The sequence below is a fragment of the Ambystoma mexicanum genome, chromosome 6q (genome assembly GCF_040938575.1).
Source record: "Ambystoma mexicanum isolate Mex_15411 chromosome 6q, UKY_AmexF1_1, whole genome shotgun sequence".
NCBI lineage: Eukaryota > Metazoa > Chordata > Amphibia > Caudata > Ambystomatidae > Ambystoma > Ambystoma mexicanum.
In genome coordinates this window covers 762,361,214-763,514,646 of record NC_090937.1, presented here as the reverse complement: position 1 = coordinate 763,514,646, position 1,153,433 = coordinate 762,361,214, and the positions used below count along the sequence as shown (strand labels likewise).

The following is a 1,153,433-nucleotide window of genomic DNA, read 5'->3' as shown; positions in this document are numbered from 1 at the left end:
TGGCCCCTCTTTTCTCTAACAAGGGAAACTACGAAATCCCAAAATCGCAATCGGCTTCCATTGTCTGCCTATCCATAGTATGGACAATGGTTCCTGATCGCCGTCATCCTGGTAATGACCTTAGTCTGCTCACATAGGGTGGCGAGTCCCCCCTCTCACTAAGAGGACGCCTTTTTGGTCGCTCTGGCCGTGCCATTGGATCTGGTGTCCTTTCTTTAGGCAGGTCCAAATCCGACCACCTGACTTCTGTGTCTATCTGAAAACACCCCTCGGGACCACACACACCACCCTCCTCCCCACGGAAGGTTTACCTTTCTTCGTCTGACATATCTTGTCCCCAACTCGTATGACTATCCTCCTTCTCGTCTATGTTTAGTGTTAGCCTGTCCAAAGACAAGGCTCTATGCTCGAGGCTGAAGAATCCTCCCTCTTTGCCTCGTGACTGGACACTTTCGGATCAATCGTCTTTCCCTTTATTTCTGGATGCACCCTTTGCCCTCAACTCTTGATAGGCTTTTTTGATTCTGTCTCCAACATTCCCATCTCAACATTTTCTTCTAGATTTACTCTAGAGGGTCCTGGCATAGGTTCTTGTGACGGGAGGAACTCCTCTATGTCCTCCCAGGCCACTACTGTATTTGGTACCATTAACTCTCTTTTAATGCGATCAATGTCACGTGTCCTCTGCCTTCTCTTTCGTTCCATTTCCTCATCAAATGCTCTTTGTTTTTTTTTCTTCCTCCCTAACCCTTTCCTCGTCCTGTCTTTTCGCTTCCCTTCTTTCATTTGTCTTACGCACCTTATCATCTCTGCATCTTTGCATTCTTGTATCTCTCAATTTCGGTTCTTCCTCTTCTTCTCTCCTCTTTTCTAACCTGTCTCGTTCTTCGATTGCTCTCTGCCTGTTGTCATATTTTCTTTGCTCTTCCGCCCTCTCCTCCTTTCTTAACTGCTCTTCCAGATACTGTCATGGCCACGTGCCCAGGATCACAAGAGTGGACCCAAAGACCGAACCTGGGAACCCAGCAAATATGTTCATGCCCCTCGAGTGGTCAGGCAATTCCATCGTAATAACCCCACCAAGCCAGGGCCGGGAGGAGGATCACCCTTGAGAGGGGCCTTGAGGGGGAGTGCTGCCATGGCCACGTGCCCAGGATCACAAGAGTGGTACCATCAAGTGGAGGGAGCAGGGAGCATCATGGGTCACGTACGTCCCTTTGGGACATTTATGCATGGGGGCGTGGTTGGACACAGTCCTGGTGCCTTTGGCACCAGGCTCATCGAAGGATTTAAACAGTACATTTCCATTATGGGCAGAAGTGCTTAGAATAAACAGGAACTCTTTTATATGAGCAAGAATACTCTCAAGAACTCTCATTTGTGTAACTAGTCCAGTTGTGGTCTCCATCTTCCTCTGCATCTGCACATGCATCTTCTAACTTCTAGGAGTGGCAGGGTGTGGCATGCAGGCCTTAAGAGCTCAGCTATAAAAGCCAGCCCAACCCCAAGGCACACGCTTTGCGTTATTCTGCACCTCTGTGCAGCATAACTCTCACTGTCGCCTGGGATTTCATCTTACCTAGAGTTATCCTGCCATCTTCAACCGGGCTTGTCACTGGAGAATCCTGCTCTTACCTGCACGCTTCCTCCTTGTACCGCGGCTCACCAGCAAACATCTCGGAGCATAGACATCTTCTTCCTGGCACCTCAGCTCACCTTCAAACATCTCGGAGAGCAGGCATCTTCTTCCTGGCACCGCGGCTCTCCTGCAAACATCTCTGAGTACAGACATCTTCTTCCTGGCACCGCGGCTCACATGCAAACATCTCAGAGTGCAGACATCTTCTTCCTGGCACTGCAGCTCACCTGCAAACATCTCGGAGTGCAGACATCTTCTTCCTGACAACACAGCTCACCGGCAAACACCTCGGTACGCAGACAGCATCATCCAGGCAACGCGGCACGACGCACTCCATCCGAACTCGCAGCACCTGCAAAGAAAAGGCATAAAACAAGGCTAGACACTTAACAGACATTACGTTAAGGGCTCGCTGCCATTAAAACCTTGCGCCTTCCTTAAATCCATCACTCACCTGCTGCTGGACATCGTGGTTGCATCCATCTTCCGCTCAGCTGCATTCAGCGCCTCCACAGCCATTGTTAGACCACATTTCCACCTATTTGGGAGAAAACAGAGAGAAACATTATTCAGTGCAAAGCAACCACATTGAGAGCAATAACATCAAGACATTGAGAGGGAAAAGACAAAGACATTGAAAGAAAGCAGAAAGAAGGGAAAGACAAAGACATTGAGAGAAAAGCAGAAAGAGGAACTTATTCGCAGCCGGACTGGACTAATACTCAGGAATCAGTGAAGGAACTAGATTCCACTAACAAGCGCCCCTGCCAGAAATAGCAGGATGGAGAACTCATCATTCACATTAATCAGGTGAGCCTTATGGGCCGGTACGTGCCCACAGAAATCGTCCCTTGGGTCGAAGGGGTTGGGAGATACCACAGTCACCTACCAGCGCATTCACGTTTTCCCATATCCAGGCAGGAACAGAGCCAATTGTCGCCGCCCATAGCTGATCCGCAGGGGACGAAACCAGTAGGGGGAGATCTAACACCAGGGAGGGCTGCAACCGTGCCCCAACGCCTCCGCATAGACCAGGTGTGCATAACAGATACAGTTGCTCTCATCTTAGTCTACTCTTCTTTTTAGCCTCATCTTCTCTCAATCGTTTCTCTCGTCCCTTATCCTTTTTATCTTGCTCGTCTTGATCTTCTTCCTGCAGTACTTCCTCAATGCTATTCCCATCAAGTTTGAGCAATATCTGACCACCCATCCTTCGTTCTGTATGAGCGCTATCTCATCAGTTTTCTCCTTTTCTCCTTTCCATCTCTTTATCTCTCGTTCTATATCTAAAGTCATACTTGGTCGTTCACTTCTCTCTTTGTCCCGTAAGACTTTAGAGATCACATCCCTTTCTGAAGTTTTTTCTGGACACTCATCACTATTATACGCAGGCGGCTCATGCGTCAGATTACTGTATCCTGCTGCTGCTTTAAGCTCCCTTAATGGATACACTCCTTCATCTTTCGTGCCATCGCCATTTACTTCAGGTGTGGTAGGGGGAGCAGAAGACTCAACACCCCCTTCTTTACACTGGTTAAGCATCCAGTCTTTAGGAGGCGGGTCTTTCCTTTCCTCCTACTACATTTTCCAAAGCTCTAGGCTAGCTAACCTTTTTTCTAACTTCTTTCCCGTATATGCTGCGTGCAGGTATGTGGTCATGTGTTGTAAAACCGCTCTTGAGAGCGATCCCCCTTGTGGCCATGGCATGAACATTTTATCTGCTGTGCCCTTAAACCATTCTGCACTGTATTGCTTAAGCTTGGGTGCGTGTTTAGGCAGCTGTTTTCACAGGTGCATGAGCGGAGTAACATCTTCCATCATGACTAGTCACACTCGACTGTCAATACTTACCATTATTTTACGCAGAAAATACTTTTCAGAAAAATAATACAATATGAGCATGCACCAATCGTCACAGCTCCAAACCTCTATGTCTCAATTTACTTCAGTGTACCTGTTTAGTCAATACTTTTAACAACTAAATAAATAAATAATTTACTCTCAGCCTTTTACCACAATCTATTGGGTGTCGCTCTTCGACATTTGATCATTTCCTTAACACATACAACACAGACAGACTAGCTGGCCCCACATATATCTTTGTCAACGCTCCTCGTGGCTATTCTCGCCCCTAATAATGACTCTGATCGCAGTGTGAATTGTTTTCTTTAACAGATCTATCTGTTTGTATCCATTTGGATTTTAAAACTGCTCCTTCTAGACTTCCTTGACGTAGGTTTCTGGGCTTATGTTATGGATTGCTCCTTGTCAACAACCAAATACCTCTACTCAATACTCTTCGTCATTAACTCAAATACCCCACCAACCCTCCGTTACTTTTTCCCCATTATCACTTTTCCACATTTAATACACAATTATTTTTGCCACCTCTCTCAATCTACTCACCATTCGCTTTTCAGCTCCTGACCCTCGGGATCGTCTCCTCCCCAACCAGCCACCTTAGCCTTTGGTCCGCTCAGCTGCCTGTAGAAACCGGGAGGGGAATTCCATGAAAGAGGGATCCATCCCACCTGCTCGGTTTGTCTTGCAAGATCTTGTCGGCCACTATCCACAGGAAGCCTTGCGGTCCTCCAGCTAAATGGCGGATTTCCGAAACCCTTAAAAGCCTACTGGGTCGACAGATCTTGAACCATCCTCTGCTACCATGTGAACCCATTGACCTAGGGTCCTATAAAACGAGGTAGCAATACTTAGAGATAGATGGGGTTGCAGAATTTACTCAAACATCTATACTCAAACCGACTCAGGAAGTTGGCAAAACTTAGTCTGTTTTATTTGCAATAATCTAAAACAGGGAGTTACAATGGACATCAGCGGACGTTCGCTCGATTTCTCTCAGCGCATATTATAAAAAACGCATCTCTTATAGTCAAAACTCATCCTTAGTGACGTCACACTATGTGGCAAACTACAAAAACCTGCATGGTGATGTGATAGTTTTATAGGAAACATCTAGGTATACATTCCATACTGACGGGGGAAGTGACTGGGTCTCTGCTGTCAGGTGGGCAACTAAACCCGTCCCAAGTGCAAGTCATCTTCCGTGTCATACTAATACTCAACACTTTACTGGTTACACAAACTATAGGGCTCTTTGATACGTGGCCCTCTACCATTGGCTTGGCACCCTTCTAGAATATTCCACACAATAGCTGCACGCAGGCTACCACTCGAGGTGCAGGGAGGGTTGGCGTGATCATGCTTCCTCTCCCAATTAGCTCAACATCTATCATCACTCTGCAGACTGCCAGTCAATTAAGGCTTTGAACTTGGCCTTGCAGAAGCTCTCTGTGTCTGAGGATAAAAGGGAGTATCTTCTTGGTTTCGGTGTAGCTCGACCCAATGTCTATTTTGATCTGACCATGTGACTGGAGACCGCGTTTTCAAGCTTCTTGCTGCATTTAAGTCTAATAAATGATGAACTTTTGATGCCTTCAGTGTTTTTCCATTCCACCTCAAACTGAAGTTTGTTTCTTTCTCACGTTCAGGTTACTACTGGATGGACACCCAGGCCCACGGTGGCCTCGACATCTTGGTGCTGGGCCAGCCAAGCCTTTCTTGAATTTCTCCTCTGCCATCAGTAATTTTCCAACTGCGCCACACTGAAAACTCTTTCCAATCACAGGGTTTCAGGCCCTGCTAAAGTGCATTGTGTAATATCCATGTTCTATACATTCCTATGGCTATACATTGGTGCATCACCGCAAACTATTCACTACATAGCCAGCCTTAATATCACTTTGTCTACTTGCGTTACTGCGTCTGTACAAGTGTAAACTGATTTGCATTTTCTTCAGCATTTCTGTAGCATGAGCATCTTAATCTTGAGCCCGAAATGTTGCTCATCTTTGACACCTCCTCTTCAGATCTTATAGAACGTCCATGTTCCTTTACCTCGTGCATCTTTTCTATGTGCGTCAGCTTTACTCCTCATGACGTTACCAGTCTTCTCTTTCACTTATTTTCACACATTTCCTCCAGGATGTTGTCCAAAAGGCCATTACTTCTTCGTGAATGCATATAGGGTTTTCTCAATGGATACCTTTTTTCCAGGATTATCTGCGGTACAGGTATCCTCACTGGTACTGGACCTGTCTCAATTTCTGGCTCCCAACATATAGGCAACATGGGGGCGCAGCTTTTGGTGGAGGTACTTGACTCCATCTCCACACTGACAAGCACGCATCACTCCAAAACTACACCTCTGTGTTGAATGACAAAACCCCTCCTCATTATAAATAAATAATTTCTGTATAAATGAAGCTGGTTTCATTGCATTGTAATTGAAGTACTTTACAGAAGAAATGTTATGTGAAAGCACAGCTGTTGCTGCCCAAGAAAATGTTTTTTCTGTTACCTGCTTTTGTGGAAGGCCTTGCCGGAATGCAGCTTCAAACTGTCTGCACTGGCACACTGCGGTGTAACTAGCCTCCCGGGGTCTGAGGGCCCACTGACCACTGGCTGTGTGTTGCAGGCAATCTGTTTTGTATCACTTCATTTGTATTTCACAAGGGGCAATACTATACTAACCATGTGAATTATTTTCTGATAGAAGGTTATCATTCCAAGATGTACAGTCTGGTACACTCTTAATACTTTTTCAAAATACCGTTATGAGAGTGGGAAAGGGGACAAATAGCACCAATGAGGGTTCCTGTATGTTTTGCATTAAATCAAAGAACATTTCAGGAATATAATAGTGATCTAAGATCTCTTTATTTGATAAACAAGTCTGTGATAAAAGGATTCTATGTGTGAATCTCTAAATTCACAACAGGCACATGTCCTGGTGCTCACATCACGGTTCACAATACGAACCCTAACATTAAAATGTTTGTAACCATGAACTATACATACTCATTCAGACTTAACAAATCTAGGATGGTCGGTAGGGGTTTCATCACAAGCCACACAACTGTGAGCAATCTTCCGCTACATTTGAAAATAACAAAGTTTCTTCTTTTTGAAAAATACTATAAATAGCACACCTCTTTTCAGCTTAGAATGTATCCACTCAATTTTTGTCTCATGTCATTGATCTGAGTACTAGCGCTGAGAAGCCACCCAGCAGTTGTCGTGCAGTTGAAAATGTCATATAAGTTAACATTTCAGGATTTGGTTGACTAGACCACAAGCCAAATAGGCCAATGCTAAAGGTACGTTTAGGGTATTTTAAAGTGGCAGATATCTTCTTGCCTGGAAACTACACAATGTCAGCATCACCATTACCCCCAATGCCCAGTCTCTGTGCGTGTTTCCACTTTCCTCCATCTCCTTTTATTTAGGATGGGCTTTGTGCCAGGCCTGGGAAAAGAACGTTTTTTTTTTCTTCTTAAGGTTTCTCCCTGAAGAATGAGGAAGCGGTGGCACTACGGTGTGAAAGATGCATATGGAAGCAGAAGTGAATTAAATGCTAAACAGCTCAGCTTCCTATTGCCACCCAACTTTCGTCAGTGGTTAGTTTTAGGCATGACCGCACAAAAAGGACTAAGTTGTTGAGAGCAAACCTGGTGCCACAACTACTTGTCTTTTACCTGCTGTGCGGTAACAGAACTTATGTATGCTGCAAGACGTATTCATTAATTCATTTATTGTTATTATTATTTAATTATTTGGTATATTGGACTTCAGGGCAAATATTGGCTTGGTATACACCTTCAGTAAATCGCTGGTCACTGCAGCTGAGAAATACCTTAGAGGCTAAAATTAATAGGAGAGCAGAATCTCCCCCTGCCCCCCACCTCCTTCTCATGTATACTCATGCATTACAACATTTGTCGTCAGACATAGTAATGTTACTGCTGGTTCGTCTCACCTTTTCCCTTTCCCATCTTCGCCTTAAATGTTCCTTGCGCTTGCACTATCGGACATGATTATGATGGATATTTTTCACTTCTCTATTGTTTCAAGGACTTGTAAGAATGTAACTGTTATTTTCCCATGTTACCTCCCTCCTTGAAGTGCTTTGAAACACATTGTGTATAGACACTATATAAATGAACAATCAATTCAATTCAATCCGTTACGTAATTTAGATTACTAATGCCTTGCAAATTATATAGTTGTGCAGTAGTATTGTAGCCCGAATAACAAATCGTAACTTTCATTAAACAGCAAGACCGCACCGCTCAAAAACGTGGGGGAGTGGCTCTCATAGCCAAAGAGACCATTCCAATTTGAAAGGATAGAGGAAGAACTCGGCTATAATAGCGACTACCTACTTCTGCAATTCAATCCTTCACCCAACTGCACCACCACTCTCCATATTGTCTACAGACCCTCAGGACCGTCCAGAGAATTCAAAGAAGCCCTCATGCACATGCTATCAAATAATCTGAAAAAAACCCCAAGAGCCATCCTGCTAGGAGACCTCAATTTAGGCCTTTATGACCCCAACGACTCCCAAGAAACCACCCTTAACAAAGCTCTGTCTACCTTGGGCTTTAAACAAGCAGTCACACAGCCTATTTACATCAAGGGACGCACCCTTGACTGGGTGGCACACCATAACTGCCCAATTACCGTCAAAGCTATCAATCCTACTCCGTGGTCTGACCACCACATTATCCATTTTGACCTTACCATCCCAAAGAGCCCCACCAACCATTTGATTCCCCTCCCACCTGCACTCACTAGAAGCTCCCATCAGCTCACCAAGGAAAAGTTCACCCCCTTCCTACTGGTCCCTGCCCTCTGACCCCCCTTCTCCAGTGACCCTGAAACCCTTGCCACCGCCTTTAGCTCCATTATCACTAAAGAATATTTCACGAATGGTGCTGGTGCATCCGGCTTCCCCATTCCCATCGAGCCCTATTGGGCTCGATGGGAATAGGGAAGAATATTTTCCAGTGACCGCAAATGGCCAATTACCGGGTCTGGCAAGGCTGTAATGACCCAGTAATTGCCCATTCGACGGCCCCAGAGAAACAATTATACCGCCGGCTACCGCCAGTATCATAATGCGGCCCAAAGAATGGTGTAATAATGTCGAAAATGCCATGCTTCATAAGCTCAACACCCTCCAGGAGAAAATCCCAGCCCACCAAAAGGCCCTCAGCTACCAAATAGCCTATCTTCAGAGCAGCCCTTCCTTCAACTCCCCTCCTTTCTCCTTCAAAGAAATAAAGGAGCAAGTCATCGCCCTCATGAAATCTTTTAAACCATCTAATTGTAAGGGAGATGCATGCCCAACTCAGCTTATCAAAGACTGCGCCATGACACTTGCACCGTTCCTAACAGCATTTATCAATGCCTCCTTCAAAACAGGCTATGTCCCATCCTGCCTCAAGGAAGCATGGGTACGCCTTGTCTGAAGAAACCTTCACTGGACCCTAACTTACCAGAGAACTACAGGCCGATTAACACAGTACCATTTCTATTGAAGATCCTCGACAAAGCAGCCTACCTGCAGGTCCAAACATTTCTTGAGGCCAACAATTTACTGGGTCTTTGGCAATCAGGTTTCCGTCCTGGCCACGGCACGGAGACCACCCTTTTGGGAGTAAAAAATCAAATGAATGATTTCAGCGACTCCGGTAAACCAGCCATCCTTCAGCTCCTTCACCTATCTGCGGCTTTTGACTTGGTTGACCACACCACCCTTTGTCACCATCTCTCCTCTGCTGCAAATTTCTCCCCATTGGCCACAGCATGGATTACCTCCTTTCTCAAGGATAGAGTCATGAAAGTTTTTTCGAACCAAGCCAGTGCTCACCCGAGCATCATCAAATGTGGAGTCCCTCAAGGCTCCAGCATCTCACCCACCCTCTACAACCTATTCAGGAGTCCACTTTTCAACATCCTGGACGCGTTAGGCATTACCTATACCAATTATGCTGATGATACGCAGATCCGCGTCCCCCTCTCCGGCGACTATGAAACTGACTCTGAAACCCTCAACGCTGTCTACTCCACGATCCAAAGATGGATGGCTGAGAACTGGCTATTCCTTAATGGTGAAAAAACAGAGCTGCTACTTATTGGATCACCTGCAACCATAAATAAACTGGACAAACGGTACTGCTCCTTCTTGATCGACAACTCACCTCTTACCATTTCCCAAGTGGTCAAAACCCTGGGGGTCTACTTAGACTCTAACCTAATTGGGTCTCGACTCGATTATTGCAATGTCCTCTTATTAGGCACCTCCTCCAAGAACATTTGTAAATTAAGACTGTCCAGAACAACGCCCTCCGGGCTGCCACTGGAATTTCTAAGAGGGAACACATTTCTGCTATCAGAAAACAGGTGCACTGGCTACCCACCAAAGAGTGTATCATCTTTAAAACTCTCGCACACACACATAAGTGCATCCATGACACCGCCCCCCAGTACTTATCACAAAGAATCACAAAACCGGTCACAGACAGGACCACTTGGACCGCTTACACTAACCGTATCACCATTCCCAGGTCCCTAAGAACTCGCGCAGGGTGCTCCAGTTTCCCAGTCATGGCAGCCATGCACTGGGACTCCCTACCTGCCCATCTCAGAACTATAGATTCCTGCAGTGCCTCCAGAAAAGCCATAAAAACCATGCTATTCGTTTAACATTGCCCTTACTGTTTGCTTCCACTCACCATGCATTGTAAATTAAATGAACGCAGATATGTAACCAGTTATCTCGCTAAAAAGTTAACATGTGACCTGTATGTAACTATTCTTCCCTCACGTTTGTGTCAATCAACACACATTGTAACCTGGAGCAAAGAATCTTCCTGTAACTAAGACACTCTCTTGCAACAGCGCCTCAATGCCTCGGGGCTGCTGGCGGGCTTTGCAAATTAAATAAATAAAAACAAAATAAAAATACTTGGGCGCAGTCATGCTTTTAACCACTAAAAGCTTTGTCTATGTCTGCAGAAGAGAACATATGTAACTAGACGGGCTATCACGTTTAATTTTCAATATGTAGCAAAAAGACCACCACAAGGAAATGCCGGAGGCAAATGCAGAAATGAACGAGTTGGAAGAAAAGGGGCTGGCAACTGAAATGAAGAAATCCATTCTGTTTTTCAGCTTTATCTGTACACGAATGGCTTGATACTTTTTAATCAGTGTGGCCTCCCTTGAAAGAGTATCTCCCATCGCTAAGGCGTCGCCGCACAGCTCACCCCCCTATAACTTCTTGAGAGGACATCCCCCATTAGCAGGGCCTGGTGGCATCCCTTTGATGCTCCAGTGGATGGGGGATGCTGGGCGATGTCCCTTGTGGTGGCGAAAAGGTGCTAACAGCCCCTTTCTCCAGCCCACACTGCAGGCGCCTACCATGCGCCGAAGTTACCCTGCCTGTCTCCCATGTCCACCTTGTACCTCGACCTTCTTGGCAGCTCACTGGGTGGGCCACACTGACTTGTTCCTGCGCCTACCCCCTGAACTATTTGGCTCTGTGACCCGGGCCGTCGCCGCTCTGCTCAGGCCAAAAAAACAGGCTAGTCTTGAGTCCTCCCTGCCAGCAAAATCCATTCACTGCAACCAGAATCATTGCTGACTAATCGTCTTCACCTGACCACGACTGCAGCTGCAGCTTCTGGACCACGATTAACCCGCTCAGGCGACGAGAAGCAGGTCTGGGGCCCACTAATTCTGAAGAAATAGCAACTCCCTGTTAAGTGAATGCAGGCGGTGACCCTAGAGTACTAACAGCCAAACCTGACATGCAAAGAACCAGTTTGTCTTTGGGCATTGATTGTAAGTGACCTTAACTGGTAGTATCACAATGACTGAACATTAAAAAAACACTCACTTTCGCCACTGCATCTACACACACAACATTGTTATTGCCTACTGATAAAATCTACGGCAGACAGCATTATGAAAATACTATACAAATTTCAATAAAGTATAAGAGATTTAAAAAGGGGAATAGGTCTGTTTCAAAAGGCAAAACCAATAAACACTAAGCAGCCTTTTAAAGTCTGTTTGCACCAATAAGAGCCATTGGCTTGTTGTGCAGTGTGATGGTCTCTTTCCAGGAACTGTTTCTCACTTGCGCCCTTCAGCCTTCCATCTTTACCCATCTATCCGTTCAGTTAAAGGCTGGCTCCACGCACTTGCATTCTTAAGAGTCGTCTCTGTGGTATTAGCATACTTGACCAAAAAGCATGTGACCTTTTCAATCTGACTGAATTTTTTAAATCTTTTTTTTCTGTCAAATTTAATTAAATAAATATATGGGGCGGGGTAAGGGAATAGGTTAAGGTGGGGGTAAGTGGAGAGTGCGGGGGTCACCCCCCACATTTTCGACCAAAGAAATGACCAGAAAATGAGGTCAAATTGTAAAAGGTCAAATATGTTCGAATATGTAGACCTAAACCGTCTGGCGGTGGCAACTCCGCATTTGAGACACCAGTGTTCCACGTTTGAAAACACAAGTTTTAAGAAGGCATTTCTCACTCTAAATGGAACCTTTTTACTGTGACTTAATTGCATCATGTTGACTGTAAAGCATGTTCACATTGAAAAACTATACCGCCAGCTTCCTCGCTGCTTTGTTGAAACAAAGGTATGTCAAACCAACATATGTCTGAGGGTGCTGATGGTGGTCGGTAACCAACCTGCATGGCTGCTCACACAAGCACAGGCCGGCCTTCTTCGGGCGTGTTTCACCTTAGAATTGAAACCCAAGGCATGATTTGCAAAGTGTTCCTAAATAGGCCCCAAGAAGGAAGAAGGCCACTTTGGAAGTCACTTTCACTTAAAATGCAGAATTGGAAAGACATTGTTCTAAAGTGTTCATTTTGTGTGTGCAATAGAGAGATACAGATAGTGAGGACTCAGGACGTTGACAGTATCGGAATATAGTTAGTGTACAATGTAAAGACAAGATGGGGAATTCTACAGCTTAACTAAGCAAACTACCAGAAACAACTAACCGACATTAAATGCTACTAACTAGTCCTAAGGCGAAACTGGAATCAAATGAATTGTACTGTTTAGCTGTTCAGTAGTTGTGCAAATAAGTATATATCTACAACCAGATCCAGTACAAAATGTTGTAGCTGATCAAATGGAATTTCCACCAGGGAAATGACCACACACGTTTACTCTACTCACATTGCCCCAAAAACCAGGGAATGGAAGGGCTTCTTTTCAAGAAACAAGAGTGGAATCGAATTGCTCTGCCAGCTCAAACATTTCACCGCAGGCCAGCATACAAACATTCCTCCAGTGCATGGCAATTTGCCTGAGATATTTTTACAGATGCAATATGTTTTCTTTCTGCTGATCAGTCGGTGCAAAAGCCATTTTTGAGTTGCTTTGTCAGCGCAAATAACACTGCAAGACTATTATGTACCACTGAAAAAATGAACGTAGCGGGTTCAAAATTGCCGGCATCAGTCAGAGTAATTATGTTATGTAGCTATTACTGTGGTCGTTTTTCTCATGACATGAAAATAGTGGGGGTGTAATTGTACCCAGCCAGGCATAGAACAACTACTGGAAACTGGGGAGAGGCCACACAACACATTTCACCCATCTAAAGGGAACAATACCTGGGCAGAGGTCGATTAGAGTCCATAAAGAAAAGCAATTAAAGAACTAGGCTGCTTACACAGCACTATTCCCAGCTTCTCCACCCACCCAGAATCAAGGCACGTGGATTTAAACTAGTTGTATTAAAACTTGTTTATACTAGGCCCTCCACCCCCCTCCCCTTCACTTCCTCCTCTCCACCCTGCTTCCCCCATCCCCTGCTTGAATACAAATATTGTTTCTGGCTGCCCAGACAAGCTATAACTGCCTATCATTTCTGTTAAAAGCAATCCCCATAATCCCTTTTTAAAGATCCTCGTGCACCCCCATGGACATCCTTCAGGCCACTGCCATAGTTTGAAGACCTCTGATTTTAAAGAAAACGAAGCAAAGCCGTTCTCTCTTGCATGTTGCTTATGGAAAAATGCATGGACCCAAGAGAGCACTTATGAAAGAAAGGTGATCAATACCAGCCTGTTCGCTCAGTCCCCTTAGAAAACCTTTCCAAGTGCCCCAGAACCGAGCAGCGAGATATTGTGTAGCGTCCTGTCATCTTAAATCCACACTGCCACAGAAATCGGACCATTTTAGTAAAATGTCTCACTTGCAAAGCCTACTTTTGGTCCCCTCTCTATGCGCTTTTCTTTTTCCTATCCACCCGTTTGCCGCACACAGTTCAGGTCGCAATAGAGACGCCTTTTGTGTGGACCCGAATCTTGCAATTCTGCTGCTGATGTTTCAGGGATGTTTCTCAGGGGATGTGGGTGGTGATGATCCGGGGGATTTTCTTGACGCATAGGGACGCCTTTTGTTTTTTCCTGGAACTGAATGCCTAATGCATCATTGCAAGCTCCTGGTGCTAGCTAAAACATGAGGCGCTTTGTGAGCCTGCCTGACCTGGCCTGCGTAACAGGATAGGGCCCCCCAATGTACGGATTCTATGTCAAGATCGGAGGCGAAGGATTATGCTTTCTCTACAACTTTACTGATCAGCAGCAAAGAAACAATTACCAAAGAACATGACACAAAACTAATAAAAACGACAACAACCATGTTTTTCCTGAGTTTTGTAGTCCATTTCTATTGGTCCTTCAACTGACCATGTGAATGTCTTTAACCAATAAACCAAGTCCTCAATATATAAATCCTCCTGTCCTCTTTTCATTCCTCCTCTTTCTTTGCTGCTCGGCAGCGAGTTAAGTACCTTTATCTCATTATTATCAGTGTGTGAGTGAGTGAGAGTGTTTATACTGTTTATTTATCACAGCACGCATACGCGCGTGTGAGTATTTTCTAGGCGGAGCATATCCGCATCAATATCTGTTCGGTTGTTGGGAGAGGCGGCTGCAACGGGGCTGGTGCACCAGCGGCCGCAACTCCTCATAACCATCACAGAGGGCACTACGACAGGAAGAGAGAGCGCGACGGGACCGCGTAGTTCCGGCGCTCTCTCTCTCCTCATTGCGATCGCAGTTTGTAAGAACGGAGTGTGAAATGCGCACAGCAACGTTGATATCAGATTGAAATATATAACGATTTTGTTCCGCATCAGAACGCAACGTTCGCGCTGAGCGCAGCGTTCTGTCAGGAACTCAACAGCACCCCTGCAGGCCATTCAAGGTACCGCACCATAATACGGGCACAGTCCCATGTAAAACATGTCATTTGGCATTATATATCTATATAATTAAGAACCAGGTGATTAATACAAATTTACATATATATTAATATCCCTCTTTATAGAGGGAATACAAAAGGAGTAAAAATCCCTGGTATATATATATATATACATATACATACATTTGATTTCCCCAGTGTCGGTGTACAAAATGAGCTCCTCCAGTGATGAGGGGAAGGCTAGTATTAGCCAAAAGAGGAATCATACAGAGATGACTGAGGTCCTCCATAAAGCCCTGGGGGCTTCGCTGGGACACGGACCAAGGCAGATGGCTCTGATGGAGGACTGGCTCAGATTTTCACAGGGCCTGGAGGAAATCAAAGGCCTTAAGGCACTGAAAAAATCTATAGGGGGCAGAAAAGCAGCCCGCAGGGCAGAAGAAGCCCACCCCCCCCGGGCACGCCCCTGAAAAAGAAGGGTGGTAAAAGGAGGAGAAAAGGAAAAGCGGGGCCTAGCAGGGGGCAAGAAGGGTCCTCAGCTACCTCAGATGAGGGCGAGGACGACTGGGAGGAGGAATACTCTGAGGAGGAAGAAGTACTATCTAAATCCTCCTCAGAAGAAGAAGGCCACAAAGCGCCGAAGAGAGAAAGAAAAGAGAGGAGACAGAGGAGGAGGGTGCTGAGGACGATGACTTCGATCCAGAGGCACTTATTCATCCCAGATCATCTGAATGGGAGCCGCCCAAAAGAATAGCGGCATATCTAAAGAAGCGCTTGAGAGCGCAACTAGCCAAAGAGGCTAGGAGCAAGATGAGGACGGAATGCCCCAGACCTCACCTCCCAGAGGGTGCAGCGGACACACCCGACATAGATGAGAAGATGATAACCTTCATGAGCAAATATACAAAAGATGTGAGGAAGAGTCTGGATAGATCCTGGCGATCTTGCCAAGATAAGACGCTAGACATGACAGGACCCGTCACAAAATTTCTCCAGATAGGAGATGAGGCTAAAATCAAAGGAGAGCCGATAGACCCGTCAATTCTAATCGGGTGGGCCCAGAGGGCGATATGCATGTTGGGAAACGCCAATCATGCCATCACCACAGAAAGAAGGAGATCTTTGTTGGTGAAGATTGACCCTAAGCTGAGTGAGTTGGCCTCCTCAGAATCAGCATCATCAGCTAAAGGGAAGTTATTTGGGGACTCCTTTATTAAGGAGTTAACCAAATTCATGAATTCCTATGCAGCCTTAGACAAGGCACAAGCCTCCCTTAAGAGAGTGTTCGGGAGACACATTTTTGGACGGGCCAGCAGAGGCAGGTGTCGCTCAGCTGGCCGGTTCCACTACAATCGATCCTATCAGGACAGAGCTCAGTGTGGAGAGCAAGAGGACCTTAGACAAACGCCTTTCTTTCCGTCATGGCGTAGAGGAAGAGGCAGAAACTGGCGACAAGGGGAACGTCAGCAAAATAACCCAGGTGAGAACAGTATACCCACACCTAAATACCCCAGAAGTAGGGGGGAGGACGGCTCAGTTTTTACAAAGATGGTCAAAGATATCGGGGGATTCCTGGGTAATACAGACCGCTCAAGGTTTTTATATAGAATTTCTAGAGAAACCGCATCAGAGAAATCCTCCAAAAAGACTAGAAATGAACATTGAAGACAGTGTCTTACTGGAAAGAGAATTGATAGGGTTGGAAAGCAAGAGAGCGATAAGGCCCGTATCAATTCAATCCGAGGGTTACATAAGCAACATGTTCCTAGTAAAAGGGAAACACAAGACAAGACCAATTATAAACCTGAGAGGCATAAACGAATACGTGGTGTACAGACACTTCAAGATGGAAGGGATACACTTGTTAAGAGATACCTTAATCCAGGGAGACTGGCTAGCCAGGATAGATCTGAAAGATGCATATCTGACTATTCCTATAGCAGAAGAGCACTGCAAATTTCTGAGATTCATCTGGGAGGAAACAACATGGGAATTTCAATGCCTGCCCTTCGGTCTGGCATCAGCACCATGGTGTTTCACCAAGATGATGAAACCAGTTGTATCACACCTCAGAGGTCAAGGGATAAGACTTATAATTTATCTAGACGACATATGTCTGATGTGCCAAGAGAGGGAGACGATAATAGAGCAGGTTCAGACAACAATAGATTTGTTAGAGAGTCTGGGATTTCTAATAAATTGGGAGAAATCAAGTATAGTTCCAGTACAACCAATGGAATTCCTGGGATTCATGGTGGACTCTATCCAGGGAACTCTCAGTCTACCCATTCACAAGGTGAACGATGTCAAGAGACAGCTAAGACATACACTAGCGAAGGGAGAACTGTCGTTGAGGGACATTGCGAAATTAGCGGGCCATCTAGCGGCATCAATACAAGCAATATTCCCAGGACCACTACACTACAGGGCACTCCAGAGGCTGAAGATCTATCACCTCGGGAGGGGCGCTTCCTACGAGTCAAGGGTGACTATTTCACAAGAAGTGAGGGAAGAGCTGGAATGGTGGCTAATACATATGGATGCATGGAACGGGAGAGCGATATTTGCTTCATCCCCGGACCTAATCATCGAATCCGACGCCAGCAGATGGGGCTGGGGAGCCCGATGCGGGAACCTGTCGACAGGGGGCAGGTGGTCAGATCAAGAGACGAATCTTCAAATCAACTGTCTGGAGTTGCTAGCAGGGTCCTTTGCAGTGAAATGCTGGACCCAAGAAAGGGCCCAATGTTGTGTCCTGCTAAAGATGGCCAATGTCTCTGCAGTCAGGTACATCAACAGACTGGGCGAGACAAGATCCAGACTTCTAGCAGAAATGGCAAAAGACTTCTGGGAACTCTGTCTTCAGAGGAAAGTCTCAGTGACGGCGGAATATCTGCCGGGCCATCAGAATGAAATGGCCGATTGGAACTCCAGATACCTCAGAGATGCCAGCGATTGGAAACTGGACGAGGTAGTGTTCCAAGAACTGATGTCTCGATGGGGACCATGCCAGGTCGACTTATTTGCATCAAGACTAAACAAGCAGTTACCCCGGTTTTTCAGCTGGAGACCGGACCCAGAAGCGGAAGCAACAGATGCTTTCCTGCAATCATGGGGCCAACAGATGAACTATGCGTTTCCTCCTTTCTCCATGATAACGAGGACGCTAGCCCAGGTGAGACACCAGAGAGCATCCCTAGTACTAGTTACACTGGACTGGAGGGGGCAGGTGTGGTTTCCCAGCCTACTGAAATTAGCACACCACAACCCAGTGGCATTACCCAACAGCTAATTCATCATTCGAGACCCCAGAGATCTCAGTCACCCACTAGTGAGGTCGGGAGGACTCAGTCTAATAGCTTGGGCGATTTCAGGGGATCTTGGGTTAGGCCAGGACTATCGAATGAGGCTGAAAACATCATGAGCAAATCCTGGGCTCCTGGGACACACAGAGCTTATAAATCAGCATGGGCTAGATGGAGTAGCTGGTGTCTGGAGAGGAATATCCATCCCGATGGAATGGATGTAGTGCATGTAGCTAATTTTTTAGCTCAGATGGCAGCTCAGGGAAAGGCTTACAGAACTATCAACACGGCCAGGTCTGCGACATCTGCAGGACACCTGAGAGTAGAAGGGTTAGCGATTGGGGAACGCCCACTAATCTGTAGATTACTGAGGGGAGTGAAGATGATCAGACCCCCTAGTGAAAAGTATAATCAACTATGGGATGTAGACAGAGTTCTGAAATTATTTCTATCATGGCCAGATAATATAGATCTAACAAGGAAAGCGATTTCAGGCAAATTAGCAATGCTCTTATGTCTTTTAGCATGTAAGAGATCCTCAGATGTTAGAACACTGGAGGTCAACAGAAAAAGTGTATTTCCGTTCGGAGTGACTTTTCTCATAACAAGAAGGACCAAAACAGGTTTGAAATCTATTTCGTATGAGGCTTTTCCAGGTCAGCCAAAATTATGTCCAGTGAGATGCTTAGCAGCATATGAGGAAGTGACAAGGGAAGTAAGACCTCCAGGGGTTTCACAATTATTGATAGCAATTTGTAAACCATTTAAAGCGATTACACCGGCTACCATAGCTAGATGGCTTAGATGGGTTATGGTGCAAGCAGGCATTGATGTTGAGAAATATGGCGCCCACTCAACTAGAGGAGCGATGGCGACTAAAGCATTTAACATAGGTGCTACAGTAGAGGACATCATGAGGTCTGCAGATTGGTCTAATGAATCGACCTTTAAGACTTTCTATTTCAAACCTATGGAAAGTGCGACATCGTGAGTAGTGAGTAAGCTTTGAACAAGCATAATCCGAGCCTCCGGTCTTGACATAGAATTCAGATTTTCAACACATTCGTTACAGAAAGTCATAATTCTATTTAAGACACGGAGGCGAAGGATTATCTCACCCTACCAATCGTAAGAATGTATGTTTTATAAATACTGTAATGTTTATAATTTTATGATTAATGAAGCAATGCATGATGAGTACATCTGAAATAATTTTACAAACGTACAAGAGAGAAATTAATTGATGTATACTTGAATTTACGATTGTCCCACCCTTGTTTCGGTTTATAGTCACCTCTTTAATTTTATGATTCTACAGGGATGGCGACAGACCACAAGCAATCCGGGAATTGATCCAGGATGGGAACAGTACGGATGGAATTTCAAGAAGGCACTGGTTGCAACCTCACATGGGCAAAGAAAGAGGAGGAATGAAAAGAGGACAGGAGGATTTATATATTAAGGACTTGGTTTATTGGTTAAAGACATTCACATGGTCAGTTGAAGAAAAATAGAAATGGACTACAAAACTCAGGAAAAACATGGTTGTTGTAGTTTTTATTAGTTTTGTGTCATGCTCTTTGGTAATTGTTTCTTTGCTGATGATCAGTAAAGTTGTAGAGAAAGCATAATCCTTCGCCTCTGTGTCTTTAATAGAATTATGACTTTCTGTAACGAATTTGTTGAAAATCTGTATTCTCGTGCTCAATGAGAGACCGCACATCTAGGGGAGGCGGCTCCCAGTGCACACAATTAGCAACCCTGGCGTATAGACAGGGTTTCGACTTGGGAGGCACGGTGGAGGGCCAAAAGGGGAAAGACACCAGGGTGTGTGAAGGGCAAATGTGAGCCAGGCAGCGGAAGGAGGTCATTTTCAGGCATCACCACCCAGCGCCAGAAGAATGAGGTCCAGGGGTCTCGGATGGGGTATAAAGAGCGAGAATGGGGATTGCTCTCCCTCTCTTTTGCCCCCGCCGAGACCAGTCCAGTAGAGCTGCAGAGGCAGCTTAGTTTGCTAATTTTGTAATTTACTTTGCTGGAGTTTTATTTGTTTTGTCCGGCAACTTCATGAAGGCCAGGACAGCAAGCCGGTGTTGGGGGTTTGGTACACCCTTCCATTTGCCATGTACAGGTGCTTTCCAGGGGGAGCTGTGGCTGAGACGATTGTGGGTGCAAATTTGGATGGTTGCTAGGGCTTAGTGCGAATCGATGCGTGGGCGCAGCCGTTGCGTCGAGTTGTGTTTTCACAGGATAGGACGGAATTAACTTTCTTTTGCTGTGAAGAAGGCGCCCAGTTAGTGTTTCCCATTGGGGGATATCACGATTGTAGGGGCTGTTAGAGGTGGCTTAGTAGAGTAGGATACAAAATGGTGTGCTAGGTCGGTGCAGTACTTTATGAGGAGAGGCAAAGGGGGTGCATGCTTATGGGTATTCCATCAAAGCGCTTCGGATGAGGAAGCCTGTTGGAAGCCCCCTTTTTCAGACCACAGGGATATAGTCAGAATTGACTGGAGAGTTCCGATAAAACAACCAGATTGACCGACAAACTACGAAATGCAGAACCCCAGAAACTTAAATGGGATAAGGAGGACGAAATATGTTATCGGGTCCTCAACATTATTTCAAAGCCCTATTCTCAAGTTAGCAGACTTTTCTATGGACTTTATATTACAGACGCTTCTTTGACTGGTTTAGGTGCAGTGTTGTCCCAGATCCATGACGGGCTAGAACACCCCATTCTATACGCTAGCCGAAAACTGTTCCCCAGGGAAAAGAACTATTCAGTGATCGAACTAGAAACCTTAGCCATCAAGTGGGCCATCATACATCTTAAATATTACTTAATGGACAGAAAGTTTAGATGGAGCCCTGATCACTCCCCCTAGGATGGATCAGTCAAAGGAAAGAGTCCAACCCAAGAGTTATGCAGTGGTTCTAGGACTTACACCATTATTGCTTCTCAGTGGAAGATCAAAAGGACAAAGAACAAGGAAATGTAGATCTCCTTTCGAGGTTCACCTGTGAAGCAATTCAGTCCGAACCGCATAGGGGAAGGGTTTTCGAGAAACCTGACGGTATTCTCTCACCCACTCCATCGGGCCATGGAAGGGCCATTGCTCTTGGATCCCGACCCTGGGGGTGGACAAGCGAGGGAGGATCACCTGAGTGTAGGGTCTTGAGGGATTAGGAGGAGGATAGATAAGGGTGAGACATGGTATTCCCCCAGTTCTAAAAATACCTCAACCTACTCTCCCTCAGCCTTTATGGGGTATCTCCAATCTCACCCCAACTCCCCCTCCCCATTTCCAACTAATACTGAGACGAGGAGGAGGAGGAGGAGGCAACTAAGACTAGTAAAGATTACCCATAGGAAGAACATGGTGAAAATAAGGGCAACCTACCCTATAAAGAACTCGAGTTGTCCCACAAATAGAGTCAGGCCAGGTCAGGCATTTAATAGTGACCATTTACACCTGGCTCCATTTGACTGTTCTTTTCACTATTAAAGGTGTGGTCTTGCACAGATGGATGAGCGAGCTGGGAGGCATACTGGACCAGAGAAGCCAGGAAGCTGGGCGCTCCAGCAAGAAGGATCTGGAGGAGAGCAACGTGCTGCAACGCTGGACCATTGTTTGAGGATGGCTGCAGTGTGGCTGGGGAGCAGTGTCTCCTGAGAGCCGTGGTGAGGCAGCTGGGACCCTGCTGGCAAGTACATGAGATTGCTTGTTCCCTTGGGCCGTGTGCCGGACCCAAGGGTATCTGAGGGGCAGGTGGGGAGACCCTGGCCTCGATTCAAAGACACTGAAAGCCTCCTGGAGAGACCGCTCGCCAGCGCTACGCTACCCGGTGAGTTTCACATGAGAGAGAGAAACTCGGGAGCGTGCAGGTGGATGGAGTGGAGAAAGGGAAAAAACAGCAAGATTTGTAAAGTGGCATGAAGCAGAAAGCAAGGACAGGTTTAAGAAACAGAAAGTAAGAAAGAAGGAGAAAGCGTGCTAGTGGCACAGAAGGAAGGAAAAGGTACCTTAGCGGCGCAGAAGTAAAAGTAAAGTCCAGAGTAAAAGGAAAGGTTGCGAGCGACCCGGAAAGTAGGAAACAAGTGCACGTGTGCACGGAAAAGTGAAAGAAGTGTGAAAGAGGCACGATAGGAAAAAGACAATGCTAGTGTGGACGACAGAAGGAGGAGAGCGTGCAAGAGGCACACCAGAGAGAAAGGAAAATACAGTGCAAGTGTGCACAACTAATTGTAAGGAATAAAAGACAGTGCAAGTGAGCACGACAAAGGGAATGGAGTACATGAAAGTGGCGCAGGAAGAACCTACAGATAAAAAGTATAAAGGAAAGGAAGAGAAAGAAATAAAGGGAGGGGCAAAGGATCAGAGTGGTCGCGCTTAGGAAAAGCAAAGAGCCTGGTGTTTTTTTAAAGCCTCTGATTCTACTCCATGAGAGGATTGTATGTAAGAAAATTGTATATAAAGAAAAGGCACATCCTGACCAGCTGAACTTGTGTTTGCAACTAGAGGGGCCTGAGCTTGGGGAAGGGCACCCTGAGAAGCCTAAAAGGAACTGTGATGTATTGTGTGTGTTGTGTTTGAGGCCTATTGAAGAAATCAAAGTGCATACTGATAAAAAAGACTTTGGGGCCGATTCATGGAACAAATGTGCGCAGAAAATCTTGGCGCAAGCGTGAAAAAGCAAGCGCATGCGCACGGGTGCGATTCATGGAAGGGCCTGCGCGTGTTTACTGCAGGATGTGCGCCAAATCCGAGTGTGGCGCGCACGGGCACACACGTCACAGCAACATCGCGAACGCTGGGGAAGTACGGAAGGGAAATACACGGAACGCCCACACGCACGCGAACAACATGTATTCATGGAATCGAATATGGGAAAACTGCGCACGCTAAAAGACGCGCACAGGCGTCAACACGTCCGCCACACGAAGGCAGGCGGAAGCGTCCCCGCGCGCAGTATAAAAGTGCGCGCAAACAACATACACGTTTATACAGCTACAATGAATGCCCCATTTGTCGCAGCACTGATCGTGGGACACCACAGGAGGAGGGGATTAGCCAGGCCCTGCATTTTTTTACCCCGGGCCAGCCTTTTTGGGATGCCTGATGACCAGGTCTATGGCAGGTATAGGTTTCCACCTCGTATCATCCTAGACCTGGTCAGGGAGTGGGAAGATGACCTTACATCCCCTACCCTTTGCTCCCAAGCATTGAGCCCCTTGGAGAAGCTGCTCAATGTCCTGCATTTTTTGGCCACTGTGTCATTTCAGCAGACAACTACCATAGTGGGGGGGTCTCACAGGCCACGCAGTCACTCTTCCTACACCAGGTGTTGGCAATCATGACTACGCACCCCTCAGTCCGCAGGCACATGTACATGCCCAGAACACCTGCAGAAAGGCAGGCCGTGGTCCAGGACTTTTACAGGGGCACACTTCCCCAAAGTACTTGCTGCCATAGATTGCACCCATGTGGAACTACGTCCACCGAGGGCCACTGAGCACATCTATCAAAACTGCAAGCACTGGCATTCCATCAACGTGCAGGTTGTATGCGATGCCAAGGGAATCATCACCTCTGTCTATGCAAACTACCCTGGCTCTACCCATGACAGTTTCATATACAGAATGTCCACCCTGAGCCGGGCCGTGGAAGCTGGGAAGCATGGCGACACATGGCTCCTAGGTGAGTACAAATGCCTGTGCACATGCATGCTTGTCACACACAGACAAATACACAAACCTAGCAAATCACAACCATTATCACCTCCCCAGGGGACAGTGCCTATCCTCTGAGCAACCACATGATGACGCCAATCCGGAACCCCACCACACCACCCCAGGTAAGATACAACGCTGCCCGTATTGCAACCAGGTGCATAGTAGAGCGCACATTCGGAGTGCTCAAGTCACGCTTACGCTCCCTTGACCGCTCTGGCGGCCAGCTACTATATGCACCCCCAGTAGTATGCAGGGTCATTGTGGCAGCATGTGTCCTGCACATTGTTGCAACACGGTGGGATGTACCGGTGCACAAGGTGGTGCCACCACATCCCTAACCACATGCACAGGCGCTGCCCATGGGAGTGGAAAGGGCATGTGGCGAAGCAACCCGGACCCAGCTTGTGGCAGCATTTTTCACCTAAACTCCCACCCCTGCAGAGTGCACACAGGCCTGACACATACCAGGTGACAATCGATGATGACAAAGAGACAGTCAACTGTCACAACCTTACCACCCTGAGAATGTTGCCACGGAAGTGCTACATTGTGTGCATCCCTAGCTACTTAAACATAACCAATCCTGTGTGACCAAAAGGAACACATGCAAGGTGTGTATCACACCACCCCCTGCAAAACAGGCCATGACAATCACTGGTATGTCACTCAAAACCTCCCAACCCACATCACCCTTGACTGCCACACCATGACATGGCATGCAACAGCAAATGCCCAACACATGACCAATAAGATACAAAGTGACATGTGATGAATGGAAAGTGGCCCGAGACAATGACACCTGACATGGAATCAGATGAAATGACTGACCAACAACCTCCCACACATACCAAGTCATACACAAATGCGTTCCACCAGTGGTAGCATGAACAAAAGACTGAATGCTTGTTCACATGTACATTGGGCAAGCCAAAATCGCTACTCCCTAACGTGTGTGCTGTGTGTGTCTCCTGCAACACACTGCTCAGCACACAGCACAGTGAGCAGACATTGTGTTGGGGATACACCTTGAGCATCACATCAAAAGGACAAACAAAATAAATAACCTATTGACGCATGTACACGATCCCCAAATGGCCCAAGAAGGCAATCTGTGTGCACCTGTGGGCATGGAAGGGTGGTTGTACGTGTGGTGGAGCATTGTGTAACTGTGTGTGTCAGTAGGGACATGCACTCAATATATGCATGTGAAATCAAGTGACCCTCAGTGTCCTGTGCACATCACATGCGAACATTGCCCATGTGTACACCCCAGCATGTCAAACCACAACAATCCCCTGACACCTGAAAAGTAAACACAACACAGGAACAGCCATTGACCAGCAGAACACATCATGTACATAGTACCCCACAATGACAATGTCAGAGAGTGCCTAAACACTGTAGCCCAAGATTACTGTCCAACAACAAAAGGCCCTCCCTCATTTACACATCACCATGACCTTCTGAACAACTGTGTCTGGGGTCTGTAGCCTTCTTCCTTCTAGTCTACCTGGCTTCAGGATCCCCCTACCCATTGTTTTCCATGTTCTACCTTGCGTGTAAATCGGGTCCAGCCCCCTCAGAGGCCACCTTGACTGGTAAAAATACCAAATCGCAGAGAACTCCAAGGAGCCAAACCCCCAAACCAGGGAAAAAGCCTCTAGGCACAAAAATACCCAGGAAGAGTCTCCAGTAGATGACTTGAAGTTGCAAAAAATGTCCAAGCACATGTACAAGCAGAATGATAGAACAACCAGGGTAGCACAGTTCAACAATGGTTCAACAGGATGGGTACCTTTTTCAGTACACAATATACAATGAGGATGCAACAACTGATGGGTAGTGTCACAGCTCCGGTCTCCAGGCGCAGGAGTGGCACAAACCAACCACCCCCTCTGTGGTCTGGGCGCCTGCAAGGCAAAACTTACACAGGCCTCCGAGACCCCAGTGGGGAAAGAGGGTCAGGGATCCGTTGTTTAGACAGGCATTGGTATTCAGGATAACCAGAAAGAGGGGCAGGAGAGGAGAGTTGGGTTGGCAAGGGAAAGTAGGCAAAATACAAAATACAACTATTGACAATAACACATACTCAATCAGAGAAACCATGTTCTTCATCCACATTGTACTAAATATGTCAAATGCAAGCCAAAGAAGGACTTATCTCTTGGGTGAGTGCTGGCCTCCTGCCTGCGCATTCTCAGGTCCGGTAACAGGAGTAGTTCAATGCTGCAAAGAGAGCGTGAGTTACTAATCTGTGTGTGTTTAAAACACACACACAACACCATTCATGCCCCAAACTAAGTGACTTCACCAAAAACAAACTCTTGTCTGCTGCTTTGTATGTATACGTTAGCTTGCCCCCGTGATGGTTCATACACAGTCAATGCAGTAAAGCAGGTACACGTGGCCGCACAGTAAATGGAAGACCAATGTGTCAAGAATCACACATGATAGAATGGTCCCTGGGTAAGCTGCTAGATGCGTATAGCGAGGTGCGACTTCAGTACAAGTCGTGTTCTGGCAGCCGCGGATTTCAATAGGTAGTGCACGTGGCAATTTGCACATGCAAATGATATGCACTGCACTCGAGCCTGTGCCTCGCTGGGTGCCCTTGTGCGCTGTATTAGTTTCTGGCTAGGAACGCTACTGCGCTAATAACTCAGCTTCTATGGAAAAGGGGGGACCTGAGGATATGTGCGTCAGCCCCTGCATGTCCCCTGACTACTTGTAAAGCTACTTGGCATTTGTTCCTCAATGCATCTTAGCTGTACTGTGCGCTTCTACAACAATGCCTGGCCAATCTCCCCAGCACTGGCGCTACTTAGCATGCATGTGCAAGTGGCCTGGTGGAAGGTTAGCTGCAGTCTGGCCCCTTATGCTGCTCACCTTGCTTGGAGCTCCTGGAAACACGTCTGCTTCTGTCGGACGTCAGAGCACGACCCAACGTGGCCAGTTTTCAGTAGTACTTGGACCCTTGTCTGCTGGGAAAGGTAGTCTGGAGGCTCATTTTCCTGCAGAAAGGGCATAAAAGATATAAATAAGGCTGGAAAGTTCCCTGTGTGTGTGTCTTCATGCTGGTTGTCACTGGGCCATGTTTGAGACCTACATCCGAACTCCTCCCACCATCAGTGTGACTTTGACAGCCAAAGGGTGTAGGCTACTGTCTACAGCATGAAGTGCATGAAGCACATATACAGGCAAGAAAAGAACATACATCACAATCAACATCAATTAATGGAGATATCAATCATGTACTCACCCAAATTGATTGCAGACATGCCGTGGAGAAAACCCACTTAATCCCCACTAGGGGTCTTAACACAAGTAGTACAGCAGCAGACAGGCCACAGATATGACGAAAGTCCAATGCCCTTGTGTAAATGGCTGTTACACCGAACCATCCTTGCAAACCCATGGTTAAGGGAAGCAGGAGTGGCATATGTGAGTCAGGACCCCAAGCTGCAAACCCATACACGAGACAAGCTTGAAGGGCCCAGCTGGACCAGACAGTGGATGCTTTCAAAAGCCACAAAGCACCACACCGTCACATGAATGCACAATAGACAAGCAATTTTAAACTATATTAACTAATTAAACTAACTATAAAAAACCTATATTACCTGATTAAACTAACTATAAAAAACCATATTAACTAATTAAACTAACTATAAAAATCAAAAATGGCCACATACGACCCGGTGGGAGTCACCCAGAAGGGGGGAGGTACAGGGTGCACCTCAACACTCAACACCCACATGCGATGATGTTGAGACAAAAAAAAAACCTCCATGGGCTCAACGCCTGCACAGCCCGAACTGTGTGGGAGATAAGTCGTCGTCCTCATCACCCTCTGGCTGAAAAGGTTGACGTGGCACAGTCCCCTGACCACGCCTATGCGCAGCTTGCCCCTTGTCGGCAGCAAGTCTGCGGGACGGGTGAGCCTGGTTCTGTGCGGCTCATCGGCAGCAAGTCTGCGGGACGGGTGAGCCTGGTTCTGTGCGGCGATGACATGTAGGTCAGCATGTAGAACCTCACATGATACGCGTGCTTCCTCTTGCAAGGTAACACGTCTAACACTGAGTTCTTCCTGCATGGCCTGGCTGGACAACTGGTACACCTCCCAGCAAGCACATAGCTCAGCCGAGATGGTATTCTCTAGCTGCTCCAAGCTCTCCTCTGACCGCTTCCTAAGGACATCAAGAGCACACCCAGAGTAGATCTGAGGGATTCATAGTCAACCCTCAGGGCCTCCATGTGTGCCTCTGCGTGAGCAGCAATTGCTTGATGCAAAGACACCATTTCAGCCGGCGTGCCCTGTCTGAGGCCGCCATGCCCAGCATGAGCGAGCGGGCCGTGGACTGTGCCGCCCGCTGCTGGAGTTCCACCTGCCTAGCAGGGGAGAGCCCGGATTGGGCCACACCTTCCATGCTCGCAGCGATGTTATCAATTGCTGCCCCCTGGTGTTCTGAATTGGCAACCATGGCTTGCTCCCACTCAGTATACCCCAGTGGCGTGCGGCCACCGTGTTGCTGGGCTTGACACCTGTGGAGCCCAAGGAGCCGACGTCCTTGTTGGGTTGGCACCACCCACGGCTGCAGGAATACATTCCTCCGTTGACGTGATGCCCCAGGCACATCAGCAACTGGTGTGGAGGGTGAACCTGCGTCCCGATCCACCACAGGCGGAGGTCCCACCACCGTCTGGCCCCTCAGTGCAGGTGTCACGGACAGAGGAGCGTCCACATTAGAATCACTCACTGTTGACGAATGGACCCGACGCACATCCAGCTCGACATTGTCGTCAGAGTGATCATCCGGGCTAGACTCATTGCCAGCCCTAGACAAGATGGTCTGGAACACAAGTGGGTTCTCGTGGTCTACCACCCCACAACCCCCACTTGTGCTGGGTTGCTGGTGTGATAGCAATCCTGTGCCTGGCATGACAACACCATCCTCTGGCTCCATTGCGTCATCATCTGAAAAGTGGAGAATAATAAACATTAGTACACATGTCAGAAGCACATAATACACACAAACATAGACATCACATTGACAGCCAACACATGAAGCAGACATGTCACACACAAATGAAAACCTGGCATGCATCCAGTGGCCTTGATATGCAAACACATCCCAAAAGCAGAAATGGATGTGTCTAAATAGCAAAGCCTACACAAGTACAAAATGTAGTATATGAACACCATCAGACACCACCTCTGTCAGGCACATGTCACAGGCAGAACAGACAGATGGCAACTAAGAGATGCAACACACCATAAGCATGTCTGAACTGCAAATTGACCACTGCTGCAAGTGAATCCAAAACACACAATGACACAGGTAACATGCATGTAGACATGCATCACTAAAGCATCATCAGCAATATATCTCCATCCATCTGCAGCTCGGCCCGTACGGGGTGGCATGGCCCATCTAAATATAGTGAATGTCCCAAGCAAAGCAAGGGCCTGCAACCAGGCATGAGGGACCATAACGACCAGTACCGTCCGAGCTGCAGGACATGAGGCCTCCACAACACCCCTCAGGGCCTGACTGAGCACATTGGGCTATGACTGTGCCCTATTCCATCATTCCTTGTGTAATATCTCCATGCCCAGGACCCACCATATTAGCTAAGTGGACCTTGGCATACACATACTGCACAACAGTGAACCTTCAGGATCATGCTAGTTCAACATAACGTGCGCAATGCAGAAATCTCAGCAGCTTAAACGTCAATCAACTACATATTAGTCAGTCAACAAAAGCTGCGGAAGACACATGTGTAAATGAACATTTTCACAAACACATAAGTGAGTACTCGCAATGTTGCACTACACAACGTTGAAGCTGCTTGCATATGTACATGTGAAAGCGTTAAAAAACACCCATTTCCACATACACCTGTTTTGTGAACATGACCAGCATCCAATACACCAAAGCAAGCAGCTACAACTCTGCTTGCTTTGATGTATGTGGAAGTGCACACATACACACATGAAGGAAGCTCCACAGTCATTACAACCCGACTGGCAGGCTACATTCAATCAGCGCCCTATGCCAGTTGGTATAGACCGCACATTGACCAATCAATTTATCTAAACAACCACAAGGGAGTTCCAATACTGAGTACATGTGTCACAGGATGCACCTGTGCCCGTGGCATTCATGACAGAGAAGGGATGAAAAACTGACCATACATGCCAGGTCACTTTGACATGGCATCAGTGAGTAGGCATGTAGAACGGTGTAACACGGCTCAGAAGTGGGTTGATGCAGTGCAGAACATGTGTACATTACCCACTATCTACATGAACAAGTACATTATGATGTCTATCAATAAACGCGAAGGCAGTGTAAGGGCAAGTTCAGGCATCACGTGCAATGTGAATGCAATGGGTTGCATGGCTACAAGCAACCCCCCCCCAAGTGAAAATGCAGGGAGGCATTGCATGGCAGCGAAAGGGTGACCAGAGACCTGTGTATTGGCAGACAGTGTTGACTAGCGTCAATTGCATCATCTGAGTCAACTGACAACACAGCAGATGATAATAGGACAGTAAGCAGGACACATGATGAAGCCACTACACCAGTTGAACAGAGTCAGTGGGCCTGAAACAGGGGGAGGCCAGTGCCCCACACAGACTGTGACACCCTAAACATGTGTGTGATGCAGGACTGAGCCAGAGTGAGCATGGAATGGATGATCAATTGCCATGAAATGTAGGTCATCCTGGACACGTACTACAGTGATCATCCAGTCAAGGACACATAGGGACATGCATGGAATGCACATGGAGCATGAATGGGCACTCATGTCCCTGCGGAGCATTAGCCATCTGCACAGTCCAAGTGAGACACACTGCACCAAGGACAGAGGATGTACACCACTGTATGTGTCTGGCAGGTTGGCTGGTGGACGTTTGCATGTACACAGGAGCCTTGAACAGGCCATTGCAGTATGCCAACATGATGCACACCAGTGCCATGGTGAAATTGGGGTGCAGGGGGGTTGGAGGGGCAAGGGAGCATGCCTACATGGAGTACCCACATGCAGGCAGAAGACACATGCACGTCAGTCATGCAATGACATAGTCCCAGTGCTGAGAGGAAAGACATCCCAGGCTACATGCATAAGGGCCAGTGAGCTGGGAAATGGCCCGGAGGGGCAGCCGGGTGACTAGCATGTGAGTTGGGTGCAAATGTGGTGATGAGGACAGTCCCCGTCTGCTCTACATGTCCAGCATCCGGCACAGCAGGCACGCATCAGTGAAGCATTGCATGACTTGCACATGAGAACCATGTACACATGACATGTAGTGGCAGTCAAGCACAACACACCACACAAGCAAACCACACATGGCCTCGACAAACACGTGACAACACTCACTGGACGGGGCATCAAAGTCCAGCATCCCTCCCACTCCTTCGACCAATCCTGCCGGTATGAACCCCGCAACGACTGACTTGTGCGAAGTGAGGTATTCCTCCTCAGGTGCTGGCCCACTGCCAGTCACCAGAGTCATGTTGTCATTAGAGGCACGCTTCGCCTTAGCACTGCGTCGGAGGTCATCCGAATGCTTTTTGCACTCTTGAGCTGTGCGCACCTCATGGCTGCAACTTGCTTCCAGTGGGACATACAATGGGCAGCCGTAGTGTGACAATTTGGCCGCACTAGCATATCACGGTTGTGGCCCTGCACGTAGTCCACAATGAAGTCCAGTTCTTGCACGCAGAAAGGCTTCTTCCTCGACGTGCGGGAGGCAGGAGCTGTGTCTGGGGTCCCAGCCTCTACTGCAGGTGCAACCTTCCTCCTCTCAAATGCTGCCCTGATCAGTATGGGCAGTGACGCTGGTGGATTGAACCAAGGGAGTGGCAGGTGGAACAAGGACAGAAGCCCTGACTTGCGCCAGTGGCTGCTGGGTGCCCTGGAATGGACCCTGTGCAGCAACATCCGCTGTGCCACGGTCATTGACCGTCCTGGATGGTAGACTCACAACCGGGCTGGTGTCAGCTGCATCTGCCCATGCACTTGCCAACACCCAGCTGCTCGGGGCAGCAGATGACAATACTGCCCCAGGGACACGTGCCTCGGTCAGGGCAGCCCTGCGTGCACTTACGGAGTGCCTCCTGACCTCCTGGAAATCTTCCTGGGACTATTCAGGTGCCAACACAGCCTGCGCTGGCAGACCCTGAGCCTGGGTGGTGGTTTCCACAGCTGCACCTGCAGCTACCACTACCCTTGGGCCCGTGGCAGTCGATGAAACGGACTGCCGTGTCAAATGGGCGCCAGTGCCAGATGCAAGGACTGCATCTCCCAGAGCCGCAGGGGGTGGTGGCATGACTGCACCAACACGTGGCACAACATCGTGCTGAACTGTTGCACCCCTGCCTCTTCCCCCTCTGCAGCCACCCTGGACACCCTGGAGCCGCCCTACTCCCTGGTCACCCCGGCAACGTCCCTGACCATGCCCACCACGTGGAGTACGCCCAGCTGAGGAGCCCCACACCTTTTGTGGCCTCAGATGTAGTAGTGCCGGCACAGATGGAGTAGTGCCAATGGGAGGTGTACACGACAATTGTCCTGGTCAATTGGGGTGAAGGGGGTAGGATACAAGATATTAACAGCACCCCTGTGCACTTGCAAGGCTGTATATGACCCCGGTGATAAAGTGACGGGTCACGCAACACTCAGGCACCCCCAAAACTGCAGTATAACCGTGCACGCAACCCACGGTAGCCCATGTGTGTGGAATTAACCTCCTGCAGTACGCGGTGGCACCAAGGGACACAAAAAACACGTACGCGTGGGACACACAGGTTACTATGACCTTGAAAACGGGTACACGATACACAGGGGCACCCGCAGTGGGAAAAATAGCATGCGCGACTCACCGTCAGACTAGCGTGATAATGAAAAACACGCGTAGCCAAAAGAAGAGATACGTCCTTGATCCGCTCTGAAGTTGTGATGGCGCGCGACACAACACGAAGTAGCAACACACACGTTGATCTCCACGAAAGGCACGTACAGTGAACTGCTGGCCCTGCTCACCTTTAACCCATACTGAGGGAAACGCCTGCGCACGTCACTTCACTTACAAACTTAGGGCCTTTCCTCGAATTACACGCATTGACACGCGGATGCGTTGTTTTTTCACGTGCTGATTCGCTATGCACCCATCACGAGGAAAACGCCCACGCACGTTACCTCACAGACGCGCTTACGCGCTATGGGCCTTTCCTCGAATTACACGCTGATGTGCTATTTTTTCACGTGCCTATTCACTCTGTATCAAGCTGGCCACGCGACAACACACGGAAGACCATGCTCCTGCCCAGAAGGCCATTTACCTGCCCCCAGAGCCCTGAGCCCGCTCCCACCTGCCATCTGCTGCTGCCTGCCTGCTGGCCACGTGCCCTGCTATTTGGTGCCTGCACGTCAACCATCTGTAGGGGTCCCGTTGCTGTGACCACCCCTGCTGGAACAGAAGACTCCCGACTGGAGTTCCATCGCTCCACAGCCCAACCCCAGGACCCAGTTGCCCATCCACACCTGCCTCGGGGGTTGGCATGTCCGACACAACACCATCTGGCACCAGTGGCAACCCCCCAGCAGAGAGGCAGAGGGCTGCCAGCTTTGCTGCCTATGAAGTTGGCATCCTGGTGGAGCAAGTCCTGGGGCATTATGATGCCCTCTTTGGAAGTTCACGCGCCGACTATGATGGACAGAAGAGGATCTGGAAGGACATCGTGGCTGCCATCAACGTGGAGGGGGTGGCAGCCCGCGACATGCAACACGTCCGGAAGTGCTGGGAGGACTTCAGTTCCAGGACCATCAGCAAGGCCCGGCGCCTCTTGAAGGCAAAGCATGCAGAGGGTTGCTGGGTCCGCCTTACCAACATGCAGATGAGGGTCCTGGAATGCATACACCCAGCGCTCCACCTCCAGGTCCTTCAGAGGCAGACCCGTCCGGAGTCGAGCGGTAAGTGTCCATGCGTACTGATTGGAAGCAGTGCATGTTGAGGTGTGCCAGGAGTGTGCAGGTTGGACATATGTCTTGAAAGGCCCGTGTATGGATGTGTATGTACAGGGACATGAGCCTGCTGCATGCAAGACCAGTCATGTGTCACACAATTCAATGGTGTATGTGTTCAAATGCATGATGGCCAAATGCATGTGTAGGTGCACACATGTTATGTTATGTTATTTTGCATTTATATAACGCCTTATATACCATTGGTATGGTCTGAAGGCGCTGGTAGGTTGAACGCCCTTGGGAACCGAAGTTCAGGTCAGTAGAGAGAGTAGAGGGAGTGCAAAAGTGCGTGTGTGCACTGGGTATGTGTGCAGCTGGTGCGGAAATCGAGTGGTAGCTGCTTCTTAGCTGTAGGTGTGGTGGTTGAGAGGTCAGGAGTATGTGTTCGCTCTGGTCGGTTTTACCCAGAACGAGTGTGGCTGCGTTAGGCCTGAGGAGAACGCCTGGCTGGGGGGTGTGCAACCAGCAATGATTACTTAGAGTGATGTGGAGTGAGCGGGAGATGTAGATATGAGAACAGTTATACCGAATGGTGTCATAGTATCTCTGTGTTCTAGATGAGTGGTGGTGTAAGGGGGGGAGTAAGCGTGGGGTGTGGTATGATGTATGTTTGTCCGCTCTCTACTCTCATCCGCTCTCTACTCTCATCCGCTCTACACTCTCATCCGCTCTCCACTCTTACCGATCGTCACACTCCTCCGCACTCCACACTCATCCGCGCTCCACACTCATCTGTGCTCCACACTCATCCGCGCTCCACACTCATCCGTGCTCCACACTCATCCGCGCTCCACACTTATCCGCGCTCCACACACATCCACGCTTCGCACTCATCCGCGCTCCATACTCATCCGCGCTCCATACTCATCCGCGCTCCACAACTTATCCGCGCTCCACAACTCATCCTTGCTCCACAACTCATTCTGCGCTCCACAACTCATCCTTGCTCCACCACTCATCCGCTCTCTACAAATCATCCGCTCTCCACAACTTATCCGCTCTCCACACTCATCCGCTCTCCACACTCATCCGCTCTCCACATTCATCCGCTCTCCACACTCATCCGCTCTCCACACTCATCCGCTCTTCACACTCATCCGCTCTCCACACTCATCCGCTCTCCACACTCGTCCGCACTCCACACTCATCCGCACTCCACACTCATCCGCTCTCCACACTCATCCGCTCTCCAAACTCATCCGCTCTCCACCCTCATCTGCTCTCCACCCTCATTCGCTCGCCACCCTCATCTGCTCTCCACCCTCATCCGCTTTCCACAACTCATCTGCTTTCTACAACTCATCTGCTCTCCGGTCTTAACCGCACGCTTCCGTTTAGTGTATTTGTCTGTTCTGTACGCTTCATCCATTGTAACTATTTCATTTATGTCAATCACTGTATTCCTTTCTCATTCATTATGTCCCTTTCATCGGTTCAGATCTCCAAGTTTCTCAATGATTTATTCCTATTTTCTGTTTCACTGTTTTGATCTACTTTACTCGTTTAGGCCTGTTTTGTGTTTCTAGTTTACATTCGAGTTTATTTAGCTGTAATTTCTCGCTTCATGTAGTTTGATGGGGCGGTATTATTGTGATGATGCTAGATTGGTTTTATGGGAAGAGCCAGGTTTTCAGTAATTTGCGGAAGGACGTTATGTCCTCAGTTAGGCGGATGTGGGTTGGGAGTGAGTTCCACAGGGTTGGTACCAGGGCAGAGAAGGATGATCCGCTTAGCCTGACTGAGTTTGTCTTGGGAATTACTAGGAGGCCGGCTGAGCTCGATCTTAGTGCGAGAGTGGGATGATAAGGTATTAGTTTGTCTTGAAGATATTGCGGTCCAGTTTTATGCAGTGCTCGATGGGAGAGGCATAAGGTTTTGAAAGCTACCCTACGGGCTACTGGAAGCCAGTGCAGTGTTTTAAGGGCTGGGGATATGTGGTCTCTTGGATTGAGTGCAAGTAGCATTTTGGCCGCCGCGTTTTGTGCTCTTTGGAGTTTATTCAGTTGGTAGGCATGGATTCCGAGGTATAGGGGGTTTCCGTAGTCCAGTCTGGATATAACGATTGATTGGACAGCGGAGACTCTGTTGGGAAATGAGAGGTATGGAAAGACGCGCCTATGGTTTTTGAGGTGGTAGTGGCAGGACTTTGAGACATTGTTGACTTGGCGCGAGAGTGTTAGGTCGGAGTCTAGGGTGCATCCAAGATTTTTTACTGTTTTGGAGGGTGTAGGTGAGCAGCCCATGGCGGGTGGCCAGGGTAGTGGGTGCGGAAGAAGGTCGGAGTTGCCGCAAACCATTATTTCTGTTTTGGAGGGGTTTAATAAGAGGTGGCTTTGGGTCATCCAGCGCTCTATGTTTACAAGGCAGGATGCCAGGTCGGGTTGGGAGTTCGGTTTCGAGTTCAGGAATTTTAGAATTAGTTGAGTGTCGTCGGCGTAGTTGTAACATAGGATGTTGTGTGAACGAATTATTGGTGGGAGGGTGGTCAGGTAGAGGTTGAACAGGAGGGCGGATAGACATGCTCCTTGAGGGACTCCCGTGTCGACTGGTCGAGCTTGAGAGGTAAAGCTGGAGAGTGTTGTTATTTGGTGCCTGTCTTTGAGGAATGAAGCTATCCATTTAAGAGCGGTTCCACGAATTCCTAGTGGAGGCGGTCTAGGAGGATTGAGTGATTGATCGTGTCAAAGGCAGCGGATAGGTCGAGAAGGATTAGAGCGGCACATCCTGCGGAGTCGCTGTAATTTTAAGGTCGTCCGAGATCGAGGTTATGGTTGTTTCGGTTCCGTGCCGAGTTCTGAAACCTGATTGGGCGGGGTCAAGGAGATTGTTGGCTTCGACAAAGGCATTTAGTTGGGAGTAGGCGGTTCGGTCAATGAGTTTGGCAAGGAATCTGGTGTTTGAGATTGGGCGGTAGTTTTTGGGCTCGAGAGGGTCGAGTGAGGGTTTTTTGATTAGAGGTTTGACGTGTACCATTTTGAATGCTTCGGGAAAAATACCGGAGGAAAGGGAGGCATTTATGATAGATCTTGCGTGTTCTCCAGCGCTGGTAGAAGCAAAGATTTCTTTAAGGGTTGTGGCTGAGCAGGGGTCCAGAGGGGATCCAGATGGTTTGCGGGCTGATAGAAGTTTGATAAATTGTTCTGGTGATATTGGACTAAAGGATTCGAACGTTGGTTGAGTAGAGGTTGCATTTGACAGGCTGGCCGGTATGGGAGGGGGATTGTTAATTGGTTGAATGAGAGCCAGTTTGGTGTTTAGAGTTTTTGTCCTTTCAATGGCTGTGGTGTAAAAGTGGAGGGAGAGTGAGTCACACAGTGATTGTGACGGGGTCGGGACGGTTGTATTACAAGTTGGGTTGGTGAATTCGGAGATGATTTTGTGGAGTTCTTTGCTTGGGTTTTTGCAGTTTAGGATTCGGGTGTTGTAGTGGGCTTTTTTAGCTTTCCGGATTTCAGCCTTGTAACGGTACAGGTGTCGGGCCAAGGTGGTCCTGCTCTCGAGGGTTTTCTCTTTTTGCCAATTGCGTTCTAGGTGTTTGTAGTGTCGTTTACTGGTCTTCAGCTCAGGAGTGAACCATCTGGGGAACGGGCCACGGCGGGTTGATGGTTTGCATGGAGGGGTGAGTCAAATCAGAGATGTGTTGAGCCATGAGTCAAAGGCCTCAGGTGTTAGTTGATTGTTAGTTTGGCAGGTAGGTGGTGGAGACTGGAGGAGTGCCTCGGCTAGGTCCGGGGTAATTATTAGTTTTTTCCAGCATTTTCGTAGGTTAGGAGGTTCAGATGCGGGTACGGGTAGGGGGCCGGGTGCGGGGATGGCAAACGAGAGAATGAAGTGGTCGGACCAGATGATAGGAGTGGTGGGCTTTAACCGAATCTGGTTGTTGGAGCTAAAGATGGCGTTGAGAGTGTGTCCTTTAAAATGAGTCGGTCCGTTTATGTGGGGTTGGAGATTAATTGCATCTAGACCGTCAATCAGGGCGTGTGTCATAGGATTGGTGGGGATGTCGAGCCATATGTTGAAGTCTCCGAGAAGGGTGAGGTTGGGATGGTTTATTTGGAGGGTGGCAATAGAGTCGCAAAGGTTGTTTGCGAAATGTCTATCATAGCCAGGGGGCCTGTAGATTATTAGGAAGGTGTGTGAGAGCGACGGGGAGAGGGATAGTTTAACGAGGAGGGATTCGCAGGATGGAATGGAGGGTTAGTTGTCCATGATTGAGGCGCGGAAGAGAGATTTGAAGACAAATGCTACCCCCCCTCCTCTGGGCGGACGGTTCAGTGGGATGAGGCTGTAGTTGGGCGGAAAGGCTTCATTTGCGATTGGGCTGAAGTCATCAGAGAACCAGGTTTCGGTGATGAAAACTAGGTCTGGTTTGACGGAGGTGAGGAGGTCAAAGATGCAGTGTTTGTTTTTTGCTACAGAGCGGGCGTTAAATAGGATACAGTTCACATCGGCAGGGAAGTTTGGTTTTGGTGCTGGAGCGGGATTGGGCGGAGGGGGAGAGAGTGGAGGGAGAGGGGTAGGGTTAGTGATGCTAGGGAAAAGAGGGCGAGCCGGGAGATTTGCTGGTTTATGGCGGGGTTGGGTGGATGTGTGTTGTGGGATGATCGGGTTTGGGGAGGGGGATTTGAGGAGTGGGGGAGGGCGGTTGGGAGTTTCGGTTGCGGTTGAGGAGAAATCGAGGGAGAGGGGTTTCAGGAAGGGAGAGGCCACGGGGGAGGGGGGAGAGTGTGGGAGGGAGGAGGTGGGTCGAGACAAGGGAGACGAGGAGAGCAGAGAGGTTGAGGGGGACCAGGAACGCTTCCTCTTTAGTTTCTTTTCTGCGATTGGTGTGAGAGAGAGTGTAGGGGGTTCAGAGGGGGAGACGGATGCAGCTTAGGTTCTCGCTAGGTATAGGCGCGCAGTTTTTAGGGAGGGGAAAGGCTTCAGTCGGGGGGGAAGGTGGCAGGGGTATGATGGCAAGGTGGGGGGTGGGTGACTGCAGGGTGGGGTGTGGTAGTGGGGGGAGCGGGCGTGGGCAGTGCTGGCGGATCGGCAGTGGGGTTCAGGAGATGAGCCTTGGGGTGGGTGGCACACCATCGTGCCCCCCTGGCTTGGTGTTTGGTGAGGGTGCTGGCAGGGATTGCGGAGGATGGTGGGTTTTCTTTGGAGGGGGGGAGGAGGGCAGATCGGAGAGTGGAGGGGGTCGATGGGAGTCGTTTCTAACAGGCACTGGTGGAGTTGGTGCGCTCATGATTTGTGTGAGCTTTGGGTTGATTTAGGAGGGATTTCTGATTGTGGTTCTAGGGTTGGTGATTCACACTTATAGGAACACTTCTGGGCACAACTAGTCAAGGACTAGTTGGTGCTTCTAAGCAATTGGGTATACTTCTAAGTGCAACTTGGTATGGTTCTAAATGCAATTGGGTATACTTTCTAAATACTTTCTACTGGGTTGAGCAACTTTTCAGAGAGGCTAATGGGCGCAACTTCAAATGTAGTTGGATATACTTCTAAATGCAGGTGGGAACAGTACTAAATTCAACTTTCTCAGAGAGGCTATTGGGTGCAATTTTTAAATGCAATTGGGTACACTTCTAAATGTTGGTGGGAACAATTCTAAATTCAACTTTCTCAGAGAGGGTGCAGGGTACAGTTCTCGAATGCAGGTGGGAACAGTTCTTAATTCCACTTTCTCAGCGAGGCAATTGGGCGGAGCTTCTAACTAAACTGGAATATTTCTAATGCAGGTGGGAACAATTCTGAATTTATCTTTCACAGAGAGGCTATTGGGTGCAACTTTCAAGTGCCACTGGGTACACTTCTAAAATGCAGTTGGGTACATTTCTAATTGCAGGTGGGAACAGTTCTAAATTCAACTTTCAGAGAAACTAATGGGTGCAGCTTCTAAATGCAATTGGGTACATTTCTAAAATGCCGTTGGATACACTTCTAATTGCGAGAGGGGATAATTCTAATTTCAACTTTCACAGAGAGGGTGCAGGGTACAGTTCTAGATGCGAGTGGGAGCAGTTCTTAGTTCGACTTTCTCAGAGAGGCTATTGGGCGTAGCTTCTAATTAAGATTGGGTACACTTCTAATGCAGGTGGGAACAATTCTAAAATCAACTTTCACAGAGAGGCTATTGGGGGTGCAAAACATTCAGGTGCAGCTGGGTACACTTCTAAATGCAGGATGCAGGTGGGGACAGTTCTAAATTCAGCTTTCACAGAGAGGCTATTGGGTGCAGCTTCTAAATGTAGTTGGGTACACTTCTAAATGCTGTTGGGTACACTTCTACATGCAAGAGGGCACAATTCTAATTCAACTTTCTCTGAGAGGCTATCCGGCGCAACCTCCAGCTGCAGTTGGGTACACTTCTAAATGCAGGTGGGAACAGTTCAAATGCAGGTGGTAACAGATCTAGATTCAACTTTCAGAGAGAGGCTATCTGGCGCAGCCTCCAAATGCAACTGAGTAGACTTCTAAATGCAATTGGGTACACTTCTAAATGCGGGTGGGAACATTTCTAATGCAGGTGGGAACAGATCTAAATTCAGCTTTCGCAGAGGGGCTATTGGGCGCAGCTTCTAAATGCAATTGGGTACGCTTCTAAATGCCGTTGGGTACACTTCTACATGCAAGAGGGAACAATTCTAATTCAACTTTCTCAGAGAGGCTATCCGGCGCAACTTCCAACTGCAATTGGGTACACTTCTAAATGCTGGTAGGAACAGTTCTAATGCAGGTGGTAACAGATCTAAATTCAACTTTCACATAGAGGCTATCCGGCGCAGCCTCCAAATGCAACTGAGTACACTTCTAACTGCAATTGGGTACACTTCTAAATGCGGATGGGAACATTTCTAATGCAGGTGGGAACACTTCTAAATGCGGGTGGGAACATTTCCAATGCAGATGGGAACAGATCTAAATTCAACTTTCGCAGAGAGGCTATTGGGTGCAGCTTCTAAATGCAATTGGGTACACTTCTACAATGGCGTTGGGTACACTACTAGATGGAGGTGGGAACAATTCTAAATTCAACTTTCACAGAGAGGCTGTTGGGCGCAGCTTCTAAATGCAATTGGGTACACTTCTAAATGCAGGTGGGAACAATTATAATGCAGGTGGGGACAATTCTAAATTCAACTTTCTCAGGGAGGGTATCGGGCGCAACTTCCAACTGCAATTGGGTACACTTCTAAATGCAGGTGGGCATAGTTCTAATGTGGGTGGTAACAGATCTAAATTCAACTTTCACAGAGAGGCTATCGGGCGCAACCTCTAAAATGCAACTGAGTATACTTTTAATTGCAATTGGGTACACTTCTAAATGCAGGTGGGAACAATTTTAATGCAGGTGGGGACAATTCTAAATTCAACTTTCACAGGTAGGCTAGCCGGCGCAGCCTCCAAATGCAACTGAGTACACTTCTAACTGCAATTGGGTACACTTCTAAATGCAGGTGGGCATAGTTCTAGTGCGGGTGGTAACAGATCTAAATTCAACTTTCACAGAGAGGCTATCGGGCGCAGCCTCTAAGATGCAACTGAGTACACTTTTAAATGCAATTGGGTACACTTCTAAATGCAGGTGGGAACAATTCTAATGCAGGTGGGGACAATTCTAAATTCAACTTTCACAGGGAGGCTATCCGGCGCAGCCTCCAAATGCAACTGAGTACACTTCTAACTGCAATTGGGTACACTTCTAAATGCGGATGGGAACATTTCTAATGCAGGTGGGAACACTTCTAAATGCGGACGGGAACATTTCTAATGCAGGTGGGAACAGATCTAAATTCAACTTTCGCAGAGAGGCTATTGGGTGCAGCTTCTAAATGCAATTGGGCACACTTTTAAATGCAATTGGGTACACTTCTAAATGCAGGTGGGAACAATTCTAATGCAGGTGGGGACAATTCTAATGCAGGTGGGGACAATTCTAAATTCAACTTTCACAGAGAGGCTAATTGGGTGCAGCTTCTAAATGCAACTGAGTACACTTTTAAATGCAATTGGGTACAACTCTAAATGCAGGTGGGAACAATTCTAATGCAGGTGGGGACAATTCTAATGCAGGTGGCGACAATTCTAAATTCAGCTTTCACAGAGAGGCTAATTGGGTGCAGCTTCTAAATGCAACTGAGTACACTTTTAAATGCAATTGGGTACAACTCTAAATGCAGGTGGGAACAATTCTAATGCAGGTGGGGACAATTCTAAATTCGACTTTCACAGAGAGGCTATCGGGCGCAGCCTCTAAATGCAACTGAGTACACTTTTAAATGCAATTGGGTACACTTCTAAATGCGGGTGGGAACAATTCTAATGCAGGTGGGGACAATTCTAATGCAGGTGGGGACAATTCTAAAATCAACTTTCACAGAGAGGCTAATTGGGTGCAGCTTCTAAATGCAACTGAGTACACTTTTAAATGCAATTGGGTACAACTCTAAATGCAGGTGGGAACAATTCTAATGCAGGTGGGGACAATTCTAAATTCAACTTTCACAGAGAGGCTAATTGGGTGTAGCTTCTAAATGCAACTGAGTACACTTTTAAATGCAATTGGGTACAACTCTAAATGCAGGTGGGAACAATGCTAATGCAGGTGGGGACAATTCTAAATTCGACTTTCACAGAGAGGCTATCGGGCGCAGCCTCTAAATGCAACTGAGTACACTTTTAAATGCAATTGGGTACACTTCTAAATGCGGGTGGGAACAATTCTAATGCAGGTGGGGACAATTCTAATGCAGGTGGGGACAATTCTAAATTCAAGTTTCACAGAGAGGCTAATTGGGTGCAGCTTCTAAATGCAACTGAGTACACTTTTAAATGCAATTGGGTACAACTCTAAATGCAGGTGGGAACAATTCTAATGCAATTGGGTACACTTCTAATGCAGGTGGGGACAATTCTAAATTCACCTTTCACAGAGAGGCTGTTGGGTGCAGCTTCTAAATGCAACTGAGTACACTTCTAAAAGCAATTGGGTACACTTCTAATGCAGGAGGGGACAATTCTAGATTCGACTTTCTCAGGGAGGCTAATGGGGATGCTTCAAAATGTGAGTGGGAACAATTCTAATTCAACTTTCTCAGAGAGGCAATAGGGTGTGGCTTCTAAATGCAATTGGGTACACTTCTAAATGCAGGTGGGAACAGATCTAAGTTCAACTTTCGCCGAGAGGCTACTGGGCGCAGCTTCTAATGCAGTTGGGTACGAATCTAAAGCAGGTGGGGACAATTCTAAATCGACTTTCACAGAGAGGCTGTTGGGTACACTTCAGATGAGAGTGGGAACAATTCTAATGTAGCTTTCTCAGAGGGGCATTAGGAGTACTTCTAAATGCGAATGGGGACAGTTCTAGATTCAGTTTTCATAGCAAGGTTATTAGAGATTCCATCTAAGTGTGGCGTGTGCTAGCAATCATTAGTTGACGTTATACTGTGGGCCATTGAAATGTAGGTTAGAGTGGCAGGAGCTTTTGGAGTAGAGTAATTGCTCTACCCCCCACCCAGGCCAACACTTACGGTTTTGTCGGTGTCAGGTGGCTTCCTTGGCTTCCCCTGCGGACACCTGCTGACACTTCCTGGAGCCGCCTCTGTTGGAGCCGCCCTTGGCCTTGGGGCCCTTAGCCGCTGGAGGCTGCCGGGCAGAGGGCTGCCCTGGACGGAGCAGTGATGAAGGGAGGGATGGGCGGGTCGGGGGCGGGAGCTGGACTAGGGAGGGGTGGTGGGGCAGGCTGGGAGGCGGGCGGGCGAAGGATGCCGGAAGGGGGAGGCAGGGAACCACGGGGCAACGCGGGGCCTCGGGGGGAGAAAAATACAAAAAAGACACGCGGAATGGGGTCGCTGATGGGGGCGCACTCACCTGCTCCTCAGATGGAAAGAGGAGTAGGTGCAGTGGCGCGGGTCGCTAGACCCAGCAAGGCTAAACTTGGTGACCAATCAGGGGTGGGGGGCGGGCTGGGAGGCGGGCGGGCGAAGGATGCCGGAAGGGGGAGGCAGGGAACCACGGGGCAACGCGGGGCCGGGGGGGGAGAAAAATACAAAAAAGACAACACGGAATGGGGTCGCGGATGGGGGCGCACTCACCTGTTCCTCAGATGGAAAGAGGAGTAGGTGCAGTGGCGCGGGTCGCTAGACCCAGCAAGGCTAAACTTGGTGACCAATCAGGGGTGGGGGGCGGGCTGGCGAAGGATGCCGGAAGGGGGAGGCAGGGAACCACGGGACAGCGCGGGTCCGGGGGGGAGAAAAACACAAAAACGGCACGCGGAACGGGGTCGCGGATGGGGGCGCACTCACCTGCTCCTCAGATGGAAAGAGGAGTAGGTGCAGTGGCGTGGGTCGCTAGACCCAGCAAGGCTAAACGTGGTGACCAATCAGGGGTGGGGGGCGGGCTGGGAGGCGGGCGGCCGAAGGATGCCGGAAGGGGGAGGCAGGGAACCACGGGGCAACGCGGGGCCTGGGGGGGAGGAAAACACAAAAAAGACACACGGAATGGGGTCCCGGATGGGGGCGCACTCACCTGCTCCTCAGATGGAAAGAGGAGTAGGTGCAGTGGTGCGGGTCGCTAGACCCAGCAAAGCTAAACTTGGTGACCAATCAGGGGTGGGGGGCGGGCTGGGAGGCGGGCGGGCGAAGGATGCCGGAAGGGAGAGGCAGGGAACCACGGGGCAACGCGGGGCCGGGGGGGGAGAAAAATACCAAAAAGACACGCGGAATGGGGTCGCGGATGGGGGCGCACTCTCCTGCTCCTCAGCTGGAAAGAGGAGTAGGTGCAGTGGCGCCGGTCGCTAGACCCAGCAAGGCTAAATGTGGTGACCAAACAGGGGTGGGGGGCGGTCTGGGAGGCGGGCGGGCGAAGGATGCCGGAAGGGGGAGGCAGGGAACCACGGGGCAACGCAGGGCCTGGGGGGGAGGAAAACACAAAAAAGACACGCGGAATGGGGTCGAGGATGGGGGCGCACTCACCTGCTCCTCAGATGGAAAGAGGAGTAGGTGCAGTGGCGCGGATCGCTAGACCCAGCAAGGCTAAACTTGGTGACCAATCAGGGGTGGGGGGCGGGCTGGGAGGCGGGCGGGCGAAGGATGCCGGAAGGGAGAGGCAGGGAACCACGGGGCAACGCGGGGCCGGGGGGGGGGGAATACAAAAAAGACACGCGGAATGGGGTTGCGGATGGGGGCGCACTCACCTGCTCCTCAGATGGAAAGAGGAGTAGGTGCAGTGGCGCGGGTCGCTAGACCCAGCAAGGCTAAACTTGGTGACCAATCAGGGGTGGGGGGTGGGCTGGGAGGCGGGCGGGCGAAGGATGCCGGAAGGGGGAGGCAGGGAACCACGGGGCAACGCAGGGCCGGGGGGGGAGAAAAACACAAAAAGGCACGCGGAATGGGGTCGCGGATGGGGGCGCACTCACCTGCTCCTCAGATTTATACATTTCTGTGTATGTACTGTGGCATGTCTGTGGTGTGACACATGGATGCTGGTTCCACCTTCATGTATGTGCACAATGTACATGTGCGTGTGTGTGTATTTGACATGTGTGCCACTGTGATGCACCATGGATGCATGTGACACCGACATGTAGGAGGCTGATTGGCAGATGTGACATGGATGCCGATGATTTCACTGCGACAGATGGTGGAGATGTACAGATGCATGTATGTCTGGTGGCATGTGTGCATGTGTTTGGCACTCCCGTGTTGCATGTGACGTCAGACTAAGCTTCGGATGCTTATGCTGTTGAATGTGTATGGATGGTGCTGCCTGTTGCAACATAATTTGCGCATATGTGTGGGTTCAAATGAAATGTGTGTTGGGGAGTGTGATGCCATGTATGAAGTTTGACACTGCCACTCATGTGCAACTGTCATGTGTGCATCAGACCATTGTACAGTGCCCTGATGCCTGTGTTCTGTCTCTCCCTGTCTGCAGCGTCAACTGATGAAGAGGGCGGAGACGGTGCTGTGGAGCACAGGGGCAGGGATCCCACCGCCAGCCGGAGACGCAAGGCCCAGCTCCACTCCCATGTTGTCATCTCGTCGGGGAGTGAGGAGTCTGGTGCCACGTCCGCGGCCGCAGCTGCCGAGGGTAGGTCCAAGAAGCAGAGGTCGGAGGTGGAGACCTCAGCAGCAGAAGGGGCAGCTGAGACCCCACAGGGGCCTATGGAGGAAGATGGCACAGAGTCATCCAGGTTGGTGGGGGTTTTGGTTGAGGAGGAGGCCGTGGAAGGCCCGCGTACCGGGTCTGGAGGGGGGATTCCACTGGTGCTAGTGGTGCAGTCCAAGGGCAGGGACAGGAGGCAGAACAGGTGGCCGCAGAGGTGCCTGTGTGTAATCCTGTCCCCGATCCTGTGACTGCATCATCCGGCACCAGCAGGGATGCCTTCATCCAGACCCGTTTTCAGGGAGGGGATGCGCACACAAAAACTGGCCTTCCTCTCCCTGTGGACATGGCAATCCGGGACCGTGTTGATCCTGTTCTGGCTGGGATGGCGTCGCGTCAACGTGGCATTCGGACGGACGTGCAGGGTTCAGGTGAGGACACTGCACGTAATTCCGGATGCCTCGTTGACCGCATCGACGAACTAGGACGGGTCACCAGTGCTGGGTTCCTCCGTGTGCTGGACCTTCTACCGACCCCCTCCTCAACTGAACCCCCTATGCGCCAGTCGTCCTCCGTGCCATCTTCCTGCCCAAGTAACACCTCGGCACCCTGTGGAGCTGCCCCTGACCCAGCGGCCAGGCTGGTGGAGGAGACATCCCTGCCACAGTCGGGAGTTGGAGGTCCAGCAGGGGTAGCCACCACAACAACTGGACCCCAGCAGGAGGAGGACGTGCAGGCATCAACAGGCAGGGCACATGCACGGCAGCAGCAGGCTCAAGGTGGGAGCGATGATGGCTCAGGGCCATCAACATCAGAGGGGCAGGCATCGGCCGGAGGGCAGGAGGACCCTGGATTGGGAGTGTCTTCCGTGTGGCAGCGGTTGGGCTGGCAAATAGATGCGGACCGGCGGCGGGCGGAAGAGGCACGGCTCACTATGGTCAGGGCAGAGAACTCCATGCGCAGGCCGTTGAAGCGGGCTAAGTGCCTCGAGGCAACTCGCAGGGAGTTGGAGGAGGCCATGGCTGCATCCCTGCGAGACCCCGGCGCCAGGGAAAAGGCCTGCCTCCGGGACGTTGACCAGGAGTTCGATGATGCCCTGGCCCGGAACATCAACAAGTGAGCCGTTGGACTTGCCGGCCGCCTTTGTAAATAGTTCTGTAGGTGTAAGTTTCCTTTCTATTTTTTTTTCCTTTGGGGTGCATGGACTATGCCCCGCCTTTTTGTATATAGTTATTTATTAGGTAGGATTTAGGTTAGGTTTCCCTTGGATTGTTGGGCTCATGAACCCTTGGATGTTCATTTGTAAATAGTTTTGGACCTGGATTTCATTTTTTTGGACCCATGGTGGAATACTTTTCTTTTTGGGAACTGTGATTTTTGTTTGATGGACGGACTCATTGGAGCCATTTTACTTTGGATTTTTTTTTTCTTTTTTGGACTTCCGGATTTGGAATATTTATTATTTTGTTATTGTCTGCTTTTGTTTTATTCATTTTGTTTATTCTTCAATACACTTTTTTTCTATACTTTACTTGTATGGTCTTCTCTCATGTGTTTTGTGCATGTCACAATGTGGATTTTCACAGTCATATGTCGCCATTGTGTGGGTCAGAGGGATATGTATTCATGGGCAGGCTGGTTATTTATTTTCTATCATGACATTGGGAATTCAATGTGGAGTGGATGGAATGCTTGGTTGGGTGTTTGGACTGGGGTGGCGTGGGGTGGGATTTGGGTGGCCATAAGGGCCATGGGTCTGGAGTGTGATGACGTGTCAGGTGGGGGGACATGAGTCAGAGCCTGCTGGCAGGTGCCCGTCACTGGTGGGCGGGTGGGGGTACAGGTGGACATGAGTCAGGGCCTGCTGGCAGGTGCCCGTCACTGGTGGGTGGGTCATACATGTATTGGGGCTCACAAGTGCATGGCGCCATGTGCGCTGCCTGCGGGGCATGGTCAGGGGTGTAGGGTAGTCCCCTGCAGTATGGGCTGCCTGCAGGGCAAGGGGAGGGTAGAAAGGGCACACCCAGGGCCCACACTGCCAATGCGCATGTAAAACTCCCCGCACACCCCTCGGAATATGCCTACCCCACCTGCGCTAGCAAAAACGCATGTAAAACTCCCTGCGCACCCCTCAGAATACGCGTACCCCACCCGCGCTAGCAAAAACGCATGTAAAACTCCCTGCACACCCCTCGGAATACACGTGCCCCACCTGCGCTAGCAAAAATGCATGTAAAACTCCCTGCGCACCCCTCGGAATATGCGTACCCCACTCGCATTAGGTAAAATGCATGGAAAAAGTCCCCCCTGTGGTTTGGGCTGCCTGTGGGGCATGGGGAGGGTGGATGGGCTGTCTGTGGGGCATGGGGAGGGAGGATGGGTTGCCTGCACGTATTCCGAGGGGTGCACGTGAATTTCTACATGCATTTTACCTGATGCAAGCGGGGTACGTGTATTCTGAGGGGTGCACGTGGATTTTACACGCATTTTAGCTGATGCAAGCGGGGTACGTATATTCTGAGGTTTGCACATGGACTTTTACACGTGCATTGGCAGTGTGGGCCCTCGGGTGTGCCCTTTCCTCCATGCCCTGCAGGCAGCCCACACCACAGGGGACTACCCTACACCCCTGACCATGCCCCGCAGACAGCCCACATGGCACCAGGTAATTGTGAGCCCCAACACATGTACCCCACCCACCATTGACAGGCACCTGCCAGCAGGCCCGACTCATGTCCCCCTGCACCCCCACCCACCCAGCATTGACAGGCACTTGACAGAGGGCCCCAACTCGTGTCCCCCTGCACCAACACCCACCCACCCAGCAGTGACGGGCACCTGCCAGCAGGCCCCGACTCATGTCCCCCACCCACCCACCAGTGATGGGCACCTGCCAGCAGGCCCCGACTCATGTCCACCTGTACCCCCACCCACCCAGCAGTGACAGGCACCTGCCAGCAGGCTGCGACTCATGTCCCCCACCCACCCAGCAGTGACAGGCACCTGCCAGCAGGCCCCAACTCATGTCCCCCACCCATCCACCCACCCACCCTTGACGGACACCTGCTGGCAGGCCCCCACTCATGTCCCCCTGCACCCCCACCCACCCAGCAGTGACGGGCACCTGCCAGCAGTTCCCGACACTTGGCCCACCAAACAACATGTCCTGAAAAAACAGACCCATGTCCCTAATGCCAACCCTATTCCCCCTTGCCCCCCAGTACAAGCATGCAACCATCCACAGAACCCACTCCCAAATTACCCATGCCATCAGTCTTAAATGGAACACCATGCCCTTGCAAGAATGCGCAACGGAGCCACACAGTGGCAACACATGACTGAGGCAATGTTCATTGAGACATGCACAAAACCAATGATAAAACACAACACCAATCTTGAAGTTAGCTAAAATGTATTACAACATTATGAACTGACATTGAAGAAATTAAACTTGAAAAACAATGACCAATGAGAGAAATTAAAAAAAAGGGAAAATGTAGATCCAATGAAGAAAAAATGAAATATGTCATGTTGGATAAAAAAGTGGTCCATTGCCAATGTCGATTAGTAAAACATAATCCAAAGTAAAGAAAACCATTGATCCATGGGAACATTTAAAATAAAATATGTACAAGTCTATAACTATATACAATGGAAGTCCAAATGGTCCATGATCCAGAAACAAAAGGAAACCTACAAAAAAGTCATATGATTAATGAACTATATACACGAAGAAGAGCAATGTCCATGAACTCCAAAATAAAGGAAAAACAAAGGAAACCTAACACTAATCAACTATGTACAATGGCGGCTGGCAAGTCCAACGGCTCACTCGTTGATGTTAGGGGCCAGCGTATCATCGAACTCCACGTCGATGTCCCGGATGCAGGCCTCTTCCCTGGCCTCAAGGTCTTGCAGGGATGCAGTCATGGCCTGTTCCAACTCCCTGCGAGCTGCCTCAAGGCACTCAGCCCGCCTCAATGCCCTGCGCATGAAGTTCTCCGCCCTGACCATAGTGAGCCGTGCCTCCTCCGCCCGCCGCCGCTCCGCATCTATCCGCTGGCCCAACCGCTGCCACACGGAAGACACTCCCAATCCAGGGTCCTTCTGCCCTCTGACCGATGCCTGGCCTGCCCCTCTGATGTTGATGGCCCCAGGCCATGATGCCTCCCACGCTGAGCCTGCCGCTGCCTCCGACTCAACTGCCTCTGCCAGCACAACGGCATCCGGGATGATGGAATCCACCGGCGCCGTCGTGCACATGCCCTGCCTGATGATGCTGGCACATCCTCCATCTGCTGGGGTCCAGTTGGTGGGGTGTCCACCCCTGCTGGACCTCCGACTCCCGACTGTGGTAGGGATGAGATCTCCACCAGGCTGGCTGCATCGGTTGGGGCAGATCCACAGGGGGCCCTGGTGGCATCTGGGCCGGAGGACGGCACAGAGAACGACTGGCGTATGGTGTGCACAGATGAGGAGAGGGCTGCAAGTGTGGCCGACACATGGAGGAAACCCCCAAACATGGGCCCTCTCAACTGGGCCACGTTGGCACACAGCTCTTCGTGATGATGTGCTTGGTCCACCCGGGAACCACGCACGTCATCACGAATGTCACGTGTGCGCAACGCAACACCAATCAGGACGGACTCCATCCGGTCACGGGTCCCCTCGTCCACAGGTAGAGGAGTGCCAGATGACATGGACCTCCCCCTACCTGCGGATGGGCCTGGGACAGGGAATCCCTGCTGGTGCATGGTGATGCAGTCACAGTGTCAAAGACAGATACATGCACAGGCACCTCCGCGGCAACCTGTGCTGTCTCCTGCCCCTGGATTCCGCCCTGTGGAGAAGGTTTTATGAACAACCCTTTTCATTAAATTCATTTTTGTGACATTGACCAAACTGCATCTGGTGAGAAGACCACCTGAAACCAACTGCGTTTTCCCACTTTTTGTTGAACTACTATTTGTTTCCGTTTTTAATAGGCTTCCTATCACATTTTTGTAGAGTGAGGGTAAGCATAGGTTTAGACACAGACATACCTTTATTTTGGACTATTAGACAGCAACGTCCATTAGAAACATCAGTTAAGGGAACCATCAGGAACTTTAGTAAGTAAAGGTTTTAAAAACAAACACCTTTGAGTCTGTGTCTCTCTTGATACCATGTCGGTCTCACATAGTGCACACAGTTAGCAGCCCTGGCGCATAGCCAGGCTTCCGACTTGGGAGGTGTGGTGGCGGGCCAAACGGGGGAAGACACCAAGGTATGTGAAGAGCAACTGTATGCTGGGTGGGTCCCAGCACTCACCACTCACGCTCGCCACTGACTCACCTGCTCTGTGTGCTCACGAGTAACGACGACTTATTAGTCTCCGATGCAGGGTGCAGGCAGACCGGCAAGCACACTACTCTAGGTAAGGCCTGCAGGTCTGTCAGGGCGGTGTGGCAGCCCTGGTAGACCAGGCATCAGAAAATCTGTTGTTGCTGTGGCCTTGGTGCGTGGCTCTCAGGCTCTGACTGACTCTGCTCTGCTGGCTGAAATAGATTAGTGCATGCGCACCATAAATTACAGGTCCAGGCCGCTTTTCTTTGTGCAGGTACATTTTCTACATAATAGCAAAATGTGCCCTGCCTAGTGCCTGCTCGCGTCTGGGCCTCAGCTGGAGTAATCCAGCCTGTGCATGCATTTTATTTTTTCATTCATTGAAATTAAATTCAAGGTGGATGCTCTGAGGAGTGGCACTGCGCCAGCCCTGCGGGCAGCAATGGGGCAGGGGGTGCCCCGGTGCCAGGGTGGAGCCATAGGGTGCAAGTGCCCCCTTGCTACCCCACCCCCTGGCTCCGCCACTGATTCCAACTGCATTCTTTTCCACTGCTAAATGTTCACGGAAATCTGGGGAGTGAAAGCACTCTCAAAATGTTCACTGTGGAGCGAACGCACTGGTAATAGGTCAACTCTGGGTGCTCTGCATTTACCAATAGTGGTGAAATTCCTGAATTTTAGAGACAGGGATGCTTTCCTGCAGGATGAATGGCATAGAGTGGCCTATGAGGTTGGTGGGGCTCAGGTGAGGGTCTTTTCAGACTTTACGCAGGAAGTATTGAAGCACTGCAAATCATTTGATGCTGTGAGGAGACTACAAGGCTTGGGCTGTAAATATATGATGTTCTTCCCGACAAAGTTGAAAGTGCTGGTGGATGGTAAAGAGCATTTTCTTTTATTTTGAGTCAGCTAAAGATGTCTGGCACTGGTTGGATAGCTGCAGGCGAGGAAGGTTTAGGGAGTGACGCTCTTCCCATATCGCACCCTGGACTGGGAAGGAGGGTCTCTGGGGTGCCTGCGTGAGAGGGATCTGGTGGCCGGAACAGAGTGCTGGTCCGTGAGGATGGCCCCTTAGCCCTTTAGGAGTGGGCATTGGATGATAGTGGGAGAGCCAGTCCATTAGAATGTTGATTATAGTTGAAGATGGGTTGAGTTAACACTTAAGGTGGTGGGGTGGAAGAGTTGCCTGTACTTGTGTCTGGTTGATATTGTTGATGTGCGCTCCAAGGATTGCTGGCTGTAATAGAATGTTGGCTGTGAAGGGTGTTGGTACTTTTTGTTGCGATGTACCCAAGAAGGTGGCGCTGAGGAGTGTAAGGCATTTAGTAACTCATTGAGGGGAATCGGCTAAGGGTGTTTCACGTTTTCCCACAAGGTCTGCTCCATTGCTCGTGTCAGGCCCTACTGCAGAGTGTAGACAGGACGGGATAGTGGGTAGACATGTCTTTTGATCTTGTTTCAAGTGCGTTTGTGATGAGGGAGTTTAATGGGTGCTCAAAGTTGGGAGATGGGTGTAGGGCTAAGGTGGTGTTTTGTTTGAATGGAAGGTTTACGGGTTGGAGAAACACTAATTTGGTTGGGAATGGTTTGAGAAGTCGTGGTGGTCATGAGATTTTACTGTGGGCAAATGCTTGCAATGTCACATCATTTGAGAATAATAAGACTTAAGTTGGAATGTTAGAGGAATGAATGGGGTAGTCAAAAGAAGCAGGATACCCTTCTATGATTGGAATGCTCCAGGAGACACATTTAAGGAAAGAGGATAGCAGAGACTGACTCAAAGGTGGAAAGGGCAGCTCATAGGATCAGGGTTCTTGACATATGCCAGGGTTCCTGATTTGGGTGAGGGACACAACACAATTTGAGCTAAACCGTGTATTAGAAGCCGGTCCATATGGGGGAGAGGCAAATGTTTGGGCAGTGATGCGCTGATATTGGGGTCATATGCATCTAATGTGGATCAGGTGGTTTATTTTGAGAAGATGGGGGACATTTTAGAAAAATTCTGAGATAGTTGGATAATTTGGACAGGGGGATTTTAAATGTATACTGAATGTATACTGAATGGGCAATTAGCAACATCTAATGTTGGTGGGCACCGGTTCGAGCTGCAAAGATGCTCCTGAGAGCAACGCAAGATTTGAAACTAGTCGAAAGGTGGAGATTGAAGCATGGGGCCGCGCTGGGTTACTCTTTTTATTCAGGGGTGCATGGAACCCACACACGGATAGATTTTGTTTTCACGGGGGACAATCACGTGCATCGTCTGGATACTGTGGAATATTTGGATTGGATAATATCGGACCATGTGCCTCTTTGTGTGGTCCTCAATACACCTTTGCGGTACTCCCCGATACCAACTTGTAAGTTTGATAATGGGATGCTTAAAGATGTAGTTTTTGTTTGTGCCCTCCCTGTCTTACACGTGTAAGAAAATAAAACAGACACTCCCCGGACAGGGAATAAGGCAAAAGAGAGCAGGCTGCTAGAGTTCAAGGAAAAGTTTATCTAGATCTCTCAGAGCGCTCTGGCAAAATTAATGTTACAGTACATTTTATAGGTACAATGATGCATCTAACATATAATACTACATTGGATCCAGATTGGTCAGCAAGGGTGGTGTCTTAGGTGTTGACATCATCTCGTCCCCTTGGTTGGTTGCTCGGTTGGCGGGAGGATGGACGTCAGACATCTGTGCCTCGGACGGGTGAAGGTCAGGTCGCTGTGAAGCAGGGTGGTCACTATCTAAGCTAACATAATACATTCTCTATAATGCATGCACTAAATAATAGTGATTCAAAGACTCTCAGTAATTTGTCATGTCTCTATAAAAGTCACACAGGTATTTATATCATCTGTAGCCTTTGGATTATACAAGTCATAGGTTAAGCATCTTCACCACTATAATACAAGGACCAAAGTGTAGGTTTATGCTTACAAGAATCTCAGGTATGTGGCATTTGTTAGTACTGGGCACGATATACTGCAGCAGGGGTCTAATGTTAGTTGGGGGTCTGCTGGGTGGGCATCATGGCGTGATCAGTGGTCTGGTACATGAAAGGAATACCTTGCAGGGACACAGGGTTAGAATGGCAGTAAGTTTCCACTGGCGAGGGTGTGGGGGCAAGGACACATTTGTGGAGATGAACGAGCTATGGGCTTAGTTCATGCCGGTTCACATGCAGGACAGTGATCTCAGGAAGAGTGATGTGTTACATTCATTAGTTGTTGCAAATACCTCCGGCTTCAGCGTGAGAATGGAGCCAGTCAGAGTGGGAACGAGGGTGGGGGCCATGTGCCCTGCGCCTGGGCGCTGCGAGGAAAGGGAGAGAAGCATTTCCTACTATCGCAGTGAGGCCTGGTCACCAAGATGGAGTCGAAAGGGGGTACAAAAATGGATGCCCTGTGTCCTGCTCAGTGGTCCCATCTACGCGAATGTAACCCAAAGTTAACATTGCATAAGGGCAAGGGGCGAACCCACTACTGGAGGCACTTGGTCCGAGTCTTGTACTGAGAAGTGAAGGATGAGAGGGGCCTGCTGGCCCTTTGCTCCCACACATTCCCCCCTTTCGTTACATCTAAAGTAACAAATATTTATTTTTTATTCTTTTCGTTCTCCCTTCGGTAGTACTCAGCTTCCGCAACTGCTTTGTCCCACGCTGGGGAACCCTTTATTGGCATCCATGCCCTGCATACGCTTCTCAAATTCATGTGACATCCCAGACATTTCTATAACTGTTTTGCTTGATTGTATGTTACGAGAAATATGTTTTAGGAACCATTTAGGCTGAATTTATGTTCCTTCTTTCTTTGTACACGGAATTTTGGCATTGAGAATTTAAAGTGAAACATGGTTATATTTTGTTTTATTCTTGTTGCACACTGTATACATGTGTCACTGTAAATATATCGCTACTACACTACACACTTGTACCATATAAATTGTTTTTGCAATACACTTGGTTGTATGTGGTCATTTGTCCCCAGTTTGGTACATACAGGGCCGAATTAATAGAGGCATGGTACAAACTGCAGAAGTAGACATAGACCTTGACTAACGCAGAGAAACGTAACGAGTTCCTCAGTAGTCCCCTTGTCTAACACTCAGTGACGATTCAGACAAGGACAAGGCAGGAACAAGTTTATGCCCCCACCAATGTAAGGAGGGCCTTTAACAATCTGTACAATGGGAAAGGGGACAACTTTTTTCTTTGTTGGCAACTGCATACGCTTCTCAAGCTATTCCCTCTTCTTGCATATTTGTCTGGTGTACACATCAAGTAGATCCCACCATCTCCATCTAAGTCCACCCATACCTCTCTGTACCATTGCAACTCCCTTGGTTCCTTTATCGTTGTATGATGCAAATTATCAACCCTATCCCCATATTGCCTGTAAATGGCTGTCATCCTGTATTGCGGTGTGGTGTATTCCCCTGTTTGTATTTGTGCATCTATCATAGTAGCTACCGTTGTCGGTCGGCCCATTGTTACCATCATCATAGCCGAAGTAGGCATGCTCTTTTCACAGCACCGGAGTCCCAGTTGGCACACACAGAAGAATAGGAGCACAAAGACGATGATGGGGACGAGTATTTTCATTGCCACGTTTACCCATGATGGTATCCAGCCGAGTAGATTGTCGAACCATGTGCTTTCCTCTGCGCCTCCTTCTGTTCTCATCCTCTCTCCTAAATTGTGTACTGCTGATATCACATGTGAGAGTGTCCCGTTATCAGCATCTTCAGTTGGCACGAACGTGCAACACGCCCCCCAATTTTTCGGCGAACACCACCATCCATTGCCGTGAGTAGATCTAGGACATATCTGTTTTGCATTGTCATTAGGCGCAGTGCACAGAGCTCTATTTTTATAACGTTGAACCCTTCTTCAGTGTCGTTAGCCAGTTGGATGAGCTCCCAGCGCACTATCTGCAACCATTTGACGTTTGTTCGTGCTTGGAGTCCCCGGACAAGGAGTGAGGCGAAAAATGTCTCTGCTGATGAAAAGAGCTTGTACTTCTGCAGGATCTCAGCAAGGAGTTTCGATGATTTGGATGAGATAGAGTTGGAGGATCTTTTACTTCGTGATAGTTTTTTCTTCAGTTCATATTCTGACAAAAGTTCGTAACCTGGAGCATCTGTTATCATTATTTCGGGTGCTGTCAATGGTTCAGCCGATTGCCCTGCTGCCAATATGCCAGCCGATTCTCCCGTCGTTCCTTGGATATGCCTTTCTGGTATTACCATCAGGGCTGTATGGAGGGTGGCTAAGGCACAAGTACCTCTCCATGCTGTTGGGAGGTGTATATAGGCTTGTTTGCCGCAAATCCAGTACATGTCCATTAGTGCAACAGTGCCTTTCTTCATGTCAGGTATGATTACCGTCTTGTTGCATTTCTTTGTTTCCCCCATGTTCACTCTTCTTTCCCCATGGAAACACAGTTCATTTGGTACCTCTTTCTGTATTTTGATAGGTTTTTCCAGCGCTGTGACCCACGTTAGCTTTCTGATATGTTGCGACCATATGGGGGCACATACTTCTTTTATCCATTGGAAGGTGTCATTGGATAGCCCTCGGAGTGCTTCTGCTTTGCATTCGATAGTTTCCTTATTTTCTGCATACCTCGTCCCTTTGATGACAAGAAATGGCTCCTTAAGGCAAATTACTCCTTGGCGCTTGCTTGTGCATGTTCTCTCATTTTCCAATTTTTCCATTGTGACAGTGTGCGCTTGGAAGGTGCTTTTTATCCTGCACAAAACCAAATGAATCAAACATTGGGCCCCCGACAAGGGTACTTCCTGGGGTACTAACATTTTCGGTGTTACTGATGCATGCGGGATGAGTGAACAGACCTAACAGCTTTCATTTGTTGCTTGCTTCGCCGTGGCACACATGTCTGAATACCATTTATTTGATTGATCAGGGTGCCGGGGTCTTCTATTTCATCTAACCCAAGGCCATGATAAATGTCGTATCTTTTCCCTTCTGCCCCCCTTTTTCTTCTCCTTCTCCCTCCCTCCTTATTGTTTCTCACTTTTTTGTAATGTATTGGAAACATTCCAGCCCAGGCTGTGTCATTGTTGTCCAATACGGCATGTGTATACTCATCAGTGGCAGCAGCGTGATATGAGATAGGGTGTATGGTTGTCTGTGCATGCATACTTGTGTTAGTTACATCATTTGGCCAATAATTATCACCATCATATTCATTAAGTTCATAATCATTACTCATACTTATATTTGGAAGTAACAAGGAGACACTTGTTGGGCCTGCGGTGGCGTGTTCTGAGGTTGTATTACATTTGTACCATTAGCATCAATGGCATATGTTTCTTTCCACATTGTCTTTACTCCAGTCCATATCAAGTGCAAGCCTTCTCGTATTAAGTTAGCCCCACCCCCCTTTGTGCATGTCATTAACCAAAGATAGAAGTGTGTAGTACCAGGCCATAAAAACAACATTACTGAAAACAACACTGCAGCACATTTTAAAATGCATTCAACATTGCTAAATCTATTAGCCCTAATGGCATCCCTATTGCTATCTAGCATTAATTAATTCTCCGCAATTGTGGTTCGTTGGGCCATTTGTCACCTGGAGGGGCGATACAAATTTGTTAAGTCACCACAATATATACATGTATTTACATTTCAGTTTCATACTTGATCAACATTTGCTTTTGCTTGTTTTTATTACACATCTATTTTTATTAAGTCCTTCGTGAAAAGAGAGAGAGAGAGAGAGAGAGAGAGAGAAAAAAGAAAGAAAGAGAAGAAAGAAAGGGAGAAAGAAAGAGAAGGAAGAAAGAAAGAGAGAGAGATCGTGAGAAAACAAGGCGTGTATTATAACTTTTGTTTTTTGCATATTCCTTTTTGTCAAACAATTTTGCCATTACTTCTCAATCTCATTTGTAGTGCTACTAGCAAATTCCTGTTCGTCCTGGGGTATTGTACTATTGTGTGCCCTCCTCACATTTGATAAGTGCACCCAATATTTCAATCCCTTGACTTTCACTGCAGTGGGTGTACTATAAATAACCTTGTAAGGGCCATGAAACCTGGGTGAATTCCATCTTCTCACAAAACTCCGGACATACACTTGTGCTCCTGGCATTAGCGGCCCACTTGGGTTGTCTGTGGCTGGTGTGGTAGTGTTATGCTTGATTTAGGCTTGATCCAAAATGGCACGGGTGCGCAATGCATTCTGGGAGCGCTCAGAGCCATGTTGGATATTTACTTCATACCGCAGTGAAACGCTGCACACATTTTGCTGAGTGTTAGATTCACAGTGCTGAGACAAACATGCTTTCCAAACCTGGTATGCAGTCAAGGCCATTTCTGCTGGGAAAGCTAACGTTGTTATGGCTTGCTACTGTTCTCCGTGAAGCGTGTTTTTAGAGAAGGGAGGCACTGCGCTTCTTGGGGGGAAGCTCTCGATTGACCTAGCTGGCAACCGACGGCTGTTCCTCAACTGCGCAAGTGCAATTTCCAGAATGTTCGAGAATTAACTCCCCTTTGTGGAGTGTGTATATATGCGGAAACCCGGAGGTGGTCAGGTGAGACTTCAGCCGGAGAAGGACGCCTACCTCCGGCCTTCCTGTGAGCTGTGGTGCTCTCGGCCTGGCTGTTCCCGGGGTCTGCCAGCCTCTTCTGGACGAGATGAGGAATCCTGTTACGCTCACAGTGATGTATTATCTTTTGACTTCTCTCTTTCTTCTGTGATCTATGACCATATTATTTTTGTGAGTTATTTCTAGGTACTTGTAAGCTTTGAATAAATAGCTGTAAAGAGCTGATCATCTTCTAAGAGTGCGTGGCTGTGAGTTATTGTGTCTGTCTGTTTATGGTTCAAAGTATTTGCTCTATAATTGCATTGGTGATTTATGGTTGTTCCGTGCACTTTTCGGGGGAGAGCAGTACATTTTTGGTGTCACGAACAGGATGCTCGTGATGAGTTCTTCCGAGTATTCAAGAGTCTGTTGAAACGTAGATAGGATTTGGTTGTCGTGTAAGTGAAGTTTTTGAATAGTGAAGTTTTTTTTCTCTTTTGTAACTGTTTGAGTGCCTGTGGGAGTGATTGCAGTGTGGAGAAGAAATATATAGGTTCAACGAGGTTTTGCTTTGTTTGCGATAATGAGTAGTTTGTTCAAGAAAAAGAACGTTACCTCTGGCAGTGACTGTTCTGATGTTGTTATCCCAGGTTGGACTAAGAGTCCATATGATAAGTTGGCTCAGGCATGGGCATGTGGTGCCGGTTTAAGTGAAACTTGGGATCAAGGATTGGGAGATGCCGATCTGGCTGATGTAATTGCATGCTTGCAACAAGTTCCAGTAGAACGTGGCAAAGAATGTGCGGCATTAGGTAGGCAAGGTTGGGTTCTTTTGCATGCTTATAGGAAAATACATCAAATGAAGGTGGAAATGAAAAATGAGGTTTTGCGATTAGAGAGAGAGCTAGCTGCAGAACGGCAGACTGTGTTAATGCAGCAGATTCAAATGAAACTGTTTAAAGATAAGGCTGACACATATCAGGCGGTGGCCGAGAGGGCAGCAGTCCGAGTAGCCCGGTATAAGTATAGGAAAAGACTGGGAGGGGTCAACAAAAGAAAGGTGGCAACTGTAATCGCTACCGCTGGCGTAGACTGGGATCCGGACAAGTGGGATGGTGATATTTTTGATTCGACCAGTCTTGAAAGTAGTTCCGCAGATGAGGCCGACCCCAAACCAGAGGCGAAACAGAAAACAGTGGCGGCGAAGCCTGTTAGAAGACGGCGAGCCAGACCACACCCACAGAATCCTGGTGGTGGTATGGTGGATTTAACCACTTTTGAGGATTACACACAACAAGAGGTTGGGGAAATTATTACCCGTTTGAGACAAAAATCAGGAGAAGCTTTATTGACATGGATGGTAAGATTGCTAGATGGGGGTGCTGCAGGGTTGTTAGTAGATTCTACTGATTCACAGCGTTTTTTACCCCTGTCAATTGACACCAATGTACAGGAGGTCTTAAGAACAGGATCGCCCCCTGACGCAAATGGGCAAGATACGCAGGTGTCTTTGTTGCACCTGGTAGCCCAAGCATGTAACCGTAAATACCTTGTTACCACAGATTGGCCCATTGAAGAAACTAAGTGGTATACGTTGAGAGAAGCAATTCAAAAAGTCAGAGAGCATGCTATGAAAGAAGCGATTCACATAGATGCTCCTGATCACATCGGAGCCGTGCCGCTCTCAGTTTCAACTCGAAACATGGTGATTAGAACTCCACCACCCACATACAAAAGTGTCATTATGACTTTGCTCGTAGGTATGACGGGCAAGGCTACTGATGAGGTAGCAGATGGCATTCGGCAACTTGCAGATTTGGGAGAGTGGGATAAGAGCGATAACAAGCCACGAGAGAGAGAGGGGCGTAGTGAGAGAAGAACTGAAGGCAGGCGGCAAGATAGCAGAGACTCCCGAGTGTGCCGAAAAGACATGTTTTTGGCTTTGTTAAAAGATGGTGTGCCACACGAGGAAATTGCAAACCAAAGTAATGTATGAATTATACAAAAAACGAGGACTTGCAGCCAAAGAGTGCTATAAACAGGTTAAGAAACAAGTAGTCACCACGCCACAGGGGGACGCCTTACCTTCTGCTCCCCCTGCGGAAGAACAAGACGAAGGGTCTATGGGGACACCTTCCCCGTACCAGCCGACATACGCTGATTTGAGAAAGGTGGTGAGAGCGATGTTAGAGGCGGAGTTGAGTCACACTCATTCAAAGTTTGACTAGGGCTTCGGCCAAGCTCCGGCAGCATCTGCCCGCATAAAAGTGGATAGGCGGCCTCATGTTGATGTTAAGATTTTTTGGGGGCCAGGAAATACACAAGGGGTGCGAGCATTGATAGACACCGGGGCGGAGGCCTCTTTGATTCATGGTAATCCGACACGATTTAAAGGCAAACAGTTTACGATTAAAGGTTTAGGGGGAAGGGAGACCCCTGCAGTGCAAACGCGAGTGGAAATGAAAATAGGCAACTTAAAGAGGCAGAAATACCAAGTGTTGATTGTCCCGATACCTGAATATATAATTGGCTTTGACATTTTGGAAGGGCTAACTTTGGGACTTGGCGGTAAAACGTACCAGTTTGGGGTGAGTGCATTGATTTGTACACCCATTACCATAGGCAAATTGAAGATGCCCCCAGTGCAAGTGCCAGTGGCAACCAAGCAGGTAGCCATGAAACAATACCGCATTCCTGGGGGGCACAAGGAAATTTCAGACTCCATTAAAGAGTATGTGGAGGCGGGTGTATTACGCCCTATTACCACCTCATGGAACAATCCTCTCTGGCCGATTAAAAAGGGAGATGGGTCATGGAGGATGACCGTGGATTACAGGGAGTTGAATAAACACACTCCTCCCTTAGTGCCCGCAGTCCCAGATGCTATTACCTTGATTGAAAATGTCCAAAAGTTTGAGGGGACTTGGTATGCAGTGATCGATTTAGCTAATGCATTTTTCTCCGTGCCAATTGCTGATGAGTGTCAAGAACAGTTTGCATTTTCGTGGGGTGGACGTCAGTACACTTTCACAAGACTACCCATGGGGTACATGCACAGCCCGACTATCTGTCACCGGCTGGTGGCAGAGCACTTAGACAAGATACCGTGTAAACCTGACATACAAATCTCTCATTACATTGATGATATTTTGATACAGGGCAAGGATGAGCACAGTGTGCAAAGTCAGCTACATGTCCTTATGGAAGGATTGAAAAAGGAAGGGTGGGAGATTAATCCGAGTAAAATTCAAGGTCCAGCTGAAACAGTAATATTTCTAGGGATTCAGTGGCATCATGGGCATCTAGAAATGGTGCCAAAAGCTCGACAGAAAATACTTGAATTCACCACTCCAACGAACAAAAAGCAAGCTCAGCAGTTCATAGGACTGTTTGGCTTTTGGAGACAGCACATTCCGCATTTAGGGCAGATATTGGCCCCCCTCTACAAGGTGACACGAAATAAATATGAGTTTCAGTTGGGGGAAGAGCAGCAGAAAGCCTTTGAGATGGTGAAAGATACAGTGCAGCAGGTGCTTGATTTATGGCCCTTGAAGGAAGGCGAAGTGGAATTAAATGTGTCTTTGCAAGACAATTATGCTAACTAGAGTGTGTGGCAGAAACAAGACAGGAAACGTGTGCCATTAGGGTTTTGGAGTCGTAAGTTGCCCGACGCTGGTAACTCATATACTCCGTTTGAGAAGCAATTGCTGGCATGTTATTGGGCTCTTGTTGATACCGAGCAGATGACGGTGGGTCATGATGTATTTATGAGACCTGAAATACCAATCATGCAGTGGTTACTGAGCTCTCCTAAAACGCATCGTATAGGACCTGCTCAAGAAGCCAGCATAATTAAGTGGAAATGGTATATTCAAGACAGAGCCAAATCAGGAAAGGGTGGAGTAGCAAAACTACATGAGCAAGTAGCCAACATACCGCCCTCAGATTATATACCACCGTAGGTGCCTGAAAAACGTGAGTCCCCCGTGAAATGGAGAGTACCTTACAGCGATTTGACTGTGGAGCAAACAGAGAATGCTTGGTTCACGGATGGTTCAGCCCGATACGTGGGAACTGAGCGGTACTGGAAAGCAGTGTCGTACAATCCCAAAACCAAAAAGATGTTGACAACGATAGGGAAAGGGAAGAGCAGTCAGTTCGCAGAACTTTACGCAGTTTACCAAGCGTTGAAACAAGAGACCCCTGGTCAATGTTATCTGTACACAGATTCATGGTCAGTGGCGAATAGATTGGCAGTGTGGTTGCCAACTTGGCAAAAGCATGGATGGAAGATTCATTCAAAAGAGTTATGGGGAAAGGAACTGTGGCAAGATATTGCCGAAATGTTGTTACAAAGTGAAGTCACTGTATATCATGTGGACGCGCATTGTGCCACAGATTCATTAGAACGTTGGTTTAATTCTGTTGCAGATGAACTCACCAAGATTTCCTCAGTGGATGCAGAGGCTCGGGAAGACGATATGGAGGGTTTGGCCAAATGGGCCCATCAGAAATGTGGGCACCTTGGAGAAAAGGCTACTATCAGGTGGGCACAAGCTCGAGGCATCAGTCTTCCTATAGAAGTAGTGAAAACAATTATTTTGCAATGTCCCATGTGCCAACACCAATTATATAGACCTTTACCTAAAATTATTCGAGGTACATTGAGAAGAGGAAAATTACCAGGTCAAATTTGGCAGATTGATTATATCGGTCCTATGCCAATCAGCAGAAGTTGTCAGTATGCATGCACTATTGTGGATACCTACTCGGGATATTTGATGGTTTTGCCATGCAAACGTGCAACCCAATTGAACACCATCAGGTTGTTAGATCAGATCATATTACATTATGGAGTGCCTTTGCAGATTCAAAGTGACAATGGGTCACATTTCAAAGGCAAATTAATCCAAGAATTTTGTCAGGAAAAGAGCATTGAGTGGATCTATCACGTGCCCTACTATTCAGCTGCGGCAGGGCTAATTGAACAAATTAATGGGTTACTGAAAGAATAGTTGCGCAAATCTGGAGACGGCAGTTTGGCAGGCTGGCGTGATCGTGTGTTTGATGCGGTGCAAGTGTTAAACAATAGGCCTGTGTATGAACATGAAACCCCTTTGATGAGACTAATGACTCCTAATTTACAGGTTCAACCCAATTCAGTCAGAGAAACCCTATTATACTGAGAAATTACTCCAGGTTATTTAGCTCCCTATCGAGCAACTCCAGAGTGAGCAGGGGTAGATTTGCATTCTAATGAAGAAATAAGATTGGATCCAAGAGGAATAGTTGTAATTGAAACAGGGATTGGAGTACAGATTCCCCCAGAGCATATGGGATGGATTGCCCCTAGATCTGGCCTAGCATTGAAGGGAGTTCAAGTGTTGGGAGGGGTAATTGATGCTGATTACCAAGGCGAGATTAAAGTAATCCTAATGAATAGTGGGGATCAATTGTTATCAATACACAAGGGTGACCTAGTGGTCCAATTGATAGTCATTCCCATTAAATTTTCCATGATTAAGAAAGGGGAGCCTCCTACAGTGTTAACTACCCGTGGGGATCGCGGTTTTGGCTCTTCAGACAGTATGGTACCGGGTGCAAAGGTGTGGGTGGAAAAGCCAAGTGGCCCACCAGTGCCCGCAGATGTCATTGCATCAGGCAAAGATCAAGTAGTTTTAGTTATGGAGCCTGGTAGAAAGAAATGGCAATATGTACCCGTAGACAAATGTTACTTGGAAGAGTGATGTGCAACACTGATATCTCTTTTCTGGGTTTGTTTTGTAGATCCTGGGTCTGGTTGGTGTAACTGTGGCACTAAATGGACTCCATTTGGGCGAATTAAACAGTGTGCTGTTACCACAGAAAAATGTCACATCTGTGCCAGTGATCAAGGGGATACTGATAGTGATGAATAATGTTGTCCCCAAGCAGCCCTATGCCAGTGCCGAAAAGCCCGCCAGACAGAAGACATGGATTCGTGAAATGTGACAAACACATTAGGAGCAAGTGAAAACAACCTTGATGCCAGCAGTGCAAGAGTCGTTTGTAGGAAGACGGAAACACTCTCCTATGATTACCCAAGAGGAGAATATGTGGATATATTTGGCACAGCAAGTACTGAACATATCACACTTTTGTCTTACTGATGTGCCCAATGCTGAATCTTTATTGACTACGTGTTTAGTAGCGGTGCCAACACCTGTTCCGGTTTTAAAGCATATCTTCGGCGTCACCCATAATGATTATTTAGTTCAAGACTCAGACATTAGACAATCTTTTTCAGTTTACGAATACTGTCAGTTCTGCCAAGAGACTGACAGAAAATGGAGAAATTTGACACGTGTTATTACTTACAATATAACTCAAGGTGATGTGTGTTACATTATGACATGCAAAGCACAATAAATTGGCAAATGCCGACAAATAGAGTTGACCGATCAGTACAATCATACTATGTTCGAGAGGCGACTATGTTCGCGAATGTCACGCAAATGCACTAGTGTAAATAACACTATGGGCCTCATTACACGGTAGGCGGAGGACCAAGGTGCTACTAGCACCTTGGTCCATGCCGGTAAAATACCGGCACCGCCTTGGTGGAAAGGGGAATTACCGCCCTATTCCAAGGTTGGCGGGCAGTAATTCCCCCTTCCCCCATTGCCCTTCCCCATTCCCATTTTTGCCCCATAGGGCTCTATGGGAATGGGGAAGGCGCTAATTACGGTGCCGCAAATTGCGGAACCGTAATTAGCACCCTGGTCCCTTTGCGGGTTGATTTTTAACACATGCTAAACAGCAGGCGTTAAAGTACCTACCCGCAAAGGGACCTCGTAGTAAGGCGGTAAGGGTTTACCGGTACCGGTGCCCTTACCGGTACCGGTAAACCCTTACGCCGTCCGTGTAATGAGGCCCTATGTCTTGTAATCATACAGTGATAACTGCTAGTCATTTGAATCATGTGAAACTTCCAACAGGATGGCTCTTTTCATGTGGTAACATTACATATACTTATATTCCAGCTAACATTTCTGGAGGTCCATGTGCTTTAACTTGATTAGGACTAATGATGTTTCCTTTACACTCAGCGATAACTCGCGGTAAAAGGTCAACTTTTGAATCTGTAGGGCTATCTCCTGACTGTGATTCACATGTACATTTGTTATCAGAAGCTGAGGTTCTAGCGTTAACCCTTTCATTAGTGGGTGTTTGGGGTTTAGCTGCTGGAGGTTAAAAATCTTTGATGAAATTAGCGTGTTTAGTAGTTAAAAGTCTTAATCATACTTAGCAGGTTTTAGAAGAATTACTCCTTGATAGTCAAGTTATTAGAAAAGCAACTTTACAGAACAGAGCTGCTGTTGATTACCTATTGCTAAAACATAATTTAGGGTGTAATGCCTTTGAAGGTATGTGTTGTTTCAATTTAAGTGACCACTCACGATCTATTGAAAGTCATATTCGAGGTTTGAGGGATCTCATTTCTCAAGTGTCTCAAGATCGTAATAGAAATTGGTGGGATTGGTTATTTTCATGGATACCTGATATTGGGGGTAAACTACGTTACATTTTTGCTTGCATTTTTATTATACTGTCCATTATAATTGCTTATTGTTGTTGCATTCAATGTATTCCTAATTTAGTATTAACCTTTCGTAGGTTTCAGAGACCGGTTCCTGTGCCACCGGGATATGGAAGATAAATATCCAAAGGGTGGAATTGTTATGCTTGATTTAGGCTTGATCCAAAATGGCGCGGGTGCGCAATGCATTATGGGAGCGCTCGGAGCCATGTTGGATATTTACTTCGTACCGCAGTGAAACGCTGCACACATTTTGCTGAGTGTTAGATTCACAGTGCTGAGACAAACATGCTTTCCAAACCTGGTATGCGGTCAAGGCCATTTCTGCTGGGAAAGCTAACGTTGTTATGGCTTGCTACTGTTCTCCGTGGAGCGTGTTTTTAGAGAAGGGAGGCACTGAGCTTCTTGGGGGGAAGCTCTCGATTGACCCAGCTGGCAACCGACGGCTGCTCCTCAACTGCGCAAGTGCAATTTCCAGAATGTTCGAGAATTAACTCCCCTTTGTGGAGTGTGTATATATGCGGAAACCCGGAGGTGGTCAGATGAGACTTCAGCCGCAGAAGGACGCTTACGTCCGGCCTTCCTGTGAGCTGTGGTGCTCTCGGCCTGGCTGTTCCCGGGGTCTTCCAGCCGCTTCTGGACGAGATAAGGAATCCTGTTACGCTCACGGTGATGTATTATCTTTTAACTTCTCTCTTTCTTCTGTGATCTATGACCATATTATTTTTGTGAGTTATTTCTATGTACTTGTAAGCTTTGAATAAATACCCGTAAAGAGCTGATCATCTTCTAAGAGTGCGTGGCTGTGAGTTATTGTGTCTGTCTGTTTATGGTTCAAAGTATTTCCTCTATAATTGCACTGGTGATTTATGGTTGTTCCGTGCACTTTTCGGGGGAGAGCAGTACAGGTAGTATCAGTTGCCACATTCTCAGTAAAAGGTGGTGCTATCTGTCGCGCTATGCTGCATACTGGGCGCGTTAACTGGGTTAGGTATTCCTTAAATTCCTCCCCCAGCACTGTGGCAGCCCTATGTGCATCTGATGCTCTCCTAATCGGGGAGAGTGGTGTATGTATTCACCTGCCAGTGACAATTTCATGGGGACTCAGATGATGATCTTTACATGGTTGAGTTCTGAGTTGAAACAGTGCTAGGGGCAAGCAATACACCCAGTTTTTCTTCAGTGTATTACACAATTTTGATAGTTTACTCTTGAGCAATCCGTTGATCTTTTCCACCATCCCATTCGCCATCGGATGATAAATGGAACACAGTTTGTGTTTCACCCCCAAGAGTGACGTCACCTCTTTGAAAAGGTCATTCACAAAGTGTGTGCCATTGTCTGATCTTATCACATCACATATCCCCCATCGAGAAAAGACCTCTCGCACCAGGAACTTCGCCGCACACTTTGAGTCTGGGTGGGGACATGGACCCGCTTCCACCCACCTGGAAAAGGGGCATACCACTACAATTAAATACCTTGCTCCGTTACATCGCTCTCCCATGTCAGCGTAATCTATGTGTAGTTCTCTAAATGGTCCTACTGGTCGTGGCAGGATGCCATGCAGTGTTCTCAATGTCATTCCTGAATTGTATGTTTGGCATGTTGTGCATTCTACTATGAATTTTGACAAATGTTCCTGTAAATTGGAGACAAACCAATGTTCCTGGATGTCTGCGGCAATATGTTGTTTTGCTACGTGGGCTGGGAAGTGCAGCTGTTGGAATGCTACCTCTAGCAACTCTACTGGCATTACTACCTTTCCTGTTGTCTCCTGTCTCCAAATTAGGTCTGTGGCTGATTGTTTGCACCCCTGTTTGCTCCACAATTCTTGCTCCTCCTGTGGTACTCTCCTTTGTAGTTCTATTATCTGTGCTATTGGTGTGTTACTGTACGCCTCTTCCAATGGCTCTGTAATGGCTGATTTTACAACGCATTCGATTGTTGGTGTTGTATTGAAATACGGGGCCTCCTTCGCTGCTGTGTCGCTGCCACGTTTCCCAATGAGACAGCGGCCCTCATTACAACCTGCCAGTCCGGGACCGTGCAAAATCCGTGACGGCAGTAAAACGTTTCCGTGTCCGCAAGGTTGCGGAAAAACCGTCCGATTACACGCTGTCGGTCGCGCGCACCACACGGACCCGGAAACGTTGTTACCGCCGTCACGGAAAACCCCACAGAAATGGAAATAACGCAGCCACAAGTGGCGCAAAACCCGTGTCCGCCTCTGCCGCCACGGACACGGAACCGGAAATAACATGATCGCCAAAACAGGAAACAGAGAGGCGGCCATCATATAAAAGCACAATCCATTGCCATCCAGAGCCAGCACAAGCACAATCCTAATTCTGAGAAGCCAAAAGGGACCATCAGCATGTCTGCCAGGATTCCTGCTCAGAGGCAGCGCAAACAGCGCTTCAGCGAGGCGGAGCTAACCGTCTTGGTGGAGCACATTGTGGACAATGCGGAGATGCTGTTCAGCGCCGACCAACGGCGTGCCACACAGCAGCGGAGGAAGGAGGTGTGGGCCGAAGCTGCACGCAAGTGCACCGCTGTGGGCGTGACAGCGAGGAGCGTGAAGGACTGCCACAAGCGGTGGGACGACCTGAGGCTGAGGGTACGCAACCTCATTTCCACGCACCGCCAACGCAGCAGTGGGACAGGCGGAGGACCCCCTTCCCCACTGAGGCTGCAAGCATGGGAGGAGCGTTGCAGCAGCGTCCTCCACCTAGAGGGAATCCATGGGATTGGGGAGGCTGAGGCAGGAGTGAGCCCACCTGCAGATGCCGGTAGGTGCCCAAACATGAATGCCACATGAAAATATGCAGTTGGTGAGTACTGGGCCAAAGGACCCATCAACAACCCCCTCCCCCCCCAGGCAGTGCATGTGTGGGCCAAAGGACCCATTAACAACCCCCCCCCCCCAGGCAGTGCATGTGTGGGCCAAAGGACCCATCTTGATCCGTATGGCAACCAATATCACAGAATGCATACACCAGCAATCAGATGCATGTGACCAACACTATTCAATGTACAATCTTAATGACGCATGTGATGCACCCATCTGCCACCACAACAACACTAATTGCATGCCCTTTGTGTCCCCACAGCCGTTTCAAGTGACAGTGATACTGCACAACAGGCCAGCCAATCTGCACCGGCAAGTACACAAGCCACCGCCACCACACAGGAGGATGCTGCCGGCAGTTCTGCACCTCTGGCCACATTACCAGCCACTACAGATGTGCCGCCCACCACCACCACCGACATCCCCACCATCTCCACACTGCCTGAGTCTAGACAGGTGCCACGGAAACCTATCATGGCCACCCAACACAACACCGAAGGCAGCAGCACTGCAGAGGGGGCGGCCTGCAGTGAAAACAGTGCCCCGCAAGAGCACTCGGAAACGGGGCCACAGGGGGAGATGCCCACATTGGAAGACCTGGGCTCCTTACATGAGCTGGAGTTCAGCCCCACATCACTGGGGAGTCCCATGAGGTCGCCCACCCCATCCATGGCCGAACTGAATGCCCACATGCAGCGGATGGAGGACCAGCAGGCTACCCTCACCCAGCTGGTGGAGAGGCAGCTAGAGGAATCCAGGCTGCAGAGGGAGAGCTACAGCGCCTCAGTGCGTCGCCTGTCGAGGTCCATCGGACGCTTTGCTTTGGTTGGCCAACAGGCAAATCTGGCACGGATGCCCTCAATCCCAGATTCTGCGCAATCAAACACAACCACCCCATCCAGCTCCACTACTGCCAGTCCAAGGAGGCGCTCGAGTAGGCTAACGGGTCCCTCGGGCAAGGTTGCACAGGCACAGAAGCGCACACGGAAGTGATGGCATGTGTGTGGGGCAGTGCAGGACACATGTGGACTACAAGGGTGTGAGAGGGGTGGGTACGTTTGGGTGGTGGGGTAGGTAGTTTTGGGGGTTTGAACAATGGGGCCTGGGTGGGGGTGGGCACGTTTGGGTGGTGGGGTAGGTAGTTTTGGGGGTTTGAACAATGGGGCCTGGGTGGGGGTGGGCACGTTTGGGTGGTGGGGTAGGTAGTTTTGGGGGTTTGAACAATGGGGTCTGGGTGGGGGTGGGCACGTTTGGGTGGTGGGTGGCCCCGGATGTACAGCTTCTCTAACCAATGCACGTCCTTCCCTGTTGTTATTACATCAATACATCACCATTTCGAATCAAGACATACATGTGTGGACATTGATCATTTATTTTGCAGTGCAACTATTAATTCATTGTCGTCACCATGTTCGTGCATTTCTGTGAATGTGCCGTGACTCAAAAGTAAATGCGAATCAGGGCATCCCGTGCTCTCTGGCCATCATGTGGACCCCCAGGGGGAGGCGGTGCCATCCCATCCCCATCTCCATCCCCATCCCCATCTCCATTCCCATCCCCATCTCCATCCCCATCCCCATCTTCCTCATCTGCGTCTGGTGGCATTGGGATGTTCCTGCGCAGGCATATATTGTGCAGCATGGCACATACGAGCGTGATTTTACCCGTCTTCACTGGGCTGTACAGCAGTGATCCGCCAGATCTGCTCAGACAGCGGAAACAGGCCTTCAGCAGTCCAAATGTCCTCTCAATCATTCCACGTGTGCGGATATGTGCCCTATTGTATGCCTCTTCATGCCTGTTCCTTGGTCTCCGTACAGGTGTCATCATCCATGGCGTGAGTGCATATCCCGCATCACCTACATGGGATGTAGATGGGGGAACATGTCAGTGTTTGTGGCATCATGTCCTCATCTGCTGCTGTGCATCCTTGTATCATCATTCATTCATGCATATGTACCATGCAGTGCATGGAGGTATGTTTTGGGCATCACGATGTATGTCGCTAACTGGATATGGGCCTACACATTAACTTGCATGTTTACTGTGACCTGCGGGTGACATTTGATTGTGTGCATGTCACGGTGCAGTGCTGTCCACACATGGCAGAGTGACTCCACTGTACGGAAGTAGTAAATACACGTCGTCTCATTTACACGCCTCTCGTGCTTTTTGAGGCAGTGTTTCAATTGAGGGTGGGTGTCTGCAGTGGCACAAGGTTCATGGGACAGTGACGGGATTGGCTGTGCCAGCGTGTGCACGGGCACATTGTGGTGCCCTGTCATGTCTTCCTTCATGATGTTTGGCATCCGCTGTGTATTTGGTAGATGGAAGGGGGGTGATGCATGTGCGGTCACAGCGGCACACTCACAATGCTCATTGGCCTGGACACACACACACCACTTCGACAGGGTTGTAGCATCGTCAGCTGTACTCACCCAATAGCCATGTGCTTTGTCCGGCATAGCGTTCCATGTACCGTGGCAACGTGGAATTCCGCAGTACCATTGAGTCATGTGATGAGCCTGGGAAACATGCGCAGCAGTGTGTAATCAGTTGCATGGCATCACAAACCATCTGGACATTCAAAGAGTGATACTGTTTCCTATTGCGGAACACCGCCTCAATTGCACGTGGTACTGTCAGCTCAACGTGGGTGCAGTCAACTGCGCCTATGCAATTTGGCATGCCTGCTATGGCATGGAAGGCCAACTTGGTGGCAATGACCTCGGGGAGGGTGCGGGGTAGGACTATGTGTTCCGACACATGGCGCAACAGGGCATCCAGTACCTGTACCAGGATTTTGGAGAAACAGGGTTGTGATATGCCGTGCAGCTCACCAACCATGTGTTGATAGGTGCCAGTGCCAAGGAAATGCAGTACTGAGACAACCTTCAAGAGGGGGGGGATGGCGGTGGGGGTGTCAATTAGGCTGCTGATGTTGTCCTCAATCATGGCGGTGATGTGCAGGATTGTTGCACGGTCCAGCCGGTATAGTGTGTGGATCTGTCCTGGGGTGAGGTTCCAGGGTGAGGCCCTGATGCGTGGTATTGCTGGCTGGCGGCGGGGTCGGGCTGGCTGGGCAATGGGGTTTGCCATAGCTGCAGGGTTGGCTGGTTGCCGCCTGCGCCTCCTCCACCTATGCCTCCTCCTCTGCGCCATTACTGCCAACATGTGCAGTGCTGCCTGTTGGTTGAGTAGGCCCAGTCCCAGTGTTACTAGACCTGCTGCCTGCATGGTTCTGTGTTGTGTTGGGCTGGGTGTGGCCCTTTTGTAGGCTCCCAGTGGCCTGCTAGGTCCAGCTGGGCTGATTTGGTGCACCTGTGCCCTGATTCAGTTCAGCAGGCAGTGTATAACGCCATGTTCACGGTGGCGGCGGTTCCGCCACCATGATCACGGTATTTACGCAATTTTTTTGCCGGTATTTCCGTGTCCGCGTAGTTGTGATGCTCACGGTGTTTCGTGTTGACGGTAACGGAGGGGTTTCCGTGCAGACGGACTTAACGGGACCCCTATTTCCACCGTGGCGGTTGAGGGTGGTGCTATTAGCGGGGCCGCGGGTCATGATTGGGCGGACATGGAAACGGTGCCGGTATGGTTTTACCGGCAGTGTTAATTCCGGACCGGAGTACTTGTAATGAGGCCCAGCGTCTGTGTTGTTGGTATGGGCCTGGCATTTCACCACTGCCACTACTGTTGGTTCTGCTAATGCATCTATCAGCTCAGCCAATAGGGCAGCGTGTTGTACTGGTGAGCCATCCGCTCTTCTGAAACCCCCTCTTACGCCAGCGTGATAGCCCTGAATGGACTGTGGTTGTCGCGTATGCTGAGTCTGAGTATATTGTTACTGTGCATCCTCTGGCTGTATGCAGTGCCTCAATCAATGCAGTTAATTCTGCTGCTTGTGCGGAGTAATGGGACGGGAGGCGCTTCTGGACAATTGTTTCATAGACATCTTCCTCCATGCGTACTACGGCCATCCCTACATGCTTTTCCCCGTTTCAGGGTTTATCGATGCTGACCCATCTATGAAATATATTTCTCCTTCCTTCAGGGCGTTTTCGCTCACTTTGGGAATGTTGTCGCCCTACCCTTCATAGGTGGCGCAGTCGTGTTCCTGCGTGTCCTCTGTGGTGCATGGTTCTGTGATAAATGTTGCTGGGTTTACTGTTTTGCACCTGACAACGTGCACGTTGGGGCTCGAAATTATTATCTCATACGCTGTTGCTCTCTGTGTTGTTAATGTTGATTTTGACCTCTCAAGATTTGCAAATAATGAGTGTTCTGCATATAGTGTTACTGAACATCCCATCACTATTGTGGCGCTTTTTTCAATGGCGAAAGCTGCTGCAGCGAATGACTGTTTGCACGCGAAGTGTCCTTGCATCACTGCATCTAATGTTCCACTGTAATAGGCCAATGGTTTGTGTCCTAATGATGTTTTCTTTGTAAGCACTGCTGTCATCAGTGTTCCATTGCAGTGTGAAAATAAGAAAAATTCCCTCTCATAATCTGGGTTTGCAAGTACTGGAGCATCCGCAATGAGGTCTTTTAATCTAAAGTACTGTGCCATCATGTCATGTGTCCATTTTATAGGGGCCCTATTCTTCTGTGCTTCTTTCAATGCTTGTAGCAGTGGGCGTCTGTATGCTGCGTAATCAAGGGTCCATGCTCGGCAATAATTACATATACCGAGGAATTTTTGCATTTCTTTAACTGTTTTAGGTATGATCATGTTGCATATAGCAGCTGCCCTGTCTGGGAGTATTCGTTTCCCATCTTTTGATATTAGCTGTCCGAGGTATACAACGTTGGCCAGGCAGTATTGCAATTTTCCTTTGTCCACTTTATACCCCTTTGCAGCCAACACATTTAATAGTGTTATGGAGTCTTCTCTGCACTTTTCTTCTGTGGGGCTGCAGACGAGTAAATCGTCTACGTATTGTATAATGGTGCTCTCTACATCTATGTTTCCAATATCTTCACGCAATACTCTGTTGAAAATGCTGGGGCTTTCGCAATACCCCTGCGGGAGTCTGTGATGTTCATACCTGTTGTTTCCTAGTGTGAATGCTGTCAGGTACTGTGAGCCTGGGTCGAGTGGTATGGAGAAGAAAGCGTTCTTCAAATCCACCACAGTAAAGCATGTGGATTCTTTGGGTATGCTGCACAGTATCGATGCCGGGTTAGGCACTAATGGGAACTCTTTTTGGATGACGTCATTGAGTGGGCGGAGATCTTGGATCATCCTCCATGCCCCTCCTTTTGCTCTGTTGATCGGGAAGATAGCCGTGTTACAGGGGGAGTTTGACAGTACTATAATACCTTGTTTTAGGAGTGCATTTATTGTTTCCCTAATCCCTTCTTCTGCTTCTCTGGATATGGGATATTGTTTTACTCGTGGCGGTATGGCACCTGGTTTTAGTTTTATCTTTATTGGTGTCACCTCATGGAGTAATCCTACATCGTGGGGGCCTGTAGTTCAAATTTCAGGTGCCACCTTTGCCATGTCTTCCTCAAATATTGTCGGAGGAGCATTAATGCTATCCATAAGTGGTTTGTGTACCTCTCTGTACTGAATCATGATGTCACATGGTATGCTTATTTCCATTATTATCTCTCCGTCATCTTTGTTGTCAGTGAATAATTCCTCATCAGTTATGTCTCTTAGCATTATGTTGGGGTCTATGCATAACACAGTTCTCCACTCACACCCATGCACGTCCAGTCCTATGACCACAATGCGTTCACTTGATACTTGAACTGCCTCGATGTCTATGGACATGATTGTGCCTGGCACAATATCGGTGTGTGCAATTGGACGGAATATAAAATCTGATGGTGTTCTCCATTCCTTTTTCGTTATCTCTGGTACCACTCGGGCTAATACTTTGATGCCATAAATAAACATGTCTATGTCAATGGGTATCCCTTGCACCAAAACTTCATTCATCACTGTATTAATCATCAACATCGCTCTTACTGGGCATACTCCTGGGGTGGAGCACACTAGTCCCTGCTCAGTAAACAAAATGGTCATGTTCAATTTGCTTAGCATATCTCTGCCCAGTAAATTGATTGGCGCGTCTTCGTGGTACAGTATGGGTGCCTGCACAGTTTTCCCCCCGACTGTTATATCAAGATCTTCAGTGTAAGGAACCTTTAAAATAGCCCCAGAGAACCCCTGCGTTTCCAAATTCCTGCCTGAGAGCGGAAACCGCCCTTCCATAAGACATGATTTTTCTGCTGCCGAGTCTACCATGAAGATAAACTGCTTGTTTCCTATCTCGGCCCCCACTAGTGGTTCCTCTTCTGCACTTAGGGTGGTGGATAGGACTGGACACGCAATTGTTCCCTGTGGGCTGTCCTAGTCTGCATACCTTTCTTGCCCTGGTACTGAAAAGACAATCTACATCATTCTGAGGTTGGAGGTAAGGAATTACCGCCACCGGTAGGGTGCCGATGCCGGTAATCCCTTACCTCTGTATTCCGAGGTCAGTTTGCGGGTCCTTCCATACCTCCTGCTTTTAGCAGGACTAAAGGACGGGACCCGCAAAGGTACTTCGGAGGTAATTACGGTACCGTAATTTACAGTGCCGTAATTACCTCCTTCCCCATTTCCATTGAGCCCTATGGGGCAGAAATGGGAATGGGGAAGGGCAAAAGGGGAATGGGGAATTACCGGTCCCTCCAACCCTGGAATGGACCGGTAATTACTCCATTCACCATGCCGTATTTGGGACGGTTTCGGAGGCAACCATGGAGCTAATTACTCCATGGTTAGCTCCAAACCCGGAATGAGGCCCATTGTCTCCGACCACTGTCACGCCGCGAAATGGCGCAGGTGCGCTATTTGCAGCCATTGCGAAACAGTTACTATTTGCATTGCCTACAGCGTTTTGTCTCGCCATGGGTTGCTGTGCGCTGTGATGTGGTTGTGGGGGTGTCTCTCTTTGCTGCATTTGGGGTTCGTTATAGCACTGGTCTTGTTGTCTTCCCCCTCCCATTGGTAACCCATAGGGGCTACCTGGGTGTGGGCATCCCCATCCTTGTTCATTTTCCATGGGCTGCTGCCCTTGGAAATACCCTGAAGGCCGCATTCTGCAATCCCTCGAATAATGTCCCCATCTCCCACAGTTCCAACAAGACCCTTGCGGTCCTCCTCTCATCCCTTGCCCACCAAATCCTCTATTCTCCATGCCCCCAAATCCTCTTCTCTGGCCACGGTACCCACCTCTTCCTCTTGCCGGTCTTTCTTGCCGCTGTTGCCCGCTGTATGAATCCTCTCCGTTCCAAGGTCCTTGTTCTCCTGCCGTCCGCAACGCTGCTATTGTCACTGGCCTACTTCCCGCTCCTTCATCCCCCTCGTTTTCTCTATCTGCTGCTACGCTGGCGTTTACGGCGGCGACCTTCATCTAATTTGCTCTGCACTAGTTTCACTTCGTCTGCCAACCTTTTCTGTGCTATCTCCTTTTCCCTCTCTTTGATCCTCCTGCAGTGGTGTACAATTATACTCTGAATCTCAGGCCAGCCCTTGGCTTCTATCCCAGCTATTTTATCCAAGGCCTTCTGTATTTCCTTTGGATGCCCCTTTTTGATGATAAAATAGAACAAGGCGGTGGACTGATTCCACGCCGTGCCAGTCCCGCTTCTCCATAAATCTTGCACCCGTAGTATGAATTGCATAGGATCCTGCATCACTAAATGTAAATCTGGAATGTCTGGAAACGTACGCTGCAATGCGTCTCATACTTGCGCTTGAACGTTGTTGAACGGTGATCCGTCGTGGAGGTCACAACTCATTGTTACTCCTGGGAATCCCGCCTTCTCCCATACTGCATCTGCCTGATCGCCGACTGTCGATACTAACAAACTTTTTACATCGCCTATTGCCAGTGGCACCCCTGCCATGTGTTTTTCGAACGTGTGTATCCATTTCTCAGCCCCTCCCGATAGTTGAGGGAGAACTTTCAACAAGTTATTTTTGTCCATTTGGGCCCAGTGCGGCCTGCCTGCTCCCTTATGTATCAGTGGCATCTGTGACTTGTGTTTCTTTCCTGTTTTACTCACTGTCCCCTTCTTGACTTTGCTCACCAACATATTCCCTGTTCGCTGTCTTAATCTACCCTGCCATCATGGGGGTGACCGTGGATCCATGTCATCAAAATGATGCGGTAGTGGGGACCCTACAGCCGCCGCTCTTTCCTCGTATTCATCTAGATCGCTCCACACTTCCTCTATTTGCTCCTCTTGCTCATCATTCTCATTGTGTCCTTCCCCTCGCTCACTTTCTGGTGTGGTTGGGCATATAATCCTCACTGGTTTGTCATTCAAATAGAACAGGAACTCCCCCGATCTCCACTCTTTTTCTCGCCCTTCTGGTATGTGTGTCCCTTGAGACGATATGGATCGTGCTGGCTCTGATGTGGCTGGTGCTAGTTCCCCTGTCGTGCTTGGTGGGGGTGAGAGATCTGCTACGGATAATGGAGGCACCTCCCCTCACACAGGCAGCATTTGGCCCCTATCGCAGAGTGCTCTCAGCTGTGTTATCTCCATTTGTGCGTGTGCTAACTGGCGGTCTAATTCTCCTGTCAAGTGTGCTAAATTCACGGGAGGTGCGCTCGTTGGGCCATACAGACCTCCTTTGTCATAGGGTGGTGGTGCTGTAGCTACCGCTCCATTTGAGGGAGTGGGGGTGGGACATGCCGGTATATACAGGGGCTCTCTGTATTCTACTGCTGGCCTTGTCATTAGCGGATATATTTTGGTTGTATCACCCTCAGCTGCGGTTGTTGTGCACTCACCCTTTGGCGTTCCGCTTACCTCTTCCTGTGATTTTTGTCTTTCAGTTTGTCCTTCTTTACCTACCTCTGCTGTGGGGGTCACTTCCTCGAACATTCGCCATAGATCCAGCACTTCCCTTCTATTCTGTAACTGCTTCCCCTTATATCTTGCTAGCAAGTGCGTAGACACTAACAGGGTAATTCATAGAATTTCGCAGAAAAGTGTCGCAAGCGGCTGGCGCAGAGTGTCCGCGTGCGATTGTCTGCGCCAGGCACGTGCGCTAAAACCGATTTCCGCGCACAGCGTATTCATGGATTTTAGGCTCCCAAACCAGCCGTGGCGCAGAGTATCGCAGCGACCCTGCAGCAGCGCCAGTGACGCCCCCAAGAACGCCCTCGCGCAAGGAAAAGCCATCAAAATCGCTAAATCATCGCAAAGGGCTGCGCTAACCCTGGACCAGTTTACAGGGCTGCCAAACAAGGAACGCAAAGCGGGTAACGTTCATATCAGGGGTACGCGGGAAGTTTTACACGCGATTAGCCAGGGTACGTGTATTACAGGGGTACGCGGGAAGTTTAACACGCGATTGGCCAGGGTACGTGTATTAGAGGGGTACGCGTGAAGTTTTACACGCGATTAGCCAGGGCTAGTGTATTACAGGGGTACGCGGGAATTATCACACGCGATTTGGCTGGGTAGGTGTATTACAGGGGTACACGGGAAGTTTTACACGCGATTTGGCTGGGTACGTGCATTACAGGGGTGCGCTGGAATTATCACACGCGATTTGGCCAGGTACGTGTATTACAGGGGTGCGCGGGAATTATCACACGCGATTTGGCTGGGTACGTGTATTACAGGGGTGCGTGGGAAGTTACACACGCGATTAGGCTGGGTGGGTCCTCACAGGTGTTCCCTGTACACCCTCCACGGCCCCTGCAGGCAGCCCACAAAACAGGGGACTACCCTGCACACCTGCTCATGTCCCCCTGCACCTCCACCCCCCAGCCACCATGGGCAGCCTCCACCAGGCCCCCACCCATGTCTACCACCACCCCCACCCCCCAGCCACCAGGGGCAGCCTCCACCAGGCCCCCACTCATGTCTCCCTGCACCCCCATCCCCCAGCCACCAGGGGCAGCCTCCACCAGGCCCCCACTCATGTCTCCCTGCACCCCCATCCCCCAGCCACCAGGGGCAGCCTCCACCAGGCCCCCACTCATGTCTCCCACCACCCCCAAACCCCAGCAGTGCAGGGTCACCCTCCACCAGGCCCCCACTCATGTCTCCCACCACCCCCACCCCCCAGCCACCAGGGGCACCCTCCACCAGGCCCCCACTCATGTCTCCCACCACCCCCACACCCCAGCCACCAGGGGCAGCCTCCACCAGGCCCCCACCCATGTCTACCACCGCCCCCGCCCCCCAGCCACTAGGGGCAGCCCCCACCAGGCCCCCACCCATGTCTACCACCCCACCCCCACCCCCCAGCAGTGCAGGGGCACCCTCCACCAGGCCCCCACTCATGTCCCCCTGCACCCCCAACCCCCAGCCACCAGGGGCAGCCTCCACCAGGCCCCCACCCATGTCTACCACCCCCACCCCCCAGCCACCAGGGGCAGCCTCCACCAGGCCCCCACTCATGTCTCCCTGCACACCCATCCCCCAGCCACCAGGGGCAGCCTCCACCAGGCCCCCACTCATGTCTCCCACCACCCCACCCCCCAGCCACCAGGGGCAGCCTCCACCAGGCCCCCACTCATGTCTCCCACCACCCCACCCCCCAGCCACCAGGGGCAGCCTCCACCAGGCCCCCACTCATGTCTCCCACCACCCCCAAACCCCAGCAGTGCAGGGTCACCCTCCACCAGGCCCCCACTCATGTCTCCCACCACCCCCACCCCCCAGCCACCAGGGGCACCCTCCACCAGGCCCCCACTCATGTCTCCCACCACCCCCACACCCCAGCCACCAGGGGCAGCCTCCACCAGGCCCCCACCCATGTCTACCACCACCCCCGCCCCCCAGCCACCAGGGGCAGCCCCCACCAGGCCCCCACCCATGTCTACCACCCCACCCCCACCCCCCAGCAGTGCAGGGGCACCCTCCACCAGGCCCCCACTCATGTCCCCCTGCACCCCCAACCCCCAGCCACCAGGGGCAGCCTCCACCAGGCCCCCACCCATGTCTACCACCACCCCCACCCCCCAGCCACCAGGGGCAGCCTCCACCAGGCCCCCACTCATGTCTCCCTGCACCCCCATCCCCCAGCCACCAGGGGCAGCCTCCACCAGGCCCCCACTCATGTCTACCACCACCCCCACCCCCCAGCCACCAGGGGCAGCCTCCACCAGGCCCCCACCCATGTCTACCACCACCCCCGCCCCCCAGCCACCAGGGGCAGCCTCCACCAGGCCCCCACTCATGTCTCCCTGCACCCCCATCCCCCAGCCACCAGGGGCAGCCTCCACCAGGCCCCCACTCATGTCTCCCACCACCCCACCCCCCAGCCACCAGGGGCAGCCTCCACCAGGCCCCCACTCATGTCTCCCACCACCCCACCCCCCAGCCACCAGGGGCAGCCTCCACCAGGCCCCCACTCATGTCTCCCACCACCCCCAAACCCCAGCAGTGCAGGGTCACCCTCCACCAGGCCCCCACTCATGTCTCCCACCACCCCCACCCCCCAGCCACCAGGGGCACCCTCCACCAGGCCCCCACTCATGTCTCCCACCACCCCCACACCCCAGCCACCAGGGGCAGCCTCCACCAGGCCCCCACCCATGTCTACCACCACCCCCGCCCCCCAGCCACCAGGGGCAGCCCCCACCAGGCCCCCACCCATGTCTACCACCCCACCCCCACCCCCCAGCAGTGCAGGGGCACCCTCCACCAGGCCCCCACTCATGTCCCCCTGCACCCCCAACCCCCAGCCACCAGGGGCAGCCTCCACCAGGCCCCCACCCATGTCTACCACCACCCCCACCCCCCAGCCACCAGGGGCAGCCTCCACCAGGCCCCCACTCATGTCTCCCTGCACCCCCATCCCACAGCCACCAGGGGAAGTCTCCACCAGGCCCCCACCCATGTCTACCACCCTTCCCACCCCCCAGCAGTGCAGGGGCACCCTCCACCAGGCCCCCACTCATGTCCCCTATCACCCCCACCCCCCAGCAGTGCAGGGGCAGCAGGCAGTCAGGCAGCAGCAGGTGGGAGCGTGCTCGGGCTCTGGGGGGCAGTAGTTCGGCCTTCCGGGCAGGAGCGTGGTATTCCGTGTGCGTACGCGTGGCCAGCTTGGTACGGAGTGATTTTGCACGTGAAAATCCTGCACGTCAGCGTGAAAACTGAGGAAAGGCCCTCAGCGCGTAAGCACGTCTGTGACGTGACCCGCACAGGTGTTTCCCACACAGCACGTGATGACAGAGCACACGTGGAAAGACTGCACGTCAGAGTGTAATTGCGTGTGATTGGTGGAAATGGCCCTACACGCAGAAGTGACAAAGCGTGTGATTGGTGGAAATGGCCCTACACGCAGAAGTGACAAAGCGTGTGATTGGTGGAAATGGCCCTACACGCAGAAGTGACAAAGCGTGTAATTGGTGGAAATGGCCCTACACGCAGAAGTGACAAAGCATGTAATAGGTGGAAATGGCCCTAGCGCGTACACGCCGCGTAAGTGACGCTGGACGTGTGGGCCTGTATAAAAGGTACGTGTAGAACACGTTTTCCTTGTACGTGCTTTTCGTGGAGAGCGAGTGGGTGAATTCTGTACTTCTTGTCATTTCACACGCGATTTACTTCACAGTGTTTCTAGTTCGTATTCCCTGTTACCTCTGACAGCTTTTTCTCTTTTTTCTCTTTTACTGGTTTACCTGGGCCTGTTCCCTCAAACAGTGTTCCCTTCTACTGTTGTCCTGTCTCCTCAGACAGCGGACAAATCTTCTTTTGGCGGGGGTGTTGCCAACCAAACGTGCTCCTTTTACACGCTCGTTTACCAGGCAGACGGTGAGTCACGCACGTATCTAACATCTGTGCTTGCCCCGTGTGTAGCCTACCCCTTCAGAGGTCATTCTAGGCTGCGTGTGACACGCATACGTTCATTCTTGTGTTTCTGGGTGCCACAGCGTAGTGCAGGTTTTTCATTCTGCACACGTGGTCTAGGAGGGGTTGCGTGCACGTCATCTCCCTTTTTTGGGCCTCCTGTGCGTTGCGTGACCCGTCATCTTTCCCCAGGGGTTACATTCAGCCTTGCTAGAGCACTAGGGTACAATTACCATCTGGTACCCAACCCCTTTGACCCCCAATTGCCCAGGACAATAGTCTACATCCACTCCCATATGCACATTAACATCAGTGCCATGGCTGGGAGGCGAGGATTCCGTAAGGGTGGCAAAGGTGGAAGAGCCACAAGTGGTGGCCGTGGTGGATCCGGTAGGGGACGTGGTCGTAACTTGCAGGGTGAGCCTGTCCCCCCATGTGTGGAGGACCAGTCACGGGCACCCATAATCCCCCCCCCCCTCCCATTGAGGCTGATGTGGCTGACACCATCCATGCTCAGCCCTTGTTGGACCAGCCCATTGTGGCACCAGACCTGGCTGACTCCATGGCTGACTTCCAGGTCAGCAGGGCTACGACACGTGCGCTGGTGCACGTTGATGCCATCATGCCATGTGGATCTGGGGCAGCAAGGTCATCTGCTGCACCAAGGAGGCAGGGCGGAGAGGCTGCAGGGGCAGCTGCGGCTCCATCCACCCCAGCCCTCACACACCCAGCCAGGACAGTGTCGGTCCTAGTCCATGCTGCTGACATTCCCCCTGACACCATCACACTAGAGCTAATGCCTGCACCAACTCCCATGCTGAGTGTGCAATCCCACACTCCTGATACAGAGTCCACCAGGGCTCCTGCCCCTAGTGTCCAGAGCGGCGCAGGACACTCAGGATCACCACCACCTTCCAAGCGGAAGAGGAAGAGTGCTCGTCCGGCACAGGCTGATGCCCCAGACACGGCTACACAGTCCGGCCCGTCCAGGAAGCCCAGCTTCACGGATGACGAACTGAATGCACTTGTCGAGTATGTGTCCGGACATGACAACGAGATGGTCATTGTTGCAGGATGCAAGACCACACCTGCACAACGCCAGGCACACTGGCAGACCGTTGCGGACATCGTAAGTGCCCTTGGAATCGTGAGGCGCACAGCCAATGATTGCTATAAGCGCTGGAATGACCTAAAGCGCAGGGCAAAGAGTAAGCTGGCCTCAAGTCATGCCGCAACTCTAGTGACTGGAGGTGGGTCTCCAGTAGTAGAGATGGAACTCACTCCACATGAGTCAGTCGCTGGGACCTACGTCACGGAGGAACAGATCCAAGGCGTGGGAGATCTGGCTGATTACGAGGCATTGTCCGGTGAGTGCACATGCATGTGTGTGTCATCCATGTGCATGGTGTGTGTGTGAGGGCTTCTGTTCGGGTGCCAGGTGAGAGTGTGTGCGCCTGAGTCGTATGGGTCAGCCATGTGCTTCATGCAATCTTTCCTGCGCAGCTGCATTTGGCCATAGCAGTATCCCTTCTGCCAACAGTAGACATCTAGCCCAACTGCACGCCAGTTGCCCTTGAAGTGTCACCTTGCCACAACATATTTGCTTCTTTTTCACTGTTCATTCAGTCAGTTTGTTTGCATTCCACCACTTTCACTAGGCATGTCGCTGTCCACTAGTCACATGTCTGACATGGGTATGGTAAAGTGGAGTGACTTTGTTACCTGGATATCATTTGTACACACATGTCCCTGTGCAATTGGACCATTTCAGACTGGCAGCTCCAGGTGAAAAATCTGACCTGTTAGAATTAGAAAAGCAATTACATGCGGGAACTGGACTGAATGAATAGGTGCTGCCCTCCTCTCCATCTTCACTCAATAGCAATGGTACATGCCATCTGTGTGATGGCATGTGTGTTTCACCTGCCAATCACAGGCCAATGTGTGATGCCACTGCCAGGCAGCATGCAGAAAATGTGTTCATCTTTCATCTTGGTGTCATCAGTGTGTGCCATTTGCCTGCACTTCATACGCAGTGAGGGTGCATGCATGGGAGGGTTTTAGTCATGTTGGACATGTGTCAATCAAGTACTGGTTCTCTTGCTTCTCAGCCCTCAATGTGTGCCATGGTGCTAATGCCTGTTTCCATTTCTTTGTTTTCATGTCTTTGCAGGGGAAGACGCACCTGATACTGCTGGGGTTGTGGAGATGGTGCAGACCCAGGAGGGGTTCGAGGGCCGACCAACCACCAGTGAGGGACGTGGTGTGGTGGTGGGGGAGAACCCACAAGTGCTGCAGGTCGTGCTCTCAAGGGGTGTCTCTGGCTGCACCTCCCCCGAGCTGTACTCAGGTGTTGATTCGGATGAGACCTACATGCCGTCGCAGGTGAGTGTTCCAGGGAGGGATTCTGTTCTGTCTCACCCACCTGCACCAGGGTCAGAACCCTCCATGGGGATGTCAGTGTTGGCAGCTACGCCTTCGGTGGTTACGGATGCAGGGTCACACTCTGCGACATCTGATCCTGTTCCTGGGCCAGCAGATCAGAGGGGGAATGCAGTCCTGCAGCCTCAGGCAGTGCCGGCACAGCAAGGCGCAGTTCGCCTTGCCCCAGACAGGTGTGGTGCCCGCCGACGTGGTGGCCGTACGCCACCCGGCAATACCGCATGGGAGCAATCCATTTACGGTATGGCAACCCAACAGGCTGCATCATCCGAGATGATGGCTCAGGCCATGGATAGGGTGGCCACTTCCATTGTCCCCCCAGAAAGGCTGATGGAGCGACTAGAGCAGGCAACCGACTCCATCTGCCAGTCACACAGGGAGGACATGTTGGGGTCCAACAGGGACAGGCGGGCGGCACTGGCGACTCTGCAGGAGGCCATCTCCATTGAGTCCCAGGGCCACAGGGAAGCCCTGAGGCAGGAGCTCCTTCACCTAAGGACGACTCTTGTTGAGCTTGAGGCTTCAACACACCAAAGGACAGAACAGCAGCTGGAGCGTCTCACCCATACGCTCTCAGCTGAGATGCAGGCAACGAGGGCGGAGGTCCGGGCATCCCGTGAGTTGTTGCATGGGGACCTCCGCACACTCATCCTCCAGAACCAGACCTACCACACCCGCATGCTTGCAGCCATGGAGGAGCAGACTAGGGCCTTGCGTGGGCTGCCTCCCATAGTGCAACCACCTCCGGATGCAGCTGCACAGGGTGATAATAGCGACAGCAGTGATACTCCCACAATAGGGTAGCCGTGTGGGCCATGAGCCCATGGAGGTGTTTTATCTTCCCAGGATCCACGCAGGTGGGTTCTGGTGTGCATCCTGTCCTCGGACCTCCTGGGTGGCCTCCCCAACCCCCCCGGGCCCATCAATGGCCATTTTTGATTGTTTCTTATTTTTATTTTTATTTTGATTTCTTTTATTCCCAATTTTTTTGGGACGATCTGTTGGCTTCCGTGGTTCCTGTGGGCATACGCTGCATTGTGGCTGGGCACATGCAGGCTTGTAATGTATTTGGTTCAGATGCTTGGGTTTGAGTCACACACACCCCTCCTGCTTCCCGTTTCCATGGGCTTGTAAAGGGTGTGCCCAAGTGACAGTGAATTACACAGTGACGTTGGACTCCCATGAGCTGTGTGGGCAGTCTGTAGTCAATACTGTGTATACATTCCTAGTGCATATTGCTGTTGTGTTGTACACTGCATGTTGCATTGATGTGTAACTCTTCTTCTGTGTCTACCTCCCAATTTGCAGGTCCCTTCCTCATGTCCACACAAGGACCTCTAGTCTGGAGATGGGGTCCATGTTGGCAGCAGTGCACCTACAACTCTACATGGCGACAACACTGCACAGTTGGTAGTGGTGGGAGTGCAGGCATTTCCAGGTGGTGAGAATACTAATCAGTAACATTTGTGATGTCATGTTAATGGTACTACGTGCTCAAGTATGTTGTTGGTCCGGCATTGCTGTGAGCATTTCTGGTGTTGCAGGTTTCTAATAGTGCCACTGTACATAGTGAGACTGATGTCATGTTGTGGGGATTACTTTGTTTACCTGCAATTAGCATGACATGGCACGGTGTGTCTTGTGGCGGTGCTGGGGTTGGGTTGGCTGACATGGCACTGTCCTCTTGTTGCATTTTGCAAGTGGGTATTCATTTTAGCTGCTTCAATGTGTAACTTCACAAAACTGCATTGGTGGTGTCTGTGTGGGTAGGGATGCACACATTGTGACACTTCCAGGTGAACAATCTCAGGCTGACATGGTATTCCCGGTTCATTCTCCAGACATTCAGGATCAGTGTCAGGTTGAGTCATCATTGATTGTCAGATGGAATGTGCCAGGGCAGTATGCACTCCACAGGGGTGTGATTTCTATGTGAAGTAATTAGCCACTAGCTGTGTACGGGCTGCCTCCCCCCGTGCCCTTTCCCCTCCCATGCGCAGCGGCTGTGCATGTGGTTGGGGATGTGGGGCCACCACCATGTCCACGGCCAGGCCCCGGCGTGTTGCAACGTTGTGCAGGACACATGCTGCCACTATGATCCTGCACACTACTGGGGGAGCGTATAACAGCTGCCCGCCAGAACGGTCAAGGGAGCGAAAGCGTGACTTTAGCACTCCGAATGTGCGCTCCACTATGCCCCTGGTTGTAATGTGGGCTGTGTTATATCTTACCTGGGGTGGCGTGGTGGGGTTCCGAATTGGCGTCATCATGTGGGGGCTGAGAGGGTAGGCACTGTCCCCTGTGGAGGTGGTGATTGGTATCATTGGTGGGGTTGTGACCTTGCTCAGTATCCAACATGCATGCATGTGCAGTGGCATACATACTCACCAAGCAGCCATGTATCGCCATGCCGCCCAGCTTCTAGGTCCCGGCTTAGGGTGGACATTCGGTAAATGAAGCTGTCGTGGGTGGAGCCGGGATAGTTGGCATATACTGAGGTGATGATTCCCTTGGCATTACATGCTACCTGCACGTTGATGGAATGCCAGTGCTTGCGGTTCCTATAGATGTGCTCAGATGCCCTGGGGGGACGTAGAGCCACATGGGTGCAGTCGATGGCACCTAGCACTTTGGGGAATCGTGCCACAGCGTAAAAATCCAGGGCGGCAGCATGCCTTTCTGCAGGTGTTCTGGGCAGGTATATGTGCCTGCGGACTGATGGCCGTGCAGTGATGATGTTCAAGACCTGGTGTAGGCAGCGTGACTGGGTGGCCTGTGACACCCCACCCACTATGGCACTTGTCCGCTGAAATGATCCAGTGGCTAAGAAGTGCAGTACATTGAGGACCTTCTCCAGGGGGCTGAGTGCTTGGGAGCACAGGGTGGGTGATGTGAGGTCATCCTCCCACTCACTCACCAGGTCCAGTATAATGTGTGGTGGAAACCTGTACCTCCCATACACCTGGTCATCAGGCATCCCGAAAAGGCTGGTTCTGGGTGTGAATATTCTGGCCCTGACTATCCTCCTCCTCCTCCTTTGGTAGCCCACTGCCACTGCTGCTAGGAACGGTATGTTCATCCTGGCGTCTGAGCTTGTTATTGTTAAAGTCCGCAAATGTATGCTTTGCGCGTGTTCTAGGCGAGCGTGTGACCCGCGCACCCCTGGAATCCAGTTCCCAGTCCAATAGCATGTGGAAATTCACACGCACCACGGGATACAGCGTGTGACCCGCGCACCCCTGGAATCCAGTTCCCAGTCCAATAGCGTGTGGAAATTCACACGCACCACGGGATACAGCGTGTGACCCGCGCACCCCTGGAATCCAGTTCCCAGTCCAATAGCGTGTGGAAATTCACACGCACCACGGGATACAGGTTCGCTGACGTACTTGCGTGTGTAAGTGCCCGCGCACCCATTAAATACACGTACATAGGCCAATCGCGTGTACGCGCACTTTTGTCCAATTACACGCGATGACACTCTGACGTGCAGTATCTCCACGTGTGCCCCGTCATCACGTGCTGAGTGGGGAACACCCGTGCGGGTCACGTCACAGACGCGCTTACGCGCTGAGGGACTCTGGTCCAATAGAATCGCGTATGCGTGCTGACGCGCTTACGCGCTAAGGGCCTTTCCTCGGATTTCACGCTGACGTGCAGGATTTTCACGTGCCAAATCACTCCGTATCAAGCTGGCCACGCGAAAACACACGGAAGACCACGCTCCTGCCCAGAAGGCCGAGTTACTGCCCCCCAGTGCCCCGAGCAGCCTCCCACGTGCCATCTGCTGCTGCCTGCCTGCCTGCTGCCACCGTGCCCTGCCATTTGGTGCCTGCACATCAGCCATCTGCAGGGGTCCAGTTGCTGTGTCCACCCCTGCTGGAACTGAAGACTCCCGACTGGGATTACATCGCTCCACAGCCCAGCCCCAGGACCCAGTTGCCCACCCACACCTGCCTCTGGGGTTGCCATGTCGGGCACTTCCACATCTGGCACCAGTGGCAACCCCAGGCCAGAGGGGCAGAGGGGCACCAGCTTCACTGTCACCGAAGTTGGTGTCCTGGTGGAGCATGTCCTGGGGCAGTATGATGCCCTCTTTGGATCGTCCCGCGCCAGCAAGGAAGGACGGCAGAGGATCTGGGCCGACTGTGTGGTTGCCATCAACGCGGAGGGGGTGGCAACCCGCGACGTCCTGAAGATCAAGAAGCGCTGGGAGGACTTGAGGTCCAGGACCCTTGTGAAGGCCCGGCGCCTCGTGGAGGGGGGCCGGGGCCGCATGAGTTCCATCCAGATGAGGGTCCTGGAACGCGTACGCCCAGCGCTCCACGCCCAGATCCTTGGGAGGGAGTCCCGTCTGGAGTTGAGCGGTAAGTGTCCATGCATTACTGTGTGAGACAGGGCATGTTGCGGTGTGCTGGTTCTATGATACTTGCCTGTATGTGTGCCATAGGCCATGTATGCATGTATGTGTGCAGGGACATCATGGTAATGCATGTGCGACCAGTGATGTGTGATGCACATGGTTGTTGCATGTGTTGAAATGCCGCATGGGGAGCCCTATGCAGATTTAGAACATGAGAGCATGCCAGTCTCTGTACCTGGACATGGGTGGGGGTGAGGGATGGGTGCTGATGCCAGGTACATATATGGTAGCCATGTCTGTGTGCCTGACCTGCGTGTCTGTGACTTGTGCATGCCATGGATGCATGACACATGTGTGTGACAATGCACAGATTCAGTAAAGCAGCCAAATTACCCTTGTATCCGCTGTGTTTGGTGTGTTTGGGGCCAGATGGATGTGACTGAGGTGAAGTGTGTGCATGTGATAGGCATGAGCCATGATGCATGTGAGTTACATATCATTGAATGTTTCAAGAGTCCATTGGACATGCATGGAAATGTCCATGGCATGCACCATGCCTGTTACTGTGTGTGTTTTGCCTGGACTGACCCATGTGTTGTGGAGGGACATGATGGAAGTGTACTTTGACAGTGGTGCTCATCTGCTATTGCTTCCTGTCTAGGGGACCATTGTACAGTGCCCTGATGCTTGTGTTCTTTGTCTCCCTCTACGCAGCGGCTAGTGAAGAAGAGGGGGGAGACGGCGCTGTGGAGCAAGGCGGCGGGGATGCCCCCACAGCTGCAGCGGAAGGGGTGGGTGAGCTCCCACAGGGGCCTGCTACGGTGGGAGACGGTGAGGAGCCATCCAGGTTGGTGGTTTGCACAGAGGAGGAGGAGGCCGCCACTGGGGCACACATGGGGCCTGGTGGGGGCATCCCTGCTGGTGCAAGTGGTGCAGTCCAGGGCCAGGGGCAGGAGGCAGCACAGGTCACCGTGGAGGGGCCTGTGCATGTCGCTATCCCTGACCCTGTGAGTGCACCACCATGCACCAGCAGGGATGCCCAGTCCCAGGCCTGTCCGCAGGTAGAGGGGATGTCCATGTCACCTGACTCCCCTCCACCTGCGGACGTGGGAACCCCTGGCCGTGCGGAGAAGGTCCTGATTGGGGTCGCGATGCGCACGGCTGTGATTCGTGATGCCGTGCGTGCTTCCCGGGAGGAGCACGCACGTCATCACGAAGTGCACCGTGCCGACGTGGCCCAATTGGGATCGGCCATGTTCGGGGGTTTCCTGCATGTGTTGGCCAATGTGGCGGCCCTCTCCTCCTCTGTGCAGGCTATCCACCAGTCGTTCTCCTTGCCGTCTTCCAGCCCAGATGCCACCAGGGCCCCCTGTGGACCTGCCCCGACCAATGCAGCCAGCTCGGTGGGGATCCCATCCCTGCCACAGTCGGGAGTCAGAGATCCAGCAGGGGTGGACACCACAGCAACTGGACCCCAGCAGATGGAGGATGTGACGGCATCATCGGGCAGGGCACGTGCACGACGGCGTCGGTGGTTTCCATCAGCCTGGATGCCGTCGTGCTGGCACAGGCAGTTGCGTCGGAGGCAGCAGCAGGCTCAACGTGGGAGGCATCATGGCTCGGGGCCATCAACATCAGGGGTGCAGGCATCGGCCGGAGGGCAGGAGAACCCTGGAATGGGAGTGGCTTCCGTGTGGGAGCGGTTGTGCCAGCGGATAGATGCGGAGCGGCAGCGGGCAGAGGAGGAACGGCTCACGATGGTCAGGGCGGAGGAGTCCATGCGGAGGGCGCTGAGGCGGGCTGAGTGCCTCGAGGGTCTTCGCAGGGAGTTTGAGCTTGACACTGCGTTATCCCTGCGGGACCTCGGGGCCAGGGAACATGCCCGCCTCCAAGCCATTGACCAGGAGTTCGATGATGCCCTGGCCCATGACAACAACCAGTGAGCCGTCCGAATAGCCCGCTGCCTTTGTATATAGTTGTATAGTTAGGGTTAGGTTTCCTTTGTTTTTTTGATTTTTTTTTGGTAGCGATTGGACAATGCACCACTTTTTTGTATATAGTTCAGTTTTTAGTTAGTAGTCATAGTTAGGTTTAATTTGGTTGGGCTCATGGACCCAGGATGATCTTCTTCATGGTTCTTCATTGGCTTATTTTAATTTTTCAGATTATTTTCTTGGACATTCATCTTGTTTTGTTTGATTTGCTTTGTGTTTTTTCTTATTTCATTTCCATTCTACTTGCTGTTCAATACATTTTTTTTTTATTCTTCAATGTGTCGTATCATCTCATTGCTTTCAGGCATGTCATGTTGGGTGTTTTGTCATTCACTTGCAGCCATTGTGTGTGACAGACATGTGTTCAATTGCATTATTTAAATTGGGGGTGTAACATGTAATTGCCTTTGATATGTGGGTGGGTGTGATAGTTGGTTGGGCCTTTTGGCAGGGGAGGATGGGCATTACGGACATGATTGGGGAATGTTGGGACCCAGGTGCAGGGGGGCATGGATTGGACATGGGTGGGGGCCTGCTGGCAGGTGCCCCGCAGTGCTGGGGGGGTGGGGGTGGTGGGAGACATGGGTGGGGGCCTGGTGGAGGCTGCCCCTGGTGACTGGGGGGGTGGGGGTGCTGGGAGACATGAGTGGGGGCCTGTTGGAGGGTGCCCCTGGTGGCTGGGGGGTGGGGGTGGTGGGAGACATGAGTGGGGGCCTGGTGTAGGGTGCCCCTGGTGGCTGGGGGTGGGGGTGGTGGGAGACATGAGTGGGGGCCTGGTGGAGGGTGCCCCTGGTGGCTGGGGGGTGGGGGTGGTGGGAGACATGAGTGGGGGCCTGGTGGAGGGTGCCCCTGGTGGCTGGGGGGTGGGGGTGGTGGGTGACATGAGTGGGGGCCTGGTGGAGGGTGCCCCTGCACTGCTGGGGGGTGGGGGTGGTGGGTGACATGAGTGGGGGCCTGGTGGAGGCTGCCCCTGCACTGCTGGGGTGTGGGGTGGTGGGTGACATGAGTGGGGGCCTGGTGGAGGGTGCCCCTGGTGGCTGGGGGGTGGGGGTGGTGGGTGACATGAGTGGGGGCCTGGTGGAGGGTGCCCCTGCACTGCTGGGGGGTGGGGGTGGTGGGTGACATGAGTGGGGGCCTGGTGGAGGCTGCCCCTGCACTGCTGGGGTGTGGGGGTGGTGGGTGACATGAGTGGGGGCCTGGTGGAGGGTGCCCCTGGTGGCTGGGGGGTGGGGGTGGTGGGTGACATGAGTGGGGGCCTGGTGGAGGCTGCCCCTGCACTGCTGGGGTTTGGGGGTGGTGGGAGACATGAGTGGGGGCCTGGTGGAGGGTGCCCCTGGTGGCTGAGGGGTGGGGGTGGTGGGTGACATGAGTGGGGGCCTGGTGGAGGGTGCCCCTGCACTGCTGGGGGGTGGGGGTGGTGGGTGACATGAGTGGGGGCCTGGTGGAGGCTGCCCCTGCACTGCTGGGGTGTGGGGGTGGTGGGTGACATGAGTGGGGGCCTGGTGGAGGCTGCCCCTGCACTGCTGGGGGGTGGGGGTGGTGGGTGACATGAGTGGGGGCCTGGTGGAGGCTGCCCCTGGTGGCTGGGGGGTGGGGGTGGTGGGAGACATGAGTGGGGGCCTGGTGGAGGGTGCCCCTGGTGGCTGGGGGGTGGGGGTGGTGGGAGACATGAGTGGGGGCCTGGTGGAGGGTGCCCCTGCACTGCTGGGGTGTGGGGGTGGTGGGAGACATGAGTGGGGGCCTGGTGGAGGGTGCCCCTGGTGGCTGGGGGGGTGGGGGTGGTGGGAGACATGAGTGGGGGCCTGGTGGAGGGTGCCCCTGGTGGCTGGGGGGTGGGGGTGGTGGGAGACATGAGTGGGGGCCTGGTGGAGGGTGCCCCTGGTGGCTGGGGGGTGGGGGTGGGGGGTGACATGAGTGGGGGCCTGGTGGAGGGTGCCCCTGCACTGCTGGGGGGTGGGGGTGGTGGGTGACATGAGTGGGGGCCTGGTGGAGGCTGCCCCTGCACTGCTGGGGTGTGGGGGTGGTGGGTGACATGAGTGGGGGCCTGGTGGAGGGTGCCCCTGGTGGCTGGGGGGGTGGGGGTGGTGAGTGACATGAGTGGGGGCCTGGTGGAGGCTGCCCCTGCACTGCTGGGGTTTGGGGGTGGTGGGAGACATGAGTGGGGGCCTGGTGGAGGGTGCCCCTGGTGGCTGGGGGGTGGGGGTGGTGGGAGACATGAGTTGGACATGGGTGGGGGCCTGCTGGCAGGTGCCCCACAGTGCTGGGGGGTGGGGGTGGTGGGAGACATGAGTGGGGGCCTGGTGGAGGCTGCCCCTGCACTGCTGGGGGGTGGGGGTGCAAGGGGACATGAGTTGGTGTTCATTAGTTCAAGGAGACATGTGCCTTTGCTGGGGGGCATGCCCATGGTGGGTGGGCTGCCTGCGGGACATGACCAGGGATGCAGGGTAGTCCCCTGTGGTGTGGGCTGCCTGCAGGGGCCGTGGAGGGTGTACAGGGTACACCTGGGAGGACCCACACTGTCAAATCACATGTGGAACTTCCCGCGCACCCCTGAAATACACGCGCCCAGGCTATTCGCGTGTGGAACTTCCCGCGCACCCCTGAAATACACGCGCCCAGGCTATTCGCATGTGGAACTTCCCGCGCACCCCTGAAATACACGCGCCCCCAGGCTATTCGCGTGTGGAACTTCCCGCGCACCCCTGAAATACACGCGCCCAGGCTATTCGCGTGTGGAACTTCCCGCGCACCCCTGAAATACACGCGCCCAGGCTATTCGCGTGTGGAACTTCCCGCGCACCCCTGAAATACACACGCCCCCAGGCTATTCGCGTGTGGAACTTCCCGCGCACCCCTGAAATACACGCGCCCAGGCTATTCGCGTGTGGAACTTCCCGCGCACCCCTGAAATACACGCGCCCAGGCTATTCGCGTGTGGAACTTCACGCGCACCCCTAAAATACACGCGCCCCCAGGCTATTCGCGTGTGGAACTTCCCGCGCACCCCTGAAATACACGCGCCCAGGCTATTCGCGTGTGGAACTTCCCGCGCACCCCTGAAATACACGCGCCCAGGCTATTCGCGTGTGGAACTTCAAGCGCACCCCTGAAATACACGCACCCAGGCTATTCGCGTGTGGAACTTCACGCGCACCCCTGAAATACACGCGCCCAGGCTATTCGCGTGTGGAACTTCCCGCGCACCCCTGAAATACACGCGCCCAGGCTATTCGCGTGTGGAACTTCACGCGCACCCCTGGAATACACGTAGCCCGCTCCCCCAGGCCCGATCGCGTGAGGAACTTCACGCGAACCCCTGTAATACACGTAGCCCGCTCCCACAGACCCGATCGCGTGTGAAACTTCACGCGAACCCCTGAAATACACGTAGCCCGCTCCCCCAGGCCCGATCGCGTGAATAACTTCACGCGAACCCCTGTGATGCACGTACCCTGCTGAAATCGCGTGTTAGACTTCCCGCGCACCCCGGTATACACGCACACGTATTTTTTGTCAGCGGGTGTCCGTGTTTGTGGGTACCCCTTTGCACGTCATTTTTCCTGGAGGGCCACAGTATGGGACATTCATCATGGCAGTATATAGGTGCTATTTGTTGGCGCACCTTTTGGCGCACATTTCTTACAGCCGCAGAGACGCTACCGCCTGCTTTCTTGTGGCGGTTGTGTTTGTGCCTGTGCGCTGGTTTGAGCGTGCGCTTTTTTGCCCTATTCTATTCCATGAATACGTGTTGTAGGCGAGCGTGTGGGCGTTCCGTGCACTCGTGCCCTGTACTTCCCCCGTGACGCCCACGTTTTGGCAAGTTGTTCCCCATTCCGAGTGTTACGCCCGTGTTCCGCCTACTTTTGTTGCGTGCGCCGCGCTATGTGCGAATTTTGCTGTGGCCTGTGCGATTTTCGCTGTGACCCGGCGCACGCTGTTAGATGGCCTGTGCGCCAACGTGCGCCGCGCACTTTTTTATCGCACATCCGCTGGTTTTCTCGCGCACGGCCTTCCATGAATCGACGTGCGCTGCTTTTCGTGCGATTTTCGCAATTGCACTGCGATTTTCGCTATTCCACTGCGATTCGCACGTTTTTGCCCACTTGCGCCGCACTAATTATTCCATGAATCGGCCTGTATATCTAACACTCTCTTATCAAATGACCCTCCTTCTGGCCAAATTGGCGTTACACTGTCTCCTTTTATCTCTGTCAACCATTGATCATGGTACTTTTGTATCTTTTCACTGTATAATGGAAGGTGTTGACAAATATGAGCTAGTGGTGTTATTCCCCCCATGACGATGTTTTTCTCCCCCTAATCCCCGTTCCACCCGCTTGTCCTTTCCTTTAGACCAATAATATATCAAGTGTTTCTCAATGGCTAGTAATTTTTATGTATCAACATTCACTGTTACTTTTGTAATTATTGCAGTTCCAAATTGAACAGTTCCCTTTCACATGTGTACCACTTTACCAATAAATCAATTACAATACTTTGATACTCTTGACCAAAACAATAGACAGGACATGGAAAAACATATAACACGTAACATGCACATGCACTATCTGCATGCTTTTATTTCCTCTTTGTTCCCGTTACCAACCCTTCCCCCTTTCCACCTACTCTTCTCATTCACTCCCCACCTCTTACACCCTTTTGCTCTTCCCCAAGAACTCTTTCTTAAACCAAAAAAGAATATTCTAAATAACTACTCCGAGTCTACGCAATATACGAGACCCCTACTATTATCTCTTTATCTTCTCTTATATTATCTGCACTGGACGAGACAATGCTACGCGGCACCGCACCGCCTTCTACCCCGTTCGGGCTAGGATACCTCTTCTCTTCTTCTTTTCACTTCTCACAAAACCTAATGGCGATATAAAGGACAGATCAGAAAAGCCTCATCATCACTCACACAGGCCCTACTCTTCCTTATAACCCATTACCACCTGTTCCCATGCTCCCTCCTATTTCCCCCTCACCTTTCCTTGCTGTGCGCTGTGATGTGGTTGTGGGGGTGTCTCTCTTTGCTGCATTTGAGGTTCGTTATAGCACTGGTCTTGTTGTCTTCCCCCTCCCATTGGTAACCCATAGGGGCTACCTGGGTGTGGGCATCCCCATCCTTGTTCATTTTCCATGGGCTGCTGCCCTTGGAAATACCCTGAAGGCCGCATTCTGCAATCCCTCGAATAATGTCCCCATCTCCCACAGTTCCAACAAGACCCTTGCGGTCCTCCTCTCATCCCTTGCCCACCAAATCCTCTATTCCCCATGCCCCCAAATCCTCTTCTCTGGCCACGGTACCCACCTCTTCCTCTTGCCGGTCTTTCTTGCCGCTGTTGTCCGCTGTATGAATCCTCTCCGTTCCAAGGTCCTTGTTCTCCTGCCGTCCGCGACGCTGCTATTGTCACTGGCCTACTTCCCGCTCCTTCATCCCCCTCGTTTTCTCTATCTGCTGCTACGCTGGCGTTTACGGCGGCGACCTTCATCTAATTTGCTCTGCACTAGTTTCGCTTCGTCTGCCAACCTTTTCTGTGCTATCTCCTTTTCCCTCTCTTTGATCCTCCTGCAGTGGTGTACAATTATACTCTGAATCTCAGGCCAGCCCTTGGCTTCTATCCCAGCTATTTTATCCAAGGCCTTCTGTATTTCCTTTGGATGCCCCTTTTTGATGATAAAATAGAACAAGGCGGTGGACTGATTCCACGCCGTGCCAGTCCCGCTTCTCCATAAACCTTGCACCCGTAGTATGAATTGCATAGGATCCTGCATCACTAAATGTAAATCTGGAATGTCTGGAAACGTACGCCGCAATGCGTCCCATACTTGCGCTTGAAAGTTGTTGAACGGTGATCCGTCGTGGAGGTCACAACTCATTGTTACTCCTGGGAATCCAGTCTTCTCCCATACTGCATCTGCCTGATCGCCGACTGTCGATACTAACAAACTTTTTACATCGCCTATTGCCAGTGGCACCCCTGCCATGTGTTTTTCGAACGTGTGTATCCATTTCTCAGCCCCTCCCGATAGTTGAGGGAGAACTTTCAACAAGTTATTTTTGTCCATTTGGGCCCAGTGCGGCCTGCCTGCTCCCTTATGTATCAGTGGCATCTGTAACTTGTGTTTCTTTCCTGTTTTACTTACTGTCCCCTTCTTGACTTTGCTCACCAACATATTCCCTGTTCGCTGTCTTAATCTACCCTGCCATCGTGGGGGTGACCGTGGATCCATGTCATCAAAATGATGCGGTAGTGGGGACCCTACAGCCGCCGCTCTTTCCTCGTATTCATCTAGATCGCTCCACACTTCCTCTATTTTCTCCTCTTGCTCATCATTCTCATTGTGTCCTTCCCCTCGCTCACTTTCTGGTGTGGTTGGGCATATAATCCTCACTGGTTTGTCATTCAAATGGAACAGGAACTCCCCCGATCTCCACTCTTTTTCTCGCCCTTCTGGGATGTGTGTCCCTTGAGACGATATGGATCGTGCTGGCTCTGATGTGGCTGGTGCTAGTTCCCCTGTCGTGCTTGGTGGGGGTGAGAGATCTGCTACGGATAATGGAGGCTCCTCCCCTCCCCGAGGCAGCATTTGGCCCCTATCGCAGAGTGCTCTCAGCTGTGTTATCTCCATTTGTGCGTGTGCTAACTGGCGGTCTAATTCTCCTGTCAAGTGTGCTAAATTCACGGGAGGTGCGCTCGTTGGGCCATACAGACCTCCTTTGTCATAGGGTGGTGGTGCTGTAGCTACCGCTCCATTTGAGGGAGTGGGGGTGGGACATGCCGGTATGTACAGGGGCTCTCTGTATTCTACTGCTGGCCTTGTCATTAACGGATATATTTTGGTTGTATCACCCTCAGCTGCGGTTGTTGTGCACTCACCCTTTGGCGTTCCGCTTACCTCTTCCTGTGATTTTTGTCTTTCAGTTTGTCCTTCTTTACCTACCTCTGCTGTGGGGGTCACTTCCTCGAACATTCGCCATAGATCCAGCACTTCCCTTCTATTCTGTAACTGCTTCCCCTTATATCCTGCTAGCAAGTGCGTAGACACTAAATCTAACACTCTCTTATCAAATGACCCTCCTTCTGGCCAAATTGGCGTTACACTGTCTCCTTTTATCTCTGTCAACCATTGATCATGGTACTTTAGTATCTTTTCACTGTATAATGGAAGGTGTTGACAAATATGAGCTAGTGGTGTTATTCCCCCCATGACGATGTTTTTCTCCCCCTAATCCCCGTTCCACCCGCTTGTCCTTTCCTTTAGACCAACAATATATCAAGTGTTTCTCAATGGCTAGTAATTTTTATGTATCAACATTCACTGTTACTTTTGTAATTATTGCAGTTCCAAATTCAACAGTTCCCTTTCACATGTGTACCACTTTACCAATAAATCAATTACAATACTTTGATACTCTTGACCAAAACAATAGACAGGACATGGAAAAACATATAACACGTAACATGCACATGCACTATCTGCATGCTTTTATTTCCTCTTTGTTCCCGTTACCAACCCTTCCCCCTTTCCACCTACTCTTCTCATTCACTCCCCACCTCTTACACCCTTTTGCTCTTCCCCAAGAACTCTTTCTTACACCAAAAAAGAATATTCTAAATAACTACTCCGAGTCTACGCAATATATGAGACCCCTACTATTATCTCTTTATCTTCTCTTATATTATCTGCACTGGACGAGACAATGCTACGCGGCACCGCCTTCTACCCCGTTCGGGCTAGGATACCTCTTCTCTTCTTCTTTTCACTTCTCACAAAACCTAATGGCGATATAAAGGACAGATCAGAAAAGCCTCATCATCACTCACACAGGCCCTACTCTTCCTTATAACCCATTACCACCTGTTCCCCTGTTCCCTCCTATTTCCCCCTCACCTTTCCTTGGTAACCTTCGCAACCGGCACTCACGTGTTTAGTCAGGTGATCCGAGGGTCACCGTTCGTGGTCCGACCCCAGTTAGGTCCGCACCCCAACCAAACCGTGGTATTCGGGTATTCGTCAACCGGGAACCCTTGTCCCTTTCTTGTAGTGCGCACAGGCTGGTCAGCCGTGGAGGCAATGGTTTTTCTGGGGGGCGTCCCGGATCTCGCCGCACGGCACAGCCTCGAGGCACCTCCCCAAATCACGTCGCACGGAGTCACCAAATGTTTGTGCCCTCCCTGTCTTACACGTGCAAGAAAATAAAACAGACACTCCCCGGACAGGGAATAAGGCAAAAGAGAGCGGGCTGCGAGAGTTCAAGGAAAAGTTTATCTAGATCTCTCAGAGCGCTCTGGCAAAATTAATGTTACAGTACATTTTGTAGGTACAATGATGCGTCTAACATATGATACTCCGTTGGACCCGGATTGGTCAGCCAGGGTGGTGTCTTAGGTGTGGGCATCATCTCATCCTCTTGGTTGGTTGCTCGGTTGGCGGGAGGATGGACGTCAGACATCTGTGCCCCGGACGGGTGAAGGTCAGGTCGCTGTGAAGCAGGGTGGTCACTATCTAAGCTAACATAATACATTCTCTATAATGCATGCACTAAATAATAGTGATTCAAAGACGCTCAGTAATTTGTCATGTCTCTATAAAAGTCACACAGGTATTTATATCATCTGTAGCCTTTGGATTATACAAGTCATAGGTTAAGCATCTTCACTACTATAATACAATGACCAGAGTGTAGGTTTATGCTTACAATAATCTCAGGTATGTGGCGTTTGTTTCTACTGGGCACGATATACTGCAGCAGGGGTCTAATGTTAGTTGGAGGTCTGCTGGGTGGGCATCATGGCGTGGTCAGTGGTCTGGTACATGAAAGGAATACCTTGCAGGGACACAGGGTCAGAATGGCAGTAAGTTTCCACTGGCGAGGGTATGGGGGCAAGGACACATTTGTGGAGATGAACGAGCTATGGGCTTAGTTCATGCCGGTTCACATGCAGGACAGTGATCTCAGAGGAAGAGTGATGTGTTACATTTATTAGTTGTTGCAAATACCTCCAGCTTCAGCGTGAGAATGGAGCCGCGGAGCTTTCCAGTCAGAGTGGGAACGAGGGTGGGGGCCATGTGCCCTGCGCCTGGGCGCTGCGAGGAAAGGGAGAGAAGCGTTTCGTACTATCGCAGTGAGGCCTGGTCACCAAGATGGAGTCGAAAGGGGGTACAAAAATGGATGCCCTGTGTCCTGCTCAGTGGTCCCATCTACGCGAATGTAACCCAAAGTTAAATTTGCATAAGGGCAAGGGGCGAACCCACTAATGGAGGCACTTGGTCCGAGTCTTGTGCTGAGAAGTGAAGGATGAGAGGGGCCTGCTGGCCCCTCACTCCCACACACTTTCAGTGATATGTTGGGTTCAGAATTGTCACAATATTTTGAATCCAATTGTGCATCTACTGACCTCAAGGCTGCAGAAAAGAAGGCGATGAAGGTTTACATTAGGGGAGTATGTCTAGGAGGATTGGGGTGCGCAGAGCTCTAAATGATACAGTGCCAAAGCTGGTGAAGCATTTAGCCAAAATGAAAAGGGGTCCCAGGAGTAGGTGAATGTTTGTTGACACAAGTTAATGGAATTCGGAATGATATATTGGCTGGCTAGGAGAGGTAGGGGAGGTTTGATAACGCAGCTCATGTTGCGAAAAAACATGATGATGGGGATAGACCCGGTCGACTTTTTACATGGTTGCTGAACAGAGAGAAAAGTAGACAGGTGATTGCTAGTATTAAAGATAAAGCTGGTAATATTGTGACTGGTCAAGAGGAACTTAGTGAGGATTTTGTATGATTTTTATGCAGAATGGTATGACGCACAACCTAGAGTGGGCTCAAGTTGAATTCCATCAAGGATGGAGGGGGCGGGTTTGGAGTCCATTTCTGAGGGAGAAGGTGAGGTGCATAATGCACGTATAGATCTTTCGGATGTGGAGGGGGCTAAGGATAATCTGGGTAGTGGTAAAGCACCAGGTGTAGATGGATGGCCGGTTGATCTATACTGGAATCATAAACACCTGTTAGCTCCTAAATTGCTGGAAGTCTTCCAGGAGCCTACCACCAGAGGTACATTTCCAAGTTCCATGCTGGAGGCATTGGTGGTTCTGTTACCCAAAGCTGGCAAAGATAAGATGGAGTGTGGCTCATATAGACCATTGTCTATGATTAAAGTTGATCTAAACAATCGTCTGCACCCTCAGCCCACTCTCCCCCATGGCAGGAGGCCTGCAAGATCCAGAAGCAGCTGTGCCGAGCTGCATCAACCGCCGTCGAAGCCGTCTTGCTGCAGGGTCAGCTAGACTTCGCAGCATCCTGTGCCCGGTGTGCACACGACGCTCTACGCAGACCCGGAACGATCCGACCCACCTACAAAGCTTTGGGGCATTCCATTGAGCCTCAATACCCTCTCCACAAGCTTTGTGTGAGGCCCCATCCACCATTTGCCACGAGGAGCAGCTGATCTGCTCAACGCGATCGTAAGATGGCCTCTGCCCGTAACTTCCACATTTTGTTTATTATGGTTGCCTAGCAACCTTCCTCCGTGGAACTCATAGGCCAGGAGGTGAGCCGGAGGCGGAAGCCGGCCCACCACGCCTAAGGCCAACGCAGCACAAGGCCCTTCCTGTCTGCACCCTGTCCGCACCTAGCGGCACGGCGCGGGACAATGCTCCGCTCCTCATAGTGCGACTTTGGAGGCACCCTTGCTGCCTTCCAGACAATGTACAAGTGCCGCCCATCGCCAAGCAGGCTCTGACTGGCTGGAACTATCCCCGGTAACACTCCGGTAAGACTTGTGCCCTTTATTCTTGCACTTACATGAAGCCTCACTTGTGTCTTTGCATACTGTATATTACACCCGCATGGCACATCCACCGCTCACATGTTGTGCACTCAGCTCGCGTTGCGTGCTCAACTCCGCTGTTGTCTACGCATCATTTCTCAGCCAACACTTATTACTGCCGCCTTTGTACCATGATGGTCGGGTGTCTTATAACCCTGGACAGACCACATATCACTAATCCACGCATCTAAGGTCAATGTTGTGCCTTGTGGTCGTCTACAGACCTTCCTCTTTATTGTACCTTATGGTTGCTACAGACCACACTCAGCATTGTGTTGTACCTTTTGGTCGCTTTCAGACCACTCTGACTATTGCTCCTCATGATCACCTACTGACCTCAGTGTCCACTGTGCTGTGCCTTTTGATCGCCTACTAGACCACATTTACCATTGTGTTGTGCCTTTGGTCGCCTACAAGACCACATTTACCATTGTGTTGTGCCTTTGGTCGCCTACAAGACCACATTTACCAGTTGTTGTGCCATTTGGTCGCCTACCGGACCACATTTACCATTGTGTTGTCCCTTTTGGTCGCCTACAAGACCACATTTACCAGTTGTTGTGCCTTTTGGTCGCCTACCGGACCACATTTACCATTGTCTTGTCCCTTTTGGTCGCCTACCAGACCACATTTACCAGTTGTTGTGCCTTTTGGTCACCTACAAGACCACATTTACCAGTTGTTGTGCCTTTTGGTCGCCTGGTCGCCCACAGACCATATTGATTGTCATGATGCTCTGCATAGCTACCTCTTGACCACATTGAATCAATCTATGTTGTGCCTCTGTTCACTAATAGACCATGCCCGTCACCCTGTGTACCAGTAACACCTTACACATCATGTATTGGTGCCTATCAGCGCTCATCCACCTACTGTATACTTACAGTAGTTATTGGTCTAGTCAGCCCAACCCACACTCTAAACTTTACACCTCCACTAGCTTAGGTATGGCACCTACCACCTCCTCTCTGGGGCCCAGTACCATGACACCTGCAAATCCGTACTTGGATGATCCAGCACTCTGGATACGCCACTTTGCCACCAAACCAATACCTAACCAACCCTGTACTGTCACCATCAGAAATTCTAGACTGAACTCTAGAACTAGACCACCCACCTATCTAGGCTCGTTCCACCCTAGCACACTGAATAGAAATACTAGACTGAACTTCCGAACCAGTCCTCCTACCTCCCCGTACCCTCACCACCCTAGCATCCTAAGCAGAAACTCCAGACTAAGGGCCCGTACTACGAAACACTCGCATATTGTCCATAATCACGTTGCTCCCCCCATTGACGTCGACAATCTAGCCCATAATCCACCGTTACCATTTGAAAAAACCCCCAAAAAAGATAAACTCATCAAAGCAGCTTTGGTGAATGCTAGGTCTCTTCATGGCCATGCTCTCGACATTGCTGACTTTATAACCTATGAAAACCTTGATGTCCTCGCAGTCACTGAAACCTGGCTTAATGCCGCATCCGGCCCATCTCTGGCCCTCGGCATACCTAATGATTATGCCATTATAAGATCTGACAGAAACACCACTCAAACAAAGGGAGGCGGACTTGCCTTCATATATAGAAATACCTTCAACATCAAAATCATCCAAGACGCGCAAATCCCGTCTGCCGAATCCTTGTCAATTAAACTACCCTTCTCACCCAACCACACGGCCACCGTGCACCTTATTTATCGACCACCAGGACCCATCTCCTCTTTCATTGAGGACATTGCATCACTTATAACCATAAACACCAAACCGAACTCGCAAACCATCCAACTTGGGACTTTAACCTTGGTTTCAACGATCCTAAAGACACCAACGCCCTTGACTTAGCCAACACATTATCTGATTTGGGTCACACGCACATTATCTACGAACCCACCCATATCAAAGGTAGAACTCTAGATTGGCTCTCACACATCAATTGCTCTATTGACCTCCTATCCAATGACCCATGCATCTGGTCAGACCATCACAAATTAACCTTTACTATCAAAGCTAACACTCTTCATTTGGCGCCTATCATCGCCCCTGCCATCCGCACGAGAAACAAGAAAGATATTACTCCTGACAAACTCCTACCTATACTACTCCCTATATTGAATAATATTGATTCAGATGCTGACCCTACAGCTCTAGTGGACACTTACAACCAGGCTATACTCAAAGCTTTGGACTCCATTGCCCCTCTAGAACTGCGGAAACCGAAACCACAGCGTCACCTCAACACTTGGTTCACGCCACAGTTAAGAGAATTACGTAAAACCAAAAGAACCGCTGAGGCACTTTCGAAAAAACACCCCACAGCTTCTAACAAATCTGAACTAACCCTAGTATCCTCTAGCTACAAAAAGCCATATTTCTTGCCAAAAAAGACACTTATAATAAAAGGATTACACAAGCGGAATCCAACACTAAAGAACTTTTCAAAATACTCAAAGAATTAGAATCCCCCATTGCCCCTACTGACAAATGTATTACTGACGCACTATGGTGCAGTAATATCCAGAAAGCCTTATTAGATAAAATAGCTCGCCCACAATCCAAAATCAACGCAAAAAAATCCTTGCTATCTGCGGACCCTAACCACAAACAACTACCTAACATATCTCCAATTTTCCAGACAACTTGTAAACCTTTCAGCTTCTCACCCCTCTCAACTTGGGAAGTAGAAAACATCATCAGGAAACTAAAACCTTCAAACTGCCAAGGTGATGCCTGCCCTGCCCCGATTGTTAAAGCAGCTGCACACAATCTGGCGCCATTCATCACCAACCTCATCAATGCCTCCTTCAAATCTGGAATAGTTCCTGACAACCTTAAAGACGCTTGGGTCATTCCACTCCTCAAAAAACCCACGCTTGACCCAGCCAACCCGTCTAATTACAGACCAATAACGACTGTACCGTTCTTATTAAAAATACTGGATAGAGCAGCCTACCTACAAATACAGGCTTATCTAGAAGCTAATAATCTCCTAGGGCTTAGGCAATCAGGCTTCCGACCGAGACACGGTACGGAAACTGCACTAATTGACCTTACCACCCAGATCCAAACCCTGAAAGACCATGGCAAACTTGCACTCCTTTTGTTGCTTGACCTGTCAGCAGCGTTTGATCTGGTTAACCATCAAACACTCTGTCACCACCTGAAATCTGCAGCCCACTTTTCAGATGCAGCTACGGCTTGGTTCAGCTCCTTCCTGGCGAACAGAACTATGACGGTCTTCTCTCCCACAGATTCCGCCGAGCCTGCCCCAGTACCTTGTGGTGTCCCGCAAGGCTCATGTGTGTCCCCGACACTTTATAATATATTCACGAAACCCCTCTTCGATATCCTAGACTATCTGGGTGTCACGTATACCAACTATGCGGACGACACCCAGATACTCATTCCTATCACAGGTGACTACGAAACAGACAGCACTACCCTCAATGAAATCTACTCTGTTATACAAGCATGGATGGCACACCATGGCTTGTGTCTCAATGACGATAAAACCGAGCTGATCATCTTGGGCACTCATGCCAAACTTAAAAACCTTAATCCCTCATTCAAAGCCTTTACCATAGATGGCAATCTTATTTCAGTCTCAAATAACACTAAAACTCTTGGTATTTACATCGATGCTACCTTATCCTTCTCTAAACAAACTAACGCAGTAGCGTCATCAGCTGCATACACTTGTAAGCTAATCACTGCTTGCAGACCATTCATCTCCGCACCCAATTGTATCACTCTCACAAGAGCATTAGTCCTTTCCAAAATAGACTACTGCAATGCCCTCTACTTGGGCACTAGTCACAAAAATATTAATAAACTACAAGTAGTCCAAAACAATGCAATCAGAGCTGCCCTTAACATCCCCAAAAAAGCACACATATCTGAGACCAGACGTAATCTACGCTGGCTCCCTGTCAAGCATAGAATATCCCTGAAAACGCTGGCCCTCACACACAAAGCTAGGGCTAACCTTGCTCCAGCATACCTCACTAACCACCTCATACCACACTCCTCCTCGAGACCTCTTCGAGCAGCACAAACTAATACCATGACCATACCGAGATTTAAACTTCACAACTCGGGTGGAGCTAGCTTCCCGGTACAAGCGTCCAAACTATGGAACACCATCCCCGCGCATTTACGTGCAGAACCTTCATTTAACCGGTTCAAACATAGCACGAAGTGTTGGCTCCTTAACATGGACTCCATGACAGCCTAACCATAGCCTTATGGACAGTGGCCAATCACCTGTAATTAATATATCTGTGTTTGCACTTTCTTATTATGCCTGTTCCTACTTGTAACTATCACAGAACTCTTCGGCTGACTGTTTTGTTTTGATTGTACCTTCCTGTAACTGTAACGTAACTCTGATTAACTGCTCCTTTGTAACCAGCTCTACCTTACGCGCCCATATGCCCCTGGGCCTGGCAGCGCTTTATAAATAAATAAATACAAATACAAATAAGTAAGATATTGGCACATAGACTGGGTTAAGCAATGTCCACGCTGGACCACATTGATCAAGCTGGCTTCATACCTGGCAGGATCACCACTCAAAACTTTGGGGAAACTGTTTTGATATTGGATGAATGTAAGAAGAGCTAGGGATTGCTAGCTTGGGCTCGCATAAGGCGTTTGAATACATGTGGATAGTCTTGTTGAAAATGGGACTGGATGACCAGTTTCTAGGGTGGATTAAATTGCTGTACAATGGTCCACTTCTAGAGTGAGGGCTAACAGGGCAATAACACGTGTGTGGGCAGTGCGCAGGGGCAGCAGGCAGGGCTGTTTCCTGTTGTCATTGGTCCTCATGTTAGTGATTGAAAAGCTGGCTTGGGTGATCCATACTAGGTTCAACCACTGGGGAGTCAACAAAGGAGAGACTGTATGCACATGTTATGTTATTTTATACTACATACACAGATTTTGGGTTTAATGTAGAAAATGGTGGAAGAATATGGGTTACTATCGGGCCTGGTGGTGAATAGATCGAAATCTGTATTATACCTAATGTCGGACTCATTGGGGGCTGCTCTTGGTGGCTTACGTATGGACATTGCTCCTGAGGGATTACATATCTGGCCATACAAGTGAGCAAGGATCTGTAATGGGTGTACCAATTGAATGTTGTGTAGGTGCAGATAAAATGTTATAAAGCAGTGGATTTCTGGGTGAAATTCCCACTGTCCACAATGGGACGAGCAGGGTTGGCAAAGACGATCACTCTGCCAAGATTATTGTACATTTTACAAGTTATGCCTATGACCATACCCACTGAATCTTTTAAAAAGCTAAGCATGGTAATAGGGAAACTGCTTTGAAGAAATAAAGCCCCATGAATTGCATTGTCCCCATTGCAACTACCTGCTGCACAGGGGGCGTGGGTGTTCCTGATTTCTGGGCAGCAACGTTGTAGCATTTAGTGGCTTGGTTCCAACTCCTTGAGAAGATGCAGTGACACAGATTATGGAGGGTTTGTGCCATCACTTAAAGTTCTTTGAGTTGATAAAATTCTCCGGGGGGAAATTAAAAACGTTGCTGATACCTGTAGCTACCCTGATAAACGCTCAGAGACAAGTGACAGCCCTCACACAAATGGTTGTATTTACCTGCAATGAATGAAGTAGCAGCTGCATGTGGCATAACGCCGCCAGACAAATACGAGTAGATGTCCCTGATAGCAAGTGCAGGGGAAAAATCAAAGCTTTGTATCTTGAAGTCAGGGTAGCCACGTATCAGGAATTTAAACAAGCCTTCTTTCTTCATTGTCAGCGGTTTTGACGGGGCATACTGTTCTACATTTGGCTAGCTCTTCACGTACACACTGTAGCTCATGCTTTCCTCCTATGCAAAAACACACTGCAGCTCAAGTAGGCTTGTCGGCCACAAACCCATTAGTAATCCATCACTGCTGCTGTACCTTTCATCATATCAGGCATCACAAGAGTGTGGTTGCACTATGTGTTTGCGCCAACAGGAACTGTTCCTTCATTGCTAAAACAAAGTTCATAGTCCATGTCTCTATGTATTCGCACTGGCTTCTCCAATGTTGCAATCCATGTCAGCCTTGTGATGTATTGGGACCATATTTGCACACACATTGGGCCTCATTCCGAGGTTGGAGGTAGCCATGGTGATATTAGCACCATGGCTACCTCCTTACCGCATACCGGGTCCGGGTTCCCTGAATGGGGATTTACCGGGTCATTCTAACCTTGGAGGACCCAGTATTTCCCCATTCAGGGAACCCATCCCCATTCCCATTCGAGCCCCCGTAGGGATCAATAGGAATGGGGAGGGAGCTAACAACGGGCCTGTTAATAACGGGCCCGTTGTTAGCTCCCTGGTCCTTTAGCGGCTCCCGCTAAGGGACCTCGTAATGCAGAGGTAAGGGGTTAACGGCACCGGCATCCTTACCGGCGCCGTTAACCCCTTACCGCCGACCTCGTAATGACTCCCATAGTCTCTACTTGGGCAATTGTTTCTTGGCTGTACTCGATCAGTCCACCTGCCGGGCACGTCACTGCGGTGCCCTGCCATTTGTTGTTGACATGCGAGTGACCTCCCAAGGAAAACTATGGTGCGTGTAGACACTTACTGTATTTCGTACTGCCATTGCATAGCGCTTGGTCTAAATCAATGCTCTTCAACTGCACGCTGTGTGCCTGGAATGTGTCCTTTATCTTACATAGTGCAAGATGTACCAGGTATTGTGCCTCTATAATTGGGACTGGATGTGGAAGTAAAACATTAGGAGCCTTTGACACATGTGGCATAAGTGCACACACGTAACAGCTTTCATTCATCACATTTCTTCCTGCAGTACGCATATCGGAGTACCAGCTATTAGACGACTCTGAATGCTCAATGTCAGAAATGGCGACAACTCCCAACCTCTAATTTAAATCATACGTCATTCGTACTTCGCGTTTTATTCGTCTAAGAAAATCTGTGGGGGTGGCCAGCAAAAAGTGAGATATTGTTTGATTCTTATTTATCATAGACATATTCATACTAGCATTATTTTCCTTTATCTGTAACTGTCCTTCCCCCCTTAATATAGCCACCCCATATACCAGACATGCCTTCATACATTCCGACAACCACGACCAGTGTCACACAAAACAATATAATAGCAAAAAAGCATAATACAGAATTCCTAGAACAAATTACATTCATTTTAGCTTTATCCCTACATAACAGAGAGGTTTGAGTATGTTGGTCAGGCATCCTTGCTTATCCCTGGAGAGGAGAAAAAAGGTTACCAAGAAAGAGAGAAAGAGGAACAGAGAGAGAGAGAGAGAGAGAGAAAGAGAGAGAGAGAGAGAGAGAGAGAGAGGAGAAGGAGAGAGAGGGAGGGGGAGAGAGCGAGGGAGAGAGATGGAGAGAGAAGGGGAGAGAGAGAGAGCGAGAGAGAGGGAGAGAGAGAGAACAAGAGAGAGAGAGTGAGAGAAACAGAGGGAGAGAGGGAGGGAGAGAGAAAGAAAGAGACCCTTTTCCCACCAGGGCTGACCGGGTTCTAGACCTTCAAAAATTTTAAAATCAAAAAATAGAAAAAAATAGAAAAAATAAAAGAACAATACTAAATAAAAAAGGAAAAAAGAAAAGGAAACAAATAAAAATATGGGGTATATATGCCATTGCACACCGACCTGGCATGGATCCTTTACTAAATGTCTTCTTCATCAGTTATGTCCTTAATCTGTCAATTGAGCTTTGTAATGTACCTTGTCTCAGGTGCTATTCGGACATCCAAGAGATGCATCCAATATCGTAACTCTTCACGCAGACAGCGAGAGGCGTACAGAACACCACCTCATATGGACCTCGAAACCTGGGACTGTTCTATCAACGTACAACATTTTTCACGTAGATCAGCTCCCCAGGTAATAATGGTCCAGTTGTGTCGGATATGTTTACAGTTGCTGTCCCTTCCGGTGTGTCCCGTCCTTCGCTCCTGGGTGGCGCAATCTGTTGAGCGATATATTTGATAGCACGTATTAGTGCTGTTAAATATTCCCTAAATTCCTCTCCTAGTACTGTCGCTGCTTGATGTGCATCTGACGCTTTCCTCACAGGGGATATGGTGGTTTGCATGCGCCTGCCTGTGACTATTTCATGTGGTGTCAAATGGTGGTCCTGTGTGCGTAAACTGAAGAGGGCCCAGGCAAAACAGTGTACCCAGGTTCTCTTCAACGTGGAACACAATTTTGATAGTTTACTTTTCAATGTTGTATGCCCAATAGCACTGCAACAAGCTGAAATAGCGCATTAAAGAAATGCATGCCATTATCTTATCTCAATACTTCACACATGCCCCATCATGGAAACACCTCTCTGACCAGGAACCATGCTGCACCCTTCGCATCTGGGTTTGCACATGGTCCTGCCTCCACCCACCTTGAAAAGGGGCAAACTATCAAAATAAGGTACCATTGCACCTTTCCACCATATCTGCATAATCTATATGCAGTTCGTGTAACAGCCCCATAGGGCGAGGCAATGTACCTCTTAATGTCAGTAATGTCATCCCTGTGCTGAAACTTTGGCATGTCAGACAGTGTATTGCGTTTTTCGAAATGCTCTCCTGGAGGTTTAGTACAAACCAGTCCTCCTGAATATCGCCACAATGGGCCTCATTACGAGATTGGCGCTAAAAAGCATCCATTAACGGCATGCCGTTAATAACATGTCTGTCTTGGCTGGAACCCGCAAACAGCGGGTGATTAAGAGTGCGTGACCACGCCCACCCCTGCATGCCGTTAACGGCCGTGCCGGTATGCCGGTAACGACCCTCAAACCCCCAGATAGCGGCATCAACGAATGCGCACATAACAGCTCCGGCCTGGGGAACCCCCAAATAGTGGTACTGGTATTAACATAGTGCTAAGAACGGGCCTGTTATTACCGGACCCGGAAGTAACGTCATCACGCCGGAACGGGAAATGCTTAGGCGGCCATCTTCAAAAACACAATCCATTGTCATCCTCCACATAAAGGACCTTCACCATCAGAACTCCTAGCACACCACAGACAAAATTTCAAAGTCTACGCAGAAAGGCACTGCCCGCCTGTGTAAACCACGGTTCAAGGATGAGGAGCTGAACATGTTAGCTGACACCCTAGTGGCGGATGCTGATGTGGTGTTCTGCAGCGACCTCAGGCATCCAGCCCAGCTGAAGAAGAAGGCCACCTGAGAAGAAGTAGCCCGGAAAGTAAGTGCAGTCGGCACCACCGCACGCACAGTGCGCGATTGCAAAAAACGGTGTGATGACCTCAGGCTGAGAGTACGGAACATCTTGTTGGCATATCGGAGCCAGGAGCTGGCAACAGGTGGAGGACCTCACTCACCAGTGAAATTGGCCATATGGGAGGAGACTTGCAGCTCAGTCATAGATGTGGAGTCAATTGAAGGAGTCGGTGGAGCTGAGTTTGGCGTGCCAACATCGGCAGATGAAGGTGAGTGTCCCTACAAACACCCGACAACTAATCATCACCATTGACCTCCAAATGTGACAGCAACACCAGCCAATACATGGCCCATCATGCACACCTACACATATCCATATACACATGCTGGGCGCACCACTATCACATCCCAATGCATGCTGCATGCTGCGCCCATACACAAATACACACCCGACACACAGATGACCTGCACGTGTCACACAGCATGTCACTCCCAACACACATCAAGGCCCAACAGCAGCCACCATGGTGTACATGTGAACACCTGCATGATTCCAAACAGCACCTTCCAACCTTGCACGTACCCAGTCCGCTGCAAAGCCAGGCATGCAACTAATCACATGGCGCCAACTGCACAAAGGCAAACGCATGCATGATGCAAGCACCACCATCACTGATGCCCTGCCACTCTCTGTCCCCCACAGGTACGGATGCAGACAGCGAAGAAGCACAGGGAAGTGCACAATGCACAACACCAGCCAAAAGGGCAAGGAGGCAAGGTGATGGCACCGGACCATCTACTTCAAGTGGACCAAGGATGGGCCAAGCGGCATGTGGGACAACAACCAGTGCCCTACCAGCCACACTGCAACCCACACAGGACCAGTTGACACCTGCCCCTGCACCCCTGGACACACAATCAACACAGGCCAAGGACACATCTGGCATGGACGATGGCACACAGTCTGCTGCTGCAAGCACAATTGGGGAGATGGCTGCATCGGCACAGCATAGTGTCGACGAGGAAGCTGACCCTGACGATGACGGCAATGCAGGACTCGTCCACTCAGAGCCTGTAGGTCGAACACCAAGCCCGCAGGTCACCCCACAGGACACACCTTGCCGGGTTTCACTCGAACAGGGCAGCCATGGTGAGTGGTCTCCGACATTGCACAGCCCCATATTGCATGCAGTACCACCACATAACCCACCAACCACCACCGACACTGCCATACGGGACCTTGAGGAACATCTTTCCAGGATGGAGGGCCGGCAGGAGGAGATGCAAGGCTATGTCAAGCAGTACCTTGCTGAAGGGGAGACAACACGCCATGTCATCCATGACAGCACTGCAGCTGTAATCCAGGCCATCAACTCAAGTGCACAGCAAGTGCGCGATGGCTTCAATGCCTTGGGACAGATCCTCACCAGGATTGCTGACCGCATGGAACAGCAGCAGACTTCGGCTTTGAGGTCACAACCATCTGGTTCATCCACATCGACCACGCCAGCCAGTTCCAGGCAGACCAGCCCCGTGCGCAGGTCCCTGCGAAGTGCACAGTGCTCAGATATCCAACCCCCACCTCCGAAGGGGGCTCCACAGTAGCAGGTCCACCCTGCATATTCTCTTTAGGAATACATGCCGACACATGTTGTGCCATTGTTGACTTTGGCTGTTAGGGGAGGGTGGAGGATGGTGGTGGGTGTAGTCCTGGGGATGTTGTTGGGCATGGAGGTAGTGTGGGGGTGTGTGGGGTGCAGGGGGAGGGGTGTTGGAGGCGTGAATTGTTAAATCATGTTGTACAAAAAATCACTCTAATACACCTGTTGTATACAAAACATCACATGAGTGGACATTGCTTATTTGTTGTTTGTCAATTTATTGCTTCATAGTGAACTGTGCCCATATACCCACACACCCAGTGCCCACAGTTCCCAATACATGGCACCCTCTGCATCCAAGTACATCAGAATGATTGTTCTATGACCATTTGCCGCACTGCGCGACCCTCACGTGTATCGCGTCGTGGCCTATGTCCAACATCTACTCCTTCCTCTCCTTCTACTTCACCAGGTGGTGGCAGCTCCATGTCAGGTGGCAGGGTACGTTCCGCAGAATGCACATGTTATGCAGCATTGCACATACCATGATGATCTTGCCCACCTTCTCAGGCCCGTATATGAGTGCCCCTCCCGACCTGCTGATGCAGCAAAACCGTGCCTTCAAAAGGCCAAACGTCTTCTCAATGACCACACGCGTGAGTGTATGTGCACGATTGAAGACCTCCTTGTGCCTGTTCTGCGGATTCCTGACAGGGGTGAGTAGCCACGCCTTCAGAGGATATCCAGCATCACCTACATGGGAGCAGAAGGAGGTATGTGTAAGGATAAGGCTCAGTTGCGATGTGTGCTCAGCCTGTACATCTTTCAAGTTCATATGCACAATCCCGTCAATGGCGGCAACATCCACATGACTATCAGCCCTGTACAGTGCATGCCAATCCATGGTGCGAGCCTTGGGTGACATACATGACCTAAGGTCCTAGGCATTTAAACCACCAGGCGGCCCCCCGTTGCATTTTGGCTAGGTCCATTATGTACGCACATGTGAGGGCTGTGTGGAGGGGGATAACTCAAGATACTTTCATCCCTCTCCTACCATGGCCCAGAGGGCATTCCCCTTGCATATGCATGTAGCCCCCCATCCCTCTCCTCCCATGGCCCAGGGGGCATTCCCCTTGCATATGCATGTAGCCCCCCATCCCTCTCATCAAATGGCCCAGGGGGCATTCCCCTTGCATATGCATGTAGCCATCCCTATCCCTCTCCTCCCATGGCCCAGGGGGCATTCCCCTTGCATATGCATGTAGCCCCCATCCCTCTCCTCCCATGGCCCAGGGGGAATTCCCCTTGCATATGCATGTAGCCCCCCCACCCCTCTCCTCCCATAGCCCAGGGGGCATTCCCCTTGCATATGCATGTAGCCCCCCATCCCTCTCCTCCCATGGCCCAGGGGGCAGACTCAGCCAACAGCCAGCCACTTCGTACAACGTATCCTTCCATGTAGCAGGGTAGTGAGGAGTTCCGCAGCACCATGGCATCATGTGTGGATCCTGGGTATCTGGTACAGCAATGTGTTATTATCTGGCTGGCATCACACACCATCTGCACATTGATGGAGTGGTATTGCTTCTGATTGCGGTACACCACCTCCACGGCATGTGGGACTACCAACTCTACGTGGGTGCAGTCGAGGGCACTAATTACATTGGGCATGCCTGCCAGTGCATGGAAGGCTATTTTGGTAGCATTTGCCTCCTGTGGTGTCCGTGGTAGGGATATGTAGACACTTGCGTGCTTCAGTAGTGCATCCAGCACTTGGTTTAACACAACAGAGAAGCATGATTGCGACATGCCATGTATTTGGCCCACTGTGTGTTGGTAAGTGCCTGTGGTCAGGAAGTGGAACACAGATGCCACCTTCAGTAGAGGGGGGATGGCTGTGCAGATGTTGATCAGGCTGACCAAGTCTTCCTGTATTAATTCCACAATGTTGGTGATGGTGTCCCAGTCCAGCCGGTACAGGGTGTGGATCTGTGCTGGGGTTAAGTCAAATGGATTGGCCTTTATACGTGGGATTGATGGCTGTCTGCGGGGAACAACTACCTGCACTGGTGGGATTTGCTGAGCCAGTCTCACCCTCCTTCTCCTCCTGCAACTCCTCTTTGTTGCCTGTTGTACTGCCTGCTCAAGGAGTAGCAGTGCAGGCATGTCCTCCAGGCCCAGTATGGCAAGTGCAAGTGGTAGCATTTTGGTTTGGAAAGGGGTGTGGTGTGTGGGTGTGCTCCTTTTGTGCTGGCCCTGACTCCATTGCCTCCACCTGTGCTGATTGTGTGCACCTGTGGCACTTGGTTACACAGCAGTTTGCTGTTAATGGGTGATCCGCGATGCCGGTATTGCCGGTATCATGGTGGCCCTTCTTACCGGCATCTCGATGCCGGTATGTACATGTCCGTGCGACTCGGGGTGTCCTCTTCGTTGCGGGATGCCGGTATTATGGGCACGCCACCCGCGCCCGGATGCCGGTACGGTGGTGCACGGCCACAGCGGGTCCTTGTCAATGCCGGTGGGACTGGCGTCTAGGGTCGTAATACTACGGACCGGTATTGGAGGCCGGTATTGCCTTACCGGCTCCGTTATTGCCGGACCACCAACCTCGTAATGAGGCCCAATATGTTGTTTGAGGCTGTGGGAGGGGAAATGTAGTTGCTGAAATACCACAGAGAGTAATTCTTGGGGCACCTTCCCAGAACTCTCCTGCCTCCAAAATAAATCAGTGGGAGACTGTTTGCATCCCCTCTACAACCATAGCTCATTTTCCTCAGGCGCTTTCCCTTGCAACTCTATAATCTGTGATATGGGCAATGGTGTGTATGGAACTGTGGTCTCACTTTCTACAGGGGTGGTCACTATACACTCTTTTAACAATGTATCTGGGAAAAAGGCTGCCAACTTGGCCGCCTGGTCCGCAGCCACGTTTGATCCGTGGCATTGGTGAGGGCAGCACATTTGATAACTGCCACAGCGGAAGGCCATGATAAGGCTTCAATCAGTTCTTCCAACAGCCTTGCCTGCTGCACTGGAGAGCCATCTGTGTTCCGAAACCCTCTTCTTTTCCACAGAGACAGACCTGCATACACTGTTGTCATGACATATTCCGAGTCTGAGTAGATGGTGACACACTGTCTTGAGAGGCTCTCAATGGCTCAATGAGAGCGACAAGTTTCGCTGAATGGTGCATAGGTAATCTTTTCATGATCAGAACTTCATGCTCCACCCCTTTACCCCGCACCACTGCCACCCTTGTATGCCTCTGTCTCATCTCCTGGTCAATTATTGATGACCCATCAACATATAGTATATCTCCTTCCGTCAATGCACTGTCTCTAGCTTTAGATTTACCCTTCTCTTCACCCTCGTGTGTAGCACAGTCATGCGTTTTCAGGTCATCATCAGTGGATGCCTCTGTCAAAAATATGGCATGATTCACTGTCCTACACCTTACTATATGAATATGAGGTTTGGATATTATAATCTCATATGCAGAGGATCTCTGAGTTGTCAAGGTCGATTTAGACCTTTCTAAAATGGCGAAAAGTGAATGTTCAACAAACAAGGTAACAGAGCACCCCATGACAATCGTGGAACTTTTCTCTATCGCAGATGCAGGTGCTGCGATTGCTTGTTCGCACACTAACTGTCCCTGCATGACTGAGTCGAGTGTCCCACTATAATAAGCCAATGGCTTGCAGCCCATTGTGCTCTTTTGAGTAAATACTCCAGTAATGAGCCATCTACCAGAGTGGAAAAATAAATAAAACTCCTGTGTATAATCCGGAGTTGCTAAAACAGGGGCTGTGCAAATAGCTTCTTTCAAGTCCTCAAATTGTTTATTCATTTCTTTAGTCCATTCCAATTTACTGGTTTTCGTCTTCTGTCCTTCTCTAAGACTTTTTAACAGCGGCCTTGTGTAGGCTGCGTAGTCTAGGATCCATGCCCTACAATAATTACATAATCCCAAAAACTGCTACATTTCCTTGACAGTACTGGGCATAGGGGTGGCGTGTACTGCTGCCGCCCCATCTGGAAGCATTGTTTTTCCTGTTTGCAGAGATAAGTTGCCCCAAGTATAGTACCTCCTGTTGGCAGTATTGTAGCTTCTTTTTATCTGCCTTGTACCCTTTGTGAGCCAGCAATTGCAATAATGCAATAGAATCCCTCCTGCACTGATGTTCATTTTCACTACATACCAAAGATCATCCACATACTGGAAGATTGTGTTAGGCACTTGAATACTTCCCAAGTCGGCGTGCAGCACTCTATTGAAAATACTTGGACTTTCCCATTACCCTTACGGCAATCTCGTGTACTCGTAGCGCCGTTGATCATGCGTAAACATAGTGAGATACCATGAATCAGGGTGGAGTGGGATTGAGAAGAACGCATTTTTCAGATCCACCACTGTGAAGTATCGCATTGTCTTGGGAATGCTACATAGGATTGTCGCTGGATTTGGAAATACTGGAAACTCCTTCTGCACCACGTCATTAAGAGGACATAGATCCTGGATCATCCTCCAACTACCCCTTGTTGCTTTTTTGACTGGATATATGGCTGTATTACACGGGGATGTGGATGGCACAATGATCCCTTGCTCTAATAGAGCCTGAATAGTGCCTTTTATCCCTTCCTCCCTTCCCTTAACAACGGGGACTGCCGCACCCCAGGAGTACTGCTCCTGACTTCAACGTAATCTGTACTGGGGTCACATCTCTCAGTAACCCAACATCATGTGGAGTAACAGTCCATAATGGTTCTGGCACATATTGCATGGCCTCCTCAAAAATAAAGACGGGATCACCACTGCCATCAGGGGGCACTGTACCTTCCTATACTGAACAGGGGATGCAGATTTCCAAAATGATCTCCCCATTTTGCTCACTGTCCTCAAATACCTCCTCATCAGTCATTTCCTTCAATTGGACTGTCGTATCTACACATACTACCGTGCGCCACTCGCACCCGTCCTGGTCTGTTCCAATCAGGATTACTCTTTTGTCTGACACTACGAGTCCTTGCAAATCTAATGAAAATATTGTCCCCGCCACCCCCTCCGGTGGCACCATGGGTCGGAAAATAAAATCTGTCGGCACTCACCAACATTTTGTCAAAATTTGAGGCACTGCTTTTGCTAGTACCTTGATGTCATAGACCAATATGTTCGGGACCACAGGACCACCACTGACTACTGACTCCCTTGCCATTGCATTGATTATTACCATTGCTCAAGCTACACACATCCCTGGAGTGGAACACACTACCCCTTGATCTATGAATGATATAGTTACATTTACTTTTTTGAGCAGATCCCTACCCAACAAGTTAACAGGGGAACATTCTGAATATAACAAGCGGGCTTGTACTACCTTCCCTCCCACTTTTATATCCAGCTCCTCAGTGTATGGAACAGTGGAAATAGCCCCAGAGAATCCCTACGTGTCAAGAGTTTTACCTGATATTGGAAGGTTCCCCTCCGTAATGCATGATTTAGTTGCACCTGAATCTACCATAAATATAAATTGCTTGTTTCCTATTTCCACCTCCACCAAGGGCTCCTCTTCAGGGTGTGTGGTTGTCAAAAGGATAAGACACACAAGTACTCTCTGTGGGCTGTCCTAATCAGAATATGTATTTGTTTCGGGGAATGAAAAAGGGCTGCCCCCTGCCATCAGAACTCCTTGGAACGGGGTTCCCATTCCCCCTGACATCCTGTTAAACTGTGTTCCCTCACCCTGCTGCAATTGTTGCCCATGTTGCCCTTGCCTGTCAGTGCCATCGGGAAACTGATTTTGACCGCCTGCCCAAATTGCGGGTGTCCCATTCCTTGAGGTCCTTGGAATCCCTGCCCTGGAGGTGATGATCCATAATTAAATCCCATCCCAGGCCTGTTACTGCATTTGTTTGCGAAATGTTCCCATCTCCAGCAATAGCAGCACTGTGATATTCCCAATTCTCCTCCCTGGGGCCCTATGCCCCCAAATCCTCCTGCTCTTGCTCCTCAAAATCCTCCTCTTCCCCTTGGTGCTCCTTCATACTGCCACTGTGGGTTGGGGTACTGTGCCCCCACTACATTGTCCCTGTCCTTCTTCAGCCCATAGTGTCGCAATTGTGGCATTCACAATTTGTTCAGTGTCTCCTGTCCTTTCCCCCTGGGCGAGTGCCGGCACCAGTGCTTGGATGACAACCTTATTTAGTTTCTTTTCCACTAGTTTTGCCTTGTCTGTTTGCCGCTTCTGGGCAGTCGCCCTATCCCACTCCTTCATTCTCTTAAAATGGTGTACTATTATACTTTGTATCTCCACCCACCTTTTGGCTTCAACTCCCACAATTTTATCTAGTGCCTTCTGGACCTCTTTTGGTAATCCCCTCTTTTCAATAAAATAGAGAAATTGTACCAAATGGTCCCATTGCCCTTGTGTCTCAACTCCCCACATTTCCTGTAACTTAAGAATAAGCCTAACTGGGTCCTCATCATCCCCCATTGTGTACTGCTTTAAGATTGTAAGTCAGAGGTATCTGGGTACATCTTTCGCATCCCATACCCTTGCTCTTACTTCATTAAAGGCTGCTCGGTCATGTTCGTTATCTGCAAGAATTATCCCAGGGTACCCAGCCCTTGCACATATGTCCCCAGCCTGGTCTCCAACTATAGCGACCAGTAAACTCTTATCCTAGTGCTAAGGCTAACCCTGCTGTTTGTTTCTCAAATGCATAGATCCATTTACTGGCTCCGGCTGTAAGCTGGGGGAGAGCTTTAATCAAATTATTTTTGTCCATTTGAGGCCATGGCACATACTGTGTTATCCCTACTCCTTTATGTATAAGAGGCATCTGCATGTCTATTTTGTTTTCAACCCATTTTTTTGTATTTTTCTGATCTTGTACTACCACCATTGAATCTGGTCTATTTCTTGGTCTATACCGTCTCACTGCCTCTTACGGCGGGGATGAGTATCTCGCCGCCTCCTCTCCTTGATCTCTTTCTTGCCCTGCCTCTTTATTATTTCTGCCACCTTGATCTTCCCATTCATTTTCCCTTGCTGGTTCAACTTCTTGTCCCAGGACCGTCAATACCCTGTCCCCATCATCTTTTCGACACAAACATTTCTTATTGCCCGGGGTTGAATCTAACCAAAAAATCTCCTGACTTCCAATCCCTTATATTCTGCACGGGTAACCTTATTTCTGGTGGTACTTCTCATGGTTCTTGTAACCTGACCAACCTTTCCCGCAACACTCTTAACCCGTTGTTTTTATCTGCTTGTGAAGCCCCTGGGTACACTGATGCTACGGGTATGTCAGCGCTTGTGAATGGGTTATATGGAGGTGGAAGTGAAAAAGCTCTTGAGTTCCCTCCCCTAGTGGCTGATTCTGATAATCCTGTTGTTGACAATTTCTCTACCACTGGAGGCTTATAGACTGGATGGGTATACCCTACTGCAGGTTTAGGCGTTATGGGGTATATCCCCTTACATTGGATCTCTTTGTCATCTTCCTGATCTTCCATATCCTCCAATAATCGCCAGAGATCTAGAATCTCTTTTCTTTTTTGTAACTTTTTCCCCTTCTATTTTGCTGCTAAAAAGATGGACATTTTTTCTAGATTGCTTCTGTTATGGGAGCCCTGCTCTGGCCAGGAGCAGGACATCCCCCCTTCCTTTGTTTCCATTACCCACTGTTTATGATATTTGTCTATCCTGTCACAATACAGTGGCAGGGCCCTATGCATGTGTCTTATTGGGATTTCTTCCACCATAATGGTGCGCGCGTGCCTAATGCTTCACCTAGACCTTACTGCTATGCTGCGCGCGCGCTGCTTGTTACACAAACATACAGATCAACCCACTTTTTCCCCATGCCCCTTTTTTCCACTTTGTTTTCACACACACATTTTGTTTACCACAAAAGACAGCAAGAGAAAATATAAAAAAATAATTGACTAAAATCCAGGCAAATTCCTCATACCGAGCCACTACTTAGTTTTTACTTATATCCTTGTAGTACCACCTTCTCAGCTTTTTTTAGATGCTGAGGATCCCATTAATTTTGTCATAAAAGAATTCCGCGTGGCACTACCTTCTCAACCTATTATGGCTGAGGATCCCTTACCTCTCATTCTTTATACGCTGAGACTCCCTTTCTTCTCAGTCTTTATACGCTGAGGCTCCCTTCTTCCATTATAAAAAGTAGAAAAAAGAAATACATGACAATTTCAATACATAACCCACCTCCTATCCAATCTATACCTTAATAGATCACATGAAATACAATCCAATCTATACCTTTACACATCACCAAAGGTCCTATTCAATCCATACCTTAACACCTCACCAAAAGTCCTATTCAATCTATGTCATTGACCTCGTACTTCATTCACACCAACATTCTGTCATACACACACATGTCCCCTTGTTGTTATCTCTTACAAGAATCTACTCATATGTGCGTGTTCACCCGAGTTTCCCTCTGTTACGGGGTCCCAATACTGGCCTGTCCATCTCTCTGGAGCCACGCCCCACTTCAGTGAACAGAGAGGATTTCTTTTTAAATGGTTCCTTCTAAAACCGCTCAGGAAACACATGTTTATTTATTTGGGGGACTGGTCCGAGATGGGCCGAGATGGGCGTGGCTCTTTCCTGATGAAGAGGCCTGGGACCATTCCGCAAAGTACGGGGGGGTACTGGGATCACGTTGGGAGAGTGACCACTTGTAAAGGTGTCCCTAATTAGGCTGACACCAGACTAAATACACCCATCTAGGGGAATAAGGCCAAAAAGCGATCTTGTAAGGATAACAAGTTTAATCTTACAAAATGAGGATGGTAGCAAAGGACTCTGCGGTCTTCTCCTGTCCCTCTTCCGTTTCTTCCTGCCAAAGTGGTTTGAGGCAGGGGTTTATATAGTGCTGGCCTGCTGTGGTGGCTTCACTGGATATGGATCATGGCTTCATCCCCATTCGTCCTTTTTCCATAATAGGTATGTTCCAAAGCCTTCTTTCTTCATTGTCAGCGGTTTGTCAGGGCATGCTGTTCTACTTTTGGCTAGCTCGGCACGAACACACCATAGCTCATGCTTTCTGCCTATGTAAAACCACACTGCAGCTCTGCAGACTTTTACAAACCTTGAGGCCTAGCCGAAGAGAAAAACTAAGCATTTTTTAAAACAATTTTCATTCATTCTATCCATATTTCACTCCTCCTACTAATGTTATCTGGGCCCTGTAGTCTCCTTCACACTTTATTTTTATAATTTGTCCCATTCTGCATTTTGTTGCACATAACAGGTAATTCCTATTTTTTACCTGCATGGAACGTTGAAGGACAGTAGATAGCTGGTGAGTCAGTTTGTGTGCTGCCAGTGCTAGCCTTAGTGACGAACACCACGTAGAATCTCACAGGCCACATACCTTCTGGGAAGGAGCTCGACTCCTCTATAGTATTAAGATTTTACAATGCCTAGGATCTGACATTGCAAATCTATCCAGCTAATAGTTAATTGCGCCTTATATTTAAACAATAACTGCCTTTTTCAGTGCCTGCCCATGTCTGTTTATGTGATTATATTTGCATGTAAGAGCATTACCAGTGCCGGTACTCCTGCCTAGTCTATTATAGCACCTACAAGAGGTCTTGCCTAACTCTAAAGTACTTGGGGGTTTAGGAGGACCATGGTTCCTTCCCAGCATTATGAAGATCCATATATTCTTTTAAAGTCCCCTCAAATAGCACTCATTATTCTCCTGTTTAATATTAACCTGTCCCATTCTGCTAAAAAGTTAGACCATTAAAGACCTGCACTATCACAGTTCTTTTGCTTCAATGTGCTAACAGAAATCTCATATCATTCCCCTCATTTAATTTTTCTTTGATTACATTAGGGGTGGGAAACATACCAATCTTCTAAGTGTGGTGCAACCTTTTTCCTAAATATAGATTTTATGTTCCCCTTCTGGTGGATCATAGCCATGATTTAGGAGAACGTCTTCGGCCTGCCCAAGCACAGGTCCCTTAAGGGATGCACTAAAATATTCAAGCAAATTCTTTTCTTTTGAATTTTCTTTAAAAAAAAAGGTTATTTTTACCTGCAATTAAAAGACCACACAGCAGCTGCCCATTGTTCCTTTTAACTGCTGATGACAGTATCATGGTTGGTGAAACCATCCAAATATGGAACTTCCCTATACCAAACCTCTTGCAAAGCCAGGATATCATGAAGTAAGCTAACCTCTTTCCTGGAGACAAGAAGACATTATATCTTCTACTATTCTGGGAAAGCAATTACAAATTAGCAGTTTCTTTATGGGCTCTGCAAGGGCCATGATTGTAAGGTGTTGGAGAGCCAAGACCAGTCTTCATTCCCTGTCAACAATGTATCTTTAACATCTAAAGGTTATTTGACAACACATTCCACAAGATTTGCAGATGAGCGACAGATCTTTAAGCTTTCTTTTACTTAATACCCTTAATACCCCTATTAATCTCATGACCACGGCCTTAGGTGAGTTTTACCCAGACGATATTTCAATAAGGAGAATTGTGGGAAAATAAAAATCATAATCCATCATCATACATACAAGAGCAAAATTGTTATGATTTGAAAATGTGATAAGATCCCTTTCCGATGCTGATGTAATTCCAGAAAGATCACTTCTACCATTCAATCTCTACTAGAACTCAATTGTGTTCTAATCGCACCCTCATGTTAGTCCTTAGGCAGCATCCTTGGGTCACTGTAGGGAATACTAAAGATATCTGCCAAACAATATTCACCAGCTTCTCTGGGATACTGTAGCACCTGCTGTGCAAAATCTCCTCCAGATTAGTTCTACTCCTTAGCAGCCGTAGTTATAGTTATAGGTATTACCTTCAGACCATTTTCCATAATGATGTGTATTATAGACTTATCTAAGGGGACATTATCTTTCCTGGTCTTTACCTTTGTTATTTTTTCCCCAAACTACCCCTCTTTTTGTACTTTTTAAAGTGGAAGCCTCCATCAGCCCAATCTCTTTCGGAGGCGTTTGGACTTAAGCCCAAAAAGATCTTATATCTTTAAATGTAATCATAGTGTTCATGTTCCTCTGGTGATGTTTATATAAAGTTTTGGAAGTACATGGTCTTTTACCGCCCACTTTCTCTGGATCACAGTTGCCATCCTCATTGGATATTAATACAGGCTGTTTGGACCATTCACTGTAGTTTCCCCACACATTGCTTTGGATTACACTTTTGCTGTTTTCGCTACATCGTGATGCCTCAGCTTTTTTGTCTGTCCTCTTTCCATTTCTTAGGTTTAACCTTGTTCCCATGGGGAATACAGAACTTATCTAAACTCAACACCTCTGGTGATCTTTCTCATCCTGTCCATCAATCGCGGATGTTTACCCTCCAAGACTTACAAAACAGAATGCCAGGGTGCCTAGTGCACTCCCCATAAAACAATCCACAACTTCGACTCTGGGAGCATCTTATGCTCTTCTGAAGTCCTCCTCTCCCAGGTCATCTCAGTTAACAACATTAAGTCCATCCTGCGCTTTATGGTTGTCGTAATTCTATCTTTACTACGCAGTTTTTAGTAGCTTGCAGTCTTGCTAGTATTATCAAAGGCAGAGGCATTTCTGAGGGGTGGGGGAGCTAAGGGTGCTATAGCCCAAGGTCTTTTGGTTGTAGCCCCAGATAGAAACCAAAACGCTAGCTAGCCCCGAGTCTCGACCATCCCTACATTAGCATAGCCCCAGATCTTTTCCAGACCTGGCAACACCCCTGATCAAAAGCTAATGTGGCACACAGAAGCGCAACCCAAGTCCACAAGAACAACTGTATTTACCATTACAGCTGCCATTCTCTCCCAAAAGTGATCATCTTAAATATAAGCAGTAAGAAGATACATTAAATCAAATTTCGGTTTCTAAATTGCAAATTGCACCTGGATCTAAAATAATGTAACACTGCCAGTAGCTCGCTACATCATGCCACAACCAAATTAATAAACAAACAAACAAACAAATAGGACCTCTATTTAGCCAAATAGTGACTTTTAAAAGATTTTATCAACAGCAACAAGTAAGCCGTGTCACAAAAAAACAGTTATAGTTGTGAGGTAGGCATGGTATCACAAGTAGACACTGACACAAGAGTTGCACATTTCAAAACCTTTATTGATGGTTTAAAAGGGGTCGGAAAACTCCTATCTTGTCCTATAACTAAAATGGGAGTATTGTCGACCATCAAACAAAAAGAAAATACAGTCCTAGTCAGTCTTTAGTGAAAATAAAAGGGCCTATACTAATATAACGAATGCCTGCCCTCTTGCTAATACAATAAATGTGTAAAGGGAATGTGTAGCAAAATCAGTGTTCTAAAAAAATTTCAGTATGGCTGAGTAAACTCTTGGACCTTGTGACACACTCTGATTTCAGACATAAGGATGCAATTTGTTTCGTAGATCAGAGTCCACTTGGCCTTCCATGAAAAGTCACTGGTTGGACCTCTATGCTTTCACTCCAGCCCAGGTCATCTTTTAGCTTGTAATGCAGTTCAACAAATGTTTGTTTCCTTCTGGTTACCACAATTCAGTACACGTTTCCCTCTGCCAGGCCCAAACCTTTCAATCCCAATATGCAGGGTTTTCCTTCCCCAACCTTCATTCACGCCTTCATAGGTTTGCCTCCGTTGGGCTCAAACCTCCTTTCACTTTCCTTCTGCTGTCGAAGACATTTGAAACTGTGAGACTTTTGCTCTTACCACAGCATGACCACTTCGACTTTCTTTTCTCAAACGTCACGTTTTCTCTCCCATAGCAAGGTCTCTTGGTAAATGTAGTTTCAAGCACAGTACTTATTTCAAAGTTCAAAGACATCTCTCACATACAGGTTTCCCTCTGCTGGGATCAAACCTAACAGTTCAAATCTTGCATCTCAGTTTATTTCTCTTCCCGCCGCTTCTACCGCATCAGACATTTCACAGAGACTTTCGATTGGGCAATCGTCTTTCGCCGGACCACTCTGTTACTTTCTATCTTTAATTTACAGTTCTTTACAATGCCTTGCTTTCTCTTGCGTCTTATCGGCACACGCGCAACCTTCATTCGTTGAATAATGTTTCCGTCAAATTTCATTCAACACAGACCGGACTTTCATTGCTTTCATCAACTCACAGGCTCTGTTAATTCATTTTCGTCTTTCATGGCTTTGATCCTGAAGTCAAGGCTGATACCACAACTGCTGCTGCACCGCCCCAACTCTGCCGTTCACACAGCAGGGTGGCTGGTATCCTTGAGACACAAAAGAGCGTTGTCTCTTCTATCTAGCTGGGCTTCCTGGAGCAACCTTCAAAGCCCTTCGGAGGTAGCAATCTCTCGCCCGGGTATCCACGGTTTCTCCGTATTTCGGTTCCATCCCTCGGCCTGTCGCTCTGCTCCGTCTGGTTCGCCGTCGCCCTGGATGACCTGCTCCTTCTCGTGCATCGCCTTGCTTAGAGTGTGTCTCAGTGTTCTACCTTTTAACCATGTGGGGAGAGCTAATAGGTAACAGGTGAATGTAATAAGATCAAATGCCTGACCTTGCATGATCTTATTAATGGGACATGTCCAATGAATTGCATGGGTGGTGCTCCTTTCAGCCTCAGACCTCCTCTTCCTCAGCTCAGTGTTTGTGTAGGAAAGGGGGGATCTGGGAAGTTGGAATATCCTATAAAATAGGATGGGATAGGAGTATTTGTAAAGGGGGGATACCATGTCTCGTCATCAGGCATTCCTCCCCCAGTCCCTGAGGAACATTCACGCAGGTGATCCTCCCACATTTCTCCACCCCCATGGTCTGTTCAAAAGGTGATGGCCGGCCCGCGCCACCTGAGTAAGGAATCCCTGGGGTCTAGGCAGTGAAACATCCTCTGGTTTTTGAGCTAGTGCAGGCAGAAAAAAGCAGAGTGAAGCAGTTATTCGGAATAATGTGCAAGGGCCTGTCAAAGAGAGTTTCCCAGAAAATGTGTAACATATGAAGCATTAACGGAAAGAGGACAGGCAGCTTGAAGACAACCATTTCATCTTACAAATTGTAGCCCTTCAAAGAGAAAGCATGAGGATTTTGCCTGCAACCATCATACAAAAAGTGTGACTGTGATAAAGAGTTGAGGGCGTCCCCACACACAGACCAGATATGAGGCTCTTTATAGGAAAGTCTGGGTGGCTTTATTTTACATATGTACAGTCAATCAGGCTTCTAGTTACTCTTGTAGTATATACATCAGAAAAGACCACCCAACGGCCATATTCATTCACTCTATAGCTCAGACCCCCAAACAGCACATTCAGAACACTCACGCACAAAACACTGCAAAATTCTCCTGAGCTGTCAGCCATACTCACACACCAACATTCCACCAGTACACATGGATAGCCAGCAAGACAATGCCACATGTACCACATCACAACATCTCCCTTCGAAACAACAACACAATCATACAAACGCCAACCTTCACACACACACTGCGGTATACAGGTGGACACAGATCACCTTACACCTCCTGAACTAACAATGCATAAATATGCTCAGAGCATTTAGAGCTCCCTCAGCAGGGAACCATAGGTTGCACTGCTTCAGGGATAGAATGCAACCATCAGTGAGGTGCAGAGTCCGGGCATGCCAACCTAAGCTGCCCTTCAACGAACAAATCTACCATTCCCCAGTGGTGTTGCACCTTTTCCTCCAGTGCCGCACAAGGCATGTTTCATGAACACATTTCTTTCACTATCCTTCCGAGAAGAAACCAACAATGTGACCACCCCAGCCTGGAAGTGATCCCGCACACTGAGAGACACAAAACTACCCAACTCTACAACAACACATTGCCAACACATTGCCAAGGGAACAGTGTACCACTCCCTAACCAACACATGCCACTCACATATTCCAAATCCATTTCTCCAACACTCACCCCACACTTACCACATTGCTAGATGAAACGGTGTGTCTTGCCCGACACTTACTGCTATTTGACGCACACAATTGTGCACACTTGTGTGTCTTCTCAATCACTAACAGCTATTTGGCGCACCCAATTTTGCACACCCATTTGTCTTACCCGACACTTACAAATATTTGGCGCATGCACTTAGGCGTACCAATTTACTTCACTCACCACATACATGTACAATTTACATAGTCTGGCGACAAGGAATAAAGAGACCAAGTAGTTCTATAGTGGTTGCTATAGACTTTTATTAAATGATAAACCAAACCTCTCTATCCCTTACTCTAAGGGGATTTCCATACCTAAACTAAGGAAACTAGGGTGCTCCTCAGGAAGTCTGTGTGAGCCAAAACAAAAAGGCACAGTAGCGGTCACAAAGGCTCCTACTCTCTCCATATCACTAAAACAAAACACCATAAAGTCCAGCTACTGTTCCTAATCCAGGAGAATGACTCCTTTCTCCTGGATGTAAAGCATACAAACACCTCTCAGATTGTTCAAAGCAAAGGTTCCATGAAAGTTCTGTGTTCTACGTAACCCAACAGAAAATAGACAAAGTTCTTGTGGGAATTGGAGAATCACTCCCTTCTCCTAGCTGGTTCCATCATGTCTTTCACAGTTCTTAATAAGATTTATAGCTCACTTAGGGAGGTTTTCACAATATCTAGGTCTTGCTCAATTCTTGATCCGCACCCACTAGGGCGATTAAGTTGCTCCAGAAATCCCACTCGATTCTCCAATGCCACACTTTTGTGGAACTGGCCTGGGAACTGCATCGCAAAATGATTTACAGTTTACACTATTTCTTTAGGGTTCACAGTTGTGTAACTTCCCGTCCCTTTCCCAGACTTGTGCATGTCCCCTTTACCTTCTCCTGGGGAACTATTCAACAGTTTCGCCTGGTTTTGTGGGTCCACAGTTCAATTTCTTCTTTTAGTAGTCCTCTGCGTCTCGCCTCTCTCCACCATGAGTTGTTGTGGACCACCTCAGCAATAACAGAGGTGATCTTATGCTGATAAAATTTGGGCGTCAGCCTACGTGGTGGGATTGTACAGGGGTTGTGCCTCCTAATCATCCCTAGGAAAGGAGTCCCTGCCCATGAGATCCTCCCACATGTTACCACCTCTAGGTGGACTATTGGTTAGCGGCCTCACATCCCTAGACTCATGGAAAGGCGTTCTTTCCTGGGGCGAAGTGAAGGATCAACACAACAGTCATACATACCATCCATGCACATGTATGTGGTACCTTCTGGATAAGTACCAATAACCTTAAGAAAAATAAAATAAAAAAATAAAATTGAATCTTCTAGTGAATGAGTATCTAAATATAGATCATCTTATTTATTTTATTCTTTGAAGCGCGGGCCTAGATTGAGAGCAGCAGAGCGGTGTACAGGGTGTGGGTAGCCAGTGTTTGGGTTGGTATTTTCTAACATTAGTTCAGTACTGTGAGTTGTGATTTGTGTGTCAGGCTGCGTGACAAGAGAAGGATTGTTTGCAAGTCCTATCTTTGCAGACAAGTTGTGATTCGGAGCAGTTGGTCGGTTTTCTGTGCAAGGAGCATGTGCCATCAGATATCCAAGAACATTGATATAGCCTTCAGAAAATGTAAAAGATAAATGCAAAGGAGTCTGTAGGAAACAAGGAGTATTTACTTGAAGGCAGTTTTAAGAAACGTAAGTAAATAATTGTAGTGTATGGCTGTTGGATGGAATCGAGGTGTGCTCAAGCAAACTCCTTGTAGCATGTAGGCCTTTTGTTTTCAGGGAGTGCATTTCATTTCTCTCATGTGACACTTCATCAATAACTCTCACAGGATGGAAGTTTTACAGCATGTATTATTATTTCTTCATATGAGTGGAGAGCCAGGTCTAGGGGTGGTTCCCCAAGTCTATCCCTCATCCTTAGGGTCTCTCGCCTTCCTGACCCAGGCCAACCTATCACCAGCTGGGTGTTCACGGGTCGACCCACTTCAGAGTTGCTCTCCAGTCTAATCTTTCCCTATATATATGGAGGTCTAACATCTGTGGTCGTAGCCTCTTCTCTCCCTCTAGGAATTCCTATCTGACCTTTATTGGGGTGGTCAACGTAGCATTGGTTCACTTCTCAATCCTTTCTTACCTCTCTCCACTTCTATGATCCTCATACTCTCTTCCTCCTATTCCTTCTTCCACTCCAATATTCCCATGCTACTCCTTCCACTCTCTGTAATCATCCTACTTATCACCTCTTTCACTCCTCATCTCACTCTTCCTCACTGTTCTCATCTCTCCCTTTCACTTCTTCACACCCCTCCTTGTTACTCCTCTTCTCACTTCTCCTCATTTCTCTCCGATCGTCCTTATTCTTCCTCTCCACACACTCTCCCTCCTAGTCCTTCTCCAACTCCAATAGTCTCGATACACCTCCCTCTTTTCCTAACTATGCTCCCCTCATCATTTTGCTACACCTCCTCCTGCTCTCACTTCGCACACTTCTTTCTTCCCACCTTTTACCCCTCTTCTCATACTTTCTCTCACTCCTACTCTCAACCTCCCCCTCCTACTCTTCCTCCAAAGGTTCCAACCATCACTCACCCACTCACAACAAATAGGTACCACTCTCTCAATCCCAACACCTTACCTACATTCTTCCCAAACACACCAGTACTCTTTTCCAACACCTCCTTCTCCTGCTTCGCAGTCCACGCTGGTCTCTCTGATCTCTTAGTCCTCCTCCTCCTCCTCCAACTCCTTCACCTCAACCAGACAACTTTCACTGAACACTGCCTATATTGAGCTTCTATAGCACTATCCCTCCTGCCTGGAGATGTTGCATTCCCACTGGGCACTCAGGTCAGCTATCTCCCTGGGCCAAAACCTGCCCTCTCTAAACCAAACCCTTTCTATGTGTGCCTCATGTAGCTTGCCCTGGGAATTTTCTTAAAGCATTTAGCTCTGCCCCCTTTCAGCCTCCATTTTCTTTCATCGAGCTAGGCTGCTCCTGGAGATACATGTTTTGTGTTCTCCTTCTCCTCTTCCCGTTTCAGTCAGGTTTCTGCCCAGAGGGTTTTTTGGGAGTGTTTCCTGCTCTCCCTTTCTGCTGTGTAGCTACCTGCTGGTTCTAGCTCCACAGGCGCTGTTACATCGTTCCATAGTATCAGGTTTGATATTGATATTTTATTTCTATCGTGCTCGTACACAAGTGTTTGGGGACTCTTGGACAAGTGCTGGGTCGCCCATGGGGCTCCTTAATGGGTAGGGAAAGTCCAGGGCAACCATTTCTTCCTTTATGGTATGGGCTGGGTTTTGGCCATTCAACTCAGGTATCCTGTTGTACTTGTAGTACTTTCCCATTTAATGTCTCTTCTCTCTTGCTGCTTAGTGTGGCACAATAGGGGAACGGTCTGTTGGGACCCAATATCCTTAGGCCTTGCTATGAGTCTTTGGAATATGCTGGCCCTATAAGGAAAGTATACTTGGTTAGGAAGCATCAGGGATTACCTTGTTATACTTTGCCACACTTGCACTTTGCCCCACAGAGTATTTACCAATACAGGGTTGCTACTTTGAATCTCACCACTGTTATACACACTTGCATTTTGGTGCTCAGAGTATTTCCCAATACCGGTTTGATCTTTCAGTCTCGCCTCTGTAATATATATTTTGCCACACTTGCATTTTGCCTCCCACATTATTTACCAATTTAGGTTTGCTACTTTGAATCTCACCACTTTGATGCTTTGACATGCCTGCACTTTGCTTCCCAGAGTGTTCCCATTATTTTATTTATTTGTTTTAGTTATTTATTTATTTATTTATTTATAACCCACCGGGAACATGCAGGCATCTGGGCACACATGAACACATTGGACATACATAAAGAACAGGACTCGGACAAGGTTCAATTTTGGGTGATAATAATAATTTTGGATATCAGTAATCGCAGTTTATCACTTTTGTTGTTCTTCTCTAGTCGTAAACTCAGAGGTAGGGAATTCCATGTCTGAGCGGCCAGAGTGGGAAAGGCCCTTCCTAGACATTTCGTTCTTTTGAATTTATGGGAGTTGATGAGTTCCAAATCAGTGGAATGTAATGTGCGTCTGGGAATGTATAGTGACATGCGGGACTTCAGGTAGTCAGGTGCATTTCCATACATGCACTTATGCACAACGGATGCAGTTTTGTGCTGAGTTCGGCCCACAATGGGTAGCCAGTGCAGAGACTGTCTGGCAGAAGAAATATGCCCCTCCTGGGGATACGCTTTATAATGCGAACAGCATTGTTCTGCAGAGTTTGAAGATTTTGTAAGCACTTTCTGTTGGCCACCAATAGCAGTGCATTACAATAATCCAGACGTGATAAAATAATGGCTCGGGCAATAGAAGCACAATTGGCCTCTGAAATGTAAGGTTTGATATTCTTTAAAAGTTTTAAGTAATAATGGCAGTTCCTTGAAATGTAATTGCTTTGGGTTTCTCCACCAAGAGAAGCGTCAAGGAACACACCCAGTGTTTTTACTTTGCAACTCACAGGAATGGAACAATCCCTCACGTAAAAGCTGGTGTGTTGATTCCTTAATTTGGCCCTGGCAGCCGTGTTTCCAAACAAGAGTAACTCTGTTTTTGCTCCGTTAAGGGAGAGCCAGTTATTGGTCATCCACCGTTCAATGGTGTCATAGATGGTGTTAAGGTAGAGAACATCCTGATCATAATCCTCACTGATTTCTAGGATCAATTGGGTGTCATCTGCGTAGGTCTTATAGGTCTGCTACTTTAGACTCGCCACTTGATATTTTGCCACACTCACATATTGACTCCCAGAGTCATTCCCAATATAGGCTTGCTACTCTGAATCTCTGCAGTGTGATATTTTGTCACACTAACATTTTGCCTCCCAGAGTATCTATCATTATAGGTTTGCTACTTTATACTCGCCACTGTGATATTTTGCCACACTTGCATTTCACCCCTGGAGTCTTCCCAAGATAAGTTTGCTATATTGAATCCTGCATCTGTGATATTTTGCAACTCTGGAATTTTGTCTCTCGGAGTTTACACCATTGTGAGGCAGTCACACTTTGAATGTTGCTATGATATTCTCCCACACTGGCATTTGCTTCTTGAAGTTTTCATATGTAAACCCGCCGCATTGAATCTCGCCTCTGTGATATTGTGCCTCACTTGCACCCTGCTTGTTGGAGTGTTCCCGATGTAAGTCTGCCACGTCTAATCTCACAACTGTGTTATTTTGCCAGATGTGTATTTCGCCTCTTGAATTCACTGCTGGTTCTGGGATCCTACCCCATTCAGAATTCAGGTACTACACCATACCCTTGTGCACTGAGTCCCAAAAAAATGTGGTCTAGCTGATTGCATAGCCGCACACTCCTTGCCTTTGAGATGTGCGTTATTTGAGTTATACCTTCCTCTCTAGATCTATATCACCCTCGACCCCATGCGTTACGACCCAGAGAATACAGCTGAGTCCCTCGAAAAATTTGGTTCAGCTGTTCACATAGCTTTTGACACCACAGCACTTTGTCACAGCACACATCCTCTTGCCTTTGCATTATGGGCTGCTGTTAGAGACCTAGACACTCTCTACCTACTTTCGATTTGGCTATAAATGCACACACACATTTTACCACTTCTTTCATTACAGTTCAACCGAGACTGCGGTTTTCCAAAGGGCGTTCATCAACCACAGCACTTCGAGGCCATACCAATGGCAGTAGGTGCTATACAAATATCACCTAACATACTAGATGAAAATAGTAAGACTGTCACCAAGAACATTAGATAGTGAAACTATTTGTAGCTGTAAAGTAAAGAGAATACATATTTGACATTGTAAATTTCCCGGCCCATTTATAACGCTTTATGCCACAGTAAGACCACCATAGCACTGAGAGCGAGTAGCCAGGATGGAGTCCAAAAATGTAAACAGCAGTGCACCAATAGGTCTCGCACTGGGCGGGCCCTCACCCCGAACATCCACAGACAGTCCTATAGTAGGTATAAATGGGTGACCCTTAAAACACTTCCATGTACAGTTCCCTGATGAGAATGCAGCCTGAAGCAGTCATTGGACTCTGCAAGCAAACCTATGGGGATTCCCGGGGCAATGTGGATAGTGGGTCCCTCTAAGTTGGCTGCCGGGCTCCTCTGACATTCATTTGTCTCTATACCACCCTTTGCAATTGCTGCTCTGAGCAGCCATTACATAGTTCTGTCAACAGTTGTAAATAGGGAGCAGCCAAATAACTTTCGGGAAACAGCTCAATTTTATGGAAAACACTGCTCTTTGTACGGGACTGGACTGGCTCTCCCTGTATGGAGGGGTTTCCAAGTATGATGGAATGGGGCATGAAGCCGGACAGTATGATGGCCCGAGGTAGAGCAAATGGGATTGAAACACAAATTAATTTGCTCCAAATGGACTTACAAGCAAAGCAACTTTACCGTAGACAAGAGAAACGTTGGCCCGGGCAGCTGATAGACTTGGAAACCTTTCAGAAAGTCTTAAAAATACAGATGGGTTCAATTAAACATGTAAGAACACATAATAATTGGATAACATATTTACTCCCAGACATGTACTTTAGTTCAAGAAAATCATTTGCAAATACCCCTTTCCTTAGAGGAGTTTCTAACAAGAGTCATGGGAAGCATAAAGACTTCTGTCGATCTCGTGGAGAGAGAAAGCAAATCCACTTCGCCCTCCACACACACATTGTAAGTGATTTCAATCCAGCACTTCACCTAAGTCAACGCCTAGCGTGTAATGCACAACTGAAGTCCTTATTTATTTGTGTCTAAAAGTTATTTTATTCTGAACAATGTACCACTCATATCACGCCCCCCTCCTGGAACCCCCCCCCCTCCGGTCACACTGAACCAGGAATCAGGCTGGTTTGCAAAGTTACAATATTTATTTATGTAGTTACAAATTAATCACACTATGTTTATGGGTACACAATAATCACCAATGGGGTGATGTAACACTAATCAATCTCTTTAATACACAAGGAGTAATAATGAGCAAAACAATTCAGCACAGAAATAATGCTTTTGTGTGTGTTTTCAGATCAGATTAGCAGTGTGGCTACTATTTCCCGCTGCACACTCCTCAACCCCCCACTAGACACTATAAAGAGATAGGAGGAGATAACAGGTTTCAGGAATGGCAGAATTCAAACAAAATAACAATCCCAATTCCCCCCAGCAAACACAAGAGAAAAACGGAATTGATTGGCAAGCTGTCAAAATGGTGTTAAAGTTATCTTGAGAATGGTTTGGGTAAAACACTAAATATGGGCTAAATTGCTGAAATTGTTTAAATTGTTATGGGAGCCGCTTTGGATAGTTGCAGACAAACACTAGCAATGATTTGATACTAAGAAGCAATGTGAAATCTTAAAATGAAGGTCGGAAGCAATCAAAAGCTGTTTTACACGTGTCAGAATTTCCCTAAAACGAACATTCGCGGCAAACTTTTCAGCGTGCGGTAATCGCGATTACGGGAAAACTGTATGGATTTGGGATGCGGTTTTTGATGCGAATTAAAGCTGTGGATGCTTTAGTGGAGGTTGTTTTTTTTCCTAGATAGTCACAAGAATGGGAAAAAAGGAATGCACTTTTAAAAGACAAAAAGGATTTCTTATACTAGATTATGACTATAAAAAAAGAGAATGCCACATATGAATCTCCACAGTCCTGGCCAGGGACCCTTCACGTGGTGGATACTCACTTTCTTTCTGGGATTCAATTTATTTGTTCACAACACTAGTGATTTATGATTTTAGAAAACAATTGAGAGAAACTTAGCGCAAGAAAAGTTCTGACAATTCAAAATACTCCTAACACTACTGGTTCTGAATACAAGAGAGGATGGGTTTAAGATAGGGATTAACTATGGACAGTATATATGCTAGTGACACTGTCCTATCTATAGATACACACTAGATATGTTTCAAACGGAACCGTCAGGATTCTGGTCTGTCAAGATTTCTGGTCAGGGAAGGGAACCTGGGTCTGGGATAGACAGCTGGACACACCGGACTGGACTGGGTCTGTTCACAGCACGGCACAGGACTGGATTGGATCTCTTGGTTTGGATCATAATTATTTCAGCAGGCAGCAGTACAGCACACCCCGGCTGTTTGTTTTATGTTCCCCTTAGGTTGGGGGATTCTGGTTCTAGAATTTAAGGCCTAGCTGAAAATGGTTCAGCTAATGGAATGGGCCTTTCTGCTTTGCCAGGTTTCTGGAGTCTGGAGCAAGGAAGATCAATGGTTCACTAGCAGGGTGTTCCGCCAGCAATCGGTTAGTGGGGGAATCTGTGTGTGTTTTTTGAGTACGGAGCTGTCTCTATTTATGCTTATGATAAAGGGGTGTGTGTGCTGGTTCATCCTAAGTGTGCCCCCTTTTCCCGGGATTGGTCAGGGTCTCCTCTCTTCCTTGATAGGAGGAGAAGAACAGGGTGTCACCATGATGATGTGGGTTAATGAGGCCAAGAGTCCACCCCTAGCCTCTTGAACACAAAATCTACTTTTGACACCATACATATTTACACATATGCAACCTCTATCACAATCACCTATATAGATCACAAATTTTGAGTAGCAGCTACTCCACAAAACACCGTCGCCGTAGGATCTTGTGTCTGCTTTCCACCGAATTTCCCCTTTTTATCAGGAACACAATGTCCAGTTTATCAGAAAATGTGTACAAATGTGCGCGTTGAACATGGGCATACGTGTATGAAGTTTCATGCTTCTATCAAAAATACATTTTGTGTAATATCACATTTTCTGCTGTTTGTTCCTAGAACATGTCACAGAGTTCTGGCGCCTTTTAAAATGTGCAGCCAATATTTACATTAACAATGCTGTTGTTTTTGCGTTTTTAACAATTTTACACAGTAAGTTATCAGACTTGTTAAAATGTGTCTTTCGTTCTTGTTAAGCAACAAATGGTTGTTTGTCTCTGCCTCCTTCTGTCTTTCTGCAGTTCAGAAGCAGTCTAATCTCAGTTCCTCCTGGGCCCAGGCCATTTACGACCCTTCACACTTGGCACTCTTTGAGCTGGAGGAAGTCCATTGTCTCCTTCCCCCTGCATAATCATCACTTAGGTGTGATTTCCTGGTGGAGGGAAGCAGAAGGGAGAGGCCTAACCTCTCTGGGGGAAGCTGCTATACTGGTTTGGGTGACTTTGGTCAGGCTTAAATTAAATGTTATTTCTGTTGCATTTTTCTTGGTTTAAAAACAACTTGTGATTTCAAACTAGCAGCTAGAACACTTATTTCCGATTCTAAACCATGGGATTAACAATTATAACATAGGTTACTCTCAATAACAGGCCATTTACATTGCAAACATTTGCTTTCAGCTTATACATTTTTAAGGTTCATCAGGCAGGCTTCTAAGAGCTGTCATTCAGGCGACCGAGGGTACTGCGCCCAGATTTTGACAGATTCCACATGCAGACAACTTTTGCTGTGGATGTTTTTATGACAAATTCAGCTTTCCAGGACATTGTACTATCACAATGATTTCTTGAACTAAATGAATTGTAGCACCCAGCAAGAATATTGGATGTTTGAGGGTGTCTTGTACCAGCATTCTGCAGTTTCAGCAACCAAGAAAAAGGATTTAAAAGCAAGATTTTGGATTTCTTTCAGCAAAACACTGCTTTTCCCTCTGTGCTCCATTTTCACTTGTGAAGCCCAGTGACATGTTTCAGGAGAGAGATCTCTGTTCCAACACTGACAACATGCAATGCAGATTTGGCAGCCATCTTTTCGTGTTGCAAAGCACGATTTTCAAAGGTTTTGGTGCGCACAAGGGTTTTGCAGCCATTTTGATATTGCTGGCACCATCAGAAAACAGGGATGCTGATTGGCAGAGCAAAAGTGGGTCAAGTCATTCCACAGGGCCCCCCCCCCGCTGATTTAAGGTTGACCGCCCGTCAAGGGGAAGTCGGGAGATTGGGATGTTCTTTCTTTCTTTTTGGTCCAGATGGAGAAAGTCGTCTGCTTCTCCCATCAGTGCTGGATCGACAGGTTCTCCTCGCCAGTTCCGGATGGGAGTATGGCGCTATACTCCGGGCCCCTAGGGTCTTTCCTCCCAGTCCCCAAATGGTTCTCCTTGGTGCTTAGAATCCATGGTTTCAGTACTATAAGACTGAACAGAGCATGGTTATGGACATTTCCCCACCACTATTCATGTAGTGGGGCAGATACATACATTTGACATACAATTGACAACATTTCCCGCCTGTAATTCCTAATGATTTTAACAGGTGGAATTGTTTTAACAATTGGCATTTTCTAGGGATCTGAAATGTCCCCCTCTGGGTTTCCGGATGACTCCTCTATTTGCCGCAGAGTATGCCTAGGATGGCACCACTTCAGCTGGTTGATGTGGACCCACTTGTCTTCCCCTTCTGCCAAACTGCCCTTGGGGATACGGATTTTGTAGACGACTGGTGAGATTCTGTCTACAATTTCAAAAGGACCCTGCCAGCTAGAGAGGAAATTGCGCTGTTTGGCCTGGTTCCTTTGGAGATTGTACAAGTAGGCCCGGTCTCCTACTTGGTATTCTTTTTTAGTTGTCTTAAGGTCATAGTGGGTCTTCATATTGTCTGCAGATCTTTCTAGATTCCGCTGAGCATGGGCAAAAGCATGTTGAAGGTGTTTTCTCAAATTCTCAACATACTCATGAGTTGTGGAGGCATTTATCAAGGTCTGCTCTTGGGTTCTGTAGAGCAGATGCTGGGGTAGCACCAGCCTTCGTCCAGTCATCAGCTCAAACAGAGACATTTTTGTTGCAGAAGAAGGGGTAGATCTGATCGCCATTAGGACAAGAGGTAGTCGAATGTCCCAACTTGGCCCATAATCTGCCACAAACTTTTTTAATATACTCACAATTGTCTTGTTGTATCTCTCAACTCCACCACTAGAGGCTCTCCGGTAGGCAATGTGTAGTTTCCTTTTGACCCCAAGTATCTCCCACATCTTTGTCATCACTTCGCTAGTGAAGTGGCTACCTCGCTCTGACTCGATCCTTTGGGGTAGTCCAAAACGTGAGAAGATGTTATTGATCATCAGGGGAGCTGCTGTTTCTGCCTTGCAATTTGGGGCCGGGAGACATTCCACCCATTTAGTGAACAAGCATGTCACGGTCAACATGTACTTGTTCCCCCTAGAGGAGCGAATCACGGGCCTGATAAAATTGACTTGTAAATCTGACCAAGGCAGTGTCATCCCCCTCTTTTGGAGGGGAGCACGGTGTGTGAGTGATGTTGGCTGAAATTGTGCACACACAGGACACCCCTTCAATTATTGGTCGAGGTCCTGCCCCATGTGTGGCCAGTATGGAACATCTCGCAAGATTTCTAGTGTCGTATGAAATCCCCGATGACCGGCTGTGGCCGCATCATGGGCGTGACTTAGCATCAGGCTTCGGAATGAGGTGGGGACCACCCACTGGTCATGGCCAGCTATGGATCTCCTTACCAACAAACCGTCTTGGATTCGGAACATTTTTGGACATTTCATCAACACTCTGAGGTCCTCTTTCCCTATGTAATCGGTATCGATCAGGGGAAAATTCTCAGGGTCCTCAATGTGTTGATAAAACTTACCAATTATTGGATCCCCTTTTTGAGTCGGAATTAAATCAGCATCGGGGGTCTCCTTACTCGATTGTGCAGTTGAGAGTTCATTGTGAGCATTTGTCTGGGACCTAGTGATAGCAGTGACCTGGATTTCCCCCAACAGGGACTCGATCCCAAATAGATCCCCTTGGATGGCTCCGGTTTTGGCCAGCTGATCAGCTAGATCATTTCCAGTTTTGTCTGGTCCCTCTACTTTAGAATGACCCTTGATCTTTTTCCAGTAGATGGTCATCCCATTCGAGGTGACCAGATCATCAATATTTCATATTAGTTTCCCATGTTTAAATGGTTTATTATTAGCACATAGCATGCCTCTGGTTTTCCAGTTAACCAGTTGCTCCACAAACCCGTTCTGTACATAATCTGAGTCTGTGATTATGACTAGTTTGTGGAGTTGGTGTTGGATAGCAGTGAGGATGGCTTGATGCACAGCCATCAGCTCTGCCACTTGACTACTTTGGGGACCGATTTTGTACCCAGCGGAGGGTTCTGGGGCATCATTCACCCATGCATTCCCGACGCCAGCCACAAGTTCCTTTTCCCTCGTGTTGTCAATGTGGTAGGACCATCCATCCACATAGACAGTGGGCATTCCTCACACTGGTCTTCTTCATAGATTTTGTGTGGGGAATTAAGGTATGCCTCCATGTTGTCCTTGATTTTAAGACTTTCGTCCTCGAGACAGTTTTCTCTGGCCCAATCATGCAAGTCAGCCAGACCTTGCGCGAGGGGACTCTTCTTGTGTTGGCCATATCTGACCTCCACAGGAAAGCCTTGCATTGACAGAATCCAGGAAGTAATTCAGGAATTACTCACATTTCCGGCCCGGATTCTGTCACTCTGAAGATATTGCAAAGGTTGGTGTGGAGTCTCCACTATGATGTGTTCCCCCTGGATAAACGGGCAGTAATTCTTCAATGCCCACACCGTTGCCAGGAGTGCCTTCTCACAATCGTTGAATTTTTCCTCCACAGAGGATAAAGTTTTACTCGCATAGGAGATTACTTCATTTACCTTGTCATGCTTTTGATATAATATTGCAGTCAAGCATGTATTTGAGAACCCTGTCTCCAAGAAGAACTCCTTGTTTTTGACGGGGTAAGCTAGGCAAGGCGCTTGTGAGAGTCTTGTTTTTAGTTGTCTTACTGCCTCAGGTTGTTCTGGACCCCACTCCCACTTGACCCCCCCCTTCAAAAGATGGATCAGGGGTCTTGTGATCTCTGCGTAATCCTCAATGAACTTTCTACTGTAATTAGTTAGTCCAAGGAGGCTCCTTAGTTCCCGCAGTTATGAGGTCTTTTAATTTCTGGAGTGCTTCCACTTTCTTTTCCTGGTGACTGAGACCCTGAGGAGTTATCTCATGCCCCAAGAAATTGACACGGGTTCGGCACCACTGTGCCTTTTGAAAGGAGATTTTTGCTCCGGCAGCCCTCAACTGTGTCATTACATAACGGATCTCCGCTATGTGTTCCTCCACAGTTGAGCTTTTGACTAGAACAGCGTCTACATAGGCCAGGTTACCCCTTTCACCCAGGTCAGGCATGGCCTTATGTAGAAAAATGTTAAATTCATTGCCGGAGTGGATGTGTCCGAAGGGAGTCCGGGTCCAAGTGTACTGCTGTCCCCCCACCCCCGAAGGTAAAGGCCAGCTTGTATTGGTCCTCCCTACTGACAGGTACAGTCCAGTACCCATTGGTCAGGTCAATGGCAGTGAATACCTTTGACCCCTGGATCTGGGCCAGCCCTTGGTCAATGTAGGGAAGAGGCCATCGGGAAGTATGGACCTATTTGTTGAGCTCCCTTAGGTCAGCACAGAGTCTCCACTGGCCGTTTGGTTTCAAAATCCCCAGCACCGGATTATTGAAGGTGCTGTGAACTGGACTAATTATCCCACAGGACTCAAGGTTCTTAATTATTTCAATAAGGGACTCCATTGATGTGAGAGGCAAGCAATATTGCCTCACAAACAATGGAGTCATGCCATGGTCCGTGGGAATTCATGATGTGTGGATGTCAGTGCGACCACAGTCATATGATTCCACCACAAAGAGATCTTGAAAATCTAAGAAATGTTTGCTTCTGCTCCAGAGTCTCACAGGCATCAGCTAGGTTGACTCTCTCTTCAACCATCTGCCTGAAGCCTGGAAAGACTTCCGGTTTGGTTATCTCAGCGGCTTCCTGCAGCTGGGTGGAGAAGTCCCTGGTCAAAGTGCTGATATGGACTGATGGCTTCAGGTGGGGAAGGCAGTCCTCGTGGACTTGAAAGATCACCTCATCCCTCCTGAAGTCACAGGTCACATCTTCCTTGTTCCTTGCCGTAAGGGCAGGAAGAGTACACCAGGAAATTCTCCCCATGCCGGGTGAAGATCCTGTCTGGTGTTGTGTAATCGTCGCTATCACTGTCAAAACAGTCCTTGGGGATTGGTCCTAACAGTTCATTGGGGGTCATTCCGAGTTGGGCGATAAGGGGTTATTGGCATCAGTAAGGATGCCGGTGCCGGTAACCCCTTACCGCCCTATTCCGAGGTCCCTTAGTGGGTCCCACCCGAAACGGCTGGTCTGCCCAGCCGTTCTTAGCGGGACCCGTTAAGGGACCTTGGAGCTAATAACGGGCCCGCAATTTGCGGGCCCGTTATTAGCGCCTTCCCCATTCCCATTGAGCCCTATGGGAGCTTGAATGGGAATGGGGAATGGTATTTGGCATGGGGACTTACCGGGTCCGCATAGGTCGGAATGTCCCGGTAAGTCCCCATTCTGCCTACCCAGACCCGGACCCGAGTTTGGAGGCAGCCATGGTGCTAACAGCACCATGGCTGCCTCCAAACTTGGAATGACCCCCATTACCTAAATCTATGGAAAAATGTTGGTCATCAATCGCCATTCCAATAATGGTGCCTGTGCCCAGAGTGATACTCTTTAGGTCGCTGCTATCCACCTCTATTGGAATGGTGTTGTATTCTATGTTGACTAGTGGTGTTGGGTTTATCCAATCGGCCTGGAGGGGGTGTAGCCCTTATCTTCCCTGAGTGGATCCCTGCCTCTCTCATTCCCACTCAAGCTGACTCCTCGTTTGATTGCCTAGTCTGCAGGCTCTCTCTCTTTCCTAGCCACTCTCTTACTGTTGCTACTCTCTACCGACCCCCTGGTCAAATCACCTCTTTTCTCTCTGAGTGGGCTGACCTCTCCTCTTCCCTCTTGGCCTCCATCACTGAACCTCTCCTCCTTGGTGACCACAACATTCATCTTGATTCTACCTGTCCCTCATCTTCACTCTTTCGCTACCTCTGCTATTCACTCTCCCTCTCCATCCTTCCTTCTGGCCCGACTCACTTGGCTCACCACACACTTGATGTCTTGATCTCATTCGGCCTCCCCCTCTCTACCCCCCTTAGCACTCCTCTCTCCTGGAGTGATCACTGCCTCCTCTCCTCTGATCTCTCCATCCCCTCCCCCAAGCCAGGTCCACTCCTGAACTGCCACCCACCTTCTCAGATATCCGGCCCATGAAGCGTGTGTCAGTCGAGGCCTTTGCTGCAACCTTCTCCCCCCCTCCTCCACCCCAGGCTGACTCACACCCTGACACAGCCCTCTCTCTTCTCTACTCCTCTATTTCTGCTACTTGATACTCTTTCCCCCGTCATGAGGATCCGTTTGAAGTCCAAAGCCAAGTGCAATTCTTGGTATGACTCTGACCTAGCTACACTTAAACGGAAGTGTAGGGTGGCGGAAAGCAGATGGAGGGCTTCTTGCTCATCCTCTGACAAACTGGCCTGCCGCCTGCTCCAAAGGCAATACCGACTTGCTGTCCACACTAAGAAGAGAGTCCACATACAAGCCCGCGTCTTTGCGGCATCTAACAACTCGGCCGAACTTTTCAAAATCTGCAAGGAGCTGGCCAACCCTGCTGCAGTCTCCACCCCTCCTCTCTCCTCACAGGATCTTTGCAATGCCCTTGCCTCCCACTTTATCTCTAAAACCCAGGACATCCTGTCCACCCTCTCCTCCGCTCCCTCTCCTTCTCAGCCTGCTGACCCTCCCTCAGCTTCCCCTCATCCCCCTTTCTCCTCCTTTCCTCTTTTCTCCCCTGATGAGATATCTAGAAAAGTCCGATCTATGAAAACCTCATCAAAACAGGTCCATCCCTGTTCCTCTAAAACCATTAAGGACCACATTGACACCCTTGCGCCGGTTCTTGCTGATTTCTACAACCTCTCCTTTGCCTCTGGCTCTTTCCCCACCCCTCTTAAACACTCCCTTGTGCATCTTCTCCTCTAGAAATCCACTGCTGATCCGTCATGTCCGGCAAACTACCGCCCAATTTCCATTACTCCCTTATTGGGCAAGCTCCTGGAAAAGCTGGCCATCTCTAAGCTTAATCTCCATTCTGACTCTGTTGGCTCCCTCCATGACGACCAATCTGGCTTTAGAGCTGCCAGAAGTACGGAAACTGCTCTCCTGAACATCTGTGAAAACCTGCTCTTCAACCTCGATCCTAACATTCCCTCTGTCCTCATCCTACTTGACCTCTCATGTGCGTTTGACACGGTCAACCATACCACCCTGCTCAATCATCTTCGTGACAACCTCGGTATCACTGATCAGGCTCTAGCCTGGTTGACCTCTTTTCTCTCTGATCGACCCTCCCAGGTACAACTTGAGTACTTCCTATCTTCTATCTCCCTCTCCACATGTGGTGTTCCCCAGGGGTCTATCCTCTCACCCTGGCTTTTTAACCAATACCTGGCAACTCTCGCTTTCTGCATCTCAATGTTCTGCTCAACTTTCCAGTGCTATGCTGACGATACCCAACTCATTTTCAGGCTTCCTTCAGCCTCCTCCTCTCCTTCCCTCATCTCTGATTGTCTAATCGCCATTCAAAATTGGTGTGCCGCCAATGATCTATGTCTAAATGCCAACAAGACTGAGATCCTCCTTATTGGTACATCATCTCCATCCTTTCCTCTCACTCTCTGGCTGGCCTCCCTTGGCCCTCCTCCCACCCCCACTTGCGCGGCTAAGAACCTTGGGGTTATCTTTGACTCTACACTTTCCTTCTCCGCACATATCTCTAATGTCTCCAAAAAAATGTAACTTTTTACTCCACCTCCTTAGAGGTACTCTACCTTTCCTCTCCTTCCCTTACAAGCTCACTGTCTCCCAAGCTCTGGTTCTTTCAAGACTGGATTACTAAATCTACCTGCCTCCACTCTCCGCCCTCTACAACTAATCCAGAACAGGACTGCGAGACTTGTCCTTGGCCTCAAGCCCTGGGATTGTATCTCTCCAGCCTTGAAATCCCTTCATTGGCCCCCAGTGGATGCAAGGATTACATTTAAAACCCTCTTCATTGTCCACAAGGCTTTCTGGGGCCTGTGTCCAAAATACCTTCAACTATCCCTCCGTAAATACCTCCCCTCTTGAGCCCTTCGCTCCTCTACTTCAAACTCCCTCAGGGTTAGTCGTTTTGCAAAAAAACAAGCTGGGGGTAGATCCCTGTCTTTGGCTGCTGCCTCCCTTTGGAACAGCCTCCCGGCCACCTTGAAACTTGAGGAAAAACATCTTTGGTTCCAGAAACTTCTCAAGACCTTCCTCTTTGCCTCTGCCTTTGCCCCCCTTCTCCCCTGTTGATCTGTTTCTTCTCATGGCATTGTGTACCTGGCCACCCTCTGTTCCTTCGGGCCCAGGTATCTGCTCACCCTGCCACCCTCCTGCACTGCCTCCAGGCCACCATCTGCACTAGGGTTTCTGTATCTGTACGCATACAGCCCCCCTCCCACGTTTCTTCTGCACTTATCAGATATACCTTTCTGACTAACTTTCACCTGCCTCTTGCTTGCTGCACTACCATGGTTTAAAGCCCTTATTTATCATTTATTCTATTTAATATTTATTTGTTTTTCTCTCCTCTGCTTCGCAATTTCCTCTCCCCCCACCCTGCACTTTTCCCCCATTTTCCTTTCCCTTGCACTTGCGCTTTCTTAAATGTCACTGGGCCTAGTAAGATCGCTGTTTTCTGTTTTTTTTTAATCTCCCTTGTTCCCCTCCCTTTCTGCCTGGTCGCGCTCTGAAACACTTGTGTACGAGCACGATATAAATAAAATATCATTTAATTTTTCATTTCATTTCAATCCTTGCTGTTGGAAATGAGCATTGAGATGGACATAGGCATCAGTTTTTTTCAGTTTCTGTCCTCTTTTAATTTTTACTTCCAGTGAGAATTGTCAGGTCCGTTCTGGGATGGTGACTTCCTCTCCAATCTGAATTTCAAGTGCATATGGCAGCAGTTGAGCTGACTGAAATGCTTTCTCTGAGTCATCAAAGTCCATGGGATTACCCATTAATTGGGACCAAGCTTTGAAGTTTATTAGGTCCAAACTAATGGCAAAGCGATTGAGAATGTCACTGCCTAAATAAAATGCATCAGGGACATCTCGCACGACCCAACAATTATGGACTAGGCTCTTGGTGCCTATGGACATTTTGAGCATACACCTGCTAGGCAGGAGATGTTTGGAATTGGGTGTTTCCTGGTCCATTTCCCATTTGTCTAACACTTTAAAGGTGGGAATGGCTGAATCTTTTGGGAGTTTGCGGAACATGGCTTCGCTGATGAAGCTCTTACCGTTGTTCACACACACTTGGGCTTAACTGAATAGCAATGAAGAACTGCTCTCCAACTTTTTGAATATCAGCCAAGCTTTGAGCTGATTTCTCATCGTTTTTGACTATAGGAATGGAATTTTATGATTGTGAATTAGTGTAGAATTTCAGAGTGTTTCCTTCCAGTGTGGAATGCCACCTTAGACTGGAAGGAAGGTGGATTTTCAGAAAGAGAGAGGACTCCCCATCACCAGTTTGTTGTCCTACTGCAATTACTGTCACGTCTGGGATTTGATTATTCTGTAAGTGAAATTCAATTTCGTCAGGTTTTTGTTCAACCATGTGGCATGTGCCGTTTAAACTAACATTGTTGACACTATGTTTCAATTTTATTGGTCGGCTAGTCTGGGTCCAGAGGACCTTGTTTACACAATCTATGAGGGGAGACAACCTATGCATGATGTCATTTCCTAGTAAAAAAGGTGTGCCCTCTGGAGTCACACCTATGAACGGGTGCTTCACCTTGTGTCGACCAATTTTAATGTCCAAATCAGCAGTGCCCTCGATGGGAATTTCCTTCCCGTGGAAGTTCTGAAGTTGTCCAGGAAGAACGGTGAGAGGAATTTCGTATTTCTCCCCCCTTCCTGAATTCAGTTGGTCAAAGGCCCTTTTTGACAGAAGGGTAGCTTGGGATCCAGTGTCCACAAGTGCCAAAATTGTACATTGCCCCTGCATCTGCACTAGGGCATAAAATCGTCCCTCCTTTTCCTCAAGGGGGCAAAGATAATGCACATTTTTGGCCAACTGGTGGGTTACTTTCCTTGCTTTGGATACTGACAGAGAGGTGATTTGGGCAGGATTCTGTTTGGGATCTTGGGAACCTGTAAGAAAAAGGTGACAGCTAGATATGGGGGATGTTTTGGGTTCCCCTGGTTCTGATTGTGGGCTGTCCCCCCCCCCTTTTTGAAGGCAGTCACCAGGATGGGTTTGAACCAGGGGATTTTCGTGCTGGTCATTCTGGCTACTGATGATGGGCGGTTTCCACTCGGTCCCCACATCTACCCAGTCTGCATTTGGATCTTTTGGGACCTAGTTTTCTTTGGGAGGAGTTCCCCATCCCTGAAGGAGAAGATCCTTTTCCCAGGATCCTCTGAGGACCCCTCTCCTTCAAACTGGAAGATTTGTACCTCCTCCTCAAAATGGGTCTTTTTGGGCTCTTTATTTCTCCTACCCGCCCTCTGCTCCTTGGGTTGCAGACTTTCGGGGGCAGTAGAGGTAGGTTCTGGTTCCTGGGTTTCCAGGGGCTTTCCATAAGTGGGGAAGGAAGCTTCCTTCAATGCTTTACACCCTACTTCCCCTTTTGCCTCCTCCCTGGGAACCGGTGGGTTGTCAGGGTTCTTCCCCCGTCATTGTTCTGGAGCATCAGACCCTGGATTCGAGGAGTTCTGAGCCGCCAGGCTCATTTGAGGGTTCTGTTGAGTCCTCAGCATGCAACCCAGATCCTGTGCCATGTTCTGGACGTGGCGCTCTACTTGGGACACCCGCTTTGGCTGGTACGTGGTCCTCAGGTCTCCCCTGGGTTGATCCCAGGAAGGGTAACTATCCCTTCTCGCAAAATACCCCTGGTTAGGGAAGTTTGGTTACCCCTCCACCCTTGGCCTCCCCTCTCCCGGATTGGGCTGTCTGGGCTCAGGAAGTGGGGAAAGAAGGATGGGTTGTTTTGGGGGTTGAAATTTGGCAGGTACCTGGGAAAGAAATTTGGTCTGGCATTTGGGGGATTACTGCCCTCCTGGGGAAAGTGAGGAGGGAAGTTCCATGGGTTTCCTGCTGTCTGGTTGGACCCCTCCCCCCTGGGGCTGGAGGAGTCCACACATAACCCGGAATGGGTCTATTTCCCTTGCAGCGTGGGCTGATGTAGTCAGGGGAGTTAGGGTCCCATTTGTGGGGTTACCTTCCTGGCTCCATGTTTGTGATTGGCCCGAGGGCCTCCTGGGTTTGGGGTTGTTTGGATTCTGTGCAGGAAGGTTTTTAGGCCCCCCCATCTCCAGATCTAAAATGGGGGCAACCTTCACCTCGGCCACCTTAGCAGCAGCAGGGGTGTTGGTTGTTTTGGGGCTTTTGCTACTATTTTTATTTTCCAACGGCTTCTGCACCTCATAGATGCGTGTATCTTGTTCAATGACCTAGTCTAGTGATCTTTTCTCGGGAAAGCCCCTCACTAGCTGAGTCATAATATACTTAGAGAGAGCATGAAAGAAGGTGTTCACAAATTCTTTACTGTCAGTGCGCACCCTTCTAGTGGTCTGCGCAAAGGCGCGTTTCAACTCCTGAACAAAGTCTTGTGGGGCCTGGTCTTCCCCACATTGTAAGTTATAGGCTGCCTTGCGAGCCTCTTGAGGGTTCCTATGAATGGAAAAATGTTTCAGGATGGCCGCCCTATAGGTGGACCATCTGGAATGCTGCTGATCCTCCAGCCCCGCAAAGAAGCTGGAGTACTCAGGAGAAAATGTCCACTTTACATACTGTACACACCTTTGGCTGTCCTTCAGATGGAAAGTTTCCATCATTTATTCAAATAGTTCAAGGTGCTCCCAAACCGAATATTTTGCATTCTTGTGGTAGGGCGTAATGACGCTTCTAATAGCTTTTATTTGTTTCAGGGGATCCTTGAGCAAGGCCCTCTTGACTTTGTTGGCTTTTTTAATTCGGGTCACCCTGGTCCACTCATCCTCTGACTCAGAGGCACTGCTACCAGAGGTGGCTGTCTGGTCTTCTAGGCTCACCCGGATTCTGCAAGCTTGGGAATGGCTGGCAGAATGTGGGGGCCTAGTTTCGAGGAACCTGTGGTGCTCAGAAGAGTCTTATGACTCTTCCTTGCTCCCAGGATTGGCTGAGTACCCCCACCCCCCACTGTCCTAGGTGGGAAGAGGTTTTTAGTATGCTCTTAGTGGGCCTACTCTCATGGAATTCCCCACCAAATTTTACCGTCTGATCTCAGGGTGAGTTATATTTCTGAGGATCCATTTTTCTGATCCTCCCCTCACTAGAGTCTCCCTGATCAGAGTAGATGGCCCTAGCACTTGGGAACCTATACATAGATGCCCGCCCATCCATTTCTGGGAGGCGCTGACCTATTAGCCCCATATTCCTCATTGGGTTGAAGTCTACCATCCCCATGCCCCTTGGCTCATGTGAGCCAGTGGACATGGGGGTGGCAGAGTCCGTGGAATGGAATAGGTTAAAGTCTCTGGTGCCAGGGTTCCTGAGGTTATGCTCAGGGGTCTCCCTCTCCCATCTGACCTCATCTTTCTCAGCCCCTACACCCCGTTGGCATGCAAGAATCTGACCCTTTTGTTCTTCTATCAAGGCCTTACTGGTCTCTATTAGTTGTTCCTGCATGGCTATTTCTCTATGGAGGCTGTCATTTTTCTCACAGAAAGCCTCATTGTCTCTCTGTGCTTCCTGTCTGATTTGGGAGTATTGGGCCAATTTTTTCTGCATGAGGGTCCCCGCCTGAGTCCTGTCCTTACTGGCCTGATTCTTTGCTAGAGCATCTTCCACCCCCCTGGTGTGCTCTAACAGCTTTTCATATTCCATTTTGAGCTCACCCAGTCCCTGAAGGGCCAGGTGATTTTCTTCCACCTTGGTTTTTAAATGGTTGACTTCCTGGCCTAAGGCGTCCCTTTCCTGAATTAGAGTACCCCTCTGTGCAGCCAGGTCATCCCTTTCTTTTTTAAATGCTCCAGCTTTCTGGCGCTCTTCATCAAATTCTGTTTGGGATTCAAGGTCTTTAAGAATTAATTTATTATTTTATTATTTTAATTAGTCTAGGCGGTTTTGCAGGGTGACTACCTGCTCTGTTCAGGCTCTATTAAAATGTAATTGCTGCTCCAGCTTTTGTTGGCTCTGTTGCAGAGACTCCCACCTTTCCTGACACTCTTTTTGCAGTGTCAGTAATTTGGTGTCTTGCTCTACCCTCTCTTGCTACAGGAGATCCAGATCTTCTTTTACTTTTGTCAGGTACTGTCTGGTTTCACTCTCTGATTCTTGGCTCTTTTGTAGCCTTTGCTCTGCAGAGTCCAGATCCCTTTGGACTTTCTCTAGGAATTGTACTTGCCTGTTTGCCAGATCTATGTTTTTGGTGTATGTTTCCTGTGTTACTCCAATGTGGAGGTACAGATATGCCGCTACTTTGGCAATTTTACATTGCTCTTCTTTTACCCTTGGAGCCATGTACAATTCACTAAGTGTCATGTGCAATGGACCCTGGTCCTGCCATATATCTGAAAGTGCGGCAGTGGCTTGTTGTTTGATTTCCTGCAGCCAAACATTCTCATCCTGCTCAGCCCATTCACCCTGACAAACAGTTTGTGCAGTAGGTGTTCTTTTGCCATATTAATTTCCACTGGGGTCGCCATTCCGGAAATATTAATTTCCTTCTGACTTATCTCAGGGTTACTTTTACCTTTGCAAAACAGGCCCAACTCCTTTGAGTGTTTCTATTGAAGGGTGTTTTTACAGTGTAGCACAATGTGGTAGCCAACAAGGTGTATGTACCCCGTCAGTTAGCACGCTGTGTTAGACTGTCACAAGTGGTATGTCTAATTCAGGATCTCGTGACGAGCCCCCAATCTGTAAGTGATTTCAATCCAGCACTTCACCTAAGTCAACGCCTAGCGTGTAATGCACAACTGAAATCCTTATTTATTTGTGTCTAAAAGTTATTTTATTCTGAACGATGTACCAGTCATGTCACGCCCCCCTCCTGGAACCACCACGGTCACACTGAACCAGGAATCAGGCTGGTTTGCAAAGTTAAAATATTTATTTATGTAGTTACAAATTAATCACACTATGTTTATGGGTATACAATAATCACTAATGGGGTGATGTAACACTAAGCAATCTCTTTAATACACAAGGAGTAATAGTGAGCAAAACAATTCAGCACAAAAATAATGCTTTTGTGTGTGTGTTCAGATCAGATTAGCAGTGTGGCTACTATTTCCCCCGCACACCTCTCAACCCCCCACTAAACAATGTAAAGAGATAACAGGTTTCAGGGTAAACAAAATAACAATCCCAATTCCCCCCAGCAAACACAAGAGAAAAACAGAATTGATTGGCAAGCTGTCAAAATGGTTTTAAAGTTATCTTGAGAATGGATTGGGTAAAACACTAAATATGGGCTAAATTGCTGAAATTGTTTAAATTGTTATGGGAGCCCATTTTGGACAGTTGCAGACAAACACTAGCAATGATTTCATACTAAGAAGCAATGTGAAATCTTAAAATTAAGGTCAGATGCAATCATAAACTGTTTTACACGTGTCAGAATTTCCCTGAAAGGAACATTTGCGGCAGACTTTTCAATGCGCCGTAATCGCGATTATGGGAGAACCGTATGGATTTGGGATGCTGAATTAAAGCTGCAGATGTTAGCTACAAGCAGAAGTTGAAATTTTTTCGAGATAGGCGCAAGAATGGGAAAACAGGAATGCACTTTTAAAAGACAAAAAGGATTTCTTATACCAGATTATGACTATAGAAAAAGAGAATGCCACACATAAATCTCCACAGTCCTGGACAGGGACCCTTCACGTGGCGGCTACTCACTTTCTTTTTCTTGAATTCAATTTATTTGTTCACAACACTAGTGATTTATTATTTTAGAAAACAATTGAGAGAAACTTAGCACAAGAAAAGTTCTGACAATTCAAACTACTCCCAACACTACCGGTTCTGAATGCAAGAGAGGATGGGTTTAAGATAGGGATTAACTATGGACAGTACATATGCTAGTGACAATGGGCCTCATCACGAGTTTGGCGGTAACCCTTAAATGTGGCGGTAGCGCTATTACCGCCGCATTTAAGGGTCCGCCAAGTCACGGGTTTGGCAGATTTCCCCCAGCTCTGAGCTGGGGGGAAATCCACTGAAATGTCACGCTATTACTGCCGGCGGGAAATCCGCCAGCGGTAACAGTGCGAAAATTCCCCATTGAGCCCAATGGGGAATGGGGAATTCCCGAATGGGCTCAGTGGGGAATGGGCAATACCCGTTCCGCCAAAACCGTGATCCGGCGCTATTTGGCGGTAGGGCTATTAACGCTATTGGCTAACAGCACCGGCGTTACCGCCGAACTCGTGATGAGGCCCACAGTCCTATCTATAGATACTCACTAGATATGTTTTAAACAGAACGTCAGGATTCTGGTCCGTCGAGATTTCTGGTCAGGGAAGGGAACCTGGGTCTGGGATAGACAGCTGGGCACACCGGACTGGACTGGGTCTGTTTACAGCACGGCACAGGACTGGATCTCTTGGTTCTGATGATAATTATTTCAGCAGGCAGCAGTACAGCACAGCCCAGCTGTTTGTTTGATGTTCCCCTTAGGTTGGGGGATTCTGGTTCTAGAATTTGAGGTCTAGCAGAAAAGGGTTCAGCTAATGGAATGGGCCTTTCTGCTTTGCCAAGTTTCTGGAGTCTGGAGCAAGGAAGATGGATGGTTCTGTAGCAGGGTGCTCGGCCAGCAATTGGTTAGTGGGTGAATCTGTGTGTGTTTTTTGAGTACTGAGCTGTCTCTATTTATGCTTATGATAAAGGGGTGTGTGCGCTGGTTCATCCTAAGCATGCCTCCTTTCCAGGGATTGGTCAGGGTCTCCTCTCTTCCTTGATAGGAGACTAACAGGGTGTCACCATGATGATGTGGGTTTATGAGGCCTAGAGTCCACCCCTAGCCTCTTGAACACAAAATCTACTTTTGACACCATACATATTTACACATATGCAACCTCTATTACAATCACCTATATAGATCCAATTTTTTGAGTAGCAGCTACTCCACAAAACCACGTTGCTGTAGGATCTTGTGTCTGCTTTCCACCGAATTTCGCCCTTTTTATCAGGAACACAATGACCAGTTTATTAGAAAATATGTACAAATGTGCACGTTGAACATGGGCATAAGTGTATGAAGTTTCATGCTTCTATCAAAAATACATTTTGTGTAATATCACATTTTCTGCTGTTTCTTCCTAGAACATGTCACAGAGTTCTGGTGCCTTTTAAAATGTACAGCCAATATTTACATTAACAATGCTGTTGTTTTTGTGTTTTTAACAATTTTACACAGTAAGTTATCAGTCTTGTTAAAATGTGTCTTTTGTTCTTGTTAAGCAACACATGGTTGTTTGTCTCCGCCTCCTTCTGTCTCTCTGCAGTTCAGAAGCAGTCTCCTCCCAGTGCCTCCTGGGCCTAGGCCATTTACGACCCTTCACACTTGGCACTCCTTTGAGCTGGAGGAAGTCCATTGTCTCCTTCCCCCTGCATAATCATCACTTAGGTGTGATTTCCTGGTGGAGGGAAGCAGAAGGGAGAGGCCTAGCCTCTCTGGCGAAGCTGTTATACTGGTTTGGGTGGCTTTGTTCAGGCTTAAATTAAATGTTATTTCTGTTGCATTTGTCTTGGTTTAAAAACAACTTGTGATTTCAAACTAGCAGCTAGAACACTTATTTACGTTTCTAAACCATGGGATTAACAATTATAATAATTATAACCATTATAACATAGGTTACTCTCAATAACACGCCATTTACATTGCAAACATTTGCTTTCAGCTTATAAATTTTTAAGGTTAATCAGGCAGGCTTCTGACAGCTGTCATTCAGGCGGCTGAGGGTACTGGGCCCAGATGTTGACAGATTCCACGTGCAGGCAACTTTTGCTATGGATGTTTTTATGACAAATTCAGCTTTCCAGGACATTGTAATATCACAATGATTTCTTGAACTAAATGAATTGTAGCACCGAGCATGAATATTGGATGTTTGTGGGTGTCTTGTACCGGCATTCTGCAGTTTCAGCAACCAAGAAAAAGGATTTAAAAGCAAGATTTTGGATTTCTTTCAGCAAAGCACTGCTTTTCCTTCTGTGCTCCATTTTCACTTGTTGTGAAGCCCAGTGACATGTTTCAGGAGAGAGATCTCTGTTCCACCACTGACAACATGAATGGTAGATTTGGCACCATCTTTTCGTGTTGCAAAGCGCGATTTTCAAAGGTTTTGGCGCGCACAAGGGTTTTGCGGCCATTTTGATATTTCTGGCACCATCAGAACACAGGGATGCCGCATGGCAGAGCAAAAGTGCGTCAAGACATCCCAAAACATATAGACAAACACTCACACTACACATGCAATAATTCCCTCCAAACCAAGCAGCAGAGGCTAACCTCTGTTTCATTTCAAGGTGCTATGTCCTGTCTTTAAAGGAGAACCACATGGAGGTACATTTTCACTGCTAAAGTAATGGAGTACAACTATTGAATTGCACTGAGGAAGGCTAGTTGAAAAGGGGAAAGGGAAAGAAATGCAGGACATGCATAGGTAAGAATGCAGAGTAACCGGGGATGGAAGACAATACTGAAATGTTGTTTAATTGTGTAACACCTCAATGACTTTTAGGCTCTCTAAGAACACTGAAGGTGACTCTTCTATATCCATGTGTACGTGCATTGGGATCAGCCCAAGACAGGAAGAAAGGAAATGCTTTATACTTTGCATTTATTTTTGCAATATGCAGATTAAAAGGCAAATAATCACTACAAACTGCCCAGGATATTATTCTGACAAATAGGTAAATGCAAGCTATAATGAGCACAGTTATCACGTTCCTTAGGTATTGGGCTGTGAAAGGGACACCATTCAACTGGACATCCCACACCCTCAAACCAGCACCCAGCGAGACACAGCAAAGGAGGAACAGCCCCCTGAGGCCTATCGGTTTCAGGACACTCCACACATGCACAATGCTAGCTCACTGGATGAATCCCCCTTCACTCATGTGGGTGCATTGGTTTTATGGAGTGCATCTGTCAATCAAACGTTACGCAACCCTTCTAGAAGTTTTAGCAACTCGATTTCCAGGGGAAAGTACTGGTAGGCAACTGGCATCTAACTTGTGCTTCCCCCTCCCTTTGGCCAAGGATGGGAAGCGCCTCTGAAAGGTTGTTCTTATCAGCAACCCAGGTCATTCTTAGCCGTTATTGCAAATGCATACCTGTTTACATGAGCATCACTTGCAAAAAGCAGAAGCTGAGGCATGTTGGTGTCCTCTCCAAAAATCAATTAACCCTATCATAACTCAGGCAGGCTGTGGGCCTATAAACTGTTCTGTCATTACATGACAGTGACGACAGTCAAACCTAATCTCTTTCTGCTTTTTATATTATAAACCCATGATCCATATATATGCTTGGAAAGAAAGGATGGGAAGAAGATTGGGATTGTTGTTGCGCAATTTGGCTGTATTCATTTTTAGAATGTATACAGTGTCATTGTACCTGTCCACAATATGGACATCTTCCTTAGCATTCCAAACAAATTAAATTGAAATAAGAAAACAATAGTTACAGTACCCTTTATTATCATTTATTGTGCATGAATCATCATATTTCATTCTTTCATGTAGAGAAATGGACCTCAGCCTAAATGTGTTTCAAGCAATCAGCTCGTCATCAGTGCTTGAAATCTATGTGCCATTAGTAGCATGCAGTATGTGCTGTAGGGGAGGCATGGCATCACAAGTATGACACTAACACAACAGGTACAATTTGTAAAATTTTTATTGAAGTTTCTGGGGTTAAAAAAAACTCCTACTTTGCCCTATAACTAAGATTGGAGTAGCCTTGATCATCAAACAATAAACCAAACAGTCCTGGTGGAGTCTGTCAAATCAAAATGGCCTATGCTAACACACCCTAATGCCTGCACTATCTCTTGTACAAAAAGTGTATAAAGGGGAAATGTATGTAAAGGAAAAATCAGTGTTCAAAAGATTAAATGCAGCTGAATCAGCTTCCCTCCCCACGTTAGACAATACGGATGGCGGTCTCTGTAGGCAGGATGGAACACTCTGACTCTGGTTTTTAACACAATAAACTGTTCCAAAACATGGATCAAGGCCCGACTGGCCTTCCATGTCAGAGTCTCTCTTACCAGACCTCCAAAATAATGTTTCAACAAAAAGTTCATGCAGGTTCCACTCTGTCGGGCTCAGACTTCTTCAAAACACAGTTCACGTGGGTCCCCCTGTGTCGGGCTCAGACCTCTTCAAAACACAGTTCACATGGGTCCCCCTTTGTCGGGCTCAGACCTCTCACAACAAAGTTCACGTAGGTCTCCCTCGGTTGTGCTCAGACCTTTCACAATAAAGTTCACGTAGGTCCCCCTTTGTTGGGCTCAGACCTTTCTCAACAATAGTTCAACAAGGCTTGCAAGGGGGCTCCCTTCCCCAAGCTTATTACACTTCGGGTCTCCCTCAGTCAGACTCAGACCATTTTCAGATGTCAAAGACTTTCGAATGTGTGTGCTTTCTTTACAGACCTCTGCTGGACCACTTCGACTACATTCGCTTTATCATTGCAAACAATGCACCTTTCACTGAGACTTTCTAATGGGCTACTTCCTTTTGCTGGACCACTCTGTTACTCAGTATCACTGATTTCACAGCTTTCTTACTTCAAAGTTCATTCACAGGTCTGCCTTTGTTCGCATCTCACCCACACACAAGCAGCCTTCACTTGCAATATCATATTGTCCCTTCAAACTTTCTTTAACACACACTGGTCTCTCAGGTTGCTTGCCAACTCACCAGCGGTGTGAGTTTCTTTCTTGGTTTTCTGATTTCCAATTTACAAGTCAAGGTTAGTACCACAGGCTTGACCTCGCCTCCCCAACTTTGCTGTTCCCACGGGAGAATTGCTAGCATCCTTGAAACCAAATGCAGCCTTCTGATGTGGGATCTGCCCTTCTCCACATGTCTTTTGCGGCCTGTCAGAGGCAACGACCTCCAGTTCCAGTAGGGATCTCTTGGGGTTTTCGACCCGCTGCTCTCGTCCCTTGGTCCGTAGCTCTTCTCCTTCACCCTGGAAGTGCTGCTCATGCTTCTGCCCTTTATCCGCGTGAGGAGAGCTAATTGGTATCAGGTCTATGCACTTAAAGTAAAGTGCCTTTCTTCACCTGGCCCGATTAATGGGACATATCCAGTATGATGTATGAGAGTTAGTCTTGTTACTCTCAGTCACCCTCTTCCTCAGGCCAGTGTTTGTGTAAAAAGGGGGGGAGTTGGGACCTCAGAGAATCCTAAAAAATAGGATGGGGTAGATTAACCAAAAAGGGGGGAATATCACATCGAGATCTGGGAAGTTGGAATATCCTATAAAATAAAATGGGGTAGGAGTATTTGGAAAGTGGGGATACCATGTCTCACCATCGGCTGTCTCACCCCCATCCCCCAAAGACCCCTCACCCAGGTGATCCTCCCGCACTAGTCCACTCCCAGGTTCTGGATCCAAAGGCGATGGCCGTGCCCTGGCCACCTGAGAGATAGATGCCCCAGGGACTAGCGGGCGAGACACCCTTTGGCTTCTCACATTACATCAAATCAGCATATCAGTATTTATAAATTATGTTCACTGAACAGAAATATTATATCGCTGTGGGAGTTCCTATGATATCCTCTAATGCTCACAATATGTTGCAATTATATAAACTTATTTCTGTTTTTCAAAGATAATTCAATCATGAAATTCTTGTATCTTAGTTTTCTTATTGTAAATCATGTAGATTCTTTGTCTTTATTCTACTGGCTTCTGACACCAAATCAAACATTCATCATTTTTTCCCCCGTGTAAGGGACATCAGTGGCCTCGTGTTCACATATATCTTGGATTACAATCGACTGGTGATCCCCGGCTGTGACAGCTTTCACACTTAACTCGCTTAGATTTCACTGATCTTTAACTCCCCATATTGGTGTTTTAATGGTTTCACATTTGACTTACTTAGCACTATCACTGCTTCTACTCTTGATGCACTTGATGTTTTAATCCTCCAAAGCTTGTCTTATTTAGCATTTTCAGTTCTTTTATTCTTTTATTCGGAACATACAAGACTGGACTAGGGCTCTTCCATCTACTGTGCTGGTCTTCCATAACACTTGCATATTTTATTTGCTTGATTTGGATACTGCCACTCCCATAAAGAAATGTCTTCACTACTTTGTTTCCCTTTATGCGAGCCTCTACACCTTCATCAGTACTTCTGTAGTTCCCTTAGTTTGTCCCTTGGTCCATACCACCTGTGCTCCTTGTAGCATTGGAAGCACAACTACCAAAAAAGGAGTTTCCTCACTCGATAAGCTCTTGTGGATAGCACCTCTTGCACATTCATGAATAGGTCTTTGTTTCTCACAGTTTTTCAGCACCATGTGAGATCCTTGGAAAATTTGAATCACAATTCAGTTCTTTGGTTCCCTTGGCTTATCAGTGCCACTGTTCTCGTTGGGGTGTTATAACTGCAACTTCCTTAAGCCACTCATTCACCGGTTCCCTTTGTTTGTCAAGGTCACTGTCTTCCTTGGAGAATTGGCCACACAACTCCCTTTCATGGTTCCCTTGGTTTGCTAATGTCACTACTCTTCTTGGAGTTTTGGAACTGTAACTCCTTTAAGCAACTTCTTCATTGGCTCCTTTTGTGTGTGCTACACGGTCAGGGTCATGACCCTGTGAGGAGAGAACTGGCACCCCTCCAGTCCTGGGGTGAGAGGTCTACCAGGGTGTATGCCAGAGCCAATCCTACACCAGAGACGGGGTGAGGGATTGGGGGGCCCCAGGCCCTGCCCCTTCCCTGAGTGTGCATTGTATATGTGTGCTGATACTGCTGGTTCCTCCACAATGCCAGTCAACCTCTTTTCTAGTCAGAGTTCTCTTTTATCTTTTAAAGGACAGAACTCCCAGAATGCACCTAAGCGCAAACAAGAAAACCCAGACTGGTTCCAGGGCAATAGAATCAAGAACAGAAATGGAATAGACTGGGATTTGTTTTCCAAACAGAGATGAGACACTCACCACCCGACATACCAATCCCAGATAGTACCCAGGAGCATGGTGTGGAAAGAGAAAAGAATCTGAGTGTGAGAAGGAACTGCAGGGGAGCAGTAGAGAAGCAGAAATCCTCACCAAACCGAATTGGAAGCACAACTCACGACTACATGAAGAAAGCCACAAAGAACATGAGCAGCCTGAGCACGTGGCTGCTGGCCTGCAAATGGAGATTGAAAAGGGCTAAAAGCCTTTTGAAGCATTCAACGAATAGCTTAGCCAGAGATTGGCCGAGGGGATGTGTGTCCAGGGGAACCAATGGGAGCAGGGAGGAGTGTTGGAAGGAGGAAGGCTGGGCTATAAGAGCCCAGACATCACAGAGGAGACTGAAAGGTGCTTGGGTGAGATCTGGTGGAGCGATGCAGAGGGCAGACAGTGGAGTGGAGTGCTGAGGATACTGTGACAGTCTTCTGAGATAGTGCAGGCAAGGTATTTTGTATAAGAGAGAGTGGTACCAGTTGAGTGAAGTGTGATGAAGGAGGTGTAAAAGGTGAGTGAAAGAAAGGCACGTGCGAGACAGGGGGATATGCATAGGAGTTCAGAGAGGGTGAGAGTAAGTGACAAAGGGTGTGTGATAGGAGAGTGGGGAGAGAGTAAAAAGTGGTAGCAGGCATAGGAGTGGAGAGGGCAGAGGGAAGGACCACCACACATATTCCCCACCTAACATGAGACTTGGCGATCTGCTCCTCCCCAAGTTCCTTGTTGATCTCTTGCTGCCAAATTACCCACCCTACCCCTCCCCCATGATTAGCTACTCGCTCCCTTGTATCTGTGCTCCCAATTATGGCTTGTAAAGCACTCCGTTGTTCCCCGAAGATAGGTCCATGCTCAATAATTACACTCATTTATTTTTCTTTTTAAAGAAAGGTAGTGGGGAGAGACAGGCATAGAAAGTTTGTAAGATCGGGAGGCAGGGGGGTCATTGAGGGAGAAAGGTGAGAGGGGTGCAGGTTGTGCGAGAGGGCAGAAGAGAGCGAGAGGAAGGAAAGGGGTACAGGTAGAGAAAAAGACAAGGAAGGTCACAGAGGATGGAGAGGGAGGGTAGAGAGAGAGGGAGGGTTAGAGACAGAGAGAGACAGAGAGAAGGGGAGAGACTGGAAGAGAAAACACTTGTGACATTAGGTAGTCAAACAGACCGGAGTAATCCTTACAAAGTCCCAGAGGGAGATAAATAGAAAAGGCCACAGGTTTTCGGATTCCCGTACCTTGCTTTAGAGTGCATCTGGGAGACTCGGGATGCATAAGGACTCCTGCGCTAGGGTGGAGAGAGGCCACATGGAGGCCGAGAGAGCCATACAGACGCTTTAGTTTCAACCATACAAGATCACTTCTTTAAAACCTTAATAAACGGTTCCATGTCATTTCACCGACTTCGAGGTATTTTACTTTCAAGCAATTACTTCAAAATGTTACTTCAACTGTTTGTTTTTTGTAAATTGGGGTTCCACCCCATGCTCTCTTTCCTCTTCATTAGTGCCCTCGCCCCAAACCGCTCCCCACCCGTTTTATCCCTTAACCCACAAATACCTATATTTTTAGAATTAATTCGACATAATTACTGTTGTTGAAACCACGGGATATGAATAAAACAGCTTACATTTACGGTCTTTGTTGATTTCTGTGACCATCTGTGGCATTTGTCAGTGCTGCCTGATATCCTTGGAACCACATCTCCTTTAAGCAACTTCCTCACGGCTTCCCTTGGTTTGTCAGTGCCACTGGGTTGCTAGGAGTGTTGGAACCACAACTCCCATTAAACAGTGTCTCATCTCCAGGCCTTACCTCAATTGATTGGCTTAACTCTTCTTTGTGACTGTGGCCCCCCCTTGGGTTTCAGGTGGCACCCCACCAACCCACTCATTATCAGGCTCCAATATTCGTCAACTACGTGGAGGGGCCTATGTATAAGGAGTCACTCTGCTCTGGATTAATTTAAGAAGAATTCAATAATTCTTCCAGTGCCAACTTGTCAATATACCTGGGCGATTTCAGTAATGTTTCAAGATGCCGAAAACAGTTGTCCAAAGTGCTATGATAGTGCTGGGAATTGTGGTTTGGGTATGTGCAGGTTGCCTGTGGTCCTGTGAGGAAGGAATTGGACCACACGCTTCGAGTAGGACTTCCTTTTTGGGATGAGTTTCAGGTTGATTTGTGTGTTGATTTTCTCCTTGTGGAGCTGCACATTGGCTAAACAAGGCTGCCCTGGGGAATTACCAGTGGTTTCTACGCATCCCTTTTTGGTTGTTCCCAAGTCCCCCTATGTGGCATGCGCATTCACAGAAGTGGATGCTCCTGCTGGCTGTGCCTAGTGTGGCGTTGCCCCTTTAAGGGTACGCACGCGACGGAGTGACGTCAACTCCGTCGCGTGCCAGTTTAAATAAACGGGGCGGCTCCTGGTGACGTCACCTGTCACTGATAGGCAATTGCCAGCGGTTATGGTTTTATTCATACCCTGCCCTCCTTCACTTTATTTTGGTTGTTTCAGAATAAATATATACCACAGTTAAAACTAAGTTCGAGTACAAAAGCTGCTTTATCATTCCTTCAACTAAATATCTTGCTAAGCTAAAGGTGTGTCTTCTCAACTACTTTCATGACACCATTTCAGTGCTAACACCTTAAGTGTAAGTCTGATTACATCAGAAGAAAAATAGCCCTGCGAACGATTTAGTAAGTTGCAGATGAACAGGCGAAGCATAACTAAACATGTTGGGTGGGTGTGGAGTTGCTGTGAGTGTGTGTGTTGTGTGTGTGAAGGGCGGAATCCAGGCAGAGGAGTAGAGGGCGCACAGAGGCACCGTGGAGACGTTGAATTTGGACTGTATCCCTCACACATTATCTACAGATCACCTTCACAGTGGGAGGATCTGAACGAAGAGTCATTGGAAACCAGTCGTAAAACAAGAAACGGGTGCTACTGTTCCAAGGAGGCCTCCGGGAGCCTCTCGTTGAATGGCGCATACCATTGGCCCATCGAAGCTGAAAGCAAGGAAAGATTAGACTGCTGCCCACCCCGAGTGGCGCTGTTCAGACATCTAGTAAGATATATAGAACATGTTACCTTAAAAAAAAATAGGAACGGGCAGAGACGGAATGGGGCCATTTTATAATCGGCTCTTGATAAATTTGTGCAGCAGGTGGGGTACAAAAGAGGTCTAGTGGCCAAAACGAGTTTCAGTTCATCTGAAAACGGTTTGGGATAGGCAGGGTTGAGGTGTATGTGTGTGCATTGGAGTTGGGGCAAACTGGCAGGAAGTGCACTGGAGTTGGGGCGTCCGCCCACGCTTTCGATAATTTAAAGGAAGAAAGACTGACAGGAAGTGCATTGGAGGAGCAAACTGGCAGGAAGTACATTGGAGTTGGGGCAGACTGACAAGAAGTGCAGTTGAGTTGGGCCAGAATGGTAGGAAGGTTCCAAGAAGATGGGTTTTATTTCCCCAAACATGGTAGGTAGGACGGATAAACAGCCAGACCTGAGGCCCTTAGGCTCATGATAGAGCACAGATATGTAAGATGCGTACAGAAAGGAACCTCCTTAAGACAGCGTGCAGTTACCCCGCCCTCACTGAGACAATACTATACCTGCCTAACATGGAACCTTGATGGGGAGAACCTGAATAATTGCAAAGGACCGACTGCTCCACTCGACTCTACTTCTCCATCTCTGGGTTTCGGCTCTACCCTGCCTCCCCTACCCATTTTAGCACCTCTGCAGAGGCTTACAATGAGAAGCCCGAACAAGCGCTTGCCACAAAACAAGCATAGAGACTGGTACCCAGGCAATTTATCAAGCAAGTAACCTCAAAAAACTAAAACAACAGATTATCACATTTAAATAACAAATTAAAATAACAGGACGGGAGTTCCACCAGTCCAAACACTAAAAAATGAAATGAAAAAGAAAAAATACCTCATTTAAACTCATTACTACCCCGCTTCTGCGCGCCACCCTGTATAACTGTGCCCTTCCTCTGTGCTCCTCTGTATCCCCCTCCTGTGTATCTGTTCTGTTGTTACCTCTTAAAAGAGCTCCATACCGTTATGCATCTGTACTGTTGTATATCTCTGTAAAGCGCTCCCTTGCTTCTCGAAGTTAGTTCCGCGCTCAATAAATACAATAATAATAATAATATAATAATAATAATTACCATAAATTACATATCGTTCAATTAAAAGGTGTAAACTTTCAATTATTCATTACAAATACTGTGTAACATAACATTCAAAGAGGAGCTTAGAGTAAAACCAGAATGCACAGCATTCTTCCCAGCAAGAGCACTTCATGCCAAACTACATAGAGTAGGGGATGCTTGAGGCAGCCTGCCAGGGACCTTTCAAGGTACAGATCATGCAAGCCGAAGGGGTGGAAACATGGGGTGCAGATTGGCGTGTCGCCCTGTCGGAAGCAGCCAGACAGAAATCATGGCGAGAGAACGCAGAGGCGAGGATTGTACTGCTCGACACGGACGGATGTGAGCTAAAGTTATACAATTTATCCTGGGCCCTGAAAGCAGTGCAGCACATTAATTCATGTGTGCTGTTCACAATCTATTTTTTTTATTTAAAAAAAAAATACATTTATTTATTGAAATGTTCAATTTAATACAATCAACAACAATATAAGGCCAAGCAAGTATACAAAGGGATATCAAAAACAAAACATACTGGTTCCCTATCAGTCTCATCATCACTTGAGGGTTGAGAGACCCCAAAGTTCTTTCTCCCTGTTCCCATGATATTCATGTCTAGGTCACCACCCTAGTAATCATTCAGGGTTCTTCACATTTTGCCCCATTAAAGGTAGTTTCGGGAAAGAAAATGATTGGCTTCCCTTCATATCTTCCCCTAATCATTATCCTCAAAAGGGGTAGAGGTTTTTACTAAAAGTTTCTTCCTCTAATGTGACAAAATTATTATTTGTTAAAGAGGAAGAAAACAATTCAGAAGGAAAAGCTATGTGGGTCTCTACTTTTGAGGAGCAAAAATCTTTTTGAGTCAATGGCAGCTTCAACAAACTATTGTTTCCTGGGTAAGATACCTTAAATAAAGAATCCCAATGTATGGTTCAGAATTTCCAACTTCGGGAAAGATAGATTCTTTATTCTCAAAAGGAAGAGGGTTTCACTGGGATAGAAGAGTATCTGGGACTCTACTCTTTTCCTTTTTGTGTTTGAAGTCACGTTTTGTCTCCATCTTCTGTTTTAGATCACGTGGGGAAGGTTCCGGACTTCCCTTCTCTCCTCTCCAAGAACTTACTTGGTGCCCTTTTTCCCAGAGAGTCTCGGATACCAAGAGCCCCACCAACTCACCCCTTGCAATCCATAACGGATGGTAAGATAGATTTAGGCGGGCAATTTTATTTCTTCCACACTGGCCAATAGGGGTAACACGTTTAACATCCCTCCGAGTCTCATTTCATTTTGTGGCATTAAATAAAGAACCGAGTGGTTTGGTATCCCTGCTCTGATTTCCAAAGAGATAATTAATGTGTCCCTGCTAGGAATTTGGTAAGAGTGAAGAAAGAAGAGGTTATAATTGTTACTTTCTACCCATTTTCTGGTGGGGGGAGATGGGTTGAGTAGAAAGGGGAGGATTTCAGACTCCTACTCTTTGTCCCAGATGAAGAGAAGGTTCTTGGGATCTTTCTGTAAAATTCAACCTATTGATGGAGAAAGGGACTTGGTTATATTTCCTTGGGTTTGTCAAGTGGCTTATTTTTAAGGAGGAGTCTTCTCTAATATGACAGTGGCCCCAATTTATGTCAATTGAGTGGAATCCCACCCCTGACACCACATATAAGGAACTCATGGTGGCAATAGTAAAGACAGACATAAGTGATCACAGTTCAAGGGTATTTATTGAACTTTTGAATAGGGTTATTAAAACACCTATCTAGTCCTAAATTTAAGATGGGAGCAAGCTACAAACATCAAATAATAGTAACTGAGTCCTAGTAGAATCTTGTCAAAATAAAAGGGCCTATACTAATAAACCTATTGCCAATCCATACTTCTGAATACAAATGGTGTGGGAAGCAATGTAATACAAAAGAAAAAGTGTTCAGGAAATGATAGTTCAGGATAGTTGAGCTGTTAGCTTCCCTTCCTCATGTTTCCAGCATGGGACAAGGCGGCACACTCGAGCTTAGCACACACTTTGGCTTTTCTAGCACGAGGATGCAGTTCAAAACCTCAATATTAAGGCCTTCTGTGCCAAAGTCTCTTTGCCATTCTAAGTCTCTTATTTCAGTGGGCCTGATGCGACAAGCAAACATTCAAAGTTCCTTTGCTGTCAGGATTTTCATATGCACAATTTCTCAGGTGTTCACCTTGCGTCCCCCTCCACCGGGATCATACCCACTTGAACACAATGTTCTCAATTTCAGGTGTCTTTCAATCTGGTTGCGGTTCAAAAACAGTTAAATTCTTCTTCACGTATATCTCACTCTCATCAGTTCCCCTCAATCAGGCTTAAACCATCTTTGCTTCACATTTCCTTTTGTTCCCCTCAGTCGGGCTCATAATCTGTGCAAAAAGAAGTTCACTACGTTTCTCTCATTCAGGCTCAAACCTTGTGCATTCAAGTTTACCACGTTTCCCTCATTCGAGCTCAAACACAACAAAAGCGGGGCTCCCTTCCCCTTGCTTTCTCGGCACCCCTCATTCAGGCTCACACCAATTATATCCGTTGTTGTCAGAGACGTTCGATAGTACAAGGCTTTCACACACCTCTGTCTGACCACTTTGACTTTTCTTAACAGCGTCTCCCAAGGCCTCTTATTGCTTGTAGTTTATCAAACAAAATGTTGCTTTAACTTTCATGTATTTCACAATAGTCTTTTACAGTTCACAGAGACTTTCGAGAAGGGAACCGCATGCTGCAAGACCACTCCGCTACCATGTATTTCTTGCTTAGCAATTATTAAAATGTCTCTGCTTCCCTCGCGGTTTCACGGCACACGCACAGTCTTTGGTTACATATCTTTACACTGAATTGTTTTCACCTAAAGGATTTTTCATCGAATTTCTTTTACCTAAAACTTTTTGACCTAATGTAGATTCCGAAACTGATTCACTGAAAACCTGTATACCAAATTCTTTTTTTTTGATTGGGGGTTCCCTCCAAACCCCTGTTTTCCACCCTTAAAAACACCCCAAACATTCCCAAATATTTTCTTTTATTGGGGGATTCCCCCAAACCTATTTCTCGCCCTAAAAAAAAACCTAAACATTCCCAAATAAATGTAACTCTTTAACCCACCCAAACATACATACATGTATTTCGATGAAAAAATCATTCAATTAACATTTTTAGGTGAAAAAGCTCTCGATGAAAAAACTTTGGGTGGATAGTCTGTATACCACAGCCTTTCAAAGTGTTACTGTATCTTTCACCCTTTTACACAAACCAGCCTTTTGTGTCACTCTTCACTCATCGGTTGCGTAGGATACTTTTCGTCGGCATTCCTTTTGAAGTCAAGGCTGATGTATAAACTGTATCTGACTCTTTCCAACTCACTCGTTCACACGAAAGAGGGGTTGCTCATCCCTGAACATGGGCAAAGAGTGTCTCTCCCTTTTCTTTAACTCCGCTATACGATCTTCGGTATACTGCTGATATGGTCACAACCTCCCTTGCCATGTCTGGCCATCCAGTTTCTGCATTCAGGGTCTTCTCTGCCGTAAGGGAATGGGTCCTGCTCTCATGGTGCCTTTCTCAGGGTGTGCTCTTGTGCTCCTCTGTTAGGGAGAATTCTCAGAAATGTGCTAATTCCCTTCTACCTTAGAGACCCCAGCACTTTGAGCTGGACCTTAGGACTTTTAATTTCAACCCTGGAGCGAGTGAGACTTTTTTTCCACTCTCTCCTGTTATTTTACTGTAATCTGAACACTGTGTTTCTTTTGACTTTGGAGTCTGACAAACTCCGTAGGCATCATCTTTTTACATTGTGTCACACAGCATCTTCCATGCAGTGGCACAAGGATGTCTTCCAGGTTTCCCCAAGGTTTAAATACATTCCCTTGGTTAAACTACTGTGTCCAAAAGCAGTGAAGTGAAATTGACTTTAGTTACATATGTAGACCCAGCATACACTATCGTACAATAGGGTGCTGGAGGGGATACTTAGTATTCCCTTTGTCTAGTTTCTCATGTAACATTTTTTACGTTACTTCTACATTGTGTGTACCTACCGCAGGCTGCAATTGCAGCTGCAGTAAAGCACCCATGGGTGCCCGCTTTGTCAAAATGGCCCGGTCTTCTTTTTTCGCCATTTCTTGTTGGCAAGGTCCTTCTTGAGATTTACTCTGCGCGCCAAACCAGTTTTGGTCCCTTTGTTAATTTTGTCTTTCGCGGGATTCACTGGTGAAGCCTGCCTCTGGCTCCAGTATGTCTGGCAGGGCAGGAAGTGAGGGAGGTTTCCAAAACTCCCTGTGCTTAATCCCCTTGGTTACAGGAATGCACCCAAAGGTGATTGGCTGGCTGGCTGGCTGTGGCCCCTAAAACCTCACAGAACCAGTTTCAAAGTTCCCTTTGAAAAACAGCCCTCAACTACGTATTTTGATTCATTTGTGAAAAGCCCACTATATTGAGATTCATGAATTCCCCCATGTATTTGTATTATTGTGCATGTATGTTTTTACATTTGGTGGGTTTGACATTTTATCTTTCTACACGTGTGCAAGCTAATATGTATACATTTATAGACAAACAGTAACGCCAAAGTAACATATCCCATCCAAAATGAACGAAACTTTAATACATATGAAATTGTAACATCACACCCAGTTTGCCGCCACCCCCAGTTATTAATACAGCACGTGCAACATGCACCCTTCATAATCATGGGGACCCTTCCTGACCACCCCAATGTTACCCCCTTTACTTAATACTTTAACTTACTAACAAATCATAGTCATCTTCTTAGGGAACAACCCTACAACCATCCCTCAAGTCTCAATATGAGCAAAACCTCTTTAAGAGTGGATACATGGTCAGAGTCAAGGAGTTCACTGATTGTATTTTTGCCTTCTGCTGGTATAACGATTATCAGCATGGATTCTCAATTTGTATCAATTGAATCATATCCCACTGCTAACACTACATCTAAGGAAGGCATGGTATCAACAGTAAGACAGACACCACAGTGACCACAGTTCAAGGGTGTTTATTCAACTTCAATTGGGTTTCCTAAATCTAAAGATGGGAGCAAGCTGTGACCATCAAATAATAACGCAGTCCTAGTGCTAATAAACATATTGCCAATCCTTACCTCTAAATACAAATATTGTGGGAAACAATGTTATGGAAAAGAAAAGTGTTCAAGAAATTATATGTCAGGATATTCAGGCCATTGGCTTCCCTTCCCCACGTTTTCAGCACGGGACAAGGCGCACAATCGTGATTAGCACAGTCTATGGCTTCTCTAGCATGAGGCACAGTTCAAAACTTCAGGATCATGCCCTTCTGTGTCAAACTCTCTTTGCCATTCAAAGTCTCTTCTTCAGAGGGCCTGATGCAACAAACAATAAAGTTCCTTTCCTTTTTTGATTTCACATATACACAATTTTCTTACGTGATTTACTATTCACCTCAGATACCCCTCCGCCGGGCTCAGATCCACTTTAACACAATGTTCTCTGGATTTTTACATATCCAATTTCTCGGGTGATTCACTGTTCACCCTGGATCCCACTTTGCTCAGATCAGCTTTGACAAAATCTTTAATCAGCCTCCCTCTGCCAGGCTCGGATCAATTATCTATTGAACACAAAACTTACTTCAACCCAAAGCTTGCAATTGATCTCCCTCTGACCAACTTTATTATAAACTTTCTTTACTGTATCAACATCGAAGACATACGATTGTGCGCATGATTTTGCCTGACGCATAGCAGGACCACTTTGATTCACAATCCTTTGCCACTCTTTCACTTTTGTCAACTCTCAGCTGGATAGCTTACAGATACCTTCGATTGAGCACATATGCTGTGCCGGACCACTCTGATTTTGCCTGACGCATAGCAGGACCACTTTGATTCACAATCCTTTGCCACTCTTTCACTTTTGTCAACTCTCAGCTGGATAGCTTACAGATACCTTCGATTGAGCACATATGCTGTGCCGGACCACTCTGTCAAAGGTATTGTATCTTGGTTTCAAAGTTCAATCACTCATCTGCAGTTCAGCTTTACTCGCGTTAGTTATCACACGCGTTTCATACAAAGTTCGTTCCAGCTCTCACCATACAATGTTGCTGCTTGCAACCTTGGGTTCAACACAGACCGGTCTTGTATCTGTCTCCCCAACTCACCGGCTGTGTTAATTTCACTGACGCTTCTTTGTTGTTGGAGCCAAGGATAGCACCCGGGCAGCTGGCAATTCTCCCTGCCTTGATTATCAACGACGCTGGAGGGTCCTGGGTACCTCCAACACACAATGCAGGATTCGACAGCCTGGTTTCCTGGTCTTACACTTTCTACTCTCAAGGCTTTGCGAAAGTATTGTTTCCTTGTCGAAAAGATCAAGGGAACTTCCATCCTTGCGATCCCCTTCTGTTTTGCGGTCTTTTTCCTCTTGTAAAACTGCCATCTTAGAACTGCTGTTTCCTCGTGTGCTTTGCCCTCCTCATAGTGTGCTCTCATCCACCACCTTTTATCCATGTGGGGAAGTGAAATGGAAGTCATGTGTATGTGATGGTCAGTAATTTCCTGACCTTGCCTGAACATTTTATAGGGTCATGTCTTGTATACGGCTCAGGGGTTAGTATGGTTTCTCTCATAGCGGGCTGTCTGTGAGAAAGTGTTCATGCTGTAAAATGGGGATGGTCGAGTTCCTAAATGTCCTACATGGTAGGTTGGGGTAAAGGTGTTACAGGGAATGGGATACTGCTTCTCATCATCCTGTGTCCCACTCCCATTTCCCGAAGACCCCTCATCCAGGTGATCTTCCCGCACTGGTCCACCCCCAGGAACTGGATCCAAAAGTGATGGCTGTGTCCTGGCCTCCTGGATGACAGATCCCCTGAGACTAGTGGGTGAGACACCTTCTGGTTTCTCACAGCACCTGGGCAGAGCAACATCGTAAGAGCATTTAACAGGAACAAAAAAGAATAAGAAAAAAGACAAAAATAGGTAACAGTATCTTTGCAGTGAGGCTCAACCAAGAAGGTACCCAGGAGAACAGGGAGTTGATCCACGAATCGTTGGTGATACCAGCCTCAGTCTCCATGATCACTTTCAGTTTATGCAAGGTAGCAAAAGTTCACATGAGGGTACTATTCGCAGTATCATTGGGAGGCACAAACATGCCACAGGTACTCCCGATTTTCTGGCATACTCCACCCTCCATTGCTGTGCAGAGGTTGAGTATATACTGGTTTTGTAAACTCATAAGCCTGAGTGCCCTCAACTCTTCCCTGATGGCACTGAACGCTGACTCAGAAGTGTTCATGAAGAGTAATAGTTCATACCTGGTCACATGGAGCCATTTAGCATTGGCCGCTGCAGTTGGACGCCAGGTGGCAAGATGGAGAGAAAAAAGGTCTTGGTGTGGCTAAACAGCCGGTGTCGATTGGGAATGTCCTGAACTCGGAGACTCCAGCCCTTTAAGACAAGGTAGCAATACCCTTGATATTTTTGCCATTATTGATGTTTGCCACTACAAAAGGTGGGGCAGGACCCCCAATAGATGGGGCAGTAGGGTTTGGGCACCCTGGGGGCAGATTGCCACACTAATGTGGCCATCTGCACCAAGCGAAGTTGGGTAAACAAAAAAAATAATACAAAATCATAGGCTGCTTTTTAGGGGGGGCTGAGGGGCACCCTAAATTGGCAGCGAATGATGCACTGCAACGGGGGGTGGCCCTCAGCCCCCCCACCCCAAATGGAGGGCCCCACCTCATGCAACCCTTCCTGGCGGCAGATAGGGGGGGGCCCACCTCTTGGATCCCTCCCTGGGGTCAGATGCCCCTTCCTAGGAGCAGATATCAGCCCCCAGGGAGGGTTGCATGAGGTGGGGCCCAGATTGGCACACCAATGTGACCCTCTGCACCAAGGGGAGTTGGGTTACCAAAGGAAAAAAATGAAAATGGTGGGACGCTTTTGGGGGGGGGCGGTGTTGCACCCCAAAGGGTCAGGGAATTTTCTAATGGGATGGGGCGTTGACCCCCTCCCCCCAACCCGCAATGGAGTGGGTGCCAAGTCATGCAGCCCTCCCTGGGACCAGATATCTGCTCCTAGGAACGGACGCCTGAGCCCAGGGAGGAGTGCAGGACAGCCCCCCTCCCTATCTGCCCACGGGGAGGGCTACATTTTGCTGGTGTGACCGTAGGTAACACATGTTCTTTGTTTTGTTTACAGCTTTTTCTACCCGAGCAGCTGCAACGTTATGCGAGTACTGTTTTTTATTATTCTATGGTTAGGGCCCACTGTCAGTGGGGTGGGTGAGACTGGGGCTAGATTGTTGGTGGTGTGGGTGGGAATGGCCCGTCTGGGCAGATCACCTCCAACTGTCCTGGAGTTGCGGCTGGGCTGCATTACAGCTTTTCCCTTCGGGGAGGTATTGGTGGGGAGAAGCTGTAACGCAGGGCAGCCAGGGCTCCAGCAAAGTCGGCGGTAATATCCCTGGCCTTGGGCACCCTTCTCCCATGTGGGACTTTGCTGGTGGTTCTGGGTATTACATTCTTGGCCGATTTGCATAAGTCAGACCTCTGTGGATTCCCACGGGTGTCCTCTTTTGGGAAATGCATGGGGTTCCCCGTTTCCCTTGCTGGCTTCGACACTCTAGGCCCAAATCTGTAGGTTGCCCACATGAACAAAATGGGCAGTGGCGAATGGCTTGGGGTTCCCAGTCGGTTACCCTTTTCCTGTTGCGCCCCCGGTAGGTGCACCCACACATGTGAGGTACCGTTTTCATCGGGACACGTGTGGGGACGTGGGAAGGTAGGCCACGTGTTGTTGGCAGTGTGTTTCGGTGGGTGGCCAGAGCGAAATGTCTGAGAATTGTCTTCATTTCCGGCCAATTTCAGAGACATTTCCCTGTGGCCACTCACCGAAACACGTCGCCAACAGCAGATGTCATACCTTCTCGTGTTCCCACAGATGTCCCGACGAAAAAGGTACCTCGCATGTGTGGGTGCACCTACCGGGGGCGCAAAAGGAAAAGGGTAACCCGCTGGTAACCCCAAACCTTTCGCCACAGCACAATTTGTTCATGTGGGCAACCTACAGATTTGGGCCTAGGGTGTCGAAGCCAGCAAGGAAAACAGGGAACCCCATGCATTTCCCAAAAGAGGACTGTGATGCTGGAAATGCATCAGAGGGACAGGGCCTCTGAATCCTTGTCCTTTACTGCTTTTTATCGTGTGTTCTGTCATGTTTTCTGCCCAGGAGTCCATGTGGGACTCCTGGCAGTGCAGCTCTCCCTTTTGGTTTGGTGAACAGACCCATGGGATACCCTTATGGCACCCATGGGTAGGGGTACAACCCTGTGCCCCTAGTGTATGTTTTCGGGTACCTGTGGGTGGCCCACAGAGCAGGGTATGGGCTGGTGGCAGCTCCATGCTGAATTTGACAGGTGCTCTGGGTGTCCTCCATTTTGGGATACCCAGGCCCTGCCATTGGGATCAGTTGATTCCTGATAGGAAACAAGATGGCCCCTGTGGCCTCTTGCTTTCTATTGCCTGTTACCTTGTTTCCCAAAGTCCTGGGAAGCCCTGACTCTGTCCCTTACCCCTGACTGGCTGTTGGGTGGAAGTTCCATATATGGTGTTGTTGTGAAGGCCCAGCTAGACTGACTGGAGCCTTCCCAGTGACTGTATGTTGTGGGTACCTCCTGTGGGTGGGACCTGGGTGAATGGAGTGTGTGACCAATATACACTCCTTGTTGTGGTTGTCTGGTTTCTGGCATGAGAGACAAAGACTGAGACAGCCCTGCCCGAAACTGGCCTGAATTCAGTGTGTAGTGTTGAATGGCTGGGTACTTGTCCCAATCCACATTCCTTGTTGTGAGTGTCTGAAAGGGAGGAGTGTGGCCTGAATGCACTGTGTGCCTGATTGGCTGACTGACTGCATGAATGCCCTTCTGTATGATTGGCTGCTGAGTGTGTGCCAGCAGTGTGGATGAGAGACAGAATAGTATATCTGGAGACCTCTCACCACTGTTCAGAGGGTTCAGAAGCGTTCAGAAGTGTTCTGGAGCTGAGTCTCCACTCTAAGAGTAACTGGAACTGCTGATCCTCGACGTCCAGCTGGAAGAAGAAGACTTGCTGTTGCATTTGCTTCGACCGATCCGAAGGCTGCCGAAATCGTCGAAGACTTACCCGAGAGAGGACCTGGTAAGGCGCCCTCTTCCCGTGCTCCGAGGGACCATCGAGCACCGCTCCATCTTCGCCGAAGCACCCTGGAAGACAGACCCTCGAAAGGCTGCCGACCCGAGACGGGACCGCCGAGAAGATCGAAGTGAAGCACCCGGACATCGCCGCCGTCGAAGTCCATTGCCGTCGACCAGGGTTTGCAGGTTTGTGTAACCGCTGGAGGCCCGTCGAAGTTGTGTTGCCCAGCCGTGGGAACCAATTGACGCCGTGCCGCCGACGACCGGAGCCGTCCGCTCCTTTGCCTAAGAACATTCCAATCGAAGGACTCCCTCGTCCGCACCGTCGACCGATTTATCCTGGCAGAGAAAGTCGAGAACGACCAACACGCTGAGGAGAAACCTGCCGGTGGGTTTCCCGCCACCCGAAGACCACAAAGACTCGAACGACTCGACGCCCTTGCTGGGCCTCCGTCTCCACAATCTTTGCGGTCCAGAACTATTGTCACCAAGGTGCCCCGCACGCCTCTGCCTTGCAGGACGCCGACGAGCACTGCTCGGACGAAGCTGCCGCCTCATCGACGCCGTTCTACCCTGTTTGTCGACGGACGTTCGACGCCCCGTGTCTCCCGCTTGAAAGGGAAGGCATTCAAGAAGGGCCGTCGATTCCCCGTCGCCGAACACCGAGTTCCTCGATGCCTCTCGACGATCCGTGACTCCCGCTTGAAAGGGGGTCGCTCAAGAAGGATCTGTCGACGCCTCTTCGAAGAACTCAACTCCACCAGGTACATTGGGGGGGTAAAAACATTATAGGAGGGAATAAGACTTGCAGAACAATATATGGACTGGGCTTGTGCTATATCTTTATTTTACAGGTTGCCCAGGTGGGGGATCTCCACACAGAACTGTGTCTAGTGGTAGGGGCCAGTATTCTGCCTATTGCTCAACCATCTTATTTTCTCTCCTCTCTCTATTGTTAGTTTCACTCTATTGATCTGTGTGACATTGTTACAGTATTGTTGATGCACTTTAATGAGATCTAATACAAAGGGTGGTACCACTTTAGAATTGTATATATTTGCCATTGTTGATTTTCCTAAGTACAAAGTGAGTTATTAGGATAAGTGTACATAACCTTGAATATTGATTATATAAAGACTGTGTTCTAACCAATACAGTGTGTGGACATTCCTTTGTGGGGGCTTGGGGACTACACTGTACTTAAGAACCAGCCTGCATCACCTCCTGAGAAGCTAGGCCTTGATTGCTCGTCCATTGCTACCGTACTAGAGAATCTTGGCTGAGGTCCTCTGTGCCTCTCTTCTACCATATAGAGAGCAGAAGTACAGACACCCCCCACCGGTCTTCTTCACACTGGTGGCAGCGGTGGGCTGCTTATGGTTTTAAGAATCAGTGTATAACCGCGCCACTTACAAAAGATATCCGCACTTTATTAAATTAAGGTTTAGTTGTGTACAAGATAACTGCATTACAAACAATGGAGTCTATTGCAAATGGCAAATTGACTCGGATGAGCTTGGAGGCTCTCCAGAGTGCTTGTGAAGCCAGGGAGTTAGACTTTGTGGATAAGTCTAGGGCTGAGCTGATAGCTGCCCTGGTGGACTACCAGACTGATGGTGAAACTCTTGATGAGGGGGGGAATGCAACCAATGAGGACTCTGCCCCTGGGGTTTCTGCTGAATCTGTTTCTGGGAATGCCGCCATTCCTGCTGCCTCTGTTCCAAACCCCAGCAATTCCTTGTAGCTTGAGTTATTAAGGATGACATTGGCCTTTGAATACCGCAAGTTGGAAATAGATGCTGAACTTAAAAAAGAGGAGTTGGCTCAACAAGTGGAGCTCAGAAATAAGGACCTTGAACTCAAGAGCCAGGACACTGAATGTCAGAGAATCCAGCTAGAGAAAGCTAGATTGGAGGCTTCAGTTAAAACCAGTGAGAGTGTCAGGTCCCCAGCCACCAAGTTTATGAAAGATTTGGTTGGTGTATTTGTGGAGGGTTCAGATATCCTCCAATGGATTGAAGCGTTTGAAATGGCTTGTGCGATTCATGATGTTGATAAGAGATTGGGCTAAGTGTTCGTTAAGCAGAGTGCCTCAAACTGGATATGACTGTATTCTGAAGCTGAGTGTGGAAGAAAGGGGTCAGTATGAGTGTATGAAGTCTGCTTTGATTGCCAAGTTTGGCAAGACACCTTCCCAATACCTTAGAAGGTTCAGGGATTTTAAGAAAAGAGAGAATGTGTCTTGGGTTGACTGGGTGAGTGCTGCGCACATGAACATGATGGGGTGGATCGATGGATACAAGGTTAAGACTTTTGTTGAATTGTCCCACCTCTTGTTTTTTGAGCATTTTTCTGAAGCCTGTTCACCAGAGCTGCGTCAGTATGTGGCTGACCAGAACATTTTGGACCCCTTTAAGCTGGCTAGGTTGGCTGACAAGTGGGTCTCCCACCGGGTGTCCCCTAAGGACTCCAGTGGGAAGAACAAGGACAAAGAAAAGGGGGCCTCTCAGAAAGCTGAGGAGTCCCACAAGCAGTCACAGTCGGGTAAACCTAAACCTTCCTCTCCCAAGACCCAAATATCTAGTGGGGATAAGTCATCTGTGGGTGGGAATAAGAGTAGTGGTCCACCTGCTGCAAAGCAGGCTCCCAGTGGTTCCAGTACCGTACCCCGCACTCCTGGCACTTGTTGGGACTGTGGGGCTCTGGATCACAAAAGGGGTGACTCCAAGTGTAAAGGTAAGGCACTTGGAGTACAGGCTGTCAGCCTGACCTACCCTTACCCCGTGTCTGAGGTGGAGGCCACTGTCCTCCCCTCCTCTACCGGGATCACATTTGGTGCTCCGGTAGAGATTTCCTTAGTGTCCCTTGGGGCCTGGGACCAGTATGCAGAAGTACTGGCGACTATCCCACAGAACACTCATAGGTTTTTGAGAAGTGTCCTCTTGAATGGCCAGCCTTCTACTGGTTTGAGAGACACTGGGGCAAGCATGACAGTGGTGGACAGGACCCTGCTCAAGCCAGAGGACTATGTAGGTGCTCCTCTGCAAACCACCAGGTTAGCTGGTGGGCCTCCCAAATTATCACCTGTAGCCTTAGTCACACTCATGATTGGAGACAAGACAGCAAAGCTTCCTGTCCTGGTTCAGGACAATGTCCCTGCTAACATTCTGTTAGGAAATGATCTAGTAGAGTTGGGGTTGATCTCGGATGGTCTTCCCATGACTGCTGCTGCAGTCACTAGGTCACAGGTGACACCGGGTCTGGCTGTGGGTCAGGTACCCGAGCCAAAGGCGAGGCCGAAGTCAAGAAGAAGGAAGACCAAGAAGGCCACCTCTGTGGAGGGAACACCTTCTCTTCTTGCTGTTCCGACAGCACCCATTGGGATCCATGCTCCGGACAGGCTGGGTCCAGTGGAAAACCCAAACTCAACTCCTGTGGGAGAAGAGACAGAAGACTCTCCTGTGGAAGAGGTTCTCAACCCGGAGGATCATCCCGACCTTCAATGCTTGTTAGCTGAAGGGGGACCCTCCCGGGCAGACTTCTGTAAGGGACAGAGAGAGTGCCACTCTCTCGAGGGACTGAGGAAACAGGCCCTGTCCCAGGCACAAGGAGAAGTGCCTAGGACATTCCGGATTTATTGGGAGGGTGAGCTCCTTGTTAGTGAGCCCACTAAGCCTGAACCTGGTGCCCTCAAGAGGTTGGTGGTACCCCAGGTTTACAGGCCCTTCCTACTGCAGTTGGCGCATGAGGTGCCCTTGGCTGGTCATCTTGGGACCAAGAAGACTAAGCAGAGGCTCTCTGCCCATTTCTACTGGCCACGGATGGGAGCAGAGGTGGAGTCCCACTGCAGGACCTACCCAACTTGTCAGTTGTCTGGCAAGACTGGAGGTAGTGTCATTGCCCCACTGCAGCCATTGCCAGTGGTTGGCACACCATTTGAGAGGGTGGGCATCGACATCGTCAGTCCCCTTGACCCTCCCACTTCAGGTGGACATTGGTTCATCCTGGTCTTGGTAGATCATGCCACCAGGTACCCTGAGGCAATACCCCTTCGGACTGTTACTGCCAAGGTGGTTGCCAGGGCTCTCCTGGGCATTTTCACCCGTGTTGGATTCCCCAAGGAGGTTGTCTCTGACAGAGGATCCAACTTTATGTCTAGTTACATGAAAACCATGTGGAAAGAGTGCGGGGTAACCTACAAGTTCTCCACCTCTTACCACCCCCAGACCAATGGTCTGGTTGAGAGATTTAATAAAACTCTCAAGGGCATGCTAGGGGCTTTGGAAGAACCCCTAAGGTGGAAATGGGATCTCCCCCTGCCATGCCTGCTGTTTGCTTACAGAGAGGTACCTCAAGAGGGTGTTGGTTTCAGCCCCTTTGAGTTACTCTTTGGACATCCCGTAAGGGGGCCCCTCGCCTTGATCAGAGAAGGCTTGGAAGCCACCCCTCCAGGTCCCGCCAAGCAAGTGGGGGACTATGAGTTAGGCCTCAGACGGAGGATGACACAGATGATGGGTCAGGCAACAGCAAATCTCAAGGCCAGCCAGGAATTGAATAAGTACTGGCATGACCTTAAAGCCTCGCAAGTGGATTGGACTCCGGGACAGGAAATCCTTGTGATGGAGCCTACCAAGCCTAGAGCTCTGGCAGACAAGTGGACTGGACCCTTCAGGATCATCTCCAAGATGGGCGAAGTCAATTATCTGGTTGACATGGGAGCCTCTGGGGTAGCCCCTCAGATATTCCATGTCAACAGGCTCAAGCCTTTCCACCGGCGAGCAGAAGTCTCATGTCTCTTGCTAGCTTCAGGGCAAGAAGAGGATGAGAGTGAGCCCCTTCCTGATTTGCTGCATAGCAACCCTCAGGATGGCTCAGTAGAGGGAGTACATCTCTCTCCGGATTTGACAACAGAGCAACAGAGGGCCTGCAGGGCTTTACTCCAACAGTATGCCTCTCTGTTTTCACTGACGCCAGGCCTTACACCGTGGTGTAGGCATGAAATTGACACTGGTGACAGTGTGCCTGTCAAAAGCAGGTGCTACCGTATGTCAGATACCGTCAAGCACCACATCCAGGCTGAGGTCGCCAAGATGTTGGATCTGGGTGTTATTGAACCCTCAACCAGTCCCTGGTCCAATCCAGTGGTCCTTGTCCCCAAGGCAGGTTCCCAGGCGGGTACCAAGGATTGGAGGTTCTGTGTGGACTACCGAGGAGTCAATGCCGTCACCAAAACTGACGCGCACCCATTGCCCAGGGCTGATGAGCTCGTGGACACCATAGGTGCTGCCAAATTTGTGAGCACCTTTGACCTTACCTCAGGCTATTGGCAAATAGCTCTGACGGACCATGCCAAGGAAAAGACGGCCTTCTCAACACCTGAGGGACTCTACCAGTTTAGGGTCATGCCTTTTGGGTTGAAGAATGCCCCTGCCACCTTCCAGAGATTGGTCAACCATGCGCTCAGTGGGCTGGAAGCCTTTTGTGTGGCTTACTTAGACGACATTGCCGTCTACAGTTCCACCTGGGAAGAGCATTTGACACATCTGGATAAGGTGTTGCAGGCCTTGAAAAGGGCTAACCTCACTATCAAGGCCACCAAGTGCCAGATAGCTCAGGGGAAAGTTACCTATCTTGGTCATGAGGTAGGAGGGGGTCAAATCCAACCTCTCTCCAGTAAAATACAGGATGTACAGAACTGGGAGAATCCCACTACTCAAACCCAGGTGAGAGCCTTTTTGGGCCTCACTGGGTACTATCGCAATTTCATGGCAGACTATGGAACCATAGCTGCACCCCTGACAGCTCTAACTTCACCCAAACAGCCTAGGAAGGTTAATTGGACCGAAGACTGTCAGAGGGCCTTTGAAGGCTTGAAAGAAAGTCTGTGTAGGGTACCTGTGTTGTGTGCGCCTGACTACAGCCGACCCTTTATCGTCCAGACGGATGCCTGCGACACCGGAATTGGAGCTGTCTTGTCCCAGTTAGATGACAAAGGGAGAGAACATCCTATCATATTCATCAGTAGACAACTCAAGGATAGAGAACTTAGGTGGGCTACTGTTGAAAAGGAGTGTTTTAGCATAGTTTGGAGCCTTAGGCGTTTTTGGCCCTACCTTACGGGGTCTACCTTCAAGGTCCAAACAGATCATAAGCCCCTGAAGTGGCTTATGCAAATGAAGGGTGAGAATCCAAAATTGCTCAGGTGGTCCATTAGCCTGCAAGGGCTAGACTTCACCATAGAGCACAGACCAGGGAAGAGTCACGATAATGCAGATGGCCTTTCCAGAAGGTATGTTGACTGTCTGGATGAGGGTGTCTATCCCGTGGGAGATTAGACACCCTCCAACTCAGTCTGGGGGGGGCGACTGTGATGCTGGAAATGCATCAGAGGGACAGGGCCTCTGAATCCTTGTCCTTTACTGCTTTTATCGTGTGTTCTGTCATGTTTTCTGCCCAGGAGTCCATGTGGGACTCCTGGCAGTGCAGCTCTCTCTTTTGGTTTGGTGAACAGACCTATGGGATACCCTTATGGCACCCATGGGTAGGGGTACAACCCTGTGCCCCTAGTGTATGTTTTTGGGCACCTGTGGGTGGCCCACAGAGCAGGGTATGGGCTGGTGGCAGCTCCATGCTGAATTTGACAGGTGCTTTGGGTGTCCTCCATTTTGGGATACCCAGGCCCTGCCATTGGGATCAGTTGATTCCTGATAGGAAACAAGATGGCCTCTGTGGCCTCTTGCTTTCTATTGCCTGTTACCTTGTTTCCCAAAGTCCTGGGAAGCCCTGACTCTGTCCCTTCCCCCCGACTGGCTGTTGGGTGGAAGTTCCATATATGGTGTTGTTGTGAAGGCCCAGCTAGACTGACTGGAGCCTTCCCAGTGACTGTATGTTGTGGGTACCTCCTGTGGGTGGGACCTGGGTGAATGGAGTGTGTGACCAATATACACTCCTTGTTGTGGTTGTCTGGTTTCTGGCATGAGAGACAAAGGCAGACAGCCCTGCCCGAAACTGGCCTGAATGCAGTGTGTAGTGTTGAATGGCTGGGTACTTGTCCCAATCAACATTCCTTGTTGTGAGTGTCTGAAAGGGAGGAGTGTGGCCTGAATGCACTGTGGCCTGATTGGCTGACTGACTGCATGAATGCCCTTCTGTATGATTGGCTGCTGAGTGTGTGCCAGCAGTGTGGATGAGAGACAGAATAGTATATCTGGAGACCTCTCACTACTGTTCAGAGGGTTCAGGGAACGTTCAGAAGCGTTCAGAAGCGTTCTGGAGCTGAGTCTCCACTATAAGAGTAACTGGAACTGCTGATCCTCGACGTCCAGCTGGAAGAAGACGACTTGCTGTTGCATTTGCTTCGACCGATCCGAAGGCTGCCGAAATCGTTGAAGACTGACCCGAGAGAGGACCTGGTAAGGCGCCCTCTTCCCGTGCTCCGAGGGACCATCGAGCACTGCTCCATCTTCGCCGAAGCGCCCTGGAAGACAGACTCTCGAAAGGCTGCCGACTCGAGACGGGACCGCCGAGGAGATCGAAGTGAAGCACCCGGACATCGCCGCCGTCGAAGTCCATTGCCGTCGACCAGGGTTCGCAAGTTTGTGTAACCGCTGGAGGCCCGTCAAAGTTGTGTTGCCCAGCCATGGGAACCACTTGATGCCGTGCCGCCGACGACCGGAGCCATCCGCTCCTTTGCCTAAGAACATTCGAATCGAAGGACTCCCTCGTCCGCACCGTCGACCGCTTTATCCTGCCGGAGAAAGTCGAGAACGACCAACGTGCTGAGGAGAAACCTGCCGGTGGGTTTCCCGCCACCCGAAGACCACAAAGACTCGAACGACTCGACGCCCTTGCTGGGCCTCCGTCTCCACAATCTTTGCGGTCCAGAACTATTGTCACCGAGGTGCCCCGCACACCTCTGCCTTGCAGGACGCCGACGCTCCAACGCCGACGAGCACCGCTCGGACGAAGCTGCCGCCTCATCGACGCCGTTCTACCCTGTTTGTCGACGGACGTTCGACGCCCCGTGTCTCCCGCTTGAAAGGGAAGGCATTCAAGAAGGGCCGTCGATTCCCTGTCGCCGAACACCGAGTTCCTCGACGCTTCTCGACGCCTCTCGACAATCCGTGACTCCCGCTTGAAAGGGGGTCGCTCAAGAAGGATCTGTCGACGCCTCTTCGAAGAACTCGACTCCACCAGGTACATTGGGGGGGTAAAAACATTATAGGAGGGAATAAGACTTGCAGAACAATATATGGACTGGGCTTGTGCTATATCTTTATTTTACAGGTTGCCCAGGTGGGGGGATCTCCACACAGAACTGTGTCTAGTGGTAGGGGCCAGTATTCTGCCTATTGCTCAACCATCTTATTTTCTCTCCTCTCTCTATTGTTGGTTTCACTCTATTGATCTGTGTGACATTGTTACAGTATTGTTGATGCACTTTAATGAGATCTAATACAAAGGGTGGTACCACTTTAGAATTGTATATATTTGCCATTGTTGATTTTCCTAAGTACAAAGTGAGTTATTATGATAAGTGTACATAACCTTGAATATTGATTATATAAAGACTGTGTTCTAACCAATACAGTGTGTGGACATTCCTTTGTGGAGGCTTGGGGACTACACTGTACTTAAGAACCAGCCTGCATCACCTCCTGAGAAGCTAGGCCTTGATTGCTCGTCCATTGCTACCGTACTAGAGAATCTTGGCTGGGGTCCTCTGTGCCTCTCTTCTACCATATAGAGAGCAGAAGTACAGACACCCCCCACCGGTCTTCTTCACAAGGACACCCGTGGGAATGCACAGAGGTCTGACTTGCGCGAAGCGGCCCAGAATTTATTACCCAGAACCCCAGACAAAGTGAACATTGAGTTTTTTCCCCACCAAATATCACACTTTGTCGGGGATTGTGGCTAATAAAAACTGGGGCAATTTGCGCAAGGCAGACCTCTGTGGATTCCCACGGGTGTCCTCTTTTGGGAAATGCATGGGGTTCCTCGTTTCCCTTGCTGGCTTCGACACCCAAGGCCCAAATCTGTAGGTTGCCCACATGAACAAAATGGGCAGTGGCGAATGGCTTGCGGTTCCCAGTCGGTTACCCTTTTCCTTTTGCGCCCCCGGTAGGTGCACCCACACATGTGAGGTACCGTTTTCATCGGGACACGTGTGGGGACACGGGAAGGTAGGCCACGTGTTGTTGTCGGTGTGTTTCGGTGGGTGGCCAGAGCGAAATGTCTGAGAATTGTCTTCATTTCCGGCCAATTTCAGAGACATTTCCCTGTGGCCACTCACCGAAACACGTCGCCAACAGCAGATGTCATACCTTCTCGTGTTCCCACAGGTGTCCCGACGAAAAAGGTACCTCGCATGTGTGGGTGCACCTACCGGGGGCGCAAAAGGAAAAGGGTAACCCGCTGGTAACCCCAAGCCTTTTCGCCACTGCCCATTTTGTTCATGTGGGCAACCTACAGATTTGGGCCTAGGGTGTCGAAGCCAGCAAGGAAAACAGGGAACCCCATACATTTCCCAAAAGAGGACACCCGTGGGAATGCACAGAGGTCTGACTTGCGCAAAGCGGCCCAGAATTTATTACCCAGAACCCCAGACAAAGTGAACATTGTGTTTTTTCCCCACCAAATATCACACTTTGTCGGGGATTGTGGCTAATAAAAACTGGGGCAATTTGCGCAAGGCAGACCTCTGTGGATTCCCACGGGTGTCCTCTTTTGGGAAATGCATGGGGTTCCCCGTTTCCCTTGCTGGCTTCGACACCCTAGGCCCCAATCTGTAGGTTGCCCATATGAACAAAATGGGCAGTGGCGAATGGCTTGGGGTTCCCAGTGGGTTACCCTTTTCCTTTTGCGCCCCGGTAGGTGCACCCACACATGTGAGGTACCGTTTTCATCGGGACACGTGTGGGGATGCGGGAAGGTAGGCCACGTGTTGTTGGCGGTGTGTTTCGGTTGGTGGCCAGAGCGAAATGTCTGAGAATTGTCTTCATTTCCGGCCAATTTCAGAGACATTTCCCTGTGGACACTCACCGAAACACGTCGCCAACAGCAGATGTCATACCTTCTCGTGTTCCCACAGGTGTCCCGACAAAAAAGGTACCTCGCATGTGTGGGTGCACCTACCGGGGGCGCAAAAGGAAAAGGGTATCCCGCTGGTAACCCCAAGCCTTTCGCCACTACCCATTTTGTTCATGTGGGCAACCTACAGATTTGGGCCTAGGGTGTCGAAGCCAGCAAGGAAAACAGGGAACCCCAAGCATTTCCCAAAAGAGGACACCCGTGGGAATGCACAGAGGTCTGACTTGCGCGAAGCGGCCCAGAATTTATTACCCAGAACCCCAGACAAAGTGAACATTGTGTTTTTTCCCCACCAAATATCACACTTTGTCGGGGATTGTGGCTAGTAAAAACTGGGGCAATTTGCGCAAGGCAGACCTCTGTGGATTCCCACGGGTGTCCTCTTTTGGGAAATGCATGGGGTTCCCCGTTTCCCTTGCTGGCTTCGACACCCTAGGCCCAAATCTGTAGGTTGCCCACATGAACAAAATGGGCAATGGCGAATGGCTTGGGGTTCCCAGTGGGTTACCCTTTTCCTTTTGCGCCCCCGGTAGGTGCACCCACACATGTGAGGTACCGTTTTCATCGGGACACCTGTGGGAACGCGTGACGGTAGGCCATGTGTTGTTGGGGGCGTGTTTCGATGGGTGCGTCAAGCGAAATGTGCGGAAAATGTGTTTTTTCCCCAAATTTCGGTCTTTGCAGGGGTGTCTGGGTAATAAAATCTGGGCCGATGTGCGCAAATCATACCTCTGCGGATTCCCACGGGTGTCCTCTTTTCGGAAATGCATGGGGTTCCCCGTTTTCCTTGGTGGCTTGGACACCCAAGGCCCATATCTGTATGTTGTGCCGGTCGGCAGAATGTCTGAGATTTCCCTCTGAAAACAGACTTGGGGTTAGTTGTGTTTTAGGCTTTCCCCTTGGCGGCCAGGTAGGTGCACCCACACATATGAGGTACCGTTTTCATCGGGACACCTGTGGGAACGCGTGATGGTAGGCCATGTGTTGTTGGGGGCGTCTTTCGATGGGTGCGTCAAGCGAAATGTGCGGAAAATTCGTTTTTTCCCCAAATTTCGGACTTTACAGGGGTGTCTTGGTAAAAAATTCTGGGGCGATGTGCGCAAATCATACCTCTGCGGATTCCCACGGGTGTCCTCTTTTCGGAAATGCATGGGGTTCCCCGTTTTCCTTGGTGGCTTGGACACCCGAGGCCCATATCTGTACGTTGTGCCGGTCGGCAGAATGTCTGAGATTTCGCTCTGAAAACAGACTTGGGGTTACTTGTGTTTTAGGCTTTCCCCTTGGCGGCCAGTTAGGTGCACCCACACATGTGAGGTACCATTTTCATCGGGACACCTGTGGGAACGCGTGACGGTAGGCTATGTGTTGTTGGGAGCGTGTTTTGATGGGTGCGTCGAGCAAAATATGCAGAAAAAGTGTTTTTTTCCCGACATTTCGGACTTTGCGGGGCTGTCTGGGTAAAAAATTCTGGGCCGATGTGCGCAAATCATACCTCTGCGGATTCCCACGGGTGTCCTCTTTTCGGAAATGCATGGGGTTCCCTGTTTTCCTCGGTGGCTTGGACACCCGAGGCCCATATCTGTGCGTTGTGCCGGTCGGCCGAATGTCTGAGATTTCCCTCTGAAAACAGACTTGGGGTTACTTGTGTTTTAGGCTTTCCCCTTGGCGGCCAGGTAGGTGCACCCACACATGTGAGGTACCGTTTTCCTTGGGACACCTATGGGAACGCGTGACGGTAGGCCATGTGTTGTTGGGGGCGTGTTTCGATGGGTGCGTCGAGCGAAATGTGCGGAAAAGGCGTTTTTTTTCCCCACATTTCGGACTTTGTGGGGCTGTCTGGGTAATAAATTCTGGGGCGATGTGCGCAAATCATACCTCTGTGGATTCCCACGGGTGTCCTCTTTTCGGAAATGCATGGGGTTCCCTGTTTTCCTCAGTGGCTTGGACACCCGAGGCCCATATCTGTACGTTGTGCCGGTCGGCAGAATGTCTGAGATTTCCCTCTGAAAACAGACTTGGGGTTACTTGTGTTTTAGGCTTTCCCCTTGGCGGCCAGGTAGGTGCACCCACACATGTGAGGTACCGTTTTCATCGGGACACCTGTGGGAACGCGTGACGGTAGGCCATATGTTGTTGGGGGCGTGTTTCGATGGGTGCGTCAAGCGAAATGTGCGGAAAATGCATTTTTTTCCCCAAATTTCGGATTTTGCAGGGGTGTCTGGGTAATAAATTCTGGGGCGATGTGCGCAAATCATACCTCTGCGGATTCCCACGGGTGTCCTCTTTTCGGAAATGCATGGGGTTCCCTGTTTTCCTTGGTGGCTTGGACACCCGAGGCCCATATCTGTACGTTGTGCCGGTCGGCAGAATGTCTGAGATTTCCCTCTGAAAACAGACTTGGGGTTACTTGTGTTTTAGGCTTTCCCCTTGGAGGCCAGGTAGCTGCACCCACACATGTGAGGTACCGTTTTCATCGGGACACCTGTGGGAACGCGTGACGGTAGGCCATATGTTGTTGGGGGCGTGTTTCGATGGGTGCGTCAAGCGAAATGTGCGGAAAATGCATTTTTTTCCCCAAATTTCGGATTTTGCAGGGGTGTCTGGGTAATAAATTCTGGGGCGATGTGCGCAAATCATACCTCTGCGGATTCCCACGGGTGTCCTCTTTTCGGAAATGCATGGGGTTCCCTGTTTTCCTTGGTGGCTTGGACACCCGAGGCCCATATCTGTACGTTGTGCCGGTCGGCAGAATGTCTGAGATTTCCCTCTGAAAACAGACTTGGGGTTACTTGTGTTTTAGGCTTTCCCCTTGGAGGCCAGGTAGCTGCACCCACACATGTGAGGTACCGTTTCCATCGGGACACCTGTGGGATTGCGTGACGGTAGGCCATGTGTTGTTGGGGGCGTGTTTCGATGGGTGCGTCAAGCGAAATGTGCGGAAAATGCGTTTTTTTCCCCAAATTTCGGACTTTGCGGGTGTGTCTGGGTAAAAAATTCTGGGGCGATGTGCGCAAATCATACCTCTGCGGATTCCCACGGGTGTCCTCTTTTTGAAAATGCATGGGGTTCCCCGTTTTCCTTGGTGGCTTGGACACCCGAGGCCCATATCTGTACGTTGTGCCGGTCGGCAGAATGTCTGAGATTTCCCTCTGAAAACAGACTTGGGGTTACTTGTGTTTTAGGCTTTCCCCTTGGCGGCCAGGTAGGTGCACCCACACATGTGAGGTACCGTTTTCATCGGGACACATGTGGGAACGCGTGACGGTAGGCCATGTGTTGTTGGGGGCGTGTTTCGATGGGTGCGTCAAGCGAAATGTGCAGAAAAAGTGTTTTTTTCCCCGACATTTCGGACTTTGCGGGGCTGTCTGGGTAAAAATTTCTGGGGCGATGTGCGCAAATCATACCTCTGCGGATTCCCACGGGTGTCCTCTTTTCGGAAATGCATGGGGTTCCCTGTTTTCCTCGGTGGCTTGGACACCCGAGGCCCATATCTGTACGTTGTGCCGGTCGGCAGAATGTTTGAGATTTCGCTCTGAAAACAGACTTGGGGTTACTTGTGTTTTAGGCTTTCTCCTTGGCGGGCAGGTAGGTGCACCCACACATGTGGGGTACCGTTTTCATCGGGACACCTGTGGGAACGCGGGACGGTAGGCCATGTGTTGTGTTTGTGTGGTTTTCATAACGTTTTGACCCATTTGCTGGTGCCCTTTGTCTCACAACCCTTTCTTTTCCCAAATGTGACCTACATTTAGTCGCTGCTTTAGCCACCATACACTTTTGTAACCTGCACAAGTCACCTACCCTTGAAAAGGTCTGCCTGTGCTCTTTCAAAAAATGTATGGCTGCCGTTCCTCACCACACTGGTTTTCCCAATTTACACATGCTAAGTGCGTCTGGTCAGGCCGTGAGCGTAAAACTCCTGTGTACCATGGCTCAGTGTTTGGCTTGTGGTATTGCTTGTTTTGTAAAAACACTACAAAAATGGTATGCTCTCCTAACTGCAAGAGTCCAGGGAATTTAACGGAGCATTGCTTTTCTCAAAATTCATAGAAGCCATTGCCGTACCAAGCCAACCATGTCCAACACATACCTTTTTTTCAGTCATTTTCCCGCTTTTCCCCCATTCGATGGCAGTTTCCCCTACCTAGTTGTTGCCTGACCTATGCAAATCACCCCTTCCTAAACTTGGAATTTTGTCTACTTTTCAGAAATATATGCCTTTCTGTCCTCCAATTTGGCTTTCCTGCCCTTTTCTTCCATTCCGTCCATGCATGTCCAATTGGCAAAAATGGCAAAAATCGCCTACCCCTCACAAAACGGTTGATAACCATATCAAAATAATTTTTTTCCATTTCCACTCAACCTGTTCCTGAAAGCCACGACATTGGGGAACTCAGCACAGCAAACCATTTGTTCCTAGCTCTTACAAGGAAAAAACCACAGGCTTCTTTGTACATCATTTTATTTTTGAAAAAACCCAAAATGTTCGCACTTTTTCCTCTCACCCCCCTACAGCAACCTGGGATTCCTGGGTGGCGTTATGACCGCCTACATGTGGGAAAAAAAGGAGCCAAATTTGCCCGAGATATCTCATGTAACAAAAAAGTTACAAGCCATTGAATGGCCACATACCAAAATCACCAAAAAAGGCTCTGGCACTGGGGAGAAATACCCATGGCATTTAAAGGGTTAAAAAGGTCACTATGAACGTCACTAAATACACAACGTCCCATTGGTTACACAAACTATAGGACACTTAATCACGCGGCCCCCTACCATTGGTTTGCACTCTAACCTCCGTCCGTACTTTTCCACCTACGTTAGCAGCACGCAGGCTGGTTTTCCAGGTGCTGGTGAGATAGTCTTAGCCATAGCTTCCCACCAATAGGCAAATTCAACTATCATCACCTCAGTGGTCTGCTGTCAATTAAGGCTTTGAACTTGTCCTTGGAAGTGTTCTTTTACTCTGGAGAATTCAGGGGAGTGAAGGCACGCTCTGCCCTCATGAGGAGGTGTGGTCATCATGTTCGTCCATCCTTCCACGTGACTGAAGACCACAAAATCGAGTTCTGGTGCATTTAAAATACTATTTTCTAATAGACCTCTGACGTCTTCCTTGTTTTTGTCCATGTCTTCTGAACAGGAGTTTCATTCTTTCACACGATTTGTATCCAATGTCTGCTCACCCCAGCCTGATACGGCCTTGGCTTCTTGGGGCTCGTCCAGCCTTGCCTTTCTGAGTTTTACTCCTGTTAATTCGTGCACTTGTTTTAAACTGCGGTGCACTGGAAAAGAGGCCTTCCTTTTTTAGTCCAGCTCTGTTTATAATACGTAGTGGAAACATCCATTCTTTACTCACTTCAATATATGTACATGTTGGCGCATGCCACAATCTATTCACTACAAATCTAGCCTCAAGAATACTTTGTCTGCTTGCAATTCCTTGCCTCTGTACACATATAAAATAACATGATATCTTCATTGTTTCTTTAGCATAGGTTTCTTCATCTTGATCCCAAGATGTCAGTTATCTTTGATACTTTCTTGATGCCTTATAGAATATCTTAATTCTCTTGTCCCTGCATCTCTTCTATGTATGTCAGCTTGCTTCATGTGGTGGTGGCGTCGTCACCATTCTTCTCTTCCATTCATTGGTCCTGCTACTTCTGAGATTTCATTCAAATGGCCATCATACTGTCTTGTATGCAGGTATGGCTTTCTCAATGGGAATCTTGCTTCCAGGATTCTCCTCAGTATCAGTATTTTCACTGGTATCACACGTGTCTCACACTCTGGTTCCCAACATATAGGCAATATGGGTGAAGTGGTTGAGGTGGGGGTACTTGGCTCTTTCTCTAAACTCCCCCCTCTGGGCAATTCATCGACCACTCTCCCATCATCCTTCATATCTAGACATCCTTGTCTAAAGAAATGCTTCTTTGGTATCCAGATCTTTGACTCCTTGCAGGCATCCAGCTGATTTCACATGCTCATCCTTGTTCCAAGTCATAGGCATGTACTGTCCACTTGGGCTGCAATAGATCCACTTCCTCACATACTTCTTATGGTTCTTTGGATACAGGAACTTCGTTCCCTCAGGTGCATGGATGCTGGCCTTCACAAAGTCTCTGACTTCTTCATCTGTCAAGTCTCTGGCCTTCCATCTTGATTCAACATCAATCATAATTTTCATCCCTATGGCTTTCTTTGCTGTTTTCTTGCATTGTGTGATTATTATCTTGATCACACAAAATCCAAGCAATACCAACATGATCAGGGCTCCAAGGAACTTGAACATGTCTGCCATCCATTGTTGAACCCAAGAAAAGAGTGATCCAAACCAGCTGTCACCAGCAGTGTCTTCTACTTCATCTATCATCTGGATGTGTAGTTTCGTCAGCATTTCTATGGCCTCTGTCAAGGTGCCATTCTCGTCATCAAGAGAAGGTGTGAACGTGCAACATGATAGTCTGATTTTTGCACAAACACCTCCATCCATAGCTCTAATCATGTCCAGGACATATCTATTCTGAAGAGTCATCAGTCGTATGGCTCTCATCTCTTCTCTTATAGCATTGAATCCCTTTATGGTAGTGTTGGTTGTCTGCAGCAATTCCCATCTGGTAATCTGCAGCCATTTGGTATTTGCTCCAACCTGGATTCTCGGCATGAAGATCAATGTGAATACCGATAAAGTCTGGCTAAACAATCTGTGTTCATACGGGATGGAGCCAAAAGCTTCTTTTGATTTGGCACAGAAATAGTTCTCCCTCTTCATCCAATTAATCAGCTCCAAAGATCTCCTCTTCCTCAGGTGAGCATCTGCTTTCGGGAAACTGTCAAGGTTCAAATCACTTTTAGCAAGCACCAACGCTGGAACATCAATATTCACTAGTGAGCATACTCCGTCCCAATCCTCGGGTAACTTCATTTACGCTTTAGATCCGCAAGCCCAATAGTGATCCATGATCACTGCTGTCTCAATGTTCATTCCTTGTGGCTCAAAGATTTGACCACAGTTCTGATTCTCCCCAACTTTTTTGTGCCATTGTTGCTGATGCACAGCTTTGCACTCTCCAAAGGCACTATCTGAAAGGGTCCTCCTCTGTCTTCGATCCAGCTCAGTAGTTTAGCAAGTTTTGACCATAAAGGCTTACACAGCCTTTGTGCATTCTCAATAGTTGGCTGGTAGTGACCCATTATTGTCCAGTCCCTGCAGATCACTACACCATCTTCCCAACCATCCGGTGATAACACTGTTCCCCAAATCTGCATCTGGTCTCCGTTTTTCCATTTACAAAAGTCTTCTTTTTACTTCCCTTCTGATTTCGGCTCCTTTCACTTCAGACATTTTTATATCTGATCATGTGATTCTTAGTATGATCTCTTAGACTTGTCTTTGTATCTTGGACATAGTCGTCGTCGTCTGGATCTGTCCATTCAGTTGCCCATTTAAAGATAGGCTGTTTGACCCATGAACTGGCCTTTTGTACGGCAGAATGCCAGGTGTGATATTCAATGTGCAGACAGGACATCTATTTCAGTAGCTATAAAGATATTGGACTTCCCCATGCTATACGGCAGGAGTGCACACACAAGCATTCCTCCTTTGAGGCTCTTCTTCCCACTTCTTTCATATGCTATCTTTCATATGCTGATACCATATGATACCATAGGTTATTCCCCAAGTGTGCTGTACTATCCAGGTAATCATTTAGACCATGATCCTCCTCCCTAGTGTTTCTCTTAGATCTTGTTGTTATCTTATGAGCCTCTATAATTATCTCATGAAACATGTCAGCGTAACTCTTCCTTACTAGACCAATCATAGGAACATTTGTCAGTCGACTGCGTGTTTTTACATGTGCTACCTGTGTAGGTCTACTCCTAGACAATCTCTTCCTTTGTCTCTTTTCGAGCCTGTTTCTGGTGCTCAAGAACAATCTCCACAACACTAGTGACATTCATCATAGACCCAGGCAATTCTACACCGTCTACTGGAATAAGGATAATTACATAGGGTCTTGGTTGCTTAGTAGTTGCTATAAGTCTTTACTATTAGAGTCAAGGGGCTACTCCCTCTGTCTGTACCCTCACATCTGTAACACAATATAGACAGAAGATTTCTGATTAGTCAGTTATTCTTATGGCTAAATTCCTATAATTTACTTGTTCAGCCTGTGTGTTCGTACCTTGTTTGCCAATGGTTTGGTCAGTCCAGCCCTAGTATACGCTGGTGTGACGCCTATAACCAAGGTGTAAAGGTCCTCACCCTATCCTCTCTAACTACTTTTCTAACACTAAAAATCAAGTGCACACTTATTGATGGTCGGTCCTGAACTTTGTTCTTACCGCCTCCATTTTGTGTGTCTTATTATTAATAATTATTCGGCCCCTTGGGTCGGATAATGGATAAAAGTATAATTTTCACAGTCAAGTATACTTTCTACTGTGTATGTTAAAAGATGATGTATCTTTATCAATCCCTCATATTGAGTTATAGTGGGTATTGGGGTTTGGGTCATCTATACTTCTACAGGTAGTCAACCAGTTTTAGCGGACCTCTTAACTCGCCGCTTTCTTCAAGACAGATAATGACGTTACTGCATTATATACATTAAAAAACAATTTCTTCTAGGTTCTCCCCGCAGTGGGTTCTTGGAGGGTCTCTCCGGGTCTTGAACGGGAGTAGTGGTTTTTCCTTTACTGGGTCCTATGGGGTTAAAAATGGAAAAAGGAGGGGCATCATCAGTCTGATGATCATGCTCTGTCTATTCGTTGTCTTTAGGGGAAATGGGAGTTGCTTCATACATGGCAGTTATCTCTCACCTGTCTTGGCAAGTGGCTCCTCAGTGATTTAGCTATCCAAAGCTTCATTCTTATTTCATATTCCCATCTCCTGGGTACTATCAGGTTGGTCTCCCAATGTGTTCAGGTTCTAGAGTTGTGCCCGTGGGACAGTTAACCCCATGTTACTGTTACCATTCCACTAATTGTACCATCAACCTAATCAATGACACAGGGTTCTCCATTACCTCTCTTCTGTAGCTTCCCATTAATCTCTTTATGTTTGGATGTTCCTCCGTTGTTGCCCATCATTCCAGGATGTTCCAGGCTCCTTATGAATGGGATTTGTAGTTTCTCTGCAAAGAAACCAATCAATCAGATACCAGTGGTCTCATTGTTAGGAGTGCATTTGCGGGCAGAATCTCCAACTACTGATTAAAACCCTCCCAGTTCATTTTATTCTGTAACAGTGTCTCTATTTCGAATGTGTTCCCCAACAAGGTCTTTTAGTAACCGTGCCATTGCCCCATCTTATTCTATCAGTACTGTTCGTTATGGTCAAAGTGCACTATAGAGCTTACCTCGTAGTACACCGCGTCCCGATCCGCTTACAGTAGTACTGCCGCAAGGGTTGCAGTCGCAATCTTGGATTTGGCTATATTTACATAGCTTGTACTCACGTGACATTGTAAGCGGTTACTGTTCGAGTGGCGATAATTTTCTTCTTATGGCTTTGGCACTAACGCACATGATGTTATCATCTTTTTGGATGTGTTTCATGTACTTCCTCGGTTGTATTCACTTATCTAGAGCGGCAGCTCCATCGTCAGGACTACCAATTTTTCTAGTGAATCATGGGAGTCGTGGTCTCCTCGCCTGTATGTCCGAGCCGTACACACGTCCGTGGTTTCCTATAAATTCTTTCAATACATGGGAAGATATTCCCTTTATGATTACGGAGCATAGTGTTATCATCTACTAGGATGTATAAAACTCCCTCTTGGTTGTGTTAGCTAAGGGCTACCGCTCCATCGTCAGGCCTACGCGTATTGTCATGGATCATGGGAGTTGTAGTCTCCTAGCCTATGTGTCCATGACATGTGTGTTTTTTCTAATTGGGGAGAGATTCGAGTGAATAAACAGATAGCGTTGTTTTAATGTTGTCCATTGAACTGGTGGCATAAGATGCCAATATTCCATTGAGTCCCAGTCTGGAAGTAACCATGTTCTGGCACATTAATCTATTCCCAAAAACGAACCCCAGTCAATCGGTAGTGATTCTCTAAGTTCTATATCGCATTCATTGATCAAAAAGGGCTGGACCTTCTACCATATAGTTATATATGGTTCTAGCAGATTGGCCATGGTCTTGGTGTCTTCCGGGGGCCTCATATATGGTGAATTCGATTTCATAGCGTGTAACAGGTGAGTATCTCGAAAGGAACTAATTGTTGATTCTTCTCCTAGTTATACTCATGCGTCACTAATGTCGCACACTATTGTTGCATCCGATCTCATAGTGTGTTAAGCGAAGTTGCTACCTGCTATTCCTGCTCGTGGTGACTCTTGTGGCACTATGACTCTTCAACAGTTGTTGCTAGTCAAAAAAGGGAGGGAAAAGTAATCTACCCCTGGTGATGCCTGCCCTATCCTAACCCCATTGGTTGTATTACAATTAGTGAATGTCCTCTGTTCCCACGGGTTCTGCCAGCCAATGTCCAGGGATGTGGTCCGTTTGGTGAATTTGCATACTGCGCAATTGCCACAAGGTGCATGTCCTATCGCCTTTGGTCTATTCCAGAGTGTGGGAGCCCCTTCTCTCTCTCTTCTTTCCTTATAAGTATGTACTGGACTATCTTTCAGATTTTTTCTTCTTTTGATTGCAAAAAGAGGTGTTGGTAAAAGGTTTTCTTCTACGTTGCGGATATGCCATGCTTTTTTAATTTCCTTTTTTAGCCGATTTATCACTGGCGACTGGCTGAACACTGCTGTAATTGTGTCTTCACCTCTTTCTTGTTTCCCATGTTGGCTTGGCATAACCTCCCTTGGTATGTTCCTGGCACGCTTGTCTCATGATCTTGTTGGGATAATTCCTTTCTCTTAGATTTGTTGTTAATCTCTCCACCTGTTTGTCGTATTCGGTTCTACTTGTACAATTTCTCCTGAACTGAAAGAATTGTCCAAAAGGAGGTTCTCTTTTAGGGACCCCTGATGGAAGCTGCTGTACTCCAGTAGTGAATTCCTATCTGTGGCCTTCTGGTACACAGTTGTTTCAAGCCCTTGTCCCACTCTGGTGATCTTCAGGTCTAGGAAAGTGGCTTCCGTCTTGCTCGCTTCATGAGTGAATCTCAAGAATGGATTCAATTTGTTCACCCATGCATGAAGTTTCTCAGTGTGGTGTAGTCTCTCTCGAATAGCATTAAGATATCATCGATATATCGATGCCAGCCCAAAATGTTCTTCGAGTAAGGATTGGTCTCTTGGTAGATGTGTCTTTCCTCAAAATCTGCGACATATAAGTTTGCCAATGTTGGAGCGAAGGTAGCGCCCATTGCTGTCCCAGCTACTTGTTCATAATATCTGTCTTCTATCATGAAGTAGTTCTTTGTGAGTGCAATTTCAGCCAATTGCATAATGAGTGGGATCGGCATATCGAGGGGTCCTGTTTTGTCTTGTAGTACCTTCTCTACTACTTTCAATGTTTCTCGTTGAGGAATATTAGAATATAAGGACTCAATGTCCAATGTGACAATGAAAGTGTCTGAGTTGGTCAGAGTTAGAGTCTCAAAATACATTAGGACCGCCGTGGTGCATGACCGCATTTTGGGAACATTATTTTTCAAAAAGAAATCCATAAATTGCGAAAGTGGCTCCAGTATTGATCCAATCCCCGAAACTATGGGTCGTCCTTGGGGTGGTGGGACACCTTTATGAAATTTTGGTAGAGCATAGAATATTGGACACCTCGGGTGTTTTGGGCACAAAAATTCTGCTTCTTTTGAGCTAATGTGCCCCTCCGCTTCTGCTTCCTGAATAATGGGATTGATCATATTTCTTAATATTTCCGTGGGGTCGCTTCCCAGTTGTCAATATGTCATTGTGTCCTGTGTCAAGGTGTTCACCATTTTCTTGTAGTCTTGTGTATTCATAATGACAATTGCGCCTCCTTTGCCGGCGGGCTTGATAGTTATTTCGTCATTGTTCTGTAATTCTTTCAAGGCTGTCATTTCCATTCTACTCATATTGTTGAAACACTTTTTCTCTTCCCTCTCTATTTGCTCCAATTTCTTCAAAATAATTTTTCCAAATGTCAAGGACTCCACTGTCACTGCATGTGGCGGTGGATAGTATGTGGATTTGTTGTGTAGTTGGGTTACGTCCCGTGTTGTTTCGAACGTATTTTTGGAAAAGTATTGTTTAAGCCGAATCTTCCTCATCAGTTGTGTTATTTCAATTCCGGTTTGAAATGGATCGTGTAGGGATGTTGGCACAAATGATAGCCCTTTGTCCAATACTTTTAGATGTTCTTGTGTTCTTAGTAGTTGCCACATCTGTATCCTCCTTTTGCATAGGAGGATACACAGGAATCTTTACTCTATTTGGATCTAAATAGTAAGCAGTGCGTACTGTAAGTGAGAGCAGTATCACTATGAACAAAATACAAGTGTAAACCACACATAAGTAAGACCATTTACTAAAATTGCTTCTTGCACATCGTGGACGTCTCTCATGATCTGCCATAATGATATTACTATTGATGCTGCCCATTTTTACACTTTTTTAAGGAAGTAAAAATAAACTTTAATCGGGAAACATTATGTAATACACTGGAAGCTGCTGAGTCTGCTCCACAAGTTCCCTCAATCAACTTCAGCTGGCTGACTATACGACGATGAACAAAAGTTCCCAGTAAAGACAATGAATTGTCCTTTTACCAGACGACATGAAGATTCTCCTCCAGCATGAAACAAAGTACTTTAACCAGTAGATTTTTGGATCTTCTCCTTCAAAAGTCTCATTCAGTTCTCAGTGTTCTCTCAGAGTAAAGGTTCACCTGCGTGATTATGTCTCTTAGTATTTCATTAAGTGCTGCATTATTCCTTGGATCCCTCAGGAAAGTGCGGACATCAGTTTGTCTCCCAATAAGATGTGGGCACTCCTCAATCAGATAATAGAACACCAACCTGACCAGTTGATGCACATTATCCACCGATAGGGGCAATTGTGTTTTCCCCACTGTACTCAGGAAGCTGAAGGATTTGCTCAATAATAGCTGCGAGCAATCGCTTCACGGTTGGACCATTCTTAGGATCTTGCAGGAACAGATGAACGCTAGTAGTTCTCCCCACAAGTGCAGGCTATGCGTGTAGAATAAACAAGAAAACTGCAAAAACGATCTATGAAACGTTGTCATTGGGCACCACCATGGGCACCTCCGAAAAGAAATTCAGTGAGAAAGAAATCGGGGAACAGTTCGCTCTTCCAGTCATCAAAAAAGGAACTCCAAATCTGGCATGCTCTCCTTTATGATCAAGACTCAAACATGTCTCAGTCCAATGTCAACAAACTTCTGTGGCTCAAGAACAAATAGCTTCCCTTAACTCCTTTTTTTAATAACTGAAAATAGTGTGACGACAATAAGCCACAGTCCAATATATTCTTTCTCTGTTTATTCAACAGCTTCTGCGTCCTTCTTCCTCGTCATAGACCTAATCTGCACGTGCTGTGGTTCTTCCCCGATGCTTGCTTCTGACAGGTGTGGGTGTGAAAGGGGTTCTCAAGCATATATTTTCACATCTCTGGGAAATATCCAAGCATGTCTGCCTTGGACCTTGACTGCAGACGGTATCACGTCTTCCACTACAAAGGGGCAGTTGAAACTCGGCTCGTGCCACTTCCTTGTGAAATTGTGGATTAGGATTGAATCACCGGGGAAAAGTTTGGGAAGACATAGTTTTTCAACTCCGGTTGTTGTAGCATCTCCTTTTGTGTTCTAAGCTGCCCTAGACCCCTTCCGCTTGAGCTGATCTGAAATGACAGAGATACTTGAGGTCATGCATGTTAAGTAATCACGTAACTCCTTTCCTAAAAATTCTGCTCTTGTCTGGGCATCACTTCTAGTTCTAGACAGAGGTGTGACAGGTGTCCTCATTTGCCTCCCTATCACTATTTCATGGGGGGTAAAATGGTGGTCTGAACCTGGTTGATTTCTCAACGTATACAATGCCAGAGGTAGACAATGCAACCATCCTTTCTTCAAGGTAAGCTTCAATTTGGCTATTCCCTCTTTAAGCAAACCGTTGAGTCACTCACAGATTCCGGTCGCTTGCAGGTGATACGCTGATGAAAACGTGTGCTTAATGCTAAGCAACAAGCCGATTTGTTCAAAGACTTCATTAACAAAATGAAGGCCATTATCTGATCTCAATACTTCACATATTCCCCATCTAGGAAATACTTTTCGTACTAAAAATGTTGCTGCACACGTGGAGTCTGGGTGTGTACATGGACCAGCCTCAATCCACCTCGAAAAGGGACATACCACTACAATCATATATCTGTATCCATCACATACTTGCAGCATGTCGACATAGTCGATATGCAAATGCCGAAATTGACCATTAGGTCTTGGAATAACTCCTCTAATTGTGTGCAGTGTGTGCCCAGCAGTAAAATGTTGACATATGATACAATTTACAACATAAAATGCAACGTGTTCAACTATATTTGGAACAAACCAATCATCCACAATAGTTGCGGCGAGGCTCTCTCTAGTAATGTGCGCAGGGTAGTCTAGCTGTTCCAAAGCCACCCTTAATAAGGCTACAGGCATCACCAGTTTACCAGTGCTGTCTTGTCGCCACAATGCTTCAGAGAGGTTTAAAGAGCACCATCTCTGCGTCCACATGTTTTTCTCATCTTGAGGTGCTTCCCGTTGAATCTCTACCAACTCAATCCCAGACAAATTATTATAACACTCAGACATACTCATCATCACCACAGTGCTTTCATTCACATCAGGCATATCAAACAACATAATATCTGAACATGCAACTTGTTTTTCTTCCTCATCTGCCTTTTGATTTCCATGCGAGATAAAGTCTGCCCTTTTAGTGTGTGCTGTGAATTTAACTATTGGAATGGCTACTGGGAGTTGTAGTGCTTATAAGTCAGTCCAATAAGGCTGGAGTGCCGTCCGCTCCGAGGTAGCCCCTCCTTTTCCAACATGCGAATCCTGCATGCACTGTTGATGTTACATAGGCAGAGTTGCTGTACACTGTTACTTCCTGGTCTGCGTGTCTCTCGAGCGTGATAATCAGTGCCACTAATTCTGCAGCCTGTGTCGAAAAGTGAGACTATAGTTGTGCAACTCTTCATTGGCCAGGTGTGTTACCACAGCAGCACCTGCATATCTTTGTCCATCATTCTGATTGATTCTAGAAGAACCATAAAAAAAGAATCTCCCCAGCTGCCAATGCGATTTCCTTCACTCTCGGGAGTTCGTCGTAGAATTCCTCATAGTTCGAGCAATCATATGCATGCTTGTCCTCTGCCAGTGGTTCTGCTACAAAAATGGCAGGATTCACTATTTTGCATCAGACTATTTTAATCGCCCGATTCGATATGACTACCTCATAGGCAGAAGCTCTTTGAGAAGTCAACGTGCCTTTAGGTTTTTCCAAAATAGCAAACAATACATGTTCAACAAATAATGTCATGGAACACCCCATTACTATGCTAGCATCCTTCTCAAAGGTGAACACGGCGGCTGCCAAAGATTGTTAGCACGCAAAGTGACCCCTCATTACTGCGTCTAGAATTCCACTGTAATATGCAAGGGGCTTGTACCCCAACATGGTTCTCTGCGTGAGTACAGCTGTCATAACAGTGCCATTCGTGTGCGAGAACAAAAACAATTCCTCAGCATAATCAAGAATCCCTAAAACTGGAGCTGTGCAAATTGCCTTTTTCAACTCATCAAACCCTTCTTCCATCTCCTCAGTCCAGACAATCTTTTCCTGATTTGCCTGTGCTTTCTTCAGAGTTTGCAACAAGGGCCTTATGTATGAACTGTAATCAAAGACCCATGCTCTTACGTAGTTACACATTCCCAAAAATCTATGCATGTGCTTTATTGTGAGTGGCTTTACTGTTTTCAAAATAGCCTCAGCCTCAGGAGTAACTTTCTTTCCCTCATGCAAGATTAACTGGCCTATGTAGTACTCCTTTTTGACAGTACTGTAATTTCTCCTGGTCTACTTCATATCCTTTGTCTGCAAGGATGATCATTAGCTGAACTGACTCACGTCTGCAACCTTCGTCGGAAGTGCTACAGACCGATATGTCATCCATGTACTGCAACAAAACACTTTCCAAATCAATATTGCTTAAGTCCATCTGCAGGACTCTGTTGAAAATCGACAGAGACTTACACTACCCCTGAGGCTGGTGAGTACTTTTCAGACAAGATTCTCTGAACGTAACTGATGTCAGATCTTGCTAGTCTTTATTGAATGGGATTGAGAAAAACACATTTTTCAAGTCAATCATAGTGAAATATCGTGATTTAACAGGGATATTACATTGTTGCAGGATTAGGAACTAGAGGGAACTCGGCCTCTACAATCTGGTTAATCGGCGGACAAAGGTCTTGCACTAGATGCCACAGCCCCCTTTTCCCTTTCTTCACAGGATAAATCGCAGTATTAGATGCTGACTCTGATGTCACTAGGATGCCCTGTTCCATCATAGCGGATATCGTCTTAAAATACCTTAATTTGCCTCTCGAGACATAGGAAAATGTCGTGCTCTAGGTACAATTGCTCCAGGTTTCAATTTAATCTTTACTTCTCCAACCCCCTTCAATAAGCCTACGTCATAGGGGCCTGTTGTCCATAATGGAACTGCTACTCTTGCCATGTCTTCATCGAAATACTCGGGGCATTTCTGTGCTAGCATCATTTTCTGAGGAACCTCACGTTTAATTGCTCTTACCCAATAAGTAATGCTCATCTCAAATACTACTTTGTCATCTGACGATGATCTCTAAACATATCCTCATCAGTGACGTCAGTCAATCTGTAACCTTCCCCAGTGTCAATCACTGTGCACCGTCGGCTACCTTCATAATCATTTCCATCAAGCAAAGCCATTTCTCCTTGCACTATGGCTGCTTGGAATTCTAAAGGAAAGACTTGCCCTTCCTCTTTATCCATAGGTACTTTTGGCCTGAATATAAATTCATCAGGTATACTCATAGTTCTGCCCTCTAAACCTGGCAGCTATGTTAACAGAATATGTATCCCATAGTGAAAAACCTCTGGTTCTAACGGTACTCCTCGCATGGCCATTTGTCCTGCAAATGCCATAATAAATTCACTCATGTTCATATAATGTATTCCTGGTGTTGAACATACTATGCTTTTATCAGTGAATGAAATCATCATGTTCAATTTGGTCATTAGATCTCAACCTAATACATTGACAGGTGTCTGCCATGAATATAACAATGGCACAGACATGTCACACTCTCCTATAGAGACTGGCAATTCTTCAATAACAGGAACTCTACTTGTAGCTCCTGTGAAACCTTGAGCATTAATGGCATTTCCAGACATCGAAAATGTCCCCTCTTTTATACTTGAGCGAGTTGCACCGGTGTCCACTAAAAAATAAAAAGATTTGCCTCCCATATTGACGTCAACCCTTGGTTCCTCTTGAGGATTGGGCGTCACTGATAGTATCAAACACATGAAGTCTCCCAGTGAGCTGTCCTATTGTGGATGTATTCTCATTCCCGTACCTGTGAAAGTATTCCCCCCATCAACAGTAACAACCCCTATTCTAGGAGTCATTAACTGTCCCGTGCTTGTGCTTTGCTGTATTTGCATGGGTGACTGCTGTGACTGCCCTTGTGGCGGATTCATTGTTGCCTGCTGTGTTTGAAAGTCTTGTTGAATTATTGGCGCTTGTGTTTGCTGCACTGTCTGATTCTGAGCAAACCCATCTCCATTCTGCTGTGAATATGCAGGTGGTTTGCGGTCCCCCTCTTGAGAATTGGCCATTCTGCATGAATCCTTGACTTCTACATGTGCGAGCAAAGTGCCCTGACACAATACATGTCTAACATATAGGAAGAGGTCTCCTAACTTGTCCCTCCTGCATGCCTTGACTATTGTTCTGCGTGTTTTGAAACCCACTTTGATTGTTCTGGAAGTTTCCCTGATTATTCTGGAAGCCTCTACTTCGAAAGCTTCCCCTTCCCCGTGGTGCAAATCCATTATTACCTTGATTGAACTGCCTTTGGTTATTCACCTGTGGCATGCTTGCTGCTTGCTGTGATTCATGATCCGTCTCTACTAGTCAACATCGCCCCTTCAATGGCGTACTTTGATAGTTTTTTCGGCACTAACTTGCCTCGTCACCTTTCCTAACTTCGTCTTTCTTTCGATCCTTCTCTTGCAAAAGCCTGCAATAATGCGCAATGGTCAGCTGTATCTCTGCCCATGGCTTTGCTTCCATGCCCACTAATTTCCTGAGCTGCTTTTGTACTGCTTCTGGCAGCCCTTGGCACAATATATGATAAAATACAGGAATGGATTTCCCCCAAGCCTCACCTGTCTCCAAAGCCCACTGCTCTTGGAAATTCTGAATGTAAATCAGAGGATCATCCCCTTCGGGCATCTTCTTTGCCATTATAGCTCCCATGTGGGACATGTCCGGATACATTACCCTAAGCACTTTCTAGACCGCCGCCCTACAGTTATTGAACGGTGCTCCATCATGAGCAGTGTTTACCGTGGTAACACTAGAATACCCTGCTCTTGACCAAACATCATCAGCCCTGTCCCCAAGGATGGCGATCAGGAGACCTTTATTGCCCTCTTTAGCTAACGTGTTTCCTCTTATAATTTTCTCTAACTCATGTATCCATTTCCCAGCGCCAGAAGTTAAAATCGGGATTTTACACCTTAAATTATCCTTATCCATCTGTGGCCAAGGTATATACTGTGGCCTACCTCCTCCCTTTTCTAACAAAGGAAACTGCAAGACCCTAAACTCACATTCGTCTCCCATCGTCTGTCTATCCATCTCAGGGACAATGGTTCCACTCCGTCTTCTACCTGGCAGTGACCTTAACCTGCTCACATAAGTTGGCGAGTCCCCCCTCTCACCATGGGATCGCCCTATAGGTGGATCTAGCCGCATCAATGATTCTGACGCCCAAGATTTGGGTAGGTCTAGATCCGACCATCTTACTTCCTTATCATTGAACAACACCCTTCAGGGCCACATGCACTGCCTTCCTCCTCCCCATGGAAGTTTCCCTGTGCTCGTCTGACATATCCTGTTCCCGACTCGGTTGACTTCTCTCCCCTTCATCTCTATTGTAAAGACAGCTCCTTTGGCTCAAAACTGCACAAGGCTCCTTCTTTGTCGTACAACTGCGTACTCTCGAGTCAATCATTTTTACCCTTCCCCTGCAGCAGTTTCTTAGGTCTTATATCATGATAGACTTCATCGATAGCGTCCCCAATGCTTCTAGAGTCAAACTCATGCTTTATATTTTCTCTAGACGGACTTGCTATTGGCTCATGTGCTGGGAAGAACTCTTCTATGTCTTCCCATGCCACTACTGGATTAGGATCTATTAATTCCTCTTCCACACATTCAAAATCACGCGCACTCTGCCTCCTCTTTCGTTCTAGTTCATCATCAAACTCTCTTCGCTTCCTTGCTTCTTCTCTTACTCTTGCTTCCTCTTTTCTTTTCATATCTCTCCTCTCATTTGCCCTTCATATCTCTTCATCTTTTCATCTTTGTATTCTTTTATCTCTTAATTCCTGTTCCTCCTCTTCCTCTCTCTTTCTTGTCTTTCTCGTTCTTCGATTGCCCTGTCTATTGCCAGACTTTCTTTGCTCCTCTGCTCTTTCCTGCTTTTTCAGTTGCTCATCTTGATACTACTGTTCCCATCTTCGTCTATTCTTCCTTTTGGCTCCATCTTCTTTCAATCTTTGCTCTCTCTCTCTTTCATTTTTGTCCTGTTCGTCTTGATCTTCCCTTCGCCTTACGTTCTCGATGATCTTACCATTGACTTTGAGCAAAATCTGACCACTCATCCATTCGTTCTGTTTAAGTGCTAACTCATCAGTCTGATCTTTCTCTCCTTTCCATCTCTTTATTTCCCATCCTATATCTAAGGATGTACTTGGTCAATCACTTCTCTCCTTATCGCGTCTCTTCTTGTCCCTCAGGACCTTAGAGATTACATCTTTCTCAGGAATACATTTTATTTGGTCCCTCATCACTGCTTTGCGCAGGCGACTCATATGCCTGGTTGCTGTACCCTGTTGCTGCCTTAAGATCTCTCAATGGGTATAACCCATCATCTTTTTTACTATCGCGGTCTGCTTCAGGCATGGTGGGGGGAGCAGAAGGCTCCTCACCCCCCTCTTTGCATACATTCAATATCCAGTCTTCAGGAAGTGGCTCTTCTCTTTCCTCCTGGTACATTTTCCAGAGCTCTAAGCTCGCTAATCGTTTATCTAACTTTTTCCATGTATATGCTGCATGCAAATATGTTGTTATATGCTGCAGAATTGCCTTCGCTATTGATCCCCGTTGTGGCCATGGCATGAACATCTTATCTGCTGTGCCCTTAACCCATTCTGCACTGTACTGCTTAATTTTGGGTGTGTCTTTCGGTAGCTGTTTGCAGAGGTGTATAAGTGGAGTAATATCCTCCATTTTTTGACTGGTCACACTTGACTGTCAATACTCACCCTTACACTGTGCAGATTTTCAAAAATAAGTTTTGGAAAAATAAAACAATATGAACGTGCACCAAATCGTCACAGGCTTCAAACCCTCTATATCACGTTTTTTACTTTAATCTACTTTTTTCACTAAAAACCATCAATTCAATGTCCACTAAATAAATAATGAATTCTCACATCTCGTGTTTTCTTTTCACATCTATCAATTCCTCTATTGTTTTTTCACCATATTCAGTCACATAAAACAGACAGACAAACGGACATACTCGACCGGCCACATATATCTCAGTCTTCTCTTCAAGGCTTATCCTACCCCTAAAAATACTCCGATTGCACCTAGCTTGCAAGTCTGATAATTAAAAACGTTTAAGCTATCTACAGGGAGCTTCCCGTCCTTTCAGCGGAATGGCAGAGGTTGTCCGATATTTCCAGGACCCCAAAGCCTACTATCTGAATGGATTTTTAACCATCCTCTCCGCTACCACGTAAACTGGGAGACCCCAGCCTTTTAAGACAAGGTAGCAATACCCTTGAGATGTATGGGGATGGAGAAGTTACACAAACATCAATAATCGAAAAGACCATGGTAGTTGGCAAAAAGATAACTGTTTTAATATCAATTATCTATAACAGGGATCACAACAGACACCAACAGACGTCTCAGCATATGGTTTCTAAATGCATCTTAAAATAAAGCATTCTTTTATAGCAAAAAATCCTCATTGATGATGTCATATTTAGTGTCGTCACCCTACGTGGCAAACTACAAAAACCTAGTGGCTATTGTGATAGGTTCTAAGCGACTTCTAGGTATATGATCCATACTAGTCTGAGAGAGTGAAGAAAAGTGATGGGGTTCTTAACATCAGGTGTGGCACCTAAGCTCTCCCCTTAAACAGGTCACTATGAACGTCACTAAATACACAACGTCCCATTGGTTACACCAACTATGGGACCCTTAATCACGTGGCCCCCTACCATTGGTTGGCACTCTAACCTCCATCAGTACTTTTCCACCTAAATTAGCAGCATGCAGGCTGGTCTTCCAGGTGCTGGTGAGCTAGTCTTAACCATAGCTTCCCACCAATTAGCATATTCATCTATCATCACCTCGGTAGTCTGCTGTCAATTAAGGCTTTGAACTTGTCATTGGGAGTGTTCTTTTACTCTGGAGAATTCAGGGGAGTGAAGGCATGCTCTGCCCTCATGCGTAGGTGTGGTCGTCATGTTCATCCAACTTCATCCTTCCACGTGACTGAAGACCACAAAATCGAGCTGTGGTGCATTTAAAATACTATTTTCTAATAGACCCCTGACTTCTTCCTTGTTTTTGTCCATGTCGTCTGAAAAGGAGTTTCATTCTTTCACATGATTTGTATCCAATGTCTGCTCACCCCAGCCTGATATGGCCTTGGCTTCTAGGGGCTCGTCCAACCTTGCCTTTCTGAGTTTTACTCCGGTTAATTTGTTCACTTGTTCTAAACTGCGACACACTGGAAAAGAGGCCTTCCTTTTTTAGTCCAGCTCTGCTATAATACATAGTGGAAACATCCATTCTTTACTCACTTCATTAGATGTATATCTTGGCTCATGCCTCAATCTATTCACTATAAAGCTAGCCTCAAGAATACTTCGTCTGCTTGCATTTCTTTGCATCTGTACACGTATAAAATAACTTGATATCTTCATTGTTTCTGTAGCATAAGTTTCTTCATCTTGATCCCAAGATGTCACTCATCTTTGATACTTTCTTGATGCCTTATAGAATATCTTCATTCTCTTGTCTCTGCATCTCTTCTATGTATGTCAGCTCGGCTCTGCATGACAATGATGGAGACGTCACCATTCTTCTCTTCCATTCTTTGGTCCTGCTTCTTCTGGGATTTCATTCAAATGGCCATCATGCTGTCTCGTATGCAGGTATGGCTTTCTCAATGGGAACCTTGCTTCCAGGATTCTCCTTGGTATCAGTATTTTCACTGGTGCCGCACGTGTCTCACACTCTGGTTCCTAACATATAGGCAATATTGGCGAAGTGGTTGAGGTGGGGGTACTTGGCTCCTTCTCTACAGTCTGCTACAGCCTTTGATGATGCTGCTGAAAGGTAGTTAGATCTTCTCCTATGTTGTAAATGTTAGTGATTTTTGCCACCAAACATAGTCTTTGATTTGTCCATATTAGGTGATGAAAGGGACGCAAAGGGGGCACAGTTGCAACTTTGGGCCTTGGACAAGCCAAAACCAGGTATTCCTCTGGAATTTTGAGAACGGACACAAAGGGTAAGGAGATTGCACACACCTCGCCAGGCCGGTGGCAACTGCCTATATGCAATTTGTCCACAGGTCTAAAAATCATCAAGAAGAGCAGCCGTACCTCCAGACAGATCTGTGATGAAAATCATGTGGCTGCAGTTCCCATTTGTGCCAACAGGCACCGTGCCAATACCCTTAAAACATAGAGGAAAATGGGTGTCTGTATCTTAACAGGTTTTTCTGGCTCCTCAAGCCATGTCAGGTACTGCAAATGATTTCTCCTTACTGTGCCACACTCTTGATTTATTAGTGCCACCCCTTCTTCTGAGAATACCCTCATTCCTCCAGCTGTGCAATTCTTCACCCCTTGCACCCATCGATTTTTTTAAAAAAAAGGTCCTTCCAAGGTCAGTTGGGCTCTTTGGGCAGACCTAATATTTTTGTGCTCTGTACGTTCGGTAATTGAACAATCATCGCCAATTGGTATGATTGGTGCAATAACTGACTTCCTTTAAACTGCTGAAGGCAAGTCCCTGTTTACGGTCACGCCAGAATGAATACATCCCTCTAAGGAAAGAGGGCAAGAGATAGCTTGCAAGGATAACAAGGTTTAATTGTACAGCATACAAAGGTATCAGCAAAGAACTCTGCTGCTCGAGAATGTTCTGGTAAATGTTGGTAGACACAGAAGCTTAAAAAGCCGGATGGCTTCATCACATACAGTAAAAACTAGTGCCACGGATTGACGAGACCATATACATAGACTTGCTCCCTAGGGGATGCCAGGCTACAATTGGTTCACATTTCCGCCGTTTTTCAGTTCCCATGTGGGTCAGCTGGGCTCATCCCTACACAGAGTGAAGAACCGGTCTTTCATAAGCTACAATATAAAAACTGCTATGATAAACTAAGCCTACTCCTATACCATACCACTATGGCATGCACCTGGGAGGCTCAGGGACTGGTGTCAGGGGGAAGGGAGGAAGAAATACAGTAATGCTGACCACACATTCTGTGCTTTGTTGATATTGCACCACTCGCACCCAAGGCCTCCACTATTGTTTTGATCTCTAATGTATCCTTCCCTGTACCTCGTGTTACAAAGGGTGTATTTATGTGGAGAGGTGAAACAGTCACACCTGCTTAGATCTTTTATGGCCAGTTAGTGAGTGACCCCAGCCCCAATCATAAACCATTATAGAATGCAATGGTGTGGGGGTCGGGCGGTGGTGTGGGCCATGGCTCTGGGTAGGCTGGGTGGGGGTTAGTGGTCTGCTGGCAGCTTGGGTGTGATGAATGAGCACTGCGAGATGCCTGGTGTTGTTGTCTCACGGCCTTGCAGGGCGCATTCCTCCCAGTGATACTGAGTAATTGCAACAAAGGAAGGACAAGGGGAATCTTCCATGAGAACTGGCTGTGTGGGCTCATTCCGTCAGAAGGATCTGGGCCTACTCAAGTTCTTCCATGGAGCTAAAGTTATGCCCCACGACCATGCAAGACTGCATCTACCATAACTACAAAATGGCGTTCCTTTCTATGCGAACTCTGGGCCTATGAGTCTATTGGTCCCGCTATACTATATCCATACCAAGTTTCATAGAACAATCATTTCCCCCCTTGCACACTACATGGCTTCATACGGGATTAGCCTCACCTTGAAGCGCCTAGGGAGTAGGCTAGACTAATTTCCATCCCAACCTTCCCCCCTTTCGTTACTTCTACAGTAACAAATTCTTGCCCATATTTATGCTCATTTTCTCGTCTCACTGCATCCTCATAGGGGGGTGTTCCCTTTATCAGCATCCAGGCCCTACACACATGTTGTAGCCTCTCTCCTGCTACATGTCATATAAATACAGCCCTCATCCCCCGCCAGGTCAACACACTCTTCCTTGTAATTTTCGGGGGGAGGGACAATGGTTGTGTAATACAGTTTGTCAACTACATCTCTGCAGGGAATAGAGACCATATGAGGATTGGGATGATTAGTCTGTACTTCTACTTCTTTTGTATCACAAGGTACTTTTGGAGCGCCAATAGAGACCATCATCATTGCGCTATTAGGCACTGCTTTGGCACAACATCGGAGACCCAACTGGCACATGCAGAAGATCACCAGAACAAACACGATGATGGGTACCATCATTTTCACCAATGTTCCGAGCCAGGATGGGGCCCAACTGAACGCAAGCGAGAACCAATCTTCTTCTTAGATACCAGCTTCCTTTTTCATCTTTGCCCCTAGATTATGCACTGTGCACAAATTCTCCAAAGAGTCCAACATCTTCTGTGGCGTCCCTCAAGGAGCTAGCCTCTCACCACCCCAATTTAACTTGTACTTACGCATCCAGGCCTATGCTTATGACAATCAGCTGGTGATGGAATTGAGCGGTGATTATGTTGAGGACAGTATACTAGTGAAAGACCTCTACAACAACATAGCAACATGGATGGACCAAAACTGGATGTGTTTGAATGGTAACAAGACCGAGCTGATGGTCTTCAGCTCTAATCAGGCCAGGGCTAAACTAACATCAGAATATGAGTCTTTTGAGATCAAAGACACACACATCAAAGTAGTGGGCAAGGTCAAAACCTTGGGCATGACTTTGGAAGCTTCCATGAACTCAGATGCCCAAGCCATGTATGTAAGCAAACATTGATCTTATTACATTAGGTGGCTGAGAGCAATTAAACCTTTACTCAATGAAGTAAACTGCACTACCATCACCAGAGCAACCATTTTATCCCACCTCGATTATGGCAATGCACTTCTACTTGGTGCCAGTAAACAAAGCTTGACAAAATACCAACTTATTCAAAACAACACGGTCAGAATAATTAAGCAAAAAGCAAGATCAGACCATATTAGCAATGCCATGCGTGATCTACATTGGCTCAAGGTCGAAGATCGTATCTTGTTCAAATCGCTAACTCTGACATACAAGTGCTTGCATGGCAAAGCCCCGGTCTATTTGAAATCTAAAATTGTCAGCTACAATCCTACCCAAGCACTAAGGTCAGGAGCTTTTTGTAGCAAACCCACATAAGAAAGCAAACGGCTTGCGAAGAGCATTCCGCAACCGCACAGCCGCAAGCTGGAACAAACTACCCCTGAACTTGAGAATGGAATCCAACCACCTCATTTTCAGTAAGAAGTTGAAAACGACCCTTTTCAAATGGTGACAGCTCCCAGTGAGATGACAGCTCCCTAGTTAAGTGACATCCATCTTGGTCTTGCCAATTGTCTTGTCTCATTTTTGTCTGTCTTATATGTCCTTGTACCTGTCTTTTTGTGGTGCCCCGATAAATGCGGGCTTTCGGCGCCTAACAAATAAATAAATGCACTGCAGCAATAACGTGTAACAATGTCCCATTTTCAGTATCTTCGGAAGGTACGAATGTGCAACATGAACCCTGATTTTTTTGCAAACACTGCCTCCCATTGCTGTCAGCAGATTGAGCATGTAGCGGTTCTGCATTGTCATCAGCCTGAGGGCACGTAGCTCTTCTCTTATGACGTTCAACCCTTGCTCGGTGTCTTTAGCCAACTTGGCCAGCTCCCAGCGCACTGGTGCCATTTATCATTGGTTCGTGCTTGCATGCCGGGTAGCATTAAGGATGCAAAAATTGTCTCTGCTGAGGAAAACAGCTTGTATTCATAGGGTATTTGTGCGAGCAATTCAGTGAGTATTTTGATAGCTCGATGATCTCCTTTTCCTTCGTAGTTGGCCATACAGTTCTTTTTCGGGGAGGATGACAAAGTCTGGTGGCGGCAGCATGTGCTGTGCTTTGATGGTTGGGGGCACTGTGGGTGCTTCATTAGGCAGTGGCCCTTCTGCCAGGTGTTCTTCTGGGACCACTAACAGGGCGGAGTGTAGCATAGCTAGCGAACAATAGCCCCTTTGGGAGAGTTCGAGGTACAAGTATGCCTGTTGGCCACACACCCAGTAGTAGTCCATCCACGCTGCAGTTCCCTTCTTGAGGTTTGGAATCAGCACAGTACTGTACTGCGGTTTCTGGCTTGCCGATACATCAACTAGTCTGTCCTAGCATGGCCACCTTTTCCACTTCTATTAGGACCACCCCTCAAGTATCTAGGACCCATCATCCAGACTCCACCCCAGCCTTTGCCCCCCGCAGCTCCACCTAACCGAGCATCTCCGGACTTACCAGGGCATCCTCAAGGCCCCACCAGTGCACCCCCAGCTGCGACGGCCAAGACACCCGCCCTACCCTCATGGCACCCCTCCACAGAGTCCCCCTCAACATGGCATCTATTCTCCCACTATTCCAATCTATTTCACCTACCAACTTCCTTCCGTCACTCCAAGCAAAAAACTACACACCTGTAATCACCCTCTTGCCCGGGACACTCCCACACACCTACTCAGCCCCACTGAATGGATCCAACGCTTCGCCACATCCCCCACACCTCTGGTACCATGCCCTGTGAACACCAGGAATCTGAGGCTAGGATCCTGATTCATCAACCATACAACACCCACTAAGTGGCCCCCCCATACATCCATTTCTACCTCGAAATCCAAAATGTGCCTGCCTACTAGTCAGCCATCAGCATCCACAGAGATACTTAATCTCCCTACTCACGCCGCTCCCCCTTCTAGGCTATCATCACCTATTGCCTCGCAGGCCTGGCGAACCACCACACCCCGATGTTATGCCACCTTCCATTAAAGGCGCACTGATCAATGCACAATCTCTAGTTGCCCACGCACCCAATATTGCAGACCTCATTACTGAAAATGGCTTGGATTTTCTTGGTATCACTGAAACCTGGCTCCATCAGGCAGCAGGCCCTGCACTCTCCCTAGCCCTCCCAGAGGACTACATGATTATTAGAGCTGACAGAAACTCAGGCAGAGGAGGAGGTCTCGCCTTTATAGCAAAAACCCATCTGGGCATCAGAGAAACCACCCTCACCAATCTACCATCTGCCAAACTCCTATCAGTTAAATTCCCATTAACAGCGACCCAAACAATCCTCCTACACCTTGTCTAACGCCCACCAGGCCCCATCACCTCCTTCGAGGAAGACATCACAGGCCTCCTAACGTCCAATGTAAAATTAGGCTCTCAAATTATACTTCTTGGAGATCTTAACCTTGGGTTCCAGGACCCCAATGATACGAACGCTGTAGCTCTTGAAAATTCAATTTCCCAGCTCAGATTTAAACATCGAATCACAGAGCCCACAAACACCAATGCATGCACCCTAGACTGGCTATCTGACCTCAACTGCTCCCTTAAAGTACTCCAGAACGAACCTATCACCTGGACAGATCACCACTGCATATCCTTTGCCATTCAGGGGACCACTCCTCCCCCCCTAGATCCCCATCCCCCCCCCGGATCCTACCATTGCCCCCCCTACTCTCTCCAGGAACACCCAAAACATAACACTGCCTAATCTTTGCCCTCTAATCAAAAACATCTTGGACGATACTAACTACAAAAACCTAGACCCCACTAATCTGGTGGACCTCTTTAACAACACCTTAGAGTCAGCCTTGAACAGTATCGCTCCTCTCAAACAAAAACAAAAGCCAAACCTGTTGCCCACCTCAACAACTGGTTCACACCAGAACTAAACATCTTAAGGCATGAAAAAAAGAGAGGCAGAATCTACCTGGCGCAAAGCACCGACCATCCATAACAAGGCACTGTTATCCATTATCCACAAAACTGCCATTCTTACCACTGAAAAAGAAATCTATAACAACAGAATCCTTAATGCTAAATCTAGGACCAAGGTTCTTTTCAGCATCCTAAGGGAAACAGAATCCCCAGCTCCACCTTCAGAGGATTGCACAAAAGATGCAGGCTGGTGTACCAAAATGCAACAAGCCCTAGCGAACAAAATAGCATCACTCCAAATCAAAAAAGAAGCCAAAAAGAACAGCCTTTTGAGCAGCTCACCCGATAAACACTCTCCCAAAAGTCAAGTCCCTCAGTGCCCGCTGTTTACATTCTCCCCACTCACCCCCAAGGAAGTGTAATACATCACCAGAGGCCTTAAATCTTCAAGAGGTCAAGGAGACACATGTCCGGCCCCTATTATAAAGGAATGTGCTAAAAACCTGTCCCCATTCATTGCCACTATGATAAACGGTTCCTTCAAGACCCGTCTTGTCCCCAACAACCTCAAGGAAGCCTTGGTCATGCCTCTCTTAAAAAAAAAACAATTTATACCCCAAAATGCCTATGAATTATATAGGCCAATCACAACTGTCCCCTTCCTCTTAAAAATTCTGGACAGAGTTGCATACCTGCAAATCCCGAAACACCTGGAGGTCAACAATCTTCTAGGTCTCCGACAATCTGGTTTTCGGGCCAGACATGGCGCAGAGACCGCCCTCCTGGATCTGAAAATACAGATGGACGAGGCGAAAGGCAAAGTGGCCATGCTCCTCTTATTAGACCTCTCGGCTGCTTTTGATCTGGTCGATCACCAGTTTCTCACCGATCACCTACCCACTGCAGCGGCCTTCTCTACTAACACATCCGACTGGATTAAATCATTCTTATCCAACCGCACCACCAGTCTTCTCACCCTCAGCCTCAGCAGCCCCGATCCCCATCCACTATGGGGTGCCCCAAGGCTCTTGCGTCTCACCGACGCTCTACAGCATATTCACAAAGCTCTTCTTCAACCGTCTCGATAACATGGGTGTCATCTACACGAACTACGCAGATGACACCCAGGTTCTCATCATACTGTCAGGTTGCTAGGATAATTAATGATATGTATTCAGAAATAAAAGGCATGGATGGCTGCACACAGCCTCTGCCTCAATGACGAAAAAATGGAGCTACTGATTGTCGGCACCCAGGCTCGCCTTAAACTGAACCTGCGGTATATGTCCTTCAACATCGATGGACACCCGATCAAAGTTGTGAAGGAGATAAAAACCCTAGGTGTTTATCGTGATTCCACATTATCCTTAAAGAAACAAGTAAGCTCCATCGCCTCATCAACAGCCTACACCAACAAGCTAATCAACGCCTGTAAATCATACCTGTCCACCATTAGTTGCATGACATTAGCTAGAGCTCTAGCGCTCTCTACATTAGATTAATGCAACACCCTCTTCCTTGGGACCTCTGAACAGAATCTGAACAGACTCCAAGTCCCACAAAACAACTCCTTAAGAGCAGCATTAAACATTCCCAGATCCAGCCATATTACCAGCATTAGACAGAAATCTAACTGGCTCCCAGTGCGCAATAGAATCTCTCCGTGTGCTGGCTATCACCCACAAATGTATGGCCAACTCTGCACCTAAATATCTCTCAGACAAGTTCTCCCTATACCAGCCAGCCCGACCCACCAGATCCTCACAAACACGCCTACTATCAGTTCTTAGGTTTAACCTAAAAACTGCAGGTGAAGCCGGCTTCTCTGTTCAAGCCGCCAACCATTGGAACTCTCTACCTCCCACCATTAGAACAGAACCCTCTTTCAGTGCTTTCAAAACCAGGGCAACAATCTGGCTTACTGATAAGCCTAACATTTGAAGCCCTGGCTGCCAGTGGACTTGTATCATATCTGCATTATGCTGACTGTTTGCCCTTATCTGCATCACATCTGCAATATTCTGATTGTTATGCTCTTAACTGTATTTATCTGTATGCTAGCCCTCTCTGTAACCTTATTCGACCTAGCTGCTGACCTCCTATGTATGCAAATTCTTGTAATTATGTTTCTGCAACATTTTAAGCTCTCCAGCACCCACTTACCTCAGGGTTAGGTGCCCAATATAAATAATAAACAAATACAAATACATAGTTCTTTTGAGCCAACATAAATAGTTCCTTCACTGAAAAAGCACAGTTCATAAGCCTTTTCATGGTGTACTTTCACCGGTTTCTCTATGGCTGCAATCCATGTCAGTTTTGTGACATGCTCAGTCGAGCTTTGAGCATACGTTTGCTCCATAAGAGCCACCGTTTTTTCTGGAAACCCCAAAAGTCCTTCAGCTTTACACGTGAGGCTCATTTCTTGCCACCTGTTAACATATTTCACTCCTTCGATCACCAAGTAGGGCTGTTTTAGACAGTTGGTGTTGGTCAGTCTTGTTATGCATTTCTGGGCATCCGAATCAAAAAGTTCTAGGTGGACGTTGGGTGCCTGGAAAGTGCCTCTGATCCTACATAGCGCAATATGAAATAGGCATTGTGCCTCTATGATTGGTACTTTTTGTGGTACTAGAACCTTGGGTGCCCCAGATGTGTGCAGTATTAAGGAGCACACATAGCAGCTGCTATTAGTTATTCTCCTTCCCACCACACTCATGTCGAAGTACCAACTGTTGGAGTGCGCGGGGTGACGAATATCTTCAACCACATCCAGGCCTAAGCCGTGGTATTCATCATATTTGGGTTTACATACTTTTCTTTTTATTCTGTTATGGCGTAATATGTGTCTTTTTGTTAACCTGTTTCTACTGTTCGTTGTATTTACATCATTGTTTATATTACACAAAAGGTTTTTGACATTTGGGAGTAATACTTCAAACATTTTATTTGTGCACACAGTCATGTTGGCATTGCTGTTATTTGTGGGGGTCGTATTATACATAGCTCTGGTCATGTTTTCAGGTTCAGTTAAATTAAAGGGTGTGCTTTCATTCAAGTTCAGGCTTGGGGACAATTCAGTTACATTGAAGGGTGTACTTTCGTTTGAATTCCAGTTGCCTGTGTTACTACCCCCTTCTTTTAGATGGCCTGCCCAGATAAAAGATGTTCCCCAGTATATTCCTAATGAAATCATGGGAAAAGTACACAAAATGCCTGTGAAGTGGAGGCCACACTGATACCAATACATTCTAGTACTGCTAATTACATGTCTATTGTTAGGCAATGAACAATTTGATGTTGATATCTTCATCTTTTCAACACCTTTAGTGGGAATAAGAACAGGTAAAAAAGGGAATCGGAGGAGATGGGGATAATGGAGGTACAACTGGGGAGGGGAGTGAGAGAAAGAGAGAGTTGTAATTTAAGTAGCTTGTGCCTTTAGCAGTAATGCATGTTTGTATAGCTCTTGTACATGCACTTTCATAGTCAGCATTACGTTACATGAGATGAGGTAGACTTGTTGCATTAACTTTCAGTAGCTGGTGTGGAATCAGGTGGGGCCCTGCGAATGTCTGAGAGGTGTATCCAATATCAGAGCCCTTTCACTTTCACTGTGAGAGGGGTAGAAAACACAACCTCGTAGGGCCCATGGAACCTATGGTTGTTCCATTTTCTCACAAAACTCTGGACATACACCAACTCCCTCAGCAACAGTGGTTGGGCGGGTGCTGCGTCAGCCGATGGGGATGTCGCATTTTGTGCATCATCATCTGGGTGCAGTGGTGCCATCTGTCGTGACAAGCACTTGATCGCACGTGTTAGCTGCATCAAATATTGTTTGAATTCCTCCCCAGAATTGCTGCTGCTCTATGGGCATCCAATGCCTTCCTTACAGGGAAGATGGCCGTCTGCCAGTCACTATTTTGTGGGGAAGAGGTGGTGATCCTTGCTGGGCTGAGTGCATAAGTTAAACAGGGCCAGGGGTAGGCACTATACCCAGTTATTTTTTAAGAGAGTTGCATAATTTGGAGAGCCTGCTTTTGGGGAGGTTGTTTATTCATTCCACCACCCCATTTTCTTGTGGGTGGTAAATCAAACACATGTGGTGCTTGATACCCAAAAGTGCTGTGATCTCTTTAAAGAGCTCATTGAAAAAATGTGTGCCGTTGTCAGATCTCAACACACCACATACTCCCCATCGGGGGAAACCTCATATACGAGGAATTTTGTAGCACACTTGGCATCTCGGTGGGCACATGGACTGCCCTCCACCCACCTCCAGAACGAACACACTACCACAATCCGGTATTAGGCCCCATTGCATCTCTCTGCAATATGCAGCTCATGAAATGGCCCAATGGGGCGGGGCAGGGTGCTTTGCAATGTTCTGAGTGTCATTCCTGTACTAAATACTTGGCAGGTGGTGCATTGGACGACCATTGTTGAGAGGTGTTCTTGGAGATTGGGTATAAACCAGGCTTCCTGGATGTCTGCTGCAATGTGTTGCTTGGAGCTGTGAGAAGGGTAGTGCAATTGCTCAAATGCCATGTGTAGCAGTTCTATGGGCATCACTACCTTCCCAGTGCATTGCTGTCTCCATAACAGTTCAGTTGGAGACTGCACGCACCCATGCTCTTCCTGTGATGCCCTACACTGAAGCTCAATTATCTGGGCTATAGGCAGGGCTGTGTGTGGGTCTGTCTCTGGTCTAGTGGGAACTGCTGCAATAACATATTCAGCAGGCATGGATAGCGCTGTGCCGGCGGCTGCAACTCCCAACAAGATTTTGTCGGTATTGTTGGTGTGTGCTGCGCATTTGACGACCGCCACTACAGATGGTTCTACGAGGGCGGAAATGAGTGTGTTGAGCAGGATGGCATGTTGTACTAGCGAGCCATCTGATACCTAAAGCCCCTCCTTGTCCAGCACGACAGACCTGCATGCACCATTGTGGTGACAAATGCAGAATCTGAGTAGATGGTGGCATAACACCCCTTGGAAGCCCGAAGAGCCTCAATAAGGGCTGCGGGTTCCGCTGATTGGGCTGAGTAGTGCATGCACAGCCTTTTCATTATCAGTGTTTCATAGTCATCCTCTAATCACACCACACTAATCACACATACTCTCAGAGTATAAGAGGGGGGGCGTACAACCTTCCCTCGCACCTTTACATCTAAATCGTTTGTGTATGGAACAGTCAAAACAGCCCCAGAGAATCCCTGCATGTTGAGACATTTTCCTGACAGCGGTAAGTCACCTTAACTGATGCATGATTTTTCCGCTCCTGATTCCACCATAAAGATGAAGTGTTTGTTCCCTATCTCTGCCCTCACCAACGGGTCCTCATCTGGATTCAGGGTCATTGACAGGACTGGATACGCAAATGCCCTCTGTGGGCTGTCCCGGTCGGGATATCTGTCTGTCCCTGGAATGAGAAAGGGTTCCCCCTACTAATGTAGCACCTTGAAACAGAGCCACTGTGTTATTAGGTGTGCTGCCAAAGGCATTTCTGTTCTCTGCTTGCTGCATGTTAGTGCAGGGTTGGTAATGCTGAACTATTTGCTGCGGGTGTTGCGGCTGGCAGAGTCTGGGAACCTACGGGGGTAGCTGTGTGTATGCTTGGTGGATCTCATAGGGTATGGATGTCATTCTGGGAGGTGGCCCTTGGGGATTCCTGTGGGGTGGTGGGCCATAATTCTGCTGTGTAACTGATTTCAACCCGGCACTTCACCTAAGTCAATGCCCAGCGTGTGATGCACAGCTGAAACCCTTAATTATTTGTGTCTATAAGTTCTTTTATTTCTGAACGATGTATCACTTATACCAAGCCCCTCTCTTTGAATCCCCCCCGGTCACACTGAACCAGGAAGCAGGCTGGTTTGCAAAGATAAAATATTTATTATGTATTGCACAATATATATATCACACTATTTTAATGAGTATACAATGATCACCAATGGGGTGATGTCACACTAAACAATCTTTAATCACAAGGAGTAATGATGGGGAAAATAATGCAGCACAGAAATAATACTTTGGGTATGTTCAAATCAAATGGCAATGTGATTACTTTTTCCCCCTGCACACCCCTCAATCCCCCCCAATATGCAATATAAAGAGGTAGAAGGAGAGAGAGAACAGGCTTCAGGAATGCAGAATTCAGGCAGATATATCAATCCCAATTTCCCCCAGCAAACACAGAGGGAGAAACAGGAATGATTGCAAACTTGTCACAAATGGTTTTAAAGTTGGCTTGAATGGACTGGGGCAAAACACTAAAAATGGTTTAAATCACTGATATTGTTGAAATTCTCATGGGAGTCACTTTGTATGGTTTCAGACAAACACTAGCAATGAGTAGAGAGTAAGAAGCAAGTTGAGAACTTAATTTTGAGGTCGGGTTCAATGAAAAGCTATTTTACACGTTATGAATTTTGGCCAAACGAAAAATATGCGGCAAATATGCAGCAAATTGTACCGTGCGTGGTAAGGAGTTGAGATGCGGTTTTGGGTTCTTTAGAAAGCCTAGGATGTTAGCTTCAAGTAGACACTTTCGTTTCTAGCATGAAATATGAAGAAGTTATGAATGTTTTCGTGGAGGTTGTTTTTTTTCCAGAAAGAGGCAAAATTGTAAAACAAGAATGTGCTTTTTAAAATACAAACAAGGTTTCTTTACACTAGGGATGGAATATGAAGATGCAAACTACACGACAGCACAACCACCATGTGCGCATGATATCTGGGCATAATCATATGAAGTTCCATGCTTCTGACATAAATACAATTGCTACAAAACCAGAATTCTCACTGTGCCTTCTCAGAACATCAAGAGTTCTGGCTCCTTTTAAAATGTGCACAAATAAATCACATCCACAATGGGGCATTAGTTCTCTAATTTTTACAAATTTGCACAGTCATTTATCAGTCTTTTCCAAAAATATGCTTTCTGTCCATTGAGAATCAACAAAAATGTCTATCCCCGGCTTCCTCTGGCAGAGGCCATTGTTGGCACTTACAATCTGCATATTCTTTCAGCCAAGGAAGGTTCATTGTCTCCTCCAGGAGCAGCAGCCCAAAATCTCCTAACCTCTCCTCCCCTCTTAATCAACACCTGAATGTGAGTTCTTGGCCTTTGGTGGGAAGCAGGAGAGATGCCTTTTGTTGGGGAAAGCTGGGGGGAAACTGGTTTGGTGACTCCGAGTTCAGCTAAACCCACTGTCAAATTATAACATGTTCTTAATTTAACATAAAACTTGCAATTTTTAATCAAGCAGCTAGAACTCTGATTCCAGTCTCTAAATCATGGAGATTAAATAGTTACAACCTATGTTCCTCTTAATGACAGGTCACTTAGATTTAAGACATTAGATCTTAATGGTGCAAATTTGCAGTTTAAATGCAGGCTTTTGAAACAGTCACAGACAGCCGCTGTTACTGCGCCCATATTTTGACAGATTTTCACAGGCAAGCACCCTTTCTACTGTGGATATTTTGATGATAGATTCCACTTTTCCTGACATTGTGTGTTCATATTGATTCTTTAAATGAAGTGGCGGGTAACACCCAGCAAAGATATTGGATGTTTTGTGGTGTTTTGATCCGGTATTCTGTATTTTCAGCAACCAAGAAAAAATGATTAAAAGCAATTTCTGGATTTCTTGCAATAAAGCACTGCCTTTTATGCAGTTTCCAATTTTACTCGGTAGGCAGCCAAGTGGCATGTTTCAGCAGTGTGGTCTCCTAGCCAGTACTGACAACAGGCAAGGTAGATTGGCAGCTATCCTTTCCGGTTTCAAAGCGCGATTTTCATAGGTTTTGGTGCACCCAGAGATTTTGCGGCCATTTTGCTGATTCCTGCACCATCAGCACACAGGGATGTGGCAGGGCAGAGCCTAGTGGGTAAAAACATCCCACAGCTGGTTGTAGCTACACCCCATACTTTGCCTGAAAACCCTCATACCCTGAAAAATATACCCTGAAAATACCCCATACCCTGAAAAACACCCTCACCTTCCGCATGTCCAGCACTGCCCTGGTCCCTCTCCTCTTGGTCCCGGACCTCCGGACCTCCAAACCCCCTTCCCCTTGACCCTCGGAACTCACCTTGACCTCATTGTTGTCCTCCTTGCCACTGTGGCCCCGAGAATTGCAGGTTGCCTCCCCACTGTCCTTGTCCCCCTTCAGCCCACACTACAACTATTCTTGTATTTGCCATGATAGGGGAGTACCTCCATCTTCCGCCTGTTCCTCCTTCAGCCCACACTACAACTATTCTTGTATTTGCCATGATAGGGGAGTACTTCCATCTTCCGCCTGTTCTGGTGTTGGCCCTGTTGCTACCACAGCTACGTTTACTAGCTTATTTTGGAACAGTTTCGCTTCCTCAGCCTGACACCTTTGAATCATTTCTTTTTCATGCTCTTTTATCCTTCTACAATGGTAAGCTATAATACTTTGAATTTCTGGCCATACCTTTGTTTCTATCCCTGCTATTTTGTTGAGTGCTTTGTGCACTTTTTTGGGTAGACCCTTTTTCACTATAAATAGAAAAGTGCTGTTGAGTGATCCCAGGCGTTGCCCATTTCTGCCCTCCACATTTCTTGGAACCTGAGAATGAACTGGGCAGCATCTTCATCATCCCCCATTGTACACTGCATGATGGATGGTAGATCTGGAGTGTCTGGGAATGTCCGCCGTAATGCATCATTACTCAGTGTTACTATTTGATATCTCGCTTTCAAACACATTTTCAGCCTGGTCCCCATCTGCGGCCACTAACAGGCTCTTAATATCTCCTATTGCTAAAGGCACCCCTGCTGTGTTCTTTTCAAAGGCATATATCCACTTGCCCGCTCCCGCCGTGAGTGGCGGGAGCGACTAATGTTTTTCTTGTCGGTCTGTGCCAAGGGCACATAGTGAGGCCTCCCAGCTCCCTTGTATATCAGTGGAATTTGCAGTTTCATCTTGCCTTTTCCGCCTTTAGTCAAACTTCTCTTTTTTCTCGCTAATGCTATCCTGCCAAATTATTCCCTCATTCTTCCATCCCCCTTTCTAACCTCGGTGTATGCTGAGGCACTTGCTCTGCATCCCCTTCCCACTCTTCCTCAGTCTCATCAAAATCGCTCCAGTGTTCCTCATCCCCTCTTTGCGACCACACATTCTCATAGCCCAAGCTGTCTGTCCCTGTCCTGCTTTTTCGTTTCCACGTTCTCCCATTTTCTCCTGAGCCTGTTTTATTACTACTGTTGTGTGTTGCCACTCCCGTTTCGGATCCTCTGTGTCCTCAAACATTTTGCAGAGGTTCAATACTTTCCTTCTATTCTGCAACTGTCTCCCCTTCTATTTTGCTGTCAGGAAGGTGGGCATATGTTCTATCATGCTTCTGTCAAAAGAGTCCTGATCTGGCCAGGAGTGGGGCATCCGCCCTCTAGTCCCAGCCACCCACTGATTGTGATACTTCTTTATTTTTTCACAATACAATGGCAGGGCCTTGCATATGTGACCTAGGGGTGTTTCTACCCCCATAGTCGTGTCTCTTGTGTGTCTGGTGGTTGGCTACGCCTGTGCTGCTGCGCCACAAGTAAACAATAGTTTGTTCAAAAAATATGCAGTTCTTTCATCAGCAATATAATTCAATATCATCCATAAACCCCAAGAAATTTCAATTTTCTATTGCCCCATCCCCTTATTCCCTGCTAGAGCTTTTGACATACACACAACTCAGACCCTCCTCATATGCCTATGCACACAACCTCTACACGCCCCTCCTGGGCCTGCACCTCACATCATAAAAATACATTAACAAAACAAGCTAGAATAACAGGCTAAAACAACAGACACTAATATTCCCGAGCTCTCTAATTATACAAAGCTCCTATATTTTATACTTATATTTTCTTCCGCACTGGTCAATCCAGTGCACGTGATGCTACCTTCCCCCCTTACTAGGGGGGGAGGGTTCCCTCAATTCCACTTTTCCTTTTCTTCAATGTCCTGCCACACTCTCAATTTCAACCACTGCGCATTCACACTGTTCACACTGCTCCATACATCTTCCCCTACTTTGTCATCCCTTGCAGGCCATACTCACGTGTGTGTGTTCGCCTGAACTTCTCCGTTCATGGGGTTCCAACACCGGCCTGCATCTCTCCTTGGGGGAGCACCCCGCTCCAACAAGCAGGCGGGATATTGCAAAGACGGCTCCCAGAAGGTCACTCGGGTATACACATTTTTAGGACTATTCACTAAGTGGGCACGGCCCTTCTGGTGAGGCCGCCTGAATACCTCTACAGGTACGGCGGACAATGGGATAATGTCGGCAGGGTCATCAAATGACAGCAAGTCCCTGTTTATGCTAACACCAGAATGAATACAACCCTCTAGGGAAAGAGGCCAAGAGATAGCTTGCAAGGATAACAAAGTTTAATTGTACAGCATACAAAAGGTATCAGCTCAGCAAAGAACTCTGCTGCTCGAGAACGTGCTGGTTAATCTTGGTACAAGCAGAATCTTTAAAAGCGGATGACATCATCACATACAGTAAAAACTAGAGCCACAGATTGGCGAGACCATATACATGGGCTTGCTCCATAAGGGATGCCTGGCTACAATTGGTTCACATTTCCATCTGTCAGTTCCCATGTAGGTCAGCTGGGCTCATCTATCCACAGAGAGAAGGTCAGTGTCAGAATCACGTTGTATCTGAAGGAACCTGTCTTCAGATATACTTGAGCCCGTAGTGTAGAGGACGAGCTCTTCCCAACAATGTACCACTCTGTTGACTGTAATAGACAATCAGATTGGTCAATTCCTTGGAAGAGATGGGCAGAACACGATCACCCGGCTGCATCAAAAAGGAATAGCAGGTACGCAAGTAACCAGAACAAGAATAAATGACAGTGTTTACCGATCTATAAGAGGCTAACCTGTATCCCAAAGAACTGGAATATGCGACTCTCACTGATGTATCAAGACTTCTCTGTGGTACCTGAGAACAGTATTAACAGGTGTCAGAGAACTAGGAAAATAGCTAGGGTTTAGATCCATGTATACTGTTGTGAGTGAGCCCATACCCAATATTACCATGTATGAGGAGGGACTGAAGTGGATGAAGAGTTTGTCTGCAGCAGTACACTCCGTGGAGATCTGGCGTAGGAAGGAGCAATAAGTTCAGCAATAATCCATGGAGCCTACCTGACGGCACGAGGACAGATTCTAACCCAATGTGGCAAACAGTCTTTAGTCTGCAGCCACCTGGCCTGATGGTGCAAGGATGTCTAACGGATCCCCAGAGCAGTTCACAGTCTCCATTCCCATCGCAGACGGGCAGTCCCATCGCAGACGGGATTCTTTAAATGGATTATTACTTGCTTCACCAGAAAGTGAGGTTCCAATGAGAGTCAATAGGCAGGATTTTCAGGGGGAAGACTGGTCGATAACAAACTGCTGATAACTTAACAGAATCTTAATCCAAATCACACCAAATGAGTTCTGGGTTGACAACGGCAGGTATGTAGAAAAACAGAATTGCAGGCAAGAATGGTCCAAGGCGTTCCAAATCGGCAACGTGAGTTTGTGAATCACAGCATAGTACAGACAAGGGTTAAGCAGGAGCAAGGTCGATAAGTCGGTCCAAACGTTCGGAGATCAAAAAGAACTGGCCAAGATAACAGAAGCACACAAGAATCAGGAACGGAACCTCAGAATCAGAAGCACTGTACTAAGGCAGAGGAGGAGCCTAAATACTGTGAGACACGTGACCAGGTTCCTACGCGTAACAGGAGCGTAAGTGGTGTATAGGACGCCACAATGTCCATGGCAACATTCCGCATTTGTCGTAACACTCTCTCCCTCTGTCTGTACGTGAATGGCGCAGACCGGCAGACGAAGAAGGATGAAAACTACAAGGTTGTGCCGGTTTGCAACAGTATGAAGAGCATATAAGTGTAGGACTGTTGGCCTTACATGCCCCTTGTGTAGGATTTACCCGATTCCTGACAGTCAGGTCTCTCATAATTTACAATTTAAAAACTGCTATGATACACTAAGCCTACTACTTTATCACTGTGGCATGCACCTGGGAGGCTCAGGGACTGATGCTAGGAGGAAGGGAGGAAGAAATACAGTCACGCTGACCCACACATTCTGTGCTTTGTTGATATCACACCCCTCACACCCAAGGCCTCCAACCCTCGTTCTGATCTATAATTTATCCTTCCTTGTATCTCGTTGTTGTGGTATCAATGATGCCCCAGGCCGCCCCACATAGCACACACGTATACTACCAAAGAAAGCACATACGCATCTGCTCGGTATAGGGTCCCGGCGGCAACTGCCGTCTCGGTCCTCGTTTATTCAAACAGCACATGCGCGAGCCTTGTTCCGGCCCGCGCATGCGTATAACACATAATGCTACATAACATCCCTCTTTTTCTTTAAACAAGAAAACAATAACCTACTAACAGTGTACAAACTCAACGTGAGTTAACTTGTGCTGCTCTGGACCACTCTAGGATTTGGGGTCCATAACATAGTCTTGAAATCGGGCCGGCCGATGATGCCCTTCTCGGACCGGGTGCCTCCTCCTGCTCCCTGGGGTCGGCAGGAGTGTTTCACTTGCTGTCAGGTCCCTTCCACCGTCTGGTGCCTCCATTGGCGGGGGTTCCCCTGGCACTGACTGCTCGGGCATTTCTGGTGGTTCACTAGGCTGATTGACTGAGTTTCTTGAAATATGATATATTTCTGGTCACCGTCCCTCGTTCATTGGCTATCGTGACCATGGACCAGTTTACATGTGTTACCCCGAGAGGTTGGGGTTCATAGGCGAGGGACATCTTCCCTTAAGGATGTCTGTTCCTGATCAGCACTCTGTCTCCTACTATGATGTCCTTTTCCTGGAGGTTTCTTCGCTCGCTCTCTCTGTCATTCCTGGCATGTCTCTTTGCTGAATGAGTTAATTGTCAATGACCCCGGGTGCTCTTCCTTCCACCACCGGTATCAGTACTCTCGGGCATCGCTTGAATAAAGCCTTTGCTGGTGCAACACCTGTGGATTGGTGTGGGGTCGTTCTGTACTCCCTCAAAAATTCAAACTGGTTCTGCCGTAACTCTCCTCCCCCATTCAACGAGATCCCGATTTATTTTATTCAGGGTTCGCATGAACCTTTCCGCTTCTCCATTTGCTCTCAGCCAGAGTGGTGTTACCTTCCGGTGTTTGATAGCTCTGTCTTTGAGGTATTTAGCACATTGGTGCCCTTGAAACGGCGGGCCATTGTCCGAGCGAAGTTCCAGTGGGAACCCATGTGTAGCAACGACCTTTTCCAGTGCCAGGATGGTGTGGTCACAGGACGTTGATTCCACCAATTCTACCTCGGGGTACCTGGACCATTGATCCACAACAGCTAAAAAGTACATCCCTCTTCCTGTGGACCCAAAGTCTACATGAACGGTGCCCCATGGCTGCTCGCTCCTCTCCATTGATCTTATTGGGGGACCTCTCTCAGCTGGGCTAGCCACTTTACACGGGACACATACCTTTACAAACTCGCCTACTCGGCCCTCCAGATCTGCGAACCACACTTTGGGCATTAGGCGTGCTTTCATCTTCACCGTTCCTTGGTGACCTGTGTGAGCCAGTTCTAGCACCCTTGTCACAAGAGATCTTGGGATTACTATCTGCCAGCCATGTAGGATGAGTCCGTCCTCAGACACCAAGAGTTCATTTCTGGCTTTCCACAAGGCTTGCATGTCTCTGGGCCCCTGCTTCGTGTCTGGAATGGTTGACTAGGGCATCTTTCCATTCTCCACTGCTTATGGCTGATCGGATGGTCTGAAAAACCTCATCGTTGTCGGGTTCTACTACTATTTCCTGCTGTGCCAGGGCTACGGGTACCGCAGCTTCCACAATGCTTCGGACCAATTCAATGCTCTCCACTACCTCCACCTTGTCCTGATTGTGCCCCCCCGGGTGTCGAGATAAATAGTCTGCGGGGTTGTTGGTACCAGGCCGGTATTTCAGTTTCACCCCGTACTCAATCAGGGACAGCATCCAGCATTCAATTTGCGGGGGCGGTTTCGATGAGGCTCCTGCCATAATTGGTATTAGGGGTTTGTGGTCCATGATGACCACCACAGGCTTGCCCAGAATGTACAATCTGAAATGTTCACATCCCCACAATATTGCCAATGCTTCCCGTTCATTCTGGGAATACCTCCTCTCTGTGTCGGAGAGGGCCTTGCTGGCATAGGCTATGGGGCGCATGTGTCCATGGGCATCCCCCTGAAATAGTACTGCGCCCAGGCCAACAGGACTGGCATCCACCACAATTTCAGACTCCTTATCTGGGTTGAAGTATGCCATCATTTCCTGGTCCGACAGCGCTGCCTTGATATCTGTGAACGCCTTCTGCTCTCTTGCAGTCCATGACCATACCACTTCACTTTTGGTCAACGCTCTCAGCGGCTCCAACAGTGAAGCCAGGTCTCTAATGAATCTGCCGCAATAGTTCACCATGGCCAAAAAACTTCTTATTTCCTCAGGTGTCTCCGGGGCAGCAGCCTCCCGAATGTCGCGCAACTTTTTGGGATCCAGAGATATGCCTCCGGCATGAAAGACAAAGCCGAAGAACTCAATGCGGTCCTTGAAGAATTCACACTTTTATTGCGTAGGGTGAGACCAGGTCATTTAGTCTGTCAAGTGCACGTTCCAGTCTCTTCATGTGGTCCGCTTCCGAGTCTGCAAAGACGAGAATGTCGTAACTCATGTTTATTACCCCCTTCAGTCCGGTTAAGGCTCCCTTGATGACATTTTGGAAGACCTCCGTCGCCGATGTCACGCCGAAACTCAACCGCTTGAATTGGTATAGCCCTTCATGGGTGGTAAAGGTTGTAATGTAGCGCGACTCTGGATGCAACTCTAACTGATGGTAACCCGACCGTAGGTCCAATTTGGAGACCACTTTGGCCCCTTGTAACTCCTCTATGATGTCATCCAACATTGATGTGATGTGTCTTTCTCTTTTTATGGTGGCGTTGGGAAGCCGCATATCAACGCAGATGCGTACTGCACCCGGTTGTTTGGGTTTGGGTGCAACCACGATCGGGGACACCCATGGGGTAGGGCCCTCCACTCTTTCTATTATGTCCATGTCAACTAGTATCTGTAGTTCTTTTTCTACTTGGGCCCTCAGAAGAAATGGTATTCTTTGGTGTTTCAGGGCCATCGGCCTCACTGTCTCGTCGATGTGTTATCTTATTTGGTCCCCTTTGAGTTTGCCCACCCCTTTGAAGAGGTTCTCATACCGTTCTAGGAGGCATTCGACGTCGGATTGGTACACCGCCATGGTGAAGTGGACAATGTCAAGTGCTTCTGAAGCTGCACAGCTCAGTAGGGAGTGTGGGCTAACATCCATCACAAAGAACCTAGCTTTGATCGTCTTTTGTCCATTGGTGACAGGCGCGATGAATACTCCTTGGATGGGTAATGGTGTGCTTCCCCCCAAAGGTGTAGATCTTTGCCCTGGACGTCTCAAGCTCGGGCGGTCCAGGAAGGGCCTCGTAATGGTCTGTCACTCGAACACACACCGACACACCGGTGTCAATCACGACTGGTATCGGGGTGTCCCCAATGCTGACCACGCACGTGGGCTGCCTCCTTTGCTTCACACCTGTGGCGATGTTGGAGATAAAAAATACCTCCTCCTCGTCCTCTTCTTCTGCTAGGTCAAGTTCTCGAACGTCTTGTTCGATGGATGCAACACTCCTGGATCTCCTCTGATTTCCTCTGCACGCTCTTTCCGTCCTCTGGAAGTGGCGACGGGGGCTGCAACTCTGCACACCCTCGCATAATGTCCAGGTGTACTGCATCTGCCGCACACTCTCGTTTTCACCGGGCATTCACCAACATGAGGGAGATTGTATCCACAGTATTGGTAGGATTGTGGAATACTGTTGTTCGAAGGGCCGTCAGTTCTTTTCTGGCTCCACCGTGACTTGGGAGTGGTTGCCTTACCCACTGCAAAAGCTTCCTCACTCCTTCCCGGGCGGACCGCAGCATCCATCTTTGCACCCCTGCTCTCCGCAAGTTCGTAGGCCCGCTTAGTGACCAAGATCTGCGGTAGCATTCGGCCAGGCTTCCGAAGCAGAGGCATGGACTTCCTGTTCATGGGTCTGAGAAATCCCAGCTGCTTGAGGGTCACACTGACCTTTAAGGTGTCAAATCCGCGGGGATGGTTCCTGTGCCCTGGATTTCAGTTGACATCAGCATTAAAATGTCCTTCTGCAGAATTTTTTGATATAGGCTGTGTGTCAAGGTGTAACACCAAAACACCTCCAACGGGTCGAATTCACAGCCAGCAGGCAACCGCAGTCGCAAAGATTCCAAAAATTGTGTATAATACACACATGGACAGTGCATAAGCACCGTCGCTGGCCGCAACTGTTGCACGTGTAATTTAAAATGGCTGCCAACTTGCCGCGTAGGATGCAGAGCTGCGTTGTCTGTCAGATCGCCTCGTCCGAAGAACGAATCATGTAGAGGCTCAGATACATACATCCACAGCAGTACCTCGTCGCCAATGTTTTGGCATCAATGATGCCCCAGGCCGCCCCACATAGCACGCACACATACTACCAAAGAGAGCACATACGCATCTGCTCAGTATGGGGTCCCGGCGGCAACTGCCGTCTCGGTCCTCGTTTATTCAAACAGCGCATGCGCGAGCCTCGTTCCGGCCCGCGCATGCATAGAACACATAATGCTACGTAACACTCGTGTTACAAAGGATGTATTTATGTGGAGAGGTGAAACAGTCGCACATGCTAATATCTTTTATGGCCAGTTGGTTCATGATTGGGGCTGGGGTCACTCACTATCATAGAATGAACGGGTGTGAGGGTTGGGGCGGTGGTGTGGGCCAAGGCTCTGGGTAGGCTGGTTGGGGGTTAGAGGTCTGCTGGTAGCTCGGCTGTGATGAATGGGTACTGCAAGGAGCCTGGTGCTGTCTCACGGCCTTGCAGGGCGCATTCCTACCAGTGATACTGAATAATTGCAACAATGGAGGGACAAGGGGAAGCTCTATTCGCACACCCCTTTACACTGAAACAAATGGTGAATCCTTAGGGCATACTTAACTTGTATGCCTGCTCCTGTGTCGGTGGAGGGCTGGCAGTATCCCTTTGAGCATCACCAACGTGAATCCAATTTTTGTTGCCCTCCGCCTTCACGGCAGTCAGTGTCGCATAGAGTTCCAACGACTCACAAAGGTGCAGATGTTTTGATGCAGTAGTCTTGCTGTTTTCTCCAGTTGTCTGTTGGTGAGAAGACAAATCATGTGAAGATATAATCTTAACACTTTTTGTTAAGGACCGCTGCGGTCTTGTGTGTGTCTGATACCATGCAGGTAGGTGAGAGAGGTGTATGTAATCTATTCCCAGTCACGATTTCGAAAGGGCTCAAGTGGTGGCCCCTGCCTGGCTGGTTTCATAAATAACATAGTGCCACTGGAAGGTACACAAACCATGATTTATTTAATTCTGCACATAGTTTAGCTAACTGGGCCTTAAGGACCCCATTGAGCCTCTCTACGACACTGTTGGCCTGTGCACAACCTATGCATTACTGCTAACAGCGAAGTGATCTCTGCAAGCAAGACATTAAAGAAGTGGGTTCGATTATCGGATTTTAAAACTTCACAAATTTCCCACCCCGGAAACACCTCCCTCACCAGAAACCTTGCAGCTGATTTAGCATCAGGATGTACACAGTGACCAACCTCAAGCCACAGGGATAATGGGCAAGCAACAACAATTAGATATCTGAAGTTACTGCACCTCGTAATCATGTCCACAAAGTTGATGTGAAGTTCTCTGAACGGACCAGAGGGCAAGACCCCATTCATGACCTCTGCTGCGTTTGTCATCAAGAAGTGTGTGATGGGTAGTGCAGTTGCTCAAGAGCCAAAAGAAGTAGCGCTACGGGCATTACTACCTTCCCTGTCACCTCCTGTCTCCAAAGTAAATCTGTGGGTGAGAGAACACAGTCTTTTTCCAGAGCTCCTGTTCTTCTGTCGGGGCTTTCTCTTGCATTTCTATTATCTGGAGCACTGGGACTGCAGTGTAAAGCGCTAGTAACTGTACCTGTTGGGACACAGTTTATATTTTGTAGAGATCTGTAAAAGGTAAATACGCTACTTCCTTCACCGCCGTGTCTGCGGCATCATTCTTGAGAGCTATTGAGTAAATGTGGTTAGTATGGACTGCGCATTTAACTTAGCCTATCTCCGCTGGCAATGTTAGCGCTTCAATTAATCAGGATAGCAGGGCAGCATGCTGGACAGGGGACCTGTCAGACCTCCTACACCCCACTTCTTTGCCACCTTGATAACCCAGAATGCACGGTGGAGGTGGTTTACACGGAATCAGAATAAACAGTGACTGCTTCCCCTTACTCATTTCTAGCACCTCTATGAGTGCCACCAGTTCTGTCGCATGTGCAGAGTAATGAGAAGTCAACCGTCTCTTCATTCTGACGCAGTACTGGCCATCCACAAGACCCATGACAGCTGAACCTGTATGGTTGATAATCAAAGACCCATCAACAAAAATATCCTCACCCATTTCAAGGGCATCCACTTTCACAGTCACCCTCTCTTCCTCTTGCCTCTCATATGTGGCCCAATCATGAATATTTTCCTCAGGCTACACTGGCTCGAATACTAATGTTGCAAGATTGACAAGGTGACATCGCTCAGGATGAATCAATGCATTTGACAAAATGCTCTCCTACCCGGGAACTCTGAGTTGTTAACGTGGACTTTTCTGAGATTGCAAAAACTGCATGTTCCATGTACAAGTTCACCGGGCAACCCATAGTAATGGTCAAAGACTTTTAAATTGCAAAAGCCGCAGCCGCTAGAGCTTGATCACAAGGGAACTGTACCTGCATCACTGGTTCTAGGAGTCCACTGTAATACGATAAAAGTTTATTGCCTAGCGATATTTGCTGGGTCAGCACCGCTGTCATTACCTGCCCATTCGAATGTGAAAACAGATAAAAATGGCTTCTTGTAATTCAGGGTCGCCAAGACCAAAGCATTGGTGATCGCGGATTTGATTTCCCGAAAGCAAGTCCCCATTTCCTCAGACCACTCCATTAGACCGTTCACCTTCTGCTCTTCCTTGAGTACTTGCAGTAAAGGTCTTGCACAACTAGAGTAATCGAAGATTCACAATCTGCAATAGTTACAGATCCCCAAAAACTGCTGCATCTTTTTCTCCATGACTGCTTGAGGCGTATTTGTCACTGCAGTGGCTCTCTCTGGCATTACCTTCCTTCCTGCAGGCTATATTACTTGCCACAAATATACTACTTCTGACTGGCAGTACTGTGATTTTTCTTTTTCCACTTTGTACCCCTTCTATTCAAGCAAGGTGAGGAGCATTACTGAGTCTCCTTGACACTGCTCCTCTCAAACGCTACAAATAGATCATCCACATACTGAATTTACGGTACTGGACACATAAATTCCCCAAATCCATCAGAACCATCCTGTTAAAAACACTTGCAGATGCACAGTACCCCTGGGGCACCTTGTGTGCTCAAATCTCTGATCACGATACGTAAACGCTGTGAGGTAGTGAGAATTATTGTGTAAGGGAACAGAGTAAAATGCATTCTTTAATCAATTACCATGAAGTGGGTCAACCCAGTAGGGATGCAACAGAGAATGGTGACATGGTTCGATTAGCACCAGAAAATTCCACTTGAACAAAATTATTGAGGGGGCGCAAATCCTGGGCCATCCTCCAACTGGACCCCTTTGCTTTCTTCATAGGGTAGATAGCCATATTGCATGGGGAAACAGAAGGTTGTATTATGTTCTGCTCCAACAACGCCATAATGGTCTCGTAAAATCCCTTTGTCTGCCACCCTAGACATGGGGCACTCAGGGGTCAAAATTAAGATTTGGAAAGTAGGAGCTAAAAGCAGCTCCTGGGTATCCAGAATTAACTAGTGACCGGGAGGTATCACAGGGAAACGAGGAGCGTTTACATAGCATTATGCACATCTATCTTCCACCTAAGATGAAATGCTATAATTTTATCCATTATTTTCAACCCCTTATGCTATAAATGTTGTCAAGATGTGTACTAATGTTTGTTTATAGATTGTGCCAAATGCACAGAGTTAAATGCACATAGTTGTGTGTTTGGCACCAGTAGACTTGGGGAACCAAAAGTAGCTCCTGGTAGCAGTTGGCGTCAAGCTAAGCAGGCTCTTCTAGGCTGCAAGCAGGAGTTAAATTGCTCCCAGCTCCCCTCAATTTCGAACCCTGGGTACCGCTTAACACACGGTAATATCACACCGGGTTTCAATTTCATCCTCACCACTCCATCACTCTTTAGCAGCCCCACATCATGAGGATTGCTGGTACACAGATGTTCCGGCACTTTTCCCATAGCCTCCTTCCAAAATGGCAATGTATTTCTAATGATGAGCATGATCTGTGGTACTTCCCTTTGCTCTATCGCACCTCAATTTCAAAGACAACCTCTCCTGTGTCTTCGGACAATTGCTCATCTAACGCGTCGCTCAGTGACAAGGCCGGATCGATGCACAGAACTGTGCGCCATCCTCCGCCTTCCTCATCTCTGCCTGAGAGAACCACCCTGTTCTTGAGCACTACGGCCTCTAAGAGAATCGTAACAATGGCACCTGGCGTTACTTCCTGCGGCACATCAGGCCAAAATAAGAACTCAAATGGTACCCCTTCAGGCCTGAATTCTGATACCCGGGACCCAACTCAACAAAACACTTGCCCCATAAAGAAAGAATTAAAGAAACAATGCTGCATGCATGGAAGCCCCCTAATCATGATGTCGCTACAATAGGTCTGAAAGCGCACTGCTTCCGTTACCAGATACAATCCTGGGATCGAGCATAGAACACCATCCACCGTGAAGGCAATCGACATCTTCAACTAGCTCAGAATGTCCCTTCCCAAACAATTTGCTGGGCTGTCCGTACAACACAACAAAGGGGCGTTGACTTTTGATTACCCACCTTGATACGAAGATCTACAGTATAAAGAACCGACAGGATAGCCCCAGAGAATCCCTGCGTGTCCATTGTTTTGCTTGACAAGGGGAACTCTCCTTCCTTAATGCAAGATTGTGTAGTCCCTGTGTCAACCATGAATGAGAACGTTTGGTCACATACCTGCACAACTTTCAGGTGTTCCTCTTCCAGATCAGTGGTAGTGGACAGATCAGAGACTCCTGTGGGCTGCCCTACTTCTGGTACATATTAACACCAGGGAGAGAAAAAGGGTTTCCACCCGAAAACATCTGTTACAGTGTAGTGCGTAACTGTTTGGGTAAAGGATTCTTGCCCCATGTCTATACCGATGCTTGTGCTGGCATGGCTGGTGGGATCCGAAGGTCTGTGCAGCTCCAGTCACTGGGTTCTGTTCAACCTGTGCCTGCTGGGACATATGACCGGGTCAGGGACTGTATCTGTTGAGCTCCCATGTTAAAGTACTGTGGCAGTTCATGACAATCCTGTGACACGTGTCCCAACCTTCCACACAACCAACACTGAATCCCATAGAATCCTCCATAACTGTTTCCCACTGTCCCATTAAACCGAGGACCCATTTGCCCGAACCCACCAAATGACCCACTTCTCTGTGGAAATCCTCCCCCGACACACAAACCCTCTCATTGGCCTTGGACCAGGGATATACCCATCCATCCACCCTTGTATCATACCAGGTTTATTGTGTCCCTGTTGTCCCGATTGCCCCTGCTGTCCCTCCATAAAATTCATAATTACTGCCCCTTTTAGACATATATTTGCCAATTTCTTTTGAGTGAGTTTAGACTCTGCTTTTTGTGCTTGCTCTACACCTTCACTCTGTTTCTTGTATTCTTTAGCAAAAATGCACAATATGTGTGTCATGATGCCTACCCCCGGGCATCCGGATCGAGTCCATCAGCCCCGGGAGCAGGCATCCAGATATTTATCAAAACCCCAACAGCCCCGGCTGGGGGCTGTTTGGGTTCAGTCCTGGCACCTTAGGCGCCAGGCTCATAATAGGAATCGGTCCTGGCGCCATAGGCGCCAGGCTCATAGACATTACTTACCTCATGCAGACCATGCTACAACTGAATCCAAGCCAACGTGAGGCTTGGATGGGACTATTTTGTTACAGGGACTACAGGGACTATTTTTTACTCGGGTGTGGTTCTGGGGAACTTCTTACCTGGAACTACTTTGGAGGCTATTTAAACCACGCCCGATCAGCAACACATGCTTCGCGTTATTCTGCATTCTGCAGCGTAATGCTCACCGTGCCTGCAAGCCTGCATCCAGTCTTCTGCCACATCGCCTCGAACCCGGAGCTCCTAGGAAAAGGGGAAAAGAAGGAGAAAAGGTTAGATAACGAACATCATTTTATTCCTTACCCGATTCCGGACCCAGCACGTCTCCGAGCCTGGAAAGAACATTATTCCAACACGCGTCGCATCGCCAGCTGCAGCGCCGCGTTATACTCACCAGTCCACAGCATCTTTCAACTCAGCGCTCTCTCCATCTTTTTCGGCGTCGAACTCCAGCATCTGGGGAAAACCAAAGAAACAACAAGGTGAGCCCGGAAGCTGACAAATATCATTACTTACCATAGACTTACCTGATTTACCACTGGAGGCATTACCCTTTAACATGCCACATCATCATATGCCGCACCTATAAAGGGAGAGAAAACAACAAATTAAACTCAGACAACTTTACCGGACAGTGTTGGGAAATACAGACTCTTACCCACACGCCATCAGCTACCTCCAGGCAATATTCTTTTGGACCCAGTGAAATTCTAAAAAAGGGAATGGAACAAGAGTGAACATAGGACATATTGAACGCTTTTGAACTTTATAAGCCCCGCAGTCAATAGCCGGAACTCCTCCAGTACCTTCAAGCCAGTGAAGTAACTGGTATCTACACACCCCTGCATGCCACGCTGGACGGAGAGCTCATCATTTAAATACATAAGGTGAGCTTACTAAAAGGAAATATCTGGGGTGACTAGTGGGGAGATCGAGAGCAGCGGGGGGGTCCTTGCTAAAATCCACGGCTGGCTAAATCCCTTTCTCCACTTGCAGGAGAATAATTCTTCAGGTCAAGCAGACGAAACTAGGCGAGCCAGTCCAAACAGTCATCTCTGCACTACGCATCATGTTGGTGGAGACCGCAGCTGTCCTGGTCTGACTGACGCCCATATGGGAACCAGGTGAGAGTAACAATGTGCTTGAATCTCTGGCCAACCCCTGGCCTCCATCCCTACCACTGTACCTAAATCATGCTGGACTTCTTTGTAAAGTTCCTTTTTCAGCATGTGGTAAAAAATCACCACATTCTTGTCCCGGTAAAAAATCACCACATTCTTCTCCCATGTGTCTCCCATTTTTGCCTGCCACATCTCCTGAATTAACTGGATGTGTTCTGCAAGATCATCATTCAATTTCATCGTTTTAGCTCAAATTGAATTGATATCAGGCGTATCGGTATACATAATCCTCCCATACCTGTGCCCTAAGATTATTAAAAGCTGCTCCATCATATGTATTTGTATCCCGGATACCCCAATCTCTTCCAAAACTCATCTGAGCACTCCCACATTAGGGCCGTGAATCAGCTCTTCATGTCCCCTAGGGCCAACATGACACAGTAGTGTGTTTCTCTAATGCATAAATCCACTTCCCCGCCCCTGTAGTGAGTGAAGGGAGTGTCTTCATCAAGGTACTCCAATCCATGTGTGACCACGGGACATAATACCCCCTTCTTAGTCCCTTCTGGAGCAAAAGAAACTGAGTTATACCATTTTTAACTGAATCTTTCCCCATCTTTCCCTCACTACTTACTACGGCCATGCAAGTACCCTGTGCGGAAGCATACTGAACACTACCATAGGGTGCCATTTCCATCCTACCTGCTTGGCCCCAGTACATGTGGCAGTGTCCTCATCCTCCATGTCCACCTCAACCTTTCTGATGGTTGATTTATCGAGCCTCACAAGAACCTGCCCATGCCTCCACCTTCCCTCTTCTACATCCCTTGTCTGTCTTTCCTCCTTTACCCGCTGTTCATTTCTCTGTTGCCATAGCAACACTATCTCTTCCTCTGCTAGCCTCAGTGCTTCTTTCATTTTTCCCACTCCTGCGTCTCCATCACTTTTCACAGCCTAGCATATATCCTAACAGTAAAAGGCTTGACCTCCTCCTTCTCCCTCATTCTCAATCCTCTGTCCGTGCTACTAGCTGCCGGTCTCACTCTCTCTTGCTCTTCCATTTTTAATCTAGCTCCTAAACTAGCAGTCAAGGGAGTGGCTGCCTTCCTGCTCTCTGTTAGTAACCTCTCTGTGGCCCGAACCACTGAAGGAGTCACCTTTCCACTTCCTTCAGGATCCCAATTTCTAGGATTTACGGCCAATGGAGGTGCTACCTGTGTCCAACTCATAGCCCCTGGCGTAGCTGTGGGGAGAATGGAGGTACAAACTCATGGTCTGTATACCCCTCTGTGGGCAATAAAGGATAGCACTCATATGGGGATGGTGCAGAAGGAACTCCTGCACCCTCTTCTATCATGATTTTAACACTAATGCTCTTCCCGCCTTTTTCATACATGCACCAGAGCTTTAAAACATTTAGCCACTTCTCTAATTTCGCGCCATTATGCTTCATAGTCAAGAAGGTATGCAAATTCTCCAGTATTGCTGTGTCATAGGTTCCCTCAACAGGCCAAGACATGATCATCTGTCCCTTACTTTTCAGTAACCATTCTCTATGATACTTTAAAATGTTCACCTTATATCAGGGCATCACCGGGAAATGATTCAATGGCGTCTCCATACCCTAACCCACTTTTATCAAAATAAAAAAATTGCTTCACAAAAACTCGATGCTGAGCCATACCCGTGACACAAAAAATGTTCACCGAAAGAACTTCCTTTATACCCATACCCAATTCCTTAGTCGAGCTTCACACTCACTCACTGTACTCGTCTATACCGCAATTGCCTAACTTCACTATTTACTTAAATTCTATTTTTCATCCATAGACAAAAGACATCATCTTATCAGAAACACTTGCCGGCTAATATTTCCGAGATATCCCCACCACTCAAGCATAGGAGGGGCGCAATGCATTCCACTACAGCACGGCTGCTCTCGCATTCTTTATCACTAGTACAGCCTTCTTTACTACAAAACCGTCTTTTCAGGACTACAGGAAGTTTCCCCTTTACTACTTCGACTAACCAAGAAAATCAAGGCAAGTGGCTCCGCCCTCACGGCTAATACAAAAGAATGTCGAGGCTTACTTCAGAAAGGTATCTATGGTTGCACTTACCGTAAGATACCGCCCCACCTTCAGATGAGGGCTCCAGCCAACCAGACAAGCAAACTAAAGGGTACGAGGACAAAACCTCACAATGGGCGTGTGGGGTAAGATACCCACTCACACCTCTAAAATGACAAACTAAGTAAAAAATATATGCAATGGACTTACAACACAGAACAATTCAATTACTCCATAAAAAACATCCACTTTTCCAATCCCTGCAACCTCAACTAATTTCATACCCACACTCCAAATCTATCCTTATTAAACCCCTTAAATCAAAGGAACATCCCCTTCCCCCTATTTCCTCCTTGCTTTACACCCCAAATGTGCACTCACATGCACCTGAAGCGCCCCAATGTGGTGCTCCGTCAAGTCGTCCTGCACAGCTGGGCAACGGCACCACATCCTTGGGAAGCAGACGGACCTTTAACCAATATGGCATCCGCAGACCTCTTTTTCACCATGCATGGAAGACTGACCCCACAGTGAGGTGCTGCAGCTGAGTGGTGCGGACAGGAGACCGCCAATGTCTCAGAAAGCCTGGTACCCAAACCAAGGACCCCAAATGTGCAGACGGGTCTTTAATCACCTTAACCCAAACAGGCCCACCACTTAAGAAGTGAATACTGGGAAGGCATCATGATGCAAGACAGACAGATTCAAAGTTCAAAATAAAATATGTTATTAAATCAAATGTTAGTATGGTAGAAGGCCTAACTTGCCCTATGCTAAGGTGGGATTTCCCTACCTGAACAAAACTAAGGAACGTATGAGTCAAAGAGTTCAACTTAAAAGTCTGTCTGTGTCCAAAGCCTATGCTTGCCCTCACAACTAAAGCTAAACAATATGTAGGGATGTCAATAATCAAAGCAATGATGATCAAAACAAATGTTTGAGCTTCTTTCAGCTCTTAGCATCCTTTTCAGCTCCTCTTCCCTAAGTTCCAAGCAACACAGTTCAAAAGAAAAGGGTTGTGAGGCTTCATTCTCAAGACAATACTTGCAGTTCCTCAAGTCTCAGGGTGCCCTTCCATCAAGACTTTAGCTTAGCCACTTATACTTGTTTCAGTCTTTCAAAAAGTTTAACACAACTCAGGTTCAGCCTGTCGCACTTTCGGGATTGCCTCACCAGTTCACTTGCATAGCTTCTCATTGGTTTATTTCACAATGGGCCTCATTCCGAGTCTAGCGCTAACCCGGTCGGTACTACCGGTGGGTTGCAGCCGGACTCGGAATGAATTACTGGCCCCGGACTTCCCAGTAACACAGGTATTACAACCCCGGCGGCCAGGAAGTCAGGCACTGGCAATTTCGTTAATCCCCATTTTCTTAGAGTCCCATAGCACTCTATGGGAATGGGGACATGGGAGCACCGGCACCGTTAACAATGGTGCCCCTGCTCCTGTGACAAGTCTGCCTACCGTGGCTGCTGCACCCGGCAGGGTCAGACCTGCTGGGTACAGCGGGTCTGGCAGGCAGATTTGTAGTTTGCCAGTCTGGAAACAATGGTGCCAATAGGCTTACCAGCACCACTTTTTCCAGATCGACAAATTTATAATGAGGCCCAATGTCTTTGGTTCTCACAGTTCAGGGCTCATTGGACTAGGTGCAGTTGTTAGACCACACGGTCCACCCATCACTGGTCACGCAACCAGGATACCTAGGCTTCTTGGCCCACACAGGTCCTTCTAGAATTGTCCCTATGTACAGAGAAAATTGTTCTACTTACTGTTTTTTAAAGGCTTGTCTCATGTTTGCAAATATGCTTCTGGTTTATGTATGCTATGTATTCTTGTTATATTGTAAAGCGGTTTGGCGTAAAGCGCTATATAAACTTAATAAATACAAATCCATTCCCTTAGTTTCTTTTTCATGGCCTCTTGGCTTTATGTGCTGTATTTAAACTCCTCTGGCTTCTCCTGGTTAGCCTCTTGGCTCTGCCACAACATGTCACGCACCTCTTGCCAGTCTTTGGCCTTGCCGCACTGCATTTACTCATACATTTCAATTTGTGGTGGTCTTCCTCCTGTCCCACCTTTGTATAGCACTCTTTCACACGTGTGCTATTTCCTATATGCTGTCTTCATATGGGCACTTTCTCTTTGGCTGTCCCGTCAATTCCATATTCAATAAGCTTAATTGTAAGGCTTAATTCAGTTCGGTATTCATCAGATATTCAATATGCTTAATTTCAAGTTTCCATTCAGTTTGGTATTCCATATGCATTCTATATGCTGAATTTCAAGTTTCAAATCGGTTTGGTAAATCACTACTTATTCACAGACTGCTAGGAACGCTACAGCTCTGAAGTGCCTCTCCCTGACACTCACTGGTCCTCGGCGTTGTTCCTCAGCTGCTCTGGCTGCTTCTTTCCTGCTTCCTAGGGAGGCGAGCAAGCTCCTGCAAGCCCCACTCGCACACCGGGACCAATCTGTCCCATGCTGTTAGCTCTGATGCCCCTGGGTGGAAGCGGACAATGTCCTGCTTTCTCCTATGCTTTCGCAGCTCTGGCTACTGATTCCTTGAGTTGGAGGCTCCCACTCCTGTGAAAGCCCAATGGCCCAACACGCCTTGGGCTTTACAGGCTTTCTGAGTTGCTGGCCGGTGTCCTGTCTCCTCCACAGGTCCCTCCACGGCCGCCTCCTTCAAAAACAGGCCCACTGCTGGTCTCCTCTCCACAGGCCTCCCTGTGGTATTCTCTGTCTCTCACTTTATCCACCTGCAACCACTTAACAGGTTACAGATGTGGATCCTTAATTAAGTTTGCCTGACTATGATCAAGGGGACATGCCTGACTCACCATATTCTGTAGGCATATTCTTCATTCCAGTACCAGAGTGGTAAAATTAAGTTGAAGTGTTCATTACTCTCAATCTCCTCTTCCTCGTGCCAGTACTTTCAAAGGCTAAATGTGGCGAAATGAGGGTAGAGGTCTTGCAGTAGCCTATAAAGGTCGGGAAAGGGTTAGGTTGATCATCAATAGGGAAAGGGGGATACCATGTTTCGCCTATGTGTACCCCACTGCTACCCCTTCTCCTTTTCATGCTCTTTCTGATGATTATGGACTCTCTATCAATGGAACAAGGCTACCAATATCCTATGACTGCCTCTGGAATATAGGACTCTTCATAAAAGGGGAGTGCCCAATATTGCGTCTCCCCTGAGGACATCTTGGACCCAATCCTCAGGGACCCTCCACCCAGGTGATCCTCCCTCACTTCCCCACCCCCATGGTCATGAACCAAAAGGGATGGCCTTTCCCAGGCCACTTGAGACGAGGACCCAAGGAGAGTAGATGTGAGTGTGCCCTCAGGTTTCACACAGTATGGGGTTGTACATAAAGCAAGTTTATTGTACAATTATCCGGGGAGCAGTTATGTTATGTTATGTTTATGTTATCTTGATTTATAACACACAGCACTACCACCCAAGGGCAGTCTCCAGGCGCTCGTGTGGCTATGCAAGAGCGGAGGTGGGGAGGTTAGTGGGGATAGGGCGAGAGGATAGGTACAGAACCAGGAGGAACTTGCGTCTGAGTGTTCTTTTGTATGTGGGGGTTCTTGCCGGAGGCCTTGTGCATTGTAACTGTTTGGGTAGGATTCAGAACCTCGAGTGTGTGTTAGTATTTTGTGTTGGTGTCAGTGTGTTGGGTTGTGGTGGGTTTGGTAGTGCGCACAGGTTAGATAGTGTCCACAAGGGATCTAGAGTCACATGTAGCCATAGCTGTAAAATAATTCAGTATCTTGGTGTGTAATTGCGTTGTTGATGGTTTTATGGACTACGTGGGTAGCTCTAGATGCGTATTAGCATCTACAGATGCTGGCTGTGAACATAGTATTGATTCTTGGTTTGTTTATGTGTAGTGTAGCGAGTGAAAGGTCTGGTGTAGGAACGTCAGTTGTGTTGGAGGAGCAGGAAGTGGAAGATGGTTTGGTAAATCGGTCGGTTTGTTGAAGCTTCTGGCGCTGCTCTTTGGTTGCCACTTGAAGGTATCCAGCCAGGTTCTTGTTTGCGGTTCTTTGGCCCATCTCGTCTCCTCCCTAGTTGTTTGTCTGTGGTGTTGTTGTTGCCTGTGTTCTTTCGATGTTGTCATTGTCTGCTGAATAGCCAGGTTTTGAGCAGTTTCCTGAAGGTGATGTGGTCTTCTGCGGTTCTAATTTCTTTGTACATGCTGTTCCAGATGTTAGCAATTAGACGAGAGACCGGTGTTCTGCCGAATTTCCTTTTTTCGCAGTGTTTTGCCTACGTAGTTTCTGGATTTTAGTTCCCTTCCTGGGCGATACTGGCTAATCTTGTCTTGGAGGAATTCAGCTCCCTGTCTGTGCAAGGCTTTGTGGGCGATGCAGAGTGCTTTGAATTTGAGGTGCTTTTTTACTGGTAACTAGTGTAGGCTTTGCATACATACACATATACATACATTGCATAATTGCTTATCATTAACAATAATGTTAAATGTTAATGTTAAAGGACATTTGTACCGCGCAGTATCACCCCCAAGTGGTCCACTGGTGCTTTGGCGGCTCTGAAAGAGGGAGGGCGGGTGAGTTAGTGAGTGGAGGCTGGAAAAGTGGAAGAGAGCAGTGATGTACTGTTGGCAGCCTCAGCCCGGTGGGTCCATCGGCTGGGCCTGGGGTGTATGCGGCCGGTAGTCGTCGTGTACTGATGTGCGAGTCTATGTGCGTTTATTGTTTCGTTGTTGCAGTGTGGTGAAGTTTGTGCGGTTTGTTGTGCTGGAGGTTTGTGGTTGTGTTTGGAGTTTGAGAGGTGTATGCAGAGGAGGAAATTGTTAGTGGCATCGGTTAGTTGGGATCTCTATCCTTGGTTGACCCGTTGGGCTCGCATAATCTCGATTGGTGGGGTGCTTGGGCACCATGTGTCTCTCGAGGTTCGTGCTCGTTTTGTATTCAAGGCCCCTTGAGCATCTCGCTACCTCTTCCGCCTGTTCCGTCAACAACCTTGCACGTTCCTCACCCCCACCCACATGGCTTGTGCACCTGCCAGTGTCCATATCTCAGTTAGTTAGGTGATTGGTGGTATCTCGCCAGTTCCACAACCCAGTGGTACCTAGTTGTAGCTGTAGGGCGGTAGGGGGATGGTAAGGATAGGCTGGGGTAGTTGCCTCCGTGGGTCTCGCATGTGTACCTCTCTGTCTGGCGTCACCCCTCCCGGTGCCCTGAGTGCTTATCAGTCGGATATAAACTAAAATTTTCACATAAGAGTTTCTATTTAAAAAATAATATTCCATCTAACCGTTCTTTTAAAATCGATACTACTTCATAAAATGTCATCATATAAACAATCAAATTTCTATCATGACCCTCTAGCAATCTTTCCTAGATTTCACTAAAATTACAATTATTCTTTGTGCTATCATAGGCTAATAAGTGTTTAGACTGCATAATGCATAAACTCTCGCATTCCCATAAAATATGTTTTGCAGACTCAATTATGTTCATACCACATAGTCTACAGTATCTAGTGTCTTTATGCAAACCCGCTTTTGCACCCAAGATTTCTTAAGTATTGCACATATTAAATTTAAACAATAGATACCATCAAATTGCTTTACAATCGGGATACCCAGCTGATTTGAGGGTCTGCACACTCTATTGGACCAAAATTCTAAGTACATACCCCTATTCACTTTAGTTGCCAAGTTGACCATAGTTTGTTCTCTGCAGATATCATATATTAACTGTTTCAGCATCCATTTGATCTCAATAATAAAGTGACCAACTATGTGAATCACTATTTGCCCATTTGAGATAAGCTACACACCATCTATGTATAGTCGTTAGCACTTGTTTATTAGTCAGTTTTTCATATTGATCTATTATCTCAACTATGAACGTGTCATTATTTAATCTGGACAATTTCACATATAGAATGGCCATCATATATTGTACTCTCCTATTTACGCTATTTAAATTACATTCCAGCAGAATATATTCACAAGGAAGATTCTTGGCCATATGTAATAATATCCTCAGGATTTTAGTTTCAAATTTTTCTATTTCTCTCGAGAAATAACATCCCAAATTTCAGCTCTGTATAACAAACAGGACACTATCTTTGCAGAATATAATTGCAGGATGGTACTTATAGAGAAATTGACTTGACAACCTATAAAGTTACTCAGCGCCATAGTTGCTATCATGCATATTCTATTTGTTTCTTGCCAGTGCAATTTCCAGCTTAATTTATTAGCTATGATGACTCCCAGATATTTGTTTTGGTCTACTATTTCAATTGGTGGATTGTTTATAGACCACTGTGTTACTTATGTTTGCTTTGCCATTGAACTTAATTATTTTGGTTTTACCTATGTTAACAATTAGATGATTTAAAGTGGCAAATCTTTCGAGTGCATCAAGCTTAGCTTGTAGTCCTTTAGGTGTATAATCAAGCTGAAGCAGATCGTCGCAATACCCTAACCACCCTAGCCTGGATGTTCCATTCTTGATGTTATTTATACTAGGCTCTGATTCATCTCACAGGAAGTCAGCAAGCTAGAGAATGAATAGTCTTGCTGCTAATATGCAGCCTTGGTTGGCTGTGCGGAGGATAGGTATGGGTTCTGACAAATTTACTTCTGCGTCGAGACAGACTCTTACTGATGTCTCTTTATATAGGAGTTGAATCATATAGAGTAAACCAGGCGCCATTCCCCAGGCTTTTAGCTTTGTCCAAAGTATACTAAGAACTATTGTATCGAAAGGCAGCTGTAAAGTCTATGTACGCTACATATACTGGTGGCCCTCGACACTTCCAAGAGTACTCTACAGCTGCTACTAAGAGTGCTATGTTATGAGAGGTAGATGATCCAAGTCTAAAGCCTGACTGGAGAGGTGGTAGGATCAGATGAGATGAAATCCACTGATTTAATTCAATTAATGGGATCTTGCCGAAGATTTTCGCAGGGATGTCAAGCATAGCCAACAGCCTATAATTGTCCGGGGTCTTTCCACTCACCTTTCTTGTATATGGGAAGGATTATACTATTAACTTTTAATTAATGTATTGGTTCACGTAAATATTTCAAGCGATATGAGGAAGGCTAGGTAAATAATTTCTCTTTTAGTTAATACCATCTCATTTCCCAGGTCACCGTTCTATTGAAACTTTCCGATCTATAAAACGGACACTATCGCACAATTGAAACTCTTGGGTAGCCTTGGGTGTTTAACTGCGGACCAAAATAAATAACTAAACTCCTTCTGTCACGCTTTCAGGCATCAGGAGATTTCATCTGCTATCTACAATACTTATCAGACCATAACATCTCATGGCTATTTTCTACAGCTTACAGCTATGCTGACCGCAAATGTTTGTGAAGTCACTTACCCACCTATCCCCTGGCTCCTAAAACCTCACAGAACCAGTTTCAAAGTTCACTTTACAAAAAAGCCCTGAACAACAGTGTTTTGATTCATTTGTGAAAAGCCCTCTATATTGAGAATTGAGAAATCCACAAGATATGATATGGCATTTATAACGCGCCTATACACTAGTGTTCCAAGGTGCAACGAGGCAAGGGAGGGGAAACAGAGAGAAGACAGAGACAACAATCCTACTAAGCCAGGTGACATTAAGATCGCGCAAGTACAGGGGAGGGGGGATGAGGGAAGGGGAAAAGTGCTTGGGGAAAGGGGAGGGGGCAGTGCAGTACATAGGATAACAGTAAAATAAATAAAGACAAATAAAAGTGGGGCCAGCTGTCATGACCCTTAACCCTGGCTCTCACTGGCAAGTCAGCCTTCCAGTTAGGGCCAGGTCAAAGGCTATTTACTTGGGACTATTTAACTTTGGGGGGGGGGGGGTTCAGCCAACATGAAGGCACACACATAGCTCAGTTACAAGGAACTGAGCTATGCGGTCTAGTCTTTTGGGTGTGGAAGGCCTGGGACTATTTTACCTGGACTATTTTACCTGAGACTATTTAAACCACACCCAAACAGAACACGCTTCGTGTTATTCTGCTGTGGGCAGCGTAATGCTCACCGTGTCCAGTTCTTTGATGCCAGTTTACCTGAAACCAAAGTCCTGCAGAGAGAGAAAGAACACTACAGAATTTACCTGGAATGGTATCCTGTCTTCAATCCATCGCCGACTTCAGTTCTACTCACCTGAAGGTACGAACTCCATCATCTGGCACCGCATGCATCCTGGAATACCATAACCTGGAAAGAGGAGGAAGAAAGACAGCATTAATAAGCGTTTACTCACGTTTCCTTCCGAACGAAGAAAGCCACACAATTCTGACCTGGGTAGTCATCTGCTGGCCAGTATCATTGCTGAAACATCACGGCGCTCGGCGAGGAACAACGTGACCTGAAAAGAGAGAAAAGACACAGGTCAGCAATATAAAAGTCGAAACAGCGCCGAGCATCGCGCATTACTCACCGGACAGCATCGCGCACACCGCGCTTTCGCCTACTGGCCCATGCTCATCTTCAAACTGCATGACAACACCAAAATACCTTTCCATACCTAAAAGGAAAGAAGCAAGACATTATTATTCAAACTAAGAGGAACATAAGAACTGCATATAAAGACTGTAAAGCAGCAAACTTACGGAGTCGCAGCAGACCTGGATTCCTACAGGGGGCTTGCACCAGTGAAGTAACTTGGTCGCTGCTCGCCCCCCACATCTACGCGCCCCTGCCACGAGGAGCAGGAATGGAGAATCCACCTTTTACAATATTAAGGCCCATCTTTAACCAGAGGCCTTACCAAGGGACCGGGAGAGGGTTTGAGAGTGCAAATTATCCAACCAGGGCTGGGTGGCGTTCCCGTGGATACCAGGTGAGCGTAACACCAGCTGGTGGCAGTGCAATGGTAAGTACAGACATCAGGTGTCAAGTGCTAGTATGGACTGTGGGGATGCAGAAACAGTCCCCGAGTGCAAGGGTTGCCAGGGGGCAGTGCAGGTGTGCAACTGGCGGGCTGGGGACCTGGGTACAAGATTAGAGGGTAGCCAGGTAACCAGTGCAGTTTCGGATTCAGCCAGGAGATCAGCAGGGAATGGGGGGAGAGAAAGCAGAAGCAAAGAGAAAGGTCTTTAGGTGCTTCGGGAACCAGAGATGGTTCTCAAGTTTCAGAGAGGCATGGAGGCTGTCCCAAAGGGAGGCCCCAGCAGAAGAAAGATCTACCACCAACTCGCTGCTTGGAGAAGCGACAAACTCTGAGGGAGGTGGAGGTGGATGAGCAAAGAGCCCAGAAGGAAGATATTTAGGAAGAGAGGGTTGGAGGTATTGTAGTCCCAGGCCCCAGAAGGCCTTGTGGACAATGCAGAGGGTTTTGAACTTAATCCTCGCCGCCACTGGGAGCCAGTGCAGATATTTCAGTCCTGGAGAGATGCGATCCCAGGGTTTGAGGCCAAGGACAAGTCTCACAGTCCTGTTTTGGATGAATTGCAGAGGGCGGAGAGTAGAAGCAGGCACATTTAGAAAGAGGCTGTTGCAGTAGTCAAGCCTGGAGAGAACCAGAGCTCTGGAGACAGTGAGTTTCTGGGATAAGGAGAGGAAAGGAAGAATACCTCTGAGGAGGTGCATCTGATAGTGTGACTTCTTAGAGACGTCAGAGATGTGAGGAGAGAAGAAAAGTGTTAGTGTTGAGTTGCAGATGACCGCGAGGTTTTTAGCCTCACAGGTGGGAGGAGGGCCAAGAGAGGCCAGCCAGAGAGTGACGGGAAAGGAGGGAGTAGATGTGCCGATGAGGAGAATCTAGATCTTACTGGCATTAAGGCAGAGATCATTGGCGGCACACCACTCCTGGATGGCGGACAGACATTCAGAGATGAGAGAAGGAGAAGAGGTGGTAGAGGGGAGCCTGAAAATGAGTTGAGTGTCATTCGCATAGCACTGAAAGTTGGGGCAGAGAGCGGCAATGCGGTGGGCAAGAAGGGCCAGGTATTGGTTGAACATCCAGGAAGAGAGGTTAGACCCCTGGTGAATATCACCGGTAGGCAGAGATAGAGGAGAGGAGAGGAAGGACCCCAGTTGGACCTGGGAGGGTCGATCGGAGAGAAAGGAGGTCAGCCAAGCCATGGCCTGATTAGTGATACCCATGTTATCATGGAGACGGTTGAACAGGATGGCGTGGTTGACTATGTCAAAGGCAGAAGAGAGATCAAGTAAGATGAGGACACAGGGCGTATTGGAATTGAGGTTGGAGAGCAGGTCTTTATGGATGTTCATGAGAGCAGTTTCCGTGCTTCTGTCAGCACTCTGAAGCCAGACTGTTGGTCATGGAGACAACCAACAGATTCAGAGTGAAGATTAAGCTGGGAGATGGCCAGCTTTTCCAGGAGTTTGCCCAGGAAAGGAGTGATGGAGTTGGGACGATAGTTAGCAGGGCAGGAAGGATCGGCAGAGGGTTTCCTAAGAAGAGGGTGCACAAGGGAACCTCTTTTGACGTGACTTTCATAGATCGGACTGGTCTAGAAACCTCGTCTGAGGAGAACACGGGCAAGACAGAGAAGGAGGGAGGCGAGGTGGCCGGAGAAGGGCCCGAAGACGAGCAGGGAGTAGAGGGGGGGGGGAAGGAGAGGAAGAGAGAGAGGACATGATGTCCTGAGTTTTAGAGATGAAATGAGAAGCCAGGGCTGTGCAGAGGGCCTGAGAGGGGACCGGAGAGGTGGAGACTGCAGCAGGATTTGCCAGCCCCTTGCAGATTTTAAAGAGTTCGGCCACATTGTTATACGCAGCAGAGATGCAGGCTTGTATGTGGGCTCTCTTATTGGTGTGGCAGGCCAGTTTGTCAGAGGATGTACCAGAGGCATGCCATTTCCTCTCAGCCACCCTGCACTTGCGTTTAAGGGTGACAAAGTCTGAGTCATACCAAGATTTGCACTTGGCTTTGGGTTTCAAGCGGATCCTCACGACATGGGCAAGAACATCAAGAGTATCAGATAGCATGGAAAGGGCTATGTCAGGGTGTGAGTCAGCCAAGGGGTAGAGGGGGTGAGAAACTGGCTGCGAAAGCCTCAACTGACACGCTTCATGGGTCGGATGACCGAGAAGGTAGGTGGCAGTGCTGGAGTTGGCTTGGCCTGAGGGGTAGAGCGGGTGAGATGGGAGGAAAGGAAAAAGTGATCACTCCAGGAGAAAGGAGTGCTGAGAGGGATGGAAAGGGGAAGGTCTGAAGAGATCAGAACATCCAGAGTGTGCCCTGCAGAGTGAGTCAGGCCAGAGGGGAGAATAGAGAGAGAGAGAGTCACAGAGGTCACGAAAGAGACCAGTGGAAGGACAGGAAGCATCCAGGTGGATGTTGAAGTCTCCAAATAGGAGGAGTTGAGTGGTTGAGACCAGAAGGGAAGAGGAGAGGTCTGCCCACTCCTAGAAGAAGGAGGAGATTTGTATTAATGTGCATGTATCTTTTTTTTTACATTTGGTGGGTTTGACTTTTTATCTTTCTATGCGCATGCAAGCTAATATATATCAATTTCTAGACAAACAGTAATGCTAGAGTAACATATCCCATCCATAATTAATCCATAATTAACTACACTTAGATACATATGAAATTGCAAGTTCGCTCCCAGATTGCCGCCAACCCCAGTTATTACTACGGCGCGTGCAGCGTGAACCCCTCATAATCCTGGGGACCTTTCAAGACCCCCCCAACACAAGTGACACCTCATGATAACACAGGTTCTAAGAAGGACGGAGTGAGCCAGGGAGAGGAAAGAAAGTCAGAGAAATAGCAAAGGGAGAGGTGAGGAGAAGGCCTGAACACAAAATCGGGCAGTTGGAAAATCTCTGAAACAGTGAGGAGATGCCCAGAGCATGTCACAGTGATAACATTGAGGCTATGGATTGAGTGAATGAAGGCTACCAGCATGAACAGGGAGAACCAGTTGCTAAAGCCACTGAAAATCTGAGTGTAACAAGAAGAGTTGAATGCCATTGAGAAATGGAATAAAAGAAGAAGTGCTGAATGATGGAACTTGGAGTTCAGGTTCCTAGAACCATTGAGAAACGGAGTATAACAAGAGGTGCTCCATGCTGGCACTTAAAGTCCAGGTTTCCTGACCTATTGTCAAATGGAGTGTAAGAAGAAACCTTCTATGCTGGGAATAGAAGAGGCATTCAGAAACCGAGAATGCAGAGAAACATTGAATGCAAGGTTTCAGGGCCTGCAGGTTCACACTGGTGTTGACCGGCCAGAGTATTACACCAATCTAATGAAGGGGATAAAACTACATCAGAGTAGATTCCTGATGTGGAGAAATTATTTTAATTGTCTTGTAGACACATCTCATTAGAGTCAACGACCACTCCATGTAGCGATTAAAATTGTTCTGTATGGTTAGAAGAAATGTGTGACAAGTATGATATGATAAAGCTGTGATGGTTGTGGATACTTGTGAAAAATAGTGACTTAATCTTAAACTGGGACAGCTGGTTTCCTCTTTGCCAATGTTAATTGGAGGAGTTGGTTTCTTTTTATTGCGTTTTCTTGGAGAGTGCCACAGTTGAGAGAAACCTTGTTTGCGGGATTGAATTTGTATTAGCCATCTGGGGCTATAGCAGGAACCAGATTCCAGAGGAATTTTGTGGAGCTGCATCCATTTGTAGATGGAGTACAAGATGTTGAATGTGATTCTTTGTTCTACAGCAAGCCAATTAAGCTTTTTTAAAGCCGGCATGATATTAGCTTAATATTCTTAGGTTGAGGAAGAGCCTGGTTGCTTGGTTATGTGCTCTTTGATGTTTCTGGATTTTGGTTTTGTTGCACCAGCATAGATAATGTTGCAATAGATGCAATGTATTGAAAAAGACACCTACTTATGCAGGGTTTAGAAGTGGGAGGATTCTGGAATAAAGCATTACATGAAAATGTGATATAATTATATCATTCAATCATTTAACTTAGAGGAAAACGTACTTGCTACAGTAACCATTTTTAACAGAGTTTTTCTCATTTTTATTTTACCCCCGTCAATCTTTTCACAAAACTGAGGATTTGTTATGCAAGCACATCGTGATACATTGTGGTATGTCATGCCATACTATGCCATGTTTTGTTATGTAATATTTTCAATGTCATGCCGCTTTGTAAAAAGGCTGATAAGCGCTGTGAAGCTGGAGGAAGGTGACGTAGCACTCCACATGTGCCAAATAATTAAATAGCACACCTTGCCAGCACTCAGTTCAGGTAAAGGGTTACACCACCCAATCTACAACCGTTCTTGAATGTAAGGTTATCATGTTGCCCTCTATTAACAGGACAAGGAAACTGCAGCCCAAGGTGAGATGGGGAGCGTGGCTGGATTATGCAGACTAGCTCCTAGAAGAGCCCAGCCTCAACCCAAGAGTAATACAACATCCCACACCAACAGTACCATCCCCATGAAGCTCCCAACAGGCCTCAAGAACTTCCAGGCAGCCTGATCCAGGGCCTTGCTCCCAGTGGAGTCACAGACCAAAAGCCACCCTCATTTAACAGTGCCCACATTTCCACCTTGCTTTCTGTCTCTAGAACCTAGCCGTTTGGGGGCCCTGGAGACAACTGTAAGAGTGTGTGCTCTCCTGCTCCTTTGGGAATCACTTACGTTCACCTAGGCAGTGCAGGAAAGCCACAAAGTCTGTGATTAAGATGAAAGACAGCCTCTGCACAGGGGCCTTATAATGGATTTGGTCACCTAGAGTGCTGTCCTCAATGTGAATGTCTCTTGACGTAGTTGGCGTGCCAGGCCTTATTTTACAACATTATCTCTAATGTTAAATGTTAAAGGCATTTGTACTGCGCACCGTCACCAACGGAGTTGGTCCCCAGGCGCTCTGGCGGATCTGCAAACGAGAAGGTGGGATGGGTTAGTAAGTGAAGCGGGAGTAGGATAGTGAGAAGAGTGGTGTTCTGTTGGCAGCTTCAACTCCGTATACGCCGGGTGCTGAGCTTTGGTGCAAGTATCGGATCGATGTCCTCGTGTGCTGTTGGTGCGGCTTATGTGTTGTTGTGAAGTGCGTGTGGGTTGTTGTGCGAGAGATGGTTGTGTGAGATTTTTGAGTGAGATAAGTCTGCAGAAATGCAGAGTTTTTGTTAGTGGGTTATATGAGGTTTAACATGCTAACGTTCAGAACTGTCCGAATGTGGCGCTTGCCTGGCAGGGTTTTAGGTTTGTTTGAGGCACTCCCTGTGCTGTTCTAACGCGCTCTGTAAGTGTTCTAATTGCTCCTTGCTGTTTTATTCTAGCGAGCTCTGTAGGAGTTCTAATGCTGATGGATTGATTAGTGTGGGTTGGGCGTCTATTCTCCTCCATGGGTGCTGGAGCTAGTGTTGTGGTCTCCTCTCACAAACTTTCTATCTAAATGTGTCTGCTGGGGGGTTTTGGTTATGGTAAGGCCGGGAGGCAGTGGATGAGTCCTTTAAGGGCTTGATCAGTGTATGGTGACCTCCTTTTGTGGCTATTTCCCATAATATCTTATGGTCTGTCGTGGGGTCCGTTCTTTGGGTTCTGTGTATGTCCATTTTGGGAGTGACCAAGGTTGGTGTAATGTAAGATACAAACAAAAGGAGATGGCGAGGTGCACACTCCACTCCCCAGTCAAATATGACCTGATAAAAAATAACTTGGTTAGATCCCAAAAACAATTAAAGTCTTAACAGGGTTGAATCACCTGATTTGAAAAAAATTTCTCACTACAGCTACCATAATCCTTAGAGAGTGAAAGAGCAACTAAATTGATAACACCTGAAAAGAAACACAGCCTCCCTGATGATTGTTTGTGACAAGAAAGCGCTTGGAGGAGAAGAACTATAGAACAACTGAACTGCAGCACTTGGGATTTAACCCTGTTAATACTTGGACATTCTTGGGATTTAACCCAGTTACTTTTTGCATCAGGTATATTTTGACTGGGAACTGGAGTGTACGCCTCGCCCTCCTCATTTTTTCACATTATCTCTAGTGTAGTTCTCATTATTTACCAATTCACTACATAGAAGGGCAATACTCGTTTTTGCTTCTCCACCAGAGGCCAATCTGATATAGCTTGTTTGTTTATTTATTGAATTTCTAATGCACACCAGACCCAGAGGTAACAGGGCGCAGCAAAGGTCATGCAAGGCTTACAAGGTTACATAATGACATATTATAAATTGACATGTGAAATACAAAATAGGTGGGGCTCAGAATATACAAGTAGTAGATTTCAAAAAAGTTATTTACATCATAGTGTACAGTAATATGCAATGGTTTGCAGAATTGTGCTGATGTGCAGTAGTTTCAATAAGACTATACTTCATTCAGATTGAGGTGGGTGATGAGGTTCTTTCTGAAATGTGGATAAGGTTGATCAGCTCTCAGCTCGTGTGGCAAGGAGTTCCAGAGTTTAGCAGCCTTCAAGGGGAAGCTATTGCCGCCAATCTTGGAAGATTTGAATCTTGGTACCACCAGGCAGTTTGTGTTGACAACTCTAGTAGGCCTGCTGGAGGTTCTTCTTGGCAATTTGTCAATTAGGTAACTAGGGGCAGCATTGGTTAGTGCTTTGTGTGTCAGGGAGGCGATTTTTAGTTGTATTTTGGTTCACCCCCAAAAATGTATTTTGTGTAGACTAAAAAACTGAAGAACCCTACTGCCTTTGCAATGTCTGTTCTTGAATCGAACAGTTAACACAAATCGCTCAACAAAAATAGGCTGCGTCAATCGCAACATCAAAAATACATACCAATAAACAATTATAATATGTTATTATGCTTTCACAATTAGATTAAAACCATATAAAAACATGTAAACATCATACACATTACATACATTATGAAAGAAGTGACAAGGGCAGTGCAATATAAAAAGTGCAATTATTGTTAAGACCAAATGTCAAACACAATCTGAAAACTGCTAGCTGACTAGAGCTAGTATGTAGTGCTTCACTTGAACATCGTTGGATGATAGTAGAGTGCTAATCTAAATAACAGCTACTCTAACTTATCAAACATATGTAATTTTATGGATGGATCCTTCTCAAAAAGGTCCTGAACCAATATAATAAGCTGATGTAACACGCTGTTGAATATCACAGCGTCCTTGGTGACCCAACATGTTTCGTTCTAATATCCTTAACACAAAATCCACAAAAACATCATCAGGGGACCCAACGTTGTGTACAAAAGTATGCACAATCTTCAGATACACTGAACTGTTTCACCACACGAATGATTGAGACAGGCGCTCAAGTGTTCAGTTAAAAACGTGACAGTAATGATATATGATATGGCATTTATAACACGCCTATACACAAGTGTTTGAAGGCGCGACGAGGCAAGGGAGGGGGAACAGGGGAAGACAGATAACGATCCTACTAAGCCAGGTGTCATTCAGATCGCGCAAGTGCATGGGAAGGGGGGAAAGGGAAAAGTGTGAGGGTGCAGGGAGAGGGGAAAGTGCAGTATATGGGATAGTAGGATAAAGAATAAATAAAACGGCCAGCTAGTGGCAAGTGCAAGGTAAGTGCAGGCATAAGTGCAGGTAGGGGGACTGTAGGGATACAGAATCAGTCTCCAGGTGCAGGGGTTGCCAGGGAGGCAGTGCAGATGAGCAACTTGCGTGGCCTGGGCCTGTGAGCAGAAAGGGTGGCCATGTAACCAGTGCAGTTTCAGCGAGGAATCAGCAGGGGAGAGGAAGAGAGAAAGCAGAAGCAAAGAGGAAGGTTTTGAGGTGCTTCCAGAACCGGAGATGGTTCTCCTCAAGTTTCAGGGAGGCAGGAAGGCTGTTCCAGAGGGAGGCCCCTGCCGAAGAGAGAGATCTACCACCAACTCGTTGCTTAGAGAAGCGACTGACCCTGAGGGAGTTGGAGGCGGATGAGCGAAGAGCTCGGGAAGGAAGATATTTAGGAAGAGAGAGTTGAAGGTATTTCGGCCCCAGCCCCCAGAAGGTCTTGTGGACAATGCAGAGGGTTTTGAATTTAATCCTCGCAGTCACTCGGAGCCAGTGCAGAGATTTCAGTCCTGGAGAGATACGATCCCTAGGCTTGTGGCCAAGGACAAGTCTCGCAGTCCTGTTCTGGATAAGTTGCAGAGGGCGGAGAGTAGAGACAGGTAGATTTAGATAGAGGATGTTACAATAGTCCAACCTAGAGAGAACCAGGGCTCTGGAGATAGTGAGCTTCATTGCCGCCGCACACGGTTCGGTTAAAGTGTCTGACAAGTAGACTTCAATCTGAAAATGCTTTTAGTCTCGATATATTTGTGGTGTCACCCCTTGTGCATCTCTCACGCATGGTGTTCTTCATGCACAAAGTGCTGTCTCTCAATTTTCTACTCTGCATATGTAGTAAATCACACAGGGACTGAACTCCGTCTGTTTCTGCTTGTTATTCTTTATGGGCAACGTAGAAACATCGCACCGGCCGGAGGTTGGCTATCGCGCCATGCTCCAACACCGCAACAGCATTTATATAATCGTCACACATCCACAACTTGACTTAACGTAATACCATTACCACATTAGTAACGGCCCCCGTAAAAGTTCTGCCGGCCAATAAGAGAAGCTCTCCCTTTTAATTACTTTTTTTCCTGGTCAAAACATTGGAAACTATACATTCATCCCATCGATCAATAAACTAAGCCCATCTGTGCATTTCTCACTGTGAATGATAGTTCCTTTCCAGAACGACACATTGAATATTCATCGTCACAGTACTTAAAAGAAAGGTACCCCTAGTCTGAAGCACCACACTAAACTTGCTTTTAGTGCATTGCTTTGCATATATCATACAGTATACACATATGGCTAATGCTAGTTATCTGGCCTTTGAATGCCCTATACGTCTGGTAATTCTCAGATAGGGCCTCACAAGTGGAAATGCACTGAATGTATCTGACATATATGACAAATGTGCATGTGATTGCATGTTAGTTGTGCAGGTGTTCAACATGTAATGTAAAGTATAGCCGGGCCTCAACTGTAATCAGTTGCCATGGGCGGGTTGATAGATTCATTTATAATAACCCTCATTCCACCTTTAGCGCTGCGCCTTTTGGAAGAATGAGTCCCACAAAAAATTCCGTCCAGCTGTCACATAGTCATTGACAGCAATGCACGCTGTGTGTGAACACTCTTCATAATACGGCTAAAGTAATGTCACTACAATAGCCATCTCTGCAAATAATTGAACAGTCACTTGAAATTATAAATACTATTTGCCTGCTATGTAAATTTCATGTCTGTTCGGACTTCCGTCTGCCAAGAAGCCAGGCACTGCACAGCACTTTGAAGCTATAACAATGGCAGTAATATACTATACAATTCTCAAGTGACATACCATACAAGACTTTGTGGATGTATGCCACGAAGGGTGAATGCAGAACATGTATTACTTCATCAAAAAATCAATAGAAGCTAAGACATGTTTGCTTAAACAGTCAGCAAGTACATGCTGTGCAAAAACCCAGCAGAAGCAAACTTAACAGAGAAAATGGGGTGCTCTATTTTATATTTATCAGACTTTGTTTCCAATCCTTACTCCATTTCATGATCATTTATAATGAATTTCATGATGGAAACTGCATTTTTTCTCCATGTTCAGTACACAGATTCTGTTAGCTCGACATGTTCAAGTCAGAAGTTCAAATGCATCGAGATAACAGAATAAATAGATTACAAAAGTAACTGAGATGTTATACTGCCTCAAATTCAGTCTAATGTAATAGGCACTTATAATGCAGTCTTCAGTGTTATCCAGCCACCTCAGAACGTATTACCAACTGTCTCACTAAATTCCATCAATGGATTGCTCTTGTCAAAAATAGAAAATATCTTTCTCTTGGATTGCAATGCCATTCCTCCTCTCCCCTCTCCCCTAACCCCCTTCGCGTTTGACCTTCTTGCTCCCTTCACCAAAGCCTACGGGTCCTGTTTGATAGTGACCTTCAACTGCAGCAATTCATCACTACCAACCTTCTTAACAGGTGGAAACTGTTTCCATTTATTACCATTTTAAGAAAACTCTAATCTCCACCCTCATACTCAGCAAACTTGACTACTAGTCATGACTACTCATTGGCTTTCCTCTTTAGTTCGTCCTCAGGCTAGACAAAGTGCTCATCTTCGCTACCCTGACTCTGCAGTCTATGCAGATCTTCACCCACTTCTACCTACCGACCAGACCGGATGGCTTTCCAAGCACAACCAATCCCTTTTTCAGTTTCTTCTCCTAGGCTACAAAGCTATTAAATGTTTTGCTCCTTAGTACCTGGCTGACTTTATCTCCGTCTACTCACCATCTCGTTAACCCCACTTGTCCTCTGCACTCAGCCTCAGTGTCCTATACCCCATCTCCATGCTTCGTCTTACTTGTGCCCCTTCTTCCTACGTACCCCACTCCTTTGAAGTCCACTGCTTAGCACAATCAAAACCAGCCCAACTGTGGATCTCTTCAAAGCTCGGCCTCATCTAATCCTCAAAGAGGGATTACCCCTTTTGCCCTTCCTCATCTACCCTACACGATCCCAACACTCCTGTTGCGTAATAAGGTAATTGAATATTTTTGTACGGTACTTGTCCCCTAAGTTAATGTAACCTTTGTAAGTCACAAGTTCTATTCTTCATCATCATCATCACATAACTTTTTTTTTTTTTAAATAAATTTTTATTTTGAAAAATAAACAATACAAATCAAACTTGCAGCATTATTTACAATAAACTCGTGAACATCAATTAAGGCTCATTACTGCTCCCCAAATCCCCCCCCCTCAAGAGCTTATTTGCATTTCTAGTTCTGTATCCGCTGCGTGTGGCTGGGTATCGCTTCCTTCCGAAGCTGCAGGATCCACTACTGTGCCAAACAGTCCTGTTATTAACATTCTCCAAGCCATCAGGTTACCCACATCTTCCTCCCCGCAATTGCTACATGCCTCCTGCCACACCACCGTTTCAGCCTCCGCCCATTTTTGAAAGTCCCGCCACCATACCTCTACCCGTGGCTTGTGGCATTGCTTCCAGCCCATAGCTATCCTTCTTTTAGCAAGCACATATGCCAGGTCCCTCAGTTTCCCAAGGTGTTTAGTGTTCCGTGGTCTGGGAAACCCTCCCAACAGGCAGGCCCAGGCTGTATCTATGTTGAGCGAGACCCCTTTATCCACTAGTTTCCATGCCACTTCCCCCCAAAAAGCTTCAATCACTGGGCAAGACCAGAACATGTGTGTCATATCAGCGTCTTCCTCATCGCATTTTGGGCATGCTTGTCTTCCTGCGTTTGCAAACTTAGATATTCTCTTCGGGGTCATATAGGCTCTATGCGTTATGTATAACTTTATCTGCTGCAATCTAGCATTTCTGGACACTTTCTTGTGGTATCCTATAGCACGTTCCCACATTCCATCGGTCATCTGTGCCCCCACCTCCGCTTCCCAGTCCAGCCTCAGACGAGTCAAATCCTTCCCCACTTGGGTCATCACCATCTCATATAGTCTAGAGATCTCGTGCCCCCCTTCCGATATGTCATATATTGTTCCCATTAGAACGTCTGGCTCTTCCGCCAGTACAGTCTCTGGCCAGGTTTTGCGAATAGTCTGCACTAGCCTAAGATACGTGACATATTGGCCTCCATGCAAGCCTGTCTCTTCTCCCAGTTCTTCGAAATCTTGCCATATGTCTCCCAATGTGACCAGCCCAACCGATTCCCAATAGGTCCTGATTATCATCCTGAGCTGGTTGTCTCCCCTAGCTAAGGCAACTAGTGGCACCTGTGGGGAGCACGGGCATGGGTTCTCCATCAGTTGGCATACCCTGTGCCACATCTTCCACCCAAGCAACAGCATACCCGGGCGTTCTTTCATTTCAAGTCTAGGGATCCAGATAATCTCTTTTAGGTAAAACGGGGTGCAGTCCTGCCCAAACAGCCTAGATTCAGGAGTTTCTTCATCAGAGAGCCATTTGGTTACATATTGCAACTGGCTGGCTACATAATGGGCCTCAAAGTTCGGCAGCTTGATGCCCCCTCTATCATGGAAGTTCTGTAGCTTCCATAGCGCCACTCTATTGCGAGTGCCGTGCCATAGGAAGTCCCTACACGTGCTGTTCAGTTTGACAAAAAACGTTTTGGGTATCAAGTATGGTATATTACTGAAGAAATGTAACAGCCTAGGCAGGACCACCATTTTCAGCATCGCCCCCCGTCCCATCATCGCCAGCGGCAGCTTCTCCCAAAACTTCATATTTGTGCAGATTTTTTTCACAGCCACCTCGGTGTTATACAAGTGTTCCCCCTCCACAGTATGATATACATCTATTCCGAGGTAGCGGAAGGAATCAGCCGCCCAAGGTACAGACAACACTGGCAACCGTTCCAGAGGGGCTCCTATGTAGCTCCCCAATGGGAACATGCTCGATGTTTGGGGGTTCACCGCTATGCCGGACAGTTCTGCATACTTTTCCATGACCTCTAGAATATACTGAAGATTTTCTTCCGGATATTTCAAATACAGTAGCAAATCGTCAGCATATAAGGATATTAGGTGTTTCTCTCCCCCTGCTTCAATACCGAGCATGTCATATTGTTGTCTGAGGTACACTGCCAGGGGCTCTAGGGCCAGAATGTATAACATCGGGGACCAGGGGCACCCTTGTCTGGTGCCTCTACTGAGTTGCCACCTCTCAGATATCACCGATCCTGTGCGTACTCTGGCCAGTGGTTCACTGTACAACAATTTCGCCCACCTAACATAACCCAGCCCCATCCCGTATTCTTCCAGGGCCGCCAGCAACCATGGCCACCTCACTGAATCAAAAGCTTTGACTGCATCTAGGGACACCACCGCCATTTCCCAGTCGCTCCTGTTTCCCTCTTCAATCACCCGGTGGAGTAGTCTGTGGTTGTGGGTTATATTTCTGTTGGGGACATAACCTGTCTGATCCGGGTGTATCAGTTTACTGATGACCCTTCGCAGCCTATTAGCCAGGACCGCCGTCAAGATCTTGCTGTCCTGGTTCAACATTGACAACGGCCTATAGGAGCCGCAGCAATGCCCTGGCTTGTTGGGCTTGGGGAGCAGCACGATTAGTGCTTCTCTGAGCGTGTCCGGTAGCCGACCCTTCTCAAAAGACTCATTGAGCATCTCTAGCATAGGGGGGGGAGTACTTCTGCTTTATATATTTTGTAAAACTCGCCCGGGAATCAGTCCGTACCCGGGGTCTTGCAGGTCGGCAGCTGTTTCACCACCTCCTCTAATTCCTCCAGGGTAATCGGTGCGTCTAGTTCCTCCCTTTCTTCATCACTAATCTTAGGTAATTCCATGTCTTTTAGTGTTTCTCTAATCTCCTCCTGATTGTCCCCTCCTCTGTCCTCATATAATGTTCTATAATAGTCCAAGAATGCCTCGTTGACTCCTTCCTGGGTGTCAACCACCTCCCCGTCTTCTCTGGTTATTATCCTAATCGGTGGCCTGGGGGTTTCGCTCTTATATAACCACGCCAACAAGCGGCCAGTTTTATCCCCACCTGCATGTTGCCTCTCGACATACTTTTTGTAGTTAAGGTCGCAGAGCCTTTCCCAAAGCTCCGCGCACCTCTGCTGCAACTCGAGTACAAGTTCCGCGTCCCCTCCTGCCCTGTTGCTTTCACGCTCCAGTTTCTCTTCCGCTTCCTCTAGTTCTGGTAGGACCTCACTCTGGAGGCCTTTTGACTTAGCAATAGCAGCACCCTGCAACACCACCTTAAAGGCCTCCCAGAGTGTGCACGCCGAATCTACGCTGCCTGTGCTTACCTCAAAGTACTGTGAGATCGCATCCCTGATATCTTCCCTGAAGACTGGGTCTCTGAGCGCCTCCGCCCGGAGGCGCCACGTCGGTATCCACGCCCTGGGGCAGCAGTGCTGCAAGGTCAGCACCAGAGGCGAGTGGTCCGACAGGACCCTCGTTCTATATTCTATTTGGGTGGTCTCTATCATCACATCTGGCGTGGCAAAAAAATAATCCAGCCTCGTGTGCAGGTGCTGCGGAGCTGAATAGTGCGAGTACTGTGTTTCATTAGGGTGTTTCAGTCTCCAAACATCCGCCAGCCCAAAGTCATCTAGTAATGTCTGTAATACCCTGGCCGCTGGGGTGGGCCTATCAATCTTCCCATCAGATCTGTCTGCCTTTGGGTCGAGCACACAGTTAAAGTCCCCTCCCCAGATAACCGCTCCCCCCACACACGCGCCCAGATGAGTACATAGGGTTCTAAAATACGTAGCAGTGTTTTGGTTGGGGGCATATGTATTTATAATGCACACCTCTTTATTCTCTACCAAGGCCTTCAATATGACCAACCTACCCTCCGTGTCCACCACCTCTTGTGTAAGTTGGAGCGGAACGTGCGGTGCCACCCAGACCGGCACTCCCCTAGCGTAGGCAGAGTACGGAGAGCCCACTACAGTACCTCTCCACTTCTTCCTCACCAGTTCCAATTTTTGCTGGGTCAGATGTGTTTCCTGCAACAGCGCAATATCAATCCTCTGTCTTTTTAAGTACATCATGACTTTGTTTCTTTTTAAGTAGCTGTTAAGTCCCCTGACATTCCATGTTACGATCTTAAGGTCTCCTATGGCTCATGAGTGTCTTCTTGCCTCCCATGTAGCGACTCCCCTTTGCCCACGTGATACAGATACAGCCCTCCATTTTTGCTTGTAGCTTCTCGTACCAGCTCAAACTCCACATAACTATGTACACGATAAATCCCCAACTTCCCTCCCCTCCCCCCACCCGTCCCTTCCCCAACATCATACACCCCAACTGCTGCCCAGCTTCATTCTCGGAGTTCAGGCACCCCCACATCTAGCCCTGCAATCACCAAACGATGCAGAGCTCAGTAGGGTGAAGTCGCCCTAATGGCCACTTAACTTAAACTGTTGTGGGGTAGAGAGAATCGCTCCGTAAGGCTCCCGTTAATTCAACATTAACCACAGTGCTTATGACATATAGTGCAATAGTCTGACCTTCTCTACTGAAGGCTGCGCAAGCGACTATATTCAAGTCCCACGTGCCGCGCCATCTTGCGGCACCTTCTTCGTGCATCACTTATCTCTTCCGAGCTCTTTCTCCGTCCGAACGTCTGACTCCTGGGGACATCCTTGCGCATCGAGCCATCCCATGGCATCCTCCGGGGTCTCAAAAAACAAAGTTTTATGTTTATGAATGACTTTCAATTTTGTCGGATACAGTAACATATATTTGTGGCCCGCCTCTCTCAATCTCCGCTTTACCGTCCCAAAGTTCATGCGTCTACGCTGCACAGACAGGGTGTAGTCCGGGTAAGCCGTGATGTTTGCCGCTCCTCGTGTGATCGTTCCTCCCTTACGAAAGTGTTCCAATATCCTCTCCCGGTCACGGTAATTAAGAATTTTGGCTATCACAGGCCTAGGCGGGTTCCCCGGTGGCGGCCTCCTTGTTAGGGCTCTATGTGCCCTTTCCACTGCAAATCCTTGGGATAGGGCTCCTCTGGGTATCTCTTGCAGTAGAATGGATTCAATGAATTCCATGGGATCGTGGCCCTCCAATCCCTCCGGCAGGCCCACGATGCGGATGTTGTTTCGTCGGGCTCATCCTTCCGCCTCCTCCGCTCTGCTCTCCAAGTTGCCCACTCTTTGTATCAGGGCGTGCAATTCGGCTTTATGGGAGGCGCAATCCGCAGTATTCGGGCTAACTTCCTTCTCAAGGGACTCCGTGCGCTCCGCCAGGGCCCTGACATCCTGTCGGAGTAGGTTAACGTCCTCCTGCACCTCTCCGACCTTGAGGTCCAGTGCCGTTTTTAGTTCAGTGACAGCTAGTTCGAGTTTAGATTCCCAGGCCGCCCTTAGGTCCGCAATCGCAGCCAGGATTTCTTGGTTGGCGCCCGAAGTCGTCATGCCGCTTGCAGGCAGCTTGTCCCTGCTCTTGGTAATGTCTTGACCCAGGGACGTCTTAGCAAAGTCGTCTAAGGTGGGCTGTTTCGCCTTCGGCCTCACCGTTCTATTCGACATGACCCAGAGGACCTGTATTTTGCACAAGTGACAAATGTGCACTCAGTACGCCCCTTTCGCTAGGTCACCGTGCGGCCTGCTTCTTCTTTTGTTCCGGACATTGGTCGGCCATTTTGTGTCGTCTTTCGTCTCCGGTGCTCCTTATCTCTTCCGCACTGATCTCTGCCGCCGTTCCTCCTGCACCATCCAGAAGTTCACCACGCGTAGCCCAATCATTCACACACCGGCATGTGTATTTTCAGCGGTCGACGGCCCGTCATCACGCACTTTTTTGCCCGGATCGTTGAAGGATCTCGGGAGCTCCTCCAGATCGCGTCCTCCTACATGGCCCTCGTAGCCACGCCCCCATCATCATCACATAACTTTATTTTGGTGTAAGCCATAAAGGTTTACAAACAAAACATCAAACTAGGTACAAAATATGAACACTCCGGGTAAATGTCCCAGTTGCTAATTCAAATGAGAATAAAAGGCCAGATTTAAATTAGACAAACTCAGTAATAGCTCATAGGGGCCATGGTCATCCCACTACAGCTTGAGTTAGGGCACAATAGATCTCGATAGTTTTAATGAACAGTAAACCATGAGGTTCTCATGCTAAAGGCCTCAATCGAGGACCTGTTCCTGAATGGGACAGAGTTTGCTCCGGAGAGCATAGTCCATTGTAGTGTTTTTCCGCAGACCTAGGGGCTAAGTTGTATTAGAGAGTTCAGGAGGGGTTGGCATCTCTTATTGAAGTTCAATAGGCCCTCAGCCAAACCATTGTATCTGAAGTCAATTCTGATAAAGTCATATACATCTGTTCCCTGTACATGAATCCTAGTGCATACTACGATTTGCTCCCTTGTGATGAATAAACACCCCCTCACCACCCGAATCCAGTAAATGCACTTGTTTAGAAGGGCATCGCTGGGCTCACAGTGGTTCAAGACCATTTTAGGGACCTTGTGGAGGTAGATTGAACCCCTACCCGTGAAACTGTGGGCCTTCTGCTATTAGCTGGTAACGTGCAAGAGGCACGGCCCAGCCAGATTGTGGCCCCACCAGATGTAGTGGTGGCCCCAGGTACCCTTGCTGCCTTGCGGCTCAGGGAGTGCTTTAACAGTGAAGGGATGGGAGGAAAATAAGTATTTATACCATGGGCAGCAGTGGAGAAACTTTGCTGAAAATGTTGGGGGGGGGCATGACCTCTGAAGAAAAGGTGCCCCATTCATATGAATGGGGACAAAATAGTGTGCAATGAAAGTTGGGGGGGACAAACACCTCCGCCCCCCCCCCTAAAATTACGCCCATGATGGGCAGGGTTATTTGGGTCTGTCTCCGGCAATCCCTCATTGCCCACTGGTTTAGTTATTGGAAAAATGCTAGTTTCAAAGTCATTGTTCGGCCATTACCACCTCAAAAGGTGCTGATGCTATTTTGGTCTGTTTCAAATACAGATGAGCCAGTTACCTCTGGTTTGTCTGGGTCCTTTCCTGAATGTCCCTGGCCAGTCACCTGCCCCTCTTTACGCATATCCCTGCCCCTACCAACCAGTTCAATTAGGTCGATAACTAGTTTTTTGAGGTTCGAAATTTCAGCCAGCACCATACTGTACTGACAAGCGCTCGGTACTGCCCCCACCCTTCCTAAGGGTTTGAGATTAAATGTGCCACTTGTTCACAGGGAAGGGGGGGAACCCAGTGAACTTTTGTCGGAACACGGTCTGTGAGTGCCCCTGCTCATACAGCGTAGATCCCCATTTCTGCTGTTCCTCTAACCTTAGTAATAGGAGTTTCTTCACCTGTAGTTAAAACTTTGGGCACGGACTTGACCTGGGCGTGCTTATGACACAATTGGGCTACTCAGGGGCATACTTCTTCCTGTGCGGTGTGTACCTCCGGTTCAGAGTTTTTACATTACAAGAGGCATTCTGGATGCAAGTACTCTGCTGCTCAGGGCGACTAATGGTCCGGGTGGGTGGGGCTTGTGACATAGCACTGTTGCTCGTAATAAAAGACCCAGGGTCAGGATCAGTATTTCCCATGAGGGGAGCAGCTGTGGACTTTAACAGTGTTTCTGTTCCCCGATTTCCGAACCTTTATTGGCTAGACAATAACACGTACTGTTTTTAGGTTTGTTGGGGCCGGTGATGTCTTGGAAGGCAGTTGCCCCCTCCCCATGGATCAAAGCTGAGAGGAGCAACAGATGGGCCCAGAAATCTATTGATTTAGCTGATGAGGGAATTAACATTTTCCGAGGGACCTGTAGAGTTAGCTAGATTGGGCTCAATAGGTCATACAGTTAACAGTGAATCTGCCACTGAGATTTTCTTCTTTACGGATAGCATTTTCCTTTTTTTCTATGGGGGAAGGTACTGATACGAAGAACCATGTCATATCAGTATTGTCGTGCGCCTCAGGGAGTGACATGGGCTGTATGATTACTGGAGTTCAAGTAAATTGGAGTCAAATTAGAATTAAAATTAAACACTGTGCAAAGCCATTCCTGCTGAAGACTACTAGGACAGTAGGTGCAGCGTAGCATAGCTAAATGAGGGAGTTGGCATGTGTTGATTCTCACAACAACAACCACGGCACCCGATTAAAGACAAAGGGTGGCCTTAAGTATTAGGTAGGGTATCCGTTAGATCACACAAGAATACTTTGGGGAGCCTAAAAACAAACCGGCTTTTGTGATGCTACTTTTCTTTATATTTAACGTGTATGCTACCAATACCCGTAGGAGGAAGAACACCCTATCCCTGTAGGGGGGTCCTGTCCCTAGGTTGGAGGTGGTGCGCTGCCTATATAATAGGGAAGAAAAGAGGGTTATTGCCCTTGCTTCTACAATGTTTACAGTCACAGCATTCTTCAACAGCTAAAAGAAGTTGAACCAAATCGGCCTTGCTTCCATGGACATTTCATGGAGGAAGTATTTCCTTTTTGGACCAAGGCCGTATAGTTATTTTATTCACCTTCCAAGGAGTGTGTGCATGGTGTGCAGATCAGATGGGAGGCGCACCACCTCCAACTAAGGAACAGGACCCCCTACAGGGATAGGGTGTTCTTCCGCCTAGGGATATTGGTAGCATTCACATTAAATGTAAAGAAAAGTACCATCACAAAAAACGGTTTTGTTTTTATGCTCCCCCAAAGTATTGTATGTGTTGACTCTCACCTGACTCCTGCTTACCCTAGCTCTATTTGCCCATTTTATCAGTAAAGTTCCCAGAGCGGTGTGTCAGCGCAAAACCCCTTCTCGCATGCAACTCCCTGCAAGATCTCAACGGTGGCCCTCCTGGGCAGGCACACACCAACAGACGGGACGCAACTCCCACGACCTTTATCCCGCCATCTTTGGCATGGCGGGTGCTTCCAGCAAGTTTTAAAGGTGAGGGGCGTGGTTTCAAGAGGCACGGTGGCCCTCCAGGGCATGCACACACCAACAGTCAGGACGCAACACCCGCGCCCTTGATCCCCAGACCTATGTCCCACTGGTTCACGCCCTCAAACTGGTTCACCACTTTTTCCCCATCTTTGTGCCATTGTTCAGGTGCCCTTCCTCAGAATTACTCCATCATTTATAAATGTGCTATTGTAAGTCATTTATGATCGAAAATGACATTGCTGTTTTTCAAATAAAGACAAAAAATGGAACCCAATCAAAAAGAAAAAAATGCAACTCATTCGAAAACATGTCTGTTTTTTCTTTAAATGAGGATTTTATTTGAAGAGAGTTGCATTCAGAAGTCCATAAAAGAGCCTCGTTTTGTTACTGAGCATCCACCAGACATGTTTTCGTAGAGTGGACTATTTTAACGGTGCCTCTCCTTAACGTAGCTAATCAAAATATACAAATTACCAATTAACACAAAAAACGAATATTAGAAGCAAATCAACTACCACCAACTGAACCCCGTCATAAATACGAGGTAACGGCAGGACCCATTTTGCACATGACAAATGTTTGCCTGACAATTATTCTTCGAGCATGGGCAAGGTTAGGTAGAACGCTCGATGGTTTGTAAACCTTTTGAACGACCTTGCTGTGGGAGGATTAGAACTGTATGCAGAGCTGTGTTTTTTTCTCAAAGCTTCGAACTTCGTTATTGTCGTGTTGTAAACGTGAAGCCAAGTCTACAAAGCCCCTCTAAACTGTGAAAACCGGATTTCCACTGCGACATTGTCTTTTTTTAATTAAATACGACTAAATGACGTCATGAACCAGGGCATTAGCTTAAGCAAACACAGGAATCTGTTCAATCCACAAAGCAAGCACGGGCTGCGAGCTGGCCTGAGGGGGAGAAAACAAGTGTGATTTCCTGACATCAACTGCACTCAGGAATCCTTTCGCTATGGAAGAAATAAACGGTTAATATTCTTTATGACGGGCTTAATTCATGAAATTAATAATGCATGCTCGTTGCACAACTCGGAAAGTCTTGGGTCAACTGCCCAGACAGCTGGCAGGAGGACCGTTTTCTACTAAGTGACTGAAGGCAATGACTGACAAGTTAGTGGCAAGCTGACTTCACCAGTCTGTCCGACTGACTCAAACAGAGCTCCAGCAGCCTTTTCAAACCATTAAACTGCTATGAGGAATGCCCGCATTTCCTACACACCACCCCGCCCGCCTGAGCAGGATGGGGAATATTGTGTACTGTTGGGATTTGAAAGTATCTATCATATTAGCTGCATTGCATGACGGATTTGGGCGATACTTTTCAAACAAAATGTTTGTCACGCCACCCCTTCCCCCAGACTGGTAATTTTGGGAAAGATTTGTTAAAAAAAAAAAAAAAGAAGGAAACAGTTATTTAAAAAACAAAAAACGCAGTATTCGGCTTATTCCATTCATTTCCCCATAGAGAAAAGGTCAAAATATCTGTGCAGCGCATAGCAAAAACCGCTGGACGCAATTGGACCAGGTACGAAACAACTTGGGCACAAAGCGTTGACTCGATTTCCGGAGGGGTCTGGGGTTATTCTGTCCAGTAGTTATTAGAATATTTGACGGAGAAGGGGCTGCCCTCTTCTGTCGCACAATGCATCAGCTCGATGTACGAGATAACCGTTGTTATAACCGGAGTTAGCCGAAAACGAAAAGTGCAAAAAAGCCATTTAGAGGATGATATACCGCATTAGGCTAGATGTGGGGAGGGGGAAGGCGGACACCATGTGAAATTAAGAAGTGGGGGAGCAGGGGGCTGGGGACCAATTTAAGATGTAGAACGTTTTCTGCATAACATGATAAGGAATGAAAGGGTGTTTGGGGGGAATGGGAGAGGGCAGTGGCGAGTTTTGGATTTTGCATGCGTTTTTCTGATAACCTTGGTCGTTTGTGAGTATTTACAGAAAACTGCGGTTATCTGTAGTACACTATTACGAACCATGGTTAAGGGAAAAGAGTAAAAAAAAAGAGATTAAGACAAAAAAGGGGGAATTTTACAGCTACAATGAGGGGGGGGGCTAATGGGTGTGCTCGCAGGCTATTGCTAGTGGGCTACATTAAGAAACCCAATGGTGCAATATGGAAAGTGTATCATATCATAAAATAAAGAGTAAGATGATGGATTTTATCTACTCACACCCCTCCACCTCAAATAGGACCCTCTGATAGATTTTCTGGCACTACAAGTCTTGACAACATAGACTGTGTGCGACACTTTAACTTTCAAAAAACATTTTTTATTTATTCAAAATTCTTTAAGTAAAACATAAAACACTACCCTCACCTAACACAGTGCAATTGCCAACACTAAAACCATAGTATCTAAAACTTAGGCCTCAAATTATACACAAGACACGAACAATATCACATAACAAAATACAAAAAACCTCAATGTGTCATTAAAAACATATGATCCCAACATGTTTCTGTTCTTCAATGCCCCTTTCGGGCGAACATTCTTCAGGGGATAATTTAAAACATTCACTACTCTCCTCAACACCGTGTTGAATGGGTAGTGTAGGCCCTACAACAAGACCACTGACAAAAAATCCTTATTGCACTTTAATAGTCATCATGCTAAGCATCTGAAGACCAATTTACCTTTTGGACAGTTTTTAAGGTTGAAATGTAACAGTAGTAGGAAAGAGGATTTCAGCCAGAGTGCGGATGTACTGACTCAAAAATTGCTAGCCAAAGGCTACCCATCTAGAGTGATTAGAACTGCTTCCAAGAGCATATAACAATAATCGAGAGGCTCTGTTAGAGAAAAACACGAAAACCAAGAGAAGGATTGGCACTGTGTTTGTGAATACGTTTTCTAATTTATCCTATAAAATCAAAACCATTGTCATGAAAACATGGAAGAAAGTCTATCAAGGTAAAGAGATCTTGCCACCGTTGGTGGCTTTCAAAAAAGTCAGAACTTACGGAATCTATGGATTAGGAATGAAGTGACAGAAATCAATACACCTCCTGTCAGACAAACAAGACTGTGGGGTCTGCCGGAAGTAAAAGGACATTTTCCATGTGGTAAATGCAGTATGTATGCCCAAACTAAAGAAATAAGATCCATACAAATTTTGCCTAATGTAAGTGGGTGTTCAGTGAAATGACCAATTGCAATACATCTAATGTTGTGTATTTAATCACATGCCCGTGTGGCCTACATTATGTGGGCAAGACTAACAGGCAGTGTAAAGTCCGAATGGTGGAACACCGGAGCTGCATTAAAAATCAAGTAATTACAGCTCCCTTGGTGAAACATTTTACTGATATGAAACATGGTTGTAATGATTTCACTTGGCTCATATTGAAAAAGGTGCATGGCCACAGTAAAGCTGAGACAGATCAAAGACTTTTGAATTTGGAGCAGAAATGTATTTTCAGACTGCAAAGCAATGTTTTGGGGCTAAATGAAAGCATTGATTGGCATTTGGTCAGCCAAATATAAAGAGCATTATTCGATCAAACTATATGTACATACCTTGCCTTCTAATATTAAGTATGTGAATTTATACATGAAGTGTCATAGTTGTCATGAAATTTTGAAATATTGTATCTTCATGTATATACTTTTTACATGTTCGCAATTTTGTAACTCTTTTGGAATTACAACCCGTTACGTGTTGCAGTTTTAGCAAATAACTAGTCGTTTTTGGTTTTCTCATAATGGCAAGATATTGTATGTGTGTTTTTTGATAACCCCAACATATTGTACGCCATTTCAGAACTACAACACATTGTTTGACCCCATTAGTCAGCTTGGAGTCCATTCATCTCAACACCGACTTTAGATTCTATGTGAGGTCCGTGTTAAAATGGCCGCTCTATTCTCATGAGCGTGTGCTCTTTTGACCAGTTGAGTCCGTTTTCTGTGTTTACTCCCAAGGTGGGAGCCGGTGCCATTCAGACAGTGCTGCTGCGCTTGCAAATATCTACTGGTGAGACGGCTGATGTGTTGTCACGGCTTGTTGCTTTACGGCTTGTTAGCAACCCGGTTTGTGTAGGAAGCACGTACAATCTGAAGGTGAGCATGTTAGTGTCAGGAGGATACGTGTACTGTATTTTTACACCATTTCATGCTGCATGTTACTTTTTGTTCCATGACGGGGATGTAGCCACAGTGAAAGTGCACTGTTATAGACACAGGACACAGTTGATTAGCGGTTTCTACATTGTACGGCATGTGAGTGTTTTATAGCAGCATTGGATTTACACCTCATTTCATGCTGCATGTCACCATTTGGTCTGTGAATGGGATGGTGCCCCATAGGAACTGCACCGGTTTAGACACAGTACTCAGCTGACTAGTGGTTTTTTCACTGTACAATTACACACTATGATGCACCCCAGTTCTGCTAATGCATGGAGGGAAGAAGGTGGAGAACTTGACTTACAGAGGCGATATAGGTTGTTCGTTTTTGTTTTACAGATTGGTACTGTGAATTGCCATAGCATTTTGTGGATCTGGTCCTTGTTGCGCTGTCAGGGATATTCTTCATGTGTTCCCTGCATTGGGCATCTATACTTGTGTGGAGGTAATTATCATTACATCTGGCATGAATGTGCCACAGCTTAAGTTTTTTCAGTGATTCTTGTCTGATTTAGAGTGCATGGTCTGTGATAGTTGTTTTGTCCTTTTAGGTGTTGCGATATCTCGGCGGACTATGACGCCCTGTGAAGTTTTGGGTTTCTCATTTGCGAGAGATTAACATACTGGTCAGTTACAGATGTGCATTGGAGATTCACCAATTGAAGGTAAATCTTAGGGGTCCATTTGTTCTAGACCCGTGTGAGGTTGGCATCATGGTTTAAGCCGACTTCCCATTTACATTTTGTAGTACTCCCCCCCCCCCTTTGGAACTCATTAGTATCCTCTGTCTTTTCCTTTACAGGCTTTGTTTGCCTGAAACTACACATTCAACACGGTGTTGAGGAGAGTAGTGGATGTTTTAAATTATCCCCTGAAGAATATTCGCCCGAAAGGGGCATTGAAGAACAGAAACATGTTGGGATCATATGTTTTTTAATGACACATTGAGGTTTTTTGTATTTTGTTATATGATATCGTTTGTGTCTTGTGTATGTGTATAATTTGAGGCCTAAGTTTTAGATACTATGGTTTTAGTGTTAGCAATTGCACTGTGTTAGGTGAGGGTAGTGTTTTATGTTTTACTTAAAGAATTTTGAATAAATAAAAAATGTTTTTTGAAAGTTAAAGTGTCGCACACAGTCTATGTTGTCAAGACTTGTCATGCAGGAAAATCTATCAGAGGGTCCTATTTCAGGTGGAGGGGTGTGAGTAGATAAAATCCATCATCTTACTCTTTATTTTATGATATATATCGACATTCCTATTAGTGGAGTAGGATGTGTATATTGGAATAGGAAAACATTTTTTTGTACCCATTTGAATATATAAGCAATATGGAAAGTGGCCATGGCTAGTGTGCCATAAAGAAATCTAGTGGTGTGGCCAGGGCTGAAGGCCATGGCTTGTGGGCCAGTTTAGTAAATAAATTGGAGAAACATGTAGTGGGACCCGAGGAGAGCTATTGGGGTAACATGTTCAGTGCCCAAAAGAAACCTAGTGGTGTGGCCATGGCTAGTGGGACCTGAGGAAAGCTATTGGGGGAACATGTAGAGTGGACACGGCCAAAGGCCGTCTTAGGGCTCATATAGCTGGATACAAGGTTATCCCGGAGTGATCTAGAGCATCTAAAAGTGATGTTGTTGCCCAGAATGCTACCTAAATGTTCATCTTGTTTTGATATATGCCAATGTTTATGCATTATGTGACGTTTATTATTGGAAGCTTTGCTGTACGTTAGAATTAGTCTAGTATCTGCTGTTTCTGGGCTAGTCACAGCTGAAACTTTGGACATCAACAGGATAGAACAATCTTTTTCTCGTGCTTTACTGTATGCTCTTTCCAGCACTCTCTTGGGGTAGCCTCTTTGTAGGAACTTTAAAGCCATGCTTCTACATTCATTATCAAAAGTTTCAAGTTGGGAACAGTTTCGTCTTATGTGAATAAATTCGCCATAAGGTATGCTCCACTTAAGAGCCGTGGGGTGATTACTTTTTGCATGGAGGGGTATGTTGGCACTTGTAGGTTTTCGATAGAGTTCAGTCACTAATTCACCTTGTGCCACAGTAACAAGAATTTCTAAGTAAACGATAGCAGTCTTGCTGTGGCGCTCGGTGAATTGTAGATCGAATTCATTTACATTAAGTGACTTGACAAATTCCAACCATTCAGTAATAGACCCATCCCAAATGACAAAGAGGTCATCTATATAGCGTAACCAAAGTACAACTTTGTCTGTGTTGTGACTGTTGGAAAATGTCCAAACTTTGAACTTCTCCAACCAGCCCATAGTTAAGTTGGCGTATGATGAGTAAAGATCGTTCCCATAGCTGTTCCTTGCAATTGAGTAAAGAAATTCTTATTGAACAGAAAACTGTTATTTGTCAAACATAATTTATCATCTCCAGAATCATCTTGCCATGTTGTAAGTAGTTGAGTGATCTGGTTTGTAGAAAGTACTCGCATGATTTCAGGCCGTCCCTATGCTTAATAGATGTGTAAAGGGAGACTACATCCAGTGTTGCTAACACATAGGTCTTTTCCCCAGGTATTCCGTCAATTTTATTAAGGAAGTCCTTAGTATCTCTTAGATATGACGGTAGAGTGGTAACAAATTTGATGAGGGTTTCATCCACTAATTTCGATACATTTTCAAGAAGTGCACCACACAACGTGACTATGGGCCTCCCTGGTGGTCTAGTTTTGTTTTTATGTACCTTGGGCAAGAAATAGATAGTGGGCATCATCAGGAATTTGGGATGCAGGTATTTACACATATCCTCATCAAGCAAGCCTTTCTCTTTCCATTTGATTATTAACTCAAAGAGTTTGTCATTCATCTCTGCTGTGGGATCGGTAACCAATAGCTTATAACACTCTGTGTCCTTAAATTGTCTACTGGCTTTGTTGATATAATCTTGCTGATTCATGATGGCTATGTTGGTGCCCTTGTCCGAGGGTTTGATGACAGTCATCCAATGTGCATATATTTGACAGGGTCTTCTGCTCACGGCGGGTGAGATTATCTTTAGTGTCCATTTTCCTTTTCCTGAATTTCTTCAGGTCACTAAAACAGATCTTGGAAAGCCTCAACATGCCCTCCTGGGTTGAACATGGGATTGAAGGGGGATTGTAATTTAAGTTTGCTTTTGCTAGGCCAATCAGTTTGTATGTTCATGAGGTCCCATTGTGGGTTACTAACGTCTTCATTATCTTGCCATTCCGATTCAAGATGGATAAGATCACGTGATAAATGTGAGTCCTCTACTGTTACTGGGGTATAGCCACTCAGAGGTTCATCTTTCCTTGGCTTAGGTGGATTGATGGCAAAGAATTTCTTCAGCCGGATTTTACGCATATACTTATCAAAGTCTATTATAGTTTCAGCGTAGTTGTAAGAGGACGAGGGGCAGAAATTAAGGCCCAGCTTGAGTACAGATGGTTCTTCGCAGGTAAACTCTTGTGATGTAAGGTTGATGATAGACATGTCTGGTATTTTGCTTTGTGCTTGCATCAATTTTTTGTCCCAGAGCATGTTTGTCTGTCTTGTTTGTTGCTGCGGTATCTGTGGCAGTTACTCCTTGTTTTCTTAATCCTCGCGTCCTGGTTGATTTTCCTCGTCCTCTTCCTTTTGTTTTTTTGCTGTTGTTGTTGCTTCTGCCATCCATTCCTAAAAGTCTCATTTCTTCTAAAAAATTCAATTTTCTCTGGGGCTGTTCGTTTTCACTTTCTGTAGTGTCGATATCGGAGGATGATGGTTCGCTGGGCATCTCATTTTCAGCTTTCGGTGTGACTATCGGGAGTTTCTGTCTCAAGGTATCAAACCTTTTGGCGAATGCAAGTACTCTCCCCTTTTCATAGTCATCCTTGTCCTGCAGAAATCTTAGCTGTTTTCTCAGCTTAATTTCTTCCTCAAATGCTTTGTACCCCTTCTGCATACTCATACGGATGGCTTTCCCTTCTTCACTTTGACTGATGGCCTGTAGTGCTTCTTCTGTGTCTTGTATTTTAGACAAAGGTTTCTGTCAATCAATTTTGGCATATTTTATAAGGATCTTAAGGCATGGCACTGAGCATGTATTACTTGTTTGCCCCCATTCTTCTAACATTGCGGGATCCTGTTCTTCATAGGTGGGTGTTGTTAATATGCGCAGGCCTCTCGGAATGCGTCCCATGTCAACATCATTTTGCAGGGAATATTCTTCCCACCATTTACAGATTTCCCATCTCTGCAATTTTTCTAGTTCTCTCAGAAGCCTCACGTCATTGTTGGACTGTGCCTCTGGCAGTTTGTTACTTGGCTTATTTATGTTGGCACCAGTTTGTTTCTCACAAAATAAAAACACTGCTTGCTCCTTACGTGCACTTTCTCTGTCCATTTGTGTTGACATAATGTGATTAGTAGTGCTTGGATGTTGGTTTTGAACTCTCTTGGAAAATGTTTTCCGCTTTTCATGCAAAGGTTCCTTATGGCTAAATGCTTGGGAAACTATCCTTAACGGAAGCCCAGTAAATGTAAAGCTTAATTAAATGCAAAACACAAAAAACTCTGCTGTCAACCTGGGACTCACCAGAACGGATGAACGCGCCTCCACCCTCCAATGGCAATGGCTCCTCCAATCCGTGGTTTGGCAAGCCCTTCCGTCGGTGCAGAGACTGTGGCTTCACAATGCCTTGATGGCTCTGGCAGAACGGAGCGATATTCCGCAGCTCCTTTGTGGAAAAGAAAGCGAATGCTGCGTGTCGCTGCAAATCAGGAGCGGGTGCACCTTCCAACGCTGTTCTTCCCTCAGCGTGGATGAATGTAGGGTTGTTTTATACCTCGGTATAAAGTTGTTGGAGTGCACTCCAGAAACAGTCCCATGAGGCTGTTCCACACTGAACCCAGAGTTCAGAAAAAACAAGAAGCTCCAAGCATCAAAAAATATTCTTTAATAGGTAAATGCCATGGACAGAAGAAAAGTGTACAAAAACGACACGTTTCACAGCAGACTGGCCGCTTGGTCACTTTTCGGGTGCAAAGCCAAAAGAAGGACATAAACCAGTATGCTCTCTATGGTATTCATGGATAGAGGAACGTGCATTAACATAAAAGCTCATTTAACAAAATCCGCCATGTTTAAACGTATTGCGAACCCTCGTGGGTCGTGTTAAATACATTGAGATACATTTAATAAAAGCATCAAATGAACTAGCATTGTTACTCTTTTCTCAGCAATAATAAAACCTGCACAGTAGCCATTTTAAATTTGCAATTTACACATTCTGCAGTAATATTTGTTTCATTCTGAGGTTTACATATGTTAAAACCTGCTTTTCATGTAGAGCTTATCAGTGACCGTTTTTACAGTTAGGATATTTTAAACTGTATCCGTGTTTGTTTGTGAATCCGGCACAGATAAGAACTGCATATTTGTGTTTATGCGCGAATGACCAGTAAGCTTTATAGTTTGTTGTATAATTTATAAAGTCAGTGTCTATCGAGAACAATGTTTACTCGCAAGGTAGAGAATGATATTACTAAAATTCAAGTTACTTATGGCAATTTCACATTGAGGTGTGAGTGGTAAATTAGAGTACTTGTCTAAGTAATGTATACGGTACTAGGCATTGCCTCTTTAAAGTGCAAATGCCTCTATAAGCTAGCTGTGCAGTTAAGTAGAAACCAGTCTATTACTAATAAAGTGCATAGTGCATATTATAGCAGCTTTTTAGGTATACCCTATATAGGGATACATAAAGTGCAAGTGCCTATGTGTGCAAATTTGCAGTGCCCAAAAGAAACCTAGTGGTGTGGCCATGGCCAAAGGCCATGGCTAGTGTGCCCGTTTCGGGTACCTATTGGAGAAACACTTAGAGCGGCCATGGCTAGTGGGACCCGAGGAAAGCTATTGGGGGAACATGTAGAATGGACACGGCCATATATTCAGTAAAAAAAACTTTTTTAAAGGGACGATATGGTTCCAAGTAAAACTGAAAACCCCTGAAATTCACCAGTTATGGTAAACTACCGTGCATTGCTAAGACTAACACCCAGGACATCAAAGATGACATCACAAATGTCACTGATGACATCACATGTGCATTTACTTTTTATGAAAACTCTGTACAAGGGATTCTTATTTTAATGTTGACAGAAAAAGTGTCAAGGATCATTGGAATAGATATCTTGAGCTATGTAGTGCATTAGGCAATGCATTGATATAAATAGCATTCTATTATGAAGTTCCTTACAGTATAGTAAGCTACTCATGTATAAACATAAGCATTGTGTGCAGCATACATGATGGAGGTGCAATATTCATAATCTTCCCATGTTGAATAGTGAAATGATAAATGCTTTCTTATTAGAGTTGTGTACTATGCAACATGTAATAAATAGCTAATAAAACTACTTGCTACATAATTTCATTATTACATACAAAACACAAAGACACAACACATACAAATATGAGTATATATATATAGAGAAAGTGAAGAACGCAATAAAGCAGTAGTAGAAGCAGAAAGTGTTCACAACCTAACTGATTATCTTTATGCACAGAAAGGATTACTCTGCTTCAAACCTACTACTTCCCTATGTACAAATATCACATGATGTGACTGCACCCTAAAGAAAGCAATGCGAATACAAATATGAGCATATCCAGAGAAAGTACAGTAATAAAAAAACAGCAGAACAATAAGAACGTGTTGATAACCTTACTGATTCTCTTCATACACAGAAAGCATTGCTGTCTTTCAAGTGTGTATTTTCCTTATGTATATGTTTCATATGCTATGAGTGGACCCTAAGTGAATTATTGTAAGAACATATTTGAAGTATAAGTCTACAAATATAGTACTTTTTATTTCCTAACTATTACTGGCCAAGATATATCACTAAAGGAAAAACGAGTGAGTCAAACATGTTATGTCATCAGTGATGTCCTCAATGACATTTGTGATGACATCTTTGATGTCCTGGGTGTTAGTCTTAGCAATGCACGGTGGTGGCGCGAGTTATGGTTGCTTATCTTACCATAACTGGTGAATTTCAGGGGTTTTTCAGTTTTACTTGGAACCATAACGTCCCTTTAACAACGTTTTTTTACTGAATTTCAAAGGTTTTTGGTAGCACAACTGGACCATAGCCTTCCTTTATCAAATTTTATTTTATTGAATATACATATTCATATTGTGAATATGATAGATGTTTACTAGGATTCCCTGACTTTATATACATGTAACATAGAACATACTGAACCCCCAGGTATTAATTTTGATGTCCGCGGACGGACGTGGACAAAAACATTACCCAAAAACTCAAGGGGTATCTTAAATTGTTCTATCAAGTCATATAAACACTGCACAAGTTCAAAAAGCAGCATATAAACACATATGTAATAATAAATAAGAAGTGGAACCTATACATGTAACACATCAACCATCCATTTAAATACCATATGTACTGGGGCACTGTTGCGCACGAGAAAGAATGGCTGCTCTCCTGTGAGCTCCAGCGACGACCAGGGCCAAAATGGCATTATAACTATCTGTTTGGATCGGGTTCACACTGAAAACTATGTGAAATGTGCAGAAATATGCCCGGACTGTACACACAGAGTTCCGAGGCAGATGGCAGAGGGACAACAGAACCACAGCTGATTGCAGTTATTACGCGAGGCGGAGAGGACAGGCCGGGACCGTGCCGCGAGTTGGGAGGAGGAGCCCGGCTCTTACAAACGCAAGTGGCGGCAGAGGACAGCGAGACACGCCAGCACCTGGGGCGAGTCGCGGGCGCTCCGAGCTCCGCTGAGCGCCTGCAGACTCTCCCCTGCAGCACTCCAGTGACTGCGGAGAGAAGCGTAACACTGAGCCGGTGAGACCCAGTGAGGCAGAGGTAGGAGATGGGGTACGAGGGCTGCGGTTCCCCGGAGCGGCTTCTGGCCCTGCAGACACTCGGCAAGCTGCAATAGACACTCAGAAGTGCCCGGGAGGAGTGGCGTGAGCCCCATAGCCCCCCACAGAAGTTTGGGCCGTGCGCCCACTACAGCGGGGAACACTAGGGAACGGGGGGCACAGAAGGACTCCCTCCCCCCCCACTGGCTACCTAAGCACCCATTGACTCCGGGCCTACTTACAACCCCCCCCGTGACATAAGGGTGGGGCCACGTCTTACATCTCCACGCCTTACATCTGCACTATTCGGCGGACCACATTCTGAGAAATATTCTCCAGTATATTGACACTGCAACGAAGGGAAGAACGCGGGTGCCACTTCACTGCCCTTTACCACGCAACCTCATAGGAGTACGGTGTCAGTGAACCCCTGGTCCAGGCAATAATAAGGGATAAAGGACAAGCGAGTAGATGCTGAGTGACGCCCGTGGGAGGAAGGACCGCACAGAGGCAATTGAGGCTCCAACAAAGTGCTCCGTACGTACAGGCGGCAAATCGACCTCCACGGCTCACGGTAACGAAATCCACTGAGGCTCCGCAGACAAGAAACATGGGGTTCTTCTTGTAAGGAGGAAAGATACATGAGCAATATAAATCCGAGGCACAGAAGGCAAGTGCCGGCACTGAAGGACCAGGGTAGGCGCACAATTAGGCAACAACGGATCAGCCCCTAAGTGATTGAAGTAACTACAGAAGGCCCACACAAAGACACGAGGCAAACAGCAAGAGGGGGGCCGTTAATAAAGAAAATGAAAACGTAAGCTGCACAAACAATTGCGGGTACACAGAGCCAATTCACAAAACGACCTAAAAACCACCATAGGCTCAGCTTCAACTGACAATCTGCGCTCACCAGACACGCGAAGCACGTAAAGAAAACCGCAGAGACTGTAACCAGGCAACACTCCCTTGAAGGAGACGATGCCCAAAGGTTTTGGTCCTAAGAAAGGGAAAGGAACTATGGAAAAATACACAACTGCAATAAGGAAAGACACAGAACGAGAGATGTCTGAGGAAATATCTACACAGGAGCAACCGGCTGCCTCAGCACCAATGATGGACCCTCAGGTGGTCCTTCTGGCCATGCAATAAGGCTTCTCCGTGCTGAACGAAAAATTGGACGGGATAACGGCAAATGTGGCTTCTATCAAAACACAACTGGATAAAACTACATCGCGCATGACCGAAGCGGAGACGAGAATATCAGGCACAGAAGATGTCTTAGAGGCCCTGAAAAGCACAGTGTCCACAGTGGCAATAGAGCTAGGGATGGTGAAGACCAAATGTGAAGATTTGGAGGCTAGATCCTGACGTAATAATATTTGCATAGTCGGGGTCCCGGAAGAGGCATTGAAAGGGTCAATGGAAAAGGCAGTGAAGGACCTTCTACGAAATCTTCTGGGGGATCCTGGATGGTCGGCGATGTTTATCCTGGAGCGGGCACACAGATCACTCACCCCGAAGCCAAAGCCATAGCGTGTATGATAAGCTATAGATACAGAGACGTGATATTGAAGACCGCCAGAGAGAAACAGGAATTGAGATGGGAAGCTAACACCATACGTATTTTTCCAGATTTCACATTGGCAGTACCACACGAAAGGAGACTTTTCACTGGGGTCAAGAAATTGCTACGGGAGCGACAAGTGCAGTACGCCATGCTATACCCAGCAAGACTAAAAATACAACATCAGAATAAAACATACTTTTTCACGTTCCCAGGAGGAGGCAGCGAATTTCATTGAAACACATATCCCGGCTCCGTCCGGGCAGCCCAGAACAGACAGAGACTCTTGAAGCTCTAATAATTTTGCAACAAGCAACACGTAAACGAAGAATGGACTAGCGAAAGAGAAGGTCCCCCTGACGGGTGACCCACACAGGGGATGAATATGACAGTCTGTAAAATACACTGCTGAGCACAACCCCACATGAGACAATACGAGAGTGAGTAACAACGTGGAACTGGATACAAAGCAAAAGACCAAAGAATGTATGGGCACCGGAAGTCGCTACAGCCCCCCTAGTAGCAGGTGCACAAGGAGTTGATGGGTGGGAAGGGGGGGACTTAACGAACATAGTTGAAGTTGGGGGAACTAGGAGGGAGGGGGGAGGGCTCAGGCTGGGTTTGTTGGGGTTTAGTTATGGGGCGAAAGGTACTAAAACAAAAAGCACACAGATACTTAGCACTACCGTCAGTGAATATATTGTCAGAACAAACAGTCATACACACCATATCAATTACTACATAGATAATGGCTAAATCGGGTACAGATAACATACAAATTCTGAGCTGGAATGTGCGTGGTTTGGGATCACGGATCAAAAAAAGAAAAATACTGGCGTACATTAACAGGCAGGGCCCCAAAATAATTTTACTTCAAGAAACACACATGGGGCCACAGCAAGCAGGACATCTGATGCCGAATTGGGGGACACATCAATATTTCACCACATGTTCTAAACGGGCAAGAGGGGCAGCGATACTACTACATAAAACATTGCCGTTCTCTTGTATGAAATCTGAATGTGACCCCGAGGGTAGATACGTACTGCTCGATGGCACCCTTTATGACAGGGAGATAGTCCTACTTAATGTATATGGGCCAAACATCGACGACCCTGACTTCTACTCCACGCTATTTGAATAATTGTCGAGTTATCCCACGGCCTATTTGTTATGTGGTGGGGATTATAACACCATCCTTGATGCACACCTAGATCGCACATCAACACAACCGAGAACATTGACCAAATCAGCGCAGAAAATACTCCTCCATATGTCTGACCTAAACCTAAAGGATGCATGGAGAACAGTAAATCCCCTGAAAAGGGAATATACATACAACTCAACAGTTCACGACATGCACTCGAGAATATATCTATGGATGGTAGATAATGAAGTATTGTCGTGGGTTACCGATGCACACATCTACCCCAGAACATACTCGGACCATTCACCAATACAGATAACATTGCGAATCCCTGATACAACGGTGAGCAGGCCCCCATGGAAATTTAAACCTGCGGCCCTCCAGGATCTGGTCTATAAAAATATGACGAAGCAAATACAGGAATACTTTGAGATCAATGAGGGCTCTGTCTCTAGTTTTGCAATATTATGGCAGGCATTTAAGGTCTGCATATGAGGTAACTCGATATCCGCTGAGTGCGGAGTCCTCAAGGACATCCGGAGTAGGCGGCGCGCTTAGAAGCACAGATAGCTTCCCTACAAACCCAGCACACACACACAAACACACACCCGAGTTCAGAGATTAAAAATAGGCTAGATGAATATAAAGATGCGGCGGATCAAGAGATCCGTTACTTCGACAGACCAGCGGTGGCACGTTGTTATGATTCCTGCCCCTCATGTCCCCAGCCCTCCAAGATGTCAGGCTGGAGCCAGGCCACGATCACCTACATGGCCCTCAAGGGCCTCTCCATCCCTCCAAAGACCCACTTGGAGTCAGACTTGGCGCTTGTGGCACCAGACTCACTGACTCCCATAGGATAACATTGGGGATTGGACTTGTAGTGCATTTATGGGGACAATATGGATGCCCCCACATATTTCGGTTCCCAGAACTGCATGTGCGGTCTAGTCTTTTGGGTGTGGTTCAGCCCAGAGACACCTGGGATATCCAGAGACTATTTAAGCCACACCCAGGCTGAGAAACATGTTTTGCGTTTTCTGCACCTGCAGCATGACACTCACCGTGTTCGGATCGGTCTCCAGTAGGCCTGCATCTTTCTTCTGCGCTCAGCTCCTGCAAGAACAAGAACACCGTTAGGAACAGCCTTACCTTGCAGCGCGTCTGCCCATCATTCATCACTCCTTCTGTTCTGCGGGCATCTTCGGCGGTGTCATTCCCATCCCGGCACGCCGCTTCCTGAGGAAAAGGGAAAAGAACAGAAAAAAGGCATTAGTGAGCATTCTGTAAATCTTTGCTTATTTTTAAAGACTGTATGAGCTTCAAACACTTATCTGAATCCCAGCCGCTCTGGGGGAACTCTGTCTCCAGAACTTCTCATCCATCTGCAAGAGGGAAAAGACACTCCAGGTTAGCGTGGAAACATCTAGAGGTGCCGTATACCGCGCTTACCCACTGCATTTGTTCTTCATAACCGGCATGTCCTTTAAAATTAACATCCACGCTGAAAACGTTGCGGCACCTAAAAGACACAGAAAAAGAACTCAGTTCAATGCAAATACGAAAGGGATGCATTGCGCTCTCACTCACCTTCAGCGCTACTCATCTCAGCAGCACGCTGTCATCCCCGAATGCCGGCCATCATCTAAGGAAGGAAAGGAAGAACTGTTCAAAAGACTCATATTTACCTGTCAGACTCTTGCCAGTGAAATAACTAGGCAGCAACGAGCCCACATCAATCAACGCGCCCCTGCGCTGAAAGCCGGATGGAGAGCACACTATCCAAGAAAACAAGGCGAGCTGTGGATCAAAGGGAAGGGTTGGACCCAGGGGAAGAAGGGGTTCAAGCACACAGAGACAATAGGGAGTAAAACTCTACCAATCCAGTGTTTCAGGCCCAGTCTCCAGTCGAATAGCTTCCAGGGAAGGGTTCAAGGTCGTAAGAGGTCAGAACAGGCTAAGTGACATTCCCGTGGATACCAGGTGAGCGTTACACACGTCGATACAGAGAGAGTGAACGCCCAAGGAGACTACTGGCCAAAGCAGTAAGGGGAGAAAGGGTCCAGACAATCATACCATGCATAAAACTAAAGGATGGCACAGTGACCACGGACAACAGTAAGATACAGGAAACATTTTATGAATTCTATAGGAAATGACACCCCCCCAGTGTACTTTAACTGAGGAGGAAATAGACCATTACCTATCCCAAATACCCACGACGCTATTGGCTGACGTCACGAAGGAATCTCTAGAGAACCCGATAACTGAGGCAGAAATAGCGGAGGCAATTAAAACGCTACCTAGTGGGAAAGCACCTGGCACAGATGGCCTCGGGTGGAATTTTATAAAGCATTCAGTCACCTCTTGGTACCCAGGCTGCAGGCAGTGTGGATGGAAGTCTTGACTAAAGGGGAACTGCCCGAAATCACGTTACTGCTTAAATCAGGGAAACCACCAGAGGAAAGCGGATCGTACAGACCGCTGTCACTAATAAACACGGACGCGAAGATCTTCGCAAAAATATTGGCAACCCGATTAACACCACTGACGCCTTATATGGTACATGAAGATCAGGCGGGGTTTATTGTGGGCAGATCCACAGCAACAAACATTAGAAGATGCCATAAAATCCTGGCCACGGTGTCCCCCCCCCCCGAAATGCAAGGGATAGCAGTATCTCTCGACATGCAAAAAGCATTTGACACAGTCTCCTGGCCCTTTTTATTTGGGATATTAAGAAATTATGGATTTGGTCCCAATTTCATCAAATGGATACAAATATTGTATACACAACCCTACGCCAGGATAAGAGTTAATGACACTTTAACACACAGACTGGAACTACTGGGGGGCACTCGACAGGGCTGCCCATTGTCACCCTTATTATTCGCCCTAGTGATAGAATCCCTGGCTGACATCCTCAGGGCACGCTATAGTGGATTTGGTTAGAGGGCAAGCTACAGATTACAAGATACGCTGATGATATTTTACTATACCTACGGAATCCTGATTGCACATTGGGCAAGGTCCTGGTAGAAGTTAAAAAGTTTGGGGACTACTCTGGACTAAGGCTAAACCCCAACAAGTCAGAGATATTTCCACTAACAAAAAAACAGAACCACAGGACCTACATGGACTAATATGGAGCCCAATGCATATATTGTACCTTGGAGCGCGTGCAGCCAGAACGGCCCAACTGTCCCGAGCCTTAAACTACAGCACACTAGCTGACACACTGTGCGCAAAGATGAAAAGTTGGGGCGCCCTCCCCATCTCAATGATGGGAAGAATAGCGTTAATCAAAATGATAATCTTGCCAAACCTGTTCTATTTGTTCAATACAGTGCCGGTCTGGCCAGGTCGCCCTATGTTTGCCAAAATGAAAAGCGCCTGTGTGGAGTTTGTGTGGGGAGGACATTCCAGGCTGGGTTGGAGGACACTAACAGATACATATCCAAGGGGGAGGGGGTTGATGGCACCAGACTTAGAGCTCTACTACCTAGCGGCACAAGTGCATTATGCCTCCCAACGGGCCTCGACTTTCTCAACCCAGAAAACCCACCACCTGAATTGAGGGCGCGAAAAGCAGTAGCGCTGCACAAAATGACCAGATCAACCCCCAAACACCATAACTCTATAGATCCAACGAAGGTAATGACCACCGCCTGGGCCAAAATAGTGGAGATATTCCAAACAGATAGGCTATATCACCCAAGTATAACGATCTGGGGGGAGCCCCAAACGCAATTCACTCTAGATGGAGAGGTGGCCCTGCATTGGAGTTCTAGAGGCATCACTCAATGGGGACAATTATACCCGGATAAGCTCTTTGTAACATGGGAAGATATCAAAGATCTAGTGGGAGATACTAACACACACAAACCTCAGTATATCCGAGTGAAAGCTGCAGTGCAAAATGTATGTCCCACCTTTCCGAAAGATCCCGAGATAAAAATGGGGCTGGGGTATATGTTTACAGGGGGGACACAAAAAGTCACAGCCTCTGCACTACATAAAGTTATAATCCAAACACGTCCAGCGGAGACCCACGCGGCCAGGCACAAGTGGGAACAGGACCTGGGGCAACAAATAGAGGACCACGAATGGGTCCGGATATGTGAATTGACCAAACAAATATCTTGCAACTCCAGATACAAATGAATCCATTATAAAATAATTCATAGGACACATTATACCCCAGAGAAGCTTAAACGCATCTATCCTACCGCACCGGGAACCTGTCCGAGATGCCACGCTGAAGATGCAAATATATTTCATATGCTCTGGGCAAGTATAAAGCTGAGAGACTATTGGGCAGAGGTTTGTACAGCTCTTGATGATATGGCAGATCAGCCTGTGGAATGGACACCACGATTGTGCCTGTTGGGCGCGGCTGTCCGCGGAGCACGCACCAGCACCCCTATAAAAGGCCACACCCCAGAGCTGATCTTCATTGTGCTTCTGGCTATCTCATAGAACATTATCTACTTTGCCTTGCAATCTTGCAGATTTTGCTGCCTTTGCTGAAACCGAATGGCATCCATGGCTGCTGTTCTTCCACCTGGTGCTACATCTGGATCAGCACCACCCCCAAACCCTCCAACACCACCACCTCCCCAAGGGCCTGAAGAGGGGAACAGACATGAGGATGAAGAGGATGAGGTAGTGGAAGTCCCTACTAACAGCACTCACCATGAGTCTTGGGTGTGGCGGTTATTTACCATTCATGGTGACGTACCCAAAGCACGTGCGAACAAGGTCACCTGCAACCAGTGCAAAATGGTGCTGAGTCACGGGAGGCCTGGTTCATACAGCTTTGGTATGACATGTATGAAGCGACACCCAAGGTCACTCCACGGTGGGGCCATTTGCAAGGTTGTACCTTGCGATCAACGTGGTAGGTGGAGTTCCTCTACCACATCCTCAGTTTCCGCTCCTCTCACCACAAGAGAAATTCCTTTGGGAGAGTGCCTCACAGGCCATTCATGATGCTGATTACCCTTACCTTTCGAGGGTCACAGTTTTGTGTATGTACTGCGATGCAGTACTCTGCAGGGGGGAGAGACTTCGAAGTGCTTTTGAGACTGCGATCTCGGAGCACGAGAAGACCTGCTACCTACCTAAGTAAAGCCCACCCTACATCTTCCTCTCTCCACCTGCCCTTTCTTATCCCTGTGGTTGGTGACCCGCCCTTACCCTGATCTCCTAGTGTGTCATGTGTAAAAAACCAAAAAATAAATAAAACAAAATCCCCCCACAAAAAAAAGGCTCTTTTCAGAGCCGTCTTTCACGGTCTAAAAATAGAAGTGACAAATAAATGGAGCAGGGCCCTGTGCATTTTTAAGAAGTCTGCGGATATCTAAAGTTTTGGGGTGCTGCCCTATCAAAAACATTGCACTTTTCTCTGGGAGGAAGTGGTGGCTCTGAAAAGAGCTATTTGGTGGTGTTTTTTTGTGTTTCAAAAACTTGAAATAGTCAACACCTACTGCAAAATGGATGGCTGTAATTCCACAAAAGGTCGCAATGCATTTTGTACATTTCTCAGAAAAATCTGATTACCAGCATAAGTAAGATGAACTCCATCTCTGCGAAAAATGTGTGTGCTACGAAACATAATATTTTCATTGTGGAAAGAGGACATGCCAACATCTCTTAGAAAGGCACAAACAGCCTTATTAACATTCTGCCTCGCTTTCTCCATTTGTGGACCAAATGAAGAACGCAGCCACATTTGTCTCTGCTCAATACGAGAAAAAATTACTTGGGAATTTGGAAACATGTCCATGACCTTCCCAAGTCCTTCTTTCATCGCAAATTGCAAAGAAATTCCTGACATGTCCTAAACTGTTCCCTCCACAATGAATTATAATTATGTCTGGATGAAGCTCTGTCTCCAAACTAGCACAGAGAGGTACCAAGTCCAACCACTTCATTCTAAGCACTCCATGCCCGTGCACTTCCACATGAAGGGATCCAAGATCTGCAGCTACTCCACAGTGTTCTGCATGCACCTCCAACCAATGAATCCATGAGTCTCCCAAAATCCAGATAATCTGTTTTCTGAAACACACAGCCACAGCGAACTGTTCTTTCTCAGGAAAAAAACTTTCTGACAAACTCTCTCCTTACACAACACACCCAGTAAACCTTACTGACCAATCCCTTGCTCTGCTCATTCTCATTTGCATGCCTCTCCACCCCAAAATCCCTGGATGCAATACGCGGTGTGCGCGGACTACCGCCATGTCTGCGGATATATCGTAACTTGGACAGCCCTTCTACCATTTCCACTTCACTCTCTGTGCCATTCCCTCATTGGATACAGCTAACCAGTCACACAACCATCCACCAATCACATCCAAGACCTCTACATCTAACTCCATCATCAGAGTTCAGCACTTCAAATGTACTGTTGATCAATCGGAGTACAAGCCTCATATCATTGGAAAGCACCTACTACAAAACTACTCTACAAGTCTCCAAAATGTCTACTTGCAGCTGCATGCATATCCACATGCATGAATACAAATTACAAGTATGCATATTTTCTGCACAGTACATGTACAACTCTTATAAATGTATAAAAACAGTAACTGCCACTTAACCTTTATAGCCTATAAAATGATCTTACTGTCATTTTTTCCATCTGCTATAACAACCGTCACTTTCAAACCTGTCTATCTAAAACATCTTTTACACACACACCTATCTAAAAAATTATAATATTAGAAGATGGAAGAAATAACAATATAATTGTGAAAAAACACTTAGTGTATCATAAAATTACACACAGCCAGTAAAAGGTCATGCATCTTCATGCACTCACACACAGACACTATCATTGAAATGCTCCCAGCTGCAATAAAACCACTACCTGTAAATCACATCCTTCTGCTTTATTATGCACACCTTCACAAATGCATACATTCCATGCTTTCCTATACAGTTTCAGCCATTTACCTTATAAAAATTACAAAATAAATAGATTATGATTTCTTCTTTCTCCTAACATTCTATAACACAGCTTTAAAAAACCAAGTGAATTTCATACACTTAATATTCTACTCATTTGCAAAGCATGTTGAACTAACATAATATAAAGGCTGCACATAGTCAAATGAAACTGCATGCATACACTATGTTCAGACATCAAACAAGAATACTACTACAAAGACATAAAAATGAACCTCTCAATTAACATCAGTGCTATAAACACACAAAATTACTAACTTCTTTCTTTTACAATTGCAGTGAAGACCACTCTCCTGGAAAACAGCAACATTTGAACTACAAACACCAACTCCAAAGAAACCTACGCATTCCACAAAAAAGAGTAAGTACAATGCTACCTTAATTTCTCTGACTAGTCTTTAAATCTCTCCACGATCTTGCTCCCCCTCATCTCTCCTCTCTCCTCTCTTTCTACACTCCCTCCCGCTCCCTTCGCTTTGCTGACCACTTCCTTCTCACTGTTCCTCCTTCCCCTTGTGCCACATCCCATTTCCGCTCCTTCCATCTCCTAGCCCCCCTGCACTGGAACTCCTTACCTCTCTCACTCTGCTCTATTTCTACCTTTTCCTCATTCCACACTTTCCTCAAATCTCTCCTTCTCCATTCCCCACCATGAAACCCCTCCCCCATTATTGCCCCATCCCCCTTGCCTTATCTCCTTAATCATGCCCCTCCCATTCTCACCCTTCACCCCATCCATTTGCCTCATCCTCCTCTTCCCCACCCTTCGCCCTCTCTCTCACTTCTACTGCACTACTCTCTTTCTCCCCTTCAGTTTAATTGCTCTACTTACTGTTTTGTTCGTCTGATTCTCAATTGTAAATTGCTTCTACTGTTACTGTTATAATGTTAATTGTTATTTGTATCCTGCTGTTAAAATGTGCAGCACTTTGGTGTAAAGCGCTATATAAACTAAATAAATACAAATATTTATACTGTTACTCAAACACACTGTGCGGGTGAGTCATGTAATTTGTGCACCAAAAAAAGAAGATCTGTGCACCATTCGGCCCACAAATCACCATTTATTAAACAGGGATTAGCACGCAGAATGGCACACAAATCACCATTTTTCGGAGCACAAATAACATAACTAAGCCCCTAGAATGTTAGCATTACAAAACAAAGAAGTGTTTTAATTTTATACCATTAGATTTACTATTAGTGCTTATCCCCACCACTAGCTCACTTTCTACGGTCATCTGAACCACAGTATAGTAACACACAAATATAAGAATAGCGTTCCCAACTAATTGTAGCTACCCAATGCACAATCACACACCACCAGATACATCTTTACCATCATACTCAGACACTCATGCATACAGCACACATACATTGCACAACAGCCCAACCCATACCTTCCTTTTTTTTTGTTTCAACAGACCCCAAAGAATGCCTACCAGAAAGCAAGTCCGTAGAAAGCAACACAGAAATAGAGCAATCGAAAATAAAAATGTCCAAAATAAGCATCCATCTCTAGCAGAGTTTGTACAAAAAGTTTAAACAAAACAGCTAATACAGTCATTTAGCAAAACAAAACAATCTTCCAGTACAGAAACTTTGTCTCCTCTATCAAAATGTAAAAGAAAACAGAACATTATTAAAAAGAATGCAGCTACCACTACTGCTAAAACTGCTCCTATAAGTCTTGATATAGTAGCAAGTAACCATACCAAAAAAAGTAGATTAGCAAAAATGTTCCGACACAGAGTCCTTCAGAATCTTATAAAAACAGGAGACAAATCATGCACAACCCTTAAAAACTACCGTAATTAATCTTAGAAGCTTTGATAGACAGTGTAATCCTTCTCAAAAGAAAGTTATTTATTTTAGTGTTAAACAGAATGAAACCACTAACAAAACGAACTACTAAATTACAAAAAAGACTTCTCAATAAACGGAACGTCAACAGAAATAACTTCTTAAAAATCTGTGGCGGTGAATGGAGTCACACCACAAGCACAGAACCATATTTTAATGAAGAAGCATACAAACAAAATCAAACAAACACAATTGCCATAGATACCAGTGGACGAGTTTATGAAACACTTAATACCATAATGCAACAAGAAATACTGCTTACAAAAATATCCCCAGAAAACTCAGTATCAATTCTCCATTTGACTGAACCAAAACGTCCAGTATACAAATGCTCATGCACGTCAATGTGTAACATTGCCAAAAAATCTTTCAAATCTTTACGCCAGTTCCACAATCAATATGTGAAAGGCAAAGACAAAATCTAAATGAAACTGCTGCAAAATATGGATACCTGTCCAGTGCGCAAATACACAGGACTCCAAGGACATTCACTGGCTTGCATTTCATGACCTATTTGCAAAAGCACCTTCCATCATATCAAAATGATATCAACACATCATTCAATTATAAGAAATCTAGTCTATAAACTGTACTATGCTGAAAGTCCTGGTTTATCACTAGCCAATTTAAATAACAATATTCTACATGGTACAGCCAGACATACTGGAAGAAATAGAGCAAGAAAAATTATTTTGGAAGTGAAAGCCACTTACAAAATGAAATAGCTTTACAACAGACTAGCAACAATTGTACAGATGGCAACCGTCTACTACACACATACAAAAAAGAAATACTAAAATTTAAAAGTACATCCACTGAAGTACCAAACCATGTGTGTGTGTGTTGCTGCAGAACTTTTTATAAAAGTAACACAAAAACTGTAGACGTCACATACAAAATAGAAGACACTGAAGATTCCAAACGGTTTGAATTAGCTCTCTACCTTATAGCAGAAAACAAATACGAAATAACTGACCCCTTAATACTTTGCAGTTACTGCACTACAAAACTTGACAACAATCAAACTCCTTCACGTGCTATCACAAATAATTTGGAATTATTCACACTACCAAAACCCCTGCCACAACTCAATTTATATGAGAGCATCATAATACAAACAGGGCACCCATTTCAAGCAATAATACGCCTTAAACCAAAAACAGCAAAATTACCTCCCTCTGAGTTGCATTTGTGGCAAAGTAGTGTGTTTACCATTAGATCTAAGAGAAAATGTGCACACTCTGGGAGTGCAATGTCCAATAGAGCAATCTTTAATTGTCTTAGTAAATGGTGTAGGCAAGCCTTGCAATATCTAAAAGACAATGAATACTACAAAGAAATAAATATCGAAGAAATCTTAAGGGAAACAACTGAAATAATTCAAGAGTCACCAGAAACTGGTCAATTTAAACTTCTAGATCCTGCTACAGTATCCAATATTTTAGACCATTATACAATTCATCCATTAAACTCTAATGACACCATAGATGATGCACTAGAAACATACCAAATGTGACAAACCAAGGATCACCAATCAGCATATGGGAAAAAAGTATAGAAGCACATGCTTTTCCTCCACTCTTTCCTACTGGCAAACGAGGAGGGTACGATGATAGACCTATTCAGATAACATCAGGATACCGCTCGTTACAAATGTATTCTGAAGATCCACATTTTGTCTAAATCTGGGAATACATATTCTACCTACTCTTTAAAAGTGAACTAGCAACTCTATGTTACAGAGTTGCACACACATTAAAATCAGGAACCCACTTTCAAAATATGTCAGCTACGCAATTACTACAAAACGTCCAAGAAAAAGATGAGGTTTTACAATCAAGCATTACAAATCTGTTAGCAAACATGCATGGTACTAAAGAGTACTGGTTCCGACATCACAGAGATGTACGTTGTATAATAAACCTTGGGCCACCCACTTGGTTTGTTACATTAAGATGTGCAGAATATGCATGGGAAGATTTACATGATTTCCTACGCATATCAAACAAAAAAAAAACAAACAGATATACTAATACCTGGAGAACTTTGCTCTCTAGATCCTGTTAATGTTTCAAGATATTTCCATCATCGCTTCTTTGCTATGCTGCACTTTATTTGTAATAAAACTGTTTTTCCCCTCGGAGAAGTGCAACACTTCTTTTGGAGAAAAGAATACCAAGCCAGAGGAGCGCCACATATCCACATGCTTTTATGTATTAAAGATGCTCATGAATTTGGTCAAGGCAGTGATGCCACTGTGTTACTGTTTATCGAAAAATATGTCACTTGTGAAATTCCATCAGAAGTAACAAATAGTGATCTTCATGCACAAATTGTACAATTTCAAAGACACAAATGTGGCAAATATTGTTGTCGCAAATACAAAAACAAAGGGAAATACTACACCAAATGCCGCTTTGGTTTCCCTAGACCGGTTACAGAAACAGGTGAAGTGAACAACTTCATGTCTTCAGTTAGACATAGCGTTAAAGGTAAATCACCTAAAAATACATATTGCATAAAAAGAACAGAAGAAGCAAAATATATCAATGATTACAATGCAATCATTGCCCTATTATGGAATGCAAACATAGATGTGCAGTACATTGCAGACAATTCGACTGCAGTTGCACGATATGTTACAGCCTGCTTAACCAAAGCAGAAACAACAGAGTCAATACCTCTGGAATGACCCGTCATCAGACAAAACACTGTCTCAGAAATTGTACAGCTTGGGCATAAAAAATGCTCTCCCATAGAGAATGTGGCTGCTATGAAGCTGCAGATCATTTAACCGGTACTGCTTTGTATGGAAAATCTGAAAATATAGTATGGCTAAGTCTTACTCCTGCTACATCTAGAAAAAGAGTTCTCAAATCATACGACGACATAGAAACAATAGCCAAAAATGATCGAAAGAGCCAAGACATTTTGAAAAAAAAAATAACTAGACACATACTACCCAAACAGAAGTACCACTTTAGAAACCATGTGTCTATACCACATAGCCCAAAACTTCACATACAAAAATAATATAAAACCCGATGAAAAAAAGGTAGATACAGAGTGACAAATTGTGAAGGCAGCTTAGTAAAACTTACCAAACCAAGTTTAATTAATCATATCAAATTGTCATTAAAAACTCCCCAACATAAAGAACTATATTACGTGTCCCTGCTACAACTCTTTACACCATGGAAAAAAGAAGGAGAGATATATAACTATATAACTAAATAACTATAACTCCTATGAAGACGCTTTCAAAGCAAATGAAAGCACTATAACCGATGTAAACTTTACACAGTACAAAACAATGTTGCACAATGAACAGTAACACGAAGAAGAACTCCAGGCCCAACTATATAAGGACACTCCCGACAGCAGTCAACCTTCTGTAACAGGAAGCCAAGAACCACTGGTACAGCCACTAATAGCAAATGTGGCAGAATTAGCTATGACAGAAGTAGAAAACACCATATGTCACTATGAAGATACAGAAGACTTAACTGTACTACAATCAAAACTGAACAATGAGCAGCGTAGCATTTTTCAAGAAGTAACAAAAGAAATTGCACATGGTGTACGACATGAAAATAAAGAAAGTACCTGCCACAATTACAAACCTATACTACTATACGTCAATGGTGAAGCTGGTTCAGGCAAAACATTCTTAATCAAAATCATCAGTTCCTTCAACAACTGACAAACAACAAACTGTCAGCTGTTGTAACTGCCCCCACAGGTTTAGCTGCCTCCAACGTAGGCGGTGTCACTTTACACCGATTACTACACCTTCCAGTAGAACACCAAAACAAATTAGATTACAAACTTTCTACAGAAGATGCAATGGAACTACGCAGAATGTTAAAACAAATGAAAATGTAACTAATAGATGAAGTGAGCATGGTCCCCAACCTAATGTTGGCTTTGATTCACCTCAGATTACAAGAAGTACTTAAAACAAACTACGAAGAGCTCTTTGGAGGAAAACACATTATTGTTTTTGGAGATCTTCAATTGACACCAGTGAAAGGTGAACCTATTTTTAAAACCTTAGGACACAAACTCTGCCGTAAAACTGTTGGCAGCATAGGAAATTTCAACCTTTGGCAACATTTCCAATACAGAGAATTAACAGAAAACATGCGCCAGTCTGCAGACCTCACCTATGCCAACATTATAAAAAGTATTAGAGTTGGTATACTATCTCAAGAAGCACAAGCAATATTAAAAAACAGGCACATCCATGCACTTTATGGCCATACCTCATGTGCTACTGATGTCATGGAACAATTAGCACACAAAAATGTCAATTGTATGTCCTTGATGCCAACTCTTGCAAGCTGTTCCAAATTCAATGAAACAATGTTGAAAAAAGAAATGCAACCAATAATTGAAATTTCCTCCACCGACAAACTGGACGTACATGGTATGACACTAGCCATGTGTCAACAAGCCACAACAAGACTAAATACCTTAGAAAATTATATCTCCAACACAGCTGGTTTGGAAAAAATATTACAATTATCTATAAACTGTAGAGTAATGCTTAAACGTAACCTTGACGTGGAGCAAGGACTAGTTAATGGAGCACTGGGTACAGTTGTTGGCTTTCAAACATACCCACGTGACAACAACATTCAGTTTGTCAATATTCTCTTTGACAAACTTTCAGAAGTAAAAAGGATAAGGCACTCAACAGCTCGATTCCTTCTTTTCAAAGACATGTATGTACGCAGAGAACTATTTTCTCTAACTCTAGCATACGCAGTCACCATTCACAAATCACAAGGCCTTACCTTAGATAAAGCATTGATAGATATTGGGAACAGTCTTTAAAGAAGGCATGAGCTACGTAGCACTATCACGCTTACGTACACTTGACAGTCTATTTTTAATCAACTTTGATGAAAATAAAGTAAATGCTGATATTCCTTGCATTTTAGAGTACAATAGACTACGTTCACTATACAACCCCATCTAAAAATATATCCTGTTCCACAAGAAGCAAAACATAAAAGAAAACTAGTTCAAACAGAAATACAACAAGATGTCACTGCAAATCCTCCAAAGAGAGTAAAACAAACTAATACTTCATCAATTACTACAACCAAAGAAGAATCTATTGCTCAAAGTAACTCAGGTACTTCTTCAAAGAAGCAACGCACACTCCAAAAAAATGACTTGGACACAGAACTATCTGGTCCATTCAAATTTTCAAATATAACTGGTGTAAATTGCTACGCAAATGTAGCAATCAATATTCTATTTCAATTGCCACCAATTATTGACAACATTTACTTACACAGTACAGACCAATTGCGTTTGCAAATGTTAGTCCTTCATAGAAATGCTACCAACAATCCTGACAACACATAGTGTTCATGGAATAAGACAAGAATTGGACTACTGTGCTGGAATGGTGAAATTCACTATAAACTCACAAGAAGATCCACAAGAATTTCTAATGTACTTGCTACAAGTACTGGAAAACAAAAACATACCTATAAATGAAATCTTGCAGATTTAATACATGTGGAAACATACATGCACTCTGTGCAACAATATGCAATATGAAAAAATCCCTAATGAACATTTTGTGTATGTATCCATACCTAACTGAATCCATTCCATTTCAGCACCTTGTGCAAAATGCAAACCATGGAAGATTATGTACTAGCTGCAATTCAGATAATCGTTCTACCTTACTAATACAAGCACATAGCAAATACGTAATATTAATGCTTCTATGTTACAATGCAGATGGTACCAAAAACAACTGCAAGCTGATTCACACATGGTCAATTATCATTTGGTAAGAAAACCTTCACAACAATAGGTGTAATCTACCACACAGGAGCCACAACCAATACAGGTCACTACACTGTATATATAAAAAAGAATTGTGGATGGTTCCAATGTAATGATAGTACCATTACTCTAAAGCAGAGATTACCAGCAAATCTTATAAACGCTTATTTAAAATTCTTAAAAACAAAATTTCATAACTAATCTGTACTTAAACATTAACAAAACTTCAATTAGAAAACTATAAACAGTTAGAATACGCCAACAGGTATCTAACTGACCAAGAATTTGCAACAACCCAACAGATAGATGAACAATTTGAGAATATAAATAAAAATTATAATCAACAACAAGTATCTAATAATGTGCAACAAGCCAACATTATCCAGAAACAACAAGTAAACACTGAAAACACCAAAATAAATGTACTGACCCAATGATTTAACAACAAAACACAGAAACTGAGCAAATTGCACAGTACACTGGTTTGTAATCTACTAAATATGAGGGTCGAAATGATTAAAAAATGTCTATTATTCAATGTTATAAGTCCTTACAAACTACCGACACTAACATGATCTTTTCTTTTATCACAGAAATTGACAAAGAATATATGTGCTCCAGTTACCAAATCAAACAGTAAGTATATTATAATAAGTACAACTCAAATACTGCTTCATAAATTGAAGCAAACATGTAACCGTACACCACAATGCAAAATGTTTACTTCCATGGATATGTTATGCTGCAGTGCTTGTTCCCAAACTCTACAATCTTTAAATATTGCTCCATAACACAACCATTGAAGCAAACATGTAACTGTACATCACAATGCAAAATGTTTACTTCCATGGATATGTTATACTGCAGTGCTTTCTTACCAAACTCTACAATCTTAATGGCATGATGCATCCAAAACTTCACATACAAACTATACAAATCAAACAGTGCATAAACTGTAGATTTGCAAATATTTCATACATATTTGATTCTATGAGTGTGATCTATGGGTGTGATATGCTGAGGTGGTTGTGGCCAGGGCTTAGAGTCTTGGGTGCACGGCCTTCAGCCATGCACCCAAGACTCTAGGCCCTGGCCACAACCACCGCAGCATATCACACTCATAGATCACAACCATAGAATCAAACATTTTAACCATGCAGCATGGGTATTTTTATGTCCGCGGACACCTAAAGTGTTCTAATAACAGTTTTATTTTGCTTGCGTACAGTACGGGCAGATATAGTGTCCTCAGGACACCTCCATTTTAATTGCTTACAGACATCCCGGACACTGCGCATGTTCTTAGAACAGTTTCAACTTGCCTGCGGACAGTATGGACAGCAATAGTGTCCTTAGGACACCCCCGTTTGCCCAATTACGGACATCCCGGACACCGTACATGTTCTTAGAACAGTTTCAACTTGCATGCGGACACTACGGACAGGAATAGTGTCCTTAGGACACCCCCATTTTTGGTAAGTGCAGACATCCCGGACACCAGGCCAGTGCTTAGAACAGTTTCAACTTGCCTGCGGACAGTACGGACAGGAATACTGTCCTTAGGACACCCCCGTTTGCCCAATTACGGACATCCCGGACTTCACGGCTGTCCGCGGACATGACAAACACAACAGGGGTGCCTGCCACCTAAATTAATACAGCATTTGACCCATCTCTTAATCCCCTAACCTCCCCAAATGCTCTTACACACCAACACTTTTGCCAAAGTTGTATTACGCCCCCATTTGTCACTGCACTGTCTGCGGGCATCCAAGATGGCGGGCGTTTCCAAAAATCTGACGCACTTCACGCTCTTCACCATCCAATCAGCGAACACGTCACATGTCCGCATACATGACGCAAGCCGATTAGCCAATCAGGACACTGTCCGCGGAGCGGACATAGATATCACACATTTTTTGTGACCTACTTTTTGGTCATTTTTTAAAAAACTACTCGACGGATTTTCACCAAATTTACAAAAGCACGCTTTCGGGACCAAGCCGCTGCTCCTGCCACAAATTTGGTGAAAATCCGTCCAGCGGTTGGGGCTGTAGGCGTGAGCAAAGTTGTTTCCCCATTCAGGGGAAAAAAATAAGTTTTAGGACCCCCCCTATAAACTTTGCCCCCCTGGACCAAACCTCACCAAACTTTGCTAAAAATTCAGAATGGGACATATACTTTTTTTGCAAAGTTTGGTGTGGATTCGTCCAGGGGTAGCAAAGTTATAAACTGCCCAAAAAGTGCTCTTTATTCATATATATATATATATATATATATATATATATATATATATATATATATATATATATATATATATATATATATATATATATATATATATATATATATATTCACTAACTGAAAAAACTTTGTTAAAGAGAAGTTATGGTTACCAGTAAAACTGAAAAACCCTTGAAATTTGCCAGTTATGGTACGCTAAGCAACCATTACTCATGCCACCTCCGTGCACTGCTATGACTTACACCCAGGACATCAAAGATGACATCACAAATGCCATTGATGACATCACTGATGACATCACATACCAAATTGTGAAACAAGTCTATAAAAGGGGTTGTGTTTATAATGGTTTTCCTTTGCATCCTGTCACTTCCAATTCCACTTCTCCCATTATAAAACTCAAACCACAAGTCCCAGAATGCAAAGAAAAAAACACGACTGAACTTCAAGATTTGAAACTGTGACATGTATAGCAAATAATCAAAAAAATAGTCCACGAGCGCTCCTCAGTGAGAACGAACATGCCCCATTGACCTGTTCGTTGTGAAGGTACCCACTCAAGAGTCCACAGCCACACTTTGGCCTACTGTAACTTTCACAGATGAGAACTATCCATTTGCATCTCTGTTCCGCCCACATGGGCCGTGTTTGTGCCAGTAGAGGGCCTCCCAGAACCCCCTTGTTTTGCATATTAAGTAACTTTGGGTTTCACCCTAAGTTACCAGGGGAATCCAGACGTGGACCCCTTGCTCACTGTTCTTAGAGAGGCACAGCTCCAGTTCACTGATGAGGCCCGACTAGTCCGAAACACGCGTCTGGGGTTGCTGTTGGTACTCTTGTTCAGAGAAGAATTGCCTAGCATTTCGGTGCTGGACTGGTCTTGAGCAAGACAAAGACTGATATGCAGGGATATTGCTCCTCTGTGAAAGGCACAGTGAGCTAAAGACTTGGTTGAGACTCTCTCGGGGGCCATCCACCCAAGAACAGGTCAATGGGCCGTGTTCGTGCCGGTAGAGGGACTCCCAGAACCCTCCTTGCTTTGTATATCAAATAAACATAAAATGCTGTGCTTTTCAAAATACCTTTTGGGAAGCATTTTGAAGAAAGTAAAAAGATGCAAATCTGCATTTACAGCAGCACTGTGTCACTTCTTCATAAAAGAAAGTAAAAGGAGAAAAAATAGATGGGTGCACCATTTGCAATTGGCACTCAGTGGGTGCCAGTTTAATATATTGACAGTATATGTTTAGTTTAGTTTTATTATTTATAGAGTGCGTCAGACCCTGGGGCATCAGGGCGCAGAAAACAAGAATATGCACAGTTTAGTTTCAGGTACAAGTTAAATAGGATAGTGCAGGGGCATCAGACAAATTGCAGTAAAGGCAGATATATACAGGCAGTGATATCAGGTACACAAGGTTACAGTAAAGGCAAATATCTACAATGCAGTGAAATCAGATATACAAGGCAGCAATATCAGATACACAATAATAAAAGACAATAATATTATACATACATCGGGAACATTGCAGGAAAAGGCTAGTAGTAGGGTGCACGAAAGACTTCAGGTTAGTGCGGCAGCGGATACCATCATATCAAAGTGTTTAGGTGTCATTTGCTCTCAACCAGTTGGTCAGATTCTGTCTGAAATTCACAAAGGGCTGTGGTTCTCTAATGCCATGGGGAAGGGAGTTCCACAGTTGCGCAGCCTTGACTGGGAAGCTGTGTCCTCCTATAGTAGCAAGTTTGAACTGCGGGACTTGTAGGCAGTTTGCGTTAGTTGTTCTTATGGGTCTGGTCGAGGTTCTTATATGTAGCCTATCCTTGAGGTAGGGGGGTGCTTTGTTGTTGAGGCACTTATGAGTGAGGGAGGCAATTTTGAGTTGAATTTTGGCCGAGGTGGATCGCCATTTGTATTCTCTTCTTGCCGATGAAATATGCTCGTTCCTGTTAATCTTAAGAGCTGCTCTTAAGGCATTATTCTGGAGGACCTGAATTTTATGGATGGTCTGTTTATTAGCCCCAATGTATAGTCCATTGCAGTAATCCAGTTTGGAAAGTATGAGGGCTCTGGCAAGCGGGATGCAACTGTCTGTAGAGAGGAATGGTTTGCTGGCTCTGATAAGTTTGCATGTGTATGCAGAAGCTGAGGCTAGAGAGTTGACTTGTTTAGCAAAGTTCAAGGTGGCATCTAAGTAAAAACCTAGGGTCTTTACTTCCTTAGCTACTTTTATGTTATTCCCATCGATAATGAAATTGGCATAGTCCAGGCTGTGTTTAGATCTGTATGCTGGTGTGCCTAGGATAATGAGCTCTGTTTTGTCATTGTTCAGGCATAGACCATGTGTGGCCATCCATGCCTGAACGATGCTGTATATTCTGTTCACTAGGGCCAGATCCTTGGCGTAGTCTCTGAAAGCGGAAGGAGGATCTGGGTATCGTCTGCTTAATTCGTGTAGGCGATACCCAGATGATCCATTTCATCAAAGAGGGGCTTTGTGAATACGATGTAGAGGGTAGGTGACACACAAGAACCTTGTGGTACACCACAAGTTATAGGGATCAGGTCAGCCGAGGCTGATGGAGAGAAGACTCTCATGGTTCGGTTACTCAGGAATTACATGATCCAGATTATGGCCTCTTTAGAGAAGTGGGCTGCCGAGTCTAGATGGCTACATAGGACTGTGTGGTCAACTAAATCAAATGCAGCAGAGAGGTCTAACAGGAGGCGTAGCGCTGCTTGGCCATTGTCTCTGCACGGATCTATTTGGGCCTCCAGATCGATCGAGAAGGCTGTCTCGGTCCCATTTAGCTGGCGGAAACCGGATTGGCGGGTTCCGAGTAGATGGTTAGATTCAAGGAAGTTTTGTATTTGCATGTATGCCACTTTGTCTAGGATTTTTAGAAGAAAGGGCACTGTAGTAATGGCCGGGTCGAGGGTTTGCTTCTTTAAAAGTGGCAGTACCCAGGACTCTTAAATTGTTCGGTACAGTGCCTGTGGTAAAGGATGAATTGCTGAGTTTAGTTATGAATGGCGATAATTCTCTTGCCGCATCCTTAATCAGTTGGGCAGGGCATTGATTGCCTTTACAGTTGGAGGGTTTAAGTCCCAGAATAACTTTTTCTACCTCAATGGTCGATACATTAGAGAAGGAGAAGCGCGATTTTTGTTGGGATTAGGTGGTGGTGTTATAGTCAGCGGGATGTGAGGCGTTAGGGATGCTTTTTTTAGGGCAATTTTAGTTTGCAGGTAAGCTACTTTGTTTGTGAGGGCAGACTGTATGCTACAGCACCATTTTTTATCCTTGGTGCAGTTTTCTTGGGGAACAATCGGTATTTCCAGTTCTTTCAGAATGCTGAACAATTCTCTGACACTAGATTTAGATTGAGATATTCCACTATTATATGTTTCCTGTTTATATTCCATGTATAGATCCTAACATACCCCATTCCAATCTTCAGCTGCTTATGCAGTCCTACTTTTTTTCTACATTCTGTGACTTGAACTCCCACTTTTACAATGGGGAAAGTGGAACTATAAGTCTCAGAACACAAACAAAAAATCTAGGACTACATAAACACCTACAGATTACAATGCATCATGTTGGCAAGTATGCATATACTCCAAACATATTAAACTTCCACACACCAACTGCCATTTAAAAGTGTACTGTAAATCTTTTCCATCAATTTTTCTTCTCTTTTACAAAACGTTACATACACATTACTTAACTTTCATGAACATGATCTTAAAAGCAACAATTTCTAACCATCCACCATATTTTATTGACTGTTTTTCCCCACAACTTTTCCTTCTTTTATAAATATGAACCTTGCTTACTGAAAGTACTTTGCCATTACCACATGTCCCCAATAACTGTCTTTTACAATTAAAAGACAGAATCACATCACTGAAATCATCAACCGAAAACAAATACCCTTCGCATTCAGCAAAGCAAGTACAAGTACAACAGTACAGTTCCACTGTATATTACCCCAGACTACTCTTTTCAAACCAACATTTCTTTCACTCGAGCACATTATATTCCACCATTCAAACTCTTACTATTCCCATCTACACACCACCATTACAACACCCACTCTGTTGCTGAAAACAGCACAATCACCTTACAGATTTCATCACACCACCACTCCCTTACTCACTAACCAACCCAACCACACCTAATATACCACCTCACAATCAAACAGCACTCTATTCATCTCTACAATCACACCCACAAACCCATGCACCATGCATGCATAAACATAACTTTCCAATGCAAACTTTCTCTTTTCCCAACAGACAACAAAATGCCTACTTAAAAGCAACTCCATAGAAAAGAAAGAAGAAATAGAGCAGATAAGACTAAAACTACACTATATAGTCATCCACCTCTAAAACAATTTATAGAAAACATTAAAACAAAAGAGCCAGTAACCTCATTCAACAAAACTAAACCAACCACAAATAAAAAAGGTAACTCCTTTCTTGCAAACACTAAAAGTAAAAAATGATGTACAAATAAAGGCTAACCTACTAACAAACCTAACCCTCTACCTACCAGTGTTAACATAGTCACAGTAAAGCAATCCAAAAAAAAAATTATGTTACAGAAAATGTTCCACCGTAGAGTTTTTCACAATTTTATAAAAACTTCTGAAAAGCCACGATCTACCCTTAAAAACTACTGCAGGAGACTAATCCCGCAAGCTCTAGTTATTGCGCTTTTCTATTAAAAAGAACATTGTTTATATTGATTTTAAACAGAGTGAAACCATTAACTAAATTAATCAATACATTACAAAAAGTACTTGTAAGCATGCACAGTGCCAATATAGAGACCTTTTCAAACTTCTGTGATGGTGAACGGATGCACACAAGCAGCACAGAACCTTACTTCAATGAAGAAGCTTATAAACAAGAATAACAAAAATCAAATTGCCATAGACATTAATGGTCGAGTGTATGAAATGGTGGAACACAGCATTAAGGCAAAAGAAACCCTTATAGAAAAAAGTCTAACAAACTTTGAACCAAATGCGCCTTTCACCCAAACAAACAGTCCAGTGTACAAATGGACATGTAGCTCAATGTGTAATGTATGCCAGCAATCTTTTAAATCTTTATGACAATACCTCAATCACTATGTAAAACTAAAAGACAAAAGTAAAATTAAAGCTTTACAAACCATAGACTCCTGTCCAGTGCGCAGCCACAATGGTCTGGGAGGACATTAGCCTGCATTTTAGGAACTGCCTACAAAGGCACTTTCCCCAGATCAAAATGTTATCAACACACCATTGTACTATACAGAATCTTGTGCATCGGCTATACTATGCAAAAAGTCCTACTCTAGTACAGCAACATTTAAATAGCATTTTCCTATATGAAACAGCCAAAGAACTGCTTCAAGAAATAGCTCATATCCAACGTAAATACTTTGGACCTGAAGGTGACTTCAACAATTCTGTACCTTTAGAAAACATTACCGAAAACCTCATAAACACCAACGTCCTAATAAAGACATACAAAAAAAACAAGTTTCAAAACTCATCTGTTGAAATACCAGACCAAATAGGTGTCTGTTGTCGCAGAGCGTTCTATCATTAATAACTTAGAAATATTCCCACTTCTGAAAGCTCTCCAACAGCTTAACTTGTACGAGAGCATTCTAATACAAAGAGTGCACGCATTTCATGCTATAATACGCCTTCAACCGAAATCATCCAAATTACATCCATCCGAATTACTAAAGGGCATCTGCGGCAAAATCGTATATTTGCCATTAGATCTAAAAGAACATTTACAAACTCAAGGAGTACAATGGCCAATAGATCAATCTTTGATTATACTAGTTAATGGTGTGCCAACAAAAGACAAAATAATTGGCAACAACTAGTTGACTTAAACAAAGTTAGACAAGCCCTACAATATCTAAAAGAAAACACTGAATACTACAAAGATATAAATGTAGAGGAAAACTTAAGAGAAACCACCCCAATTATTCAAGACTCACCAGCAAATGGCCAACTTGAACGTGTAGATCCTGTTACTGCAGCCAACATTTTAGACCAGTATACAATTCACCCACTACACTCCAAAGACAATTGAAAATGCATTAGAAACTTGTCAAATGCATAAAGCCAAATGAACCCCAATGAGCATATGGGAAAAAAGTGTAGAAGCACGTTTTTTTCCTTTACTCTTTCCTACAGGAAAAGATGGAAGATATGATGAAAGGTCCACGCAAATTAGTGCATCAGAATATTGCTCTTTAAGAATGTATTCTGAAGACCCCAGATTCAAACAAAATGTTGAATACATTTTCTACCTTGAAAGTGAACTAGCACACACATTAAAAACATGATCTAACATTTTAAACATTTCTGCTACCCAACTGCTCCAAAAAATAAAAAAAACAGATGAAATTTTGCAGTCAAGTATCACAAATCTCTGGAGGGGCGTGGCCAGCAATATCCTGAATTATTATCCTGATTCTATGGTGGAACACGGAGGAAATACACCTGCTGAGAGGTGATTGTGCGGAGGGTGGCCGGGTGAAGTTTGCCTTGTGGAATCTGACTCCTGATGGAGCGGTACTGGCGGCCTAGGCCGGAAGGACGGGTGCGCCAGAGCTGAACTCCCTCGAGGTTGACCAAGGGCAATAAATATCGAGCTGAGCCCAAGCACAACTGAAATAAACAGTTCACATACACATACCGGCGTTATCCCCATGAAACCTTCCTCGACCTCTGAACACCACCTGGGCTCCCCGGGGCGCTGTCAAGGCTGGATCAGGCGGCAGGGGAGCACGGACCTGATCCACCAGAACGAAACGGAGGATTGCAGCTGGAGGATCGCGACGAAACATACTCCGGATTGGACTGCCGGTGAGTCGGTGACTGCACTCGACTCACAGCGACAGCTTACCATTTATACAAATTTACTTTATGAACACATGCTGCTAAAACATTGGAGCAAGATATAAGCTGTTTATACACCACATCTACCAAAGAGACACATGCTACTGATGTAATATTCCAATACCAAGGACTACAAGGTGTGACCCCCACCCAGTGCCCAACTATTCAGCTATAGTACCACCTCAGCAACTTCTACAGTTGCTCTGATGCCATTGAAACGGATACAATCTCATTAAAGCGAGTGGGGTGGGACTCATCCTCTCCTCCTCACTGCTCTGTATTTTTACCACCTGACACAAGCCTGGGCATGGCCAAAATCTACCTGATTGGTCTGTGCAAGATATCTCTACCTGTTTGCAGACATGGCCCAGATCTGACATTGCAAATATACTACTAAAAGAAACACCTCCTGTTACAAGGGAGTACAACGAACAGCAAAAGGAAGTACGACCACGCGACACCCTGATGCTAACCTAGCACTGGAATCCCAAGAATGCACCAGAATTTTCTGCGGGAAGATGGCTGTCACCGAGGCGTGGACACACAACTGTGGAACTGACAAGGGGTCACCACCTGGGATTAAGTGGTGGGATTCCTGATGGTCCACTGGAACCAGTAGTGGCCTTTTGCTGGCAGTGTGGTCTCTGATGGGACCATCCACATTGAGCACGCTGCATGCACATTGGAAACCAGAGTAGCTCTGTGCGAAGGCCCCTGACTGCCTGCGCTGCCGGCCCATGACTCTACGGTCTGCAAAAGATGAACTGGCGTCGGCTTGACTCGACACTGTGCGGGTGAGAACGGTGGGGCTCACGGAGTGCACGCACGGACACACAACTGTAGCAACAACTGGTGTACCCATTTGGACATGGTTTCTCCCTGCTCGAGGCCCCTGAGTGGCTTAGAGACGCACACCGAGATTCTTTACACAGTTGCAAGTCCGGTGCATGGGTAACTGGGGGCCAAATCTCTGTCACACGAGGAACGCCTCAGAATAACACATATTGCCAACAGCTAAGACTATACCACATCCACGAATATTCGCACCTCGACCTTGCCCAAAGTGAATCGAAGCACGGCCCAATTTTAAAGGCAACTCATCATGGTCAAGGATAAGTTCAAGAAAGCGTCCACCGAAAGCAAAATGGAGCAATATGCGACTACTGCAGTGATTGCCCCCGCTGAGCAAATACAACCAAATGGCACGACAGAAGGGGAAGTCACCATCTCTCTGAGGAACGTAATGAATGCCATCGCTAATTCCTGTGCTTCCATGGAAAAGAAAATGGATGGTATTAGCGCAGATGTGTCTCTTCTACGCCATGATCTCCAAAAACTAACGTCTTGTACAGGGGAAGCTGAAAACCGCATATCCGGGGCCGAGGAAGGGCGCTGTTCCATGGAACAGCAAATGTCAAGGGTGATGGCGAGTCTAAAAACTATGGAAGAACAGGTGGATGAAGGAGAGGGCAGATCATGGCGCAATAAGGTCTGCATCCTGGGGCTGCCTGAGAAGACAAAAGGGCCAAACATGGAGCTATTTCTGGAACAATGGCTAGCAGACATGTTTGCACCTAAGACATTCTCCAATTTTTTAACTAATGAAGGGGCTCACCGTATGCCAACCGGACAACCTACTGCGGGTGCGCCGCCACGCACAATTGCCAAATTACTGAACTATATGGACCGTGATGCTCTGCTCCAAATGGCTCGTGCCAAGGGATCAATCGCGTACAAATGGGTCCCGGATTGCCTTCTTCCTGAATTACACCAGAGAGGTGCAGCATGCTAGACAATCCTTTGACCAACTTAAGAAACGTTTACAATCCCTGAATGTTAAATATGGTCTACTATTCCTGGCGTAACTCAAGATATACCACAAAGGCACAACAGTGCACTTCACAGATTCCAAAGATGCGTGGAGATGGGCAGAACTGCATCTCGAGGGTGACTGGAGGCTGGACAAGAAAAAAGACCATAACAGACCCAGTGCTCAGCCCTAATGGCCACCACCGGACCAGCCACCACATGAGCAGGAACTTGAACTACCACCACCCATGCACAACGACTAATGGAACAGAGACATGAAAACCAGGATGATTGCATTACCGACCGAAGGTATGCCGACTGAGAGGCATGTTCCCAAATCCTTAAATGGTGGAGCAACAGAAGCAGCCACAATCTGTGTTGAGAAGGCTTTTGATTCAGTCTCATGGGACGGGGTCTGGGAGGTTATGAGACAAATGGGATTTGGGGAGATCTTTATTTGTTGGGTTCAGCTCCTATACGAGTCTCCAGTGGTGGACGTAAGGGTCAGTGGATGGCCCTCTAGGACCAATTAGGGTGGGGAACTCGCCAGGGGTGTCCTCTGTCCCCATTGCTTTTCACGATAATCATTGAACCTCTAGCCATACTATTGCGCCATAAAAATTGATTAAACGGGATCCGCTGGCCCGAAGGTACAGAGGACAAGGTCTCACTATATGCTAATGATTTCTTCATATACTTGGGCGACCCGGCCCACACTGGCACGGTGGTCACAAGAGTACTTTCACAATATGGGACGTTTAGTGGGCTACAAGTAAATTGGAATAAGTCTATTTTTCCCCGATTAAAGAGATGGTGCAGGCAATTCCCCTGCACTGTCCATACCGTATAGAACTTGAACACTTCTGTTATTTGGGGATGCGAGTGATGACTGACCTTTTGGAGTACATGCCCCACAACCTACATCCGATCACGGAAAGGTTAATTACAGACACCTGACATTAGACACTGCTCCCGCTGACCCTGCTCGGAAGGGCTGCACTTTTCAAAATGCTGGAGCTACCACACTTTTTATATATTCTCCAAAAGGCCCCTCTCATAGTACCAGATCTGGAATTCCACAAGATGGAGTGCGTCCTCAGGGGTCTGCTGTGGGGCGGGGGAAATCTGCAGATTGCACTACAGACACTGCAGTGATCAATCTGGGAGGGTGGAATTGGGTTGCCACGTCTCCAGTCGTACTAAAGGGTGAGTCAGATGACAGTGGTTAACAACATCCTACATGTGGATAGGGATTTACCTCATGTCCGAGCGCAAGTCAGTATGCTGCAGGACATGTCCCCACTCATGAGTCCCATAAGTACATTGGCTGAGACAAAAGTGTGACCCTGATACAAACCTTATGGAAGAATTGGCACCTGCCCAAAATAAATAAAATACTGGCAAGGCCGGGATGGGTATTGGCTGGCATTGCGACGATCGGTGATATTGTTACAGAAGGCAAGGCAACACTACCACTACCTTCAGCTGGCTCACGCACTACATGCACACCTCCCCACACTTTCAGATATGCCAGAATGAACATCACTGGAGAGAAATTTTTCAGCGCATACTCACTACGGTCACCTCCACAATGTACAATGTCATAACCTCCTTTGTAACACCAGGACTGTCCAATCTTAAACTGAAATGGGAAATAGATGTTGGGATGATACAATCAGAGGACTGGTTGGTGGCACTGATGTAACCTCGTGAGACCGCGATCTCTCCGAGACTCCGGTTGATACAACTTAAAATCCTAAATAGGAGCGTACTACTCCAGGAGGTGCACTGTACCACTGGAATCGAGCCACCAGCCGCAACTGCCTGCGATGTCAGCAGGAGGAAGGTAAATTCTTTCATATCCTATGGGACATCCCCTATGGACCCTAAAATGATGTTTCTGAGTATTGAGGAAGAGGGAACTAATAGACGTTTCGAGAAATTGTTTCTCTCCACAACTACAGGGTTGATTAAGCGAAATATAGCCATGCTATGGGGATCTGGTGATACTCCGCTTTTTGTACAATGGGTAGCAGATGTAAATATATGTATAGCAATGTAGCAACGTATATACATGGCTATAGGCTGCCCCGGAAAAGCGGAAAAGATCTGGCAGAAATGGGAGGAGGCAAGTTATAGTAAGCCATTCCGCAACTAAACTGAACAAGGTGGCAAAGAGTGGATTTAGCAAGTGGTGGTAAAACAACAAGTGGATTTGATTGGTAAAGTGAATGTTTACTATGTTTTTTTCCGAAATCAATAAAATCCTAAATTAAAAAAAGTATCACAAATCTCTTGGCAAACATGCATGGTACAAAAGAATACTGGTTCTGACGTCACGCGGATGTAAGTTGTATGCTAAGGAACCTAGGCCCACCAATATGGTTTGTTACTTTAAGTTGTGCAGAGTACGCATGGGATGGCTTGCACGACTTCTTACACACTGCAAACCAAAATAAAGACGGAATAGATATAAAAACACCAGGAGAACTCTGTTCTCTTGACCCTGTCAATGTATCAAGGTACTTTCACCATGGCTTCATTGCCATGCTGCATTTTATCTGCAATAAAACTACCTCTCCACTCAGAGAAGAGCAACATTTATTTTGGAGAAAAGAATATCAATCCAGAGGAGCACCGCACATTCACATGCTTTTGTGGATAAAAGATGCTCCTAAATTTGGCCATGATAGTGACACCACTGTTTTACAGTTTATTGAAAAATACATTACCTGCGACATCCCTTCAGAAACCACAGATAGTGACCTACATACACAAGTCATACAATTCCAAAAACATAAATGTGGCAAATACTGCCGAGGTAGATATAAAAACAAGGGCACATACTATACCAAATGTCGCTTTGGCTTCCCTTGACCAGTTTGCAAAACAGGACAAGTAAATGGCTTGATGTCTTCTGTTAAACACAGCGTAAAAGGTGAATCCCCTAAAAATACATACAACATTAAAAGGGATGAAGCATCAAAGTACATCAACGATTACAATGCAATCATTGCCCTCTTGTGGAATGCAAACATAGACCTACAATACATTGCAGACAATTCCACTGAAGCTGCAAGATATGTCACAGCCAATCTCACCAAAGCTGAGAAAACAGAGCTAAAACACCTCTGGGATGACATATCTGACAAAACACTATTGCAAAAATTGTACAGCTTCGGTATTAAAATGCTCTCCCATAGAGAATGCAGGTGCTACAAAGCTGCAGACCATTTAACAGGTACAGCCTTAGATGGCAAATCTGAACACATTGTCTGGCTGAAACTTGGACCAGCTTCATCCCGATAAAGAGCTCTGAAATCCTACCAAGAGATAGAAAACATAGCCACAAATTATCCCAACAGCCAGGACATTTTAAAAAACAATTTTAAAAAAGTGTCTTTACGACATTGCCCAAAACTACACCTACAAAAACAATTTCCCACCAAATGACACAAATGGCAAATATTCAGTCTCAACTTGTGAAGGAAGCCTAGTGAAACTCCCGAAATCCAGTCTAATTAATCATCTAAAGTCCTCCGTTAAATCGCCATAGCATAAAGAACTGTATTACATGGCCCTACTCCAACACTTTAAACCTTGGAGAAAAGAAAAATAATTATTAGGTGACTAAGACTCCTTTGATGCTGCATTCAAAGCAAATGAAAGCAGTATAACAAATGACAATTTCATACAATACAAATCTTGGACAATGAACGACAACAAGAGGAAGAAATTGAAGCTCAACTAGACAAAGACACTCCTGAGGGCAGTCAACCTTCCCTTACAGGAAGCCAAGAACCACTCATTCGAAATGGTTGTTGTTTTGTAATTATTTATTCATTTATAGTGCACGCCAGGCCCGTAATGAAGCAGAAATAGCCATGACTGAGGTAGAAAATGCCATGTATCAATGTAAACAATCTGAGGAAGACTTGTCAGTGCTGGGAACAGAGTTAAATGATGAATAACTCACAATGTATCTAGAAGTCACTCAATAAAATGAACATGGTTTTAAGCATGAAACTAAAACCTGTAGCTGTAAAAATTATAGACCTCTGCTTTTGTATGTAAGGGGTGAAGCTGGTTCTGGTAAAACATTATTAAATAAAATTTTCAGCAAATTTCCACAAAACTTAACAACCAACAACCTTTCGGCTGTAGTAACAGCCCTCACAGGTTTAGCTGCCTACAACATAAGAGGTCTAACTTTACACCAACTTCCCTGTTGAACACAAAAACAAATTAGACTACTACAAATTATCAGCAGAACATGCTACTGAAGTACACAGAATTCTAAAACAAATGATAGTGCTCATGATAGATGATGTAAACATGGTTTCCAACCTCATGTTGGCTTTAATTCATCTCAGAATGCAAGAAGTCCTAAAAACCAACTATGAATAACTGTTTGGAGGAAAACATGTTATTGTTTTCAGAGACCTCCTACAGTTAACACCAGTGAAAGGTCAACCTATTTTCAAAATATTAGGACACAAACAATGCCACATACCCTCGGCAGCATTGGAAATGTAAATCTCTGGCAACATTTTCATTACAGAGAACTAACTCAAAACAAGCGCCAGTCTGCAGACCTCTCCTATGCTAACATTTTAAAAAGTATTAGAACTGGTCTGCTTACTAAAGATGCAAAATCTATCTTAAATAGTAGCCTAATCCATGAGCTATATGGACGAAACACATCTGTTCCTGATGTCATGTAACAATTAACAGAACTAAATATATGTCCTTAATGCTGAAAGGAAGGCATGGCATCACAAGTATGACAGACAAAAATGATCAAGGGTGTTTATTGAACTATTAATGGGCTGGAAAAACAAATATCTAAACCTAAATTCTAACTATTGGAGCAAGCTACGATCATCAAAACAAAAGAAAGCACTGTCCTAGTCATGTCTTGTCAAATATTAAGGGCCTATACTAAAACGCAATTGCCAAACCTTGCTCTCAAGAACAAAAAGGTGTGGGGTATTGCAATGTAAAAAAGAAAACAGTGTAAGATAAACAAAACGTCCATGCTTAGGGTCACTATATTCGTTTTCAAGTCTCTTTCTTCCACAGTGCCTGTATCAACACAACAAAATAATACAACTCAGAGTTCACTTCTTTTTGTCTCCATCAGCCGTGCTCGGATTCCCTATCTTTTGATCAGGTTAGGTCCCTCCCGATCGGGCTTGGACCTGACACTTTAACAACTTTTCTTTCGATGTAACAGAAATGAAGACTTTCGACTGAGCAAGGGATTTGACTTCGTTCCTTTCCATCCGATCTCAAAAGTTCACTCATATCACAAAGTTCAATCCAATCTCAAAGGTTCCTTTCACAAGATGCTTTCCGGCAGAGATCTTTCGACTAGGTGCCGGGTCACTCTGCTACTTCGTATTGAATGTTTGCTTCTTACAGGTTAAAGAAATCATTTATCAGCTTTCTCCTTTTACTTGCGTCTTTCATCAAACGCCGTTGCTGCCCGCAACCTTCGCTCATATGCAATCCGATTCACAAAGTTGCCTTCAACTCACCAGCTGTATGCAAGGTTCGGCTCGCGGCTTTGATCGGGAAGTCGAGGGCGATACCACAGCAGCTGCATTTCTCCTCTGGCTCATCCAGTCAGGGAGGAGGGCTCCTGGTATGTCGGAGGCACCTTACAGGATCTGCAGGCCTTTCTTCTTCGCCACACACGCGTTGTGTTCGAGTCTTCAACAGGCCAGCAATCGTTTGTGAACAGGTCAAGAGTACTTCTCTCCTTGGTTTCTCCCTGTTCTTTTTATCTCGCCTCCTCGATTCAGCGGCAGGCTCTAATAGCTTTCTCCTTCTCTGGCTATGCTTCGATTCTCACCTTGATCGCTGCTCATAGTGTGCTCTCCTGCTCCACCTTTTATCTGTGCAGGGAAAGGTAACGGGAATCAGGTGTGAGTTGTTAGGGTTAATTGCCTGACTCTTCCTGACTCTGATGTTGGGACATGCTGCACTGAAGGGCTGGGTGTAAGTCTGTCTTCTCCCAGAACGCTCAGTCCCTGTAGTCGTTTTCATGTAGGAAAGGGGGTGGTGGTAAACTCAAATAGCACATGGAACGAGAAGGGGTGAAGGGATAATCGGGAAGGGGATACTGCATCTCTCCATTGGGTGTCACACTCCCATCCCCTATGGGCCCCTCATCCAGGTGATCCTCCCGCCCTGGTCCACCCCCAGGAACTGGATCCAAAAGCGATGGCAGTGTCATGGCCGCCTGGATGACAGATCCCAAGCGATTACTCCATGAGACACTCTTTGGTTTCTCACATACCTATGCTCTGTGACTGTTTCTGTTTCAAAGGGGAACCGAGAAAGGAAATCAATATTTCCTTGTTTCTTTCCTTTTCGGTGTTCCACACTGAAACAGTAAGGTTGAAGGTCTAGAAACCATCGCATAATTCTCAGATTTGATTTTTTCCTTTGGCTTATCCAGACTAGAGGAGAATGGTCAGTCACTAGTCTGGATGTTCTGCCTAATAAGTAGTAGCAGAGGTGTGTAATGGCCGATTTGATGGCAAGAGCCTCCAGCTTTCTCTCTGAAATAGTTACTACTAGCAAAAAGAATCGGGTGTTCAAGGTCATCACCTACTTGGGATAATGCTGCTCCTAGGCCTGCTAGGGAGACATCGGTTTGCAGGATAAACTCTCCTGAGACATCTGCTACCTTTAATACAGGGGCCTGACAGAGAGCCTGTTTTAAATTGGTGTAACAGATGTCATCTTCTTCTGTTCAATGGATCTTTTGCAGCTCTGCATTTTTAAGTTTGTCTGTTAACCTGGCAGTCTTGTCGGAGAATTTAGGGATACATTTTCAGTAATATTTGATAAGGCCTAAAGAATCTCTAATGTCTCTTTTGGTTATTGGTGTAGGAGCATCTAGGAACGCTTTTACCTTCTCACATTGTGTTGGACACAGCCATTATCCACAAAAAGTATTTTTCAGCCGATTGGGCGAATCAGCACTTTTTTGGATTGGCTGCGAGTCTTGCCTGTCGAGGGGCTCTCCTAATGGCATAGAGATGCAATAGGTGTTCCTCCCAAGTTTGACTATAAATGACGATATCATCAATATAAGGTCTGCAAAAATGGTAATATGGTCCAAGTATGGTATCCATAAGTCTTTGAAAGGTTGTTGGGGTTCTATGGAGTCTGAATGGAAGGACTTTAAATTGGAATAATCCAATGGGGGTTTAAGGTGGCATGGCTACAGAGTCATGAAATAGGACGTGATACTGAGGTGCTCCTGCTGATCTGGATTAAAAGTTATGCAAAGTGCAAAGTTATGCGCTGAACTGGCTACGACGTGAAAAGTTGATACTGCGGATGCATGAATATGCAGGGGACAACGTGAGCAGACTTTTGCAGTGAATCATAACACTGTCTGTATTGCGATTTGGAGAAGTGTTGCAGCATCCCGTCGGCGAACAAAACAAAATGGTGATCGAGTGAGAACAAAAGGAATCAGCCGATGGACCAGGTTAAAAAAGAGAGAGTGGTTGCAACACGGACAAGACGGAAGACGTCTTCAGTTGGTTGGAACTCTGCAAGGAGGCGGATAACAGACTTGCAGTTCTGCACAGACTTGTTGTGCACAAGAGCCCCTGAGGACACCGAAGAAAGGGCTGGCGAAGCAAAACGGAATAGAGGAGTACAAACAGACGGTCCTGAGTGACAGGGCACTTCAACCAGAGCTCCCGGCAACAAGGGATGTGAGAACAACATTACATGAGAACATTACAAGTAGCTTGGAAACCCTGCCGGGCTACTCGAACAGAGAGAACAAAGGAAGAAGTTTATACCAGGCAGCCGACGCACCGCCACAGTCTGTGAATGTTGACATTAGTGGGAAGGAACAAGTTACTTACCTGTAACTGTTGTTCTCCAGCATGGGTCTGGCATGGATTCACATGCTCATGAATATTCCCCGTCGTCAGGCTGGGAATCCTCGGTAAAGAAAAAACCAGTATCAGTTTCGTTTCTGATCTGTCTTTCGTAGTAATAACCAATCACTGGTCTCTGCGTCATACAGACCACAGCCAATGACTGCCCTCTACCTAAGCACCGCCTCTGGCAGCCATCTTCAGATTTGGAAGCAAGTGAAGTGGCAGTATGACCAAGTGAAGAGCCGCAGAGGGGTAGGCGGGAGGGTTCGCATGTGAATCCATGCCAGACCCATGCTGGAGAACAACAGTTACAGGTAAGTAACTTGTTCCTTCTCCAGCATGGGGTCTGGCATGGATTCACATGCTCATGAATAAAGAATACATAGCAGTACACACATGCACAACCACGGGAGGTGGCAAAGGCTCAACATTAAGCATTACATCCAACTCAACATCGAGCAATCTTACCTCCTCACCAGGCTCACCTCAGGCGAACAGGTTGCGCAGCACTGCTTGGCCGACCCTGGACTCCTCCCTGGAATCCCGATCGACGCAGTAGAATTTCGTGAGGGTGTGCGTCGACCTCCACGTAGCAGCCCTGCATATGTCCAGCAGGGGCACACCAGAAAGGAACGCTGTGGTAGCTGCGATCGCTCTGGTGGAATGGGCTCTCGGACGGCCAGGCAGCGGTCGGTTTGCCAACCGATGACAGTACATGATACAGCCGGAGAGCCATCTGGAAATGGAAGCCTTCGAGAGGGCCTTCCCCTGATTGACAGGTCCAAAGTTCACAAAGAGTTGTGACGTCTTCCGAAAACACTTCGTGCGGTCCACGTAGAACTTCAGCGCTCTAGCCACATCCAGCGAGTGCAAAGTCCTCTCAGCCGGCGACGAAGGCGACGGGAAGAACACAGGCAACACCAAGGGTTCGTTGAGATGGAAGTCCGACGGTACCTTGGGCATGAAGGAGGGGTGCGTCCTGAGCACTACCCTCGTGTCGTGAAAAGTCAAGTACGGGGCCTTGCAGGAAAGGGCCTGGATCTCTCCCACCCGTCATGCGGAGGTGATGGCCACAAGAAACGCTGTTTTCCACGACAGAAACTTCAACGGGGCCGAGTGCAGAGGCTCGAACGGAGGTCCCATGAGCTTGGTCAGCACCACGTTGAGCTCCCACGCCGGGGCCGGCACCTTCACCGGCGGGAACGATCTGAACAGTCCCTTCATGAACTCTTTCACCAGACGATGAGACCACAAGGACGTCCGGCCCGTGATTCTGGTGTATCGGGAGATTGCAGCAAGATGAATCTTGATGGACGCGTGTGCCAGTCCAGCTTTGGCCAGCGTCATCAGGTACGGCAGTACCTGGGGAGCCGTAATCCGTAGAGGGTTAATCTTCTGTGCGTGGCACCAGACAGAGAACCTCTTCCATTTGTGTCCGTAGCATTTAAGAGTCGAGGACGCCCTGGCCTTTGCAAGAACCTCTCTGCAGTCGGCCGGTATGTCGTATCCTCCAAACTCTAGCGCTGCAGGAGCCAGGCCTGCAAGTTCAGCGATTTCGGGTCGTGGTGGAGGATGGCACCTCCTTCCCGCGTCCACCGGCAGCTTGATTGGCGGGGACGCTGACAAGTCCAGAAGGTCCGGGAACCATATCTGCCTCGGCCACGCAGGTGCGACGAGGATCATCCTGCACCGTGACCTCTTGAGCTGGTTGACGAGCCGGATTAGCAGTGGCAAAGGAGGGAGCGCGTAGAGGAACAGGCCCTCCCAGGGGAACGAGAAAGCATCGCCCATGCTCCTCGCCTGGGGAAACTTGCTGGCGAACCTCCGGCACTTGGAGTTCTTCGCCGTCGTGGACAGGTCGATCTGGGGTGTGCCCCACCATCGGAAGAGGCGATCCACTAGATCCTGCCGCAGTTCCCACTCGTGGCAGGAGCGCAGCTCCCTGCTGAGTGAGTCGGCGATGGTGTTTTTTATCCCTGCCAGATGAAACGGCACCAGAAACATCCTTTGGGCGACGGCCCAATGCCACAGGTCCTGCGCCTCCTTGGACAGCGCTGGAGACCTGGTTCCGCCCTGTCTCCTGATGTAAAACATGGTGGTGGTGTTGTCGGTGAAGATCCTCACCACCTTGCCCTTGAGGGACGGAAGAAGGACCTGAGGGCCCAGAACACTGCACGGAGCTCCAGGACGTTGATATGGAGGAACTTCTCCGTCGGGAGCCAAAGGCCTCTCACGTGCAGATTTTCGGTGTGCGCTCCCCACCCTTCCAGGGAGGCATCCGTGGTCACTGTCTCCTGGTGGTCTGGGGTCTGGAAGTCCATGCCCGCCGTCAGATGCGCGCGGTTGCCCCACCACCGGACCGCTCGGTGGAAACTCTCGTCGAGTGTGATCCTCTCCTCGAAGCCGCCCGTCGTTTGGATCCAGCGCGCGTCCAGGAACTCCTGCAACGGGCGCATCCGGAGCCTTCACATGGGAATGAGGTAGATGCAAGAAGACATCATTCCGAGGAGGGACTTGATGGACCTCACCTTGGCCGCGTCGGAAACCAACATCCGCTGTACCTTGCCCAGGATGGACCTGGTCCTTTCCTCCGACGGGGAGGCCAGAAGGGACACTGTGTCGAGCTTCGCTCCCAGAAACAGTGCGTTTTGCGCGGGTACCAGGTGGGACTTGGCGTAGTTCACAGAGAATCCCAGGTCCGTGAAAAGTTGGACGGTCCTTGCCGTGTGCTCCACGGCGAGCTCCCTCGTCTTGGCTCGGATGAGCCAGTCGTCCAGGTAGGGGTAGACGTGGATCCCCTCGCGGCGCAGCTGCGCCGCCACCAGTGCAAGGCACTTGGTGAATACCCTGGGTGCCGACCGTAATCTGAAGGGGAGGGCTTTGAACTGGTAGTGACGCCCTTGGACCACAAACTTGAGGAATTTTCGGTGCCCCTTTAGGATGGGAATATGGAAGTAGGCATCCTCCAAATCCAACGACGACAGGAAGTCTCCTTCCTCCAGCTGCTCCAGGACGTGCTGGAGGGTGACCATCCGGAACTTCTGCGCCTTGATGAACATGTTCAGACGTCGCAGGTCTAGGATGGGGCGCCATCCTCCCGTCTTCTTCTTCACAAGGAAGTATCTCGAGTAAACTCCGGAGCCCCGAAGCCTCTTTGGGACGAGTTCGATGACGCCCTTCCTGAGCATCGCCTTTACCTCCAGGAGAAGCTGAGGGACGTGAAGCTCTTTCCTGGCCACGGGGGGGGACGCGCGGGCACCTTCTTTGAAACTCGAGCGCGTGGCCCCTGGCTAAGGCGTCCAGCACCCACGGTCGGTGGAGATGGACTCCCACACGCTGTCGAAGCTCGCCAGCCGGCCTCCCACCGGGGTGCTTCAGTGGGGGCCCGACCCCACGGCCGTTTCAATCCTATTTCGACGAGGCTTTGCCGCCTTGACGTCCTTGGCCACGACGGCGGGGTCCGCCAGACTTGCCTCGTCCTCTGTAGGCCTCCTGAGACGACGAGCGGGCCGCTTGACGGTAGGTGGAGAAACCGCCGCCGGAACCTTTGGAGGCGCCCTTGCCTCCGGTGCTCCGAAAGGGCGTCCGTCGTTGCTGCAGAACCCCAAGGGCCCGAGCCGTCTCAGTGTCTGCTTTAATGGCCTGAAGGGCATCGTCCACTGTTTTCCCAAACAGGTTGTTCCCATCGAACGGCATGTCCAGGACTCTGGTCTGTACGTCTTGACGGAAGTCCGTAGCCTTGAGCCATCCACGCCGCCTAAGGCACACGCTGTTGCCCAACTGGCGAAACCCAGTGTCGGCGATGTCCGTCGCAATAATGATGGCGTGGTCCGACGCCACCTCGCCTTCCTGTAGGATCTCCAGGGCATCCACCCTCTTGTCGTCCGGTAGGAAGTCCAGCAGGGGAGCCAGTTTGTACCATAGCTCCCTGTCGTAGCGGGCCACGATAGCCAAGGCGTTGGCAGCTTTAATCGTCGTCGCTGCAGACGAGATGACCCTGCGTCCCATAGCGTCCAATTTCTTTCCCTCGCCGTCCGGTGGGGAAGTCGATGTGGAGGCCGCACCCCCCCCGCTTTCTTCCTGGCCGCCGCGGAGACGACGGAGTCCGGGGTAGGCTGCACCCGGAGGCACAGGAGGGCCGCGTCCGGGACCCGGTACTTCTTCTCGTACCGGTCTCTTCTAGCTGGCGTCGTGGAACGGTTCTTGAGGAGGGCGAGGCCCTCATCCCAAATGTCATCCAGTAGAGGCACCGCGAGGACCGTCTTCCTCTTGGCCTCGCGCCGTTGATAAAGGAATCCTTCCTTTTTCTTCTCCTCAGGGCAGAGTTGGAAAAGCTCGGATGCCCCGGCGATCATGGAGTGGAACGATCCAATCTCGTCGGGCGGAGAAGCCCTGGTGGGAGGTGACGACGGTAGATCCTCGTCGTATACCTCGTCGTCCGTACCCGTCACTGCCGTGTCAGTCCCCGTATCATCCCCTCGGGTGGACGGGGAGGAGGGCTGGACGGAGCGCGACGGCTGAAAAGGAGGTGGAGGGTGAATCCTTCTTTTCTTGGGCGGGGGAGCACCAGAAGGTCCCGGTTCAGGATCCCCCGACGGGAGAGGTTCCTCCGTCGGCAACAGTAGTCTCGTCCTTATCTCTGAACATAAGGACTGTATAGCCAACAAAATGGCCGCCGAGTTGTCTTGCGGCACTGGCAGAGGGGAATCCGACGGGCGATCAGGGGCTCCGTCGGCACCCTCGACGATGTCGTCGTCACCTGCGTCGGGATCCATCCCGACGGGCCGGTCTTCTTCCACGCCAAGGCCGTGGCTTAAGACTTCAATCAACTCTTCCTCTGAGGTTGAGGCCGAATCTACGACGATGCCCTGCCCCCCCTTTTTCTTCCACGCCGGATGTTTCACGGGGGTCCTATCGATGGGCACAAAAGAGGACTCCCTCCGAGGTGGCAGGGAGACTCTGAGCCCCGAGGTCGCCACCACTGGTGTAGCCTCCACAGGCTGAGCCAGGGCCGCCGCGAAAGTATCGATAGAGGGCTTGGCCAGATGGATTAAGGCCTTCACCACCTTAGGTGTGCTCACCGCCTTATCCTTGAGGGGGGGACACTGCCTCGCTCCCCCTCCGATGGGGCCTTCGAGCTCGACCGGGGCCTCTCCAGGAGCTTCGCCGGGTGCTCGCCCTTCCTCTTACCCGACCCAGAGCGTTGGCTCGTGGCTGAAGGTGCCGGGGAGGGTGCGCCCTGCCTGGCGCCCGTAGAGCCCGACCGTTCGGCGCTCCCGGTGCCAGCGGACTCGCGGTGCTTGGCCTTGTGTTGGACCCCCGTCGCCGGGGCGTCCTCAAAGGTCTTAGAAGACCGCTCGGATTTCTTCCTCTTCTTCTCGCCTGACGGGCTCTTCCCTTCCAGCCAGTTGGCGAGACGTTGATGGCGGTCCTTCATGGTCTGCTCCGACATATTGCCGCAAAACGCACAGTCCTTCTCCACGTGCGACTTGTCCTCATGTAAGCAGTAGAGACAAAAGGAGTGTTCGTCCTCCTTAAAGACGTTCTGCAGCTGGCATACAGGGCAGATCCTGAACAGCTTTCCGGGCGTCGAGCTTCCCTTCTCCTGCGCCATGTCCGGGCCTGAGAAACTTCTGGAGTCCTCCAAAAGCGTAGCTTGACGAAATCTTCACCCTTGAGGGGCGCAGACGAATCCGACACGGGTCCCCGTTGATCGGATGGAGAGTCGGTGGAGCTTGAGGCTCTTTTGACCGAAAAAAACAAAGTTTTTGAGAAAAAACGTGAAAAAATAGCACTAACGCTCGAGAGCAATAGCACGAGGATCCCAACACATGAACGTGCGGTAAAAATCTGAAGATGGCTGCCAGAGGCGGTGCTTAGGTATAGGGCAGTCATTGGCTGTGGTCAGTATGACGCAGAGACCAGTGATTGGTTATTACTACGAAAGACAGATCAGAAACGAAACTGATACTGGTTTTTTCTTTACCGAGGATTCCCAGCCTGACGACGGGGAATATTCATGAGCATGTGAATCCATGCCAGACCCCATGCTGGAGAAAATGGAAATGATTAGAGGCATTCGATCGGAACTGGCCGGAAAATAGATACTGCGTTTGGTTACATAGAAGAACCCTACGAGAAAGGCCGAAATAGTTACATTGGATGTTTTGCAAGAAGCTACAGTACCAGGCAAAGAGAAGCCCCAGACCGAGTATATTGAACCTATGAAATTGACTAACAATTCGAACACGCCGGAGTGACGCATACATCGGAGGCACAAAAAGTGCACACTATTGGGAGAGATGGGTCCATGAAAAAGGGAGCCACGCAAGGCTGGGTAATACTATAGGCAAACTCAGATAAATAGCTACGTGGTTGTTGCACCCTCATGTATAGAGCGAGGGCACAACCCATATGGAGGAAAGCTGCAGCTGTAACTCAGAAAAAGAAGGGCGACCTGGCCTAGACGGAAGATAAGGCCACAACAATGCATGCAAAGAAGCAGAGTGTGGCCCTGAAGTCGGCCAACTCGGGCCTGTGAGAAGGACGTCAATACTGAAAGTGGGAAAAGAGTTGGCCCAAAGTGAATGAGTGCAAACGATTACATGGGGTTCAGGACGGCGGCAACGGTTTTAACCGCAACTGCAGTTTCACAGCCGCACATGATGATGGTACACAGTCCCTGAAAAGCGCAGCAACGCGGGCCACACCAACACCCGGAGCACCCCTAGCTCCCAACAGACCTGCAGCAGCAGCAAGGCAAGGCTGGGATAAACTGCACGCCAGTGAGGACTGACAGTGACTACAAAGCGGCACCCAGTATAGACAGTGAGGGAATGAAAATCACATGGATGGACACTGCAGCTGTGGTCCAGGGGGGATATGGCGGCTTGACCTTGTAAGAGGCTAGGACTGGGAAATTACCAACGGAGGACCAAAGTGAGGCTCGAGAACCGAGCAGCAAGGCCTGGCTAGAAGTAAGCCAAGCAAAAAACAGACAGTGCTAGCTGACGAAAATCAAAAGCAGGTGATTTCGGAGGATCTAAGGTGGTGAGAGGAGGAGATAATATGCTTCCATCAGCTATAGTGCTGTAACTGGACTTGCTACAACTACTGCTTCTAAAGGACACAACAACACTGGCCACATACACACCCAGGGCGCTCCCGTTATCTGGAAGAGGCCTACACCATTAAGCCATGCCAATGAGCAGTACCACAGGCGGGGTGGTGTTAAGTGAGGGGGCTTGTTAGTACAGTGACCCTTATGATGAGCAGAGGACCCCGAAGGAGAGCACAAGAATCAAACACAGTCTGAAAAATATTGGCTACCCTGAAGCAGACTAGCCTGGATCCGCAAGGAATACAGATCCATCAAAGCCAATACAGGGACACAAGACAATACCAAGCATTACACAGTTGTGGCCACCGGGGCAGCTGAGACCCAACGGCGAGTGCGAGAACAGAAAGAAAGGAGACGCAAGAAAAGGGTGGGTAACAGCGCATGGTGGAGGACAGAGCAGACAGGTATGTTACCACCAAACACCGAAGGTTCCCGCCGAAGCGCCTGCAGTTATGATGGTGATGTGTGAAGTGCCATAGTGAAAATCCCTGCCACGGTTTGTACTTCGAGGTGACATCAGAGGAAGAACGGGCCTAGTAACTAAGTACAAACCCCAGGAAGAAATATGCACACAGTGTGCTGAACAAATACGCCAGCAGAAACACTGCTCAACACAGTACCACGAAAGCAGAAAGGGGTCCACACTGGTCTTAGCGGAGGAGAGTGCCGTAGAGCAAGTGGCCGCAACAATGGCATCTAAGCCAAACACCACCAAAGTGAAGCAGTCCTCTATGGATGCAGTTGCCAAATCGGCACAAATGACGGAAAGACGATGGTGCAAGAGGCACGAGGAGAGGAGGGCCCCCAGGCGGAATGACCTACAGATCCTGGAGGCCACAGCAGAGTTGAAGTCGACATTGGATTTTAAAATTGATGTGATCAGTATTGATGTGAACCTCTTGAGACAGGATGTCAGGGCATTGACGGAACACACAGGAGTGCTAGAGAAAGAGGTGAGGGCTAACACAAGCAGTTGCAATGAAAACTCCAAGGAAGTCTCCTTACTGCAACAGCAGGTGCGGAATCTCGAGAATAGAGCAGAAGAGGCAGAAGATCGGGCAGGAAGGAATAATGCACAGATAGTTGGCCTCCCAGAGCTCGAACCTGACAAACTTAATTGAAAACATGCTGTTGCAGGAGATCAGAGCTGAGTCACTCACACAAGGGTTCAGAGTCGAAAGAGCACATAAGGCCCTGACAAGAAAACAGCCGCCGGGGGCCCCACCTCGGCCGATCATAGCAAAATACTAAATTATAAGGACAGAGAAAGGATCCTAGAAAACTTTTGGAAAGGAGGAACGATCAGCAGGGAATCAGCGACCATCACTGCGCACCCTGATTATACTTTCCTGTTGCAAAAGCAAAGGAAGAACTATGTGTCGGTCAAGAAGAGGTTACGCGCAGCTAATTTTAAATACATGTTGTACCAGGCAAAGATGAAGGTCTTACTTAAAGACCGGGCTGTTTTTTTTTGAGACACCGGACGATGTGAACAAATGGATGGACACGATGAGCATGCCGTCGGAGAAAGACGACCAGGCGAGAAGCAAAAATGATAAGTGAATCAGCATTGGTTTAGATTAGGTAGGATACTAGTAGTTCATTATCCTCCCGCTGCACTTGAATACCGGCATCAGAGCTGGAATAGGAGCGAGATGCAAGGATGCCTGAGCTTCGGATTCAAAGCTGGGCAAATGTTTGGAACAGTTGGAGGGTGGGGGGGTTGTGGGAGTTGGGAAAGTTAGAGGGGAGTTGGCCTACAGACATGCACAGTGGGAGGAGCGTGAATGTGACAAAGGGAAAGAGTGCGGAAATGCTTAAAGATGGGTGAACTCAAAATAGCAACTTGGAACGTTAGAGGCTTGAATAGTCACATTAAACGAAACAGGGTAACGGCATATTTGAGAAACCAAAAAATAGATATAGCCCTCATGCAAGAGAAACATGTGACTGAAGACAGACAGGACACCCTGGCACGGAAGTGAGGAGGGGTGACCATAGGTTCAACTTATTCGGCATATGCCAGGGGGGCCATTCAAGATCCTTCAGACTAACAGATACGGATGGCAGGATGATAATACTATAGGGGAGGGTGGAAACAGAGAAATAGGCATTATTAATATGTATGCCCCAAATCACAACAAAGCTGCCTTATATAGCAAGATAAGCCTGTATAGGGATGGTGCGCTGATATGGGGAGGAGATTTTAATTGTATGCTAGACCCTGTACAAGACAGGCCGGACGATACATTTGCTCATCCATCCCCCGCAGCGAAGGCCTTAAACACGTCGTTAAACTCATTGAAGTTGGCAGATGTATGGAGGACAATGCATCTGCAAGACAGGTTATATTCTCACAACATACTGCTCCCACGAACCTCTACATGAGGCTGGATTACGTGATTGCAGGAGGGGAACTGTTGGGAGAGTTTATAAAGTCTGAATACAAAGCAAGGGTTTTCTCAGATCATGCTCCTCTGGTCGTCATGTGGCAGGCCCTCCCCACCCCCGAGCTAGGATTCCAACATGGAGTCTTAGGGTTGAGGCACTCGGAGATACAGGGTTCCGTGAACATCTGAGGGAGGAGGTGAAGGAATAGTTTCAGCATAACAAGGGCAGTGTGAAATCAGCAAGTACACTGTGGGATGCTTTTAAAGTGGTGGTGAGAGTAGCGGCCATATCAGAGTCGAAAGGAATACAAGATGTTATTTTACGAGATTTGCAGGTAGCAGAGGGCAGCCTGGAAGCCGTAGCACAGGCAGGAGAGATCCCTAGAAGAAGCACAGGAGGTGACCCACCTACAACAGGAATGTCGGAAGCATTGGGATAGGTTAGGAAACCTAAGCTACAGGAAATATACTGAGAGGCAGCACGCATAAGGGGACAAGCCAAGGCGATTCTTGGCTTGGCTCTATAAAAGCAAGAGTAAACGGGAAACAGTTAGAGCAATTGTGGAAGCGGATGGAGCATTTTGCGAGACACAAGAAGGAGTAAACAAATATTTTTATGAATATTATAAGCGATTATATGAGGAAACCTTAGAGTGTGATGAATCAGAGGTACAGGAAGCATTATCTGAGATTAGGCTGCCCAAGCTAAATACAGAAGAACGAGACAGGTTGGAAGTCCCCATCATGATAGAAAAATTAGAGTATGTGAGCAAAGAACTACCGACAGGCAAAGTCCCAGGGGTGGACGGCCTCCCCAGTGAATTCTATGAAGAATATTAGACAGAAATTCTATCTCCACTGCTGGAAATGCTTAATGAATCACTAGACACGGGCAGATTGCCCGGATCCTCGTTGATTGTCCCCCTTCTAAAACCAAATAAACCAGATAGAGACTGTGGCTCATATAAGCCCCTTTCATTGCTGAATCAAGATGGGAAGATGCTCACTGCAGTAATGGCGCTGAGTTTCAAACCGGTCATAGCCAAGCTTATACACTCGGACCAGACAGGATATGTCCCGTATAGAAATATTACCATTACTCTACGGAGATTGCACCACGTAATAGATTGTACCCAAGGAGATACACGACAATGCGTGGTGGCATCACTAGATGCAGTCAAGGCGTTTGACTCAGTCAGATGGCCGTGGCTGTTGTCGGTGTTGGAAAGGTTTGGTATGGGACCAACATACATCAAATGGGTGAGACTGTTATACAATGAACTGGTAGCTAGGGTCAAAACGGACACAATCATCTCAGAACAATGGAAGGGTACAAGGCAAGGGTGTCTGTGGTCTCTGATGCTCTTTATTTTAGCGTTGGAGCCATTGCTGGTTTATTTATGAGAAGAATATGCAGAAGCAGGGATAGACAGGCCGGGAGGAAGGCATTTAATATCATTGTGTGCAGATGATATGCTTCTTTACAAGCAACACCCCGAGACAAATCTGCAATACATTCTAGATGTGATGGAGCGATATGCGGCTTTGTCAGGAACAGCAATTAACCCACAGAAGTCGAGTTTGTTCCCATTAGGGGATACGTCGGAAAGCCTGTGCGCACGCTACCAGTGCTGCCAAGCAAAGGGGAATAAGACATTACGGTATCTTAGCGTGGACCGCAGAGAGAGCACACACAGAACACGGTGAGAGCAGTGAACAGAATTGAAAACTCCATGTCTTTCTGGGCTAGATTGCCGTTATCCATGATGGGACGGGCAGCACTGCTAAAAATGGTGGTGCTACTGAGACTCCTTCATTTTTTTGCATATGTCCCATTTGCGATACCAAGACTGTTCAAAAAGCTGCATGGTATATGCAGGAGCTTCCTGTGGCACAATGCAAGGTGCCCGGTGGCATTTTGGAAGCACCAGAACTCGTATGAACAGGGGGTATTAAACTACCTAATTTCAAAGTATATTTCATTGCTAGCCAGTTGCAATTCGTAGCAAAATGGCTGTCTGATGAACAAACGCACGAGTCGAGGCTGTTGCAAGCAACAAAAACCCAGTTCTTTCTGAACTAAGTTATATGGATAACCGACCCGCTTGCCGATGTTGCGAATGCGGTGTGTAATGTGGCATAGAGCCTGTCAATTGATGGGAAGCACCACACCATATTCCCGCAGATCCCACTGGTTGTGCTAGAAGGGGTGGGTGAGCAACTGAGGTTAAATGTGAGAAAGTACTGGGAAACTAAAGGTGTGGCGATGGTAGGGGATGTGATAAAGGAGGGTTCGCCTAAGGAGTTGGAGGAACTATCGAGGGAAACTGGAGTGCACCCAGGGCAACATACTCCTGCCTACTGAGGAATATTAGCACAGATGGTTTGAGACCGAAGCGCCACTGCAGCTAGACGAAATGATTGAGACATTTTATGATGTGTCAGAAGGTGGACATGAATTCTCACAGATATATGAGCTACTAATGTCTAAAGTAGGGAAGGAGTTGGGGCAGACAAGACAGCAGTGGGAGACAGACTTACAAGAACAAATGCTAGACACAGTGTGGAACAGAGCTATGGTGTACCATACCACAAAAAGGTGTCTAGAAACACAAGGCTTTCAACAGATTCAATTATATATAAACCACAGAGCATATCTAACCCCAAATAAAATAGCAGTTTAGCCAAGCAGCAACACAATCATGCCCGAAGTGCGGAGAGGTTAATGCAGATTCGGTTCATATGTTGTGGGCCTGAATAGAGAGTGGTAGATTCTGGGAGGAGGTGGCCCAAGCATTGGCAAAGGTAGATATTACCTTGCAAATCGGATCCCCCCCTGGCTTGTCTGCTAGGGTACTTTCGAAAAAAAAAAGAGCTAAGCATGTGAGCAAGCTGAAGGATCTGGCATATATATTAGCGAAGTGCAGTATAGCAATGGGATGGAAAGCGCAGACAAGACCTCTGGTGCAGGTATGGTGGAGGGACCTGTTGAAATGGGAGAATGCGGAAACTGTAGTGTGGCAAGAAGCAATAGGCAGGAACTCAGACCAAGAAGAGGGTGGGTGGAAGCTTAGAGGCAGCTAATTGCGGATTTGGCCACTTCTGCACAGGAAATCAGAGATTTGGAACACATTCCTGCACAAGAGGGGGGTTGAGATTAGGGAAGTTGATGAAGAGTAAATAGGTGATTGGTGGAATTATGTGGTGCAAGGTAGGCTGGGGTAGGGGGGCGGGGAGTTGGGGTAATGGGGAAGCACACAGACAGGATTTGAAATATAATACAATGTACTCAATAATGCAATGTCTGCAAGTTCTTGTGGTATGTAAAAATAAAAAAATAAAAACAAATTCCAATGGGGGGTGGAGAAAGCAGTCTTTTCTTTATCAGGCCCAAGCAGTGGAACCAGCCAGTAACCTTTAGTTAGGTCCAGAGTAGGCAGAAAGACAGCACTACCCAGCTTGTCGATCAGATTGTCGATTTGCGGCATGGGATAGGCGCCAAAAGCTGAGATGGCATTCACCTGGCGAAAGTCAATGCAGAACTGGATTGGTGCGGTTTCGTCACCAGAACAATTGGGGAGGACCAGGGACTAGAAGAGGGTTCTATGACGTTAGCTTTTAACATGGTTTCTACCTCTTCAATTACTATCTTTCTCCTGGACTCAGGGAGTCAATAAGGTTTTAGATGGACTACCTTTCCTTTGGGGGTCTTGATGTAATCATACGTACCCTGAACAAACCCGGAAGTCTTTCAAGGATGGCAACCTTCTCCATATTGCCACTCTAAATTCTCGCTCTGCTGTCAAACACTCCTCTGACATCTGCCGCCTCCTGGAAGAACCTGACCTCGATGTCCTCAGTCTCACCGAGACATGGTTTGCGGCCAGCTCTGTCACAAGCTTTGACACTCTACTCCCTGATGGCTATAAAATCCTCTCTATGCCCAGATGCAACCGTTCTGGAGGGGTCTTAACCCTGATCTTCCCTGAGTGGATTCCTGCTTCGGTCATCCCAACGCAGGCCTACTCCTCTTTCGAATGCCTTGTCTGCAGGCTCGCTCTCCTGGCCATTCCCTTACTGTGGCTACCATCTATCGGCCACCTGGTCAGATCTCCTCCTTCCTCTGAGTGGGTGGGCCTCTCCTCTTCACTCCTGGTCTCGACCACTCAACTCTTCCTTCTTGGAGACTTTAAAATCCACCTTGATGCTTCCTGTCCTTCCTCTGGACTCTTTCGTGACCTCTACGACTCTCTCTCACTCTTTATTCTCCCCTCTGGCCTGACTCACTCTGCAGGGCACACTCTGGATGTCCTGATCTCCTCAGACCTTCCCCTTTTAATCCCTCTCATCACTCCTCTCTCCGGGAGTAAACAATTTCTCCTTTGCTCCCAGCTCAGCCCCTCTATCCCTCAGGCCAAGCCTACTCCAACACTGCCACCTACTTTCTCAGGTTATCCGACCCATAAAGTGTGTGTCAGTTGAGGCTTTTGCCGCCACCTTCTCACCCCCCTCCACCCTTGGCGGACTCACACCCTGACGCAGCCCTTTGCATGCTCCACTTTGCTATATCTGATATTCTCAATGTTCTTGCCCCTGTCATGAGGATCCACTTGAAGCCCAAAGTCAAGTGCAACTCTTGGTACGACTCAGACCTCGTCACCCTTAAACGCAAGTGCAGGGTGGCCGAGAGGAAATGGCGTGCTTCTGATTTACCCTCTGACAAACTGATGTGTCACCGGCTCCAAAGGCAATACCGGCTCTCTGTCCGCACCAAGAAGAGAGCCCACATCCAAGCCTGCATCTCTGCGGTCTCTAACAACTAGGCTGAATTGTTTAAAATCTGCAAGGAGCTGGCCAATCATGCTGCAATCTCTACCTCTCCTATCCCCTCCCAGGCCCTCTGCACAGCCCTGGCTTCTCATTTCATCTCTAAAACTCAGGACATCCTGTCCTCTCTCGCATCTTCTCCCCCTCCTCCCTCTACTCCCTGCTCTTCCTCTGGCTCTTCAACCACCTTTCCTCCCTCCTTCTCTGCCTTTCCCCTGTTCTCCCCTGACAAGGTTTCTAGACAAGTCCCATCTGTGAAAGTCTCACCAAAACAGGGTCACCCCTGTTCCTCCACCATCAAGGACCACATTGACACCCTGGCTCCTGCTCTGGCTGACTTCTGGGAAGGGAAGACTTTCGCCACTGGAGTCTTCCCTTCCCCCTGTAGCACTCATTTGTGCATCCTCTTCTTAAGAAACCATCTGCTGAACCTTCCTGCCTGGCTAACTATCGCCCAATCTCCATCACTCCTTTCTTGGGCAAACTCCTGGAAAGGCTGGCCATCTCCCAGCTTAATCTTCACAATGAATCTGTTGGTTGTATCCATGACCACCAATATGGCTTCAGTGCTGCCAGGAGCACAGAAATTGCTCTCCTGAACATCCGTGAAGACCTGCTCTCCAACCTTGATTCCAAAACCCCGTGTGTCAACCTACATGATGTCTCATCTGCCTTTGACATGGTCAACCATGCCATCCTGCTCAACCATCTCTGTGGTAAACTGGGTATCACTGATCAGGCCCTGGCCTGGCTGACTCCTTTCCTCTCTGATCAACCCTCCCAGGTCCAACCTGGTTCTTCCTCTCCTCTTTCTCTATCTCTACCTGTGGTGTTCCCCTCTCTCCCTGGATGTTCAACCAATACCTGGCACTTCTTGCCTACTGCATTGCTGCTCTCTGTCCCAACTTTCAGTGCTATGCGGATGACACTCAACTAATTTTCAGGCTCCCTTGCGCCACCTCTTCTTCTCTCATTTCAGACTGTCTACTATCCAGGAGCGGTGTGCTGCCAATGTTCTCCGTCTTAATGCTGGTAAGACCGAGATTCTCCCCATTGGCACACCTGCTCCCTCCTTTCCTGTCACTCCCTGGCCAGCCTCTTGGCCCCCTCCCTGCTCCCACCTGTGAGGCTAAAAACCTCAGGATCACCTTCGACACCACACTCTCCTTCTATCCTCACATCTCTGATGTCTCTAAGAAGTCACTCTACCAGGTGCACCTCCTCAGAGATATTCTTCATTTCCTCTCCTTCCCCCAGAAGATCACTGTGTCCAGAGCTCTGGTTCTCTCTAAGCTGGACTATTGCAACAGCCTCTTTCTAAATCTGCGTGCCACTACTCTCTGCCCTCTGCAACCCATCCAAAACAGGACTGTGAGACTTGCCCTTGACCTCCAGCCCAGGGATCGTATCTCTCCAGTGGCAGCGAGAATTAAGTTCAAAACCCTTTGCATTGTCCACAAGGTCTTCTGGGGACCGGGGCCTCAATACCTTCAACTCTCTCTTCCTAAATATCTTCCTTTTCGAGCTCTTCGCTCATCCACCTCCAACTCCCTCAGGGTCAGTCGCTTCTCCAAGCAACAGGTTGGTGGTAGATCTCTTGCTTCTGCTGGGGCCTCCCTCTGGAACAGCCTCCCTGCCTCTCTGAAACTTGAGGAGAACCATCTCTGGTTCTGAAAGCACCTCAAGACCTTCCTCTTTGCTTCTGTTTTCTCCCCTCCTCTCCCCTGCTGACCTCCTGGCTCAACCTGGAACTGCACTGCTTACCCGACTACCCTCTGATCTCAGGCCCAGGTCACTTCCATGCCAGTTGCACACCTGCACTGCCCCCTGGAAACCCTTGCACTCAGGGACTGTTTCTGTATCCCTGCAGCCCCCTACCAGCACTTGATACTTGATGTCTGCACTTACTCTTGCACTTGCCACCAGCTGGCTGCACTTTTTATTATTTAGTGTTTTATTTATTTTACTGTTTTCCCATGCACTGCACTTCCTCTCCCTCCTTTCCACACACACTTCTCCCCTCCCGCCTCCCCTGCACTTGCCAGATCTCAATTTCACCTGGCCTAGTAAGATTGTTGTCTCGGTCTTCCCTCTGTTCCCCCTCCCTTGCCTCATCGAGCATTATACATGTCATATCATATCCTAACTCTACCTGGTTTGTCACAGAATACATCCGGGAAAGATTCAACAAGATCAATAAAGTCTTCCTGTTTCTCTTTAGTTATGTCTTGGTGAATAAGGTCAGTATTATCAATCTCCTCAGGTACCAAGCAATCTAGAATAGAGGAGGTGGTAGCTGTTTGATTCTCTTTCCAGTCTTTGAGATTAATGTGGTATACATGAGTCTTTTGTCTCTTATCAGGTTGGGCCACTCTATAAGTGCAGGTGCATCTACGCTCTAAGATTTCAAAAGGGCCAGGCCACTTCGAGAAAGCTTATTTTCTGAAGTGGGTTAAAGAACCAATACCTTTTGCCCTACAGAAAAGGAGCGGCAATCTACCTTCTTCTCATAGGCCTGTTTTTTGTGAGCTTGGGCTTTTTCCAAATGGGTTTGGACTAATGTTCTAACTAAGACCATATGTTTTTGTTTAATCAAGTAGTTGTCTGGTATAGGGGTATGGTTGCTTCTTTCCTTTCCTCCCAAGTCTCTCTGAGCATATGCAAGACCTCTCGGGGTGCTCGACCATAAAGTAGTTCAAATGGGGAGAATCCTGTCGATGCCTGAGGGGTTTTCCTTACTGCAAATAGCGCCCATGGTACAATGGGTTCCAGTCATTTCTATTTTTGTCCATCAATTGTTTTAGTATCATCTTAAGAGTCTTATTAAATCTCTCCACCAACCCAGCAGTCTGGGGGTAGTAAACAGAGGTTCTCAGAGTGGTGATATTCAGGAATTCCTTTACTTCCCCAATTAACTAGTTCATGAAGTTCGTTCCTTGATCTGTTAGGATTTCTTCAGGAAAGCCTACTCGTGAGAAAAAAGGTAATAGATGTTTTAGAATGTGTTAAGTAGAACTGTTTCGGGGTACCGTGTAGCATAGTCCACTATTACTAGGATGTATTTGTTATCTAGTTTCGACAGCAGGAGCAGGAAGTGGAATATGGGAACTCGTCCTTTGGCAGATTTTGCATGTTTGGATATAGTTTTTTATATCTCCATGATTTCCGGCTAATAGAATCTCCCATTAACATGAGCTTGAGTTTTACCTTGCCTCAGATGTCCTCCTATCAAATGGGAGTGTGCGATTTCAAGCAATATTCTTCTATGGGTTTTAGGTATTACTAACTGGGTTCTAATAAAGCCTTCCGCAGTTGTGTCTCTCCGATACAGAAGACCTTACTTTACGAAAAAGAAGGGGCTACCTTTCTCTATCCCTTCATTCTCAGTTATGGCTTGTAGGAAAGCCTCAGAGAGCATGGGGTTGTTCCACTGGGTACATACAAAATCAGGGAGAAGGGTGCTCTCGCCATCCCTAAGAGATCGGGTGTCTATTTCTTCATCAGCCTTTCCAAAACCCTGGTCTCCTCTCTCGGTCTCCTCAACTTGTTTTGTTTCCTCAAAGCATGGAAATACCACCTTTTCTGGAATTCCTTGGGCTATCTTGTCCCCAGGTTTTACTTCAAAAGGGTCTTCCACACGGTGCTGGATCAATACCTTTATGTTGCCTCTAAAATCTGGATTCTATGACTCCAGCCATAATGTATATACCAAATTTCCAGGCTAGACCAGATTGTGGAGCCAGCCTGATGTAACAACCGGGGGATGAGTAGGGGGGTTATAAGGACTAAATTGGTGTGTATTAATCCTCTCTTTCCTGGAGGGATTGTCGTATCACTACTACTGCAAATGTCAAACCCAATGAATTGCCTGGTTGCAACAGAGGGATCGGATGCTCGACTACTAAGCTTCTGAAACCTTAGGGTTCCCCAATTTGTCTCAATTGAGTCACATCCCACTTCTGACACCATATTTAAGGAAGGCATGGTATCAAAAGTATGACAGACAAAAATTATGTAGTTCATGGGTGTTTATTGAACTATGTTTGGGTTGGAAAAAGGCCTATCTAAACCTAGATTCTAACGTGGGAATCACGCAACGACCATCAAAACAAAAGAAAACACTGTCCTAGTCACGTCGTGTCAAATAAAAAGGACCTATACTAAAAGAAACTATTGCCAAATATTGCTCTAAAGAACAAAAGGGTGTGGGGTGTTGTAATGTAAAACAGTGTAAGATAAACAAAAGGTCCATGTGATATGGGAGTTCAGGAGTGCTGAACTATAGCTTCCCCTTCCCACGTTTCAGCACAGGACAAGGTGGAACTATATGGAACTTGGAGGACACCGACTACGCTGGCAGGAGGAGGCAGTCTTTAGCAAAAATGAGAGTCTTTCAGCATGGAGTCTCTATATACTGTATCAAGTCTCTTTCTTCCACAGTGCCTGGATCAACACAATGAAATAATAAAACTCAGAATTCACTTCTTTCGGGCTCCCTCAGCCAGGCTCGAACAGTTTCTTACCTTTCTGTTTCACAATGGAATCTCCTTCAGCCGGGCTCGGATTCCCTTCCTTTGCAACATGTTAGGTCCCCATGATCAGGCTCAGACCTCACAGTTCAACAACATCCTTCCTTTCATATAACAGAACTGAAGACGTTCGACTGAGCAAGGGATGTGACTGTTACACTTGCCTGAACACTTCATTGCTTTCCATTCAATCCCAAAAGTTCAATCATACCACAAAGTTCAATCCAATCAAAAAGGTTCAGTTCGCAAATATACTTTCCGGCAGAGATCTTTCGACTGGGTACCCATGTGGTGCCGGACCACGCTGCTACTTAGTATCGAACTTTCGCTTCTTACAGGTTCAAAGAAAACATTTATCGACTTTCTCCTTTTACTCGTGTATTTCAACAAACGCCTTTTGTGACACTTTGATGCCACCCGCAACTTTCACTCCTAAGCAGCCCAGTTCACACCGTTGCCTTCAACTCGCCAGCTCTATGCAAGGTTCAGCTCGCGGCTTTGACCGTAAAGTGGAGGGCGATACCACATCAGCTGCACTTCTCCCCTGGCTCATCCAGTCAGGGAGGAGGGCTCCTGGTATCGCCGAGGTAACTTACAGGATCTGCAGGCCTTTCTTCTTTGCCGCACTCATGCTGTGTTTGAGTATTCAATAGCCCAGAGACTGTTTGTCAACCAGGTGAAGTGTACGTCTCTCCTTGGTTTCTCCCTGTGACTTTTCATCTGGCATCCTCGATTCAGAGGCAGCCTCGAATAGCTTTCTCCTTCTCTGGCTCTGCTTCTACCATCGCCTCGCTCCCTGCCATGCTGTTCATAGCGTGCTCTCCTTCTCAGCCTTTTATCGATGCAGTGAAGGGTAACGGGAATCAGGTGTGAGTTGTTAAGGTTAATTGCCTTACTCTGATGTTGGGACATTCTGCATCGAAGGTCTGGGTGTAAGTCTGTCTTCTCAATCCCTGCAATCGTGTCCATGTGGGGGAGGTAAAGTCAAATAACACATGGAATGAGAAGGGGTGAAGGGATAATCAGGAAGGGGATACCACGTCTCTCCATCAGGTGTCCCATGCCCACACAACAGGAGCCCCTCATCCAGGTGATCCTCCCATACAGGTCTTCCCCCAGGAACTGGATCCAAAAGTGATGGACGAGTCCTGGCCACCTAGAGGACAGCTATCAAGGGATTAGTCCATGACACACTCTTTAGTTTCTCACAATGACAACCTTTGCAAGCTGTAGTCAATTCAACAAGACAATGTTGAAAAAGGAAATGCAACACATACTGCATATCAGCTCCACAGACAAACTAGATGTGCATGGCATGACACCTCCTATGTGTCAACAAGCAGCAGCACGACTAAATAGCTTAGAAACATGCATCTCCAACACAGCTGGATTGTAGAAAATATTGACTGTGTCTCTAGACTGCAGAGTAGTTCTAAAATGTGACCTTGACATAGAACAAGGTCAATGCGCCAAAAGGTACAGTTGTTGGCTTCCAACATATCCACATGACAACATTCAGTTTGTCAATATCCACTTTGGCAAACCTGCAAAAGTTATAAAAAATTGGCCGGACAATAACACATTTTTTTCTTTTCAAAGACATGTATGTACGGAGAAAGCCATTTTCTCCATCTCTTGCATATGCTGTCACTATTTACAAATCACAAGGTCTAACCCTAGATCAAGCATTGATTGACATTGGCAACACAGTCTTTAAATAAGGTATGAGTTACGTAGGACTTTCCCGTCTGCGTACACTTAATGTTCGATTCCTAATTAACTTTGATGTAAACAAAGTCGATGCTGACATTCCTTGCATCCTGGAATACAACAGGCTACGGGCACTATACACCCAGCATCTAGATATGTACCCTCTACCTCAAAAAAGAAACCTTTAAAAAAGACAAGTAATACAAACAGAAGCTATAGCCGAACTCCCAACAATACCACTAAAAAAACAAGGACCAACTCCTTCTGCATCAAACGATACAACCACAAAACAGTCTAGTACAAAGTCAACTGCACATCCATCAGAAAAGAAAGAGACAAATGTCTCTTCACCAGAAAAATCTGCAGGGCCATCAAACAATCCACAAAATAACTCTCTGGTACATTTAAATTCAGCAACACAACTGGAGTAAATTGTTATGCTAATGTGACAATGGATCTTCTCTTTCAATTGCCACCAATTGTTCATAACATTTACTTAAACAGCTCGGACCAGTTGTGTTTTCAAATGATCATCCTTCACGGAAATGCCACAAATAATCCTAACAACACTTACAGTTTCTAAGGTAAAAGGCAACAATTGGACTACTGTGCAGGAATTTATCAAACACACAGGAAGATCCACAAGAATTCCTAATGTACTTACTACAAGTACTGGAAACCAAAAACATCCCTATGAATTAAATCTTCCTTATTTCATACACGTGGAAACATACATGCACTCTCTGCAACCATGTTTCACAAGAGCACATCCCTAATGAACGATGTATATATGTATCCATACCGAATTGTGAATCCATTCCATTTCACCAGCTCCTGCAGAATGCAAATCATGCCATCCATTGTCCCCTTTTTGCAATTCAGACAATCGCTCCACCATACAAATAAGCTCACATAGCCAATATGTCATACTAATGCTTCTAAGGTACAATGAAGATGGTTCCAAAAATAACTAAGCTTAGAGGCTTCACACATGGCCAAGCAACTCTTGGAAAGAAAACCGTCACAACAGTAGGTATCGTATACCACACTGGTGCCACAACCACTTCACGAAACTACACCGCATATGTCAAAAAAAAGTGGTTGGTTTGAATGTAACAATACCTCTGTTACTCCAAAATATAGGTTACCAGCAAATTTAACAAATGCGTACTTAATATTCCTTTAACCCAAATGCAGTTACTAAACTATAGCACAACAGTTAGAATATGCTAGAAGGTATCCAACTACAATCATAATACAACAATTTTACTTTTGAAAGTCAATCTAGTTAGAATATGCAGGTATCTAACAACTCGAAAAATACCCTTTATTCCAAAACACTTCAAATACGCCATCTCAATTCTTATAAGACAAAACATCTTTTAACCTCTAATGTAGTTAGAATACACCAACAGGTACCTAACTACTTCAAGCATTCCCTTAACAACAACATAATTCAAACAAACATACTATCACCCTCACACTCACGGAACTGTAATTGTTTTGCTAATCCATTACAGATTTATTTTCTCCCAATGACCCAATGATTATTTAATGTCGTAACAACAGCAGTGTGTCAAACACTAATGTTGTACCAAACATCATACTTAGAATGTACTATTTATGGGGGTCTAAAAAAAGTAGATGTCAAATTGTATACAACTACAGCTTTTAAACTATCCTGCTTAACAAATTAGACAGTTTTTTCAGCTTCATAAAGCTATAAAACTAAGTAACCATAGCAATTACTATACACATATTAATACTGTAGTGGCCATAGCCAGTGGCCACAACCACCACAATACAATTAACTATATAACAAGTACGTAGCATACACCATCAACTAATAAAACCCACCTTGACCACCCTGCAATCGAAATGATGTCCGCGGACAATGAAATTGACTGCGGACTCTGCAGCATTTCCAAACCCTTTTTTTCACCTATAAAGAGATCTCCACATTACTTTCATTCCACTTCCCTACCATTTCTATGCCCTCTTTCAGCCATCAAATAACCCCAAATGCCTTTTTCAAGATTTCCGTCCACGGCGCTGTCTGCGAACTACCACGGTTTCCGTGGGCAGCTATGTCACCTACCCAACCCTTTTCAACCTACAAAAATAGCCCCATATCATCTTTTTTCCACTCCAGCACTCTTCCGAGCCCCTCAATCCACCACCAAATAACCCCACATGTGTTTTCCAGACTTTCCCCAACCGCAGTGTCCACGAATATAACATTGCGGGCGTTTCCAAAAATATGAATCATCTCACGCTTTTCACCATCCAGTCAGCAGGCGCTTCCGATGTCTGCAGACCTCATGCCGCCCTTTGGACCAATCGGAGGTCTGTTCTACTTTTTGGTTGTTTTAAAAAAAAAACGACTGGACGGATTTACACCAAATTTATAAAAAGCACACTTTTGGGAGCAAGCCACCGCTCCTGCCGCAAATTCGGTGAAAATCCATCCAGCGGTTAGGCTGAAGGCATGAGCACATTTTTTTCCCATCGCGTCTATGTGAAAAACCACACATTTTGGGAGCCCCCCATAACTTTGCCCCCCCTTAATGAAACTTCACCAAACTTCGCTAAATCAGTCTGACAGGGCCATATAGTTGGTTTGCAATGTTTCCTGAGGTTTCGTCCAGGGGGGGAAAAGTTATAATATGAATATACTGTTTGAAAGCGCCCAGAGTTGAACAACTTAACCATAACTACAGTGCCACTACCACAGGCCCTGTAATTCACTGAACAAATGCTGTGAAAGGGATGTTATGGTTACAAGTAAAACCAAAAAAACATCAGAAATTTGCCAGTTATGGTAAGATAAGCAACCATAACTCGCGCCACCACAGTGCACTGCTAAAACTAACACACAGGACCAACACACATTTGTGATGTCATCTTTCATGTCCTGGTGGGGGGCAAATAAAAAGTGGAATGGAGGGTGGGGGGGGTAAATAGTAGTGAGGAGAGCTGGCCATCAGGTGGCTTGTAACGCAGGCTTGTACCAGCGGTTCAAGCCTGTGTTCCTAGCCACCTGATTGGCTGGCTCCCCCGCCTAGGGTACTAATGGACAATTGTATACTAGAGACGGGAGACCTTCGAGGAGTGCATAGTGCCCAATCAGGTGGGATAGGACCAGTGCTTGAACAGTGGATCTAAAGCTGCCCAGAGGGAGGCAGGGCTTGACCTTCCACAGGCGGGAAAGCCGATACCCAGCTGTCAGAGTTTTCTTAGCTGTGTATGTCTTGAAGGAGAGGCAGAACCAGAGGGACTTGGCGCAGGAAATGAGCTCGGGTGTGAAACCCTCAGATTTCATGGTTGATAGCCAGGTCTGTATGTCTAGGTGTTCAGTGTTGTTGGTGAGGAGTAGGAATTCTGTCTTGGAGGGGTTGAGCTTTATTTATTTGCATTTTTAAAGCACTCACACAGCCCGGGGGCATCGAGGCGCTGTTACAGGAATATGTCTTAGTTGCATATTTATAACGTGCTTAATAACCAGAGGTTTCTAAGCGCGGACACGGGGATCGAACCTGTGTTGCTTCATGTCGTCTTGTTTCCAAGGCAAGCACGTTGCTGCTCGAGCTATCCACCCATGAGTATGCACTGGGTATCTAAGACTGGATCAGCAAGAGGTAGGTGTTGAGACTATGGATGTCCTTGATGGAGTCCATCTTGAGGAACAGCTGTGTCATTAGCGTATTGGTGGATGTTGTGTGTGGCTCCCAGCAGCTCTATGCATAGATTGAAGATCACTGGGGAGAGAATGCAACCCTGCCAAACTCCACAGGTGACGTGTAGCATTGGCAATCTAGGAGTCCATCTGAACAAACTGCTGATGGTTGGCGAGAATAGACTTGAAACAGCGTAGGACAAGGTTGCTGATCCCCATGTGCCAATGTAGGGTGTCCGTAAGCACCTGGTTGTCTACTGTGTTGAAGGCAGCTTAGAGGTTGAGTAGAACCAGGGGTAGCTGTCGTCAAGGATATTGAGGGTGTCGTCGACCACCTGTATGGTTGCTATCTCCATGCTGCATCTGGGTCTGAAACCGGATTGTTAGGTTTGGAGGAAATTATTGGCGTCGATGTGTTGCTGCAGTTGTGCAGCTACTGCTTTCTCAATGATCTTACCTAGGAAGGGAAGGTGAGTGATGGGGCCATGGTTACCTAGGTTGCTGGGATCCAGAGTGGGTTTCTTTAGTAGAGGGAGGATCTGTCCTGTTTTAAGGGTCGAAGGAAGGTGCCTTGAGTTAGGGAGCTGTACATCTCTAGGTAGGGGAGGAAAGCTGCTGCGAGAAGGGTCTTGAGGATGGATGCTGATAGGATGCTGTCTATATATGATGCAGCCAAGGTTTCTACCAGTGCTTGGTTGAGAGGGTCTGAATGTTGTCTAGGGTGTGGAGATTTCACGAAGAGGGACACAAGGTGGGTCTGTGGATGCAGAGCTGGTGTCTATGTGCTGGTGTATCTTACTGATTTTGCTGACGGAGGTGTTGGGAGGTGGATTTTTCAATGGAGTGTGGAATGGCAGGGTCAGTAGCAGGTTGACGCAGTGCTTTACCGCTTTGAAGAGGGCTCTTTTTTTGTTGTCAGCTTCTGCTATGGTATTCCGATTAAAGGAGGTTTTGACTGTGTTGATTAGTTGTCGGGGGTGGGGGGGTTTCTCAGAGTTCCTTGAGGAACGACAGGTCCGATGCGGTCCTGGAGTGGTACTAGGTTTTCTCTTGTTTCCTGATGACTCTTTTGCTGAGGTTGAGTTCTTGCATGTACCAGGGTGCCGACGGTTCCAGCTTGCAGGTGCGTTGTTTCAGAGGCACGCGTTGGTCGATGGAGGCTGAGCGGGGTGGTGTTGAATGCTTCCAGTAGAGAGTCGCAGTTCGGTTGGGGGGTGTTCGGTCTATGTAAGGTGGAGGTTGGCCAGGTCTTCAGTGAGAGATTCCACTGGAAAGCTCTTGAAGGACATGAAGGTTTATCTGATGGGTTTCTGCTGGGAGTGCTTGACTGGGGTGTTGTGCAGGATGTTGAAAGGAATGGCTAGGTGATCAGACCAGTCAAGCGGGAGAGGAGAGCTGTAGTGGAGGGATAGAGAATTCAGTGATGGGAAAGACCTGAGAGGGAGGATGAAAGTCCTTGACAGAGCGAGAGAAAGGGTTAATCAGAATGGGGTGAGCAAGATGAGGTACAAGACAGATTGCCACATAGAGAAAGGAACTATTTCAAATGTTTGCATGCCCCTTTGAGTTTGATACAGGTGAGGGAAATATTTTCGCATCATGTGGCCATACTAATTATTTTATGTTAATTAAGCGACATAAGAAGAACTCTCATTTATATAGTCTTGGTCTGTGACCAAGAATAAAAGGATTTTTCGGAAATATAATGTAGCACAATGACCAATCTTCCTTTAGAAATGGTAATATAGCCCCATCTCTAATGGCAAACAGTCCATCACATTTATTTTAGTCTTTCGTCAGGGATATATGGGATCGCAGAGAACTCTATTTGTCAATGGGACCGAAATCTTTGAGGGTACCCATGGCAAGCAAAATAATATGGCTACAGCTGTTTTTTTTAAACCATTTATTTACTTGGCATATGACATTACAATCACCTCAAACTTTAGTCCTCTGCACAGTCAACACATTAAGACATAAATTAGGGGACAGAGTAAAATTGCCAAGGGTGTTGCCATATACTCTATCTACTCTGAGGTTGGCGCTTGAGTTGTAGATACTTCTTAAAGTCTGACCAAGTGACCTAGGTTATAGGAGTTATCACTTAATAGGGCCTCTTCCATGTTATTGGACCACACTACATCAGTCATCCATTGATTCTTATTCAGAGCTTTACAATGAGTTCACCAATGCAACACACATCTCCTGGCCAGGAGAAAATGGAGACTTAAGAATTCATATGTGCGTTTGGGAACCCTATTGAATTGGGTAAACAGACATACAATCGTTGTGGGCTGAAGTTCAACCCCTATGACAGTTTCCAACGTGGCACAACCCTCTTTTCAAATGTTCAAGAGGCGGGGCAGCTCCACAACATATTTAAGTAATTGGCGTCATCTGGGGCATACACCCATGCAATCTTGTTCAAAAAGGCACATTCTGGCTGGTGTGTATTGTGCCACCTTTTCAGGATTTTGAGTTGAATAAGCCTGAATCTATAATCCATGGCTACTTCATGGATCAGTCTACACATTTCCAGCCACATCTCATCTGTAATTTCAGTGTTTAGGTAACTAGCCCACTTAGCCCGATTTTTGGGTGAGTAAGGTGGGGTATGTTCTACTACCAGTTTGTATAAAATGGACATGATTTTCTTACATCTTCCTGAGCAGATTATATATGCCAGGCAGGGTTCTGTGACTGGCTCTTCTGAAAACGTTGCCCAATTAGATGTAAATGCCACCTGCAGCCTGTAATATTGTAATTGCAGCAGCTGTCTAAGGCGTCTTTCTGCCAAAATATCAGGTGTGTCTACAAATGTCCCATCTTTGTACATATCTCCAGGGTCATGAAGTAAAGTATAGTTGGGCCCAAGCTTTATCAATCCCAAGATCTAAGGGGGGGGGGGGAGGTAGGGGGCAGAACCTGGCACTTCCATAGGCAAATTCTGTATTGTACCAAAATGTGATCGTCATTTGTACGACCCCGCAGGCACTTCGACTTTGGAGGCGCACAAAATGAGGGCGACACTTATTACGCCCAAGCAGAGCAGGGGTTGCGGGGTTGTCCTTGCTCTACTTGGGCGTAGCAATGGGGGTCGTGGGTTGCGGGGGTATCCCCCACTTACCATTTCAGAAAGCGGTGGACACGCAAGAAAAAATAAATTTAAAAAAAAGAAAAATCACCCTGCGGCATCCACTCCAACCCACGTTAGTGGGAGGCACTGACGTGCAGGGATCGCGGAGTGCGGGCTGCACGCGCAGAAGTGTGCCGCCCTAAAGGTAAGTGGGGTGGGGGGGTTGGGAGGGATAATGCAGGCACAGTGATCGATTTAATCATTGCGCTGTGCCGTAACTGCCGTCGGCATTTTCGGCCGTCGCAGTTACGGGCGGCACAGTTATCACATAGATCCGCAAATTCCCTTGCAATATGGTTGTTCCACTTGTGTTAGCTGGAAGAGTGGTTTCCAAGCCCACATTGCTGCCTTGAGAGTGTCATACAGGCATTGATTTGTAAATTTCAGAGCCAGTAGTGATGGCCTGATATCTCCCTTGCCGGCAGCATATCACACTAACTTTAAGTGGGGATAGGGCGAGTCGGTCATGTACCAGTAGAATGCATAGTGGGCGAGTGCCGCTATGGAGCCGACAATCCACCATTGTCTTGTGGCTCAACATTCTCCCCAGGCATATAGGTACATTTTGAAAAAGGAAACAGTTTAGGGAGCACCACCATTTTTAGGAGAGAAATTGGCCCGCTAATGTAATGGGTAGCTGCTCCTATCTCTTTGGTTTGACAGTTAACTGTGTCAGGTAGCTATCATAGTTCTCTCTAGAGGGAGTTCCATGTCCTGGATACATTAACATGCAGGTGTAGAGGAGCAGCTGCATGCCTCTGCAGGAAAATCAGCCCCCCCTACCTCCCATATGTTGGAAGACCAAGATCGTGCCGTGTTGGACACCAGCAATTGTGCCAATACCACAACATATGTTAGAAAGAAGATACCCATTGAGACAACCCTATCGAATGTATCCCCGAAAGGATGACAATTTGAAGGAAGAACTCCCTGAAGGAATATAAAAAAAAGAGTAAAGAAAGAAGCCTACCACATCATAAGAGAGTTTGAACTACGTCTCAGGATACTGGCTGAAGAGGATCTATGGATCCTACAGAAACTAATGACGAAGTAAAGAATCAAGAGAACTTTTAAATACGTCAAAGATGATTACAAGTGCACAAAGTGTTGCAGAGAATCAACCGTTCAATAATTGAACAGATTATGAAGCACAAGTGGACTGAGTTATCATGGAAGCTGGCTATTTGTAGTGAATAGAATGCATGCAAAGCTGCCATTTTATAGGAGCTGGACATCGGTATCATCAATTTTAGTAAACCAGGAGAGGAAAGGGAAAATTGTGTCGCAGCAAGAATAAGCTGAATCGTGGAGCCGCCAGGCAAGGTTGGGTGTGGGAGTGAGGGGTCGTTTGGGCCCCCCTCATGCATTCAGTACGATATATATCATTTGCTCGACCAACAGTGGGGGACGCCTCCATTGCCCTTACGCTAGCCAACAGCCTTTATGCTGACGATGGCATAGGTGGGACTGTTGCAGAGACACTTGGAATCCATTTTGTGCACCCTAAACTCCATTATGGATTAGGCCTTCCTGCGATAATACGATAAGGCTTCTCTCCCCTCTGCAGCGCTGTGCACACCACGCTCATGGCCCCCACCTTTTCTCACTGTGCCTGAAGGTTTTGCAGCTCCATTCTCACACTTGGGTAATTGCAACAAAACAAATGTAACATCTCGCCCTTCCTCTGAGATCACTGTCCCATGTGTGAACCGGCCTGAACCATGCCTTGTAGCTCATCCATCTCCACAAACCTGCCTGTGGCCTCTTACCTCCACTGTTGGAAAATTACTGCCAGTGTAACCCTGTGTCCCTGTGTTCTCTTGATGTACCACACATGCAACCCTGCCATGAAGCCCACCCCAGTGTGCCCCCAACTAAAATCAGACATCTGTCACAGTATATTGCACCCTAGAACTAACAAATGTCAGCCCCCTAGTTTCTGTAATGCACTCAGACCCACCCCACGATCAATGTTATCACATGTGTCAAGACCCCTAAGCCTGGTACGCCATCTAAGTCTTAATAGAGTGATTATATGTATGCAATTTATAGGTTTCTGATGATTTTCTGAAAGTAGCTGTAGTGATTATTATTTAGTGCATGTCTAATGGTAGTATCTCATGTTAGCTTAGTTAGTGGCAACCATGCCTCACAGCGACCTGACCCTCACCCCGCCTGGACACAGACAAACGGACCTTGTGACGCTCACCCTCCCGCCAACTGAACAGCCAATCCAGAGGGAGCAGCACCTAAAGATACATATGTTACTTAATTTTTACCCAATCCTGTGTCCATGTAGTCCCGTATGTGATAATGTCAACAATGACGATTTTTGCCTTCATAAGTGCAAGTAATTGTAATGTTTGCCAAAGCACTCTTGGGCAGCAGAGTTCTCTGGATGCCAATTTTACATAAAAGCCAACCAACTCTTGCAGCCTGTTCTCTTAGTCTCATTCCCCGTTGCGGTGTGTCTTATTTCTTTGCATTGCACGTTTAAGACGGGGATAGGCTTTTACATTTGGTGAACCCCCGCAACGTGATTGGGACAGGTGACCCGAGACCCTGTGCCGTGCGGCGAGATCCGGGACGCCCCCCATCGAAATCACTGCCTGCGCGGTTGACCAGTTTGTGCGCATAAAAGAGAGGGTTCAAGGGTTCCCGTTTGCCAAATACCCAACTAAAAACTGCTCACCAAGGCGGGCCACAGCTTGGTTGGGGTGCAGACCAGATTGGGGATAGACCGTGAACGGTGGCTCTCGGGCCACCCAACTGAACACGTGAGTACCGGCTGCGAGAATTTCAAAGGAAAAGAGGGTGTGGGAAAAGGGAAAGGAAACCGGTAAGAAAAAGCGGAGGCAAAATAAAAGTTAGAGTAAGGATCGGGGTCTGTGTGAATGTCACTGAGGCATTTTCTTATCTATCCTTTATATGGCCATTAGGTTTTGTGGTAAAAAGAAGTAAAGAGAAATAAGGGAGCCTAGCCCAAACGGCGTAGAAGGCGGCGCCGTGTAGCATTGTCTCGTCCAGTGCAGGGAACAAGTGAAGATAAAGAGAAAAAAAGTAGGAGTCTCATATTTAGTAGACTGAGTAGTAATTTACAATATTCTTTTTCCGTGTGAACAGAGTTCTTGGAGAGTAGCCTGAGAGGGCTCGAAGGTGGGGAGTGCATGAGAAAGCAAGAGTGAGGGGCAATAAAATGGAATAAATAAAAAGTGGAGTAAAGTTAAGGTAGTTCATGTTACATGTTCTATGTGTTGAGGTGTTACATGTTTGTCAGTAAGTACTTCTGTATCTGTGATTCAACAAGCATAAGGGTTAATGAGAAATATTGATAATGAAAATTGTGATTCATGTTGAGAAATAGTTCGAATATTGGTAAATAATTAATATTTCCTGTTGAAATAATTTGTGGTTCAAGCAAAAGGGTGTAACTAAAAAGAGTTGAAATTTGTTGGTATTAAGAGTTAAACAAGATTGAGTAGACATGTTACAGAAAGAAGATTATCAACTAATTGATGGTGTGTATTTATACCCAGAAATGAAAGTGAAAACAAATAAAAATAACAAATACGCCATTATGGGGGGGGGGACAACACCATTAGCGCACATTTGTCAGCACCTCCCTTTATAAAGTGAAAAAATCCAGAAATATCATGATAAATGGGTGGTGGACATAAAAGGTGACAGTGTATTGCCCATATGGCCAGAGGGAGGGTCCTTTGATAAGAGGGCATTGGATCTAGCATCCACACACCTGCTCGCGAAATACAGGGGAAAGCAATTGCAGAATAGAAGGTCAGCGCTAGATTTGTGCCGCTGGGCTTTTACCCGAGGGCATGATGCCTGCTTCCGGGGGTGCTGGGCCTGCCCTGGTGCTCCGGGGGTAGGCATCATGGCAGTGGGGACATTATTCAAGAGAATGCAGAATGCGACCTATGGGTTACTATCAAGGACAGCCCACCATGGGAAACAAACAACAGTATGGTCACCCACACCCAGGTAGCCCCTATGGGTTACTTATGGGAGGAAATGGGCAGAACGAGCAATGTTATAATGAGCCCTAAATGCAACAGAGACAGCAGCCCCAACAACAACCACAGCAGAGAGGTATGCCACAACAAATGGCAAGACGGAACACTATGGCCAATGCGAATAATAATATATTTGCAACATTAGCTAATGGCTCACCGGCACTTTTTTGCGGTGTAGCAGTGGTGGGGGATAACGTATTCTCTGTTCCAGGAATGGAAACATGTGCAGATTAGGACAGCCCACAGAGAACACTTGCGTGTCCAGTCCTATTCACTATCCTACGTGCAGAGGAGGAACCACTAGTGGGGGCGGAGATAGGCAAAAAACAGTTCATCTTTATGGTGGACTCGGGAGCTGAAAAATCGTGCCTCATGGAAGGCCGGTTCCCGTTCTCGGGAAGAGATTTGGAAACGCAGGGGTTCTCTGGGGCTATGTTAAAACTTCCTTACACAAAAGATCTTGACATAACATTTGGGGGGGGGGAGAACAGTGTGAGCACCTCTACTGTATCACAAAGACTCGCCAATACATTTGTTGGGAAGAGATCTCCTAAGTAAATTGAACATGACAATCTCTTTCACTGATCAGAGAATAGTTTGTTCCACCCCAGGAGTGTGCCCGGTACGGGCGATGTTGATGATTAGTACAATGACAAACGAAGTTGCAGTAAGAGGGGTGCCTATTGACATGGATATGTTAATTTATGGTATCAGAGTGTTAGCACGGGTGGTGCCAGAGAGAACAAGAAAAGTATGGAAGGTACCTTCAGATTTTGTCTTCCGCCCAATTGTGAACACATATATTGTACCAAGAACAATTCTGTCAATTGATCTAGAAGGGGTACAGGTTTCAAACAAACGTATTGCGGTAATAGGACTGGACATGCATGGATGCGAGTGGAGAACAGTGCTGGGGATAGACCCAAACATAATGCTGCGCGACTTAACTGATGAGGAACTGTTCACTGACAATGTGACATGATTCAACACAGGGAAATACACAATCCCCTTATGGCTAGTGTTAATGTGCCACGTACAATATTTGAGGAGGACATGGAAAAGCTCCTGCCATATGGACCACAGGCCCCCATGATGTAGGGCTATTACGAGAAGTTACGCCAATCAAAATAAAATTGAAACCAGGTGCCATACACCCTAGAGTAAAACAATACCCACTATCAAGGGAGGCAGAGGAAGGGATACGAGAAACAGTAAACGCACTGCTAGAACAAGGGACAATAGTACCATCCAATTCACCATGTAACACTGCGATTTTCCCGATCAAAAAAGCAAAGGGCGGGGCTTGGAGGATGATCCAGCACCTACGCCCACTTAATGATGTCATACAGAAAGAGTTCCCATTAGTGCCTAATCCCGCATCAATATTGTGTAGCATACCTAAAGATGCTACGTGTTTCACAGTGGTAGATTTGAAGAATGCTTTCTTCTCAATACCACTTGACACAAGCTCCCGGGACCTGACAGCATTCACGCTAGGGGGGGTGGACAGATATGAGCATTATAGATTACCGCAGGGATACTGTGAGAGCCCAAGCATTTTCAATAGAATCTTGCACAAAGATCTTGGAAACATTGATGCAGAAAGCACGATAATACAATACGTGGATGATTTACTCGTCTGCAGTAACAGTGAAGAACAGTGCAGGGCCGACTCAATGATATTGTTAAATTTGTTGGCCACAAAAGGATACAAGGTGGACTAGGGCAAACTGCAATATTGCCTAGCAGAGGAACCATACTTGGGACAACTAATTTCAAAAGATGGCAAAAGAATATTACCAGACCGAGCAGCAGCCATACACCACCTGATCATACCAAAAACAGTAAAGGACACGCAAACATTTCTCGGCATCTGTAATTACTGCTGCGCATGGATACTTGACTATGCAACATACACACGCCCACTGCTGCAGGGTCTGAAGGAAGCGCAGAAGAATAATGTCCCATTAAAATGGACAGATGAAATGATGACACAGTATTTCAAACTAAAAGATCTCATTGCACACGCACCAGTTTTGGCAAACCCAGATTACGATCGGGAATTTTATCTATTTTCATACTTCAATGGCATTTTAATGACTTGAGTGTTGACACAGAAAACATCCCTAGGCCACAAGCCATTGGCCTATTACAGTGGTACATTAGACTCAGTGATGCAGGGCCACTTCGTATGCAAACAAGCTCTCACTGCAGCGGCCTTCGCAATAGAGAAAAACGCCACCATTGTAATGGGATGCTCAGTGACCCTATACGCAGAACACTCCCTCTTTGCGATTTTAGAAAGGTCCAAATCAACACTGACAACACAAAGGGCAACTGCCTATGAGATAATTATATCAAGCCCTAACGTTCAGGTGGTTAGGTGCAAGACAGTGAACCCAGCAACATTCATCACAGAACCATGCACAGTAGAAGATATCCAGACACATGATTGCTCTACATATGAGGGAGAAGATGATGATATTCCCAAAGCAAGTGAAAATGCATTACAGGAGGGAGAAATATACTTTGTGGACGGGTCAGCATCGATAGACAGTGAAACAGGAGAAAAGCACGTGGGGGCAGCAGTTGTAAGAATGGAAGAGCAAGAATATGAGATTGTACAGAAACGTCTCCCCTCTCATTACTCGGCTCAAGCAGTGGAATTGACAGCGCTAATTGAAGCGCTGCGCACTGCTAAAGGATGTGCGGTCACAATATACTCTGACTCGGCATATGCTACAACAGTACACTCAGGACTGTCATGATCGCGACGAAGAGGGTTTCGAAGGGCAGATGGTTCGCCGGTACAACATGCTGCATTACTGAATGAACTGATAGAAGCATTAGCAGAACCGTCAGTAGTAGCTTTGGTGAAATGCCAAGCACACACCAACAACACAGATGCAATCTCATTGGGGAACGCGGCAGCAGACGCAGCAGCGAAAGACACTGCATATTTTAATATCCCATAAGCAATAGATTGCATTGTAAAAACACCAAGCACAGACACATTAGAAGAAGGATACAGTCACACACCAAATGCCCAAATAATAGAGTTACAAAACAAAAACTTAATCCTACAGAAGAACAAGACTGTGGGGGAAAAGAGGATGTAAACAGTCACCAATAGATCTAATATGGAGACAAGAATTAACAGGAAAGGTAGTGATGCTAGTGGAATTATTAAAAGTAGCATTCCAACAATTGCACTTCCCAACACACGTGACCAAACAACACATTGCAGCAGAAATACAGGAGCATTGGTTTATTCCAAACATACACGAACACTTGTCCAAATTAACAATAGCGTGTACAACATGTCAAACATATAATTCAGGAATGACTAAGAATGTTGTGAGGAACATTACCGCGCCATGTAGGTCCATTCAGAGAGCTCCACATTGACTACGTGGATATGGGGGAAAGATGTAACGGAGCAAGGTACCTAATTGTGATAGTGTGTCCTTCAAGGTGGGTGGAAGCTGGACCCTGCCCGCACCCAGATGCGAAAAGTGCTGCAAAGTTCTTAGTGCAAGAGGTTTTTTCAAGGTGGGGTATATGTGACATAATAAGATCAGACAATGGCACACACATTGTGAATGACCTCTTCAAGGAAGTAACATTGTTGCTGTGGATTAAGCACAAACTGTGTTCTATTTATCACCCGATGGCTAACAGGATGGTAGAAAAGATCAACAGCCTGCTAAAAAGCAAGTTATCAAAATTATGCAAAACGCTCAAAAAGAACTGGATGTATTGCGTGCCTCTAGCACTGTTCCAACTCAGAACACAGCAAGTAAAGACCATCATTTGAGCCCGTACGAAATAGTGACGGGAAGGTACACTCATATGCATAGGAGCTTCAGACGCACACAGAGCTGCCACAGTGCTGGGGGACGAATTTAAGGAATACCTCACCCATTTAACACGTGCAGTGCGTAGAATAGCAAAACAAATTGCACCGCCATTTACAGAAAACACTGCAACAGACACTGCAATGCCAGCAGTTGACAGTCCAAAGGGTCAATTAATGCCTTGAGAAAATGTTTATGTGAGAAGTGTTGTGCGGAGATGGAACTGTCCGAGATTTCACGGACCATATGAAATGATATACTGCACACCCACTGCAATGAAAGTTCAGGGATTGAAATATTGGGTGCATCTGTCCGATGTGAGAAGAGCACACAATAGTGCAATCCCTCTGTGTGAACAAAATAACACCAACCAAGTTGCAACTGGGTAAAAGAAAGCGTATACAGGAACAAAAGTAGAAATGAGCAAAAGTGAAAGAAATGAGCAAAATTTACGTTGAAGTTGTGGCTTCTCTCTTACCCCATTTCTCCCTTTCACTTTATCTTCCTCCTTTTTCTCTCACGCTCTCTCTATTCTTCATTAATAAGAAAGTTGTTTCACTGCATGTATAGAAAAATGAGTATCAATGCTAAAGAAAATAATATGAGATGCAAGATAAGTTTATTTTGATAAAAGCCAAGGTACAAATAATAGAATAGTGTTAAGGTGTGCACACCAATAGAAGTATAAATACTGTAATAGAGTAGTTGAAATTGAATATGTTGACAGTAAAATGTTAAATTATGCATGCATGTCACTTAACAATTTTATATCGCCCCTTCAGGTGAAACAATGGCAGAAACGAGTGCACTCACCGATGACGGCACCATGTTAGTTAGCGATAGGGTAGCTAGTAGAGTTAAATACTATAATATAGAACGTGGCATAAAATACTGTGCAATACTCTTTTCTACAATATTTTTTATGGCAGGGTACTATACTGTGTCTTTCATTATTGATCACATGAAAGAAGGGGGAGTGGGTTAAACCGAATATGTTAAGGCTCAGCACTCATCTGAGCGGGTGTAAAGAACATGTGGAGACATAATCCCTCAACCACTGCAAATCTCACTACGTTGCATAAGAACCGCACAACAATAGCCCCCCTTTTTCCACTTGCTATCAGGCCAAGTAATATGAACAAGACCAATCATTATGATGGGGATTACTTTTGGGAGAGTGAACCTGATCTGACGGATACTGATGTACAAGCAACCACAGAACCTACCTCACAAGGTACTATACTGCACTTCAATATTGCTACTACCAACAAATCAGAGACGCCAGACCCACAGGCCTGGCAAGCTGCTAGCGAACGTAATGACACAGCATGGGCAGGTGTCTTTCCCATACACTATCGAAAACTGAAAACAATCAATGACAGGGAAGGGAGGAGGAAGAGACGGAAAAGGGGGGGTTCGAGGGAAAAGACATATCATCTACCATGGCCTGGGATTAGATGAAATAGAAGACCCCCGCCACCCAGACCAGTCTAACAAATGGTACTCAGACATGAGTGCAACAGCAAAACAAGCAACGAACGAGAGCTGCTATGTTTGCTCTCTCATACCGCACGCATCAGGCACGCCGAAAATACTTGTACCCCAAGAAGTGCCTTTGTCAGACGCGCAATGTTTAATTCATCTCATACTATGTAGGATTCGGAGCACCTTCCAGGCACACACGGTTACAATAGAAATGCTGCAAAACAAGAAAACCTGCACGAGCAAGCGCCAAGGAGTAATTTGTATCAAGGAGCCATTTTTGTCATAAGAGGAACGAGGTTTACAGAAAATAAGGGGCATGACGAGACCATAAAGTGCAAAGCTGAAGCGCTCAGAGGACTAACTGAAGAAAAATTTCAATGGGTCAAAGAAACATGTGCTCCGGTCTGGTCCCAGCACATTGCAAAACTCACATGGCTTAGCACTCTTGAAAAACCTATCAAAACCCAAAAAGAAATTGCACATGAACTTTGTTTTCACGGAGAAGGGAAGGTGCCGATGGGTGCCAACAAGCAATGAAACAAAACAATCATCATTCCAGACATGAAAAAAGGTACAGCTGCACTCATGGACATGTACTGGGTCTGTGGCAAACGAGCCTACCTGCATCTACCGGCATCGTGGAGAGGTACTTGCGCCTTGGCCACTCTGCACTCAGTACTAATGGTAATCCCAGAAAGCAACATCCAAGGGGGAGAGGTTCGGCTGGCATATCGGCAGCAGGGGAATTGGCTGGCATATCGGCAGCAGGGCAATCGGCTGACACATCGGCAGCGCCCCAACCAACAACCTCAGAGCTTTACTCATACAACATTCTGTCTGAAAATGATCTAAAAGACAGACTGTCCCGCAAAAGGAGGTCATCAAACTATATTTCCAGCAAATCATCCAATCTTCTTCCTGAGATCCCAGCAAAATATAAACTCTTTAACTCTGCAGAGACATTCTTTGCCTCCCACCTAACGCCAGGACTTCAGGCGCGGACAGACGCCAAATGGTTACAGATCGTCCGCTGGGAGATGACCCAACTGGCCAACGACACTGAATAGGGATTCAACGTGATCAAGGTGGAACTTCGCGCCTTGCGTCTAATGACAATGAAGAACCGGTACGTCCTAGACCTCCTCACAGCAATGGACGGTGGTGTTTGCCAAAAAATCGGGAGGGCATGCTGTACATTCGCACCTTCTGAAGACGCAGATAACAGGACTCTCTCCCATGTCATCTCAGCAGTACGCAGTCTAGGGGAAAGAATGCTAAAGGAAGGAGGAATAGAGCCAAGCAACTGGTTTGACAACATGTTCAATTGGATACCATCCACGTTCAGCATCATGATGAAAGTTTTCGCCCCAGTCATCATGTTCATTTTACTATTTTTCTGTGTGTGCCAAATAGGTATCCGATGCTGTGAAAAATCTATGCCTAATTCAACAATGATGATGATGGTAACGATGGGCCGACAGACAACGGTAGCCACTATGATAGATGCTCAGATGCAAACTGGAGAACCAGATCCACCAAAATACTGCATGACAGCTGTCTACCGTCAAAATGGGGATAGAGTGGATAATTTGTATCACACAACCATAAAGGAACCCAGGGAGCTGCAATGGTACAGGGAGGTGTGGGTGGACCTGGATGGGGATAGAGGAATATATATGACATGTACACCTGACGAGTATGCTAGGGATGCGCATAGCCTGGGAAGTGTATGTCGGGCTTGGATGCCAATAAAAGGTAAACCAGCTTGGGATGAAGCGATAGCGGAAGCAGAGTATTATCGAAATGAGATTAAGAAGTAGTACGTTACTTTAGATGTAACGAAAGGGGGGAATGTGTGGAAGTGAGGGGTCGTTTGGGCCCCCCTCATGCATTCAGTACGATATGCTTCATTTGCACAACCAACAGTGGGGGACGCCTCTATTGCCCTTACGCTAACGAACGCCCTTTATGCTGACGATGGCGTAGGTGGGACTGTTGCAGAGACACTTGGCATCCATTTTGTGCACCCTTGACTCCATTTTGGACTAGGCCTCACTGCTATAATACGAAAGGCTTCTCTCCCCTCTGCAGCGCCGCGCACACTGCGCTCATGGCCCACATCTTTTCTCACTGTGCCTGAAAGTTTGGCAGCTCCATTCTCACGCTTGAGCCGGAGGGAATTGCAACAAATCAAATGCAACATCTCGCCCTTCCTTCCTTCCTCTGAGATCACTGTCCCATGTGTGAACCGGCCTGAACCATGCCTTGTAGCTCATCCATCTCCACAAACCTGCCTGTGGCCTCTTACCCCCGCTGTTGGAAAATTACTGCCAGTGTAACCCTGTGTCCCTGCAAGGTATTCTCTTGATGAACCAGACACGCAACCCTGCCATGAAGCCAACTCCAGTGTACCCCCCAACTAAAAGCAGACACCTGTCACAGTATATTGTACCCTAGAACTAACAAATGTCAGCATGCCCTCTAGTTTCTGTGATGCGCTCAGACCCACCCCACGATCAATGTTATCACACGTGTCAAGACCTCCAAGTCCGGTACTCCATACAAGTCTTAAATGAGTAATAGAGTGATTATATGTATACAATTTATAGGTTTCTGATGATTTGCTCAAAGGAGCTGTAGTGACTATTATTTAGTGCATGTCTAATGGTAGTATCTCATGTTAGCTTAGTTAGTGGCCGCCATGCCTCACAGCAACCTGACCCTCACCCCGTCTGGACACAGACAAACGGACCTCGTGATGGTCACCCTCCCGCCAACTGAACAGCCAATCCGGAGGGAGCAGCACCTACAGATACGTGTTAATTAATTTTTACCCAATCCTGTGTCCATGTAGTCCCATATGTGATAATGTCAACAATAACGAGTTTTGCCTTCATAAGTGTGTGCAATTGTAATGTTTGCCAGAGCACTCTCGGGCAGCAGAGTTCTCTGGATGCCAATTTTACATAAAAGACAACTAACTCTCGCAGCCTGTTCTCTTAGTCTCATTCCCCGTTGGGGTGCGTCTTATTTCTTTGCATTGCACGTTTAAGATGGGGATGGGCCTTTACAGTTGTTTGGCCTTGAGTCAAGACTGAAGCAGCCAAGGTCGGCTATCTATTCTGTAAAGGAGTGAACGTGCAATGATGAATCATTTCATGTTAAGGTGCAAAGAAAGACCACCAAGAGTGCCAAGTTGAATTCATTTAAGACATTTAAAACCTGCAAAATGGACCAAATCGTGGTCTCCTGTCACGTGAGACAAGGATGAAAAATAGAAGTTCGAACTTGGAGTCCTAGAACACGATAGCGAGTGCACTCACTCCCGTGTTTTCTCAGAGACAAGGATACTCTGCAAGGCCAAGTTCAACGACAATCTTCAATGCAGAAGGCTTGGGTGATGAGAGATGCTTGTTTAATTGGGAGAGGAGGAAGAGTCATATCCCATATCCTTGTACCTAGTGGATTCCTGACAAATAAAAAAAAAAACATTGTCAGCATACAAGGATATTCTGTTAGGAGTCCCACTAATCCCAATTCCCTTCCGTAGCTTTCAGTCTCATTAAATCTGACAGTCATTATGACGGGAGGATAGCTCTGGGGCAACATGCTCACCTTGGAAGCAATCCCCGGGTCAGCGCTTAGAAACCTCTGGGTATTAAGCGCGTTATAAATAACCGATCATACAATTATATAAAAGAAGTGGGGACAGTGGCATCCCTGCCAGTTGCCCATACCTATTACACATAGACTTGATATTTCACAGTTGGTGCAGACCACAGCTGTCAGGGATGTGTATAACAATCATATATATGATACAGACCCGCATTGCTACAGAGCCTTGCACAGGAACCACCAGGATACTGTGTGGAATGACTTCTGGGCATCTAATGTGGCTGCTACCGCTTGTACCGCCGTGTCAACTTGTGCCATAATATTGAACATCCTTTGAATAATAAGGGCAGCAGCACGGCCAGGGATAAACCTGGATTGATCAGGGTGGATCAAATACTGAAGAACAGCTGTAATCTATTAGCCGGGATGGGGTTGTGGCTTGGCAGCCATGGAATAGGCTGCTTTCTTCGTGTGCTCCATGATCCGACGACTGATCCGGGCAAGTGCATGCTTTGAAACAGGCTACTGAAACAAGAAATGTAGCAAGCATAAATCGGAAAACGTGCTGAACCTGAGGCGCGCATCTACGTGCAGAAAAAGTGAACTTTGGAGAAGTTATGACGGTTAGTAACTTTTGAGGGCTGATGCGGAATTGAAGAAAAGATGGCGGTGACACTTGAACAAAGGAACCCCTGGCACTACGGACTGAGCTTGAGGTGCAGATCGCTGCATTAAAGGAACGAAAGCGTGTTCCTTAGAGCGGACCACGGTCGGGACACTTGGCAAGAAGTGAAGAGGGCGACCGTGTGTCGAGGCCCATGCTGCAACAGCTGGGTCACGGCCCAAGCAAGACGGAGACCCCGTACGTGGTGGCGAGCGGATAGCGAAGCTGAGCGCTGGGTGAGCGCGATCGTGTGGCGTAGCCTGGAGCTCATCGAGATATGGATGGCAGGCGCTCGGAAACTGAACAGAAAACAGCAATCATGTGCCGGGGAAGCGATGTGGCATGTAAACGTAATTGAAAGTGAATGCGGTAGAAACGCTGCTGTAGGACCGGATGAAACAGATAAACCTTGTTACTTTGTAACGACATAAATGATGGTCTGGAATCGATACGGAGGCAGTCTCGGCGCTCAATAGCCTCCGGGGGTGCGAACTGTGCACGGTGTAAGAAAAGCTGATACAGGAAAGACCAGGGCGCACAGGAGGAAGAATGACGGCGGGCACATAGAGAAGTGCGGCGGAGCAGGCGACCAAACATTGCCGCCTGCGCTGAGCACCCGAGACGTGGAGGAGGCAGCGCATGACCCGGAGGGAAGCGGCAGGGAAGGGATTGAACCCTGCGGGAGTGGACGCAGGACCCCACTGGGAAGCCTGAGGCCCCTGGGGCATGGACGTTAAGCACCCGGATAATGAGCTGGTATCAGCGGCCATATGGGCCGCAAGCAGTTAAAGCTCCCAGGGACGTGGGGACGAACGTATAGCCAGAGCAGGCAAATAGGAGCTGCACAGCAGACGCGGGAGGCAACGGAAGGTCGCAATTCAAAGTGCATGCAAGGCGGTAAGCACAGGCGGGCCCCCAACATCCCTGTAGGGGGGGGAGAAGAAAAAGGCGATAAGTGCAGCCATCCTGTATAAAGATGCATACAGTTGCCAAGTAATGTAAGGGCACCCCCACCCCTGCAGCCAACGGGCATCCCACAAGACACGGTAACAGACTCTGATTAAGGCATGAGAAACAGAAACAGTGTGCGGATGACCTGATGGGAGCGCATGAAGATTGTTCTTAGGGGAAGAACTGGAGCCAGAAGAAACCTTGGGGGCTGAGGACAGAGCAGGCAGCTCCCCCCCCCTCCAAGACAAGACACGAGGGGCCTGGCAGTTGCAGTGGACCCCCCCCCCATGACTAGTGGGGAGCATAAAGAGTAGCTCTCAAAACAGATGAGCACCCAGTGCCACGGGGAAGGGCGGACAGGGGCGGCCTAGGACTGACATTGCCCACACAGGAGGAAGAATGTCGGCGGGCACATAGAGAAGTGCGGCGGAGCAGGCGACCGAACATTGCCGCCTGCACTGAGCACGAGACGTGGTGGAGGCGGCGCGTGACCCCGAGGGAAGCGGCGGGGAAGGCATTGAACCCTGCAGGCTAAGCTGGGCATACCTCTGAGGCGGTTTGCTGGAGCGTGAGAGACCACGTAGAGTGGCCCCTGCCGAAATTGTAGTGCATAATAGGTGGACTGACCCACAACATACGGCTGCTGTGTCATGTCCAACAAGCCTCCAAGAGTAAAAGGGAAGCAACCTATGCTGGACGAATTCGCCAGGACGCCGCCGGGCCCGGAAAGTGCCAGAAGCAAAGAAAAGCCCCCCGCAGGTGGAATGGCCGCCACGGGAACTAACCAGGAGGTCCTGGCTTTGATTGCACTTGAAAGCAGACTTGAAAGCGGCCTGGGAGGCCAAGCTTGAAATAGCTGTGTCTGAACTGAAAACAGCGTTGGACCTTAAGGTCGGTGAAGTGCAGGAAGACGTAAGGTCCCTGGCAGAGCGCACAGAGAGCCTCGAGAAAGAAGTGAGCTCGAACACAGCGGACTGTGCCTCACACAAGTCGGAACTGCATGCCCTGGTGCAGAGAGTGGGCAATTTGGAGAATAGGGCGGAGGAAGCGGAAGGACACGCCCGAAGGAACAACATCCGCATTGTGGGCTTGCCAGAGGGAACAGAAGGCCACAACCTCACAGAGTTTGTCGAAAACATGATGCTGCAGGAGATACCTGGAGGAGTTTGGTCTCAGGGATTCACGGTGGAACGAGCGCATAGGGCTTTAACGAGGAAGCCGCCGCCAGGCAACCCACCTAGGCCAGTCATCGCCAAGATCCTTAACTACCAGGACCGAGAGAGGATATTGGAACACTTCCGCAAAGGTGGAACAATCAAACGAGGGGCGTCAAACATAACGGCCTACCCGGACTATACCCGGATGGTGCAGTGGAGCCGAATGAACTTCGGTGCTGTTAAGAGAAGACTGAGGGAAGCGGGCCATAAGTACATGCTACTTTACCTGGCGAAATTGAAAGTTTTTTTATAAAAACAGGACCTTGTTTTTTGACACTCCTGAGGATGCCATGGGATGGCTTGACACGCAGGGTTGCCCCCAGGAGCCCGACATCCAGACAAGAGAAGGAAACGGAGGAGATAAGTAATGAGTAATGGGAGCGCTGGAAGATGATGCGGTTTAAGACTATCCGACTTGACTATAGTCATTGATGTGGCCAGTTAGTAGATGAGACCAGATTAGAATAGATAATGTATTGTGAGCACTGTGACTGTTGCTTTATTAAGGAGCCTTGTAGAAGCTAGTCCTTACACCCCCATTTAATATTCATAGTTAAGTGGCCATTAGGGTGACTTTACCCTACTGAGCTCTGAGCAAATCGGACAGGGCTAGATGTGGGGGTGCCTGAGATCCAGGGATGGAGCTGGGCAACAGTTGGGGAGGGAGTTGTTGGGGAAGGGATGGATGGGGGGAGGGGAGGGAGGCGGGGAGTTTGATGTGTATATAGTTTTGGGGAGTTTGAGTTTAAACATGAGCCTACAGGGAATAGTCCAAGAACTGTATCTGTATTGCGTGGGCGGGTGGGAGTGGCTAGGAGAAAGGGAGATGGGTACTAACGAGCTATGGGAAATCTTTAGATAGTGACGTGGAATGTCAGGGGACTTAACAGTAATTTAAAAAGGAACAAGGTCATGCTGTATTTGGAAAGACAAAAGACATTGCATTGTTACAAGAGACGCATCTGACACGACAAAAGTTGGAGCTGGTGGGAAGAAAATGGAAAGGTACTGTAGTGGGGTCCTCGTACTCAGCCTATGCTAGGGGAGTACTGGTCTGGGTGGCGCCGCACGTCCCGTTCCAGCTGATACAGGAAATAGTGGAAACTGGAGGGCGTTTGGGTCATAGTGAGAGGGTTGGTAGAAAATAAAGAGGTGTGCATTGTAAAGATGTACGCCCCCAATCAAAACACGGCGGCATACTTCAGGGCTATGTGCACTAACCTAGGTTTATGCGTGGGTTGCGCGGTGATCTGGGGAGGGGAATTTAATTGTGTATTGAACCCCAAAGTAGACAGATCGGATAACAAGATTGATAGGCCAGCCCCAGCAGCTAGGGCACTGCAGATGTTGCTAGATGACTTCGAATTGGTAGACGTGTGGACAACAAAGCATCCCAACGAGAAGCAATATTCGCATTACTCAGCCCCGCAGCAGCTGCACACCAGACTTTATTTTTTTGTCACACAAGATGTTATGATAGAGATCGTTCACATAGAATATAAAGCGAGGGTCCTGTCGGATCACTCGCCCCTGGTCCTGGGGTGGCAATATTGCCGCCCCAGGGCGCGGAATCTGACATGGCACCTCCGTGCGGAGGCGCTCAAAGATCCAGTCTTCAGAGAAGATATAAGAGAGGAGATTATTAACTACTTTGAGGTGAACACAGGCAGTGTTGACTCGGCGGGTACACTATGGGAGGCCTTCAAGGTGGTGATGCGGGGTGTAGCCATCGCTAAATCGAAAGGCCTGCAGGGCGGGGTCCTTGCTGACTTACAAAGAGTGGAAGATGAATTAGAAAGAGAACTAAAAAGTGGAAGTGTAGACACGAAGCTAGTACTTAAACTACAGCAGCAGTGCACGGAACACAGGGAAAGGCTCTGCAACCTTAATTACAAAAAGTACATTGAGAGACAACATGCGGGTGGGGATAAAACAGGCCGCCTCTTAGCGTGGCTATACAAGAGTGAAACCCCTAGGCCCCCGATAAGGTCAATCACCAGAGAAGATGGTGAGGTAGCGGACACTCAAGAGGGAGTCAATAGGGGATTTGTGGATTATTATAAGAAACTATACGAGGACAGAGGAGGGGGCAGCCAGGATGAGATACTTGAAACTCTGGAGGATATAGGATTGCCCAAGATCAGTGCAGAAGAAAGAGAAGAACTTGACGCACCAATTACTTTGCAGGAGGTGGTCAGGCAGCTGCCTACCAGTAAGACCCCTGGAGCAGATGGGTTCCCTAGTGAATTTTATAAAGCATATAAGGAAGAAGTACTCCCCCCCCCCCAATGCTAGAAATGCTCAATGAGGCGTTTGAAGTGGGACGGTTGCCGGAGTCGCTCAGAGAAGCAATCATAATACCGCTCCCCAAACCTAATAAACCTGGGCATAGTTGTGGATCATACAGGCCGTTGTCGATGCTGAACCAGGACGGCAAGATATTGACGGCTGTCCTGGCGAATAGACTGTGGAAAGTAATTAGAAAATTAATACATCAAGACCAAACGGGCTATGTCCCGAACAGAAACATAACTCACAACCACAGGCGACTCCATCGGGTGGTCGAATGGGGTTGTGACAATGAAGGAGAAATGGCAATCGTGTCTTTAGACGCAGTAAAAGCTTTCGACTCAGTTAGATGGCCGTGGCTGCTGGCGGTCTTGGGAGGGTATGGGATGGGGCCGGGGTACATCAGGTGGGCGGAGATGCTGTATAGTGCGCCGCTGGCCAGGGTTCGAACAGGGGCAGTGATATCTGAGAGATGGCAACTTAGCAGGGGCACTAGACAGGGGTGCCCCTGGTCCCCGATGTTGTACGTTCTGGCTCTGGTGCCCCTGGCACTCTAAGGCAACAATATGACACGATAGGCATTGAGGTAGGAGGGGAAAGACACCTGATATCCCTATATGCGGATGATGTGTTATTATATTTGAGATACCCGGAAGACAATCTTCAGTACATTCTGGAGGTGATGGAAAGGTATGCGAGGCTGTCCGGCATAGCGGTAAATCCCCAAAAGTCTAGCATTTTCCCGTTGGGTAGTTACAAGGCAACCCCTGTAGAAAGGTTGCCGGTGCCATGGACTGTTAGTTCCTTTCGCTACCTTGGAATAGATGTGTATCATACGGCGGAAGAGGAACATAAGCATAATACCGAGTTGGCCATTGGAAAAATCCGCAAATGCATGAGGTTTTGGGAGAAATTGCCCTTAGAAATGATGGGACGAGGGGCGATGCTTAAGATGGTGGTCCTGCCTAGGCTTCTACATTATTTTAGTAATATTCCACATATGATTCCCAAGAAGTTTTTTGCTAAACTGAACAGTATGTGTAGAGACTTCCTGTGGCATGGTACCCGGAACAGAGTGGCGCTATGGAAGTTGCAGAATTTGCATGAGAAAGGGGGTATTCAACTACCTAATTTTGAGGTTCATTATGTAGCGGGTCAACTACAATATGTGGCCAAATGGCTCTCTGATGAAGCGACCCCTGAGTTTAGATTGTTTGGGCGGGATTGTATCCCGTTTTACCTGAAGGAAATTATCTGGTTGCCTGAGATGGAACTGAAGGAACGCCCGGGGATGATGATGCTGGGGTGGAGAATGTGGCGTCGAGCATGTATGATGATGGGGGACCCGCTCCTGTGTTCCCCGCAGGTACCACTGGTTGCATTGGCAGAAGGAGATAAGCAACTGAGGGTGATTATCAGAACCTGCTGGGAGTCGGTTGGGCTGGTAACGTTAGGGGATATTTGGCAAGAGGGGACCATTAGCGATTTTGAAGGACTTGGGGAAGAGGCGGGGATTGCATGGGGGCCAATATGTTACGTATCACAGGTTGGAGCGGAAAATTCGGAAAACGTGGCCTGAGACGATATTGGCAGAGGAACCAGACGCCACTATGGGGATGATATATGACATAGCTGAAGGTGGACATGAGATCTCTAGATTGTATGAGATGGTAATGACTAAGGTTGGGAAAGAATTGACACATTTGAGATTGGATTGGGAAGCAGAGGTGGGAGCCCAGATGGAGGACGGGATGTGGGAGCGTGCCCTGGGATACCACAAGAAGGTATCTAGGAATGCCAGACTGAAGCAAATACAGCTGTATGTAACGCATAGAGTGTATATGACCCCTCTGAGGATATCCAAGTTTAGAAACACTGGGAGACAGGCGTGACCCAAGTGCGATGAGGAGAACGCTGATATGACACACATGTTTTAGTCATGCCCAGTAATTGAGTGTTTCTGGAGAGAAGTGGCACAAAAACTAGCAGAGAAAGGGGTCACGCTCATCATAGAGACGGCCTGGGCCTGCCTGTTGGGAGGGTTCCCCAGGCCACGAAAACTGAAGCATGTTGGGAAACTGAAAGACTTGGCATACGTGCTTGCAAAGCGGAGGATTGCTATGGGATGGAAAAAGTGTCACAGGCCACGGGTGGAGGATTGGTGGAAAGACTTACAGAAATGGGCGGAGGCTGAAACAGTGGTATGGCAGGAGGCAAGTAGCATGAATTGGGAAGATGAAAGGGGTACCCTGATGGCATGGAAATCATTAATAGCTGGACTATTTGGAACAATATTGGATCCAGATGAATCCTATGAAAGTGACGCCCTGCCACGTGTAGCAGATACTGAGCGTGAAGGACAAACAGGCTCGTAAAGGGGGGGTGGGATCAGGGGGGCAGTGGGCAAAGATTAATTGTTGCTACTGTAATGGTTGTGAATTGCACTGCGTGTTTGGTTTGTATTTTTGGTTGTGTTAAAAATTAATAAAATTATTTAAAAAAAAAATCTATTAGCCAGGATGTTAGCGAAGATCTTCACATCCACATTGATCAATGAAAGAGGCATGTAGGTGTTGCATTCGTTGGCTGGTTTGCCCGGCTTCAGCAATAGTGTAATAATGACCTCACATAATGATAGTGGAAGCAGATGCTTCTCTAGTGCTTCTTCCCACACCTGCAAAAGGTACTTGTGAATTTCTGCTTTGCATTGTTTATAGAACGCAGCATTAAGCCCATCCGATCCTGGTGCTTTCCCTGTTGGTAAATCATCAACTGCTCAGAGCACTTCATTTAATGTGATTGGTAGGTCAAGTTGAGCATGGGTATCCTCAGATAATTAAGTCAGTGTCAACTCCTCAAGAAATCCCTGTATTCTGGCATCTGTACATGTATCACATTGAGTGTAGACTGGAATAAAAGTCTACCAACACCATATTTATTTATTTACTGGTGTAAACCGTACATCTCTCATCTGTCTGCATATGTGGAAAACAGTGACATTCCCGGTTTTGCGAAATTCGTAGATTAAATGTCCTCCATGATCTCTTCCCCTTCCTCCATAGCGATGGGCCGCCGTAGGTACTCCCAAGAATTTCAACTCCCTGTCAGCATTAGCGTGAAATTATTCAAGCAGGATATTGATATTTCTCAGGTGTGCATTTGAGGAGTGTGATGGGCTTTTCAAATCTAGTTTAGGGAATTCCTCTTCCCTCTTATAGATATCTCTTCTAATCGTGAGGAGGACCCCGCATTCTGTTAACATAGCAACTCCCCTAATTTATGCTTTGCTGGCATGCTAGAGCATTCCTGCCTCCCTTAAAGATCCAACATTAGTGTTAAGAGTTTTATGTGGCTGTGCATGCTGAATGAGAAGACTATGCCTTGGAATGCCAGTGGTTTGAACCTCCAAACTATTGCTGCACTGTGTAAGGTTCCGACCTATGAGTGTAGGCGAGTGATCAGAGCAGGGTGCAAGGAAGTATCTTAGTGCAGGAGATTTCCCTCATGAGGACAGGAGCTACCAGCCATACATCTATTTTGAAAGATGAATCATGAACAGTTGAATAATGTGTGTACACTGTATTGTCTGGGTGTTGTGCATGCCATGTGTCAAGTAGTGGTAACGTTTGCATACCATCAAGCAACATATGGACTGCTTGACTAGTCTCCTAGCTTTCACTCCTGTTCGGTCAGTGCTTGTGTCTAATGTCATGTTAAAGTCACTGCCTCAAAGTATTGGTACCACTGGGGAGTGTGAGGAATCGCAGTATTCAGTCTCTTATTGCCAGGGTGGAGTCTAGGGAGGTGAGACCATTATGGAATACCCTCCCTAAGGGGAGAAGCAAACAGACCTCACTGGGAGAGACTCCCCCCCTTGGGGACAAGGACTACCGTTCCGCCAAGCAACTCCTTGCGTTTCTCACTTGCAACCCACCCGTAACCACCAAGCTTCAAAAAGACCAATGAGAACAAGATACTGTTGGTTACTATGCCATAAAACCAATGCTTCAATATGAGGAAACAGATGTCATTAATACTAAGAAGAGTGTGCCAGTGATATAGAACACACAAGCAACAAGTGTGAAAGGACTATGAGGCTCTGCTGGGAAGGCCCAGCTGCACGTATAAAAACAGAAGGAGGAACTCAAGGAGAGGAGAGAGAGAGGCAGGCCCAGGAGTTTCAAACCAGCTGCTGGAAGAAGAATGCTGGTACAAACATTGTCTCCCAAGCAAAGGGGAAATTGCGGAGAAGAGTCCAAGGTGCCCTATTCAGAAGAAAGATCAATACCTGCAAACATGGTTCTAGTCCAAAGAGGGGCGAGAGAGAATCCCAGGCAAAGCTGAAACCACTCATCACGAGTCATGCTGGAGTGTGTGGAAAAAGGAAGAAGCAAGACCCTCAACTGCCCTGACAGCAGTGAAACCAACCCAGAAGGAAAGACGCTGACCCGGTGACGCAGCCCCATTATGGAGAAGATAAAGGGGAGCCTGGGAGACCCAGGGAGAGTGGCATTTATAATATCACACACAGAGACATTCATGTATATGAGAAGAACAAGTTACTTACCCCAGAGGGCGCTGTGCATTGCGATCCGAGTAGTTGCGATCAGGGACTCTACCAGAGGGCATAGTGGTCCGTAACTAGCCGCGCTTGTTCTTGGATAATAAAGAATTTATCATCCAATGGAGTTACATTGCAAATAAGTGTGGCCATGATTGGACAATTCTTATCATAGATACAGCTCGTGAAATGAAAATTAAGATCTCGGGGGATCTAGATAAGGAACAAGTTACTTACCTGTAACTGTTCTCCAGCATGGGTCTGGCATGGATTCACATGCTCATGAATATTCCCCGTCGTCAGGCTGGGAATCCTCGGTAAAGAAAAATCAGTATCAGTTTCGTTTCTGATCTGTTTTTCGTAGTAGTAACCAATCACTGATCTCTGCGTCATACTGACCACAGCCAATGACTGCCATCTCCCTAAGCCCCGCCTCTGGCAGCCATCTTCAGATTTGGTAGCATGTGAAGTGGCAGTATGACCAAGTGAAGAGCCGCAGAGGGGTAGGCGGGAGGGTTCGCATGTGAATCCATGCCAGACCCATGCTAGAGAAAAACAGTTACAGGTAAGTAACTTGTTCCTTCTCCAGCATGGGGTCTGGCATGGATTCACATGCTCATGAATAAAATAATACATAGCAGTACACACATGCACAACCACGGGAGGTGGCAACAGGCTCAACATTAAGCAATACCACAACTCAACATTAAGCATCTCTTAGCTTCTCACCAGGCTCACCTTAGGCGAACAGGTTGCGCAGCACTGCTTGGCCGACCCTGGACTCCTCCCTGGAATCCCGGTCGACGCAGTAGAATTTCGTGAAGGTGTGCGTCGACCTCCACGTAGCAGCCCTGCAGATGTCCAGCAGGGGCACACCAGATAGGAACACCGTGGTAGCTGCGATCGCTCTGGTGGAATGGGCTCTCGGACGGCCAGGCAGCGGTCGGTTTGCCAACCGATGACAGTACATGATACAGCCGGAGAGCCATCTGGAAATGGAAGCCTTTGAGAGAGCCTTCCCCTGATTCACAGGTCCAAAGTTCACAAAAAGTTGTGACGTCTTCCGAAAACTCTTTGTGCGGTCCACGTAGAACTTCAGCGCTCTAGCCACATCCAGCGAGTGCAAAGTCCTTTCAGCCGGCGACGAAAAGAAACCAGGCAACACCAAGGGTTCGTTGAGGTGGAAGTCCGATGGCACCTTGGGCATGAAGGAGGGGTGCGTCCTGAGCACTACACCCGTGTCGTGAAAAGTCAAGTACGGGGGCTTGCAGGAAAGGGCCTGGATCTCTCCCACACATCGTGCGGAGGTGATGGCCACAAGAAACGCTGTTTTCCACAACAAGAACTTCAACGGAGCTGAGTGCAGAGGCTCGAACGGAGGTCCCACGAGCTTGGCCAGCACTACGTTGAGCTCCCACGCCGGGGCCGGAGCTTTCACCGGCGGGAACGATCTGAACAGTCCCTTCATGAATTCTTTCACCAGACGATGAGACCACAAAGACGTCCGTCCCGTGGTTTTGGTGTATCGGGAGATTGCAGCAAGATGAACCTTGATGGAAGCATGCGCCAGTTCAGCCTTAGCCAGCGTCAGCAGGTACGGCAGTACTTGAGGAGCCGTAATCCGTAGAGGGTTTATCTTCTGTGCGTGGCACCAGACAGAGAACCTCTTCCATTTGTGTCCGTAGCATTTAAGAGTTGAGGACGCCCTGGCCTTTGCAAGAACCTCTCTGCAGTCGGCCGGTATGTCGTAACCTCCAAACTCTAACGCTGCAGGAGCCAGGCCTGCAAGTTCAGCGACTTCGGGTCGTGATGGAGGATGGCGCCTCCTTCCCTGGAGAGAAGATCCGCGTCCACTGGCAGCTTGATTGACGGGGACGCTGACAAGTCCAGAAGGTCCGGGAACCATATCTGCCTCGGCCACGCAGGTGCGATGAGGATCATCCTGCACCGTGACCTCTTGAGCTGGTTGATGAGCCGGATCAGCAACGGCAATGGAGGGAACGCGTATAGGAACAGGCCCTCCCAGGGGAACGAGAAAGCATCGCCCATGCTCCTCGGCTGGGGAAACCTGCTGGCGAACCTCTGGCACTTGGAGTTCGTCGTCGTCGCGAACCGATCGATCTGGGATATGCCCCACCGTCGGAAGAGGCGGTCCACTAGATCCTGTCATAGTTCCCACTCGTGGCACGAGCGCAGCTCTCTGCTGAGCGAGTCGGCAATGGTGTTTTTTATTCCTGCCAGATGAAACGGCACCAGAAATATCCCTTGGGTGACGGCCCAATGCCACAGATCCTGCGCCTCCTTGGACAGGGCTGGGGATCTGGTACCGCCCTGCTTCCTGATGTAGAACATGGTGGTGGTGTTGCCGGTGAAGATCCTCACCACCTTGCCCTTGAGGGACGGAAGAAAGGACCTGAGGGCCCAAAACACTGCATGGAGCTCCAGGACGTTGATATGGAGGGACTTCTCCGTCGGAAGCCAAAGGCCCGTAGCGTGCAGATTTTCGGTGTGTGCTCCCCACCCTTCCAGGGAGGCATCCGTGGTCACTGTCTTCTGGTGGCCCGGGGTCTGGAAGTCCATGCCCGCGGTCAGATGCGCGTGCGTGCCCCACCACCGGATCGCTCGTCGGAAGCTCTCATCGAGTGTGATCCTGTCCTCGAAGCTGCCCGTCGTCTGGATCCAGCGAGCGTCAAGGAACTCCTGTAACAGGCGCATCCGAAGCCTGCACAGGCGGATGAGATAAATGCAAGAAAACATCATTGCGAGGAGGGATTTGATGGACCTCACCCTGGCCGCGTCCGCAACCAGCATCCGCTGCACCTTGCCCAAGATGGCCCTCGTCCTTTCCTCCGACGGAGAGGCCAGAGGCGCCACTGTGTCGAGTTTCGCTCCCAGAAACAGTGCGCCTTGCGCGGGCACCAGGTGGGACTTGGCGTAGTTTATGGAGCATCCCAGGTCCGTGAGTAGTTGGACGGTCCTCGCCGTGTGCTCCGCGGCGAGCTCCTTTGTCTTTGCTCGGATGAGCCAGTCGTCCAGGTAGGGGTAGACGTGGATCCCCTCCAGGCGCAGCCGCGCCGCCACCGGTGCGAGGCACTTGGTGAACACCCTGGGTGCCGACCTCAATCCGAAGGGAAAGGCTATGAACTGGTAGCGACGCCCTTGGACCACGAATCTGAGAAACTTTCGGTGTCCCTTTAGGATGGGGATATGGAAGTAAGCATCCTCCAAATCCGACGACGACAGGAAATCACCCTCCTCCAGCTGACCCAGGACGTGCTGGAGGGTGAACATCCGGAACTTCTGTGCCTTGATGAATTTGTTCAGTCGTCGTAGGTCCAGGATGGGACGCCATCCTCCTGTCTTCTTCACGAGGAAGTATCTTGAGTAAACTCCGGAGCCCCGAAGCCTCTTTCTTGAGCATCGCCTTTACCTCCAAGAGAAGTTGAGGGATGTGATGTTCCTTCCTGGCCACGGGGGGGGGGACGCGCAGGCACTTCTTTAGAAACTTGAGCGCGTGACCCTGGGCCAGGGCGTCCAGCACCCAACGGTCGGTGGAGATGGACTCCCACACGCTGACGAAGTTCGCCTGGCGGCCTCCCACCGGGATGCTTCGGTGGGGGCCCGACCCCACGTCCGGTTCAGTGCTGCTTCGATGAGGCTTTGCCGCCTTGTCCTCCCTGGCGACGACGGCGGGGTCCGCCCGACTTGCCTCATCCCCTGTAGGCTTCCTGTGACGACGAACGGGCCGCTTGACGGTAGGTGGAATATCCGCCGCCGGAACCTTTGGAGGCACCCTGCTTGCCTCCGGCGCTCCGAAAGGGCGGCCGTCGTTGCTGGAGAACACCAAGAGCCCAGGCCGTCTCCGTGTCCGTCTTGATGGCTTGTAGGGAATCGTCCACTGTTTTCCCAAACAGGTTGCTCCCGTCGAATGGCATGTCCAAAACTCTGGTCTGCACGTCCTGCCGGAAGACTGTTGCCTTGAGCCATCCACGCCGTCTAAGGCACACGCCGTTGCCCAACTGGCGAAATCCAGTGTCAGCGATGTCCGTCGCTATCGTAATGGCATAGTCCGACGCCACTAGCAGGGGGGCGATCTTGTACCACAACCCCCTGTCGTAGCGGGCTACGATAGCTAAGGCGTTGGCAGCCTTAATCGTCGTCGCTGCCGATGAGATGACTCTGCGTCCCATCGTGTCCAATTTCTTTCCCTCGCTGTCTGGGGGGGGGCTGACGTAGAGGCCGAAGCCCCCCCGCTTTGTTCCTGGCCGCTGCGGAGATGACCGAGTCCGGGGTCGGCTGTGCCCGAAGGCACAAGGGGGCCGCGTCCGGAACCCGGTACTTCTTCTCGTACCGATCCCTTCTCGCAGGCGTTGTGGATGGGTTCTTGAGGAGGGTGAGACCCTCATCCCAGATATCGTCCAGTAGAGGTACAGCGAGGACCGTCTTCCTCTTGGTCTCGCGCCGTTGATAAAGGAAACCTTCCTTCTCTTCCGGGCAGAGCTGGAAAAGCTCGGATGCCCTGGCGATCATGGCATGAAACGATCCAATCTCGTCGGGCGGGGAAGCCCGGGGAGGAGGTGACGGAAGATCCTCATCGTAAACCTCGTCGTCTGTACCCGTCGCGGCTGTGTCCGTCCCCATATCATCCCCATGGGTCGTGGACGGGGAGGAGGACTGAGCAGGGCGCGATGGTTGAAAAGGAGGTGGAGGATGAATCCTTCTACTCTTAGGAGGAGGGCTCCCAGAAGGGCCTGGCTCCGGGTCCCCCGTCGGGAGCGGTTCCTCCGTTGGTGTTAACGGCAATCTCGTCCTTATCTCCGAGCATAAGGACTGTATAGCCAACAAAATGGCCGCCGAGTTGTCTTGCGGCAGTGGTTGAGGGGATTCCGACGGGCGGTCAGGAGCCTCGTCGGCACCCTCGACGTTCTCGTCATCTCCTACGTCGGGATCCCTCCCGACGGGCTGGTCTTCTTCCACGCCAATGCCGTGGCTTAAGACTTCGATCAGCTCCTCTTCAGAGGTTGAGGCCGAATCCACGACGACCTCCTGCCCCTTTTTCTTCTCCGTCGGAGGTTTCACGGGGGTCCTATCGATGGGCTTGAAAGAGGACTACCTCCGCGATGGCCGGGAGACTCTGATCCCCGAAGTCGCCTCCACTGGTGTAGCCTCCACAGGCTGAGCCAGGGCCGCCGCAACTCTCTTGATAGAGGCCTTGGCAGGGTGGATCAAGGCTTTCACCACCTTAGGTGCGCTCACCGCCTTCTCCTTGGGGGGAGGGTCACCACCTCACTCCCCCTCCGATGGGGCCTTCGAGCTCGACCGGGGTCTCTCCAGGAGCTTCGACGGGTGCTCGGCCTTCCTCTTACCCGAGCCAGAGCGTTGGCTCGTGGTTGATGGCGCCGGGGAGGATGCGCTCTGCCTGGCAACCGTAAAGCCCAACCGTTCGGTGCTCCCGGTGCCAGCGGACTCGCGGTGCTTGGCCTTCTGTTGGGCCCCCATCGCCGGGGCGCCCTCAAAGGTCTTAGAAGACCGCTCGGACTTCTTCTTCTCGCCTGATGGGCTCTTCCCTTCCAGCCAGTTGGCGAGACGCAGATGGCGGTCCTTCATGGTCCGCTCCGACATATTGCCGCAAAACACACAGTCCTTCTCCACGTGCGTCTTGTCCTCATGCAGGCAGTAGAGGCACAGGGAGTGTTCGTCCTCCTTAAAGACATTCTGAAGCTGGCATCCAGGGCAGACCCTGAACAGCTTGCCGGGCGTCGAGCTTCCCTTCTCCTGGGCCATGTCCGAGAAGGGCCTGAGAAACTTCTGGAGTCCTCCAAAAGCGTGGCTCGACGAAATCTTCACCCTTGAGGCGCGTAGAGGAATCAAACACGGGTCCCGTTGATCGGATAAAGAAACGGTGGAGCTTGAGGCTCTTTTGACCGAAAAAGAGAGAATTTTCCTATGAAAAAGCGCGAAAATGCACTACAGCTCGAGAGCAATAGCACGAGGATCCCAACACACGAACGTGCGGTAAAAATCTGAAGATAGCTGCCAGAGGCGGGGCTTAGGGAGATGGCAGTCATTGGCTGTGGTCAGTATGACGCAGAGATCAGTGATTGGTTACTACTACGAAAGACAGATCAGAAACGAAACTGATACTGATACTGATTTTTCTTTACCGAGGATTCCCAGCCTGACGACGGGGAATATTCATGAGCATGTGAATCTATGCCAGACCCCATGCTGGAGAAGATGGAGGATGAGATTAAAAAATTGGTTCCACTCGAAACCTATAAGAAATGGCTGGAGGAGATCACTAAAGAAATCACAGAGTTTAAGAGTTTCTGTACCCAAGACAGGATAGGCAGAATGAAGAAAGATTTACTTCAGTTCTCACACGAAAACGCTTTCCGGTATACAAAAGAAGGGTATGACCCGTTTGCAAATCGCCAACAACAAGGTGGCCAAAACCAAACTACACAAGTACATTTTGGGAACACTTGTTTTAGCTCTGGGAGTTCTAATGGTGGTTCTTCCTCCAACCAAAGAGGCATAGAGGCTCTCGACAGCGTGGTAGGAATCAAGGCCGGCAGGGAAGACCCACACGAAACAAAAGGAATTTTCATACTGGAAATCAGGGCAATCTGGGAGGCAGTCCGCAACAACAACAGCAACCTCAATCTTTTTTAGACCCACGCCAATTTCCCAACAATTGGGACGAACCACAACAGTTACGCAGCAGCAAACCCTATTAGTGAACCTCTCATCTTATCTACCTATCATAGAAGAGGAGGCTTTGATTAATAGAGGTTTTGGTTTTGTACCTACGGCCAGTTATGACAAATTCCGTACTCGTGTAGAAATCGAACAGTTATTGCGTAAAATCCATCTACGACAATTTTTCTTCCACCAGGCGTTAGATGTTGAGAAAAATGAAAGTGGGTTTAGAAATAAATCTTCCTTCAGCCCACCTGTTAGTAGCTAAACGCCAGAAGCAGTGGTTTTTACCAAGAGAATCTGGAAGGAAATACAATTGGAAACTCAAGGAATGAAACGGCCGTTTCAAAATATTTCTCGATCTGAGAAAGCAGCCCTTAAGAGTTTGGCTACCAATCCGGATATTATCTTGAGAAAAGCAGACAAGGGCGGTGCTATCATTTTGCTTAATCAGGAGGCTTATTTAACAGTGCCTTCGACAACTGGAAGACAATTTTACCAACCTATTAAGAAAGACCCTACTAATAGACTTGCAGTGTTGATTAACAACAAAGTTGAAAAAGCTTGCATTAGAGGTTGGATCTGCCCACCGGAGAGCGAATTTCTTAGGGTTAAGAATCCCACAATACCAAAATTCTACATACTTCCTAAAATTCATAAGACTCTGGTAAATCCTCCTGGTCGCCCTATAGTTTCGGGCACTGGTGCCTTATCGGAACCTTTGTCGAAATGTGCTGATAGGTATCTTGAATCCTTTGTGCATACTATGTATTCGTTTGTACAGGACACCACAGAAATTATTAACATAGTGGAAGAGATGCAATTTGATCCAACTACACAATTGCTTGTTAGTTTGGATATTGTGTCATTGTACACCTGTATACCGCAACAAGAAACTTTACAGGTGCTAGAGGAGATACTCCTTACTAAAAGAACAGAGGGGAGTACACCAACTAGCTTCATCCTTCGGTGTGCCGAAATGGCTCTCTCCGAGAATTATTTTAGTTTTAATGGACAGCTCTTTCATCAGTCCAACGGCACAGCAATGGCCTCTTCAGTGGCTCCTTCAGCAGCCAATTAGTTTGTCGAGAGTTTTGAATGTCAAGTCATCTACAGTTCTACTAACCCTTACTTTTCTAAGTTGGGGTTCTGGTGCCGTTACATAGATGACATCCTTATTGTGTGGGATGGCTCCGCTGGACAGTTCAATGAATTTATGTTATGGATCAATTGTCAAAATCCTTATCTTAAATTCACTTCCACATTTAGCAACCTAGAGAACAATTACTTGGACTTCACCATTTAGGTAGATGTCAGTCAGAATATTCTTCAGGTCAGACCATACCATAAACCAACCGACTCTTTTAGAGTTCAACAGTTGTCACCCACGCCACACTAGCTAGAATCTCCCATTTGGCCAGTTCCTGCGTCTAAAAAGTAATAGTTCTACAAAGGAAATATTTCTGTCGGAAGCAGATACCCTGAGCTCAAAACTAGTCACAAGAAAATACCTAAGATAGTGCGTCGTGCACTGAAAAAAATCTAAAAATAACAACCGAGAAGGGTTGCTTGAATATAACGACAGAACTAAAGATAAGGAAGGCTTAGTATTCATCAGCACCTTCACCCCGCAAACGAATCAGATCATTAAGAAAAATTTGCACGTTTTGAAAGGTGGCGATTGTCCCCTAGACGTACCGTTGTGTGCTTTTAAAAGGAGGTCCAAACCTTAAAGATCTTCTTACCAAAAATTACATCATGAGAGGAACTTCCAAGCAAAAAAGTGTTACAGAATTTTGAGGGTTACCAAAAACTGTAGGACATGCCCCTTGTGGCCAGTGTGTCAACTGTCCTTTGACAAGTCGTACTACACAAGTAGACTTAGGCCTGGCGAAACTTTGGTCCCAAACAACTTTCACCAATTGTAATACCAGGAATGTGATCTACGCCATATGGTGCCCGTGCGGGAAACTTTATATAGGGATGACCACACGCCAGATAAGTCCGTATTTCGGAGCATAGGCGTTGTATCAAGAACAAAGTCACCACAGCCCCGATGGTCAACCACTTTTTGATGAGGGACCACGGAGGTAATGACTAAAATGGTCAGTACCACTTCATATCCAAAGCCATAATGGTATAGAAACTAAGAGGTTACAAGCAAAAGAACAATGGCTTATTTTTTTTTATGCCAAACAGCTGTAACCGGTCTGAATGAAGCGGTCGACTGGAACAGCAACAGTTGAAAGAAATTCTAAGACCATGGTGTCCCTTCTGTTCCCTGTTATGTAACCCTTCAGTGCAAAAGGGTACCACGATGCCAGGGCGGTTAACAAATAAAAAACAAAACTACGTCCCTCCTTCATCACGCTACTATTGGGTTTTACCAGGTTTTTTAACGCATTTGGCTTGACCAGCAGTAGCAGTGAGCATATTGTGGTGTCTTCCCGCGTTCTTCACGGCAAAGCCATGAGAATTATCAGTTGGTTAGAGGTGCGCTAGTAATTAACATTCGAGTTCGCGAGCACACCCAGGCGTGTTTTCATTTACCTCAATTAGTATGGGCGTTGTAACATCTGACAAGAAACTCTTATTCACCCAATTAGAGTGAGTCACAGCAACCGCGTCAAACTATTTAAGGTTAGTATGGAGGCAGAGGTTCAAAATTAGGTGATCGACACATTACGCACAGAACGCCATCAATGGAGAAGACAGTTCCATGCCTCTTTGAAGTAAGTGTGCCGTGGTTCACGGTCCAAAGGGCTAGGGTGTCTGGTTTCCGCTTGAAATTTAGCAGAGATGGGGGACTATTAGAATGTCGTTGTTTATGCACGGAGGGCATTAGTCACTCGGAGAAAGCAGGTTGCCTTTTTGAGTTCCGCTGGATCGTGTCTCTTACCGGATTTCCATTGTGTTCCCCAGTATTCTAGAGGCAGCAGTCCGGGTTGTGAAGTAGGATGTCATATTGAGCACCAACGTCCAAGACTAAAAAGGCAGCGCAAAACCAACGAAGGTGCACATTCTACCAAGTCTTTCGAGAGCTGCTATTACAGATCCCACGAGTGAGTAATCACATTTTTAAAGTGTTGATGCCGTTATTACGGGCACCTTACTGGGCAAATTAGGTGGGCACACAGTCTCGTAGGTGTGGTTTATGCACGGGTCTCGAGTAAACCACTATTCACCTGAGTGCCATGCTATTACAAAACATAGATAGGCAATGTTGTTTTCGTTTTGTCTCATCCCCTCAGAGACAGTCTTTTTCGTTCCCTAAAAGTAGGGGAACAAGGATGAGTTCTATTCCTCAACATAGAATTGTGGTGAGATATTACATACCGTTTAGCTGTGAAGTTGGGCCATGAGCTAAGCAGGAAGTAATCTGTCAGGACTTTGTATGGACTAGATGAGTGTAGTTGTATTTAGGTGTTCCAAAGTAAATCTATTCGCTTTTTGCAGAGTTGTGACCGAGGTGCTATCGACTGCGTGTGGGGTTTACTACCAGAGAGGGCTGTCTTACTTGCAAGACGCGCCTACTACGCTGTGGACGGCATTATTCATTAAAGCTACCATGGTAAGCCTACCACAAGAGACTCGTAGCTCTACAGTTGGTTAGTGTGAGAATTGGTAAAAGCAATTTTTATGGCTGTTTTTTATGCTGTTGCTTATAGGGTCATGGATGAACATTATCACCACGACGAATAAATAAAGAATACCTGCATGTCGATTTCTTTTTCTCCCCTGAAGAAGTTCTAATATTTATGTAAATGTATGTTGTAGAACGAAACATGTTGGGCAAGGTTGTTGTCATTTATTAAGGCAACATTGATGAATAGATTATTAAGTTAATCAGAACCTTGAGTATCGCGTAATCAGGACATTAAGGGTCGAGAGAAAGCAGCTCGGAATTTTTAGAGCTTTCTGTAGTGTTATATTCGACAGTGTATGTATCTTAGTGGATGGTGAATTGAGTATGAGTCAGACATTAAATTATTGGTGTAAGGTTTGTAAGAAGGCACTTTTTGCACCTTGTGTGTTTTATTTAATTGGAATATGAATTGTAGGCAATTTGTAGTCTGCAAAGTTTTTTTATTGAGGATGATTTAATAAATTTTTAACAAAATATATTGTCTTAATAAAGTAATTTTTGTACTGCATAAGAAAATGGTTTTAGTAGTCAAGTGCTTTTTCCCCAATGTCTGAGGGTGTTTGAACCCAATGGTGTTTGTCGTCCTTTCCTTAAGGTTCAGCATAAAGGCAACAAGGTTCCTAAGTCAAGTAGTTGTTTAGGGGAGACGAATCTCGAGGCTGTTAAATAATTCCCCTCAATCTTCTGATTGTAAATGTGTGGATGCAATCGACTCCATGTCCTTCGAGGGCCGCCGTCTCGAGGGTGATGCCATTGAAGGCATATATAGCACACGCAGCACCCGCTGGCTTCAGTTGTATTTTTTCTTTCAGTAGAAACTACCTGCCTAACCATGCGTTTGACCGTATTCAGCCTTGAAGGAGCGAAAGCGGTATCCAGTCATTGCATCGACAACCAAAGCATCGACAGCCATACCATCTAAAAAAATGCATTGAAAGAAAAAGCATCCAATGCATTTTTTTTTTTTAGATGGGAAAGGGTTTAGTTTAATAAAAATGGGTTTTAAAGGTTAAAATAAGGGAGGTTGGGGGGGACCCCCCCCCACTAAAAAAAAAGAAAAATGAAAAAATACATTAGATGCTTTTTTTTTAGATGGTATGGCATTAGATGCTTTGGCTGTCTATGGAATGACTATAAACCAGCGAAAGCTGTAATAGCATGGGAAATTCTACTGTGGGGTAGGCTGGGAGGGCGATGAGGAATACATGGGAGGACCATCCAGACAAAATAACGTTACCTGGGGTAAGTAACTTGTTCTTCGAAAAGATTGTGTCCTCCTACGTATTCCTCATCTTTGACAGACTCCCAAAGCAGTGTTTGTTTTGGTGGAGAGAGTAAGAATTTAGCTGTTAATGGTTTCCATGAACCGAATGGAGGACAGCTTTTCCAAAGCTTTCATCTTGACCGAGGGAAGACTCAAGGCAGTAATGCTTTGTGAACTTGTATATAGTAGACCATCTAGCTGCCTCACAAATGTTTATCGGGACACCCCTTTGTAGAGCCGTAGAGGTAACCATGCGCCTGGTGGAATAGGCCTTAATCCTTCTGGAGGATCTTTGCCCGCCAGCTTGTAGCATTCTGAAATTGCTAGAATGATCAATCTGGATAAGGTCTGCTTTGTCGTAGCCTGACCCAGTTTGTGACCTGTATAACCTATAAAAAGCAGATTGTCTATACAAAGTGTGCATGATCTAGAAATGTAGAAGCTTAGAGCTCTCTGTGGATCCAATCTGTGTAATCCCTGTGATGCTGGAAATGCATCAGAGGGACAGGGCCTCTGTATCCTTGTCCTTTACTGCTTTTTATCGTGTGTTCTGTTGTGTTTTCCGCGCAGGAATTCCTGTGGAACTCCTGGCGGTGCAGCTATCTCTTTTGGTTTGGTGTACAGACCCATGGGATACCATTATGGCACCCATGGGTCGGGGTACAACCCTGTGCCCCTACTGTATGTTTCTGGGCACCAGTGTGTGGCCCACAGAGCAGGGTATGGGCTGGTGGCAGCTCCATGCTGAATTTGACAGGTGCTCTGAGTATCCTCCATTTTGGGATGCCCAGGCCCTGTCATTGGAATCAGTAGATTCCTGATGGAAACAAGATGGCCCCCGTGGCCTCTTGCCTTCCATCGCCGGTTACCTTTGTTTTCCCAAAGTCCCGGGAAGCCCAGACTCTGTCCCTTCCCCTGACTGGCTGTTGGGTGGAAGTTCGATATATGGTAGTGTGGGGTAGAGCCTTCCCAACGGCCGTATGTTGTGGGTATGCATGTGGGTGGGACCTGGGTGAATGGAGTGTGTGACGAATACGCATTCTGTATTGTAGATGTCTAGTATCTGGTGTTTGACACAATGACTGAGACACCCCTGCCCGAAACTGGTATGAATGCAGTGTGTAGTGTTGAATGGCTTGGTACTTGTCCGAATCCACGTTCTGTGTTGTGAGTGTCTGGATGGAGAAGAATGGCCTGAATGCACTGTGCATCTGATTGGCTGACTGACTGCCTGAATGCCCTTCTGAGTGAATATTTGCCTAAGTGTGGCCCAGCAGAGTGAATGGGAGATCAACAGTATATCTGGGGGCCTCTCACTGCTAGAAATCGTTCAAAAGGTGGAGTTGAAATGGACATTGAAACTAAAGCTTAACCTTGAAGTACTGCTGGAAGAGAAGTATTGCGGTTGCTCTACTTTGTCGATCTGAAAGCTGTTGTGCCTTCATGAACTGACCCAGAGAGGACCTTGTTAAGCGCCCTCTTCTCGAGCTATGAGGGACCATCGTGCACTGCTAACCTTCGCCAAAGCGCTCTGGAAGTCAGCCTACGAAAGACTATCAGCCGGAAACGGGGACCGCCGACGAGAAACAAAGAAAAGCACCGGACAGCCGTCCACCGTCATCGACCAGGGCTCGCAGGTTTGCTATAACCACTGGAGACCCGTCGAAGTTAGTTGCCCAGAATTGGGGACTGCTTGACGCTGTGCTGTCGACGACTGGAGCTGCAACGCTCCTTCGCTTAAGATATTTGATTCCCGGACACGCTCGTCCACACCGCCGACCACCTTATCCCGCCAGAGAAGGCCAGGCCATCGACGCACCGAGGAGCATCCACCGATGGGTTTCCTGCCACCCAAAGAACGTATAGACGCTGGACGACTAAACACCCTTGCTGGGCCACAGTTCTTCACAAACTCTTTGTGGTCCTGAACTCTCGAAATCTAGATGCCCCGCATGCCTCATCCTTGCAGGACGTCGTCGACGAGCACCGTCCGGAACGAAGCTGCTGCCTCAACACCAAGTTCACCTTCTTCAAGGCCCATCGACGATCCGTGGCTCCTGCTTTCAACACTATGGCAGCACCTTCAGGCCATCGAAATGTATCCATGGCTACCAAACTACCCCTTGCCCAAAATGTCTCACCAACCACCTTCCTACCACAGTTGAATGCAACAACCTAAACACTCTCCTGCCCACTCACCATCTAATTATCCCTAGCCAAAAGATAACTAGCATCAGGAGTGACTATTCGCAAGACTCATCAGAACCCCAATTGATCCTATGTGCTGCGAACAAGTCCACACCTAACCAGCCATGCACCACCAAATGGAGAAACCATAGTCTAGGCTCTAGACTCACCAAAGCGCCATCCACCTACATAAAAGTGCACACTCAGTCACCGACAAAGCGGACCTCTCACAACCCACTCAAATACAAACCCACTCCCAACTCAAAATGTTAGACCAGCACTCCTAGTGCCCATGGGACCACCGTCTCTTCTAGCAAAGGCCTTACCAAGAACTTATCTAAGGAAACTTATAAAACCAAAGGACCCTTAATCAACGCCAGATCCCTTGTTGACCATGCATCAGAAATTGCTGACATCATTACATGCAACCAAGTAGACTTCCTTGCTGTCACTGAGACATGGCACCACAAAGCAGCCGGTCCTGCCCTTGCTCTAGCTGTCCCAGACAACTTTGCTATCATTAGAAGAGACAGAGTATCATCTAAAGGGGTTGGGCCTAGCATTCATCTGCAAATCAGACTTAGCTATCAAAGAGACAGAACCTATGCCACTTCCATCAACAGAGTTACTGTCAGTCAAATTGGGGATATCTCCCTCATGTACCATCACCATACATGTGAGCTACAGGCCCCCTGGACCACTAGGACCATTCGAAGAAGATATAACATCCCTTCTGAACACCAACGTTAAACCTGATTCCCAAATTATCTTACTTGGAGACTTTAATTTGGGCCTCAATGACCCTAAAGACCCTAATGCCACTATTCTAGAAAACACTATCGCTGAAGCTAGCCTCACTATCAGGAACTCTGGACCCACTCACACTAAAGGATGTACCTTGGACTGGGTCGCAGATATCAATTGCACCTCATGCATCACTGCCATTGAACCTTGTGTATGGACAGACCACTACCTGATCTCATTCACTATCCAAGACAATCTCCAAACTAAAGTAGCTAAGCCTATGGCTCCGCCATCCCTAACCAGATGCAAAAAGAATATAACTGTCGCTAACCTTATACCCTTGATTCAACCTATAACTAACCCTCCCCTCATCCCCATTGATCCCTCTGAACTAGTTGATCTGTATAATAACACTATCAACTCAGCCATAGACCTTATCTCTCCACTAAAACTGAGCAAAGAAAAACCTCTAGCTCATTTCAACACATGGTTTACCCCTAACCTAAAAGCCCTTCGCAAAGAAAAAAAAGACAGGCAGAAACTAGCTGGAAAGAGAACCCGTCGACTCAGAATAAAAATATTCTCACCTCCCTCGCAGACGGATACAAAAAAGAAATTATACAAACAAAAAAAAAACATTCAATGCAAGAATCAAAAAAGCTACTTCAAGCACTAGGGAAATAGTCTGGCTATGACATGTTCTTAATGCGACTGTTATGTTAATGTGATTTAAACTGCGCACTGCTGCCATTTTTATTGACTCCAGGCGCTCTGGTGGATCTGAAAAGAAAGAGGGGCAGGGAGGATTTGTTAGTCGGACAGTGCAAGAGTGCTTTTGCTGTCCTGTTGGTAGTTTCAGTTTGGAAAAAGCAGTCACACTGTGTTTGGGTTGCTTCTAGGTGGCATGGGTTGGCTGGTGTTATGGTGTATGAGTCGGTATGGGTTGTTTTATGTGCCTGTGGTGAAGTCTTGGCATAGTAGCATGCTGTGAGGGATTAGGTGTGTGCATTTTGCTTATGATTTTACAGCTGGTGTTGAGATAGTTTTGTGTGGGTGTGGTCTTTGGTAATTGAGTAAATTATAAGTTACTCACCGTAGTGACTAACTTACTCCGAGCCATAGTCCCCTTTCCTTCATACTGTATGGGCGTCCCTCGCTAGCGACGGGAGACGGAACCTTTTTCACCTGAAAAATCAACTTCACTTTAAAATTTAGATGCGCGCAGGTACACAGCCGTGGTAGCATGCACTCCTCTGACTCCGCCCACCAGCACCACTCCTCAGTCCCCTTTGACACGTCAACAATATTACCGTTGCCTAATGACACTACCTTTATTAGGGGGTGGGGGATGGTGGGACTTCTGGAGGAAAGGGGACTATGGAATGGGGTACATTAGTCACTACAGTGAGTAATTTATAATTACTCCTACGTCCCTTCCCACTTTCCTCCATACTGTATGGGCGATTACAACTGAATGTAGCCCCAGGGTGGAGAGCTGCCCCTCCTAGGAAAACACGTTCCTTAACACTGCCTGACCAAATGCAGCGCCCAACCTGGAACTGGCATCCAAGCAGTAGTAATTGCAGAAGGCTGAGGGCGTGGGCCATGTAGCTGCCTTGCTGATGACTTGCCACGGAACGGGCCTTTGGAAAACAACCAACGTGGCCTTAGCTCTGATAGTGTGGGCATGCATACTTGCTGGGCGAGGTTTGTGCTGCCCCTCGTAAGCCTCCTTGATGGTCGTAACCATCCACCTTACTATGGAGGCCTTGTACACCTGATAGCTGGGCTTAGACCCTCCCCCCTCGAAAGTGACAAAGAACCTCTGGGCCACTGTGCTGGAATACAGATTTACATCTGTGTGCTCCTGCTGCCGGCATCTCCATGAGGTGCTTGTTTACAGTGGCTAGGCAACCCCATTCAACAACGCGAGGCCACGCCCACCTGCCTCATTCCCACTCTCTCACTGCGACTAGGAAAACCCGTCCTCAGACAAAGCCGCGGCGAACTGAGGCAATGTGGAACTTCGTTGTCTGCGGGCTATGGCCATGCAGGCATGCTGCACCCCACCTGCCTGCTCCTCCCAGTACCTTCCTGGACACCGCGTTCTGCAGCCTGGCCTACCATCAAGGTCCAGAATTATTATGACTGTTTCCATACTCAACTCTTCATCGGCCACTAACCCTCAACAGATTGCCGTACTACAACTCCCTGTCTGATCTCAAATCTCATCTATCCTCAAACTGTCGACACCTCGACTGTTATTGACCTTGGTCTATGGAACGCAAGGTCTCTCTGCAACAAGACCACTGCAGTCCTGGATCTATTTCTACGCTTACATCTCCACTTCCTCTCTGTTACTGAAACATTGATTCTTCCACACAATTCTACTGTCTCTGCATCACTCACTTCCTCTCTGTCCTCTGCCCATGTTCCCCGAGCCACTGGACGCGGTGGCGGCTTTGGCTTACTGTTTCATCCCAACTTCCTGTCTGTTCCTTCTCCTGTACCCGATTACTCATTGTTCAATTTTATGTACAAATCTTTCACCACTCCACAAGCGATCTCTTTTCTAATCATCTATCACCCCACTGGACCACTGCGGTCATTTTGCGAGGCTATTGACTATGTCCTGGGTCACATCTCACCCAGTCCCACTCCTTGTTTTGCTTGGAGAGTTTAATCTCCATCTTTCCTCTACTTATTTAACATCTCCCTTCCTTTCCATACTCGATTCACACTTACTACTCCCTCTACTCGTACTTCTGGCTCTACGCTGGATCTGATCTTTGTATCATCATTTACTGTGTCCTCTATATCAGCTCTTCCTATCTACCTTTCAGACCATTCCCTACTTTCTGTTTCTCTCTTCCCACCCACTTCCTTTACCACCCTCTCCACTTCTTTGAATACTTTCTTTAGGCATGACATACGCAACATTAACTCTTCACTGTTCTATACTTGTTTAAATGCTCTTCCCTCCCTTAATCATTTCTCAACTTTCAGCAGATGAAGCTACGTCCACCTTCTCCTCATCTCTTGCCTCTAGTCTTGACCAACTCTATCCCCTTTCGCCCCACTCGCAAACCTGCCCAACCTTGGCTCTCTCCCCATCTCTCATCTATGCACCATTTTCTCTGCCGCAAACTTCGTTCCCCGGTCAATCAGGCCACCAATTTCTCCTAACACGCCCTTTATGACAACTGCATTCAATCTGCCAAGCGCACTTATTTCTCCGATCTTCTCCATAGCCAATCCACACACCCTTGTCATATTTTTCAAACTCTGACTCGTCTTCTCTCTCCCCCTACACCTGATCCCGCCATTACATCATCCTTATCCGCATCTGATCTTGCCAACTTCTTTTCTTCTAAAGTACACTCCTTACGTAAGGATAGCTATTCATCCCCTTCATACAACTCTTCCTCCCTATCCTTTCCAGCACCCGCTACTACTGTTTATAACTTCACTCCTGTATATGACTCTGACATGGCCCTTCTTCTGGCCAAAACTCACCCTACCACTGCTCCCAGCGTTCCTCTTCCCTCTTTACTTATTCCTAAAGTCTATCCACTCTTGGTACCTTTTTTCACCTCCTTTTTCAATATCTGTCTCACCACCTTAACTTTTCCCTCAGCCTTTAAACATGCAACTATTATTCCTATTCTTAAGAAACCCACAGCAAATCCTTGTGTCAAATTCTCACCCCATAGCTCTCCTCCCTTTTCTATCCAAGCTTCCTGAGCATCTTATCCATTCACAAAATTAATCTTTTTTTAATCAGATCTATCCCTTTTTCCCCCCACTCAGTCTGGTTTCCGGCCCGTCACTCTACTGAAACAGCCCTGACCTCCGTACTCAACTCTCTTCTCACTGCTCATTACTCGAAACATTCTTCTGCCCTTTTTCTTTTTTGGCCTATCTGCTGCTTTCGACACGGTGGATCATTCTTTGCTTCTCGACTCCCTTTCCTCTTTTGGTTTCCATGGTTCTGTCCTATCCTGGTTTTCTTCCTATTTATCTAATCAAACTTTCGCTGTATCCTGGGGTGGCAATACCTCTCCTTCTCTCCGTCTCGATCACAGAGTACCACAAGGGTCTGTTCTTGGTCCTTGTCTTTTTTCTTTGTTCACCTCTTTTCTCGCTCCTATTATCTCATCTTTTGGAGTATCACATCACTGTTATGTTGATGACACTCAGCTCTTACTTTCCTTCTCATCTTTAACACCTGACATCCATTTCACCTTCTCATCTTGCCTCACTGCCATCAAATCACTCACTTACTCCCAACGAAAGACCGAAGTCCTTTTCTTTCCCGCTAATGTTATTCCATCCCGTCTCTTCCTCCCATTATCTCCTTTCCTCCCTCTAATCTCCCTTTCTCCCCCACTGCTCGCAATCTTGGTCTTCACTTTGACTCTAATCTTTCCTTTGCCTATTATATCTCGCTCACCTCACGCGCCTGTCGATTCCATCTCTACAAAATAGGCAAAATTCACCCTTTTCTTACTTTTCATTCGACTAAGCTTCTGGTTTCTTCATTAGTCTTTTCTCGACTTTTACTGCTCTGTTCTATTCTTTGGTCTTCCCTGTTCACGTCTTGTCCCTCTCAAATCAATCTATCACTCCTCTATTCGCTCACTTTGTCTGCTCTCTTACCAAGACTCCATTTCCTCTTCTCTTGGATGGCTTTCCTTTCACTTTCAGCTCAAATACAACTTTTTGTCTAGTGTTCAAATCTCTTAAGGGTCTTGCCCCCGATTATCTTGCTTCTCTTCTCTCCTATTCTCCTCGGCCTCTCGGTTCGGCTGGTCTTTTTTTTCAACGTAATGTTCCTCGTGCCCCCTGTGCGCAATTCTGCTTCCAATCCTTCCAACTTCTTGCCCCCTCCACTGGAACCTTCTTCCTATATCTCTCTGCTCTATTACCTCCTATTCTCCTTTTTGCTCTTCTTTAAAAAACAAATTTACTTCAGTCATCTGATTGTTACTAGTTGACTCTGAACCCCGCTTTCTATTGCCGATTTTAAATGTACCGGCGAATGTTCTCTGAGCAGCGCTTTGGTCAAAAGCGCTATATAAAGTATAATAAAATACAAATCTGATTTACGGAAGCTCCTGGTTCTGTCCAGGTAGCATTTTAGAGCACGCCTGACATCTAGACAGTGCAGAACCCTCTGAGCGTCATCCTTAGGGCCCGCGAAGAAAGTAGGTAACACTATCTCCTCACTCAGGTGAAACGAGGAGACCACATTAGGAAAGAATGCAGGGTGAGTTCCAAGCACCACCTTGTCCTTATGAAAAGTAGTATATGGTTCTGAAGCCATCAGTGCCTGGATTTCGCTTACCCTGCGTGCAGATGCAGGGCCCACCAAGAGGGCTGTCTTAATGGTGACTAGCCTGGTGTCCGTGGAAACCACAAGTTCGAATGGTTTATGCGCCATGGCGCCCAAGACCATGTTGAGGTCCCACACCGGGTGTGGCTTCTTGATATGCAAGTAAAACCTGGTGAGGCCCGCCAGGTGTCTTAACCACTGGTTGGAGGATGAGGATACCTCCTCCTAAGAGTTCCGGTATGCTCCGATTGCCGCCAGATAGGTGCGACATGTATCAACCTGCACCCCCGAGTGTGCGAGGTGCACGCAGAAGGATGGCACATCGTCCAACATGCATGTCAATGGATTGACCTCCGTTGATTCAGCCCAGTGACAAAACCTAGTTGATTTGCTTTTGTACTGGTTCCTGGTAGAATCGCTCTTAGCACCCTGTATAATGTCTAGGTTAGCATGTGACAAATGCAGATGCATAAGTGTGACCTGTTCAAAAACCACCTGCGAGAGTCAATTTCTGGGGGCGGGGTGGCTGACTGTGCCTCCCTGCTGTGAGAGTATGTGGGCTGGACCCAGCAGAATGTGCACCAGGACCTGATCCGACAGGTTGAGAAGTTCCAGGAACCATGGCCTTGCTGGCCATCACAGCATTATCCGGATGATACGGAGGTTCCGGGCCTCTCAGATCTTGCAAATCACTGTGTGGACCAGAGAGTGGGAGGGAAGGCATACGAGTTCAGGTTCTGCATCGCGTCGCCCAGAGAGCCCCAGTCCTGTCCCTGCCACGACACGAACGGGGGGGGGGGACTCCTGTTGGACTAACTGGCATAAAAGGTCCACCTAAAGATGACCCCATCTGTCGAAGATACCCTGAAGGACCTGTTCATTCAACTGTCATTCGTAGTTGTCTGCACCAAGCCTGCTGAGCCTATCCGCCTCCAGGTTGGCATTGGTAGAAAGCTTTGAGAGCAAGCCAGATGGCCATCAACTCGAGCCGGTTGATGTGGGCCTCCTGCTCCTGAAGGGACCAAACCGAATGGCTGTCCAAGGTAGCTCCTAAGCCCTCTAGGGAGGAGTCTGTGGTGATGGGAATCTCCAGTGCTGGCTGCCGGAAGGGCCTGACTATCCGCAAGTTGTAGTCCATGCTCCACCAGACTACGTCCAGGTGGATATGAAGTGGTATGCTGACCAGCTCTGCCTGGTAACCCTTCCCCTGACTCCAGGAGGCTGTGAAGTACAACTGCCATTGCCTCATCTTGAGCCTTGTATATGACACAGCCAAGAGACATGCCACCATGATGCCCAGGAGTTGTTGGTACCCCCCAAGCCGAGGATACTGCTCTGCTGAAAAAATGCCCTGTGGCCCTCTTGATGGCTGTGATCTTGTCCTCTGAGGGAAAAACTCTATTGAGCTCGTATCCCAGATGAGGCCAAGGAACGTTAGATTCTGCTTAGGCTCCAGCTGTCAAGGAGTTCCCCCCCCTTCTCACCTGAGTTCGATCTTTGCTGGATTTCTTGATCAATGCCTTCTTGGGTACTGCTCGAGTCTTGAATAAGGCTGCACGAGTCTCTTCCGACTACATCGTGCGTTCAAGTACCGGGATGCAGGGGTCCAGGAAATAACATGGTGCGCAACTAGCACACAAGTCCAAGAATCAAGAAAGGAAGGAAAGGGACTAGAATTGGGTTAGAGTGGAAGAAGCAAGGGAAACAATACCGGGAGCTACGGAGCACACGTCTGGTCGCTACTTCGCAATAGCATTGAGACGCGCGGGGCCGTGGCATATTTATGGAATGTACTACATCCGCCGTGAAGGCTGGTGCGAGGCGTGTCACAGGATACGGCCATGTTGGGAGAAACAATGAATGCAAGCCCCGCCGTGACAAGGACCAGGAAGTCCAGAAGGGGCACGTTCTGTGGGTCATGACACCAGCTGTAACTTCTTGAGATTGATGGAAAATATCAACTTGTGTAGAGTATTCATGAGGGTGAAGGCGGTGTGGTGGACTGCCTGCAAAGACCTTGCCTGACAAGCCAGTCGTCCAGGTATGGATAGACGTGTTGACCTTGGGCTGTGAGAAGGGCTGCCAACGCGTTAATCAGTCTTGTAAAGACCCTGGGGGCCGAATTGGGGCCAAAGGGTAGAATCTTGTACTGGAAATGGAAACCCATGATCCTGAACCTCAGGAAGGACCGATGGGGTTGCCAGATCGGGACGTGTAAGTATGCATCCTTCAGATTCAGGGAGCACATCCAGTGTCCCCAGCACAATGCATCCGCAATAAGCGCTGGGGTAACCATCTTGAGCCTTTGTAGAGGAAGGGAAATGTTCAGGGTGGAAAGCTCCAACACAACTCTCAGGCCTGCCTCGTTCTTCTTGTGTATGGTGAAAATCCATGAACAGAAGCCCAGACCCAGCTGGGAGGCTGGGACTTCCTCCACTGCCTGATGCTCTGAGTGAGCGAATTTAGAGTTGCTGTCCCAATCTGTGGGAGCGGAGGGGTGGAGAGAGGAGAAGGAGTTAGAGGACAGTGGAAGCCTGTGGATACTACGGATAGGATCCAGGGGTCCGCAAACCTTGCACGCCTGTGTTGGGAGTGAAGGGAAAGCCCCTCCCCCCCCGGAGGCAGATGAGCTTGTCAAGCCTTTTTTCTGTCTGAGGCTGGGGTTGAGGGGGACTAAAAAAAGCCTTTATGCGCTGCCTTGTACTGCTTGTGGCGATGTTGGCTCGGAGATCGGACCGTCTTTTCTGGAAGCCCCGGAACCCTCGAAGGATCGACCCTTGTCGGAACGCTGGTGCGCCTGGCTGTAGGCCTTAGGGGTGGACTTTGTGAGGCTGGATAAGGATTTGGCAGTCCGGGAACTGTTCTTATCAAGTTCCTCATCCGTAGTGGAATGGAACAGATTGCCACCCTCGAATGGAAGGTCCAGTATACGCTCCTGGACGTCCGGGTTAAACTTGGTTGCCCACAGCCAGGCTGTTCTTTTTGTGTCCATAGCAATGCAGATGGCATGACCTGGAGGTGCCAACGTGAGCCACCGTGGACTGCCATTATGTCCTGCGCTACAATCTTGGCTTCCGCCAGCCCTGCCTTGAAACATGCCGGATTCTGTACCGGAAGTTCTGGAAGGAAGTCAGCTATTTCCTGCCAGAGTCTTTGGTTGACAGCAGTGAACATAGCATCCACATTAGACTGACAAAGATGAAGCGAAGCGTTGGAATAGATCCTCTTTCCATATGCTTCCAGGATCTTCTCCTTACCCAGGAGTGCCGAGGCTGAGTAGATTGAGGCCGCAGCGATGATAGAGGAGTGTGGCTGAGGATGTGCCGACAGCAAGAGTGGATCTTCCTCCATCTGCCTGTACTTGGCATCAAGGTGCCTGTTGGTAGGCTGCGCCGAATGAGGTTTAAGCGATCCTTTTTTGGCCAGTGCCACCACGTCTGGTTCTAGCCGTGGGGCGTAGAGTGAGGACCTCCGCCAAGACCCCTGCCTCCAATTGTTCCACCTCGGGCTGTGGGGCCCACCCCCCTAAGTATTCTGCCAGGCCTTCAAGCCGCTCATGAAATGCCTTGGCCGACAAAGGTGTCTCGGGGGTGTCCTGCTGTTCAGTTGGAGCTGGAGGAGTGCTGTGAGCCGGGGGCTGCGGTGTACTGACAGGAGCCTGCTGCGGCGGCTGATAGGGAGCTGCCGGGCCTACTGGAGACATGGCCATTGTAGTGGGAGCTGGCGTGGGTAGCTGGGGCTGCATAGGAGCCGGAGGTGCTGGAACCAAGGGCGGAGTGGCAGTGGGTGCTAGCAGCAAGACCGGAGGGAGCATGTCCCTGATCACATCCTTGAGGAAGACCCCCATTTGAGACCTCATAAGCGTGAAGAATGTTTAAAAAAACCTGTCCTCACAGGCCAGTGGAGCACTTGGTGGCGCGGGCATGGGCGGAGGGCCCAGATGGTGCTGGGACCTGGGCACACTCTGCCCTGCGTCGCTGAAGCGTTTGCCGTAGTCACGTGCCCGGCGAAAACCAGTCCCACCTGGAAACTCGTTCCCTACCTGGTCCCCAAAGGGGGATGGTGTCAGGCGAGCCACCCTTTTAAATGGCTGCATGCCAGGTGCCTGCGTATGGCGCTTGCAGCGCTGGGCCCAGCCGCTTCCTGGACTCTTGGCGGTTGAGGCCTACCCTGCACCTCAGGACGGGGCCTGGTGGGCAGAGTGCCCTCGGCTGTGCCGCAGGTAATGCTGCGTACAGGCACCCAAGCAGACATCCGTCCGGTACTAGAGCGTAGCCCCTCGGGCAGAAACCCGGTAATAGAACCTTGCAGTCCCCTCAGCGACCTTACCGGTAGGATCTCGTACCCCTTCGGCCTGGCGGCCAGTAGCTGAAGCAGTCTCGGTACCTGCGCTGGTACTAGAACCTGATGGGTCCCTCCCGCTCAGGTACTTCCTGGGGAAGGAGGCACCTTTGTGGGGTGCGGATAAAAACAGTGCCTCTACCTTAGGCCTGGATTTGAGCCTGAAAATTCCTTCAAGTCCTCTGGAGGCGATCCTCCGAAGAACCCTCCCCACCGAACTAGCCTTTTCTTCAAAGCATGTGGTGCGAGAATGTCGCACACGGTACAACCCTCCCAGCCATGGTCGGGGCCAAGGCAGAAGAGGCAAAGAGGGTGGGGGTTGAAAGTAGGTTCAAGACATATGTCATTGCTGGATCTAAGGGTTCATTTCGGTCTGTAGATGGAGATTTTTTCTTCCAGGAATTCTGCTCCTGGGCCATGGATTGCTGTTTGGGTTATGCAGAGTGGTTTGAGTCTTGCTACTGCGTTCTGTATCCATTGCATGTTTTTTGTAAGGTAGTCCATCATTCCAAAGTCAACCCGGTTGGCATTGCCTATTCTTGACATGAGATGGAAAGTCTTCAGTGTGGGAAAGTGAGAAAGGGTATTATTGGTTTGATTGTGCGTAGGTGGAAGACACCTTCCTTCACTACTGTATTGACTTGGTCTCCAATGTTAGGTCGTTCTTTGTTTTATTATTTAATTTTTTTTTTTTATTGAGTTTTGTAAAAAAAAAAACTTCATTTTATATACATCCATGACTCATTAACTCATTCCCCAGGGCATTTACCCGTCCTCCAAGAGGCAGGAAAAGAAAAAAAGAAAGGGAAAGGAGAAGCGATAGAAAGAAGAAAGAGAAACGTCAGAGACCAAAAGATATGAATAGGCTAGACAAAGGACCAAATTCCAGGATCCAGTTCTCATGGATTAAACTTAATATGCGCCTGTTGCTCCTCGTCCTCATGCTCGACACACGATTTGTTTGGTATAATCATGTCCATGAAATTAATGACAGCAAGATTTTGGGGCACTATTAGATTTTGGATCGATTCTACTTTAGCCAAACAAAAACGACAAATGTTATTCATGGTTTCCTGGTCCTTTCGTTTCATCAGAACCTCCTGTGTGGGATACAGGTCTAGCAATAGTCTTAAGAACTGATTCCGATGATAAGACGACGGAAATTTTGACAGGTATTTTGGCAATTTACCCACTCTTTGTGTTGAAGTACCTAGATCGATTGCAGCTATGAATTTCCTGCGTTTCTCCATGTCAGCTATCCAGTTCCATTGCCAAAACTTTCTTTTTGCCACTTGCGGAATTTGGAGAACGAGAGATATGCTTATGCCTGCTGCATTTAGTATAGACATCAGTTTCTCCTCCCAGTTAATAGGTTTGCTGATGGATCTGGACTTCTTTCATTCAGTATCATGTAGGGTTTCGCCGCTGGTAGTATACATATTTTTCCAAGAGCTGATCTTGATTTCCACAGTACAAGTGGATATAGTGAGTCCAGCCCCAATTCGTGTCGGATGGCCACCATTGAGACACTCTGCAGCAAATTAAGAACTTTCCGCAAAAAAAGCCCCTCCAATTGTTGACAAAAATCAGCATCAATGTTCCACCCAGCCTCGCTCCCAAAACAAACTGCTGTGGACACTTTTTGCAGGTAAAAAGTTAGTACTGGCTGAAGAGTGAATTTGACGTATTTTGCATGTAATTTTGCGCCTTGCTGTGCAAAGATCCTTATTCGGGACAATACTTCATTAGTCCAACTCCACTCTCTTATTGAGATGTTAAATGAGATTCCCAAATAACAGATAGCATCAGCTTTAGTCAGGGGATCCTCATACACTTTCCACGTAAAGACGTCTTTTTGCTTTTGTTTGTGGGCCCAAAGCGATGACTTGTGACTTCCTCGTGTTTATTTCTAAATGATTTGAGGTCAGATAATCTTGTAGTGCAGACAACAATCATTGGAGCCCAATTTCGGTTGAATCTAATAAGACCAAGTCATCAGCATAAATTACAAGGCTTAAGTGCTTCCCATTTACTTTTGGCGGAAATGACCTTACTTTAGAGAGAGCAACAGGTAAGTCAGCAATGAAGAGTTTGAACATCAGGGCAGCCCTGTTTGACTCCTTTAGTAGTTTGTATGTTTTCAGATAGCGCTCCTTCGGCGTTTAAACGCACTCGAATGCTGGTATTTGCATGTAGTGCCATTAACAGGGACAATAGCTGATGTGGACAGCCCCAGTTCATAAGTTTTTTCCACAGGAGCTCGCGGTTGATGCAGCCTAACGCCTGTTTTAAATCGACAAACGCAAGAAAGTCTTTTCTTGCGTTTTAGAGCATCGAGTTTTGCCAGATTTAGAAGTAGCAGATTTAATTCGACGCCTACGCCATTTGTAAACCCAGTTTGCCTTTCGTCGAGTAAATTGACACCTTCTGCCTACTTAGAGATTTTTTGCTGGAGGAAGGTGGCAAATATCTTTCCCATTGTGTCTAACAGCGCTATAGGGCGGTAATTACCGGGTCTTCAGGGTTTCCTTTTTTAAACACCGAGACTACCACTGCGCATGTCCACGACTCTGGGATTGCCAGCGTAGCACCAATATGCTCAAATAGCACTTTGATAAATTGCGCCCAATTTTTTCTTTGTTAGCTTTTAACATCGAGTTGGAAATACCGTCAGGACCAGTGGCCCGCGAGGTCTTTAGCTTTTGAATGGCACTTTCGATGTCTTCCACAGATTCAACTACATTCCATTCACTGGACTCTATCGTGTGATTTGGGACGTCATCGGCTTCTTGATTGTTAAAGACTTCCGTGTAATGTTTCACCCAGCTTGCAGAGTTCACTCCATTTGATAGAGCGAATGTCTGCTTTAAAGGTCCATTATCAATGATTTTCCAGATGTTTCCTCTGTCTTTTTGGGTTATTAGGCGTAGCATTAACTCTGCTTGTTCTTGGTTCCGAATGGAATTAAATGATTTTAACCAGTTTCGGTAACTTTGTCGTCTCTTCGCAGTCAAGTGACTTTGATTTTTCCCCACCTGTTTTCTTTATCAAATTCAGATCTTTATTTAGCATTTTTTTTGCTTCGCTTAATACGGGGCTGAATAGTTGCTTGTTTCTTACTGTCTTCAGATTATACTTGTGAGCACACGTAGTGAATTCTGTCAACAGGGGTAAGTAGTTTACCTGAGCTCCCCCCATGATTGTCCGAGTAAAGTCAGCTGTCAAGTTGCCAATCTGTTTGCCGTTTATCCGCAAACGATTTTGCGCACTATTATACTAAGTGCCGTTTTATAACTAGGCTGGCTTGTTTTGTGGTGCCTATCCCAGAACACCACTAGGGCATCATGATCACTTTTTGTTGATATCTTTGTTGTTAACTTTTTGATGTAAGGATGCAAGTTTTCTGAAACCCAAACGTAATCTAGGGTTTTTTTGCGAGTCGCCTATGTGCCAGGTGTCAGCAGCTGGGATATCTCCCTTTGTACAGCCATTTAGCATTACACAATGGTGTAGAGTTAATTTGTATTCCCACTTTGTGCCTCGATCTGCTGTTTCTGTTGGAACTTTAAGCATGTTGCAAGAGCTTCGCACTTTTGTTTTGTCGAACCAAGTATAATTCAGGTCACCACAAACCAGAATAAAAGGGTTGTTGAAAGAAGCAAGACAAGCATCTATTTCGGATGTAATTGATGTTAGATATTCATCCTCTTTGATAATTGCCGGATTCCAATAGGTGTTTATTATCAGAAATTGTTGTTTGTTTTTGTCCAAGGCGCCTTCCAGACTTGATTCTAGAATTAGCGCTTGTACAAACAAGTTGGGGTTAGAGTTGTTTATCACTTCCCATCCTGATGAGTTATTTATCATCGTTAAAAGTCCAGAGAATGGGCAGCCAAATAGGTTTTTCCCAGTCGCATTTAAGAGTACTAAATAGCCATCACTTATAGGCGTTTCACGGAGCCACGTTTCTTGTAAACAAATTATTGGGCTCATCGTCTGAACATCCTTCTTGAAGTAGATGGGCCAAACCACGCATATTCCAAGGGGTTAGCAGTCGGGTCAAGCTACTTAACCCTTCGTGTTCCTAGACATCTTTGTATGGATTGTTTCTAAGGCTTCGTGGGTTGGCCTGGTGTTTGAGTTGTTTCCACAGCTCATCACCGTTCTTTTTGTTCGATGAGGAGTTCTGATTATTGGCGCATAGAGAAGATTTTGGCGGCGGCTGATCTTCGCATTCGGCAAGATGAAATCCGTAGAACAATAGATATTCTTTGGCGTCAAGCAACGGTCTCGCTAGGTTTTTGGACTTCATATTAAGAATGACCCAGTCAGATCTTGCTTCGGATTTGTATTCCACAATAGCAATATCATCAGATCTTATATTTCGTAGTGCCGGAATGTAATGTAATAACCTCATTATGTTTGCTCTGTTTAAATTTACCTCATGTTCTTCTTCTAAGATATTTTCCAGTTCTAGTTTCAGCCAGCCTGATTTGGCAGGCTCAGTCGACACGTTTCTCATATTCAACCTCTGCTGTGTTATTTTTTGGGATTGCGCTGCAGTTTGTTTCTCGTTGAGCCTCGATAAGATGGACACATCCAGACCAGTCGACTTTTTTCCTGAACTTTGTTGCCCTTCTGGGGAGGCCAAATACTCATTTGGACTCTGTATTGGCCAATTCCTAGGCTGTCTCCGAGCAATAGTTCGCTGTTGCACTTTCTTGCTGGCGTCAACTATTGCAGGAGAGACTGTGCTATTCAAGGTGTGGCCTTCCGCCGCGCTCTCTCCAATTGTCACTACATCCTCGTCGTTGATTGAATATGTTGACAGATCACATAAGTCTGTTGAGATATTAGCGGCAGTGTCTACGGACAAGGAAGACGCTGCACGCCCTCGCTTTGATGCAATTACTGATTTTTTCACTGTTTCTTTGGCGATGTTATGGTTATCGTTCTGCTTTCCAGCGGTGGTCACTGTCACTCTTTCTCGGGCGACTTCTATACGCAGCGGTGTAGTCAGATTTCTAATTAACTTCTTTGCATCATTTGAGCGAAAATGTTTTTGTGCAGGTCCTTTAGAAGTATCTTGGGCTGCCTTAGGTTGTTTTTTCTTCAGCAGCGCAGGTTTGGTACCTGCTGATTTGTTCGATTTTGCAGGGCCGGTAAAGATCCCAAATGAGACTTTTGGTTCGACTAAAGCCTCCTGGCTATTGTGAGAACTCTGAGGGATAGGCACAGGCTCTTTGGTTGCACATCCAGTTTGTGAGGTTGGTCCTTCAGTCATTACTATTATCGTTGTCTGTTCTTTTTCTTATTGTGTTCCAATTCAATGTTGCTGATGAGTTTCTTACCATCAGTCTGATGAACTTCTATAGGTGGTAAATCAGGGATCCGTGGTTGGGTCACTGGGACACCACGTGGAAAGACACATTGGAAGTCATTATTGTGGTTGTTGCAAACACAAGTATTGCTCGTCTCAGCACCAAGTGGTTGCACCGCAACATTGTGTCTGATCCACTTTTTGCATTCAATGATAGCCTCACTAAGGACCGCTTTTTCGAAAGCATCGCGTTTTATTTCGTTGAGTCGAGAGTGCCATTGACATGAGGTTGCGTCTTCCAAGTCGAGTCGTTGCACCAGATGTTCGTTGAATTTTTCTAGCGCTATCAGTTTGCTATTTGCTGTAATCAATAGAGAATTGTGGTCACGCACAGCGTCATTTAAGGCCTCATAACTTCATGAAAGGCATCAGGGCAATGGAAGTAGCCGCAAGGACATTGTTATGGATCTGAAGGCTGGCAGCAATGGAAATATTTCCTTTTGTGTTGGTAAAATCGTCTGCTTGACTGCTTGCAGCTGGATGAGATGCACAAGCACTTGCTGGCTCTCCTTCGGCAGTCAAGTTCGCTGCCTCATCAGGACACAAGCTGTCCATAGTAATACCGCCATGGCCGTTGGCTTGACAGCCATCAGATTGATCAAGATTGATGGGCAGCACCACCGCTGCTGAATCATTCAGCGTAGAGGACTTTTTTGATGGATCAAGTGTCCCTTTCATTTGGGTACTTACTTGCCTGAACTTGGCAGACTTAGTTTCTTGTTTGTTCATAAAACTTTCATTGAGGCGCTCTCGCATCAAGAAAAAGTCGGCTTTCAGCCGTTCTGTCAAGCAAGCTTCACGAGCCACAACGTCATGATTTAGAGCAGTGCTTAGGGTGTGAACCTTGTGAGTGTCTTTTACCGACAAAGCAGTATCATTTGATCTTTTTTCAGCATGCTCCTCAACTTTATCACTGGTGATTTCACGTACTAAGTTTGGAACCGACTTATTGGTTCCGCTCGATTCTATGACGATTTGACTGTTCTGGCCGGACTTCATTTGAAGCACTGCCTGATTACGCTTTTTTGACACATTGTCTTTGGATCTCTCGAAATCAGGTATGTGTATTTCCCGCTGCCCATCGGGTATACTTTGCTGCTGCAGCGGTGGCGCTCTGGCAGGGTTGCCACAGTGTCCGGCGGCGATCGCACCGCCAATAAATCAGCATATGTTATATCGAATGAAAATGTATCAAAGGCATCGAGATACACTGAAGGGGGCGGTGTACTTTTGTCATTTAAGCACTCCGCTGTTGTGCAGATTAGGACCATGCCTTGATGCAGCTCGGCTTGCGGCTCAGCATGAACATGACGCGGTAAGTTTGTTGAAATTCCGGCTTTGAGGGACGTCTCAAAGTCGGCACCGGCCGACACAGCATTGGTATGCTCCGCTTCCACTGCAGGAGCGTCTGCGCCAGATATTAAGGCTGGCGCTGAAACAAACGCTGTTTTCGCAGGGCCCATTGTCGCCAGTGGAACCGAGAGCGGCGTTGAACCAACGCCCACTATCAGTGGGGCTGTGAGCTTGGTGCAAGATGATGCTGATCCTTCGCTTGCAGTTAAAGACTGCAAGCTTAACTTCCGTTTTGCCACCTTGGCATGCTGCCGCCGTAGATGCAATAGTCGATTGCGAGTATGCGGGCCAACATCAGTGAGAGCCGCATCAGGGTCGCTGGGCGGCGACACTCGCGGCTCCATCCTTCGTCCTCTGGTCGTTCTGGGCGGACTGGGCTGACTAAACTCAGCTCCGAACTCCGAGAGTTCTTTTTTAAAGGTAGTCCGGAAAATTAAAGTAGCAGTCTTCAATTTCACATGAATCACAAGATTCATTGACGCAGCAACTCCTCACAGAAAGACAAACCACACAGTACCACAGCCTAAACTCAACTGAACCCAGGCCCCCACCCCACATAAAGGTAAATTGTAAGTTTTAGTGTGGAGGGGGCTTGCTTGGGTTTGCTTGGGAGCTTTAAAGCTGTATATATATATATAGCTATTAGCTGTTAATTATTAGCCGGTACTCGAATACTAGATCCCCTATAAGGGAGCCCCAAGAGCGAGAGCAGACACAAGAGCCTTACGCCTTGAGTGCCACACCAGACACTGGTGCCAGGTAACGGGTGCCGCATGCCTCACCCCCGTTGCTCCACGGGCTGCTGGACTGGAGAGGAGCAAGTAGGGCGAGCAGATAAGCGAGCGGGGCGAGCAGGGTTTCAGCTTCAGGCTGCGAACTTCAGGCAGGCAGGAACTTGCAGGCACCGGCGAAGCAACCCGCTCTCGATGAGGCTCGTGAAGAAGCTAGAGGAAAGACCCTCTCAACGTAGGAAGACGTGGGAAAGTACGAGACACAGAAATTAAGCAAGCCACACCTCAGCGTTACAGGATTACAGAAAGGCTGCTTCCGATTCACCGTAACCCTCTCTAGAATCATTGTTTTATTAACATTTATATAGCGCACATCAGTCCGGGGACATCGTGGCACTTGTTACAGTACAGTCTTAGTTACATAGTCATGAGCAAGATATATACAAGATACAATAGTTAAATTAGTTACATTTCTGGTTATATTACAATATAGATGTCATGGTGGGAGAGGCAGTCATGGTACTACTTGAGGAGTGTGGACTTGAGGTTGTTGCGGAAGGCCGAGATGGATGTTTCAGCTCTAAGGGTGGACGGGAGAGTGTTCCATTGTTGTGGTGCAATGTAGGAAAAGCCTAGGCCTCCAGCAGTGGCTCTCTTGATGCAAGGAATATGCAGCTGGTTGGTGTACTGAGATCTAGAAGGTCGGGTGGAAGTGGTTCTAGATATTGCTTCAGATAGGTAAGTGGGAGCAGTGTTGTTGATGCATCTGTGTGATGGAGAGGATTTTCAGCGTGATTCGATCTTTGACCTGAAGCCACTGTGCTGTGCGTCTGGTATGAGATATATGGTCCCTTCTGGGGATGCTCAAAGCGGCTCTAAGGGCGTTATTTTGTGTGATTTGTAGTCTGTGGATGTTTTTGGCGGAGGTGCCAGCTAGGAGAGCATTACAGTAATCGAGTTTAGCTCCTATGGTTGCTCTTGCTATGGCCATTCTGTTGGGGGCGGATAGGTATGGTTTGATGGCATTGAGGAGTTTGGTGCGGAAAGCTGATGCAGAGGCTATGGCGCTGACTTGTTTGTTCATTGATAGGGTAGCATCAATGTGAACGCCCAAGGTCTTGACGGATGGTGATACCAATATGGTTGAGTTGTCCATGTTGAAGTTGGCGTATTGGGGGCTTAACTTCGTTATAGTGTTTCTTAGTTCAAGAATGAGAATTTCCTTCTCGTCTCCGTTGAGACATAGGCCGTTAATTGCCATCCATTCTTCGATTGTAGCATAGTTGTTTGTTGAGGATGGTGGCGTCTTTCTGGTAGAGTCCAGTTAGGGGTATGAGTACTTGAGTGTCGTCTGCGTAGTGTATGCCACACCGATGGAGTCAAGTAAGTCGAAAATGGGTTTAGTGAAGAGGTTATAAAGGGTAGGGGCTGTGCAAGATCCTTGGGGGACACTGCAGTTTATAGTAGTAGGGTTTGCATTTGCTGTGTCGGAGTAGACCTTCATGGCCCTTCCTTCGAGGAAGGAGGTGATCCATGATGCTGCTTGTTTGGAGAAATGAGCTGCATGAGTGAGGTGTTTGGTAAGTCTTTGGTGATCAACCAAGTCAAAAGCTGCCGATAGATCGAGGAGGAGGAGCAGGGCGGGTTTGCCTTTGTCCATGATTTGTGCGATTTGGTTTTTTAGGTCTAATAAGGCAGATTCTGTTCCATGGCCTGCCCGGAAGCCAGATTGCCTTTTGCCTAGTATGGAATTAGCTTCTATGTATGATTGGATCTGGTTGTGAGCTGCTTTGTCTATAATTTTCAGGAGGAATGGGACTGTCGATATCGTTGTAGTTGTTGGGTTGTGCTGGGTTAAGAGGTGGCCGCACCCAGGCTTCCTTGACATTATTTGGGTCAGTTCCTGTTTGGAATGATGCGTTAATGAAGGCGGTAATCAGGCGAGCTAGGTCATTAGCGCATTGCTTGATGATTTGAGGAGGGCAGATGTCTGCTTTGCATAGAGATGGTTTGAGCTTTTTCATAAGTTTAAGGACCTCATGTTCAGTGACATTTCTGAATGCGAATTGCTCGTGGATAAAGTTGTTACACTTGTCTTGTGTAGGGTGGTTGGTTTTTAGGTTATGGAGGGCCTTGCAGTGGTTTTGTATTTTATTCTGGAGGAGTTTTATTTTGTTGAGCATAGCGGTCCGAATGCTGGCGCACCAGGCATTGTCTTTAGTTATCTCGTTAGCGGTGGCCGGGGGAGTGACTAGTTCATTGAGGATTGCGAATAATTCTTTTTCTTGGGAATTGGCCTTAGTGATCCTATCATTGAAGGACTTAGATTTTGCTGTAAGGATGGCTTTTTTGTATTGGAGGGATAGCTGTTTGAATAAGCTCTTATTAAGATCACTGGGGTCTGTTTGCCAGTTTTTCAGTGCCTGGCGCTTTTGTGCTCGGAGGGTTTGGAGTTTATCCGAGAACCAGGAGTTGCAGTGAAATGATTTTTTTGCTTTCTTGCTTTCAAGTGGGGCTATGGAATCTATGGCATTTGTGAAGGTGTCAATAAAGATGGCTGAGAGTATATTAGGGTCCGTGGAGAAGGGAGGTGCTAGGCAGGGGTTTTTGGAGGTAGGGTCGCAGGTTGTCTGCATTGAGTTTTTTGGAACTTCTTGTTATGGCGGGCGGTGTGTTGGTTAGTGTTTTAGGTATGGGGTCGGTGGGGATGTGGAATTCAATGCAGGTGTGGTCCTTCCAAGGCAAGGCGGAGTTGGAGATAATGTTAGTGGCGCAGTTGTGATCCATGACCAGTCCAGGGTTCGGCCTTTGGAGTGAGTGGGGGCAAGGACTTTTTGGGAAAATCCTAAGTCTGTGAGTTCCATTAATATTTCTAGACGCATAACTACTTTGTAGGCTTTCAATCTGTATCCCATGATAAGTGTTGTTGAGTTGAGGGGTTGTTGGGTATGATCATTATTTCTGTTTTGTCCGGGATGAGTTTGAGGCTGTTGCTGCTCATTGATCCCTTTATTTGTGTGAGTCAATTGGTAAGGGTTGATCTAACTCTCCAGTGGCATTGATTTTGTAGATGATTTACAGTTAATCTGCATAGTTGTTGCAGATGAGTCCATGTCTTTTTATGTTTCATGAGTGGGGTCATGTAAATTTTGAAGAGTAGTGTCGAGAGGGACAAGTCTTGCGGAACCCAAACAGGTTGGGGTGTGCAGTGCTCAGCTGAAGGGAGGTAACCAGCTAGTTTCCTTTCCGTTTGTCAGGAAGGGCGTTAGCCATAGTAGTGCTGCGTTACTAATTCTAATTTCTTGGATACTTTTGAGTGTTACATGGTTTGTCTGTGTAAAAGGATGCTGAACGTTCTCGTAGTTATTGGTGCTGAAGCAGTTTTTGATTCAGTTTATTTTATGTCACCTCAGAAGGAAAGCAGTGCAGATTCTGTTCCTCTCATGGGTCTGAAGGAGACTTGTGTCTGGGCTAGTAAATGGTTGGTTTTTACATGTTCCAAGATTTGCGCATATGCATAGGATTCTAGTAATTTTGCTAGGTAAGGGATGTATGAAATAGGCTGGTAGTTGGTTGAGTAGTCGGCTTCCCAATGTAGCTTTGAGAAGTGGTTTAACGTCGGCTGCTTTGAAACTCCTCAGAATGGTTCCTGTTGCCAGCAAGCGATTCATCAGGTTGCAGAAATATTCTGCAGGTGTCGCTTTGCTGAGGATGCTTTGATAGAGGTCCGGTGGGCAAGGGACTTGTGGAGATACAGCGTTGTTACTTTCCTTCACTAGTTTAGTGACGGCTTCTGTTAAAACTGGTGTGAAGTATTTTAGTTGTATGGTTGCTTTTGAAGTGGGGTCATTGACAAATTAGTTGCTTGGGGTCCTTGGGCATAGTGCTGATGATTTGTTGGCCATTTATAATTTTGTGTTTGACATGATTTGCAATGTTATCCCGTAGCTTTTGTGAGGGAGTGGGTGTGTCATTGCAAGTTGTCAGGTTTCTTATCTCATTGATGATGTTGAACATTTATTCCTGTGTGTTGCTTGCTTATGAGATGCATTCTGCATAGTGTCTTTTCTTGCTTTCAAATTTATAGAGCCGTATCTCTATGGTATGTAATTGTGTCCTGTTGGCTGTAATCCTTCTCCATGCTTGTTACAGTTCACTGTGCGTTTTGATTTGGGCTCTGAGGTGGGGTGTTAACCAATGTGAGGGAGTGAAAGGTTTCTTCTGTGCGATACAGCTTCTGTGATCCATTTTTGGAGCATCAGTTCTTTCTTCTTTTGGGAGTGTGTCCAGGAGGGCTTTTGGTGGTTTTATGAATTCCAGTCTGGTTTTGAGTTCCAGTGTGTGGAGGGATTTCCAGTTTATTTACAGAACTGGAGTTATGTTTGGGGGGAAGGGGCTGGAGGTCTGTATTTGTGTTAGGAGTGTGGACTGTGAAATGTATCATATGGTGGTGGCTTTAGAGAATCTGTATTGTGGGTACAGAGTGCCCAGTGAGTGGATTGCTCCCTTCACCAATTGTTGTAGATGGATTGTAGATAGTTGTGAGGTCAGTAAATAGACAGAGTCCGTGTTTTCTTAAATCCAGATATTAAAATCGTAAATAACCATGTGGTTTGTTTTATCGTGGTATTGGTAATGACGCCTACAAATGTTTCTGTGAAGGACACATTTTATGTAGGTGTGTGGTCTGTTGACTAGTAGGAAAGAAAGATTGGTTCTGTGGTCCAGAGATAGGTGGATTAAGAGTGATTCACAATTTGGGATGTTTAATGACTGTGTCGTGATTTTTAGGTAGTCTTTATAAGCAAAGGAAAGGTCCCCTCCTCTTATTCTCTGTTGGCTTGCCCGATATTTTTTCAGAGAGAATTGTGTGCAACATCTTTGAATTCCTCCATTTGCCAGGTTTCGCTGATGAATAGGAGATTTGTTCCACCTTTGCTGAGAAGATGCAATATCTCTCTTGGACATTGATGTGGCATTGACCGGGTTGCAGTGAATCTTTTTTTTTTGTCTTTGTTTGTCCTTTCGGGGTTATGTCAGTAAATTGATATAGGATCAGTTCTTTGCTTTTGATTTTGTGGTTCACTTTAGTGTATGGGTTGTGGAGTGAACCTTTGTTGCTTCCATTGCTTCAGTAAGTCGATGGAGTGTTGCACGTTGGGTCGATGTTGTCTTCAGCAGTGTCTGTGGGTTTGTACTGTTGAACCTTGTTCTCGCGCCAGCTTTTGGTAAGGAGTTTTATAGTTTGTTGGTTCTGTTCTACTTCAGGACTTCAGGGTCCAACAGTGCGGTTTGCTCATCTCTTCCTGAGTGGTTAAAGGTTTTTGGATTGCTGGTTGTGGTAGACTGTCTATAGATAAGTAGTGCGAGACAGAGCAATTTTGGTTGTGCTCTTCTGCATGAAGAGGTTTTGTGCAGGGTTTCTCTGTATTTTTTTGTTCCGTCATGTTGTTGCTGCTTTCCTTCATTTGAGCATTTTACTTAATGGGAATTTCTTTATCAGCCTTTCCGAGATCTGAGTATTTTGCTGGGTTTGTGTTGTTGGTTGTGTGTTGGCCTGCTGGTTGTCTCGGTATTCTTGGGGTGTATGGTATTTTATATTAGTTTTAGTAGTCCAAGTATTTTGCTGGCTGGTTATCTGGCTTGGAAGTAACCTAATAGAATGCATTTCAGTGGGTGAGTTTATGAGCAATAAAGTCTTTCCTTTGTTGGTTATCTTGATCGGCAAGTGTCCCCATGGTCAGTACTGTTTGAGTGGTTGTTTGTTGGGGCAGTCAGCTCTTGCTGTTGGTATTTTGTTAAATTGGGCAGATGCAATCTTGGTAGTCAACTATCCCATTGGCTCAGTGTGATGAATCAACTGTTGGGCTACCAGTGTTCCAGGGAAGAATATCGGTTTCAAAACCATCAATCAGCCCCACACCTCTAGTACACCAGAAGGGACCCGAACAGATTGGAAACACAAGCACATTATAAAGCTCCTTTTCCAATTTTGGTAACGTGGACCAAACGGCAGGCTTATCTCTGCAAGGTTGTGGATTGCTGGTTAGTTGCAAAATAGCGAAAATACAATTATTACCCAGTGATAAAAGGGACTGTCCAGTCAAGGTTGCATACAAATATCTACTTTATTATCATCACAACAGACAGTTCTAGCACTCTATAAAATACAATCCACCCTATAAAGGAATGCAGAGGGACAGACAGTTTGAAAGAAGGAAAAGGGAAGCACTCTGGATACTGACAGGAGGGTAGTCAGTAAAGTAATTAATCCCAATAGTTCAAGGATGCTTGGTTTCAGCACAAATGGAGCAATGGGTCGTAAAATGTCACTAGAGGCCGTTGGAGAAGGACCAGGGGGACAGAACCACAATCTACCTTTCGCGTGTAGAGGTTCTAGGTGCTCAACACGGTTGAGTCAGTTTCAGGGCGCTTTGCAGCTCCTGCGAAAGAGTTCAAGACGGGAGACAGTTGCGGGTATCAGGTGGCAGTCAATTTGGCGAGCAAGGCTGGACGGATGGCTGCAGGCTGACCTACATAGAGGCTCGGGGTCAGGAGTCGTCTTAGTGCTGGTTGGCGGGTCTGAAGCAGTGGTCGAGGTCTCGAACGACGTTAACGACTGGGGAGTGAAAACAGTCAGCGGTGCAGTAGGTTACAGCTCGAGGGAATCGACTTGCTAAAAAATTTCCTGTAGAGCAGACGCTGATTGATGCTTGTCGATGCACTCCTCAACATCTTCCCTGGGCTCGTGTCATCCTTTAAGGAAGATAGCCCAAAGCTGAGGAAAGTGTTGCAGGCACCGGCCTGGTCCTTGGTTTGGTTCAGAGACTCTCTGGCACGTCCCACCTAGGAAGCTTGCGTGTAGAGCCTAGTGGGGCATGCTGTGTTTGGCTGGGTTCCAGTTCTGGAGCTGCTGTGGAGGATTCTCTGAATTCAGTATCTCCCTCTGTGCCCTGGGAGATGTTTAGGGGGAAGGATCTTGCTTCCCTCTGGAAATCCTGGCCTTCCTTCCCTGACGGAACAGTAAGGCAGACTGTACCTTCAGCCAGGGTCCAAATGAGTTCTTCTTGTTACTCTTTCTGAAGTCTTCAGATGATCTGCCCAAAAGAGGCGCTCAACCCTCTTTTAAAGCCAAATGGGCCCCAGTGATTGGTGTAGGCTAAGCCTACCTTAGTGAACGAATCCTGGGTCCCCACTAACAATATCCTGTATGCGTTAGGTCATAACCAGAGTGATTTGCAACAGAAAAGGTAAAGGGGTGAAAACATGTAATCCCAAGTCCCCACCAATCTTCCTGTCTGTTGTGGATCAAAGGGTCTCTCCGGTTAATTGAGCTCTCTGTGGTTCCCGATTAAAGCAGCAGTCGCTCTTCAAGCTGCGGCGAGAACAGACTTTTTGTCTCCATCAATCCACACACTTGTAACTTCTGAATGGGGTCCCTATGCGGGGGTGACTTCTGTAAATATACAGTCCCAGACATGACAGGTCGCTGCCCTTGATACTGAGAGGCGGGAGCTGGCTTCAGGTTGACAGTGCATATGAAAGTGGTGTTGAGGTTTCCGGTCTCCTTTGTTTTAGCCTCTGCAGCCAGCCTCCACGTGGGTCTGTTTGAAGTATACTCCATTAGTATTTTAATTATGTTAATCGCTGCCACCATCTGCAGAGGTTAAACAAAAGGACAGGGTGGATCCATGTAAACTTTGATAGTTATTTAGGCTGGTCATGGCAGGAGGAAGGTTTTGGTCCTCCCCTTCTGAGATAGATGCATCAAGTACTCCACCTGTCAGATCCCAACTAAATATGACAGGGAGGACTGCGCCTGTAGGCTGTGTTCACCTAGAATACACAGGTCTATGTGTATGGTTGATCTACCATCATTCCATTTCATAGAAAATTTCAAAAAGCCCACCAACCATCTGCACCCCCGTGCAGATGGTGAATTCCTCGCACCCATTAACGTGGTCGGCGCAATATCAGCGAACACAATATCACAGGGGTACAATATTGCAGGGGCACAACAAGAAAGCAGTAAATTAACAAAAGTAAAATATCACAAAGATGAACTATTAGTGTGGCAGACTATCAGTGTGACGAGCAACACTGTCACAATAGTGTAGGGGAGAAATAGCACAGAGGTACAGTACAGCAACAGAGGTACAATAGCACACATGAACTATCAGTGTGGCAACTATCAATATGGCAAAAAGACTGCAGTGAAACAGAGCAGAGGTAAAATATTACTGATACAAAATGTCTCAGGAGGTAACCTATCAGTGAGGCAAACCCACAACAGTAAAATAACACAAAGATGAACTATCAGTGTGCCAGACTAGCAGAATGGCAAACTAGCAGAGAAACAAAATAACTGTGGAAAAATAATATAGCAGTAAAACATCACAAAGTTGGACTATCAGTGTGAAAAATAACAGTGGCAAAATACAGTGGCAAATAGCTGCAAAAATAGTACAGAGGTAAAATATTACAGAGGCACAATGTTAGAGGTAAATTATCAATGGGGCAAAATAACAGTGGCACAGTAGTAATGTGGCCAGATAACACCGAAATAAAATATCACAGAGGGGCAACTGAGCATGGCAACTACCAGCATTGCAAAAGACGCAGTGGCAAAAATAGTGCAGAGGTAAAATATTACTGAGGTGCAAAGTCACAGAGGCAAACTAACACACTGGCATGATAGCACAATGGTCAAATAAAGTGGTAGAGTCTCAAAGGGGCAAAGAAACAGAATGGCAAAGTGTTACCAGGGTATGATATTAGGGTGGTGTCCCTTACCTTTAGTGGTCGATCCAATGGGTTTGGATGAGGGGTGTTGCATAGCTAGGAAGAAGAGGCAATGAGGAGATCACCCTTACAGGCTGCCCAGGTAGGTTATGCTTATTTAGAGAACAGTTCTGTACTACAGACAGAATCCCCTAAAACAGACTTAGATGCTCAAACAAAAAGTGCCAAATTTGAAACTTTTACATTAAATAAGACAAATCTTGCAGCACATACATTTAATAGGACTACAAAGGTCACACTGGAGGTACACATATGGGATTACAATCTAGTATTACAAGTATTACAAGCAAGGCCCTAGCAAAGGAATAAAAGTGAGTCTAATATCTGAGCAAATATAACAAATAATTCTTGAAATATGCCTTTGAATTGCATTTACATGACATTGTTTAATGCTGAGAATTGCAAACAAACATTTCAATAAAAAACAGCCAAAAGCACTTTAGAGTTTAGCTCAGGAATCTTAGAATTTATATAGTTGTAAATACTGTAAAAAAAAAAAAAAGTTATGTTATACTTCATTTTAACTAAAAGAATGTATTATAAAGAAATGGAACGTGTGCAAATATTACATCTCCCAAGTAGATTAATTAAAAGTATTCAACTATAAGATGAAAACCTGTAACTTTTCAACCAGTGACATACCCCCATTGCTGGACACAAAACCTATTGCAAGATATCAGTCATGTTGATTTGGTGCTGTAAAAGTACATTCTGCAATAACAGAACAGACCCCTTTCATTCTCTCAAAGAGCAAATACATTAATTTAGAAGGTGACATTTATATGTCATCTAAAAAGCATATACGAATGCCAACTTTTGTACAATGCATCTTCGTGAACCCCTCTCTGGGGTCAAGAAAACAGTGAGCTAACGGTTCAAGTTCCCACTGACTATGTATATACACACACTCCGCAAAGGAACATTTCATAAAAAGGCACATAACTGTGATTTAAGGCTACCACTTTTTCATCCATAAGCGGAGAACGGTGTGGCTACTGCTGGTCGACTTCTTCCCAATAGGATAGCTGGAGTGATATAAATTATTTGAATGCAAACCCATGTTTAATCTGAAAAGTGCAAGTCTCGACCCTTTCTGCAAACATACTTTATAAATGTATAATGAAACTGATACTTGCATAAACCGCTTAAAATCTTATCTGCTGCAAACTCGTCATCCAACCCTTAGTCTCAAACAGCAGCCACTGTTACGTTAATGAGTGCTGCTTAAAAGTTTTAGAGTATTATTTATGTAAAATATCATTTAACAAACTTACATGAAAGTGAAACATTTAAAGATATTTAATTTTTTATAATATAAAAGATCCGATGTTTGTACAAATCATTTAACCCACCCCTTTGGAAATAGAAATAATAGCCACCACAGTGACCACAGAACACATCTCTTCAGTGCAAAACTATGTTAAATTATTTCAAACTACAGAAAATGGAATCGTCCACCCACGTACAAAAAGGAGTTTTCTAAAGTTTAATTGCAGAAATTAGGGAGGGATACATACATGTATTCCTCTCCACCTCCCCTCCAATATCAGGAGCTTGATTGTTAAATGTATTACAGAAGGGAAAATTAAAGCTGTTTGAATAAGAATCGCCACGGACAGTCCACCCTCCCCTCTCCACTTATGTATTTTTGGATGGGTGGCTTCTGATATGACAAAGAGTCGTCTTCTTTTCTGATGGATTACTGCTCTTCAAGCCAGGATGGTGCATCTCCTCCAGGAGCTTTCAATTTGATGTGGAACTGCTTTAGTGTCTGTTCAAGCTGCTTCTGGTTTCCCGCAAAGTACGCTGAAATGGCATTGTGGAACAGGACGAGCTGATTGTGTAAAACCTTAACCTGTGAATTGTAAAAATAAAGCCCATTAGACATGAAGCATTTGACTTAAAGTTAATTTAAAACTGGTTAGTGGCTTGACTGACCAAATACTTGTTGAAAAATATTCTAATACATATGGCTAAAATCGACCTCATGGGCAATAAATGGAGATTCCACGTTATCATTCCATATTCTCCTGTTTTAGTTTCCCAAGCTGCTACACCCATTAACACCTAAATACTTACCCCAAATTACATGAGGCATGTGACAAGATACAGAGCACCAACAAATGCATTGTATTATGCTATAAACAGTGTAAAATAATCAGCATTTCAAATGTGTCCAATAAATTAGGACATTTTGTTGCACATTTATCTTCTGAAAACATGCCATTCTCATACAACTGTTATTTCATGATCTCCCACATACCATAAGCGCTATGTGATAAAGCAAGTGGTCACGGAAAGCAACCAGCCCATAGCAAGAAATTAAACCACAAGTGTTTGACTATGAAATATAAAATGTAACATATATACACAAAACTGTGTGAAGATTACTAGCAGACGTAGGACACAACACTACTTACCAGAAGTTAACAGAAACATAAAAAAGTTCACATTAGGTCAGGTGTGGATTTTAAGTGGATAGAGAATATAAAAACGGTTTAAACCTTAACACAAATTACACCAAATAGATTTTTTTAAAGAAAGATAAAAAAAAAAAAAAAAGAAGAATACCACATCGAATGTTAAAACAATCACAGACAAGAGAAAGGCATACTTAGGCAATAAGAACCTGGTTGACGAACAAACTCTGCAAGTAATGTTTAAGAGGCTACTTGCAGCGAGGGTGCTTAAAGCAGATATACCTCCACACCCACGTTCCTCATCCCAATACTTAATTTTGACGCCCAGGACTAAGACTGCAGCACAGCGTCCAACTTTTGTAGCCCATCCCTTTGTTAAAACATTCACTACAGGAGCAAGAAGGGTCCGAATCCTCCAATGTCTCTTCTGTGGTGCTTTGGGGTGACCCTTCCCTTGCGCAAAATCAACTCCTCCCTAGAAGGTAATGAGGAAATGTTCTCTCTCAAGCTAGCCACATCTCCCACCTGCACCATCACTCACCACATCATCTACCGCCCCTTAGTCCCCATATCCAGCTTCCAGGAAAACCTCCTCCATCTCCTCAATGAAAATCATAAGAACTCCTCCAAAATCAACCTATTAGGCAACCTGAACCTAGGACCCTGAAGACTCGCAAGCCAAAACCCTTGTCGAAACTCTAGACCCCTAGGATTCACACATTGCATCACCAGCCCCATGTATGACAAAGGCTGCACTCTGGACTGGATAGCGGATAGACCTCAACTGTCAGTCATCCATCATATCCAACTCCCCATGCCCATGGTCAGACCACCATACCATCCACTTCTCCATCCCTCATCCTAAGAAACACATACAAGCCACCACCTCACTACCACGCAGTTCAAAAAAGCTGACAAAAGACAATTTCATCACCTTCCTTGACATTCCAGAATTCAAAGCGCCATTCTCCAAGGATCCTAAAACACTTGCAGTCCTATAAAACACCATGCTGAAAAAGGTTGTCAGCTCCATTGCCAGGAAAAGCAAGGAAAGCGAACGCATCATGCACACTAACCCCTGGTACACCCGTGAGCTACTCGAACTACGAAACAAAAAGCGGACAGCTCAGTCCGCTTGGATTAAAAAACACACCAACCCTGCTAAAAAGGCAATTAGCCAAAGCATCCAGAATCTACAAACAGGCAATCATGTCAGCCAAATCCATTTACTTCAATGCTAGGATCAAAAATGCCAATGTCAGTGAAATTGTCTCTATATTCAGAAAACTTAAGACCCCAGTCTTCGCCCATCAATCTATCAAAGACGAAACATAGTGCACCAACATGCAAACCGCCATGAGGAGCAAAACAGACTTGTTCAATAATAAAAACACGCACTAACCAAAATACACTGGGTTCACCCCACAACAGCAGCCCCTTCATCTAACACTTCCTCCTCTAATATACCTTTTTTCCCTGCCACAATCATTAAGGAATGTGCTGACATCCTAGCCCCCTTCTCACATCCTTCATCAACGACTCCTTCGCCTCAGGACAGGTCCCATCATGTCTCAAAAGAGCCTGGGTACTCCGTCCTAAAGAAAGTCTCTCTAGACTCCTCAGCTCCCAACAACTACAGGCCCACCAGAACAGTCCCTTTTCTCCTAATAATCCTGGACAGAGCAGCCTACCTTTAGATTCAACAATTCCTAGAAGAAAACCACATACTAGGCTTACGCCAATCGGGATTCCGAACCGGCCATGGCACAGAATCATGACTACGAGATCTAAAAAAATCAGATGGATGAAATTCTGGACAATGGCAAACCTGCCTTGCTCCCTTCCTTCTTGACTTATCTGCCACCTTCAACCTAGAGGACCATAAAATATTCCGTCACCACCTTACCACATCGGCCCACTTCTCGCGTGAGGCAGCAACCTGGATCCCCTCATTCCTAGAGAGTAGAAACATGAGTGCGTTTGCTGTAAACATGAGCGCTCCCCCCCCACCTCCATTCTACGCGGAGTCCCACAGGGCTCCTGCATCTCTCCTATGTTATACAACACCTTCACCAGACCACTCTAATATCCTAGACTCCAGCGGTATTCTAACGCTTACCTCTGGCGCCCTGCAGAAGTGCTTGGTCTTGGTCACCAGAAACAACGTTTGAACCAAAGAAAGGCTTGTTCGGCCTCAGTGGTCCATGTGAAGGTCTTATTTTTAGGAAGCAGTGAAGTGATTGGATGGACTATGTTTGAAAAATCAGAAATAAACCGCCGATAAAAATTGGCGAATCCTAGGAAGCTTTTGACTGCTTTTACCGAGGTGGGTGCAGGCCACTGGAGAATTGCTACTACTTTGCGGTTGTCCATTTGGATCCCTTCCAGAGTTAAGAAAAAACCTAGGAACTCTACTGCGGTCACAGGAAAGGCTCATGTTTTTAGTTTGGCATACAACTGATGCTGTTGCAGCATTTACATGACTGCCTTCACGTGTTGCACATGTTCTTCCAGTGTTCAAGAGTAGATTAAAATGTTGTCTATGTATACCATGGCACAAATATCCAGACGCTCCCTCAGGACATCGTGGATGAAAAATTGGAAGGCTGCCGGCGTGTTACACAGGCCAAAGGGCCCAACAGTACTCGAACAGCTCAAACTTCGTACAAAAGGCAGTCTTCCACTCATCGCCAGCTTTCACACGCACTAAGTGGTACGCTCCTCGAAGGTCTAGTTTGGTATAGATGTTGGCATTTTTTACATGGTCTAGTAGTACCGGGATTAACAGTAGTGGGTACTGGTTCTTGATTGTGATATTGTTGAGCCCTCTGTAGTCTATACAGGTTCTGAGGTCACCCTCCTTGGCGACGAAGAAGAGAGGCGAGGAGGTAGGTGACTTAGAAGGTTGTATAAATCCGCTCGCCAGGTATTGGTCAAGGTAACTTCGCAGGTGTTGGTCCTCCTTCTCTGTGGACATGTAAATACAACTAAATGGTCACCGGGACCCTGGAACCAAATCTATTTGACAGTCGTAGGGCCTGTGCGGTTGCAAGGTGTTGGCCTGTTCCTTCTGGAAAACATCTTGGTATGCTTCATATTCGGGGGTAACTGTCTGGTGGTGCCAAGTGGTCCTTATTTTGTGTTACTGTAATCGATAAGTGAGCAACAATGGGTGTGTGTGTGTGTGGATAACAGGTCTGCAAGCATTCGGCGGAGAAGGCTATTGTATGTGTCCGCCAGTTTATGATCAGATTGCAATACTCGAACCAGGGAATGTCTAATATGACCTGGAACTGGGGTGCGCTAAGATCAAATACTATGCGTTCCCAATGGCCATCGTGACAACAGTATGGCCTCCCCCGTACACTGGGTCACTGGTCCAGATGACAGTTGCATTCCATCGACTGAGACTATGTTATCAACCTTTTCCCTCTGCTGCAGGGGAACGCCTATCAGCGGGGCCACAGTGAAGTCTAAGTCATTTCCTACTGCTCCACAGTCAATATCAGCCTCCAGGGCATGCATCCTCTGTGGCTGCTCAGGGCAGAGGATTACCGGTGTTGTGAGACTGTTGATGCTTTCTCCTTCCTCGACAAGCCGAGCTCTACTCTTGCCGAGCATGAAGTTTTCCAAGGGGTTACTGGCTTTCATCGTTCCAGTGTCGATTAATCCCAATGGCTTCCGAGGCAATTTACTTGGCCAATCTCTTAGGAAATGTCCCGCTTTGCCACAGTTTAGGCAGAGTTGTTGCCTGAGCCTCTCCTTTTCTTCCTTGGTCAAAGGTCCCCTAACAGTTTCCAATTGCATGGTTTCCGGCAGGTTCTCCATGGGACGGGATGGAGTCTTCTCTGGACGTACATACAAGGGGCATCCCTCAGACCAGGACCGATCAGTTCTTTCTTGCAACCGACAATATAACGGTACTGCTAAATCTATGTATTCAGTGCAGCGTTCGGGCGGATTAACTACTTGTACCAAGACATCCTTTCGTTCGCTGTGGAGACCCCGGTAAAACAAGGTTGTTTGTTTTTCTTCTGGCTTATTTGTTCCGGTTGCCAGCTGATTAAAGGTGGTGATGTACACTAGAAGGTCTTGAAAACCCTGTCAAACCGTCAATAGCTCCCCATATTGTGGTCTTCCTCCCCCAGCCCTCCTCCAGAATAAGTACTTTTAGCTGACCCACTGCTGTCCCCTTACCACATGCTGATATTTGAATATTTTGTATTAATAAGTGGATACAGGGAGGGTGGCAGTGGAAAATAAAAGAAGGAACTAGAGTTGAGGTGAGAAGGAGGTAAAGAAGGAAACAGAAGAGTAAGGGAGGAGAGCAGGAAAAGGAAAGGAAAAATAAATGTAAAAGGAAAATGTGTGAAGAGGGACAAGAGATAGAAAAAGTGAGAAGGAAAAAGGAAAGAAGATATAACGGGAAGGGGGAAGGAAGAAGAATGTGATGAAAAGAAAGGTTACAAAGGAAGAAGATCAACAAGAGAATAAGAAGTTAAGGAAAGAAGGAAAGATATTATAATCACATACCTCCTGACTTCATTATGGCCTCAAAAAAGGACAGAAAATAAATCCCTGTGTCTTCGACTCTACCACTCTCAAAAGACAAAAAAGTGAATCTCCAACACCCAAAGAAGATGTGATGGACCCAGTAATGCAAACTATTTGATTAGAGATAGGAGCCCTCAAACCCTTCATGGAGGATACCCATGCTAAATTGCAACAACTTGACCATCCTCAATGCTAGAATGAATGAAGTAGAGAGAAGGGTTGGAAATGCAGAAGATATATCTATACCTAACAAAGTCTCCAAAGTAGAGTCGCTAGTCTACAAGAACAAGCCGAAAACCTAAAAAATAGGAATAGAAGAAATAACTTTTGCATTATTGTACTTCCAGAAGGTATTGAAAAAGATGACCTATTGCCTTTGTATATGAATACTTGCCTCGAATTGTAAATTTACCAACGTCTATACAGCTAAACATACAAAGAGCGCATCGAATAGGGCCCTTAAAATCATCACAAAGTTTGCAGGACCCTCCGAGGACCCTTATACTTGCTCTCCTAGACTTTACCCATGTAACCTTAATTATGACAAAGGTTAAGGAAATCAAACACTTGACCTGGGAAGGAAAAAAAAAATGTTCATCACCCAAGATGTCTCCAGGGCTACCGTAGCAAGAGGAAAAGAGCTTCCAACTTTCAGACCAGCCTTTAAACAACTGAATATAAGCTATGGTATTATCCATCCAGCTACCTTAAAACGTACCTTGAATGGCCATACATCAACCTTCCAAAACACAGGAGACCTAAGACATCATATTCAATCCCATAAAAGAAATGATATGGATACATCAAGTCCTATCACATGAAAGATTATCAATATCTAATTCAAGCTAATTGCTTTTTTGTTTAAAATCCTCCACTGGAGTGGGGTTTTGGTGAGCCTATCTCCATCCATGTCTTTTCCCTGTGTTGTTTAATATGCACTGTCACCACTTCTATGCCAACGACACTCAATTATTTCTCTCTTTCTCCACCTTCTCAACAGACCTTCACCAAAAACTGTTCCTGCCTTACTGCCATTAAGAACTGGATGTCTTCCCGCTTTCTCTCTCTTAACACTGACAAGACCGAAGTCGTATTCTTTCCCTCTAACTCTCTTCCCCCTCCGGCTTCTCCCCCATTCATTCACTTTCCTCCCTCTAATCTCCCGATCTCTCTCCAAGCTTGTAATTTAGGTGTTCTCTTTGACTCCTCTCTCTCCTTCTCCCAACATATTTCCCTCACTTCTTGCACCTGTCGCTACCACCTCTTCAATATTCGCAAAATCCGTCCCTCTCTCACTTTCCACGCTACCAAACTCTTAATATCCTCCCTCATCTTCTCCCGCCTCTTCTACTGCTCTTCCCTACTCGTTGGACTTGCTACTTCTCATCTTGCCCCACTTAAATCCATCTACCACTCTGCTGTTCATACCCTCCGTCTCCTTACCTCCCGTGACTCCATCTCTACCTCTCTCCCTTACCTTGGCTGGCTTCCATTTCACTCCCAACTTAAATTTCAATTTCTCTGCCTCGTCTTCAAAACTCTCCATTGTCTCGCTCCCCCTTATCGCTCCTCCCTTCTCTCCTTTTACTCCCCCTCCCGTTCCCTTCGGTCCGCTGGCCATTTCCTTCTCACTGTACCTCCGTCCGCTTGTGCCTTCTCCAGTTTCTGCTCCTTCCAACTCCTAGCACCTTCACACTGGAACTCCCTTGCTCTTGCTATCCGTTCTACCCCCACCTCCACCTCATTCCGCACTTCCCTTAAATCTCTCCTCCTCCATTCTCCTCCTTGAAACCACTTCCCCTTCTGCTTCCCCCCCTTTATTCTTTCCCCCGACTATCTGCCCTCCTCTCCTACCTCGCCTCTCTCACCCTTCCCCTTCCCTCCTCCTATTCTTTTGCACTACTCCCCCCCACTATCCAGTCCCACTCCCCTTTTCTCCCTATTCCCTTCAGTTAATTGCTCTTCTCACTGTTTTGTTGATTGATTCATATTGTAATTGCTTCAACAGTTATATTGTTTATGTTTTATGTGTTATGTTGTTCCATTGTACAGCGCTTTGGTGTAAGGCGCTTTATAAATCAATAAGAATACAAATATTAAAAAATTGCATTGTGAAAAACCAGGCCTTTTCTTCCCCATTTAGGATTCTCAAACTTGGGTGTGCCCTCCTACCTGCCTCAAACCGGTGCATTTTGAAAGCTCTATCCTGAGTGTTGTCTTTGGTCCTATCGCGCAACTTTATTGCCTCTCGCTGTCTTGTCTGCCTACTCCAATGACCTTGGCTAGTGTCTTCCCCTCTCCCTTCCACCCCCCCTTCTCTCCCACCTATGGTGCTCTCTGTCTCTCCTATCTTTTCTAACTGCTTCTCTATAGACTATTCTGCTCTCTTCACTAAATCTGGTAGGAAGAAGTTTAAAAAGGACATCCTGGTCTCCAACCCAGGCCTCACTATCGCTGACACCTACACCAGTGCCTCCTCCAAGGAAACTCTTACCGACATCCTCTTTGTCGTGCCTTCGCCAGACCTATGGACCCTTCATATGGTCTCTGTGCTCTCGCCTTTCTCCTCTTCTCCCATTAATGGTGGCACCAGCTGGGACGCCCTCCTGGCTTCCTTCCATTCCTCTAAAGTCATCATTAATGTCTACTGCAACGGGACCGTCCTGGTCCAAGGCCCTCAGGCCAACCTTCACCTCTTTGATAGACACTTACCGCGCCTCATCAACTTCCCTTCTTCTCCTGCTGTCCCTCTACCCTTTCCTTGACTACCTTGCCCCCCCCCTTCTGCCTCCACCTTGGCTTCCTTGCCTTCCCCTTCCCTCTCTGCCCCCTCTCGGGCTCCTTCTACACCTCCACAGGGCGAACCTCTGATCTGTACCCCTCCCTGGAAGACCTTCAAGTATGGCAACCTTCTCCATATTGCCACTCTAAACTTTCGCTCTGCTATCAAACACTCCTCTGATATCTGCTGCCTTCTGAAGAACTTGACCTTGATGTCCTCGGTCTCTGTGATGCTGGAAATGCATCGGAGGGACAGGGCCTCTGTATACTTGTCCTTTAGTGCTTTTTATCATGTGTTCTGTCCCGTTTTCCGCATAGGAGTTCATGTGGGACTCCTGGCGGTGCAGCTCTCTCTTTTGGTTTGGTGTACAGACCCATGGGATACCCTTATGGCACCCATGGGTGGGGGTACAACCCTGTGCCCCTAGTGTATGTTTTTGGGCACCTGTGTGTGGCCCACAGAGAAGGGTATGGGCTGGTGGCAGCTCCATGCTGAATTTGACAGGTGCTCTGAGTATGCTCCATTTTGGGATACCCAGGCCCTGCCATTGAATCAGTTGAGGGCCCTCTTGCTTTCTATTGCCTGTTACCTTGTTTTTCCAAAGTCCTGGGAAGCCCTGACTCTGTCCCTTCCCCCTGACCGGCTGGTGGGTAGAAGTTCCATATATGGTGTTTTTGTGAAGGGCTGACCAGACTGGCTGGAGCCTTCCCAAAAACTGTATGTTGTGGGTACACCTGTGGGTGGGACCTGGGTGAATGGAGTGTGTGACGAATACGCATTCTATGTTGTGGGTGTCTAGTATCTGGTGTTTGACACAATGACAGACAGCCCTGCCCGAAAACGGTATGAATGCAGTGTGGAGTGTTGAATTGCTGGGTACTTGTCTCAATACACATAACTTGTTGTGAGTGTCTGGAGAGAAGTGAATGGCCGGAATGCACTGTGTGCCTGATTGGCTGCCTGCATGAATGCCCTTAGTCGTGATTGGGTGCTTGAGTATGACCCAGCAGAATGAATGGGACATCAACTAGTATATCTGGGGACCTCTCACTGCTAGGAATGGTGTTCAGAAGCCAAAGAGAAACTGGATTTGAAACTAAAGCTTAACCTTGAAGCCCTGCTGGACGAGAAGAATTGCTGTTGCTCTCCTTCACAATCTGAAAGCTGCTGTGTCTCCAAGGACTGACCCAGAGAGGACCTGGTAAGGCGCCCTATTCCCGAGCTATGAGGGACCATCGTACACCAGCTGATCTTTGCCAAAGCTCCCTGGTAGACAGAACTACGACAGGCTGCCGACCGGAGGCGGGGACTGCCGTGGAATCCCAAAGAGAAGCGCCCAGACTGTTGTCCACCACTGTCGACGACCGCTGTCGCCGACTGGAGCCGCCGTGCTCCTGTTTGTCTAAGAACTTCATTTGATTCAAGGACGCTCTCGTCTGCATCGCCGCCCGCATTATCCCGCTGGAGAAGGCCTGACTGTCGACACGCCGAGGAGCATCCGCTGGTGGGTTTCCCGCCACCTAGAGACCACAGAGACGCTGATGACTCGACGCCCTTGCTGGGTCACAGTTCCTCATCATCTCTTTGCGGTCCAGAACTATCGTCACCGAGGTGCCCTGCACACCTCTTCCTTGCAGGACGCCAACACTCCGTCGTCGACGAGCAACGCTAGGAACGAAGCTGCCACTTCACCGCCGTAGTACACCCTGTTCTCCGTCGGACGTTCGACGACCCGTGACTCCTGCCTTAAAGGGAGGGCACTCAAGAAGGGCCGTCGATGAACGCTACAATTCCATGTACATTGGGGCTGTAGAACTATTGTAGAGGGAAATAAGACTCATAGCGCTTGTGATACATCTTTGCTTTACAGGTTGCCCAGGTGGGGGGGGATCTCCACACAGAACTGTGCCTAGTTGGTAGAGGCCAGTATTCTGACAATTGTTCAACCATCTTGTTTTCCTTCCTCTCTCTACTGCTGGTTTTCTCTTTATTTGATCTGTGTGACATTCTGACAGTATAGTTGATGCACTTTACTGAGATCTGATAATATTTGTGGTACCACTGTATATATTTACCATTGTTGATTTTCTGAGCACAAAGTGAGTTATTGTGATAGTGTACATAACCTTGAATATTAATTATATAAAGACTGTGTTGTAACCAATACAGTGTGTGGACTTCCTTTGTGGGGGCTTGGGGACTATACTGTACTTAATAACCAGCCTTCATCACCTCCTGAGAAGCTAGGCCTGGATTGCTCGACTACGTTACCAATAATAGAGAATCTTGTCTGGAGTCCTCTGTGCCTCTCCTCTATCATATAGAGAGCAGAAGTACAGACACCCCCCTCCAGTCTTTACAGTCTCACCGAGACATGGTTCACGGCCAGCTCTGTCAAGAGCTTCGATACACTCCTACCTGACGGCTACAAGATCGTCTCCACACCCAGGGCAAACCGCTCTGGTGGGGGTGTAGCCCTGATCTTCCCCAAGTGGATTCCTGCCTCTGTCACTCCTACGCAGGCCTACTGAATGCCTCGTATGCAGGATCTCTCTCTCTCTCTCTCCCCTAGCCATACACTTACTGTGGCTACTATCTATCGACCACCTGGTCAGATTTCATTCTTCTTCTCAGAGTGGGCACACCTCTCCTCCTCACTCCTGGCCTCAACTACTCAACTCCTCCTTCTTGGAGACTTCAACATCCTCCTTGATGCCTCCTGTCCTCCCTCTGGAATTTTGCGACTCTCTCTCACTCACTATTCTCCACTCTGGCCTGACTCATTCTGCAGGGCACACTCGATGTTTTGATCTCCTCAAACTTCCCCTCTCTGTCCCTCTCTCCACTCCTCTCTCCTGGAGTGATCACTTTCTCCTCCCACCTCACCCTCCCTACCCCTCAGGCCAAGCCACTTCCATCACTGCCACCCACCTTCTCGGTCATCTGACCCATTAAGTGTGTGTCAGCTGAGGCTTTCGCTGTCACCTTCTCACACCCCTGCCCCCCTTTGGCTGACTTATCCTGACACAGCCCTCTCCACGCTCCAATCTGCTATATCCGATACTCTTAATATTTGTGTCCCTGTCATGAGAATCCGCCTGAAGCCCAAAGCCAAGTGCAACTCCTGGTATGACTCTGACCTTGTCACCCTAAAACGCACGTGTAGGCTGGCCGAGAGGAAATGGCGTGCTTCATGTACATCCTCTGACAAACTGGCCTGCCGCCTACTGCAAAGGCAATACTGGCTCTCTGTCCTAACCAAGAAGAGAGCGCATATCCAAGCCAGTGTCTCTGCGGCTTCTAACAACTCTGTACAGCACTGGCTTCTCACTTCATCTCTAAAACTCAGGACATCCTGTTCTCGTTCTCCTCCTATCCCCTCCCTACCCCCACTCCCTGCTCTTCCTCTGGCCTCTCTGCAGCCACCTCTCCCCCCTCCTTCTCTGCCTTTCCCCTGTTTTCAGCAGACAAGGTTTCTAGACAAACCTATGAAAGTCTCGCTGGAACAGGTTCAACCCTGTTCCTCCAAAAGTATCAAGGACCACATTGACTCCCTGGCTGATTTCTGCAATCACTCCTTCGACACTGGAGTCTTCCCATCCCCCCTGAAGCAATCCCTTGTGCACACCCCTTCTTAAACCCACTGCTGACCCCCTCCTGCCCGGCCAGCTATCGCCCTATCTCCATCACTCCCTTCCTGGGCAAGCTCCTGGAGAAACTGGCCATCTCTCAGCTTAAACTCCACACTGAATCTGTTGGTTGTCTTCATGACCATCAGTCTGGCTTCAGAGCTGCCAGAAGCACGGAAACTGCTCTCCTGAACATCCGTGAAGACCTGCTCTCCAACCTAGACTCCAACACCCCTTACGTCCTCATCCTGCTTGATCTCTCTTCTGCCTTTGACACTCAACCATAACCTGGGTATCACTGGTCAGGCTCTGGCGTGGCTGACCTCTTTCCTCTCCGACCGACCCACCCCAGGTCCAACTTGGGTCCTTCCTCTCTGCTATCTTTTTCTCTAACTGTGGTGTCCCCCAGGGGTCTAACCTCTCTCCCTGGCTGTTGAACCAATACCTGGCACTCCTGGGCGATCGCATCGCTGCTCTCTGACCCAAATTTCAGTGCTATGTGGATGACACCCAGCTCATCTTCAGGCTACCCTTGGCCTCCTCCTCTACTTCCCTCATCTCTGACTGTCTGTCTGCTACCCAGGAGTGGTGTGCCGCCAATGGCCTCTGCCTAAATGCCAGTAAGATAGATTCTCCTCATCGGTACACCCATTCCCTCCGTTCCTGTAGCTCTCTGGCTGGCCTCTCTTGGCCCTCTTCCTGTTCCCACCTGCAAGGCTAAAACCTTGGGGTCATCTTCGACTCTATACTCTCCTTCTCTCCTCACATCTCTGACGTCTCTAAGAACTCACACTACCAGCTGCCCCTCCTCAGAAGTATTCTTCCTTTCCTCTCCTTCCCCCAGAAGCTCACGGTCTCCAGAGCTCTGGTTATCTCTAGGCTGGACTATTGCAACAGCCTCTTTCTAAATCTGCACACTTCTATGCTCCGCCCTCTGCAACTTATCCAGAACAGGACTGCGAGACTTGTCCTTGACCTCAAGCCCAGGGATTGTATCTCTCCGGGATTGAAATCTTTGCACAGGCTCCCAGTGGCTGTGAGGATTAAGTTCAAAACCCTCTGCATCGTCCACAAGGCCTTCTGGGGCCTGGGGCCTCACTACCTTCAACTCTCTCTCGCTAAATACCTTCCTTCTCAAGCTCTTCGCTTATCCACCCCAAACTCCCGCAGGGTCAGTCACTTCTCCAAGCAACGAGTTGGTGGTAGATCTTTTTCTTCGGCTGGGGCCTCCCCCTGGAACAGCATCCCTGCCTCCCTGAGGAGAATCATCTTCGGTTCCAGAAGCACCTCAAAACCTTTCTCTTTGCTTCTGCTTTTTCTCCTCCTCTCCCTTGCTGACTTCCTGGCTGCTGATACTGAAATTGCACTGGTTACCTGGTCACCCTCTGTTCTCGGGCCAAGGTCCCGACCCCGCCAGTTGCACTCCTGCACTGCCTTAATGGCAACCCCCGCACTTGGGGACTGTTTCTGTATCCCTACAGTCCCACTACCAGCACTTACCACCTGCTGGCCGTACCTTTACTTGTTATTTATTTTTGTTTTTTTCTTATCCCATGTACTGCACTGTCCTCTCCCCCCTCCCTCCTGCACTTCTCTCCCTTCCCCTTCCCATGCACTTGCACGATCTGAATGACACCTGGCCTAGTAGGATCGTTGTCTGTCTTCCCATTGTTCTTCCACCCTTGCCTCGTCGCGCCTTGAAACACTTGTGTATAGGCGAGTTATAAATGCCATATCATATATCATCTAAGGCTTGCCCTTGCGTTCTGCGAGCAAAGAGCTTGTCTAGTTCTTGCTGAAAGCCTGTGAAGTTATACAGAATTGCATCATCCTGATTAACTAGCGGCACTGAAACTGGGTGCATGCCATCCCATGTACGATAAAATAAAAGCAACCTTAGTTGTGTTTGTCAGGAATGCCCCTGGCCAGCACAGAAAATTAAGCCGGCACTGGTTCATAAAACTGGCATACTTCTGTGGATCCCCGAAGAACCGTTCTGGAGGGGCCAAGGTGACAGTGACGTGAGTGGTGACTTGCCTTTGTACCGGCGAAGCTGCGTCGCCACCTGGAGGGCCTGGTAAGGGAACCTGACCCGCTTGGGTCATAGTTAAGCGTTTTGCCAGCTCCTTAGTCCTTTCCAGATTCACCACTGGTTCCTTCCTCATAGCATTCGTTTTAGAGCGGGAAGCATAAACCTCTGACCACAATTCCCCTAGCAAGGCAGCTAACTGGTCTACCTCCGACTCCATGACGCTTGGGCAGGGTAACTCTTACCTTTGGTGCCCTGCAGGAGCGCCTGGTCTTGGTCGCCGGAAATGTGGCCCTCTGAGACGAGATGTGCAGTCCAAGCCACTTGCTCCTCACGGTTCTGCTGAATGGCTATAGCCCAGGGTGCAGTGCAGTGGGGAGTGGTTTGGTGAGGGCCCTCAGTACTGCTGGGATGGTGGTGGGCAGTCTAGATATGAACCTATGAACAAACAAGTGACAGGCATTAGTATCGGTCTTCTGGCTCTCCCCCTCCACCTCCCTTCTGCACCCAAGGTTTGTTGGCTGGCAAGACAAGAAGACTGGCTCACCTTCTATACTACTGTTGTGCACCCTAGGTGGTGCCTGGTAAGCATCTGAGCCAGTTTCGGCACTGGCGATTGGTGGCCCAGTCCAGCTGCGGCACACGTGATGCTCTTGCAGGTAAGTGTCTTTATAGTGCTGCAAAATGTCATTTTCTATTCTGTAGCAGCGTTCCCCAAGTCCTTCTGGATGCTGTTGCGCTGTCCGCGTTCATGCACTAATAGCGTTCTTGTCTCTTTTCTTTGCAGGTGCTGTATCTTGCTGACAGCCGCTGTGCTGAAAGGCGCCGGAGTGTTAGCGGGTGAAGTGCAGGAAGCGGCGGAATTACAACCACAGGTAAGCAGATTTTTAAGGGGGCTCAGAGACTGCGTGGTTCCGAGTTTTTGAAAGCTTACTGTGATTTCCTCTGTTCCAGGAGCAGAGAAATGCTGCAGTGCAGGATCAGGGAAGCGTATCATTTCTAAAGCGAGTTCGGGTAAGTATTCGAGTCGGCGAGGAATCCTAAGAACGAGTAGCTTGAAGGAATCCTCTTGATCATGAAATCAGGTAAGCAGAGGCGCCGAAATGCAGGAATCCTCTTGCACATGGATCGGGCAGAGCGACAAGCTTTACACCACTTACAAGTCAGCAGGAAAAAACGCTAAGGACAGGGTGTGGCCCAGGGTGTTGTTTTATAGCCCTGGGCTGCACCCTACACCACTAGACCGAGGATACTCGAGGGATGGGTTGTTTGGGGGCCATCCTGAGTTCTATACTGAGTCCCAACCTGGTGGTCATTATGGTGGAGGCTGCCAGTGTTTGTGAATAGATGCCTACGCTAGCCAGAAACCTTTAGTGTCCACACCTATCCCGTGTTGCAACGCCTCCGCCCACTGTTGTGTGAGTGTTCACCCTATATTCTGCTGGGGTCATGACAGGTATAACCTATACCAACAACGCGGATGCCACGCAAGTCATCCTCCCCCTAACGGGTATCTACGAAGAAGACTCCAAGGCACTCAACACAGCCTACTCAATCATCCAGACCTGGATGGCGGCAAACTGCCTATGCCTCAAGGGGAACAAGACCGAAATCCTGCTACACTAACAAAGAACCTCACCAACCAATGCTCCACATTCCTGATAGAGACCATACAAATCCCGGTCTCTCCCGCAGTCAAGACTTTAGGAGTATACATAGATGCCACCCTCTATGTCCCGACAAGTCAGCACCATTGCCTCATCTGCAGCCTACTCCACCAAACTACTGAATGCAGAAAAACTGTTCCTCTCCACAGCAAGTTGCCTCACCATAGCTAGAGCAGTCATAGGCTCTAGGCTAGATTACTGCAATGGCCTATTCGCTGGCACCCCCTCTAAAAACCTCCAAAAACTCCAAGTCATCCAAAATAATGCACTCCGGGAAGCTCTCATCCTTAAAAGAGAACACATGAAGACAGCAAGAAGAGAAGTCCATTGTCTACCCACCAGAGAAAGAGTCCTGCTCAAAACACTAGCCATTAATCACAAGTGCCTCGCTAACTAAGCCCCGCTTTATCTCTCCAAGTAAATAAACAGAGCCCATTCCTCCAGGCCCACCAGGACACCATATACCGACAGATTACTGCCCCTTTATAGTCCCTTTATAGCGGGCAAACACCGGAACTCTCAGCTCCCATTGCTCAGAGCTGAACCCTGCCATGGAGCCTTCTGCAAAGCATTCCAAACATGGCGATTCAAATAAGACCAATACGTATTGTGTACCATCTCATGCCAACGATAACTGTGTATATATGCCTTGTATCATATGCCTAGATTCCTGCATTCGCCATGTATCATTATGCCTAAGGTTCCTGTAACAGCGCAACGATGCCCCTGGGCTGCTGCACGCTTTATAAATGAATAAAATAAAGAAACAAGTAGTATTTCCTCTCCCCAGACAGGGGATCTGTAGGCGCGACTATCCAGGGGGAAGAGGGCTCATGGGGTTGGTTTAGTGGAAATGAAAAACCACGCCCCAAGTGGACCAGGCATGGGGTTGATGCTGCAGCTGGAACACCTTGGACAGGGAATAACCCTGTGCCCGGGTAAGCACACTGTAGCAAGTGCCAGGAAATCCAAGCAATGTCAGGTTTACTATTCCTCAGTGATTTCTGAGGGGCTGATTTCAGATGCCCATGGTTCCCCATGTGCCAAATACAAAACACAGCACATAACGGTGCTCTAGCAACGGAGTTATGCAGTTAGGGCATGCACACATGCAGGATCTGCAAGATGCGGATGCCATGTTGGCTTGGAGGAATTTGATGCTCTCCCAAGGTATTTGCAGAATGAATTCTATGAAAGATATGCTGCAGCCAGGATAGGTGTCAGTGTATCCAGGCTGTCGGACTATCGGGAGCTGTCACCTGATACAGAGTCAAGATGAACTACAAAAGGAAACAAGTCATTTGGATATACTAGCCGCTCATGGCATCACCCTTGGTTATTCAATCTCTGCAAGGTGCTGCCTATGAAAGGATAGTGTTCACATTAAGTTTCTAACTTTAAAGACTGCCATCAAGGTGGCGATCCCTTTGGCTAGGCTGTTAGGGAGATATGAGCACACCTGAGGAGAAAAGAGAATTTCAGGACTACAAATAACTTACTGATGACAGTTCAGATTGCATGGGCAGGCATGAAAGCATCAGTGATTTCCATCAGCCACTGGATATGGTTGGTAAAGTGAGGAACTCATGGTGGCAACGGTAAAGACAGACAAGTGATCACAGTTCAAAGGTGTTCATTAAACTGTAAATGCAGGGTGGAAACACAGCTAACCTAAATCTAAGATGGGTCAAGCGTCGACCATCAAATGAAAAATAAGGCAGTCCTTGTCGCGTCTTGTCAAAGTAAAGGGACTATGCTACAAAAAAACTATTGCCAAATCCTTACAACTAATTACAAAAAGAGTGTGGGATGCGGTTTTCAATAAAGAAATTAGTGTTCACAAATAAGTCAGGTTGTGACTGCAAGGGGGTCTCCCTTCTCCACGTTTTGAGCATGGGACAAAGTGGCTCTCCTGAGCACAGTACACGCTGAAGCTTTCCCAGCCCGAGCCGACAGTTCCGTTCCAGCTATCAAGTTCTCCAATGGTTAATTCTCCTTCCAATGAAAAGTCTCTTGCCTTTGAGGCTTAATGTGCTCAACAAAATAAAAAGTTCCTTTCCAAATGGGCTTTGGGTGATGTCTTTTCAACCCTGGATCTCCCACGGTCGAGCTGTGATCCAAATGCCAAGACGGACAATCCACTTCCCCTGGTTTTACAATACTCCTTTCATTCACAAATTTTAATGTCTTTTCAAACAATTCACTGTGGACATCCCTCAATCGGGTTCACTCCTGTCAACACACTGTTCATGGGACTTCTGGATTCGTCCCCTCTTATAAGCATCCCTCCGCCAGGTTCACTCTTGCCAACTTGTCATTCGTATCTTTTCCATTCATTTCTTGTCATGCGGCACTTACTTCCCTTTGCTACACACAAATCTGTCGGCCTAGGACTTGACTGTACAGAGGATTTTACAAGACCCCCCCGTATGACCACTTTAACCCTCCTTTGCCTTTTTCTAAGGCCTTCTGGTTACGGTAGTTTCAATGATCGGGTAATCGGCCCCAGTTTCCTGCCCGAGCACCCACGTGGTGCCAGGCTCATCGGTTGCTGGTTTTCCCCATTTTCCATTAATAGCTCTTTAAGCCTTTTACAGTTCAAATTAGCCGTTCGCTGCTTTTTTCATTCAACACAGTTCGGTTTCTTATCGACTCTCCCCTCGACTCACCGGCTGTGATGAACCGCTTGGCTTTCTTTCTCTTTGGAATTAAGGTTGGTACCACAGAGACAATCATCGCTCCCTGGCTTGGTAATCAGCAAAGGAGGGTCCTGTGTAACGTTGACATCGACTGCAACACACGCTGGCTATTGTTCGCGGTCTTCTGATTTGTTCTGCAGAGGTTTCACGGGCCTTGGTCAGAAAGGGCAAGGTCGCTTCTCCCCTTGTCACCCTCTTGGTATGCAGCGTCTTTCTTCTCCTCTTGAACTGCTGTGCTGAGTTAGCTCTCACTTTGTGCGGTCTGCCTTGCTCAACCTGTGCTCTTGTGCTCCACCTTTTATCCCTGTGGGGAAGGGAAAGGGCCATCGGGTGTGAGTGTGATTCTGGTCAATTGCCGGACTTTGCCTGACTCTTGTTATGGGACATATCAGGTGAACAGCTCTGGGATTAGTCCGTTGTTTTCCGTGGTGCCGTAAAGTGTTTGTGTGAATAGGGGACCTGGGGGGGTTTAGAGTGTTTGAGTACCCTACAGGATATAGAGGAGTTGTATGGGATTATAACCCTTGTACTAGAGGGGTTTATGGTGATCTCCGAAGGATGTTTTATGTAGGGTTTGTGCAATGAGTAAGAGGGATTGTGGGAACTGTAGTTGATCACATTCGACTGGGAAGTCCGTAAATGATAGAGGGACGTGATTGGTAGTGTTTACGAAGCAAATGGGGATAGCCGGGATCGTGAACTGAACATAGTGGATTGTGGGAACAGTAGTTTTCTGGTAAGGTAGATTGCGTGTTCAGAAATGAATTATCAGAGGGACGTAAAGAATATGATAGGTTTTTTTATAATGCGCTTAATACCCAGAGGTTTCTAAGTGCAGACCTGGGATTCGAACCTGTGTTGTTCCGTGCTGTCTTGCTTCGAAGGAGATCACGTTGCCTCTGAGCTATCCTCCCGAGAGAATGACAAATTAGGAATATAAAAGGTACAAAACAGGATAGCAGGGATTGTGGGGCTTGATGGGTTTACCAGATACGGGGGGGGTTGTTGGATTCTAGTAAGGGAGATTCATTGGGCAGAAGGGAGGTAGCTGTAGAGCAGCCTATAAAAGCCACAGGCCTCCTCACCTTCTTTCCCTGGTATAATACTGCGTCTCACCTCAGGCATTTTCCCGAGCCCACCCCTGGGTTCTCTTAACCAGGAGATCCTCCCCTGTTCATCTACCCGTTGGGATGGGATCGGAGAGGGCCAGCTCTTCGTTGGCCACCTGAATAAGGGAATCCTGGAGTCTATCTGGGAGAATACCTTCCGGTTTCTCACAGTAATTACAATGGCCTATGCAGCGAGTCGCCCACTTCCTCAACCCATACAGGGTAGATCAACAAGGGGAATGGCAACATTGTGGGCAAATGCAGAGGAGATCTGCATGGATTCAATAAATGGTTGAAGTGGTGTGCATTAGTGTCTCGTAGGCCCAGTCAATGACCTGGTATACCTCAAAGGTAAGTACTCCAATGACAAAAAAGGGAAGTGGAAGTAACAATTGCATTACTTCCTGATAATTTTCATTACTCCTGGTCTTAATCTTCATCACAGTTCTGTTATTTCACCTCCTCCCCATCTCACCCCTCCTTCCATTGGTGCAAACAAGGGTCCCATGATCCCACTTGGGGGAAAGTAACTAAGGGATGATGTGTAAGGGGAGGTGTTCTACTTGCATGTCAGGTGGAATGCAGCTTCAAAAGTTGGAATATTGGTTGCTTTCAAAGAGGCGAGGCCGCCAATGTAAGCACTGTGATGAGGAAGGGTAGAACTATTACTGGTAACTAATCCAATCAAAGCACACATAAGTTAAATGCATCCATGCAAATGGCGGTAATATGGTCCGTGTTTTACGAGATTATCACAAAGACATAATGACCTCGACATAGGGACAAGTCAAAACGGCAAAGCAACGAGAAGCACACATGGAGGCAGGTACATTTTGTAATTTTAATTAAAGAAAAATATGTTTCGCACCTGCACTAGTTGCGTGCGGGTGCCAATTCATTATGTTATATAGTGGGGAACTGTGGTTGGAGACAGTAGCGAGGGCCCTCTCTAGTATTTTTATATTGCAAAACAGCTCTGCCTCTAATGTGGTCCATTCAGATATGAATATTTGGAGGGAGGTAGGCCAGATACAAGGCAGTGCTATTTGGCTGCGCAGATCACTTTATATTGGGAAGATGTAACTTCCTTTGTAACTAAATGTATTCTAGGTTTTGCAATTTAGCAAGGTGCCTATTTTTTTTTAATCAGAAATTAATAACATATGCAAACATTAGGATATATAGTGGGAATTGTGTTATTTAGCTTGTCTTTCTCTGTGCCATCTGGGCCCGTCATGCTGCATTACATACAAAAACAAAACCGCAAAATGATTCTTAAACCTAGAGCAAGTACCGGCACACAATGCTATTTAACACAGACTGTTTTTATCCTAACAAAGATTTCTTCTAGTTCTTTAGCTGTGAAAGGCAATAATAGCACAGATGTATAACTGCACGGCAAACTGCCCTTTCACAGCTAAAGAACTAGACCACACAAGTCCCTTTTAAAGCGGCTTGTGTGGCATCCTAGTTCCTTTCAGAGGGCTGTTTTCCGTATTGTAAAACAATACGGCAAACAGCCCTATGTTTGCAAGGGCTTGTGTAGTCCAGTGGCGAAAGGTTAAGACCATCCAGCCACGAGACCTGGGTTTGAGTCCCAGTCTGTTTTTTTCTGGTACATCAAATATGGTTTTAAAATACAATTTAATGGACCAGGAAAAAAAAGCCAGTATAGGACTCGAACCAAGGTTGCGTGGCTGAAAGGACTAACCCTTCACCACTGGACCACACAAGTTCCTGTCAAGGAGCAGGGCAAACACGCCTCATTTAACTGAACAAACAGGATGCATTTGCCTCGTTCACAGGACATTTAGTCCTACAATTGCCATCCTATTACAGCCAACAAACCCTTTTCAGCAGAAGAGAGCTTGTTTGCTGTATTATGATGGCATTTGTAGGGCCGGCTGTCGTATATGTGTTTGAACTATGTGCCCGAACAGCATTAACAAATGTAAGCTCCCTGGAGGGAGGCTTGATTATTGCCGCCAGGGCAGTGAATTAAAGAAACAGTTTATGCGGTCTGTGGCTACAAAATGGATGCCTACAGGACTTCAGAGCACATTTGCTGGCCACTTTACATTGGAGATTTAAAAAAATGTTTGTTTATATTATTTTTATGAAGGCCAATATTTGTAAACAAACATTGGGATAACTTCTCCTTTAAGTGTAGACCGTGAGCAAGCAGAGCATGTGCACCTAGCTCTTTGGAGCTCCGGGACTGCCCATCAAAATCCTGTTTGAATCCTGCCCTTTTAAATGAAATTCATTGCCCCGAACGGACCACCGACCTGACCAGAGACCCTGGGGACCTGTTTGACCGTCTTACGGTGTGAGGTGCGCTAATCTGGAGCCCTGGCGGTGAGCACCGATTCTCACTGGTAGAGGGAGACCCGAGGTCCAACATCGCTGCCAGCGCTGGGGGGACGGGGGTGGGCGCCGTGGTTGACATGGGTAGCCTGGGATGACGGAGGCCACCCACATACAGCCCAAAACACACAGCCAAGGAGGCGAGTGGTCCACATCGCAGGCACAGCAATAACAGGGCGAGCATCCGTCGGGAGAACAGGCGGAGAGTGCGGCTGAGCCTTAGGAGGCAAACGAGGGACGCTGCGCTCACTGGTGGAGAAGGGAACAGAGGCAAACGGCATGGTGGCGGTAGCAGAGAGAGGACAGCCTGCAGGAAACAGAGCCCGACGCTGTGAGGGAGGGGCAGGGACTGCACCCTTTCCCTCGGGTGAACTTAGCAGCAGGAGAGGTAGCGCCAGAGTGACATTACAGTGCAAGCGGGACACGCTTGGCACGAAACCTGGAGCAGCATGCAGAATTTGGGGTGGCCTTCATAGTATGCGTGAGATTAAACAGACCTGTGTCATTGTGTGGGTCAAGAGGAGTGCTGCAACGGCAGGGAAGACTGTGTGTGGAACACCTTAACTTTGAGACTTTACGTGTGAAGCGGCTCTCAAAGTTTTTTACAGCCTGGGGAGCAGTCAAGAGTGATGATGGGTCACTATCCTACAGTTGTCCCGGAAGGTTGGTTACTATGAGGTGGGCAACGTGAAAGTACGAATCTTTCCGGACTTTACGTTGGATGTGAAGTGGCAGAGGAGGACCTATGATGCAGTGAGGAGTCTCAGAGAACATTATGGCGGGCGAACGCGCCAGAGAAAGTGGCATGGCGGGCGCCGCCCCTTAGTGGGGGTGGTCCAGCCGCCCTCCTCCCCACGAGGACGATTGGTCAGGGGGCGGGAGGGGGAGAGGAACACGTCAGCCCGCCCCCTGAAGTGCGCGAAACGTGAGGGGCGGGGCGGGAAACCGAGAGAAGTCAGCCCATAAAAGCACGGGCGTTTCAAAACAAGCGCACATTCTCCCTCGGTTTCCCGCCTCACCGGATCGTCGTTTCGTTTCCCACCCACCCTCCCAAAAATACAAAATGTGTTGTAATAAATTATCTTTTGTTTTACAGGTCGCCCTGCGGAGTTGCATTGTGATCCCTTTAACGAAGCACTGGCAGGCCCATAGGGGAATGATCAGCCAACAGATTAGATGTACGGCGCCCCAAGAGCAATAGGCTCGGGGGAGGCCCTGGGAAAAAAGGGGAGGGATGTAGGGGACTTGGGAGCCAATTCCAAGACCCAAAATGGCAGGGGGGAGGGGGGAGGGAACGAATAACAAACTCAAAACAAGGGCAGCAAGGGAAGCCGGTTGGGGGGGGGGGGGACAAGAGGAGACTACGGGGGGTCAGGTAACGGTGACAAAATAACAGCAAGGGGAAGTCTTCACGAAGGAGGGGGGTATGAGGGGGAGGGAGGTGGGGGATCCAAGAAAGGGAAGAAAGGAAGAAAGGATAGCAAGGCTAATAGAGGGAACGGGGGGGAGGAAGCCAGTACCAAGGAAAGGGAGGGGGGGGCAAGGACAAAAAGCTGGGGGGAGAGGAGACGAGGGACGGAAGAACAAGGCTGGGAAGTCTGCAATTGGGGGGGAAAGGGAGCCAGGACATGGAGGGCCAGAAATGACAGGGAGAGGGGGCTTGGCGGGACTCCGAAAATGGTGGACCAGGGCAATGGAGGAGCAAGTTTGGGAAAGGAAGGAAGAAGAAGGGATAGGGTACCCGGAAGAGACATCACGCTGGCAGGGGGACACTGGGTCAGACTTCACTGGGGGGCCTTGGGGAGAGGGAACAGGGAAGTTCTTAGGGGCTCGGCAAGACGGAAGGGAGACCTGGGGGGCTGCATAGCATAGATAGGACTGGGCTTCCAGTACAAGCAGCAATTGGGGGACGAAGGGGGGAACAGAGTAGAGTAGAAAGGACTAAAATTAGACGGGCATCGCAAAGCGATGACCAACTAGGCAGGCAGAAAGGTGGGCCGGCACCAGAGGGCGGCGTCGGCCTTAACATCGGATATGGGATGAGTGTAACGTTGGGGCACTTGTGGTGGTGCCGGTATAGGAACCTGAACACTAGCGAGGCACCGTGTGGCTGCCGGTTTTATCTAGACCCAGATCCAGGACACAGGGTAAGTGTCAGGGTAGGAGCGGGGGGGCACGGCATTCCCCAACTAAGACCTAGAGCAAAAGGGCGGCATAGTGAAAACACGGGCATGGGAAATCTACAAACGGCCGGGGTATAGAGAGGTTATTAGCAAGGGCCGGGCTCAATCTGAGGCGTCCACCGGACGAGGACGATAAGGGAGAGGGGGGAGGGCAAGGGATACCTAGGTAGCCGCCCACTGAGTAGGATACCGGTGGCGGTGAATTACGGATCGCCTGTAAGATAACTCCAAGACTTTATGCAAATAAAGCTGCTGAGGCATTTAATCTTCCAACTTTAACAATGTGTCTGTGTCATTCTCTGGTTCAACATGTGATGTATGACAGATGCCGGGGGCAGGCGGGGGGAGAAAGGGGTGGAGAGCGGGGGGCCAGGACATGAAGGAGGGGGGAGGACAAGGCACTGGGATGCCCACGCTAAGTACATGAAGTTTTTTCCGGCTAAATTGCAAGTCGCTGCGGAAGGAAAGTCCTGTTTTTTTAACATCACAGCAGGAAGTGTGGAACTGTCTGGAGGAAGGGCCACTGCGCACTGGTTCAAGGGGGCGGAGGGTGCAGCAGAGGCCAGCACAGGCTGGGTCTATGAAATGTTTGAGACAGCTGGTATTGGAATTATGACATCCGGTTGGTGGTAATTGGGCAGGGGACGCAAGAGAATTCTGTGGGGTCCATTCTTTTGCAGCCAACGCAGACGATACAGATTACATTCCTTTGGGAATTCAACCTGGGGGGGTGGAGGTGTGGGGGCACAGGGAGGGACTGTTGATATGGGAGGGATTTTAACTGCCTCCTGAACCCAAAACTGGACTGCACAGGGAGGACGGAGTTGCAGAAGCAGCAGGCGGCAGCATTATTACGCAAGGTAGCTGGAGACCTGGACTTGGTGGAGCTGTGGCATGAATCGCATGGGCAGGAGCGGGACTATTCATTCTTTTCGGGGTGTCCATGGTTCACACTCCCGGCTTGATTATATATTTGTGGGGACGGAGCATTTTCACTCCAACAACACAGAATATTTGGAGAAAGTTCTCTCGGACCATTCGCCTTTTGTGATGCAATTGCAGGGATTGCGACGGAGGTCACCGATATGGAGGATGTGCGTTTGGAGAAACAGAAGAAAATTGTGAAGTTCGTTACCATTAACGAAGGGTCAGTAGCAGCCGCGGGCACCCTGTGGGAGGCATTTAAGGGGTCGGTATGACAGTCATTTGGGTTCGAAAAGACACTGCAGGGCTCACTGCAGAGGGTAGAGGTGAGGGTCTGAGTTGGAGAGGGAACTGGCGGATGGGGGACAGTCAGGAGAGGCTGTGGCAAAGGCAATGACCTCCCATTGAGAGGCACTGGAATTTCTGTAAAAATTCGACAAGTGCCGACAGGAGGTAGGTTACATGGGGAAGGGCATAGTGCCAAGAGGCTGTTAGAATGCTTGATCTGAAGGGGGCAATCTCGACATACAATCATGCAGATTAGGCTGGAATCGGTGGACCTGGTGAGCACCCAGGAGGGCATTAACTACCAATCCCTGTACACTAGTGAGGGCACATACTCTGAAACTGTTAACTTGTTGGATTTGATCCAGCTGGCGGTCTTAGAGGGGGACCTCCGGGAAGGACTGGAAGGGCCCAGTGAGGAATCCTATATGTGCAGTGCACTGCAATCTATACATAAAGCAAGTCCCCGGGCAGTGATGGCTTATCAGTAGCATCTGTATATATGCTGATCTTCTGGTACCTCAGCTTAAAAAAGTGTATGATGAGGCCTTTGAGTCTGGTATTCTCCCAGCTTCAATGAGGGAGGCTGTCATAGCAGTTTTATTAAAGTACCGGAAGGACCCCCTGGAGTGTGCATCACAATGCCATATTCCAAAATTGTGGGGAAGGTTCTGGTTACCAGATTATCCAGGGTGGTTCCAGTACTGATTAATCCGGACCAGTGAGAATTCATAGAGGGAGGGGGCGAAATACAACGATGAACCTATGTCGCCTGTACCATGTGATATATCAGGTTGAAGGGGGACATGGCATTGGCATCTTTTGATGAAGGCTTTTGACTCTCTGGAGTGGCAATGGCTGTTTAAGGCGCTGGGGGCCTTTGGGGACAACTTGGGCCGATGGTTACGGATATTATATAATGAGCCTCTGGCCCGGTCTCACCAATTTTATTCTCAATAGCATTGGAACCACTGGCACTGTACCTCAGGAAAGAGATGAGTGGGGCAGGGATATTAGCAGGGGAGACGGACGATTTGCTGTTGTATGTAGGGAATCCGTTGGATAATGTGCCTATGCTGTTGGAGATACTGGGAAACTTTGATGTTGTCAGGGTTAAATAAAGAGAAGAAGTCGTTTCAGCCAGGGGTGCGGGTGGGTTCTTCACGGCCACGATATAGCTACCTCCAGGATTGGGGGCTAAAGAGGGAAGGGGAATCATTCCGGTAGCTGGGTATCCCAATCTTCCATGATATTGAGGACATGTTTGAATATAATACAAGTAGGGAGTTGTCGAGAATAGGGTAATCAGTCCAATTTTACAAACAGCTGCCGTTGTTACTGATGGGGAGGGTGGCGCTTTGTAAAAATGGTTATACTTCCACGGCTCCTCTATTACTTCACTAATATCGCTAATGGCATCAAGAACATTTTCTTTAATATGTTGGATGAAATGGTCGGGGCGCTGCTGTGGAACACAGGGTTTCGCTGACAACCTTACACGGCCCGCGTTTGGAGGGTGGGGCAGTGGAGAGGGGGTTAATTTGCCAGACTATGATTGTTATTTCATGGCGGTGCAATTTCAGAAGGTACTAGTGTGGGCTGATGCAAAAGAGGAACTATTGATGGGACTGCTGGGGGCACTCCTGGGGCATCGACGGGGGATTGATCTGCTATGGGGTATGGTGGGGGGGTGGGAAGGGGCCACTAATGTATTTCAGGTGGTACTGATAACTTGGATGTTTTTGGGGAAGCTGCACTTGAAAGGGTTATATAGTGCTGACTTGCCATGGAGTGTGTACCCGGGACTTTGGCCAGTGATGAAGAGGGGGGGGGGGGGCTGGGGGAGTTCTCTGATCTGGGGGATAGGGGATTCAGCACACGGGGGGGGGATCTATTTGAGGCTGGGACGCTACTGACGACTGAAAAGCGCAAGGTTTGGTATGGGATCTCAAGGGGCCATTTCTTCACTTATGGAACAGTGACCAGAAAGCTGGTTGCCATATGGGATGATATCACAAGCTTGCTGATGCAGGTACTACTTGCTCAGGAAGTCATAGGGGCCAGGGTTTCGCGAATTTACCAGGCGATACAGGCAGAATTCCCCCAGGCAGGACCTAGCGGTGAAGAGCAAATGGGAAGCGGATATGGGCTCCCAGATTTCTGAGGCGGAATGGGTGAAAATATGGCAACAAGTTAGACAAGTCTGCAGGAACGCCAGGATCATACGTATTCAATTTAATATCCTCCACAGTCTATTTGACCTCTGCCAAGCTGCATGAGATGAATGACACCCTGACCCAGGATTTCCCTAGGTGTGGGTCTGGGCCGGCGGGGATATGGCACATGGTATAGCAATGTTCTGTTGTCACGCGTTATTGGCACGCAGCGATTTGAATGGCCAACAAATTATGACACTCCAGTTTTGAATGTGTTTGGAAAGTGTGGTTTTGGGGTCTGATACCTGGGGGGCAATGATACCGAACTAGGCATTGTGTGGCCCAGTTTATGCTGGTACTGACAAAAAAGCGGGTGGCTATCGCTTGGAGGAAACACCTGGGTCCGTCTTTGCTGCATTGGATGGAGGACATTTGTATGTGGGGGATGGCAGAGCTGCACATTCTACAAGGATCTGGGGACCCCGAGTCAGAGGAAGGGGAGGTGGTGGACTGGAGCCAGATGCTGAATAACAGTTATTCACTGTAGTGACTACCTTACTCCTAGTTTATAGTACCCTTTCATCCATACTTATGGTACATTCTGTCTACATTCCGTCTATCGGGACGAGACCGGAGCACTTTTGAAGCATCTGCAGTTCCGACCAGCGCATCACCCTTCAGTCCTTTTCTATCACCAAAGTCGAAGGACCATTAGCAAAACTGAGGATACTTATTAGAGAGTGCGGCAGGCGTATGGAGGAAAGAGGACTATGGACTAGGATTAAGGTAGTCACTACGGTGAGTAACTTTGTTAAAACTCCTACATCCCATCCCCTTTATCCATACTTTTGGGAGATTCCCAAGCACTGACCAAAGAAATGGGAGGATGGAAATTTCCCTTACAGGAACAAGTTCTTAGCAACTGCCTGGCCGAACTGGGCATCTGCCCGGAAGCTCAGTTCAAGACAGTGTCTGCAAAAAGCCAAAGGGGAAGGGGAAGCCTACGTAGCAGCCCTGGCTATGGGCTCCCAAGGGACATATTTCTGGAAGGCAATAGTGTCCGCTTTGCCATGGACCAAATGTGCATGAACGCCCTTTGGGGGCTGAAGGTCTTTAATTGTGTAAGCCTCAAATATGCATAAAGCGATCCGGCATGAGATGGAAGCTTTCGAAGCCAGTTTACCATTTGGGTCACCAAAAGTAACAGAGTTTGGAAGAGCTAAGTTTGCTTGTTCTGTTGAAGTAAAACTTCAGAGCTCGTCTGACATCTAGATAGTGTAGAACCCTCGCTGCATCTGTGGCCGGAGTAGGAAAGAAAACCGGCAAGGATATTGATCGATTTATGTGGAATGCCAAAACAATTTTAGGGAGGAAAAAAGGATGAGCACGAAGCACAATCTTATCATTGTGGAAAGTCAGGAACGGATTTTCGACAGAGAGAGAGCTTGAAGCTCACTTATTCTTCTCGCAGATGTTACCGCAATCAAGAAGGCCACTTTCCAAGAAAGGCACTTGAGCTCGGAAGTCGCCATAGGTTCAAATGGCTTGTGACACAAAGCGGCGAGGACCACATTCACATCCCATTTCAGTTGAGGTGGCCTGGCCGCCGGAAAGAGGTGAAGAAGACCTGCGAAGTGCCTCTTGATTTCTGGGTTTGCCAGTGAAAAAGAGCAACAGTCTGTAGACAGATAAGCTGCAATGGCTCATAGATATGTTCTGTATGATAAAATGTAAAGGGCAGAGGCTGCCAAACGGTGTGATATAAAAGGCAAGATACAGTCAATAGAAGCCGGTCAAGCTGTTCAGCCAAACGCCAATGACAAAAACGAAGCCATTTATATTGTACTGCGCCCTTGTAGAAGGCTTACATGCTGCCTGAATTATGCTCATATTATCGTCTGAAAGATTAAATTGCGCCAAGCACCTGAACACTGGTACCAGGCCGCTAAGCTGAAGAATTGTGGGGAGGAGGGTTCTCACAAAATTAAGAGACTAGAGGATGATGACATTTTTGTCTTCGACCCCTTTGCCACCACAACTGGTCATTGCTCTGGTGGATGTCGGGAATCTGCTGCAAACCTGATCGGGATGCGTGTCGATAGGTGCATCAGCTCCAAAAACCAGAACCTGGCTTGGCACCAAGGAGCTATGAAGAGGAGAGTGCAGTTGGAAGCGCTCCCGAGTTTCCAGAGTGACAGATGAATCAACGGCAAAGGCGGGAAGGCGTAAGCCTTCATGTTGTCCCAAGGAATCTCAAAGGCATCCCCCAAGGAAGATGCTCCGAGACCGTCCATGGAACCATAAAGAGGTGGTTTCCCGTTTGTTGCAGTCGCAAAGAGGTCCACCGTTGGAGAACCCTATTGCTGGAAAATCTTGGTAAGAACATTGCTGCTCATCTCACACTCATAACTCGCCACAGACTGGAGGCTCAGGGAATCCAGGGGAACATTGATCTGACACGGAATGTGCACAGCCTGTAGCCAGACATTGTGCTGGACTGTCCAATTCCAAATCTGCATAGCTAGATCCAGCAGAGGAGGTGACCTGGTGCCCACCTGCTTGTTGATGTAGAACATTGCTACGGAATTCGAACAACTCCATTGATGATAGAGGGCTGGAAAGCTTTCACTGCTAAAAAAACTGCCAGGAGTTCTAGGTGGGGCATCCACAAATCGTATACCTCGAGGTGACGCATCGTCGCCCCCCCACCCTAAAAGGGAGGAGTCCGTTGTAACCTTAACCTGCAGGCAGGGCTCCTGGAAGGAGGTTCCTACTCAATGGTTGCTGGCAGATGACCCCCATTGAAGATCCGCCATCACGGAGGATGGGATCAGAATCATTTTGTAGTCCGGGTCCACGGCCTGGGATCAGCAGTGCTGAAGAGCAAGCTGAGTGTGTCTCATCTTCAGTCTCGCAAGGGGTAGGGCTAACACGCATGAAGTCATCAAGCCCAGGAGTCTCTGGCACCACCAGGCCAACGTGTGGGATGAGTCCAGGAAAAGCTGGCATGTGGACAATAAATCTGCAATTCTGTCCTCCGTTAGGAGCACTCTAGCACTGACAGAATCCCAATGGAAACCTAGAAAAATCAGGTCTTGAGAAACGGTCATAGATGATTTCCGCCAGTTCACTGACTTCCCCAGTTGAAACAGGAGCTGGAGTAGTGACTGAAGATTGGCCATTGCAGCTCGTGGGCAAGGACTCTGCAGAAGCCAATTGTCCAAATATTGATAGACATGAACTCCCTGCAGTCTGAAGAATGCTGCGATGACCGCCATTATCTTCATAAAGACACGCAATGCCGAGCTGAGAGCAAATGGCAGCACACAAGTTTTCCGCTCCCTCGCAGATCAGGATATGCATGTAAGCATCCTGAAGATCTACCATAATGAGCCAATCGCCCTTTCGGTGGCTGGGCGTGATCATCTTGAATTTCTCTTGGGGTACGAAAATGTTGAAGTTGGAGAGGTCGAGGACAGTGCACAGGCCAGCCTGGTTGGGTGTGGGCACTGTAAATAGACAGGAGTAATAGACCTCTTCATGCTGCCACAAGGGAACAGGTTCCATCACTCTGAGGTCCATAGGTTTCTGTACCTAGACTCTCTGTGAGGGCAATCCAGTATGAAGAGGAGGGTGGGGTTTGAGGGAGGGGCAAGCAAAAGCCCACTCGGACGACAGACAGAACCCATCCGTCTGATGAGATGGTCTGCCACCCCTCCAGATGAGAGAATATTCGTCCTCCCACCGGAGTCTCGCAAGACTGATGAAAAACATAATTTAGATGGTTTGTCAGTGGCGAGACCACCTGTTGCCGAAGAGGAGGCTGATGACCGAGAGAAAAACCAGCTACTTTGCCCTTACTGTGAGGCCCACCAGAGGAGTCTTCTGCCCTGTGTGCATGGCGCTCCTGGAACCTTCTGAAACCTAAGGACCTTGTCTGGATCCCTGACCTCTGCGAATAGGCCGCTTTAGCTGGGGGTTTGGCAAAGACCGACAAAGAATTAGCCGTTTGCATGCTTGTCTTGTTTTATTGAGTTCCTCATCGGAGGAGGAGTGAAGCAACTCTTTACCTTCGAAGGGAAGATCAAGTACTTTGTCCTGAACCTCCTTCGAGAACTTTGTAGCATTCAACCATGCTTGGCTGGAGATGTCTACTCCAACCATAAGGCCCCGAGCAAAAGTGTCTACATGATGGGCCACTGCCTCCAGCAGGTCCTGAGCTAGCACTTTGGCATCGGATAGGCCCTCTTTAGAAATGTCCAGCCTGTCCTGAGGGATACATTCTTGACATTGATAACGCTCCTTCCACAGGAATTTTTGAGACTTGATGTACTTCTACAGACGACGAAGGTCCAGGATGGGTCGGCAACCGCCGGTCTTCTTCCGGACGAGGAAGTACCATGAGAACACCCCAGAGCCCCAGAGCCTTTTTGGCACGAGTTCTATGGCTCCCTTCCTTAGCATCGCTCCTACCTCCAGAAGTAGTTGTGGGACGTGGTTTTCCTTCTTGGCCACGGGTGGTATACGGGGACACCTTCTCTGAAATTCCAGGGTGTGCCCGCGGGCCAGGGCATCTAGCACCCAATGGTTGGTGGAGATGGACTCCCACACGCGGACGGATTTCGCCAGGCGGCCTCTCACCGGGGTGCTTGAGTGGGGGCCAGACACCACGGCTGGTTCAGTCCTGCTTGGCCGTGGTCTTCCCCTTCAGTCAGTTGGCGAGACGAGTACCACAATCCCTCACTGTCCGTTTGGACATGTTCTTACAAAACGCACAGTCCTTCTCCACGTGCGTTTTGTCGTCGCAAAGGCAGTAGAGGCACAGAGAGTGCTCATCCTCCTTAAAGACGTTCTGTAGTCCGCATCCAGGGCAGCTCCTGAACATCTTAGGTCCAACAGGCGTCATGCTTCCTTTGTCCTGGGCCATGGCCACGCGGGGTAGGCCTCAAAGATATTCTGGAATCCTCAGAGAAGTGGAAACCTGACAAAAATATGCCCTTGAGGGGCGTAGAAATTTTCTGAAAACGGGTCCCTGTAGATCGGAAATAGAATCGGTGGAGCTTGAGGCTCGATGGACCGAAAATATAAGAGTAAACTCTTCGAAAAAACGCAAAACGCAGTAAAGCTCGAGAGCTAAAGCACGAAGACTCCCAACACTTGAACGTGCTGTAAAAATATGAAGATGGCTGCCAGAGGAGGGGCTTAGGTAGGGGGCAGTCATTGGCTGGGGGCAGTATGACCCAGAGACCAGTCATTGGTTACTAGTAGAAAGACAGTTCAGAAATGAAACTGAAACTGATTTTTTCTTTACCGAGAATTCCCAGCCTGACGACGGGAAATATTCATGAGCATGTGAATTCATGCCAGACCCCACGCTGGAGAAACACATTTTCAAGTTTGAATATAGCCAGGGAGGACAACGCATAGCAAGTAAGCTACCATGCCGAGGCCCTAGCCATAGGTCCTTCAGAATAGCCATAGTTTCAAATACATTGCAAATCTCATGTGATTCTCTTCCAGGCGCAGAGAAACGGTAACCGCCTGTTAAGGTCACCTTGGAAAAGGTCACTAGTGGGTGACATTTACCCAAATTTGCACTCCCACGAAAACCAAGCACTTTCCTCAAAATATTGTAGGACTGGAGTTAGAATAGTAAATAATACCTGTCCTAGAATTTGTGGGGGGAATACTTTTAGGGGTGCAGGAAAAATAAAATCACCTACCTGGCGACTTTGTCAGAGGGCACAATGTCACATAAAACCAGAGAATCTAGGAAGGATTTCTAGGGGACATAATTTGAACTACCAAAGCTAATTGACTTCACTTTCTTGAATAATGTGGCTGAAAAAAGGTGGTCTGAACAAGAGCATTAGTACTCTTGCTGATCAGTGTCTGGCTACGTTCGACATGAATGCCCAGCACCTAAAATATTTTTCCCAATCACTGGGAGCCTGAGGTGTTTTAGCAATGTTGGAGACCCATTTGGGAGCACGGCCAGACAGAGGTGGTAACTTGAGTATTTCATCAAAAGCGCCTACTTGAATGATTAGTCCACATTTGGACTTAATAGCTAGCAACATAGTTGAGGAAACTGCCAAGACATCTGGCCACCCAAAGCGACGTGAACATGGATCCACAGCTACACCTTAGATTGCATGCCAGTTTGAGTCTCATTTAGGTAAATACAGTATGTTCAGAGCTCCAGTTGGGCATTCTCGGTGCACATCTGGCAAATCGGTTGAAATTCCCTCACAACCCCCAGCAAGTGGCAGAAAATAAACATTGAAAATATGAGGAGAGCTCCTGTAGCCTTCTGATGCTCTACACAAAAATAATTAGTTTTTATGGCAGAGTCTCAGTCTTGCCTAAAAGAAAAGATTAATACCTAGACTTCCACCCTACAAGCAATTCCAACAGAGCCCGGTCATTATTCATTGAAAAAGTCCACCATTCTGTGCTGCAAGTCAATGATATCAATTAAGGCAATATGTGTTCAAAGTGCTGGCGCAAACCCAGAGTGATGTGAATCAAGTCGGGTGAAGTACTACATACAAGACTGCGGGTGGTCATATAAGTTTCTCTAGGCTCGTGCCCTCCAATCCCCCTCCAGCAGATGCAGCTCTCTCAATTAGATTATTTCTGAGACGAGTGTGGTCATACTTGATAGTAGTAGGGAATGGGAGGAATGTTTTCAGTTATTAAACAAAAAAGCATTTTAAACATTAGTGACCACATTAACCATGATTGCCATTGGGTATGCATGACTTTATATGCCCTAGAAAGAAGAAACTGATCTTGGGTTTCCACAGGGCACACATGCATCCTAATTGCGGGTAAGCATGAGCTGTGTGGGAAACCACAAGCAATTCGACACGATCTCAAAGATACCAGTAAGAATGATTCACTTAAAACCCCACAAAAATAGACACTTAACAGTCCTTTAGGTACAGAACCATAGCCATATCCCTTTGGGAGGCAGTGGGTTTTGAATCTGCTTCATAACTAGATTCTATTCCTCTTTCTGGAGAGCATAGACAGAGGGCCAGGCCCATGAAATGGACACTGGGGAAGAGGGATTTGGGAAACTAAATGTTTTAAGAAGCCATCTGGAATCAACTTGTCCCAACTAACAATCATTTGCTTCAGATCCCACCTTGTTTGCAACATGATGGAACTCAAACATGATCTTCCACAAATTCATTGCTACCCCACCCCAAGAGTCAGTAACGGGTGATGTAATATTGAACTAACATGCTTATCCCCTCTCCCCAAAGTGCCACTATCAGTCAGACAAAATGGCATGCCACTTACACATACAGAGAGCATGTATTATTGTTGCTCTTAGGGTTAATGATGTGCCAGTCTGGCACTACTTGAAGTCTAACAGCATGGTGAGAAATGGAAGCAAAAATTAATGTAAACAGAAAAGCAAACAACTGCCAATAGCTAGTTAAACTCTGAAATTGGTAACTTTGAAATATTCCAGTAACGGGGTAGCACTGTGAACTCTGGTGTTACATTCTTGGACAGTTCTGTAAACCTTTTCCAGAAGCTTAGTATATTTAAAAAATAAAATTGCTATGTATAATATTAACCTCTTAATGCAAGAATCATTAATTGTGAAGGCTGGGAATGTCCACATACTTGCGGAACCCTGTGTTATGACAGGCTCACACTTGAAGTTTTAATTTTTTTACTGCAGCATAAACAAACCTTTCGTCCTGCACAAACCAGCTTGTAAAATGTAGGCTAAAGGGACATTCTTTTTTCCACCTTATTCCAATCAGTGGAGGACTTTGAAACGGAGTACACATCTTTGCTTCACACTTGGCGCCAGAATAATCGTAGGACAGAGAATAGATTAATTTATAGCAAGACATTTAAAAAAATTCTTTAATTTCTTGAAGTCTTCATGCCAAACATTGTATAATGGATACGAAAGCTTTCATTTTTGGTTGAGTTTAGAGGGTTATTTAATGTATTACTTTACTAAATCTCACCAAGAAAAGTTGTTTTCTGTGTTTAGAACATGTTTATGTAGACTTGTTCTCTTGCCTCTAGTGAAACTGCCACATACAATGAGATACCTGCTCAAGCGGTTCAACTAATTGTGAAGCTGATATCAAGTAAAATGAGAACTTTGAAAAAGCCAAAGCAATCATTGCACTGGATCACCCAACACCTTTGATAGGATGATTATTATTAGGGGCTGAAGGGAGCTAATTCTTCCTTTATTTCAGATATCAGGCCAATATGTCAAAAGGCTACATTTCCAAAAGTCCTACAAAAATATGTAGTCTTTCAAAATGTTGAACTTCCCTTTAACATTTTCGCATATCTTCCTATGGTATAATATACTACATTTAATATTGTAGTTTGACATTTTGACCTACCTATTTATGTTATTGTTCAGCCTAACAACCCACTATATCGCTCATCCCTTAATGACAAGAATGGTGGGGAAGACCAATCCAATCTTTCCTCTTCTAACTAAACCCTAAATATTCTTTGTGGTAGGACAAGAAAGGGGAAGCGCAGAAAGACCCTCTGTTGACCAGCCCCTAAACACCACCCTTTCATTTGCCCATTAACACAACATAATTGAATCCACAATTTTACTGAAGTATTAAAAGACATCATATGATAACTTTACATTGTTTTGCCCAACATCTTGTACATTTCTCTTTCAGAAAGTAATAGGCAAACCTTACCTTATTCTCTTCCAAAAATTTAAGTTTGATTGAAACATCATTGCGCATTTTGTCATACTTTTCCTTATGCGTTTGGAATAGTTGCTGCGATTGCTCTATTTTTGGCACAGTGGTTGCATCACGTGGTCCAAGGTTTAGCTCTTCCAAGTCTGTACGATATGCATCATATTCAATTCTGCAAAAAGGTAAATTAACTAGATAATTTTAATGAAAATCGATTGCATGTTAAATTATGCATACCAACAAGAAATCATTTTACTACCACAGGAATATCAATGTACTTTAAAGACCATAGCCCCAGATGTTCTAAACATTGTGGTTCATCTAGTGCCGATAGAATTAGACCACCTTCCATAAACCAACTACTGGTAAGCTTTGATAAAGAGATATTTGCAAACATGTTACCCGCCATCCTTACTTTAAAAAACAACCTTTGCCTGGGAAATATGGGATACTTGTTTCAGTAGGAACGGAGAGCTGCTATTTAATATCATTCTTCCCCATCCATAATACTATTCTTTCCACCCACACCTGCTCCTAGATGTTTATCTGTTCTTGGACTACAGTGATGAAGTAAATATCAGTCATATTTCCTTTTGTGGCATCAGGTTTCTTTGTTCGGCTTTACAGGTAGAGTTAAAGGCAAACATATTGGTGTAGGCTTCATAGGTAGACAACCTGCGGTTCTTCATATATTTTGCCCTAAAATTCCTCAGTATTCACTTTAGTGGGTAGAGCTGATGAGAGTTGTGGGTCGAAACATCAGTAGAGGTACTGGCTGCTTGCTGCTAAAGTGTGCCGAAAGAGGGGCATGGCATTGCAGGGGTCATTTGCTACATAGTTTTGGGTCAGAGTAAAACAAATTTATCGGTAACTTGGTTTTGTCAGGAAAGAAACAATGCACACTCAGACACCAGAAGGCAGGATGGTGTGGGAGTCGAATTGGGCCGCCTTGCTCTTGCATTGTGGCAACTCCTATAACTATGCAGACTGCCCGATAGGCGATTCGGCTAGGGGAAGGCTTGCATGGCTGAAGGTGCCCCTTCAGCATGCCCAAAACGTAGAAATCCTAGTTTCTTTTTTCATCTAGTAATAATATGGACTGTTTAGCACCATCACTGACCTTAGTTCATATATATAATAGATAGTTAGGCTGAGAATCAAGTTCCATAGGAAACCCAAAAAATGAATTGCTAATAACTTTTGACTTTAGTGACAGATTCGGCTGACATCTTGCAAAAGTGTTGTCACAGTCCCCCAGACTGAAAAAGGTGGCAAAGATCTGTTACATTAAAAATAAAATAAAAAACGTTGTTTCGGCCTAGTGCCCATCCATTTTCCCACAGCGAAAATCCAAATTGTGCTCCAGCACACAGACAAATCCACTTGGTCAAGAAGCGTTATCTCGATTTCAGGGAAGGGTTCGGGGTTATTCCATCCAGTAGTTGTTCAAATAGTTCACCGATAGGGGGGGTGCCCCATTCTCCCAAATCTCCCATGGTGCTTTGCAGCAGAGAGGCTTTTCAGAAATGAAAAAAGCAGCAATTTTAAGTCCCAAAATTCTATTGCTAAAACCTTTTGACTTGCTGGATGAATTTGGATGAAATGCTCAAAACAATGGCCAATGGCCGTGCTCACTGGCCAGGGCCAAAGGCAATGGACAGTGTGCATAAAAGAAACCTAGTGGTGTGGCCACAGATGAAGGCCAGGGACACTAGCCATGGCCATTGGCAATGACTAATGGGTTGTTTAGGATGCCTATTGGCGCACCATGTAGAGTGGCCATGGCTAGCCCGAAGGCCGGGCCAATTTTCATGGGTGAAGGCCATGGCTAGTGAGCGGAAAAGAAAGGTAGTGTTTTGAAATACACAGTGGGCACGGCCAAAGGTCGTGCTCACTAGGCCCTGGCTAGTGAGCCCGAAAGAGATGTCTAGTGGCCACCTAGTGGGTCCAAAAGTAACATACTGGGGGCCACAAGTACAGTGGACATAGCCGAAGGCTGTGGCCACTGGCCACGGCTAGTGGGCCGTAAATAAACGATGGTATAACGAAACCATTGAAATTCATTGAAAAAAAAACTTAGTTAAGGTGCAATTAAGTGCGTTGATTTAACGTAACTAAAACCTTGAAATTCAGCAGATGGGGCAAGTCATGACCAGCATAGCTCGGCGTGTTCCCGTTTCAAAGTCCATAAGCCCATACATATTAAAAGAGAAGGGTTTCACAATGGCATACAAAATGGCATTACGGGGGACATAAACGGGAGCGCGCCAAGTTAAGCTTGTCATGACTTCCCACAACCGCTGAATTTCAAGGGCTTTGTTGCGTTAAATCTGCACCTCTTAACTGCACATTAAGGTTTTTTTAGTTTATATATATTATATACTTATATCCCAAAAAAATGGTGGCCTTTTGCCGTTAGTGAGACATAGCCACATTATTTTGGGCTGCTCTGGTAGGTAAACCGTAAAAGAGTTAAGCGATGAAAGGGAAAAGTTTCTCATCTAGAAGTATAGTTCACCAGGATTATCTTTTATACATTTACATTGTTTTTATGTTTCCCATAGTCCGTCTCAGAAGCTTTGGTTCCAGTTTTACAACAGCAGTAAAAGGAAAAAGCTGCAGCACTATGCTTAGCCTATCCACCTACTGTTTGGCCATTTTTCCCTAAGCCAATGAAGTTGAAAGGTCATGGTACTCTCGTAGACCATCTTCAGGTGCTAGAAGCGCAGCACACCTCAACATGGTGATCAGACTCAGTGAAGGACTAGGTGGGTGGGTCTTGCATGTGGATTTATGAAAGATACCAATGCTGGAGTTTGAAATGGGAAGCATAAGTTGGGAAAACTCAGGATCACCTTATTTAAAGATGTGGGTAAGCATTGCTGGTCGGTCTTATGCTTCCTTTCTGGTTTATATGTGCAGGCAATTATGCTTGAATGGGTGGTGCATGGTCCACGTAGCTTCCAGGCAAACGTCTTGTATCGGCACGCCTGCCATCATTGCAGCTGTTGTCATCATTACTCTTAAGAGTGAGCTCTAGCTGTAACGCTCACCTGATTCCCACGGAGGCGCTAGTCTTGGCAGGAAGGTGTCTGTGTCGAAAAGTGATGTGCAGGACTCGATTGGCTTCTGGGGTCGAACCTCTTCGCATTGTGTGTCGAACTCGTAGGGTGAGGTTTCTGCAGGTGAAAGAATATGGGGGTTAATGGTCTGGGTTGGTGAATGTCCCTCTCTCTCTCTTCCTAGCTTCTCCGTAGAGCCCCCAGGTCAACGTGCTCACCTTAAATAGGTGAATGCTGGACTCTCCATCTGCGTCTGGTGCAGGGTGCCGTTGCCAGTTCCTTCACTGGTGAAACATAGGCCTCTTGAACTCAGAGGATCGTTACCGTCGTTAACTGCACGAGCGGTGAGTTTCCAAACACCTTTTTAGTCTTTATAGTCTTTAGGTGTGTGGCACGTTAATATTGAACAGGACTCTGTATAATGCTTTTCCCTTTTTGTCTTGCAGGACTCTTGAGATGGAAGATGGAGTGAAGCACCTGGAAATGCGTAAGTAAATGCAAGCGCTCTAACTGTCTTTTTCCCTTGCAGCTTAGTTCGTGCTGAAGAGACGCCGGAGTATTTGCAGGCGTTCTATTGCGACGAGCGCGATGGGCGTAAGTAAATACCTGTCTAATGTCTCTTCTTTTGTCTTTCAGAAGTTGGGTTGCAGCGCCGGAGTCCGCGGAATGCCCGTAAGTAATAACAATGCTTTTGTCTTCACAGGCGGCGATGCAGCGTGAAGAAATCCGGAATTCGCGGAGTGCCGGTAAGTAATAACAATGCTTTTGTCTTCACAGGAGGAGGTGCAGCGTGAAGAAATGGCCACAGCCGATGGATCAGGTGAGTAAGCACTGCGAGTAAAGGTTGCCTTGCTAACCTGTTGTTTCTTGTCTTTGCAGGTGCTGCTGTTGACTGGATACAGGAATGGTAAGTATAATTCTTGCAGGTTCAGGATCGAAAGAAGAAAGGCTGGAACAGACTCGGTGAGCGTTCTGCTGCAGATGCAGAATAACGTGAAGCACGTTTCATCTATCGGGTGTGGTTTAAATAGCCTTGGAGTGATGAGGCGTCTTCCTCCACGGCCCGCCTAGGTAAGAAAAGAGTTACAGTTCCAGAAGAGTTCCAGTGCTGTATCCAGGGAGTGGAGCTTGCCCCACCCAGGTAAGAAAGTAGTTCCTGTTCACAGAGGATTTCTAAGTGGCTGGTAAGTAAGCAGCATGGTCTGCTGCAGGTAAGTCCACCCAAGCATCTTCACACAAATTATGAGCCCGGCGCTTCCAGTGCCGGGACCGATGGTTTTGATGAGCCTGGTGCCACCGGCACCAGGATAAGGTCCAAAAGGTCCCAGTGGGGACCGGCTGGTGCCTAGGATTAGGTTTAGGGGCCTGCTTCCAAGGACATTGGGCTGGTCCTGGCTCCTTGGAAGCAGTGATCATGACAGCACCCACCCTCAAGGACCCTCCTAAGCGTGTCTTCTCCTGGGGTTTTGTCAGGGTGATTCAGATGGAATTTCTTGACCAGACGAGGTGCGTGGACATATTCTGAGGGTTCCCAAGACCTTTCCTGGGGGCCGTATCCTTTCCAATCAACCAGATAATATAACCTAGATTTGGAGATTTTGGAGTCTAGGATGTTCTTTACTTCGAATTCAAGTTCTCCATCTACCAAAACAGGTTCTGGGAGTTCAGTCAATCGGGTTTCTGGTTGTACTGGTTTTAATAAGGAGACATGGAATACTGGATGTATTTTCATATGCGCAGGTAATTCCAATTTGACAGCCACCGAATTAACTATGGCAGAGATGAGATAGGGTCCAAGGTATCTCGGGATGAAGGTGCGGGGTCCTTTTAGAGGCAGGTGCTTAGTGGATAACCAGACCTGATCTCCTACTGCGTAGTGAGGGGCCTCTTTACGGTGTCGATCTGCTCCTTTTTTTAATTGAGCTTTAGCTCTTTGCAGATGGGCAGTAGCTTCCTTAAAAGCACGGGTGATCTCAGAGTGCAAGTGAGCCACAGCAGGTGTTTCGAATTCTTAGGGAGGATCCAGGTTAGAGGTTCTAGGATGGTGTCCGTATAATAGGAAGAAGGGAGTCTTCCCGGTTCCAGAATGAGTCGAATTGTTGTAAGTGTATTCAGCGATCCAAAGAATATCCTTCCAAGGGTTTTCAGTTTGTTGGAGCATGCAACGTAGATATTGCTCTAGAGTCTGATTTGTCCTCTCGGTTTGTCCGTCAGTTTGGGGATGGTGACTGGTTGAAAGTCTTACATCAATTTGGGCTAGACGACAGCAACTTCGCCAAAAGTGGGAGAAGAATTGACTTCCCCTATCGGAGACTAAAACCGAGGGAAAACCGTGTAACCGAACGATGTTTTCTAAGAATTCTCGGGCCAATACTGAAGCTGAAGGTAGGCCCTTCAGGGGAATGAAGTGAGCCATCTTGGAGAAAAGATCCACAACTACTAAAATGGTATTATACCCTGAGCATGGGGGTAAGTCCGTGATGAAATCCATGGACAGGGTATGCCATGGACAGGGAGGAATGTCTAGAGGGTGTAATAGGCCGGCTGGTTTCTCCTTCTGACTTTTATTCTGGGCACACACACCGCAGGAGATTACAAAGTCTCTAATATCCTTCTTCCATGATGGCCACCAGAAATGTCTTTTGATCTTTTCCATGGTTTTGGTAATGCCAGGGTGACCCTCCATTAGAGAGTCGTGATAACAGGAGATTACTTGTTTTTGTATTTTCTCACAGGGCAAGTACAATCGTCCTCGGAAATATGGTAGGTCTTGATCCACTGAGAATTCTTTTCCCTTTAATTGCCAGTCCTGCAAATCGGCCGGAGTTAGGAGTGATTTGACTGTAGTCTTGATGTCTTCAAAGGATTGAGCGCTGACCAAACCCAAAATCCGTTGTTCTGGGATTATGGGTATTGGTTCTGGATTGGTTAAATGTTCATCTACTCCCATCCGGGAGAGGGCATCTGCTTTTCCGTTTTTACTGTCTGGTCGATAAGTAATTATAAAGTCAAACTCAGCCAGAAACAGAGCCCAGCGAAGCTGTCTGGAAGGCTGAGCTTTGGCCGTCTTCAGATATTGTAAATTGCGGTGATCAGTCATTACGGTGACTGTGTGTCTGGCTCCCAAAAGATAATGCCGCCAGGCTTTAAAGGCCGATCTGATAGCTAAAAGTTCCTTGTCTGTAATTGAATAGTTGATCTCGGGAGCCGAGAATTTGCGGGACCAAAAGGCTACAGGATGTAATTGGTGTGTGACCGGATCTCTTTGTGATAAAACTGCCCCCATAGCAAGACTAGAAGCATCCGTTTCCACTATGTAGGGGAGTTCTGGGCGAGGATGTTTTAGAACAGGTGCAGAAATGAATTTAGCTTTTAAGTCCTGAAAAGCTTGTTCTGCTTCAGTAGACCACTCAAAACGTTTGTTCTTCTTTAACAGAGCGGTGATGGGCTGGACTATCCGAGAGAATTCAGGAATGAATCTGCGGTAAAAGTTAGCGAAGCCTAACATGCTTTGAACTCCTTTTACAGAGGTTGGTGATGGCCACTTGATGATTGCATCGACTTTCTTTGAATCCATATGGACTCCGTTAGGTGACAATATGAATCGCAGGAACTCAACTTCAGTTACGTTGAAAACGCATTTTTCAAGCTTAGCAAAAAGGTTATGTTGACGCAATCTCTCGAGAACCTTTTTAACGTGTCTCTGATGTTCCTCTTCAGATGATGAATAGACAAGGATGTCATCAATGTAGACAACAACACACACATCTATGAGTTCTCTAAGGACATCATTCATAAAATACTGGAAAGCGGCAGGAGCGTTACAAACTCCAAAGGGCATCACTTGATATTCGAATAGCCCATACTTGGTGCGGAAGGCCGTCTTCCATTCATCGCCCTCTTTTATTCGTACCAAGTGGTAGGCTCCTCTGAGATCCAACTTTGTATATATACATGCGTCTTTGACTTGGTCCAGGAGTTCAGGGATCAAAGGTAACGGGTATCTGTTTTTAACAGTGATTTGATTCAGGGCGCGGTAATCTATACAAGTCCTAAGGTCTCCTTCCTTTTTCGGAACGAAGAACAAAGCCGATGAAGCTGGAGATTTTGAAGGACGGATAAACCCGTTAGCTAGGTATTGGTCCAGATATTGTCTGAGGTGAAGATTCTCTGGCTCGGTGAGGGCATACATCCTACTGCAAGGAGGAGTTTTTCCGGGTATCAGATCTATTTGACAGTCGTAAGACCTATGAGGAGGCAGGGTGTTAGCTTGATCCTTCCGAAAGACATCTTGGAATTCCTGGTATTCGGGAGGTAATTTGGGAACCTCAGAAGAGATTGCCGCCAGTGAAACATCAGGCTGAGGATAACAAGTGGTAAAACATTATGGAAACTGAACTGTCTTTGCTCGCCAATCGATCTGAGGATTGTGCTTCTCTAACCAAGGGATTCCCAGAATGATCTGGAACTGAGGGGCCTTGATCACATTGAACATGATTTTCTCCCGGTGTCCATCTTGGCTCACTAGCGTCACTTCTTGGGTGGCGTGCGTTACTGGTCCGGAGGCTATCTCTGTGCCATCCACTGTAGTAATGACGTCTTTTACTGCCTTAGGGACAAGACGTAGATTCATCCTCGATACCATTTCACGGTCTACATAATTAGATTGCTCCGCTGTCGATGTAAGCTTCAATTGCATGCAAACGATCCAGACGTTCAGGACTAATGAGGACCATGGGCACCACGAAATGCGAGGTCACGGGACAGATCTTAACGCTCGGCAAGAGGACCTCTACACTTGCCGGGCTAGGTCGTTTCCCTGCTCAGAACTTGTGGTACAGCTATCTGCGGCTCCTACAGCCTTCTTAGCTGGTTTCACTGGACAGTCTCGAAGAAAGTGCCCTGAGTTCCCGCAATAGAGGCATAATTGCAGCGGTCTTCTTCTTTCCCGCTCCTTTTGGGTTAAAGGACCTTTCATGCCCCCTATTTGCATGGGTTCCACAGTGTCAGCTCCCTTAGTAGAGGTCTGTGGTTTAGAAAACACTTGGGTATCAAATTTAGAACGATCAGCCTTCCTGTTCTGTAATCTGTGGTCCAATTGGACAACTAAGTCAATATAGTCTGAGCATTCTTGTGGAGGGTTCACAACTTGAGTTAACACATCCTTGAGCTCTCCACGCAGGCCTCTGTAGAAAAGCGTTATTCTCTTATCCTCGGGCCATTGAGTTTCCACTATAAGTCTGTTGAATGAGGCTATATAGGTCAAGAGGTCTTGATTACCCTGTCGTAATGAAAGAAGTTCATTGTCCAAGGCCTGCCCTTGTGCATGTCTTGCGAACAGTTTCTCCATGCTAGACTGGAAGGCCTGGAAATCATGTAAAACCGGATCATCCTGGGTGACTATAGGGATCGACCAATCTGCGGCGCTGCCACTGAGATAAGAAAGCACGAAAGCCACCTTGGTCTGGTCTGTTGGGAATGCAGCTGGTCGACATAAGAAGTGTAGGCGGCACTGGTTGAAGAACACTGCAAATTTCTTTGGGTCACCAGAAAAGCGTTCGGGCGGAGCCAAGGGCACATTACCGGGTAGATTGATTTGCACTGGATTTAAAGATGATGCAGAAGGATAACTTCCTCCTGGAGCGGGCAGAGGCGTCTGTCCTGCCTGCGTTTGTAGCAATTGCCTAGCGACGTCCTCTGTTCGCTCCTTGGAAATTATCAGTTCTCTTCTTAGAGAGTTTGTTTCCTGACGAGCTGCATGTACTTCTGCTCTTAATTCCCCGAGCAACTGGGCTAATTGATCAGTGTCTGAGGTTTCCATTGCGCCTGGGTAGGAGTTTTGCGGTGGGCTTCGCGTTCTGTAACGCTCACCTGATTCCCACGGAGGCGCTGGTCTTGGCAGGAAGGTGTCTGTGACTCGAAAAGTGATGTGCAGGACTCGATTGGCTTCTGGGGTCAAACCTCTTCGCACTGTGTGTCGAACTCGTAGGGTGAGGTTTCTGCAGGTGAAAGAATATGGGGGTTAATGGTCTGGGTTGTTGAATGTCCCTCTCTCTCTCTTCCTAGCTTCTCCGTAGAGCCCCCAGGTCAACGTGCTCACCTTAAATAGGTGAATGCTGGACTCTCCATCTGCGTCTGGTGCAGGGTGCCGTTGCCAGTTCCTTCACTGGTGAAACATAGGCCTCTTGAACTCAGAGGATCGTTACCGTCGTTAACTGCACGAGCGGTGAGTTTCCAAACACCTTTTTAGTCTTTATAGTCTTTAGGTGTGTGGCACGTTAATATTGAACAGGACTCTGTATAATGCTTTTCCCTTTTTGTCTTGCAGGACTCTTGAGATGGAAGATGGAGTGAAGCACCTGGAAATGCGTAAGTAAATGCAAGCACTCTAACTGTCTTTTTCCCTTGCAGCTTAGTTCGTGCTGAAGAGACGCCGGAGTATTTGCAGGCGTTCTATTGCAATGAGCGCGATGGGCGTAAGTAAATACCTGTCTAATGTCTCTTCTTTTGTCTTTCAGAAGTTGGGTTGCAGCGCCGGAGTCCGCGGAATGCCCGTAAGTAATAACAATGCTTTTGTCTTCAGAGGCGGCGATGCAGCGTGAAGAAATCCGGAATTCGCGGAGTGCCGGTAAGTAATAACAATGCTTTTGTCTTCACAGGAGGAGGTGCAGCGTGAAGAAATGGTCGCAGCCGATGGATCAGGTGAGTAAGCACTGCGAGTAAAGTTTGCCTTGCTAACCTGTTGTTTCTTGTCTTTGCAGGTGCTGCTGTTGACTAGATACAGGAATGGTAAGTATAATTCTTGCAGGTTCAGGATCGAAAGAATAAAGGCTGGAACAGACTCGGTGAGCGTTCTGCTGCAGATGCAGAATAACGCGAAGCACGTTTCATCTATCGGGAGTGGTTTAAATAGTCTTGGAGTGATGAGGCGTCTTCCTCCACGGCCCGCCTAGGTAAGAAAAGAGTTACAGTTCCAGAAGAGTTCCAGTGCTGTATCCAGGGAGTGGAGCTTGCCCCACCCAGGTAAGAAAGTAGTTCCTGTTCACAGAGGACTTCTAAGTGGCTGGTAAGTAAGCAGCATGGTCTGCTGCAGGTAAGTCCACCCAAGCATCTTCACACATATTATGAGCCCGGCGCTTCCAGTGCCGGGACCGATGGTTTCGATGAGCCTGGTGCCACCGGCGCCAGGACAAGGTCCAAAAGGTCCCAGTGGGGACCGGCTGGTGCCTAGGATTAGGGTTAGGGGCCTGCTTCCAAGGACGTTGGGCTGGTCCTGGCTCCTTGGAAGCAGTGATCATGACACTAGCCCTGCAGCCTTTAAGCTAGATGGCCTTTTTTTGTGAGTACTTGATGTTGAACTAGATGAACCTGGGTAAGAATTGCTTAGAGATGGAAGTGTCCTAATTGGTAAAGCTGAAGGTCAGCAAAAATTGACTGGTCTCGGAAAAGTCCTTAGTCTTGTCAATATAATACCTCAGAGCTCCCTTTCCAAGCAATGGAAAAGTTCTCCAGTGGTGAGGACAAATTACTCAAAAAGGTTTGTAGGACCACAGACTCATTGGAGGGGAATGTCAGAAGGGACTTTTGGGAAGCATTTTCATTTTGAAAACAACAGCACTATCTTTGAATAAATTGACACATGGCTTATTTGCCACCAGGTCCTGTGCCACTGTTATGCTCCTTACCAAGTGATGGCTATAAAAAGCCACCTTTTTTGGTGATGTACTCCCCATTAAGCATCAGCTCAAACAGATGTCCCAAGAGTTTAGTTAGTAAAGTGTTCAATTCCCAAGAGGTCTTGTGAACCAGCAGGAAAGTATGCAGCAGGTCCTTCAACTCTGATGATCATGTGCGATTACCGAGTAAGGTGCCCAGGCATCACGGACTATCTGGACATGGAAGTTAGGTGGAACGTGACTAAGGTATGAGTTAGCGGTTACTTCCCCTAGTGATTAGGGAAGGGGTAGAATTTGGTGGGGATGAACCCAAAAAGATTGAAGACATTATATGGCGCACAAAATACAGAAGCTCTTCAATTACAGTTTACGTCTTGGTCATAGAAAAGGTACTAGCCGAGTGAAGAATGGAACAACACCCTGCCGTCAGTTGTACGTGTTTAAACTCAGAAGATTCTGGAGCAATACTTTCCAGGTTGAGCGAGGCCGGCTCATGGTGGTACAACCATCCATCATTTCTGGACGGGAGATCTGGTTTCAGAAGCAGAATTATGTGGTGTGCACTTTGTGGATTAGCTCTGGGAGATGGAAGAGGAGAAATATATTGTTCTGTTTGGCTCGGTGGCAGTTGGTTTGTGTTTTAACAGACAGTGGTTGGAAATGGGTCCATCTGTGTTTGTCTATGTAATACATACCAGTGGTGTTGTCCACGATAATGTGAACCACCTTCCCTGTGATTAATGCCTGAAAGGATTGAAGGGCCCATCGCAATACATGTGCCTCTAGAATGCGGACGTGGACCTTGCATCTGGAATGCTGAAGTGGACTAGGTACATGCCCCAACTGTTCAGCGAAGCAACGGATACCACTGAGGTTTCAAATGAAGGGTTGCTGAAGGAGTTCTGTGTGTCAGTTGTTTTCTTTCACCCCCAAAGATAAGGAAAAACCTCATTGAAACATAACTTGTCATTCCATGTGGCTGATATTGGTTTCCAACTGTAGTCCAGGTCAACTGGGAACAGACGCATGTGGAGTCTGCAATGCAGGATAAGAGGGCTGCATGAGGAGAACATCCCCACTAAGGACAAGTAAAGTCTTGTCCTGAAAATACAGATGTGGATGTGCTGTAAGACACCCCCACAAGTTCTCAAAAGACATGTGGTTTTCCGGTGGTGATTGAGAAGCCCAATCACTGCAGTAGGGGTGCTGTCTCAGTGAGGGATGTCCGTGCGCTCCCCTTCCATTTACTCCCAGACAAGCCAATCTCTGAGGTGGAAGGTACACGGTGGCCATTTTCCTAAAATAGGTAGTAACAGGGGTGAGGACTCCAGATTTCTCAGTGCAGACCTCAACCCGAAAGGAAGGAGTTTGAATTGGAAGGGTGGATCATCCAATTATAAATTAACAATTATAAATGACCTTGAGGAATGTATGATGTCTATGAATAGAAAAGTGGAAACCTGCACCTTCCATGCTGAGCAACTACAACAAGTCACCCCGCTCGAGCAGTGAAACAATGCTTTGCTGCATGAGCATATTAAATCTTTCCCTTAAATTAACTCCAGAATGGCTGTCCATGTTTTGTTGTGCAAATCACCAGAAAATATAGGGAGTACATGCCTTGAATGCATTTGGCATATTGCACCAACTCAATGCCCTTCATGGAAATGAGGAGGGCCTCTTGCAATAGTTCCCACAGCCAGTGTTGTGGAACGGTATGAGGTGTTGTATTCGTTTTTGTTAAAGTAATTGCAGTGCCTTTCTTGTGGCCTTCGTATCCTCTTTGGTGACCTTGAGTATGGCTATCTCTAATGGAGTTGGTAGAACAAGCCTCGGAATGGTTGAGAAGACTTCTTATGCAAGTTCACGACCATATCCACCTTTATAGTTTTCAGGGCATCCATTTTTTCAAAAAAGAGGTCTTCACGGGTGAACAGCATATCGAGTCGAGACCTCCAGCAAAAGGGATATTCACATCAGCCAGCCTCTTTCAACTCTTTAAATACCTTAACCGTTTCATCTTTTTGCTACAATTTCCCTCCAGGGCCAGGGATGGGGGGGGGGGGAGTAAGTGAGAAAACATGAGCAAGTGGTACAGTCCTCTTCACTACGTTGCACTTGCCAACATTCAAAACTGGGCAGAATTTCCTTGAACGTTATGCACATGGCACCTTAGTAAAAGTGGTGTCTTTTGAAGATGCTTCAAGGCTAGCTTCACGCTTTGGATTGGTGGGCCTAGCACTTCATCCTGCCTTTGAACTCTCATATTTTTCCTGAGAGGTCATAGAGCAACCTGGAGTAGAGTGCAATGACACTTTAGGAAAGGTGTAATTTTCATGTAAAATGAACTATGGCTTTCCTCTTTGTACATGGGCTGTGATCAATGGTTCTGCCGCGATGCACCTTGGCCGAGGTGCCTTTTTTGTTCAATAAATAACTATTGGTGGACACTTTTGCCATCGTCACTGGTTTTTACCTCTGCTTTATTACTATTCAATGCTTGCATGAAAGGTATGACAAGGACTGGAAGTGAAAATCAGATCACTTAGTAGGCCAGCCTTGCCTGCACAGTACACCACCATATCTCATGTGGTTAAAGCTGGCAGTATCAGTGACATTGTAGGATGCTGCCTTCCTCTCCTTCATGATTACAAAGGCCTCCTGTTGCTTATACTCAGGAGGATGATTGAGGAGTGCTATCATGCGGTCCCACCTCTTCTAAAGCATGAAAATATTGGAATGGCAATATTGCAACCTTTGTCACCTCAAAGGCTAGCACTTTCCTGCCAAGTGTCTGCCCTTACTGTCCAGAGAAATGGAACACTGTGCCAAAGGTTCACTGACCGCCTCGCGGCTGTTGCACATACAACAGATTCAGGGGTTTGGTTGACCTCTCAAGCATCCACTGTCATCTTCAATCTTTTCTCCTCCCTACTACTTCGAGGTTGTGCGGAAAGGAGTGTGTGCACTGAGAGCAACCCATCCTCCCAAGTGTGATTTATAACAGGCATGGCATGTTTGTTTAATCTTACATTTCACGCAGAGGCTGAGGTAGACCATCTTATTTGTTGCTGCAGGCCTGCCCAGCAGGGTACAAAAGGCAGCAATTTAAAAACGTGGGGATTTTTCTAGCTGCAATTAGTTTAGACAGGTACTGCCTGTGAGGGCAGATCGCCTTCCTGCTCTTCTGCTTGACTGGAGACAAGGATCTTGTTGATTGTGGACAGAGCTGTGGTTGTTGACGAGTGTCTTGGTGTTGCAGTCGAAGAGGCCAGAGCTTTGACATTCATCCACTAAGTAAAAGTGGACAGGCATGTCTAAGTTCTCATTGATGATTCTTTCCCTTACAGAGTGTGCTCGTTATGATTTGCAATTATTAGATGGAAATCCTAAATTCATATACTGGAGCATAACATTTTAAAAAATGTGCGAAATTCATGAAAAATGAAATGCCTAATTCGGATCAAAAGACAACTGGTGGAATGAGCAATATCTTGGAATCAGAAAGACAAAGCATTCCAATGTTAACTGTACTTTCACACCAATTAGAATCCTAAAGTGATGTTGCAATTGCAGGTTAAGGCCAGCTAACGTTTTTTGTTTGAAATGCACAGAAAAACCAGCTCAAACTTTAGGTGCAAAACATACAGATTTCAGAACTGAGGGCATGTTTTAAATAACGACCTCAACAATATTAATAAGAAGATCAGTCTGATAAACCATGTAAGACGAGATGCCACCAGTATAGTTTCGTATTAATGAGTAACTGCTGAGCTAAAGGGGAAGGTCATAAAAAGTAAAGTCTAGAATGATGAAAAACGAAATACTAAGATGATAAAAGGCCAGGCACTGCATTAATCCTACACACAGACACTTCTGACATGCTGGAGTGCACATGGGTATTGTATTTGGTTAGGAAAGGGGATATGGGGATTCACAAAGAAACAAAATCCTAGGAAAAAAATCAAGTTGCTAAAGTTTGACAAAAATGTTCTTGACGCAATCTTGCAAATTATGCATCGGTAGGATGTTCATCAGCATGACATTTTTAAATGAAAATTCGAAATCAGCTTTGCTGAAATATTTACCTTGAGTTTTCATACTGTTTGACAGTCATCAACGTGTCCTCAATTGTTTTGTTTACCAAAGTATTAACATTTGCAATGAAAAAATTGATAGCCCCAAGAAGAGTATCTCCATTTTTGGCTAAAAGTTTCTGGGTGTCCGCATTGTATCCAAATTCTTCCTAAAATATAAACAAAAATACATACATTATCAGCGATGCAGTACACATGTATCCAGACTTACAGACGAGTGAAGGAACTATGTCCGTTTTCTCACACAGCCACCGACAAATTAATAACATTCCCACTAATGATGAAAACGGAGGAGAGAGCAGGATTTTAAATGTAGCCTTTCATTTCCATTGGAGCTCCCTATGGAATGGCACAATTAAAACTCGCCCTCAATTTAAATGAACTCCTAGTACGCATCAATGGTCAATCACGAGGCAAATCAGGACGACTGACAAATATATGTGTTTTTGTTTGATTTAAAGAGAAGAAAAGATCTTTACCTTTAACAGTAAGTCTCAAGCAGAGTATGTGATCTGCTACTAAATGTTGCCTTTCACAAGGCCAGACAATATATATAAAAGCACAGCAAAACATAGCTATCTTGGGAGAATAAATACTCTTTCATTTTAAGTTGAAAAATGATTTTTCAAATTAGACTATACACAGGTTTATGGCAGAACAAAGCTTTGAGACGAAAAAGTAAAACTATTGGGCTGAAAACAACATTCTACAAATTCAAGCCACCCGGAATGTCTGAATTGCCAATACATTTCGATACCCTGTAGACAGTAACTTTGGTAAATGATTATGGAATTCTCCATCTTTTCCCACTGCTATTTTTATACAATGTTAAACGATTTCTCAGGGGTACCATTCACCACGAGTTGTGTCATTTTGGCCTGAAGAAATCAAGGCATAGCATAATGTTTTGTAGGCAAACTAGCATGTTTACAGCAGCCTTCTGAATTACAGGTGGTCACTGGTTGCTCTCATTTCCAATGAATGGCGTTTCACTTGTTAGCAGTCATGCCATGCTCCCCAGTTTTTCCTTTGACCAATTGTGAGCAGTTAGATCTCAAAATGAAATATAGTCTCTGGTCTCAGCTGGTAATATAATAATGAAACCACTAAGTTAAAAAGAGGGGTCCGTAGTTGTACACTGCTTGGTGGACAATTAAAGTATCTTTGAATTCGGCCCTCTGCAGTACAAGAAGCCAACACAGAGCCCTCAAACTAGTCTCGTCATTCTGTATTCACTTCAAGCACTACAGTTGGTGTTTTGGAACATGGAATTGTATGCATTAATATAATCTCTGTAGATTTTGACTCAAGTTATTCACTTCTGTGCAGGACTTGTCCTCGAATCCTAAAGTCTTGGAGATGTGAGAAAATAGACCACTATAGATGGTCTCCTGTGCAGCAAGCAGAAACCTTCCTGGAACAGACCCAGAAAATCACTGATATATGCTGGGTCTTTAGACCACTTTTCCCAGCATGCAGCTTAAATGACTTCCTCCAGGACCCCTTTTCTTCTCACATTTTAGGTTGATCCCTTCTTGACGTCTTCAGTCTCCTCACCTCCCTTCATGTACTTGGTCTCAAATCCCTGTTCTTTAGCTATCCCTTGTTTCTCCACTCGCTGTCGCTTCTCCACCGTGCTTTCTGACACTGGGTCTGAGGCACCGTCTGTAACAACGTCTCTCTTTCTAAGCGTGTAGTAGCTGCTCTGCCACTGTGTTTTTAGGGTGTCTATGAGCCCTCCTAGTTCTTTCACTGCCCAGATCCACTGTATACACTGCCTCAGGATTCCTAATTCGAAGTTGTCCTTCTGGCACTGCAGTCTGCTTCAGTCACAGACATTGGCGCACTGGTGGGTGCATCACTGGCATTAGCCCCTTCGATGGCGTCCATCATCACTGCATCAAGCCCATAATTTGAGAACTTCAGGGACACAACTTCCGTTCTTCCATATTCTGAATAGTTTGTTGCTCTGGTCACCTAATAAAAAAAGGAACCTAACTCCTCCAAATTCTTCTGTTGATGCCATTTCCACGCTTTACGAGGTCTTTGTATGGTTTGATATATATTAATAAGCAGGTCTCGTCTTCAAAGAGACTGTTTCCACCACTTTCTTTCGAGGATACCTTTATGCAGTTTTGCTGCATTTAAATGAGGGAAAAACGATTTGTGCTTCATCTTGTAAACATCGAAAGTGATTTACAAATCAAAGTCAAAAGCATGCTAACATATTTGCATGGTGAGGTACAAATACATTAGTAGTGTTACAAGGCCGCGGCATTCAGTGTATCTCTACGGATTTTTAAGAGAAACAAGTGTTTTGCCCCACAGGCATCAAACAGACTAGCAAAGGTATGGAATTGGAAAGGGCCAGGATTTAATCCTGTGTGCAAAGTGAGGTAAAGGGACAGAGTTGCCCCACGGGTAGCCTGCTTTAAGTCTTTCGAGTATGATCGTAAATAAGCAGTCCTAGTTGTCTTAACGGGTGCTGGGCTTCGAGCCAGGTCGAGAGAAAAGTAACTAAAACCAAAAAAGGGATGGGTGGAAGGTTTTGAATCAATGTAAACCACAGACACTGCTCTGGGAAACATTCTACGCAACTGTTTTATAGCACGCCTGCACCATTGCAAAAGGGGTCTAGCCACATTCATATCAGCGAGGTACTGCCACCAATGGCAGCAGCCCAGCCTCAACTGCTACGCCATGTCCTCTCTGCATGGAAACACAAGCAATGCCAGACAGGTTTCGTACTTGTACGGCCGCATGAGGTGCAGCTTGGTTCCCTATGGAGCATTGAGCAAGGGACCCACTTCTGGGCATACGTCTCAGACAGGGATATAAATAATAACCAAAAAAGTAATGCGTGGAAGGTTTTGAATAAATCTGAAGCACTGGAACTGCTCTGTGCACCCTTCCACACCACCATTGTTTAGTCCGTCTGCGCCATTGCAAAAGGGGTCCAGCCAAATCTGTCAGGTACTGACACCAATGGAAGCAGCTCAGCCCGAATTGGCAGGCCAGGTCCCCTGAGTGGAAACATAAGAGAAAAGTAACTGCCCGATTGCCCCAATGTATTGCTCCAGTGCTTCTAGGTAATGCACAAATGGGGGATAGGTAGAAAACTGACAAGTAAACCAAAAGGTGCGCAAGTCTTAGTTACTTACCTGTAACTGTATTTTTCCAGGATTGGCATCTTTCATAGATTCACATGCTTGAATATTCCCTGTCGTCAGACTGGGAATCCTCAGTGATTTAAATAATTATTTAAAAAATTAAATATGTATACTTTATTTCCATAGAGAATGAATGTAGATTGCCCATTATGGCCAGTGAGCCATTCAATTGTGTAGTCCCTCCACCTCACTTTGGTCCTTTATGGCCTTACCCAATGAGTTGGCAGGGTTTAAACTCCACCCCTAGTAGCCATCTTCAGATTTTGAGCCGTAGAAGACTACTTGAGTGATGACTGCTGGGCATGGGAGCAGCCTCTCGGGGGAGGCGGGTGGGCGCATGTGAATCTATGAAAGATACCAATGCTGGAGAAATACAGTTACAGGTAAGTAACTAAGACTTCTCCAGCATTGGATCTTTCATAGATTCAGATGCTTGAATAGAATACCAAACAGTTAAAAACATGCCAATAACATTATGCATATTCTGCAGATCCTTCTGTTCGCCTTACTATACAGCAACTAAATAGGTTTCATTACCAGGGAAGGCGGGAAGAGAAGGCTGCTCCTACCTTACGCAAAGAGATGGTGGCAAACCGCTTGGCCCACTGCCGATTCTTTGCTGGTATCTTCTGCCAGGCAGTAATGTTGGAGGATTCCTCTAGTCTGTTGAACTGCTGTGAAAAATCTGAGGATGGCTGCTTGGGGCGGAGCTTAAACCCTGCCATCCCATTGGTTATGGCCATAAAGGACCAAAGTGAGGTGGAGGGACTACACAATTGAATGGCTCATGGGCCATAATGGGCAATCTACATTCATTCTCTATGGAAATAATGTATACATCTTTAACTATTTAAATCATTATTTAAATCACTGATGATTCTCAGTCTGATGACTGGGAATATTCAAGCATCTGAATCTATGAAAGATCCAATGCTGGAGAAATAAGGTCATATTAATTGTTGTATCCAAAGTGTATCCAAAGTGTTGCTATCATGGTGAATGGTCACCTATGCCTGGGTTCCTTCTGTCACACTGGTAATTTCATTAATAAGTAATGTATCCTCTCAATGTGTATACAAGTTGATTTATAATTCAGAGTCCGAACTATTACATATGGCAATAAAGATCACTACCCACACCTTATGTCCTCATCCTCCTGTAAGGTGCATGAAAGGGTTATTGCTGCAAACTATGAAATATTATTTGGGCCCTACTGCCCATAGAGGCACTGGTACTGGATTATAGGCATGCAACACGCAGGTTCTGAATGGACCATCTGGTATAGGGGGAGAGGTCTTATGAATCAGAACCAACCTAGATCTCCTGTAAGATGAGGTGGCGCCATGGCTCAGTGCTTTATCTATGCCTAGGTCCTTCATAGGCAGGACAGCTGGTGGAAGTTGTGAACTCTTTAATGCAGGGGATCTTTTAACTGTGGCTCCTCTAGAAGAAATGCTCAGGACTAGGCTTCCTGAAACTTTCTTTATGCCTTCTATGAGCTTTATAGAAATTACTACAATGAATTTGAGGCTGTATCCCTCAGTTGGGGTTACGCCAGGCTCTGTGGGAGTTATCATAATGTAGCCTTTTCCATCCTACATTGGATGCAGCTAAAGCAGTCTTAGGTCCCATAGGATTACAATGTTCATGATGTTCATTTCCATAAGGAATTTAACTGCTGTGTTATTGCACTCTATGGAAACTTTGGTTCAGAAGAACAAGTTACTTTCTTAGCAAATGGTAACGTTCTTTCGATGGGATGTTCCGACGAAGTATTCCACATCTATGACAGGTAATCACCACAGCTGTGCTGCTTAGGAACATTTTTCGGCATCTGCGTCCTGCGTCGATGACGTTGATACGCTGTCCTCGAGGGCCTCCATCGAGCCGACGTCACCGGATGTTATACGTAGGATGCACGACGTCCGTAGTCAGTTGTAGTTTTTTTCCCAGAACGTGTGGCACCAATCTTCTGCCAGAATGACACAGAAAGCCTTGCGGAAACGTAAGCTGCAATCGCATAAGAAATTCTGTAGAGGGGCAGGCTGGGAGGGTACGATGTGGAATACGTCGTCGGAACATCCCATCGAAAGAACATTACCATTTGGTAAGAAAGTAACTTGTTCTTTGAGGGGACTTGTTCCTTCGACGTATTCCACATCTATGACAGACTCCCAAAGCAGTACCAACGTATGGAGGTGGGAAAAGAATTTAGAAATTTAGAATGCCCAATCAAAGGCTAAGTCTTGCCCATGGATAGAGCCCAGGGAGTAATGTTTTACAAAAGTATGGACAGAGGCCCATGTGGAATGGGAACACCCCTCTGCAGAGCAGTGGATGCAGCCACCCCCCCTAGTAGAATGGGCCCTCAAGCCTACCGGAGGGTCCTTGCCCACCAGACGGTAGCATTCTGAGATGGTCAAGATAATCCATCTGGACAAGGTCTGCTTAATAACAGCTTGACCCAAACGCCTTTCAGCGTATCCTACAAAGAGCTGATTGTCCACTCTGACCCGGGACATGCGTGAGAAGTAGAAGCTTAACGCTCTCCTAGGATTCAACCTATGGAGCCCCTCCTCATCCTTACCAGGATGCAGTGGAGGATAGAACGCCGGAAGAATGACCTTCTGGCTTAAATGAATTTCCGACACAACCTTCGGAAGAAAAGAAGGACGAACCCTAAGGACAACCCTGTCCTTATGGAACACCGTGAAGGGTGGCTTGGCGGATAGTGCCTGCAACTCACTCACTCTGTGAGTGGAAGTAACCGCAACTAAAAATACAGTTTTAAAGGTCAACAGTCTCAAAGGACAAGAGTGTAAAGGCTCAAACGGAGCTCCCATTAGGAATTTTAGAACCAGCTTCAAATCCCAATCGGGGCACCTGGAAATGTAACGGTGGGAACACATTCGTGAGCACTTTCAGAAACTGAGAAATCAAAGGAATCTTAAAATAAGAACACTCCTCAGACGAGCACTTAAATATGGACAGCGCCGCCAGGTAACCTTTAATGATACTCACTTGCAGGCCCTTGTGGGCTAACGAAAGCAAAAAAGACAGAACCACAGGAATGGCACATGAAAAAGGATCCACATTCTTAACCCTGCACCAGTCGCAGAAATTTCTCCAATGGCAACGGTACAGGGACTTTAGTGCGGTCCTTCTGGCCGAAAGCAACACCCCCATCACGTCTTCAGGGAGGTCCCAATCCTTATACCTCAACCTTTCAGAAGCTAAGCATGAAGGTTGAGGGACTTGACCTCTGGATGGAGAACCTGACCCCCCTCCCGTGAGAGCAGATCGTCTCGGTAGGGAAGGCGGCATGGAGGGCAGATGGACATGTCGAGAAGGTCCGGGCACCACGTTCTCCTGGCCCATGCCGGAGAAATGAGGATCATTCGGGAACCGAACCTCCGTAACCTCCGCAGCACTTGCGGGATGACGGGGACTGGAGGAAACAAGTACAGCAGTGGGAAGGACCACTCCACTACGAACGCGTCCCCTAAGGCTCCTCTTCCCGCAAGCAGAAGCTTTTGCACTTCCGGATGACACTGGTGGCAAAGAGATCCACTTGTGGGGTCCCCCAAAGGGCGAAGATCTCCAGGAGAATCTCCTGAGCCAGCTCCCACTCGTGAGAGACTTCTCTGCCTGCTCAGAGAGTCCGCCGCCAAGTTTTCGTCTCCCAGCAGATGAACTGCCGAGATCAAAATTTCCTGCTGGAAGGCCCAGAACCAGAGCTGCTTCACCTCTCTGCACAGAGGGAGAGACCCTGCCCACCCCTCTTTTGTTGAGGTAGTGCATGGCCACTGTGCTGTACGTCATAATCAGGACACTCTTCCCCCGCACAGACGACCGAAAAGCCTTTATGGCCAGCCTGATGGCCCTCAGTTCTAACAGGTTGATGTGGAGTTTGGACTCAGATGGAGACCAACGACCGCTGGTGATTAGATCATTGGCATGAGCTCCCCATCCTGCGAGGGAAGTGTCCGTCACTATAGTCCCTTCTGGCCACGGTTGCCAAAACGGCTCCCCCTTCATCAGGTTCCCCTCGTTGACCCACCATAGAAGATCCTGGGAGACCAAGATTGGAATCTGAACGGGATCCAACATCTTGCCTGAGAAATGTGACCACTGCATCTTGAGGATCCATTGCAGGGATCTCATCCTCAGCCTGGCCTCTGGCACCAGAAAAATGCAGGATGCCATGAGGCCAAGCAACCTTAAGAATTGGAAAGCCGGGAGACACTGAGCAAGTTGAAACTTGTCCACCAGCTGCACAATGTGATGAGCCCTCACCTTGGGAGGCGAGCACTTCCCCAAGGACGTGTCCAACACAGCCCCGATGTACTGAAGCTGTTGGGAAGGTGTCGGATGCAATTTCTTGAAATTGCGGGAGAAGCCCAGCTTGTGGAGGGAGCGGCAGGTGAGACCGAGATGATCCGTTGCTTGCTCGGGAGAACGCGCACGGATCAGCCAGTCGTCCAGGTAGGGGTATACGTGAATTCCCCCCCCCCCCCTCGCCTAAGATACACTGCCAACAGCCCCATGAGCTTGGTGAAGACCCTCGGGGCGGAGGTCAATCCGAATGGCAGGACCCAAAACTGAAAGTGCAAGCTGCCAACCGCAAACCTCAAGTACTTTCTGTGCTTTGGCTGAATCGGCACATGAAAATAAGCATCCTGTAGGTCCAGAGACACCAACCAATCCTGGAGACGAAGGGCCTGGAGGACTCGAGAAAGAGTGACCATCTTGAAATTATCTTTCTTGAGAAGCTTGTTCAACCAACGCAAGTCCAAGACGGGTCTCAATCCCCCGGCCTTCTTTGGAATAAAAAAATATGGGGAATACCATCCCTTGCTCCTCTCCGCTACAGGCACCAGTTCTATAGCGCCTTTCTTCAGCAGGATCAAGATTTCCTGCACAAGGAGCTGATCTGGAAGCTTCAAAGAGATTCCCCAGTGGATTGTCGTGAGGCTGCTTTAGGAAGGGAAGGCAGTAGCCGTGGGCTATGGTATCCAGAACCCACGCATCCGAAGTAATAGCTCACCATTCTTCAAGATGCAGAGACAGTCTGCCCCCAACCGGTGAACCATAGCCTCATGACTGTTTTGGAGCGGCTGCGGCAGCGCCTGAAGGCAAAGAGGCAGCTGCCCGAGCATCTTGGGCACCCCTATTTCCCTGACCACCACAGGTACTTTTTCGTTGGCCCCTTAGACTGGCTGCTCCTCTCGTTCTACCAAAGGAGGAGTAGCAACGTAAAGAACCTCCCCTCCACTGCTGTCCCTTAGGACGAAAAGGCAGAGGTTGACGCACAACTGCGCTCAAAGATTTTGCCACAGCTTTTGAGGTCTGCAATCTCTCAAGGCTCTCGTCAGCCTTGCTGCCAAACAAATGTGTGCCATCAAAGGGCATGTTCAAAAGACAGGCTTGCACATCTGGAGCAAAATCCGACTTCCGCAACCACACAAATCTGCGTATACCGGTGCTCGCAGCCATGGACCGGCTAACACTGTTGGCCGTGTCCAAACCCGACTGAAGGGATTCACACATGGCATCCTTGCCATCTTGCACGAGAGCAAGGAACCCATCCCTTTCTTCCCCTTCGGGAATATGCTGAGCCGCAAGAGAAACAATTCCACAGAGTATGTGAAAATCTTGCCAAGGCACAAGTAGAGTTGGCTGATTTCGACGCCATACTCCCAGCAGAAAAGATTTCTTTTAGTTAGCGATTTGTTAACTGCCGGAAGAGATTCCGGAGTCTGCCAAGCAGCCGCCACCCTTTTCTGCAACATTAAATGAAAAGGTAACATCGGGTCAGAGGACGGACCTTGATCCAAAATATCCGTTAAGTCATCCTGAAAAAAATCTTCAGGACGACTGGACCAACCAAGATATTCAGTGACCCTAGCCATCAGTCTCCTGTAGGACGACTCTGCATGAGCTCCAGGCTCAGGTCGGCCAAACTCCACCTACGGAGAAGTGTCAAATCCACTGGCATCATGAAGAGATTGCCTTAACTCTTCCAATTGACTATCCCCTGAAAAGACAGGAGCCACATCAGGGTCAAAATCTAAATCTGACCTCTCATCCAGAGGGAGGTAAAAGTCCTGTCTCGGGACAGTAGAGTGTCATGTCTGGAGTCCTTAACTGGTACTGTGGATCCTCCAAGGAAGGCTACACAGTACCAGGGATCTCCATCGGCAAATTCCGCCCAAAAGGCCCTGAAGGCGCCAATGGCTTTGGCGTCGAGATCGCCAACGGCTGCAGCGTCGACAACGGCACCGACGGCCGGTACGAAGGCAAAGCTTCGATGTCTGTATCTGACGGACACGTCGCCGACGGAGTCGACGCCTACCTCGAGCCCTTACCAGGTTTCTGCGGTCTCGCTGGGGACGGGGACCGAGACCTGGAAGCACGTCTCTTGCGACCATCCTGAGCCTTGTCCGAACGGGACCTCGAAGGTTCCCAATGAGGATCGTGCGGAGGACCCGAGCCCGAAGGCGTACGAGACACGGATCGAGATCGTTCCTTGCCGGCTTCCTCCGAAGGGGCAAATGGAACTGTGCCCTGAGATTGGAAAATCGCCAGCATCTGCGCCCTGAAAGCAGACCATTCCTCTGGAGTCGAGGACTTAAGTGGACAAGCCACTTTCCTTGCAGCACCATCCTCCAAGGAGGACGGGGAAGGCGACCGGTGATGGCGCTTCCTGGAATGCCGAGATGAGGACGAATGGCGGGAACCTCTCTGGGACTACTTCTGTCGCCGATAGTCGCCCCTTGAATCGTTGGTGGACAACCCCTTAGAAGATTTATGGGACTTACAGGGTTTAGAACCACCTACCTACCTGAAGCTTCTCCTTACACTCCCGCAAGGCCTTAGCAGTCAGCGTCTGGCATTTGGAACAGTTGTCGGTGTCATGACTCTTGCCCAAGCACCACAAACAAATGCAATGCAAATCGGTAATCGACATCTTAGACTTGCAGTCCCGGCAAGTCTTGAAGCCAGACCACAGAGTCGGAGGGGTCGAATAAGAAGACCTGTTCACGAGGAATAACACGTTTGCGGAAAAAACAGAACTAAGGCTACGGGCGCCGTGTGTCCTATTTATAACATCCGGTGACGTCGCCCTCGACAGAGGCCTTCGAGGGACATCGACCAGACGCCATACGCCCACTGCCAAAAAAGTTTCCGAAGTACACAGCTGTGGACATTACATGTCAAAGATGTGGAATACATTGGAGGACCCAATCCATTCGAAGCAGGTAGCTTGTTTTCAGAAAGGAAAACACAACCCCACCTGCTAATGCTATCATTTCAATGCACAAACATGCACACAGAAAAACAAATAAAAATGACTATTCCAGATAGGATAAAATATGCCACAATGTAGACGCACAAATATACCTCTTTGAACAAAACAATGTAACATAGTTCTTCAAATAAAGTTTGAAACAACACAATTCACTTAGTTTTCTCTGAAACCATTGATAGGTATTGGCATAGGGAAAAAATATTGACTAACTTATGGTTCTCTCATTTTTAGGTTAATTCAAACCTAAAATTTGGACACTATCAGTGACAAACTATTGGTTCCTTGCTTGGGTAAACGTACATTTGGATATCTCTGGTGTTGAATTGGTTGTAATCATTTAGTTTTATTTAAATCTTGGTTTTGGGAATTCTGTATCCTTTTGAAATGAGGGGACAGCAGCGCCTGACTCATTATTCTCAAGATATCAGGCTCACCCTCACAACACCTTAGTTCCATGTGTGCATTATGGAATAGATTCCAATCACGCTAACTATGGCAGACACCAATCACAAAGGGTATTCCAGGTTTCAGTTTGGGAAGTCTAAGGCCTCCAAAGAATGAAAACTGCTGGAGAAAAGCCTCATTATGGCGAAGGTGCCTATGGTTTAAATTTAATGCATTCTTGTAACATTTGTCGAAATACCATGGGATCAGTGTGCTTCCTTTTTGGCTTATTTTTCAAAGTGTATGGACATCAACCGGCTTCAGGCAGCACCAGGAAAGCTCTCGCTTTTGTTCCGTCCACCTGGTCCCCAAAAAACCCTCCCGGGTAATCTGTTCATGTCTCTGGAAGTGACCTAGAAACACCCTGTTGAAGACCTCCTCTGGACTGGCTGCACACTTATTTGCGATTTTCAATAATTCAAATGCTCTTCATAACAATGCTCAAAACAAAGATTTTGAAAAAGTCCTTTTCTTTTTATATATTTCATAACATTGACAGTTGCATGGTGACAGATGCAGGCTTGGCCAATGCATTTCAGACCGAAGGTCCTTCGCCGGGGCAAACTGTAAATAAAATATATAAAAAACAGAAAATCGGTATACCAGGACTAATGCTAAGACAAAAATTGTTTTTTGATATGGTGCACACTATAAGCAAATTAAAGTAGATCCACCATACCTGTCATAACACCCAAGGATGCACTATTCATAATGACATAAAATATACCAGGGTAATTCAATCGACTTCAACAACTCTGGACCAATCTTCTAGATAAACCTTTTTGTGTCAGCAAAGACACACACAATCTTGGGGCGGCTGAAAATAATAGAGGGTATATGATGTCACCAATGATACACATTACCATATTAAAGCATCTCAAATTAATACAGCAAAAAGTAGTGATCCTCACCCTTTCAGGAAAGTGGCAAACTACATTTGTAAAGGCCGGGGATTTGTTTAAAGAAGAAAGTGAAGCCAGAAAGATTCCGATGATATGTACATTATGCAAATTTACCACGTGTGAAACGCTGGTAGGGACCTCACACACTGGGCAACACAGTGAGATGTCAACAATGCCCGAGTGCCAATACAAAGATAATACTCACTGACACTCCTCCGAGAATTTCATAAGAGAAGTTTAATTGAAAGGCATCTTGCTTAACAGACTACTAAACTTTAGAATACACAAATAAAGAAAACAGTTTTAAGTCGTAACGCGCTTAAAATGTGTGATGAAATCACAGCGAAGTAAATATAGTGTTTGAATCCTGGATTAAAAAATAATACTAATAAAGAATGACTTACAATTTAGAATTACAAAAAAGATCCAACATAATTTGAAATGTGTAACAATATGTACTATATATTCTTCTGAGGTAACACCCTCATGGTGGCTGTGGAAAATTCCAGACCTATTCAATTCAATGAGAATCAGTAGGTTACCTAAGCAAGTTATATGGGCATGTCACGACAAAGTGCCATGGGCAACATTGAAAATAAATTCTAGTCGGATACATACTGCTAAAATCTACCTAATGACAATGTTGACGATACAATATTGTATACATTATCTTTAATATTGTTAATCAACTTTAGCGAATACAATTATGTTCATATGTAGCAAAATATCACACTCATTCATATTCCAGTCTGTCAATCCAGAAGGCTCCCCCCCCCATTGGAGTAACCTCTTCTGTATGTTGATGCCTTTCACATTGGAAGATGCATCTTTTCAAGAACCTGAAACGCATCCGACTCGCTTGATTTTTCTGTACAGAAAAATGTCTAGCCACAGATGAATATGGCATTCACACCCCAATAGGGGGGTGGAGATGGCCGGTTCACCCGGGCTGCAAATAGCTTTCCTTTCCCCCCCTCAGGAGATTTGCGCAGCCAATCTCCGGAGGGGAAAAAAAAAAGAATGAAAAAAAGATGGCTTCCGCCACAGGCAAAAGTGGCGGCAAGAGCAGGAGGTGCGGCGGACCAGAGGACAAAGCTCAGGTCCCGCAGGTAACTGGAGGGATGGAAGGGGTGGGAGAGAGGTTGCGTTTGGTATTGGTTGGGGTGGGGAGGCAACAGGGAAAGCCCACATAAAAATAAATAAAAAAAGCTGCCACCAGGGGAAGGGCCTTGGGTGGCTGGAACAGTGGGCAGAGAATGTATATTCTCGCCCACTGTTCCGGCCACCTGATTGGCCAATGGCCCTTCCCCAGGTGTGAATTTGTACTTTTAGTCCTCACATTAGACCTGTGTTCATTCCATCTTGATTTTACATGTCTGGTGTTCTGTCCTACACAACAGATGCCACACGCCATCTGATGGAGTATATTACGTCAGGTGTGTCACAGGTAGCATACTGTCTCAGCAAGATATGCTCCTGAGTCCTGGGATGAATTACTTTATCTCCCTTGGTTATGTTATTAAAGTTTAATTGTAAGCAAGGGAATGTTCCTCATCTCTTAGTATGTACTTCCTCACGTGAATCGGACCGAGTATTCATGAGTACATCTTTAGGCAAATTTAGGTAATGTACTCAAAACTTCTTTCTTCTTCCCATCGCTGGTCACAATATGGCAGTGCTTTTTAATACCACCTCTCACTTTAGAACTGTGAATAGAGTATTTAGGGGATGCATCAGATGCAAGTTCTCCCTTCCGGAATGAGGAATCAAATTTAACTGGAATATTTATATTTCTTGTAATTTTTTGTATGGACATGTGATATAAAAACATGACATCCAGATTTTTAAGAGCATGGTAAATCTGGAGATACAATTTGCATCCCTGTCACCTAATGTATCACAGAGTTTTAAAAATATTAATAAATCAAGACATCACCCAGGAAATTAAAAATGAGATTAATACCTCCAAGGATGGTCTGGCCCAGTCACTTGCAGATTTTACATCCCACCTTGGGGGTCTGGAAACGAGAGTCAATGACCTAGAGAATGTTACCTGTGTGCAATCTCATGCCACCGAAGCCTTAGATGGAAGAGTAAAGATCATAGAGGAGCACCTAGATGTCATGATGCCTACCCCCGGGGACCCAGACCAAGTCCAGCAACCCCGGAAGCAGGCATCAAGTTACCCCAAGCAAGTCCAACAACCCCCGCTAGGGGCTATTTGGGTGCAGTCCTGGCACCAATGGCGCCAGACTCAAATTAAAACTTACCTGATGCAGACCATGCTGCAAACCTACCTGATGCAGACCATGCTGCAAGAGCTCCAAGCCAAACGAGGCTTGGAAGGGACTATTTTACCCAGGGACTATTTTTTACTCAGGTGGGGCGGAGGAGGAATATTTACCTGGGACTACTTTGGAGGCTATTTAAACCACGCCCGAAGAGCAGCACACGCTTCGCGTTATTCTGCATCCAGCAGCGTAACGCTCACCGTGCCTGCAAGTCTGCATCCAGTTTTCTGCCACGCCTGCCTCGAGTTTGGAGCTCCTAGAAAAAGGGAGAAAGAAGGAGAAAAGGTTAGAACAAGAGCAATACCTTTGATCCTTACCTGAATTCCCGACCCATCGCGCCTTCGAGCTGGAAGAAAAGTTATTTTATGCGCATCGCCTCGCCTGCTGCAGCGCTGCGCTGAACACACCGGCCTTCGCAGAATCTTCACATTTCACTGCATCCTCCTGCATGTTCCCGCCGCACTCCGGCACCTAAAGAGAAGACAAGAACAGCAAGGTGAGCCAAGGGAATACACAGAGGAATACACCCCCATAGACTTACCAGATTTTACCATCAGGGTACTGCTCTTCACGGGTCGGCGCAGCTTCCACTGCATCCTAGCGAACCCCGGCCCCTAAGGGGAAACAAAAAGGACAGCAAGGTGAAACAAGGGACTAACAAGGGGAACTCTCCTCACCACAATGGACTTACCAGATTTTACCGCCGGAGTGTTACTCACCACTCCGAAATAGGCCCAGGATGAGTGACCTTGGAGATGATAGTTGTACAAGAATCGATATTCAGCCTTCCATCCCAGCTCCCCTGAGTACAAGACTCAGGCTTCCTCAAAGAGGGGCTCTTTTCTACAATGTACCTCTCTGCTGGTTCGATTGGGACAGACAAAGGTGTCAATTGAATAAAAGAGTGGGGAGAACACACACCGCCAATACCAATGCTGCAAAGGAATACAAAGATATTAGACAGTGTTGAAAATAAATCAAGTAATCAGAACAGCAGTATTTACAGGAATGTACCTAGATAAGTATTGGAGTGGAGCTTCCCCGGGATGAATCTACAAAAATATGAGTAAGCACAATGAGTGGAAAATAATTCTAAAGACACTTCCTAAAGTATCGAACCAATAACAACTAACCTGAATATGGATATTATGAGGATGGAAAGTAGTCCATACAAAATAGAAGACAACGAAAGGAGAAAATAACAAACAGGAATGTTAGTATAGGGAAATAGCCCCGAACGGCACGAGGGTCGCACTAGTGCCGGGTTGGTGTAGTATCAGCAAAGCGTTTATATGCACTTGAAGATAAGTTCACAATATAGTCACTCAATGTCCCAGAATCCAACAAAAGGTGAAGATCCAAACAAGGTCGTGGAGAAAATAAACAGCAGGGATGGAATTGCCAATTATAAGTATGCACCTGAGCGCGCACACACACACAGCCAGATAAGGCGTAGAAAAGTTCCGGCTGATTGATAGCAAGTCACCTGCGAGGAAGGTACGGTGATTCAATGGAGTACCGCAAGAGACAGCAGGAAGCAGGATCCAATAACGTTCCGGGTCAAAAGCCAGGCGAGCACGACAGGAAAAAAGGAGGAGGCAAGCCAATCCAGAAGCCAGCCAAGGGTCAGAAAACCAGGTAAGCAGATTAGGAATTCGTGCGGAGAAGGCACAAAGGAGTAAACGGACATAACCGCTGTAGCTTGTAACGCTAATTAGCGGCAACAAGCCCCTTGGAAGACGGTGGTTTTAAAGCCGTACGGGGGCATGTCTTGCCGTACGTCTTCCACGTACAGGACGTGTCAGCTGACACGGACTCCGTCGTAGTTTTTACAGGCGCCATGGCAACCTGTATCTGGTCCACAGAGGAGCTTGTAAAGGAGTCGTATTCCGCAAGGAAGCCCAAAGTTTAACACAGAGGCATTATTTCCCCAAGACTTCATACTTTCTCTCAGCGCCTGAATAAGGGAGAAAGCAACAGGTTACATATGGACATTATTTTATCGAACTGTGTTGGATAATACAAATCCTTACCAGAACATTACCAGTTGCCACGAGGAACTCTTCAGTGGGGTCAAGCTGCAACCTGCAAGGAATCGGACAAGAGTGAAAGTCAGGCATTTGAACTCTTATGAACTCTATACTTACGGCGTCTTGCTGGGAATATCGGAGTCAATATTGTCCTGGAACTCACCAAGTCCTTCGAGCCAGTGAAGCAACTGGTTATCTACGCGCCACTGCGCTCAATGCAGGATGGCAAGCTCATCTTTTCAAATCAACAGGTGAGACTATAAGAGGGGACATCCAAGGTGATCAGTGGGGAGAACAGTGGGGTGGGGGGGATTTACGCTCAACTCCACGGGTGGTTAATTCCCTTTCTCCATTTACAGAAGAATATTCCTACGGGCCAAGAAAACGAAGGTAGGTGGGCCAGTCCAGTCCGTCATCTCGGCCCTACGCGTCACATTGGTGGAGACCGCAGCAGTCCAGTCCAGATCGACGCCTCTGTGGGAGCCAGGTGAGCGTAACACTAGAAGGCATTTGGGCAAACAGGCTGATCTGGAAAACAGGTCGAGGCGAAACAACATATGCATCCGCGGGGTCCCACGAAAGGTTCTCGCCCGCGATCGTGGAGACGCTTTTTAGGGGCCTTTTGGAACTGCCACCAAATGAAGAACTAAAGCTAGACAGAACTCATGTGTACTCCTCAGCCCAGGTGAAAAAAAACATACACCCTGACGTGCATTTTTACCTCCAGAAGGAAGCCATCATGGCAGCAGCCAGAGACTCAGACTTTATCTGCTTTCAGAGCTCGGAGGTCCATTTGTTTCAGGACCTGACCCCATACACTTTAGCGTGCAGACGGCGGCTGCAGAGAGCAACAGCTTGGTTGAGGGACCGAAAGATCCGTTATCGCTGGGGATTCCCATGTAAGCTGATGTTTGAACTTCACAATCAACATCACATAATCTTCTTGGAGGAAGAAGTGAAGAGCCTGATGGATGAGACACCAAACGTTGTAGATCAGAACCCACAATCCCAGAAGGAGAACGGCTCCGCCTTGCACCCGCCATCAAAAGCCGGGCGGGGGAGATCCCAGCGTAAACCACTGTCCGCAACGACCTTGAGTGGAGAACCTGATCCAAGGAAAATAACGAAAGCACCAGAAGAGGCTTCACCCCCAGCATCTCCGGGGGGAAGAGCTGGGCAGAGGTCTGCACAAATTGAGGGAGAAGAACAGACATTCACTAAAAGGAATTTTGACACCGAGACCCTCCTCCAGTCCCCACTGCAGCTCGGGGAAAGAGTTACACTGGCGAGGTGGGAGATCTTGGATAGCACCGGACTCCTCCCTTCCTGCGCCTGCAGGGCACCTGTGAACACTCCATCCGAGGCCTACAAGGTGACGCCAGAAAGAAACTAATTAATCTCCACTGAAGCCTGGAATAGTTGTGGCAGTTTCATGCCACTTTAAAACCCATGTTCAGCCCTATTTCGGGCACTGAAAATTCTGTGTTAAAAGCAGACTTGGGCACCGGAACGGATGGTGCCCGACAATATTTGAAACGTTGTGTAAAGTACCTTGGAGGTTGAGAATGTGGCAATTTCTGATGAAAATAGCTTGCTTAAGTGGTATCACATGCTTCTATTATAATTTTCTTTTCAAGTCTTGTGTACAATCCAACCCTGATCCTAGTAGGAAGAGATTATGTAATGCTTCGCCGTGGTCCCCATTTCAGAATGTATCCTAATGTTCAACCCAAGAAAGTACCTCACTCTCATCTTAAATGAGAGGGACATCTTAGAGCTGAAACATGAGCAACCAAAACATGGCAACACCTAGCTATGCATTTAGCTCACTCAATGTGCAAGGCTTGAACTCCCCTCTGAAACGTAAAGCACTCCTCCACAGGCTGAAATCCCTAGACGCATCACTTCTATTACTTCAAGAGACCCACTTACAACCGACTGATGAATTCCGCCTAAACGACAGGCTCTACCCCACCAGATCCTTTGCATCAAGTGGGCTCAAAAAGCGAGGGTTTGCCATACTGGTGCGCAAGGGGATCTCCTTTAAGACCCACGGAGTGGTTCGTGATGAGGAGGGAAGGTTTCTGTTGGTTAACGCCACACTAGACGACCGGAGGGTCACCTTGGTTTCCATATACGCCCCAAACAATAACCAAAACCATTTCTTCATGAAGTTGTCAAAAGCCTTACTTGATCATGCTGAAGTGGGAAGTCAATCTAGGGGGAGGATTTCAATGCAGTACTCAACCCTTTGGTTGACAAAACGCTACCGCCAACAGTAAATGATAGGATCAACTTCAAGGCCCTCACTTCCTTGTTGAAGGACCACTTCCTGATTGAGGTGTGGCGATATTGTCATCAAGAAGAAAGGAATTACACATTTTTCGGCAGTACATGGAGGGTTTTCAAGACTAGAAATGTTTTTTATAGCCGATTCGTTGATTCAAAACATATTAGAAGTGGACATACTCCCAGAAGCATTGGCAGACCACTCCCTAGTCTTATTGTCCATATCCCCCCTCAGAGTTATCCCCCCCCACGAAACCCCGGTGGAGGCTAAATGACTACCTGTTAGATGACCCAATGATCCGAGCTCATATTAGAGAAACCATGGAGCAATACTACAGCAAGAATGACAAGGGGGAGGTGACCTGGGGCACGATTTGGGATGCAAGCAAGGCTGTACTTAGGGGCCATTTAATAGAACAAGCAGCACAACGTGGGAAAGCTAGGAGGTTAGTGCAGGAACACTTAGAAGGGGAAGTTCGCAGACTGGAAGAAGCACATAAGAAACCCTCCGAGAGCGCTCTAAGAGACGTCAGGATGGCCAAAAAAGCATTGGAAGCACATCACATGGGGAGGGCGGCCTATGGCATGATGCGCGCCAAACCATTTTATTTTATTTTTTTTTTACACAAAAGGGAATAAAGCTAACAAACTATTGGCAGCCAAATTAGGTAAGCAGACTAAACAAAACAGGATAGACTTCCTGAGGGATAAATCAGGCAAAGGAACATACTCTTAGGAGGGTAAATGCTGCATTATAGGGGAATTTTTCAGGGAACATGCGATCCCACTCGAAGGGGATCTGCGCCACACCAAAGAATTTATAGCCAAGGCAGACCTCCCGCAACTGCTGGATTCCGTAAGGGAATCCTTAGAAGCCCCAATATCGGCGGAAGAAGTAGAACTCGCCATCAAAACCCTCCCTATTGGCAAGGCTCCGGGCCCAGACGGATTCACAAACACATTTTACAAAACATTTGCAAAAGAACTCACACCACATCTTACAAAGCTATTCAACATGCTATGGGTAACCGGCTCTGTTAAACAATCTATGGCTGAATCAATCACAACCTTAATTCTAAAACCCGAGAAAGACCCTGTAGTCTGTGCTCCCTACCGGCCCATAGCCTTGCTCAATACTGATGCCAAGCTGTTTAGTAAAATCATTGCGCGCCGTCTAGGGGAGGTATTACCTACACTAATAGACAGAGACCAGAAAGGCTTTATTCAGGGCCGAACGACTCACGACAACATTCAGAGAGCAATTGATCTAATAGTTTTTGCCCCCTCCATACCAGGCCCCGTCTCTCTTCTGTCTCTAGACACCCATCGGACCTTTGATAGTATGTCATGGGACTATTTGCACTTGGTCCTGAAGGGCTTCGGTTTCGGCGCACAATTCTCCAAATTGATCCTGGCCAACTTCCAGATCCCCTCCACACAAATACGGGTCAAAGCCCATTGGGCATCACAGATAACCCTCGGCAGAGGGACTAGGCAGGGGTGCCCCCTATCGCCATTGGTCTTTCCCCTTGCAATGGAACCTCTGGCCCAACACATCCGCCTTCACCCTGAAATCCACGGGTTCGAGGTGAAGTAACAGCCCCATAAAGTAGCTTTATACGCAGACGATGTGCTATTTCTTGAGGGTGGCGCAGACCTCGGTCCCCCGCTTATGAATCTACTCAATAGATTTGCGCAAATCTCGAGTTTCTCAATAAACAAGGCCAAATCAAAGGGACTAAACCTTTCCGAATCACCATAGGTGTTGGATGCCTTACAGAATACATTCTCTCTTAATTGGGTAAAATCCAAAATAAAGTACCTACGGGTGCACTTAACTCCCAATTACTCCGGGTTGGGGAGAGCCAATATCCCTCCATTAATAAAAGATGCGAAGGAATCTCTTCTAAAATGGGCTCCCCAGGAGATATCATGGCTGGAGCGCTTAACAGCCGTCAAAATGACCTTGCTACCCCAGCTTCTTTATGTATTTCAGGCGCTCCCAATTCAGATTCCAGAGCGTGACTTGCAAGAGCTGCAGAAAGAGATATGTCGATTTATATGGCACCATAAATCACCCAGAATTCAGCGTAAGGTCCTCACCACAAGCAGGCAACTTGGAGGCCTTGCTCTCCACTCCATCCTAAGATATTATCGAGCATCCCAAGTCGCCCCCATCCTAGGCTGGGCCATTCAAGATGACCCCCCCCAATGGCAGGACATTGAGCAGCTGTTCGCTGGGGCTCCATTCTAACCTTCCTTTCATACCGCGTGAGGCACGTAGCTCCCAAAAGTCCCTTCTCCCTACTACGAGCTCCACGCTCAGATGTTGGGACAGACAGACCACTCTGAGTGGGTTTGCCCCAGGACTGGGCCCATTAACTCCAATCACACAGAACCCAACCTTCACCCCAGGGCTTCAGCCTAGATCATACCAAAACTGGTCAGGAACAAAGATTCTGAGGCTGCAGGAGATGTATACCGACAACAATCCCCTGACCTTCACACAATGTAAGGAGAAATTCAACCTCCCAGAAACAAAGATTTAGATACATCCAACTCAGGCACTGGATCACCAACCCGTCCATTAGAAAAGCTTCTACCAGACCACCCACAGGCCTGGAGTTAACTGCCTCAGAGGGTCAACGCGCACACAAAGTTGCAATATGCTACCGACTACTTGAAAACGTCCCGGAAGAAGAGAAACTGGGGAGGGAGATCGCTCCAGAATCATGGCAGCGAATTTGGGACAGAGCACACCGGGCATCCAGATGCACAACAGTGCGGGAATGCGCAGTTAAAATATGCTATCGATGGTACTTCACGCCACAGAGACTGCACGCAATGAATGTTGATTACCCTGATGTATGTTGGCACAGATGTGGGGCTAGAGGGGACTTGGGGCATATGTGGTGGCACTGCCCGATCATTCAATCCTATTGGTTGGAGGTCAGGTCCAATATTAAGGTTATCTGTGGAACCCTCCTCCCCATGGACCCATTGGTGATGTACTGGGGGACGCCCAAGAAGATGGATCATATCTGCAATCTGGCCCCAGAGCGCGACTAATCACTCAACTACTGATGGCGGCTCGCCTTACACACGCACAATTCTGGAAAGATCTGGAGGCTATCCACATTGCACACTGGTGGGTAAAGATTTGGGAGCTCTTGGGGATAGAGAAGCTAACCGCCGCAATAGAAAACCAGACAGACAAATTCCGGAATACCTGGGGCCCATTCTTAGACCACATGGAAGAAAAGGAACACATGTTCTTCCAACCAAGGCTGGTTAAATACCTTCTCCAGCCCTGAATACCTGGAGAATGAAGGAAGGGCCGAGTGAACTGAAAGCAGAATGAGGGACTGCTACAGGGCTTGGGGAAGCAACATCCGGATTGGGGATGACTGGTGAAAGGTTTTTTTTTTCTTTTTCTTCTTCTTTCCTTTCTCTTCCTTTTCCTCTCTACAATGGAAAATGCCACAAAACAAAAGCTACAAAATTACACCCCCAGGGTACTTGCGAAATATAGTTACTAATAGAATCATAAAAGAAGTTAAAACTAAATGTTTATGCATGGTTGAAGATATCTGAAATTGGAAGCACAGTGACAAATCCTGAAGGTTATAAAGTATGTCAATTTTGATAGATGACCCGGTGGACGAGCACCACTGGACTGACTACAGCCGAACTGTAATCAAGTAATGTTGCCACTGATTTGGTTTATGAAGGAATTCAATGTGTATTGATGTTTCAATAAAAAGTCTGACAAAAAAAAATATTAATAAATCATACATTTTAAAATATTTTATATATATTTGACTAGTATTCTTACACTGAATCTGATACCTGAATCAGACCAAGGGTTCTGAAGTGATAGCCAATCTAGTTCTTACGGTCATTATTTCTTTCATGTTTTAAGCTGAGTTAGTTTGATTCATGTTAAGCTGATTTGCATTTCATTTGTGTGTGTGATTAAATAAATGTCATTGGACCATCTGTTTTCTTAAGACAAATAACCATTTTAATACGTTGTGTTAATGAAACAGATGGTTGATCTTGCTGGAGCTTTATTGCCCTGGCAAGGTCGATGGTTCTCATTGGGTCTGGTTCAAGGCATTTGCTAATGGCTTCAAAATACAAGCCCATGGATTTGGGCTGAATCCCCAATATATATTTGTGTAATTTGGAACCAAGGTCTTTGTCTTCAAGCAAACACATATGTGCCATGAGCCTGTTTAATTCCTTGAGTAAAGAGAATGTGAAGGGTTCTAGTTTGAACATTCCTAAGTTCACAGCTTATGTTCACAGTCTGTCAAAGTCACACAAGATGGATGTTGTCACATGTAACAGAAATGCTCTTTTTACATTGTTTTTACTCATAATGACAAAATTCTATTTTTCTTTCATTAAAGCTTATGCATTGCATGCTTTTTTGAATATTCAATTTTGTTTGATACACATTAAAGACTTGATATTTCAGTGCAAGATAAAATTCCGAGCTGGCATTTATTAGAGAAAATTATATTTAAGAAATAATACATGCTAAACCATAACAGAGTGAGACCACCCCAACTTCCAGAGGACCATTTGGGGGGGGGGGGGGGACTGCTGTGTGGACAAGGGCTACCTGCTCCCTGAACACTGGAACTAGGATAGTGCTCACTTGAGACGACACCCCCAGCAGGTGCTCTCTGACAAACATGGCTGGGAAGGGCAGAACCAGGACTCACCAGGTCTCGAGGGCAGACTTCACCCAGTGTGAAGCCCAACATGGTCTCCAACAGAGGGAATTGGCACTATTGAGCCTCAAGGACAAGCCTAGAAGGTATTTTAAGTGATCCTTTGCCACTGGCCTACCTTAAAGGGCATCAGTCATAATTTAAGAACCATCTCTTTGTTACGCTCACCTGGTCTATGCACGGACTTTGGGGCACAGTTGTAGCCCTCCCTGGACTTGGCTCCCCTGGATCAGACTTCTTCCCCAGCCTCGGAAGTGTAGACTGCTTCGATTGCTCACACTGCCCCCGTTTACTAATGAGGATGAGCTCTCCGTCCTGCTTCTCAACTGCAGGGGCGCCTTTAATGGACCTAGTTACTTCGCTGGTCCGTGTGGGTGGCAACCCAGACTGGCTGTGGCTGAACCACTTTGAAGGTAAGTGTTCTTAACAATGATTATTGTCCGTATCCTTTTGCAATGTCTTTTTTCCGTGATTATTGTCCGTAAACCTTGTAATGTCTTTCCTCTCCCCAATAGGTGTGAAGAAGGCCCAGCTGAGTTGCGGTGTTGGGAGCGAGTCCAAATGGGTGCCAGAGGGGTTTACGAGGTTCCCAAATAGAAGTTAAGTTGGGTTTCAAGGTCGAGCGCAAGGATTATGTGGTGCGCGACCTAGCGCAAGATCTTTAGGTAGTTTCTAACCTTGTATGTCCTTTTCTCTTGCAGGGATGGCCTGACGTCAGACGGGAGGCGGCTAGCCTAAGACCTGCCAGCAGTTACTGGATGGATGGATGGATGGATGGATCCGTGAATGATACTGGGTGAGAAGTGCTCCGGCGTAGCTAGCCACCCGGAACAGGTGAGGATGCGCCTCGACTGCGATGACTATGGGAATCTGGTCAAATGCGCTGCAGGCGATGGGATTGTAGGAGCCAGGTAAGATGCGCTTCCGGCGATGGTGTTGCTGGAGTCAGGTAAGCTGCGCTTCAAGCGATGGTATAGCTGGAGTTCCGTAAGGTGCACACTGAAGATGATGTACTGCAATCAGGTATGATGCGCGCTAAAGATGAAGAGCTGGAATCAAGTAAGAGCGCTTCAGGCGGCGGTAAGCGTTACGCTGCAAGAAGCAGACTAACGCGAAGCGCATGCATGCGGGCGGGGCAGGCTTAAATAGCTTGTCCCAGCCACGACCCTTTGGCTTCGGCTTGTGGCCCCACCTTGCCACACCCAGAGACTGTTGCACGTGTACCCCAATGTTTCCCAATGGCCACACCCGGCCTGGATGCACGTGGGGAGCCTGCTGTGGAGGGAATAACACGTGCCCCAGAAACAAAGTGTGCAGAGCACACTTTCTCATGAGCCTGGTGCCATGATGACTATTGCCCGTCTACCCCAGTCTTCAGATCCAGGATGCCCTTTCATCCGACAGTCTGCATATTTGGTGACTTCTGTTAGATGGGTGGATTTTTTGTGTTTTAATAATGAGTTTGCATTTTTAGTTGGATATAATCCTCCCATTTTGGTATAGAAACATTTCCTTTATTGTGGTAGATCAGTAGTATTTCTGTTTGGCTGCTTCTTTGCTAGCTCACACCACTCTTGTGTATAGCCTGCCCACGGCCCATGCTACCTTAAAGTGGCGAAGGAGGCAGACCATTCAGGGTGTGCCAGTTTCACCTTTGTGAAGGAGATTATGGTTGGCTAGGAGCACTTTGGGACTGAGTAGGAGTTTAATTCACTAGAAATCTTTGTAATCCTGCAGAGCAGAAGTCATTTTGTCACAGAAGAGGCTGGTAATTAACAATTACAAAAGGAGTGTGGGATCCCCTATATTGAGAACAAACATGGGTCAAATACCCTATTGCATGGAATTTCTTCCACTCAGGAGGGTCTACAACCACATTTTAGCTCACTACACCCTTCACAGAGGAGAAATATCAATGTCAGTCTTTGTCCCACTCACAAGGGCAGTCCAGCACCAAAAGGCTAAGCAATTCTCCTCTGAACAAGAGTACCATCAGCAAACCCAGACACGTGCTTCGGCCTTGTTGGGCCTCCTCAGTGAAGTTGAGGCTCTCTAAAGCACAGTGAACAAGGGGTCCATGTGTGGTTTACTTAGGGTGAGGGGAAAAAGGAATGCGCAAGAGTACAAAGTGCACATTTACAACAGTCTAACATGAAACCAACAGGGAAATAAGTGCAAGGTAGAATCATAGCTTCATCTACCAAACCCATGACAAAGTGGCAAGACAAAATCTAAACCCAAGTTGGTTGTTAACAACTTCCAGTTTTCAGAGGCAACTTCGCGAAAAGTGCTTTAGCTTTAACATTTTACATTCCATGTCCTATTCAGGTATAGGGCGGTCCATTTGTGCCATTCTACTTCCTCACCCTGATGAGAATATACTCCATGAGACCACAGTACTGGGAACTGTACATTCAAGATTAAAGACAGTCATTTCTCATTATGCTACCGGTGGTCTAACACTGAAAATGTGACTTCAAACACAAAAAGCACTTAGCGTTCAGCAGTAAAACTATAAGGGAGGTGGAAAAGAGTAAAAAACACCCTCCACCATCCCATTTATGTCATGCCCAGACGTAACCAGTTTTGAGTTTGGTCTGGAAAATCTGAAGCACGTCACTGCATAAACGAGATCAACAAACTGTGTGCGGTCTTAATACTAGACAATCATCTTAAAACCTTGAGGTGAACTTGGCAGCAGTGTACAGAAGCTCGGCCCAGCATCAGATTTGACGTAAGACATGACCAGGTGTGGGTAGTACAACAACATGTCTGGCATTGTGTCAGGCATGTGGCATCACCTAACTATCCAAACCCCTAGGAAAGATTGGCTGGAAAGCATACCCTTTTCGATGGTTATTTAAATAAAAAACCATAGCTGATAGTGCATGGATGTTTCTGCTGAAATAGCGTTGTAAAATATTTGATTTTAATGACTACCAACCTTTTTGTAACATGGGTTTTTCTGAATAATTCTTCATCTCTGGATTTCAGCTAATTTTTAACACAACAATTTGCTATATCTGGGATCTGATGACTGCATGCTAGATATTTCAGCTGGATACATGCACCCAAATTTTAGGGGATTTTGGGGCACTGGCCACCAAAACATTTGCCTCCCCTGATCCCCTATCTGGGCCCTTACACAAAAAAGAAATGAAGGAATCCAGAATATCTGGTTGCTTCTCTTGACCATCACAACCCATAGCTTGATATGCTGCACAGCAGTGAACAAAATATGCATGCGTGCCCCCCTCAAGTACCCTTAACCTCTTTACCCATGCTGGAATCAGACCAGCAACCAAGTGGGACTTTGAGGACAACATTAGCAGTTCACAAGGGTGCTTGTGCTTTAGTATACGTACAGGATAATACTTTAACAGCAGTCACGAGGAAGACATACAGGCTATAGTATAGATGCAGAACACAGATTCTAACAGTATGCAAAAGGCACACATACACCAGCATAGATGCAGAACTCAGGTTAGCTGCCTCATCGAAGTTCAAACTCAAGTTCAAACTCAAGTTCAAACACAGTCACTATTAATATATATACATCCCTGATCACTTACTGAACAAGTCTTAGTTAAACACCACTTATTTCCAGACAGAGGTGAGTGCTTAACCTAAGATGGCACTCCAATAAGTTATTTAAAAAGGGAGGGAAAAAGGCAGAATTAGGAACCTACACAATACCAACACTTTAGGAGAACAAGAGCAAGTCAGAAAAGGCAGAATCTACTGGAGGAGCAAGAAAGTCATAGGCCAGGCCCACTCTTGAAGAGAGCAAGGCGGAATGTGTCCAAGATCACACAGTTGAATAGTACTTTTAAAGAGTCGTTGCAAAGAGTTCAAAAAGGGTTGGCTCAAGTTAGGAAAACTTAGTTAGTAGGTCCCAAGTCACCCCAGGATAGAAAGTCAAGGATTTACAGGACACCTTGAACAGTCTGTTGCAAGGGAGACCAGGCGGGACTCAGTACCTGAAATGGTGAGAAAGCTCCAGCGGAGGCAGTTGTTCCTGGCAGCGGGTGCAAGTCGGTGCTTCATCCAGGGGAAGAGGAGATCTTGACGTGGAGGAAAGCTGGAGGTTGTTGTACTGCCAGGGAAGAAACCAGCCGCGGACTTTCTCGGTTAAAAGGTACTACCCTTTTATTCGCGGTAGTGGTGAAGCGTGGCTATCCGGCCCGCCGGGGTGCTTGGCACGGGCGATTCGACCACGGGACAATCCAGGAAGGCGAAAAAGAGGGCTAACTGGTTATCCCCACCAGCTCAGAGGAAGAAGAGTCTTCCGGGATGAAGATCTTCTCTGTTGTTGGGAAGTGGTGAGACGGTCCAGCAGGGCTCCACCGGTAGTGTCGTCCTTGCAGGTCGGCTCAGCTTCTCCCTCTTCGGATTCTTTGGTCCTGTGGCGACTTCTAAAGTTCCAGTCCCCAAAGCCCTGCTTTTATGCAGAAAACCCCCATTCATCAGTCCTAGCTGTCACTCAAACACGCTAAGTGGTGTGCTGGGCGGCTCACCACTGGGCCAATCACACAAGAGTGCGACTTGAGTTGCCGAGGCAACTCAGTCTAGAGTGCCTAAACCCCCCCTCCCACACATCCTGTAGACCCAGACAGAGTGGCACCACTTTTGGAGGCTTCTGTGGAGAAGCCTGCCAAAAAGTGGAACAAAGAGCTCGACTTGGGTTGGAGTTAGAAAGGCGAACACAAACGCCATTTTAAAACCGAGTCCTGGCAAAAAGACCCAACCGGGGAATACATATTAAATAAATAACCCGGCGATATCTTTAACATTGCACCAAGGTGCGTTTAAAATGAATGGGAAAATCCCATAGGATATCTGGTGGAATATTTCGCGTGGTAACCACTGCCACCAGCCAGAAACTCGACGAGGGGGGACTGCACAGTGCCCCCTCGAAAAACAGACCGAGGGGCAATCTAATTACCCCTACCAGTACTTCCAAATTATGATGGTTTGTACTGGTTCTGTTCCCAATTTAAGACTAGTAAAGTCAATGGTGACTTTACATGCCCTGGGAGACAGTCAGTCCCAGGGTATGGAGTCTATGTTTGGGGGTCACTATGACACCCGTGTGTTACTGCATTGAGGGTGCTGTGTAACACTTACCAAAAATACATGAAACTCTATGGAGTAAAAGACCCCCTGGCCCATTAAACACATTCCAAAGTCAAAGGATATCTCAAATCATGTCTAAGAGTGGGAGAAAAAGAGTCTCACTCTTAGCAGGAGAAAAAAAGAAACCCCAAAAATCTAGCAAAGCTGCTGGGGGACTCACTAGGTTTGGGAAATTAGCCTTAACAGAGAATTCTCCCGAACAGTAATCCACCGGGATATAGTTTGTTTTGTTACCGCTAGTCCTATAAACCACAAAATGTTGGTCATCATGGTGAAATTTTGCCATTCTTGCAATGTAAAAACTCAGAGCCCTTGTCGGGTCTAGTCCACTGAACCCCTCTTCCTCTTTGACCAAATGAGGAGGAGGGTAGAAAGTTGGGAGTGTTATTTTTTGCGACAAATGAAAGCCAGGAACTACTTTCAGCAAGAATGATGGTTTAACTATGAAAAGTAGTATAAGGAGGTTTGCATGAAAGAGTCTGCAACTCACTTAAACTGCGGGCTGATGTTAGTGCTACAAGAAGAGCAGTTTTCTGTGTTAAGAGCCTTAACGGGCAGGAATGTAAAGGCTCAAAGGTTTTACATGTGAGAAACTTTAACACAAGGTTTAAATCCCAAGCAGGGACATGTAATGGTACTGGAGGGTACACGTTAGGGAGTCCCATCAGAAATTGGACAATTAATGGTATCTTGAAATAAGAAACCACCTCAGAGGAGCGCTCAAAGATGGAAAGCGCCGCCAGGTATCTTTTGTTACATGTGGCCCCAGATTGGCCACATGTAACAAAAAAGAAAGCACCATAGGAGTGCCACATTCTTTGGCCAAAAGCGAAATCTCCATTACGCCATCTGGGAGGTCCCAATCCTTATATCTCAGCCTCTCAGAAACCATGCGTGAAGGCTTTGAGTCTTGACCTCTGGATGGAGAACCCAACTTTCATCTTGCAAGAGAAGATCCTCTCTTTGTGGAAGACTTATTGGAGGGCAGATGGACATGTCCAGAAGGTCGGGGTACCACGTCCTCCTGGTATAATCCGGAGCAATTAGGATCATGGTTTTCCTGAACTTTCTCAACCTCCTGATTACATGAGAAATCACGGGGACTGGACGAAACGCGTACAGGAGTGGAAATTCGCAGTCCACTACAGATGCGTCCCCTAGAGATCCTCTTGGAGGCAATTCCCTTAAGCAGTACTGATCGCACTTCTGGATGACACTGGTCGTGAACAGATCCACTTGAGAGGTTCCCCAAAGGGTGAAGATCTCTTGAAGGACTTCCTGAGCTAGTTCCTACTCGTAGGAGACTGCACTGCCTGCACAGATCGCCTGCCACCGTGTTCTGCTCTCTGTTTAAGTGAACTGCTGACAGTGATATTCCATCTTGTATTGCCCAGAACCAGAGCTGCATTGCCTCTCTGCACAGTAGTAGTGACCCTACACCTCTCTTGTTGAGGTAGTACATGGCCACTGTGTTGTCCGTCATTATCAGGACATTCTTTATCCGTAGAGAGGGCAGAAAGGCCTAGAGCGCTAGTCTGATTGCCCTCAGCTCTAAAGTGTTGATGTGTAGTTTGGACCCCGTTGGAGACCAACAACCGCTGATTGTCAGTTTGTTGGTGTGGGCTCCCCACCCCGTGAGTGAGGCGTCCCGTTACTGCAGTTATCCCCGGTCATGGTTGCCAAAAAGATTGTCCCTTGAAAATGTTGTCCTCGCACGGCCACCAAATTAGGTCTTGAGCAATTCTGCTCAGATATTGCATAAGATCCGACATGTTCCCTGAAGATTGGGACCACTGAGTTCTGAGAGCCCATTGAAGGGATCTCCTTCTCAATCGGGCCTCTGGCACCAGGAAAATGCAGGACTCCATGAGACCGAGCAACCTCAAATAAATCGAAGGCCGGAAGATGTTGGGCATTCTGGAATTTCACTACCATCTGCTGAATGTGTTGAGCTCTCACCTCGGGAGGTGAGGCTTTCCCCAAGGAAGTATCCAAGACTGCTCCGATGAACTGGAGTCTCTGGAATGGTATCATATGGGAATTCCTGAAATTGAGGTAGAAGCCCAGTCTGTGCAGGGAGTGGCAGGTGATACTGAGATGTCCCTGAACCTGCTCGGGTGAACGAGCCCTGATCAACCAGTCGTCCAGATGGGGGTAGACGTGAATCCCCTCTCTCCTGAAACTTGCAGCCACTACCGCCATCAGTTTGGTGAAAACCCTTGGGGCGGAGGTCAGCCCGAATGGCAGAACTCGAAACTGAACATGCCAACCACGAACCTCAGGTACTTTCTGTGCTTGAGATGGATTGGCACATGAAAGTAAGCATCCTGAAGGTCCAATAAAACCAACCAATCTTGGAGTTGGAGAGCCTGAAGGATCTGCGCAAGGGTAACCATCTTGAACTTGTCCTTCCTGAGGAACTTGTTCAAGTTTCTTAAGTCCAAGATGGGTCTCAATCCACCGTCCTTCTTGGGAATCAGAAAATAATGGGAATACCAACCCTTGTTCCTCACCGTTACAGGTACCCGTTCTATTGCACCTTTCTCTAACAGGGTTAAGATTTCCCGCACAAGGAGCAGATCTGGAATTTTAACAGTTAGTTCCCGGTGCATGATCCTAAAGCCTTTTAAAAAAAGGAAGGCAGTAACCTTGAGCTACTGTTTCCAGTGCCCAAGCATCTGAAGTAATGCCCCGTTATTCGTTCAAATACTGAGAGATTCTGCCTCCCACCAGGGTCTTGTGGGTCAAGGCCTCAGAGTGGCTTAGAGGCAGCTGCAAGAGCGTCTGAGGGTAAAGATGCTGCTGGGGCTGATTTAGCACCCCTTCCTCGTCCACCACGAGTGAATCTTCTTTGTCCTCTTTGTGTGGCCTGTCCTCTTCCTCTACCAACTGAGGCATAGAAGCAAAAAGAACGACCTCTCCAGGAACATGAGCCCGAATAAGGTTGTTGAGGTTGCCGAACTGAGGCGCTAAGGGACTTAGCCGTCGCCTTGGAGGTCTGCAGTTTCTTCAGACTCATCTGCCTTGCTGCCGAACAACCTTGAGCCGTCAAAGGGCATGTTGAGCAGCCTGGCCTGCACATTCGGTGCAAACCCCGACTTTCTCAACCACGCAAATCTAAATAGTACAGTGCTTGCAGCCATGGATCTGCTAATGCTGTCAGCAATAGCCAGATCTAATTGAAGGCTCTCCCATCGCCTCCTTGCCATCCTTAACTAAGTTCAGAAAGCCATCCCTTTCCTCGCCTTCTGGAATATGATCAGCCGCCAAGCTAACAGTCACACAGGGAATAAGTAAACATAGCCAGGGTACAAGTAACATTAGTGGACTTCAGGGCCATACTGCCGGAGATAAAAACCTTGTGAGCCTGTGCGTCCACTTTTTTATCGTCTCTATCCGGGGGAATAGAGGGATAGGCAGATTGACCAGGCAGACTGTCTGGTCGAAGTCGCAGGCTGGACTACCAAACTCAAGTGTAGGCCGTTTACTGAGATAGTCAGGGTCACGGTTTGAGGGTCTATACTTCCTAGCTAAGTTCCTGTTGACAGCAGGACCAGATTCTGCAGCTTCCCACTTATCTACCACCTTCCTCTGAAGGACCTTATGAAAAGGTAAGTCATCCTGTTCGAAAGTTGGTGAAGCCCTACTCCAACCCATGTATTCTGTGACCCTATTCATAATATTTCTATAACCTGAATCAGCATGGTCTGATGGGTCAGGTTTACCAAATTCCAACTCTGGTGATGTATCAAGTCCACTGGCAGAGTGGAGGGAGTCACAGAGATCTTCCATTTTTGACACAGGGTCAATTAGCTCTTCAGGCAATTCTCAAGTGACAAACCTCACTCCTATTGGAGAAATGTCCTCATCTGAAGAACTTTCCTCATGAATTGAGGACATTGACTTAAAGTGTTTCTTCGATACAGATTGGAATATTTTCTCCTGAAACGGTATATGCTTCGATGGAATCGAAGATACCGTTGACAGCGTCGAAGAAGTCGTTGATAAAGGGGTAGATTTATCCCTTGATTTTGGTGTTGAAGCAATCGGCACCATTGGCGTCGACAAAATCAAAGGTTTTGAGGTTTTTTGCTTCTTCGCCGGGATCAGAGTCGACTCGACTCACAACCTTTTTGTCGGGTCGATCATCTCGAGTCTCTGATTTACTACTGGTCTTCGTCAAAGTAGCTTTTGACCTTCCCGAGTCATCCAAAGGAGCGACCGGGTTATGGCTCTTGCGTGACTCTTTTGAGGGGGTTGAGGCTGCATTCACAAAGATTTGCATCATCTCTGCCCTAAAATCATTCCATGTACTGGGGGAATCCGACCTAGTCGAGCATCTTATAACCTCTGCAGAGGTATCCGTTGACACAGAGGGAGACCTATGGTGTCTCTTCTTCACCTTCTTTGAAGAAGATGAAGATTGTCTCGACCGGGACCTCTTCGAATGTTTATGCCGAGTAGAGTCCTTAAACTCACCTGACTTTTTATACTTCTTCGAAGTAGCCTTCGAAGCTTCCCTCCCCAACGCCAATTTACCTCTGCGAAGCTATTGGAAAAACAGAACTGAAGCCAACGGGCGCGGCACAAGCTACTTATACACGCCACGGCAGCCTTCGAGGGACACCGACGGCACGACATCATGCACAGCGCCCTCTGCCGAGAATTTATTTCCCCGAAGCAGCGAAGCTGGCCAGATACCTATATGAAAGATGAGGAATACGTTGGAGGACACAATCCATTCGTAATATCTTTTTGAAATTCTTCTAAATGTGTGAGGCATCTATTTTTGATTGTGCCTCATTAGGTGTGCAGTTATTGGGTGGCTTTCGTTTAGACATTTCTTAGGGTTGAGGGGAGAGGACAGATGGAGTGTAGTGTTGAGCAATGTGTCTGGATCAATCACAGTGAAGTACATTGGCCACGTTTCAGATCCAGGCACAGGCACATAGGGGTGAGTAGAGGGAGGATAAAAGGACACTCCGAGTGGAACCTGTAGGTCACACATTCCAGATCCTGAACTAGCAGAGAAGTGAACTTATAGTTCATTAGTATTGTGCATGCAATGGATGGGGTTCGCAGAATAACTGAGTCCAAATAATCGAACCAACTCAGGAAGATGGCAAAAGTTGCTGTTCTATTAATTATCTAAAACAGGGAGGTTACAACGGAAATCAAAGGACGTTCGCTCAGTTCGACAAATTTCCCATAAAACATCCTTGTATGCAAAAAAATACGTCACCAGTACGTGGTAAATATGAAAAACCTACGAGGGATAGTGACAGGTTTAAGGGGAACATCTAAGTATACTTTCAATAAGGACTGGGATTGTGATTGGCTGTCCTCTATCAGGTGGACAACTTATGCCTACCTCTAAAACATGTAATCTTCAACACTGTTAAGTAGACAGTATATCATTGGCTCTCAAACTATATGGCCCTTCGTTATATGGCCCTCTACAATTGGTTGGCACGCGCGTGCCATGTCTGGAACATTCGGTTCACTTAGCAGCACTTAAGCTCATACCCAGGTGCCAGGAGGTGGACTTGACTTTACCTCTCCACCCAATTAGCCCAACATCTCTCATCACCCATGCCTTCTGCCATGCAGATTGTCTTTGAACTCGTCCTGGCAAAGTATCCTGGTCTGTGGGAATACATGGCAGTACAGGCTTTCACCATCGTTGTTCTAGGACTCCAGCTCAACTCTGTTTCCATCCTCAGCTCACGTGACAAGAGACCATGATTCTGGTCTATTCTGCAGCATTTAAATGTCTTAAATGAATAAAATTTGACACTCCTGGTGTTCTTTCTTTGCCCCTTGATAAGGGATGATTTATCCATCTTACATTTATTGCTTTGAAGAATAGATAACCAACCATGGCTACTTCTGTTCTGATGCCAGGCCAGACAGCCTTGCCAGACCCTTCCACGATCTCAGCGTATTCCCGCTGCAACACAATTCTCAGCCTTTCCTCTCCATGGGTTTCAGCTTACTAAAATTCATGACAGCGATTTCCAGCTTCTACACAATGGCGGCTTCGCTTGCAGTCTATTCACTACCTATAGCCAGCTTCTACGATCACTTAGTCTACTTGCGTTTCAGCGTCTGTACAATCATTGCATTTCTGTAGCACTTTGCATGCATGCAATCTTGTTTTCTGCATATGAAAGTCTACTCAATTCTTAACTTCATCATCAGTTCTATAAGATCCATGCATTTTCTTCAATCAGTATTCTCAGTGAGTCACGCTCGCCTCTTGCGACATCACTACCTTCTCTTTCACTCCTTTTCATATTCCTTCAGGGAGATCCTCCCTCAGATTGTCATCTCATCTGGCATACATTCGATAGGGTTTTCTCAGTGGATACCTTTTCTCAAAGTCGCCGCGGTATTGGCACAACTGCTGGTGTCATACATGGCGTAGTCTCCGATTTCAAACATATAGGAGGCAAGGGGGAGGGATTTCCTGCAGAGGCATGCAGCTTCTCCTCTACCGAAGGTCAGTGGGGAAAGAGGAAAGTGTAGATGAATGGGTGAGGGTTATTCACTGCTGAGTTGAAAAGAAGCAGTGATGGCAGAGACCAAAAGGGTTACTACTGCCAACAAATCTAGCTATCAGTTCAACCCAGTTCAAGGAGAGGGAAAATGTCAGAACAATGAAGGTTTAACCCCTCAAGTGCCAGGCTATTATGCAAGCCAATACAAAAAGGACTAGCATTCTCGCCCTTTGCACTTAAGGGGTTAACAAGATTACATCCACATAGAAACATAAGTAAAGCAACCCCTGCAACATACTAGTGTTACACTTTACCAGTTGCCCTTCACCAACCTAATCGCCTTAGTTTGCTGAATATGAAGAAACGAAAGCCTTCATCAAGAGGACTGTCCCACCAATGGCCTTTATACCTGCAGCCCTTGAAAGGGCAACTGGGATTCAGGAAGCAGGTTTGGACAGGGCAAGGATCCTCATTGGTTGCTCCTAGTGGCACATGAGTAGACCGATCAAGATTATCTTAGAGGTGATGGCAGCAGAAGATAGGATGATTTTGGTTGCCCATGATATGACATTGTGAGGTAAAGGTGCAACAAGGGGCGGTGGGGAAGCATAGCATTCTCAATCTCATTGCCTCCAGTCATTGGGAAAGATGAAAAGGATTCTTCCACACAGCACCAGTGATTTACATGAATTGATAACTCAGAAAGTATGAGCGTGTAAGACCCCCCCAGGAGTACTAAACCACCCCTAATTTGTCAGGTTCCCTGCAACAATTTCAGGTTAGGGAAGGGTACTTTTGTTTCCATTTATCGGCATATAAATATCTTAGAACATACGAGTGGGTTTTCATACGCTGAAGGATTGTAGAGAAAACAGTGAAATTTTTAAGAAGTGAAAACACTGCCCCTGTGCGTCAAACCAATGTATTTTTTGAAAACCTTTCCTTAATTTCACATCACAGCTTACTTTATAACCAAAAAAGATACAAAGGGAAGGAGTCCCAAAAGTGCAACCCACCTTCAGAGCTCGAGGTAAAGTAAACGGTATAAAGAAGGAGCAAGGGACAGGGTAAATTAAAAGATATCTGCGTTATTATTTATCTTATCAAGCAGTTCACTAGATTAGCGATTCATGCACAGGCCTTAATGCCTACGTGGCTTTCCAGATCTCGGTCTGTGTTGGGGCGTTCCAGTAGAAGTTGTTCAAATGGTGCCAAGATATTTTTTGGATGCTGGTTCAGGGCCACCAGAGTAGGTGGACTCCATATCGCAACTCCAGGTTAGGTCTCTCCTATTTCTGTGTTGTAGGAGTTGTGGTACATTAGTGGTCCTCATGCACATGGTGAGCAGTCCGTTAGCAGTCTTGGAAAGCCCCTTCATTCTCTCAAATCCATCATTTTTGACACCATGCTAAGTATTGAGAATGAGCAGGGTTGATGCCGTTTGCCCCATTTTGTAGATTGTGTATACTACTCTACGGGAGTCCGTCTGCAGAATTTACTATATGTTGGAGGGTCAGTGTTTTGGGGCGTTCAAGGGTAAATTGTGGGGTCCAGATTGGGGAAGCCATACACATCTGTAAGTACTGGAAGAACAGATGGAAGTCACTCCAGTGAATTGGTCTCGGAGTACATAAGGGCCATCGGGGTACATATCAAATATGATTGATCCTTATTCTAGACCATGATTGTACCATTAGCACGTAGGGTTAAGTTAATGTACTCCGCACAGGGCAGCTCCGGTACAAATACAAATTGGACATGTAGTTGCTTAAATAGCATTCTCTAAGCTCCTAGCGTGCAGGACACTCGGTCGAATTTACATGCATCAGTTGGGCTTGGGAAAATTGCAGTAGTCGAAGTTAAGCAAGGCGGACTGACATCCTTTCGATTCTAATATGAGGGAAGACTTGGGACCCTGCCGCTAGAAAATAAAGTTTTATATCTGGTTCACCGAACTCGCCGTCAGTGTAGGATCTAGTCATTATTTCACATCTTATCTTTGCTGTTTTCGGGTGCCATGTCCGGTGTATATTAGTAGTCCACGCAATGGCTTGAAGAAGTTTGCACCATGCCAGACTGGGACTTTTTGAAAGAAAGTAGTTTAGAAACTATGAGCATTTTAGCAGTGGCTGTTCTTCTGTATCTAGAGATTGGCAATGAAGTCCATCTCTTAACTTTTGGGTGGAGAGACTTCAAGTAGGTGAAGTGGTTGTTGTGTAAGGGAGAGGTGTGGTTCCTACTTAGACCGATACTGAGGCAATAGATCCAGGCACAACTTTGCAGGTCATGAAAGTCAATTGGGTGGGAGGGTGTCGAGGAAGGTATGAGCTTCGGCAGGATCAGTGAAGAAATAAGTCTTGTTGTGAACAGCGAGTTTGGATGCATTGCGAACTTCAGGCCTCCGTCTCTTCGCTTAAGCTTTAATGACAAAGCGACAGACATGCCTTCTGCAGGGTTCGAAATTGAGAGGAGGTGGGAGCTATTTACCTACTGCTTCTGGCATATTAGAGCCTAGTTAGCTTGAAACCAACAGCTATCAGGAGCTACTTTTGGCTCCTAGGGCCAACTGGTGCTTTTCAAACATGTAAATGTGACATTAACTTTGAGTAGTTGAGAAGGTTAATAAAGAAGAATTAGAATACATTTAAACACAATGGTTGATGTTAAAGGAGCATCTCTGGTAGCTCCTGGTTCCCCTGTAGTAGCTCCTCCCTACTGGGTGATGCCAGACAGGATGAGCTCCTGCTCATCTAATCTCAATTTAGAACTGTGCTTCTGGGTAGGTCATGTGCAGTCAGGATAAACGGAGATCCTAGCCTCCTGGTATTTCAACTCTCTCCTAATTAGCTGGCTCTCTAGTTCAGTAGCTGGACAATCAGCGGGCAAGCGTTTTGGCCAGAATGGGGATTTGGGCCAGCCACTTTGTGCTCCTTCGACCAAAACTTGCATGGATAGCAGAGAGTCATGAAGCACTTCCTTGGTGAATGACTCCATGAAGATTTCCGTGTTGCCTGTGGGGGTTATATTCAGGTAGGCCCACTACTCTCATTTCTTCGTGACCTCGCTTCCAGGTCTTCATTCTTGTTGCAGTGTTAGTTGATTCGCTTTAGAGCTAGTGTCTTCCAGGAATCCTACTTGATGCTCTATTTAGGAGAGCCGTCTGCTTTCTTTCTCAATTCATTGTTGGACCCATTTACCTTAAATGCGAGGTTATGCAGTTTCCTGTTAACCGAGTCATTCCCCTTTTTTATCTGAGCTAGGATAATGGATCATTCGGACAGCAATGTCAATTGTCCAGCCCCCAGTGTGCTGGCCATTGGGTGCCCTGATGTTTCACCATCACTCTAGAGCAGTGGTCTTCAAACTTTTTGACCCCGAGCCCCCCCTAAGAAAAATTTCTCCGGCCCAGGCCCCCCCTATACACATGTACTCCAAAATGTACTCGGTTGCAAACGGTTATCGCGCGCTGGAGTATAATGGTGCCCCCAACGAAGGAGTGCATGCCACACACCACGTTGTTTCAAAATCATTGCTTACGGTAGCGCAATCTGAGCAGGAACGAGGAGGGCAAGCATTGACTAGGGGTCCATAGATAGCTTGCGTTTAGGGGAGGAGAAAGGAAATGAGCTTAGTGTAGTAGTTGAATTTGCAGTAGTGACAGATGTGGTATTACATACCATTTGGGGATTTTCCCTAGAGCCAAGAACCTTAGTTATGGCCAAGTGTCATCAGTTTGTAGGAGAGGCTTTGCCGAAAGGAGTATCAACCTCAGAATTGGGAAAGAAAAAAGGTACCACCAAAAGTTGAAAAACATTCTCCAAAAGTCAGTAAATCATCTGTCAAACAGGACCAACACTGAAAACGAACCTGACTTCATATCCAGAGAAATAAATTTCAAGCTGCAAGTTACTACCAGGAATGAGAAGTCACTCACCACTTCAATTCGGCAAATGCACACCATATATATACTCCCCATGATCACTCGCTATTGGCGGGTGAAGGTTGAGAGCCCTGGTTTAACCAACACATTTTTTCCAGAACGAGGAGCACTGCGCAAGCTAGGGATCCAATGGATGACTGGAAACACAGCCATGGCAAATGAAGCAGGACCGGTGCTGCATTAACAACGCGGCTCCCCCATGGCAGATTGCTGGGCTCCAGCAATCTGCCATGGGGGAGCCGCGTTGTAAAAAAAAAAAAACACCAGCAGAGCAGTTCCGGTCCCCCGCTCGCCTCCTCTCCTCCATGCATGCCCCCCAATGTGGGGGATGCAGGGAGAGAGGGGCGCAGGGGGACCGGTGCTGCATTAACAACGCGGCTCCCCCATGGCAGATTGCTGGGCTCCAGCAATTTGCCATGGGGGAGCCGCGTTGTAAAAAAAAAAAACACCAACAGAGCAGTTCCGGTCCCCCGCTCGCCTCCTCTCCCCCATGCATGCCCCCCAATGTGGGGGATGCAGGGAGAGAGGGGCGCAGGGGGACCGGTGCTGCATTAATAACGCGGCTCCCCCATGGCAGATTGCCACGGGGGAGCCGTGTTAAACATAAAGCGGAACGAGTCACTTACCTTGGACTCGTCGGCGGCGGCAGCAGCAACAACAGGGAACACAGGACACCACAACGGAGCCTGGACGCGCGATCCAAATGCAGGAAAGTGCGCGTCCAGGCTGCGTTTATTTCCTGTTTCCATGGCCACGCCCCCACCACATCGCACTGGCTGAGCATGTGCATGGGAGCCAGTGGCTCCCCATTGCACATGCTCAGTTCAGTGCGGCCAAAAAAAAAAAAGCGTTACTGGTTTTCTTTTCTTTTGGAAGGCATCACGCGCCCCCCCAGGCATGGTGGCGCGCCCCCCCAGGGGGGCGCGCCCCACAGATTGAAGACCTCTGCTCTAGAGTTATTGTTCAACGCCATGTTTAAGGCCGCAGCTTTACGCTTGGGTGGGCTGGAAAGGTCCATGTCCATGAATGGTAACTGATTGTTTCTTGTTACTGTTGGTCATGAGAGGGGATGAGCCCAGCAGTCACTGTGACGTGATCAGGACAATACCCTGGTGACCAGATCCAAACTACCCAGAGTGGGGAAGGATTGTCCCAGTTGGGATCCCAGCTGGATGCCTAGGCCGTCCCTTTAGCCGTAGATAACTTTTGAATTTGCAGGCCTCTGTGTGCTCTGGCTTTCCAGGAGCCCAAGCTACCCTTGAATGCCCCAGCCGCCAGTTTTATCCACAGTAGGAGTCTAGGGCATAACTAGGAGGGACACCACCTAAGGGTAGTAAGGCAATTGGGAACGTTTGTGCTGGGCCACGTCCCCTTCCCCTCCACGGGGGGGGCTTCACCTGTAGCAGTGCGTGGTGTAGTTACACCTTGTCACTCCTCCTACCTCTCAAGAAGGGTCTGGATACCTCAGCAATAGGGAGCCATGGTAACCGCGATGGAGGGGTCGGTGTAGGTAGGAGAGGCATGCCCCAGGGCAGGCCGCGTCACCAGCCACCGACGAGCGGCGGATGGGCCTCCTATAACAGTTGTCTGGTTGCCGCAGTGATGCCCGTGTTTAGAGTCAACGTGTAGGGGGCTCATTGGTAACCTTTGGTAGCTCTAAGAGTGGCTTGCCGGGGCCTCGGTTGATGGGCCTCGTGGAGACCAGAGGCGAGAAGCCGGCACCGCAAGGAGGAAGCGGGTCACCGCTTGTGGCCTCACCAGCCACCCACGGGAGCTGCCAGGCCTCCGGGAACAGCTGTACGGCTCACAGGCTGTTGTGCATGTCAGGGATTGGAGCACCGGAATCCCACCGGTGATCCTCGGTACTCTCACAACACAGGGTATCTTCAGGGCTGTCTGGTTCACGCTAACAAACTCTCTTCCTTCCACATCCGCACAGAGCCGAAAGCTAGGCAGCCATAACAGCTGTAGGTACAGCAGAAATTCAGTCTGTGCATTCCCTTTCACCAATCTCCAGGATTGTTCCTAAAATCCTAACAAAATTCTTGACAGGTGATAAGCATGCCCCAAAATGTGCACTCACCACTAGCCATTGTATAGCAATAATAGACTTTTGGCAAATAAAAAATGGTGTGCTGTGTGCATATGTCGAAATGAGGGGCTGGGTGACTTTTTACACCTGCAACTTGGAATTATTACCCATGTGCACAGGTTTTATACAGTAAGCAAACTTCAAAACACCTCCACATTTGGTTTCTGTCATGCGCTCAGTCCAAGCAGGTTTCAGGAAAGGTGACATTTTGGACACTTATTAACTGACATATGAAGAATACAGTGGCTTTCCACTACTCTATACCAGTAAAAATGTATGTTTTTTTTTAAAATCATCCACAACTTGATAATGGCAACTGAATAAATTGCCCAAATCCATCTCTTTTGGCTAGCCCTTGGTGGACTATAACCTAGTATTTTAACAGCATGCCACTGTTCTTTTCATTTAAGGTTCTACCCTGCCATTTAAATTGTGCTCAAAATACAAGCTGCTTAAGCGACTATTTAACAAGCAAACACTCCTGCAGTATAGATAACACATGCATATCTATTCCCTTTGTGTTGGGAGGCTGCACAAAGTAACTATGTGGGAAATCTTTGTTTTATTGAAACAAACAAGAGTTTAATGTGGAGTTTGGGGAGTGGCTGGATTGCATAATAGCAAATGTTTTGATTCCCGCCAATTAATCGAAAAGGAGGCAACACCTATGTTTTCTTTCACTCCGACATAGACAGACATTGCAAAAACAGCTCCTTTTATGGCTACTTTCCCGTTTGTATTTTAGAGTACAAATAATGCAGTGAGAAAGATTGCACAATTCCAAACACACACAGTTACATCGGTCTAAAAGCAGAGTTCAACTGTCGATGCTTCACGGATACAGTGGTTTCAAAGTATACAATCCATCAGCCACCCGAGCCTTCAAGAGAATGTCATACAACTTTTAGTTTGATATATAACCGGTCATTCAGCTCCCTTTTACTATTAGGTGCCGGTGGGGAGGAATGCCTACAGGATCCAAAGATTCCAAATCAAATAGGAAAGTATTCTCAAAGCCTCAGGATGGATAACTAAACTGGTTTAAGTTCCTTTCTAAAAGATTGCATGTCCTGATCAGGTTTTTACTAATCTAACCCACAGTCTCAGGGCTATAGCACCCAGCTCACTTCTTATCCTCTGTCCCACGGACATAGCATCCAAAACGCTTCTTCACTTTCCTCCTGACATTAGGATTCTCTCTTGGCACATATAGTCTCACGTGTTGGCCATGGGGCACCCACCTAGGCTTCTTGGCATGCTGGCAACATATGCACACTAACCAGTATTTCTGATCCGACTTGCCTTAGGGCATTACCATGTTTGCACCATCAATTATTTCTTCCCCTCCTTGCTAGGGTGTTACCTTACTAGAATGTTTTTCCTCCTCCCCTTGCTAAGGAATTACTTTGGACTAGGAAGTATTTCTTACCCGTTGCCTAGGGTCGTTTTCAGGCACCATTAATTTTACCTAAGAGCCCAATGTGGTCCTCCTTGGACAAAACCTCAAAAGATTCTTGACTCTCCTTTTTGTCCTGTGGATCCAGCCAGGTATAGAATCCTAATCTTCTAAAAGTTTGCAGCAATTTGTTGTTCTTTGTTTCTGGCCCCAGCTACCGGCTAAAGTTCTTCTCACTCAGGTGTCTGGACTCTGCTAGAGTCGGACATATATCTCCTGCAGGCTTGTGGCTCTCACACATTGAGTCCTTTGCTCACTCCTCCTCTCACCAGTAACCCAGTCCCCACTGGGATTTAATCTATGGACAATAACTTTCTGGAATTTTCCCTCACTAGCAGGTTTTCAAGTTTGTCGCAGGATTGACACTTGTCCGTTTTTCCTAGTTTACCTAGGATGCTTTCCTATCCTCCCATTATGCTCCCCAGGTGCCAGCCCTCATCTTCTCATTCGTGAATTGCTGTCTTGATTACTTCTTTGTCTGAATCAGACAGTTTAAAGACCTTGTGCATCTTTTGAAGTCAGGAGGAGCTTCTAGGGTGTTGTGCGGCTCATAGACAGAAGCCTGACTTGTGTGCTGTGCCCCTATGGATCTGTGGACGTTCTGGGGCAAGAACAGTGTGGAAATGGGGTTGAGGGGCATAACGCTGAAAAGATGAATGTCAAAACAGAACATTCTCACTGGTGAACTGACTCGCCTATACACTGTTGCGGGACCCCCCTTCTTCCAATCTTTGTTCTTTTTCAACTGATTACAAGTGGGAAGCTCAGCTGGCTGTTGGGGAGAGAGGATGCACCATCAGGATGGAGCACAGGTACTGTCTAAATTGGGCAGTGGTCTGCCCCTTCAAATCAATGGAGTGTACTTCTTACCTGCATGAACGCACTCTACAGAATTTCAGAGAGGCTGGTGCAGCAGTGGGTCCCTTCTCCCTGGGTGTGGAGGATTGATTAGGTGGCCACAATCGGCCCTACAGATAACGGGTGTATTGGACACTTTTACTCCATAAAAAATAGGCACATGCTCCCAAAAAAAAACAACATGGAGTAATCATACAAGCACCAAAAATTGGGAAACGAGACGCATATGACCTTGTGCTCCATAGGTATGTTTGGACCAGCAGTGGAACGTAGTACCACAGCAATAATTGATATTGCTGCATGTTCGGAAGTTGTAAACATGTATCTTTTAATGTGTATGAATAACTAGGAGCAACAAAATAATTATTAGAAAAATATTTGCGTTTCTCAGTTAAAACATTTTTTACTCTCTTATAAAAATACTCCCGTTGGGAATTGGATTTACATTTTTACTCCCATAAAACTAATTTTACTCCCACTTAAAAATCTTATCTGGAGCACTGGCGACAATATAGATTTTTGGCATGCATACGAGGTTAGGCAGTAGAGATGAACACTAGGGGATCCCCCATGGAATCAGTGTAGTATAAAGGTTGCAACTCGTCACTGCCATATGGCTCACTTAATGTGACTTCATCACACCTGCCAGATTACCCACTGCAGATCAGAACAAATGAAAGAAGCAAGGGATCTGGCATTGGCATGCTTAAAGACCTATTAGGATTTTGTGCTAGTGACGAAGTGAATTTGTAATACACCCACACCGGTCATGATACAAATAATACAAATAATAAAAGCAAACCTTATAAACTAATGATTGAAAGTTATAGTTCTGTGGGTTTCTAAATGTGTAGCTTCTTTCTGCTCCATTCCCAGGGCTAACCTTTAGATCTTATAACAAGGTGCAACTATGTGTAGTAGGGGTTAACAGAAACTACCCATCAAAGTTCTCTCGCACCCAACTAACTGAAACGTAGACAGGAAAATCCTAACCTTGTTGCCTGAAAGTAAAATGTGTAAACTAGGGAATCATAAGAAACAAATCATCAAAATGTGCAAGATAGTGCTTGTGTCCCATCAAAATCAAACTACACTAAATGCCCACCGCACTCGACTGCTAAATTAGGCCAAGCAATACCATAAAATGAAAAAATACAACAGGAGGAAATCTGTATATAAACAGAGCAATCAATTTGACAAAGCTTCCTGAAGTCAGTAAGCAAGATTTCGATGACACCATGATAATGTCTCTAGAGTGCATCAATCACCTGTAACCAAAACCTTTTAAAAAGCCCTTTTTTTACACCATGCAGTTTATTTTTCTAGAATTCTAGCAATTTAAAAAATATATTTATTTTATATCGGCTACAATACCATCACCATACATCTTATGCAGCTGAACAACATTTACCCCCATCACCATGCAATAGTCTTTCAATTCGGAGTGCCATACAATACAGTATTCAGTATATCATCCACAAACTGGTTTACAAGTTGGCCTGTGTGTGACAAAATCCAATACATTTTCAGATATGCGTTACGGTGCCATTTGTATCATTAAGCTTGAAAGACACAAAGAGGTGACGAGTGGAACACTTTAATTACTCCTAAGCACTGGCATTTCTTTGGCAGCTTCCTTTCACCATTGTATACACTTCATCATTACTGAGGGGCAGCAGCCTCATGTAAACCAACCTTGGCCCTGCTACCAATGGAACAATCCAGTTCAAACTGCTAGCCACCAATACGACAACACAAGCATTCTGTAAGTGTGCAGAAGGAGGAGACTGACACAAAAGGTGGCATAGTGGTTGGCCATGAATTATTCTTGATAGAAAAAAAAAACTATTCTAGCCCTACCTAAACTAAAGAATAAAGAGGATATGCCAGAATGCCTGTTTAACTAAAATGTCCACTGTCCTGTGTTAAAATCTCTAGTTCTGTCCCTCACACTTACAACTAAAGTAGATAAGCCTATGCTGTTCATGGCCCAGGAAAATGGCCCCCTTCTCCAGGGTTTGTGATCACAGTTCACTTCAGGAATCGCAATAGTTCTCACCAGGGGGAATGCAATGCATTCCCCTGGTTAGCGTATACTCAACCCAGCAAAGTTTAAACAATGTTCTCCAGCGGGAATGACTCCTTTCCCCTGGTTGAAAGTGTCCACTAACAAACTAAACCGGTCCAAAAACCCTTCTCTTATGTTATTGATGTATCAGAGGGAATGCCTCCCTTCCCCTTAACACTTTGTAGTCAAAGGCCAGGGGAAATTACTCCTTTCCCCTGGATGGAAGCTTGTTCTTACTTCTGCCAGTTGATATCAGGAGGATGACTCCCTCCTCCTGATGCTTCTTATTACAACGTGCCTATCACACTAGATCCAGGAGGAATGACTCCATTCCCCATAACACTCCAGTGTCTCTTCCGTTAATACAATGCAAAGTGCCAACCATGGTTGGGTCCCAGACCACAGTGCTGCTTCTTTGAGTCAGGAGGATTGGTCTCCTAACCTGCCAAGTACTGCCACAAAGAAGATGACTTGTGTCTCTGCAACTTGGGTCCTCGACCCAGGTTTCTCTTCTTGGATTCAGCCTACTTGGTCCACTATCCTGCCAAGTACTGTCACGAGGAAGACAACTCATATTATTCTTGTGATTAGGATTACTACCCCTGGTTTCTCTTATTCCCTTTGGGTATGGGCCCTTCACCCGTCCCTGGTGGTCAGTGGAATTCCCCCATCCACTGACACAAAGAAGAGGAGCTTTCAGGTAAATCTGATGCACATGAAAGCCAATCTGGGTGTCTCAACTATTAGGCCAAGGTAGAGTCTGTAGTGCCTGCCTCCCTTCTAATCACAAGTTCTTTCTGGGTCTCCTGTACCTCCCTTTGCCTTCATAGGGATGTTGGCATGTCGCCAGGGCTTCTGGGGACAAGGGTTTGCCTCTCAGCTGCTTCAGGCTGCTCTCCGGGTCTGTGACGATTGCGCAGCTTTCCTATGTGTGGCTCAGCTTCAACGCAGTTCTCTACGCGACTGCATCGCAGTCCTAGTCCTTTGTAGCTCGGCTTTGTTGGGTTTCTCTTTTCTGTCCCATCAGCACGGTACTTCCAGCGGTTCAGCTTCCTTCTAACCTTCGGGATTGCTTGTGCGGCGCTCGAGAAAAAAGGCTGCAGCGGTGCTGCAGCATCTGTGCTCCTCCTCCTCTGGTCCCCCAAGCGGCTTCGAAACTCCTGCAAATGGGAGCTTTCAACAGCTGCTGCCTGTCTCTGCTGGAGTCAACCAGTATATTTGTCCCTCTTTGGTTTTATACAATGTAGCCGGTTCCCAACCGGCTCGTTGTACAAGTCCTTCATCTCAGTTTTGTTCCCAATACTGGTGCAGGGCCATCTTGTACCAGTACTTGTGTGGCAAGTGATCTTCAGGTTTCCTACACTCCTCTTCGTCATAGTACTTTCAGGTTCCCATAGTACTCCACCTGATAACAGTACATAGGTTTACCCTCGACAAAGGGGTTTTTCGAGGAAAGAGGTTAGAGTGTGTAGAGGTGTGCTGATGTTACAAGGGCTGCACCCTAGATTGTTGTACTCCTACCTCGAGGGGGCAGGAGTCCCTCCAAATCAGTTTCTCCCGCATTATACCACCCCCAGTGGGGCTATCGGTTAGCCTCACCTCCACGGCCTTATGGTAAGGGGCTCCCCCTGAGGGGGGGGTGCGGGAGTGACAACATCTAGTGCTTCATCACAATACCCAGGCATGCTTCAGCCTTGTTGGACAATTACCAATGGACCCATTCCACTTAGGGAGTCTGATAATAGTCACCAAAAAGTGATGAGTAGAAAGATTTGTAGATCGCTCATATCCTGCACATTCCCTTAGATGTATTTTTAATAACTCCACGCAAGAGGTTTTTTCTTCTTCAGCTAACCTATAGCCAAGCACTTTTCACAATAACAATACTAACTAAATAAAGGCATATATGTGTTTGTTCTTATCCCATCCACCCCACCAATATTAGTACAGAGGTCGATATTTCATGTTGCAAGCTACTACCCAGGCATCATAAGTCACTTACCCCCTCAATTCTACACATATACCGACCACACCATTTCTTAACCATCAAGTTTGTCACTAGCAAATGGCTAGTGACGATAACACATTTTGAACCCTAAATACATAGTTCAAATGTACATTCTGGTCTCAGTTTAGCAAATGTAGTCAAATTTACACTAATCCTCACGCACAAGTCCAGCACTGATGGGCAGTCACAGCACAAGTGGTGGAGAGTATGAGTCTCTCCGTGCAGTGAATACCGAACCTTGGGCAATTGGCAGATTCTTGCCCATTGGCCACCCGAAAGCTTCAATCCTATATCACCCTCCACCCCATTGCATTCTTCCCTTGTCAGAGTACTCTGGCTATGTATCTCCGGCCTGAAGAGGTCACTATATTAGCAGCCTAAAAGCAACCAGGCATGCAAATGGGAAGATGCATACAAGAATTTAGTGAGGGCTGTGCATCTGTCGGTTGGGTATTTGCATCCTCTTCTGTTACCATGCCCTAAGAACACTACGGGTGGGCTTAATGAATAGCGATGCTTAAAAGGCAGCAGTCTTGATTTCTGCTAGCGTGCATTCCCGCTCTCAAAAAGGTACAGCTAGCATATCATGGTCACTCTAAACCATCCAGTCAGGCCTCCAAATTATCACTTGCTACTAGCCTTTGGCTAGTGATAACTGGCTATTGTGGAGTAGGAAATGGTGTGCTGTGTGCATGTGAAGTAGCATGCAACTGTAAATGCCTACAATGCACTTAGTCATGCATGTGTTCCTTTGGGTTGACGGAGCAGATGCAGAAGACAAGCCGACTGAAAATCGTGGGTTGGTGATCACAGGTAATTGCATCAATGTACTGTCATGTCTTGTAAAGTATTGTTTGAAATGGGTTAGGGTAAATGTTTGTCTCTTGTGACTAATCTTTGCAGATGCACAGAAACCAAGACAACACTCCCGGCTCACTCCGAGCCCTGCCACCAAAATCGCCTAATTGGCCAGCATCCAAACCTAATGGGGAGCCAGGAATACACTGGCTGGCACAGCCGGCCGCCACACAAGGCCCGCAATTGAGGCCCATACATGTCCGGGCCTGTCAGGGCTTGAATGTGGCCCACCACTAGCCTATGCGCCCCTTCAATCAACTAGGCGCCAGAGCCTTCCTAACCTAGGGACCATACCACTTCCACCCTTGGCACGCACTCTCTACATACCAACTGTGTCTCACAATGACAACAGCCACCTACTGCACGATCCAGCCACAGGTAAGCACATTGTCGCCCTAGCAAGCCACAGCATGCGCTGTACCACACCCCCTGGGAACCTGACAAACTTGGTATCTCCCGCTAAACTCCCACTTCCCTCAGGCCCACTCATTTCCAGTGGCCACCCTACAACTAGCACACCCTACTCACCTGACTTTTGCCCCCTACCCTGACACAGGTCTCGCCCCTCTTCCATACACCCACACCCATTTCTTACCAAACCTCTTCACTCCTCAAATCAAACACCCAAACTGTCCAGTCTCCTATTTCATCAGCCAAGCCAGCACCCAGCCACAAACTGACCGAGACACCCTACGCTAAATCTCCACCTCCACACAAGCCTTTCACCTAACCTGTAACCAAGCCTACCTGACTACTGTCTCCTCAATTCACCACAGCCAGTCAGCGGATCTACCCTATTAGAACTAGAAGCCACCGCATCACACTGCACCACTAGACCAGCTTTCCCTGCCTCCCCCCGCCCTCCACCTAGGATCCGGAACAGGTTCCTCCACACAAGAACCATTTCTGCCCTAACCACCCCCAAGACCTCACCAATGCACATATAACTACTCCTCAATCCAATATTCCCCACATACTTTCACAACCACAAATCAACACTAAATGCATCACTCCGTCAACCAATCCACCACTCAAATGTGCCCTCATCATCCCAAGATCCTTTCCAGCACATGCATCCGACATTCCTCGACCTAATCACTTACTGACAATCTGCACCTATTGGCCATCACGGAAACCTGGCTTCACCCAGCAGCCGGTCCTGCCCTCTCAATTGCCATCCCTCCAGGTTATTCCATTATCCGTAATGACAGAAAGAGCAACAAAGGAGGCAGTGTAGCCATAATTCACAAAGACCCCATCACCATCAGAAACCTATACATGCCCACCATCCAACTGTGAGCTCTTCTGCACTAAAATCTCCTTATCCCCACTGACACCAGTTTAATAGTGTAGACAGCGGAGGAGTCAATGACGTGACATGCCAAGGGTGGAATCAAGATAGATGCCCAGGGTTTTCACTGAGGTTGAGATGGGGGATGAGATTCCGTCAATGGTGAAGTCTTTGTAAGCAGGATCAAGATGGCGGAGGGTGGGCGTGGGTGCAGTCAAGGCGTGTTTCTCTTTTGTTGTTGTTGAGGCAGAGGTGGTGGGATGCCATCTAGTCATGTAGGATTTGGTAGATTGTGTTGATGGATGCAGCGTCTTGTTGGTAGTTTCCTGAAAGTGGAAGAAGGATTTGGGGCTCATCCGCATTGTTCGTTTATGAAATGCCAAGGGCATCGAGGAGGTCAAAGAGGGGTTTGATTGATATATATATTGTAGAGGGTGGGTGATGTGCAGGAACCTTGTAGTACTACACATATTACAGGGGGCAGCTTGATAATCAATGAATACACAGATAGTTAATTCTTGTAAGAAGGATGGTATCCAGTTGGTGGCAGCTGGGGAGAGGTTGGCAGTTGTAGTGAGGTGTTAACAAAGTGTTTGATGATCGAGGTCTAAGGCCGTAGATAAGTCTAGCATGAGAAGAAGGGATAGTTTACCAGAGTCTCTAATGCTATCAAGTTGGTTTTTTAGGTCTAGCAGGGCGGTTTCAGTTCCAGGTTTTGGGTGGAAGACTGAGTCAGAGGATGTGGTTTTCTTCTAAGTAGCCACAGAGATCGCCCCGCTTGGTGGCGGGACTACGAGGAAGCCATTCATGCAACATTGAAAAAGTACATTCTAATAACAGTTTCTTAAGTGTCAGCATTCCGTAGGCATAACATTCTAGATTTGCACTAACACAGTATAGCTACAACCCTTTCAATGGCCGACACGTGAAATCGGCAAAACTAATAGCAAACCACTTGTATGTGAAGAATTAGGTTATTTACGCATGCTATAAGACTACTGTGGAGATCAAGCTGGCCTATTTCATGGGCGTGTGTTCAGCTTTAGATTGTGGGGAAATGGAGTGTCAGTGTTCCAACAGTGTCAGTTGGTGAGAGGTCAGTCAGATAGCCTGGGTGGTGTGCACCGGTGGGTGGTTGTTGTAGCGACTTCTGTATTGTCATAACTTCCTGTTGGCAGTAGAACACAACATAAAATCCAGGTGCTCAGCATCCTCATCCACCGTTCATTGCAAAGGTTTGGCGTCAATGCATCTATGCAGACCTATCTTGGGGCAAAGGTAGATTTCAATATCTGGAATTGCTGGGTGGGGCATTTTACTGTGCAACCCACCTGTCCCATCGAAGCCAACGCACCACCCAGGGCTGAAGTTGTTGTGACCGTACTGCCACGTTCCCCATGATGTCACAAAGAGTCAGCGCCCATTGCAAGCCGTTGCTGGTTTAAGAGCAGGGTGAAAGTGGTCCTTGTCCCTGTGCATGGTTTTAAGTGCTGAGTGCAACCAGGTTGTTCTGGCAGGATTGTGTCGCAGATACCTGTTAAGAATCTGCATAGCAGCAGTGCAGATCACTTGGGCAAGGAGCAGAATAACGACTGCAGCAGAGTTCTGCGTCACCAATGAGGACCTCTGGCTGGGACGTGGTGCAGGGTGCTTCAATCGGAGAACAAGTACAATGGAACAAATGAAATGCAAAACCTATGATGATTAGCCCTGCTCCGGTGGTGCTAAACTGTGCATGTTGTGGAGAGTTATCTCCCCTTGTATTTGGGTGGGGATATTTGTCATACAGCAAGTGTTTGTTGTTGGAGGTGCCTGTTAGGATATGTTATCAAGTGGCCAGGGTTGGTGCTTGCAGGGAGAATTCATGAGTATTCATGCAGTTGAGAAGTAACCGTTCAAGTTTTTAAACAGTGAATATATTAATATGCGGCCTGGTGGAGGCTAACATTGAGCGGCAGTGTGACTATATTAACATGCAGCCCTAGTTGATGCTGACATGGAGTAGTAGCGTAGTACTGTAGTAGTTTAGCAGTTCAAGTTCCTGAAGGGGGGGGGGGGATCTTTAACATTAGGTCCATGTTGGTGCCTAAAGTTGAAAGCGTGAATAGAGAGCTTTCATGAAGGTATTATGTAGGTTTGCTATACAGATTTTAAGTGGTGTTATACGTAAGGGCATGTGTAATTAGAGCAACATTTTATACCATGTGAGGCGTAGAGGCTACTTCCCTAAGCAGTTGTGGTTGAAGTTTGGTGGTATATAAGCTTTATTAGAAGACAGAGGAGGAAAAGAAGGAGGTGGTGGCTGTGTCAGTCACTTCTGGATGAGGTTATCCGATTGCAAAGCTTGTTGGGGTCACATGTGGAAGGGCAGTGAATGGCATATTTCCCTGTGCGGTAGAGGTGTGCTGTGTGGACACATCCGGAAAATGTGTGAATGCGTTTCCTTTCCTCCCTGTCCTAAATATCGTATTGCTGGGCTGGTTGAAGGAGGAGTAGTAGTCTTCTGGCTGGTTGGAAGTGTAAGGCATATTTCCCTTTTCCTTCAGGAAGGTAGGAGTGCGAAGATCAAGCTGGCTGCAAATGTAGTGATGGCATGGGCATCCAAGGTCAGCTTCGGAATGTGGGGAATGGAGTGTGTGAGTTTTCCACCAGTGTCAGTTGGTGAGCCTGAGTGGTGGGCACCGGTGGGGGTTATTATGGTGACTTTTACTAGAATCTGCAACGAAGAAGGCTTCCGGTAAAATCTAGGGACTCTGCATCCTCTTTCTTCCAGCCTTCATTGCAACAATTACTTTCACATTACTATTGAATGCTGCTTGCCTTCCAGATTTTGAGCCTGCAAGCTTTGCAAGGTTTATTGACTAGCTAATTTCTGTTGCTAAGCAGGTAGAATCAGGCTTATGGGAGGAAACTCAAGAAAAGCCGTAACAGAAAAACAGACATGGTAAACTCCAGTTTACCAGTTGCCCATACATCACAGTTCAAATTGCATCAAGCTGCCAGTCTGGGAGTCAATACAAATATTTATTTTGTTTAACACGAGGGGGTTTTAAGATTATGAAAGAAAAGCATGTGACCGTGAAGTGCCATATCGTGCCTTGGAGTGTTATTCCAAGATTCATAGGTTCACTAAGAAAATCTCCAAAAAACAAAATGCTCAGGCTCGATTAATTCCTTCGTTCCAGGTGGTAACCGGGTCCATAAATGACATCACTACCCACATAGAACAGTAATGGATCACTTTAACAGTTTTAGAACCATTGCAAATTTAACATTCTAGGACAATGATGTGGAAGAGTAAATACTATTGCTCGATCACCTAGGAACTTAAGTCAATGCCAAACGTGTTGGGGTAAGCAATATTTTCCTGATGATTCCCATGCACTGCAAAATCAGAAAGACCTCTGGTAATGAATTATAACTATTCCTGAAGCTTTGCCAGGCTGCTCAACACAGACTAGAACTTTGTCAAAATAATGCTTCTATTGGGGCATGAGACAATATCAAGTTTATTAGCTGTAAAACTCTGCAATGGTTTTCCAGGTGTCACAGGGTCAACCACCTCCTGAACTGTTCCTATATTCTCATACACGGACACAAGCCTGCTAACGGTGCCTACATCAAGCAAATATGTTCTGCTATTACTTTGAAGCAAGTGGTCAAACCCTCTGGAACAAAAACACAGGGGTGGGGGAAGAGGAGAACTGAGGCAGTGAAGGCGTAACAGGGACAAAGGGGAGTGTATGGCAGCATTTGCACCGTAACAAAGGAGTTGAAAGTGTGGGGATTACATCTCTTGAGCTTTACAGTATTATGTAGTCTAATTCTAAATAATCTAGTTTGTCCATGCTTTAATTTTTTATTTATTGGATTTTTATAATACCTATACACAATGCGTTTGAAGGCGCAACAAGACAGGAGGGGGTGCGGCAAACAGGGATGACAAAAAAAGAACGGTCCTACTAGGCCTTGTGACATGCGGATCGTGCAAGTGGAGTAATAGAAGTGCAGGGGAGAGTATGATTGAGATCTTTGTGGTCAACAGTTATTTCGACAAACATTGTAGCAAAAAGTTGATCTGCAGCCTTTCTGAACTTGGTCTTGTAGTCCAGGCCCATGTCAGGTTATTACAAACTGCTGTGCCAATTGATCCCAGTGTACTGCTGGTTGTTGTAATCATTTTTATTAATTGGTGAGCCGCACTGACTGGCTGCCTGGTTCCTTCTGATTCTTACAGGTCACCAGGCCCACCTCCCCCAGTCTACCCCAGCACCTCTGTCTCCCCTCACCCCGAGCCCCCTAACCTGCACTTACCCTACCAAGCTCCCTCCCCTTGCACTAGTCCGGCTGGGCCTGCACTCCTATTGAGCTGCCCTGCCCCTGCACTCTGCATTCCCCTGGCCCTCGTCCACCTGCCCCCCCTTTAGCACTCGCCTAGCCCTGGGGCCTGCCTCCTCCCTTTCTCCTCCCCCCCAGAACTTGCACACTCTCCACTCATACCTGCACTTCCTTCCCTGCATTAGCGCATTCCGCTCTGTCCGGCGCTTCCCTCCCCGCTCCCCTGCACTTGTTAACACTGCACTTGCATGATCCGAATATCGCAAGACCCAGTAGGACAGTTTTTGTTACATTTCATCCCTGTTTGTCCACCCCCCCAACCCCCACCGTCTTTTGTCTTGTTGCGCCATGAAACACCATTTGCTGTATAGGCTCATTATAAATACCCAATAAATGAAAAAATAATTGTACCTGAATATTCTTTTTTTTTAATTATTATTTCATAGAGTTTAATTAAACTTTTGAAATAAATGCATCACTTACTACAAATATTATTACTTACATAAAATTCTCGCATTTACATTAATACAATCGGAGGGAACAATAGAAATTTCAGCGAAACTGCTGTATCTTCCTGCACTAGACTTATTCTCAGAAAGCACACTTCTCTGCATCCAACTTAATTTGAAGCTTTTCCAAATACCTCGTGAGCGCTAGGGTTAGTTTTTTACAAACACTATTGTGCATTTGGCACCACCAGTCCTCACTACTATAGGTCGCGCATTTGTCCATTTCTTTTCCCAAGAAAGAGGTTCTCATATTTCTTAGGTGCAGACAAAAGAGGACTAGATGTTTTAGATTTCCTTCATTGTGATTGCAAAATCGGAAGTTCATTTTTTCAGAGTGAATCATTCTTTTTTGAATCAGGATTTCCTTAGTTTCAAATAGATTCAGTCTGAATTTCAGATACAACTTCCTCAAGCTTTTACAAGGCCACATGACCATGTAATTGGGAGTTGTATTGACTCCTTTAGCTTCCACCGGCGAATTGGCCATACATTTGTGTTTCGATCTTTTATCCACCGTCTCGATCCAATCCAATTGCAGGAGTTTTTTCTTTACTGCATTTGGGTTGCCCCATAAAGTTTTTTCATCCGAGGTCAATTGGGCTAGGATGTCTTTACATTGCCGTCTCCATAAGGTTAAAGCGGTCTTCCGCTCTTGCATTACCTTTGGCTCCGTTAGATTTTCGAAGGGGGCTATATCCGCTTCCTCTAGAGTCTTCCTATATAGGGACAGTTTATTCCACATTAACCTTGCGTTTAGTGAGGATACCCCCACCTCATAACACAAGCGGTGGGAAAACTCAACGGTATTTGTAGAATTTGCTTCCAGAATTTACTTTCGCATCTGGCCCAAATCTCAGATGAGCACCCAAGCATACTTTCTGCTCCAAAGGTCAGAATGGGGGGAAACCTTGCTCTTATGATACTTTATAATCGGGATGTAGGAGAATTTCCCATATTTTTGGTGCAGGATCAAGCCTTGCGTGGTTAGCTGTTTGCAATTGCTTGCGATCTTCTTCATCATTGAGTCATCGTTTATATTCGAGTTTATCATCGTTTCCAAGTATCTTGTATATGTTACCAGTCCATCTCAGCTTCTTTGTCTTTTTCTGTCGACCTTTCCTGTTTTCGAGGACGAGTATCTCTGATTTCGCTACATTGATCTCGAGACCCAGGTCCTCGAACAGCTTTAGGGCATTTAACTTTCTTTGGAGACCAATCAGTGTTAGGTCCAATATGACCATGTCATCGGCGTAGAGGATCCAGCTAATGTGTTTCCCATTTAGTTTCGGGAGGAATGACACAACACCATCAAGTGAAGTTCCCACCTATGAGATATAGAAATTAAAGAGGGTCGCTCCCAATGGGCACCCTTGCTTCACTCCTTGTTCTGTTTTGATGGGTTTGGTTAGATGACCCTCAATGTCAAGTCGAATTTTTACTTGAGTCTCGGAGTAGAGTTCTTTGATGGCCTGAATGAGGGTATGTGTACAGCCTCACAATTTTAATTTAGTCCACAGGGTTTCTCGATCGACTCCATCAAATGCATTGGCTAGATCTATAAATGCCAGATATATTTTACTGCCTGATTTGATGGCATCTATCTTCAGCAGGTTCAGAATCAACAGATTTAGGCTGCAACCTATGCCTTTGATGAAGCCTGTCTGTCGGACGCCAAAGATCTTGTTTGACTTTATCCAATTTGTCACATGTTTTAAGAGAAGACTAGCAAATACTTTCCCAATCACATCCAATAGGGCTATGGGCCGGCAGTTCGCAGGATGTGTGTGGTTGGCCTTTTTATAAATTGGGACGATTATTCCCAATTTCCATGTTGTTGGAATTCGGCCCTCTTTCGTTATGTTTTCGAAGAGTATATTGCAAAAGTCTGTCCATTCCTCAATGTTTTTAAGGATGGCGTTTGAAAACCCATCGGGACCTGCCGCTCTTGAGGAGCTGATCTTTTGTATGGTGTTCAGGATCTCTTCGTGTTCAAAGGTTAGATCCCATGGCAAGCTTAAACTCAGACTTGGTGAGATGGCGTTTTTCTTTCTTTTGAATAAATTACCATAATGGCTTATGCATTGATTTTCAGACACCATATTTGCAAGCCTAGCTTTTTGTGGGTTGTCCATCTCATTCACTATTGACGAGAAGCTTCTTGGATTGTTCTTGTTCAGTGCCACTAGCATCGCTTCAGGGTCTCTCTGTTCAAGGAGCCCACGGTGAGATTTGATCCAGTTGTTGTAGTTGTTCTTCACTTTTCTTATTTCATGTTTTTGGTCAGGCATCACTTTCGTAGTTATTCTTGTTATGGCCGAGCGCAGGTCTCTCTTTTTTCCGAGCAACTTGAGGGTCGAAATTATGTCTTTGGAATGTCGGTTTATTGCGAGAGTATTTTTTTGTTCTGTATACCTCTAGCAGGGCCTGATATTAGATTACATCCTTCTCTTTGTCCCTCTCTTTCGGTTTTATCAATTCTGCCAATGCCGGGACATCACTGGATTTTAGGCGTAGACGATTACCACCTGGCACCAACACGATCTGCATCTTCTATTGTTCTAAGGTCTGCCAATGTCTCTGCTTCCATTCTATTGTTATCACATTATGATCACTTTGTAGTAATTTGATTACATGTAGGGCTTTAATTTCATGTGAAATTCTTTCGGAGACAAAGTAGTAATCTAATATAGATTTTTGTTCGCCTCTTTCCCAGATTACGTTTGGAGGGATGTCACCTGATGCTGCGCCATCATGTGCAAGGAGCGGATGGACATTTCCTCCAACCATGAGGCGCTTTTTCTGGACTCCTTCTCTTTCGGGCCTTTCTTGGCACAGAACGATTTGTGCGTAATCGTTTTGAATCATGATGTTATCAATGGTATCTAGAAGGTCCTTTTCAAACTTTAGGTGTTCTGCTGGTGGGGTATTCCAGTAAACATTTAGCACATGCACGGTATTTGTTTTTCCATTTGACGATTCCTTGGCTTCTAAACTTGCATGCTGGATGTGAGGCGAGATATTATCTGATGTCTTTAGGCTGAACCCACTTTTTCTTTTTACCAGAATTAGCTGACCGGACATCAGTCTGCCCTTTCGTTGCACAATAGGTGGGTTTAATGCCACTTCAAAACCCTCTACGCAAGGCATTTTGACCAGCCATGTCTCCTGTGAGCAAATCATTTCTGCCGTTGTCAGGGCTTTTGGGACCGATTTTAATAGATGCGAGAAGCCTCTTGTGTTCCAGGTTGCCCACACTATATTATTCAGTTGGGCCTGGCATTAACTTTCAAAGGTGTCGTTTATGGCCTTGGACACCCAAGTCCAGCAATTTTGTTTTTCACCTGCATCATCGGTCGTTTTTGCTTCAGAGCTTACTCGCTTGCCGATCCTTGCATTTTCCACTGTGATTTTTTTGTTGTTGTTTTGTTTTAGGCCCTCTGACAAGTCAACGTTGGTTGTGTTGGGACTTTTATGAATTCGTCAGTTTGCTTTCGTTGCACCTTCGTTGGAGGTTTCCCCAGTAGACTATCTTTTATGGGCTCATTTAGATTTGGATTTTGAGCTCCTGATTTTAAACTTTCGATTGATTCAGATTCCCCTAAAGCATTATCTACCTCATAAACCTGGAACCCAGCCTCTAGCAGCGGTCTCTCGCACATCGTCACTGCTTCAGCAAGTTTGCGATCTTCGATGTGTAGCAAGGCACTTTTGCAATTTGAGTCTTCCATTATTTCAACACGCTCAATTTCACCGCTCTTGGTTGGTCTCAATACAGGAATAAATTTGAACAGCTGTAGTATTACGTTTCTGTTTATGGGCAGGTCTCCTCTTTTATGCTCCATTCGTTCAATCAGGATTCTATAAATGGTAGATGAATTCGGTAGCTTTTTTGCTCCTGGATTTGACTTAGGCTTTCTTGATTCATCTCTCTTTAAGTTGTTTTGAGCCCTCACTGGTGGCATCGGCGCGCAACTTGGAAGTAAGGGTTCAGCGTCCGATACACCCTGGCCAGCAGAGTGTTTTTGAATACTTTGCTTTTGTTTTTCTTCAATGGTTTGGAAAAGTTTATACTTTGATTCATTTATCACGTTACTTGTGGTGATATTGGTGATTTTTTTCCCGGGGATGGTGACCAAGTTATCACCCGCTTCACCGGTTGGCCCTGCACTTTAGGTCTCTGAAAACTCAATGAGGGTGCTGGAGAACTTTCCTCGCCACGGACATGGGGCTCAGGCTGAGAGTCACTTTCCACTAACCTCACTTCCGCCATGCTCGGGGACTCTTCTTCATCCTTGTTTCCCTCATCACTGTAGGTTGACATGTTCAGCAACTCATCATCCTTTGGCACATCCTCCCTTATTTCACTATGTTTTATACTGCTCACCCTTCTGCTTTTTTCCTTTGTGCTTGGTGAGCCATCATTCTTTTTTGTTTCCAGTCGCACCTTTGATGCATCGTCATTTGCCGTGTCGGAGTTATTAAAGTTAACGTTCAGTGCTTATATGTTTCTGAAGAAGTTAGCCAAATTTCAGGAGATTTTATTTTTTGGCATTGCAATATATATTTATTTTTTTGTTTTTATTTTTTTATTTTTTGCCTTGTTTCAAGACCGTTTCAGGGTTTTTGTCTGTATCTGAGATTTGCTTTTGGCATGCAGCTTTTCAAATATATCAAACCATTTGGCGTCTTTCGTATCTGGGGCGGTTTCACTCGGCCTAGGGTTGGAGCAGATGCTTTGTGCATCCTCCATCGTAACACTTGAGGGAAGTTCAGGGACCGCACTTGGCTCAACCTGCGTTGTTCTCGACGCCGATGTGGTTTTTTTTTTAACCTTTCTTTATTGGCATGGTGAGAGAACAGACAATCAACACAATGTACAGTATAACAAGGGTATCAGATACATAAATGGTAATGCAATACATGGGAAATGCCAGCAAAGGACAGATACACAACAGATACACAATAGTTCGGCTTTATGTGGCGCAACAATGGGTTAGTTCACTTCACCAGGAGGGGGGGGGGGCTAGTAGTTCTAAGTCATCTTTGTTATTCAGATAGGTGCAAAATTCCGTCCATACATTCTTGGGTCGAGAGGTCAGCGGGAGGGTATTGATATAGTCCTCACATGCTTGAGTCCAGGTGAGGGCCCCCAACCACATCTCAAACAAAGGGGGGGCTTGTTGCTTCCAACATTGTAATATGCATTTCTTAGATACTTTGGTGGCAACATTCAGAATCCTAGACACCTTCCTCAATTCAGGGCTATCCCACAGGCCGAACAGTATAGCTAGGGGTTCTGGAGGGATATGGGACACAGTAATGTCCGAGAGAGCGTCAATTATGGCTTTCCAGTATGGGCCCAGCGCATCACAGGACCAGAACATATGGGTGTGATCTGCAGCAGGAGACTTACATTTAGGGCAGGCACGAGCCTGGGTGTGTGCAAACCTATCCAGTCTTTGCGGTGTGTAGTATAATCTATTCAGGAGCTTGTATAATCTATTCAGGAGCTTGTATTGTATACACCTATGTCTGGCATTCAGAGAGGTGGTTCGGATATGTATGCACATTTTTTCCCACACTGCGTCAGTGATGGGGAGGCCCAGCTCCTCACTCCACGTATCACGTGCCTTGAGTGGCACGTCCGTAGGGTCGGCCATCAGCAATTTGTACAGCGAGGACACCATCCCCCTAGCTCCAGCCGAGTTGGGTATGTAGTGAATCTCAGGTGAGTCTGGGTTCTCATCAGGGTATGAGGGCCACCAGGCGCGGAACACCGCCCTCAACCTATAGTATTGTAGTAGTTCCAACGCAATACCCAGGGGTTCGGGGCGCCACGTCTGTGGAGTGATAAACTTCCCATTGGGGTAAAAGTCGGTCAGGGCCTGGTAGCCCAATTCGTGCCAGTGTTTCATTTAGAGTTTATCATGTGTAGGGCTGAGGCCTGGGAACTGCCAGATGGGCAGCCATTTGTAGTATGGGTGGTGGCCGGGTTATGTCTGCAGGATATATTTCCAGGCCCTGATAGTGGCCGCTACAGGGTCGGCCGGGGCGTCAGCGTGAAATGTATGATGGAGAATGAGGGAGAGGGTGTTGACACTCTCGCTTGCTAGTTTCTCGAGCTTCACATGCGGTGGGGGTGGAGTCGGAGAACGTGTACCAGTATGTGGCGTGTTGGGCCTGCGCGGCTGTCCAGTATTTAGCGAAGCCGGGGGCGGTGAAACTCCCGTTTCCATAGGGAAGAGTCATGTGCTGCCATTTCTTACGAACTGCGCCCGAGTGCCATAAAGATTGGGCACATGCAGTGTGCAGGTTCCTAAAATATCGCTTTCCGGGCCAGATCGGCACATTAGTGAAGATGTAGAGTAATTTAGGGACCATAATCATTTTGATTAGAGATAGTCTACCCGACAGGGAGAGTGGAAGACTGCGCCATTTCAACATCTGAGCCTCAGCAAGCTGCGCCACAGCCACGTAGTGGTCAGCCAACAGTGAAGCGTTAGTGAGGGACACCTGCACTCCAGGGTATCTGATGCCCCTCGGTGACCATCGGAGGGGGAATTCGCAGGGCGGTTGTGTAGTGGACGGGGTGAGCAGGAAGATTTCAGATTTGGTGTAGTTTATAGTGAAGCCCGAGAAAGTGCCAATTTTGGTTATGTCTCAATATCGGGTCCAGGTGGGCAGCCGGGTCTCTGATATATAGAAGCACGTCGTCGGCATATAGTGAAATGATCTCGGGAGTATCACGAAGATGTATACCTTTGCGCGTGTTTGTCCCCAACGTTGTCAGCCATGGGTTCTATAGCGAGCGCAAAGAGTATCGGGGAGAACGGGCAGCCCTAGCGGGTACCTCTGTGAAGAGCGAAGGGGGCCGAGGCCATGTAGTTGACTAGGACTCTGGCTGCGGGGCTTGTGTAGAGAAGTTTGATGCACGATCTCATGCGTGGACCAATTCCCATTTTCTGGAGCACTGCCCACATATATTGCCATGACACCATATCAAACGCCTTCTGGGCATCAAGAGTGACCGCCACGGCATGTGCGTTGGGGTCAATTCTAGCCAAAACATTGAACATGCGACGGATATTGAGGGCGGTGGATCTGCCGGGTACAAAGCCACTCTGGTCGGGATGAACTAAGTGAGGCATAATGGGGAGAAACCTATTGGCAATAATCTTGGCAAATATTTTCATGTCAGTGTTAATCAGGGAAAGGGGTCTATAGGGGCCACATTCGTCCAACGGTTTACCCGGCTTGGGTAGTACAGTTATAAGCGCCTGGATTGGGGCAGGATGTTTAACTCTAAGGATTCGTTCCACAGCTCCAGGAGTCTGGGTGCCAGAATGGCTACATGTTCCCGGTAAAACTCTGAGGTTAGGCCGTCCGGGCCTGGTGCTTTGCCCCTAGGGCAGTTTGAGATGACCGTGGTTATCTCATCGAGGGTGATAGGAGCTTCAAGTAGGTCGCTAGTCGCGCGGGAGAGGAGGGTCATGGGAATTTGATCTAGCAGGGTGTCTTGCAGACTGTGTTCTTGCTGGGGGCCATACAGGGTCGTGTAGAACGCGGTGAATATCCTGAGGATATCATGATTGGACCAGCACAGGGTGCCTCCTGACACAATCTTTGACACAATCAATGCGGTTCCTGCCCCCCTCAGTGCGGACCAGTCTGGACAGTGTCCTACCCGGCCTATCCCCCCTCACCATACTTCCTGGCCGCTACGGGACGGGCGAAGTACCAAACTTCTCTTAGAGCATGAGACTCAAACGTTTCCAATTCCGCTCTGATCTGTGCCAGTACGGTCGGGGAAGGGGCGGAGGTATACACCCTCTCAAGCTCTTTTCATTTCGCTTCCGACTGCTGCAAGCTATTTTTTATGGCTTTGAGGACCCCAGCCTCCCTAGAGATGCACATCCCCCTGATGAAGACCTTGAATGCCTCCCAGGTGTTATGCCTGTTATTGCACTCAAAGAAGGTGTTGATGTCAGCTAGGATATCAGCTTTGAAGACTATGTCTTGGAGGGCCTCCGACTTAAATCTCCAGGAGGAGCGAGGGGGCTGGTCGTGTCCCAGTGTTATACGAAGTGTTACAGGTGAATGGTCCGATAATGTGCGCGGTAATATATTGGTCTCTGTGACCCTGCCCACCATGCAACTCAATATGAGAAAAAGGTCGATCCTGGAGAGGCTATCGTGTACCGATGAGTAGAATGTGTGCTCTCGAGCCTGTAGGTTGAGAGCTCTCCATACATCCTTGAGATCAAGTGTGTCCATGTGGGCGTGTAGCCTACGGGCCGCGCTTGATGGGGCTCTGCGGGCCGTTGCGGACCTATCCAGGTGTTTATCTAGGATCAGATTCATGTCCCCGCCCCATATGATGGGAATACCAATATATTTCAGAAGCGTGGTGGTGATGGCATCAAAGAAATCAGGGGCGTCATCAGGGGGGTCAAAGGTAGGGACATATGTGTTCACTAGGAGGCATTCCATATTAGCGAGTGAGCAATGGAGGATCACGTATTTGCCCTCGGGGTCAATGTGGCTGGAACGCAGGGAAAACTGGACTGACTTATGGATTCAAGTTAGGACCCCTCTGGACTGGGTGGAGTACTTCGTATAGTATCTATTGTGTCCCACGTGGGGGCGAGGCATGTTTCCAGGCGCCCAAGGGCATGGGTTTCTTGGAGAAAGATTTTGGCGCCATGCCGCTGGGCATATGCAGTTATACTGCGGGCCTTAGTGAAATTACTCAGACCACGGATATTCCATGTCAATGTTCAGAGCCATAGTGTCACATTATGGAACATCCCAGTGGTAGTTTTCATTAGCTTTCCACCTTTTGCATTTGCCGTGTGCACAGTTATGTTGAGTCGAAGTCATGCATCTCTCAGCCATGTTTTTAACTGTTAACCCAGCCCCAACTTCGCCACCCCCCACCCTCACTGCCCAACCCCAACATGCAGTGCAGACCTCCCATCCCAGAACACACAAGTCGCCCTTTGTGCCTGCTCCAACCGGAAAACAAAGGTCAGAGGACCAGATCCAACGTGGATAGGGCCACATCCCAGCCCAACAGGGCCAGTCATTAAAAGGAACAAAATGAAATTGAAAGCAAACATTGCAACTGCAACGGGGGGCGCAGGTGCCGTGCGGCCGGCATCTGGAACTTGGTGCGGGGCAGCATATGCTGTCCCGGATGTGTTGCTGCGGTAAACGGGTATCACAGACAGCCTCTGGGACCAGAGAGTGCCCTCTGGTTGGTTGACATTGCAGCAAAGAGTAGGACACAGGGATAGCTCTGAGAACCAAGTGGGGGCGAAGGCAAAGTAAACAGTTTAGGAGCTAGCCTGTGGCCCACATACATATAAGGCCGCAGTTGCTGAGTGGACACAGTGAGGTTGCCATCAACACATCATAAGGCAAGGATCAGTGGACACTTTAGAACATCGTGGGCTGTGCCGCCTATGGCGCGTGGTCGCCTCGCGGCCCAGGAAGAGGTAATGTAGCTCAATGAATTTCACTGCTTCGTCTGGGACAGTGAAGAAAAAGATCTTGCCATCGTGAATGATCTTTAGCCGTGCCGGAAACAAGATGGCGTAGGGGATGTTGCGCTCCCTGAGCAGCTTCTTGACGCCTAAGAAGTGGCGCCTCTCCTGCTGCACCGCCAGCGACAAGTCCGGGAAGATTCTGATGTTATGGGCCTCCAATCGCAGGTCTCCCTTTTCCCAGGCGGAGGATGAGATCTCTGTCGCAGCAATCGAGTATTTTGGCTATAATGGGTCTGGGGATGTCGCCCGTTGAGCCCACTCGACTGTGAAATATGGTGAGAGGGCAGGGTTATCCAGCAGGTCCTTAAGTAGTTTCTCCACTGCGTCTTCCATCCGCCCCATGAGGGCATTCTCGGGGACCCCAATGATGCACAGGTTGTTCCTATGAGAGCGAGATTCCAAATCGTCACATTTCGCCTTGACACTTTTCATGTCACGCGTTAGGGAGGCCACAGTGTCTTGGAGCACGTGAAACCATCTTCGTTCACCGAGATTCTATTTTCGGCCTCGGTGATCCTCGATCCCGCCTGGTCTACTCGAGTTTTCAGCGAGGCAACATTAGCATTGATGTCGTCTAGTTTTTCATGGAAGGAGGCGAAGTTTTTAGCCATAGACTCCATTAGTAGGGTGAGGTCAGGTGCTCCGACCACTTGGTGCGGGGTCAAGTCTGGCTCGTCCTGAGGCGATGACGTGCAGGCTGGCTCATCTCGAGGGACCGCTTTAGCGTACTTGTCCATCGTGCCCCCTTGGGCACTTGCCTTGGGTCTGCTAGGCATTGTTACTGTAGTGAACCCGGGTGCAGAGAGGCCATCTTATGAGTAGGACGAAGAAATGGGGAAGGCAGGGACCGACAGGAACAACCGTAGTGTCTTTTGTGCCGGCAGGCGCCACAAGGCGGCTGGGGGGCCACTGCAGATCGCAGAGAGTTACTGGCAGAGCAGCAAAGCTGTAATGGCTGGTGTGCGCGGCTTCCACATGTGTTCAGGTTGCCCGGGGGGGGGAGGGCAGTGGGATCTGTCTCAGGGGGGCCCGTGCGGAGGCAGTGACAATGCCAGCGGGAAAGTGGGGTTGCCGGCAGCCTCAGGCAGGAGAAATACAGGCGTAGCGCAGGCTCACAGGAAGGATACGTGGAAGTGAAGCAATCACAGGGCGTGGCCTGGTTTAAGGATGTCAATTCGATGGCCCAATGTCAGCGGCCCGCTCAGGCCCCCCAGGGCCGGCAGCAGCGCGGTTATGATGGGGTGTGCAAGGCACGCCGTAGCAGCTAGGGGGGCAGCCAAATAGTTTGTCGGGTAGGCAGGCAGGCCGCAAACAGTACGGTAAGGGACACTTCCTTATGGCAGTTCTAGCACCCAGCAGGGGCCCGCAAAGTCGCCCGCAGCGGGCAGAGGCTTCGCCGCCCACGCACTCCAGCCCCCGCTCACCTGGTCTGCCGCAGCCGCGGGGCGAATAAATCCTCTGTGTTGTCAGCGCCAGGGGAGGCCGCGAAGATCGCTGCCGCAGCAGGTAGCATTCACAGCGCTGCCCGCCAACGGGGGGCCTGGCTGGCGACTCTCCGCGTGTAGCGGCGTCCGCAGCGGGACTCTCCAGGCGGCCGTAGCAACTCCTCAGAGCGGCGGGAAACAGGAGGCCGCCGCCGCCACCGCCCCAGGGCCGAGGGGGGGATCCGGGAGTCAGGCAGGCCAGGCAGAAGGGCCGGATGTTAGGCAATCGCCGGGGCCGGGTGGAATGCGAGGCCCAACTCCAACAAAGGCACCGGCCGGGTCCCGGGAGGACCGATCGAGTCCAAAATTGCACAAAATGTCCAGTGCAGTGGCGAAAGCAGCACGGCCAACCGATGGTCCTTCACAATGTCGGGGACAGCAGATGTGAGCAGATGAATGCCGAGGCCGCACAGAGCTGAAAAGCTAGGGAGCCATCTTGGGCTGCTCCACAGCGCCACCCGACGCTGATGGTTTTGTAAGGTCTATGATGGGGGGTGAATCTGTTTCGTTGTTCACTGCTGCAGTCATATGTGATGCTGCCAGATCTTTGTCACTCTCTTCAAGGCCTTTCACCCCAACAGCCAACGATTTAGTCACTTCTTTCTCTTTGACTGTGATCAACTGCGTTATCTGATTCTCGTTGGTTAGATCTATTTCTTTCTTGCTTGAGATTAAGGAAGAATCTGTGGCCGGCCTGGCCTTTCCCGGTTGTAGTGTCAGGAATGTCAATGGACATTTCAAGTTCAGAATTTGCATTGCTTCACTACTGGCCCTTCCATCAGGTTCTGCCAGCAGTCGTTTATCCTCTGAATTATTTTTCAGTGAGTCTTTCAGGACTGCTAATGAGATGTCATTACCCCATCTAGTGACAGTGATTTGTGTCATAATGTCTACCAGATCACTTTCTAATTTCACCATTTTAGAGTTTAAAAGTGCTATTAGAGTGGCCTGATCTCTGTAATCCTCATGCATATTTTCATATAACTCCGTTAATGGCGCCAGAGCTATTGTACTGGAAGATATCAATATTGGACACAAGGCGCTAATGACCTGCTCCACAATCTCTGCCGACGGCGGCTGACCACATTGCTCTTTTGTCTTGTGGGGCTTCAAATCGTGGTAACTCTGGTGTCGTTTGTTAGGCGAGTTGTACTCCTCATCTGAGGAAGAGGAGGAGGTCGTATACACTATCCCTTGATGCTGGAGTGCCGCTGATAACACTCTAGGAGCAATAAGAGGGTTTGGCAGCAGGGTTCTGTTATGGCTCTTGAACCTTTTCAGGGGTCCGCACGCTTCACTTCCAGAGCCTGGATCGCGTCCGATTCTTTTTTGAGAGCTCGTTATTTCATCATTTCTTTTCTCAAAAGCTGGCGCATTCACAGGTCATTGCTTTTTCTTGGTGGTACTGATCCACAGCTGTGTTAGATATAAGGGCGATAGGCACTTTGATGGTTTGGAATGCTTTGGCTAACTTGCTGTTCATATCAATCAAGTCTCTGATGACTTGATCAGCAATTACCATAGAATTGCGACGGCAGGGGATCTCATTTGTCTTTGTGAAATCCTGGATTTTCTACAAGTTCAACGGTTCCCATGCTTCTTCGGCGCTCATCTCCTCGTCCTCCTCATCTGGGATATTTAGGGGGGACGATGGTTTGCCGGGAAGCTGGGCTTGAACCACCCGTGTGTTGCTATCTAGAGCGAGTTTGCTTGCCATTGCACGGGCGTCAGATTTTTTTGGGGGGTGTTAGTTAATATTTGCCACTGTTTTCCATGCCATTATTTTTAGGGGGGCAATGGCGGTCATATTCGAGTCACCCGTCATTACTCTGGGCTGTTCACACATGCCGTCTTGCTTCGGCAGGGCTGCAGAATGGATCCCCTCCCCCTCGCCTTCACCCCTCTCAGGCAGTCTTTCTGTGTGTGCTCGGGCGGCTCTACTCCCAGCGACTTGCTGCATACGGGGCCGCCATCGACCCGGCTGACGCGCTCTCTCTCTGAAGCTGCTCTCCTGCTCGCCTGGGCCCCTCCCCCTCGCGGCTCCACAGGTTACATCGCCGACTGGATGCAACTCGCGGCCGAGACCCGGCTCAGGTAAGATCTTTTCATAACATGTCACAGGCACTGTTTTGGGGAATACGGAGAGCGGGTTAATGGGGGCGAACTCAGGGCATTGTGTGATTTCGATCATCAGCGAACCCTCCTCACAGCCTCCACTTTCACGATCACAGTCATTGTCCATCCTCCCCACCCCCGATGCACTTGTTGGATGTCTGGGTCGGTTCCACTCATGCCAGTAGGCGCAAGTTTGTCCATTACAGTCTCCATTGTCAATGAGGGAGTGTCTTCTTCTGGGGCTACAGCTGCAGCACACCAGCACCCGACTTCGGGGCCCGTTTCCCATAGCGCGTTAATGTTTTTAGGGTCCGTTTAACTTGAACATGGGTTGCTGGAATACCCGCCCACCTGTGGCCCCCCCAGGAAACACAGGCAACACGCTCGCCGCTGTCCGTGTATGTATGTGCTGTTTTGTTGAAAAGACTCCTCCTCCACACCACTAGACAGTGAAAACAGACCTGTTGCTGCAGCTCCTCCAAAGTTTCCAACACAGGAAACACACTCTCCGCACTCCGCCTGAATATTCTGGAAGTGGAAAATAATGTTTTGTTCAATCAGCAGCCATTAAAGAGGCTTTGCTGGTGTAGCATGGTATTGTCTTTTAAGGCCTACCACCGGGCTTACAGAGCCAGTTTCAACTACTCTAGTACCAGTCTCAGTAGTTTTTTTAAAAAAAATGAAAATTACTTTGATTTCTGTGGATTCCAGAGTGCATGCTAAGTGTGATCCATGCCCAAATAAAAATCCTTTTTATTTCCGAGGTCTGGGTGAGGGGGAGAAGGGATGTAGAATCTTCTTCAGGAAGCTGGAGATGGGGACTGAAGGAAATTGCGGCCTCAAAAATAATTCCCACATTCTTTGCCTTGCTGTTGAACATGGTGCAGGTGGTATTCCCTACACAAAGTTAGGGACCAGAATCTTGGAACTATAAACCTGAACATGGGCAAATCGGGTACCACACGAAACACTGGACATTCACTGATATCAATCAAACAGCATCTTGTCCTTGGCTCCAACTATCACTGGATCCTCTAAGGGGAGAACTTTGGGCTATCAAGCCACACATCCTTGTCCCGGAGTTTGGCAACTTGGTACATCACATGATTCCATCTATCCTTCATGCTGCCGTTAGGAATGGTGCAAGGTAATGTGAGCATGTTGCAACCCCGCTGAAAGAAACTGGACAGCAATTCTCTGTCACAATTTACCATTTCAGGATAATTTGCTTTGTTCATATGGTGGTTTCAATATTGAGTCCCCAAGTGACTTGGAAAACAACTTACACAATTTATGCACCCTCAGAGTTTCCTAAACTTTCCAAATCATAACTTTGCAAATCATGAACCTGCTTCAAGACAAAGCTTTGGGTTTCATAAGAGTGACGATCATGCTGTTTACGGTTTTATTATTGCTCTTTGAAACCAGCTTCCACCAAAATTGGAAACCATTCCCGATCATCTTGTCTTTTGTGAAGGATTGAAAGCATGTGTGTATCAACTGCATTTAAGGTTTTACACTGCTGTTTCATTTAGATCATTGTTTTAATTATTTTAACTGTATTTTGTACTATATGTTCCTATGCTATAAGCTAACTTAGGACAAACTTCATGGGCCCCCGAGGTCAAACCTAATAAAAATATGAAAAACAGTGGAAGCAGATTTTTTCATCCATGCTGAAAAGTTAAATTCATGCAAAAAGTATATTTAATAGTCAAGCCTGGCATTCGGAAAAAAAAGAGTAAAGAGAAGGGGCAACACAGGGTAGACACATCAACTGTAGAGACAGGCCACAGAAAGCCAAACTCAGACTCTAGAGTTTTAATAATTTAATTCCTCTGCAGATTCAAAAGTCATACAGCCTAAAATGTCTTTCTTTTTTTCCATTGCAAGGAGCAAACGTGTTTAATGAAAAATAAAATCGTGGGGGCATGGTCTATTTGGGAACCATGGAGGATTGACTCTTCCAGCCCACCCTGGGTCGGTTTGAATAACAATTCGCTATTTAGTGGCATGTAGTGGGATGCAGAGGTGAAGTGGAGGCTCCATGATCCCAGCACGTACATCAAAGACAGGAGTTTGCTAAGGGGAGTACCCTCACTAACAGTTCAACTCTAATTCAGAATCCGAGAGAACCCTTGCCTTACTGGAGCTATACAAGGGGCTCACTGCTGTTTTGGAGGTGGGGGTGAGTTACTCAAGCCAGAGGGCTGCGACGCATCCCCAAATTTTCACCTACACCCCGGACATGCGGAAGGGGCAGGCATATTTCTTCAGGTAAGCTTGTTGACCCCATGGTGCTCATCCGTGCTTGGAGAAACTGACAAGGAAATGCTCGATCCATGAGTGGATGGGGCAGGTGTGATCTCACCATTGCGACTCTCAGATTGATGGCCTATATCCAAAAGCACCCTACAAGCCTCCTTGGCTGTTGCTTCCTACCCCAGCTCTTGTTTTTGGCTTCAGAATGGGTGCCTGCACACTGGGCCCCCTGGGCTTCCGAGATCATTGACAGCGCTTTTGTTTTGGTGTAACCCCGGCCAGTCTGGGATAAGGGGAAATAGTTCCCAGGCTGACAGTGGTAGTTACAGCTGAAGATAGAGGAGTGGTTAATTCTTGGATGAACCTTTATGTTCATACTGGCTCTTAGGGCATCTACTCAGGGCCCTGGCTTCTTTCTGAAAGCAGTCAACCCTCCAAGTCTCCCATGAAAGCAACCCAACCACCTTCCAAATCTGTGGGCCTTGGAGGGGAGGGTGAGTGAAGGTAGCCATCCTGCTGGTCTAGAGGACCACACTATTCGATATCAGCTTGTCCAGTAATTTGGTGGTCCCCTTGATCAACGCCTGTTAAATCATTCAAGTGTAGCCAGTTTCCCAAGCCGGGTTCATTCCATCTTCGCTCGGTGCTGTCATTAAGGCTTTAGAATGAACCAGGTAGGACGTGAAGATTAAGAAGAAGTCAGGGAAGGGTTCCCCATCATCACCAAATGTCGCTGAATGTAAAGGACTTGCTGGTTTCATCCGGCAACCCCGTCATGCGATGATCCAGAACCAGTGATAAAAATGGACAGTCTTCTTATACTTCATGAACTTAAACAGGATATTTCATCTAGTTCAGCTGCCCTCTCAAACGCAATAAGGGGGTCTAACAACAGGCATTACTACAGTTTATTATACAGTTGAACAGGCCAAGTGGACGTTCTGTAGATTAACGTGGTCATCTGCTGGATGATACCCTGCAGAACCAGACAGAGAAGATGCATTATGGCGAAAAACCTATCGAGACAACAGTATCCACATCCAGGGCATTTGGTTGGAGGTTGGCAGGGGGTATGTAAAGGATGTATTTTCACAACGACGCCACAACCAAAAGGTTGATCTTGCCTTGGGCACGATGCATCAAGGCTAGATCAAGTTTCAAAAGAACAAAAAGCTAATCCCTGATATTCAGGCTATGGTTACCTTTTTCGTTCTAAAGAATTCATCAGGTCAGGGACCTGAGGTGTGCCAAATATTCGAGACAAACAACTACAACTATATCAAAACCCAATACGATCCACGGTACTCAAATGCAGACATGAAGTCTGATACAACCTGGTTGTGGGACAAAGTAATAATTTACTAGTAGGGCTTCCCAGTCAAGGTTCTGTTCAAACAGACCAAATAATGAGTAGACATGAATGGAAGCTGACACCATTTTGGGGATTTGAGAAGCAACCCTGAAAGACAGGACTTGAAAGGTGCCTCGAAGACTGGGGGATGGTCTCGGAGATGCCCACATTCTCAGAGGCACTGAGGCCCAGATAGCACTAGAAATTACAGAGAGAAAACAGGAACCGGCTGTAAAGTGATGTTAAATGCTTTGCTGCATTCCTCCAAAATAATGACTCTGATGTTATTATAAGCGTGACCATACTTTCCAAAATTTTTCAAAATTAGATTTGAGGCATGGGAGGGGATTATTACTGCAGAGCAGACTGATATATGCAACGATAAATTATCTAAATATTCTCAGGTTAGAATTCCCTACTGGGCACTTTGGCATCTGGTGGGAGGATCCAATTGGGGCCAGCTCTGCTAGTTACTGAAATATCTGTCATGCTATCCATACCATATCCATGGTGCCAATATCCTTGACAGATGACCGACTCTCCATCCTCCACGCTTGATGGAGGAGCAGGAGAGGGAGGGGAGAAGGATTCCACGTTCATCGAGATGACCATTTTCTGGGGCTCTCGGTCCCCTTTGGCAGTCTATTTGTTCAGCAATAAGGTGTGTTGTGAAACGCTAAGGAGGTTCATTTTGAGGAGTGTACTGGACATCAAACAGTGCTAGTTTGATGAAGTTAGGGCTATTGAAAAAGTGGATTTGCATTTGGTTTTGCTTGATGTCACAAGTTATCACGTTTTGATTCGGATACGTTACTTGACGGGTTGGCTTGCTCTCTGGGATGATGCCCTCTGTCAGATAGTTTTCCTAAATGTCCAAAGACTAAATGCACCTTTTGAACGATGAGCTATACTCCAACATCTGCACTCCTTACAGGCAGATACACACTTCTTATAAGAAACTCACCTTCTAAATATCACTCAGAAGAGATTGAGATCCAAAAACATTCCCGTCCATTTCTCTGCTTCTGACATTGGGCATTAAGCTTGAAATTGGAGTAAAGACGTACACAGTTGGGTCGATTTATGATACAAATTATCATATCAGTTTCTTTTGCAATGATATTATTGTCTCTGTGGAGATGTTCCAGGTGGAGAGGTCATCTTTGGGGGAGATTTAATTGTTTTCTGGACCATTAAATAGATATGTCGAGTCATATTGCCAACTATTGGACCAATGACCCTTCATGCCGCCATTTCAGATTTGGGTCTAGCCGACATTGCGTGTCAGTTACTCACATCCACAAGAGCTATTCAAAGCACAGACTAATTTAACTTCTCAATCTCTGGTTTAAACTACATTGGTTGAAGAAGAACAAGTTACTTCTTACCTGCTAACTTTCTTTCGACGGGATGTTCCTCCGACGTATTCCTTATCTTTGATAATACGTTTCCAGCTTGCTGGCCTCGGAAATGTTTTCTGTAGAGGGCGCTGCGCGTCGACGTCTGCCGAGTCGATGTCCCTCGACGGCCACCGTATCGGCGCCAACGTCACCATGCCCATAAATAGGCACGCGCTGCATCCGTTGCTCAGTTCCGTTTTGTAGTATAAGAAAAGACATGCCTGAATCGGTTAGTAACCTTGAAGGAGCGAAAGCTGCAACCACAAGGGAAGTTATCACTGCGGGGATGGATGGGAGGGGCGATAAGGAATACGTCGGAGGAACATCCCATCGAAAGAACGTTACCAGGTAAGAAGTAACTTGTTCTTCGAAGGGATTGTGTCCTCCGACGTATTCCTTATCTTTGATAGACTCCCATAGCAGTGGTATGTAATTGGAGGAGGGAGTGACAGTGTTATGTATCCCTTTAGGGATGGACCGAGTGTAATACGGCCTTGCCAAATCTGGTCTCTTGAGCAGTGGAGGAATCCAGATTGTAAAATGTTTTTAATGTATGTGCGGACGCCCATGTGGCAGCCACACATGTCCCGGACCGGTACCCCTCTCTGGAGAACCGAAGAAGCTGCGATACCCCTGGTTGAATGAGCCCTGAGGTTTTGTGTTGGCTCTTTCCCTGCTAGTCTATAACATTCCAGGATGGCCAAGATAATCCACCTGGAGATGGTTTGTTTTGTTACGAGTAGTCCCAACTTGTGACCTGAGTATCCTACAAACAGCTGGTCTGCTTGCCTGATCCTAGCCATTCTGCTGATGTAAAAACTGAGAGCTTGCCTAGGGTCCAGCGTGTAGCCTTTCCTCCTCTTTCCCCGGATGGGGAGGAGGGTAGAATGAAGGCAAGGTAATTTTCTGAGTAATAAAGAATTCAGAAACCACCTTTGGAAGAAAATTAGGCTTCACCTGAAGGACAACCTTGTCCTTGTGGAAAAGTGTATGTGGGGGTTTACAGGAGAGAGCTTGTAGCTCACTCACCCTCCTAGCAGATGTTAGTGCTACAAGTAGGACAGTTTTAAGTGTGAGAAATCTCAATGCGCAAGAGTGAAGTGGCTCGAATGGAGTGCCCATTAAGAAGTTTAAGACTAAATTAAAGTCCCATAATGGAACCTGGAATGGTTTTGGAGGGTAAACATTAGTTAGACCCTTGAGAAATTGTGCCACTAGAGGAATTTTGAAATACGATGGTTCCTCCGCAGTGCGCTTGAAGATAGAAAGCGCTGCGAGGTAGCCTTTTACAGTGCCAACTTGAAGGCCTGAGTTTGCCAAGTAGAGTAAAAACGATAAAACCGTTGGTGTGCCACATGAAAAAGGGTCGATATTCTCTTCCCTACACCAGCTGCAAAACTTGTTCCAATGGCAGCGGTATAAAGACTTTGTTGCTGGTCTTCTGGCCGAAAGCAACACCTCCATGACATCATCAGGGAGATCCCAATCCTTGTACCTCAACCTTTCAGAAGCCAAGCGTGAAGGTTGAGGGTTCTGGTGTCTGGATGGAGGAGATCCCAATCCTTGTACCTCAACCTTTCAGAAGCCAAGCGTGAAGGTTGAGGGTTCTGGTGTCTGGATGGAGAACCTGACCTCCCTTCTGCGAGAGAAGATTCTCTTTGAGTGGAAGACGGATTGGAGGACAGATGGACATATCTAGAAGGTCCGGGTACCACGTTCTCCTGGCCCAGTCCAGGGAAATTACGATCATGGTTTTCCAGAATCTTCTCAACCTCCTGATCATTTGAGGAATAACAGGGACTGGTGGGAACGCGTAGAGGAGTGGAAACTCCCAGTCCACTACGAACGCGTCTCCTAGAGCTCCTCTCGGGGGAAATTCCCTTGAACAGAACACATCGCACTTCCTGTTGGTGCTTGTGGCGAACAGATCCACCTGAGGGGTTCCCCAAAGGGCAAAGATCTCTTGAAGGACTTCCTGAGCTAGCTCCCATTCGTGGGAGACTGTGCTCTGCTGCCTCAGAGCGTCCGCTGTCAAATTCTTCTCTCCGGCTAGGTGGACTGCCGATAGAGAGATTCCTTCCCGAATTGCCCAAAACCAGAGCTGCATTGCCTCTCTGTACAGTGGCAGTGATCCTACGCCTCCTCTTTTGTTGAGGTAGTGCATGGCCATCGTGTTGTCTGTCATTATCAGGACATTTCTCCCCTGTACTGATGGCAGGAAAGCTTTCAGCGCTAGTTTGATCGCTCTCAGCTCCAATAGGTTGATGTGTAGTCTGGACTCCGATGGAGACCAACGACCGCTGATGGTCAAATCGTTGGCATGGGCTCCCCACCCCGTGAGTGAGGCGTCTGTGAATACTGTTATCTCCGGCCATGGTTGCCAAAACAGTTCTCCTTTCAAGATGTTCTCTGGATAGGCCCACCATTGAAGGTCGCGGGCTACCTTGTCCAGAATCCGGAGGAGATCTGTCATTCTCCCTGAGAATTGCGACCACTGACTTCTCAATGCCCACTGAAGAGATCTCATTCTCAGGCGAGCCTCTGGCACAAGGAAGATGCAGGATGCCATGAGGCCTAGCAACCTCAAAAAGTCGAAGGCTGGGAGACGCTGGGCATTCTGAAACTTGGTGACCATCTGTAGAATATCTTGAGCCCTCACCTCTGGTGGCGAGGCTTTTCCCAGGGAAGTGTCCAGGACCGCTCCAATGTACTGGAGTCTCTGAGATGGTATCATCTGTGACTTCTTTAAATTGAGGGAGAAGCCCAGTCTGTGAAGGAAGAGGCAGACATAACCTAGCTGGGTCCGGGCCTGTTCCGAAGATACGGCCCTGATCAGCCAATCGTCCAGGTAGGGATAGACGTGGATCCCTTCCCTCCTTAGACTCGCCGCCACTACCGTACCGACATCAGCTTGGTGAAGACCCCCGGGGCAGAGGTCAGCCCAAATGGCAGAACTCGAAATTGATAATGAGAGTTGCCAATTGCGAACCTCAGGTATTTCCTGTGCTTGAGATGGATTGGCACATGGAAATAAGCATCCTGAAGGTCCAGAGATACCAGCCAGTCCTGGAGCTGGAGGGCCTGAAGGATCTGAGAGAGAGTTACCATCTTGAACTTGTCCTTCCTGAGGAACTTGTTCAATTCTCGTAAGTCCAGGATGGGTCTCGGTCCTCCGTCCTTCTTTGGTATGAGAAAGTAGGGAGGAGTACCAGTCCTTGTTCCTGTCCGCTACAGGTACCGTTTCTATGGCACCTTTCTCTAGCAGGTCCATAATTTCCTGCAAGAGGAGCGGATCTGGACCTTTTAGGGAGCTGTTCCCCGGTGGATGACTCTGAGGGATGTGTAGAAAGGGTAGGCAGTAACCTTGGGCAACTGCCTCCAACGCCCAAGCATCTGACGTTATAGCCTGCCATTCCGTCAGATGGTGAGTTAACCTGCCCCCTACAGGTGTCTTGTGTGCGAAGGCCTCAGAGTGGTTTGTAGGCGGCTGATGCAGATGCCGAGGGTAAAGAGGCACCTGCTGCTGCTGCGGTCTTAGTACCTTTGACCCGTCCACCTCGGGTGGATCTTCTTTGGCCTCTTTGAGCCGGCTGTCCTCTGCCTTTTCCGAATGCGGAATAATAGCGAAAGGACTTTCCTCTCCCAGAGGTTCCTGAGGGGCGAAAAGGAGTTTGGCGGATAGCAACTCCTAAGGATTTTGCTGCTGCTTTAGATGTCTGCAACTTTTCCAAACGGTCATCAGCCTTTTTTTCAAATAATGAAGAGCCGTCAAAGGGCATATTCAAAAGTCTGGCCTGTACATCTGGAGCAAAGCCAGAATTTCGCAACCACGCATGCCTGCGGATTGTTGTACTGGCCGCCATGGACCTGCTGATACTGTCAGCGGAATCGATGCCAGTTTGAAGAGACTCGCACATGGCATCTTTGCCATCTTGAATGATGTTAAGGAAGGCTTCCTTCTCCTCTCCATCGGGTATGCAGTCAGCCGCTGATGAAGCAAACTCCCATAATGTGTGACTGAACCTGGCGAGCGTACAGGTGGCGTTGATGGACTTCAACGCCATACTACAGGCAGAGAAGACTTTCTTTGCCATAGAGTCGTACCTCTTGTCATCCCTGTCCTGTGGGACAGTAGGGTAAGCAGTCCTACTGCTGGATGAAGTTGCCGCTTGAACCACCAGGCTCTCTGGGGTCGGGTGTTTTGACAGGTATTCAGGGTCAGCAGCCGCTACCCTATACTTTGTCGACAGTCTTTTATTGACTGCTGGGATGACTTCGGGAGTCTCCCAATTGGATGCAATTTTTCTTTGTAGGGCTGCATGGAAGGGGACCACTGGGTCCTCCTGTGGGCCTTTGTCCAATATATCCGTTAGATCATCCTGTTGGAAAACAGGTGAAGGCGCAGACCAACCCATAAACTCAATTATTCTTGCCATCAGGGTTCTATATGGTGTTTCGGCATGTTCCCCTGGGTCTGGCTTTACAAATTCCACTTCTGGGGAAGTGTGAAGTCCACTGGCCTCATGAAGTGAGTCCTGTAGTTCCTTCAGCCTCCTTTCTTCGGAGGTGAAATCCTCTGCAGCAGGCAGTGTGGATCTCTGTAAACCAAAAGTTTCTTGGTCAGAGTCTTCTCTTTCTTCATAAATTGAAGAAAGACCAGGGTATTCTGATCTCTGAAATGGAGTAAAGCCCATCTCTAGGGCCGAAGGAGCCAAACTCGTCGTTATTGGACGAGAAAATGTCAAAGTCGTCGACGCCGATGTAACCGGCTTCGAAGGTGCAGAAAATGGCGTGGAAAAAACTGGAAGGGGTCTCGAAGAACTCGAGAGGATCAGGATCCTACTCGAGTGCATCGACGACGATCTCGGCGTCGTGCCGGAGGCCCTTGAAAACACCGTTCGACAACCCTTCGACCACGGCAAAGATGGCGCCGACCCGTGCATCGAAGGAACCTTCGACGACGGCGAAGACGGTGCCTTCTTACCCGATGGCTCATGGCGCTCTCGGGTGGAATGTTTCGCCGGGTGCTGCGACTCGTGGCGTTTTGATTTTTTGGGTTTTTCACCCGGGGTATCACCCTCAGCTGTCTTCGAGGGGGTCGAGGCCGCGTTCTCGAAGACGCTTAACATTTTCTTTCTGAATTCCTCCCACTCAGCTTGAGAACTGTGTTTGGTGGGACGGCAAACTCTTTCTGGGGGACACCGAAGACGAGGAATGGGACCTTTGACGTCTCTTTTTTGAGTGTCTAGATCTCGACGAATGGTGGGAGCTGCTTCGAGATCTAGAATGGGAGTGTTTTCGACGGCGAGGAGACGAATGCCTCGACTCAGCCGATGAAACTTTCGAGGAGGATTTGGCTGATTTACCTCTCTCGAGCTTCCCCTTTCGCTCTTTCAGGGCTTTTGCCGTCATGGACATGCAGTCCTCACACTACGAACAATGGTGCTCGGACCCCAAGCACCATAAACAGACCCTGTGTGGATCAGTTATTGACATTTTTTTTACCGCAGTCTCGACATTTCTTGAAGCCGGATCGCGGCGTCGTCGGTTCTGATGAAGAAGCCATCGAGAACGATAAGTGAATATTTGTCGAAATAGATTTAGATAAACCTGACTGAACTGAGCAACGACGTTCAGAGGCCCCACGAAGCGCGTAAAAACAGAACTGAGCAACGGACGCAGCACGTGTCTATTTATGGGCATGGTGACGTCGGCGCTGATACGGTGGCCGTCGAGGGAGATCGACTCGGCGGACATCGACGCGCAGCGCCCTCTACAGAAAAAATTTCCGAGGCCAGCAAGCTGGAAACGTATTATCAAAGATAAGGAATACGTCGGAGGACACAATCCTTTTGAAATGTCTTTTGGTTCATTCCCCATCATATTAAAATGGTCACTGGCAGATTTAGTAGGCAGACCAACTATACACAGGAGGTGGAATAATGTCCTTCTGAATGAAGTGGGGGCAGTCCAGTCACTGTCTGAACAGCTTTCACATTACTTTGAAGAAAATTTGGTTGGGCAGATCTCAAGCCACGTTATGGGAATCTGTAAAATCTGCAATTATGGGAAACATTCAGTACAACATCTGGCTGGAAAAAAGCTAGGGATAAATTCAGAGATGCCCTGACCAATTGGTACCTGATATTGAAGAGGTTCATAGAACTTCTGGATCCCTGAAATCAGAGACAAATGAAGACTGCAAGGCCGCACTGGGTACTGATCACATAGCCCAATCGTCATTACAAACAAGGCACTTTTATTATAGAGTTGAAAAAGGCCAATATGTTATTAAGATATACACTGAAGCAGCTGTGGCGCTGCAAAGTAATTACAACCCTAACAAATGAACAGGGTTTCTTACATTTGGCTAAGCAAGAGAACCTAGCTACTTTTGACAGGCTTGACAGGTTCTCTCAAAAGAAATGGCACATTTCTGAACAGAGCACAATTTGTGGCACCTGTTCAGTCACAATTGAGGAGTTCAAGAGGTCCCACCCTAACCATGGTCTGTCAGCTTTGCATCCTTTGCTGTGCTACTAGGATAAGATTTAACAAAGAATGAGCTTGATGGCTACTCTTCCCTCTCTGGGCAAACACTGACTTTCTGCTGAGTCAAAGCAATGAGAGTTTCCTCCACTGGAAAAAAGGGGGTCTCGCACACTTGGACCAATTATATGGGTAGGGCAGAGTAATGTTTTTTGCAGAGAGTACAACTACATTTTTGCTTAAGGCCAGTGATGAGGTCAGATTCATGCAACTGGGGTATTGGGCAGGCGGTCCCTCCACTTCTTGAGAGGGATATAGGAACTCACAGGTCTAGAACATCTTTTGCACATCGGTGCTATGAAACAGAAGATGTTAATTATTACAAAGATTGGAAACGCAATTCAAAGCATACCTATATGCTCCATTGGGAAAGTAAACTCCAGTCAGATCTAGATCTTAAATCCAGACAAGGGCTTCTATAACCTCTCTATGTACTCCAGCAAAAGGAAATGCCTAGAAACTCATGATGTGTTGGTATTCAACTCATTTTAGAATGTATGAGATCTTTCTCTCATCTCATTTTTTATTGGCAATGTTTCTGGACCACAGGTACCTTGCTGCATATGTGGCGATCAAGTTAAATGATACAACCATTTTGGTCAGAGATTTTGTCCCTAATCAAGCAAGTGGCAAGACTGAAATCAACAAAGGACCCAAAAGTGATTACTACAGGATGTCTGGCCCACAAGTGAGATTGGATACTCACATATGTGAAGAATCCTGCAGATCCCTTGCTAAAACGCTGCCTAAAGTCACCTCCCATTTGGCTGGGGGGGTGGGTGGAGCAGATGCTTCCTGATCCCACCCTTGGGGGTAGTGCACTGTGGGAGCAGCATCTGGGGAAAGACAGGGCCCAAGGTAATCAGGAGATTCTGTGGGACGAGACGCAGTATTTTTCCTGCGATGGACACATTCTTACCACTATGCCAGAAGAGGTTATGGCTTATTGTCATTTTAATTTCTCTCAATTTCTGGTTAAAACTAAAGTGATAAAACGTAAGGTTGTAACACCCAACCCTATTGCACCAAAGGAAAGAAAAATAACCTTTATTGTCCCCAACATCACATGTCCTCCTCAATATCAAAGGTACACTACGGAATAGTTAAAGTGCTGCCTTCACTACCACATCTCCCTCTAGTAGTCCTAAAATGTATAGCTCCTGTTAGAATTACTAAGGGAATTAAATCTACCCTTAAAAAGTTACTAGAAGTAGGAAAATCTAACTTTACCAAAGTGAATCCCACAGGGACTGAGACAAAGAAGAGGGCTCAGAAGGCATGTAGAAGTAGAAGCCAGGCAATCAGGCCCAAGGAACAAGTTACTTACCTGTAACTGTTCTCCAGCATGGGTCTGGCATGGATTCACATGCTCAAGAAAATTCCCCGCCGTCAGGCTGGGAATCCTCGGTAAAGAAAAAAATCAGTTTCGTTTCTGAACTTTTTTTTATTTTTTTATTGTTGAATTTAATCAAAATTGATTTTTTTACAACATCTTCAATTTATGTTTGTTTCCTTTGTGATCATTTTGTCACTCTTGGAGTATTGCGGTACAAAGGATTTTTTGATGTTGGGGTAAAAGAAGAAGGAAAAGGGCAGTAGCGGGAAAAGTCTTGGTTGGTTTCATTTCAAATCAAGTTTTTCCACTAGCGGTTGAAGGATCTTGAATGTCGCTAGTTGTCATGACGTTCTGTCTCCACTGATCATCCTTTCCCACCATGTCTCTTCGTCAGTTATTGACGATTGGCGAAGAAGGTATTTCATGTAGGAAAGCCGTATCTCCATTGTACTTGGGCAAGACAGTAGTAGATGGTGAATGGTCTCCGTCTCTTTGTTACAGAATCTGCATATGTTAGTCAGAGAATGATTCCTAATGTGACGTATTTCATTGGTGTCTAGAAGGTTTAGTCTTGCTCTCATAAGGTTACGTGTCGGTCGACTGGTAAATTTTTTGATGTAGTTCTGAAGTACATTTAGTTTCTTCCATGCTGGAGGCAAGTGAGAAGCAAGTTTGTAGTTGGAAGCTGCGTCGAGAGTACGGATCCAATCCATCTCTTATTTTTTTAGTTATTCTTGTCGGATTGTTGATCAAGTCATCTTCTGTGCATTCAATAGTTTGCAATAAAGCTTGGTTTTCTTTTTTCCATCGGGTGAGCATTTTGCAACTTGAAGCTTGGATTTCTTTGTAGACAAGACCGTGGAGAAAGGAACAGTTTGGAAGAATACATTTTCTGTAGAGCATCAGCGTGTTACAGTCTACCGTGCCCTGAAGGGAAAGCAGACTAAGTTCTCGACGTATCAGTCAGACAGGTGTGGAGTGTGGTAGGAAAACAACTGTCCTCCAAAAGTAGGCCTCTAGTTTGGGCCAAAGAACCTTGGGTAGACACGGCATAGCCTCAGAACCATACGTCATGATAGGAACCACCTTTAGTTTGTAGAAGTTTAATAATGGAATGGTAGAAAATTTGCCAAATTTTCTATCTATTGCTTTGCCTTTTGTTGCTGTCTTACTGCCCCCAGCCAATGACTACCCTCTACCTAAGGCCCTCTGGCAGCCATCTTTAGATTTGGTAGCACGTAAAGTGGCAGTAGGACCAAGAGAAGAGCCGCAGAGGGGTTGGAGAGAGGGTTTGCATGTGAATCCATGCCAGACCCATGCTGGAAAACAACAGTTACAGGTAAGTAACTTGTTCCTTCTCCAGCATTGGGTCCGGCATGGATTCACATGCTCATGAATACAAGAATACATAGCAGTACACACATGCACAACCACGGGAGGTGGCAAGACTCAACATTAAGCATTTCAACAACTCAACATTAAGCATCTCTGACCTCCTCACCAGGCTCACCTTCAAGCGAACAGGTTGCGCAGCACTGCCTGGCCGACTCTGGACTCCTACCTGGAATGAAGGTCGACGCAGTAGAATCTTGTGAAGGTGTGTGTCGATCTCCACGTAGCAGCCCTGCAGATGTCTAGCAGGGGCACACCAGATAGGAACGCCAGGTAAGCAGCGATCGCTCTGGTTGAATGGGGGCTCGGACGGCAGGGCAACAGTCAGTATGCCAACCGGTGACAATGCATGATGCAGCCGGAGAGCCATCTGGAAATGGAAGCCTTCGAGAGAGCCTTCCCTTGGTTCACAGGTCCAAAGTTCACAAATAGCTGTGATGTCTTACGAAGGCTCTTCGTACGGTCCATGTAGAACTTCAGCGCTCTAGCCACATCCAGCGAGTGCAAAGTCCTCTCAGCCGGCGACGAAGGCGACGGGAAGAAAACAGGTAACACCAAGGGCTCGTTGAGATGGAAGTCTGATGGTATGAAGGAGGGGTGTGTCCTCAGCACTACCCTCGTCTCGTGGAATGTCAGGTATGGAGGTTCACAGGAGAGGGCCTGGATCTCTCCCACTCGTCGTTCGGAAGTGATGGCCACAAAAAACACTGTCTTCCATGATAGGAATTTCAACGGTGCCAAATGCAGAGGCTCGAATGGCGGCCCCATGAGCCTGGTCAGCACCACGTTGAGCTCCCATGCCGGGGCCGGAACCTTCACCGGCGGGAACAACCGGAACAGTCATTTCATGAACTCTTTCACCAGGCGATGAGACCACAGAGATGATCGCTCCAGAGTTCCTGGGTAGCAGGAGATCGCCACCAGATGGATTTTGATGGTGGCATGAGCCAGCCCCGACTTGGCCAGCGACAGCAAGTATGGCAGCACTTGAGGGGCTGTAATCCGCAGAGGGTTAATCTTCTGTGCACCGCACCAGACAGAGAACCTCTTCCATTTGTGTCCATAGCACTTGAGAGTCGAGGACGCTCTGGCCTTTGCAAGCACCTCCTTGCAGTCTGCCGGGATATCGTACCCTCCGAACTCTAGTGCTGCAGGAGCCAGGCCTGCAGGTTCAGAAATCCCGGGTCGTGATGAGGATAGCGCCTCCTTCCCTGGCGAGAAGATCCGCGTCCTTCAGCATTTTGACCGGGGGGGGGGGAGACGCTGACATGTCCAGAAGGTCCAGGAACCAGATGTCTCGGCGACACCGGTGCGACAAGGATCATCCTGCACCGGGACCGTCTGAGTTAACTGATGAGTCGCAACGGCAACGGTGGGAACACATACAGGAACATACAGGGGAATCAGAAGGCATCGCCCAAGTTCCCCGGCTGGGGAAACCTGCTGGCGAACCTCCGGCACTTGGCGTTTGTCGCCGTCGCAAATAGGTCGATCTGGGGATTGCCCAATCGTCGGAATAGGAGATCCACTTGATCCTGCCGAACCTCCCACTCATGGCACGAGTGCAGCTCCCTGCTGAGTGAGTCGGCAATGGTGTTCTTCATTCCTGCCAGATGGAAGGGTACCAAGAACATCCTTTGGCCAAAAGCCCAGTGCCACAGATCCTGCACTTCCTTGGATAGGGCTGGGGATCTGGTGCCCCCCTGCATCCTGATGCAGAACATTGTGGTGGTGTTGTCAGTGAAGACCCTTACCACCTTGCCCTTGAGGGACAGAAGGAACGACCTGAGGGCCCAGAACACGGCTCGGAGCTCCACGACGTTGATGGTTAGTGACCTCTCCTCCGGGAGCCAAAGGCCTCTTGCGTGGAGATCTCCGTGTGCGCTCCCCATCCTTCCAGGGAGGCGTCCGTCATCACCATTTCCTGATGTGCTGGGGTCTGGAAGTCAACAGCTTTTGTACCTTGCCCAGGATGGCTTTCGTCCTCTCCTCCGATGGAGACGCCAACCATGCCACTGTGTCGAGTCTGGCTCCCTGAAACAGGGTGTCCTGCAACGGTAGCAAGTGGGACTTCACGAAGTTGATCGAGAATCCCAGTTCTGCAAGCAGGTCGGACGGTCTTCCCTGTGTGAACGACGGCGAGGTCTCTGGAATTTGGTGAAGACCCTGGGCGCTGACTTCGACCCGAAGGGCAGGGCCTTGAACTGATAGTGTCGCCCTTGGACCACGAATCGCAGGAACTTTCGGTGTCCTTTGTGTATGGGAATGTGGAAATAAGTATCCTTTAAGTCCAGCGAAGACAGGAAATCGCCCTCCTCCTGCTGTCCCAGCACATCCTGAAGGGTGACCATCCGGAACTTCTGGGACTTGATGTATTTGTTGAGGCGGCGAAGGTCCAGGATGGGTCGCAACGACTCCTTCAATAGAGGCCTTTGCCGGGTGAATCTGGGCCTTCACAACCTTGGGCACGCCTGAGGCCTTCACCTTAGGGGGAGGGTCGCTGCTTCGCTCCCCCTCCCGGCTGTCTCCATCAGGATAGACCAGGGCTTCTCCCGAAGATTACCCAGGTTCTCCGACATCCTCTTCACCGAGCCAGAGCGTTGGCTCATGGTTGATGGCGTCGGTGACATCGTGCCCTGCCTGGCAGCCAAGGAGCCCGAACCATTGGCACTCCCGGTACCTGCGGACTCACAGTGCTTTGCCTTTTGTTGAGCCCCCGTCGCTGGAGCGCCCTCAAAGGTCTTAGAAGACCGCTCGGACTTCTTCTCACCTGCGGCTGGGCTCTTCCCCTCCAGCCAGTTGGTGAGTCCGGTACGACGATCCTTCATTGTCCGGTCGGACATGTTCTTACATAACGCACAGCCCTTCTCCATGATGTGCGATTTGTCGTCGTGAAGGCAGTAGAGGCACCGGGAGTGCTCATCTTCCTTGAAGACATTCTGTAATCCACATCCAGGGCAGATTCTGAACAGCTTGGATTCTGGCGTCGTGTTTCCCTTGTCCTCGGCCATGACCACGCGGTGTAGGCCTCAAAGATCTTCCGAAATCCGCCAAGAAGTAGAAACTCGTCAAAAATTCGCCCTTGAGGGGCGTAGAAAAATTCCGAAACGGGTCCCCGTTGATCGGAAGTAGAATCGGTGGAGCTTGAGGCTCGATTGACCAAAAATATAAGAGTAAAAACGCCAAACACAGTAAAAGCTCGAGAGCTATAGCACGAGGACTCCCAACACTTGAACGTGCGGTAAAAATCAGAAGATGGCTGCCAGAGAAGGGGCTTACGTAGAGGGCAGTCATTGGCTGGGGGCAGTATGACCCAGAGACCAGTGACCAAAGATTTTTTCTTTACCGAGGATTCCCAGCCTGACAACCGGGAATATTCTTGAGCATGTGAATCCATGCCAGACCCCATGCTGGAGAACATCCTTTGTCAGGGTCAGGCAATTAACAGCAGCCTGCACCTGAAATGAAATGCCCCACCTAAGAGGCATAGGAGGCCACAGCAAGAAGGAGCAGAGAGAAGGAGCTGGAGCTGGAAGGGTGACAGTAGTAGCAGGAGGAGAAAAGCACAAGGCTGGCAGTTCATGAGGAAGTGTGTTCACTGGTGAGACACCGGGACAAGGAGAGAGCAGATTTCACCTGCAAGTTCTGAGAGGGTCCTGCGTTCACAAACCCTGCCTTGCCTGCACTGATAGAGCCATGCTGAGAGTGGGGGGTCTTCCCAGGTGCACCTAGTGGCTGTTATTGCTGAGCCGTGCTGAAGCCCGTAGCAAGAAGCCAGCCAAGGGACAGAGGGGCGAAGGACACCCCAGGTTGGCACGGCCAGAGACAGCCGTGCTGTAGAGGGATGTGGGTCCCAAGGGTGCCTAGAGCAGTGGAAAAAGAAGTAGAAGTCAGTAAATGGAAGCAGCCAGCATCTGCAGTGTTTCGGAAAGTGGTGAGTGAGGCTTGGCGTTCAGGTTCACTTCCAAACTCTTGCCAGCAACGGTAAACAGCTCTAAAGTGGCTTGTGCAAGAGAAGAAGCAACCCGATCTTGTTTGTTGTTGTGGAATCTAACTTTTGACAATGGAAATGTATTGCGTGCACTTCTGATAAAAGCTATAGTGCTGGCGTATGGAAATAGCCTTTCCTTTCCCATTGTTAAATGATTATCTAAAGCCGAAGTTGACATGTGTCTCCAATTAAGGGGAACGTTTTCAAAAGTCTCTCAAACCTTGGAAACTGAGTTTCACACTGTGTTGCAAGTGTGTTTAACATCAAAGGAAGGTCGTGTGTGACCAATTTTGATTCCCAACCAGAGATGGAGGTGTCTCTTTGTTAAGGTGTGGAAATACAGACTTTTACAGACACTTGAAGTTAAGAATATGAGGTTAAGAATATACTGTAAAGAGTGGTCACATATACCTAAAAGTGGTTTTCCTTTAAAGACTGAGCCTTGTAAATATGAGAATGAACATTCTTTAAAAGTAGAAGTTGTTATATTAAGAAGGACAAGCATTGCCAATAGGCGAACCCTTTCCAGGATAAAGAAAACCCTGTTGAAAACAAACCATCTAACAGGCGAAGTTGTTAAAGGTCCAGTGTCCTCTAATACAAGTGAAAAATTATTAGCAGAAGTTGAAACTGTGGCAATTCAGCTTCCAGGTAACTACTGGAACCTAGAGGGTGTGTACAAAGCAAGGGAAGGCAGCGGGTGCATGTAAGAAGACTAAAACCAGTAACCTGTAATGCAGAGACTGCTGAGGAGGGTAGGAAGTCAGTCTGGAAACCAGCAGGTTATCCAGGTGGCAGAAAGGCAGACTGGAGAGGCAAAGAGGCTGCCCTTTTCTTGAAGCAGGGAAAAGAAGAGTGCCTTGCCGACCTGTAGAGGCTGAAGTGTCTTATCTTTTGCCTAATTATTTGCACATATGAAGTAGAACCCTATCAAGAAATATGGTTTTGTATAAGACTGTCAGTTGATGTCACATTAAAAGTGGTTGGAGTAGTAGCACACTCTGGAACCAAGGAGTAGTTTTCTTTATTAATTTATTTTATTTGTTAGCTTTGTTGTTAGCACCCAGACCCGGAAGTATCACAGTGCCAGTGAGGTTACAGTACAGTTAGCAAGGTTACGGTTTTAGTTACAGGCAGTACATTTCCGTTAAGGTTGTCCAGTATGGTCAGGAATATTTGTTAAACAGTGCAGTTTACTTTTTTGTGAAAGATCAGGTAGGAAGGTTCTTCTTGGATGCAGGAAGGTAGGGAGTTCTAAAGAGTGGGAGCTATAATGGTGAAGCTAGATCCACCCGCTCTCTTTCTGTTGGATCTGGGGGCAATTAATGAGGTGGAGGAGCGCAAGCTGCCTAGGTTAGACTTTTTTGAGATGCAATATGTGAGGTAAGGGGGTGGGGGCAGTGTTGTGGAGGCAGCAATGAGGGATGGATGGGATTTTGAACTCAATGCGTGCCTTAATTGGGAGCCAGTGAGCTTCGCGTCTCGCTAGCAAGATGTGATCTGATCGCTTCAGGCCCCATACTGCCCTCAGGGCATTATTTTGCATCAGTTGTTTGTTGAGGTTTTTAGAAGCGGTTCCTGGAACATCACCCCCATATCTATTCACGTTAAAACATTGGGAGTTCATCTCCATTCAGAGCTAAACATGCAGAAACATGTCTGCTGCCTACTCTACCAAACATATCAATCTATCCAGGAAATTCCTTACCACCAACAACTGCCTTATGGTAGCCAGGGCCATTATTGGAAGTAAACTAGATTACTGCAATGCCATGGATGTCTGGATAGGTTGGGTTTGGTAGAATAGGCAGCGAACTAGGCGACCTCCTTGACATGTTTCTGCATGTTCAGCTCTGAATCAAGATGAACTCCCAATGTTTTAGATAAAGGGGTGATGTTCCAGTCCATGCAGAAAGGTGAAAGCAGGGTCAAGGTGTTTGAGGCAGTGCGGAGAGCCAACGATGTGGAGAGCCAACGATGAGGAGCTCTGTCTTGTCATTCAGGCAGAGATGGTGTGTAACCATCCAGGCCTGGATGATGCTGTAAATATGGTTGCAGGTTGCTGCGTCAAGTGATTGCCGGTGAGTTTAAGGAGGACCTGCATGTCGTCAGCAAAGTTTGCATACGGAATGCTTAAGCTGCCAGATGGTCAAAGAGAGGCTTGGTGTAAATATTGTACAGTGTTGGTGAGAGGCAGGATCCTTGTGGGATTCCATAGGAGACAGGATGGGGTCAGCTGCTTCAGTCTCAGCGAAGACCCTGGAGGATCGTCCAGTCAGGAAGGACTTGATTCAATTAGCTGCTTCGGTGAAGAGGTTGAATGTGGTAGTGAGGTGGTGGCATAAGATGTTGTGGTTGACGAGATCAAAATGCAGCTGAAAGGCGAAGTAAGAGGAGGATGCCGAGATGCCCTGCGTCCCAGATGTGATCGAGCTGTATCTTTAGGTTGAGGAGGGCTGATTCTGCGCTGTGTCTAGGCCTGAAGCCCGATTGGCGAGTGCCCAGTAGATTGTGGGTTAAAAGGTGGGTTTGAAGTTGGGAGTAGGCAGTACGGTCAAGAATTTACAGGAGGTAGGGTACCGTCGTGATGTGGCGGTAGTTGATGGGGAGGAGGAGGTCGAGAGAAGGTTTTTTTTAAGAGCTGTGCGACCCAGGCTTCTTTGATGGAGTTGGGTACTATTTGGGAAATTAAGGAAGCGTTGATGAAAATGGCAATGGTGGGGGCATTGGGGTCGGCAAACATCTTGATGAGGTGGGCAGGGCAGATGTCGACTGTGCAGTTGTATGCTCTGAGGCATTGGATGGTGGTGAGCACATCTGCCAAGGGTACGGGGGTGAAGTGAAAAAAGGGGTTTGTGGGAGCAAGGGAGGAGGTGAGAACAGGGAAATCTGATTCTGTGGAGGGGAGCAGGGATTTCTTGAGAATAGTTTTGTCGCCACGGTTGTGGGTTTTGTTAGCTAGGGCTGATTGTATAAGGGAGCACCAGGCTTTATCTTTCGGGAAACTAGCAATAGGATGGGCTAGAGTTTCAAACTCCTTTAGGGATTTTAAAGAGTTCTCTTTTGTTAGAGCTACCTTTATTAATTCTGGTGTTGTAGATGCTGGATTTTGCAGTAAGGATTGCAGTTTTATGTGATTTGACAATGGTCCTAAAGGCCTCCGTGTTTGTGAGGGTAGGGTTTTTTCTCAGATGTTCTTGGGTACATTTTAGTTTGCAAATGGATGTTAATTCCTCTGTGAATCAGTTGTGGCGGTTACTTTTTTTTGCGTGCCGTGGTTTTGCGAGGGACGGGCTGGTCTAGTGCGCAGAGGAACGCAGAGTTGTCGGCAACGAGAATGACTTTGGGGTCAGTGCTGTCAGGTTGCGACTCAAGGCAGACACAGATGGTGGGTTCCAATAGTACCTTGGTCATACAGGCAGGCGGATGCCCATTTTAGGGGTGCGGATAGATGCCAAGCACATGGTAAAGCGGATCAGGGAGTGGTCTGTCCAGGGTACAGGGCCAATGGAGGTCACCTGGACGGATGTGTTGATAAATAGGATCCAGTCGAGGATCAAGCCTTTATCGTGAGTGGGGAGGAAACAGCTTGGGAGAAGTTCATCGCAAAGAGAGCTGTGGTGAGGGCCCAAGACTTCTAGTCTCAGGGGTCTTTGTAACCTAGGTATCGCCTAGAAGCAGAAATTTGGTTTTGGGCTTGAGGAGAGGGGCAATGAGCAGGAGATGTCAGCGTCCGGGGTCCCGAGGTTGTTAGGTTGGTGGCAAAAGAGTAGGATGTTGACAGTGGTCTGGATGTTAGATTTCCTTTTGGCTAATAAGGTGTTTGTAGCCAAGCATCAGCGGAAGGCTCTGATGTGTAGGAGGGATATGGAGATCATGGCGACTCCATATATCCCTTATATAGTGACAGTAGTAAAACGGGGTGGTTGTTGATAGCTGAACAACAACCCAAGAAGAAGCATCCTGACAAATATACCAGAGGTACTGCAGAGGTTATCAAACATTTGTAGAATTGTAGAAAGAGAATTGATGACTGCAAGATGGTGAGATTACATTAAAACCTGTCGAAAGATAAATTAATTGCTGCAAATCTGGCTCTGAGATTTGGCCACTTTGCCAGCCGCTTGGTAAACAGGGATTTGGGCAGTAGATCGGTCGGGAAATTATTCAAAACCCCTTTCAAAACCCAGGCAGGATGACATTAAAATATGCAGAAACAAACATTAATTTGCACCAACAATGACCCGCACAACAACCTTTTTTTCCAGCAGCAAAAAAAAAAAAATAGGTCCAAACACCTTTCTCCTAAAGTGCCAAGGGCGAGGTATCTCGTCCTTGGGATTACCTCCCTGTTGCCAAGGACGAGATAGCTCGTCCTTGGCACTTAAGGGGTTAATGAAACAGAAAACGTTAGCAGGCATTGAATGGTGAAATACCAAATACCTTGGCACTGGGGGGAAAACCCATGGCAGTTAAAAGGTTAAGCGGTTTCAAAACAATGCCAGGGGAGCAAGCATTCTACTGTGTACTTCCTTCTCAACCTACATTGTATCTTTTGTGGCTAAAGTAGGAAAGTGCAAATAGCAGAAGCAAGCATGCAATTCTGCCCTAAAGAATGGTTCTTGCCTCTAGAGCACCAAATGGCTACCGTAAGTGAAAATGTGCTGCAGGTGGTACAGGTCAAATGATATAGAACATCTTGCACGACTGAAGTAGCTACACAAAAGATGTAATACATATTAGTGAAGATGACTGTACTATGTCAAAATTGCCAAGTAAAAATGTGGAATGTTTATATTTTTTATGAAAAAAGCCACCAGATGGCAATTATAAGTGCAAAACAAACTAAAATCGAATGGCTTTAAATTTGAAAAGAAACTATACGTGCGACTGCGTTCTTAAAGACAATCGTTCATGTATCCCCATTACCTTAATCAAGTTCGTCTCCAATAGCCCAGTACCTGGACCTTTTTCAAATTGTACATTTTGTGATTTCTGTAGTTTAGTATTCTGCCTTTGTCACACTATATTTTTTGAGTAGCCACTGAGATGAGAATTACTGTATGACAAACATGGTAGAGTGCACCGAAGAAGCCCAAAACATGTTCTGTGCTATATAAATATTTACATAAATTAAACCAGTAGAAGCGCACGTCTAGTCTCAGAGGTTATAGCTCAATATGATGCATTTCAGAGACAGCCTTTAGCTGCGTAATTGCTATTCTGGTATACTGCCAATAAGAAAGATGAAGCTTTTCTGGTCTGCAAAGATGATGAAACATGCCGATTTGTTTCAATGCGCCTTGATATTTTTGATGGCTGCACCGTTATCTTTCAAACCTATTCATTTAAAAAAAAAAAAAAAAATAAACTATCAAATAGCTTACGTGAAGTTCCAAGGATTTCAAACTTAGGTCTGCAAATGCATCTCCAAGCTGCCTCTGGGTTTGTACCATCTGGCACAGCTGCGATGACAAAGTCTGAGCCAGTTTTAATATATTTTCATATTTTCGTTTGTTATCTCTTAGTATTTCTATTTGTGCCTCCAGTTCCAAGTCCACTGTTCTTGAGCCACGACCCAGCCTCTCCGAAAGAATCTGACGTGTGCACTGATGGAAGTGGGAAAAGAAATGGGAACACGTTATTCTATTGTACAAGAAAAAGAAATCAATTAAACAGTATATATATATTAATAATCACATTGTGCTACAAAATGAAGTGTGCGAGTTAGTCCTTCGCCCTAGACACATTATTTTGCAAAAATAAAGCAGAGATAGGTATGTAAAAGATTATACGGTTTTCGACTTATTGAATCGCTCTCATGACAAAAGGATGCCCCTTAATCAGCACAGGTATGGTCTTCAAGACTATCTGATGAAATATTGATGACAATCACTTGCTTATACGACAGATTACTTCGTTGCCCTGGGATGTTGGTTTGCTTCTTACTTTCTACCCCTACAATGCCCCTGAACACCCCTCCGCCCGCAGTGATTTTTCCAGCAGCTCCTTAATCTAAATATAGACGACCGCAGAACTCCAACATGGTCGATCTGCATAAGTCTATATGCAAGGTCTTCTTGAAAGCTTTAAAGAAATCGGGCATATGCAATACTTGAAAAAGGGACAAGTAGAGTGTCCAATCTCGCTGCCTAAGTAAATGAAATACAGCATAAAATGTAAACACATCCTGCCCGCCCCCAGAACCCTGACCCAATGTGACCATCAAAGTCTGGGGTGGGGTTTAAATTTGCTCACCCCTCACACCCCAGCTTGTGCTAGAGTCATTATAGTAGCAGGGTCAAGAGATGATGTTGGCATGATGCAATGAGCTGAGGGATACACAAGGCATAGTCTGAAGTTCATACCTCTTGCCACCCTTAGCTTGTGACTTCTTGTTGTCTTTGAGAGCACTGAGCAGAGCTTAGAGAGTGAAAAGAGCACATGACCATAGAAGAGAAGACCCACCCGCCATCCATGCCAGCAGCAGCCCATATTTTATCTTGCTTGGCCATGGATAGCAGGCCGAAAAAAACTTTTTTGGTAACAGGAAGAGTGCTCTAGATAATAAAGACAGCAGTAGTTATGAGAGCACATGTGACAATGTGTGTGTGGTCCAGTAGTGTAGTTTGGTGATGCTGGCGTTGACTAAATTAACATGTGCAGGGGTGTGTGTAGTGTGAATGACGGTGAGCGTCAGAGTGAGGGTATAACATCACATGCCTGTGTGTGCGCCTGTAGCTCTGACCGCATGCCTCTGTTCTTCTGTGACCAGTATACCAGGGCCATCGTTTAGTGAGCCGAGGAAAGTACATGTTCAGCCTGCAGGGTAGGTTCAAATCTGGACAGATCCATGCCAAGCAAACTTGTTTTGTAAATGTGTCATCTTTGAAACTGCAGTTTCTACAAAATGTTACTTTGTGCTGCAGATGCACTGCTTTTGTGGCCCAACAGGGTTAACAAGTGCTCTGGGAATTTATGGGGGGCATGAGGGGGAGGTTAATAACATATCAGCTCGCTCAAAGGGGCCTTTTTCCATATGATGCACCGAACGGATGGTAAAAGCTCTTACAACATATAGTAGTGCTACTACTGCCATATTCTCACATTTCTGGACTAGAGAGTACATAATTACATTGGCCACCTTATCTCACAAGAAAGATGAAATATTTTGTAATCATGATTAACAGACATACGATACAATCATTTACTTGTCAGACTCTGAGATCACTCGTTAAGGGCAAGTACATGTGTTAGTTCATTTAAAAATGACGTGACATGAAACAATGTAAAGTGGGATACAGTAGCTGGAAGGTGATGGTTTTCTATTGCCTGTGCAGCAGACACAGCTCCACTAGAAGAGTTTTGAAGTTGTATAGCACGGAATAAACATTGTTCAGTGCTGCTGACCGAATGTGCATGGTCTTGAGTACCAACCACACCTGTGATTAATATAAGTGTGGGTGCGTCCCCTTTGGACATAGATTGAGGCCTCCACATGATCAAGATGCAACAGCCCGTGGTAGAATGCATACCCATAGCTGGCTGTAGAGTAAGGATCTCGGCAGTTCTATGTTCTTACATGGCCAGTTCTCCCCAAACCCCTCTGCCCTATTATCTAGTCTGTATTTCCTATCGCCCTACCTTTGCCCTCACCTTCCCCTATGTTTCATAGAATTTCCTAGAGTGCTTTTGGGTGAAATAATTCGGCATAAAAACTCAGCGAAAAAAAGGCTGCCGTTGTAACAAGGTCGTACCATCACAGATGAACAAAATTAATATTAAGTGCATAACTGCAGAGGACATGGCTGTTCACATCCATCACAAGCCACACTAACTGTAGTGGGTGGCCGCCATGTCTTCTGTAACCACAGTTAAACGTTAAAATGCAACTTTGCAGCACTTTGGGAAGTTGGTGCACACCTCTTAACACGATCAAGATCACAGCACCAAACCTGGGTCACGAATACCTTGCACCAATTACAAGATAAATGGTATTTGTGACTAGGCCAATTTCTCCTAAATCACATGACTATACCAAGATCTGCTTATAAATTAAGAAGAGGGCTACTGCCCTCGGAATCAATACGATGATCAAACTGACAGTGGAACATTTCCACCAACCACCCATGTCCATGCCAAACACTAACGTGCCTATACTGTGACAATAGTTTGCATATCTAGGCTTGGAGTATGCTAAAACAGACACGATAATTAACAAAAGCATGACTTAATTCGAAGATCCAACGACTGACAAGAAGCATCTACTAAGTGATTTGAAGACCATGGCTGCCACACAGTATTTAAGGGATGTGTATTGCTGGTGTGTTCTTTTGAGACGATTTCCACTTGCTAAAGTGAGTCCGGGAAACCATTTGTGAAGAATGTGTCATATGGTCTTTTCCAGATTAAGCCATAAGAACCCCACAAGCAATGAAAATGGTTTGGTTGGGTGACTTTACGAATATGGGTACTTTACCTTGGACTTTTTGCTGCCATTGAAAGTATTTTACTAATATATTTTGGCTTAGTATTTCTCAGGAGTGTGTTTCAGTATCCGCTCACCATGGGTATTTTTTTTGTTGGTAGTTCTAAGAAAAGAAAGTTAATGGAAAACCCATGTCGGAACTTTGTGTTTGTTCACTGTAGAATGTGCATTTCGATCCACCCAGGAGATATAGCAGTGTTACATTATTAAAAAGAAAACATGCCACAGTGAAGCAAATAAAAAAATACAGTCTACTATACAGTAATATATTAATTCTCTCCAACCATACAACAAGGAATAAGCACAAAGAAAAATCAAAAAGATTTATTAAAAGTAGAATTCTCTTTGTTGCCAGTTATGTGCCATAATGGGACCCAAGAGTCTTGAACCCCTCTTTGGACTCCCAATCATAAAGATAAGCACCTTTCCCACTCTTCCTTATGTCACAAAGTGTTCTTACTTCGCCAAATGACCTTTGTGATAGTTTCAGAGTACCTAGGCTTCTCCGAAAAGAAGCATTCTCCTCCAGCTAGGATTCTCTAGACCGTAGTCCGCTTAAGGAAAAAATGGGGAGAAGTAGAAGTAAAGAAAGGGCGTAATAAATAAAGCACGAGTCGGGTAAGAGACACTAAAAGTAAACGAGAGGGGTATAGATGGTGGAAACTTGGATGTGTGAAATTTCAAGAAGCATGGAACATGAACTAACAGTGAGGAAGATGAGAAGTAAATTCCTATGCGTCTGTTGATAAAGGATCGTTTATTCGAGGACAGTTTAAAATAAGCCGTTATAAATTGCAGTGTAGTGTAACGGATTTGAGAAATGAACAAAAAATCCATTAAAGCAAGGAGGTTTATGTTGTCAGAGAAAGTTAATATCTCAGACTAAACGCACACCAGCATAGAGATCCTGGGAGTGCCAAGCAGGGGGGTCAAGAGAGGCCCAGTGCAGGACAGACTGGGTGAAAGTAAATGGAAACCTAGTGGAAGGGGAGCGACACGTCATTTATCTTATAGAAAGCTGTGAAAGTCTTGGCACTTTCTTAGAATTTAATTTATCTCATCAATATTCAATTGTGTAGGCTTTGTGGTGGGTGACCCTACAGTTCATTAAGCTAAATAAAAGAGGTCACAAAACGAGTTGCAAGGGCATTCGCCATAGGCCTTTGAAAATATGTAATGTGATGCAGTGAAGTTTTTTCCTTATGGTAGGAAGCATTTAGATTGCGAAGGTGCAATATCTAGTTATCTTAAATCGATCTTTTTCAAGTCTGTTTTTGGTCATAAACCAAAAGACTCGAGCGCTTGGGTTCCGTCTCCTTCTTTGCCTTGGCATGGTTATGTTCCTTACCGGGACTCATTTTATGATACCATGTGGAATTGTCTTTACTGAGGGACAGAGTGGATTTAAGATCAGCTTTAGGCTTCATCCTTCCTTTGGTCAGAGACCAGCACTAGTTGTCTTCATAGTGTCTTTACTGTAGACCGCATTAGATATTTTTAAATTTAGACAAACAAAATAATTCATAGAACTCGTGCCACTGATTTTGAACATCTAAGAACTCAACAGTTATCCAGGTCAGGTGATATTTGTATTTTTTTGTATTTATTATTTATTTAGAAAGTGCTTACACCTAAGCGCTGCCCAAAAGGAAAACGGTACTATAATAGTTGTAAATGCAGATCAAGAAAATTGACAAATGGAATTAGGAAGGATAAGGCAAAAAGGATTTAAATGGAATTAGGAAGGATAAGACAAAAAGGATTTAAGTCAAGAGCAGAAGACGGGTAAAGAGGAAGAACAAATTATAATAGAAAGGGAGTTACAATACCTTGGGCAAGAAGAGCGAAGGATCGAAACCGGGAAGAGGCACAAGGAGGCTTAGGCCCGGCCAAAAGAATTAAAGGCTGAAAATGGAGAAATCGAGGAGGTGAATGGAAAGAAATAAGACCACTAAGGTGGAGCAAGACCATAACAAATTAAAGAGCAGACATGATTCAAAAGACAACTAAGACAATGAGAGAAGAGCTGAGGGAATGGAAGAATGTGGAGGAAGAGAAAGCAAAGTCCGAATTGAGAGATGGTAGATAGAATGAAGTGGGACAAGCAGATGGGCACAGAGACCAAACAGAAGAGGCGAGAGAAAATTAATGCAGAGAAGGTTCTTGGAGGCGAAGATAAGAAGAAGCAAATCTTACAGATCTTGGAGAGATGAAACTGACAGCTATGGGAAGTAGAGTTAATATGGTGGAAAAAAAGAGTCAAAAATGATGGCTAGATTACGAGCAAATTTAGAAAGGGGCAATAGAGCAGAAAGAAAGGGAGCAGAAACAGGAGGAGAAAGAGTGGTTAAGCTGTGATAAAACCTCTGTCTTGGAAGGATTCAGACGAAGAAAGCAAGATTTCATCATTTGAAGAGTGTGCGAAAAATCAGAAAAGGATATGAAGAACAGTGTATCATCAGCATAGAAATGAAAAGAAAAGCCACATTTAGAAATATCAGAAAGAGGAGAAGTGTTCAGAGAGAAAAGGAGGGGCCAAGAATGAAACCCTGGGGAACCCCGCATAAGAGAGATGAGGAAAGAATAGGTACCGGACCAAGAAATAGAAAAGGTTTGATTAGGAAGATAGGAAGTGAAGGATCGAGCCAGAAAATTCATGAGGAGAGAGAAGAAAGAAAGGTAGACTGATTGACTGTGTCGAATGCTGCAAAAAGCTCAAGGAGAGTAAGGATGGAGGATTGCTTGGAGTGTCAAGTTAGTGATGTGGATTAAAAATGTTTCAGTAGAGTGCATGGAATGGAAGCCCAATTGGTGAAGCAGAAGAAGAGAGTGGCAGTGAAGATAGTGAGAAACTTTAGAGAGAACAGCAAGCTCAGGTAGCTTAGAAAGGGAAAAGCGAGATGGGGTAATAGAGGAGAGAGATGGATCCAGAGAAGATTTTTCACAATGGGGAGTTTTACAGCATGATAAAAGAAGATAAATACGGAAAATTACAGGAAAGACTGAATAAGAAGCAAGGGCAATGGTACGGTCAGGGAAGCAGCAGGGTGGAGGCTGGAAAGAATGGTAGTGGTCTTAAAATCAGAGAAATGAGTAAAAGAAGATAAAGCTGGATGCTGGACAGAGGGAGAAACAGGAGACGGAGAGATGGAGGAGGAAGCTCGTAGTTGTGAGAGGAGAAAAGGTTACAGAAATGAAGGGCAGAGAGAGAAGAGAAACTAGGTCTAGGAAAAGGAGTAGAAAGCAAACAATCCACTAATTGGAAAAGACAGAGGGTGAGAGGAGAATTGGTGAATGAGATCAGAGTAGTAGGAAGTTTTGGCTAGAAGAGACATATCAAAGGAAAACTGAAGAGAAGTGAGTGAAGACGATCAGAGAGGGAGTGAATTTCCTCCAGCACCTTTCTGCCCTCCTGAGAGACTTGCAGGCAAAACTACAGATAAGGGGTATCAGACACAGTTACTCCCTACAAATAGGCACATTTTCCCAAAAATAGAAATAGGGAGTAAAACTACTCCCAACAAAAAGTAGGACAGAGGCACTTAACACCTGCTTTCGCCGACATAGCACCATTGATATATTTGCAGCTGTAGTGCACGCAGTACCACCAGAAGAAGCTACTACTTCTGATCAGGCAGTAATACTAGTAAAGCTGTATCTTTGAATGTGCATGAATAACCAGGTGGAAAGAAATAATGATTACAAAAACATTTCTGTTTTCCATTTGAAACTTATATTTACGCGCTTATAAAGTACCCCCATTGGGAATTGGAACTACATTTTTACTCCACCCAAACATTATTTTATTCCAACTTAAAAAAAATAGGGAGTAAAATACTACCACTTCCAAATCTTATCTAGAGGACTGTGTGCAGGGAATGCAGCTGGGGGAGGGAGGACGGGCAGCCAGGGCTGAGAGAGTTTCTTGGTGGAAACTAAAGAACGAAGAGGTAGAAAAGCATCTGGAGTGGAAATCAGAATAGAAGAGAGATAGCCAAGTCAGGCAAGTAAGAGACGAGCGTAGAGATAAGAGGTAAATAAGTAAAGTAAATAAGTAAGAGTAGGTAAAGAGGATGAGAGACTAAAGTTCCTAAGATTACGATAAAAAGGAGAGTAAGAGGATGCTGGAAGAGCAGGAGAGGAAAGAGAATAAAAGAAGAGCATGACACGAGAGGTATAAAAGGGGTAGCAGGGATAGGAGAGATGAAGCCTAGAGACGAAAATACCAAATCAAGGGTATAGTAAGAGGTGTATGAAGGAGGAGAAAGAAGAAACCATAAGCAGCAAGCAGGTGCAGTAGTGGACAAGAAGCATGGGGAGAAGAGAAAAGAAAAAGGAGATATACAAATCACAAACTGAGGAAATGGGTCCAGGAGGAAGATAAATGGTAGGAAATGAAAGGGCAAGGCTTGGAAAAAGAGGCCAAGATTATATTGAAAAGATGAAAAAGATGGGAGGGAAGGAAGTGGAAGAGGGATAAAAGAAGAAAATAGAATACCAGTGCCACCGCCAGGTTAATTAAGGTGAGGAGATTGGGAAAAGGCTGCCGGAATTACAGTGTCAGAACATGTGGCAGTGTTGTGTGGCTTCTAGGTACAAAAACGCTCTTTACCTTGAGGATTTCAATGGCTTAAGTTAGGACAGCTTTGAACTTTGTGGGCTTCTTGAAATGGTTCCTTCACCATGACAATTGTGCACTTCATAGAAAATGATTCTTGGATTTATGCAACTGAGAATTTCATAGATTTAATTGAAATGATTTTCAATGCCGCTTCGCTTTAAACAACTGAACTTCATGAACCTTATTAGAAATACTTTGGTGACTTAGGAAACTATTTCATTGTGTACTTTTTGTTGCATCAGTCATCTACTTCTGCTTTGTCCCATTGAGTTTGGACTTGGGCTGGGCTTTTCACGCTTTAAAGCTATTCAAATCATCGAGTGAAACCCCAGACTGCCGGTCCGAACATGTAAGCATGGTTTTTCTGTCAGACCGACTGACTGCATGATTTAGACTCAGTGGTTATCAGAATTAAGGATTCAAATCTTGCTGCTTGGATCAATATCCCAAAAGGTAACATGCATCAGTTGTATTATCTTCCAACGTGTTATCCAATTTGGCCTGGGCTTTCTCACGCTTTGGCCGCCCCTGGCTTCCATGGTGTGGTGCAGAACTCCACTTAGACTAAAGCAGTGTGCGTCATTCATGTGTGTTACCAATGCATTCTTTAAATGTACCTTCTCTCCGATCTCTTAGCATACTCGGTCGCCAACAGATTCTCCAGCTCATAAGCAGCGTCATAAACCACCATAGCGATCTCCTCCGTCTCCTCCTCCTCGCATTAGTTTTTCCTCCATATTGCACCATTCCGCATAAGGCTACAGCTCAGTTGGTGAGTTGACATCAGAAACAGATAGAGAATGCCGAAATGGTCTCTGATGATGCCAATTCATCATGCAACACAAGACAGGTGGGGAATCTTGTAAATCAAAACCTTATTATGATTAATGCAAGTAAAAAACCTTGACAAAAGTTCCTGTCCAGCAACACAATAGTGTGCAGAAACACAGAGCATACGTGAGGCTCAAAAGGAATGTACTCACAAACCCCGATTCAGAAGACAAATGAAGATTTAAATTGCTCGTTTAACCCAACTTTATAATAGCATCCAACGCCCATAGAAGTAAACTAAGTCGAACACATGAGGCAACATTTGTTTACATAGACCTACCTACAAAAGGAGGTAAAACTTGAGTCAAGAAATGAACCCATACAAAGAATAAAACATGTGGATGTTGCTGCAATTAGGTTGGTTGATGAAGTGCATAAAGACGCTTTTGGAAAATACTGCTGTTGTGTTTGCGGAACGCTTAGAGGGACATGATTCCATGTAATAAAAAGACTGGGGCCCTCAGTTGATAGATTCATTGCTTAATCCAGTTAAAAGTTCTTTTTGGCCATCTCGTGAAATTACTACATCATGCTTTTTGGCAGATTAGGAAATAAATATTTACATTTTGAAATGTGTGCTTCTAACCAACCAGCAGACATGCTGACATTGTAGATGTTCAACAGAATGCAAAAATATATTTCTAGGAGAATGTGCTGAAAACAACACAGGCTAGAGAGCGAGCTCTGGTGATCCTCTGTGACCATGAGAGAGCCATTTGATGCTACTGATAATTATTGATCCAAAGTGCATGTCCTCACACTCGACATTTGATGCTGCAATAAAGTCAATAAAAAGAGAAAACTTCAGGTTTCTTTCCTGGCCATTAACAAAATAAATTGCTGCATTGCATGCAAACCCATTTGGCACCAAAGCCTTTGACCATGAGCCAAGAGGCACCTTTCTTGCCTGGCCACCAAGTTGGCTGTAGGTACCACCTGAATGAAGCCAGAACATGCAAGGAGATTTTTTGTAGGCCTATGTAGGGAATGAAATAAGAATTTGTTGACCAAGATCTAAGAGCAGCTCCTGAACTTTCAGATTCACCCAGTAAAGTGGAACTACCTCTGGGGCTATCAGAGATAGTACGCAGCGAGTATAAAATATAATATATACCAATAAACTATTACCTTTTTACCATTAACTAGGGGCTACTGTGGATTAAATGCTTTCTAAACATGTCCTAATGCTCCTTGACATTGACATTCATATGAGTGGGCCTGGTATGTCAAAGGTAGCTTGTGGTAGCAGTTGTCAACCTAACCAGACAGGCTCCTCTATGCTACAAGCAGGGACCAAATAGCTACTAGAGCCTGGCAATTGCAAACCCTACCATGCCTGAAGATAGTTCATGTGACAAATCTGGACAATTGGCCCCCTTTTCCCCAGAGGAGAGCCACCCCATTTGAGGCTAGGGAGGAGAGTCCTCCATAGGGGTCTGGGCAAATGGTACCTCACTAGCAGCAACTCCCCTCTTGGGGACAAGGACTCCCATTCCAGCATGGAACTCCCTATCCAAACCACCCTTTCTGCATATATGAACAAAGATGCTTACTCTACTAATGGTGAACCTCGCCAGAGTGCCATGATCAAGGAAGACACATTATTTCATTGATTCTAATGACATATATAAGAGGGGAACAAACTATGAACGGAGGAGGAACTTCCCCGCTGAGAGGGGAGCAAGTGTTACGCAGAGGCAAGCCCCTGGAGCACCGACATATCTGGAGGGGCAAGCCATGTCGAGCCGCGGAGCCAGCAGTGATGTGGCGAGTGAGATACCCACTATCTGAAGGATGGAAGACAGGTACCTTGAAAGAGCAAGAGGCTCAAGGGGAAGGAGAGGACAGAAAAGCCAACCATCTGTGCGTGGCGTGATCAGTGAAGTGGCAGGACTGGCCATCCAGCAACCAACGCTAAGACCTGAAAGAAGGAGTCGAAGGTCCCGAACTCCTGCAGTCAAGCGCCTTTCCCGCCGTAAGAGGTAGAGAAAGGGAAAGAGACGCTGCAGACGTGTGGAGGCAAACAAGATATATTTCTAGGAGGAGCAAAACACTGACGCAGATACGAAAATACAAAGTGAATGTGACAGGCGCCCAGCCCCAGTAACTCAGAGAGAAAGGGATACGAACAATGTGATGCAAGGCTGGAATAGCCACCAAACAAATGAAGTCATGAAAACTTAACGGGAGCCCGGCCCCACTAATCCATGGAAACGGGATATGAACACGAACGCTAGGCTTGAATAGCCGCTAAATGTCTGAAAAGTGAGGAAAATGAGTTGGCCACATGGCCCCAATAAATGAGAGTGGAAATGATACAGTATCTAAGCTGAAACAACCGCTAAAAGTATAAAGGAAGTATAAAGGAAGCACAGCCACAGGGCCTATGTTGAAACGAGAGTGAAGGGAAGGTGAATACTCTAACCCTGACCGCAAAGTGCATGAAATCACGGGAGCCGTCTTCCCAATCTGGGCAGGAGCTGTAAACTAAGTTTGTACCAACAAATAAGACACTTAACCACAGAGCTACACGTCTTTGGGAAGTCCCAACACTACGGAGGTGGGAAAGGAATAAGTAACTTCAAGGCATCCTGGAGGGACTGGAACATTTTAAAACCCACAAATTGTTTCCTTATCAAAAGGGAGAGGGAAACCTAGACCGACGATATTTGTTAATTTTCAAAAAGGATTTGATACTAAAGCTGTTAAGACAATCTGCAAGAACTGCAAGGTTTAAATAAAATCTAATACAAGGGGGCCAAGCAGAAGTTCATACCGGGGCTATTATACAAGTCTCCCTTTTCTTTTTAGTTCAGTATTTTTTTTAAAGTGGTAGGGCCAGTTAGGTACTTAGGATACTTGGGATTCGGACAGAAGACTTTGTTTGGACTTGACGTACACCTTTTGATGGGGAAGGGAATTTCCCTTATAACGAACTGGGAAGTTGGGAGTTTTCTTTTAATTGAAATAAAACTCTTTTTGAACATATCACCAAGTTGTCCGACTCCTCCTTCAGGTTCATCACATAGTAAATAAAGATAAGAGTTTATTAGGTCTTGCACCTTAAGCCAGAGGAAAATATGCTTAGAGTCAGGTATGGTTCAGTGAGCAGTGACTAGCGGCTGATCCAATTACAGTGTTCAAGGTCTTTTGCATTCCACAAAGGACACTTCAATTTGACTGTTCACTTCTAAAGCCATGAGACATTTTTCCCTGAACAAAACCGAATTCATTCCTTTAATATGTGATATCTGATAGCAGAATTTCTGCAAACTACCGAATTATAGAACAAGGTGAGGTCTTGACTACTGTGAGCAGTTTGTATGCATCACCCAAAAAGAAACCAGAGAGGCTGTACTTCAATATCAGTTGCCTTTTATATTGCCCAAAAACCACAACCATGGTCAATGGCGAAGCCTTGTTTAAGCCAGCTGTCTCACAAGCAAGTAAGGGTCCCAACAAGACAGGAGGAGAGATTTTCAATCTGTGATTCGACTCATCAATGCTCATTCAAAATTGAGTATGTTCAGCATAGCATTGCTGGTCCAGGTCATAGTTTATTTTTTTTATCAGGTGGATTAGCGGTGTGGCACAGGCGTTGCATAGCACTAGGGAAGAATGTTGGCCCCGGAAGCATACAAGAATGGGCTGTTCATAAAAGACAAACACAGCGAGACCTGCACAGTTCTTTGTGTGCAAGAAAAGAAGCATATCCAGTTGGAGCAATCGGGCTAAAAGTGCATACTAATGCTAGTTTTCCAAATAAGATATTAAGTAGCTGTTGAAAGTAGCAGGCCAGTCTTGTAAAATCAATCGGGCTGGTTGTCCTCTATCAGTATGCAACTGCAAGCCATTGTAACGCTCACCTGATTCCCACAGAGGCGCAGGTCTGGCTTCGAGTGCGGATGCTTCTTCAATGGTGAAGCGCAGGACTCTGAAGATGGACAGGAAGGGCCCCTCTACTCTGGCTTCGCCGGCTCGGAGGAATATTCCCCTGTGCGTGAAAAGGGAGTATTACCTACTGACTGAGTTATGCTCAAGCCTCCCACTCTCTTCCAACCCTCCACGATACCCTTCCACGATTCCCCGTGAAGTCTCACCTTAGGGTCAGGAAGGATGAGCTCTCCATCCTGCTTCTGATGCAGGGGCGCGTTGAAACCCAGTTACTTCACTGGATTGAGGATTGATGGGAGTTCAGGTAAGCTTGACTGTTCAGGTAAGGCTCTGTAAAAGTTCTGTTGCAAGTTCAAAAGTCCAAGCTTAATAATAATGTTCATTGTCTTTTTCCCCTTAGGGGCCGGGGTTCGGAATGCCGGATATATGGCGCCGACCCGAAGTGAAACGTGCAGTTCCAGTAAATGACAGGTAAGTTCTGGATGAGCGCTCGGGTAATGTCTTTGCATTCGCTCATTCAATGTCTTTGTCTTTTTTCCGCATAGGGGCCGGGGTCCGGAAAATGCCTGGAAGCGGCAAGACCCAAAATGAAATGGGAATGACCCAACAGGTAAGTCTTAGAAGGAAACTGAGCTTTTCCTATTCCCTTCCTTCTCTCACCTTGTTCTTGTCTTTTTCTCTCTAGGCTCTGGGAAGTGGCTGTGGATCCGGATGATCACTGCTGAAGATGGTGGCGTCCAGGATAGGTGAGTGAAATGCAGTGCTGCAGCGATCGTAGCGAAATGCTTTTAAAATGATGTCTTCCTTTTCAGGATCATCGGTGTGATGTCTTTGTGGTGCTGATTTAGCAGGTAAGGTCTTTTGTCTCCCTTTGCAGGTGACCCAGGATACTGACAGGAGTGGCTGAGGTCCAGATGCAGGAGCTGACACGGTGAGCGTCCAGCTGCGAGGAGCAGAACAATGCGAAGCGTGAGTTGCTGATCGGGTGTGGTTTAAATAGCTTTGGAAGAAGTTCCAAGTGTGTATCCTTCCACCGATCAGGTATGTATCCTTCCCCGACCACACCCGGGTGGAAAGTAGTCCCACAGGAAAAGTAGTTCCATTCAGGCCTCAAGAGGGCCTGGATGTGGCAGCATGGCCTGCATCAGGTAAGTGCACATTAAAACACTTAAACACATGTCTAGCTTTATGAGCCTCGCGTCTATGGCGCCAGGACAGAGGTCCAACATGAGCCTGGCGCCTAAGGTGCCAGGACTGCGTCCAAAGGGCCCCAGCTTGGGCTCGCTGGCACTCCCCTGGGGGAAATGATGCCTGCCTCTGGGGTTGCTGGGTCGGACCTGGCTCCTTGGAGGTAGGCATCATGACAGTACCCTCCCCTCAAGGCCCCTCCCACGGTTCTTTCCTCCGGGGGTTTTGGCTTGTTCGGAAATCTCCGGTGAAACCTCTGCACTAATCGAGGTGCGTGGACATGGTTACTAGGCTCCCACGATCTCTCCTGAGGTCCATATCCCTTCCAGTCAACAAGATAGAAGAGTTTCGACTTTACCACCTTGGAGTCTAAAATGTCTTTAACTTCGAATTCTAATTCCCCTTCAATTTGAACTGGATCTGGAGGCTTGGACAATCGGGTTCCTGGTTGTACTGGCTTCAAAAGTGATGCATGAAAAACTGGATGAATACGCATGTTGGACGGTAGATCCAGTTTAAAGGCCACTGGGTTGATTATAGCCTTGATGGGATAAGGTCCTATGAATCTGGGATTGAAGGTTCGCGGGCCCTTGAGGGGTAAATGTTTAGTTGCTAGCCATACCTAGTCTCCTACTTGGTAAGGAGGAGTTTTACTTCGGTGCAAATCAGCGTTTTCTTTATACTTTTTCTTGGCTTGCTGTAAATGAGTTGCAGCTTCTTTGAAGGCTCAGGTTATTGTGGAATGCAGATGATTTACTGCGGGCATTTCCAGGGTCAGAGGTGGATCTAGGTCTGAGGTCCGAGGATGGTGACCATACAAAGTATAAAAAGGGGTTTGTCCGGTTCCAGAATGCACTGAATTGTTGTATGCATATTCTGCAATCCAAAGGATGTCTTTCCAATTTAACTCGGATTGGTGTAACATGCACCGAAGATATTGCTCGAGAGTCTGATTGGTTCTCTCGGTTTGTCCGTCAGTCTGGGGGTGGTGGCTGGTGGATAACCGCACATCTATTTGTGCTAGTTGGCAACACTTCTTCCAAAAATGGGAGATAAATTGACTTCCACGATCCGAGACTAATATGGAAGGGAAACCATGTATGCGAACTATATTCTCCAGGAATTCCTTGGCCAAGGTGGAAGCTGAAGGGAAACCCTTTAAAGGGATAAAGTGGGCCATTTTGGAGAATAGGTCCACAATTACAAGGATTGTGTTGTAACCAGCACAAGGAGGCAGGTCGGTTATAAAGTCCTTTGACAGGGTGTGCCATGGTGCCGGTGGAATAACCAAGGGTTGAAGTAGGCCGGCTGGCCTTTTCTTTTGAGCCTTGTTTTGGGCGCAAATTCCGCAAGACAGAACAAAAGACTATGGGCCTCATTACGAGTCCGGCGTTAACCGAGGCGGTAAAACCACCTGGTTAACGCCGGACTCGTATTACCATTCCGCCTCCATGATTCCCGGAATTACCGGGGCATTACAACCCCGGTTTTCCGGGAATCACGGAGGCGGAATGGTGTAAATCCCCATTCCCATTGAGTCCTATGGGACTCAATGGGAATCGGGATAATGTTTCCTCGTCCGCCTGCTGGCGGGCGGTGTTAAACCTGCCAAGTCAGACCTGGCGGGAACATCACCTCCCGCCTGCAGGGGTCGGGATCAGGCGGTCCGGAAACAACGGTGGCGGCGGGTTTACCGCCACCGTTATTTCCGGACCTCCAGGGTCGTAATGAGGCCCTATGTCTTTTCTCCAAGAAGGCCACCAGAAGTGGCGTTTGATTTTTTCCTCCGTTTTAGCAATACCAGGGTGTCCTTCCATTAAAGATTCATGATGACGGGCAATAACAAGTTCTTGCAATTCTTTACTTGGCAGAAACAACCGCTCCTGGAAGTAGGATAAGTCATCCTTAACGGTGTAATGAGGACCCTTTTGACTCCATTCCAGTAAGGTTGAAGAGTCTAGAAGTTGTTTTACTTGCGTTTGGATGTCCTCAATAGTTTGCAATGAAGTTAAGCCCAAGATTCTTTGCTCAGGTATGATGGGCACAGGTTCTAAGCTCGAATTAGGTTCTTCTATGCCAATCCGGGATAAGGCGTCCGCTTTTCCATTCTTGCAGCCAGGGCGATAGGTAATTACAAAATCAAATTCCGCAAAGAATAGAGCCCATCGGAGTTGTCGTGAAGATTGAGCTTTGGCCGTCTTTAAATACTGTAAGTTTCTGTGGTCCGTAATTACGGTGATGGTGTGTCTTGCCCCGAGAAGGTAGTGACGCCAAGCCTTGAAAGCAGATTTGATGGCCAGTAACACTTTATCGGTAATTGCGTGGTTGATTTCAGGAGGAGAACATTTTCTGGACCAAAAGGCCACTGGGTGTAGTTGGTTAGTTTTTGGGTCTCTTTGCGACAGGACAGCTCCCATGGCCGAACTGGATGCATCGGTTTCCACAATATAAGGGAGATCTGGGTGCGGGTGCTTCAATACAGGTGCAGAGGTGAATTTGGTTTTCAGGTCCTGCAAGGCTTGTTCGGCCTCAAGAGTCCATTCGAAGCGTTTGTTTTTCTTTAGGAGAGCTGTGATGGGTTGGACTGTTTGGGAAAATTCCGGGATGAATCTTCGATAGAAATTGGCAAAGCCGAGCATGCTCTGAACTCCCTTCACCGAGCTAGGAGATGGCCATTTGAGTATGGCGTCCACCTTTCGCGAGTCCATTCGGACTCCTTGAGGTGTCAGGATGAATCCGAGAAACTCAACTTCTGTGGTATGAAAAACGCATTTTTCGAGTTTTGCAAATAGTCTGTGCTGGCGCAATTTCTCAAGAACAGGCCCTAACATGTTTTCTGTGATCAGATTCTGAAGAAGAGTACACCAGGATGTTGTCAATGTAAACAATGACACAGACATCGATAAGTTCCCGAAGAACATCATTTATAAAGTACTGAAAGGCGGCAGGTGCGTTGCACAAACCGAAGGGCATCACCTGATATTCGAAGAGCCCAAATTTGGTGCGGAATGCAGTCTTCCATTCGTCGCCTTCATTTATACGCACCAGGTGATAAGCTCCTCGGAGATCTAACTTGGTGTACACACAAGCGTCTTTCACCTGGTCGATAAGCTCAGGGATCAAGGGCAGAGGATAACGATTCTTAATCGTTAATTGATTTAGGGTGCGATAGTCTATACACGTTCTAAGGTCACCCTCTTTTTTCGGCACGAAGAACAGAGCTGAAGAGACAGGAGACTTGGACGGGCGAATAAAACCATTGGCTAGGTACTGATCTAAATACTGACGCAAATGCAGGTTCTCAGGTTCCGTAAGAGCATAAATCCTACTACAAGGTAGTTGAGCATTGGGTACCAGATCGATTTGGCAATCATAAGACCGATGGGGAGGTAAACGTGTTAGCCTGTTCTTTCTGAAAAACGTCTTGGAATTCTTGGTATTCTGACGGTAGCTGTACAGGGGTGGAAGTTGCTGAGGCTAGACCCATAGCTGGATTTCTTGGATAACAAGTTGGTTCACAATCAGGAAAACTTATCTTCTTTGCTCGCCAGTCAATTCTGGGATTATGTGTTTCTAACCAAGGAATTCCAAGAATTACTTGAAATTGTGGGGCCTTGATCACATCAAACACGATTGTTCCCGATGTCCATCCTGACCCACCAGTGTCACTTCAACAGTGGAATGCATTACAGGCCCTGAGGCTATTTCGGTTCCATCTACTGTAGTAATGACATCTTGGGTTACTTTCGGGCAGAGAGGAAGCTTAATCCTGGGAGCCAATTCACGGTCTATGTAATTTCCAATAGCTCCACTGTCGATGTAAGCTTTTATAGCATGCAACTGCTGAGGCTGTTTTGGGTCCACGAGCACCATTGGCATGACAAAATTCGAGGTCAAAGAGTTAGTTTTCAAGCTCGGCAAGCGGACCCCTACGCTTGTCGGGCTAGGTCGTTTCCCGAATCAGGTGTCAATAATTCGTTATCAGTAGCTCCAACCACCTTCTAGGTGGTTTACCTGGACAATTTCGAAGAAAGTGACCGGAAGTCCCGCAATACAGACAAAGTTGCATTTGCCGCCTTCTCTCTCGTTCTTTCTGCGTTAATGGTCCTTTAACACCACCGATTTGCATAGGTTCAGATACGTCGGTACTCTTGGAGTTAGCGTGGGTTTTGATCGGTACTCGGGTTTCATACTTGAACCGATCTGGTTTTCTATTTTGAAGTCTGTGATCAAGTTGAACCACCAAGTCTATGTAGTCTGCGCAGACCTGGGGTGGGTTTACTATCTGAGCTAGAACATCCTTAAACTCTCCGCGCAGGCCTCGATGAAACAATGTGATCCTTTTGTTTTCTGGCCATCCAGTTTCCACAACCAGTCTGTTAAAGGTGGCAATGTAGGGCAGAAGATCCTGATTACCTTGTCGTAAGGATAGCAGTTCGTTATCAAGGGCCTGTCCTTCAGAGTGTCGAGCGAACAATCTTTCCATGCTGCCCTGGAAGCCCTGAAAATTCTGGAGAATGGGATCATCCTGATTTACCAATGGAATAGACCAATCGGCAGCACTGCCACTGAGGTAAGATAGTATAAAGGCTACCTTGGTCTGGACATTAGGGAAGGCTCCGGGTCTGCATAGAAAGTGTAAACGACATTGGTTCATAAAGACGGCATATTTCTTGGGATCCCCCGCAAAACGTTCAGGCGGGGCCAAAGGCATGTGTCCAGGTAGATTAATTTGTACTGGGTTATTCAAACCCATTGATGTGGAAATGTCTCCGGAATTAGGTAAAGGAGTGTGCCCTGCCTGGGCCTGTAATAACCTTTTGGCTAGGTCATCTGTTCTTTCCTTGGATAAGATCAGTTCTCTTTTGAGAGCGTTAGTCTCCGGGAGGGCTGAGTGCACCTCTGCCCGTAATTCCCCCAAAAGCTGGGCCAGCTGGTCAGTCTCGGAATTCTCCATAGCGCCCGCTGGGAAATTGTGGGTGGGCTTCGCGTTCTGTAACGCTCACCTGATTCCCACGGAGGAGCAGGTCTGGCTTCGAGTGCTGATGCTTCTTCAATGGTGAAGCGCAGGACTCTGAAGATGGACAGGAAGGGCCCCTCTACTCTGGCTTCTCCGGCTCGCAGGAATATTCCCCTGTGCGTGAAAAGGGAGTATTACCTACTAACTGAGTTATGCTCAAGCCTCCCACTCTCTTCCAACCCTCCAAGATACCCTTCCACGATTCCCCGTGAAGTCTCACCTTAGGGTCAGGAAGGATGAGCTCTCCATCCTGCTTCTGATGCAGGGGCGCGTTGAAACCCAGTTACTTCACTGGATTGAGGATTGATGGGAGTTCAGGTAAGCTTGACTATTCAGGTAAGGCTCTGTAAAAGTTCTGTTGCAAGTTCAAAAGTCCAAGCTTAATAATAATGTTCATTGTCTTTTTCCCCTTAGGGGCCGGGGTTCGGAATGCCAGAGATATGGCGCCGACCCGAAGTGAAACGTGCAGTTCCAGTAAATGACAGGTAAGTTCTGGATGAGCGCTCGGGTAATGTCTTTGCATTCGCTCATTCAATGTCTGTCTTTTTTCCCCATAGGGGCCGGGGTCCAGAAAATTCGTGGAAGCGGCAAGACCCCGAAATGAAATGGGAATGACCCAACAGGTAAGTTTTAGAAGGAAACTGAGCTTTTCCTATTCCCTTCCTTCTCTCACCTTGTTCTAGTCTTTTTCTCTCTAGGCTCTGGGAAGTGGCTGTGGATCCGGATGATCGCTGCTGAAGATGGTGGCGTCCAGGAAAGGTGAGTGAAAGGCAGCGCTGCAGCGATCGTAGCAAAATGCTTTTAAAATGATGTCTTCCTTTTCAGGATCGTCGGTGTGATGTCTCCGTGGTGCTGATTTAGCAGGTAAGGTCTTTTGTCTCCCTTTGCAGGTGACCCAGGATACTGACAGGCGTGGCTGAGGTCCAGATGCAGGAGCTGACACGGTGAGCGTCCAGCTGCGAGGAGCAGAACAACGTGAAGCGTGAGTTGCTGATCGGGTGTGGTTTAAATAGCTTTGGAAGAAGTTCCAAGTGTGTATCCTTCCACCGATCAGGTATGTATTCTTCCCCGACCACACCCGGGTGGAAAGTAGTCCCACAGGTAAAGTAGTTCCATTCAGGCCTCAAGAGGGCCTGGATGTGGCAGCATGGTCTGCATCAGGTAAGTGCACATTAAAACACTTCAACACATGTCTAGCTTTATGAGCCTGGCGCCTAAGGCGCCAGGACAGAGGTCCAACATGAGCCTGGCGCCTAAGGCGCCAGGACTGCGTCCAAAGGGCCCCAGCTTGGGCGCGCTGGTACTCCCCTGGGGGAAATGATGCCTGCCTCTGGGGTTGCTGGGTCAGACCTGGCTCCTTGGAGGTAGGCATCATGACAGCCATCCTGGTTAGTACAGCGACTGTAAAGGCTGGAGGAAAATCATATCATAACATTCCTGTAGTTTTTCTCCATCTTCACTCTCTGGGATTATCAGTATTGCTGGGAATGCTGCTTTTGGTTGCATCGTTCTGGTGAGGAATAGGCTTCCTCAAAAGTGGAGATATTTTTGAAGATATTTTGGCTATTTTGAGACCCTGCCAGCTGGCAGATTAAAATAGATAAAAATGCCATTCCATCTTGTGTATGGTTTAAAAACAAACCTTTATAATAGAGCACAATACAAAAACGCATCCAAACATTTCCAAGAAAAATGGTTACAAAAGAAGTCCCATTATGGCAACCTATAACCATGAAAGGATAAATCCCTGAATGGTGAACGGGGAGTCCTTTTATCCATAAAGAAAAAAGAAATATAACAAATGATTCACAGTCGCATAATAGAGAGCAAGAGTTTCAATTGTTCATAACACCAGTAAAAGATCAAACCACCTTCCCATCATATGAACCACATTTCACATTAGAGAGGCAAGGCCATCCAATTATGTTTAAAAACCCAGTGCTACATCGGTCAACCCGTTTTCTTAGATATTCATGTGTCTGATATAAGTCATTAGGGCTTTCATTCCCATATAGACAACAGCCAACCATTCCTACACACACACTGCAGGGATTCTTGAACCAAACATTTGGCCACACTGCAGGCGCAGCATTACCAACATAATAACAAGGTACTAACAACAACTCAAAATAGATGTCATCTGAAATGATGCAATTCAACCAACTAAGGTTTATGGAAAGCTCATCAGCAAATTTTGGAGACGCGAGTTTCCTCTGCCAACTAACCGATGCATAGAAGTGACTAAGTAATTTAGCTATCTTTTAATGACTTTATCATGCAATATTGTTTACTGAACACCCAGCATAAAGAACTCCTTTTGTAGCAGTATAAGGAGTAGAGTAAATGGAAGAAAATACAACCATCCATGACAAAATCTGATAAGGGTGACAATGCATATTTATGATGTTAAATAATTACTACAAGTTACGTATTTTAGAATACCAAAAAGCACAGGCATTACAAGACATTTTAAATGAATGCTGGGTTCGAAATTGAGGATAGCTGGGAGCTACTTAGCTACTGCTTGGAGCCTAAAAGAGCCTGTTTAGCTTGAAACAGAGCGCTACCCTGGAGCTACTTTTGGCCCCGCAGGCCAATTTATACTAAACAAACACACCTATTCGAATTTAATTCTGTGCCAAATGGTATGTACTAGCTCCTCCAAAACCCCACAAATGGCAGCTCGTGTAACATGGGTAACGGTAGCACTGTTTAATGCTGGATACTCTCAGCAGCTGCCTTTAGCTCCCGCTTATCGAATCTTAATTTAGATCCCTGGAATGCATAGCTAATTTTAAGCTGAATGGAAGCTAAGCAGATCAAATTTCTGAGATTAGGAGACAACACAAGTGACTATCCACTTACGACAAAATCTGTCTGAAAACAGCATTTCTCATCCACAAGTGCCTTAATAATAAGGCTCCTGGCTACTTGACAGAAAGAATCATCAGACAATATAACTCTAATTGTCTACTTGCACCTCGATTCAAACTTTCCACTATTGGGGGAACTAGCTTCTCGGTCAAGTCAGCACAATTGTTGAATTCCCTTCCACACCTCTGAGAGCAGCCCAAACATTTACCAAATTCGGACAGAATCTGATTAACTGGCTCAAAGAGAATGACAAGTAAACATCTCCAGCCCCGTTACACACCACCTGTAAATAAATTTAAATACTTTGTAAATTACATTTTGGCCTGCATACTGCTGCTACATTATCATTTATGCCTGTATCTTCTTGCACCTGTATAACTTTAATTTTTCTTTTGTCTGTATACTATGATTTGTACTTATACCACATGTAATTAAGCCGAAAGCCTTCTATTATTTTCTGCGCCCTGATACCCTTGGGGTCTGGTGGCATTACAAATAAACAAACAAATGCTCATCACTACATTTAAAAAACAGCTTGATCAGCTCTAAAATGGTTGACATTCATAAAGGCCATGCATGCTAATGACGGGGCTTGTAGGCACCCTATCACTCAATAAAATTAGACCGGTTTGTGTGTTGGTTCATTGCCAGGAACTGACAGCAAATCTCTTCCCTTTCCTAACAAAGAAATGAATGCCTATTAACAGATCTATTTTGCCTCACCTTGGCGATGAGTGATTTCTGCATTTCCTCTCAACCATTTGGATACATTTCTTTATTAATTAACGAAAATAAAAACTTTTGAACACATGCTGCCTTTCTTTATAAAGGGCTTCCTATAAAATTAGCAAACGAGTATTAGTGTAGTCAAAAACAATCATACACCCTTAACAAAATGTAACTCAAATGTACCTTTGAAGGGTCCATAAGGTGAAACAGAGGCAATATACTAAACTAAATAAATAATTAATTTTTTTCTGATATTAGCTTGGTTTTTGTTCCTCTATGCTCACGATTCCCTTGCCCCGCCCCCCTCCTTGTCTTGTGGTGTCTGGAAAAACACTTGTGTATAGGAGCACCATACAAATGTTCAATAAATAAAAATAAATAGGCAGTGTTCTGAGTCACAGTGACTGCGGTGCTATGTCCTGCCATGTAAGTCATTAGAACCTAAATTCCCATCTTGACTTCACACGGTTTTGTCCGTAGGTTCAGATGCATACTTTGGGAAGAAAGGGACTGCTTCCTCTATATAGCATTTACCCTTTGTCTGCTCCATTTTAGGCTTAATCAGCACTACCTGAACCCAACACAAGATGATCCGATGTCTGTGCCCCTGCAGACATGGTTTATACCCATAGCTCAAACTATACCTTAACGCCCACCACACCCACCTTCCCAGGTAGTCTCACCCCACAGTCCAGGGTTGAGCTTTGCAGTAGAGGCATGAACAGAATATCAGGAATAACACATCAGGGGAAGAGTTTATATGGTTTTGGTACATTCTGCAGTAAGCACTGTGGCAAAGTCCCTTGCCTTACTTTGAGAACATCTAGTGGGGTGGCCAGGGGGACCTGTTGCCACCCCAACCTAGTGGAGTATGTGCATGGTGGAGGAACCCCCTTTGTGATTCCTATTTCGTTCCTGCCGCAGGGCAGAGAACTGTCACATTTCGCAATTTAGTGGTACTGACTCTTTAACAGAGAGGTTCTCTGGTATCTTTAAGCGATAGCCCTCACTTGGGGAGCCAACACAGATTAGAATAAGGGATACAGTGTTTCCACTTTCTGCCAAAAGTAGTACTTTTCGAATTCATGAACCAGATACAATTTTCGACACTGTGCCTTTAAGGGACCAGAGCTTTGAGAGCCAGGCATGGATGCACCCAGCGTTCCAAGTTGCTCACGAGGTAACTGAACTTCTGACACATTTCCACGTGACCCATGAGTGAGTTCTGGTTCATATAGATGTCAGCTTGGTTGAGCAGGGCCAGCTCCAAGATCCACAAGAGTGCAAATCACTCAGGGTTTCTGAGACCTGCAGTACTATGTGTTTTTCTTTTCCATCTACATGGGTTGCATGAGTTATGTGGCTAATGACTCTTTGGGGAAAACCAAAGCCCAGTGAATCTCCTGTTTGTTTCACCTTCACATTGGGTAGCAGCCAGAGGACGCAGTTCCCTGTGACTCAGTTCCACTCTATGTAGGGGATGGCGAGTGCCTCAGACTCACCATAATGGCTATATGAGCTCAAAGTCTGAGTTAGGCAGTGTGTGTTTTTGGAGAAGGAAGTTGTGGAGAGTTTGGAGCAACTCGGTTTTTATAAAGGAGACAAAAGGAGGTGAGAGAGAAGCTTGAGAGTCATAGATGAGAGAGGGAGAGAAAAGTAATCCGGAAGAGGTGGTTGGATTAGAACAGCATGAGGAGGGTTGAGCAGACTATCTGGTGGTAGTTTAGAAAACCACAAGGGGGTTGGAGTGAAGTGTGGGCAGGAAGTGCAGAATGATAGGTAGGTAGATGGTAGGTAACAAGACCAAGGAAGGTGGTGTGCTTGGTCCACAGCACAGGGTTCGGGAGGACACCTCTGTAAAAGGGGATAACCCCACTAAGACCAGAGGCGCAAACATTTGGCATTGATCGAGGAAAAACAGAACCAGAAAACCGAGATTGCAGAGATGGGACAATTCTGGATGATGTTAAGTGATGAGACAGGTGGCCCAAGTGGGCAGAAGAACAAGTTACTTACCAACTGGTAACGTTCTTTCGACTGGATGTTCCTCCAACGTATTCCGCATCTTTGACATGTAATGTCCACAGCTGTGCTGCTTCAGAAATTTTTCGGCAGAGGGCGTCCTGCGTCAATGGCGTTGGGTCGATGTCACTCGAAGGCCTCCGTCGAGCATGACGTTATCAGATGTTATAAGGAGGACGCACGGTGCCCGTAGCCTCAGTTCATGTTTTTTCCCCCACAACATGTGCCATAACCGCACACCAAGCCTCCTTGACTGCACATAGCCTTGTGGGAACGCAAGCTGCAATAGCATAGAAAATTCTTCAGAGGGGCAGGCTGGGAGGGAGATGAGGAATACGTTGGAGGAACATCCAGTTGAAAGAACGTTACCAGTTGGTAAGTAACTTGTTCTTGGAATGGATTGTGTCCTGCAACATATTCCACATCTTTGACAGGCTCCCAAAGCAGTATCAGTGCGTGGAGGAGGGAGAAGAATTTACATATACCCAATCAGATGGCAGAATAAAGCACTGCTTTACCAAAGGCCATATCTTGACCATGGAAAGTATCCAGGGAGTAATGCTTGACAAAGGTGTGGATGGAAGACCACGTTGCAGCATCACAAATGTTCTTATCAGGAACTCCCCGTAGCCACGCCCCTAGTGGACTGAGCTCGCAAACCCTCAGCAGGGTCCTTACCAGCCAATCCTTTACATTCAACAATGGTGATAATCCACCTGGACAAGGTCTATTTGGTAACAGCCTGGCCCAATCGGTGTCCAGTGTATCCCACAAAAAGTTGGTCGTCCACTCTGACGCTGGACATCCTAGAAATCTAAAAGCTCAAAGCTCTCCTAGGGTTCAACCTATGGAGTCTCTCCTCTTCCTTACAAGGATAAGGAGGAGGATAGAAAGCAGGAAGTATCACCTTCTGGCTCAAATGAAACTCAGACACTACCTTAGGTAGGAAGGAAGGACATACCCGCAGTACAACCCTATCCTTGTGGAACACAGTAAAGGGTGGCTTAGACGAAAGCGCCTGCAACTTGCTCACTCTGCGAGCAGATGTAACTGCAACCAAGAAAACTGTCTTGAAGGTCAACAGTCTCAAAGGACAAGAGTGAAAAGGTTCAAACAGAGCACCTATCAAGAATCTCAAGACTAGATTCAGATCCCAAACCGGCACCTGAAAAGGGGACAGCGGGATCACATTTGTGAGCCCTTTTAGAAACTGGGTAATCAAAGGATCTTAAAATCAGAACATTCTTCAGACGAGCGCTTGAAAATAGACAGCACTGCCAGGTAACCTCTAATGGTACCCGCTTGAAGACCCTTGTGGGCCAAAGAAAGCAAGAAAGAACCATCGTAATGGAACACTGAAAAGGATAGACATTGTGTCCTCTGCACCAGTCGTAAAACTTACGCCAAAAGGTACAGGGATTTGGTTGCCGGACGCCTGGCCGAAAGCTAGACCTCCATATCATCCAGGAGGTCCCAATCCTTATAGCTCAACCTTTCAGAAGCCATGCGTGAAGGTTGAGAGTCTTGACCTCTGGATGGAGAACTCGATCAGGACACTTCCCACACAAAAACGGCAGAAAAGCCTTCAGGGCTAGCCTGATGACCCTCCGCTCCAAAAGATTTATGTGAAGTTTGGACTCAGACAGAGACCAACGACCGCTGGTGGTCAGCTTGTTGGCGTGAGCTCCCCATCCTGTGAGGGAAACATCCGTCACTACGGTCACGGTTGCCAAAAAGGCTCTTCCTTCATCAGATTCCCTACGCTGGCCCACCACAGAAGATCCTGTGAGACCGTGAGCGGAATCTGAAGGAGATCCGGCCTCTTGCCTGAGAATTGCAACCACTGTGTCCCGAGAGCTCATTGAAGGGATCGCATCCGCAGTCTGGCCTCCAGCACCAGAAAAATGCAGGATGCCATGAGGCCGAGCAACCTTAAGAATTCGAAAGCCGGGAGACTCTGGGCATGTTGAAATTTGTTGACCATCTGGACAATGTGAGGAGCCCTCACCTTGGATGGCGAGCTCTTCCCCCAAAGACGTGTCCAACACAGCCCCGATGTACTGGAGCTTTTGGGAAGGTGTCATATGCGACTTCTTAAAATTGAGGGACAAGCCCAGCTTGTGAAGGGAGTGGCAGGCGAGTCTGAGATGATCTAAGGCCTGTTTGGGAGAACGTTTGCTTGGATCAGCCAGTCATTCTGGTAGGGGTAGACGTGAACGCCCTCTCTCCTGAGATACGCTGCCATCACCACCATGAGCTTGGTGAAGACCATCAGTGCAGAGGTCAACCCGAATGGCAGGACCCAAAACTGAAAGATCGAGCTGCCACTGCGAACCTCAGCTATTTTCTGTGCTTAGGATGGATCGGCACATGAAAATAAGCATCCTGTAGGTCCAATGACACCAACCAATCCTGAAGTCGAAGGGCCTGAAGGACCTGAGAAAGAGTGACCATCTTGAACTTGTCCTTCCAGAGGAACTTGTTCAAGCGACACAAGCCCAAAATGGGTCTCAGTCCTCCAACTTTCTTGGGAATCAAAAAATATAGGGACTACCAACCCTTGTCCCTCTCCGCCACAGGCACTAGTTCTATAGCGCCTTTCTCCAGCAGGGCCAAGATTTCCTGCACAAGTACCGGATCCGGAATCTTCGAAGAGAGTTTCCCCAGTGGATTGTCGTGAGGCCGATGTAGGAAGGGTAGGCAGAAGCCCTGGGTTATTGTTTCCAGAACCCACGCATCTGAAGTAAAGGCTTGCCACTCTGAGACACTGAGACAGTCTGCCCCCAACCAGCTAAAAATTAGAACTGGCCTCATAGCTGTTTCAGAGCGGCTGCGGCATCGCCTGAAGGCAAAGAGGCAGCTGCTTGAGTGGCTTTGGCACCTCGTCCCCATCCACCGCGAGGACCTTTACGGTGGCCCCTTTGACTGGCCGCTGCTCTCGCTCTACCAAAAGATGAGCCGTAATTAAAGGAACCCCTCCACTGCTGTCCCCTAGAACGAAAAGGCGGAGGTTGTCGCACAGCTCCGCCCAAAGATTTAGCAGCTGCTTTTGAGGTCTGCAACCTCTCATGGCTCTCGTCAGCATTGCTGCCAAATAAATGAGAGCCGTCAAAGGGAATGTTGAGAGGACGGGGGCCTGCACATCCGGTGCATACCCTGACTTCCGCAACCATGCAAAGCTGCGTATCACGGTACTCGCAGCCATGAACCGGCTGACACTATCAACCATGTCCAACCCAAACTGAAGGGATTCACACATGACATTCTTGCCATCCTGCACAATAGCAAGGAACCCATCCATTTCTTCCCCTTCGGGAATATGCTCAGCCGCCAGAGAGAATTCCACAGAGTGCCGAAAATATCTTGCGTGCCCATCCATCGAAGCGCTTGTCATCCCCATCTGGAGGAATGGTAGAGTATGCCACCTGCCTCAAGGTGGCCGTGGGCGTCTGAACCACCAAACTCTCAGGAGTGGGGTGTGTGGATAGGTAGCTGGGGACGCTACTGGATTACAGTATTTCTTAGTCAACGACTTGCTGACCGCCGGAAGAGACTCTGCAGTGTTCCAACCAGCAGCCACCCTTTTCTGTAACGTCAAGTGAAAAGGCACCACTGGGCCAGTGGACGGACCCTGATCTAAAATGTCAGTGAGGTCATCCTGATCAAATTCAACTTGAGGGCCAGATCACCCCAGGTACTCCGTAACTCTCGACATCAACCTCCTATAGGAGGATTCAGCATGAGCCCCAGGCTCTGGCCTGCCAAACTCCATCTCAGGAGATGTGTCCAGGCCACTGGCATCATGTAAAGTTTGACGCAGATCCTCCGACTCCAGAAAAGACATGTCAGGAGCTTCAGGAGTGTCAACTAGAGCATCAAAAGGCTCCAACTCCACATCAGACCTCTCCTCATCCTCAGATATTCTGCAGAGAATGAAAGAACTCCTTCCTAGGTACAGGAGCAGACCTGGAGTAAAGAGTAGGACTCACAGTCTTAGACAGAGCCTTTCTCAGAGGTTCCACAGCCCTAGGGGCCTCCACCGGCAAAATTAGGCCTGTAGGTGCCGATGGCATCGACAGCTTCGGCATTGACAAAGGCGCTGAGGGCAAGGCCCCGACAGCTGCACTCGATGGACACGGTGCTGACTGTGTCGACACCTTCCCAGACTTCGGCGGTCTCGTCGGCGACAAAGACCGCAACCTGGATCTGACACGTCTCTGGCGATCTACCGGAGCCTTGTCGAACGGGACTTCGACGGTTCCCAATGTTTATCGCGCCGACTGCCTGGGCCTGAAGGCGTGCAAGCGTCGGACCAAGACTGTTCTCTGCCTGCTTCCACCAAAGGCGCAGACGGAACAGGGCCCTGAGAGTGAAAAATCTCCAGCATTTTCTCCCTGAATGCCTCCCACTTCTCCGGAGCAGAGGATTTAGTGGGGTAAGCCACTTTCCTCGCTGAGCCATCATCCGACGAGGACAGGGAAAGCGACCGGTGATGCCGCTTCCGGGAGTGCCTTGCCGAGGTGGACGAATGGCGAGAACCACTCCAGGACCAAGATCCCCTGGACTCCCTCCGACTGGGAGAATCAACCCTCGAGTCGTCGGTGGAAAGACCAGTAGTCTTTTTGGATTTACGGGGTTTGGATACCCGACCTAACTGCAACTCCTGCTTAAGCTCCCGCAAGGCCTTGGCAGTAAACATCTGGCACTTCCTGGCACTTCGAGCAGTCGACTGTGTGGTGGCTCTCGCCCAGACACCACAAGCAGGTATGGTGCGGGTCCGTGATGGACATCGTGGACATACAGTCCCTGCACTTTTTAAAGCCGGACCGCAGGGGTCGCTGGGGTAGAAGAAGACGACATGCACGAGGTACGCCTAGTTCTCAAAGCAAACACGTCTGTTGAAAAAACGGAACCAAGGCTACGGGCGCCGTGCGTACCATTTATAACAACCGATGACGTCACCCTCGACGGAGGCCTTTGAGGGACATCAACCCGACGCCATTGACACAGGACGCCCTCTGCTGAAAAATTTCTGAAGCAGCACAGCTGCGAACATTACATGTCAAAGATGTGGAATACGTTAGGGGACACAATCCGTTTGAAAGTGGAATTCCTAGGGTTTCCAGTTTGTTTTAATTTCCAAGATGGGGCTGACTGTGGCCACCTTGTAACAGTCTGGAAAAATACCAGTTGATAGTACTTTGGGGCAGGCGAGGTCATACAGGTGACAAGTACAAACTTCTTTATCATCCTGAGAGAAAAGGGGCCAAAAGGATCCCACAATGGGTTGAGTGAGCGTAGGAATGCTGAGAGCTCAGTAAGGGGAGGAAGAAGAGATGCGAGATGGTGACACTAAAGGGATAGGTGGAGCGAGGGACAGGGAGATATAGAAGGGTGAAGAGTGTCAGAAATGTTGGTGAGTTGAAAAGAGAGATAAGAGACAAAGTCAGAAGTAGAGAGGGAGGAGCATATGGACTGAGGTTTAGTGGGGGCAAGCAAGACCTGAAGGGTCATGGACAGTGTGCAAGGGGTGAGCAAAGGGAGGATAGAAGTTTAATGTAGAAGCAATATTTGACCGAGTTGAGAGCAGAGATGAGGGGAAGCAGTAAAGAGGTGTGCCTGCGTCATAAGTGGAGACGCATGATTGCCCCCTGTTGTTGGTTGGCTGTGGAGATGCATGGCTGAAGTACTGGTGGGAATGCGTGATGGAGCAGGCCGGATAGTGATAGTCAAAGGGACCAGTTATTTAGATGTTCAACTCAATAGAAGGAGTAAGCAGGCAGAGAATGAGTGAGTGGGCAGAGAGCTTGGAGGGGAGTTCACAATCCTTTATCTTGACCAAATCAAGGAGTCCGGCTTGAGTATTTTATGGAGATAATGGAGGGAGGGGTAACCAAGGTGGTGAAGTGGATGAGTGTGTGGTTAAAGGGCAAAGCATCAAAAGAGGGAACAGGAGGCACGATAGGAGGTAAGGAAGATGAGGAAGGCTGTGTAAAGTTGGCCAGAGATTGGTCAAAGAGAGTCAAGTCTTGCAGTAATCTGTGTGTTGTGTTAATGAGGTTGAGGTCATCCATAATGATGCCAGGCATATCAGCCAAGAGATTTTCAAGTTGTATGTCTAAGTCAGCAGACAAAAAGGTTAAGTATCACCTTGCTCATCATGTGGCCGTTTGTTCATTTGGGGAGCAATAAAATGTAGAATAAAGGGGGAAAGGGTGGTTTGAGGGAGACAGTGGGGTAAATAAGGTTAGAGCAGTTAGGTGAGAGAGAAAGGACTAACCAGGGTGCCATTTAGGATGTGCAAAGGACAGGCATATGACGAAAATGGAGGGAGTGGAGCTGGTTTTGGCAGTTTGTGGGGGCAATCACTAGCCCCAAGAGAGCATGTGACAGGCAAACAGGAGAATGAGTAGGATTGGCAGGACCATGATAAACATCAAAGTATACATAGGTTTTGTAGGAGGAAGTTGAAAGTGGGGGAAAGGACGTGGGCGTCTGGTCAGAGTAAAGCCTATTGTGGTTGAGGCCATAGGTTCTAGCAGAACGAACAGGGCCAAGAAGGTGATACCCTTAATCGAGGGGTCTGCAACTTGTTGCTCTCCAGATGTATTGGACTGACACACATGATCTCTTACCATTGACTGCTGGCTGGGGCGAGCAACGTTTGTAATCTAAACATCTGGAAAGCCTAAGGCAGAATACTGATGCCTTAGCCTGTACTGCTTTTTGCCGTACACACCCAGTATGACGGATGCCTGGAAATGTTTCTAATGGGAGGGAGGGGGGTCATGTGATGGTATACACTCCATCAGCTAAGCGGTCTGACCTAGAGTTGCTGGCAGCACATAGCTAGAGAAAGGGCCTTGCCTCCCCTTCGCATCCCTGACTAGATTACAGCGGATATTATTCCTGAAGGAGTTTCTTTTCCTTTGCGGTCAGGGAATATGTCATTCCAGAGCAAACACCATCTGGAGGTCGGGTATCAATACGGCAGTCATGGCTTTGAAGGGGGGGAATACAATCTCCTTCCGTGGCTTTACATAGGTGTAGGAGGCTCTGGTTTTCCAGGGGTTGTCTGCTCAAGTTGCAGATCTTCCATGGCTGCCTGGGACTTCACATTGTAGAGCAACACAGCAAGACATTGAGTTGGCAATGCTGTTGGAGGGAACAAAAGTATTAGAAACATAGCATGCGCATCACTGCAAGTCCATATCAGGTTTGTGTTCCGTGTGAAGGCATCATGAAGCAAGACACACACAACAGATTCAAAATTCATACAAAGTATGCTTATTAACTTAAATGTCAGGATGATGTAAGGTCTATTTGCCCTATGCCAAGATGGGATTTCCCTACCTAAATGTAATTGAATTATTTTATTTAATATATATGTATAGCGCACCAATTGGCCCAGAGGCATATGGGTGCATTGCATACAGAACCAAGGAGGCCAGCAACAGAAAGTACAAGAGGGCACATATGCAGAACAGATCAGGCATGCAGCAAAAACTGGTTAAGTATGGGCACTATCTGAATAATAAGGTTTTTAACTTCTTTTTCCAAGATGTCTATACATTTTAGTTCCCTAAGAGCCAGCAGAAGTCTGTTCCATGCTCTTGGGGCTGCCTCAAAAAGGCCCCCTTTTCAACCAGTGTAAGTTTACATCTGGACACAGGTTCAGGCTATTTGAACGAAGATCTCGACTGGATAAACTGCTCTTTAATAAATAGGCATATCAGTGTATTCAATGTCTCACTTATAGATGATCATAATCAGCCTGTATTCAATTCTTGCCTCAATGGCGAGCCAATGTAGGCCTCTTCTAGCCTCAGATACATGGTCTCTCTTCTTGAGGCCAAGAGTGATCCTGACCACGCTGTTCTGCATTAGTTGAAGCCTGGCACAATCCTTTTTTCACATCTCTAGCAGCAAACTGCTACACTAGTCCATTTTAGTGCCAGCAATGGCCCTAGCAATTTTGTATTTGTATTTATTTTATTTGTAAAGCGCTCCTGGCCCTTGGGCATCTGGGCACATGTATAGCAAGAGAGGAGTTACACACATATATACAATAAATTACATGGATTACATAGTAAAGTCAGTCAGTACACAGTATTTAGTAGGAAGTACAATCAGAGGCAGATAGCAACGGGAGGCAGTGCCACATAATCGAAATACAATAGTGGGGGAGCTTGGTGGGGAATAGGCCTCCTAGTGGATCCCTATAAGGAGGCTAAGCTATCGCAGTATCCTGTTCCTGGAGCCAGCGTTTAGTATTACTCTTGAATGATTGGAAGCAAGGTTCTGATCTGAGGGAGGACTGAAGCGTGTTCCATAGCTTGGCTGCCAGAACTGGGAAACTGGAGCCACCTGAATTTTATAGATTAAATCTTGGTATGGACATGGTATGAGCTTGAACAGCTCTGAGTGGCCTTGAGGAAGTTATGTGAGGAGAATCGGTTGGTGTGGTAAGCTGGGGTAAGATTCACCCTTACTTTATGTATTAAAGCAAGTGTTTTAAGGGAGATTCTGTGCTCAACAGACAACCAGTGCAAGTTCTGTCTGGTTTTCGAAATTTGAGACTACTTCGGGATGTTGAGGGCAGCCCCAATGGCATTATTTTGTGTTACTTCTAGTTTGTTGATATTTTTTCGGCTGGTCTGTAATTAGAGGCTGTTGCAGTAATCAATTTTGGACATAACTATGGTTCTGGCAAGCATGATACAGTTGGGTGTCGTGAGGAAGGGCCTGCATGCAGTGTTTAGTCTGCAGGTGTAAACTGTTGCTGCTACTACAGCGTTATTTTGTCTGGTGAAGGATAGTGTGGTGTCAAGGTAGATACCAAGGGTTTTTGTGTTATTGGAGACCTTGCTAGTGTTGCCATCGATGGTGAAGGATTTGAAGGCAGGGTCAAGTTTGTTAAGTCTAGTGTGAGAACCAAGGATTAGCAGCTCAGTTTTATCGTCGTTTAAACAGAGTCTGTGTTGTTCCATCCAGGCTTGGATTACTGAATAGATTTCGTTGAGGGTTTTATTGTCTGTTGCATGGTCTCCCGTGATGGGAACGAGTATCTGGGTGTCGTCAGCGTAGTTGGTATATGTGACACGCAGATAATCGAGGATGTCGAAGAGAGGCTTCGTAAAGACATTATAAAGTGTAGGGGAGAAGCATGATCCTTGCGAGACCCCACAAGATACTGGAGAGGGTTCAGCAGAGTCAGTTGGAGAGAAGACCTCATAGTTCTATTTGCAAGGAAGGATCTGATCCATGATGTGGCTGAGTCAGAGAAGTGTGCTGCTGTTTTCAGGTGGTGGCAGAGAGTTTGGTGATTGACCAAATCAAAAGCTGCTGAAAGGTCAAGCAGTAATAGGAGGGCTAATTTACCCTTCTCTTTTAAGTCTTGGGTTTGTGTTACAAGGTCAATCAAAGCTGTTTCCGTGCCGTGTCTAGGTCGGAAGCCTGATTGCCTAAGTCCCAAGAGATAGTTAGTTTCAAGGTAAGCCTGAATTTGCAGATAGGCATCCCAGTCTAGTATTTTTAGTAGGAAAGGCACCGTTGTCATGGGCCTATAATTGGATGGGTTGCCCGGGTCAAGTGTGGGTTTTTTGTCTTGCAGTTTGCTGTGGAAATGTAAGGTCATAGCTGGGCCAACAACTTTATATAGCATGCTGATGACATTACTAAGTTATTTATTTGGGCCTGCATGTTGAGGTTCTTGTCTAAAAGAATCCCCAGCGTTTTGACTTTCTTTTGTGTGTGAATCACGCATTCTGCTACCTTAAAGTGCAAGTATCCTTCTATGAGCTTGATGATTTTCTTTAATGCTCCTAAAATAATCAGCTTGTTTTCTCACTACTCGGAGCTAGGACACTTTCCACCATCCAGGCCTGAACCAGACGCCCCTCTCCTCAAACATGTCAGAAAGGGGAACCGTAAAGATATTGTTCAGTGAGGGGGGAGAGAAGGCATGCCCCATTTGACACCCCAAACAATGGTGCTGGCGGAGCCTCTGCAACCTCACTACAAACCCTAATCTGTTTGTTATTCAAGACGGATTGAATCACAAAACCGAGGGGTAATCCAGGCATTCTTGAGTTTATCTGGAACAGGACTGTCTTTAAAAGATAAATTAACAAACCTGGACATGACCCTGATCAATGCTGGAGTGCAAGCTTCAATGGTAATGGCTTGGCAAACATCCCCTTTGCACTTAGTGGGTTTAAGTTTGTTTATTACAACTGCCAACTCCGTTTCAGATACTGGTCTAAAATGAAATTGGTATTCCGTAGTTTTCTGTATATTAACAGTACAAGGGGCATCCACTTGGTCTGCCTGCTTTCTACTGATATCGATTTTTAGCTTAATTAACCAGCATTTCTTCAGCATAGCTGCTTGTATCTGCGTTCACCATGTGCCGTCTTTTAGGACCGTGCTTAATTCCTGGACAAGGATTTTCTAACTCTTTTAGGACCTTAAATAACTCTTTGGAAAAACATTGTGGCTTGGAGATCATATTTTCAAACATTGTCTTTTTTGCGGAAATGATTGGCAACTTATAGGCTTTGGCAGCTAGATTATACGCATCCCTTTGGGGAGATCTTTAGAACCTCTCCACGCATACAAACATTTGTTCTATTTGGCTTTCAGTATCTGGCAAAAACCATGTATTAGTTTATTTTCTAAAACCGGTCTAGTTTTCAGGGGTGCTATGGCATTAGTTGCTTTGACTAGCATCGCCTGATAAGTCTTAACCATCTCATCAGTGGATTCCATGCTGACTATTTTGTCTGCCAGGGGAGTAATACAAGGTTGTAGGGCTACTAAAGGTAACTTTTTGTATTTCTAGAAGTTATTACCGTTTTAGTGATTATTTTAGTCCTCCTTTTTTTCGTGACCAACCAAAACTGAATAAAAAAAATTATCAGACCAAGGGCACTGATAAATGAAAAGATCATTTATCAAAATGTTATGTGTGGGAAGCCAATACAAGGTTATTACCTCCAATGTGGGTCGCAACTTTGATCTTATGCGTAAAGCCAAGGTTATTCAATGCAACTTCTAGGCCCTTTACTGCGCAATCGGTTTGATTTCCTAACCAAAGGTTAAAATCACCCAGTAACATCAGCTTGGTAGTAGGTTTGAATAATGGTAGTAACAGATTACATATTTGTAAGGTTGATAAAGAAGCACCAATAACAGTGGTCTCTGTTTCAATCCCAACTTTGGGTAAGAGTATTTCACAGCCTTCTGCCTCCACTAAATCTGTTTCCCATACAAGCAGTGGTTTGTGTGTCTCGGCCCACCGTCTGCCTCTTGGTTCATGACCCTCCTGTTCTCCCTGGCTTCTTCCTCTGTTGGCATCCAAGTGCTCCGCGTGCCTCACCACTGGCTCGAAAGCCACACCAGGCGTGGATTCGGTCTCCTCAGGACACACCTCCTAATAGAAGAGCTTCCCACTTCTGCCGCTCAGCAGGAGACTATATCTGTCTCTCTTACTCAGTGTACAGTACACCATTTTGTTCCAGCCCCAAAATTGGCATGTTTGTTCTACATGCTTTTCCTTCAGGTACGGACAGTCTCTGAGAGGGTTCAGAAAAAAGTTAACCAGTCTTGCATGCAAATGTGAGTCAGTACAGCATTCAATTCCCATATAGCCAACAAGGGTCCAGTCTTCTTGGGACAGGGGAGGATAACAAACATCCCTATCTTGGGATTGGCTGTCCTCTAAGGGGATTAGGGGGGGAAGGGGGGCGGTGCGAGTGGTCAGAAATGTGAGGCGGACAACTTTGTGAAGTTTTTTCAAAGGATGCAATTTTTATTAACTCAAATGATTGGATAAACGCCTCACTATCCCTACCCTGACAAGGATTTGCCAGCCTAAAATAAACTAAAAAACAGTAACAAAAGGTTTCTGTCCCTCACACCAATACATACAATAAGTTCACAATATAATAACCGTCTCTCCTTATAACCTGGGTTAATTCCCCTTCTCCAGATTCACGCAAGATTCTGTTGTACAGTTCCAAAAGAATAAGGAAATCCTGTCTAATAACAAAGTTCCAACACAGTTCTTTGTGATTCCAACGTGACAAAAACTGTTCTAACACTTCAGAATTTTTAAACAAAGGTTATTTATCTTCCACTTGTGACAGTAAGAACTCAAACAACATTCTTTGCATAAACCAAGAATACTTCCTTAGCTCATCAGTATTAACAGAAATTGTCTGTGTCAGGGTTGTTCTGCAACAACGTATTTGTTCTGAAAATGTTAAACACTTCTGCAGCAGTTTACACAATTCCTGCTTCAGTAATGAACGTTTGTCATGATGATTCTGTAATAGTTTGTCAAACTATATCAATAGTTCTACTACTGCTTCTTTAACAATCACGTGTCTCTACAATGAAAGTTTCTTGGGATGATTTGTTAATGCCACCTCACAGCACTTCACCTTCCACCTGGTTTACTTCCATGCCAGGTTTACTACTTCAAAGTTCTCTGTTCGGGTATACTCCCATGCCCAAACAGAATAAAGTGTTACCATAACCTCGGACCTGGTGTACTCCCCTGCAACGGTACACCCCATTTAGGCGGGACCAGTTTGGCGCAGGCCGATTTGGCGCAACCAGTCCAGCGCAGGGATGTTTTCGTGTGAGCATGTTTCGGCGCGGCAGTACATTGTCTGCTTTAATCTTGTCCATGCAGCAGGTGTGGTAGTGTTGACCTAATTATTTTAATCAATGGCAAATTAAATCTCATGGAACAAGGAGTCACTTATATTAAACAATTGTTCCAATAGCTAAAAATGCATTTTTAATTAAAGTCTTAACTATCGTATTTAAATGTGCATATTTTGTGGATCACCAAGCATAGTTCTCAGATTTAAGCAAGTCTGCTTTGACTGACATTGGTTACTGTTTTTGGAATGGTGGTTTTTGCTCCCATTGAACTGGGAAAATAGGTGCCAAAACTGCGGTTATTTTAAAAACTAGCATGCACGTATTTTTCCAAGAAAGCACATTTCATAATGATCCTGCACTGTTTTAATCACCCCCCCCCTTTTGATTGTGCTGTTTGCAGGGCCCCTAATTCGGCTGCCCCCCCTTCCCGATTTTGCTCCGAAAAATGGGTCTGATGATCTCATGTTTTCATCTGATAACTGTGAGATGCCAATTGCTTGCTGGAAGAGCCCAGTAACCATTCACTTGCACTTTACAATGCACCATTTCATGCAGGTGACCGTTCCCGTTGTTGTCTCACGTTTCCCACCCCATTTCAGTGCGGCCAGTTCGGCGCGGACAGATTAGACCGACACTGTTTCAGTGAGAAATCACGCCGAACCGGCTGTGCCAAACAGGCTCCAGCGGTGAACCGGCTCTGCCGAAATGTCCTGCTTCGTCCTTGCCAAGTCCGCAAATTACAAACAAGTGCCTCTGTGATTAAGATCAGATTACAACAATTTCGCAATGTCTTATTTTACACCAGGTTTTAAGCAATTCCTCAGGGAAGACAATATTCACATTGGTGCTCTTTACTACACTTGTTTTTTCCAAAACCTCTGCAAGTTATGCTCCACTACTTCTGAATAACCTTTATCAGAAGGTCAGCCTTCTTGCCAATTTTGTCTACCCACTTCTTCGTTAACCAAATACTGGCAATAGAGAAACCGTCCTGGTTACCTCGCAATTCCAGTTTTGAGAAACCTTGTGTATAAATTAGTTCCCACGTTAGTTACAGTGTTTAAAAGTGACAGTTTTATTGCAATATAGACACAGTCAAGATATAGATTGTAGGATGTCCTTCTGCGACGGGTCCCACTAAGCGACCTCTACAACTAAGGCTTCTCGAGGTGAAGACCCTCTCAGGACTGGCTACTGATCAACACTCGACAGTGGCCCCACCGTCTTCTATGTCCTCCAGTTTCTGCTTCTGCTGCAACGTGGAGAGTTCACAACTCCTCCACTTACGACTACTGCTCTGCTACTTCTTCCTCATGGCCTGCACCTAAGGGGGCCTTTTAAGCCTCCCAGTCTCCGTCAAGTGTGGGTCATTTCCACTAACAAACTCCACTTTGCAGTTGTGTTCCTCTGCAGTTCTCTTCTTTGTCCCAGTACCTTGGGGATTATGGGACGTGTAGTCCACAATACAAAACTCAGTTTTTGTAACATGATTTTCGATTTTGTGCTCATTTCTGTTCCTAATAATATTCTCTACAGGAAGGAATATCATAAGGATCAATTGCAAAATGTAGTTTTACAGAGAAATAAAGATGTTTAGAGTTAAATGTATTATTCAGAAACTCCTTTTCACTGTACTGTTGGGAGTTAGGGGAGCTTCTACAAGTCCCCATATTTTAGAAAGGTTTTAATTTCTCTCAATGCCTACCCATATTAAGATGTTCAACTTGGGGAGCGAAGAGATCTTTGACAACAATCCATTACATACTTTGGCACTGCAGGGATGTCTTCCTGACGGGAAGACACATAGTGCGCCTGGTAACGGCCAAAAATATTGTAAATAAAAAAACGAATGGCTGACATGTTAGGATTTCGGCTGTACCAAAAGTACATACAGCCGAAAATGCAGAACAGTTCAAACATTTGGTTTTCATTATAGTGAACAAGGGAAGCAGGGGTTGTGGGGGTGTCCCCCACACCTTTGTTCGCTATAATGGAATCTGGGGTAGCGGGGGTGACCACCACATCCAAAACAAACAGAAAGAAAAGGACCCTGTACTACCGGTTCCCATGCACGGAGGTTAAGGGAACTGGCACTGCAGGGACTCGGCGGCACAAAGCAAAGTGTGCCGCCAAAAGGTAAGTAAGGGGTTGGGGGGGGCCGTGGTATAGAAAAGCCCTGTAGTGGTGGGCTGATTATTTCAAATACGAAGATTTAGAATGCAAGATTTTCGTCTTCAAAATGTTCATATTCGAAATAATCACGTACATGCCTGCATCTCAACCAACCAAGGTGATCGTCCCTCCAAGTTCAGGATAAGAAAGCGTCCGACTTTCCCTGGCCACCTGGGAGGAGACTTTAAGTAGGGCCTTTGTGAGGATTCTGCAGGCTTCACCACAGGGGTCACCTCCAGGGGGATCCCACTCACCCCATCCCTTAGGGGGTGTTAAGCATAGTGGGCTCACCACCCTAGTTGCAAAGGGGGTGGCTTCCCCTTGGGGAGAGGGGACAAATTGCTTTATCACACATACTAGACAAGGTCCCTCCACCTATCAAAACTCTCACTTTTTACGCCCCATGCCCTCTCTTCATTAATTATACACCCCCCCTTGACTCCCTTTCCTACTTCTGCGATGGGCTGATTGCTCATCTCTTCTAACCTCTCCTATCCTCCATCTTGAGTCTACCCACTTTCTCTCTCCTTTCAATCCCCTACTTGGTTCTTTTGAACTCTTTCAGTCTCTGTACCCTCCAGCTCATATACCAGATTCTCCATTAGATCGAATCTTTTCCCCTGTCCCTAGGTAATCTCTATAAACTTAAATGACCATATCGTGTGTTAGAAAAAGGTCGATCTTGTGCAGATTGTGATGCACGGGGTCAATAAACCTAAGAGGTAAATGTGGCCCTTGTCCATGAGGTATGATTAATGAGTAGACTGACTTGGCCAACTGTAGAAGATAATTTGCTTTATTATGATGAATCACACCATGAACTATAAGATTGCGACGTTCTGTTTTTATTAATTTTTAGTGTGACCATTGCCATACCATGGGGGTATAGAAGATGTATACAATTACAACATAAAAGAATACTTGTGCGCCCTGAAGAAGGCCAATATAACAACTTGAAAAGGACTGGTGTCTCATTGAGAAAAGGGTCCGAAACATGTCGACAATCCTATAAGACTGGAAGAACAACAAGTCTTGTTGTGTTTTTCTGCTTGGAGCAGTGTTCTAGGTAGTTTGTGAGATCAATATAATAGAGAGTGATGAATCAATAAACAGATTATTTCTCTGTTCCCTGCATCACCAATGAACACACATTTGCACTGTTCCTCTTTCATCCCATTAAATGGTTTGTGTTTTATAATTATAACAACCGGTCTCAATTTGGAAATTGAGATTTTTTTGTGCGTTTTAACTATTGGTATCGTACAACCACACTGTGTGCGATGGTGAAATTTTTTAAAAAAAATACATACATATATATATATATATATATATATATATATATATATATATGGAAATTAAATTGTAAACCTTTGTGAAAATAAATTGTTAAATGCTTTGAAATACTTTCTATTGTCCGACTTCTGTTTCATGGCAGAGAAAAGTAGAAGTATTGTGTTTGGCTAATCAGTGAACATAACATGGACAGAGAGACGAGGAAACTGTTTTTTCCTTTTGAATGCTTAATGTACAACTTTCCTGTATAAAAAACGGTCCCCCGACATCAAAAGAGGGATAGAACCCAATTTGTAATTCTAGGGAACAGTTTTGACAGCTGTAGCAAGAAGCTGTGGTGGTCACTCGCTGAAAGACTGGGGAATCGCACAGTGAGCAGGCTGTGGTCCTTGGCAGAGTCAATTGCACTGCAGCCTGTTGAAGCTGCAGGTAATCAGGATTGCCTTCCATCCTTCAGTCCACTGAAAGTGTTCAGAAACTGATGGACAGCAAAGTGGCCATGCCTTACCTTAACAAAAAGGGTGACGTGGGGTGACGTGGGGCCTCTGGCCCTGTGCAGAGAAGCAATGCAGCTTTGCTTCTGGGCCTTGGAGAACAACAGCCTACTGTCAGTGGCCCACCTTGATGGGACAGAGAATGCAGTGGCGGATGCCCTGAGCAGGCAGGGCTGGGTCATCCACAAAAGGGAGTTGTGTCAAGAGGGTCTTCTGGAAACAGTCACCATTTGGGGAACCCCTCAAATGGGTCTGTATGCATCCAGTGTAAACAGGAAAAGCAAGTTGTTCTGCTTCTGGGAATTTCTCATGGCAGGGATTCTGGGGGGATGCGTTCTGAGTGGACTGATTTTGATCTCCTCTATGCATTCCCACAGATTGCAATCAACCCTCAAGTTATTAGGAGGGTACGGAAATTAAAAGCTACAATAACTGATTGCCCATGCTAAACTGGGATAAAGTGGTACCCCAATTTCCTCAAGTTGGCCATTTGTCCTCCTTGATGCCTCCCTAAGGAAGAAGACCTTGATTCCTCCCTAAGGGAGTAGACCTTCTTTCCCAGTTGGGAAGACGAGACCTTTACCCGAATCTCTGCACACTCATGCATGCTGCTAAGAGGCTGAGATACAGATATTGGGATTTGTCTGAAGACGTCTTCAAGTTCTCATCTTGTTCCTGGTGCAGTGAGTGGGATCTGGACTCCCTATCTTTCCCCACGGCCTGTGTGCTACAATGTCGATTGCCTTTGGCTCCACATGGTCTGCAGATTGGAACGGTAAAGGGCTATTTATCAGCTATTTCAGTTAAGAGGACACCTGAGCAAGGCTCCTATTTCTCTACCCATACACTGCATTTATATAAGGTTTGGTTAATATATTTTCGTAAGCCAATTTGTGGTCCGAGCTTGGGATTTAAATCTGCCCTCACTTTTTTTATGAGCTTGCAATGTGAGCCGCTCCATTGTTGTTCTAGGAGGCAATTGACCCTTAAAGTAGTTTGCCTGGTGACAATCACTTCAGCAAGGAGGGTCAGTGAGCCGTTAGCTCTGTCAATAAAGCGACCCTACTTAGTTTATCCAAAACAAAACATTATGCTCAAAGTAGGACCCAAGTTTCTTACAAATGTTACTTAATTTCCACTTGAACCAAAGGATACATTTTCCATTCCTTTTTTTACCCCACCTCATCCTTCCAAGGAGATGTTTCATTGTCTAGAACCGAGAATGGAATTGGGTTTCTATTTGGCCAGAACAAGGTACTGTCAAAAGGATGACCAACTCTTTGTTCCTTTTGCAGGAACCAGGGTGGAACTGGATATTTTGAGGGAAATAGTCTCTCAATTGATTCTCTTCTGAATTGCAGAATGCAAAAGATTGGCTCAAAAAGAAACGCCTCGGGGCCTGCAAGCCCACTCTAGCGTGGGGTCTAGCAGCCCCTTCAGTGCTTCAAAAGGTTAGCCTTGGATATTTGTCAGATGGCAACCTGGGCCTCACTTCATATCTTTGCTAAAGGCTGTCTGGATTCTCTGGCTGGTCTGAATTCCTGCTTTGTCAGAACAGCCCTTCAAAACATTTTGATATAAATTAGTTCTTACTTGTTCTCTGCCCACTACCAGGCCCTGCACGCTGCTATGGGAGAGCAAGAGGAGGAATCTGTGATAAGAAGAAATCTATTAGAACACCACATTATCTACACTGCTAATGTTATTTCGGATTAATTCTCCAGCCACATACTCCTCATTGCCCTCTGAGCTTTCCAAACACGCAGTAAGCTTGCTGTTGCCTCAAAGGTAGAGCTTTTTTTCATGTTCCTTCAGCTGCTGATCACAGGGAAGAAAAGGTGAACTGATGTTACAAGGTGTGTGATGCTGTAAAAGTATTCAACTCCAGTGTCACTTTGAGCCATACCATGGGCCGTGTGGGGAGGTTGATACCAAAGCATGCTACAACCCCAGTGAAAATTTTTCTGACGATCCCTGTAGATTGTGCATCCAAAATAAGGAATCTGTGGAGGGGAATCCATCAAACATTACCAGGGAATGTCTTCATCTCAAGGTCTTGTGACAGAGAATGGGAATTATATTCTGGTCATATATTTTGTCAGTTCACCAGAATGTTATGCAAAGGGCTGATGAAGAACTTGATGAGAGTTAACTTGGTTAGTAAGACAGTATGGTTATATTGCTCCTTTGGGAGATTAGGGCCTTATCAAAATGGGGAGTTGGAGAACTGCCAGAAAGCAGATCATAACCAGTTCTAGACTGAGGGAAAGATAGCTAAGGGAGGATCTGGTGGGGGTGAGATCCTCTACCCTTCGGCCTTGTGCCAGCATGCTGGCGTGCCTGCAGAACACGGATATCTCCAGCCTTGCCTCAAAGAACAGAAACTTTCAAGTGTTTTTCTGTTATTTGCATAAGCTCAAAAGAAGTGAGCCAAACTGCTGTGGGAAAGGAAGGCATATCTACACCAGCAGGGAGAGCCACATTGCCAGGTGGATACAGGAAGCACGTCAAAACCCAGTAGGGATAGTGCAACTCAGGAAAACGGCCCCTGGGGGTGAAGATACACTGCAACCATGACCGAGGAAAACATATGCATGGGTGAGGCAGAGATCTCGGAGGGCCCCGAACAGTCATGGTGAGCCCATGCAATATAATGGAGGCTCCAGGGCTACTGGGAACCAACATTAGGAGCTTACCCATGGAATTTAGCAGGAAACCAAAGCCCGGAACACAAACAGGAACCATTACCTTCCCGGGCCACTGTCCATATTACTCACCAAGTCCACACAGAGAAAGTGGGAATCCAGGAGGAAGAAGTGTGGGTTATTCATGTAAAGGCAGCAGTGGAGGTGGACCAAGTGACCAGCAGGAAGAAGAATGGAGCAGCAGCTTGTGAAGAAGTCGATGTATACGTTTAGAAGTGGTTGTGCAGTGTAGGTGTACATGTGATGAATGGGAAGAATGTAGTAAGAAGTGGATGTGAACTATATGGGACTGAGTGAAAGGAGGTTGTTTGAGTAGTAGGAATGGGGGAGAGTGGTCGAGTGGAGTAGTAATGGTAGGAGGAGAGTATTAGTGTGAGGAAACGTATAGTAAGGTGGTGGAGAACAGTAGCAGTGTGGAGGGAGCAGTAGAAATGGAGTGGAGGAATAGTGGAGTAGGAGGAGAAGTTACATCAAAGAGTGGAGGCAAGAGAAATATCATAGGGACAGCAGAGAAGTGGGATGAGCAAGAAGAGGGGTGTAGCAGTGAGAGTAGAAACGAAGAGGTAAGCATGGGCCTGAATCCGACAGAATAAGTGCAAGGCACAACCCTAAAACCCGATTAGACGACCAACAACTGAATAGAGTAGGGATAGCTAATAAGTCTCTGATGGAGATCAGAGAAGAAAATGTAGACATCTGCAGCATCATAAAACCAGTGTTTAGACAGTAGGGAATACCATTTAGTAGCACTAACTGGGGACATGGGTGTCTGGGTTAGGGAGGAAACACCAAGGAAAGACGAGAGAGCGCTATGGTCCTGGGGCCAACAATGAGAACTATATTAAAAAACCTTTGACTGTCTTAGACTCTGAACATTTTCTATGACACACAGTTTCTTGGATACTTAGCTGAACTAAATTCTGTAATGCTGTAACTTGCTTAGCTTGGATAATGACTATTGGCCACAGCAATTGGAGCTAAGTGGGCTATTTGCTACTACAGGTTGCTGGATTAGCATGGCTTCTCGCTGCTATTATACTTGACTTTTTAATGTGGCGTTCCACATCTCAGGAAAGTGTGTTTAAAACAATGCATGTTGGCAAACTTCATTTTTGAGAGGAGAAAGTCTTTCAAGAAATTGCCTATTTATTATTAGTCATTTGGAAATTTCATGATTATAAAAAGTGTATTTTGTGCACTATAGTGCACTATTTTAGGCTAACTGCGTTATTAAAAGTGTTTTTTCATGAATTCACTGTGATGATTCCAATGCAGTCATCACAGATTCCCCGGCGGTAACCACTGGGGAGATGTCATGGCTGGAATAGATGAGACATAATATCCCACATTTGCCCATAAAAAAGACCCTACTGTAGCCAAAACCATAAGGGCCTATTGCCATCCATCTGTCCCCTTCCCCCCTTTAAGGAAAATAGAAAAACCATTTCCCAACACCCTTTACCAAACTTCCATCCCTGGTCTAAAAGGTAAAAGATCTAAGAATGCCTTTTCCAGTTCCAATTCCCCTTCATATACAACTGGCTATTCATATGCAACGACAGAGAGACTTTCCAAGTACTATGCATCAGTTGACATCAATGGACTCCATTCCCACAACCACCTAAGTATTAGGACGAGGAGGATGAAAGAAAGGATGCAGAGCAGAAGGAGTCTCAAGATCAATGAGCTTGCTAGTTGTTTTCAGGAAGCACCACTGTGCGGGACATTTAAAAATGGAAACCGAAGTATTGGAAGAGGCTGCAGCTGCTGTTCAGGTGAAGACATTGCATCTCCCTCAGAAGCGTATGAAAGCTGTAGACACAAGCCGGTGTGTTGGAGCAAAGGCGCTCGCCAGCAGAGAGGGGAAAGTGGCGCTGTGCAAACAGAGCATGCCACAGAGCCGCCAGGAACCAGGAGAAAAGTCCTGGGCATTCAGAATCTGGAGGAAGCAGCATTGCCCTCACCAGGAAAGCAGGTGTGCAGGAGCAGAGCCGTGAGAGAAGGAACAAGTTACTGTTGTTCTCCAGCATGGGTCTGGCATGGATTCACATGCTCATGAATATTCCCCGTCGTCAGGCTGGGAATCCTCGGTAAAGAAAAAATCAGTATCAGTTTCGTTTCTGATCTGACTTTCGTAGTAGTAACCAATCACTGATTTCTGCGTCATACTGACCACAGCCAATGACTGCCCTCTCCCTAAGCCCCGCCTCTGGCAGCCATCCTCAGATTTGGTAGCACATGAAGTGGCAGTATGACCAAGTGAAGAGCCGCAGAGGGGTAGGAGGGAGGGTTTGCATGTGAATCCATGTCAGACCCATGCTGGAGAACAACAGTTACAGGTAAGTAACTTGTTCCTTCTCCAGCATGGGGTCTGGCATGGATTCACATGCTCATGAATAAGAGAATACATAGCAGTACACACATGCACAACCACGGGAGGTGGCAACAGGCTCAACATTAAGCAATACAACAACTCAACATTAAGCATCTCTTACCTCCTCACCAGGCTCACCTTATGCGAGCAGGTTGCCCAGCACTGCGTGGCCGACCCTGGACTCCTCCCTGGAATCTCGGTCGACGCAGTAGAATTTTGTGAAGGTGTGCGTCGACCTCCACGTAGCAGCCCTGCTGATGTTCAGCAGGGGCACACCAGATAGGAACGCCGTGGTAGCTGCGATCGCTCTGGTGGAATGGGCTCTCGGACGGCCGGGCAGCGGTCGGTTTGCCAACCGATGACAGTACATGATACAGCCGGAGAGCCATCTGGAAATGGAAGCCTTTGAGAGAGCCTTCCCCCGATTGACAGGTCCAAAGTTCACAAAAAGTTGTGACGTCTTCCGAAAGCTCTTTGTGCGGTCCACGTAGAACTTCAGCGTTCTAGCCACATCCAGCAAGTGCAAAGTCCTCTCTGCCGGCAACGAAGGCGACGGGAAGAAAACAGGCAACACCAAGGGTTCGCTGAGGTGGAAGTCCGACGGCACCTTGGGCATGAAGGAGGGGTGCGTCCTGAGCACTACCCTCGTGTCGTGAAAAGTCAAGCACGGGGGCTTGCAGGAAAGGGCCTGGATCTCTCCCACTCGTCGTGCGGAGGTGATGGCCACAAGGAACGCTGTTTTCCACGACAAGAACTTCAACAAAGCTGAGTGCAGAGGCTCGAACGGAGGTCCCATGAGCTTGGTCAGCACCACGTTGAGCTCCCACGCCGGGGCCAGCGCCTTCACCGGCGGGAACGATCTGAACAGTCCCTTCATGAATTCCTTCACCAGGCGATGAGACCACAAGGACGTCCGTCCCGTGGTTCTGGTGTATCGGGAGATCGCAACAAGATGAATCTTGATGGAAGCGTGCGCTAGTCCATCCTTGGCCAGCATCAGTAGGTACGGCAGTACTTGCGGAGCCGTAATCCGTAGAGGGTTAATCTTCTGTGCGTGGCACCAGACAGAGAACCTCTTCCATTTGTGTCCGTAGCATTTAAGAGTTGAGGACGCCCTGACCTTTGCAAGAACCTCTCTGCAGTCGGCGGGTATGTCGTAACCTCCAAACTCTAGTGCTGCAGGAGCCAGGCATGCAAGTTCAGCGACTTCGGGTTGTGATAGAGGATGGTGCCTCCTTCCCTGGAGAGAAGATCCGCGTCCACTGGCAGCTTGATTGACGGGGACGCTGACAAGTCCAGAAGGTCCGGGAACCATATCTGCCTCGGCCACGCGGGTGCGACGAGTATCATCCTGCAACGTGACATCTTCAGCTGGTTGATGAGCCGGATCAGCAACGGTAAAGGAGGGAACGCGTACAGGAATAGGCCCTCCCAGGGGAACGAGAAAGCATCGCCCATGCTCCTCGGCTGGGGAAACCTGCTGGCGAACCTCCGGCACTTGGAGTTCGTCGCCGTCGCGAACAGATCTATCTGGGGTGTGCCCCAGCGTCGGAAGAGGAGGTCCACTAGGTCCTGCCGTAGTTCCCACTCGTGGCACGAGCGCAGCTCTCTGCTGAGCGAGTCGGCGATGGAGTTTTTTATTCCTGCCAGATGAAACGGCACCAGGAACATCCCTTGGGCGATGGCCCAATGCCACAGATCCTACGCCTCCTTGGGCACGGCTGGGGATCTGGTACCGCCCTGCTTCCTGATGTAGAACATGGTGGTGGTGTTGTCGGTGAAGATCCTCACCACCTTGCCCTTGAGGGACGGAAGGAAGGACCTGAGGGCCCAAAACACTGCACGGAGCTCCAGAACGTTGATATGGAAGGATTTCTCCGTCGGAAGCCAAAGGCCTCTCACGTGCAGATTTTCGGTGTGCGCTCCCCACCCTTCCAGGGAGGCATCCGTGGTCACTGTCTTCTGGTGGCCCGGGGTGTGGAAGTCCATGCCCGCCGTCAGATGCGCGCGGGTGCCCCACCACCGGATCGCTCGCCGGAAACTCTCGTCGACTGTGATCCTGTCCTCGAAGCTGCCCGTCGTCTGGACCCAGCGAGAATCCAGGAACTCCTGCAACGGGCGCATCCGAAGCCTGCACAGGCGGATGAGATAAATGCAAGAAGACATCATTCCGAGGAGGGATTTGATGGACCTCACCTTGGCCGCGTCTGCATCCAGCATCCGCTGCACCTTGCCCAAGATGGCCCTCGTTCTTTCCTCCGACGGCGAGACCAGAAGCGCCACTGTGTCGAGTTTCGCTCCCAGAAACAGTGCGTCTTGCACGGGCACCAGGTGGGACTTGGCGTAGTTCATGGAGAATCCCAGGTCCGTGAGTAGTTGGACGGTCGTCCAGGTAGGGGTAGACGTGGATCCCCTCCAGGCGCAGCCGCGCCGCCACCGGTGCGAGGCACTTGGTGAACACCCTGGGTGCCGACCTCAATCCGAAGGGAAGGGCTCCGAACTGGTAGTGCTGCCCTTGGACCACGAATCTGAGAAACTTTCGGTGTCCCCCGTCTAGTAGAGGTACAGCGAGGATGGGGATATGGAAGCAAGCATCCTCCAAATCCAACGACGACAGGAAATCGCCTTCCTCCAGCTGACCCAGGACGTGCTGGAGGGTGACCATCCGGAACTTCTGTGCCTTGATGAATTTGATGAATTTGTTCAGTCGTCGTAGGTCCAGGATGGGACGCCATCCTCCTGTCTTCTTCACGAGGAAGTATCTTGAGTAAACGGTGGTGCTTGAGGCTCTTTGACCGAAAAAAAGAGAACATTTTCCTATGAAAAAAGCGCAAAAACGCACTAAAGCCCGAGAGCAATAGCACGAGGATCCCAACACTTGAACGTGCGGTAAAAATCTGAGGATAGCTGCCAGAGGCGGGGCTTAGGGAGAGGGCAGTCATTGGCTGTGGTCAGTATGACGCAGAAATCAGTGATTGGTTACTACTACGAAAGTCAGATCAGAAACGAAACTGATACTGATTTTTTCTTTACCGAGGATTCCCAGCCTGACGACGGGGAATATTCATGAGCATGTGAATCCATGCCAGACCCCATGCTGGAGAAGATGGAGATATGTTAAGGCAGTACAGAGTGGAAAGCAAGCGGCAAAGCTATGCTGCGAAAGCGCAAATGGGACTGAAGACGCCAAACAGAGCCAGTGTGTCAGCCCAAAAATAGTGGGGACACCAGGGGGTTTCGGCAAACATGCCAAACACAGTTTGAACATTGTAAAGTTGCTGAGATGGATACAATAAGAAGATTGCTTGCAAGTCAAAAGGGAAGAGTACAAACACAACTTCCAACAATATACGAGTGCATGGAATGCAGCTATGGGGAAAACTTAAAGTGAGCATTGAAACAACTTGATTTACCGAACCAAGGAAGATATATACAATTTTGAATTTAAAGAGAAACTGTTTATGTACGGAAGTAGGTATCCCTGGCATGTGGGTAAACCGGGCAGCTACAAATACATGAGAAGTCCTGGCAGGAGAGTATACTAGGCAACGTCAAATCCACAAAAGTCCGAAGAAAGGACACTGTTTGTTGAACAAAGCAGGAACTTTTCAAACAGAAGGAATTACAGGGCTAAACAAGTTGTAACTAACAAGATTGTAGTGGGACAAGAAAAGAGACAGACTGTTAGACAAAGAAACAATGCCATACCATTGGAGCGGTTCTATTTTTCATTTATTAACACCTTCCCTTCTCACTTCATTATTTTGTTTTTAGTGTGAGGGTCAGGATAGAAAGTTTGGACACCAGGATGGTTTTAATTTCTGATATCCTGACACAGACAGATCCTTAGTTTTTGGTTTAGGTAGGTACATTCTTCTTAGAGGAGGGTCAGAGAGGCATTTTCCAAACCCGTTTATGTTAATAAATGTATTCAACCAAAAACATGACAACTTTGTTTCCGGCTTTTATTTCTGACCCCTCACATCACCTACTGGATGATGTTTGGTTATTTACTGCTCATTGATGGCATTGGATGATGCCAGATCAAAGCAGCACTAGTTTCATACATTCATTTATGTATTTTAAAAAGGCATTGTTGGAAAAGCAATTGGAATCGATTCCATTATTTGCAGAACACAAATTTTAATATGGACTACTAAAAAGTTGTGTTCAGATGTGCCAATGTACTTGAAATCAAGGATTTAAGAAAGGTAGATGGTTCCCATATGCAAACTGAGTAGGTTGTGTGAGAATCCTTAGGGTATTCTCACTCCCACTCCCCCTGGATCCATTGTTCAGGTGGCCGGGGGCAGCCATTGTTGTTGGATCCAGAACTTGGGGGTGGACAAGTGAAGGAGGATCACCTGGATGGAGGGTCCTTGGAGATTAGGAGTGGGGTATACATGGGTGAGAAACATTATCCCCCTTTTTCTCTGGAGGGCCAGGCTGCCGTTACCCCTCCCACGACGTCTTTAGGTTGCGTTAAAACATCTTCCATCATTTTCTCACATGTAACATCCACTGGTACAGAGGCACAGTATCTCCCCCCCCCCTTTCCAGTAATACATCAGACTCTCCCCTGTGCCTTTATGGGTTGCTACCAGTCTTATCCCGTTTCCACCTCGAAATTTCCAATACATTCTGGGACGAGGAAGAGGCAACAAAAGCAAAGTAGGTTACCCATAGGAACAACATGGAGATGCAAAAAGAGGCCTACTACATACCAGCATTAGGCTGTCCCATTAATAGAGTCAGGCAAGGTCAGGCACTTGGCTACAACTGTGCACACCCGACTCTACTGGACTCTCCCCAACAGATTAAAAAGAGCAAGCAGGGAAGGAAAAGGTATACTGCCCAGTGAGTTTCATGTCAGTGAGAGAGAAACTTGGGAGCGCGCGGTTGATTGAAGTGGAGCGGGAGAAAGACAGTTTGCGGCACGGCACGGAAAAGTTTATAAAGCAGCATGGAGCAGAAAGCTAGAAGGAGCTTGAGAGAGCAGAAAGAAGGAAAAGGCGCTAGCAGCGTAGAGGGAAAGCAAAGACATTTAAAGTGGTTGAGTGTTCAAGGTGCAGTCATATAGCCAAATGGGATCCAAAAAGAGGCTGAATACAATCTCTGGTTAAACAGATTTTACTTGACACCCAAAAGTTCTCTCCTGGGTCAGACTCAAAATAGTGCCATTACAGTCTCTTTGCACTAGTACGAGGGCTTCCTTGTACATTTCACAAGGATTCGGGGTACCCCCATACCCACAGTATTCAAGATACTCAATTCTCTCCTGCTTGTCTCTGGTTGATGGGTTGATAGACCCTTGTTTGCAGCTGCTGTAGACCTGACAGTGTCCCTGCCCAAGCTGTAAATGGAAGTTGAGCTTTTCTAACTTTAAGACAGAGCCAACTGTGGTTGTCTTCCCCAGTTTAATGAGTAGCGTTTAGGGAGGAATATTCACTTCCATCTTGAGAATAACACTGGTGACCATAGGAATCAGTTTTCTATCAATTGGATACCCTGTCTCATAACTCCAACATTATCAAAAATTGTCTTGCGCCACATTCCCAATTACTTTCAGGTAAACGCACTCGGCAACCCCTCCAATCTGGGTTGTGCAGTAAACACTCACAGAACTGCCCTCTCATGCCTTCCTTATCACTGGTCCCCATTTCCCATCCCTCCTACCTCATCCTACTTCAACCTAGAATATCCTGCTTTCCACCTTACTCTCTCCTGCATTAGCTTCCAGGATACCCCATTGAACTTGGTGTCCTCCTTTCTCTTTCACTGCTCCTTGTCCATATACAGGAACACTACCACTTCCACCCCTATTACACTTCGAGTAGGTATTCCACAAGTAGAAGTGCTGGCCCCACTCCTCTGAACTCTATACACTTCCTCCCTGGTGAAACTCATTGCATCCTTTGTCTTCTTCTAACCACCTATTTGCTCATTAAACCCAAACCTTCTCCCGCTCAAGTGCAAGACCAGCGGCCTCTGTACCATCAGTTAGTGGATGTCACTAACCTCCTAATATGGTAGAAAAATGCGATGACCACTTCTCAAATTGCGCCATGTGTATTTATTAGTAATTATGTCCAACGGTTTACAAGTGTTTCGGCCCTTGACTTTCAAAACCGGACATGAGCTAAAATGAATAACATAAGATTTACGAAGATGGTAAGTGTAGTGCAAGACAGAAAAAAGGGGATTGGAGAAGGGAAGTATTGTAAGGTTTAGAGAAAAAAAAGAGAAAGAAAAAAAGGAAAATAAACAAAAAGGACAAAATGTCAAAAAAAGGAATTTTTATTACATAACTGAATCAGTTGAAATAGAACAACGTATCACGATTACAGTTATTAGTACCCGGCGAGGATGCAATCAGAATGAAAGAACCATTCTGATGGGCCCTCGCCAAGCCATTACCCGGCCGGGAATACCTCGGCCGGGAATACCTCGGCCGGGAATACCTCGGCCGGGATTCCACTGCCATTGTCCCCGGTGGTGGGGGGGGGGGGGGGGGGGTTTAGGGGTGTGGCAGCCCCTCAGCCAATGAGGAGGCTCGAAGCGGGGCCATCCCCGCTCAGAGCCTCCCCACGGCTGAGAGGCTGCCTTCGCACCCAGCTAGGGACTCAGGTAAGGCTTTTTTTTTCCCCTTCCCCTTTCCTCCCTCCTCCCTGCCCTCCCCACCCCGCTTACCTTCTTGCTCCTTTGTCCCCAGTGGGAGACGATGGCAGCCTCCAGCCGTGTGGAGACTCTGAGCAGGGCTATCCCCGCTCCGTGCCTCCACACGGCTGGAGGCTTCCATCATCCCCCACCGGGGACCCAGGTAAGTTTTCTTTTCCCCTTATTTTTTTTTCCCTTCCTCCCTTCGGCCCTCCCAACCCCACTTAACTTCTTCTCTGTCTTCTTTCGGGAACGGACACGCTGGGAACACTTTTGTTCCCAGCGCGCCCGCTCCCGATGGCTGCCATGGAAAGGGAAAACTGACTCAGTTTTCCCTTTCCCGGCGGCCATTTTCTTGGTCTTTTTTTTCTGTCCCGAACGCTGCAGAAAAAAAATGCTTTTAGTGCCCCGGTCACGCAGATATTGCGGGCCGGAGTACTAATAGCTATATGCCCCCCGTGGCGGGGGCATTACCGACTCTGGTAATGCCTCGGGGCCTTCGCTAAGGCCCTCTCTTCGCTCAGGCCTATGGGCCCTCTGCATTACCTCAAGTCGGTAATGCCCCCGCTGCTCGGGTCCTATTGCTTAATTATCAAACACCGCTACATCAATGGCTTATTAACACTCAGTACTCAAATTGTCGTACTCACCCCAATGATTTGTATTTAGTTTCTTGCAGTAATTAGAAACGTTAGCTCAAAAACAACTTGAGTTTCTGGGTTAATCCCTTTAAAATCTACAAAATAAACATGTACCACGTGCATAAAAATTGCATTCCTTATTTTATAACCCTTATAACAATCACATTCCAGCAAGGTTTCTAGTCATACCTATAGCATTCCTTAGACTGTAACCTTAATGGCAATTTCATCAGGAAAAGTTTCTTACTATGTCTATTTAGTCCTTAGGTTTCAGTTAGAAACACAACCTTTCACTATCAAAACCCAGACAGTTATTAGTATATGGTTTATGATAGTGCAGTTGTGACTCAAACTAGTCATCCCTTCAAGTGACAAGGTGAAGACCCTTAAGCTAAAACATTCCTCAAGCTAAAACGTTCCTCCTGGTTTAGCATTCAAATTTAGAGAGCATACTGCGCTCACACACGCACAAGTGTTATTGAAACAGATTGTATACTGGGTTGTCATGCCCTATATGTTGCCCACATGTTGATTAAAGATATATAATTGAGTGCCTCAGCTCACACTTCCCACAATCAAGGAGGCTTTTCCAAAGGAAAAAAAGCATATTTTTCTAACACGTGCTCGAGCGTCATTAAAACAGATTTACAATGGACTAACAAGCCCTTTATACTACCCACAAATTGGTCAGAAGTACATAACTGCGGGCCCTAGTGCCCCTGTACTTACCTAAAAAAAAAAGGGGATAAGTTCCCCTTGTGGCAGGGATTTCTGTAAGAATCACGGCTGCCATTTTGAATGTAACAAATACAAATCTGGTGACCGTAAACTCCGCCCATTTACAGATCGTACCAAGTTGCTCGTACCAAGTTGCCTGGTAAATATCAAAGCCCTCGCTAATAAGCAAATAGTGTTTTATCAAAGTCCTTAACATACAAAACCACTGAAATTTAATACCCTTTTTCCACATGCTACTAAGAAAAAGATTTTGTTTCTGTTAGGAGTCCTGGCCAAATGCTCTTAATCAAAGAAACCCCAAATATATTAAATGAGGTGAAGTTTATCTGCTCTTGATTCGCTACAGATTATAAATCTGTCATTGTATATACATTTATTTTCAAAAAGGTCGCAGACACATACTATTTACCGATCATAATCAGACAGTGTGCTTAAGTCTAATAAAACAAAGTAAGTGCCCAGTATTATCAAAGCCCTTACTATACAAAACCATTGCAATTTGATAACTTTTTTTCAAAATGCTAATAAGAAAAATATTTTGTTTCTGTTCTTAACAAGCTTGACCAAATATTCTTAATCAAGGAAACCCCAAATACGTTAAATGAGCCGAAATGTATGTGGCAGGATCAAGCATAAGGACCTCTTCTCTACGCCAAACACAACCGGACACTGATTGCAGGACAAGCGACTCTTCACAGCTAGCTCCAGCTTAGCCAGGTAACTATCTGCACCGTGGATCTCCCACGCTCCAGGATGAATACTACACATCCATCCCTCAAATCAATATATCTGCCTTGATAAAGACCCGGAGGTCGAAACACGTGTAGGCAAAATCACAATAAAAATCACAGTACTGGAAACCAATGCCTTTCTCTTTGGCTAATTACTTAGAATTATTCTGTGAACATCTTCAGTGTCTGGCGCAACGGTGTCTGGTCTCCAAACCACCATCTTGATCTCCTATCCAGAAACAGTGGTGCATTGTTTCTATTAGACTATGTATGCGGAGTGTGGAGAGTGTCTGGTATCTTGCTGAGACACTTATTGACAAACTGTTATTAATTGTATACGCGTAAACATGTTTCACTGTATCCAGTCTTTTTTGTGGATACAACGTGCTTTGCTTTTAGCACCTACCAGCAAATCTTTCCTCAGGGCTTTCTGTGACACAGATCCCGCCTCCAGCTAACGCACGCTTTCAAAACCTGTTCCTTGAGCGGAGCGTGGCAAGTGTCTGGTGTCTGGTGGACGAAGGACAAACGGACGAAGGGAGAACTCTGCGTAGCTCCAAAGGCAAAAGAGAAGGTGATGCAACTATTTCTAACGTCACTGATACTCTGACGACTGCAACATCACGCACCTTGGACATAGAGGATCCCCCTTCAGCTTTTCAAGACATGGATAAGCGTGCTTGCAAATCCACCTCTATGAATATTGCACTCACAGCCTCTTCTACTTTACAACAACAATTATCTGTTTGTGCTGTCACAGAGACTGAACTCTTGTTTACCTCCGAAACACTAGACACATTCAAAAACTCTAACATCACTGTAAACTACCATTGATGACACATCTAATGTGGTAATGCAGCACGTAAAGCCCCTTGAATCAAATTCTGCATCTATTATCACTGCTCTTGTAATGACTCAACACGTGCTTGAACTTGATAACTCTTGTAGAGACACTTGTGTTACAGAAGCAACATCAACAAATGACCTCAAACTCAATCACCATACCGGTTATGGCAAACAGTACAGGAAGTTTTATAGAATTTATTGAGAGGAAATGATTCATACTGAATACCAGATAAATCATGAGAGCAAAAGATCGAATCTCTTACATGAACAGCAGAATAGGAATCATCAAGATCTAGCATCTAAGAACACGCCCATTAACTTACCTGACCTCCCAAACACTGTAGTGTGGTTTGACACTGGAATCGGCAAAATTACAATCAGTGAAATCTGACATCCAATCAGATTCCACATGTCTAGTGAAACATTTTGCTTGCTTCACTCTGGACAAAGGTCCCAAAGTGCAAACAAAACGAGAAACAACCGATAATATTTAAAAGAGCTCAGTTGCGAGGTCCTGGGCCAGGAACTTCAACCACCCGCAACCTATTTTATGATCTGTTTACACCTCAACCTGTTTGCATGGATCCATCAGATGCTGAACCATTAGAAAGCCTTGAAAACGTGAATTCAACAACTTTACGAACAAATACCGAAATGCAACAACATATCAATCCAACAATCAACGATCCTGTTTTGATACATAACACAAGAGTCATGCAAACTCGCACTGCAAGTGAAAGTACTAAACCACCAACCTTGCAGAACACTCAAGTTTACTTTAGTATAAACCCCAACATGGGCCTAGCTGATAAAGAATTGGAACAGAGAACAAAACTACGAGTAAATCAAGTAATGGAAGCATTGAATTCCGAAAACAAAATAAAACAAAAAAAAAATGTTTTTCTAAAGTCACTGACTTGCACATCAGCATGCAGACCCATCAATGTAGGAATCCGACAAATAAGTACGAGCCCAAATGCAGCCACACACCAAAGTTTGACATCCAAAGAGTGGCCAACCTGATTCACAGGCTCAATTACAACTTCACCGAATGGCAATTCCTCTACAAGTTCTCAGAGCGAACCTAAAGAACAAAACACCAGTGAAATGTGTACAACTTCTAAGCAGACCATTTCAGAACGAGAAAATCACAATACATCATTGAGGAGCTTGAGCGAGCATGATGATAATCATAGCCAGCAAACTATTGATCCAAAAAACCATAAAACAAATCTCTTGTCGCTAATGTCCACAATAGCCATTGCATTAGCATGTTCCATGAAATTATATAAAATTTAAACAAAACCTCAAAAGATCACACGACTATTAGCTATGCTCCATAGCAAACTTTTTTTTCTTAGAAGGCTTCGTAACAGCTCAAGAACGACATGTGTCGGCCCTCGGGTGAGCATCAAACGATCATACCAAGGACAAATCACACAAACCTTCAAGTTAATAACTCAGTAAGTTGTTCTCAAAGTTACCAAACGGTTTGGTCTACTCACCTGGTTGATTTGACCAAGGACTCACATGAGCATCTTTAGCAGGCAACTGCATCTACATCAGTTATGGCCAGTGCAGGACCACACCACGTGACCGCTTCTGGCCACACCGTTATGAGCAACGCTGATCAATTTAATTCTAAGAATGATTCCACTTTGACCACAAGCAACAGAGCCATGTGTCTCATTAGTGTCTGATTTTGACATAATTGAATCCAGCGACTCAAATGAGGCGACGAACATGGCTTATGCCATTTTCGGTGCGTAAAAGCAAAGTTCTGCAACAAAGATATCTCGAGACAAAATTCTCTTATGCATTTCTCAAGCGAGCAAAGCTACAGCGGCACTTACTCCTAAAATGAAACTAAAATGAGACTTCCCCCAAACGAGCACCTAGAAAACTTCAGACCAGAGCAACAACACCAACTATTGACACGTGCATCAAGGAATTTGGAAACTAATAACCAGACGTCTAAAATAGTGACCACACCAGACGAAGTATCTTTCCCAACCTAAAATTTGTTGGAATGTTCAACTTACTCCCTCGATCAATCAACTGGGAATATACATTAAGAACAAGCTTCTGCCAATAACCAGATGTACAACAGCTTGAAACGTTGATACATTCCAACTGTCCTAGGGAACTATCTTCACCATCTTTTATCACCATGTCAGAAAAGAAAAAAATAATTCATATAGTACAATGTCAACAAAAAAGCACTGAAGATTGTGATCATCCAATCTTCGATCGAACGAAAGTAGGCAGAGCTTGACGCAACCTTTATCTGGCCCTAGTGTCAAAAAAATGAATTCCAACTATGTATCAGGACAACTTCATAAAAAACAAAACTCCAACACTAAATCCTAAACACCGGACATTCAAGTTAGAACGTTTATTAGACATTAAAGAGCGGCTTATCTTAAATAGACGAGCGGTGCTGGAGCTACTTCACCATATTCCAAATTTGCGACAAATCACATCAAGTGACTTGAAAACAATTGAATTTGTTGACGAACGACACACTGATTATATCTATTTGCATATAACCTTACCGGTGATTAAGAATATGTTAGCTAATGAAAAAGAGAACCTGCTCCTAATAGGATTTGATTTAACTCCAGTTCAATTATTGACAGATGATAAAATCACATCTGTCGAAAATTTAGCATGAACAGAGCCAACAGAGACATCAAATCAGAGATGGAGCGTGTCAAAGGGCAGAACACTCGCCAACACTAGACCTATACAACTTGAGCCTGAATTAAAAGAAAAGTCGAGACACATTCTGCCAGAAGAATTCAGAATGTCTAATCCAGGCATTGCCCCCATGATCAATAAAAAAAAAAAGAAACAGAAATTAAATGTTACATTTCAGAGGAGTTCCAAAACCCGTGACATCACATTTTTAACAGAAAACCTCACCGAGTGCGCTCACTGAAATACACTCTGACTGGTCTTGGGTAGCATGAGCACTCACCAGTCACAACAACCTTTAGCAATCCAGTAACTCAAAAGTATCGTCAACTGGATGCAAAGCCATCGTTGCGAAGGACCCCATTCGTTTAAAACTAGCCTCATGGAATACTCATGGACACGTTGACTAAAGACAGTGACATCAATTTCAGTGACTTTGACATCAATTGTCTTCAAGAGACCTACCTGGCTTCAATATAAGCCAGCTTTAGATGGCTTCGAGATTTTACTGATTGCTGCAACTAAAGGATCCAAGGGTTGCCCTCCTTCGGGTTTACTAACAGCTTATAAATCTGGTGGCCCATTATTGTCCTTGTAATGTGTGGCGCAAAGTGCCCTCTCCCAGGAAATGATAATACAATGGAATTCAAACATTTCCCACAAAACATCTAAAGACTTGGCAAAGATTGTTTTATTAATGTATACTGGAACCCAACAAACATATCGACCGAAGCATTTACATCCCATGTAGTTGATCTGATAGATGATGCCTACATAAACGAAGGCACAGGGTGTTAAGGATTTCAATCAGGCCACACACATCTTGGTCTCAGCCTAGGATGTAGCGCTTAATTGACATGCCTTTCTCTTTATTTTACGTGAATTCAATTTGAGATGGTACACAATTCGTATCACACCGCCTTTTTCAAATACCCCGGGTCACAATGAACCAGGAACCAGGCCGGTTGGTGAAAATGCAATATTGATTTATTTTTAAAATCAAATGAAATCAGACAATTTTAATATGGGGCAGCAATCACCAATGGAGTGATAATTACAATAGAAATGTAAGCAATGCACTTAATTAACATTCTTCCAGAACATATACACTGCACCACTGAATAGGAGCACTTTTTGATTTTTGGAAAGATAGCACCCAAGTTAAGGATTCCCCTGCAATGTTCCCTCTACCCACAAATAATCGAATTCTGAGTGGATAGAAAGAAGCAGCAGGTAGTCAGGAATAAGAGGGAGAAAACAATCACAATCCGACCTTCACAGACTTTAAAACCCTTACCAAAGGCCTAAAATAACACTCACATTTTACAAATAATTAATGCGTGGTTAAATTATAATATAGATATGTTTTATCACAATAGCAGGTATATTACATCACTGTCACTCACAAGGCAATGGATCAGAAAAAGGCATACATTTCTAAAATGAGTGGAAAGTTTCGAGCATGCTGCAGCCAAATGACATTTTGGAAACGTTGCAATTTTCTCAATTCCCGCTTTAAATTGCCCAAACGGTTTTTAATAAAAACGGATGAAATACTCCGATTTTGAGTGCGGTATTTGGGCTGGGGAATAGATGTATATTACAGGGACAATATAGAGGTGAAAATAGTCTCTAGCTGGTGAATTGAAAGATTTGGAAGGTAGAGTGAGGTACGTTTTAAGGAAAATAGAGCAGTTAAAAGTGAGAAAATCGGTTTTGAAAGAACGGAAAATGTTACTTACACTAAATTATCTAGGCTATATTGTTAAGGAGGAGCACAGTAAGCTCCAAGGTTGATTCACAAGGTCAACCTGGTCACCCCAGTGCTCAGCCCCAACAATAGAATATATGGAAATGAGTTTGATTACTCCAGATATAACTAAGGGCTTATCATTTACACCAGAAAAAATTGAAAATAGATGGCGCTAGCATTTAAACATTAAGGACAGGATACGAGGATAATGCTAACAGTTTCCACAAATTACCAGGGTGTACATATGACTACGTAGATAGTGGGATAAGGACAAAGGCAAGACAAGATAGGCTATGTGTTTCTATGGGGTGGGGATTATACTCACAGTCCACTTTTTAGTTTTGGGATTGGCAAAAGTCAGCTGGGCAAGGTCTGGTCACCGTGTAGTGAACAGCTGGGCGATTCGGGTCACTGGATGGCACAGGTACCGCTGGATGCAGTTAGTGGGCAAGGAGTTAGTGGGCAGCAAGCCGGTCTGATTTCAGGATGCAAATGTTACCACAGCTTTCCCCTTTTTAAATGGGAGATTAGTGGGTTGATTCTGGATCACTGGCCTTGCTGGTATAGGAATCGGCTATGCTTGGGTTTTGCAGGGGGCTCTGGAGTAGGGTCAGCAATGCTTTGGAATCAGCAAGAAGAATCGGGCAGATCAGGAACACAGCGCAGGAACCATACTAAGAGTTTGTCTAGAGTCCTGTCATAATGCATAGTGACATCATAGAAGTATATGGCTGGGGAGGCTTAGCTAAACACACCTCTAACCCACTGATTGGTCAGGGATGCTATCCCCCGCCTCACTTTCAGCTAGTTGGATTTCGAGGGCAGGATCTCAGATTTATGATGCGAGTTTTGCAATGTTCAAAAACCCCCCACAGTTACTTTAGCTTAAATCCGATTTTGCCACAAATGGTATATTTATACAGTTGAAGTCTCTTAGCAAATTACATAAACAGGTTACATATTTTATGCAGACCATTGCAGTCCAACTCTGTAATGTGCGAGACATTGTTTTGTACATTTAATAATCTTTTGTCATTTTCAGTGTGAAACGTTCGGCCTAACATTCTGTGACTTTACACGTGCGTACATACTATCATGGGGCCCATTTCTGTTAATTTTTAACATTCCATCATGTGTCCTTTCCCCGTGATACACATTCTTCTGCGTTCGTGTCCCATACATGCTATTGACAGCCAAGACCTCTTTTGAAAGCCACAATAAAAACATCTAAACTACATTTTTACAAAGTCCTGTTGCAAGGATAACCGTCTTCAAAGTTTGTTAATAAAATAGTCTTTTGAAACAAATGGGCATCCTTTGTCCTACAATGGCCCATTTTTATTCTTTTCAGTTACCACCAACTGTCACTTCCCCCAGAGGCAGGATGGGGTTTTCCCAGCTTGATTCAAGGTTTATTGCCCCTTCTCCACTTGGCACATCCGTGTCCTGGAAATTCCATTGTAGAGGGCTCAGCCCAGATCAGATTCTGTCCAACCTAGTAATTATCAGTGGGGTGTTAGTATCTACTGAGCGGGCCCCTTTTGTTTCTGTCAACCTCTCAGCAGAAACCTGTCTTGGGCCGATTCCTCCCCCCTTGCAGCCACTGAAGTTTAATTTACTTGTATTTATTTTTGTTCTGAATTGGAAGACAATCTGCTGAATAGAACCAATTCATACATTATATTTTCACAGTACAATTTCCTTTCTCCTTTCACATTGCTAGGCAAGAACAAGTTTTTGTTCAACCTAGGACAAACAAGCATTTTTCTCCTTTAGTTCGCAAAGCCCATTTTTACACATGTGGTGCAAGCTGCTAGCACTTTGCTTTCAACATCGGCTTTTGACTTTCCATCTGGATTCCCACACTGTTTTGCATCTATAGTCATTTTCCTTTAGGCAGTAGTTTATTTGAGCCACCTATGCACTGACATTGACATAGCCCAGAGCTGGAGTTCCTTTGAATTACCTTGACAATTGTTACTTAAAAGTGAAGCTTTTTCCCGTGCATTGGAAAATGAAGTTTCTTAGTTGATTTTTCTCAGATTTGGTTTGACAGAGCCTGTCATTCAGGGGTCATGCTTGGTTTTGCTCAAGCACAATGGGGACATGAATGAGCATGGAAGGGCCTTATTACTAACAGTAGTTTGAGGAAGAACAGATAAAAATAGCGTCAGAGCAACATCATTTTAAGGTAAAATACCCCCTTTTCAATAGCGAATTTGGGCTGGCAGCAATGCAGCACTGCTTTTTCACTCTATTTCTTTTGTATATGTAAGAACACACTGGCAAGCTACCTCAGTGTTCCCCCTTGTTCCATCCTGCTCAATAGGTGCTTGGCAAGATGGTGCAGCCATCTTTTTGTTGCTGCACAAGACAGTTTTGGTGCAATGGTGCTTATTTGCTTATTGGAGCCAGCACAGCCATTTTGTGGTTTCTGCTGGAATGCAGCTTGGTGATGTGGGGGGGGGGGGGGGGGGGGAGTACAGCTGAGTTGGGTCACTATATCCCACAAGGGTTTGTGATTGTGGGTGGTGATCTTAACACTTCTACCATAATTAATTCTTCAACAGACTCACATTTCACCCAAAACTCTTCGGCCAGAAAATCTCGGACCTCAACATGGAATTATCTAATAAGCAGCAAGAACATGCAAATGTTAAATGGGAACATCAAACCAGATATAGCACCCCTGATAACATGGGAAGGAATGGGTCAATCCTCCATCATTGATTATGTATTCATTTCAACACCTTTCTTTTCATTGATAACATCATTAGAAATAATAAAAACAAGAAACCGTGATCACCACCTACTATGTGTAGAATGGTTGGGACCCACAAACAAAATTCAAGAAACTATGCCAACTAACATTGTTACAAGCAATGACAGACGTAGATTAAAGTTGGTGCAACAAAACATTCAACATTTGGTGGGAGATCTACAGGACGCAACTGCCATGATTGAATACACTCCTCTTCTTGAAGCTTATCAGCAAAGAGCTACAAATAGACAAAGTAGTTCAACACCACACGCATGTCTACAATCAAGAATTAGTAAATCGTAGAAAGGAAGTACGTAAATTGGAGAGATTAGCCAAGAAGACAAAATCACTAATAACCTATAAAAATTGGAAACAAGCTAAGAACAACTACAAAAATTTGATCCATTCCATAAAATCCTTGCAAGATCAACAAGATGCGGAATCCATGTTGAGGGTCCTAGTCAGTAAAAACATCAAGGCCTTTTGGACATTAATTAACGCAACCAAAACACAACCAAAAGACTCACAACTTAACCCAATTGGACATCTCAAATGGATTTGCTATTTTGAAGATCTATACACAGCTCCAAATCACACAAGTCAGATAGAACAACTGACAAAAGAAAACGAACCATGGGCTCTCCCACCGAGTTGCAATGACATCATGCACCAAATTGCTTGCCTTAACAACTCTCGGGCTCCAGGTCCAGATGGGTGCAATAACGCCATGTTAAAAGACAACCCGGTAGAATGGGCGTCCTTCATTTACACTCTGCTACTAAGAATCTCCACCAGTCACCAGATACCATCTTCATGGAAAAAGGCAATAATCGTTTCCATTTTTAAAAAGGGCAATAGGGACAACCCAGCAAATCTATCGTCCCATCGCCCTTTTAGATGTCATCAGTGAAATATATGGGGTGATTATCTTGGAGTACTTTCGAACATGGTGTGTCAAAAACAACCTCTACAACCCATTACAAACCGGCTGTATCAGCACTGCCATCTTCATTATTAATATCTTAAAAAGCTTAACTCAAAACAAAAAGTCCAAGTACTTCATGGCTTTTGTCGACCTGGTTCAAGCCTTTGACCAGATCGACTGTCAAAAGTTGTGGAAAAAGCTGAAACTGGCAAATTGCCCGACCTCTATCTTCGAACCCATAAAAGCCATGAATCAGAACACATCACTGCGGGTTCGTTTGAATAGAAACGGACTGATATATGATCAAATTTACACGGCCATAGGCGTCAAACAGGGTTGTCCCATGGCTACAGCTATATTCCATTTTTTTCTGGCAGATTTGAATCTTCGTGACAACTGTGTGAGGACTTTCCTTCCGGTGATTGGTGGAACATCATTACCACGTCTAGGGTACGCAGAGGACATCGTACTTACAGATCAGACTCCGATAGGGTTGCAACTGCAACTAAACTTGCAAAATTTCATCAATAACAACCACCTCAAGATTAACAAATCCAAAACTAAAATCTTAAGTTTTTGAAACCCGAATAAAGGAAAGAATGCACACATTTGGAGACTTGAAGGTGAGCGAACAGAACAAGTCACCACCTTCAAGTACCTCGGAATCTGGTTGAGCAACAGCATCAGAAACTCCCATGATTAGTCGCCTAGGAGCCACAACACAAGCCTTAGCGAGTCAAGTGCGCGCTGTAAATCAGACCTATGGAAAGTTCTCTTAACCTTCCACAATCTACTCAGATTTCATTCATACGTCGATAGTTGGGTCTCTCCTCACTTGTCTCGATTGTAACATGGAAAAGCCTTTCGTTATTCAACAAATGTGTTATGCCCAATTGTCCTGAAATTCTCGAAATGCTGTGCAAAGAGCTAGTGGGATCATCCACTCAGATGCTACAACACTGGCGAGCAAAGATCTGCCCCATATTGAAGCAAATGGGCAGCACATTTAAAATCTTGCCCACAAATCCCAATAAATGCAAAAAAAGCTTAAAAAATCGGATTGTATCAAACATCCCGATAAGAACATAAGAGAACCATTTTTGATAACGCAACTCAACATTCAACCAACAAACGTAGTAAAATCATTGCAACGAGTTGCTGTCATCACTGTAAAAACCCCTGGAGAGTGAAACCTTGAAGCACTGGGTAACGAATTGGCCAGCTCTTAATGAAAGGCGTACTGCTTTTTTTATCATTTATTTTCTGACTTTCAAAAACAAAATATGGATATATGTTGGACAACATTGATGTCAGGGTACAACACAAGTCATGTGATCGCTTTAATCAAATTCTTAGAACCACTATACAATGAGTCATAATGGAACTCTTAATCAGTATAATGTATCACATCCAACATCTTTATTTATTCTTTTTTTCTTCTTTGCTTTTTTATTTTCCTCTTTGGTTCTCCTCTTGTTAAAAAAAATTGCTAATTTGAATGCAAATAAAATGTTTTAAAAAAATTAGACCACGTATGCATGCAGCTGGACACGATCAAAAACTGATGCGGAAGCGCGGCAGTCCCACAGTTCTACTACCTCCCACCATTACAAACGACCTGAAAGGGGACTACAATTTAGTCCGGGTTCTTCTAGGTGATGAGTGGAAGGCAGCATTCAGGATCAGAGGAGGACACGGAATATGTGGTAATGCCCAGTCACTGCATAGAGGGTTCTCTTTGGGAGAAAATAATTGGTGTGGACTTGACTGTCATATATTTGGGGCAACAACAATTGGGGAAACAATGCGCTAACTGTACTTAGAGGAAGAACACTCTGGCCCTAGCAGGAGTGTCTCGTCCTAGGTAGTCAGTGGTGCACCGCCTATCTAACAGGGATCGATGAAGAAGAAACTGTCCCTCATCACTACCAATTGTATGGGTATGTCACAGATTGCATAAAAATTGTAGTAGCAAAAGAACAGACAAATAAACACAACCAGTTGGCTATTTTAGACAACTGGACTGGCGATTAGATCCTGTTGAAACAGCTGATTGGCTGGCACAACCATTATTAGCCATGGGATTTCTACTCATAATTTACTGTTGTGATGCAGGACTGTTTGATTATCTGTTCGGGAAGGCAGTCTTTCCCACTACGTTTTTGAATTTACCCTGCTGTTGTAACAATGCCCAGTCACGGCCACGAAGTCCCAGTCACCCTCCAGAACTTCCTAAACATCTTCTTGGATAGGGTTTGCTTAACACTTGTAGCACACTAGTTTACCTGAGAGTTTCTTGGTGGGGTCTGGTGAATAAAGGAGCATGGCAAGGAAGGAACAAAGCTAAAGGGCAAAACGAAAATGGACAGTATTACGAAAAGGGAGAAGCCCATTACAGCACAATGGAAAAGGAGAAACCCAAAGTGCAAATGAAGGAAGTGAATTCCAAAGCTGGGAGGTAAATAACTGAGATGGAGAAACCTCTCATCCATTGAGGACTGACTAGCATCATACAGGTATTTGGCTGAACTTGAATTTAAGACTCTAGAAAGATGGTAGGAATGCAATACAGTATGAAGAATTGGAGGAACAATTTGGTAAAGGGAATGAAAAGCTAGACAAAGGCCATGGTCCTTGTTTACTGAAAAACACTTAAGATGGCCAAGTACAGATGTGCTTTGATCAAAACAAAGTGAAAAGCCATGTGGCAGCATTCTTGGCTCATTGCACGCATTCCACCAGAAACTATGAGCACCTTAGCTACAAGACACCTAAGTTGTCTAGCCTAGCAGAAATGGTGGCAAAACCACAGTGTGCCATGTGCCAATACAAAGGAAGGGCAGAATCTGCAAAAGGTTTAACAATACAAGGAGCAAGATACATAGGTTTGTACCCCTTGATGCCACCTGCACTACTCCATTAATGTGTCAAGATATCCAGTGGGCGAACAGTGTGGTAGTGGGGAGCATAAGCTCTACTGAAGGAAGTAATTTTAGATTCATAACATAGAGCTTGTGATGCATGTCAAAATATATAACCAGCATTGTTGGAGAATAAGTGGGTCGAACATAAACCTGTGTAGGATACAAGTTCTGGGAAACCACAGTTCAGGTAATCAACTCATTGTTCTCAAGCACGGAATAGGTCATAGATTCTCATGATTTGAGTCGAAAACAATGCAGTAAAGAATGCATGTGCGAAAGAGGGAGCAGATCTCCCCTTAATGAATGAGCTGTCCAACTGGTTAGTCTGCCCTTGAGTCCACATAAATGCAGTAGTTTTGTGGATGTACGAAGCAATCTCCAGGCTTCAGCTGCATGGAATGTAGTAGTCATACTTCGAGCATGTGGAAAATGAGCCGCTATCCACCCCTGGAGAAGACTGCCTCCTAAGGTCTCACTAAGCTTTGTACATGTAGTGGTCTATGGTTCAGAGAGAGCAATCCGATAGGGATAGCCACGTCCCCTGCACACTATCTAACAGGCCAAATGGCCTAATGGAGATATTAATCCGAAGATTATTTTGCTTGTTTATGAATTTCTTTATATTTCAAATGCAGAAGATTTTGGAAAGACAAATTCAATAGACAATTAGTGATTATCAACAACAAATTTTGCTGTTTATTTGTATTTTCAAGTGCCCAACGTGTTTCGAGTCATAAAAACTCTTCATCAGGGGCAGCATATTCATCAAACAATTTCTACAAAAAGGAAAATTGCATACAATATATTAGCGTTTTGGATAGACTTAATAGTGAACAAAGGATAACAACAGAATCACATTTGTTATGTAAACAATAATCAGTTAGACACTTTTGCTGAATTGGTGGGGAACACATTCTATTGAAAAAAATGCTCAGCAGTACCTCAGTCTTTCCACATTCACCAAGCGAGTGTGATTATGCGACATGTGTGTCTATATGAATGGTGGAAAACTGACCATATATTTTGCCCTTGGTGCAATTAATTTTTCGTGATATGTTACTATGGAGTGGGAATTAGTACCACCTGTGGTGAAATCATGGTGCTTGGTTGATGCATAATAACCTCTTACCTTGAGTTATGCTTATAACCAGCAAAGACTCAGAGGGCAGTCAATTGTGCACTGTCTGGTAGGCACACGGAATCTAGTTCTTTTTAGTCTGTTCCCCAAAGGAACAGATGGGAGATGCGATTCTCTCAAGTCTGGAGAGAAGAAGAGATATTTATGAAAATGAGAGGCTCTCAAAAAGACGTAAACAGGCTTGGAGCCAAGAACTAAGTGCGAGTGACAAGTAGTTTAAAGTCCGGCCAGGATACTCACTTCGATTCACGCCAGCAATGTAGGTGGTGTTCAGGAGCCGCGGGAGACGGCAGTTGAATGAGCCTCTCTCACATACTCCGTGTTTTTATATTGTTAAGTGCTATGACGTCACTCGCGCATGCGTCGGCGGCGTCACATAATACACTAGCACCCATATATAGAATATGTCATTTTCGAGTATTAGCTCGCTTACAGATAAAGCAGCTAGTACTTTAGCCTTCACACCTGAAGAAGCCACAAGGATTCTTGGACTTATTAAAGATACCGGTACACCAACACCATCTGACAACAATCCAGAGCGACTTATACAAAAATTAGAACGTCTCATCAGACGTGAAATCTCACAGAAATTACACGCTTCAACACTCGTTCAGTATTATAGAGATAAACGGATACCGAGTGGCCTCAGAATTTATCTTAGACCCACCCTCTGCAAAGAGAATAAAGACTTTGTTAATAGATGGGAACACATTCTGAATAAATGTTTTTTGGACCTCATCCTACTCACCATCGAAGAACTTTCAAAATCAGTGACATCATTACAACAGGAAATTGAAGAAATCTCAACACAGCTTTCCAAACTTAAAACAAACACAGAACTCACACAGATTCTGGAAGACACCAACAGAAAACTTGAATTTTACAAACAGGACATAGAACAGCGCAAAATTAGAAAATTCCAAAGAGATACTTTGGATTACGCTCGCGATATCGTCTACTCTTGGCAAGAGTTTTACGCAAACAGCCGACCAGTACGAAGAAGACCACCTAGACAACACATTGCAGCAGACGACCATACGGAAAGCAGCGAAGTAACCAGTGGGGAACTCGAAGAAACACCAAGCACTGCAACAGCCGATAATAATTTACCTGAAGCCACAACCAGTGGATCTACAGTAGCTACACCACAGATTCCTTTTTTAGGAAACGGAAAACCAGAAGAGGACTCCGTCAGAAAAAGAAATGAAGAACAATCTGGTAATTAACATCTCTTCCAAACCTCTTACCTCGGCACAAATAGATACACTCAATTTGGGTATCTCATTTATACCAACTAACTCCACCACGTTCTTTGAGGAAGAAGTCAACCTCTTTAAACTTATAAGGAAGATGGAATTGAAGGTTTTTTTTTAACAACATAGAGGACAACATACAAACCACAACTAAATCAAAATACCTAGAAATGAAAAATAAAAGCAACTTCTACCCACAGGTCAATCACCCGCCGATTCATTTATTTAAACAAAAAACCATCAAAGACCTTAAAAGATTGAAGTACACCCTGCCTAAAAAACAGAACATCCGCAAACACCAACTGAAATTAATTAAACAACTGGCAGAGGGCAGTAGCTTGACTCTCAAACAAGCAGATAAAGGCGGAGCTTTGGTACTAATGGACACAACCCTCTACGATCTAGGCTGTTCTAAACTCTTACAAGATACCAGGACTTACACACCACTCGATAGTGACCCAATACTTGGGATAACTAACATTATCAATACAACTGTGGAGAAGGCTCTTATGATGGATTGGATAACAGAACAAACAGCTGACTTTCTGATACAGAAATACCCCATAACGCCGGTCTTCTATGGACTGCCTAAAATATAAAAAAAACCTTTGAGATCCACCATTTCGCCCAATTGTGGCCGGGACAGAAAGTATATTTCAACGCCTTGCTATCTATCTAGATACAGCCCTACAACCATTGGTCCAAGCAACATCAACCTATCTCAAGGATACGACTCATTTTTTGAAAATTTTACAAACATTACAACTAACAGAAGACAACCTGATACTATTCACCATGGATGTAAACAGTTTATACATTTCTATCCCACACTCCGAAGGAATTGAAGCTCTAGAATGGTTTTTATTATCCAACATACAAGTGAATATCCACAAGATTCTGGCACTGGAGTTAATCAACATCATACTTTACAATAACTACTTTCGACATAATGGTCAGTTCTACCTACAAATTTCTGGTACCTCGATGGGGTCCTCCGTGGCCCCGTCCTACGCTAATATCTTCATGTATCATTTTGAAAAACAATATGTATTGGACAATCCAACCTAGACGAACAAGATCAAATGCTGGCAGAGATACATAGATGACGTCTTTGGGATATGGAAAGGCACAGAAACAGAACTACTCGATTTTTGGAATTTTCCAAATACCTGTAATACAAGAATAGGTTTCACTATCGAAATCGGCAAACCACATGTGAATTTCCTTGACGTCACTGTTGAACTAACAGGTACCACACTTAAAACTAAATTATACAGAAAACCTACGGATGTGAATAGTTGTCTACATCACACAAGCCACCATCCCAAGCATCTGAAAGACAATTTACCTTACAGCCAGTTATTACGGCTCAAAAGAATCACCTCAGAAACAGATACACTGTAGGGAGAATATAACATTATGATGCAAAGGTTTCTGGATAGAGGCTTCCCATCGGAAGTGGTAGAAAGAGCCATAATACGCACAGAAACCCAGGAAAGAAATACACTATTGGAAGGCCACCCAAAGAAGAACGAGAAGGGACTAATCCATACACTAAGATACTCACGCCAAAGCTTCCAGATCAAAAGAATTATACATAAAAACTGGGACATTATCAAATCAGACAGTACGCTTATTCAGCTTTTCCCGGATCCACCAATGATGGCCTACAAAAGAGGTAAAAATTTGAAAGATCAACTGATCAAGGCAGAAAAACCAAAACAACCACTACAAACAACTCTCAGTATACAAAAACCCGGCACGTTCGCATGTCTACACTGCCAACATTGCAATAACGTAATAAAAGGAGACCGTATCAGAGACCCTTACAACGGCAGGAAAATCTCGCTAAAACAATTTGCAACATGCTATACTAAGAATGTAATCTGTGCTATACGTTGCCCATGCGGTATCTACTACGTGGGGAAAACAAACAGGAAAGTTAAAGACCGGTGGGCGGAGCATAAATCCTGCATCAGGACCAAAAATTGCAAATCCCCGGTACATAGACATTTTGAAGAGAAAAAACACAATATTTCGCAAATGAGATTTGTGGTATTGGAGGTCCTACGACCATTAAGTAGAGGTGGAAATCTTCCTAAAAAGCTTGCGCAAAGAGAACTCTTCTGGATCAACAAATTGGACGCTATGACACCCCTTGGAATGAATGAGGACTACTATCTAGGGCCATTCCTATGAACCCCTCGACAAGGAGGTAGCCATCTTTGTTTCACTTACATAGGTCATCCCTACACTACACATAACCTTCTGAATAAATTGTATGTTACTTAGAAGCCATTTTCAGTTTAATTCTTTACATCCAAAACCCCATCTGTGGTTTTCTTATTTTGCTATGTCAATGTGATTATATCTTTTAACATTTAGATTGTACACCCATACTACTTAAATGGGTTAGTCATTGGTTACTATTTAAAATGTGTGTTTTCCTTAGGTTTCACTTGCAAGCTTAGAAAAGTTTATAATGGTCTGAAAATGCTAAATGTCTAAACAAAAGTTCCCTTGACAGTACTGTTGATGACATGTAAACAAAGTACAATTACATAACATCACAATTTAGAGAGCGACCCACGTTAAAAAAACTAATTCTTTAGTTGCCCTTAGTAAAATAGCCAAATTAATGGCCCGTTTGACCTATTTTGCCCATATGGAGGCTCACGGATCACCGCTATATCGAATTTTATATTAGTGATGCACATCTACGGTCATCACAATTACTAACTAAGTGACGTCATATAGCAGAAATTTACATCATTGCTTCTTTTTATGTATTTCCTATGGTAGAATGCTAGGTTTAAATTCATAAACAACATGGGAGATTGTCTACATCACTCCGCGCATGCACGAGTGACGTCATGCGTTCGTGTGACGCCGCCGACGCATGCGCGAGTGACGTCATAGCACTTAACAATATAAAAATACGGAGTATGTGAGAGAGGCTCAGTCAACTGCCGTCTCCTGCGGCTCCTGAACACCTCCTACATTGCTGGCTTGAATCGAAGTGAGTATCCTGGCCAGACTTTAAACTACTTGCCACTCGCACTTAGTTCTTGGCTCCAAGCCTGTTTACGTCTTTTTGAGAGCCTCTCATTTTCATAAATATCTCTTCTTCTCTCCAGACTTGAGAGAATCGCGTCTCCCATCTGTTCCTTTGGGGAACAGACTAAAAAGAACTAGATTCCGTGTGCCTACCAGACAGTGCACAATTGACTGCCCTCTGAGTCTTTGCTGGTTATAAGCATAACTCAAGGTAAGAGGTTATTATGCATCAACCAAGCACCATGATTTCACCACAGGTGGTACTAATTCCCACTCCATAGTAACATATCACGAAAAATTAATTGCACCAAGGGCAAAATATATGGTCAGTTATCCACCATTCATATAGACACACGTCGCATAATCACACTCGCTTGGTGAATGTGGAAAGACTGAGGTACTGCTGGGCATTTTTTTCAATAGAATGCGTTACCCACCAATTCAGCAAAAGTGTCTAACTGATTATTGTTTACATAACAAATGTGATTCTGTTGTTATCCTTTGTTCACTATTAAGTCTATCCAAAACGCTAATATATTGTATGCAATTTTCCTTTTTGTAGAATTTGTTTGATGAATATGCCGCCCCTGATTAAGAGTTTTTACGACTCGAAACGCGTTGGGCACTTGAAAATACAAATAAACAGCAAAATTTGTTTTTGATAATCACTAATTGTCTATTGAATTTGTCTTTCCAAAATCTTCTGCATTTGAAATATAAAGAAATTCATAAACAAGCAAAATAATCTTCGGATTAATATCTCCATTAGGCCACCTGGCCTGTTAGATAGTGTGCAGGGGACGCGTCTATCCCTATCGGATTGCTCTCTCTTTTCCTCATATGTTTCCAGCCTAGATACCAAGGCTGTGTATTTTCTCCCCTGCACCTTGAACTCTGTAATCATTTTGTCTAAACAGTCTTCACTTTACAATCTAAACTGTTATTAACTTGGTGTGCAAGTGCATTTACCAGTTTGTGGTCTATGGTTCACACACGTGCTTGAAGAGACCATTAGCCCATACCAAAGGTACTAGCGCCCTTTGCCTTGCAGGATAATATATGAACACCTGTCTGGAGTCCAGAGTACTGCGTTCCCATTCGGTCACTGAAGTAGGATTTACAAAAGGTTTGGTAGCGTTACTGACCATGCTAGAGCAAACTCTTGTGGGTACCTCAGGAAAACAATTATGATGTGTTTTTAGCAACACTAACTCTAAAGAACTGTGTGAAGGATCATTTTGCGTATTGCACATGAAGCACCCCAAGCTCTGCAACCACCCAGGATCAGGTAATTAACACAAGGACGAACAGTTTACAAGATCACACACTTTATGTTCACATTATGGATAGGCTCAAAGAGTGCATTTAGTATTTAATATTTTTGTTGGAGTGTATGGCACACACACCCAAGATGGTGATGGCCTTGGAGCCCAGAGTAATTTACGTAGCACTCCCTTCAATAATTGCTTCACCAAGTCGGTTGACAAGAAACAATAAGAAGTATCCAGAGAGGCATAATATTTAATGGCCTAATGTAAAGATGTGTCCTGGCCAAAGAGGACTCTGACATCCTGGGATGTACCAGTGACTCTGTTAATAAGTTCCTTGTGCGTTACATCAGGTACATAAGGTCAGGTACACATAAGTTAAGGGCAACATGCACCAGCATCCTCTCTCAGGGGGTCTACATCTCCAAACTGACTCTCACAGATCACCACTCATATATCACCATTGTCTCAGGCTGCATTCTATGTCACTCACTCCAACATTCCATGCATTCTAATCAGGGTCGAGGGGAAGCTTAGTCACTACACCCAACTATTGACTTGAAGAACTATGTGGAAGACCAACAGAGAGCAAATGCAGTAGGTACAAAGAAATCTGGTGACTTCTGTCTCGCCAACTTTGCATAAGAAGGCTTTTATTTATCTCGGTTGATAATCTAGTCCCTGAATTCTATCAAATTCTGCATGTTGGCCAGATAACCTGGCAAGGAGGGCTGTAACAATGTCACTTGCGATAGTTGAAAGAAACTGGGAGGATCACATAGCCCTTGAGAAGATTAACATGCGTTTGACCCGAAAAGGATTAAAGAACGCTAGATTCCCCAAGCTGCTTATTATGCATGTTCTTGCAACGGTGACGCTAAACACATTATCCAGTCTCTGGACTATTGGAGAGATCATGCTGAAATCCCCGATTTTACTTGTACTAGGATATTTTAACATCTGGTTTGTGGTCGCTGGGGATCAGGGAACTTATTTTGCTAGAGAGAAGCTGGCTATTTTAGATCAGCACCCTTTAGTAACAAAGACCACCCATTTAAGGGGCATTCCCTGGATCAGGTAGTGAATGTTAAAAAAAAGATATGGATCAGCCTTTAGCCATAGCTTTAACCATAGGTAGAATCACTTTCTTTTGAGGATGAAAATCCTTTCATCCTCCAAACCTCATTGGAGAAAGCTAAGGGATTTCAAGAGTTTGGTAAGATCTTGGAAAGTAATTTCACCAACAAATTCAAATAATGCCATTTCAAGCAAAAGGGTGATTCCCCTTAGACGCATGGACCATCTTGAAACAGAACAATAATTTAAATTGTGCATTGAATAAGATAGCCTCTTTTCCAGAGGTAAGGATCAGGAATGAAACACCTCATCTTGGTTCTCTACTGCTCAGAACACCATAGATCAAAAGTAAGGAAAGCTTAACGCAATGGCGACAAATATATAACTTTGCTGGGAAAGCCAAATAAATCTCTATCGTAAGACATTACAAGATTGAGAAACAGAAGGCTAAAATACAATTTTACTTTGAACTGATAATACAGTCTGACCAACTAAGGAAGCTTACGGCCCATTAAATAATCGGATATCCCCACATGCAATTGAATCCGTCTCAAATTGTGTGAAATTCATTGGCTTTCATTTTATCTCAGAAAACTACCACTTTACAATGAGACATGGAAGCATATGAGAGAAGTTTAATCAGTCCGCCAGAGCCGATTAGGGAACCTAGGACTGAGAGCATGACTGCCTTTGTTCTATTTCAAGGGCCGATTGGGCCAAACGCTTTAAAAGTAAAGCCTAAGGATCACCATTCGATTTCATTCCTTCTTGTAAACGTAACATTCTAAGCACTGCTCTTAGTGACATTTTAACAATGCTCCAAATACTTAGTCTCAGGGAACTGTGCCCATAGCGTTTACGTCCACTGTAGCTAAACCAGTTCTTAAGAAAGCCTCACTATGTCCAAGAAGCAATGCTAATGTATGTCCTATCACCCAATTTAAGATAGTGGCGAAAGTACTGGCAAAACTAAAGACATTTGCGAAAGAAAACAGCTTTCTTCATGGTTTTCAGTAAGACTTTAGTACAGAATCTGTTCTAGTAAACAAGGTGGATGATATTAGGAAAATCGTCAGATCGGTGAAACAGCAGTGCTAATTGTTTTAGACCTGTCTGTAGCATTCCACATGGTCGACCACAGAACACTCCTAGATGAACCTGATCTGCTGGGGCTCGTGGCATAGTGTTAAAGTGGATGAAGTAATTAGGAATCAGAGTAGCTCGAAGGCTCACAGTTGCGAGGACATTAAAATAATATGCAGGATCCCAAATGGATCTTCATTGGTGTCACTTCCATTTAATATGTATGCAGGCCCTTTGGCAGACATGAAACAAATGGAATAACGTGCTTATCTGTAACTCCTGTTAGTCAGCATTGGTAGCTTATGCATGGAACAACTGGGGGACACGATAGAGAGTGTGAAAGGGTGCTCATCTTCAGCAGTTGTTTGGATGTGTAGAAATAAGCTACAATTAAATGGTTAGAAGACTTACATTTTGAGGTTTAGTGAGAAACTTGAACTATGCTAGATATCTCACTTTCTTTCTCAAAAGAGGTTACTGAAGTTAACAATACATGTCATGACCAACAAAATACACTATGTAAAGTGTTAAAGATATTTACATCCAATACATGGACTATCATGGTTATACGTTGATTTCTTCGTGTTACTGTGATGCACTGAACATGGTGTTCCCTGACTTGAGATTCAGAAGTTTCAACAAATACAGAATATAGTTGCTCAGTTGTGCAATGTTAAATCAACACCCATTCTCCCTCACCTTAATTGATTGACAATTAGAGCCTGTATTAAATATAAGGCTCTTTACATGGCCCATAAAGCCCTATAAAGAGAGAAATCTTCCCATCTTACAAGAAAGCTGTGGTGGTGTCAATCCCAGTAGATCTATTGACTGACTACAAACAATTACAAAAGATATCTCACTTCCACATATAAGACACAAGATTCCCTTTCCTAGCCAGTGGACTATGAAATTATGTACCCTTTTATTGAAGGATCACAGTAGACCTTGTAATATGTTGGAGGACAGTGGACATTTGGCTGGAATAGATGCTCTAAAGCCTTCTTTAAGTGTAACGATCGAGCAAGGTGAATGATTGCGCTGTACAACTTAGTACAACTAAAAACGTTGATATGACGATTGAAGATGGAGCAATCACTGGGGCGGTTGTAGTAGTTCAACTTTGCCATATGGATGAGGCAGTCAAAAGGGAAGTGGAAGTCGACATCAGTCCCGCCATTGATGAAGGTTGTCAAGGGGTGCTCAGTGTGCAGCAAGACCGTTGCAGATTAAATCACAGACAGCTTTCATGGACGCGTTCCCTGTGGACGGTGGCAAATGGGATTGGAGGAGGTTTTGGTCCTTGATAAGGTTTCTTCTCAGGGACCAAAACATGATTGTTTGTTAAAGACCCTTGAGGTGGGAGGAATGTCCACATGGAGAGCCTTTGTTCTGCTCATGCTAGAAGCTGGTCTCTCTTTAGTCCTCCCCTTTGGGGTAGAAGGCTTGTGCTATTTGAGGCTTCATCTATAGATCAGGAAACGGTGCTTTTACTAAGGAACTTCAAATATATCCTACATTTGTCAGTGTCTTTTGGGTGAATCCCTCGACAATCCTGCATTGCTCTGGCTAGGTAGATGCGTGCAAGCAATAATTGCAGTCTTTATTAAGGTTAAAAATCCCATTCCTCTTCCCATAAGAGGCACAATCCTTGAGCAAATGACTTCTTTACAATAGGGTCCGAAGTCCTACCGTCCTCTTTAGGCATCCTAGGTGTGAATGCTGAAACTAGCAACAGTTTTCCAAGTCAGATTTTTTTTAAAAACCAGGAAGAAGGTCTGAAGAAAGTGGAAACCACATGCTTCTCAAGATGCTGCTGCATCCAAGTAAATAAAATATACACACACACACGTATATGGTGTATAGATTTGCCTAATTTGTTTAAATGTTTGATACTGTGGGTGGGAAGTATGTGTGTAAGGAAAAAAGAGGGGTGGGAGGGGCGCAACTCTGGGTCCTAGCTGCAATCTGCTCAACAGTCCAAAGATCTTCTCCTAGCGCGCTTTCATGCCTCAGCAATCATCAGGGAGGCCGATTGGTTTCAGGGGTTCAGGGTTGAATCCGTCTGGGAAGTACCAATATATATTACACGGCCCGCGGTAGCGGACGTGTAGTTATGGTTAAGTTGCTAAACCCCTAGTAAGATCACTTTTTGGGCAGCTTATAACTTTGTTCCCCCTGGACGAATCCTCACCAAACTTTGCAAAAAAAGTATATGGTCCGCTCTGAATTTATTTGCAACGTTTGGTGAGGTTTCGTCAAGGGGGGTGAAAAGTTAGAGGGGACCGAAATATATATTCTTTTCCATCGGATGAATGGAGAAAAACCTTGCTCACGCCTACAGCCCAAACCGCTGGACGGATTTTCACCAAATTTGCGGCAGGAGCAGCGGCCTGGTCCCGAAAGCGAGCTTTGGTAAATTTGGTGGAAATCCGTCCAGTAGTTTCTTTTTTAAACGACCAAAAAGTAGGTCCAAAAAAATGAGTGATATCTGGGTCCGGTCCGCGGACTTCCCTGTTCGGTCCACGGACATGACTCCGATTGACTTAGAAGGCAATGTGATGTCTGCGGACATTGGACACGCCCACTGATTGAATGGTGAAAAGTGTGAAGCGCGTCAGCTATTTGGAAATGCCCGCCATCTTGGATTCACAGACTTCGGCTGCTGTCCGCGGACATCGCTGTAAAAACATATTAAAAACACAACATTTCACTTTCAAACTCATCAAATCATCTCTGGGGAGCTGAGGGGTGATGAGGATGGGATGGAATATGGCTGCAAGAAGCAAACAAACGGGCGTTTTCCCCCCGTAAAAGTCTGCGAACAGTCCGGATGTTTGCAAACAGTCCTGTGAAGTTCGCGGACACCTCTGCATTACAGGGTTGGTGAAAAGCAGTTCTTGAATGGCATATAACTTTGGCACCACTTAATGAAACTACATGACATTTTGCAATTCTATTCCTGACCCGATTCCGAATGAGTTTGCAAGTTTGGTGGATTCTGTCAAGAGGGGGCAAAATTAGAGGGGTCGCCCAAAAATATTGTAAAGGCTTATAAATGAGATGCCATATGACGAATCTACACAAGGTTTGCAAAAAGATTATAGATCTAGATGAACAAGTTACTTTCTTACCTGTTAACGTTCTTTTGATGGGATGTTGCTCCGACGTATTCCTCATCTTTGATGTTACCCATTCCAGCTTGCTGGCCTCGGAAATTTTTTCAGTAGAGGGTGCTGTGTGTCGACGTCTCTCGAGTCGGTGTCCCTCGACAGCCTCCGTATCGGCGCCGACGTCATTGTGCGTATAAATAGACTCGCGCAGTGTCTGTTGCTCAGTTCCGTTTTGAAGCTTAAATTTGCTTTGCATGAATTGGTTATGAACCTTGCATGAATTGGTTATTCGTAAGCTGCAACTACAAAGGAAGTTTTACTGCGGGGATGGATGGGAGGGGCGATAAGTAATACGTCGGAGGAACATCCCATCGAAAGAACGTTACCAGGTAAGAAAGTAACTTGTTCTTCGAAGGGATTGTGACCTCCGACGTATTCCTCATCTTTGATAGACTCCCATAGCAGTAGTGTAAAAGAGGAGATGGGAGTAAAAATGAAATATTTCCCTTTAAGAATGTACAGAATGCAACACAGATTTCCCAAACCTTGTCTCCTGGCTAGAGGAGGAATCCAGGCTGTAAAATTTGGTAAAGGTATGTGTGGACGACCATCTGGCAGCCGCACATATGTCTTTAATTGGAACCACTCTTTGGAGAGCTAAGAGGCTGCAATACCCCTGGTTGAATGAGCCCTAAGATGTTGAGGGGGTTCTTTTCCTTCCAATTTGTAGCATTCTAGAATAGTTAAAATGATCCACCTTGAAATGGTCTGTTTTGTGATTGGCAATCCTAATTTGTGCCCTGCATATCCTACAAACAATTGGTCTGTTTGCCTTATCCTAGCAAGACTGCTAATATAAAAACTCAAGGCACGCCTTGGATCCAGCCTGTGTAATCTTTCTTCCTCTTTCCCTGGATGGGGAGGAGGATAGAACAAAGGTAAAGTTATTTTCTGAGTAATATGGAATTCAGAGACCACCTTTGGGAGAAAATTAGGCTTTACTTGTAAAACAACCTTGTCTTTACGAAAGATTGTATGAGGAGGTTTGCAAGATACAGCTTGTAATTCGCTCACTCTTCTGGCAGATGTTAGAGCCACTAGAAAGACCGTTTTAAGAGTGAGAAATCTTAATGAACAGGAATGGAGTGGTTCAAAAGGAGTACCCATCCGAAATGTTAAGACTAGATTTAGGTCCCATGATGGAACTTGAAAAGGCTTTGGGGGATAAACATTAGTTAACCCTTTCAGAAATTGGATTACCAAGGGTAATTTGAAATATGAAGGCTCCTCAGCAGTAAGCTTAAAGATTGACAGTGCTGCGAGATAGCCCTTGATCGTACCAATTTGAAGACCTGAATTTGCTAATTCAAGCAAGAACGTTAACACCATTGGTGTATTGCATGAAAAGGGTTCAATATTCTTTTCTCTACAACAGCTGCAAAATTTGTTCCAACAACAGCGGTATAAAGTTTTTGTTGTTGGCCTTCTGTTTGAAAGCAACACCTCCATGACGCCATCCGGGAGATCCCAATCCTTGTATCTCAACCTTTCAGAAACCAAGCGTGAAGGTCGAGGGTTCTGATGTCTGGATGGAGAACCTGACCTCCCTTCTGCGAGAGAAGATCCTCTCTTTGCGGAAGACGAATTGGAGGGCAGATGGACATGTCCAGAAGGTCCAGGTACCACGTTCTCCTGGCCCAATCCGGGCAATAAGGATCATGACTTTCCGGAATCTTCTCAACCTCCTGATCATTTGAGGAATGACAGGGACTGGAGGAAAAGCGTACAGGAGTGGAAACTCCCACTCACTACAAACGCGTCTCCTAGAGCTCCTCTCAGGGGAAATTCTTGTGAACAAAACTGATCACACTTCCTGTTGATGCTGGTGGCGAATTGATCCACTTGAGGGGTTCCCCAAAGGGTGAAGATCTCTTGAAGGACTTCCTGAGCTAGCTCCCACTCGTGGGAAACTGCTCTGCCTGCTCAGAGCGTCCGCCGTCAAGTTCTTCTCTCCAGCTCGGTGAACTGCCGCTAGAGAGATTCCTTCTTGAATTGCCCAAAACCAGAGCTACACATTGCCTCTCTGCACAGTGGCAGTGACCCTACGCCTCCTCTTTTGTTGAGGTAGTGCATGGCCACTGTGTTGTCCGTCATTATCAGGACATTCTTTCCCTGTACTGATGGCAGGAAAGCTTTCAGCGCTAGTCTGATTGCTCTCAGCTCCAACAGGTCGATGTGTAGTCTGGACTCCGATGGAGACCAACGACCGCTGATGGTCAAGTCGTTGGCATGGGCTCCCCACCCCGTGAGAGAGGCATCCGTGACTACTGTTATCTCCGGCCATGGTTGCCAAAACTGTTCTCCTTTCAAGATGTTCTACCGACAGGCCCACCACTGAAGGTCTCGAGCTACTCTGTCCGGGACGTGAAGGAGATCTGACATTCTTCTTGAGAATTGCGATGACTGGGTTCTTAGTGCCCATTGGAGGGATCTCATTCTCAGGCGAGCCTTTGGCACAAGGAAGATGCAGAATGCCATGAGGCCTTGCAACCTCAAAAAGTCGAAGGCTGGTACACGTTGGGCATTTTGAAACTTGGTGACCATCTGTAGAATATCTAGAGCCCTCCCCTCTAGTGGCGAGGCTTTTCCCAGGGAAGTGTCCAGGACTACTCCAATAAACTGGAGTCTCTGTGATTGTAACATCTGTGACTTCTTTAAGTTGAAGGAGAAGCCCAGCTTGTGAAGGAAGTGGCAGACATAATTTAGCTAGATCTGAGTTTGTTCCGGAGATGCTGCTCCGATCAACCAATCGTCCAGGTAGGGGTAGACGTGGATCCCTTCCCTCCTTAGACTTGCAGCCACTACCGACAGTAGCTTGGTAAAGACCCTCGGGCGGAGGTCAGCCCAAATGGCAGGACTCGAAATTGATAGTGAGAGTTGCTAATTGTGAACCCCAGGTATTTCCTGTGTTTGAGATGGATTGGCACATGGAAATAAGAATCCTGAAGGTCTAGAGATACCAACCAGTCCTGAAGCTGAAGGGCCTGAAGGATCTGAGAAAGGGTTACCATCTTGAACTGGTCTTTCCTGAGGAATTTGTTCAATTCTCGCAAGTCCAAGATGGGTCTCAGTCCTCCGTCCTTCTTTGGTACTAGGAAGTAGGGGGAATACCAACCCTTGTTCCTCTCCGCTACGGGTACCGGTTCTATGGTACCCTTGTCTAGCAGGTCTACAATCTCCTGCATAAGGAGCGGGTCTGGAAACTTCAAAGTGTTGTTCCCCGGTGGATGACTGAGGAATGTGTAGGCAGGGCAGGCAGTAACCTTGGGCAACTGTCTCCAATGCCCAAGCATCTGACGTAATAGCCTGCCATTCTGCCAGATGTTGAGTTAACCTGCCCCCTACTGGTGTCGTGTGAGGGGAGGCCTCAGAGGAGTTTAGAAGCGGCTGACGCAGATGCCGAAAGGTAAATTGGCACCTGCTGCTGCGGCTTTTGTACCTGTGACCCATCCACCATGGGTGAATAGTTTCTGGCCCCTTTGAGCTGGCTGTCCTCTGCCTTTTCCGAATGCGGAGTAAAAGTGAAAGGACCTACCCCTCCAGGAAGCTCCTCAGGAGCGATTCGGAGTCTGCCGGATTGCAGCCCCAAGAGATTTTGCTGCTGCCTTGGAGGTTTGTAATCTCTCCAGGCTGTCATTAGCCTTCTTACCAAATAAGGAAGTGCCATCAAAGGGCATGTTCTGAAGTCTGGCTTGTACATCTGGAGCAAAACCAGACTACCGCAACCATGCAAATCTGCGAATTGTGGTACTTGCCGCCATGGCCCTGCTGATGCGGTCAGCAGAATCAATGCCCGTTTGGAGGGACTCACATTGCATCCTTTCCATCCCTGAAGATGTTTGAGAATGCTTCCCTTTCTTCTCTTTCTGGGAGACAGTCAGCCGCAGATGAAGCACACTCCCAAAGTGTGTGGCTGAATCTTGCTAGAGTGCAAGTGCCGTTGATAGACTTAAGCGCCATGCTACATGCCGAAAAGACTTTTTTTGACATGACATCAAATCTTTTACTGTCCTGTGGAATAGTAGGGTATGCCGACCTACTGTTAGATGAAGTTGCTGCTTGTACAACTAAACTCTCTGGAGTTGGACGCTTGCTCAGATATTCAGGATCTGAAGCCGGTACCCTGCAGAAAGTTTTTTTTATTTACTCCAGGGATAACTTCAGGCGTTTCCCAATTTGCAGAAATGTTTCTTTGCTGAGCAGTATGAAAGGGAACAACAGGATCCTCCTGTGGACCTTTATCTAAAATATCAGTAAGGTCATCATGCTGAAAAGGTGGTGTAGGTGTAGACCACCCCATGAATTCAATTATTCTGGCCATCAGAATCCTATAAGGGGTTTCAGCATGCTCTCCAGGGTCTGGTTTAGCAAACTCTACTTCTGGAGAAGTATCTAAACCACTTGCCTCATTTAGAGATTCCTGAAGGTCTTTCAACCTGTTCTCCTCAGAGATTAATCGAAATCCTCCCCTTCCTCATATATAGAGGACAAGGCTCTAAAGCAGTCAGACCTAGGATAGGGTTTAAAACCAATTTCTAGAGCAGAAAAAGCCAAATTGGTTGATACTGGCTGAGAAAACGTCGAGGTTGTCGACGTGGAAGTCAAAGGCTTCCACAATCCTGAAAAAGGCGTCGAGAAAGTTTGAAGGGAACTCTATGCACTCGAGAGGATCGGAATCCTACTCGGCGTCGTTGAGATTGTCGATGGCATCCTCGACGTCATAGTCGAAGCTTTCATGCCTCTACTGTCTGTGACGTAGTGACAGTTGTAGGTTTGTCTTTTATCGGAGTCGACAGTGACGTCGAAGACGGCGTCGATGCATCAGATTTATGCGTCGAAGGATCCTTCAACAAAGGCGTCGATTACGCAGATTTGTAAGTCCAACAAACCTTCGATGACGGCGTCGATGACGCGGTCTTACTGCTATTACTCGAGGGTTCATGACGCTCTCGAGTAGTTTCTCTCGCCGGGTTCAACAACTCACAGCGTTTTGATTTTTTGGGTCTTTCACCCAGGGTATCACCTTTAGACATCTCCGAGGGGGTCGAGGCCGCTTTCTCGAAGACGTTAAGCATTTTTTTACGGAATTTCTCCCACTTAGCTGGAGAGCTGTGCTTCGTGGGGCAGGTGACCCTTTCTGGGGAGGTAGAGGAAGAAGAAGAGGGAGATCTACGACGCCTCTTCTTAGAGTGTTTTGATCTCGAAGACTGATGAGAACCGCTTTGAGATCTTGAACGGGAAGGTTTCTTTTGTCAACGAGGAGACGAATGTCTCGACTCAGCCGAAGAAACTTTCGAGGGAGTAGAAGTTTTAAAGCCCTTACCTCTTTCTAACTTCCCCTTACGCTCCTTCAAGGCTTTTGCCGCATGGACATAGTCCTCGCATTACGAACAGTGATGCTCCGATCCCAGGCACCACAAACAGATCCTATGAGGATCTGTTAATGACATTTTCTTCCCACAGTCAAGACATTTTTTGAAACCGGACCGTGGAGTCAATGGTTTGGATGAAGAAGCCATCGTATTAGGTAATCTTGGAAGAATAAGAAGGTTTTTCCTGAAGAAAGGAACTGAGCGTTACGTTTCCGAGGCCCATGAAGCACAGAAAAACGGAACTGAGCAACGGACGCTGCGCAAGTCTATTTATACGCACAATGACGTTGGCGCCGATACGGAGGCTGTCGAGGGACACCGACTCGAGAGACGTTGACGCGCAGCACCCTCTACTGAAAAAATTTCCGAGGCCAGCAAGCTGGAATGGGCAACATCAAAGATAAGGAATACGTCGGAGGACACAATCCCTTCGAAATAAATGTTTTCGTAAAGTCTGAATGGATTTTGTCAAGTGGGGGCTAGGTTACATGACTATTGTATGTGCATACATTTGACATTTTTGAAAAAAATCAAACATGGGTGGATTTCCAGCAAACTTGTGTAAGGAGCATTGGCAAGGACCTGAAAGCATGGTTTTGCAAATGTGTCCGCATTTTATTTTTTCACAAGTGTATAATGTAGGTACAGAAAAATAGTGATATACCTTTGGTGACCGAGGTGTAGACTGTGGCCATGGGCAGCGGCCAGATTGTCCGGGTCATGCAATAAGCTCATGATCCGGACAATCTAGCTACTGGCCATGATCTCGAGGGACAACACATGGGGATAAAGTGGCCATGTCTACCTGGGAATGGCTTTGTGGTACTGTTATTCGAAACTGGGATAGGTTTGCAAGGGAAGAAAAATGTGCTTGTGGTAATATGGCCATAGGGTTCTCTTTTCGGCTTCTGCAGGCTGCCATGGAAAGCAAAGAGTGGCCCTGTATGGAACCCCGCCTTCCCTTTCCATGGTGGCCATCATGGTGACAGCGCAGGCGTCCCGGTGTAGGAAGAAAAGTCCTGTTTTTTAGCACCCCGGGTTCCCGCTTTGGGCACCTTGGGTGCCAATGGCCTTCATCCACCATTAAAGGGGTTGGAATAGGGGGATAATGGTCCATAGACCTCGTTATCCACCCTCGCTTGGCTTGGGCTGATAACTTGGGCTGTCGGGCCGGTATCCACCTTTCCAGTACCTGGAACGGGGGATGAACGCCACAATATTTTCATTAGCATAACACAAAATGCAAATGGACTGTTGGAAAATCTTATTGAGTCTATGTACTTTACAGAGAAATGTAAAGTAGATGGAGTGTATACGTTTTTTTTTTAGTTCTATGTTTTAACTGTGAAAGGTGGTTCCTAAAGGAACATTTCTTTTGTTGTTTTCAGGTGTATTTTTTTTTTGGCAGGAGAGCTTTGAACGAAAGGTGGGGAGGGAAATGAGGGAAGAGGCACCAAACACTAATATGGAGGGGCAGGTGGACAGGGGAAAATGTTGTGCGTGTCATTTCTAAGGTAGGGGCAGTGTTTCACATGGTCCTTGATTACGGCAGTGGGGTTGGCTCTTGAGGAGGAGGAGGGATGGCATTAGCTGATGCCATTTTAAGATAAATAGCAGTTTTGCTAAGAGTATGTACTGTGTACTAGATTGTTAATGGATAATGAGTAGGAATAGGTGTTGGAGCTGTGCAAGGGAAATTTTGAATTTGAAAGTTCCTAGATCAGTAGAAAATCCAGTTCGGAACTGTCCGCGAAACACATGCCGCGCGCCAGCGTATGGTCATGTGGCACTGTCCGCAAAGTCCACAATTAAGTCAGATGTGCGTAGACGTCTACGGATGCAAAACCAGTTTAAATAGTTGCAAAAACTGTATAGAATTGTTAAAATGATTCTACAAGGTGGGAAATGGCAGAGGTTTAAGGTCACACTTTGTAAATTGGACACAAATATTGCTATATTGGCTAAGTATGATATTAGTAAGTTGTAGGAAAATAGCATGCACTGGTAAAAACCCATGCCATTCACTGAAATAAACTTTGTTAAAAGGGACGTTATGGCTACAAGTAAAACCGAAAACCCCCAGATATTCGCCAGTTATGGTAAGTTAATCACTGATGACATCACATGTGAAATAAAAATAAATTTTGATGAAAAGTCCCTACAAGGGGTTGTGTTCATATTGTTGGTGACAAGATGTCAGGGGTGATCGGGAGACCCATCAAGAACTACTTAATCTATTAAAGAATGTACTCATCTAAAATCATTGTATTGGAGTGTTGTTAATACAGAAAATGGATAGTACAATAATGAATGCTACCTTATCAGAGTTTTGAGTAATGTTAAACATGTAATAACTAGCTAACAATTCAAGACTTACAACACTTGTGCTAGCACAAACAATATTATTATTATTATTATTATTATTAATAATACATATGAAGAACCACAATGCATACAAATCATAGGCACATACAGGGAAACTAAAGTGAGGAAGAAACAGCACCATCAGAAAATGTTAACATTAACGTTTATCTTCATGTATACAAATGAATTGTGTGTTTGAGGCCTGCTCATTTCCACATGTATGTGCACCATGAGCTGAGACCAAACCCTAAGGAAAGTACTTTAAGAACATATGCCAAGGTTAATGTCTAGATATATAGCACCTTTTCCATTTTAATATTCTGACTGTCAGTGAACAAAACCACCTTGCCTATATAGGTCAGTGAACAAAAACAAGTGGCCCAGATATGTGATGTCATCAATGACATTTGTGATGTCATCTTTGATGTCCTGGGTGTTAGTGTTAGCAGTGCACTCTGGTGGCGTGAGTTATGGTTGCTTAGCTTACCATAACTGGCAAATTTCTGTTTTTTTTTTCGGTTGTAACCATAACGTCCCTTTAACAAAGTGTTTTCATTGAATATATATATATATATATCAAACACACTCTTTCATACACACACTCCATTCCTTTGAATTGGCAGGAAAACGCTCAAAGTGAACTCTGAGATTGCAGATTCCCATATGCAGCGAAAGTGTCTGAAAAGGCTACCCGAAAGACTCTGCCGCTCATTGGCAGGGGGAAAAGGGAACCAATAGGGCATATAGGCATAAGATTAAAACGTATTATAGCGATATTTTACGGCAATAGAGGAATCCTAGCCTATGACAGGGACTATTCAAAGAATATATCTTTCATAGAAAGATCCAATGCTCCAGAACGCTTGCTAGTTCACTATATAAATACATTGCAAGAACATGCAGAAGAGGCTGTGATTTCTAGCCCATTTAGATTATGAAAAAAAACATCCTCTGTTCTACAGTAACAATGGAATACACTGTAGAAATGCAACCTTCAAAAGGACTTTGAAAACAGATGAGGATTACACACCTTGTATGTGTTCAAGCTCCATCGCCTTACGAGTTCCAATTTTTCCATTGCTGGATTCTTCGGGTCCTCTGACAAAACAACTGGTCCACTTCTCCGTGGTGCGTGCAGACCATCTTAAGCAAAACAAGAGATTTCACTGTACAATTAAAACAAAAAACCACCACAAACCACCTGAATCCTCTGTGTTAAAAAAACAAAAGCCATAGAAGAATAGTGACAACAGAGAACTGGGATCTTGATAAGAAAAGAGGCAGGTATTTTGAATAAGTATGAGGAGTTTCCTTTCAACACAGGGCTTTGTTGTCTATACTATTACAGGTTACCAATCTGATGAGCAAAGTGACCATTGGAGCCGATCGGAGACTCGTGTTCACCAACAATTACAATAAAAAGGACATTAAGTCTCTATTCTTATAACCATTTTACTATTGCTGTAGCTGCTGCCTGGATGAACAGTCGAAAACCATCTGTTCTGGGTTATTGTCTCCAAGTCAGCAACTGTTGAGCATTATCTTTGTGATATCTCCCTTACGCTTAGCAACAAGCAGCTCTGCTACTACCAAATGTTATTACCAATTGCCTGTACTCACGCTGTTTCATAAAGTGTTATAAAACTTTCAAATACTAGTGTGTGACTGCTACTATATTATATCTAAATGCAGCAATGCACCATCGATCCTGCTTACCGTGCATACCTCTAGCTCACCATATCAGTTTCAGATTTCACGTCAGCTGGTAGAGAGATATTAAACAGGAGCAGGATTTATTGATCAGTAAAGGTTCTTATGGGCACTAAGAAGTCCTCGAGAATCATGTACATCAATCAGTAATACAATTGGTCCATTTGGCAAGGCCGCCACAATGGATAATGATGGGAAGCGGACTAGTGAAAAAAAGTAGGCTACAGGAAAGACATCATGGGACATTCCAGTTTGATAATGTTTAGTATCCATGCAATCATCATTTTTTTCTTTCAAGCACTTAGACTTTTTTTTTTTAATTCAGAAAAAAAAGGTTGAATTTCTGAAAAGCAGTCACAAATTACTTAATTAAATACAGAGCATAATATAAAAAAGATAAACTGTTTCCTCGCTGTGAATTCAGAAACAACGACGGCGATATAAGTGCATAAACAACAAAGCATGAAATATGCTGTGGTCAGTGCAAAATAATTACATTTTGCATAATTTACAACTGTTGGCAAAATAAAGCAGATATTTACGCACGTTAAAGCAGAATTAGTATAATTAAGACGTAGTGTGTTAACAGTGGACACTTGCACGCCTCCGACGTAAAGAATTGTGGTAGTATGCAACATTTCAAAGATCACTTTCATTCGTGTACGTTGCATTGTTCCCTTTATGGAGGGCCTTAAATTGACGTTAAGCAGTGAACGGATGCATTGATGAAGTAGGCAAACTGACAGCTGTAATTAAAACCATCACCTAACAGGATCGCAAATTTCCATTACTACCACAGCAACACGGAACCCAGGAGGTCCCATTCTTCATTCACCAAAGGGAAGGGTTAAATGAGCACCAGGAGAGAAGTGCAGAGTGAGGTTCATTTCATTTTGCTAGCAACAAAAGCAAATCACAGTCAATTAAAGATGCAAGGTCATGCAAATAAAGGTCATGCAGTCAAAACAAACATTACTCAATGCCACCAAAAACGAAATATATCAACTTAAAAACAAATAGTGAAAACTGGTGAATTACCAGCACCTCCTATACTATACTGACTCTGGGGTGCGGGAGAACAAATAGCGCAGAGAGGGAGAGAAGGCACAATGGATTTATTTTGAGTTTAGCAATCCTTGGCAGCATTTACCTGCAATGGCCCACCAGCGCCACAACAAAAAAAATATACTGTCTTATTAGGGCCAATGCATTCTACCTATCCCTACTCACAGTGCCATGCTGCTTGGCACATCGAAGACTTCGGGCAAAGCAGTGAAAGCACGGTACATTTTTGCTCGTCGTCAAAAAATGTCATCTTTGGGCTTCTGGGCATACGCGCACACACACGGTTTAGAGATGCTCAATAATTAACAAGATGCAAATTGCTACCTTGTGCCTCTGCCAAGGCCACCGCTCCTTATCTAAAACAACCCCGGCTGCGTGCTAGTTTACACAGTACTCAGATGTGCGCCTGTATTCTGAACGTAGCGGGATGATCTCGGCACTGCCACGCAGAGCTTTCGTTCCACCCAAAGCAATCTGCATTGCTCTGCTGAGCTTCCAATGTCTTGTACATTGCTGTACAGAGTTCCTGTAGACCCAGGGCCACAGTCTTACCGTCCTCTCAACCGCATTCCGTTCCTATACTGCCTCTGCCCTATCATGCACCGTTATGGTTCCTACCGTTCCCCCGCTCTTTCACATTGCCCTTCCTCCTGGGTCTGTTCTCTTCTTTACTGTGAAATGTATGCATATTAAAAAAGAAACCACTTCACAGTCAAAAGCAAAAACGATTAGCACGGTCAATACTCGCCGACTGTCTTACGAATAATATAGGCACGTTTGTGTGGCCTAAACATCCTGCTAAGAAGCATTACTAATGGTGGTAAAAAGCTTCCCAGCAAAATAAAAGGCTAATGCAAGATTTTTAAAAAAAGAAAAAAAATTACAAGGTTTTAAAATCAAATGTATCTTTTTAATGTAGCCCATGTGGTCACACTTTTGATGAAGTATTGCGTTTCCATTTATTAAGGATTAATCCTCGGATGTCCTTTGATCGCTCATTACTTATTTTATTGAAAATCATGCTCATTAGCATATCTTAAACGATCCATTAAGGGGCCAGCGTAACTTTTGGACTAATTCCAAGATTTATTTGAATCTGTAAAGTTTAAAGATAAAACAAACCGCAGGTCTTCAAAGTGTTCCTTTCAAAATTGATCCCTGGCGTTCACCTTTGTCCCAAATTGCCACACACATCGACGTATGGAGACCAGCAGCAAACAGAATATGTCCCTTTGGCCTGTTTTCTAAAGTACCACAATTTATTACCATGAACAAAAAAAAGTGTAGCGAGCTTCCCTAAAAGGAGTTGGCACTCGGCACATCATTCCCATGGCAGAAACTAGTGAGTGCAGTCTTGCAGTGATGAAAGTAAAGGGTCTTATTCGGCGTCCTAGGAAGGCAATCCCATTGCACCACTGAGCAGACAACAGAACTGACTGATGGAGGATGCAATGTTTCTTCACGAACACTGCGTATATTCGTACAATACAAGCAGGTTGAGAATTTGGGGGTGCCGAGGTAAGGCACAGGGAGTCATTCTTGATGGTTTGAATGAACTTTGGATGCCATGAAGTGGAGATGCTGAGTTATCTCGGGCGTTACTTCACCTTTTCTTTTGAGCACAGGACAGACACGCTGGGTGCAATGATGTTTGAGGAAAAACAACAGCACTCAACTCAATGTGTGGATCCTTTTAGCATTCCTGGTTGACTGCCACTAGATTTCACTCTATGAACAAACAGGCCGTTTGGACTTCCAAGGTTAACATTGGGTAAACCAAGTTGATGTTTCTTAAGGTTTGGGTTAGTGCGTAATCTAACTTGACCCATAGAAGTAAGGTTCACATTCCTGTTGGCATATTCACCTGGAACAAAACCAGTTGCTAAAATGAGAATTGGCCATTTATCGATCAACACTTGCCGCAGCAATCATGAAAAAGGTGGAGGGTGGCCCAGATATTCGGGCCACTGTTTCCCTGGTTGAGGTACACAACCATGAAGTGAAGAGAGGCAGCACTGTGTGCACTTCAGTTCAAAGGTTGCCTGATGAGGTGTGGGGGTTTGTCTAAAAAGGTCTTCAGTAACTGGTGTTCATCATTCATTATTAAATGGCCATTAATTGTGCTTTTCAGTGACTTTTTGCTTTATCCCTGCTGTTGTCGGTTAGGGGCGGTTAGCCGAAAGTATCCTTCAGGCATTGACTAGCTTTCAAAATGGTCAGTTTATCCAAAGCCACCCTAATATTGCGGCAGTAAGTTATTTGTCCACTGGGTCAAAAATTGTCCAGACGTGAACAGTTTGGGATGTCCCATCTCAAGAGTAATGTAGATCGATTTGATGATCAAGAGAAGTGGCACATATTAGGTTGTGTGTGAATTTGTTGAGAAATAATTAAACACTCCCACATTCTAATAACTGTGTGGCATATATAGAATGTAATTTTAGTACAAGATCTTCAGTTACATGAAAACAATGAAACTAATGTCTTTCAAATATGGTAGACTGGACTCGATAGACCAACTCTGATGCATGCGCTACTTATGAAGAAATACTCACAGCATGGCATATAACACAAGCTGAGCCACTGGCTTCCATGTACTTGCATGTAAAGTAAGCCTCAACTGTGCTGATGGCTGCCAATAAACTACTCTTCTTTGTCTTGCTTCGTCTGGTGCCATTCCCTAGGCAAAGACAGTTTGCAAAATGTTTTCTCCCCATGTGAGCTTCCCATTTCTTATCACTGATTAAGCGTTTGTGTGTAGTACTAGATCAGCTTGTTCCCAATAGTCCTTTATGCCAAAATCTAGCTGACTAATTAACCATACATACATTTCAATACAGAGTTTAGGATGTACAAGACAGGATTAATTTTGAATTGGAAGCAAAATAGTGTGGGAAAAATCAGCTCCTGTTTTGCTCGTGCAATGATTAGGAAGAAAGAGAATACAAGGGAAAAAAGTAAAGGTAAAGAGATTAGGCTGATTATTGGAGACCGATTCAGGAGGCACGCGACAAGCGGTGCAAACCCTTGATTTAGGTTAATCACATGGTGAGGCATTACAGAGTTAGTGCAGCAGCAGCTGGCGTGTTACCAGGTACAGCTGAAAATACCTTGGGGAGCAACAAAGTCATTTCCTTGTCCAGCCAGTCTGCTAGCTGCTGCACTGCTGGGAGATATGACTGGTGAGATGGGTGGCGAGGAGGGACCTGAAAAGGTACACATTGAGCTTTAGGAGCAAACACACAATCTAGCAGCTTAATTTCATGCTTCGTCGAATGCAACACAACAGGTACGATTGACTGTACTCAGACTTCAGGCTTCTCATCGGCACATTACAATTGGCGTCATTTGTGGGAGAGAAAAACTGGTTTATAAAAATTAAAAAAAGACAAAATTTCATCAATTCAAACAAAAGTATAGTCTGGTTAAAAGTGATACGAGGTGGACTGAAGCAAGTAACTAGTTAACACGTTAACTCATTAACCATACATGGTTTAAAAAAAGTTACTCACTGTAGTGACATCTGTACTCCCTAGTACATAGCCCTTTACTCCATTCTTACAGGTGTCGTCCTAGGGGACCGGGACGGGATCGGAGCTCTCTCTGCACAGCACAAAAGATGAAATGTCCCATTAAAAGTTTTTGCGTTCCGCAGTAAAGTCCTGTAGCGTGACTTGCCCCACTTACCCCACCTACCAGCAACATCCGGAAGTCCTTGGAGGCTCTAGACGGGCCACCAGAGTACTGTCCTATATATAGGGGGAGGCTGGTGGAGGCGTATGGAGGAATGAGACTATGGACTAGGAGTACAGAGGTCACTACAGCGAGTTATTTTTTCTTCCTCCTACATCCCGTTCCCTTCTCCCATACTTATGGGGGATTAAAAAGCACTAATCAACCAAGGGAGACTGGAAACTAATGTTAGCCAAATACATTTTGTAGGACCGCCTGACAAAATCTGGCATCTGACCTGGCAGCTGTGCCCATGCAGTAATGCTTACAAAAAGTGGATGGAGAAGATCAGGTAGCTGTCTTACTAATAACCCTGGGGATATTCTTCTGAAAAGCAATCGCAGTAGCTTTCACTCTAAACGTGCTCACGCAAGCCCTTTGGCACAGAACCTTTGAAGCTTTTAAGGCCCTACAATATAAGAGAACCCATCAGGCGACCAACAACTGCTGTCTGCCAAAGGCTACAAACAGATTGTCAGATTTTCTGAAAGACTTAGCACGGTCTAAATAAAACTTAAGAGCACACCTAACATCCAGAGAATGCAGCACTCATTCTCTGTCAGTTTGAGAAGGAAAAAAATGGAGGACAGTATCTCCAAATTTAAGTGAAAGATTGAGACAAATTTTGGTCAAGATTTAGAATAGGTTCTAAGAACAACTTTATCCTTCCTCATGAAAAAACGTATGCCGTTCTGATGCTGACAAAATGAACAAAGTTACTCACCGTAGTGACTAGCTTAATGGTAGTCCATAGTCCCCTTTCCTCCATACTTGTGGGACATTCCGTCCTTCGGGACCGGAGCACTTCTTTTATTTTTACGCAGGGTACTGCATGTGGCTGTAATCCCGCCTTCCTGAGCTCTGCCCCTTGCATCGCCTTTCAGTCCTTTTCTACCGCCAGGTCTGAGACCATTTAAGCAATAATAGATGATACTTTTTAGAGGGGACGGCGAGCGGGTGTATGGAAGAACGGGGACTAGGAGTAAGGTGGTCACTACGGTGAGTGACTTCGTTATAATCCTACGTCCAGTTCCCTTTCCTCCATACTTGTGGGAGATTCCCAAGCACGCACCACAGTTAGTTCGGGTGGATAGAAAAAAAACCTTTACTGGAATAAGTTCTTAAGAACAGCCTGGCCAAATTGGGCATCAGCCCTGGAGCAGGTCCAAGCAGTAATGCTTACAAAAAGCTGATGGGGAAGCCCACATAGCCGCCTTGGTGATGGTTTCCCAAGGGACATACTTTTGGAAGGTAACAGCAGCCGCTTTGTCATGTACAAGATGAGCATGGATGCAATTCGGAGGTTGATGGCCTTGAACGATATAGGCTTCTGAAATACATAAGGCAATCCATCGGGAGATGGTTGCTTTGGAAGCCGGCTTCCCTTTCAGGTCTCCGAATGTGACGGAGTGGAGTGGAAAGGAGTGGAAAGGAAAGGAGTGGAAAGGAAAGGAGTGGAAAGGAGTGGAAAGGAAAGGAGTGGAAAGGAGTGGAAAGGAGTGGAAAGTAGTGGAAAGGAAAGGAGAGGAGTGGAAAGGAAAGGAGTTGAAAGGAAAGGAGAGGAGTGGAAAGGAGAGGAGTGGAAACGAGTGGCGTGGAAAGGAGAGGAGTGGAAACGAGTGGCGTGGAAACGAGTGGCGTGGAAACGAGTGGAAAGGAAAGACGTGGAAAGGAAAGAAGTGGAGTGGAAAGGAAAGAAGTGGAGTGGAAAAGAAGAAGTGGAGTGGAAAGGAAGAAGTGGAGTGGAGTGGATAGGAGTGGAGTGGAGTGGAGTGGAAAGCAAAGCCTTATCCTTATGGAAAGTGAGGAACGGATGTTACACAGAAAGAGCTTGGAGCTCACTTACTCGCCTCGCTGAGGTCACTGCAATCAGAAAAGAGACCTTCCAAGAAAGCCATCTAAGATCGGTAGTGGCCATGGGATCAAATGGTTTATGGCATAATGCGGTGAGGACCACATGCAAATCCCATTTGGGATGAGGGGTGCACACCGCCTGGAATCGATGAAGAAGACCCGCAAAATGCCTTTTAATGACCGGATTAGTCACTGAAAACGAACGGCTGTCCGTGGACAGGTAGGCTGCAATGGCAGATAAGTCTTGCAAGACAAGACATGAATGTCCAAAGCTGCGAGGTGAGACATTAATGATAGAACAGTGCCAACTCTAGCATGCCTGGGGTTAAGCTTTTCAGCTAAGCACCAGTGGCAAAAACAGAGCCATTTGCTCCTATATTGAGCCCTCGTAGAAGGTTTTCTGGCTGCTTGGATAATGCGCATTTTGTCCTTGGACAAATTAAACTGCACTAAAGATCTGAATTCAGGCACCAGGCTGCCAAGCTGAACGATTGTGGGGAGGGATGCCACAGCTGGTGATCACTCTGGTGAAGAAGGTGAGGAATCAGAGGCAATCTGATCGGAGGAAAAAACCACAGATGCTGAAGTTCCAAAAACCAGAATCAGGCTGGCCACCAAGGAGCTATGAAGAGGAAAGTGGAAGTCGATGCATTCCTGAGCTTGCAGAGTGACCGATGAATCAGAGGCAGTGGAGGAAAGACATAAGCCTTCATATTGTGCCACAGAATCTCAAGAGCGTCTCCCAGGGAGGACACCCCGAGGCTGTCTCTCGATGCATACAGAGGAAGTTTCCTGTTTGTAAAAGTCACCAAGGAGGTCCACTTCTGGAGTGCCCCATTGGCAAAAAATGTTGGAGCATCGCTGTTCAATTCCCCCTCGTAACTGGCTGCCAACAGGCAGCTGAGTGAGTCTGCAGTTACAGTGATGTGACCCGGGTTGTGTGTACAGCCAGGAGCCAAACCTTGTGCTGGATGGCCCAGTCCCAAATTTGTATGGCTAGGTCCACAAGGAGAGGTGACTTGGTGCCACCCTGCTTGTTGATGTAAGAATATTGCCACAGAATTGTCTGTGCGAAGACCTACTACCTTGTTGGTGATAGACGTTTGAAAAGCTTTGAACGCCAGGAAAACAGCCAGCAGTTCCAAATAATTGATATGAAACTGCCTGTCCTGAAGTGTCCAAAGGTCGAATACTTCGAGGTAACACAGCGTCGCACCCCACCCCAGAAATGAGTCGTCTGTGGTAACTGTCACTTGTGGTCAGGGCTCCTGCAAGGAGGCCCCCACTGAAAGGTTGTTGATCGAGGACCACCATTGTAGATCTGCCGTCATGCAGGATGAATTGGGATTGTCTCGAAATCCGGGTCCGAAGCCCGAGACCAACAGCTCCGCAGATCCAGCGGAGTACGCCTCATCTTCAGACATGCAAGAGGAAGGGCTAGTACGCAAGAAGCCATGAGGCCCAGAAGTCTTTGGAACCACCAAGCCGTCATGTGCGAAGATTGGAGGAAGAGCAGACACGTGGTTGAGAGGTCTGCGATCCTGTCCACTGTTAGGAACACCTCGGTACCGACTGTATTCCAACGAAACCCAGGAAAATCAGGTCTTGAGAGACCTTCATGGAAGATTTTGGCCAGTTCACTGACAGCCCAAGGTGGAACAGGAGCTGGAGGAGAGACTGCAGATTGACCAATGCAGTCTGTGGGCAAGGACAGCGCAGAAGCCAATTGTCCAAAAATGGATATACATGAACACCCTGCAGCCTGAGGAAAGCTGTGATGACCGGCATCTTCATAAAGACACGCAGCGCCGAGCTGAGACCAAAAGGGAGCATGCAGAACTGGAAGTGTTCCTCTCCCAAGGAAAACCGCAGATATTTCCGATGCAGATTCCATATCAAGATGTGCATGCATGCGTCCTGAAGGTCCACTACGCCGAGCCAGTCGCCCTTCCAAAGAGAGGACTTTATTTGGCACTGCGTGATCATCTTGAATTTCTTTTGGGAAAGAGAAATATTGAACTGGGAAAGTTCGAGGATAGAGCGCAGGCCAGCCTGGTTGGGTTTGGGCACTGTGAATAGACTGGAGTAGAAGCCCTCCCCTTGCTCCGTGAGAGGAACAGGCTCCACCGCTCTGTGGTCCAGAAGCATCTGTACCTCGGCTCCGAGGGAGGGCGACCCGATCTGCTGGAAGGGAGGGTTGAAGGGTGGGGCAGTGTCAAGCGAAAGCCCGCCCGAGGAATGGACGAAACCCACCGGTCTTCAGTGATGGTCTGCCACACGTCCAGATGAGACAAGATTCGTCCTCCCACCGGAGCCTCGTGAGACCGACAAAATATATTTGGAATTTGTCGGCAGGGAAGACTACCTGTCCCTGGAGAGAAGGCTGATGGGCGAGAGAAAAACCGACCACCTTGTCGTTGTTGCTTTCGGCAGGGCCCGTCAGCCGGAGGTTCAGTTCGGTGCGCACAGTGAGCCTGAAACCCCCTGAATTCAGAGAAGGACCAAGTTTGGGACCCTGACCTCTGTGTAGAAGGGGCCTTAGCTTGAGCTTTCGCCAGGACCGATAAAGATTTTGCGGTCTGGGAATTCACCTCAGTCTTTGCGAGTTCCTCATCTTTGGAGGACTGGAACAATTCCTTGCCATCAAAAGGAAGATCCAGTACCTTGTCCTGCACTTCCTTTGTGAACTTTGTTGCATGGAGCCACGCTTGGCGGGAGATGTGAACCCCGACCATAAGGCATCGAGCAGAGGTATCTACATGTGCAGCAGCTTCCAGTAAATCCTGAAGTTGTCCAACCTATCCGCAGGAATACATTCCTGGAAATCTGCTAGCTCCTTCCACAGCTTCAGATTGGCTGCTGCCAGAATGAGCTCGGTGTTAGCTTGACGAAGTTGGAGCCCCGAATTGGAAAAAACATTTTTTTTAACCAAAGGCATCAAGGAGCTTATCCTCTTTGGAGAGGATTTGGGCTGCTGCTTATTTGTTAGATAAGCTGTGGAGCTATTTGTATATATATATATATATATATATACATATATATATATATACACACACATATATATATATATATACATATACACACACACACACACACACACACACACACACAAAGAATGATCACTGGTGTAATCAAAATGGAAAAATGTGAGTTGTTTTTTGTGATTGAAAAAGTGAAATATATTTTTTGATATAAAGATTGTTTATTAATTATACATGGAATTGTTCTAGCCCCACTACCAAGGTCTAGGATGTTTACTGGACATTTTAGGAACTGTACCAGAATTAGCCTCCATTGGAGGAACCTCGGCAGAGCCGGTACTGGAAGGCCTGTGGTCCGTGACCGCCTTCTTTGCCCCCTTGACAGAACGGGTACCACCACGACCCTGAGCGTGGGATGGTTTAGGAATGTACCTCACCGACAGGCCCCTCAAAGAGGATCCCTCGACTGTCAATACTGGATTCAGACCCAAGAAGAAGACCCTCAGGTATTAACCCAGGACGTGTAGCCCCCTCAAGAGGGGCCTCGAGCCGTGACTCGTGTGGCAAGCTCCAGAAACAGAGACCTCAGGGCATACCTCAGTATCAGTGTGGAAAGCTACAGAAATGGAGACCTCAGGGCGAAGCCCGGCATTCAGAGCCACAGAAGAACTGGACTGAACCTTAGCATCCAAACGGTAAACCTCAGAACAGTGTCCGGTTTTGGCAGGTCCACTGCGGGAACCCTCGGAGAAACCACTGGTGTGCCTATTAGGCCTCTAGTGGGACACCTCAGGGATGTCCCTGGTAACAGAGCTACTCGAGTCCCTCCCGGTCCTGAAAGACCCTGGTAACGAGTCCACTGGCCGGGGCTCCTTAAAAAGTAAAGAATTTACCGGGTGTTTCTTCTTTTCGTCGAAGAAGAGCTAAAAATGCAGTGGAGGAACGCGTTGGAACACCTTCTCCCGCTGAAGAAGACCACGTTGGAGCGCCCGGGCGGAGAGGGAGTCGCAATAGAAGCACGAGTGCCAGCAATGTTCCGGGTTTAGACACTCCAAGCAAAGAGTGGGGATCCGCTCTCGCGAAACGACGTTCACATAAAGAACAGGACATGAATCCCAGACGCGCCGGCATAGGTAGAGGACTAGATGACTGGAACAGGAACAGGAAGGAAGGACAAAGAGAATAAAAAGAAAAATGCTCGGTGTTGCTACTGTGTCCAGCTCCAACCACGAGGAGAAAAGGACTCAAGGGCAATACTTTTCACAAAAGTGCTCCGGTCCCGTCCCAAAGGACAGAATGTTCCACAAGTATGGAGGAAAGGGGATGGGACGTAGGAGTAAGACTGCTTCGTCAAATCCCTGTTCAACTCCAAGCTGGAGCAGGAGCCTCCACTGGTGAAGAGACCTTTAAGGAACTCCTTGACGAGCCTGTGCGACCACAGTAAAGTCTTACCAGGCACCCTGGTGTAGCAGGATATGGCAGCCAGATGCACCTTGATGGAAGTGTCAGCTAGGCTAGATTAGGCCAGGAAAAGCAGATACGGGAGAAGCTGTGATTCACAGTGGTGTGATCTTCTGAGTCCTGCACCACACCGTAAATCGTTTCCATTTGTGGCCGTAGCACGACAATGTAGAGGAAGCTCTGGCCTTGGCCAGTATCTTCTCGCATTGCAGCGGCATGGAATAAGGCCCAAATTCCAAGGCTGCAGGAGCCAGGCAGGCAGTGAGGCTCAACAACACTTGGTGATGGTGCAGTATTGTTCAGTCTTCTCTGTAGAGAAAATCGAGAAGAGGAGGCAGACAGATGGCCGGGGCCACCGACAGAAGGAGCAGGTCCGGGTACCAGATCGGCCGCGGCCACGCTAGAGCGATGAGTATCATCCTGCAATGACATTGTCCAAGTGTGTTAACCCCTTTAAGTGCCATGGGTATTTCCCCCCTGTGCCAGGGCCTTTTTTAGGTTATTTCGTTTTGTGGCCATCCAAAGCATTGTAACTTTTTTATTACATGAGATATCTCGGCCAGATTTGGCTCCTTTTTTTCCCATATGTAGGCGGTCGTAACGCCACACAGGAATCCTAGGTTGCTGTAGGGGGGGGGGGAGAGAAAATAAGCAAAAAGGGCAAACATTTTGGGTTTTTTCAAAAAATGGCAATAACATCATGTACAAAGCCGCCTGCCTGTGGTTTTTTCCTTTTAAGAGCTAGGAACACATTGTTTGCTGTGCCGATTTCCCCAATTTCCTGGCTTTCAAAAACAGGTTGAGTGGAAACGTAAAAAAATATTTTGATGTGGTTATGAACTGTTTTGTGAGAGGTAGGCGATTTTGGTCATTTTTGCCAATTGGACATGCATGGACGGAATGGGAGAAAAGGGTAGGAAAGCCGAATTGGAGGACAGAAAGGCATATATTTATGAAAAGTAGACAAAATTCCAAGCTTAGGAAGGGGTGATTTGCGTAGGTCAGGCAAACACTAGGTAGGGAAAAATGCCATAGATTTGGTGGAAAAGCGGGAAAATGACAGAAAAAAAAAGGTATGTGTTGGACATGGTTGGCTTGGTACAGCAATGGCTTCTATGAATTTTGAGAAAAGCAATGCTCCACTACGTTCCCCTGGCTCTTGCAGTTAGGAAAGCACACATTTTTTGTAGTGTTTTACAAACAAGCAAAACCACAAGCCAAACACTGAGCCATGGTAGACAGGAGTTTTAAGCTCACAGCCTGAAAAGACGCACTTAACATGTGTAAATCGGGAAAACAAATGTGGTGAGGAACGGCAAGCATCAATTTTTTGAAAGAGCACAGGCAGACCTTTTCAAGGGTAGGTGACTTGTGCAGGTTACAAAAGTATATGGTGCCTAAACAGCGGCTAAATGCAGGTCACATTTGGGAAATGAAAGGGTTGTGTGACAAAGGGCACCAGCAAATGGGTCAAAATGTTATGAAAACCAGACAAACAACAAATGATATACCTTCCTGCGTTCCCACAGGTATCCCGATGAAAACTGTACCTCACATGTGTGGGTGCACCTACCTGGGCGCCAAGGGGAAAGCCTAAAACACAGGTAACCCCAAGTCTGTTTCGACACCTGAATTTGACACTTTCTCCAGACAAGCACAACATACAGATATGGGCCTCGGGTGTCCAAGTCACTGTTAGGCAGAATCCTGTGCAGTTCCATTGGGGAACAATGCAAAAAGATGAAGACTACAGGAGTAAGCAGTAAACCCAATTGGTAGCAGTCTGCACCACCCAGATTTACCTGGTAGCTGTGGCTGAGCAGTCAGACTTCTCTCAAGAAGAGTAGGGCAGTATGCAGAGTATACACAATAGGGCCAAAACACAGTAGAGCAAACAAACACTGACCAGAGCTTTGTATAAAAAGTATATAATTATTTATTTAAAACACACTTTATGGCATATGCTAGCACTCTCAATCAAAAGCAAGTTAAAACACAATCATGAAAAGTATACACACCTCCCTCAATAGTTATCAGACAAGTCAGGGTTAAAACACTACTATTTGTTAGAACAGAGGTGAACGTTTAACCAAGATGGCACTCTGATAATGTAGTTAAAGGGAGAGAAAAAGGCAGAGCATAAGAATAAAACAGTTCCCAACACTTTTAAGAGTTAAGAGCAAGGGGAGAAAGGCAGGTTATACTGTAGAGCTAAAGTTCATAGGCCAGGCCCACTTTAAATGGAGCAAAGCTGAATGTGCCCAGGATCACACGGTTTAAAGTGCACTGAAAGTCTTTGCAGAGTGTTCAAAAGAGGTTGGGGTGATTCAAAAGATATAGTTAGAAGGCCTGGAGCCAACCCAGTTTAGAAGCCAAGTATTAAAGGGTCACCTTTAGCAATCTGTAGAAAGGGAGGCCAGGCTGGACACAGTACCTTAAAGAGAAAGGAAGCTCCAGCGGGGGCAGTTGTTCCTGGCAGTGATTGAAGTTCGTGGTTCTGACCAGGGGAGGAGAAGATCTCGTTGAGGAGGGAACGTTGAGTCGTTGCACTGCACAGGGATGAAACCAGCCGCGGAGTTCCAAATTAAAAGGTGCGGTCGTTTTATTCGCGGTCAAAAGTGGTGAGCTCGGCTATCCGGCCGCCAGGGTGCTTGTCATGGGCGATTCGACCAAGAGAAGTCTTTGGAAGGCGAAAAGGGCAAACTGGTTGAACCCACCAGCTCAGGGGAAGAAGACTCGCCCAGCAGAAGATCTTCTGTGGTCGTTGGGAAAGTGGTGAGGTGGCTGCGCAGGGCTACATCGGTGGTGTCATCGTTGCAGATGGCTCAGCGGCTTCCCTCTTCGGATTCTTAGGTCCTGTGGCGACTTCCGAAGTTCCAGTCCCAAAGGCCCTGCTTTTATGCAGAAAAAAACCCATTCTTCAGCCTAGCTGTCAATCACACATGCTAAGTGGTGAGCCGGGCCAATCAGAGTAGAGTGCGACTTGGGTTGCTAAGGCAACGCAGTCCAGGGTGCCAATTCCCCCCTCCACCCTTCCTGTGGAACCCAGACAGAGTGGCACCATTTGGAGGGCTTCTGTGGAGAAGCCCGCCAAAATAGTGGAACAAAGGGCTCGACCTTGGTCAGAGTTACAGAGACGGACACAAACGCCATTTTAGAATCGAGTTCTGGCGAAAAGACCCAACCGGTGAATTAATATTAAATAAATAAACCGGCGGTATCTTTAACATTGCACCATTAAATGGTGCGTTTAAAATCAATAGGAAAATCCCATAGAGAATATTCCGGTGGAATATTTCGCGTGGTAACCACTGCCACCAGCCAGAAACTCGACGAGGGCGAACGGGACAGTGCCCCCTCGAAAACAGACCCAGGGGGAATCGAATATCCCCTTAGCAGTACTTCCACAATATGATGGTTTGTATTGCTTCTGTTCACAATTTTGGACTAGTAAAGCCAATGGTGACTTTACATGCATTGGGAGACAGTAGTCAGTCCCAGGGTAGGGAGTCTATGTTTGGGGGTCACTGTGACACCCCTCTGGTACTGCACCGAGGGTGCTGTGTACCACACATACAGAAAAAAAGGTGATACCCTATGGAGTAAAAAGAAACCCCATAGCCCATAAGCACATAACAAGTCAAAGACATACCTCAAATCATGTCTAAGAGTGGGAGTAAAAGAGTCTCACTCTTAGCAGGTGAAAAAAACAAACCCCAAAATTCCAGCAAAGCTGCTGGGGGACTCACTAGGTTTGGGAAATTAGCCTTAAGAGAATTCTCCCCAACAGCCACCAAGGAAAACAGGGAACCCCATGCTTTTCCGAAAAGACAACACCCGTGGGAATCCACAGAGGTATGATTTGCGCAAATCGGGCCAGAATTTATTACCCAGACAAAGTCCGAAATGTGGGGAAAAAACCGCATTTGCTGCACATTTCACTCGGCGCACCCATCGAAACACGCCGCCAACAACACATGGCCTACCGTCCCACGTTCCCACAGGTGTCCCGATGATAACGGTACCTCACATGTGTGGGTGTACCTACCTGGGCGCCAAGGGGAATGCCTAAAACACAGGTAACCCCAAGTCTGTTTCGACACTTTCTCCAGACAAGCACAACATACAGATATGGGCCTCGGGTGTCCAAGCCACCAGAGAAAACAGGGAACCCCATGCATTTCCGAAAAGAGGACACCCGTGTGAATCCGCAGAGGTATGATTTGCGCAAATCGGCCCAGAATGTATTACCAAGAAGCCCTGGCAAAGTCTGAAATGTGCCGAAAAAACCCACATTTTTCACTTTGTCGGGGGCCATGGGTAAAACATTCTGGTCCGCTTTCCGCAAGTTGAACCTCTGAATTCACACGGGTGTCCCCTTTTGGGAAATGCATGGGGTTCACCGTTTTCCTTGCTAGCTTCGACACCCTTGGCCCAAATCTGTAGATTATCTCCCCAAACCCTTTTGTGGTTATCAGTGGGTTAGCCATTTCCCTTTGCGGCTAGATTGGTGAACCCACACATGTGAGGTAACGTTTTCGTTGGGACACCTGTGGGAACGCGTGAAGGTATGACATCTGTTGTTGGCAGCGTGTTTCGGTGGTTAAGCAGAGTGAAATGTCTGGAAATTGTGTTTTTACCCCCAAATTTGGAATTTGCCAGGGGTTCTGGGTAGTAGATTCTGGGCCGCTTCACGCAAGTCAGACCTCTGTGCCTTCCCACGGGTGTCCTCTTTTGGGAAATCCCTGTTTTCTTTGCTGGCTTCGACACCCTAGGCCCAAATCTGTAGGTTGCCCACATGAACAAAATTGTGCTGTGGCGAAAGACTTGGGGTGACTAGCGGGTTACCCTTTCCCTTTTGCGCCCCCAGTAGGTGCACCCACACATGTGAGGTACCTTTTTCGTCGGGACACCTGTGAGAACCCAACTCCCCTTTGGGCAGAGAGGCCGGGGTGCCCAAACCTTACTGCCCCACCCACTGCGGGGGCCTGTCCCACCATTTTTAGGGCCCCCCCACCCCAAATGGACGGGGGGTGTACCTCACGCAGCCGTTTGTAGGAGGCCCAGGAAGGCTTGCAAGTTTCGAAAACAAAGAAAAAAATGGAAAATGGTGGAACGCATTTTAGGGGGGGCTGTGGGGCACCCCCAAAGGGACGGGGAATTTTCTAATGGGACAGATTTTTGTGACCCCGTCTCCCTCACTCGCAATGGAATGGGTGCCATGTCATGCAGCCCTCCCTGGGACCAGATATCTGCTCCTAGGAAGGGACGCCTGAGCCCAGGGAGGAGTGCAGGACAGCCCCCCCAACTTATCTGCCCCTGGGGAGGGCTACATGAGATGGGCCGCCCCTCCAATTGGGGTGGGGGTGGAGAGGTGCACCCCTTCACAGTAGAAAATTCCACGGCGGTGTAGGGGGCCCGCGCTAAAAGGGCAGCCTGCCATTTTGAATTATTTTCTTCATTTACTATACCTGCCTTGGCGCAGAGGGGCACATTGGTGTGCCAATCTGGCGCCAGGGTGCGAAAACCTTACTGCCCCACCATTTTTGGGGGCCCTCTCCTCCCCACCCCAAATGGAGGGGGGGTGTACTTCATGCAGCCGTTTGTAGGAGGCCCAGGAAGGCCTGCATGAGGTGCCCCCGCTACCCATTTGGGGTGCGGGGGGGAGAGGGCCCCCAAAAATGGTGGGAGAGGGCCCCCCAGTGGGTGGGGCAGTAAGGTTTGGGCACCCCGGCGCCAGATTGGCACACCAATGTGCCCCTCTGTGCCAAGGCAAGTTTTGTAAAAGAAAAAAATGAAAAAGGTATACTACACTTTAGGGAGGGCTGAGGGACACCCTAAACCGCCAGGTAATTTTCTAATGTAATTGGGGGTGACCCTCTACCCCCCCACACCAAATGCAAGGGGGACATCTCATTCAGCCCTCCCTGGGGGCAGATAAGAGGGGGGCATCTCATGCAGACCTCCCTGGGGTCAGATGGCCCTTCCTAGGAGCAGATATCTGCCCCCAGGGAGGGCTACAGGGGGTGCCCCCATTTCCCCTTGGGGTGAGGGAGGGAGAGCCACCCCCCTTTTCTGTTAAATATATCCCTGGTGGCTAGTGGCTCCCCTACTCCCACCCAAAATTCCCTTTTATTTATTTTTCCCCCTCCCCTGGGGGCAGATCAGCCATCTGCCCCCAGGGTTGTACACATATGTGCCCCAATGCTTTGAGGGCCGGGGGTGGGGGGGGCGAGGGCTGCTTACTGTAAGCAGCCCCCACCACACCCCCGCATTCAAAGACATCCCTGGTGTCTAGTGGCCATTGCTGCCTGCGCATCAAACGCCCTGCACCCGATCCGCGGGCAGCAATGCTGTCACACAGGGTGTCCTTGGAAAGGGGAGAATATCCCCTTTCCAAGGACACCCTTTCCGAAAAAATGTCTGGTGGCTAGGGCCCCCAACCCCCCTCCCCATCACTTTTTTTACCCTTGATTTTTTTTGCCCCCTTCCCTGGGGGCCCTAACCTGCAGGCCCCATCCTTTGAGGGGCCTGACACTTCTTGGTGGCCCTCTCCCCACCCCCAAATGGATGGGGGCCACCTCATGTACTCCTGCCTGGGGGCAGAAATCTGCCCACAGGCAGGGCTACAAGGGGTGGCTCCCCTTTCCATTTGGTGTGGGAGGGGGAGGGCCACCACCCTTTCAGGGGTGGGAAAAAAAATCCTGTGTCCCCCCCCCACCCCACCCCCATCCCCATCCCTGTTCCCGTTCCATTTAATTTTTTTATGCCCCCTCCCCTGGGGGCAGATGGTCTCCTGTCTGCCCCCAGGGATCTTTATATCTGTGCCCCCATGCTTTGGGAGCCGGGGGGCGAGGGCTGCTTACTGTAAGCAACCCCCACCTCCCCCCGCATTCAAAGACATCCCTGGTGTCTAGTGGGCATTGCTGCCCGCGCATCGAGCACTCTGCGCCCGATCCGCAGGCAGCTATGCTGTCATAAAGGGTATCGTTGGAAAGGGGAGGATCTCCCCTTTCCAACGATACCCACCTCGATCTCCGGCTTGAAATACAACTGGAGATCGAGGGGGAGAAAGGTCAAGACTCCCGTTATATTTTCACTGTAGCAGCCCGAAATGGCTGCTGCAGTGAAAATTGCTTTCATTTTCACGTCGGCGTGCGTGACGTACGCCGACGTGAAACTGAAGGTAATCCAGCCCCCTGGCAGTGAGGGGGAACCTCCCCCTAACATAGCCCGGGGTTGGATTACAGTTTTGAGCGATCCCTGCTGCCAAAACCGACGAGCCGGCTCGTCGGTGGCAACCTGGAGCGATTTCCACTGACAAGCCGGCTCAGCGCTGGCACTTAAGGGGTTAATCACACATAGCAGGAGTGAAATCAGTGGCAAAGCGTATAGGAAGAGCCCTCCCACAGGAATCCGAAGGCATCCACCAGGCTCACAAGCTGAGGAAACCTGCTGATGAAACTCTGGCACTTGGATTTGGCCGCCATTGCAAAGAGGTCGATCCAGGGTTGACCCCCACTTGCGGAAGAGAAGGCATACTTGATCCTGATGAAACTCCCACTTGTGGCAGGACCGCAGTTCCCTGCTGAGCGAATCTGCAATGGTGTTCTTGCTACCTGCCAGATGAAATGGGACAAGGAACATGCCCTGAAGAGTGGCCCAGCGCCACAGTAACAGCTTCCAGGGAGAGCGCCGGGGAGCACGTCCCGCACTGCTTTCAGATGTAGAACATGGTCGTGGTGTTGTCCATGAAGATCCTCACTAACTAGGACTCTGTAGTGACCATGGCCTGGTACGGTGGGATCTGAAAAGTAGCTCCTTGCGCGAGATGTGGGCGCATTCCCCCACCATCATAGAGTTTGCAGGAACTGCTTGCTGAGGGATATGTCCTTCCAAGTGCTCGCGACCTGCAGCCATTGCGTATTCAGGAACTCTTGAAGGGGTCTCATCTGGGCCATGCAGAATGGAATGAGGTGGATGCAGGAGGACATCAGGCCCAACAGTGACGTGATGGCGCGCACTGATTCAGATTCTGCAGACGACAGACGCTGTACCTTACCCAGGAGGCCGCCGCCCTCTCCTCCAAGGGGGGTCACCAGGCACGCGACCGTGTGAAAATGGTCACCAAGGAACAGAGCATTCTGCGATGGCTCCATGCATGACTCCAGATAGTTGGAGAAAGGCAAATGGTATCTGCAGTGTGCTGGATCGCCAGCGCACTGGAGAGCGGGAGCGGATGAGTCAGTCGTACAGGTAAGGGTAGACGTGAATGGCTTTGAGGCGTAGATGCGCTGCCACACAAGCCAAGCACTTTGTGAACACCCTTGGTGCTGATTTCAGGTCGAAGGGCAGGGCCTTGAACTGAGAGTGCCATCCATGGACCACAAACCGCAGGAACTTTTGATGTGTAGGATGAATGGTGACGTAAAAGTAGGCGTACTCCATGTACAAAGTCACCAGGAAATCTCCTTCCTCCAGCTGGTCGAGCACGTGCTGTAGCGTGAACATCCTGAACTTCTGGGACTTCAAATGCTTGTTGATGCGCCTTCAGTCTATGATTGGCCGTTAACCTACTACCTTTTTCCATACCTGAACATTTTCTGGAGTACACTCCAGAGCCCTGGAGGCGCTGGGGATGGGCTCTATGACTCCCCTTCCACTGCTTTCTTAACATAGCCTGAACCTCCTTCAGCAGCTGGGCCATGTATAGTTCTTGATGCGCCACAGGAGGAATGCAAGGACACCTGTGTTGGAATTTCAAGGTGTGCCCCTGATGGAGAACATCCAGCACACATTTGTCCGTGATGATGGTCTTCTACTTGAAGACAAAATGTGCTAGCCGGGTGCCCACAGGGGTGCGAAAGTAGGGGACCGGATCCCCAGCCGGTTCAATCCTGCTTGGGCATCTGCATCCTGGCCTTGCCATCTTCATCAGGCCGAACAAAATGACGTTCTTCCGTGAAGACTCCCGACAATTAAAAAGGAACCCTTCCTTCCTCTTCTCCTCCAGCAGTAGATTGAATTGAGCGGATTCCCTAGAGATCATGGCATGAAAAAACAACCTCATTTGGAGGCAGTGCCCTGGAGCACTCATCGGTACCAAGCGGCTCCCCGTCCGCAGGGACAGTCATCATACTCATCCGTATGCGTTGCTGTAGTGTCCGTGTCAGTGCCCGTATCTTTGTGCGGTGGCAACTCCCCAACCTGAGTCGCAGGCCTCTGGGGTGGTGCTGGCTGCAGCATTTTCAGCAGGAAGTTCAGCCCTGAAGGGCTAGGCTACCGCTTAGGCCTGTTGGGGCTCGCTGATGCCTGGTGGGGCTGGGTAGGTGCCACGGTCTTGGAAGGCTTGGCCTAGGAGGACACATAGCCGGAAGGGATGTGGACCGGGACAGCCAGCACCCTATGTTGTATTTCTGACACCAAGGTGTGGAGGGTTGCCAGATTGTCCAGCGACATGTCCCTAAGTAGGCACTGGCGGAGGTACTAAAGGAGCAGCTGGCAATGGCTCCAGACTAAAATGCCTTGGTGGTCCAAAAGGTACGTCAGGCTACCCTCGCAGGGATCCCTCCTGGGATATAGGGCCAAGACCTCCTTCACGGTGCGAATAGTAGCCTTGGGCAAGTGGTCATTGTCGGAGCATATATATATATATATATATATATATATAATGCAGAATCATTTCTTGATCGTAATTAGTGCTATGAAGCCAAGGTACTTTATTATTTTACACCATTTACTAATCAACACGTTACATGCAGTTGCTGTTTTTTCAAAATCCCCACTGTAAAAAAGAAAATCAAAAAGTATCGAAAAGTCTATTCAGGAAATTCGAGATTTGTTGGAAAGAGCAACACTGAGCCAAAGCAGGTTGCAACCCTGATCCCTGTCCTGAATTTTCAGGCTACGAATGGCTATTTTTGGATGCAAACTTGTACAATTCATTAACTTTTATTGCAATCTTTCCTAGCTTGTGCATATTTAATTGAAATCTACAAAGGCTCTATTTTACAGCTCAGTTTCTTTCTTGTAGTGGAGCCAATGTAGTAATCAATTACCTCCACATTAAACTACCTCATCCCGGTACTTCCTCATGCTGCATCAGCCTCTCCTGCCAGGAAAAGGTTTCCAATTATTTTCCATATCAACCACTACTCTCCTTGGGAGTAGAATACTAACCAGGTTACTCACCGTAGTGACCACCTTACTCCTAGTCCATATTCTCCTTTCCTGCATAATTATGACCATCTCTCAGTCCGGTGGGACGGGACCAGAGCGCTTTGTAAAAGCATCAAAAATGTCAAAAAGAAAATTTTCTTTTGTCCTTCCTCTCTTACTACGCGGGGCCCGGCACGCGGCCATAACCCCGCCTATCTCGGCTCCGCCCTGCGCATCGCCCATCAGTCCTTTTCTATCGCCGGGTCAGAGACCATTTAGCAATAACAGAGGAACCTTATTAAAGGGGACGGCGGGCGGCCGTATGGAAGAAAGGGGACTATGGACTAGGAGTAAGGTGGTCACTACGGTGAGTAACCTGGTTATACTCCTACGTCCTGTCCCCTTTCCTCCATACTTATGGGAGATTCCCAAGCACTCCTTACAGGAACTATTGGTGGATGGAAAAAAAAACCTTACTGGAACAGGTTCTTCAGCACAGCCTGACCAAACTGGGCATCAGCTCTTGAACTCAGGTTTAGACAATGTTTACAAAAAGTTGATGGGGCGGCCCAAGTAGCCAACTTTGCGATGGTCTCCGAGGGGACATATTTATGAAAGGCAACTGAGGCTGCCTTGCCCTGCACCAGGTGTGCAGGAATACCTTTAGGAGGCTTCATCCCTTGAACGATGTAAGACTCCGTAATGCAGGCCGGAATCCATCGGAGGATGGTCGCCTTAGAGGCCTGGTTGCCTTGTGGATTACCAAAAGTGACAAACAGTTGAGAAGAGCTCCTAAACTCCTAAGTCCTGTCAAGATAGAACTTAAGAGCCCTTGTAACATCCAGACAGTGTAGAACCCTTTCCGCCTCTGAAGCGGGGTTCGGAAAAAGACCGGCAAGGTAATAGACTGGTTTAGATGAAATTCAGAAACCACCTTCGGCAAGAAAGCGGGGTTTGTCCGTAGGACCACGTTCTCCTTGTGAAAAGCCATGAAGGTATTTTCCACCGACAAAGCTTGGAGTTCGCTCATGCGCCTTGCCGAAGTGATGGCCACCAAAAAGGACACCTTCCATGAGAGGTGCTCGAGGTCCACCGTGGCCATTGGTTCGAAAGGCTTATGGCACAACGCCGTGAGGACCACATTTAGATCCCACGCCAGGTGCAGACTGCGAATCGGAGGAAAGAGGCACATCAAGCCTGCAAAATGTCTCTTAACCACTGGGTTAGCCAGAGAGTAAGAACACTGGTCCATAGATAGATGGGCAGAAACCACCGAAAGGTAAGCTCTACCTGATAAAACATGAACTCCCGACTCTGCTAGGTGGGATACAAAGGACAGTACTGTGTCAACTGTAGCCCGCCTTGGGTCCACCTGCTTGTCTAAACACCAATGACAGAACCCAAGCCATTTGCTTTTGTATTGGGACCTAGTGGAAGGTTTTCTAGCTGCCTGGATAATGCGCATGTTATCCGCGGAAAGGCCAAGATGCTCTAAAGACCTGAACTCAGGCACCACGCCGCCAAGCTGAGCGATTGTGGGGACGGGTGCCAGAGTTGTTGTTCTCCCTGGTGAATAAGATCAGGGGTCACCGGTAATCTGATCGGCGGATACACTGACAGGTGTTGAAGTTCTGAGAACCAAAACCTGGCCGGCCACCATAGGGCAATGAGCAGGAGAGAACAGTTCACTGAGTTCTTCAATTTGCAAATCGTCCGATGAACTAGAGGTAGAGGCGAGACGGCATAAGCCCCCAAGTTGTGCCATGGAATCTCGAGAGCATCCCCCAGAGAGGGGGCTCCCAGCCAGTTTCTGGAGGCATACAGAAAAAGATTCTTGTTTGGCGCCGTAGTGAAGGGGTCCACTTACGGTGTGCCCCAGCGCAGGAAAATCCATGAGAGGACCTCCGTCTTCAGTTCCCACTCGTAGCTGACCATCGTCCGCCGACTGAGGGCATCTGCCGTGATATTCAGCTGGCCCGGAATGTGTACTGCCAGTAGCCAAACTCCATGTTGCACGCCCATTCCCAAAATCTGGATGGGCAGTTCTACGAGCAGACTTGGTGCCCCCTTGCTTGCAGATGTAAAACATCGACATTGCATTGTCCGTGCGAATCCGGGCCACTTTGTCTGCTATAATCGGTCTGAACGCCTTGAGCGCTAGGAAGATCGCCAGGAGTTCCAGATGATTTATGTGGAGGAGCTTGTCCTGAGGCGACCAAAGATCCGAGACCTGAAGAAGATCCAATGTCGCACCCCACCCGAGAAGGGAGGAGTCCGTTGTGACCGTTACGGTCAGAGTTGGGTCCTGAAACCCCACTCCAACCTGTCGGTTGCTGAGAGACTACCACCAGTCCAGGTCCACTCTCATGGAAGCCGGAATCATCATCAACTTGGAGTCCAGATCCACAGCCTGAAGCCAAGAACTCCGAAGAGCCATCTGAGTCCGCCTCATCTTGAGGCGAGCAAGAGGAAGTGCCAAAACACACAAAGCCATGAGGCCCAGAAGCCTCTGGAACCACCAGGCCGACATGCTCTCCGACTGCGCAAACATCTGACACGTTGCCAACAGATGCGCCATTCTGTCCCCGGTCAGGTAGACTCTGCAGTCGATCATCTTGCAGCGAAAACCCAGGAAGGTCAAGTTCTGAGAGATCGTCATGGAAGATTTCCGCCAGTTCACCGACAGCCCGAGGTGGTACAGGAGCTGGAGGAGCGACTGAAGATTGCAAGCAGCTTCCAGTGGACAAGGGCTGCGCAAGAGCCAGTCTTCCAAATACGATACACAGGATACCCTGCAGACGAAGATAGGCCGCAATCAACAACATCTTCGTAAAGACACGCAGTTCTGAGCTTAGGCCAAAAGGAAGCACTCGAAACTGGAAATGCTCCTCTCCCACAGAGAAACAGAGATATCTCCTGTGTGGACCCCATATCAGAATATGCATGTAGGCGTCTTGAAGATCCACCACGCTGAGCCAGTCGCCCATCTGCAAGGAGGACCGAATCTGGCTGGGCGTGATCATCTGGAATTTTTCTTGGGGTAGGAAAAGATTGAACTGGGAAAGGTCTAGGATGGTGCGCAGGCCAGCCTGGTTGGGTTTGGGCACCGTAAACAGCTGGGAGTAGAAGCCCTCCCCTCGCTCCCACAGGGAAACGGGTTCCAAAGCTCTGAGGTTCAGCAGATCCTGCACCTCGGCCTTTAGGGAGGGCGATTCAGACAGCTGGAAAGCAGGGTTGAAGGGTGTGGTAGAGGGAAGCGGAAACCCGCCCGAGCGACTGAAAAGACCCATCTGTCCACAGTGATGGTCTGCCACGCCTGCCAACGAGACGCAATGCGTCCTCCCACCGGGGTCTCGCGTGAGCGATGAAAACCCTCATTTGGCAGGCTTTTTAGTGGTCTTACCAACTGCACCTGAAGAGGAGGCTGAGGAGCGGGAGAAAAACCAAGTCCGTTGCTGCCTTTGGCGGTTATTACCCGAAGGGGTATCTACTCTCCGAGATTTCCAGTCGAGGAAGCCCCTGAAACCAGAGGAGGACCGGCTCTGCGACAACGGTCTCTGGGTCCTGAAAGGGGTTTTAACCAGGACTGACAAGGACTTAGCTGTCTGGACGCTGTCGTTCGTTTTAGTGAGCTCCACATCCGTTGTGGAATGAAAAAGCTCCTTACCGTCAAACGGCAGGTCCAACACCTTGTCCTGCACCTCTTTCGAGAACTTGGTGGCATGCAGCCACGCCTTTCGAGACGTGTCAACACCAATCATAAGGCCCTGAGCAAACGTGTCGATGTGATGAGCCGCAGACTCAAGCAGACCCTGAGCCAAGACTCTGGCGTCAGATAAACCCGCCTTAAAGTCTTCCAGCTTCTCGACCGGATTAAATTCCTCGAACTCTGACAGACCTTTCCACATCTTCATATTAGCCCCCGCTAACACTAGTTCCGCGTTGGCCTGCTGGAGCTGTAAGGCCGAGTTAGCGAAAATCTTCCTCCCAAGGGAGTCCAAGAGTTTGTCCTCTTTCCCCAGAAACTGAGTCGCTGTCGTAGAAGAGGACACAGCAGGCCTGGACTGCAAAGTGGCCGCGGCCACCTCTGGGGAGGAAGGGGGCAGACAAGATGACAGGGCCACCTCTTCCGAAGAGTGCAGCCTGTAACGCGTGTCAATTTTCTTATTGACAAAAAGTCCAGAGTGTGGCGTTTCCCAGACCCTGCGGACCTCAGGCCGGTACGCTCCAAAGGAGACAAAGTGAACACCCCCGATAGCACACCCTCCTGTGGAGCGGGTGCCTCGGGCACTGGCACATCCAATAGGCACATCATGTCCAGTACCCGGTCATGAAAGGCTCTGATAGAGCGGGGCTGGTCTTGGCTGTCCTGCTCGCCCTTTAGCATGGTCTTGCTTCCAAGACAAGCACATTGCCTAGAGCTCACCTCATGACCCTATTAATCCTACATTAAATTATGCATCTGTGTGCTCCCAGAACCTGGTGGTAGTTGATTAATCTATATAAATAAAAATGTAAATCTTCATTTGTTCAAAATTTGAAATCTCTGAAAGTTCTTCACCGATTGCTTTGAAATTTTGACACAATGTTGCATTCGAAAAGGCGTGTGTTTTTACATACCTACTATACATAGATGTCACACCTGTGACAGGTAAAAACCTGCTTTTTCTGAAAAACAGCGCCATCTTTTGAACATAAAAGCATCACGCTATTTTACAATTCCATTTCAATGTTTCCGATTTGGAATGGCTCAAATACGTGCCAAGGAAGCAGCAGAGCAACATGCAGCCAGACTTTAGGATGCACGGTTGCGAGTACAGCGATCGCGTTCTGCAGCTTCAGATCTGCTTTGTTCTCAACAGAATGAACGCGACAGGCTGAGAGTGGCTGAAAGACGTCAACGAGAAACAGCAGATGAGCGTCAAACAACTCCGTGCTTAGCAATCACACGATTACAATCACCTTGCATTCCGGTACAACCCAGCCGATGATTATAGTTTGAGCAGCCATGTTCTCATCGGCACCATAACTTAAGTGTGTCCTTATTGCAAGGCTATGAAATTTTATGGGGAAACGAAAGGAATGCGTTGCGCCACCGGGAAAATTAAACTGCCTCAACTTGGAGAATCGCCAGAGCCATTAAAAACTACCCACAAGCATTGTCAAATTAAACATATTAGAAACATGTGCTCTCTTTTTTCTTTCTTTTCCATTTAACCAGACTGAGCCACAGCAACGCGTGGCCGGGGACAGCTAGTAACTAAATATAAGTCTTGTCCGGTTTTAACATGTGGGTCTCTGGAATCCACAATTATATTGACCAAAACATTTCGGTGTCAAGTTGTTCGCTTGGTTTCTAGTGACCTTCATATCAGGCCCACCTCTGTATTCAATGCCTGGGATAGAGTTTCACCCAAAGATGACCATTTCAGCTCTGCCCGAGCAAAGGCCTTTGTCTTCCTTGGGAAAGGCTCATCAAACATACCAGAAGACAGGAACTTCCCAGAGGGGGCAGGGAAAGGCACTGCCAGGCCAGACAAAATCACACCAGGCTAGTAATTAACAGACTGTGATGCAGGCAGACAGTAGACTAGGGCAGTTAGTGAAGCCAAGAGAAAAGCACTAGTCCACAGAAGGGTCCGACCTTTGTTTATTCTTCCAGGCTCCTAAATCTTCTGTTAACCCCCTCCCCAGTTCTGGCAGGCAATGTTCTCTGGGTATGACCTCACCAGCCAAAGGACTATGAAACAGCAACCAAGAATGACATGCATTACTTACCATAATAGCATTTCTGATTATTGTATCTGCTTAGATTCACATGCTGTGCATATGGTCCGACATCCAGTGGTAACCGCGGAGTATTGCATCTTGTCCTTTGGGGAATTAAAGGGGACGTAGGCATAGGCGTGCCTGTAACACTATCCCTATCATGACGAGTAGAGTACCCAAAATCCCTCACGCGCCGAGGTCCCTCCGATTGTATTTTTTCTGCCATGAGGGAGCCCGAGCAGGGAGGTAGGGAGGGCGCATGTGAATCTAAACAGATACAATCATCAGAAATGCTATTACGGTAAGTAGTGCATGTCTTCTGATGCTCGTTAATCTGCTTAGAATCACATGCTGTGCATAGACTAGCGAGCAGTACCTGGAGTTGGAGGTGGGTTGTGAGAAGCAACAGTAGAGAAAAGATGCCTTAGTACTGCTTGTCCCACCTGAGAATCAGACCTAGAATGAGTGTCTAGGCAATAGTGTTTTGTAAAGGTGTGTACAGAACTCCAGGTTGCCGCTTTGCAAACGGACTCAAGGAGAACATTTGCAATAAATGCTATGGATTCCCCAGTGCCCAGAGTAGAATTTGCTCTAGGCTTTAAGGGCAGTTCTCTCTTAGCAATAGTGTAACATAGTGTGATGCATTTGACAATCCACCTTGAGATAGCTGATTTAGAGACAGGATTCCCCTTCTCTACCAGCTGCCACTGAAACAAAGAATTGTTTTGTTTTCCTCAGTGGTTTAGTTCTTTCCAGGTAGAACATGACTGCCCTGCGCACATATAGTGTGTGAAGGCTTCTTTCGGCCAGGCTAGTAGGGTTCTGGAAGAAAGTGGGTAGTTCGATAGATTGGTTCACATGGAACTTTGGGATGAATTTAGGCGCAAATCTGGGATGTATGCGCAGAACTACCTTATCTTTGTGGACTGTAACAAAGGGGTCTAGAACAGAAAGTGCCTGTAGTTCGCTAACCCTTCTGATAGAAGTGATAGCCACTAGGAAGGCCGCTTTGTAAATCCAGTCTTTCAGACTTGCTTTATGCATAGGCTCAAAGGGAGCTACCATGAGCCAGGTTAAGACCACATTTAGATCCCATCCAGGGGCCGGGTGAGAAATGGGAGGATAAATCCTCTTAACCCCTTCCATAAAGGCTTTAATCAACGGTATTTTCCACCACAACACTTTTTGTTGTGATGTGGTGTAGGCTGACAGAGCAGCCAGAGGAACCTTTAGGGAATTGAAGACTAACCCAGTGTCCAACAGATGGGTTAGGTACAGCCCAATGTGTGTGGGTGAGCAATCGATGTGACTGATGCCCTCGGAATTGCACCAGATAACAAAACATTTCCATTTGCTGTCATAGCAATAACGTGTATTTGGTTTCCTAGCTTCCCCGAGTATGTCCATGCACCTCTGGAGGGAGCTGTAGGTGCCCAAACTCTATGACCTCAGGAGCCATGCTGCTAAATTCAGAGTTTGTGGGCATGGGTGTAGGGTCTCCCCCCCTGTCCTGAGACAACATGTTGCATGGGCAGGGTAGTTTCACTGGTGGGGAGAGGGACAGTTCCATCAGGTGAGCGAACCAGGGATGGCGGGCCCACCAGTATCATGGCAACTGGTTCCTGGTGCATCTTGCGCACTATCTTGTTGAGAAGGGGAGTCTGGGGAAAAGCGTAGACAGATTTCCCTGACCATGTTAGCCAGAGACCGTTCCCCTTGGATCAGTTATAGGGGTACATGGAGGGGTAGTCTTGGCATTGGACGTTCTCCTGAGTTGCGAACAGGTCGATCTCTGGGAAGCCCCATTCTGCGAAGACGATGGACACAATGTCTTCGTGTAGCCGCCATTCGTATTCTTCGGGCAGAGGAAAATCTCTGCTGAGCACGTCTGCCAGAAGATCGAGTTCCCCTGGAACATGTTGGGACAACAGAAACATCTTGTGTTTGAGATCCCATATCCAAATGTTTTGGGACAGCTTGGATAGCCCTAGAGAGCGAGTGCCCCCCTGTTTGTTCAGGTAATACATGGCTGTAGTGCTGTCCGTTAGAACCAGCACTGTCTTCCCTCGCCGTTGCACCTGAAAGGCCTTCAAAGCCTTGAACACTGCTAATATCTCCAGTAGGTTTATATGGTTGGACGCTACTTAAGGGGACCAAACTGTGCGCTGTCTGCTGAAGCAGGTGAGCCCTCCACCACCCTGTGAGAGATGCATCTGTAGTGAGAGTGGCTACCACTGCATGGGTGGTGAAGGTCTTCCCCCTCAAGAGGTTTTCTCTTGACCACCACTGCAGAGAGAGAACGAGGGCTGGCGAGACAACTACCAGATCTTCCCATTGTCCGCTGGCATGACACCATTGGCTGTTGAGCCACTCTTGCATGGGACGCATGCGCAGCCGTGCGTGGGGAACCAAGTATATGCATGATGCCATCATTCCTAGCAAGCACATGGCCTTGCGCACCGTCACCTCCCGACTGGCTACATATTGAGGGATCTGAAAAAGCATGTTCTGAACCCTCTCATTGGAGGAGAAGACGAGACCGTCCTTTGTCCGAATTAGAGCTCCCAGAAATTGTTTTATTTGACTGGGGACTAGACTGGACTTCTTTTCATTGATTGAGAAACCCAGACTGAAGAGGAGATAAGTTACTCTCTTACCTGGTAACGTTCTTTCGATGGGATGGTCCGACGACGTATTCCATATCTATGACAGTAATCACCACAGCTGTGCTGCTTCGGAAAATCTTTCGGCGTCTGCGTCCTGCGTGGATGACGTCGATACACTGTCCTTCAGGGCCTCCGTCATGCAGATGTCACCGAATGTTATAAGATGGACGCATGACGCTCGTAGCCTCGGTTGTAGTTTTTTCCCAGAACGTGTGGCACCAATCTTCTGCCAGTATGACCACAGAAAGCCTTTCGGAAACGTAAGCTGCAATCACATAAGAAATTCTGTAGCGGGGTAGGCAGGGAGGGAGTGATATGGAATACGTCGGACCATCCCATCGAAAGAACGTTATCAGGTAAGAGAGTAACTTGTTCTTTGAGGGGATTGGGTCCTCTGACGTATTCCATATCTATGACATACCCAAAGCAGTACCAACGTCAGGAGGAGGGAAAAGAATTTAGAATATACAAATTTAGAATGCCCAATCAAATTGCAGAGTAAAGGACCACCTTGCCAAAGGCCAGATCCTGCCCATGGATAGAATCTGGGGAGCAGTGTCGTACAAAAGTATGGATCGAAGCCCATGTGGCTGCATCACAGATGTTACGAATAGGAACACCCTCTGGAGGGCGGTAGAGGCAGCCATACCTCTAGTAGAATGGGCCCGTAAGCCCACCGGAGGGTCCTTACCCGCCAGACGGTAACATTCAGAAATTGCCAAGATAATCCATCTAGACAAAGTCTGCTTAGTCACAGCTTGTCCCAAACGCCTTCCAGCGTAACCAATAAAGAGCTGATCGTCCACTCTGACCCGGGACATGCGTGAAATGTAGAAACTCAAAGCTCTCCTAGGATCCAGCCTATGGAGCCTCTCCTCTTCCTTACCAGTGTGTGGAGGAGGATAAAATGCCAGAAGAATAACCTTCTGGCTTAAATGAAATTCCGACACCACCTTCGGAAGAAAAGAAGGACGAACTCGAAGGACAACCCTGTCCTTATGAAACACAGTGAAGGGTTGCATAACTGAAAGTGCCTATAACTCACTCACTCACTCACTCTGCCAGTGGAAGTGACCGCAACTAAAAATACAGTTTTCAGGGTCAATAGTCTCAAAGGACAAGAATGCAGAGGCTCAAACGGAGCACCTATAAGGAATTTCAGAACAAGATTCAAATCCCAACTGGGCACCTAGAAAGGTGACAGAAGGAAAACATTAGTGAGCCCTTTCAGAAACTGAGAAATTAAAAGGAATTTTAAAATAAGAACACTCCTCAGACGAGCGCTTAAATATGGACAGTGCCGCCAGGTAACCTTTAACGGTACCCACTTGCAAGCCCGTGGGCTAAAGAAAGCAAAAACGACAGAACCACAGGAATGTCACATGAAAAAGGTTCCACATTCTTAACCCTGCACCAGTCATAGAACTTTCTCCAACGGCAACGTTACAGGGACTTTGTTGCCGACCGTCTGGCCAAAAGCAACACCTCCATCACGTCTTCAGGGAAGTCCCAATCCTTATACCTCAACCTTTCAGAAGCCAAGCGTGAAGGTTGAGGGATCTGACCTCTGGATGGAGAACCTGACCCCCCCCCCTCCCGTGAGAGCAGATCGTCTCGGTAGGGAAGACGACGTGGAGTGCAGATGGACAAGTCGAGAAGGTCCGGGTACCACGTCCTCCGGGCCCATGCCGGAGCAATGTGGATCATCCGGGAACCTAGCCTCCACAGCACTTGCGGGATGACGGGGACTGGAGGAAACACGTACAGCAGTGGGAAGGACCAATCCACTACGAACGCGTCTCCTAAGGCGCCTCTTGGAGGAAATTCCCGCAAACAGATTATTTCGCACTTCCGGTTGACACTGGAGGCGAAGAGATCCACTTGAGGGGTCCCCCAAAAGGCAAAGAGACCCAGGAGAATCTCCTGAGCCAACTCCCACTCGTGGGAGATCGCGCTCTGCCTGCTCAGAGCATCCGCCGTCTCGTTTTCGTCTCTGGCCAGATGAACTGCCAAGATCGAAATTTCCTGCTGGATGGCCCAGAACCAGAGCTGCATCGCCTCCCTGCACAGAGGAAGTGACCCTGCCCCCCCCCCCTTTTTGTTGAGGTAGTGCATGGCCACTGTGCTGTCTGTCAGAATCAGAACATTCTTACATCGCACAGTCGGCAGAAAAGCCTTCAGGGCAAGCCTGACGGCCCTCAGCTCAAACAGATTGATATGGAGTCTGGACTCCAACATAGACCAACAACCGCTGACTGTCAGCTCGTTGGCATGAGCTCCCCATCCCGTGAGGGATGCGTTCATCACGATCATCATCTCCGGCTAGGGCAGCCAAAATGGAGCCCCCCCTCATCAGATTGCCTTCAACGGCCCACCACAGAAGGTCCTGGGCGACCAATGGCAGCACCTGAACGGGGTCCGACAACCTGCCGGAGGACTGTGACCACTGAAGCTTGAGGGCCAATTGTAGAGATCTCATCCGCAACCTGGCTTCTGGCACCAGAAGAATGCAGGATGACATGAGGCCGAGCAACCTCAAGAACTCGAACGCCCGGAGCGTCTGGGCAAGTTGAAACTTGTGCACCATCTGCTGAATGTGAAGAGCCCTCACCTGCGAAGGGAAACACTGCCCCAGGGATGTGTCGAGCACCACTCCGATGTACTGGAGCCACTGTGTTGGCTTCAAGTGGGACTTCTTTAAGTTGAGGGAGAAGCCCAGCTATGTGGATGGTGTGGCAGGTGACGGACAGATGATCCAGGACTTGCTCGGGAGAGCACACCCTGATCAACCAATCGTCCAGGTAGGGTTAGACGTGAATCCCCCCTTTCCTGAGATGCGCTGCCGCCACCACCACCATGAGCTTGATGAAGACCCTCGGGGAGGAGGTCAACCCGAACGGCAGGAACCGAAACTGAAAGTGCGAGTCGCCAACCGCGAACCTCAGGTACTTCTTGTGCTTTGGATAGATCGGCACATGAAAATAAGCGTCCTTGAGGTCGAGAGACACCAACCAGTACTGAAGTTGAAGGGCCTGGAGGACTTGAGAAAGAGTAATCATCTTGAACTTGTCCTTCCTGAGGAGCTTGTTCAAACCGCGCAAGTCCATGATGGGTCTCAATCCCCCTTGTTTCTTCGAAATCAAAAAATAAGTGGAATACCATCCCTTGTTCCTCTCTGCTACAGGCACCAGTTCTATGGCGCCTTTCTCCAGTAGGGATTGAATTTCGTGCGCAAGGAGCGGATCCAGACTCTTCAAAGAGAGATTCCCTGGTGGATTGTAGTGAGGCCTCTGCCGGAAAGGAAGACAGTAGCCATGGTCTATGATCTCGAGAACCAACACATCAGAAGTAATGGCACGCCATTCCACAAGATGCTGCGCCAGCCTTCCCCCCAACCGGAGAAGCATGGGCCTCATGACTGAACTGAAGCGGCTGCGGCAGTGCCTGAGGGCAAAGAGGCAACTGCTCGCGCGTCCTTGGCAACTCGAGCACCTTGTTTTCCACCACTGGCAATCCTACAGTAGCCCTTTAACTTGCAGCTCCTCTCGATTTATTAAAGGACGAGTAATATCGAAAGGAACTTCCCCTCCATTGCTGTCCCTAGGACGAAAAGGCAGAGGTTGGCGAACTGCAGCGCCCAACGACTTCGCTGCAGCTTTGGAGGTCTGCAAGCTCTCAAAGCTCTCGTCAGCCTTGCTGCCAAAAAGATGATCACCATCAAAGGGCATGTTGAGGAGCCGGGCTTGCACATCAGGAGCAAATCCGGACTTCCGCAACCACGCAAACCTGCGTATTACGGTGCTTGCCACCATGGACCAGCTGACGCAATCAACCATGTCCAAACCCGACTGAACGGATTCACACATGGCATCCTTGCCATCCTGCACAATAGCAAGGGATCCATCCTGTTCCTCCCCTTCGGGAATATGATCAGCCACTAGGGAAATACAGTTCCACAGAGTGTGCAAGAAACGAGACAAGGCGCAAACGGAGTTGGCAGCCCGAGCGTCATACCCCCAGAAGAAAATAACTTCTTCGCCCAGCCGTCAAAACATTTGTCGGCCCTATCAGGAGGGATGGTAGGGTACGACGCCTGCTTTGCTGGGGCCATAGCCGCCTGCACCACCAAACTCTGCGGAGTAGGGTGCCTGGTCAAGTAGCAGGGGTCGCCACTTGCTGGGCGATATTTCTTCGGCAAGGACTTGCTCACTGCCGGTAGACTCTCCAGAGAAGTCCAAGCCGCAGCCACCCTTCTCTGCAAGGCCATATGGTATGGCAGTACCGGGTCAGCTGGGGGACCTTGGTCGAGGAGATCAGTCTGATCATCCTGCTGAAAATCCCCAAGGAGAGGGGGGGGCAGACCACCCCAGGTAATCCGTGACCCTTGACATCAGGCGCTGATAAGAGGAGTCGGCATGCGTGCCAGGCCTACCAAATTCCACCTCCGGAGAGGTGTCGAGCCCACTGGTGTCATGCAATGACTGGTGCAGGTCCTCAAGCTGGCGAAGCTCAGAAAGGAGGCCATCAGGAACATCTGCAGGAACCTCACCTTCCTCAGACCCCTCATCCACCTCAGAAATATAATCCAGAGGCTGGAAAGAGGGAACTGAAAAAGGAACAAAGACATGTTTTGCCTTATCCAGAGCCTTTCTGTGGGGTTCCCCACGAGGCATCCCTGACAAAGCCACATAGAAAGGCTTTGATGGAATCAGCGTCGACGTCGAGCGTGGCGCCGACAGCTTCGACAGCGTCGACACAGGCCTCGAAGGCGGAGCCCCAAGCGTGTGTCTCGACAGCCTGGGCGCCGATGGCGTCAATAACTTCCTCGGAGGTGGGGCCTCGAGAGAGTCCGTCGACGACCTCGGCATCAAAGTCTTCCTCCAAGACTGCACAGGTTCTCGCGGTCTTGAGAGCGTCGAGGACCGGGACCTGGAACGGGCATGCCTAGATCGACCATCCTTGTCCGACCGGGACCTCGAAGGGGCCCGGTGGTCGCGATGACTGCTCGAGCCCGAAGGCGGACGAGCGGTGTCACTAGCACGGCCACGACCGGCGTCAGACGGCGCGGACGGACCGGAGCCCTGAGACTGAAAAATCGCCAACATCTCCTTTCGGAAGGAATCCAATTCCTCAGGAGTTTGTTGGGACAACAACCCGCCGACGGGCAGAGTCCTCGGAAGAGGACGGGGAAGGCGGCCTGTGACGGCGCTTCCTGGAGTGCCTCGACGAGGCAGAGGAATGGTGGGACCGTCTCCCAGACTGAGAACTCCCGGACTCACGCCGACGATGCGGAGAGTCGCCCCTCGAATCGTCTGTTGAAAGACCAGTGGAACGCGACTTCCAGGGCTTGGCCACCTTACCGACAGACAGCTTCCTCTTACGATCCCGCAAGGCCTTCGATTTGAGCCACTGGCAGTCGACACAGTCGTCCGTATCATGGTCCTCCCCGAGGCACCAGATGTAACGCTCACCTGACTCCCACGGAGGCGCTGGTCTAGTCTGGGTTCCTGTGGCATCTTCGAGCGTTATGCGCAGAACTCGGAACACGGACTGAACAGGACCCTCAAATCTTGCTTGTCTGGCCCGTAGGAATATCCTTCTGCAGATGAGAAAGGGGATTAACAGTCTGCAGAATAGTGTGTTTGCTCCCCCCTTTCCCCCTTCGTTCTTCTCTAACTTCCTCCGAAATCCCCAGTTCAAGCTCACCTTATGGTTTGAAAGGATGAACTCTCCATCCTGCTTCTGGTGCAGGGGCGCGTGTTTGTCCAGTTACTTCACTGGTTTTCAGAATGGCGCTGGCAAAATCCACTTGACTTTTCCGAGCGGAACGCCGGAAGTATGACGATTACAAAAGTTCACGTGTAGAGCCTCCTTTTCTGTTGCCTTCCTAACCTGTGATCCGTCCTTTATTTCAGGTGCAGAATGAAGGCGATGCGTTGAGGGATTGAATTGCCGATGGTAAATTCAGGTGAGTTAGAGATGGGGGCGATCCCTCTTAATGTCTTTATATTCCTCCAGTAATGTCTTTTGTCCTTTCCCCATAGGGGCCGGGGTGCAGTACCTGCCAACGAAGCGGCGCCGACCCGAAATGAGGAATGGTCCACCAACAGAAGACCGGTAAGTGTTATGGCGGAAAATTAGGCTTTCCTCATATGTTCCTTCTGCTCACCTTTTGTCTCTTCTTCTCTAACCTAGGCGCAGTGATGTGGCGTCCGGTGCAGACAGTCGCGGTGGAGCCAGAAGAACTCCCGAGGACAGGTGACTGAAGCGCGGCGCTGCAGCGAGCAACGCGGTGCTTTTAAATGAGTCTTTTCTCAGGAACACTGGCGTGAAGGTTCCGGATGCAGGTAAGAAGTTTGATAAAATTCTTGGTTTTCACCTTTCTCTTGTCTTCTTTCCTTACAGGTTTTCCAGGATCGAGGCGGGCGTGGCTGGAGACCAGATGCAGGAGCAGACACGGTGAGCGTTCAGCTGCTTGGATGCAGAACAACGCGAAGCGTGAGCTACTGTCTGGCCGTGGCTTAAATAGCCCCCAAAGTAGTTCCAGGTAAGTATCCTTCCCTGGCCACGCCCGAGTGGCAAAATAGTCCCAATGAAAAAATAGTCCCTTTCAGGTCTCAGGGAGGCCTGAATCTTGCAGCATGGTCTGCATCAGGTAAGTGCACAAAACACCTTCCTTTATGAGCCTGGCGCCTATGGCTCCAGGACTGATGTCCAACATGAGCCTGGCGCCAACGGCGCCAGGACAGAGTCCAAAGAGCCCTTATAAGGGGCCGCTGGGCTTTTACCCGGGGGCATGATGCCTGCTCCTGGGGGTGCTGGGCCTGGCCTGGTGCTCTGGGGGTAGGCATCATGACACCAGAAGCAAGCGTCATGCGTATTCGTTAGCGGCATCTTGGACCCGCACACCCGACACTTCTTAATCCCGGACCGCGGGGTGGAAGAAGCAAAAGCCATCATGACAAGTAGCAACGAAGAAACAGGTTTGAAGAACCGAAAGAACAGGATTCAGTAGAATCGAGGCGCGCCGAGATCTCCGAAGCGAACACTTTCGCGGAAAAAACAGAACAGAGGCTACGGGAGTTGTGCGTCCAACTTATAACATCCGGTGACGTCGGCTCGAAGGAGGCCCTCTGAGACAGCGTATCGACATCATCGACGCAGACGCCGAAAGATTTTCCGAAGCAGCACAGCTGTGGTGATTACGGTCATAGATATGGAATACGTCGGAGGACCCAATCCCCCTCGAACTACTGTTTTTTTGGGTGTTCGAAAAAACATGCATCAAATGAGTCCCCCGTGATGAGCCAGTCGTCGAGGTAAGTGTAAACTGGGACCGACAGTCTGCGCAGGTGTGCTGCAGCCACTGCCAGGACTTTGGTAAACACCTTTGGCGCGGAGGCGATCCCGAAGGGGAGTACCTTGAATTGGTAATGCCTGTCCTCGATCATGAACCTTCGATATTTCCTGTGCGCTGGCAACATTGAAATATGAAAGTATGCATCTTTCATGTCCAATGTTGCCATGTAGTCCCCCTGTTTCAGCAATGGGATCTCCTCTTGTAGTGTTACCATGCAAAACTTCTGGGATTTTATAAACTTGTTTGCTGGGCGCTGGTCTAGAACAGGTTGCATGGTGAGATCCTTTTTGGGTACAAGGAAGTACACTGAATAGATCCCCCTCGTTTACCTGAAGATTAGGAACGGCTTCTATGGCATCCTTTCCGAGCAGTGCTTCCACCTCTTGATTCAGGATCTGCAGATGGTCCAATGAAAGGCGCTGTGAGCTTGGCGGTCTGAATTGTGGAGTTCGGGCGAATTCCACGCAGTACCCGTGGGCGACCGTCTTTATGACCCACTAGTATGAAGTTATCCCCTCCCATGCCATGAGGAAAGATGTTAATCGCCCCCCGACTGGGGTGACATGGGAGGGGACCTGGACTTGGTGGTCATTTCCGACCAGAGGCTGTGGCTCCTCTGGGATTAGGGCCTCTACCTCTGCCTTTGCCGTGTTTCTGACTCCTTGAGGGGTAGTATGCAGGGCTTCCTGAAGTTTGTCCTGTGTTGAAGTTCGCCGTGCCGTAATTTTGACCAGCACAGGCTTGCCCTCGAAAGGACCGCCGAGAGTTATTACCCCTCTGGGGGGGAAGGTTTCTGTGTGATCTGCTGCAGAGACTTCAGAGTCTCATGCTCCTTCTTGGCTGTTTCCAAGGCCTCATCCACCGCTTTCCCGAAGAGGTTAGATTCCTCAATGGGCTTATTGATGAGGGAGGCTTGAGTTTCTGGTTTAAAACCGGAGGTACGCAGCCAAGCTTGTCTTTTAAATAGGGTCCCTTGGGCCAGAGACCTGCCTGCTGTTTCTGCAGTGTCCAGGGTGTTTTTGATCACATGCTGGTTCACTTGTCTTCCCTCCATTACAATGGAGAGAAGCTTTGATTTGGCGGGTTGAGGAACCTGTTGGAGGCCTTCTAGGAGCAAGTTCCATTGAGCGTCAGCATAGCTTGCCAATAGTGTGGTATTATTAGCAATCCGCTAAGTGTGTGCGGCCGCCGAAGTGAAAAGTTTGCCTAGACCATACAGTTGCGTGGATTCCTTGTCCGGCAGTGATTCCCCCGTGGCAAGGGGTACCCCTGCCCTTTTCAGAGTGGTAGTCACTACCAATGAATCTGGGACGGCGTGCCCTCTAATGTATAGAGGGTTGGTAGGGGAAGGCCGAAATAATGTTTCCACTCTTGGGTTCACTGCCCGAGTTTGAGCTGGCAATACCAATGAGGGGGCCATGCTTCTCTTAATAGAATTAAGGAGGGAGATGGCCTGGCTAGATGGAGGCTTCTCCTTAAGGATATCCTCTACAAAATCCTGCTCAGGCACAGTCTCTTGAGTGGAAATTTTAAAGTATTCAGCTGCTTTTTTCAACATGGAGTTGAATGCCATTTAGTCATCTACAGGCGAGGCCTGGCGACCCAGAGTGAAGAGGGGAATCCAGGCACAAAAAATCAGTGTCCTGATCCTGCTGTGTCTATGGGTCCTGGCCTTCCTGCTGGGATTCTTCCCAGTTGTATGTAGTATCCTGTTGTTCTTCCTCATAACTTTGTAGAAATTAAGCTTCTTCCTCTTCATTATAAATGTCCCTATATGTGTCCACGTGGACAATGTCTTGATGCTGAACGAAGGCAGAAGACTGATCTTCTTGAATTTGAGAAGGAAACTGGAAGTTAGGGTCTACCCGAGACCTTATTGGGGGAGGATGATCAGAAAAACGGATAATCTTCTCCAGCCGATCCTTACACCCTTCGAACTTCCCTGTAGTCCATTTAGTGGACCCAAGCGGGACTATGGGTGGAAGAACGGCGTTCTCTGCCCTACGGCGTCGAAAAGAGTCTTAGGGTGTCGGAAAGAGGCTCTTGACTATCTTCGTAGGTATCGTAAGAATCGGGACCCCAATCCGCATCTGAAACTTTTTCTGCGGCTTGCCCCATAAATTTAGGCAGAACCGGGGTAAGACCCACCACTGCCGTAATTCTTTCGATGCCGCTTTCGATAGTCGCCGAATCGGCGTGAGACAGTAGCTCCGATGTTCTATTGATAGGTGTACTACCTTCCGCGGTGCTAGAGGGCCTCGCGGTTGGTTTTCCGGGTAGAGGCCTAGCCGTAGTTTTCAGGCCTACCGCGGCCTTCGTCAGATTTCCGCGCTTCGACGTGTGAAGTTTTTGGAGTAGCGCCCTTACTTGATTTTGAATGCCCAGTCGCAAGACGCTGCTGGGGATGCGGGGAAGGCTTTGGATCTGAACGATCCGAGGAAACCGGCAAAGTTTTCAGTGGTCCTGTTGGCGCTTTCACCTTTTCCGACAAAGACGTCGAAAGCGATGTAGGGGTTGTCTGCTTAGTGTGATGCGTTTGTACGCCTCAGTCACTGGCTTTTGTCCCTGTAGCGAGACCAGAGTCAAGCCTCAAAGGGTCTGGGACGGGCGTGGCGGACCTAGAAGTGTCCGCCTCGAGGTCTATAACATCCACAGCGGATGTTTGGTCATCCGAGGTACCTCTGTCACTCTCAGCGGGTGTGGCGGTAGGGGATGGGGGTTCCACCCGCAACATACCGTACGTGGCCCACCGTTTTACACAGTGCTTCTTAAGGGTCTTAGGCTGAAGGAGTTTGCAGGCCACACACCGCTTTTCCTCAGGCTCTAGGGGGAGACAGGTGTTACACGTCCTGTGTTCGTTCTTCCAAGGATATCTGACCCTACACTTAGGGCAGAATCTAAAAGGAATCCTTTCCAAAGCTAAAGGGAAGGATGACCAGACTAAAAGGGGAAAAGAGGGGAAAGGAGGAAAGACATACCGACAATATGGCCACCCCAAACCCACTCTCCCTACTGTATAGGTCGGCCAGAGGGCCCGACCACGTGGAAAATCCAGCTGCCGGATTTTAGGCGCCGAAATCCACAGCCGTAGACAAATCCCCTGTAGTCTTCGTCAAAGATGTTCTTGTGACCGAAGTGATTTAACGGGGAATAAGAGAAACAATGTCTCTTGTAAGAGCTCCGCTATAGGGCTACCAGTTATCTGCACATGCTCTCTCAAATCCTTCCTGGGTTGGAAGTGCAAAGCAAAGGACTTACCTTGACCTCTGGAGATCCTGAATGGGTCCCCCAGTAACCAAATTTCATGAGACATCTCTGGACCCCATTTCCAGCTTTGATCATTTTGAGCCGCCACTACCATCGAGGTGCTATTCGACCCCCTGCAAGCATCCAGAGCTGCCTTTGATCCACTGTCTAGGTGCTGACTCAACTCCATCGCCTGCCTGTACTCCTGTGTACCCCACAGGAGAACCGCATCGCGTCACAGCTGACTTGACTGATTCAAGATACTGACTCAAGATACTGATTCAAGCCTGCCAGTTCTTTGCTAGATTTCAGCTGATAACTGCTAGAGGACATCACTGCATTGCTGGAAGATTGAGCCGGCTTCACTGTATCGATACCCGACATTCATTAGAAACAACCGACTCAAAACATCTCTATGCAGACCCGACCCACTGAAAGTTCGTAGTAGCCTGGCTTAACGCTGCTGAGCCCCAAGAACAAGCATTAAAGGTTTTTGAAATGGTTCTTTTCTGCTAGCATGCCTTTAAGTAAAAGCCCAATAGGCCCCGATTTCTCTATCCTTTTAAAACGCATCTTCAGTTTACTTGATACTGCTGCTGAAGTTGCCTGTTCACACCTGTCTGCAGACCCAGAGTTACCCCTTTCTTCACAAGGTCTGTATATTCTGTGTCTTCTCTTATGGAGGTTATAGCGTCTTTGATTAAGGTGTTTTGTTTCATGAAAGTATCCTAATTTTATAAAAACCTTGGTAGGATATTTTCTTTCGTACCACAGCACTATTAATGTTTGTCTGCTTCTGTGCAAGCTCACATCCCTCCTGTGCCCTCGATGCATTCTACCTCTAATAGAGTAGGGAGTTTTACCAATCAGGCTGTGCCCGTTTCACCTTAATGATTGGGATCACTGCTGGTTTAGTGTGGGGAGGTGAGTTTATCCACTACTCATCCCTGTACTCCTGAAGAGCAGTAGTCATTTTGTCACAACTTCTCGCCTATTAGGATCAACCTTCACCCCAGGAGCACCTGATAAAGGATGTGATCAGGAAGGTTCTAAAGTGGGTGTAGGGAATGGGACTCTATTAAACTGAATTTCTTGTTCCAAAGCGGTCAGGAAAGTTCAGATCAGTCCTGGACTTAAAAACGGCAAAACCGTCAGGTGACCAATCAGAAGTTCAAAATGGAGAGCTTGCAGACAGTAACCCCAATGTTCATGGAAGAGGACGTTTACAATCTATGGACTTAGAGGACACTTCTCATATCCCAATTTAAAATGATCACCAAAAGGTCTTGTAGTGGGCATCCAATATTTTAACTTTCAGGTCACAAGAATAGTCACAAAGGTATGGGGACCAGTGGTGGCATCACTGCATGCAAGGGGAATTCAGACATACCCACAGCTGGACGGTTGGTCATTGGGAACCTCAGCCGAATGGCACAAGAGGAGTTTGTACAGCGTATGGATGCCACATGCAGGACCACTGTAAGTGGGATTCATTTTGAAAAAGGAGAAATCACACACAAGTTCATCAAAGGGTTTGAAGTTAAAAGGAGCACTTTCTGGCCACCCAAGGGAATGGTGCGCTTGCCAGAGGAGCAAGCAGTCAGGGCTGCAGAACCTGACCAGGAAGTAGATGGGTATGTTGCTGGCTGGAGAAAAGTGCTCTTTGCAGATTCAGGAACATATGGCATAATGTTATTAATGGACCAGGTTACAAACAAGACCACTGCTGTCACATCTGCACAGGCAAGTAGTGGTGGAATCTCAGAACTTCAAGAAATTGATCCCAGTTAAAAGTACAGTTGCAATGGTGGCTTTATATGCAGTATTTGCTGAAAGGGTTTCCTTTACCACTGCCTTGACCAATCATAGTTATCACGGAAACCAGCAAGCTTCGGTGATTAGCCACAGGGGACAATCTCACACATCAAAAGAAGAACAAATTACTTACCCCAGGTAATATTCTTTCTGATGGATGTTCCTCCCACGGATTCCTCATCTTCGATATACTCGTACCCTGCTTTGCAGTGTTGAAAATGTCTTCGACATCAGAGGGCGAAGTTTGGCATCAGCTCTATGTCACTAGATGGTTACCATTCTCACGTCTGGACGTGACGATCGTACAAATAGCATGCACTGTGCCTGTTGCCTCAGTTCCTAGTTTTTACCCTCTTTCAGCACATCCGTCTTGAGGAATAGATAACCTGAATAGGTGTTGAAGGTGAGAAGTAGTAAACAAATCACGCACAGTCAGAGGGGTAGGCTGGGAGGGCGATGAGGAATCCATGGGAAGAACATCCTTCAGAAACAAAAATTTCCAGGGGAAAGTATTTTGTTCTTTAAATGGATTTTGTCCTCCCACGGTTTTCTCATCTTCAATAGACTCCCATAGCAGTTTTGCAGATGTAAAGAACCACTCCTCCAAATCGAGCCTCCTGGCCAACAGTGCGTCCAAGCAGTAACGCTTTGAAAAAGTGTAGCGTGAGTACCAAGTTGCAGCATTCCACATTTTCTGCATTGGTACAGCTCTTTGGAGAGCGAAAGTGGTTGCCACTCCTGTGATGGAATGGGCTCTTATGTTCTCAGGCGCATCTTTTCCCGCAATAGAGTAGCACTCCCAAATGCACAGAATGACCCAAAGCGTTAAAGTTTGTTGGGTCACGGCTTGGCCTAGCCTTTGGCCAGTATAACCAATACATAGTTGGTCATCTTGCCTGACATTTTCCATCCTAGAAATATAGAAGCCAAAAGCCCTTTTTGGGCCAAGTCTGTAACTTCTCTTCACCCTTACAAGAACAAGGAGGTGGATAAAAAGCTGGTAGAGTTAGTTTCTGTGTCAGATGGAATTCAGTGACTAACTCTGGAAGGAAGGAGGGAGGGAGGGATGAGCCCTCAAAACTACCTTTACATTGTGACTACATTAAATGGTGGCTCACATGACAAGGCTTGTAGCTCACTCGCTGTGAGCAGAATTGATGGCCATCAAAAAATGGTTTTCAAGGTTTATAACACTAGAGGACACAGAGAGGGTAAAAAGCAGCTTTCATTAAGAAAGTTAGCATGGTTCAAATCCCAAGACAAACTAGAAAATGGACCGATGGGACTGTATCTATCAGTCCCTTTAAGAATTGTATGACAATAGGCAACTCAAAGCAAGTGCCTTCCTCTGGCATGCATTTAAAAATGCATAACATGCCAATTATCCCTTACAGTAGCCACCTGCATCCGTTGGTGGGCTAGGTGAAGTAAAAAAGCAAGCACTACAAGAGAAAACATCTTTAGCTCTACAGGGCAGATGGACATGTCTAGAAGGTCTATGCCGGACATTTGTAGGGCAGTAATATGGGCATACACAAACACATTAAAAAGACATTATTGCATGAAAACACGAACATTAGGGCGACCTCTCGTCTTTACCCCTGGTATCCTCCTCTCGGGTGGCCAGGGAAAGGCCATCGCTTTTGGATCCCGACCCAGGGGGTAGATATGCGAGGGAGGATCACCTGGGTGGAGGAGACTTGGGGGGGGGGGGGGGGAAGGACGCCCTTAGGTGAGACACGGCATCCCCCATTTCCCTTTGGTGATGAACCCCCATCCCTAAAGCCTTTGTAGGCTATTGTCAACCCTTTCCATGTTCTTCCCTCCAACCTGTCACCAAGAAACACTGGCTTAACACTGGGACGAGCACGAGACCAACTAGGAAGCGCATCCTCATTATGGTAATACAGATCCATATCAGCCTCAGCAGTGTACTGGGACAAGGAGGACAGCACGAGTAAGGCAGAACTACCGTTCTAATGGTGAGCAGTCTAGCCTTTCCTGGACTCAATATGGTGGCAGGAGCTTTAAAAGCCGACATCCTTTTAGAAATTAGTTAGCTGTGGAGGCAGCAAAACAGACTGCTACATGCAGGCAGACCTTTCCGGATCGGTGGTGTGGCAAGTGGAGCACTCAAGACCCTTTCACAAATGCAGTGTTTATGCAGCAGGATGCGAAGCTGAAAGATGCTGGAAGCTGGTAACAGACCACAAGAGGGAGACCGGCACAACCGAGCTAAGAGGTGGTAAGAATACAGAGCTGCAGGTGGAGCATCGCTGGGTGAGCAGAGACACTAGAAGCCGCTCGGAGAAAGAGCAAGGTACTGCACAGGAAGGAGAAACCCTATGGCGTCCCAGGACTTCCCAGAAGAACCACAAGATCCAACGGTGAGTGAAACCAGAAAGTGGAACAGACAGGCCGGCGCATATGAAAATCAGGCAATGAATATTCTTTTAAAATGAAATGAATACAAAATAACTAAATACTTTTATACTGAATGAACTGAAAGCTAAATAAGTACTTTTGAGTACCGAAAAAAAAAGTGAAAGCAAACAAACACTTGTGTATGCAGAACCGAGCGGATACAAGTTTTGAGCATTCTTGCACATTGAGTAGAGTGAAAGAAAAATTGGGAATCTGCCGATACAAGGAACTGTGTATTGTATGAGAAACCAACTATTGGCAACAGCCAGGAGGGTGCAGGAAAGTGTGACAAATGTATGGTGGCCAAACAAGTCACGACACAGTGTCAGAAGAGTTTGACACAGATGAATGAAGCAAGCATCACTGTCAAGTTGAAGCAGTGGCATAGAGTTGATGGAAAAGAAGCCAAGAAGGGGTATTGGTTGCGTGACCTGTAATGGGTGAGACGACAACTGCTCCTGGACCAAGTGCACCTCTGTGTGGAAGAGCAACCGAACGTCTTTATAAAAAAGCTTGTATTTTACAACAACCTCTGTGTTTTGAAGTCAAGTAACTGAAATGTCCATGTGAACTAGTGAAAGCTCGGAAGTGCCCCAGGGAATTGTATTTTAAAAACTGAAAGATTTGAACTCTTGGGGAAGGGAACCCCTGTGCCTTTTGAACTTGGGGAAGGGAAAGCGGATTACAAGCCTCAAGCTGGAAGAAGCTCTGAGCTTTACTTTGAACACTGTTTTGTTGCTGACCTCCCTACATATTGTATACAGTTATTTATGAGGGCAAGTATAGGTTTTGGACACAGACAGACTTACTTTGGACTTCCTGAGACAGACTATCCTTATTTTATTTAGGTAGGAAAATCCCACCTTAGCATAGGGCAAGTTAGGCCTTATCCAACCGTGCATCCTGAGTTAATAAAACTTTGTGGACCAAACTTGAACCTGTTGTCTGTGTCTGCTTCATGATGCCTTCACAACACACAGAAGTTCCTTTGGTATAAGATTGTTGTATGCAGGAATGTAGTAGAAAATCGACTTTGGCTATACTTAAATTGGTGTTGGGGTGTTCACACAGACGGACTACTTAGTGCATAGATTCTGGAATCTCAATCTATTCAATGGGCCTTTGGTATACCTCACACGCACTCCTAGCCTCGCTCTTCCTCGTCATAGTACTTTCAAGCAGCCTCCCAGACCCCAGAAGGGATGGAACGGATCTTGGCATCTCAGTTGGAATAAAGAAAATTGATGCATGTTGGGTGAACAGGAGTAATTACACTCCCAGAGAGAGGGGCAGGCAATATTGAAAAGCAACAGATAAGGGGTTCCTGTCAGAGGAGGTTAATACTTCATAAGTACTGTGAAGAAAGAGGGCAAATAGTGTAATGGAGATTACCAAAAAGTAACCTGATCATGTGCTGGCTTTGAAAAGGATTGAAGTATAGGTCTATACATTGTATGTCCATCACAAGCCTCTCAATAGCCTTTTCATCCTGTTTGCCACCCCACCCCGGCCCATCTATTCTCACCAGGAATTTACTCTGTATACAAGTCCCAACTAAACTAAGTCACATGTCTTCATGCAAGGATGAAGCTTTGCAGAGGTAGGCAGGGAGGAGATTGGGCAATGGATGGTAGACATACCGTGGTATGGTAGTTAATTCAATCCAATCACACCCATCAATTAGCAGCGCAATCCTACGGTACCACACATCATCATCATTATTTAAGCGTAGTAGTAGGCTTAGGCAGAGGAGTCGAGGCCTGGGGTTGTGGGAGTCTGGGCAGTTTTGGGTGTTTAATGGTCGTGTCATGCTGTGGTGTGGACATGGCCAAGGCTTGTCTCTTGGATTGTGGGGCTGAGTTAGGCCGCTGCACATGTGCATGGCGTGTTTGCATATAGAACGGACTACTGGCGTGGCAGCGACTGAATCGTGACTCTAGTCTCGTTAGTCTGGTTGATGGGACGTGTGGTGGTTATAAGTGGTAGTGGCAGTCTAGAATCGAGGCGTGTTGCACGAGGTGCGCCAATGCTGGAGGTGGTGTTGCGGTGAAGGATTTTGGTGCTTTTAGAAAGGCAGTCTCATTAGGTTTTGTGGATTTATGTGATTATTGCGACCACTTATTACGACGGCCGAAAAGGCCGACTTTTCTTTTTGTTAATTTTTTTTAACCCCCTTACACCACATACATATGGCGAGGGCCCTATATATATATATATATATATATATATATATATATATATATATATATATATATATATATATATATTTGTAAAGAACACACAAGGATGGGGAGTTGTAGCACTACCTTGCACACATGATCATACCAGTAGCTAGTGAAAAAATAGTCTTTATTTAGTTTAAAAAGACATGTAACAAGACATGCAAATTAGCATTATCAGGGTGGACAAAGTTAGTGGCCTCTCTCCATGGCATAGAGGTCTAAAAAACACTCACCCCCTCAGGGTGGAAGTTCACCACGCGTTCCGCTTGTTTCACCAAGCTTCCTCAGGCTGATTAACATCCACATTCGTAGAAAACACCATTTTAAATGAAAAACAGGAACAACACGGCTCGAGCGTTAGGCTCCTCCCCTTCCTCCTGTTAGTTCAAGTCATGTGATCACCTCGGGTCATAATCCCAACAGTGTAAATGACACCGCCATGATGGACTGGCTAATTCACCCGATATGGGAATAATGCTGTACATGAAATAATTTCATCCAGCAGTCAAAAGCGTAAATGACTTACATGAGGCAAGGAAATTCCCAATTAAAAACACTTTTTTGCAACATGTACAATTTATAGAAGGTGTTCGGCGCTAATGCACCATCTTTTAACATGATTGTTGTTTATCTAACTTGATAATCAAACCATTGCATTACCCCCCAAGTTTCGGAGTGTTGCAGAGGCCACAGCGCGGACATTTCTGACAATTTCAAAAGACGCACATTTCTATGGGCCTTAGTATTTCCATAGGTCGACTCAGTGCCACTTGGTAGTTTATCTACATATTTTTTCAAAGTGCTAAGTGCAAATGCAAAAATCTATCTAAAATGCAAATGCAATATAAATTACAGGTAAGCCTACTAGAAGTACAGTATAATAAAATACTTATTAGTAGGCGGCAGCATATACATCAGATGCGAGGCAGCATATTCTTTATTAAGTGCTAAATGCTTAAACCCATTGATGAAAAACATAGCCACAATCATCAAATAGTGATTAGAAATGGCATGGTTCATATCATAAGGTGTGATGAGAGTGAGTTTGCTACCATTAACTGCGCACACAAACACAATTATTAAGGCTTGTTCGAGCGTCATTTAATGCAAATCAAACAGCCGACACGTATTTCAAGCAGCAACGCTCTTCTTCCAGGGCTTGAGGATGCTTGAGCCAAAAATCTATGTAGTTGTGTAATTGAGAAATTGAAAATACAGAGTTGAATCCCCAGCTGCGCTATATAATCGCGATTGCGAGATGACTCAGCGTTTCCACACGTACTGAAGAGAACAGGACCTCCTGTTCTCTTCAGTACGCGCAGAATCGCGATTATATAGTGGAGCCGGGGATTGAACCCTGTATTGTCAATTTCCCAATTAGACAACTACATAGATTTTTGGCTCAAGCATCCTAATTGCGTTTGCGTGCACAGTTAATGGTAGCAAACTCGCTCTTCTCACAGTCCTAGATGTGACACCTTGGCAGGGTGACCACAGCCTGCTCCCATCTGCAGCCTCCTAACAGGCACCTTATTTCCCATCAGGGGGCCTAACCTCAATTGTCCACCACTGCCAAAACTCTCTCCTTCTTATCATATCATAAGGTGCCAGTGCGTTAATGAAGCAAACTCTATAGATGAGCAATACATAAAGTGCAAACTATTCTAAAGTGCACATGCTTTGACCCGCTGATGTGAAACACCATCATAACCATCACGTTATGATTTAAAGCAGCGTAATTCGTATTCAAAGTGCCAGTGCGATAATGCAACATTCTTGGTAAATGAATTAATGAACATAGGATAAGGTGCTAGTGCAATATTGTCCTTAGTTCTAAGAAAAGACAAGTCCCAGCCACACATTTAAATAAGAGACATAATATCAAAAATACCAAATTTAAAAATATCAGATTTAAAAGATATCAAGTTTAAAATATCTTGGTCTCAATCATCACCATCATCACTGTTGTTCCAATAATACCTAAGCACTAAGGGCCATTTTGTTAGAATGAACAGGCCATGTGGTTGCCACTAGCTTCTTACGAGGATCCACTTCTAGTCATATTTTTATAATTCCTCCAAGTCATAAGTGGCTTATTCCTGACTGGTAGTGACGCCTGTAGAGATGGTATAGAACAGACAAAATGTACAATGCGATGATCGGACCAGGCACATTCTGTGATTAAAGTGATTATTTCCTGATTTTTTACTACTATCCAATCTATAATATTACTACTGTTGTGTATTGCGGCTAAAACCAGCTGTTTAAAACCAATGGATTGCAGTGACAATTTCAGGTCCTTGGCGTCCTCATCTGCTGGGTTATTTTGCCATCGATTGAAGTCACCAAAGGATAACAAATGCAGCAGAATCTTTATAGGTATTACCTATGAGGGCCAGTAGCTATTTCTCAAACAAAGGAGTTGGTCTTGGGGGACGATATAGTAGCAGTAGAAGAGACTGGATTAACATTAAGTTTCACTAATACTGCTTCACAGTTTTCTATATCTGGAGTGCTAGAAGTGTAAAGTTTCAAAATGTGCTTAAAAATACCCCCACCCTCATCCCGATCAATGTGAAGGGCAGAGTAACCAACAGGAAGAGCCACTAACATGGCATTATGTGTTGTTTTGGTCATCCAGGTTTCCATAATAAATAAGATATCCAGGTTTTGTTCCAAAATCATATCTGACATTTCTAGGGCATGTTTTATAAGAGACTGGGTATTTAATAAGCAGCATTGAAGTTTCCCATTCCTCGCCCTTAATTATACAATCCGCTTTGTCTTGTTTCAGTGGCTTTCCAAACCAGTGGGCCTTTAAAAGGTACCTCATAGGACGGAAGGTCACCAGTGCTCTTAGGAATTATGGGAGCCGTATTGATAGGGGGCAGTATAGTATGTATGGAGGCATGTTAATGTTTCTTGCGATCATGCCCACCAGTTCCTTCAAGGCAGATTTCCACCGCCGTGTCCATTAATTGATCCATATCATGGGATTTAATAGCAGCCTCCAGGGGCGGAACAACTGAAAAGGTAGGTGTGGTCGGTAGGATGGAAACAATGGCCATTACTACAAATATTTTCGTGCCATTTTTGCTGATGTATCATAGCGGTAGTGATTGCGTTGGCCCGTAGGCTATTGCTTCTTACCTCTGATTTCTCGCCGGCTGTTTTTATTGATTCAAGGACTTCTTGCTGACTGATATTTAAAGTGAGACAGAGCTCGTAGCCCCATACCTTATACAAACCGCGACAGACCATCCCCGAAGCGCCTGTGGGGTGGTTATAATGGTGTGTGGACTACGAAAACTTGGGAATTGTCCCTGCCAGCATTAAAGAAGCGTGGGTTACCCCACTCTCAAAAAACCATCGTTAGACGCTATAGTACCCACAAATTACTGTACCATAACCACAGTTCCTTTTTTGCTGAAATTAATCGATAAAATTGCCTGCTCTCAAATACAAAACCATCTTGAACAGAACCACCTCCTAGGAGCTAAACAATCAGGCTTCCGGCCTAGTCATTGCACCGAAACGGCCTTATTGGACCTTCAAATCCAGATGGACTCCATAAGAGACTCCGATAACCTCTCTATCCTACTCCCATTAGACCTGTCAGCCACTTATTTGGTGGACAATGACAAACTATGGAATACCCTGTAAGACAACTTCAAATTCTCACATGAAGCCACCCTCTGGGTCAAATCCTTTTTCAGAAAGCACTGCAAGAGTTGCCATAAGGAAGCTGCATACCCTATACTAGTCCCCATAGGATTACCACAAGGCTCATGTTTCTCGCCCACCCTCTATAATGCCTACATTGAGCCCTTGATGCCCTTGATGTCCTTGATGCCATGGGTGTCATTTACACAAACTTTGCGGATGACACTCAGATACTTATCCCCATCAATGGTAACCACGAGCAAGACACAATCACTGTAAATAAGATTTATGTCATAATCCAAACTTGGATGTCTACCAATAGTCTATGTCTCAACAATCAAAACACAGAGATTCCTATTGTGGGTTCCCCCGCCTAAATCAAATCTCTCAACTCTGACTATTCCTCCATCACCATAGATGGAACACCCATACCAATACTCAAACAGGTCAAAACACTGGGCGTCCATTTAGATACTAACCTAACAATGACCAAACATGTCAATGGCCTCTCATCAGCCACTTCCTATACTGCCAAACTTATTGCTTTAAGTCGGCAATTTCTGATCCCGCAAAATTGTATCACACTTGCCCGTGCTCTCATTCTGTCGAAATTAGACTACTGTAACGTAACTACTGTTATGCTACTTAAACACAAATCTGGGCAAACTTCAACTACTGCAAAATAAAGCGCTGAGAGCAGCCTTTGGCTTAAAAGAAAATCTGACCACATCTCCAAGACTGGGAGGGAAGCTCACTGGCTCCCATCAAAGCCAGAATTATCTTTAAAACACTCTGCATTAACCACAAATGCCTCACCAAGACAACTCCCAACTACCTTAACAAGAATATTACTCATAACAAGGCCACAAGAACATGGAGCTCCAACAGCACCAAACTCTTTGTGGCACGTTTCAAATTCATGAGGGCTGGGGGGACCAGTTTTCCAGTAATGGCACCTCAAATCTGGAACTCCCTCCCCTCGCATACCAGAAATGAGCCATCCCACCAGAGTTTCAAGACGACGTTAAAAACCTGGCTTTTTAACAAATACTAAATAAATGGTAGGCTCTCCTGCCTGACGAGCGACACAACCCTGGGTTACGCATGATCTACTCCCACTTACTTCTCTGGCCTACTTGTCCTGTAACTATTCTCGTGATTTATACTTACAATGTACAAAAATTCTGTACCAAGTCTAACATTTGATTCCTCACTGTAACCAGAATCAACTGTGTAACCTATGCTGTGCTTTGTATATGCAAAACCATCATGTTGTATGAATTGTACTCATTTTCTCATTGTAAACAGAGATTCAAGCCTTCTGAAGCCTATGCCACGATACCCCTGGGTTTGGGCGTATAATAATTGTAATAAAAAAAATGACTTCAAGGCATTCGGCAAGGCGGGGATAAAAATTAAAAACCTTTTGCAGCAACTAAGGTTGCATTGAAGGTGACATTGAAATTCCATAAATCACAGGCCATTTATCAAGTTTTAAAAACATATGTAACATTTCCGAAAGGCACATTTTCAAGTATTCTTTAGAAGGTTCTTTTCCGATCTCAGATGAGGTGCCAGATTGTTCCACCGCTTCTTTGCTGACACAGGCTAGCTGAGGTACTACAGAGAGCTCCGATGCGTTTGTGTGGTTTCACATAATTTCAGGAGGTAGTTCAGGCCTTTATCGCAGTATACTCTCCAAGCAAAGGACCTTAACCTGAATCATTTGTTGTACTGAAAGCCAATGCAACATTTTGAATGATACAGTTAAGTGATCCTGTTTCTTCAACTTGTGGATCAAATTCACAGTTCTTTCTAACATTTCCTGCAAGTCTTAAATGCTTATTTTTTATTTTTTCTTTAGGAAGTTTTTGAGTGGAGGAATATTTTTAATGGATTGTGTCCTCCCACGTATTGTTCATCTTTGATATAATCCAATATCCTTCTTTCAGCTCGGAAATATTTCTCAGCCGAGGGTGCTTTGGGTCTTTCGAGGGATTCCATCCTCCTAGAGTATGATGTCAATGCTGGTATATAAAGCACGCACCAGCCCGATGCCTCAGTTCGGTTTTTCCACACAGCTGCTCCGAACATTTTTTTGCCTCAGCGTGTTTGATAACTGCGTAGTTACTTAAAATGTCAACTCATACCCTGAAAACGGGCTTAAAGAGATGTGGCGAGTGTTCGGCTAAGATGTCTAGAACCAATCCTCATTGGGCATGTCTCTGCTGCCTGGGGTCTGGCCACATCTTCGACGATCGTGGCGTGTGCCAGTCTAGGACTTAAAAAGATTTAAAGGAGAGGAAGGGGAAACTTGCTTTGAGCAAACCATCCCCAGAGTCGTCTTCGGTAACACCCACAATTCCACGTCATGCACTTGCACTAGGAGAAATGGCGTCATGCCCAGTATGCTAGTTTTTCTGTTTAGATCATGCGGTAACTTTAAGGCCTAAGAATGATTACTGTATTGCCTTGTTCCATTCCCACTTTGAAGCACTCCACCTGTGTATAAGCGCTGTATAAATAATTACAATTACAAAAAATCATCCGAAGACAAGAGCCAAAGAGAGCAATCTCCACACCGGGCCAAGAGGCATGGTAAGCGCACCAAGCGTTAAGAGATCTCGTCATTCCACTTCATCATCTTCGAGATCTAAGAAAAGGCGTCATCACTCCAGATCGTCCTCTACCGATTCTTCGACCGAAGGGAATTGGGTAAGCTTTCCAAAAAAGGGGTCTAGTAAAGCAGAGCTGAAAAAAGCCTGCCTGTTTAAGGCGGCAACGTCAGCCCCTTCGAAGAAGTTGTTAGAGACTCCCGACCTCATTGCGTGGAAGGCCGACAAGGTGTCGATGAAAACCAATGACTGCGCGCCCAAGAGCCCAGACAGCAGGTTGTCGAAGGGCATCTCGTGGGACTCTCATGACCGCAAAGACCATCCTCTGACCCACTCGACACTGTTGAAGGAATTGAAGTCGAGCACATCAACGTCCTTTTCGGAACCGTCAAAGGTTTAATAACAAGACAAGAGACTTTTTAAAGTCTATGGCCTCTATTTATGAGGAGAAGGTGGAAGAGGAACAAAGCCCTATTTATGGTTTTGGACAGCAGTACTGCACTCCTGGTGTTCCAGAGGATCTGATATCATAGGAATCAAGAACGATGGATCCTCTTGGACACCCTGAAGGATGCCAGTGGTCTGGATACTTCCCCAGAAGTTGATCTTGGCATCCCTGAAGGCTCAGGGCATGCAGAGCAGTAATGGCAAAGGTTATAGAATACCTGGGCTGGGGTAGATCTGTTGAGTATGAACAAGATGACTTGACTAATATCTTGGATAAGGGGCCACCGAAGGACCCAGCCTTTCCCTTTCATACTGCAGTCAAGAATAGAGTCTGGAAAAGTCCAGAAACTATTCCTACAGTCCACAAGGACTTCACTAAAATACAGATGCTCAGTGGATTTGGAGTTTTTCGAAATATCCATGTCCTCAAAGCCTTGTAGTTCAAGCAGCCACTGCCGCTTTTAGGGTCATCAGCCTATCTCACGATTTCTCCAGGCAGGGAAGGTAAAGGGCTTGGTGCTATTGGAAAGACGTTTTTTCTTCAGGGAGTATGGACTGAAGGCAGCCAATGAAACTTGCGCACTGGCAAAGTTTACCTTCACTTTGTGGCAGCTAATTGCAATGGCATCGGAGCACTTCCCAGAGGGTGATGAAACAGATGGTTCTATGAGCATTATTCAGGACGGGGAAGATGCTATGCATCAGTCCTTGCAGTCAGGTCTGGACACTGTGGATTCTATTAGCCGTTCTATGGCTGCTGGTACAGTGCTTAAACGTTTTGCCTGGCTAAGAAAATCAGGGTTTGCTTCCGACGTGGAATCCGGACTGTTTGGATATGTCGTTTGAAGGGTCTTATTTTTTTGGAACAAAAGCAGATGAAAGCCTTGAGGAATTGCAGTCGTCTAAGGCAGCACTCGAAGTCTGTGAACGGGCCATTAGATAGCCCCAACAGAGTCGACCAACTCAGTCTTCTAACGTGGGATGGAGAAATCGTTCATTTCGATACTACCCCTCTCTTGGTAGAGCAAGATGTCAGTTTACGCAAAGGGAACAGAGAAGACAAACACAGGGCGGCCAAGGTCAGCCAGGCAGAGGAGCTGCAACAGCTACAGCTTTGTTACCTTCCGCACTGGCCAGTATCCCAAAACCGCTTTGAAGACAACACATTTGACTGCAGTGGGAGGCACGTTAGCCCAGCATCTGAAGGAATGACAAAGCATTACAACAGATGCTTGGGCTCTACAAACTGTCGCCCATGGCTACTGCCTCCTCTTTCTGAAAAGCCCTCCGAACTGTGCCCCAACAGGCCAGTTCTTGAAGGTACCAGATCCACTCCTATAGGAAGTTCGGACACTGTGTGATAAGGGTGCAATTGAACAGCTCCTGTAGTGGAAAGAAATCAAGACTGGTACTCCCCTTATTTTCTGATCCCGAAAAAGCACGGAGGCTTGCGACCCATCTTGGACTTGAGATGCTGGAACAAGTTCCTCAGGAAGGACAAGTTCAAGATGGTAAATCTTTCGCAGATCCTCCAGGCCCTTCAGCTTCAGGATTGGATGGTGTCATTGGATCTTCAGGATGTTTATTTTCATGTGCCGATGCATCTTACGTACAGAAAATACCTGAGATTCGCTGTTGGCAGTTCTCCATATCAGTTTCGGGTACTGCCATTTGGGCTGGCCTCCGCCCGAGGGTATTCACCAAGCTGATGGCAGTGGTGGCAGCGAATCTACAGAGGTGGGGGATCCAGATATACCTCTACCAGGACGATTGGCTGATCAGAGTCCGTTTACCAGAGCAGGCTCTGGAACATCTGGGCAGCACCTGTTGCTCTCTGCACAAGCTGGGCTTCTTCCTCAACTTCAAGAAGTCCCACATGACACCAGTCCAAAATCTGCAAGTCATTGGAGCAGTCCTGGACTCTTCCTTGTGGAAAGCTTTGCCACCCGAGGTAAGGGCTACCCACATATCGCAGATGGTAGACACATTTCAGAGTGCCCCAAATCTTCCGGCCTTCGAATTTCTGAGGTTGCTCGATCTCATGGCATCCTGAATATTTCTGGTGCCAGAGGCCCGCTTGAGGATGAGGTCCCTTAATTGGGCCCACAGGACTCAGTGGTCACATTTCTCCAGCAGGATGATGGATCTGGTACAGATCCCAAGCAGGGTCGCGCAGGATCTCCTGTAGTGGGTCGTCCAGGAGAATGTGTTAAAGGGGAAACCCTTTTGGAAACCATGGCCAGAGACTATAGCTGTTACAGACGCCTCTTTCTCTCAGGTTGGGGGCAGAGGGTCACACCAATGGTTTGATGATCAGCAGACTCTGGTCTCTGTCGGAGTCCAAACTGTTTATCAACCATTTGGAGCTGAGGGCAATCAGACTAGCGCTGATGGCCTTTCTGCCACGAGGAAAGAGTGTCCCGATAATGACGGACAACACAGTGGCCATGCATTACCTCAACAAGAGAGGGGTTGTAGCGTCACTACTACTGTGCAGAAAGGTGATGCAGCTCTGGTTTTGGGCACTGCAAGAAAAAAAATCTCTGCAGTTCATCTGGCCGTAGAGGAAAACACAGCGTGGACGGTCTGAGCAGGCAGAGCACTGTCTCTCATGAGTGGGAGCTAGCTCAGGAAGTCCTTCAAGAGATCTTCGCCCTTTGAGGAAACCCTCAAGTAGATCTGTTTGCATCCAGTGTTAACAGGAAGTGCAATCTGTTCTGCTCCAGGGAATTTCCTTGTAGAAGAGCTCTAGGGGACGCGTTCCTAGTGGACTGGGAATTTCCACTGCTGTAGCATTTCTGCCAGTCCCCGTCATTCCTCATGTTCTCAGGAGGCTGAGGACGTTTCGGAAATCCATGATCACGATTGCCACGGACTGGGCCAGGAGAACGTGGTACCCGGAACTTCTGGAAATGTCCATCTGCCCTCCAAGTCGTCTTCCATAAAGGGAGGATCTCCTCTCACATGAGGGAGGTTGCATTCTTCATCCAGAGATCAGGACCCTCAACCCCAATTCATGGTTTATGAGAGGTTGAGGTAAAAAGATTGGGACCCTCCGGAAGACGTCATGGAGGTGTTGCTTTCAGCCAGAAGGCCAGCAACTAAACCTCTATACTGCTGCGATTGTAACAAGTTCTGCAGCTGATGTAGAGATAAAGGAATTGGTCAATTTTCTTGTTTCTTGTGACACACCATCGGATTTGTATTTTCTCCTACATCTAACCCATCCCAAGCTACAGGTAAATGCCATATCATATACAGGGCCAACTGGCTGCGCTGTCCGTTTTCAAGTGTTCTCCTGAACAAGGTTCCTACTTCAAGGTTCCTATTGCCATCCAGCTTTTAAAAGCATGGACCAACATCTTCCCGCCAGTTCCAATCATTCTTCAGGTCTTGGATCTTAATCTAGTTTTGCTTCCTGGTGGGTTCCCCAATCGAACCATTATATTCTTGTCCACTTAGGATGTCTTTGAAAACAGTATTCTTGACGGCCATTACCTCTGCTTGCCAAGTGAACGAGCTTCAGGTCTGATATTCTAAACCACCATTCACAGTCTTCCACAAAGAGAAGGTCGTTTTGAGGGTTTGTCTTTTTCCACCAAAAATAGTGACAATTTAATTTGAAGCAAAAGATTGTTTTGCCGGCTTTTTTTCCTCCTCCTCCTCCTCCTCATCTCCTTCCTCCTCCTTCTCCTCCACCTAAAGAGGAGGAGAGGTTACACAGAATTGACCCTAGAAGAGCCTTAAGCTTCTATAGTAACATGGTTTCCAAGATAAGACTGACCAACTTTTTGTTGGTTACACGGGCCACAAAATGAGACCGGCGGTTACTATACAAACGCTGCCTCCGTGGATTATATTGTGCATATCGGAATATTACAACTTGGCTGGGAAAGAGGTTCCTGAAGGTCTAAGGGCCCATTAAACTAGAGGTATAGCCACTTCAGGCCCCCCAAAGAGGGGTACCATTGCAGGACATCTGCAATGCTGCCACTTGCTCTTCTGTGCATACATTTTCTATGCAATACCGTTTAGATTCCAATACGGGCCGAGAATCCAGATTTGGAAAGGCTGTTTTGCACAGCGTAAATCAAAATGCGACTTCTTTCCCACCTCCTGCAAAACACTGCTATGGGAGAATATCAAAGATGAAGAATACGTGGGAGGACAATCCATTCGAAGAACAAGTTACTTACCCCTGGTAACGTTCTTTCAACTGGATGTTACTCCCATGTATTCCTCATGGCCCCTCCCAACCATCCCCTCTGCCAAGAAGGAGTTTCTGTGATTTACACCTTGCTCTCTGCTAACGCTCAAGTATTTCTCATCTTTCAGACTGCTGTGCTGATGAGAGGAAAAACACGAACGAAGCAACAGGCATGGTGCGTGCCTTATATACCAGCGTCAATGTCATACTCGAGGAGGACGGAGGCCCTCGAAGGAAAAGGTTGACGACGCACAGAGCCGTCTGCTGAGAAATTGTCCGAGCTGCAAGCAGGATATATTAATAGTTACTCACCGTAGTGACTAATGTACTCTTAAGTCCATAGTCCCCTTTCCTCCATACTGTATGGGCATCCCTCGGGAGGGACGGGAGACAACCTTTTTCACCAGAAAAATATTCTTCCCCTTTAAATTTAGAGGCGCCCGAGGGCGCAGCCCTGGGAGCATGCGCTCGCCTGACTCAGCCCACCGGCATCACTCCTCAGTCCCCATTGATGCGTCGACAATATTCAGAATTGCCTAATGACACGAGTATAATTAGTGGGGGGTGGGGGGAGGATGGTGGGACGTATGGCGGAAAGGGGACTATGGACTAAGAGTATGTTAGTCACTACAGGGAGTTACTATTAATTATTCTTACATTCCATCCCCTTTACTCCATACTGTATGGGCAATTACAACTGAATGTAGCCCCAGGGTGGAGAGGAGACCCTCTTCAAGAAAACAGGTTTCTTAGAACAGCCTGCCCGAAAGCCACGTCGGATCTAGAGGCGGCATCCAAACAGTAGTGCTTACAGAAAGCCGAATGGGTGGCTCAGATAGCCACCCTGCTGATGACCTGTCACGGCACATGCCATTGGAATGCGATGGCTGTGGCTCTGACCGCATGGGCATGCAAGTTAGCTGGCACCGGCTTGTGCTGCCCCTCATAAGCCTCTTTGACGGCCGCGACCATCCACCTTGCTATGGAGGCCTTAGAAGCCTGGTAATCACGCCTTGACCCACCGAAAGTGACGAACAGGGCGTCCGATTTACGGATGTCCTGGGTCCTGTCCAGGTAGTATTTCAGAGCGCGTCTGATGTCCAGACAGTGCAAGACCCTCTGAGGCTCCTCCTTGAGGTCGGCAAAGAATGCGGGTAAGACAATCTCCTCGTTGAGATGGAAGGAGGATGTCACCTTGGGTAGGAATGCAGGGTGCGTTCGCAGGACCACCTTGTCCCTGTGAAAAGTCGTGTAGGGCTCTGATGCCACCAGAGCCTGAATCTCACTAACTCTGCGAGCGGAGGTGATGCCCAAGAGTAGAGCTGTCTTTATGGTGACCAGCCTGATGTCTGCAGATGCCATTGGCTCGAAAGGTTTGATCTCCAAGGCGCTCAACCCAAAATTGAGGTCCCAACGAGGGTGTGGCTTCTTTATAGGCGGGTAGAGTCTGTGGAGGCCCGCCAGATGTCGCTTGACCAACGGGTTGGAAAAGGAGAAGAGGCCCTCCTCCAAATTCCTGTAAGCCCCTATGGCTGCCAGATAGGTGCGGCATATGCCCACCTGTATGCCGGAGCGGGCGAGGTGTGCTGAGCAGGAGAGCACGTCGTGCAAGGTGCCCCTAAGAGGGTCGATTAACTTAGAGTCGGCCCAATGACAGAATCTAGACCATTTATTCCTATATTGGCTCCTAGTAGCTTTGCTTCTAGCGCCCTGGATGATCTATAGGTTAGATTGAGAGAGGTTCAAGTGTTTCAACGTGACCTGCTCAGGTACCACGCTATGAGGGCTAGTTTGTAAGGAGGAGGGTGGAGTACCCTGTCCCCCTGCTGGGCCAGGAGAGGATCCGGGCCCAGCGGGAGGTAAATAGGTGGTTTGTCCGATAGGCTGAGTAGCTCGGAGAACCAAGGAAGGTCTCGCCAGCAACCTAAGAACTATCAAAATGATGCTGAGGGGACGAGACTCCTTGATCTTGCAGATCACCTTGTGGACCCAAGGGTGTGGGCGGTAAGGCATATGCCCTCATGTCGTTCCATTGTATCTGGAATACGTTGCCCAGGGAGGCGGAGCACTGCCCCTGCCAGGAGGCGGACTGCTTGCCATTTCCCGTTGTCCCGGGAGGCAAAAAGATCCATTTGGGGATGCTCCCATCTGAGGAAGATCTCCTTCAGTACCAGGTCGTTCAATTGCCACTCGGAATTGTCTGCTCCCAGTCTGCTGAGCCTGTCCGCCTCCAGATTGGACTCCCCGGGAGGTGGTCTGCTGTGAGGTAGAGGTTCTCCAGTGCCCACTCCCACATGCTGACTGCTAGATTGCACAGCGGAGGGGATCTGGTAACCCCCCCCCCCGCTTGTTGACATAGTACATGCTGGTGGAGTTGTCCGTCTGGATAAGAACTGCCCTGCCCTCTATGAGAGGGAGAAAGGGCTCGAGAGCCAGCCATATGGCCTTCAATTCCAGTCAATTGATGTGGGACTCCAGCCGAGTCCAGACACCATGGACGCGGTGCCTGTCCAGAGCGTCTCCCCAGCCCTCTAAGGGGTTGGGGGGGGAGGAGGAGTCCGTGGGAACGGTGATCTGAGGGGCGGCTGTCGGAAGGGCTTTCCCTGCCTCAGGTTGAAGTCTGCAGACCACCACATGAGGTCTGGGTAGAGAAAGGGAGGAATGTCGACTGGCTCCGCTTGGGAGCCCTTCTGATTCCATGAGGCTGCAAAGTGCAGCTGTAATCTCCTCATCTTGAGCCTTGTGTGGGGAACAGCCAACAGGACCGCTGGCATTATACCCAACAGTTGTTGGTACCACCAGGGCGGGGTCACTGCCCTGGAGAGGAAGTGAGATGTGGCTTTCTTGATGCCCGCTATCTTGTCCTCCGAGGGAAAGACTATCAGAGCTTGTGTCCCAGATGAAGCCCAGGAAGGTAAGGGTCTGCGTGGGCTGCAGCTGAGACTTCTTGAGATTGATAGTGAACCCCAGGTCATTGAGTGCATTTATCAGTGCGGAGGAGGTATGGTGAACCACTTCCAGAGATGTGGCCCAGACGAGCCAGTCGTCCAGGTATGGGTATACATGGTGGCCCTGAGGAGGGCTGCCACTGCATTCATCAACCTGGTAAATACCCTGGGGGCTGAGTTGAGGCCAAAGGGTATTACATTGTATTGGAAATGGCAGCCCTTGATCCTGAACCGCAGTAAGGAACAATGCGGCTAACAAATCGGGATGTGTAGGTACATGTCCTTCAGATCCAGGGAGCACATCCAGTCTCCCCTGTCCAGTGTTTCCGCAATAAGTGCTGGCATAACCATCTTGAATATTTGCAGGGGAAGGGAGAGGTTGAGAATGGAAAGGTCCAACCCAACTCTCAGGCCAGACTGGTTCTTCTTCTGTAAGGCGAAAATCCTAGAATAAAAGCCCAAGCCTCATTGGGAGATTGGGACTTCTTCCACAGCCTGGCTCTCGACGAGCGACTGGATTTCTGCCAACAGAGTTGCTGTCCCAATCGGTGGGAGGAGGGAACAAGTTACTTACCTGTAACTGTTGTTCTCCAGCATGGGTCTGGCATGGATTCACATGCTCATGAATATTCCCCGTCGCCAGGCTGGGAATCCTCGGTAAAGAAAAAACCAGTATCAGTTTCGTTTCTGATCTGTCTTTCGTAGTAGTAACCAATCACTGTTCTCTGCGTCATACTGACCACAGCCAATGACTGCCCTCTACCTAAGCACCGCCTCTGGCAGCCATCTTCAGATTTGGAAGCACGTGAAGTGGCAGTATGACCAAGTGAAGAGCCGCAGAGGGGTAGGCGGGAGGGTTCGCATGTGAATCCATGCCAGACCCATGCTGGAGAACAACAGTTACAGGTAAGTAACTTGTTCCTTCTCCAGCATGGGGTCTGGCATGGATTCACATGCTCATGAATAAAGAATACATAGCAGTACACACATGCACAACCACGGGAGGTGACAAAGGCTCAACATTAAGCATTGCATCAAACTCAACATTAAGCATCTTACCTCCCCACCAGGCTCACCTCAGGCGAACAGGTTGCGCAGCACTGCTTGGCCGACCCTGGACTCCTCCCTGGAATCCCGATCGACGCAGTAGAACTTCGTGAAGGTGTGCGTCGACCTACACGTAGCAGCCCTGCATATGTCCAGCAGGGGCACACCAGAAAGGAACGCCGTGGTAGCTGCGATCGCTCTGGTGGAATGGGCTCTCGGACAGCCAGGCAGCGGTCGGTTTGCCAACCGATGACAGTACATGATACAGCCGGAGAGCCATCTGGAATTAGAAGCCTTCGAGAGAGCCTTCCCCTGATTGACAGGTCCAAAGTTCACAAAGAGTTGTGACGTCTTCCGAAAACACTTTGTGCGGTCCACGTAGAACTTCAGCGCTCTAGCCACATCCAGCGAGTGCAAAGTTCTCTCAGCCGGCGACGAAGGCGACGGGAAGAATACAGGCAACACCAAGGGTTCGTTGAGGTGGAAGTCCGACGGTACCTTGGGCATGAAGGAGGGGTGCGTCCTGAGCACTACCCTCGTGTCGTGAAAAGTCAAGTACGGGGCCTTGCAGGAAAGGGCCTGGATCTCTCCCACCCGTCGTGCGGAGGTGATGGCCACAAGAAACGCTGTTTTCCACGACAGAAACTTCAACGGGGCCGAGTGCAGAGGCTCGAACGGAGGTCCCATGAGCTTGGTCAGCACCACGTTGAGCTCCCACGCCGGGGCTGGAGCCTTCACCGGCGGGAACGATCTGAACAGTCCCTTCATGAACTCTTTCACCAGTCGATGAGACCACAAAGACGTCCGCCCCGTGGTTCTGGTGTATCGGGAGATCGCAGCAAGATGAATCTTGATGGACGCGTGTGCCAGTCCAGCTTTGGCCAGCGTCAGCAGGTACGGCAGTACTTGGGGAGCCGTAATCCGTAGAGGGTTAATCTTCTGTGCGTGGCACCAGACAGAGAACCTCTTCCATTTGTGTCCGTAGCATTTAAGAGTCGAGGACGCCCTGGCCTTTGCAAGAACCTCTCTGCAGTCGGCCGGTATGTCGTATCCTCCAAACTCTAGCGCTGCAGGAGCCAGGCCTGCAAGTTCAGCGATTTCGGGTCGTGGTGGAGGATGGCGCCTCCTTCCCTGGAGAGCAGATCCGCGTCCACCGGCAGCTTGATTGGCGGGGACGCTGACAAGTCCAGAAGGTCCGGGAACCATATCTGCCTCGGCCACGCAGGTGCGACGAGGATCATCCTGCACCGTGACCTCTTGAGCTGGTTGACGAGCCGGATTAGCAGTGGCAAAGGAGGGAACGCGTAGAGGAACAGGCCCTCCCAGGGGAACGAGAAAGCATCGCCCATGCTCCTCGCCTGGGGAAACCTGCTGGCGAACCTCCGGCACTTGGAGTTCGTCGCCGTCGCGAACAGGTCGATCTGGGGTGTGCCCCACCGTCGGAAGAGGCGATCCACTAGATCCTGCCGTAGTTCCCACTCGTGGCACGAGCGCAGCTCCCTGCTGAGTGAGTCGGCGATGGTGTTTTTTATCCCTGCCAGATGAAACGGCACCAGAAACATCCCTTGGGCGACTGCCCAATGCCACAGGTCCTGCGCCTCCTTGGACAGTGCTGGGGACCTGGTTCCGCCCGGTTTCCTGATGTAAAACATGGTGGTGGTGTTGTCGGTGAAGATCCTCACCACCTTGCCCTTGAGGGACGGAAGGAAGGACCTGAGGGCCCAAAACACTGCACGGAGCTCCAGGACGTTGATATGTAGGGATTTCTCCGTCGGAAGCCAAAGGCCTCTTGCGTGCAGATTTTCGGTGTGCGCTCCCCACCCTTCCAGGGAGGCATCCGTGGTCACTGTCTCCTGGTTGGCTGGGGTCTGGAAGTCCATGCCCGCCGTCATATGCGCGCGGGTGCCCCACCACCGGATCGCTCGTCGGAAACTCTCGTCGAGTGTGATCCTTTCCTCGAAGCTGCCCGTCGTGTGGATCCAGCGCGCGTCCAGGAACTCCTGCAACGGGCGCATCCGGAGCCTGCACATGGGAATGAGGTAGATGCAGGAAGACATCATTCCGAGGAGGGACTTGATGGACCTCACCTTGGCCGCGTCGGCCACCAACATCCGCTGCACCTTGCCCAGGATGGTCCTGGTCCTCTCCTCCGACGGGGAGGCCAGAAGGGACACCGTGTTGAGCCTCGCTCCCAGAAACAGAGCGTCTTGCGCGGGCACCAGGTGGGATTTGGCGTAGTTCACGGAGAATCCCAGGTCCGTGAGAAGTTGGACGGTCCTTGCCGTGTGAACCACGGCGAGCTCCCTTGTCTTGGCTCGGATGAGCCAGTCGTCCAGGTAGGGGTAGATGTGGATCCCTTCGCGGCGCAGCTGAGCCGCCACCGGTGCGAGGCACTTGGTGAACACCCTGGGTGCCGACCGTAGACCGAAGGGGAGGGCTTTGAACTGGTAATGACGCCCTTGGACCACAAACCTGAGGAATTTTCGGTGCCCCTTCAAGATGGGAATATGGAAGTAGGCATCCTCCAAATCCAACGACGACAGGAAGTCTCCTTCCTCCAGCTGACCCAGGACGTGCTGGAGGGTGACCATCCGGAACTTTTGCGCCTTGATGAACTTGTTCAGACGTCGCAGGTCCAGGATGGGGCGCCATCCCCCCGTCTTCTTCTTCACGAGGAAGTATCTCGAGTAGACTCCGGAGCCCCGAAGCCTCTTTGGGACGAGTTTGATGGCGCCCTTCTTGAGCATCGCCTTCACCTCCAGGAGAAGTTGAGGGACGTGAAGTTCTTTCCTGGCCACGGGGGGGACGCGCGGACACTTTCTTTGAAACTCTAGCGCGTGGCCCCGGGCCAAGGCGTCCAGCACCCAACGGTCGGTGGAGATGGACTCCCACACGCTGACGAAGCTCGCCAGCCGGCCTTCCACCGGGGTGCTTCGGTGGGGGCCCGACCCCCCGGCCGGTTCAATCCTGCTTCGACGAGGCTTTAGCGCCTTGTCCTTGGCGACGACGGCGGGGTCCGCCAGACTTGCCTCGTCCTCTGTAGGCCTCCTGAGACGACGAGCGGGCTGCTTGACGGTAGGAGGAGAAACCGCCGCCGGAACCTTTGGAGGCACCCTTGCCTCCGCTGCTCCGAAAGGGCGTCCGTCGTTGTTGCAGAACTCCAAGGGCCCGGGCCGTCTCGGTGTCCGCTTTAATGGCCTGAAGGGAATCGTCCACTGTTTTCCCAAACAGGTTGTTCCCATCGAAGGGCATGTCCAGGACTCTGGTCTGAACGTCTTGACGGAAGTCCGTAGCCTTGAGCCATCCACGCCGCCTAAGGCAAACGCCGTTGCCCAACTGGCGGAACCCAGTGTCGGCGATGTCCGTCGCAACGGTAATGGCGTGGTCCGAAGCCACCTCACCTTCCTGCAGGATCTCCAGGGCCTCTGCCCTCTTGTCGTCCGGCAAGAAGTCCAGCAGGGGAGCCAGTTTGTACCAGAGCTCCCTGTCGTATCGGGCCACGATAGCCAAGGCGTTGGCAGCTTTAATCGTCGTCGCTGCAGACGAGATGACTCTGCGTCCCATAGCGTCCAATTTCTTTCCCTCGCCGTCCGGTGGGGAAGTCGATGTGGAGGCCGCACCCCCCCCCCGCTTTTTTCCTGGCCGCCGCGGAGACGACGGAGTCCGGGGTAGGCTGCGCCCGGAGGCACAGGGGGGCCGTGTCCGGGACCCGGTACTTTTTCTCGTACCGGTCTCTTCTAGCTGGCGTCGTGGAAGGGTTCTTGAGGAGGGTGAGGCCCTCATCCCAAATGTCGTCCAATAGAGGCACCGCGAGGACCGTCTTCCTCTTGGCCTCGCGCCGCTGATAAAGGAAACCTTCCTTCTTCTCCTCAGGGCAGAGTTGGAAAAGCTCGGATGCCCTGGCGATCATAGAGTGGAACGATCCAATCTCGTCGGGCGGAGAAGCCCTGGTGGGAGGCGACGACGGTACATCCTCGTCGTAAACCTCGTCGTCCGTACCCGTCGCTGCCGTGTCAGTCCCCGTATCATCCCCTCGGGTGGACGGGAGGAGGGCTGGAAGGGGCGCGACGGCTGAAAAGGAGGTGGAGGGTGGATCCTTCTTTTCTTGGCAGGGGGAACACCAGAAGGTCCCGGTTCTGGGTCCCCCGACGGGAGAGGTTCCGTCGGCAACGGTAGTCTCGTCCTTATCTCTGAGCATAAGGACTGTATATCCAACAAAATGGCCGCCGAGTTGTCTCGCGGCGCTGGCAGAGGGGAATCCGACGGGCGATCAGGGGCCCCGTCGGTACCCTCGACGATGTCGTCGTCCCCTGCGTCGGGATCCATCCCGACGGGCCGGTCTTCTTCCACGCCGAGGCCGTGGCTTAAGACCTCGACCAGCTCCTCCTCCGAGGTTGAGGCCGAATCTACGACGACGCCCTGCCCCCCTTTTTCTTCCCCACGGGGGAATTTCACAGGGGTCCTATCGATGGGCACAAAAGAGGACTCCCTCCGAGGTGGCAGGGAGACTCTGAGCCCCGAGGTCGCCACCACTGGTGTAGCCTCCACAGGCTGAGCCAGGGCCGCCGCGACAGTTTCGATAGAGGGCTTGGCCGGATGGATTAAGGCCTTCACCACCTTAGGTGCGCTCACCGCCTTATCCTTGAGGGGGGGGATACTGCCTCGCTCCCCCTCCGCCTTCGAGCTCGACCGGGGCCTCTCCAGGAGCTTCGCCGGGTGCTCAGCCTTCCTCTTAGCCGACCCAGAGCGTTGGCTCGTGGTTGATGGTGCCGGGGAGGGTGCGCCCTGCCTGGCGCCCGTAGAGCCCGACCGTTCGGCGCTCCCGGTGCCAGCGGACTCGCGGTGCTTGGCCTTATGTTGGACCCCCGTCGCCGGGGCGTCCTCAAAGGTCTTAGAAGACCGCTCGGATTTCTTCCTCTTCTTCTCGCCGGACGGGCTCTTCCCTTCTAGCCAGTTGGCGAGACGTTGATGGCGGTCCTTCATGGTCCGCTCCGACATGTTGCCGCAAAACGCACAGTCCTTCTCCACGTGCGTCTTGTCCTCATGTAGGCAGTAAAGACAAAAAGAGTGTTCGTCCTCCTTGAAGACGTTCTGCAGCTGGCATCCAGGGCAGACCCTGAACAGCTTTCCGGGCATCGAGCTTCCCTTCTCCTGGGCCATGACCGGGCCTGAGAAACTTCTGGAGTCCTCCAAAAGCGTAGCTCGACGAAATATTCACCCTTGAGGGGCGCAGACGAATCCGAAACGGGTCCCCGTTGATCGAATGGAGAGTCGGTGGAGCTTGAGGCTCTTTTGACCGAAAAAACAAAGTTTTTGAGAAAAAACGTGAAAAAAATAGCACTAACGCTCGAGAGCAATAGCACGAGGATCCCAACACATGAACGTGCGCTAAAAATCTGAAGATGGCTGCCAGAGGCGGTGCTTAGGTAGAGGGCAGTCATTGGCTGTGGTCAGTATGACGCAGAGACCAGTGATTGGTTACTACTACGAAAGACAGATCAGAAACGAAACTGATACTGGTTTTTTCTTTACCGAGGATTTTGCTGGAGAAAGGAAGGTACCGGTAGGCGGTACCCCGTGGAGACTACGGAGAGGATCCAGGGGTCCGAAAACCTCTGGTGCCAAAAGCGCACGTGAAGGGCAAGCCTGTCCCCCCACCCCTGAGACACGTGGACCCGAAGGGGCAGGTCATGCCTTCCTTCCCTCTGAGTCAGTTGTGGAGGAGGGGGATTGGAAAAAGTCCTTGGCCCCCTCCTTTTGTTATTTCCTCCGGTGCTGACTCAGAGAACGGTCAGTTTGCCTGGACCTTTGTTCTTGAAAACCCCGGAACCGGCCAAAGGCCTGCCCTTTGTCGGAGCGTTGCTGCGACTGGGTGTAGGCCGTGGCCTTCGTAAGAATAAAGACTTTGCCGTTTGCGAGCTGTTCTTTTTATCTAATTCTTAATCCGTGGTGGAGTGAAAGAGGTCACTACCCTTGAATGGAAGGTCCAACATGCGTTCCTGGAAGACACGGTTAAAATTAGTAGCCCCGAGCAAGGCAATCCTTCTCATGTCCGTGTTGATGCAGATGGCCCGGCCAGAGGTATCGATGTGGGCCACGGTGGACTCCATGATGTCCTGGGCTACCAACCTGGCTTCTCCTAGGCCCGCCTTGAAGAGCGCTTGGCTCTGCGCCGGATGCTCTGGGAAGAAGTCTGCAATTTCCCGCCAGAGCCTTTGGTTAACGGCTGCCAGCATGGCATCTGCGTTGGCTTGACACAGGCGCAAGGAGGCAGAATACAGCTTTTTCCTGTGCACCTCCAAGATCTTCTCCTTGCCTAGCAGCGTTGAGGTCGAGGTGGCCGAGAACGACTGAGGCTTGGAGAAGAGCGACGCGGCAGCAATCACGAAAGAGTGTGGTTGAGGATGTGCCAAAAGCAAGAGTGTATCCCCCTCCATCTGCCTATATTTGGCGTTGAGGTGCCGATTGACAGTTTGGGCAGAGTGCGGTTTGAGCCACCCCTTCTTGGCCAGGGCAACTAACCTTTCTGCATCGGGATCCCCGTTCTGGTAGAGGGTCTTAGGGTGAGGACTTCTGCCAAGACCCCCCCCCCTCCTCGGGGTGAGAAAGGCCCAAATACTCTGCCAAACATGCAATGCATTCGTGGAATGCCCTGGCTGAAGAGGGCGTGTCAGGGTCCTCCTCCTCGTCAGTGTCCACCAGAGTGCTCGGAGGGTCCGGAACTGGTGGAGGGGTGCTGGGCGCCGTGGGCTGCAGTGTGGATACCGGAGCCGGTGGCTGCTCCGGTGGCTATTGTGGAGCCACCTGTAATGTGGGAGGCAGGTAAGCTGGAATCACAGGAGTCGGCTGGGGCAGAGTTGGCCGCGCTGGGGCCTGTGACACCAGAGCCATAGGAGGAATGACTATGGGTGCCGGTGGGGTGACCTGGGGGAGCATGTCCCTGCTGGCATCCCAGAGGATGGCCCCCCATCTGGGGGGGTTCACATCAGACCTAGGAACCTTTCAAAGAACCTGTCTTCAGAAGCTGTAGAGGTGGCAGGTGATATTGACAGTGGCTAAGGGCAACTGGAGCCGGGGCACACTCTGCCTGGGGTGCAGGGGAAACCTGCCCTGTGGAGGGATAAACTGTAGGCCACGTACCTGGTTGACACAAGTCCCACCTTGTGACTCTTTCCTCCACCCGCTCTGCAAGAGGGGGTATCGGACAAGCAGCCATCTTGTCTGGTACGGCGGCCATTTTGTCAAGCTGCGTGCAACGTGCCGAGGTTGTGGTGCCTGGCTCGCTGTACCCAGCTCCATCCAAGACGCTAGGTGTTGGAACAAAAGGTCTATCCCGCACCTCAGGCCGTGACCTGGAAGGCGTATTGCCCTCGGCAGAGCTGCCAGCAGTGCTGTGTGAAGGCGTCACCCTCGGACATGATGCCGGTACTAGGGTGTTGCCCCTCGGGAGTAACCCCGGTAAAAGAACCTTGCGGTCTCTCAGCACCGACCCAGGAAGGATCCGGGGACCCCTCGACCGTGAGGCTGGTAGCTGGACTAGCCTCGGTACGTGCGCTTGTGCTAGAACCCAAAGGGTTCCTCCCGGTCGGGCGCTTCCTTGGGAAGGCGTCACCTTTATGGGGTGCGATGAGGAATATAGGCCTTTCCTTTGGCCTCGAGCAATGTTTAGAGAAGTCCTTTAGGTCCTCCAGAGGGGACCTCTGGAAGAGCTCCCTCCCTCTAGCTAGCCTGTTCTTCTGTGCCCATGGAGTCAGTGCATCGCAGGCGGAACAACCTTCCCACCCGTGGTCAGGGCCAAGGCAGCAGAGGCAAAAGGCGTGGGGGGAAGATGTAGGAAAGAGCCCCTTGCAGGCTGGACACCTGCTGTAGCCCGCTGAAGTCAACATGCGCCAGGGAGGAGCGTGGCATTGGAGGACCAAGTACATAATTCAAAAGAAAAAGACAAAGCCGATTCCAAACCCAGAAGCGCTGGTAAATTCGGCCTGTTCCAGTCGACGCAGAAAAGGGGACTGAGTAGCACAGGTGGGCAGAGTCAGGCGAGCCCATGCTCCCAGGGCCGCGCCCTTGCACGCCTCTACATTTTAAGGGGAAGAAGATTTTTCTGGTGAAAAGGGTTCCGTCTCCAGTCCCTCACGAGGGGCGCCCATGCAGTATGGAGAAAAGGGGACGGGGCGTAAGAGTATGAGTATACCAAAGATGATAAAAACATGGGAGGACCAAACCAGTCGAAAGAACATTAGCCAGGATAGGTAACTTGTTCTTCTTAGCCCTTGAAGTTAGACGTTGGAGGATTTAATTAAGCTGTTGATTTTAAGGATGAAAAACAAGTTGGGTTCCACTGTCACTCCCAAAAACACATTTTGATTTGACCTTATTTAAAATATGTTTTGGTGCTTTTATGTCTTCAATTAAAATACAAAAAAACGATTAAAAAACAATATGAATATTAGCTGCAGCATAAAGGAGCATATTTACCATATGTAAAATTGGAGCAGCAATTACCATTGCGGGTTGCTTCTTCAAGGGATTCTGCGGACAGACTTGCTAGCTAAAGATACGCTCTCCATACAAATTGAAATGCTCAGGACTAGTTAAAACAATCGATCAAGGGATCCAATAACACAGTTTTGGATATGGTAAAATATGAATAATCACCATGGTATCTCTTTATTGTGGCCTCTTCATTGATGTGTGCTACAGGTGAGGCTGCCATTTTTCATTTCTTTCAAATGAATTTTGGTGGCTGTGGGGTAAGGGCACATCACTCATACAGACATGTTAACCCCCATTCCCCCCCCCCCCCACAGAGTATTAAATACAGTCTCTGGCAACTTCTATGGTGTCAGCACCAGTCACCTTTTCCCCCATGGGCTTCTGTTGCTCTCAGGTGTCAATGGCTGTGAGAGGAGGTGAGGAAGCGCAAGGCAAGTGGAGCTGGAGCTGAACCACACTTTAAAATGAGCTCATGAGTGGGAATCGGTTTCCATTTGTGCTGTACTGAGTGCAGTACATAACAACGAAGTATGTGGCATGCATTCAATATGTACTGTAAAAATAAAAATGAATAAATACTAAACAAGTAACAGCACAGATTCCTCAGCTCCTATTTCTGGCATTTCATGCATCCAATAGAGTAACATAAAAACACGAGCAAAAAAGCAGCAAATAAACCAAAATTAAAATAAAAAATACAACATAAATAGCACAGGTGCAAAATGTATGATTTTATGAACGCGTTAAAATTAACTGTGGGGAGCATCAAATCCTCAGAACCAGCTGATTTTTATGTCTGCCAGTAGATGAGGCGCTGGCCCAAATGAATAAGCTCACACCAGGTTCGATCCCTGGTCACCAGTTAATCACCAGTGCACCAGGTAGGTTAACACCCCTGCAGCTATAAAGAACGACATGCATCTCTACACCTATGTGCTTCAGAAGGTCACCTATATAATCGCACTCTCAACCCCTCAAAACGTACGAAAGTGCAGACACTTCTACCCCATAGAATATCAAGGATCCACCTAGTGGTGAAATGATAAACAGTGTCTAGAAAGGCTGTCCATGACCAATTTTGAAGACTGAATGGGACCAAACCAGAGTTGAGATCTGTGGACAGTTTGGCTGATCAAAGAGAACTACAAGCATTGCACAGGAACTGAAAGAAGCAGACTTGACAAAGATAACGCTACAGGATCGTTATGGTAAACGTTGGTCAGAAATTCTAAAACATCTAATACATTTCTCATTACACAAGCAACTAGTGACTATTTAATTACACTTCTTTGAGTTGGCTTTGGTCAAAGAATGGTATGAATAGGTTTCAGCAACGAAGCAATAATGCCACACACACACACCATATGATATACTGACCTCACACACACCACTCTTAAGGTTAGAAGCATGCGTTGTTGACGTATATACTGTATTCTTATGGATGGAAGCACACTGATAATTATGTGTTATTTAACCGAAGTTGGTACTCATTTATCGACCTTGGAAGGACGAAAGGCTGAGTCGGCCTTGCCGGAACCAGCGACCTGCAGATCACACAAAGATCGCATCAGATAGTGCTCAACCCGTTGAGCTAGCTTACTGACTACACGGGTTTTATTTGCCTTGATAAAGTATCTGTCAGCAAGAAACCCGTGTGGGCTTGAACTTTTCATTTTCATGTTTTACTAGAGGATCTAAAGACCCTTAAAGCCGTGTGAATAAAATACTTGAATTGTTTGATGTCATCTGAATTCTTTGGCGTTTTATAACATTTTCAGAATGTAAACTAAACCAGCACAAGACCATTGTGTTCTCTAAACACGATCCTTGTCACACCTCTCCCCCAACAGTAGTAGAATCGTGTAGTGTGGGAGCAGGGAGCACTGCGATCCACTATTTCTGTTCTGGTGTAAATATTCAATAAGGTAGAAACATTAACTTCCCCAACACCTCAATCTGCAAACCAGCCCGTGATTATGATTTGACTGCGTATATCACTGCAGTTGCGTAGCATGACTAATCTGTCGAGGTTTTTAGCTTTGAAGAAAAGATCATGGCGTCAGAGATGCAAGTAGGTCTTTCCTCAGACTGGAAGAACAATGATGACAAAGTGATGTGGACGTTTTCATTTTCCTAACGATGTGGGAGATTTCAGGCATTTAAAGTGTTCGAAAAGGAGGCCGAGATTGGCAAATTGACCGTTAGGTCTTGGGCAAATATATTACTTCTGATGCTTTCTCATTTGTATTTGCAGTAATGTGCTGATCTGTTTCCAAATATTTTTTTTTTAAAAAGAATGTATTGTGATTTGGTGAATTCATTTAAACCAAGTTACAGAAACTAGTTATTCACTTCAGTATGAAGACAAAAATAAAACATATCCATATTAGCAAGACAGCTGTCTTGGGTTTGGTTGGTCAGCAGTATGGAAAGAATCGTACTATGAGCCAATGACTAATGAGGCTACTCGTGAATTGGGTGAAATGCGATGCTATATAGATATGTCAGGCCGTGACAAGCCATTGAAAATAAATACAACACTAGATTTAGGCTTTGGATTTTTTTTTCAATTCACTTTTCTGAGAGGCTTTCTTGTAGTTTTATTTTCACATGCTTACTTTAACCCAATAACGTCCAATCACGAGTTCTTTGTAGCTGGCTTTAATTCACTGGCTACAAGTGTGCATTCACAGTTCCTCGATGTCGTCGAATACCGGCCATTTACAGGGAAGGAACATTGCAGGTTTAAAAGATGGTAATCACGCCTCCTTTTATAAAGGTTTACAAAACTACAATCTTGCTTCTAGTGTTTTCGTGAATGAACCGTTCTGTAAATCTATAACCCCCAAACCGCAGCAGAAGGTGACTACCTTTAATCAGGCTGACACAACAGTGGCCGATCCAATTACGTTTCCTGATTAGTTGACGCTCTATTAAAAACTCTCGTTACACTTCACATATTCCAAGTAGCCCAAGGCACAGAATGTAGAATGTGGTAGAGGCAAAATGCCTCCAGTACAAAACATTAGCACAACAGGCAACACAAAGTGTGCAAATACCGTATGCACGAAGTAAATAGCAGCATTTTTTCTTTCGAAAATTTGCACAGCATAATATTTTATGGCACGATTGAATGATCTTATTCACCTGAATTTTCAAACATACTGTGACTTTCCATTAGGTTCGTAAGGAAAATATTTGTATGCGTCATTCCAAACTGTTCAAATCTACTATCTAGTGAACTGATCTTTTCTAAAAGGACAGACAGCTCAAAAAACCCCACTGATTTTAGTACCTGACCCTAAGGAACCAGAGACTGTAGTTGTCAACAAGTTTGGTTTTCCAAACAGTAGCAACCCCCAATGCAACCCATTTAACTACTTCCAAGAAATTATGCTATTCATATAGAACAGAGGAAACAATGTAGCAGTAATATCTCAGTCCTTAAGGTTTAAGTTACTTACCTGTAACTATTGTTCTCCAGGATGCTTCTAGCATGGACTCACACGCTCATGAATATTCCCAGTCGTTATGCTGGGTATCCTCATTAAAATAAAAAAGTTTCACTTTCACTTAAAAAAACTGTATTTCTCCTTTAAACCAATCGCTGTCCTCTGGATCATACTGCCCCCATCCCATGACAGTACTCACCCCAAGCCCCTCCTCTGGCAGCCATCTTCATATTTGGTAAGCATGTAAAGTGGCAGTATGACCAAGAAGAGCTGCAGAGGGGTCGGATGGAGGGTTTGCATGTGAATACATGCCAGACCTATGCTGGAGAAAAATAGTTACAGATAAGTAGAACAAGTTACTTTCTTACCTGGTAACGTTCTTTCGATGGGATGGTCCGACGACGTATTCCATATCTATGACATGTAATCACCACAGCTGTGCTGCTTCGGAAACTTTTTTCGGCGTCTGCGTCCTGCGTCGATGACGTCGATGCGCCGTCGTCGAGGACCTCCTGCGACGTCTGACGTCATCCGATGTGATAAGTAGGACGCACGACGCCCGTAGCCTCAGTTGTAGTTTTTTCCCCCAGAACGTGTGACATTAGTCAACTGCCAGTCAGACACAAAGCCTTGCGGAACGTAAGCTGCAATCGCAAAAGAAATTCTGCAGCGGGGAAGGCAGGGCGGGAGCGATATGGAATACGTCGTCGGACCATCCCATCGAAAGAACGTTACCAGGTAAGAAAGTAACTTGTTCTTCGAGGGGATTGGGTCCTCCGACGTATTCCATATCTATGACAGACTCCCAAAGCAGTACCAGAGCAAGGAGGAGGGAAAGAATTTAGAATCAAAATTTAGAATAGCCAATAAAATAGCAGAGCAAAGGACCGCCTTGCCAAAGGCCAGATCCTGTGCTCGGATGGAATCAAGGGAATAGTGACGTACAAATGTATGTACTGAAGCCCAGGTGGCTGCATCACAGATGTTGCGAATAGGAACACCCCTCTGCAGGGCAGTAGATGCAGCCATACCCCTGGTAGAATGGGCCCGCAAGCCAGCCGGTGGGTCCTTACCCGCCAAGCGGTAGCACTCCGAGATGGCCAAAATAATCCAGCGAGAAAGTCTGTTTCGTCACAAGTTGCCCTAAACGCTTTCCAGCGTAACCAATAAAGAGTTGATCGTCCACTCTGACCCGGGAAATGCGTGAAACATAAAAGCTTAAAGCTCTCCTAGGATCAAGCCTATGGAGCCTCTCCTCTTCCTTACCAGGATGCGGAGGAGGATAGAATGCCGGAAGAACAACCTTCTGGGCCAAATGAAATTCCGTCACTACCTTCGGAAGAAAAGAAGGACGAACTCTAAGGACAACCCTGTCCTTGTTAAATACAGTGAAGGGTGGCTTAACTGAAAGTGCCTGTATCTCACTCAGCGAGCGGAAGTAACCGCAGCTAAAAACACAGTTTTCAGAGTTAACAGCCTCAAAGGGCAAGAATGTAAAGGCTCAAACGGAGCACCCATAAGAAACTTAACAAGGTTGAAATCCCAACCGGGCATCAGGAAAGGTGACGGAGGGAACACATTAGTGAGCCCTTTCAGAAACTGTGAAATTAAAGGGATTTTAAAGTAAGAACACTCTTCAGACGAGCGCTTAAAGATGGACAGCGCCGCCAGGTAACCTTTAATGGTACCCACTTGCAAGCCCCTGTGGGCCAAAGAAAGTAAAAAGGACAGAACCATGGGGATGTCACATGCAAAAGGATCCACATTCTGAACTCGGCACCAGTCGCAGAACTTACGCCAACGGTACAGAGACTTTGTTGCTGGCCTTCGGGCCGAAAGCAACACCTCCATCACGTTTTCAGGGAGGTCCCAATCCATATACCTCAACCTTTCAGAAGCCAAGCGTGAAGGTTGAGGGATCTGACCGCTGGATGGAGAACCTGACTCCCCTCCCGTGAGAGCAGATCGTCTCGGTAGGGAAGACGACGCGGAGGGCAGATGGACAAGTCGAGAAGGTCCGGGTACCACGTCCTCCGAGCCCACGCCGGAGCAATGAGGATCATCCGGGAACCGAACTTCCGTAACCTCCGCAGCACTTGCGGGATGACGGGGACTGGAGGAAACGCGTACAGCAGCGGGAACGACCACTCCACCACAAACGCGTCTCCCAAGGCTCCTTTTGGAGGAAATTCCCGCGAGCAAAACCTTTCACACTTCCGGTTGACACTGGAGGCGAAGAGATCCACTTGAGGGGTCCCCCAAAGGGCGAAGATCTCCAGGAGAATCTCCTGAGCCAACTCCCACTCGTGAGAGATCGTGCTCTGCCTGCTCAGAGCGTCCGCCGTCACGTTTTCGTCTCCGGCCAGATGAACTGCCGAGATCGAAACTTCCTGCTGGATGGCCCAGAACTCGAGCTGCATCGCCTCCCTGCACAGAGGAAGTGACCCTGCCCCCCCTTTTTGTTGAGGTAGTGCATGGCCACTGTGTTGTCCATCAGGACACTCTTTCCTCGCACAGTCGGCAGAAAAGCCTTCAGAGCTAGCCTGACGGCCCTCAGCTCCAACAGATTGATATGGAGTCTGGACTCCGACGGAGACCAACGACCGCTGACTGTCAGCCCGTTGGCATGAGCTCCCCAACCCGTGAGGGATGCATCCGTCACGATCGTCACCTCCGGCCAGGGAAGCCAAAAAGGAGCCCCCTTCATCAAGTTGCCTTCGACGGCCCACCACAGAAGGTCCCGGGCGACCGAGGGCGGCACCTGAACCGGGTCCGACATCCTGCCGGAGGACTGCGACCATTGCGTCTTGAGCGCCCACTGCAAAGATCTCATCCGCAGGCGAGCCTCTGGCACCAGAAGAATGCAGGATGCATTGAGGCCGAGCAGCCTCAAGAACTCGAACGCTGGGAGCGTCTGGGCATGCTGAAACTTGTGCACCATCTGCTGAATGTGAAGAGCCCTCACCTGGGGAGGAAAACACTGCCCCAGGGAAGTGTCGAGCACTGCTCCGATGTACTGGAGCCGCTGTGTTGGCGTCAAATGGGACTTCCTTCACAGGCTGGGCTTCTCCCTCAATTTAAAGCAGTGGCAGGTGACGGACAGATGATCCAGGACTTGCTCGGGAGAGCTCCCCCTGATCAACCAATCGTCCAGGTAGGGGTAGACGTGAATCCCCCCTTGCCTGAGATGCGCTGCCACCACCACCATGAGCTTGGTGAAAACCCTCGGGGCGGAGGTCAATCCGAACGGCAGGGCCCGATACTGAAAGTGCGAGTCGCCAACCGCGAACCTCAGGTACTTCTTGTGCTTGGGATGGATCGGCACATGGAAGTAAGCATCCGTGAGGTCGAGTGACACCAACCAGTCCTGAAGCTGAAGGGCCTGGAGGACTTGAGAAGGAGTAACCATCTTGAACTTGTCCTTCCTGAGGAGTTTGTTCAAACCGCGCAAGTCCATGATGGGTCTCAATCTGCCGTCTTTCTTCGAAATCAAAAAATAAGGGGAATACCATCCCATGTTCCTCTCCGCTACAGGCACCAGTTCTATGGCGCCTTTCTCCAGCAGGGCTTGAATTTCCTGCGCAAGGAGCGGTTCCGGACTCTGCAAAGAGAGGTTCCCCGGTGGATTGTAGCGAGGCCTGTGCCGAAAGGGAAGACAGTAGCCGTGGGTTATGATCTCCAGAACCCACACATCTGAAGTAATGGCTTGCCACTCTACAAGATGCTGCGCCAGCCTTCCCCCAAACGGCGAACCATGGGACATGGCCTCATGACTGAGTGGGAGCGGCCGCGGCGTTACTTGAGGGCAAAGAGGCAACTGCCCGAGCGGCCTTGGCACCACGGGTACCCTGTCGTCCACCTCTGGTACCCCTGCGTTGGCCCCTTTGACTGCCAGCTTCTCTCGCTTTACTGAAGGACGAGTAATAGTGAAAGGAACCACCCCTCCACTGCTGTCCCCTAGGACGAAAAGGCGGAGTTGGCGAACTGCAGCGCCCAACGACTTCGCTGCAGCTTTCGAGGTCTGCAACCTCTCAAGGCTCTCGTCAGCCTTGCTGCCAAAAAGGTGTTCATCGTCAAAGGGCATGTTGAGGAGCCGAGACTGCACATCAGGAGCAAACCCCGACTTCCACAACCACGCAAACCTGCGTATCACGGTGCTCGCCGCCATGGACCTACTGACGCATTCAGCTAAGTCCAAACCCGACTGAACGGACTCACACATGGCATCCTCACCATCCTGGACCATAGCAAGGAAACCATCCTGTTCGTCCCCTTCGGGAAAATATTCAGCCGCTAACGCAACACAGTTCCACAGAGTGTGTGTGAAACGAGACAAGGCACAAATGGAGTTGGCCGCCTGAAGCGCCATACCACCAGAAGAAAACACTTTCTTCGCCCAGCCATCAAAACGTTTGTCGTCCCTATCAGGAGGGATGGTAGGGTACGACGCCTGCTTTGCCGGGGCCGTGGCCGCCTGCACCACCAAACTCTCCGGAGTAGGGTGCCTGGTCAAGTAGCAGGGGTCGCTACTGGCTGGACTGTATTTTCGCGACAAGGATCTGCCCACCGCCGGGAGACTCTCCGGAGCAGTCCAAGCCGCCGCCACCCTTTTCTGTAAAGCCATATGGAACGGCAGTACCGGATCAGTTGGGGGACCAACATCAAGGATGTCCGTCAGATCATCCTGCACAAACTCCCCTGGGGGAGCAGACCATCCCAAGTACTCAGAAACCCTAGCCTTAAGGCGCCGGTACGAGGAATCGGCATGAGAGCCAGGCTCAGGCCTACAAAACTCCACCTCCGGAGAGGTGTCCAGTCCACTGGCATCATGCAGTGACTGTCTCAAATCGTCAAACTGACTATGGCCCGAGACATATTCATCTGGAACCTGACTAGGAACCAGGCCATCAGAATCCTCATCCGCCTCTGAAATATTGTCCAGGTGGCGAAAAGAAGGCACCCGAGAGTGCTTGCTCTTAACCAGAGCCTTCCTAGGGGGTTCTCCCGTGCCACGGGGTACCTCCGACACGAAAGGCGTCGATGGCGTGGAGAGAACCGGCATCGGTGCCGAGAGGATCGGCGTCGAGGAAATCGGCGTCGACGTCAGAAGCAGCGCCTCCAGCAACGGCGGCGTCGACACAGCCCTCGAAGCCGGAGCCCCGAGCGTGTCCCTCGACGACCTGAGCGTCGACGGCTTCGACGACTTCCTCGGAGCCAGAGCCTCGAGAAAGCCTGTCGACGCCCTCGACACCTCAGACGTCGATGTCTTCCTCGAAGACCTCACAGGTGCATGCGGTCTCGAACGCGTCGAGGACCGGGACCTGGAACTGGTACGTCGAGAACGAGTCTCCTTGTCCGAACGGGACCTCTCCCGTGACTCGGACCGACCACTCTTGCGAGCGGTGTCTCTCGACCTCTCACGACCGACCCCACTCGGGGGCGCGGACGGCATAGTACCCTGCGACTCTAGAATCGCCAGCATTTTCTTCCCGAAGGAAGCCCATTCCTCCGGCGTCGCACGGCTGGTGGGGTAAGCGACGTGCCGGGTAAAGTCCTCCGAAGAGGACCTGGAAGACGACTGGTGTCGGCGCTTCCGTGAATTCCTCGAAGAGGCTGAGGAGTGGCGAGACCGACTCCTAGAAGGAGACCCACGAGACTTCCGACGATGACGCGGAAAGTCACCCCTCGAATCATCCATCGAAAGCCCCGCAGACTTCGACTTCCTGTGCTTGGACACCCGACCTACCGACAACTTCTTCTTATGTTCGCGTAAGGCTTTGGACGTGAGCGACTGGCAGTCGATAGTCATCCGTGTCATGGGCCTCCCCGAGGCACCAGAGGCAGGCCTCGTGCGAGTCCGTCACCGACATCTTGGACCCACACTCCCCGCACTTCTTGAAACGCGGACGCGGGGTCGAAGACGAAGTAGAAGACATCTTCACACGAAGGATTTTCACAAAACGAACAGGTTCGAAGAACCGAAAAGAACAGAACTCTAAAGAGTCGAGGCGTGAACCGAGCATCACGAAGCAACACGTTCACGGAAAAAATGGAACTGAGGCCACGGGCGTCGTGCGTCCTACTTATCACATCGGATGACGTCGGAGGAGGTCCTCGACGACGGCGCATCGACGTCATCGACGCAGGAGCCGAAAAAAGTTTCCGAAGCAGCAAGCTGTGGTGATTACATGTCATAGATATGGAATACGTCGGAGGACCCAATCCCCTCGAAACTTGCTCCTTCTCCCGCATGGGGTCTACCATGGATTCACATGCTCAGGAATAACAAATACATAGCAGTACAACATTACACATTCAAGCGAGGTGGCAAGGCTCAACAGAAGCATTACCTCTTACCTCTGGTAACGACTCACCTAAAGCGAACAGGTTGCATAGTACTGCTTGGCCGACTCTGGACTCCTCCCTGGAATCCCTGTCAACGCAATAGAACTTTGTGAAGGTGTGCGTAGACCTCCACGTGGCAGCCCTGCAGATGTCCAGCAGGGGCACACCAGACAGGAACGCCCGTTGTCGCAGCAATCACTCTGGTGGAGTGGGTCTCAGATGGGCGGACAATGGTCAGTTCGTCAACCGATGATAGTGCGTGATGCAGCCAGAAAGCCACCTTGAAATGGAAGCTTTGGACAAGGTGTCAGGTCTCCTCCTTTATTATTACTGTCAGGTTTCTTTTATTATTATATTACCCCTTTATTAGAGGTTTTTAGTTTAGTCTGTGTGGGTAGGAAGTTTTCTATTGTGGTTGGTTTGGCCTTAACTTCTTAGAGAATCCTGGTTCTAGCCCAAGGCAAGATGGAGTTTCTCAATAACAGCTCTGATTGGCTAGAGAGCACAGCAGGACAACAATGAACATTCTAAACTGTCACTCTCTGCCTTTCATCATCATAGCCCCAGCTGAGAGGTCGTGTGTAGTAGCTGCTCCTGCTGAAGACTTGGGCCGTGTCGATTTAAACTTTCTGGCCCTAGCAGTCGAGCGGCTACTTTTCTGGGGTTTCAGGAGAAGAACCTAGTTTATCAGGAAAACGATTTAGAGACTGGAAATCCTGAAGTTCATTGAAAATTCATTCAAGAGATAAGTGACTTTCATTCGGATTTTGAAACTATTGCTTAGCTATTCATCTAGAGTCATTTCAAGTGAGAACACGTAAAATTTGTGCTTTGAATTGTAACTCTGAACTGTTTATTAGAGTACGCAAACTTTGGCGTTCGTTTTTAAAGTAAGCGCGAGATTTGACTTGGGAACGCTTCGTTCGCAACACGTGTGACGTTTTACCTTAGGCGCATGGTTAATCTCCTGCGCGTGCGAAACCTCCTCTACTGCTATGAGTTTACTTCAGCGTGTGCGCGTTTCAGATTGCTACGGAATTTCCAGCGCGCGAGTTCTTCAGCACGCGGGACCTACAGTACATGCGTTTTCTGGCATGTGTGTTTTCGAGCGCGTGTTCTTAGCGCGATGGTTCCAAGCGCGGGTATTCTTCAGCGCGAGAGTTCTGCCGCGTGTGTGTTCTTCAGCGTGAGGGATTTCAGCACGTGTGTTCTTTGGTTCGCGGGATCTTCAGCGCGTGTGTTTTCCCAGCGCGTGTGTTCTTCAGCGCAGGTGTTTTTTCCAGGACGTGTGTTTTCTAGCGCGGACGCTTTTCAGCACGTGTGTGGATTTCAACGCGGGGATTCTTCATAGCGTGTGTTCTTCAGGGCGTGTGATCTTCAGTGCGTGTGTTTTTTTCAAGAATCCACGTACTCTGTCACAGTGGGAACTTGTTTTGAACTCAAAAGAAAATAAGCAAGAACAGAATTCATTAAAGACAACCTTTACTGGAACTATATTCAGTTTTAAAAGACAAAAGGTCAAGGCTTTCCAGGTTTGCTAAAAATAAGGAAGTTGCTGCTGATTTCAAGAGACTCAAGTAAAGAGGTAGAAAGATTTTCAGCAACTTCAGCAGTCTTCTCTAAGAAATTTTTAGAAGAACCAGGTATGATTCTTTACACTTTAGTTATGGTTTGAAAGTCTTTTTCACCACGTGGTTAAGTAAGTAATGTGAGGATTTGTGTCTGTTTATGTATTCACTGCAGGTTCAGCATCGGCTAGTCCTGAAGCCATCAACTTGGTGTTTTTATGTTATCCACTTCCCCCTTTCCCTTAGGGGTGTAGTTAACAGAGCTGAGTTTTATTTAGCTCTGAGAATTACATTTCAGGGGGATTGTTGGGGGTTCAGCAGCTTGCGCGGACACAGGTATCCTCTCAGCCTGACACAAGGCCTTCCCAAGGTTCACAGGACCAAAGTTCATGAACAGTTGTGAAATCTTCCAAAAACTCTTCGTGTGTGTCACGTAGAACTTCAAGGCACGAGCAACGTCCAGCGAGTGCAAGGCCCTTTCAGCTGGTGACGAAGGCTTCAGGAAAAAAACAGGTAACACCAAAGGCTCGTTCAGGTGGAATTCCGACGGAACCTTTGGCCTGAAAGAGGGGTACGTATGCAGTACCACCCTAGATTTGTGGAAAGTTAGGTATGGTTGCTTGCAGGATAGAGCCTGGATCTCACCTACCCTTCTGGCAGAGATAATGGCCACAAGGAAAGTAGTTTTCCACGAGAGGAACTTGAGAAGGGACTGATGCATAGGCTCAAAGGGAGCCCCCTTGAGCCTCATCAGAACCTCCGAGTTCCCACCCCGGGGCAGGAGCCTTCACTGGCAGGAAAGATTAAAAAAGTCCTTTGAGGAACTCCTTGACGAGTCAATGAGACCAAAGTGAAGATCTTCCTGGAGACCTAGTGTAGCGGGAGATAGCCACCAGATTACCTTGACAGAGGTGTGTGCCAGTCCGGTCTTGGCCAAGGATAAGTATGGAAGGACCTGTGGGGCCGTGGCCCTCAGAGGGGTAATCTTCTGAGACGGGCACCACGTAGCAAAACGCTTCCACTTGTGACAACACCCTGGCCTTGGCAAAAACCTCCCTGCAGTCCGCAGGCAACTCATATCCTCCAAACTCTAAGGCTGCAGGAGCCAAGACATCAGGTTCAGCGATCCTGGGTCGTGATGAAGGATTGCGCCTCCTTCTCTGGTGAGAAGATCTGGAACCACTGGCAGCTTGACCGGAGGCGATGCGGACAGGCTGAGAAGGTCTGGATACCAAATCTGCCTCAGCCACACCGGGGCGATGAGTATCATCTTGCATGGACACGGAGTGTTGATGACAGAGGGAACGGGGGAAACGCATAAAGGAACAGCCCTTCCCACAGGAAGGAGATTGCGTCCTCCAGGCTCCTCGGCTGGTGGAAACTGCTGGCAAACTTCGTGGCACTTCAAGTTCACATATGTCACAAAAAGATCTATCCGAGTCCTGCCCCACTTGATGAACAGGCAGTCCACCTGATCCTGACTAATGTCTCCTTCAGCAGGGAGCAGCGCTCCTCCCACAAGTGGGTCTGCAATGATGTTCTTGACTCATGCCAGGTGGAGAGGGACGAGGAACAGCCACTGCCCGACGCCACAAGTCCTGCACTTCCTTGGAGAGCGCTGGGGATCAAGTGCCCCCCACTTGCTTTCTGATGTAAAATATGGTGGTGGTGTCCGTGAAGATCCTCACCATCTTGCCTTTCAGAGACAGGAAGAACAACTTGAGGGCCCAGAATGCTGCCCGTAGCTCCAGGATGTGGATATGAAGATCCTTATCCTCAGGCAGCCACAGGCCTCTGGAGTGCAGACGTCATGTGCACACTCTCCATCCCACTAAGGAGACGTCATGTGCGGGCTCCCCGTCCCTCTAGGCAGGCGTCTATGGTGACCATCTCCTGGTATGGCAGACTCTGAAATCCCATGCCTTGGGCGATGTTGGAGCGAACGCCCCACCATACTATCGCCCAACGGAACTCGGTCGGAGATCTTGTCCATGAAGCTTCCGGACATCTGTATCCAGCAGGCCGCCAGGAATTCCTGAAGAGATCGCATTTACAACCTGCAGAGCCGGTCGAGGTAGATGTGGGATGACATGCCCAGTTACAACTTGATGGCCCACACCGTGGCAGTCTTTGTCGACAGCTGTTGCACCTTCCCCAGAATGGCCGCCATCCTCTCCTCCGAGGGCAATGCCAGGCAAGACATCCTATTGAGCCTGACGCCTAGGAAAAGTGTGTTCTGCGATGGCGTTAAGCAGGACTTTGGATAGTTTACACAGAATCCGAGATCCATTAGTAACCGGTTGGTCGCCTCAGTGTGTCCTTTGGCCAGCTCTTGCGAGCGGGCGCGAAATAGGCAGCCGTCTAGGTATGGGTATACATGTATGCCCTTTAGACGTAGATGGGCCGCCACTGGTGCCAGTCATTAACACTCTGGGGGCCAACTTCAAGCAGAAAAGCAGGGCCTTGAACTGGTAGTGCTGTCCCAGCATCACGAAATGTAGAAACTTGCGATGTTTCTTGTTAATGGGGACGTGGAATTAGGCGTGCTCCAGGTCCAACAACGTCAAGAAGTCTCCTCTTTCCAGTTGGCTGTGCACGTGTTGCAACATGAGCATCCTGAATGTTTTGGGACTTTAGGCTCAGACATCTTAGGTCTAGGATGGGCCTCCAGCCCCTCCCCCCTGTCTTCTTTCTGACCAGAAAGTATCAGGTATAGTTCTATCGCCCCTTTTCGCAGCGTGGCCCATACCTCTTTCCCATGGTGTCCATCCTCTTCCCCCCCGTTGTCTGGAGAGACCGAAGACGACGGGTTGGCCAACCGTTTCCTCTTGCCGCGCTTACTACCGAATCCGGCGATTCCTACGAGCTAAAGCACTTAGGTGCAAGTCCGGCACCAGATATTTTTTTTCCAAACTATCCCAGTTGGCTATAGCCGTGCAAGGTTTCTTCAGGAGGGCCAGGCCCTCTTCCCAACTCGTCCAGAAGGAGCCCCCCCATGACAGTCTTCCTCTTGGCCTCGCACCTCTGGTAGAAGAAGCTCTCCTTCCTGGTTTCCTCGGGCACTAGCTGGAATAGCTCGAACGCTCTAGAGATCATGAGTGGAACATCCAAATTTAGAGATTTGCTGTCTGCTACAATGATATCCTTGTCGCCGTCCGTTGTCATCGAGGACGTATCCGTCCCCATACCAGTGTCTGGGTCTGCTGGGGGGGGGGGAGAAGAAACCCGACGTGGTGGCAGAGGTGGAAATGGGGGCATCGGATGACGCTTCCTCTTCTTCGCCGGAGGATGATCAGGGACCTGGGGGACCCCAGGTGCCGGAGCCTGAGGTATCCTCATCTGGATTTCTGGCACCAAGGTGTGCAGAGTCGACAGAATATCCAAGGAAATGACCCTCGGCTGAGAAGGAGGAAAAGGAACACTAGGCCCTGTGCCGTCGTCGCCTTCATCCTCCTCTTCAACGTCCTTGTGGACCGTGTGTAAGGACTACTGGACAAGACCTCGATGGCTTGGGCAACGGCCTGTGGTGGCTGCTTCGGGGCCTCCTCACCCACCCTTTAGCCACTCCCCCCACCCGAGGGTCTTGGGAGCCAGAGCCGGTTTCCCCCCGTTCTGGCGTGCCAGCAGACTTCTTAAGTCACTGCGGCAGTGTCAAGCCTGGGGGGGGGGTAGGTACCCCTTCTGAGGTGTGGGGGGGGGGCTAACATTGCAAGATCAGCACCCTTAGCAGTCGAGATCGCCAACAAGGTCTTAGCCTGTGCCGGTTCAGCCTGCTTGGGCTTTTCGGCCTTCACCTCCGTCCGTGGCTTCTCGGATTTGTCACATAGTTTAGCCGGGGTATATGATTTCCTTTTTGAAGAGGAGGTAAATTGCCGGCTGGAAATGGAGGGTGATGTCGATCATGCCCCATTGGGACCGGCTTCTGCTCTGCAGCAGACCCAGTGGACTCAGACTTGCGGCTCTTGGCCTTATCTTGGGCCCCCACGGATGAGGTGCCCTCAAAGGACTTCGAAGATTGCTCCTCGGACCGGCTGATCCTGGGTGAGGCATGACACTGCTGGGAGCACGGTTCAGAGGCCTTGACGTTAAGCCATGCCACCGGTCTACTGTGCCTGTCCATCGTTGTCTTGGAGAACCCGAGGAATATCTCGCACTCCACTTTCTTGTGGTCTGAAGAGAGGCATTGCAGGCGCTTGTCCTCCACAAACACATTGAGTAGCACGCATTTGGTGCAGGTCCTGGAGAGGGTCCTTCCCTCCTTCTCCTCCGCCATGTTCGAAGGGCACGAAGTAGGTCCGATGGCCTTCTAGAATCTTCGATGATCTTTGCCCTTGAGGGGCACGGAACTTCACTGCTGCCAGCAGTAGAAGCAAAGAGCACATAGGCTTCTTTGAAACAAAAATCTAACATTTTCTGTCAAAAACACTAAAAAAAAAAATAACTGACAAATAGCTTGGAGAGCAAACTCAAGTGCTCCCAACACTGAAGTGTGCAGTAAAAATCTGAAGATGGCTGACCGAGGAGGGGTTTGGGGACGGGGGAAGTATGACCCATAGGACAAGGATTGGTTTACAGGAGAACAAGTTACTTACCTGTGGTAATGTTCTTTTGACTAGATGTTCCTCCCACATATTCCTCATCTTTGATACCTCATCTTTGATATTGTCCAGTCTGCTTGCAACTTGATTCAGAATTCTTTTTCATAGGGTGGAGCCTCGAATCTTGGTCTTAGACGGTCTCTAGTGACGTTGACGCCGGTATATAGAGCATGCGCGCTGGCCGTTACCTACATTCTTAGTTTTTTCCTCCTTTAATTTGCATGCTGTATCATAGGAGGAGATAGTCTTGACATTGCGAGAAAGGAAGATGTAAGACACGGAAATTCTAGCCAAGAGGGGATGGATGGGAGGGCGATGAGGAATACGTGGAGGAAACATCCAGTCGAAAGAATGTTAACACAGTTAAGTAACTTGTTCTTCAAATGGATTGTGTCCTCCCACGTATTCTTCATCTTTGATAAACTCCCGAAGCAGTTTGAGTTAGGTGGAGGGTGCCCAGAATGTATTTGTTAATATTATGGAGGACAGTTTTGCCAAATTTGGCTTCCTATCCTGAAAAAATCTACACAGTAGAATTTACTAAATTTATTAAGGGACTTCCATGTTGCAACCCTGCAAATGTCACTCACTGGTACACCTTTTTCTAGAGCCGAGGAAGCAACCACTACTCTAGTGGAATGCGCCCTCAGACCTTCGGGTGAATCCTTGCCTGCCAACGAGTAACACTCAGTTATACACATAACAATCCACCTAGAGATGGTTTGTTTTGTGACTGCTAAGCCTAATCTTTGACCAGCATAACCAATGAAAAGCTGATCATCTTGGCGAATACTTGCAGTTCTTGTAATATAGAAACTTAGTACCCTTTCCGGGTCTAGGCGATGTAGTCTCTTCCTCCTTTGATGGATGAGGAGGATGATGATAAAAAGATGGTAGTGCAACACATTGTGCCAAATGAAATTCTGACACCACTTTTGGCAGGAAAGATGACTTAACCCTTAAAAATACCTTATCCTTCGAGAGGGACGTGAAAGGTTGTTTGGAAGATAGAGCCTGTAGCTCACTTACCCTACAGGCAGATGTTATGGCTACTGAAAAGGCAGTTTTTATGGTGAGCATCCTTAAAGGGCACGAATGTGGCTCAAAGGGAGCTCCCATAAGACATCTTAGTACAAGATTATGATCCCATGATGACACGATGAAGGGAGTACAGGGATTTAGTTGCTGGTCTTCTTGCCGAATGCAACACTTCCATTACGTCTTACGGAAGGTCCCATATCTCACGCTTTCAGACACCAGGCGTGAAGGTTGAGTGTCCTGATCGCTTTGTGAAGAATGCAACCTTCCTCTTGCAAGAGTAGGCCCTTTCTTTGGGGAAGACGAATTGGAGGGCAGATGGCCATCTCTAGAAGGTCCGGGTGCCACGTTCTCCTGGCCCAATCCAGAACAATAAAGATATAGTTTTCCTGAACTTCCTCAACCTCCGTATTACATGAGTAATGACGTGGACTGGCAGAAACGCATACAGGAATAGAAATTTCCAGTCCACTACAAACACGTCCCATAGAGCTCCTCTTTAAGGAAATTCCCTGGAACAGAAAAGCTTGCACGTCCGGTTGACACTGGTCGCAAACAGATCCACTTGAGGGGTTCCCCCAAAGGGTGAAAATCCCTTGAAGGACCTCCTAAACTGGTTCTCACTCATGGGAGATCAGGCTCTGCGGTGTTCTTTTTCTTGGCTAGATGAACTGCAAGAAGAGTTATTCCTTCTCTTAGTGCCCAGAACAAGAGCTGCATTGCCTCTCTGCACAGGGGAAGTGACCCTACTCCTCCTCTCTTGTTGAGGTAATGCATGGCCACTGTGTTGTCTGCCATTATCAGGACACTTTTCCGCCATATTGAGGGCTGGAAGTCCATCAGCTCTAGTCTGATTACCCTCTGCTCCAAAAGGTTGATATTGAGCATGGACTCCAACAGACTAGTCCCCTTATTTGAAAGATCTTCCACACACGCTTCCCATCCTGTGAGGGAGGCATCTGTCACAATCATCTCTTCTAGGCATGTTTTCCAAAAATGTTCTCCTTTCATCACATTCTCTCGGCTGGCCCACCACAGGAGATCCTGGGCGACATTTGTCAGGACCTGGAGAAAGTCTGTCATTCTGCCGGAGAATTGAGACCACTGGTATCTGAGAGCCCACCAAAGTGATCTCATTCTCAGATGGGCTTCTGGAACCAGGAAAATGCAGGATGCCATGAGGCCGAGCAACCTTAGGAAGCCATAGGCCGAAAGACGTTGGGCACTCTGAAATCTTTGAACCATCTGCAAAAGATGTTGAGGCCTTAACTCGGGTGCCGAAGATTTTCCTGAGGCCAAGTCCAGGACTGCTCCAATAAATTGAAGCTTCTGAGAAGGTGTCATGGGACTTCTTGAAGTTCAGGGAGAAACCCAGCTTGTGGAGGGAGCGGCAGGTGCGCCTGAGATGAAACAGTCCTGATCAACAAGTCATCCAGGTAGGGGTAGATGTGAATCCCCTCCCTCCTTAGACTTGCTGCCAACACTGCCATTAATACGAGAACCTCCAACCACGAACCTCAAGTACTTTCTGTGCTTCTGATGTATCAGCACGAGAAAGTAAGCATCCTGAAGGGCCAATGGCACCAACCAAGGATCTGTGAAAGAGTTACCATGTTGAGCTTGTCCTTCCTGAGGAGCTTGTTCAAGCATCTCAAGTCCAAGCTGGGTCACACTCCTCTATCCTTCTTGGGTATTAGAAAGCAAAGAGTACAAACCTTGGTTCCTCTCTGCTACAGGTACCAATTCTATCGCACCTTTCTCCAATAGGGTGAGAATCTCCTGTTGGCAGAGTGGATCTGGAACCAAGGTTGATCTTGCTCTTGGGGTGGGGGGGCAATCGGGAGGTCTTTTTAGGAATGGCAGACAGTAACCGTCTGCTATAGTTTGTAGCACCCATTCATCCGAAGTTACACTTCGCCAACTCCAGACATGGTAAGACAGCCTGCCTCTACCATAGATTTGTGGCTGAAGGAGTCATTTTGCTGTTCCACCTACAGTTGACGGTAACTCTGCGGGTGTTGAACGGGGAGTCCTTCCTCCTCTACCTCTTCCACGAAAGGGTCTTCTTTGACATTGTTGTGAAAACTGAATAGAAAAGAATAACCTCTCCATCCTTGACCTGTAAATTGAAGTGGTCTTATTGCCACCCCTAAAGATTTTGCTGCAGCCCTAGAAGCTTGCAGTTTTTCCAGACCGTTACCTGTCTTCTCACCAAACAGAGAAGTACAGTCAAATTGCAGGTCTAACAGACGCGCATGGACATCGCCGAAAATCCGGATTTTCTTAACCAAGACATGCATCTAAGTACTGTGGTGGCAGCCATGGCTCTACTGACCGAGTTCACTGTATCCAGACTAGAATGTAGGGATAGCCTCATCTTGTATCAGGCTTAAAAATCCTTCTCTCTCTTCTCCCTCTGGCATATCATCTGCTGCCAGAGCAGCCACACCCCAAAGGGTATGTGTGTATTTTGCTAATGCACTGGTAGATGTTAGTGACATACTTCCTGCAATAAATACTCTTTGACCCAAAGAGTCAATCCTCCCATCTTCTTCATTTGCCAAAGTAGAAGGATAGGCTGCCGCTTTGGAAGATGCTCTTTGCTGCTTGAACCACTAAGCTATCTGGCATTGGGTGCATGTTCAAAAATGGAGGGTCTATGGAAGCATTCTTGTATTTTTTTGTTAAAACTTTATTAACAGATGGAACATAATCTGGTTTTAGACAGTTCTCCATTACTCTTACAGTGAGGTCATTAGTCTCCACAACAGCTGCAGGTCTGTAACATCACAGATAGACAGCTACCTTACCAATTACTGCCCTCTAAGTGGGATCAGTATAATCAGATATTTCAGGATTACCAAATTCGGTCTCTGGTGATGTTTCCCAACTACTGGTTTCTTTTAATGTCTCCACAAGATTTTGTATCTTGGAATCATCTGAAATTAATTCCTCTGGAACATTTGGTGTTCCATATTCATGCCCAAAAGGGGGATGATCTTCCTTATCTTCTTCAAAGATTGAACCCATTTTCCTAAAGAAATCAGGTCTAGGAATGGGTTGGAAGAATTTAGGATCATCAGGCTTTAACAGCCTTCGAGAGCAAAGAATGCTCCAACGAAGCTGAAGGCATCGAAGGCTTCGACGACTTATTTGAAACGGTCGATGAATGCGTCAACAATTTATGTTGCTTCGAAGACTCTATATGTATTACATGCCTCGAAGGTTCAGGAGACAAACAAATGCTTTGATTCCTTTGAAGAAGACTTCAATGCCGTTAATGTTTCGAGTTAACAGACGCAGGCTTCTTGTACGTCGTGGAAGATTCCTTCAACTTATGTGAAGGGGACACACAAGACTCCCTGACGGTCTTGATAGATGCTGAGGGGTGACCACTTTTGCCACACTCCTTTAGAGGAGCACTCAGAGGAGGGAGCTTTTTAAAAATGTCTTTTAAACATCAGTTTTCTTACTCCGCTGGAGTAGTTCTTTTTTGGAAAAGAAACTCTTTGTGAAGAGTAAGACGAGGACCTACAATGCTGGTTCTTATCCATTTCATGGGAAGAGGACAAGCATTGTGAACCGAACGTCGAACATCTATGTTTAGAACTTCTGTTTTTACAGGAGAGACATCTCTCGAGTCAGAGGATGATTTCCTTTTCGAAGGGGCAAGGGCTGGTGATTTGAGATTAGGGCTTACATGCATCGAGTTTGCCCTTCCTTTCCTGCAAGGCCTTAACAGTCATCTATTGACACGAGTCGCAGTCGTCGACCTTATGGCCAGATCCCAAGCACCACAAACGCGGTGAGGGTCTGTGATAGACATCTTGGCCCCACAGTCTGAATGCCAAATCGAAGTAAACAATTGTAATAACTGTGGCGAGTAGCTCCAAAGCATGCAGCAATGTGGAAAAAACAGAACTGAAGTAACGGTCAGCAAATGTGCTTTATATACCAGTGCCATCATCACAAGGGACGCTATGGAGACCATCGAGGACTAAGATTCCACACTACATGAGGCTCGACCCTATGAATTTTCCAAAGCAAGTTTCAAGCAGACTTGAATATATCAAAGATGAGGAATCAAACATGAGGAATATGTGAAAGACGCAATCCATTCTAAATACAGTTTTTAAGATAAAGACAAACAGTTTTTTCTTTCACAGAGGATTCCCAGCCTGACAGGGAATATTCATGAGCATTTGAATCCATGCCAGACCCTATGCTGGAGAACCGAGTTACCATAACCTGTTGGAACCTTGCAGAGGTACTAGAAGAACAGAGCCATCCAGAAAACAGGCATCCTATCACAGGGAAAGCACACATCAATGTGCCGCAATCAAATTTCCACAGTGTATGTGGGGTAGCAAAAACCGGCAGACCCCAAGACCTAACAGGGACATGAGAACCCCCTCTTTAACTTTTAACAGCAGTGAGATGATAGAGATGAAAAATGCAGGAGCTGATGGGATTATCATCTTTCAAAGGGGTATTTGCAAAGAAGGGCTAAAAATCTGATTTTCCGATGACATTTGAGAATTACAGTTGGGAAGGCAACTCTGATCAGTCAATCTGCCCAGTACACTCAATGAGATAAAGGGGAACAATTCCTTCTAAAAGGAGGAATGAGAAACCTGAAAGTGTCTCCCCAGCTATTCCCCGGGATCTGTCATCCAGGTGGCCAGGACACGGCCATCACTTTTGGATCCAGTTCCTGGGGGTGGACCAGTGAGGGAGGGTAACCTGGATGGAGGGTCTTCGGGAAGTGAGAGTGGGACACCAACGGGCGAGACGCGGTATCCCCCTTCCTTCAACGCCATTTCCCCATCCTACCATGTAGGACATTCAAAACCACTGCCCCCCTTCCCCTTTTTTGGCACAAACACTTTCACACGATATACCCGAGAACGGACTCTAGAGCAGTTTACTTGACATGTCCCAAATGAAGGGTCAGGCAAAGTCAGCCAATTGATCTTGATCACACACACACACACACACAATCACACACACGATCACACACACACACACACACACGATCACACACACGATCACACACACACACGATCACACACACACACACACACACACACACACACACACACACACCCCCCCCCTTTCCCTTCCCCACAGAGATAAAATGTGGAGCAAGAGAGCACAGTACGAGCAAGAATAGTATGGCAGACAACACGATGAGGCGGCTAAGCAGGCGCGACAGTTCAAACGAAGGAGAAAGGCGTCAGGAACGAGAGGTTGGCGAGGAGAGAAGTGACTTTGCCTTTTTCATCCCAGGCCCGCGGAACCTTCGTGGAAGAGAGCCAAAGACTGCGAACAATAGCACAAGTGTCTTGCAGCAGATGTCAATGGTAAACGGGGCAAGCTTATGCCGATAAGCAGGACCAAGGGAAGCTCCTGCGCCTGTGGTACCGGCCTTGACTCCAGGAAATCCAAATACCAAGTGGTTCATCACAGCCGGTGAGTCGAGGGGAGAATCGATAAGAAGCGGACTGTGTTGAATGAGAAGCGCAAAGTGACAAGTTTGAACCAAGTTTAAAGAACTGTGTGAAGAACTGTAAAAGGTGTTTTGACCAGCTGCAGATGGAAAACCGGCACCACGTGGGTGCCAATTCAAGATACTATCCCCATCAGCCTGAAACTACGGGTACCAGAAGGCTGTAGGAGAATCGCTGAAAGATGTCAAAGTGGTCATACCGGAGGTCTAGTGAAATCCCTGTACAATGGGAAGACTCAGATCTACATCAGTGTGAAAGCAAGGGAAGTGAATCCCCCAAATGCAAGCGAATGTGAAGTTGACAAGAGTGAACCCGGCAGAAGGATGTCAATTGGAACTGTTTAAAAAGACATTAAGATTTGTAAAAGAGGGATCAACGCCCGGAAGGGGGAGATCCAGGGGTGAAGCCATCACCCAAGTACTGATGTTAGTTTTCTATATACTTGACAATTGGTTATAATAGTTCTTTTAGAACACACTTAACACCAGAGAGTGGTTTCTAAGCGCGGGATCGGGATTCACCCCTGAGCTATCCTTCCTACCCGATCAAAAATTTGAAATAGCTTTTACATTAAGAAAATTGTTACTGAGGGACTGAAGTTGCTACTAATTTCAAAATGACTCAATGTTTAGAAGGTTCACATGTTTATGCTGAATTTGATTAGAAACATTCCAAATAATTAACGAATCATCAATAAATCAGAACCAATGTAAAATATGATCCACATATCTTTCTGACAAGGCTATTCTTTCTTCTCACCAGTCCATATACAAATTGGCACAGCAGAGGGCCATTCATGAACCCATTTCAGTCCCACTTACCTGTATATAATATTTATCTTAAAAAATTGAACCAGGTATCTTTCTTTGGAACGGAGTCAGTTATATTATCTGCATATATTTAATTAAAAAAGAAATACATTCCTTTAGCAATAAGGTACTTTACTCATTTACATGTCCCCTTTCAATGACCAGTTTCAGTGCCTAGATGCAGGTCTTCCTGTCCAATTTCTTCTGCATATGCACTTTATAAGTATACTAAATCAAATCAAAATAAAATCTTGTGTTCTAAACAAATGTTTACCAGAATAACATTTCATTTTTTAAATACTTACTGATCCACAATTCAAATATTGTTTAAAAGCTTGGAGACATTTTTATTAGACTACTAGTGCACAAAAACCCAAAACCTAGGCAAACTACAATGTAATCTTGTACCACAAAAAATCCTTGTAATTTATCCAATAAATCAGATGTGTCACGAGTGTATGAATTCAAACTTTTAACAAAAGGTTGTAGAAATCAATCTAAAATTTGGGAGGTGCCTCTGATAATGACTTATTGGAGGAAACATTTGGTTGATCTGGAGCGTTTGTAATATGTATAAAATACAGACTAGTAGTCATTGCATATTACCATCTATAGATGGAATAAAATATTTTACTAATCTAGAAGATTACACATTTTCCAATCTGTTAGCAAACCGTCATAGGCTATTTTTGTTTATGTAACCATTCCCACACCCACCTATTTGTAACATTTAGCATCTTTCAATTCATTATTGGCTTCTTTCAAATAATGAACTCTGTGCCAAATCACAACCCCTCCACTTTTGTCAGCCAGTCTAACTCCAACAACCTTATCCTTCAAACGATTTTCTATTGGCCAATGTTGTTCAATGTGAATCGATCATACTTGTTTTTCTTGTTAATTTTCTCATATCTTTTATAACTAACGCTTCAAAAAAACATTTTCCGCCTTCTTGGGACAGAATTTTGATTTTATTCTTAAGCCACTCAGTTGTTACACCTATGAATATACCATATTTTTCAGTAAATTAAGTACTATATATTTCTTCACGGTTAACTGAATTAGTTTGATGACTTAATTCAAATTTATCCAAACAGATCAAAGTTGGTATATCTCTAACCAGCAAAGGATTCATGGTTCTAATGATCTCTTCTCAAACTGGATGTGGGGTGACTTTCTTAATCCAAGGATGTTTTTAACTTCCTTAAGTTTGAATAAAATACGAGTTTTAGCACAGTCATAGGCACATGTGGGAGGAAAAGACAATCCTAATTTTTTAACAGATTTCTCAACAGGAGAGACTTCATTTTGAAATTTTACATATTTTCAGTTTGCATTCATCATCAGATGCTCTCTGTTCCTCTGACTTCTTCCAAGCGTGTTACTCGATTCTGTAATGTACCTTCTGTTGGATCAGTTGCCGCTTGCATTTTTCTTGTTTCACCTCTTCCTTTTCCTGGTAGTCTTCCTCTTGCTTTGCATTGCAATTTGTTGTCCAAAAGCAATGGTTTGACTTACTCCATAAACCGCATACATAATCTCTACGTTTTATCAGGTCTACTTTAGGATTAAATGATTCAATTTCTGAACTTGAGGCTTCATCCATTTCTTATTCTGGACCTTTCTAGTCGGACAAACTTGTATGCATTTGTTCCTTAAAAGGTTGAACAAAACATTTAGCAAATAGGTAAATTCGACCATGTTCATAACCCAATTTGTCTTGTGAATTCTTGTAGTTAGAGTAATCTCACTTCCCCTGCAAATCGCTCTAATATTTCATCCAGTGTAGAAATTAGCTTTTTACATTCAACACCATCACTAGATGTGAAAAGCAATTTTTCTAGTTCTCTTTCTTTAATTCTTTTAATTAATTTATGAATATGGGAACCACAGCAAATTAGGGAAATTAGCGAGGCAGAAACTAGATCCTGGCTGGGGGAGAGACTAAGTTATTTCTTCCCACCTATGCTCAAACACCATCTGCCGCTAAGCACTCTGATCAGAAAATGATCCTTTGATTTAGGCTACAGAATCATCCTGACCAAGAAGTCAGAGTTGTATTCCTCTTACGTGGTGTGTCAAAGCTGAGCTCTGAAGAACTTGTCGAACAGACGGTTAAAAGTCCCCTTTGGCAAGAACTAAAACACGTTTGTAGTCGTTTTTCACTGAAAGGTCTAGGGTCAGTGCTCTCACTTTATACTGAAAATAACATGTTTTCCGTTATGATGGGTTTCACAAATTCTGATGAGGTGCCACTGTAAATACATAGAGAATGGTGTTTACCTTGAAATGGCCCTGCTTCAATGATCCCCTCATTATTGCTATCAAAGACATGGGATGTAATCTGTGTTTCAGAGAGACCAAGTCCAGGCGGCAAAGCACGTTTCAGGTCCTGAAAAAAATGAGAAAAAGGAAACCTGAATAAATGTCAGGAGTAAAGGACACATTTAAGCACCACATTAAAGACCTTAACACCTATGGGTATATAACCAAAGGCAAAGTATCTTAATTGTTTGTCTTAGTTGACTTACTTTGACATACAGGTGCTTATTTTTCTCATACCACAATGTCAAACATATTTTAACATTATAAACTTTGCAGATCACAAAAACCTACAAATAAACCCAATACAATGAATGACATTATTAATGGCCTTTACTGTTTTAACAAATTACATTAACATAATAATATTTTGTATACATCAGTAAAAATGAGTCAAATTACATAATGTATATCAGAGCACACATGTTTAAGAGTGTTTTTATACCAGAAGCTACTTGTGAGCTATAATTAAACTATTATCATTCAAAGAGCTTTTGCAAGCAGAAACGTTTTTAAAATCGCGTAAATATGGCAAGAATCTAGAGAAAAACCAGGTTGCAATTTACCCATTACCACTTAGATAGCGGTTTCTGCAGACAGAAATAACTATTAAGACCAATGCCAGCAGACATAAAAAGGGAGTGGAACAACAGTGCATGCTAAGGCATTCCGAATTACAACACAATAGAATTTGACCCTTGATTGACTGAAGAGGGGCTGGATAAAAATCTCCAAAACATGGTTTTCTACTACGAAAGCCATGAAAGGGTCCCACCCTACCATACAGCATTCTAAACCAAGTTTTTTTTTTTATCACTGGTGTCGCTTAAGCAACACCTACTGGCCAACACGTAAAATGAGATGCAGTGAAGAAATTCCATATAAAAATTCCTACATTTAAACATCCAGTATACCTTAAACATGAGCAAGTCACTTTTATTATAACTATTTTTGTAAAACTTTCCAGTTTAACTGTACAACAAATTCCCATAAAAGAAAGCTGTCCCAAACCCTGCAACAACCCATTTTCTTTGGCATTGTATATTCTCAAAACCCTGCGGATCCCAAAGACCACACAATTCAGATAGCATCAAAATAGGCTTCCCATATTCCTTCTTTGTTTGTGGTACCCTTCTCCAAACAGATTTCATTGCCTACAATTCGCACCATAAGATCTTTCCAATGTTTGTATAGGCTCATGTGAGCCGATTTCCATTGGCTCATAATAACCTTCCTACCATCATCAAAAACCTTTAATCAACATCACATCATTAGTTTATATATAATATTAAAACCATTAAAATGCAATAACAAATACTGTCGGAAAGGGCGACCGCGGTTATAGACCAGAATGTAGACGAGAGTCTGTGAGAGAATTGGAACAATGGATCTATCCCAGTTAAATAAGGAGGCATGATTTCATGTGAAAAATCAAATGAATGGCAACAAACTAGAGGGAAGTATGTCTATTGCTAACTCAAAAAGCCCAGTTTTGAGAAAGGCCAGGAGGCCGAAACAAGTATCAACAGTTGGGCAACTACATGGAATAGATACAATTTTCGGAAGAAATTGATAAGAGTTGAGAATGTATTTTAGTGTACAGCGCAGGAGTTTATCACCTTTAGTATTTAATATTATAAAAGGAGTGGGTATCTCCCTTCTACTCCTAAGAGTGCAACGTACAGATCGACATTATATTAAACTCAACACTGTCACAGCAGGACAGTCCTTACAGCCAAAAGGAGAAGGATTCTTTTCCTTAGATTAAATTCATAAAACTAAATATAGTTTGCACCATCAATAAATAAATGCTTTTGCAACCAATCAGAAACAAATAATAATTCAAGACCACAAATAAAAGAAAGTTTCACAATATAATCTATACACGTGGGCAAAATACTGCGGATAGCAGAAAAATGCAGTTATCGCTCTAGATCAGGGGTGCACAACTGATTTTGACAGAGGGCCGAAAGTACCTTACATGAGGGATATAGTGGGCCGAAAAGTAAAAGTGGGCGTGGCGGTAGGCGGGACATGTCAGGAGGCTTTTTCAACCCCCAATTTGTATTAAACACATGGAAAAAGAATGTTTTTGAGGGGTAACGATTTTTATTGCATTTCAAACTTACATTTTGTACTACACATTTTCCATTGTTATCATTTATTTCAATGTAGTTATTGTATATCGTCTGTTTAAATTATATTTATTTTATTGACCCTTGATTGGACATTCCGTTATTTTGGACTGCTATAGTTTGCTGTTTGGGTTGCCCAAGAAGATGGCCTTCGTTGAGTCAGGTTTCCTCAAAAAAGCAAGGGATGTACATCTCCTAACTGTGCCTGTTTTAGCTTTATTATTGAGTTCACTCTTGGAGTGCAACACTATGACCCATGGCTCCCACCCCCAACCAAACACTATGCCCCATGGCCCCCTCACCCCCAACCACACTATGACCAATGGCCCCTCACCCCCAAGCAAACACTATGCCCCCTGTCCCTCACCCCCCAAGCAAACACTATGCCCCCTGTCCCTCACCCCCAACCAAACACTATGGCCATGGCTCCCACCCCCAACCAAACACTATGACCCTGCCCCTCACCCCCCAAGCAAACACTATGCCCCCTGTCCTTCACCCCCAACCAAACACTATGCCCCATGGCCCCCTCACCCCCAACCAAACACTATGCCCCATGGCCCCCTCACCCCCCAAGCAAACACTATGCCCCTTGTCCCTCACCCCCCAAGCAAACACTATGCCCCCTGTCCCTCACCCCCAACCAAACACTATGCCCCATGGCTCTCACCCCCAACCAAACACTATGCCCCATGGCTCCCTCACCCCCAACCAAACACTATGCCCCATGGCTCCCACCCCCAACCAAACACTATGCCCCCTGTCCCTCACCCCCAAGCAAACACTATGCCCCATGGCCCCCTCACCCCCAAGCAAACACTATGCCCCATGGCCCCCTCACCCCCAACCAAACACTATGCCCCATGGCCCCCTCACCCCCAACCAAACACTATGCCCCATGGCTCCCACCCCCAACCAAACACTATTCCCCCTGTCCCTCACCCCCAACCAAACACTATGCCCCATGGCCCCCTCACCCCCAACCAAACACTATGCCCCATGGCCCCCTCACCCCCAACCAAACACTATGCCCCATGGCCCCCACACCCCCAACTAAACACTATGCCCCAAACACACTCAAGCATGCATCCATACAGCCCCGAACCCCCATCCCCCAACTCAGCACACACACTCTCAAACATGCACCCATACAGACCCGAACCCCCCACCCCCCAACTCAGCACACACTCTCAAGCATACACCATGCACCCATACAGACCCGAACCCCCCATCCCCCCAACTCAGCACACAAACTCTCAAACATGTACCCATACAGACCCGAACCCCCACCCCCCAACTCAGCACACACACTCTCAAACATGCACCCATACAGACCCGAACCCCCCCAACTCAGCACACAAACTCTGAAGCATGCACCCATACATGCATCTCAACATACACAACACAAACACTCAAAAACAAACATTCATACACATCCGACACGCCCCCCAACCCCCCATCTCAACATACACAACACAAACACTCAAAAACAAACATTCATACACATCCAACACACCCCCCACTCCCCCATCTCAACATACACAACATAAACATACAGCAGAACAGACCCGACACAAACACAAACACACAGACCACTTACCGGAGACATGCTGGAAGGCAGGTAAGCTGGAATGCTGGCGAAGTAAGTGGAATCGTACTACGGCTGGTGTGGCAAGCAAGGCTGAAATGCCTTCCGGCATCAAGCCTTACTGGCCACGCCAGCCATAGTGTTGGCACTCCATTGGTGCAGCACACGCACTACGTGGCTCGTAGGAGTGACGTGGTGCGTGTGTGCTGAGCCAATGACGGCCAGTGTTTTGTCCGGCACGGAAGACAACAAAGACTTTCCTAATGGAGAACGGCCGATGCTGCTTGCGTGCCGCCCTCCATTAGGAAAGTCTTTGTGCCTCGCGGGCCGGAAAAAACAGCATGGCGGGCCGCAACTGGCCCGCGGGCCGTATGTTGTGCACCCATGCTCTGGATTGTCCATGAAATACAACTGCACATCAGAACAGGTCAAAAGGAAATTGAATGTAAGTTTGTTCTTCTATCAGTATGGTTTGAGAAGGTATAGTAAGCAAGTTCCTTAACCATAAAAGTCTTGTCAACCAAGCTCTATGTATCTACTTTGTCACTATATACACAACATTACTAACACTTGTGTACTTACACATGATCATTTCATCACACATACTAAATTTATTATGGGATTTAAACATTGGTTTAAGATATGAGGCTTTGAGGTCTGTGTAAATTGAATAGACAAATAAAAATGTTCAATGATCTCCCCATTCTCTTTACAAGCGGAGCCAAGGCAGATCACATGATTATGAGAAGTATGCTACATGCAAAGAACCCATTTTAAATTTCAAATATAGGGACCAGGCTAACGGAGGTGAGACATACTTGGAGTACTCCTCTTAACCTAAGTCCACTTTACATAGCCAGTATGAATGCCCTACCAAGAGATGGGCGCCCACTGCCTCAGATTTTGATCTAGATAAAGAGACAAAGGAATTCTTGACCAAAGCATTGGTTTCAGCATTCATATCGCAAGGATTATGCCAGTAACGGGGCAGCTCAGGGGACATTACAAAAACGTATATGTTGTAACCAGGGTAAAGCCTGGCCAAATTCCTGCGCTATACCATCTTGCAATGATTCTCTGTACTTTTTTAGATCCGGGGAAACCCATAAACGGATCCAATAAAGTACAGGTTTAAGTGTTACCTCATCATTAATGAAGCTAACATTTGTTTTTTGTTTCATAGGGTGTTGGGACCACTGTAACGCTCACCTGATTCCCGTAGAGGCGCCGGGCTTGACTGGGTGTATACCGTATCTTCAAAGGTGATGTGTAACACACGGCTGGCTCTTTGGGCTGGACCTCTGTGCACTGTATGTCTGACTCGAAGGGTAAGATGTCTGCAGATAGAAAATATGGGATTAAGGAACTGGGTTATTGAATGTCTCTCTCTTCTTCCCTTTCTCTTCTCCTGTAGAACCCCAAAGGTTAACGCTCTCACCTTAGGTAAGTGAACGCCGTGCTCTCCATCTGCCTCGGGGCAGGGTGCTGTAACCAGTTTCTTCACTGGATAAGGGGAGCAGGCCTCTTGACTTCAGAGGACTGCTGTCCGTCGTTTACTGCACGAACGGTAAGTTTCGAGTATTTCTGATGTCTTTAAAGTCTTTAGTAATGATGTTTCTTGTTTTGCAGGGTTCCGGCGATGGCGGATGACGGGCTGAAGTGAGTTGAAGATGGAGCCCGTGTGATGAATAGAAGCGCCTGGAAGCACGTAAGTAAGCGCTTGTTGCCTGCTTCACGATGCGCTCTAACTGTCTTTTTATTTTGCAGGTACAAGTTCGGAGCGGCTGCAGGGTGCCGGAATACCCACTGGGTTAGATGTGGAAAGGAGTAATGGCACATGAGTATTAAAGTTCATCAATGTCTTTAAACGCACCTTGTTTTGTCTTTCAGATGCCGGATGCAGCGCCGAAGGCCTCCGGAGCGTGCAAAGAGTTGGTAAGCTTTTGTCTTTCAGATGCCGGAATACAGTGTGAAGACCTCCGGAGCGCACGAAGAGTAGGTAAGCCTTTGTCTTTCAGATGCCGGAATGCAGCACGAGGCGTTGGTGCAGCCGATGGACCAGGTAAGTGAAGAGCTGTCACTGAAGACCGTAATGCTAACCTGTTCTTTCTTGTCTTTATAGGTGTTGCTGAAGACTGGATTCAGGATGGTAAGCCTTTTTCCTTAGGCCCAGGATCAGATGCAATGAGCGTTCTGCTGCAGAGGATGCAGAATAACGCAAAGCAAGATTCATCCATCGGGTGTGGTTTAAATAGCCTCCTGTAGTGCTTAGGTGTCTCCTTCCACAGCCACGCCTTGGTAAGAAAAGAGTTCCTGCTTTCCAGAAGAGTTCCAGTGTTCTGAATCTAGGGAGTGGCTCCTGCCCCACCCAACAGGAAAAGTAGTTCCAAACAGAAGAGGATCAGAGGCTCAACTGGCAGGCAAGTAAGCAGCATGGGCTGCTGCAGGTAAGTCCACCCAAGCATTATGAGCCCGGCGCTTCCAGCGCTGGGACTGGGCATATTTATGAGCCTGGTGCCACTGGCGCCAGGACTGGGTCCAAAAGGTCCCAATTGGGACTGGTTGGCACTCCGAACCTGGGTTATGGATCTGCTTCCAAGGGAGTTGGGAAAACCCTGACCTTTTGGAAGCAGAGATCATGACAACCACTCATTGGGAGCCAAAGAAACTTTTTTTTTAATGGTCAGAAGTCTTAATATGTTCCCAAATACCCACCCCAAACGTAGCGGCCACTCTTGCCTGCATTTTGTAAATGTCTATAGCGGGCTTCACATCCCCACTGGCATGCCTATGCGCAAATCTAAGAATAGTTTCTCTGTTTCTTTCTATGGTAACATATTTCAGTAGTTGAGCAGCCCATTGACTCTTCCCTGTAAAGTGTATGCCTAGGTATTCATGTGAAGAGACTTATTCTAGCCTCATATCTCCAAAGCATACATCAAGTCCAGGAGTCTTTTGTGGCTTGGATGGAATGCCATGAGCTTTGGTTTTCCCGATATTTATTTCCAGGCCCATGATCTTGCACTGCTCATTAATAATGACCTTTCTACCATGTAAACAAAGACCCAATTTCCTTGTGGAGGTTGATAGTTTCGAGCTTCTCAGCCCTAGCAGCCTCACATTGGAACGCCCTACCTTCGCTCCTCAGGGGGATTGACTCTCACCTAGCCTTCCGAAAAGCCTTAAAAACCAGCCTGTTTGTCTAAACCTTCCTGCCTTTATATCTACAGGCTTACGAACGTCATTTGTAACTATGTTCCGCTCCTCTCTCTGTAACTAAGTACCTTTGTTTCCTATGTTTACACAATCTTGCTGCTTACGCCTTCATGTAATAGCGCCTCGATGTCTATGGGCTGCAGTGCGCTCTATAAATGTAAATAAATAAAATAAAAAATAAATAAATGAACAGCCCCACTAGGGCCATTGCACATCTTTCTTGCGCAATCCCCAATGTTTGGTCTAATCTTCGTAAGACCATCTGACAAAATGAAAAAAAAAAAAAAGAAAACAGTGGGCATGGGCATAACATATGTATGAGGGATACTCTCGTTCCACATCCCCTCCAGCAACTATCCCCCAAAGTCTTCTTGGTCTTCCTAGACATGTCTAATACCAATAAGCTCTATGTAAAATGTGATCAGAAATACAGCAAATGCTCATGTCTCTCCGCCATACAAACCAACCCTCCACTACTTCCAGCCAAAGACTCTACATCCCAACTGTATTCAAGTCTCTCCTGGACTGGGTTTTGAGCTCCGGCAGGATAACTCCCAAAATATCCATCAGCAAACGATACAGAATTGAAATTGGTCTTTTCCCTTTGGCATATGTCCAAGTACGTTTCAAATGGAGAAGCTCAAGGGCCGTCTTGAAATAACATCGGGTGCGAGGTAGTCAAACAATTTCTTAAATTGTAAATACCTCCAAAAAGGCCCTGCCTTGGAGACCGAAACCTCAACGACATGTTCAAAAGATTCCATAAAGCCCTCTACAAAGCAACGCAATAAAATGTAAGTCCCTTCTCGTGCTATGAGTGCCAATATAGGTTGCTTATCTATTGTATTAGATTATTGTGCCCGATTGGTACTTTCAATGGGAGCCCCCACCCGAATATCCCTTTTTCTATTAATTGCCAGCCAAACCGCAGTGTTAAGTGCCAGAATTTCATTGTTATTGCAAGGTAAGACCAGACTAGCAGGCTGCAACAGGGAATCCCCATAATAAGCCCAAAAAGCATGTCCTTTCCCCCATATACTGGCTTCTTGCCAGTTTTGCTAGTCTGGTGACCCACAGATAAAACTTAGCATAAGGCACATTCCCTCCTCCCTTAGTCCCATCTCTGTATAATTTTTCCATTTTAATTCTGGTTTTTCTTTCTTGCCACAAAAAAAGCTCAGAGTTCAGCTTCTTAAAGTAGGATCAAGGAACTATACATGTGAGCAAGGTAAAGAAGTATAACATTCTTGGCAGGGAAATCATCTTGTACAGAAATACTCCACCCATCAATGGGAACTGCAATTTACTCTATTTCTTTAAATCGTCTGTAATACCAACCAGGTCATATCCATAGTCAAGCTAGCTATAGCGGAGATCAAATGTATGCAAAGTTATCCGTAGCTAGGTCATCTTGTCTGTGACCCGCAGACCAAGCATAAGCAGGGAAGGGCAATTGTGCAGCGTCCACGGCTCAAGGGACTAGGGGGAGAAGCTCCCCCGTCCCAAATTTATTTTGTAGCTGATAGTGTAAGGTGCTACAATTCTCGAACGTCGTTTTCCAGGTCAGGAAATGCAAGAAGGTCATCTGCGTAGAAAATAATTTGACACACTGATGAATCTGATGGGGTCATCACTCCTTTATCGGCAGTGACCTCTCTCCATGTGACCAGGGCATGGCAGCCACTGCCTAAGGTTTACCCTGGGGGCAGCTAAATGAGGGAGGATCACATGGGGGAGGCAACCCTCAGGGGAGTATCATCATCGGATGAGTCATGGTATCCATCCCCCTTTATCTTTTGAGGATACCACCTCCATTCCCCATGCTTTGATGGCATATTGTCCCCTCACACACCTATGAAGGTTACTGAAAATACTTTCCCCGACTCTGCATCCAAGTCATCAAGAACTGACTTGCCTTTCTACAAAAATACTTTGATGAGGAAGCTGAGCCGAATTTAGATCAACGAAAGCCAAGAGCACAAGCTGCGTTCTGGTTGTTGCAAGCGAATACTTGTTGCTGGGACATTTAAACCACTGAAATAGCTGACGGAGCGATGCTGGCTCAAGAAGTCTTGTCCTCTCCTTGTCGACTGAGCGACCGCTGGGCTGGTGCAAGGTCTGTGGAGCCAACCGGCTTGCAGAAGAAGCTGAGGAGAGCAGTCTGCAGGAGATGGTACGCTGCAAGGATGCCAGTTCTGAGTGTTCGCAGGTACCGAAAGGCAGCCTCCATGCCACTCTAGCACAGAGAAACCCAGAGCAGGCGAGCGGGAGCCGCAAGGGGCACAGAAACCACAGAGCAGAGGCAGCGAACCCAGAGAGGGAGCAGGATGCTGAAGAGCCACTGCAGGCTTGCCGCGGGAGAACCAACGCATGCCGCAGAGAGCCTGTGAGTCCACCCAAGGGAAGCAGGGATACCAGGGTATTTTGGAAATCCTAGCAAAGGCAAATAAACGTTGACTGTAACGCGAATATACATCACTGAGCATAATGATGTAAAGGCTTCTATGTAAACTAAAGCTAGCATGCAACTCTCTACAAAGCACAGTAACGATTACAAGCAGGATGACGGAACAAATGCCTCATCTACTTTAGCTGCAGCCTAATCTCTCACACAGTACTTAATTATATATTTGGTATCAAACTTAATTAAGGTTAACTCTGCTGTTGCACAGGGAGTCTTCATTCGATTAGAAACACAGAGGTGAACGTTATGATTCAAATTCCTTTATTTCTACTCTTCCAAATGATTTAAATCTTTATATTTATTTAATAAATAACTAATTTTTTTGTTCAAAACAGAAAAACCATCCAAAACTTCACATCCCATGAACCCCAGTGTCTCTGGTAGTGCCATGTCTATGTCCTGTCATGGTGTTCCATGAGCCACTTCCTGCCCATGTCCTTTCCTCTTCTTTCATGTCTTCCAACTGACATCTGGTATCAACAAACACTCCAAACAGAAAACCAATATGCCACCCTCAGCTGAGCCAGAACCGTTAGCCTCTGACCAGGGGTCTTCTCACAGACAACGCTGGCAACCTCTACTGAGATCCATCGCTCCCTCTGCGCTCAAATTCTCAGCTCGTCTTCTGGTCCTCACCTGCCAGAGAAGACATGCATTAGGCAGGATCATACGACGCAACATAGCAGAAACAAATGACAGGCGTCATCTCCGAAACTGACCATGTTTTGCGATGGTGGGCAAGATAATGCCCGCTTCTGTGTCTTAAATAGAATCAAGACTTTCGGCACTACAGCAAGGATAATCTTCCTTCTATGACAAGACCGCAGGCGAGCATTATGCTTAGTCAAAGCTATTCACTACTGCTGCTGTCACACTCGCTATTGGCTTAAAGTAAAAGGTCTTAAAAAGAGCGTCACTAGACAAATCCGCTGCCCTCAAGCTGTCTTGCAGACTCGCTCTGGGAATAAAAGTTTTGGAAGCCATCGCGTCCCTACTGAATGCGCACCGAATCGCGTCATATCCATCCCTTCTAGGGACATTATTTTTTTATCCATCGGGCTATAGTCGCTGCTGCCACCACCTTAAACTGTTTCCTGTGCATGATGAGCAGTTTGAGATACTACTGCTGGTCTCACCTCGTCAGTCCTTGCCTCAAATTCCTTGCTACAGTTGGCCACGCACAACTTAGGCTGTTCTAGGAAATAGGGATATGAGATAACCAACGAGTGGGACTTGGTCCTTTTTGCAATGGAGGTCACCCCTTCCGGACAGAAGGGTTTCCCAGTCTACGTCGAGGGCCTTCACATTTACAGCATTGCTAACTTCCCCGAAAGCTGTTGGTCTGAAATCTTATGCGGCCAGTTCGTAAACAGCTAGAAGACCGCGTCGACGTCCCATAGCTTTGCGTATTTAGGGACAGAACGTACTTTAATGCTGCACATCAGTCTTACTACTGCAGGGTGCTCCCCCATAGGGGCACTGTCTAACAGATCGTACCCTGCTGAGATAGCCGACCTGTAGACTGCTACAGTTTGTAACGCTTTTCCCCCTCTGGCTAGGGATGCTAGATTGCGCTGGCGGCACCACAGACACCCCACCCCCCCCATGATGCCTCATAACTTCCACGTGGAGGGTTCCCAGCATTGTTTGATAAACTCTGCAGCTGTTCCCGAAATGCCCAGTAGGCTACATCTGCTCCAGATCCCTGCATGCTAGCAGATATAGGTGACCCGCCCTTGTGAATCCCTTGCGCTTCAGAGTCCAGCTGAAGAAATTTGGTAACTGTTTGTTCAACCTGGATGCAAATAGATCAGTGTCCAGGGTACCCAACAGGGCCAAAATCTGAGTGAACAGCTCTCTGTGAAGCATCCAGTCACTGGAGTCATGCCAGTAGCAAGGGTTTGAGTCCACCACTATGTTCTGTATGACCAGGAGCTATTCTGCTGTCACAGAGCTCTTCTGATCGAGGCAGTAATGCCAGAAGTCCTTGGTCAGTTCTACTAGCATTTGCGACCGTGTGCTTGCTAGAAGATTGATGTATCAGACTGCTGAGATATTGTCCATCCCAAGCAGGATGCAACACTCCGTTTTGCCCTTGGTAAAGGCTTCATTGCAAAAGAGCCTGCAAGCAGTTCTAAGCAATTTATGTGGAGGGACAGTTCCTCCTGCGACCACCTGCCACCAGTCTCTAGATTGCTGCACCTCGCTCCCCAGTCTGCTCTGTTGGCATCGGATTCTATGATGATTTCCAGGACGTCTCCGAAGATTGCCAGTCTGTTGCAGGCTTCCATGTTCTGCAGCCACCATTCCAGCTTTAACCTCCCTTCTTGATATAGGGGCGCTAGCTGGTGGTACACAAGACCCTCCTGAAGGTTATCGAATCTTCAGTCTCTGAAATGCAGGCGGCCCGGAAAGATGGCTTGGATGGAGGCTGCCAGAAGCCTGACAATTCTCTCCAGGGCTCGTAGATATATTATAGATTTCGCTAATGCTGCTCTTAACTGTTTCTTTATTGCTCTCATCTTGGGAGCTGGCAGCTCCAGAGTTACTCTTCTGTCTACAACGAACCCCAGAAATTCCAGGCGTGGTCTGGGAACCAGCTCAGATTTTGCCCAATTTATCAAAAATCCCAGGGAAAGCAGAAGCTGGGACGCCCATTGCATCTGGTTGACAAGCACTCACTTGCTGTCCCGCCAGCATGAGGATATCGTCTAAGTAAACGATCATACAGATACCCTGTTCTCTCATGGCCACTGCCACCAGTCTCATGACTTTCGTGAAGGCCCCGGGCGCGGAGGGCAGTCAAAGGAAGGCACTTGAATTGCCATATCTGGTTGTTCTATAAGAAGCAGAGATACCTGTGGTGTTCCCTGGCAATCGCAATAGTCAGATAGGCATCCTTCAGATCCAATCTCACTACCCAGTCTCCTATTCAGAGAATGTTGGAGGAGGTGCACTCCCTCCATTTTGAAGTACCTGTAAACTAACCACCTGTTGAGTTCCTTCAGGTTGATAACATGCCTTCCTTTCCCCTTCCTGTTTACCAGGAACATATTGCTTATGAAGATCGTCTCTGCCTTGTTTCTGCGCTCTATCGTGCCCTTGCTTGCTAGCTGGCTTAATGTTTGCAATCCTCACACGCACGCCTTTGGCCTGGTTCGCTGTACCGACAGTGCTACAAATTCTAAATGAAAACCTATCACTGTTTGAAGCAGCCAGGAGTTGCTTGAACCCATTTGCCAGTTTCTTCAGTATAACAGTGTCCTGCCCCGCACAGGAGGATAGGTTCTTGCATTTCTCACCTGATTGTGCTCCTGGGTGACAGTAATAACCCTGTCCTCTGTGTCCTCGGTTGCCGCGACGTCATGCTGGGAAGAAAGGGTCTTGTTGACCAGACTCCCAATAATGGGCTGTTGGATTCTGAGGCCTTCTATGTGAGTGGAAACGACCAAACGCACGGCCTCTGCTGCGACTGGTCCCAGCAAAACTCTCGATAGGAAAATCTTTTTAATGGACATCTGCGCTCTCTCTAGGGATGCATATGTGCCCACAAATCTTCCCATTTTTTTCGCGAAGGCCTCACCAAATAGAAACCCTTGAGTGGCTTTGCCAGACTCCTGAGATGCCTGATCCCCCAATTTCAACCTCTCTTTAACAGCAGGCCTCTTCCCCATTCGGACGACAGGGCGCAATTCGCATTTCCTAGGAAGTACACCGCTCTTTGCGCACAGTTGGCAAGGGTGTCTGGATCTACAGGCTCACCGGTACCCTTGGCTCGTCCTCCCAGGTCCATGATCTTAGCAATGGGACCCCACCATGTCTAAGACTTTCTCTTGGCAACCCTTGCAGACTCGGTCCATGCCCTTTCAAAGATCTCTGGAGGCCTCGGATATGAAAGTGATAATTGTCGGGTCCAGTTCTGGTGTCTCTGCCACTTTTCTGGGTAATTCCAGACTGGGATACTCCGAGTGCAGCCGTAGTCTTACTTCCTTTTCGATCGGCTTGCGTTGTCTTTGCGACAGTCATTTGCTCTTGGATGTACGATTGACTCAGGGTCAAACACGTCCATGAAATTTTCTTTGGACTCCTCCAAAATGCTTCTCCTTGCATTTTCACTTCCCACTCAGACTTCTGGGAAGATCTAGAGTCAGACATTATGGACTCTCGTGAGGAGTCATCCCCTATATTTTGCGCCCCTGGGAAAGGGGGCAGGAGGCTCGGCACGGTCGAACACAGCATGAAGCCTTCTTTCGGCTTCTCCAATGCGTCGACAGTCTCGGGAGGCTTTCTTTTTCCATCCTCGTCAGGGCATTTGCATGGCTTTTTCATTAACAGGTCTGTTCTCTCCCCTTATTTGTTGCCTTAGCGGTAAGAGGACGTGCCGTTTACCACATCAGGGTCTTTTTTCTTAAGGCCATCCTCAATTACGTATTTCAAGGCTTTCAGTCTATTCTGGAGAGGGTGCACCCCTTGAGACACTTGACCAGGGAGTCTCCTAAAACTCTTCTAAAACTAAGTTAGTTATAAATCTTCCTTCGAAAAACCACCTGGCCTTGGCTCCCCACTCTCCCGTCATCGGATTACTTCACTGGTGCTTGAACAGGGCACGGTGAATGGCACCTCCTCTGGAGGGGTGGGTGGGAGGGGAATATTTGTGCCCTATGCAAATATGTATTTATATTAAATGTCCACAGCCTTCTCGCCTCAGTTGACTGCTCCTAGAGCTGGAGGAGTTTAGGTAGCAGGCATATACTGGTCCTGCTGCAGTGCTGTTCTGCTCGACTCCCTCATGCTCTCTGCATGGAGCAGGAGCCTAAATGCCTGTCTAACTCTGGGCCTGCGTTAGCCTTAAATTGCTTTGGCTGTGTGCAGCTGGATCACACGTTCTCTGAGCTACTCTGTGTTCGTTTTTGTTTATATGGGTTATAAACCAGCAACGCTGCTGGGTCACATGAGCGATCTGGATAAGAGCTCACGTGCCGGGAAGTCTCCTGCATGTGGAACAAAAAGCAGAACCTAATCACTGCTTCAGAGAAAAGCACCTTATACCACGCTTCAGCGTGCACAAGCCCTTGAGCTCTAGCAGCGGTGTTTCCCCTTCGAGCCTCTGCGTGGCCGTAAGGAAGCTTTGAGAGCTTTTCGAGAGATCGCCCCGCGGATCACAGCCGGGTGCCCTAAAGTGAGTTGGTCAGCTTCTGCAACTTATGTCCCGCCGCCTAGGCAAAGGGAATCCTTGTGCTCTTCGACACGGCACAAATATAGTCAAATCAACACAGTGAAAAACATGGTTATATGCAATATGTTCTATAGCTGAACGTTCTATTCATGTTTACATGCATGCTCTACCTAATTCCATTGATCAAATAACCCAATGTTACTCTGATAGACTTAATAGCAGGATCAAACCAGATATGCTACTTATCTTATGGAAGAGCACAAAAAGAAAAGGAAATGACCAGGGCAGGAAGTGGCTCATGGGACACAGTCACAGGAAATAGACATGAAACTACCAGAGACACTGGGATTCATGGGATGTGAAGTTTTTTAAAAATTGTTTTTCTGTTTTGGAAGAGTAGAAATAGAGGAAGTCGAAGCATAATGCTCCCCTTCGGTCTTGACATAGAATGTATAACATATTTTGTTTACTACAGTAAGAAGAACTCAGTGGCCTTACTGAACGAGCAATTGTCTGAACAATAATGTGAATCAAAGAAACACAATGGATCTCGGCAAATGAGACTGAAAACAAATTATCTACAGACCCTGAATTATTCTTGTCAGTATCAAAAAATATATTTATGTACATATAAGGTTCACAGTATTTTTATGCATACACCATCACATTAGATAACGAAAAGCAATATATTTTGAAAAACAAATATTTTTGAAAAACATATATTGACTTCCATATATTCATTCCACCTTTCATACCATCATTCATTCATACTCTCATTCCCACATGTATCAACACAGTCGGGTTATCACAGAACCCAATTATACTCAAGCTATTGACCAATTCCTAACACCTATTTCCATTCTGAATCGTTGTTTTTATACACATCAAATGGCAGTCTGCTCATTTGACCAAATCAATGGGCAATAATGTTACAGAGCCTTAAATATTATGGACACTATCGATTTTCAAAAGAAATTAAATTCAGGTACTGTGTTCCTTGACATTCATTAATACCTAAACAAGTGAAAACAAAATCAGTTTCTTTGGATAAACTCGTCAAAGTAAAGTCAGTGTGGTTCTGGTATTACAGTGCTTCACTATGAATTATATGTTTCTTTTATCTATCTTGAGGACTACATAGTAAAGTTCTAAAACCTTACTGATACAGGCCACTATGTGCTGTTATCTTGCAACAGTGGAGGTTGTAATAACTAGTAATTTAGCCAATAAATGACATTCCTTATGACATTACGATAGCAAGCATTACTGTGCTTTGTGCAGACTTTCACACTTGCTTTTTTTAATTCACGCTTAGCACTAATTCTACTATGTCATCACATTTCAAGTGAGTGATGTATGCAGTTTTTAAAACGGACCATGCTTGAATTTCAAACTAAAATGGTGCACTAACCAGACACTTGCATTTTGTTGGGCAATAGCCTTCCTCAGACTGGTTTGACTGCCTCGAAATAATCAGACAAAATTAGTAATTAGGACCTAAGACTAGACCCTTGTAGCTCACACTATATAATCTAGAAAAACGGTGGAGTCTAGTTTAGAAACACTTTTATTAGCAATTCATTATTAACCAACATGGAAAGATCTTCAACAGTTTATCAAATATCTTTTGTACACATTCCAGAAGATGGAAAAGATGTGTGAAAAAAGAGCGCATGTGCTCAGAAATATTAAAAAGAGTAATCAATATAAATTCAGTTAACAAAAATGAATTTCTACACTCACAAAATCATCCACACACGTTTCAAACCCCTCAGATTTGATTTTAAGGGTCTCCATCAGGATTCCAGGTCGCTCCAGAATCTGTGAACTAGAATTCCTAAACATTCAGTCATACAATTCTAAAACTTTGTAATCAATTCTGTGAGGTATTGCTTCTAGATTTCTTTTAAACCTCATGATTTTATTGAATGAAGCGCTAGTTAACTTCCCAAAACAAAAGCATTTATTTTATTTCTGTAGACTCAGATTATTGCATCGGTTTTGAATTCCCTGATATTATAAATAAGCGTGTGCTTTTTTAAAAAAAGTTTTTTTTGGTGGTCAAGTAAACAATATGATTTATTAGTGTCAAGCCAGTGGAGCAACAATTATTTATGCATAATTGACACAGTTTGTAATACATGCTTACTTTCATAGTGGTCTTCCAATTTTCTTAGTCAATAGCGATTATTTTTCCTGACTGCCCATGTTGAGCTAGGGGCGCTCCCAACACAGGTTCAAAAGCAGGAACAAGCAATCCACAGAAACTCAAATAGGAGTGCACCACATGCAGGAAAAGATGTAGTCAGTTCATCTTCCCGGCCGTGATGTACAAACATGGCCAACTTCTGCACGCCACTTACGGGCTGAACATTCTATAGCCACAAACAGAACATTAACATATCACAGAAGAAATGTAGCAATAACATCCTAACAATATTTGGAAGCCCTGCGCTGTATTCACTTGCCTATTGAACCACTACCTACCTGATTTGTCTTGGCAGTCTTGCTCTGTATGACATGCCTTTGTAATATTTTGCACTCATAACCCTACGTGATGTTCTGGAACAGTAACCGTAAGCAATGAGAGTAACATGTATGCAACAGGGCCCTGATGCCTACGGGTTTAGTGCGCTTTACAAATGAGAAAAATAAATAAAATCATTGGCTGGTCGTCACCAGTCCCTTAAACACCCCTATATATTGTTGAACTATTGCCAGTTACCATTTCATCTTAAAAGAACACCACCACCTAACATGTCGACAACCCTCCTTGGTCAGCCCAAAAAAATGCACCAATACCATCTTGGGAGAGCAGTCCGACATAGAGCTTCATTTTAATTGGACCATGTCACCTCAGACAATAGCGGCTGCAACGTCCCAACAAGATGGACCAATGAGCAATAAACCAACATGGCACACACCTCCTCTATTCATTTCCCATTCCCACCATCTGCATCTGCTCACTACGTAACCCCTGTTCTCGTTACATGTTATCAGTCCTGGTACTCCATCTTCCAGTACCCTCCCTGCAATGAATGGCCTTCCAGAAAAAAACGTGACCGGTCCACTAATTAACACTGCTCCTGGACCATCATTTCTGCTAATTTCTCCACATTATTCAGCCCATTTCACATTGTGGCTGCCCGAGAACCAGCCCTACCCCTTACAGCAGCTTTGACAAACATTATGTATTCTTTCCCTGTCTGATGAGGCAGCATTTGCTATCTGGGACTGAGCATTAGTCCCTCTAGAAATGTATCAGGTGCTCTCAGCTAACAACTATGGCCTAGTACACTATAGAAACAGGCTCAATGTATACTCAAAAAGGGGAAACTCTTGCTCATAGCACCTAGCATCCCTAAAGGCACATGACACAATGATGATAGGTCATGTGCTTCACACTAGGCGCTCTAAAGATACACAAGCTTATGCGAGAAAATATAAGGTGGTGAGCTATATGTGGGTGATGAAAGTGCTATTGTGAGCACTATTCAACTTCTGTCCAGCTGCCATGTAACTCGAAGATGTGGTAAAAACACAAGGGTGTTCCTGATCGAACTAAGTTGAAAACATCATTTATATAGCTGTCAGTAATTATTCAACTGGTAGCCTAAACAGCAGTATATATCAGATTGTCAGTATTAAATTTATTGGTATCTCACAAGTCAAAGTAACCTTATGAGAGTAAAGTGGGTACACTAGTATAGAAAAATAGACTTTTTTATTTTTTTGTTTATAGCAAAGAAAATAACAATTCAATGAGTACATAATATAACAAAAAACATACATAAATAAACAACACAGTTTATACAAACAAAGAAAGAACACTGGTTGACCAATTCCGTCAATGAAAATAAAATGTATACAAAAATTAGCGAAAGTAGGGGTACAACCCCATAATAAACTATACATATGCAAATAGCATATGCATGCTGCCGAAAAAATGGTTTAATGTTGGCAGAAAAAAATATATGCCAAGATAGTGGAACTAACCCCGGCTGACCCTTACTTGTTTTAGGGGTAAGGTGAATCAAAATAAATGACACAGATCATGCACTAGGCAATGAATGCTGTGTGTAGGGCCTCATTTCGACTGAAAAGAACATCAACATAAACATTAACACACAAAGTGTTGTGTATTGGGCCTAATTTAAATCAATGGCATAGGTCATGCACCAAACAATGAATGCTATGTATAGAGCAATATCATACTTTTTGGTTAGAAATCACAACAATATTAACAGTGTCGCACAAATATACATTTGTGAAATTGAAATGTACACTTACTTTTAGGTTTGACAAAAAGTTATATAGTGGTTTACATAAGCTGGCATGAATCATGACAGGCTGAAAGGGGTGTACAACGCGTGCATGGCCACAGTGATAAAAAGCAGGGGAAAACAGGGCCTGCAGTTATCACTTGTGACTAGTTGGCGTTTCGGTGGTATATGAATAGATGGAGACCGCCTTCATCAGGTACACGGATCTTGACAATCAGCCTTTATTCGCACAGTAGAAAAAGAGGTGCCCCAGAAATAATAATTAGAGGGGATATTTAGAGCTCAAAGGTTATACTAAAGAGTGGGAGATAAACCAAAGATCATGACAATATATGGTGAACGCATCAGGCCTCAATCCCCCAACTACTGGGAGGCTGTAGCCCCATAAGTGAATAAAAAGATGGAGGTGAATATAGAGAGTAGCCCTGGTAGTGTGGAGTAGGAAACACCCACGTGGAAAAATTCAGAATGAATGCTATTATGAAGAAGGAAGTATATAGTGAGGCAAAAGGATGCCCAAACCGAAGGGATAGCACAAAAGACAAGTAATGCCAAATCGTACCTTGGAAGGCACATTCTACGCTTGCCAGGAAAAAATTGTCATGCAGTCAGAGCATTGTGATGACATACTAGGGAACGTTGAATCTCAATAACATGCTAAGCTGGTGAAAGAAAACACGCTGTAGCTATAAGTGTGAGGAAGCAACGTAGTTAGCATACCGTGTGTTAATCACACTAAAAGTAGAGGGACTCACCGTGTTTATAAAGGGAAAGCACGTTGCACACTAAAGGTGCACAGGAGCATGAAGAGTCAGAACCTGTGGCTGTTTGCATCAAGCCATCGTGCAAAAAAGATACAAGGGACCGGAACGTGACTGAAACAACAGACACAAGCTGTTTAGAAAAGGTATTATTTTGGAAAAACAGACATGCTAGTAAAGCATATACAGGCACGTATGCAGCACTAAACTTACTGGTAAGACCTCATCCGAGTGCATACATCCAAGCAGATACAGCGCTGAGCTAGCTGCTATGGGCTCCTACCGATGTCAGCTGTTTGCCGGCAGTGTAGGAGTGAAGCGCCAGTAAACACACATAGCGCTCTTCCGGGGGCGTGAACCGCATTGGGAAGAGAAAGTGTGAAAAAACAAAAGAGGACTGAAACTCGGAGTATTAAGATGGAGACCGTGGTCCATATAGAAGGATTGAAGGGCAGAGAAAGAGGACTAACGCTAGCACTGCTATACCAAGAAATGTGCATTGTTGAGCAAATCCTGTTTTATTGGAAGGGGCTAATGTCATGCAGAGAGAAATAACATAGAATGTGTACAATAACTAAATAGGAAAAATACTAGACAATTAGTGAGGGGATGAATAAAATTGAAATTGAAAGCGCTATATAGCCAATATACAGAATAAATAGATAGGAGAAAATTAAAAGAAATTATATATATATATATAAAAAAAATAAATGATAAAAATGTGAATATAAGGCGCTTTATTGCCACAATGGAGATGCCTCATTTAAGCCATTGGCGATTGTGTCCAATTGGAAAATCCATCGGGCCTCTTTGTTAGAGAGGGCTTGAGAGGGATTGGTAGAATGTTTTACAATATCAATCATCCACCAGCGAAAATCCTCTGTGGTATGGCCATATTCCATAAAATGGCTCACTAATGGTGAGTTGATTGATTTGCAACGAATCCTGAAACGGTGTTCCGTGATTCTAGTATGGACTCGCCGTGTAGTTTTACCTATGTATTTGAGCCCACATGCAGTATATCGCCCAGGCAGTCTTGCAATTTGAATGATGTCGTAACTCCCAGGGTTTGCCGCGTACAGAGAATGTTTTGGTTCTAACTGCAAATTTACAGATGGAGCAGGACCCACAGGGGAAATGACCCGTAAGTGGGCGAAGATCCCAACTTGTTGTGGTGGATCTTGAACTTTTATGTGAGGAGGATGCATGGACAAGTTGGTCCTTGAGATTCCTTTGTCTCTTCATTGCAAAAATCGGGGGTTGTTCTGCTGGTAAGGCTAGTTGGGCCACTGACCAGTGTTTCTTAATGACTTTTAATGAGAAAAGTGTGGGGGCTATATGTGAGGGCACATACTAATTTGTCGTGTGGCTCGCTATCTTTAGGTAATAGTAAAGTGTCCCTAGGAGTGAATCTTGCTCGTTTATAAGAATTGGTGATCAATTTTTTGGGGTAGCCTCGCTGCCGAAACTTAGTGGTCAAATTAGTGGCATGGTGGTCATAGTCGGCTATAGATGTGCAGTTTCGTCTTATGCGCAAAAATTGGGAGTAGGGTAAATTTTCTTTGAGAGTGCGTGGGTGATAACTGTCAAAGTGCAATAAAGTATTGCGATCTGTGGGTTTAGTGAAGAGAGAGCAGAAAAGTTGATTAGCCTGATGTTGAATAAGTAAATCAAGAAATGGGATTTCGATGTTGCTCATAGCATGAGTAATTTTGATCGTCTGGTGGCAGGAGTTCAACCAACGTAAAAAGGAGTCAAGTTCAAGGGAGGAGCTATGCCAGATGAATATAATGTCATCTATATAGCTTCTCCAACTCTCAATATATTAGTGATATGGATTGATGTCTGAAAAAATAAATTTAGACTCAAAATCAGCCATAAAAATGGTAGCGAGACTGGGAGCAAAGGCCGCTCCCATTGCGGTGCCTTGGGTTTGCTCATAGAATTGGTTTTGGTAAGTGAAATAGTTCTTGGTAAGAGCCAAGGACAATAATTCCATGATAAATTCAGTAGGGGCTTTAAATCTCTGTGTAGAATGGGTCAAATTATTTCTAACACAGTCCATGGCCTCGTCATGTGGAATATTGGTGTACAGTGACGTAATGTCAAGTGTTACCAGTAAACTAGTAGACGGGTCAAAGGCCTTGCCTTCAAACAGAGAGATCACTGCGGTACTGTCTCTAAGGTATGTCTCTGTTTGTTGGCAAATGGGCTGAAGGTACGTGTCGATAAATTGACAGACTGGTTCCAAAACGGTACCACAGCCTGCCAATATTGGTCTTCCCGGTGGTTTTTCCAAATCTTTGTGAATTTTTGGGATTGCATCAAATTTGGGAGTGGAACAATCAGGTTTGTTTAGGACTTGCGCTTCTTTAGAGGTGATCCAGGAGTGTTGTAAGGCGTAGTCTGTGATTTCCGAAATAGTCTTCTGAATGTCTTTTATAGGGTCTTTACGGAGAGGACTCGAAGATGTGGTGTCATGAGCTGGATTGCGGGTACGTGTGTCGCACAATGCGCTGTGTATTTTCTATAGTGTGAGATGCATGCAGGAACGTGATGTCATGCACCGTATATTTCCTGCCATCGTTGTGCAAGCCAAGTGTAGTAAATCTGGTGTTCTGCAGCATGCAGCGTGTCATGCCCAGAAGTGGGGCAATGTGCTACATAAAGGATAGTGTACCGTTTTATCTCTGTGAGATGCAGTGCATGGATCTGCATGAAATAACAGTTTAAAAGTCCGACCACCAAAAGTTAGAATTTCTTTTTCCCCTCCATTTGTTATATATATATATATATATATAGATATATGAGACCCCCCCAGAAATCCCACAATTTATGCCTATACATTTTATATTACCTTTACCCCCCCCCCACTCAGACCTTTTAACCTCGGTCATTTTGGCCTAACCCGCAGTGCATGCAAGAAATACAACATTATGTTCCTCAATATTGGCAAAAAGCAATACTATAATACAACCAAAGCTACTGTGCAACAATTGCTTGTGTTATGTAAAAACTAAAGAATTTGCTATTATGTATTATATCGTGCTACTAACCTAAAGTTGTCAGCACTGCTACTGTCCCCATGGCATGTGGCCATTATGTCATTGCCGGGTTCTGATGCCCTGTTAGAGGACCTTCCTCAGGTAATACCTGCACTCACGTTGTGGGCAGTGCACCTAAATCTGAAACCTCCCCCCTTCTTTGTCCTCCCTTTTGTTCATCCACATCTTCCAAACACCGTTCAAGCTGTGGCCTTCCACTGTGGGTCTGTGAAGGATAATGCAATCTTCTTTCCCCAAAGCAACTCACCCAGAGCTTCTCATATTTCTCAGGATCCAGAGGTTTGGAAAATTGCAAGTCTGGGAAGTCAGCCTTTTTACCGACCCATACTATTACTCTTTTCTTTTGACTCCCATTTCCATCTTCCTTCATCACCTCATACCCCGTTCCCTTTATCTGTACAGAAAACATTCTATCCCTCCTTTTTCCTAATCTCCTCCCTACTTTGTTCCCACTTCACCCCCGGCCTGCGCACAACAACCCAATGCTACTTTCGTGGCACAAAGAACGATGAGCACCACAACGATGACAGATGCCAATACCTTCACTGGCTGCGCCAACCACGTGGGCAGCCCTGGAAAATTGTGTCAAATCGATCTTCTTTGATGACGCGGTTAGATTCTTCTTCCATCTTCAGGTGTCACTTGTATAAAGCAAGTATGACAGCTGTTAAACTACCATTTCCTTCATAGTTAGCGGGTGGCAAGGTGCAGCAGCTTGCGACAATCTTAGCACAAACCCTACTTCCATAGCTGTCACCAGGTCTAAGACATACCCGTTTTGCAGGGTCATCAATCTCGCCTTAAGCTAGTATTGAATTTAAACCCCCCTCACTTTTATTGGCCAGCTGCAATAGCTCCCAGCAGATTAGATGGGGCCATTTGCATTCGCAGCTGGCCGAGAACCTGGTGCTAAAAGACGCAAAGGTTTTTGCTGTCAAGGAAAACAATCGAAACTCAGCTGGAATCTCATGCAACAATTGTGATGTTTTTTGAGATGTATAGTCATCTTCCCTCTTTCTATTACTCACATTGCGGAAAACTTCCCATTCTAGCACCTGAAAAGCGAATTTCAAAATTAATTGCAAAGTTGCCTAGAATGCGAATGGCCACCCCTAGCATTCGATTGTCCTTCAAATGTAAACCTAGGTCACGAATGTGTGATATTGTCCTGGGAAGGTAGGCCATCTTCACTGGAAGGTTCAGTAAAATAATGTGCATTGGTGGATAATTCGGCAACAGTATGGACATTAAGAGGGGCAGCATCTGTGTGGGGCACAACCAAAGCTGGTGTGTGCAGTGCTACGAGGGGGCATGAGCCGGCCCAAAGTGGTGGCAACTACAGGTAGGTGTTTGGACCACAGGCCCACCAGTAGTCCAAGAGGGTAGAGATCCCCTCTGGCAGAGTTGGTAGCTCCATCGTCATGGTGCAGTCTACATTCTCCCATATGTTAATGGTGCGCCGTGGCCAGACACAAAAAGGATGTGCAAATGGTTCCATCGTCACATGTTTTGTTGTCAGTGATCCAAGTGAGGGCATGCACATTTCCCTCCCATGTCATAAAAACAGGATGTGCTAATGTAGGTCACAACTTCATACCAAACCCTGCCAATGTTATGAAGGGTCGACAGACCTGGTCGGTTTGGCGTCGCATTTCCTCAGTCAGAGTACTCCCAAGATGGGGTCCCATACTGAGGGTATCGTTCCAGGCCTGTCGAAAGGGATACGAGAGACTCCTCCCTCATACTCGGAAGCAGTATTTCTGAAGCAGAAGCCAGGACCGCAGTGCGTTGCTACTGCTTACTGTGGTTGCGCTACATGAGTTAGCGAGCAATAGTTTGTCCATTCTACTGAATCCTTACCTTTCATTCCGGTATCTTTTGTTCCTTACCTCTCTTTCCTTTGTGCTTACAGGCAATCCCCTTCCACGCGCCCGCCGAGCTCAGTCACAAACATTGCTGCTCTAGCGAGACTGTGGATCCCCATTCCAAACGTAGGTGCTGTTCCTTCCCTAGTTTCAATCTGTATCTTGCCCGTCTACTTCATTCAATAATTTCTTCACTCTTGTGTAGCTTCCTCCTCATCAAAAGAAGACTTGTAGTTACAAAACTACAATACCCAGCATTCAATCCGCTCACGTCGCGGATGTCCTCCTTAGCGCTCTTGGTAAGTGGAAGTTTCCAGACAGATTAGTTATCGACTCGAGTTCCCTCTGCCTTCAAACTAATCTCTTCCCATCTTGTCTAAAAGGAATCAAGTGTTTTAAATGACCGGCAAGACTCCCTGCCATTCTTCATTCCTTTCAACTATTTCCGTTCACTGGAAAGGTATTCTTGTTTCTCTATCCTTACATAATGCTCAATATCTAAGATGGTTCACAACTGAAGCTGCAAAAAAGACCAAAAGGAAATACTTAAATGAAAGACACTCCCCTTTTTCTGCACGAGTGAGCGCTGCTTTTGTCCCGTCAGACATCTATAAGGTGGATCCGTTGCCGTCGCCCCTCCCTTTGACTGCGGTGGGGGTGGTGAATGCAACTGTGTAAGTGCACCCCACTCCACTTCTCCCTGTTAAGTTCTAATCAAAATTGTTTCCCTCAGGGTCAATTGCAGTGGAGGCAGTGAGTCCTGTTCTTCTTGCTCCGGTGACGCATCAGTGAATGGTGGTGCCAGCCGGTATAGTCGGGTCCAGTCTGTAGGGAAATAAATCTAGATAGAGTAATCTCCCTAAGGTATCTCCTAAACTCCTTACCTAAAATATCAGCAGAACTGTGAGCATCAGAAATAGAGCGAGCATTTTGAACAGGGGCATGGTGTGTTAGTCACAATATCAAGGGACGTGAGATGGTAATTAGGACCTCGCTGATTGTGCAGACCAAAAAGGGCAAGCTGTGGAGCCAGCTCTTGTGAAGTGTATCATATAACTTTGCAACGCGCTCCTGGAGCAGGCCGCGCAGGCTTGATGATAAATGGAAAAAGCTTGTGTTTGATGCCTAATAGGGAGGTAATTTCTTTAAAAAGTTAATTGGAGGCAGACCATCAGGGGGCACACATGAAGATGGCCGCCTGAGTGAGGAGCAATGCGGTTGGCCAGGCCATAAAGTTATATCACCCCCTTGAGCAGGACAACGCTTCCAGTAACAGGGCGGAATGTGGTGGGCACACGAACCCCGCTCCTGTAAAAGTGCACAGCGCGCCAGCAGAGATCAGCGGGCCCAGACTTAGGCAACGCTGGCGCAGAGGCCAGGGCCACCGGCGCCGTTGCGCAGAGAGCCGGAAAGGGAAACTCGCAGCAGCGGACCCTGCATAGACCAGAAAGCGGGTGAGACCCGGCAACATAAAATAGTAAGGCGCCCGTCTCCCCTCCCCCCTACCGCTCCCCCCGCACAGAAACAACAGCGATGGAAGCACCAGCACCATTGCAGGGCAGGTCAGAGGACCGGGAGGTCGCAAAGCAGGGGCCCCTCCCCCAAAGCCAGAATGCTACCTCACAGAAACGGAGAGCAGACGAGACCCGCATATATAATGCAGCAGGGTGCCTGAAAACTCTCCCCCCTTACCCCTCCCCCGGCACAGAAACAAAAGTGTGGAAGCACCAACACTGTTGCAAGGAAGGAACGAGGGCCGGGAAGCAGCAAGACAGATGCCCCTCTCCCAACACTACTGCCCGTACAAGCTTGTAGAAGCAAGCAGGGAGGGAGGGATCCAGGCACAGTGCTGGACAGCGGGCTGTAGCACCACCCAGCACAGGAAAGGACAAAGTACCCCGGGCAGGCAGGAGGGACCCTTGATCACAAAACTGCTAGACACACCCAGCGGTGCTGTAATAACCCAGGAGTCGACGGGGACGAGTTATAGTACAGGCCCTGCCAAAAAAGGGGACCTAGTAAGACAGCCACGGAGAGGACCCCAGCACCCAGCAGGAACTTAAAGACCTGCGCACAGTGTTGAAGGAAGAGTAGTGCAACAGTGGTACCAGTGGGCGAGCAGCGAAGGAAACCAGTATGGCAGGGGAAGATGAAGTAGAGATGGGGAGTCTGGAGGGCATAGAGCAGGACATACACACTGTGCTATCAGAACTACATGCATTCTGGGCGGAGGTCCAAGGCTTGATGGGTGCGCTTACTGAGAGAAAAGAAGGCAGTGTACTGAGTGGAAGCCTTGTGGAGGTAGGGATGCTGCTGAAGGAGCTTGAACGCAGGGACAGGGAAGTGTGGACGACATTAAAAACAGGCAGAGGAGGAACAATCTCTGCGTTTGGGGGCTCCCAAGCCGAGAGACAAACACCACAGGAACTTGAAAAGTTCCTGCTGAGTCCATTGCTTAAACTGTTGGAGGCCTCACGAGAGAGGGACATTAAATTTGGCAGCCTCCATAGGGGTGCAGAGCCCAGTGAAGGACCACACTCAGTAGTAGCTAAGTGCCACTACTACACCGATAAAGAAGAAATCCCACAGCGAGCAGGAGAGCAGGGCACGACTGAATGGAAAGGAGCGCAGATTAGGATTTTCCAAAACCGGCCTACATGCTGGACCAACGTCACAAATGCAGGTCCCTGACAAAATGGCTTCAAGAGAAGGGAGTGAGTTACAGTTGGTGCTTTCCCTTCGCTCTCATGTTTGAACTGAAGGGTGAAAATGAGGTTTTGTATCAAGGCTAGGACGCAGACAATCTCCTAAAAGCACTGCACAGTGAGGAGAGCCAGCGGCAGCTGAGGTAGCGCTCCAAGACTGCATTTGCCCAACCCAGAGGAAATAAAAGACAGGAGTTCTAGATGTTTTAGGCATCTAAGGGCCTGGCAATCACCACCACTGAAGTGAACTGTCAGTTTAACAATTTGTTGGAAGACGGGTGGTGATCAAGACAGTATCCAGCCTTAAATGCTTGCTCAGTGGGAAAGGACGGCCAGGCCAACCGCTAATCTCCCCACACACTGGTGACCTGGGGCTACCCAGCTGTCTCTACCGAGTTAGGCTTTATACCCTGTTTTTTTGGAGATTTGGGGTTGGGATAGCTGTTGTGGGTGTGGGCTGGGGAACCGTGGGAGGGGGCAGGGGGGAAGGGCGGAGGTGAGGGAACCGGCATGCACAGGGAAGGGGCATCTGTGACATATGGAAGGGCGATGGCCACAGGCATAGGGATATTTCCCAGACAGGGATAAGGCTGATCTGAAGGTTGCGACCTTCTACCTCAAGGGACTGAATTCCCCAAATAAACGGTCCCTGACCTACAATATGTTCCGGTCCCTCAAGTCATCAGTCTTGTTCTTGCAGGAAACGCACTTCAGACAGGGGATGGAGCGTCCCCTACGAAAAGAGACAGTGGGGCAAATGTTCTGGGCTTCCAAAAGGGACCATAAAAAAGAAGGGGTAGAAATTGTCCTAGCAAGGTCCTTTTGTATAACGTGGTTTCAAATCAAGATGGGCCTTGGTGGCAGATTACTGGCATTCAAGGGTTATGTGGATGGAGTCCTGTTCACCTTGGCCACGGTGTTTGCACCCAATGTGGGCCAGATCCAGTTTCTCAGAAAGGTTTTTGCGGCACTGGATGAATGGGGGAGGGACACATACTAGTAGGAGGGCGACTTCAATCTGGTGGCAGACCCCGGGGTTGGACTGGTTGTCAGCGAGAGGGGGAGCAACTAAGCAGGTAGGAAAGGAGAACAGGAAATGTGCTGCCCTCCTCGAGGAGCACTTATGGGCAGCTATGCGGAAATCGTCCCACCCCCAGGCGGGAGGTTCTACTTTCTTCTCTCCCCCCCACTCTACTTACACTAGAATAGATCTACTATAGGTCCCACAGGAACAAGCAAAGGCCATTACATCTCCCAAAATATAAACGGTCACATGGTCAAATTACGAAACTGTGACGGCGTCCTAGCGATTTGAAGCCAAAAGAAGGGTCAACCATGGTGGCGCTGTAATGATGTCCTACTTCGGGATCCGGTTTTCTGGGAATATTTGAGAAACTATATCCGATCCTTTTTCGAGGTCAATGAGACAGGCGAGGTTCACATCAACATTGTGTGGGACTCTGCTAAGACCAGAATACGGGGACTGCTAATAGCAGAGGGGGCCCCGGAAAAAAAAACAATAGAGAGGGCTCATCGAGACTAAGCAAAGGGAAGACATTTGTGTGCTCAGAGCTCAGCTGAACGGTGGGATGGGTGACAGGACGACTTGCTACAGGACATTCGAGACAGCGAAAGAGGCAGTGGCCGCCATAAGGAGATTGAAAGCTGGTAAAGCCCCGGAGGAGGATGGGTTCACCTCCAATTTCTTCAAACAATTTCAGGAGTTGCTGGCAGCACCATTGGCAAGGGTTTTGAACGCCTCCTTCCTAGAGGCCAGAATAGTGGTGCTACCCAAACCAGCGAAAGATCCCACGTACTGTCAGGCATACAGGCCCGTCTCAGTTCTTAATGTGAATGCTAAGCTCTTCGCGAGGGTAATGGCCTCCAGGCTCCCAAGGGTTCTCCCTAGATTGATCCACCCGGATCAGACAGGTTTTTATTAGAAATCGACACGGGGCGGACAACCTATATAAAACCATTCATGTGCTACACCCACCTATGGTTAAAAAAATGGGGAGCATTGGTACCATCCTTTGACGTCGAGAAGGCTTTTGACCACGTGAGCTGGTCATTCTTAAAAGGGGTGCTGGTATCGGTGGGAATGGGAGAGAAGCGAGAATGTTAGCAGCCTTGTACTCCAGTCCCAGGGCAAGAGGGGTGGCGAAAGGGGAAGAGACCCAACCTTTCGGGTTAGGAAGAGGAACCAGACATGGGTGCCCCCTGTCGCCGCTCCTGTGTGTGTTGGTCATGGAGCCATGGGCAATAGATGTCTATTTGGTTTATTTGTATAGCGCGCCTGGCCCAAAGGCATCTGGGCGCATATTTCAGGTTAAGTCAGGGGCGACAGCCACATTTGACGGGTGCAAGTGGGGGAGGAAGAGTATAAATTAAGTCTATTTGCGGACGATGCCCTCCTGTATCTAACCCATCCCCAGGCTACCCTCCCAACACTACTGGAAAAGCTTGAGGTATATAGGCAACTGTCGGGCTTCAATGTTCAATGAACCTTAGCAAATTCGTGGCATAGCCGGTGGCACCTGTGAAAACCCAGATTGGGGAATACATGAAGGGGCTTGGTTTGAGTGCAGGAGGATGATGGGTTCCGTTATTTAGGAGTGGAGATTCCGGGAGACGTTGTTGGCCTATTTGACAGGAAATCCACCCCCCCCCCCACCCCTGCTATGGGAGAAAATAAAGGGGGATGTCGGCCAATGTATCAGACTTAACCGGTCGTGGATTGCGAGACTCTATTATATCAAAATGGTAATCCTTCCCAAATTCTTATTCCTGTTCCAGATGCTCTCAGTGGTGGTCCCCATGCCCTTTCTAGAATTGGTCAAATGCAGGCTCCTGAAATTCCTGTGGGCTGGAAAGAGGCCTAGGATAGCATATAGAACCCTCATAGTCTAACGGCAGGGGGTGGGGGGGTCTCCCGGACCTTGGGGCATATTACAGGGTAACTCAGCTGCGCATGTTGGTAGATCATCTGGCGCCGCACAGAGAGGCAATGGGTGGCAATGGACAACTCAATCCTTTCCCCGATTACCCTGGGCAAGTAGGGTCCTCTGACATCCTCTGCTTGAAGTGCTGTGGACCATCTGGAAGGAAGGGAGCGATACGAGATGGATCACGACCTGGCCCTTCCCCGTCAGCTGTATCTGGGTGCCCCCGTTAAGGAATCTTTAATAGCGGACACCCATCAATTTCAGGAATGGTACGAGGCAGGGCTCAATAGGGCAGGGCAGATGTGGGAGGGTTGGGAATTTATGTCTATAGAAACCTTGGAAGAATGCCTCCATATTGGCCAGCTCTCTCCATTTCGTTATTTGCAATTGAAGGGAACTCTCAAGGCCTCACGGTGGGGACAAAACGTAAGAAGGGACCTCACAACCTTAGAGTCTCTGCTTCTACAGGGGGTGGACACAAAGGTTTGAATAGCAAGCATTTATAAAGTGTTGCTTACGTCCGAACCACCCGCAGGACCCGAAAGCCAGGGCGAGATGGGAAGAGGATCTACAAAAAAAAAAAAGAAAAAAAGATACCATGTGCAGAAGGGCTTCCCATTCCACAGCCTCCCTCCAGTTTAGAATATAAGCAATCAAGATCCTGTAAGGTTGGCACCACCCCTCTGCCCTCTTGGCTAAAATGTACCCAGGAGCAGACTAAAAAAAAGCTCATTGGAGAAGTGCAGACCATTGTCGGACCATAATACTTTGCACACTCCATACCGTGGAAAAACTTCACACACAAGGAACTTAGCTGCTGATTAGCATCACAGTGGACACACGTTCCTGCATCAAGCCAGCGGGAGAATGGACAAGCCACAACTATTACATAGCGCTATTTGGTGCACCTATTTTGCATATCAATCTAATCAATATGCAAATGTCAGAAAGGCCCCGGTGGGCAAGGTAAAGTTTCTTTACTAGTCTTCAGTGTGTGCCCCACCATAAAACGCTGATATGTACACAATTGGCAAAATACTTGGCCATGTGCTCATGCAATTTTTGGATAAACCACTCTGCCTGGAGATCTGCTGCAATGCTTTCTTTCGATGTGTGTTGGGTGGTGCAACTCTTCAAGAGCCACCTTAAGTAGATTTACGGGTATTACTTGTTTCCCTGAGTTTTTCAGACGGCAAATTAAATCGGTGGGGAGGGGGCCAGGTCACACCCCTTCTTTTACATAATTCCTGCACCTGTGTGGAGGACCTGCCCTGTAATTCTGTTATATGTGTTATCGGTAGAGTGTTATAGCAGTCTGCTAACTGTACCTACTGCTGTATCATGTATATGAATATGGGGGGTATAACAGTTGCAACGGCAAATAAGCTGTTTGTATGGCAGCCATGTCTGCGGTCTCATTGTCGTGTGACAAAGTCTGGCCCCCCCTGTGAGGGTGGTGCACTTGACCACTGCTAGAACGGAGGGCAATTGCAACACCTCCATCAATCTTGATAGCAAGCGTGCATGCTGCGCCATTACATGGTCACATTTCCTGAAACAACTCCTCTTATCTAGACAACCAGGAATGTACTGTGGAGATAACATAGGTTGAATCTAAATAAATACTTGCACAGCATCTCTTACATATCGCTACTGCTGTTATCAGTGCCACTAATCCAGCAGCTCGTGCCGAGTAATATGATGGTAATCTCATCTGTGCTGCCACCTCAAAGTCATCTCCCTCAAAGTGCACCAACGATGAACCAGCATGGCGACATCCTGTGTTCTGGTACTGTACAAACCTGCTGTACTGACTGGGTGACGAAAGTCGCTGGATTGACAACGTGGCACCTCACCATGGGAATTGCTGGATTCGTAAGTATAACCTCATACCCTGACACTTGTTGGGTAGTGAGGGTAAACTTGGATTTTTCCAGGATAGCAAATACTGCATGCTCTGCATAAAGTGTCACTTGGCAGCCCATCATTATGACTGATAATTTTACGATTGTGAAAGCTGCTGCAAGTGCCTGCTCGCATGGGAAATGTCCTGAATCATTGGATCTGAAATACCACTAATAAGCCAGGGGCTTGTGTCCTTGTGCCTTTTCTGAGTGAAGACAGCCGTCACCACTTCCCTGCTGGAGTGGGACAACAGAAAGGATTCTTTATTATAGTCTCGAGTTGCTGGCACTAGGGCACTGATGAGTGTGTGCACCTTTTCGTTCTTTAAAGGAGTCCATCATTTCGGTTGTCGAGGTAATAGGACCCTTCACCTTCTGTGCTGGCTTGTGCCCCTGAAGTAGTGGCTTAGTGTAACTGGAATAATCAAAGTACCAGGTTCGGCAATAATTGCATAAGCATAGGAACTGTTGCATTTCCTTCACTGTGTTCGGCGTGGGTGTATTTTGTACCGCTCGTGCCCTTTCAGGTATTAAACTCCTCCCCTCTGACAATAGTACTGCCTTCGGCGTACCACCTCTATATGGCAATACTGCTGCTTCTCTTCATCAACCTTGTGCCCTTTGCCTGCCAATAACATCAAAAGCATTAATGAATCCTCCCTGCACTGCTCCTCTGTGGTGCCGCACATTAGGAGGTCATCCACGTTTTGTATCACTGTGCTTTGTGTCTGTACATTTTCCAAATCTGCCTGCCACACTCCGTTAAATATACTCAGGGCCTCTCAGTACCCTTGTGGGAGCCTGGTGTGCTTTCATTCGCTGACTGCAGTAGATACACAGTGAGGTATTGGGAATTTGGGGGTAATGTTATCGAAAATAATGCATTCTTGAGATCAATAACTGAAATAAGTTGCACCCATGGGAATAGTACATGAAATAGCTGGATTTGGCACCAATGGAAACTCTTCCTCCACAATGTTAATCATTGGGTGGAGGGGGCGTGGCTAGCCAGCCATGTGAGGCTGTAAAGACCTGGAACTCCTGCAGACAGATCCGTCATGATACTGATGCTGCCTGCCGGCAGATGACGATGAATACACTATAAAAAAGAAGGCCTAGCTGTACAACGGGACGGAGCACAAGATTTTCTACTTTACATCTGTTGCAGATCATCCAGAGAACATTTAAAAAGACACTCCAAGTTTGCCGTGCTGAACGCAATCCAGTCTCCAAAATGGCCGCCTGACAACAAAGGACACCAATACAAAGTATGGACCTCGGCGCTACGAGGCTCTCTAAAAGGCATGATTGAAATTGACTAGGCTACCAGAAGAAGCCCAGCAGAGCGACCGTGCGGCGGACGCATGCAACTCAGCTGATAATAGAGACGACGTGCGATCTGTCATACATGACGACTGTGCCGGCATGCAAACGAAGAAACAGCTGATCAGGCGGACGCAGAGCGAATTCGGGGCACGCTCAACACTCCCCGCGGTGGTTGGGACAACACGTTGAAATGGAGTGAAGAAGTGCTTACAAGACGGCAACCAACCCGGATGTCAACAACACACGAAGCAGATTGTTATTAAAAATTTAACAAAAGGAAAAGAAAAATACATTTTTTAAAAGAGGAAATACTTTGCTGCACATACAGCAACAAAGCCCATGCTGGAGTGGACCTGAAGCAGACTACACAGCGCGTCCGTGGGTAGTGAGAGAGCCGTGTGGCTGAATCAGCATCTTGGCAGACATGCAAGGCCCCAGAACAGATGCGAAGGTGTAAAGCACGGCCAACGCGGGGAACGTTGGCAACGAGGATCCCAGCCGGGGGCGGTGGAATCTTGCACTACATTGGACTGCACCGGCTTGGTTGAGAGCCCCTGCTGGGAACGCTCGTCGCCCCAGGGGAGCGCACTGCAGGAGAAATGGTCACAGACAGCTCTGGACAGCCTACATAATAAAGAGAAAGCGCGTACTGCATTTCTAGAGAGTGCAGTAAGAAGTGGGGTCTGGCAGATCACACAGGACCCTTCTCCTCAAAGCAAACATTGTGGCATTGAAAACAGCGCTGCCTAGAATAAGCAGAGACTTATTGCGCCCCAATAGGCAAAAGAAAGCGCACACTGTTTCCTTGGGGCGTGCAGGGAGAAGAGGTGGGGACTGGCAGATCACACTGGCCCCCTCTCTCCACAGCTAACGCAGCGGCACAAAGAAGGCGCTGCCCAACAAATGCAGAGACCCATCGCACCCTGAGACCAGTGCACGGGACAGGCAGCACAAGCTCAAGGACACTACTATGCTAACGGGGCAAACGATTTGAAAAGAGACTACCCCAGGCCCACAGAGGATGTACAGCTCATCAGCACTCAGAGGACATAGACAAACAACGGCCTGAAAACAGAATATACCGCCAGCTTCGCTTGGAAGTTCTGCAAGTGACAAGAGACACGCTTGGGCACACATAGGAGCAGCCGGTTCCCCTGGGCGAAACTTAATCACATCGGGCCGACACAGGCACTAGACAAGGACACTGATGCCCTGGAGGCCGCAGGAAGCACAGCAAACAACAAGAAAATGGCGGCCAAAATACACAAGCTGAAAGGGAAACAGCCCACCCTGGATGAGTACGCCAAAACTCCAATGCAGACAGATAAAGTTAAGGACAAAGAAAGTAGCTCACAAGCTGACACTGCACCCATGAGCAGCGACCAACAGATCTTGAAAGCAATAGCAGACTTGAAGATCACCTAGGAAACTAAGCTCGAAGTCGCGATGACAAACCTAAAAACATCGCTGGAGCACAAGATCGATGAAGTACAGGTGGACATGACCCTCCTGAGACAAAATACGAGAGCGATAGTGGAGCGCACTGGAGAGCTGGAAAAAGAAGTCCAAGCAAATACTGAGACCGGCAAATCGAATGCCTCTGACCTCCACGCACTGCACCAGCAAGTAAATAACCTGGAGAGCAGGGCCAAGGAAGACGAAGGACGGGCCCGAAGAAATAACTTGCGCATAATAGGGCTCCTGGAGGGCGAGGAGGGCCACAATCCCACATAATACATTGAAAGCATGCTATTGCAATAAATAAGCGGAGGGGCACTGACTCAATGATTTGCAATAGAAAGAGCCCACCAAGCACTGATGAAGAAACATGCACCGGGAGGCACCGCCCCCCCAAGGCCAATCATCGCCAAGACACAAAATTACCGAGATCGGGAAAGGATTCTGGAACATTTTCGGAAAGGTGGAACGATACGGGGGACATCAGCGGATGTAACGGCATACCCGGACTATACGCTTCAGGTACAGAGACGCAGAATGAAGGAGTAGTGAAAAGAAGGTTGCAAGAGGCAGGCTATAAGTACATGTTGATGTACCCAGCAAAATTGAAAGTACTCCACAAAAACAAAGCTCTATTTTTCAAAACCCCGGAAAACGCTATGGAATGGCTGGATGCAGAGAATGGCCCCCCGGAAACAAACGCCCACCAAGAGGGTGAAAAGAGTAAACGAGGCAGCGGTCAACCAGAATGAGGTGCTGTATAAATAATGACACTGGGACTGGAATATAGACCTGAGCTTGACAGCCAGCACCAAGGCAAAGTTAAAGGCAGGCACGCATATGTAAGCACTGATGCAGGAGATGCAGTGCACCCACCTCACACCCCATTAGATAGATTGTCATTAGAGTGGCAACCCCCTGCTGTGACCTGGCACCAGACAAGCAGAGGTAGGTCTAAATGCGGGATAGCCTGAGATCCAGGGATGGAGCTAGGCAACTGTTGGGGAAGGGAAGTTGGGCATGGGTAGGGAAGGGGGAGGGAAGTAAGTTGGGAAAGTTGCAGTGTTGTGGACTAGGGGTAGTTCAGGGAAGGGAACGAGCCAACATGTATAGAGATAAGTACCTGATTCAACACAAACAGGGACAAGGGAGAGGTGGCGGGACTAAGCTGAATAATAGGAGACCTTAAGGTAATTTCATGGAATGTTAAGAGGGCTCAACAGTTACTTAAAAAGAAACAAGGTAATGACAGAGGTGTGATTACCTGGGTGGCACCGCAAGGCCCATTACAGCTATTGCACTCCACAGTGAATGAGGATGGTAGAATTGTGGCATTACGGGAACTGGTGGAGAACAGAGAGGTATGCATTATCAACACATACGCCCCAAACCAGGATACAGTGTCATATTTTAAAACCCTATATACAAAATTGAGCCCATACCTTGGGGAGGCGATGATCTTGGGATGCGACTTTAACAGTACACTAGACTCCAAGATAGACAGATCAGATAAAAAGCTAGATAAGCCCAGACCGGCTGCAAGGACCTTGAAGGGTCTGCTTGTAGCTCTCCGGCTAGAAGACACATGGAGAGTACAACACCCGCAAGACAGACAGTACTTACACTACTCTGCTCCTCATAACTTATACACTAGGATAGATTATATATTTGCCACACAAGACATCTTGGCAGATATAACGCGAACCAAATATAAAGCATGGGTCCTATCGGACCACTCACCTCTAGTCCTAACATGGCAATATCGACCCCCAAGAGCTAGGATCCCTCATGGCGGCTCTGAGCAGAAGCACTTTAAGACATAATGTTTAAGGAAGACTAAGAGAAGAGATAATTCATTACTTTGAAGAAAATATGGGGAGTGTGGACTCGGCCGGCATGTTATGGGAAGCATTTAAGGAGGTGGTAAGGGGAATAGCCATAGCCAAATCAGGAGGACTACAGGGAGAGATAATCAGACCTACAAAAGGCAGAAAAAGAGCTAGAGACATTCATGGGTAGAGGGAGTGGCACCAAGGAAGATGCAGAAGCCATAAGCCAACTGCAACAGAAATGCTCGAGATACTGGGAGAGACTGTGTAACTTAAACTACAAAAAATACATATAGAGGCAGCATGCAGAAGGAGATAAACCAGGGAGAATGCTGGCCTGGCTGTATAAGGGCGAGACACCCGGAGCACCGATCAGAATACTAACAGGAAGAGAGGGGCAGGTGGTGGACACCCAGGAGGGAGTAAACTCGGAATTTCTGGAATACTATAAACACTTGTACGAGGATAAGGGCGGGCCCGATGTTCAAGAAATGATTAATATGCTGGAAGACATAGGCATGCCGAGAATAAGCGCAGAGGAGCGAGCAGACATAGAAGCCCCCATTACACTAGAAGAGATGGAAGCGATAGTAGTTCAGCTGCCCACTAGTAAGACCCCAGGGGCGGATGGACTCCCCAGAGAGTTTTATAAGATGTACAAAAATGAAGTGCTCCCCCCCGGCTAGCCATGTTAAATGAGGCATTTGAAATAGGGAAACTACCAAAATGCCTTAGAGAAGCCATAATATTCCCGCTCGCCAAACCCAACACACCTGGCAAAGACTGCAGATCATATAGACCGCCATCAATGCTAAACCAAGATAGCAAAAAACTTACTGCGGTGCTAGCCGGTAGAATGCAACGGGTCATAAGCAAATTGATACACCCAGACCAAAGTGGATATGTCACGGTACGGAATATCTAAGATAATCATAGAAGATTGCATACGGTCATCGAACACACGAAGGGAGACCCGAACGAGATAGCAATTGTGTCACTCGATGCCATAAAAGCATTTGACTCGGTCAAGTGGCTTTGGCTAAGTGCAGTTTTGACGAGTCACGGGATAGGACTGGGACATCACAAAAGGGTCCGATTATTTATAGTGAACTGCTAGCAAGAGTCAAGACAGGAGCGCTCATCTTGGAGAGATGGCAAATAAGCAGGGCACTAGACAAGGATGCCCCTGGTCACCAATGTTATACATACTGTAGCTGGAACCGCTAGCAATATACCCGAGACAGCAATATGGGGAAATAGGGATCGGTGTGAAAGGGACACCGCACTTAATTTCGCTGTATGCAGATGACATGCTACTATACTTAAGAAACCCAGAAGAGAACCTCCAATACATATTAGAAGTGATGGAGCGCTTTGCAGCTTTATCCAGCATTGCAATGAACCCTAAAAAATCCTGTATATTCCCTTTGGGTAGGTATGTTGGAGTCCGCGGTGAACAACTACCAGTCCTACCAATACCATGGAAAACAGATTTGTTTAGATATCTAGGACTAGACATATACTATACAGCGGAGGCAGAGCATATACATAATACTGAGGAGGCGGTAAAGAACATTGCCAATAGCATGAGGTTTTGGACCAAGCTCCCCTTGGCAATGATGGGGAGGGGGCATTACTGAAGATGGTGTTACTACCGAGGCTATTGCATTTCTTTGGGAACATACCCTACTTGATACCAAAACAGTTTTTTACTAAACTACAGAGTATAAGCAGAGAATTTCTGTGGCATGGTACTAGAAGCACAATCGCCTTTTGGAAATTGCAAAATGCGTATGACAAGGGGGGCATTAAATTACCTAAATATGAGGTCTATTACCTGGCAAGCCAATTGCAATATGTAGCGAGGTGGCTGTCAGAGGAATTAACCTCAGAAACGAGACTGCTAAGGGAGGAAAGTGCCCCTTTCTTCCTGAAGGAAATAATATGGCTCCCTATAACACAACTGAAAGGGCGCTCTGATATGATGATATTGGGGTGGAAAATATGGCGGAAGGCATGCCAGGCTATGGAGAAACCGCAGGTGCCGTTAGTGGCGCTAGCGGGAGGAGATGGACAACTAATAGACGATCCGTAGGTACTGGGAACCAGTGGGGATAACAACACTTGGAGACATATGGCAGGAAGGAGAAATAAAAGGATTCAAAACCCTGATAGAGGAAACTGGGCTACAGGCCGGACAACATATTGCATATAACCGTATTATAAGACGGATCACAGAAACATAGTCCGAAATAAGATTGGGGGAGGAACCTGATATAGCCATTGAAATGATATACGACATAACCGATTATATGAGCGTCTGATGTCTAGGGTGGGGAAAGAGTTGGCCCGACTGAGACGAGATTGGGAAGAAGTAGTAGGGGAACCCATAAGCGATGGTATGTGGGAGCGAGCGCAGAGTTATCACAAGAAAGTGTCCAGAAATGCAAGGCTACAGCAAATACAACTATATGTCACCCACAGGGCGTATATGACGCCCCAAAAATTAGCCAAGCTTAAAAACGCAGAACAAAAAAAAATTCCCAAATGCGGGGAGGAAAATGCTGGGATGATGCATATGTTCTGGGCATGCCCGGAAAGTGGGAAGTTCTGGGCAGAAATAGCACAACGGCTAGACAAGAAAGGAGTCAAGCTAAATGTGGAATCGGGAGTGGGCATGCATGATAGGGGGGTTCCCTAGACCTCGCCAAATGATACATGTAAGCAAACTGAAGGATCTATCAGATAAGGAACAAGTTACTTACCTGTAACTGTTGTTCTCCAGCATGGGTCTGGCATGGATTCACATGCTCATGAATAAAAGAATACATAGCAGTATACACATGCACAACCACGGGAGGTGGCAACAGGCTCAATATTCCCCTTTGTCAGGCCGGGAATCCTTGGTAAAGAAAAAATCAGTTTTGTTTCTGATCTGTCTTTCTTAGTAGTAACCAATCACTGATCTCTGGGTCATACTGCCCCAGCCAATGACTGCCCTCTCCCTAAGCCCCGCCTCTGGCAGCCATCCTCAGATTTGGTAGCACGCCAAGTGGCAGTATGACCAAGTGAAGAGCCGCAGAGGGGTAGGCGGGAGGGTTCGCATGTGAATCCATGCCAGACCCATGCTGGAGAACAACAGTTACAGGTAAGTAACTTGTTCCTTCTCCAGCATGGGGTCTGGCATGGATTCACATGCTCATTAATAAAAGAATACATAGCAGTATACACATGCACAACCACGGGAGGTGGCAACAGGCTCAACATTAAGCAATACAACAACTCAACATTAAGCATCCCTTACCTCCTCACCAGGCTCACCTTTAGCGAACAGGTTGCGCAGCACTGCTTGGCCGACCCTGGACTCCTACCTGGAGTCGCGATCGACGCAGTAGAATCTTGTGAAGGTGTGCGTCGACCTCCACGTAGCAGCCCTGCAGATGTCCAGCAGGGGCACACCAGACAGGAACGCCGTGGTATCAGCGATCGCTCTGGTCGAATGGGCTCTCGGACGGCCGGGCAGCAGTCGGCTTGCCAACCGGTGACAATGCATGATGCACCCGGAGAGCCATCTGGAAATGGAAGTCTTCGAGAGAGCCTATCCTCGATTCACAGACCCAAAGTTCACAAACAGTTGTGACGTCTTCCGAAAACTCTTCGTGCGGTCCACGTAGAACTTCAGCGCTCTAGCTACATCCAGCGAGTGCAAAGCCCTCTCGGCCGGCGTCGAAGGCGACATGAAGAAAACTGGTAACACCAAGGGCTCGTTGAGGTGGAAGTCCGACGGCACCTTGGGCATGAAGCAGGGGTGCGTCCTCAGCACCACCCTCGTGTCATGAAGTCAAGTATGGAGGCTTGCAAGATAGGGCCTGAATCTCTCCCACTTGTCGTGCAGAGGTGATGGCCACGAGAAACGCTGTCTTCCATGACAGGAACTTCAAAGGCACCAAATGCATAGGCTCGAATGGGGCTCCCACAAGTCAGGTCAGCACCACATTAAGCTCCCACGCCGGGGCAGGAGCCTTCACCGGAGGGAATGATCGGAATAGTCCCTTCATAAATTCCTTCACCAGGCGATGAGACCACAAGGACGCCTGTCCCGTAGTCCTGGTATATCGGGGGATGGCAGCCAGATGTATTTTTATGGAGGCGCGAGCCAGTCCAGCTTTGGCCAGCGACAGTAGGTACGGCAGCACTTGAGGGGCCTTAATCCGCAGAGGATTAATCTTCTGTGCACGGCACCAGACAGAGAACCTTTTCCACTTATGTCCATAGCATTTGAGAGTTGAGGACGCCCTGGCTTTTGCAAGAACCTCGCTGCAGTCAGCAGGGATATCGTACCCTCCAAACTCTAGTGCTGCAGGAGCCAGGTCTGCAAGTTCAGCGACTGTGGGTCGTGATGGAGAATGGCGCCTCCTTCTCTGGAGAGAAGATCAGCCTAACTGGCGGGGACCTTGACAAGTCCAGAAGGTCCGGGAACCAGATCTGCCTCGGCCACGCCGGTGCGACTAGAATCATCCTGCACCTGGACTTCTTGAGCTGGCTGATGAGGCGGAGCAGCAACGGCAAGGGAGGGAACGTGTATAGAAACAGGCCGACCCAAGGGAACGAGAAAGCATCGCCCTTGCTCCTCGGCTATGGGAACCTGCTGGCGAACCTCCGGCACTTGGAGTTTGTCGTTGTCGCGAACAGGTCGATCTGGGGTTTGCCCCATCGTTGGAAGAGTCGATCCAGTTGATCCTGGCGCCGTTCCCACTCGTGGCACGAGCGCAGCTCCTTGCTGAGTGAGTCGGTGATGGTGTTTTTTTATCCCACCAGGTGGAAGGGAACCAGAAACATCCCCTGGGTGACGGCCCAGTGCCACAGATCCTGGGCCTCCTTGGATAGGGCTGGGGATCTAGTGCCTCCTTTCTTCCGTATATAGAACATCGTAGTGGTGGTGTTGTCGGTGAAGATCCTCACCACCTTGCCCTTGAGGGAAGGAAGGAACGACTTGAGAGCCCAGAACACTGCTTGGAGCTCCAGAATGTTGATGTGGAGAGACCTCTCCTCCAGGAGCCAAAGGCCTCTTGCGTGGAGGTCTCTGGTGTGGGCCCCCAACTCTCCAGAGAGGCGTCCGTCGTCACTGTCTCCTGAAACGCCGGGATTTGAAATTCCGTGCCTGTCGTGCGGTGAGCACGGATGCCCCACCATAAGATCGCCCGACGGAACTCCTCGTCGAGAGGGATCCTGTCCTCGAAACAGCCCGTCGCCTGAAACCAGCGGGCGTCGAGGAACTCCTGTAGCGGACGCATCCGAAGTCTGCAAGGGGTACAAGATAGATGCATGAGGACATCATCCGGAGGAGGGACTTTATGGAACTCACCCTGGCCACGTCCGTGGCTAGCAGGCGCCGCACCTTGCCCAGGATGGTCTTGGTCCTCTCCTCTGAAGGGGAGGCCAATTGCCCCACTGTATCGAATTTCGCTCCCAGAAACAGTGCTATCTGCAATGGAACTAGGTGGGATTTGGGGTAGTTGATGGCGAACCCCAGCTCCGTGAGCAACCGGACGGTCCTTGCCGTGTGTTCGACGGCGAGTTCCCTTGTCCTTACCCGGATTAGCCAGTCGTCCAGGTAAGGGTAAACGTGGATCCCCTGCAGGCGCAGCCGCGCCGCCACTGATGCCAGGCACTTGGTGAAAACCCTGGGTGCCGACTTTAATCCGAACGGTAGGGCTCTGAATTGGTAGTGGCGTCCCTGAACCACAAACCTGAGGAACTTCTTGTGCCTTTTTAGAATAGGGATGTGGAAGTAAGCATCCTCCAGGTCCAAAGACGACAGGAAGTCGCCTTCCTCCAGCTGTCCCAGCACGTGCTGGACGGTGACCATCCTGAATTTCTGCGCCTTGATGTACTTGTTTATGCGACGCAGGTCCAGGATGGGGCGCCAACCGCCTGTCTTCTTCAGATTGAGGAAGTACCCTGAGTACACTCCGGATCCCCGCAGCCTTCTGGGGATGAGCTCGATGGCACCTTTCTTGAGCATCGCCCTTACCTCCAACAGCAGTTGAGGGATGTGATTTTCCTTCCTGGCCACGGGAGGAATGCAAGGGCACTTCTTTTGGAATTCCAGCGAGTGCCCATTGGCCAGGGTGTCCAACACCCAACAGTCGGTGGAGATGGACTCCCACACGCTGACAAACTTCGTCAGCCGGCCTCCCACCGGGGTGCTTCAGTGGGGGCCAGACAACACGGCCGGGTCAGTCTTGCTTGGAGGCAGCCTTGCCGCCTTGGCCTCCTTGGCGACGACGGCGGGATCCCCCTTGCTTGCCGCGACCTCTGTAGGCCTCCTGGGAAGAGGAGCGGGCCGCCTGGCGGTAAGTGGAGGAGCCACCGCTGGAACCTTTGGAGGCACCCTGTCTGCCTCCGGAGCTCCGAAAGGGCCATCACTTTTGAAGCACCCCTAAGGTCCGGGCCGTCTCCGAGTCGATCTTGATGGCCTGTAGAGACTCGTCCACCGCCTTACCAAAGAGGTTGTTGCCGTCGAACGGCATGTCCAACACTCTGGTCTGGACGTCCTGGCGAAAGTCTGTCACCTTGAGCCATCCTCGTCGTCGGAGGCAAACTTGCCCAGTTGGCGAAATCCGGTATCGGCAATGTCCGTTGCCACCGTATGGCGTGATCTGGCGCCACCTCGCCTTCCTGCAGAATTTCTAGGGCCTCCGCCATCTTGTCATCAGGTAGGAAGTCTAGCAGGGGAGCTATCTTGAACCAGAGCTCCCTGTCGTAGGGGGCCACGATCGCTAAGGCATTGGCCGCCTTAATCGATGACTCGTCGTCCCATGGAGTCCAACTTCTTGCCCTCGCTGTCTGGCGGGGAAGTAGAAGTTGAAGCCACCGCACCCGCTGCCTTCTTCGTAGCCGCTGCCGAGACGACAGAGTCTGGGCGTGGGCTGGGCCCTGAGGCACAAGGGGGCAGCATCGGGGACTCGGTACTTCTTCTCGTACCTGTCCCTCTTGGCGGGAGCCGTGGAAGGGTTCTTGAGGACAGCAAGCCCCTCGTTCCAGATGTCATCGAGCAAAGGCACCGCGAGGGCCATCTTCCTCTTGGCCTCTCGTCGTTGGTAAGGTTACCCTTCCTTTTTTTGTTCTTCAGGGCAGAGCTGAAGAGCTTGGATGCTCTGGTTATCATGGCGTGGAAAGAGCCAATTTCATCGGCTGGGGAAGCCCGCGGGGGGGTGATGACGGGATGTCCGCTGTGTCATCGCTGCCGTCATCGTCCGTCCCCGTCGCTGTGTCCGTCACCGTATCCTCTCTAGGGTCCGACGAGGACGAGGGGTCCACAGGTCTCGCAGGCACGAAGGGCGGAGCGGGGTGGACTCTCCTCCCCTTGTTCGGAGGGCTTCCCGACGGGGCCGGTTCTGGATCCTCCGTCGGGGTCCGTGGTAATCTCATCCTTATCTCGGTACATAAGGATTGGATTGCCAACAAAATGGCCACCGAGCTATCCTGGGGCTCGGGTAATGGCTGCGACGGACGGGATGGCCGTTCCAATGGGCCCTCTACGTCACCATCGTCGTTATCTTTGATCACGTCAGCGGGGACCGTCCCCTGGGATCGAACCTTCTCGAACCTCTCGTTGAGGCCTATGGACCTCTTGTTGAGGCCCTTCTCGGCTTCCACCAGGTCCTCCTCAGAGGCTGATTCCGAGTCTGTAATGGCCACTACCCCCTGCCCCCCCTCTTTTTCCGCCGGGGGCTTCACGGGGGTCTTAACGATGGGCTGGAAAGAGGACTCCCTCCGTGGTGGCAGGGATACTCTGGGCCCAGAGGCCATTTCCACTGGCCTAGTCTCAGCCGGCTTCGCCAGGGTCGCAGCGACCACTTCGACAGAGGCCTTTGCAGGATGGATCAAAGCACTCACCACCTTAGGTGCATCCTGGGCCTTCGCCTTGGGGGGAGGGTCAGCACCTCGCTCCCCCTTCGAGATCGACCGGGTCCGCTCCAGCGGCTTACCCGGGTTCTCGGACTTCCCCGAACCAGAGCACTGGCTCGTGGTCGAATGTGCCGGGGAAGTAGCAGCCTGCCTGGCAGCCGAAGAGCCCGACCTTTCGGCGCTGCCGGTGCCCGCGGACTCACGGTGCTTGGCCTTCTGTTAGGCCCCCGTCACCAGGGCGCCCTCACAGAACTTAGAAGCCCGCTCAGACTTTTTCTTTGCCTTCTCACCTGCTGTGCCCTTCTCCAGCCAGGCAGCGAGGCGGGAACGACGATCTTGTTTGGTCCGTTCCGAAAGGTTCTTGCAGAACGCACAGTCCTTCTCCACGTGCGTCTTGTCCTCATGAAGACAGTAGAGACAACGCGAGTGCTCGTCCTTCTTGAAAACGTTCTGCAATCCGCATCCAGGGCAGCACCTGAACAGCTTGCATCCGGGCGTCGAGCTTCCCTTGTCCTGGGCCATGTCCGTTGAGGTAGGCTGCAGATCTTCTGGAATCCTCCAAGAAGTGTAAACTCGACAAAAACTTCACCCTTGAGGGGCGTAGAAGAATTCCGAAACGGGTCCCCGTTATCGGAAGTAGAAACAGTGGAGCTTGAGGCTCGATTAAACCGAAAAAATAAGAAAATCTCCTGAAAAAGCGCGAAAACGCAGCAAAAAACTCGAGAGCTAAAGCACGAGGACTCCCAACACTTGAGCGTGCGGTAAAAATCTGAGGGAGAGGGCAGTCATTGGCTGGGGGCAGTATGACCCAGAGATCAGTGATTGGTTACCACTAAGAAAGACAGATCAGAAACTAAACTGATACTGATTTTTTCTTTACCGAGGATTCCCAGCCTGACGACGGGGAATATTCATGAGCATGTGAATCCATGCCAGACCCCATGCTGGAGAAACTTGCCAAACGCAGAATAGCCATGGGATGGAAGGCATGCACCAGGCCAAGGGTAGAAGTCTGGTGGGGAGATCTGCAGAAATGATCTGAGGCTGAAACGGCAGTATGGCAAGAGGCGGGGAATAAAGGAGGGGGGAAGAAGAAAAAGAATCCCTGATGGCTTGGAAACGCTTGACAGCCACCCTGTAAGAGCCCACGGGAGACTGGTCTACGCACCAGGACTCAGCGGAAAGAGACTCAAATGGAATTGGTAAACTGGACAGAACAAAGGAGGCTCGAGTTGGTTGGAGGGGGAATAGAGTAGGCAGTGGTCATTGATCGGCATAAGTAAAATGTTGCAATATTGTGATATGCACTGTAAGTTTTGTTTTTGGTTTGTTTGTTGGTTGTAGAAAACAAAATGATTTCCAAAAAACAAAAATCAGTGGGTGGAGGTCCTGTACTATCCTCCAGGACACACACCCCTCCTCTCGCCCTCCCCCCCGCATACTTCACAGGGTACACAGCCGTGTTACATGGGGAGTCTGAATACTGTATTATGCCCTGTTGCCGTAATGCTGCCATGGTGTCATACTCCTTCATCTGACTCCATGGACAGGGGATACTATTTAACCCGGGACAGTATAGCCTGTTCCTTCAATTTAATACCAACTTCCCCTATCCCTTTTAAGAGACCCACGTCATGGGATCCGCTGGCCCAAACCTTGGCAGGCACCTTCTGCAAGTCCTCCTGCAAATATGCTGGCATTGTCCTTGTAAGGAGTGCTAATTGGGGAACCTCCCTGTGATGTACACGCAGGTGATATGGTATACTGATCTAAAACATCTTCCCTTCCAACTCATGGTCATCAAAAAATTGCTTGTCAGGAGTATGTCCTCCCTCCCTGTTTTCTGTACGCTGCCCCTGCCTCCTCCTGGCTTAAAACTGCCAGATCCACTTGCAAGGGTGAAAGATGCATGTGTTGGTGCCTGCTCGTGTGTTCGTGCCCTGCAGGATACTAGCTACTGAACCTCCTGAGCCTTCCTGAGCATCTATTTTGCTACCTCTGGGGAACTTCTAGGAGAATTGACTTAGCGCGAACAGAGTGGGAAATTGTCTTGTGCATTGCATATTTCTTTTAACTGCTCTGAACAGAACAATCAGTGAATCCAATGGCCAGGCCCACCCTTGTTACCCTCGATATGCTAGCAAACCCTGCACCCGTACCTGAACCTGTACCTAAACTTCAACGGAAACAATAAAAAGGAAACTTACAGCAGACAGACAGACAGTAATCATTACAGAGCCCAATCCTGTGAATACCTTTAAACCGGCTGTTGAAGCTTATTCTCTCATCAGTGAGATGGACAATCTTTTGGGTTCATTTGGTGGCCTAATCAGCTTGATGATATGATATGACATTGATAACGCGCCTATAAACAAGTGTTTCAAAGCGCGACGAGGCAAGGGAGGGGGAACAGAGGGAAGACAGACAAGGAGCTTACTAGGCCAGGTGTCATTCAGATCATGCAAGTGCAAGGGGAGGGGGAAAAAGAAATGTGCGGGAGGGGGAAGGGGAAGGGGAAAGTGCAGTACATGGGATAATAAATAACATAAAATAAATAAAGAACGGCCAGCTGGTGGCAAGTGCAGGGTGAGTGCAGACAAAAGTGCCGGTCTGGGGACTGTAGGGATACAGAAAACAGTCCCCAGGTGCAGGGGTTGCCAGGGAGGCAGCGCAAGCGTGCAACTGGCAGGGATTGGGCCCGAGATCAGATGGGTGGTCAGGTAACCCGTGCAGTCTCATTATCAGGCAGGACTTCAGCAGGTGGGAGGGGAAGAGAAAACAGAAGCAAAGTGGAAGGTTTTAGGTGCTTCCGGAACCGAAGATGGTTCTCCTCAAGTTTTAGGGAGCCGGGAGGTTGTTCCAGAGGGAGGCCCCAGCCGAAGAGAGAGATCTACCACCAACTCGTAGCTTGGAAAAGCGACTGACCCTGAGGGAGTTGGAGGCGGATGAGCGAAGAGCTCGAGAGGGAAGATATTTCGGAAGAGAGAGTGGAAGGTATTGAGGCCCCAGAAGGCCTTGTGGACAATGCAGAGGGTTTTGAACTTAATCCTTGCAGCCACTGGGAGCCAGTGCAGAGATTTCAGTCATGGAGAGATACGATCCCTGGGCTTGAGGCCAAGGACAAGTCTCGCAGTCCTGTTCTGGATGAGTTGCAGAGGGCGTAGAGTAGAAGCAGGCAGGTTTAGAAAGAGGCTGTTGCATCCATGGGAAGGGGGAACTGCTGCTTAAGTCACTGCTGCTAATAGCCGATTTGAAAATGCTGGATGCCCATACCCACCCAATGAAGATATTGGAACTGTGTCTCTCTCAATGACTTTGAATGCTCCCCCGGGAGCGGCAACAGGGAGGTTTGGGGGTCATTGTTTCCGATCCTGGAACTTCTATTTTTTTCCCAGCTATACAATGAACCCCTGCAGTCTTAGATGCCTCAGACGCTGCACTTTCAAGCAACACATCCCCCTTTTGTATTCCATCATCCTAGAGTGGGGGGTAACTTAACGCAGTTTTTGCTGTTTGCTCCTGATGAACCCCCCCCCACCCTCCTGCACCTTGCCTCACAGAACTGACTAATTAAATCATTGAGAAACACAATTCTATTGTATAAACCGCCTTACAAATTATCAATAAAATATAAAAACCGTGGAAATGAGGCACAGACGGTATTGGAAAGGGCTGTTGGTGATTTACCCTCAAACAAAAGTCCATTGAACATATTAAGAAAGACATTGCAGTCAAAGCCCAGACCCTAGTTCAAAAATGCCTACTACAGATGACCCCACCAGAATCTGTGCAGCCGGTGGCATTAGACCCATTGGCCTATTTTGATATTCAACCTGTATCGGAGAACTATATATGCTCCTTAGTTAGAGCTCTGAAACCTACAAATGACAATTTCCCCTACCTACTTAAGCAGTAAAGCATATTGCCCAGGAAATTACATCATTCCTGACTGAGTTTATTAAGAAATCTTTGACTAACCCCTCAGACAAAAAATTCAATTTAACACCTCTACAAAAGAAAAAACTAATCTGGACTCCATGGTTCTCCAGAACTACCGACCTATTGCAGGACTTCCATGGCTGGGGAAAATCCTGGAGAAAGTAGTCACACGCCAACTGCAGGATTCTGTGGATAAAGAGTCGCTCCTCAACTCCGTTCAATGAGGTTTTCAACCCAAGTTTGGCACAGAGATGGCCCTGGTAGCGGTACAGGATGAACTTCTAGAAGTTGCTGACCAGGGCGAACTCTTACGGTTAGACCTGTCTGCCGCCTTTGATACAGTCAACCACATCTTGCTTGATCGGCTTAAGACAGTTGGCAGAGTCTCAGAGCATGCCATCAAATGGTGCAAATCATTCTTGTTGAATCGTCAATATCAGGTTAAACGTGCCTGTTTCATCTCAGATCCTATTACTATAGGATGTGGTGTACCGCCGGGGTCCTCAATGTCTCCATTACTTTTTAATTTATACTGGAGATCTTGAGGCGTCATGGGATGAGCCATCATTTCTATGCTGACGATACCCAGATCTTCATAAGAATTGGTGACTTTTTGAGGAAACCTTTCTTAGGGTCAAACTTTGCCTGGAAGAGGTCAGTGAGTGGATGTCTACCAACCAGCTCCAATTAAAAGCGTCCAAAATTGAGTTTGTCCTGTTTGGACATAGACATCTACTCACAGACCTCAAAGCACTGCCAGTTCCCAATCTTGTGAGTGTAAAAGTAGGTTTAGCCTCTCACGTAGAGAATCTGAGATGTATTTGGCAAGACAATCTGGGTTGCGAAGGCCAAGTAGGAGCCAAGGTACAGGCAATTTTTGACTCATTGAGGCTACTACGGCAGGTTTTGCCATACATTCCAGATGAGGATCACGCAACAGTGGCGGGGGCCTTAACTAATGCCCATCTTTATTGCAACAGCCTGTGGATGGGCATCCCAGCTAAACAACTCTTTAGACTTCAAAAGGCCCAGAATGTGGCTGTTATTGGTCTTCAGGCTGAGTAAAACGGCTCACGGTTCTCCATCTCGCCGGGCACTTCATTGGCTAGCAGTGGAAGAGCGCATCAAGTTCAAAGTGGCATGTCTAATTTTTAAATGCTTAAAAGTATCGGCACCAGTCTGCCTGAGGGATAAAATTAGCCACTACCAACCACCAAGGTGTTTACAATCACAAGACCAGCTTCTATTGAGCATCCCCTCTTCTGCCTTTGTGTAAAGAGGCAATAGAAGATTTGCTGGTTTTGGCCTAAAACTGTGGAATAGTATTCCAGAGAGATTAGGGCCTTGGAGAATCTTCATCAATTTCATAGGGCATTAAAAACATTCCTGTTCAGATGACAATCTCATGCGACGATGAGAACCCCTGCTTCAAATTTTGTTTCTAGCTAGTCTGCTTGGTTAACCTCCAACTTCCAGCTGCGCCGCTACACTGTTTAGTCCGTCACGAGTGCAATACAAATACTGAAATCAAACCATGTGGTTTTTCTCACTCTTGCATGCAGAAGTTGACATCCTTTTTTGAGTATTTGAACCAAGTAGTTCCGCGTATCATGTTTACTTTGGAAATACGGGCTCAAGATTTACATTTCTTGGATGTCCAACTTTCAAATTATAGAGAGCGAAGCGATTACTACAGTATACCATAAACCCACTGATGTAAATAACTTTACTACACTTCAGAAGTTTTCACCCGAAAGCTATCACCAAGAGTTTACCTTATAGTCCGATGTTAAGACTTAAGAGGAATATTTCAGATCCGGATATCTTTAATAAGAAATGTCTAGACCTCAGTAAGAGATTTTCTAAGAGAGGTTACCCGGAGAAGATACTAAGTGAAGCAAGAGTACGGATGGCAGAAGTATCAAAGGAGCAGTTATTACAACCTAGACGTAAAGATGCTGAGCCACCATGGTTGTATATTACCAACTATTCCAGACATAGTTTTCAAATTGGTAACATACTTATTAAAGAATTGGGGTATTTTACAATATGATCCTTTACTGTTGAAATTGTTAACAACACTGCCAATGATGGCTTATAAACGAGGTACAGATTTACGTGATGAATTGGTGCGGGCTGAGACACCCCAAAGAGACAGACAACGACTCGGGACCTTCCTGCATTCCAGGGAAATGTCAATGTCCAAACTCTAGGGCTGCAGGAGCCAAGCCATGAGGTTCAGCGATGCTGGATCGTTGTGCAATATCGTTCCTCCTTCTCTGGAGATGAGGAATGGAAGAGGCTGAAGGTCGGTGCTATTGCCATTCGGAGAAGCTCTGGGTACCATATCTGGTGAGGCCACGCCGGTGCGAGAATCATATTGCTGCAGCAACATTTCAGTGTGTTGATCACACGCAACAGCAGCGGTATCGGGGGAAACGCATAGAAGAAGAGGCCCGCCCATGTGAAAGAGAATGCATCTCCCAGGCTCCCCAGTTGGAGGAATCTGCTGCCGAAGGTCTGGCACTTCGAATTCACTACCGTGGCAAAGAGGTCAATCCGGGGGCAGCCCCACATGCAGAAAGGACGTGGCATATGCGCTTGCTGGAGTTCCCATTTGTGGCAGGATCACAGATCCCTGCTGAGGGAGTCCACGATAGTGTTCTTGATGCCAGGTGAAATGAAATAAGAAACATGTCTTGAAGAATGGCCCAGCGCCACAGTGCCTGCGCCTCCATGGAGAGTGCGGGGGAGCGAGTCCTACCCTGTTTCCAGATGTAGAACATAGTGGTGGTGTTGTCTGTGTACATCCTTGCCTGCAGGAGAGGTAGGAATGACTTGTGGGCCCAAAATACGGCCAGCAGCTCCAGGACATTGGCTTAGGGAGAAGGCGGCTCTGCACATCAGAGTACTATGGCGTGAGACTGGCTGGTGTGGGCCCCCTCCTTCCTTTGTCCTGGTCCATGTTCATGCGGGGTAGGCCTCTAAGATCTTCCGGAATCCTCCAAGAAGCGAAAACCCGACGAAAATTCACCCTTGAGGGGCGTAGAAAATTCCAAAACGGGTCCCCGTTGATCGGAAGTAGAATCGGTGGAGCTTGAGGCTCGATTGACTGAAAAAAATAAGAGTAAACTCTTCGAAAAATTGCAAAACGCAGTAAAAGCTCGAGAGCTATAGCACGAGGACTCCCAACACTTGAACGTGCGGTAAAAATCTGAAGATGGCTGCTATAGGAGGGGCTTAGGTAGAGGGCAGTATGACCCAGAGACCAGTGATTGGTTACTAGTAGACAGTTCAGAAACAAAACTGAAGAACAAGTTACTTACCAACTGTAACGTCCTCATCTTAGATATATATTCGTCAGCTTGCTGCTTCTTTTGGAAATGTTTTCGCTCAAGGCCGCGTAGCTTGGTCCCTCGAAGGCCGCCGTCGAGGGTTGAAGTCATCCGTCGTATAAATGGCTCGAGCCGCGCCGGTTTGTTGAGTTCTGTTTTTTCGCGTTAATGGTCGCATCAGTTGTACTTTGTGTTGGCAGATGTCAGGCTCTTAAGGAAGTACAAGTGCAACAAGCTTAAGAACTGTACATAGGGGTAGGTTGGGAGGGTCGATGAGGAATACGTGGGAGGAACATCCAGTCGAAAGAACGTTACAGTTGGTAAGTAACTTGTTCTTCGAATGGATTGTGTCCTCCCACGTATTCCTCATCTTAGATAGACTCTCATAGCAGTTGTAATTTAGAGGAGGAGGAGGGAATACCATAGTTGTTCAATTATGCACAGAATGAAGGACGGCTTTTGTAAAAAGGCCTCCTTGCTAAGAAGTGGTGTTTAAACAATGTTTTGCAAAAGTGTGCATTGATGACCAAGTGGCCGCAGCACAAATGTCTTGCACTGGGACACCCCTGTGAAGAGCTGTGACAGTTGCTATGCCCCTGGTTGAATGAGCCCTTGAACCATCTGGATGCTCCTTCCCAGCCAATTTGTAACATTCAGATATTGCTAGGATAATCCATCTGGATATAGTTTGTTTGGACACACCAAGGCCCAATTTGTGTCCAGTATACCCGACAAACAACTGATCTGTTTGTCTAAATCTTTCCAGTCTAGATATGTACAAACTGAGAGCCCTTTTAGGGTCTAGTCTGTGAAATCTTTCCTCCTCTTTACTAGCATGCGGAGGAGGATAAAAAGATGAAGTGATTTTCTGTGACAGATGGAAATCCAAAACTATTATAGGTAGGAAAAAAGGATTGACCTTTAAAACAACTTTATCTTTATGGAAAACCGTGTGAGGAGGCTTGCAAGAGAGCGCCGGCAACTCACTCACCCTGCGCGCTGAAGTTAGAGACACTAGTAGAAGTGTTGTTAAAGTTAGGAGCCTTAAAGGACAAGAATGTAAAGGATCAAAAGGGGTACACAAACTTTAAAACTAAATTTAAATCCCAAATGGGAACTTGGAAAGGTGTAGGAGGGAACATATTTGTTAAACCTTTAAGAAATTGGATAACTAAAAGGCATTTTGAAATATGAAACTTCTTCTGAGGAGCGCTTGAAGATGGATAGCGCTGCCAAATATCCTTTGATAGTTCCAACTTGGAGCCCCAAGTTGGCTAGATGTAATAGAAAGGAAAGCAACATGGAAGTGGTACATTGAAAGTGATTCACATTCTTATCCCTGCACCAGTCACTGAATTTCTTCCAACAACACCGGTATAAGGATTTTGTTGCTGTTGCTTTGGTTGAAGCCCTAATGAAGAAAATCTTTTCGGCATGCTGGTGGTATAGACGCTGCAAGTAATATACTGACACAGAGCAATGACGTCTTCATCCTTTTGGTCATCCAGAAGAACATATAGATTGTCTAAGGGCCATACAACCAGCTCCTACCGCCAACGCTCCTGCTTCTCTTCACAAGTGCCATACGGTGGCCGGTCGCAGGCCTTTGGCGGTGGAGCTCAATGTCAACGTAAGGTGCAACTGCCTAAACAAGCCTGACCGGGCCCAAAGCCCAGAACCTTATATCTCAGCCTCTCAGAAACAATGCGTGAAGGCCGAGTGTCTTGACATCTGGATGAAGAACCCGACTTTCCTCTTGCGAGAGAAGATCCTCTTTTTGTGGGCAGATGGACATGTCCAGAAGGTCTGGGTACCACATCCTCCTGGACCAATACAGAGCAATTAGGATCATGGATTTCCCAAACTTTCTCAACCTCCAATTCCCAGTCCACTACAAACTCGTCCCCTCTCTTGAGGAAATTCCCCTGAGCAATACTGTTCGCACTTCCGATTGATCTTGGTCACAAACAGATCCACTTGAGGGGTTCCCCAAAGCGTTAACATCTCTTGAAGAACTTCCTGAGCTAGTTCCCTGCCTGCTGAGAGCGTCCGCAGCCGTGTTCTGCTCTTCAGCTAGGTGACCTGCCGATAGAGAGATTCCTTCTTGAATTGCCCAGAAACAGAGCTACATTGCCTCTCTGCACAGTGGTAGTAACCCTACACCTCCTCATTTGTTGAGGTAGTACATGGCCACTGTGTTCTCCATCATTATCAGGACATTCTTTCTGTGTACAGCGGGCAGGAAGGCCTTCAAGCGCTAGTCCGATTGCCCTCCGCTCCAAAAGGTAGATGTGTAGTTTGGAATCCGATGGAGACCAACGACCGTGGATAGTCAGTTCGTTGGTGTGGGCTCTCCACCCAGTGAGTGATGCGTCCGTCACTACCATTATCCCCAGTCATGGTTGCCAAAAAGTTTGACCCTTGAGAATGTTATCCTCGCAAGCCCACCAAATCATGTCTTGAGCAACCCTGCTCCGAACTTGCACCAGGGACCACTGAGGGATCTCATCGTCAATCGGGCTTCTGGCACCAGAAATATTTAGGATGCCATGAGGACGAGCAACCTCAGAAAAATCGAAGGCCGGTAGATGCTGGGCATTTTGAAATGTTACCATCTGCAGAATGGGTTGAGCTCTCACCTCGGGAGGCAAGGCTTTCCCCATGAAAGTATCCAGGATTGCTCAGATGAATTGGAGTCTTTGGAATGGTATCATATGGGACTTCTTGTAATTGAGGAAGAAGCCCAGTCTGTGTAGGGAGTGGCAGGTGATTCTGAGATGTTCCTGAGCCTGTTTGGGTGAGCGAACCCATATCAACCAATCGTCCAGGTAGGGGTAGACATGAATTCCCCCTCTCCTGAGACTCTCTGCCACTACCACCATCAGTTGGCGAAAAACCCTCAGGGCGGAGGTCAGCCCGAATGGCAAAACTCGAAACTGATAACGGGAACCGTCAACCGCGAACCTCAGGTACTTTCTGTGCCTGTGATAGATTGGCACATGAAAGTAAGCATCCTGAAGGTCCAATGATACCAACCAATTTTGGAGTTGGAGAGCCTGAAGGATCTGAGAAAGGGTTACCATCTTGAACTTGTCCTTCCTGAGGAACGTGTTCAAATTTCCTAAGTCCAAGATGAGTCTCAATCCTCTGTCCTTCTTGGGAATGAGAAAGTAGGGGGAATACCAACCCTTGTTCCTCTCCACTACAGGTACATGTTCTATTGCACCTTTCTCTAGCAGGGTTAACATTTCCTGCACAAGGAGCAGATCTGGAATTTTGACAGAGTTGGTTCCCAGTGGATGATCTTGAGGCCTTCTAAAAAAAAGGAAGGCAGTAACCTTGGGCTACTGTTTCCAGTGCCCAAGCATCTGAAGTAATGCCCCGCCATTCATTCAGATGCTGAGAGATTCTGCCTCCCACTGGGGTCAAGGCCTCTGAGTGGCTTGGAGACAGCTGCAGCAGCGGGTAAAGATGCCGCTGCTGTGGCTGAATAAGCACCCTTTCCTCGTCCACCACGAGGGAATCTTTTCTGTCCCCTTTGTGCAGCCTGTCCTCTTCCCTTTCCAAATGAGGAATAGAAATGAAAAGGATGACCCCTCCAGGAAGATGAGCCTGAAAGGGTTGTTGTTGAGGTTGACGTATGGAGAAGCTAAGTGATTTAGCCGCCGCCTTGGAGGTCTGCAGCTTCTCCAGACGCTCATCTGCCTTGCTGCCGAACAACCTCAAGCTGCCAAAAGGCATATTTAGTAGTCTTTTCTGCACATCCGGTGCAAAGCCCAACTTTCTCAGCCACGCTAACCTGCGTAGTACGGTGCTAGCAGCCATGGACCTGCTGATAATGTCAGCAGTGTCCAGTCCTGACTGGAGATACTACCCCATTGCCTCCTTTCCATCCCTCACAACAGCCAGCAAGCCGTCTCTTTCCTTGCCTTCCGGAATGTGCTCAGCCGCCATGCTAACAGTCCCACAGGGTGGAAGTAAATCTTGAAAGCATATAAGTAACATTAGCAGACTTCAAAGCCATACTGCCCGATGTAACAATCTTACGAGCCCAGGCAGCAACCCTCTTGTCTCCATCCGGGGGAATAGAGGGGTAAGCAGACCGCCTGGTTGATGTGGCTGCCTGAACCACCAAGCTTTCAGGTGTAGGGGATTTGGTCAAATAGTCCGGATCAATACTAAAAGGCCTATATTTTCTGGCAAAGTTCATGTTTACAGCAGGTCCAGATTCTGGAGTTTCCCAGTTTGCCATGTCCTTCCTCTGAAGAGCTGCATGAAAAGGTAATACTGGGTCCTTGGCTCAGAATATCTGTCATATCGTCTTGTTCATAGGTAGGAGAATTCCTGCTCCAGCCCATGTACTCAATGGCCCTATTCATGAGGGACCTGTATGTAGAATCTGCATGTTCAGCTGGATCAGGTTTGCTGAATACCAGCTCCGGCGAAGTGTCTACACCACTAGCCAAATGTAGGCAATTGTAAGATCAGCCATTTTGGAATCCTCATCAATAAGCTCCTCGGAAGCATTATGCGTGCCATAAGGCAACCCAAAGGCAGGAGAATCCTCCTCAGAGGCTTGCTTTCCCTCATAAATTGAGGTCATAGACTTGAAATTTTTTTTTTTTCGTGTAGGTTTTTAAACCGAAGAGGGCAGAGGCGTCGACACCAGTTTCGGCAATGGCGTTGATGGCGCATTCGACAATGGAGTCGATGAGAGTCGACAATTGTGTCGACGAAGGTTTCGGCAATAGCGCCAACTTACTCAACGTTGCCTTTCAACATGTGTCAATAGGCTTGACTCTGTCGACGATATGCTCTTCTTCGGAGGTATCGGCAAAGGACTATGTTCTCGAGACGATACCCTCAACGATTTTGACCGATCGATAGCTACTAGCCTGTTTGACACTCTGCTTTGCCATGGTAGTCTTTGACCTCCCTAAGTTGTCGGGGAGGGGGCAGGGGTTGAGGCCGCATTCTCAAATATATGCAACATTTTATTTCTGAAAGCATCCCATTTACTAGGGGAATAATTTTTGGTTGGGCACCTGATAACCTCTTTCGACAAAGACGATGAAGATTGTCTCAGCTGACTCCTCGACCAAGACCATCTTTGACCTTTTTTGCGCCGGGACGAGTCCCTAGACTCCCCAGACTTTTTATCCCTCTTCGAAGATGAATCGAAGTCACCCTCCCCACCGCCAGTTTACCCAAGCGCTCCCTGAGAGCTTTTCTTGTCATGCCTTGACAGGACCCGCATTCATCAGTGTTCGGAACCCAGGCACCACACGCAAACCGGGTGGGGATCGGTAATAGACATCTTCGCCCGCAGTCATGGCATTTCTGAAAACCCAACTTTGGGGTTGAAGGGTTTTAAGGTGAAGACATTTCTTGATGAAATAGAAGGGCGCCGTTCTACATTTGAAGCAAAGCTTTTGGAAAAACTGAACTGAAGCTAACGGGCGCGGCTCGAGCCATTTTTATTACTGGTGACATCAACATCCGACGACAGTCCTCGAGGGTCAACGCTACAACATCGAGCACAGCGCCCTCTGGTGTGGAAAACATTTTTCCAGAGCAGCAAAGCTGAAAATACGAATATCAAAAATGAGGAATACGTGGGAGGACACAATCCATTCAAAATGTATGTTATCAATACTTTAAAGAGGATACGAGGCTTTGGTTTTGAAGGCAAATTTAGAATTGACATATTACATATGGGGAGGAAGGTGGAACCACTGGCAGATTGCTTGAAGCTGTAAAGCCACCTGGAAGGAAAGGGTTAGACCTTTCTCCCTTGAAGCCCTTTGTTCTAGAGGCAGAGTCAAAGGCTATACGAGGTATGATGAAGCGGCATGGTCCTTGTGCCTCAGGGTAATTCAATGGATTTCTACCAATACTTTTGTGACTCACTAGAACCAGACTTACTGGCCTTGTTCTCCTACCCAAGTTGGATAAACACATGACCCTGGAGACAGACACAAGAGAGACATCAGTCTAGGTGAAGGCCCGTACGCCGAACAACCACATAAAAAGGAGTGAACATAATGGGAGTGTACAGACCTGTAAGAGAAAAATCTCTTCTACACTGGTCATCGAGCAGAGGGGGAAGACAATCCCTCGAGGCAGCCGATGCTTTTGATGAGCCGAAGAATGTTTTCTTGCAAACCCTGGCAGTGCCAACCCCCAAGCCTCTATCCCCTCCCGACCCCCTCCCATTCCCCAGGGGTGCCGAATATAGGGTATACAGACAACTCGTCTGATGATGATGATCAAATAGCTGAACCCAGGAGTCAATGACGAGAGCAAGCCGATCGAGAACAAGCGGATAAAAGAACGAGAATTTAAGGATGAAATATCCGTTATGGTCGAGCCAGAGAACATCAGGCACCTAGACCCACAGATTGGTTACAGGCATTTAGAGTGATGCTCTACATGGCACCAGGTTTGCGCAAAGCACTGGAGAGAGTAGCCAGAGTTTGCTACCCAGTAAAAGTACTGACACGCCAGAGCTAGATCCCAGGATGGTGTTGCGGTTTATTAGGCGGTCACACTCAACTCAGGGAGTTCCTTTGCCCCACCCAAAGCGCTTATACAGATTCAACTTTAGTGAGGCCTCCAACCCGTCTCGCACCCACCCCAACAAATACCCTATGTACCACTAATAAACTAGGAACAAGGCCGGTGTACAGTACAAATATATATTTAAGGTTTGACAAAGAAGACTAGCAAACAGCAACCACAAATGCTGTAGCACTACACAATTTCATAACTCCAAATTACTTTCCGTTACATGAAACAACACAGGTAGAATTTTGAAATATGCAGTCACAACTTACATCAGATTCAATTGCAAATTAAATAATAGAAAAAATTCACAATACAATGGAAACATCGTTTTGGCTTTATTTAAAAAGCAAGGTTTGGAAAAGGAACTCAAATGGGGAAATTTTTTTTGGCTTTTTTATATCAGTGTTTTGGCTCAAATTAAGCCTTTCACAATTTCTATATCTTTACCATTTTCTTATATAGTTATTGTTTTTTCCACTCAAATATTTACATTACAACCGGAAAGGCCATTTACTTCAGCTCTTGAGGTCCATTTTAGCCATGCTGAATCCTACTAAAGGTTATGTAAGTAGTTTCAATTCTTCCAAATATCTAATGGACTTAATATACAGTGAGATCGATCAGCATTGATTATTGTGTCCCACATAGCTTGATGTTCAAGAATTTTATGTTCTTTAAAAGGGTTAAAAAAAATGTACTTTGCGCATATCATTCAGAACTACACATTTTGCGAATAAATATTCTAGTGTTTTCAGCGTTATCAGCAATGTTGCAGTATCTACAGGATGCACAAGTTCCCCTCAGTCTCTGGGGGTAAACTTTTACCTGCCTGGCAGGCCATAAAGTCAACCTCAATCTCATGATTTGAATCTGGGAATTTGATAAGGTATTTTGGCAGTTTGCCTCTATTCTTGAATTGCGGATTGAGATGCATACAAATTGTGTACGTTCTAGATTGGGCCAGAGACCAATCATAATCCTATAGTTTTCCTTTATCTCGGTCAGGGTTTTCAATCAGTGTTTCTTTTGTTATGTCTGCATTTCCCATGATCTTTCCACAGAGTTCTTTCCAGTCAGTTAATTTAAGTTCATTGACTGATGTGAGAATGTCAGATATTGAAGGCATCACCAAGAGGTTAGATATTTCAGGCATTAGGCATTTCCTATATACACGACAGCATTTTACACCAGACTGTACCTTGTGGGGATATCAAACTAAGTTTGTATTGTATGATTGCTAATGGGAAGCTATTGGGTACAGGCAGCAAGGTTTTCCAATACACACCTTCGATATAGTTCCACTCAGGTTGATATTGGGTAAATTTGGCTTCCACTCCATACGTAATGGTTGGTATCACCTTTTGCATGTAGTAAATGATTGACGATATCAATGAGAATCTTCCGTAGGTCTTTTGTATCTTTTTAACTTGTGACGCAAGAAATTTCCTTTTATCTCCTATCTCAGTTTTATATGGGGCATCACATTAGTTATTATTCACATTTACTCCAAGATGACGGTATTCGGTACATCTAGTGGTGCTTTATTTATCGTCCATTTGAATTCTGATGTCTTCAAGTATCCTTTTATTCTTTCGATTCTCATTATGTTAGTTTTAGCAGTGTTTATTTTCAGTTTATTTCTCTCTGCGTATATCTGTAATGATGATAATTAACGCTGCAGACCAATTGGGGTCTGATCGATTAATAATAAATCGTCCGCATATAGTAGATGATTTATCCTATTTTTACCCATTTTTGGATGATAGGATTTGCAATCTTAAGTCAGTGCTACGTCATTTATATAGAAATTAAAGAGTAGCAGCAAATATGCATCCCTGCTTTACACCTTGTGCTGTTATTATAGGCTTTGAGAGTAGTCCTTCCTCGTTCAATTTAATTCTAATGCTTAGACCAGTATAGAATTGTCCGATTATATTTCTTATGTATTTTGGACAATCAGCATTTTTTAGCTATTTCCATAGATTGTTTCAGGATACAGAGTCAAAAGCTTGGCGAAAATCGACAAATGCAATGTATAAAAGGTGACTGGGTTTGTATTGCTTGTTCTTTATATATATATATATATATATAGTTATTCAATCCACATTGGTACCAATGCCTGTTATGAATCCAGATTCATAGGATCTAGTTGTTTCGTTTCCTTGAGCCATTTCTTTAGATCTCTTAGAACAAATCTGGCAAAGATTTTTCCTGTAGTGTCAAGGAGAGCTAGCAGTCTATAGTTCATAGGATTACTCCCATCTCCCTTTTTTAAAATGGGTATCAGCGTTGATTCTTTCCATATCAGTGGTATTTCACCCGTTTTAATTACTTTTTGAAATATGCTCAGTAATACATCAGCCCATTGCTCCGGATGAGCTTTACTCACTGTGTTGGATATCCCATCGGGCCCTGGAGCTCTTGACAAGCTTAATTTTTTTATTTCCTACATCAAATCTAGTCTGGCTATTCGTAGATCATACAATTTCGTTTGCCCCATTCTGTATCCACAGTTCTTACTGCTATTTTTAAACAGCTTGCTAAAGTGGTCTGACCATTTTGTCCGCTTATTGTATTTAGGAGGAGCGATTTGTTTCCATTCTTGTTTGAGTTCTTTAGAAGATGCTATATCTACAGTCTCGCATATTGCCTTTATCATGTTTTCTCGTTTCTTTTTGCTAAAATTTGTTTAATACGATTTTAGTATTTCAATTTCACCTTTTTTAGACTCCTTTAGTAATAATTCTTTTGGTAGATTTAGCAGTTTTCTCAGCTTCCGTTTCATTTGTGATTTTAGCATTTTAATTTCAGGTTAGGCTATATATTTATGTATTAAATTCACGCACTCTCTAGGTCGAGTTTGTTCGCTCATTAATGCCAAGAAATGGTTATAAGGAGCGGTGTTATGAACTTTCCCTTCCTTGTTGGAGTGTTTCCTTTTGTTATCTTGGTCAGTAGTTGGTTAATCTTAGCAGGCGTCCATTTGAATCTATTACGCCCCTTATTCAAGGATACTGTTCCATTATATATAGGTCTTTCTATGATGTTAGGTAAATTCCAGGTTATTTCAAGCATCTTATGATCACTTCACAGATTCAATTATTTTGAAGGAGTATATCTCATTTAAGTTATGAGTGATATAAATGCATAATCAATTGTAGATTTTGCATCTTTTCTTTTCCATGTTGGATGTGAGCCCGTACTTCCTGGTATGGTTCCATTTAAGATAGTTCTGTTCCCTTCTTCATTAATTGCATCCATTTTCTGCCTTTTAACGATAATTGATAAATAGTTTGAGCAATGCAGTTTGTATTCAAGTCACCAACAATTAGTATGTTTTATTGTATGGGTTTGTTTTCAATGACATCACGTATTTCTCTTATATAGGTTATGAATATAGGTTTAATACTGCAACATTACTGCTTAGGGGATGATCCTTAGCTTCAAATTCTATTTTTGTAAGATGTACACAAGGGTGAGGCATTAGCCAAGATATTTTACCGCCAGAGTTTAGTCGTAGTACTGTTAACAGACCAGCCATTGGTCTTCCTTTGTTTTATGGCTGGATTCCAGCAGGTTTCATAATTAGGGATGATTGGTTGTATTGTCACCCACGTCAGATCGTAGTTCTCTAGAGGGCACTCGTGATTTTTTTCTAGTATATGCGAGATTCCTCTAGTATTCCATATAATGGCTTTAAATTGATGTTTTTTTGGTTAATTCTATTTCATATTGGCATGATTTGTTTTGTCAATTGCTTGTTGAAACTATTCCCATTTATTCATGTTTATTCTTTCTTTCTTTGGTTCTATGTATACTTCTCTTTGTAAGTTCCCTTTCGTGCCTTTGCAATGAATTCCCAGTTGTTGCTCATTATACTCTCCATCATCATTGTTCCTTTGCAGCAATTGGTATTTTTTTTCAAATATTTTGTTTGGATATCTGTGTTCTTTGGCGCACATGTTAAATCCCAGTGCAGACATTGCCTCTTCACATTTCCATATTTTTTCCTTTACAGTATATGATGGTATGTTCAATATTGCAGTGTCTCTTTTCCTGTTTTTGATGTATATCGCTTCTAGGTCTCGCAAATCAATTCTTTTTAGCTCTTCCATCGCCCAGAAGCTTGTCCATATAGTTGTTCTATTAGAATATGGATCATGTCTTTATCTATCAACCATAGTTATTTCCAAATAAAAGTCTCTGCTTATTTTATTATGGTCGTGTCCTCTATTTTTCTTTATAGTGTCAGATTATTCTTTACTGAGGCATAGAACATTATTTTCCTTTTTTTTTAGACTCTTTTTCATCTTTTGTATTATGTGCATTTCTTTCTTCCGAGCCAGTCACATGATCCTTTGATTTACTTGCTTGTTGCAGCAGCAATGTTTTAGCCTTTTAATTTCTTTGTTCCAAGGGCTGTGCACTATTCGTATTCAATTTGGTGATGCAATTTAAATTCATTCTAGTACTTCTAATACTTTCGTTGTTCTCGCTTTCATTGTCATTTATATCACTTTAACAGTAGGCTTCTCTTTTGTCCTTGTCAAAACCTGTGTTTATGGAGTATGTCGACAGGTTCAATAGCTCCTCTTCCGATGGAGTGTTAATCACAATGGGCTTGTTTTAAGTTAAAACAATTGATATAATAATATGATTGTCTAATGCTTGTACATTGTCACCGTTGTTACTTGTGTGTGTACTCTTCAAAGTCCTCTGTTGCAGCTATTCGTTTACACATTTTTTTTTTAAATTACTGCTCACTTGGTGCTTGTTAGCTAAAGGCACTAATTTTTTTGGGATCTTTGGAGCATGTAAAAACCTCATGTTCTCCGTCATCTTACTCTGTGTGGGGAATTCCATGCTTCCATCTTGTTTCATTAGGCAGTCTTTTTTGGCATCATCCTCCATTATAGGTTTGTTACTGAGTAGGTCTACGATTATAACAATTTCAGATCTATTTGCATTGTTCTTCCGGTGGGACTGTCATTTGTGAAGGTATCTTTTTTTGTTGCCATTTTGTGTTTTAGTAGCCGATTGCATTTTTTTTGCAGGTCTAGACGAATTACTAATTGCTTGTTCCAATGTTTTCCCTAATGTTATTTGGTTCATTGTTATTGTATGAACTGGTTCCAGTTTTGAACGTAATATTTGCGTAATTATTTGTTAGTTTATTTTCGGATCCAGATTCTCAAATAGTTTTGTCAAGCTAAATAGATCAGTAGTCATTGCTGTTAAGTCATCTAGTGAGATGGATTGAAAGAAGGCCTCATTCCAAATGAGGGTCTGGCTGTTGGATTCGCAAAGGTTGCTTCAGAGTGAGTCTAACTACTTGCAAACAAACTATTATGATTTTCATACAGTACCAGTGATTCCGATAAGTTTGATTTTTGAGTGCATGATGATCCGATCTGTGTTTCGTTAACAGTTTGTATCAGGGATACTTTGAATTTAGAAGTGTTCGGCTGACCGGGTGGTAGCATTGCATTTGTACTTCCGATGTCTTCACCTTCGTTATCTAAATCAATTAGATGAGAGTTGTTGCAGTCTCGTCTCGATCTCAAGTCTAGTATTTCATCTGTTTTTTTATATTTTGCGCTGACTCCGGCATGTTGTTTTTTATTATCTCCGAATACAATGCAATACTTTGAAACCCTTTGCGGTTGTTTAAATATATCGCTTTATTAACGTGATTGACTGCTTTTTCTACTAGAGCACCAGGTATTTGTAGGCAAGGCAGTCATTTCATGTTGTGCATTGCAGTGCAAAATGTACGCAATTGTAGATTCAGGTTTGCCAAGTCCAGGAGAGCGAGCCCATTGTATCTCTGCTGCACTCTGCGGTTTCGTCATTTCATCTGAATCTTTTTTCCCTGCAGACGAGTTTCTGTTTTGTTCGGGGTTAAGAGGATACCATAATTGTCTGTCGTCGACCGACTTTTGGTTTCCTTGGATTTCTTTTTTTCCTCTAGCCGTTTTCTGCCTCTCTGGCTCAACCGTTGCAATTGCAGATATAACATTCAATCCATTTACTCTGTCGTGTATTTTGATGGCATGTTAGTTCTAGATTTGTGACATTGTCTAGGTACCCTGAGAGCTGTCAGCCAAACTGCCCTCTTGCAGAAGTGCACACGCACATTATGGGGGGGGAGGGGTTGCAACTAACGGATTAGAGCTAAGCTAGGCTTTTATTTGAAAGTCAAGGTTGGGAAAATGAACTCCATGGGAATATCATTCTTTAAAACACACTCAGGACAGGCAGTTTTGGAAATTAACTTCCAAAACTAAAGATATTGATGTTGGCCTTTCAAAACGCTGGACCCAAAAGAACCTCACCAATTGTAACACAGAGTTTGTGATATATTTGATCACCTGTATATGTGGACTGCATTATGTGGGGAAAACTATTCAAAAAGTGAAAACCTGCATTATGGTACACCAAAGCTGCTTGAAGAACAAAACTGAAAATGCTCCTCTGGTGAAGCACTTCAGCCTTCAGAAGCACAAGCATGAAGATTTTTCATGGACTGTGTTATTGGCCTTAAAAAGGAACCAACTATGGAGCACGCGAAAAGAAACTGTTGAAGATGGAACAGAACATTATCTACACTTTATGTAGTGATGTCATTGGCCTTAATGAATCTGTTGAGTGGCACAACATTTAATCTGTTCCCCTGAGGCCACAAGTATTACATCTTTATTCCGTAGTCTATAGCTATTATGGTCATTCCGTTGACCCCCGACCTCTTTTCTCCCCCCCACCGTTCTTTTTTGGGGGATGTATCCCACCCGTTTCGTCCTGTGAGTCCTCTTCCACTCTTTTCTTCATTTGTGGGCCCTCCACTTACTCGGTCTACACAGTGACTTTACCTTTGCGGCATATTTAGTTTAACCTTACCTTTCCCCACTCCAGTCCAATATGGCCGCCTCCTTTCCGCCCTACCTTGGGCTCTTGTGTACCCTACCAACATAGTAGAAGGACTATTGCATTGCCTTGACTACCCACGGGCATCGGCTACTTTCGCGTTCTCACTCGATTCACAGAGCGGTGCTAACTGTTCGCTTGGCATTTTTTGCTGCGCTCGTTCCTCAATCGGTAAGTCATACACGCTGTTGCTCACCTAATCTTTTCCAATCACATTAGCCTTTCACTACTGACGTGATCCATGTGGGATTTCTCCTTTTTCGCTTCCTTGCAGCGTTTAACTAAGGGCTTTCTTCCCCGCAGCCAGCCCGATACGCAGACTCTCCGTAGATGCCACGGTCTCACCTACAAGGTTTTTACCTTCCTCCTCCTCCCCGTTTGCTGTCACTACGGTCACTCCTTTGCATTTTCGCTATTTTGGTGATGTTAGAAGATTCTCGTCTGACTCGTACACACTCACGGCTTTTGCAGATTGCATCTCGGTTTACTCATTTTCCTTGCACTGCATGGGTTTCTCCACCTTTGGCCATTTCTTGCACATTTGCACCGCTACTTAATGCTAGCCTCTATTGATCATGTTTAAGACCTTACGGACCCCTGTGTTCACTTTGGGGGACATGCAGACTCTGGGCCACCGCTATTTGCTGCTCTCCCTGCCTCCATCTTTTGACGTGTTGCGCCATCTACTCCTCTCTATCACTGCATGTTCTAGAACTATCTCTCCGGATTGGTCTATTTATTCTGCGTTCACGATGTGAGCCCATTTTTGCTTTTTTTCTGAGCATACTTTGATGCTTAATAGATTTTTCTATCCTCTGTAGGACCTACTTAGTCGTCTACTACTACCTACTATTGACAGTAGAGAGCCCCCACAAGCACCATTTTAGGTAAATATTCCCCTTCATATGGTGCCTTTGTTCATACATTAGAACTTGTCAAAGCATTTGGCTATCCACTAGCTAACTCTTTGTTTTATGTTTTTTAATTTTTCAGATGCTATGAAACTTTTGTTGTTGCTACTTTCATTCTGAATGGAACTAGGCTACGTTGCTATAACTTTTCCTCCTGATGAATGTTCCATACTAATACTTAGATGAACAGAAACATGTCGAGACAATTCTCTGGACTATAAACAGATCTAAATCTATGACACAATCATTCTAACAGAAGTGGGTACTACACTATTTTTTTTTATGAGTACCTTTTATGTTTACTTGTTTTTTCTGTGACACCGTTTTAACTGGCTATCTTAGCTTGCTACATATTCCTTGTTGTTGTTTTATACATTGGATGTTTAAGGTTTTTACTGTGGACCATTATATTTAATTACATGTTTTAACCTCTATGATTCACTATTAAAATTGGGTATTCTCCTTTTTAATTCTGATTGGTCCCCTTTTTCGAATCACTGTTGAACCTTTGTGTTCTGGTATTTCTAGCATCTGTATCTTAGCTTTGTCTCCCTATTTTATGATCCCGGATACAGACAAAGTATACACTGCTAACTCCTTAGTCAGTAGTATACCGGGTTTCCTCTCCTTATAAATAGGAATGAACACTCCACCACGAACGCGTCTCCTAAGGCTCCTCTTGGAGGAAATTCCCGCAAGCAGAACCTCTCGCACTTCCGGTTGACAATGGAGGCAAAGAGATCCACTTGAGGGGTTCCCCCAAAGGGCGAAGATCCCCAGGAGAATCTCCTGAGCCAGCTCCCACTCGTGAGAGATCGTGCTCTGCCTGCTCAGAGCGTCCACCGTCTCGTCGTCGTCTCCGGCCAGATGAACAGCCGAGATAGAAACTTCCTGCTGGATGGCCCAGAACTCGAGCTGCATCGCCTCCCTACACAGAGGAAGTGACCCTTCCCCCCCGTTTTTGTTGAGGTAGTGCATGGCCACCGTGTTGTCCGTTAGAATCAGGACACTCTTTCCTCGCACAGTCGGCAGAAAAGCCTTCAGGGCTAGCCTGACGGCCCTCAGCTCCAGATTGATATGGAGTCTGGACTCCGACGGAGACCAACGACCGCTGACTGTCAACTCGTTAGCATGAGCTCCCCATCCCAATCGTCACCTCCGGCCAGGGCAGCCAAAATGGGGCCCCCCCCCTTCATCAGATTGCCTTCGACAGCCCACCACAGAAGGTCCTGGGCGACCGAGGGCACCTGAACGGGGTCCGACATCCTGCCGGAGGACTGAGACCACTGGAGCTTGAGTGCCCACTGCAAAGATCTCATCCGCAGACGAGCCTCTGGCACTAGAAGAATGCAGGATGCCGGGGGGGGGTGCTGTTGCGCACGAGGAAAATGGCCGCCTAATTTCGGAGCTCCCGCCCCACCGAAAGATCCTGAGCCAATCTAACCTTTTTGAGACCACCTGGGAGGTTGGAAGACTGTGCCGCGGGTAGCCGGGATATCCGTGCGCCTGCATAGAAAATCCTGAGCGGCTACGGCACATGGCTACGGATATAAGCCTTTTGAACATTGACCAGCACCTTGCACTGTACGATCCAGCATAGAGAACCAGGCAGAAACACCCGTTGGCCGAGGTCGCAGAGTGGCAGAAGGCCGCTGGGGGGCAGAGCCATTGGACACGGTTTGCACCCGATCCGATGCACAAGTACTGGCTACGCCGAGCTGGAAGTCGGCTACAATCCACACTGGCAAGCGGACCTGATACGGAAGCCCTGGCTCCCTTCTCGGATGCCACGACAGAAGGGGGCTCTACAGCGGATCCTTGAATGCCACTGCGACCACTAAGACTCTCCGGGGGTGACGCGGCACGGATGCGCAACTCTAGGTGAGCGAACGAGGGAGAGTGGCTGCGACTGGGGGGGTTGAGCCTGCTGCTGCGGCCGCCGGCTGCCGCAGCCGCGCGTATCATCGGTGGCTGGGGGCGGCCGTTACCCGACCCTGCAGTGGCAACGCTCGTGGAGCGGAAGGGCGGTTGGAATAGAACTACAGCCGTCAAGGAGAGTGATCCCTTGTTGTTTGTGACCGCTTCGCGCCTGGGCCCTGCACACTATGAAAAACCCTAGCCTGTGGCAGACTGCATGTTTTTGAACATTTGGAACGGTGATACGCGGACCCCGTTGGCGGGCACACAGGTGTTGGCCTGTACCAAAAGAGATTATGTGTGCGGTGCGTGACACCCGGTAAGACATACTCTAATTGAGGGGTGCGCTGACGCCCCCCCTGCGCTGCTACCGGAAACGGGGGCGTTGGTTGGTCACCCGAAAACACGTAAAGACTGTCCACGCGGCCCTGTATTGGAACATCCAATTCATAAACAGAAACTGAGAGAGAGGGAGGACTCAGGGCCAATGGACAATAAAACTTAATTGATGTTGAGAAAGAGGGCACTTGGAATGCATACGAGTCCCAGGGGAGGAAGCTGAACTGAAACTTTGTGATAATACGGTCACAACATCACATACGGGGGAGGTCACAGTCCACTCGTGGCATATACGCCTTGATGCCCTGAGGCTCGGAAAAAAACACGGGCATACCCGTAACTGCATCCCTTGCAGGCAACGCGAAACATATTACTAAGGAACAAACACCAATAAGCATCCTGGTCTTGGACACTAACAGAAGTATAGCTAGAGTGACGCACACCCCTGCAAAAAAATGGGGGAGCCGCATAAAACAGGCAAAGCAGCTAAGACCCCTGGAAACAAGAGAAAGGGACCAATGGACACTTATACCAGTGGCCAAAACCAAAACGTGACAGTTGAGGTGCACACAGAGCCCAGTTTAAACTAAACCGAAAGTGAGGAGAGAGAAGACAAGCTAGCAATGCTGGTGCAGAATGGGTTCCTGGCAGTAAACACAAAGCTGGATGAGATAGTGGCTACTATAGGCTCCATGAGGGCCAGAATAGATAAAGAGAGCGCACGTATCACAGACACTGAGAACAGAATAAGTGTAAATGAGGATACTATTACTCAACAAAGGCGGGACATTACTCTTATCAAAGAGACAATGCGCACATTGCAGAATAAATGTGAAGATCTTGAATCCAGGTCGAGGAGGAACAATGTCCGAGTGGTGGGCGTGGCAGAGTCCTTTGGAAAGGGGCAAATAGAGAAACAACTAGAGTCGCTATTCAAAACCCTGTTCGAGCCTGCGGCATTCTCCGAACATTTCCTGGTGGAGAGAGCACACCGCACGCTTGCACCGGTTCCCAAACCAGGCGCACCACCACGTACGATAATTGCACATCTCCTTAATTTCAGAGATAGACACTATCCTGCACTTGGCGAGAGAAGCTGGAACACTGCAGTATGATGGGGGATGTATACATATATACCCAGACTTCTCTGCCACGGTTCAGGCTAGCACACGGTCCTATGACCCAGTTAACAAACTTTTGAAAGCACGCCAGATCTCTTATGCTCTGATGTTCCCAGCCAAGATGAGGATTCAACATGCAGGGAGAGCGCACTTTTTAAAAAAACGACTGAAGCCTTGGCGTATATAGAGTCCTCTATACCCGTTCCTCCCAGAGGGGACAGGCCGGCACAGAACAACAGACCCCATCCGGCAGACCAATGACACAAGATAAATTCAACTATGCTTGGGTCGCCGGTGTTTCCCCTACATGTTTGGCTTTTGGTCCAGGGCGAAGCTGAATGGAGCCTAGGTCAGCCTCGAGATCCGTTGATTGGTGGGGAGATGGGAACCGAGTTTGGCGGTCATGTGAGGCAAAATGATCACCCCTGGAAAATTTCACAAGTTGAAATGGGAACATCGTCAAGTTGGGGGTGATGATGAGGGTGGAGGGCTGGTTAGAGGGTATAAAATAAGTTGTTGTTACGCAGACTCACAGTTTGAGACTGTAAATGGGCCCAGTGTTCAGGAGCCCCGTCAAGAGGTAAGGGCAAAAGAAGCAGAATGTTTGTTAATGGTTAAACCAGTGGTCGCGCAGATGCTAGCAATACTCGCCCTGTACAAACAGTATGCTCCTAAAATGCGTGGTGTCAACGAAACATTTCTTCATGATACATTGGTGATGGGTTAAAAGTGGGACTGTTGTCGTGGAACCTAAGGGGGCTAAATAACCAGTTGAAAACTAAGAAAGTAGGCAACTATATAGCCAGGCATGGTGCCCAGATTGTTATGCTACAAGAAACACACATGATGAATCCAAATAACGAGCACATACTGCCCAGATGGGGCATATTGAGATTCCATACCAATTACTCGTCCCAGTCCAGGGGGGGTCATTACGCTTATTCATCCAGGATTGGGGTTCAAGTTGTTGGGCCTAAAGATTGACCCGCTTGGCAGATATGTACTGGTCTGGGGTGAGGTCACGGGTCAGCGTCTGCTTCTGGTGAACACATATGGTCCCAATATTGATGACCCTTCCTTTTATAAGTCTATATATCAGTTGATTGTGTCAATAGGTATACCCACTATACTATGGGGTGCAGAATTTAATGTTGCCCTTGATCCTGGGTTGGATAGATCCAGTACTGCCATCAGGTCACCTAGCAAAACGGTCGTTACCCTGAAAAACATTCTACCACAGCTTTCACTTGAAGATGCCTGGCGTTTGCTACACCCGAATAGAAGGGGATACACGTATTACTCCTCAGTTCATGACTTTGAGTCGAGGATCGATTACTGGTTTGTCCCCCCCTGCTGCGAACATTACATTGCAGACATGCGAAATACTATCCCGGACACTGTCCGATCATTCCCCTGTGTTGATGGAGGTTGAGTTGCGCAACCGCCCGAGACCTGTAAAAAAGATGGAGAATGCCGGGAGGAATATTAAACAACCCTGGGGTTGTAGAGGGGCTACACACAGAAGTGGCAGAGTTCTTCACCAATAATATCAGGTCGGTCGACAGATACTCTACTGTCTGGGAATCCTTTAAGGTCTGGGTCAGAGAAAGGAACAAGTTACTTACCTGTAACTGTTGTTCTCCAGCATGTGTCTAATGGATTCACATGCTCATGAATATTCCCCGTCGTCAGGCCGGGAATCCTCGGTAAAGAAAAAATCAGTATCAGTTTTGTTTCTGATCTGTCTTTCTTAGTAGTAACCAATCACTGATCTCTGGGTCATACTACCCCCAGCCAATGACTGCCCTCCACCTAAGCCCCTCCCCTGGCAGCCATCCTCGGATTTGGTAGCACGTGAAGTGGCAGTATGACCAAGTGAAGAGCCGCAGAGGGGAACGAGGGAGGGTTCGCATGTGAATCCATGCCAGACCCATGCTGGAGAACAACAGTTACAGGTAAGTAACGTGTTCCTTCTCCAGCATGGGGTCTGGCATGGATTCACATGCTCATGAATATAAGAATATATAGCAGTATACACATGCACAACCACGGGAGGTGGCAACAGGCTCAACATTAAGCAATACAACTCAACATTAAGCATCTCTTACCTCCTCACCAGGCTCACCTTAAGCGAACAGGTCGCACAGCACTGCTTGGCCGACCCTGGACTCCTCCCTGGAGTCCCAATCGACGTAGTAGAATCATGTGAAGGTGTGCATCGACCTCCACGTAGCATCCCTGCAGATGTCCAGCAGGGGCACACCAGACAGGAACGCCGTGGTAGCAGCGATCGCTCTGGTCGAATGGGCTCTCGGACGGCCGGGCAGCAGTCGGTTTGCCAACCAGTGACAGTACATGATGCAGCTGGAGAGCCATCTGGAAATGGAAGCCTTCGAGAGAGCCTTCCCCTGATTCACAGGTCCAAAGTTCACAAACAGCTCTGATGTCTTCCGAAAACTCTTTGTGCAGTCCACGTAGAACTTCAGCGCTCTAGCCACATCCAGCAAGTGCAAAGTCCTCTCGGCCGGCGACGAAGGCGACGGGAAGAAAACCGGCAACACCAAGGGCTCGTTGAGGTGGAAGTCCGACGGCACCTTGGGCATAAAGGAGGGGTGCGTCCTCAGCAAGTCCTCGTGTCAAGTATGGAGGCTTGCAAGATAGGGCCTGAATCTCTCCCACTCGTCGTGCGGAGGTGATGGCCACAAGAAATGCTGTCTTCCAAGACAGGAACTTCAACGGCGCCGAATGCATAGGCTCGAATGGGGCACCCATGAGCCTGGTCAGCACCACGTTGAGCTCACACGCCGGGGCAGTGGCCCTAACCGGCGGGAACGATCGGAATAGCCCCTTCATGAATTCGTTCACCAGGCGATGAGACCACAAGGACGCCCGTCCTGTAGTTCTGGTGTATCGGGAAATGGCAGCCAGATGTATCTTGATGGAGGCGGGAGCCAGTCCAGCTTTGGACAGCGACAGTAGGTACGGCAATACTTGAGGGGCCGTAATCCGCAGAGGGTTCATCTTCTGTGCACGGCACCAGACAGAGAACCTTTTCCACTTATGTCCATAGCATTTTAGAGTTGAGGACGCCCTGGCTTTTGCAAGAACCTCTCTGCAGTCAGCCGGAATATCGTACCCTCCAAACTCTAGTGCTGCAGGAGCCAAGCCTGCAAGTTCAGCGACTCCGGGTCGTGATGAAGAATGGCACCTCCTTTTCTGGAGAGAAGATCCGCGTCCGTCGCCAGGTTGATAGGTGGGGACGCCGACAAGTCCAGAAGGTCTGGGAACCAGATCGGTCTCGGCCACACCGGTGCGACGAGGATCATCCTGCACCTGACCTCTTGAGCTGGTTGATGAGACGGAGCAGCAACGGCAACGGAGGGAACGCGTACAGGAACAGGCCGTCCCAAAGGAACGAGAAAGCATTGCCCATGCTCCTCGGTTGTGCGAACCTCTGGCACTTGGAGTTCAGGTCGATCTGGGGTTTGCCCCACCGTCGAAAGAGCCGATCCACTTGGTCCTGGCATAGTTCCCACTCGTGGCACGAGCGCAGCTCCCTGCTGAGTGAGTCGGCGGTGGTGTTTTTTATTCCTGCCAGGTGGAAGGGAACCAGAAACATCCCCTGGGCGACGGCCCAGTGCCACAGATCCTCGGCCTCCTTGGATAGGGCTGGGGATCTGGTGCCGCCCTGCTTCCGGATGTAGAACATCGTGGTGGTGTTGTCCGTGAAGATCCTCACCACTTTGTCCTTGAGGGACGGAAGGAACGATTTGAGCACCCAGAACACGGCTCGTAGCTCCAGGATGTTGATGTGAAGAGACCTCTCCTACGGGAGCCAGAGGCCTCTTGCGTGGAGATCTCTGGTGTGGGCGCCCCATCCCTCCAGGGAGGCTTTCGTCGTTACCGTCTCCTGATACGCCGGGGTCTGAAAGTCCATGCCTGCCGCGAGGTGCGCATGGGCACCCCACCATAGAATCGCCCGACGGAACTCATTGTCGAGCGGGATCCTGTCTTCGAAGCTGCCCGCCGCTTGAATCCAGCGGGTGTCGAGGAACTCTTGTAGCGGACGCATCCGAAGTCTGCAAAGGGGCACAAGGTAGATGCATGAGGACATCATCCCAAGGAAGGACTTGATGGACCTCACTCTGGCCACATCCGTAGCCAACAGGCGCTGTACCTTGCCCAAAATGGTCTTCATCCTTTCTTCCGACGGAGATGCCAATCGCTTCACTGTATCGAGCTTCGCTCCCAGAAACAGTGCCACCTGCGACGGGACCAGATGGGATTTGGGGTAGCCGATGGCGAATCCCAGCTCCATGAGCAGGCGGACGGTCCTCGCTGTGTGTTCGACGGCGAGTTCTCTTGACCTTGCACGGAGTAGCCAGTCGTCCAGGTAGGGGTAGACGTGGATCCCTTGCAGGCGCAGCCGTGCCGCCACAGGTGCGAGGCACTTGGTGAACACCCTGGGAGCCGACTTTAATCCGAACGCCAGGGATCTGAATTGGTAGTGACGCCCCTGGACTACGAATCTGAGGAACTCGTGTCCTTTTAGAATGAGGATGTGGAAGTAAGCATCCTCCAGGTCCAGTGAAGATAGGAAGTTGCCCTCCTCCAGCTGTCCCAGCACGTGCTGGAGGGTGATCATCCTGAATTTCTGTGACTTGATGTACTTGTTCAACCGACGCAGGTCCAGGATGGGGCGCCTACCGCCTGTCTTCTTTCTGACGAGGAAGTATCTTGAGTATACTCCGGAGCCCCGGAGCCTCTTGGGGACGAGCTCGATGGCACCCTGCTTGAGCATCGCCCTTACCTCCAACAGCAGTTGAGGGATGTGATTCTCCTTCCTGGCCACGGGAGGAATGCCAGGACACTTCTTTTGAAATTCCAGCGAGTGTCCGCGGGCCAGGGTGTCCAGCACCCAACGGTCTGTAGAGATGGACTCCCACGCGCTGACGAACTTCGCCAGCCCGCCTCCGGGGTGCTTCGGTGGGGGGGCCGACGCTACAGCCGGTTCAGTCCTGCTTGGAAGAGGCCTTGCCTCCTTGGCCTCCTTGCCGACGGCAGCGAGACCCTCCTTGCTTACTGCGGCCTCTGTAGGCCTCCTGGGACGAGGAGCGGGCCGACTGGCGGTAAGTAAAAGAGCCGTCGCTGGATCCCTTGGAGGCTCCCTGTCTGCCTCCAGAGCTCCGAAAGGGCCGCCGTTGCTGAAGGACTCCTAGGGCTCGGGCTGTTTCCGTGTCTGTCTTGATGGCCTGGAGGGACTCATCCACCGACTTTCCAAGCAGGTTGTTGCCGGCATGTCCAACACTCTGGTCTGGACGTCCTGGCGAAATTCCGTTGCCTTGAGCCATCCTCGTCGTCGGAGGCAAACCCCGTTGCCCAGTTGGCGAAATCCGGTATCGAAAATGTGCGTTGCTACCGTTATGGCGTGATCCAACGCCACCTCTCCTTCCTACAGAATCTGTAGGGCCTCTGCCCTCTTTTCGTCCGGCAGGAAGTCTAGCAGAGGAGCTATCTTGAACCAAAGCTCCCTGTCGTAACGTGCCACAATCGCGAAGGCATTGGCCGCCTGCGACGAGATGACTCGTCGTCCCATTGAGTCCAACTTCTTGCCCTCGCTTTCCGGTGGGGAAGTGGAAGTTGAAGCCGCCGCACCCGCTTTCTTCTTGGCCGCTGCCAAGACGAGAGTCGGCGTGGCCTGGTGCGACGCTCACCTGACTCCCACGGAGGCGCTGGCCTGGTTCGCGCTGCTGTGACCTCTTCTAAGGTGATGCGCAGGGTTCGGAAGACGGACTGGACCAGACCCCCCAAATCTGGCTTGTCTGGCTCGCAGAAGTATCCTTCTGTAGGCGAAAATAGGGGATTAACTGTCTGCGGGTTAATACAATCAGCCTCCCACTTTCCCCTCTCACCCTCCTCGAAACCCTTCTGTGATTCCTCGTAGCGGCTCACCTTAGGGTCTGGAAGGACGAGCTCTCCATCCTGCTTCTGATGCAGGGGCGCGTTGGTATCCAGTTACTTCACTGGATTTTCGGATTGGTGAGAACCAAACTTGCTTGGTTTCCACGTAAGTTTTTTGATAAGAGGTTACCCTTGTGTCCATGCATTAATGTACTAATGCTAGTGTCTTTTTCCCCATAGGGGCCGGGGTACGGAATGCCGGGGAACAGGCACCGACCCGAGATGAGAGGTGAAATCCTTGTAGAAATCAGGTAAGTCTTTAATGAGCGTTTTTTTGGTAATGTCTTTTCATTCGCTCATTAACGCTGATGTCTCTTTTTCCCCTTAGGGGCCGGGGTCCGGAAATGCCAGGATGCGGCGCGGACCCGAAATGAAGAGGGAATGAATCAACAGGTAAGTCTTAACATGGAGATTTAGCTTTCCTTATTCCCTTCTCTCTCTCACCTTTTGTTGTGGTCTTTTTCTCCCTAGGCGCTGGGGCGTGACTGTGAATCCAGATGATCGCTGCTGAACATGGAGGCGCCCTGTAAAGGTGAGTGGAATGCGGCGCTGCAGCGATCGACGCGATGAGCTTTTAAATAAAAGTCTTCCTTTTCAGGATTGTCGGCGAGATGTCTCCGGGATGCGGATTTAGCAGGTAAGGACTTTTCCTTCTTCTGTTCTCTTCTTCTCTTCCTTTGCAGGTGATCCAGGATGCTGGCAGGCGTGGCAGAAGTCAGGATGCAGGAGCAGACACAGTGAGCGTCCAGCTGCTAGATGCAGAACAACGCGAAGCACGTGTGGCTGTTCAGGTGGGGTTTAAATAGCCTTGGAAGAAGTTCCAGGTATGTATCCTTCCTCCAATCAGGTATGTATCCTTCCCCAACCACGCCCGGATGGTAAACTAGTCCCACAGGTAAAGTAGTTCCTTTCAGGCCTCAAGGAGGCCGGGATCCTGCAGCATGGTCTGCATCAGGTAAGTGCACCCAAGCACTTCCATAATGAGCCTGGTGACAGGACTGATGTCTTTTATGAGCCTGGCGCCATATGCGCCAGGACACTGTCCAAAGGGCCCCTATATGGGGTTGCTGGGTCCTTCCTTGGGGACTGGATGTCCGCTTTCGGGGACGCAGGGCTTGAACCGGCTCTCCGGGAGTGGGCATTATGACAGCTGGGCCCTGAGGCACAAGGGGGCGGCATCGGGGACCCGGTACTTCTTCTCGTACCTGTCCCTCTTGGCAGGTGTCGTGGAAGGGTTCTTGATGATAGCCAGCCCTTCGTCCCAGATGTCGTCGAGCAACGGCACCACAAGGACAGTCTTTCTCTTGGCCTCTCGTCGTTGGTAAAGAAAACCTTCCTTTTTCTGTTCCTCAGGGCAGAGCTGGAAGAGCTCGGATGCCCTGGCTATCATGGCGTGAAAAGAGCCAATTTCGTTGGGCGGAAAGGCCCGAGGGGGGGTGATGACGGGATGTCCGTTGTGTCATCGCCGCCGTCGTCGTCCGTCCCCGTATCCGTCACCGTATCTTCCCGGGGGTCCGGCGAGGGGGATGATGGGTCCACAGGCTTCGCGCGCACGAAGGGCGGAGCGGGGTGGACTCCCCTCCGCTTGTTCGGAGGGCTTCCTGACGGGCCTGGTTCTAGATCCTCCGTCGGGGTCCGTGGTGACCTCGTCCTTATCTCAGTACATAAGGATTGGATCGCCAACAAAATGGCCGCCGAGCTATCCTGGGGCTCGGGTAATGGCTGCGACGGACGGGATGGCTGCTCCACTGGGCCCTCGTCGTCACCATCTTCGATCACATCAGCGGGAACCTCCCCCTGGGATCAAACCTTCTCGAACCTCTCGTTGAGGCCTATGAACCTCTCGTTGAGACCTTTCACGGTTTCCACAGAATCCTCCTCAGAGGATGAATCCGAGTCCGTAATGGCCACCGCCCCCCCTCTTTTTCTGCCGGGGTCTTCACAGGGGTCTTAACGATGGTCTGGAAAGAGGATTCCCTCTGCGGCGGCAGGGAAACTCTGGGACCCGAGGCCGCCTCCACAGGGCCGCTGCGACAACCTCGATAGAGGCCTTTGCCGGGTGGATCAAGGCCCTCACCACCTTAGGTGCGTCCTGGGCCTTCGCTTTGGGGAGGTGGGGGGTCATCGCCTCGCTCCCCCTCGGCTCCCTTCGAGATTGACCGAGGCCTCTCCAGAAGCTTACCCGGGTTCTCGGACTTCCTCTTCCCTGAACCAGAGCGCTGGCTCGTGGTTGATCGCGCCGGGGAAGTCGCGCCCTGCCTGGCAGCCGAGGAGCCCGTCCTTTCAGCGCTCCCGGTACCCGCGGACTTGCAGCGCTTGGCCTGCTGTTGGACCCCCGTCGCCGAGGCGCCCTTACAGGACTTAGAAGACCGCTCAGACCACCTGTTGTGCCTTTCTCCAGCCAGGCGGCGAGGCGGGAACGACGATCTTGCTTGGTCCGTTTCGAGAGGTTCTTGCAGAACGCACAGTCCTTCTCCACGTGAGTCTTGTCCTCAAATGCTCGTCCTCCTTGAAAACATTTAGCAATCTGCATCCTGGGCAGCTCCTGAACAGCTTGGATCCGGGCGTCGAGCTACCCTTGTCCTGGGCCATGTCCGTTGAGGTAGGCCACAGATCTTTCGGAATCTTCCAAGAAGCGCAACTCGACGAAAACTTCACCCTTGAGGGGCGTAGAAGAATTCCGAAACGGGTCCTCGTTATTGGAAGTAGAAACGGTGGAGCTTGAGGCATGATTAACCAAAAAAATGAGAAAATTCTCCTGAAAAAGCGCGAAAAAACGCAGTAAAAGCTCGAGAGCTAAAACACGAGGACTCCCAACACTTGAAAGTGCGGTAAAAATCTGAGGATGGCTGCCAGGGGAGGGGCTTAGGTGGAGGGCAGTCATTGGCTGGGGGCAGTATGACCCAGAGATCAGTGATTGGTTACTACTAAGAAAGACCGAGGATTCCCGCCCTGACAACAGGGAATATTCATGAGCATGTGAATCCATGCCAGACCCCATGCTGGAGAACCTTGATCTCTAAATCCGTGGGGCTCCTGAAAGGGGTCCGAACTGAACTAACCAAAATCGAAAATAGACTAGGGGAGCTTGAAGAAACCTACACTCATACACAAGATAAGGCAATACTGGCTGAAATTCAGACACGGCTTCACGAATTTGGCAAATTGGCCACAGGAGAAGTACAACATAAGGCGGCACCGGTCTGCGCCCGTAGATATGGCGAGGGGAATAAAGCCGGGAGGACACTTGCCAACTTGCTCAAACAAGATAGGCAAACAAACCTCATTGCAAGTATACAGACATCGCAGGGGGAGGTACTCCTGGGGGAGCAAAACATTAACAATGAGTTCACTAAATTCTATCAAGAATTATATAGCAACAATGACACTAAAGCAAGCCCGGAAATCAAATCCTATTTAGAGGCACTTGCAATGCCCAAACTCTCCGAGGAAGCCCGACTGGCATTAGAACAGCCGGTCACCGCCGAGGAAATTGCAGAGGCGATTAAAGCATTGGCATCGGGTAGAGCTCCAGGGTCTGACGGTTTGGGCGCGGAGCTCTACAAGGAGTTCCATGAGGAGCTGGTGCCGGTGCTGAAACATGTGTGGGAGGAAGCACTCCAACATTGAGAGAAGCCATAATAACCGTACTCCCTAAACCCCGTCGCCCGCCTCAGAATAGATCATCATACAGGCCCCTTTCTCTTATAAATACTGATGCCAAAATATTTGCAAAGGTGCTGGCAAACCGCCTCCTACCGGAAGTCCCTACACTTGTCCATCCCGACCAAAACGTGTTTATCCCCACTAGATCCACGGCCCTTTTTGGTATTATGGCACAAATTGACCCTAAGAGGAGCGCGGTGGCCATATCCCTAGATGCCGAGAAGGCTTTTGATTCGGTGTCATGGACCTATTTGCTAGCAGTGCTAGAAACATTTGGCATGGGCCCAAACTTCATCAGATATGTGAAGCTGTTATACACTGAACCTGGGGCACGGGTGTTGACTAACCAAACCATCTCGGAGCTGTTCCTACTGGGGAGGGGCATAAGGCAGGGGTGCCCATTCTCGCCGTTATCATTTGCTTTGACAATAGAACCAATGGCAGTCGCGATTAGACAGACACTCAGGTAGGGGGGATACATTTGAAAGGCTCTACCCAATTGATCTCCCTATATGCGGATGATACGCTCTTGTACGTCCGTGAACCAGAAACCAATATTGCACCCATAATGGCAGAGATTCAGAACTTCACGGTTTACTCCGGATATACTATAAATAAGACCAAATCGGAAATATTCCCGCTTACTCCGGCAACTAGATGCCCAGGTAATCTATCTGGACTCAAATGGTCTGAACAAAGCATTAGATACCTGGGAATACTGGTCTCTGGAGACAGGCATACACTTTACACAGATAATTATGAGAACACGCTACACACCTTAAGCATCAAATTGTCGATGTGGGGACGCCTTCCGATCTCACTGCATGGTAGAGTCGCAGTCCTTAAAATGATAATCTTGCCCAAACTACTATATTTGTTTGTCAATATCCCAATATGGCAGGGACGACCCTTCTTTGCTAGGCTCCGATCCATGGTGGTAACTTTTTTGTGGAATGGTAAAACTGCAAGGATAGGATGGGAAAAAATGACCAAACCATACTCCTCCGGCGGCATAGCGGTGCCCGATTTTGAACTGTATTACTATGTTGCCCAATCCCAGTTCGCACGATACTGGTATGGAGAGACGGAAGGGCCTCCTCCCCACCCCCCCCCCCCCCAACACGTGGATAGAACACACCACACACCCCACGAATATACAGTCTGTAATTTTTGATACGCATTATAAAGACACGTGTGATTATAACCCAGTGAGCTGTACGGTTGGAGCATGGAAGGCTACATTTAAAAGACTGGGAGTGGAACCCCCTATAACCCAGAGGTCTCCCTCTGGAATTACCCGGGCATACCTCCAACACACGATTCTAAAATGCGGGAGGCCTGGGATCCCAATGAGGAAATGAAACTGGGTGATATGTACGTTGACGGTAAATTTGCGACCTGGCAGGACACACTGAGGGCGCTGGGAGGGGGTCCACTCAAAACACTCCAATACTATCGTATGAGATCAGCTTTTCAGAGGCACTGGCCACTCTTCCCAGATGAGCCCCCCACACATCCATGTATACAACTGATAACGGCTGGGGGCAACCTGGGGATCTCCAAGTTGTATGCAGCGGTCCAGGCACACTATCCTACAACGAACCATGTCAAAGACAAATGGGAGAGGGATCTGCAGACCCCTATTGACGATACGATCTGGGACAGATACTGCTCACTTACCAAAAGGGTATCCTTGAACGGTGGCCGACGCTTGATTCAGATTAAGATTCTAAACAGACTACACTACACTCCAGCCAAAATAACCAAGTTAACGTTGGTGGGCTCGGGTGAGTGTCCCAAGTGCAAAACACCTCAGGCGGGAGCGTTCCACATGTACTGGGGGTGTCCAGTGGTTGCAGACTTCTGGAGAGAAGTGGCGGAGATGTTGGAGGAAATCACGCAGGTTCCCCCGGTGCTAAAGCCACAGAAATACCTATTTGGTGACATAGGCAAATGCTCTGAGAAAATCAGGAGACTGTTTAACATCTCGTGTTGTAGCCAAAAAATGCATTTTGCAAAATTGGAAGAGTGCTGTCCCACCCAACATGAAACAGTTCCTCCGAGAATTAACATATGTAAACGAAGCAAAGGAATAGTTTGTTATTACCCGCCCAACTACGAGCAGGCCCAAAGACATCTGGGGTCCTTTCAGGATGTACTTATGTGATATGATTTCGGAGGAAGATGAGACTATGTAATCATGAACACTCGAATTAGGTATTTATCATGTACTTGTTGTGTATTGTGAAAATGATGTGATAAATGCTCTGCATCTTTCATGACCACCAATACAAAGAGTTTTAAAAAAAAGAATGCAGGATGCCATGAGGCCGAGCAGTCTCAAGAACTCGGACGCTGGGAGAGTCTGGGCAAGTTGAAACTTGTGCACCATCTGCTGAATGTGAAGAGCCCTCACCTGGGGAGGCAAACACAGCCCCAGGGATGTGTCGAGCACTGCTCCGATGTACTGGAGCCGCTGTGTTGGCGTCAAATGGGACTTCTTTAAATTGAGGGAGAAGCCCAGCTTGTGAAGGGAGTGGCAGGTGACGGACAGATGATCCAGGACTTGCTCGGGAGAGCTCCCTCTGATCAACCAATCGTCCAGGTAGGGGTAGACGTGAATCCCCCCTTTCCTGAGATGCGCTGCCACCACCCCCATGAGCTTGGTGAAAACCCTCGGGGCGGAGGTCAATCCGAACGGCAGGACCCGAAACTGAAAGTGCGAGTCGCCAACCGCGAACCTCCGGTACGTCTTGTGCTTGGGATGGATCGGCACATGGAAGTAAGCATCCTTGAGGTCGAGAGACACCAACCAGTCCTGAAGTTGAAGGGACTGGAGGACTTGAGAGAGTGTAACCATCTTGAACTTGTCCTTACTGAGGAGTTTGTTCAAACCGCGCAAGTCCATGATGGTTCTCAATCCCCCGTCTTTCTTCAAAATAAAAAAATAAGGGGAATACCATCCCTTGTTCCTCTCCGCTACAGGCACCAGTTCTATCGCGTCTTTCTCCAGCAGGGCCTGAATTTCCTGCGCAAGGAGCGGATCCGGACTCTTCAAAGAGAGGTTCCCAGGTGGATTGTCATGAGGACTCTGCCGAAAGGGTAGACAGGAGCCGTGGGTTAGGATCTCCAGAACCCACACATCTGAAGTAATGGCACACCACTCTACAAGATGCTGTGCCAGCCTTCCCCCAACCGGCAAACCATGTGACCTGGCCTCATGACTGAGTGGTAGCGGCTGCGGCTTTGCGTGAGGGCAAAGCAGCAACTGCCCGAGCGGCCTTGGCACCTCGAGTACCCCGTTTTCCACCTCTGGCACTCTTACGGTGGCCTCTTTGACTGACAGCTCCTCTCGCTTTACTGAAGGACGAGTAATAGCGAAAGGAACCTCCCCTCAATTGTTGTCCCCTAGGACGAAAAGGCAGAGGTTGTCGAACTGCAACGCCCAACGATTTCGTTGCAGCTTTGGAGGTCTGCAACCTCTCAAGGCTCTCGTCAGCCTTGCTGCCAAAAAGATGTTCACCGTCAAAGGGCATGTTGAGGAGCCGGGACTGCACATCAGGAGCGAACCGGGACTTCCGCAACCATGCAAACCTGCGTATTACGGTGCTCGCCGCCATGGACCAGCTGACACAATCTGCCATGTCCAAACCCGACTGAACGGCCTCACACATGGCATCCTTGCCATCCTGAACCATAGCAAGGAAACCATCCCGTTCGTCCCCTTCGGGAATATGTTCAGCCGCTAATGCAACACAGTTCTACAGAGTGTGTGTGAAACGAGACAAGGCAAATAAGGAGTTGGCCGCCTAAAGCGCCATACCCCCAGAAACACTTTCTTCGCCCAGCCGTCAAAACGTTTGTCGTCCCTATCCGGAGGGATGGTAGGATACGACGCCTGCTTTGCCGGGGGCGTAGCCGCCTGCACCACCAAACTCTCCGGAGTGGGGTGCCTGGACAAGTAGCAGGGGTTGCTACTGGCGGGACGGTATTTTCGCGACAAAGACTTGCCCACTGCCGGGAGACTCTCCGGAGCAGTCCAAGCCGCCGCCACCCTTCTCTGCAGAGCCATATGAAATGGCAGTACCGGGTCAGTGGGGGGACCAAGATCAAGGAGGTTCGTGAGATCATCCTGAACAAACTCCCCTGGGGGAGCCGACCATCCCAAGTACTCAGTGACCCGAGACATAAGGCGCCGCTATGACGAATCGGCATGAGTGCCATGCTCCGGCCTACAAAACTCCACCTCCGCAGAGGTGTCCAGTCCACTGGCATCATGCAGTGACTGCCTCAGGTCATCAAACTGGCTATGGCCCAAGAGAAGCTCATCTGGCACCTTAACCGAAACCAGGCCTTCATCAGAGCCTTCATCACCCTCTGAAATATACTCCAGGTGGTGAGAGGAAGACACCTGGGGACCAAAGCTATGCCTGACCTTAGCCAGTGCCTTTCTAGGGACTTCCCCCATGCCACGGGGCACCTCCGACACCACCGCCTCGAAAGGCGTCGAACAAATTGGCGTCGAGAGAATCGGCATCGACGTCAGCTGCAGCGCCGACAGCATCAACGGCGTCGACACAGGCCTCAAAGCCGGAGCTCCGAGCGGGTCTCTAGACGACCTAGGCACCGACAGCGTTGACGACCCCTTCGGAGGCGGAGCCTCGAGAGAGATCGTCGACGACCTCGGCGCCACAGGCGTCAATGTCTTCCTCGAAGACGGCACAGGATCACGCGGTCTCGAGCGCGTCGAGGACCGGGACCTGGAACGGGCATGGCGAGAACGGCTACCCTTGTCTGAGCAGGACCTCTCCCGCGAGCCGTGCCGACCACCCGAGCCCGAAGGCGTACGAGCGGCGTCTCTCGACCATTGCCGACCGACCCCACTCGGAGGCGTAGAAGGACCGGTGCCCTGCGATTCGAGAATCTCCAACATTTTCTTCCTGAAGGAAGCCCATTCCTCCGGTGTCGCTTGCATGGTGGGATAAGCGACCCGCCGATGGGTGGAGTCCTCGGAACAGGACGGGGAAGGCGACCGATGCCGGCGCTTCTGGGAATGCCTCAAAGAGGCAGAGGAGTGGCGAGACCGACTCCAGGAAGGAGACCCACTGGACTTCTGACGATGACGCAGAGAGTCGCCTCTCGAGTCATCTGTCGAAAGCCCTGTAGACCTCGACTTCCGGGGCTTAGACACCCGACCTACCGACAACTTCTTCTTGCGCTCCCGCAAGGCCTTGGCCGTGAGCGACTGGCAGTCGACACAGTCATCCGTATCATGGGCCTCCCCGAGGCACCAGAGGCAGGCGTTGTGCGAGTCCGTGACCGACATCTTGGACCCACAATCCCCGCATTTCTTGAAGCCCGGACGCGGGGTGGAAGACGAGGTAGACATCGTCGCGAACAGGCTTTTTCCACAAAAACCGAACAGGTTCAAAGAACCGAGAAGAATACAACAAACTCCAAAGAGTCGAGGCGTATCCGAGATTCACGAAGCGAACACGTTTGCGGAAAAAACGGAACTGAGGCTACAGGCGTCGTGCGTCCTACTTATCACATCGGGTGACGTCGGCCGTCGGAGGAGGTCCTCGAAGTCGACGCAGAAAATTTTCCGAAGCAGCACAGCTATGGACATTACCTGTCATAGATATGGAATACGTCAGAGGACCCAATCCCCTCAAAGTAATGCTTGGTAATTCGGCTTTGGAATGAAGGGGAATAAATGGGGAATTTCATTTTGCAGCCTCTATATTCACTTTAATAGCGGAATTTTAGGGTTACTTATTTTTATCTTGGGGATTATGGCCACCCTCCTTTGGTACAGAATACAGGGGTTTCAGAAAGGTAGAGTCACCCAAGTACTTTATTGTTTATACTGGCTCTAACACTGGGCATGAACTTTGTTAGTTTTGAATTCTAGCAACCGTGATTTCCTATATGGGAATTAATTGATTTAACTTCAATTCAATGTGCTAAGGATCTACACAACTCCCCCCCCACAGCTCACCCACACTTTTATGGGAAGGATTAAGGTGGCATGTTCCCAATACAATTCAATTTAAATGGATAGGGTGATTTTCTAAAGTGGAATTAATTTTAATTTAATAAAATGTGCCAAGAGTCTTCCCAGTACCACCCACCTACCCACTATGCGAGATGGAGATTAAAGCACCAGTTCCCCCACTCGCCCCCAACACACTTTTGATGGCTTTGGGATAGATCTACTTGCATGGGAGTCCTTGGTTATGTGGCATACACAGAAACAGCAGGGCTCCTCTGAGGCCAGCACAGATCTGGCCAAGGACTTCAGTCAAGGATTTTCTCCGGCACCCAGACTTCCTCAGCTACTTTGATGGGGGTCCCAGCTAGCTTCTAGATGTCCCTGCCAGTGTCCCCAATGCAAGGATTTAGGCCTCTCCTAGTTGTTCCTCACAAGAGTCCGGCAGTAGACTACCTCCAGGAATAAAGTGAAGAAGGCTTGTTCTGATGCAAAATGCACCTCTTACTGGGCTGATGACACTCATACATTATCATAATTCCCACTGTAAGAATTGGCTAGCACTCTCGCTTCACCTTCCAACAAGTCGCCCACTGGCTGCCGACAGGGCCAGAAGTTGTGAGGTATGGGTTATGGAAGGTGAAGGAGGAGGAAAAATACATCATCCAAAAACAAAGGTGGGTTTTACCTTCTTGGGTTCTGAAAATCTAACAGCAGCTATGCACATTTTTCAGATAACTACATAAATCTATATATTTTCGAATTCCACATTTTATGGAGAGTCAGAAAAGACCCATTTTATTCCTGCATGCCCTTCCTGGTTGTTCGCGCTTTGTGGCTGGGTCTAATAGTTAAAACTCTGACACTACATACTTCCAATATTCATTTTACAGTCTATCACTCTATTAATATTTCCAGTCCCTCAGATGTATGAAAATGCCAGAATCATAATATTGATCATAACTTAAGTGATGAACATCTCAAAACTTGTTTTTTCATGGTCCAGGTGGGCTCTTTATGGCCTTTAATATGAATCCGGGCTGGTGTCACCAGGACACACAATGCTCTTTTTACTTAGGAAAATGTGTTCATTGTTAAACATGTGGTAATCTAATATATAAAGCTGAATGTATGTTTGTCCGGCTATACAAATCCACACCCTTGAACCCACGTCTACCAAATTTTGCATGGATTCCTCATTTGTCTGGGGCAAGATTGTAGTCTATGTTTGGATGCAAAAAAATCCCTCGGTAGACACACTCATTTACTGATGCTCGCCCAGATTCACTACAGTAGGTACTGGGAGGCAAAATTTGGAAAAGTGTCTGAAGCGAAATGTTTGATGTGTTGGTTACTCCTTTGAAATGTATTACTACTGTATACAGTTCAAAAGTGTTTATTAAAGCATTTTTAAAGGGAATTAAAATAAAACATTTATCACGCCAAATATGGGAAATGGCAAGGTTACAATTTACTTAAGTTCATTCACGAGAAGAGAGCACAATAAATCTTTCTTGGACATTTTCTCAAATGTGCTGAAGCCACTGAGTGACTAACAATGCACACAAAAAAAAATAAACATCACTTGGAAAAGCTCCATCTGATGCAAAGCGAAAATCAATATGAAGAGCTTCTGAAACACAACAGACAGCAGCATGACCTGCCGACCAGAGGACAAGAGCAACTTTCTCCAGGGCAAATGAGAGGCCAGAGCAAACTGAAGCAAGACTTGCCGACAAGAGGATAAGAGCAACATCCTCCAGGGGCACATGAGACACCACTCGATCAGGACACGGGCAACACCGGAACCCTAGCTAGTGCATTATATGAGCGATAGTTTCACATTCAGACCACCCCAAGCAGTTTCATTTACCCTCTCCAAGTTTCCATTTCTCCTTAAACATGTGACCAGGCCAAATGCTCGGGCCAATGTTTACTCTACCCTCTTCTCCTGCGCTTCAAAGGGCTTTGCTCGTAGCTCATGCACAATTAATGGGGACCTGACCTTAAAGGTCATTTGTTGGTCATTTTATCTGTAAATCCCTGCAGTCCCAATCGCTCTTGCAACATTTCTTATATTTTTAACTGAAGCTCCAAGCCTGTTTCCTTGATAAACCCAGCCCAAAGGTCTGTGGGTCGACGTTTCAGCTCAGAGATTAAAACAAGTTGCAGTTCACAATTCTGAAAGGCTAGCATATTACATTTATCCACTGTGTACTTGTAACTTTCAATACTGCACCAGGGAATTCTGGCAAGAAATAAGCTTTTTCGTTACATAATGTTTGAACAGAAATAAGTTCCCTCTGGATATTAGTCACACAGGTAGCCCATAGTTACATAAGAAATCAGTGTTCACTTTTACACAAAACGAAATGGGCCTTTCCCTATAAATATTGTCATTTTATGTTGCTGAAATTAAGTCTCTTTATTCCTGAAAACGCAAATCGGTCATTCGACTTTATTTCTTAAATGTAAGGCATCATTCCTCCCTTTTAGCTTACAAATGCACAGTATTACAAATGTATTTATTTCCTTCCATGTGCACTTCTGCAGCCTTAAATCTGTCACATGTGCCTTTAGACAAAGTCAGCATCTGCAGCACATGTCTTTTTGGAATCCATTGGACAATGTTAGTAATATTAAAATTCTGAGTCACACTTTTCTTCATCCGAGTGCCTGTACATTCCAACAAAATGGAGGGAGTTCCATTGTCGCTCATTCACTAGGCCTTATGTCGAAATCACTGTTTTGTACTGGCTTTTATATTTCAAATGGAACTTCACACTTAGCCAGCTTCACTCTCACAATGGGGCCTAGCATGGCCTCTCCGTCTCGGTCGCTCTGGGCTATCTTCGTACCCCACAATGGTTACACGTGTCACAGAATCCTCTAAAGAGGTCAAGAATGGCATTTACAGAGCCTGGAAAGGTTGTCAGGACAAGCGCCTAGACCTGGCCGTCCTATTGTGAAGATTATGGATTTAGCCCAGAGTGAAAAGGACACAGGCGGGCCAGTTGATAAATCAATGCTTGCCAACTAGGCACAGAGAGCAGTATGCCTATTAGGCAACACGAATTACGGCTGTCTGAGAAGAGAAAAAACTGGTTACTGAAAATAGACAGCAGACTGGGAGACTTGGCTTTTCTAAGAAGCAGGAGAAGTGGCGCAAGGTCTGCTGTTCGGCGAAGCATTCGCAAAAGAAATTAACCTATTTGTGGGTACATAAACCACTTTAGCGAAAGCCCAATTGTCCCTTCAGAACATCTTCTCTAGTAGGGTTTTTGCCTGGACTGGCCAAGCAGAGGTCGTTCGGTTGGTCGATATGGTGCACAGAGGAGACCTCAGAATACCTGAGCACAGTACTGGGAGAGCAGACAACCAGATGCACTCTTTCCCATCCGCAGAAGGAGCAACAGAGGTCGTAGAGGCAGAGGATACTTCAGACCAACAGGGAAGGGCACGAGAAGTGACCGAACCCTCCTCCCCCTGTAAGCGGAAGGACAGCATTGTTTATGGAAAATTAACCAGCCCCATCAAGCAATGCTTGGGTGTTGCAGACGGTTTCTGGGATACTACTAGAATTCATAGACACATCGATACAAGATATAGCTCAGAGTTACAGAATATAGCTCCAAGTTACAGGAACTAAAAGAAAAAGGGAGAGACAGAAGATGCAGCAAGATGTTCCTTGTACACAGGAAAGGCAAGGCCAGGCTTGTAATACATTGGAAAGAGCTCAACAGCTGGTTATTGTATAGGCACTTTGATGGAAGGCATACACCTCAGAGATAGTCTAAGGAAAGGGTTCTGGCTAGCAAGAATGGACCTGAAAAATTCATACCTTACAATTCCGGTAGCGCACATAATTCGTCGCTACTTGCAGTTCTGTTGGAAGCTTTGGCAGCTCAAGAGCATGCCATTCGGCCTTCCTTTGCACCCTAGGCCCTCACAAAGCTGCTTGCTGCGGCTGGTCGAGGCCGCTATAAGAGAAGGGGAAATGCGACTTTCTTTTCCTGGCTCAAAACAAAGATACTACTGAACAAGTAGGTTGGTTGTTTGAGGGATCTACTTGTGTCCCTCGGATTCCTAGTCAACCTGGATAAATTCAAGTTTACTAGGTGCAAGTGCATTGAATTCTTGGGGTTCATAATAGACACCAGGAGAGTGAATCTAGAACGCACAGCTCTGAAGATGAGAGCGATAAAGGAGCTCAGAGTAGCCCTCAAGAAGACGACCATCTTGCTTTGCAGTCTAGCCAGGGTAGTAGGTCTTCTCGCACCTTTCATTCAAGCCATCTCCTCAGGTGCCCTCCATGACAGGTCACTTCAGAGGCTGAAGATTAAGCATCTACAGGGGAGCCTGAAATACCATCAGTTAGTACCTCTAGACAAGGAGAGAAAGACTGAAGTGGTGGTTACAGAATATAGAAGCATGGAATGGTCATTCCATTTTCAGGGACGTCCCAGAGCTAGTGATAGAGTTGGACGAGAGCATGTCAGGATGGGGGGCCAGATGCAGTCAATTAGCGATGGGTGGCAAATGGTCTCGATAAGAACTGGATCTACACATCAACTGTCTAGCACTATTAGCTGGTTCATTCGCAGTTAAAGCGTTCGCGAGAGACACAGTGCATTGCTGCATCTGTGGTGAAGAACATCAACCGGCTAGGATGGACAAGATCCAGGATGCTGGTCGAAATAGAAAAAGAATTCTGGCACTACTGCCTACAGAGAAAGAGCTGGACTACCGTAGAATATCTGCCAGGAGAAGAGAACGTCGTAGCGGACTAGAATTCTCATTACCTGCAGAACACCAGCGATTGGAAGTTGAACAGAGAAGTGCTTACGTGCTAACAGGCATAAATGGGGTCCGTTGGATATAGATCTTTTTGCATCTAGGTTGAACAGAGACTAGCAGATATTTCAGGTGAAGGCTAGACCCGGGCGTGTTGGGAACAGACGCCTTCCTGCAGACATGGAGGAGAGCAGTGAATTATGCATTCCCACCTTTCATAATCATGACCACAGTTCTAGCGAAAGTTCGCAGGGAGGAGGCACCAGGGTGGAGATCGCAAGCATGGTTTCCAGTTCTAATGGAACTTTTTTCAAATTTTCTGCGAGCGATTTCGAGGCATCAGGATCTGCTGCTGGACCTAGTGTGGCAATCTCATCCCCCAATAGAGACAGAGAATCTTCCGTTGCTAGCATGCAGGGTTTCAGGCAGAGCTGGGGACTGGCGAGCATTTCAGGACAGGCTGCTAGGTTTATCAAAGAGTCATGGGCTGCCGCTACACTTTCATTATGCGGCATGGCTCAAATGGGAAGTATGGTGCGAGCAGCAAAGTCTTCATCCCATAGTTCAACACCTTAATTGCTCAGCAGCGCTTTCTGCAGAAGGTAGGGCGTTTAGAACGATCAGTGTGTGTGGATCGGCCATATCAGCAGGACGTGAGCAAACAGACGGGTCGCCAGTATGGTACATCCGGCTATGGTTTGTTTGCTCAGAGGAGTGAAGCTCTGCTACCCTCCACTACCAAACTATACAAGCCAATGGGATAGTGCTCAACCGACTGACGTTATGGCCGAGGAATAGAGATCTTTTTTTGCAGCAATTGTCAGGGAAGCAGGCTATGCTGCTCTGTCTGGTGTCTTGTAGAAGGAGTGTCGGACGTGAGTGACGCAGAGATTGATAGGAAGGTCTTATACTCAGAAGGGGAAGCATTTAGCATTGTGAAACATACCAAATCGAACTCGACGGTCATCTCTTACCGATACTTCCCGGGAAACCCCAAATTACGTGAAGCAAACTGCATCAAGGTATAGGAGGTAACGACTCGGGGCGTCAGACCTCAGTGCGTGACCCAGTTGTGTATTGCACGCAGGAAGCCTTTCAAAGAAGTAGCACAGGCCACCATGGCCAGATAGGTACGAGAGGTGATGGTGCTAGAAAGCATTGCCTTGACCTTTTTGGAGCGTATTCAGAGAGGGGTACCAAAGCATCTAAAGCTTTCGCTACAGCGGCTAGGCTAGAAGATCTATTGAAAACAGCGGACTGGTGGAAAAATTCTACCTTTAAGACATTCTATTTTAAGCCGCTTTCAACAGTTGGGACAACATATCCCACCTAGGGATATGCAGGGGAATCGCAGCATGTTGAATTTGCCGTGATGTACTGTTTGTATTTATGATCTGTATATTTCCCACCCTGACGTACGTATTGTTGCTTTCCAGGAGTAGACCAGAAGAATGGGTGAGCACTGATGAGGACTCCTACAGCCAAGAGTGCAGAGCTCAACTGCTGTTGCATGGAAGCAGTTCACAGATTTAGTTTGTCATTGGTTTTATGTTGCCGTGGATATAAGTAGGCGCTATGCAGAGATACAGACAGAGAGTAGATCACTTGGTTTGACGGATCCATAAAAGAGAAAAGGGCTTGAGCAGGATGTGATGTAACATAGGAGAGCGGAAGAGCCCATATTGGTGGACATACAGAAGAGAGGAAATGCTCAAGAGGATTGACTTGTGGGAAATTGTGCTTCAATTTCTTGATGTGTTTAGTGATGTTTATTAACAAATCAGAAACAGAAGTTGAAAGGCTGCTGAACAATGGCAATAAAGATGTTGAAGCAGGCTGCTCGCCTCTGTCTCTTCAATACAATCAAGACTCCCTGTGCTGTAAGCCTGCGTAATCTTCATTGGACCTCAGTAAATTGGTTTTGTGAAAAATAGGGTGGCATCTATGATTACAGGAATGGTGTGTGGAGTCCTTTTTTGGGGGAGGAGGGGTCTCCTCTGTATCCGAGAACTTTGTCCTGCTGGCCTTAGACATGGAGCAGGACTTTGATAGTGCAAACTGGCCCTTTCTTACGGAAACTCTACCATGACATGTGGTTGGGCTAATCTTTGAGTCCATGGTGATCACACTTCATTTTTTTAAAATTTTAGCTAGGGGAACTAAACAAGTGTCCCATCATCTCTTTAAGGACTTTCTCTGAAGCCTGGATTAGATTTTATAAAAGCATCTCAGGTGTACAAATGGGTTGTTGTAGTTTAAACTTGAGTGATCCTGGTATTGCAGTGTGAATATTCCATTGTTTTTCTATTTATAGTTATAAATGAAATCGGGACAAATCTGAGCCAATGTCTTTGATACAGTACTGTACCGAGCAGAAAGTGGCATGCTTTGTTTTTTGGTGAGTCCAGAAATGATGAAATCTTTGGAAATCTGCTTTGCTAAATATATGCCACATACAATATAATGAATTCAGGAAATGGTCTGTGACAAGACTGACAATGCCTCTAAAACGTGGTTTCCTCATGTTATGGTTTGGATGGTTTGAAGAGCTAAAAGGATAGTCCTGATTCTCCAATATCCCTTTGTAAATGGTACGCACAACATTATCAAACCATTTTTTTTTCCAAGTTAAGGATACCAAAATGGTGTTCCCAGTGAAAAGATCTTTTCACTAAAAGGTCGCTTTAGAAAGACCACTCTGACTGCACAAAGCGGTCTTTCTAAAGCGAACTGTCATGCCCCTGCCGCACACGAGTTAAAACAAAATCAGTAAAAGTAAAATCGGTCTCTCTCTCTCTTGAGACCTTTTAAAAAAAAAAAAAAAATTTAAAAAAGTCATTTCAGGTCATTTCACATAGAACCTAAAAGCCTCATCTAAAATGGTTAGGCTTTTGTGGGCCCGGGGAGTCTGTAGAGAATATCCCAGACTACCCTTAAGTGCCTTGAAGAAATGGATGTGTCAGTTTTAAGTGTTTTAAATGATACAATCTCGCCTCTGTTTCTAAGCAGATGCTAGCCTACTGTAAAAAGATGCATGCCTCATGGCTTTTCTGGATAAAAGAAGCAGTTGGTCCATGTGACCTATCTGAAGCATTCTTGTTGGATGACAGGGAGAAAATCCGGCATCCAAAGACTCTAGCTTCGACTATTCCAAATAGTCCTACTGTGATGAATCTGATGGTGTCGTCACTCCTTTCCCGGCGGTGACCTCTCCCCCATGTGGCCAGGGGACAGCAGCCGCTGCCTGATACGGACGCTAGGGGCGGCTATATGACAGAGGACCCGAGCGGAAGTGCCTGCCAGAAGTGCCTGCCTGTTACGCCTGTGGAGGACTGCCGAGCTGAGTGCCGGATTGCTGTAGCTGCATTGGACTGCTTGGACTTGAATTGTATTGGCTGAGCCCGCCCCTTTGCGAGGCCTGCTCGCTTAAGAACAATCGGTGTTCGAGCGCCTGCGTGCGCCCGAGCAGAAGTGCCTGCCAGAAGTGCCTGCCTGTTACGCCTGTGGAGGACTGCGGAGCTGAGTGCCAGATTGTTGAAGCTGCATTGGACTGCTTGGACTCGAATTGTATTGGCTGGTACATGGTGGGGGACTGGCACTGGTCGGATCTATGCTGCGCATTGACTTTCATTACTGACTACGCTCTGTTTGTCAGCCCGCCTCTTTGCGAGTCCAGCTCGCGTTATAACAATCGGCGTTCGCGCCCTTGTGCGCGCACCTGAGCAGAAGTGCCTGCCTGTTACGCCTATTGGGCTGGGGGCAGGTGGTGTGGGCCTTCCCTCGAGCTGTACTGGAGTGCGACTGGTGGTGCTGGTATGGGGATGTTCCCCCTCTCCTTCTGCTAATTGGAGGTATTTCTTACTGTGTATTGGGTGTGCTGCCTTTTTGTAGGAATGGCCTTTCATATGGTTAACCCTTGTCCAAGTGATACAATTCGTTCTTAGAGGCCATGATACTTTGGATTGGTAGTAGGCATAGTCAACTACTGTGTATTAAACCCAATTGAGTTATACATTCAGTTTTTTTTCAAAGTTATAGTGTTTACTGATTCAAGGGCACCTTCCTCCGACCTATCTAGTACTATCCATGTGCTATTATGTCTGGGAGACCAAATAGCATTGAATATGTTTATAACCGTCCTTCCCTGACTCGACCTGCTACGAGGAGTTCAACAGTACAAGGGGTGAGAATGTATGATATTTTGTCGGCCCCTTTAATTTTTACCCCAGTGAAACATACATTAGGGATGGGAATGAATATGCCATTGCCCCCATCCCCTCCGGAACCAAGTGATTCCCTGATTTTGGATGCTGAGGCAATGGCACACTCGTCCATGCTCTCAACCGGAGTTGATCCACCATTGCAGCAGGATGAAGCCTCCAGCTCACACCTTTTTGGTAATTTGCCTAAGAAAAATGCTGACACTTTGCCGGCAACTTCTTTCCTGGATACTCCGCCTGATTTTTTCACTAATGATGAGAGAGATCCTGAAGATCAGCAACATACTGATGAGATTTCGATTCCACATGATCCTGAGAACTTAGGAAAGGAGTCTGATATTGCGAGGATCTTATCGCAAATCTTATAAGAGCTGAAAATTAATTCGATGGGCCTTATGAAGTTAAGAATTCTAACAGAGCGCCAAATAAAACAATCTAAAATCAGCTCTGACCTACTGGAATCACTACCATTGAAGCTGGCAACCCGCTTGATGGTTTTAGGTTTCCCTGTGGATAAGAAGCTTGATAATAATGCAGAGACTGCAACGATGGAACCTCGCATTTGCGTCTCCCCGCCCTCTCTACCCCCTCAGAGATCCATTTTGCCTGCGCTCCAACCACAGTTAAAACACTTCTTTGGAGGAAATAAGGGCGCTATTAACCAAAAAAATAAAAATGTTCCGAATAATAAGAAAAATAATTTTAAAAAGCTGCCCTCTTCAGGATACAATCAACGGAAGAAATTCTCCAAACACACTTGGAGAAATTTCATCAGAGATGAAACTGAACAAGTGCAGTTAGTGAATTTGGAAGGGACGGTGTCTAGTAGTGACGGTGATGTATATACTATTCCTACTAATTCACTCTCAGATGAAATGACATACTAACTCATTTCGCCTGAAGCAGGATTAGCCCCAATTGGGAAGAAAATAGTAAGCCCTCCACGAGTGGATTTGATGAACCTCGTAGAAAGCCCTTATTTAAATTTAGCTCAGAGGGAAACATATGGACTTTTTTCTAAGTACAAACCTATCCAAGGAATCCCGAATCCCCTTATGGCTGTTCAAATAGCCCCCCCCCCCGCCAACAAATAGCTGGTAATGATTGTGGGGTGGCGGTGCCAGTCCAACAGGTGCCTTCTTTTGTGTGTTCCCAAAAAATTGCTGAAACCAAAGTACATGGAAAGGATGGGGGGGTGGTCTCACTGAATCCTGAAGCGAAATTATATGCTAGCCCCCAATCACGGGCTGATTCCATACTCCCGAAAGTGGCTTCAGGAGATCAACAGATTGGGGTGGTGGATAATCCTGAAATGAATAACATCGATTTGGCACAAATGATTCGCGCTGCTGTAGAGGATGCGCTGAAGGGTAGAACACCCATTGATAATGCCCTTATAGAAAGTAAAATTGTGAGTACGCATATTAATGAAGCCGCCCCGGTGGTAACTAAGGAACCTCAGACCCTGCCGACAGCTGATGAAGCTTGTATGATCCCCATTACTATTTCCCCTTGGAGCGGAAAAGTAGTGGAGAAAGCACAACCTAGAGATGCCTGCCCCACTTTTAATCATCAGAGTGCAATACCTAGAGTAACCCAGGGGGTGGCGGATACAAGATCTCCTAAAAATTATTTGGAAACAGATTTGAAGAATATTGTCTGGAGGAAACCTTGCTACTTGGATTGCCCAAGCGTTCTTCTCTCTCCCCTATTTGATTTTGGCAGGCAACCGGCAATGAACAGGGAAAGAAGCTTAACCCTTATTAATGATATTACATCCCTGGCAAATTTGGCCTCTGCGGATATCAAGAGGGTGGACTTTATTCACCCTTACTGTTTTGACCATGTGAGAATTGTCTTCCATTCACAGCTGGTGTTCCAAAAGGTGCTAGCTGAACTGGATCAATTCAATAGAAGGGGTTTCGATGTGGTAATATTCGGGGATGGTCTGCAACAACAAGATAGTGTTCCCGGAGATGATCTCTCCCGTCCTCTCTACCCTGAGGGTCACATCAAAGAAAGGACACAGAGACCTAGCCGGAGCAGGAAAGGAGTTGGAGATGGTTAGCACTGATCTTACGAGACTCGATCTCAAAGCTCCAACTACTAAAACAGCAGCATTAGGTTCAGAGAATATCCTATCTTATGCTGGAACTCTTACTTATTCTCTTCCTCCGACTTGTGCCGTAACCTTAAATCTAAAAATATCCTATGCATTCGGGAAACTTGGATGACGCGCGCCGCACAATTCAATGGATTTGAATGTCTCCATCTCCTTGCCACCAAGGGCCAAATAGGTCGCCCGTCTGGAGGTCTCCATACAGCTATTAAGCTGAATTGTGTTATCCATCTGATTGAAGCCTTCACAGAGCCTCCGTTTGCTCTTGGTACCTTGCTTAGGGTTGAGAGTAAGGCATGCGATTCTCACCTTCTGCTATGGAATATATATTGGTCTCCAGGTTGTGACCTATATGCTCTTATCATAAAATTGGAAATAGTTATGGAGAACTGCTTAGTTAAATTTCCTGGTGTTCAATTTATAGTTATGGGTGATTTAAACACTAACATGAAATCCCTGATTAAGGATGTAGAGGGCCCTTTTGTTGTACCCTTTAACATAGTAGGGGATCGGTCCTGTGTGAATCCCTCTAAGCCATTTCGGTTATCAGACAAAAAATCTGACTCTAGTGTGTGGAATTTGTTCTTCAAGGTATGGGGTTTGAGATCATTGCATCCGAAGCTGCGGAAGGAAGCTACATACGTTACCTGGTCATCAGGGATTAGGTCATCTGCTATTGACTACATCTTTGCTTCCGAACTTATATTTAATTTAGTGGAAAATGTGGATATATGCAATACGCAGATGAGTGATCATATGATGCTGGAACTGGATCCATTTGTTTATAGCGGGACTGTTGAGTCAGCTTTTATGTCCATGGATCTGGTTTTGAACCAGGCTAAGAATAAGATCACTTGGCATCCGGGTAATGTTGAAGCATGTAATGCCCTCTTCCGCACTGATCACGCGGCAACACCGTACGAAGAAAAACTAGCAAGATTCACGCATGATCAGGTCGGACAGTACCTAAAAACCCTTGTAGATAAATCTACAAAGATGCCACGTAAAACTCAGGTCATGCAAGTCCATGCACATAAATATGACCCAACAGTCCGGTTAGTGAAAACCCTGCTCCATAGATCATTGATGAAATTAAAATCACTACAAGTTTCAGAATCTTTTAAGAGAGAGGGAAATAAACATTTGAAACAACTATATAAAAATTGGTTAAGAGGGCATAAGCGTATGATGTATCAAGCTGAAAACAAGGAACTCCTTACTGCTCTGACACAATTCCGCATCACAATTCTGGCGGCTTGTTAATGAAACAGCTGCATTAAACAGAGTATGGTCTTAACACAATTAATGAACAGGTATGGGTGGGGCATTTTACCACCCTATATGCAAGTAGATGTCCGGATTTTCGAATGTCAAGCTCTCTTGCCACAGTCCAGTGGAAATTTAACTTCTTCATTGCTGAGATACGGGAGAGAATTGTTCTGTACAGTTCATCCAGGGCGGCAAGTCCGAACGGCCTATCAAATGTTCTGTTAAAAGGTTATCTGGATATTTGGGCTAAGGCACCATTTCTACTCTTTCAAGATATAGGCCTTACAAAATCTATTCCTCAATCATGGAATATGTCTTTCATCGTTCCCATATATAAGAAGGGGGATAGAACTATACCTGCAAACTACCGACCAATTGCATTATTAGATTCAGACTCAAAAATGTTTGCAAGCCTTATCCTTCTGCAAATTGAAAAATGGTCATCTGAGAATTTGATTCTGTCATCAGCACAATTTGGCTTTAGAAAAAGGATTGGTACGATGGCGGGAGGTCAGCTTATTACACTTCTTCAAGAAATGGGTTGGAAAAAGGGCGCTTCTCTGGTATATCTAGCAAGTATGGACCTATCTTTAGCCTTTGATTTGGTGGACCAAGCTACACTCTGGAGCAAATTGTCACTAATAGGTCTCCCTGCCGCGCTCCTGGCTATACTGATACATCTGCAAGATGGTTCAAGTATTCAAATTCGATTAAATAGCAATGGCCTCCTTTCCTCTCCAATAAAGACTTAACGGATTAAGGCAGGGCTGCATTTTTGCACCCACTTTGTACAATCTGTACACTTATGATATAGGTCCATACTTGAAGCAAGCTTCTTTCGTCCAACCCTCCATCGAAGGTCAAAAGATGTGTTGGTGCTCCTACGCGGATGACTATTTATTATTTGACAGGACACCATTGGGGCTCCAACTTTTGCTAACTGCTTTTGCAACCTATATGTCCTTAAATGGCTTAGTGGTTAATCCTTTAAAATCGAATGTTTTGTGATTCACTCAAAACCAAAATCAATCCCAAAGGAACTGGTTTCTAGATAAAATGAAGCTTGGTACACACTTTGATCTACCTAGGTTTTCTGGTAAGTGACACTTATAATGGCTTTGGATTAAAGCGCTGGTAGATGATGAAAACTAAAGCCTGTCTTACTCAAATGCGCATAGTTGACCGTAAATATGGGGCATTTTCTTAACTCCCGTTTGTGAGATACTATAAATTAAAAACCATTCCTAAAATCACATACGGTATGGAATTGCCCTTTATAAAAATGGTAAAATCCTTCCGAACAAATTGGAAGCAAATATTTTACGGAAAATGGTATTCTGCCTTCTGAAATGCATTCCTGTAGTGGCCCTGCGGTATGAATTTGGACTGCAATCGATACAAAGTATTGTTAAATGGAAATGCTTGCTGTTATTTCGAAATCTTTTAAGCCATAATGGGTTGAATTTGTATTGTGATCTATCTGGTTTGCTTATTCAACGTACCTCTAAATCAGTATTTATGAAGAAATTAGTGGAAATGCGTAAGAACTTATTGACTCGCGCAGGGGCATCGGTGAGAACTCTGTTATTTAACCTTAAAAGAGTTAAACTATTGCTTCAAAACTGTGATTGGGCAAGCACAATGCAAAAACTGACTGAATATAAACTGTATGGTCATATGGTGTCTCATTATAAATGTATGGGCTCACTTGAACCCTATTTAAACTCCTTCCCGCAGAGAGGTTGGAGGAATTTATTTATGCAATTTCGTTTTAACGTACTCTTAACTGGAGAAATTATCTCAGCTAGAACCAAGCCCTCGGCTCCAGCAATCTTATGTAGATACTGTAGTGACAATGAAGCCAAGGAGACATTGAGACACCTGCTGATTGATTGCTCTGCCCTGACCCAAAAGAGAGCACATTACTTGGAACGATTCGTTCCTGATCCTTCCAATGTAGGACTTGATTTGCTATAGAAACGAATGCTATTTGATCATAAAATTTCTTTGCAATTGGTCGTTGTTCGGTTTTTAAAATTAGAGTGTGCCCTTGTTTAAACTACTCCTAGTAGGCGAGGTTTTCTGCCTATAGGAGGGGGGAGTGAAACTATACATTGTGCTTATAAATTTGGTAACATTAAACACAGCACTCTGTTCTATTTTAACGTATGCTTGTAACGGGAAGCAAATGTACTATCCTGGTTTTAATTGTAACTCATTCAATTGTCTATTTTAGTATGTCAAGTATAGTTCTGTTCATTGTTTTAACTTCTCTTGTACAAGTTTTTTTTTGTAAAGGTTTTGTTGTAAACCATATACAAATAAAATAAATAAATAAAAATTAAAAAAATATGACGGTGGATCACAGGGTGTGAGACAGCCTCCAGGTAAATATTATGGCACCATCGGACGAGACCTGGTTAGCCCTCTTTATTTAAGGATACCCTATCCATGCCCAATGCCTTAATGGCATATTGTCATACTTTCCCTCATCCACATGGGATGGGTACTGGAGACCTTTTCACAAGCCCATCAAAATCTGACTTGCCTTTTAAGACTCATAAAAACACCTTCTCAGAATCTAAGTACAAGTCATCCAGAGCCGACTTGCCTTTAAAGACCACTGAGAACACTTATCCAGACTTAACATGCAAGTCATCAAGAATGGAAGTCCATTCCCAGAACTACAAGAAAACAGCGACAAGGAAGGTGAGCGGAGAGAAATGCGGATCAAAGAAGGTGCTTGAGTTGTGGCAAGAGTATACCTGCAGCCGGGATATGTAAACAGGAAAAGCAGCTGACTGAGGCGCGCTGCTCGTAAGCTGCTCCCCTCGGTACGGGCCGAGAGGCCGCAGGGATTTCCGTAGAGCCAAGCGGTTTGAGGACAAGGAAAAGGGAAGCTGACCACAAGAGAGAACACGCTGCTGGAACGCCAGGAGCCAACAGAGAGCTCCTGGGTGTTTGCAGGTGTTGGGAGGCAGCATTCGCCTTATCACAGCCCGAAAACGACACAGAAGAGCCCAGCAAGAATTGCGAGAGGTAGTGAAGCCAAGGAACAGAGGTGGCGAGAAGAAAAGTAACGCCCAATGACTGCCACCGGCTTGCTTCGGGAGAAACAGAGTACGCCAGCAAGAGTCAGTCCAGCCTAGCCTAGGGAAGCGAGGACACCGGGGCGTATTGGCAGCCATGCCAAACTAGAATAATTGTTAATGAAACACATGAAAGAAAAAGAGCAAATGAGCATTTCTTTAAAAGGTGGGAACTGAACAAAGGTAAGAGACTTTCAAGTTGGTGAGTGTATGCAATACACATAAGAAGCCCTGGCAGGATAGGATACCAGGCAGATACATTATCAGATAAAGCAAACATAAAGAGACTGTTAAGCTTGGAATTGGGTGCAGAGCCCACACGAGAAAAGCCCTGGCAGGAAAGTATACCAGGCAAATTGAAGGTGCAAGAAAATACCTATATAAGAAAGCCCTGGCAAGATCATACCAGGCAGTTGCAAGTGTGTTCATATAAGAAAGCCTGGATAGGAAAGCAAACCAGACAATGACAAGCTGAGCAGTGTATAGGAAATACATCACATAAAGAGGTCCTGAGAAAGATATCAGGACTAGCAAAAGGCTGTGCTGAACAAGAGAAGAGGAGTAAAATACTGGCATGAGAGTACACCAAGTATCCTAGCAAGATAAAGACAACGAGCCAAATTGTTGTGTGTACTAGTTGTGTTGTTGATCAAGAGAAACTCAAGGAACGGATATTTTTGAATATCCAACAGAGTGAAGAGAAATCCAGGGACAATGGAACTACTTTCTGGAACAAGGAACTATCCTTCTGGAACTTGTGTTGGAGTTGCGCATTTTCCTTTTTCAACATTTATAAACCACTCAAGGCCAAAGACAGTACCCTTTTCACCTTAAAGTTAATTTTGAAAGAATGGGAGGGGGCCAAAATAGTACTTTGGATAAGGGACAATTTCGCTTTGGACATTCTGACATTGACAGACCCTTAGTTTTGGTTTGAGGTACGGAAACACCTCTTAGAGCAGGGGACTGAGTGGCATTTCCCCACCCCCTTTTATTTTAATAAAAGTCTTTGACCAAAACCATGCCTCCCTTGTGTCTGAGTCTCATACCTGGCTCCTCACTATATTAAGGGAGAATAATTTATTATGGTACAACAGGTGGATAAAAATGGACAAAGCACCCAGTCTCTGGAAGGATTGGCATGGGTTAAGGATTTGCATGATGGGACAGGTCTGCACGGGAGATGGACTTTGACTGTTTGAGGAGCATAAAGGTGACAAATCAAGAGCACTCATTTTCTGAGGTACCTACAACTGGTGCATGCTCTTAGGAAAGCTCTTTTGAGGCAGCTTACTTGCTATTATTGCTCGATACTGGACTGCTGTGATTCCAAAGTCAAGTTTATAACATGTATAGGTAATGAGAGGATACATTTGTGGTTTTATTTAGAGGAAAAATAAGTCTGTGGGGGGGGGGGGGCGTTGGCAGGGGGAGTCATAGGTCAGAAAATTGAAGGAGAGCACTGGGAGAAGATATGGTCCCTTGTGCATCGCATTGCTATGATGGCTAACACTATTTAAACAGTTTTACACTGCAAAGGTTGTATAATGCCAACAGGGATACAGAGGCAAAATGCTTGTCGTGGCGCACAAATGCAGGATTTAAACACAATTTTCGACATTTCCCAAGTAAATACATTTTAGTGGGCAGTACTGGAGTATATTAAAAAAGATCTTCCATTTAGCTATCACTAGCTAATGTATTTGGTTTGTCCCGACAGAGTGAGTGTGCTGGTGTACTGGCATGGGGAAAGCTCATGGACAATTGCAGCAGGTCTACAGATCATAGTTAAGAACTTAAAATCAGTAACTTATTATCACATACAGAGAAGTGGAAAATTGTATATACAACTGGAGAACTTGAGCTGCAAGAAACCTAACAAAGTAAAAATATATATATATTTTTCTCACTCACTGGGTACACCGAATAATAAACTTAGTTTAATGATGGGCCGGACAGTGGAAAAATTGATCTAAATGTTACCAAATGTCCAATTCATCCTACCGTGACATTTATTATAAGTTACTCACCGTAGTGACTAACGTGTCCTTAGTCCCCTTTCCTCCATACAGCATGGGTGTCCTGTTCGAGTGACAGGAGACAACCTTTTTCACCAGAAAAAAACCTTCCTCTTTAAATTTAGAGGTGCGCTGGCGTGCGGCCCTGGGGAGTAGGGACTGCCCAGACTCCGCCCTGCCGGCAATACACCTCTGTTCTCAGACGCGTCGACAATAGATTAACATTGCTGAATGACACTCGTTTTTTAGGGAGGAGGATGGTGGGACATATGGAGGAAAGGGGACTAAGAGTACGTTAGTCGCTACGGTGAGTAACTTATGATTACTCTTACGTCCCGTCACCTTTCCTCCATACTGCATGGGCGATTACAACAGAGTAGCCCCAGGGTGGAGAGGAGACCCTCCTTAAGCAAACAGGTTTCTAAGAACTGCCTGTCCGAAGGCTGCGTCTGATCTAGAGCCGGGATCCAAACAGTAATGCTTGCAGAAAGCCAAGGGGGTGGCCCATGTGGCGCCCCCTGCTTATGACCTGCCAGGGGACATGCTGCTGGAAAGCGATGGCCGTTGCCTTGGCTCTGACCGCGTGGGCGTGCATGATGGCTGGCAGTGGCTTCTGTTGTCCTTCGTATTCTTCTTTGATGGCCAAGACCATCCAACAGGCTATGGAGGTCTTGGAGGCCTGATACCCAGGTCTTGATCCACCAAAGATGACAGAGCGTCCGACTTGCAGAAGCCATTGGTCCTGTCTAGGTAGAATTTCAGGGCACGCCTGACATCAAGGCAGTGCAGAACTCTCTGTGCCTCATCTTTGGGCTCAGTGAAAAACGCGGGCAGCACAATTTCTTCGTTCAGATGGAATGCAGAAGGCACCTTCGGTAGGAATGCTGGGTGTGTCCACAGGACTACTCCCTGTGAAAGGTAGTATATGGCTCTAAGGCGACCAGCGCCTGGTTTTCACGGATTCTGCAAGCCGAGGTGAGGCCGACTAGCAAAGCTGTCTTAATGGTGACCAGCATGATGTCCACGGACGCCATTGGTTCAAAGGGCACCCAAAACAATGTTGAGGTCCCACACGGGGTGCAGCCCCTTGATGGGCAGGTACAGTCTAGCGAGTCCCGTCAAATGTTTGACAATCGGGTTGGAAGAGAAAAAGATCTCCTCCTCTGAGTTTCTGCAAGCCCCAATGGCCGCCAGGTAAGTGCGGCAAGTGTCCACCTGCACGCCAGAATGGGTGAGGTGCGCCAAGAAGAGAGCACGTTGTTCAAAAGGTACATGCAATGGGGTTGACACCCCTAGAGTCTGCCCAGTGGCAGAACCTGGTCCACTTGCTCTTATACTGGGCCCTGATAGATTTGCTCCTAGCGCCCTGTATGATCTCTAGATTAGCCTGGGAGAGGCTGAGGTGACCTAGCGTGACCTTTTCAGGAAACACACTGAGGGCTAGTTTCTGTGGAGTGGGGTGGGTTGGATGACCCTACCCCCCCCCCTGCTGCGCCAGATGATGTGCTGGGCCCGTCGGAAGGCAGATAGGAGGCCTGTCCGAGAGGCTGAAAAGCTCCGAGAACCATGGCCTGGCTGGCCACCGGTTCCTAGTGATTGCATCGAACGAAAAAGCTTTGTTTGCAAAACCATCGAAAAAAACTGCATTGAAAAAATGCATTTAAATAAAAAATGGGGGGGGGTCCCCCGATGAGCCTGTTTTTTTACCCCTTAAAGCCCATTATAGTTTAAAAAAAAACTATAAACAAAAAAATACCTTTACCTACTAAAAAAATGCATTTTTTAATGCATTTTTTTCCCAATACTTTTGCATTCAATACTATGTATTCAATGCAATGCCTGGATACCCTGGCCACCATGGTGCTATTAGAATGATGCTGAGGTGGGGGTGGCAAGACTCCTTGATCTTGTATATCACCCTTTGTTTCAGCGGTGTGGGCGGGAAGGCGTATGCTGTCATTCCGTCCCACCGAATCTGGAATGCATCGCCCAGGGAGCATGGGCCCTGACCCTGCCAGGAGGTGAACGGTTGCACTTCCTGTTGTCCCAGGAGGCAAAGAGGTCCACCTGGGGGTGACCCCATTTGTGAAGATCGCCTGCAGTATTAGGTCGTTCAACTGCCACTCGTAGTTGTCCGCACCCAGTCTGCTGAGCCTGTCTGCCTCCAGGTTGGATTACCCCGGCAGGTGAACGGCTATGAGGTAGATGTTCGCCAGGGCCTATTCCCACATGCTTACTGCCAGTCTGCACAGTGGAGGGGGGGGGGAGAAGGGGGTGATCTGGTACCTCCCTGCTTGTTCACATAGATTATGCTGGTCGAGTTGTCTGTCTGAATGAGGACGACCTTGCCCTTGATAACTGGAAGGAAGTCTCTGAGAGTCAGCCAGATAGCCTTCAGTACCAGCCAATTGATGTGGTACTCCTGCCGGGTCCAGGTGCCACGGACGCAGTGGTTGTCCACGGTGGCCCCCCAACCCTCAAGAGAGGAGTCCCTGGTAATGGTGACCTGTGGGGTAGGTTGCTGGAAAGGCGAGCCCGTCCGCAGGTTGCAAGTCCCTGGACCACCATGTGAGGTCTGGGTGAAGCGACAGAGGAACGTTGACAATCTGACTGGGAGCCTTGCTCCTGGTCCCAGGATGCTGCAAAGTGCAGCTGTATCCTCATCATCATCATCCGGAGTCTCGTGTGGGGGATGGCCAAGAGGACTGCTGCCATGAGACCCAGTAGGTGTTGGTAACACTAGGCCGAGGTCACGTCTCTGCTGAGGAAGTGCGTCGTGGCCCTCTTGATGGCCGTGATCTTGTCCTCGGAAGGAACTACTTTCTCGGAGCACGTGTCCCAGATGAGACCCAAGGTCAGTCTCTGCGTAGGCTGCGACTTCTTGAGATTGAGTGAAAACCCCAGCTCGTGCAGTGTGTTCATAAGAGCGTGGGACGTGTGGTGCCCCGCTTCCGGAGAAGTCGCCATGACGAGTCAGTCGTCGAGGTACGGGTAGATGTGGTGGCCCTGCAACCTGAAGAGGGCCGTCCCTGTATTCATCAGCCTGGTAAAGACCCTGGGGTCCGAGTTGAGGCCGAAAGGAAGCACCTTGTACTGGAAATGGTAGCCCATGATCCTGAATCGTAGAAAAGAACAATGAGGCTGCCAGATAGGGGCGTCTAAGTATGCGTCATGGGGGCACATCGAGCCTCCCTTGCACAATGACTCTGCTATCAAAGCTGGTGTAACCATCTTGAATTTTTGTAGAGGTAGGTTGAGGGTGAAAGGTCCAGCACAACTCTCAGGCCCGCCTGGTTCTTTTTCTGAATGGCGAAAATCCTGGAGTAAAAGCCCAAGCTTCGCGGGGAGGCTGGGACTTCCTCCACTGCCTGGCTCTCGACGAGCGGCCGGATCTCCGCCAAAAGAGTTGCTGTCCCAACCTGTGGGAGTGGAGGGGAAGAGAGGCTGGGATAGGGAGGCGTTACCCCGTGGATTCTATGGAGAGGATCCAGGGGGCCGCGAAATTCTGACGTAAAAAATGTGCATGGAGGGCAAGCCTGCCCCCCATTGGAGACACATGGGCCCGAAGGGGCGTGTTATGCCTTCTTTCCCTCTGAGGCTGTTGTGGAGGAGGGGGACTGGAAAAAGCCCTTACACCCCCCACATTTTGTTGCACCGATGCTGGGTCGGCGAACTGTCAGGCTGCCTAGACCTCTGCTCTTGGAAGCCGCAGAACCCTCCGTAGGTATGCCCTCTGTCCGAGCACTGCTGTGACTGGGTGTATGTTTTGGGCGTGACCTTTGTAAGGATGGATAAAGACTTGGCCATTTGTGAGCGTTTTTTCTTTTTGTCCAACTCCTCGAAGATCTAAGATGCGTTCCTGGATGTTCGGGTTGAATTTAGTAGCACAGAGCCAGGCTGTTCTTCTCAGGTCCATGGCTATGCAGATGGCCCGACCAGAGGTGTCAATGTGGGCCACAGTGGACTCCATGTATTGTGCCACTATCCTGGCCTCTGACAATCTGCCTTAAATCATGATTGGCTCTGCGACGGAAGCTCTGGGAGGAAATCGGCAATTTGCTGCCAATGCCTCTGGTTAACGGCTGCCAGTATGGCATTGGCAAAGAAGCAGGGACGCGTTGCAATACAGCTTCTTCCCATACGCCTCCAAAATCTTCTCCTCTGCCGCGCAGCGGAAGAGGAGGAGGCCGAGGACGACTGAGGCTTGGAGTATAGTGATGCTGCAGTGATCACCGAAGAGTGCAGCTGAGGGTGGGCTGATTGCAAGAGTGTATCCCCCTTCATCTGCCTGTACTTGGCGTCCAGGCGTCTATTAACCGGCTAGACAGAGTGGGGCTTGAGCCAGCCCTTTTTGGCCAGGGAGACCACGTCATTCTGCATCAGGATCCCTGTTCTTGCTGTGGGACGCAGCGCGAGGACTTCGGCGAGGACCCCCTCTGCTGGTTGCTCAACCTCGGGTTGAGGAAGGCTCAAGTACTCTGACAGCCCTGAAAGACGTTCATGGAAGGCCTTGGCTGATGACGGTGTGTCAGTGTCCTCCTCCTCATCCATGTCCACTGCAGCGGAGGCTGGTACGGAACCGCCTGCACTATCAGTTGGGGGACCTGAGCGGGCAGCAGGGGCTGCACATCGGCTGGGGGCGCCTGTACTGGGGCCTGCGCCACCGGAGCCAGGGGCAGGAGCACGTCCCTGATGGTGTCCCCAAGGATGATCCCCATCCTAGGAGATTTCATGAGCCAGAGGAATCTTTTTTAAAAAATCTGTCCTCACAGGCCAGAGTGGTAGGCGATATTGAAGGGGTAGCGGGCGGCTGCTGGACCCGTTTTGTGCCCTGCCCATACGGACGCAGCAGAAACCTGCCTTGCGCAAAGGAAGGGTAGGCTGTAGGCCACATACCTGGTTGACACCAGTCCAACCTTGACACATGTTCCTCCACCTGCTCCCGGTCTTGGGCGGATGTCAGGAAAGTCTGGCACAGTGGTCATTTTGTCAAGCTGCCTTCCACGTGCCTGCATAGTGTTGTTCGGCTCACTGGGCCCCGCCCCGTCCAGGACTCTTGATTGTGGATCATAAAGGACTATACTGTTTCTCAGGCCGAGGTCTGGTAGGCATTTTACCCTTGGCGGATCTGCCGGTAGGACTGTGTATAGGCGCCCCCTCGGACATCTTGCCGGTACTAGGGCGTGGCCCCTCGGGTGAAGACCCAGTAAAAGACCCTTCTGATCCCTCAGCACTGTCACCGGGAGGGTCCACTGGCCAGTCAGCCGCTAGCTGATGTAGCCTCAGTGCTCGTGCTGGTATTAGGACCCGAGCAATCCCTCTCACGCGGGCGAGTCCTTGGTAATGAGTCTCCCTTGCGGGGTGCCCTGGAAAAGAGCGGCCCTACCTTGGGCTTGGATCGATGATAGACGAGGTCCTTTGGAGGCGATCGCTGGAAGAGCTCCTTCCACCTGGCCCGCCTGTTCTTCAGAGACCTTGAGGAGAGCACGTTGCACGCAGTACAAGCTTCCAACTGTGGTCTGGGCCAAGGCAACGTAGGCAGAGGGGGTGGGTGTCTTTAGTTGGAAAGAGCCCGTCGCAGGAGGGACACCTGCTGAACCCTGTAAAAGTCGACAGGCGCCGGGGAGGAGCGTGACACCTGAGGACCGAGTATCTGAATGATAAAAAGACAAGAGGAGAAGTATCCGCACGTGGAATTGCCCAGGAGTGCTGGTGAATTCGGCATGTTCCCGTCGATGCAGAAAAAGGGACTGAGGTGTGGCGTCGTGGGGCGCAGTCAGGGCAGCGCATGCTTCCAGGTACGCACCACCGCGCACCTCTAAATTTAAACGGGAAGATGTTTTTGTCTGGTGAAAAATGTTCTGTCTCCCGTCCATAGGAAGGGACGCCCATGCAGTATGGAGGAAACGGGACGGGACGTAAGAGTATGCCATGCATTACCCACTGTAATAGCATTTCTGATGATTGCACCTGCATAGATTCACATGCTGTGCATATGGTCCGACATCCAGTGGTAACCACAGAGTATTGCATCTTGCGGCATAGGCGTGTCTGTAATCATGACGTGTAGTGTACCCAAAATCCCTCACACGCCGAGGTCCCTCCAATTGCATTTTTTCTGCCATGAGGGAGCCCAAGGCTATTGTGAGTGAGTACATAAAGAGAGAAAATAGTAAGACGTCCATGGTCCTTCCACCCGAGCGGGGAGGCAGGGTGGTCGCATGTGAATCTAAGCAGATACAATCATCAGAAATGCTATTACGGTGAGTAATGCAGGTCTTCTGATGCTTGTTAATCTGCTTAGAATCACATGCGGAAGATGTCTTCATACTGCTTGTCCCACCTGAGAATCAGATCTAGGAGTGTCTAGGCAGTAGTGTTTTGTAAAAGGCGTGTACAGAACTCAAGCTTCTTTCGGCCATGCTAGTGGGATTCTGGAATAAAGTGGGTAGTTCTATTGACTGCTACACATGGAACTTCCGAGATGAATTTAGGCGCAAATCTGGGATGAGTGCACAGAACCACCTTATCTCTGTGGACTGTAACAAAAGGGTCTAGAAATGAAAGAGCCTGTAGTTCGCTAACCCTTCTAATAGAATTGATAGCCACTGAGAAGGCCATCTTGTAAGTAAGGTCTTGTATACTTGCTTTATGCATTGGTTCAAAGGGAGGCCCCATGAGTCTGGTCAAAACCACATTTAGATCCCATCCAGGAGCTGGGTTAAAAATGGGGGGGGGGATAATTCTCTTAACCCCTTCTATAAAAGCCTTAATAATAAGTATTTTACACCATGACACTTTCTGTTGTGACATAGTGTAGGCTGATAGAGCGGCTAGCAGCTAGATTAACCTTTAGGGAATTAAAAACCAAACCTGAGTCTAACAAATGAGTTAAGTACAACACAATGTGGGTAGGCGAGCAGTCAATGGGATGGATGTCCTTTGTTTTACACCAGATGACAAAGCGTTTCCACTTACTGGAATAGCAATAATGAGTGTTAGGTTTTCTAGCCTCCCTGAGTATGTCCATGCATCTGAGGGAGTTGAAGGTGTCCAAACTCTATGACCTCAGGAGCCAGGCCGCTAAGTTCAGAGTTTGCGGGCATGGGTGTAGTGTCTCCCCTCTGTCCTGAGACATGTACGGGTGGGGTATTCTCACGGGCAGGGGGAACATTTCCATTAGATGAGCGAACCAGGGTTGGCGGGCCCACGTGGGAGCCACCAAAATCATGGTAACTGGTTCCTGGTGCATCTTGTGTACTATCTTGTTGAGTAGGGGAGTCGGGGGGGAAAAGCATAGACAAATTTCCCTGACCATATTATCCATATTTCCTCCTTGGAGCGGTTCTGGGGATCCCTGGAGGCGTAGTCTTGGCATTGGGCATTCTCCTGAGTTGCGAACAGTTCGATTTCTGGGAAGACCCATTCTGCAAAGACGTTGGAGACGATGTCTTCGTGCAGACGCCATTCATATTCTAAGGGCAGTGGGAAGTCTCTGCTGAGCACATCCACTAGAAGACCGAGTTATCCTGGAACGTGTTGGGAAAGTAGGACCATCTTGTGTTTGAGAGCCTACATCCAAATGTTCTGGGACAGCTTAGATAGCCCAGGAGAATGTGTGCCCCCCCCTGTTTGTTTAGGTAATACATGGCTGTGGTGCTGTCTGTCAGGACCAGAACTGTCTTCCCCTGTAGCTGAGTCTGAAAGGCCTTCAGTAGTTTGAATACCGCTAATAGCGCTAACAGATTTATATGGTTGGATGCTACTGGTGGGGACCACACTCCATACGCTGTCCCCCCACCCGGTGAGAGATGAGTCTGTCGTGAGAATGGCTTCTACTGCGGGGGTGGTGAAGTTTTTCCCCTTCAAGAGGTTTTCCCTCGACCACCACTGCAGAGAGAGAACGAGGGCTGGCGAGACAACTACCAGATCTTTCCATTGTCAGGTGGCCTGGCACCACCGGCTGTTGAGCCACTCTTGCATGGGACGCATGCGCAGCCGCGCATGGGGAACTAAGTAAATGCATCACGCCATCATACCTAGCAAGCGCATGGCCTTGCGTACCGTCACTTCCCGACTGGCTGCATATTGGGGGATCTGAGCCAGCATGTTCTGAACCCTCTCACTGGAGGTGAAGACCAGGCCGTCTTTTGTCAGAATTAGAGCCCCTAGAAATTGCTTGACTTGGGTCTAGGCTGGATTTTTTCTCGTTGATGGAGTATCCCAGACTGAACAGGAGGTCTATTGTCTTCTGAGTATTCAATAGACATGTTTCGTAAGAGTCCCCTGTTATGAGCCAGTCGTCGAGGTAAGGGTAAACCGGGACAGATAGTCTGCGCAGGTGTGCTGCGCGCTACTGCCAGGACCTTTGTAAACACTGTTGGCGCCGAAGCAATGCCGAAGGGGAGGACTTTGAATTGATGGTGCTTGTCCTCTATCATGAACCTTAGATATTTTCTTTGCGCTGGCTACATTGAAATATGAAAGTATGTATCTTTCATGTCCAGTGTTGCCATGTAATCCCCCGGTTTCAAAAGTGGGATTACTTCCTGCAGAGTTACCATAAGAAACTTCTGAGGTTTGATACATTTGTTCGCTGAGCGCAAGTCTAGTAGAGGGCGCATGGTGAGGTACTTTTTGGATACAAGGAAGTATACTGAATAAATACCCTTCTTTACCTGAAGAATAGGGACGGCTTCTACGGCGTCCTTTTCCACAAGTGCTTCCACCTCTTGTTTCAGGATTCGCAGATGGTCAGGAGTCAGACGTCTTGTCTTGGGTGGTCTGAACTGTGATGGTCGGGCGAATTCCACGCAGTGCCCGTGGGCGACCCTCTTGAGAACCCACTGGTCTGACGTTATCCCAACCCATGCCGAAAGGAAAGATGTTAAGCGCCCCCCAACCGGGGTGACTTGGGAGTGGAGCTGGATCCATAGGTCATTTCTGACCAGAGGCTGTGGCTCCCCTGGAGTTGGGACCTCTGCCTCTGCCCTTCCCGCGCTGCTGCCCCCTGGGTGGATGGTTGGCAGGGGTGCTAGAAGCCTGACCCGAGTTCCATGCGTTTCCTGTATTATACTGGTTTTATGTAGAACGGGTTTGGCCCCGAAAGGACCAACGGGAACCGCCCCCGCCTTTGGGGGGGGGGGGGTTTTGGGTGATTTGCTGCAGGGATTTAAGAGTCTCATGCTCCTTTTTGGCAGTCTCGAGGGCCTCGTCGACTGCTTTACCAAAGAGATTTGATTCCTCAATAGGTTTATTAATAAGAGCAGCTTGGGTCTCTGGCTTGAAACCAGGATTTCGGAGCCAAGTGTGCCGTTTGAGCAGGGTGCCCTGGGCTAGGGATCTTCCTACCATCTCTGCAGTATCCAGAGTATTTTTAGTACATTTTGGTTGACCTGCCCTCATCCACTGTGGTGAGTAATTTGGGTATTGCAGGTTCAGGCACCTCTTGGAGGCTTTCCTGCATTAGGTTCCACTGTATATCGGCATAACTGGCAAGCAACCTAGTGTTTGCTATGAGCGTGGTAAAAGCAGCTGCCAAGGGGATTCTCTTTCCCAATGCGTACAGCCTCTTTGACTCTATCAGGAGGTGCCTCTCCCGTAGCAACGGGTACTCCCGCCTGCTTCCGGGTGGTGGTAATCACTAGGGAATCGGGGGAGGCTTGGCCTTTAGTATATTGTTGGTCAGTAGGCGATGGCCGAAATAATTTCTCCACCCTTGGATTCACTGTCCTAATCTGGGCTGGTGTGACCAGAGAAGGAGCCAATCTCTTTTTAATGGAATTTACGAGAGGAATGGCTTGGCTGGAGGGGGGCTTTTCTTTAAGAATGTCCTCCACAAAATCTTGTTCAGATATGGCCTCTTGGGGGGCGATCTGAAAATGATCGGCTGCCTTCCTTAAGATGGCATTGAAAGCCATCTGATCGTCTACTGGTGAAGCCTGGTGGGCCGGAGTGGATGGAGGGGAATCCAAACATAGGACATCTGTGTCCTAATCGTGGGTAGGGAGCGCCCATGGCTCTGTCTCAACCTGATGAGTGTCCTCCCAGTTTTCCGTGGCGTCCACCTGGTCATTCGCAGTATAGTCCTGTAGGAAGGTAGTATGTTCTTCCTCATCATAAATGTCTTGATATGTGTCCATTTGGACTTCATCTTCAGGGTGGATAGAAGTGAAATGTTCTTGAGAAGGACCTACATTTCCAGGAAATCTCAAAGCTAACACAGATGGATGGTCCTCCTGAAATCTCGTGGGGGTAGGGTGCTCAGAAAGCGAGACAAACCTTTCCAAACGGTCCATGCACCCTTCAAATCTTCGTTTTCCCCCCTATAAAAACCGTAATGTGTTAATAGTGCTAGACAAAGCCTCCTGACCATCTTCGTAGTCCTCGTGACTATCGGGTTGCTGTGGCGCGTCTTTCGACGTGTCCGCAGCACGCTCTTTGCGCTTCGTCGACTCTTTAGGCTTCTCCTTCGGCCCCACTGCCGAAGAAATCCTTTTGTTGCTTTCGGCGATGTTTGGCGAAGCGGGGCGTGCCGTATGACTAGGAGGCCTAGCGGTAGATTTTTCGCCTATCGAGTGACAAGGAGGCCTAACTGAAGATTTTTCTCCTACCAGGGCCTTAGGGGGCGTCGGAGCGTCAGCTAAGCGCGTTTTGCCGGCCATATGTGTTCTTTGAGGTAGCGCCCTTATTTTTCAAAGGCCCAGCCGGAAGACGCTGCTGCGGATGCAGGGAAGGCTGTTGATCTTGAAGATCTGAGGATTCCGTCCAAATTTCCGGTGGCCCTGTCGCCCGTTTCGTCGGAACGTCGAAGCAGGGGTTGGGGTTGTGTTTTTAGTGTGGCGATCTTGTACGCCCCTGTCGCCAGAGGTTTTCCCCATAGCGAGACTTGCGTCAGGCCTAGCGGGGACGGGCGTGGCGGACCTAGAAGTGTCCGTCGTAAGGTCGATGGCATCCGGTACGGATGCTTGGTCATCACTAGTGCCCCCCCGTCACTGGCGGTGGGGGAAGAAGAGCCAGCCCGCGACATGCCATAGGAGGCCCACTGCTTGACGTGGCGCTCCTTAAGTGTTTTAGGTCGAAGGAGTATAAAGGCTGTGCACCGCGCTTCGTGGTGGTCAAGGGGTAGACAATTATTGCACTTATGGTGCCCGTCCTTCCACGGGTATCTGACCCTGCAAGAGGGGCAAAACCTAAATGGTGTCCTTTCCATAGCGAAAGGTAATGAAGGTGATAACCAGACCTAGAGGGCAAAGAGGGGAAAAGAGGAGAGACATAGCGGAAGATATGGCCACCCCGACCCCACTCTCCCTAGGGTGTAGGCCAGCCAGAGTGTCCAGCCACTTGGATGGCTCTGCTGCCGGATCTTAGGCGTCGAAGTCCACCGCCATTGAAAGTTTCTGCAGTCTTCGTCATAGTATATGAAGCACCGAAGTGACTTTAGGGGGATAACTGACAAAGTCGGTAAACAAGGATTAACAACGTCTCTTATGAAGAGCTCCGCAATAAGGGGACCATATATCTGAGCGGAAAAAACCAATCTGAGGGTCCTCGCGCGTGAGGGGATTTTGGGTGCACGTCACGATAGGGATAGTGTTACAGACACACCTATGCCAACATCCTCTTTCGGTCCCCGAAAGACAAGATGCAATACTCTGCGGTTACCACTGGATGCCGAACCATATGCACAGCATGTGATTCTAAGCAGATTAAAAAGCATCAGAAAGATGGTTAATTGTAGAGTCATTCAAACATATAAGGAATGATCTATCTTTTTTAATGGGTTACTTTACTGTAATGCGACTGATCAATGTTAACCTTGCTAATAAATCATTGCGATAAAGACAATGAATGTCTAGGTAGTACCCTCACCTTGGAGTTCAATCTATGCAAGCCTGGTACTTGTTACTTGTATTTCCCGAAATGCTTTCTTGTGATTGTCAATGTACTTGCAGCACCCCAGTGCACCCCACACAAACACACACACACACACACACACTGTCTTTTATCTGTTTCCAAAAGAGTTTTCAATTAACAAAGCCAAAGGCCAAGGTGCTTGGTTATCCAGCCTTTTAGAATGGTTATCTGGCTCTCTGCTACCCAAATAATGGATATTTGACTATCCAGTAGATTTGCTGGTTGGTTTGGCAAGAATTCCAGACAATCCAGCTTTTTCTGTATTTTAAAATCAACTAGTCTACAATGTTTTATTAGTTTACCATTGATGGAAACTGGAATCAATATGACATTCATCATGTTTTTCATGGCTTTCAGAAAGGCACTGAAAAGCAAACTGTTCAAGTAGACCGCACCCGCTCCGCTGTTCCCCTATAACCATGGAACATGAATACTGTATGTACCTAACCTTCTAAACCTGCACCTAAAATACTGTACCTATGTTCTACCTGTATCCAAGTTGAATATTCTGTAACAGTGCCTCAATGCCAGTTTGTGTGCTTTATAAATGGAAATAAATAAAAAATAAATGGTCTAATTGGGAATAAGCATTTGACTGCTACATCTTAGTGAGAACCGGAAGGTAAAAGGCAGTGGTTGAGGTTGTCAAAAGCATTAATAAGAAGGCAGAGTTAACTGGGGTCTAAGGGGACTGCTTTCTCCTTGGGCCCCCATTACTGGCTCAGTATAAGCATCTGCAGGCGCATCGTCAACAACCTTGGAGCCCAATGGAGGGTAGAGGGAGGGACAGACACAGACACAAACACAGACACACACACACACACACACACAGACACACACCCCCCCCCCTCCAAGGCAAGCACTCCAAGCAGAACCCCATTAGAAAAACCTTCAGGTCTTTCAAGAACTTCCCGGTAGAAGCCCTCACTGAAAACCATGCCAACTTCCACCTTACATGGACCAAACACCCCCAACCTAACTGCGACTCTACTGGAAGCACTCAACGCCACCCTCTCAGCATCGATCGACCAACATGTGCCTCCAAAACAAGGCACCTGCAAACCAAAACCGTCAGCAACCTGTTACACGCAAGAACTCAACCTCAGCAAAAGAGTCATCAGGAAACCAAAGAAAACCTGGCACCACTCCAGGACTGCATCCGAACTGGCGCTCCGCAAGGAACTCTGAGCAACCCACTGACAACTAATCAACACAGCCAAGGCCTCCTACTATCAGAATACCATAGCTGAAGCCTCTTCAAGGTGGTCAAGCACTGTGTCAACGAGCTACCCGACCCTGCCATACCAAACTCCATTGAAAAATCCACCACCAACACCACCTTCATCGACAAAATCAGCAAAATTCGCCAACACAGACTCACTTCATGTCCCTGCTCGCAAAATCTCCACACAGTGGGAAACATTAAAGACACTCTTGACAGAGCACCTGGTTGAAACCCGACTGCCCTCAAAGCCACATTGTATACAGAGGACATCCCCCCAGCATCCATCCTCAAGACCCTCCCTGCAGAAGCTCTGCTTCCCTGCCTGGAGATCCTCAACAGCAACCCCCCCTCCCCCCCAACTAAAGGCACCTTCCCAAGACAGGACGAATCCTCCCTCTACTAAAATAAGCCCACTCTGGATCCCGACAATCTAGGTACCTATCGCCCCATCACTCATCTACCCTTCGTAGGTAAGATCATCAAGAAAGCTGCAGTTGTGCAGCTACCGCAACACATCAACACCAACAATCTCCTACAAACCTACCAATCCGGGTTCAGATGCAGCACAGACAGCAACCATGCAGGTGGCCGACGACGCCCTCACCTTCCTTGACGACGGCCACCACTGCCTCCTGGTTCTACTCGATCTCTTGTCAGCTTTCGAGACAGTAGACCGCCATGCACACAGACACCCTACATCGGCGCATGGGGATCAGCAACCTTGTCCTATGCTGGCTCAAGTCTTAACTCGCCAACAGTTTGCTGGGTTTGGACTCCCCGCCCCCCCCCACGACCCCCTCTTGATCTCCAATACTACCCATCACCTGTGGAGTCATGCGGGTTTCCATCCTCTCCCCAGTGATCTTCAATGTATACATGGAGCCACTGGGTGCCCTCGTAGCCAAACACGACATCCACTAATACGCTGACGACACACAGCTATACCTCAAGATCGACTCCATCTAGGACATTCATAGGCTCAATACCTGCCTCTCGCTGATCCATTTGAAGCTCAACCTCTCCAAGACTGGATTTCTTCTCCTCACCAACAAGACCCAACACCCAAACATACAGACCTGTCTATCAACTTTGAACTCTGAGGGCTTCACACCCAAGCTCACCTCCTGCGCCAAGGGCCTCGGGTTCCACATCGACAAACATCTCTTCTTCAAGACACACATAGCTAAGAAAACTCAAGACAGCTTGGCATCAGCTCTCCCTCCTGCGGAAAGTCAAGTCCTTCCTCCTGCCGGACCGCTTTAGATCCACCGTTCAGGCACTAGTACTATCCCACCTGGATGGGGGTAATGCACTCCCCGAAGGACTCCCGTCATCTTCCCTTGTGCCCCTGAGAAGTGTCCGACATGCATCCACATGCCTCATCAAGGTTCTATGCAGATACAACCACATCACCCCGGCCCTCATCCACCTTCACTGGCCCCAAATGCATGCATTAATCACCTTAAAGTCTTGCTGCATCATTTGTAAGGCAGTCGCCCTCAAGTCACCCAGTTACCTCGCGAAGAAACTTTGCATCTCCGGTGGACAGCGTACCATCAGAAGCCAGGAACGTGCATACTTGAAATCTGCTGCTGCAAAAAGGAAAGGACCAGAAAACAAACCACCTCAGCCTATGCCCCAAGACTAAGGAACCTCCTCCCAGTTAGCATTTGCCTCCAGAAAATAAATGAAGACCCACCTCTTCAAACATTCTCTCCTCCTCGACATAGGCCATCACGTCTCCCCTCACGCCACCTGACTCGCTAGACGCTGGTCACCCCTCTCCTCCCCGCCACCCAGTACGGCTGCACCGCTCCTCTGTGCCCCTCTGTATCCTCCCCCTCCCCCGCTGTTTATCTGTTCTGTTACCAATGAAAAGCACTCCGTTATGCATCTGTACTGCTGTATCGCTCTGTAAAGCGCTGCAGTGCTTCTCGTAGCTAGGTCTGTGCTCAATAAATACAATAATAAACGTTTCTAAACAGGGTGTCAAGCTGAACTTTGTAGATATAGGCAAAAGGCGGAGCACTTCGGATGCTGGGTGTGCCCAAAGAGATACTGATAGCAGTCGTCTGTACAAAATATATGCATTGTTTTAAAAATGTATAACATGCAACCTTTAGCTGAAGGCATTGGTCCCCGTACAACCATTTCATTAATAAACAATACACAATAATGGTAAAAGTACAACTATACTCTTTCAATGGGCCTTGATAATGTCATTTAAACGAGTAAAATGAAAAATCGAAAAAAGAGAATTCCAGTATAATTTTAATTAAGCAAATGAGTTTGAAAAACATTAAACATTAAAACGTTTTTAAATGGAGCAGAACATTCATAACTAATTGGTGGATGCCAGCAGCCCATTTGCTCCATGAACAGGTTACCCACTCAAGGCCTGAAGAGGGAAGGACATGAAGGTAGAACATTGAGGTCCCTAGGGATCTGGGAGATGGTTCTTCAAGCAGCTATTAAACATAGAGACTTCATTTCGGGAGTCACTCCCTAAAGCTATTCCCAGACTTCACTGCAGAGATCTTGGCCTGGAAGAGGGCTCAGATGGAGAGCCAGAGTGACCTGAAAAATATGAGTATGGTGGCTAGGGTTGGCTGTGGTATGATTCCAGACTGCTTCAAAATGCAACACAGGACAGGACAGGAAATACTCCTGTGCAGATGGAAGTGGCCTGGGCTTTTTCATACATGATCATATTTGGTTGACACTAAATTGTAAATTTGCAATTCTGTTTTGTTAGGACGTCTGTTTGTTGGAGCTCACTTGGTATGTACTAGAACACTGCATGGGTTTGCCTCCAGGACAGGGTGGGGCAGAGATTTTCTGAGAGAAGACTTTGGATACCCTTGTCATGATGTTGTGCATTGTTCTATGACTTTGACCCTTTTATCAACCCTACACTTCATCTATTTAGGTATGTGTGAGCTTTAGTGTGTCTTGGATGGTAGCAGTATGGACATAGGAACCGATGAGCCCCATAAAATCAGGAGGTCCAGCAACTAGGGACCTTTCTAGAGCTATGTTTGTTAAAAAGGTCATCATGGGCTACCGATTAAAAAGGTTCAACGCCATCGCAGCAACATAGTTAAATTCAACAAGTACTGTAGTTTAGTAATAAAATTTAACTAGATGACCCAAAATATGCTGAAATTGGGTCAGAATGAAATAACTGGGGTTCTGAAAGTGGAAACAGCTAATCATACATTGAAAAGGTTATTGGATAAACAAGCAGTCCTTTTGTTGCTTAAATTCTGCATTGTGGATGGAGGAGATGAGCATTGATGCTTCAGTATTTTAAAATGCTTTCATCAAAACTATCTTTTAAAGATTATACTTGTATACACAATTAAGATTTGTTGGCTTTCATGTCGCTTTGCCTTTCAACCTATCAGGCAGCAGTCATAGGTATAACGTCAATGCTGGTTTCAAATGTACATAACCTGCCCATTCTCTACTGCCATGTCAACTTGTTACTACAAAATGTTTTAAGAATGGTTTGCAAAACAAACATTTTAGCAAAAGAATTGTCCCTACCCTGGTAAAATTGTGGTCAAGGGAATCGTCGAGTTCGCCATTGCTTGTAACTGGTATTTCTGCAGCAGTGCTTTTTGGAGAATCTTCAGACATTGCAAGTTCCTAAAATAGATAAGGGAGAAAAACAAAAATATAATGCAATCCATGTAGATGATGGTTAATCATCATCTGAAAACGTACTAAATGTTAATGTTTGTTCCAATAACCAACAGCTTTTCAAGGAGACTGCTAATCTGTACAGAGTTAACACAAGCAATTCTATATAAAAAAAAAGGCTAAGATGGGAGGGGTGGAGTCAGCAGAGCATTGTGGTAGCGATCTTCTTGAGAAAAGATCTGCAGAGCCCTCCAACGGTGAGTCAGGGATAAAGGCTTGAAAATGATGATCATGGCACTGAACGCCTCTACAAAAGCTACAGAGGAGTCTCTGCCTCAAACCTTCAGCAGTGTGCAGCATAAAACAGGTTGCCAAACTTGCACTTATTGAAATAATCACATTCCCGTAGCGTGAAGATGTAGATTTCGGAAGACGAGGTTTAGAAATTTCTATATGACAAGATATTATGAGCTGAAAAAGCTTGCAGACAACTCTCTAGAGGTAGTGTTGACTCAGGGAAACCACTCTGGTTCAGTTATAGCAGTTCTAAGCAATTTGTGCGATTTAGTGGGTCCTGGGGGGTACAGCCTTACAGAAATGCATGAATTTATGAATTTAATAGGCTGCTCATGTTCCTAGGTTGTCAAAAGGGACCCCGTGAGTAGCAGGCTAGCCCTCCTGGTGGTCAGAAAAGCGTTGCCAGGTTGGGAACCAGAGGAGGCTTTTCTACAACCTGTTAAAATCCGGGGGGGGGGGGAATAAACCACAGAAATAGACATGCAAGCTTTGAAGGACTGAATTAATAGCTAGTGAGGTATCGTTCCAATGCTTAATTGTTCTGTTTCATTGTTTATTTCTCTACAACAGGGAGCTAATGGGTTGTACTAGAATTGTAGGATTGCCCATAAGTGTTGGTCTCTCCCCTCGTTCTCTATCCCCAGCCTGCCTACTCGACTTCAGTGTCTGTTTAGAGAGGATGGGTATGTTGGCACTTTACATAGGTTGGAGACAACTTATAGTCATTATTTAAATTTAAAAAAAATACAACAGGTTTGGGTTATTGCATGCGGTCATGTCAACATGTGTTCAAACTGAAAACACTATTTGGTGCTTTATTTAATGTGGCAGGCGCTTTTATTATTATTTGTCCTTTTGTTAACACATGTTTCGGCCTCTGGCCTTTGTCAAAACTGGACATATATCAAATTGCTCTGATAAAGAAAACCTTCATTCAAAATGCGTGTGGAGGACAAAGAGTGAGGGGGGTTGGTGTAAGGTAGGAATCGAAGGTAAAGGAAGAATAAAATACATCGTTCATTAATCAGCGAGTCATTGCTGTTGAAATATTATAGATGTTCATTCTTCAGCTATTTTTCATTATTTATTTTTTGTTTAGTTTCACTCAACCTGTTCTTTTGTTAACGTATCACCTCATTTAGATGATTTCTCTGTATAGTTTGCCAACCACGGGTGAATCCCTCTACATTATAAAACCATTCCACGAGCACCATGCTCATAGGTCTACTTAATTGTTCATATTTAGCCTGCTACCCGATACGTATTACTCCTTCAAGTTAAAAGTTGCATTCTCAGTCCTATTGCATCTGTTGCACAAGCGTTAGCTGACACTACTCAACTCTCATGGGCACAGTGTTAATGTTATTGTTTGCCGCTGATTAAGTTAGAACATTGAAATTGCCTAAAGCATTGAAACTGACTAACTAGATTCGCCCCCAGCTCACATATGAAGACTTGCACACGTCCTTATGCCGGCATTGTATGCTCAGCTTCTCACCTCCCTTCGCATTCGGGATCAACTTTGCCATTCATCTTCCTTCTGAAAATGAATTCCATAATATCTCAGACTTCCCTTTCATTCTCGTGTTATGGCTATAAACCCCTCTTACTTGCCTGATACTCCGAGTCGATCTCCTACGGCAGCCTTCCGCTTGTTAAATGCGGCCGCCATTCTAGAAATATGAGGCCACCTAGTTTGATTCTTTAACAAGTTTTTCTAACAATGGTTTCATCTCACATATTCCCCATATCATTAAAGGACCTCAGACAGACTAGATATGTAAATCGTTGAGCAGTGTGCAGATGTGTACTAGCCCCACTCTAGAGTCCAGAATAATGTTGTTGCCCAGAAGCTTCAGCTCCAATCATGGCAAGGTATGCAACCTGCAGATTTTTCTCTCATATCCCGCAGCAATGCTGTGTTTGGCATTTAGGCCTGGAGCATGACAAAAGCCTGTATGCCATGACAAATCATCAATTGAACGGTTGTCAAGCTGCCCACTACAAAAACATACACCTACATGAAGAAACTGGAAAAAGGGAGCTGTGTTCCTCAAAATCACCACAATTTGTAGACCAAACTCAGCCCTGAGAAAGATCTCAATCACGTGAGTCTTCTTCAAAGCTGCAACACTTATCTGATTCGGCCAAGCCTGATGCTTGGGAAGATGCATATAAACAAATGTATTTTCCCGCCCCTTCCCACCATAGCGGAGATGGAGTCAATCTTACAGTCCATGTTGTCTACATTTGAGCAGTGACGCCCCAGCACTTCATACTCGCTACTGGTGCTTTTTCACTGGACAGCTCTAAGAAGCCTTACCTACATCACTGCAGACCTAAATAAGCTTTTGGGCCTAGACTTCTACCAGCACCATATGGCGGTCTATACACACACCGCAAGTGTGGTCTACCACAATTAAGCTGACTATGGTAAATAGGAAACCATACTCTGCTAATTTTGAGTAGATTCATGGCAGCGACTGCCTTATACTGGCTTTGAATGCTCTGGGCTGGTCCATCTGACCAAGAAGATGCATAGACCATGGCTCATCAGATCTAGGGGGTTAACCCAATTGGTTTAGCCCCCAAGCGTAGACTGTTTTATGCACCCATTCCAAATCAGAAAGCATCCCCAGATAACAAAAAGAAGAGGCTGGATGCTTTCAGGTGTAATCTGTAAATTATGGCAAGCCTTGCATGACAAACTCTTGTATTATACAATGGTGAAATATGTAGGTCAGCATTTGCCAGAATAAAAGCAGAACCTTGTTCTAGAAATGGTCCCAAACGGCAAGTATTTGATTATACAGATCCAGAAGGTAGGACTTGGTGCCATATGATAGTTTGTATAGATTAATAGGCACCATCGTGGTCATGGCAAAAATGTATGCAGAAATTGGTTTACATAACAATGATGTTTAGAATAAGCTCCTAGATTTGCCCTTTGACTGCAAGCAGATTTTGGGATCAAAAGCAGACAATTAGCTGGAGAAATTGGAGAACCTCACTGCAAAGGCATTAAGCCTTTATACCCAAACTAGATCCTTTAGACTAAACAAACCCTCTTAGGCAGTGGCAGAGTTGTACAATTGTTTGAGACAATCACACTAGCAGGGAAGCAGAAAACAATTGCTACAAACACCTGAAGTCTTTTTATGCTGGTCAGGAAAAGGGTTTGTTGGCACCTTTCAGTCACCAGACACATAAGAGTGGATTTAATAATAGGGACTTTCTGTATGTGACAAGAGTGGGGCAGTGGAATTCAAAACGTCTTTTCAAATTGTCAGCAAACAAACATCAAATCAGTGTCCTGAGGGTATCTTTGACTGTGCTCTCTCCTGCCCCACACAAACCCTGCATTTCTTTCTTACATTCTCTCAAAGCAGGATGACACTGATACAGGAGGTTATAGAATTGGCAATGAAGAAATGTCCTCATACCAAAAATGAGATGGTCTACAGCCTAGTTCAGATGGTCACACTGCCCTAATACTTCATACAGTTTGAGGACTGGTTGGTGTCCTTCGACCTAAAACCTTCATATACCAATCTTTGTCCCTCCAAAGAGATGCCCCTTAATTTCATTGTAGCAGTGGGACCCTACCAACAAAACTCCTTTTCTTTCCCCTCACATCCCTGCAGGTCTTTACAACAACCCTAAAGTGGCGAGTGCTCACTTAAGGAGAAGAAAGCATACTTAATTTAGCACTTGTTCAAATGCTACTGAAAGTTAAATCATTTAAGATGGTCTCTCTCATTATCTCAGGAAGCTGTGCATGCAGCTTCATTGTGTGCGTTCTCTCAACTTTAATTCCAGCCTGTTCCCATCAAACTGAAACCAATTCATTGGTGAGGTCATTTATATTCAGGCTGGGATCCCTCCACCTTCCTCAACATTTGAGACATTGGTCAAGCAGGCTTTCTGCTTCAAACAAACTTTTCTGCAGACTTAAGAATTCTGATCTCTCATGGGTTTACTGGCTTTGTGAATCTTTCTGGTGCCAAAAGCAAGGTTAAGAATGTGGCTCTTGCCATGGGCTTTGGGAACTCAGTGCTCAAAGGTCTGGAGAGAAGAATTGTTAAATTCTGGCATTGCCCATATTCTCCAGATTTGGTATTTGCCAATTGACTGACCTTTTCGCCAACTTTACCTTAGATGACATTAGTAATGCATGTCCTTGTTCGGAAGAGAAGCTCACCGGTTGCATCTTTGTCAGTGGTCATGAAGACAAACTGAAAGTGTTTTTACATCAATCTCCTGCAGCAGAGGATGATCAAGCTACCCTTTTGTAGCATATTGCAAATCCACTTGGGATAAATGTCTACAGATTGTAACGGACAACACAGATTTATCACCAAACAAAGAAGGGCTAGTGTAGGCTCGCTTAATCTAGTTCCGGACATTGAAACAGGTGTGGTTATTCTCAGGAGCACATCTGGCAGGAGGGGAATGCCCCCTAGGCAGAGTTTCACTGTATGTTTAGGGATTAGATACAGATATCACAAAAGCCTTGAGAAGGTCTTCAACCTTCCCTACAACTTATGTCAACTAACAAGTCAGGGTAACTGCTGATTTTTAAGCCATTGGGATGGATTCTGGAGTACTGAATATACCCATCTGACGGAGTGAATTCTGTTCTACCCCCTTTAACATTCTGGTGGATTTCACAGTAAGGGTGAATTGCAGGGCTGGCATTTCACCAAAATATTATCAAAAAACAGAAATGGCATCACTAATTCAATGGCATCACATGACGTTTAAGCTCAATCACATCATAGAATATGCTGCCCTGTGACCTTGATGGCAACACTGACGTAAACAAAAATAAAAAAAATAAAAAACCTTTAGTATGACTAAAGATAGTAGGACCCAATTACTGCTTAGTTCCTAAAGGAGACACAAAATGGTTTCAGTTCATAGGCATATTATCAACTAGGGTTTTGCCTTTACATACCATGGGTGCAATCAAGATATGCCTGTGGAATATACACACAACAAAAAACTTCTGTCAAGGCCATTTCCTCCTTTTGCCAGTAGAGCCTCATTGGGATAGCTGCTGCCATTTTATACCAATGATAGGTTCACACAACCATTGTATAGTTATCAAGTGCAAGTTACAGACTCATTCGCAGGTACTCCAGTCATATGCCCAGCGTGCTTCTTTTGCACAGGTTTAGTTGGTTCAGCACCTCCAACCACGCGAGGCTGTGCCTTAATGTACTTTATGTACTATGTGACTGTAATATCCACCATTCTATAACCAGGCATGATTTGTATTTACATTTAAAGTGCCAAAAGGTGAACTATAAATAACCATTAGATTTTGAATCAGAGGTACCGAAAAAAGCTGCCTTCTGAAAGCGAGTTACAGCAGGTTTCAGGAACGCACATGTGACCTTTGAACATGCCCGACTGCCACTGCAGGGCTGGACTGTAAATGTCAGGAGTCTGGTACATCAAAGGCACATGAATGCAGTATGCTTTTGGCATGGAGCTTTTATGAAATAAGGGTTTAATTAGCAGACCTCCCCCTTTTAGAAACAAAATTACCTCCATCATTTTGTTTAATTAAATAAAATTGACAAGAGCTCAGGCTATCCCGCCCTCACCAGATGGCATTCTGACACAAAGACACACCTTGAAGTTGAGTCCAAGAATACCACAAAGAGAGTGAGACAGAGTAATTAAAATAAACTAGTAGGGGTGTGGGGGGGGGGCAACTGTGCTGAAGCTGAGCCTTACCTGGCAGGCACCTGCAATTTGTATTCATTTAAAGCACTGCTAAGGGGGTTTGTGCAACTTTCACTTCCTACCCTCTGTCCATGAATGACCTTTGTCAAAAATGTCAGGGTTGCGATATACAACGACTGCACTACCTACTCAATGAGTTACAGAGGCCAACATGTGGCAGCTAGACTTATCCTTGGACTAAAAGGCACAAATACATCTTGCCGGCCTTATGAACACTGCAGTGACTCACAATCAAACTGAGGGTTCACTTCAAAACTCTCTGCATTGCCCAAAATGGCTTCTAGAGCAGGGGTACAGAATTCATCACAACCAAATTAATTCACCATCAACCACTGTAGGTTCTTTCATCCAGAAAAGTAATCCCAGAAACAGTGCACAGTTTAAATTGGAAAAGCCACATAGAATATTCCTCTTGACTCCTCTTAACCAAACTCTGGAATTCAATGCCAAAATATCTGCATTAGGAAGGACCACCTGACCTACAGATAATGGCTGAAAACCTGATTAATCTAACACCAGCACACACAGGAAGCCAGCACTAAAACCTCAAGCAACACATGCCCACTCATGGTAATATCAAGTTACATAATCATACCACAAAATTGCATGCCATGAGGGGCGTGTTCAGCAGAGATGGGAAGGGAACGTGTTCCTCTCCAGCTCTCTGATAAGATCCAGTAAATGGAGATCCTCCGTGCATCTGGAAACCAAACAAAGATTATTTCCACACATGAATTGGTGACCCACCCCTGGGAAGACCCCAGGATGAAAGAACTACAGTGAGGTCCCTCATTACAACAGTAATTCAATGGCAAAAAAATAACCTGTGTGAATTAAAGGTAATCAAATCATCGCAGTTGAACAGGGAGCCCAATGAGAGAGGAGGGAGCAAGCTGTGGGAAAAGGAGTAGAGCTTTCAAACAAGCCGAGAAGGGCACAAACTTTATTAAAAGGTAAATGATACAGACGGCGAGGCACCACAGAGACTGGATAAAGGGGGCAGTATTGCGCTTCTAGCTGCCAAGCGGTACCTTTTGTACACAATCTCCCTTGTGAACTACTCCTTAATAAGTTACAGATATCACCAGAATACACTGTTTATTTCCTTGTGGTGTATCGTTTCCCAGGCTATGTCTCCAATCAGTTTGTAGCAGATTTTCCACAACTATTGCAGATCTCGCCATGATCTATTTCAACCTAGTGTAATTGGTCTATTTTAATCTCCATCTACAACTGCCCCTTGATTTCCATGCACAAAGTCTTGTTTTCTCCTTGACTGACTCTGGTTTCTTCCTATGTAACCACAGGCCCTCTCATATCGGGGCAATCAATTGGACATAATCTTTTCAAATATCTTTGAGCCATTACCTATGCTTTGGTCTGACCATTTTCTAATTCTGTTCACTCTGCTTCACTCCTACCCTAAAGCCAAGCCACCTCCCCTTCTAAAACCTCAACGGCGATGTTCTCATATTCATATTGACACTATCTCCTGTGCCGTTATTGAGTATAACCAACATCATAGAACTAATGGCCTGAAAGTTTGTAATGCTCTGGTTGCAGTTCTACAGCAGAGGCATTAGTCCCTCTTCAGCTTTGCTCCACGCGCAGTGCCCCTTCTGCTGCTTGCTACTCTTTAGTACTACGGTGACTGAAACAGAAATGTGGTCGCTTGGAGCGTAAATGGCACCTACTACCCAATCCTGAAACCAAACAGGCATATGCACACACTAGGAACCACTATCAAAAGGCGGTTAAAACTGCTAAATCTCAGCACTACGCTGACAGGATTCTTAATGCCCCCTGCTCCTCCAAAGAGCTTTTTGTAGTTGCCAAGGACCTTACTGCTCCTGCTCTATCCCCCGCCGCGGCCTCTCACTTTCAATCTCTATGCAATCTCAGTTTCCTTCTTTCAAAATAAAATTTGCATGATTAGAGAAAACATTCATGCCGAGAGAAGCATCACTCCCAAGATCGCTAATCCTTTGAACTGCCCGGCTTTTTTGCCACCATTTCAGACAGCTTGGTCGCAAATGGGCTCCTCAAACTCAATCGGCCTCACCCATGGATCCTATTCCTTTGCATATTTTGCAGGATTCAGCGCTGTATTTGGTCCCTTTAATTACTGAGGCACTTCAATACTCATGTAGTACTGAATTTGTTGCCCCTTCCCTTAAACACACAGTTGTCTTCCCCGCAGCTTAAGACGCCACACTTAGATCCTGAGATGGCGGGAAAATACTGTACTGTCCAAATTGTTGGAATCTATGGTCACCCCTCAGCTCTCCACCTACTTTGAGGCTAATGACATTCTTCACCCCTTCCAGGTGGGTTTCCGCCTGGGGATGGGTACAGAATCAGTGATGGTGGCTCTCCACAACGACATTGCACTGGCATCAGACCGCAGAGAGACGAGTGCTCTCATCTTACTCGATCTCTCTGCAGCCTTCGATACCGTTGACCACTCGAGACTACTGTAGTGTCTTTCAGATGCTGCTGTTTCAGGGATGCCTCTGAAATTGTTCTCTTTTTTATTGGGGAGTGCCGAGGTGGTGCTTGTCCCCCCCCCTCACCCCCCCACAGTTTACTTCTCCCCTCACGGTAGTTGACTGCTGAGTCCCTAAGGGACCGGCACTCTTCCCTCTTTGCTTTTCAACTTACATATGGCTGCCTTGGCTCGACTTACTGCCAACTTTGGGGTTCATTTCTTTATGTACGCAGACGATACACAAATCTTTCGTCTTAATGCCCCAACTGACAGCTCCTCGGCCCTACTGGGAGACTGTCTCTCTGCCGTTTGCCAGTGGATGTCTGAAAACTGGTCAAAACTAAACAGTGATAAGTCAGATATTTGTTATCGGACAGTCAACCATCGACTGGACTCCCCATTATTGGCCTACCTGTCTTGGTCCCTGTCCTTGGCCTACCAGTGTAGTGAAAAATCTGGGTGTTAAGATTATGTAGTCTGGCTCCAGAGAGGCACATATCTTCACGGTTTGCCGCCGCAGCAGCTTTGTCAAACTCGGGGTCTTGAAGAATGTGCTTCCATTTCTTCCCAGTAATGTAAGGAGCAACATTGTTACTGCCGCCATTATAGGTGCCATTGACTATTGCAATGGCATCTATCTGGGTCAACCGGAGCCCTTACTCCAGCGACTCCAAATCCTCCAGAATGCGGCAGCAAGGCTGGCCCTCTGTTCTCCCCGATCAGCCCACTCTCGGGACCTCCTGCAGCACCTCCACTGGCTCCCGGTGAAGTGTCGGGTGGAGTTTAAAATTCTTTGTATGGTTCACCGGGCTAGCCACGGTACAGGCGCTTTGTTCCTTCAGTCGAGGCTGGCTCTCTACCAACCTAAGAGACCTTCGCTCAGCTGGCCAGCTTCTGCTGACTGTTCCCCGTTTTCGTCGCTCCCAGTTGGGAGGCAGATCCTTTTCAGTGCTGGCACATATGTTGTGGAATGCGCTTCTGCCACATTTTAGGAGCATTCAGGCACTATCTGCCTTTCGCAGGCAATTAAAAACAGGTCTGTTCTGAGTCTGATTCTAATTCCTCCCTCTCTGGCGGTTTGCTGCCATCCGCGCCTTGACGCCTTCAGGTCTTTGCCGCGCTTTCCGGGTTGACTGCACTATACGAGGAAGTGACAAGAGGTAGAAACGCACAAGTGCAACCAGGAAGCGAACATGGCAACATCCAACCTCATGAAGGATTAATCACCCCTGTCAAGTGGCATATACAGCTGAACAAATTGGCTCCTTCCGCCATGGCTAGTCCCCTGTGAAAGACATAAGGAAAAAACATTCTTAGGCGGACAACAGAGGAGAATAGAGAAAACAGCAAGAAGGATATAAAAACATAGAACCAGCAGAGACTGTGAAAGGCAGAAAGAGTATAAGAAGTGAACGAGGCTCAGTGAAGGCACCATACAGGTGGGGCCCTAGAGAGAACGCATTAGTCAATGGGAGCCACTCACAGCGACTGGCTCTAACAGCACTGGAATAAAACCAATCTTGGCTACGAAAGGGAAAGGCCCCTGGTGCTATCTTAATTCATATAGAAACATAATTTGAATTGGTGTCCAAATGTCTGAGGGGGGAAAAGAGAAAAGGGTGCTGCGCAGCCTAGACAGACGAAGTTGGAAGTGTTTTCTAAAAAAGGGAATCAAAACCATGGTCTAGTGCAAGTGGAGAAGAGCAACCGTCAGAGAATGATCAGACATCTACGCCTCACTGCACGAATGATAAAACACTGGCGGCAATAACAGCATTGAGGGCCTCCATGGAGACCCGGATTGGCGAAATAAAAAAGTGACATGGGCCTTCTTCGACTAGACTTACAGAACTTAGCAGAAAGAGTGCGCAACAGCGAAAGGAAGGTGGGGGAGGTGTCATCAAATTCCAAGGAACTTCAAGAGAACATCCAGAAACTAAAAACAAAAAAGTGAGATTGCTACAAGAAAGGGTGGAGGAAGCGGACGAGAGAGCCAGAAGAAGCAATATTCAAACTCTGGGTCTGCCAGATGGGGAGGAAGGCATAAACCCAACCATGTACCTTGAAAATCTGCTGCTCCAGGAGATTGGCCCAGGAGCCCTGCCTCAAGAGTTTACAGTGGAGAGGGCCCTTCGAGCACTATCGAATAAAAATAAAAAAAACTCCTGCCGGGGCATCGCCTCAACCAGTTATTGCACACATTTTTAACTAAAGGGATAACTTGTCCTTCTCCAGAAATCTGTTGAGGTGCAAGCACATTGACAATCTACCCAGACTATACAATCCAAGTCCAGCGAAGAAGAGGCCAGTTTGGTCCTATGAGGAGAGACTGTGCAGGTATGGCATAAAATACATGCTTTTATATCCTGCAAAATTGAAAGTGCTACACAAAGGTAAATCTGTTCTTTGATACTCCCGAAGATGTGAACACATGGATGGATGCTAACCAGATGCCGCAGAACGAAGAGGACAAGTAACAGACTTACAGATGAAAAAGTATGTTAATATATATGTGACAAAGGGTGCACAGACTAAATGTTGGACAATCTGGCTTGAAAGTAATTGGGGAGAAGGTTTAGTTTTTCGTAACAGCTTTGGTAATAACATCGCTAGGCTAAAAAACAGACAGGGGGAAATGTGAACCGTAGACGAGGAGAAGCTAGAAATAATGGTACAATTCCATGAGGAGCTGCTTGGTCGTGAAAACCTTGATAAAACTAATCAGAAAGCTTGCATGTCCACAATCCCCCTACCACAACTCACAGAACAAGACAGGAACAAGTTAGGGTAGCAGATAACAGCCCAAGAAGTCAGTGATGCGATAGCATCCCTGCTGGGAGATAAGACACCTGGCCCAGATGGCTTGGGAAATGGTCATTATAAAACTTTCCACGCACAACTCTTGGCCCCTCTCACCCGCCTCTTTAACGTAATCGTAGACAAAGGCTCAGTTTTGGCAGACATGGGCCGTTCAGTCACGATATTAACCCTAAAACCGGGCAGAGATCCTGCAGAATGCGCTAGCTACCATCCTATAGCACTTCTAAACACAGATGCAAACCTTAATGCAAAAATCTTGTCAAACAGATTGATGAGTCTTGCCAGAAATCATACACGAGGAGCAGGCCGGTTTTATAAGAGGGAGGCACACACAAGATAACGTCAGGCGGGGCATAGATGTAATCGATTGGGGGACAAGAACGAACCAAAGATTTTCAGTAGCAGCTTTCGATGCCAGACACACTTTTGACAGCCTAAATTGGGACTACCTAAAGCTAGTACTGGAGGGATTCGGGTGCGGGACGACTTTCATTAAGATGGTCCTGGCGAACTATCAGCTTCCATCCACAAACTTTATAGTTAACGACCATAGTTTGGGACAGATCAATATTAGGAGAGGCACACGGCATGGCTGTCCCCTCTCCCCGCTGATCTTTGCAATGGCAATGGAACCATTTTCAGTCCAGATAAGGGGAGACCCAGACATTAAAAGGGAGTGAACTGTGGCAGTACCACACGTAAGATTGTGCTTTATGCGGATGACATAATGCTCTACATGGAAGACACCAAAAACACGCTACCCAGGGACATAATGAAATTACAAAGGTTTGCTGGCATATCAGGATTTGCTAGAAATTACTCAAAATCCAAAGTATTAAACATTACAAAAAAAGTGGGATGAACTAGCAGACCTGGAGAAAACATATCCCCTAATATGGGAAAAGGAATCACTGGAGTACCTGGCGGTCTATATAACATGGAAAACAGGGAACCTTTTCAAAGCAAATATCGTGCCCCTATGGAAGCGACTTCAAGAGGCCTTACAGACCTGGGATGCCCAGGAAATGTCATGTTTTGCAAGGATCGCAGCAATATAAAATGACTCTACTGCCCTGACTGTTGTATGGAGTGAGCTTGATTCCTGCTAATATACCTCCTCAACTAATTAGGGAACCCAGAAAGCAATATTTAACTTCATTTGGCAGAACAAAAAACCGAGGATCCAAAGAGGGATTTTGACACACCCTGTACTCCTAGTGGGGATGGGAGTCCCTGACATCGGAAGGTACATACTAACGGCTCATTTGACACCAATGCTTAAATGGCCGAGTCAGGACACTCTGAATGGGTGGTGTAGGATAGAACAAGCAGCGACCACAATCCCGCTAAAAACACTGCTATTCTTAAACTCTAATGCCTGTGAGAGAGAGGGGATTCTGTTAGAAGGCACTAGAGCATCACTACGAAGCTGGGGTCAAGCATTTCGGGGGAAGAAAATACGGCAGGGACTAGGCCCCGCTTAGCGCACAATGCAGACTTCACATCGGGACTCCATCGACAATTCTGGGAGGGGTGCAGAAACATTATCTTTGAGGGACATGTACCATGAGGGTGCCCTTTAACATTTGTAGACTGTAAAAAGAAATTTGGAATAGGGGAAAAGCAAAGGTATAAATATATGCAACTCCGTCACTGGATCTCCCACCCAATAGGGAAAAAGGTTGAAGTGAGGACTCCATCTGGCCTGGAGCTAACAATGCACGAGGGGGCAATCACAAAGGTGTTAACTAGCCTATGTAAACTACTGGATAAGGCACAAGCAGTAGACAAACTCCCATAAAAGGAGAACTGGGAAAAGGATATGGGGGGAGGCGATTACAGTAGAAGAATGGGCCCAGATTTGATCGAGAGCGCATAAGCTGTCTAAATCTGCGGCGATCAAGGAATAAGCGTACAAACTCAGCTACAGATGGTATATGTCCCCCTACCGACTACACAAAAACGCCAAATATCCTCCAGAATGCTGGAGACAATGTGGGGGAGGGGTGATCTGTACAACATGTGGTGGAGGTGATAACGTACTGGAAAGAAATCTTGGGGCTCAAAGACATAACAGGAACGGAGCTGCTACTATCTCCAAAAATAATCTTACTGAGTGCAGTGTCGGAGGGAAGCTATGCTGCATCCGGGAACAGGGCCGCCTTAATAACACCTATTGACGTTAGCGAGAATGACATTAGCGCAACGATGGAAGACTAAAAGAAGGTCCCACGGCATCCTGGTGGTGGGTCAGAGTCTGGGGAATCATGGTAATGGAAAAAATATGCGCCCTTAAAGCAGGGGAATTTGTGTCTATTTGGGACCCCTTCCAGGACTTTGAAGGACAGGGAAGCCCACTACTTCAAACTGTGAATCCTCAGAAACATCCATGTCCGATGAGAGATTACGGGAGAACAAAACTCACACGCCGGACCCGGGAGGAGATGTAGAGAGAGATTGAGGACTTAATGGCCATAGAGGGGAGGAGGGGAGGAGGGGAGGGAGAGGGGAGGAGGGAGTGAGGAGGGAGGACGGCGGGGCGGGGGAGAGGGGTGGTGGGAGTTCTAGTTGAATGTTACAAAAATGGGAGACAATTCCTCCACAACTAACAACGTCCAACTCGGAAAACAAGTTCCATCTATGTATTTGTATAACATAGCAAAATCTGTTGTATGTTGTAAATGCTTATGTCGCCTCTGAAAAATAAAAAACTGGGTAAAAAAACAAAAAACAAAAAAATGAATGGCTAAAATGATAAAAATCGCTGGGAATATAACAATTACATAAAGAAAATAAGAGTGGCAACGTATTTACAACGTAAGGGAGTTAAAATATCACTGCTCCAAGAAACTCACAACACAGGTGTTTGGAAAATGGGGAGGGGAAAGGATTTGGATCAACGCAAGGGGAGTATTCACATGGATAGCCCCGACTGTCCCCTTTAGAAAAGTGGGAATATACACGGATAATGAAGGTAGAATGGTAGTAGTACACGGATTCCTGGAGAAAAAAGAAGTCTGCTTAATAAATGTAAATCATAACACAGCAGCCTTCTTCGGGCCTCTATATAGTAGACAAGCCCCTTTTAAAGGAATGAGATGGATCTGGGGTGAAGACTTTAATTGTACAATTGACCCGAGATTGGTTAGATCAGACAGTAAAGGTATTTTACCTTCCCCCTTTCCAAAAATTCCATTCACACTCATGAGAGATCTAGATTTACAGGAGGTCTGGACATTTTCATTATATTCCCAAGTACATAAAATGTACACTCGGATAGATTACTTCCTTACGTGTAGGGGCCAGATTGCAGAGTTTGTGGGCGAACACCATCTGACCACTCACGTCCAACAGTGAACTGGGTTCTTGCCAACCAACGGGCACATATACCTACATGGTAATTCCGAGCTGAGACCTTAAGGGATGCCCATTCATGGATATTAGACAGCAGATATGGGAATATTTTAACCTTAATGAGGGTACGGTGGCATGGGGCAGGTACTTTGGGACGCTTTTAAAGTGGTGGTGCAGTGATAACTGTTGCTAAGGCTGGCGGGATCCAGAGGGAGTTGGAACAAAAGCTGGCAGGTACTTAAGCGGAAATAAAACAGTTACAAGGAGAAACAAAGGGAAGTAAAGATACAGAAAGAAAGCTCATTCTACTAAGACAAGAATGCCTGGCAAACTGGGAAAGACTGGAGGAGTATAGTTTTGCAAAATACACCGAAAAGCTACACGCTCAAGGAGATAAGCCAGGGAAATTATTGCCATGGTTGTGCTAAAACAGGGATGATCAGGAGGGCATTCTAGAAATGGAGGATGATTGTGGGGAGGCATGAAGATTGCAGAAATAAATCAATGAGACCTTCCGAAAAGGTTATACACGGCTAAGGAATACAAAATTAAGGGAAATGGAAAAGACATTGAATAAGATATGTCTACCCACCTTAAATGAAGACCAAAATGAAACATTAGAGGCCCCCCTCTCGCTGGAGGAGATATGTAATATCATAACAATGCTCCCTACGGGTATGACACAGGAGGGGAAGGCTTACCTGCCGAATTTTATAAATAATTTATTGACGAAGTGGCACCAACACTATTACAAACACTATAGGAAGTATTAGAGACAGGCGTACTACCTCAAAGCATGGAGTAATCTATGATTATTCCGATCCTGAAACCAGGAAAAGTAGGAAGGTACAGTGATTCATATAGACCGATATCGCTAATGAATCAAGATACAAAAATCCTCACAGTAGTCCTGGCAGAAAGATTGAAAAAGTTAATAGGAACCTTGATCCACCCAGACCAGACGGGTTATGTCCCAGGTAGGGCGACAACAGGGAATCTACGGCGCTTGCATGCAATCATTGAAAGAACAAGGGACTGGCCGGAAGGATGTGCAGTGGTGACATTAGACGCAGTCAAAGCTTTCGATTCTGTACCGTGGGAATGGCCAATTTTCTCCCTGCACCCCCCTCCCCCCCTCCCCCCCTCCCCCCCACCCCTAAGACATTTTGGACTGGGTGAGAGGGTTATGAAATGGGTCCAAATATAGTATTCTAGACCGGTAGCAAGGGTGAGGACGGGTAAATAGATCACAGAGCCGTTCCGGATACAAAGAGGCACAAAACAAGGATTTACTCTGTCCCCCATGTTGTATATTCTGGCCCTGTAACCCCTTGCAGTGTTTGAGAAAATAATTTTGGGACACCGGACTGCAAATAGGGGGGAGTACATCACCTAATATCATTATATGCGAATGACATGTTATTGTATATGTGTAACCCATAGGATACCCTGGATGCATATTTAGAAGTATTCGCAAACTTTGAAGAGTTGTCGGGAATAGCAATTAGTAAAATTAAGTCCTGTATATTTCCATTGGGGAGCTGAGTCGGAGTTGACATACGCAGGATGCCGACCTATGGCTCCAATGGTAGGTTGACATATTTAAATATCTGGGTATTGATATTTATCATAACACACATGCGACACATCGGCAAAACATACGAGTGATATCGGGACCAGAAAATTAATTTAGATTGTGGGAAAAACTTCCTCTCTCTCTGTAACAGATAGAATTGTACTCATAAATATGGTTGCCCGTCTCAGATTGTTATATACGTTTGTGAATATCCCGGATCTCATACCTAGGTCTTTCTTTAGGAAATTAAATATGATAGTGGGAAGGTTCATATGGAAACAAGGCTGACGCAGAGTGGCCATGGACACAATGCACAGGGGGAGGAGAGGGCCATCCCGGGATCGTAGGTGGGCCAGACCTTTTGGGCATCTGCACACACAAAGAGAGGTGGAGTCGGGATCCTTCTACACAAGAACCAGAGGCTCACTGAGGTAACCAAGTGGGAAAGGGAGGATGGGAGATCCTTAGTGGTATCGGGTAACTTACACAACTTGAGAGTCACCCTCGCGGTCATATACTGCCCCAATGTGGGCCAGATCAAATTCATCCAAGAGGCAATAGGGGAGATAATGGCCAAAGCTGAAGGGCTTCTGTTGCTGAGTGGGGACTTTAACATGTGGGCGAACCGGGAACTGGATCATAGTGGAGAGGCCGTTCCACTGGGCAGCAGAGGGGGTTAACCTCTTGGGCTATTTCGGGACCTGATGTGGAATCATGGATTGGTAGACATGTGGAGGGAGCTGCACCTGACCGCAAAGGGGTACACCTTCTACTCTGCAGTCCACGGCACTAGGACGAAGATAGATTATCTCTTTACAGAATACCAGAACATGAGCAGAGTGGAGTCCTGTGACATCCGCCCGGTCAGCTGGTCGGATCACGATCTGGTCAGGTCAGAGTTTAGTATCCTCGGTCTGAAACCCAAGGAATCCCTATGGAAGTGTAACGACTTCCTACTCCGGGATGCGTTTTAAAATTTTTTTTTTTTTTTAAACGTGTTTATTTTAAACAGGCAGGTTATGGCAATACAAAGCTTAATCACTTGCGACATGTAGCATACAGTAATACCATTTGACCCTCCTCCCACCCCACCCTCCGGTCTCAAGTACCGTCTTCGCGTCCGCGCAGGGGATCTCCATCCTGAATAGTTCTCCTGGCCAGTTGGGGCTTGAAAGTCAGGGCCGGGAACCTTTGGTCAAAGTCCAATACCGGACCCCAGATGTTGCAAAAGCGATGTAAAGTGCCTGCCCCAGCAGCCGTCACCTTCTCGGCGATCAGGATGCCCCAGACTTTTATCCACCAGAGAGGCATGAGAGGGCCTTCCGTCGTTTTCCATGTGCGGGCTATCACGTTCCTGCCCGCAAGTAGGCATTGCGATAATAGTTTGGCCTTGGGACCAGACCTTGGGTAGATCCCGGGGATCGGTGCTCCAAGGAGTATAGGTCAGGGCAGTCGCACCTGAGTGATGTCCGCTATCGTCTCTAGGTATTGTTTCCAAAAGGCTTGAGCCTTGGGGCAGGACCACCACATGTGGAAGAAGGAGCCTATTTGGCCGCATTGCCTCCAGCATTGTGGGTTGAGTGTGGAGTTCATATGGTGAAGTCTTAGGGGAGGGTAGTACCACCGGAGGAGGATCTTGTAGGCGCACTCTCTATTTGTGATGCATGATGAGGACGTGTGAGCCCGGGACGAGATGTCAACCCACTGTTGGTCTTCAATCGGATGGCCCAGGTCTGCCTCCCATAGGGCCATATACAGGGTCTTGGAGGTTAAGAAATCCGTTTGGAGGCATTTGTATAGAGTGGAGATTCTTCCTCGGGGCGGGAGCTCATTAAGGGTCAATTCGATGGCTGTGGGGGGGACGAGTAGCCACCTGGCTAGTCTGTGGGTGGGTGCACCAGTGGCGTAGCTGGGTGTATGTGAATCTGTCTTGTTCCTGGATCCTAAAGAGTTCTTTGCATCGCTCAAAGGTGCACGGTTGGCCCCCTTCAAAAAGTTGACCCAGGGTTTCTAGGCCTCCTACAATCCAGGCCTTAAAATTCCGGGGAGACAGACCAGGTGAGAAGGTCGGGTTCATAAACACCGGGGAGAGGGGGCTGAGCCCAGTCGGGATCCTCTTCTGTTTCAACGCCTTGTCCCATACCGAAATGGTGTGTTTGGTGGCCGCCAGAAGATTCCGCCACTGTCGCCGTTCCGGAGGGGGAATATGTGGGAGAAAGCGTAGCGGGAGGGATAATTGTGCCTGTTCAAGATCCACCCATCTAGGGCGGTTGGTAAGGACTTGCCATGATTGGATACAGGACAGTTGAGCCGCCATTAGGTATTTCTGCAGGTCAGGGACCCCGAGGCCACAGAGTTTCGCGTTGCCCAGCATCGTGGATTTAGGGATCCTGGGTTTTTTCCCCCTCCAAATAAACTGCCGCATTTTCTTCTGTAGGTTTTGAAGGGCTGGCGCCGGAACCGGCACCGGGAGTGCGGAGCACGCATACAGAAATCTTGGTAGTAAATTAATTTCACAGGCTGTAATACGGCCCATCAGCGATATCTCTTGTGCCTCCCAGCGTCTCAAATCTGCCTCCAAGTTTGTAAATAATGGGGGAAAATTAGCCCGATAGGTCTCGCTTGGATAGGCGGGGATCTGGACTCCCAAGTAGCTAATTCCCTTGGCCGTCCATTGTATTGGGCACAGCGGAATTGGAGCTTCTCCGTCTTCCCGGGTCAAACCCACTCCCATGGCGGCTGACTTCCGGAAGTTGATAGTGAAGCCTGTGACCTTGCCATATCTCGTTATCTCAGCCAGGGCTTGAGGGAGGGAGGACGGGGTTTCGTGATAGTCAGGAGGAGAGGGCATAGAGGGCCCGTTTGTGGTGTGCCAGGCCTGATTGAAAGCCTTCGACTGCAGGGTTCAACCTGATCCGCTGGGCAAACGGTTCCATAATTAGAGCGAAGAGAAGTGGCGACAGCGGGCATCCCTGTCGGGTTCCGCAAGTTAGGTTGATGGGGGAGGAGAGGATGCCATTAACTCTGAGAAGAGTTTTGGGAGCTTTGTAATTAGCCAGCATCATAGTGCAGAACTCCGGGACAAATCCAAAAGCCTCAAGAGTGAGCCTCATGAAAGTCCAATCTACTTTGTCGAACGCCTTGGCCGCGTCCAGGGCCAGAAGCACTAGTTCCCGGGAATCCCGGGAGGCAAGTTCCACCAGATCCAAGGCTCTTCGAATGTTGTCGGCCATGGAGCGCTGTCTGAGGAAGCCACTCTGATTCGCACTGATTATCTCTGGCAAGAACTGAGATAGTCGTGATGCCAGGATTTGAGAGTAAATATTAGCATCTATGTTGAGCAGGGCAATGGGTCTATATGATGCAGGGTTCTTCGGATCGCCTCCAGGTTTAGGTAGTAAGACCTATTGACTCCTGCATGGACGGGGTTATGATGCCCGTGGTCCTGAACGAGTTAAACAACTGTACCAAAGGCGCTAATAGTTGGGGTTTGAAAATCTTGTAAAACCTGGTTGTATACCCATCAGGGCCAGGGGCTCAGGATTTAAGGGCTTTTATTGCCTCGTCCACTTCTTCGTCAGTAATCGGCACCTCCAGAGAGTCACGGGCTGTTCTTTTTAGCCGGGGAAGTGCTGCACCCCGTAGGTATTCCTTCTGTTCCTCCATGTCCCGCACTGGAGCGGTCATCACCTGAGTCAGGTGGGTCGTAGCGAGCTGCAGTTTTTCCTGGTCAGCGTAATGGACCTTGCTTTGTTGGTCCCACAGGCCCACAATTGTATTGTTCCTCTTCGCCTTGGCAAGTTTGGCCACTAGTAACTTATTTGCTTTGTTGTTTTTAGCATAATAAAACTGTTTAGCTTTTGCCATGTGGTGGGCAGTGTGTTCGGCATAGTGGGCCTCGATCTTTTTTTGCGCTATCCGGATGGCCCGCTGAGTTTTAGGGGTCCAGCCCTTCTCCTTATGGGTCCTTTCTGCATTTCTAAGTTCTTCCTCAAGGCCCTGGTGAGTTTGACGTTTGTGTCTGTGATAGGCCGCTCCTTGCGCAATCAGTTCACCCCGCACTACTGCTTTCATTGTGTCCCAAGTATTGGCGGTAGAGGGGTCTTCACTGGGGTTCTCCTTAAAGAAGTTAGTGATTGTGGTTGCGATCGCGTCGGAGTGGCATCTTATTAAGAATCGGATCATATAGAGTCCATCTGCGCTGTTGGGGGTTAGCTGGTTCCTGCATGCGGATTTCCAGGGTCACCGGGGCGTGATCAGACAAGATTCTGGAGCCAATTGTCACATTGTTGGTGAACGTGAAGATTTGTGGGGACACTAGAAGAAGATCTATCCTGGAGAAGGTTCTGTGGACATAAGAATAAAAGGAAAAGTCTCTTTCGGATGGGTGGAGTACTCTCCATGACTCCACCACCCCCAGAGTTCTAAATAGTTGTAGGAGAGCCAGGGCTATGGTGAGGTCTCCGGCACTGGGTGGGTGCGACTTGTCTTTGCTGGGGTCTGGGACGGAGAGAGAGTTGTACTCAGGGATTCATAGAACAGCACCTGGCCCGAGTTGGGTGCGTATACGGAAATTATAGAGTAGAGTTGTCCTAGTAGTAGGCATTTCACCGCCATGTACCGCCCCACCGGGCAGCTTATAGAGTCTAGAATTTGAGGGTTCAGTCCCTCTCCCAAATAGGATGGTTTTGCCACCCCTCTTGGAGTTTATTTTTTGTATTTTATTTATTTATATAGCGCAGAACCAGGCCCAGAGGCTACCGGGCGCACCTCTTCAACAGTGGTTACAACAATACATGGACATGGTGCAGATCATGGGAATCCCAAAAACATAGTGCAAAGGTACAGGTAAAAACATAGTACAGGTCATAATAATCAAGCAACAGAGCAGATAAGACACGCATACATGTCAAATTGGGGTATCAGCTATTCAGTAGGACATGCAGTCATCTGAGGCGGCTAGCCAATGTTTAGCTTTGAGTTTAAATAGGTTGAGTGATGATAGATTTCTAATATTGAGTGGCACAGAATTCCACAGTTTGGCTGCCAAGACAGGGAAACTAGTTCCTCTGGCTGTTTGGAGCTTGAATCTGGGGATGTAAAGGCTCTGGTTATGGGCAGACCCAAGTGTTCGGGGGGGGTATATTACGTGAACCGCGTAGCTAGGTAAATAGGGGCTAGGTTATGAAGGCATTTGTAGGTGAGGGCAAGTGATTTTAGAGAGATCCTTTGGGCGACTGAAAGCCAATGCAGGTTCTTCCTGGTAGCCGAGATATGTGCTGATCTGGGGATGTTGAGGGCTGCTCTAATAGCGTTATTCTGAGTGATTTGGAGTTTATCGAAGTTGCATTGGTTAGTGCCTTGATACAGTACGTTACAATAGTCCAGTTTGGACATAACCAGAGTCCTAGCGAGGGTGATGCAATTCTGCGTAGAGAGGAATGGGCGACAAGCTGTGATCAACTTACATGTGTAGGCTGATGCAGCAGCAGCTGCATTGGCTTGTCTGTGCAAAGAAAGTGAGGAATCTAGGTAAATTCCCAGGGTTTTTGTGTCTTTGGATACATTAGTAGGGTTGCCATCGATATTGAATGAACTGAACAGAGGATTCAATTTATTGAGTCTTTGTTGTGTGCCTAGAATGAGGAGCTCTGTCTCATCATTAAGACAGAGCTCATGTTGTGCTATCCAGGCTTGGATGACAAGGTAGATGTCGTTTAGTGATTTAGAGTCTACAGAGTAGTCGCCCATGATGGGAATGAGTATCTGGGTGTCGTCCGCGTAATTAGTGTAGGTGACACCCAGATAGTCAAGCACATCAAACAGAGGTTTAGTAAACACATTATAGAGGATAGGTGATACGCACGACCCTTGCGGAACCCCACAGAGGACAGGCGCTGGGTCGGCTGAGGAGGTGGGGGAGAGTACTCATGTTTCTGTTGTCTAGGAATGATCTGATCCAGTTGGTGGCGTTGTCAGAAAAATGAGCTGCAGATTTCAAGTGTTGACAGGATTTGGTGGTTGACCAAATCAAAGGCAGCAGATAAGTCCAGTAGGAGTAGTAGTGCCAGTTTGCGATTGTCTTTTAGATCCTCTATTTGGGTTTGGAGGTCCACAAGGGCTGTTTCAGTCCTGTGTTTGGGTCTGAAGCCGGATTGTCTTGTACCCAGCAGACTGTTTCCAGATAATTCTGTATCTGTAAGTAGGCTGCCCTGTCTAGTATTTTTAGGAGAAATGGGACAGTAGTGATGGGCCTGCAGTTGGACGGAATCTCTGGATCTAGGGTAGGTTTTTTTAGTAGGGGGATGACCCAAGCATCCTTCAAATTGTTAGGGACCACTCCCGATTGAAATGAGGAATTGATGAAGGAGGTTATGAAAGGCGCAAGGTCATGGGCCGATTCCTTGATGATCAGTGCCGGACAAGTGTCGCCTTGACAATTTGAAGGTTTTAGGGTACTGATGATTTTTTCAACCTCACTGATGGAGAGTGGTGTAAAGCTGAATGGGTTATGGGAAAATGGGGAAGTCATTTTTGGAGGCATAGACTTAGTTAGGGGAGGAGTGAAAAGGGTGTTTTGTTTGGCCTTAATTTTGGATTGCAGGGTAGCAATTTTGCTAAGAAGTGCGTTTTGGATGTTATTACACCACGTACTGTCTTTGATGCAGGAGTCGGGGATGGGTGAAGGAGATTCTAATTCTTTAAGAATTTTAAATAGCTCCTTAGTGTTGGATTCAGCTTCCTTATAGTTAAGTGAGGTGATGAGAAGGGAGTCTTTATTCGCCAAACTAGGCTTACTTTTCCAGAGGGCTTCGGCCTTCCTCTTTTCCTTGCACAAAAATCTCAACTGTGGGGTGAACCACGAGTTCAGATGAGATCGTTGTTTTGCTTTCCGTATTTTGAGTGGGGCTATAGACTCAATGGCTTTGAGTAGGGTACGATTGTAGATGTCTACAAGGACGGTAGGGTCCTTATGCTGTAGGGCGTATTTGTTGAAGATGGGGAGAGTGAGTGGAATCAGTTTATCCCTGGTAATGTCCTTTTTATTCCTAGTGGATATGGCAGGGGCTGTGGTGGGTTTGGGCTGGAGGTTGGTGGCTGGTAGATTGAACGTAATGATGTGATGGTCAGACCAGGCGCAGGCAGAGTTAGATGAGATTGTAATGTTACAGTTATGGTCAGAAATCCAATTGAGTGTTCTGCCCTTGTTATGTGTGGAAGCGAGAATACGTTGTTGGAAGTCTAGGTTACTAAGTGTGGTGGTGACCTCGGTTGCCATATGGTCCTTGAGGTCAGAGAGGCCAAGATTGAGGTCTCCTAGTAACAGCACCTGAGAGTTAGGCTTAGTATTGGCAGACAAGATGGATGTAATATCATCTTTGAATGAACCTAGTGGACCAGGGAGTCTATAGATAAGGTGTATAGAAGCTGTGTTAGTAGGTGAGGGATAATTTCACGGATAAGGATTCTTCCGAGCTGAATTGGGAATTGGTAGTGGTTCTCATAGTGATATTATCTCTATGCATAAATGCGACCCCTCCTCCTTTGGACAGGTTGGAGTGACGGTCGTTTCTAATGATGGAATAGCCGTTGGGTAAGGCTAAGGCGAGGAGAGGGCCGGAGGCAGCATGTAGCCAAGTTTCAGCGATGGCTAAGAAATCGAGGTTTTGGGCTATGATGAGGTCAGCAATATCGAGAGCGTGGCCCGTAAGGGATCTGGCATTGATGAGTGCTCCCTTAAGCGCTGTGATTGGAGTGTGGGGGGGGGAGGTTGGGTATCGTGGGTGTATCCAGTTGTGTATGGGCAGTAAGGTTGCGCTGGACGCAAGGTGCCCGGGACAGTCTAGATCTCAGTCTGGTATTCCTAGATAGTAAGGTGCAAGGTTGGTTAGGTGTGGGTTTTGTTGCAAAGTGCCTAATTCATAGAGCTGGGTTGTCGAGGTACGGATTAGTTTGGCGGTCTGTGCAGAGATGCATTGTGAAGGAGGGTGTGGGGAGGTGGTTGTGTGTCTCTGGGGAGTTCCCAGATGCGAAAATTTGCTTCGGAAAGCTTCGGGAGCGTAGGCGGCTATGGTCTGCCGGCAGCAGATGGGTTTCTTGTAGCATAGCCACTGGTGCACCGTCGCTCTGAAGCTTCTGTAGGATGGACTTGCGTTTGGTGGGTGAATTTAGTCCCTTGACATTCAGGGAGACGAACCTCAGAGTTTGATTTTCTGGGGTCAATTCCAGGGCCGTTGACGAGTCCCGGGGGGGAGGGGGAGATGTAGAGGGATCAGCCATCATGTCGCGAAGTGTTTGGCCATTCCCCAACCTGCCTGTGGGGTTTTTTCTCGGGCCGCCAATGGGAGGGCCGAGTTTTAACTGAGGGTGGCTGACCTTCTGTGGGTCTAGTGCCTCCCTTGGCCAACGGGGCCATAGAACAGTGTGTAGCCAACATGGCTAACCTTACAGGTAGTCTTAGTGGTTTGTTCCAAGGACTCATAGGTGGACTATGCCTTGGAACCGGGCATGGATCGTGGAATAATGCCCGCTGCTTTTAGGAGATGGAGCTCATCTGTGTTCCTGAGGGTGCTGATCGGATCATGGTGCCGGGCTGACGAGCCGGGATAGAGGTGGTAGCTCCATCATGGGGTCGCATCCGGCCATTTCCTCTTCCGGAATCTGGGAACCCTCGACCAAGAATTTGTGTGGGATTAAGGGAGGCCACCAGGTCTGAGTCAGCCGTTGCTTCGGAGGGCAGGAAAGACTAAGGTTTGGAAGCATCTGGGCGCAGGATGTCGGTAGCATCTTCCAGGTGGCTAATTTTCCTGAGTGAGCCCTTGTAGGAAAATTGCAAAGCTGTGGGAAAGAGCCATCTGTAGCAGATTTTTGGAGCTTGAAGAAGGGTGGTTAGAGGGCGGAGGGCTCGCCTCTTTTGAAGAATCAGAGGAGAAAGGTCCTGAAAGATCTGGAGGGAGGTCCCTTGGAATGTAATTTCGTCTTTAGAGCGGCTTATCGCCAAGATGGCTTCCTTCGTGGTAAAGAAGTGCAACCTAGTGATGACGTCGGGGGGCCTTCCGATTCCACTCTGCGTCGGGGGTTCAGCCTGTGGGTGCGATCTAGGAGAATCTGTGAATCTTCGAGGTCAGGGAGGAGAGATTGGAAAAAGATGCCCACATATTCAGCCAACCCCTTGTCTGGGATCAAAGTGGGGACCACCCGAATACAGAGGTTGTTGCGCCGGGCCCTATTTTCCAGGTCCTCCTGCTTGTATTCGAGGATGTCGTACTTGTCCTGCAATAGTCCGATTGAGCGTTGGACCTCAGTTAGCGCGGAGGCGTGATCTTGGATATGATCCTCAACAACTCCCACTCTTTGTTCAACCTCCGAGACTTTATCTGTGCTTTCCAGTTTGGTTGTAAGTTCCGCCATACAAGAGTGAAATTCTGATTTGATATCCGCCATGAATTCACGTACATCTTCTTTGGTCGCCAAAGGTCCCTTGTTATCTAGGGAGTCCTGTGATATAGAGGGGCAGGAATCTTGTTTCTTAGCTTTGTCGGAAGCGGTCAACAGAGTTGCTATGTCCGAAGACTTGGTGGTCTTTTGTTGCTTAGACATCGCGCTGGTTGTCAGCGGCGGGACAATGGCCGCCGGGAGCGATGTAGCGGTGAAGAAGAGTTGCTATGGGAGCTGCTCAGGGGCCCCCAGAGGCCAAGAAGCTCTTCCCGGGCGGGATGTAGGCCTTATCCGCGGGCAGCAGGGCCGTGGGCCGGGGCACCCCAGGAAGGGCTCAGGGAGAAGAGCATGCGGGCTAGTCCTACCTTAAATCTCTCAAGGGGCTGCTGCTGGGTGCCCCCGCCTCTAACCGTTGGGGGGGAGGGTCTCCCATCTCCGCTCCAGGAAATTGAGTCGCTTCAAGGGCCGTTGCATATGTCCATATGCCGGAAGCTAGGCTCCACCGGGCACCCCGGTGAGCCACCAATGCAGCCCGCGTAGATCTCCGACCGCCGGATGTGTAGTTGTAAGGCGGGGTGGGCCGGGGCGCCCCAGGAGGAAGAGGCAGAGCGTGCACAAAACGGGGCCAGGTAGGTGGATCGCTCCGCAGGGAAAACCCGCGCCAGTCCTCGATGCATGCGATGCTCCTCGCCGGTTCCAGGGGGGGGGGGGGCCCGGGTTGCCCTCCACCGGCCGATGGAAACAGTCCCTGCTTCTTGTCTGGATGTCCGGATGCTCGTCCGTCCCCTCCGGCTCGAGTGCTACGGGGAGGATCGCCTCCAACTCCCGTCTGCGCACGCCATCATACGTGCGCCCGCCATCTTGGATTCCCCGAGCGACAGAGGGGTGGAACGGGATTCAAGTGACGAGTACGGGCATAGGGCTCCTTCTCCCGACTTTCATCTTTGAGCTGCTAGTGCCGCATCGGTTCCGATCCACATAGCTGGCGTCGATGGATCGTGTAAGCCACAGGAACCGCACAATTTTAGCTAAAGCAGCTGGCAGTCCACGGGCGGCTTTAGAGGAGCGACTGCATCGCGTCGGCTCCAAGCCACACCCCGGGATGCGGTTTTTAAGGAGGAGATGGGCACGGCGATCAAAGAATATTTTGAGCTGAATGACACGGGAGAGGTCAGCATGGAGACGGTATGGGGGCAGCAAATGCGATCTGGAGAGGTAGACTGATCGGGGAAGGGGCTTCCAAAAAACAGATAAGGACCCTCCTGACCCACAGACTGCAGTCAAAGATAATAGTGCTGGAGAGGTCCGAAGGGAAGGGGGAGGAGGAGAGGGAGAGGGATCTGGGTGAGGCAAGGGGGAAGAGGCAAGAGCTGAGAGAACTTGAGATGGGCAAAATCGTAGCGAGCCTCCAACACCTGCGTCAAAGATATTACGAAAAAGGCAATAAGGCCGACGCTATGCTGGCGTCCAAACTCCGAAGTCAGTGAGCGGACATATGGGTGGCAAGAATTGCAGGTGGGGAAGAGGGGGAAGGAACGGAGCTGGAAAGCATAGCAGAGATATTCTATGAGACCCTCTACGGAAGGGAAGGAGAAGCAGAGAAGGTTGTACTCTAGGCATATCTCGATGGGGTCACTCTCCTCGTCCTCGGTACCTCAGAGGCATTGGCCCTAGACTCCCCAATAACCGAGGAGGAGGTCCTTAAGGGGATACCGGGACTAAAGCTGGGGAGGGCCCCAGGGGAGGACGGGTTCACGGCAGGCTTTTACAAGGCTTTTGGGGGCAAACTGGCGGGGTTCCTGGCAGGTCTATTCACTAACATGACGGGAGGGCACCCCCGTCCATCGACAAATCACTAATCACAGTGATCCCTAAGATGGGGAAGGATCCGGCCGATTGCCGGTCCTACAGGCCAATCTCCCTCCTAAATGTGGATGCAAAACTATTCACTAGGATAATTGCCACGAGACTTGACGGCCATATGCCGGGACTAATTCACTCCGATCAGTTAGGCTTCATACAGGGAAGACAGGGTGGCTGACACCCTCCGTAAAACCCTGCACATTATGAGGGAAGCGGCTTCGAAGGGGAGAAACCCAGTCCTGGTGGCCATCGATGCTGAGAAGGCGTTTGACCGAGTGGACTGGGGATTTTTACACGGAGTCCTTGCGAAGCTGGGGCTCGGAGTGGGGATTAGGCGAGCCATCAAGGCCCTATATGTAGATCCATCAGCGAGAGTTACGGTTAATGGGCGCCCGTCACGTGTCTTCAGCCTCCAAAGAGGGACTAGGCAGGGCTGTCCCCTCTCCCCGCTTCTGTTTGCCATGACCATGGAAATACTCGCAGAATATCTCAGAGGTTCCCCGATGGTTTGTGGTATAGATGTGGGAGACCGGACCTTTAAACTGGGCCTTTATGCAGACGATAACCTGCTACATCTGAGGGAACCCACAAGATCAGTCCCAGCCGCCCTACAGGTTATAGAATGTTTCAGTCACTTCTCAGGCTTCAGGGTAAATATAGGCAAGTCAATGATCTTCCCATTCGCACAAGACACAGAAAGAAATCTGGGTGAGCTGGCTCCCCTGGGACTCCAAATCTGCACTGATTGGATAAAGTACCTGGGGATTAATATCGTTAGACCCCATGAGGACTTATACCCCCCCCGCTGTTTGACAGATTATACAAGGAGATGGAGGGATGGGATGGGATAAGGGGCAAATCTTGTGGATGGGAAGAATAAACGCTATAAAGATGTATCTCCTCCCCAGGGTCAAGGCGAAGGCCACAGGACAAGGCCAACGCCGCTCTCTGCAGCTCCGCTGCGAGAGCCTACTCCAGGATCCCTCATGCCCCACTCGGCCACCATGGAGCTCGCCCCCCCTGCCGCCGCCATTGAGGCACATGCGGCCTCGAAGCCCGCAGCCAGCTGCAACACGGAGCAGCGCCCCGCCCCCACACACCGCCGCCGTACAGCAGCTGATGCAAGATCAGCTGTTCAGCCTACCAGCCCCTCCTCTCCCGCTTTAAAGGGAGAGGAGGCGGACCGGCAGGCGAAGCCGCATCAAGGCGAAGGCCACAGGACAAGGCCAACGCCGCTCTCTGCAGCTCCGCTGCGAGAGCCTACTCCAGGATCCCTCATGCCCCACTCGGCCACCATGGAGCTCGCCCCCCCCTGCCGCCGCCATTGAGGCACACGCGGCCTCGAAGCCCGCAGCCAGCTGCAACACGGAGCAGCGCCCCGCCCACACACAGCGCCGCCGTACAGCAGCTGATGCAAGATCAGCTGTTCAGCCTACCAGCCCCTCCTCTCCCGCTTTAAAGGGAGAGGAGGCGGACCGGCAGGCGAAGCCGCATCAAGGCGAAGGCCACAGGACAAGGCCAACGCCGCTCTCTGCAGCTCCGCTGCGAGAGCCTACTCCAGGATCCCTCATGCCCCACTCGGCCACCATAGAGCTCGCCCCCCCTGCCGCCGCCATTGAGGCACACGCGGCCTCGAAGCCCGCAGCCAGCTGCAACACGGAGCAGCGCCCCGCCCACACACAGCGCCGCCGTACAGCAGCTGATGCAAGATCAGCTGTTCAGCCTACCAGCCCCTCCTCTCCCGCTTTAAAGGGAGAGGAGGCGGACCGGCAGGCGAAGCCGCATCAAGGCGAAGGCCACAGGACAAGGCCAACGCCGCTCTCTGCAGCTCCGCTGCGAGAGCCTACTCCAGGATCCCTCATGCCCCACTCGGCCACCATGGAGCTCGCCCCCCCTGCCGCCGCCATTGAGGCACACGCGGCCTCGAAGCCCGCAGCCAGCTGCAACACGGAGCAGCGCCCCGCCCACACACAGCGCCGCCGTACAGCAGCTGATGCAAGATCAGCTGTTCAGCCTACCAGCCCCTCCTCTCCCGCTTTAAAGGGAGAGGAGGCGGACCGGCAGGCGAAGCCGCATCAAGGCGAAGGCCACAGGACAAGGCCAACGCCGCTCTCTGCAGCTCCGCTGCGAGAGCCTACTCCAGGATCCCTCATGCCCCACTCGGCCACCATGGAGCTCGCCCCCCCTGCCGCCGCCATTGAGGCACACGCGGCCTCGAAGCCCGCAGCCAGCTGCAACACGGAGCAGCGCCCCGCCCCCACACAGCGCCGCCGTACAGCAGCTGATGCAAGATCAGCTGTTCAGCCTACCAGCCCCTCCTCTCCCGCTTTAAAGGGAGAGGAGGCGGACCGGCAGGCGAAGCCGCATCAAGGCGAAGGCCACAGGACAAGGCCAACGCCGCTCTCTGCAGCTCTCCGCTGCTCGACGTCGCTGATGGCGCACAAAATCTCTGCCAATCCAGGCCAAGGTAAGGCCAACATCCCCTCTGCCCCTTTGTCTCACGCTTTACCCGCATGCCCTCCGTTGCACAACAGTAGGAATGCGCGCCTACTCTCCCGCACCCTGCTTACCAACCTCAACAGCTATACTCCTACCATCGGCTACCGCAAAGCCAGGTTGGCCATAAGAAGCCAGCTGCCAGTACTCTTGAGCGCTGCCACCAAATGCCCCCTGGGCCACAGGGTCACCTCGCAGTCTCCCGCCACGACGCAACAAGTCTTCAAGGCCTGTACGTACAATCACTACCCCTCCATTAACACTAACTCTCTATCCCTACCTCCGCCCCTTGGCCCCAATGCAATTACCGCTATCGCCCACTCTGCCACTCTGGAGTGGGTACGGCCCAATGATGTTCATTTGTTTTCTGAACCCACTGCTGGTGCCTCCATTGACTGTTTGCGGCCTAATGATGTTCATATGTTTTCTGGTCCCACGGCTGGTGCCTCCATTGACTGTGTGCGGCCTAATGATGTTCATATGCTTTCTGAACCCACTGCTGGTGCCTCCATTGACTGTGTGCGGCCTAATGATGTTCATATGTTTTCTGGTCCCACTGCTGGTGCCTCCATTGACTGTGTGCGTCCTAATGATGTTCATATGTTTTCTGAACCCACTGCTGGTGCCTCCATTGACTGTGTGCGGCCTAATGATGTTCATTTGTTTTCTGAACCCACTGCTGGTGCCTCCATTGACTGTGTGCGGCCTAATGATGTTCATATGTTTCCTGAACCCACTGCTGGTGCCTCCATTGACTGTTTGCGGCCTAATTATGTTCATATGTTTTCTGAACCCACTGCTGGTACCCCCCTTGATTGTGTGCTGCCCAATGACACCTTTGTGCCCCCCAATCTTACCGCTGACTCCCCCCTGACCACCCCACCTAGCTCCTTTGATCCTCCTTCAGCTACCAGCCTCCCACTCCCCCTGCCTCCCCCCAGCCGCACGCTCTTGTGCGCCCTGCTCAATATCCGCTCTGTACCAGCCCACGCCCTCGACATCAATGACCTGCTCATAAAAGACGAACTAGACCTCCTCATCCTCACTGAAACCTGGCTCAATGAAAGTTCGGGCCCTGCCCTATCACTGGCCATCCCACCTGGTTACTCCATCTACAGGAAAGACCGCACCTCTCAGAGAGGTGGAGGCGTTGCCCTCATCGCCAAAGACACCCTCTCCATCAGAGAAGTAGAAGGCATCCTCGACAGCAATAGCGACTACCTCCCTCTAAAAATTAACGCATCAGCTAACTGCACCATATCCATGCACATTGTCTACAGACCCCCAGGACCGTGCACCGACTTCCACGACACACTCATCTATGCACTCTCTCATAACATCAAAAAGACCTCACAGGTCCTACTCCTCGGTGACCTTAACTTAGGGTTGAACGACCCCAAGGACTCCCCTGCAAAACACCTCAAGAAGGCACTCTCCAACCTAGGCTTCACGCACTCCATCTCCCAGCCTACACACATCAAAGGACGCACCCTTGACTGGGTCAGCCATCACAACTGCACCCTTCTCATCAAGGACAACAACCCTATTCCTTGGTCCGACCACCACTACATCCAATTCAACCTCGGAACTAACAAAGCTGCCTTCTCCCCGCCACCACCCTGCCCCGACACGTACTCCAGAAGTTCACGCCTTCTCACAGCCGAAAACCTGGCACCCTACCTCCTTAACCCAGCCCTTCAAACCCCCTCTTCGAACAACCCTGATACCTTAGCTAACACCTTTAAGGATATCATCACATCAGCTGTGGATGCCATTGCCCCCCTAACTCTCAAAAAAGCCAAAAAAGCCAAACATGCCAACTCCTGGTTCTCCAAAGAACTCCTTCATCAACGTGCACAGAAGAGGGTTGCTCTCTCCACATGGAAAGCAAACCCGTCTGAAGCCACTAAACAAAAATTCAAAGCCATTTCCAAACTATATAAGACCAACATCACTCGAGCAAAGGCTGCCTCCTTTAAAACCAGGATTGCTGACGCTAAGTCAGGCTCCAAGGAACTTTTCACCATCTTCAGGGAACTCGAAAAACCATCTGCCCCCCCCTCCTCTATCATCAAAGATGACAAATGGTGTAACAACATTCAATCTGCCATGCTTGAGAAGCTCAACACTCTCCAAAGCAAAATTTGTGGCCACCAAAAAGCCCTCTCTGAGATTACAGCGAACATGCATGCTAAACCACCCACCAAGACCACGTCCGCCCCGCTGTTCGAATTTAAAAATATCACAGAGCAAGAGGTCATCACCCTGCTCAACTCCATTAAACCTTCCAACTGTAAAGGGGATGCATGCCCCGCCAGCCTCATCAAGGATTCCGCACCCAGCCTAACCCCCTTCCTCACAGCCTTTATCAACTCATCCTTCCAATCAGGCCATGTTCCACCAGGACTTAAGGAAGCCTGGGTTCGCCCGCTTCTCAAGAAACCTTCTCTTGACCCAACCGTCCCGGGGAACTACAGGCCCATTACGACTGTACCGTTCCTTCTCAAAATCTTGGACAAAGCAGCTTACCTGCAAGTCCAGAAGTTCCTAGAGGACAACCGCCTCCTCGGTCTACGACAATCTGGCTTCCGCCCTCGCCATGGCACTGAAACGGCCCTCCTAGACCTGAAAAACCAAATGGACGATCTCAGAGACGCAGGCAAACCGGCCCTTCTACTGCTCCTTGACCTCTCTGCTGCGTTAGATCTGGTCGACCACAATACCCTGTGTCACCACCTAGCCACACAAGCCAACTTCTCCCCTAAAGCCTGCCAATGGATCACCTCCTTTCTCAAAGAAAGGGCCATGAAAGTCTTTTCTGAAGTTGCTGCTGCCACCCCCAGCCTCCTCACCTGCGGTGTCCCCCAGGGCTCCTGTATCGCACCTACTCTCTACAACCTCTTCACGAGGCCACTGTTCAGCATCTTGGACTCCCTGGGTATCTCATACACCAATTATGCGGACGATACGCAGGTACTCATCCCACTCACAGGCGACTACCTAGCGGACTCTAACACCCTCTCCTCTATCTACTCTACCATCCAATCCTGGATGGCGGAGAATTGGCTTTGCCTCAATGGTGAAAAAACCGAACTCCTCCTTATTGGCTCACCTTTCACCATCGGCAATCTCGGAGAACAGTACACCTCTTTCACCATTGATAATATTCCAATTAAAGTCTCTAACCATGTTAAGACACTCGGAGTCTACCTTGACTCCGACCTGTCGATGGACAGACAGGTCAATGCCATCGCCGCCTCCTCAGCCTACTACACCAAAGTCATCAACGCAACCAGGCCTTTCCTGGCCCGTCAAAGCAGCCTCACGATTGCCAGGGCCATCATCGGATCAAGACTTGACTACTGTAACGCCCTTCTCGTCGGGACTTCCAACAAAAACATCGCCAAACTTCAGCTAGCCCAAAACAATGCTCTAAGGGCAGCCACCGGCACCGCAAGGAGAGACCACATCTCCGAAATCAGAAGGCAAGTGCACTAGCTCCCTGTTAAAGAAATAATTGTTTTTAAAACTCTTGCCATCACCCACAAATGCATTCACGAGCTTGCCCCCCCCTACCTGACGAACAGAATTACCAGGCACTCCGCCACAAGACCGCTTAGATCTTTCTACGCCAACACCATTGTCAGGCCTACCTCGCGGAAAATGCGTGCTGGTGGCTCCAGTTTCCCCACCCTAGCAGCCACGCACTGGAATGCCCTGCCACCTCACCTCAGACTCATCGAGTCACACCTAGCCTTTCGCAAGGCTATCAAAACCAGACTCTTTGTATGACTTCAACCTGTTTCTGCCTATATGCCTGCTAACCTGTAACTAAGAGCCTCCTGCACCCGAATGTAATCTTAAATCTGTGTTTCCTCTGTAACAGCGCCTCGATGCCTCATGGGCTGCAAGTGCGCTTAACAAATGCAAATAAATAAAATAAGGGTCCTATACCTTTTTCAGATGCTCCCGTTGGAGGCTCCGGAAGCCCACCTCAAAGAAGCCAAAAAGCATATAATGAAATTCATATGGCAGGGCCAGAGACCTAGAATAGGATATGAAACCATCACCCTCCCCAAAGAAAGAGGGGGTCGCCCTCCCAGACTTGCGCATATACCACAGAGCAGCCCAACTCAGGGCCCTGGCCCCACACCTTAGAGAGGATACAGACAAACCATGGGTCTACCTCGAGAATTCCCTCCCGAGTCCAGTCAAGGTGGGAGAATGGTTATGGGTCCCAATGAAAAAGCTCCCAAGAAGAATCAGGGATCACCCGATACTAGGCACAATGTGGAAAGCATTAGAAGGGAAGGTGGCAGTACGACCCGATCACCCTTTCTAGGATGTTCCCGGATGTAGTGCCATTGTGCTGGCATGGATGTGGGGAAAGAGCCAACTATTGGCACATGTGGTGGTCATGTAGGAAGGTCCAAGCCTACTGGTCGGAAGTGCTTAGCTGGCTCAAGGAGGCGGGGGAGGGGATATTCCCACAAGACCCAATCCTAATAATATTTGGTCTGCAGCAGAAAGATGAACACTGGGAAAAGTTACCAGACCTCACGCACTCGCTATTGCTCGCAGCTAGCTAGAGCTGCTAGGGCAAGAACATGGCAGAGACCCGCCATTCCCACGAGAAGAGAATGGGTGGCAGTGGCCAAGGACATCTACTTTATGGAAAGACTAACGGCAGCAATACACGGCTCAAGTGCCCAGATAGAGACCGACTGGCTGCAATTTAATGAGGTGTTTGTCAACAGGGAGGATTCGCCCGAAGGCCCCAGGGGCCCTTAACCTGGCCCGAAACACGCCTTGGTACCTAACTAACTGATTCTGAACCAGGAGAGTCAGTTAATCACTGACGGCCTGGAGCCCGGTCTGAGCTGCCCCAAATTGTTCAGCATGGACAAGCAGATTGAGAGCCCCGAGACAATGGGTTAGGTGGGTGGGGGGGGGGGGGTCGGTTGGGAGAACACATCAGGGAACAATGGCATATTGTTTTTCTTGTTGTGGGCATGTGCCCGGAAGTTGTGGTTTAAATAATTCTGCTGTTGTCCTGAAAATCCAATAAAAATTGAATTTAAAAAAAAGGAAATACAAAACTGCATGCCCTTTGTCAGCAAATAACACTGGCAAAAATATTTAAGTTTGCAGTGCTCCACTTTAACTAGATGGGCTCCAACCAACACATCCATTTCGTGACACCATAATTGCAAGACCCTCTCCAAACACTGCTGGAAACAAATAGTCAACCAGAACCAGAATAGTAATCTCAAATGACATGAGCAGCACTAGAACAAAGACTCAGCGAACATACACCAAAGCATGGTAACACCAATCAGATCGGACATCTTCTGCCTAATTGAAACAAATATGAGAAACCACCAAACTGTTCCAGGAAAGGATGTCAGGAGCCTGATCTCATTCAGACAACACCTGAGGGTGTCCTCACTTCTTTTCCCCCTGGTTCCCCCTCTAAGGTGGCCTGGGAAAGGCCATCGCCCTTGAATCCCAATCCTGGGGGTGGATATGTGAGGGAGGACTCCTTGCGGGGAGATGAACTGGAGGGAGAGACTGAGGTACCCCCAGATGAGACGCAGTGTTCCCTTTTCCCTTTATTAATATGCCTTAGATTCCCCAGGCCTTTCTGACCCGTCATAGGTCCATTCGCTATAGCCCCAGTAAAACTAAGAGGGACCGATATCACCTTGGTACTGAGACAAAGAAGCTGCTCAAACACCAATTTTGTATTGGAACAAGGAAGAGGCCTGTGAAGTCAATGCGAATGTGAACCCGCCACGAACACCATCAAACTTCTAGTGTTCCACTCTACCCGGAAAGGAAAGGGACCTTGAAAAACCAGCGATGGAACCACAGCAGGGGGAGAAACTGCTTTTGAGAAAAAGGAGCTGCTGCAAGCTGGATACGGGAAGGTGACCCAAGGGCTACGACACTGAGCGAGGCAAAGCAGAGAGAAGGAGCTGATGGTGAGTCGGCAGGCAAGAGCAGAAGGTGCCACAAGAGGACCGGGAGAGAAGCAACTGCTTCGGCGGGTAGGGCTGTTCACCAGCCAAGGAAGCACTACTCCGCTCGTGCAGAGAAGGCCGGCCAGTGTATGCAGAGCCATGGGACAGGTGGGAGAGGCAGCAGGGACTCCCAAGTGAGCAAACAGCAGAAAACTCCTGGTTAAGGAGGTCATGTACTGAGGAAGGGACACTGAAAAGCCTGTTGAGTCAGCCAGACACCCAGAGAGGGAAAAGGATCATCTAGAAGGGGCAGGACTGTAGGCTGAACAATGTTAGGAGGCTAATGCATGAATGGGACACTCAGGAAGATTGTCCATATGTTTTGAGAGGCCGACAATGAACTCAGTACAGGTCCAGAGGATAATGTGTTAATTAAGCAGACAAGTATATGAATGAGTTAAAGCAGATTACTATCAAATGAAAAAAGTAATTTTGGATACCGAAACAAAGTAATTGTGAATATCAAACGAACTGAAAGCCATTGCAAGTATTTTGAATGCAGAAACAAGGGCTTTTGAGTGCCGAATTAACTGAAAATCGTTTCAAGTACTTTTAAATGAGGAAACAAGTACTTTTGAATACTGAGCTAACTGAAAGTTATAACAAGCACTTTTGAATGCCAAACAGATTAAAGGCAAGTGTTGAGCACTCATGAATGGAGTGAAAGACAGGTGGAGAATGTGGCAGATACCACTGAATGTATTGGATGGATACTCAAGTATTGGCAAAGTCAAAGCAAGCCAAGAAGGGTGGAAGGTAAGAAGCCACTAACAAAGTGGATGGATTACAGGTTAAAAAAGGAAACCTGTGTTTGCAAGAGTCAGAAGACTACAGAAAAGCTTAGCCACGTGCCTGGTGGCTAACCAAGCCACAGAACAGTGTCAAAAGAGTGTGACATGGGGGAATCAACTCAACAGCACTGTCACAAGGAAGCAGTGACTAATTGGTGATGGAAAGCTACTAACAAGAGGTATTGGTTGCGTGACCTGTAATGGGTGGACCGTGTGGTCCAACAACTGCACCTAGACAGAGTACCCTGCATGGAAAATGAAAGTATGCATAAAGAAGCTGGTGGTTTGCAACAGCCTCAGATGTGAATTTGAAACAACTGCCTTAATCAACTGGTCAAAGGTATTGACATCAAAGGAGCTGGGAATTGTCCCAAGGGACTGTGTTGTTTCTGAAAGCTGAAACATTTGAATTCTTGTGGAAGGGACCCGCGATATTTTGTGAAATGTTTTTAAACTTGGCAAGGGAAGCTGATCAAAAGTTAAGAGCTGGAAGAAGCTCTGGACTTTATTTTGAACACTATTCATTTTAATGCTGACATCACTGCACATTGTATACAATTAGTTGTGAGGGCAAGTATAGGTTTTGGACACCGACTTCCGAGTTGGACTTCCTGACACAGACTATCCTTAGTTTTCTTTAGGTAGGTAAATCCCACCTTCACATAGGGCGAGTTAGGCCTTACTCCAACCTGCATTTTGAGTAAATAAACGTTTTTAAGAACAGAACTTGAACCCGTTGTCTGCGTCTAGCTCATGATGCCTTCACACATCTCAAACTGAACCGGACCAATACCGTCATGGACTTGCAAGGGCCAGTGCAGAAAACCTCAAAGCCCAAGAAGGTGAGAAGACAAGCTCATTTGGCTCTATTGCCATGCTCCTTCTATCAAAAGCAAAATCAGGCCAGAAAGAAACCTTGCCAACAGAAGCCACAACCAAACATGCAATCTAACCTACTCACGTCGTCACCACTCTCCACCATACACTACTCACACAATCAACCCCTACACACTGCAGCAAGCTGCCTAGTTGTAAAACATACTCACCTCTCTAGCGCAAATATAAACCCAGTCCCACACCAGGAGCTAGCCAGGACTTTGCAGCACTGATTAATACATTTTGAGCTCTCCATTCTGGTAGAAACCCACAATCAAAGGCTTGTTCTGGGCCACTACCCTTAAGACAGGGGACAAAATAAAATCACACCAACACTTTGCGGCTGCTTTTCTGTCTATTCCACTACCACCAAAACCACCACCACCCTCCATAGTCTCTTGCAGAGCGAGTCGGCCGCCAAAATGGCATAAATGTCCTCTACAAGCACATTTTACATTAAATAAAACAAAAAAAAAACAATATGAAAAAAGGAAACTACTGTATTTTACAACCTGTGAAAGGGAAGATCAAGAGCAACCATGAGGCTGAAGTTTTTTAAATGTATCCTACTGAAGACAGATGTGAAGAAATAGTCACCATTGCTTTAAGAAATGCATCAAAGACTAAATCTGGGATAAACCTATCAAGGACAGAGTGGTTAGGAAAACCGTGGGATATTTAACATTACAGCGCAAGAGACGTATCACTTCCATGTGTACAAAAAAGGTTGCTGCGGCCATCCTTTTGAGAGGTTTGCTGATATTAGCTGCCTTCAGGCCAACCCGGAGTAGGCCAATAAAATTACGATGCAACAAACACTGCAACTAAACTATTAAGACTGGAAAAAATGTGACCAAAGGTCCTTGGCTACAAACTGCTTTTGCGTTTTCATTACACAGGCCTCATCACCACAAAACAATTGCAGAATGCAGTATCACTGGAAAGTTAGCAATAGTACACGTGCCATTACTGACAGCAATAATTCAGATTTGGGCAGTATCCAACAGCTGAGCGTGTTCATAATCAGGACAGAATTCAAGTACTACCACAGAAATGTGTTTTACAAAGAAGCTTCTAGACTGGGGTCAGGGGGGTGAGTGAAGCATAAGGATCGCAGGCAGGATCAGGACCCTCCCACAACCTCCACATGGACAATGCACAATGCTCTCTGTCGAAGAACATAGTTGTGCAAAGGGAAGACGGAGACATCAGTACCTGATTCTCTGAAGATCGTCTAGGAGCACCACCAGTGTAAAAGGAAAACCGCCTAACCTAAGATATTAAAGTAAGGTAAATAATGAAGTGGCAAGGGAAAACGTGACCAACTAAAAGAATACACAGAAAGAAACAGCCACGTAAGGAAGCCATGGTATCAATAGTAGAACCAAACAATGGATACAAGTTTTGAAAACCTTCATTTGGGATTTTGGTTGGGTTAGTAGAATGTATGAATGGCCCCAATTCTAGAATGGGAGCAGTCTCAACCATTAAATAAATAACAAACAGGTCCAAGTCAGTCTAATCAAAATAAAAAGGCCTATAAAAAAGGCAAATATGTTCAGGGAATACAAAAAGGAAAATAGTGGCTCAAAAGAAATGTCAGAATGGCTTAAATAACTTTCCCCACGTTCAGCACCACAGGGTCTGGAGAGTATCCCATGAAGTATAGGTGGATGGCACAGTTATATCAGTCTTGCACATTTCAGCTTACTGGTACAATTCAACAATTCAGGCTTGGGCTTCAAGTTTCTGGTAGTTCAATCACTTCCTTAGGCTTCGTCCACATTGTCATACATACACAGTTCCAGTTTTGAGCTTTACTTTCCCACAATTCAACACAGGCTTCCCTCAGCCAGGCTCGAGCCTGCCTCTCTTCTCACATTCACTTTCCCAGTTTCTCACAGTTCTGCAAAGGCTTCATTCTGCCAGGCTCACGCCCGTCTTCCACTTCGTGGTGGTTCCCTTCCCCACGTTTTGTCTTATGAGTCTTTTCGCTGTCGAAGACTTTCGAAACAGCAAGGATTTTACGTAGACCTTTGCATGACCACTTCAACCCCTCTCCACAACCAATGCCTCTTGGTACTTGTAATTTCTTATTCTCTTTAGTTTGCCCTCATGGCCTCTTTCAAAGTTCATATACTTTGCTTTCCATTAATTCAACTTTCTTTCAGGATTGCGGTTACTTACTTGCCTTTGATTCCTGTTCAACTTTGAACATTTCACAGAGACTTACGAATGTACGATTTCGCCTTGCAGGACCACTCTGTTACTTTGTATCCATTCATTTTACAATTCACCAATAGTCCTTTCTATTACGAGTTTTAAATCGGCACACTAGCAACCTTCAACTTTAAAGTTACGGTTACTTTTGCTTTTAACACAAACCAGGCTTTTGTTGCCTTCGATAACTCAGCGGTTGCGTTAGTCTTCTTTCATCAACACTCTTCATGCAGCAGTCAGGGCCTTTACAAACGCCTCCCCTGCTCCTCCCCAGCTCTGCCGTTTACCCGGGAGGGTGGTGGGCCACTTTCAAGCACCTTGAAGGTTTCTTTCTTTCACTCACTGGGGTTCAGGCTTGGAACGCTTACGTCTTCCCGTAAATGTGGAATTCTCGCCGGCCCTCGATCTTTGCAACTGCTGATCAGCCCTTTGGCCTTCCAATTTCCATCGCCTGGCTCGCATCAGCCCCGAAAGAGCTATTCCTTCTCATACCCAGCCTCACTCCAGGTATGCCTGGGCGTGCCACCTTTTATCCACCTAATAGGGAGTGTTAATAAATGGCAGGTGTGTTAAGTTAGGATTACGCGCCCGTCTATGCCTGGCCTCATTACAGGGACGAAGCCATTGCAAGTTAGTAGAGGTAATCTTTCTAACCTCGTTCCTCATCTTCCTCGCCTCAGTAGTGTTGTCAATGTAACGTGGGGAGGAAATATGGGAGCTGTAGTTTCCCATAAAATAAGCAAGGATAGGGATTAGGTGGGCTGTGGAAAAGGGGGGATACCATGTCTCACAATCTGGTGCTTCTCCCCCACTCCCTGAGGACCCCCCTACCCAGGTGATCCTCACTCGCTTGTCCACCCTCAGTGTCGGAATCCAAAAGCGATGGCGTTACCCTTGCCACCCGAGTACGGGATCCCCCGGGGACTAGATTGTGAAACGCCCCATGGTTTTTCACATTACCATCAAATTGCTACTTTCTTTTAATGTAAGCAAAAGTCAAATAGTATTTCTGCAGCCATGCTGTAAGAAATTGCAATTATTTTGAGCTGAACAAGATACACAAAAGCACCCTATAAAATATCACTGTTGGCTGGAGCACACTATAGGGTTAAACGTCTGAAACCTGTTCAATTTCCTTTAACAACGATTAATTCTACAATCATTGTTAAACTATCAGCTCCCGTTCCTTCACAAGTCTACTGCAGTATTGCTGTGCTATCATCATTTTTACCCCCAAAAAAGTAAATTTTCAAGGTTACTTTTCATTAAAAACTCAAATTGTAAAATTACACCACAAAAATGCATTAAAGTTGCAGGTTGAGATATAGCTCTTCCAAACACCTCAACATTGTTAAATGGTGTAATGTATACTGGTATTTTCCTCTGTGTGATGGGACAATTCGATTAGACCCTGCAAAAAATATATACATTAGTCTGCTCTGCATCCATTGTTTATATGGTGAACAATTTTTTTAAAGGTCAGGTTCATGGTTTGCTGCAGTAAAATGCCCCCATGTGCCATTGGTAATCTTGCATCTGAAGTACTGAAATACACATTTGGAGTCCCCTACAGAAGGGAGTAGTTTTTTTTTTATCTGTAACTCCATTTCTCCAGCATATCTTTCAAAGATTCACATGCTGTGAATATTTCCCAGCCTGACGGGAAATATTCACAGCATGAGAATCCATGAAAGATTCAATGCTGGAGAAGAACAAGTTACTTACCCCTGGCAACGTTATTTTGATTGGATGGTCTTCCCAAGTATTCCTCATCCCATTATAATTATCCTTCCAGCTTCAGCTGCTTCAGAATTTTTTTTCGGCAGGGGGCGCTGTGTGCCGCCTCGTCGAGTCGATGTCCCTCGAGGGCCTCCATTCAACTGTTGATATCATTAGTATAAATAGCCCACACAGCGCCAGTTGGCTTCAGTTACGTTGTTCCCCTCCTGTAGAGGAATTACCAGGCATAACAGAGCGTTGGCTCCAAGAAAGTGTACAGTGTAAAGAGACAAATTCAACGGTGGGGTAAGCTGGGAGGAGCAATGAGGAATACGTGGGAGGAACATCCAATCGAAAGAACGTTACAAGAGATTACGTTCTTCTAAATGAATTGTGTCTAAATGAATTGTGTCCTCCCACGTATTCTTCATCTTATGACAGACTCCCAAAGCAGTAATAATTTGGTGGTGGGAGTATGAATTATATTTAGTCTTAACTGTTATCATGGACTCAATGAAGGACCGCTTTTCCAAATTGTCCTCCTTGACTGGAAGATTAATCCAGGCGGTAATGTTTCACAAAAGTGTGAACAGATGACCAAGTGGCCGTTGCAAAAAGGTATTTAACTGGAACACCTCTCTGAATAGGAGCAGAGATTGCAATGCCCCATGTGGAATGTGCTCTCAACCCTTTCGGGGGGTCTTTGCCCGCTAACCTGTAACATTGCCCAATATACAGGATGATCCTTCTAGATAAGGTCTTCTTTGTCAAAGCTAAACCCAATTTAGGGCCTCTATACTCAAGAAATAATAGGTTATTTTGAGACATTTTAGCCATTCTTGATATATAAAAGCTGAGAGCCCTTTTTGGGTCCAGCCTATGTAAACTTTCCTCCTCCTTTCAAGGATGAGGTGGGTAGAAAGGTGGCAAAATTATCTTTTGCGACAAGTGGAAGTCGGAGACTACCTTAGGTAGATCAGGTTTTACCCTGAGATAAACCTTGTCTTCATAGCAAACAGTATGTGAAGGTTTACAAGTAAGTGCCTGCAACTCTCTTACTTGCGGGCTGAGGTTATTGCTATTAGTAAAACATTTTTCAAAGTTAACAGTCTTAATGGGCATGAATGTATTGGCTCAAAAGGGATGCATGTTAGAAATTTTAACACCAGGTTAAGATCCCATATAGGGAGTTGGAAAGGAACTGGTGGGAATACGTTAGTAAGACCCTTTAGGAAATTAACAGAGGGATTTTTTTCTACGAATCCTCCTCTGAAGCACGCTTGAAAATGGACAGTGCCGCTAGGCAACCTTATATTGTTCCATCTGGAGCCCCAGATTCGCCAGATGTAATAAAAAGAAAGCACCATAGTTGTATCGCAAAGAAAAAGGGTCCACATTCTCATCCCTGCACCAACCGCTCAACTTGTTCCAATGGCAGCGGTACAAAGATTCTGTTGCTGACCTTCTGGTCGAAAGCAAGATCTCCATTAAGTCATCCGGGAAGTGCCAATCCTTGTACCTCAGCCTTTCAGAAACCATTCGTGAAGGTTGAGTGTCTTGACCTCTGGATGGAGCACCTGACCCTCTTGCGAGAGAAGGGCCTCTCTTTGTGGAAGACACATTGGAGGGCAGATGGGCGCGTCCAGATGATCCGAGTACCATGTCCTGCTGGCCCAATCCAGAGCAATTAGGATCATGCCTTTCCTGAACTTTCTCAACCTCCTGACAACGTGAGGAATGACGGGGACTGCAGGAAATGCGTACAGCAGTGGAAACTCCCTGTCCACTATGAGCGCGTCCCCTAGAGCTCCTCTTGGGGGAGATTCTCTGTAGCAGTATAGTTCGCACTTCCGGTTGACACTGGTCATGAACAGATCCACTTGCGGGGTTCCCCAAAGGGTCAAGATCTCTTGAAGGACTTCCTGAGCTAGTTTCCACTTGTGGGAGACTGTGCTCTGGCTTCTCAGAGCATCCGCCACAGTGTTGTCTCCGGCTAGGTGAACTGCCGACAGGGAGATTCCTTCTCGAATTGCCCAGAACCAGAGCTGCATTGCCGCTCTGCACAGTGGTAGTGACCCTACACCTCCTTTCTTGTTGAGGTAGTGCAGTCACCCTTTTGTCCGTCATGGTAAGGATATTTTTTCCCCGTACAGAGGGCAGGAAGGCCTTCAACGCTAGTCTGATCGGAATCAGCTCCAAAAGGTTGATGTGTAGTTTGGACTCAGATGGAGACCAACAACCGCTGTTTGTCAGATCGTTGCCGTGGGCTCCCCACCCAGTTAGTGATGCGTCCGTCACTACTGTTCTCTCCGGCCATGGATGCAAAAAAGATTCTCCCGTCAGAATGTTGTCCTTGCAAGCCCACCACAGAAGATCCTGTATGACTGCTCTGAAATGTAACGTGGTCCGACATCCTGCCTGAGAATTGGGACCATGGAGTCCTGAGAACCCATGGGGGGTGGTGGGGTGAAATCTCATTCTGAAGCGAGCCTCTAGCACCAGGAAAACACAGAATGCCATGAGAGTGAGCAACCTCAAAAAGAATCGAAGGCTGGAAGACGCTGGTCACTCTGGAATGTGGTGACCGTCTGCAGAATGTGTTCAGCCCTAACCTTGGGTGGCAAGGCCGTTCCAGAGGAAGCATCCAGGTCTGCTCCAATAAATTGGAGGGGCGTGGCCAGCACGCATGCCGTGAAGACGTGTGCTCGAGGAGCTCCTGCCCGCGATCCTGCAAATGGTGGAATCGAGCCACAAAAACCAATTACTTCACACTGCCGTTGCAGTCCACGGAAAGTGAAACCTCTTCTCCGTGATTCGGTGGCACTCCCATGAATATTCGGAACCGCCAAGCCCCGATTGAGACCGACAAAGTGGTGCCCCCCCTGGCCTCACAAGATGGCAGCGCCCACTACGGGAGAAGCGACGGTATGCCGAGATCCTAACAGGCGTGTCCGAAATCATCCGCGATAGCCACTTTCCCGTGCACTTTTGAATGGGGCGCTGGCTTGCACCCACCCTTTATGCAGTTAGCCGGAGGAACCCTGCGGTTTGCTAGGGACTGGGGTCGGAGGACGGCCTGAGCTGGAGAAGGAGGCGGGCCCCCGATACGAGAGGACGGGGGCCCGCTCCCCCACCTCCATCCCTGCCTCCGCCGCACCGCCTGGAGAAGCCACCGGTCGAGATGGAGAATCAGTGAAACCGGCGACCGGAGGAGGATTAGTGAGGAAACCCGACCGCGTAACGGAGCGGGCGCGGCGCTGAATCCTACTGCGAGGGCCAGCCGCGGCAGAGGGTGAGTCTCTGGGCGAGGCCCTTCTCCCGTGCGCAGCCGCTCCGCAACACACGACAGGCCCACTCCGCCCAGGAACAGAGGACCGGGCACGGCACCATACTGGGGCACGACCCCTGAAAAACTCCATGATAACGCCCTGACAGCTGCAAATGGGTCACCGACAGCCACACTCGAAGCGAGGCTGATTGACTGGGAGAGTTACGTGCACCCGGGGGGCCCTGCTGCGACTGCCCAGACCCGGTACATTGCGAGAACACACCCCCGACGGAGCCCGGGGAGCTGACACGTCTACACGAGACCTGGCCTAAAACTTGCATGCAGACCTGCCATGGCAGACGGTGAGCCCCTGAGCAGAGCCCTCCATGACCATTCCAATAAAGAACCTTGGGGCTAAAAAAAAAAAAAAAAAAAAAAAAAAAAAAAAAAGAAGAGCAGCCCACTCTACCAGGGCTCAACAACAGAGAACCTAGCGCTGCGCCACATGGGGACACGGCTCTGGAACCTCGCAAGTACCCTGCAAACCAAGGATAGCATACGACCAGAACCCTGAACAGGGCCCGGACGCCATCGCACCCACACGGAATAAGGTGCCTTGTGAGCCCCGCGACCCCATACACTGCCAGGCATGCACATTAGCCGGACAGAGAGGAACACCAACAGACTAAGACAGCACCCCTTTCACCCAGCGCCATTCGCAGCACAGAAACCACCTGATGAGGGGAGAAAAAGTGAGACAAGGACAGAGATGTCCCCACCCAAGTCAAAGGCAAGACCAACCGCGACCATGGACTCCTACAAGACGGTGAAGCCTAAGCAGTTGCCGCAGCAGGAGCCCACGGCCGATGGAACGCCACCGCAATGGGAAGCAGAACCTGATAACACATCGGTCCTCCAAGCTATCGCAGCGTTGCACACTTCTATTGAGACCAAGATGGGAGAAATGAGGGAGGATATGCAGCTTATGCGCCAAGATGCCCGCAATCTGACAGAGTCAACGCGAACGAAGCTACCCTGCAAGACAACGTTGCAAACACCACAGACTTGAAGGCAAAGGTGCTGGACTTGGAGCTAAAGGTAGCGAGATTGGAGGCCAGATCTGAGGACGCGGAAGGGCGCGCACTGCGCAACAACGTCAGGATTCTGGGGGTCCCAGAAGACATGGAAGGCTCGGACCCAACGGAGTTCATAAAGACATTGCTCTTACAAGAAATAGGGGCGGCGAAGCTCTCCCAGGGGTTCTCGGTAGAACGCGCCCACCGTTCACTCCAAAAGCGCCCCCCGCCGGGATCGCACACACGCCCAATAATAGCCAAAATTTTGAATTTCCGCGACAGAGACGATATTACGACACTTCAGAGAAGACAAAGATTAAAAGACAGGACTCCAGAATAGTCATATACCCAGACTACACTCCCATGGTCCAGCGGGCCAGGAACTCCTACATACCAGTGAAAGCCAGGCTACGAGCGCTCAACATCAGATACATGCTGCTCTACCCTTCTCGCCTTAAAATCTTGCATAAAGGAAGAGCGATCTTCCTAGAGACCCCCGCCGCGGCAAACATGTGGCTTGAGCACAATAGCTTGGCGGAAAACGGAGACGACCCACGGAAGAGTTGAAAAAAGTGAAACGAACAACAGAAACACGAACACCAATGGAAGGTCCCGCACTGCAGACAAGTCGTTTATCTAGACGCTGAAAAGGACTGCACTGAGAATGCAGCAATGCCGGGCAGGAAAACAAAGAACCACGAGCAAATACATCACTGACCCATCCCCTCACGGACAGTGCAGGCCAAATGCCTACACACAACCCGCACCGAAAGGCCTGGAGAGGCCCAGAAGGCTCGGGAGCCCCCGAGCGCTGCAAGTTGGAAGCAACTGCTGGGGGCAGTTCACAGTTTAACGTTTTTGTTTATTCATTCACTCAAATGAAAGTTTCAACAGTTGGTAAGTCTCCAGAATATAACGACATGGCGGAGGGAGTGCAGGCGGGGGAGGGGGTGATTAATTGTGGGCAGCCTCCCTACAGGACAGCGATACCAGAAGTACCCACCCCAAAATAATATGGCGGGGAACATAAAAATCATGCCGTGGAATGTGCGAGGCCTCGGCACTTATCCCCGAAGGAATAGAATCAAGTCATATTTACACAGGAAAAAAGTGGGGATAGCGCTTCTACAAGAAACGCATTGCACGGTGACATGCATGGCCAAATTACAGGAACACTGGCGTGGCCAGGGCTTTGGATCTGCCTACTCGAAGTATGCTAGAGGGGTGTGCACATGGATCAACCCCCAACTCCCTTTTCGTTTAACCAAATTTTCCAGTGACCCGGAGGGCAGGTACGTGATTTTATCGGGGCACATTGAACAACAAGAAGTATGCATAGTGAACTCTTACCTACCCAACAATAACATCCCAGCCTCCCTTGTGGGTTTCCGAGATCCTGCTGTATTACGCAGTCCAGATTATGTTTGCTCATGGGGGTTTGTCGTCTGAGGGGTAGATTATCGTTCTGGTTATCTACTTCCATGCTTTTAGGGTGGCGCTTGCCTCGTCAGTAGATCTGGTAACACTGTCTTCCCATGCCCTCGTTTCTGCATTAATCCATTGCACAAGTTCCTTGAGGCAGGCGGTGTGTCTGGGTCCCGCTGGCTTTTTCCAGGACATGGCGATATGTCTCTTTGCCATCATGCACTTTAAGTCCATTAGTTTCACCCGATGCTTGAGTCTAGCCGGTCTGGGGTAGGTTCCCAAGAGGCATTCTCCAGGGGTCCAACTGTAGTTGGAGGTGCTCGCCTTCTCATAGGTCTGTTTAACTTTTGCCCATAAGGATTGCACTGTGGTGCATTCCCAGAACATGTGTATGAGATCTGCTCTGTCAGCTGTGCACCATGGGCAGTTGGGGCTTGCATTCTTGTTGAATGTTCTTAGTTTATGTGGGGTGAGGTAAGTCCGATGTAGAACGTTTAGCTGTATGAAGCGAAATCTATGATTTTTGGACACGGCTTTAAGAAACACTAACGCTCTGCTCCATTCTCCTTCCGAAATCTCCTGGCCAATGTCCATTTCCCATCTGCTCTTCAGGGTCTCCCCTTTTGGGTTAGGGTTGTCATTGAGATTTCCGTATAACTGGGATACCAGTTTTTGTCCCTCGCCTAGGTTATATAGTAGGGTTGTGAGAGGGTCTGGTTCGGGTTCTTCTGGCCAAGTGTCCCACTTATGTCTTGTTATTTCACGTATCTTACGGTACCACAGATATTGGCCGGCGGGCAGCCAATCTACGTTCTGCAGTGAGCTGAACTCTCTGAAGGTGCTTCCATCATATAGGTCTCCCCATGTGTAGACTCCCTTCTTCTCCCAGGTTCTGGGGTGTAGCAGGTCTGAATCTGATTTGCATAGGTCCCAGATCATAGGTATTTCTGGGGAATACACGTGTGTTTGGTGTCTTAGTGCAATTGTTCTTTGCCAGATTCGTTTCCCCAGGGTAGCTACGTAGGGTGCGTTTGCCAACATGTAACGTGGCGCCCAAAGTAGTTCCTTCAATTGCAGTGGGGGGGATCAGAGACTGCAGCAGGGGGTCTCCAATGTGATCTCGTCCGCTAACCATTTGGACACAAAGCTGAGTTGGGCGGATAAATAATATTTTTCGAAGTGCGGGAGTTGAATTCCTCCTTGAGTATGCTGTAGGACTAGTGTGGAGTGCGCTATTCTATGTCTGCTCTGCCCCCATACGAAATCTCGAATTATTGATTCCAGTAAGCGGAAGAACGGGTTTCTAATGTAATACTGTACATTTTGGAACTTGTACAGAAACCTAGGGAGGACAATCATTTTGGTTATCGATCTTCTCCCCATTGCTGACAGTGGGAGTTTTGCCCAGAAGGACATCGATTTGCGCAGTGCGGGTATTACTGCACTTGCATTGTGCTCGTGCATCAGTTGGGGAGTGTGGATGATCTGGATGCCTAAGTAGCGAAACCTAGTGGTTTCCCACCTTATCTCCAGTTGTGGGAGCCCTGCCGGGTCACTATCATTAAGGCCTGCTCGCGGAAATAAGCAGGACTTTGCCCTGTCGAATTGTATGCCAGAGACTTTGGAGAAATTATCGAGGACGTCCAACATGGTTGGGACGTTAAGGTTCGGATCTTTGATGTGTAAGAGTACATCATCCGCATAAAGCGAGATGATGTGGTCTACCCTTCCCAGCATCAAAGAATTGCTTGCGGAAATAAATGGCTATGGGCTCTAATCCCAGTATATAGAGCATGGGGGAGAGCGGGCAGCCTCGTCGAGTACCCCTGCATATCTCCCAGACTTCCGAGACTTGTCTCCCAGTTTTTACCCGCGCTCTCGGGTCAGTGTAGAGTATTCGGATCCACCTAATGAACCGTGGGCCGAATCCAAACTCCTTTAGGACTGCTAACAGCCATTCCCAGAATATGGAATCAAATGCCTTGATGGCATCGAGCGATAGTAGGGCATAGGATTCTGTGGCCGTATCTGTTTGATTGATGATGTGCTGTAGCCTGCGCAAGTTCATGGACGTGTTCCGGGCTGGGACAAACCCGTTCTGATCTGGGTGTACAATGTCCCCTATCAGCCTGGACAGCCTCTAAGCTACGATTGTGGTTAGCAATTTAATGTAATAATTGAGCATGGCTAGCGGACGATATGAATCGCAGTGTTCCGCCGGCTTGTTTGGTTTAAGGACTGGGATCACTAGGGTCTCCCTCATGGTGTTTGGTAAGGTGCCTCGTTCAAATATTTCCTGGAAGACCTCATGTAAGAGTGGTGTCAGGGAGGAGCTATAAGCTTTGTAGAATTCGGAGGGTAACCAGTCGCTCCCGGGGGCCTTACAGGTGGCTTGTGTCTTAATCGCTTCAGCTATGTGTTCTGGTGTGATGTCAGCTTCTAGGATCTCGGCCTGTGCCGAAGAGCGCTTGGGCAGCCCCATCTCTTCCAGGGTATCTGCTATCTGGTCCCCAGGTACTTCTATGTCGTGAGCGTATAAGTGTTTGTAGTAGCACTTGAAGGTGTCATTAATATCTTGTTGGGTCTGGTGCGTGTTACCCTGCTCATCATGTATCAGGGTGATGGTGTGTCTGGGGTGTTCCTTCCTGCAGATCCAGGCCAGGAGCCTACCGGGTCTATCTGCCTCCGTGTGGGTCCTATTTGTCCTGGTGACAAAATCATACTTGGCAAGTCTGCTCCAAGCGTTCGAGCATTCCTCGCGGAGTGACCCGAGCCGGTCTTCGTGTCGCTGTGGGTCTGTGGGGTCAGTGCTAAGTCTTTCAATCTCTGCTTCACCCTGTGTCAGTTCATCACGCAGCGCTCTTCTAATGCCACCTGCTTTTGCCATGATCTCTCCTCTAATCACTACCTTTAGGGCCTCCCATACCGTGCTCACATAGTCTACGCTGCCCTTATTTAGTTCAATGTAGTCGTCAATGCTGTCGTGCAGCTCCTCTCTAAATGCTTGGTCTTTCAGGGCCTCTATTGGCATTCGCCACATGGGAATAGGAGGTTTTTGCCCAGTGTGGTTCCAGTTTACTAACAATGGGGAGTGGTCTGAAATCGTTCTGCCCAGGTACTCCGCTGCTTCCATCTGGGATAGGTGTTCCCTGCCTACAAAAATATAGTCAAGTCTCATGTGGAGGCCGTGTGGGGATGAGAAGTACGAATAATTCCGAGTATGGGGATGGAGTTCTCTCCATGTGTCGGCCAAGTCCAATCTGTCCGTCAGTGTGTTCAGTGCTGTGGTGGCAGCCATTATGGTGGTGGGCGGTGGTAACGACCTGTCCAGCATGAGATAGCACACAATTAAAATCCCCGCCCCAGATGAAAAGGCTGTCCCTGTGTGGAGCAATTATGTCGTACATCGAGGTCAAGTTAGTGTTTCTTAAAGCCGTGTCCAAAAATCATAGATTTCGCTTCATACAGCTAAACTTTCTACATCGGACTTACCTCACCCCACATAAACTAAGAACATTCAACAAGAATGCAAGCCCCAACTGCCCATGGTGCACAGCTGACAGAGCAGATCTCATACACATGTTCTGGGAATGCACCACAGTGCAATCCTTATGGGCAAAAGTTAAACAGACCTATGAGAAGGCGAGCACCTCCAACTACAGTTGGACCCCTGGAGAATGCCTCTTGGGAACCTACCCCAGACCGGCTAGACTCAAGCATCGGGTGAAACTAATGGACTTAAAGTGCATGATGGCAAAGAGACATATCGCCATGTCCTGGAAAAAGCCAGCGGGACCCAGACACACCGCCTGGCTCAAGGAACTTGTGCAATGGATTAATGCAGAAACGAGGGCATGGGAAGACAGTGTTACCAGATCTACTGACGAGGCAAGCGCCACCCTAAAAGCATGGAAGTAGATAACCAGAACGATAATCTACCCCTCAGACGACAAACCCCCATGAGCAAACATAATCTGGACTGCGTAATACAGCAGGATCTCGGAAACCCACAAGGGAGGCCCCTCAATACCCAAGGAAACTGCCGCACTCTGGACCCCCCCCCTTCCCCTGCACCACGCCCTGTCGGGGGCCCCGTAAATGGACATCGGAGCCTAAACAAGGAGACAGTTATGTTGTTATGTTACTGTTGGGAAAGTTCTCCCCTTTTCATTTTCTTATTCCTAACCTTTTTTCTTTTTTTTTCTCTCTTCTTTCTTTCTTTCTTTCTTTTTGGCTCAGCTTTTTACGGCTCAATGTATAACATCAAAAGTATTGCATAAAATTGTACTGTCAACTCGCCGAATGTCATTATGTTATGATAAATGCCAATAAACAAACTTGAAAATAAAATAAATTGGAGCCTTTGAGATGGTATCATGTGGGACGTCTTGAGGGAGAAGCCCAGTCTCTGGAGAGAGTGGCAGGTTACGCTGAGATGTAACTGGGTGTGTTCGGGTGAACGTGCCCTGATCAGCAATCGTCCAAGTATGGGTAGACCTGAATCCCCAACCCTTTCCTGAGGCACACTGCCACCACTGCCATTAACTCTGTGAAAACCCTCAGGACGAAGGTCAGTGCGAATTGCAGAACTCAAAACTGATAATGAGAACCGCCAACCGTGAACCTCAGGTACCTTCTGTGTTCCTGTTCGATAGGCAGATGAAAGTAAGCATCCTGAAGGTCCATTGACACCATCAGTCTTGGAGTTGGCGGGCCTGAAGGATCTGAGAAAGGGTAACCATCTTGAACTTGTCCTTCCTGAGGAACTTGTTCAAGTCTCTTGAATCCAAGATGGGTCTCAATCCTCCGTCCTTTTTGGGAATTAGAAAATACGGGGAGTACCAACCCTTGTTCCTCTCCGCCACAGGTACCGGTTATATAGTACCTTTCTGTAGCAGGGTGTTACGCTCACCTGGTATCCACGGGGACGCCACCCAGCCCTGGTTGGATGATTTGCACTCTTGAACCCTCTCCCGGTCCCTTGGCAAGGCCTCTGGTTAAAGATGGGTCTGCAATATAGGAGAGCCGGATTCAATACCAGATTGTCTTTGTTTTCCCACCTCTCTTGGCCTCAACTCCTTCCTCTCCCTTGGGCACTCTACTCACCTTAATATTGTAAAGAGGATTCTCTGTCATGCTCCTCGTGGAAGGGGCGCGTAGATGTGGGGGACGTGCAGCGACCAAGTTACTGCACTGGTGCAAGCCCCCCTGTGGGAATCCAGGCCTGCTGCGACTCCGTAGGTTTGCTGCTTCACAGTCTTTATATGCAGTTCTTATGTTCCTCTTAGTTCGAATGATAATGCTTTGCTTCTTTACTTTTAGGTCTGGAAAGGTATTTTGGTATTGTCATGCAGTTTGAATACGAGCATGGGCCGGTAGGCGAAAGCACGGAGTTCGCGATGCTGTCCGGTGAGTAATGCGCGATGCGCGGTGCTGTTTCGCCTCTTATATTGCTAACCTGTGTCTTTTCTCTCCTTGCAGGTTGCGATGTTCCTCACCGAGCGCCGTAATGTTGCAGCAATGATACTGACCAGGAGAGGACTACCCAGGTAAGAATTGTGTGGCTTTCTTCATTCGGGAGGAAACGTGAGTAAACGCTTACTAATGTCTTTCTTTCTCCTCTTTCCAGGTTATGGTATTCCAGGATGCATGCAGTGCCGGATGATGGAGTTCATACCTTCAGGTAAGTGGAACTGAAGTTGGCGATGGATTGAAGACAGGCTACTGTTCCAGGTAGGTTTCGTAGTGTTCTTTCTCTCTCTGCAGGTCCTTGGTTTCAGGTAAACTGGCATCAAAGAACTGGACACAGTGAGCGTTATGCTGCCCACAGCAGAATAACGCAAAGCATGTTCTACTTTTTGAGTGCAGTTTAAATAGGTAAAGTAGTCCAGGTAAAGTAGTCCCAGGCCTGCCACACCCAAAAGACTAGACCGCATAGCCAAATTAAATAGTCCCAAGTAAATAGTCCCATTTTAATGTTGGTCTTCCTGATGGTTAGGAGCCTAGCGGTTAGATGATCCTTAGGCCTTTTTAGAAAAGCACAGCAGTAACCTTGGGCCATCGTTTCCAGTGCCCAAGCATCTGAAGTAATGCCCCACCATTCTTTCAGATGCTGAGAAAGTCTGCCTCCCACAGGGGCTTGTGGGTTAAGGCCTCAGAGTGGTTTTGAGGCGGCTGAAGCAGCGGCCGAGGGTAAAACTGCTGCTGGTTGGGCTGACTTGGCACCTCACCCTCGTCCACCACAAGGTAATCTTCTCTGACCTCTATGACTGGCTTGTCCTCTTCCTCTTCCAACTGAGCAGTAGAATCGAAAGGACCTACCCCTCCAAGATGATGAACCGGGTTATGAGTGTTGAGGCCGTCTAATGGCAGAATTAAGAGATTTAGACGCTGCTTACATATTCTGCAGCTTTTCCAAACTTTCATCAGCTTTGCTGCCAAACAGCCTAGAGCCGTCAAAGGGCATGTTGAGGAGTCTAGAATGGACGTCCGTGGCAAATCCGGACTTCCTCAACCACGCAAATATGCACAACACAGTGCTAGTTGCAATGGATCTGCTAATGCTATCTGCTGTATTCAGACCTAACTGGAGGTATTCACACATTGCCCCCTTACCATCCTTGATAGCCAGGAAGCCGTCTCTTTCTTCTCCTTCTGGGATGTGATCAGCCAATATCGCTACGCAGTTCCACAAGGTAAATGTAAACTTTGACAAGGCACAGCTTGTGTTAGTTAATTTTAAAGCCATACTTCCAGCAGTAAATATTTTTCTAGCCCAGGCACCTACCCACTTATCCCAATCAGGAGGGATAGAAGGATATACGGATTGCTTGATAGATGTAGCAGCCCCAACGACCAAACTCTCTGGTGTGGGGTGCTTAGGTAAATACTCTGGGTCACTGCTGGATGGCCTATATTTTTTTTGCAACCTTTTTATTTACTGCAGCTGCAGTCTCTGGTGCTTCCCAATTAGATGAGACCCTTTTTTTGTAGGGCAATATGAAAGGGCAAAAATTGGATCTCTCTGGGGAACCTAATCCAAAATATCTGTTGTGTCATCCTGCTCGAAAGAAGGTGTAGGCCTGCTCCAACCTAAAAATTCAGTCACCTTGCCCATCAGTTGCCTGTATGAGGAGTCAGCATGGTCTGTAGGATCTGGTTTACCAAATTCTGGAGAGTTATGTATACCACTGGCCGATTGTATGTCATCATACAAGTCTTTAAACCTAGACGCTTCAGAAAATTAACTACTCTGGTACATTTGGGGTGCCAAATTGTAAACCTAATGGTGCCGTTTATCGTCTCAAGGCTCATTGTCTTCATGGATTAGACTTAAAAAAAAAAATCTGTTTTCGGTAAGGGTTTGAAAAGCTTTTCCTGAGTAACTATTGGCTTTGACAACTTCGAAGAAATCGTCGACAACGAATTCGAAGTTGGAGTCGATTTTGTCAGAGTTTACTTCGACACTGGAGACAACGGCTCCAATGCAGTTGGCATTTGCGAGGCCGTCGGAGTTGCAGATTTTTAATGCTTTTTCAAAGGAACCCTCGATTGACTCGATTGTCGAAGCCCTCGACAATTTTTTCGTCTGATCTTTCTCAATGTAATTTCAGTTTACGGCTCGAACTCGAAGATTTAACAAGGTTTAGTTGTCGACTTCCCTTTGCCATCTTGATGCAGATCGACAGGGGCATGGACTTTCTGATTGTCGTTTGAGGGGGTTGGGGACGCATTCTCGAAGATTTTAAGCATTTCTTTACTAAATACATTCCATTTTGCTGGGGAGTCTGACTTAATTGGACATTTGATTACCTCAGCCGAGGAATCACTGGAGGTCGAAGGTGACCCGTGATGCCGTTTCTTGTCCTTCTAAGAAGGAGACGAAGAATGGGGCGATCGACTTCTCGGTCGAAATTCTTTAGACCTTTTCAGTCGAGGAGAATGACTCTACTCTTTCGATTTTCTTCTGTAACGCTTCGAAGAATACTTCGAAGGTAACCTCCCCACCGCTAATTTACCTTTACGCTCCCTCAGAGCCTTTTTTAAGTCATCGTCTGACAGGATTTACAGTCGGAGGTAGAGTGACCAGTACCGAGACACCACAGGCATATAAGGTGGGGGGGGGGGTCGGTGATAGACATCTTCGATCCGCAGTCTTGACACTTTCTGAAGCCCATTTTAGGTGTTTCTGAAAATTAGTGACTAAGTTCAGTGAAGAACCGAAGTGCGCCATAATTCTTCAAAGCTTTAGCTAGGAAAAAACAGAACTGAAGCCAACGGGCACTGCAATGCGCTATTTATACTAATGATGACATCGAAAGTCGAACGGAGGCCATCGAGGGACAGCGACTCAACAAGACAGCACACAGCACCTCCCGTAAAAAAAACAAAAACAAAAAAAATGTCTAAAGCAGCTGAAGCTGGAAGGATAATTATCTTAAGATGAGGAATACATGGGAGGGCAACCCATTTGAAATATTTTTAAATCCTATGACTTTTTTAAAATCAAATTTCATCTGACATTGGATACTGTTAAATCTTGACCCATATATAAAAATGTCTCTCGGGGAATCTCCTCAGAATTGTTTTAGGTTTTTTTTTTTTAATTTATTATGCGCACCAGACCCGAAGGTATCAAGGCGCAGGGAAATAAGAAGTCATTCAGTTTAGCACATATGTTACATTGGTTACACTGGATACAAAGTGAAGGGGAGATAGTTGATCTCACGATAACAAAAAAACAACATTGACAGATACCTATAGGAGTCAGGTAGTGACTATACAGAAGTGGGAAATAAATAGGTCAACAATATACAAGAAGATATGCAGTTATTTACAGGAGAGGTACTTTACAGGTTCACTCTGCATCATTTTCTAGGAGCCATGTGATCAGATTTAGCCTAAATTTGGTGAAAGTTTGGTCCATTCTAAGTGTAGTATGTAGTGAGTTCCAAAGTTGGGCTGCTTTGACTGGGAAACTGGTGCCCCCGATGGTGGTTAGTTTAAAGAGAGGCACTTGGAGGAAGTTTAAATTCACTAGTCTTGTGGGTCTAGTAGAGTTCTTCCTGGAGAATCTTTCTATTAGATATCAGGGAGCTTTATTGTTTAGACATTTATGGATGAGGGTCATAGATTTGAGTTCAATTTTCTCTAAAATAGATAGCCACTTGTGCAACCATCTTGTTTGAGGGATGTGTTCTCTTTTAGATGTGTTCTCTTTTAGAGATACTGAGTGCCGCTCTAAGGGCATTATTTTGTAGGGTCTGTATTTTGTTGAGGATGCGTTTGTTGTTCCGATGTAGAGGGCATTACAGTAGTCTAATGGAGCGTATGAGGGCTCTGGCTAATATCATGCAACTGTTGGGAGAAAGGAATTGTTTGCCAGCTCTGATTAGCTTACATGTGTAGGCTGTGGAGGAGGCTAGAGTGTTTACCTGTTTGATGAATGATAAGGTTGCGTCTAGGTAGACTCCTAGGGTTTTAACCTCTTTGGCGACCTTGATAAGGTTCCCGTCAATAATGAAGGAGGAATATTCCTTGCCAAGTTTGGTGAAAAGAGCTATGGTTCCCAAGATAAGCAATTCTGTTTTGTCATCGTTCAGGCAGAGGCCATGATTGGCCATCCATGCCTGAACGATGCTGTAAATTCTATTCACCAGTGCTAAATCCTTGCTATAGTCCCCTGTGAGTGGTAGGAGGATCTGGGTGTCGCCTGCGTCATTAGTGTAGGTGACACCCAGATGGTCCAAATCATCAAAGAGGGGCTTGGTGAATATATTGTACAGTGTGGGGGAAATGCACGAGCCCTGGGGCACCCCACAGGTAATAGGGATAGGATCTGCGGCAGCAGATGGAGAAAAAACCCTTATGGTTTGGTCGCTAAGGAAAGATTGTACCCATGCTATTGCCTCGCTGGAAAAATGGGCAGCTGTATCTAGATGGCTACAAAGGACATTGTGATCCACCAAGTCAAACGCCGCCGACAGGTCGAGCAGTAGGAGTAATGTAGGTTTTCCTTTGTCCGTTAGTTTATCTATTTGGGCTTTAAGGTAAATGAGTGCTGTTTCAGTGCCATGTAGTGGACGGAAACCAGATTGGCGGGAGCCTAGAAGTTGATTAAGTTCTGGATTTGAATATATGCACCCTTATCTAAAATTTTCAGCAGGAATGGTACAGTAGTGATGGGCCTGTAGTTTGTCGGTATTGCAGGGTCTAGAGTCTGCTTCTTGAGGAGTGGGAGTACCCAGAACTCCTTCAAGTTACTAGGTAGATGAAGGAGGCGTTAATGAGTTTTGTGATGAACGGTACTAGTTCCCTAGCAGCGTCCTTATTCAATTGTGCTGGGCATTGGTCACCCTTACAATTAGACGGTTTAAGGCCTAGCATGACTTTCTCAACCTCTTTAATAGAGACTTTGGAAAAGTGGAATTGGATGATAGGTTCAGTTTTGGGTGTAGTTGGGGTTACTCTTTTTGTGGATGTAGTAGGGTTTAGTGACGCTTTCTTTAAAGCCATTTTGTTTTGGAGGTTCAGAACTTTGTTAGATAGTGCGTGCTGAATGTCTGCGCACCAGGTTTTATCTTTAACCCAAATATCTTGGGAAGTGATGGGGTTTTCTAATTCTTTTGAGATAGTGAAGAGCTCTTTCATACTGGAGTTTGTTTGTGTAATTCTATTGTTGTAGGTTTCTTGTTTGGCCAATAGGATATCCTTTTTGTATTGGGTTGAGATCTTAATTAGCTCTTGTTTATTTTCTACAGTAGGCTGACGTTTCCAGTCAGTTTCACATTTTCTTTTGGCTAGTCTTAGGTTTTTTAAGTGAGGTGTAAACCAATTGTTGGGTGGCTTTTAGGCTTGCCATTTCTAAGTTTTAGTGGGGCGATAGTATCCAGAGATTTGGTCATGACTTTGTTATATGCTTCGACTAGGCGGCTGGGATCCATCTTGTCAGGAAGGGCGTTGAGGGTGGGCAGGATGCGGGGGAGTAGTTTCTCTACTGTGATATTTTTCTTGTTTCTGTTCAGTGTAGGGAGGGCGCTTGGTGACTGCATTGGGTCTTTTGCTAGCTAGAGTGAAAGATATCAGATAGTGATCCGTCCAGATTTGTGGTGAGATGGAGGAGATAGATGCCATGCAATTATAGTCTGCCACCCAGTCAAGGGTTCTCCCTTTATTATCAGTGGGTGTAATCACTCTTTGCGAAAAGCTAAATTCTGTCAAAGTGTTGGCTGCTGCTGTGGCATATTGGTCATTGGTGTCATTAGAGCCTAGGTTAAGGTCTCCTATCAGTAAGGTTTGGAAAGACTCTTAGGTTTTCTGACAGAATCGTGGACAGGTCGTCAATGAAGGTGTTGATAAGGCCAGGTGGTCTATAAACAAGGTGGATATTTCGAGTTTGAGAATTGGCTGTAGGTATTTTAATTGACATAGCTTCGCAAGATTGTAGGTTGTGCAAAGATGATAATCTCATGTTTAGATTAGATGTCATGTTTAGATTAGGGTGGCTCACTTTGCTTGCTTGCTCTCTCGCACTAACCACTTTAACAATCACCAGTCACCACTGTGTAGTATGCTTTGAATTTACATATATCCAACCTTGTGGCCCACGGGAAGTGCTTCTGAATCCTAATGGGCCCCTTTCCGAGTCGGAGACCCTTCATTTAAAGCTTATGGATAACTGGTCACCTGTTAAAAAGAAGGGAATTTGGGGTGGGAGGGGACTAAACATATCAATGGTCTAAACACGCATTTACTTTACCACTGACTGATGAATTGCCAGGATCTATGTGATATTTTCAAGGCAAAACAATCCTACGGCTGAAAATACAGGTTTTTTTTACGTACATTTCAATGGACTTGATTTGATATTTTATTTGTATCGCGCTCATACATAAGTGGTTCAGAGCGGCAGAAACCCTGCATCCACCTCATATTTCCCTTACTAAATTATCCTGGATTTTTATATTTTTATGAAATAATAAAATGATGCTGGAAATTACATCTCTGAAAGCTCAATCTGCTGTTCAGATTCACCTGCTGCATCAGTGTCCTGATTTACAGCGCAAGCTTTACCAGTGGCACAGAGCAAGTTCAGAGGTCACAGCTGCCGGATGACGGCTGCAGTGACAGCCAAGTCTCTGTAGCGCTGGGGCTTCATTTAAGAAATGCACATTTGTTCCAAAAGTATAATGACCATAAGTAGCCATGATGGCAGACAAACTGTAAGAATAAAGCTATGCCTGGGTTAAGGCATGGTACATGGACTTGCATATGGTAATTGCAGCCACATTAAATTAATATTGAACATGCGTCAGCCCTGTGGGCCCAGCTCAGCTGTGGAAGGGAGATGTGTATCCCCCAATCCCCCAGTCATGCCCGGCCCTGCCGTACTTGCACAAATGTAGCCTGGTGGGATTGCCTCTGTGTTCCTTTATAAGGGCAGGTAACACCCTTCTCACAGGGACAACCACTCCACAGGATGCTGGCCTGGGGACAGGCATGAAATGGCACACCATTCACAAAGAGCCGGGCCTCAAATCAGGGGGCTGCATTTCTAAAGTCCTTTGATGCTATTGAGGAGGAAATGAAGTGAGGTTAGAGTAGCCAGAGAAGGATGTGTACAGTTTTGGGAGGGTTCTGCCATCTTAATTCTCTCTGCTCCTCTTCTTTCTCTTTCTTGTCCCCTCCACTTCCTCTGGAGCTAGGCACATTCGGTGTGACATCATAAGGGGAACGTCCACACATTTCAAGAGCAGATAATGGACTCCTAAAGCCGGCTAGCTTAACTCCAATCACCTGGGGACTTTCACCTAAAAAAGAAGGGGGTTCCCACCACTTATTTGAATCATCTTGAAGCATCTTTGGATCATGACTTGTAAAGAGTTTGTTGGATCCTGCTGAGTACAGTCCTTTCTAAAGTCCTCCAGTTGTAAGGTGAAGGCAGGTGTTCAAAAGGCAGAGGCCAGCTCCATCCCCCAGCCATCCCCAGGGACCATTGGGTGATCTGCTGCTTGAACAGGGCCTGCCTGTCCGCCATCCACAGTGGTACCCTGGACCTCACTGTGATGCAGGACACATGAAGTTTTATGCCAACCGCCCCAGTGTTTGGGAATCCAAGAACAAGGAGCCATCTCAGGGGTCGAAATTAAGATTTCATGTGCAGCTTCATGGCTCCTGGGTAACGGGTATCACCTAGTAGGCAGGAGCTACCCCTGGAGAACCAGGAGCTAGTGCATGGCAGGCCAATAATGTAACTCATGTGAGATGCAAACTTACCTTTTTTGTATCTTTATATACTATCATTATGGTTTAAACATATATGTAGAAGCATTTAGCAACATCTAGCATGTCCCATAGATATGTTTGATTGGCAGCGAGAGCCCACAAAATAGCTCCTATTAGCTTTTGGTGTCAAGTTAACCAGGCTCTACTGGGCTAGAACCTAGTGCTAAATACCTCCCCATCCCCCAGCTATTTCAAACCGTGCATTTTGTCCCTCTAGTGAGGCTCACAGCAACCCAAGAAGTGACCTGCTACTGGGGCAAGACCGCCTCTCTGCCAGCCACAGCGATACCCAGGATCTCACTGTGTTTAAGGACACCTGCAGTTCTGTGCCAGCCTCCCAGTGTTTGGGAGAACGAGAAAAGGACTCATCTTGTCCCCAAACCCCTGGATTGGGACTCGCAGCACCGTGACAGCCAAGACAGTCAGGATCTTAGTCTTTTTTTGCCATTGAACTGTTCTTAGTGTTTTTGAGAACTGTTCAACACATTTGAACCAGCAGGACCCGCCGTTGCTGCCCTTTGCTCTCTCACGATTTTCACAAAGCACCAAGAAGTATGGTTTGGCACTGCCGAAGCACCAAGAACTGTAAAGCAGGGCTCGAAATTAAGAATGGGTAAGCAGGTGCTAAAAGCAGCTCCTGCGTATCCACCAGGAGCACCCACTGGGGATCGAGGAGCTCGTACACCGAGTTCACAAATCTAAACGCCACATAAGATGCAAACATAATTTTGCCCATAATGTATGGCCCCTTATGCTTTAAATGTTGTATAAATGTGTCCTAATGTTTGTTTATAGTTTGTATGAAATGCAGAGTTACATCACTTCATCATCCATTAGTCTGGGGAGCCAAAAGCAGCTCCTGGTAGCGGTTGGGGTCAAGCGAACCAGGCTCTTCTGTGCTACAAGCAGGAGATAAATAGCTCCCAGCGCCCCTCAATTTCGAACCCTGTAAAGAACTGCAAAGAAGGTGCTATTGACTGAACTGCACCCTCAGTTCATTTTTGGGCCCTAGAGACTGGTTAGGTCACTTTTGAACCCTTTTTACTTACAAGCTTACATCTGTGATTAACCTACTACCTTTGCCAATTCTGTGTTCTTTCCTCAGGCGTGGGTTTGGTGTAGTGTTTTTCTAGTTAGTCATTATTGTACTTGGTGTGTTTATTTTTATAGAACCTTTATTAGACATAGTACAAAATAAAGGAATAATACTTTGCTTTCTGGGTTGCTACTGAACCATTCATTCACACCCCGCTTAAGAGTACAGCCTTCCCTCGGCCCACTTACCACAAAGGGCCAAGGCAGTGTATCTCTTGACACTGCCCGTTTCACCTTTATGATTGTGTTGGCTCTTGGTTTGTAGAAGTGTGAGGCCTGAGCAGCCGTTTTAGCCTCTACCCACCATTATACACAGGGCAGAAATCCATTTGTCACATTGACCTATCCAATGCCTTCAACCACTGCCACGTAGCAGGTGCAACTTGGTCAGTGGACCATAAAGGGAAAACTTCAGTAGACCAAGCAAAACATGTGCCGTCTTATATGGGCGCACGTCCATGGAAGACTAAGGATGGAGAAAAGTGTTTCCAGTTAACAGTGTCCTTCCATCTCAAGGCAAATACCGCCGATTACCAACATAAAAACGTCCGTTTTACTTTCTCCACTAAATATCAACACTACTACCCTTTAAAACCCATTTGTTTTATTTTTCAGAGAATCAGTCGATCAGCATCGAGTGCTTCCATGTCACTTGAATTATTAGGCTCTGGATTAAATAGGCGTTTCTCCGTATTAGAGACCAAAGGGGGATATGTATAAACAAAATATTTTACAAACATATTATCTTTAGCACCATTGTTACTTAATTTCTGAGATGAACATGTGTGAACTGGGTCTTTGTAAATGGCAATAACCCAGATAACACTGCAAAATGCACGCACTTTATCAAAGAGGTAGTAGGGCTTTACTTCCCCTGAATCTTCCGGCATCAGACGTTTCCATTTTCAAAGTAGTATAGTGACAGTTTTTACATTGTTACAACAACCAATGCTACTTGATAGCCGTTCATGCATTCACAAGGTGACTGGACAGATTATAAATAAAAGACAGCATTGGCGGGGCGAAAATGAAAGCAAAGCAGTAAGAAGTCAGATATGTTCTCATCGCAACAAAAACTGCGGTCAGCATTCATACACGTTCTCTAAAATGTATTGGGCAATTTTTCTCCTAGTGGAAATGCGAATGAATAATAAAGTAGCATATCGATTAACAATAAGCATTCAAAATAAACACCATTTTGCATGGTGCGTAGGAAACATCGCTATCTAATCTTCTGAAATTTACTTAATACGTAGGGACATTAGGATGCGAAAAGGGCATAGAACTATCCATGCTTTGATGTCATGGAAATCTGTCTCCGTGACTACCAAAACAACCCCCGAACACAATCTCTCATGAGACTAGATGGTTGAGCTCATGTAATATCACGAGAAAACATAGCTATGCTACAGCACCATCTTGTGGTCGACGTTAACAGCATCATGTATCTTGTCTTGTGTTCGAGTCCTCAGCCGACGCGGAAATCAAACTGACCAAACGCGATAAAGAATGTGTCCAATGCAATATACACAACAAAAACCACACAAGAAAAATAATTATCAGTCTCCCAGAAAAAGTCCCTATTTCAACAATCTCACCAAAAGGTCAAAGATGCAAGAAGCTTGCGCGTAGTTTTCGAAAACGTCTATAAAACATTTGGATATACAAATCTTCCATCTCAATACGAGCAAACCAGAACCGAGCTAAGAGCGGATTAGAAATCCGTGATGTGTCTGCAAGCACAAGGAGAGCTAAACAACACTATCCTTGTAACATCACTATGCCCATCAGTGTAACTGGCGACTCCCCCAAACGGTGGGATTTTAAGGCATACCCAACAGATACTGCGAGACCATCAACGGTTACCTCAGAGGTCTTATGAACCCCTCATCCTTCCGAAACAGGTAAATTGAGTAACGTGGTTGGGTGACTTTTACATTGATCACACAGGGTGCCTGAACATCTGCAGGGCTTAATTCAAAATGGTGCCTGGGAGCCCTGTTCGCTACAGCTGCGAACAGACGCCCGCCTAGGTAAACTACAAAATTGCATTGGGGAGATGTTGGAAGTTTTCAAATACTAAAGGGCAGTGGAAAACCGCCATATAAAAAAGCACTTGCTGAATTGGGAGTCAGTAGCCAACAGAATCCTAAAATTGCGCGTTTCTGTTCACTTGCAGAGGTGTAGTAGGGACATTCTTCCAAGACAGTTTTGGAGAGCTTCCAGTAGGCATTGGCGCTCTTCTAGCCAAGGGCACTTTGATTCAGAGAGCTTGCTAGTCTGAGATTTGCCAACTCTCCCACTGTCTGTGTAGTTCTATCACAAACACCTTATTAGACAGGTAGAGAGTAAGGGACCATCAGAGCAAGCGGAGATACAGTTTCCTAGACTGTGGGGCTTTGACATTGAAACCCTTCCTCTCTAAGAGGCTCCGACACCCTCGTAATATTTGCATTTCCCCAACTAGTTTGAAGGATGCAAACACTGCCCTAGTCAAACCTTCAGAATGTGAGGTGTTCTAGACTCAGCAACCTTATTAGTTAGTAGACTTTAACTGAATGACCCTTCTAGTGTTGTTGGGAACAGTGTGAGCTGTGTATTAAATATTGTAGGCTTTGGAAGCCTGTTTTGACATAGGTTCTCTGAAACAGAAAATTGCAAACAAATCTTGCTTTAGAAATCCTGAGCTTGCAATTTATGTGAATGCCTATGTATGGATTCAGCTGCCCACTTGTGCTTACAGAACACATTTTAGTATATTGTATATCTTAGGAACAGTTGTGCAAGCGTAAGTTGATGCCCTGGCTGGAGTGCAAATTTAGCCAGTGTCAAAGACCTTTTGAAAGACTACACTGGCTACAAAATGTATAAAGGCTCTCCTTTGAATGAGGAGAGCAGACACTTAATGAGAGGGCAGGTGGTTCCCATGGTAAATTGCATGACCATGTGGAGATAACTACCTATATAATAAAACCTGTGTCTGAGAATAAGACAAATTCTATTCCAGGCTTTTCATTTTGTGCTTTAAAAAGTTATTTTCTGATCACAGGCGGGAATACAAATAAGTATTTTCCCACACAGCTCTCCTAAGGAGGACCTCTAATTCTGTCAACAATCTTCTCTGATGACTTTGACCTTCAGCTTGTAGCTTGACAGAGTTGGGGGCACTGGTTTCATGCTAGTCCGAGGGGCCCTAAAGTCAGAAATATTGACACCATCTTTGTCTGAGAGGTCTTAAAATTGAAGTAACTTCTGAGCTCAGACACTAATCTGAGGACTGACACACAGGGATACTACTAATCGAATAAGCTTGGGCCGAATAGCCCAGTTGCTGAAGCAAATGGACTCAGGTTCCCCGAGTCCAAGAGGCTCAGACTCAGTCTCTTCCTATCCAAGTGGTGCAGACACAAACCCTACTAGCCTGAGTAACTCAAGAGTTTAAACTACCGCAAACAAAAGGCTTGCATATACTAAGTGGGTGAAAGTAAAGTTTTGCTAACTACGGTTTATTTATTTATTTTTGCATTTGTAGAGCGCACTAAGCCCTCCGCATAAAGGAGCTGGTGACAATATTGAGATTAGCTTGACTTATTACATATTAGCATTTTAGCCGAACATTAGTCGTGTTTAGAGATAAGTGATGCATCGGACCCCTCAGGTTTCTTGGGAAAAGAGTAACGTTTTGAGCTGCTTGCAGAAAGCCCAATAGGAGTATTCCAGTCACAAGGATGGTGGCAGTGCATTTCAATTCTTGGCGGCGATTGCCGGGAAGCTGGTCCCACCTGCTCTTTTTAATCAAAATCTGGGGGCAAAGAGGTGATTTGTGTGGGACAATCACGTGTGTCTCGTGTCAGAGGATTTGGTGAATTTAGACAAAGGTATCATGGAGCAGAGTTTGAGATACATTTGTGTGTTATCGTCAAGGTTTTCAAACAAACGCTCTCTTGGATTGGCAGCCAGTGTGCATCTCTTCTTCTGGGGAAATATGTTCTTTTTTGCTATGTTCAGGGTTGCCCTTAGAGCATTGTTTTGTATAATTTTAAGTTTGTTGAGGTTACCCACAGAGGTGCCTGCGAATAGGGCATTGCAGTTGTCCAACCTTGAGCCTATCAAGGCTCTTGCAATAGTGAGGCAGCTTTCTGTGGCGTGGAATGGTCTATAGGCATAGATGAGTTTTGTGGTGTATGCTGCTGATGTGGCAATGGTGTTGACTTGCCTGGAGTGTGATGAGGTGGAGTCAAGATACACCCTGAGGGCTTTGACATTAAAGGGGACTTGGATAGTGATGCCGTCAATGTTGTAAATTTGTATGCCGGGTCTAGTTTGTTTAGGAGGATTTGAGTGTCGACCAGGAGCAACTCTGTTTTCTTGTCATTGAGACAGAGCATATGTGTTGCCATCCAAGCTTGGATAGTTTGGCAAACTGATGTCAACGAGTCTGAGTCAGTGGGATAGTCGCCTGTTATGGGAAGGAGTAGCCAAGTATAGTCAGCATAATTTGTGTAGGAGATTCCTTGCGTGTCGAGTAGATCGAAGAATGGTTTGGTGAAAATGTTGTATAGTGTGGGTGAGACGCATGGCCCTTGGGGGACGCCGCACGTGACAGGGGTAGGAGAAGCTGAGGCGGATGTGGAAATAACTTGCATTGTTCTGTTGGAGAGGAAGGAAGAGATCCAGGTAGTAGCCTCGGTGGGAGAAATGTGCTGATGAGTGGAGGTGATGGCAAAGTATTTGGTGGTCCACCAAGTCAAAGGCAGCTGAGAGATCAAGCAGCAGGAAGAGGGCTAGTTTGCCATCGTCTTTAGATGTACCAAAAGTCAGGGAGGGCCGTTTCAGTTCCGTCGCCTGGTATTAAGCCGGATTGGCGCAGACCTAGAAGGTTGTGGGATTCAAGGTGCTGTTGGATTGGAAGATGTGCTGCTCTGTTCAGTATTTTCAGCAGGAATGGTACAGTTGTGATGGGGCGATAATTCGTAGGAATGTCAGGATCTAATGTAGCCTTTTTTAGGAGCGGTGGTACCCAGGCATCTTTTAGGTTAGCTGGCACAATCCCTGAAGAAAAGGAGGCATTGATGAGGGAGGATATGAAATGCGCTAAGGCTTCGGCGCAGTCTCAATTTATTCATTGCATTTACTATACGCCCAAACCCAGGGCGATCACGGCATAGGTTACAGAAGGCTTGAATCTCTGCTTAAAGTGAGAAATGGTACACACATAATAGACAGAAGAAGCAGAAGACATTCCGGGGTCACAAGCAAAAACATTGGGTCAGGCAGTTACAATTAGGTTTCATCATAATGGTCTAACCCACAATGATGGAGGAAATGGCAGTATGTTGCTGAACCCGATAGTGAATATCATCTTAGACTAGTAATTATTCAATAGCCAGGTTTTTAGGTTTTAGGATTTTTTTGAATCTAGGGTGGGAAGGCTCCTTCCTCAACGTCGCTGGGAGGGAGTGCCAGGTTTTTGGAGCTAAGACCTGAAAACTACTTCCCCCTCCCCTTGTGAGTTTGAACTGTGGGACGCGGAGTTGGGAGCTGTTGTTGGATCTCAAGGCTCTTGTTGAGGTATTGGGCGTGACTGTATTGTTAAGGTACATAGGAGCCGTCTTTGTTAGGTTGTGGGCAGTGGCGGCTGGTGAGTTTGAAAGCTGGTGGGGCGTAAATTTAAAAGGGCGAATTTAGTAGCGAGCGCGCGCAGCGTGCGAGCCCACCCCCCCAAGGAGGGGCTGCGGGGGGGTTCTCCCCCCATGAAATTTTTGGAAAAATGGCCTACAAAATGTGCAATTTACTGTCCAAAAAACCCACCGAAATATGAAAAAAGCATTTGGTTTTACATATTAATGGTGGTACACTATTCTTACGTGTGCAAGTGTGATATTGTATTTTACAGCAGCTTGTATTGAGAATAGCTGGTACTATGGTGTATGCATAAAGAAATTCATTATATAGTCAGTGATGATGGAAACATATGTTACGTTTCCTAATCCTTTATCTGTTCTAAGCAAGATATTTGCGCCCTAATACATTTGAAAATGAATCTGAATCTTGCGCTACGTTGGGACGGCAGTTCGTCAAGAAGCACAACTACATCTACTATGAGCTAAGAACTATGAGCTATGAGCTAAAAGCATTTACAAAAAAAATACAGATACAAAAAGAAAAGAGGCTCATGAGTATCTACCCAGTGATGCCGTTTGGCTGTCAACAAGAAACCTAAACATAGATAAAACCTCCCAAAAGTTGTCTCCTCGGTTCCTATTTCCTTTTGTTATCAAACATATCAGCCAATTGGACTACAAGTTACAGCTGCCCAATAAATGGAAAGGCCCATCCAGTGTTCCACACATTCTTGCTCCAAACAGCAGACAAAGAGATACCTAGCAAACAAGTCTTCCCAGGTGTAAAAAGAGAGATTCAACAATGCAATGTACTATGGGTTCGATCCCCGAATTCAGCGCATTCAGTCGGCGAAATAGACCAGTAAGTTCGCTATAAATCCCAAGTAATAACATAATGCGATATTGTTTTTCAGACTGCGTAATTGTAATTGGTTATTTATAAAGTGCTGAATACCAGAGGTTCCTAAGCATGGACCACTTCACAGTGGGCGAGCTGTGTGATGCATAGTTAATAATCGAAAATATAGGTTCCCTAATATAAATAGCAATGAATGATTTTACTAGTTTTATCATTGAGGTTTTATGACGTGCCACAAACTCCATTTCACACCAAATTGCTGAAAGCATGTGAAACATATCTGCTTCTGCTTCCTTTCTCAGAGTCAGCACGGAGGGGGCAATGTGTGGGGAGCATCTCAGATGAAATGTTTAAAACACCTGATGCAGCCCCTGCCAATAACATTGGGCCATACAATGGCAGGACCTCACCCCATGGGAAGTGCAGAGCATGGAACTTCGTGACTCTGATAAGGCCAGCTTCTTTTAAGACCGTGTTACACTCAAACAGATAATACAAAACCAAAACAAGTGCAAATAAAAAAGGAATTAGCAGGGATCGTTTTTAAACACCTAAAGACTTACAAAACAGAGAGACCTCACATTTCCCACTGCCATGCCCAAGCCACCCCACTTGGAATTGTGTGACATGTAGTTTTTTTCCCGTTTTTACTCTGTTACAACACACCTAAAATTCTTAGAAAAGCAGGTCTGCGTGAGGGCTTTGCAGAGCAGGTTACTACTACAATAAACATACACTTTGCTTTTTGGGGCTCGAGAAGAGGTCTCCAAGTAGTACGAGCCTCGTCCACGCCAGGTTGTCATGATAAATACTTAGTCTGCAAAATAACCTACGCGGCATACCATCACAGCATCACATTTAATTTACACTTGGCACATCACTAAATGTTTATCGTTTGGCCAAATTGCCACCTGTACCGCTTCAGGACAGATCCATTTTAACGTGCCAAACAAATATGCTGTGTTCAGAGTCCCTCGCTTATAGGCTGCGTCTGCTTGCGCTCATCGAGTAAAACGGTGCCATAAACGTAATGAAGGCGATTAATTTAGTGCGCGGTAAATGTAATTATAATTAAGAAAAACAGGTCATTTAATAAACCATGGCATGCTGTGCCAACATCTCGGCGCTCTCCCCGAGGGACCAATTCATCAGCTCAATGAAAAGGTACAGACGTGTTTTCTTGCCCATCACAGGAAATGACGCGCAGCAAATGCCAGGCCGGCCTGTGTTATCCCACACCATAACACGAGGTCATTCCCGAAGCCTGATTGGATAGCAGGAAATCAGCGCAGCCCCCCGGTTGTTGTTATTCACGCCTGGCAGAGGTCATTGAGAGGCGGCGCAGGTGTTCAGCTATTGTGAACTTGCGGCTAACAGGCAGCAGCAAAGAACAAATGCATAACTGTGATTTGGGGCAGTAAATTACGTTTCACACAGTTTCCCTTAAGTGTAGAAACAGCTAATCCAAATGGTTAGCAAAATAACTACAAAGCATTCTGCCATATATTGTTTCCGTGTTAGCGCCGGTCGATGCGATCAGGAGTCGAGGGAGGGTGCACGCCAGGCCCCTAGCACCCATATCATCTTCACCTGCAATACGCACTTCTAATTCCCACTTAATATGATCTAGGTGGAACATTTTGAAGATTTCCCGTATTTCATCAGTTTAATTGAACAGGGCAAATCGTGTCCCCAGACGTGCTGCAGAGAATGCGAACACGGTTCTCCAGAGAGTGTTTGCCGGCTTTGCCCAGGTTTTTTCCAGCTAAAGGTGGGTCGCAGAAAATGCCTCCAATTTAAGATTTGAAGAAATGTTCTCGTTCATGATGTGCAATCTTATCACAGCAATAATACATTATAATGATTATATGTTGGCAGCCGCGGCCGACCACTCCCGCATCATGCCAATTGTGCCGTTTTATATTTTCGGCATTTTTCGACAAAAAATGCCGAAAATATAAAATGGCACAAGTCACCAGGGAGAGCCCTGGCAGGGAGAGGCCCTCTCCCTCTCGCCTGCCTGCCAGTGCCCTGGGCCTTGCGTACGGGGCTAAACAAAGTAGGCCCAGGTGGCCCCCGCCTTGGTGGTAGCAGGCGGCCCCCTATCACCAAGGCGGCTCGCCCCAGGTTGACGGCAGTCAGCTCGGTAGCAACACTGAACGACGTGTAGGCCCCCTGGCCTACACGTCGTTCAGTGTTGACTGGGCCTGGGCCGTGTGGTGGACCACATAGTTTGGGCCCGGGGAGGGGAGTGTAAGTGTAACACTCCCGAGTCCCCGGGCCCAAACAGAGAAGAAAGTTAAACAACGCAATGGGGTACTTACCGCGGCGCCACTGGGCTGGTGGCCTGGGGTGCAGCAGCACTGGTCGACTCGTGTGTGTTGTTGTTGACTCATCGGCTGAAAGAAAGAGACGGGTGTGAAGGCGGCGCAGGCGCGCACACACAGCCTGCGCCGCCAGTCATACACATAGATAAAGTAATGTCATTGGCTGTTTGCCAGCCAATGACATTACTGTATGTATGGCAGGGGAGGGGAGGGAATATAAGTGCGCTGTTTGCGCACATTTTAATACTGGCGGGGCCACCCCTGAAGCACCCCGCCAGGCTTCTAATTAAAGGGGCTACGTAGAGTGCGTGGAGCTACGAGCTCCACGCACTCTACTATAAAAATAAATATACTAAATTGGGACGCGCCCCGCTGCCGGGCCGGCCTATACACTAGTGACTATTGTTTCCTTGCCACAGCGCCCCCGCGCTGTTGGCAAAGGATATGCAGCAGCATCTTCGAGGCTGAAAGATATTCAATCAGAGAAGTTCTCTGATTGAATCTCTTCCTTCTTCTCTCTTTTTTTCTGGGGGGGCGGCGCCCGGCCGCCCTATCATAGCAGCCGCCACTGGTTGTGGGTGATGCAGAGTTTTGATGATTGGGGCGGGGCAGATATCCCTCTGACATGTTGATGGCTTGAGACCCTTTACGATTGTGATGACATCACTATCAGAGACTGGCTTAAACTCAAATATTGGGACGTTAAGCCTATTGATTTGTAGTTTGAGGTCAGGGATGTCGTTGTTGGTGAGCAATTTATTTTTCTTTTGCAAGATCTTTTCTTGGAACATGGATATTTTGCTCACTAAGGTGCGTTGCATCTTAGTGCACCAAGTGGTATCTTTGGTACAGTTGGTGTTTGGTAAGGATGGAGATTCTAATTCCTGTAGTATGGAGAAGAGCTCCTGTGTGCTGGAGTTAGCTTTGGAGATTCTGCTGTCGTAGGTGGTGCTTTTTGCTTGGAGGACTGCCTGTTTGTAGGCTTTTGTTGTGGCAAGGAATTGGATTTAATTCTGCTCATTGGGATCGTTTCTCCATGAGGTTTCTGCTGTACGTTGCAAGGTATGGAATATTTTCAGATCAGGGGTGAACCAGCTGTTGTGTGGGCAATGGGTTTTGCTTTGCGATTAGTCAGCCGTGCTACTGGGTCCATGGCTAAAGCGAGCGTTTGGTTGTAGTTATTGACCAGGCTGGTTGATTCACTGGTAGGATTAGCTTGCTCTAGGAGGATTCAGAAAGGGCAGAATATTTGCTCGAGTTATGTTTCTGGCACTTCTTGTTGGTGCAGCGGGCAGCAGGGAAGGCTTGGTGTGCTGTGCCTGTGGTCTGGGTAGCTGGAAAGTGACAACATTGCAGTCTGACCGTGGGAAGGGCGTGTTGGATAGGATTGTGATGCCGCAATTAAAGTCAGAAAGCCAATCTAGGATCCGCTCTTTACTGTGAGTGGGAGTCGTAATGTGTTGTGTGAAGCCAGCGATATCTAGAGTGTTGGCGAGGGTGCGGGCATCTGTGTGATCGTGGAGTCCTAAGTTTAATCGCCAAGGATTATGATTTTTGAGGTGGCCTTAGAATTAGCAGAGAGGATAGGTGCAATGTCATACTAAAAAAGGAGAGTACAGGTCCTGGGGGCTGGTAGATCAGGTGGATTGTTGCTTCAGTCGGTCATACTCAAGGCAATAACTTGAATAATCAAGTTCCTGGTGATGATAGCGTGACAATTCACCAGGACGGTTTTGAAGTGTATCGATATTCAAATAATTTGCCACAATTGACATAGCATCAACATGATTTTCCCAATCTAGGTAACTTGCTTTGACAAGTCCTTAAGGGGAGTACTCTTTGTATACAGTTACAGGTGATAATTCCAGAAAGAATCCCTAACTGAGGTTGAAGTGTTTTTCCTTCGCTTAGATTATCCCTGTTGGGCCATGTTTTCAAAAACGTGCTTTTTTGGGATGCAACGTGGGATCTAGCCTGCTCTTAATGTGCGCAACATAGGCATTTGAACCTGGTATTTGATGACTGTTGAGTCACCACTTTTATTAGCGCCGGAATCTTATACGTTTAATCATCACCAGGGACCTGATCATTCAAGTTATTGCCTTGAGGACGACGGACTGGTCGAAAAACGTGTCGGCTGCATCAATAAACCAGATTTGTCACATGAGACTTGTGTGATCTGCATACTGCATCAGGACCTATGGACTCTACTTCTTGCTTTTAGGGCAAGAGAAGAGAAATTGGGGTCTCAGCGCAGATCGGCAATACCCACTTTTATTGCATGTTCATATTGGAGGTTAGGGGGGGGCGCCTATGCTGATCCTGCTGCACTTGACCTATATTTAATGCTGGGAAGACTAGCACATCCTTTTTCCGTTACTCCCCACAGCGTTTTTCATTTGGTTTGAACACGTTTTAGAATTCAAAATACAAATATACATAAAACATACAATTCAAAATTCCCAATTAATAATCACATACATATCCATGTTTATACATCTAAAATCATTTATTTCTCCACAATTTCATCCCGAAGGTAGTCTTGCCAAAAATAAGTTTACATCCTCTCCCTTTATAAAAGTCAACCATGTATCATCCTTAGACGGACTACCATTTCATATTCAACAAGATATATTCCTGGATCCAGACATGCCCATTCTATTACTAAATCATAAACTCAATTTTGAAAGAATTTTACACGAGCTGCATGTTCTACGCTTTCTCAGGAGCCGCAACCATGCTTCGCATATGCATATACACAGTACTAAGTGGGAACGAGAAATCAGGGTGTGGTCACTTGGAAGGCGGCCTGGCTTGCATGTTGGTTGTGGCCTAAAGTGTGCTGGGTGTGGACTAAAGGCACCACTTGCCCCAAATAATATGCCACGAGACCCTGGAAACATATTTTGGTTTGTTTCTAAGCATGCTATTACTTGATGGCATCCAGTCTGCATATTAAAAAAATATATATTGCAAATCACTAACACATTATATAAACAATTCAGTGAGTAAATTCCCCACATTCTGTAAACAAATCAACTATGAGAACAGGGATGGGAACAACTAAAAACAATGTGCGTTTCTAGCTGCTTTGCATGAAACCAAAGAGCAATTTGGCAGCATAAGAATGACCAAAGATTTTTATATTTGACAAAATACATCTGTGATAATGATTCCAAGCATACAGCCCTTCTGTGCATGCAATTCACACCAGGCGTCATTGAACATTTGTGAACATGTCACAATACCCTTAACAGTAGCATTTCCTTAACCATGAACCATGTACACTCATTTTGACAACTTTCGCTTTTGGATGCGTGTCTTGAGCTATTATTGAGCAGAGGCCGACTTTTCATTCCTTAAATTCATTCTATTCACAACTTGTAAAGAGATTGCTCGGTTGCATGCAATTCTCAACAGCCATGAGGTTCCTGAAACACGTTTTCAGACTCCTCCAAAGTGCGCGGGGGGCGGGGGGCAGAGGAAACCCCAGCATTGCCCCAGCTCAGGAGCAGTTTTTTTGCAACTTCCAATGCGCTGCCCTGGCCCACTGAAAACCCTGTATATACCTTAGACCACGTTGTCCATCTCCAGGCCTCGAGAGGCAGAAACATTTCGGATTGTCGATTTTGCCCGGGCGCAGCATTTGCCAGTAGGGCACATTAGTGAAGGTCCTGCAGCAGCACTGAGTGCAAAAGCTCTGTTCCAGTGACATGTGCGAGGATGGGTGAAAGCTGGTAAAGCTTGCAAGTGCAGTCCTTCAGTCGTGACTGTGCCAAGCACCGGATTGTATGAAGGCTAGACTGTAACAGTGCCTAGTAATACGTGCGTCCCGATTTGCCGAGTGGCACTAAGGTCTGAGGGACAACCTAAGAGCAGTTCTTTCACTCTACATCTAGTCGGAACTCGAGGAGAGTGCAAAGAAGAGATACTGGACTCGCTGTTAAGGTCGAGCTGGCTTTATTAGGGTCTATTCTCAATTTGTGACACCATGGAGTCCCATGACAAAAGTACACGTCACAGTTGAAACACCAGCACCTTGGTATCAACCTCCCTTTACATGTCTTTATGAAAATGTCATTTTAGCTAAAGCGTATGCAGAAGGCTCTGGAAAGGGGGGGGGGGGGGTTTGGTGGGTGTGTGGTTGGTGGGTGTGTGTGCGTGCGCGCGCGTACACGTGCATGCGCATTATTTTTACGTTCTGCTTTAGACTGGCAATTCTCCGTCTAGCCAGGATGTGATGCAATATTAGTTGCTTTTGGTGTACCCGTCTTGCAGGGTGTGCCAAGGCAAATATAATTTCACGTCTTATCTATGAGAGGAGTACCACTGTAGTTATTACTAATATGCACTTGTGTGGGGCAGGTCTTGCGCGATTGTAGGTGATATTACTGCTATGGCATTATTATTTGGGGTGGGAAGTCCTTATTAATGAGGTGGCCCGCAACGTTTAATTTCAGCCGTTATTGATGTCATTATCTCCTGCGTTGACGGAGCTCCACAATACCATACCCGAGACTGAAAGCAGTCTCAGGTGATATTCCATAACCCTACGCTCCACTTTCTACCCCAAACTAAAAAGTGTACTTTGACTAATGACACCGTAACACGTACAATCTCATTAACAGATAATCAATAATGTCCAAACAATTCGCAGAGTATGTCGTAATTTATAATGCGTTTAAAGTCCTGCCTTAGTGATGGAAGAGCAATGGGTGCCTCTGCTGCTCGTTTAGCAGGGTGCAACGACTGCAATCAGAAAGTCTGATTGGTTGCTAGAACAGGAAAGTTATTAAAACACTCCATAAAAGGGTGCTAAGCACCTGTGCCATATTTTCTGGGGTCCAATTATAGACTACTACGTAAAGGATAACCACTGATCTCACGGTTTTCAAATGTGTTTAAGTGAAAACGTGCGTTTTCACTTCTGTGCTTCTTCCAGGCCAATACAGTTGGGTAGGTTTTTGCAATACGTGGAGGCGTTCATACCAAAGTGTGGCACTTTGCTCATATAGCTACCAGTACTGGGTATTATATGCCAAGGACCTACCTATAATTGCACAATGAAAAAAGTATATACAGAACCGATTAATCTCCAGCTCCAAATCTCAAGAGGAGATGATATGGAGATTCGAGTTATAGCTCTATGCCGCCAATATTTGTAAGATTAAATATAACCAGTTCATCAGCATAACTGAGTGGCAGCAGTTCATGGCATAACGGAGCTAATTTTGGGGAAGGTGGGAGGAAGAGACACATTTGAATATCGGTCATTCAGTTCCTGATGCTTTCAATATTGCATTACATATACATACAGTACTTTCTTGAGGAGGGCCCGCCAAAGAGCCTGATGTGGCGGGACAGATAAAGAAGTCGGACACATTGTGCGCATTTCTATATTCTTTTATTGAAATTATAAACAAAAGGCCCATCTCTCCCTATTGCTACATGGATTTCACAAACTAAAAGGTGCCTGTAAATGTCCTCAACCAAACCCAACTCTAACTGACCCTACAACTAATAAAAACAATTAAAGTAGGCCAAAATAAATTCTCACCTTCTGGTCATTTCCCATTTTGCCTTCCCTCTTGTAGCTTTCTCTCAGGGTTCATCTTGGTCCAGATATATCTTCCATATACAATAGTCTCTCTTTTGATCTATATTTGTTATACGGATCTCCTCTGACAAACTCTTGTGGTTTTATCCATGAGCTCTCCCATCTCCTCCCAACTGTTCTTGGCTTCCCGTTTCTCGACAATGTTATAAGTATAACAGTTCTCCTTGAGATATTCTCTCAGTCTTCCTTTTTATATTTTATGTCTCTCACGTTCTTGATATCCAACCTTTCTGGGGTCTGTTATGTCTATCTGAATTAGGGATACCCTCTCCTACTTTGTGGCCTTATTTCACAACACTTTCTAATTGAGAACTCTCCATGTTCTTGATATCCAACCTTTCAAAATTGAATTCAGAACCCCCTTTGCCGTGGTCTTTCTACTGGATTGTCTCGTTACTTGATTCCCTTGGTGGTTCTAATTCACAACACTCACTTTTGTAGGGAGTCTTTTCTCCCTATTCTTCAATCATAACATTTTGTGGCCTTTTCCTCACCTTCCCAGGGCATTCGTTTCCACGTTCTCTCAGGTTCACATTCAATCCCATTTGTCACGCTCTTTATTAGTTCCTGATATGTCCGGTGATGTTGGTTCACTATTTGAATGTCGCCCTCAAGGTTTTCACCAATTCCTCTCTTCATAACACATGCTCACGGTGGCCTCCCACTTCTCTCCTTCACCCTGGTCTACGTTCTTCAAAAGGTGACCTCAAGGGCTCAGGTAAAATACTTTTTTTTCTTGCTTCCAGGTCTCAGGCTTCACATTTGTCCTGCGCTCGGCTTCTCTGCAGGATGCTGTGATCGGGTGACGAAGCGGGGAGAGCTTATAGCGCTCCCAGCTGCACTGGTCACAGAGCTGTTAGACTGGCGCCAGGCTCACCACGGTACTGCCATGATCACGCCACCACGTGAGATGGTTCTCACCATCTCCTTCCAACTGTTTCTCCATTGTCTGCCTTGGTGTCTTTGACTGGCATTCTCAGACCTTCGAATTGCTTCAGGCTCTGCGGCTTCCTCTCAGTTCCGCCTCTCAAAGGTGTAATTACGTCAGGGGGCTTTCCCTGTGCACTGTACTCTCTCTTCCTCTGTGATCCACAAGTAGACCATACATACAAATATCTCCGTAAGAGATGAACAATTTACTTTCCCCTGGCAACTTTCTTTCAATTGGATGTTCCTCCCACATATTCCTTATTTTATGACATTTCCAATATCCAGTTTAGCTGCTTTGGAAAAAGCATTTCAGCAGAGGGCACTGCGCGTCGATGCCTGTTGACGCAATGTCCCTCGGAGGCTTCAGTCGCGATGTCGAAGTCACTGAAGGGATATATAGCGCGTGCAGTATCCGTTGGCTTCAGTTCTGTTTTTACGAATGTAGGATTTATCCCATACCTGACAGTTACTCCTGAGAGAGCACAGACTGCAATAGCAAAGGAAATTCTACTACGGGGTAGGTTGGGAGGGGCGATATGGAATACGTGGGAGGAATATCCAAGCGAAAGAACGTTACCATGGGTAAGTAACTTGTTCTTCGAATGGATTGTGTCCTGCCATGTATTCCGTATCTTATGATATACTCCGAAAGCAGTTCTAGTATTCTTGCAGGAGTGAGTCAGAATAGATCTGTGTGCACAGAATGCAACACTGCCTTCCCAAATAAGCCTTCCCAGCTTGAAGACGACTCTAAACTGTAATGTTTGGAGAAAGTGTGTACGGACGACCATGTGGCAGCCGCACACATTTCCTTAATTGGTACTCCCCTCTGTAATGTAGAGGAAGTAGCCATGCCCCCGGTCGATTGAGCCCGAAGGCCCTCTGGAGGATCTTTTCCCGCCAGTCTGTAGCATTCAGATATTGCCAGTATTATCCATCTGGATAACGTCCATTTAGTGATTCCCATACCCAACTTGTGGCCTGTGTAGCCAACAAACAGTTTGTCAGCTTGTCTTAGTCTTGCCATTCTGGTGATATAGAACCTTAATGCACGTTTAGGATCAAACCTGTGTAGCCTCTCCTCTTCCTTCCCAGGGTGCACAGGAGGGTAAAATTATGGTAATGCTATTTTCTGAGTCAGATGGAATTCAGATACAATTATGGGCAAAAAGGTGGTTTTCACCTTATGGACCATTGTCCTTGTAAGCAAATAGTGTATGGAGGCTTGCAGGATAAAGCCTGATGTTCACTCACCCTTCGTGCAGATGTAATGGCCACTAAGAAGATTTTTTTTAAGGTTAGCAACTTGAAAGGACAGGAGTGTGTGTGTGTGTGTGTATAGGCTCGAAAGGAGCACATCATACATTTCAACACCAAGTTGAGATCCCAAACCAGGACTTGAAAAGGGATCGGAGGGAAAACATTTGTCAATCCTTTTAGGAATTGTATTAGAGGAATTTTGAAGTAAGATACCTCCTCCGTAGTGTGCTTAAATATAGAAAGCGCTGCTTTACATGTATTACATGTAAATGGATCAAGATTCTTATCTCTGCACCAGCTGAAGAATTTGTCCCAATGGCAGCGGTACAAAGACTTAGTTGCTGGCCTTCCGGCCAAAAGCAAAATATCCTTACGCCATTCGGGAGGTCCCAAAACTTGTATTTTAGCCTCTCAGAAACCATGCGTGAAGGCTGAGGGTCTTGACCTCTGGATGGAGAACTTGACCTTCCTCTTGCGAGAGAAGATCCTCTCTTTGTGCAAGACGTATTGGAGGGCAGATGGACATGTCCAGAAGGTCTGAGTACCACGTCGTCCTGGCCCAATCCGGGGCAATCAGTATCATGTGTTTCCTGAACTTTCTCAACCTCCTGATCATATGAGGAATGACTGGGAAGGGAGGAAACGCGTACAGGACAGTCCAGCACAAACGCATCTCCTAGAGCTCCGCTTGGGGGAAATTCCCTGGAGCAGAACAGCTTGCACTTCTGGTTGACACTGGTCACGAACAGATCCACTTGAGGGGTTCCCCAAAGGGTGAAGATCTCTTGAAGGACTTCCTGAGCTAGTTCCCACTCATGGCAGACTGGGCTCTACCTGCTCAGAGCGTCTGCCACCGTATTCCCTACTCCGGCTAGGTGAGCTGCCGTTAGGGAAGATTCCTTCTTGAATTGCCCAGAACTAGAGCTGCATTGCCTCTCTGCACAGTGGTAGTGACACTACACCACCTCTCTTATTGAGTTAGTAAATGGCCACCATGCTGTCAGTCATTATCAGGACGTTCTTCCCCCGCACAGAGGGCAGGAAGGCTTTCAGCACTAGTCTGATTGCCCTCAGCTCCAACAGATTGATATGTAGTTTGGATTCCAATGGAGTCCATCGACCGCCAATTGTCAGGTCGTTCGCATGCGCTCCCCAACCTGTGAGTGAGGCGTCCATTACTACCTTTATCTCCAGCCATGGTTGCCAAAAAGGTTCTTTTAAAATGTTGTCTTTGCAGGCCCACCACAGGAGATCCTTAGTGACTGTTTGGGAGCAGGAGGAGATCTGATATCCTGCCTGAGAACTGAGACCGGAGTCCTGAGAGCCCACTGCAGAGATCTCATTCTCAGGCGCCCTTGGCACCAGAAAAATGCAGTATGCCATGAGCCCGAGCAACCGCAAAGTCAAAGGCCGGGAGACGCTGGGTACACCCAGGGATGTATCTAGGACTGCTCCAATGAATAGGAGCTTCTGGGATGGTATCATGTGAGACTTCTTGAAGTTGAGGGAGAAGCCCAGTATCTCAAGAGAGTGACAGGTGGAGCGGAGATGTTCCAGGGCCTGTTCGGGAGAACGTGCCCTGATCAGCCAATCGTCTAGGTAGGGGTAGATGTGAATTCCCCCCTCCTGAGACTCGCTGCCACCACCATCATTAACTTGTTGAAAACTCTTGGGGCGGAGGACAGCCCAAATGGCAGAACTCTAAACTGATAATGAGAACTGCAAACCTCAGGTACCTTCTGTGCTTGTGATGGATCGACACATGAAAGTAAGCATCCTGAAGGTCCAATGATAGATCCTTCAGGCCCTCCAGCTTCAGGACTGGATGCTGAGAAAGGGTAACTATTCTTGAACTTGTCTTTCCTGAGGAACTTGAACAAGTTCATGATGGGTTTCAATCCTCTGTCCTCTTTTGGAATTAGAAAGTACGGGGAGTACCAACCCTTGTTCCTCTCCGCTATAGGTACTAGTTCTATAGCACCTCTCTCGAGTAGGGTTAATATTTCCTGCACAACGAGCAGATCTGGAACTTTGAAAGGGCTGTTCCCCGATGGATGACTGAGGCTTTTTTTTTAGAAAGGGAAGCCAGTAACCCTGGGCAATTGTTTTCAATACCCATGCATCTGAAGTAATAGCCTGCCATTCTTTCAGATGCTGTGAGAGTCTACCTCCCACTGGAGTCTTGTGAATAAGTCCTCAGCGAGGTTTTGGGGCGGCTGACGCAGTCGCTGATGGCAAAGTAGCCGCTGCTGAGGCAGTCTTGGTACATCTTCCCCGTTCACCACAGGGAAATCTTCTTTGGCCTCTTTGAACCGACTGTCCTCTGCCTCTTCCAAAAGTGAAGTAGTGACAAAAGAACCTACCCCTCTAGGGTGTACCCGTGGGGCGATTTTGAGGTGATCTAATCGCAGCACCAAGGGATTTGGCTGCTGCCTGTGAAGTTTGCAGTTTCTCCAGACTTTCATCAGCCTTGCTATCGAACAAATGTGTACCATCAAAGGGCATGTTAATCAGTCTGGATTGTACATCTGGAGCAAATCCTGACTTCCTTAACCATACAAATCTGCGCATAACTGTACTAGCCGCCATTGCTTTGCAGATACTGTGAGCCGAGTCAAGACCAGTCTGGAGGGATTCACACAAAGCGTCTTTTCCCTCGTTGACTATGTTCAAAAACCGGTCTCGTTCTTCCCCTTCGGGATATGGTCAGCCGCCATGGACTAAGAGTGAACCTAGCCAAAGGGCACGTGGCATTTGCTGACTTCAGGGCCATACTTCAAGCCGAAAAAACATTCCAGGAAGGATAGTAGAGTAGGCATTTTGTCTTGTGGTTGAGGTGGCAGCCTGTACCACAAGCCGCTCCAGAGGTGGGTTTAAGTTTGGAAGTCAATTTTTTGGTCACTGTCGGATTAAATTCAGGCGCCTCCCAAATGGTACTTATGCGCTTTTGTAAAGCTGCATGAAATTGAAATTGGGTCTTCCTGAGATCTCTGTCCAGAATATCTGTCAGGCCATCTTGTTCGAAAACTGGGCTTGGTCTACTCCATCCCATGTACTCAACCACCCTCGACATTAACTGCCTGTAAGGTACTTCTGCATGATCAGATGGGTCTGATCTGCCAAACTCTACCTCTGGTGAGGTGCCCAAAACACTGGCATTATGTAGGCACTCTTGAAGGTCTTTTATCCTGGTTTCTTCAGATATTAGGGTCTCAGGAACTGATGTCGTACCATATTGGAAGCCAAAAGGTCTTGATTCATCAGATGATGGTTCTGCGTCCTCATAAATCAGGGAAAGATTTGAAAAAAAAAATAATAAAATCAGCCCTACCTAAAGGGGTATATGATTTTTCAAAGATAACCGATGATGTCCTGATATTCGTCGACAAAGGTGCAGAGATTGTCGATATCGAGTGCTTTGATGCCTGCGTCGAAGACTTAGACACCTGTAGCATCGAGGAGCTCGGTGCCTGATGCGTTGATGACTTTTGCTTATGTTTTTGTGTCGATGGCATCAAAGAATGGTCTTTTGGCATCACTGATGTATCTTTTGGTCCTGATGGTGTTGATGAAGAGTCTCTCGCGCCCATGGCGTCGACGACTCCGTCCTCGAAGGGACTTTCGACTCGAGGGAGCCTTAAAGCGCTTGAGGAGTTTTGCTTGCCTGGCCTGAAGGCACATGGGTTTTAATCTTATACTCATCGGGTCATCCGACCAGAGCATGGCTGTCGACCGTATTCGCGGAGGGTGGAAGGGGGGTGGGGGTCAAAGCCACGTTCTCAAATACTTTCATCATCTTCAGCCTAAATTCTTCCCACTCAGCTGGGGAGGCTGTTTTCGTTGGACATATGACTCGTTCCAGAGAGGAATTCTAGGACGACGAAGATGGAGACCTATGGCGCTGTTTCTTCGAGTGCCTTGACGATGACGAATGGTGGGAGCCACTTAGTTATCTGGATCGTTTACTTTTTTTTTTTTTGTTTTTTGTTTTTTTTTTAACAGCAGGGAGAGACAGTTCTTGACTCATCCAAAGTCTGTCTTTTCAACGGAGTCGATGGGGACTTATGGATCCTACCTGCCGCAGGTTTCCCTCTGTGCTCTCTCAGGGCTTTCGATGTCATGGACAGGCAGTCCTCACACTCAGACGAAGGATGAGCAGATCCCAGACACCACAAGCATATTCTGCAGGGGTCCGTAACGGTTATCTTCAACCCGGAGTCACAGCATTTCTTAAACCCCGATTTCAGAGTAGAACATTCCGATGACGAAGCCATTTTTGAAGATTTCTCTCGAAGATTCTCACAAAGGAACCGAAGCGTACCGTATCCGAAGCGTGAGCGTGGAAAAATGGAACTGAAGCCAACGGACGCTGAGCGTGCTATATATAACTTCAGTGACAGAATCGAGACGGAGGCATCCGAGGGACAACGAGTCAACAGGCATCGACGTGCAGCGCACTCTGCTGAAAATCATTTGCCCAAGCAGCTAAGCTGGATATTGGAAATATCATAAGATAAGGAATATGTGGGAGGACACAACCCATTCGAAATTCCCTTTTACTGCGGACGGCGTGTTTGATTTAACATTGTCTGAAGCCAAATAGGAGGCAGTATTCATTATAGAAGGCAGGCCTATATATGCAGATAAGGTGGTTGGCCTAGGGAGATCCTTGTGGCAATGAGAATCCTTGTACCCCAAGAGGGAGTCACTCCCAGTGAGGTCTCATTTGCCCATACCCCTAGAGATGATCTTGCAAAGTGGGCTCACCTCCCTAGCCTCAAAGGGGGGCGGCTCTCCGTTGGGGAGAAGGGACGAATACCCTTAATTCATCACACAGATTAAAGTTTCATTCCCATAGGAACCTTTGTAAAGTTACCGATAAGTGAGGAGAACAAGTTACTTACCAACTGTAACGTTCTGTCGACTGGATGTTCCTCCCACGTATTCCTCATATTAGATATCTTGTCTCCCAGTTCTGCTGCTTCGGAAAATATTTTCACCAGAGGGCGGGCGCTGTGCTCGAAGCCGCGGAGTTGAAGTTCCTAGAGGGCCGCCGTCGAGCGTCGACGTCATCCGCAGTATAAAGGGCTCCAGCCGCGCCCGTTACCTCAGTTCTGTTTTTACGGTGTTAATGGGTGAATCAGTTGATCAGTTTTTAAAGTCCTTTGGCTCTTAAGGAAGTTCGAGTGCAACTGACGTGAATTGTACGGAGGGGTAGGTTGGGAGGGTCAATGAGGAATATGCGAGAGGAACATCCAGTCAAAGGGACATTACAGTTGGTAATGGATTGTGTCCTCCCACGTATTCCTCACCTTAGATAGGCTCCCAAAGCAGTAACAATTTGGAGGAGGGAGTACCAGAAATTTCAATCATGGACTGAATGAAGGACTGCTTTTGCAAATAAGCCTCCTTGATATGATGTAGAGTCCAAGCAGTAATGCTTCACAAAAGTGTGCATCGATGATGAGGTGGCTACAGCACAAATATCCTGCACCGGAATACCCCTCTGAATAGCCATAGAGGTTGCCATGGCCCTGGTTGAATGAGCCCTTAGTCCATCTGGAGGCTCTTTCCCAGCCAATTTGTAGCACCCTGAGATTGCTATAATTTTCCATCTGGAACGAGTTTGCTTAGACACTCCAAGGCCCAATTTGTGTCCTGTATATCCAACAAATATCCTCCTCAGAGGACTGTTCCTCAAAGATAGAAGACATAGATCTGAGAAATTCTTGCCTGAGTTGAGGCTGGAAGATTTTTTATGGTAAAGAGGTGGCATTGACTTAGGTTTAGACATAGGCGTCAATTTTGGCATCAGGATTAAAGAATGCCCCGACAAAGGTGTCGAAGTCATCGATGGTATGGACGCTGGCTTCGATATTTTCAAAGGAGTCTTCAACTTCGTCGAGGGAGGCCTCGACACTGCTGTGGAAGGTATCGACGTCATCTTCGATGTCGGCCTTGACGCTGTCGTCGAAGGCTGAGTCGTTATTCGAATTAGATGTCGACGCGAATTTGACCTCCGTTACCCATATACCAGTGGTTTCATTCTTTTTTCATGAGGTGTCGGATAACTTTCCTCTGATGACACCCTCGACTTTTTGTCGGAAATCGCGTGTTTAGTTTTTGATCTCCCTCGGTCACCTTTGGAGTGGACAGGGGCATGCTCTTCATGATGCTTTTTTGAGGGGGTCTGGGCCTCTGTTACACCCACCCAGTCTCTGCGGAGGCATTGGGGCACGGTCACAGCCCTCCCAGGGATGAAACTCCTCTTGTCTGTTCCTCCCTCTGTTTGGGGAACTCCGGTGATTAGCAGTACAGTTCCTGCGTGAATATAAGGGGGGTTATACGAGTATGCAGCCTGTTGTCCCTGACCCCTTCTCCAGACCTCTTCTCCCTGGATGTGGCTTCCCTGGGGTTGCACTACTCGAGGCTCACCTGCTGAACGACAATGATGATGATGAGCTCTCCATCCTGCTGCTTCTGGCAGGGGCACTTGTTTAAGGGAACCAAGTTCCTTCACTGGTCGTGCAAGTCCAGGCCAGCTGCAACTAGTCCACTTCTCTTGTAGGTAAGCGTTTCCCTTGTTTCCAATTGCCCGCTTGTCTTCCGACTGTTGTAATTGTATTTGTAAAGTTTGTTTTCTGTCCTTTGTATGTAATGAATCTTTTCTCTGCTCTCTCCCCTTGCAGGTGGTGTAGCGGTGCCGGCGGTACAGAGGAGCATGGCTGAGATGGTCCAACAGCTGGTAAGTAGCATTTAATGGTGCCTTAGGGTGCGCGTTGGGGTTTAAATGTGGCGCGACCCTGGGTTGGGTGTTTTCGGGAGTCCTAAACTTGTCTTGTCTTCTTTTCTCATTTCAGGACTTCGGCTTTGTGGGACAGAAAGCGCAGGTGCTGCAGCGTCGATTCGGGATCTGCCAAGAAGATGGATCGCTGCTGTGAGATGCGAGCCAGGGTCCAGGTAAGGATGCTGTAGTTGCAGGATCACGAGGTAAGTAGCTGGTCCAGGCGGCGGTGAGCATCACATTGCACGGAGGTGCAAAGTAACGCGAAGCCTTTGCTTGAGGGATCGGTGGGTTTATATAGTCTTGTTCCTGGCCACGCCCAGTAGCTCTGGCCTGCCTGCTGCCATGCCCTGCCACACCTGATGAGTTAGAACCTGAAGACCAGGCCTAGGGAGCCACACATGGCCGAGGAGTCAGCACATGGGGATGTTCTCTGGAATAAAGGCTTTCAGCACTGGAAAGTTCTTGTAAAATTAAAGCACTCCAGCACTGAAATAAAGTGAGCACTGAAGTAAAACAAAAGCACTCCTGCACTGAAATAAAGTGTTCCTGTTCAAATCTCTATATGAGCCTAGCGCCAGGACTGAGTCCAGCCAGGGCCCCTGTGTTTAGGAGTCCCAAAGGGACAAAAGTGAGTCAAGTGACCCATTGCCCCCATCACTAGATGGTGTGGTTTTTGTTTTCTGGGGACTGTGGCCATGACGACCGCATTATCGAAAATGTTTAGCATCAAAGCCTTAAGGGCCTCCCATTTTTCAGGGGAATTGTGCTAGGAAGGATAGGAAATAACCCTTCTCTCAGACGAGGAGGAAAAAGATCTACGACGTTGTTTCTTCAATTTTCTAGACGAAGGCAAGATTTTCTGGACGAAGGCAAGGAGAAATTCCTCGAGCGACTCTTCGACCTCAACCTGTGTTGAGACTTTCCACTCGACCTTCATGAATCTATTTGTCTTTTCGAAGACTTCTAAGATTCCTCCCCTACCGCCAGTTTAACTTTTCGTTCCTTAAGAGCCTTATTGGACATAGCCTGACAGGAACCACATTCGTCGACCCAATGGTCAGGGCTCAAACACCAAAGGCAATTGCGATGAGGGTCGTTAATCGCCATTTTTCTACGACACTTCAGGCATTTTGAAAAACCAGTCTTGGGTGTGGTTGGAGTCGATGACTAGGACATTTCGTAAAAGAAAATCTGATGCGCCGATTTGTGACACAAAGCAGTGCTCGGAAAAACGGAACTGAGTTAACGGGCGCGGTTCGAGCCCTTTATACTGCAGATGGCATTGACACTCGGCGGCGGCCCTCGAGGAACTTCAACTGTGTGGCTACGAGCACAGGGCCCTCTGGTGAAAAATGTTTCCGAAGCAGCACAGCTGGGAGACAAGATATCGAAGATGAGTAATACGTGGAGGATACAATCCATTCAAAGAAATGTATTCTTTCTAAGAGGAGGAAGAGATTGGATTTAATTCCGTTCTGTTTCAACTAAGTATTATTGTAGATCAAGTCCCAAAATATTTGTGTATCATTACCCTTGATAATATCCAACATTTCTTGCCATCTCGTTTAGTTGGTCTTCTAAAACTTCAATCAGTCCTTTTAGTGGTGCATACTTTTTTTTAAAATTGCAAAGGCTCATATCCTGAATGCAAAAGGAACATATGGCAATTATAGACTTGCCTTGCTGATGTGGATTGGGAATCATACATAATTGCGAATTACTGGCTTGATTGTGAACACACTTTGCCCCTTCAATGTAAGTCTGTGATTGACACTGAGGTATGGAGGCAGGTCAAGGATATGGATTTGGTTGAGATTATAAAAGGGCATAAGAGAATCAGGTTCAGTTTGTCCAGATGGACTATAACATTCTTAAGAGCAACCCGGAATATTGGACCGGATTATTGCAGCCTTTGATCTTGCATGTATGTAATACTGGCCTAATCCCTAGGACTTGGCAACAGTCGACACTTATGCCTGTCCACAAGAAGGGATCTCAGCAATCTCCCCAGACCTACAGACTGTTGGCAATGTTGGACAGCAGCTCCAAGATATTTGCGAGGGTCGAAAGTAGGGGCCTACTGAATCAATGTCAGACTGGTTTCAGAAAGATGCACAGTACGGCCCACCCAATGTGGGTTTTGCTCACAGTTATTCCCGACACATTCTTGTCCCCAGACACTGCATTGTATATATTTTACGTCGACTACAGCTCTGCCTTTGATAGTGAAGAGCTGGACCAGTCAGTTCTGTACTTTTTCAAACAACTGCATAATGACTCATAGGTTAAGAGATGTCGCTCACAAGAGGGAAACCTATGCAAATGTTTTTCCACAAATAGAGGTCCGTGTCCTCGCTCCGCTACTATATAACTTATGTGTGTCGGATTTCGCACCACGCATGAAGTCTGAATAATAATCATCCGCGATACAGCAATGATGCCATACTTTGCCTTACCAACGCCGATGATATGATGATCCTCAATCGCATCGCACGGCCATGGGATTACAACGGTCTCTCGATCTATTACATCTATACTCAATGGAAAATAAACTTCAGGTAAATGTTGAGAAGACAGAAATCATGACCATTGGGAGATGGGCCTATGTGGCACCATCTTTCATTTGGAAAATGGGAGGTACACCGTTGCAACAGTCAAGGAGTACAAATACTTGGGAATGAGCGTTAATGCCACTAAAAGCTTCACTCATATGGTGCGAGGTGGTAGCCTCCAAGGCATGGACTAAATGGCTCACACGCAGGAGGATCATAGATAGACTTGGGGGCAGATCTATCGAGGCAAGATCAGGGCATACAGGTACTCTATTATTCTTGGGATACTGTATGCCCGGGAAGCACTCCCAGAAAATGCTGTGGCCTGGGCTCCCTCGCCTGGAGGCCAGAATCTTGCGATCCTTACTGGGTTCCCCCAGTGGGGTTCCCATCAAAGCCATCAGGCTGGAACTGGGCATCCAGTCATTGAGCTCTCTTTGGAGGGCTGCTGCATGTAGGTTGTGGGCCAGGATTAGTTACGGGGATCCTAATAAACCGACTCTTTTGAACCTCGCTTTGGGACACTCTCGTAGGTGCACGAGGAGTGTCCGATTCTGTGACCTGGAATGAATGGTCCTAGGACACTTGCATGACATCAGCTTGAATGAGGTACCCATGACTGAAATAGAATCTTATTTGGCCAGGATTGGAAACAAAACAAGGATTGTAGACCGTATGGTTTACCTGGCGACACGTCCAAGATCGATACAGTATTCGCAACAAGGTATGTTTGAGGAAATTCCTTGCAGCTATCTCAACAAACTGCGCATACCTGGCCTGATTCAATTTGTTCTTCGCTTAAGATTTGATATTTTGCCAGTCTATGGGTACATAGGAGCATGGCAAGGTACACCTAGGGAGAGGAGAATCAGCAGGATCTGTGGTGAACGTGTGGAAACAGCTCATCACACCCTAACCCAATGTCAAAATGTACAATCCCAGTATGCAAAGATATGTTAGGTTCAGGGATGTGAATGCAGATCAATTCTGGAGTATGCTTTTACAGAGCTGAATCTCAGATTTATCAGAAGCTTAGCATATTTGGCAAATTGTTAAAGTCAGATTAACAGTTCCTAATGTCACTTAATCTGTATTTTAATTAATTTTTAAAGATGCTAGGTTTAATGATGAATTTTGGATTTTAATCCATTTTCTGATGTTTCAGTGTAATTTTATATGTCAATTTATGAATGTTCTGATTTTCTTTTCTTCTGTATACATTTTAGTGTGAAAGGCTGATTAACCACATGCACTCAAAAATGTTTTTTTTAAATTAGACTTACAATTGTTTACAATAGTTGAGGAACATCTGAACCCTGAAGAGACCATGACTCAGGCTCTCATGATTTGTGCCCCAGCACATTCTAATGGCACTTTCAAATTGTCCACTCATTTACCAATTGCTCCATCCAAGGTTTCTAAGGTGTCGGACTACACATTACAAGCCATTTACCTGAAGGATGAGCAGGTCATTGTTAACATCTACAGGCATTTCTCTAGTGACAAGACATGCACACTTTTGAAACAGTGTTGTTTGAAAAGTATTGAGAACGGTACAAGAAAGTCAACTGTGGTGGCTGGGACACTGAAGCATCCCTTCCTCTAATTCTGAGGGTCACCATGCTGACCTTTGTGTATACACGCTTCACAGGGTAGGACATCAGCACATTATGAACAAGATCAATGAATTATTGTGGATACTCTGCAACCATCCTTCGCAAATTTCCACTCATGTACCCAGATGCACACTTCCACCTCAGGCTGGCAAGTGTCTCACATCCACCTTGGCCAACACTTCGACACACCACAAACAAAGCATGCATGCAGGCCTCCAGATAGGTGCGTACCAGTCCTTTTTACGCATGAAAATCTTGTCAATACGACAGCTTTATTATTTTCCGGTGTACATTTACACACAAGTTTAGAGCAGAGGGCAGTGCAAAGGTGGGTTTAATTGACAGAAACCAGAAAGCTCATTTTGATTTTTTATCTACATGGATGTAATTGCAAGCCATGAATAAAAGCCTCTGAAACAGAACGGATTTCTGTGAAGCTTTAAAAAAAATAAAGAAACTGCACGTTGTGATAAAAGGAATGGTTTATTTCTATTCAGCTTCTGCTGTGTTGCTGCTGATGGAGCACATGGAAGCACTGTGCATATTTATTTTCCTAGCATTTTAGATTGTAACATTAATAAGATAGAAAATATTAATTTTCAATTGTAACTTAGATTTCAAACAAATTATGCTTTTTTCCCCCCAGTGAAAGCAAACCAGTATTGCACAATTCTATGACAAGACAGGAGGCTCGCATTATGCTCATCTTTCTTTAATACTGCCATATCAGCATTTCAAAACTTTAACTTTTAACTTTATGTTTTGGTTTTTCTTACATGTTACTTGGAAAAAAAACAAAGCAGGAAGTTACAAGTTTCATATCTCAACTGAATCAACTAGGTTTCAGAAACCACGCTTCCCATAATCCTGAGGCCCTTTGTAGTCCTGACCTCTACCCCCACACCAATCAGTGGCCAGATAGGGGTATAAACACTGACTCCCCTAGGTCCATTCCTCTTTCTTTTTGCTGCCATACTGAGATAAGGGTTATGTCTCATGTTTATGTTCTTGGATTATCGTTGCCTATTATAATATAGTCACTAAATGTAGTTATTATCAATGATAGTTAGCTGATAGACTAACAGGTGTTTGATTGATGGCTGTCGAGAGTTTATTTTACATCGTTTGTACCGTTGTGTAGAAGGCACGCGCGCGCGCGCGCGCGCGCGCGCGCGCGCGCGCGCGCGTGTATTACCAGTGGTTTCCCCCGTCACTCTTTTATTTCAATTCTAACAGGAACGGGATGAGGAGAGGTGGGGCGGAGCCGCGGGCAAAGCCGCTCGCTTCTGGCAGCCGCCCCGTTCTCCTCTGGAGTATGCGGAGTCTTCGCTCGCGAAGGCTCTAGGACCCTGCGGCAGCCTACAATATACGCGTGTGCACGGAGGCGGCTCCCGCCGCCGAGCACGCAGGGCTTTGGACCCAGCGAAGCAGGTTCAGCCTCATAACATTCCCGGCATGCCCCACGTTGCCCTAACGCTCGCTTTTTTCGCGCGTACACATAGCGAAACGGAGCGGAGGGTCGTGCGAGTCAGTACCTGAGAGAAATTTCCAACAAAAAAAAAAAACACATTTCTTGGTGGCATCTGCTGGATCTGCAGAGAATGTGAAACAGTTTCACAGATAGGCTAGAAGGCACAGAGTGCACAGGAGGTAAACTCTGATTCAGAGCCTTAATTTTCAGCTGACCCCGAGAAGTTAGCGCTGCTAACATTATTCAATGGCTCACTCATCGCACCGAGAGATTCCCAGTCCACCACACCAGAGTGGAGTGAACAAGAGTGGGAAGAAGAACCCACTTGGCAAGACACATATTTATCCCTCAGCTTCAAGAGGGTACTGGGAGATTCACTTTCTCAAGCATTCTCCCAAGGGGTGCAACTTTTGACTGAAAGGTTGGAAATGCTCGAAGCATGCATGGCTGAACAGCAGGAACAGCTGGCGGCCAGGAAGAGACAGGCTGACAGCCCTTGGGAGGGGACGTCAGCTGGACACCCTCAGAAGAGGGTTGAAAGTAAGGGAGGTAAAAAAGCCCGGAAAAGCGCAGACACATTGACCCCCTCGGGCACAAAAGATAGGGTTGACTCTGTTCCCCAAAGTGAAAGCGACCCAGTCGCCAGATTGAAAGAAGCCTTTCTAGCAACATTAGCAGATGGCCACATCAGACCCCCTGCCCCAGGGGTGGACAATTCAGGGGAATATGAAGAGGGATACGCCCCCAACGACAATGGCGGCGAGGAAGAAGAGTTCCCTCAACCAATTCCTTTAGACACCCAAAGTCTTCTGAGTGGGTGCCCTCACCCAGAGTGGCATTATACATGTCACAACACATCAGGAAGCCGCTGGACAGAGAAGTTTGATCCTGCATGCGATCAGTATGTCCACGGCCTGAACTGCCCGGGAAGCTGGCAGATACACCAGAATTAGACCCAAAAATGGTCACTTTTGTGACCAGAACAGCACGAGACATTAGGAAAGGCATTGATTGTGCGTGGAAAGGGTGTCAAGGTAAGATCTTGGACTTAGCAGGTCCACTGGCAAAGATTATGGACTTTGTAGAAAAATCAAAAGATACTGGTACCCCAGTAGACATTCACGCCCTAGGTAACTGGGCTCAAACGGCAGTGTGCTTGTTGGGTAACGCAAACTGTGCACTCTCTTCAGAGCGTAGAAGAGGCATCCTCTTAAAGATCGACAGTAAGCTCAGCGATCTAGCCACCTATGAAGCAGGTGAGGGCGCCAAAGGCCTTATTTTCGGGGAGGCCTTTGCAAAGGAAATGTCTCAATTTGTTGGCACTTACTCAGCCCTCGAGAGAGCTCAGAGCTCTATAAAGAAGATATTTCCCGGGTGTTTTTTTACTGGGACCGGACGAGTCAGAGGTCATTCGTCCGGTCGCTACAGCTATCAGAGAAGGCCTCAAGGTCCAAGCGCTCAATATTGGGAAAACCGTCAGCAGGACACCTTTTTCCCGGCCAGAGGAAGACATCCAAGAGGCTGCAGAGGAAGAGGTTCTTTACGTCAGCCCGGCGCAACAGGCGGTGAGTACACCAATTGTTCCTATCGGAGGCAGAACTCTCCGTTTTCTGAGAGAATGGCAAGCTTTGTCAAGCGATGCTTGGGTTTTACAAGCAGTAGCAGGCCTTCACCTAGATTTCATAGACATCCCAAAGCAGTACAGACAACCTGTCCCCATTTGCATGCCACAAGAAGAGAAAGCGCTTTTACACAGCGAGTTAAGCAAATTAGTAGAGAAAAACGCAATAGAGCGCGAGAGCACAGGTGGTCAGGTTTTCCTCAGCAATATGTTCCTGGTGCGCAGAGGGAAAAAGATTTGTCCAGTCATAAATCTAAAAGAATTGAACAGTTGGCTGCAATACAACCATTTCAAGATGGAGGGCATACACCTCCTCCGAGACCTATTGCGTTCGGGAGATTGGCTAGCCCGTCTACACCTCAAAGACGCTTATCTAGCGATTCCGATAGCAACTACCTTTCGGAAGGATCTCCAGTTCCGATGGGAAGGAGAGATTTGGCGATTTGCATGCCTGCCGTTCGGGCTGGCGTCAACACCTTGGGGGTTCACGAAAGTGATGAAGCCAGTAGCTGCAGCCATCAGGGAGAGAGGTATTCCTATGATTATTTATCTGGATGATATACTGGTGATGGGATCCAGCAAAGAGACCCTCACGAGAGATGTGCAGTGGATTTTCAAGTTCCTATCATCTCTAGGATTCTTAGTCAATTTAGAGAAGTCCCAATTAGCGCCAGTTCAGAGATTGGAATTTTTAGGCTTCACCATAGATACCGTGAAAGCGACTCTAGAGCTTCCAGGTCACAAAGTGAGAGCGATAAAGAAGGAGCTCAGGACAGTGATTGCAAAGCGAGTAATTTCGCTTCGGAATCTGGTCAGAATAGTAGGTCTGCTTGCAGCTTCCATTCAGGCCATCTTCCCGGGACCGTTACATTATCGAGCATTACAGAGGCTCAAGATCAAACATCTCCGCGGAGGCCTGAGATATCATCAGCTAGTGAACCTAGACCAAGAAGCCATGACAGAGTTACGGTGGTGGCTAGAGAGCATGGAAGCCTGGAACGGACGAGCGATTTTCGGGGATGTTCCAGAACGGACCATCAAGTCAGACGCAAGCAGGTCAGTTTGGGGAGCCAGGTGCGAACAAATCCAGAGAGGCGGGAAATGGACCGGCGAAGAGTTGAATCTACACATAAATTGTCTAGAACTTCTAGCAGGCTCCTCCGCAGTTCGAGCGTTCACGAAGGCAAAATAAGATGTTGCATATTGCTCAAGATGGACAACATCTCAGTAGTCCGCTACATCAACAAATTAGGGGGAACAAGATCCAGAATGCTAGCGGAATTAGCGAAAGATTTCTGGCATTATTGCCTTCAGAACGACATTGCGTTGACTGCAGAATATCTTCCAGGAAGCCACAACAGTATAGCAGACTGGAACTCTCGGTATCTTGTAGACTCTAGCGATTGGAAGCTGCACCCTCTAATTTTCAAGCGTCTCCAAGAGATATGGGGACCCCTAGACATAGATCTGTTTGCGTCCAGACTGAATGCGCAGACGCAGAAATATTTCAGTTGGAGGATAGATCCAGAAGCAGCGGGTACAGACGCTTTTCTACATCCATGGAACGGAGCAGTCCACTATGCCTTCCCGCCATTCGCAATGATCACAAGATCTCTAGAGAAAGTCCGCAGAGACAAAGCGGAAGTGGTGATGGTGCTACCCTGTTGGAGGGCGCAGGCCTGGTTTCCAGTAGCGATGGAACTTCCTACGGATTTTCCGAGGATAGTTCCGAGCATCCAGGGCCTTCTACTCAACCCGACCGGGCGGGTTCACCCGCTCATAGAAGCGGGTTCCTTGCAGCCGATTGCCTGCAGGGTTTCAGGAGAAGATGGAACTTGCCAGGAATTTCCGACCTCGCTGCAGATTGTATCCGAGATTCCTGGGCGCCTTCCACCGTTAGGAGATATAACACGGCTTGGAACAGTTGCGCAGTGGTGTTCAGAACACAGTCTGGATCCTATTTCAGCACCTCTAGTGAACATCCTGAACTTTTTGGCTTCAAAATTCCAGGAGGGTTCTGCTTACAGAACGATAGGGGTCTACAGATCTGCAATTTCAGCAGGGCACAATTAAATAGAAAATAATCCAGTAGGAGAGCACCCAGCAATCTTACGGCTCCTCAAAGGTATAAAATTGAGAAGGCTGCCAGAGCCAAAGTATGCGGTTTTATGGGACGTTAGAGACGTTTTTCAGTTATTCCTTAGGTGGCCGGAAAATGAAGCTTTATCCCGGTCACAATTATCAGGCAAATTAGCTATGCTTCTATGTCTAGTAGCGTGCCGGAGAGTATCAGACGTGAAAGCATTGGAAATCGATTTTATCCAGAAGGAGTAGCGTTTACTATCGCAAAAAGAACAAAGACCGATTCCAGAGTAATTTTCCTACCCATATTTTGCAGAGAATAAGAAGTTATGCGTAGCGCAATGTATCAAAGATTATGAAGCAACAACAGCTCAGATTAGACCGCGCGGCGTAACCCAGTTGCTCATAGCGCGTAGGAAGCCTCACCACGCAGTAGCGACAGTGACCATTGCGAGATGGGTGAGGGAGGTCATGCAAAAGGCAGGGATAGACTTATCCTTATTTAGTGCACATTCCGCTAGGGGAGCAATGGCTTCTAGAGCGTTTGCGACAGGAGTATCCCTACAAGATATTATGAAATCTGCAGATTGGTCTTCTGAATCCACCTTTAAGACCTTTTACTTCAAGCCAGTATCTGATATACCGAATAGAGTGATAGCAAGCTTTGAACAAGCATAATGCGAGCCTCCTGTCTTGTCATAGAATAAAGATTGCCCACGCTAATAGCTCAGGAAAGTCTTCATTCTATTAAAGACAAGGAGGCGAGCATTATATCCCACCCAAATGAATGAAACAAATGAGAGAAATGACTGAGCGAATGAAAGCTGTCATGCATTGTGTTCCATTTGTAGTTCCTTCCCGCCCTCATATGATTTTTTCTGTTCTCATAGGAGACGATCAGAAGGCGACATGAGCAAGTCAGGGTATACACCGAGGATCTTCTGGCAAGTTGTCCCGTTGGACCGATCAGTCACGCCAGCTGCAGATCAAGAGCAGGCCTTATGGATTGTGTAACATTTTGTGGACTCCCTGTACTTCTAGAACTCTGATGGCAAAAGGAAGAGGAATGGACCTAGGGGAGTCAGTGTTTATACCCCTATCTGGCCACTGATTGGTGTGGGGGTAGAGGTCAGGACTACAAAGGGCCCCAGGATTATGGGAAGCGTGGAAGAAAAACCAAAACATAAAGTTAAAAGTTAAAGTTTTGAAATGCTGATATGGCAGTATTAAAGAAAGATAAGCATAATGCTCGCCTCCTTGTCTTTAATAGAATGAAGACTTTCCTGAGCTATTAGTGTGGGCAATCTTTATTGTATTTTTCAGAGTTCCTGTATTGTACAGTGTGCATAATCATCCGGAGGCAGATCATTTTTACACTTGTAATTTATTTTACACTCCAATTATAAAAACAGTGTGTAAAATGATGACTATGCACGATCTAGTTTACATCCATTCAAACTTGCAGTCAATGGGGTACATTACTATAAATGGTCAGTGGCAGCAGAGTCTTTGTCCAAGGGTGAGTGATTGTCATTACACCAATCACAGGTGTTCTAGCCTCTCAAATCTTTAAGACTACAATTAAAACATCCAAAACCTGACTCTCCAGGAAGTGCAAGTGCTGTTCAAAAACAAACAAATGAAAGTTACATTTGTAATAGAAATAGAAACTCGGCAAAACCTGTCCCTGTGATAATTCAAATAGGTATTTCACTTTATGTAGCGCTTCATACATGGTTCGTCCAACATCTAGGCACAGTTTATTATACCTCAGTCGATACTCAGTTAACCGACCTCTGAAGGATGTTAGCCAATAAGATAGCTTAGCCGATTGAGCACTCGTTACTGCGATCTGTGCTTTATCTGTAGGTTGCAGGTTTGAATCCCGGCAAGGTCAAGGTCGATAAGGGAGTACCGACTTAGGTTTGGTTAGAATTGTGATAAATATGTACTATGTACAGTGATTTGCCAAAAACGCCATATAAATAATAATTTAACCTGGAGTTTAGATATTGAATTTAGCATGAGCCCTTGGCTCTTTGCACTGTTGTATCAGAACATTGGCATACAATTAAGTAGCAATAGCTCCAGCAAATGACGACTTTCATTAAACATCAAAAGACAATTCTGCATCCGAACCTTAAATCACAATACAATTCATGCTTGGTTTACTATGTAATTGGCTAGGTTTTTGTGTTTTCAACATTTAAATATATACTGGGGAGATAGAATGGGCAGACCTTAGAGAAATAATGAAAGGTGTACTCTATCACAATGCAGAAAGATGCCACATAGTAATAACTTCCGAACAGTTTTTGCACACATTGGCTGGATGTCACATACATTTTACTCTCTTGCAAAGGAGAAGCGTCATTTTTACTCTTAAAATCACATTTACTCTCAAAGTTTAAAAATAGGGAGTAAAATACTCCCACCTCAAAATCTTATCTGGAGCACTGCATGCATGCCTTTATTTATTGGATATATTTATCAATATATGCAATCTCTTTATAATACAATATCTGCACAATAAAGAACACAAAAACATCTTCTGCTAGTGAAATAAGTTTATTTCAGATTTAAAAACACAATCTATAAACTATATATGGAAAAGTAACATTTAAAAAACAATCAATTACATCCATCAAGCATTATATGACCAAGCAATCTCGTTAACAGGATTAATCGATCACACTGTTGTGGACAAGTAGGTTTACCGGCACGCTTCAATCAAAAGATACTTTTAAAAGTAAAGCATGTATTCAGTAAATTCAACAGGATTTAATAAGAGTGAAAGATAAGTCCTAGCATAATGTTCTATTAATAGAAGTGCTTTAAAAAAATAAAAATATAAAGCAAGAACACTGTCTGTTTGCTAAATACAAATAGTTTTCTGCATTACATATTTCCACGGTAAGAATTAACTGAAAATGTGTTTGGTCCTCAACAGAGATACTGTCACACAAACCCATTCACAACTTTACAGAGCTGGTATCACAATTCCAGTATTTCAATAAGGAAGCCAGCAGAAGTCGATTAGCACGGGCCAACCATACATCACTATGCACTCTGCCAACACCTTGCAGAAGTGCTGTTAGTGTCTTGTTCGGTCCATAGACAACAGGGTGACGGGTAGACAAATAGCGGTCACTCATCAAGTCAACTGGTCGCTTACCAGGGAAAAGGTTGCATCACGTGGCGGACAATATTTAAAATGTCCACAAGTACTATTATTGCAATCAAGATTTAACTGTAATGCTTGCTCTTGTGAACTATTGGGATTGAACAGGCTTTTATAATATCTTTTAAAATCACAGACTCCTCGAGCAAATCTGGCTTAGCTGGTCATCTTGAATGGCTCAGGTTAGGATAATTCTAGGCCTTTGCCGCTTGAAAACTGTGCAGTAACCGGAATGGGAGGAGAACCATACTCCTCTGAGCAAGTTATCCCACTAAATCAGCATCTCTTGCGTGTACTTCAGTGTCCTTGAAGACGAGGAAGAGATGCAGGCAGGGGAGAAGCCAAAAGCTTCTAGACTTGCAGACCCAGACGCTTCACTACTAGCCTACCAATTATTTATTTCATCTTTATTGCTGGAAAGACAGGCCAAAAATCGTGCACTCTTGTCAAGCTGTGTGGCGCTCACCAATAGGCAAATTTAATCCTTTTATCGAAAGGTGCTGCATGAGAAAAAGTGTACTTGAGAAGGTTATTCCAAACTGGTGATCCGTTGAGATTGCCCCATAAGGATGACTTGGGGAAAGCAGTTTGGCAGTAGGCACCTCCGTCCTGGTTTGCAGCATCTGTCCTAGAGTTTGCAGCAAAACATTCAAGGCTGCCATATGGGGAAACCACACCAGTCCGGTAATCTGAGCAAGAGGAACAACCATGGTCAATTTAAAAAATGTGGGACATTCTAGAAGCAAATCAATGAAACCCTAGAGGGGGTGGTCCCTTCACCCCTCCAGCTCAAAGTACAGATTGGAGGCCAAAAGGACAAAATAAGAAGTTAAAAGAAAACTCTGGACCAGTTCTAACTGAAGCGCTTCCAAAAATAATAATGCAAGCCACAAGTCAAGTACCAATTAGGACGTTTTGAAGACCACTGTGGCAAGTCAGAATAAGGAGATGGCAAAGGAGGCACGATTCTCACAGGTTTTTATTTTTCCCCTTTAAAGAAAGAAGACCTATTCTGTCATCCAAGAGGTGCTGGTCAGGATGGCAAGGCGGCTAAACAGATCTACAGTTGTATGTCCCGAATCCCAGTGTATTCCTAAAAAAACAAACTAACCAAGACAGACTGTGGGTCACTGCCCGAACAACAAGGTGGCTGCAGACTTCTCACCCCCACCCTAGTGTGTCTCTTTACCATAGGCACTTGCCTATGAACAATCGGAAGCATGCAGTGCTTGTACTGCTGGAGTGTCGTCCCAGGTATCAGGAATGACAACAGCACTGACCTGAAAGAGCGAAAGGCAGCCCCTCCGAAGTTTGGGAGTAAATCCCAAATGATATCCAGTTCCTGAATGAAACAGGAGTGTGCATCCCAAGGGAAACCCTGTATGTGAAGAAAGCCCTGTTTCTTGTGCAGATGCTTGAGGTCTTCTATGGGCCAGCAGGGCAGCTGTGTGGAGGAGCTGAACAGTATCTCGATAATGGCAGATGGCAGACTCGAGGTGAAGGTGAACTACACAAGACTGCGTGGCAGTAATAAAAAAGAGCAAGGAGGGAGGACACAGGATGCAGAGAACGAAGGAAGGGAGCCAGGAGCAGGAATCCAATGAAAGGGGGCAGGCAGAAAACAGGGAAGCAAAGGGAAAAAAGAGAAAACAGGGTTGGTGCGTCAGAAAGAAGTGATACACAGAGCTTACCCTCTTTGTTGCTTATCTACAAAGAACTTGATTGGTGTATGCACCCGTTCGTGCTAGCGTCGGGCGCCATGGTGGATAAAGACTAGAGCACTGCTTCTTGTCGTGGCGGAGATGTCCAGGGCCATCTTCGAGTGCGCAAAACGCAACAAAGTGCCACATATCTGCAAGCAGAGAGACCAAGTCAGGAGCTTTTTCCTGACACCAAGTCTCCAGCCATGTCTTTCAGTCTCTCTCTCTCTCTCTCTCTCTCTCTCTCTCAAATCAGTTTCTTTCTCCCTACTCTGGTGCTTCTCTCCTTTTCGCTACGACAGCAATGTGTCTACCTTCTTTCCCCCATTCAGTCTGGACCTTTGCTCTTTCTTTCTTCCTACTCTGGGGCTGGTCTCCCACTCCCTCCCCAGTCGGAGGCTTCTCTGTAGTCTCCCCTATGGGATGTTTGAACCCACTCAGCCAAGCCCTACAACATCGCTGGCAGCAGAAACAGCATAATGGCTGCCGGAAAGCATGCTGCTCGCCAGAGATCATTCAGAAATGCGCAGTAAAAACCTAAAAAATAGGCTGCCACCCACTTTTGCCATATCAGTAAACACAGGAGATCACTGCCTAGAACCACCATTGGGATACCCACACAGTAGCCTGAAACTACTTGGAAATAGCAACACTAATTGCCAAAAGCAACCCAGAGCTGTTTGGGAATTCATTTTCTTGATCGTCAAAATTGCTAAAATCATGGCTCACAAAACCACCAAAAGGATACAACTTCTTGTTGGGTGTTCTACATTACTCTACTGCAAGAATCCAAATCAATACAATATCAGCAAGAATCATATGCTATCACAGCAAAATCCCCTTTTAAAGATAGACAGTTGTCAAAAATGGGTGCAATACCAGTGCTTGCCACTGACCGGCGCTGGTGATCTAAATTCTGACAGGAGACCTGTATTTCAGAAGCTATACAGTAACCCGAGTTAGCCAAGACTTCAAAAGGCTTGCTTTTCTACGAGAACTCTTCACACCTAGTCTTCTCAGCAACAAGGCAGGAAATCGCATGGTCCTGTTAATCAGATGGAGAGTGGCACCCTGGTATGCTAGCAGGAACACAAGACAATGGATTCTTTCAGCTGAATAGAATATGCTGATTTGGGTGTAACTGGCCACACTGCTCCAGGAAAAACAAGACATGTGACCTCATAGTCAAGCCAAGTTTCTAGGGGCGGGGACAAACCAATGGGTGTACTGAAGTGAAGGCAAATATATGTTTTATAAGAATACTGATAACTAATTGTAACCAGCTGATAGAAATGTACAATTTTGAGATTCTTAAAATGACACCTTCACTCACAATTCAAGACTAAGTTGGATGCTGTGGGATGCTCTGAGACCAAACCCTGGATTTATTAATATTGTAGACACTTGGTTTATACTAGAAAAATGCAAACTTACAGTAATATGCGCAGAGAGGGTGTGTACCTCTGTGTAAGGTTTGGTGCGAACCCAATATTGCGAAACCCACGAAAATCGCGAATAAGTTGTCATTTCTGAACCCAAGCTCTTAGAAAGAGCAGGGTTGAACAGAGACCTGTCTTAATTAATTTCTGATGTGTACATGTAATTTCAACAACTTGTGTATCTGGCCAGCATGTTTGGTTATAAAAAAAAATTCTAAGTAAATGCAAGGGGGAGTGTTCTTTCCTTGAGCCATAAAGATGATACCTGATGACTCATTCTGACTCACTACTCCCTTCTCCAGTCAGAGGACAGTAAATCCTTTAACCCATCAGGATCCTCAGAGGGTTGGGCATAGAAAGTCAGCCTCCACACCCCCTTTGAGAACACATAAAAAGAACCACTGAGACCCAGATAGAGACACTCCTTTTTCCACTACTCAACGATTCCTGCGCAGCACGCTTCCCGACCATATCCAGACAGAAACTCCAGACCCCTGAGGCTCCAGAACTTAGACTCCAGATAGACTCCAGAACCAAACTCTAGAACTAAACTCTAGAACCTTGGAGAAAAGAGGCCTAATCCACAAGCTGAATCCTTTTCAGGGGCCCCAGATCCAGCAACCTAACCAAACTATTCAACAGCCTTGCCGTGCTGTTCAATTCTGGCCCAGAACCCTGTGCCAGAACCGAAATCCAGAGAGCAGTGCTGTATCCAGACCGACCAGACCGCTGTGCAGTGCCGATAGCAGACCAGAGAGCCCGCTGTGAGCAGAACCAGTGCCAGAGACCGTCCGGTGGCTAGAGTGCAGTCCCAGGCCCATTCCAGTCCAAAACTAAGAGGAAGTATCCTGCCTAGAACTGTACAGAACCAATCTCTTAGTTTAAAATAATCTTATTCAAACCATTTCAACCTGTCCAGAACTGCATAGAAATTGTGTGTCTATTATGTGATTTCAAAGCTGTAAAAGTGTCATCTGTCATTCTGAAATCTTGACTTTATTTCTGAAAATCTACCTCCACAAAAACGTCTGTATCTTTTGAACCGCACGTCCTAGAAGCGTAATTTAACTGTCATTTTAAAGCTAAGGTCCTATACTTTCCAACAAACCCAAGACAACATTCCAACTTCTTATAGTTGTTCCGTAATCGCGCTTTATGCACTCGGAAAAAGTGCTGCGAATTGAAGAATTAGGTCCTGTAAAAATTGCTGTCTTTTGCTTGCAACTGCTGAATTTCGTTTTCAGCCTGATAATCACTCATGAATCATTGCTAGTGTTGACATGTCCAAATTCAAAGTCACTATCACCTACCCTGAATCTCCTTTAGTGAATTAAAATTATTTTAGCATAATTTTCACTTCATTGCCATCACATTTAAAAGTATTTTTGCCTGTTTAAAAGCATACCAGTTTTCTCTAAGCTTGCTGGGGGGAACTGGAATTTGAACTGCATTTGATTGTATTCCTGAAAACTGTGTGCTCCCCTTTCCATCTCTTTATATTGCCTAAGGCGGGGGGGAGGTGAGTTGTCACAAGGGAAAAAGTGATCATATTATCTCTTGTTAAAACCATATCAAGTTTATTTCTGTGCTGCATTCTTTCCCATCTTGCATTTCCTTGAAACCATACAAGAAGTCTCTGCTACCTTATTCTTTCTATACCAACTCCTCATTGATTAAAGAGAGTGTGCTCTTGTAATATTACCCATTGTTGATCACTATTATATTCATACGTGTGTTATCAAATATACATGTATTCATAAAAGGTGATATATATATATATAGTTTAATTTTTCCAATAAACCTTTTAATTTGCAAAAAAAACCTACTTATTGGCTCAGTGAGGTCAGGGGTATTCAAAGAGAGGAGCATTATATAAGGGTTCATCATCCAGATTTAAGAACTTGACATCAAAATATATAAATAAGGGCTTCCATTGGGCATCCCAGACTAGGCATTGACTTAGTTGGATTGCTGGATTGAAGTCACTTACACGCCTCTCTGGGGAGTCTTTCTGTCTCTCTCCCTATTTTGAGGCTTATTGACTCCTTCCCCACCTTGGGGCTCCTCTGTGCGGTCTCTTTCACACCTTTCCGCCGGCTCCTCTGGAGCCACCACTTACCTATGAGTGACCAGCAGTGCTCCCTGGGAGGGCTGTGTAGTCTGCTAGAGTCTCCTCTTTCTGCAGAGCCGCTTAACCAAGTCATCCACTCAACTCCACGTCAACCGGCGTCTTCCCTGTGTTTACGTTTGCTCGTTTTAGAGATTTGTGGGCGGCTCCTGCGGCTCTACCTCTGTCTTCCGAGCTTGTTCCGGCTGACAGGCAGCATGGCTCTGATTGTTCACCTCCCGGGCCTCACACTCGCCCAGTGTAGAGCTCCGGGCATGATGCTACATTTGGCGTTCTCTCTCTCTAAGCATCCCCATGCCCACTGTACACTGTGACGCTATTGAACTCGGCGGGCTGCGCAGATACTTCTTACTGATTAGTTCTTGTTCGGACATAAAACCAGAAGGTTGGTCTTTCTGCCGTTCTGCTGTTTTCCATGATGAGGATTAAATACAATTGGGGGATCAGAAGCTGTTCTAGCCATTAAAGGGACCATAAGTGTATCATACCGCTTTACTTCTATATGCCACACAAAGTTGTTTGTGTCTAGGGTGTCTAGGGCGGGGGTGATTTGATTGCCTTTGTGGGGGTTTCCTGTCCTCCAAGCGGTAGTCCCCTCCAGAGGGATCCCGCTTACCAGGTCCCTTAAGGTGGGTTAAGCATTGTGGGCTCACCTCCATAGTCCTGATGGCTCCTCGGCTCCTCCTTGGGATTAGGTGATCAACTCCTGCGATTTTCCAAACCTCCTTTGAGCAGCTCTCTCTTCCATCGGTTCAAATAAAACTATATTCAGTCAGAGCCTTGTGAATGCTCTTTTCGACACCCTTTTTATGAGTAAGGTCATACTCTTGGAACTTCGGAGAAGGGGACAATGCAGTAATTAATTATAGAGGGGATTATCTGAACTCTTTTCACCCTCCCATTTGCTGGACCACTAGAGTTCCTAAAGGAACGCTGCATGGGAGACCCGTTGACTTGGCTCTGGACCAAAACTTTGTGTAAACTAAAAATTGACTTCTGTCAACTTAGTAAATCATTGATTGCAGCAGTTAAAAACATTTTTTTAAAAAAGTGGGCAGGGGCCAATCTTACCTGGGGTAACTTTTCGCAACCAAGCTACAAACTTTGACTGGAATTACGAAGGCATGTGTGGGAGAGGCAGCTCAAATCTAGTACTGAGCTGCTCATGTTCCACCAAGATGTCCACTGCCTCAAATATATAGCCCGAAAACTGGCCTCATCACATGAAAGGTTTTTAAGCAAGGGTACGAATGAGAGGAGAGAGCCTTCGTTCTTCCCCTATGGTCTCTCGCTATCCGGCCTTGTTGTAACATTGGCACCTATGAGTCCCCCTTCCCCTTTTCGTTACACCTTTTTTATTAACTTTAACTCACTGTTAGCAGGTTCACTGTAACCACGATCCAGGATCAGGCTGTCTCCCCGGTTCTCCCCCCGCCCCCACTGTTTTTCATACAACTAACTAAGCCTTCTTGTAACAGCGCCACAATGCCCTTGGGTTGCCTGTGCGCGATCTAAATGTTAAAAAAATAATTAAAATAAATATAGAGAATTGGCAAAATTGCCCTCCATCACATGAGGTTTCTAAGAGAGGGTACTGATGAGAGAAAAGAATTGGCTAGAGTTCTTCAGATACAAACCACCCTCCAAAAGCAGCAGAGATATAGAGGTATGGGTAATTAACCGAGAGCACACTCCCACAAAAGCAGCGGCCCTGTTCAGAAAAAAGTTCAAGTAAAACAAAAAAGTGCATTTCAAAATAATTCAACCAAACCCAGATAACCTCTGACAAAACCGAGTGCTCAGTCTAAACAGGATGGTAACCCGAATTCTGAAGCATGCATGACATCTAAATGATGCACCTGGTCTCATGTTATTTTAAACGCAATGTTAAAATCACATAATGGAATCCCAAATTAAGCAATTGGAATGGAACAGTGACAGTAGGAACAGACCATGCCCACAACTGCAATTTCACATATTAAAAACCTGGTTTAGGAATACCGTAATCTTTACCGACCCCTATATGGAGCCCAACCAAAGTCATTAGCAATCTGGGTTTGTTGCATCGAAGGGCTGGAAATTTCAGTGAGTGGAAATGTTCTTCACACTGGAAAAAATGTGCCACTACCAGGAATTAAAAGAGGCTTTAATGATCACTCACATTCTCTGGAATATATATGGTCGCATAATTGTTTCTTTGCCTCCTCTAGGTCTTTCTATCATGTCACCCAACATATTGTTGCTCCTCCAAGACTTCGTTTAACTTGATATTAGCAAATCAGGTTCCCTGGGTGACCATGATGGAAGGTTAGAGGGTGAGCGTCTCTAACCTTCCAGGACCTAGAGTACTATCAGTTACCCCTTCACTTCAACCTTTTGGCTCGTTCTCCTCTCAATTAAGTCAGGAAATCTAAGGGCAGCTTGTCTTAAATTGATCTCCCTTGATGTACTTCCGCTCACTTCCCTTCTTCCCCCCCCTCTGCTTTCCACACAGTCCTCTTCTCAGTCTACTCTCTTGCTTCCTTTCTCCCTTCCTCCTGCTCTCAAAGCTTTTTCCTCCTCCTTTCAGATCTCCCTTTTCACCGCCACCGGCCTCACTGCCCAGCCATGCTCTAATCTGATCCTGCACTGCACTCCAACGTCCATCTCTATTGCTGTCTTTTCACGGCTCCCCTTTTATATCTTAACAGGTTTGGGGCCTGTTCGTACAATGGGCTGAGTGCCATCCGCTGAGTTATTAGTGTAAACGCATCCTGCAACTAGAGAGAATCTACATGGACTACACATTTTCTGTCTGAAACAAATGGTAGCAAGGCACCTGTAGCTGTGCTATCCAAGCTTTCTAACACTGTCCGCAGTTATGGATGCATTCAGCAAACTGGTTAGCCTCCAGTCTACTGCCTTGTGTGCCCTTAATCTCGGCCAGTTATTCTTTATGCTCAATTTATCTTGCGCTTCACCACAAGCATGGACGCATGTCGATCCCCGAAAAACTTGTCAGCTCCTGGTTCTCCGATAGACAGGTGTCTCCATCGTGTGGTTCATGGACAACCATGGTGGCGGCTCTGCAAGCAATTTACGGTCCCACTCCTCCTTACAGCATATTTACCCAACTTTTCATTGTTCTCAGTTAGCCATAAGGGGTTTGAGAAAGTCGGACCGGTCTTACCTACAATGCTAAGGATAGGCTGAGGAGACTAGGGTGCCGGGTACGGCCATATGCATCCTCTGGTGCCTGCATCACAGAGCAGTAGGCAGTCCTGGGCCACCCTAGTTCCATCATCTAGCCTCACACATGACCTAGTCACACAAGCGAGCGAATGCTGCATCATAATTGACAGTGGAGGAAGGCACGGTTTGAACGTCAAGCTCTACCAACCATGAGAATAGAGTCCACCTGTGTGTGCTTACCATTCTAGACTGCATCGCGTTGCTAGAAGTAGGATGCTGCACAAGCTTTCCTCCACGTCATTCTACATAGGCAGACACGTTACTTTTACTACTTAACATTTGCTTGGTTGCACAAGCTAAACAATCACACATGAAATGCGCAATAAAGCCATGTCATTTATACCTCCATTTTAAACGTTAATCTGGACCAAATCAGCAAATTAAAATAGTACATAGTTGTGCTAAAAAGTTTGCGAATAGTCTGGTTAATACAAACTTCAACCAATCATTTCTGGGTCACAGCAGGCCTCCTCTGCAGTCATTACTAGGTGAGCGATCAGCGTTTTAAGACATACCCAACTAATATGAACGTCAGTACACACTTTATACTTCCTTTCAACTAAAAGAGGCTTTGGATTGCTTAAACGGTAATGTGCACACTTCCGATATAGTATGCTTCCTGTAAATGAAGCAGAGTTGAAGGCTTTTGCACGTCCAACTCGAGTAATAAGTTGTCTCGAAATGCACGCTGCCCTGAAAGCAACATGAGAACTCCTGAAACTAACAAAAATCGTTTATCTTAAATTCAAACAAAGCAATTTACTACCAACACCGTCCAGTTTGGCGTTGAACGTGTTACCAAAAATGTTCGTCGACTATTTCAAAATTCTCTTCAACAGTCAATGGGTTCTTTAGGTGGAATTAAGTCGTCTGATGCAAGTGAAAGGTTGCGGCTAATGGACATTGACCGTTGCCTTAAAAGAACCAACGCTCGATCGTGGATTATGCGTAAAAAGCAAATTATCATCAAGTGACGTACCCAATTATAATCTGGGTCCTTACATTAACGTACAAAACCTTACCAAAAAACAAAATTGTTACCAAGGACAGATGCTGGCCACAAGAAGAATCCAAAATGTGATAGCTTCTTAAACAGGCCATATGCCCTCTCATCCTTGTAAAAATTCTCCTAAGGTCGCTTACATACATACTATGGAACATTTGCAATCGTTTTTCATAAAATCTTGACAATGCCCCATCCATTTTTTTAACGAAATATTGACTTGTTAACAAATAGTTCATCTTTTTAAAAAGCTCATGCAAATTGACGATTCAGAGCAACACCAAGTGGGCAGGCTAATAGTTTCAGGAAATAGAACACTTCAGTTAAACGTTGGAGTCTTCCAAGTGTAAAGATATCATTAACAGGTTGTGCATAAAGGTTCTGGACTCCAGCCACACATAACTCACCCTCTCATAATTGTTTATTGGACTATGTAATTGATTCAGGCAAACTGCTTTATTAGTTTTCTTCTAAAACTACTTTGGGTCCTTCCTCAGAGCTTTTAGTGCATACAAAAGATGTTCCCCGAGTTCACTAGGTTTAGTTCTCGTCGCACTCCGCTCAGGGCATCGAAAGGACTTCCCATGGGCCAGGGTCTCGCCATCACTCCTATCCACTTCTCTATTTATGACTGTTTAAGCTCCATCTCATTATCGTGCTATCACTTAAGAATCTTTGGAAGGTCGAACATGAAGCTTGTCTGCATGCACTTGCTGGCCTTGTCAACAGGGGACGGCAACCCCTCTCAGCTAGGGTGGGAGGTGGACCTGGGAGAAACCCAGAGCCAGTCCTACCAGAGAGGTGGACAGTGGCAGCTGACAGTACCTCAATTCTTGCTGATAGATTGGAAAGTTTTTTCTTTTGTAGTTGCTTACATCAGCTAGTATGTAATATTCTTTAAAATAAACTGTAGTCTTTTCACCTTTATGCCTAAAGCTCCCGAAGAACCAAAAGATATCTGTGCAGTAGAGGTTTTCAATGTTGACACTGCATTAAGGTCTATCCAAGAAACATTCAAACAAACCAAGAAGCACAATAAAAACGTGCGTTTCTGTATAACTTGAAAGGGTTCCTGGGAGTGCCCTCCTTTGTTGAATACTTAATTAACTTTGAGATGGCACGCACATCTACCAGAGATTCATCATGGACAAAGCCTGCATGTTGATTTTCCCAATGCCTGGCTGTTTTCCAATTTTGATTTTTTAAAGTTTACACTTCAATATGTTTCTAACAAAACAGTCATTTTAGGTAATTACTGGTGCCCAAGGGTCTGACACGGGGGGTGGGGTCAGAGGCGGATCCAACGGTCGTCAGCCAGATAAATGGCGAGCGAGCCGTGCTAGGGCCCGCCCCTTCCACACAGCACAGGGCCCTTTCTGCTGTGGCGGGCTTGCTTTGCGCAGGTGAGTTCTCTGCTCGCTTTCCCCCTGACTGCTGCCAGAGAGCACACGTGCCATCGCCGTGTGGCTCAGTGTGGATCTTAACACGGTTTGTCAGCCATGAGGGAACATGGCAGGCTTTTATGTGACAGCTTTCACACCATGAAGCCAAACAAGGTTGGTGCGAAATGGAGAGGGGTTTGGTCACTGATGAGAAAAAAAACTCGGTTCTTGTGGCGTGTTTTGCATGTTAGTTGTCACAGGGTTAGGGCTTTGTTATATGCAAATGTCAGTATCTCCTTCAAAATACATGCTGCAATGCGAAGGTTTTTAAATATTACGACAATCCATTCAGCAGGTTGTTCTGTGTTGTTTTTTTTTTTTTTACTTTTTCTTCATTTAGGAGGTTTACAGAGCACAGCCCTACCTTAGAAGGTGACATATGCCCGATTTACAAAAGCACTTTTCATTGGAAACCTTTTGTAAATCGGGCACAGAGGGGTGTGGTATGGTTGGGGAGTGTCACAGCATTCCATCATCTTTTGGGGAAAAAAATCAAATGAATAAACTAATAGATACAGCATCTGGTCCTGCAGCGATCACAAGCAGCTCTTCACACGGTTGTCACAAATATCAATTGTCTTCTTGTTCGTTTTTTTAACACCGTCCACATTGATCTATTTTGCATCTAAAGTACACGCAGATACAACATATTGTAAAGGGTTCTGTAATTCCATGCTAGTACACCCTTATACAGATCCAAGGTTTTCACTCTCCAGACGGTGCAGCAAGAGCTTAACACTAAGCAATTCTGCCATTTTGCAATGCAAGGCTGCAGCAACGCCCGCACAAACAGAATGACATCACTTTTCTGCTACAAAGACGCATTTGTTCTCTAGGTTTACAATATTTACCATTAATAGCAAAGCCTGTTCAGCACACCCAGCTGTTTCCAGTTAGTCAGACCCCTAGATAACTGTAATGAAGACAACTTAATAAAAAATTGCCTTTGTCCCTAAAGTTTGCCATTGTACACTGTGACCACAGTTAACTCCGCCCACCCAAAGCTCTGCCTCCATGACCCGCCCACCTAAGGCCCTGTGTCGGGTGCTGCCCACAGGGCCCTTTGCCTTAAATCTGCCACTGGGTGGAGCGGGGGGGCAGCGGGGGAGGCACACTGTTGAGAGAGGTACTAACTTCAGCAGCTGCGAGGGAGGAGCCAATTTACTTGTGTGGGGGTATATAACATCTTTCCACATTCAAATGAGATTATTCTGGTGAAGCTTTAATGTTGCAAGCAGCTAACTCTCACCTTCGTGTACGAGCGTGATATAAATAAAAAAACAATTCAATTCAAACGTCACACTTAAAGACTGCAGTGAGAATGAGATGTCTCATTTCACCACTTCCCTTCTAATCACTTCCCATGGCATGCAAGTGCTAACCTCACACATCACGATTTCATTTAACTCAAAATGTATGCATATGAATGCAGGTGCCAACAGTGAAATGTTTTATGTTAGTGATTGCAGGGCCTTTGTTAACAGCGAAGCCCAGACACCATTTACTGTTTGTGTCCTGTTCAGTCTGGCCACCGCACTGCACTGTTGGTCAGCCCGGCAGGGGCTGGATGACAGTTTTGAACGTGGATAGTAAGTGGGGCCAAAAAACACATTGCGCTGTCGGTCTCCCCACTGAGCGATGGCATCTGGGCCCTTCAGCTTTTACTGTTGAAATGGGCCCCCCACAAGCAACTTCCCCCATGTTTGCAGTCTTATGACACAGAAACCTACTGACAACCTGCACTTTTTAACCACCTTGTTGCATTCTTTTGACTTAATTATTGAATTAAGCAATCCACAGGTACCTTGGTCTATTTTCCAATCAGTAAGGCAAGAGGTGCCCCAAAACATCAAAAATAAATTGCCAATATAGGCGCGGAATTAGATACATTCTGCTCACATGCGGAATGGGAATGGAAGTTTCTAGATGACCCCCACTCTGCTCGTAGATATGGGGAGGGTAGGCATCCTGGCCATGTCTTGGCTAGGTTGCTCCGTCAGGAATCTGGTTCACCTCACATACCGGCCATAGAGAGGGCCGACGGCACCCTGGCCCTATCACCACAAGACATCAATACATAATTCCGCTTATTCTATGAAACACTCTATGCCAATGTTGACAGTATCCCTGCGGCTGATGTTGACGCATAATTGGACAGCCTCCCGCTCTCCGTCCTTTCCACCGAGACCAGGGACACCCTTGACAAACCGATTACACCGGAGGAAATATCTAAGGCTATTGATGCCCTTGCCTCTGGTAAAGCCCCTGGATCCAACAGCCTTCCTATAGAATGCTACACCCGCTATAAAGCCTGCCTGGTCCCCCACCTGTCTGTCCTATGGGAAGAATCTTGGGAATTGGGCGATCTCCACCCTTCCCTTTAAGAAGCCATAATCTCCACATTACTTAAACCTGGTAAATCTCGCACACAATGTGTTCGTACCGCCCTCTGTCCCTCATCAATTGTGATGTTAAGATCTATGCTAAGGTGTTGGCTCTGAGACTGGCCCCGTACATGCCATTCATTGTACACCCAGACCAGTCTGGATTTATACCGGGACGCTCCACCTCTTTCAATTTACGTCACGTGTTTAACATTCTAGCCCGTATAGACCTGAACATACAGGCAGTGGCGGCCGCCCTCGATATGCAAAAGGCTTTTGACGCCGTCTCCTGGAGCCACTCCTGGCGGGTCCTTGAGAAGTGCAACTTCGGACCACATTGTCAGTCGTGGGTTAGGCTTCTCTACTCCTCTCCGGTTGCCAGGGTCCGCACTGAAGACCAATGCTCGGCCCTTATCCAAATAGCCAGAGGCAAGAGACAGGGTTGTCCCTTCTCGCCCTTAATATTTGCTATAGCCATCGAACCCTTCGCAGACAGGATACGCCAAATGCATGCACATAGAGGCCTGAGACTATCCAGCTCACCCGAGATCATCTCCCTGTATGCTGACGATGCCCTCCTGTTTATCCGCTCTTCTGCACAAAACCTCGCCCCTATACTGAACGATGTTGTTCTTTTTGGCGAAATATCTGGTCTCAGGGTTAACTGCTCTAAGTCTATAATCTTTCCATTAACCTAAGTTACCATCCCCCCCCGCCCCCAGACCTCTGAGATTCACATGGTCGCAGGCCAAGCTCGCATATCTCGGAGTGGTGGTTGCGCGCCAACAGTATCTCCTACACACTGCCAACTTTGGGAAATACCGGACCACCCTGGCCCGAAAATGGGCAGGCTGGGCTAAACTACCAATCTCCCTGGCTGGTAAGATTGGCATCCTTAAAATGATTGTGTTGCAACAACTCCTGTATAAGTTCCTGAGTATCCCCCTATGGCCAGGCTGTGAATTCTTTCAGACACGGACCCGTATCGTCAATTCTATTCTCTGGCATTCCGGCGTGGTCCGTCTTAAACTAGACACACTGGATACCCCAATGTCCAGGGGTGGCTTCAATGCCCCCAACTTCGAAGGATATTGGATAGTTTCCCAAGCACAGTATGCCACACACTGGTTTATAACTACAGCCTCCCTGCAGCATACTAGGCTCGAACACCTAGCGGTCATTGCCGCGATATCCGCTCTCTAGTTCTCCCCTTTCAACATACGGATTTCAGATCCCTCGACCCTGTAGGCTCCACGACACTAGCCTTGGCTAAGCTGTGGAAACGTGTTAATACCCCACATCCATTTCACGGTGACCTTCCCCTTTGGAAATTCCTCCCGGAACCCCCCCCCCCATCTAAACCCTGCAACAACACGCCGCTGGGCTGATGCAGGTCTCGAGACCACCCGTGATGTTTTCGACCAGGGTAATTTTCTTGAATGGCCAGATCTACCAGAGTCCCTGCGAAGGACACCCTCCCATTGGCACCATTATGCGGGTCTCCGCCACGCTTTTAAGAAAAGATATCGGGACTTCCCCACAATCCCCTCAGATGATTCTATAGTGTCTGAAATCCTATATACAATGTCTCTTAAGGGGCAAGTCTGCATATTATAAGGGGTAAGTCTCCAGATTATATGCCCTTCTTCAGTCCAAGTCCAGCCCCCCCTTTCGATAAACTCCGACACACTTGGGGTAAGGACCTATATATTTAAATATCTGACCAACACTGGGACTGTGTGGGATATATTGACCCACTGAACAGCATTTCCCCACATCACCAAGCTGCATTTGCGCAGAAACAGCCAAATGGCTGTGCTGGCTCCTGTGAGCGCCATGGCTCCAAACTGCGTTTTGCAAACAACAAAAATGGCTGCACCATCCGGCCAAGCACATATTGGGCAGGATGGAACAAAGGGGGAACATTGAAGGAGAATGCCAGTGTGTTCCGACATAAATAAAAGGAATAAGTGGAAAAAGCAGCCTTGCTTGGTGCAAAAGCCAAAATCCCCATTGAAAAGAAACACTTTTTCAAATTCCCTGTGTTCCTTAAATCCACTGTGATTCATAAGCCCTGCCAAGCCCTGTATGTCTCACTGAGCATCAGCAAACCCAGGCATGATTCTGAATTGACAAGCACAGTCAAACAACTCTTAATTTATTTTTATTTTTTTTTTAAAAAACCAACCAGGAACTTTACTTTTACTTACACGGGAAACAAGTTCATTAGTATCCAAAACCCAGCTGTTCAGAGAGCGACTAACTAGCTGAGCCATGTTTGTTTCAATGTATCTGTGCTGCAGACCAACTCCAGCATTTCAAGAGAATAACTATAGCTGCAAGGCAGTGTGTGAAAGTGCTGGAGATGCAAAGTTGAATTTAAGAAGGAAAGGCCAGCTGCACCACGTGTAAAGAAATAAAAAATGGGCTTTTGCAAATTAAAGAAAAGCAAATGCCTGTGTTTTGGAACAGTACACTGGGGAATGAAAGCCTGCCAGTCTTTAGCAATATGAAGGGGTTTGTTGATGGTGATACTATATAACATGCGTTATTTTATGCAACCGGCCTGCCTTAATTCTGGATCTAAGAGCAGAAATTAAAGATTAAAACTATGGTGACTGGAGTTGCAAGTTGAAAAAACAAGTTTTCTGCTTGGAGGGGTGGCACTAAAAGGAGTGCTTTCTCTCAGCAGATAATGACAACCCCCTGATAATTACGGGGTTGAACAGACTTTTGCTGACAATGAAGCTCCCAGGGAAGGAAGTCTGAAGTGTGAAGGGGCAATATAACTTCAATCAAGGGAGAGACCCCCACCATGCTCTAAAGGAAATGACAGTTGGCAGCAGTGAAGGACAGAAAAAAATAAAAAATAAAATAAAAAGAAATTGACCCAGGAACAATGACTGCCATTTGTTCCCAAACACTATTTCAGGAATAAAGTTTAAAGAATTCTATCTCTGCAGCACGACTTTTAAACTGACATTTTTACAATTTTTCAAAGTGATTTTTTTGTGCTTTGTTTAGAGACATGTTAGAAATCACTGACACCTTGGGGGCAGAGAGGGCAAAGTATTGAGGATAAATCAAAAAGTATCAATGTTGCAACCATAACATTTTGTACATACATCCCAATTCTGTGTATAAAGTTATGGAATTTTAGGCCGCATCTTTCATGCTCAAAATTACCAAAATGTATCAGAGGGCAAAACAAGGTGCCACAGACTGGAGGATTGGGCAGATATGTGCTACACATAATATGTAATCTGTGTATATAATTTACTAAGAGATTGCAATTGTATAAATGTCTGTTTTTGGCAAAATCGGATTTTAAGTAAAGTAAATGTGGGAGTTTTTGGACATTGTAAAACTCACCTCATAAATCTGACATCATTCCCTTGGAAATACAACCAGTTGAGAGCAAGGTGGAGACTAGCACCCCTGGCCCAATCCAAGTAGTTTAGGGGTGTGCTTAGTCAACCCTGACCAGCCTATACTTTGATGATATCATTATGCACTATAAATAAGGGTATTTGACAAGACTCTACACAGAGACGCTTCCCGATTTCCAGCGCTGCGTTCCCGTCATCTTCCAGATCCCAACTACAAGGCCCAAGCATTGCTGACCCTAATACAGGGCCCACTGCAAAACCCAAGCATTGCTGATCCTGCTCCAGCAAGGCCTCAAATTTGAAAACAACCAAAATCCCCAAATAACCAAAGGGGAAAGCTGTGGTGTTTTGGGGAAGTATCCTGATCCCACTAACTGCCTACTTGCTGCAATCCTGCCATCCAGCTAACCTGTAGTGTCCAGAATTGCCAGTCCAGAAGTACTACCCAGTGACCAGAACTGCCCAGCTGTTTTGCCAGGCACCCTGCCGTGTAGCGATTGAACCGTTGACTGTCCAAAATCCAAAAACTAAAAAGTGGACTGGGAGTATCAATTGCCACCCCACCTAAACCCATAGCCTTTCTTGTCTTTCTCCTCATTGCACTCTCCAAGTTACCCTATCCTTATACCTTGTTCAAACTGTCAGAATTATTCTTGCAATCCTGCTCTTGATTTCTAGTGCTAGCGTAGTGCCATCTCTTTAGTAATTTTGCCTTGTGTAAATCCTAAGCCTTAGTCCTATTTCGAGTGCTCGGACTGGTTCCGCAAGGGTTGGGCACTGGGGTGATAGGGTTGAACTCGCAAATCAACCCTGGAGCTTACTGTGTCCCTCTTTGGTGGATTAGCCTGAATACTCTAGTGTAGAGTAAAACTATTCTTGTCTGAACGGATTTCCTTTCCTTTTTCAACCGTCCATTTTACTCTAAGCGCACCTTTCTAGTTCTTGTATAACTCATCCAATTTACCAGCTAGATACTTACTTTCACTTCCATATTGTACCTGCGATCTTTAGCTATCCCCAAACCGCACTTGAAATCAGTGTATTTCACCTGTTTGTACTAAAAACCGTTTGGGTAATTTCAGGCGGGAATTACAAAGTTTTCAAAGTTTTCAACGTTGTCATTTGCTGCAACATGTTTTAAACTATGCCACTCATTTTCGAACTGTATGCTTTTGGTAATCCATTCTTTGTGATTGTTGGCGTCTTTGCATTGGTGCTTTAGTGAGGAATTATATTTGTTTTAAGGTTTTTCACACACATTCATTATTTAATTGTCCATTTCCGAGTGTCATTTTATAACATTGCTAGGGGTTTAAAATCCATTTTTCTTTTATTTGGGGAGGGAAGGTCAGATTTAGATTCCAGTTTCAGTTTCATATTGCCCGAGTACCTGCAGCTTCTTTGTATCCACTCAGATTTGATCTTTGAGTGGGTTGAGGGAACATTGCAGGGGGAAATTCTAACTTAAGTGCTATCTTACCTAAACCAAAAGTGCTCCTATTCTGCTGTGCTGTGCATATGTTCCACTAGTTAAACCCAGCGCATTGCTCACACAGTCATTGTTATTATCACCCATTGGGGATTGCTGCCCCATATTAAAAAATGGATGATTTAAAAAATAATAAAAAAATAAAAATAAATTTTGTATTTTACCAGCCAGCCTGGTTCATGGTCCGCTGTGATCGTGGGTATTTGAAAAGGGGGCGTGATATGAGTGGTGTACCATCTCAATATTGAATCTTATATCAAAAGATAAGCATTTCAGTTGTGCGCTGCATACTAGGCAGAGACCAAGGTGTGTGTCGCCCGATTGAAATCTTTAACAACCGCATGTGTGCCTGTATCCACAACATCTCGTTCAACACTTGTTTCAAACTAATCCAGTTTAAGGTGCTCTACAGATTCCATTATACTGCAATTAGACTGTATTGTATGTTAAAGGACCACCCCCCCTCCCCAGGTGCCCTAGGTGTGGCTCAGATGGCGCCAACTACATGCACATGATGTGGTCCTGTCCACGCCTCTCTAAATTCTGAGAGGAAGTATGCTCAGCTATGTCTGGAATTCTAGAGTGCACTATTACCCCATCCCCATTGACATGTCTTTGTCATGAACTTCCTTGACTGGGGTGCGACTCCAGGAAGCTAGCTTGTCTATGTTTGCTGTTGGCAGTGCAATGTACTATGGCTGAGCCATAGGGCCCCCACGCACGCTCAGTGGCTTCGGGTCGTTACCTGGGCCTCAGACACGGAGGAGATTTGGGTGGCCCAACAACCACTAGTGTCTAGACCTAGAAACATTTGGCCTCCATTCCGATCCTATATCTGTTCCTTGTCGGTTGATACAGATGATGATTTCAGCGATCTTCCTTCCCCAGCCCCAAAACCTGATTGATTCTTGTATCTTAATTGCCACTGTGAAATGTTATGAATGTTTATTGTACCACTTGTTGGTTCATTACTGTCATGTATTAGCTACTCTCATTCTAAGTATGCTGATAGCATAACCTATCAAAGTTTCTTGCCATTTTGTTGTAATGTCAAGCTCAAAAAATAAATAAATGGGCCCCCACCAGCCCCGACACATCTTCAGCCAGCCCTGCTCCCATTTCCCTCCCAATTCCCTGAGCGCAGCTAGGAAGCTGAATAGCTATTGAACCTTCCCTTTGGCCACTAGTCGTAACCTTTAACCCACATTCAGAGGTTGTTTACTTTCACAATGCTATGCTAATCTCTGGGGAGGTGGGCTATCTAAAAGCTGAGATCAGAAGTTAAGACTTCAGGTTTTATCAAAGTGAGTCTGTCGATATTGCATGGATAGGTTTTTCTGCTCTGCATGTTTGATGCTGATGCCGCTCCTTAACGAGTGTTACAGGCTGGCGACACATGGAAAGAGGCCTTCTACCTCAAAGTGGCCAGGGGCTGGCGCCGCCCATGCAGCCAGGTCAGGTCAATTCGGAAAAAGTGTTCTGTCCTTACTAGATATCCGTGCACATGGAGCAATCCAGTTCCACTTTATCCTAGATTTTAATTCCTGGAAGTTCCATCCGCAGAACGGTGCCTTAGTTGTCAGCAGCATAGGCTGGTTCAGTGATAAAGACTTAACCAGATCAACCTTCTCTCCAATCTGTAGTTTGTTCCCACAACCTTATATTCAGAAACCACAGCCAAGGTCTAAATGCAGGATCCCCAGGCCTCCTCCATCGTGGCATCTCTTGATCAGGTGCACACTCCTCCCCCCATAGCTGGATGACCTGAATGGGATCTTCAGCCGACAACGCTTGTGCGTAGATCTCCTGGTTAGGCCTCAGTTTGTAGTGGCAGAGAGGAGAGCGATCAATGGGACAACAATTGAACTGCCTACCTCTTAGTCTTCTTTGGTACTATACAAACTGGACAAGGCAGCAGAGGCAAGGTTTGTTTATTCCACAAAGCTTGCTCTCAAAGAAACTACGTAGCTTGGCTGCTCAACAAATCCCTGGCTTTTATACTTTTAATGGAAAAGTAGCAGCACTTCCATCAGGACTAGCTATTCTAAAGAGGACAGGGTCTACAACTCTCAACAGTGCTGTATATATTTTCAGTGTGACTGACCGTAACAGTGCTTAACAGTTTTGCTATATATTTAAGCAAAGTACGCTAAATCGCTCAGCGGAACTGCAATTCCTTTTCATGGGACAAATTCAACCATTTACAACAGGGCTAATGCATTTTTTTGTGGCATCATACCCACATTTATTAGCAGGACTGCTATACTTTGGGAAAGTATCTCAATTTCCCAAAATAGGTATTGTAATGATGCAGTATTAACATGTGTTTGCAGTTTTGGTAAAGAGCTACAGTAGTTCACAACACTCTTGTCTCATCAGAGATCCTATACTTATAAATAATGGTATACAGTGCAGGTAAAACATCTTCATGGAAGCAAGCGCAGAGTTGGTGGAGACGAACCACTAGATCTGTAAATGTCCACCCTAAAGTCCAAAATCAGGTTTGCATACATTTTAAAAGTACCCACCTACAATGTTCAAGCTGCTGTAGATTTGTAAATGGGAAATGCATGTCCAGCTTTTGGATTTTTTTTTTTTTTTTATATTTGAAGTGAGACAGGAGAGAAAGAACAATAATAGTATTCAGAGACGCAAGAGGCAGAGCAACACTCAATAGTGAGAGGAGGAGCAATAGGAAGAGACTGTAGCAATGGGATGGGTAGAGACAGAGAATGAAAAACAGGAGACAGCCCATGAAATAGAGGTAATGCCATGCAGCAACAGTAAGAGTGAGAGACAGGGAAACTGGTAGAGGTACAAGTGATTTACGAATAGTCAATGCAACTAGCAGCTATCTGCTTCTCAAGCCATACATTTATTTGGTTTTCAAAAAGCGATTAGCAGTTTGCTAATTAAAAATGTACTGAGTAGCAAACAAAACTTATTTGATTAGCAATTTTGTACTAACATGTTTAATATCACCAGAGGTTATTTGTAACAAAGACATAAAATGAGGAACAATACAGCATTTATGTGCATCCCTGAAGACATTCAAGAGATGAGGGTCTGTGAAATGTAAAGGTTAGCTTTTGTGTGATAAATGTGATAAAAAGGCTCTTAAAAAACAGGTTTTAGTGCAAGTGTTTCCGCAGTTGGTGTTGCACAGGCAAATATTCCATATAGTGTATGCTTGCCCCATCATTTGATGTGGAAAGAATAGTTCACATGTTTCATAAATCATGTTAAAGGAAAGTTATAGCTGGAGACTAAGTACATAGCATGTTGTTGCAGCTTGTCAACTTCAGGTAGAAAAGATGGTCCTTCTCGTCACTGATGTCAACTGTTTTCAATAGAACATTAAATGCCACGTTTGGGAGAAGGCAGGGCCAGTAACAGCCCTCACAGCCAAGCCAGGTAGGTCCAAGTGCAGCATTCCAGCACTACGCACCCACAAAAGCGGTATTTATCACTATTAACACTATGAGACGCCATCTGGGGTGGGGATAACTTTTTTTTTTGCTTTTAAGGGCACCAGGCTTTGTGCAATTCAGGCTTCTGCTAAAAAGAAAGATCCTCATGTGTGCAGTTGGAAATCTCCATTTCCAGGATCTGGAGGTGACTAGAAGGTGCACAGGTGGTGGGCTATGGGGTACACAGGTGAAGAGGGGTAGAGGGGGCTTTATTGAGGACTCTGGTGGTCGGCGGCAACCCACTGGAGACTTGGCCTGGGGCATCACCTCCAAAGACAAGGCGAGGGCTGGGCAGAGGCACAGCAGGCCAGCATGAAATACAGGAGGCTACTTGCAGACTCTGCTTGAATTCCCGGCCTCCTGAATGGCCAGCTCTCCCCCTAGATGCTAATAAATAATGCAATCATAATTGCAGAGCAGCAGCAAACTCTGGAGACTAACTATATCAAAGCTTACTGCAGATGGCATGCAGATGTAAAGACTGGATGGAACTATTGATTGCTACTTATCGTTAACATCTAGTTAACTTTGTGTATTTATTACTTAAGAGAAAGGGAAGTAAGTGACTAAGCAGAGTGGATGGTGTAACAGACTGGGCAAACTATGTAAAATGTTTGTGGACATCTCATTTTCAGGGTAGCAAGTATAAAGCCACAGGGTGATAAGATAGGATGTCAATGAGTTTGGGAACGCATCATAGGTTGAGCACCAGTTGCACAGATGTATTCAGCAGATCACAGACGTAGGTTTTCAACCAAATCAGTTGGCCATATGATCATGTACATTTTTCAAACATGTTCACTCGTCCATATGATGCACCTTCCCTTACAAAAGGAAATATAAGCGACACTTGCGACACACTAACCTAAACGTTACTGAAATAAATGGAGACAATGTTACAGTAGAAATACTGTAATTATGCAACAACTTACATGTTTAGGAATGGAATTGCAGTACTATAAAAAGAAAATAAAGTTATCATTCATTGTTGTTAGCCAAACCGAACATAGTTATCTTAGGGGCAGCAAATTCCAGGCGCGAGGTCTACAAAAAAACGTGGCTGGAGCATTGTTGCACGCAACGAAGATGGCAGCCTGAGCTTAAGGCTTTGCCGTCCAGGAACCCATCTTGACATAATACTCTGTTGTGATGTGCCCAACTCCCTCACTGTAGTGCGATTAATGCACCAGACCACCTCTGCTAAGGTCTGCTCGAGCGTTGAGGGGCTGGGACACCGGAATCGTTTTGGGGCTGCCCTTCACAGGAACGTATAGCCGCGGCTTGGAGGCCCGCTCCTTCTTCAGAGCTCATTACTGCTTGGTGGCGTGCAACGACGATTGGAGGCCGGTGAAGAGACCTCAGTGACAGTGATTCAACTGGGATGGATTGTGGGACTGCAGCGATCTGGATTATTGGCACCCGGCTCTCTGCCCTGGCTGCCTGCACAGTGCGGCCTAACTCGGGTGGCATTCGGCCAGTGTAGGCTACCTTCAGCGGCCGCAGAGTTGGGGGCGGATCTTTCAGACCCTTGTCCGGGTCTCGGCTGTCAGATACCTGGTCCCAGCTCTTGTTGGTCCACGCTGAACTTTCAGTAAGTCGGGGATACAGGAGACATAATCCAGAGGAGACTGCCTCCCTTTACTGATTAGTGCGTGGGACTCCTCCTGCCCGAGTTCCCCCTCAGGGACGTGCCACTCATCACCTTGTGCTCGCTGGTTCCAATCACCCGGGTGGACACCCCACTGACTCTAAAGCGCTGCTCGAGTCATGGTATACCAGGAGGGAACTGACATTTGGATGTAGAGCTGCGGTGCTCCCTGTTGCCGGATTATCCCTGGATATGTTTGCTGACCCAGCCTCCAGATTGTGTCATTGAGCCACTGGTGCCTCCTGCCTGCTGGGGCTTCTCCTCGTTTCGACCCTACCTTCAATCTGTCTTTGGCTGGCCTGAGTACTCTGCCCCTCTGGGCCTGGACACACCTGGTAGCATCCACTGGAGCCTGCTGCAACAGGGTGGGTGTGCCACGTTTCTGCATCCCTTTGTTCCCAACACTCATCGTTGGGGCTGGGATCCCTTCACACTTTACAGGATTAAAAAAATAAAAAAATAAAGTGCTCTGTCAGCTGTTGCTGTGTCGGAGGTGCCCCCCCTGGAACTCCCTCACTCCTCCCCCTTGTAGGACAGGCACGGGTTATCTGATGGTAGGTGGTGAGTCAGTGCTAATTGAGAGTAGCTGCTGGGTGTCGCCGGCAGATGGCCCAGTGACAGCTGCTTGGGCCGTCTTCCTTTACATTGGTCTCAGTCTCACCCCTACAGCCAAGCAAGTCCCTCCCAGGCGCTACAACCCACTGGGCCAGATTATCCTGTTCAGGTACTGCTTTTGGAAGGGGCAGTCGCCCAGGGGCCCGGTACGTGCTCAGAGCAGGATTGGGGTTGTCCTTGGGGTCACTGTGTCCATACATCTTCGCACAATCTACGCAAGTCCTAAATTGGTGGTTCTCTGTCCCCTCCTACACCCCCCCATTCCTATACATCCCTGGATGTTCCGGGGGCACTGATCTGCTATCATGGCTAAGAGTGGCAGTAGGAAGCAGAGCTCGATCCATCATTTACACTAAAGCAGCGCCTAGGCTTCAAGGGGAATAGGGAGGTGCCCCCCCCCCAGATGGATAGCATGCACCCCCCCACCCCCCACCGAGATGGATAGCAGTGATCCACAAGTGCAGGAGGAACCTACTGAAATGCAGCGCATGATCGATCATATGCACAAGGGGTTCACCGCCCTGCATTCCAAGTTGGATGACAAGAGTGGTACCATCTGCGCTATTAAATCTTGTATGGAGAAGACTGATGCACGGGTCACTGAGGTTGAGACCAGGGTTGGGACGACAGAGGACGACATTGAGAGCAGATGTATCCACACCCTCCAGGAAGGTACAGACCATCAGCAAGAAAAAGGAGTCCTGCTCGAGGAGTAATATACGCATCATAGGTGTTCCTGAGAACAACCAGGACGGTCCCATGGAGGATTTTGTTGAACAAACTTTGTTAACACTGTTGGATGGCCCTAAACTTTCACCACAATTCGCAATTGAGTGGGCTCACTGCTCTTTGGCCCCCAAACCCGGACCTGGGGCTCCTCCACACCCTATAACCGCCCAGGTTCTCAAATATTGGGACAGGAATGCATCGCACAGGGCTAAGGGGGAGCTAGTGCTGGGCTCCAGCAGGATCCATCTAGATCTGGATTTTTCAACAGCGGTGCAGAACAAGCGCAAATCCTTCCCGACGGTGAAGAGGCTCCGCGACCTGGGGCTGAAGTATGCTATGATGTACCCAGCAAGCTCAGGGTTGAGCACAACAGGAAAGTATTCTTCACAATACCCGAGGAGGTTGCAAAATTTCGGGAGGAACAATTCCCTGGTTGACCTGAACATGTGAAAATTGTCCGATTAGTCCAGGTGCTCACCTGTCCAGGACCTAAGTCTTGAGCTCGTTGGTATATTCTTAATTGTGAAATATACTGCGAAATCGCTCTTGTATTACTTATTGTTACTATGCTGTGACGGCATTATATACTTGTTTCACGATGTAAAAGGTCGGTTGAGATGTTGGCTGGGCTGCTTCTGGCGCACAGCCCCCCATGCAAGGTTGCAACTGTTTGATTGGCGGAAAAGGGGTGATGGTGTGGGGGGTGGAGGATGGGGGGCTAAAAGTTAAAAAGTGGCTTGACTTGTGCTTGGTGAGACGATGAGTTTTCTTTTCTAGGTTAACCTGTCCTGTGAGCTATACCCTCCTGGCCTTGGTCAGGCTCCTATTGACATGCGTCCACCGACTAGATGGCGGATGAGGGCCTAACATTCATAAGTTGTAATGTCAGGGGGCGTAAATTGCAGCTCTATGTGGAAAGAAAAAGTTAGAGTCCTCTTTTTGCAAAAGACGCATGCATTAGCTGGGGATGTGATAGGTTTGCCAGATCATGGGGCTCTCAGCACTATTACACCACTTACTCCACTCAAAGCTGCAGTGTGGTGATCCTGATTCATAAGTCCCTCAAATTCATTCACAAAGGGACACAGACTCACAGGGCTGCAACATCTTACTGTATGGTTCTCTGTTGGGGCGGGAGGTGGTTTTACTTAATGTATATGGTCCGAACATTGATGACCCTGAATTATACGACCAACTTGCCTCATTACTGATCGGGTTTCCTCTCATTACTATATTTTGGGGTGGTGATTTCAACACCATAGTGGACACTGACCTTGATAGATCTAGTGCCAGGGCAAGACAGCTATCCAGAGCGGCTAAGACCTCTCTAGTATTTGTATTTATTGTTTAATATAGTGCCTTAATCCAAGGCGCTTTACAGTTAACAACAAGAACACAAACATGGAACAGTAGAAGCAATAACAGTAAACATGAATCAAACCAGAAAATCGGCATGTCGAACAATTTGCATGAGAAAAGGGGAAAGGAGAGGAAGGGGGTGTGGAAGGAGGGAAGAGGGAGAGAAAGTAGTGAGTGAAGTGAATAGTAGGAGGAAGGGGAATTTAGAAGAGAAGGGGAAAGATAAAGATAACAAAAAGAAGGGTGCTAGAGGGAGGGAGAGAAGGGTTAGAGGGGGAAGGATGTCAGGGAGGGGAATGAAGAAGGAGTGATTTCAATGAGGAGCGGAAGGAGGAATGGGTGAGGGAGGAGCGGATAGAAAAAAAAGGTAGGGAGTTCCAGTGTAAGGGGGCAAGGAGCTGAAAAGAGCGGAAACTAGAGGAGGCACAAGGGGGTGGGGGGACCGAGAGTAAGAAGAGATCAGCAGAACAAAGTGCGAGAGGGGGTGTAGAATTAGAGAAGAGAGGAGAGGTAAGGAGGAGCAAGGTCATGAAGAGATTTAAAGACAAGACAAAGGAAGTGAAATTTAAGCTGGGAGTGGAAAGGAAGCCAACCTAAGTGAGAAAGGGAGTTGGAAATACAGTCGTGAGGGGAGAGAAGACAGAAGGTGTGGATGGCGGAGTGGTAAAGGGATTTGAGGGGGGCAAGATGGGAAGCAGGGAGACCTAAGAAGAGAGAACAATAGAAGAGGCGAGAAAAAATGTGGGAGGATATTAAAAGTTTAGTAGCATGAAAGGTGAGAGAGGGACGGATTTTTACGGATGTTAAAGAGATGGTAGCAACATGCCGAGAGGTAAGGGAGATATGATGAGTAAAGGAGAGGGAAGAGTCAAAGTAAATGCCAAGATATATAGTGGTGCAGGCCTCACTAAAAGTGGTTGACGCATGGAGACTGCTACACCCTTTGTCCCGCGAGTTCTCCTTCTACTCAACGGTGCACGATTTGCATTCTCGAATCGACAGGTGGCTATTATCAGATGTACTTGTCGGATGTATAGTGCAGGTATCAATCCTTCCTAGGACCTTCCCTGATCACTCCCCGATCACGATCTCCTTAAAATGGGGTGAGGTATGTGCGACGTCGTGCTCATGGCGACAAACCCGATGCTTAGCTGGACCTGGTTTTTGAGTCGGAGCTCGGTTCAGGGATTGACGATTACTTTCAGTGTAATACTGGAAAGGTAGATTCTCAAGCTACCTTGTTGGAGGCTTTCAAAGTCTACATATGTGGTGTTGCCCCAGCGAAAGTGACCGGGATCCTCCGATCGATCCAAAGATCCATCAAAGAGAGCAAGCTCCTACTTGCCCAGCTTGAAGCACAATATGCTTCTTCATCTAATGTCACGCCTTGCGAGATAGGGTCCACTCTGGAAACCTTTAGGGCCCATGTGGACCCGGGAACGCAAGTTCCTAGATGATCCCCCAGGCCGCCAGACAGTACGGTGAGGGGGGGGGGGAGTGGACGACCCGGCAGACTATTGGCCAAACTGGCCTCTTCCCATCAATTGAGAACGCGGACGGTACACTGGCCCATTCTACTCAGGAAATATACGAGGAGTTTTGCTCCTTTTACTAAGCTTTATATGCAAATGACTACATTGCCCCCTCGTCAGATATTGAAGCATTTCTTGATAGTCTCCAGTTTTCGGATGAGGCTAGAGAGGCGCTAGACCACCCAATGACAAATGAGGAGTTAATGGGAGCCATCGATTCACTTTCGACAGGGAAGGCACCCGGCTCGGACAGCCTCACAACTGATTTTATAAGGGGAACCTGTCCCTCGACTATCTGCTGTGTGGGAGGAGGCATGTGTGGTTGGCAGACTCCCCCCCACAAGACCCCCCTCGCTTTGCGAGACGATTATCTCTGTTCTACTAAAACCCAACAAACCAGCTACACAGTGTAGCTCATACCGGCCCGTCTCCCTTATAAACTGCGATGTCAAGATCTTTGCTAAGGTGCTGGCCCTTCGGCTAGCCCGTACAGGATGTTTATCATTCACCCCAATCAGGCGGGATTTTATTCCAGGGCGCTCCACGGCATTCAACCTATGGCGCCTCTTCGACATTATGACTCTGATAGATCCAGGGACGCAGGTAGTGGCGGCAACCTTAGACATGCAGAAGGCCTTCGACTCGGTCTCCTGACGGTTTTTGTGGGCAGTACTGGAGAAGGGTAATTTTGGCCCCTGCATCCTGTCTTAGGTGAAACTGCTTTACCCATCCCCTGTATCAAAGGTTCGCACCAGTGGCCAGTTTTCTGCCCTATTTGAGATCGCCAGGGGAACCAGGCAGGGCTGCCCCTTCACCCCCCTGATATTTGCAATAGCTATTGAACCCCTGCCAGACAGGATCCGCCAGAGACATGCCCAAAGAGCTATAAGACTCACGGGGGAACCCAGAGATCCTTTCGCTTTATGCGAATACTGCACTGCTCTATATCAGCTCTCCTGAGGTAAATATGGCACCGATCATAAATTATGTTCTCGTCTTTGGTGACCTTTACGGGTTGAAAGTTAACTGTTCAAAGCCACACCGTTTCCACTGACGGACGCCACCATAGTTCCCCAAAACCTCCTCGGGTTTCTCTGGTCTCCATCTGAGATAAAGTACCTAGGGGTTGTAGCCGCGCATCACTGGACCTCGCTTAATGACCCCAATTATGGGAGTTACCTCTCTTCGTTTGAGCGGAAGCTTGGCGGATGGGCAAGACTGCCAATCACTGTGGACGGACGGGTGGCACTCAAGATGGTACTACTCCCACAGCTGCTATATAGATTCCTGAACGCCCCGCTCTGGCCTGGGAATTACTTCAAGAAACTCACTCTTGTGATCAATAGCTTTCTCTGGTACTCTGGTGCGGTCCGCTTGAAAATGGACACATTAGCCAGGCCTTATGTACAGGGAGGATTCGCTGCCCCTAATTTCAAGCAATACGGGTTGGCACCCCAAGCTTATTCTGCCACGTTTTGGTTTGATCCTGATCCTTGAAACTGGAACCCACTGTCCCTACAGGGGGTCACGATAACTGCTTGGAACAGACTCTGGAGACTGGTGGGCACCCCTCACCCATTCCACAGTGACTTTACCTCTCGGATCTATCTACCAGGGACTCCTCCACCCCCCACCCCATGGAGAGAGTGCCACTGGTCGGTGGCTGGTTTTGGTGCTTTATGGGATGTGATCGCTATGGGGCCCTTTACCGAGTGGCGTGATCTGCCCGAATCCCTGAGGGCACTCCTCTCCAGATGGCTGCAGTATGCTGGCCTGCGCTGTGCGATCAAAGACAACTGGCCGGAATTCCCCTCGCTCCCCCCCTAACCCTCCCCAGACGACTCCCTATTAACTATGGTGATGGACGGCTCCTCAATGCGGAGAGGGGTCGCTAGGTTGTAAGGACTTGTTCAGGAACGGGTATGCAACCACTAGTCAGGCTCCGAGGAGGTATCTTTTAATTCAAGGTTCAGCTTGATCCAATTTAAAGTGTTGCATAGATACCACTACACCCCGGCCAGACTGCACCTGATGTCTGGGGAGAGGCCCGCTGAATGCCCCAGATGCAACACCAACAATGCTGGTTATATTCACATGCTCTGGTCTTGTCCAAGAATTGCCATCTTCTGGGAGGGGGTTTGTGAGGCTGTATCAAGGATGCTTGACTGTACGATTGAACAGACACCAATGACATGCTTGTTTCTTAATTTCTCTCACGTTTGCCGGGGCTACAGGAAGTTGGCAGGTCTCTGTATGCTGCTAGAAACTCGCTGTATACCGCCATTGCGGTTGCGCCCTGTAACTCCCACCTTGGATAACTGGCATGCTGTTACTTGGGCCTCGGATATGCAGCAGCAGTGATTTACCATGCAGCCGGCCACCGGTAGGCCACCAATAGGCCCAGGAATGTTTGGGCCCCTTTTCGGTTTTACATGCATTCTCTGACTGTTGCTGAGGACAGTGGCAGCAACACTGCTTTGTCCCCTGATCATTAATATGGAGTTCACACGTGGCTGCCTACTGTTTCAAGCCTCATGTGGTACAATGCTCAAGCTCTATCTTTAGTATAAGATATGTAATTTATAACGTGCTTGGTTTCGAAGCGCGGACCCGGGGATCAAACCTGTGTTGTTCCGTGAAGTCTTGCTCACAAGGCGAGCATGTTGCCCCCGAGCTATCCTCCCGTGGTCACGCTGTTGGATTATGAACTGTTAATGGGGGTGTATGTGATGCATTTGTATATTCGTCTTTCCTTGTTGCAAAGTCAAGCATATTAAAAAAAGGTTAAAAATATTTTAAATAAATAAATAAAACGTGGCTCAGAGTGAACTGGTACCTCCACAAGCTAACGTATGATGACCTAGGTAGGATTCCCTGGTCTGGTCACCCTCCCTTGATATAAGTCACAGGCCAGTGGCGAATCCCAAGGACTCAAACTGTGGCAGCCCTGGTGATCCCAACCCTTCAAAGGCCATCAGCAAGAAAAAAAAGAAAAGAAAAAAAAAAGAAAAAGAAAAAAAAAAAACAGTCAGAGGAAACTTGAAATCCTGCTACAAGCCCAAATGAAAATCTGCTTCTGCTGATTCACAGCCCTATAAAGAACAGAAAGATCATTTCATCCAAATGTTATTTCAATTTTCGCTGGGGGAGCATTACTTCCTATATGCTTATTTCAAGGAGGTCACACCAAAGTTCCAACAAGATTCTGTGTGAGCTCTGACGAACCGCACTTAATACAGTATTGTGAGGGCAGTTGCACCAATGAGCAGCAACCAATCCCAACAGGTGCAGCTACTTATCAACAGCCCAACCCAGGGAGAGGATTAGACAACTGAAAGATCCCAGTCTGTCACGGTTGGCTGCAGTAGGAGGCAGACCTTGTTTGGCAGTGGCTAAAGACCTGGAAGAGTCCATAGAGGGGATGGCAGTGGAGAAAAGGTAGAGTTGGAGGGAGCCAAAAGAGTGAAAGAGGGTGAGTTAAGACCAAGGATAAAGGAACATAAAGGTGGTATGCAGTAGGTGACCCGAGGAGGAGAAGTTGGTAAGCGGAAGGTGGTAATGCCAGGAAGTGATGATGGTGGGACCATAGAGAGACAAGGAGGAAGTGGTAATGTCATGAGAGGAGAAGGAGAAGGCAGCAATATAAAGAGGACGAAAACCTCTAGACATGAGCAGGCGGAAATAAGGAGGAACAATTATGGGGCAAGAGATAACATCAAGAGGGTGGCAACAACCAGAAGGAGGAAGGTAGTTCCGTAGCCAGCCAGACTAGGAAAGATCTTGAAGGCCATGTCGGCCTGAGGCAGGATGAGAAGATGTGAGGAGGAGAAAATGGAGACCAAGAAGGACAACAAGATCAGAGCGGCAACAAGGGAAGAAGCAGGATTGGTCCCGTTTAGGACGAGCCTTAAATAATTCCTCTTAATCCCTCCCAGTCGTTACTCCTCTTGGCAAGCATGCTATGCCAGGCAATGTTCGAGAGTTGGTCCTGGGGTACAAGACATTGGAAAATCCACAACTAGTCCATCACCTGAAGAGGGATCGGGGGGGAACCCTAGAGTCCCAAACGAACTGCGGAGAGGTGAGAAAACCCCTTTTGAACTATGAGAACTGGGACAGAACTTGGAGGCCAGAAAGGTCGATTATTCAAAGGAAGCCGGGATGGACATCATTTAGGACAAGTTGTGGAGAGGCCCAGGTTAAAGCCAAGGAGAAGAAACAAAGCCCTTTGAGGTTAGAAGATCCCATGTCTATTCAATTGTGTTCCTTCCTGGTTATTAATCTCTGAATGAAAGTTGGAACTTTAACTTGTGGCAGTAAAACGAGTAGATCTGGAGGATTGCTTCATTCCTAAGTCTTTTAATTCATCCACCACGGTTCAATACAAGAATATTTAATTCTCATTACATAGTTATGACCCATGCTCATACACATAGCCACAATAAAATGACGATATTGACTGAGAAGCAAAAGATACCATGCATACAAATGTATTCACAAAATAAGTTTAGGAATAATGCTACTATTCGTGCCGGAATCTAAAGGAAAATAGCTACAAGAGCGTTGATGTTCAAACCAGTACAGAATCTTTTCTTGAGGCAACAGGAGCTATGTGAATACTGCGGAAATATATATATTATTTTAAAACAGTCTCAAACAATCCTGGCATAACAAGCTATATAGGGAAACAAAAATGCCCGGGCACTCGAAGGCAGTACTTGAACAGATTAATAACTATTGCAATGCATCACAACAGTATAAAATCAGATGTGGCTAACAGCCAATCTTAGTGAACAAGGAGAAAAACACTCACCCATGAAGGTTAAAAAAAAACGCCACGCGTTCCGCTCTTAGCTCGAGCTTCTTCAGGCAGGAATTAATCAACATGTTCACTCGCTTCCCAACTAATTTAAAACAGTTTTCCATGCTCCGCCTCTGTCTGTTGGTCATGCGACCGCAAAATGCTATAGCTCTCCAAGCAGACGACCATGGTGGAGAATGTCTAAGTGATGTTAATCTAATAGGCGGCATACTACCATCTAATAGCTAAAGTATGGAAACCGACTAAGTGGTGGTACTATGTTTTAAGAAGAGAGGCTTTGCGCGGCAGCCTGATAATAGATCGGACAATGAGGGAAGCATATTGTGCAAGTGCACGATTCAATGATTTATCAGCACATGGGCAGCTGACCCAGATCGAGTGAGTGCAAGCGAGAGACAACAGTAGCCTAAGTTGCCCAGTGGAATCTCTGACAACGTTAAATTTAAAAAGGACAATCTAGTGTTACATGTTCAAAAACAACAATCAACATGTTTTACTAAATGCATTAAAATCACAGGTCGGAGTGGTAGGGTGACCCACCCACCTAGATCTGAGCAACAGTAACCCAAAAACATTAAATGAAGAGTTTGACCAGCATGAGAGGGCAACGCCCTATTGCTAACCTGTAAATGCATGACAAAGTACCAGCTATTACACAACATCTCCAATTCTCGCTGCGTATCCCATCGCTCCTCTAGTGAGTCCATGGGGCATATAAATGAGAGAATAGTATTTTAATAAAACCAGTGTGTGCAAAAAGAGTGATCGAGTTCGTAAAGTGCATGCCAAGGTGAATCACTCCATTATGCAGAGTCAGCTCACACACAAAGTGAAAATGCATAATTACGTAGGCGTAAACACTCTCAGGGTGCAATAAGTGCACACCATCGATATTGTGTGAAAGTAGATCATTAGCTAGTCATAACTGACTACAGTTCCTATCCTGAACTGCATGCAAGCGGAAACCACTATGGAGTGCAAGATAAGTTCACATAAAGTGCAAGTGCCATATCAGGTAAACATCCTGGTCTAGAGCCTTGACTCCCTTAAAGTGCGGCTGCAAACAAGGGAAATGGCTGCATATTACCTGTACCTCAAAAGGGAACCGAGGAGACCATAGCGATGCAATGCTATATACAGAACAGTTTTGCGCTCTATTTTTGGTATTTCACTCACCTTTCCATTGCACGCAACCCATCAATTCACTTCATCTGGCCTCCGTTCCCATTAGAATTGTTTTCTTGCTCAACCATTTAACTTTGTCATAGGTACACCTTCATTCTCCGCTTCAGTCACCCAGTTACACATTTAGCCATTTCCCCTAGATTGACAGTACCTGATCACCGATGCTTCTCGCCCACTGCTTAACAATCTTCAAGGCTGAAACTCCATTCTATTTCAGATCCAAATAGCCACCCCATGTGGTCTCAGCTGTCATCCTGCCAATCTCATGGCCAGCCAGTTAGAACAAAAATGTGTGCACATTTGTTTTCATGTATGTGTGCTAAAAACCTACCGCATTTGAAAATCCTCATGTGTCCCATGTTATATTGCCATAATTGTATGTTGCTACATGTATGCAAATCTAAAATGTATAATTTCAAACAAAAAAAATAAATATTAAAAGTAACACTTAACAGCCCTCAATTAACTAGCCTTGATGCTGCTGGGTTTTGATGCGCTATAGAAAATGAGAAATATCCTAGATACACACAAAACTGCATTATAACAATATTGCATCCATTCTTAATGTTAATCTGGCGTGCGTATTGTAAACCTCTCGCTTCTATTTGAATAAAATATATCTACCCCAACAGACATTATTCCTTTCTCTATTTTCATATGATCCGGAAGCAACATAGCCCTAGGCCAGGCATCACTATAGTTAAGTCCGATTAGATAGTACATACCACAAGCTCTACCATGAGCTCCACTACAGAGTAGAAATCCATCATACATAAAATAGGTATTCTTTTTTTATCTCCACGTGCTAGAAAAAAGCAATCAAGGTTACGCAATAAAAGTGTACCTTATCGATCATAAAAAACATTAACAAGGTTAAAGGTTTTATTGACTTACTGGGTTTTACTGATTAGTACTATTTTATCGGCCAAAACCAACCCCAAATTAAGAAGCTGCACATGTAGGAAGACAAAAATGATTTCATTTCCCCTCCCGGCCCCCTTCACAAGAGAAAGTAAATTAAAGGTTCCCCAAACCCCCCCCCCCCCCCGGGGTAAAACATTTTTCTCTGTACCCCGGAGCATAACAGGTTTATACTTTTCATATCAACACATCATGAAAGTAAAAAGGAGGAGAGTTTTTTTTTTACCATGACAGCAAACAAGTTACTAAACTTCGTATGCTTACATTTTAACAAAAAAGTGTACTGGAAGAGATACCCCTAAGGAATGGCCTGCAATTATAGCAGTTTAGGCCAGAAACAAGTTGGGTCAAATCATCCTTTGGAATTGATAGACGCTTGATTACTGTTCCATTTACATATGATGTGAAGTCAAGAGAACCGAGGAGCCTTGTGATATCAGTAGCACTCCTGATAAGGCTACGATTATGCCTAAAATAAGCAAGGAACTGGTTCAACAAGTAAATGGATCAACAGCCAAACAGCCATCGAGGCTACTACATCTGAAAACCACCCAGAAAATAGGTGTGAATCCTTGATGCCGATTTCCATTGGAACATTTCCTTAGGATGAAGAGGGAACAAAAGCAACTACGATCTTACCTTACATTCCCCGTTAGACTCGGAGAAATATTACTCCTGACTCCTGGAGGCAATCTAAGGCTATAATCATTAAATGCAACACTCCTTAGGATTTTGATGTATGGTTGGATCTTCTGGATACATCTGCAAAGAGACATCACTCTTCCAATACTGAAAAATGTTGTCAAATAGACTCAAGTTTCACCTGTGGTGCATTCGATCACCGATTAAGTGAATAGCTCCTGTCAAACAGACTTCCCACTTAAGAAAGTGGATAATTATTCACAAACTATAGTGGATATGTCAGCTTGTCCAAGCCTTAAAGTAACATTGTCACTGAAAGTACAACCATTGGTTCCATCCATTGTAAGAAATGAGCGATCACAGAACTGTAACTCTGCATCTTCCGCTGCTGCTGACAAAATAGAACCATACCTGGATGATACCCATGGGTCTATAGGCCCAAAACGGCCAATTTACAGAGTCTGTGATTAAGAAAATCCCATATGACAATGCCCAAGGATGGATCCATTAGAGATCTGGTCTTGGATCATAGAAATGTCATTATTACTAATGTTGTGAAGCCATGCGAGAGGGAACCAAGAGAAGCATTACGAAACAAAGTACTGGCATGGCTTTGCGCCAGATCTGGGCCAGGGGGTAGTCCGAAGCTCTGACCTGGAGTTCTTGCGTAGAATAGTACTCGATCGGTGTACCCAGAAGAACTGGGATTGTGTACTGGTGGGGTGTGGAACTAGTAATCTGTCCAACTTTCTAAGCTTGTGTAAATACCTTCCTATGGGTTCCTCGAAACTAAGAATTGTAGTTTGACATCCAGTTGCTATCTTCAAACCTGAAATGACGTTCTACTGGGATCTCCCGTGATTTATTTGTTTTTTTTCTGATGCGATTTCCCTTTTTGTGTATTCCTGTACGTTATGTTTTTAAGTGGCGTTTTTTGTAGCCCTCTGAGGCTTGCGGGCATCTAGTGCTTTATAAGAATTGAAATAAATAAACAGAATAAGATGCTGCATAATTAAGCTTTATATTGCAGTTGGAATTTAGGATTTCATGTCAAGCATGTTTTTTACAGTGTCATTTTTTTCACCATTCTGTAATGCACAGTCTTCCAAATTATGCTTTTTGTTTGCAGAATAAGTATGTTATTTAGATATTATTTGTTTTCCATCACATGTGTTCTCATGAATTTCTAATATTTTACCATTGCTCAATTTATGTTTTGGAATGTTCCATTTCTGAAATAAAAAATGAATTCAATTAGGAACATTTTCATTAGACAGAAGGAGACTCTACCACCACCTTTTATGTCTAGGTTTATATGATTGTACCCAGCTGGTATGAAGGCATAGTACAAACCTGGGTCATCTGCTTTAGGCAATTTTGGTTCCAAAGTCTTGAGGCCCGAAACACAACCGCCAGTTTGACACCTGTTGAAGGAGGGGTCAAGAACAGGGTTCTGGACAAAGATCATTGGCTTCTGCCAGGGTCGGTGGGGTTGTAGAGATGGATTTTATTTTTTTTTTTGGTATTTTTTAAGCATACAGTGTAAATAAATACAAACTTTTGCTTTAAAGTTTTCCAATCTGGTTCCATAGCCAAACTAGTCTCCTACGATTTCACCATCCAATCACGAGAAGAGGAGTCCAAATGACATTTCCGACGACACAAGGTGTCCAGATTTGCTGCAAGTTTGGCAAAATGGAAGCGTCGTTAAAGTCTTAGGCGGCATTCCTTCATCTCCTTTTTCTTTGATGTCTAGATTCCATCTGCTAGTCTTTTTAACATCATTTCCAGTAATATACGCAGTGCTCTAATTGTCTCTTTCCGTTTGCACCCAGTCTACAGACAAAAGTAATCTTTTAGCCCTCATCGGGTTCTTACAAAGAGTATCGGCCGTTACATTTAGGTTTTGTAAGATGTCACACCTTTTTTTCCAAGCGGTTAAAGGCCAGAATGGAGATCTCATTTTTGGTTTTCATGATGTAGCACTGGGGCAGAAAATCTACAGACTCTACTTTTCTGTATGTCGACAAGGCTTTCCACACCACATTTACATGCAGTGAGTGTAGGCTCAGTTCATGGCGAATTACGTTAATCGGTACACTGTTTGGTAAATTAAGAACTCTCCTCCAGAACTTGGCGTGGGGTCTGTCCCAGGTTTCCCAAGGCATTCTTAGTGCTGTATCTCCTGCGCAGGTTATTGATGGTATTACCCTTAAGTTATAGAAATCTAATATAGGTTGTAGCGAAAATTTGCAAAATCTTCTTTTTAGTATTAGCGCTTGTGCTGTCAGTTGGTCAGTTCATACTTGAAGTTGCTTTATTCATGGTTTATCACCCCAATCTGCACTCATAGCTCCTAAATACGTAGTAGTCGTTTTTTATTGGGATGGGTTTGTTGCCTATACACCATTTGAAAGGTTTTTTTTATTTTGGCTTATTAGAATTTCCGATTTCTCTATTTATTTGTTGTTCATTTTCTTCAACATATTGCTCGAGTGCAGCTAACTTTCTTTGCAGGCCGAGTGCAGTCCTATCCAGAGGATAAGGTCATCTGGATAAAGTAAATGGCCTAGGGCAGTCTAACCTATTTGCGGCGAACGAGATCTTGAAGGCTCCAGCCTATCTTTTTATGTCCTAGATATAGAAATTATAAAGCGCAGCCGCCAGGGGAACCCTTCTTTTAGGCCAGTTTCTGTTATTATTTCCTGGCTTAAGTTGCGCTTTTGGTCTAACCGCACTTGGATAGACGCGCCAGTGTGGAGCGATTTAATGGCCGCCACCAGATCTTCTGGGCAGCCATTTTGCTCCATTTTGTCCCACAAAATGTGACGATTCACTCTATCAAAGGGAGCAGCCATATCAATACAGGCTGAGAACAGCTTCTGCTTTTCATGTAGAGTTTTCGTTTTTAGTAGATTAAGTAGAAGCAAATTTAAACCACAATCAACTCTCTACGAATTTGGCTTGCTTGTGGTCATACTTTCCAGTTTTCCCAATCCATTATTTCAGCCATTACAAATTTTCTCTGCAAAAAAAAAATAAAAATAAAATCCTATCACGTCCAGTAATCATATTGGACTGAAGTTCTCGGGTCTTGATCGATCCCCTTTTTTGAATATAGGGATTGTTATCGCTTTCTTCCGGGCCTTGTGTATCTGTCTGCCGTTGACAATTCTAGTAAATAGCTCGTAGCACATGTCCGCCCATACTTCTGGTGATTGTTTTAGTATTGCATTGGACAGGCCGTCTGGGCCTGGGGCGCGCGATGCGCTGGTTTTGTTGATTAAGGTCAGAATTTCGATCTTATTGAAGTCTATTTCCTACACTTTCTGTAATGAGCTTCCTTGTGGTGTATTGGGCTTAGTATTCTATTGCCCATACATTTCCTGGGAATGGTATACCCATTGGGCTTCTTGAGGGGATTAATCTGCTCAGTTCCATAAAGGCTCAGGTTTTGATTTAACAAGGACCAGAGAAATTTGGCATTCTTATTGTTAATTGCCATCAACATTAGCTCTGAGTCTTTTTGGTATACTTGGGCTCTGTGCGACTTTACACAGTTCAGATAAGCTTTTTTTTACTGCTCTCCTTTTAGTTATGTTACTCTGATCCAGCTGTGTATTTAATGCCTTCAGATCTTTTGCCAATTGTCTCGTTTTTTCTGCCAGCTCCGGATTAAATCGGTGCAGCCTGATTATTTTGGTCTTTGTGTTATTCCCTTTTGTTTCTCTGAATGTAGTTAAACATGTTTCGTATTAGACACTTGTTGCTGTTGACTGTTGCAAGTTCTTTATTGATCTTATAAGAGATTGTACCGTTTTTGTTGACAGTTTTAGAGATGGAATTTATTGTACGCAAAGCGCACATTGCATAAAGCATAAAGGTTTGAAATTTCAGAGATCTATTTTGTCTTTGCTTCTACCCTATGAAAGCCTGATTAGCTTTGCACCAACAGCTAACAGGGGCTACTTTTGACTACACAAGCCAAATAGAGCAATACAAGCATACATATGCGAAATTATCTCTGTATGTTTGGGAATGTGTTTAAAGGAGAGGTAAAAGGACACATCTAGGGGACAGTCAAAGCATAAGAGGTCAGACATAAAATGGACAAAATTTTATAGTTTGCATCTCATGTAGAAGTCAGATTTGCAGTGCGCTAGGATTTCGCTCCTAGGGGGGAGCTTCAGCCTACTACTGGGCAATGCCAGATACGCATGAGCTACTTTTAGCTCCAGCTCTTCAAATCTTTATCCTTTATCCTAAATGGCCCTAAATGTGATGGGCTTTGCAACAGGCATCCAACAAAAGGATGATAGTGCCGGGGAGATAGCTCATTGGAATTGAAGGAGAATGCAGGCTGCTGCCTTATTGAAGTTGGAAAAGAACAGAAGCCACTAAAACAAAACAGTACAGAAAAGATTTCAAAAGTCATTCTCTGTTAATGGCAACACTCAATACTGCAGAAAAGACAGAGAAGTTAAAGTAATAGAAAAAAAAACAATAAACGCACATACACAAAAAGGGTTTTCGCTTTTATAGGGTACAGAACATGCACACTACATTTGGCAAAGCTGCTCTTTAACGAGCAGGGTGACGTTTCCTGCATAAGAGTTCTAGGTAGATCACGCGGTCCCACAATCGTCCAAAGAATGGTGCGAAAGCACACATTCGATAACTATAAAAAAAAAAAACTAATCACTGATCAGAGCATACACCTGTCCCCATAAAAGCAGAAACAATGTCAAAACAAACACTGTATACCCAACTTGCCCATAAACATGGAAACTATGTATTCATATAATTCAACAGTACAAGATAAATAGAGCAATAGACCACACGTAATTGATAATAATGATTTGTTATTTATATAGCGCCTTAAGCCCACTTTGTATCTAATACAGTGGAAGAATGCACAGAGCCTCACTACAGTTCATAAAAGTAACAAATACCTGCTTGTGAGCGCCAGCAAACTATTCAAAGTGAAAGACGCACGGGACAAACTCCAACTAAACGACACTTTTTTTTTTACCTAATTGGTAGATAAAATACAACTTGATCATGTCCATGAGAAACAAACCACAACCCAACGAGAAATGAATAGAACCTTGTGAAGACTTAGTTGGACAAAAATTAGTATTCAGGTCAGGGGACGGAAATCATAGTGCAACAATCATAGGTTAGGGAGACACTACAATTCTGGTCCTACTTGATAATGTACAGCCGCTGGCATGAGTGATCCCCAGAAACGTCCATACTACTTATGTGACAGAAAACCTAAGCATATTCAGCTCCATAACCAGTGTTCACACTCTCCCATTGATTAACTATGATCCTGAATGATGGCCGAATCAGACATTGCTGAAAATAAGGATCGAGGCTAACTGTTCAGCCTAAACAACACATCAATTTCGAAGACAATCTCAACTCAATAAAATCTGAAGTGTAGTTGCCGAGTAGGTAAATGCTAGAGCACGATCTTAAAATGTCCGCTATACATTTAATGTTTATTTTCAACAATTAACAAATCCATTTCTAACAAACTATACTTTCCCCGTGTACCACATTCAAAATGAAAAAAGGTGTCATGAAAGCTCCCACACACAGTCCAGAGTACTTTCCATATACGGTTCTCATTGGGATGTGGATGACCTTTCCTTTCTTTGCCTTTAGGACAGAAATCCGTACCCTTTCTGTTCAGTTTCCTACATTGTTGATAATGCAATGTACTGCCCAATGTACTGCCTAATGATTATGATAAAACTATCACGAAAAGGTTTTTTGTGGACCACCAATTTTGAGAGGATCCACACTGATAGAGATGCAGAGTTTTCCGACCCACCTCCAGGTTACCACTGCCACAGGCAGCATGAACAGGGATCGGGGAAAACAGGGCAGATGCATAAATGCAATGCCATGCGTGGCTCCTGGTGCTGCCATAATCCCAGTAGCCAGCCTTCCAATCTAAGGCAGCGAGGCTGGGGAAGCAGGTATGGCTCAGAAACTATTCTTAGGCGTACGTTTGGCGGGTGCCCTGGATGTCAGGGGCTAAGGTGCGAGTCGATGTCTTTCTATAGCGGCAACACTACTTGAAACGGCAGCCAGATATGGCAAATAAAAAAGTACTGCCATACTTTCAAACTGTACGTCAATATATAGTTTTCCCACTGACAAAGGTGCGCGGTAATTTAATGGCACGCGGTCTAGAAACAACCCAATTTTACATTTAAAGTAAAGCAGTTTTACGGAAGTGAGGATGGAAAAAAGCACATATACTGTACAAGTAACATGACACCGTTTTAGCGTGACAGCAAGCCAACCTACCCAACAGCTTTTCAAACAAGGTATCATCGAGTTAATAATTGAACAGCAAACGGGTGGATGGCCTGTGGCATGTGCGGAAGTAGCTAAAGAACCCGGCAGACCGATTGTTTCTACATCCACATTATCACATTTGTTCACCACAATGCGAAAAGTGCAGAAAGAAAATAATATGGGGACACCACACTGGAAATTGCTAGAATACACTTGGAGACTAGCTTTAATGCGACTCGGAAATGTCCAAAAGCAGAACACGGAGACACCGACTTACTCTGGGTTCATTGATGCAGGTTATTATTTTTTTTTTCATTTGTAATGCGCCTATACACAAGTGTTTCGAGGAGCAATTAACGGAAAGCAACATTTAAATAATAAAAATCGATGCGTGCCGCATCCAGTGCTCAGGCCTTCCTTGAAATTAAATTGGAGATTTATTTTTCTAGATATTATACATTTTTAATTCCACCAGAAAGAGAAAGTCGGCAGGAATCGAGCGCATCGAACATCAACTCAAATACGACTCAATTAAGAGGTTGATGTTAGTGGTAAAATCCGGTTATTAGCACTACCGGATGTAACAGTACCAAGAAACTACGGGTGTCATTAACAAAATGTTTGTTTAAATGCCTGCTTTTCTGCGGGGGTAATTCCACCGCATGCGGCAAACACCGGACCCCATGGAGTCATACATAACTTTGAAATGGGAACCGACAGGAAGGTCTGCATGACTTGAAATTATGCAGACCTTTCCAGGTACCTAGTACTTAAACTGCATGCAGTAAATGTAAATGAGTTTGGCGATATGATTACAGGTTTTACCACCAAACTTCTAATTAGGCCCATAGACCAAAATGATAATCATTCAGAGGTAACGTACTGCAAAAAGAGGACGATCTCTCAAGCACTGTGCATCCGGTACGTTCAGTTCACTACATACAAGTATGTACCCAACAGGCATGTAAAACCATTTGGCGAATTGGCCTTTATACTCCCACCCTCACCCCCCACAACATTTTGGGCCAGGACGTCTCTTGCCTCTAGACCATTTATGAGCAGGACAGCATGCTAAAACAGTGTCCGGACAGTGCTTTTTGTGTGGCCATCCCCTTAACAAGGACCTGGCAAATACTTTTCTAACACATTTCTTGTGATCAGCAGAACCTTTTCCAATACATTAATGTTTAAGCAACGAACTGTGATGGGGCAAGGGGGAGAGCTCCAATCACCTAATAGACCTGTGTCTTTCCAAGATTACTCCATCAATCTTAAGGCAGGTTAAACAAATGAAAAATATTTCTGCTTGAAATGTGAGTGTAAGGCAAGCCATACATGCCACAGTGCCACCAAGTGGCAACCCTTGTAAATTCACCTCCAGTTCAAAGCCACCAAGTGATGCATTGTGGACATGCAAATTAAATCTACGCATGTTTACTTCCCCAGAAAATTGCATTTGTCTTATAAGGCGGTGTCATTTTGTACTCAGCTTTATCAGGGCAGAAAGGTCTCAAGTACAGCGACAACCACATATGTGTTTCACCCGCATTGGCGATCATCAGTGCAATATCCAATACTTCAGGTACAAAGTGGGTGTGAATTTAAAATGAAAAAAAGTTCGAGAAACAGCCCAATTTCACATATACCATACTCCTAATGCTTCAACCAAGGATCTCAGACAATAACACACTGAGGATCACTTATGACAGTAAAGAGTGTATGCGGTTATCTGCTGTCACATTGGCTGGTAAAGCCACGTAAAGAAGAGTGCTGACTATATAACAAAAACAGCGTGCATTTGAGCTAAATTATATACCCACAATGCATTGCGGAACAGGAGGTGAACTTCCTGGGACTGCTAAAACAAAGTGAGTCACAAAATCAAACTACTTAAAAAAGGTTACCACATATCCATAATATCTGCTAGTTTGACATACAAAAAAAGAAGAAGATCATGCATAACAAGCTGGAAGTTTGTATCCAACAATTACTATAGATAGGCGACAATTATCACACAATTTATTTCACTGTGCATCAACAAGTCCTCAAAACATAGTGGTGTAAAACAGAGGGGTGTATTCAGGCTTGCATTACTTTGCTTTCTGGACATATTGGGTCTCATTACGACCCTGGCGGTAAGGGGTTAACGCCAGCGTTAGCTGCGCCGACCCCTTACCGCCAACTACGAGGTCCCTTAGCGCCATGGCGCTTTTAACACCTGCTTTTAGCAGGTGTTAAAATCCATGGCGCTAAGGGACCATGGAGTTAATTACGCCACCGTAATTTACGGTGGCGTAATTAACGCCTTCCCCACTCCCATTATGCCCTATGGGGCAAAAATGGGAATGGGGAAGGGTAAATGGGGATTGGGGACTTACCGCCCCGCCGACCTCGGAATGGGGCGGTAAGTCCGCCAACCACCATGGCGTAAACGTAGTTTACGCCATGGTGGTAAAGTCACGGCCCAGGCGGTAACTTACCGCCTGGGTCGTAATGAGGCCCATAGTCTTTCATTCAGAATGTGAAATCTAAAACTACAATGATACTCTTTGGGCTTCCCACGTTCCTAAAACGATTTACACAGTGTTAGGATACTTAACTGTAGGGTGTGTGTACTAGCAAGTGAACTCCACAAAAAACAGATTTACAGTAGTTCTTGAAACTTAAAAAAATTGTACCAATTAGAACACGGAAAGTGTGTGGTGAAGTGCCTAAACATTTAGGGGATGTTACACACCCGGCTTTACTGTTTAACCAAAAGGTGTGATGCTGGGCAAACATTTTAATCTCACTGTGCCCTACATGCAATTATCAGGATTACCCAGACGTTTATCAGTTCACGCTGGGGCACATTTAACGTTTTCAGGTGCAACATAGCGTCCCTATTGCTGCTCTGCTGGTGGCCCCTAAGACTATCGCCTATAACTGCATATTGGCACAGCCCCTGCCTCAGTATCATATCACTTGATTTGAAGGCGCCAAGGATTGCAGTAGAACCAACATAAAGTTCCTCCCCTGTTGCTGCCTGTAACCAGGGCTGCTTGGCTCAGGCAGTTCTCTTGCACATAGGATAATGAGTGGAATTCTTTGCTATGCCCAGTTATGCTAGGTTATTGGGCCTTGTACAGCACAAGTTCTGCCATTGTATGGTCTCTTGGCACATCAATATCTGTAAGAGCAAGAGGCGAGTTCAGAGAATAATTTAAGAGTAGAGGTAGCAGGGTAAGGTTGCTTAGTTGCCATGTTGAAGTGGGCAGAACTGAAAAGATAAAGGCTCTGTGTTGCGTTTAAGTTTTAGATACTCCTCTAGTTGTCTGGAGGAACACTTATTGCTTGTCAGGATTAGGTCTAGGTAAACCTCTCTGAGGACAAGGTGCTTTTAATTGTAGCTAAAGCATGTTCTTGTTTTACATCCAAGAGAAAGTGCCGTCCAGGTTGGTCAACCCTCGCAAATTCCTAAAAATCACATTAGAGGTCAAGATACTGTTATAGTGTGGCTTGGATGGAACATTGCAATGTCATAGTGATTGTTCCTTGGTCATGTAGAGTGTTGCCAGGCTGAGGTTCTGATACTGTTCAATGTTTGTTGTTTACATGTGCAACGATTCCATGGTTCGGCAGTTGGAGGGTTGCAGGTCTTTCTGTGGCTGCACTGGCTGAGCTGGGGGTCTTTATGCTTAACAGCTTATAAATAAAGCCTGTTTCCATGTCAACGTGACTCTGCGTCCTCATCTTAACATTGGCGACGAGGATCTTCAACGAACAGACCCCCAGCAGAGATAAATTGCCGCTCCGCTGCATGCGTAGCAGCGGCCAACGTGGGACAAGTTGCCGCTATCTGGTGCCTCCATTGCAAGTAAGTGCTCCCCCCCAAAGCGAACCTCATAAACATATCCTTGCCGTCCCTCCCGCGCCTGCATCCCATCGTAACAAAGAAATTACTGAGAGCTTGTGCCCTGTGTCCAGGCGGCCGGCGCAATCTCAGTAGAAGCAGCTGCAGAGCAAAGAGATTTTCCCGTCTGCCGGCGCTTACTGTATATTTCAGAATAGGGCCTCACACTTATTCAAAAGCTACCGCGGCGGGGAATAGAGGATCACTGTCGCCGCACGGTGCCCAAGCCCATTGTGCGAGCCGCACAGCAAGCAAGGAAGGAAAGGAAACGAAGGGAGAGGGCACGGCGAGGCAAAGGAGGAGGAAATAAAGGAAAGAGTTGGTCGTTAACATTATGCTGCATTAGCACCTGCACAGGAGAGCTCATTAGGAAAGACTTGGAAGAGTATAGAACAGAGAGGACAGGGGGTCAAAATATTTTTAAATTGGTGGAGCATTCTTTAAGGAGGAGTGGCATTGTAGACATTATCAAAGGCTAGCAGCACGGCAAATAGAAAGAGAACGAGGGCATGGAGGGTGCACACTGAACCCAGCAGCACAGTAAATTGAAGGGGTAGAAGCCCAGTGTAGGTGCAAGAGAAGCCAGGCGCCCAGCACAAAGGATATCAGCACAGCAAAGTGAATGGGAAGACGAGCGAGGCCAGAGTTTACTACCCATGCAAGGTAGAGCAAGATGTAGAGTGACATAATAATACGAGTGTGAAGTAATATTATCAAGAGGGTGCACTCCAGCGAAAGAAAGGTCTTCGCTGTTAGTATTGTGATAAAATGGCCATGCCAGGTGTAGCATGCCCACACCAGGTCCAGCAAAGATATTGTGGGCCCAATGGAGAAAAGGCTTTATGCACTACATTAAAGCGGTTGGTGGCAATTCGTACTCCAATGATTGGAAGGTAGACTTGCTGATGCATTTCCTAGGCTACGAAGGGCAGAGGATTTTCGAGACGCTAACACAGCTGTCAGATAATGGAGGAGGCGATTCCGCAAACGAATTTGAAACAGCTCTTCTCAAGTTTGAGTTGCACTTCAACCCTAAAACCAGAACGATTCTGGAGCATTTCAACGAGGGACGAGGGGCCACCTGCGTGAAGTGAAAGAGAAAGGGGCACTTTGCGAACTACTGTAACCAGTTTGGTCGATTCAATCAGAGGAGAGTGCTCTATGTCAATGAAGAAGGTAAAGGAAGATCATTAGACGAAGAAGAGACCGTTCCGGTGCAGACTGTTAATACTATAAATGTGGTGTGGAATGGAGAGGATTAGGAAAGATGTGAGCCTCCGTACGCATGCATAAAAGTGAAATATGAAGTTATGAGACAAAACTGGATGTTTGTCAAAAAGTAGCCAAGAGAACAAAGAAGGGTAATAAAATGCCAATAGACAGATGGTGCTCTCTTCCCTTAGACCAATCATGCCAGGGGGCGGAGAGAGGAATGGTAAACTGTCCTATCCGAGGTGTAATTATAGAGTATTCCCCCTAGATTGTAAAGTGAGTGATGTCATTTGGGCTATATAAGGGGAACTGTACGAAGTCAGGGAAAAGAAAAATCCAGGGAGACAGGAGAAGGGGGACAGAGAGGAGGCAGCTGAACCATACCAAGGAGAGTGCAGTGACCAGACCCCTTGCCTAGCTGTCCAGGGTGTCCTGAGATCCAGCTGACTTTCCAGAATCCCAAACCAAGGCTTACTTTGTAAGTAGCAGATAACCCAAGCGCTAAATTGCATAAGCTCTTTATTAGCATTGCACCCATAGAAACCCCCATTGCTAGTTTAATTCAGTCACCTTCCCATAGAAGAAACTGTTTAGCCTGTGTATGTTCGCATATTCCCTTTGGTAAACCTCTCAGTGTAAATCCTTAGCATATTCTTAAGTCAATCAATTAATACCCCATTGAAATTCACGGTACAAGTTGGTTAAAATTCGAAATTAACCACCTTGTCCCTGGTGTCTTTCTTTAATAATTATAGTCATTAAAGAATTGCCTCAAAAGAATCAGTCTCCTTGTAACTGAAAAACGAATTTGTTTGTGTATTGTGTGACTTACCCCACGCATTTCTAGTTGCACCTGTCCTATTAAAACCCCAAACCATAGTCCCATTGAGAGCAGTTTTGCGAACAAGTCTGTTATGTGTCTCTGTCCTTGTGAAAGAAAACCGATTTTTCTATTCTGAGCTATACCCCTTCTCCGAGTTGCCTGTGTAAAATGAATTTCCATTTGCCACTGTATTTTTTCCTTTTGCATTTGCTTTTTCCACAAAACCGATTTTCCTACTTTATTTCTACGTTGCCCTTGTGTGCTGATTAGTAGTCTAAGCTTCCCTATCTCCTCCAGTGTAGCAACATGAATTTCCTTTGATTCAGTCGCATAGCAGTTGAGTAGCCGTGTGAGTAATCAAAATCCAATTCTGCCGTTTTGCTGCAAAAACAGGGTTTCACTTCTTTGCTGGCCTCCCATCCCGAGGTGGTGGCATTTACTCAAAACCGATTTTCTCTCTCCCTATCCCTACTCCTTGCCACTGCCTACCATTCAAAGGAATCAAGTTAGCTAATGGTTGGGGGGTGGGAGGGGTGGGAGTGCTAAACCATCGATTGGCGTTCTCTTTCTAGAAATTGCTCTTTTTCTGTGTTGCCATTGAAGATTGTGAGAATTGTAAAAGTAGGTATTCACTGAATTGTTTTGTAGAGATTAGTGCAATTGTGTACCACAATAGTAGTGGCTGTAAAATTGTTTGATTTTCCTTTTCCATTAAATAATAAAATATCTTATTGATACAAACCGGCCTGATTCCTGGTCCATTGTGACACATGGTGTTTGTGGAGGTTGGGTGCGAGACGGGTTGGAGGCCTACTCAAATAAAAGAACCCGTGGTTTATTCAAAATAAAATGCGCTTTGTTGTACGCCACATTCATTGACGGGGAAGGAGTCCCTGTCTGGAGAGTGCCATGTAATAAAACCGTGACACATTCCAACAATACGTGCCTAGCAGTCTCTTGCCCTTCTTTTTGATCACAGATTCAGCAACATCTCTTGTCAAGAGGTAGGCCGATGCTAGTGCCAATAATAGCGATACATGGCAGGTGATTGAGATGGAATAATAGAAATTGACGACTTAATTCAGGGAATGGAAACTTTAGAAGAAAAAAAGACTCAGGCTGACCACTATAATACGCAGGTATGATTTACGAGAACCTCGGTAGACTTTGTCCAGTGCCAATTCATGTTTGTAGATTTTATCCCAGGTGGATACATTTTCTTTAAACTGCAATACCAGCTGGTCATGTGGAAGTGACCATTCAATGCACCAGTTTATCGAATCCACAAATTAAATTACACGTTTGAGAATTAATTCCAGCCACAGTTACCATTGTCAATGGCTGAACGCAGCAGAGCCCAAACAGAATAAGGGATTTATGCATTTGTACATAGAAGGTGACTTTTCTGATCATAGTCATCACAAACAAATAGGAAATGCCCAATTCCAGTCGAATTACTCATATAGGAACCGGATTAGAAAGTCCCAATATCTTTCTCGAAATGATGCCTTCGATTGAATCCAGTCTACTTCTATATGTTCCAAACCAGCACACATTCTGCACAGCATTGTGGGCATCAGACTACTACTATACACTTGAATGATAGCCGTCAAAAACGGCTTCTCAGGTTCCTGAGAGCGCCCAATTTCATTAGGACTAGTAGCAGTATGCTCCCAGATGACCTGTTCACTGTGTTGTGAAAGAGCGTGCCCAGATATACATAGGAATGGACACATTTTAATTTAGTGTTAATAAAAATCAAATATGAACAAAAGCAGGTTTCCTACTTACCAAAATTAAATTATTTCGATTTTAGACATGTTGATGCTTAGGTCACGCTGCGAAGAAAATATCTGCAAGGCATCAAGAGATCTTTTGATCCCTACTGCAGTACGGTCCAGAAGGACAAAGTCGTCCGCATAACCCAACCACATGACATGTGCGTCTTTAACCCTGGGGGGGAATAGTTGTTAACTTAAGTCTAGCAGGCACATCAGCGATGTACAGGTTGAACAGGAGTGGCACCAATAAGCACCCCTGCTTCAGGCCCCGGTTGGTTATTATCTTTCTGTAAAATGCCCCAGATTGTCATGTTTGACGACAACCAATGTGTGCGTACACAGCTGGACTATCCCTTTGGTACCCTCCCAATGATAAAGCTTGGCCCAAAGCAAGGACCCATTGACCGAGTCGAAAGTCTGCAAAATAGTCTATGAAAGCAATGAACAACGGAGAGTTCCCTGCTCTAGCGCGTTTAGTAAGAATTTTAAGCAATACAATATTTTGGGCAGAGCCAGGACATTTCCTAATTGCAGCCTGGAATGGGTCTAAAAGAGGATTCCGTTCAGCCCAATTAGTAAGTTTCCTTAAAAGGATTTTAGCAAAAGTCTCCCCCGGAACATTAAATAAGTACAAAAGTCTATAACTGGCTAGGTCATGATATCTTCCAGGAGGTGGGAATGGGATTACTACGGACTAGTTTGTTCAAATACTTTACCTAATGTTGGCCCAAGTATCAATGTCTTTTTAGGACTACGATGGCTAAACCGTCTGGCTCGGGCGCATGCACATTTTTAAGGTTTTTTAATAAGTCCAGCAATGGCGTCTACCATATACCAGCTTGGATCTAAATTGCTATCCAGATAGCTACAAAAAGGACCGATCCCCTGGGCTCTTATAACAAGAGAGCCGAAATAGCAGCACCAGGATTCCTCAGCCGCAGAATTAAGCAGTGGGTTACTTGCTGGTTTGGACGACTTGTTGACCAAGTTCCGACATTTCATAGCATCCCCACTAGCCCTGGTGTGGAGCAAAATAGTGTGCTCCGAGATTATAAGCGCACTACCAATTACGGCAACAGTTTTTCCCTGCCCTTATATGTGCCATTTTTATCATCAAGGGCTGCATGGTGTTTAGCCCAAATGTTACAAAGATCTCCTCTCATGGAGAGCTTATTGTGCAAGGCATAAATTAGATTTCAAAAATGGATCAGCATAGTTTGCTAATTAAATAGCAAAGAAACTTATTTGATTAGCAATTTTGTACCAATATATTTTTTATCACCAGACATTATTTGTACCCAAGACACAAAATGAGCAACAATACAGCATTTTTGTTTACCACTGAAGACATTAATGAGATACAGCTCTGTAAAATGTAAACGTTAGCTGCATGAATGGGCACAAACAAATAGAGACGAGAAAAAAAATCGCTGATAATAGTAGTCAGTGCAAGGCTCTGTGCAGTCGGTGTTGCAAAGTGCAGTGCCCCATATAATGTATGCCTGACCCACCATTTGCTGTGTATGCAGAAGTTTCATGCAACAAAACGTTCACAATGTTAAACAAAAGTCAAAGCCTGAGACTAAGCAAGTAGTATGGTGTTCCGGCAGGCATGGCAATTGTCAACTTCAGGTGGACAAGAAGGCCCTTACATCTCCTTGATATCAACTGTTTCCAATATAGCATTAAATACAACTTTCGGAGGGGCAGGGCAACTAACTTCCGTCAAGCCTGAGCCAGGTAGGCTCAAGTGCAGTATTCCAGCCCTGCACACCCATGAAAGCAATATTTATGATTATTAGCACTCAGAGCCGCCATCTCAGGTACTAATACTTTTTTTTTTCTTTTAAGGGAACCAGGCATTGCACAGTTAATCCACCCCGCCCCCCCAAAAAAACCTATGCATATGTCTGCTATTGGAAGAAACTATTTCCAGGACCTGTAGGAGAGTAAGGATGTGCGCAGGGGATTGGCCGGATTGAGAGGTGATGGTCAAGGTGTAGCATTACAGTGAAGACGCTGGCCGGGGGCACTACCTTAAAGGACAGGGTGAAGGCTGGAAAGATGCGAAGCGGGCCGGCATGAAATGCAGAGATCCACTTGGAGATTCTGCTTGCGTTCCAGCCTCCAGGCTGGCCAGATCCCTTCCACAGGGGCAAATATATAATGCAATCAAAATCGTAGAGAAAAACGAGCTCTGCGGGCTAACTACAGTGTATGGTATTGCGGCAGGTCTGAGTTTGCACACAATAGCTTTGAGTATTCATAATGTAAGAGGAAAGAAAAGTATGAGACTAAGCAGAGTGGATGGCATATCATGCAGATACCTGGGCAAACTAGGTACAATATGGAGTATTTTCAGCCATTTCACTTTCAGGATAGCTGGTATAAAGCAACAGGGTGAAAATATAGCAGGGTTGGAAATTGAGGGGAGGTGGTAACTTTTTAGATCCTGCTTGGAGTCTATAAGAACCTGGTTAACTCGACACCAACAGCTGCCAGGAGCTACTTTTGTCTCCCCATGCCAACTAATGCCAAACAAAACAGACCTATGTGAATTCAAATGTGTTTGGGACAATCTATAAATACAAATGAGTATACATCTATACAGGCGTCATAAATAAGGGGCAAAATTATACGTTTGCATCTTGTGTAAGTTCGATTTGCTGAACACTATGTAGCTGTCGTTAGCTCCTAGTCATCCAATCCTAATTTCGTTCACTGGATAGTTATGTCCAAGAGTTGGGGTCAGCTCATGGGTTGAGCACCACTTGTATAGATGCAACCAGCAGGTTACAAAACAAGGTTTGCCATTAAAAGCATTTGGCAATGTGATCATGCCCATTTTCAAAAGTGTTGATCAATATGATGCACCTTCCCCAGCAAAATGAAATATAGTTGACACTATGACCTACCCTTAACTGAAAAACAGGGACAATGCAATGCGGTCATGCATTATGTAACCACTTCTTTTTAGAAATTGAATGGCAGGACAGTTTAAAAAAAATAAAGTTAACACATACTCGTTTTTGCTAAAACAGGATTTAGTTAGCTTAATAAAAAGTACCATCCAGATTACCTCTGGTTTGCAATGTGAACATTAAAAGGACCTTTCTTGGCTAGCACTCCCAAACAGGTGTTTTGGACTTAGGTATAGGAGTTGATTACCGCTGCACTCTTTCCATTATCCACTTCGAACTTGCAGTGAAAAGAGGATGGCAAGAGCGGAATACGGGGTGAGCTGTGTTGGAATTACCCGGGCAATTTAAATAGCAAGATGTGCTACATAAGTGTCAATTTACTTAGCAAAGCTACAGAATAGCATAGCAAATTGCTATGCAGCACCACTTATTTTGTACCGGTTTGTAGGAAATGTGAACATCAAAGGGGGACAAACACTTTGAGTACTCTAGATTAGTGGTGCAAGTGCACTGGCCAAAAGCAGCCGTCAGGCCATATATGAGAATGCTTCCACTTTACAATGGTCTAACATATATGATGTTTCCATGCTCATGTTATCAGTGCGAGTACAATATTAGCAGCAATCAATCCATCCCACCCCATTGCCCTTCGTGTTAACCATTACAGGACCTAATTTCTCTTCACTAGGGCACTTAACGTTTAAGGACGGGGCCAAAGAGATGAGTGCATGATCACTAAGTTGATTATGCTCCACCCAGATAAAATTCGAAGCGATAGAATTTCTTTCACTGATCATCCATGTAAAAGTGCCTTGTATGTCACCAGAAGTGCGGCCATTCAGCATAAATATATTATTTTTAGTTAAACCCACCAACCATACATCTGGGAGGCCTAGAATAGCGAGCGTACAACGTTTTCACAACACAGTGCATTAATGTCACCGGCTACTAAGAGGAGAACCTCGGTTGTAGGCCTTAACTTCCTCAACGATATTTAAAATACTCGTCTGTCCTCTCCCAGAAGGATCATCGATATTGTGGTGACCGTGTTTTAATCGCAGCAATGGGGGAGGAGGAGGAGGAGGGACCCCCGCCCCCGTCTGCTTAAAAAAAAAAAAAAAAAAAAGGGCCAGGTGAAAACAACACGGTTTAAACAGCCGCGGTGAAAACAGATATCGATAACCACTACAGGGAGATCATTATTAAGCATCACTTCAGCCAGTGGTACATATGGAGGGAAATCACCTCCCTTTACAACCAAATTCTTTATAGTCATCCAATAAACCATTGCTCAAGAGCTAGCTTTCTTGTACCAAGAGAACATCATGGCATAGCAATTGCCGACCTCGTTCTCCATTGTTAATGAACTTCCATAAGTGTTCTAGGAGCAAATAGAAAGCTTAAAAAATAAATATTGATAGGGTCTTTGCACCATTTCGGGTTCAAGAACCCCTGGTAGCCAATTCCAGTCTCTAGCTAGCTTGTTAAAGTCAGAACGAGCTGCATGAGACGAGTTATGTCTCAATGATGAGAACTGAATTACTCATCATTGGTAACCAACTCAAACTAAACAAACTACACCAACTCTACAAATCCTTCAACATTGATGGCAACATCATAAATGTAGCCAAGGAGATCAAAACCTTAGGCGTCTACATCGACTCTGCAGAGAGTCAGCAGACCCTTCTTATCGCCCGAACAGCATCACACTGGCAAGAGCACTTATCCTATCCAGGATAATTACTGCAACTCCCGGTTTGCAGGCTCTAATGCCCGAAACATCAGTAAATTACAAGTTGTGCAAAACAATGCCATCAGAGCTGCACTCAACATACACAAACATGAACATACGTCGTCAACCAGATGCAACATACACTGGCTCCGGGGTCGAGATCGGATTGCATTTCGAAATCCTTTCACTCACACACAAATGCCTCTCTAACAACTCCCCAGCATACCTAGTCAACCTAACATCAAATGCCCAGTCCAACAGACCCACCAAATCCACCTATGACAGTCTAGTTGTTATACCTAGATTTAAGAGAGAGAAAGCGGGCGGCTCTAGCTTCCCAGTGTTTGCCACCAAATTATGGAACTCCATGCCCCTAGCATTAAGGACCAACCCATCTTTATGGTCCTTCCGCAAAGGCCTTAAAACCTGTCTCCTCACGCAAGGCCGCAACTAACGAAAGTTTAGGGTTCGTATAGGGTGATCACAACATCACTGCTCAACTGCCCGTTACCCTGTATGTCGCAACCCAATCACTGGTACTACGATGATGTCAGTAACACACGTAACTTGTATAACAAATCACGGTGCTAACAGACTTGTAAATAATGTATGATAATGATGTAACCTGTAACTTTCTACCACTATGCTGGACGGCATATGACTGTAACCTCATGCAATAAGGTCCAAACTCTTCACTGGATAGTTATGTCCAAGAGTAACCAACCTCTTAAGCTAAAAGCGCCTAGATGCCTCTGGGTTATGTGTGCTATATAAATGGCAAAATAAATAAATGTGTAGCCTATACTCAAAACCTGTGACCAACCTGGTCAAAAGTGACCTTAAATTTTTCTCTGCCCTTCGATTTGTCAATCGCGTCCTCATACCAGGTCAAGTTGTAGCCCATTTTTAGGAAGTCTTTTGCAAAGGGCATTATGAAGTTTGTAACACACATTGCAAGACAGAGCTTTTCAGCAGCTGTTATCTAACTGTTCGACCCAACCAATGTCAGCCGATGTAATCACTCTTAACAAAGGTAGTGTATTGAGTAGAGAAAGGACATAAGCTCTGTTCAGGGTACCCCCTTATTTAAGGTCTAAAACTTCTTTTATTAAAATGCTGCAGGGTAAAGTCCATACAGAGGCAGTCTGTTGGTAATCCTCCTTAATATCAGCAGAACGATCTTGATAGGTGCACCCTGCCAGATGGTCAGCTGTTTTGTAGGACTTTGAATAGATAGCCCACCGTCCATGGCTATGCAGCCCCTCGGTATCTACACACCCAGACAATGCCAGGCCTTCATCCATAGTGGGATCCAAAGGACATTGCTCATCTGGGAACATCGGGTGTGTGGTGGGCTGCTTCATAAGCCACCTGTCCAGGTTGACAGTGTGTTGTTTATTCCTCTTTTTACCTGGCTTCTGTTTATTTTTTGGTCCCGCTGAGGCTTCTAGGGCCAACGCAAACACGTACTGGTTTCCTTTCATTTAAATTGCTGATCACCATTCCCGTGGCATTGCCTGAATCTCTTTTTCTTCTTTTCTTTTGCAGTGTTTGGTCTTCTTCCCCTGCTTCGCAGACAACTCATTGGTGGAAGTGGCGTTTATGATCTCAACCAATGTAGCAATGGGGCTGGCCTCATTCATTTGCTTAGAAGCAGATGGAATAGCACTAACATTATAAGGGCCTGAACGGATGGATACATCCTGCACCACTTGAGGGGCGTTTCTCTTGGGGAGGGGCTTGGGGGTGGAAACCATAGATCTAGAGATGATGACCCTAGTCAGCGTACCCAATACTGGTAGCACACTCTCCTCAAGTGGGCAGAACTCAGGTGGAGCAGAAAAAAAATCTGATTCAAAAGAGACACCCCTGGCTGGTGTGTTGCGTCAATGAGGAGACCCTCAATGTTGCGCAAAGTGGTCTGCTGATCTACTTGCACCTTGTTAATATTTTCGTATATTAATCAAGCTTTGATGTGCTGTTAGTAGCTGATTAATCCAGATGACAATGCTACTTCTAATCTAGCCATCAGAAGGTCGCTGCACCAAGTTGCTAGCCACAGATCATGTGTTAAAAAGCTACAGAAACACACCGATATTCGAAAGGTTACCATCAATTATAACCACAATAGACTGCATGATAGAGGTGCAGGCCATCCCTACATTTGCATCGTTCTGCAAACTAGAACACAAATTAAGGGAGGCAGAGGTGGAAGTCAACGAGGGTGGCACCCGCCTCAAACTGTCGGAGAAAGCGATCACCCAAATGTCAAGCCAGTATGAAGCCTACAAGATCAGACACAGGAAATATCTCGATCCAACCCTTTCGGTGCATCTTTTCCAAAAAGCAACAAAGATTGGGCCCTCAAAACCATACATATGACCAACAGGTGGTTGAACAAAGAAAAATCTTGCAACAACTAAAGCGCTTAGTGAGGAAAACACATTCATAAAAAATCAAATGAAGGCAAAGATTGCCGAAAAAGTATGCAAAAACGAGCTCATTCAACATCGCATCAAATTGTACCAACATGACGCAGAGCTGATGCTTAGAGTGATTTGCAAAAGGAAATCTCAGTAAAGGCAACAAAGAAAAACACAGAGGACCCTCTTCAAAACAACGTGGGGGGAAAAGCAATGGACAGAACAATCCAAAAAACGGTATAACCCACCGGATACAGACACCTTGACACCTCAACGCTCTAGACCATGGACAGTACCTTGTGACACAGTCAATAATTTTGAAGATCACTAAACTCAAGAACTCCAGAGCGGCGGGCCCAGACGGGATCTCCAACACAGATTTAAAAAAGCACCCCCTAGCATGGGCACGCTTTATGAGTAAAATTTTCAACAACTGTAATCAAACCAACTCAATTCCGCCAACATGGAAAACAGCAAATGTTGTGCCAATATTCAAAAGGGGTCCAAAGGATGATACTGCACCAATAACATCCAATCGCATTACTTGACGTGATTGGTAAAGTATTTGGGTAACTAGTGCTGGATTACTTACAGGAGTGGCTAAAAAAAAGGTAGAATACATCAACCCGTTTCAAACGGGGGTTCATGAAAAACATAGGAACCACAGCAAACCTCTTATTGTTAAGGAATTTTAAAGCAAGGATCCTGCGGAGAAGAACAAGAGTTTTCATGGCATTCGTTGATCTGGTATAAGCATTTGACCAGGTCAACCGGGACCGACTTTGGAGGAAACTGACGAAACTAAACTGTCCAGAATCCTTGCAAAAAGGGTATGCTGACGGCATGGTTCTGGAAAAGGTGACCACATTTAAATATCTTGGAATAATACTGAACAATAACCCACAGGAACAACCTCTGCAAGCAAACATGTATGCAAAAATGAAATGTTCAATATCGCAAGCGAAGGCCCTAGATAAAAAATGTGGTTGTTTCTCCTTGATTCCGGCACTGAATTATTATAAGGCTAAAGTGGTCCCAAGTGTAACTTACGGAGCAGAAGGAATGCCCAAAATCCTGGTAAAGACTAAACTTGAGGTTATTTCTGGCGACAGGTACTGGGACTACCACAATCAACCCCTGTGACCCCGATTCAAAGAGAATTGTGTTTGACATCACTGAAGACAATCATCGCCAAAGAACACCCTTATGTTGTACCGAAAGGTTATCGTACATCCGAAGCCAAAAATCTTCGAAATTATTGCAAAGAAATTGGAGGAAAAAACGACATGCTAACGAAGTGGGACGCGGATGACAATGAGTTATTGGAGGAAGCATGTACCTCTTAAGAGGAGCTTTTAAACAACCCGTGCAAAGTCACAAAAAGAATTTAAACAGACTGGATCAAGACATTAGAAGAGGCAGAGAAATACAAATTAACTGTGAATCTTCCAATCAACTCAAAGAAAGTCAATGAAGTAAGTGGTTACTTAGCAAAGTTCCCAAACAAAACCTTGGGCCGAAGCATCCTTGAGAACGCGCTTGAACCTTATGAAAACCAAAGAAATAATGGTGATAAGAGACAAAACCACCTCAAATTAATGCTGTTTCTGTAAAATCACTAACCAAGTGGAAACAATTCGACACCTTCTCTTATCCTGTAGTGGAACACAGGCAGCAAGAGACACCTACTTGAGAAAAATTCTGAAGTCAGGGAAAACTCACGCCGAAGAAACATGCTGGTCTCTTTTGACGAATGGAGAAAAAACAAAGTGGGTGACGGCAGTAGCTCCATTCATGAAAACCATCGTTTTGGAAAAGACAGAGACTTCACCAAGACCAGGAATCTTGAGAATATTCTTCACGCCTGACTTTATATGAAGGTTAACGATACACATTCAATTCTTTGTAAAAAATTGTGATACAATCAATACAAATAAATAAAAAATGTAAAAAGATTAAGGAGATAATTGTATTCCCAGTGAAAAGATCTTTTCACTAAAAGGTCACTTTAGAAAGACCGCTCTGAACGTACAGAGCGGACTTTCTAAAGCGAACTGTCACACCTCTGCTGCACACGAATGCGCGCAGGGGCTGACAGGCTCAGCGGGACCAGGAAGCGGAGGCCAAGGAGAACGGGTAAGTGTATGTGTGTGCGTGCGCGTGTTGTATGTATGTGTTTTGGTTTAGGGTGTGGGGTCTGGGGCTGAAATCCCACGGGAGAGGGTAGGTGGAAGGAAGAACAATGGGGGGTTGGAGGGTGAACCCGGAATATTAAAAAAATATTTATTTTTTTTAAATAAAAAATAAGGGAAAACTTATTTTAAAAAAGGTCTCAAGAGAAAATGACGGTTTTCCAATCAAAAGAAAATCAGTCAAAGTAAATCGGTCTTATTCTCTTGAGACATTTAAAAGAAAAATAAGAAAAACTAAAAAAAAAAAGTTATTTCACATAGAACCAGTAATTATCATTTTGTGGCAGTAAAGAGGAATTCTAAATTGAGTAACCCATCCCTGTCACCACGGTATACGTGCTTGTAGCAGTCCATTGTGCAAAGTGGTCAGTAATTTTATCCCTGGTTTTTGGACTAGGTACGTGAAGGGATGTAGCCAAAAGTATTGTGTTCAACTAAAGCTTCTGCAGTATTTCCACTCTCACAACAGATTACTACGTAAATTATAAACCATTTGATCAATTTAGATAAAGCTTAATCTTGGAAATTCACAGTAAGGTAGCCGGGTAGCACGCACACCAAGCACCAATCCCAGGCTTACCTGCAGGGCTCAACTAAGGCTTCCTCCTATCGCTGAATGGAGTATACTTAGTGTAATTTGCACGCGTTCCCAGGTTAAATACCAAATGTAGGTGCGCTGATCATCGGGCCAATCCAGACAAGGAACGCTGCCAAAAGGAGTATCTTGAAAGACAGAGCAGAGAATTCTGCACTTAAACAAACGTTTTTGTGTGATGAATGTGTTACAAAAAATAACATGTTCACTCTGCACAAGTCATAATTTAAGCTTTGCCATGGTACACAGTCTAGTAAACTGTGTGTGTGAAGTTTTTTTAGTGTGTGTTAAATAGGGAACACTGCAAACTCAATTCAATGTTTAGAGACTCACAATGTTGGCACCTAATCCAACAGTGGGATAAAATGATATATCTACAATTGCACACTTTGAATAAGCGGTGAAGCCGGATTTGAACCCAGTCGGCAATGTAGGCACGGGATCATATATTCCAGGCTTGTTCACTCTACATTAATATTCTACTTTATAGCGACAGCTTGAAAAGTACACAAATCTCATTAATAAACAAACTCGATACATACACAAATTATACAACGATATTGAAACAAAAAAAAAAACAAAAAAAAGATTTAAAAAAAAAAAAAAAAGGAGTATGGTTGTCGTATTCTCTACATCGTGAAGAGACTTCAAAAATATGCCTGGATTAGTTCATCCCTTTGAAGTCCTAGGATTTATTTTCACGCTATGGACCTCTCCCATTTCGAATCAATAGTCAGGCCAAACTACCCACTGAATGATGTTTCTGCAGTCATTGGTGAGCTACCCACCCCAAGAAACAGTACTAGCTGGGAGGAATGAAGGGTTGACATTTGAGAAGTAGTATAGGCACGCAAGCCACACCAGATTATGCCCTCACTTTTGGCAAGTCTCTGCAAACTCACATGGCAAACAACTTCTGCTTGTGGGGAACTGAGAGGAGACCCGGCTCAAATGACATTTTTGGAGACTGTCCCCACAAACAATCTTAATACTATTTTCAGCAGCATACACTGAGGGTAACTCTAGCACAGAATGCCTAGTGGGCCAACCTCACACCTTAGGCTGCACACTAATCAGCGACCAATTGGTATCTTTATTTTTAAATATTATAAAAATGATGCTTATTTACACTGAGTACATTTTTGTGGCAATACCTAGGATGCAGCAAACATCACCAGAAAGGGTGCAACACCACTGGGCTAAATGAGCTTCATCCCTCTCAAGTGCCCCACCCCATGGACATCTCTGGATCTTTGCTCGCTGGACTTCAAGCACCTAAAGAGCGGTCATGAGCAGGACACAGACCATCAACAGTATCTGGGGCTGCTCGGTCAGCATGTTAAAGGCCTGGCAATTACTTCTGTAACATTTCATTGTTATCAGCAGCATTTTTCTTTAAGGGCACAGTAATTGTGATTTGATGAGCAGGAGCCAAAATCAGTTCCTGGGTATCCGGCAAGCAGGAGCAACCCTATAGGAAACCCGGAGCTAGTACATAGCACACTGCCAATGCAACTGGCACATGAGATACAAACTCTAAATGTTTGTCATTTATGCTTTAAACGTCCTTTGATGTGTGCTACATTCTCCTTTATACACATTACTGTAACAGAGTTAATATCAAGCGGCAAAATACCAAGTTGCAAGCTACTAGCCAGTCATGAAAAAGTGATTTGCCACCTCAATTCTAAACATGCACACAGCACACCATTTTTTACTCGCCAAGAGTCAAATGTCACTAGCCAATGGCTAGTGGAAATTTTGTACCCTGTTAATATCATTGGTATGTTTGTATGTGGTCAATTGGCCTGCGTAGTAAACATGAGTTAATGATAGCTGTTCAGGGTCAAGTGAACAAGACTCTCCTAGGCTAAAACAGGAGCTACATTTTGAACCTGGCACACATGAATGTTCAGGCAATTGAAACTGTGATGGGACTATGGCAACAGAAAGCCCCCACGCGGCTGAAATGACATACAAAAGATATGCCTGCTTCGAATACAATTTAAGGGCGACACACGTAGTTTATCGTTAACAAAAAGGCACAAACTTTGGCAGAAGATAGATTGGGAAAGTAAGAAGGGACAGGACACAAGTAATCGTTACAGCAATCTTTAAGTGTCTAGTTTAGTTTCGTAAAGTAAGGAAACAGGGGATAGAGCAGCCTTTAACATAAAAGCTTCAGCTAAAGTCACACTAGAGAACATACACATGTTAGATGTCCTTAACCACAGTAGGCCAAGATTGCCCAGAGTAAGAAACTGAGTCACAAATTAAAAGCTACTTTTTAAAATGTAGTTTATATCCATGACATCCGCTACTTTCTTATGCAAAACAAAAATAATTCAGGGTGTGGAAAAAAGCTACAATGATACTCTTTTGAATTAGCATGTTTTATAAGGATTTGCATGTCAGGTTGCTACGGGTGATTTAAATACTTTGCAAGTAAACTCTACGAGTGAATTATTGTAGTTCTTGAAAGCTAAAGCAAAAATATTGGTTCTAACTAGAGCTCAGAAGGTATGAGGTTGAGTGCCTAAAATTGCAGAGTGGATTAAAATACTGACTTCACAGTTTATTGTGTGATTCTGTACAAATTATTTAAATTTACTGTCACTGCAAAAATGTGTGCCCACAGAAGTGATCGAGTTCCCACTATATTAAAAGCCTTTCTTACAGCGTAGCCGATTTAATGATTTAGGTAACAAATTATGTCCCCTCGTGCTCATCTCTTGGTGCCCCAAGAGGCTGTCACCAAACTGGATTAATGAAGCAGTGACCTTCCCCCAGTCCCAGAATACTTGATTTGAAAGGGGGGTATATATACTCATCAGCAAATCGGTGCACCAGAGATGCTAGTATAGTGGACTGTGCAGCAGAACTAACGTTCATTTGCTATCCTCTTGCTGCCAGTCATCCGAGTTACTTGGGCCAGACATAGCTCAGTGCCACAAGAGAGAATCAGTTAAACCCTCTGCTATGCCCCGTTATTGAATATTGTATAGCACCACTTCTGCAACTTGTATGGTTTCTTGGCACTTTTGGATCTTCAAGAGGTGGGATAGAGGAGCAGAGAGAGCATGGCAAAATAGATGTTTGCAGATCTGGAAGTATAGGGCTCTCTTTGTTGTTGAGTTGTCTGGAGCAGTTATTGTTCACTCCAGGTTGCTAATAGGAATTGTATGGTTGTCTTTGGAGGCTGGCGTACTGGTGTTTGAGGAGAATGTGGGGGAGTTGTGTCACTAGATCTGAGGTGGGTTAGTGTATACCATTTAAGGAAATTTGGTTTATTACCATATGTCTGTGTGGTGTGCGTTCCATTATGTTAACCTGTGTCTCTGTGCTGGAGTTGTATGTCCAGATATGTTGTCAATTAGCGAGAGAGGAGGTAGAAAGATTTAAAGATGGTCACCATTCCTTGGTCACCCAATAAGTAGGGACAACTGTTCTCACGTTGGAAATATCACAATTGGTCACATTTGTTTAAATTCATACAAAACATGTAATCTCAAGCTTGTATGCACCCCTTAGCCTATATTATGTATTGTTAGACTAAATCATGTTACGGCAGTTTACACAACACTCTTGACAGTAGCGGTTTACATGGGATTATGCTACCTTGCATGCGGGCATGCACAATAAACTGGCAGCTGACAAAGCAAAACCATACACCACATCACAACAACATTAGCCATGGTGGCAAGTACATAGAGAAATTAAAATATTGTTCTTAAATCACTTGCTTACGGGCAGTGTTAGTGGCCCGATGTACTTTAAATGACATCATTTACTGCGAACTTGATAGCTGTCACAAACATTCACTGATGGAAAACGTCCCCACACACAAAAAGTCTCTGGCAATAGCGAGTTTGTGGATAGTAGGGAAAAGACATCCGAAATGCGCACATACCCTGGGCTAAGGTGTCCCGGGTATACAGAGTGGGAACATGGGCTGGGCAAGCAGGAAGTGTAGAGTTTGGCCGAAGTGGAGATGACTTGCGGCTGAAGGCACTATTATGCCGATCTGTCAAGCTGGGACACGTAAACTGCAATGCCGGTGATGACGTGAGGTGTAGTTCCTCCTCAATGCCCCCGCAATACTAATAACAGCTACCGCTGGCAACACTCCATCCACAAGCAGTACTGGTAGACAGTTTCTCCCGTGTTCTGTTTCTCACACCACTCTGGGCTCCTCACCTGCTGCAGCAGTCGCCCTCTTTCACGCCCCGGCGCTCCGATGTTACCGGGATCTGAATGAGGAGCAGTGGAGACTCCAGATCTGTTAAGATTCAGCCTATTCTGCTCCCCACTGTGCCACGCGACCCGGAAGCGCAAGTGCACCGGAAAAAATCAGATTGACAGGCGCAGGGGCGTGGACATAGAGAAGGGACCAACAACAAAGTGACAGCGAATGTGCCATAAACAGAGAAGAGGGGCAACAATGGTGAGGTCGGTCTGTGTTTTTTCTCCATAACTGCTCCCTCGGGCAGTGTTGGTTCGGCGGCGCAGGGTCCATTAGACAGCGAGGCTTCTTATTGCGTTGATGCATTTTAGCAGGAACAGCCCATATCTTGTCCGTTGGCGTAGAAAATGATTTTCATAAAAAAATACCCCTGTGGACATGCTCCTCCCTCTCGTCCTCAACTTTCCCTCCCGCACCCATACTTTGCTACGAAGTTGATACGAAGCAGAATTACAAATGTCGAGACAAAAACAAAAAGCTACAGAACACTCCATGAAAATGTAAGTGGAAACCGTGACTGTGGCTGCTTTATTGGGCAGGAGATAATTTACAGGTCATTATTACACAGATAACCGCTTCATGACGGGTGCAACAAAACCTAAATTTCGTGTGGGGTGGCCAACCCTTCAAATGTTGGGGGAGGCGCTAAATTCAGAGACAGTGAGTGGACGAGGGGCAAACTTATTTGTGTGAGGGCATCTAACTTCTTTATGCAATCAAATGAGACTTCTAGTGCAGCTGCAATGTTACAAGCTGTTAGCTCTCTCCTTTAAGTCTGAAACCCACTTAAGGTCTGCTGTGAGAATGAGCAGTCTCCTGTCCCCTCTCAACCCTTACAATCATTCCGCTGGCTTGCAAGGTCTAACATAGATGTGTAAGGTGTTTCTGCTGCAAATTTAATTAGTACTGTGTGATGAGCACATGTGGGAATGTATGATTGAACAGAAACCTGTAGGTAAACCAGAGAATGAGGCGCATACACCTGTCACATTGATATCTCCATGGACACGGGGAGGTGGGTGGTAGGGATAAGGGAAGTGACGGGATACAAGGGAAGTGATGGGTGGGGGAGGCAGGGCAAGGGGTAGTTTTGTAGCAGTTGAATAAAGAGGACGTTGATTTCACAGCTCACTGTCTGTGTGTGATTGGAAGTGTACCACAGCCCCTGTCCAGGTTAAACCCAAGCTGCAACACTGGCGACGAATCGGGCAGCCTGGGGGGCTGTCACAGCATGGAGAAAGGAAATATAGAGCGGTCGCCTGGAGGTGCCGCGAGCCGGCGAGGCGCACTAATCGTCTCAAGGGGGCGTGGAGCTGGGCCCTGTCACCGCGGTCGGTGGCGCTGTGATCCCTGGGCTGCGGCAGTGAGCAAAAGTAAAGAAAAGCAGCTATGTGATTACGCGACCATCCCGGGTCGCAGCGGTGACTGGTCGCAGCGGTGACTGGAAGCAGCCGCTCCCGGCAGGCGAAGGAGGTGGAGGTGTCCCCACACGCGCCTGGGCCGCGGCAGTGATCTACAAGTAGCTGCAAAGGACACCTTGTGGGGGCGGCAAGCCCAGAACACGCGGTGAGTCACAGGCCAAGCCCCGCCCACAAGGACAGTCGACAGATGGTGCTCGTGCCTGCTGAAGGCAGCCATCGTGCCTGAGGTGGAAACCCAAAGGTTCACACACTCCATCAGGGCCCCACGAGAAGGGATGCACGTAGTGGCAAGGGGCCCTGCCCATTTTGACTCCCACCACAGATGGTGCTCGTGCCTGAGGAAGGCGGCAATCTGAGCAGGTTGTGAGCCTGCAGGAGTTGCGCACAACCCAGGAAGCTCCCTTCTTAGGCAGAGCGACAAAGAAGACAGGAGGCAGTCGCCCTGACACTACCCAGACAGCGCAGACACAATGTCGGGTCAAGAGGACAGTCAAGGGGCACCAGATCAGGGCAATGGACCCCCAACACCAGGTCCACAAGCGCCAGATCAAGCACCATATCGACTGCCAGACACATTGGCAGCCCAAATGCCAGGGGCATTCGATGTTACTGATACTAGCAACATGGGTCCAAGATGGACAAAATGAATACGAGACGTCAACCTATTCATGGGAGCCACTGGGCCCATTGCAAATGCACAACAAATTTGCTTACTGAAGCGGGCAGTGGGCTCCGCCACCCGCGACATCATCAATGAGATGCCTCCCGACTCCTTCGACTCCATACAGGACCTGAAAGACGCATTGGCTGCATACTTCATCCCACACACCAATGTGGACTATCAGAGACATCTATTCCACTGCACCAAGCAAATTAAAGGTAAGACCATGGATGCTTATGTAATGAGCCTACGTACAAAAATTAAGCACTGCAATTTTTACAACATGGAAGCCCTGCGGTCTCAGATCATAGCAGGGTGTGAGTCACAGAAATACATGAGGAAACTCCTACAAAAACCCCGTACACTTGAAGAGATACTTGCACTGGCCCGAATCGAGAGGGCCATAGATTTGCAGGTGGAGAGTTTTGGCAACACCACATCGGGCGAAAACTTCTGAAGGCTCCAGCTCGAGAGAAAGGCTAATGAACTGTTCTGCTATAAATGCAGATTTGAGTACCCCCACGACGGCGTCTGCCCGGCAATCGGCCAACGCTGCGCCACATGTGGCGATGAGCATCACTTCAAATCGGTCTGCAGACTCTTCCGAGACAAAGGGAGGGACCGAGCCAGAGACACGCCCTTCAAGTCCAAAGTTAAAAGTGGTGCACCATCAGGGACACACTCTGGCGCAAACCCACCAGGCCTGTCAGGTCAGATACACTCCGAACCAAAAGAAAGAGAATCGGGAGAGGACAGACCATGGAAAGATAGAAGAAGGTATGTCATCCGCACGAGACCAGAGCGTAGATCAAGGCACCATGTCCAGTACCTAGTAAAACAATCTCCAACAGAGTCGGACCACAGCTCATCAGGAAGTGACCAGAAAAAGAAAGCATACGTATATGCGCTAGGAAATCCCACCGTCACAGCCCCACCCTGATCACCAAACTAAATGAGCAAAGAACCGAATTTCTGATCGACACAGGTGTCACAGTGAATGTGGTCAGCGAGAACATATTCAAAGAATTACCACACAAGCCAAAACTGAACCCTGCAACAGTGGACATGTACGCTTATGGTGCCATGACGCCCCTCAGATGCCTAGGACAATTCGATGGCCTATGCCGATACAAAGGACATGAGAAGAAAATACCCATCCACGTCCTGGCAACTGAAACAGATAGCTGTTGCGTCCTAAGCTTCATTATTGAACCCACTATGGGCCCCACCACCTGGGTATCCCCCATAGTGCCCTTCCCCAAGAAACGTTCGGAAGCCACCTGGCTATGTGTGGACATGAGGCGCCCCAACCAAGCCATAAAGAGGGAGAGACACTTGGCTCCTCGCATCACAGACATGATCCACCTGTTAAATGGAGCCAAGGTGTTCTCCAAGCTTGACCTGCAAAAGGGATAACACCAACTGTACGGAGCCCTGAGAGCAGGAATATTACCACCTTCGTCACGCACCTAGGCCTATTCCGCTACAAGAGGTTAAGTTTTGGCGTGTCCTCGGCCACGGAAATATTTCAGGCTGAGGTGCACAATGTCAACTACAGTGACGATATCCTGATTTTCGGCATGTATATCAACAAGCATGACGAGGCATTGATGAAGGTGTTCAAAGAGCTAGAAGCCGCAAACCTCACGCTAAACCGAGACAAGTGTGAATTCCGGAAGAGCACGCTGAGATTTTCCGGACACATCTTTTCGGAGGCAGCGCTCAATGAGACCTCACCCCAGGCGACTGTATCAGAACTGCGCTCTTTCCTAGGACTGGCTAGCTGCTGTTCCCGCTGCATCCAGGATTTTGCCTCAGTAAGTGAGCCACTAAGATTCCTAACAAGACAAGATGCCACATTTCTATGGTCAGCGGACTGCCAAAAGGCCTTCGAAGTCATCAGAGAGAGGGAGTCTCCAAGGCGGAAAACATGTCGTACTACGACCCCGGCCACCAAACTGAACTGACTGTGGACGCTAGTCCTGTGGGACTGGGAGCCATACTGGCTCGGGTAGACCCAAGAGATTTGTCCCAGAAGTACATCGTCACCTATGCCAGTGGGAGTCTATCCACCTGTCATGCATGCTGGACGTGGTCCTACCTCCTACGCTCGTAGAACAGCTAGACCGTTCTATTCCAAATGGCGGTTGTTCGATACGTTGCCGAGAAAACGACGTTTGCACTTTTCACGTCGCTAACTTCACGTGTATTCTGCTTCGTCACGTGAACTACGGCATTACGTATTTAAGCAGCGTGGAAACTTCACTCGCTGCTTCTGATCGAATCATTTGGCGTTGTGTAGCTGAACCTCCGGTCTGCATCCTTGCAGGTTACTACAGCTACTTTATGGGCCTTCTATAGCGTGTTTTCCGCCACACGCTGATTCCTGGAGCTGTTTTGTTGCGTGTAAATCCACACGCGCACGTTGTCTTCAAACGCGGCTGGCCTGGGCTGCGTGAATCCTGTTCGCGTGTAAATCCACACGCGCACGCTATCTTCAAGCGCGGCTGGCCTGGGCTGCGTGAATCCTGTTCGCGTGTAAATCCACACGCGCACGCTATCTTCAAGCGCGGCTGGCCTGGGCTGCGTGAATCCTGTTCGCGTGCAAATCCACACGCGCACGCTATCTTCAAGCGCTGCTGGCCTGGGCTGCGTGAATCCTGTTCGCGTGTAAATCCACACGCGCATGTTGTCTTCAAACGCGGCTGGCCTGGGCTGCGTGAATCCTGTTCGCGTGTAAATCCACGCGCGCACGCTATCTTCAAGCGCTGCTGGCCTGGACTGCGTGAATCCTGCTCGCGTGTAAATCCACAAGCGCACGCTATCTTCAAGTACGGCTGGCCTGGACTGCGTGAATCCTGCTCGCGTGTAAATCCACAAGCGCACGCTATCTTCAAGTACGGCTGGCCTGGACTGCGTGAATCCTGCTCGCGTGTAAATCCACAAGCGCACGCTATCTTCAAGTACGGCTGGCCTGGACTGCGTGAATCCTGCTCGCGTGTAAATCCACAAGCGCACGCTATCTTCAAGTACGGCTGGCCTGGACTGCGTGAATCCTAATCGCGTGTGAACCCACACGCACACGCTCTTTTCTTCGCGGCTGTACAGAACCGCGTGTACTTTGTTTATACCTTAAAAGGAGCGCTATTTCCAACTCCTGCACCTGTGATATTGTTAGGACACTCACCCGGGAACGGAAACGTCCGTATCCTTGTGGGCGGGGAGATGCCTGGCGGTTATACCCGCGGTATCGTCTTCGCTCATTTGGGGTGCATGCGCTCTTACACGGAAACGGCAGGGAACGGGCTTGTGGTTCAAGCCTCGTTTCTAGGAATATCTTGGTTCCGCGCATGCGCCGACTCGGATTGCGGGTCAAGCCTCGCTTCCACGCCGAGTCACTATAAAAGAGCTTCCTGGTCTTGTACTCGCCGCGTCTCAACGCGGTTTGGTCCTGACCTCCCGCTCGCTACTGGATTACCTTGTTCCACTTGGTTACTCCGTTTACCTTCTTGTTTCCTTCCTGTTTTCCCTGCCCGCCTGTCCTGTTGGTCTGGTTCCCTGGTTGGTGGTCTGGCTTCCCTGGGTTGGGTTGGTCTGCTCCTGGTCTGTGTTCCTGGTCCCTACCTGCCTCTTTTTCCCTCCAACGTGCCCACCTTCCCTTGCCTGATTTCCTCTCTGCCTTGTGCTTGGGTACCAGTGCCTCATCGGTGCCTTACTCTGCCTTTTCTGCTTCCTGCAGTTGCTGCCACTCCACGATCTTGGCAGTCCTCTTTCACCATCTTCGAGAGAGTCTCTGCAGAATAAACAACGCACTCAAGTTTGCTGTTAGCATCTACTGACCTTCCCCTGTTCAGTGCTCGCACTGTTCCGGCGCCACGTAAATCCAGGGAGGTGTCCATCCGTGGCGTCAGGAAACGGACCCTTTTTCAATCCTGCAAATCAGGACGGGATCTGGGCCGGTTCTTGACGTTACCTTGTCATCCTTCGTTCTACGATCAACGTCCTGGCGACCCCGGCACGCAAGCCTTCAGGAAACACAGGTACGCAGCGTCCACGGGACGCACATCTTGACAGATTGAGACGCCTAACTAATTCGGACCCAGATATGGAGGAATCCTCTGATCTTAGAGATGAAATCAGATCTTTAAGGGCTGAGATGACAGCACTTCGCCTAGAAAACGAGACACTACGTCAGATGATGGTGCTTAGGACTGGCACCACAACTCAGGCTGATTCTGCCTTGGCACAGACGACACCCATGAAGTTTGATGGCGATTCTAGAAGAGTGGCCGAATTTTGTAATCATTGCAGGATTCATTTTTTGTTCCGGTCTTCCCATTTCACTGAAGAGAAAGCGAAGATTGGGTATATCCTAGGGAATCTAACCGGAAATGCGCTAGCATGGGCAGCTCCTTTGGTATCCTCAAACAGTCCCGTTCTGAGTGATTTTGCCGCCTTTGAGAAAGCGTTCTTGGAAGTGTTCCAGTCACCTAATTTGGCCGCTACTGCACAGAATCAATTGATGGATTTGAAGCAGGGTTCAAGTGATCTGATCACATACATCGGTCGGTTCCGTCAATTGGCGGCGGATTCTCAATGGCCTGAAGTAACACAAAAGACGCTTTTTCGGCGAGGCCTGAGGGAGGAGTATAAGGATGAACTTCTTCATATTCCAGAACCAGATACCCTACAGGCATTACAGGAACAGGTTCTTCGAATCGATCACCGTTTGGCTGAACGGAAGGGAGAAAGACGTCGGTTGGAGAGGACGTACTCCAGGTCTTTTCCATTACCTGCCGGTGCTTCAAGTAGATCTGAGACGGGTCCGGAACCCATGCAATTGGGGGCGCTCAGAGGGCCTTTGTCCGCGATGGAGAAGAAACGAAGAAGGGACTTGAACTTATGCCTGTATTGTGGTGCCTCCGGGCACTATTTGGGTACCTGTCAGTTACGACCACTCAAGAAGTCGGAAAACTAATAGGCCTGTCATGTATAAGGAAGGCAATGACAGGCCCACCATTTAAACCAGTCCTTCCGGATACCGATGGTTTCTTACTGCCCATGTCACCCGCACCCCTTTTGGTACTCCAAATTAAAGTACTGTGGCAGGACAAGTCGACTTCAATCTTGGGTCTTCTAGATTGCGGAGCATCTGGCAATTATATCGATGTTGAGTTCGTCAAGAAGAACCAGATACCTCTACTTAAGAAAGATCAAGCTACACCGATTGAGGTCATTGATGGTACGCCTTTGTCTTTTGGTCCCATTCAACATCACACCGGAGTTCTGCAGTTGTGGATCAATGAACATCAGGAAAAGATATCTCTGGATGTTATTAAGTCACCATCTTATCCGATCGTGTTGGGTTTACCTTGGTTGTTGTATCACAACCCTAAGGTTGATTGGGTAACCCGTACACTGACATTTAATTCAGATCGTTGTTTACTGGATTGTTCCTCTTCTGGGTTATCTGTTGGGACATCCACAACTGCCACACAGACAGAGGTGAATGGAATATCTCATGTATGCCAGATATCTACTGTACCATCTGAATATACGGACTACTCTTCTGTGTTTTCGGAACCAGAGGACATTCCTCTGCCTCCTCATAGAAGTTTTGATTGTGCCATTGATCTGTTGCCCAATTCTGTGATTCCACATGGACGAGTATACTCCTTATCTCCACAAGAGAGAACAGTCTTACAAGAATACTTAAACGACTGTCTTCAGAAAGGTTAGATCACTCCTTCCAAGTCCCCTGCAGGATTTCCGCTGTTTTTCGTCAAGAAAAAGGAGGGCACTTTACGTCCCTGTGTGGATTATCGACAGTTAAATGATCTTACTCGGAAGGACAGATATCCGTTGCCTCTCATACGTGACATCCTGGAATCCTTGCACTCTGCCTGCATATTTTCTAAGTTGGATTTAAGAGGGGCATACCATCTGGTACGAATCAAGACAGGCGATGAGTGGAAAACGGCTTTTAAGACACCTTTGGGGCACTATGAATATCGTGTAATGCCTTTCGGTCTATGCAATGCCCCAGCCGTTTTCCAGCGTTTGATGGATGATGTATTTTCAGATTTATTCGGAATTTCAGTATGGGTATATCTGGATGATATATTGATTTTTTCAAGAGATAAGAAGGAACACATTTTACATGTCAAAGAAGTTCTCAGCCGTTTACGTCAGAACCATTTATACGCCAAGTCTGAGAAATGTCTCTTCAATCAAGACAAGATTGAGTTTCTGGGGTACGTGATTGACCGTTCTGGCATACAAATGGATCCAACCAAGTTGCGGGCAATTCAAGAATGGCAACAACCTAATGATGTGAAGGCCCTTCAGCGATTCCTTGGATTCGCCAATTTCTATAGGCGCTTTATACCAGGTTTATCGAATCTCACAGCTCCTTTGACCAGCTTAACCAGCAATAAGACATTGTTTAAGTGGAATGAAGAAGCTACTAAGGCGTTTGACCGTCTCAAGGAAGCTTTCAGCACATCTCCCATTCTACATCATCCCGACGACAGTAGACCATTCATTGTGGAAGCAGATGCATCGAGTTTCGCCGTTGGATCTGTTCTGCTACAGAAGGACCCGCAATCTGATGTTGAATTCCCAGTGGCTTATTTTTCCCGAAAATTAACGTCAAGCGAACGGAATTATGCAGTGATCGAGAAAGAACTTTTAGCTATCAAATTAGCTTTTGAAGAATGGCGCCATCACCTTTTGGGAGGCCGATTTCCTGTGGAGGTCCGTACCGACCATAGAAATTTACAGTACCTACGATCTCTTCAATGTCGCAATTCCCGTCAGGCCCGTTGGGCTTTTTTCTTTTCACATTATGATTTCACAATCACATATATACCCAGTGCTCGAAATCTGAAAGCAGACGCATTGTCTCGCTCTTTCGAAGACATCAAGCAAGACAGCCAGAATCAGTTACTGATAGCCCCAGAACATTTTTTGTTTTCCGTGTCTCATTGTCTGGATACGTTCTTACAAGAAACATTGGCAGACCCCTACAGAACTGAACTATTGAAACTACCCCAAGTTAGTGAAAACGAGGGCTTGCTCTTCTTCAGTGGGAGACTGTATGTACCTACCGACTCTCTTCGGACGGCCATTTTGCAAGCATTCCACGATTCGAAGGTTGGGGGCCATCGGGGCATACGTGCAACTCAAGAGCTTGTTGCCAGACAGTTTTGGTGGCCAGGATTGGCTAAACAGATTAAACAATACGTGGAATGTTGTCCGGTATGTGCCCAAGTAAAGATACCCAGAAGGAAGCCGCTCGGTCTACTCCAACCAACCGAGACACCACCATATCCTTGGCATACCATAGCCACGGATTTTATAGTGGAACTACCACCTTCCGAAGGCTTCACATGCATAATGGTAGTGGTTGACTGTTTCTCCAAGATGGCTCATTTTGTTCCCTTTGTGAAAATTCCCTCTGCAAGTTCCATGGCCCGAGCATTTCTGCACGACATTTATCGGTTACATGGACTACCCGATAAGATCATCTCGGACCGTGGTTCCCAGTTCATCTCATCTTTCTGGAAGCAGCTGTGTTGTCACCTGGGCATACATCGGGCACTCAGTTCCGGCTATCATCCGCAATCCAACGGACAGACGGAGCGGACCAATCAGACGTTGGAACAGTACTTGCGCTGCTTTTCCAACGCCTCTCAGACCAACTGGGCGTTGCATTTGGACTTAGCTGAGGTGGCTTATAATAACTCTATCCATTCTGCTACGGGATTAAGCCCCTTTCTTTGTTCCTATGGACTCAATCCAAGACTTTTTCCATTTGCTCCTGTACGACCAAGCACGGTTCCCTCTGCTGATCAGCTGATTCAGGAGATCCGAAGACTGCATACTCAGGCGACTGGTACCCTGGCTAAGGCACGTAGGGACATGAAGGCTCAGGCAGATAGGAGGCGTACCCCTGAACCTGCATTTGAGGTTGGAGGGAAGGTGTGGCTTTCTTCCAAGAACTTACCTGTTCGCAACTTACCCATGAAACTTGCTCCCCGTTTCTTAGGGCCCTTTCGAATTGCTAAACAGATTTCCCCGGTGGCATTCAGACTGGAACTGCCCCCATCTTGGCGGGTGCATCCCGTTTTTCATGTCTCCTTGTTTAAACCTTATCTGGATGACCCCTATGGACGTTCGGGCTCCCGTCCTGCGGCCATTGAGGTACAGGGTGTTCCTGAATATGAGGTCCGGGAAATCTGTGACTCTCGTTTCCATCGGGGTCAATTGCAGTTCTTGGTGGATTGGGTGGGGTATTCGGCTTGTGACCGCACTTGGGAACCTGTTGGGAATGTCCATGCTCTTCGTTTGGTGCGAGAGTTCTATTTGCGCCATCCTTGTAAACCGGGGGCCCCTGGTCTTTCTGGGAGGGGGCATGGTGTTAGGACACTCACCCGGGAACGGAAACGTCCGTATCCTTGTGGGCGGGGAGATGCCTGGCGGTTATACCCGCGGTATCGTCTTCGCTCATTTGGGGTGCATGCGCTCTTACACGGAAACGGCAGGGAACGGGCTTGTGGTTCAAGCCTCGTTTCTAGGAATATCTTGGTTCCGCGCATGCGCCGACTCGGATTGCGGGTCAAGCCTCGCTTCCACGCCGAGTCACTATAAAAGAGCTTCCTGGTCTTGTACTCGCCGCGTCTCAACGCGGTTTGGTCCTGACCTCCCGCTCGCTACTGGATTACCTTGTTCCACTTGGTTACTCCGTTTACCTTCTTGTTTCCTTCCTGTTTTCCCTGCCCGCCTGTCCTGTTGGTCTGGTTCCCTGGTTGGTGGTCTGGCTTCCCTGGGTTGGGTTGGTCTGCTCCTGGTCTGTGTTCCTGGTCCCTACCTGCCTCTTTTTCCCTCCAACGTGCCCACCTTCCCTTGCCTGATTTCCTCTCTGCCTTGTGCTTGGGTACCAGTGCCTCATCGGTGCCTTACTCTGCCTTTTCTGCTTCCTGCAGTTGCTGCCACTCCACGATCTTGGCAGTCCTCTTTCACCATCTTCGAGAGAGTCTCTGCAGAATAAACAACGCACTCAAGTTTGCTGTTAGCATCTACTGACCTTCCCTGTTCAGTGCTCGCACTGTTCCGGCGCCACGTAAATCCAGGGAGGTGTCCATCCGTGGCGTCAGGAAACGGACCCTTTTTCAATCCTGCAAATCAGGACGGGATCTGGGCCGGTTCTTGACGTTACCTTGTCATCCTTCGTTCTACGATCAACGTCCTGGCGACCCCGGCACGCAAGCCTTCAGGAAACACAGGTACGCAGCGTCCACGGGACGCACATCTTGACAGATATTAACAGGGGGATTGATTCATTTCTATACTTTACTCTACGTGGGAAGGAAGCTTTTCAAGGATAATTGGAAGGTGACAGTGAACAGTACTTTGGACGCTATCCTGTGGTGCATCAACCCGGTATCTAGCATGATCCTCGTTCCGTTCGGGATAAGTCTCCCTTACTAATCTTCCCTTCCTTGTCGTTTGTTCTACCTTGGATTCCTCAAGAGATTCTGCTGGATTCATCTGCCCTAGACTCAAGGTCAGTGTGTGCATTCATGACATTTTCTATTCCATCATACCCAGGTTGGGGCAGTTATTCATGATACTTTATTTTGTTCTAGGCTGACTTCCTATAACTTACCCACGCCCTTTCCAGTGATCCATCACTCTGCCTGTTTTACCAGTCAGAGAGTTGTATCATTTGGAAGGTCTTAACTTGACTTCACAACTATCAAAACGCGTGAACAGGGATCCGGAAGACCCTACCACCTGTATCCTTTTGAGTACCGTATCCTTTTCAGTTAATACTTTGGTGCTCTCTGACACCACCACTGAACAGGCATACTTGCAAGCCAAGAAGGAGGGTCTCGCTGTGGTATGGGCGTGCAGACATTTCCATCTATTATATGGCAAGCCGTTTCGGGTCATCACAGATCACCAAGCCCTCCTGTTCCTGTAAGGCAATCCGCAGGCAAAAATGCTGCCTAGGATAGCCAGATGGGGGTTATAGTTGCAGGACTATGCCTTTGAAATCGTCCATCGGCCAGGAAAAGGAGAAAACCCAGCGGACTTCCTGTCCAGAAGGCCCCGGGAGGGGTGTGCACCAGAACCCTCAGTGGCAGACAGGTACCTTCAATACCTTATACATCAAACCACCCCGGAAGGTATCGACAATGAAGTAATAGCTTTTGAAACAGAAAATGACCCTGCCTGTCAGATCATTTGTGAGTGACTCGACTCTGGGATGTGGAGGAGGGCGAAGGAGAGAGGGAGAGCAGCAGGAGACCAGAAACACAGCGAGGTAGAGCGCCTCATACAGGTGAAAGACGAACTGGCACTGTCTGATGATCACCTTCTTCTGAAGGACTGCAAACTGGGGATCCCACTGTCCCTGATGGTGAGGATCATTGAGCTAGCTCACGAAAACCACAGGGAATAGTATCGACCAAGCGCATGCTCCGCCATAAAGTCTGGTTCCCCAAAATGGACTCCATGGTAGGGGAAGCCTTGAAGGCCTGTCCCATGTGCAGCCTCATTACTCCTAACCGACACTCGGAACCATTGAACATGTCGGAGCTCCCGCAGAGAATATGGAAAGCTGTGGCTGCTGATTTCTTCAGGCCCATTGAAGGTGGCAAGTACGTACTCGCGGTGATGGATGAATACTCCTGATACCCAGAGGCCCACCTAATATCGTCGACAGCCGCTCATCACGTCATACCCACCTTAGACCGCATCTTCTCGGCATATGGGATTCCCAAGGTAGTCAAGACAGACAATGGGCTTCCGTTCAGTGGGCATCAGTTCACCCAGTTTGCGAACTACATGGGATTTCATCACCGGAAGATAACCCCGCCTTGGCCTCAAGCAAATGGCATGATGGAGCGCTTCATGACCAACCTAAAGCGAGCGCTCCAGGTAGCCAAGCTCACTGGGCAGCCCTTTGAGCAGGTACTGAACCAATTGAAAAGAGGCTACGGGGGCACGCCTAATAGCATCACCAGCAGGACCCCAGCATAAGTGATGTTCGGGAGAAACATCCAAACCCGTATCCCCCAAGCCCAAGGGGTTAACAACCCTCTGGAAATGGACCAAGAAATGCGTGAACAAGACGATGCTGCCAAGGCAGGCATGAAAGCATATGCGGACATCCAACGAGGAGCGAAGATGCCCCAGCTCGAGGTGGGTGATGTCGTAGTGGTGAAACAACCACAGACGCACAAGCACACGTCTGTGTTCCAGGAAGAACCTCTGCTGGTCACCCAAAAGAAAGGCTCCATGGTCACAGCGCAAGGCCCGGAAGGGTCCATCACTCGAAATTCATCCCACTTTAAAGGATAGTTCCGGGACTTTTTTTTTATTGTTCCTATGGTTCGGCCATGTGTTTTTAAGCATAAATCGGTAGATCGTAGAAAACTTTCCTATGGACCTTACCCGACTTTTCGTCCATTAACGCACTCGAAAACATCCGCCATTTTATGATAATCCTCTCACTTGCCGCATCGCCCTGGCTCACCTGCTTTTGCGGCACTAAATCAAATCCCCCGCCCCTGAAACAGACTTGATCAAAACATTCATATTCCCCGCCTCTATCCGTGACGTGACTGAGCTGCGTAGGCAAACGCGCCCAGGCGTCTTCTACGCAACTCCACACAGAACCAGGAAATCAACACAGATGAGCTCAAACAACACAGCGCGCCACAATTGGGAATATGAAACTGTACTTTTAAATTAAACCGCAAGATTGTAAATTTGGTAAAGTACATTTATTTGACATCAAATGTTTTGAGAATATTCAGCGATTAGCATTTTTATTTGCTCACGTTCCAAAAAGTTTGTTTCGAGGCACACAATGTTCCTTTGCTGTACACAGGGTCTTAGATCATCTCACAATACAGCGCCACAATTCGGAATATGAAACAGTGGTTTAAAAGCAAACGGCAAGATTGTACATTTGGCAAAGTACATTTATTTGACATCAAATGTTTTGAGAATATTCAGCGATTTGCATTTTTATTTGCTCACTTTCCGAAAAGTTTGTTTCGAGGCACACGATGTTCCTTTGCTGTACACAGGGTCTTAGATCAATGAATTTTTATTTGCTCTCGATCCAAAATATTTCGTCTTGAGGCAAGCGATGTTCGTGTGCAGTAGACAGGGTGTTGGTTTACGATAAAATAAGCTCTTCGGTCGCACTGATAATCGCATGGCTGTTCCAACAACGAGGCACTAGGCCACCACAACGGTCTGTATGTTGCATCTAGCCGTTAGTACCGCGTAAGGGCATACTTGTACTTGGCGATCGTCCCACAAAATGGTCAGGGTGCTAACGTTGTTCACGCGGAGAAGCAAATGGCGATTATAGAAGCCATCCGCCGGTGTCTGGTACTCGTGACACAGACAATAATGGACGATGTATCTATTTGAAAAACATAAAAAAAGGAAATTAGTCTCACCATCAGATCTTTATTAAAATTATTCATTTTATATATTAGGTCTGGAAATTATTTCATAGCTAGGACAGTGCAACTGGGTTTTATACGTCAAGGGGGGGGCTGTAGGATACTGAGACAGTCCCCCAGTGCAGGGGTTGACAGGGAGTGCAGGTGGAGAGTGGAAGGGCCCAGGACCGAGGTCGCAGACAGTGGACAAGTTGTAGCAGGGGAGAGGGAGAGAGAAAGCAGAAGCAAAGAGGAAGGTTTGGAGGTGCTTCCGTAAAAGGAGACGGTTCTCCCCAAGATAGTGCGCGGTACAAAACAATATGCCACATAGAATGAACAAGTACAACTTAACCCGTCTTTAAAGCTACTGTATAGCAATTAAATTGCGGTATAAACTCATCTAAAGAGTTACTTACATTATATTTGCATTTTCCATTGTGTCTGTGCGTAGGGCAGCCCCGAAATACCACTCCTTCTATGCCGACGTTTTATTTCTTCTAATGAACGAACATGAAATGGCTTTCGTTTCTGAAATTATATTCATTATCGTTTCTTACGTGGTCCCGGCCTGTCAAGGTCAAATAACAATAGAACCTTATACTGAGTCGTGGGCCATTCTGGCACCCGAGAAAAAATCAAAGCAGCTGACCTTCACTTTGAACGAACACACATTCCTAGTTAGCTACATTCAGTGTAAGGCCGTTTTACAGGACTTGAAATTTACACTCCATCTTTGCATTTTGTCTGCGTGCTTTGCTGCCCCACAGAACCATAAATACGGAGACATTCTATATTTTTGGAAAAATCATTTATATTACTGTTTGGTTTAATTTAATGCGCAAATGAACAAGGTTGGATAGATAAACATATTCAATGGGCCTGCGACATGAGGAGACTCGAGAGAACAGGCAATCAAATTACAATCATTTAAACCGTGATGTGTATTTCTCAATGAGCTCTTCTTTAGGTGGACATGGAACAGAGGCAATGTTGGGTGGCAATGCAGTTGTCACCTGCACAGGTTCGTTCACAACTCCATTTATGTGCCTATCTAGGACGTCAACAATAAGTCTCTCAATAAACTCATATTGCATATCCTCAAACACTGGTTTGATCACCCATTGTTTACTTCTTTTAGTGAAGGCCTTATTGTATCGAAGCGTTCCTAAAGTTCCGGTCGTCCTACTTTGTTGACGGCCGACATTATGGTTATGTGCCAAGACCGCTAAAAGAGTCCGATTTATCATGCCCTCCATGCCAAAATGCAATCGTTTTGGCCTGTACTTTAGGCACATATTGTGGAACACCTCCAAATCTCCTGTGTGGCAGAATTCCGTGAGTCCCCTCAAAGCTTTTGTTATAGTTTTATCAAATACAATCTTTTCAATGGCTTTGTGAGTGGGTGATGAAGGAATCAACCACTTCTTCTTCCGTGCCTCCTCTGTGGACAAATGGCCATGTTCACAATTGTGGAAATGTTGGTTCGTGTTCCAGCTGTGCACGTTTGTACAGTGTAGCATTACTGACCGCCATTTTTCCAGTAGAATTTCCAACGACCCTCCACATGTTTTTGAGCTCCACCAAAGATGGTTGCTGATTGACTTGGACCACTGTGAAATACCTTGCATAACTTTTTTTTTACCTGCAGCCGACAATTTTTTATTGATTGTTTTTGCAAGATGCCAAACGTCAAATTGGTGATTTATATTTTTGTACTCTTCTCTCATTGTCTTGGCAATTGAAACGTGTCTGTCCGTGGCTATCAGGTCGATCACCATTCCCCGCGATTGTAGTTCTTGCAATGATGCTACAAAGCCAACTTTCTCCATGGCCACTGAGGATGTACTTTGTGACACCTGCACGACCACCGAACTCACAATTTTCTTACTTTCCATGTCCTGAAAGTGGTAGGTGCAGTACTTGGCTGAAAATCCTGGGCTGTCGCACTGTCCATCACCGGCTAGCCTGAACCGTTTGCCCGCGAATGTACTATCAATAGACATTTTTTCCATTCTCCAAGCTTCGCTAATGGCTGGAAATAGATAATCGGTTTGGTATTTGTAGAACTGAGTTTTCGCAATGAAACGGATTCCCACAAACTGAAAGAAAGACTCTAATTTTTTAAAACTTGAACCACTAAAAAGTGCAGCCGCTGCACAAAGTAGATTGCCTGCTGGCAGTTGTCCCAGCATGGGTTGTGCAGACCATGAGAAAGGATGATATTTTGTACAGGTGGCATGTATTTTAAGGTTAGTGCCTCGAATTGCACTAGTCACATTAATCAATGGCTCCCCACATACTTCCCCACCTACCGAATGCCCACATTTCAACCGAATAATAATATCAATCAAACAACTATCGAATACAATGAATTTGGCCTCTTTCCTTATACTGTCACTCTGCATCCCAGCTGGTTCGGCCTGTAACGTTGAGGACATGTCACTCACATGAAAGGTAGAATCTCTGATATCGTCTTCCGCTATGTTCAGTGATATTGAAGGTGTTTCATTGTAGTCCACTTCATTCTCTTCCATTGCAACATCTGTTCCTTCTCCGGTAATGGGTGAATAGGACAATTTCTTCAACTTTCTCGCGGTCTTAGTTTTTGCGGGTGTGGATTCTGTGAATTTATCTCCAACTGCATCCGAACTACCAGGAGGACATTCACTATCAATGGCTGGTGGTGGTATAGCTCGGTTGTCAATCACTTCATATTCTTCCCATTGGCACGATGCATCTCCAGTCTCAAGTCCCTGCCAAAAGGTTTGACAAGCAACATCTCTCGTTCGCTTCACTGTCTGTGTAGATCTAGTTCGTACACCCACTCGCAACTAGAGGACAGATTGGAAAAGGGATGTTCAGTTTAAACACAATTTACAGTATTGAACTATTAACAGTGAAAAACAACATAATATAGTGACCAGGACACTAACCTTCTTTTGCTTTCTTTTCTTTGAAACTTTCTTGCCTCGAACTTCAACATCAGGACGCTGTTGCTCCGACTCGTGTGTGCATGTCTCCACTTCCTCTTGCGCTGCAACGACTACATTTTCATGATAAGCACATCCATCACGCACTGACGCTCCATCGACTCCCTGAAACATAGAACTTTCATTAGTATGTATAATAATATCGAAAACACAAAATGTACCTGGGGACCAATACCCACGTACATCTCAATAGCAAAACACGAATGAACGCTTTGTGTAGAACATTCAAACGACAATTATTCACGCATTGTTGATCTAGTTAGATGGAACTGTCAAGATCCATACCTCGGGCTCCTCATAGACTTCCATTGATGATATTATTGAAGATGATGCTTCAGTGACTCCCTGAAACACAGTAATTGCATTAGTATGGTTTTCTATTTTGATAAAAAGAACAGAAACTTTGTGCAGGCGTGAACGGCTCATCTAAATAGACCTGCACAAATGATCAGTTGTCTAAAATAAATAATGGATATGTAAATATGATTCGATTTGCTTGATCGTTGGAAGTGTCACCACCCAGAGATCTGCATCAACTACTAGGGGTGATGTTCTTGTAGAAGAAGCTCCGTCATCTCCCTGAAACATAGTACTTGCGTTAATAAAGAAGGAAGTATAGCGGATGTAATCACGTCATATGATTTCGCTTGATCGAACTGTCAGTATCCATACCTCGAAATGCATAAGAACATCAAGGGACGATGTAACTGCGGTGCACACTTCTGCAAGCTGTTGCGCCGACCCGTAACTGCATGCTCCCCCTTCTTCTTGGACTAATGCTCCATCGACTCCCTGAAACATAGGACTTTCATTAGTAATGAACACAAAATTGAAAAAAGAAGACACATAGGAGGGCGACGGAACTGTCCTGAAACGTACCTCGAGCATCTGAGTGACATCAACGGTAGTCGTCAATACGTTGGACTCCTCAGCATCTCCCTGAAAGACAGTACTTGCATTATTTTGGATAACAATAATTATAACTGAAAACAAAGACTAGAGGACGAGTACAAGGGTGTACCATTAGGTAACATAATTACACGATAAATTAAAACTATTGATTTACATGCCTAAAACAAGTCAGTGGCAGAATAGCCAAGTAAGATTACCCGATAGGCGCTTGAAGTGGCTGATGACTGCAATAACGACACTGATGGAGAATCTTCCGCCTTCATATTGAGTGGATACATAAATGGGGAAATTATTGTTAGCTAATGCTACACACTACCGCAAGGCCAAGAGATAAATACGTAAACTTGACTCACCAGTGGAGGGATGTGGACGAATAGAGTGGGAATAGCGGTTGAGAGCAATTTTCGCCTCGCTCGCGGTGTGTTCTTCTTTATTAGCAATGATGTGGAGTACATGTCAGAGGTAAAGTGCCTGCTGCAGATGCGGTATCGATCACCCCTCTTGTCCGCAAAGACCTCTAGGACTCTACTTTCAAGCTCAGACGGTGCATATCCGCAATATCGGACCCATTCTCTTATCTGATCTATTGTCTTAGGGAAAACATGCATTATAGTACCTTCAGATTTATTATGGGTCTTCGAAGGGCAACCGCCAATGGAACAGGCAGGCATTGTGGAAAGTTCTGAAAAGTAAAGATCAACAATTCTCTATGAATACCAATGTAAACTCAGAACATGTGACTAGTTCCTTGCATGTTCTGTCTTGAACGAAAAGAAATTGGACGCAAAATGATTATGGTACATGGCCTTACCTTGACGAACAAACAGTTAGATGCAGGGATCAGAGTAGTTTCTTGTCGTAGAACAGGGAGCAGTTCACAGGTTGCAAACTGACGAGTTTCCTCGAAGTGGTCACGGAAGTTCACAGAGACGAAGAGCAGATAACCAGCACCTTCACGGGTTGACTAGCAAAGCGCAAAGAAGTGCTCATTAGAAATATGAAGTGGGTTATAAAGAATTCGAAACGGGTGTGTTTGTGAATGAATGACGTGTATATGTCGTGGCATTATGTGGATTGCAGGGGGCCGTCCAGCGTGAGGGGGGATGCTTGGCAGGAGACACGGGGTCTGGAGGTAGACATGGGAACAACAACCCATGCTCTATAGACCACTTTGAAGTGTACATGGTCTTTGGCACCTCTTGGCCTTTATCGCTCCCTGACTGCTCCAGTTGCCAGCACAAGTACCCCGGTGCGAACTGCCTTTGATAGGGCGGGGGGTGGATTGGGGCGGAGGTCGTGCAGACAAGACACAGGAAGACTCGTGAATGGAGACACACGTATGTGGATTGCAGGGGGCCGTCCAGCGTGAGGGGGGATGCTTGGCAGGAGACACGGGGTCTGGAGGTAGACATGGGAACAACAACCCATGCTCTATAGACCACTTTGAAGTGTACATGGTCTTTGGCACCTCTTGGCCTTTATCGCTCCCTGACTGCTCCAGTTGCCAGCACAAGTACCCCGGTGCGAACTGCCTTTGATAGGGCGGGGGGTGGATTGGGGCGGTGGTCGTGCAGACAAGACACAGGAAGACTCGTGAATGGAGACACACTTATGTGGATTGCAGGGGGCCGTCCAGCGTGAGGGGGGGTGCTTGGCAGGAGACACGGGGTCTGGAGGTAGACCTGAGAACAACAACCCATGCTCTATAGACCACTTTGAATTGTACATGGTATTTGGCACCTCTTGGCCTTTATCGCTCCCTGACTGCTCCAGTTGCCAGCACAAGTACCCCGGTGCGAACTGCCTTTGATAGGGCGGGGGGTGGATTGGGGTGGTGGTCGTGCAGACAAGACTCGTTTGCCGCAGGGCCTCACCAAGGAGAGGCCATCTAACTGCATGTAAGAGGCTGGCTGCAGGATCTAGTACATGGAAGGCAGGGGGGTGAGTTTATAAATACCTCACCCTCCCAGGAGAATATATGGGTGCAGTTCACCCTGGAGACCCTGGATGCCTAGGCAGTTAGTCAGCAGCAGGCTGGCCTGTGGTGGCAAGGCGGCACGGGCCAGAGGTGGTCATCTCTGTACCCGGTGCCCAAAAGGATGATTTATTATGATCAACCATATTTACCTATAACCATGTTTTGTATCAATAAAATACAACGGCCTTCCTTTTATTGCCAACGCTTGAACAAATCAAAACAACCATTGTTAAAATATATATTGGGTTTTATTTTGGATCTTAATTTCAATTGAACATAAATAATAAACATTACACATTGTAAATTTGCGGTTGCAGCACATCCAGGGAAAATCCGCGGTATTGTCCACTGTCGCTGGGGAAATGTTGTCTAATGGCAAGTACCGCACAGGCAGGTATTACTCTCCGAACGCGGTGTCCGAGCCTCCCGTGAAGCAACCAAGTGAAGCAACGATAGGCCACCAGCCTGTACCACCTGTGAAAATGAAAGATGCAAACTGTATTAAAATGACAAAACTTTCTTATCACTGTCGATTCAGGTAAAAAATGTCATTCTGCTTTGAAAAAAATTCTATCTAGAAAATGCACAATATGGAACCAATTTACATGCATTTGAATGATATGTAGATGTAATTTTATATGTGGGAGACGACCATGACATAGTAGTGGCATCACTGACATCACAACCAGAGTATACTTACTCGTTACTCGGATTACGCGGACGAACAGTGCCGCGAAGTTCGTGCATAAGCACCATCATCATCCTCAACACGGTCCGTGAGAGGCAGGCTTCCCTGAACTCTGGCAGCTCGGTGATGCATTGCGGACTTGGCTCGCCTTCCGAAATGTAGGCCAGGCATCCCGAGTTTTCTCGGCAGCAGCAGTTCTCCTCCTCAGTTGGCATTAGCTCGCACCGATTGCACGTGCACCAGGTGGAGACGCCGTCCATGCGACATGGTCCAGGCTCTTCATCCGTTGACTGGTCTTCCCAACTGCCGTCCGAATCCCCATCGTTTTCGCGTGCTTGCCTTTCCAGTAGTTCTTCCTCGGTGTACTCGGGCTCGTACATATACGGCATTATTGTAGCCATTATGTGGTAAAGAAAGTAAAATAATTTATAGCGGTGGTACTGGTATCTGTTCACACGGGCTACAATCAACGAAGGTAGCTGACCAGAGCACGGAAACGAGTCACAGAATACTCAAAGTAACACAGAGAGAGGAATGGATTCGAAAATCTGCTGCTGTGTGTTGTGAAACGGTCTGTTTATACTTATTGAGGAAAGAGGCGTCCTGCCATTTCCATGGCGACACTTCATTAGCTGAGGCGCAGCGATTGTTGACACGAAACGGGAAATGGGCGGTACGCGTCTGCTGATGTCAGGCTCAGGGGCGGGGGATTTGATTTAGTGCCGCAAAAGCAGGTGAGCCAGGGCGATGGGGGGGAAATGATAGGATTATCATAAAATGGCAGATGTTTTCGAGTGCGTTAATGGACGAAAAGTCGGGTAAGGTCCATAGGAAAGTTTTCTACGATCTACCGATTTATGCTTAAAAACACATGGCCGAACCATAGGAACAATAAAAAAAAAGTCCCGGAACTATCCTTTAAGGACATTCCCTCGTCAGGATCAAGACGGCTAAGTTGGCGCGTGACAGCACCCATTGACCATGCGTCCGATGATCCATACTAAGGCAACCATTGCGACACGAGGACTCAGACCAAGAAGCTCACGTGGAGGAAGAAGTCAGCGAATGTCCTCCAGCACTTGTCGTTTCTCGTCCTCAGAGGGCTTGGAACCGGCCTCGCCGTTGGATCGAGGAAATGGGTTAGAGCAACCCACCAGTTGGCCACCCGTTGTAAAAGTCTGGTAACTGTTTAAAATGGGGGGGAGATGTCACGTTGATGTCTCCATAAACACAGAGAGGTGGGCAGTAGGGATAAGGGAAGTGACAGGATACAATGGAAGTGACAGGTGGGGGAGGCGGGGAAAGGGGGATTTTTGTATCAGTTGAATAAAGAGGACGTTGATTTCACAGCTCCGTGTCTGTGCGTGATTGGAAGTGCGCCAGAGCCCCTGTCCAGGTTAAACCCAAGCTGCAACAACACCTTACTGTGCAAATGCTCAAGTTGTGAATCCCGGGGCAAACACCATTCGGAGCATCAGCCATATGCCTGTCCCTTGGACATAAGAGCTTCTGCAGGGCGAACGCATAGGAGAAACACCAACTTCGCCTTGTACCTGTGGGAATAATAAATCCTTAACTCTGTGTTGAAAAAAACGACATACACCAATGAGATTGTTAGCCCAGCTGGGCAGCTTTTATATTCTGGAACATAGATAAATAAATATAGCAACACTATCTTGGCAAAACTTAGTCCAGTGATACAAATAAATATGTCTTTATGCAAGTACCTTTATCACAACAGTACACACTTGTTCATACATTGCTTAATGACGCTGAAAAAAGGTGCTTGGGAACTACACTTGAAATCAATATAGCGCCTACATACAGAATCAGGAACAGGCCCTGATAACAAATGCCTTGCGGAGTAAAAGCAGATTAGTAGAGTAATTTAAACCCTAAACAGACCCAGTGCAAGGGCAAACGTGGCTCTGCAACCTTTGATCGTTCACCTTGTTTTACCATATAGCCTTCTTTAAAAAGGGCAATGTGCAACAATAAAAATACACTTCCTAACACTTCCTCAGATTTAAGATACGTAAGTAGATACCCTCTCGGATGTTTCCTACACACGTCCTACACCCTGAGGTGACTTCAATTACTAGCACAGTATTGGCATTTATATATCACTTTTTGTACTTAATACAATTCTGAAGTTGTGGGGAAGGAAAAAGGTTAACAGGTTCTCAGAGCATGTGAATACTTTTCAATCTCCCAATGAAGTCTAGATTAGATCTTTCCCAGCAATACAAGTTAAACTTATGCACCACCTATGAGGGACAGTTAGAATCAAAGGCAATGGGTCAGAAGAGTCTGCAGGGAGCCAGGGCAGCCAAAGTCAATTTGAACAATGTCTATGGAGCTGAGGCACTTCTTTAGATAGCACAAAGTCTTGCACAAAGTTTAGAGAGTTTGTAAAGAAATCACTGTGGTGCCACAACCTGTTAGGCTTGTGAGGGTCAGAGCTGAAATCAACTCTGCAAAAAGCAGTTAATGCAAGTCTCACCTGAGATAATGCAAGCTACAGACAAAAGAGGTAACTACCCCTTAGTCAAGACAGTACCTTAGGTCTGAAGAAGAGGATCCAGCTGGCTTCTATTCTGGTTGCAGCCTTGCAGATCCTGGGTTCCTGGGCCTCAGTTGTGGGGACAAGAGGGAGGACGTCTGGAGGACTCCTGTACTGCAGTTTGAAGGTCAGAGGCTAGGGGCTCTTTTCGATTCTGCCGCACTTCGCAGTTTCATCTACCGGCAAATAGCATCAATGCAGATCTTGGAAACTTGATGGGCTTCCCTTGCTTCTGGAGTCCAGCACTCTGGAGAGTTGACTCAGGCTTGGATTGTCCTGCTTCGGGAGGGTCCTCAGGATCTTCCTGAAGCTTCGGTCTGGCTTAGAGACGATGCACTCAACAACAGATTTCTCGACTGCTGGGATTCGGTTCCAGCAGCAGTAGCAAAGAAGTATAGCCAGTTCGGGAAGGTCCTCCAGCAAAGTTCGTCTTGGGGTTAGTTGGTCCCACTAACCCAAGGTAAGAAGTTGTCCATTCGAGGGGGTTCTCTAGTCTATTTGGAGTTGGAGCTACAGCACTGCAGCAGGGCTTCACTGGGCAGTTTAACGGTCCAGGAGGGTGCAGCAAGCTTCTCTTCAAGTTTCCTTCGTTGGATGTTTCGTCCAGTGGTCGACTCTGTCTTTGGTTCAGAAGCCTTGCCTTTTATGCAGGTTTCTCCCATTCATGCACACCCTAGCTGTCACTCACACAGCAGGGTGGCTGTCCTGCAAGGACAGCCAGCCAGCCAATCACCAATGGGTGCATTCAGGTAACCAAGGAGACTAAGGACAAGGAGCGTTTCGGGCACCTTCCTTGCTTTCTGCCCTGCCAGACACTCTGGAGCAAGAGGCGGGTTTGAAACAGTGACACCGTTTCTGCGACCGCAAGTATGCGGTAATGAGGTACGATTACGGGTGGTCGGCCGCGCGCACCAGACCATTGCGGAAACGGTGTCACTGCCGTAATGCAAACACCCACGGAGACGGATGTACCGTGCAGCATGGCAGCGGTACATCCGTATCCCACATCGCCGTCCCGGATACGGAAATACCGGTCCCGGAAACACTGTGATCGCGAAAACCGGAAAGAGAGAGGCGGCCATTAATTAAACCACAATCTACTGCCATCCTCAGCAACCACTGGGCCAACACCTACTGTGACTTGATCCAGACAACCAAGAAGATGACATCCCGCATACCAGCCACACGCCAGCGCAAACCCTGCTTCAGTGAGGCTAAACTAACAGTGCTGGTCGAGCACATTGTCGACAATGCGCCACTGCTTTTCAGTGCCGATCAAAGGTGCAGCACATAGCAGTGGCGCACGGAAATTTGGGCAGCCACTGCACAGAAGTGCACAGCAGTTGGGGTGACAGTGCGCACTGTCAAACACTGCCACAAGCGATGGGACAATCTGCGGCTGCGTGTCCACAAACTCATGGCAGCACACCGGCAGCACAGCACCAGCACAGGAGGAGGACCTGCTTCACCCCTGAAGCTCCAGACCCGGGAAGAGAGGTGCAGCAGTGTCATGCACCTCGAGGGGATCGAGGGAGTTGGCGGAGCAGAAGTCAGAGCCGGCACACCTGGCGAGGCTGGTAAGTACACAGAGTGCAAAGCAATGGATTCGAATGATGGAATTCCCCCCCCCCCCCCAATCAGGGCCTAGAGGCACACAGCACATCCACCAATGACCACAACCCCCTCTACCAGACAGGGGCTAGAGGCACACAGCACACCGACCAATGACCACAGCCCACCCCGGTCAGGGCCTAGATGCACACAACACATCCTCCAATGACCACGACCCCCCCCACCAGTCAGGCCACCAATGACCACAACACCCCCACAGTTAGGGTCTAGGTGAAATGCACACAACACATCCACCAATGACCACACCACACAACATGCCCATGTGACAACACCACCAGGACAGGCAGACGGCGTGCAACTGTGTGCAAGCCGTGATCCACACACCTGAGTGCATCACCCATCAAATGAGTGTACATGCAAGTGGACCAAGTATGAGGAGTGCATTCCATGTGATTGCCGCATTCACATCCTGCCACACAACTAACAGCATGCCCTACATTCCCCGACAGGCACATCAACTGACAGTGACTCGGCACAACAGTCGTCAACAACAAGGGGGACTGCACGTGGCCGTCATACACGGACATCCCAGGATGCCACTGCCACTACCTCTGGCACACAACTATCTGCCATGCCACCGATGGCTAGGGACACCTCCATCCCTGCTGCACCCGAAGTGCAGCATGTGGCAACTTAGGACACACCTGCTGCCACTTCCGTTGCACCCATTAGTGGGCGGCCAACTCAAAGTGACAATAACGCAGCCAGCGTCGACAGTGCGCCGGGGGAACAGGGCGCTGATGCACCCGACAATGGGGATGACGGGGGCAACATCACTCCCGAACAGGTGGCCATATTCAGCCCCATGGGACCCCACAGTCCATTGCGCTACCCACACGCCTTCACTCATGGAATTCAGCGCCTGCCTTCTGCGCATTGAGAAGCACCAAGCGAGCCTTAAGCAGCTTGTGGAGCAACAACTCCAGGAGGCGAGGCTGCAACGAGAGAAGGTCAGACTACAACGTGAGGAGGCTAGACTCTGACAGGAGAGCAGTGCCACCTTTGTGCGCCGGCTATCACGTGCAATCGGGCGGTTTGCAACATTGAACATGGTCCTATCACGGAGTATCAGGGAGGGTAACAATATGATGTCAAATATTGCTGAGACAATGCTTGTTGCCCAACAGGCTTTCTTGGGTCGTGTGCCACCTGCGAACCCAGCAGTGCCATCTGCCAGCAGCACATTCTCCAGTTCGGTGGCCAGTAGTACCCGGAGGAGGTCTTCACGGCTGTCAGGACAATCCGGAAAGGACATGTACGGGCACAAGAGTGGACGGAAATAGGATGTGCATTGTTGAAATGTCGTCCAAACAGTTGTGATGCGGTCGTGGTTGGTGGGTGGGTACGTTGGGGAGGTGGGGGTGGTCCTTAGTGGGGTAAGTCAGTTGGGACTTGGTTGGTGGGTGGGTATGCTGTTAACTTGTAAATAAACTATTGTGAAAATGCAAATGACAAGTGGACAATCTTGATTTCTTTTGTCTGCAAACCATTTAATGATGTGCCACCACATGAAGTGCTGAATGTGCATAAGTGTATCAAAAAAATTGTGTATGAGTGCTGCATGTGCATGTTGTCCATCAATGGCACCCTGGCCTGACAGTGCACCCATCACCGTCATCATCGTCATCATCATCATCAGCCTGCATATCCAGCATTACCTGCATGGGAGTGTAAGCAAGGGCACATGTTAGTGTTCGTGGTATTACTGTCTGAATTACATGCAGTACAATGATGCCCCATTTGGTAATCCGTTGTGTGATACATCTGTTGAGCACACTTGGATCACTTTACCATGCAGGGGTCAGTGATGGTTATATTTGTGGATTCATAATGGGCACGACATGTTGCGCACATGTCAGTGCCCATGGGTTCAGATGTGGTGGGTGACTATGGCATTGTGATGTGATGGGCAGACCTGCATCAGGCGGACACAGGTCACTGTACAGATGTGAGCAATGCACACTGCACGGAAAGCACACATCGTGGGCATGGAGGAAGCACAGGTACTTTGGGCGGGGGAGGGACTCAAGTCCTCATGTCGATGTTGCATGTAGTGCCACCCCATGGCTAGGATGTGCAGGGAGGTAGGCAGGGCATGTACTTGTGCGCAGTGGCAATTTCAAATTGTACGCATTGAACTGTGTGGAATCTGGTGCTTGTCCATTACATTGAGCATGGGTCATGCATTGGCAGTTGTACTCACCCCAATACCTGGGACACTATGGGCCTTCACTACCCCCCACCCCCAATACACATGGGTCATGCTTTGGCAGTTGTACTCACCCCAATGCCTGGGACACTGGGCCTTCACTACCCCCCCAATACACAGGGGTCATGCATTGGCAGTTGTACTCACCCCAGTGCCTAGGACACTGTGGGCCTTCACTGCCCCCCTCCCCCCGATACAAAGGGGTCATGCATTGGCAGTTGTACTCACCCCAATGCCTGGGACACTGTGGGCCTTCACGACCCCCCCAATACACAGGGGTCATGCATTGGCAGTTGTACTCACCCCAATGCCTGGGACACTGTGGGCCTTCACTACCCCTTCCCCCCCAATACACAGGGGCCATGCATTGGCAGTTGTACTCACCCAATAGCCATGTGCTTTGTCCCGCATAGCGTTCCCTGTAGCGTGGCAATGTAGCATTCTGCAAGACCATTGAGTTGTGTGTAGACCCTGGGAAACGTGCACAGCAATGGGTGATCACTTGTCTAGCATCGCAGTCCATCTGGACATTCAGTGAGTGGAATTGCTTCCGATTGAGGTACACCGGCTCAATTGCATGTCCAACTGTCAACTCCACGTGCGTGCAGTCTATTGCACCTATGCAATTGGGCTTGCCTGCAATGGCATGGAAGGCCAACTTAGTGGCAATGACTTTGGCAAGGTTACGGGGTAGGGAAATGTACTCTGATGCATGGCGCAGCAGCGCATCCAGTACCTGGACCAGTATACTGGAAAAACAGGTTTGTGACAGCCCGTGCAGCCCCCTAACAGTGTGCCGATATGTTCCAGTTCCAAGGAAATGCAGTACCCGAGACTGCCTTCAGCAGGGGGAAGGGGGATTGCAGTCCGGATGCCAACGCGGCTGCTGATGCCATCTTCAATCAGGGTGACGATGGATATGATTGAGGCCCGGACAAGCCGGTCAAGTAAAATGTGTGGATTTGACCTGGGGTCAGGATCCAGGGCGAGGCCCTGATGCAGGGTATTGCTGGCTGCCTGCGGGGTGGGCCTGCTGCACGTTTATGGTTGGGATGGGCACCGGGATCACGTTTTGCCGCCTGCGCCTCCTCCTCCTCCTCTGCCCCAGTGCTGCACCAATGTGCACTGCTGCTTGTAGGTTCCCTAGCCCAAATGCTGCTACATAGGCTGACAGCATGGTTCTACTGAAAGGTGGCCTGGGTGTGGCTGTGACCCTTTTGTAGGCTCCCAGTGGCCTATGAGGTACTGCTGGCCTCAATCTGCACACCTAGGGCCTGATTCAGCTCACCTGCCACTGTTTAACGCCATATCCGCGGTGCCGGCGATACCGGCACGATGTTCACAGTGTTTCCGCCATTTTCGTGGTGGTGTTTCAGTGTCCGTGCTACTCGTAATGTGCACGGTGTTGCGCATTGCTGGTGACTGGGGGTGCGCCGCCGAGTCATCATGCTGTTTCTGCAAATGGTGCTACCGGGTGCGTTGACACCGCGGGTTGCTTTGCGGTGATGGTGTTTCCGGGAGCGCAGGTCAGGATGAGACGGTGAAGTGGAGGTCCCAGACATGGCCTACACCCCAACCCCACAGAGTGAGGTATCAGGATCATACTCGCCAAAGTATGTGACATATGAGGAACAAATGAGCCAACAGAGAGCAACTCTAGGACTCTGCCCAGTGCACATCAGAAGAGCAATACCTGTTGAAGTGCCTATAACCAGACAACCTTGGGCAGCCCGGTACCCACTGAGACAACCGTACCAGCAGTTAACACGCAATGAAGACTACTTACAGACTGTCCCCGAAGAGACCCAAAGAGCCTTAATGGAAGGCAAATGGTGACGACATAAGAACCTGGAGAGTCATACAGATGAACATAAACGATGAACGGAAATTGACACACAAGGGTGAAACGTTAGGAATAAAGTTGTAATGGACGTGTAAGAGAAAAGACGTTAATATAAAGAAACGTAACAAATAAGTGAAATAAACACACGTAACTGACTAAAGTGCCTGTAAATAGGCTCGGAACGCAAGAAGCTAAGAGAACGATACTGCGTGCAATGCTTAGTAGAAGAATAGAGCGGCATTTGCCAACTATATGTCTACCTCAATAAAGCACACTATACAAGTGCGACTCCATTTTGTAAAAGCAGTATTAAGCCCAGGCTGCAAAGAGCTAGCAAGGCCAAGATTCATATTCCAGCCAAAGCCAAAGGGAAGAGCGGAATCGAAACTTAGTGAGAAGTAGCTCATGTTTGAGAATTCGGGGTCAACCTAAGGAAGGGAGGAGAGCGGCAGCTCCGTAGAATTGAGACTTAAGAGCATAGCAGCCAGCCAGTGAAGGTCGAGATAAAGAGGCCCCAGGCAGGTGGTGAGGCTACGGGAGAATCAAATACACAAATGCAAGGAAAATGAAGCAGATTCACGGTGAACAGACACGTGACCAGCCAAGGGCGAAGAGGTACCAACGTCTGATGTCACCCAGAACCCGAGGATGCCATAACCTTCCCAGATAAGAAGCTACAGTTTCGAGGCCATCCTCAGCCAACTAATTGACACATATCCCTAAAGTACTGATTGATGGAAGGGAGGCAAGGTGAATCTTGGAGCACAAGGCACCTGGGTGTCTATCCTGCATGCTGCTATTTAAAGTAGATATTTATGCCTAGGGGTGTAACCCACCCAATCACAATGGACCGAATAATCTAGGATCCTATAGCTGTAGAACCAATTAGACGTGCTTGTAGTGACGTCTATCACGAGTGATGTAGAGGGATGGGCGTAGACGCCGACCCAATAAGAGTTATCCAATCCCTACGCTTTGTTACCATATACAGATATAGAACCTATACTTAAGCTACCTTTTCCAACCAATAGAATTGCATGATAAATGTATGAGTGTTACCCGACAAGGATGACGATTTTTGAGTATAACTATTGCTGTCTGAATGAAGAATTTGGAAGTTGAAGCGAGACAGGCGATCGCATCACTGTTGAATACCATTTGTTTCCCCGTTTTTTGTACTTGTCATTAAACGGGCTTCCCTTTTTCAAACCGTTTATCTGTCCTCATTGATTGGTGATGGAGTAAGTGAATCCCACACCCCATCCTCTTCATGGTGCGTCTCTCTTGTTTAAATGTGCTGGGGGGCAAGCTCTGAATCTCATGGGCCCGTTCAGAGATCTCTTTGTCCTCCAGTACATCTGTTAGCGACGAGGATGGTTAAGCCATCAACTATTGATTAATTATTACTAAGACACCTATTGACCCGTTGACACGAAGTAACTCTAGGTCTTCGGCAATATCACAAGTCCTTCGCCATTCGGCTGAGTAGACTGAGAAGCTTCCTGTGGACAATGATAGTATAAGTCCATAAAATCTGCAGTGGGTCTGAAGGAACCTGCCTTACAGAGCATAACCCTTCTCATTCCTACGGGCAGCTGATCGGACGAAAAGACCGGAGAGGCGGTAACGACGGAGGGGCTGGTGATCCCGAAGATCTAGAGAGGAACCATGCGAGCGGTGAGTGAACGAGAAGACTCAATACTTTGGCAAAAGTTTTGTAGACATTAGAACAAGTAAGGGAAAAGGTAACGGAGGGTGGCAGAAAATAAAATAATCAGAAGTAGAGAAGACTGTATGTATATATATATATATATATATATAAAGGGATAATGACTCTAGTATAGTAGAGGAAAACAGTGGTTACCGGAAGGACACCCGAGAGAAAAAGTAGGTTACTGGGATAGACACCCGAGAGAAAAAGTAGGTTACCGAGAGAGACACCTGAGAGAAAACAGTGGTTACCGGGAGGACACCTGAGAGGAAACAGTGGTTACCGGGAGGACACCAGAGAGAAAAAGTAGGGTACCGGGAGGGCACCCGAGAGAAAAAAGTAAGGGGATTCGCCTTGTTCCTGCGCTTTAATATAGCGGTCAGAAGAAACGTGAACTCAGAGCCCATATAATAGGGGACGATTAGGCTACTGTGACGATTAAACACGTCACAAAAGGGGTTTGTTTAAACTCCATGTCGGGGTATTGATTAGAAGGCAGAGATATATGTGTCCAGCTGGTGTCTGTCTGGTCTGTCAAATGTCTATTGTACGTGTCCTGTTATATGTCACATGCAAGAATTGTATATCAGTGATTGTTTGATACAAAGTTTGGGTTTTACGCAATTCTGTAACTAAGAGGGAATCGCCAATGGATTGATGTTTTCAATAAATTGATGATATAGTATTTTAGCAGGAGAAGATTGGATTGGAGCTCGCGTATTTGGTGCTCGCTCATTTTGTTGGGAGTATTGAAAGTGCAGGAAAACATTGTTGAAAACAGAATTCAAGCATGGAAGAGATAACCCCACTCGCCCACTTATGCAAGCAATTGCCCAAACAGGCACCCAAGCTTAAGAAGTATAGTGCGGAGTGGGTTAAGGGTACCGCCCACAAGATGTTTATGCCGTGGCCACAGAGCGGGTCTTTGTCTAGAGCCGTTTTGCAGCACATGACGACTTATTTATATGCCACATATACAGGTAAAAAACTAGAGAAACGTCTTTCTGTTCTTGAACTTTGGAAAATGTTCGAGCAGCCGAAGGAGGAAGAGCCACCCGTAGACTGGATATTAAACGTATGCACGGAGGGGGGTGAGACGCCTACTGCGCCACCAGCCCCGCCTGAGCCAGAGATCGAGGGAAGTAAGTCAGAGGGTCTCTACCCACTAAGAGAGCTAAAGGCAGCTACGGGATATAGTAACCCTGCGTATGAGTCACCTACATACAGTAGTGACGAAATAAAGGAGAAGGAGCAGGTAATTAATCTTACCTCTGCAGTCCCGAGGGACAGGGTGTCATGACCCGGCGAAATTGCCCCTTCTGGACCTCATGGTCATTGTCACGAAGGGCTTGTACTCCTTGTTCCTCCCAACATGGCCGTACCAAGCTCCATGATACGTACCAGTTTTTCGTCGTAGCACGTACTATAAATTGGTCACGCCCCTGCGGGTCCACGCGTCTCAACGCTATCTTCGATAGTGACCCGACGTGTGTTTGCTCTCTACATTTGCTTCCTTGATCCTCATACTTCCTTCCTTGCCTTTTTTCCTGTTCCTGGACTTCCCCCCTACATTGCTTGTTTATCGCTAATCCTGGACACCCTGGAACCACGAACTTCCCGGAACTCTGAACGCGCTCTGCAACCTGACGAGGCTCGGGCGAGCCTATTCAATACCCGAACCACCCACAGGAAGAGTCCTGCGGCCGAACAAGGGAGATCCCGATCACAGGTGAGACGGGGGGAGATTTACGACAGTTTGAGACGCCAAACGATCAATACAGATTTTACCATGGAGAATGCTATTCAGGACCTGATGCGCGGAAGGCAAGAACTTTCCACAGAGATGCAGAATATAAAAGCCGAGAATGCGGCGCTAAAACGGCTCGTCTTGTCACGTGACTCCGCGAACAAGGACAGCGTATTATTGGGAGGAGTGGTTGATAAATAGAACGGTTCAACAAAGACCTTACGTGGATTCCTGGATTCTTGTTTGGTACATTTTACCTTTAAGCCCTACTATTTCACAACTCCTAGGGCTAAGGTGGGCTTCATAATATCGCATCTTTCCGGTAATGCCCTTACGTGGGCCACTCCATTACTCAATTCAGGGGATGCTCTCCTGGATGATTATGAAGGGTTCATCGCGGAACTCAAGACCATGTTCGAACGACCAGAGCTGGTTCACAGTGCTCAAGAAAAGCTACTTGACTTCCAACAAGGATCCCAAGACATGTTGACCTATGTTACCAGATTCAAACAGCTAGCCAAAGAGGCGGACTGGCCCCTGGAAGCCAGTTTTACTTTGTTTTGCAGAGGTCTAAGTGAAGAGATTAAGGACGAGCTAGCCAGGGTGGCACGTCCTAGTTCATTCCAGGCCCTCCTGGACTTGTCTATGCAAATAGACTTTAGAATCCAAGAAAGAAAGGCCGAAAAGAAAAGGAATAAAGTATCAATTCAAAGATACTCCCTAGAGAATACTACAAGGACAGAATCTGCCAAGAGTCCGAGCACTGATTCTGAACCCATGCAACTTGGAGCCTTTCGTGGACCAATTTCCCCGCAGAAAAGGTTAAGAAGAATACACACAGGCTTATGCATGTATTGTGCCTTGGATAAACATCTAGTTAAAGAATGTCCTCTGGCTCCTCCCCGACGCTCGGGAAACGCCAGCTCCCGATCCTAAACGGAGCAAGGTTTCGGGAGAGCGATGTTTGCTCCACATCAATTCCATCCTTGAACTCTCCTGGACAAAACAAATTGGTGATATTACAGGCCTTTTTATCGCCATCCAAGGACAAGGTCTACCCCATACTGGCCTTGGTGGATTGCAGAGCAATGGGAGTCTTCATTGATCAAGATTGGGTCAGAAGTCATAACATTTCGTATGAAGCAAGAAGTTTTTCACAGCCAGTGGAAGCGATTGACGGAAGACCTCTTTCCTCAGGACCCATAAGTCTGCAAACAAGGGAGATCCATCTTTCCATAAATCATCATCAAGAAAGAATTTTGTTTGACATTATAAACTCAGCCCATTACCCATTGGTTTTGGGCATGCCCTGGTTACAAAGGCACAATCCATATATCAACTGGACGGCCGGATCCTTATTCCTGGGCTCGGAGTTCTGTATGAACCATTGTTTAAACCTGGATACCTCAGTCACAGCCCCTAAAAGTCCACCAAGGTGTCCAGAGACACCACTCATGGTTTCCAATATTGTACAAGTTCCAGGGATCTATCAAGGGTATGCTGATGTATTCTCTACTGCCATCGTTCAAGCCTTACCTCCACATAGACCCGAAGACTGTGCCATAGATACTGAACCCTCAGCAGTGATTCCCTTTGGCAGGATGTTTATCCTTTCAGAACCAGAAAAGAGAGCCGTCCGGGAATACCTAGACACTAATCTTGAGAATGGCACCATAAGACCTTCAAAATCACCAGCTGGTGCTTCATTGTTCTTCGTTCCTAAAAAGGATACCAAAGAGCTCAGACCTTGCCTGGACTATCGGGGCCTAAATCAACACACCCTGAAAGACAGATACCCACTACCCCTGATCTCGGATATCCTTGAAGCTGTGAGAGGTGCAGTGATATTCACGATACTGGATCTCCGAGGTGCTTACCATTTGATCCGTATCCGGGAAGGAGACAAATGGAAAACAGCCTTTAGAACACCCTTTGGTCACTTTGAATACCTAGTCATGCCCTTTGGTCTGACTAATGCTCCCGCAGTCTTCCAGCGTTTTATGGATAGGGTGTTCTCTGACATGTTATTTCTCAATGTTATCGTCTACCTGGATGACATATTGATCTTCTGAAAGGATTCCTTGAAACATGAAGAACATGTAAAGGCAGTACTTCAACGTCTCCGTGAAAATCAACTCTTAGACAAACCAGAAAAATGTTTGTTTCATGCTACATCAGTTCACTATCTGGGGTTTGTCCTTAGTTCAGAAGGAATTAGTATGGATCCTTCAAAGCTGAAGGCCATACTGGCTTGGCCCGCCCCAACATCTGTAAAGCAAATACAGTCCTTCCTGGAGCTTGCCAACTTCTACCGGAAATTCATTCCCACCTTTTCCGAGATTGTTCAACCCATTGTTAATCTCCTGAAGAAAGACGTTCCATTCAACTGGTCTATACCACAAGACAAGGCATTCCAACGCTTGAAAAAAGAATTCACTCAGGCCCCCATCCTGGCCCAACCTGACATAAATCGTCCTTTTCTAGTGGAAACAGATGCCTCCAATTACGCCATAGGAGCAGTTTTAAAACAAGAATCTGATGATAAGTTGGAACATCACATTGCTTACCTTTCACGGACCCTGACTACCAGTGAGACTCACTACTCAGTTCTGGAGAAGGAGTTATTGGCCATTCGTCATGCCTTCACTGAATGGAGACATCTACTCTTGCGTGCTAAATATCCAGTTCAAGTCTGTACTGATCATCGAAATCTTCAGGTCCTACAATCCATGGAGTGCAGGAACAGTAGACAAGCTCGATGGGCCTACTTCTTTGCTCAATATCAATTTCAAATCTCACATGTTCCTGGACCGCAAAACATGATTGCCGATGTCCTTTCTCGGGGTCCCGACTACGTTCCCTTGGAGGATAAGATCTATCCTAAAATGTTTCCACCTACAATCTTTGTAGCTCAATCGATCAATCTCCTGGAAGAAATCAAAGTACAGACTCAATGTTCTGAACTCTGGAAGGACATATCCGAGAAAAATCCCTGGCGTTTGACAATCAAGGAATGATATTTATTCAAGAACAATTCAGTGGTCATTCCGACAAAAGAACTTCAACAGAAGGTAATGAATATATGCCATGATACTCTTCACTCCGGCCATCGAGGGGTAACCAACACCTTCTGTCTTATACAAAGACAGTTCTGGTGGCCAGGGATGAAGTCCAGTGTAGTTCAATACATCAAGACCTGTGCAATTTGTAGTCAGAACAAATACGATAATCAGAGGCCGGCGGGTCTGCTTCTACAACCTACGTTGCCAACCAGACCCTGGGAAGTTATTGCCACTGACTTCATTGTTGAATTACCACCTTCCCGAGGATATACAACCATCATGGTAACCATTGACTTGTTCACTCATCTAGCTCATTTTACACCATTGTATAAACTACCATCTTCCTCAGAACTTGCTGGAATTTTCCTGGAACATATTTTTCGTCTTCATGGCCTCCCTTCCAAGATTATTTCGGATCGGGGACCTCAATATATGTCACAATTCTGGAAACATCTCTGTCGTGTTCTAGGAATCCAACGTGCCCTTTCTTCAGGCTATCATCCACAAACCAATGGGGCAACGGAACAAGTAAATCAAACCCTGGAACAATATCTTCGTTGTTTTGCCACCAAGGTTCAAGACGATTGGTCTCTCCTTATACCTTTAGCCGAATTCTCCTACAATAACTCAGATCATTCAGCTCTCAAGATCAGCCCTTTCTATTGCAGTCAAGGTTATCATCCGTCTGTTTTACCATCAGTTCTTCCAGAATCTACTCCGGTACCTACCCTTGACTCTTGGACTCAGACGCTGATCGACTTACAAAGAGAGGCCAAGGATCAGTTAGAACAGGCCCAGACTCGAACCAAAAGATATGCGGACTCTAAGAGAAGACCATCACCTTCCTATTCAGTTGGCGATCAAGTCTGGCTAGCCTCAAAACTGTTATCTCGACATCTACGACCAAACAAATTGGCTCCTCGCTATTATGGTCCATTTTCTATAAAGGAGATCATCAATCCTGTCTCCTTCCGACTTAAGCTCCCGGATTCCTGGAAGAAGATACATCCAGTCTTCCATACTTCCTGGTTGAAACCCTACGTTAGTTCTACTCGAAAACCCTTCAAACCCACACCTGTTGTTGTGGACGACCAGTTGGAATATGAGGTGTCCAGGATATGTGATTCCAGGTATAGAAGGGGTCGATTACAATATCTGGTCGAGTGGAAAGGCTAACCCCCTAGCGAGAGAACATGGGAACCAGTTTCTAATTTAAAGACCCCTTGTTTGCTCAGAAGATTCCATCTTATTCACCCAGGCAAGCCTGGAGGAACCAGTCTTCGGAGGGGGCATGCTGTCATGACGCAGCAAAATTGCCCCTTCTGAACCTCATGGTCATTGTCACGAAGGGCTTGTACTCCTTGTTCCTCCCAACATGGCCGTACCAAGCTCCGTGCTATGCACTAGCTTTCATGTCGTAGCACGTACTATAAATTGGTCACGCCCCTGTGGGTCCGCGCGTCTCAACGCTATCTTCGATAGTGACCCGACGTGTGTTTGCTCTCTACATTTGCTTCCTTGATCCTCATACTTCCTTCCTTGCCTTTTTTCCTGTTCCTGGACTTCCCCCCTACATTGCTTGTTTATCGCTAATCCTGGACACCCTGGAACCACGAACTTCCCGGAACTCTGAACGCGCTCTGCAACCTGACGAGGCTCAAGACCCGAACCACCCACAGGAAGAGTCCTGCGGCCCAACAAGGGAGATCCCGATCACAGGTGAGACGGTGGAGATTTACGACACAGGGAGAGACGCGATGATGAAAGGAAAGACCAGGCACAGATTAGTTCACCTCTCGATAAAGAGAGCGAGGGAAAGAAACGGAAAGGAAGTGAAGACGGAACTGATGAGAAAGCATTCGCAAAGGACGAATGGATGGGAGGACAGATATTATTGAAACTCGATGGTAAAGGAAGTGATGATGTGAGACCGAGAGAGAAGTCTGATGAGGTACAGAGAAGGGATAAGGAGAAAGAAAAGAATGTAAGGGACGAAAGAATAAAAAGAAAAGATAGGCTGTGGCGAGAATAGCTATATCGCGAAGAGCAAGAAAAACAGCTTGTTCCCAAACAGAAGGCAGCCTATGACCCGTACAGACAGAATCAGGGAAGTTTAGAAGAAGAGCAAAGAGTATGTGACAAGAGAATAAGGAATCAGGAAGGTGAGGGAGTTAGAAGGGCAAGCGATCGTAGAAATGAAAGGAGAAGAGAATACAAGGCTAGAGAAGAAGCAAGAAAGCACAAAGAAGCTGACGATGATATAGAATGTAAGCGTAGACAGAGGGCACGCAATCTAGAATATTTGGAGCGGGAAGTTAAAAAACCCAATCCTGTTGTAGAATGGGGAGATATTGAAGAATTCTTTCCTGCGTTCGACTCAGTACCAGGCTCAAGTAGGGCCAATATTGAAGATGACTTCGACACCAGAAGCATCGGAGAAACGATCGATAAGATATATGATGAGATGGGGTTAGAGCGAATATCTCAAGGAGAGGGGGAAGACGAGCACCTGGAAAGCACTCAGCTGTATGACACCGAGGATATCACTCGAAGTAGCGGGAGCAGGAGACTGTCTTTGGACAGACTAGAAATCAGCAAAACTGATGATGACGCAAGAAGTTGTGTGAACTTGGAACAATCAGCGTCCGACTCCAGTGAGGAGACGGAGGACGAGGCACACGAAGAAGGGAGGCGGCGCGAGAAGCGGCTCCCAAGGGACAAAGGGGTACGATGGTCAGACGCCAGTGAGACCGCATGTAGGGCATCATAGTCTGCCGCGCAGCCTGACCGACATGAAGGAACACCCCACGGTCAGAGGGAGGTGTCAGCACCTGCCTACATAGACAAATTGAGGACATTGCCAGGTAGAGGCGATGCGGGAATGCTACTCCAGCAATTGACAGGAGAGCCATGGGGAAAGAGAAGGAGGACTGCGCATTCCAATTCCCGCTACTAGAAAAGGGGGGACTAAGACTACAATATATTCCATGACCACACATGGACCGAGAAAACCTGAAAAACAAGCTTGCAATGCTGACATCGGGAGCCGGGAAGTGGATACACGAGTTAGAAAAAATGACAGGGTGTGTCACGTTAGCTGTAGGGGACATTAAAGACCCCCTGATCGCCATACTTGGTGAGAGAGCAGATGATGTATGGAAACGAGCTGGGTACCCTGGTGTAACCATAATTAACACTACCCATGACGGAGCGCCATTTAATAATTGTAGAGCAGCGGTATGGAAAGCTCTACGAGTATTGTACACAGACACTTCCGCTATGGGAGCCATAATGACTCGAAAAATGAAAGAGTCAGAGGATCTGTTGATTTATATCCAGAATTTTCAAGACGCATGGGTGCTCGAAACGCATAAATCCTGGACGAAATCTATCCCTGTATTCTACCATATATTGTGCCAAGAGTTGCCGGAACCGGTACAAAAACAGCTCAAGAAATTGGTGGGAGTATCAGCTGAACCTTGGGCTGAAATACAGTTGACAATTGCACATTACTGTAGATTGCTGCAAGAAAAGAATCGGAAAAAGGAGACAACTCGTAAGGGTGAGGAAGCGCAATTGGTGCAAAGGAAACTCTCAAAGTATGCTCTTGAAGGAGCTATGATGACCAGCCCAGCTGAATCGAACGTACAACAGGCGACTAACCCATCGCAGAATAACCAGGGTAATGCAGGATTTTACCCGAGGGGAAGGGGATTCATAGGAAGAGGATGGCAGAATAATCAAGGAGGCTTTCGAAACGTACAGATGGGCAATCCAGATATGCCATATGGACAGAAAGCCCAACCACCGCCAGTATGTTGGCTATGTGGTATGACAGGGCATGTGGCACGCGCATGCAGAAGCCAAGGCACATGGCAAAATGGACAAGGAATGGGAGCAGGCACGGTAAGTACGCCTGCTATCCCACAACAGGGCAGTGCACCGAATCACACAGTGCAGCAGCAAGCGCCAGGCTTGCAGCAAGGTGCGCAGCAAGGGGTTCAACCACAAGGGCAATCCCAACAGGCACCACCGCAAATGTCTCAAGGCACTAACCCCGGAAGGGGAGGCAACCCTGGGAATGGAGAAAATACACAAGCATACAGTGGACCTAACTTATACATGAAATAGGACAGCTCGCTGGGGACCCTGATGTGTTCTATCCTATCAGTGACACCAGACCCTAACAGGGAAGCAAGGGTAAATGTCGTCATAGGGGGGAAATAATATTCCTTCTTAGTTGACACGGGTGCAACATGCTCAGCTCATGCATACGAGATGGCAAGTTTTCCTTGTCCGGCCAGGCTATAGATACTCAGAGTTTTAAGGAGCTCACAGCAGAGTTCCCTTCACGGACAATCTCCCAGTCTCCGTAGGAGATTGTGAGATGAATGTGCCTTTACTATATTCACGTCAGACCCCAGTAAACATTTTGGGTCGAGACTTGATGACAAAGTTGAATATGACTATATCGTTCACAGAGGAGGGCATAGTATGCTCCACTCCAGGAATGCATTATTTTAACGTGTGCGAAATGATCAGAGCATACTCGGGACGCATAGCCATGAGGGCTATACCATGAGAACCAGAAGTCTTCGCATATGGCGTGCGAGTGCCAATGTCGGGATTGCCAGGCCTCGCAGATAGAACTATGAGAACCCCTGATGAGTTCATGTTCAGGCCCAGAATACCTATGCATGAAGAAGAGGGACAAGTATTTCCCTATCGATACATATTGCAGCAGTACGAGGGAAAGTAGTAGTGGTTGAAGGATTCGACGACAAAGGCAGACAATGGTGTGCAATTATTGCCATTGAAGAAGGGTACCGAGTGACTGATGTCACAGATGACGCTCTGTTCGAAGAGCATCCTGACTTGGAAGAGACCAGGGTGGAAGTAAGTCTCATATTCTGGGTCAAAATGATCAAACGAGAAGTGCCTCAGAGAATGATGTTGGCGCTGATCCGCCTCGCATACTTTGACGACGAAGTGACCCAGGTGCCTGTCTCAGTGTGGACTACAGGACCCTATGACATAGGCCTCCTGAAAGGGGTAGGAGAAGTGAAAATTAAACTGAAACCGGGAGCGATTCTACCAAGAGCGCGGCAATATCCCATGTCCAGAGAAGCGGATGAAGGGATCGCAAAGACAATTTCCGCCATGATGGATCAGGGCATCCTAGTGACGTCAGAATCACCCTGTAATACAGTGATTTACCCCGTCAAGAAATCAAAGGGAGGGTCGTGGTGTTTAATCCAAGATTTAAGAGCATTAAACGATATTGTTGAAGCCGAGTTCCCTATATTCCCTAATCCATCTACGATCTTTTGTAACATACCGATCGAGAAGAAATACTTCACGGTGATTGATTTGAAAAATGCCTTTTTCTCAATCCCGTTACACCATGACTCGCAAGATCTGACATCATTTACATTCAGACAAATGTGTCTAAAAAGCACGAGATTGCCACAGGGGTATTGTGAGTCCCCGTCCATTTTCAACAGAGTTCTGCAAATGGACCTAACCAATATTGCAGTAGACAGTGTTGTCTTGTAATATGTGGATGACATTCTGATCTGCAGCACCACTGAAGAGCAATGCAGGCGCAATTCTATCCAGCTACTGACCATACTGGCTGAGAAAGGATACAGGGTTGACAAGGAAAAGTTACAATACTGTCAACAAGAGGTACTATATATAGGCCACTTAATCTCAAAACAAGGGGAAAAAGGTTACCCCAGAAAGGGCCAAAGCTATCATGAGCACGGCTAAGCCGCTCACGATAAAGCAAATGCAGAGCTTCCTAGGCCTGTGCAATTATGTTAGAGCATGGGTATTCGACTATAGCTCGTATACCAAGCCCTTGCTCCAGGCCCTAAAGAAGGCCCAGGCGACAAAGGAAAGAATTGAACGGACTGAAGCAATGGAAAAGGGGTTCGCAGAACTCAAAAGAGCAATTTGCGGGCTCCAGTTCTCGGGATTCCTAATTATGCAGAGGAATTCTACCTGTTCTCTCACATGAATGGCAATGTTATGACGGCAGTACTTGCTCAAAAAACCTTGTTGGGGTACAAGCCCCTGGCGTATTACAGTGGGAATCTGGACCCAGTAATGAGAGGCCAGTTCCCATGCGAACAAAGTTTAGCCGCCACCGCGTCTGCTATAGAGAAGGCAACAACCATTGTAATGGGCTGTTCCATGACGTTATACGTCAAACACTCATTGTTCGCCATCTTGGAGAAACCAAAAGGTACATTGACATCTCAAAGGGCCTCTGCCTCTGAGGTGATCATATCAAATCCATCGATCAAAATAGTTTTATGTTAAACAGTAAACCCAGCCATGTTCATAGCTGAACCAGTCACTCATGGTGAGCCGATACATGACTGCGCAAAATACGAAGAATTCTATGATGAAATCCCCAGGGTGAGAGAGAATGCCCTGGTGGGTGGTCAGATCGTCTTCATTGACGGTTCTTCGAGAATCGACCAAGAAGACGGACAAAGGTATACAGGTGTTGCCGTAACGAAACACATAGCAAACGGAGAATTTCAAATACTCGTCAGTGCACGAATACCATCTCATTATTCAGCACAGGCTGCAGAGCTATTGGTATTGGTACTTGCCAGTGAGAATCACGCAGACCAGGAAGTAACGGTGTATAGTGACTCTGCCTATGTGACGTGAACAGTGCACGCAGGTTTAGCGCGCTGGAAAAGGAGGGGCTACCTCCGAGCAGACGGCACGCCAGTGCAGCATGTAGCCTTACTAGACAAACTGTTCAAGGCACTACAACTCCCAGTGGGCATAGCGGTCGTGAAATGCGCTGCCTATACTCACGGGACAGATTTTGTGTCGCGTGGAAATCACGCAGCAGACACGGAAGCCTAGCGTATGGCATTCAAAAATGAGACGATCATGGAAGTAGAAGTGGCCACAACCATGAACGGATGATGGTAGCTCGAGCCACACCAGAGGCCTATAGTAATATGGGGCAGACTCAACTGATGGAGCTTCATGGGGAGGCACCGCAGGACGAAAAGAACCTGTGGAAGCGTCGAGGGTGTTCTTTAAACCCCTCAGATGGGTTGTGGCGGCAAGTCAGCATTGCTAAACCAGTCATGCCGGTAGCCCTATTGAAGATAGCATTGGAACAGCTGCACTACCCATTTCATATGACAAAAGAAATCTTGCTGCAACGCTCGCAGAAGACTGGTTTATACTGAATTTAGCGGAGCATGTTGCATTCTTCATGGTGAACTGCATAGTCTTCCAGCAATTCACCGCTGGGCACACATTAAAAGTAGTGAGAGGAGTCATCCCCCGGCCAAATGGGCCTTTTCAGCACCTGCATGTCAATTATGTCGACATGATTCAAGTATGTAACGGGTACAGGTACTTAATTGTAGTGGTGTGTCCATTCTCTAGATGGATAGAAGCAGGTCCCTGTACACACCCAGACTCAACGTGTGCTGCCAAATTTCTAGTGAGGGAAGTGTTCCCTTTAGTGGAGGGGGGGTGTGAGGTGATGAGGTCAGATAATGGGGCTCATTTTGTTAACGCAGTCTTCAAACAGATCAGCTTGTTGCTTGGTATAAAGCACAAGTTCTCGTCAGCGTATCATCCGGAAGGTAACGGTCTTTGTGAAAGGCTCAATGGCTTGTTAAAAGAGAGGATAGCCAAGTTGAAGCTTGCTCTAAAAAAGGGATGGCTGCACTGTCTACCACTGGCATTGTATGCTCTTCGGAACCAACCGGGCTCCGACCATCATCTTATGCCGCACGAGATAGTCACAGGAAGGAGAATGAGGATCCCCCCCTTACCCCTCGAGATAGAGCTAGATGTGATGCCCAGCCAACCCGAGAGGTCCTGGGGACCGAATTATTGGAGTATCTGAACTGCATGACATCAAGCCATCTTATCGTTACAGACCAAGTACAGCGACAACGAAAAGGGTGCAACACAACACAAGACCCAGCAGGAAGTGCTGAAACAGACACAGTTCAAGGTCTTTGTGTGCCAATCATCTTCCCTGGTGATGCAGTGCTGGTAAGAAACCACACAAGGAAAAGGTGGGACGAGCCAAGATTCAACGGCCCGTTCATCGTAGAGGACTGCACTCCCTCAGCTGTCAAACTGCAGGGCAGGAGAGCATGGATCTTCCTCAATGACATTAAACCCTACATTGGCAAGATCCCTCTAGCTGCACCGCACCGCAAAGAACCTACAGACAACAGGGAAGAACCTCAGCACATGCAGACGAGAGCCATGACGAGGAAGAAGGACGCATGAGCAGAAAAGCCAAGACAAAATGAACTCTGTTTAAAAACTGTGGCTCTAAACTGGACATTTCCTCTAAGCAAAAAGGGGTTAAGGACATAATGGACACCCTGTGCTTCATAATTGTAGGGTAAAGAAGAGAATCTTGCAATTTAAGCCACAATGCACAGACAATACGAACTTTTGAATCAAACCATATTTGAGCATTATTGGAAAATAAGACTTTGATAGAATGAGAGCAAAGATTTTTTGTTTAAGAGCATAAAACAGTATCCTGAAGCAGCCGACACCAAGACTTTGGGTGCAGATCCCATGGTATCTCCCAGCAGAAATCTCCCATAGGATGTACTCACCTACTTCCAGTTAGTGGTAATTTCATATCCGTCACTCGTAGGGAGAGTCACCAGTGTCCGACTTTATTCAAGATCCTGCCAACAAAAAAAAAATAATCTGCAACTACTGACTGTCATCGTGGAAGCCTTAGCGAAATTACCCAAACACAGTGATAAGGACAGAAATGCTTCTGCCACGGGTAAACATTGATGAACTCACTTATACGCTTTTCTTTCGTATCATAGAGGAGTGCCCAGGGCTAGTCGGGAGAACTACGGACACACTAACCTACATTAGAGACACTGAACATTTGAACCAACTGTGGATCAAGCTCAACTACGTAGTGGCAATCCACGCAGCAGGAAAGTGTAAAGACTGTTCAAGTCAAAAGAAAGGCCATGATCTCGAAACCAGCAAAACAGGACAATGTCCCTGTCACCCGAGGACAGCAGGCTGGCCGACAATGTCCTATTCCGTCTAGTCACTGAGTATCCAGAAATGGTGGAGAGACCTGCCGAGGTTGACGTCATCACCTTCATCAGAGATCCAGCTAATGTTGCACACATGGGAACACTCCTCCATGGGATCATGCTCCAGGTGGAGATGTCCAACTTTCAGCGAGAATATTTACGGAGATTCCAGTGAAACCTTCCGCCGAGGGACAGATCCAAGAGACAGAGACACAGTTCTTCATCTTTCCCCGAGGGACAGATTGAGAAGAGCAGAGAAGATAACTTCACAGTTGTGTTTTATTTTTTATTCTTATTTTATTTTTATTTTTGTTTAATTTCGAGGGATACCACCTTTTCCATCTTTTCCACATAGCATGCCCTCAGGAGTAAAGCAGATTCAGGGAGTGCATTGGGAACTTACCTATTTCGAATATGCATAATGAATGTGACTCACCAAAGGGGATAGTGTAATCTTTTTCCATAGTCTAGCAAGGGAACTGTATCCCGTAACCATCGACAATCACCACCCTAGAGGGGGGGACACTCATGAAGCACAAGACACTTTATGTTGCAAACTTTCCGAGAGACAATAATGGAGTAAAGTGAAAGGAAGTAAACACTGACAGTGACATGATTGAGATGGGGGCCCAGAACAGTAACGTGGTCCTCCCACAAACAGAGGGGCGACCCCACTTTCCTGGAAGAAAGTGCTGCAAATTGTCGCATCGCACCGTTATGTGTATATGCATAGTGATTATTATTGTTTTTCTGTCTCTAACTATGAGAACTGCATTCTTTATTGGTGCACGAAGCGTTCCGATTTCAGTGCACCCACCAGATAATGTACGCATGAGTCCCACGAAATCACCAAGACCCTATATAGTCATTCCGGTTCCAAGAAAATCTGATGGTTAGGGCAAAGAACAAAAATTGAATGTAATTAGCAGCGATTCATACACACTTGAGGTAACGAATGAAGTGAAAAGCTGGAGACAGGGTCAGCACAGAATGAATGAAAATGTAGCACTGACCACTACACGTGCACATACACTGAATGCACATGAACAAGGGCAAGTGTCAATGGCTGCAGAACCTCGAACAATGGCAAGCGAAATTACGAGACTGCCCACCAAACAACCAGTCCCTGAAAATAATAAGGGCAACCGAAAAGAAGCAGATGAAAGACCAACTAAAGAAGATATAGCAAAACCCTCCAGAAGACAGAATCGGCTATGAGAAAATTCACTGCAGAGACACAAATGCTGATAGATCATTTATTCCCATTTATAGCTAAAGCAAAGAAACTACACGAGGAGCTGGACAATAAAACTACAGAGACTAGAGTGACAAGTATGCCAGTTCCAACACAGGAAACAAGGAAACAAGCACCAGGCCCAAGACGCAGTCATATGTCGGACAAATGATACACAGGTGGTTGAAGGAGCCCCACGAAAGGACACAAGAGGAGAGGAAGAAAATTGCAAAACCGCCTCTTATCACAGCGTTACAGCCAATGAAACCTGCTTCACCGACAGGCATGCCCAAGAGTCCTCCAGCAAGGAAAACCCACACCGACGCATTTAGAGATGTAGTTATGGCAGACTACAGAAAGATACTAAGAATAAAGAGAAGCCCACATGAAGACAACAATGAATTGAACGATTACCTGGACAGCACAGCACATCTAGGAAATATCATTTGGTACCAACACATGAAAGAGGTCGGAAGAAGAAAAGGTGAAGGAGAATGCTACGTCTGCGCACTCCTACCGTACAGCATGGGAAAATCCAAGATCTTCGTAACTGTAGAAATTGATGTCCTGACAGCACACTGCTTGTCACACGTAGCAATGTGCAACACCAGAGGACAGTTCATGGGAAAAGATGCCTCACTGATATGGGCAACAGAAACAGCATATCCCGATGAAGATGACTATATCAGGACATTAAGACAAGAAACAGAGCTCATACCAGGAATCCCGTGATCAAGTATGCAAAGCCAGAAGTGAAAGGAGCAGGCACAAGATGGGAAGTTAACCCGAGACTGAACGTCCAAGGTAAAACTCCAGAAGAAGCCCAAAATTGGAAGAATAGAGGCCAAATGCAGATTTGGGGAACAGTGCTATCCCCAGACGGATGGGAAGTAGGAGTGGTGATATGCCGAGCGCGGATGGTCCTTGGAGCCTGCAAGGAAGCAATAGAGAACTCACAGAGATTATGCAAACCTCTATGGCCGAAATTGGTAAAGCTGTTGACATGGGTCGAAGACAGAGGAGGACCCTTGCAAATAGTACCACTGGAAAGCCCGAAATTGTGCTTCAGAAGTAATGGCACAAGGAAGATGGGGGAGAAGTTATTATGGACCATTACTGGGGATGCGTATCCAAAGCATACATAAGACTCCCGAATGACTGGGGAGGCATGTGCACACTAGTGAATGCCCACGTTCCTGCACTAGTGATCCCGAAAAGTGACCTGAGTATAGACAGTTTCCCGAAAGCAGATGCGCACCTAAGGAAAAGGAAGTCTGTGGAACTTGTGTCCCGAATGAAGAGGGAAAATTACTTTTCTGCCAAATCGGAAGAAGCATTTTATGCAATCCCATATGAACACAGGCTGTTTAGCCTCACCTCAACAGTATTCACAACACTATTCTTGCCACACATCCAAGTAGGAGTAAATACGAAATGGTTGCAGATAACAAGATGGGAGTTATTGCAGACAATTAACACCACCATAAAAGGATTCAACGCAATCAAAGAAGAACTAAGAGCAATCCGATTGATGACCCTAGTGAACAGATATGTACTTGACATGATCACAGCGATGGATGGAGGTGTTTGCGCAAAAATCGGAGAATCATGCTGCACATTTATACCTTCACATGATGAAGAAAATGGAACCTTAACAGAAGCCATAAGCATGCTAACAAACCTGCAGAACCAGATGACTGATGAAACTGATGGAGTAGATGTCAACACCTGGTTCAGAGCATTATTCTCTTGGGTCCCACAATAGATGGCGGACATACTCAAGCTTCTGGGAGCCCTGCTACTGATGATACTATTGGGATTTTGTGTTTTCAAAATAATCATCACACAATGTCAGAAAACTGCGAAGGAAGCCATTGGGATGAAGGTCATAGTCGATGTTGAACCAGGATGGATGCCCAGAGACCTAACTGATGAAGAAATAAGAAACTTTGTGAAGGCCAGCGAATTTGCACCAGACGGAACACAGTTTGTGTATCCCAGAAAACGACGAAGGTACGAAGGAAAATGGATCTATTGCAGCACAAAATGGACAATGTCAGTTTATGACCTGGAACAAAGACGAACATGTAAAAACAGCAGGAAGTCTAAAAGGAGTGATAAAGATATGGACTCCAAAGACACACACGTTCACACCATCATGTACAAACCCAGAAAACGATGATCAAGATACTGAAGAACCAAGTAAGATGAACCCAAAGGAGGTTGCAGAAGTGGTCGATGAACCGACCAGAGGGGGGAGTGTAGAGGAGGTCCCAGACATGGCCTACACCCCAACCCCACAGAGTGAGGTACCAGGATCATACTCGCCAAAGTATGTGACGTATGAGGAACAAATGAGCCAACAGAGAGCAGCTCTAGGACTCTGCCCAGTGCACATCAGAAGAGCAATACCTGTTGAAGTGCCTATAACCAGACAAACTTGGGCAGCCCCGTACCCCCTGAGACAACCGTACCAGCAGTTAACAGGCAATGAAGACTACTTATAGACTGTCCCCGAAGAGACCCAAAGAGCCTTAATGGAAGGCAAATGGTGATGACAGAAGAACCTGGACAGTCGTACAGATGAACATAAACGACAAACGAAAATTGGCACACAAGGGTGAAACGTTAGGAATAAAGTTGTAATGGACGTGTAAGAAAAGATGTTAATATAAAGGAACGTAACCGATAAGTGAAATAAACACACATAACTGACTAAAGTGCCTGTAAATAGGCTTGGAACGCAAGAAGCTAAGAGAACAATACTGCTTGCAATGATTAATAGAAGAATAGAGCGGCATGCGCCACTATATATCTACCTCAATAAAGCACACTATACAAGTGCGACTCCATTTTGTAAAAGCAGAATTAAGCCCAGGCTGCAAAGGGCTAGCAAGGCCAAGGTTCATATTCCAGCCAAAGCCAAAGGGAAGAGCGGAATCGAAACTTAGTGAGAAGTAGCTCATTCTTGGGAATTCAGGGTGAACCTAAGGAAGGGAGGATAGCGGCAGCTCCGGAGAATCGAGACTTCAGAGCATAGCAGCCAGCCAGTGAAGGTCGAGATAAAGAGGCCCCAGGCAGGTGGCGAGGCTACAGGAGAATCAAATACACGAATACAAGGAAAATTAAGCAGATTCACGGTGAACAGACACGTGAACAGCCAAGGGCGAAGAGGTACCAACGTCTGATGTCACCCAGAACCCGAGGATGCCATAACTTTCCCAGATAAGAAGCTACAGTTTCGAGGCCATCCTCAGCCAACTAATTGACACATAGCCCTAAAGTACTGATTGATGGAAGGGAGGCAGGGTGAATCTTGGGGCACAAGTCACCTGGGTGTCTATTCTGCATGCTGCTAATTAAAGTAGAGATGTAACCCACCCAATCACAATGGACTGAATAATCTAGGGTCCTATAGCTGTAGAACCAATTAGATGTTGTGCTTGTAGTGACGTCTATCACGAGTGATGTAGAGGGATGGGCGTAGACGCCCCCCAATAAGAGTTATCCAATCCTTACGCTTTGTTACCATATACAGATATAGCACCTATACTTTAAGTTACCTTTTCCAACCAATAGAATTGCATGATAAACTTATGAGTGTTACACATCAATGATGATGATTTTTGGGTATAACTATTGCTGTCTGAATGAAGAATTTGGAAGTTGAAGCGAGACAGGCGATCGCATCACTGTTGATTACCATTTGTGTCCCTGTTTTTTGTACTTGTCATTAAACAGACTTCCCTTTGCCAAACCGTTGATCTGTCCTCATTGACTGGTGATGGAGTCCTGCACCCCATCCTCTTCATGGTGCGGCTATCTTGTTTAAAGGTGCCGGGGGGCAAGCTCTGAATCTCATGGGCCCGTTCAGAGATCGCTTTGTCCTCCAGTACAACGGTCTGGTAAATGTTGCCGGTATGGTTTTACCAGCAACGTTATATCCGGACCGGCCAACTCGTAATGAGGCCAATAGGGTCCAAATCAGATGAAAAATACAAGAGAGTCCAGCAAAAGAGATGGAGGGTTTCTAAGGTTGAAGGGAATTAGCACAGAAATGAGAATGCTGCCTAACAGAGCGCCTCGTAAAGAGCGTAAAAGCTCTTCTTTTTCATTCGACCCTCAACAATCCTCTCATGAATTAAAACGGGCACAGTTCATTCAAGTTTTTTTAGCATTATGAGGTACCAGCTTTATATAGTAACTGTTTTCTTTGTCTTATCACCGGAGCTGGGTCAGCTAACTTTACACATGGATGATATAATTCAGTTTCTTATCTAAGCATAACACCCAAAGTAAAAGCAAACAGCAGAATAAAGATAATCGATGCTGCTCGTCAGCAGTCCCTCCTTCCGCTCAGATCTCTCCTCTCCTACCTCATGGATGCAATGAACCGCACCTGGGCAAACACGATTCTGACTGGGCTGTCGGCAACGCCCTGCACAGAACAGCCTGTCACTTTCACTCGCCTCCCTCGATCGCAACTGTAATAACACTTCCTAGATCGGGAACTGAAACTGCACACCAGCCCAGGCAGGCCCTGCTTCAGAATGGGCAGGAACACACACCGGTTCCTGCACCCTTGCCTGCCACTCTTTCACCTTCTCCAAACCCCCAGAAACCGTGGGCTTCTCTGGCCTCTGGGCCATACCACAGGTCCTATTCCCATAGCGGAAACAGCTACCTGAACATTCCAAGTCTTCTCAGAAAAAGCAATAGTCCCCCTTATGGCGACCGCACCAGTGACCTTCATTTTGTACTACGGGACCCTGAAAACCAATGGGAGGCAAAATGGATGGCTGCATTTACCTCACAAAATGAGCACATAGCGGTGTCAGCCCTCATTGGTCCCCCTTCCCCTTTCCGGGCAGGGGGAGTGAACCAACAGACCAGAACCCTTACTACCCACTAATAAACACAGGTAATTGTTGTACAGTTGGAAACAAAAAGGTCACATTTATTGGAGCAAAACAAAATATGGGGGCAGTCCAAGCCCTAAACAACATCATGGTTCACGACCATAGACTTCTAAAGGTAGCCCAAAGCAGGGCAATGTCAAAGTTCGGAATGTTCTGGTGTACCTTTGCTGCAACGGCTTTAGCAAGGCAGTGGAAATATGCTCCAGATTGTACTGCACGCAGTACTTCTTCCTTGGGCCACTGAATCTTGTTGGTGAAGAATCTCAAGTGTCCCTAAGGGAGTCAGTGCCCATCGTCCGAATTTGGCCATCAGGAAACCGCCCACGGTTCAAACCACTGCGTCACACTCCTCTCCGGCTAGGACTGCCATGAACTCTGCCATGCTTTGGGCGTGGCTCCCCGCACCCCCTAATGCTCCCACACCCCACTTCAAACTTACCATTGCTCTAGCTGCAACCGGCCTTCAAGAGCGCACCCAGAATGGCTGTGATGAACAGGTCATTCCCTTTATCCGATAAATGCATGCCGTGAGCCACATAATGGGAAGGGAGTGAATTTAGGCAGGCGTGCCTTATAAAACCAAGGCACTCAGGCTTGACACATTTTTCAATCCCCCTGTTGAGCCTGCCCCTGGACTTCTCCATGCCCATGTGAGATGCCGTCCCGCGCCATTGCAATCTGGGCACCACCTCCGACCAGATGATGTCGGTACCAGGTCATTCTTGCGCCAGTACGCGCAGACCTACTTGGATCTGTGCACATAGTCGACCCCTTCCCATGATGGCCAGATCATGACAACCCAAATGCACAACAAGCACCCGGGCGCTGCCCTCCACTGCAGCCATCTGTACCGCTGGTAGCAAGGAGTGCCACCTCATACCTGATGCCCCTATCCAAACAACCCTGTTCTTTTCCAATCCTAGGTTAGTGTCCATGGGGCATCGGCAAGCTGCAACCTCAGCCCGAGTTACAAATGAATGGCCTACAATCCATACAGCCTCATCTGTTGATAAAAATATTGTGTTTGAGAAAGCATATTGTTACACATAAACTCTGTCACCATCCAACCCGTCCGTCCTGACTTGCAGAGAAACTAAGTACCACCTTTGCTGCACTCTGGTGTCTCTTGCGGCCTTATCTACAGCTGAAAGCGGTTCGACTGCCATCTCCCTATCTTTTGAATAACGGGTGCTGGCATGCCCTGCAAAAAGGCCACTGTGGCGGCACCAATGCGGAAACTGTGGGAGGGCCATCCCTTGCCCTGAATCCCCACTACACCCAGCGCGGTTGACACAATCTTCCTAAACTGATAGTTGGTCAGTGGGGCTCCACTAAAATGCACCAGGAGGGTGCCTGGCTGATGGGAGCTCAAAGTCATGTAAACCCTTAACAATGCGACTGGACAACTGTCGCTGTGGGTGGAATGGTGGAGCACCACCAACTTCCCTTTTCCCCCTTGATCAGTTTTACACAGGCGTAGACGATAAGGTTTTAAATTAACTACTTTGCCTTTAGGTGTTCGAATATAATGATAGGTACATTTTACTCTTCCTGGTTTTCCTGAAAATACGTTAAGGAATGAAACTATTACGTCCTTCAGATCTTCTCGTTGCTGGCTAGTTAACTCAGGTGGAATTAAGTCAAAACGTATCTATGTCCGCGGGAATCAGGCAAGCTAGAACTTTGGCATGGGTGGCTGAGGGATTTTATTTCCACTCTTTCAGAAGGTTAACATGATATAAGTGGACTTTCTGTTTTCGGTCAGGATGGGATATTTTAAACGTGCACGTTCCCGTCTTTCTATTATCTCAAATGGTCTGTGCTACTTGAGACCAGTTTGTTCTCCGAGGTGGGTAAAAGGACTAGTACTTTCTGTCCGATAGAAAAAGATCTTAAATTTACCTTGTTGCCATAACTGGCCTTTTGCTGGTTTTGGGCGTTGCCCAAGTGAGTACAAACTAAGTCCCAGACTAACGTCATATGTTCTCGCATTCTAGTGGCAGTTTGAGATATTGGAATGGGGGCCCCCTTGCATTCTTCCCAGGTTTCCCAGAGCATGTCTAGGACATCTCACGGTTCTCTTCCAGAGAGTAGCTCAAAGGGACAAAAACCAGTGGACACTTGGGGGGTTTTCCTCACGGCAAATAGTACCCATGGGATCATTCAGTCCCAGTCTTTCCCATCTTTGTCTACCAGTTTCCATAGAATTAGTTTTAAGGTCTTGTTGAATCTTTCTACTAAACCATCAGTTTGGGGATGGTACACAGAAGTTCGCAAGGTGGTAATGTGAAGTAGCTCTTTGACATCGGCCATAAGCTTACTTTGTAAAAACCAACCCTGGTGAAATACGGTAGAAGATGCTTTAAGATTTGCTGCATGGTATTATTTCACATTGGGAATGGCTCAGGATATCGGGTCGCATAATCCACGATCACCAGGACAGACTTGTTCCCCAATTTAGATGTTTCCAGAGGTCCTATTATGTCCATGGCAATTCGAGAGAAGGGGACTTCTTTAATTGGCAGTGGATTCAAAGGGGCACGTAATGGAATATGCAGGTTGGTCTTTTGGTGTATCTCACAAATTTGTATGAAAGTTTTGATGTAAGCATGAATACCCAGCCAATAAATCATTCCACTTATATGCGCCTGTGTTTTAGTTCATCCCAAATGTCTTTCCGTGGGATGGGAATGTGTGATCTCTAGCACAACCTTTTGGTGACTTTTAGGTATTAGCAGTTGAGTTTTCATTAGTCCTTCAGGGGAGGTTTCCTCCCTGTAAAGTAACCCTAGTTTTACAAAGAAAAAGGGACTTACCTTCTCTAGGCCTTCTTACTATGGGATTGCTTGTAAAAAAGCTTCAGCAGGGGCTGGATCATTTAGCTGTCTAAAGGCTAGATCGGGATAGATGGTGGGTTCCTCTACTTTCCTTTCTTCAAATTGAGGGAACAGAGCTCTCTTCAAAATTCCCTGGGCGTTTTGGTCTCCCCGACATACCTCAAAAGGGATTTCACCATGATTCTGTAATAGAACCTTCACGTCCCCTCGGAAGTCAGGATCAATAACGCCCACTAAGACGTCCATCCCGGACTTCCATGCTAAGCCAGATTTCGGGGCTAATCGTATGTAACATCCCAAAGGGGGAATCAAAACTAAATCTGTAGGAATCATTCCCTTTTTCCCTGGAGGAATAGGATCTTCCCTACTGCTACAGATATCAAACCCTATTGATTCCTTTGTGGCAATGGAAGGGTTGGGGGCTCCCTGGTAAATTCTTTGAAACTGTAGGATTCCCTAATTTGTTTCATTTGATCTGGATCCCATTACTGACACCATATGTGAGAAATTCATGGTGAGACAAATTAGACAGACACACATGATCACAGTTCAAGGGTGTTTATTGAACAATGAAAAAATGTGGGTTGGAAAAACACCTAATCTAAACCTATATCTAAGATGAGGACAGACGTTGACCATCAAATGAAAAAAAAGGCAGTCCTAGTGGCATTGTGTCAAAATAAAAGGTCCTATATTAAGAAACCTATTGCCAAACCTTACAACTATTACAGAAAAGAGTGTGGGATAGTTCTCAAGAAAAGGAAGAAGTGTTCTCAAATAATAAGTCAGGATGCAGTTTTGGGTCTCCCTTCCCCACATTTTAGCATGAGGTAAGATGGGAGCTGGTGGAGCACAGTAGTCCCTGGCTTCTCTAGCATGAGACTGTAAGTGATTTCAATCCGGCACACACCCAAGTCAAAGCCCAGCATGTAGCGCACAACTGAAACCCTTATTTATTTTTAAGTTCAATGTTCTGAACGATATACCACTCATAGCACACCCTTCTCCTGGAACCCCCCCCCCCCGGTCACACTGAACCAGGAATCAGGCTGGTTTGCAAAGGGAAATATTTATTTATGTATTTAAAATTTAATCACAATATGTTTTAATAGATAAACAGCAATCACCAATGGGGCGGCGGAACACTGAAGAATATCTTTAATACACTATGAATCAAGTAATGAGCACCAAAAACATATGCAGCACAGCAAAGAATACTTTTGTGTTGGTTCAGATCAGATAGCACTATGGTTAGAGGTTCCCCTGCAAAACCCCTCAACCCCCAATAGGCAATGTAAAGAGATAGGAGGAGAGAGCAGGTATTGGGGAATAGCACAAATCAAACGGAATATCAGTCCCACCTTCCCCCCATAAAACACAAGAGAAAAACAGAATGGACTTTTCAGCTTTCAGAATGGCTTTTATGATTGTCTTTAGAATTGACTGGGCAAAAACACCAACTGCCTGATTGATGGAATTATTTGCGTTATTATACTTCAAATAGGGATTTTTGAGCAGAAAGGCGCACAAATCTGCGTTTTTCACATAAATAATTCCATGAATCAGGCTCGAAATGTGGTCAAAAATACTTAAATTGTTCTAAATTCTTATGGGATCCGCTTTGAACAGTTTCACACAATCACAAGCAATGATTTAGTCCAAAGAAAACATTTGAAATCTTAAAATCCAAGTTAGAAGCAGTTTAGAGCTATTTCACATGTGTAGACCTTTCAGATTTTTAAAATCGCGGCAAACTTTTCCTTGTGCAATTTTCGCTATAACGGGATAATCGGATGTTAGGTACAAGTAGGAGCTGAAATGTTGTTTCTATCACAAAAACTGAGGGAGTTATAGAGGTTTTAGTAAAGGTCGTTTTTGTAAAATAGGCGCGAGAATGGAAACCAGAAATGCACTTTTGAAAATGACAAATTGGTTTGCTTACACTAGAGGATGACTATGAAAAAGCGAATACCACACAGGGATCTTACAGTCACGTGATCAGTGTGACCCGCCTGCTAAGGAAACTCGACTTCTTCAGATGAGAAAAAGGTCAGCGCAAAGATAGTTCTAACAATACTGGTTCTGAATGAAAGATAGGATGGGTTTGAGATAGGGATAAGGCAATGCAAATATACTAGGGCCTATTAATACTCACAGGATAAGTTATTAAATGGGACTGTCATCTCTGGTCATTGGATTAGGTCTGGTCTAGGATGGACAGCACATCATGCACGGTACTGGATCACCTAGGTCGGTCACCGTTTGGCACAGGATCTGCCCTCCTAGTCTGTGGGTATTTTCATCAGCTGGATAGCGAGTTCCTCAGGCAAGCCTAGTGATGGCAAGCCAGAGGATCTCAGGATGCTGGTTCAAAAGGCCTTCCCACACCACACAGCGCTTTACTTAGTGGAGAGAATAAATTTGAGGATTTGGGCCTTGCTGGAAATCAATGGTTCTCTGTTGCTGGCAAGAGATTTGGCATGTGGATCTGGAAGAATATTAAAGCTGGATGTAGAATGCTGGATCAGAGAACTTTGCCGGAATCAGGAAAGTGAGTGGATCTGTGAGTCCCTATGTGTTGTCAGCTGTCTCTATTTATCCTTTAAAATGACATCACAAAGGGGGTGTATAGGCCGGCTTAGCTAAGCTTGCCCCTGTGAGCTGGGATAGGACCACACTTCATCTCTGCCTTACAATTTGAGTGATTGGATCAAGGCCGGATGATGTCACATTTTATGATTTGCTTTACAGTCTTTAGAAACCTCCCTTTAGCCACTGGTCTCAAAATCGGATTTGATACTAAATGTGCATTTCTACATTGGTCACCTTTATACAAATCACAAGCAAAGATGCCATATTTTACGTAGCAGCTATTCCTCAAAACCCTGCAGCGGTGGGCTCTTCTCTCAACTTTCTACAGAATTTTGCCCTTTTTGCTATGAACACAATTTCCAAATTGTATGCACATTTCCACAAATTTGTGTGTTTAACCTAGGGATGTGCGTGTACATTTTCACAATTCCAACATTAATACATTTTGCATAAAACCATTCCTGTCCAGAACATGTCACACAGTTCTACCACCTCTTCACACGTGCAGCCAAAAATTAAATTAACAACTCTGTCCTTTTTATATTATTCACCCTTTTGGATGACAAGTTTATGAGTCTTTTAAGAACTGTTATTTGTTCATGTTTAGCACCAGATGGTCTGCACCTTTTTGTCTCCCTGCAGTCCAGGGGCATACCCCTCCTTGTTTGTTCCTTCCAGAGGCCATTTACGACCCCCCCCACACTTGCAGTTTCCTGGGCTGAAGCTCTGTGATTGTTCCTTCGCGTTCCATAGACAAAAGTCTGTTCTAACTCGCTATTAGCACCTCCCAGTGAGTTTCTGCTGAGCAGAAGGCCCTCCTTCTGGGAGAAACCTGCTTTTCCAGTTCTTGTGACTCAGCCAAGCTAATTAACTTCTTAAATCCAGCAGAAACCAAATTTGTTACATCAAACATAAATACATTTCTTTCTTGGCCTTAAAATCGGTGGGGTCAAAAACACAACTAAAATCTGTATTCCTTTTTGACAACAGTCCTTTTTATGTTTGCTAATCCAGCAGACTTTTTAGTTTTAGGTCACTTTAAACTTTCCTCAGTACTCCTCTGACAGCTGTCATTCAGGTAGCCGTGGGTACTTCACCCAGATTTTGGCATAGGCTGTCAGTTTTCAGACTTTGTGTGTTCCACAATGCTTCATTTGATACATGAATTTTAGCACAGGCCAGATTTTGAATGTGGAGAAGTGTTGTGTATCGGCATTTAGGAGTTTTTAGCAACTAATCAAATATTATGTGTAGGCCCATTTTGGGGTTTCACTTGCAAAGTGCTGCTTCTCTCTCTGCAGGGTGTGCTCTATCCCACCGCACATGCACCATGGGTGGCACGTTGTGCATCCCTCTTTTTGTGTGCTGAAGCACACGTTTTTTGTAGGTTTTTGTAGGTTTTTGGCATGCACAAGGGTTTTTCCGCCATGGTTGCCGTTTCTTTCACCATAACTGGCAGGGTGATGCCACATAGCATAGTGGAGTGGGTCAATACATCCCACAAGGCGATAGTTCCAACAGCCTCAGACTTCTCTAGCACGAGACAACAGTTCTCAGGTCCGTTGATGGCCAAGTCTCATTTGCTTAGAAAGTCTCTTGCCTCCAGGGCCTGATGTGTTCACCTAACCAACAAAAAAAAAGTTCCTTTAACAAATGAAAGTTTGTTCCCAATATTCATTGGGTGATGGGTTCACCCCTGGGTCCCCCTCTTCTGGGCTGACCGCTTTTTTGCTTTCAATGTTCTCTTTCTTTACTTTTATACAGTTCAAAGGTTTCCGGATTCACTTGCTGTCAGGAAACCATCTGTATCCATGCGCTTGTCCTGCCGCACTGGCGTCCAGAGTTCATCCTCATGGCCCATGGCTGTTTCTTCACAGTTTCCACCAAGATCTAACAGCAAGAGTCATCTACACTCCTGATGTCGCTACAGCAGAGTCTCAATACTTGGCGGCCGCGGCACGTCTTTACGTGCACCTTCTGGTTTACCATGGAGATGCTGGTACCCTGCGCATGTGTCATGAGACACGCCATTATGGCAGGGCCGTGCTCCGCGGGTCAGGTGATTCCTCCATTTAAGCACTGCCTCTACTCTGCTCCGGCGCTTCTGAATTTAACTTTCACAGTAGCTTATTATTGCATCCAGTGCTTTGTTACCTCGACCCCTTTGATTCTCTGACCTTTTGACTGCTTATCAGATTGTTTTGCCTTGTCACTGGTCCTGTTTTTGAACATCTGGTTATCGACTCGGAGATGCTTCTACGACTGCTCTTGCCTCACGTCCTGTATCGCTAGTTTCACGCCGACTCAGACTTTATTTCTGGATTCCTTTGCCTCTTGTTCTTTACAACACCGCCCGCAAGTTGCTGACATAGATTTGTCCCAGGATTACCCGCTTTTCATGTCGTTCACGATTTGGCTTCCCGTCTTCACTCATATGTGCTCGGACTAGAGACTTCTGTAAGAGCACTGTTTTTGGACTACTTAGGCGTCCTCATGGCGTCAGGTCATGGGAATCATTGTACTTGGACAAAAAGACACGCTGTGTACTCCTACACTGTACTTCCCAAGTCTTCCAGATTCGTTTCTCCTTCTTCTTCTTGGACAGCCTCCTATGGTAAGAAACCCTGCAGTCTTTGTTGTTTTCTCATGTTTTCATTAAGGTGTGTTGTTAATTTGCACTCTCAGTTTATAGGGGAACCTCCATTGCTGGGTTGCTAAAGGGGATTTCCATCTCCGGGTTGCCACAAAGGGACGCCCCTGTTGTCCAAGCAACAAACACAGGTTAGCCCTCAAAGTATTCCCATTATAATCTGCTTGTGTTATTCACTATCTGGTTTTGATTCTGTGCCTTTATTTTTCAGCCAGCGGTGTCCTGTGTGCATCCAACACTTCTTCCGGTTAATAGATCCCTCAGTTTGTTCTTGTGTACACCTGAGGGGTACATTGGCAGGAAGAATTTGTCTCTTACACGACGAGTTCAACTGCCGGTTCTGACACTTCCCTCGCCTTCACACCAATTCACGAATCAAAGTCTTTAGAATGTACAGGGCTTTTGCTCGACCCTCGCGTATGACCACTTTGCATTCCCTTTGGCAGCCTTTCTTTGGCCTTCTGGTTTCTGTAGTTTCCCAATATGGGGTTCAACCAGAGTCTCTCAAGTTAGCACCCATGCAGTGCCGCGTTCACTCTGCAGCTGGTCTCCCCATCACACTTTCAACAGTTCATTTAAAGTTCATTAGCTTAGCTTAGTTAAAAACGTGCTACTTTGCGATTCTCCCTCAACACAGCCCGACGCATATCGATTCTCCCTTCACTCAACGGCTGTGTTGAACCGCTTGGCTTTTGGCTTCTCTGGAGTAAAGGTCATTACCACAGGCACTGGCGTCTCCACTGCTCCGCCTTATCAGCATGGGCTTGCCCCATGTACCGTTGATATCTGCAGCAGGACACTTGCTCTATTGTATGTGGTCTCAGATCCCTCTCCACAAAGGTTCCGTGGCCTGGGTTGAAAAGGGCAAGGTCGTTTCTCCCCTTGCCACGCTTTCGCCTCTCGCCGTCTTTTTCTTTTTCCTTCTCTTGAACTGCTATCTTATATTAGCTGTCTCCACCTTTTATCCCTGTGGGGAAGGGAAAGGGCCATCAAGTGTGTGTGATTGGAATCAATTGCCTGACCCTGGTATTGGGACATGTCAGGTAAACAGCTCTTGTGTGAGTCTGTTGTCCGTTGTGTTGTGCGAAAGTGTTCGCTGTGGAAAAGCGGGGGGGCAGTGTTTTGGAATGTCCTGCGTGAGAGGACGGGGATAAAGTGTTAAAGGAAGGGGGATACTGCATCTCACCCGTCGGTGTCCCACTCCCCGAGGACCCCCATCCAGGTGATCCTCCCTCACTGGTTCACCTGCAGGAACTGGATCCAATAGCGATGGCCGTGTCCTGGCCTCCTGGATGACAGATCCCCGGGCACCAGCTAGGGTGACACCTGCAGGTTTTTCACAGGGTCGACCAGTGAGGGAGGATCACCTGGATGGGTGGACCTTGGGGAGTGGGGCACAGAGGGGCGAGACGCAGTATCCCCCTACTTTCAACATCTTTTCCCCCTCCTACCACGTAGGATATTCCAAAACACTGCCCCCACCTCTTTCCACACAAACATTTTTGCACAACACAAAGGACACCAGAGCCGTTTATCTGACATGCCCCAATACCAGCATCAGGCAAAGTCAGGCAATTGACCAGAATCACATACAACTGATGGCCCTTTCCCTTCCCCACAGGGATAAAAGATGGAGCACAAGAGAACAGGACGAACAAGGCGGACCGAACGACCAAGAGCTAACTCAACATGGCAGTTCAAGAGGAGGAGAAAGATGGCGCAGACCGAGAAGGAGACAAGGAAAGCGTCGACCTTGCCCTTTCCAGCTAAGGCCCGTGGGACCTCTGCAGAGGGAACGATACGTCCACGAACAATAGCCAACTGATTTGCCTGGTATGCAAGACCCTCCTCGGCTGATTACCAAGCCTGGGTAGAGACGCTGGTCTCAGTGGTACAAACCTTGACTCCAAGACATTAGCAAGCCAAGCAGTTCATCACAGCCGGTGAGTCGAGGAGAGTGTCGATAAGAAAGCGAACTGTGTTGAATGAAAAGTAGCTGAAGGATAAATTGAACTTTGAAAAGCAAAAGGATACTATTGCGAAAGAGGGGGAAAACCAGGTACAGAGGAGTCTAGCACCACGTTGGTGTTCACCCAGGAAACTCTGGGTGATTAACCAACGGTAAAAAGACTACCGTAACCAGCAGGCCTTGGGAAGAGGTGAAGACCGGTCAAAGTGGTCATACAGGGTTCTCGTAAAATCCTCTGTACCGTCGAAAGTCTTTGACCGACAAAGAACTGTGAAAGCTAAGGGAAGTGAATCCCGCATGTTGAAAATAAGCACATGAACAGTGTGTTAGAAAAGTCGGCGAGATCAAACCCGGCAGAGGGAAGCCAACAGCCAAAAGTCGGCGAGAGTGAACCTGGCAGAGGGAAGTCGACAACCAGGGACAAAGGCTGAAAACCTGTTTAAAAAGACATGGAGATTTGTGAAAGCGAGAAACATTGCAAAACAAGGGCAAGGGAAGTGTCCCCCTTATCTAGGGTCCGAGCCCGGTGGAGGTAGATCCAGGGGTGGAAAGTTACCACCCAAAGTTCACTGAGAAAGGAACTGTCTTTTTAATTTGTTGAATACATCTTCTGAGGGGTCAGCGCCCAGAAGAGGGAGATTCACGGGTGAAGCCATCACCCAATGAGTTCGTAGAACAGAACTTTGTGTTTGTTTGTTGAGAGTACCAGGCCTCGAAGGCAAGAGACTTTTCATTATAAAGAAACTTAACCATCGAAGAACCTGATAGCTGATATGGAACTGTTAGCTCGTGCTGGGAAGGCATGAGCGTGTGCTGTGCTCCAAAGTCCCACCTAGTCCCGTGCTAAAAACGTGGGGAAGAGAGACCTCGAGGCAATCACATCCTGACTTATTTTTTGTGAACACTTTCTTCTTTATTTTGATACCCTATCCCACACTCTTTCTGTAATTAGTTTTAAGGAATTGGCAATAGGTTTTTCTCAGTATAGGCCCTTTAATTTTGACACAACACCTCTAGGACTGCCTTATTTTTCATTTGATGGTCGACGCTTGCTCCCATCTTAGATTTAGGTTTAGTTTAGCGTTTTTCCACACTGCATTTATAGTTCAATAAACACCCTTGTACTGTGATCACTTGTGTCTGTCTTTACTGTTGTCAGAGTTCTTTACATCTCGAAGGGTTTCCACTTCTTCTCGTTAGGGCGTTCTGAAGCGCTTTCCGCCACAATTGATGATGTGCACCCCATTGGTTTTAGTCCTTTAAATACAGTCTCCTTTTTCAGCATCTGTGATACATTTCAGTATTGTGTTGTGCTTTTCCTCCTTCCGACCTGTCTTAGATTACAGTTTCAGTATGTCATATTCATTTGCTACGTTGATGCCCATATTTGTCAGAGCATGTATCATCCCCCTCCTTTGAGCGCCTTACTGTGTACAGTCCATCAAATAATGTTTCGCTGATTACTCCTTTCTAGAATCGGAGCATGTGCCATCCTTGTAAAGCCCTATTTTCATTAGCATACTATTTAAACATGTGTGTCCTATCTGTAGTCTACTTAGAGTTTCCTAAGGCATATGCGATTTATGATTCCATCTTGGTCGGTCTGTAGTGTGATGAATCCTGTGGAGTCATCACTTATCCCCAGCCTGAGATCCATGTGGCCAGGGAAAGGCAGCCACTGCCTGACACTGGGCGTTGTATTATTCCCTTCCGTGTGAAGAAGAGCCTATCATTCCTAAATTCCTGATGGCATGTTTTCATCATACAAGACCCTCCAGTTGTGGAACCCTAAAACCCCTTCTTGGCAGACATCCTAGGCAGAATACAATTCACACTGCATATGTACATAACACCCACATAACATCTTCTGTCTCTGATGTTTTTGATTTAAGCAAAGATTTAAAGCAATGTAGCTATAAAAGGTTTAGAACTCCTATGGACTCCGACTCCTATAAAGCCTTAAGTACTGAGACAAGGAAGAGGAGGAAGGAGTCAATATGGAATGACGGGAGCATTAAGTTAAATGTGCAGACTAGTTTTCATACTAACAATCAGGACGCAGGACATTTAAACCTGATGAACACCTTCAGTTTGGGAGAGGAGAAGACAGCTTCAAAGCGGGCGAAGCTGGATGCAGAACCAACAGTCGAAGCAGACGCACAGAGACAAGGTGTGCTGGAGAGCCAGACACTTACAGGCATCAGCCTAGGAGCTTACTTTACTGGTGAGACGGGAAACCAGTGAAAGTGCAGCAAATACCTTGGAGGGACCGCTGGAAGGCAGACAGCAGCCGTAAGGCAGTGAGACACAGTCCTGTTGGGCTGCCTCGGTTCCATCGGCAAGTGGATGTGAAGCCGACACAGGAACCGAATGAGGGTCTGCAAAGCCTGGGAAGCCTTCCAAGAGATAAGACTTCAACGCAGCTGCATGCCATGATCTGGAGGCGCCATCAAACACTGGAGAGTCGGTCCATAGGCGTTGGGAACCCGGGGTATACTGGCAGATATACAAACAATTTAATAATTATTTTGAAATCCGACCAAGTAAATTGAGAAGTCAAAATTGGTATAAGTCTCCTTATATGAAATGTCAATTTAGGGAAAATTGGAACAACCATTGCCAGAAGCAAATAAATACTAATGAAGAGGTTGACAGACAGAACTCTCCATATATGAAATGTCGATATGGGGAAAGTTGGAACAAGTAGTACCTCAAGTCAATTAGGTATAAACACTGAAGGAGTACATCTATATAATAATTGGAAAGAAGTGAACATTGTAGGAAGTCTTGGTGAAAGAAGCACACCAGAGAGTGAGCCTTTTTTTCGAGCAAGATACAAGAGTATACCGGGGTATCTGCAAAATCCAGAAGGGGTGATTCCTGGCAGGGAAGTATACCAGGTAATCCATAAAACATATGAAAGGAACCTTGCAGGAGAGCACACCACAGGATCTAAATAATATATTGAAGAATTCCTGGCTGGGGAGTATACCAGGAAACGGCCTTTGGAACAAAAGCTGAGGTCAGGAAACACAGTAAACAATCCAAAAGAACAGAAATCTACTCAGAACAGGAAAAAAGCACAGTTGAGGAGCGCAGACTGATCATTGTGTGCTACTTTTATGTGCATCCTACAAGGTCGTGTGACGCGACATGTGTGCATTCAAGTTACATGTCATGCCGCAGCTGCTGCTGGGGGCTGTAATGCACCTGATTCAGGAAACAGTGCAGGAGGAGACTGTTGGCACAGAGGGGTGGACTGGCCTATAGGGAACTCTGGAGATTTCCCAGTGGTCCTCTGCACCTTTGGCCTCTTTTCCGGGTAACTTTCACATTTTCTCATAGGAAAAGGGTTGGGCTTGCTCAAAATGTGTGATATGGGGCCACTTTGAAAATTATTTCCAGGGCCTCTTTTGGTTCCCAGTCCACCCCTGTTGGTGCCTTATGGACTACAGCACCACACCGTATGGGTGTCACAGAGGAAGGAGGAGCGAAAAGTCATCGACACCAGTCTTGATCTGCCCGGTGCGCCAAGCATCATGAAAGGCACCATTCCAGTTTTGGGTACGATACAGGCATATCCCGCCAAAGGTATGGCGAACCCTGACATTCGGACATGAGCCTCGACATAAAGGTACTCCTTTGGTCTGTTAGAATCTCCTTAGGAAAGAAATGTATCAAGTATTTTATGATCTGCTGAGAGGTATTGCTCTTCATTGGCAAGGCTTCTGGATAATGCTTTACGTAGTCAACAATGACCAACATATACTTGTGTCCTAGTCAGGATAGTTCTAACAGGCCAACAAAATCCATCCCGTTTTTTGAGAATGGGATGTCTATGATCGTGAGAGGCTGTAATGGGGCTGCTGGAACATTGGCCTGAACTGTTTTCTGGCATTGGGTGCATGTGGCGACAAAGTTTTTAATGTCCGCCAGGCCAGTAGAATCTGGCTATTGTTTGGTTCAGTGCTTTGTTGATGCCTAGATGTCCAGATGCTAGGTGGCCAAGCACAATTTCTAAAACAATGCGCCTCTGACTTCTAGGTACCACCAATTGTGTTTTCGATATACCTCCGGGCTAACATCTCCCCGATAAAGGAGACCTTTATTTACAAAGAAGAAGGGGCCTCCCTTCTCTCTACCCTCTTCCTCGGAAATGCCCTGATGAAAATACTCAGTCAATATTTGATTGTTCCAATGATCGTTCCATTGTGCGAATGCTAGATCAGGGACTACTTCTGTGTCTTCATCAACCAGACCTCGTACTTCTGCACTAAATTAACTGTCTATCTCTATAAGTGGGACAACCTCCCCAAGGAGAGGTTTATCAGCTTCCCCAAAACCCTTGGTACCCCGTTCTGTAATTTTGTGCTATCCGTTTAGGAAACAGAGCCGTCTCCAGCACTGGGCTATTTTGTCTCCAATGTGTATGTTTATGTTTTATATTTATATATTTGGTAAGATTTCTTCCCCTGGTTATGGAGCAGAATCTTCACACACCTCACATAATATGGGTTAACCACCCCTGCTACCACATCTAGTCCAGGCCTCCATGTCAGGCTGGACTTTCACATAAGCCGTATGCATGTGTATTTCGGTGGGGACAAGAGTAAGCCTGAGGGTACCAATCGCCGCTCACCACTCAATCACTAGGTCTAGGCTACTAATTAGGTTGAATCCGATGAACTAGGGGGTTGATACTGTAGAGTCAGATGCTCTAGTGTGTCAGTTGGGCAGGATTTCACCCTGACACAATTTGTGCCAACAACGAATTAAGAGACTGACCAAGTTGTGCTATAGTGGTTGCTATAGACTTTTATAAAATAATAAACCAAACCTATCTATCACTATTTCCCTACCTAAAGACATTTTGAGTGCTCATCAGGAAGTATGTGCAAGTCAAATCAAAAACGCATAGTCCTGGTCACAGAGGCTCCTACTCCATCCCAGCCACTACAACAAAACGCCATTAAATTCCAGCTACTGTTTGTAATCCAGAAGAATGACTCCCTTATCCTGGATCTAAAGCGTCCAAACGCCTCTCAGGTTGTTTAAAGCAAATGCTCCACAAACGTTCTGGGTTCTCCGTAATCAAAAAGAAAATAAGCAGTTGCATAAAGTTATCTTGGGGCTATGAGAATGACTCCCTTCTCGTAGCTGTATCCCCAATGTCTCTCAAAGTCCTCAATAAACTTTGTAGCTCTCTTAGGGACGTTTTTAATGTTTTGTACAATTCTTGATCCACCCCCACTGGGACGATGAAGCTGTTCCTGGGTCCCTTTCGATGCTCCAGCCAGGCCTGGGAACTGTATCACAAAATGGTTTACGTTTTCCTCTATTTCTTTATGATTTACAGTCTCATAACTAACCGGCCCTCTCCCCTACATGTTCCCATTACGTTCTCCTGAGAACTTTTCACTGGTTTAACCAGGTGTCACGGGTCCACCCTTCTTAGTTCAACTCCTTCCTTTTGTAGTTTTCTGTGTCTCGCTTATTTCCACCTTCAATTAGGGTGCACCACCTCGGTGCAGCGGTCGGACCCCTTGGTCTCGCCGTTACAGGTTATGCCTCCACCATGGTCTCTCGCTCTTTATTGATAGGCACCTATGTGGTTTTGCAGTAGGCTGTGGTAGGCCACCTCGCCACCGTTGTCGGACCAAACAGTGCCGAGGCGACCAAATAGTCCACCCATGAGCAAACGGTCATGCCACTACCTCTCAGTCTCTGCAAGTCTATCATGCCAGTTCCCAACCGACTTGCAAGACACTTCTTGGGAATCCCTCTATTTCTCTTCTCACCCTTGGAGACGAGCCTTGCTGCCATCTCATCAAGTCCTGCTCCAGCTCCCCAGGCTTCAATGCAGCTTCCTCGGTTGCTTTGTGCTCCCTCTGGCTGCATCACAGCTTGCAGCTTGCCAGAACCACAGAGGCCATTGCCAAACGAGTCAGAGGATGACAAAGAACACAGTCCATCTTTGCTGTTCAGTTTAAACAGCGGGCCGGTACCAGCTTTACATAATTCCAATTGACATCAGCTGCTCTAGATTTAGACCCGCTCAAGTGTTGCATTTTTTAGCGCTTCTTCGTCTCAGTACTTTTTTAGTCAGATGGGTTCAATATTTTACAATAACACATTTTTGGAGGTGATCTTATGTTGCCAAGATTTGGGCATTATCGTCAGCCTATCTGGTGGGATTTCAGAGGGGTTGTACTTCCCAATTGCGTCCTTATCCCCAGGAGAAGAGTGCCTCCCCATGAGATCCTCCTGCATGTTACCACCACTAGGGGGGACTATTGGCTAGCAGCCTCACTTCCCTAGCCTCATGGTAAGGGATTCTCACCTGGGGAGAAGTGATGCCATCTGAAGGATCATCACATTACCCAGTTGCAAAAAGCTGGTGAGAAATTATCATTTGAGAAGGCATTATAGTTTAAAATGTGACACATTGAGGGAATCTGCCCCTTCTCCTCCAGAGGGAGTCCCCTCTCCCCCCCCCCTCTGAGACTAGGGAGGTGAGCCTGCTCCGCAATACCCTCCCTAGTGGTAGTGGCAAGTAGGGCCTCACCAGGAGAGACTCCACCTTAGGGGACAAGGACTCATGTTTCCATGAGGAAATCCCTAGAGCTGTGCATACTGTGGCCTACATCGGATGCTGTAAAGTACCGGAAACTGAGAAGTACCAAGACCGGGACGAAGAAACTCCTCATAAATAACGTTATTTATGTAAAAAGATCATGTCCCTTTAAATCAGAATACACAATGTACTGGGATGAGTACTGAAGGCACACCCCTGTATGCTCACGCCAGAAAAAATACAACCCGCTAGGGAATAAAGGTTCCATGTAATAATGTTGCCACAAAAATATCGCCATACAAAAATATCGCCGAAAAATTGTTTAACCCCCAAATTTCTTTCTTTTTTTTGTTTTTTTAAACTTTTGTTTTTGTTGCCGCTATAGCCAAATATATGGTCACCCAAGTAATATTGCCACGACATTTTCCCGGTGATATTATTTACGGTGACCATATATGTGGCGATATTAATACCTGATACCGGAAAAAAGGCAAAGAGATTCTTGCAAGGATAACACATTTTTAATCGTACAAAAATAGGTAGGTCAGCAAAGAACTCTGCTGCACGAGAGAGTTCTGCTGAAAAATGGTGCAAGTAGAAGGTTATAGGGAAACACAGTCATTACTACGTCATACATACAGTAAAAACCAGTGTGGCTGGTTGGTGAGACCCTATACATGGGTGGCCTGCTCCATAGGAGATGCCAGGCTGCAATTGGCCCCAGCCCCATCCGTACGTCTTCCGTCACAAGGAGTCAGCTGGGTTCATCACTCCAGGGAATTAAGGTCACGTTCCACATTGGTTACTATTGTAGGACAATGCTACTCTATCATTATGGCGTGCACCTGGGAAACTCAGGGACTGGCACAGGAGGAGGCTCAAGATCATGCTAACCCACACATTCTCCACTCAGTTCATATCACACTATCTGCACCCAAGGTTTCCACCCTCGTTTTGTGCTATCATTTATTCCACCCTGTACCTCGTATTACAAAGTGTGTCATTTATTAAATAAGGTGAAATGGTTGTGTTCTTTTAGATCTTTTATGACCACTGGGTTTATGGTTTGGGGTATGAGATCACCCACTATCGCGGAATTCAGGGGCCTTGCACTGGGGCAGTTGTGGGTGCCATAACTCCTGGTGAGCTGTGTGAGGGTTGGAGGTCTGCTTTCTGACCTGGCTGTGGTGAATGTGTACAGAGAGGCACCTGGTGCTGTCTCACGGCCTTGCAGGGTGCATTCCTTCTTGGGAGAACAAGTAGTTGCAACAGTTAAAGAACAAAGGGAAGTTTCTATTGGAATTAGCAGCACAGGTCTTTCTACCATCAGTGCTTGGGCCGGTTCAGGTTTCTTCCTCGGGCCTATGTTTACCGAGCAGCGATGCAGGCCGATTGTTTTTACCATAACTATAAAAAATGGTGCTTCCTTATATGTGCACACTAAATCTAAGCAGTTATATTTCATATTGTGTTAGTGCAGGGTTTCTTAGCGTGCCTCCCTCCCCACTGGTACATTGCAAGTGTGTTTATGGGATTCACCTTACTCTGAAGCGCCTAGGGGGTAGGAGAGGTTAATTTCCTTCCCAGCATTCCCCCTTTCGTTACTCCTACATTAACAAATTCCTCTGCATACTTGCGTTCATTTTTTCTTTGTACTGCAGCGTTACACGGTGATGTTCCCTTTATTGGCATACATGCCCTACATACATCCCGCAGGCTTTCTACTGCTCGCGCATAGTCTTCGGTGGTACATGTCATTTAGATACATCCCCCATCCCCAGCTAGATATACCCGAACTTCTTTAATAATTTTCAGGATTAGGTGGTGGGACAATGATGGTATGGTATAAGCAATCTACTTCATTTCCATAGTAGATAGGGAGCATTTGATGGATGGCATGATCAGTCTGTATTTCTGTCTCTTTTGTATTATGAGGTTCTTTTGAAATGCCAATTGAAACCATCATCATTGCACTATTAGGCACTGCTTTGGCACAACATTGGAGTTCCATTTGGCACTTGCAAAACAGAACCAGGATGAACACGATGACGGGTACCAGCATCTTCACAAGAGCTCATAACAAGGATGGAGCACAGTCAAAGGCGATGTCAAAGCAGTCTTCTCCTTGTATACCAGCTTCTTTCTTCATGCGCACTCCCAGACCATGTACTGCAACTATTATTTGAGACAATGATCCATTGTCTGCACCTTCAGTAGGCACAAACGTGCAACAGGAATCAGCAATTTTTTGGCACATGCCTCCTTCCATTGCCGTCAGCATATCCAGGACGTACCGGTTCTGCATCATCATCAACCTTAGGGCACGTAGCTCAACCTTTATGACGTTGAACCCATGCTCGGTGTCGTTTACCAACTGGACCAATTCCCAGTGCACTATCTGCAGCCACTTAGCATTAGCTGCTGCCTGTACGCCGGGTAGCAATAGTGAGGCGAAAAAAGTTTCAGCTGAGCTAAAGAGTCTATATTCTTCAGGTATTTCCTAAAGCGGTGCCGTTGTGTCTTTTGATAGTTTGATGCTCTCTTCTTTCTTCGCAGGTTATCATATTGGCTCTTCCCGGGTAGGATGCGAAATTCTGGTGGCGGCATTGAGTTCTGTTCTTTGAATATGGGGGAACTGTGGGGGTTGTGTTGGGTGTTAGCCCCCCTTTCAAGTGTTCTTCTGGGACTACTAGTAGTGCTTAGTGCAGCGTGGCCAGTGAACAGTAGCCCCTCCATGATGGTGGGAGGTGCAAGTATGATTGTTGGCCAAAGACCTAGTATTAGTCCATCAATGGCCCTTTTCAAGTCTGTAATCAACAATGTCCTGTTGCATCGCTCGTTGGAGCCAACAAAGACAGTTCCTTCGCTGTGGAAGCAGAACTGGTAGCTCTCCTCTCAGTGCACTTTCACTGGCTTCTCCTTCGCCGCGATCCATGTCAGTTTTGTGACATGCTCTTTCCATATTTGTGCACATGTCCTTCCCATTACTTCCTCTTCGTATCCCAGGAGACATTCAGCTAGGCATCTGAACATTGTTTCGTGCCACTTGTTGTTTACGTATTTCAACCCGTCAATTACTAGATATGGTTGTTGGAAGCAGTTGAGGTTTTTGGGATTTTTTTTGCATTGCAGGGCATCTGTATCTGCAAGCTGTAGTTGCACACTGTGTATCTGGAAGGTACCTTTTATTTTACATAGTGCAAGATGAACCAGATATTGTGTCTCTATAATTGGAACTTCCTGTGGTACTAAAACCTTGGGTGCCCCCGATGCATGCAGTATCAATGATCATACATAACAGCTACCATTGGTCGTTTGTCTTCACACTGCACTCATATCAGTATACCAGCTATTCAAGTGCTCAGGATGTTTGATATCTTCAATGGCATCCAGGCCTAGGCCATGATAGGCATCATATTTGGGCCTATGCGCTTGCCTTTTCAGTCTATCATGGCACAATATATATCTCCTTGTTAATGTAATATTGCTAACATTGTTGCTATTACTAATATTTGCGCTACAAAAAAGATTTTTAACTGTGGGAAATAATATATCTAACATTTTGCTCATGCACACACTCATTTGGCCAGGTGTATTTGCTTGCCTGCTAACACTGTTATTGCCAGTCTGGATATCACTAGTATGAGAAATATTAGACATATGTACAATAACGTTACTGGTTGTGTTTAGCAGTGCACTTCCGTTCATGTTCCCCCCCCCTTTATATGGCTTGCCCAGATAAAAGAAGTACCCCAATACATTCCTAACATGAACAACATTGTAGTAAAAACAAAAGCAGTGAAGTGTAGCCCACAAGCGTAAGAATATAACCATCTTTAATTAATATTATATATATTATATCTATCAAATGTTTTGATATATATTGTATAATTTGATTCCATTCCAAGCACTCCTGTATAGGAAACAAAAATGGAAGAGAGAGAATTTTTCTTTTTACAAAGTGCTTATGCTTTTAGCAGAAATGTATGTTTTTATTAGCATTAATTGAAGCACTCAATGCAGCAAAAGGGTGTGCAGTAACAATATATTCTGAGTCAGCATAATTAACCACTACTGTACAGATGGAGACAAAGGGGCTTCCCAGTACAACATGCAGAATTACTGAATTAATTGATGGAAGCCCTTGCAGAACCATCAGTGGTAGCACTCGTAAAATGCCAAGCCCACACCAATAATAGTGATGAAATATCACTAGGAAACGTGGCAGCAGACGCCGTTGCAAAACAAGCAGCGTATTTAAAAAAAAACAACAACAGAATTCATGTTTAAAGGGAAAATAGAGGAACCTAAAGAAAACGGATATAATGCCCTCACAATAACACGGATAATAGACCTCCAAAAGAAAGCACCACAGTCAGAACAAGAACTCTGAACAAAACGGGGATGCACGCAGTCACCTACAGATCTCCTATGGAGACAGGACGCAAAAGGGAATATAGTGATGCCAGTAGAATTATTACAAATAGCATTCCAACAGCTGCATTTCCCCCACCCACACCTCAAAACAACATGTAGCTACAGACATCAGGAGGATTGGTTCATCCCGAACCTCCAGGAATACCTCACTAAATTCCCTAGTGAATGCATCACATGCCAAATGTTTGATTCAGGAATTATACTAAGGACACTGTGAGTAACAGTGCGCGCACCCAGACGCGAAGTGTGCAGCAATGTTTTAGTAAGAGAAGTGTTCTCACGGTGGGGCATATGCGATGTCATACGCTCCAACAATGGGACACATTTTATGAATTACCTTTTCAAAGAAGTACCTACATTACTGAAAATAAAACATAAGATGTGTTAAATGTACTACCTGGAAGCAAACAGAGTAGTAGAAAAATTCAACGGCCTCCTTAAAAGTAGGTTGTCTAGACTTTGCCACACTCCCAAAAAGAACTGGGTCTATTGTCTTCCACTGCCCTTTTTCCAGCTACTGTTAAGCTCACTTGGAGGCGTTGGGGCATGGTTGCAGCCCTCCCTGAACTTGAATCACCCCCTTCAGGCCTCTCCCTCAGTAGAAAAGCTATGAGCGGTGGTACGTGGTGATACTGCTTCTGCATGGAGATAAGAGTGTGTGAGTGCACCAATCTGTGATTGTTGTACCTCTCAAACCCTTCACCCCAAAGTACAGTTTCTGTGAGCATACGCCGGCCCATAAAGATCACCTGTGAATTATGGAAGATAAGCTCTCTGTCCTGCTAATTCTGGCAGGGGTGCGTCAAATGGGATCTAGTTCCTTCACTGATCCCTGATAAGGATTAGTCCAGTCCAGCTGCAACTATGCTTCTCCTTATGATTGGTCAGTCTTTCTTGAGCTCTTGTGATGCTGTTCGTTCTGTTTAATGTCTTTATATGTTGCTCCTATTTATGCCCACAATAATGTCTCTCTTCTGTTTTCTTCCCTTAGATGGAAATGCGCGCTCAATGCAGCTGTGAGACGCGAGACACGGCCGGATGGAAGATGGATGCTAACGCAATGTTCGACAGCAGGTAAGTGATGGTTTAAGGAAAGCAGGTAAGTGATAGTTGAAGGAAAGCGCGAAGTATGGCGAATCGCAAACTTAAACTGACTGTTTTTTCGATGCCTAACCTTGTCTTCTGTTTTTCCTTGCAGGCGCTGCTGTCGACGATGGAGCGTGTCGTGCTGCGGTGCCAAGATGAAGATTTCGGCATTCCGGAAAGTGTAAAGATGAATACTTGGTTCACCGAAGTGATGTACAGGTAAGAACAGCTTCCCCCAGTTGGTAAGTATGCTGGCAGGAAGCAGGATGTCCAGGAAGCAGGATCTTCAAAGGTAAGTCTGACCTCAGGCGACGGTGAGCGTTACACTGCTTGCAAGTGCAGAATAACCTGCAGCGTCTGTCTTGAGGATCGGGGTAGCTTATTTAGCTGAGATCATGGGCACACCCATTAGGGCCGGCTTACCAGCCACACCCTGCCACTCCTAGAGAGTGAGCACGTGCAAAGGCAATCCATTACCAGCCACACCTAAGAATACACTTGGGGCTGCTTAATGGATGGAATGTTCAAGGTTAATGCATCCTGCTTAATGGATGGAATGTTCAAGGTTAATGCCTCTGAAGTGCTATGTCCATAATAAAAGCTTTTTGCTGTTAAATGGATGTTCTTGTTTACTTTTGTTCATGAGCCTGGTGCCAAAGACACCAGGACAGTGTCCACCCAGGTCTCCTGTGCATGCGACCACTGCATGCCTGTGCCTCTGACTTCATGACCATGATAGCTATGCATGCAACCTAACAAAGACCATCATTTGTCCCTCCATGAAATAGTAATGGGTAGATGTATGCAAACGCCATTATCCCCAGTGAGAAGGATGTCTGATGCATACATAACTGCAACAGTGTTAGGAGAGGCATTTAAAGAGTACCTCACAAGAGCAGTACGAATAATTGCTAAACAGACAGCCCCACCATTCACCATGGAAAGTGAAACTGACAATTCGACAGCAGCTGTAGACAGCCCGACGAAACCTCTAATGCCTGGGGAACTGGTTTACGTTCGTAGCTTTGTGAGGAGGTGGAATGCTCCAAGATTTCATGGCCCTTATGAAGTGATATATTGCACACCATCAGCAGTAAAGGTGAAAGGCCTGAAATATTGGATCCACCTGTCAGATGTCCGAAAGGCTTAGGATAGTGTAGTACCAGAAGTAGTACATGAAAATGAACATGAAGTAGCAGTGCCTTAAGAGGTGCAAGGAAAGGCACGATACGAGGAAGTTGATGGCATAGAAGTGACACTGCATTTGAGAAAAATATGTATATAAATAAATGACCTATCAATGTATATATATTTGCATAGGTGAAAAGTACTCTCTCTCTTTCCTTCCTTATACTCTGTTTCCATGATGATTGCATATATTGTGTCATTACTCCAACCTTGTCTTAACTGAAAATATGTTTAACACATTATATTCCACTCTGTAGGGACTACAGTGGTGGACACAAGCACCCTTGCTGCCACTAGAACTAAGTTAGATAGCATTAGGAATAACATAAGCGCCACTAGGGCATATTCATATGAGTGCTGCCTTTATTTTATGGCCATCGTGTTCTCTATAGCACTGTTGTGTTTAGGAATGTGCTGGAGTATTACTTTTATTGTTGGTGAGATAAAAGAAGGGGGAGGGGGAAAACTAATAGAAGAAGGGGGCAAACTAATATGGGATAGGGTGAAACCAATATGGAACCACAATAACTCCTTAAACCATACCACATTACACACAAAATCGCACAATGGCATCACCAAAGCATGGGCCACTTGTAAGGAACTAGAGTGAAAACATAATTTATGCATTTGATGGTTATTTATCTACTCCAGTAATGTTTACAATGCCACAAAGTGACTCGCAGACAACCAGATACCTTACCTCAAATGTTAAAAATGTATATACTTTGTCTCCCACTGACAAGTCAGATGCCCTCCCAAGCCCTCAATACTGGAAGCTTAGTAATGGTACCAATGCAAAATTAGATGTGGGTCTCTTTCCGATTTACCGCTTACATGTTCTCAGTGTACACGAAACGCAGAGTGTTGATGGTCAATGGCACAAAAGGTCACTAACTAATGGTTGAAAAAAATTAATACACAGGTGAAAGCAGCAAATAAAACAATACAAATATGATGCATATCACGGGTTGGGGTTGGATAAGGTAGATGATCTTGGTCATCCGGACCAGTCTAACAACTGGTACTCTGACACGAGCGCCACAGGGAGACAGGGCACAAACGGTAGCTGTTATGTGTGTTCAATGATACCTCATGCATCAGGCACGCTTAAGGTTTTAGTGCCACATAAACGCCCCTAGTGGAAATCCAGTGTCTCGTTCATCTCGCACTATGTAGGATAAGGAGCACCTTCCAGGCACACACAGTGAAACAACAACTATTTCCTCCTGATGAGAAGATATGCAAGAAGAAGCCTGAAGGTGCAACATGCTTCCAAGGGCCATTCTTTGCAATAAAAGGGACAATGTTCACTGAAATCAAATGGCAAGATGCAACAGTAATGTGCAAGGCAGAAGCGCTACGTGGCCTATCGGACAAAAGACTGCAATGGATGGAGGACACGTGCGCCCACATATGGTCTCAACACATCTAAATGCTGACATGAACACGATGATCACATGGTCACAGCTTTCGAAAAACCAATCAAGGTCCAGCATGAAGAAGAATATGAACTGTGCTTCCAGGAGGAAGGAAGAGTACACATGGGTTCAAACACACAATGCAACAGAACTCTCATAATACCTGACATTCGAAAAGGAACTGCAGTTTTGATGGACCATTATTGGGTGTGTGGCAAACAGGCATACCTGCACCCCCCGTCATCATGGAGGGGCCACTGTGCTCTAGCAATGCTGCACTCTGCACTACTAGTGATTCCGGAGAAGCACATCAAGGGAAGTGGTGCCCAACCCATAACAACTGGCACCCAAACCTGCAAATGAAGAGCCCCCGATCTATGATGTATTGTCAGAAGAAAAGCTGCAAGATAACGTGTCACTCAAAAAGAGAGCACCCAACTATCTCTAAAGATTCTTCAGACCTCTTGGCACAGATCCCTGATCAATACAACCTTTTCAATTCAGCAGAGACACTTTTTGAATCACGTATCCCCAGCATCCAAGCACGAGCAAATGCCAAGTGGCTCCAGATCATCCGTTGGGAGCTGATCCAACTGCCCAACGACACTGAGGAAGGGTTCAATGTCATCAAGGTGGAACTAAGAACACTGAGACTAATGACAATGCAAAACCGCTACATCTTGGACCTCCTCACAGAAATGGAGGGTGATGTTTGCCGAAAAATCGGGAGTACATGTTGTACATTCGTGCCTTCTTCAGATGCTGAAAATGGGACACTTTTGCATGTCATATCAGCAATGCATGAACTCGGAATACAGAAGAAAAAGAAGGTGGTGTTCAATCCAGTGACTGGTTCAGTGCAGCGTTCGACTGGGTACCATCATGGCTCGGGACTGCAATGAAGTTACTAGTACTCACTATCGTCTTCCTCCTGCTGATCTTCTGTGTGTGCCAGTTGGGAGTACGATGCTGTGCAGAGGCGATTCCTAATAGTGCGATGATGATGGTGACTGTGGGCAATCCAAATAGAAATGGGAAAATGCCTCATGATACTAGGGAAGCCCAAGTACAAACAGGTGAAAGTGATGAACCCAAATATAGCATGGTGGCCATCTACAACACATGGGATATAGTGGATAATGTATGGCACACAACCATTAAACAGCCCCAAGATCTAGAAAACCATAAGGAGGTATGGGTTGACCTAGCGGGGTGAACTGGGAGACTCCAGCCCTTTAAGACAAGGTAGCAATACCCTTGAGATAAATGGGGATGCAGAAGTTACTCAAACATCAATAATCGAAACGACTCAGGTAGTTGGCAAAAGGGTAACTGTTTTAATATCAATTATCTAAACCAGGGAGTACAATGGACATCAACGGATGTCTCAGCGCATAACTTCTCAATGCATCTTGAAAAAAAGCTTTCTTTTATAACAAAAACTCGTCATTGATGACGCCAACCTACGTATTTACTAACGTCATCCTATGTGGCAAACTTCAAAAACCTAGTGGCCATTGTGATTGGTTCTAAAGGAACCTCTAAGAAAAGTGATAGGCTTCTTAACATCAGGTGGGGCAACTAAGCCCTCCCCTTAAACAGGTCACTATGAACATCACTAAAAACACGGCATCCCATTGTTTACACAAACTATAGGAGCCTTATTCACACGGCCCCCTACAATTGGTTGGCACTCTAACCTCCGTCAGTAGTTTTCCACCTACGTTAGCAACACTGGTGAGCTAGTCTTTAACCCTAGCTTCCCACCATATAGAATATCATCTATCATCACCTCAGTGGTCTGCTGTCTGTCAATTAAGGCTTTGAACTTGTCCTTGGGAGTGTTCTTTTGCTCTGGAGAATTCAGGGGAGTGAAGGCACGCTGCGCCCTCATGCGCAGGTGTGGTCACCATGTTCGTCCAACTTCAACCTTTCTCGTGACTGAAGACCACAAAATCGAGCTCTAGTGCATTTAAAATACAATTTTCTAATAGACCTCTGATGTCTTCCTTGTTTTTGTCCTTGTCTTCTGAACAGGAGTTCCGTTATTTCACACAATTTGTATCCAATGTCTTCTCACCCCATCCTGTTAAGACCTTGGGTTCTTTGGGCTCATCCAGCCTCGCCTTTCTGAGTTTCACCCCTGTTAATTAATTCAATGGTTTTTAACTGCGACACACTGGAAAAGAGACCTTCCTTTTTTAGTCCAGCTCTGCTATAATACATAGTGGAAACATCCATTCTTCATTTGCTCCTATATATGTATACATTGGGGCATGCCGCAATCTATTAACTGTAAAGTTAGCCTCAAGTATACTTCATCTGCTTGCGTTTCTTTGCATATGTACACGTGTAAAATTACTTAATATCTTCATCAGTTCTGTAGCATATGTTTCTTCATCTTGATCCCAAGATGTCACTTATCTTTGATACTTTCTTGGTGCCTTATAGAATATCTTCATTCTATTGTCCCTGCATCTCTTCTATGTACGTCAGCTTGCTTTGTGTGGTGATGAAGTTATCATGATTCTCTTCCATTCAACTGTCCTGTTTCTTCTGGGATGTCATTCAAATGGCCATCATACTGTCTTGTATGCAGGTATGGTTTTCTCAATGGGAACCTTGCTTCCAGGATTCTCCTTGGTATCTGTATGTTCAATGGTTTTGCTTGTGTCTCACACTCTGGTTCCCAACATATAGTCAATATGGGCGAGGTCGTTGAGGTGGGGGTACTTCGCTCCTTCTCAACAGGGGAATGTGGGGTGCATTTACATGACATTTACTCCTGAAGAATATGCAGGTATTCCAGCCTGGGATGAATCAGTAAAAAGGGCAGAAGAATGTACACATACTGGAGGAGGGTATTAGTTACTTTAGGAGTAATGAAAGGGGGGAATGTTGGGGGAGAGGTGGTCTTTTCCGCCCCTTTCACCATTCCCTCATGATCGGGACCCACCTATGATGGAGGGGGGGACGTCACCCTTCCCACTTACGCGTGATCTGCATTATTACCCTCTAATTACTAACACAAGGCAATCACATAACCAAGCTTTGTTGAGATCCACAGACTGCATTTTCTGACACACCAGACGCCATCTTTTATTAGGCCCGAAAATGATCTCTAAAAGCCTGGCTCTCCCTCTGCCCAGCACCTCACACCACCAGCCTGGGCTCCCACTCCACTGCATCCTGCTAGCTTCGCGCAAACCCAATTCTCACAGAACTTCAGCTATTCATTGTTGCAACCTTTAGTGCCATCCCAGAACAAATGAGCTCACTGCACCGTGTGAGACCAGAACAGGCCCCTGCTTGAGTGCCCATTCATCACCACTACCCTGCCCATTCCCCTTTCGACCCCCACCCTGCCAAGCTACAGTTCACCAGGCCCATGCCCCTCGGCTCTTTGATATAGATACACATCTGACCTCTCATGTTGTCCAAACAAGGACACCCAGTAGAGCCCCGACCCCAGACACTCATATATTCTTTCTAAACCTAACACTTGTCTATTCATATCATGAGGCATCAGGTAGATCAAAACCTCCAAGATGGGCACCAGCGTCTGGGACTTTAGGTATATGGGTACTGGGGTGCAGAGGGTAGAATTTGTCTGTGAACTCTGCGATGCAACCTAATTCTTGCCAGGCTTTTATGATTGTCATTTGTCTCATGCTCTCAGATCCTGTCATTGTAGATTAGCTAGACAGGGAGTGTATCATTTTTGCTAACTCACCTTCACCCCAGGGAGATGAGCCCAGCTGACTCACGTGCTGCGGGAGTGACACCCAAGCAATAGCCAATCCTTCGTGGTCATCGCCTAAACATCTATAATATACTAATGACTCAACCCAATTGTATTGTAGAATTGTGTAATTGTAACAAGGCGTCATCAGCGACGTTTTTCCATCTTATATTGTGCTGCCCTTGTAGTGTTTAGCAGAACGCTCTCTGGGCAGCAGACTTCTCTGTGTGCACAATTTATCTTACATAAAACTTTGTTCTACTTGCAATCTATCTCCTGGTCTCATTCCCTGCTGGGGTGTGTCCATTATTCTGAGTTTTGGATATTGTGTTGGGGAATGGGCGCCTTCACACGCCTATACACAAGTGTTTCAAGGCGCGACGAGGCAAGGGAGAGGGAACAGAGGGACGACAGAGACAACACTCTTACTAGGCCAGGTGACATTGAGATTGTGCAAGTGCAGGGGAGGGGGGAAAGGGAAAGAGCAGGGGCGCGGAGGAGGGTGCAGTGCAGTACATAGGATCAACAGTAAAAAATTAATAGAATAAATAAAAACAATAGGTAAAACGTGCAGCCAGCTTGTGGAAAGTGCAGGGGTGGGTGCAGACATCAAGTGTCAGGAGCTGGTGGGGTCTGTAGAGATACATAAACAGCCCCCAAGTGCAGGGGTTGCCAGGGAGGCAGTGCAGGTGTGCAGCTGGTGGGGGAGGGGACCTGGGCCCGAGATCAGAGAGTAGCCAGGTGACCAGTACAGTTTCAGTCAGGAGTTCAGCAGGGGAGAGGAGGAGAGAAAGCAGATCCAAAGAGGAAGGTCTTGAGGTGCTTCCGGAATTGGAGATGGTTCTCCTCAAGTTTCAGGGAGGAGGTTCCAGAGGGAGGCCCCAGCTGAAGAAACAAATCTACCACCAACTCCTTACTTGGAGAAGCGACTGACTCTGAGGGAGTTGGAGGCAGATGAGCGAAGAGCTCGAGAAGGAAGATATTTAGGAAGAGAGAGTTGAAGGTATTGAAGCCCCAGGCCCCAGAAGGCCTTGTGGACAATGCACAGGGTTTTGAACTTTATCCTCGCAGCCACTGGAAGCCTGTGAAGAGATTTCAGTCCTGGAGAGATATGATCCCTGGGCTTGAGGCCAAGTACAAGTCTCGCAGTCCTGTTCTGGATGAGTTGCAGAGATTGGAAAGTAGAAGCAGGCAGATTTAGACGTACAGTTTCACTGAGAATCCCATTACATTTGTGGTGCCTTTCTCAATGGCGAAGGCAGCTGCAGCGAGAGCCTGTTCGAATGCGAACTGCCCTTCCATGACTGAATCTAGTGTACCGCTTTAGTAGGCAAATGGCTTGTGGCCCATTATGCTCTTCTGTGCTAGCACGGCGGTCATAAGTGTGCCGTTTCAATGTGAGAATAAATAGAATTCTTGTGTGTAATCTGGTGTGGTAAGAACTGGGGCTGTGGAAATCACTTCCTTCAAATCATTAAAAAGTTGTACCATGTCTGCTGTCCATTGTAGTTTATGGGTGCCTTTTTGTGCTTCCTTGAGACTCTGTGAGAGCTGTCTCGGGTATGCTGCATAGTCTAGAATCCATGCCGTACAGTAATTACACAACCCCAGGGATTTCTGCATGTCCTTACTGTAACGGGTTTGGCAGTGGCGGGCACAGTTGCTGCTCTGTCTGGTATTATTCTTTTGCTGTGTGGTGAGACCAGCTGCCCTAAGTAGAGCACCTCAAGCTGACAGTATTGGAGTTTGGCCTTGTAAACCTTGTAACCCTTGCAGACCAAGAGCTGTAGCAGGGTAATGGAATCTTTACAACAGTTTTGTTCACTATCACTGCAAACCAGTAAGCCGTCCACGTACTGGATGACCGTGCTGGACACATGGAGGTTGCTTTAGTATTCTGTTAAATATGCTTGAGCTCTCGCAATACCCTTGTGGCAAACGAGTGTGCTCGTAGCGCTTTCTGCCATGTGTAAATGCTGTGAGGTACTGTGAGTCAGGTTGCACAGGTATTGATAAGAAGGCGTTCTTTAAATCAACCACTGTGAAAAGCTTTGCTTCTTTTGGGGATACTGCACAAAATGGTGACGGGGTTCGTAACTAGAGGAAATTCCTTCTGTACTGCGTTATTAAGTGGGCGAAGATCCTGGTTCATTCTCCAATTGCCCCGTTGTGTTTTTGACAGGGTATATGGCAGTATTGCATGATGAGGTAGCGAGCACTATTATCCCTTGGTGTAGTGCAGCCTGTATTATGTCTTTTATTCCCTCTTCTGCCTCCCTTGATAATGGGTACTGTTTTACTAGGGGTAACACTGCTCCATTTTTAGTGTGATCTGCACTGGGGTCACTTCCTTAAATAGCCGTATGTCATGTGGGTTGGTTGTCCACAATTGTACTGGCACATACTCTAAATCAGCCTGGATGAAGGGAGGTGGTGCGACTACGGCCATTATGGGGCACTGCACTCTTCTGTTCTGCACCATGATCTTGCAGAGGATGCACATTTCTAGTATCATCTCCCTGTCATTGTCATTGTCTTCAAAAAGTTCTGCATCTGTCAATTCCTTGAGAAGTACGGTGGGATCAATGCACAATACAGTATGCCACTGGCACCCTTCTCTGTCTGTTCTGGTCTGAAAACAACTACTCTTTTTGCAGATACTGGCAACCCTTGTAGAGCTAGGGACATAATTGTGCCTGCTACCAACTCTGGAGATACTACAGGGTGGAAAATTAAATCAGTTGGCACTCTCCAGCAGGCTTTGGTAATTTGTGACACGGCATCCACAAGCAATGTTATGCCATGGGTGAACATGTCTGGGTCAACGGGTATGCCTTGCACTACTATGTCATATGTCATGGCGTGTATTATGAGCATTGCCCTCATTGCGCACATTCCTGGTGTTGTGCAAACAATGTCGTTGTCAGTGAATGAGATTGTCATTTTCAACTTGCTAAGTAGATCCCTGTCGAGCAAGTTGACAGGAGAGCTTTCAGAATACAATAGGGGTGCGCAAACTACCCTTCCTCCCACCTTTACATCCAGTCTTTTGTATCTGGAACCATAGAAATAGCCCGAGAGAATCCCTGCATGTCGAGAATTTTGCCAGATAATGGGAAGTCACCTTCACTGATGCATGATTTCTCAGTGCCCAAATCCACCATAAAGATGAATATATTGTTCCCTCTTTTCCCCCACCAAGGATTCCTCTTCTGGGTTGAGGGTTATCGACAGCACTGGACACACATGTGTTCTCTGTTGGCTGTTTTAATCAGGATGGGTATTTGTCTCCGGGAATAAGAAGGGGTGTTCTCCCACCACTCTAGTGCCTTGGAACGGGGCCACTGTGCTACTGGGCGAACTGTTAAAGGGGTTTGTGTTGCCTCCCTGCTGGAAATTGTTGCAGGCGTGTATTATTGCATTGCCTGTTGTAGTTGTTGCTGTGGGGGAGGGCCCGTGTATCTGCGGGGGCAACTATGTGGATGCCTGGTGTATTACATAGGGTATGGTGGTCATTCTGTGAGTCGCCCCTGTTGTGCCCCTTGGGGGGGGCATACCATAATTCTGTTGACCGTAACTGTACCCCATCTCCTGTGTGATTCTACATTCTCTTGAGAAGTGTCCCCACTTCCCACAGTGCCAACATTGCCCCATTCCTCCTCCTCTGGGTCCCATTACTCTGGAACCCTATCCCCTTGATCCTCTGAATCCACCTCTTCCTTGCTGTTGTCCTCCTTGCCACTGCAGCCCAGGGTATTGTGTGTTTCCGCCCCACTGTCCTTGTCCTCCTTCAGCCCACAACGCAGCTATTCTGGCATTTGTGAAATTAGGGGTGTATCCTGCCACTTCTGTCTGTGCTGGCATAAATACTGACGGATCCATAGCTATTTTAGCTAATTTGTTTATGCCAGTTTCGCTTCCTCAGCATGTCTCCTCTGAGTCATCTCCTTTTCACGCTCTTATATTCTTCTACAATGCAGCACTATTATGCTCTGAATTTCAGGCCACCCCTTCGCCTCCACCCCCACAATTTTGTCTAGAGCCTTTTGGACTTCTTTGGGTAGGCCTTGTTTGACAATAAAAAGAAAAAGTGTATTGACTGGTCCCATGCGTTACCCATTTCTGCCCTCCACATCTCTTGGACCTTAAGAATGAATTGAGCAGCATCCTCATCATGGACCATTGCACACTGCATTAAAGACTGCAAATCGGTTGTGTCCAGAAATGCTTGCCTCAGCACATCCCACGCTTTTGCTCTAATCTTATTAAATGATGCTCCATCATGTGCATTGTTGCTCAGGATTACTCCTGGGTACCCTGCCTTCACCCACACATTGGCACCCTGATCCCCGATAGTGGCTACCAATACGCTTTTATTGCCTCCTATTGCTATGGGTACTCCCGCCGTTTGTTTTTTCAAATGCACATATCCATTTCCCCACACTCGCCGTAAGTGCCTTTATTAAGTTGTTTTTGCCGATCTGTGCCCATGGTACATAGTGCTGTCTCCCAGTATCCTTGTGTATTAGGGGCACTTGCATTTTTAGTATACTTCTCTCGCCCCTCTTCGCACTTCCCTTTTTCCTTGCTACGTCCATCCGGCCAAACCTCTCTCTAAACCTGCCATCCCATAAACTCTGAACTCTAGGTGTATGCTGAGGTGGCTGTTCTGCCTCCTCATCCTCATCCTGCTCTGTCTCCTCGAAAGTGCTCCTCTCATCTTCCTCTCCCTTACAGAAATCAACATTCTCATAACCCAAGCTATCCGTTTCGGGGTGACGTTCTACATGTACAGTTCTTATTGGCGCGTTGTCTATCCTAAATAAAAAGTCTCCCGACTTCCACTCATCCGTCACCTGCTGTGTTGGCGTGTCAGCCTTAGTCCTATCATGCGCAGCCCGCAGTCTGGCTAGTTCTGTGCGCATCAACGCCACTGCTATCTCTAGGCTTCTTGTATTAACATCTGCGTGAGCTGCGACATCCAGAGGGGAGGCATATGGGGGTGGTGGGGCTGTCGCCGGCGTTGACACGTACGTTGGATTTGTGTATCGCACAGTGGGACGGGCTGCTAAGGGGTATATTCCCTTGTGTCCTGCTGATCTCTCACCATCTTCACTCAGGCCTATGTCCTTGCTATCGCTGCATGCCTCTCCTTCTCCCCTGTGATCCTCTGTATCCTCAAACAACTTCCAGAGGTTCAATATTTCCCTTCTGTTCTCTAATTGTTTCCCTTTGTACTTTGCTGTCAAAAATATCAACATGTGTTCCAGAATGCTTCTGTCATAGGAGCCCTGCTCTGGCCACGAGCGGGGCATCCCCTCCCGTTGTCTCAGTTACCCACTGGTTGTGATATTTCTTGATTCTGTCACAGTATAATGGCAGGGCCTTGCACATATACTCTATGGGCTTTTCTCCTCCATAGCCACATTGGACATGCCCTTACTGTTGCTACGCCTGTGCTAATGTGCTACACAGTTTTGTATATTCGTCAAAAACACATTCAATTTCCTTCCTTACTTAAGAAACTTCACAACATTTTATTTTTCTTTCCCCACCCCCTTCTTTTCCTTTCAGTTTCCTTACTCACGCAAACCACACTCTTCCCACACACCACAAACCAGACAACGCCCTCCTGGCCTCCTGCCTATACAATAAAATACCCAAATAAAACAAACTAAAATAACAACCACTACTGTTCCTAGCCCTCTAATTATACAGGGCTTCTATGTATTTCCTTTTTCTTCTTCATGAAACAATATGAGTGGAGCCACCATATCCCCTGGCTCAGGGAGGCCCCCTACACTTCCGTTTTCCTTTCCTTAGTATTCTCCTTAAAAAGTTAATAAAACAAAAAATCCAAATAAGCCACATACATGCCACACTTCCAATTTCAATCTGTGCATGTTCACACTTTCCCATACATCTGTCCCCTACTTGTTATCTCTTACAAGGCTGTACTCACGTGTGCCTGTTCACCCAAACTCCTCCATCACAGGGTTCCAACAACACCGGCCTGCACTTCTCCTCAGAGCCGCGCCCCGTTCCAAAGAGCAGACAGGATTCTCCAAAGATGGCTTCTGTACTGCCACTATGAAGTATGTGTTTTTGGGGGTGGTTGCTGTAGGTGGACGCGGTCCCTTCAGAGAAGCTGCCTGGACACCTCCGCAGGTATGGGGGGAGCTGGGATCACATCGGGGTCACCAAATGAAGGCACGCACCTGTACGCTCACGCCGGAAGAAATACGACCCGCTAGGGAAAAAAGGCACAGGGATTGTTGCAAGGATAACAAGTTTTTAATCGCACAAAAATGGGTAGGTCAGGAAACAACTCTGCTACATGAGAATGTTCTGCCGAAAAATGGTGCAACCAGAAGGTTATAAGGCAACACATCATCATTACTATGTCATACACACACTAAAAACCTGCATGGCTGGTTGGTGAGACCCAATACATGGGTGGCATGCTCCATAGGGGATGGCAGCCTGCAATTCGCCCTAGCCCCGTCCGTCCATCTTCCATCACGTGGGTCAGCTGGGCTCATCTCTCCAGGGAATGATGGTCATGTTCCTCATTAGTTGCTATGGTAAGACAATGCTACTTTATCATTATGGCGTGCACCTGGGAAACTCGGGGAGAGGCACAGGTGGAGGCTCAAAATCATACTGACACACACATTCTCCAATCAGTTCATATCGCACTCTTAAGGTTTCCACCCTCATTTTGGGCATTAATTTATTCCACCTGTACCTCGTATTACAAAGGGTGTCAGTTATGAAATAAAGTTAAATGGTTGTGTTCTTTTAGCTCGTTTATGGTTGGTGGTCTGAGGTCACCCAATATTACGGAATTCAGCGGTCTTGCACTGGGACAGTTGTAGGTGCCATAACTCCTGGTGAACTGGGTGGGGGTTGGAGGTCTGCTTTTTGGCATGGCTTTGATGAACGTGCACAGAGGGTGCATTCCTTCTTGGGATAACAAGTAGTTACAACAGTTAAAGAACAGTAACATAACTATAAAAAAAATGGCGTTTCCGTATATGTGTGCACTAAATCTTCACATTTTATATACAATATTGTGTTCGTGCAGGGTTTCTTAGCCCACCCACAGCCCGTGGTACATCACAGCTGTGGTTATGGGATTCACCTTACTCTAAAGCGCCTATTCGGGTGTGAGAGGTTCATTTCCTTCCTAACAGTATGTTGATGTATATGCAGTCAGAGAGTGATGAGAGAGAAGAGAGAGAGGAATGCATATGCAAGCCCGGGAAGGCCTCAAGCTGCATAACACCTGGAGAAGACAGAAACCAGTAAACCCTTGAGTTTCAAACTTGCTCGATATAGCAAAGTGGGACGCCAGAGCTAAGGCAGTCCCAAAGCACGGGAAACTGACAGGGCAGGAGCCAAGGAGAAAGTGGTGGTGAGACCATGAAGGAAATTCTGTGGTGGACAACAGGTCCATAAACCATCGCTGATACCACCGGTAATCGAGGGTCACATGGTGTCTGCTCATGCAGCAGAGCACCAGGACACCGCTTCGGAAATGAGAGAATGAGAAGATAGAGATACCAAGGAAGAGAAGGCGCCGGTGGTTCATGAGAGAAGGTCCCCAAGGACGAAGGCTCCCTGTAACATTCTCCTTAAAGAATGAAGGTAACAGGGAGAACGGGAAGCACGGGAGGCCCCAAGGGAATCAATATACCAAACAAGCAACTCGTCTCAGTAGAAGATATAAAACTGAGTTGAAGATATAAAACTGAGTTTACAATGACACAAATGAATTCCAAATTCAAGATAAATAAATATTAAAAAGCTGAATAATGAAAGAGAAGAATAGTGGATAATAACACCCTGGGAAAAGGGGAAAGTAACTCGACATTCTGAACAAGAACAATATAATACTAAAGAGAAGGAAATGTGAGAAACCTTTAAGGTATTCTCCCATCTACTCTCCCAGGATCCTCCATTCAGGTGGCCAGAGAAGGGCCATCGCATTTTGGATCCCGACGTTTGGGGTGGACAAGCAAGGGAGGATCACCTGAGTGGAGGGTCATGGGGGATTGGGAGGAGAATGCCTAAAGGCGAGACATTGTATTCCAACTTTTCCCATTACTCATCAAAACCCTCTCCTTCAGCTTTTATGGGATATTTTCAATCCCATTCCATCTCTCCCTCCCCATTGCCAACGCGTACTGGGAGAAGGAGAGGCGATCAAGAGCAGTGAAGATTACCCATAGACATAACTAGTGAGAAGCAGAGAGAAGCCTACCACATTACACCACTAGGCTGTCCCACTAATAGAGTCAGGTAAGGTCAGACTATTTACCTTAACCATTCACATCTTACTCTACTTGACCCTCAGTTGGGGTATAAAAGATGGGGTTCTGCCAGGAAAGATGAGCAAGCCGTGGTTGCTGGTTGGAACGTGGAGGCTGCAGCACGAGAAGCCTGGAAAGTCCGGTGGAAAACGGGACGCCGAGACGCTGACCCTGTGTGTCTGGAGGGTTGCAGCGTGGTTGAGGGAGCCGTGTCTCCATGGAGCTGGTGTGAGGCGAGGTCCAAATTATTGGCCGTATTTGTGTGCCGGTCCCCGGGATGTCTGAGGGTGCAGGCAGTAAGACCTTGGCCTCAGCCCACAGATCCCTACAAGCTGCTCGACAGCGCTGTTCTATCTGGGTGAGGTTCCTATCAGGAGAGAGAGAGAAACCCAGTGGCATGGGTGTGTCTGGAGGAGGAGCAGAGATGTGAAAGAGAAAAGCGGCACATGAAAAGGAAAGCATGGAAAACAAAGTGCACAAGCGGTGCGAAGATAGAAAAGGACAGAAGAGACGGTACAAGCAATCTGAAAGACAGGAAGAGGGCATGTGAAAGTTAAAGGAAGTAAAGAGAGGGCACGAGTGACCCGAAAGTAGAAGAAAAGGTGCGAGTGATTCGAAAGTAAGAAACGAAGGTACAAAGTAGTAAGACCGTGCCAGGGCATCATAAAGAAAGAGGAGAGAAAAGAAGGTGCAAGACTGCATGGCAACATGGAAAGAGTATGCCAGAGGCACAATAAAGCAAGAGGAGTGTGCAAGAAGCACAGTAAAGAGAAAGAAGGTGCAGGAGTGCACTGCACAATGAAAAGAAAGAAGTGAAACAAGACAGAAGAAAAATGAGAAGAGAGGGACTAGAAATCGGAGTGGTCGTGCAGGGGTGGAGCAAAAACACTGCCCCATGGAAGGAGTGAACTTTTGTTTGAGGCCAGAGGGGCCTAAGCTTGGGGAAGGAAACCCTGAGAGGCCTTACCAGAACTGTGTTTTTTTTTGTTTGGATCTCTGGAAGAAGTAATGCTTGGGGGCGGGAACTCCAGGCAACCCAAAGACTTTGTGAACTTTAATTGCTGCAAGAGCCCTAAGTGTAAGGTACCAAGTAAAACCCTGTTCCTGTTGAACTATCTTTTTTGAAACTGGCAGAACTACACCTGATGGTAAGGCACCCTGAAACCAATTGTGATTTACATTTCTTTTTTAGTCACAATTTTTCTTTAAGAAGACCCCAGAATACATTTTGTCTAAGAGTGAGGACAAGCATAGGTTGTGACACAGACGGATTTTGGTTTTGGATTTACAGACATCAACGGCCCTTAGAAACATCAGTTGAGGGAGCAACCCCCTTAGAGTTAGGGCCAGTTAGGCATTACAACAACCCAAAAAATGTATTCATAAAAGGTTTTCAAACTGTTGCTTGAGTCTGTGTCCCTCTTGATACCAGGCCTGCCTCAGAGAAAGCTATGAGCCAGGGTTTAGAGGAACTAAGTCATCCGGCCACATACAAAGTCAAGTAGACCAAAACAAGCTGAACTGTTATTATCCAGGAGGGAAAGGGCAATATTGGCTATCAAGCCTAGGTCTTTTTCTCTTGCACCACAGCAACATTGCCATCCAAGGATACACCAAGATAAACAGTCAAGAATATAGATCTAATAAGACATCCCCAAAAGGGATTGCCAAAGAGGAGAGAAAACTCAAGAGCCCATCTGAAGAACTAAAGAGACTGTTCCAAGAAGACACTAGAGACTTTTTGCGAATTGTGTATTAAAGAGAATCCTACAGACTGGTACTAGAAGTACCCTCAGAAGAAGGGAGTCATTCTCCTGACCTAAGTTTGTTTTCATAGTGGTAGGCTCAGTAAGGGTAGTTTTGGACACTAGACTTATTTCTTTGGATGTTCAAAACTGAGTGACTAGAGCCTTAGTTAGTAACGTAGGAAGGGATCATCCACAGTGATAGGGCAAGGTAGGTTTTTATAATTTTACTTCAATAAAATATCAGACACCATGTCCTCAGAGAGTCTGTTTCCTTCTAACTACCCACAAAAACCAGAGTGAACTTTCTAGGACATGAAATAACTTGTACCTACTTATTTCTTTGGGTCCTTCGTATCCCCTCTCTATCCTATGCCAGTCTATCCGATTGGGTCCTGTCTTCCCCGCCTGGGAGGTGTTACAAAGAGCAGGCTAAGCCCCACCCTTTTCTCTAAGCAGGACCACCATGAGGCAGTAATGGCAGCCTATGTTGTATATCGTCCAGGTATGTGTTGGGGGTTGCATGGCAGTCTCCCACCACAGTAAGTACAGTCCTAATTGGGATATCTGATGTTTGCTTAAGTCTATGTTCGCTGTGGTAAGTCAAAATCAGGATACAGACAAGATGGTATCTTTGTTAAAGGTTTCTTTATTTTTAATCTCTCAAAAGCTGTCCCTAAATTTCTTAGCCCTAATCTAAAGAAAAGAAATAAAGAATAGTGCTTGTCAGGATGTCTTATAAAAAAAACTCAAGTCTGCCATCCAGAAACCTTTTCTGGTCTGACTTCTGTCCCTACCACTTGATACAAAGAAAATAACCTAACTTTTAACAAAGGTACAAAAAGGGCCATCTCCCAAACAAAAGAATGGTGGCTGGTTTCTGACCCCACCGAAATGTCTTTTTCTCAAAAGACAAAGGACCCATTGGCCCGTTGCAAAGTTCCCGTCAGCACACCAATTTTCTCTTATAAATGCCCCTTCTATGGGATTGAGTCTCAGTCTCTGAGTAGTCTCTTTTTCTTGGGATTCGCAGACACTCTGTCTCAGTCTCCGAACTTCGTTTAGCCTTTCGTTGCTCCCTGGGGAGTACGTCAACAACAGATATTTTCCAGGGGGTTCCAATTAGTTATCTCTTGGTTTTGACCCCTCCCTGGGGACTTGGGTTCCTCATCCTGTCTTGGGGTGTATCTGTCACCACTCCTTGGGGGTTGGTTTCTTTCACCCCACCTTGGGGTCTGTCTTTCAACCAAAGGTGGAAGGGTGGGCTCTAGAATTGAACGCTCCTGTGCTGTGCTCTTTTTATAGTTTGTTGGTTTTGTTAGTTCTGTGCAAGGACACAGGTGGGAAGAGGTGAACCCAACACCTCTTATAGTGGGATAGTGGAAAAGTCCTGGTTACCTTGCAAAGGATGTCATGACCCGGCTAAATTGCCCCTTCTGGACCTCATGGTCATTGTCACGAAGGGCTTGTACTCCTTGTTCCTCCCAACATGGGCGTACCAAGCTCCGTGCTACGCACTAGCTTTCACGTCGTAGCACGTACTATAAATTGGTCACACCCCTGCGGGTCCGCGCGTCTCAACGCTATCTTCGATAGTGACCCGACGTGTGTTTGCTCGCTACATTTGCTTCCTTGATCCTCATACTTCCTTCCTTGCCTTTTTTCGTGTTCCTGGACTTTCCCCCTACATTGCTTGTTTATCGCTTATCCTGGACACCCTGGAACCACGAACTTCCTGGAACTCTGAACGCGCTCTGCAACCTGACGAGGCTCGGGCGAGCCTATTCAAGACCCGAACCACCCACAGGAAGAGTCCTGCGGCCGAACAAGGGAGATCCCGATCACAGGTGAGACGGGGGGAGATTTATGACAAAGGAAAGTTTTTGTGTTGAATCTTGTCAATAAAAGATTCTCATGCTGGATGCAGTGTTTTAAATTGTGTTTCTTGATTGTCCGTAGTGTAGACACATAGGGCCTCATTACGAGTTTGGAGGTAAGTAACTGTCCTTACCGGCATGGAGCAAATGCAGTGTCCGTCTAGTAAAGAGCCCGCTAATAGAGGGCTATTACGAGTCTGTGGGCACAATCTTTGTGCCATGCCGGTAACGACATTACCGCCATGCTGCTAAAGTCCAAAAAATGGACCTTAGCGGCATCATGGAAAGCGCGGCTGATAACACTACCGACATCAATGGATATGGCATTCGCGGACACTGCAATTAGCGGTGCCCATAAATAAGCAGAACCGGAAGTAGCGTCATCGCACAGGAACGGGAAAGAACACAGCGGCCATCTTGAAAAACACAATCCATTGCAATCCTCCATACACAGGACCTGCATCATTACCACAGCAGCCCCAGCCTCACATACCACCACATCACCATGGGCAAGGCCCTGAAGAAAGGTGCTGCGCGCCTGCGCAAGGTGCATTTTTCAGAGGATAAGCTAAACATGCTCGCGGACACCCTTACAGAAAATGGGGATGTCGTGTTTGCAGCAGATATGAGTCGACCTGCCATTATGAGGAAGAAAGAGATCTGGGAGGAGGTGGCGCGTAAAGTCAGTGCGGTCGGAACCACCCCCTGCACCATGAAAGATGTGTGTAAGCGCTGGGACGGCCTGCGCCTACGAGTCAGAAACATTCTGGCAGCTAACAGGAGCCAGGGCATGGAAACAGGTGGTGGAGAAAGCTCACCAATCAAGACGACTCACTGGGAGGAATCATGTGCCAGGACAATTGGGATGGAGTCAATTGAGGGAGTGGGAGAAAAGGAGCGGGGAGCGCCATCATTGGCAGTTGTAGGTGAGTGTCCACACAAACCACTGTCATGCAAAGCATGATGATGTCCCACAAATGTGACAGTGAAATGAGCCAATGCATGGGCCATCACACACACATGTACACAACCCTGCCTATAGGCTGTCCCCAACACCATCACATCCACATGCATCCAGCACCTCAAAGCCATACCTGACACACACCCCACAAGTATGTAAACGTCATGTGTCACACTGCACGCATTACACAACTGGAAGGCACGTCACACAGCATACACCACCTCGTACATGTGTGACCCAGACGTATGCCTGCATGACCTACCCATATGACAAGCAACCTGTATGTCACAACTCCAAAACCAAATCCCCTCAAATGTGTAGAACTGCATCAATACCAATATATGCATGATGCATGTAAAACCATCACTGATGCTGTCCCTCTCCCTGTCCCCCACAGGCTCACAATCTGGCAGCGAGGGCCAGGACTCCGCGGCGCAGGCCACTACATCCAGTAAGAAGGCCAGGGGCACGGTAGGAGTCAACAGGCCTTCTACATCAAGAGGCACAGCCAAACCTGGACTGCCAAAGAAGGCCAAAGCATCACAGAATGCACCGGCATCGGGGCGGCAAAGGGCCACTGACACTCTGAAAGTGCCCACACCAGCTGCTACCACCGCACAGGTGCCAGTGGCAGATGGGTCACTGTCCGCTGCCAACAGTTCTGTTGGCGAATCAGCTGCCACTGCTCCCCTGACAGACGATGAGGTACACAGCCAAACATCCGGACCACATGGCACACCCAGGCCGCAGCTGTCACCCCACTTCACCCCACACAGCACACCCAACGCCAGCAGCCATGAGCAGTCTGGAGGGGAGTCATGGCTAGGGAACCTGAGCCCCACAGAGAGCACACATGCTGTGGGACCCTTGCAGCATGCTGCATCAACCTCCACTGGTGTCAGGGATGGAGAGCTGAGAATGGCACTCATTGAACAGTGCCAGGAGGAGCTCACAGCGCTGGTCGAACAGCACATGACCGAAGGTGCCCTGGCAAGGCAGGAGTGCCGCCAACACACTGCGGCCCTTAAAGTTGCGATGAAGGCTAGTACGACTCGCATCTGCAATGAGTTGGCTGCTGTGAGGCAGGTCCTCAGCCGCATTGCAGATGCCATGGAGGCCCAGCGTCCCACACAGGGACTGGAGCAAGCAAGCACATGCTCCTCTGCCAGCTCCATGCAGACCAGCCCCCTGCACAGGTCCGCGCGGACCTTGCGCCGGTCAAACATGCCGCCACCCGAGGCTGGTAGAGGACATGGAAAGTAGGGGTAGCCTGGCAATGGCAACTGTTGCAGACTCATGCTGCATTGAAATGCACACCATGTGTGGGGTAGTTCTGGGGGGAAGAGGAGGGGGGAGAGGGTGTGTGGGGTAGTTCTGGGGGAGGGGGAAAGGGTATGTTGGGTAGTTCTGGGGAGGGCGAGGGAAGAGAGGGTATGTGGGGTAGTTCTGGGGGAGGGGGAGAGGAGAGAGGGTGTGTGGGGTAGTTCTGGGGGAGGGGGAGGGGGAAGAGGGTGTGTGGTGTGGAGGGCTATAGCACTTTGTATATACTTCATGTTTAATACACCCGTTGTGTCAAGAAAAATCACACGACTGGACATTGGTTATTGTGTATGTGTGATTTATTGGTTAACAGTGCACAGTGTCCATGTCCCCCCCACACCCAGTGCCCTGAGTCCCACCTCCATGGCACCATCCGCATCCATGTGTCTTAGTAATATTGGTCTATCACATTCTGGCGCACAGCACGTCTCACCTGTGCAACGCCACCTGCCTGACGTGCAACCCCATCTTCTTCCTCATCCTCACCCGGTTCATGCTGGTCAATGTCGGGTGTCAGTGGTACGTTTCTCCGGATGCACATGTTGTGCAGCATGGCACAGACCATGGTGATCTTTCCCACCTTCTCAGGCTCGTACAGGAGTGCGCAACCAGACCTGCTGAGGCAGCAAAACCGTGCCTTCAACAGGCCAAAGGACTGCTCGATCACCACACGGGTACGTGTATGGGCACGATTGTAGTCCTCTTCGTGCCTGTACTGCGGGTTCCGAACAGGGTGAAGAGCCACCTCTTCAAGAGATAGCCAGCATCAACTGCAAGGGTGCAACATTGGGTATGTGTAAGTGATTTCATGAAATGACACCTGTTTTTATCACTCACATGCCTGCAGTTATTTGTTGTTCACATCCACATACCCCTGCATGAATGGAGACATTCCAACTATCCACAATGTGTGAAGTCACATGGTCCACAGGTGTGGGTTGCATCGTCAAGTTGATGCAGGGTGTCCACTTCCTTGCCAGTGTTCATGCACTGTGATTGCCTACGGCAGTAGTTCGTATGCATTCATCCTGGCACCGTTGCCACCAGTCTCATGATGATCTGCCATTCCACGCTTGATGTTCTCATGCTGGCATGTTGCGCTTCTGTGGTGGTGTGCCAGTGACTATCTGTGTATTTATTGGCTTTGTGTGATTCATTTGTGCGCACTCATAGAGGCATGTCCGGTGTAGTGCTGTTCAGCGGTCACTTGCATTGGGCATACTCACAGCATGTTGCTGTATTGTTTTGCAGAGGGTATGGTCTGATGATGTGCAGTGTACGTGTTGATGGATATGGCATGGTTGCAGTACTGACATGTTGTAATTGTTGTGCAACTTACATCTTTCATATTGATTTCAGATGTCAAGTTCAGTCTGGGATGCTTTGGGGCACAGTGTATTGCAGTATGGGCATTGTCCAGTTGCACACCCAATGCCACCCAGGTGGAGTATGCATCTCTACCCCCATTACACTGCCATGTGCTTGCCATGCAACTCACCAAGCTACCAGGCACGTCGCCCAGCATGTCAGTCCATTTAGCGTGGTATTGTTGAGTTCCACAGAACCATTGAATCATGGGTTTATGTGATATATCGGGCAGAACAATGTGTGATGATCTTGGTTGGGTCGTATTTCATTTGCACATTGATGGAGTGTTGTTGCTTGCGATTGCGGTACACCACCTCCATGGCATGTGGGACCACCAACTCCACATGGGTGCAGTCGAGGGCGCCAATACAATTTGGCCTGCCTGCTAGTGCATGGAAGCCAACTTTTGTATCAAATATGTCCTGGGGAGTCCGTGGTAGGGATATGTAGTCACTTGTGTATTTCAGGAGGGCATCCTGCACTTGGTTCAGCATGCAAGAAAATAAGGGTTGTGATATGCCATGCATGTGCCCCACTGTGTGCTGGTAGGTGCCTGTTGCAAAGAGGTGGAGCAGCGACCCTACCTTCAGTAGAGGGGGGATGGTGGTGCGTATTTCTATGAGGCTGACCCGTGTACCATGTCCACGATGGTGGTGATGGTGTCCTGGTCCAGATGGTACAGGGTGTGGATCTGCTCAGGGGTTAGGTTGAATGGACTGGCTCTGATGTGAGGGATTGGTGGCTGCCTGCGTGGTACCAATGGCTGCACTGGTGGGGCATGCTGGGCCTGTCTCACCCTCCTTCTCCTCCTGCCTCTCCTCTGTGTTGCCTGTTGTTGTTGTTGCTGGTGTAGCAATGAAAGCATGTCCTCCAGCCCCAGTATTGCTACTACTGGTGGAATCATTTTGGTGTGGAAAGGGCTGTGGTGTGTGGGTGAGCTCCTTTTGTTCTGGCCCAGACTCAATTGCCTCCACCTGTGCTGATTGTGTGCATCTGTGGCAGTTGGGAACACTGCACATAGCATTTTACGGTTGGTTCATGATGCCGGTATTACTGGCATGCCGGTATCCCCTATTAGCACCTTCATGATGCCGGTATTTGCATGTCCCCCTGACTTGTGATGTCCTCCCATTAGCGGCATGCCGGTATTGCCTGTCTGAAGGACCGTGTCCCCACGCCCTTGCCTCTTTTAGAGGCATTGTTATTAGCAGTGCCTCTAATACCGGGGTCTTAGGTCGGAATAGCCCGGAGCGGTATGCAATGTAGGTAATCCTTTATCGCCATCGTTTTTCCATTACCTCCAACCTCGCAATGACCCCCATAGTCTTTAAAGTGGTCAGCCGACACGTGTTTCAACCCTGCAGTGTCCTTCTCAATGCAGGTTGGATATAGATGCTCAAAGGGTTTGTTGCCCCAGGTAGTTCAGTAGGTGCCGTATGGCGAAATTGGTCAAGTTCAGGTCTTGTTATTTTTTTAAATATTTCTTTTATTAACTTGTATTTTATCAATCAGATTTGTACAAGATCTAGAAAAAAGAAGTAGAAGTAAAACATCACAGATGCATGAACACAAAACTTCCAGAATTGCTCCATGATTGCACACAGTCAATAAAAATCATTATATGAATTATAACAAGACCCGTCAACGGCTGCAGCCATGAATTATAACAAGACCCAAACTGGACCAAATTCGCCATTCGGCACCTACTGAACTACCCGGGGCAACAAACCCTTTCAGCATCTATATACAACCTGCATTAAGAAGGACTCTCCGGGGTCAAAACACGTGTCGGCTGAACACTTTTTAGACTATGGGCCTCATTACACGGTATGCGGTAACCATGGCGCTATTAGCGCCATGGTTGCCGCCGGTATTTTACCGTGTCCGCCTTGGTGGATGGCAGAATTACCGGCCTACTCCAAGGTGAGTGGGGCCGGTAATTCCCCATTCACCAAGGCACTTCCCCATTCCCATTTTTGCCCCCATAGGGCTCAATGGGAATGGGGAAGGAGGTAATTACGGTACCGCAAATTGTGGTACTGTAATTAGCACCAAGGTGCCTTTGGTAAAACCAGCCGTTGAGGTCGGGTCCGGCAAAGGGACCTTGTAGTAAGGCCGTAAGGGTTTACCGGTACTGGTGCCCTTACCAGTACCAGTAAACCCTTACCACATACCGTGTAATGAGGCCCTATGTGTCTACACTACGGACAATAAAGAAACACAATTTGAAACACTGCATCCAGCATGAGAATCTTTTATTGACAGGATTCAACACAAAAACTTTCCTTTGCAAGGTAAACAGGACTTTTCCACTGTCTTTCAACCAGACTCGGGGCCTGGCTTTCACCATGCCTTTGTATTGGTTTCTCAGCCTGCCTATGGATCTGGCTCTCACCCTGCGTTGGGCCTGTTTTCTTTCACCCTGCTTTGGGGTCTGCTTTCTTTCATACTGCCTTTGTGCCTGTCTTTCACCCCACCTCGGGGTCTGGTTCCTTTCACTCTGCCTTTGGGCCTGTCTTTCACCCCGCCTTGGGGTTAGTTTCTCACCTTACCTTGGGGTTTGGCTCTCACCCTGTCTTGGAGTCTGGTTTCTTTGATCCTGCCTCATGGGTTGCTTTATTTCACCCCAGCTTGGGGTCTGTGTTCCACCTTGCCTTGGGGTCTCCTTGGCCTTTCTGCCCACCACTTGGTGACTGCATACCTTCTGTTTCTGAGCAGTTCTCCTCTGGGTGTGCGTTCCAGGAGGGCAACAGAGCTTGTCCACCCTGGGTTCCGTGTGGCTTGGAGTGTTGGCTCCCTTCCCTCAGCCATGCTGCAGGGTTCTCGCGTCTGCTTCTCATCGCAGTTGTTCATTCCCGCTCGAGGCTCTCCAGGTCCTTCCAGTCTGTCTCCTGGCAGGGCTGCCGTGCGTTCTGTGTGCTTGTCTGCACCTCGTTTCGCTGCGCTGGGTGCTTCCAGTCTCCTGCTACACTTGCCAGGAGAGGTTTCCTGGCCTTTGCTGCTCCGCGGGTATCTCTCCTCTCGCACAGCTGATTGGTGCTTTTGTAACAAGATGATTGTCAGTGCTACGGTCTCTCTGTTTATGTGGGAATGGTGCCTGGAAGAAGCCAGAAACCACACCAGCCAGTCAGGTATACAGTTGCTACTTATCACAATGATTACTTCCCATATAACCAATAAAGCTGTCATTTTCTTTGGACGGGTGGATAACATACATCCCTATCTATGGATTGCCTGTCCTCTAAGGAGGGTCTCCCCCAGTGGGATCCTGCTTGCCCTGTCCCCTTGGGGGTGTTAAGCTTAGTAGACTCACCTCCCTAGTCCCAAAGGGGCTGGCTCCCCTGGGTAAGGGGCCGAATGATGTGGATTCGGGCTGACACATGGCCTAGGGGCCCATCTATGAACTCCCTTTTGGGTGTCCAGGGGCAGGCGTATTATGCATGTCTGTTGGTACTGCCACGTTCAAGCTCCAGCTCTGGTGTGTATTCCTTGAAGGGCCCTGATGATGAGGCATGTGCACTCGCTTGAAGCTGCAAGGATTTCCTCTCTCTGGCAGTTGTTTGTTCTGATTGAGGTGTTCCTGAATCCCAGGTTTGTGCGTGCTGCACTGCGCATCTCTTCTAAGGAGTTGCTCCTTTATGTTTCTGGAATTAGAAGACAACAAACACTCTGCCAGGAATTTGGTTCACATGCATTCGGTAATGCAATGCAGTGCTGCAGAGAAACCTACTGGTACTTTGGTGGGGGACACAAATTGGGGTCATTCGAGGGGATTGGGTCCTCCGACGTATTCCATTTCTATGACAGGTAATGTCCACAGCTGTGCTGCTTCGGAAAATCTTTGGCGTCTGCGTCCTGCGTCGATGACGTCGATGCGCCGTCCCCGAGGACCTCCTCCGACGGCTGACGTCACCCGATGTGATAAGTAGGACGCATGACGCCCATAGCTTCAGTTCCGTTTTTTCCGCGAACGTGTTCGCTTCGTGAATCTCGGTACGCCTCGACTCGTTGGAGTTGCTGTTTTCTTTCTTGGTTCGTTGAACCTGTTAGGTTGGTGTGAAGACCTGTTCATGGCGATGTCTTTCTCGTCTTCGACCCCGCGTCTGGGCTTCAAGAACTGCGGGGACTGTGGGTCCAAGATGTCAGTCACGGACTCGCACGACGCCTGCCTCTGGTGCCTCGGGGAGGCCCACGATACGGACGACTGTGTCGACTGTCAGTCGCTCACTGCGAAGGCCTTGCGAGAACGCAAGAAGAAACTGTCGGTAGGTCGGGTGTCTAAGGCCCGGAAGGCGAGGTCTGTGGGGCTTTCGACCGATGACTCGAGGGGTGACTCTCCGCGTCGTCGTCAGAAGTCCAGTGGGTCTCCTTCCAGGAGTCGGTCTCGCCACTCCTCCGCCTCTTCTAGGCATTCCAGGAAGCGCCGGCATAGGTCGCCTTCCCCGTCCTCTTCCGAGGACTCCGCCCGTCGGCGGGTCGCTTATCCCTCCATGCAAGCGACACCGGAGGAACGGGCTTCCTTCGGGAAGCAGATGCTAGCGATTCTGGAATCGCAGGGCACCGGTCCGTCTGCGCCTCCGAGTGGGGTCGGTCGGCACCGGTCGAGAGACACAGCCCATACGCCTTCGGGCTCGGGTGGTCAGCACGGCTCGCGGGAGAGGTCCCGCTCGGACAAGGGTAGCCGTTCTCGCCATGCCCTTTCCAGGTCCCGGTCCTCGACGTGCTCGAGACCGCGTGATCCTGTGCCGTCTTCGAAGAAGACGTCGACGCCTGTGGCGCCGAGGACGTCGATGATTTCTCTCGAGGTTCCGTCTTCGAGGGGGTCATCGACGCCGTCGGCACCCAGGTTGTCGAGAGACACGCTCGGAGCTCCGGCTTCGAGGACTGTGTCGACGCCGCAGATGCTGGAGGCGTTGCAGCTGACGTTGACACCGATTCACTCGACGTCGACGCCTTTTCTGTCGACGCCGGCGCCAACTCGCTCTGCGCCCTCGACGCCTTTCGAGGCGGTGGTGTCGGAGGGGCCCTGTGGCACCGGGTTTGCCCCTAAAAAGGCTATGGCTAAGGTCCGGCACTGATTTGGTCCGCAGAGGTCTTCCTCTCCCCGCCTGGAGTACATTTCAGAGGGTGATGAAGGCTCTGATGGCGGCCTGGTTCCGGTTTCGGTTCCAGATGACCTTATCTCGGGCCATAGTCAGTTTGATGACCTGAGGCAGTCACTGCATGATGCCAGTCGACTGGACTCCTCTCCGGAGGTGGAGTTTTGTCGGCCGGAGCCTGGCACTCATGCCGATTCGTCATATCGGCGCCTTATGTCTCCGGTTACCGAGTACTTGGATTGGTCAACTCCCCCAGGGGAGTTCGTTCAGGATGATCTCATGGTCATCCTTGATCTCGGTCCACCCACTGACCCGATTTTGTCTTTTTATATGGCTTTGCAGAGAAGGGTGGCGGTGGCTTGGACTGCTCCGGAGAGTCTCCCGGCAGTGGGCAAGTCTTTGTCGCGAAAATACCGTCCAGCCAGTAGCGACCCCTGCTACTTGTCTAGGCACCCCACCCCGGAGAGTTTGGTGGTGCAGGCGGCTACGGCCCGGCAAAGCAGGTGTTGTATCCTGCCATCCCTCCGGATAGGGACGACAAACGTTTTGACGGCTGGGCGAAGAAAGTGTTTTCTTCTGGAGGTATTGTGCTTCAGGCGGCCAACTCCATATGTGCCTTGTTTCGTTTCACACACACTCTGTGGAACTGTGTTGCATTAGCGGCTGATCATATTCCCGAAGGGGATGAACGGGATGGTTTCCTTGCTATGGTTCAGGATGGCAAGGATGCCATGTGTGAGGCCGTTCAATCGGGTTTGGACTTGGCGGATTGTGTCAGCCGGTCCATGGCGGCGAGCACCGTAATGCGCAGGTTTGCGTGGTTGAGGAAGTCTGGGTTCGCTCTTGATGTGCAGTCCCGGCTCCTCAACATGCCCTTTGACAGTGAACTCCTTTTTGGCAGCAAGGCTGACGAGAGCCTTGAGAGGTTGCAGACCTCCAAAACTGCAGCGAAGTCGTTGGGCGCTGCAGTTCGCCAACCTCCGCCTTTTCGTCCTAGGGGACAGCAATGGAGGGGAGGTTCCTTTCGCTATTACTCGTCCTTCAGCAAAGCGAGAGGAGCTAGCAGTCAAAGAGGCCATCGTAAGAGTGCCAGAGGTGGAAACAAAGGTACTCGAGGTGCCAAGGCCGCTCGGGCAGTTGCCTCTTTGCCCTCAGGCAACGCCGCTGCCGCAGTCATGAAGCCAGGTCCCATGGTTCGCCGGTTGGGGGAAGGCTGGCGCAGCATCTTGTAGAGTGAGAAGCCATTACTTCAGATGTGTGGGTTCTGGAGATCATAACCCACGGCTACTGTCTTCCTTTTCGGCAGAGGCCTCACGACAATCCACCAGGGAACCTCTCTTTGAAGAGTCCGGATCCGCTCCTTGCGCAGGAAATTCAAGCCCTGCTGGAGAAAGGCGCCATAGAACTGGTGCCTGTAGCGGAGAGGAACAAGGGATGGTATTCCCCTTATTTTTTGATTTTGAAGAAAGACGGGGGATTGAGACCCATCATGGACTTGCGCGGTTTGAACAAACTCCTCAGGAAGGACAAGTTCAAGATGGTGACTCTTTCTCAAGTCCTCCAGGCCCTTCAACTTCAGGACTGGTTGGTGTCTCTCGACCTCAAGGATGCTTACTTCCATGTGCCTATCCATCCCAAGCACAAGAAGTACCTGAGGTTCGCGGTTAGCGACTTGCACTTTCAGTTTCGGGTCCTGCCGTTCGGATTGACCTCCACCCCGAGGGTTTTCACCAAGCTCATGGTGGTTTGTTTGTTTGTTTGTTTGTTTGTTTGTTTGTGGTGGTGGCAGCGCATCTCAGGAAAGGGGGGATTCACGTCTACCCCTACCTGGACGATTGGTTGATCAGGGGGAGCTCTCACGAGCAAGTCCTGGATCATCTGTCCATCATCTGCCACTCCCTTCACAGGCTGGGCTTCTCCCTCAATTTAAAGAAGTCCCATTTGACGCCAACGCAGCGGCTCCAGTACATCGGAGCAGTGCTCGACACGTCCCTGGGGCAGTGTTTTCCTCCTCAGGTGAGGGCTCTTCACATTCAGCAGATGGTGCACAAGTTTCAGTTTGCCCAGACTCTCCCAGCGTCCGAGTTCTTGAGACTGCTCGGCCTCATGGCATCCTGCATTCTTCTGGTGCCAGAGGCTCGTCTGCGGATGAGATCTTTGCAGTGGGCACTCAAGCTCCAGTGGTCTCAATCCTCCGGCAGGCTGTCGGACCCTGTTCAGGTGCCGCCCTCGGTAGCCCGGGACCTTCTGTGGTGGGCCGTGGAGGACAATCTGATGAAGGGTGCCCCATTTTGGCTGCCCTGGCCGGAGGTGACAATCGTGACGGACGCATCCCTCACGGGATGGGGAGCTCATGCCAACGAGCTGACAGTCAGCGGTCGTTGGTCTCCGTCGGAGTCCAGACTCCATATCAATCTGTTGGAGCTGAGGGCCGTCAGGCTTGCCCTGAAGGCTTTTCTGCCGACTGTGCCTGATTCTGACGGACAACACGGTGGCCATGCACTACCTCAACAAAAAGGGGGGAGGGGCAGGGTCACTTCTGCTGTGCAGGGAGGCGATGCAGCTCGAGTTCTGGGCCATCCAGCAGGAAGTTTCGATCTCAGCAGTTCATCTGGCCGGAGACGACAACGAGACGGCGGACGCTCTGAGCAGGCAGAGCACGATCTCTCACGAGTGGGAGCTGGCTCAGGAGATTCTCCTGGAGATCTTCGCCCTTTGGGGGACCCCTCAAGTGGATCTCTTTGCCTCCAGTGTCAACCGGAAGTGCGAAAGGTTTTGCTCGTGGGAATTTCCTTCAAAAGGAGCCTTAGGAGACGCATTCGTGGTGGAGTGGTCATTCCCACTGCTGTACGCGTTTCCTCCAGTCCCCGTCATCCCGCAAGTGTTGCAGAGGTTACGGAGGTTCAGTTCCCGGATGATCCTCATTGCTCCGGCGTGGGCCCAGAGGACGTGGTACCTGGACCTTCTAGACTTGTCCATCTGCCCTCCACATCGTCTTCCCTACCGAGACGATCTGCTCTCACGGGAGGGGGGTCAGGTTCTCCATCCAGAGGTCAGATCCCTCAATCTTCACGCTTGGCTTCTGAAAGGTTGAGGTATAAGGATTGGGACCTCCCTGAAGACGTGATGGAGGTGTTGCTCTCGGCCAGGCGGCCGGCAACAAAGTCTCTGTACCGTTGCTGCCGTTGGAGAAAGTTCTGCGACTGGTGCAGAGTTCAGAATGTGGATCCTTTTGAATGCGACATTCCCATGGTTTTGTCTTTTTTGCTTTCTTTGGCCCACAGGGGCTTGCAAGTGGGGACCATTAAAGGTTACCTGGCGGCGCTATCCATATTTAAGCACCCGTCTGAAGAGTGTTCATATTTTAAGATTCCTTTAATTTCGCAGTTTTTGAAAGGGCTCACTAATGTGTTCCCTCCGTCACCTTTTTTGGTGCCAGGTTGGGATTTGAACCTTGTTCTTAAGTTTCTTATGGGTGCTCCGTTTGAGCCTTTACATTCTTGCCCTTTGAGGCTGTTAACTCTGAAAACTGTGTTTTTAGTTGCTGTTACTTCCGCTCGCAGAGTGAGTGAGTTACAGGCACTTTCAGTTAAGCTACCCTTCACTGTGTTTCACAAGGATAGGGTTGTCCTTAGAGTTCGTCCTTCTTTTCTTCCAAAGGTGGTTTCGGAATTTCATTTGAGCCAGAAGGTTGTTCTTCTGGCGTTCTATCCTCCTCCACATCCTGGTAAGGAAGAGGAGAGGCTCCATAGGCTTGATCCTAGGAGAGCGTTGAGCTTTTCTATCGCGCGCATGTCCCGGGTCAGAGTGGACGATCAACTTTTAATTGGTTACGCTGGAAAGCGTTTGGGACAAGCTGTGACGAAAGAGACTTTGTCTCGTTGGAATATTTTAGCTATCTCCGAGTGTTACCGCTTGGCCGGTAAGGACCCTCCGGCTGGCTTGCGGGCCCATTCTACCAGAGGAGTGGCTGCATCTACTGCCCTGCAGAGGGGAGTTCCTATTCGTCACATCTGTGATGCAGCCACTTGGGCTTCAGTACATACTTTTGTACGTCACTATTCCCTCGATTCCATCAGAGGGCAAGATCTGGCCTTTGGCAAGGATGTTCTCTATTCCGCAATTTGATTGGGCATGCTTAATTTGAATTCTAAATTCTTTCCCACCTCCTTGCTTGGTACTGCTTTGGGAGTCTGTCATAGATATGGAATACGTCGGAGGACCCAATCCCCTCGTAGAACAAGTTACTTTCTTACCTGGTAACGTTCTTTCGATGGAATGGTGCGACGATGTATTCCATATCGCTCCCTCCCTGCCTTCCCCGCTGCAGAATTTCTTTTGCTATTGCAGCTTGTGTTCCGCAAGGCCTTGTGTGTCTGACTGGCAGAAAACTGGTGGCACACGTCCTGGGAAAACACTATAACTGAGGCTATGGGCGTCGTGCGTCCTACTTATCACATCGGGTGACGTCGGCCGTCGGAGGAGGTCCTCGGGGACCGCGCATCGACGTCATCGACGCAGGACGCAGACGGCAAAGATTTTCCGAAGCAGCACAGCTGTGGACATTACCTGTCATAGATATGGAATACGTCGTCGGACCATCCCATCGAAAGAACGTCACCAGGTAAGAAAGTAACTTGTTCTTCTCAACTGCCACCGTCCTCCTCAGGGGTGAGGCTGAGAGCTGTCCCCACCTCCTCTTGACAAGGCCAGGTAAGGGCCTTCTCACAATACGTACGTGTAGAATTACAGAGTGAGCTACAGCAACTCTTTAATTATGGTTAATGTTGGATGTCTATAACACTATGACAGCGTTCTTTGAATCTTCATAAAACGTCCCCATGCCCAAAAGAAATGTACAGCCAACTCTAAAATATGTTTACAGGTGGGGGGGGGCTTGTGTTTTCAATGCAATTCTAACAGGCCAATATGTGCTCTCACCAACTGCAAAACTTGCTGGACAGATTTGCATCAGACATACATGTGGACCTCGCGTCTGGTCGGACTCACATTCCTTTCTGGGTCTGGAAAAGCCATCCAGTGTTTTTTTTAATTCATCCAAACCCGTCACAAGTTTGTTAGCGATTTCTTGACCAGTGGACCCTAATCGGGGATCGAAACAGACATTCTAGGACTCTGATTGGCCAACTCGCATTCTATAACCCGTGCTGGATAAACAAAGTTACAACCAGATTGTTGAAAAACAGCCATTTGCCAAAGGGCCATCATTGCTGTTAGATGACTTTTTACAGTGTCCTGCTAACCCAGTACTGTAAAAACATTACAAAGGAGCACATTTTTCATCCCTCTCGGGGATCCACCCCCCACCAAATGGAGGATGTGGTAGAATATGGTATGGAACAAAGAAAGAAAACGTTGTTTTCATGCATTCTTTGTGGCCATATTTAACTACTCGCCCACCCCCTCAACTTTCTTAGTATGGGGGACACTCAAGAGGATTCACACAGTCTCTGAACCTACTAAAAGCCACTGAACACACTGTGGGTGCCCTGGGCACAAGGGCAGCCCTAGGATTTGCAGAGCACTGGGTGACAAAAGTTTTGCGTGCCCCCAATTTGCATATAAAGTGACATGAGTGACATCACAGAACATGACGTCACAGAATGAGTCTTTAACTCTCCAGGGGCTCATGGGAAGTTGCATTTAAAGAGATTGCCAGATGTAATCCAAGAGACAAAGTGTGTGATATCCAGTATATGAATGGTCACTCTTAAAGGAATGGTTTGGTCAAAATTTTTTATTGTCCCTACGGGTCGGCCATGTGTTTTTAAGCCTAAGTTGCTCGATTTTAGGAAAAATTTCCTATGGACCATAACCGAGTTTTCGTCCATTAAACGCACGCGAAAACAGGCATCAGGGCGCTGCCATTTGTGATAATCCTATCACTTGCCCCATCGCCCTGGCTGACCTGCTTTTGCGGCACTAAATCATATCCCCCGCCCCTGAGCCTGACATTATCAAAACATTCATATTCTCCGCCTCTCTCCGTGACGTTACTGTGCTGGGTAGGCAAACACGCCCAGTATTCTTCTACGCGACTTCACACAGAACCCGGAAACCAACACAGATCAACTCACAACACAGCGCGCCACAATTCGGAATATGAAACTGTACTTTCAAATCAAATGGTACATTTGGTAAAGTACATTTATTTAACATTAAATGTTTATAGAATATTCAGCAATTGGCATATTAAATCAGAATGTCATTTTTTTTCTTTTCTCTCTATCCGCAAATCCTGTTCCGTTTTATCGTGAGTCACGCGCTCTTACTTTATGGTACACAGGGTGTTGGTTTTCGTTAAAAGAAGCACTTTGGTCGCATGGTGAACCGCAAGGCTGTTCCATCAACTAGGCACTAGGCCAGCATAAAGGTTGATATGTTGCTTCTAGCCGCTAGTACCGCGTAAGGGCATATGGGCCCTTGGCGATCGTCCCATAAGATCGTCAAAGTGGTGCAGTTGTTTACGATAAGCTGCAGCTTGCGGTTGAAGAAACCATCTGCCGGGTCTGAAACTGGTGGCAGTAGCAGTAGGGTAGGATATACCTGTTTTGAAAACATAAAAATCATAATTAGTCTTGCCAGCTGATCTTTATTAATATTATTCATTTTATTTATTACGGTCAATCTGAAACTATTTGCTTTCAAAGATAGTGCAATGGAGTATGTTCGGCTCTAAAATCAATGCAAAAAGTAACGAAATAAATCGAGGGTAACACACAGTGAGAAACGACTGTTTGTCTACATGCGTGTGGAATGTGAACCTGCATGTGCCCGGTACAAAGACGATCCCACAAACGTTTTACTTGCTCTTCATTCATTCATTCATTCATTCATTCATTCATTCATTCATTCATTCATCCCGGTATAAAAGAATCTAAAGAGTTACTTACATTATATTTGCAATTTCCATTGTGTCTCTGCGTAATGCAGTCCGTAAATCCCACTGTGCTCTTGACAACGATTTTTCGTATACTGAACTAACATGAAACTCGGTCTAGTTTCAGAATGTTCTGCCTTATCGTCTTTTACGTTATTGCACCCCTCCTTCAAATGAAGTCCTTTCGGCATGGTCCCTGTCTCTCAAGGTCAAAAAACAATAGAACCTTATACTGCCAGTGCGATTCGCGGGCCACTTCAGGCCCCCAGCTGAAACTCAAAGCCGCTGACCTTCACTCTAAACGAGCATACATTCTTACTTTGCAACATCCCGTAGTAAAGCCATCTGTGAGAACTTGAATTTTCGAATCCATCTATGTACTAGGCCTCAATGTGCAAATGTGAACTGGCTTCTCTCCAATCTGCAACGGATCGCTTGGCGCGTTCTGAGGCCCCCAATTTTGTCCTCGTTGTCCGCGAGCATTGACTTTTTGGGGGAAGGTCAGGGAAAGTATAACATACCCGAGGAGTTGAGTTAAAAGTGAGATTTATTGTTTGTTTTATTATTTGCAATACGCAAGCCTTACGAAACTTAGTTACAGCAACAAAAATATATACATACACATATTGACAAGGTCAGCGATATGAGGTGAATAGAGAGAGAAGTCAAACATGACACCCAGGTTGTTCACCACCCAGGATGGGGAAGGGATGGGTTAGGGTTAGCATACTTTGTATGTACACTGTACAATAACATTTATTTACAAAAAGACAATCATATTACAATTATTTAAACCGGGATTTGTACTTCACAAACAGCTCTGCTTTGGGTGGACATGGCACAGTGGCAATGTTTGGTGGCAATGCATCAGTGCTCTGCACAGAAACGTTCAAAATTCCATATCTGTGCTTCTCGAATACAGCAACAATATAAGGCTTTTTACAAAATCGAACTCCATTTCCTCATAGACTGGTTTGATGACCCATTGCTTACTTCTTTTAGAAAACACCTTAGTGTAGCGAGGCATCCTTACATTACCCGTAGTCGTAGATTGTTCACGGCAGAGATTCTCGTTATGGGCCAAGACCACAAGTAGAGTCCTATGTTTCATGCCCTGTATGCTGAAATGCAAGCACTTTGGCCTGTACTTTAGGCACATATTGTGGAACACCTCCAAACCTCCTGTGTTACAGAATTCTGTCAGTCCCCTCAAATCTCTTGATAGAGTTTTATCGAAAACAATCTTCTCAATGGCTTTGTGTGCCGGTGAAGATGGAATCAGCCACTTCTTCTTCCTTGCCTCATCTGGGGACAAAGGGCCATGTTCACATTGGTGGAAATGTAGGTTTTCTGACCAGCGGTGAACGTTGGTACAGTGTTGCATCAGTGACCGCCATTTTTCAAGTAGTATTTCCACTGACCCTTCACAAGTTTGCAAAGATGGTTGCTGATAGACTGGGACCACTGTGAAATACTTTCCAAACCTTTTTTTTTCCCTACAGCCAAGATTTTCTTATTGATTGATTTAGCAAGATGCCATACATCAAATTGATGTTTAATACGTGGGAACTGCTCTCTCATTGTCTTGGCAATTGAAACGTGTCTGTCCGTGGCTATGAGGTCGATGTGCATTCCCCTCGATTGTAGATATTCCACTGATTTTATAAATCCTAGTTTCTCCATGGCCACTGAGGATGTACATTGTGTTACCTGCACGACCATCAAACTCACAATTTTCTTACTATCCATGTCCTGAAAGTGGTAGGTGCAGTACTTGGCAGAAAATCCAGGGCTGTCGCACTGACCATCGCCGGCTAGCCTGAATCGTTTCCCTTCGAATGTACTTGCTAGAGACAATTGTTCAATTTTCCAAGCATCATTAATGGCCGGAAACAGATAATCATGTTGGTATTTGTAGTACTGCGTTTTAGAAATGAAATGAAGTCCCACAAACTGAAAGAAAGACTCTAACTTTCTAAAACTGGACCCACTAAAAAGTGATGCAGCTGCACACTGTAGATTGCCTGCTGGCAGCTTCCCCAGCATCGGTTGTGCAGACCATGAGAACGCATGATTTAATCTACAGGCTGCATGTATTTTGACGTTACTGCCTTGTTTTTGATGAGTCACATGAATCAATGGCCTCCGACATACTTTCCCTCTGACGGAATGCCCACATTTCAGCATACTTATAATATCCATCAAACAACTGTTGAATACTATGTATTTGCCCTCTTTCATTAGACTGTCATCCGGTGTCACACTTGTTTCGGACTGCATCGTTGAGGACATTTCACCACAACTGAAAGAAATATCGCCGATATCCGGTTGTGATGCGTCGGTGAATGCTGCTGCTGGTTCATTCTCTGTCATTTCAACATCAGTTACTTCAACATTGATGGGAGAACACAACATTGTCGACAGCTTTTTTGGTGGCAATTTTTTGGCGGGTGTAGATTGTGTGAATTGATCTGCGACTACTTCCGAGTTATCCTCAATACATTCAGTATCATCTGCTTGTGGTGGTGCAGTCGCACTGTAGCAATGGTCCATTACAACTTTACTGGATTCTCCGGACACATTCATTTCATGTTCTGGCCATTGGATATGAGCATCTCTAGTCTCAACACGCGGTGTCTGAATTAATAGTTCCTCCATAGTGTAAATGGTCTGGCAAGCAACATCTCTCATTCGCTTCACTGTCTGTGCATGTATAGTTCGTAGACCCACAGGTAACTACAGGACAGATTGGAAAAGGGATGTTCTGTTTAAACACAAGATAAAGTATAGTACAATTGACTGGAAAAAACATAAAATAGTCCCCAGCACAAAGAAATTCTAAAGCTATGAACTGTTTGTAACTAACCTTATTTTTGTTTCTTTTCTTTCCAACTTTCTTGACTCGACCTTCAACATTTGCACGCTGTAGCTCTGATTCGTTTTAGCATCTCTTCCCTTCCTCTTGCGCTGCAACAACTATATTTTCTGTATCCGCATAGACAGCACGGAATGAGGCTCCATCGACTCCCTGAAACACATTACTTTCATTACTATGTATCACAATATTGATAACATAAAACACACGTGAGGACGAACACGCAGGTACATCTCAATAGCTCAACATGAATTAAACATTGTGTAGAACAATCAAATGACAATTATTCGAGCTCTGATAACCTAGTTCCATGGAACTGTCAGTATCCGTACCTCTGGCTCTGCATGGACTTCCATGAATGATTGTATTGGAGAGGAGGCATCAGCAACTCCCTGAAACACAGTACTTGCGTTAGTATGGTTTTCAATATTGTAAACATAACACACACTTTAGGTCGACGGCACAGGTACATAAAAAGAGATGACCACAAATGATCCATTGTCTAAAAGTATCAAGGAATATTTAAATATGATCAGATTTAATCGACTTATTTCTCCGATTTCTTTTCATCTGCATCATCTAAATGGGATCTTGTGATTGCAGTGGAAGCTCCATCGTCTCCCTGATACACAGTACTTGCGTTAATAGGGAAGAAAGTATCTTACAAATGGAATCACGTTATATGATCACGCTCGATGAGCTGTCAGTATCCATACCCCGTGCTGCTGAAGAATATCTATGGATGTTGTAAATGTGGTGCCACTTCTGAAAGCTGTTGCGCCGATTCGTATCCGCATGGTCCCGCTTCCACTTCCCCTGGAATTACTTGAATGTCAGGCTCTGCATCAAGTGCGTGGGTTGACGCTTCAACAACTGCCTGAAACATAGTATTTTCATTAGTAAGGATTACAATATTGAAAACACAACACACACTTGGGGTCGACCGCACAGGTACATATCAATGGCTAACCACAAATGAAACATGGTGTAGAACAAACGACAAGTGTTCCAGTCCTGATGATCACGGTCGATGGAGCTGTCAGTATCCATACCTCGTGCTGCTGAAGAACATCTAGGGCTGTTGTCAATGTGGTGGACGCTTCAGCATCTCCCTGAAAGACAGTACTTGCATTAGTATGGATAACACTAATTATAACTGAAAACAAACATCAGGGACGACAACTAAGGTGTATATCAATTGGAAAGCACTAACCAAACAATTGGTAAAATAATCACACGATACAAAAAAACTATTACTTGACATGCATAAAACAAGTCTGTAGCGGAATAGCCAAGTATGATTACCTGATACGCGCTTGAAGTGGTGGATAACTGCTGACACGTCACGGATGTAGAATGTTCTTGCTTCAGATTCAGTGGATAGTCAAGCAGTTGTAAAGGTAAATTATTGTTTGATAATGAAAGGCAAATATTAAAAAATTGCCATGTAAACCGACAGAATACTTGAGAATAATGCTATTGAAAATGCGCAATATAGCACAGTTCCCTGCACCCATAAATAGATTTCCTTTGGGGGTTATAAAATCGAAAAATTATTTATTGATAAATGTCATTATTCAAAAAGCTATACACTCATATCAATATCGAACGTATTACAAGGAACACAACACTAAAATATCAATTAATCCATTCGGCTACCTACACATTACCGCAAGGCCTAAAGCTAAATCCGGACACTTGACTCACCAGTGGCGGAATGTGGACAAATAGAGTTGGAATAGCGTTTGCGAGAAATGTTCGTGTCGTTCGCCGTTTATTCTTCTTTGTTACCCAAGATGTGGCGTACATGTTCGAGGAAAAGTGCCAGCTGCAGATGCGGTATCGATCACCCCTCTTGTCCTCAAAGACTTGCTGGACTCTACTTTCAAGCTCTTCCGGTGGATATCTGCCATGTCTGACCCATTCTCTTATTCGATCAACAGTTTTAGGGAATACATGGATTGTAGTGCCTTCAGATTTAGCATGAGTCTTCAAAGGGCAACCGCTAATCGAACATGCAGGCATTGTTGACAATTCTGAAAAGTAAATATCAAGATTATTATAAAACCTTGATGAATAAAAATGTCATAAAAAAGTAAATGAACCATACCATGTTCAATGCAAGGTTTGTTTTGGTCGCCGGAACTACACCAGTTCATCATGTGCGGCTTAGTAGTTGCATAAGTTACAGACATTTTTTAAATGATGTGACTAAACTCTGAACATGTCACTCGTCCCTTGGATGTTCTGTCTTGCACGAGAAGGAAACATGCTTACATTATAGACTGGACCCCCGAAGGATGCAATTCGATGACAATTGACACAGATGAAAATAAATAGATCTATTGATAGCAAAACAATTGAAACTCAAGTCAATAGCAATGAGACCAATGACCATGGCACTATTGGGTACTGTATTCACAAATAGATAGAAATGTAAAAATGACCGAAATATGACTAGGATACATGGCCTTACCTTGACCAACAAACGGTTGGATTCAGCAGGCCGAGCAGTATGTTGCAGGAGAACAGGTAGATGGCCACAGGTAGCACACTGATGAGTTTGCTCGAAGCGGTCACAGATAGCACGACGACGAGCAGATTAGCATAGATCTCAGTGCTTCTCAGGTAGAAGGTTCAGGAGTTGACTTGCAAAGCACAAAGATGTTCTAATGAGACAATTTCAAGTGGTTTAAAAAGTATTAGAAACAGGGGTGTGTTTGTGAATGAATGACGTGTGTATGTCGTGGTATTATGTGGTTTGCCGGGGGGTGGCCTGCCTCAGGGGAGGCCTGCCTGGAGACACAGGGTCTGAGGAGGCCATGTGAGCAATAGACCCTGGGAGTGGGATACCTTTTGAAGTGTACATTTTGTTTGGCTCCTTGGCGGTTTGCGCCCGTGACAGCCCCCCATGCCAGCACATTGCTCGTTCATCTCCACAAATGTGTCCTTGCCCACGCACCCTCACCAGTGTAAACTTACTGCCATTCTGACCGGGTGCGAACCGCCTTTGATAGAGGGGGGTGGGATGGGTGGCCCGGTGGCCGTGCAGATAAGGCACAGGAAGACTGCTGAATGGAGACACACTTATGTGGATTGCAGGGGGGCGGCCTGCCTCAGGGGAGGCCTGCCTGGAGACACGGGGTCTGAGGAGGCCATGTGAGCGATGGCCCCTGGGCATGGGATACCTTTTGAAGTGTACATGCTGTTTGGCACCTTGGCCGTTTGCGCCCATGACAGCCCCCCATGCCAGCGCTCATCCCCGGGTGCGAACCGCCTTTGATAGAGGGGGGTGGGATGGATGGGCCGGTGGGCGTGCAGGTAAGGCACAGGAAGACTGCTGAATGGAGACACACTTATGTGGATTGCAGGGGGGCGGCCTGCCTCAGGTGAGGCCTGCCTGGAGATACGGGGTCTGAGGAGGCCATGTGAGCGATGGCCCCTGGGCGTGGGATACCTTTTCAAGTGTACATGCTGTTTGGCACCTTGGCCGTTTGCGCCCGTGACAGCCCCCCATGTCAGCGCTCATCCCCGGGTGCGAACCACCTTTGATAGAGGGGGGTGGGATGGATGGGCCGGTGGGCGTGCAGGCAAGTGTGTGGGAGCGAGGGGCCATTAGGCGCCTCTCATCCTTTACTTCTCAGTAGAAACTCAGACCAAGTGCATCCAGTAGTGGGTTCGCCCCTTGCCCTTATGTGATGTTAACTTTGGTTGACATTCGCGTAGATGGGACCACTGAGCAGGACATGGGGCATCCATTTTTGTACCCCCTTTCCACTCCATCTTGGTGACCAGGCCTCACTGCGCAGAGCACATGGCCCCCACCCTCGTTCCCACTCTGACTGGAAAACTCCAGAGGTATTTGCAACAGCTAATAAATGTAACACATCACTCTTCCTCTGAGATCACTGTCCTGCATGTGAAGCAGCCTGAACTAAGCACATTGCTTGTTCATCTCCACAAATGTGTCCTTGCCCACGCACCCTCACCAGTGTAAACTTACTGCCATTCTGACCGTGTGTCCCTGCAAGGTATTCTCTTCATGTGCCAGACCATTGACCACGCAAAAACAAAGAGGTGATGGCTGGAAGGTTTAGAATTCATCTTAACCACTGGCGTTGCTCTGGGCAACCTTCCAGACCACCGTTCTTTGCCTACTAAGCCATCACAGAATGGGAAAGACCATATGCAAATCAGGCTTTGCCCCACCCCAAAAGGGGCAGTCCAGCCCGAACTGCTAGGTCACATCCCTTCTGCATGAGACCACAAGCATCCCCAAACATGTTTCGCCCTTGTTGGGGCTCATCAGTGAGGAGTAGCTTGGGTCTCTAGGCCCAGCAGGCCCACGTCATGATGCCCACCTAACAGATCCCCAACTAACATTAGACCCCTACTGCAGTATATCGTTGCCTATCAATAACAAATGCCAGATACCGGAGATTCTTGTGAGCACAGACCCACACTTCAAACAGTGTATTATAGTGGTCAAGACCCTTAACCTAAGGCCTGTATAATCCAATGTTGATTGATAGTATAGATATATGTGTGACTTTTATAGAGACATAACCGACTGAAAGACTTTGAACAAGTGTTATTTAGTGCGTACATTATTGAGAATATATTATGTTAGCTTAGATAGTGACCACCCTGCTTCACAGCGACCTGACCTTCACCCATTCGGAGCACAGATGTCTGACGTCCACACTTGATTCATTTAAAAAATCGAAACAACCGTTGTTAAAATATATGTGGTGTTTTATTTTGTATCTTATTTTGATGACACAAAAATACAAGACTTTACACATTGTACAGGTCAGGTTGCAGCACAGCGAGAGAAAATCCCCTGTACTGACCGCTGTCACTTGGGAAAGTTTATCTTATGGCACGAACGGCACAGGCGGGTATTACTCTTCGAACGCGGTGTCCAAGCCTCCTGTGAAGCCACCATGTAAAGGAACGATAGGCCACCAGCCTGTACCACCTGTGAAAAGGAATGAAACAAACTGTTTTTAAATGACCAAGATAAGTTTAATAAACGTTTGTTGTCAATGACAATTCTTGTAACTAATGGCATTCTGCTCGGACAAATGCTATCTAGACACTGCACAATATTGAGCGACTTTCATGCGTTACAATGATATGTATATGTAATTTTGGATATAGTAGAAGAACATGAAATAGGAGTGGCATGACAAGCAGAGTATACTTAGTCGTTACTCGGATTACGAGGACGAACAGTTGCACGAAGTTTGTGCATAAGCACCATCATTATCCTCAACACGGACGTGTGAGGCAGGCTGCCCTGAAGTCTGGCAGCTCGGTGATGCATTGCGGTCGTGGCTCCCCTTCCGAAATGTAGGCCACGCATCCCGAGTTTTCACAGCAGCAGCAGTTCTCGTCCTCGGTTGGCATTAGCTCGCACCGATTGCATGTGCACCAGCTGGAAACACCGTCCATGCTACTATGTCCAGGCTCTTCAGCTGTTGAATCATCCTCCCAACTGCCGTCCGAAGACCCATCATTTTCGCGTGTTTCCCTTTCCAGTAGTTCCTCCTCGGTATACTCGGGCTCGTACATGTAGGGCATTATTGTAGCCATTGTGTGTTAAACAAACTAAAATAATTTATAGCAGTGGTACTGGTATCTGTTCACGTGGGCTACAAGCAACGAAGGTAGCTGACCAGAGCACAGAAACGAGTCACAGAATACTCAAAGTAACACAGAGAGAGCAATGGAATCGAAAATCTGCTGCTGTGTGTTGTGAAACGGTCTGTTTATACTTATTGAGAAAAGAGGTGTCCTGCCATTTCCATAGCGACACGTCATTAGCTGAAGCGCAGCGAGTGTTGACACAAGACGTGCTTTGGTGTTGTGAAATGGGCGGTACGCATCTGCTGATGACAGGCTCAGGGGCGGGGGATATGATTTAGTGCCGGAAAAGCAGGTCAGCCAGGGCGATGGGGCAAGTGATATGATTATCACAAAATGGCAGCGCCCTGATGCCTGTTTTCGCGTGCGTTTAATGGACGAAAACTCAGGTAAGGTCCATAGGAAATTTTGCTAAAATCAAGCGACTTAGGCTTAAAAACACATGGCCGACCCGTAGGGACAATAAATAATTTTGACCGAACCCTTCCTTTAATATTACATATGTGGCAATATCATGAGTGAGGCTTTTTGCATTACTAAACAGTGTGAGCTGAATCGGTTTTGGGGACTTATGATTTTGGCAGAACATTCTCAGTGAGATAAAATGATTGCCCGGAAGGACACACTTTGCTTAAGTGCAAAGCCGGTTTGATTTGATTTGATTTGAGACCAATTTGCAACTCAGGCACCTGAACACATAACTTCCCAGCTGTGGTTAGTAGGCATTTTGTTGTGACAAAAACATTGCCTGTGTTGCAGCAGTCTCATCATTACTTTTATTGTTCATGGTGTAAATATTTGGCCATTTTGTCCAAACTAGCACATTCAAACAGATTGGGGCGCTATGCCAGAAGTGCTCCGGCTCTTGCGCTCATGTTCGGGTTAGGTCAGGAGGAGAAGTGGCAGACCAGGCTAAGAGCGGAATGTGGAGCAGTTGGATGCGAGTGCAGTGAGTTAGTGTGTGTGTGGGAGAGAGTGCGATACCAAGTTTGAGAGATTGTAGGGACAGTTCTGTGTGCGAGTCTGAGTGTGTTCATGAAGTGAAGGGAGTGAAGAACAGTAGAGTGCTAAAGTAGTGAGTGTGGGTAAATAATGGAAGGCAAGATCGGTACAGGGAGAGAGAAAGGAGTGAAAGAGAGAGAGTGAAAGAGAGTGAAAAAGAGAGGAGGCTGACAGGAAGTAGTCATGGGGAGAGGTTGGGAGATAGGAGGGAGCACATAGTAGGAGGAGGAAAGTCAGGGCGAAGTGTGAGAAGAACAGAGGGAGAGAGAGAGAGAGAGAGGGAGGGAGACAGGCCGGTGGGAGTAGTTGGAGGAAAATAGAAAGAAGAAGAAGGAGAGGGGGAGAATGTAAATGGAGAGAGAGAGAAGATAGAGGGAAAGCAAGTGAGAATCTAGGAAGATAGAGGAGGAGGAGAGAGAAAGCAAGAAAGAGAGCTAGAGAAGGAGGAGAGCTGAAGTGGGCAGAGGTGAAAGAACACAGAGAGAAAGATCAGGGAGAGGAGAAAGAAAGTGTGCATTAGCGGGTGAAGGCACCATCCTCACATCATTGAGATACTCTGTGGGAATCTATCAGAATGGAGGTCCTTAGAAAATCCCAGAGGCAGTACGGCAGATGAGAATATGGTCTTTAGGCCATTACTGATAGACCAGGATAGAAAAAGACAGTAGGAGTTACCTAGTTCTAGTTTTCATGCCGTTCTGCTAGGGAGTAGGGACCCCTTGGCTAGGTCGAAGGGAGCACACTGGAGAACGAGGGTCAGACCAGCGAACCCCATTAAACTAGCCTTCTACAGTCGTTCATTCATCAAGAATACACCTGAACTTAATCTTAACATTCCTCGAGTTACTCAAGTCCTCTGTGACATCTTTTAATTCAGAAGTTACAGATGATGATTATTTTTCCTGTCGAAAGAAATGAATATCCAAGTAATTATTATTATTATTTTTTAAAACATAGGGTGAGCTACATACCTACATATCCTGCTGTGACAGCAGGTTCCAAGGATGTCAGGGCATGAATTGGGTCTTGGGTAGACAGAGCAATGTGCATCTACTGCAGGATTTCCTTATCGCGCATCGAAGTATAGTGTCATATCCATTCATGTTGTTGTATCTGTACATGGCGCACGCGGTGACATTCAGTGTTCAAATTTAGCATGTCATCGTGCACGCAGTAACAAATTCTTATTCTTCCGTTGGCGTTCCCTCAGCACGGATGATGTTGGGGTCTTTCCGGAAAGAAACCTCTAACAATTCACCATCTTTAACTGGACATGGCCGTTTATTCATTTCGGTTGGTTATTACATTTTATTGCCTATTGGAAGTCAAGATTGGTCAAACAAAGTGGTTCATATTGTGGTGCAGGTGGGTGATGATGATGAAGGGGAGTATGTACCTCCTGAGGTGGACGTGATCCTGGCAGGAAATGTCATCAGAGCTCTAGCAGATTCCAGGTTGCCAAATACAATCATTTCAGAAGCGAAATCCAAAGAGATTTGGGGAGAAAAAAAACACTATACACAGCACAGAAATAAAACCTAAGGCATATGGGGGTGGGAAATAGATTTGAAAGGTTTAGTGTGGTGTGATATTGCACACAGGGACAAACACATTCATGGTAAGGTGTATGTGGCTACCAAAGGTGATTGTTTGCTAGGGTGGAAACACCAAGGAAAGTTGGGATTAGAATTGCACCCACGTAAGGAGTCACAAGTATGCACAGTAGGAAGGAATACTTCCGCGAAGTTCAGTGATGATATGGGAAAAAGGTTCAGCAAGGTTTTCATAATGGCATTGGAAGACATAGAGGTTATGTACATAGTATTAAGTTATTGGAAAATGCCATTCCCAGTCTCCATAAGGTGAGGTACCTGCCGCTGAGTGTGAGGGAAAAGGTGAGATTGGAATTGAGGAATCTTTGTGATCAGGGGGTATATTGAACCTATAGAGGGTAGTGCATGGTTATCACCTATGGTAGTCGCACAACGTCCTGACAGCAGGATAATATTATGTGTGGACTTAAGGGATTTAAATAAGAATATTCTAGTAAACAGGCACCCGTTACCCAAAGTGGGTGAAATGTTATACACCATGGAAGAAGCTGAGTAGCATTCCTCTCTAGATTTATCTTCGGCATACCACGAAGTGGACCATCATGATTCTTCCAAAGCTCTTAAAGCATTTATTACTCCCATGGGGGCTTTCCGATACAGGAGATTACCTTTTGGATTAGCTTCTGCTGCCACAGTGTTTCAAAAAATCATGAAGGATTTATTCAAAGGCCTGGTGGAAGTTAGATGTTTCCAGGATGACATATTAGTGGGAGCAAAGAGTGAACTGTCACATGATGCCACAGTGGTGGAGGTTTAAGGAGATTGGAGAAAGCAGGTTTGACTTTGAAAGGAGAAAAATGCCAGTTCAACGTGTACCAAGTCTGGGAAATATACTTACTGGAAAAGAAGTCTCCCATTCTCTCCTTGTTGTGTTAGGCTTACCATCAGGATCAACGGATGCCTGGATGAACAGGGTCCCTAGGATTGACACAATCCTTCTGAACCCCACTAGAGACTCTACAGGTCACTTCGCTCAACCAAGGGAAACCCAACCAATTGACTTACACCCAGACAACCCAAGAAGAACTGTGGATACACCTAACAGCGAAACAGAAACCTTCATATACCTTGTGACAACTACAACAAGGGACAATTTGATTCCGTTTTTGATCCACAGCAATTAAGTGGTGAAACACGTGTAGAGGGCTACAGAAGACCTGGTTACTTAAACACAAGGAAACCAGAGGAATAAATCAACAATATACTCACGAGAATACAGTCACTCAAGAATGACATTTGAACGTTTTGCTTAAACCCTGCACAGACAAACCTTAATTGGGTCTACTGTTTAAAAACAAACCCACTGGACCAACTGGGGAAAGTCAACCCCTCAGGGGAGAGCTAATCAAGTATCTGAATGAATCTTAATTCAGATTAACTCCAATTGAGACTTAATATCAATCTGTAATTAATACATTCTTTAAGATCATCCGTAAATAAAGATACAAGTGTCATTTGTTCTAGAAATCTCTAGCAGATTTAGCCAGACAACCAACAGTCAATTAGAGAGTGCTGGTGCTGGAATTTTCTTAGAACACCTACAGTTTCCGAAAGATTGGTTGTATATCGCCAACAAATGCACTCGCGACTGGCTGGTGCTAATTATCAATACAGCCAAACCCATCTCGGAGAATTTGGTTCGAGAATTGGAACAGAAATTTACGTCCATCAAAGATCAAATCGATCTTGAGCTATATAAAACAAAATTGGCTGCTTTGGATGTTACGCTCAAAGAATTCACAGAAATAAACACTTCTAAAAAAATTCTCAAACTTAAAAAGGATTTAGCAGCATTTGAACATTCAAAGGTGTATCCCTATACAACAGAAGACTACTATACACCGGAAGCGAAACAAGCAAGACGCGATGCATATTTACTAACCACACAAGGGGAAAATAGAAACCTTAAGAATAACAGCTCAGCAACTTCTAAAAATTCAAGCATAAATTCCAACAACAGTGGCCAAGGAACGGGTGGGGGAACACCGTTTGGACCAAGACAACAAGTATGATTCAATGTACAAGGCCACCCAGGCAACTATGGGTGTGGCGGTAACCAATACCAACAGCAACAACCACAACCTCATTTTTTAGGACAACGTGGCAACAATCGGGGCAGGCCAAGATGGCAATCATTCTCCCCAAGGATAACCCCGCAGCAGGGGACAAGCTTTCCCACAGCCAACATTTCCCTAATTATGGATTTCTCCAAACATTGCCTAACAAAACATCAGGAACACATTTTACAGAGAGGGTTATCTTTCGTACCAACTGCAAGGTACGATCCCTTCCAAACACAGATGATGTGGAAGATCAGACTGAATCAATTTTTTGCCGACAAGGCAAAGAAGATAAACCCTGATGACTTTGGGCCTACGACCGCCATTTCAATTTATACCACCACCGTTCAGTAACACGCCTGAATCAACCACCTATGCACAGGCTTTGATGGAAAAATTGGATCAATTGGAAAACCACTTACCATTCATTAATAACAATTGCACCAAAGAAGAATTACAGGCACTTGACGATCTAGATTCTAATGAAGAAATAATTATAAAACTTGCTGACAAAGGGGGAGCCACAGTGATCATGGACCGTGATGACTATAACATTGTGGCATATACCCTCCTAAAGGATGAGATAAGCTACAGGAAATTACCCGCAGGTCCAACACCCATCATTTGCGGGCTCTTTGCACCAATGGTGGAGGAAGCACTGATGGAAGACATGGTGACGGCCCAGGAAGCAGCATTCCTAACACCACCACACCCTAGGTTACCTGCCTTGTACGCCTTACCTAAAGTGCATAAAGAGGAGTCCCCAATACCTGGAAGGCCCATCGTTTCAGAGATCCTATCCATTTTGGAATCATTATCACAATATGTGGATAGATTCCTGCACGATGACATACCAAAAATGCAGTCCTATGTGAAGGACTCCACAGCCATGCTTACCCTAGTCGGTATGTTGCCCTTTGATGCCACCACCAGTGGCTGGTAACAATGGACGTGGAATCCCTTTATATAAGCATTCTGTCGTAATTCTCCCCCGGTCTCACCTGTGATCGGGATCTCCCTTGTTCGGCCGCAGGACTCTTCCTGTGGGTGCTTCGGGTCTTGATTAGGCTCGCCCGAGCCTCGTCAGGTTGCAGAGCGCGTTCAGAGTTCCGGGAAGTTCGTGGTTCCACGGTGTCCAGGATTAGCGATAAACAAGCAATGTAGGGAGGAAGTCCAGGAACAGGAAAAAAGGCAAGGAAGGAAGTATGAGGATCAAGGAAGCAAATGTAGAGAGCAAACACACGTCGGGTCACTATCGAAGATAGCGTTGAGACGCGCGGACCCGCAGGGGCGTGACCAATTTATAGTACGTGCTACGACGTGAAAGCTAATGCCTAGCACGGAGCTTGGTACGGCCATGTTGGGAGGAACAAGGAGTACAAGCCCTTCGTGATAATGACCATGAGGTCCAGAAGGGGCAATTTCGCCGGGTCATGACACCATGCCCCCTCCGAAGACTGGTTACTCCAGGCTTGCCTGGGTGAATAAGATGGAATCTTCTGAGCAAACGAGGGGTCTTTAAATTAGAAACCGGTTCCCATGTTCTCTCGCTAGGGGGGTAGCCTTTCCACTCGACCAGATATTGTAATCAACCCCTTCTATACCTGGAATCACATATCCTGGACACCTCATATTCCAACTGGTCGTCCACAACAACAGGTGTGGGTTTAAAGGGTTTTCGAGTAGAACTAACGTAGGGTTTCAACAGGGAAGTATCGAAGACTGGATGTATCTTCTTCCAGGAATCCGGGAGCTTAAGTCGGAAGGAGACAGGATTGATGATCGCCTTTATAGAAAATGGACCATAATAGCGAGGAGCCAATTTGTTTGGTCGTAGATGTCGAGGTAACAGTTTCGAGGCTAGCCACACTTGATCTCCAACTGAATAGGAAGGTGATAGTCTTCTCTTAGAGTCCGCATATCTTTTGGTTCGAGTCTGGGCCTGTTCTAACTGATCCTTGGCCTCTCTTTGTAAGTCGATCAGTGTCTGAATCCAAGAGTCATGGGTAGGTACCGGAGTAGATTCTGGAAGAACTGATGGTAAAACAGACGGATGATAACCTTGACTGCAATAGAAAGGGCTGATCTTGAGAGCTGAATGATCTGAGTTATTGTAGGAGAATTCGGCTAAAGGCACAAGGAGAGACCAATCGTCTTGAACCTTGCTGGCAAAACAACGAAGATATTGTTCCAGGGTTTGATTTACTCGTTCCGTTGCCCCATTGGTTTGTGGATGATAGCCTGAAGAACGGGCACGTTGGATTCCTAGAACACGACAGAGATGTTTCCAGAAGTGTGAAATATATTGAGGTCCCCGATCCGAAATAATCTTGGAAGGGAGGCCATGAAGACGAAAAATATGTTCCAGGAAAATTCCAGCAAGTTCTGAGGAAGATGGTAGTTTATAGAATGGTGTAAAATGAGGTAGATGAGTGAACAAGTCAATGGTTACCATGATGATTGTATATCCTCGGGAAGGTGGTAATTCAACAATGAAGTCAGTGGCAATAACTTCCCAGGGTCTGGTTGGCAACGTAGGTTGTAGAAGCAGACCCGCTGGCCTCTGATTATCGTATTTGTTCTGACTACAAATTGCACAGGTCTTGATGTATTGAACTACACTGGACTTCATCCCTGGCCACCAGAACTGTCTTTGTATAAGACGGAAGGTGTTGGTTACCCCTCGATGGCCGGAGTGAAGAGTATCATGGCATAGATTCATTATCTTCTGTTGAAGTTCTTTTGTCGGAATGACCACTGAATTGTTCTTGAATAAATATCCTTCCTTGATTGTCAAACGCCAGGGATTTTTCTCGGATATGTCCTTCCAGAGTTCAGATGATTGAGTCTGTACTCTGATTTCTTCCAGGAGATTGATCACTTGAGCTACAAAGATTGTAGGTGGAAACATTTTAGGATAGCTCTTATCCTCCAAGGGAACGTAGTCGGGACACCGAGAAAGGGCATCGGCAATCATGTTTTGCGGTCCAGGAACATGTGAGATTTGAAATTGATATTGAGCAAAGAAGTAGGCCCATCGAGCTTGTCTACTGTTCCTGCACTGCATGGATTGTAGGACCTGAAGATTTCGATGATCAGTACGGACTTGAACTGGATATTTAGCACCCAGAAGTAGATGTCTCCATTCAGTGAAGGCATGACGAATGGCCAATAACTCCTTCTCCAGAACTGAGTAGTGAGTCTCACTGGTAGTCAGGGTCCGTGAAAGGTAAGCAATGGGATGTTCCAACTTATCATCGGATTCTTGTTTTAAAACTGCTCCTATGGCGTAATTGGAGGCATCTGTTTCCACTAGAAAAGGACGATTATGTCAGGTTGGGCCAGGATGGGGGCCTGAGTGAATTCTTTTTTCAAGCGTTGGAATGCCTTGTCTTGTGGTATAGACCAGTTGAATGGAACGTCTTTCTTCAGGAGATTAACAATGGGTTGAACAATCTCGGAAAAGGTGGGAATGAATTTCCGGTAGAAGTTGGCAAGCCCCAGGAAGGACTGTATTTGCTTTACAGATGTTGGGGCGGGCCAAGCCAGTATGGCCTTCACCTTTGAAGGATCCATACTAATTCCTTCTGAATTAAGGACAAACCCCAGATAGTGAACTGATGTAGCATGAAACAAACATTTTTTTGGTTTGGCTAAGAGTTGGTTTTCACAGAGACGTTGAAGTACTGCCTTTACATGTTCTTCATGTTTCAAGGAATACTTTGAGAAGATCAATATGTCATCCAGGTAGTCGATAACATTGAGAAATAACATGTCAGAGAACACCCTATCCATAAAACGCTGGAAGACTGCGGGAGCATTAGTCAGACCAAAGGGCATGACTAGGCATTCAAAGTGACCAAAGGGTGTTCTAAAGGCTGTTTCCCATTCGTCTCCTTCCCGGATACGGATCAAATGGTAAGCACCTCGGAGATCCAGTTTCATGAATATCACTGCACCTCTCACAGCTTCAAGGATATCCGAGATCAGGGGTAGTGGGTATCTGTCTTTCAGGGTGTGTTGATTTAGGCCCCGATAGTCCAGGCAAGGTCTGAGCTCTTTGGTATCCTTTTTAGGAACGAAGAACAATGAAGCACCAGCTGGTGATTTTGAAGGTTTTATGGTGCCATTCTCAAGATTAGTGTCTAGGTATTCCCGGAGGGCTCTCTTTTCTGGTTCTGAAAGGATAAACATCCTTCCAAAGGGAATCACTGCTGAGGGTTCAGTATCTATGGCACAGACTTCGGGTCTATGTGGAGGTAAGGCTTGAACAATGGCAGTAGAGAATACATCAGCATACCCTTGATAGATCTCTGGAACTTGTACAATATTGGAAACCCTGAGTGGTGTCTCTGGACACCTTGGTGGACTTTTAGGGGCTGTGACTTTGGTATCCAGGTTTAAACAATGGTTCATAGAGAACTCCGAGCCCAGGAATAAGGATCCGGCCGTCCAGTTGATATATGGATTCTGCCTTTGTAACCAGGGCATGCCCAAAACCAAGGGGTAATGGGCTGATTTTATAATGTCAAACACAATTCTTTCCTGATGATGATTTATGGAAAGATGGATCTCCCTTGTTTGCAGACTTATGGGTCCTGAGGAAAGAGGTCTTCCGTCAATCGCTTCCACTGGCTGTGAAAAACTTCTTGCTTCATACCGAATGTTATGACTTCTGACCCAATCTTGATCAATGAAGACTCCCATTGCTCCGCAATCCACCAAGGCCAGTATGGGGTAGACCTTGTCCTTGGATGGGGATAAAAAGGCCTGTAATATCACCAATTTGTTTTGTCCAGGAGAGTTCAAGGATGGAATTGATGTGGAGCAAACATCGCTCTCCCGAAACCTTGCTCCATTTAGGATCGGGAGCTGGCCTTTCCCGTGCGTCGGGGAGGAGCCAGAGGACATTCTTTAACTAGATGTTTATCCGAGGCACAATACATGCATAAGCCTATGTGTATTCTTCTTAACCTTTCCTGCGGGGAAATTGGTCCACGAAAGGCTCCAAGTTGCATGGGTTCAGAATCAGTGCTCGGACTCTTGGCAGATTCTGTCCTTGTAGTATTCTCTAGGGAGTATCTTTGAATTGATACTTTATTCCTTTTCTTTACGGCCTTTCTTTCTTGGATTCTAAAGTCTATTTGCATAGACAAGTCCAGGAGGGCCTGGAATGAACTAGGACGTGCCACCCTGGCTAGCTCGTCCTTAATCTCTTCATTTAGACCTCTGCGAAATAAAGTAAAACTGGCTTCCAGGGGCCAGTCCGCCTCTTTGGCTAGCTGTTTGAATCTGGTAACATAGGTCAACATGTCTTGGGATCCTTGTTGGAAGTCAAGTAGCTTTTCTTGAGCACTGTGAACCAGCTCTGGTCGTTCGAACATGGTCTTGAGTTCCGCAATGAACCCTTCATAATCATCCAGGAGAGCATCCCCTGAATTGAGTAATGGAGTGGCCCATGTAAGGGCATTACCGGAAAGATGCGATATTATGAAGCCCACCTTAGCCCTAGGAGTTGTGAAATAGTAGGGCTTAAAGGTAAAATGTACCAAACAAGAATCCAGGAATCCATGTAAGGTCTTTGTTGAACCGTCGTATTTATGAACCACTCCTCCCAATAATACGCTGTCCTTGTTCGCAGAGTCGCGTGACAAGACGAGCTGTCTTAGCGCCGCATTCTCAGCTTTTATATTCTGCATCTCTGTGGAAAGTTCTTGCATTCCGCGCATCAGGTCCTGAATAGCATTCTCCATGGTAGAATCCGTATTGATCGTTTGGCGTCTCAAACTGTCGTAATTCTCCCCCGTCTCACCTGTGATCGGGATCTCCCTTGTTCGGCCGCAGGACTCTTCCTGTGGGTGGTTCGGGTCTTGAATCGGCTCGCCCGAGCCTCGTCAGGTTGCAGAGCGCGTTCAGAGTTCCGGGAAGTTCGTGGTTCCAGGGTGTCCAGGATTAGCGATAAACAAGCAATGTAGGGGGGGAAGTCCAGGAACAGGAAAAAAGGCAAGGAAGGAAGAATGAGGATCAAGGAAGCAAATGTAGAGGCCAAACACATGTCGGATCACTATCGAAGATAGCGTTGAGACGCGCAGACCCGCAGGGGCGTGACCAATTTATAGTACGTGCTACGACATAAAAGCTAGTGCGCAGCACAGAGCTTGGTACGGCCATGTTGGGAGGAACAAGGAGTACAAGCCCTTCGTGACAATGACCATGAGGTCCAGAAGCGGCAATTTTGCCGGGTCATGACACATTCCCCAGATGGAAACTGTGGAAATGGTAAGAAGGCATCTGTTGCAAAACTCCAATTTAAAACCCGGACATGCAGGATTCATCACTGCATTGACAGAACTTGCCCTGACGATACATTTATTTTTGTTCAATAGTAAATTCTATCAAAAGATTTGGGCACGGCCATGGGTGCGACCTTTGTCCCAAGCCTTGTAAATTTGTATGTGGAACATTTTGAAAAAGAGAATGTATACCCCGCCACCAACCCCCATCAGATCAAAATTAAGGTGTGGCGGAGAGACATCGATGACATCTTTATGATCTTCGAGGGCACTAAAGATGACCTATTGGCATTTCACCAATGGCTAAAAAAGTGTAGTCCCTTTTTGAAATGCTCAATAGACTACGATAAAACGGAGACACACTTTCTGGACCTTCACATACTTGCACAGGAGGGGCGGTCTAATTTCGAAAGTCTATAAAAAAATCCACTGACCGGAACGCACTGCTTAACTATACAAGCTACCATCCACGCGCCTTCCGTGACAACCTGCCCTTCGGACAATTTCTCCGGTATAGGCTCACTTGCACTAACACTACAGATTTCAATTGACAATCCGAGGAATTGAAATCTCAACTGATCTGGAGGGGGTATCCTAAGAAAATCGTCAGGAGTACATACAAAAGAGCTAGGAACATTCCTCGTGATATCACCCTACAACAGCATGCAAAAACTGCTTCAGACGACACCATCACAGCAGTTCTAAGCTATTCTACAATATTCAATATATTAAAAAGAGAAATCAAGAAATTATGGCCCATCTTAAATACAGGGGCCACCGAGTTAGCAGATCCTATCTTTGCCATCAAATGGAGACGAAACATCAGGGATAGATTGATGCACACCCTGAAAGAACCCAATGATGATGTAGAACATAATACCATCTGGGGCACTGCAGCACCTTGTGGCCACACATGCCCTTGCAATTTGAAATACATTGGCATGGCAGCACGCAGTGTGAAGACCCAGTTAATTGAACATAAATCTTGTATTAGGACTAACAAATTAACTGCACCATTGGTCACTCATTTTGTACTAAAGAAACACACTGGAGAAGGCTTTAAGTGGACAGTGGTGTAGAAATTGACTCCTCCCCGAAGAGGAGGCAACTTCCATGACATACTCTTAAGAAAGGAACAGTGGATCTTCTGCCTGCAGGGGCGTAGAAGACACATAAAATCTGGGGGGACAGGGGATACCTTGGGGACTTTGCTACAGACACAAACCACAGAGTAAAATAATCTGAGTTATGATCACGCACATTTGTTAAAAAAAAGAATTCTTTTTGCGCGCTCTGTACACATGATAAATTCTGTTGCTATTGTTTGTATGTCCACCAGATCCATTATATCTGTGTGTATATTGCACACACAAACATGATTGAGTCTAATGTGAATATTGGCGAGGTGGCTCAAGACAGACACCTTGCTCATCTGTGCATTTTCGGATGCACGCGATACAAAAGACAGACCAATGAGAGTTTTAACATGATAATACCCACAGCAGAAACACAGGTGTTTCGAGTGCCAACAGTTAATCACGTTTGAAACAGCGGTGTGTTTTTAATCAGAGCACATGCAAATTGAACATGGGATAAAGTATATTGCAGTCACCGACCGAGGAGAGCCATGACCACATACAGGAACAAAGTTGAAGCTCGAATCAAGGTAAAGAAACATTCACTATACTATACTTTTGTGTGTAGTAGCAGAGTAACAACCGCTTAAAATGCATAGTCACCCCACTATCCGCTTTAATATTTGCAAGCAAATTTGAATGGTGGACGAGAGAGACAAAGCACATTGGGGTAGGGGTAAAATCTGTCCTGCCTTGTTTAGTCACATCTGCATGAACACCCAAAACTGTGAGAGGTAATATAGGAAGACAGAGGGAGAGCCTCAACAGGAATGCACGGTCATCCACAGAGAGTGAATGTTACACAGCTTGAGAACCTACCTAGGTAGCCCCCAGAAGCAACTTCCCCACACCAAGGCACTCAGGTGAAACTGTGCTTGTGAAAGAGGCTACAATGAGAGCACCCAAAGCTGCTTCATGTCATTACAGGAAATAGGAACATGTAATTAATGAACTTTCAGCAGAGGTGACAAACCCAGCACATGCTGAATCCCAAAAGCAGAGGAATGCAGAGGAATGCCAGCGCTCTAAGAATTGGCTCAGTCTGGGCTGGATGTGGGTAGCATTTCGAGGGGACTCCTTGAATCTTCTATTCAAGCAAGGAATGGTTTAGTGCCACTGTCGGGGATTATTCCGAGGAGCAATTCCTTACTGCTGTCGAGAAAGTGTGGCATAGCCTAGGAAAGCTTACATGCTACAGTGAAACATTGTCCTGCATAGTGTGGAGTCGAGAAGCAGAGTCAGTCTGCATCAGTCCACACATTGTTTTTGTCTTTCTGGAGGAGATGCAGCAACGTGTTTTCCCTGCCTGCCTGTCTTTAGACCTGTGCCTTTAAGGAACTGGGTGTGCCTTTAAAAGAGGAAACACCGCGCGGCGCGGAGTCGAGAAGCAGAGTCAGTCTGCATCAGTCCGCGTTGAGCAGCCACGGGCGGTTAGAGAGCATGACCGCCAACACTAGTCACACAGGGCCCATCACCAGGCGAAAAACCCTCCAACAACGTTGGATGCTCAATTCCTGGACTGCCCTGAAAGCTGTTAAACCTGGGAAAAACCCAAAGGTAAGCGACCCACCGTCTGTTTCTACAGTTGTCAACATTAGAACTTGATAATATGACTGCACCCGGCCCCATGGACGAGCTCGCCGTGGTGTCTGTTGCAGTGTCCTTCACTAGCGTTGGCACCCTCACTAAAGCTGCTGAGCCTGATCGTCTGCAGGTCATTCCTTGTGTGAATGACGAAACTGAATTTCATCAGCCCACTGCTTATGAGGACGATCCTGGAGCCGGTGTTGTAGATGCATCAGCGAAGGAAGTGAATGTGGATGTTCCCATCCGTCCCGAGACCACACCAAATTGCTTTGTTGACTCTGGCTGGTTTGGCACCTGCTCCGACGAGGCTGCTGATATTGTCCACTCTAGTGCAAACATGCTCGAACATCACATCCCCTGAATCAATGGACGTTTTTTTATTCTCCATTTGATTTCACGGATGCCGAGCTAATGGAGGTGACACACTCCGAGCACTTGGATGGTGACAGTGAGCATTTGTCTGAACCCATCTCTAACATCCATACGCCGGCAACTCATGAAGCCGTCACTGGCCCCACACTAAACGAAAGTGACGCCTTGCAGGAAATTATTCCGGTAGCAACACAGCCTAACGCGGCCTGTAGTGCCGCCGTAATCTTAAAGACTCTTCCACGGACTGATCGTGTCATGGCTAAAGTAGACCACGCACTAATCCTTGCAAATAAGATTCCAACTGCGTGTCAGAAACTTTTCTCAGGCAAAAAGCTGTGCCCTGAATCTCTCCTTGGTCCAGGCAGTAAGTCGCGCAGCCCGAGACCAGAGACGACAATTGGCGGAAATTCCATCTTATTGCCAATTGCAGCTGGCGTTTCCAAGCCGCGCCAAAGCATAGAGGCTCTCTCGGGCGCTGTTTATGGACTCAATTCACACCCACCGAAACATGTGAATTACATTTCGAATGTACAACAACCGAGAAAGTCCTCCTCCAGTACATCTCGAAATTCAGAAACAAGAGCAAGAAACTTTCATTCATCCAAAGAATCAAACGCTCCAATGACCGAGAACGTCTCTGCTATTGGCGACCAACATTCTGACTCAGTTAGTAGTATGCACTCTAGTGCTGGAGAGCACCTTGTGCCTACTTCGAAATCGAGTCTTTCTTCTATCGCCTCTACCCAGATCTACAACAACGTTCTGGCCGCTTCATCGATGACAATGCTTCCTTTTATTAAACTGTATGAATCTCTTCATGAAGCGCTCAATGATCAAACAGTAATAATCATAAACTTGGAGGAAAAATGGAAAAATGTGAATCCTTAAATACTTTCCTTCAAAGCCAAATCTTAAGAGAGGCCGAATTAACGACACGGTTGGCAAGAGCGTCTAAGTGACTTAGCTGCTCGTCATCACTGCCAGAATGACACCCTGTCTGATGGCCTTCTCGAAGCAGTCAAATGGATGCGCCATTCCACTGTTAGTGGCGCCCCATAAAGCAGAGTCGACGACGAGCTCTGTATCTCATATTGTTACATTGCCTGGGTTACTAAGGAATCCAATCCAACAATCTAGCCCCTTGTCTGATGACAATCCAATAAACATTCCACCTTCAATTGCCAACTGTGACAATAGATCATCTATTGGTAAACTGATGAATTTGGATATCCCTGGCCAGACCGTGAAGTCGACTCTCCAAAATAGCAAGCAGAACACCAGTACCATCATGTCAACTTTTCCAGCGTCATTTGGCATATTTGTCGGGGCAGCCTAACCTATCATTTCTAGCCTGAAAGCGACTCTTCAACCTACCATACATTTACCGAAACATCAGGTTCTGTTCTCTAGAAATGAAGCGCAGGACCCCAAAAGTATGAAAGGAGGCAAGAAACAAAATAAATACATCAGAAATCTGACAACACTAATGAATGTCGGCCTCTCAGGGTCCACTGAAACTATTAAACCTGATCAGTCAAAAGATCCTTCAGTTAAGCAAACCTTGGACCCTGACTTGTCTCGTATAGGTCCTTTACCAACTAAACGACGAAGAGTCGACTCAGAAATTGAAAATTCCTCGTGTGCATCAGCCACGTCAGCAATCAATCTTTGTGACTTATCCGTGTATTCTCATGAAGATGATGTTTGCAGCAATAGTACAATCAGCCCAGATGCACATCCTGAGCAAATGAAACTTTTATCCTCTGCAGTGACTGAACAAGACGATCGTGCCCTGTCCAAGATGCAGAAGCAGACAGTTCAGCTTGAAAAGTACTCAGCAGGAACCAGTAAAACTGCAAATGGCAACCCAGTTCTTAGTACCAATTTGAATCCAAAATTAACCCCAACGCCAAAGAGCAAGCTGGTGCATTATAATTCACACGTTCACCAGAATTCCAACACTAATATGGCTAAGCCTATTTGGAAACTGAGACTACAAAATATTCACTTTCATGACCGTGAGATCAATCTGAACCGTTTCAACGTTATGAAGTTATTCAATTGCATTCCTTCTCTACGCACTATTTTGTCTGATGATATCATGATCGTCGAGTATCCCACAGAAAAACCTCTGACCAAGTTCTCCTACACATTGCATCAACCTCGGTTCGCTATACAATCCTGAAAGCTACAGAAGAACTGCTTGTCTTTGGATTTGATATTACACTCAAACCCATGGCAATGGCAAAACTCACTGAAGAATTGCACCAAAAGCCTATTGCCCAGGAAACCCTGCACAAAGATGTGCTCAGTTAAGGAAAGCAATGACCAATTCATCGTCTATACCTCATCATGACGACTATCACCAACAAAGGCCCACGACATCGCAACATAAAATGGATTACCATCAGGCCTGTCAATAGCCATGACATGAGGTGCGTGAGTACCCGTGCGTGTTCCTATCGCGCAACACAAGAGGCTTCTCGCACCTATTCAATAAATTTGAGGCGGATCTGGAAAATGTCTGTATAATCTTTTTGCAGGAGACCTGGGTATGTGAGGCCCCGACCAGAGATGGATATGCTACACTTCTAAATCCAGCCATGAAAAACCCAAAGGGTAGGCGATCATCAGGCCTCTTAATGCTAATTAAAATAAATTCCTGGTGGTCGATAGTGGATACATACAATCCAAATCCCTTCATCCAATGAGTTCTTATGCAGACAAAAAAATCAAACATCACAAGACGGAAACATTTGCTCATTATAAATGGGTATTGGAATCCTGAAAAAATAGCTACCAGGGCTTTCCTAAACTCATTGACACAGCTAGTCGATAAAGTCTGCATTACATATAAGGACCTATCGATAATCTGCTGCAGGGATCTCAACTGCACTTGGTTCAGATATGACCATGACAAACGATCATATACACACCTGCCTGCAAACAAGGTATCCGTAAGGGGCCAGCTATTGATGTCTGCCTTGACAAATCGAAATTGCCATATGGTAAATGGAAATGTGAGCGGAAATCAACCACCCAATGTAACCTGGAAAAATAACAAGTGACAAAGGATTATAGACTGTTTTTGGGTATCCAGAAACCTGTTTGAACATGAAATTTCACTTCAAGTATGTGAGATGAAACACAGCGATCATGACATACTTTGATTTACTTGTTTGATTGAATGGCCTCAGTCCTGTATCAAATATACTTTTCCACTTGAGGTCAACACAGGTGGCAAACGACTTCAAATAAGTGGACCACAAATTCAAAAATTATGTCAAAGATTTCTAAATCAACAAGAAGCCCAGACGGTGAACTATGTTCTCCTGCTTACCGATTTGATAACTGTCAGTGTGTCCTAACGTGCCATGGGTGTTACACATAAGCATCTATCAAGTAAAATTCTTTCATCTGAAAAGAGAGCGATGCGACAAGACTTAAGAATGCTGAGAAACAAAAAGGCATTTTAAAGCCTGTGGCGGACGTAAATACTGAAATAAGACATCGATGTCAACAATACAGAAATTGGCTAAAATCCCATAAAAACATAATCGAACAAGATAAAGCTGAAGCCATGATAAAACTCCTGAAATCCAAATATTTTTGGGAAATCTGGGCCCTATTGAACGCAGGTCATTCTAGATGTCCTGATTCTCTTTCCAACCAAATTACTGCGGCCAATTGGGAAACACATTTCACACAAATCTATAGTAAACCCCTAAGTGAACCAAAGACCTCGACAGCAAATGTTCAACTGACTTGGGACGTAATCAAATCCTCGCAACATATCGAAAACGCAATATTTAAGCTAAAAACATGCGGCAGGGCCGGATCTGATCACCAACACAATGTTGAAAAAAAATGCACCTTATTGGGCGACCTTCATCGAAGCCCTATTCGCATCACTCTCCAATTCGAGGAAGATTTCGGACTCCTGGCGCAAAGCTATCATAGTGCCAATCTACAAGAAGGGCAATTGGGCGGATCCTAACAACTACCGCCCGATTGCCCTGTTGGACACAATAGGAAAAATCTTTGCCTCGTTCATACGATGGAAACTAGCTCTGTGGGCATGTCGGGAAAACATCAGTGATATCCGACAAACTGGTTTCACAGAAGGGGCTAGCGTGGAAGTCAACCTCTTAATTTTGACCACACTAAAACTTGAAACCATAAAAGCAAAAATAAAAATGTTTCTGGCATTCATCGATATGCGTCAGGCATTTGATAGAGTCGATCGAGGCAAGCTGTGACAAAAACTACTGAAATGGAATTGTCCCCTAAACCTACTCGAACCAGTGATAGCTTTACACTCAGACACAGCGATTCGGATTCGCCTGAATAACCAGGGCGAGCTATCAAAAGAATCCCCACTAAAAAGGGGTCAAACAGGGCTATCCCCTTGCCGCCGAATTGTTTAAGTTATTCATTTCTGATTTGCCGAAACACCTGGAGGAAGTGTGATGCTTTCCACCAAAATTAAACAACACCCCGATCAGTTGCATAACTTATGCGGACGACCTTGTGTTAATGGATCGTACGCAGATCGGTTTACAACGTCTATTAACTAAACTTTATGAATACCTAATGTTGAACGACCTGGAAATAAACACTGAAAAGACAATATATAAAGATAATGACCATTGGGGATTCTGGTACAAAAAAACAGAAATCTTTCAGGTAGACAATTGACACCAACCCATTAAGCTCTGTAACCTCCATCAGATATCTTGGGGTCATGTTTAACATCTCGCTAAACGAACATCACTGGAAGCAAGATCTTGTCAACCTAATGATGCAATTCAGCATACAAGGTGCTATGATAAATAAGAACTTTGTGAAATTCCCACTAGGACCGGTCCTCACATTCTACCTACAAAAAGTAGTTCCGGCCATTACCTTTAGTGCCGAAGCAGGCTGGAACATCCATGTCCTATTTTGGCAAAAGCTAGAGGGCTAATTCTGGCGACGAGTATTAAAACTACCCTTGTATATTTCTATGACAGCATTGCGGTATGAACTATCTTTGAATTCCCTGCATTCAGGGGTCATATGGAAGTCTTTGATGGCTATGTGCAAGATGAACCTCAACTCCCCAAGTTTGGCATACCAAATTTTCAACTGCAACCAAGGAGGAGGAAGATCGAATTTACTGGTTGCCTGGCAGAAGCTCCTGGACGACATCTTGTCAAATGCCGACCAAATGCCATCTGACTTGATTAACTATCCGCAAGTTGTGAAAAAGAAATTTGAGGCCTGGTGCTGGATCATGAACCAAGAACAATGTCAAAAAATGCCTACGGCCTTGAAGTCGGGCATAGGCGCTCACAAACTAAATGTGCAGTGTGGCTACTTGACAAAATGTCCATTGCGTCATCATCGTGACCTATTTCTGAGGTTACGGCTAAATTGCTGAACACCAAAGACATGCTGTGGCTTCGCCATGACCATGAAATTAAAGACAATCTTTGCCGCAACTGTAACATAGAACCCAAAACAACAGAACGTCTATTAACAGCTTGTACAGCTACCACCGTATTGCGGTCCTGTCACCTCAGAGGCTTTGCACCTGTCGATAACGACATGCAAAATTGGTGGGCGTATGCATCCTCTGGCCACAATGTAAAACTAAGTTGTGCCGTTGTCAATTACATAGATTCGATAAAGTTGAAAGACAATTTTAATCCGATGTAACTCTGCTGAATTGCTGGATTTTTGTTTCTTTTTTCTCTTTTTTTTGTTTTATTCTGTCTGTTTGTTTTCCTTCTTTCCTCATATCTGTCTGGCTGCTACATGACAAGACGAGGTTTAATTTGCCCCTATGGGCCTCATTCCGAGTATGGCGGTAAGAAATACATATTACCGCCATGGCATAAACACCATGTACGATGTGGTTGGAAGGCGCTATTTCCACCATATTCCGACTTCGCGTGCACGAGTATTCCGCATGGCGGTAAACTCCCTTGCGGCATAGCGCAAAAGGTCCCGTCAAACCCCTTACCGCCATAAACCTAGACGTATTTAACACCATCGCCTTCGATGGAATCCGTAAATAGCGGAGACCGTAATTTACGCTAACCATAAATTACGGCCACCGTTAAAAACCGGAAACGGAAATAACGTCATCGCACAGGAACGGGAAGCATCACGGCGGCCATATTTAAAATCACAATCCATTGCAATCCTCTCCATACAGGACATATAGGACTCCATACAGGACTCTGATCGACCAAATATACTTCAGAGACCAGCATCATGCCTAAAGTTCTGAAAAAGGGCGCTGCGCGCATCCGAAAAGAAAAATTCACCCAGGATGACTTACAGGTCCTGGTCGACACTCTGCATGAACATGCAGATATCGTATTCTGCAGCGACATGGCTAGGCCCACCATCCTCAGAAAGAAGGAGATATGGGAGTTGGTCGCACAGAGGGTGAGCGCCGTTGGGAACACCCCCCGCAGCACAACGCATTGCCGCAAACGCTGGGATGACCTCCGTCTCAGGGTGCGGGCCATCCTCTCAGCAAACCGTCAGCAGGCCCTGGAGACAGGAGGAGGCTCAGGCTCACCCATTAAAATGATGCCCTGGGAGGAAACATGTGCGGAGATGATGGGCACAGAAGCCATCGAAGGTGTTGGCGAAATGGATTGCGGTGATCCCTCATCCGCTGATGCAGGCGAGTGTCATGAGTCTAAACAGTACATGCATCCCTAATGTAATTCACCGCAAAGGGCCGGCCAAAGAGTCACATCAAGTTTGCTTCGTAGACCCCCCCTACACCCCTGCAATCATGTCGTAACAAGTGGGACCCAGGATGATGTCAGGTGCAAGGCTGACACCCATATTGGCCATGCCACACAGAAAGCTGGTCAATGTCACTCACCACAGTACTCCGCCAACATGATTGACCCCGCCAACAGTATGCTTTTACCATCCAAGCCAAGTTCACTCACCGACCAAATGTCACCAAGACGCTGCTCTCCCAATGTGTTACCATAGGCTTGAAGTCATGATGACCCCCAGATCATTGCTCATGCTGTCTCTCTCTTGCCCCCCACAGGTAGCGGTCATGAAAGTGAGGAGCAGGAAGGCTGCCGGCCAAGTACCTCCCGGGGCAGGGGCAGGGTACAGCGCATACCTGCTGGCAGACATAAGGCCCATACTACACTACCTGCTCCAGCAACCCCCATGGAGGGTACACAACCCCCACCCGCGCACCTGGACATGCCTGCAGTTCCGCCGGTAACATGCCCCACGCTGCACCCTGAGGAATCCAGCATGTCAGGGGAAAATGCTGCCATGTGCCTCCTTAGTGTGCCAGACAGCCCCACATCCAATTCCGTGGTCAACGTGGAGGAGACCAATGACTACAGCCCTGAGTCACCATCGTACAGCCAGGTTGCACACAGCGACTCCGGGTGGAGTGATGGGCCAGGTCTCACAGGCGAAGGGGTAACACCTGTCTCACATCAGCCCACTTCCCCTGCCGAAACACCTGAGAGGCCTGCAGGCCCAATACCAAGCCTGCCAACCACATCCCCCACATCGGCCGCAGAAGCTGTGCACTCCCAGAACCTCACGGCCATGATAGAGGAGTTTCTCCGGGACAACCGGGAATCAGGGTTGGTGCATCACAATGACCTGCAGGCTCTGGGCGAGGTCATCACTACATGCACAAACCGGCTCTGTGAGGTGCTCGGCAGGATTGCTGATGCCCTGGAGGCAGCAACCCCCAGACCTCAGCCCCAGCAGGAGGAACCACCCTCCCAGTGCTCCTCCACGCAGACCAGCCCGGTCCGTAGGTCACAACGCTCAATGCGAAAATGATACCCCAGGCTCAGGGAGTGCCCATTGACTATGAAGCCACACACATGTGGCCTATGTAGTATTGATGGGACCATTGTGGGGGAAGGGTGAGGGGGGTGAGTGCGTGGGAGTTGGGGGGGAGGGGGGTGAGGGTGTGCGTGGGAGTTGGGGGGGGGTGAGGGTGTGCGTGGGAGTTGGGGGGGAGGGGGGTGAGGGTGGATGATTATTTGTACACGTTTTCACATGATTATACAATACACAGTTTGGTCTATCCTGGAAAACAGAGTGGACATTGATCATTGTGCATGTGTCTTTTAATGTCTCACAGTGCATGTAGTACATGTATCCCCACACCCAGTGCCCAATGTCCTGTCATCCTCACCCCCTCAGCTGACTTGTGACTCAGAAATATTGGTCAATCAATGCTTGTCGCACGTGACGTCCCTCCTGTGCATCGGCCCCGTGATGCTGTCCTGCCATTCGTTCCTCCTCCTCCTCCTCCTCCTCCTCATCTGGTGGTAGCAGACCCACGTCAGGGGGCAGTGGCACGTTCCGATGGATGCACATGTTGTGCAGCATTGCACATGCCATGGTGATCTTGGCCACCTTCTCGTGGCTGTAGATGAGGGCCCCACCCGACCGGCTTAGGCAACGAAATCGTGCCTTCAAAAGGCCGAAGGTCTGCTCTATCACCACCCGTGTACGGGTATGAGATCTATTGTAGTCCTCCTCGTGCCTGTTTTGTGGGTTGCGGACCGGGGTCATGAGCCACGGCTTCAATGGGTAGCCAGCATCACCTGCATGAGAGTGGAATGAAGGTAAGTGTTCGTGCAATCATGGTGGAGAACTGTGCTAATCTAACATTGCAGCAGGTGTTCACTGGCCATGCACACATGTCCCAGGATACAGTCACCCCATTACATCGTACAATGGCGTTGACTGTCCCACTCGTATGCATCTCTCTACCCCCCCCTTTACCACCCGGGTGGAGTATGCTGACAACCTACTCACAGCCCCAATGGACTGCCATGGCCCATTACGGTTCCGGTGGAGTATGCTGACAACCTACTCACAGCCCCAATGGACTGCCATGGCCCATTCCGGTTACTCACCAAGCAGCCAGGTACGTCGTTCAGCATGTCGCTCCATGTAGCGTGGTAGTGTAGAGTTCCGCAGGACCAAGGAGTCATGAGTTGATCCGGGGTATCAGGCATTGCATTGTGTGATGGCTTTACTGGCATTACACACCATCTGGACGTTGATGGAGTGATATTGCTTGCGGTTGCGATACGGCACCTCCATGGCATGGGGAACCACCAATTCTACGTGGGTGCAGTCGATGGCACCTATGCAATTTGGCATGCCTGCAAGTGCATGGAAGGCAGCTTTGGTATCATATGTCTCCTGGGGAGTCCGGGGGAGGCATATGTAGTCCCTTCTGTGCTTGAGGAGGGCATCGAGCACTTGGTTGAGTATCCGGGAAAATATGGGCTGTGAAATGCCATGCATGTGCCCCACTGTATGCTGGTAGGTCCCTGTGGCAAGGAAGTGGAGCACAGACACTACCTTTAGTAGAGGGGGGATGGCAGTGCTGATTTCTATTAGGCTCACTATGTCGTTATGTATCAGGGCCACTATGGTGGTTATGGTGTCCCGGTCAAGCCGGTACAGGGTGTGTATCTGCTCTGGTGTGAGGTTGAAGGGGGTGGGTCTGATGCGTGGAATTGGGGGCTGACGGCGTGGTAATGGTGGCTGCACCGGTAGGGCATGCTGGGCCTGTCTCTGCCTCCTTCTCCTCCTGTGTATCCTCTGTGGTGGGGGCTGTGGTTGCTGTGGTTGCTGTTGTTGATGTTGTCGTAGTTGCTGCCTTGCAAGCAGGGCCTCCAGCTCCATGAATGCTGCGAGAATTGGTATCATCTTGGTGTGGGAGGGGGTGTGGTGTGTGGGTGTGCTCCTTTTGTGCTGTGCCTGACTCTATGGACTCCACCTGTGCTGATTGGGTGCACCTGTTCCTCTTTCTGGCACTGTTCAGGGTTGTTAACACCTTCTCTACGATGCCGGTAATTACGCCATGGCGTTAAGGTACTTTGCGCCCTTGTGGAGCCCGTTTTTACCGTGTCCGCTTTACTTGGGATCAGCACTGGTTAACGCCTTAGCGTTATTTCCGACGTGGTGTCTCGGGCGCGCGACACTGGTCCGCTATTTACGCCGGCGGTAATTACGGTGTGATGGGTCGGAATAGTCCACGGCGGAAAAGGATGTCGGTATTACTTTACTGCCATCGTTTTTCCATTACCGCCGGACTCGGAATGAGGCCCTATGTCTTTTGGACTATTTTTACTTGGAAGGATAGGAGGTTTCTCTTTTCTTTTCCTTTCTTTCTTTTTTCTACAGGCCTTTTGTAACAAGAGTTCAACTCTCTTGGTTGATGCAACTAAAGTCTGTTATACTGAAGTTTCAGCTCAGAAGGAAGCGCTGTGGATTGAAAGAATGGGATCCCTTGCTCCGGAAGGGATGAATGAGGCGCTCGACCTTAGTTGCTTTTTATGAAACACAAGACTGTCTCTTAGACCAGTGGTCTCAGTATAATTCCGATGTCCTGATGTACCTTTACCTCCATACCAGGATGTTTATTGTAAATTAATGTGTTATTGTTATGTTATTTATTTTATTTTTTTTGTCCTGGGTTCAGAATTTGTTTGGGTATTTGAAACATGAGTTTTACTCAAGCTTGACACGTGCACATATATAATTATTTTTCTATATATGTATTTCACTATATTGGTATGACATTTTTCTTGTACCATCCTGTCTCCTCTCTTCTATTTTCTTGACTTAATTTGAACACCCATTACATTTAGCGCACAGGTACCCTACTGTTGTATTCATTATTTGATTTTTTCACTAAGCTGATGCACGCTATGATAACCCGCTATATGAGTTCATGATTAGCACTAGTTAATCATCAAGACTTGAGTATGTCCGTAACTTGACGTTAACACTCACTCACACATGTAACATCTTTATTATTGACTCGTTTATTCTTCCATTATCGTAACTTGATGTTTCTACTCACTCATACACGCCATATTTTTCTATTCGAAGTGTTTATTTTTGCATTTCCAGTCAGAGTTAGCACACTACCGTATGGACCTGTTTTCCATGTTAACATGGCCACCTCGGCATTGGCAAGCGGTTTTATAGAACTCTTACACTTTCAAACATGGCCGCCCGACACTTGCAACGGTTACCTAGGCAATCGCTACACAACAAAGCAGGGATCTTGCTGTGCACGCGAGCTAAGGCGTTCGGCAACAGCAGAGTCAGAGGATTCTTCGTTCAAGTAAGATAGCACACATACCGTACGGATAGTACGGCGGTAGACAATCTTTTTAAGAGAGCACATCTTTATGAGATCATTCTGGTTAATGAACACGGGTTACATCTTTGTAAATTCAGAAGCTGAGTACTCAGGAGTCACGTGGATATTGTGGTGTCACGTGTCCTGACGGACGGCGTCACGTGACACAGCGGGGGAGCAATAGAAATAAAGGTATCACCGGAACTGGCAGGGCTACGCCAGTCCGGGTTTAAGCAGCAAAGCGAGTGGTCGTGTCCTTTGTTCTGCGCCGCACCCGCGCATCGCGTAGCAGCGAAAGCCTCTGCCGAGGCCTTAATCATACCTCCTACGCCCGCCCGTGTCCCGGCGGGTGTAGACATCACACTGGCGACGAGGCGGTAAGTGGCTCG

At 46.9% G+C, this 1,153,433-nt stretch overlaps 1 protein-coding gene across 5 annotated transcripts; it reads right to left on the bottom strand.

Annotated features, from left to right (window-relative positions):
* Window positions 1-404,256: 404,256 nt before the first annotated feature.
* ARFIP1 (ARF interacting protein 1) lies at window positions 404,257-1,012,191 on the bottom strand. Of its 5 annotated transcripts, none has more exons than XM_069631288.1 (10): window positions 1,012,037-1,012,191; window positions 1,007,825-1,007,967; window positions 850,940-851,041; window positions 731,396-731,504; window positions 639,795-639,890; window positions 634,940-635,052; window positions 547,459-547,680; window positions 456,401-456,558; window positions 441,572-441,746; window positions 404,257-405,911 (listed from the first exon to the last, which is right to left on the bottom strand). In XM_069631288.1, the coding sequence occupies exons 3-10, from the start codon at window positions 851,030-851,032 to the stop codon at window positions 405,756-405,758; spliced, it is 1,122 nt and encodes a 373-aa protein (XP_069487389.1). In that variant the 5' UTR covers window positions 851,033-851,041; window positions 1,007,825-1,007,967; window positions 1,012,037-1,012,191; the 3' UTR covers window positions 404,257-405,755. The 5 variants fall into 5 exon arrangements, with proteins under 5 accessions (XP_069487389.1, XP_069487390.1, XP_069487388.1 ...); XM_069631289.1 differs by lacking the exon at window positions 1,012,037-1,012,191 and adding an exon at window positions 1,011,750-1,012,029; XM_069631287.1 differs by lacking the exon at window positions 1,007,825-1,007,967.
* Window positions 1,012,192-1,153,433: the final 141,242 nt, after the last annotated feature.

Excerpts from the sequence above, each read along its gene's own strand:
- ARFIP1 (XM_069631288.1), bottom strand. The coding sequence starts at position 851,032 with ATGTCTGAAGATTCTCCAAAAAGCACTGCTGCAGAAATACCAGTTACA. Across the intron at positions 639,891-731,395 it reads TGAAGCAGGGCCATTTCAAG|GTCCCTCCTCGCCACCCATC; the intron begins GTAAACACCATT and ends GTACCTTTTCAG. Across the intron at positions 441,747-456,400 it reads AAACAGTATGAAAACTCAAG|AATTGAATATGATGCATATC; the intron begins GTAAATATTTCA and ends ACCTTTTTGCAG.